Genomic DNA, 1,153,433 nt, shown 5'->3' on the forward strand with positions numbered 1-1,153,433 from the left:
TCTTGGAGAAATAAATCACCATAGTAAAGAAAACTCTGTCTTTTAACCTTTCCACAGGTGGTTGTTGTTCAGTCGCTCAGTTGTATTTGATTCTTTGCAACCCCATGGACGACTCTTTGCGACACCATACTTCAGCACGCCAGGCTTCCCTGTCCTTCACCATCTCCCAGAGCTTGCTCAAACTCATGTTCATCAAGTCGATGATACCATCCAACCATCTCATCCTCTGTCATCCTCTTCTCCTGATGCCTTCAGTCTTTCCCAGCATCAAGGTTTTCCCCAATGAGTCAGCTCTTTGCATCAGGTGGCCAAAGTATTGGAGCTTCAGCTTCAGCATCAGTCCTTTCAGTAAATATTCAGAGTTGATTTCCTTAGGATTGACTGGTTTGAAAACCACAGTCCAAAAGTGTCAATTCTTCGGTGCTCAGCCTTCTTTATGGTCCAACTCTCACATCCACACATGACTACTGGAAAAACCATAGCTTTGACTATATGAACCTTTGTCAGCAAAGTAATGTCTCTGCATTTTAATATACTGTCTAGGTTTGTCATAGCTTTCCTTCCAAGGAGCAAGCATCTTTTAATTTCATGGCCGCAGTCACCATCTGTAGTGATTTTGGAGCCCAAGAAAATAAAGTCTGTCACTGTTTCCTTTGCTTCCCCATCTATTGGCCATGAAGTGATGGTACTGGATGCCATGATCTTAGTTTTTTGAATGTTGGGTTTTAAGCTAGCTCTTTTACTCTCCTCTTTCACCTTCATCAAGAAGCTCTTTAGTTCCTCTTTGCTTTCTGCCCTTAGAATGGTGTCATCTGCATATCTGAGGTTATTGACATTTCTCCCAGCAATCTTGATTTCAGTTTGTGCTTCATCCCAGGTAGGATGGTGATAAAAGATTTTAGTTTCAAATAATAAACAAAAGAACACAAACATAAAGGTAGCAGAAGAGTAACTGGCAAATGATTATAATAATTTCTTTAATCATGGCAATGGAAGTCAGAAAGTAAAACGGATTCTCACATTGTTAACCTTTTCCCCATGAATAAGTAAAAGGTAACTGTGTTAATTTTAAAGTTCTTCTCAGTCTTTAGGGCAAATGAGCAATAAAAGTTAGTTGAAAACTAAAGCACTTATTTGAATTACTCTCAAAAATTCTTACTAGTTACATAATTTAAGCAAAGGCAGATATTTTAACTGAAATAGATAAAAATTCCTTTGCTTTGCTAATATGATTAATATTTATTTGTATCTGAATAGGTGTACTGATTTCTAAGGTTGTATTTTCTAATTCGGAGGAGCTCCCTTGTTTTTAGGGACAGTTGTAAATTAAATTCAGTGTCTTTTTTTTAATCCCTAAAACACATCTGCAGGCCATCCAGGTAACAAGCATCATCAACAATGCATTGCTGAGAGATGAAATTGGATTTTATAAGCTGCCTTGAAAACTATGACATGTTGAGTTACTTGCTTTAGTGGAAGCTCAGCTCATACACTATTGAGTCGAATGGATCTTTTTCTTGTCTGTTGGGTGAGAAACTCCTTTTCACTGAAACTATCCTTGATATCCTCAGAATCACAAAGTTCAAGAGTTCTGTGTGTGGGAGGTGAAGAGCTCTTTGGTGTTAGGGGCTACAGGAAGTTCATCCATGTACTTCTCTGTTCTTTAGACCCATGTAGAGGGATTATGCTCCTACTCCTGGGGTTCTACTCAAACTGACACTTCCAGCTAAAAGCTTAGATATGGACAAAGATATAAATGCAGAAGTTTCGTAAAATATGTATAAAAAAATATGTTGGTATACATTGGTTCCATAGCTCCAGGCACTATAGGAACACAAAGTGAAGTGAAGTGAAGTGAAGTGAAGTCGCTCAGTCGTGTCCGACTCTTTGTGACCCCATGGACTGTAGCCCACCAGGCTCCTCTGTCCATGGGATTCTCCAGGCAAGAGTACTGGAGTGGGTTGCCAGTTCCTTCTCCAGGGGATCTTCCCAACCCAGGGATCGAACCTGAGTCTCCCGCATTCCAGGCAGACGCTTTAACCTCTGAGCCACCAGGGAAGCCCATAGGAACACAGATAATACATAATTAATCAAAGAATGGCATTTTTTGAGGGAAAAAAAAAAAAAAAAAACTTTGTCTCTGAATTGAATAGTCCAGTCCTATAATCCTTAATTAAGAAGCCCTCTTGTCATCCCTTCTACATGGACATCTTTGATTTTTCTGCAAATTGGAAAATCCCATTTGTGTTCTCATTGGATGTCTCAGTGAATTTATGATACCCCGATTTTCTGGCAGGGAGCAAGAGAATGCATGCACTTTGGTTTTCCTCTTTTGAATCATTCCCTTTGGAAGTCTTGCTTAGAAGTTACTCACTATTAATTTCAGCTGTGGCCCCATGCGAGCCTACAGTATCCATTAGGATGCTTGCCCTTCATTCACAATGATGTGAACTCTTTCCCCCCTTTTGTGATTATATTTGCCTTTAAATATGCAAGTGTCAGCTCCTACATTTTCATAACTTCTGAATGGATATCAGAGAGAATACATGCCCAGCACATCTGTGACCCCAATTTATTGCTCATCCTCTGTTCTGTACTCCTACTTTACAGATGAAAAAGAAAATAATGCTATGACTTGATAGCTCACTGCATTTAGGAATCTCAGATATATGGATGAGGTAAGGTCCTAAGGAAAAGTTGCATAAACTGGAGTCATAACAAAAAACACACTGCTGAGACTGTCTTTGAAAATGAGTAGTTTAGAATAAAGGGGCTGATTTTGCCATGGCAGCAAAATTGCAATAGGTCAGCTCCTGCAGCTTTGATTGCTTAGAACTTCAGAATTCCGATGTTATGAAAATGCAGGAGCTATCACGTGTGCGTTTAAAAGACATACTTTAAAGGAAAAAAATCAGATCACTATTGAATCTCTCCTTGTACAAAATGTAATATTCTCTTATTTATTTATATTTCAAATCAGGCTTTCTATAACATGGGCACACAAGAAATTGAAAGGTATGGAAATTGCATAGTTTAATATTAGCACTTTTTAAGTTGCCAAGAATAGTAACAGTTTTTATTAAATAGGACAGCTAAATCTTACATTATATAATGCCATAACTCACATAATAAACCAATTTCAACTCAAGAAATTAGTTTTGCATAAGGCTGGCTATTAGTATCAGCTGCCAGGGGACTGACATGTTCATTATTTTTATTCTCCCTTGTTGAGGTTTTACTGTAGTGGGATTTCTGTACATGAATTCTTGAGAGATAGATAAAATAGTGAGAGGCTGAACATTTCTTTGAAAGATTTGAGGACTGCAAAGTTCCACTCTGACTTCAATGGAATGCTCAGAGAGGTTAGCAACATTTGGGAGAGTAGACACGATCGCTTCCTCACCTAGGCTAACTACTGAAAAACCAGGAACTTTCTCTGCTAAAAGATACTTTGAGAGATAGGTAAAAAACAAACAAGTAGACTGTTTATCTTTAATATTCCCCTGGAGAATGGCTGCTTTTTAAGAAATATTGTGTGCTCAGGAGAAGGGAATTACTCTATAGTAATCTGAGACTTGACTGAGTTCTACCTATTTTGCTCACTGTTTCATTTAAAATAAGCTTTTGATTTGCCATTTTCTTTTAAAAATAATGTTGATGTTACCATGGTAACCATGCTTTAGCAAACAAGCATGAGTGCTGCCCAAGAGTACTCAAAAATGACAGAGTGAAAAAGTAAAGCATAGTGAGACTACCCGTATTCCCCACTGTGGAACCTTGAAACAGCTAGCTGGTAGTGAAAAAACAGAAAAGATGGACAAATGGAGGGTGTAACCTTGAGTGGAGACAGGTGAAAGGAAAAGGATTGAAAAAAATGGTGCCTACAAATGGTTCTTTTCTTTGAAATAACCATGGCATTTTAAAAGTTAAACTGGAAAGTAACCAGAAAAACCTGTGCTCAGTGAGGTGGGCACAGGCAATTTAGAAAGCAATTCCAGTAGACCACCTAAAGAACTGGCTAGGTAGGGACTAGGGGAGGCTGAGGAGGAGAATCGCCCAGACTTTGGTGTGGATAACGTCGTTTGGACAGACATCTTTCGTAACTCAATTGTAAGCCCGTTTTCTAAAGGTATAGCGTGTGTGTGTGTGTATATGTACATAGATATATGTAGGAATGATTCTCTAGTTGAATCTAAAATAAGCTTCAAAATCTGGTTGTGTTTGTCAGAGGATTAGTGGCACCTTTCCTCTCCAGCATACATTTGTATGTTAATTCAGAGAAGGCTACAGGGTAATAGAGCAGGACAGTGCACAGCCCTTAGCAGTCAGCCAGTTGCTGGAGCCGTTACTGTGCAACCCATTACCAGCAACGGTTACCAGACCACTAACATCCAGAGGGCTAGAGTGGCGATTAGAGGTCCGTTCTGCCATTGGTCGGCACCACAGTGGGTCCCTCCCCCAAGCAAACAACTGTCATTGAGTGACTATTAGCAGTTGTGCTCAGCCATTGGTTGGCTCTGCTGTGGGCTCTTCCCCCAAGTGAGCAACTGTCACTGAGCAACAGTTAGTGGCCAATTCAGCAAACGGTCGTCAGAATGGTGGTTGTCAGGTGGAGAATGAGGTAAAAAGTGGATCCTGGCCTTCTCCCTGGTGCCCTCCATCTCACCCGGCCTCGGCCAGCGGGTAAGTTAGAGGGTCTAGGAAACAGGCTGGGAGCTCTGTCCTTCCAGAGCCCTTGACAAGGTTGTGCACTGACCCTGTCCAGACCTTGAGGCAGTGGTGAACTTTTCCCCCACTCCTGCCTCTGCGACATGCTGGCAGTTACTCTCTGCCTGGGTCACAGTCTGCAGAACCTGGCCCCTGCTGTCCAGGTAGCCTGAGGAGCTTGAGGACCAGCTGGGTCCTGGGTGCCTGGCTTCCTCAGCCATGGCAGCTGGACAGAGTCTGGGGACCTGGCCCTGAGGGAACCGTCAGCTGAGATCTGCCTCCTCTTAGCCAGGATCTGGACCTCGGAGAGGGAAAGTTGTGCCTGGTGACCCCACCCTTTCTTGTCACAACAGAGAATAGCATTTACTTGGTAGAGGTTTACAGGAACATAGTTACCTGCCCATGACCTGACCTCAAAGGCAAAGGATCTGACACCAAAAAGTGTGCAACAAATAATCACACCCCTCCCTCATCTTTCCTAGAAAAGGGCTTTGCTGAAAGCTTTTGGGGAGTTTGGAGTTTATAAGGCATGAGCCATCCTTGGTTGGGCCCTGCAGTAAACCTTTCTCTGTTTCAGACTCCAATGTTTTCATATTGTTTGGCCTCAGCTGTGCTTTGGGCACACAGATTTGGGTTTTGGTAGCAATATTGCTTTTAGCTTTGATTTTTAATCACCTTTGTCCTGATGGCAGTTGCTCTTCAGCATTTTCTCTTTAGAATCCATTGCTTGTTGGCAAAGTGGTGGCATTGTAATTCTGGATCGATAATGACACTTCCTTACTTAAAATGTTATAATGAATTCTGGTTGCCTTTAGGATCAAACCCTACTTCGTCCTTCATGATAAGTAGCTGTCTGCTTCTGACCTTGTTCATTGGTTGATTTCCTCTCGTCATCACTTGCCCTGTGCCATTAACAATCTTCTAGTTCGAGTCCAGCTGGTTTCATGCCTCACTTTCTCTGTGTGCCTAGAACCATGCCTTTTCCCCTCCCTCTCCAACCTAGTCTTCCCAGTCCAGCTAGCAGGAGGGGAGCCATTAAGAAAGGAAACTAGTTGGTTGGCTTCATAACTCTATTTGTCCTTTATTGAAATGGCAACTGGTCACAAAATCTTTGTTGACTCATTTTCCAGATCGGTTTATACAAAAGGGCATTATGCTCTTTCTCAATTTCATTAGGAATTTCAGTTCCCTTTATTACAGTACATTGAGATTTATTGGGAAGATTTTATTATTTTAGTAGTGACAATATTATCTGCATGAAGTAGTGTAAAATACTAATATTTCTGAGAACAATCCACGTTTGGTTTTGCAATATTTAAAAAATCTGGTCAAAATAGGAAATTCTGATCAAGTTTAATTAGCAACAGTGGCAGCAACACTCATCTCCATCTTGTGGTTCTAGCAGAGGCATCCAAAGTGAGCTAGTTGGAGACAATATAACTGAGAAGGACCAGATTCTCTCAGAGTTATTTGGGGGATATATCATAAGAGTATACTATGGACAATACCCAAGTTCTCTTCTTTATGCATTTAGAGAAAACTAGATGGAATCACTGACCAATCCTTGATGGCAGATCAGTGCTGTTGTTTTGAAAAGTTTAAATTAGATCCATTTTGACTGACTTCATGTTGATGTATGACAGAAGTCAACACAACATTATAAAGCAATTATCCTCTGATTTAAAATTAGAAGAATATACATATATTTGGGAGCCCAGCCTGGCACTCTGTGATGACCTAGAGTGGTGGGAGGGAATACATATATATATATAAAACTGATTTGGGTTGTTGTACAGCAGAAACCAACAAAACATTGTAAAGCAATTACATTCTAATTAAAAAAGAATATAAATAAATTTGAATAAACCAACTGTAAATATAAAAAAATCAAAATCTTAATTAGAGACTTAGTCTGGAGAAATGAGGTGTTAAAATAAGAAGAACCTGTTGAAGTAGTTTCTGACCTTGGCTAAGTCTGCTTATCTTTCAAAATACTCTCCAGCTGACAGCAGTGCTTCTCAGACTTAGATGTACATCTGAATCACCTGGAGGACTTAAGTGGGTCTCATCCTCAGTTTCTGAATTAGTAGCTTTGGGGTGGGGCCTGAGAACGTGCATTTCTAACAGGGTCTCAGGTGATGCTGATGATCTAGGTCTGGGGCTAGACTTTGAGAATCTCTGGACTATAGAATATAAAAGTGCCTGCCTTCTACAATACTTTATGAATGAGAGTATAATTACAAACATGCCATTTTCTCTTTGAGTTATAGTTACTTCTGTAAGATGTAGGCAAGAAATGGTTGCAACACACAATTTGAAAGGGGAACAAACATCTTCTGTTGGTCTCAACAAAATTATGTAATACATTTTCCCTCAAAGGAAAAAACACTCATAAGAGTAAAAGCAAGATAGAATTGTATCAGAAGTTCCCAACAAGACTTGAGTCTTGACTGCATATGTGAGGTAGTTTAAAAAACAAATGCACATGTACTCATATCACTTTTTAATCCAATATCCTACTACTTCTTAATTGACTGATAAATGAGCAACAGTAGACTAAAGCAGTATCAAAATTATGGTTGACATTGCTGTGTGAGTTTCAAAATAGCTGACCATTACATTTAATAATTTGTAATAGAAAAGGAAGACTATTTTTCCTTGTTGGGGAAAATAAAAATATCATGGGAATTAAATATCCACAAATTCTTTTTATCCCTCTCAGTTATCCTCATGCAATAACACCAACGAGAATCAAACCTGTTTTCTTTTGCAATTCACTTTTTAATAATCAGACAAGTGATAATAGAATGAAAGATTAGTATTTTTTTTCAAAAGTAATAGGTTCTGTTCAGAGATGAGTACACTTTCAACACGATGTTGTGCTCTTTCTGTTGCTTCTGTTTACAATTCTGTTTACAATATAAAATTATTTTTAATTTCCGTATGATGATGGTTTTTTTATCATGTTATCACACAAGGATTAAAGTATGTGATGGCAAGAACATCTACCAAATATTTTCAACCTTAAGGATAGGATGGATACTAAATCTTTTCAAGATAAGTCTCAGTTATCCAAAAAAATGCAATTAATCAGAGAAACTCATCCTTGAGATTTTGGTGTCACTTCATAGATGAAAATGAAATTAGTGGTCCCCTAGCAATTTTGAGTTATTTTCCAAATATCATGGTAGATTATGTTGAGATACCCAAAGCAGCTGTGTCCACAGAGTAATTTGACATAGATCAAATACATAAACGTAGTTTTATTAGCTTAGTATTCTAACCAACAGATAATTATATATATTCTAAATTCTGAAAAGATGTATCATTCTTATAGGAAGTGAGTTAAAAAGCAAAATAGTTACTTTTATTTTCTTTTGTAATATTTAGAATTTATATATAATATGGTCATATATAAATCAAACCAGTGGTCTCAAATAATAAAAGCAATAAAGTGAAGATATTCAGTAATATTGAAATCATTATCATAGTGAATGTTCTTAGATTTATAAAATTAACTGTCATCACTAGAGTTAGGGAGTGAGATAGAGCACTGAAATTTTTGGAAATTATTTTAGTGAGGACAGTTCCTTCATTTTATTGCAAACATACAACTTAGAGAAGCATGATGAGAACATTTACTTCAGTTCAAAACATATGAGCTCTTAGCCTAGAATTTCAGACTTCCTGACTTATCCACAATATGTATTTAAGTGAATTGCTGTTAAGAACTCAACCTTTTGGAATTTCTCACCTCTCTTTCAGTTTTGTTTTTAGACTCTTTTGTTGTTTATTTCTCATCATAATTATTTAATTTGTAAGTAATTTATACCCCTTCTTCTCCCAAGAAAGGATTTAAGGAGGCCACATTTAACTCAGAAACTACCACAAATATAGTGTCCTCTCTCTTCTCTCTTGGTGGCTGGAAGGTCACTTTCCTTGCCTGGGAATAAAGTCCACCATAGCCTCCTCTGTCAGAAGCCCTCTTCCTCCCACTCTGCCTGGCTCACTTTGGGGCAGTGCTGGGCTGACTTTCCTTGTCTTAGTCATTAGAGACATGGGCCAGGTTCAGATTCTGTTTCTTCCACAAATTAGCTTTGTGGCCTGGGGCAAGGTACATAATCTCTGAACCCATATGCTATCTTTAAAACAGGGATAATAATTGCAGTTATCTTATAGTGATGTTCACAGGATTAAAATGGCAACCCACTGCAGTACTCTTGCCTTGAGAATCCCATGGAGGGAGGAGCCTGGTAGGCTACAGTCCATGGGGTCCCAAAGAGTTGGACACGACTGAGTGGGACATGACTGACGTTGATACATAGAAACTTAGAAAAATTCCTGGAGGTAGCAAGCACTAGCCATTGTTATTCTCAACTAGCCATAGTGGAGAACCTTTCTGATCTCAGCTAAGATGCTGTTTCTTCAAAGATTCTTCCCTGAGACAACACCTTAAGCCAGTGACATATGGCTATAAGAGCCTAGACTTTGCCTTATGATTCTTATCATCATTTCTATTGGTACTGAAGGCAATTAATCTGGTTCTCCTGTGAAGCCGTAAACTCCAGAAAGGCTGTAATATGTCTGCCTCAGCACTCTATTTCTGACATTTGGGACAGAGCCCAGTACGTCACTCGGTTACTGTTGAATGAGTGAATCCAGGGAGCCTGTCTGTAAACATGCTAATTGAGATGAGATTGCAAGTAATTATCTTGCTAGTTTTGCAAATTTTTATTTTCTAATTTTTACAATTAATGTGTGTTTTCTTTATGTAATAAAGTAAAATTCTGTTAGACCTCGTTTATTGTGCTATTGTGAAGTCACTGCAGTGAGGCAGCCTAAGGAGCCATAGGATGGAATTCATGTCACCAAACTTGGGTTTAGCTGCCCACTGCTCAAAAGACAGTACAGAGACAGATGTTGGCTAGAAAAAGGAAGGGTGCTTTATTCAGGAGGCCAGCAACCTGGGGAGAAGACAGACTCGTGTCCCAAAACTCTGAAGATTTTGCTTGCTTGTGAAAGTTCTTAAAAGGAAAATGGTGAAGTATCTCAGTTAATCACTGAGGCAGGAGATCAGACTTATCATCTCCCACCGTGTGCAGCCTTGTTGGCTTCTTGCGATCCTTCCTTACATGCTAACTTATTCACACCATCTTCTCATGATCTTCCTAAAGGGGGAGCTGGAGAAAAGGGCCAGTCATCTATTAATTACTTATTCTTCATTTCTACTTTTTAAGAAACAAATCAACAGATTAGGCAAGGAATTATGTAATCAAAAAGATACGAAAAGTATGATTGGGCCAGAGGTTAGTTGAGTAGAGGGGCATCTGGTGTAAAGGTTAGTTAGAAAAGAGTTGGACACGACTGAGCGACTTCACTTTCACTTTTCACTTTCATGCATTGGAGAAGGAAATGGCAACCCACTCCAGTGTTCTTGCCTGGAGAATCCCAGGGACAGGGGAGCCTGGTGGGCTGCCGTCTATGGGGTCGCACAGAGTCAGACACGACTGAAGAGACTTAGCAGCAGCAGCAGCTCTTTGAAAGTGACAAGATAAAGGATCTCCTGCAGAAAGCTGATTCCAGCGGAGAGCAGATACCTGCAGAGAGCTGGTTACAGTCACTTTTTTTGGTAGTGGGGGACGTTGGAGTGCATTAGTGGTTCTTAATTGGGGATGATTTTGTCTGCTAGAAGACGTAAGGAAATGTTTGCAGATACTTTTTGGTTGTCTTGACTTGAGAAGTTGCTATCTGTGACTAGTGTGAAGAGGTTGGGGTTCTTCAAAACATCCTATGACCCACAGGACAGCTTCCTCTGCTAATGAAAACAATCCAGTTTCAAATGTTAATAGTGCCAAATTTAAGAAACCTGACCAGATGGAGACATCTGCAAAAATTGAGTTCATGTAACTTTTAAGTTTGGTGAGCTGTTAAGTAATCAGTTCAGTTCAGTTGCTCAATTGTGTCCGACTCTTTGCGACCCCATGAATTGCAGCACGCCAGGCCTCCCTGTCCATCACCAACTCCCAGAGTTCACTCAGACTCACGTCCATAGAGTCAGTGATGCCATCCAGCCATCTCATCCTCTGTCGTCCTCTTATCCTCTTGCCCCCAATCCCTCCCAGCATCAGAGTCTTTTCCAATGAGTCAACTCTTCTCATGAGGTGGCCAAAGTACTGGAGTTTCAGCTTTAGCATCATTCCTTCCAAAGAAATCCCAGGGCTGATCTCCTTCAGAATGGACTGGTTGGATCTCCTTGCAGTCCAAGGGACTCTCAAGAGTCTTCTCTAACACCACAGTTCAAAAGCATCAATTCTTCGGTGCTCAGCCTTCTTGACAGTCCAACTCTCACATCCATACATGACCACTGGAAAAACCATAGCCTTGACTAGACGGACCTTTGTTGGCAAAGTAATGTCTCTGCTTTTGAATATGCTATCTAGGTTGGTCATAACTTTCCTTCCAAGGAGTAAGTGTCTTTTAATTTCATGGCTGAAATCACCATCTGCGGTGAGTTTGGAGCCCCCCAAAATAAAGTCTGACACTGTTTCCACTGTTTCCGCATCTATTTCCCATGAAGTGATGGGACTGGATGCCATGATCTTCGTTTTCTGAATGTTGAGCTTTAAGTCAACTTTTTCACTGTCAACTTTCACTTTCATCAAGAGGCTTTTTAGTTCCTCTTCACTTTCTGCCATAAGGGTGGTGTCATCTGCATATCTGAGGTTATTGATATTTCTCCCGGAAATCTTGACTCCAGCTTGTGTTTCTTCCAGTCCAGCATTTCTCATGATGTACTCTGCATATAAGTTAAATAGAACATCAGAATTTTGAAAGTTAATAAAAATTGATTATGACTTTAAAAAATAAATACTGGTTTATATTTGCTTTCTGGTATGATTTTGCACAGTTTATTGTGATCCACACAGTCAAAGGCTTTGGCATAGTCAATAAAGCATAACTAGATGTTGCTCTGGAACTCTCTTGCTTTTTCGATGATCCAGTGGATGTTGGCAATTTGATCTCTGGTTCCTCTGCCTTTTCTGAATCCAGCTTGAACATCTGGAAGTTCACGGTTCACATATTCTCCAAGCCTGGTTTGGAGAATTTTGAGCATGACTTTACTAGCATGTGAGATGAGTGCAATTGTACGGTAGTTTGAGCATTCTTTAGCATTGCCTTTCTTTGGATTGGAATGAAAACTGACCTTTTCCAGTCCTGTAGCCACTGCTGAGTTTTCCAAATTTGCTGGCATATTGAGTGCAACACTTTAACAGCATCATCTTTTAGGATTTGAAATAGCTCCACTGGAATTCCATCACCTCTACTAGCTTTGTTCGTAGTGATGCTTCCTAAGGCCCACTTGACTTCACATTTCAGGATGTCTGGCTCTAGGTGAGTGATCACACCATCATGATTATCTGGGTCTTGAAGACCATTTTTGTACAGTTCTTCTGTGTATTCTTGCCACTTCTTCTTAATATCATCTGCTTCTGTTAGGTCCATATCATTTCTGTCCTTTATTGAGTCCATCTTTGGGCTCAATAAAATGAAATGTTTCCCTTGGTATCTCTAATTTTCTTGAAGAGATCTCTAGTCTTTCCCACTGTATTGTTTACCTCTATTTCTTTGCACTGAATGCAGAGGAAGGCCTTCTTATCTCTCCTTGCTATCCTTTGGAACTCTGCATTCAAATGGGTATATCTTTCCTTTTCTCGCCTGTTTTTCAATTCTCTTCTTTTCACAGCTATTTGTAAGACCTCCTCAGACAGCCACTTTGCTTTTTTCCATTTCTTTTTCTTGGGGATGGTTTTGATCCCTGTCTCCTGTACAATGTCACAAACCTCTGTCCATAGTTCATCAGGTACTCTGTCTATCAGATCTAGTCCCTTAAATCTATTTCTCACTTTCACTGTATAATCATAATGGATTTGATTTAGGTCATACCTGAATGGTCTAGTGGTTTTCCCCACTTTCTTCAATTTCAGTCTGAATTTGGCAATAAGCAGTTCATGATCTGAGCCACAGTCAAGCTCCCGGTCTTGTTTTTGCTGACTGTGTAGAGCTTCTCCATCTTTGGCTGCAAAGAATATAATCAATCTGATTTCAGTCTTGGCCATCTGGTGATGTCTATGTATCAAGTCTTCTCTTGTGTTGTTGAAACAGGGTGTTTGCTATGACCAGTGCCTTCTCTTGGCAAAAGTCTGTTAGCCTTTACCCTGCTCCATTCTGTACTCCAAGGCCAAATTTGCCTGTTACTCCAGGTGTTTCTTGACTTCCTACTTTTGCCTTCCAGTCCCCTATAATGAAAAGGACATCTTTTTTGGGTGTTTTAAAAGGTCTTGTAGGTCTTCATAGAACTGTTCTATTTCACCTTTTTCAGCATTACTGGTTGGGGCATAGACTTGGATTACTGTGATATTGAATGGTTTGCCTTGGAAATGAACAGAGATCATTGTCATTTTTGAGATTGCATCCAAGTACTGCATTTTGGACTCTTTTGTTGACTATGATGGCTACTCCATTTCTTCTAAGGGATTCCTGCCCACAGTAGTAGATATAATGGTCATCTGGGTTAAATTTACCCATTCCAGTCCATTTTAGTTTGCTGATTCCTAGAATGTTGATGTTTACTCTTGCCAACTCCTGTTTGACCACTTCCTCTTTAACCATCTCCTGTTTGACCAGTTGGGTATACCAGACCACCTAACCTGCCTCTTAAGAAACCTGTATGCAGGTCAGGAAGCAACAGTTAGAACTGGACATAGGACAACAGATTTGTTCCAAATAGGAAAAGGAGTACATCAAGGCTGTATATTGTCACCCTCCTTATTTAACTTATATGCAGAGTACATCATGAGAAATGGTGGGCTGGAAGAAGCACAAGTTGGAATAAAGAATGCCGAGAGACATATCAGTAACCTCAGATATGCAGATGACACCACCCTTATGGCAGAAAGTGAAGAAGAACTAAAGAGCCTCTTGATGAAAGTGAAAGAGAAGAGTGAAAAGTTTGGCTTAAAGCTCAACATTCAGAAAACTAAGATCATGGCATCCAGTTCCATCACTTCATGGCAAATAGATGGGAAAACAGTGGAAACAGTGGCTGACTTTATTTTTGGGGGGCTCCAAAATCACTGCAGATGGTGACTGCTGGCCTGAAATTAAAAGGTACTCTTTGGAAGGAAAGTTATACCAACCTAGACAGCATATTAAAACACAGAGACATTACTTTGTCAACAAAGGTCTGTCTTGTCAAGGCTATGGTTTTTCCAATAGTCATGTATAGATGTGAGAGTTGGACTGTGAAGAAAGCTGAGCACAGAAGAATTTATGCTTTTGAACTGTGGTGTTGGAGAAGTCTCTTGAGAGTCCCTTGGACTGCAGGTAGATCCAACCAGTCCATCCTAAAGGAGATCAGTCCTGGGTGTTCATTAGAAGGACTGATGTTGAAGCTGAAACTCCAGTACTTTGGCTACCTGATGCAAAGCGCTGACTCATTTGAAAAGACCCTGATGCAGGGAAAGATTGAGGGCAGGAGGAGAAGGGGACAACAGAGGATGAGATGGTTGGATGGCATTACCGACTCAATGGACATGAATTTGGGTAAACTCCGGGAGTTGGTGGTGGACAGGGAGGCCTGGTGTGCTGTGATTCATGGGATCACAAATAGTCGGACATGACTCAGTGACTGAACTGACTGACTGTGGTATGATTTATTGGTAATTAAGTAGAAGTTAGTATTTAGTGTATTCACCAACATTTACTGTGTCAGTAGAGAACTTTGTAGTGTGTTATATAGGTTTTCCCTTTACATCTAGTTGAAGTGATTTGAAAAATGTCAACTGACTGCTTGTTTACACACTTCTAAATGGCCAATTTGACAGAATTCTTTTTAAGAGAGCAGTTTATTGAGCCAATTTACCTAAATCTGTTGGGCAGAGCATACAAATAACCATATTGCTTACAGATTTTTTTTTTTTAATAGCTCTGGACCAATAAAACAGAAAGAAGGTAGGCCTCTTTAATGTTTTTAGAGCTTGATCTGTTTGATTTTTTGTTTAACATCTGGGAGAATATGAGCCAGGACAGGGTAGTTTTTGGCACAGTAACAACATCTCAGTGATTTAAATCCAACCAAGGTTTATTTCTTCGTTAGAGTCCACTGTGCATCTGTATGACTCTCTCAGATAATTGTCTCTGTGTGACAACTCAGGCTTCCAGAGTGAAGAAGATTCCACCGTCTTGGAACATATGGCTTTATTAGTCATGTGGAAAGAGAGAACATAGGAAATTGTGTGTTTAATCTTTACTACTTTCACCTGGAATGGACATTGGTGACTTCCAATCATTTTATTGACCTAGGAAATTATACTGGTATATTTAGGCACTTGGGGAATTTTTAATCCTCCCATATTGCATTGGAGAAGCAGGAATATTCCTGAATGTGAGAAGAAGCTATCCTAATTAGCTTTTCATATTTGTTTACCTTTATATGTGGTTATTTAGAAGGTGTTGATTATTAGAAAGGTGATTAGGAAGGTATTTGCTAAGTGCACAGACACCATATCTCACACCACATTATCCTACTTCCACTATGCTTACTTGGGGTCAGTATTTATATTTTATTTATATCTCACTATATTTATATTTCACTTAATGTATTTGTAATTTGCCTCTAAATGTTTGGGCTTCTAAGAGTTTGTATCGGATGCTATAGTCCCTGGTTTCTCAAATGGGCTGACACATTTGACAGGGTTTTGGATGCTAAAGGATAAAAATGGTAACCTTTGTATCTTCAGTTCAGTTCAGTCACTCAGTTGTGTCCAACTTTTGTGACCCCATGAATTGCAGCATGCCAGGCCTCCCTGTCCATCACCAACTCCTGGAGTTCACTCAAACTCATGTCCATCGAGTTGGTGATGCCATCCAACCATCTCATCCTCTGTCATCCCCTTGTCCTCCTGCCCCCAATCCCTCCCAGCATCAGAGTCTTTTCCAATGAGTCAACTCTTCTCATGAGGTGACCAAAGTATTGGAGTTTCAGCTTTAGCATCAGTCCTTCCAAAGAACACCCAGGACTGATCTCCTTCAGATTGGACTGGTTGGATCTCCTTGCAGTCCAAGGGACTCTCAAGAGTCTTCTCCAACACCACAGTTCAAAAGCATCAATTCTTCAGCACTCAGCTTTCTTGACAGTCCAACTCTCACATCCATACATGACTACTGAAAAACCATAGCCTTGACTACATGGACTTTTGTTGGCAAAGTATTATCTCTGCTTTTGAATATGCTATCTAGGTTGGTCATAACTTTCCTTCCAAGGAGCAAGTGTCTTTTAATTTCATGGCTGAAATCACCATCTGCAGTGATTTTGGAGGTCCCAAAAATAAAGTCTGACACTGTTTCTACCGTTTCCCCATCTATTTCCCATGAACTGATGGGACCAGATGCCATGCTCTTAGTTTTCTGAATGTTGAGCTTTAAGCCAACTTTTTCACTCTCCTCTTTCACTTTCATCAAGAGGCTTTTGAGTTCCTCTTCACTTTCTGCCATAAGGATGGTGTCATCTGCATATCTGAGGTTATTGATATTTCTCCCAGCAATGTTGATTCCAGCTTGTGCTTCTTCCAGCCCAGCATTTCTCATGATGTACTCTGTACAGAAGTTAAATAAGCAGGGTGACAATATACAGCCTTGACGTACTCCTTTTCCTATTTGGAACCAGGCTGTTCTATGTCCAGTTCTAACTGTTGCTTCCTGACCTGCATATAGGTTTCTCAAGAGGCAGGTCAGGTGGTCTGGTATTTCCATCTCTTTCAGAATTTTCCACAGTTTATTGTATAATGGTAAATAATCACAACATTATTTTTGTGGTGAAACAAAAACAAACATATGTCAGAATACCAAAAAATGTTGAATTTTTAAGATAAAATGTAAGACCTCAATGAAGTTTTATGCTCAAGCAGGTTGCTTTTAGCTGTGTCTCAGAGGAACATATGTACTTTCCTCTGTGACCAAGGTGACTTCACTAGATAGGGCTAAGAAACACTAGTTTGTGTACCTATCTTGTTACCCTTGATTTGGATATTTCCTTAGTTGTCTTCATTTTAGTGCAAATGATCATATCATGTTTTTGAAAATGGAGCTCCTTTAGGAACCCATTGTTACATTTGTCGTGAAAACAAGGTTTTCTTTTGCAAAGAGGAATTTAGAATGTCTGTTCTATGTCTTATGAGTAGTTGGATAGGAGAAATTGGATAATAAAATTGAGAATTGAGTTTGTTATTCTAGACCACCTTATGGAACTGTGAGAAGATACTGAACTGTACCCACTCTTGCCCATTTTACCATGTGATTCTGTTTATGGTCCATATTACCTATAACTATTTGAGTCTGCATTGATTCATTCATCAGACAACTTGTGAGTATCTACTGTGTGTGGATGGTATTGTGCCAGGTGCTGAGGATTAGGACCAGATGAAGAAGTCAGTTCCTATCTTCAGAGACATTGTGTCTAGGACATGATGGCTATAGGGATTGTGGAAATTTCTCATTCACTGTGCATATATTTATTGAGCACTGTTATCTGCCGACACTCAGCCATACTACAGTGAATAAGAAGCAGTAGAGAGTACTGTATAAAAGCCAGATAACCTGGAATGAGATTACACTTTGGGGCTTCATGGAAGCTCTTAAACCACCTTATGCCCCAGTTTCCTCAGATGTAAACAGGAGTAATGCAAAATTTATTGAGTTATAGAATTATTAGGAAGATCCTATGAGTTAGTATGTATAAATCACCATATATCCTTTAGCTCTTACTATCGTTTCTCACATTTTTCCCCTTCATGCTTTAGTCCCTCTTCAAATCTATATTCTTTCTCATTACTCCCTTTCTCTTAGACCAAGCAGTCCCAGTAATGAATCATGACTTTGAATATTGCTATTTCTCAGTACTGTGTTAAAATATTGCCTGTTAAAACACCGTGAAAAAATATAACTCTGAAATAAACTGTCTGCTTTTTCAATAACCCTTTCTTTTGCTTGTTTCTTTGGAATCATGAAAAAAGCCATTGCAAATAACAGTCTTCCAAAGACTTCACCAGGTAAGATGTTTGATCCAAGGGCAAGACAGGCCCAACCAGAAGTTGTGTTTTGCAGGAGCCTCTTCCACTTTGCCAGATGCTGAAGTCTGAGATGTTTGCTGTCCGCCTCCATCACCAGGGCCATTTGCTTGTGCCCTGAGCATATGTGGGCATTCACAGGGGCACACAATTGTCAAAAACCTGCGGGGCTACGTTGGCAGCAGAGAAGCTAATACCAGCTACTTAATAATTTTATTCCGCTTTATGAAATGCTTCACCAGTGTGATTTAACTTTGCAAAGGAATAGGTGTAGAGAGAACTCAGTAGAGACCAATTCTTTGGCAGTATTTGTATTTTATAGTAACCATACATATAAATTTCCCATTTTTGTAGTAATATGGTTTTAACGAATGCCATTTTGGTGGTTTTCAGATTAGAATTAACATTCACAAGTGAACAGAAAATGTTAAAGTATTATTAGTCTCCTGAGAATTTTGCTTCTGGCAATGCAGTTTTAGAGATTTCATCTTGGTTTAGGTGTAGCAAAATACCACCATTTCTGCTTGTTAGAAGGAAACTCTCCAAAGTTTCTGTCTATTTCAGTCTAGGGTTTGATTTTTCAAAGCAGAAAAAAATGATTTTCCTGGACCCTGAATATAACCTGAAGTCAAAAATCAATTGAAAAGCCAGCAAAAATTGGTCATGAGTGCTGTTAGAAACCTTTATTGGTAACAGTTTTCTGGACATTACTAACACATTTCTTAATTAACTGCTAAGGTTGTTAATATGGTTTGTGTAATTTTAGAAATTATTTGTTTACCTGTTGTTTATGTCTTGCTTCACTTAACAAAGAGTGTAAGTTGACAAACCCTATTTTCTGCTAATGACAACTTGGCTCTGAGTCATTACAAGAAAAGTGGGTTTGAGAGTAGTGTTTAATTTCTTGCCTTTGCTGCCTGTCTTTTCTCTGAAATATATAGCCCTTCTTTCTCAATGACATGATTAGATAAACATGTGTGTATTATACCAGATTTTGGTTATATAGTAGTCAATACAGGGGTGTGAAACTTAACTTTCCTTAGTGTAACTTTATTTATACACACACATCTGTTTTTAATGTGTAAAATTTATTTTAAGAAATCTAGGTTTTCATCTTGCATACTTTAATGCAAAGTATAACATTCCAAATCCTAAAGGTGGTGTTGTAGGAAAGGGAGACCCCTTCCAGAATCCAAGACTGGGCTCTTAAATAATACTCAGAAATTAATTGTCCAAGGAGACACAAGTGTTGACCCATGTGCCTTTATTGGGAAGGGACACCTGGGCAGAGAACTGCTCTGCCACATGGCTCACAGTCTTGGGTTTTATAGTAAACGGGTTAATTTCTGGGTTGTCTCTGGCCAAACATTCTGACTCAGGATCCTTCCCTGTGGCATGTGCATTGCTCAGCAAAGATGGATTCCAGTGAGAAGGATCCTGGAAGGTTAGTAGGATATACGGGCTGGCGTTTCCTCTCTCCTTTTGACTTTTCCCAAATTCTTTGGTTGGTGCTAGCTTTTTATTCTTTACCAGGACCTATTGTTTTTAAGATAACTCATGCATTGAAGAACAAGATGGCGGGGGAGTAGGTGGACATGGAGTATATCTCTCTCCATGGATACATCAGGAATACACCTTCAGACACAGAAGTGCATTCAGAACACCAGCTGAGAGCAGACAGGAGTACCTGACCAGTTGGAAAAGAATATATAGAACCACGCAAAACTCTGTAGGACGAAGGAACTAGGGGAAAAAACAAGAGTGTTAGTAGGACTGGACCTGCCCTTAGCGGGTAGGGGAACTTAAGCATGGGTACAAGCCCCACACTGGGGCAATTGTCTGAGTCAGAGGAGAAACATTTAAGGCTGAGAGTGAAACAGCTGATCTGTGGCAGCCTAAATGGAATGAGAATCAGACAGTCCTCGCCGTAGCCATACATACTCCAGACAGGAACACCGGTTCCCTGGAAAACACAGTAGCTAGGAGCTGGAGTTTAGGGATTGTGGAGCAATCCCAGAGTGAGGGCTGCTGTTGATTGCAGAGAGGCAGATTGAGGGGATGTGAGGGAGGAGATATTCATGGGAAATGCCAGGCAGCCATGGAAGCAAGGCGATACTGCTAAGTCACGTGTAGGGGATGGAGCCATCACCATAGCCTTTCTCTCCCCACATGCCAGCATCAAGAACTGAACAATAGGCTGGCCCATCAAATACCTGATGCACTGAACTACAGGGTAGGACCCCAGCCAGGGGGCCCCCTCTCTGCCTGACATGCAAAACAACAGAGGCAACCCTGGGCAAGGGAGCCCTCTAAGTGTCTGAACGGGTGAAGTTATGGAGAAGGATTGGCCATAGAGGCTTTCTGATCGCCATCTACAAGAGGCTTGAAAAAAGACTCTGATAGGGTCATAACTCCTGTGGCGGAAGCAGTCCATGTCCCTGCACACTTGGTGCCACCAGGGTCCCCACAAGCCAAACAGCTACGCCACCTTCACACTCAACTCTCACTGGGGCAGAGCTGCCACAGGCAAAAATATCTTGCATCTATGCACACAGGGTCACTTCGGTCGTGTCCAACTCTTTGTGACCCTGTAGACTGTGGCCTGCCAGTCTTCTCTGTCAGAGAGGGGGTTCTCCAGGCAAGAATACTGAAGCATATTGACCAATACTGTTTACCATACCCTTCTAGAGAACCATATTTCCTGCTGCCCTAGCCGCCAACCCTCCTGAGTACCTGATGCTGCCAGAACCCCTGTGACCCAAGCAGCTGCACCACCTCCACATCTGATCCTCACAGGGGCAAACCCAAGTCCTCCAGGGCATCCTCAGGAGCAAACCCCCATGGAAGACCCACATGTAGAGGTGGAAATAAAACCACAATAGAAACCCAGAGGCAGTGTGGCTATGGAAGTAGACCCAAAACTTTCCCACCAGCTGTACAAGCTGCAGATTAAATCCACACTGCAGATTAAATCAACTAGGCAAACTCTGTGTCTCTGGAATATATAAAAGGCCATTGAGAGCTCCCACAAAAGAAAACGCACTAGTTCTGATAGCTGTGGACATTGGAGGCAAGAACACACAGGAGTAGGACCAGGTTAGAATCTGAACTGCCCCCACAGCAGGTCCAGATATCAGCACAGTGTTGGAGGGCATCCTAGGGAGGTGAGGTGGACTGTGACTCCCAGTGAGTGAAAGGACTCTGACAGCAGTGACTTAAGAAAAACATTTCTTATTCTTATTATTTTTTGATTTGTTCTGTAGATTCTTTTGGATTTCCATCCCCCCGCCCCATTTCTCCCTCTGTTGTAGTTGTCAGTTTTTTTGGCACTAAGAAATCCAATTAAGCTTTTGAGATTTTTTTTTTCTCAGTCACATTTTTTATTGTCATAAACCTCTGCCTCTATATTAGGCTTTTGCAGTTCTGTGGAGTTCTTTCTCTCTTTTTTCTTTTCTCTTTTTTAAATTTTAATTTTTTAAACCAATTATTATTTTTCTACATTTATTCCTTTGTTTGCTTTTCCTACTGTTCTTTTCCCCTTGCAGTTAATCTTTAACATATATAAGTCTTCTTCATCTACCTCTATTTAACTTTGCATATCTATTCCTTTTTTCTTTTCTTTCTCTCCTTTCCTCTCAACATATTTTCATTGCTTTATTCCCCAATTGGCACCTTGCTTTAGTATTGTTTTCTAGTTTGTTTCTTATTTAGTTTTGTTCTGATAGATATAATTTTTGGTTTCCTTTGTTCACCGGGTCAATCTGTTGTATTTTTTGTTGGACACTTTTGATTTTGCTTATGGGTGTGTATGTGTATGTGTATATTCAGTCAAATTTTCTATTTTTGTCATAAACCTCTGCCTCTATATTAGGCTTTTGCAGTTCTGTGGAGTTCTTTCTCTCTCTTTTCTCTTTTTTAAATTTTAATTTTTTAAACCAATTATTATTTTTCTTTTTTTTTCTTTTCTTTTCTTATGAGTTTGTTTTTAAAGTATAATTGTTTTTTTTTTTTTTTAAATTTCAGGTATACACGTGCTCCCCATCCTGAACCCTCCTCCCTCCCCCCTCCCCATACCATCCCCCTGGGCCGTCCCAGCGCACCAGCCCCAAGCATCCAGCATCGTGCACTGAACCTGGACTGGCATCTCATTTCATACATGACATTTCACATGTTTCAATGCCATTCTCCCAAATCTTCCCACCCTCTCCCTCTCCCATAGAGTCCATAAGACTGTTCTATACATCAGTGTCTCTTTTGCTGTCTCGTATACAGGGTTATCGTTACCATCTTTCTAAATTCCATATATATGCATTAGTATACTGTATTTATGTTTTTCCTTCTGGCTTACTTCACTCTGTATTGTTTGCTTTTCCTACTGTTCTTTTCCCCCTTGCAGTTAATCTTTAACATATATAAATCTTCTTCATCTACCTCTATTTAACTTTGCATATCTATTCCTTTTTTCTTTTCTTTCTCTCCTTTCCTCTCAACATATTTTCATTGCTTTATTCCCCAATTGGCACCTTGCTTTAGTATTGTTTTCTAGTTTGTTCCTTATTTAGTTTTGTTCTGATAGATGTAATTTTTGGTTTCCTTTGTTCACTGGGTCAATTGTTGGACACTTTTGATTTTGCTTATGGGTGTGTATGTGTATGTGTATATTCAGTCAAATTTTCTATTTTTGTTATAAACTTCTGCCTCTACATTGGGCTTTTGCAGTACTGTGGGGTTTTCCTTTTCCCCCATTTTTCTTTCTTCTTTCATTTTTTTCTTTTCTCTTTTTTATAATTTTAATTTTTATTTATTAACCTACTATATTTTTTTCTACATTTATTCCTTTGTTTGCCTTTCCTACTGCTTTTTACCCCTTTCAGTTAATCTTTATATAAATCTTCCATATCTACCTCTATTTAACTTTGCATATCTATTCTTTCTTTCTTTCCTTTCCTCTCACCATATTTGTTAGATTTGTTTTCATTGCTTTATTCCCCACTTGGCAACTTGCATTAGTTTTGTTTTTCAGTTTGTGCTTTATTTAGTTTTGCTCTCAACTGGTAAATATAATTTTTGACTTCCTTTGTTCACCAGGTCAATCTACTGTACTTTATTTTTGTTGGATTGTTTGCACTTTGCTTATGGACGGAGGGGCCTGGAAGGCTGACGTCCATGGGGTCGCTAGGAGTAGGACATGACTGAGTGACTTCACTTCCACTTTTCACTTTCATGCATTGGAGAAGGAAGTGGCAACCCACTCCAGTGTTCTTGCCTGGAGAATCCCAGGGATGGGGAAGCCTGGTGGGCTGCTGTCTATGGGGTTGCACAGAGTCAGACACAACTGAAGTGGCTTAGCAGCAGCAGCAGCATGGGTATATATGAATATGTGTATGTTCCATTATTTTAATTATTATATGTCTGATTTTGTAACTGCCATTTGTCTGGGGTTCATCTTTGGTTTTTCATTTTTGGTTATTTGTTTTAATCTCATAGTGCCATAACAAACCACTTGTGGAATCTTCATTCCTGTCCAGAAATCAAGCCCTGAGCCTTTGGAGTGGGAACACTGACTCCAAGACCCTAGACTACCAGAGAACTAACCCTAGGGAGTGTCAAATAGTAGGAAATCACACCAAAGGAAACCACTTGAATACAAGACCCAGGATCACCCAATTACCAGTAGCACCCTGTACAGGACACCTCATCTAAACAACAAACAAGACAAAAATAAAAACCCAACCAACAGCAGACAGGATTACCACCTCACTCAGCTTTGCCCATCAGAGGAAAAACAAACAAAAACTCAGCACAAATCTCACCCTATAAGAAGCTCACACAAATCACTGGACCAACCTCAGGAAGATAGAAACCAAAAGGAAGAAAGAATTAAACCATTTTTGAGGAAAGAATTCAACATTCCTTGAAGCCTGGGAAAAGGAGACCTCAAAACACGATAAGTTAAAAAAAAATAATTAAAAGGCAGAGAAATACTGCACAAGTGAGGGAACAAAGTAGAAACACAGAAGTCCAAATAAATGAAGAGGAAATAGGCAAACTCCCTGAAAAATAATTCAGAATAATAATAGTAAAGATGATAAAAAACCTTGAAAACAAAATGGAGAAAATGCAAGAATCAATTAACAAAGACCTAGAAGAATTAAAAATAAACATACAGAGACAAACAGCACAATTACTGAAATTAAAAATACTCTAGAAGGAATCAATAGCAGAATATATTAAGCAGAAGAATGAATCAGTGAGCTGGAAGATAAGATGGTGAAAATAACTTCTGAAGAGCATAATAAAGTAAAATAATGAAAAGAACTGAGGACAGTCTCAGAGACCTCTGGGACAATATCAAACACACCAACATTTGAATTATAGGGGTCCCAGAAGAAGAAGAGAAAAAGAAAGAGTATGAGAAAATGTTTGAAGAGATTATAGTTGAAAATTTCCCCAACATGGAAAAGGAAATAGTCAGTCAAATCCAAGAGGCACAAAAAATCCCATACAGGATAAACCCAAGGAGAAACACACCAAGACACATACTAATCAAACTAACAAAGACTGAACACAAAGAATATTAAAAGCAGCAAGGGAGAAGCAACAAGTAACATACAAAGGAAACCCCATATGCTTAACAACTGATCTTTCAGCAGAAAGTCTGCAGGCCAGAAGGGAATGGCAGGATATAAAGTACTGAAAGGGAAAAATCTACAACAAAGATAACTACCTGGAAAGGATCTCATTCAAAATTGATAGAGAAATAAAATCTTTTCAGACAAGCAAAAGTTAAGAGAATTCAGTACCACCAAACCAGCTTTACAACAGATGTTAAAGGGACTTATGTAGTCAAGAAATACAAGAGAAGGAAAAAGATCTACAAAATCAACCCCAAGCAGTTAAGAAAATGGCAATAGGAACATATATATCAATAATCACTTTAAATATAAATGAATTAAATGCTCCAACCAAAAGACACAGACTGGCTGAATGGATAAAAAACAAGACCCACATATATGCAAGAAACCCACTTCAGACCTCAAGACACATATAGATTGAAAGTGAGAGGATGGAAAAATATATTCAATGAAAATGGGAAGAAAAAGAAAGCTGGAGTAGCAATACTCGTATCAGACAAAATAGACCTTAAAATAAAGAAAATTACAAGAGATAAGGAAAGACAGTATATAATGATCAAGGGATCAATCCAAAAGGAAGACATAGCAATTGTAAATATTGGTGTACCCAATATAGGAGCACCTCAATACGTAAGACAAACACTAACAGAGATACAAGGAAAAATTAACAGTAACACATGATAGTAGGGGACTTTAACACTCCACTGGCATCAATAGACAGATCATCAAAACAGAAAATTAATAAGGAAACACAAGTCTTAAATGATACATTAGATGAGATGGATCTTATTGATATCTTCAGGACATCCCATCCAAATGCAGAAGAATATACCTTCTTCTCAAGTACACATGGAACATTCTCCAGGATAGACCACATCTTGAGTCACAAATCAAACCTCAGTAAATTTAAGAAAATTGAAATCATATCAAGCATCTTCTCTGACCACAACACTGTGAGACTAGATATCAGTTACAAGAAAAAATTGTAAGAAACACAAACACATGGAGATTAAACAACACATTTCTAAATAACCAACAAGTTACTGAAGAAAAGGGAAATAAAAAAATTTCTAGAAACAAATGACAATGAAAATATGACAATTCAAAACCTATTGGATGCAGCAAAAGCAGTTCTAAGACGGAAGTTTAGAGCAATACAATCCTACCTCAAGAAACAAGAAAAACATCGAATAGACAACCAAACTTTACACCTAAAACAACTGAAAAAAAAAAGAGCCAAAAAAAAACCACCCCCAAAATTAGTAGAAGGAAAGAAAACATAAAGATCTGATCAGAAATAAATGAAAAAGAAATTAAAGAAACAATAGTAAAGATTAATAAAAATAAAAGCTGTTTTTTTTTGAGAAGATAAACAAAGCTGACATTTAGCCAAACTCATCAAGAAAAAAAGAGAGAAGAATCAAATCAACAAAATTAGAAATGAAAAAGGAGCGTTTACAACAGACAATGCAGAAATAAGAGACTATTATGAACAACTATATGACAATAAAATGGATAACCTGGAAGAAATGGATAGATTTTTAGAAACGTTCAATCTTCCAAGACTGAACCAGGAAGAAATAGAAATTATGAACAACCCAATTATAAGCACTGAAATTGAAGCTGTGATCAAAAATCTCCCCAAAAACAAAAGCCCAGGACCAGATGGCTTCACAAGAGAATTCTATCATTTAGAAAACAGCTAATGCTTAGCCTTCTAAAACTATTTCAAAAAATTGCAGAGGAAGGAACACTTCCAAACTCATTCTATGAGGCCACCAACTCCCTGACACCAAAACCAGACAAAGACAACACACACAAAAAGAAAACTACAGGCCAATATCACTGATGAACATAGATGCAAAAATCCTCAATAAAATTCTAGCAAATAGAATCCAGCAACATAGTAAAAAGATCATACATCATGACCAAGTGGGCTTTATTCCAGGGATGCAAGGATTCTTCAATATTCACAAATCAATCAATGTGATACACCACATTAACAAATTGAAAGATAAAAACCATATGATTATCTCAATAGATGCAGAAAAAGCCTTTGACAAAATTCAACATCCATTTATGATAAAAACCCTCCAAAAAGCAGGCATAGAAGGAACATACCTCAACATAATAAAAGCCATATATGACAAACCCACAGCAAACATTATCCTCAATGGTGACAAATTGAAAGCCTTTCCCCTAAAGTCAGGAACAAGGGTGCCCACTCTCATCTCTACTATTCAACATACTTTTGGAAGTTTCAGCCACAGCAGTCAGAGAAGAAAAAGAAATAAAAGGAATCCATATTGTAAAAGAGGAAGTAAAACTCTTACTGTTTGTAAATGACATGATCCTCTACATAGAAAACCCAAAAGACATCACCAGAAAATTACTAGAGCTGATCAATGAATTTAGTAAAGCTGCAGGATGTAACATCAACACAAAAATCCCTTGCATTCCTATACACTAACAATGAGAAAAGGGAAAGAGAAATTAAGGAAACAATTCCATTCATCATTGCAACGCAAAGAATAAAATAGTAATAAATCTACCTAAAGAAACAAAAGACCTATATAGATAAAACTATAAAACATTGATAAAAGATATCAAAGATGATACAAATAGGTGGAGAAATATGCCATGTTCATGGATCAGAAGAATCAATATAGTGAAAATGAGTATACTACCCCAATTTTTGCATTCCAGTCCCTTATAATGAAAAGCACATCTTTTTTGGGTGTTAGTCCTAGAAGGTCTTGCAGATCTTCATAGAACCATTCAACTTCAGGCTTCTTCAGCATTACTGGTCTGGGCATAGACTTGGATTACCATGATATTGAATGGTTTGCCTTGGAAACGAATAGAGATCATTCCGTCGCTTTTGAGATTGCATCCAAGTACTGCATTTTGGACTCTTTTGTTGACTGTGATGGCTACTCCATTTCTTCTAAGGGATTCTTGCCCACAGTAGTAGGAGGAGAAAGGGATGGCAGAAGATGAGATGGTTGGGTGGCATAACCGACTCAAAGGATATGTTTCAGTAGACTCTGGGAGCTGGTGATGGACAGGGAGGCCTGGCGTGCTTCAGTCCATGGGGTAAGAAAGAGTTGGACAAGACTGAGCAAGTGAACTGAACTGACTGACCCAAAGCAATCTATGGATTCAATGCAATCCCTATCAAGCTACCAACAGTATTTTTCACATAACTAGAACAAATAATTTCACAATTTGTTTGGAAATACAAACAACTTTGAATAGCCAATGCAATCTTGAGAAAGAAGATTGGAACTGGAGGAATCAACCTGCCTGACTTCAGGCTATACTACAAAGCTACAGTCATAAAGACAGTATGGTACTGGCACAAAGACAGAAATATACATCAATGGAACAAAATAGAAAGCCCAGAAATAAATCCACGCATTTATTTAGTCAAAGATAAATTCTCCTTATCTTTGACAAAGGAGGCAAGAATATGCAATGGAGAAAAGACAGTCTCTTTAACAAGTGGTGCTGGGAAAACTGGTCAAATTAGAACACTTTCTAATACCATACACAAAAATAACGTCAAAATGGATTAAAGATCTAAATGTAAGCCCAGAAACCATAAAACTCCTAGAGGAAAACACAGGCAAAACACTCTCTGACATAAATCACAGCAGGATCCTCTATGACCCACTTCCCAGAGTAATGGAAATAAAAGCAAAAATAAACAAGTGGGACCTAATTAAACTTAAAAAACTTTTGCACAACGAAGGAAACTATAAGTAAGTTGAAAAGACAGCCTTCAGAAATAGAGAAAATAATAGCAAATGAAGAAACTGACCAAGAATTAATCTTAAAAATATACAAGCAGCTCATGCAGCTCAATACCAGAAAAATAAGTGACCCAATAAAAAATTAGCCAAAAAACAAAACAGACATTTCTCCAAAGAAGACATACAGATGACTAAAAAACACATGAAAAGATGCTCTACATCCCTCACTATCATAGAAATTCAACTCAAACCTGCAATGAGGTACCATCTCATGCTGGTCAGAATGGTTGAGATAAAAAAATCTACAAACAATAAATGCTGGGGAGGTTGTGGAGAAAAATGAATCCTCTTAAGCTGTTGGAATGCAAACTAGTACAGCCACTATGGAGAACAGTGTGGAGATTCCTTAAAAACACTGGAAATAGAACTGCCATACGACCCAGCAATCCCACTGCTGGGCGTACACACTGAGGAAACCAGAATTGAAAGAGACACATGTATCCCAATGTTCATCGCAGCACTCTTTACAATAGCTAGGACATGGAAGCAACCTAGATATCCATTGGCAGACAAATGGATAAAAAAGCTGTGGTACATATACACAATGGAATATTACTCAGCCATTAAAAAGAATGCATTTGAATCAGTTCTAATGAGGTGGATGAAACTGGAGCCTACTATAGAGTGAAGTCAGAAACAAAAACACCAATATAGTATATTAATGCATATATATGTAATTTAGAAAGATGGTAATAATGACCCTATATGCGAGACAGCAAAAGATACACAGATATAAAGAACAGACTTTTGGACTCTGTGGGAGAAGGTGAGGGTGGGATGATTTGAGAGAATACCACTGAAACATGTATATTACCATATGTGAATAGATCACCAGTACAGGTTCAATGCATGGGACAGGGTGTTCATGGCCAGTGCACTGGTACAACCCTGAGGGATGGGATGGGGATAGAGGTGGGAGGGGGGGTTCAGGATGGGGGACACATGTGTACCCATGGCTGATTCATGTCAATGGATGGCAAAACCCACTATAATATTGTAAAGTAATTAACCTCCAATTAAAATAAATAATTTTTTTAAAAAAGAAAACTACAAGCCAATATCACTGATGAACATAGATGCAAAAATCCTCAAAATTTTAGCAAAAACAATTCAGCAATACATCGAAAAACTCATACACCATGATCAAATTGGGTTTATTCCAGGGATGCAAGGATTCTTCAATATATGCAAATCAATCAATGTGATACACCATATTAACAAATTTAAAGATAAAACCCATATGATAATCTCAATAGATGCAGAAAAAGCTTTTGACAAATTTCCTCACCCATTTATGATTAAAACTCTTTAAAAAATGGACATAGAAGGAACCTACCTCAACATGGTAAAGGCGATATATGATAACCCTACAGCAAACATTGTTCTCAATGGGGAAAAACTGAAAGCATTCCCCCTAAAAGGAGGAATAAGATAAGGGTGTCTACTTTCACCACTATTATTCAACATAGTTCTGGAAGTCCTAGCTATAGCAATCAGAGAAGAAAAAGAAATAAAAGGAATCCAGATCAGAAAATAAGTAAAGCTCTCACTGTGTGCAGATGACATGATACTTTACATAGAAAACCCTAAAGATAGTATCAGAAAATTACTGGAGCTAATCAGCGAATTTAGCAAAGTTGCAGGATACAAAATCAAAATACAGAAATCACTTGCATTTCTATATACTAGCAATGAAAAAATAAGAAAGAGAAATTAAGGAATCAATCCCATTCACTATTGCAACAAAAAGAATTAAATATCTAGGAATAAACTTACCTAAGGAGATGAAAGACCTGTACACAGGAAATTATAAGACACTAATGTAAGAAATCAAAGGTGACATAAACAGATGGAGAGATATTCCATGTTCCTGCATAGAATCAATATTTTGAAAATGACTATACTACCAAACACAATCTACAGATTCAGTGTGATCCCTATCAAATTACCAATGACATATTTTACAGAACTAGAACAAAAAATTTCAAAATTCATATGGAAACACAAAAGATCCCGAATAGCCAAAGCAGTCTTGAGAAAGAAGGATGGAGCTGGAGGAATCAACCTTCCTGACTTCAGATTATACTACAAAGCTACTGTCATCAAGACAGTATGGTACTGGCACAAAAACAGAAATATAGACCAATGGCACAAGATAGAAAGTCCAGAAATAAACCCATTCATCTATGGGTACCTTATTTTTGACAAAGGAGGAAAGAATATACAATGGGGCAAAGACAGCCTCTTCTATAAATGGTGCTGGAAAAACTGGACAGCTACATGTAAAAGAATGAAATTAGAACACCTCCTAATACCATGCACAAAGATAAACTCAAAATGGTTTAAAGATCTAAATGTAAGACCAGAAACTATAAAGCTCTTAGAGAAAAACATAGGCAGAACACTCGATGACATAAATCAAAGCAAGATCCTCTATGACCCACCTCCTAGAGTAATGGAAATAAAAACAAAAGTAAACAAGTGGGACCTGATTAAACTTAAAAGCTTGTGCACAGCAAAGGAAACTATAAGCAAGGTGAAAAGACAACCCTCAGAATGGGAGAAAATAATAGCAAATGAAACAACTAATAAAGGATTAATTTCCAAAATATACAAGAAGCTCATACAACTCAAAACCAGAAAAACGAACAAGCCAATCAAAAAGTGGGATAAAGACCTAGACCAACATTTATCCAAAGAAGACTTACAGATGGCTAACAAACATATGAAAAGATGCTCAACATTGCTCATTTTTAGAGAAATGCAAATCAAAACCACAATGAGATATCACCTCACACCAGTCAGAATGGCCACCATCAAAAAGTCTACAAACAGTGCTTGCTTTGGCAGCACATATACTAAAATTGGAACGATACAGAGAAGATTAGCATGGCTCCTGCGCAAGGATGACATGCAAATTCGTGAAGCGTTCCATATTTTTCACTTGTAAAAGAATGAAACTAGAACAGTTTCTAACACCATACACAAAAATAAACTCAAAATGGATTAAAGATCTCAACGTAAGACCAGAAACTATAAAACTCCTAGAGGAGAACATAGGCAAAACACTCTCCGACATATATCACAGCAGGATCCTCTATGACCCACCTCCCAGAATATTGGAAATAAAAGCAAAAATAAACAAATGGAACCTAATCAAACTTAAAAGCTTCTGCACAACAAAGGAAACTATTAGCAAGGTGAAAAGGCAGCCTTCAGAATGGGAGAAAATAATAGCAAATGAAGCAACTGACAAACAACTAATCTCAAAAATATATAAGCAACTCCTACAGCTCAACTCCAGAAAAATAAATGACCCAATCAAAAAATGGGCCAAGGAACTAAATAGACATTTCTCCAAAGAAGACATACAGATGGCTAACAAACACATGAAAAGATGCTCAACATCACTCATTATCAGAGAAATGCAAATCAAAACCACTATGAGGTACCATTTCACGCCAGTCAGAATGGCGGCGATCCAAAAGTCTACAAGCAATAAATGCTGGAGAGGTTGTGGAGAAAAGGGAACTCTCTTACACTGTTGGTGGGAATGCAAACTAGTACAGCCACTATGGAGAACAGTGTGGAGATTCCTTAAAAAACTGGAAATAGAACTGCCTTATGATCCAGCAATCCCACTGCTGGGCGTACACACTGAGGAAACCAGAAGGGAAAGAGACACGTGTACCCCAGTGTTCATCGCAGCACTGTTTATAATAGCCAGGACATGGAAGCAACCTAGATGCCCATCAGCAGATGAAAGGATAAGAAAGCTGTGGTACATATACACAATGGAGTATTACTCAGCCATTAAAAAGAATACATTTGAATCAGTTCTAATGAGATGGATCAAACTGGAACCTATTATACAGAGTGAAGTAAGCCAGAAAGAAAAACACCAATACAGTATACTAATGCATATATATGGAATTTAGAAAGATGGTAACAATAACCCTGTATATGAGACAGCAAAAGAGACACTGATGTATAGATCAGCCTTATGGACTCTGTGGGAGAGGGAGAGGGTGGAGAGATTTGGGAGAATGACATTGAAGCATGTATAATATCATGTATGAAATGAGTCACCAGTCCAGGTTCGATGCATGGTACTGGATGCTTGGGGCTGGTGCACTGGGACGACCCAGAGGGAGGGTATGGGGAGGGAGGAGGGAGGAGGGTTCAGGATGGGGAACACAGGTATACCTGTGGCGGATTCATTTCGATATTTGGCAAAACGAATACAATATTGTAAAGTTTAAAAAAAAAAAAGTCTGCGAACAATAAATGCTAGAGAGTATGTGGAGAAAAGGGAATGCTCTTGCACTGTTGGTGGGAATGTAAATTGATACAGCCACTATGGAAGATGGTATGGAGATTCCTTAAAAAACTAGGAATAAAACCACCATATGACCCAGCAATCCCACTCCTAGGCATATACCCTGAGGAAACCAAAATTGAAAGAGACATGTGTATCCCATTGTTTACTGCAGCACTATTTACAATAGCTAGAACATGGAAGCAACCTAGATGTCCATCGACAGATAAATGGATAAAGAAGTTGTGATACATATACACAATGGAATATTACTCAGCCATAAAAAGGAATGCATTTGAGTCAGTTCTAATGAAGTGGATGAACCCACAACCTATTATACAGAGTGAAGTGAGTCAGAAAGAGAAAGATAAATATCATAACACACATATATATATATAGAATCTAGAAAAATGGTACTGAAGAATTTATTTACAGGGCAACAGTGGAGAAACAGACATAGAGAATAGACTTATGGACATGGGGAGAGGGGAGGAGAGAGGGAGATGTATGGAAAGAGTAACATGGAGACTTACAGTACCATATGTAAAACAGAGAGCCAACAGGAATTTGCTGTATGGCTCAGGAAACTCAAACAGGGGCTCTGTATCAACCTAGAGGGGTGGGATTGGGAGAGAGATGGGAGGGAGGTTCAAAGGGAGGGGATATATGTATACCTGTGGTTAATTCATGTTGAGGTTTGACAGAAAACAGCAAAATTCTGTAAAGCAATTATCCTTCAATTAAAAATAAATTTTAAAAATCTTTAAAAAAAAGGATAAGTGATGCATGTGGCTACTGTCTTGACTGGCCGTGGTGGGTGGTTTCAGTCAGTGTTTTCCCTAACAGTGGTGTTCTGTCATAGTAAAGACAGCCCTCTCACTAAAATAGTATCTATCAAGGGTCTTACTGGACCATGCAGTTATCATTTTAAATCTTCCCATGGGCTATACAAGGTAGATATTTTTATCCTCACATAACTGATAGCCTAACTGAAGGTCTGAGATGTTAAAGGACTCGGTTAATGTTACAGCTTTTAAGTGGTAAAGCTGGGATGGATTCAGTCACGGCTAGCTCTAAAGGCAGCATGTTTTCAGTGTGGTCCTTGGACTAGCTGTCTCAGTGTCTCCTTGGACAATATTAAAATGCAGAATCCTGGGTGCTTATATTATGGGGTCTGAATCTGCATTTTAAGATAATCAGGTGACTTATGTTTGCATGAAAATTTGAGATGGGATGTATGGTTCTTAAAAAAACTTGCAGGCAGTTAAATATCAGACATTGAAAACATTCTATTTAAGATGCTTTTCATCTTTGGGCCTTTGTGCTTTCTACCTAATTACAAATTAGATTATAGTTCGTTATCCTTCAGCTGTTTTGCTTCTGCATCTGGCTTTCAGCTAGTCTGACAAGGGTCAGGTGTAGTGCTGGCTTCTGTGATGTTTCGTAGTGATCTGTTTTGGTGGTATTATCGTTGGTTAAAATGACCTTGTGACTATAAAACAAGAAATATTGATTCTCTTCTAACTGCTTGATTTTTCTGTGTATCCAGGTAATCTTGTCACATTCCTTGCCAGACTTACTTTTGCTTGTTTAATTCTTGAAAAAAGTTGACTTTTTCCTTGTCGTTCAAAACACTAAAAGTTAGTTTCAATGATGAAACCCACTTAACATACGACAAGATAAAAGGAAAAATCATAGAAACAAGTTTCAGAAGTTAAAACATACTTATATCATGCATATGAAATGAATTAGTTATTACCATTGAAAACTGAATTTAATTCTCTTCTTTTGGGCAGTGAAGTCAAATAGGGAAATATAAGAGGCTGCCGAGCTCTCAAAGCAGGATGAATATAATCATTCATGTTCATCTGGAGAGAAACACATTTTCTTGCTACTGAATACTAAGAAGAATATATTAGGTATCTCTTTGTATAGAAGGCCATAATGTAACATAATATATAATGTCATATTTTTTAAAAAGAAAATGAAAAGAATTTTAAAATGTACTTTTCTTTAGGTTCAGTTCAGTTCAGTTCAGTCGCTCAGTCATGTCTGACTCTTTGCGACCCCATGAATCACAGCACGCCAGGCCTCCCTGTCCATCACCAACTTCCGGAGTTTACCCAAACTCATGTCCATCAAGTCGGTGATGCCATCCAGCCATCTCATCCTCTATTATCTCCTTCTCCACCTGCCCTTCAATCCCTCCCTCCAGCATCAGGGTCTTTTCTAATGAGTCAACTCTTCGCATGAGGTGGCCAAAGTATTGGAGTTTCAGCTTCAGCATCAGTCCTTCCAATAAACACCCAGGACTGATCTCCTTTATGGTAGACTGGTTGGCTCTCCTTGCAGTCCAAGGGACTCTCAAGAGTCTTCTCCAACACCACAGTTCAGAAGCATCAATCCTCCAGGTCTCAGCTTTCTTCACAGTCCAACTCTCACATCCATACATGACCACTGGAAAAACCATAGCCTTGACTAGACGGGCCTTTGTTGGCAAAGTAATGTCTCTGTTTTTTAATATGCTGTCTAGGTTGGTCATAACTTTTCTTCCAAGGAGTAAGTGTCTTTTAATTTCATGGCTGCGGTCACCATCTGCAGTGATTTTGGAGTCCCCAAAAATAAAGTCTGACACTGTTTCCACTGTTTCCCCATCTATTTCCCATGAAGTGATGGGACCAGATGCCATGCTCCTCATTTTCTGAATGTTGAGCTTTAAGCCAACTTTTTCACTCTCCTCTTTCACTTTCATCAAGAGGCTTTTTAGTTCCTCTTCACTTTCTGCCATAAGGGTGGTATCTGCATATCTGAGGTTATTGATATTCTTTAGGTTAGTCTTCAATAAATGCTAAAAGTCATGAAATTTAGATTTCATGAAGTGATTTTGGGCATGGAATGAAAATAGTATGATGATAGTATATTGCTTCTTGATGATTAAACAGCTGAATACAATGACATAAGCTTGAGAGCTTTATCTAAATGTGTAACTTAAAATGTCCTTTGGACTGAGCCTCCCTCTTGCATTAGGTATATATGAAGTGGGCTTTTTGGCAGTAAAGCCTGGATTTTCAGATGAGTGTGTTAAGTAACAAAATATTCTGCTATTGGCTCAAGGAGGCTTAGAATACCAGGCATGTCAGCAGGAGTGTTGATATCCCATTGTGAAAGGCATTTTTCTTTTATTTAAGGAAACTCACTGTTGCAAATCTCTTCTGATCAGGTAATGGAAGAAACCAATTCTTGAGAGCATATAGATTAGTTGGAAACGCTGTAACAAAAGAAGCAAATCTCAAGTATCTTCCCTAACTGTTATGGATGATTATTTAAAACTATGACTACGTGGGTATGTATATAGTCTGCTGAAGGCAGAGTTTTTAAAAATGAAAAATCCAGTCAACCATGTTTAAGTTCATTCAGCTTAAATCATTTGCTGAACAGTGGCATAATTATTGAACAAAGCAGGACTCAAATCTCAAGGTGTTCCCAGACTGGTAAAGGAATTAACTCTCTTAACCCTTACTTAAGTAGAAATAATATTTTGTGCATTTTTATTACAAATAAGGATATAGTCCTATAAAAACTGGTTGATATTTTACCCCAGAATCACTTGGAAGTACTTGCTAAAAGGGCAGAAAGATAATTCATGTGAGTTCCAAAATCTCCATTTTAAACAAAATTCCCAGGTGATCCAGATGCAGTCTTTGGTGGACACTTTGAGAAATAATAGATGAGAATGGTAACCTTATATTTAATGGAATGACTAGTCATTTTGGATGCTTGGAGACCCAGTTAAAGTGTAATGATGAAGGTCATCTGTAAAGACTGATCTTAATAATCACCTTACAATTTTATTTGATGCAAGTTATCCATGTTAATCTACAGGCATGAAATGTAATGATCTGTTTTATTATTGTTAATTTATGCTCAAACTTCCTTTTGCTCTTCTTTTTAACCAACATAACAATTATGCAGGCTAACCATTCGCCTCAGGGAGATGCTGTAATAGGACTAATTAAATATTTAATATTTTAAAGGACTTAAACAACCTTGTAATTAATATGTTAAGAGGAGATAAAATCATGATGTTCCCTTTAGTTGGATGAATGTTAATGAAGAACTAGGGTCAGGCATCCCTTTAGTACTCGTATCTGGTATCTGTCTGGAGGCAGGACAGCATAGTGGTTAAATTAGTGGCTTTGCAACTTATGGCAGCTCTTCTACTTCCTAACTGTGAGATGTAGAGCAATCTTTTCAGCCTTTCTAAGCCAGTTTCTTTTTCATCATCTATAAGCATGGAAATATGAATAGCCTGCCTTTCTAGATTTTTGCAATGGTATGTAATATATGTGTCCAATAAAAGAAAGTGGTTTTTATGAATATGAATTAATTCTAAAGACCACAGATTTACCAAATATGAGAATTGCAGATTTCTTTTTTTAAACTAGAAATATGGCTAGGATTTTGGAAATGGGTATGAATTTTTAGAACTGACCTCAAATCTGGAAAGGAGAAAGAGCAATAGGAGATAGAGAAAAGTAGGAGGAGGAGGAGAAAATACCTCTAAGTGCATTCCCATGCATAGACTAAAAACAGAGAAAGCAAGCTCTGGGCATAAGATGAAGACATATTGTACATATACAGAGTCAGTGCAAAAATGTCCTCACTGATGTGGACAAATCACAGAATCATCAAATGTTTGTGTATACAGATTATATAGGATATGATTCAGTTCTTAGGTTATGGGTTAGTAAATTTAATATTGGAATGTTTTCACCATGATTTTTTAAATGGCATCTTATTTTTTCAAAGTTCGCTCAGAAAAAGAAACTATACAAACAAAAATCTAGAAAAGTCAAAAATCCAGAAAAGTAAAAAATCCCTTTGACAACTGAAGAAGAATTAATTGAGCAAGAATTTAAATATATATATACAGGTACATCTAATATATTTTCTGAAAGCTTGTTTTCTGATTTATTAGATTTTTTTGAAGATTTTTCCTTTGTGATTAAAGAACACTTTTCTAGAGGAAAGTTTAAATGTAAAATTTGCACTTGTGGATTTTTCCTGATGATATGAATTACAAAACTTCAGTTCAGTTCAGTCACTCAGTCATGTCCAACTCTTTGCAGTCCTATGGACTGCAGCATGTCAGGCCTCACTGTCCATCACCAACTCCGGAGTTTACCCAAACTCATGTCCCTTGAGTTAGTGATGCCATCCAACCATCTCATCCTCTGTCGTCCCCTTCTCCACCCCCCTTCAATCTTTCCCAGCATCAAAGTCTTTTCAAATGAGTCAACTCTTTGCATGAGGTGGCCAAAGTATTGGATTTCAGCTTCAGCATCAGTCCTTCCAGTGAACACCCAGGACTGATCTTCAGGATGGACTGGTTGGATCTCCTTGCAGTCCAAAGGACTCTCGAGTCTTCTTCAACACCACAGTTCAAAAGCATCAATTCTTTGGTGTTCAGCTTTCTTTACAGTCCAGCTCTCACATCCATACGTGACTACTGGAAAAACCATAGCTTTGACTAGATGGACCTTTCTTAACAAAGTAATGTCTCTGATTTTTAATATGCTGTCTAGGTTGCTCATAACTTCTCTTCCACGGAGCAAGCGTCTTTTAATTTCATGGCTGCAGTCACCATCTGCAGTGATTTTGGAGCCCCCCCCCAAAAAAAAGTCTGTCACTGTTTCCACTGTTCCCCCATCTCTTTGCCATGAAGTGATGGGACCAGATGCCATGATCTTCGTTTTCTGAATGTTGAGCTTTAAGCCAACTTTTCCCCTCTCCTCTTCCACTTTCATCAAGAGGCTCTTTAGTTCTTTGTTTTCTGCCATAAGGGTGGTGTCATCTGCATATCTGAGGTTATTAATATTTCTCCCGGCATTCTTGATTCCAGCTTTTGCTTCATCCAACCCAGTGTTTCTTCTGATGTACTCTGCATATAAGTTAAATAAGCAGGGTGACAATATACAGCATTGACATACTCCTCTCCCTATTTGGAACCTGTCTGTTGTTCTATGTCCAGTTCTAACTGTTGCTTCCTGACCTGCATACAGGTTTCTCAAGAGTCAGGTCAGGTAGTCTGGTATTCCCATCTCTAAGAATTTTCCAGAGTTTGTTGTGATCCACACAGTCAGAGGTTTTGGCATAATCAATAAAGCAGAAGTAGATGTTTTTCTGAAACTCTCTTGCTTTTTCGATGATCCAACAAATGTTTGTAATTTATTCTCTGGTTCCTCTGTCTTTTCTAAATCCAGCTTAAACATCTGGAAGTTCATGGTTCACATACTGTTGAAGCCTAGCTTTGAGAATTCTGAGCATTACTTTGCAGGCATGTGAGATGAGTGCAATTGTGCGGTAGTTTCCACATTCTTTGGCATTGCCTTTCTTTGGGACTGGGACAAAAATGGACCTTTTCCAGTCCTGTGGCCCTTGCTGAGTTTTCCAAATTTGCTGGCATATTGAGTGCAGCACTTTCACAACATCATCTTTTAGGATTTGAAATAGCTCCACTGGAATTCCATCACCTCGGCTAGCTTTGTTCATAGTATGCTTCCTAAGGTCCACTTAACTTTGCATTCTAGGATGTCTGGCTCTAGGTGAGTAATCACACCATCATGATTATCTGGGTCATGAAGATCATTTTTGTATAGTTCTTCTGTGTATTCTTGCCACCTCTTCTTAATATCTTCTGCTGCTGTTAGGTCCATATCATTTCTGTCTTTATTGTGCCCTTCTTTTCATGAAATGTTTCCTTGGTATCTAACTTTCTTGAAGAGATCTCTAGTCTTTCCCATTCTATTGTTTTTCTCTATTTGCATTGATTACTGAGGAAGGCTTTATTATCTCTCCTTGTTATTCTTTGGAACTCTTCTTTGCCTTTTGCTTCTCTCCTTTTTGCAGCTATTTGTAAGGCCTCCTCAGAGAAACATGTTTCCTTTTTGCATTTCTTTTTCTTGGGGATGGTCTTGATCCTTGCCTCCTATATAATGTCACAAATCTCCATCCATAGTTCTTCAGGCACTCTATCAGATCTAATCCTTTGAATCTATTTCTCACTTCCAGTGTATAATCATAAAGTATTTGATTTAGGTCTACTTGAATGGTCTAGTGGTTTTCCCTACTTTTTTCAATTTAAGTCTGAATTTAGCAATAAGGAATTCATGATCTGAGGCACAGTCAGCACCCAGTCTTGTTTTTGCTGACTCTATAGAGCTTTTCCATGTTTGGCTGCTAAGAATATAATCAATCTGATTTTGGTATTGACCATCTGGTGATGTTCATGTGTAGAGTCTTCTCTCGTGTTGTTGGAAGAAGGTGTTTGCTATGACCAGTGCCTTCTCTTGGCAAAAGCCTATTAGCCTTTGACCTGTTTCATTCTGTACTCCAAGGCCAAATTTGCCTGTTACTCCAGGTGTTTCTTGACTTCCTACTTTTACATTCCAGTCCCCTATAATGAAAAGAACATCTTTTTGGGGTGTTAGTTTTAGAAGGTCTTGTAGGTCTTCATAGAACTGTTCAGCTTCTTCAGCATTACTGGTAGGGGCATAGACTTGGATTATCATGATATTGAATGGTTAGCCTTGGAAACAAACAGAGATCATCCTGTCATTTTTGAGTTTGCACCCAAGTACTGCATTTCAGAATCTTTTGTTGATTATGATGGCTACTCCATTTCATTATAAGGGATTCTTACCCAAAGTAGTAGATATAATGGTCATCTGAGTTAAATTCACCCAATCCAGTCCATTTTAGTTCATTGATTTTTAAAATGTTGATGTTCACTCTTGCCATCTCCTGTTTGGCCACTTCCAATTTGCCTAGATTCATGGACCTAACCTTCCAGGTTCCTATTCAATATTGCTCTGTACAGCATCAGACTTTACTTCCATAACCAGTCATATCCACAACTGGGTGTTGTTTTCACTTTGACTCCTTCTCTTCATTCTTTCTGGAGTTATTTCTCCTCTGATCTCAGTAGCATATTGGGCACCTACCAGCCTCGGGAGTTCATCTTTCAGTGTCCTATCTTTTTGCCTTTTCATCCTCTTCATGGGGTTCTCAAGGCAAGAAATTATAAAATTTATGGAAGCCCAAATAATGAAATTTCATTGTACCTTCCAAGTCCCTCAGCCTTGTAATTATCTTCATATTCTGTAGGCAAAGGAAGCCATGTTCCCAACTCAGTTCTTTTATTCCACAAATATTTGTGATTGCTGCTATGTGCTTAGCCATTAGAAAAGAGAGTAGGGCATAAACTTTCTCAGCAATTATGTACTTTTTTCTAGTCTTTTTAGTGTACTATCACTGAGTATTCTTGATTAATTCTTAAGAAATTTATTAGCTACATATAGTTTTCATTAAAACTTACTGAAAATTCCATTGAGGTTCCACTTAGGTTTCATCCAGGACAGGTTCAGTTGATCTATATTATTCATGAGTTCCATTTTTGTAACTTCTAGTCCTAGAATTTCTCTGTAACCCTAAAATCAGTTCATGGTAGTTCATTTCTTTTTTCTGATGGAACTGCTATATATCTTTTTTTATGTGTATATTTTTATTTTTAAATTAAATTTTATTGGAGTATAGTTGATTTGCAATGTTGTATTAGTTTCAGGTTTATAGCATAGTGATTCAGTTATACATATATTCATTCTTTTTCATATTCTTTTCCCATATAGGTTATTATAGAATATTGAGTCGAGTTCCCTCTGCTTATATAGTAGGTCTTTTTTGGTTATTTGTTTAATATATAGTAGTGTGTATATGTTAATCTCGAACTCCTAATTTCTCTCTCTTCCCCACATTTCCCCTTTGGTAACCATAAGATTATTTTTGAAATCTGTGAGTCTTTTTCTATTTTGGAAATAAGTTCATTTATATAATTTTTAAAAGTAGATTCCACATATGGGTGATTTCATAGGATATTTGTTTTTCTCTGTCTGACTTACTCCACTTAGTATGATATTTCCTTGGTTCATCCATGTTGCTGCCAATGGCATTATTTCATTCTTTTTTATTACTGAATAATATTCCATTGTATATAAGTACCACATCTTTTTTGAGGGGGAGGATCAAAAGTGAAAGTGAAAGTCGTTCAATCATGTCCAACTCTTTGTGACCCCATGGACTGTAGGTCACCAGGCTCCTATGTCAGTGGAATTCTCCAGGCAAGAACACTAGAGTGGATGCCCATTCCCTTCTCCAAGGGATCTTTCCTACCAAGGGATCAAACCTGGGTCTCCTGTGTTACAGGTGGATTCTTTACTGTCTGAGCCACCAGGAATGGGGAGAGGTGTCTTTTTTAAAATTTTATTTTTTAACAGGAAGATATTGCTTTACAATGTTGTGTTGGTTTCTGCCATACAACAGTGTACCACATCTTTTTATCCATTCCTCTGTCATGCCACTTTTGAGGTCATTCCTGGACATGTTAGTGAAAAATTTGATTTGAGCCATGTACACAGTCCCAGCTGAGGTTAAACAAGGCTGACATTCTGCCCTTTTGATTTAGCTTTCCTATGGTAGACACACATCCTTGACTTGGTCTGTTTAGTGCCATGTTTATTCCATTCTCCTACTTTTAGTTGGTGATTTAAATGGTATCTAAGCTTAGTGCTGAGGGGCTCTCAAGTGTTTCTGTGCATGGGAAGGCTTTAATGTGACTTATGGAGAGAATATGTGGGGCAAACTTCACATGGGTATGTTGGCCATGATTTCTATATTGAGTCAACAGTATATATTTTAAAAGACATCTTTAAACTGAAACACACATTAATACAAAGTTAGGCATTGGTTGGTTGATGAAAATACTGTGATCAGAGGCTTGCAGAAATCTATCCCTCTATTTCTCCTTGGAACTACCAGTATTTTAAGGTTTACAGTGACTTGAAAAGGAACCAGTTGCATTTGCCTTTTGGGGGGGAGTTTGAGAAATGCTTGTTGACCATTTATTCTTTTTAGTGGAAGCCAAGACCATGATTTTTTCTGATCCATAGGCAACTACTAACTAAATACAGTGAGATGGAAAAGTGAAAATAATACAGAAGATTCAACCATAATTTTTGTTTCTTTCCTTATAAAAAAAAAATAAAACTGCTGCTAACAAACAACAGAATGAACGTAGAGGGTTCTGAAGCCTAGAAAAAAAATGTAAAGTGATAAAATCTTCTTTGGTTGTAGAGATTTATCTATCCTATTGGTTCCTAGCACAGTTTCTAACACATTAAGAGGGCTCAAAGTATATTTTAGAAAATAGAGCAGATGTAAGTTGACACTGCAAGTAACTTAGTGATTTGATAGGGTAAAAATATAAGAAGCAATTACTTAATGGTGACTAGTCAGAGGAGAGAACTTCAGCCTCTTTAAGAGTTGAAGCATCTCTGGGAGAACCATCTCTATCAGAACCATCTCTGTCACTGGAGTTGACTAGTGACAAGTATGTGTATCCCCAGACCTGCCTTACTGGGGTTTGTCATTAATTCTCTATGTGACCTGGGTCAAATGGTTATGCTTTTTTGCATCTTGGTTTCTAATTGTTACTTTGATAATCAACTTGAGCATAAGACAACAGAGAAATTCACTTAAAATTTTTTTTAATATATATGAGACCTGAGAATATAGGTAGATATGAATTCTCAGGGCATATACTGGAGAGAAAAAGGAGAAACACAATTTAAATTGAACTAAATTTATTTTTTATGAATTTGATGTTATCTTGTACAGCTTGGGGTGATCTAACCTGTTTGTTTGTTCGCTGATGGAAACCTATGTGGTCTACACTGAACGAAGTTGATGGACAAAACTCATTAGCAAAATATAAGGAGAAGAATCCAGAGTCTTGGAAATACAATAACGTTGAAGCGAATTTATCTCTAGCAACTGCTCACTTCTCATACTATGACCTTTAAGTAGCATCAATTTGGCATTGATTTGATAACAACTTTGGAATAAGATAAGAAAAAAAAGGAAGAAACAAACTCTAAAATAATAAACCTAATATTTTTTCTTGTATTACAGCTGGTGATTGAGTCTAGACCATGTTAGTAGTCATCAATATCAATACAAAAATTTAAAAAATCATTTTGGCCAGCCACAGTCTACCCAGCCCTCTGATAAGCTACTACTCTCTGTATTTGGGATTGTGATCTTTTTAAAGCACTTTTAGCATTACAATAAGGCATATCAAAAAGTACTGGTATTTCTTTGTGTTAGTATATTGTTAACTTATAGCTTCACTTTTTTAATGGAACTATGTCTTGCTGGACATTAAACATCACTTGAAAGTCAGCTGGAAGCTTTTGCTAAATAAATCATTTATGCTTTGTGACAGGCTTTCACCACATATAAACTAGACAGACATACCAACAGCTCCTAGCTTTAAAATGACTGTTATACATTACCTTTTCCCCTAAAGCTTTATACTAGTGTAATTTTTAGAAAGCATTTTAAGGAATAGCAAAAAATGTGATGTCATAAAAAATACAATCATACACTAAATGCCCCCCAAATAAACCAACAGCAGTGTCAATAGAACTGACAATTGGATAAACAGTTACTGTAGCTTCCTGGCAGTGATAATTTCTCTTCTGTGTGGATGTTTTCAGTTTTTTTTTTAATAATAAAAATGTAAAAATGCCAGATTTCAGAAATCATAAAATGTGCATCCTATAATTAAATAAATGGCAAGAATGAAATATATCATTGCCTTACTTAAGCATCATAGCAAACATATAATATGGTATTACCATAGCCTCCCCTTTTAAAATTAAATTAGGAAGTGAGTCTAAGGCTAAAAGATGTGAAATAACTTTATCAAGGTCACAGTGCTAATATAGTGTTGGAGCTGAGTTTCCAATGACCTAATGCCCAAGTTTTCAACCATGTTGGTATACTTTTTCTAAACTACAAGCTAAGGACTTGGTGATATTTTCCTGGTCAGAAATACTATGCTTTTCATTTATATTCCCTTTTGTTATTTATCAATATATGTACAAACTTTATAACATTTCCATAAGCACTCTGTAGTTCTCTTTTATATTCATATTCATATTTTTCCTAATTTATTTGAAAAAGTACATATCTGGAAATAAGTCCAACTGAATATGAAAATAATATTCTCTCAACATGTCTTGGTATGATCTTTATTTTCCTATAAATGGTTAAACACCAAAGAAGAATCATCAAATATTAAAGGGCTTCAGTATGGTAGCAGAACTGCTTCAACATCTGCTTCAATCTCCCTGCAGTGCTCTTTCCTGTCCTGCAGAGGGTGGTAGGCTAAATATTTCATTTCCTAGACAACCTTGCAGCTGGAAGTCCCCACATGGTTTAGGTTCTGTCAATCAGGAGCACCTACAGGAGGTTAGAATTTGGATATGTAACACCCATATGCTTGTGCAGATACATCAGGTGGGATGGGCTCTGGAGGCCACAGTCCTGGTGACATCTATTTCTTAGATCATGGCCAATTATGGTGTGATCCTGGGCATAACTTTCTGGTTACAGCAGTGGTAGTAGACTCTTTGAAAGGACAATTCTTGGGCAGTGTTTTGAGGGTCATTTCTCCTCACACCCTTCCAACAATGTTGTAAGGCCCTAACGTGCTCAGTCGCTCAGTTGTGCCTGACTCTTTGTGACCCCGTTGACTATAGCCCACCAGGACCTCTGTCCATGGAATTTCCCAGGCAAGAATACTGGAGTGGGTTGCCATAATCCATTCTTAGATATAAAGGTCCTAGAATGGTTTCTGTTCTGTGTGGTTGAGTCCTAATTAAGATGACTTCTCTTACCTCTGATTTATAGAATGTTTTCTTCATCTTTACAAATTGTAAGATTGGGGTAAATAGTTTGTTTTTAATCAAATAGGAGTCATATACTAAAATAACAGAAATTTCCCTTTCTTTCTGGAACTACTCAAGATGAGTGTATGTACTCAGTCGTGTCTGACTCTTTGTGACCCCATGGACTGTAGCCCATCAGGCCCCTCTGTTCATGAGATTTTTCAGGCAAGAATACTGGAGTGGGTTGCCATTTCCTCCTCCAGGGAATCTTCCCAATGCAGAGACTGAACCCATGTCTCCTAGGTCTCTTGCACTGCAGCAAATTCTTTACTTTTGAGCCATTGAGGAAGTTCCTACTCAAGGTAGGAACAAATAAACTGCTTTCCCTAGGAAACAAACTTAAGATGAACAAAAATCTAAGATGTTGAAAGTCCTAAAGTTTAATTTCATAAATGTTTTCTTTTCTAAATTTTTAAAATCTTTTGATTTGTATACTTACGGCCGGGATTGTTGTAGGTTAATAAAAATGAACAAAAGACTTTCATTTATTATTAAGTTATTTACATGAATTTAATAAAGAAATAGAGTAATTCATTGTAACTTCTTTAATAGGCTCAGGAATTGTTATCTGGGCACCAGAAGTGATTTTAAAAATTATTTTTTAGTATGTTATTATGGGATATTGACAGGTTAGTTAGTACCTGTCAAACATTGTAAAGAAATGGTTATACTGTTTAATTCCAACATGTCATATACAAATGATTTTTTACCTGTTCCTTTACTTTTACTGTTCAAATGACAGAACTGAAATATACAGGATAACCATGAGAGGCCCAACTATTTTAGTATCCCGTTATTGTTAGCCTCAAACGTTTTTATTATCTTACTGTCAAAAATTCTATCTAAATTTATTTAAAAATTGGAAATTATAATGACATTAAATCAATTGAAAATTGGCTCCAGCTCCAGCTCCACTGTTATATTTTAGCACATTAATTGATTGAAAAAGTCAGCATCTTTCTACATATGTTAATGTTAACATTTAGTGATGAACATTTGCTGCCATATTGTGTTTTCTCCATAACTGTCTTCCTTGCAATACCTAAGACATAGCTTTATACAGACTCAAAGTCAAGTTGTCTTAAAAGAGATATTCAGTAATGAGTTGATTATGGATCAGAGTTTCTAAGCTGTTCAGTTTTAGTTTTCAGTTGGAACTTTCCTTTTTAAATCTCTAAAATTGCTTCATTTATAGAGCTAGGTAATCAAAGGTAAGGAAATCTTTATAATCTGCAGAGTAGTGTGAGCCATGGGGATGCTCCATGTATTCCTTCCATTCTGTCCTCATTGATCAGGACTTCTCCACTTCATATGTCAATGTTTCTATACTGTCTGTCCTAGCCTTCCTGGAATGATTTTGGTCAGTTTCAATTCTTTTTTTTCCACTTGGTAATTGAAATTTCTTATCAGGATACCTGAACAGAACCCACCTGGACGTCCCCCTTTGCTCTATCTACTGTGCTCCTTGAGTCCCCATAGAGACTTAATATTAACTCATGTTTCTCATATTTTATTGTTCAAACATGATATGTATACTGTGCTACAGGTAGCATTTAATCAAGCTTGTACACTCCCTTTTTGTTAGGCATGTAGCACATGCCTAACATGCCTAACCTGGAATGTCTCCAGGTTTTCACTACTATGTGTGTGTGTGTGTGTTAGTCTCTCAGTCCTGTCTGACTCTTGGTGACCCCATGGACTGTAGACCACCAGGGTCCTCTGTCCATGGAATTCTCCAGGCAAGAATACTAGAGTGAGTTGCCATTTCCTTATGTAGGGGATCTTCCTGATCCAAGGATCGAACCTGTGTCTCCTGTACTCCAGGAAGATTTTTTACTGTCTGAGCCACTGCTATGAATAGTTGTAAAAAGTCTCACTTTTTCTTTTAGATTAATTCTTCTGTCCATATTATCCAAAGTGGAATTAACAAGTTAACGGGCAGGAACAATTTCATTCAGTCATTCCTTCATCAAATATTTATTCATTTCCTCATATATATCAGAAATTGTACCTGCTGCTGGGCATATGATGGTGATTATTAAAAGATAAAAAAGATACGGTTTCTCCCCTTAATTTTATAGGTCTTGTCATAAATGCCTGATTGCTTTCCAAAAAGAGTGAGCAATTTGCAGAACCCCCAACTTTTATTTCCTCCAATCTTTCTAATGTTTTAACATTTTTATTTCCTTTTTCCCCCCTAGTTTAATAATTGTATCATGGCACCTTAAAATTATTTTGATTTGCATTTGTTTGATTATTTGAAGGTGAAGATGCACTTTTATTTAAAAATCAATTTATTCATCTTTTCTGTTTTATTTTAATGGAATAATTGGTAAATTATTTTTCCTTTTATTAAAAGGAATTTCTGTTTTTCTCTGTTTTCCTGGAATGCTATTCTGAATTTTATATAGACAGTAAGCAGACACAATAGAAGAATGAAGTTTCACAATTCTAATAAATACTCTTCTTCAAATAAAATATACAATGAATTTAAAGATCATTAAAGTAATTACAATATAGTTGGCTTGAATGATTAAACAACCCCATGAGATCTAATAGTACTTTTGCTTATCCATAACTATATTAACACTAATTTTATGACAATAGAGCTAGAAGAAAAAGAGCATAATGAGATACTTAATGAATCCTTTAGGAAACAAAGCTAAATTAAACACATTTTTATTTACTTGAAAAGAAATCTTAAAGCAAAAATTATCAAACTATCATTGACTATGTCTCTTTAGGAGCTACAGACACTGTGAATTGAAAAAAAAAAATCCCCCTTAGTCTTATAGTAATGTAAATGGGTTTCCCAACCTATTAATAACACTTCTATAGCCACAGCACTCACATAACCACTAAGCAACTTTAAAGTCTCTGTTTATCAGAGACAGCTCAGCATTAGAGCATGTCTACCCTGCCTGGCTTAGTGAGTCAGTTCCTTTCCTTCCTACAGCTGCCAGGTCTTCCCTAGGCTTCCTTCTCATTGGAGTTTTGGACCCCAGGCCTCCTTTTTCATTAGTTTGTATTCATTAATTCATTAACTTGTATTCTAAGGGAAAAGACTGAATATAGAAATCCTTTGGGGGAGCAAAACAACATATACAAACAGGAAACAGCAACAATACTCACACAACTCAGATCAGAGTAGATGTATATCTGTTTTGTTTTGTTTTTTTTTTTTTTAATTTTAGATACAAGCAACATAATATTTGAGCAAATTACTTCATTACTCCCTCTGAGTTTCTCTGTCCGCCAATTTTCAGATTTCCTCATCCAATCTCCTGCTCTCCAGGACCCAAAAACACACATCACAGTTGATGTGATGGACTGACATTGATAAAATCTTTAAAAAGAAGTTCTTAGATTGAGCCACACAGAGTTACTAATATTTTCTCACTGTTTAAACCAACACCAAGGCCAACCGTGTGTCTTTCTTTAGTCGAAATCCTCCAAAGCATATAAATGCTAATGGGGAGCAGCAAAGTGAGGTGATAAAATCAAACAGAAACCATTGTCTGTCACCACCCAGGTTGATAGTGAGAAATGAACAAGAAGTCAAACAAATCAAAATATATTATAAAGCAAACTTTTTCACTTGGACATTGGTCATGAATAGAAGCAATTATTTTCCCCTTCTTGGTTACTAGAATGCTGGTGCTTCAGGGTAATGAATAGGTCCTTTTGTTCTGTTTGCTCATTCATTACTTTAGAAGAATTTATTGAGTGATGACTGCTGGGCAATGGATTCTGCTAAGATTCATGGGGAATACAGAAAATATCACAGTTGCTCTCTACCCATGAGGGTTCAGCTGAGAAGCCCAAGACAGAAATCATGGAATAGTTTGAGAAAGATTCTAAGGCAAGCATATGACTAGAGAGCAGGTTGAGTTTCTAGGTTTAATAGGAATTCAAAATAAGAGAAAGGTTACCATAAGTATAGGTGATTAGGCCTGGGAAGACTTCATGGGGAAGGTTTCCAGGAAGAGAAGAGTTTTAAGCAGGGAAGCTGTGTCAGGAACCTGCTGAGTGTTAAACACATGTTAGGAACTGGTTTAGAAAAGAGTGTGTCTTTAGGCTTGTCAAGAAGGCTAGTATGCCCTTTAGTTAGTACACTGATATTTCTGTTTGCTGCATTGTCCGTGAGATAATTTGATTCCATGTTGCTTCTCTAGATTGTTGACTTTTGACTTTAGGAGAGATTAAATATCTTAATGGGCAGGTCTGTGTTCCCTTCCTGTTGCTTGACCTGAGGCCAAACTATGGTGGAGGTAATGATAAGGCGACCTCCTTCAAAAGGTCCCATGTGTGCACTGCTGTACTCAGTGCCTCTGACACTGAAGCAGGCCACTGCTGACCCATGCTTCTGCCGGAAACTCCTGGACACTCATGGGCATGTCAGGGTCAGTTTCTTGAGGGGCCACTGCTCCTTTCTCTTGGGTCCTGGTGCATACAAGTTTTTGTTTGTACCCTCCAAGAATCTGTTTCCCCAGTCCAGTGTAAGTTCTTATGGTTCTATGGTGGGGTTTATGGTGACCTCCTCCAAGAGGGCTTATGCCGTACCCAGGTATGCTGCACTGAGACACCCTGCGGCAGGCGTCTGCTGACCCATACCTCCACAGGAGACACTCAGGCACAGCTCTGGTTCAGTCTCTGCATGTTAGGTGTGCATTTCATGCCCTTTCCAGGTCTGAGCAGCTCAGGCAACCAGGTGCTTGGCGAACACACTGTCCCAGGTGGGCCATGCATCTTAATCCCCTCCCTGGTCCTGGCAGCTTGGTTTCCCAGACGTGCCATGAGAGCACCATCTCAGGTATGCCGCATGTCTCCTCTGGAGAGCTGATCTCAGGCTGTGATCCTCCTGGCGGATGTCAACCATCCCAGATCTCAGGAAGACATGGTTAGCAGATGGGAGCCTACTTACAGTTTGGTAGAAGATGCTGTCTCTCGGGCTGAGATTGTAGCAGTCCCTTGCCTTCCAGCTCTGGCTGTCACAAGCCTGCCTCTCTACCTCTGGCAGGGAGGGGCCTGTACACAGCCAGCTAGCTCTCCTTTGGTATTCCCTCAATCCTTTGTTCCATGAGCGGGCCAGGCTGCACATTAGGTTGTTAGGTTAGAGCCTTTTGCAGAAAAGTTCTCTTTTCCTCAGTTGCCTTAGGCGTGTATTCTGTCATGTTTTTTTTTTTTTTCCCCTCCCAGTTATATTGCCTTCTGAGATTCCAAAACTCACCACAGACTCGCCTGTGAAAGGGTTTCCTACTGTGTGGAAACATCTCCTCCTTCACGACTCCCTACACAGGACAGGTCTCTGTCCTTAACTTTTTTTGTCTTTTATATTTTGTCCTACCTCCTTTCAAAGAGAATAGGCTGCCTTTCTGGGTGCCTGGTATCCTCTGCCAGTGTTGAGAAGTTATTCTGTGAAAGTTGTTCAGCATTCAAATGATCTTTTGATGAATTTGTGGGGGAGAAAGTGGTCTCCCCATTCTGTTCCTCTGCCATCTTTAAGCTTATCTTGAGGCAGAGGAACCAGAGGTCAAATTGCCAACATCCACTGGATCATCAAAAAAGCAAGAGAGTTCCAGAAAAACATCTACTTTTGCTTTATTGACTATGCCAAAGCCTTCGACTGTGTGGATCACAACAAACTATGGAAAATTCTTCAAGAGATAGGAATACCAGACCACCTGACCTGCCTCTTGAGAAATCTGTATGCAGGTCAGGAAACAACAGTTAGAACTGGACTTGGAACAACAGACTGGTTCCAAATCGGGAAAGGAGTACATTGCCCTGCTTATTTAACTTATATGCAGAGTATATCATGAGAAACACTTGGCTGGATAAAGCACAAGCTGGAATCAAGATTGCCAGGAGAAATATCAATGCAGATGATACCACCCTTATGGCAGAAAGTGAAGAAGAACAAAAGAGCCTCTTGATGAAAGTGAAAGGAGGAGAGTGAAAAAGTTGATTAAAACTCAACATTCAGAAAACTAAGATCATGGCATCTGGTCCCATCACTTAATGGCAAATAGATAGCGAAGCAATAGAAACAGTGACAGATTTTATTTATTTATTTATTTTTGGACTTCCAAATCACTGTGGATGGTGAAATTAAAAGACACTTGCTCCTTGGAAGAGAAGTTATAACTAACCTAGACAGCATATTGGAAAGCAGAGACATTATTTTGCCAACAAAGGTCCGTCTAGTCAAAGCTATGGTTTTTCCTGTAGTCATGTATGGATATCAGGGTTGGACTATAAAGAAAGCTGAGCACCAAAGAACTGATGCTTTTAACTGTGGTGTTGGAGCAGACTCTTGAGAGTCCCTTGGACTGCAAGGAGATCCAACCAGTCCATCCTAAAGGAAATCAATCCTGAATATTCATCAGAAGGACTGATGGTGAAGCTGAAATCCAATACTTTGGCCACCTCATGTGAAGAACTGACTCATTTGAAAAGACCTTGATGCTGGGAAAGATTGAAGGTGGGAGGAGAAGGGGACAACAGAGGATGAGATGTTTGGATGGTATCACCCATGTGATGGACATGAGTTTGGGTAGGCTCCAGGAGTTGGTGATGGACAGGGGAGCCTTGCGTGCTGAAGTCCATGGGGTCACAAAGAGTTGGAAATAACTGAACAACTGAACTGAAACCTGCCTAATTGAATTCTCTCTGATTACATAATTGATCTGCCTAGCATTGTCGATAAGTTTTCTTGTGGATAGTGTTAAAGACAAAAAAAATTTTTAAAGTGTTAATTGTATTTGTCAAGATTTGTACTAGATTTTTCAGAATGTATAGAAGAAATATTGAAATTTAGCCAAGAAATTACTAAAAATTTCTCTACACACCCAATATTGATGATTCCCACCAAAGATGGATTATTTTTTACTGATCCCTACTATCTGTGGGAGAAATTACAAAGCTTAGACATTTAACTACTGGGTGAGAGAGCAACTTACAAAACATAAAAAAAAAAATAATGCAATAATCAAGGAGGATTTTTTGGGTGGTGCTTTGCATTGAAGAGTGGATACAAATAAGCAAGGTTCTTCTCCCTTAGATTTTTTTTAAAAAATGAGTCATAGGACCTCCTTATAGTTTGTGACGGATACAAGTTTTATACATATGTTGGAAGAGAAGAAATATAAGTATGACATTCACATTTAGTGTCATCTTTTAAAGTATATGACTTGTCAGGATAAGGCAGACCAAACTATTTAATTTAAAGTTCCATAAAATGGGCATACTCTTGTATTCTGATGTGCAAAACATCTATAAATGTTTATGGACAGCAGAGAAAGATAATGTTACACAGAGGTTTTTAAAAACTGAAATAGACTCATTTACCAAGATGATTAGGAACAATCATGTAGGAAGACAAAGTTTATCATTTGTTATACATTTTCTACATAATTCCTTCTCTAGGATGTTTATTCTTAACCCATACACAAAAATACATCTTCATTTATGGTCTCCAACAGGGTAGGAATGGAAAGTATTTAACTCAAGATCTCTGATTACTTGGTGTACTGATCAATGATTTGCCCTTACCAGAGAATGAACATTCCTGGAATTGAAATCTGGGCATGACTCCTCCTTTATCTCTATTTTCAGTTTTGTGTCAGCTTCAGTTTTTTCTATATATAGCAGAGAACACCTGAAACATTGAAGCCTCTAATAGTTTAATGGGACTTATTAAAATGTCTAGACACACCTGAAAAAGCCACAAAGTATTACATAAGTTGGCACTTTATATGCTCTCTTCTGTCCTTCTCAAAGTGTTCATGCATATAAATGTGCCCTTGCAGTTTGCCAGGCTCCTGGGCAGGTACTGTGTCTTGTGTTTCCTTTTTCTTTGCTTCTTTCTTCAACCCATCAATGTGGCCTTTGCTTCTCCTGCCTTCTCCAGCCCCCCACCCCTTATTTCAGAAGATAGAGATCATTCATAATATTTACTGTTAAAATTCTTAATTCAAAATTACACTAACTAGAGAGAGAAAAATCTGTGCCAACCAATTCACCAGTAGATCTGCACTTTTTGGTTTATTCATTGTGCATTTTCATTTTATGGACTTCTTAACCTAATGGAGTAAGAAAAGCCATGAACAAAATGGTAAAATTGACAAATATTAGGACTTATAGCTGGAGGCTGCCCCTAAACCTTTGTGCTAGGAATTTTGCAGGCAAGCCAGACAGGATCCTGAGGGAGCAATTTCAGGGCAGAGAGAGGCAAAATAAATCCTATTCAGGTGAATAGAGAAACATTTATTCATTAAGACATAAGTTGAAGGGAAGAGGAAGTGTAAGGGGCTACAGACATCTGAAGGAAAGAAAGACTCCTGGGAAGAGATATTGTTGGAAATCTTGAAGTACCAACTGAGAGTATTGTACTGCTTCCTCTTGGGAAAAAGAAGCCTAAGAGTTCAATTCATTTGTTTTGGACTAATAACAAAAAAAGTTTCTGGCTCTACCCTGTGATTTTAAATATGAACAAAACATATCCAAGAAAGGAAAAGAAGTCTACAGTATGTGACCACATTGTACTAAAGAACATTAAATTACAAATCAATGAGTGACTTGAAAGGAGATTAAAATTTGTGTTTGTTAGTCTATTTTTAAGCCTTTCTTTTATAAGGCTAGGAAAGAAGGTTATATAAAGTTTAGCCAGCTTTTGGTAAGATAATCTAAATCCACCTTTTCCACCTTCTGTTCTCATATTTGGCAGCAAAAAATTGTTCCTATCACAGTTTCTTGAAGTATCATTACTTTGTGAAAAGAAAATATAATTAGAACTGATATTTTAAAACGTACCATAATTGTATTTAGAGATTTGGTAATTTGCTCATGTATGAAATATTCTATTAATTTAGCAACAACCAACAGTACTGGAAAAGATCTGACAGTTTTTCTCTTTCCTGTTTTAAAAATACCATCTCTTCTACCTTTTTGTCTATTCAAAGAGATATAGTCAGTTTCAGCAGTGGATAGGATTAAATGCTTGACATAGCTTTATGGGCATCAGGACCATTTATTTCCTCTCTTCTACTGTACTTTTTCATACATCTTGTACCATTACTGCAGCAGCATGACAACAAAAGTACCTCTAGATTCTAACACATCCTTTCCAGTTTCTTCATTCGTAATCCCAATCAGCATAAATCTGTTTCTTATTCCTCATTCCTGCCCTTAAAACTATGCAAATCCCCTTCTTTCTACTATTTTCATTTTTCACTTAAAAGGAGATTTTTTTTTTTTTTTTTCTGTTTGACAACAGTTTGGTCATTTGAATTCTCCCCTGAATGGTGAATTCTTGTCATGTTGCCTACATGGTGATTCAGATCAATGAATCAAAGCTTACTTGGATATAATATTTCTCATAAAGAAAAGGGCTCCTTTCCCACAAACTATAAAACCGCACACAGGCGTACCTCAGAGATATTGTAGGTTTACTTTGAGACCACAGCAGTAAAGCAAATATCACAATAAAGTTAGTCACATGCATTTTTTTCATTTCCTAGTGCATATGAAAGTTATGTTTACACTATACTGTAGCCTACTAAGTGTGCAATAGCATTATGTCTAGAAAAACCAAAGTACATACTTTAATTAAAAAATACTTGATTGCTAAAATATGATAACCATCCTCTGAGGCTTCAGTAAGTAGTAGTAGTAGTAATAACATAGAAGATCAGTGGTTGCAGATCACCATAACAAATATAATACTAATGGAAAGGCTTGAGATGTTGTGAGAATTACCAAAATGTGACGGAGACACAAAGTGAGCAAATGCTATTGGAAAAAAAGGTGGCAGTAGACTTGCTCAACACAGGTTGCCACATATGTTCAAAAGGTAAACAAACACAGTATCTGTGAAGTGCAGGAAAGCAAAGTGCAATAAAATGAAGTATGCCTGTAACATATTGAGACATCAAGTATTAAAGCTGTGTAGAAAACAAATCAAGTGAATCTACCATTCTTCATTCACATCATCTAAGGTTAGAATCATCAAAGTCAAAAGAAATAGATGACTTTATCCCTTTTTTCTACTGAGAGCACTCTTCCTACAGCCCACTTCCCTACTTTCTGGAACCTTGGCATTGAGATGTGAGGCTATATCTGAGAAAGTGTACTGTTTGGGCATAATTTAGAGGACTGTAAAGGAGTGAGGCCCTGGAGTCAGATACCCTGACCTTGAATTTCAGTTACTCCACAGAACTTTCAGCAAGTTATTTACTCTACCTAAACTTCTTATTCTTCCCTGAAAAACAAGAGTAATGGTGGTACCTGCCTTTTTGGTTATTATGAGGCATTTGGAGTGATAAGTTACATGACTGTTATGCTGGATTAAATACTATCTTGCCAAATATTTTAAACAAAGTATGAGCTGAGGTGGCTCCTATTGGATTGGAATATTTTCTCCTAGTATTTAACTTCTAATTAATTGACAGTGACCCTAGTTAGAATCACAAAAATTTCTAGTTAATTTCTTTCCTCTTCCTTCTCAAACAATTTCTAATTGAAGTGACTCCTGCAATGATCTTGTCCCAGTATTACATTTAAAGTAAAAATATGTGTAGAAATTATATGAATTCTGAAAATCAATGAACAGAAACCTCAATTAAAATAAAATCAGAATGCTAGAGAGGTTACTCTTTTACCTTGAAATGATAGAAGAGCCCAACAAGAAAAAGGAAGACTTATTATCTAGTAAGAGCTCAGCCAGTGAGAGACTGTCACAGCTCAGCCAGAAAGAAAAAAGCCACTATACTTCAAGCTCTTAACTTCATCAATGAACTCTTTGTTTATTATAGCCTTCCCAACTTTCTTTCCCCTCTTTAAAGAGTTCTCTCCTGTGGTATGGGCATTTACAAATGACTTGACATAGTTGCAGACCCCAAATTGCAATTTTTTCTCATTTCTGAGTTTTGTTATTTGATCTGATTTTCTAGTTGAAGAGAGAATAGCACAAAATTATATTTGAGAAATATAAATTTCAGTATCTCACTCTGACTAGGCCTTTCTTTCTCTGATATTGATTTGCAGTAGTGAAATGCTTGGAAAAAAAGAATTAAGATCAATTTAGATAATGAAAATAATTGAACAGAAGAAGGAAATTTAATGTTTGCTCCAGCTGCAATACAGTAATGAATTCTCATTTGTGACATACACTGTTTAGCATGAAATTGATAAAGAATGGGGTTTTTTTTTCTTATAATACTTTATTTTATCTGAAACATTGGTATTTAAGCCATTTATTAACCATATTCCTCATGTCTTTCAGGTTAAAAATTGTTGTAATTGCCTAAAATTTTTTTCTATCAAGTTATAATGACATAGATAAATTTATAAATATTTTATTTTTAAGGACTATACGATGATGCTAGGGACTTAAAAGTCTGTTTGGATTATCATTTGATATTCTAAATACAAATATTCTAACTAGGTAAAACTATAGAAACTGGACTTTTTAAGTGAATGCAATATCCTCACCTGGAGTTAAAAGATAAATCCTTCAAAAATGTGTGAAAATGCTTTCCTATAAAGCTGTTAGTTTTCAAATAATACAGGCCATTGAACTGGCTATGTGGATGGCCTTGAAAAAGAACAGCATAAAGATGAGTAGATGTAATCTTTTTTTGAAAAGTTGAAAAATGTTCTTTTTGAATATCCTTAGAGAATTACTTTTTGGAAAGGTTAAGGAAAGTTTATAGAAGTGAGTTTGGCCTAGTACCTTTAATTTTGGCTAAAGGTACAGTGATTTTAGCTTAAGAGTATACAAGCTAGAAATCACAAAGCATTAAAAAGAAAAAATTCAAAGAAGTGAAGGATGGCTCTCTGTATTACCATTCTGACCATCAATAGAACTATGATGGACTCTGTCATTTTTATAGGACTAGCTAAATCTTCATTGTTGACTAAAGGGAAGTGGCGCATCAGTAAACATTCTAGGACCAAAGGGTTATTAATAATAATCCTTGGTTTGAATTCCCAGAGAAAACAGGAAACTGATTTTCTTTATTTGAATCTGAAGCCTTAAGCTGGAGAGATGTGGCCTGCTACAGTATATGTGTTTACCATACTATGTTTTGCTTTAGGTCACAATATGACAGTAATTGAAAACTAACTATATGCTACATCTCCTTGGGAAAAGGAATTGTATAATTCCTTAAGGAGTCTGTAAAAGCAGTGGGTTTGGTGCCTGAGACTGTGGAGTAGAAAGACTCTGAGCTTACCTCCTTTCATGGGTATACCAAAACTACAAGTATTCACAGAGCAACCATCAATGAGAATGACCCAAAGACTAGCAGAAAAGATTTCCCATAAGAAAGGATATATACATAAGGAACCACAATGAAATGGGTAGGCAGGGTAGAGATGTAGGATAATTAAAATCCACATACCTAGGAAGGTAACCCACAAATGGGAGGATATTCACAATTATAGAGGTTCTCCCTATGGAATGAGGAGTTCAAGCCCCAGATTAGGCTCCCCAGTGTGGAATCCTTCAACAGGAAGACAAACTTCCAGAATGTCTCTGCTTTTAAGGCTAGCAACAGAGCTTGTGTATGGGAGAGCTGGAGGTCTATAGAAAACAGCCTCCACTCTTAAGGGCTCAAACAAAGTCTCACATGCTCTGAGATCAAGTCCAGAGGAAGTAATTTGGAAGGAACTTGTTTCAGACCCACTTGCTGATCTTGGAGAGCTTCTTAGAGAGGCAGGAGGTGAGTGCATTTCTCCCAGGGACCTAGATGCTGGTAGCAGCCATTTTGGGAGCTTGTTCTATCTTGAAGACACTGGTATGGGCAAGCATCATCTTAAAGTCCTCACTCTAGTGAATTAGTGCCAGGGCCTTACCTTCCTACTGTCTGGTCATCACAAGTCCCGAGATCCCCAGGTGATACAGCCAGCCACCCTTGGATATAGTGCCATTCACCAGAGAGGTAGTGCCAGCCCTGATACCTCTGGGTCCCACATCCACCTGTGCTGGGACCTGCCTTACCTAGCAGCAGGCCCATACAATTTGTCTACTACCAGGCATCATATCCAGTCATGCTTGATGCTGCCCTACCTACAAGCATATCTAAGTAACCTTTGAGGCAGGATCTGGCAGCTAACTGGGCCAGGGGCCAGCATGCTGACTGGTGCACTGGCACTAAGTGGCTTTACCATAGCAAAAGGGCCCACACAACCCACATGGGAGCACCCCTCAATCATATAGCACTGTGACCAGCAGATAGTATGCTGCTGGGCCTACAGGACACCTTCTGCATATGCCCACTTCTCCAAGATTGGGACACAAAACTGACATAGTTAACAATAGAAATAAAAACAGAGAGTTAGGCAAAATGAGGAGACAGAGGAATGTGTTACAATGAAGGAACAAGAACTAAATGAACTGGAATTTCAAAATCCTAGAAGAACTAATTTAAGTGGAGATAAGCAATCTACCTGATAATGAATTCAAACTTGGGAGAAGAATGGATGAACACAGTGAGAAATTTAGCAAGAAGTTAGAAGATATAAAGAAGTACCAAATGGAGTTGAAGACTGTAATAACTAAAAAATGCACTAGAAGGAATCAACAGATTACATGATACAGAGGAACAGATAAGTGAACTTGAAGACAGAGTAGTGCAAATTACCCAAGCTGTGGAGAAAAAGAAAATAGCATAAGTAGGCCAGAAGGGAGTGGCATGATATATTTAAAGTGATGAAAGTAAAAACCCATAACCAAGAATAGTCCAGCCAGTAAGGCTATCATTCAGTTTTGAAGGATAGATTAAAAAGTGTTGCAAACAAGCAAAAGCTGAAAGAGTTCTGCAACACTAAACTGGCTTTACAAAAAATGTTAAAAGGACTTCTTTAAGTGGAAAAGAAAAAAATACACTAGAAATATGAAAATTATAAAAGTAAAAGTATCATTGGTAAAAGCAAATATACAGAAGGATAATAAATCCACCACTTAAAAAGCTAGTAGGAAGGTTAAAACAAAAAAGTAATAAAATTCCCTATATTCACAAAAGGTGGGTAAAGGATACACACACAAAAAAGATGTAAAACATGAAGTTAAAGAGCATCAAAATGCAGAGTTGCTAGAATGCATTTGAACTTAAGATGTTATCAATTTAAAATAATTATCTATCTATCCTTATATATAACCCTCCTGGTAACTATAAACCAAAAATCTGTAATAAACACACACAAGAAAGAGAATGGAATTCAAACATAATACTAAAGATAGTCATCAAATCACAAGGGAAGAGAGCAAAAGGAGAAAATAACACAAAAGAACTACAAAACCAATAAGAAAACAATGAACAAAATGACAATAAGCACATAAGTGTTAGTAATTTAAATGTAAATAGGTTAAGTGCTCAAAAGACACAGGATGACTGCATGGATTTAAAAAAAAAAGTCTTCAATATGCTGCCCACACTTCTGAGCTAAAGACATACACAGACTGAAAATAAGAGGGTGGAAAAAGATAGTCCATGTACAAGTTAGTGAAAATAAAGCTGGGGTTGCAATGCTTGCATCAGACAAAATATATTTTAAAGTCAAGATAGTTATAAAGGACAAACATTATATAGTGATAAAGGGATCAGTGTAAAAAGATACAACAATGTTAAATATACAGTTGATCCTTAAATAATGTGGATGTCAGGGGCACAAACCCCCAGGCAGTCAAAAGTTTTTATATAACTTTAAAGTCTTCCCTCTGTATCCATGTTTCTGAAACTAAGATGAAGGGATCATGTAGTATTGTACTATGTATTATTTTTAAAAACCTTTCTATAAGTGAACCCACAAAATTCAACCCTGTGTTGTTCAAGGGTAAACTGTATATAGATCCAACACAGGAGCACTGAAATACATACAGTGAAATTAGCATGATAATAGTAGGAGAATATAACACCTCACTTACATTAGTGGATAGATCATCCAAACAGAAATCCATAAGGAAACATTGCCTTTCACTTTTCCCTTTCATGCATTGGAGAAGGAAATGGCAACCCACTCCAGTGTTCTTGCCTGGAGAATCCCAGGGACGGGGGAGCCTGGTGGGCCGCCGTCTATGGGGTCGCACAGAGTTGGACACGACTGAAGCGACTTAGCAGCAGCAGCAGCCCCTACATAAAACAAACAGTACTCTCTCTATATATAGATGTGTGTGTATATATGTGTGTGTATAACATTTCATTCAAAAGCAGCAGAATATACATTCTTTTAAAATGCACATGGAACATTTTCCAGGATAGATCACATTTTAGGCCACAAAACAAATCTCAGTTTAAGAAAGCTGAAATCATATGAAGCATCTTTTTCAACCAGAATGCTGTGAGATTAGAAATCAAATATAGGAAGAAAATGCTGTGAAACCCAGAGACATATAGAGGCTAAACAACATGCTATTAAGTATAAATGAGTTACTGAAGAAATCAAACAGGAAGTAAAAAAAAATACGTCTATGGGATGCAGTAAAAGCATTTCTAGAAGTCTTCTATAGCAATACAAGTCTACCTCAGGACAAAAGAAAGATCTCAAATAAACAACCTAATCTTACACCTAAAGGATCTATAAAAAGAACAAAGAAAACCAAAAGTTAGAAGAAAGAAATAAATCATAAATTCAGAGCAGAAATAAATGAAATAGAGACTTAAAAAAATAGAAAAGATCAACAAAACTAAGAACTGATTCTTGGAAAAGATAAACACAACTGGTCAAACTTTAGCCAGATTCATTAAGAAAAGAGGGAGAGGGCCAAAATAAATAAAATTAGAAATGAAAGAGGAGAAGTTACAACCAATATGAGAGAAATACAAAGGATCCTATGTGATTACTCTAACAATTATGCAGCAGTAAACTGGACAACAAAGGTTCGTCTAGTCAAGGCTATGGTTTTTCCTGTGGTCATGTATGGATGTGAAAGTTGGACTGTGAAGAAGGCTGAGTGCCAAAGAATTGATGCTTTTGAACTGTGGTGTTGGAGAGGACTCTTGAGGGTCCCTTGGACCGCAAGGAGATCCAACCAGTCCATTCTGAAGGAGATCAGTCCTGGGATTTCTTTGGAAGGAATGATGCTAAAGCTGAAACTCCAGTACTTTGGCCACCTGATGCGAAGAGTTGACTCATTGGAAAAGACTCTGATGCTGGGAGGGATTGGGGGCAGGAGGAGAAGGGGACGACAGAGGATGAGATGGCTGGATGGCATCACTGACTCGATGGACGTGAGTCTGAGTGAACTCTGGGAGTTGGTGATGGACAGGGAGGCCTGGCGTCCTGTGATTAATGGGGTCGCAAAGAGTCAGACACGACTGAGCGACTGAACTGAACTTGGACAACCTACAAGACATGGATAAATTCTTAGAAATCTCCTGAGACTGAACCAGGAAGATATAGAAAACATGAACAAACTAATTACCAGTACTGAAACTGAATTGGTAATGAAAAAACTCCCAACAAAAGAAAAGTGAAGTCGCTCAGTAGTGTCCAACTCTTCGCGACCCCATAGACTGCAGCCTACCAGGCTCCTCCGTCCATGGGAGTTTCCAGGAAAGAGTACTGGAGTGGGGTGCCATTGCCTTCTCCAAACAGGTGGTGTTAAGAGTACCCGATTCAATTGGCCCAAATGGATGGAATAGAGGGGCTTAAGATAGACTTCAAATTCCTCCAGCGGACACAAAAGGCACTTGTAACATTTCCCCAGCAAGTATATTACAACATTAAGAAGAACAAAAGCAATACTTCCTTCTTGAGTCAAGATGGCAAGGAAGCTGTCCAGTGTATTACAGGCTGGAAAGTACTCCAAAATAAAAGTTCAAACAGGTGTAAACATATAAATAAGAAAAACTATCTTTATAATGGTAGGGCAATTTATACCAAGAAAGCTATAGACCTAAACGTGACCTAGCAGATCCTACTTAGAGCTTCTCTTTAAACTGTATTTAAGATACATCAGCTGAGCCACAAGGGAATCCCCATACAAGAGAAGGGGAAACATCAACAAAAAACAAAAGCACACTAAAAGCTGATGAGTGCAGCTATCTACCAAACACCTAAATAAGTAGGTAAAGTAAACCTGTGTCCAGCTACAAAGGCATATGACTTAAGTAAATGTTCACTGGGACACACCCAGTAATTCCAAGTTTTATTTTGTTTTAGGAGCAAACTTCATAAAAATCTTCACTACTGGATTCATGTAACATTCCAACAATCCAAATTATATTGTCCCAATCTATCATAATCTACCTGTCTCCTACAGTTCAAGAGAGGTACCTTTATCCTGCTTTATCATCTGACCTTCTCTCCTCTCACTCCAGAGAAGGATCTAAATTCATTTTCGGTGGCCTGAATAGACTTACCAGGCAATCGTCCAAGTGGAACAGAAAACAAGTTCCAGTAATTTGGCCTCACCTGAGGCAAAAAAAAAAGCCACCCAGAAGACAGGCCCAAGTAACAGAGAAATTACAGAATGAAAGATGGGGAGGAGGACACCCTTTTCCTCATCCTGCTGAGATCCATGGAAACAGCCCCAGGGGCAGCATTCTTACTGCTGATGTCACGGGAGGTATAAGATAATAATAAGAGTTACAAATACACGAGTCTGTGGATGCTTTGCTTTCTTTATATTACCGTCAATTAGAGGTTATCTCTGTAATAGCCATAATTCCCCCTCGTAGTCCCAAGGTGACTGAGCGGGTGTGGAAGGAGTGAAACTGTAACTGGAGGGGAGGATGGGGTGACACTGCAGTGGGGGAGCCTGCTGAGGAGGTGCCTGAGGGGGTTCCTATAATAGAGAGCCCAGAAGAGCTTGGGAACTGTGGGTTTACAGCTACTTCTAAAATTTTGCCCCCAGATTCAGAGTGAAAGCACAGAGAATGTATCACTGTAGACTTTGCATCTATAACAAAAGAAAGTCCAGGACTAAATGGTTTCATAGGTGAATTCTACCAAATATTTAAAGAAAAGTTAACTCTGTTCTCAAACTATTCCAAAAGACTGAGTATAAAAATACTTCTGAATTCATTCTATTAAGCTAGCATAACTCTGATACCAAAACCACACAAAGATACCTAAAAAAACAAACAAAAAAAAAATACAATTCAATATCACTAATGAACATAGATGCACAAATCCTCAAAAATATTAGAAAATTAATTCAACCATATGTTAAAATAATCATACACATTTATTGAGGGGGATTTATCTTATGGATAGGAGGATGGTTCATATCCACAAATCAATCAATATGATGAATCATATTAACAAATTGAAGACTAAAGATTATATGGCCATCAAAATTCATAAAAAGCTTAAAAACTCAGCATCCTATTTATGATAAAAATATGTTACAAAGTGGATTTGGAGAGAACATTTATTCAAATAGTTAAAGGATATATATGACAGGCCCATAAGCTAATATTGTATTCAGTTGTGAAAAGCTGAAAGCATTTCCTCTAAGATCAACAACAAGACAAGGATGCCATAGTCCTCAAGGCAATCTACAGATTTAGTGAAATCACTATCGAGATATTTAATAGTGTTTTTCACAGAACTATAATAAATAGTTATAAGATTTGTATGGCAACTTAAAAGACCCCACATAGCCAAAACAGTCTTGAGAAAGAAGAACAAATGTGGTGGTGTCATGCTCCCTGACTATACTGCAGTGTCATGGTAATCAAAACTACATACCAAAAGCAAGATAATGGCAAAAAGCAGGCCTAGAGATCAATGTAACAGAATAGAGAGCTTAGAAATAAACCCACACTTACATGTTCAATCAATCTATAACAAAGGAGTCAAGAATGTACAACAGAGAAAAGACAGTCTCTTCAGTAAATAGACTTGGGAAAACTGGACACCTACATTCAAAAGAATTAAACTGGACCACTTTCTCACTGTACACAGAAGTCAAAATGGATTAAAAAATCATATGTAAGACCTCAAATCACAAAACTTCTATAAGAAAACATAGGATGTATACTTTTAGACATTAATCTTAGCAATGATCTGTCCTCTCAAGCAAGGGAAACAAAAGCAAAAATAAACAAACCCCTTCCCTCTGGCAGTCATCTGTCTGTTCTCTGTATCTATGATTGAAATAGGTGAGGCAGATTAAGAGGAACAAACTTTTAGTTACAGAATAAATGAGTCACAGGGATGATGTACAGCATAGAGAGTATAGTCAATAATATTTTAATACCTTTGTATGGTGATAGATCATATTCAGACTCATTGTAATAATCAGTTTGTAGTATATAGAAATATTGAATATGCTATGCACCTGGAAATGATAGAGTGTTGTAGTTGTTATACTTCAATAAAAATATTTGTTTACAAAAAATAATAAATTTATACAAATTAATGAAAGCAATGGGTTGTGCATTATAGTAATTCAAAATGATAGTATTCCTTTCGATTAATTACTATGATGCACAACCCATTGCTTTCATTAATTTGTATAAATTTATTATTTTTTGTAATCAATTTGGTTCAAGTTTGTTTAATCTATTTTGGGGCTGTACACTGTGCCAAGCTCTTTACTAGGTAGTTGGGGCTATTCTAGTCCTATAGGGTAGTAAAGGACTATTCTAGTCCTATAGGAATTAATGAAATAAGGGTGGTACTGACTCCTAAAAGATAAAACCAAACAATCAAAACTACAAACAAAAAATACTAAATATAATGTGTATTACTAGATTGAAGTGAAACAAATAAGGCTTCACTTTTTGGGGGATGGACTATTTTTCAGGAGGAGAAAGGAAAAAGGATTCCCAGTTGAGAAATATGATGTGTCAAGGCAGAGAGCTATGACAGTTCACACAGCAATTAGTTAACCACATGTGGTCCAGCTTGTGGTAAAATACAACATAGTTTGTTTCTACTTCTGATAAATGCCGAGAGCTTGGTCATCTTCTTTAACTGTCTTTCTACTCTATTTCTTATGAGTCCTGCAGTGATCCAGTGGTTAAGAATCTGCCATCCAATGCAGGGGACTTGAGTTTAGTCCCTGGTCAGGGAATTAAGATCCCAGCTTCCTTGATGGCTCAGTGGGTAAAGAATCCAGTTGCAATGCAGGAGACACAGGAGACACAAGTTTAAATCCTGGGTCAGGAAGATCCCCTGGAGAAGGAAATGGCAACCGACTCCAGTATTCTTGCCTAAAAAATCCCATGGACAGAGGAGCCTGATGGGCTACAGTCCATGAGGTTGCAGAGAGTTGGACACAACTGAGGAACTGAGCTATGCCGAGGGTCAACTAAGCTCAATCGCTGAATATTAAAAGATACAGAATTATAATCACTGAATACTGAATTGAAAACTGATCCATGGTATTACCTAATTTATTTGCTGAGTGTACCCTTTGACTTTATAAATGTTAAAATATTTATTAAAGATCTTGGAGTTGAATGGAGGTGCTGTTTATTGTCCAGTTAAAGAACTTCACTTGAGGATTGATTATATTGTTGAATTAGAGATTAAATCACAACTTTACTTTCAATCATTAAATAAAATGTGGGTCTAACTATACTCACAGATGGCTTCAGCTTAGAGGTCAAATTTTAATCTGTGTAATTTTTAAATACTGTGATTCTTAGATCATAGAAATACCTGTATTGTATTTTTCAGAGTATGAATTGACAAATTTTTGTGGAAAGAAAGAAGAGATGTATGAGGACACCACATCTCCCTTGGATCAGATAAAGTCCCATATATCTGCTTAGACTATTTACATTTTACACTGGGGATAGTGTTGTGATAGTTAGGGTCCCTATTGCAGAATAATAGCATCTCTGACAAAATGCAAAATCCAATACTAAACTCCAATCTAGAGTGTGGGGTAGAGAGAGTTAACTGGATAGGGCCATTTTTAAAAGAATTGTTAGAAGTAGTTTGTGGTATAGTCCAATAATTGTTGATTATAAAAGTTATCAACTTTAGTTTCTGCTTATGATTTTAATTAGCTTTAATAAATATAAATCATGTGGTCTACTGCCCTACTGAAGTTCATTACTCACTATGTTGTCTGCAACTGGTTGTTTTAGGATTATCTATCATGCTTAGGAAGAAGGACTCTTGTCACTCATACAGCTTCAAGAAAGGACAGTTTTCTGGGGAATGAAATTTACAGAGCATTTGACTTCAAATATTTAGTTTGTATGTGTGACCCCATAGAAGGCATGAGAGGAAGACTCACAGATGCCAGGTGGACAAAGACTGAGGATTTCATGTTTAAAGTGGACCCCAGAAATTCCTTTTGTGATATTTGCTTTATTGGTATGTCGATATTTATTATTGATTATAATGATGATGAAATTTTATTTCATTAAAAAGGCCGAGGGGAAGATTTAGGGTGTAGATTTAATGTACCATATCATGGAACCATTTTACAGGTGAGAGTAAGTCCTTTCAGTTACATGATTCTCAAGTCTGGTTGTACTTTTGAATCACTGGGAGAGCTTTAAAAATCCTAAATCTAGATTTTATCCTGAATCAGTTAAATAAGAACTTTTAACGTTGATGATTCTACAGTTGTGGGGTTAGGAAATCTCTCTCCAGTTTTTGTTTGGAAATAAATTAAATCTTACAGAAAAGTTGAAAGAATTCAATTATACTCTTTACACTTAACAATTCTTAACATATTCCCACATTTGCTTTATTGTTTCCTCTATATAGCTTGATATTTTTCTGAACTGTTTGAAGTATATTTTGACAAGTTTATTTTTTAGCTTTTGAAAAATTATAGATTTTACCAGGTTTATTGAGATACTGTTGATGTATAACATTGGTAAGTTTAGGTATACAACCTGATGATTTGACACATGTATATATGATGAAATGATTACAACAATAAAGTTTACTAACATCTCCAACCCCTCCCATCATTACCAGGTTTTTGTGTGTGTGTGTGTGTGTGTGTGTGTGTGTGTGAGTCACATTTGAGATGTGATGCAATGTGATTACCACAAATTTCAAACTTTCTTAACTTCCAAATATATAATACAGTATTGTTGATGATAGTCACCATGTTGTACATTAGATTCTTAGAGTTTATTAATCTTATAGCTGGAAGTTTGTGTACTTTAACCAACATCTCCCATTTCTCCCACCACCCAGCTTCAGGCAACCACTATTCTACTCTCTATTTCTATGAGTTTGGCTTTTTTTAGATTCCACATATAAGTGAGAAGATACAGTATTTGTCCTTCTCTGACTTATTTAGCATAATGCCCTAAAACTCCACCCATGTTGTTACAAAAGTCAGAATGTACTTGTTTTTACAGCCAAATAATATTCCTTTGTGTATATATGAATACATATCTTTATCCATTCATCCACTGGGGGACACCTAGGTTGCATCCATATCTTTGCTATTGTGAATAATGCCGCAATGAATATGGAGGTGCAGATCTTTCCAAGGTATTGATTCTATTTCTTTCAGATACATACTCAGAAGTGGGGTGATGGATCATACAGTAGCTCTATTTTTAATTTTTTGAGGATCCTTCATATTGTTTTCCATAGTGGCAGCACCAATTTATATTGCCATCAGTAATGCATGAAGATTTCCTTTTCTCTACATTCTGACCAAAGCTTTTTATATCTTGTTTTTTCATTACTAGCCATTCTAACAGGTGTGAGGTGATACCATATTGTAATTTTGATTTGCATTTTCCTGATGATGAGTGATTTTGAGCATCTTTTCATATGCTTGTTAGCTATCTGTATGTCTCTTTGGAAATACGTTTATTCATATCTTCTGCCCATTTTAAATTGGATAATTTGCTCTTGCTATGAATTTGTATGAGTTCTTTGTATATTTTGGATAGTAATCCTTTGTAAGGTAAATTGTTTATAAATATTTTCTCCAATTTGGTAGGTTGCCTTTTTATTTTGTTGAGTTTCTTTCTCTGTAAAAAAGCTTTTCAGTTTCATGTGTCCCACTGTTTTATTTTTGCCTTTGTTGCCTCTGCTTTGGTGTCAAATCCAAAAAATTGTCACAAACCCCAACATCTAGGGGATTTTCCCTTATGTTTTGTTCTAGGAGTTTTATGTTTTCAGGACTTATATTCAAAATTTTAATCCATTTTAAGTTCATTTTTGTGTATGGTGTAACGTAGTAGTCCAGTTTTATTCTTTTGCATGTGGCTGTCCATTTCCTAGCACCATTTACGGAAGAGACTGTCCTTTTGTCACTGTATATTCTTGGATCTTTTGGCATAATTTAATTGACCATATATATGTGGTCAATTTCTGGGCTCTGTATTTTGTTCCATTGATCTATATGTCTGTTTTTATGTCAATACCATACTATTTTGCTTACTATTAGCTTTGAAGTCAGGGAATGAGATGCTTCCAGCTTTGTTCTTCTCTCTCAAGATTGCTTTGGCTATCTGGGGTCTTTTGTCATTCTGTACAAATTTTATTATTGTTTGTTTTATTTCTGTGGTAAATATCATTGGAATTTTGATAGGAATTACATTTAATCTGTAGGTAGCTTTGGGCAAACTAGACAATTTATCAACATGCTATTTCTTTTGAGTGCTGAGTAATATTACATTGGGCTTCCCAGGTAGCTCAGTGTTAAAGAATCCTCCTACCAATTCAGGAGGTGCAAAAGATGGGGGTTTGATCCCTAGGTCAAGAATAGATCCCTTGGAGAAAGAAATGTCAATGCACTCTGGTATTCTTGCCTGGGAAATCCCATGGACAGAGGAGCCTGGTGGGCTATAGTCCATGGGGTCACAAAGAGTCAGACACAACTGAACACTACCATGCCAATGTTATATTGTCTGAATGGTCCACAATTTATTTATCTATTTACTTACTGAAAAACATCTTGATTGCTTCCAAGTTGTTTTTTTTTTCCTCCAATGTTTTAATAGTTATGAATAAAGCTGCTATAAACATCTGTGTGCAGGTTTCTGTTGTATCTATTTTGATGTTAAAATTATCCTAGATTTGACCAGAGTCTCATCAAAGCTGACTCTAAATTCTGTAAATATCATAATTTTTTGAGTACTTTTTCTCTGGCATAAGATGATGTTCCAGATACATTTTTGATAGCAGTCTTGGGATTCAACCATTTCTCCAAGGACTCATGGTTCTTTTTAGTGGGAAGAGGTATTTGGAAACCAAGACATGGGTGATACTACACCTTTTAACAAAGTCAAGCATTAGAACAAGCTTGGTGATATGTGATTATGGAAGCACATATTCTGAAAACTAGATTGTTTATTTTGAAGCAAAATTTGCTCACCAATTCCTGAAATCAAGAAGGATATATTTCATTAAGGAAATAAATAGTTAGATCTCATAGTTTATTTTTAATTTTAAAAGAAAGCATTATTAGAGTCAAGAAAAGGAAAGTGCAATTTCACAATCTATGATTTTCTTGCCAGTAAGCAGTGCTATTTTTGTTGTAAGAAACTGTCATAGCCCCATGCTTCTACAAAACGAATGACACCATTTAGGTCTAAATCAGTTGCAAAATGACCACATCTTGGCAGTGGTGAAACTGACTTGACATATAACTGTGTTGTAGATAAATATTTGAGAAATGGAATATTGATGCAATTGAAAAGTTTCAGAAACAGCAGTTGCTTCAGAATGGAGGACATGAAAAATGGACAGGTTGGTTCTGTGCTATAGCTTAATTCTGGGGAAGTAGCAAAGTAGGATGGGGAGCCTGGTGGGCTGCAGTCTATGGGGTCGCACAGAGTCAGACACGACTGAAGAACTTAGCAGCAGCAACAGCAGCAAAATAGTACACCCCAATGGGGGAAGAAACTAAAAAGAATTAGGTACCAAAGAGTGAAATACAGAAATGAAAAGCTCTGTCTAGAAAAACCAAGAGTCTATTAAAACATATAAAAAGCAAAAGCAAGTCCTCAGCTAAGTATGAAAACATGTTGTGAGAACACATGTAGAAGTAACCATCAAGATTCTAGGAAAAAAGATTAAACCAAATTTTTAATTTTTAAAATTTGAGATAAATAAAATATGTTAACATTCATATATTAATGAAGTTTATTAACTATGACTCATGTTGGGAAGTGTGGGATGGTGGTGGGTATTGTGGGTAGAGGGTTGGTTAATGATGTCACTTTTAAAACCTAGGAACTTACCATGGGAAGAATGCATTTTCAGTCTTGACATCATACAGGAAGTAACTTTCCTGCGAAAAGGGAAAAAATACTTTGGTACCGTCGACATTTGAAGGATAGTGATACTAATCCTTGAAGATAGAACAAAGACCCAATATACTGAAATTAGTTGGAGAAAAACAAGTCACTGATCCATTCAGTCTTTTCTTTTAGCAAGTAGAGGAGGAAGACTGTATTTTGCAGAACATGTTAAGGAAAGTGGTGTGTAAATCAGTGGATAATTCCTGGTGCTTAATGATTTTACTGTAACCAGTACAAGAGCAACAATAAAACATTTTGTGCAATTTGTTAGAAAACTTAAAATTGGACTAGCATGTGGCACACAGTAAAGATCCCTGGACCTAAAAGTAGAGGACTGTAGGCCCAGAGAGAGAATACAATATTCTTTGATCGTTGTATCTTGAGGGGCTACATCCACTTCTTAGTGAACGAAAGTTGGAAATTGCTCTCATAACTTCATCTGTCCTATTTGCATTTATACATAAGGAAATGTGTATGATTCTTTTTCTTCTTTTTTTATGGGTGGGTGCTACGAGTTAGGAGAAACCGTTGTGTAGCCTTGCACTTGTCACTTTGTGCCTATTTCCTCACTTATAAAATGAACTTTCTAGCCATGGTGCAGGTGACCTGAGAGGATGCAGGTGACACCTTGGCATGTCATAGCCCACAGTTATAGCAGCAGTAGGACTAGCAATGATCAGACTATTTGTGAAGCCCTCCCTTGGCTCAAATCTTTCTAAGAGCTTTGTGAATGAATGGACCCAACTGATAGAGGAGAAAACTGAGGTGTAAGAATTCCACTGACTTGGAGCTACTGTGTGGCAGAGCCTTCTCCATAGTTTTCCTCCTGGCTTCAACCCCAACTGGTGTCCCACCTGCCTGGCACTTCATCAAGTCCCTTGAGAGTCAGGTGGTACTAGCCAGTCACCATGCCCACTTTGTGCCCCAGCCCCAGCTGAGGAAATGTGTATAGTTCATGCTATACAAGGAGGTTGAAGGTCTCTGCAGAGTTTAGTTGATGAGATTTCACTCTGGAGATTATGCTTATTACTGTGGCAAGCTGCTTGTAAATAAGTTAACCCTCACTTAGTATTGTTTAGGTGCCAAATTTCAGGATTTTGCTAGCACTGTGAAGCCAGAGATGTGCTTTTTGCAGGACAAGAATGATAAGGACTTGAGATGGACTCATGTTATGTGTTCAATGCAGATGAGAATACAAAATCTGTATAATATAGTTGGTGCTAGAGACAATTATGGCCATATGGGAACACCCACAATTCCCCATGCTGTGGATTGAATTGTAGTCTCCTAAATTTTATGTGTGGAACCCCTAAATCCCAATATGATGGTATTTGGAGAAGGGACATTAGGGAGGTAATAAGCATTAGATGAGGTAACAAAGGGTGAGGCCCTCATATTGGAATAGTAGCTCTATAAGAAGGGGAAGGGAGCAATTGCTTTCTCTTCATTATGTAAGGATACACAGAAGAAGCTGCAAGTGAGCAAGAGAGCTCCTGTCAGGAACTGAATTGATTGGCACCTTGTTCTTTGGCTTCCCAGGCTCTAGAACTTTGAGAAATAAATGTCTGTTGCTTAAGCCACCAAGGTTATGATATTTTGTTATAGCAGCTCAAGCAGACTAATACACTCTTGTAGTCACATATGGAATGCAAACTCATTCAGAAACTGCTTTATTAATTTACCATAAAATACCTTAACAGAAGGACTAGAAATACCTGAAGTCCTATTCTTCTTGATGAATTCTCCCTCTACCAGCTGAGTTACATGGAAAATCAGTCCTTAATCAGACAGTGATTGAGTGACCATGGAATTAGAACAAAAGGTATTAGATGAATTGAATGTTAAAAAGATAATTTGATGATAGTATTAAAAAATCCAAAGGGAAGTTTTCTCCATAGCAGTTTTCAACTTACTTGATTATCTCCTTTATTTCTAGAAACACCTCTCTTTTTGCTCCTAAAACATCACACATTCCCCATTTTTCTCCCACCTCTCTGTACCTTCTCAGTCTCTTTGGCTTGGAGATGGTCCTCCTATCCTGGCCTCAATGTATTGTTCTAAGCAAAACATGTTTTCATCTGAACATGTCTTGAATGTTCCTGCCTTTATACTTTACTCATGGTCTTCTTTTGCCCCCTCAAATGTTTACCTTCCTCCATTCTATTCCAGCAAACCAACAACCTTTTAAGAATCAGCTCAAGTTATCCCTCCATTGTTGAATCTCTATAAAAAAGTAAACTTGTTTTCAAATCTCCTATACTTAACTTTTCAGACTGGAGAATAATTATGGGAATCAATGACCTGAATGTGTTATACATATGTTAACAACACGGATAAAACTTGGAAGTAAGTTTGGAAAAATAAGTACATGCAGTGCAATGCTATTTTCATGGGGTTCAGAAATATGTATATTTACATACATATTATAACATATATGATAAAATCATAATAATAAAGATAGGAATTATAAGCATAAAATTTAGCATAGTGGTTTCTTCACTACAGATTTGAGGATAGGAACTAGATGTAGCAAGTAGGTGGATGCAACGGTGAATGTTATGTTATGTTATGTATCTTTCAGATGAGATTAGACATTCTTTTACATTCTTTTTAGAATTTTTATAACCATTGGCAAAGCAAGGCCTACCTGTTTTGTGGAAGGGACACATGTGCTAGGACCTTGGGCCTGAGCAAATGTTCTGTCAAGGGCACAGTTTCCTTCTGCCCCAGAATTCCATTTCCCATTCAACCTTTTCAGAGAGTTCTAAAGATGACATGGAGAAAACAGAGGCAATTGGAGAGAAAGAGAAAAGAAGATAGATTTTAAATAGTTGGAAAGAACAGGACCAGGGTGGTAAGTGAGCTACAACTTTTCAGTTATAGGATTTCAGGGAGGAAAAAAAAGGATAACCCCTCCTCCCAAATTTATTTATTTATTTTTTTGGATAACATTTTCCAAATAGTTCTATTTTCAAGGAAATAGTCTTTTTTTCCCCTCTGAGAAAATGAGGGAGTCTCTATCTCTTGTCCCCAAATCATTCCTGACACTGCTTTGAGAAAATAACAGAATAAACTATTACACATGAATTTTATGGACTGCTGTTGACAATTACTTGTTAACAAGTTTTTGGAAACCGTTTCACTGTTTCTTCATGAGTGGTTTACAAGGATCACGGGATGTAAAGAATAAGACTCTTGGGGCGAGGAAATTGGGTCACTGTTATAGGAGCCCCCAAAATGCTCTTGATAAGTCATCAAGACCTGGGAACCTTCATACTTCTGTTGGCTGACCAAGAAGTCCTGCCCTGGGAGAAGGGAGAGGGAAAGACTATTTATGGTGTGACCTGCGATGTGCTAAAAGGGCTGTCAGAAAATATCTTCCTCATTGGCTTGACCTGGAGCTGTCCATTTCCACCATTAGAAGGACTCTCACTGTGTTCTCCAGAAAAGCCTCCATTAAAAATAAATGTTGCCTTTGAGGCTGTGGCACATCAGTAAATGTCAGCTTGAGGATGTGTGCCTGTAGCTGTGAGTTGGAAGGGACCAGGGTCCCTTCAGCAAGGTCAGTACGTTTTGTAGGAAGGTTTGGAAGATGAAGTGAGCAGAAAGTAGTAACTTCTCATGGGCCCCACCTCAGCAAAGTACCTTAGATTCTGAGCAGCTGATGAAGGTGGGGTTGCAACTCTGTCAGACGGGGCAACTCTTTTCTCTATAGCCATTGACTTTGCCTGTATTAAAATGATATTGCAAATGAGCTAGTCAAATCCTGATATTTGTGCAGGACAGACAATCATTGAGCTTCAAAAGGAATTTTTTTTTTTTAAGTTTTCCAAATCCCACTTGGCAGTTGTTTTCACCTGTTTTACTGGGAAGAAGGTATAATTTATAGCATAGCTACATTAAACTAACTACACTTGGATGGCATACTAAGTCAATTAAGGTGCTTCATTTTAACAAGGATCTTTTCCAGTTCTGAGGTGTTATCACACAATCAGGTGTATATATTTTTATGATCCATGCCTCATGCCTTGACAGATCCTGAGTATTTTTCTTTAGTTCCCCTCAAAATAGAAGAGGTTCTCATGAAGACATCACAAGTAATCTTCTGGTCTGCCATCTTGTAAATTGGAATGGAACCTACTGATTTCAAAATAAACCATATGGCTCTCTCTCTTTTGGGAGAGATGTCTTTCTTCTTCTTAAAATTGATCGTTTTATGAGTATGTGCATTATCTGCTGCTATTAAGTCGCTTCAGTAGTGTCCGACTCTGTGTGACCCCAGAGACGGCAGCCCACCAGGCTCCCCCGTCCCTGGGATTCTCCAGGCAAGAACACTGGAGTGGGTTGCCATTTCCTTCTCCAATGCATGAAAGTGAAAAGTGAAAGTGAAGTTGCTCAGTTGTGTCCAACTCCTAGCGACCCCATGTACTGCAGCCTGCCAGGCTCCTCCGTCCATGGAATTTTCCAGGCAAGAGTACTGGAGGGGGGTGCCATTGCCTTCTCTGATGTGCATTATCTAAGTATCTATAAATTTGTAGGAGTTTTTGTTTTTGTTTTATTTTTAACTGTATAATATCCAGCCATTACCAGGTGATTTGTTAGGTTTTTCCCTTTCTGTGACTCCAGGATTTAGTTCCTGCAGGATTGATAGTATTATTTTTACAGTGATATACTGTGTCCAAAAAGTAATATATCTCCACATGACTTAAGGGAGTTGATATTTGACATAAAATTATGATCATGTACAGCTCTGAAGCTATGTACAAAAAAGATGAAACAATAATTTCATTGAATACAATACATTTTCTTCTGAAATTGATTTTAGATGAATTCCCTTCATCTCTTCCTCCCTGCTGGGCCCGGCTGCTTGCTGTGAGACACAGCTAAATAGGAAGGAGGCTGTTGTTATTTGATGGCAAATTAATTCAACAATTTCAACAAACATTTATCGAATGCATAGTATATGCCCAATATAATGCTACATGCTAAGCATACAAAGAGGAATCAGATGTAGTCCTTGCTTCCAAGAAGTTCACTGTTGAGTGAGGCCAGACAAATGTTTATAATGAAACATAATGTAAAGTGGTAAGTGCTGTCTTAGTGATGATGCACAGGACATATAGGGAAGGAAATAATATTTTCTTGGGTGACGTCTGCATGTGACTTTGACTTCTAGCAGGTGGAAATCATAGAATGGATGTTGCAGGCCCAGGCAAAAAGTAAAAACAGCATTCTGTAAACTCTAGGACCTGCTATATATCTAGTTACAAGGTGAGCCTTTGAATCTGGACTCAGAACAGAGATGAGACTTCAAACCCTTCCTTAAATTTTATATAAAACCAAAATTTATATAATGTTTTCTGCTTCCTTGGTGGCTCAAATGGTAAAGAATCTACCTACAATGTGGGAGACCTGCGTTCAGTCCCTGGGTTGGGAAGAGCTCCTGGAGAAGGAAATGGCAACCCACTCCAGGATTCTTGCCTAGAAAATTCCATGGATGGAGTAGCCTGGTGAGTTACAGTCCATGGGGTCACAAAGAGTTGGACACAACTGAGCAACTAACAGTTTCATTTTCATAATTAACAAAGTGCCTTCCCATGAATTAGATCATTTATGCCTCACAGGAAGCCTGTAAAATAAGAATTACAGAAGTTCCTCTGCTTACAAACTTCCAGTTATGAACTTTTCCTAATCCAAATGGATCTACCCTGCAGAGTAAAGGCAGAACAATTTATTTGCTGCTAACAGATGGTGATAGCAGTTGTTCACTATCTTTGTAGCTGCTCTGGGTCTCTCTAGTGCTCATGGTCACTTGTAGAAGTAGTCTTTGTACTTAGTTTTGAGTATTTTATGAGTATTATTAACTACAATATGTAGATTAAGTGCATGTAGCATATACAGCATGGATATGCTAGACAAAGGGTTGATTCACGTCCTGGGTGAGAAAGAGCAGGATGGTATGAGATTTCGTCAGTACTCAGGATGGTGTACAGTTTAAAATTTATGAATTGTTTATATTTCATTTATTATTTTTGGACCCCGAGTTGACCACAGATAACTGAAACTGTGGAAAGTGAAACTTTGGATAAGGGGGATCTACTGTGTATGTAATTCTAGAAAAGGGAAAACAAATCTACAGCAATAGTAGATTAGTGATAATTTGTGGCCAGGGGTTGGGGGATTGAATACGAAGATGTATGAGGGAATTTTGGTGGCCTGAAAATGTTCCAAATCTGGGTTGGAGTGTTGATTAGTTGATTACATGGTTGTGCACACTTACCAAAACTTATAAGACTTGTACACATAAAATAGATGCATGTTATTGAATGTAAATTATACCTTAATAAAGTTAATCTAAGGAAGAAAATAAAAAGATCTTTTGTACCCCTTTTGACATGGATTTTCTTTCTAAATGATATTGTGTGGAAACTCAAATATTTAATGTTATGAAGTACTATTGCCTTACATGTTGTGAGTTATTGGTATAATAACATAAAATGTTAGAAAACAGTAACAATAGATTTAATAATGTTCCCAAATTAAAAAAAAAAACAACCCTTTGTACATGTAAATACTAAGTTTGAATTGTCATCTAAAAAATTCTCAAAAATATAGATTGTTATAGGCTTAAAAAACCCGTAATTTGTGGAATATAAATAGTGGCCCATTTATGTCATTTTAAAGGCACTTGTAGTCATTTTACCTGAAAAAGAGATGGGTACACAGATTTCCAAATGTTTTTTCATGTGTCTTAACTTCTAATGTGGTTTGTTGTAATAAGGGAAAAAATAGTGGCTCTCAAGCTATTCATCTCTCACATCCAATGTGTTCTTAATAGCAGGTTAAATGAGTGCAGATCATTCTAAAGCAAAGGAAGTCCACAAATTAGGTGTAGGATGTTTCTCCTATTACATATAAAACTGTCAACTCAATTCAAGTAACCATGAGGCACAAAATATGACCTGTCATAAAAACTTATTGAAACCCAGGAACTCAGTAGACATTTCTGTTTCAGGCAAAACTTCAGCATCTTGAAATAAATGTAAAATTTGATGAGTTCAAGCCATTTTACTACTAATCCAAATTACTTCCCCTGTCTTCTTCCCTTCTTTCTCTAGCCCCATTGCCATGACCTCTGGTGGAATGATGGTGTTTGTGCATTAGGACAAATCAGAAGTTTCTTATTTACATAGGCGTCCCCAGTGACAAGAAAAATATGTGACACATAACAGTCATGAAATATACATATGTTGAATTGAATGAGTGTTGAAAACTACAAATGAACAAGTGTTTCTACTATCAAATAATGACAAATGGCTCACACCATAGGAAAGAGTCTGGACATGTAGGAGAGTGGGCAGTGGCAGAAGTGAGGACAATGTGGAGAAGTTGGGGAGCCTAAACTAGACATAAGACCAGACTGCTGCTGCTAAGTCGCTTCAGTCATGTCCGACTCTGTGCGACCCCATAGACGGCAGCCCACCAGGCTCCCCGTCCCTGGGATTCTCCAGGCAAGAACACTGAGGTGAGTTGCCATTTCCTTCTCCAATGCATGAAAGTGAAAAGTGAAAGTGAAGTCGCTCAGTCGTGTCTGACTCTTAGCAAACCCATGGACTGCAGTCTACCAGGCTCCTCTGCCCATGGGATTTTCCAGGCAAGAGTACTGGAGTGGGGTGCCATTGCCTTCTCCAAGACCAGACTCGTCGAGAGGAAAAAGAGTAGAAAGCAGGTAATAGAGAGATAGACACATTAGGACCGAGTGACTAAGCATAGAACAGACACACTACATTTTAAATTCCTACACTTCTGTCATAGAGGAATGCTACCATGGAAAGTCTTTTTTTTTTTTCCTTTTCTGAATGGACAACTTGCCTGAGAGAATAAACAATAACTACATGCATCTATTGTCTCCCCATATACACATCCTACTTACAGAAGCATTTATTTTCAAAGAAGGTAAAGATTGACGTTTTCAAGGAATGGTTAATCAAAGTATTCTGCTGTCCATAACCATAGAATAACATAAAATATGAATATTTACTTCAGGATTTATCACTAAAACTTGTCAGTAAGTTGTTGCTGTTCAGTGGCTAATTCATGTCCAACTCTGCGACCCCATGGACTGCAGCATGCCAGGCTTCCCTTTCCTTCACCATCTCCTGGAGCTTCCTCACACTCATGCCCATTGAGTTGGTGATGCCATCCAACCATCTCATCCTCTGTTGTCCCTTCTCTTCCTGCCTTCGAATGCAATAAGTCAGCTCTTCCCATCACATGGCCAAAATATTGCAGCTTCAGCTTCAGCATCAGTCCTTCCAGTGAATACTCAGGGTTGATTTCCTTTAGGATTGACTGGTTTGATCTCCTTGCATTCCAAGGGACTCTCAAAAGTTTTATTCAACATCACAGTTCAAAAGCATCGATTCTTTGGTGCTCAGCATTCTTTATGGACCAGCTCTCACATCCGTACATGACTAATGGAAAAACAGTAGCTTGTCAGTAAGTACAAGCCTACATTTCACTGATGTTACTTCCATTAATAACCTGATGTGAAGAAAGCAACTATACTACAATTCTTTTGATATCTTCTACGTAGAAGCTGGTGATTTATATTCTGTCTATTCTGTGAATCTTTGTTTTAATAGAGCATCCATGAAGCAACTCTGGTCAGTGACATTGACAGGAAGCTCTGGTTCTATGTGTACATATACTCAGTATACAGATATGGTCCATTTGTTTCATCAGTTAGTCTTTGTCTAATTTAAATTGACCTGCCATTATGGAGTTTCAGGTGCATAGACTTGATATATCTCTTTTAATATGGATGCATTATTTCTTCAGAGACATTAGGTATATTTCCACTAGTGTTGTACACAGTTGGTACCTAGTACCTTATTTTGAAATTGTGTGATGAAAATCACATTTATGGAAATAAGGCTGTGTTTTTATATTGAACAATAAGGTAAAACAAATTGTAGATGATGTATACAAAATAACTCACTGTAATTGAATATGTTATATGCATAAATATATGGTACATTATGCACCAATCAATTGACAATACAGCCAACTAGTACATCATATAGGACATAAATACTACATTTAGACCAGACAATAACAATGTAGGAGTGCAGTGAAATGTAGTATGCTTTCATTAATGTTTAAAATGAAACAATCTTTCTATTATGCTATCTCTCACTGAAATCAACACAAGACAATAGCTTTTCCCCCCCAATTTTTATCTAGCTAGTCTATTTAAGGCTATTTAGTATTTGAAATTTTAATATTTCTTAAAAATCCAACTATATTAACCAGTCAGATAAATCTGATGATCACGTAGCTGTAAATAACTGAGATAATTGATCAGTGGCTTAAAAATATTTTTTCTTCTGAAATACTCCTTTTGTCTATTAGTTATCCTTTCTTCTCAATGTGTACTCTTACAAGTTCACTTTACTCAGCTGACACTGTTTCATTCTTGTTCTGGTAAAATGACCAGCTTCTCTTTAAGGCAGAGTAGAACAATTCAGACTTGCTCATTTCCTTATCTTTAACTTCTCTGATTTTCTATTTATGAAGAGCCTTCAGGAAGCTCTTCTTTGTGTAGAATTTCTTCAAGTATGAAGATCCTTTCAGAATGAGATATTTGCACTTGGAACCCTAAATTATTCCTTAGAATACATTTAAATTAATACAGCACACATATACACATTTTCTTGCTTAAGATCCCAGTGTAGGAATTAAATGTGTGTGAATATTAAAAAGTTGAACAGAATGAAGTGGTAGAATGATATTTGTGCTAGAAAGGGAACAAACTGGTTTCAAAATAAACTAGGAATTTGTTCTTAACTCACTTCGGTCCTCTCACCCATTAAATAAAGCCCATTGGACGGCAAGTAGCACATAAAAGAGGAGCATCAGGTCTCTGATAAACCTGGCTACCTCAGCTACTTTTAAGAGTCAGACCTTTCAGAGCCTGGGTATATCAGAATCTGTGAAGAACAAAGGCAATAGCATTTTATAGGTGCTAGGATCAAAAGCTTTCTCCTTCAGGGAGAAATTGCTCTATTATTTTCCATTTCTAGCCTTGGAGTTAGAATTCAGATTGATTCTCCCATGAGCATAGTCTAGCTAGAGCCTCTGCAGAAAGAATTTCACTTACCTGGTTTCTTTGTGTAACTTTGGGTCTCTAGCAGTGGCATAGAGCAATTGAAGAAACATCTCTGGGATGTACAATTGTTTTTTAGAGTATTTTATTTTTCATCCCCCTGAACATATAGATTTGTGGGCTATTATGGAAAATTCTCAAAATGAAAAGTATGTCTGTGTTGGAGAGGGGAATGAGACAGAAATATCAATAAATAATCACCTACTTTGTTGGTAAGATATGAAAGAATTCAGCATTTAATTCTACTTTTGTCTGTGTCTTCACTTATACTGAATCAGTGATAAAAATCATGACTGATACATTGCCTATAAACACTATATGTTTACTCACTACAAAAAAAGTACATTTGTATTCTGTATCATACCTTTATGTATGTGACTTCAAGTGTGTGTGTGTGTGTGTGTGTGTTTAGTTGCTAAGTCATGTCTGGTTCTTTGTGACTCCATGGACTGTAGCCTGCCAGGCTCCTCTGTGCATGGGATTTGCCAAGTAAGAATACTGGAATGGGTTGTCTTTCCCTTCTCCAGGGATTTTGCCATCCCAAGGATCAAACCCACATCTCCTGAACTGGCAGGTGGATTCTTTACCACTGAGCCCCTGGGAAGGCCCATGATTTCAAATATGTTTTCTATGGAAGGAAAAACTTCCATAGAATATTTTAGCCTTCTCTTAATTACAAGGTATAAGACCGTCAGGGAAAGAATCTTTTCTATTTACAAATCTTCTGGATATACAAGGCAAAGGATGATGATATGGAGCACACAGTCCACTTTTCATCTGACTGTTTAGAGGAGGGTCCTATAATGAATAAGATTTGAACCAAGCTCATGTAATTGAAGAGGAACTTAAAAATGCATATCACTCAATTCAAGGTCCAAAAGTGGAAACATATTCTATAACTCAGGAATGGAGGAATTGACCAAGTAAGATGTTCCAGTTACAACCTTTCTAGACCTGGTCAGAATATATCTGGTGGGTATGTAGGCAAACCTTTCAATATCACAGTAATACAGGTCTATGCCCCAATGAGTAATGCTGAAGAAGCTGAAGTTGAACAGTTCTATGAAGACCTACAAGACCTTCTATAATTAATAGCCAAAAAAAGATGTCCTTTTCATTATAGGGGACTGGAATACAAAACTAGGAAGTCAAGAAATATCTAGAATAACAGGCAAGTTTGGCCTTGGAGTACAACATGAAGCAGGGCAAAGGCTAACAGGGTTTTGTCAAGAGAATGCACGGTCCTTGCAAACACCCTCTTTTAATAACACAAGAGATGACTCTACACATACCAGATGGTCAATACTGGAATCAGATTGATTATATTCTTTGCAGCCAAAGATGGAGAAGCTCTATACAGTCACCAAAAATAAGACTTGAACTGACTGTGGCTCAAATCCTTATTGCAAAATTCAGACTTAAATTGAAGAAAGTAGGGAAAACCACTAGGCCATTCATTACCTAAATAGAATACCTTATGATTATACAGTGGAAGTGATAAATAGATTCAAGGGATTAGATCTGGTACACAGAGTGCCTGAAGAATTATGGAGGGAGGTTTGTACATTGTACAGGAGGCAGTGGTCTAAAGGACAGAAACTGCATGGACTTAACAGAAGCAGAAAATATTAACAAGAGGTGGCAAGAATACACAGAAAAACTCTACGGAAAAGATCTTAATGAATGACCCAGATAACCATGATGGTGTGATCACTCACCTGGAGTCAGACATCTTGCAGTGCAAAGTCAAGTGGGCCTTAGGAAGCATCACTATGAACAAAGCTAGTGGAGGTGATGGAATTCCAGTTGGGCTATTTCAAATCCTAAAAGATGATGCTGTGACAGTGCTGCACTCAATATGCCATCAAACTTGGAAAACTCAGCAGTGGCCACAGGACTGGAAAAGGTCAGTTTTCATTCCAATCCAAAGAAAGGCAATGCCAAAAAATGCTCAAACTGCCGCACAATGGCACTCATCTCACACGCTAGTAAAGTAATGCTCAAAATTCTCCAAGCCAGGCTTCAATAGTACGTGAACTGAGAGCTTCCAGATGTACAACTGGATTTAGGAAAAAATAGAGGAACCAGGGATCAAATTGCCAACATCTGTTGGATCATAGAAAAAGCTAGAGAGTTCCAGAAAAATATCCAGTTCTGTTTCATTAACTACACTAAAGCCTTTGACTCTGTGGATCACAACAAACTGTGGAAAATTCTCAAAGAGATGGGAATACCAGACCATCTTACCTGTCTCCTGCAAAACCTGTATGCAAGTCAACAATAAATAATTAGAACCAAACAGAAAAATGGACTGGTTCCAAGTTGGGAAAGGAGTATATCAAGGCTGTATATTGTCACCCTGCTTATTTAACTTATATGCAGAGTACATCATATGAAATGCTGGGCTGGATGTAGCACAAGGTGGAATCAAGATTGTCAAGAGATATCAGTAACCTCGTATATGCAGATGACACCACCCTAATGTCAGAATGCAAAGAGGAACTGAAGAGCCTCTTGATGAATATGAAAAGGGAGTGGAAAAGCTGGCATAAAACTCAACATTCAAAAAACTAAGATCATGGCATCTGACCCCATCACTTCATGGGAAAAAAGATGGGGAAACAATGGAAACAGTGACAGACTTTATTTTCTTGGGGCCCAAAATCACTGCAGACACTTGCTCCTCAGAAGAAAAGCTATGACCAACCTAGACAGCGTATTAAAAAAGCAGAGGCATTACTGTGTTGACAAAGGTCTGTATAGTGGAAGCTATGGTTTTTCCAGTAGTCATGTATGGATGTGAGAGTTGGACCATAAAGAAGGCTGAGCACTGAAGAATTGATGCTTTTGATCTATCATGTTAGAGAAGATTCTTGAGAGTCCCTTGAACTGCAAGGACATCCAACCAGTCCATCCTAAAGGAAATCAGTCCTAAATATTCATTGAAAGGACTGATGCTGAAGCTGAAGCACCAATACTTTGGCCACCTGATGCAAAGAGCTGACTCCTTGGAAAAACCCTGATGCTGGGAAAGACTGAGGCAGGAGAAGGGGATGACAGAGGATGAGATGGTTGGATGGCATCACTGACTCAATAGACATGAATTTGAGCAAGCTCCAGGAGATGGTACAGGAGAGGGAAACCTTGTGTGCTACAGTCCATGGGGTGGCAAAGAGTTGGACACAAGTGAGTGACTGAATAACAAAAAGATATATGGAGATGTGCCATTTAGTTAGTTTTTCACACATGACAGGCACTATGCTATATCCTGTGAAGTAGATATGGTGACCTCCACTTTATAATGAAGGAAATAATCCTAGAGGTCTGAAGTGATTTGTCCAATAGCCAATAGCTTATAAATGCAGAGAAGTAAGTTTCAATCTTGATCTGCATGGTTCCAGACTTGTGCTTGTAACTACTTTACTCCTACAGACCAAAGTAGTTTAAAGTTAAGTTAGTATTGCTGATGCAGAGATATCCTCACCTCTCTGAAGAAATGATTGGAGTCTATTATTTGGAAGGCAAAAATAGACATGAATAATCTATCCAGTTATTTTTAGAGACTGTATGAGAAGGCAATGGCACCCCACTCAAGTACTCTTGCCTGGAAAATCCCATGGATGGAGGAGCCTTATGAGTTACAGTCCATGGGGTCACTAAGAGTTGGACACAACTGAGTGACTTCACCTTCTCTTTTCACTTTCATGCATTGGAGAAGGAAATGGCAACCCACTCCAGTGTTCTTGCCTTGCGAATCCCAGGGACAGGGGAGCCTGGTGGGCTGCCGTCTATGGGGTCGAACAGAGTCGGACACAACTGAAGCGACTTAGCAGCAGTAGCAGCAGCATGATAACTTTAGATTGACTTATTAAGTTGATTTTATCAATATAGTCTCTTGAGTAACAGTAAAATAAACTTCTCAGCTAGGTTTCTTGGAAAGTTGCAAAATATAAACTTAAAAGGAAGACCTTAAAGATTTTACGTCTTGATCCTCTCATTTTATAGGGTTTTTGTTTGTTCATAATGTGTGTGAGATTGGCTGAGAGAATGCTGTTTCATGTTTATATGCCTGTATTGGAGGTGTGGACTAGACTGTCATATTCATTTGGAGAAAGTATAATCATATTGTTGCATCTGAGAGACTCCCATCCAAAGGAAATAGAAATCTATAGTCTGTGAGAGGAATTAACATGAGTCTGCTGCACCTTTTATGTTGAGTCAATTAAAATTATGACTGAATTAATTTTCTGTATACTTCATATGCTTACTTAATGGAGCCAGTATATTTGCAGCCTGTATTATACCTTTTTGTATGTGAATTTAATTTCATCATCTTATTCTAGCTCACTATTTCAACCCTCTTCAAGTATGAAAATATTTTTAAAAAAAATTAAAACATTATTTGAATTCCTATAATAGTAATATTTTTAGCATTACTAATTGAGAAAAGACATAATTTCAAATAGTTACTCTTAATTCAATAACTCTTTTGAATACTCTTGTATTTCATGAATGACAAACGCATCTCCTCACATTTGAATGATAGTAGTAAATATATGCCAGAGAAGGCAATGGCACCCTACTCCAGTACTCTTGCGTGGAAAATCCCATGGATGGAGGAGCCTGGTAGGCTGCAGTCCATGGGGTCGCTAAGAGTCAGACACGACTGAAGCAACTTAGCAGCAACAGCAGCAGCAGTAAATATATGCAAGGGAACTATTTATTCAGTATGTAGATATATCTGATGTACACATGGATTTTTTTCAGTTCAGTTCAGTCTCAGTCATGTCCGACTCTTTGCGACCCCATGAATTGCAGCATTCCGGGCCTCCCTGTCCATCACCAACTCCCGGAGTTCACTCAGAATCACGTCCATCGAGTCATTGATGCCATCCAGCCATCTCATCCTCTGTCGTCTCCTTCTCCTCTTGCCCCCAATCCCTCCCAGCATCAGAGTCTTTTCCAATGAGTCAATTCTTCTCATGAGGTGGCCAAAGTACTGGAGTTTCAGCTTTCGAATCATTCCTTCCAAAGAAATCCCAGGGCTGATCTCCTTCAGAATGGACTGGTTGGATCTCCTTGCAGTCCAAGGGACTCTCAAGAGTCTTCTCCAACACCACAGTTCAAAAGCATCAATTCTTCGGTGCTCAGCCTTCTTCACAGTCCAACTCTCACATCCATACATGACCACAGGAAAAACCATAGCTTTGACTAGACGAACCTTTGTTGGCAAAGTAATGTCTCTGCTTTTGAATATGCTGTCTAGGTTGGTCATAACTTTCCTTCCAAGGAGTAAGTGTCTTTTAATTTCATGGCTGCAGTCACCATCTGTAGTGATTTTGGAGCCCCCAAAAATAAAGTCTGACACTTTTCCCACTGTTTCCCCATCTATTTCCTATGACGTGATGGGACCGGATGCCATGATCTTTGTTTTCTGAATGTTGACCTTTAAGCCAACTTTTTCACTCTCCACTTTCACTTTCACTTTCATCAAGAGGCTTTTGAGTTCCTCTTCACTTTCTGCCATAAGGGTGGTGTCATCTGCATATCTGAGCTTATTGATATTTCTCCCAGCAATCTTGATTCCAGCTTGTGTTTCTTCCAGTCCAGCGTTTCTCATGATGTACTCTGCATATAAGTTAAATAAGCAGGGTGACAATATACAGCCTTGACGTACTCCTTTTCCTATTTGGAACCAGTCTGTTGTTCCATGTCCAGTTCTAACTGTTGCTTCCTGACCTGCATACAGATTTCTCAAGAGGCAGGTCAGGTGGTCTGGTATTCCCATCTCTTTCAGAATTTTCCACAGTTTATTGTGATCCACACAGTCAAAGGCTTTGGCATAGTCAATAAAGCAGAAATAGATGTTTTTCTGGAACTCTCTTGCTTTTTTGATGATCCACCAGAAGTTGGCAATTTGATCTCTGGTTCTTCTGCCTTTTCTGAATCCAGCTTGAATATCAGGAAGTTCACGGTTCACATATTGCTGAAGCCTGGCTTGGAGAATTTTGAGCATTACTTTACTAGCGTGTGAGATGAGTGTAATTGTGCAGTAGTTTGAGCATTCTTTGGCATTGCCTTTCCTTGGGATTGGAATGAAAACTGACCTTTTCCAGTCCTGTGGCCACTGCTGAGTTTTCCAAATTTGCTGGCATATTGAGTGCAGCACTTTTACAGCATCATCTTTCAGGACTTGAAATAACTCCACTGGAATTCCATCACCTCCACTAGCTTTGTCTGTAGTGATGCTTTCTAAGGCCCACTTGACTTCACATTCCAGGGTGTCTGGCTCTAGGTCAGTGATCACACCATCATGATTATCTGGGACATGAAGATCTTTTTTGTATAGTTCTGTGTATTCTTGCCACCTCTTCTTAATATCTTCTGCTTCTGTTAGGTCCATACCATTTCTGTCCTTTATCGAGCCCATCTTTGCATGAAATGTTCCCTTGGTATCTTTAATTTTCTTGAAGAGATGTCTAGTCTTTCCCATTCTGTTGTTTCCTCTATTTCTTTCCATTGATCGCTGAAGAAGGCTTTCTTATCTCTTCTTGCTATTCTTTGGAACTCTGCTTTCAGATGCTTATATGTTTCCTTTTCTCCTTTGCTTTTTGCTTCTCTTCTTTTCACAGCTATTTGTAAGGCCTCCCCAGACAGCCATTTTGCTTTTTTGCATTTCTTTTCCATGGGGATGGTCTTGATCCCTGTCTCCTGTACAATGTCACGAACCTCATTCCATAGTTCATCAGGCACTCTATCTATCAGTTCTAGGCCCTTAAATCTATTTCTCACTTCCACTGTATAATCATAAGGGATTTGGATTTTTGTAGGTTGCCATAATACCACTTCATTCATTCATTCACTCATTGCATTAACTTTTCATTTAAAAGGTATTGACAGAGCATGCACTACATGCTAGGCACTCTGTAAGGCAGAAGGCATACAGAAGTGGTCATATAGGCTGGTTCCTGACATCTCAGAGTTTTGAGTATGAAGTGTGTAATGGAGGAAGTTTTCATGGTACCAGAAGGGCATTAGTCATGGCACTCTGCCTAGCTTGGGCGTCAGAGAAGACTTCTTGAGTCAGTGTCTTTTTCTGAAACTTCAGGGATGTGCAGCTTTGGGGATGTTGTAGAATGGCCACAGTGCTAAAACCCATTGGCTGCAGATCCAGCTCCTGCCCAGAGCTGTTTCCTATGGAATAATAGAAGCATGTATGACACCCTCATAATATTCTCCATTGAATGAATGCTGTGGAATAATTGAGACCATGTCAAAATGTCTAGCAAGGCCTTAGTGAAGGCATGGGTTATCAGTGTAAAGGACTTACATGGGAAATTCCTACAATGGGAGCCTCAGTATGGATTTATCAGAGGCACATCATGTGTGCTTCCTCCAAAGCATAAAAGTCTCTCCTGCAAGGAAGGGCTAGTCTTCCCTCCACACATATGATGGAACTCTCCTGTAGTCATTTATTTATTAAACAAATATTTAATAAATGCCTCCTATAGCATCTGGTCCCATCACTTCATGGGAAATAGATGGGGAAACAGTGGAAACAGTGTCAGACTTTATATTTTTGGGCTCCAAAATCACTGAAGATGGTGACTTCAGCCATGAAATTTAAAGATGCTTACTCCTTGGAAGGAAATTTATGACCAACCTAGACAGCATATTCAAAAGCAGAGACATTACTTTTCCAACAAAGGTCCGTCTAGTCAAGGCTATGGTTTTTCCTGTGGTCATGTATAGATGTGAGAGTTGGACTGTGAAGAAGGCTGAGCACTGAAGAATTGATGCTTTTGAACTGTGGTGTTGGAGAAGACTCTTGAGAGTCCCTTGGACTGCAAAGAGATCCAACCAGTCCATTCTGAAGGAGATCAGCCCTGGGTGTTCTTTGGAAGGACTGAAGCTAAAGCTGAAACTCCAGTACTTTGGCCACCTCATGTGAAGAGTTGGCTCATTGGAAAAGACTCTGATGCTGGGAGGGATTGGAGGCAGGAGGAGAAGGGGACGACAGAGGATGAGATGGCTGGATGGCATCACTGACTCGATGGACATGAGTCTGAGTGAACTCCAGGAGTTGGTGATGGACAGGGAGGCCTGGTGTGCTGTGATTCATGGGGTCGCAAAGAGTCTGACACGACTGAGCTACTGAACTGAACTGAACTGCTAAGCACTCTTTTAGGCACTGGAGATATCTACAAGTCCCTGCCTCAAAGTGTTTATTCTAGTGGGTAGGAAGACGGATAAATATGAGACATATAAGATGGTGATAGCCTTCCTAGGTGGTGCTAGTGGTAAAGAACTCTCTTGTCAATGCAGAAGATGTAAGAGATGTGTGTTCCTCCCCTGGCTTGGGAAGATCCCCTGGAGGGAGGGCATGACAACCCACTCCAGTATTCTTGTCTGGAGAACTGGAGAACCCATGGATAGAGCAGCCTGGCTGGCTATAGTCCATAGGGTCACAAAGAGTTGGGCATGACTGAAGTGACTTAGCACGCAAGATGGTGATAAGTGTTATGAAGAGAAAGCATATGAGGCAGAAGGGAAAGATGGAGGTGAGGGTGGGAAGGATGCTACTGAGTAGAAAGTGTGCAGATTAAGTGTTTCTGATCAAATGGTATTTCAACTGAGACCTGGAGAGAATAAGAAAGTCCCTCTACTGCCTGGGGGCAGAGTCCACGCTTTCCACTTCTTTCAAGTCAGAGAGAATTATATGACCCTTCTGTTTCTATTCTAAAGCCTAACCTCTAAGGTCGCGCTTTCTTCCCATGATTTTCTTGCCTCCCATGATGACTGACAATGTTAATATTTATTGCATTCTAGAGAAATCTGAAGGGAGAAACTAGTTCATGAAGGTCTTCTGACCCTGTCTAGCTTCTAACAAATCTCTCAGCTTGGTCCACTAGTTTCAAATGGTTGCTGATGCCTATAATAAATTATTATAACCTTTGCAACTTTAAGAACAATTTTTGTACCTCACATTGTGACTTTATCTTTTTCAATGTTACAGCCCCCTAAGAATAAGGTGCAACAAATAGAGCATACGTGTTAGTCATTAGGGTTGGCTTAAAAATGAAATTTGTCTCACCCTGAGCATATACTAGGATTGTTTTTCTCTGCCAGTTTGGACTTAGCTTTGGTCATGTAGCTTCATTTGGACAGTGAAATGTGAGCTGAAGTGATCTATGTGTGTAACTTCCACGAAGAAACTTTAAGAGCTGTTGTATAATTCACTACGTTGTTCTCTGCCTCTAAAATCATGAAAATGATGAGTTGACAAAAAGTTTTCTGTTAGCTGGGTTCCTAAATGATAACCTTGAGTGATCCCTGGCTTATATATGGTGTAGTGGGGAGTTAATAAACCTGGTTATTTTAAAGCCACTAGATTTTGTTTTTTTTTTGTTGGCCTAGTTTGACTTAGCTTATTCTGGCTGATTCAACAGGGGAAAGAAGGAGTGTTTTATTCTCACACACATGCCTAGGAATAGTCAGTTGGAATTTACCTGTAATATGTTCCAACTGAGCTAGGAGCAATATTATCCATGGAAAAGGAAAGATGAAAGCATAGCTAGGAAAGAACTGGAGGTGAAGTTCAGGAGCAACTGGATCTTACATCAAGTTGTCTTACAAGACACTAAAATAGAATCAGTGATTTTTACTGCAAAGAGAGGGAAACAAACGGGGTAACTATTAGGATGTTAGTAAGGGCAGGCATTTAAGAAACAATAGGCATGTGGCAGAATATTTCTTTTTATGGTACTTCCCATATCCTGCTAGAATTAGGGTGGCAACTAAAATCCCTGCTGAGGAATGGACAAGTACATTCCTCTCTAACACAACCCACACCCTGATGTGGGATAGTTTGAGTATTTTACATTTGCTCTTCCAGAAGCATTCTATATCTTTCTCTGTGCTACTCCTTTCACAGGGAATATGACCTTCTATGAGTTGCCTTGATCTCTGGTTTTTAACTAAGTTTGGGCAATGGGAGGAACGATCAGATGATCAAAGACGAAGGGAGAATGAGACAGCTGTCGTCGGTCTCCTGGCTATATCTGTGCCAAGTTTCTGGGGGTTGGCTGTAACCCTCCACTCAGAGTCATAGCTCCTGGGAGTGACTCTCTCCAGACAGACATTTTCTCAAGGTGCTGAAACTGCTCCCTTTTTTCATTGCTCTGACTGAGATGTATTAATAGCAGACTGCTGTTTCTGGCCTGGGATACTGCAACTTTCCTTGCTGGTCCCCTTAAACTTGCCCAGTTCATTTCAGTCACTCAGTCATGTCTGATTCTTTGTGACCTCCATGGATTGCAGGACACCAGGCCTCCCTGTCCATCACCAACTCTCAGAGTTTACTCAAACTCATGTCCATCAAGTCGGTGATGCAATCCAACCATCTCGTCCCCTGTCATCCCCTTTTCCTCCTGCCTTGAATCTTTTCCAGCATCAGGGTCTTTTCAAATGAATCAATTCTTCACATCAGGTGGCCAAAGTATTGGAGTTTCAGCTTCAGCTTCAGTCCTTCCAATGAATATTCAGGACTTATTTCCTTTAGGATAGACTGGTTGGATCTCCTTGCAGTCCAAGGGACTCTCAAGAGTCTTCTCCAACACCACAGTTCAAAAGCATCAATTCTTCAGTGCTCAGCTTTCTTTATAGTTCAACTCTCACATCCATACATGACTACTGGAAAAACCATAGCCTTGACTAGATATTACTTTGTTGGCAAAGTAATATCTCTGCTTTGTAATATACTCTCTAGGTTGGTCATAACTTTCCTTCCAAGGAGAAAGCATCTTTTAATTTCATGGCTGTAGCCACAATGTGCAGTGGTTTTGGAGCCCCCCAAAATAAATCTGTCACTGTTTCCATTGCTTCCCCATCTATTTGCCATGAAGTGATGGGACCAGATGCCATGATCTTAGTTTTCTGCATGTTGAATTTTAAGTCAACTTTTTCACTCTCCTCTTTCATTTTCATCAAGAGGCTCTTTAGTTCTTCTTCACTTTCTGCCATAACGGTGGTGTCATTTGCATTGATATTTCTCCTGGCAGTCTTGATTCCAGCTTGTGCTTCATCCAGCCCAATGTTTCTCCTGATGTACTCTGCATATAAGTTAAATAAGCACAGTGACAATATACATCCTTGACGTATTCCTTTCCTGATTTGGAACCAGTCTGTTGTTCCATGTCCAGTTCTAACTGTTGCTTCCTGACCTGACCTGCATACAGATTTCTCAGGAGGCAGGTCACGTTGTCTGGTCTTCCTATCTTTTGAAGAATTTTCCACAGTTTACTGTGATCCACACAGTCAAAGTCTTTGGTGTAGTCAATCAAGCAGAAGTAGATGTTGTTTTTGGAACTCTCTTGCTTTTTAGATGATCCAATGGGTGTTGGCAATTTGATCTCTGGTTCCTCTGCCATTTTTAAATCCAGCTTAACATCTGGAAGTTCATGATTCATGTACTCTTGGAGCCTGGCTTGGAGAATTTGAGCATCACTTTGCTAGTGTGTGGAAAATTCTGAAAGAGATGGGAATACCAGACCACCTGACCTGCCTCTTGAGAAATCTGTATTCAGGTCAGGAAGCAACAGTTAGAACTGGACATGTAATAACAGACTGGTTCCAAATAGGAAGAGGAGTACATCAAGGCTATATATTGTCACCATGCTTATTTAACTTATATGCAGAGTACATCATGAGAAATGTTGGGCTGGATGAATCACAAGCTGGAATCAAAAGTGCTGGGGGAAATATCAATAACCTCAGATATGCAAATAACACCACCTTTATGGCAGAAAGTGAAGAAGAAGTAAAGAGCTTCTTGACGAAAGTGAAAGAGGAAAGTGAAAAATTTGGCTTAAAGCTCAACATTCAGAAAACAAAGATCATGGCATCCGGTCCCATCACTTCATGGCAAATAAATGGGGAAACAGTGGGAACAGTGGCTGACTTTATTTTTCTGGGCTCCAAAATCACTGCAGATAGTGATTGCAGCCATGAAATTAAAAGACACTTATTCCTTGGAAGGAAAGTTATGACCGACCTAGATAGTATATTGAAAAGCAGAGATATTACTTTGCCAACAAAGGTCCATCTAGTCAAGGCTATGGTTTTTCCAGTAGTCATGTATGGATGTGAGAGTTGGACTATAAAGAAAGCTGAGCACCAAAGAATTGATGCTTTTGAACTGTGGTGTTGGAAAAGACTCTTGAGAGTCCCTTGGACTGCAAGGAGATCCCACCAGTCCATTCTGAAGGAGATCAGTCCTGAGTGTTCATTGGAAGGACTGATGTTGAAGCTGAAACTCCAATACTTTGGCCACCTTATGTGAAGAGCTGACTCATTTGAAAAGACCCTGATGCTGGGAAAGATTGAGGGCAGGAGGAGAAGGGGATGACAGAGGCTGAGACGGTTAGATGGCATCACCAACTCAATGGACATGGGTTTGGGTGGACTCTGGCAGTTGGTGATGGACAGGGAGACCTGGTGTTCTGCAGTTCATGGGGTCACAAAGAGTCAGACATGACTGTATGACTGAACTGAACTGAGATGAGTGCCTTTTTGCAGTAGTTTGAGCATTCTTTGGCATTGCCTTTCTTTGGGATTGGGATGAAAACTGACTTTCCCAGTTCTGTGGCCACTGCTGAGTTTTCCAAATTTGCTGGCACATTGACTTGCCCACACTTTTGTAAATGGTTGCTTTAATGAACTGCCCTTCACCACTCAATTAGAGAATGTCATTGGTTGCCCACCAGGGTTCTGACTGGTAGATCACCTATTTTCTTATTCTCCTCTGCTAAAGTTTATTTCTCCACTTTATTCAGTGCAATCATCAGGTAGTCCTTGACTTCATTTTGAGAGACATATGATTCTCAAAGTCATCATTTATTCTGTGGACTGTCATGGTCTTCATAGGACTCCCAGGATTCTGTGTGAATTTCATAAAATTTGTGAGGTGGGAATGCCAATTATGCCCTTGCTGAGATCCTTGCTGTTTTTAAAATTTGCATTTACAGTTTTAAATGCCTAAGTAAAAAGTAGTCATTGTAGAAAATTTTTCTAATTTTTCTATGGATAAAAATTGCTAGTCATTACCAACATTTATGGGTAGTGCATATTATATGTTGGGTACTATTTTAGGAATTGTGCACATATTTACTAAAAAAATAAACCTGACAAACTGTGTTCAGAGGCACAAAGAATTTTTTTGTACATCCTTTGATTTTTCTTATGCAATATTGCACATTTATTTTTAATCAAAAAGAGATCCTATTATATATGTTACTTTGTAATCTACTTTTTCACCTAAAATTCGTGTGAACATTTCTCTAGGCTAGTATGATCTATATCATCACTTTTAATAGAAGTGCAACTTTCCTTTTATATTTATATATTCTGTGATTGTTGGACATGTGAAATTATTTCCATTTTTTTGCTATTTTGTGAAAAAAGTGGTGATAACCATACTTGTAGATAAATTTTTGCCACTTTTCTTATTTCTTTAGGATAAATTCCAGTGCCTGTAATTATTGGGTGAACGAATATGAACAATCCAAGATTTTCGTAAATATTGGTAAAGATTTCTATTGAGGGCTATACCAATTTCTTCTTACATCGATAGTATAATAGTGTTTTTACATATCCTAGGTTCTCGTCCTTAACATTGATCTTTCTCAATACAAGTTTGATAGTATCTCACAGCATTTCTTTAATTGCTAGTGAGACTGAGAATATTTTAAAATGTTAATTGTTATTTGCATGTTATTTCTCATTTTGTGAAATGTCTCCATGCCCTTTGCCAAATTTCTACTAGAGTATTTGGCCTCTTATTACTGAATTTTAATGTATTTATTTTTAATCAACATTACAAATGCACATAGTTTAAGGAGCCACTTAAACACATAATTTAAGAAGACGGTAGTCCTGAGAATTTCCAGGTGGTCTAGTGGTTAGGACTTGACACTTTCACTGACTTGACCCAGGTTTAATCCCTGGTTGATCCTATAAATGTATGGCCAAGAAAAAAGAGAAGTAGTCTTTTTTCTCATTTCTCATTTCTCCTGCTTTCCATTCATTTCCTCTTCCCCAGAGGCAACCCCTTTCAATACTTTGAATTGATTGTTCTGGCATCTCTTTATCTGTAAAACATGTGGCAAATTGATTTTCCACTATAGAATATGAACATGCAGCTCTTTCCTCTCACTACTTCCCTAGCATGCTCACATTCATCTCTCAATTCTCATGCTATATTTATACCATCATTTTGATTAACTCATTATTCACTGTTTGTATTATTATGAGTATGCATTTTTAAAGATGAATTGTGTTAAATTAAGCTTAATTTCCCTTCTGGCACAATATTCTTGTTTGTTGTTTGTATATTGTGTTTCTCCGTGGTTAAAAGTCTAAAAAAAACAACTTGTCTATTTTCTTTATTTGCTTAGTTTTCTCTGTATTTATAAATAGCTTAACATCAAATTGTCTTCCAAGTTCCTAATCTCTTTTCTGATAGATTTTCTATCAAATCCATTCTCCTTTCTTTGCCAGAGAGTTATAACTACTCTGGTATAGACTGGTGGTCTTCTATACCTGGAACACAGGTGGTGTCCTGTGATCTCCCTTTATTTTCAGCTATATGATTTCTTTCTGTTTCTTTAGTGTTGCATTGTCCTGCACCTCGGACATTCCTTTTTTGGTGTTGACTCCCTCTTATTCTTTGCACCTTCCAAGTCCATAGGGTTAAAATTTTAGATTTTAAAGTCAGATAATGTCTATTTCCAGGTATACACTTTACTGGATTCTAGGTTGTAAATAACTTGTCCTCAAGATTTTTGAAGCTTTGCTTCCATTTTACATCTGAAGCTATCCTCTTTCCTGATCATTTGACTATGATCTGCTTTTCCTCTCTGGACACTTAGGGTAATCTTTCAGTTTTCAGTGTTTTGAAATTTTACCATGATATAGCTTGGTGAAAACCTATTTTCATGTAGTCCTGAAAACTTGATGGGTCCTTTTAATTTGGACACACATTCTTCAGTTCTGAGCACTCTGAACAGTTTCTTTAATAGTCTTTCCCCTTTTCTGTTTTTTAATTTTTGGTTCTCCTACTATTCGATTATTGAACTCTGAACTTTAATGTTTTATTTGTTTTTTCTGTTTCTCATATTTATCTGTATTTTTTTTTTTACAGTATTGGGTTTTTTTTTTATTTTATTTTATTTTTAAACTTTACAATATTGTATTAGTTTTGCCAAATATCAAAATGAATCCGCCAGAGGTATATATGTGTTCCCCATCCTGAACCCTCCTCCCTCCTCCCTCCCCATACCATCCCTCTGGGTCGTCCCAGTGCTCTAGCCCCAAGCATCCAATATCGTGCATCGAACCTGGACTGGCATCTCGTTTCATACATGATATTTTACATGTTTCAATGCCATTCTCCCAAATCTTCCCACCCTCTCTCTCTCCCACAGAGTCCATATTTTTTAACCTCTTCCAGTTGAATTCTCCAAATTAATCTTCCAACTCTTCTAATGAGTTTTAAACAGTGTTACTATGTTTTAAATTTAAGCCTCTTTTTATTTTGTTAGTCCCCAAACTTTTCTATGTGTATGGCAGGCTGTTCTCATTTATAGTCCTGGGGATTGATTATCTAGGAGTAATACAGTTATTAGCCCTTGCCAGTGAGACTTGGGTTTTCTTTGGCAGTGTGGTTCCCTCAGAAACTTCGCAGGCTTCTAGTCTAGTTGCTTCCAGTAGATTTAAATGTGAGGAACTACAACAATGACAATGTTGTTTAACTCTGAAACTTGAGAATTTTGGGCTTTTGGCTTCTGTGTTTTGAACACCTTCATTAGCTTAAAGGCTGCTGCTTTTTAGAAATCTGAAATAACCTCTTGGGTGGAATGACTACTCTTCCTGTAGACTGAGCCCTTTTTTTCTTTCCTGCCAAGAAACTTTTAATGGAATGTGCTTAAGACAGCCCAGGGTCACCGATTTAATTTTCTGTCAAGGTTGCTACTTAACAACTTGTAAGAGTTTCAATATGGGGTAGAGAAGTAATTGTTTTTTTCACCCTGTAAGAATCCTTGCTATGGGCTCCCAGTCAATCTAGATTGCTTGCTGAAGGCCGAGTGTACCTCAGGAACAATGTATTACTTTCCACTTGTGCAAGCAGAATGGCTTGCTCTAGTCTGAGTTTATCTTTTTTACTGTTGTTGTTGTAGTAATTGGCTGAAGACTGCAAGAACTAATCATCATATTCCCAGATTCTGAAAAGCCCCATTTTAAAACTACATTCTGTGTTGAACTCCTGGTTTGTGTTCCAGAATGTGTTCTGCCCTAGAGTGAGAAAGGTTTCTACTATGCAGCCTGGAATGTATGGGTATTTGATATCCGATTGTTGTCTCCTCCACTCAGGCAGCTCTATATTTTAGATTCTGTTGCTTGCAGAACCTTGCTTTTGGGCTCCAAATTCTAGCTGAATCAGTTATTAATTTATTCAGCTGTTGGTATCAAAAAACAAAATTAATGGTGGTTTAAACAGGTAAGGGTTTTTTGTTTGTTTACATTTTGTTTTCTGTTTTCACTTAATGTGTCTGGATACTCATAGTCCAGCTGCTCAAACACATTCTCTGTCTTCTGGATTTGCCATCCTTAATGTGTGTTTTTCACTCTTGTGGTTGTGAGTTGGTTGCTGTGCCTTTTACCTTCTAGGGAGAAGGAAAATGGGGACACCTGCTTTTTCACCTTTGATAAAGTTTTCCTTAAATCCCACCTAGCAACCTCTGCTTATAGCTAATTGGCTTGCCATAGGTCACGTGGTCTGCACTCACCCAATCCCTGGATAGGACAGGTGTGCTTTAGATAGAAGCTGCTTAGTCAACCCACAGTGTCAGCACAGACGCTGTGCCTGAGTTATTGGGTCATTTTTCCTAGCTCTTGGCCTGTCTGTGCTGACCTTTTATTTCAGCTCTCTTAGACATGGTCTCTCTCCTGACCAAGATCCAATCTGAGTCTACGCAGGCTAGTGGGCTTTTCAGACTTCTAGTTCAATTATGCAGAGCTGTCTGGCTTTCTCCCTTCCATAAAGTACTGCTGCTCCTTTCTGCCCTGAATCAGCCTCATTTTCTCTCTATCCATTTTCTTCTGTCTCTGCTTTGTTCAGTCAAACCCTATTTATAGGAAGTTTCTTATTCAGTGCTTTAAACTACAGGGCATTCATATAAATGAACTCTATAAAGATTTTAAAGTGTGGTGAAGTTTCCCACCCTTAGGCAATATATTCAATGCAGATTTCAAATATATTTAAAAATACTTCAAGGCATGTGAATAGATCTATGTTTAATTTCTGGTTCTATTAGAGGAAATATGGAGGGTAAGAAAATCCCTTATCAGTTTACCTAATCATATGTAAATTTGGTTTTAATGAAATGTGGTGATCTCTATTTTCACATTATCATTGTCATTCTCATGTTGATCCTTCCTTGTCCTCTAATTTCTGTCTCTATTAGAGCCCAAAGTCAATTAGACACAGAATTCAGAACTTCGTTTCTTTGAAAGAAAGCTTGAATAAGCATGGTAGATTTTACTGAAGGAGACAAAAGGAAGGAGGGGATTTATATCCTGCACCCCACAGGAAACGACTTAATCTCCATCTTAAACAATGTCCTTTCTCAATGGTTCTTCTGTGGGAAGTCTCTTTGACCATTTCCCAGTAAGTGCTCTGCTTTTATGCCACCTCTTCTTTCCTGCTGGATTCTAACCTCTGCCCTCCTTCAGCTCTCTTCTATCATATGGAGCAATTCACTTCTGACCTGACTCCCACATGAAAAATTGTCCACACAAGTTCAGAAAGGGGCTTATTAAAGCAATAATACTTTAATTGCTCTCCTTAGAAGATATAAAACTGTTTTAGGGAATAAAAAAGTTTTCTGTTACAATATAATCTCATAGTTTTCAAACCAGACTACAATCAAGAAAACTAGAAATGTATTTTTAGGTTTTGATTATTTCAGCTGGGTTCTTATATTTTTGAGAGACATGCTGGCCCATAGATTGTTTTGGCTAGCTAGTCTTTGAAGTTTTCATTCCAGATAGAACACAGAGGTAGAACAAGAAGATGATAGTAAGAGAGTAGAATTCCTTTGTTTTTATGTATATTTATTGGTACTTCTTTATGTATTATGACTGAGTGTCTTGGCTGTCCTCTTTTATAATAGAATCCCTGATTCTTGAAGCTAGGTATAGCCTTTTGAATAATTTATCTCCAATGGGCTATTATTAATATGTTGTGTGGAATTTATAAAAAGTGTCTTTCTTTGTCTATTTCTGTTTATTGCTGATTGAGATATAGATATGATTTCCAGACCCCAAGCAGTCATTTTGGATGTTGAAGGGGAAGCATGTGTGTGGATGGCCCAGAGGAGGAAGACATAAGGAGCCTGACATCCTGGAGCACCAAGTTAGCTCCTGGATTCTTATCTACAAAAATTTGTTTACTTGAAAAAGAAACAAACTCTGTCTTGTTCAATCCACTCTATTTTTGTGTATTCTGTAACATGCAACAAAATTCATTTCTTTCTTTTTTTTAAAATTTTATTTTATTTTTAAAACTTTATAACTCATTTCTAATGACATGTATATTTTATTCCAAGGATTTGATATATAATCAAAGAGCTGTCACTTTGTAGTTAGCGTGTGTGCATGCTCAGTCATGTACTACTCTTTGTGACCCCATGGACTGTAGCCTGCCACGCTCCTCTGTTCATAGGATTATTCTGGCAAGAATATTGGAGTGGGTTGCCATTTCCTTCAGGGAATCTTCCTGACCCAGGGATCAAACTCACATTTCCCGTTGCTCCTGCATTAGCAGGTGGGTTCTTTACTACTGGGCCACCTGGGAAGCTCCTTTGTAGCTAGACTGACCTCTAAAGGTCAGTCTGCTTTCTGAAAGGAGAACCTGTGTACTGCAATATGTGCAAGAAACATTGGGATATAGGATGAAAATATTAAAGCATTTCTTTAAAAAAATCTAGCAATAATGGAATAATGAAGTTAAGAGTTATTCACATTTAATTAGTGAATTGACTTCAATATCTTTACTCTATTTAAATGCTGGACAATCATGTAGCTTAAAGGAAGATCTATAGCTTGGAAAGACTGGTGGTATCAGTCTCAATTCTTGGTTTCTTTTTAGTATATTATAGCATTCAGTATTTTACTTGCCCTGGTTAAGAGTTATAAATTGTATTCTCTAGTTTTAACTAAACTAATCCTCACAAGATGGGTAAATGACTTAATAATATTTCAGGAAATAAACTATAAAGTTAATGGTAACACAAATGAACAGCAAGAAAATGACACTTGCCTTGTTCGATGATTTTTGCTACATTTTTGACTGTGTTAGAGAATGATTATATCACCCCTACTTTACCTCACTAGGGCATTATAGTTTAGTGTGAGGAAAACAGTTCAGTACTGTTAGTAGATAGAATAAACCTCTCAAAATATTATTTATTGATATTAATTTTTCATTTATAATTTCTATTTTTGTATCTGAAAATAGTATACATAGTATGAGTAAAATAACATATATAATTTTTACATAAATATATGTGTGTGTGTATATATATATATATATATATATATATATATGAGGTTATTTTTCCTGATGGGCAAATTTTTCAAAAGTTCATTTTTTTTTTTAAAACTGAAGGAATTGCAAAGCTAAAAAACTGTATTTCCAAGCCTTCTATGACTGAAATTTGAAAAGCTGAAATGAGGGATGGACTTCCTTCCTGCAGTTGTTAGGCTGTTTCTGAGCTAAAATTGTGATAATTCCATGCCCAGCTTGAAAAAAGATTTTGGCAAACAAATTTTGTTTCTTCTCTCTTCTAGTGTCCCAGCAGGTCTGGCCTAAGGTCCAGAATGAAAAGAAATATGGAACTAAGGATAATAGTAGAAATAATCTATGTCATCCAATGAAACTTACCATAATTCTTGAACATCTTTCCTGGATCAGGTTCACATGCTGACACTGGGCAATGAAGTCAGCTCATTTCAACTCATTGGATATGTGGATCACTGTTTGTAGAGAAAATAATTCCTGATATTAAAAACTGAGAAATTCTCAAAGTGTTGAAAACTATAGTGACTCTTTTAACCAAGAGCTAAGTTTGTAGGCAATACAGCAATACATCCATTGGTTTTGATACTGGGACAAGAATTTCTTGGTATAGATTTCTTTCAGTCTAAGGCTAGAAATACTCATCATTGGAATTTCAGGAGATATGCATCTGACTAGGATAAATGCCAGAAATGTCTATTGTTATTCTGAAACACAGCAAAATATCATTTTCCAGAAAGGTTGAACACTCATTGTTTCTTTGTCTCTGAGAATGAGATTCAAAGTAGAATCCAAGGTGTAAGATATTTAGAGTGATACACAGTGAAACACACGTGGATGAATTTTTCATCAACCTGTCTTCTGTCCTATGTTACTGTGATACTGACTAAATGGTATGAGTGGATGGTACTTGATCCTTGCTAGGATTTTCTGAGAAACTTTATAAAATATGTGTCTGAACACTTCATCTGTGTGCCAAAGAAGGGAATATTTAGCTACTGATTCCCATTCACCCACTTGTCAACAGTGATCTCAAGGGCATTGACTTCTGAGATGTGCATGGTGAATGCCAAGCTGGTTTCTGATGGTGTCTCATGATGCCTTGGAGAGGTCATGGGGTAAGAAGCAATAACAGGTATATCCCACAGATACCAGGTAAAGGACTGTCAGTCCTGCACTAACCTGGTTGAACTTCCATTGAACTTGTCATTATAGGAGGGGCTGAAGTAAGAGGTGAATCAAAAGGATCTGTAGTGGTGCACAAGTGACATTTATTCTAATGGGTAACAACATACTTTATTTTTTGAGCTCCATAATCACTGCAGATGGTGACTGCAGCCATGAAATTAAAAGATACTTACTCCTTGGAAGGAAAGTTATGACCAACCTAGACAGCATATTAAAAAGCAGAGATATCACTTTGTCAACAAAAGTCCATCTAGTCAAGGCTATGGTTTTTCCAGTGGTCACGTATGGATGTGAGAGTTGGATTATTAAAAAAACAGAGTGCAGAAGAATTGATGCTTTTGAACTGTGGTGTTGGAGAAGACTCTTGAGAGTCCCTTGGATGCAAGGAGATCCAACCAGTCCATCCTAAAGGAAATCAGTCCTGAATATTCTTTGGAAGGAATGATGCTGAAGCTGAAACTCCAATATTTTGGCCACCTGATGCAAAGAGCTGACTCATTTGAAAAGACCCTGATATTGGGAAAGATTGAAGGTGGGAGGAGAAAGGGATGACAGAGGCTGAGATGGTTAGATGGCATCACCGACTCAATGGACATGAGTTTGGGTAAACTCTGGGAGTTGGTGATGGACAGGGAGGCCTGGCGTGCTGCGGTTCATGGGGTCACAAAGAGTCAGACACAAATGAGTGACTGAACTGAACTGAACTGAACAGAAATACTGTAAATTCAGTTCAGTTCCTCAGTCGTGTCCGAATCTTTGTGACCACTTGGACTGCAGCACGCCAGCCTCCCTGTCCATCACCAACTCCCCAAGCTTGCTCAAACTCATGTCCATTCAGTTGGTGATACCATCCAACCATCTAGTCTTCTGTTGCCCCCTTCTCCTCCTGCCTTTAGTCCTTCCCAGCATTAGGGTCTTTTCCAATGAGTCAGTTCTTTTCATCAGGTGGCCAAAGTATTGGAGCTTCAGCTTCAGCATCAGTCTTCCCAATGAATATTCAGGACTGATTTCCTTTAGGATGGACTGGTTGGATCTCCTTGCATCCAAGGGACTCTCAAGAGTCTTCTCCAACACCACTGTTTAAAAGCATCAATTCTTTGGTGCTCAGCTTTCTTTATGGTCTAACTCTCACGACTACTGGAAAAATCACAGCTTTGACTAGGTGGACTTTTTTTTGGCAAAGTAATGTCTCCACTTTTTAATATGATGTCTAGGTTTGTCATAAATTTTCTTCCAAGGAGCAAGTGTCCTTTAATTTCATGGCTGCAGTCACAATATGCAATGATTTTGGAGCCCAAGAAAATAAAGTCTGTCACTGTTTCCATTGCTTCCCCATCTACTTGCCATGAAGTGATGGGCCCAGATGCCATGATCTTAGTTTTCTGAATGTTGAGTTTTAAGTCAACTTTTTCACTCTCCTCTTTCACTTTCATCAAGAGGCTCTTTAGTTCTTCTTCACTTTCTGCCATAAGGGTGGTGTCATCTGCATATCTGAGGTTATTGATATTTCTCCCAGCAATCTTGATTCCAGCTTATGCTTCATCCAGCCCAGTGTTTCTCCTGATGTACTCTGCATATAAGCTAAATAAGCACGGTGACAATATACATCCTTGACGTACTCCTTTCCTGATTTGGAAACAGTCTGTTGTCCATGATGATTAAGATGAAGTAAACTAGCATTATGGATCATTTCTGGTAATAATATGGTTCAGTTCAGTTCAGTTTAGTCACTCAGTCATGTCCGACTCTTTGCGACCCCATGAACCGCAGCACACCAGGCTTCCCTGTCCATCACCAACTCCTGGAGTTCACCCAAACCCATGTCCGTCGAGTTGGTGATGCCATCCAGCCATCTCATCCTTTTGTCCCCATCTCCTCCTGCCCTCTATCTTTCCCAGCATCAGGATCTTTTCAAATGAGTCAGCTCTTCGCATCAGGCGGCCAAAGTATTGGAGTTTCAGCTTCAACATCAGTCCTTCCAATGAACACCCCAGACTGATCTCCTTTAGGATGGACTGGTTGGATCTCCTTGCATCCAAGGGACTCTCAAGAGTCTTTTCCAACACCACAGTTCAAAAGCATAAATTCTTCAGTGTTCATTTGATAGCAATTAGCAGTTCATTGTTTTTGGAAATGTCTCATTTAATCCTTGAAACTCAGGGTGATGGTTATTATTAATTCCTTTCTTAAGAGGAGGAAATGGAGACTCAGATATAATTGAATCATTTGTTGAAGGCCACACATTGAATTTTGTTTCTGCTCTGTACTGAGTGGAAGCTTAGTGAGAGAAATACTGATGCTATACTGTCTGAGGTAAATATATTCTAACTATTCCTCTAGGTGAGGAGTTTCACATTTGAGTGAGTTACAGGGACCAAGCAGGCAGAGTTGATGACTGAAGTGGGCACAGAGGGGACAATGGGTCCTGGGGGGCTGCTCTTCAGTTTCCAGTGACCTCCTCAGGTTAGAGTGGGCTTCCAGTGGGGCTAGGTTTACTAAATAAAATCAAACACACACTGGAATTGAATCTTATTTTAAAATCTCATTGTAAATGTGGGAAATAATAATAATACAACCCCATTTGGGTCAATGAAAATACATGTTTGGGCTATATTTAGCCTATTTTTGTTCTATTCGTTTCATTTCCTCTTCTCCAGAAACTTTAAGGCCCCATCAGGGGACTGCACCTAACATCATTTATTCTTCTTTCTAGAAACGGTTTTACAGCATTGTGATTTTGGGATGTGGTACTTTTGGCTTACACTGAGGTACATGTGATCCATGATAAACTCACTCTTGTATTTATTGTAAGGTTATTTGGAGGACACTGTTCACTGTGCTAGTCCTCCTTATAAAAAACTAATGGGAAAAACATTCTCTCTGGACTCAGTGCTAGTACTAGTTGAAGTTTTCATGAATATCTTTTAAGTCTTCGGGATGCCAAATTATGAAACTTAGCATGTTTTTTTCACTTGTCTTGCTTTCTAGAAGGTTCAGAACAAGATTTGTGGCCCATAATAACAAAAGATTAAGGTAATAGTGACACACGCTTTGCATGTTGATCTTGTAGTGAATTTTATTTCATTTCCTACTTTTATCCTCAGTCCACTTTACTTACTCTTGAAAATAATCTTGTATTTAATGAAGTTAAGAGCTGCTACACACACACAACAGTATATGAGTAATGTATCCAGTAAAGGTGAGAATTCAAATTTAAACTCAGAGCTTCAATCTAAGTCCAGCTTTCTCTCCTTCATGACACAATTTATTCTTGTTTTCAGATTCTGAAACTAAAAGTAGTTGAGTTGGAAGGGATGTACAGTTGGTTGTTTCAGTACAGTGCAGTGATTTTCCTTAAAAAAATGCTTCTTAGTGTTTGAATATGTGTGCATGAGTACATATGCACACGTAGGATGCTGTGAGGTTTGAAGGGGACTTTTACACTTTCACAGCAGGGCTGCAAAAACTTTGACTCTGAGCTTAATGAAAATTAACATCTTCCTTCTCTCAATTTCAGCCATTTAGATTTACTTGGTTAGAAATTGTGTTCATAAGAAAGCTTTGAGTGTGTGTGTGTGTGTGTTTTACACCTGCCTGTGTATTCCCTGTTTGCTTGGAGCTAGAGGCAATGCTTAGGGGAAGACAAGATGACAGTGGCAAAATCAGTTCAGGCCACTGTCAGTTGTACGGCCAAAATAAAGCAAAGCATGTGTTCTACTCACCTACTATCCCTTGGTGTGGGGAGGGAGTGGTCAATAAAGTTTAAGGTACCACGTTTGGTCTCACATATTCCTGCAGTACTAAAGTGTTTGGAAACTCATTGTGATACTTCAAAGGAACACCAAAATTTCTTTAACATCCAAAAATCTATTCAATTTCTTATTCTTCTTTACTTTTGGGCATTTAATTTATCTAAAATCTTATAGGTCTATGAAAGCTTTCCAGGGGTCATTAGTTTAGCCTTCTGCTGCCAAGCAAGTCTGCATTTTCTAGTGTTTCCAGAACAGTAGATTTTATAACCTCCTTTGGAAACACCTTTGGACACTTAATCAACTCTTGCCTTCTACTTATTCTTCATCCCTCCAGCTGTATCTTGAGCAGAGTTCTTTCTAAGTGACAAAGAAAAAAAAAATCAATGATCTTTACCAGTGTTTTTAAATGTATCAGAATAAGCCACAGTGCTTGCTAAAATGCAGATTCCCTGGGCACCAGCATAAGAAAGTAAAAAGTGAAGTCGCTCAGTCGTGTCCGACTCTGTGCAAATCCATAGAAGGCCTCCCACCAGGCTCCCCCGTCCCTGGGATTCTCCAGGCAAGAACACTGGAGTGGGTTGCCATTTCCTTCTCCAATGCATGAAAGTGAAAAGTGAAAGTGAAGTCGCTCAGTCGTGTCTGACTCTTAGCGACCCCATGGACTGCAGCCTACCAGGCTTCTCCATCCATGGGATTTTCCAGGCGACTGAACTGAACTGAACTGAACTGATTGGTAGATATTTGGATTGTTTCCTTACTTTTCCTACTACACATAGCTTTGACATGAGTTACTTCAAATGTGTGTCAATCAATTGGTCAAGTCAAAGGGTATGTTTATTTGTAATTTGATAGATATTGTATTGTCCTCATTAAGTGTTGTACCAATTTACTTCACTCAGGAAATGCATGGAGTCCCTATTTCTTCATTGTCTTACTGAGATATGATCAAACTTTTGAAACTTTGCCAATCTGATAAATGAAAAGTTTTCTAAGTGTATTTCTATCCTAATTTTGTATTATTTTATGTGAATGGAACATCTTTTTATATATTTGAGAACCATTTTTTTTTTTTAATGTGAACATTCTGGTTCATATCTTTTGGTCATTTTTATATTCAATTGTTCATTTCCTTATCAATTTCAAAGAATCCTGTGTGTATTAGGAACATTTTCTCTCTGATTTGAAAATTATTTTTCTTCTTTTTCAGTTGTCTTTTGACTTTGCTTATCATTTTTATTACCAAAAATATTAAAAAGATTTTTTTGAGTAGTTCAGTTTATCTGTGACTATATCCAGAATCTACATGAAAATCTACCTTATCTCATGTAGATTTTGGATTTTGAGTCATAAAGTGACCTTACAATATAATGCTTCCATGTTTCCTCTTGCTACTTTTATCACTTCATTTAAAAAATATTTAAACCTTTGTTCCATGTGTAATTTACCTTCGTGTAGGTAGGAATTACATATTTATTTTTTCAAATGGTTACCAAATTGTCTCAATACTTTCTTGATTAATCTATTTTCACCACTGGCATGAGACTCACTCCATCTTTAGCATAGAGTGAATCATCATAGATATTTGGGTTAATTCTGGATTTCCTTTTCTACACCACTGGTCTATTCATGTCTCACTACAACACTGATTTGATTATTTGTATATAATATAATGTTTTAATATCTGATAATAATAATCCCCCTTTGATCTTTTATTCTAGTTTTTTCCTGACTCTTCTATTTAATTATTTATCTGTATGAACTCAAAGATCTACTCATCTAGTTAAGAAAAATTTTTTTAAGGATTGTTAAATTTATATATTTCTTCAAGGAGAATTAAGATTATGATATTGAGTCTTCCTTCTCAAGAACGTGGTGTATCTTTCCATTTGTTCCTGTCTTTTGTGTCTTTTTGTAGCATTTTAAGACTTTCTTCATACTGGCCTTGTGCACTTACATTTATTCATGGCATTTTATCTTTTTCAATGCTATTCCATATGGAATTACTTATCCCATTCTGTTTTGTACTTGGTTATTATTTTCACTTATGAATATATATATATTTCCTTATCTGCTGTGAAGATTATTATCATCTATTGAATTTTAAATTATAATAATCTTTATATTCACAGAAGTTCTATTTAGTTATTAAAGCTCAGCTGGAGCTTTTTTCATCTTATTTATTGTTTTAGTTTCTTAATAATTCTAAATAGTTCGTTTTGTAGTATTTTTCAGCTCTCAGGGGCCAACTTCACCTGTCGGAGGAATCTGTTTTGTGCCTCATGGAATTACCTTTCTTTAGGAGATTTAAAATTTTGCTCTGAGTTTCTCTTCAGCTCAGTTACTTTTCCCTATAGGAGTCCCTTGAGATCCTGGTTGTGAAAATATTCCTAGAGTGCTTCTGGGGATGCTTCTTCTGGAGTCTTAACAATTTTCAGTGGTTGTGGAGAGATCTATATCTTAATTTCTTGTCAAGATACCTTACCTTCCGATTAGTATAGATTGAGACTCTGCATATCTGGGGTTTGATGTCTCATGAGTTTACTTTGATCCCCACTTAGAGTCCTGGACAGATGGCAAACTTTCTTGCTCTTTCCTCAGGCTTTTCAGTTTTGTTTGTTTGTTTGTTTTCCCATAGAAGTGACAGCTCTTCAACACTGTATATTTTGCAAAAGGTTCCATTTCAGCTTTTCTGCTTAACAGCAGGCAGAGGCCAACCTTCTGTTCCAGGGGAAGTGTAAACACTCCATGCTCACATGTGCCCTGGGCCTATGTCTTCTCTAAAAAATCTTAGGATTGATAAGGGAAGACTGTCCAAACAGAAATTTAAATGGGTAACTTGGTAACATTGGGAAATATTGGAACAGAATAACAGTATAAACACGGAGAAATTTCTTCCCTTTCTTATAGGGAAACATTGGAGAGAAAGACTGTAGTGCTTTTTTCCCAAATGAATGCCTTGGGGTTTTTGTCAATTTGTGCCTTACTTTAAGAAAAAGTTGATAAGGTCTGCATTTTCTTCTCTCACCTTCATTCCTTTTTATGTCAGAAGTTAATTATCCAGTCTATGTAATTATTACCAGCACACGGAGTCTCAGAGCCTGCAAGAGGTTCAGAATTACATATGGACTTTTAGCAATTTACACAGTATGGGCTTTGCGCCAATTTGAGAAACATTGAAAGCCATTATCATCTATCTGTAAAATGCCTTGCCCTGTGTTTGCTGCCTTCAGAAAAGTGGGTTACAAGAAAGCCACAAAATACCACTGAAATAATTGGGCATGCAGTTCTGGGCATTTTATAGATACCCGTTTGCTAGCTGCACATCCATTGTGTTCTTACTGGCTTTTTTATTTTGAGAAGTCAGGCAAGTTTTTCTTTTGTTCTAGACAATCACTATCCTATACCAGCTAATCATTTTCTTTAGGAGATTTCTTTGCTATGATCCAATCTTCCCTGAAGATAATTTGATTTTATTCTAGGTCCACAAGTGTCACATCCTTGTTGGCTGGGTCAGTCATTTCAGAGTGATATTAAGTGTTTTTCTGTCTTTTCTTTGAGTTTAAGGATTGAAGAACTGGATTTCATCCAAAAGTTGACATTCTTGACTATTCTTTCTCTTCTTCATATGCCTTACTCTACTTTTAGTATTTTTCTCCCTACCTCTTACCCTGTAGGTATTCATACTAGAAGTCGCCAAAGCTTTTGGAAATACTGGGTGTTGGTTTTTGTTTGTTTGTTTGTTTTTTGGCCTTTTACAGTCTTTGGTACAATGTTTCTGTCTTTTGTGTGAACTACCTTTTGGCCATGAAGAAGTTTTTTAAATTATTTAACTCTCTTTAAATTATTTAAATTAAATTATTATTTAAATTTTTTAAGTCTCTTGGGAATACCAGACCACCTGACCTGCCTCTTGAGAAATCTGTATACAGGTCAGGAAGCGACAGTTAGAACTGGACGTGGAACAACAGACTGATTCCAAATAGGAAAAGGAGTACGTCAAGGCTGTATATTGTCACCCTGCTTATTTAACTTCTATGCAGAGTACATCATGAGAAACGCTGGGTGGATGAAGCAGAGCTGGAAATAAGATTGCTGGGGGAAATATCAATAATCTCAGATATGCAGATGACACCACCCTTATGGCAGAAAGTGAAGAAGAACTAAAGAGCCTCTTGCTGAAAGTGAAAGACGAGAGGGGAAAAGTTGGCTTAAAGCTCAACATTCAGAAAACAAAGTTCTTGGCATCCGGTCCCATCACTTCATGGCAAATAGATGGGGAAACAGTGGAAGCAGTGGCAGACTTTATTTTGGGGGTGCTCCAAAATCACTGCAGATGGTGACTGCAACCATGAAATTAAAAGACGCTTACTCCTTGGAAGGAAAGTTATGACCAACCTAGACAGCGTATTAAAAAAGCAGAGACATTACTTTGCCAACAAAGGTCCATCTAGTCAAGGCTATGGTTTTTCTAGTAGTTATGTATGGATGTGAGAATTGGACTATAAAGAAAACTGAGCACTGAAGACTTGATGCTTTTGAACTGTGGTGTTGGAGAAGACTCTTGAGAGTCCCTTGGACTGCAAGGAGATCCAACCAGTCCATCCTAAAGGAAATCAGTCCTGAAATTTCATTGGAAGGACTGATGTTGAAGCTGAAACTCCAATACTTTGGCCACCTGATGCGAAGAGCTGACTCATTTGAAAAGACTCTGATGCTGAGCAAGATTGAAGGCGGGAGGAGAAGGGGACAACAGAGGATGAGATGGTTGGATGGCATCACAGACTCAATGGACATGAGTTGGAGTAAACTTCAGGAGTTGGTGATGGATAGGGAAGCCTGGCGTGCTGCAGTCCATGGGGTCACAAAGAGTCACACACGGCTGAACGACTGAACTGAATTAAACTAAAATCTCTTTACAGTTTTATAAGATTATATCATCTTTTCACTAGGTAAGAAACAACAGCACTATGCATTCTTAGAAAATAAACAGTATTACAACAATCAGCAAGGCACCACAGGAGACCTCCAATTCACGAGTGAATGGAATAATGAGAGGAGGCTGGAGTTTTGTTGCATTTGCAGACCTCATATACCCTATTGGACTCAACTGCACATTTGGCTGCAGATCCTGAGAATAAACCATACACTTGTGTTGTTATATGGGAAGAAACATATATCTTACAAAGGGAACATATAAGCCTCAGAAATGTTTTGCCCAGAACATGTGAACCAATGCAGGTGGATTCTTTACCAGCTGAGCCACCAACGAATCCCAAGAATACTGGAGTGGGTAGCCTATCCCTTCTCCAGAGGGTATTCACAACCCAGGAATTGAACCGGGGTCTCCTGCATTTCAGGCTCCCCGGGCTGCCTGCACTAATGTGCTGATTTAATTCAAGGATGTGCTGAAAAAACACTTCTCTGCTTGGAGTACAACTTCCAGAGAGAAGCACCTTTGCAGTCAATAAGAATGAGGAGATGACTTTTTGAACCAAGAGCATTTATTCCCAGGCTGACTGGGTAAAATGATCTGTTAGGTCAACGTGAGCGTTACAGTATCAGTTCACTGACATGGTTGGTCCGTGTGGAATTTCAGGAGAGGTGGGCACTGTATCTAGCCTGTGGGATGATAGATAACGGCTATGTGTTGGGGCAATAACATACTTTAAACAGCCATTTGCCCCATCTGTTCCTTCTTGCAGAGAATTATGGGGTAATTTGCTCTAAAGTAACTTCTAACAGAAAACATATTTGGCATGGACAAGGGCCTATAGTACCATCATGATTTTATATACTACTTTTCCTAAGGAAATCCTGGTTTTATTAAATGAACAACCTGGCAGTATAAAACTCTCCTAATTTTTCTCTTAACGCTCCTGTAAAAGGCATTCAAATGGCTTGAATGAACAGGTTTCATTTTATGTCAGTTTTTTTGCTTCATTCAAATAGAATCTACTTTCAGTGCACTTTGTTATGAAGCTGTAATACTATTATTTCTAGGGCACATTGTTTAGGAATTGGCCAGCGTAAGAAAACTATATGAATTCTTCCACTAGGGGAAGTTTGTTGCTTCAGGATCGGAGTTTTGTTTTTCAAGAAATAAACACACTATTAAAATACCTGTAAAGTACTGTGAAATACTATATTTGGTTAGCTACCCTCTCACCAATCTGGCTTCATTCAGCCAGCTTTTTAGCAACTAATGCTTCACTGTTTGAGTATGCTGTTTGGGAAACTTGCTGGCCCTGACTGTGACATTATTTTGTCCTTATTTATTTGTTTCTGACATAGAACCCTTAAATTTAAGGACCTAAAGCATCCTTTGGAAACAACAGTGAAAACAAATCAAAGTGGATTTCAATTTATGAAAGCATTCCAAATCACTTATACAGGTTGAATCCATGTTTCCACTTATCTTTTCACCAATACAACCCATCCCTCTGGTCACTGAACAGACCTTTTCTAAGCACTGAGTGCTAAGCACTGACAAGAATACAGACCTTTACGAAAATCTGGTTTCCTTCCCTGAGTGTGGTCCTCCCACCAAATAATCCTGTTGTGTCCCATACTACAGGCTGTGAGAACTTTTTTGAATTTGTTTTTAGAAGTACTTAATTTTTTCCCATCTGTAAGTGATCCTTTACCTCCGTGGTGGGGACATGGATTCATAGATGGTACAGTGGGAGTTGCTGCTGCTGCTGCTAAGTTGCTTCAGTCGTGTCCGACTCTGTGTGACCCCATAGACAGCAGCCCACCAGGCTCCGCCGTCCCTGGGAGTCTCCAGGCAAGAACACTGGAGTGGGTTGCCATTTCCTTCTCCAATGCATGAAAGTGAAAAGTGAAAGGGAAGTCGCTCAGTCGTGTCCAACTCTTAGCGACCCCATGGACTGCAGCCCACCAGGCTCCTCTGTCCATGGGACTTTCCAGGCAAGAGTGCTGGAGTGGGGTGCCATTGCCTTTTCTGACAGTGGGAGTTAGGAGTGGGGGAAAGAGGCTGTCAGTTAATTCTGTGTGGAAACTAGCCAATTTAAGCTTCCCTGAGTAGTGTAGCATAGGTTCTCCATAATTCTTAGTTGCTCCACTTTTGGATTGTTGTTTCTAAAGTGGGACCACATTGGCTTCAATCCATTTTCTACATTTGGAGTTTTACGGAAATAAAATAGTATGTAAGGGTATGTAATTTGAAATCATGTATGACAGTGTTCAAATCTGGGCTCACCAGTCACAATCTATGTGTTTTCATCCAAATTCCGTCATCTCTCTGAGCTCAGTTTTCTCATTGTAAAATGAGGCTGATAATCATAGCAAGCCCATGACATTGCCTTGAAGATTAAATTGAATATTAAACGTTTACTGTCTGTTACATAGTAGTTCCCTTTTTTTTGTTTTTTAATGTGATAAATGCCAGGAAACTAGTATCTCTGTTCTAAATTCTTCATTCAGTTCTTGACATCTCAACATCAGATGTTAAATTGGCAAAAGTTAAGGAAATTTAAAAGAAAGGGAGTTGAAATAATTAATGTCAATGTAAGATTTATTTACACAAGTAATAAGGATAGATGTTCTTGCATAAACCACATGGAGAACACAACTTCTGCAAAGAATTCAAATATAAAAAGACTTTACATTTTATTTTTAACTTAATTTATCATAATGCTTAGGCTTTCACTCAAGGAGTTTGAAGTTTTCACCCATGTTTTCAGTAAGTTTTAAGAATCCTGTGAGGAAGATGTGTGCCTGTGCACGTGTGTCTGTCTGTCTGTCTGTCAGTCGCTCAGTCATGTCTGACTCTTCGTGACCCCATGGACTGTAGCCTGCCAGGCTCCTCTGTCCAAGGAATTCTCCAGGTAAGAATACTGGAGTAGGTTACTATTACCTTTTCCAATGAGGAAGGTATTATCTCTAAATTATGGATGTGAGGAGAAGAAGATGCACAGAGATAATATGATGCGAGCAAAGTCACACAATGAATGAGAAGTAGAGACTTGCCCTGGCTCTTTCTAGGCCTTCACTGTTTTGGTCCAGGAGCCTGAATGTACAAGGTCACCAGTAACTACTCAGGAATGTAACACACGCCACCTCGAGTCTACTTCTCAGAATCTGCCAAATAGGAGGGATTAATCAACCAGTGACCAATCACTTTCACATCCTCACGTCCAGCATAATGTCCATGCTCGGTGGCTATAATCTTTCTTTGGTCCCATTCCTTGTATTATACTCACTTCTCCAAACCAACTTTCTGGTTAAATATAACTCTAATTTCTCTAGACCAGCACCCATATGGCTTAAGAAAAATACATACTGAGACTGACTAGACTCCTTAAATTCATGACCTTGAACTTCATTTGGACTCTGAATGCCCACCAACAATCATTCCAAACTTCACTAATCCATTCACTCTTCTACTCTATTTGATAGCTCGTTTACTATTTTCTTCTCTTTTGTCCAGGCTCAACACTTTCATCCCTACCTTCATTTTCAGGGAAAACTGGGACATTGGAAAGGATTTCCAAAAATTCTCATGACATTTTGCTTTCAAAAAGCCTTCCAGGGTCTGCTGTCCCTATACTCTGCAGGCTTAGCTGTAACCATAGTTGTGTGTCTGTACGCCAATCTCAGCCCCCAGGTCCTCTCTTCTCTCACCTACTCAAGGACATTTCTCCAGAAATTCTCTCCTTTCTCTCTGGTATCATTAGGTTACTTATTATTATTATTATATATATTACTATATATATAATATATATTATTATATAAATATTACATTATTACTATATATATAGTACTTAATCATTACTATTAGCATTCAAACATTTTTATTCTACTAAAAACAAAAGAAAACCAAAGAGAAGTAAGAAAGCAACTCTTCTTTGACTTCTACTTTCTCCAGTAGAGAAAGTACTTTTTGTTGCCCACTTTCTTTTCAACAAAACTCTTTGAAGCCGAGTTGTCTAAACTCATTTTAGATGTCTTCAGTTCAGTTCAGTTCAGTTCAGTGGCTCAGTCGTGTCCGACTCTGCGACCCCATGAATTGCAGCACGCCAGGCCTCCCTGTCCATCACCAACTCCCCGAGTTCACTCAGACTCACGTCCATCGAGTCAATGATGCCATCCAGCTATCTCATCCTCTGTCATCCCCTTCTCCTCCTGCCCCCAATCCCTCCCAGCATCAGAGTCTTTTCCTATGAGTCAGCTCTTCGCATGAGGTGGCCAAAGTACTGGAGTTTCAGCTTTAGCATCATTCCTTCCAAAGAACACCCAGGACTGATCTCTTTTAGAATGGACTGGTTGGATCTCCTTGCAGTCCAAGGGACTCTTAGGAGTCTTTTCCAACACCACAGTTCAAAAGCTGTCTTGCTTATTGCTAAATATAGTGGTCACTTCAGTGCTCCTTTTAGTTCTGTAGCAGTGGACACACTGATCTCTCTTCTCTTTAATAGACTTTCTTCCACTGGCTTTCAGGACACCATGTCTTCTTTTTTTTTTTTTTTCCTGCATCACTGGCTGCTCCTTCTCTGATGCCTTTGCTTTTTCCTTTTCATCTCCTAGACCTCTTAATATTGGCACACCCAGGACAGAGTCCTTGGTTGTTCAATCTGTGATGACATACAACTGTGTGGCTTAAATGAACAAATAAAAAAATAACTCCTAAACTTACATCATTCAATTGGATTTTTCTTACCACCTCCAAAGTGATATTTTTGATTATTTTCTCCCAGATATCTAATAAATAGTTCAAATTCAATGTCCCAGATTCAACTGAGTTTCTGATCCACCTCTTAAACCCTGTTCTTCTCATTATAGGTGATAGTAAATCCATCTTTCCTTCTGCTTGTGCACACACCAGAGGAATCATCGTTCACTCTTCTTTCTCTCGTACCCCACATTCAATTTAGCAGAAAATACTGTTAGTTCTTTCTGCAATGTATTTCCAGATATTTTGCCAGAATTTGGCCATTTCTCACCACCTTGACTGCTCCCACTGTTCCAAGGCACCATCCCCTCCCATCTTACTTAATAGCCTTGTCACACGGGCTTCCTGCTTCTGTCCATATCCCTCTGCCCTTCTCCCACCACTGTATTGTTTACCCAAAACATAACACCCTGAGTGAAACTTTTTAATGTGTTTGTCTTATCACTTTTCTGCCCAAACTCTAGCAGCAGATCCCATTTAGGATAAAATCCAGTCTAGTAAAGAGCCCTTCATTGTCAGAGCCCAACCTCTCTCCCCCTCCATCCTGTTATTCTGCCTCAGGTCCACTTGACCTGGGCAACATAGCCCTCCTTGCTTCTTCAAACTTGTCAAGCATGCTTCTGTCCTAGGACTTTTGTACATCTCTCAGAAACCATCTTTCCCAGATGTGCGTATAGCTAATCACTTAACTTCATTTAAGCCTTTGCTCAAATGTCAGCTTCTCCATGGGGTCTAATCTGTTGTCCAGTTTAAAATTACAGCTTATACCATCTGCCTGGTGGCTCAAATGGTAAAGTATCTGCTTGTAATGCAGGAGACCAGGGTTCATCCCTGGATCAGGAAGATCCCCTAGAGAAGGGAACAGCAACCCACTCCAGTATTCTTGCCTGGAGAATCCCATGGACAAGGAGCCTGGTGGGCTGCAGTCCATGGGGGTAGTAGAGAGTCAGACACGACTGAGTGACTTTCGCTTTCACCATCTGCACATTGCCTGAGTCTCCTTGCAATACTGGGTATTTTTCTATGGTCCTAGTCACTTCCTGATATATTTGCTTATTTATTTTATTAAAAATTTGCTTATTTATTTAATCTATTGTTTCTTGTCTCTGTCTGCCAGAAAGTAAGCTCCCTGGGGGCTAGAATTGCCTGCTTTTTTCACTGATGTATCCTGAGAAATTACAGTTGTATCATGCAAAAAGCAGATGCTTGAAACACATTTGTTTAGTGAATAATGATTTTAGGAATCCTGCTGCCTTATGTTGCAGTTATAGATAGAATTGGCCTTGGAATGTTTTGGGGTTTGTGGTTTTCTATTCCTGGGCCCAGATGATTCTTTATTGGAGTCAAGATTTTCTGTGAGGCTCTATTGGCCAAGGATGGATTTCTTTTGGAAGACATCAAAATTATTTTTTCCTAAGGTTTTACAAAAGAATCCCACATGTTTAGCACATTATCTGGTATACTAACAAATAAAGGAGAAAAGCTCCAGACTTTATCTGGACTTTGAATTCTTGTAAAGTGATATGAGTTCTAGAACGTACTGGAGAGCAGAGAACCCTCTGGGTCCCCTTCATGGCCAGCTCCTTGGACCTCATGGCCACTTGTGGGTCATTGCTGATCTACTGGATTGTTGAACCCAGGTCTCCAGCATTGCAGGCAGATTCTTCACCAGCTGAGCCACAAGGGAAGCCCTTGGATTATGCAATGGTTGTTAAGTAGTTCATGTTGAGGTAGAAACAACAGAAGTCTGAAGTCAGATGTAGGATCATATCAGATCCTGGATTTAATGCTCCAAGCCTCTTCTTTACTATAAAGTCATTGCAAGGTTCTCATGAAATAGTGTGTATAATGTTGCCAACTCAAGGCAGGCATAGAGCAGGACCATTAAGGGTGAATTTTCTTTTCCTGGAAAAGAACTCTGCATTATCTCCTGTTATTTTCTGGGCATCACAAAAGAATTTACCTTGCCTCAATATATGAACATACACCAAAGAGATTAATTTATGAACTGGAAGAAACAGAACAAAGGACTTCTTGCTTCTCTTTTATTAACTCTGAATGCCTCAGATTTACAATGGAAATTACAAGCTCTAGCAGTTTTCTAGGGAATACCAATGAAAAGACTACAAATCATCATTTCTGGAGATAAAAGAACTAAGTAGCCATTTAAATTTTCATTAAGAATATGTGATTGTGAATATTTATTGAGAACCTACTGTGAGCAGTAGTAGATGTCTTATAGAACTGAGTATAGAACAGACGGGACTTGTGAATTCCAAAACTACTAAACGTTAATGTGCTTTAATAGCACTGGGCAAAATATTTTTATCAAGACAATTGAAGAGCTTCTAAGGGACTTTCTCTGAGATTGTTAGGCACACTTCAGAGGATGCTGTTAGGAAGCTTTTAGGAGAGTTGTGCAAATGCATAGTCAGCTTAAAGCTGCTAAACACATTAATTAAAGCCAATTATTCTCATGTGGTGGCCATAGTTTCAACTGAGAATGACTGCACCACATCTGTTTCCTTCAGGCACAACTTTAGTCTTCATTTGAGAGAGTGTGTTGGAGATTGAGGATGAAAGAAAAAAAAAAAAAAAAGAAAAACCCTTAAGAATGTTAAGAAATTCAATTCCTATGTTGTCCTCTAAAAATCACCTACCCATTTAGTGCTACAATTAATTCGCCTGTGAAATAGAAATAGTAACAATGCAAATAAGAATTATTTTTTGGAAACCTCTAATCGAAGTTCTCCAAAATTGAAGTGGGCTGAAATTGACTATGGAAATTATAATGCAATGTGACGACTGAGGAAGCTCAATTTCATTAGAAGACTAAGTATAGATTGAATTAGTGTTTGTTCCCTTTTCCCTGAAGTTGCTGCTGCTTACAGCAGGAAGGTAACACTTTGGTAGCCAATGTGAGTAATAACAACTTTGAATTGAATTTGTCTAGTCTTCCATACTGAGTTATTTTCAGCTATTCAGAAAAATGTACAAATGTCATATTCACATGATGCAAAACCAGTTTGGACTCTTGGAACTATTTTAATTTATTTTCAAATGATTGCAACAAAACAACTGCTGCTTTCTAAGTATTAACTAGGTTGACATAAATGATGGCTTTAAGATACACTTTAATATGCAGCAATAATAAAGTTATGTATATAATTTGGTATGTCCTCATCAACAGCTAAGTGAAAAACCAGAATACAAAATTGAAAATAAACTATGACCTTAATTATGCAAAAGCATTTACATACTTCACATTTTCTTCATGTACATATATGCACAGGATATATCAGAAGTAAACATGGCAAATGTTAGCAGTGGTCATCTCTAGGTGATGAGATTATTGGTGTTCTTTTTTGTTCTATTCTTTGCATTTTCAATGCTTTCTGGGTTACAGTGAAAATCTATGAATCTGATAACAGTAGGAAAAAGCCATTAAAATTATGCTTAAAGGTGCTTTGCACAGGGCAGGGGCTAGAACAGTGAATGGGTCTATCAGGAAAGCTGACAAACTTTACCAGCTCTCTGGCAGCTATGTTCATCTTTCTTGTAGGATGAGAGAAAATGTCACATCATGAAGGTTTCATTACCAAGAAAATGATGACGTGTTATAAATCACTACCATAAATAATAAGCATGGACTAATCAAGTCCCTTTTGTGATGCGATGTCTCTAATTGCTTTTAATTTCATGCTTTCCCTTACTGTATTAGCTAATTCTTAAATGTGTAATCTCCACTGCCCTCTCAGTCATTAACATAAATTAGCAATTTTATACTGTATGGAAATCAGTTGGCTGAAAAAGTCAGTTATGTGGAAAATACTGTAAATAACCTTTTTCATCTCAATTAAACAATTTTGGTGTGAAACCACAGGCTTTAAGGAATAAGTAATTGACTAAAGCAGTTAAAAACCTCTGGGTCCCATCCAGAAAACCTTACACAGACAAAATTCTCACTTTCTTCAGCACTAATCTTCTACTCCGAAGTGTATAAGGATAAGGCCAGAGATGAAACCCTATGTGGACAAAAGAAGAGGGATATGAGATAACATTTCTCAGTGTTACATGCACTATCATAGTCCAAAGTAAAGTATCATTAGATACATAATTATATGGGATTCCCGGGTGGCACTAGTGGTAAAGAACCCAGTTGCCAATGCAAGAGAGATGTGGGTTTGATTCCTGGGTTGGGAGGAGGGCATGGCAATGATAGCTCACAGTGAATGATGTTGGATCTGGGATTTGTGATCTCTGAATAAGAAGATTTAGCTTTGGGACAAGGGACTAGTCTTGATCACTCAAGAGCTTTTGAGTAGCAGATTTTTATTAAACTGAAAAAGAGGCAGAGAAAGCTTCTGATAGACATCAGAAGGGGGACAGAGAGTATCCCCCTCACTAGTCTTTGGCAAGAGAGCTATATACTTTTTAAATTCGTTATTACAATAAATCAAAAGAATGTCTCATGGTTGTAAAAATTTTACCAGACCCACTTCCACAATTTAAGTTTTAAGATAACAGGATTAGAATTTAACAATAGAAAGACTTTACCAGACCCATTCCCATAATATACATTCTAAGATATCAGGGTTAATCAGAAGGTTTTCAGAAAGGAGAAATTGTCCTCAAGCAGGATACATTGTTGTTATATAATCCTTAGTACAGAGTTTAAACTGAGTTTTTTGTTGTGTAATCTTCAGTTCTGGGCTTAAAGAAACAACAACAACAACAACAAAGTTTTATGTGACTAATATTAAGGAATGTGGTGGGAAAAAAAAAACAACAACTATTGTCCTTTTCTCCTTCTTAAGACCCCCAGCCCCCTTTCTCCTCCTCAGGGACCCTGGACTTCTTATCAACCTGTCTAGGAATTGACTCTGTCAGCAAACCCACTCCAGTGTTTTTGCTTAGAGAATCCCTTGGACAGAGGTTACAGTCCATAGGGTTGCAAAGAGCTGGACATAACTGAAGTGACTTAGCATGCACACAATTATATATAAACTAGACAACCAAACGGTGAAGGCAATGGCAACCCACTCCAGTACTCTTGCCTGGAAAATCCCATGGACAGAGGGGCCTGGTAGGCTGCAGTCCATGGGGTTGCTAGGAGTCGGACACGACTGAGCGACTTCACTTTCACTTTTCACTTTCATGCATTGGAGAAGGAAATGGCAACCCACTCCAGTGTTCTTGCCTGGAGAATCCCAGGGACGGGGAGCCTGGTGGGCTGCTGTCTATGGGGTCGTACAGAGTCGGAAACAACTGAAGCGACTTAGCAGCAGCAGCAGCAGCAGACAACCAAAAAGGACCTACTGTACTGTATAGCACAAAGAACTATACTCAATATTTCATAATAACCTATAAGGGAAAAGAATGTGAAAATATATATACATATAAATCACTGCTATATAGCTGAAACTAACATGGTATTGTAAATTGACTATACTTCAATTAAAAATATTTTTAATTAAAAAAATAAAACAAGTAATCACTATGCTAGCCTATAAAATTTTAAAGTTAATAGTGTAACCTGATAAAATAATAATTTTGCTATATGCTTAATGTATCTTGAGAGAGATTAATTAAAGGAAATTAAATGGCAGTTGAAGATGCTAGATGATTGAAATTGTAAAAAATGGCATTGAAATATAATATACAAATGTGTACTCTTCAGTGTTTTCTAAACTATGGTCAGCTACTGTGTACTCTCCCAGGATGCTTTGTTTGCAAATGAAAGTGCATGATAAAATGATTTAGGAAACTTTTATATCATATATACCTCTCTTGAAGGGTCACAAATCACATTAAGATATTAAAGATCTGGGAACTTGTGCAATAAAGGAATACCTTTAAATTTGTTTAAAACAGTATTTAGCTCAATTTATAAGTAGAACTTTTTTTTTTAAACCTAACATCTACTAACATCCCTTTGTGCTATTATTCCATAGGATACACCTAAAGACCTACAAGCATTACATCAGTTTCTAAACTAATGGATACGGATGTGGTGCACATGTAATTAGGAGGTCATTTCTATGGCTGCCACATTCACTTTTTATCCAATAAGTAGTGTTGCAAGTAGATGCTAATACAGTCTTTTTTCCCAGGAAAAACTATATAGTGCACTGATGGCTCCTAGGAGCCACTTAGATCCAGGTATTTCTGATAAAAAAGAAAACAAACAAACAAAAAAAGCCAAAACCCTGTTTAAGATTCTTGATTTAAAAAAATGACATATTTAAAAATAATTCAATGGCACAGTATATATAAAGTGTCTTTTGCAGTCTGAAGAGGTATATAGTAACACAAAGGACTCTTTTTTCTGCCCTCTCTCCCTTATTTCCATCTGCTACACTGATAACCATTATTTTGAGTGAAAAACTTTTTTACTTCCTATCCTGCATCACTGGATTGTGAGATGGAGTGGGGTGGTCCAAGGTCCAAGTCCCTGTTAGGTTTGTTGATCCACTGTCTACCTATTTTTCCTCAAGGTTCTGACAAATCCCTTCTGCACAGAGCTCACTCTTCTACTCAACCACTCGTTTGGGTCCTTGTGGCCAATCTGTACAGGCAGGAAACAAAATTAAATCTCTCTCCCAAGTTCTCCTCTTCAAAGATCACCAAATTGTAGTTTAGAGGCATACTCAGGGCTGTAGGGCATCTATTGAAAGCTTGGCCTGATATGTTTCCTGCTTCATCTTACAGGGCTTTTCTATGCATGACTCACATTCATTCACAGTATACTGACTGAACAAATGATACAACAGCTAGCAAACTACAGGCTTTCAGGTGGTGCGGTGGTAAAGAATCACCTGCCAGTGCAGGAGACTCAGGAGACAGGGGTTCAGTTCCTGGGTCGGGAAGATCCCCTGGAGTAGGAAATGGCCATCGATTCTAGTATGCATGCCTGGAAGATTCCATGGACAGGATTCTGGCAGGCTATAGTCTATGGGTTCACAAAGAGACATGCACACACACACATGCACAGCAACCTACGAAATAGGAGTGATCAAAAATACACAAACAAACCAAAAATGATGCATGATCTAGAAAAGAAATTGCTACCTTAACTGTTATCTTTAGCATAACTTTTACACTAAGACCCTCACATAATGATAATCTTCATTAGTTCCTTCTACTAAGAAAATTCCAGAAAATTGTGCTTGAAATAATAGAGGGATCTACAGAAAATCTTCCTTGCTCTTGGACTATAAGCTGCTAGAATGAATTTTTGTGCCTTTTTTTCTACCAGCAATCCTTTTAAAGTTAAACTTACTATCAAATTAACATTTGTATGAACTCTAAAGAAGAAACAAAGAAGAGCTTCAAAAGAAGAAATATTTATACACTGTATTTCTTGAGGGCAGTTGTGTTGGAGTTTTTATTCAGTAGTGTCTGTGTCCAAAAACTTACATTCACACTTGATTTGCTTTTTAAATAGAAAGTTTGTTTATGAACCATTGCTTATTATTTGCTGTTAGAATCTGTATGCTTCTCTTCCCCCTCCCGCGGGCATTTCCCTTGTCTTTGATAATTATTATTTCTCTCTGGGATTTTTTTACATGTATATTATTTCTTTCTCTCTTGTCAGACTTGTGTTTAGCATTATTTTCCTAGTTTAAGGTGACTCCAGAATCTATTCTATGGTGATTCCTCTAGGGAGTTGGGTAAATTATTTGAATTTGAAAGCACTTTGAGGAATACATCTCAATCTAACCCACATATCTGAAATTTAAGGAAGGATCATATATCATAGAATGAGTGACAAACAGTTGTTTTATGTCCTCGGTAGCTTGATAACTTAGAACTGAAATAAGACTCTTATTTTCTTAGTGTGAAAAACCTGACCTTTAAATAAATGAGTAATATTTACAGTTACCAAATAGATTTTCAGAAAAAAATTAAAAATAAGACTGGGATAAAACTCTTTAAAAAATTAGAAAAATTGCATTCAGCGATAGAAAGGTAGTCTTTTGTCATCTGTCTAGATTAGCAGTTTTCAGTGGGCATTGGTCCCCTCTGTGGAATATTTGACAATGCCTGGAGACGTTTTTAGTTGTCACATTTGTGTGAGTTGCTACTGGCATCGAGTGGGTAAAGACAAGGAATGATGCTAACCATACTAAACTGCACAGGACAGTTCCTCACAACAAGAATTATCCGGCCCCAAACGTCAGTCGTGCTGAGGGTAAGAAACCGTGATGAGGATCAGTGGTTCTCAGAACGTGGTCCCCAGACCTGCAGCATCAGGATCAGCTGGGAGCTTGTTAAACATGTACACTCTCAAAGTCTCACCTTGGGCTTCCTATTCAGAGTGAGCCCAGCAACTGTACTTTTAACAGATACTCTGGGGGATTCTGATACATGCTAAAGTTCAAGAGCCACTGAAATGGATATTTCTATCTTCTTCTTCTTCTTTTCCAGCCTTTTAAATAGAAGTGAATTTTTGCTTTCTATTCAACCTTTTACTTTGACCAGTAGCTAAAATCTGAAGTCAAGACCCTTCACAACAATTTCTTCTACCTCAAGAACCTTCTTGTCTGGTGGTCTTCTTGTCTGTCTCTAGTTCTCTGTCCCAAAGAAACCTCCTTCCCAGCAAGTGTGTCTTTTGTTGCGTTGTTCTAAAATACTGGCAATGGTCAATCCTGTGCTTTGGTCTCCCACGTCTGGTCCACTCCGTGCATTGTCTAAAGCTGGAGCTTTGTCCTCCAGCGAGTCAGTCCTGGGAAGTGGAGATTTCATGCAGTTGCTCAGGACATGGCATTAATGAGCTTTTGAAGTTAGCACTCTGGGTCTTCTTTAGCCTTGAACCTGTTACACCCATTTTGTCAGGAGTTTAGGACCATATCCCTATGCTCAGTCTTTCACCTCACACCTGCCAAATCACTTACACATAAGGTTTCACATAAAACTAAAATCTATCTTGTAAAATGACTCACAGTACACATCTTAGATAACACTGAGTAACATGGGTTTCTTCATATATGAGCAAGTGCACTACCTTTTCTTCCTGCCTGTAGTACAAGAAATGGAACATACAAAATTGTGAAACCAGGAGCTGAATTTTATTACTTACACCATTTGGTAACTTGAGAAGGACTGTTAGTCCTGAATACTAGTTAGAAAGGCCTTTGATTTGCCAACCCATCCTTTCTCTATCGTGTATTCAAACCCTTATTTCAATGAAGGGAAAAACAGCTTTTGTATGAGCTTTCATAACAGAGTGGAGGAATGCAAATCTTATAATTAAGAACTTAGTCTTCATTATTAGCCTGAAAATCATACAATAAAATAAATCTGGCAGACATAGCCAAATGTTCTTACTCAGTTTATTTGGAAATATATTCATCTGTTGTGGGCTGCTGTTGTGGCTGACAGTTTTGGTTTCCTTCATCTCTATTTAGGGTTTCTGGCAAGTGGTGCTGCTAAAGACAGTAAGAACCTGAACAGGGCAACTGTTGCAAATGTAGAAAAGAGGTGGGCCATGTCACCACCTAGAGTTTTCTTCATGAATCGTCCCCTTCATTTTCATGAGTGCTGATTCTACTGATCATCAGGCTTTTCAACTGGGTGATGGCCACAGAGCCACAATTAAGGAAACATACACATACATCCCTTTATCTTGTCAGATACACTTGTATTCTTACTTGTCATCTGGTCTCCTCACATCACATTCAGTGTCATTCTTCCAGAATGGGGCAGTAGTCATGCTATTCATGGTCCTAGACTCCTTTCTCTTCTCTTGGTGTCAAAAAAGAGAGGTGGGAATCTGAATCTGTCTGCATTTATCTAGCTTAATGACATGAATTTGGATGATATCTCTCTTTCATTCCCTCAGACTCTCTTTTTAAGTAGGCAGTTTATTTCCACCCCTTAAAAATAGCCCTGGCTTCCCTTTTGGCCCAGCTGGTAAAGAATCCGCCTGGAATGTGGGAGACCTGGGTTTGATCCCTGGGTTGGGAGGATCCCTAGAGAAGGGAAAGGCTAGCCACTCCAGTATTCTGGCCTAGAGAATTCCATGGACTGTATGGTCCATGGGGTTGCAAAGAGTCAGACATGAGTGACTTTCACGAAAAATAGCCCTAGAGGCTTACACTTAAAGATAGCAGAACCTATTTCTGTTCTTTAAAAAGTAGTTGAAATTCAGTAGGTTACTGTGTTTCTTAAAGATGATCAATAAAATAAATGCAGACAGATTCCTTTAGAACAATGATCACCCATCAAAACAAGCAATTTCAGCTTGACATTTATGTGTGTTTGTGTGGAGAAAGCAGTTTTTACTTTCCTAAGTCTGTGTTTTGGGGAAAAGGCATTAGAGCGGGTGGTGATAGTCCTCGTTGAGGGTGTCTGTGTCCCTGACAGCAGTAGACAGTGTAGGAAATGTCATGGAACAAAGAAAGGAATACGTGTTTTAGAGTAAGAGACAGTGGGTTACTAGGGTGAAATCTTCAGGCATTTATCAAATACTTTCTAATTCAGGCTTCCCTTTTCAGAACCCCTGCCTTGGACATTCTGATATCCTAAGCCATCATTCATTTCTCAATACTGATACTAAGTGCTTTTCAAATAGGCCTTCTTCAGAAAAGCTGCCTATCTGTACTTTGCCACATCATGCTTATCAGATAATTCAAGGTTCTATTTCATGAGTAAATATGAGATACATTAATGGACCAGCACAAAATTTAGTTTCCACTCCTAAACCTCTAGGAACAAATAGAAGGGATATGGGCACATCTCTTGCTCTGTTGGAGAAGGCAATGACACCCCATTCCAGTGTTCTTGCCTGGAGAATCCCAGGAACGGGGGAGCCTGGTGGACTGCTGTCTATGGGGTCGCACAGAGTTGGACACGACTGAAGCAACTTAGCAGCAGCAGCAGCTTGCTCTGTTAATATATATTTTACACCACGCTTGTCACATTGCTAGAACACAACAATTTGTATCTCAAATGAGTGAGTATGCGACAAAGACCAATTTGTGTTCCATTAGGAAAGCTAATATGGTTACCAAGAGCCAATAGAAATAAATGGTGCTTTTACTGGTCACTTAAACCACTCCTTTCTCTTAAAATGATATTGTACATGATTTACTTCAGGTACAATATGAAAGATAATTTTACAGTTACCTTGTTTAACTGAGTTATCCATCCCAAACAGGACAACTTTGTCCAAAATAGTGTAGTATTCCTACTCCCCACCAACAGACTTGTGTCAAATCAGATAACCTTTAGCTTGTTTTCCTTTTAGACTGTTACTTAAAGATACAGAGGGGTAGTTACCCAGGTTAGATGCTGATAATACTGATGATAGGCAGATTTCAGCTCAGTACCTTGAGCAGGGGGAAGGATGGGAGAGTAAGAACCACATCCTGACAGCCAAGCGAGCTAACATAGGTGGGGACAAATATTACCCAACCTTCTAAATTTGGGGTTGCCACCTTCATATCTTTCTTCTGGAGAGCTTTTCTTGCTTAGATGGGTCCCTTTAGCTTTGTTTTCAAAGCTAAACACTTCTCCTCTTTTCTTGTAGTTGGTAGACATTTAGATGGTTTAAATTTCTAAATTGACTATCCTATTTCCTCACTAGTTGGATACCTCAAAGAGTCTGGTAAATAAATGGCTTGGCAAAATGTGAGATGTGGAGTTTTAAAAAAGTCTCCACTGGATCAGTTTATCAGGTCAATTTCATCTCCTTATCTTGCTGAACATCATGTGTATTGCCATCTCAGACGGAGAGGTGCTGGCGTATATGGCTTAAATTCACATTTTTACTTGAGTTTGGATTCTGGTTCCATTACTTTCTAGCTATGTGACCTTAGGCAGATTACTTAACTCTTCTGTGCTTCAGTTTCTCCATTTGTGAAACAGGGTTGGTAATAGTTATTGATATTAGCATGTGTGTATGCTCAGTCACTTAGCTCTGTCCGACTCTGCGACCCCATGGACTGTAGCCCACCAGGCTCCTCTGTCCATGGAATTCTCCAGGCAAGAATACTGAAGTGAGTTGCTATTTCCTACTCCAGGGGTTCTTCCTGACCCAGGGATTGAACCCATGCCTGCTGTGTCTCCTGTTACCCTGTTGGAATCTATAATGTGATGGGGAGGTAGTCATGGCTGCCACAAGCAGCCACATTTTCCTCTGGTTGAGAACCATCTAATACTACAGGAAGACAGACACAAAGACAATAAAAACATATTCCAGTGCTTACTGTGTGCCAGAGGCCCTTCTAAGAGTTTTACAGATATTGACCCATTTGTAATCATTTGTATTAACCCATTTGTATGACCCTGATCTGTAAAACTCTTAGAACAGCCTCTGGCTTATAGTAAGCACTTGAATATGGTTTTATTGTCCTTGTGTTTGTCTTCCTGTAGTATTAGATGGTTCACAACCAGAGGAAAATGTGACTACTTGTGGCAGCCCTGACATAGATTCTAACAGGGTAACAGGAGACACAAGAGATGTGGGTTCAATCTCTGGGTCAGGAAGATCCTCTGGAGTAGGAGGTGGCAACCCACTTCAGTATTCTTGCCTAGAAAATACCATGGCAGAGGAGCCTGACAGGCTACAGGGGTCACAGAGAGTCAGACACGATTGAGTGCCACCACCACTAACAGAGAAGTAGGGCTTAAAGACACTCTCTAGAAGGAACTGTGAGAGAAGGAAACTCTAGTTGACATTTTTTGCTTCTTTCTTTTCCCATTTTCATACTGATAATGAACATATTTCTAGGGAAATTAAAAATTTGTTTTCAGTGCAACCTGGGTACCCAAAGGTACCCAATAAATTGTATCTAATTCATTTTAAGGAATGGGTGACAGAAAAATAATGCCTAACAGACTATTTTTCTCATGACACAAGAAGTCTGGAGTATTGATTATTGGTTCAGTGGTTGAGGGTTGTTATGGCTATGACTCTAATTCTTGTGGCTTTGTCTTCATATTTGTTACTTTACTGTTTGTCTACTTTCATCTGAGAAAACCAAAGCTTTCCCAGAACTACCTCTACCTCCACCCTACTTAATATCCAGGAACTTTCTACTAATGTCTCATTGACTAGAAATGGGGCATTCAATAAGCCCTAGATGTAGAGGAAGCGAGGAATGTGAGGACAGAGTTGTCAGATTTGGTCTAAACAGATCATGATTCACTGCTTGGAATTACATACTGACTCTGTACATTCTCAGAATCTATTTGCAAAGAAAGTGGGGGCAGGATGGACATTTGCTGGGCCATTAGCCGTATCTTCCAAATCAGCATCCATTTTACTATTCTTGCCTGTCTCAGTGGTAACCACCTTTATTTGAAATAATATTATTAATAAACACAGTTTTAAGTATATATATCATTTTGTAGTTGTGAAAAACAAGGCAGCTAATTGGTGATGGGGGCGTGATTCAAACTCAGGCCCTCTGATGTCATGCTGGTTCTCTCACCCACTTTTCCACAATGATTGTATTAGATAGAACTAGAGGCAAAGTCCTGGCATCTCTCAGAGAAAATGAAGCATGATTTGTCAAGCTTATTAATCGAGGGAAGATTCTCTGGAGTTTTCTATAAGAGAGTCTTGAGCTGAGAGTTATTTGTCACAGCAAGTGACCCAGAATTTCCATAAAGCACAGTCTCTCTTCTTAGCCTTTAAACACTTTCATCTCGGTACCCATTTCAGGAATTCTGTCTTGATCTATTGTATCCTTCTGTCTGGGATCCCCTTTTTCTGTCAATTTATGGTGAGTCCCAGGAAAGTATAACTCCTATAATGTAGATGACCTTGGCCACTTCTTGACTTTTGTCAATTACCCTTCTGTAATGAAATCTTTTCAAGAAACACATACAATAAGTGTGCCTCCTTTTAGTGTTGGGAGGAGTTCATAGTTCACCCAGGATGCTGTCACATAATTTCCACTTGGATGATGTTTACACTTGGTTTGAGGCTCATCAGCTCTGGCTTGTGTGTCTAGCTGTGCAGAGGCAGAGAAGGTGCTGTGCTTACATAAAGGAAATTTAGCAGTTCTCTTGCAGAGGACATCTTGGAGCCTATTGTTTAGACTATAGAAATGCTAGGGCATTCATTTTTTCACCTCTCCTTTATGACAATGGTAGACCTGGGCATGCCATGGTAAGCACAGTAAAATGCAATGCTCTCATACCTGTTACTGGGGAAGAAGACACTCTTCCCACTTAATCCACCCAATATTAACACTCATGGCATCGTTCCTTTTCCTTTTTCAACCTTAAACACAGAAGTGAAAAGCCATTCCACTTACCTGACACATCATTAATACTTTAATATAAGTGTTTTCTGATCTCCTCGTAACTTTTCAAAATCTGAGAAAGCTTTGGAACCTTAGCACTTCCTCTAGAGCAGGGCTTAACAAACTTTTTCTATGAAGGTTCAGATAATATTTTAGACTTCTCTGGTCATATGATTTGCTGAAAATAATCAACATTATCTATAACAGGTAAATGAATCAGCATGGCTGTGTTCCAATAAAAATTTATTTGGGGACTCTGAAATATCAATGCCAAGTAATTTTAACATTTTAGAATTTTCTTCTTTAATTTTTTCCAACTATTTAAAAATGAAAACAAACAAACAAACCACTCATCTCATCAAAAAACCCTGGCTTAAGGACTGTAGTTTGTTGAGCCCTGCTTTAAAGCACCTCTGTTTAATAGAACATTCTGTGATGGTGAAAATGTTCTATAATATCAAATACTTGAAATATGGCTAATGCAACTGAGGAGCTGAATTTTAAATTTTAATTTATTGAAATTTGATTTTAAAGAGCCAGCTGTGAATAGTTGCTGTTGTATTGGACAGACATAGAACTCCGCTGTTATCTGAAGAAGATTCAAAATTCTCAGTTTTTCTATGTTTTAGATTAGAATTTTAACTTCCTGGAAGAAAAAGTCTGATTGGCCTAGTTAGGGCAAAATCATGTAGTGTAATAAATACCTTGGCTTCCAGGAGTTTCCCTGTTAGTTGGGGTCAAGGTGGGATGGTTCCTGCAGAAGAGAACCTGAGTAAACAAAACAACAGGGGTTTGCTACAATTTCCTGAAGTCTTGCATTTCAAAAAGAGGTCTCTAATGGAAAGGAATGACTTTAAAATGACATACTGTTGGTAGAATCAGTGTGGGAGAGAGATTTTATGGCTGTCCCTCATTTTAGCACCCCTTAATTCAAACTGCAGTGGTGACTTCTCTAACCCTGGGCCTGTTAGAGAATTTAGCTGTCATTTTGAAAGATGCTACTTGTATAGTTGGCCAGCAAGCATTATCAAGCATCTGCCATGTTCCAGACACAGTGCTAGGTGCCTTCATGAACTGTTTCAGACTTATTCATCTCATGAATGTTCTCACACAAAAAGCTGAAAAAAGCTGTTTTATGAAGATTTAAAATGTAAGTAAATGACCTTATCATGAACATAGTATGGATTATTATTCTATTAAAGAAATCACTTCAAGACTATATTATGAGACATATAAGACTCGAGCCTCATATCAACCTCTGAAACTCTGAAAAAGTTTATTAATATTCAGAGCTTTGACTTTACAAATTAATGGCCTGTTTACCAACTTAAGCAGCTAGTCATTCTTACCTACTTTGGGAAGTCCCTACTATCTCTAGAAATGTCCTTATTTGTATATGATGAGTGTATGGGAGTGGGGATACTAATTCTGAGTGAGGAATCCGGTAAGGCACCCCTGACATTTCATTTAAGACTTAACTGGTAGGAAGGTGCAAACTGGGAAAGTTGTGGAGCAGAAATTTCTAGGAACAGCAATTTTAAGAATCCCTAATGCAGAATGAGCTTCCTTTGTTAAAGGAAGGGAAGATAGTCAGAATCTAATGTAGAGGGAGAACAGTGACAGGTGAATTCTGGGAATGGTCTATGGTCAGATCTGACATAAGGCATGTTAAACACACAGCACAGACCCAGGAAGGTGTCTCACATTAGCATACAATAGACACAAGTCACATCACTGACTTTGAAGACTTGGGACTGTTAATTTATGACTGAGTTGAATGGGAAGGATCAGCCTTCATGAATGGACATGCATCCAATTGAAATAGAAAGTAGGCTTATAGAATCATGTTTCCAGTGTCATTTAAAGTTTCACAGACTGAGTAATTCAGAATGAAATGTCTCCTATGGAATTCAGCAGAGTGACCTGGTTGTCAAATCTCTATGTGTATGAATTGGAATGCTGATAAACAGATGAACCCAGATGACCAAGAGAAGCTAGCATATCAACTCACAGAAGATGTAGAGCTAGGATATCTGAACAATTGCTCTAAACAGATTAACAACAAAATTGTGAGGAACTAGAAAGTAAAACAACAACAAACAAAAACAAATGAACAAATTATTAAATCTCTGGAACCCCAAAGAAGCTGAATATGCTGTTTAGTCATGTAGTCTGCTTGCTGGAGGCTGGCACAGCAAACCAAAGATTTGAATCAGCATGTATAGAGGTGCCCCAGCAACAGTGTTTTAAATTTCTATAAATGGAAGAAAAAACTAGGATTCCATGAAAGAGATAATTTACTACTTTGATTGGTAATGTTTGGAAATATACCTATGAACAGGGAATTTTCAAGGTGGTATTTTCCATGGAGGACATAGAAACCATTTTGAACACATTTATTTATGGTGCTAAAGTGGGGATGACAATTAATAATGAAAATGCAGTCACACTTCAAATAGAATGGAGCTCCATGGAAACTTCAAATCAGTCAACTCAGTCATCAAGGCTCTGCTTTGACATTTCTGCACAATTTTTGATCATTGGCACAAAGGTGGTATGATGTCATCATCAAACATAATTTACTAAGCTCATTATGGGTATCAAAGTTATTAGAAATCACACAATTATATAGAGAGTATAGACTTGCTGTTATAAACATGTTTTTTGTTTATGAAGATGCAGAAATTTTATCACTATCAATGTGTGCTTGATCAGTTGCTCAATCATGTCCAACTCTTTGATCAGTTGCTCAATCCATGTCCACATGGATTATAGCCTGCCAGGCTCCTCTGTCCATGGGATTATCCCAGCAAGGATACTGGACTGGGTTGTCATTTCCTCCTCCAGGGGATCCCACCCAAGGATCAAACCCCTGTCTCCTGTGGCTAGTATATTATACAGAAAACTATTATAATTCCCAGAAAATTTTATCAAGATTTTAAAACTTTATATGGCTATTTGAGTATAGATAAGGCAACAAAAACATATTTGCTAATAACTTTAAATATAGAGCTTAAAAATTATTTAAAAGTTTTAAGTTGTTCAGAAGAACTGACTCACTAGGAAAGACCCTGATGCTGGGAAAGATTGATGGCAGGATGAGAAGGGGATGACAGAGGATGAGATGGTTGGATGACATCATTGACTCGATGGACATGCGTTTGAGTAAGCTCTGGGAATTTGGTAATGGACAGGGAAGCCTGGAGTGCTGCAGTCCATGGGGTTGCAAAGAGTTGGTTATGACTGAACGACTGAACTGAACTGAAATGAAGTTGTTCATGAGGTCAGTTAGCTCTTTTGTATACCCGTTTCATCACAACCATTCTGTTTTACTTGTAACCATTCAAGAAACTTCTTGATGACTGGAGAAGAACATAAAAGTGGTGAATGAGGGTTTGCAAAGGCAGTGAATGTGGACGTGTAGTGTGGGTATAGGGAGATGTGATCCATTTTCCAAACTGCATTATATCTTTTTATTCAAAGATATAATTAGAAATAAAAATAAGCCACTAAACTTACCTCAGGCACAAATGATGACTGTGGCTAAGGAATAAGATGTGATTTTATTGTATAAATATTACCATTCTCTTTCTAGCAAGGCTATTTTGCCTGCTTAGCTTTATAATTTCTTGTAACTTTAAAAATAAACAAACAAATACCTGTTAATAACCTAGCGCTTAATTCTCACCCTCTTCAGTTTTTCTTCTTCTAATTAGATATCTTAAATTATATCTTTGCAGCTGACTAATCGCCAGCCTGTGCCTTCTTCCCTTCATGGTACAATTTAAGAGGACCAGTTCTCCTGGTATTGAGGTATCGATCAGCCTTGATGCCTCCCATCAGATACACTTGCCCTTTTCAACCTAGAGAGGTAAGCACAGTTCTCATATATCTCTGAGTTTGAAAGGCAAGCCAGGAATGGAAAGTCATTTTTCTGCAGTATGGCAGTATGAAGCCCTACATGGAAATACCTATTCTTAACTTCTTTTAAAAGTGCTTATTTAACTATAAAATAACTTAGTTTTAGAAAATGATCTTTTTCTATTCATACAATTTTAGGCTCTGTCTTTTAGCAGCATGCACATAAAGTAGAAATAAAATAGAAGTAAAGTATGAAGGGTGAAGATACCACCTGAGAAATGAATTATGGTTAAAATAACTGTTGAAGGAGAGCGAAGGTGATTTGAAGCCCACACAGTTCTAAATCTCTGCTTTCTGCTAAAGGAGGATTCTGCCAGGAGTACCATATGATATAATGGGGGAGAAGGGAGGCTTTCCACAGACCACTGAGCACTTATTTTCTGGTAACCAGTTCATGTCCTATCCTATTCCTATAATCTTTTTTTGACAAACAAGAATGAATTTTCTTCACCTTTTGGTCATCAGAGAAATCTGATGCCCCTAATATTGACTTTTCAATGTAATTGCAATTTTATCTGATGGAATTTCAAACAAATGGGAGTAATAGTCCTGGGTGTCAATTCAAATATATGCCGTTAAAAGACTTAGTGATGTGAATACACATATACACCTACAAATACTGTTTTGGAATGGAATGAAGTGATTCTGATGGTTTTAGATTCTTTAGAAAGATCATCAATTATTTAAGTTTGGAATGCAGCCCTCCAGGGAAGAATGTAATCTATAAGTGGTTGAGATTTTAAATTATATCTAATTTTTTGTCGAATGTCTACTTCACTTAGCATGAATGCTTGTTGATGATTTTTATAATCTCTAGGTTACAATGTCTGATCTTTTTGATCACTTTTTCTTTTAATATTTATACCTTCAAATATAATTAGTGATTGCTCATCAATTTAAAAAGTATTTACTTACCTTTAAACATGCATTTTCAAATGCCTTTGGCTGCTTTGAATGTCTTTGTGTGTTTGTGAAGTTTTTCCTAAATAGCTACAATACAAGAGTAAAGCATTAAAGACTGGCTTAAATATACAAACTGTTCAATTCAAACCTATGTAAATTATTTTGGGTTCAATTATGTTTATTCCATCTGTTTTTATCATCTGTTGTTACAATAATTTATCATTTCTACATGATTTTAAAATGTAAATGAATCAAGAGAGGAAACACATTTGTGGACAGTTAGTTAATAAAACTACATTCGGCAAGTGAGCTAAGTCATAATAATTAATTAAATTTCACTGCCCATATATGCTTGTAATTGTATATTTAGTGTGTATTTGCATAATCACATAATGGGACCTATATGATTCATGCTTTGTTGAGTGTACACTGGATGCACAAATTACCAGTTCCAAACTAGAGTTGCTTATAAGCATATCACAAAGACATTTGGCTTTTTTAAGGAAATGATGTACAAGGGGTAAATAAGAAAAAAAATGTTAAAAATGAAAGTTATATATTCTTAGAGCAAAGTAGAAGACTGAAAAGACAATTCAAGTCATGGACAAGTCCTGACTTTTTTCTCTGAAATCCTGCTTTTAAAATTATCTGGTATTTTATTGTATTTAGTGACTATTTTTCAGGGAAAGGTTTGCTCTTTTGAAGAGGTGGTGTGGGAATGTTAGATTAGGTGTTATTCTGAGCCAGGTTATATGTTTAAGACCCCACATATAATAACTTTTCATTTAGTAATATTCTAATTATCCAGATCACACAAATAATTGATTTATTTTTCAAAATAGAGCCTCGGTTCAGTTCAGTCACTCAGTCATGTCCGACTCTTTGCCACCCCATGGACTGCAGCACACCAGGCTTCCCTGTCCATCACCAACTGCTGGAGCTGGCTCAAACTCATGTCCATTGAGTCAGTGATGCCATCCAACCATTTCATCCTGTCAATCCCTTCTCCTCCTGCCTTCAAACTTTCCCAGCATCAGGGTCTTTTCCAGTGAGTCAGCTCTTCGCATCAGGCTGCCAAAGCATTGGAGCTTCAGCTTCAGTATCAGTCCTTCCAATGAATATTCAAGACTGATTTCCTTGAGGATTGACCGGTTTCATCTCCTTGCAGTCCACGGGACTTTCAAGAGTCTTCTCCAACACCACAGTTCAAAAGCATCAATTCTTTGGCTGTCAGCTTTCTTTATGGTCCAACTCTCACATCCATACATGATTGCTGGAAAAACCATAGCTTTGACTAGATAGAGCCTAGATAGTTCTTTAAGGGCCATATCCTGGGACAAAATTGTGCCTACTATCCTTATGCTCTTAAATGTATACAATTTGCAGCATTTGCTGAAGGTGACAGGGGACCCACTTCAGGAGTGACATCCTGTACATGGCAGCCTCTAGACAAAGTCTGTTCTGAGCATGACTGCCTCCACCTCCTCAAAACCCAGTCCTCTCCAGTTGCTCTGTGTTGAGCTGATCAAAATAACTCACAGCAAGTTCTGAGTGACAAAGGCTTAACTACTTAGCTTTATCTGCATATTGAAAATGAAGCTTGTAATCCAAATAGATTTCAAATATGCTAATCTGATCTAACCATTCCCATGCCTGCTACCATTTCCTGCCTCCCTTAATGGATCAAGTACACGTTTACACTTCTCAATTCATTTATTATGGCATTGCTTGTCAGGTCCTTCATCTTCTGATCATCGTGGTTTATCTCTTCTGCCTTCCTCATCTCTCACAATTATCTGTATAAGACTTAATTCAATTACCAAGAAACCTCAGTTGAGCAAAGGTTGAGTATTATTTAAAAAAAAAAAAATAGAATTAAATTAAAAAAAAATTGAGAAAATGGTTCAGACAGTAGACTGTTTCAGTCTCACAACTATATTCTTCCCTCTGCTAAGGCCAGATTCAGGAGGTCAGTTGGGTGGCTGTTCCAGGTACCAGTCATTTGAAGATGCTAAAATGTGATTAGAAGAAATGAGAAATATGAGATCAGTTAACTCATGTATTTAAGTGCAATGCCTCTAATGACCAGACAAAAATTTTAAACTGTTTCTTTTTCTGCCAAAGGAGATAGTACCCTTGATTGAAAATAAAAACACAGCACATCACAGGTACTCCTCCACACTGGTTTAACTGGTTTATCCACTGAGCATTTTTCTAATGGGCAGAGCAAATTCAAGTTGAAGAGATGGGGCAGGCCACCAATCCAGCGAACAACCAAATACACAGCTGAAATTCCCAAGGAATTCAAACATTACTTAATCATTAAGATTGAGCATATTTGTTTCAGTATTTAAAATTTAAAATCTTTTTGAAAGGCAGGAGGAGAAGAGGATGAAAGAGGATGAGATGGTTGGATGGCATCACCAACTCAATGGACATGAGTTTGAGTAGACTCCAGGAATTGATGATGAACAGGGAGGCCTGGCGTGCTGTGGTCCATGGGGTCACAAAGAATCAGACGTGGCTGAGCAACTGAACTGAACTGAACTTTTTGAAAAATATATGCTCAATCCCCACAAAAAACATTCTCAAAAATTTAAGAAAAACGTGCATGTAGAACAAAATCTATATAAAAGATGGAAATGCTTTGTTGCTCTGGAAATAAAAGACAAAAATAAAAACATTTTAAACCTATTTTGAGCAGGCTTAATTGGGAAAAATAATCCTGTAATTCATGACATTTTCAAATAAGCTAAAATGCTATATTACATAAGTACAATAATTACTTACTTTGAACATAAAGAAAATATGTGATTTTGATTAAAACATTTCTGTCTCTGCTGAACATTGAATCCTTGCTAGGGTGATATGAAAAGGAAGGGTGAAGGGAACTTGGAATGGGTGGTAGGAAAAGGATGTGTTAAAATATGAATAGTCACTCATGATCAGTTACTAGAAGAAAGGCCGGAAAAGATATGTATGTTTTTACATATACAGATATTCATATATGTAATGAAAAAGAGTTCTGTGAATATTGAAAAGGAAGAAAAGAAGCCTCAAATATCTGGTAACTGGTCTGCTGCTCGTAGCCAGGCCCTGTTTTCTCCTGCTGGATATAAGCAGTTTCACAGAACATCAATATCAGACAAGGTCATCTGATACCAGAATGAAATGAGACAAAAGCAAAGCCATTGAGCCAGCCACAAGCAAACATTCTTATTATAGATAATAAGAGTGACTGCTGCTTCCTTTTCATTTATAGATTTGTCTTTATTCTAGTTTAACACGTTATAGATAAGTTTTATTGAGTTACCAGATTATAGACTTGCCCCTGCTTTCTGACAGTATTCCATCTAGGGGAACCCCCACTTCCTCAGAGCCTCCATTAATAAACCAACTAAAATCCAAATCCTATCCTATAACAGGTTTTTTTTTAACACCATATTACCATGACACCTTTTAGTTCCCATACTATGTGTTCTGTGTGAATGCATCAGGTAATAAAACCTAACTTGTTCAATGGATGGTCTTTGGCTAAAAGACATTGACAGTATTAACCACTCATTTCTTTTTTCTGCCTTTTCCTTGTCCTACCATTTCATAAAAGAAGCATACTCCTTAATTAACAAGTAGTTTTTAGGTTAGAGAATACCTTGGTAGAATTTTCACTGGGTTAGATGAGAAACTCGCATTGATGGGACATTCTCTCCCTTTTTGAAGGAGAAGGTGAGTGTATATTAGTTTGTAGCATGAAAGATATAGGCAAAAGCAAGTAGTTCCTGTTGTATGAAGCTATAATAGGCATAGAGGGTGAAGACAGATGCTGAGGAGCAGACAAGATAAACTGTGTAAACATCTGGTGGGTGGTTCACTCACAAATAGAGTCCCCTTTTCTTCCATGACACTGCTTGGTTTCAGGGAGCCTGATCACTATCACCTGCACTACCCAGGCTTCCTTTCCCACTGGCTTCTGATTGGGCTTGGCTGGAGCGGGAGAGGTGCCAGGACATTGGCCTGGAGGCATTAAGAAGCAGCTAATGGTGCTTCTAGTGATATTCAAGAGAGTAGCTACATCTCTGTGGTTGTAGATCCAGTTATACACACTACTATATATAAAATAAATAACTAACAAGACCTACTGTATAGCATAGGGAACACTACTCAATCTCTTAAAATTACCTACAATGGAAGACTGTGTCATAAAAGAATAGGTGTATAACTGAATCACTTTGCTGTATACTTGAAACTAACACAACATTGAAAATCAACTATATTTCAATAAGAATTCAGAAAAATGGTGTTAATGTCTATGGACATTCACATCCTAAGGAGGCCACCAATGATATTGCTAAAAAAAAAAGAAAAGAAAGGCACTCCCTCCTAGTCGCTTCTGTCTAGTTCCAGCTCACATATTCACGCCTTTTCAATTTGCTTCTGATAATACCATCTAATCTGTTTGCTTATTTGCCTTTAAATAGTAGCAATTTCCTGCTGTTGTTATTTTCTGGTCGCCTCAACTTTCCTTGTTTTCATCTCTTCCAACATCTCTGTACGTTGTTACCTGTACTAAATTTCCTCTACTGGGATACCTGGATTAAATTATGTTTTCCTTATCTTACACAAATTGATAGACTCCATAAGCCTAATTTACAGATTCATTTTAAACACCATCATAGAAAATAGATTATGAGGTTTGACACAGGTTATTTGATAAAGTTAGATTTTCTAAAATGAGACAGCTTAATTCTAAGAAGCTCAAAGTGATTCAGATAACCAAATCCTATGCAAACACAAACCACAAAAAGTAATTGCAAATTTATCTTTTTCTCCACATTCTTCATTTTTCTTGGTTATACGCTGTTCCAGTTATACTTGTAAATAATTGAATCTATTAAGTAAAAACATTCTTAATAGTCACTTCCTGATTGAGTTTGTAAGAATAGACATAACATGACAGGGGTAGGGAGTTAAGATGAAACACACATCTTGATGATTCTTCTGTCCCTGGAAACTGGTTGAAAGACATGATTTCTTCTTTTTGATGCAAATCAGCCTGGATTTAGCTAAACACAGATCTAACTGCAGAAGATTATCTTCATTTTTTTATTCTCTCAATGGGTACTTGTCTGGATCTGCTTTCTCAAGGCTAAACAGTACTCCAGGGTGCTTTCGAGATCAGAATTGAGTAAGTCTCAATATGTATATAAGAGCCTTCTAGGGTAGGTCATCATCTTTGCAAATTGCCTACTACCTCAGCAAGGTGAAAGAAAACCAAAGTGTAAAATAATAAAATTAACAGAACACTTGATATCTCTAAACTCTGGATACAGTTTATCATTAAAGTTGCATTGATTCATTTTTTTTGTTGTTGTTGGCATATTTGCTTGGCTGCTACAATTATACTTATATCTGGAAGTATTTTTTTAATTAATGATTAAATTGTGAAGAAATAATTCATTTCAGAATAAGGGGCTCAGTGATTGGTGGATGTTCTGCTTAGCTTTAGTAAAAACAAAATGCAAAGTTCTGCTTCTTCTGTGTTAATTAACATGCTGTAGAGAGCTTGATGTTTCTCACTGGCTCAGGGAAGAGTCCTCACCCATTTTGGGGGCTCAGGGGAATTTTGTTTCTCTTTTGGTTTCTCACCATATATCCAGTAAATGGGCCCCTTGTGGCCTGAAAGAATTAATGCACCTACTTAACTGCCCAAATTACCTCCAGAGAGTGACTTAGAAATGTGGAAAATTTGGCTCAATGTCTTTGAAGAGCTTTGAGCAAGTTGGATGAAAGCAATCCCCAAGAAGCAAGGAGAAGTATATGCTACTTATTGAAGTATTGAATATGCTTATTAGATGAGCCTATTAGCCACAGGGGATATTTTAAAATTTCAGCAAGTAAACATTCAAACCAGATTAGCTTTGTGCATCCCTCTTTCTACACATACTTGAGTGCACAAGTCATTTTATAGACTTACTCTTATGTTGTTCAGGAAAGGTCCCTTCTATCCCTTTTCTGTTGCTAAATAGGCAGAAAAGTGGGTAGAATTGTACAGCTCAGTAATGTCAAGGAATCAGCATAAAGGAATGGAGATTTCCATTGTGTATTGGTGGGCTGCCGTTTATGGGGTCGCACAGAGTTGGACACGACTGAAGTGACTTAGCATAGCATACTGTATATGCACAAGTCCAGGGCTTTGAAATATCAAACCACAAGTCATTTTAGAATTTAGACAAAATTTAAAATATAACCTGGGAATGTATTTTGATTGATACCATTTTCCTATGTCTGAGTCATTTCCCTTTTTCTCTGCAAATCTAAATATCACTTACTCCAGTTCAGCTCTCCTCTTCCACTATTGGGAATTCTCCAACAACAGTTTAATCTATTAAGATCTCCTTCCTTTTAACTCTTTTTGTTCCTATTGCCTGTATCTCTCTGGGGAAAGTATTAGGTATTCAGTCAAACTCAATAGATGTTAGTGAAATAAATAGTCAGAAACTTAATCTTTATTACTTTGCATTGTGTTGGAGAATCACATAACTTGCATGTTATTTGCATTTTCTCCGTTTTAGGCTTATTTCCCTTTCCAGACTATAAACTCATTGAAGGCAAAGATTAGTTTTATATCTTTTGGGTATCATTCACAAGGCCTCCTGCAGTCCTCAGATTATATATAAACCTATTGGTTATTGATGACCCCGTGATGACTTTTTAAATCTTCATGTATCAATGAATGGTTGGCCTGGAGCTCTCTAAGATGATTTCAGTGTTCTTCTCCAGATGTGGTCCTCCATCAGATAGTAAGTGATTCAGCACCCAAAAGCCTGGGTGGTTACCTTGTTAATTTCCCATGAAAAAGGTTCACTGCTTAGCACCAATCTGATCTATATTTCTTCAGATATAACGTTGCTCCTTTGAGTTTAGTGGGTTATAATTTGCCATTATGTTGTCACTTTGAAGGATTAGTATCTTAGACATTCCATTTTTGGTAAAAATATTTTGTTTTAATATAATTTTTTGTCCCTTAGAGAAGAGCTTCTATGTGATTTAAAGCAGGTTCACAACCTTTATCTGAGGAAGCATTTTTATTTCTCTCCTTACATCTGCCCTTAGAAATTATGAAAGTTCAGAAATGGAAATAGGTTGTATAATTTGTTCAAAGGTGGCAGTAAGGCTTGCTACTGCAGGTTTTCGAAAATTTAAATAATTGAAGATAGGTCTAATTTTTTAGAAAGAGCTTCTTTGTTGAATGGCTTGGTGTTGATAAAGACTTTTTCATATAGAACAACAGAGCCTGCCAAGATCTCAGAGTTCTATTCTGAATTTGAAGGGAACAAAAGCAAGAAAACAGTATTTAAAGGTCCCCTTAATTCTAGCCAGTCAAGCACAAATAGGATTCAGTGCCTCCTGTGTGCTCCTTTGCTAGGTTCTGGAATAAATGCAAGTCAGACACAGGCTCTGTTATAAGAAGCTCATAATCTAATGCAGGAGGCAGAATATACTTAATAGCATACAAACACTGCAAGAATGAATGCACGTAGAAGATATAGAGCAGGGGCTGATTATTTTTCCTCTGAGTTATCAAAAGGCAGATGACTATAAAGCCTTAAGCAAGCAGATTTTGAACTGGGTTTTGAAGTTGGAATTATCCAGACAGGACATAGGAGTGTGTATGTGGGTTATTTGGGAGCAAGACATGAAAAGGTGGGTATTCCAGGAGAGGCCACATCCTTTATAAAGAACAGGAGTGCCAGATGACATGGAAGTATAAGTGATATAGTGTGCTTGAGAGGTTGTAAACTGTTCTGAATTGCTGGAGCAAGTGTGAGGAAGTGGTAGTGGAAGATGAGTTTGGAGTGTTAGTCCATCCATCTACATCATGATTTGCTTGTGAAGCTGAGGAATTTGAAATTTGGTTGTAAGGGATTGGAATCCATGTAAATACTAGAACAGGAAAGAGGAGACATGATCAGGTTATCATTTTAGAAATTTCTCCTGTGTGCTCAGGAAGTTTGTGAAGAGACACAAGTAAAGGCAGGGAGACTGGAAAGGGCCTTTACAGGTTTATGCAGGAGAGGAGCATATACCTCCATTTGTAGAAAATTAAAAATTGTTTATTGATTTTGTGACATTATTCTTTATGGTGGGAATTCAAGCAGGGAACATTTCATGCAAAGGTGGCACAATAAAGGACAGAAATGGTATGGACCTAACAGAAGCAGATGATATTAAGAAGACGTGGCAAGAATACACAGAAGAACTATACAAAAAAGATCTTCATGACCTAGATAACCATGGTGGTGTGATCACTCACCTAGAGCCAGACATCCTGGAATGCAAAGTCAAGTGGGCCTTAGGAAGCATCACTATGGACAAAGATAGTGGAGGTGATGGAATTCCAGTTGAGCTATTTCAAATCCTAAAAGATGATGCTGTGAAAACGCTGCACTCAGTGTGCCAGCAGATTTGGAAAACTCAGAAGTGGCCACAGGACCGGAAAAGGTCAGTTTTCATTCCAATCCCAAAGAAAGGCAATGCCAAAGAATGCTCAAACTACTGCACAATTGCACTCATCTCACATGCTAGCAAAGTAATGCTCAAAATTTTCCAAGCCAGACTTCAACAGAACGTGAGCTGTGAACTTCAGATGTTCAAACTGGATTTAGAAAAGGCAGAGGAACCAGAGAACAAATTGCCAACATCCACTGGATCATCAGAAAAGCAAGAGAGTTCCAGAAAAACATCTGCTTCTGCTTTATTGACTATGCCAAAGCCTTTGACTGTGTGGATCACAACAAACTGTGGAAAATTCTGAAAGACATGGGCATACCAGACCACATTATCTGCCTCCTGAGAAACCTGTATGCAGATCAGGAAGAGTTATAACTGGACATGGAACAACAGACTGGTTCCAAACCAGGAAAGGAGTACATCAAGGCTGTATATTGTTACCCTGCTTATTCAACTTACATGCAGAGTGTATCATGAGAAACTCTGGGCTGAAGGAAGCACAAGCTGGAATCAAGATTGCCAGGAGAAATATCAATAACCTCAGATATGCAGATGACACCACCCTTATGGCAGAAAGTGAAGAAGAACTAAAGAGCCTCTTGATGAAAATGAAAGAGGAGAGTGGAAAAAGTTGGCTTAAATCTCAACATTCAGAAAACGAAGATCATGGCATCTGGTCCCATCCCTTCATGGCAAAGAGATGGAGAAACGACGGAAACAGTGACAGACCTTATTTTTTTGGGCTCCAAAATCACTGCAGATGGTCACTGAAGCCATGAAATTAAGAGACACTTGCTTCCTTGAAAGGAAAGTTATGACCAATCTAGACAGCATATTAAAAAGCAGAGACGTTACTTTGCTAACAAAGGTCTGTCTAATCAAGCTATGGTTTTTCCAGTAGTCATGTATGGATGTGAGAGTTGGACTCTAAAGAAATATGAGCGCTGAAGAATTGATGTTTTTGAACTATGGTGTGGTCGAAGACTCTTGAGAGTCCCTTGAATTGCAAGGAGATGAAACCAGTCAATCCTAAAGGAAATCAGTCCTGAATATTCATTGGAAGGATTGATGCTGAAGCTGAAACTCCAATACTTTGGCCACCTGATGCAAAGAATTGACTCATTGGAAAATACCTTGATGCTGGGAAAGATTGAAGGCAGGAGGAGAAGGGACTGACAGAGGATGAGATGGTTGGATGGCATCACCAACTCTACGGACATGAGTTTCAGCAAGCTCCGGGAATTGGTGATAGACAGGGAAGCCTGACATGTTGCAGTCCATGGGGTCACAGAGTCAGACCTGACTGAGCGATTGAACTGAACTGAACTGGACTCAGGTTTGCTGGGAAGGAAGATTAATTTTATGTTAGCGGGTATGTTTATTTATTCTCAAATATATCTTACCAGTTATTTCTAAGGTATCATCCTTCAACCTGTGTGTGGAATTAAGTTTCAAGATCAGCTTTATAAATTCATATAAAGACAAGCTATGATAATTACAAAAATATTTTAGTTAATAAAGATTAACATACATTTTTTCCTGTGTTTCTGACTTGGGACTTTCTAATATCCCAGGACTATTTTATTTTCTTAGATTGAAATAGCATTTTAATATAACTATCCCTGGTTGCACAGTGATAAAGAATCCACCTACTGGTTCTGGAGACGCAAGAGATGAGGGTTTGATCCCTGAGTCAGGAAGATTCCTGAAATAGGAAATGGTAAGCCACTCCAGTATTCTTGCCAAGAGAATCCCATGGACAGAGAAGCTTAGTGGGCTTCAGTCATGCGTTGGCAAAGTTTGGACACACCTGAGCGCACACAAGCACATATCAGACCTTATTTAAAAGTTTAGACTATCAAACATTCAGATCATGTTGAAAAGAAATTGTCTTCTGTCAATGGGAATATATTTAAAAAACTAAGTCTCTGTATGACATTTTAGGACTTCAGTAAATTATGAAAACTTTCATCTAGTACCCAAGATATTAAGTCCATTTAGGACATTCACAGGTGGTTCATATGTATAGTAGTCCAGAGAAGACTTTTTTATTTCTGGTGTAAGTTATTTAAAATTTGGAAGAAACTAGACTTGTGCTCCTCTTAAACATTTTTAGCACATTTTAGAAGCATAAGTAGCCTAGGTAATGATTTAAAAATCTTTTGTACTTATTTCAGTGCCCTTTATCAAATAATTTATGGAATGAAATTTTATTAAGTGGTACTGATGTATCAGAATATATATCACATTCAATTCCACTTACGACAGTGGTAAAAATATTCACCAGCATATGTGAAGTGGGGCATAATTGATGGGTTTCTGTGACTTTCTATTTTAAAACACATCAAAGACTTAATTGAGCATTATAGGCAATTTTCTTCTAACCCATAATGCATGAAAATATGAATGTAGCAAATAATAGTAAACACTTATATAGGACGTATTATGTGTCTGGCACATTTCAAGTCTTTACAGAAGTGACTAATTTCAATCAGCTGGCATATTATCCTATAAATTATGCCAATATGTACAGGATTCATGTCCCAGTAGGTGTCAAAGTCAGTAATTATTGCCAAGGAGAGTCAGTGTTATCCTGGGAGTAATACTGAAGACTCCTGAGAGTTCAAATTATGTTTATAACCAATATGGGCTACTTCTCAAACTTACAGAGTACACATATAATCACCTTATCTTATTGTCCCAAATACTTTGCTGAGCCCCAAGCTTCGTGCTGGCAGGGACCGCACTCTCCTTTGCTGAATTATCCAAGGAAACTGGGAACCTGCGTATTCATGGTGTCACTGTTGATGCTGAGTTTGTACATCCCATGGACAGTTGTGCACTATAGCCTGGGCTCATCCCTCCATGCAGCTGTTGTTCTTCTGGGGAGGAAGGTTAACCTTCATCCCTCCACCCCCACTCCCAAGTGATGAGCACTGTCAACGGGTCTATATTCTAGGCCTCCCAGGACCCAAATTCTTTAGCTTACCCAGCAAAGCTGATCCATTTTACCTCATTGTTTCCAGTGTCCTCACCAGCCTGGCTGGGCCTTTAGGTTTTCCAGCATTAGAAATATTCAGAAATCAGCTTTCCTCCTATACTCTTAGTATGAATCCAGTGTCACCAACCTTGATGGTCATGTTACTTTGGGGGTTCCATAACCATACCCTGATACCGGACTGTTATCAGAGCTATCTAGTAAATCCTGATAAAAAGTTCCCTAGTTTTAAATTTCAGAGAGCAGAAATTAGGCTTTGAATGTGTGAAAGTCGCTTAGTCGTGTCTGACTCTTTGTGACTCTTTGTGAGAATCTGGCCTGGGATTCTCCAGGTCAGAATACTGGAGTGGGTAGCCTTAGTACTTAAGGAATTGGGCTTTAAGTACTATTTATTTATCATGTGATCTTTTTAAAAAATTGAATGAAAGTTTATTTAAATTGTATAGTGCTCTACAATTTTCAAAAGGTTTCACATTCATGATTTCATATATTCTCATAATAACCCTTTTTTCCTCTTCCCCTGTATTACCCCTCCCCCATTCGCTCTTCCCACTGGTAACCACTAGCTTGTTCTCTATGTCTGGGAGGCTGCTAACTTTTTGTTTTCTATAGTAGTTTGTTGTATTTTTTAGATTCCACATATGAGGGAAACATACAGTTTTTGTATTTCTCTGGCCTATTTCACTTAGCATAGTGTCCTTCAAGTCCATCCAAGTTGCTACAAATGGCAAAAAGTGAAAGTCGCTCAGTAGTGTCTGACTCTTTGCAACCCCACGGACTGTACAGCCCATGGAATTCTCCAGGCCAGAATACTGGAGTGGGTAACCTTTCCCTTCTCCCCAACCAGGGATCGAACCCAGGTTTCCCACATTGCAGGCGGATTCTTTACCAGCTGAGCCACAGGGAAGCCCACAAACGGGAAAGTCTCATCCTTTTATATGACAGAACAGTATTCCATTGTGTATATATACATCTTCATATGCTGATGGACGCTTCAGTTACTTCCATACCTTGGCAATTGTAAATAATGCTGTTTTGAATATTGAAGGGCAGGTATCTTTTCAAATTAGTGTTTTGTTTTTTTTTTTGATATATACTCAGGAGTGGATTTCTGAGTTATATGTCAGTTCTATTTTCAGTTTTTTTGAGCAACATACAAACTGTTTTCCATAGTGGTTGCATCAACTTATATTCTCATAAAAAATGTAGGAAGAATCCCTTTTTTTCTGCATTCCTCCCAACATTTGTTATCTGTGTTCTTTTTGATGATAGCTATTCTGACAAGTATGAGGTGATATCTCACTATATTTTTGATTTGCATTTTCCTGATGCTTAACAATACTAAACATCTTTTCATGTCCCTGTTGGCCACTGCATTTCCTCTTTGGAAATAAAGTTCTTTTGCTCATTTTTAAGTGGATTATTGTCAGAAAGAGAAATTAATTCCATTTACCATTGCATCAAAAAGAATGAAATACCTAGAAATAAACCTACCTGAGGAGGTAAAAGACCTGGGAAAACTATGAGACACTGATGAAAGAAATTAAGGTGACACAAACAGATGGAAAGATGTATCATGTCCTTGGATTGAAATAATCAATATTATTAAAACTCCCATACTACCCAAGGAAATCTACAGATTCAGTGCAATCCCTGTCAAATTGCCAATGGTGTATGTATTTCACAGAACTAGGACAAATATTTTTAAGATTTGTATGAAAACACTCATTTGTATGAAAACACTATGACCCTGAATAGTGAAAACAAGAAGAAAAGAGCTAGAGGAATCATGCTCCCTAGCTTAGACTTAGACTATACTACAAAGCAGTACCGTTCTGGCACAAAAACAGACAAAGAGATCAATGGAACAGAATAGAGAGCTCAGAAATAAATCCATGCACTTATGATCAATTAATCTATAACAAAAGAGGCAAAAATATACAATGAAGGAAAGATAGTTTCTTCAATAAATGGTGCTGGGAAAACTTCAGCTACTTATAAAACAATGAAATTGGAACATTCTCTAACACCATATACAAAAATTAACTTAAATGGATTAAAGCACTAAATGTAAGACTGGTTACTATAAAACTCCTGGAGGAGAACATAGACAGAACACTCTTCGGCTTAAATCACAGCAATATATATATATATTTTGATCTATCCCCTACAGCAAAGGAAATAAAAGGAAAAAAAATAAATAAACGGGACCTAATTAAGCTTAAAAGCTTTTGCACTGCAAAGGAAACCGTTGACAAAATGAAAAGACAACTTTATGAATGGGAGGAAATTTGAAAATAATATGACCTATAAGGGATTTAAACACTTTTTAATTCTAAAATTTGGACTTCCCTCATAGCTCATTCAATAAAGAATCTGCCTGTGATGCAGGAGACCTGGGTTTGATTCCTTGGTTGGGAAGATTCCCTGGAGAAGGAAACAGCAACCCACTCCAGTATTCTTGCTTGGAGAATCCCATGGACAGAGGAGCCTGGCAGGGTACAATCCATGGGGTCGCAAGAGTCGGACATGACTTAGCTACTAAACCACCACCATCAATTCTAAAAGTTGCTTGGGTCCTACAGTTTGACTTTCTTTTGGTTTATGAATAATCTCGGAGTACAAGGGTTTCAGGTAGTAGCATCCCTCAAGGTGGAACTGTTAGTTCCTCAGTTCTGTCCAACTCTCCATAACCCCATGACTGTAGCCTGCCAGGCTCCTATGTCCGTGGAATTCTCCAGGCAAAAATACTGGAGTGGGTGGCTCTTCCCTTCTCCAGGGAATCTTCCCAACCCAGGGATCAAACCTGTATCCTGCACTGCAGGCAGATTCTTTATTGTCTGAGCCAAACCACATCTAAATTTAGAAGAGTTCAGAAGAGTAGGTATATGTTTATTCTAAATTTCTAGAAATATATGAGCTCTTTAAATGATAAAAAATAAAACTTTTCTTATTAAATATAATGAAATCAAACCACATGTACAATGTCACACCAAATCAAACTAAAACACAGACAATAAAGAAAGCAAAATTTCCTAAACTATATCAAACTACATACATATAAAAAGTTTAAATGTATTTATTTGGTTCCTTATTATTTTTTTATTTAAATATATTCTCTGTCTTCATGAGCTGGACTTGAATTCAAAATCCGTAATCCCAAATAGGGCATACAATTTCCTTTGTAAATGATAATTTGATTCTATACTAATTAGGAATGCAGATTAAGCCTTCATGAAAACATTTCATGCAATATCTCCACTTTCATTCCTCTTTGTATAGAGAAAGAGAGTAAAAATAGAGAGAGAGGTAAAAGACAATGTGTGTGTGTATTTCTTAATTCTTAGGTCAAAGGATGCATAAGCAACAAAATTATAGCAAAACTTTGAAGGTCAGGTACAAGTGGCTCACAAAGTGATCTCATTGAGTTGATTTGTATGAGGTTTTTATACACCTGGATATTGTAATTTATCATAAGAAATATTTATAAGATTCTGTTTTTATCCTGTTTCTGTCACAGAGCTCTTTAATCTCTTGGACTTTCATAAGTGATAAGACTACAAAGGGCTTTTATTATGTTAATAAAGTAACTTTTAGGAAGTGCCTAAGAATGGGGTCTGGTTTCCAGGAGAACCAACCACATGATTGTGATTGCAGGGCTGGAACTTTCAGTCTCCCTGTCCAGTTTCTGGGGAGGCAAGCAGTGCAACAGGTTGAGTTTAGTCACCAAAGGCCAATTATTTAGTCAACCAAGCTCCATAAAACCCCAAAAGGACAAGGTTCAGAGAACATCTGGGTAGATGAACATGTGGAGATGTGGGGCAGGTGCTGTGTCTGAAGAGGTCTTGGAAGCTCCAGATCTTTTCCCCATACCTTGTGCTACACAATGCATTTCTTCCAACAGCCATTCCTGAGTTATATCTTTTTTATAATAAATTAATGATGAGTAAAGTTTTTCTCTGGGTTCTGTGAGCCACTCTAGCAAATTAATCCAACTTGAGGAAAGGGGTCATGGAAACCTTTGATATATGTTCAATTGGTCAGAAGCACAGATAATGACCTAGACTTATGATGGTGTCTGCAGTGAGAGGGCTGGCAGTCTTGTAGGACTGAACTCTTAACCTTTGGGATCTGATACTACCTCTGGGTAGATAGCGTCAGAATTGAGTTGAATTATAGCACACACAATGGGGTCCAGAGAATTGCTTATCAGTGTAAGGAACAACCCCCAACCCCACCGCCCACACTGGAAATTGTGTCTTAGAACACCCCAATACACCCTCAAAAGTCCATCATTTGACATATGAAATGGAGGCCAAGAGTTTAGATTTTGAGACTTAGCTGTTAGGTTTTATTCTAAATACAACAGAGTGCTAACAGAACCTTAAGGAGAGTGACATAATCAGATTTGGTTTTTACCTTATTTTTATTCTGGAGAACGAATTAGGCAAGAGCAAATACCAGAATGATTGGTTAGGAAACCATTTCAATTGTGCAGATAACAGATGGTAATGATTGTATGGTGGATAATGAAGTCTAACAGTCTGATAATATTTCTTAATTTCACCCATTCAGAAGATTAGCACATGGTACAAAATATGAAATAACGTGCAATTTTTAGTTCAGGGAGAAAGAACACATGGATTTTATTGCCATTCTTCAAAAGGTTGAGAAAAGACAAGTTGAGAAGAAACTTATTTTGGGAGAGGTTATACAGCTGTCACATCATTCCTGACAGGTCTTTAGACAAGTAAATGAATATACTTATTTCTATGATATGTTTCAAGTTTTAATTCATGCGATTTCTTGATGGAAGAAGTGTATGTGCTCAGTTGCTTCAGTTGTATCTGACTCTTTGTGACCCCATGGACCGTAGCCTGCCAGGCTTCTCTGTCCATGGGCTTATTCTGGCAAGAATACTGGAGTGGGTTGCCATGCCCGCCTCCAGCAGATCTTCCTGACCCAGGGAATGAACCCTCCAGTTAATTAGAAATAGATTTCTATCAAAATAACATTTATCATATGGATATTATAATTTAGTCATTATCACATATTAATTATAAGCTTCCCAGGTGGCTGAGTGGTGAAGAATCCACCTACCAATGCAAGGGATGCGGGTTTGATCCACAGGTCGGAAAGATCCTCTGAAGGAGGCCATGGCAACCCACTCCAGTATTTTTGCAAGGATAAGCGCATGGACAGAGGAGCTTGGTGGGCTGTAATCCATGGGATCTCAAAGAGTCGGGCACAAGTGGCCATACATGCAAAACACAATGCATATATTAATTATATAGCTGGGACTCAAAAGATGACTGCTGACTAAAAGCAAATTATTATAATTTTATTGTCTCACGTATTAATGTATAGACATTGAGATCCTATAGCTCAGTCAATATGGAAAACTGATTTGATCTATGAATTAGTAGAAATCTGGAGAGGAAATGGGCAGGCAATTTTGAAGCTCAATGCACTGATAAATGATTTTTAAATACTTAAGATTTATAGCTGAAACTTTAGAAAATCTTCTTTCCCAAAGAGCAGAGAAACATAGGTATGTTGGCCTGATGAGGATGTTTTTAAAGTATCTGACTCTTGAGGGTAAGAAATTCTAAAAGTAGAATCCTGATTGGACAATCTTCATTCATTCATACCCTATAGTATAGGGTATGAAACTATCAAACTAATGTGTTGTTTTTAATTTTTTAGCTTATAATGGTTATTTTCAAATATAGAAATAGAGAAAATATATTTAGATATTTCCAGTTGACTAAATAAATTTTTTTTTAAGAGTTGGCTTGTTTAAATAGCCAGACACTATATTTGGTTGTCATGTTTGTTAAGTCTCACTTAATTTCTAGCAAGCTTCTAGCCCCCCACTTCCTATATCACGTATGTCTCCTAGTCAGTTCCACATTGTTGACTTGACTTACTGATTCTTCATGATTTGTCTTGTTCTTTTCACCCCTGTATTTCTTGTAAATGCATAGTTATATCTAGAGATTCTTTTTGTCAAGAATACGTCACAGTTTGTGCTGTTTTCTCCTTATGCATTGCATCAAAGGCCCATACCATCTGGTTGCCCACATTGAATGATGCTGGAAGTAGATCAGGTGTTTCGGTCCACTTAGTACTCCCTTCATCCTTATTTTCAATCATTTTAACATCCATTAATGAAGATTGTTTAGATCCATAACTTCATTAGGGCTTTGAAAAATGTTAATTTTCAAATTTCACCTTCCCTTTTGTACTTAAGATTCACAAAGAACCTTCCCTCATTAATACTTTGGTTACTTCAAAAAATTGTGCAAATGAAATCTGATCCTTTCTCATTTCTCACTTTCCCTTATAAAGAGTTGGTACCTCCATATCCAAGGGTGACCAAAGAGCTGTTTTGTTTTTTAAATTTCATGATAAATGAATGCATTTCATGCTACAGTTTTTATTCTTTTTGATAATCCAATTGCCCATCTTTTGTCAGTGGGATCCCCTTTAAGCTCGTTCTTGTGTCCCCTTGACATGACCCTGTTTATATTGGATGTTACCCTTGCTTTCTGTCACAAAGAAAAATATGCCTAGCTCTTGTGAATTTCTTGTCCCTGAACTGAGAGCAGCAATTTCTCTTTATTGTCCTAGTACCAATTAGGGGAAAATCATACCAAACTTTAAAACTTTTATAAGTCATTATATTATATTAAAACTTCTACTTTTATAAATATTTCCAGTATTAACATCTTTTGCAGACAGCTTTCTTTCTTAACTTCTGATAACTTTGTAAGGATAGATTTTAAGAATTCCTCTGTCATAGAGCATCATTATTTTAATGCTGTTGTTACATATTTCCAAACTGTCCCTGAAAAGATTATACCAATTTGTGTTTATGCCAGCAGTACTTGTAAGTGAAATTATCCTATACTCTTATCAGTTTGCTGTTATCCTTAACAGAAAGCAGTAGAAGGAAATTTTTAAATTTTTATTTATCTTTAATTATTAGTGAGGTTGAATTTTTAATTTTTGAATTCAGGGGCAATCTTTTGAGTTAACTGCACTCTGTGGAACATGGTACATTCTTCCTATGCATGCATGCGAGACTATCTATCCATCCATGTACCACTCATCCATCTATTCTTATCTATCTTTATCCATTTCACATCATTTGTCTATATCAACTTATATATTGGTTTCTATGTGTTTCTGTACTTCATTCCATTCTCCTGGTGTTGCATGTAGCTATTTTATTGTATTTCATGCATAACTTTTGGCTCAAATATTTTCTTTCAAAATGTGTATTGTTTTTGTATAGTTATTTTAATTTATGAGGCTTCTCTAGTAGCTCAGAAGGTAAAGAATCTGCCTGCAATGCAAGAGCCCTGGGTTCAGTTATGTATATCATTTTTTTTCCTATTTTTCCCATTAAATATTAATTCCTAGAATCTATCTTTGTTGCTATTTGTACAGCAAATAACCACTTTGCTCTAACCACTAAAAAATTCTTCATTATGTGCCACATATTGCCCACTTCTTATTCCCTGGTGGCTCAGACGGTAAAGTGTCTGTCTACAATGAGGGAGACCTGGGTTCGATCCCTGAGTCGGGAAGATTCCCTGGAGAAGGAAATGGCAACCCACTCCAGTACTCTTGCCTAGAAAATCTCATGGATGGAGGAGCTTGGTGCAGGCTACTGTCCATGGAGTCGCAAAGAGTCGGGCATGACTGAGTGACTTCCCTTCCCTTCTTTCCTATGACGGATTTCTAAGGACCCTTTAATTTCCCACCATCATAAATATTCCCATATGGACCTATGAAAATTTCCCTGGAATTTCTGAACGTTGTGTATGCAGTAGTTAATTTGACTAAATAGTATCATAAGATTTATTTCTGTAAGCAGTACAATAATTTTTTTTATATACCCACATTTTCATCAACATTTAGTGTTCTAATTTTGCAGGCTAAAATATGTATTATCTCATTGATTTAATTTGCATTTCTTCAAAATCAATGATTTTTGGCATCTTGTAATATGCTTGCTAAATTTATGTATGCATGTGTGCATTTTTAATTGCCTAATCATATCTATGGAGTTTTTTGGAACATGATCATTATTTTCCCAATTATTCTCCAGCCCTATCACAATCAATATTGGAGTGATTATTCATATATTCTCTTTTCCCATTCTTTGATCTTTGCTTGAAAAACAGCAATCACTTTATTAAGGTATTGATAAGCCCTAATTTCCTAATTTCCACTTATTTCTCAACTCTCCTGGATTGTTTCTCCTTTATTTGAATATTTATTTCAAAAATATTTTCACTGTTGGCTTTTTGTTGTACATTTTTTGAGGGAATATATCTGGACTTATTTTTATTTATTTATTTAATTTTTTATTTTTATGCTCAAATGATACTGTGCTGGATAGAAAATTGTAAGTTTAAAGTTACTATAGCATTTAAATATATTTCTCAATTGTGTTTTTGCATGCAGGGAAGTCTGATATCAAGCTTGTTTCTTTGTAAAAGATCTACTATTTTCATCTACGAACATTTAGAGTTGTATCATTGCCTTCATTAATCTTAAATTCACTGTATGTCCTTGTAGGATTTTTTTTCTTATCTCTCACTCTCTGAGCCTTTTCAGTCCACAACCTTTTATTTAATTTTTTGTAACTCTTTGTTTAGCTTCTTAATGTATTTTAAAGCTTATTTTACAGTTTGATCTAGTATTTTCAATAAATTCAGTTGACATACTTTATCTACTTTTTAAAAATTCCATTGAAATGCTGATGCTCCTTTTTTTGACCTGTGAACCCATTGTCACTTGGGGGAATGAGTTACTCTGTTTAATAATGTGAGTTGAGAAAGGGTTGAAAACAGGCTTCCAAGTGTTCACTTATCTCTTGAACTTAAGAGGGTGGTGGGAATGAACCCCAGTGCAGAGAGCCTCAGGTACAACAGACCAGTCTTGATCACTCCCATTTTCCTCCTGTATATCATCTCTCTTCTGCCTCCTATGAAGCCTGCAGGAGAAACAGCATTAGGAAGATGCCTCCCTAGGTTATAACTAACCAGCACTCGGGGATTGGACAGGGAGGGAGGTAGAAGCAAATGTCTGGGCACTGCTGCTTAATGGGCACCTATTTATACAGAACACACACCCCTGTGGGACTTCTGCTCCTTGGACCATCTGCACTGGCATCTAAAAGGCTGCCACTGATTTTTAAGGTGAAGACATAGGAAATGATGATCCCAAACACAGAGGAGAGGGCAAAGCAGTATTTACAAAATTATTCTAATGTATTCTCTAATTGGTCCTCCAACTGTCCTGTCCCAAGTTTTAGGCAACTACTTTCGCTCAACACATCTTTAAAATCAGCTTTAGCATCTTTACAGAAAGGTTAGTTGCTGAAATACATTTTCCTTCTTCTGTAGTTAATTCAGGGTTAATTTTATAGAGGGAGCCAGAAGTCCCATGTTAAGTTGCCATATGGGCAGGAACCAGAAGTTCCTACTATGTTGAGTAAATATTTTTTTCACAAACTGATGTCCTATTTTACAAAGCATCTGTTCATTCTCTTGCCCACTTATCCTTTAGGGTCTTTGTTTTTTAAAATTGATTTTATGAGCTACTTATCTATTATGGATATCATTATGTTCCCTGCAATTTTAATAGAAATGTTTTAATGTAAATATTAAAATAAGGATATTTTCTTACTTTTTGCTTTCCTTTGTGTTGTTAATGGATAAAGTAAATTTTATACTTTCAGTGTAGATAGTTATATCTACCATGTCCATTGGAATGTCCCTCATTACTTTAAATCTTAGAAAGTTCTGGGGATCAGAGGAAATTAAGGGTAGGAAAAATTTAAATAACTTAAATATATAGGATATATATGTGTAGTGAACATCCTGATAAACATTAATAAAAAAAGGTCATGTCCATAAATGTGAAAGGCATATCCATTAGTGACTAGTAATATGGGGAAAAATGCTGAGACAAAATTGAGGCATACAAATTGCTGAAAATGTGTATAAAAATATTTTAAGACATCCTTTGGAATAAGGAAAACCGAGGATCCAGGAACCAGGATTCAATAATCTTGAGTTTCAAAGACATTTGAAAATTTCTAAAGGATAAGCTTATATACTATTTAGCCTTTTTGAGTATCAATTTAAAAAATCTGTTAAATGATGATGATAAAATTATTGAAAATGTATAGTTTTAACATTTTTAAATCTAACAAAGACTTTATATATTAACCAATGATAATAATGTTAATAATAAAAGTAACAAGAAATGAAATGACCAACTGTAAGAAAGTAAGACAGAGTTAGTTGTCTGTTAAGTTATTTTGTGTTTACCTTTTAAGGAGGATTATATAATATCTAGAAAGACTATTCCCCACCCCCAATGATCTGACTTCACCAATGTAAAAAAATGGTAGAATGATACCTAGGTGTTTTCTTTTTTAATTTTTAATTAAGTATAGTTGATTTACAATGACGTGTCAATTTCTATTGTACAGTAAAGTGATTTAATTATACACATTATATACATTCTTTTTTGTATTTTTTCCCATGATGATTTATCCTGGGATATTGAGTAGAGTTCCCTGTGCTATACAGTAGAACCTGGTTGTTTATCCATTTTATGTATAATAATTTGCATCTGCCAACCCTAAACTCCCAGTTCACCCCTCCTTCTTCTCCCCAGTGGCAACCACAAGTCTGTTCTCTATGAATCTGTTTCTGTTTCGTAGATAGGTTCATTTGTTATATTTTAGATTCCACATATAAGTCCTTTTTTATGGTGTTTGTCTTTCTCTTTCTGACTTACTTCATTTAGTTTGATAACCTCTAGTTGTAAATGGCATTATTTCATTCTTTTTTTTATGGCTGAGTAGTATGCCATTGTGTGGAGAAGGAAATGGCAACCCACTCCAGTGTTCTTGCCTGGAGAATCCCAGGGATGGGGGAGCCTGGTGGGCTGCCGTCTATGGGGTCGCACAGAGTCGGACACAACTGAAGCGACTTGGCAGTAGCAGCAGTAGCAGTATGCCATTGTATTTATGTACCACACATTCTTCATCCATCAGCTGTCAGTGGGCATTTAGATTGTTTCCTCATCTTGGCTATTGTGAATAATGCTGCAATAAATATTGGAGTGTGGATTTATTTTCAGTATCCTGTTATCATTTACTCTTTCTATTTAAATGTCCTGCTAGAATGTTGCCATCATCGGTCCAATAGAGCTTACCATCATGATTATTAGAGTGAGCCATATTAGATGGAAGTAAGCAAGGAAAAAGGGCATGTCTCTCACTTTAAGAATATAATCCAGAAATTGCACAATTTACTTTCTTTTATATCTCACCGATGGACCTTAGTCAAAGGTCTATTTTTGCTGAAAATTAAAATGGGGAATTTGGTCTTTATTCTGAACAAATGTGGAGCTAAGCTTAATATTGTGAGTGAAGCAGAGGATGGATATCAAGGGGACTACTAGTAGCCTCTGCACATTAATTCTTTGGGCCTTGGACAGCTTTTCTAACAATTACCGATTTGTAACCTGAATTTCTGGCAAATTTCGAATAAACATTTAGAAAACTTTAAAGTGATCAGACAGATTCTACTTCATGAACCCATCAAGATTGATCCACTGTCAATAAAACCTTTGAAATGAATGAATAGTAGGAAAAGAAGCATTGGATAGAAGGAGAAAAAGGCAATCTAATAAAATATACTAATTCCATCATGCATTTGACAAATGCGTATTATTAAGTACATACTATGTTTCAGTATTGATCTAGACACTGTCATTAAAATGGTAAGCCCAAGCCACCTTGGTCCCTGCCAGGAAGAAAGAGAGCAAGCAGTTACTCAGATCATCACACAATTAAGTGTGAAATTGGAGCGGAAGTAATTGTGAAGAAAGTCAAATGGCATCAGGGGAACATAATACTAGTGGTATTTACCCAATGAAAGAAATCCAGGAAGTGATCATTTAATGTGAGCTTAAGGATTCATTCTCTCTGGGAAGAGATCTAGTTCTCATAGAAGCAAGAGGTCTAAAAGATCCCTTCTTCTCCCGTCTTCCTCCTCTTCTTTCCTCTTCCTTTCCCCCCTCTCCTTTCTCCTCTTTTCTCCTTCTTATCCCCTTTTCTCCTTCTTATCCCCTTTTCTCCCTCCATATTTTCTTCTTCTTCTTCCATCTTACCATTTTGCTTCTTTCCCTTCCCTCCTTTCTTCCTTGTTTCTTCCTTCTTTCCTTTTTACAGAGGTTATACTCATCTCTGCTTATTTCTCTAACTGGGTCATGCCACTGTTCTGAAGATAACTTGGTTCCAAGTCCAGGTTTTGTACACAGCCCATGTGCAAGTTAATGTTCCATAGAGATTTTAAGAAACTAAGACAGGGATACTGGTACGTGATAGGGTGAAATTTACACATGATGAATCGTTTGCCAAGTAGGTCTACTTTCTTTACTGTAGATGATTTTGACTTGTGTTCCGGAAAATGTTGATCTTGACTTTGCTGTTGGACAGCTCTGGGTCTCTTAAAATTTTAAACTTAGTCCTTCTTTGATTAAAAAAACAAAAACAAAAACAAAACCCTTTGGGTTAGTGATTGGTTTCTTAGCATCTCTGCCTTCTTTCCTTTTTATATTTCTTTCTCTGCTTCTTGGCTGATGTCTCCTCACTATCACTACTACCACCACCAAAGTCCTACCTCCTGCCAACATTCAAGACCAGGAGAAAGATTATAGAACATTATAGTTATGGGGAGTATGGTTCACTGGCTCCTGTTGACTTCTGGTTGATGTGTAGCTCCTCTTGCCAGCTCTTTGGAAGTTGATTTATATCCTTGCTGCCTTTGCTTCTGATCTATCTTTGGCTGCCGTAACCTGTAGTCTCCTTTCTCAACATAGGCAGTCCATGTACTTTATCCTACTGTGACTGTCCACCAGTATTTTTAGCCCCTGCCCTCAACCTTTCACTGGTGCTGCAGATTCCCATGATCTCTCTTTTGGTTTCTGGTTTGGGAAGTTGATTCTGTATCATTCTGCTAGAAGATCATAATCTTGCATCTTTAGCTATCTTCTGAATTTCTCAGGAAGACAAAAAGGAATTTCTGGATCCCCTAAATGTCAAACAGATTGAACCAAAACAGAGAGCTATTTCAAGTCCATCCACCTGGACCCTCCCCTCTGTCATTTATATTCTTATCACTCAGACACTGTGTTCAACATGGCACCAAAAAAGCCTCAGGGCTCCTCTGAAAGGCATGTGGTCCTTGGAGGTTGTGATAAGGAATAACTCATTTATCTTGGAATTCTACCAAACTATTTGCATGTTTTTACAGTCACACCTTCTCCCAGTCTCCCTGTTTGACTCTGGAGCTGCCTTGGAAGGTTGTTTAAAAAAGCCTTCCATCTTCCCCTCAGAATTCTCCTTTCATTCTCCTTCTGTCAGGTAAGGATGGTCCTAAATCATTTCTTTTTGCTTCCCAAGATGGTATTTGCCCTCCACTTGCTTGTAGAAATAAGTACCAAAGTCATATCTATACTAATAGCTGAAGAGCTGCAGAGAAAACGTCCAGTTACAGACAGGGAAATATACCATCAGGGAATATTTTACAGTGTATCATCCTGCTATAGAGTAGGGAAAGATATTCCAGACAGAAGGAACAATGTATTGAGAGTCCCTGGGGTGGGAAGGAATAAGGCCAGTGTGGGCAGAATGGAGGCGGGAACTACTAGGGTCCTTGGAAATGAGGCTGAAGGAAGTGCCGACCAGTTAATGAAGCACCTCCTAGACCATGTGAAAGGGGTCTGTAGAAAATGTTTCTATCCAGGTAAGGAACCTGGCTGTGGTTTCTTCTGAATCTTCAAAAAGCACAAATAAGAAGCAGCAAAAAAAATCCTCCCTCTTCTGGGCATCCTGTTTGCATTTTATTTTAGTCTAAGATCTGATAACTTTCATGCTTCCATGAAATAAGTAAGAATAGATGCTGAACCAGAAACCCATAGATGATCATCCCAGGATGATCATAAGGTGATTTACAGGGTGGGGGTTGTTGTGTTAAAGATGTGTTACTTTTTTCTATTCTTATATGCTGTCATCATTACTAGTTGTGGCAAAGAGAAAGAGGAAGCAGATTCCAGGCCCAGATTGCACCAGGACCTTATAGGCCTGCTGGTCTTCTTGGTGACAGTTTTAGAACCTGATTTTGGTCTCTGTAGACAGCAGAAAGGAGAACAGTGAAACCATAGGGAAACATTTCAAAGCAGTATGTACAGTCTGAGTTATGGGCCTTTCCTTCAAGTCAATATGTGCAAAAACTACACTGCTTGTTGTATTATAGCTTACTGTTATTATCCAGCTAAGAGAGAGGACTGAGGCTTGGATAGAACTATTTGTACAGGTAGGTTTGCATTACCTGTTGTTTATTTGTAAAAGATAAATATTGAAATTGGTTTTCTGCCTCCCGTGAAGCACTTGCACTCTTTGAAATAACATAACTCAGCCTAAATTCAGCATTTGTTATTTCCAGTGTTAGAATCAGTTCAGTTCAGTTCATTCAGTGACTCATTCATGTCCAATTCTTTGTGACCTCATGGATGGCAGGACTCCAGGCTTCCCGGTCCATCACCAACTCCCAGAGCTTACTCAAACTCATGTCCATTGAGTCGGTGATGCAATCCAACCATCTCATCCTCTGTCGTCCCCTTCTCTTCTCGCCTTCAATCTCTCCCAGCATCAGGGTCTTTTCAAATGAATCAGTTCTTCCCATCAGGTGGCCGAAGTATTGGAGTTTCAGCTTCAGCATCAGTCTTTCCAATGAATGTTCAGGACTTATTTCCTTTAGGATGGACTGCTGGATCTCCTTGCAGTCCAAAGGACTCTCAAGAGTCTTCTCCAACACCACAGTTCAAAAGCATCAATACTTCAGCGCTCAGTTTTCTTTATGGTTCAACTCTTACATCCATATGTGACTACTGGAAGAACAAAAGCTTTGACTAGACGGCTCTTTGTTGAAAAAGTAATGTCTCTGCTTTGTAATATGCTGTCTAGTTTGGTCATAACTTTCCTTCCAAGGAGTAAGCGTCTTTTAATTTCATGGCTGCAATTACCATCTGCAGTGATTTTGGAGCCCCCCAAAATAAAGTCTGACACTGTTTCCACTGTTTCCGCATCTATTTCCCATGAAGTTATGGGACCAGATGCCATGATCTTAGTTTTCTGAATGTTGAGTTTGAAGCCAACCTTTTCACTCTCCTCTTTCACTTTCATCAAGAGGCTCTTTAGTTCTTCTTCACTTTCTGTCATAAAGGTGATATCATCTACATATCTGAGGTTATTGATATTTCTCCTGGCAATCTTGATTCCAACTTGTGCTTCATCTAGCCCAGCATTTTGCATGATGTACTCTGCATAGAAGTTAGATAAGCTGGGTGACAACATACAACCTTGACGTACTCCTTTCCCAATTTGGAACCAGTCTGTTGTTCCATGTCCAGTTCTAACTGTTGCTTCTTGACCTGCATACATATTTCTCAGGAGACAGGTCAGGTGGTCTGTTATTCCCATCTCTTTCAGAATTTTCAGTGGTTTGTTTTGATCCACACAGTCAAAGGCTTTGGCATAGTCAATAAAGCAGAAGTAGCTGAGAGACTTCACTTTCACTTTTCACTTTCATGCATTGGAGAAGGAAATGGCAACCCACTCCAGTGTTCTTTCCTGGAGAGTCCCGGGGATGGGGTAGCCTGGTGGGCTGCCGTCTATGGGGTCGCATGGAGTCGGACATGACTAAAGTGACTTGGCAGTGGCAGTAGTAGCTGGTTTTCTGGAACTCTCTCACTTTTTCAATGATCCAATGGATGTTGGCAATTTGATCTCTGGTTCCTCTGCCTTTTCTAAATCCAGCTTGAACATCTGGAAGTTCATGGTTCATGTACTTTTGAAGTCTGGCTTGGAGAATTTTGAATTACTTTGCTAGCGTGGGAGATGAGTGTAATTGTGTGGTAGTTTGAGCATTCTTTGGCATTGCCTTTCTTTGGAATTGGAATGAAAACTGACCTTTTCCAGTCCTGTGGCCACTGCTGAGTTTTCCAAATTTCCTGGCATATTGAATGAAGCACTTTCACAGCATCATCTTTTAGGATTTGAAATAGCTCAGCTGGAATTCCATCACCCCAACTAGCTCTGTTCGTAGTGATGCTTCCTAAGGCCCACTTGACTTCACATTCCAGGATGTCTGGCTCTAGGTGAGTGATCATACCTTTGTGATTATCTGGGTCATGAAGATCTTTTTTGTACAGTTCTGTGTATTCTTGCCACCTCTTGTTAATATCTTCTGCTTATGTTAGGTCCATACCATATCTGTTCTTTATTGTACCCATCTTTGCATGAAAAGTTCCCTTGGTATCTCTAATTTTCTTGAAGAGATCGTTAGTCTTTCCCATTCTCTCTTTTTCCTTACTTCTTTGCATTGAACACTTAGGAAGGCTTTCTTGTCTCTCCTTAATATTCTTTGGAACTCTGCATTCAAATGGGTATATCCTTCCTTTTCTCCTCTGCATTTCACTTCTCTTCTTTTCACAGCTATTTGACCCATGCCTCTGCTGGAGACTCCTGGACACTTAAGGGCAAGTCTGAGTCAGTCTCTTGTGGGGTCACTTCTCCTTTCTCCTGGGTCCTCGTGAGCACAAGGTTTTGTTTGTGCCCTCAGAGTCTGTTTCCCCAGTCCTGTGTAAGCTCTGGGGGCTCTATGGTGGGGTTAATGGCGATCTCCTCCAGGAGGGCTTATACCATACCCAGGTCTACTGCACCCAGAGCCCCTGCCCCTGCAAAGTCCACTGCTGACCTCCACATGAGTTGCTCAAACAATTCTATCACAGTCTCTGTGGGGTCTCTGTGTCCTGGTGCACACAACGTTTGCTTGAGTCCTCTGAACATCTCTGGAAGGTATGGGCTTTGATTCTAAATACGATTTCGCCCCTCCTACTGTCTTGCTGGGGCTTCTCCTTTGCCCTTGGATGTGGGGTATCTCCTCAACGTCACTCCAGTGCCACGCAGCTGCCACTTCATTGTTAGAATACACTTTATCTTTTTTCAGTGAGAAGAGATTTTGGGGAGAAGTCTAATGAGATTTCTTGTCAACAGATTTTTTTTTTCCCCTAAGTGTTAAAAGGTGGTCAGTGTGTGTTTGGAGAACAGATTAAAATTGTCTGAAATTGTGAGAAGAGAAAGTAGCCCTGCATTGAATGAAGACAAATCAAAAATGAAAGAGAGAGAGAGAGAGAGAGAAAAAAGGTAAAAGGTCACACTTTCAAGTTTCAAATGCACTTTTTTTGAAAAGTAGTAATTTCCACAATTATGAGATGAGACATCTGTGATCTAATTTGAGCTTCAATACTAATGATCTTTACAGTCTTGGACAAATGATTTGATATGCTGGTGGCTCAAATTTCATAAATTAAAAACAGATTCGAATAGATGAAATGCTGTCTTATTTTTCCTCCTGTAACTTACTATACTGTAATGGTTAATTTTATGTGCCAAGTTGATAGGGCCAATGGGGGACCAGCCAGGTGTCCTTAGTATGTCTGTGAGGGTATAGACAAGATTAATATTTAGCAGTATACTGAGTAAAGCAGGTTCCCCTCCCTGATATGGGTGGTATTGTTGTTTAGTTGCTAAATTGTGTTCGAGTCTTTGTAAACCTGATGACTGTAAGCCATCAGGCTTCTCTGTCAATGAGATTGGACAAGAATACTGGAGTGAGTTGCCATTTCCTTCTTCCAGGGTTCTCCCTAATCCAGGCATAAAACCAGCATCTACTGAATTGCTTCCCTGGGCTTCCCAGTGGCTGTGGTAAAGAATCTACCTGCCAATTCAGGATACTCAGGGGACACAAGTGATGCAGGTATGATGCCTAGGTTGAGAAGATTCCCTGGAGGAGGAAATGGCAATCCAATCCAATATTCTTGCTTGGAAAATTCCAAGGACAGTGGAGCCTAGCAGGCTACATTCCATGGGGTCTCAAAGAGTCAGACAGCACTGAGCAACTGAACACTTTACTACTGAGCCAGCTGGAAAGTCCAAGGCACTAATACTAATGTGGGTGGGACTCATCTAATCACTTAATGGTCTGAAAAGAACAAAAAGACTGAATCTCAGGTGAATAAGAAGGAATTTCCCCTGCCCAACTGTCTTGATTATTCCTGCCTTCTAACTCAGACTGAAACATTGGCTCTTTCTGCATCTCAAGCCTGCAGACCTATAGATTTGGAAACTACACAATCATCTCTCCTGAGTCTCCAGATTCCTGTTTTCACATCTTGGGACTTGAAAGCCTCCATAATTGCTTGAGCCAATTCTCTCTCTCTCTCATATATGTGTGTGTGTGTGTGTGTGTGTGTGTGTGTATGGTATAACCGAACGCATTAGTCACTCAGTTGTGTCCAATTCTTTGCGACCCCATGGACTGAAGCATGCCAGGCTTCCTTCCCTGTACATTACCAACTCTTGGAGCTTGCTCAAATCATGTCCATTGAGTTGGTGATGCCATCCAACCATCTCATCCTCCATCATCCCCTTCTCCTCCCATCTTCAATATTTCCCAGCACTAGGGTCTATTCTAATAAGTCAGTCCTTCACATCAGGTGGCCAAAGTATTGGAGTTTCAGCTTCAGCATCTGTCCTTCCAATGAATATTCAGGACTGATTTCCTTTAGGATGGACTGGTTGGATCTCCTTGCAGTCCAAGGCACTCTCAAAAGTCTTCTCCAACATTCGTAGTTCAAAAGCATCAATTATTTGGTGCTCAGTCCAGCTCTCACATCAATAGATGACTACTGGAAAAACCATAACTTTTACCATATGGACCTTTGACAGCAAAGTAATGTCTCTGCTTTTTAATATGCTGTCAAGGTTTGTCATAGCTCTTCTTCCAAGAAGCAACCATTTTTTAATTTCATGACTGCAATCACCATCTGCAGTGATTTTGGAGCCCAAAAAAAGCATGTCAGTGTTTCCACTGTAACCCCATCTATTTGCCATGAAAAGATGGGACCACTATCATGAAGTGATGGGACTATCATGACATATATCTACATCTATAGCTATATATATATATCATGATATATATGTGTGTCATGATACACACACACACACACACATACATGTTCTATTTCTCTGAAGAACTCTGAATAATACACATGGTGATGATTTTTTTAGTGGCTATTTTGGAAAATGAAGGCAAAGTCTTCGCTGGCATCATGGGCCTGCTCTTAAAAAATCAGTTTTGCTTGCTTCTCAGAATGTTTATCTTTTATTCTTTGAGGAAAGAATGTTGAAGAAATGTATTGCTCATTGAGTTTTCATCTCTAATTCTGAACCAATTCTGAACATAAATGCAATAAACACAATCAAGGGATCAGATTTTTCATAATTAACAAGTCTTTGGTATAAAATTAGAGATCAAATATTTTGTCTTCCCTTAATCTTCTGTCATTTTACTTATTTGCCATTCACTTTTACTGCCTTTAGGCTATTCCCGGCTGATACAGCCTCATCTCAGGAAGGAACCACTCATCTGGAATCTGGCCAGGTGCACAGCTTGGCTTCTAAAACCTCTTTCATCTTTCCAGGAAGCTGCCAACTCATGTCTTACTTTGCATTTCTGGAGAACATCAGTAGGAACGTGGGCCTAAGAGCTCATGTAGAAAATGTTGAGGAGCATATAATATACTTTGGTGCTAAAATTATAAGGAAACATATACCAGCACTTTATTTAGATTCAGTTTCTTATGGAAATTTTCCCAGATTTAAAATTCTGTACTGACAGCTTAACATCTAGTTGATAATTGAACATTTTTCTATAAATAAATAGGTGGCATTATAAAAATATAACAATAGAGAATAAACCTCTTGTTTAATTTGGAGGCTTAGCTAATGTTTCCTTCCAAAATCCTAAAATTAAAGGTTTTCATGTCTACCTTTATGTCTTAAACATCTGAAAAGTAAGAGAAAATAATGAGAATTTTATCATCGACATTTCATGAAAATCATCTCTCTTAGAGATATGGGGCAGACCTATATCAGCAAATTAAAAAAAAAAAAAAGATTTGAGGGAATTATCCAGATATTTTAAGCAAAATGTGCATTTTTATTTATTACTTTAAGACCCTTCTAGCATTTATGTGCTACTCATTCCCTTGCTGTTTTTGAGTTTTAGTAACTGATTTATATCTAAGTGTTATTTTGTTAGTATAGACTTGAATAGAGAGGCAATTTCAGTACTAAATGAAGATATTTATAACATAATTGAAATATTGCTACAGCAGTCCCTATAACACAGTGCTGTTTTTGCAAATGAATTTTCACACTTATTTAGAAATGCACTTCACCATAAAAATTGTATAGAAATCATTGCTAGCAAAAAACTAAAAAATAGAATTAGGATCATAATAACTAAAAGCCTGAATTTATTATAAAGGTGAAAAATGTCAAGGCTAACCTCTGTTTCGCTGCAAAGGTAGGTGAATTATAGACTTGTTCTTATCATTCAAATGTAAAAGGTATTTGGAAATGAACAACATCAGGGATTAATATGTTTAGAATTAGATTGTAATAAGAGAAATTGAAAGGAAATTATTGTCATTGGTATAAAAATTATCTTTATAGAATACTATTTGTCATTTTTCTTAATCCACATTTTAGCCATAATTATTTTTGTATAAGATCACCGTTTTAACCCCTTAAAAAGTATCAAGGGGTTAAAAAGGTTACCTGTGGTGGATTCATGTTGATGTATGGCAAAACCAATACTATATTGTAAAGTAATTAACCTCCAATTAAAATAAATAAATTTATATAAAATGTTATCAAGTCTCTATGTAATATATATTTATTACATACACATATATGTCCTTTGTAAAGGGTTTAAAGGGCAATTTATATATCTATCTACAGAAAAGTGGGGAGGTGGATGGGAGGAAGGGAGAGAGTTTGGAGAAACAGATGGAGAAGGAGAAAGGATCACAGAACCTGCAGTAAGCATCCTCTTGTTGGGCTGAACTGTTCCAGAAAAGTCCTTCACGTAGACATGGCTTTCAGGTCAGAATAGGGTTATCATTCATTCTTTGTCAATTCAGTCATGATTATTTCTCCTCTTTGAGGCCAATCAATCAAGTAAATTTCATTTCATTTTCAGATTATATCAGAAAATCAATATTGTTAGTAAATTAAGTCTGATAGAGTCTTAGATTAAGAATTAACTTTCACCAATGAACACATCATTGATTGTCAAATTTCTCCTGGCTGGTGCATAGGGAAGATATGAACTGCACTATGAAACTGTTACTGTACTTTGCTGGTTTCATTCATTCAATCAGCTCTTTTGTTCATTACACAATTAACAATTCACTGCAGTACTGCCAAGATTTTAATGATATTTTCCAACAATACAAAGCAAACCAGGAAGTTAACTCTTTTTAATTTAATTTTTTTCACTGTATATCAGAAACAACTTAGTCTTTAAGACACAGACCAAGGTGTCCTTTTCTGGGAAACCCCTTTTGTTGCCCTGAGCTGTTCTGTCATATCCTGTGTCGTTTCTTTTAACATAGCATATATTTTATTATAATGATAATGCTAATTTTCTACTTCTTCCAACTAGATTTTCAACAAGTCAAAATTTATTAGTCCTTTTCCTGAATATTCAGTGTCTTGTATATAAACAGGGACTCACATATTTGCTGAATGAACAGATCACTGGGCAAATTTCTATACATTTTCATGTCTCTAAGTCTACTAGATTTCCTTCTAGAAATTCAGCAGGTAGAAAAAGGATGAGCTATTTTAGGCAAATTATACCGTATGGACAGAGAGAGGATAGGTGAAGAGTATAATTGCGGGGGGAGGCTTCCCTGGTGGCTCAGCAGTAAAGAATCCACTTGCAGTGCGGAAGACACGGGAGATGGGGGTTCAATCCCTGGGTCAGGAAAGTCCCCTGGAGAAGGGCATGGCAGCCCACTCCAGTGTTTGTGCCTGAAGAATCCCATGGTCAGAGGAGCCTGGTAGGCTACAGTCCATAGGGTCACAAGACTTGGGCACGACTGAAGAGACTGAACTCACACAAATGTGTATTTGGGAACAGCAAAGTGTTTAATAGGAGCATAGAACGATCTGAACCAATAAAGACTAAAGAACCACTGTTAACTAGACACAGTGCTCATATATTCTCTCTTTGGAAAAGATTCATCAGAACTTTTTGCTTTTCTTTCACCCCAGTCAGAATTTACTGCTTCTTTTTGCCATTACTTTGTGCTTAGTTGCTCAGTCGTGTTGCTTTGCGACCCCATGGACAGTAGTTTGCCAGGTTTCTTTGTCCATGGGATTCTACAGGCAAGAATATTGGAGTGGGTTGCCATTTCCTCCTCCTGCCATTACTTTACAATGTGTATATTTCCATCCTACTACTTTAAATATTTTATTGCAAGTGTTTACTTGCCCACCTTGCTTTAGCTCTTGGCAGAATAGTGGAGAGAACTTGGAATTTGCAGTTTGACATATTTTGGTTGAAATATTGACTTTGCTACTTAACTGGGTAATTGATCATAAACAATCACTTAGTCTCCTTGAATCCTATCTAGTTTCTTTGTCAGTAAAATATGGAAAATAGTACAAACTCCACAGCAGTGTCATGATCACATATATTAGGTGCATGACAGATGTTCAATAAATTATGTTTCCTTTTTTCTTTTACCTTCTCTGAAGGCAAGAATCATGTTTTATTAACGTGTTCCTAGCAGCTACATTCATTGACACTCAGGAGATGTTTAACAGATGCTGTTGAATGAATAAAGTATGTGTTTATTTAAATGTCTAATATCTGTGTGTATAATATGTTTAAGGATTCCCTGGGAGCTCAGCTGGTAAAGAATCTGCCTGCAATGCAGAAGATCCTGGTTGGATCTTCTGATTTTCCTGGGTGGGGAAAATGAACTGGAGAAGGGAACGGATACCCAGTTTAGTATTCTTGGTCTTCCCTGGTGGCTCAGCTGGTAAAGAATCTGCCTGCAATGTGGGAGACCTGGGTTTGATCCCTGGATTGGGAAGGTACCCTGGAGAAGGGAACGGCTACCCACTCCAGTATTCTGGTGTGGAGAACTCCATGGACTGTATAGTCCATGGGGTTGCAAAGAATTGGACATGACTGAGCGACTTTCACTTTCAATGTGTTTAAGAATAGATATTTGGGAACATTTTTGGAACCTAAACTATTCCAATATTTCAGAATCTATTCTATTCAGAATCTAATCTAATCTATTCTATTTCAGAATCTAATCCATATCTATTACTCTACTGTCCTGGCCACATTTCAGATCAGCCTGAATTTATATGAGAAAGATGGGAAGAATATTCTAGGCATTCCACTTGCTCAGGCACTCCTATAGGGAAAGCTGGGGAAATAATCAAACATGGCTTAACACAGCTACTACATAAATACAAATCATTTATCAGACTATCAAAATTATAAGTCTTCCCTTCCCTGAGGAGGTGCACAGACAGTTAGATAAATTGAGTTGGTGTTGTTTGTTACTGGACTATTATAAATCATCAAGTGAGTGTGTATTATTAGCTAGGTTGCTTTAATGTGACATCTTCTTTGGATTCTCAAGCATAATTGTTGATTAAAAATTGCTTCCACGGAGGCTCAGTTTTGCCTCTTGGCAGCATGTCCATATGAGCATCTTATATCATTTCTATAAATATTAGCCATCAGCAAGGTTGAATAAAGTACTAGACAAGGTCCAAGGATGACTCAGTCTCTTTCAACTTTTCATTTTACTGTGAGTATCTGAAGTTGGTTGAGCTTGCTTTTTCTCTCCTCTTCCTTATGCTTCTCTCCTCCTACTCTTTTCCTGCCCTTCCTCTCTTCTTCTTACCTCCCACTCTCCTCCCTTTTTTAACTGGCCAGCTAGTGACAGACTGCAAGACCATGTGCCTATATCAAGGAGGTGTTGGAGGCAAATAAACTTTTCACCCTGGGAATCCCATTTTGGCTGATTTCTGTCTCTTGAGAAAGGTGGCTTCTCTTGTTACTCATTTGGAAAGCCCAGAGACTTTGAAAAGTATCTGTGCTTTAGTGAAAGAAAGTGGAGAAATGAAATAATGTGATTATGAGGGGATGACTCTTCTACTAAGTAATGTATCTGTCTTGCTAATTGAGCTCTCAGTGTTCAGTTATTATGGGGGGTGGGGGAGGGCAGTGCTTCCCGGGTGGCTCAGACAGTAAAGAATCTGCTGGCAATGCAGGAGACCCAGGTTCGATCCCTGTGTTGGGAAGTTCCCCTGGAGAAGGAAGTGGTGACCCACCTCAGTGTTCTCGCCTGGATAATTCCATGGACAGATGACCCTGGCCAGCTACAGTCCATGGGGCCTCAAAGAATCAGGCATGACTGAGCGACTAACACTATGCACTATATATAACACACATGAATTTTCTGTGTACATGTATATTAATAGGAGTAGGCTTTATTGCAGAAAAGTGTAAATTCCCAGCTGAGTTTTATCTTATGTCTTTTGATGTTATTCTTAATTTTTTTCCAAATTAAACATAGAATGATTTTACTCACACAGGCAACTTTCTAACATTTACTTTCTCATGTTTGCTTTGTGTCAAACTCTATTTTGATATTAATAAGCAGAGATCACAGATCTCTCCGCATCCTTCAGGAAATCCCAGGATTTGTTTTTAGGTGCTCTTCAGTGTATGATACTCAACAGAGTCAAGGTACATTTCAAAAAACTATGCATTAAAATCTTAATTTTCATTAAATAATGAAAGAGTCTAAAAGTTGCGTTGAAGAATTTTTTCCCCAGTATGGGTTAAAAAGATACTTCAGACTAACTTAATGCCTTGTATTTTACCAATACCAGGCACATTTATAAGATTCATATAAGCATATTCATATATTAAAATAATTTCTCTAGGTGTGCTGAAAAACTGATGTGTATTAAGGAAGAGTCAAGTGCTTAAAGTGTTCATGTGTTTCAGGGATGAGGTATTTTTCTGGGCTTCTTGCCCTTCCTATTTTGGAAGGTAGGCTTTCCCTCTGCTGAGCTTGTCAAAGCCGATAGTCTGGCACTCTGCCTCTGGCACTGAACTCAGTTCAGCGTTTTAAGAGAAAGATGAAAAACATCAACTTTCTGTGTTTACACTTTGCCAATTGTTATACATAAAAAAAAATTCTGCTTTTGATGTTTTATATTTAAGCAGTGTATTTATAATGCCTTTTTCTTTTCACTAATCAACAAAGTGTAATTGAAATGTAACTACCTATGCTATGTACTTAGGATTTCATCCCAATATATTCGATATAGTTCTAAATGTGCTAATGTCGTTATACCTTTCCCAAATAACACTAGGTTAAATTAAAGCGTGTTCTGTAAAATGGATACTCCTTTACTGTAGGGAAATTATATTCAATTTCTTTATATGTTTTCTTGTATTAGAAATAATGACATTGACCAAGGGGAAACAAATGATCTACCTAACAATATTGTATACAAATTAGAAATAAAATGGTCTTATCATTAACCCTATTGGAAAATCCCATGGACGGAGGAACCTGGTGGGCCGCAGTCCATGGGTCGCGAAGAGTCAGACACGACTGAGCGACTTCACTTTCACTTTTCACTTTCATGCATTGGAGAAGGAAATGGCAACCCACTCCAGTGTTCTTGCCTGGAGAATCCCAGGGACGGGGGAGCCTCATGGGCTGCCGTCTATGGGGTCTCACAGAGTCAGACACGACTGAAGCGACTTAGCTGCAGCAGCAGCAGTCTTATTTCATATATAGGGAAACTAGAGTTTATCAAAAATAAATAATTTTGCTAAGGACACATATATAGGCAAGAGAGAGGTAGGATTTGAACCCAAGTCTTTCTGATGCCATAGCTGATGCTCCTAAATGCAATACACTATATTCTTTTTTTTTTTTTATAAAATAAAAGCCCTCAGAACAGTGGAATTGTGCTTTTCACAGTTTCTATCTAAGCATCAAGCTGATATTTTCAGATCTATAATATTTGGCACAATTCTCTTTAGTAAACATTCTTTAAGTATTTAAATGGAAACAAATACACTTGCTCAAAGTAACAATTCAATAGTAGTAAAACTGATGGTGAGTGCAGTAATACAAGAATTTTGAAAGTAGAGAGGAAGAAATGACACCATTTCCTAGGTAGTTGTGGTGTTACTGATGACGATGGTAGAATGATTTGCCATTTTAGTTTCTCTTTCTTATAGTTTTATGTTCTATTTTTTAAAAATACATTGTGTCCTATCCTTGATATCATATTAATGTGCAGAGAAACAATACTAATTGATCTAGAATTAAAATTCCTTCAGAGGCTTTGTGCTTAAGCAGTGCATTAATATCACCATTATCTTCATTGGTTGTCTTTTTGAACAATTATTTTATTTCCTAAATACTGAGCCCTCTCTGAACTCATGCAGCAACGTGGCTATTTTAGAAATGATATTAATGTTTAGATTAAAAAAATCACATGGCCGATGTAGACATATATTGTCTACAGATATGATTGGCTGTCAGCAGTTTCAAAAACTTCACATGATTCTCTGCTACTGTCATTACCAGCCTATGCCTCTCTTTCCTTGAACCACCAGAGTATCATGGTCTCCTCATCCTTTCTACATGGTTTCTAATCAGATTTCTGCAAAGATAATCAACGTTGGGCTTCCCAGGTGGCTCAGGAGTAAAGAATCCAGCTGCCAATACAGGAGTGCAGGTTCAATCCTTGAGTTGGGAAGATTCTCTGGAGAAGGAAAGGACAACCCATTCCAGTATTCTTGCCTGGGAAATCCCATCAGCAGAGGAGGCTGGTGAACTATAGTCCATGGGGTCGCAAAAGAGTCAATGACTTAGCGACTAAACAACAAACAATCAGATTTCTGCTCCCGCAGCTGTTTTATACAGCCACATCAGAAGTTGTCAGCGACTCCTACCTACCAATCACATCACATTTTCTCATCCTCCTCTTCTTTAATTGGTCTCTGCTCAACACAAGTCCTTTCTCAAAATGCTCAGTTCCTGGATTCCATGACCTGGCCTTTCTTGGTTTCCCCTGTTTGTTCTCTGAAAGGCTCTCAGAATCTTTCATGAACTCCTCTTACCTTCATTCCTTAATGACAAGACGTTTTCACTTCCTTGAGAGTTTCGTTCATGCCTGGGACTTGAGCTCATCTCTCTAAGGTTGACTTCCAATGTCATCTACTTTTCTAAGCTTTAAATCCCTTTATTAGATTTGACTCATATTTCTTAATACCTCTCAACTGATCTCAAACACTTTTTAAGGACATGCCTATTTCCATTTTTTAAAAAGACACCATTTTTCCAAATTCAAACTTTTTATCATGGCTTTAAATCTTTCTCTTTCAATAACAATACTGGCTTCTTGTTCTGTCTGTGGACTCTATTCCATGAGACTCATTATCCATTAATTAGGAATTTAGACTTTAGAACCAGAATGCCAAATTCAAATCCTTGATCTTCCAATGAAATTCTGTTATTTTGGCAGTATGTATTTCCTTCTTCTGTAAAATGGAGTTGCTTTCCTGGTGGCTCAAACAGTAAAACATCTGCCTGCAATGCAGGGGACTTGGGCTCGATCCCTGGGTCAGGAAGGAAATGGCAACCCATTCCAATATTCTTGCCTGGAGAATCCCCTGGATGAGGAGCCTGGTAGGCTACAGTCCATGTGGTTGCAAATAGTCAGACATGACTGAGCAACTTCACTAGCTTTCTACTTTTCACTTTCTGTAAAATGGGATACTAGTAAGGGTGTAGTGATAATGATTGAATGTGTTAGCATATGTAAAGTATTTCATGTAGTGCTTACTACAGACATCACTGTGTAACATGTTTGCTGTTCTTCTTCTCATTATCACTATCATCACCATCACCATCACCTCTAATCTTCTGTTTTCATATCTATCCTGTTTCATAATATCTTGTTCAGTCCCAAGATAGATATCTTTAATTGTTTTCTTCCATCCTCAATCTTTCCTTATTCTACTTCATTTCATAAGATATTTTAAAGTTACCATTCCAGAAGCAAAAGCAGATCGTTCTGGCACCCAATTGAAAAATATTCAGTAGTTCTCTAGTTAATCATTTGTGTGATATCAGCAAATCACTAAACCTCTCTGGCTTTAGTTTTTTTTCACCTCTCCCATGAGAGTTAGGCCTGAATGCTAATAGCAAAAAGATTGATTCTGTAACTTTGATTCTCCATCGCCTGTTCTGTGCAACATGTATCCCGAATCATGACATTCAAAGAATTTTCCTGCTTTGGTTCCAAACCGTAGCCCCAGCATTATCTCATTCTTCTCCTGTTTTGTTTTTGTTTTTGTTTTTTTTGCTACTAACCAGCAAGAATGAAATATGGTATTTGTTATTCTCTGAAAACATCTGGTGCTGTCCTCCTTCCATGAATATAATTGTGACATTCTCTTTGCCTGAAATGTCCTCTTTATTTACCTAACAAAATTCTGACCTTTTTCCCATGTTCAGTTCAATGTCACTGCTTTCATAAATCTGCCCCACAAATAAATCCCCACACATAATTACAATTCCTTTCTACTTCATAATCTTATAATGAATAGATCATATTATACAATTGTTTATCTGTCTCTCCTCCCTTAATTGTGATTCCCTTGTAATTTAGGGAAGCACATTTATTCATTATTGCCTTTCCTGTTTTCAAACTTGGCATATGCACTATGCTTGCCACACAGTCTCTCCACGGATATTTATAAAATGAATATGTTGGACACCTAGTGCCAGCAGCATTTTATGTGGCAGCAGAAACTTATGAAAATTCAGGGAACACAGTACTGTTTATAAGAATCCTATGATATAAAAAGTATCTTCACTGTAATATAGCTATAGAGAACCCCAGGTTGTTGTATCACCCCACTGAAGGTCCTAGGCCATAGAGAGACCTTTTTCTCAGTGTCAGTGATTTTGAGTCTATTTTGCTTTTGCTGTTTCAGATGACTTCATATTCTTCTGTTGGATTAGTCTCTTCTTTCCACTTCTGAGGACAAGTACTGTGTCTTAAATAATATATAGGAAAGCAGTGAAATGGGAACTTCTTATTCACTATGGCATCCCTGTGCAAGTGTGCTAAGTTGCTTCAGTCATGTCTGACTCTTTGCAACCCTATGGACTGTAGCCCACCACCATCCTCTGTCCATGGGATTCTCCAAGCAAGAATACTGGAATGGGTTGCCATGTCCTCCTCCAGGGGATCTTTCTGATCCAGGTATCAAACCTGTGTCTCTTATGTCTCTTGCATTGGCAGATGGGTTCTTTACCACCAGCACCACCTGGGAAGCCCATGCCCCCCAGGGCCTGGCAAAAGGTGGGTTCTTTGTGTGTCTTTGCATGGGGAGCCATAAAATCATGCCTTTATAGGCAGTGCATAACAGGCCCATCAGAAGCTTGCATTCAGTAGCTGAATTCATCCATGCCAAGACATGACACACAGAGGCAGTAAAATCAGGGTCAACCATAAAGACAAACTGCATAGCCTCTCTCTGGATAAATAACATCAAACTGAGTGACGCTCATCTCTATTTTATTTAGAGGTTTCCTGTAATATATACTGGAGAAGGAAATGGCAACCCACTCCAGTGTTCTTGCCTGGAGAATCCCAGGGACAGGAGAGCCTGGTGGACTGCCATTCTGGGTTGCACAGAGTAGGACACAACTGAAGCGACTTAGCAGCAGCAAACTATATACATTTGAAAGAAGTGTCTGGTATTTTTTTTTTCTTTCTGGTACTTGATTTTCAGAGATTTTTGAGTTATTGGGGTTAAAATAGTGCTGTCCTTTGCTCCATGCATTATTTAGAGAAGTCTGGTGTTATTTGTAATCCAATGCCATCTGTCCTTTGAAAGTTAATTGCTCTTCCTGCTTCTAATGCAAAATTTCCATAAACAGAGAGAGGGTCACTGGATTATCTAGGATTAAAATTCTACTTATTAACCTAAATTCTCTCACTGACCACATAGAACTAGCTCACGGTATAATTGCCAATCTTCTGTTTGGTGGAGAAAGAGTCATAGCAGAAGAAACCTAAATAACTTGGTTGAGTTTGTACAGCAAATTAAGAATAAGGATAAAGAACATCTCTTTAGGGCTATGAGTAACTTTACCCTTGCTATTATGTTTGACAAAATTAGAATGATATATAAAGGTTTTGGCCTGTGAAATTATCATGTGTCACATTAAAATTTCTACTGGGTCTTATTTAGTCTCATACCATGTTGGATCACTACATTTAAATTATTAAAATGTAATGAAGTGACCCCACTATCACGTGTATGCATTTGGAAATATGGGTTTCCTAATGAAATTTAGAAACATAGTTGGTATATAAACATGAGTAATCCTCAAAGCCAAAAGTTTGAGGGGAGTTCAAAGATCAGCTGGCTTCTGAAGATCTTTGGTTCAATTCATTATGTAAGCAATACCTCTCACAATTTTGCCTGTGTTATTTTTGAGTTATGCAACCAGCAAAAGAAAAAAAAAAAAAGAAAAAGCTATCAGTAAACAACCTTTTTATTGGAATACTTCAAATGCTAGTCTTCATAGAGTTAAGAACCTCTTTATGTAAAACATTTCAAATCTACAAGACTATATGATTTGTAAATATTTATTAAATATGCTTTTTCATATTGCTTCTCTAAAGAAATAGTAGATATTATAGAAAGTTGATTATAGGAAGTTAAATAACTTCCTGGGTTTCAAACTGGAACCTGAAGAATTTTATGCTACAACCCTGATCTTTTAACAAGTGTTAAAAGGAATCTGGAAATTTTCCAAAGACTCTGGGTTACATTTTTGCACCTAAAAAAGCTCTATCCACAAAATCCATTTATCATGTAAATATATAGATCAAGAATCCTCTCAGGAATTTCCCAGGTAAACAACTCCCAAACCAGTAAATTTGTGAGAGTTCAGCAGAGAAATATGTCTATTAATAGAACATACAGCCAAAGAACGGTGGTAAAGTGCAGATGGCAGCACCCATAAATCATACAGTGTCATCAATGCCATGTTACTCAAGTAAAATGGATGGGTGTTTGTTCCAATTAGCCCAACATTCATTCAGGGTATTGATGCTGCAGCTGAATGAGTTTAGCGCAGGCTAAGTATTATGTATTCAGGTGTCTGCTTAAGTTTGTATGCTCATGGCCACATCATCTTCCATGATCCCTTGTTATTTTTTCTGTTAAACAATAGTCCCAGTTTTAACCCTTTTAGATAGTGCCTCCTTCCAGCACAGTTTTTTACTTTTTCATGACTATGTTGTCTTTGTCGTTACTTATTTAAATGATTTTCTACTATTTCTCCCACATTGTTTGCTTTCAGTTTCCTCTTTGTATGTTCAAAATATCACTGAAAGATCATTTCTTCTAGGAAACAACCCCCCAACCCCCCACCCCAAGTCACCTTGTAAAGTCAGAGCTCAGATCGAGTGAAAATCCCAAGAGATTTTCAGTACGTATTGATTATAGATTCAGCAGTATGGAGTCTTTGGAGAGATAAATTCATTCACCAACTATGCACTGAACACATAAAATATGCTGCAGCTCTGCTTATTTCTATAGGGAATTTAAATATTCAAAGGCCTTTGCTTTGTAAACATTGCCATAATGAGTTGTGATAAATATTAGGAACGAAGAAATGTATGTTTAGCTAGAAGGATGAAAAGGGAGTGTATTAGTATAGTATTTTCTTTGGAATTTACTCTCAAAGGCCTAAATCTGGCTAGTGACAACTAGCATTACCAAGAGCAAGGCATACAATGGATTCCTTTTCCATTACATACCATTACATGAACACTGAATTTACAATTCACAAGGAATGGGGAATTCTTTAAAAAATTTTGTTGTGTATTTCAAAATTTAATTTTATAATAGATTTCACCCCATAGGAACAAATGAAGGAAATGTGGGATGTAATTAATGAAAACAACAAAATAAGATAAATGTTATAACAAAAAAAAATGGAGTGGGCATAATCTTAAATTTTCAAAGATGCAAATGGTCACCAAAGCCAGAAGGAAATTGGTTCCAGCTTCTAAGATTCTAGAGAAATAAGAAATTCAGTGCACTGGGATGACCCAGAGGGATAGTATGGGGAGGGAGGAGGGTTCAGGATGGGGAACACGTGTATACCTGTGGCGGATTCATGTTGATATATGGCAAAACCAATACAATATTGTAAAGTTAAAAAATAAAATAAAATTAAAAAAAAAGAAATTCAAATCCATGGAAGATGGAACTGAACATTAGTGGATTTTTAAAAATCAAATATTATTTTTAGAAAAGGGCAGTTGAGGTTAGGTGGTCTTTAGATACATTCCTAACATGTAAAAAATGCTTTTATTTCTTTCACTTTATTTATACAAATTTGAGAAAGCTATGGAAAATAAATTAAGCGATAATTTATATTTGCTTTCCTAAACTCATAGCACTAAGAACTTTCAATGAAAAAGTTATGCTTTCTCATTAGTGTTTTAATTATATTATTAGGGTTTACAGTAGGCAGTAGCTTCCTTACAAGCACAATCCTCTTGTTGACAAGTACATTGAGATGAAACAACAGGAGCCAAAGAGCTTATTCAGAATTGCTAAAATTTCAAAAGGATAAATTAATGCAGTATTGTTACTTAATCTTCATGCCTGACTGCTTTAGCTGTAGAAAACCTAATAATCAGAGCAGTGTCCTCATCTGGTCAGGTGTCTGATGGGATTGTATTATAGTAGAGAAATTTATTTTTCATTTTGTTCACATCTTGATTTTGCCAGTTTCCATTCAGAAACCCGAAGCATTTTCATGATTGTAACATTCTTTGGTTAAAGATACCACAGTGAATCCATGTTTAACCCTGAGATGATAGCCAAATATGATTCTTTCAGATAATAGTGAATTGAACCATGACATTGCTCATGCTTGGCCATTTTTTACTTTGAAATGGTGTGTTCCTGTGGTTCAGCCCATCAGTCAGCAGTATTTCTTTAGTGCTTATTACTGCTAGACTCTTTCATAAGCCATGTCACACGTATCAGTCATCTTCTTCGTAGCATCCTTTTAAGGTGGGTCCTATTACTATTCTTCATTTCATAGATGAGAAAACTGAGGTGCAGAGAGGTTAAGATGCTTGCCCAGTGTTGCCAGTGATTAGGAAGATAGCTATGAAATTCACCCATGTTGTACTGATATCTGTGAAGAAAAAGTATGAACAGATTAGTGACTGTAGAGATTGTTGGTAGGCTTTTAGAAAAGTCACTCTTGTTGCATGCAAGCATATGACAGTTGGACCTCTCCATACCTCAGTTTTCCTCTTTATAATGGGATTAATATTATTCCTACTTTATGTATATTAGTAGGGAGCAAGTATTTTCCCATCTGAATGTTTCTTTGTGTGTCAACCCTGTTGACTGCAACAGGCCATATTGTTGACAACACATCAAGCATTTAAGCTACAAAGGTTGTATTTTAATCTCCCCTCTATCTTACCATCAGTTTGGTTTTCAGTTGATTCAAACTTAGGCATGGGAAAGGTTTTTGTTCCCCTTCAAGTCCCTAACAAATAAGGTTGATGCAAGGGCTAGATAAAAAATGCATATAGAAAGCTTACAAAATATAATCTGGTACTTATTAAGCCCTTATTATATTTACTGTTATGACTTAAATATAATCCCTATAGCAAATTCATACTATAAAATTCCTCTAAGAACATTAAGGTGTGAATTAAGACTAGTTAAAATGAATAAAAATGCATTTTAAAACCCTACTCTATGATTCAAATCTTTTGCTTTTACTAATTGGAAATGTTATTTATTTTACTAAGATATAGTGAGATATAACTATTTCATACTTCATCTAATCCAAAATGCCTGCAAAAGTAGTATATACATTTATTTTATATGCCATTAAGAAAGACAAATGCTTCTAATTAATTCTATGATGCAATAGATTAAAGATACATCACAATTTGGGGGGGGGGGGTTAAAAATGCAGAAGCTATGGTTTTTCCCGTTAGAAATGTATGGATGTGAGAGTTGGACTATAAAGAAAGCTGAGCGCTGAAGAATTGATGCTTTGGAACTGTGGTGTTGGAGAAGACTCTTGAGAGTCCCTTGGACTGCAAGGAGATCCAACCAGTCCATCCTAAAGGGAATCAGTCCTGAATATTCATCAGAAGGACTGGTGCTGAAGCTGAAACTCTAATACTTAGGCCACCTGATGTGAAGAACTGACTCATTGGAAAAGACCCTGATGCTGGGAAAGATTGAAGGTGGGAGGAGAAGGGGACAACAGAGAATGAAATGATTGAATGGCATCACTGACTCAATGGACATGAGTTTGAGGAAGCTCTGGGAGTTGGTGAAGACAGGGAAGACTGGTGTGCTGCAGTCCGTGGGGCTTCAAAGTGTTGGACATGACTGAGCAACTGAACTGAACTGCAATAAGCAAAAATGTCTTAGAACTGATGAAATATGGTAATAAAATCAATGAGTCAGATTTTTCCCTTCACTCATGAGTTGTGATAGTTTGAGATTAAAACACAGAAGCAGCAGGCGAGATCATCCATATTTCTGAGCTACATTGATGATTTCCCAGATCCTCCTGGCAGTACCAATAGGCTTTTGCTTCAAATGGGCCAAATTTGGAAAACTTGTATGTACTGTACATTCCACAAAAATGTACCTTGATCACGGACATCAACTATGTCCTAAAATGAAAGCGGTTTTAAGTTGCTGAATTTCAATCCATATTCAAATTATGCTATTTTTCTATGGTACTAGCAAGTCAAACCTATTTTTTAAAACACATTCAAAGCATATACTCATGGATGTATATGCATGGCAGTTTACTGAACTGGCTTAAAACAGAACATTTACAAAAACTACTTAATTCAAAGTTAAAACATTAAAATAAATTCTGCAAAGCACCTCACATTTGTCAGTATTTCTTTTGATTTGAGTCAATGTTTCAAGAATGAGAGATTTAAAGAAACCAAAATGAATGTATACACTTTATGCAAAAATATCATACAAGAATATTTACAGTTTTAGTAATGTATCTATCATATCTTTCTGCTTTCAATTTTCAAAGCCATTAAAAAGAGGAAGAGTGAATATAAAATTCCCCTCAGCAGAGCTTTTTTTCTTCAACTACTGTTTCTTTTTCTTTTAACAGTATTCTACTGCCACTTGGGCATGTTTATTCATGTGTCCCATTGATTCATGTGCTTACTGTACTCATTTACATCTGGTGCACTGTTGGTAGTATAAACTATGGGTTTGTGGAGTGCGACTCTTGATCCGAAATAGCTAGCCCATAAAACTAAGCTATTAGATTAAAAAGTCAGTGCATTAAAGGGAGGAATCAACACAAGGTTGGTTTTCAGTCTGTTTAATCTCTTTCATACCAGATGAGAGAAAAGAGAGACTTGGCATTTACGTAGTTCTTTGGTCTGTCTGGAAAGATTTCTGTGTGTTTTACTGATGTGCTGGCAACAGTTCAAACTTATAGTCTTCAGATCATTCATTCCATGTCCTCTCAGCATTTTGCAGGCTACTGTATGATAAGGTTTACCCAAAACAGCAATAAGCAAATACGTACTTTGTAGCAATCCACTAGTACTGTAGTTTCCTGATAATTTCCATCCTTCAAGGCCAGTGACCAAGGTACACAATATTTTCTGTTTCTATGTGCAAAATTTATTCTGTCTGGGGGCCAGTTCAGGTCATAGGTTTTTGGAGCAATACAGGTGACATAATATATCGGAATATTTAGGACACTACCATATTAAAGAGCCATTTAAAAAACAGTGTGGCAGATTTTGAGGTTTAAAAAAATTGGTACTGATTGAGTGCTAATAGGGAGAGCTTGGTCAGTATTATCCTACCCCATGGGTAGTGGCAGAAACCAAGTACAGATTTGGAACTTAACTCTTTTCCTTATTTCTTTTGATCTCTCAGAAGCCTTGATCCCTGAGGTACTACGCCTATTATAGAATGGTAACAACGGTATTGATTTTGATTTTTTTTTTTTTTTGCTTTACCTTCTATGTCATAGACAGTGCATTGAGTATGAGCTGCCAGTGGGCTATTTGAAATGGGCTGAGACTCAAATTATACATGGGAATTGGAGGCTTAAACCCAGGTACTCATGGGTTCTGTTTGTAAGGAGCAGGACTTATAAACAACATTGATATTTCTAAAGCAGATTTCTTACCTACTCCATGTGCTATGGATTGCAGTGTTTAGCGGGTATTAAAGTGGATGGCAATCTTACTGGGCACCTGCTAAGGTCAGATTACAGCACAGTTCATCCATTACTTCTGATTCTGAAAGCTCTGTTTTCATGTTCTCACTTATTACTTCATTATAGACATAAGGCATAGGGACAGCACTAAGACAGAGCCTCTAAAGTTTACTGCTTATTTCTTTGACTAAACACCTTGCTTCAGAGTGGAAGAAAAACTGAATTGAAACAAATGTTTTGCCTTGATTCCCTTGTTAAAGAAACAATTATCTAGAGCAAATACATAAATTCTTTGTAACCACTCCCCTCTGCAAAAAAGAAAAGCCCAAAATGCCAGCATAGAAAACAGACAGGTTCAGTTTAAATCCAAACAAATGGTTAATTGAAGAAATGTTAAGATACCCTCAACAATGCACCATGGAGTCTAGCACAGTTGAACTATTCCATGTCCTCTTTAAAGATATGACCATTCAGAAGATACGACCAATCATGAGATTGCTCCATACAGACTGTTTCAGAACTCATAGGAAAGAATATCTGCTTCGGAATCATTCCAGTGTTGATGTGGGAGACCTGGGTTCGATCCCTGGGTTGGGAAGATCCCCGGGATGAGGGAAAGGCTACCCACTCCAGTATTCTGGCCTGGAGAATTCCATGGACTGTATAGTCCATGGGGTCACAAAGAGTCGAACACGGCTGAGTGACTTTCACTTCACTTCACTTCTTCACTTGTGCCACTTGTTAACTGTGTGAATTTGGGTAAATTAGTTCCTAACTCGGAGCTTTGGGTTCCCCTTTTATGTAACTGACATCATAATATCACCTTACAGAGCTGTTGTGAGAAACAAGTAAGATCACATGAAATACTTACAGCTATTCCTGGAACATCCTACAAATACTGGCAGTGCTCTTCTGCCTCGACTCCCTCAGGATGAATTCAAGATCCTGAGAATTTCTTTGCTAAGGGTATGTTTACACGAGGCAGATATTTCTTAACTGTATTGTACTGTTAGAGTCCCCAACTTTTCTCCCTATCCTGTCTTTCTGTTTTTTTGGGGTTCTCTTTTCTGGGCAACCTTATTCAGCTTCCTGTCCTTGCTGATCACTCTTGTGCAGAAGACCAGCAATGGTCTACCTTCAGCCCTGATCTTTCTTGACAGCTCTTGGCCCATATTTCTAATTGCCTGCGGATGTCTCACGTTTGATATCCTGTCAGCACTTCTAAATAGGAGTGCCAGACTGAACTGATAGCTTTTCCTTTCAGACCTGTGCCACTTTTTCCTTGACTGTTTGTCAATTTAACCAACTGGCCTGGGAAGTCTGGGATTATATTTGATTTCTCTGTCCTTGACAGTCCATCAGTCACAAAGTCACAGCGAATCCACTCCTGGAAATTTTTCACTTCCATTCTATCTTCTCAATTTCCTCGATCCTCATCATGCCTCACACCTTGTCATATTCTGTCATAATTGTGGGAGTGGCCTTTTCACTGATTTCTCTGACCCTTTACTTTCCCTTTTCAATCCATTCTTCACTCAGCTATGAGAGTTGTCACAGTCTCAAGATTGTCATTTTCTTTATGGAAAACTTGACTATTTCTTTTAGATTACAGTCTAAAACATCAGTGTGATAGTCATGTTTATGTCCCAATTTGACCCAGAGCTACTTTTTATATTAAATAAATATTTAAAAAATTAACATGAACTCTTTCAACCATATAGGCTAAGTATAAAGATTATACAACAGAAATTAATACACCAGCTACTTATAATTAGCATTTGTTGATATTTTCCATATTTGTTTCATATTTTTATTTACATATTTTAAAGTAAAATCTAAAATGCTGTCTCTTCAACCCCTTTCCCTCTGTCCTTGGTATCTATCTACCTCATTTACCCTTTCCTTTCTCATCCCATGTTCTTGGTGGCTGTGACACGAAAGAGGGCTGGGATTTGGGGATGGTAGAAGATCTTAGCAGATATAGCTTTTCTCAGGAAAAAACTTCCATGTTAATGTCACTGACAGATGAGGAATAGGCAGTACGACAAAGTTTTTAATTTCTAATCATGGCTATGACACTTGTAAGCAAGGTGCTCAACTTCTATAAAATTCAGTTTTCTCATATGTAGACTGAATGTTACCATACTTACCTCAAGGATCATTGTGATGTTTATGTGAGATAATGTATGTGACATGCCCAGATCAGAGCCTGGCATCGATACATCAGTTCAGAACTGTAATCGACCATAATGCACTAAATGACACAGGGCTCTTCTTTCCTTGCTGGAGCACTGCAGCTGGAATGTACAAGTGCTATAAATATGGTCCCAGGGATTTTTAGGGAATTATCATGAAATATGGAATGTTTGAATTTGATTTGAAGTTGAAGCTGGCAAATACTAAAGTAACCAAATCCCTCTCCCTTTAGCCTGCCCCTCTCCAGCAGCCTCTGTGTTAGCCCAGGTTAAAGTGTATAACCTTGTATTAAGGGGGCTTCCCTGGTGACTCAGACAGTAAAGAATTTGCCTGCAATGCCGGAAACCCGGGTTTGACCCTTGGGTCAGGAAGATCCCCTGGAGAAGGAAATGGCTATCCACTTCAGTAATCTTGCCTATAGAATCCCATGGACAGAAGAGCCTAGCGGGCTATAGTCCATGGGGAGCAGAGTAGGACACGACTGAGTGACTAACACTTTCACTTTTCACTTTGTATTAACATGTGTGTGTGCATGCTAAGTTGTTTCAGTCCTGTCCGACTCTTTGTGACCCTAAAAGACCCTTTGTGGTCATTGCTAATTGTCCCCAGGGAAACCACTGCTTCAGTAAAGGTCTTGCCTCTTGCTACAGGAACCCTCCCCATTTCATTCCATTTATATATGTATTTAGGCCAATAAATAGTTAAATGGGTTCCTAACATATCTTTGGTTTGAGTGATATTTAAATGACTTCCTGAAATAAGAAATCAATGTTATATCTGTCACAGAAGCAAAAAAGAAACCCTGTATATACGAATGATTACATTCCTTGCCCAAGGCATGAATCCCTCAGTGCTCCAGAAAAGTCCATCAATCCCTGCAGTATCCCTGACTACTGCATTTAACATCCAGGTCACAGAGTTATGGAAAGATATGTAGACTTGGGGACAGACAGAAAGTGGGTTGCCTATACACCTGAGGAAGTTCTTGTGCCTTGCTTACTCCTGGTGTTCATTTTGTGCTCTTGAAGCCTGGCACTCTAAAGCCCCTACCTACTGAAAGGAGTTGATTAACTTATGTACAGCTAAAACATATGTCCTGTTCAGAACCCCTCATCTTTGACAACTGGGTAAAGTCCTTCAGGGATAATATATCCCATTTAATACAGGAATTAGGAACAACCCTTTCTTATTCTGATATTGAAACTAAGTCTTATTTGAAGGGTGACAGAATTTTTAGTGCTGAGTATCAAAACACCATTATTTAAAAATCCCAATACTTCACATTTTAAAAAAAGAATGATGTAAATGTTTCTTTGTGATTTTGGAAATGTTGAAAAATATGTTGACAAGGCCAATTCCCAAATACCATTGTACTAACTGAAAAGTCCAATGGCAGAGAGCTCAGGAAAGGGCAGAAATAGTGATTGGATTCTTCATACTTGCCTACCATTGAGAATAATTTAGGTTGAGGAAATACATTTTTAGGAATAATTTAGGTTGAGGAAATACATAATTCACATATATTAATGAATGAATGGATTCAATTTATATTGAATAATTTTCATCAAGGATTTGTACCCATGAAAAAGCTGGGTTGGAAAACATGGGTTGATGTTACCATTGCTTATAATGAAGGGAGGAAATATAGTTGAGTAGGTTGAATGCCAGGGTGTTGAAACGGTACTGAGTTTAAGAATAATGAGTCAACTATTAAAATTTGAAAGTGGCACAGAATTGTGGTTTAGCTGTACTTCAATAAAAACTAAATGTAAAAATTTAATAATTTATTAGTTGATTCTTTATTAACTTCTACATCTAAATAATATGTGTATATTGCTATGTTATTATTTTTAAAATTTTAGGCTTTATCTTTTGATTTTTTCCCTTAAGGATTTACCTAATTCTCCCATTTTGCCACTATTCACATACACACCTCCCTTTCCTTCAATGTCCCAGTATTATTTTTAATCATCATTTTGGTTATATTAATGTTCATATTTATCTTCCTAAATATGCAAATTAAGATGAGCCATGAAGTAAACTATAATTACACTATTTCTTGCTTAATTGAAGATTATATTGTTTTTTCTTTATCTAAAAATATATTTATTTCTAATATAACCTCACCTATTAAGTAGTATTAGTAATTCTGTTGTTTTTGCTTGATTTTTGGATAAGGTATTTATCAATGATTTAATCTCATTCTCTCTTCCAGATATATAAATTTCTTTTCAAGGTGTTCATTCCTTTCAGGTATTATATCAGTAACATATGTTCTTCTAGGAGCATTCTGACTGCTTCTACCTATACTGCTTGCCCTCTATGCTGCTGCTGCTGCTAAGTCGCTTCAGTCGTGTCCGACTCTGTGCGACCCCATAGACAGCAGCTCACCAGGCTCCCCCGTCCCTGGGATTCTCCAGGCAAGAACACTGGAGTGGGTTGCCATTTCCTTTTCCAATGCATGAAAGTGAAAGGTGAAAGTGAAGTCGCTCAGTCATGTCTGACTCCTAGCGACCCCATGGACTGCAGCCTACCAGGCTCCTCAGTCCATGGGATTTTCCAAGCAAGAGTACTGGAGTGGGGTCCCATTGCCTTCTCCGTTACCCTCTATACATACAGTTAAATTTCTGAGACTTTTCATGTCTGAAAATGACATCACTTTATCCTCACATTTGACTAATAATTTGGATGGATATACAGTTCTAGATTGGACAACATTTTCCCTCATTTTTTTAATATAAATTTATTTATTTTAATTGGAGGATAATTACTTTACAATATTGTGTTGGTTTTGGCATACATCAACATGAATCTGCCATGGGTGTACACGTGTTCCCCATCCTGAACCCCCTTCCCACCTCCCTCCCTGTACCATCCCTCTGGGTCATCCCAGTGCACCAACCCCAAGCATCCTGTATCATACATCGAACCGGGACTGACGATTCGTTTCATATATGATATTATACATGTTTCAATGCCATTCTCCCAAATCATCCCCCCCTCCCTCTCCCACAGAGTCCAAAAGACTGTTCTATACATCAGTGTCTCTTTTGCTGTCTCGCATACAGGGTTATCGTTACCATCTTTCTAAATTCCATATATATGAGTTAGTATACTGTATTGGTGTTTTTCTTTCTGGCTTACTTCACTCTGTATAATAGGCTCCAGTTTCATCCACCTCATTAGAACTGATTCAAATGTATTCTTTTTAATGGCTGAGTAATACTCCATTGTGTATATGTACCACAGCTTTCTTATCCATTCATCTCCTGATGGACATCTAGGTTGCTTCCATGTCCCGGCTATTATAAACAGTGCTGCGATGAACATTGGGGTACATGTGTCTCTTTCAATTCTGGTTTCCTCATGTTGTTGAAATCGTTTATTTTCAAGTATCTATAGTTGCTGTTGAGAAATCTTAGAATATAATTTTTGAGATTTTATGGCCCTTTGCATCCTTTCCTGTAGGCATGTAGTGTCTTTTCTTTATTCTTAGTGTTCTAAATGTTCTTTGGTTTCTCTTTGAGTCAATAATCTGTTTACTCAATTTGTTTCTTTAAGTATGATAAACCATGTCTTTCAGTTATAGAGAATTTTCTAAAATTATTTCTTTGATGATTTCTGCTTCCATATCTGTTCTGTTTTCTGTAATTATTACTATTTCAGATATTAGACTTCCTTCATTGCTTTTCTATTTTTCTTTATCTTTTTCCTTTTTCTATTTTTAATTACTTTGTGTTTTGTTATACTTTCAGGAAGAATTTGACAACTTCATCTTCCAACACTCTCCAATTGAGTTTTCACTTTCTGCTATCATACTTTAAATTTCCAAATATTCTTCATTTTTTCCCAGAATGTTTCTTTTTTATAGTATCCTGTTCTTATTCATGAGTGCAAGATCTTTTATTACCTTCTGGAAAATGTTAATATATTGCTGATAAATTTTTGAAGTTTATCTCTATGTACAGTCTTTGCTATCTTCATGCTGCTTTTTTTGGAAAGTTGTTTTAATCCTTATGAAAGTTGTCTTTCATAGTAGAAATTCTATATCTATGGTACTTGGTGGTGTTTGATTACATGTTCATATAAAATTATAGGACATTTAAAAATATATTAATAGTTGCTCTAGTCTCATGGACTGAGTTAGACAATTGTGAATTTCTCCATGGGAGGATTGTACATTTCCATTTGCTTAAGAAGTTCCTGCTATCAGTGTCTTTGGGTCTCTTCTCTGATCTTGTTGGATTCTCCAAATCAACAAATCTTGTTGGATTTCTAAAATCCCATCTGAAGTGTTTGGTGAGCCAAATTGGGGAAGAAAATTTGGAGCCTAATTAGGAGCCAGGGTATTAATTTTTCCTTAATTTCTTTGTTTACCCTTGTATACTATAAGTTATACAGCTTTTAAGTGCGGTTCTATGATTTATGCAAACCCCTGATCTTCTCCCTGACCTGGAATGGGGCTGCCACATGGTTGGATGGAATAAGCAGATGGGATCTTAAAGTCCAGATGGTTCTTTAACAGATTTTTCAAACTTTAATCCCATTTTTGGTTATCACCACCTCTACTATCAGATTCATTTTGTTTTTCTGTATACGTCCATTTCTTCATAGTTTACCCCACTGTCGGTTTAGGATTCAGTTTTCTTTGACTTTCTAAATCAATAAACATCTCTCCACCAGATTTTTAGTGTATATATAATATATGTGTGTGTGTGTGTGTGTGTTCTGTGTTTTTTTTGTGTGTGTTCTGCCATACAGTCCTTTCTGACTCTTTGCGAATCTATGAACAATAGCCCACCACGGTCCTCTATCCATGGGATTTTCCAGGCAAGAATACTGGAGTGGGTTGGTTACTATTTCCTCCTCCAGGAATTCTTCCCAACTCAGAACTCCAACCCATGTCTCCCTGCCTCCTGTGTTGGCAGGCAGATTCTTTACTGCTGAGCCACACATACATATATGTACATATGTATTTAGATTAATTACAATATCAGTCTTGGTTCCATCAGGGATTAGATGAGTTAGTCAAATTAGAATAGTTTGAACAGAGTTTTATAAAAAGCTCTCATATTCACAAATATAAGAAGAATAGAGATATACCAAGAGAAATCAGGCAACATGCTAGAGTTAGTAACAAGAAGATTTTACTAATCCTAGGCCTCAAAGTATGAAGAGAGGGCATGATTACCTGTACCTTGAGATAGAGACAGCTGCATATGGAGAGACAGAGACAGCTGCATATGGAGAGCTGCATATGCATATATGACATAAACTGAATTCAGGTTGAATAGATACAGCCAGCCTCCAGGCAAGCCTGCAGGATAGAACTAGGGGAATAAGCACTGTGACCAATTCTGTTTCCTCCTTCGTGTCTTAACGGTGTTCACATTTGGTTAAGTTCACAGAGAAAATCTTAAGGCAGCTGATCCTGGTTAGTGAGTCCTCTCCCCCTCTCCCACACGCACAGAACAAACTGAAAAAGAACAGACATGGATGTGTAGAGAAAAATGAACGTTAATCCTAGTTGATTCTGTGATTCTGTTGTCAACATCATTTATTTTAAGAAAAGGTAAAGTTGAAGGGATGTAAACTGTAAGCAGTTGAGTGGTAAGTAATAACTAAAGAAAATTATTCAAGATATTTGGAAAAACATAAAATGAAGTATTAGGTTTAATTATACACTTTACTTCTCTGTAACCTCACAGACTTGCCAACAAAGGTCCATCTAGTCAAGGCTATGGTTTTTTCAGTGGTCATGTATGGATGTGAAAGTTGGACTATAAAGAAAGCTGAGCGCCAAAGAATTGATGCTTTTGTACTGTGGTGTTGAAGACTCTTGAGAGTCCATTGGACTACAAGGAGATCCAACCAGTCCATCCTAAAGATTATTCCTGAGTGTTCATTGGAAGGACTGATGGTGAAGCTGAAACTCCAATACTTGGCCACCTGATATGAAGAACTGACTCATTGGAAAAGACCCTGATGCTGGGAAAGATTGAGGGTGGGAGGAAAAGGGGATGACTGAGGATGAGATGGTTGGATGGCATCACTGCCTCAATGGACATGAGTTTGGGTAAACTCTGGGAGTTGGTGATGGACAGGGAGGCCTGGCATGCTGCAGTCCATAGGGTTGCAAAGATCGAACACAACTGAGTGACTGAACTGAACTGAACCTCACAAAAATGATGAATTTGACTCATCAGTTTATATACACATATTTAATGTGATTTGATTTTTGCAGCTTCTGCATAAAGTTGCTCCAGATTGGAATTCACCTCAATATCTTTCATGTTTACATTTAACAAAGATGACTTGAAACTACTATTTCATGAATGACACCTATAGGATAAATGCTATTCACATAATTTGCATTTCAAAATAATATGGTGGAACTTTTTCCACTCAAAAACTCCAGTGAATATAGCAGTTAATCTTTAATTTCTATTTCAAAACTAATCAGAATAGACTTTGTGATTTCAAATTCAAAGGCAATGCAAGGATCTTTTCTAGTAATCTTGGTTTTATTGAAAGTATTTCAGAGGGATCTAATTATAAGCAGAATATTTTCTGCATTGTGTTTCTCCATTTTCTTCTAATCCTAGAAAAGGCCATACAAATGTTGAAGACAATGTTAATTATACACAAGGGAGTTCAAACGTTTAAAAAATTGAAGGGAAAAATTCTTCTAGAGGTATTCAGGGTATTAACAAATAGAAACTTTTTTCTCCCAATATGATTGGTCATTGAAACCATTTCTAAGCATCTGGAAAAGCAGAGACACTACTTTGCTGACAAAGGTCTGGCTAGTCAAAGCTGTGGTTTTTTCCAGTAGTCATGTATGAATGAGATAGTTGGACCATAAAGAAAGCTGAGTGCCAAAGAATTGATGCTTTTGAACTGTGGTTTGAAGAAGACTCTTGAGAGTCCATTGGACTGCAAGGAGATCAAACCAGTCCATCCTAAAGGAAATCAGTCCTGAATATTCAATGGAAGGACTAATGCTGAAGCTGAAACAGCTTGGCCACCTGATGCGAAGAATTGACTCGTTGGAAAAGACCCTGATGCTAAGAAATATTGAAGGCAGGAGGAGAAGGGGATGACAGAGGATAAGATGGCTGGATCGCATCACTGACTCAATGGACAAGAGTTTGAGCAAACTCCGGGAGATAGTGAAAGACAGGGAAGTCTGGCATGCTGCAGTCCATGGGATTGCAAAGAGTTGGACGGACTTGACAACTGAGCAACAACCACAACAAAATAGTTGATTTACAATGTTGTGTTAGTTTCATGTGTACAGCAAAGTGAATCATTTATACAATACATACATCCACTCTTTTTTACACTCTTTCCCATATAGGCCATTACAGAGTATGAAGTAGACTTCCCTGTGCTGTGCAATAGGTTCTTAAGAGCCGTCTATTTTGTATATAGTAATGTGTTTATGTCAATCTCAGACTTTCAATTTATACCTTCCCACCCCTTTGCCTCTTGATAACCATAAGTTTATTTTCTTCATCTGTAACTCTATTTCCCCTGGAGGACGGCATGGCAACCCACACAGTATTTTTGCCTAGAGAATCCCATGAGCAGAGGAGCCTAATGGGCTATAGTACATGGGGTAGTAAAGAGTGGGACAGGACTGAGCGACTAACACTTTCACTTTCACTTTTCAGTTCAGTTCAGTTCAGTTGCTCAGTCGTGTCTGACACTTTGCGACCCCATGAATTGCAGCATGCCAGGCCTCCCTGTCCATCACTAACTCCCAGAGTTCACCCAAACTCATGTCCATTGATGATGATGCCAACTAACCATCTCATCCTCTGTTGTCCCCTTCTCCTCCTGCCGTCAATCTTTCCAAATATCAGGGTCTTTTCAAATAAGTCAGCTCTTCGCATCAGGTGGCCAAAATATTGGAGTTTCAGCTTCAACATCAGTCCTTCCAATGAACACCCAGGACTGATTTCCTTTAGGATGGACTGGTTGGATCTGCTTACAGTCCAAGGGACTCGCAAGAGTCTTCTGCAACACCACAGTTCAAAACCATCAATTCTTTGGTGCTCAGCTTTCTTTATAGTCCAACTCTCACATCCATACATGACTACTGGAAAAACCATAGCCTTGACTAGAAGGATCTTTGTTGACAAAGTGATATCTCTGCTTTTTAACGCTATCTAGGTTGGTCATAACTTTCCTTCCAAGGAGTAAGTGTCTTTTGATTTCATGGCTACAACCACCAACTGCAGTGATTTTGGAGCCCCCCAAAATAAAGTCAGCCACTGTTTCCACTGTTTACCCATCTATTTGCCATGAACTGATGGGACCAGATACCATGATCTTAGTTTTCTGAATGTTGAGCTTTAAGCCAACTTTTCCCTCTCCTCTTTCACTTTCATCAAGAGGCTCTTTAGTTCTTCTTCACTTTCTGCCATAAGGGTGGTGTCATCTGCGTATCTGAGGTTATTGATATTTCTCCTGGCAAACTTGATTCCAGCTTGTGCTTCATCCAGCCCAGCATTTCTCATGATGTACTCTGCATAGAAGTTAAATAAGCAGGGTGACAATATACAGGCTTGACGTACTCCTTTTCCTATTTGGAACCAGTCTGTTGTTCCATGTCCAGTTCTAACTATTGCTTCCTGACCTGCATATAGGTGTCTCAAGAGGCAGGTCAGGTGGTCTGGTATTCCCATCTCTTTCAGAATTTTCCACAGTTTATTGTGATCCACACAGTCAAAGGCTTTGGCATAGTCAATAAAGCAGAAATAGATGTTTTTCTGGAACTCTCTTGCTTTTTTGATGATCCAGTGGATGTTGGCAATTTGATCTCTGGTTCCTCTGCCTTTTCTAAAACCAGCTTGAACATCTGGAAGTTCATGGTTCACATATTGCTGAAGCCTGGCTTGGAGAATTTTGAGCGTTACTTTACTAGCATGTGAGATGAGTGCAATTGTGCGGTAGTTTGAGCATTCCTTGGTATTGCCTTTTTTTGGGATTGTAATGAAAACTGACCTTTTCCAGTCCTGTGGCCACTGCTGAGTTTTCCAAATTTGCTGACATAACAAGTGCAGCACTTTCACAGCATCATCTTTTAGGATTTGAAATAGCTCAACTGGAATTCCATGACCTCCTCTAGCTTTGTTTGTAGTGATTCTTCCTAAGGCCCACTTGACATCACATTCCAGGATGTCTGGCTCTAGATGAGTGATCACACCATCGTGATTATCTGGGTCATGAAAATCTTTTTTGCATAGCTCTTCTATGTATTCTTGCCACGTCTTGCTAATATCTTGTGCTTCTGTTAGGTCCATACCATTTCTGTCCTTATTGAGTCCATCTTTGCATGAAATGTTCCCTTGATATCTCTAATTTTCTTGAAGAGATTTCTAGTCTTTTCTGTTCTTTTGATTTCCTCTATTTCTTTGCATTGATCACTGAGGAAGGCTTTCTTACCTCTCCTTGCTATTCTTTGGAACTCTGCATTCAAATGGGTATATCTTTCCTTTCTCCTTTGCCTTTTGCTTCTCTTCTTTTCACAGCTATTTGTAAGGCCTCCTCAGCCAGCCATTTTTCCTTTTTTGCATTTGTTTTTCTTGGGGGTGGTCTTGATCCCTCTTTCCTGTACAATGTTATGAACCTCCAACCATAGTCCATCAGGCACTCTATCAGAACTAGTCCCTTAAATCTATTTCTCACTTCCACTGTATAATCATAAGGAATTTGATTTAGGTCATACCTGAATGGTCTAGTGGTTTTCCCCACTTTCTTCAATTTAAGTCTAAATTTGACAATAAGGAATTCATGATCTGAGCCACAGTCAGCCCCTGGTCTTGTTTTGCTAACTCTATTTCTGTTTTGTAGATAAGTTTATTTGTACTTTCTTTTTAGATTCCACACATAAGTGATATCATATGATATTTGTCTCTCTGTTTGACTTAAGTCACTCAGTGTAACAACCTTTAGGGCAATCCATGTTTTTTGCCTGGATTTGTTTTTAACTAAGGAAAGGGTCAAGTATATTTGCAGGCCATGCACAAGGAGCAGGGAGAGGAGCACATGAAAATATAGCAGAAATGGGGTCTAGAGTGGAACAGAGTCTTTGTTCTAGAGAAAGGAGAACAGATGTGACTGAGGTCACAGGTGCAGGGATTGGCCTGAAAGAAGACCAAAGGACATTTTCAGCTTCTGAGATTTGAAAGAAGGAGTTAAACCAGATCCTGATGTTTGTCACTCAAAAAGCAAGAAGCTGAAGACTATTCTTGATAGCTTCAATTTCTCTCTGCAACAGAAACAAGGTCATCGGTGGGGGAGATCTGGAGGTGGGGGAAGGGTTTGGGTGGCCCTTGAGAAAGAGAAGAACTCTGTGTATGGCTATTGTGAGGACAGGGGAGAGGTCTGGCTAGAGAAGGACCGAAAGCTTTGCATGGGTCCCCCCTGAATGACTGTGCACTTTTCTGAAGCCCTGTTCAGCAGTCTTACATCTTCTGGTATAAATGGAAAATAGCACACTCAGATCTGTATTCTGCCTTCTTCTGTACATTTTAACGACTGAGCGTGAAACATTTGAATCAGCTCATTTAAAAAGGATCATTTGATTGCCGTCTTAGCTGAAGGAGATGTAATTAGACCTTAGGTGGCTGGTGCTATTTTTCTGACCTATCTGTTCTGAACATGCCTGGTGTTTAAAGTAAGGGGCTCCTTGTCTCTCGCATTATCTTATAAATGGCATAACTCCTGCTAGTTAACTGGGTAACAGAATTCTTCCTCTCATTTGTACTACTTCACTGGTCTTTGTCTTGTTTATCTGTCACAACTCATGTTCAAATGACTCTACTTCCTGTATATTATTTCACACACACACTGCAATTCCAGCACATTTCTGTGACTCTCATTCAGGTTGAAATCACATTCCTGTTCTGTTTCAAAATCTCACTATTTGCAAGGATACTGCAAAAGAGGCTTGGATAGGGTTTAGCAAACTATGGTCTGTGTCCCACTTCCAAACTGCTGCCTGAATTGTGTATGTGGCCCACGTCCTGTACTAAGTTGCTTCAGTTGTGTCTGACTCTGCAACCCCATGGACTGTAGCCCACCAGGCTCTCCTGTCCATGGGATTCTCCAAGCTAGAATACTAGAGTGGGTTGCCATTTCCTTCTTAAGGGGATCTTTCTGACCCAGGGATCAAACCCATGTCTCTTATGTCTACTGTGCTGGCAGGAGGGTTCCTTACCACTGGCACCACCTGGGAAGCCCATGAGTTGAGAATAAATTCTGAATTGTTGAATGGTTGGAAAAAATCAAAAGTAGGATAGTATTTCATGATCTATGAAAATTATGTGAAATTCAAATTTGAGTGTCCATGAACTTTTTTTACTGTGACATACCACACATTAATTTATGTATATCTACATCTGGCTTCTCCTTACAGTGTCATTGAGAGGTTGCTAGAGAGAGAGCTGTATTACCTGAAAAGCCTAAAATATTCATGGTTTAGCCTTTGGAGAAAAGTTTGCTCATCCCTGATCTAGAATTTGTCTCTGGATATATTATGTAACCATATGTTTAGCCTTTTTTCCTTGCTCTTTAATGCATTTAAATTATTTAAAGGAAAAATGTTTTGACACTATACATTTTAATTTTTTTGATAGACTAACACATTTGATAAACTATTTTATTGTCCACATTTTGCTTCTGTCACTAATATATTCAGTTGATCTTTGTCGAATCCTTATAAGACTTTTAGGTTCACATATATTGAGAATATAGTGCTGGTAACATGAATAAGCATAGTATACTATTATATAGTATATTACTTCACTCTGGAGTCAGACACTCTCAGTTCATATTTTGTTTCTGTTACTTCCTTACTGTGTAAACTTAGATAAGCTATTTTGGTTTCTTTGAGATATTATTCATACTCATCTCAGAACTCTCGTATTAAAAACTATTAAAGAAGACAAGTTAATGTAACTGAATCACTTCCTTGATTAACACAACATTGTAAATCAACTGTATTTCATTTTTTTTTTAACAAAGAAGCAATTTAGTTGATACAAGAAAACTTTATTCAACACTTCATGAAGTGAGCAGTCTCTCTTCTCAAGGGTCCAGAGAACTGCAAAATGGGACAAAGGTTGGGAAACTTTTATAGAAGAAAGTATAAGGAACAAGGAAGAGAAAGATGGGAAATGAAGAGGAAGCAAGGAAATAAGTAAAGGGCTCAGAACTGGCTCAGCATTTTGTGAACTGGCTGACTGGATATACTCTGGAGCATTTGCAGGAACAGGAAAGTTATCTCAGTTTCAGTTTGCTGATGTGGCATTTTGGGCAGGAGCCACTCAGCCTTGGGCCTAGAAATTTATTTCAACAGTTGTGACAGTATTTATGGTAAAACCTCAATGGCAGTCATATACTCATTTTTGTGGTTGGTGGAAATCCTTTAGAAGAAACATTTCTTTGCTGGTATAAATTATTACACTCACAAACCCACATTATTAGTAAGGCTATCCCTTTAATTTATGGGCCAACTTTCAGATGAGCTTTATAAAATGACTTATTCTAGTAATCTGTATTTATAACCATATGATGGGGAAATAATTAGAGCTACTTCAGATGTGCTCAAAAACTCCCATTCTGTTGCTATTGCAACTGACTCTGGTTTCATAGATATTAAAATTAGAAAAAAAAAAATAGGTGAGGAAAGTAGAAAGGAGGATACAACTGGAAAGTGGAAACAGTAGGCAATCCAAGTAGAATTCTGGAATCATATCTAGGATCTGAAAGCACCATGATGAGGACAGAAAGTGAAAGTGAAAGTTGCTCAGTTGTGTCTGGCTCCTTGTGAGCCCATGGACTATATAGTCCACGGAATTCTCCAGCCCAGAATACTGGAGTGGGTAGCCTTTCCCTTCTCCAGGGGATCTTCCCAACCCAGGGATCAAACCCAGGTCTCCCGCACTGCAGGCGAATTCTTTACCAACTGAGCTGTCAGGGAAGCATGATGAGGACATTATCCTTACAAATGGAGAATCTCTGCCTTTGGGAAAATATCAAAGGAGCTGATATGAAATGGTCACCAAGTCCAAGGCTGATTTTGCTTGAACTGTGGCAGTCTCAATTATGTATAGACTTGGAAAATATTTCCAAGAGTTGGGAACTTTTGGTCCAAATATTTCTAGTAGCAGCATAGTCATACATTTTTACTTTGAATATGTAAAGGACAGACAGGTAAGTCTGTCCTTACCTCTTTTTAAATTGTTTGTTGTATTTTGACAACAGAATCAGTACAGCAGCATGCTTAAGAGGAATTAGTTTTGGAAAGAAAATTTGTTGGAATCTTGGTATTGCATAAATTGTGTAATCTTGACAGGTCTTGTTTTTCTTCATTATTGTTTTGTTTTTCCTATTATTATAAGATGGGAGAATCAGACATATCTCAAAGGATATTGTGTGGTGTATATAAGTAAATATATGTGAAGTTCCTGGCATATATTTAGCATTATGTAAATTGTGGCCATTATCATATTAGAAACAATTTCTCTTTGCCTCAGACTCCAGGAAAAGATACAATCATTCTGTCAAACTCTTTTATTCAGAATCACTTATCTTGGAATAATTTTCTCTAATATATCAATGCAATCTACCATTTAACTGTGTTTTCAAATGGATTTTCAGCAACAAACATTCTTTTACAAAATTTGCTTTTCACACAAAAAAGCTTATATCCTCATTAAACAATCTGCAGAATGAGAAAATCCATTTAAATGAACACAAAACAGATCCTCTTGGTACTTAGCTTAAAGCTCGGTAGAAATTTAAACAGTTAATTTTTAAAGATTATAACTGGAAAAGTAACAGTGAATTTTTAAGCAATGATTCAGTTACTTGGAGTACAACCACATCAGGTTGAAAAATGATGTTCCTGACAAGTAAAAAGCCCAAAAGGATCAATGGTGATTAATAATAAAGCATGAGGCTGTTATCATCTTTCTTCATGTACAAAAACATGTATTTCACAGGACAGGAATGGAAAGCTGGATGTAATTAAACATTTATATAGATTTATTTTTTTCCCTGACTCTGTGGATAGCCTTTGCAATGTAATCTGTGGCAGAGGAATATTGTATAGTACATCTGTGAGAATGAGAGGTTCATGGGGTCTAAGGGTGCAGCCTCAGATGAAAGGCTTAATAAAAATTCATGAAGAATTCAAAGTAAAATATAAAATAGTTTATCCTCTAAATTCTAAAACACCCTTTCCCCTATAAGATTTATATAATTGCCATTCTTTGGGGGAATGGTAAAATATATTTATCACAATTTGTTTCTGAAAATTATATTTACCACTAAAAATTCATATGGAAATCAGCAAGTATTAGTACAGCACTTACTCTATGTCAAAAACTGTTCTTGAGAACAAAATTGGTAATGAACAGAGCAGGCAGGAATTTCTTCCCTTGAGAAGCTTTTGTGGTCAGAGGCAGATGGCTATATTAATGTGTACATGTGTGTTTTGTAGAAGATGAAGTCAGGGTGGTCATAATTGGGAAAATTAGATCTTATAAGTTCTCATAGGTCTCTAATGACTTTCATTTTTACTTGGTGAGAGTGTGAATCACTGATCTCATGAGTGAAATAATCAATCATATTTTAAAAGGTATGACCCGGTTGTTGGGTAATTCATGGACTGTAAGGAACAAGAGGTGTCAGACTTTATTTTTTGGGGGCTCCAAAATCACTGCAGATGGTGAGTGCAGCCATGAAATTAAAAGACGCTTACTCCTTGGAAGGAAAGTTATGACCAACCTAGATAGCATATTCAAAAGCAGAGACATTACTTTGCCAATAAAGGTCCGTCTAGTCAAGGCTATGGTTTTTCCAGTAGTCATGTATGGATGTGAGAGTTGGACTGTGAAGAAAGCTGAGTGCCGAAGAATTGATGCTTTTGAACTGTGGTGTTGGAGAAGACTCTTGAGAGTCCCTTGGACTGCAAGGAGATCCAACCAGTCCATTCTAAAGGAGATCAGTCCTGGGTGTTCTTTGGAAGGACTGATGCTAAAGCTGAAACTCCAATACTTTGGCCACCCCATGCGAAGAGTTGACTCATTGGAAAAGACTCTGATTCTGGGAGGGATTGGGGGCAGGAGGAGAAGGGATGACAGAGGATGAGATGGCTGGATGGCATCACTGACTTGATGGACGTGAGTTTAAGTGAACTCCGGGAATTGGTGATGGATAGGGAGGCCTGGCATGCTGCGATTCACGGGGTCGCAAAGAGTCGGACATGACTGAGTGACTGAACTGAACTGAAACTGAAGGAACAAGAAAGGAAGCAATTGGGGCAGATTAAAGGGTTTTAGATAAGATATGATGGTGGCTTGGACCTGGGTAGTAGTAGTGGTGGTACAGGAAAAGTTGAATTCTGGATATATTTTAAAAATAGAACCAACAGGATTTGTTAGTAGGTGGCATATGAGATATACAGTCTTTCTTCCTGAGTATTTTAAGGGTGAAGTTGCCAATTTCTGAGGGGAAGATAATGGAGAAACGAATTTTGGAGTAGGGTCAGTAGTTCAGTTTCACAGTACTAATTTGAAATAGTCCAGTTGGCTATAGGAATCTAGATTTGAAGGGAGAAATCCATGCTGGAGTTTTAGCTATGTAGAAGTTTCAGGCACCTAGGTGTTATTGGAAGTCTTTGTTGAGATCACTAAAGGAAGAGAAGGTCCAAGGGCCATTCCCTGGGGCAGTCCTAAAATTCAGTTAGTATTTCTCAACTTTAGCTGCACATGGGAATTACCTGGAGACCTTTAAAAATACCTAATGAGGGATCTCAACCTTAATGGTACAGATTTACTTGTGCCTGTCATGGGGCAGCCCAAGTTCTATGGCAGTTGCATCCCATCACCTTTGCTGTACTTATCCAGGTCATTAGAAGCAAGTCATGAGCTCCAGTCCACACTGCAGGGGAGGAGATTACACAAGATTCCAGTCCATACTGAAGGGGAGTGGATTATACAGGTTCCAGTCCACACTGAAGGGGAAGGGATTAAACAAGGTTCCAGTCCACACTGAAGGGGAGGGAATCACACAAGGGTGTGAACATAGGGTGGAGAGGATCACTAGAAACATCTTTCAAAGCTATCTACGATGGCACTTATGTTTATCTTAGTGTATATTTGAAAAAAGACTCACTTTTTCCCAGTTAAACTATAGTGATAACATTTACTTTATAAATAAATATATTGAGTAAAATATATTAAGTCAAAGAAAAATTCAGTAAATAATAATATAGGTAATCATAATAATAAGACAGTAGAAGAAAGCACATACATTTGGGAAATGATGTATTAAAATAAATGACATTTTGTGTGTTAACATTATGTACTATTTTCTACTATGGTACTAATACTCCCTTGGCTGTTATAGAGATGAAAATCATAAGCCACTAGGCTCTGCCTTTTAGCAACTTCTAAAATGTATAATTCAAAAATATTCTCTGGGAACCATCAAAAATGACACTTGAAAACAGAGATAATAACCTATGTATTGGATCTTCATTTTGCTAAAACTCAAGAATGGTGAGCTACTGTAGCAGCAATTACAGCAGCTGCAGAATTACACAGTAAAATCCTCCTTCCTTCCCAGACAGCTGCAAAGTTTGAATATTAATTATCATATTACATCTGGACAAAATAAAGGATGCAATAATACAATGAAATTGAAGACAGATACTCATGGGAAGTTTTATAGAGAAACTGAAATAGATACTCAGGGTTTTTGCCAATATTACATTATTATGAGATTTATTCTCTTGTAAGTGTCATGGAGAGCCAACCTTCTGCATATTCCTCAGTAGAACATTATCATATGAAAACAGATTTAAGATTATGAACCGAAATATGAAACATTTAGGCTAAGCTGTGTGGAAGAAAAGGAAAGCATTAGTAATGAGAAGCACTAGTGCCTCTCATTAGTACAATTTTAATCTTGTTTCTTTCACCGCAGCTTGGAATGAGGCTCTTACAAATCGTGCTCTGCACCTGAGGATGGCTGAGTCAGGGAGAGAGTCTTTTGAGAGCCAGAGTCATGTGTAGGGTTCTAGGCCTGAGTCTTTGAATAGATATGACCATCCATGTAATCAAGTTTATGGCTTGAAAAGAAAGGACTGAGACACATTTTCTTTCTTACTTCATGGATTCCTCTAACCATCTACTTCAGCAGATTGTGGTGCAAGTGTGTTTTCATCTGAGACTAGCAGTTTTTTTCACTGTAAAAAACCAGCAGCAAATGTCATATTGGACAACCTTTTTTACCTAGAAAATGGAAAATTACCCTCTGCATAAACACCCTTGTGCTTTAGCCAAATACTCTTGGCCAACTGTGAATCACACCACCTTCACCCTTCTATAAAAACTAGGAACTGAAGGGTCCTCTTCTTATTACTATTTCTCTCCTACTCTATATCCTGTATCCTAATCTGTAACTGAATTCTACAGGCTTTATTCCCTAAATAGCCTTATAATCTCCTGAGTCTTCTCCATCTTCACTATAACCAATTTTGAGCCACCATCACATATTTGCATTGATCATTGCAATAAGGAAGTGAACTATGTAATTTCCTAAGTTAAGACTTTATGGGCATCAGAAAAGGACTTGAGATTAGACACGATAAACTTTCAGATGATTGCTGTGGAGTAAGAAATAAATTTTGGAAGCCATCTTGTTAAGTCTGTCACTTAAAAATTAGGAAACTAAGAAAAGATTTGTCAAAGGTATATAGTTATTTAGTGTCAAGGCCATAGACAGTGGTTTCTCAGAGTCCTAACTCCACATGCCCAGACTGGGCTTGGTGTGGGGTTAGGGCGTCATATTGATTAGTATCATGGAGTTTGGAATGGGGAGTCCTGACATTGACCCTTGGTGCTGCCAGTTACTAACATATGGTCTTGAGCAATCTTTAAAATCTGTCTGGTCTATTTATTCTTTAGTAGATCATCCTCAGGTATGCTATTTATTCTTTCCAGGATTATTTTAAGTATCCAGTGCTACAACGTAAGGAAATTGCCTGGCAAGGGGTTTGATGCACACTAAGCATTTTGTATGTCCTTAAAGTCATACTCTCCTGTTCCAAATTTTAAAGGCTTAAGATATTAGAACAAAAATATTTTTTTTCCAGGTGTGATCAAAATATCACACTGTTTTCTAAAGTTTCTCAACTGAAAAAATTTTAAACCCAACATCTTAGTTCTTCAAATGAGGAAACTGAGGTGTAGAGAAGTGAAGTGATGTGTCCAAGGTTACCTAGTTAATTGATAATGTGATGTGAACAGGAGAGGCTTTAATTCTACTGAGATCCCTTAGGAAGATACACACCTATATTTACTTCTTCCCTGATCAGTCTTATCAATGACTTAGCATGCATAATCAGAATTTACTTTGAACTCTGCCAAGGAATCCTTTGCAGAACACGTATCTTTGTAGCAGTTTGACAAAGTTTAAATGGCTTCTAATAAACTGTCACTATGTACTATCTCAACAAACTTAGAAAGGTTATCTAGCTTTTGCAGGGAGTTAAAGGAGATTTTCTTTGATCTATTTAATCTTTAAAGCATTGTGAGTATTTATTTCACTACCTCTATAAAATAAGACATAAATACAAAGTAAATTGGGGACTAACACGTAAGAACTAGAGATGGTGGTTTCTCATTCTTTAGACAGATTTCATTTCATATTTGAAAGGACAAATGAAAATTCACACTGAACATGAAATAGACATTTATATAATAATGTATGTGTGATAGTTATGTAAAATACCTGGGTATCTGAGCAATATGCCTAGACCAGAGATCACTTTCTGAAAGGAGAAAAATGAACTTTCTATGACCTCAAAGCTTTTCCATAAACAGTCATTCTAGTTGGATTGATTCTCCAAGAAGTGGTTAGCCAGTGAGTGAAAAGCAGGGCAAATAAAATGGTAGCTGCACAAAATACTTTTGGCTGCCATTTAATTACAATTACATTCAACTTAAAAAAAGTTTTCTTCTCATAAGGTATACTTTTTTTCCTAATGAACATTTGTTAATACATTTCTTTTTTCCTTTCTAAATAGGATGACCATAAAATTTATAATCCACAGAGACAACAAACATAAACCAGGACCATCCTGGGCAAACCAGAGTCTACAATAATCCTACCTCTGTTACACATATAACCAATTAGAATAATGCATGGGGTTGACAAATTGGGAGATGGATGAAGTTTATTTTTGATGCCTTCCTCTTCCTTTCTTTGCACTGTTTACCTGTTGTAAACTCTTTCACTGTGCTCCAGGCTTTCTTGACACCCCCAGTCCTGCCATCGCTCAGTTCAATTCAGTTCAGTCACTCAGTCGTGTCCGACTCTTTGTGACCCCATGAATCACAGCCACGCCTTCCTGTCCATCACCAACTCCCAGAATTCACTCAAACTCATGTCCATCGAGTCGGTGATGCCATCTAGCCATCTCATCCTCTGTCGTCCCCTTCTCCTCCTGCCCGCAATCCCTCCCATCATCAGGGTCTTTTCCAATGAGTCAACTCTTCGCATGAGGTGGCCAAAGTATTGGAGTTTCAGCTTCAGCATCAGTCCTTCCAATGAACACCCAGGACTGGTCTCCTTTAGGATGGGCTGGTTGGATCTCCTTGCAGTCCAAGGGACTCTCAAGAGTCTTCTCCAACACCACAGTTCAAAAGCATCAATTCTTCAGCGCTCAGCTTAGGTAGTACCAATGCCAGTGTTGTTCAAATGAAGCTGCCATGGTCCACCATTCTCAGTTGTTAGTTATGTGCCGGAATCTTATCCAACCAATTCACACTGTGTGTAAACTGTAACTTGGTACAGAGAAAAAGCACATTAAACAAACAAACAAACAATTACAGGTTTGAATTGTGTCCCTACTCTGTCTGGCTAGGGGCTCCTGACAAGTTCATAAGCTCTACAAACTGTTCTCTAGAAATGTTTGGATGGTATCTGTTTATGGGATTAAAGCAGTTTGTTCAGTTATAATGGAGTGGGCTCTGTTATATGCCCAACTTGGAGAGCTACAAACTTGAGAATCTATTATCCACCCCAATGTTATAAGCTTAAGCCAACATGACATTAGATCTTCCCAAAGAAATTGTTTTCTCAGAGAACAAGTCTCCTTTCCTACCTTTTATTTCTTTGCTTAGAGCCAGCTATAGTTCTCCAGGATCTGAGATGTAGATAGAGGAAAACATTCTCTGATTATAATTATTATGTTTTTTAAATATTAATAGTTGGCTTGACTATGGTCATCAAATGCCACGATGTTGAGTTTAATGTAGATAGTTGAGACTTAGGTTTTTCCAGTAGTCATGTATGGGTGTGAGAGTTGGACTATAAAGAAAGCTGAGCACCAAAGAATTGATGCTTTTGATCTGTGGTGTTGGAGAAGACTCTTGAGAGTCCCTTGGACTGCAAAGAGATCCAACCAGTCCATCCTAAAGCAGATCAGTCCTGGGTGTTCATTGGAAGGACTGATGCTGAAGCTGAAACTCCAATACTTTGGCCCCCTGATGCGAAGAGCTGACTCATTTGAAAGGACCCTGATGCTGGGAAAGATTGAGGGCAGGAGAAGTGGACGACAGAGGATGAGATGGTTGGATGGCATCACCGACTCAATAGACATGGGTTTGGGTAGACTCCGGCAGTTGGTGATGGACAGGGAGGCCTGAAGTGCTGCGGTTCATGGGGTCACAAAGAGTAGGACACGACTGAGTGACTGAACCGAATTGAACCGAACTGAGACTTATGAAAAGACAGAAAAGCATCTCCTAAGGAGCTCCCTTGCTAACATACAGGACTGGATTTTGATGGAAAGTAAGGAAGATCTTTTCTCCTTTTTAAAATGATTCTTCAGAATGTGTATTCAGAGTTTTTAAAACATTTTTGATCTTGTTGCCCCAAAGACATCAAGATATTAATAAAATCTACAGTGTTGTATGGAACACTGATTTCTAAGTTATTATAGAATTTAAGGGGCCACTGATACTAAAATCATGACCTTGGCACCTAAAATAATACCTAATTTTAAAAATTTTCTCAAGAATTAAATTAGATAATGACAGTACCAAGTACATAACTAGTTGCTTAAACACAGATTTTCTTCTTCTAGCAATGCCCTATATTTTGCATGTGTCTGAGTTTGCATTTCAAAAGAAAGATACTGGAAAATAATCTAACAAGTCTTCTGTGCATGTGTATTCAGTTGCTCAGTTGTGTCTCTTTGCAACCCTGTGAACTGGGGCTCTCTAGGTTCCTCTGTCCATGGAATTTTCCAAGAATACTGGAGTGGGTTGCCATTTCCTACTTGAGGGAGTCTTCCCCACCCAGGTCTCGAACGCACATCTCCTGTGTCTCCTGCATTGGCAGGTGACTTATTTACCACTGTGTCACCTGGGAAGCCCTAACAAGTCTTATATTATTTAATAAAGGGCATTTTTGAAGGCCCGACAGGTTGTGAGGAAGTACTTTTGAGTATTTCAATTCAAAAGAGTTGAAAACTTAAAGAGGGAAAACTGTCCTTTTCCCACCCATCCATTATAAAAAAAAAAATAAAGTATACAAAATAGTTAAAGATTGTATAGTCTTAACCTAGATTCTATAATTAATATTTTGCCATATTTTCTCAATCATATATCAATCCATCTATCCTTATCTACCAATCAATCTTGGTTTTTGAATTAATTTCAAAGTTAGTTGCAGACAGCTCTATACTTTACCCTAGACACATCAGCATGCATATAATTAACTGACTCTACACTTATGTTTCCATTATTAAGGTAGGTTTTACCAACTGGGAAATGCATACATCTTAAGTGTAGCATTTGATGAGAGTGACTGAACTGAACTGAACTGAACTAATGTATAGACGTGCATAATCCAAACTCCTATCAAGATATTGAATGTTACTATGAATACTAAGTTAATACCCACTTCTGTTCCTCATATTCAGTATGTAACAGTTATGATGATGTTTTTCACCACTATTTAGTTTTTTTGGTAGCTGCTGCTGCTAAGTCGCTTCAGTTGTGTCCAACTCTGTGTGACCCCATTGACGGCGGCCCACCAGGCTCCCCCGTGCCTGGGATTCTCCATGCAAGAACACTGGAGTGGGTTGCCATTTCCTTCTCCAATGCATGAAAGGGAAAGGTGAAAGTGAAGTTGCTCAGTAGAACTCCATGTAAATGAATGCATATTATATGTACTCTTTGGAGTCTGAAGTTTACACATGTGAATATAGCAGTTCAGTCTTTATTGCTGTGCATGCTTGTGTGAGTGCTCAGTAGCTTCAGTCACGTCCAACTCTTTGTGATCCGATGAACTGTAGCCTGCCAGGCTCCTCTGACTGTGGGATTCTTCAGGAAAGAATTCCCGACTTCTTGACCCTGGGATTGAGCCTATGTGTTCAGCATTGCAGATGGATTCTTTACCACTGAACCACTGGGCAAACCCAGTCTTTATTGCTAGTAGTAGCTAGTAGTAGTAGATAGATGACCTGCATACAAATTTCTCAAGACACAGATCAGGTGGTCTGGTATTCCCATCTCTTTCAGAATTTTCCACAGTTTATTGTGATCCACAGAGTCAAAAGCTTTGGCATAGTCAATAAAGCAGAAATAGATGTTTTTCTGGAACTCTCTTGCTTTTTCGATGATCCAGCGGATGTTGGCAATTTGATCTCTGGTTCCTTTGTTTTTTCTAAATCCAGCTTGAACACCTGGAAGTTCATGGTTCACATACTGTTGAAGCCTGGCTTGGAGAATTTTGAACATTACCTTAATAGCATGCGCCAGAATTGTACAAAAAAGATCTTCACAACCCAAATAATCACGATGGTGTGATCACTGACCTAGAGGCAGACATCCTGGAATGTGAAGTCAAGTGGGCCTTAGAAAGCATCACTATGAACAAAGCTAGTGGAGGTGATGGAATTCCAGTGGAGCTAGTCCAAATCCTAAAAGATGATGCTGTGAAAGTGCTGCACTCAATATGCCAGCAAATTTGGAAAACTCAGCAGTGACCACAGGACTGGAAAAGTCAGTTTTCATTCCAATCCCAAAGAAAGGCAATGCCAAAGAATGCTCAAACTACTGCACAATTGCACTCATCTCACATGCTAGTAAAGTAATGCTCAAAATTCTCCAAGCCAGGCTTCAGCAATATGTGAACCGTGAACTTCCTGATGTTCAAGCTGGTTTTAGAAAAGGCAGAGGAACCAGATCAAATTGCCAACATCCGCTGGATCATCAAAAAAGCAAGAGAGTTCCAGAAAAACATCTATTTCTGCTTTATTGACTATGCCAAAGGCTTTGACTGTGTGGATCACAATAAACTGTGGAAAATTCTGAAAGAGATGGGAATACCAGACCACCTGATCTGCGTCTTGAGAAATTGGTATGCAGGTCAGGAAGCAACAGTTAGAACTGGACATGGAACAACAGACTGGTTCCAAATAGGAAAAGGAGTTCGTCAAGGCTGTATATTGTCACCCTGCTTATTTAACTTATATGCAGAGTACATCATGAGAAACACTGGACTGGAAGAAACACAAGCTGGAATCAAGATTGCCGGGAGAAACATCAATAACCTCAGATATGCAGATGACACCACCCTTATGGCAGAAAGTGAAGAGGAACTAAAATGCCTCTTGATGAAAGTGAAAGAGGAGAGTGAAAAAGTTGGCTTAAATCTCAACATTCAGAAAATGAAGATCATGACATCCGGGCCCACCACTTCATGGGAAATAGATGGGGAAACAGTGGAAACAGTGTCAGACTTTATTTTTCTGGGCTCCAAAATCACTGCAGATGGTGACTGCAGCCATGAAATTAAAAGACACTTACTCTTTGGAAGGAAAGCTATGACCATCCTAGATAGCATATTCAAAAGCAGAGACATTATTTTGCCAACAAAGGTTCATCTAGTCAAGGCTATGGTTTTCCTGTGGTCATGTATGGATGTGAGTGTTGGACTGTCAAGAAGGCTGAGCGCCGAAGAATTGATGCTTTTGAACTGTGGTGTTGGAGAAGACTCTTGAGAGTCCCTTGGACTGCAAGGAGATCCAACCAGTCCATTCTGAAGGAGATCAGCCCTGGGATTTCTTTGGAAGGAATGATGCTAAAGCTGAAACTCCAGTCCTTTGGCCACCTCATGCGAAGAGTTGACTCATTGGTAAAGACTCTGATGCTGGGAGGGATTGGGGGCAGGAGGAGAAGGGGACGACAAAGGATGAGATGGCTGGATGACATCACTGACTTGATGGACGTGAGTTTTCAGTGAACTCCCGGAGTTGGTGATGGACAGGGAGGCCTGGCATGCTGCGATCCATGGGGTTGCAAAGAGTCGGACACAACTGAACGACTGATCTGATCTGATCTGATGAGTGCAATGTGTGGTAGTTTCCACATTCTTTGGCATTGCCTTTATTTGAGATTGGAATGATGTCTGACCTATTTCAGTCTGGTTGGTCAATGTTGAGTTTTCCAAATTTGCTGGCATATTCAGTGCAACACTTTCATAGCATCATCTTTTAGGATTTAAAATAGCTCAACTGGAGTTCCATCACTTCCACTAACTTTGTTTGTAGAGATGCTTTCTAAGGCCCACTTGACTTTGCATTCCAGGATGTCTGGCTCTAGGTGAGTGTTCACACCATCATGGTTATCTGGGTCATGAAGATCTTTTTCTGTATAGATCTTCTGTGTATTCTTGCCACCTCTTCTTAATATCTTCTGCTTCTGTTAGCTCCATACCATTTCTGTCCTTGATTGTGCCCATCTTTGCATGAAATGTTCCCTTTGTATCTCTAATTTTCCTGAAGAGATCTCTAGTCTTTCCCATTTTCTTGTTTTCCTCTATTTCTTTGCATTGATCACTGGGGAAGGCTTTCTTATCTCTTCTTGCTGTTCTTTGGAACTCTGCATTCAAATGGGTAAATCTTTCCTTTTGTCCTTTGTCTTTAGCTTCTCTTCTTTTCACAGCTATTTGTAAGGCCTCCTCAGACAACCATTTGCCTTTTTGCATTTTTTAAAATTTAAATTTATTTTAATTGGAGGCTAATTACTTTACAATATTGTATTGGTTTTGCCATACATCAACATGAATCTGCCACTGGTGTACACGTGCTCCCCATCCTGAACCCCCCTCCCACCTCCCTCCCCATACCATCCTTCTGGGTCATCCCAGTGCACCAGCCCCAAGCATCCTGTATCCTGCATCGAACCGGGACTGGCGATTCATTTCTTATATGATATTATACATGTTTCAATGCCATTCTCCCAAATCATCCCACCCTCTCCCTCTCCCACAGAGTCCAAAAGACTGTTCTATACATCTGTGTCTCTTTTGCTGTCTCGCATACAGGGTTATCGTTACCATCTTTCTAAATTCCATATATATGCGTTAGTATACTGTATTGGTGTTTTTCTTTCTGGCTTACTTCACTCTGTATAATAGGCTCCAGTTTCATCCACCTCATTAGAACTGATTCAAATGTATTCTTTTTAATGGCTGAGTAATACTCCATTGTGTATATGTACCACAGACTTCTTATCCATTCATCTGCTGATGGACATCTAGGTTGCTTCCATGTCCTGGCTATTATAAACAGTGCTGCGATGAACATTGGGGTACACAAAACTCTAAATTATTTTAAAAACAATAGCCAGGTACCATAAATTCTTCAGAACACATTCCTTACAGGTAGTGACTTTTCATGAATACATTGCCATTTTCATTATTAATAATACCAACCATGCTATCTAATGATCAGTCCATATTCAATTTGCCAGTTGTGTAAAGCATCTTTTTATAGTTTATTTAAATCGGAATCTAAACAAGTACCATGTATTGCACTTGCTTAATGTTTATATACATTTTTTTTTTCTCTCTAGTAATTTCTGCTTCCCCTTTTTCCCATTGCTATTTATTTGTTGAAAACCAAAGTAGATCTGGAAGAATTTTTCACAATCTGGATTTGGTTTTTATTAAATTAAGCAGATATCAAAATCAGTATATCAAACAGCCACAAAAGTTTACAAACACCTCCTTTCAGTTTCTCTGATTAGCATGTTGTGTATCAGGAGCTGACAGTCATGGGCAGCAATGTGAGCAGTACTGAGTTAATAAAGGCAATCATTACTGTTTTGAAGGTTAATTTGCCAGAAGAAGGGTTTCCCTGGTTGACTCAGTGGTTAAGAATCTGTCTGCCAATACAGGAGATGTGGTTCAATCCCTGGGTTGGGAAGATCCCCAGGAGAAGAATTGGCAACTCACTCCAGTATTCTTGCTTGTGAAATCCCGTGAATGGAGGAGCCAGGTGAGCTATAGTCCACTGGGTCACAAAAGAGTAAGACACAACTTACTGACCAAACTACAACAAACACCAGAATAAATATATAGCAATAACATATCCATTTCTATTTTTTAATTCATTTGTATTGAGGTAACATTGGGTTATAACACTGTATCAGTTTCATGTGTACAATGTTATATTTGCTTTTCTGTGTAACCTGCATCCTGCTCACCACCAAAACTGTAGGTTTTTCTCCTCCATTGTACAGTTGAACCCCTTATCCATATCACCCTGCCCCCACAGTTCATTATTTTTTTTCCTTTTTTTTAAATTTTAATTGGAGTATAGTTGATTTACAATGTTGTACTGGATTCAGATGCACAGCAAAGCAAACTAATCAGGACCCACAGTTCATTCTTTAGAATAATATTGACTCTTCCATTTACAATTCCTAGAGTGTTTACTGGTTGTTAGTGGCTTCTGTATCATAAGTTAATAAATTGTTTAATTTCATAGGATAAACTTCCACTTAACATTTTTAATAAGCCATTATTTTCAATAAAGCAGAGTTCTTAATACAGAGTTGTAATCTAAAATGACTGCCCTTCATGATAAGACTTATAAAGTACCATAATCAATGCATTTGTTAATAGATATTATCTTACAGATACGGGTAGTTTGATTTTCCTAAATATGTAGTCTATTAGGAAAAAGTTGAAGGGCATATGTTCAAGGTTTTCTTCCTTGCCCTGCCCTACTTCCCATGGCTTGATGCATTTTGTCCTGTCCCCCTTCTTTCAAGCTTCAATTGCCACAAATATACCATGCCTTTGATGCAACACCAAAGTAGCAGCAGGCACTGATTGTATTTTCACTATCGACTAAAATAAATTCCTTTGTTGATCAAAAGATGCTTATCAAAAGGATAAAGTGTAAATACTTCCAAAGCAATGCTAACTTATCTCTATTTCTGCAAAGACTTATTTTCACACCAGAAGTGTAAAACAATCAGAAACTGTTGCTTCAAAAAGAGAAAATTAGAAATTTAGCTTTTGAGTTCAGAGCACAGAGTACCCACACCCACCAAAATCACAGTGCCCAATAAAGTTTCATAACTTTCATTTCTAATAAAGTTGCTTCAAAACTGCATGCTGCGGTTTTACATCTTGAATGCATGATTTATTGTACTTAGCTGGCTATATAATGAGATTTTGCATGAAGATTGATTAGTATATTGCTAGGTCAATCAGTATCATAGAAGGTTGAGAGTGAAAATTAAAACCTGCATTAGCAGTTAAAACAGTGGAGCAGTGAGACGGTGGAGGAAACAGCTGCTGTGTTTATTATATAGTTTTGTCAGTCCATGTTTATGACAGGATTAGATGACATCATAAACAGTTCATAAATAATGTACATTCCCAGCTTATTTCTTCTTGCAATATCGTAAACAATGGCTCTTTTCCAGTCATTGCACCTCTGTGTGTTTAATGGACCTTGCTGGGGGTAGTACTGTTTTTAGCAGAAACTCATTACATTGCAGACATTTCTGGAATTGGATGTGAAAGCAGAGAAAACCCTGCAGCAGAGATACCCAGCAAGAAGGAAAAGTAGCTGAGAAAATTACCGGAAACAAGATCTGAACTAGCTAGAAGTCAACAGACACCATAATCTTTGTGGCCTCAAGGGATGATGTGCTTGAAATAGCCTGATATAGAGCCAGAGAGTGGCTTATCTATTTATTTTGCTTATGTCTGTCTCTCCCCACTGGATTTTTGTCTTTTTTAATTTGTTGTCAGATCCCCAGTGTTTGGCACACAGTACTCATTCAGAATAGTAAATATTTGTTGAATGAATGAATGCCTTGTCCTTCTGAATGGGCGAGTTGGAGGGACATCCCTGTCCACCTCAGAGACAACTAGAACACCATAAAACACTGTGAGGGGGCTGGGCTATGGGTAGCTTTGGTTACTTTTTACATTATATCCTCTCTACAAACAACAGCAGTTTAAACCTTTTTAATTAATGTAAGAAATATTTTAGTCAAGAGGGATTACCAGTTAGTAGTTAAGTAACCAATGGATCCACTTAACCCTATTTATATCTGAGGGGGGAACTTTGAGGTTAGTAATAATGTTTCCTTGTTTTTATAAATAATTCACACATTATTTCAAGATAAAATAAATAATGAGAGCAGGTTGATGTGTTCTTGAGAGAACATGAGGACTGCACAATGGGGCACAGCACAGGGTTGTTTAGCTCCCCTGAATGGCTCTACATCAAACACACAATGGATTTGGAGATTTAGCAAACGCACTTGGAGATATTAGTGATATTGGATAGGACCTCAGGGTTTCATATTGTTACCAAAGCAAGTTCATGTGCCGCATATACAGTGAGACCAAACAAACCAAAACATCAGAGTTTTGAGCAGAAAAAATTTTGTTGCAGGACCATGAAGGAGAATGGATGGCTCCTGCCCCCCACCCTCCACAAACCCCAAACTCCCCCAAAGGGTTTCAGCAAAGCATTTTAAAAGGCAAGATGATGGAGGCATGTGGTGGCTGTTGCAAATTTCTTTGTGTAGGAATCTTTTGTTCTTATAGCAAGTAGTCCATGTAGGTCAGATGTTTCTGTAAACCTTCATCAAGACAAATTTATTCTCTGTTGTGCAACTTTTTATCTCTATATGAATGGAAAAGTGTTATACCCTGAAAGGTCAGAGCCTTCAGAAAGAGCTATCCCATATATTTCACTCTGGAGGCAACATTCTTAACTCAAAGCAATAGCAATAGAATACAAAGGTTAAAGTAAAAGAAACATCTAATATGGAGTCAGATTTGTTCTTCCCTATTGAAATTTGGTTACACAGGGCTTTTGATATTCTGATAGTCTTTAGTCATAGCATTTGCTAAAGGAGAGCTATTAAATGCAGGGAGATAATAAGCAAGTCTTGTTTTGAGCATTCACTGTATACCCCCAATTTGACTATAAATCCCTAATTATTCTAACTTTATTTTTGTTTTAATTCTCCACCCTCATTCATCTCCTTTAAAAATGACATCTTTTTTTTTTCTTGAAGATAAACTGGTAACTAACATGTGAGGTTCTTCAAGTTGAGATTTAACAATCTTAGTTCCTATCTTGTCATCTACCCAAGCCTCTAATAGCAGAACAAAGTAGCAGAAAACAACTAAGAATAAATAGCTCTCTAATTTCTGAAAGGTATATGAAATCCATCCAGGATTAAGTGACTGTATTGACAGAATGGAAAATAAACTAAAAGTTAACATAGCATCCTTAATGGAATTTTAGGTTTAAAATATGAACACCTCTTTGGGTAGAAATATGGGTGTCATGACTCTGGCTTAAACTTAGATATTTTTTCTGCTCAATTATTTCATATTTAATATCAACCCTGTTAGCCTATAATCTGTAATTCTATACATCTCAGTGTCTATAAAAGAGTGAAAGTGAAAGTGAAGTCGCTCAGTCCTGTCGGATTCTTGCAACCCCATGAACTACAGCCCACCAGGCCCTCCGTACATGGGATTTTCCAGGCAAGAGTACTGGAGTGGTGTGCCATTGCCTTCTCCGTTAACAGCAGCTAGGCATATTATATTTACTTGGAGCTGGTATACTTGGTGACAGCCTTAGTGCCCTCGGAGTCAGTTTCAAATCATTTTCAGAATATACACATGTGTATACACACACACACCAAATAAACACCACCCCTTCCTTTTAATATAAAAAAGTTCAATCAAATCAACAAAATTTAACTCACACACTAAATTTATACTGTTCTGTATAAGTGTGGTTACATATAGTCCAAATTCATCCTGTATCATAGGTAAAGTAAACAAGAGCTACCCTAAGAGTCTTTTCATTCAAAAAAAGGTTGTTTTTATTCAAATCTTCTGTTACAAATCTGAATCAGTGTTTGCAGTTTTCTTTATAAGAGTCTATATTTTGTATTGTTTGGTGATTGGCATCTTTTTCATAATTTTTTCTCTAATTATTTTTGTATAAGGAATACATTGATTTTTACATACAAATGTAGTGCCTAGTCACTTTTGTGGATATCTCACAAGAATTCTAATTATTTTAAGATATTATCTTGGGATTTTTATATAAACAGTCATATTATGTGCCAAAAATAATAAATTTGACTAATTTCTAATGCCAAGTCATGTCCCCTTGCATCACTGATGATATTTCTGATAATATTTCTATTAAAGGGACTGGGCTTTCTCCTTTCCTTAATTTATTTCCAAAGGATCCTGACTGGGGAAGTGAGGATAGCAATAGAGGATGAAGAAACAATAAGGGCAGAATTTAGAAAATAATAATTAGATATGGAGCAGCAAATGATGTTCAGATTAATTAAGTAGTAGGGAATGTGTTAGAATGACCAGTCAGAGAAGATTAGATAAGGCTTTAGATTACAAATCTTACACTAAGAAAATACCCTATGGGTTTTACGAGCATATGATGATTTTTCATAAGTGTGAGTTGAAAGTACTTTAAACAGCCTATAAAGATAAAACTTATCAGTGATCAAGACCATCACCAAGAAAAAGAAATGCAAAAAGGCAAAATGGTTGTCCAAGGAGGCCTTACAAATAGCTGAGAAAAGAAAAGACACAAAAGGCAAAGGGGAAAAGAAAAGACGCAAAAGGCAAAGAAAACGATATATCCATTTGAATGCAGAGTTCCAAAGAGCGATAAGAAAGCCTTCCTCAGTTATCAATGCAAAGAAATAGAGGATAACAAGAGAATTGGAAAGACTAAAGATCTCTTCAAGAAAATTAGAGATACCAAGAGAACAATTTCATGCAAAGATGGGCACAATAAAGGACAAAAATGGTATGACCTAACAGAAGCAGAAGATATTAACAAGAGGTGGCAAGAATACACAGAAGAACTGTACAATAACCACGATGATGTAATCACTCACCTAGAGGCAGACATTCTGGAATGTGAAGTCAAGTGGGCCTTAGAAAGCATCACTATGAGCAAAGCTAGTGGAGGTGATGGAATTCTAGTTGAGCTATTTCAAATCCTAAAAGATGATGCTGTGAAAGTACTGCACTCAATATGCCAGCAAATTTGGAAAACTCAGCAGTGGCCACAGGACTGGAAAAGGTCAGTTTTCATTCCAATCCCAAAGAAAGGCAATGCCAAAGAATGCTCAAACTCCCGCACAATTGCACTCATCTCACATGCTAGTAAAGTAATGCTCAAAATTCTCCAAGCCAGGCTTCAACAATACATGAGCTGTGAACTTCCAGATGTTCAAGCTGGTTTTAAAAAAGACAGAGAAACCAGAGATCAAATTGCCAACTTCTGGTGGATCATCGAAAAAGCAAGAGAGTTCCAGAAAAACATCTATTTCTGCTTTATTGACTATGCCAAAGCCTTTGACTGTGTAGATCACAATAAACTGTGGAAAATTCTGAAAGAGATGGGAATACCAGACCACCTGACCTGCCTCTTGAGAAACCTATATGCAGGTCAGGAAGCAACAGTTAGAACTAGACATGGAACAACATACGGGCTCCAAATAGGAAAAGGAGTGCATCAAAGCTGTATATTGTCACCTTGCTTATTTAACTTCTATGCAGAGTACATCATGAGGAACGCAGGGCTGGAAGAAGCACAAGCAGGAATCAAGATTGCCGGGAGAAATATCAATAACCTCAGATATGCAGATGACACCACCCTTATGGCAGAAAGTGAAGAGGAACTAAAAAGCCTCTTGATGAAAGTGAAAGTGGAGAGTGAAAAAGTTGGCTTAAAGCTCAACATTCAGAAAATGAAGATCATGGCATCTGGTCCCATTACTTCAGGGCAAATAGATGGGGAAACAGTTGAAACTGTGGCTGACTTTATTTTGGGGGGCTCCAAAATCACTGCAGATGGTGAGTGCAGCCGTGAAATTAAAAGATGCTTGCTTCTTGGAAGGAAAGTTATGACCAACCTAGACAGCATATTGAAAAGCAGAGACATTACTTTCCCATCTAGTCAAGGCTATGGTTTTTCCAGCAGTCATGTATGGATGTGAGAGTTGTACTATAAAGAAAGCTGAGCACTAAGAATTGATGCTTTTGAACTGTCGTGTTGAAGAAGACTCTTGGGAGTCCCTTGGACTGCAAGGAGATCCAACTGGTTGATCCTAAAGGAAACAGTCCTGGATGTTCATTGGAAGGACTGATGCTGAAGCTGAAACTCCAATACTTTGGCCACATGATGAGAAGAACTGACTCATTTGAAAAGACCCTGATGCTGGGAAAGATTGAAGGCAAGAGGAGAAGGGGATGACAGAGGATGAGATGATTGGATGACATCACCAACTTGATGGACATGAATTTGAATAAGCTCTGGGATTTGGTGATGGACAGGGAAGCCTGGCATGCTGCCATCCATGGCATCACAAAGAGTCAGACACAACTGAGAGACTGAACTTAACTGAACTGAGAATAACTGAATAAAGGTCAAATACCTACTTTGGATCCCATAGGACTGTCTAATGCAGATCATGCTAACATATTAGAAATATATTGCTACCAGTGTTATGAGCTTTCATTTCATTTTTTTAAAATGTATGGGAGTGAAGAGATTGGAGAGAAAGAGTTTCTCGGGACAGGGGTGTCTGTCCAGTATATGTCCACCTGTTCCCTACAATGGAGAAGAGTTATGGACTGTGTTCTGGGAACTGTAGTCAGCAGGCCTAGTAGTGGAACTTTGAATAACCTATGCAGGTGCCTCCCAAGTGAGAAATAAGTCAAAATGAAAGAGTACCTGCACATGCATTACATCCAGCAGGAGGAACACCTCTAATAGCTATGTGATACTACACAGCTTATCTCTAATTACCTTTTTTCCTGGTCTTGGTACTTGAGGTATCAGAACAAAAATGAATAGAGAAGGTGAAAGAGGAATAGAGAAGAAGCAAAACAGTCTCCATCCTCCCTTGCTTGCTTAAGTCTGATGCAGATTCTATCAGGGACAGGGAGATGAGGGGAGGAAGGAGAAGGCTTTTAAATTGAATTAAACCAGATTGAGACAGTCTGTGACTAAAAGAACTTTGAAATTTGAAGGGCTCTGCCTGTTCCAGAAGACGCAGGGAAAGAATTAGTTCACAAACATGTTTGGAAGTAGAATGGAAGAAAGAATAAACCTGGTCTCTGTACCCTATTAAGTCAAGCTGATCCAATGAAATATTTACACAATGTTGGAAGAGGAAATTTTACTATGAGGAGACATGAGAAATAAGAAAATCAGCATATAATAAGGCTAGCCGGGAATGAGTTTTGTAAACCCTAATGCTGGAGATTGCAAAAGAAAGAACTGGACAGATATGAGAAAGATTTAAGGAGCACTTTATTGTATTTTGGGGGGGTGGGTATGAGGGTAGGGGATGATGGCTAGTTGAATTGAACAAGAAGATAGAAGATTAAAAGATTAATTTGAGATGTCAAGCTGGGAATAATGGTGGTACTATTTACAGAAAGAGAGTAACCAAAAGGGACTCATTGGGCAAATAGGGAATAAATGAGGAAAAAGAAATGTGTTCTGGAAAATGAGACTAAATAATAAAAAGGGAAATACTGAAAGGTATTTGAAATCAGAACAGTGTAGGAACAGGTCAGTCTTCCAAGAAGAGTAGTGATTAAAGATAGTGATAAGGGGAAATCGTTTACCATAGAACTTTTATCATCTCTGACACTATCTACCAATACCAAATAACACCAATAATAATAATTTATATCATTGATCCTAGGGGGAATACCAGTAGAATTATCGTGGGCTTCCTATGTGCCATGTACTATGGAAGGGCTTTAAATGCATCATCTTATTTAGTTCATATAACAGCATTCTTAGGTTTGTAGCATTGTTATATTTATATTAAGGAGAAGGAATGGGAGACTTATTGAGTTTAAGGAACTCACCAATTTTTTTATTTATCATTATTTAAATATCCTGCTGATGATGATATCCCAAAGAGATTATCAGATATAGATAATCTCATTTCCCAAATAAATCAATAGATAAGGAAATAACCTCTCATGTATAGAATTTAAGTTGCAATGATGACTAGTAACTGATGGGAATTTTCTACCCTTATGCTCTGTTTGCTTTTATTTTTGGAAATTTGAACATTTCCTTTCTACTACTTGCTTTTTAAAAATAGTATATAGTGATTTTGGTCCTCATGTTCTGATTTATTGTTTTTCATAACAGTGTTCTTTTCTTTAAACTTGCCTCTGGTATACGAGACAGCAAAAGAGACACTGATGTATAGAACAGTCTTATGGACTCTGTGGGAGAGGGAGAGGGTGGGAAAATTTTGGAGAATGGCATTGAAACATGTATAATATCATGTATGAAACGAGTTGCCAGTCCAGGTTCGATGCACGATACTGGATGCTTGGGGCTAGTGCACTGGGACGACCCAGAGGGATGATATGGGGAGGGAAGAGGGAGGAGGGTTCAGGATGGGGAACACATGTATACCTGTGGCGGATTCATTTTGATATTTGGCAAAACTAATACAATTATGTAAAGTTTAAAAATAAAATAAAATTAAAAAAAAAAAACTTGCCTCCCCATTTCCTTTTTCTCAAATATAAGCTTTTTATTTAAAAGTTTTTTTTTTTTTTTTTAAACTTTACAATATTGTATTGGTTTTGCCAAATATCGAAATGAATCCGCCACAGGTATACATGTGTTCCCCATCCTGAACCCTCCTCCCTCCTCCCTCCCCATACCATCCCTCTGGGTCATCCCAGTGCACCAGCCGCAAGCATCCAGTATCGTGCATCGAACCTGGACTGGTGACTCGTTTCATACATGATAGTATACATGTTTCAAAAGGAATCCAAATTGGAAAAGAAGAAGTAAAACTCTCACTATTTGCAGATGACATGATCCTCTACATAGAAAACCCTAAAGACTCCACCAGAAAATTACTAGAACTAATCAATGATTATAGTAAAGTTGTAGGACATAAAATCAACACACAGAAATCCCTTGCATTCCTATACACTAATAATGAGAAAACAGAAAGAGAAATTAAGGAAACAATTCCATTCACCATTGCAAAAAAAAAGAATAAAATACTTAGGAATATATCTACCTAAATAAACTAAAGACCTATATATAGAAAACTATAAAACACTGGTGAAAGAAATCAAAGAGGACACTAATAGATGGAGAAATATACCATGTTCATGGATTGGAAGAATCAATATAGTGAAAATGAGTATACTACCCAAAGCAATTTATAGATTCAATGCAATCCCTATCAAGCTACCAACGGTATTCTTCACAGAGCTAGAACAAATAATTTCACAATTTGTATGGAAATACAAAAAACCTTGATTAGCCAAAGCTATCTTGAGAAAGAAGAATGGAACTGGAGGAATCAACCTACCTGACTTCAGGCTCTACTACAAAGCCACAGTCATCAAGACAGTATGGTACTGGCACAAAGACAGAAATATAGATCAATGGAACAAAATAGAAAGCCCAGAGATTAATCCACGCACATATGGACACCTTATCTTTGACAAAGGAGGCAAAAATATACAATGGATTAAAGACAATCTCTTTAACAAGTGGTGCTGGGAAAACTGGTCAACCACTTGTAAAAGAATGAAACTAGAACACTTTCTAACACCATACACAAAAATAAACTCAAAATGGATTAAAGATCTAAATGTAAGACCAGAAACTATAAAACTCCTGGAGGAGAACATAGGCAAAACACTCTCCGACATACATCACAGCAGGATCCTCTATGACCCACCTCCCAGAATATTGGAAATAAAATCAAAATTAAACAAATGGGACCTGATTAAACTTAAAAGCTTCTGCACAACAAAGGAAACTATTAGCAAGGTGAAAAGACAGCCTTCAGAATGGGAGAAAATATTTAAAAGTCTTAATTTATAGAGTTACTGTGAAGATAGTACAGAGAGCTCCAGTACTCTCTCATACCTATTTTCCTCTACTGTCAATTTCATAGTTTGTATGGTACATTTGTTACAATTAAATAACAAATACTGATGCATTATTGTCCTCAACTCATGTCCATAATTTATTGATTACCTAAATTTTTCCCTAATGTCCTTTGTTTTCTAAGACTGAGCCAGGATATTATTTATATTACATTTAGTTGTCCTATGTCCTTGGAGTCCTTTGACTGTGACAGATCCTCTGACTGTGACAACTTCTCATCTTGTTTTGTATGGATATGTATTTTTTTAGTGTTTCTAAATTTGCATTTGTCTGACTAGACTGGTGTTATGGTTTCTCGGGGATTAGCACACAGAACCAAAGTGCCATTCTCATCATATATCAAGGGACTATCAGTATGACACCACTTTATATTGTTTTTGATCCCCTGGCTGAGGTCGTATGTTCAAATTTCTTCACTTTAAAGTTACTCGTTTATTTACTGGGATCCATATTTATTCTTAGGAAGAATGTCTTAAGGTGCAGCCTCCATTAATATAATGGGAAGTTACATTCCTTCCTTGAGGATAGAGTATCTACATAAATTGTAATTCCTCTCCATTAAATATTTGTCCCCCATTTAAAGTTAATTTGATTATTTATTTGTATCAGTATGGACTGATGGATATTCATTTTTGTGGTTGTAATCCACAAATCCACAAATCTATTATTTTCTTGCTCAAATTATTCTAATTGTGGCCATTGGGAAATCTTCCAGTTGGTTCCAATAACCCTTAAATATACCCCTATCATTGTGATTTTTTTTTTTTTTTTGAGCATGTTGTTACTTTTCAGACTTCAATATCCTCTTATGTGTGTTTTCTGTCATAATCTTGTATTGCTGCTGCTGCTGCTAAGTCACTTCAGTCATGTCCGACTCTGTGTGACCCCATAGATGGCAGCCCACCAGGCTCCCCAGTCCCTGGGATTCTCCAGGCAAGAACACTGGAGTGGGTTGCCATTTCTTTCTCCAATGCATGAAAGTGAAAAGTGAAAAGTGAAAGTGAAGTCACTCAGTCATGTCTGACCCTTAGCGACCCCATGGACTGCAGCCTTCCAGGCTTCTCCATTCATGGGATTTTCCAGGCAGGAGCACTGGAGTGGGGTGCCATTGCCTTCTCCGAATCTTGTATTAGATATTTCTTTAAAGAGCATTTGTTCCTTTTATTGGATAAAGGTATTTGGAACCAAGATCTGGATACTAGATATATTTTCTCTCCTTGAGTATCATACTTCTATACTCTCTTAGCTACCAGAATAAGGAAAAACATGTGTGTTTACTAACTCATGTACACAGCCATTTGTTGTTGCTGCTCAGTTACTCAGTAGTGTCCGAATATTCGCAACTCCATGGACTGCAGCACATCAGGCTTCCCTGTCCTTCAACATCTCCCAGAACTTGCTCAAATTTATGTCTATTGAGTCAGTGATGCCAACCAGCCATCTTGTCCTCTGTTGTCCCATTCTCCTCCTGCCTTCAATCTTTCCCAGCATCAGGGTCCTTTCCAGTGAGTTGGCTCTTTGTATCAGATGGCCAAAATATTGGAGCTTCAGCTTCAGCATCAGTCCTTATAAAGAATATTCAGGTCTTGTTTCCTTTAGGATTGACTGGTTTGATCTCCTTGCTGTCCAAGGGACTCTCAAGAGTCTTCTTCAACACTAGTTTGAAAGCATTAATTTTTCAGCATTTAGCCTTCTTTGTGGTTTGACTCTCACATCCATACATGACACTGGAAAAACCATAGCTTTGACTATACAGAACTTGTTGGCAAAGTAGCATTTCTGCTTTTTAATATGCTGTCTAGGTTTGTCATATCTTTTCTGCCAAGAAGCAAGTGTCTTTTTTTTTTAATTTAATTTTATTTTTAAACTTTATATAATTGTATTAGTTTTGCCAAATATCAAAATGAATCCATCACAGGTATACATGTGCTCCCCATCCTGAACCCTCCTCCCTCCTCCCTCCCCATACCATCCCTCTGGGTCGTCCCAGTGCACTAGCCCCAAGCATCCAGTATCATGCATTGAACCTGGACTGGCATCTCGTTTCATACATGATATTTTACATGTTTCAATGCCATTCTCCCAAATCTTCCCACCCTCTCCCTCTCCCACAGAGTCCATGGATGTAGTCACCATGCACAGTGATTTTGAAGCCCAAGAAAATAAAGTCTGTCACTGTTTCCATTGTTTCACCATCTATTTGCCATGAAATAATGGGACTGGATGCCATGATCTTAGTTTTTTTGAATGTTGAATTTTAAGCCAACATTCTCACTCCTCTCTTTCACCTTCATCAAGAGTCTCTTTAGTTCCTCTTTGCTTTCTGCTTAAGCGTGGTGTCATCTGTATATCTGAGGTTATTGATATTTCTCCCTGCAATCTTGATTCCAGTTTGTGTTTCATCCAGCCCGGCATTTCTAAGATGATGTACTGTGTATATAAGTTAAATAAGCAAGGTGACAATATACAACCTTGACATACCCCTTTCCCAATTTTGAATTGTCCATTGTTCCATGTCTGATTCTAACTGTTGCTTCTTGATCTGCATACAGGTTTCTCAGGAGGAATGTTAGATGGTCTGGTATTCCCATCTCTTTTCGAATTTTCTACAATTTGTTGTGATCCACAAAGTCAAAGGCTTTAACATAGTCAGTGAAGGAGAAATAGATGTTTTTGGGGAATTCTCTTGCTTTTTCTATGATCCAATGAATGTCGGCAATTTGATCTCTGGTTTCTCTTCCTTTTCTAAATTCAGCTTGTACATCTGGAAGTTCTTGGTTTATGTGCTATTGAACCTAGCTTAGAGGATTTTGAGCCTGACTTTGCTAGCATGTGAATTGAGTGCAATTGTGCAATAGTTTGAACAATCTTTGGCATTGCCCTTCTTTGGGATTGGAATGAAAACTGACCTTTTCCATTCCTGTGGCCATTGCTGAGTTTTCCAAATTTGCTGGCATATTTAGTGCAGCAAAATTTTATTTTTGCACTAAAAATAGTGCACTAAAATTTTATTTTTGGGCTCCAAAATCAGTGCAGATGATGATTACAGCCATGAAATTAAAAGATGCTTACTCCTTGGAAGGAAAGTTATGACCAACCTAGACAGCATATTAAAAAACAGAGATATTACTTTGCCAACAAAGGTCCATCCAGCCAAGGCTATGGTTTTTCCAGTGGTCATGTATGGATGTGAGAGTTGGACTATAAGAAAGCTGAGCACTGAAGAATTGATGCTTTTGAACTGTGGTGTTGGAGAAGACTCTTGAGAGTCCCTTGGACTGCAAGGAGATCCAACCAGTCCATCCTAAAGGAGATCAGTCCTGGGTGTTCATTGGAAGGACTGATGTTGAAGCTGAAATTCCAATACTTTGGCCACCTGAGCTGACTCATTTGAAAAGACCCTGATTCTGGGAAAGATTGAGGGCAGGAGGAGAAAGGGATGACAGAGGATGAGATGGCTGGATGGCATCACGGACTCGATGGACATGAGTTTGGGTGAACTCCAGGAGTTGGTGATGGACAGGGAGGCCTGGTGTGCTGCGGTTCATGGGGTTACAAAGAGTTGGACACGAGTGAGCAACTGAACTGAACTGAACTGAACTTAGTGCAGCACTTTAACAGCATCATCTTTTAGGAGTTGAAATAGCTCAGTTGGAATTCCATCACCCCCACTAGCTCTGTGAGTAATGATGCTTCCTAGGGCCCACTTGACTTCACATTCCAGGATGACTGGCTCTAGGTGGAGGATTTTTAGTGCTTATTTGGGTCATTAAAATTTTTTTTGGGGGGGATATATTTTTTCTGTGTATTCTTGCCACCTTTTCTTAATATCTTCTGCTTCTGTGAGGTCCATAGCTATAAATTTTTATATACACAGCTTTCTATATATATATTAAGCTAAGTATGAGCTCATGCTGGTGTCTCCAACTCTAATTCTCTACATAATGACCATTCTAACCTTCAAACCTTGCTTATATGTAATCTCCCACTCCCAAGCATGAGAAAGCAGAATCCTTCTCCTTGCCATCTGTATACTTAATTGTTTAATTCCAATGTACATGTATACTTCCCTGTTGGCTTAGTGGTAAAGAACCTGCCTACTAATGCAGGAACACAGGTTTGATACCTGATCAGGAACATCCCTTGGAGAAGGAAATGGCAACCCCCTCTGATATTCTTGCCAGGGAAATCCCATGGATGAAATACTTCTGGCTGGCAGGCTAAAGTCCCTGGAGTTGCAAAAGAATCAGACAAAACTGAGTGACTAAAACAATAAATAATAAAAAATGTACATATATGGTTATTTCAGTTAATTGTTAACCCATGCTCTAATGAGAAACAACATTGCCCAGTGCTCGTGAATATTTACTTTACTTTCAGTATTGCAGAATTCACTCATTTCCAAAACTACTTAAGTCCCTGTTATTCCATTCTCTTCAGTGAGATTTCATACATTTGTAACACAGAGTCTTTTGTAATAGTCTGCATTCCATATTGACATTTGCCAACCTCTTAAGTGATTTTTTAATAACGTACATACATTAAGGTTTCCTTTTTTTTCTGTAATGTTCTATGAGTTTTTTAATGTATTGACCATTATCGGAGAAGGCAATGGCACCCCACTCCAGTACTCTTGCCTGGAAACTCCCATGGACGGAGGAGCCTGGTAGGCTGCAGTCTATGGGGTTGCGAAGAGTCGGACAGGACTGAGCGACTTCACTTTCACTTTTTCACTTTCCTGCTTTGGAGAAGGAAATGGCAACCCACTGCAGTGTTCTTGCCTGGAGAATCCCAGGGACGGGGGAGCCTGGTGGGCTGCCGTCTATGCGGTCTCACAGAGTCGGACACGACTGAAGCAACTTAGCTTATTGACCATTATAGAATCATAAAGATACTGCTCTAAAGCATACTGCTTCACTGGCCTAAAAAATACTTCAACCTTTCAAGCATGATATTTTCTGTATCAGTTATCTCTGTTTTTTGGAAAAAAAAATCAGGATCTATAATTTATCTTCAAATGAGCATGTGCATGTATTACACATATACACATATGTGTGTCTATGTATACACAGTTAACATATTGATTGAACCTTTTTATAATGTTGGAATTACTTTTACTTCACTCTGTGAACAGAAAGTGATATTCACACTTAGGAAGTTAACAAAGTGACAAGAATATTGGTACCATCATCACATGATGAAATATATTTGTGAGCTTAACCACTGAAGGATAGTGTATTACCTAACCTGTGTCACAAATCTGGTGAAAAAGTTTCTGATTAGAAAAGGGTAATGATTCTGTTCATTCTGTTCATTCCATGGGGTTGATACTGAGTCATAGAAAACATATGTTTTGTTTCATGTCCCCCAAAAGCTTCATTCTCATGCCATTACTGTTTAGTAGATATTTAGTAACAATTATCTGATTGTCTTCAGGTGTTATAAATGAGACCCTACTGCTAAAGATAGATAATGCAAGAACATGATCAATTTGAAACATGTAGAAAGAACTGAAGTGCAAATGGAAATAATTCAGGGCCTGCCAGTATGTAACTAAAATGATGCTCAATAATTTTGCCCAGCCAGTTGGCTAGAACTGGTCTCTGAACTTTCTACCCTGCTTCCCAGAAGACAAATAGGCTGAACTTATTTTAAAGAGCTAAGGATAACCTTACTAATGTATTTAATATCATTTTTCATTATCTTTAAGAAGAAACTCATGAAGCATGCTAAAGTTTCCTTGGGGAAAGTTCACAGGAGATTTGTGAATGTACTCTGGGCTACAATTATTGGGTACCAATAAGAATACTTTGGTCATCTGATGTGAGGAACTAACTCACTGGAAAAGACCCTAATCTGGAAAAGATTGAAGGCAGGAGAAGAAGGGAATGACAGAGGATGAACTTGTTGGATGGTATCACTGATTCGATGGATATGAGTTTGAGCAGGCTCCGGGAGTTCGTGATGGACAGACAGGGAAGCCTGGTGTGCTGCAGTCCATGGGGTTGCAAAGAGTCAGACACAACTGAGCAACTGAACTGAACTGAACTGACTAAGAAGCAAGTTTTTCATTGAACATTGAAAAAGTATGCATTTAAATCTGGTTCTGCCACCTAGCTATGTTATTTTGGGCAAGTCATTTGATGCTCCTGTTTTATCAGCAAAACTGAAATAATAATACTGACATCATATAGCTATTTATCTGTTTATTCAGCATCAATACATGTTTGTTGAATGCCTCTTGTGTGTCACAGGTGTTTTGATAGGTCTTGGAAATGCAGAAAGGGTTAAGAATATCTTGATAGATCAAGAAAATCTATCTTCATGAAGCTTTTATCCTAGTTAACAAAATCAAAATAGACATTGTACAAATAATTGGTTTTGTAAAAAATGTAACATAGATGTATAGCGTATTATGAGTTTTATGTCATGAGGAACACATAATTTAACATAAAAATATGTAATTTCTTGTACATGTTTGGTGCTTAAAAGATATGAATACCATCTACCATTACCATTCAGGTGTTTATTTATTGAATTTACAGTTATTGGCATCTTTCATTTGGCAATTGGACTTCTTCTCAGTGGTAAAAAATCCACCTGCAATGAAGGAGATACAGGAGACCCAAGTTTAATCCCTGAGTTGGAAGGATCCCCTGGAGGAGGAAATGGCAACCCCCTCCAGTATTGTTGCCTGGAGAATTCCATGGACTGAGGACCCTGGTGGGCTACAGTCCGAAAGGTTGCAAAGAGTTGAACACAGCTGATCATGAGCACACACATACATTTGGCAGTGTAATATGAATAGGCAACGTGTGTATTTGTTACAATTGATACCCCAAACCCATAGCTTACCTTACAGTTTACTCCTGCTGTTGCAATATGGTGCGAGCTTAAATAAATGTATAATGACATGTATCCATCATTATAGTATCATATAGCTTATTTTCACTACTTTAAGAATCCTCCGTGTTTCATTTATTCATCCTACCCTCCTACTCAACTCCTGGCAGTCTTTTTACTGTCTCCATATTTTTGCATTTCCAGATTGTCATTTTGTTGAAATAATACATTATATAGACTTTTCAGATTATACTTAGTAATGTACACTTACAATTCCACCATGACTTTTCATGGCAGGATAGTTCATTTATTTTTAGTGCTGAATGATATTTCATTTTCTAGATGTAGCACAGTTTATGTTATAGTTTCCCCACAGATACTCTTGGGTTTTCTGTGCAACAGTTATATCTCCAGTGAAAAATGACAATTTTTGTTTATTTCTAATTTTTATTACTTAATTTTATTTTTATTACTTTATTGCATTGATTAAAACTTAAAAGATCACATATTATCAAATTTTGTAATCATGATGATACCAAAAGTGTCAAAAAGTTTAGTATAATTGGTTTAATATTATCTTAGGTTAATAGTTTTAGAGGGAGAAATGTATTTTTAGTGTGTTTTTTAGTCTTTTTATTGTTTAATTTAATTAGTCCTGAATCTGTTTCAGAATTTATATTTTTCCAATTTTTAAAATTTTATGTTTTTAATTCTTAAAAAATTATTGTATTACTTCTAATTTCTATGTATCCACTTTCCTTTCTAATATTCTTTATTTAATGCCTCTTTTTCTTGAACATTACTTTTAGAGATTTGTTACTCTTTAAAATTTTCTCCAAGAGACCTTCTTTGATTTTGTTGATATTCTCTTTTCTTTGCTCTTCTATCATTAATAATATCTTTTATATTTGGTCATTTTCCTTCTATTGTATTTATGTATGCAATATCTTTTAGATTTTTAAAATTAGTTCTGTTTCCAAAATATATATCCCTGTGCTATTGCAGATCTGATTATCTTATTCACCATTGTCCCTAGGTGGAGTTCCAGCTCCTTATCCAGGTCACAAACCCAAATCTCTTCCCATCTCTAGTCTGATCCTTTGCACTTCCAGATCATCTTAGTTCTCCACATGCCTCATACCCTTCCTTCTACCTGTAATTCTGGTCACTTTTCCTTTCCTGACAAACCCTTCAGAATCGATCTCAGATATTCTCATTAAACCCTAGTTTGCACTAAGAGTTCTCCTTGTCCTGTGTACCATTGCACCTGGAGAATCTTTCTATTAAACCATTTAGTGCTAGAATTGAGTTGATCTCTTCATTACTGTATCTTCCCAAGTATGCTCCAATTACTGCAGGATAAGAGTCTTGTCTTATTCATTTTAAAACAGATGTTCTATTTTGAAATAATGTCAGACTTATAGAAAAGTTGCTAAAAGAGTGCAGAGAATCCCTGTAAAATCCCCATCTGATTTTACTTTCTCTAGTGCTATCATTTATGGCATATCTGTCAAATCTAAGAAACCAACATTGACACATTTTATTAACTAAATTGCAAACTTTATTTGGATTTCATCAGTTTTTCCATTAATTTACTTCTGTTTCAGAATTCTGTCCAGGATGCTATATTGCATTCAGTTATCATACCTCCTTAGCCTTTGGGGATCTATGACAATTTATCAGTCTTTGCTTGTTTTTCTTATTCAGTTTTATAACCCAGCAACTAAGTGATTTAAACTGATATCTTAGATATAGACAATGAATTATTCAGGCTTTTATAGTTCTGCTCTCTCATTTTGCTGTTTGCTCAGTTTTGATGTTTGTACCTGCTGCTAAAAATTTGCTGCTTTATGCAATACACAAATCTCTGACTCTAGTGCCAGCTAGCTTTACCTTTGGGCTTTATGCTAGTTACTTCATAGGCATTTCCTACATTGGGGCCACAGGAATTTCCTGGCTGGCTAATATGAAAAATTTCCAAACATATGGTTAAAATTTACAAAACTGATAAGCTCCAATATTTCATATCCACTGACTGCTCAAAATAACATCAAGGGATAAGGTGAGATCTCACAATTCTTTAGAGCTCTAGCATTGTAAATTCAATAGTTCCTTCATGTCCACAAGACCAGAGGATATCAGACACGCCTCAGTATTTGGTACAACTGGCTCCTTGCTAGCTACATAAGGGGATGGTGTGCTAAAGAGCATCCATTACATAAGACAAACCTCTTTGGAGGAAATCCCCCTGGTGTATGGACTCTGACCTTGATTGGATCCAGCAGCAGTGAGAATGTACCCCCAGGGCTCTGTACATCGCACTGGGACCAATAACTCACTACTTGGAACAACATAAAGTGGGTAAGATGAAGAATTCTGGAAATATCTGCATGCAATTTTGTACCTTTAGGCTTAGATTATTCACTCACTAAAAGCTCTCCTTGAGCCCCATGAATGATAACTTTGACCTAACAGATATGCTTTTAAACAAAGAATTTTTGTTTGGACACTTAACTTTTACTCCCTTGAAGTCTTCAATGATGCATAAGCTTGCTCTAAAAACAAGGAGTGAAAAAATTACTTGGTCTAACTGGATACAGAAAGTAATTTTATAAATTTACTAACAATATCCCAATAGACTTTTCACATTATCCCCTTTATAACCCTTTGACAAAAATATAATTTAGACAAATCACAGCTTTGGAAATACCTGCAACTGAGAAATACAATAACGAAGATTATAGGGTTTTTCATGAACATCATCCCCAAAGAGTTACAGCCAAATCATTTAGAACCTGTGGGGGGAAATAAAACTCAAGGTTGCATTTATATGTAATTTTATTTGTCCTGAGGCCAGCCTGACTACCAGAGAAGCAAAGGCTGATGTAGGGCACAAAGTATTTGCTCAAGATAGATGTTGGACTTTTGTATAATACCTATCAACATAGTAACTGGTACATGTATAATTCCCTAAAAATTATATAATTACGTAGGATAAAAATTTAAAGCCAAATCTGGAAACCTTAGCCATCAACATAAGACTGATGGCTCTGTTTGAAAGGCAATTGTTTAATTCTTTGGTTCATCTTGCTAAACGTGTATGGCAGTTGCTATCTGCTATCACCTGTTCACAGAACTCGCAAAATTTTGGTGATTAGTCTATAGACTTGCACAAAGTAAGTAAGTGATCAAAAGATACTTCTTGATTGAATACATGATGATGAGTTTAATTAATACAACAAAGTTTATGGAGCATTCCAAAGCCTTCTTCGACTCCAAGAATTATTTTAAACTTGAGACTGACTTGGAGGGGGAAAAGTGGTTATGTTTCATAAAACTAGAGTGGACTTTTATGGGCCAAATGAGTTTCCAGTTTTTGTGTAGGAGAAAGGGGAATATTCTCTTAGGTAAACCAACAGTACCGAGCAAGATAATTCCCAAAGAGAATATACCAACCCAGTCTTTCATGAATTCTCACAGGACCCCTATTAAATGCATCTTCACTGAATTCCTATCTTTATATCTTTTCTTTACCTTAGAGAATGCTGCCTCAGTAACTCCTTTTTAAGCATAACTCAGATTATTTCTGTCATAAGGGTGGTGTCATCTGCATATCTGAGGTTATTGCTATATCTCCTGGCAATCTTGATTCCGGCTTGTGCTTCTTCCAGCCCAGCATTTCTCATGATGTACTCTTAATAGAAGTTAAATAAGCAGGGTGACAATATACAGCCTTGACATACTCCTTTTCCTATTTGGAGCCAGTCTGTTGTTCCACGTCTAGTTTTAACTGTTGCTTCCTGAGCTGCATACAGGTTTCTCAAGAGGCAGGTCAGGTGGTCTGGTATTCCCATCTCTTTCAGAATTTTCCACAGTTTATTGTGATCCACACAATCAAAGGCTTTGGCATAGTCAATAAAGCAGAAATAGACATTTTTCTGGAACTCTCTTGCTTTTTTGATCCACCAGATGTTGGCAATTAGGGTTATTTCTTGCTGGGAGAAATATCAATAATCTCAGATATGCAGATGACACCGCCCTTATGGCAGAAGTGAAGAACTAGAGCCTCTTGATGAAAGTGAAAGAGGAGAGTGAAAAAGTTGGCTTAAATCTCAACATTCAGAAAACTAAGATCATGGCATCTGGTCCCATCAGTTTATGGCAAATAGATGGGGAAACAGTGGAAACAGAGGCTGACTTTATTTTTTGGGGCTCCAAAATCACTGCAGATGGTGACTACAGCCATGGAATTAAGACATGCTTACTCCTTGGAAGGAAAGTTATGACCAACCTAGACAGCATATTAACAAACAGAGACATTACTTTGCCAACAACGGTCCATCTAGTCAAGGCTATGGTTTTTCCAGTGGTCATGTGTGGATGTGAGAGTTGGACTGTGAAGAAAGCTGAGGGCTGAAGAATTGATGCTTTTGAGCTGTGGTGTTGGAGAAGACTCTTGAGAGTCCCTTGGACTGCAAGGAGATCCAATCAGTCCATCCTAAAGGAGATCAGTCCTGGGTGTTCATTGGAAGGACTGATGCTAAAGCTGAAACTCCAATTCTTGGGCCACCTCATGTGAAGAGTTGATTCATTGGAAAAGACTCTGATTCTGGGAGGGATTGGAGGCAGGAGGAGAAGGGGACAACAGAGGATGAGATGGCTGGATGGCATCACCGACTCGATGGACGTGAGTTTGAGTGAACTCAGGGAGTTGGTGATGGACAGGGAGGCCTGGAGTGCTGCGATTCATGGGGTCGAAAAGAGTCAGACACAACTGAACGACTGAACTGAACTGAACACATTGTTGACTGACACAATGAGAGGTTTTTGCAGAAATTAATGCCTGTAGCCAGCAACTTGTTATGTAAGTGACTATTGAAACACACCAGTCTATAACATTGAGGTAACAAAAGACATATTAATATGTCTGTGGTAAATAAATTGTTAATAAAGTTGTTCTGAATAAGATACCAGACTTTGTATGGGCACATTCTTTCCTTTCTCTTAGGTAAATACAAGGAGAAGGCAATGGCACCCATTCCAGTACTCTTGCCTGGAAAATCCCATGGACAGAGGGGCCTAGTGGGCTGCAGTCTATGGGGTTGCTAGGAATCGGACATGAATGAGCGACTTCACTTTCACTTTTCACTTTTATGCATTGGAGAAGGAAATGGCAGCCCACTCCAATGTTCTTGCCTGGATAATCCCAGGGACGGGGAAGCCTGGTGGGCTGCCGTCTATGGGGTCGCACAGAGTCGGACATGACTGAAGCGACTTAGCAGCAGCAGCAGCAGCAGCAGCAGGTAAAGACAAGGACTGGGATAACCAGGTCAAGTGATATGTGTGTATTTAAATATTTTAGGAACTACTCATTGTTTTCAAAAGTGCATGTGACATTTTATATTCTGATCAATGGCACTTGAGAGTTCTAGTTACTTCACAGTCTCATCATCACTTCGTATGATAACATTTTTTTAATTTCAGAAATTCTTGGACAACTGGCACTCTAAGATGCATCTGGATCCCAGGGTAACAGCGGGAATCCCAGGCCTATAGCTTCCTCCCCATCCACCTGGTGTGCATTTCTTGGCCCAGGGCCAGGAGTGAAGGGATCTTAGAACCTGGGCAACTTTTTCCCTCAGGTTCCTGAGCCAGGGCTAACCTGGCTCCTCCCCAATATGCTTCTTGACATATGATGGACCATCTCAGACACTGGAATTCGCTTTGAAATTACACTGCCAGCTGACTTCAGCTGGCGAGCATATTTAGAAATGTTGCCAAAAGAAAGACATCCTTCCTGCATCATTTTCTGTCAGTGGACACTGTTTGTGCATGGAGAAATTTTACTTTTTTATTTCCACCACCACAATAATGAAGAAATATCAGATAATTAAAGTAATAAAAATGCAGTAATATTAAAAAAAAGTTGATGTTTGACAGAAACCAACATAATGCTGTAAAGCAATTATCCTTCAATTAAAAAATAAATTGAAAGCTAAAAGAAAAAAAAAATAAAGCACTGTCTTAAATGTTTTAAAAAAAGAAATTCTAATCAGTATGTTGTGGCATCTCATTGTCTTAATGACTAATGATACTGAATATATATTTATGTGCTTAAGTCATGTATTTTATGTGGTGTAGTGTCCATTCAGACCTTATATCTTGTATGGTAGACTATTCAAATATTTTGTCTATTTTTCTTACCTTTTAAGAGTCATTTATACATTCAGGGTACAGATTTTTTTTATTAGATATATAATTTGCAAATATTTTCTCCCAGTTGGTAGCTTATCTTTTAAACACTTTAATGATACCTTTCAAATAGTAGAAGTACAAAATTTTGATGACATTCACAAAGATTTTTCTCTTATGTTCTTCTCCAGAAATTTTGTAGGTTTTTAATTTATTTATTGGTGGTAAAAATATGGCTAGCATGAGATTTACTCTCAACAAATTTTTTGTTCAACTACTGTGTTGGTAACTGTAAGCACAGTGTAGTACAGTAGATCTCCCGAACTCTTCCTTCTCACATGACTGAAACTCTATACTATTTAACAGTATTCTGTTTCCCCTTCCTGCAGACACTATTAAGTGTTACCAAATGCCAGTTTCTTTGCCTGATGCACAGTGAGGCCAACAAACCAAAACACTGGAGTTTGGAACAGAAAAAGTTTTGTTGCAGGGCCATGGAAGGAAAATGAGTGGCTCATGCTCAAAAAACATGGGACTCCCCTACTCCCCCAAAGAGTTTCAGCAAAGCATTTTTTTTCAAGGCAACTTGAGGGAGGGCCATCCCAGGGTATGTGATCACCTTGTGCACAATTCTGATTGGTTGATGTTGAGGTAACAAGGTAGTGTCACAGGTGCTAACATTATCAATCCTTAAGTGCCAGAAGATCTGGGGTACATGCTCATGATCATCAAGTAGTTCATTTATTCCTTTGGGTAGTGGATTTTAGCATCTGAAAAACTCAGGAAATCTGCATGAAATACTATTATCCAGTACATCAAAGAGGAGCTACAGCAGAGGATATAGGGGAAGGGAGACTGTTCCAGGAAGGTCCCCTTGGGTCCTGCTGGGTTACACAACCACCATTCTGCTTTCTGCTTCTCTGAGTTGGATGAATTTAGATATGTTTGGTAGTTTTCAATGCACAAGTTCTTTACCTTTTTGGTTAACAATCTGAGCATTTCATTTTTTTTTCCCCATGCTGTTGGAAACAGGAATGTTTCCTTTTTTTCTTCTATTTTCAAAATTGAAGCATAATTAATTTACAATGTTATGTTAGTTTCCAGTTACAGTAGATTATTTTCCATGAAAGGTTATTACAAAACACTGATTATAGTTCCCTGTGCTATATAGTAGGTCCTGTTGTTTACATATTTTATATATAGTAGTATGTATATGTTAATCCCAACCTCCTAGGTTTTCCTCCCCCTCACCTTTCCCTTTTGGTTTGTTCTCTAAGTTTATTTTCTAAGTCTGTGGGTATGTTTCTGTTTTGTAAGTTAGTTCATTTGTGTGTTTGTTTAGGGTCCACATATAAATGATATCATATGATATTTGTTTTTCTCTGTTAAGGTTGATAAACCTAATCAACCTACCACATGCATAGAAATACAAATAGCAATTTAGACAAAATGAGGTGACAAAGGAATATATTTCAGAGGAAAGAATGAGCTAAAAACCCAGAAGAAGAACTAAGTCACTTAGAGATAGGCAATTTACCCAGAAATGTTTTTTTTAATTTCCATCTTGAGCTGTTCACTGTTAGTGTATAGAAATTCAACTGACTTTTGTATATTGTTTTTGTACCCTGCAACTTTATTGAATTTGTTTATTAGTTTACAACTCTTTTTGAATTCGGAGAAGGCAATGGCACCCCACTCCAGTACTCTTGCCTGGAAAATCCCATGGGCAGAGGAGCCTGGTAGGCTGCAGTCCATGGGGTCTCGAAGAGTTGGACACGACTGAGCGACTTCACTTTCACTTTTCACTTTGATGCATTGGAGAAGGAAATGGCAACCCACTCCAGTGTTCTTGCCTGGAGAATCCCAGGGACAGGGGAGCCTGGTGGGCTGCTGTCTATGGGGTCGCACAGAGTCGGACACGACTGAAGTGACTTAGCAGCAGCAGCAGCAGCTTTTTAAATTATGTAAAATGAAAGAGACCAAATAAAATCATCAAAAGGGGAAATCTCTTGCTTGTTTGGAAACTAGGAAAACATAAATTGGATACTTTTTATAGGAACATTGAACAATGTAATGGGGGTGTCTTTAGCAGCAGTTTTATCCAAAGAGTTTCTTCACAGAGCCCTTTATTATGTCAGCCCTCGATAAAAGCCGAGGACATAAGGCTAAATCACAGTGCTATGAAGACATTTCTGTGACTGACTGATTTCCAATTATGAACTGAAGGGAAACATGACAGTGTGACTCGTGTCTAGGACTGATAGGCTGATTTCTGAAGTGTACACCGTAGAAATGGGGGCAGGGGAAGAACTTAATATTAAATTGTGAAATTATGGTCAAATATTAAAAATGAGTATCTTTTCCATTTTCTATAGCATAAAATATATTACTTCTATATTAGACTAAAATAAGAAATGTTTTATTGATTTTTACGAAGTTTTGAGGATCTTTGTGTAAAAGTCCATCTCAGTTAAAAGAAGCTCTTAATCTTAAAAACCTTAATTATAACCACAAAGTAGCAAAAATCTTTAAACAATTTTTGTAAATTGTTGCAACTTAAATTGTGAGACTCTCAATTTCCACTTTAAATCATTTTAAAAGGAGACCTAATTAGGAATCTTTATATAAAGCACTTTAGACAAAACTTCTTAAACGAAGTCTAAACAGAAAAGCAAACACGAAGGTAAATTATCGCTGCAATAGGAAACAAAATGAAATGTGTGTAAAAGCGTTAATAAGAATACAACAGGCTTCCACAACTACACTCAGGAGAGAGATGGGGGCTTGTATATAGTCTTTTCTTTTTAAATAAATGAAGAGGGGAATGGAAAGTAGGATAATCAAGATGGCTGGAACACAGCTCCTTAAAAATAGGTTTTCAATTTGCACAACTGAAGGAATAGTATTATTTTCTGTAAAGGCTCATGAGGAAACACAAGTAGTAAAGCAGTAGGCAAAACAAAATAGAAAATGTGAATGAAACAGGATGGCTTACATTTGGGATACTGAAATCAACCAGCTTGACTTAATAAATTATTTTGGGGAAGCCAAACAAAACTTGAAAACAACAGTGTTATTTTTGAAAGCAATCCATTTTATAACAAAAAAAGCTAAGATCAGTGAATTCTACCTCAATTTTTATTACTGACTAAATCTGAGTAAGTAAAAGAAGAGGGAAGAGATGCTGATGCTTTGGGGGATGGAAATGAAAAATGATAATGATTAGTTGTGATACTTTGTCCCACTTTTCAATGACTTGTGAGCATGATCATTGTGATCACATGCTCCTATGTGGCCTGCAAAATCTAAATTATTTACTACCTGGCCCTTTATGGGAAAAGTTTTCTCATGTCTAGACTGAAAACATTTGAATTATCTTCCACTTAGTTGTTACATCTGCAAGAGAAATGGAATAAAAACCATTAGTAGAAATGATTGTATGTACTTGACGATATTGGAATCTAATATACATTTATCATGACAATAAGCAACTTAGTAGTAGGAAAATGACTTTAAAAGGATTTGTTGCTGAAAGAGTATTAATTCCTCTTTTTTGATCATTTGATTATCAAAACTCAAAGAAGAGAAATGGTGTTTTATTGTCCTTTCCCAATGATCTCAAAATGATTTTCAATCATTAACTAAGCCTCCTGGCAAATATTATCCCTGTTTTACAAATATAAAATTCAGAGCAATGAGAACTTAAATTACTTCATTAGAACCAGGTGGTAAAATGATAGAGGAACTGGGAACAAAATTATTCTCACAAGTTAGTATTATTTTATCTCTTGATTATTCTCCAGCTTCAGCATACAGTTTAAATGCTTTTAGAAATGTTTCCAACTCTTTTTTTTTTTCTTTTTTGCCTCTTGGTTTAAAACTAGGACACATACTTACATGAGAAGTTGTGACTATTTTGGCCATTATAATCAAACAAGCCTACAAAATAAAACTTGATCAACACTTCATTCATTTTCTTAGTCATCCCTAGAATGTGAGAGTCAGGTGAGGGCCAAGTAAAACAAAATGTAAAGTTTCAGAGGAAATTGAAATTATTCAAAATGGAAAAAAGAAAGAATTTAAAGGCTTAAAATGTGCTGAAACTGTTCTTTCATTCTTTTCTGGATATCAGTACATTGGTTTAAGCCTAGAAAACAAAGTATACTGAGTTGTTGAATAAGGAGACATGGTTTCATATTCATTTTGCAAGAGTAGAATAACCAAATCACTAAAATGAGAAAGAAGAGCCTGAAGGATTATGCCTCTTCTTGAGACTGAAGCAATTATCTCTCAATATCTGAAATTCTGCTTCTTTGTCAAAATGCAGTTCAAAAGTTGAGTCCTCCGTGAAGTATTACTTCTGCTTTGGAAGGCTTATCGCATCTCCCTCTACACTCTCTTAGAATTGGGTTAAAGCGTCTGCCTGGAATGTGGGAGACCCAGGTTCAATCCCTAGGTCAGGAAGATCCCCTGGAGAAGGAAATAGCCACCCACTCCAGTACTCTGGCCTGGAGAATCCCATGGAGGGAGGAGACCAAGGATCAAGCAACACTAGTATCACCTGGAAACTTGTTAGAAATGCAATTCTCAGATTCTTCCCAGACTGTCTGAGGCAGAAACTCAGGGGGTGGGATCCAACAGTCTGTTAAGTCCTCCAGGTGTTTCCAATCCCCACTAAAACTTGAGAACTATGGCTTTCGCAACTCGTACAATATTTCATTTCTGTTTTATTGTAGCTTGCAACGATTCCTCCACTGGCTCTCCAAGGCTTTAGGTATGTCTGTTTAGTCTTTTTTTTTTTTTTAATCTTGAACTCCTCATATTGCTAAGACCATGGAGTTTACAGTATTTTGCATTCAGTATTAATGAATATTTGCTGTTAAGTTGATATTATACTTGAATTTGGTATGTCAGTACATTAGTTGTAAAATATATATATTGGATATTTTCCCTAGAAAAATAGCAGAGTACTTGAGAAAATAATTTTACATATTTTCTCTTGATCCAGTGAGTCCTTAAAAAAAAAAATGACACAGGTTTTCAAAGTCTGGTATTCCTTGTACCATCCTCAGAGAAGGTTCCTTAGTGATTCTGCTGTGTGCTTCTTATCCTCTTGGTAAAATTGTAATGATTGACCACAGGCTTTGAAATCAGATCAATAGAAATTTTGCCCCAGCCCTGCTACATTTTCTCTGTGCTTGTTCAACGTACTTAACCTTTATATTCTTGAGTTTCCATCTGAAAAACAGGGTATAATGCTCATTTTGCTAAGTTCTTACAAGGTTTAAAAGTAAAAACTGTCACATGTAAAGTAATCAATAAACATAATGCTGTTATTTAATTTTTGGCTTTATTATTATCAACTTGAGGAAAGAACAGATATACATTTTCTACTGTGAATAATTATAGTATGTTCAACTGATTATTCTAAAAGTACTGCATAATTGCTCTACTGTGAAAGAATATAGTATTTCTGCACTAGGGAAAAAATACCTGGACAATGGTTTATTCTCTAAATTGTCCAATTGATGAAATTACTTTTTTCTAAAGACTGAGTTGTTACAAAACCCTTAAAAAGAGACAACATGCTGTTTAAGAAAGAATTGTAGACTTGAAATCAGAAGGCCCACATTAGAGTCCTAGTTCCCTTCTCTTCATGGTTAGGATTTGAGTTAGGTTACAAATCAAGGTGCAAGTTACTTAGCAATCTGAACTTCAGTTTTTCACCTTTGTAAAATAAAACCAATAAAAATTTGTAAATTAGTTAATTTCATTGAGTTGCTAAAAGAAATAACAAAACCATAAATGTAAAAGTTGTAAAGTAGTACATAAATACAAGGTGTAAAAACACCTTGCTGTGGCTATTATTATAATTATTATAAAATTGAGTTTCTCTGCTACTCATTATTTGCTAGTTTCTTGTATTATGTGGACATGGGTTGTTTTGGAGTCCAAGTGAGAACAAATTGAGTAATATTATTTTAATTAATTTATTTTTAATTTTTATTTTATATTTGAGTAGAGTTGATTTACAGTGTTGGGTTAGTTTCAGGTGTACAACAAAGTGATTCACTTTATATATATATATATATATACACACACACATATATTTACACACATATATCCATTCTTTTCCAGATCCTTTTCCCATATAGGTTATTATAGAATATTTAATAGAGTTCCTTGTGCTGTAAATTAGGTACTTGGTGGTTATCTGTTTTATATATAGTAGTGTGTATATGTTAATCCCCCTTCCATGTTCTTATTGATGTACTCATACCCGCGAAGAATGGGGTTCAGAACTTTGAAACATAGTGCATGTGCTAATAAAATGCTATTGGACACAAATGACTTGTGCTCTGACAACTGACCCTGCTTGGATTTAAATTGGTGTCCATGAGGCATGTGGCATTGCACTGTATCATGCAGGGCTATCAGATTCTCTGCCTTTGAAGGGAAAACGTATTTTCTGGCTTACTGTCACTACAGTCCTAGTTAATCAGTTCCCTGGTGCTTCTCTTTATGACTTCAGGCTGTGCAGTAGTTCCGCAGTAAAACTACATTCTCACAGGGCTTTTGATTTTATTTGAAGTTCTCGTGCTTATGCTTGAGTTTTCTATTTCTTAATATTTATGAATGGCATATGAGCTTGATGGCAGTTTTAGAATCAGCCAAGAAGTCCCCCAGGATGTCTGATCTGGCTGTTTTTATAAAAGAACAACCACCAGCAGCCCCTTTCCTTTGCTTGCTTTGGAGGTTAAATCAACAAAACCATAAGATACATGCCTAAAGTTTGGAGCTTCTCCTGCTTTTTTAATTGAGGGTTAGAGATAGATCCTTTGTAACCTAGAGATAGATACTAAATGTGATGCATACATCAAGGAAGGATTCTCTAGAAAGGTAGACAGAAGGACAAGCTTGCCCCCCTACAGTACAAGACTTTGATAAGGCATGATCTCAGTCATTGGGAAGATAGCTCAGGACTGAAGTAATTTCCAAAACCCAGCTGGGATGGACTATCCTGACCTGGGTACTAAGGAATGCAGAAACATAGGCTATGGCCACAGGAATAATACAGTAAGGAAATACAGAAAAGCATGAGAGGACACTGGAAGTAACATTAATTATGTAGTATATTATGTTTCTTCTGTATGATTTTCTGTGTCTTCCAAATTTCATGTAGTGAACATGTATTATTTTCCTCAACAGGACAAATGTGCAGTGAGACAGCAGAGCAAATAGTGTAAGTTCTTACAAGATTTCTTCCTTCTCCATTCCTGTATTTCCAGAGGTGAGTGTAGTGCCTGGATCCTTGTCGACACTCAATAAATATTTGCTGAGTGGAAGAATTAATTCATCTTGAAAAAAACTGCAGAAAAATATGCCTCATATGGGGCTTCCCTGGTGGCTCAGTGGTGTTTACTACTGCCAATGCAGGTGACATGGGTTCAACCCCTGGGTCTGGAAGATCCTCTGGAGAAGGAAATGGCAACCCACTCCAGCATTCTTGCCTGGGGAATCCTGTGGACAGAGGAGCATGGTCCATGGTGTCGCAAAAGAGTCAGACATGACTTAGCGACTGAACAATAACAACAACAACAACGCCTCATAGGATGATGAATATATTAAAAATATACCAATGTATAACATTACAGTATGTGTGAAGTCATTGGATGGTTTTAGTCATATGAGTGATATAACCTGAATTATGCTTTACAAAAATATCACTTTGTATACCATGCAAAAGTGACCTTTGGGGGGAAGAAACAGAAGTGCTTGACCATTTGAAAGCTATTCTAGACAAAAAAAATTATAAGTTGAACTGACGCTGTTAGTAAGGAATGGTTGCTGTTAACTGTAATTTTGCATAACAATGCAATTATTGTTAGCAGATTGGACATAGGCTATGGGGAACAAAGAGTGGTAAAAAAAATGACTGCAGATTTTTTGGAGTGAGGTGCAGGAACAATGATGTACCATTTCTTGAGAATAGTGATGGGGGAAAGAATAACTGGGGGAAAGTGGAGAGGACATAATTCTCTTTTGGTCATAATACATGTGAACTTCTCATTATGTATAAAAGATGCTCAGTTAATACTAATCTTATTATTTCTATAAATCTATATAGTTCAGGAGGGAAATCAGCACTGAAGATACAATTTGTGTGTTGTATAATCAATGAATATATTTACATTTAAACCAACATTTATACATTTAAACCAGGGGATTGGGTGATTCTGCAGATAGATAGATAAATAGATAGATTCACACACACACACATATTGAAAATTTTAGGTGAAGTCACTCAGCAAGATTGAGTGCTTTTTCTTAACAGTTCTCTGATGCTCAGGTTCAGGTGTGGATTAGACAGACAGTTGGATTTAACCAAGGCTTACGGAGTGTAAAATGAGCATGACAGAGTGAGAACAGGAGAGTGGAGGGGATATGAAAAGGAGTGCTTTACAATTATGCCAAACACTCTATTGTATAATATGAACATTTCTCGTGTCTATCAATATTCTAATAAGAATATATCCAAATCAATTTATAACATATCCAAATGCATAACCATTTTTTTATGTCTGTCAATATTGATGATGTTTTCATAGCAGAACCCTTTGCACCTGCTCACATGTAAAATATGGCATGAAAAAGTGGACGTTGCTTTTTCCTGTGCTTATTTCAATAAAAGTTAATGAACTCTCTTCCTGGGTACCGGAAACCTTTTCTCTACAGTTTGACCAATGGTTTCTAAAATTGCTTTGTTCTTGAGTTGGAAGGTACAACTTTCTCATCTTCAGTCCAGAACTGGCCCTGCAAAAAAAAAAAAAAAAATCCAGTGGCATGCACTGAGAGGAAACACATGTCGAACACGTGCTGTCCTGTCTGGGGAAGGAGGCCTCCCTCCCTTCTTGCCCCACCATAGGACCCAACAGCGTTCCGTTTGGGTTTGGGCCAGTGGCTAGCCCTGCCTCTCAGCCTTCCCTTTTCAGCTGCTGTGAATGCTCTGGTGAAGCCTGCAGAGGAAAACACATTTTACTAGAGAAAATCAAATCCCTGACAATAGACAAGAAGATTCACAGCCCCAGCAATTGATGATAGGATAACGTGTGGCTGACTTCATAACATGGCTGCAGTAAGACAAAATGTGCCAACTGTTAGGAAATGAAATGTAATAAACTTGCTATAAAAATAGATTTCGAACACCATAACATATGGAGAAACAGGAAGCTGCAAAGGGAAAGTGGCAGGGCCATTAGAGAACTGAGTATTCAAGCTTTCATTAGACTTGGCTGCAGTTGGACATGTGCTCCAAGTTAGTGGTATGAACTGTTTGAGGACTGCTGAAGTTGACTCAGTTTTATTTAGGGGCCTTTTTTTCCTTCTTGTACCAGTATGCCATTGTAAATTAGGATTCTAACATTTCAGAAGTGCCCTTTTCCCTTTATAGCCAAACTTAAAATCCTCTTAGTGTCTGCCTGAAGCTTTGGGAGGTGTGCTCTTTTAGTCCACTAAGCAAACATTTAATTAATTAGCATTGTTGAGATGGAGCCATAAATATGTGTTGACCGAAAAGGAGGGAGGGCTTAGGGTTTCGGTTCACTCCTAAGTGAACAGGATGTGGACAATTCCCGTATTTGTGTGACATTTGTCCTGGACAACAGAGATGGTGCTCTTGGGACAAGTCAGTCTTATTTGCCTCATGCCACAGTGTGATATTTCATGACCTGAAGGTGGGAGTAAACCCTTCTGCATAAAGAAGGCAATAAACAAGCCAAGGAACTAGGGAGCTCTTCTTAATTTCCCTCTGGCATCCCAAGTAAAATGAATTGTAAAAGCCACACTGTTTGGAATGTAAAGACAAGGCCCAAATGTTCTTAATTTACTCCCAGGGAGCACTCAATCCAGCTGACTGTAACATAAGGAATTTAATAAAGTAAAAGCAAGTTATCTAGTCAAACCTCCTGCTGCTTTTTTATAATATCAAAATGAAAATAGGCTTAATTTGGTGTTATTGTAATCGAATTCATTATGATATCCAAACATGTTTTATGCTTTCCTCCCCTTGGATATGATGTTGCTGCTGATTGTATGGATGGGAAGGAAGTTAAATTGCTCACTTGTTGAATGCAGATTAATTCTTGATGCTGAGGAATTGCTCACCAAACTTTACAGATAATTTATAAACTGTTCATTTCTAATGGAAATATGCTGGATAAACTGAGTCATTTTATTTTATTTAATGAAGAGCTTATTAGACAATTTTATATACAAGGTTGTTATTAATCCAACATGAATTGTTTTTCTGTAAACTCACTGTAAGTACAAAAGATTAAAGTTGAAATTATCAACAATGGCTATGCATCCTGGTCTGCTAGGTGCTCTGCAGGCTTCCTCAGATGATATGAGTGTGCCCTATGCCCATGAGGCTCTTCAAGGAGACAAAGGAATCACATTAGACACTGAGCCTTAAAGAATACAGAGGACAACAGAAGTGTCAGCCATGAGTTCAGAGAGTGAATTCAAACTAATCCCTTGCCCACTCCAGTACTTTTGCCTGGAAAATCCCATGGACGGAGGAGCCTGGTAGGCTGCAGTCCATGGGGTTGCTAAGAGTAAGACATGACTGGGAGACTTCACTTTCACTTTCACCTTCCCCTCTTAAATAGAGAAGTTAAGTTTTCCAACTTCCTACATGGTGGTGATTTCTCATACCTCTCATTTGCCTTTTTGAAGATTGTGATCAACCAGATTTCATTAAGAATAGTGAAGAAACATCATTAATTCAGAATAATCAGGCTGGCTCATCAGAATGTGCCAAACATAACAAGCTGATGCTAGTAGAAAACTAGAGTTTAACATATCATAGAGAATGGGAAGTGATATGTATATGCTGTATTCTAAACTTCCCAAATGATGATAGAATAGGGTGTTGGCTAAAAATGTTAAGCATGGAAAGGATTATGATATATTGCCAGACAGAAAACTGCTTGTAATACATAATAAAATCATCAGTCAATACAGGGAAGACTGTGATAACTGAGAACATGGGTGAGATATACCTATAGATAAACAGGTAAGGCACAGCATCTGTAGAATGACAGTGATGACTTGATTCTTGATTGGATTGGTACCTTATGTATCAATCAATGACAAATTTATCTTTCCTGGTGGCTCAGACAGTAAAGAATCTGCTTGTAATGCAGGAGACCTGGCTTCAATCCCTGAGTTGGGAAGATCCCCTAGAGAAGGGAATGGCTACCCACTCCAGTATTCTTGCCTAGAGAATTCCATGGACAGAGGAGCCTGGCAGCCTGCCGTGCAAGGGGCTGCACAAGAGTCAGACACTACTGAGTGACTAAGCACACACACTCACAATGACCAATTAAGGGAAGAGCAATTCCAGGGTGAAAGAGAGACAGACCACAGCCAGTTCAGAATTCTTGGAGATAATTCTTTTCTGGTCACTTTCTAGGTGCCATGGGTGATGGTTGTTTGGACTTGCCATCATGCGTTTGTGTGTTGTGGGTTAGGATGAGACTTTTCTCTTTTGAGTCAGTAATTAGAATAAAAAGATCACATGCCATCTTACTTTCCCTCCTCAGACCTCCGTTTGTGATGAAGGGTTGCTATTCTCCCAGCTAATAGATTGTGATGCCTTCCTTCTAGAGGAGCCCGACTTTGCCTTTGTTTTTGGTTCTTAAGTAGGCATGGAAATAAAAGTATTAGTTATTTACTCTAGATAGGACTTCGAGAATTCAAACCCAACACAGTATTTTAGGATTTACGTTCAAGGAGAAAGAAGTGACCATAGAGTTGATCTGATGAGGAGAATAGGATATTGTCTGTCAGTCAAGATAAACTATGGCTAAGTTATCAGCAACCCTTAGGATATTTGAGTATGAAATAGGACTCTCTCCTTCTGATTCACCCTCAGTGCACTGCTAACCAACTGCAAGACCTCAGCCTACTGATGGAAGAGATTGCTAGTGATGTAGTCTCAACAGCTAGATGGGAAGATTTTCTAAGTAAACAATAATGATTCCTTATATCTCAATGGGGGCTTCCCAGGTGGTGCTACTGGTAAAGAACCCTCCTGCTGATGCAGGAGATGTAACAGACATGGGTTTAGTCCCTGGGTCGGGAAGATCCCCTGGAGGAAGGCGTGGCAACCCACTTCAGTATTCTTGCCTGGAGAATCCCATGGACAGAGGAGCCTGGCCAGTTTCAGTCCATAGGTTTGCAAAGAGTTGAAAATGACTGAAGTGACTTGGCACACACACACACATATCTCAATGGGACTCTAGAATTTAAAGTAATCACCAACATATGCTATTTACTTGATTGTCAGTACAATCCCTAAACTATAAAATAAATGCAAATGGTAGGAAAAGTATACTCACTATTTCCTGATTTACTAAAACAGCTAATGATCTGTATGAGACAACATAAATCAATATTATATTGTATATCAATAACTCATTCATTGCCCTTCTAAATCAATACCAATATATATGACACTGTTTTATTAGGTTAGGAAGGAAACATACATGCATACTCTTCTAGAAACCAAGAACTGAAGATAGAAATTAAATCACACAAGACCACAAAGCAATTAGAAAGTGAGCTGAAATTAGAACTCAAAATTCTTACTCTTATTCTAATACTGATAAAGAAGATGGTCTCTGCTAATTATTTAATGTAGAGGCAGTCTGAGCCTGTATACATAGGCTTAGACTATAAATATGTATGTATATATGGTAGACACTAGCCACATCCTTCCAATTCAATATTTAACTACACATTACATATGATATTAAATTTAAAACTATCATTGACTTTCCAGGCAACATGTGGCATCCTTCTTTTCCAAATTTAAATCATTTCATTCTGAAAGTATAAAAAAGACCAGAGGCAACAGCAAGACTTAACTGGACAAATTTCTAAGTCAATGTTGCATTTGATTTCGATATTTTTGTCTTGTACTAGCATTTTAAATGTAAGGATATTAGATGAATAGCACAGAAAAGATAAATTGTCCTGAGGTGCCCTTGCTGGTGTTACAAAAAAGTTATTTTAGAAATAATTTTCTTTTTACATCAAAGCCTTTTCAAAGAGCTGGTTCAGGGAAGAATTTGATATTTACAAAAACTAGTATTTCTAAAACTGCAAAGCCCATGTTCTATTAAAAAGAATTCTCACTTCTCAAAAATTTAAAGAAGCCCAAGAGTGCTAAATGCAAAGCTCTTTTAAGTAAATGAAATGGACCAGCTGTGAGAAAAATCTGCACCATGATCCGGTGGAAAGCAATGGTCATAAGCTCTGCCTTAATCACTCTCGAGGCTTGTTTCCTTGAGAAGGAAGTAACATGAGACCTCAGTTTCCCCATGAGAGACCAAATGGGGTTGGACTCTATACTATGTAAGCATCATTTCAGTTTTAATAACCTATGGTTGTAAAGCCTACATTTTATAGCATTACATGTTTGGATTTGACTCCCTCACCAGCCTAGCAAATAAACTTGTTTTATATCAGTTCAGTTCAGTCGCTCAGTCGTGTCCGACTCTTTGTGACCCCATGAATCGCAGCACGCCAGGCCTCCCTGTCCATCACCAACTCCCAGAGTTCTCTCAGACTCACATCCATCGAGTCAGTGATGCCATCCAGCCATCTCATCCTCTGTCATCCCTTTCTCCTCCTGCCCTCAATCCCTCCCAGCAACAGAGTCTTTTCCAATGAGTCAACTCTTCTCACGAGGTGGCCAAAGTACTGGAGTTTCAGCTTTAGCATCATTCCTTCCAAAGAAATCCCAGGGCTGATCTCCTTCAGAATGGACTGGTTGGATCTCCTTGCAGTCCAAGGGACTCTCAAGAGTCTTCTCCAACACCACAGTTCAAAGGCATCAATTCTTCAGTGCTTAGCTTTCTTCACAGTCCAACTCTCACATCCATACATGACCACAGGAAAAACCATAGCCTTGACTAGACGGACCTTTGTTGGCAGAGTAATGTCTCTGCTTTTCAATATGCTATCTAGGTTGGTCATAACTTTTCTTCCAAGGAGTAAGCGTCTTTTAATTTCATGGCTGCAGTCACCATCTGCAGTGATTTTGGAGCCCAGAAAAATAAAGTCTGACACTGTTTCCACTGTTTCCCCATCTATTTCCCATGAAGTGATGGGACCAGATGCTATGATCTTCATTTTCTGAATATTGAGCTTTAAGCCAACTTTTTCACTCTCCACTTTCACTTTCATCAAGAGGCTTTTGAGTTCCTCTTCACTTTCTGCCATAAGGGTGGTGTCATCTGCATATCTGAGGTTATTGATATTTCTCCTGGCAATCTTGACTCCAGTTTGTGTTTCTTCCAGTCCAGCGTTTCTCATGATGTTCTCTGCATATAAGTTAAATAAACAGGGTGACAATATACAGCCTTGACGAACTCCTTTTCCTATTTGGAACCAGTCTGTTGTTCCATGTCCAGTTCTAACTGTTGCTGCCTGACCTGCATACAGGTTTCTCAAGAGGCAGGTCAGGTGGTCTGGTATTCCCATCTCTTTCAGAATTTTCCACAGTTTATTGTGATACACACAGTCAAAGGCTTTGGCATAGTCAATAAAGCAGAAATAGATGTTTTTCTGGAACTCTCCTGCTTTTTCCATGATCCAGAGGATGTTGGCAATTTGATCTCTGGTTCCTCTGCGTTTTCTAAAACCAGCTTGAACATCTGGAAGTTCACGGTTCACATATTGCTGAAGCCTGGCTTGGAGAATTTTGAGCATTACTTTACTAGCATGTGAGATGAGTGCAATTGTGTGGTAGTTTTTAGCATATCTACCCAGATTTTACTGAAAACATTTCTTCTCCTTTTTTGCCCATAGACCTCAGCTTTTTGAAAAATTCACCCATGTATTTCTGGAGATATTTGTTTGCATGTGCTTGGTATAAACCTCAGTCTTGCCAGTGGCCAGGGCTGTTCACTGAGTCTCTGTCAGGGACACTCAGCTCCACCACACCTACCAAAGCCTTGCTGTTGCTCTGCTGGTCAGTTGCCATGTTATCCAGACACTGTCTCCTGGAACTCCCAAGCTGTACACCTTTGAGATCCAAGACTATGATGTATTTCCTACAATCTCTGCCTCAGAACCAGTTTAGAAATGCCTTTTTTTCTTACGGCTTCAATCCCAGTCATGGGCCTGGACTGAGGAAAAGGGTGGGAAGTATTTATCTTTCTTAGTTATAGAACTCATGCAGAAATCTACTTCTCACAGATTCCTTTTCCGCCAAAGCAAATTATCAGTGCCTAGATTCCTGAGAGGTTGTGGAGCCCACAAAAGCCATCTCAATTTCTGCCAAATCAAGGCTTCTCTTTTACTGAACATTCAAAAGTATTTGTTGGTGGGAATAAATATTTTAGAATGGTTCATAACACCCCTAATAATTAGCTGCAATCTCCTTAATAAAGGGACAGGCAATTAGCACAAGGACACATACCTTCAGATTAGAAGTATCTTGTTCTTGTATCACATTGATTTTCCTATTGCAGAGTCTTTCATCTACGATTTACTCTTAAGACACTAAATTTTCTATCATTATCTGAGTGATATGGATCGCCACTATCAAGTAGATGTTCATAAATGGGACTTCAACTTTAGAAAGAGGAGGTAATACTAATATAGGCATTGATTTAGAAAGGCAATGAGTGAGTTACTCATTACTCATATATATTACTCATATATATAAAATACTTGATATATATAACTGTCTCATATATATGAGCTGTTTTAGGTAAGCTGGGAATAGTGGGTACAATTTTCCTACCATTTATATTTATTTCACAGTTCAGAGGTTGTACTGACAATCAAATAAAATAGCATATGTGTGAGTTTACTTTAAATTTTAGAGTTACACTTAGATATAAGCAGAAGATATTAAGAAAAGGTGGCAAGAATACACAGAAGAACTGTACAAAAAAGGTCTCCATGACCAAGATAATCATGATGGTGTGATTACTCACCTAGAGCCAGACATCCTGGAATGCAAAGTCAAGTGGGCCTTAGGAAGCTTCACTATGAACAAAGCTAGTGGAGGTGACGGAATTCCAGTTGAGCTATTTCAAATCCTAAAAGATGATGCTGTTAAAGTGCTGTACTCAATATGTCAGGAAATTTGGAGAACTCAGCAGTGGCCACAAGACTGGAAAAGGTCAGATATCATTCCAATCCCAAAGAAAGGCAATGCCAAAGAATGCCTAAACTACCGCACAATTGCACTCATCTCACACACTAGTAAAGTGATGCTTAAAATTCTCCAAGCCAGGCTTCAGCAATATGTGAACCATGAACTTCCAGATGTTCAAGCTGGTTTTAGAAAAGGCAGAGGAACCAGAGATCAAATTGCCAACATCCGCTGGATCATGGAAAAAGCAAGTGAGTTCCAGAAAAACATCTATTTCTGCTTTATTGATTATACCAAAGCTTTATTGTGTATCACAATAAACTGTGGAAAATTCTGAAAGAGATGGGATACCAGACCACCTGACCTGCCTCTTGAGAAATCTGTATGCAGGTCAGAAAGCAACAGTTAGAACTGGACATGGAACAACAGACTGGTTCCAAATAGGAAAAGGAGTTCGTCAAGGCTGTATATTGTCACCCTGCTTATTTAACTTCTATGCAGAGTACATCATGAGAAACACTGGGCTGGAAGAAGCACAAGCTGGAATTAACATTTCTGGGAGAAATATCAATAACCTCAGATATGCAGAAGACACCCCCTTACGGCAGAAAATGAAGAAGAACTAAAGAGCTTCTTGATGAAAGTGAAAGAGGAGAGTGAAAAAGTTGGCTTAATACTCAACATTCAGAAAACTATGATCATGGCATCTGGTCCCATCACTTCATGGGAAATAGATGGGAAAACAGTGGAAAGAGTGTCAGACTTTATTTTTGGGGGCTCCAAAATCACTGCAGATGGTGACTGCAGCCATGAAATTAAAAGACACTTGCTCCTTGGAAGGAAATTTATGACCAACCTAGACAACATATTACAAATGAGAGACATTACTTTGCCAACAAAGATCCATCTAGTCAAGGCTATGGTTTTTCTAGTAGTCATCTATGGATGTGAGAGTTGGACTAAAAAGAAAGCTGAGTGCTGTATTGGTGTTTTTCTTTCTGGCTTATTCACTCTGTGTAATAGGCTCCAGTTTCATCCACCTCATTAGAACTGATTCAAATGTATTCTTTTTAATGGCTGAGTAATACTCCATTGTGTATATGTACCACAGCTTTCTTATCCATTCATCTGCTGATGGACATCTAGGTTGCTTCCATGTCCTGGCTATTATAAACAGTGCTGCGATGAACATTGGGGTACATGTGTCTCTTTCAATTCTGGTTTCCTCAGTGTGTATGCCCAGCAGTGGGATTGTTGGGTCATAAAGCAGTTCTATATCCAGTTTTTTAAGGAATCTCCACACTGTTCTCCATAGTGGCTGTACTAGTCTGCATTCCCACCAACAGTGTAAGAGGGTTCCCTTTTCTCCACACCCTCTCCAGCATTTATTGCTTGTATAGAGGGATGGTATGGGGAGGGAGGAGGGAGGAGGGTTCAGGATGGGGAACACGTGTATACCTTTGGAGGATTCATGTTGATATATGTCAAAACCAATACAATATTGTAAAGTTAAAAAATAAAATAAAATAAATTAAAAAAAAAAAAAAAGAAAGCTGAGTGGTAAAGAATTGATGCTTTTGAACTGTGGTGTTGGAGAAGACTCTTGAGAGTCCCTTGGACTGCAAGGAGATCCAACCAGTCCATCGTAAAGATCAGTCTTGGGTGTTCATTGGAAGGACTGATGTTGAAGCTGAAACTCCAACACTTTGGCCACCTGATGCAAAGAGCTGACTCATTGGAAAAGACCCTGATGTTGGGAAAGATTGAAGGCAAGAAGACAAGGGGACGGCAGAGGATGAGATGGTTGGATGGCATCACCGACTCAGTGGACATGAGTTTGGGTAAACTCCAGGAGTTGGTGATGGACCGGGAGGCCTGGCATGCTGCAGTCTGACTCTACAAAGATTTGGACATGACTGAGTGACTGAACTGAACTGAACTGAGATATAAAAAATTATTATTAGTGGTAGTAGTACCATTAGTATTAATCGCAGATAAACTATTCCCATCTGGCTTCTGAGGCTACTCTGCTAGTAGTCCCTTTTATTTGTATGGCTTAGTGGAAAGAGTTTGAAATTTGCAGTCATACATGTGGGATCAAATTTGACTGTACCCCTCACTGTATGGCAGAGTAAGTTATTCACAGTTTGAACCAATTTTCTCATCTATTAAGTGGAGATAATAAGTCATAGCTTTTATAGATTCTCTGAAGATTAAATGAGCCATAATATTAAAAGTACTTGATACATTAAATCTTAACAAATGTCATATATCTGAAGGGGTTCTTTTCCCTAGGTTTCTTATAGATTATCATTACCTCTTAGGATTTAGGAGGTGCAGAATGTCACTGTGTGACATTTATTGTGAAAGTAAATTTACCTCTCTGGTCTGTAGATAGCTTAATGGGAAAATATGAAGGTTGGCTTCAAATGATATCTAAAGTCCCTGGAGTTCTACAATTAGTGATTCCAGAGTTTTAAAGGTTTAATTCATTAATTAAATAATATTATTTTTTTCTCTTTGGTACCTGTCAAGTCACTTTAAAAACTATTATCATACTCCATTTATTTTCTAATAAATTTTTGACAAATTAGACATTCAAGAAATCCACTGAGTTTTGTTAAATTAAACCTATATAATACTGAGAGGGGTTTGAAAAAATAAACTCTTGTATTATGATTATCACACATATTATTTAATGAGGGATCATACAGAGTTTCCAGATGCTACTTATTTTTAGTGGGAGATGATAATTAACTTTATTCTACCTATCAGGCAATGCAGTATAGGTTGTTTCCTCATTTATCTTCATTGCTCTATGTACGCAAAAATTAACTGACTAAAATCAATCATTTTATTTTTTATTGAATATATTTGTATACATGTTATGTTAGATTCAAGTGTACAACATAATGATGTGACCTTTAATTACATTAAAAATTATGACCACAATGAGCCTAGTACCCATTTGGCCTCATACAAAATTATTACAGTGACCATATTTCTTATGGTGTATATTACATCCCTATGACTTATTTATTTTATAGTTGGGAGATTGTCTCTAAATCCCCTTTACCTATTTTGCCTGATTCCCTAGCCCCATGTGGACTTCCTCTCTGTGAATGTGTTTTCATTTTGTTTGTTTTGCTTTTAAGATTGCACATATAAGTGAAGTAATGGGTATTTGTCTTTGTCTGACATATTTCATTCAGCACGATACCCTCTAGATCCATCAGTATTGTCACAAATGACAAGATTTCATTTTTTAGGATGAATAATATTCCATCGTGTGTGTGTTTATATCTATACATACCACTTCTATTCCCATTCATCTATCAGGGGACACCTAGGTTGCTTCCATATCTTGCCTTTTATAAATAATGCTACAGTGAATAGAGGAGTGTAGATATCTTTTTGAATTAGTGCTTTTGTTTTCTTTAGAAACATAGCCCATGGCTGAATTGTAGGACCATATGGTAGTTCTATTTTTAATGTTTTGAAGAATATCCATACTGTTTTCTGTAGTGACTGTACCAATTTATATTCTGACCAATAGTGTATCAAGATTCCCTTTTCTCCACATCCCCACCAACACTTGTTATTTGTCCTGTATTTGATGATAGCCATTCTGAAAGATATAAGGTTAAATTTCATGGTGGTTTTGATTTGCATTTTCCTGATAATTAATGATATTGAGTATTTTTTCCCATATGTGTTGGCCATCTGTGTGTCTTCTTTGGAAAAATATCTTTTCAGGTCTTCTACCCATTTTAAAATCAGATTTTGTTTGGATACTGAATTGTATGAAATATTTGATATTTTGAATATTAACCTTTGAATATTTGCCTTATTAAATATATTGTTTATGAATATATTCTCCTACTCAGTTTGCTGTCTTTTTTGTTTTGCCGTGCAAAATCATTTTAATTTGTTGCGTTAACATTTATTTTTGCTTTTGTTTCCCTTACTTGAGGAGATATATCCAAAAAATACAGCTAAGACTGATGTGAAAGAACATATTGCCTATATTTTCTTCTATAAGTTTTATGGTTTCAAGTCTTACATTTAAGTCTTCAATCTATCTTGAGTTTATTTTTATATATGATGGGAGTGAATGGTCCAGATTCATTCTTTTCCATGTAGCTGTCCAGTTTCCCCATATAATTTATTGAAAAGGTTGTCTTTCCCCCATTGTATATTCTTATCTCTTTTATCATAGGTTATTTCATATTATAAATTATATGGGTTTATATCTGGGCTCTCTGTTCTGTTGATCTATTTATCTATTTTTTTGGGGGGGGAGGGCTATTTGATATCAGGAAGTGTGATACATCCAGCTTTGTTCTTCTTTCTTAAATTTGCTTTGACTAATTGAGGTCATTTTTGTTTTCATATAAATTTTAGAATTGTTTCTTTTAGTTCTTTAAAATTATCAATGAGATTTTGATAAAGATTGCATTAAATCCATAAATTGACTTAGTTAATATGGATATTTTAATAACATTAATTCTTCTAGCTTATGAGCTGAGCATGATATAGCTTTCCAATTATTTGTATCATTTTAAATTTATTTCATCAACATTGTATAGTTTTCAAAGTATAGGTCTTTCACTTCTTTAGTTAGATTTACTCCTAGTTATTTTATTCTTTTTAATATAACTGCAAATGGCATTGTGTTTTAATTTTGGTTCCTGATAGTTTGTTATTAGTATATAGAAAGGCAACAGATTTCATTATGCTAATTTTTTATCTTGTTTGCTGAATTCATTGATTAGTTCCAATAGTTTTCTTTATGGAATCATGAGTGTTTTCCATGTATAGTATTATGCAATCTGCAAAAAGTTACTTGTCAATTTGAATTCCTTTTATTTCTTTGTTTCATTGTTTAAAATATACCTTTAAAAATTTTATTAAAGAATGAAATGAAATAATTTAATTGAAGAATAAGAACTATATAGTTTTCATTAAGTAAAGTTTAAAAATTAGAAAACAGGTAAAAATAGAAGTCATTCATCTGTACCTTCATATCGCTAATGTAGCCACTATTATTATTTATACTTGAGCAATGTCATTTTCTGGCTTTAAATTAGTCAGGTATTCTCTTCTCACTTATTTTGATGATGAATTGCTTAAATGCATTCTTTTGGCATTTGTGAATAACAGATTTTTAGACAGGCAGGAGTTAACCTAAATTTCATGTGACTATCTGAGACTGAGTACCACTTATTGGAATTTAAAATGATTGATAACAATATAACAGAATTTTATCATGTAGAATTCAAGTAAACGTATTATAGTATATAGAGCTTGAAACAGATTAAAATGTTGTGACATTTGGGAGACATCCAAATCCCAGCTTTTATAACTCTTTCAAAGATACCTGCTGACCTATTCAGAAGAGTGAATTCACAACCCAAATATCATAAATTCCCTTTCCATGTCCTCAAGCACTAGAGAGAAGCAACACTCGTGTTAATATAAATTTTCTTTGCCACCTTCCAAACTTTATGACCTTTCCATCCTTGACCTAATTATATAAGACAAACAGTAATTATTTTGCCTGTAGGTTTGCTTATCTCCTGGAATTGCACGGAAAGAACGGGTAATCATAAATGTAAGAATAGAGAATAGAAGGCATGGGAAGGAAACAGAAAGTGGTTATTTGCTTCACAAAAGCATTCGTTAAAAACAATTTTTAAAAGTCTTACTTATTTTCTTCTGAAAAGAATGGTTGGATTTATTCACAGAATTTTTTTAAACTAGTAAAATGAGGGATGTTGGATTTGGAATTATAGTGTGTTTACAATCTATGTGGTCTGCCTATTCAAGAAATATTTATTGAGTTAAGTTATTTCTTATTTGAGAAATATTTTATTGCTTTATCTTTTATAAACACTTTTAAGCAAGTATTCTGTGCTTAGTTGCTCAGTCCTGTCTGACTCTTTGTAACCCCCATGGACTGTAGCCTTCCAGGCTACTCTGTCCATGGGGAATTCTCCAAGCAATAATACTGGATTGGGTTGTCATATCTTCCTCCAGGGGATCTTCCCAACCCAGGGATCAAACCCAGGTCTCCCACATTGCATACCATCTGAGCCACCAGGGAAGCCCAAGAATACTGGAGGGGGAAGCCCAAGAATACTGGAGTTATGGGTAGCCATCCCTTCTCCAGGGTATCTTCCTGACCCAGGAATTGAAACAGAGTCTCCTGCATTGTAGGTGGATTCTTTACCACCTGACCTATGGGAGAAGCCCTTAAGCAAATCTAGTTGCCTTATTTGTGGAGGTGTTGTTTAATACTAACCCTGGTGGCTCAGATGGTAAAGAATCTGCCTGCAATGCAGGAAACCCAGATTAAATCACTGGGTCAGGAAGACCCTGTGAAGAAGGAAATGGCAACTCATTCTAGTATTCTTGCCTGGAGAATTTTTGGTGGGCTCCAAAATCACTGCAAATGATGACTGCAGCCATGAAATTAAGACGCTTGCTCCTTGGAAGAAAAGTTATGACCAACCTAGACAACATATGAAAAAGTAGAGACATTACTTTGCCAACAAAGGTCTGTCTGGTCAAAGCTTTGGTTTTTCCAGTAGTCATGTATGGATGTGAGAGTTGGACTATAAAGAAAGTTGAGCACCAAAGAATTGATGCTTTTTAACTGTGGTGTCGGAAAAGACTGTTGAGAGTCCCTTGGACTGCAAGGAGATCCAACCAATCCATCCTAAAGGAAATCAGCCCTAAATATTCATTGGAAGGATGATGCTGAAGCTGAAACTCCAATATTTTGGCCACCTGATGTGAAGAAGTGACTCCTTAGAAAAGACCCTGATGCTGGGAGAGATTAAAGGCAGGAAGAGAAGGGAATAACAGAGGATGAGATGGTTGCATGACATCACCAAAACATGAGTTTGAGCAAGCTCTTGGAGTTGATGTTGGACAGGGAAGCCTGGTGTGCTGCAGTCCATGGGGTTGCAAAGAGGTGGACACAACTGAGCGACTGAACTGATTGATTACAGATAAAGATTTCAAATTTTATCCTTACATCTCTAGGAGGGGTTTCCCTGGTGGCTCAGTGGTAAAGAATCTGCCTGCCATGAAGGAGATGCATATTCGATCCCTGGTTCAGGAAGATCCCGTGAAGCAGGAAATGGCTAACCATTCCAATATTCTTGCCTGGAAAATTCCATGGAAAGAGGAGCCTGGCGGGCTACAGTCCATGAATATTTTCTATATACTTTTATCTGATTAAGCTGTGTCATTGACTTGCTTATTATTGATCTGCCTAGTTTATTTGGTTGAAAATAACAAGATAGCACTTCAGAAGCAAGCTGTATATTATAATAAATTTAAATACACCCATGGCTGATTTGTGTCAACATATGGCAAAAACCACCACAATATTGTAATTAGCCTCCAATTATAATAAATAAATTAATTAAAATTTATAGACAATCCATAACATGTATACAGATTACTGTGAATTTACACACACACACACACACACACACACACCCTATAAATATGTGGACATAATGTTGAATGTTTTCTTTTTTAAACACTTGTTAATTTTTTCCTAACATGTTTGTTTGAACTCTTAGTAATTTATTCAGTTGCATTTGATAAATGACTCATGAAATTACATTTTTTATCATTTAGATACAGCAATACAGTATTGCCCTAGGTTAATTTACTATTTCCAGTAATTTTTAGTAGAACAATGCCTCCTGGCTAACGAATATTTTAGGCTGATTTCCATTTCTGTATAATCTACTCTTCTTTTGAATAGTCTTTATATAAGAAATATGTAATACATTAATCTCTGGAAATGGGGAACCAGCAATAAAAATATGATGTTTGCAGAGTTTTTTCAATTTGAAAAGTTGTTTCAGCCAGTATTTTATAGAGATTTTTAGTTCATCACTTTAAAATATTTTAAGTAAAAAATAGCTTCCATTTATTGAGTACCTATGTTAAAATCCTTTTTGCACCATTTATTAGGTATATGAACTTGGAAAAATTTCATAATATCTGTATATTTAAATTCCAGCATCTGTAAATCAAGAATGATCATACTAATGATGTCATAGGTTTTATGAAGATTGTATAAATTAATGCATGTAAAACATTTAAAATAATCATTGACAAATAACAAGCACTTAGTATTTATCATATTGTTATTTTACATGATTAAGACTAGGTTTCTGTCTTGTAAGTGTTAGGGCAATCTGATTCCAACTTCACATGTGTGATAAATATTTATCTCTTTGGATTTTCTGCAAGGTGTAATGTTATAACCCTTTTCCCTTGCTTCACTGGTTTTAAATACCTTACTAAACTTCCAAGGATTCACATCTGTTAAGGTTTGTTTAAACATCTCCTATGAAGCTCATTCCTTGTAGACACCTTATCTTTTTAACATATCTTCTCAACAACAATATTTTAAAGTCAGAAAGATTTATAATTACCCAATCCCTTTCAGAGTATGTGGTTGGTTGATAATTCTATTTCTTCCTCTTCATCATCATTCCATAAATGAAACACTGGATTACTTGGATCATAGAAATACTGAGTGAATTATTCTTCAAATTATCTTACTCTTTCCAATGTGTTACCTTTGTTAGCCATAACTCACCCATTTAATATTCAGTTTTAATTTTTTTAGAAACTTTATATACCTTAGCAGCTAAAGTTATATTGGAAGGATTACTGAAATGCATGATTTTTTAAAACTGTTACAAATGATATGCATTAGTCTTTTCCTAAATTACCTACTTGTTCTAGAAAAATTCAAATTTGATTGGCACAATTTTCATCTCTCAGAAAAAAAGCAGCTTTCACCAAGGAAAAGTGAAGCTTCATTCTACTGAGTATCATTACAGAACTCTTGCCCAGAACTGAAGCTTCCTAAAATTCTAAGAAAGCTTAACTGAATGTTCTGTCCTGCAATGATAATGAGAGAGTTAAGTCTTTCCTGATACTCAAAATGACTTAGTTTTTTGTCTTAAACATTTTGATAAAGCAATATTTATGCATTCAGAAATTAATTTATACTTTGAGATATATATTTTGATTCAAAAATCAAAATATGGGAACAAAGTCCAACTTATTTCATTATAACTATAATGTATAAATATATCTTTTAGCATTTCAAAGCATAACCTTCCTGAATAGAATCAGTTCAGTTCAGTCCAGTCATTCAGTCATGTCTGACCCTTTGCAACTCCATGGACTGCAGCACGCCAGGCCTCCCTGTCCATCACCAACTCCTGAAATTTACTCAAACTCATGTCCATTGAATTGGTGATGCCATCCAACCATCTCATCCTCTGTCATCCCCTTCTCCTCCTGCCTTCAATCTTTCCCAGTATCAGGGTCTTTTCAAATGAGTCAGTTCTTCGCATCAGGTGGCCAAAGTATTGGAGTTTTCTGCTTCAGCATCATCCTTTCAATGAATATTCAGGACTGATTTCCTTTAGGATGGGCTGGTTGGGTCTCCTTGCCATCCAAGGGACTCTCCAGAGTCTTCTCCAACACCACAGTTAAAAAGCATCAATTCTTTGGTGTTCAACTTTCTTAATAGTTCAACTCTCACATCCATACATGACTACTGGAAAGAATATAGCTTTGACTAGATGGACCTTTGTTGGCAAGGTAATGTCTCTGCTTTTTAATACACTATTTGTTTGTAATAACTTTTCTTCCAAGGAGCAAGTGTCTTTTAATTTCACGGCTGCAGTCACCATCTTCAGTGATTTTGGAGTCCCCCAAAATAAAGTCTGTCACTGTTTCCACTGTTTCCCATCTATTTGCCATGAAGTAATGGGATTCGATGCTATGATCTTAGTTTTCTGAATGTTGAGTTTTAAGCTTACTTTTTCACTCTCCTCTTTCACTTTCATCAAGAGCCTCTTTAGTTCTTCGCTTTCTGCCATAAGGGTGGTGTCATCTGTATATCTCAGGTTATTGATATTTCTCCCGGCAATCTTGATTCCAGCTTGTGCTTCATCCAGCCCAGAATTTCTCATGATGTACTCTGCATATAAGTTAAATAAGCAGGGTGACAATATACAGCACTGACGTGCTCCTCTCCTGATTTCAAACCAGTCTGTTGTTCCATGTCCAGTTCTGTTGCTTCCTGACAGATGATTCTTTTATCTTTCCATTTTGGGGATACAAAAATTTGTATTTTTCAGGATAAATGAAGGTTGTAATTACAAAGCGCTTTGCATTTCGGAGAATCTGCCTGATTCTATAAATAGTTTGTGACCCTACAAATAGTGTATACCAAAGTATCAAGAGTTTGGAGTGACCTCTCCACAAAATGTTTTGGAGGCCATGTAGAGGGAAGTTATTTCCATTTTGACCAAAACAAACAAACAAACAAAAAAATGTCAGCTTCAGCACCTTTGGAGTCACTGTGATGGCCAGGAATCAGAAAGCTGAAAGCAAGAATCCAAGAGTTTTGGTGAATTTTACCTAGTTTAATTAAAAAAAAAAATAGTATGCTTTTTACAAAATTGTGGTGCATTAAAGATCTCTCTCTTTTTACTTCACTCTTCTCTGTATACCTTGGTATACCTTCATGGTGTTTTTCCATTCTGTATTTATTTTATAGTCTTTTCTTAAAATAAACTGCCTTTATAAAATTGAGATACCTATGTTCTCTGACTTGTGTTCTGACTTGGCACTTATACAGGGGCTATTCATGGACAATCCTTCATGGATCACAGCCTTGTCATAGCAAAGGGCCTTCCATAACTTGATGAAGCTATGAGTCAGGCCATGCAGAGTCACCCAAGTTGGACAAATCATAGTGAAGAGTTCTGACAAAACATGGTCCACTGGAGGAGGAGATGACAACTCTGTATGCTTGCATAGAGAATCTAATGAGCAGTATGAAAAGCAAAACATTGAAACTGGAAGATGAGCCCCCCCTAGTTGGAAGGTGTCCAATATGCTACTGGGGAAGAGCAAAGGGCAATTGCTAATAGTTCCAGAAAGAATGAAGTGGCTGGGCTGCAGCAGAAATGTCACTCAGGTGTGCATGTGTCTGGTGGTGAAAGTGAAGTCTGATGCTGTAAAGAACAGTATTGTATAGGTGGAATGTTAGGTCATGAATCAAGGCAAATTGGATGTTGTCAAGCAGGAGATAGCAAGATTAAACATCAAAATCTTAGGAATCAGTGAACTAAAATGTATGGGAATAGGCAAATTTAATGCAGATGACTATTAACCTTCTACTGTGGACAAGAAAACTTCAGAAGAAATGGAGTAGCCCTCATAGTCAACAAAATAATTGGAAATGCAATACCTGAGTGCAACTTCAAAAATGACAGAATGATCTCAGGTCATTTCCAAGGCAAACCATTCAACATTATGGTAATCCAAGTCTATGCCCCACCACTAATGCCAAAGAAGCTGAGTTGATCAGTTCTATGAAGACCCGCAACACCTTCTGGAGGTGTTGCACCAAAAAAAAAAAAAAAGATGTCCTTTCAGCATACGGGATTGGAATGCAAAAGTAAGAAGACAGGAGATACTCAGAATTACCAGTGACTTTGGCCTTGGAGTACAAAGTGAAGCAGAGCAAAGGCTAACAGAGTTTCATCAACAGAAAATGCTGGGCACAGTATGAAAACTACAGGAAAAAACACATTTTTTCAACAACCCAAGAGATGACTCTACACATGGACATCACCAGATGGTCAATACCAAAACCAGATTGATTATGTTCTTTGCAGCCAAAGATGGAGAAGCTCTATACAGTCAGCAAAAATATGACCTGGAGCTGACTATGTCTCAGATCATAAATTTCTTATTGAAAATTCAGACCTAAGTTGAATAAAGGAGGGAAAACTACTAGGCCATTAAGGTATGACCTAAATAAAATCCCTTATGGTTATACAGTGGAGGTGACAAATAGATTCAAGGATTAATCTCATAGACAGAGTGTCTGGAGAACTATGGACAGAGCTTTGTAACACTGAACAGAGGGCAATGGCCAAAATCATTCCAAAGAAAAAGAAAGTCTAGAAGGCAAAATGGTTGTCTGAGGAGGCTTTACAAATAGCTGAAGAAGAAAGAGAAAAAATGTACCAAACTGAGTGTACAGTTCCAGAGAATAGCAAGGAGAGAGAAGAAGGCTTTCTTCAATGACCAATGCAAAGAAATAGAGGAAAACAATAGAATGGGAAAGACTAGAGATCTCTTCAGACATAATAAAGGACAGAAACAGTAGGAACCTAACAGAAGCAGAAAAGATTAAGAATGGGTGGCAAGAATACACAGAAGAACTAAACAGAAAAGGTCTTAATGAGCTGGATAACCTTGATGATGTGGTCAATCATTTAGAGCTGGACATTATGGAGTATGAAGTCAGGTGGGCCTTAGAAAGAAGTACTATGAAAAAAGCTAGAGGAGGTGACAAAACTCCAGCTGAGGTATTTCAAACGCTAATGATGATGCTGTTAAAGTGCTGTACCCAATATGCTGAGCAAATTTACAAAACTCAGCAGTGGCCACATAACTGGAAAAGATCAGTTTCATTCCAGTCCAAAGAAGGGCAATGCCAAAGAATGTTCAAAGTACTGTATAATTGCACTCATTTAACATGCTAGCAAGGTAATGCTGAAAATCATTCAAGCTGGACTTCAGTAGTATGTGAACCAGGCACTCCCATATGTTTAGGAAGGTAAGCTGGGTTTAGAGAAGGCAGAGCAACAAAAGATCAAATTGCCAACATCCGCTGGATCATAAAGAAAGCAAGCAAATTCGAGAAAAAAAAACATTTACTTCTGCTTCACTAACTATGCTAAAGCCTTTGACTGTGTGGATCACAACAAACTGTAGAAAATTTTTAAAGAGATAGGAATACCAGACCACCTTGCCTGTCTCCTAAGAACTGTAGGCAGGTCAAGATGCAACAGTTAGAAGTGGACATTGAACAACTGACCATTTCAAAATTGCAGAAGGAGTACAACAAGGCTGTATACTGTCACCCTGCTTCTTTCACTTCTATGCAGAGTACATCATGTGAAACGCTGGGCTGGATGAAACACAAACTGGAATCAAGATTGTCTGGAGAAATATTAACAACTTCAGATATGTAGACGATAACACTAATGGCAAAAGTGGAGAGGAACTAAAGAGTCTCTTGATGAGGGTGAAAGAGGAGACTGAAAAAGCTGTTTTGAAATTCAACATTCAAAAAACTAAGATCATAGCACCAGGTCCCATCAATTTATGGCAAATAGAAGGGGAAAAGTGGAAACTGACAGATTTTATTTTCTGAGGCTCTAAAACCACTGTGGATGGTCATTGCAGCCATGAAAATAAAAGAGGTTTGCTCCTTGGAAGGAAAGCTATGACAAACCTAAACAGAGTATTAAAAAACAGAGTTATCACTTTGCTGACAAAAGTTTGTATAGCCAAAGCTATGCTTTTTCCAATAGTCATGTATGGATGTGAGAGTTGGACCATAAAGAAAGCTGAGCATTGAAGAGTTGATACTTTCGAATTGTGGTGCTGGAGAAGACTCTTGAGAGTCCTTTGGACTGCCAGGAGATCAAACCAGTCAATCCTAAAGTAAATCAACCCTGAACATTTGTTGGAAGGACTGATGCTGAAGCTGAGGCTCTAGTACTTTGGCCACCTGATAGGACGAGTCGACTTATTGGAAAAGACACTGATGCTGGGAAACATTGAAGGCAAAAGGAGAATTGGGTGGTAGAGGATGAAGGGTGAGATAATGTCACCAACTGAATGGACATGAATTTGAGTGAACTGTGGGAGTTAGTGAAGGACAAGGGAGCCTGACATGCTGCAGTCCATAGGGTTGCAAAATCAGACACAACTGAGTGACTGAATAACAACAAATTCACGGACAAGTATTTTGACCTGTTTCAGTATTCCGTTTCCTAATCTGTAGAGGAGGCTTCTGAATTAGATAGCATCAGGTGTCTTCAAACTTCCAGATTCTATGACTTTAGCATGTTTGATCAATCTTTCAACATGTCTCCTTCACTGTTTCCCTTCCTTCCTTACCTCTCTCCTTCGTCTTGATGTCAGAAACTATTCTTGGAGTAAAATATACAACAACTCTGCCTTTATAGAGTTTATAATAACCATAAGTTGAAGGAAAATAAGTCTATGGGTATATAATGGTGGTAGGAGCATAGGATCAGTGCAGTACCCCAGAGATGGTGCATAGTATGCCAAAGGGCATACCAATTATGGTCAATTAACCATATGTTCTAAGGAAATAAAATGGACTGTTTCTACTTGATTTAATTAATTAAAACCTACGTAATTTGCAGAAAACTTAAAAACTTCAATCTGAAACAACCAAATGCCTATTTTATTACTGCATAGTCATTTTATTACCTAATTTTGTGAGCTGACCATCTCCTTTCTGGAACAAGAAGAAGCTTAATAAAATGATGCTATTATAACACTAAATATATGAGTTGTAAATGTTTTAATCTTTGTTCCAATTGATTGCTTAATTTAGTAAATATATAGAAAAAGATATGTAAAAAATTGGTGGAGATTATTGGATCCTGGCTCGGTGCTTACACTAATTCCTGATGTTACAGAACATCACTGAAATCTACTAATAAAGGGAGGCATTGAGGGTAAGATAATAAATGAAAGTTAGTTAAATATGCCTAGAGAGACAATCAATCAGGCATAAAACTCCTGAATTTCCCCTAATTCCTGATTGTATAATTATATAGGTGTGCTGGAGCCAATTTGCATTTACTTACAGAGTTGATTATATACGTCTATTTCCAACTCTGCAATTCAGTGACTTCACATTAGTAGCTCAAAGTTGACTATGGTAGAAATGTTTATGGAAATTAGCAAACACTGTAAATCAAGACATCTCTCCTACCAGAATGCTGTTATTAACAATTTACTGTCAAAAGGCAAACAGCAAATCCCTATACTGGTTCCCTTTAATTTTTAATATGAGTTATTAGGTTGGAAAGGCAGTGGGGAAATTTGGGGTATGGCTATAGGAGAGAAAATTCTGGTTGAGTTGCAAGATATAAACTAGAAATTGTGTGCTGGTGGGGAAGAGGATGTAGTTGTGCATGGGAGAGTTTAGATCTTATTAGATGATGACATTTTGGGATTAAGGAAACAAAAATGTGTGTGTGTGTGTGTGTGTGTGTGTGTGTGTGTGCATGTGCATGCATGTGTTCCTGTCCTCATGTACATGTGTTGAGAATCAAGTAAAAAAGAACATAATGGATTAAAGTAGAGTGACACTTCATGGGCTCAGTGATGCCTCAGTGATTGTTACCAAGCCTTGTTTCTGGCCATGATTGATTAATTCTAGGACAGATATCAGACCCACATTTGAATAATCAAATTTACTATCACTGGATTTGAATGTGAACTGAGACATCTGGAAGATGGAGGTCATAAGAGATATATAATCTATGGCAAAATGATATTTTGTTTCTGGAGGGTAATAACATACAGTCTTGGCCTCACTGGGCTTAGCTTATTTCAACCCTAGTGAGATCAAGGATCACATTTTTATTCTTCCCTTGTTCACTAGAATTATCAGCCTAGTAAAGTGTTTTTCCGGAGAAGGCAATGGCACCCCACTCCAGTACTCTTGCCTGGGAAATCCTGTGGGTGAAGGAGCCTGGTGGGCTGCAGTCCATGGGGTCGCACAGAGTCGGACACGACTGAAGTGACTTAGTAACAGCAGCAGCAAAGTATTTTTCAAAGAAACTAGGACTTCCATCCTGAGAAGGCAATGGCAACCCACTCCAGTATTCTTGCCTGGAAAATCCCATGGATGGAGGAGCCTGGTAGGCTGCAGTCCATGGGGTTGCTAAGAGTCAGACATGACTGAGCGACTTCACTTTCACTTTTCACTTCATGCATTGGAGAAGAAAATGGCAACCCACTCCAGTGTTCTTGCCTGGAGAATCCCGGGGATGGTGGAGCCTGCTGGACTGCCATCTATGGGGTCACACAGAGTCGGACATGACTGAAGCCACTTAGCAGCAGCAGGACTTCCATCACCACTTTGTTCCTAATTAAAAAGTAGAATGAATAATTGTCTGAACCCTGGCAATGAACACGGTGAGGGGGATGTATGGGTGAAATGTACAAGATGTATCCAATCTAATATCACGTTTTCCTGTAGTCTTTGAATTCTTTCTTTGACATCAACTAAAGGCTTTCTGGCTTTTTAATATTACCTAACATAGGGCTGGAAGGAGCACAAGCTGGAGTTAAGATTGCTGGGAGAAACATCAATAACCTCGGATATGCAGATGACACCACCCTTATGGCAGAAAGTGAAGAGGAACCAAACAGCCTCTTGATGAAAGTGAAAGAGGAGAGTGAAAAGTTGGCTTAAAGATCAACATTCAGAAAACAAAGATCATGGCATCTGGTCCCCTCACTTCATGGGAAATAGATGGGGAAACAGTGGAAACAATGTCAGACTTTATTTTTTGGGGCTCCAAAATCACTGCAGATGGTGACTGCAGCCATGAAATTAAAAGACGCTTACTCCTTGGAAGGAAAGTTATGACCAACCTAGATAGCATATTCAAAAGCAGACACATAACTTTGCCAACAAAGGTCTGTCTAGTCAAGGCTATGGTTTTTCCAGTGGTCATGTGTGGATGTGAGAATTGGATTGTGAAGAAAGCTGAGTGCCGAAGAATTAATGCTTTTGAACTGTGGTGTTGGAGAAGACTCTTGAGAGTCCCTTGGACTGCAAGGAGATCCAGCCAGTCCATTCTGAAGGAGATCAGCCCTGGGATTTCTTTGGAGGGAATGATGCTGAAGCTGAAACTCCAGTACTTTGGCCACCTCGTGAGAAGAGTTGACTCATTGGAAAAGACTCTGATGCTGGGAGGGATTGGGGGCAGGAGGAGAAGCGGACGACAGAGGATGAGATGGCTGGATGGCATCACTGACTCAATGGATGTGAGTCTGAGTGGACTCTGCGTGTTGGTGATGGACAGGGAGGCCTGGCGTGCTGCAATTCATGGGATCGCAAAGAGTCGGACATGACTGAGAGACTGAACTGAACTGAACTGACTGAACATGAGTAACTCCAGGACTCTTGCCTGGAAAATCCCATGGACAGAGGAGCCTGGTAGGCTGCAGTCCATGGGTTTGCGAAGAGTCAGACAGGACTAAAGTAAATTAACAGCAGCAGCAGCAACAGCAACATGGGTCACCTTTTCATACAGTTTTGCTTTGACCAAACCAACAAATTCTTGGAATCATAGTTAGCTGCTTGCAAGGTGCTGAGTTCCAAATTGCTCTGTGTTCACCAATAGCAAAGATTTAAGCCTTATCCAAAATCATACTCTATTCTTCATGATTGAGAGCTACCAAAATACTTCTCTACAATTTTTCATTTTTAATGATATAAAATTTTAAACCCATGAAACTTTTTCTGGATATAAAATTTTAAATCCATGAAACTTTTTCTGGATTTAATTATTTTATTCTCTACTCTGATTTTGCATTTCAGTGACTGGGAAAATTGAGAGGCTATGAATGTTAGAATTAGGTAAATTATTAGATCCATACAGCAAGAAAGATACAATGGGAACATTTTAGAGCAGCTCTATGGGTTGGGGTTCTCCAAATCCTAAGAATACTCCTGGATATGTTAATTTCAATGGATTCTCTAATTTTCTTATTGCAGAATTCCCTAATTTCCTATTCATATATCATACATTGCATAAAAATTAGTGATGTTGTGAATTTAACTAATTTCTTAGTTAAGCATCCCCTGGAATCAGTTTCTATGACCTTTAGCAGCTTCACTCTATGGCTACAAGAGATAGAAGATTTTTTTTTAGCATTGCAACATATAGAAACTGAGTATCAGTCATCACATTGAGGTAGGATTTTCAAGAATTGCTTTTTAGGGTTCTCTTATTTTAAGTTACACTTTGCTATTGGATGTAGCAAAGATCCTACCATAGCCCTGGGCTTTTTCATTCTTTGTTGTTTTTCCAGTAGCCAAAGTTACCAAGTTGACTGACAAATTCACTACTCTGTGTCATGGGCTGGCACTTTCCTAATGGGAAAGTATCCCAGTGGTTTTGTTTGTTTGTTTTATGTCAACCTGATGACAAATTCCCGAAAGCTAAATTTACCCGAGGATCTATGGCCCTTGTACTACTCCTAGTTGCCAATTCTGTGTTTGTTGGGGTGTTTGTGGTTGTAAGCAGTGGACTCAGCTGCTTGCCACAGACCTGCCAGCATTACATAGTATGATGCAGAGAATCTTAACACAAAAATATGTTTTCATTACTTTATATCTGCAGAGATGGCATTGGAGACGTAATACAAAATTATATGTGAGACTTGGTTATTAGGATATACATGACCTGGCCTGCTAAATGATTTCACAGTCACAAAAGATCATCATTTTGTAGTTTCAGGGCCATAAAATGGATAGTATAGGAGGCCTGTAAGCCTGTAGTAAGCTCTCTTATGGTTTCTCATGACTAGTTGGGATCTAGGGCCTGAGTAAAAGAATAACATCCCTACCAACCTAAGTGTATTGTCTAAGACTACCTGGAGAGTCTTGAAAAACAACACTCACCCCAAAGCTTCTTTGCTCCTTCTTTGTACCTTCTGTAAGAAAAATATATCAGAATTATTTTTTTCTTCTAACATATTAAGCCTCCAACCTAACCTTTTTAGACGATTGATTCACAAACTTTGGTAAATATGAGAAAAAAAGAAATGCTTCATAGAAGGGAAGTGGTATAGTTTACAGACAAAATAGCTGGATAGTTTTGGGTCTCAGGAAGCACAGAAAATTCAGCTGAAACTGTCTTAAGGAATGAAAAAAACTCATTAGCTATTAGGGCTACTATAATGTCAGTTTGACCCAGCACCTCAAAACTTTCAACAAGAAATTAGCTTCTTTCTTTTCTCTTACCTGCTTTTTGTATCCTAAAGTTGACTCCTTTGTCATGTCATGTGTGCATAGTCACTCAGTTGTGTCTAACTCTTTGTGACCCCAAGGACTGTAGTCCGCCAGGCCCCTCTGACCATCGGGATACTCCAGGCAAGAATGGGAGAGTGGGTTGCCATGCCCTCCTTCACGGGATCTTCCCAACTCAGGGATTGAACCCAGGTCTCCAGCATTGCAGGCGGATTCTTTACCATCTGAACCACCAGGGAAGCTCATTTGTAGTGTCATCATACACAATAATAAGCTCATAAGTCTTCATTCTTCCTTATGTCGAGAGTGAGTGATTGTGTATTTGTATGTGTGGAAGGCAAAGAAAGAGCTTCAGAGTTTTAGAGAGATAGAAAGAAATGTCTGTTTCAGTCATTAAAAAAAGAAAGTCCCAACCTTCTCTGGGATTGAACTAATTTGGCCCATGTTCATTCATGGAAAGTCACGTACTAACTAGCTGGCTTAGACATGGGTTTCTTGGTAAATGATGAAAAGCAGTTCTCTGAAAAAAAATTTAAGCATGTTCTATATGTACATAAGATTATTATGAACTTTACTTGTGTAAAAGATGTTTAGCACACAATTTATAAATAATAAGGATAGAATACTTTTCAATATGAATTTCATATGGCCGATTAATTTTCACATAGTATTTCTGTTAACTTTTGCCAGACTCATGTCTGTAGCCAATGTATAGTTGCAATCTAGTCATGATTTGAAAATAGTCTAGCTGCTCGGAAACCTTACTGATTCATTCATTGATTATGGTAATTATTTGTTCATTTGGACAATACTTTTCAAATACTGGAAGAATATATATTATTTGGCTATTGATATGATGCCATTGACTACAGAGTCAGGAAAAGGTATGCACTTATATGGGCTTCGCTGGTGGCTCAGTCAGTAAAGCATCTGCTGGCAATACAGGAGACCCAGGTTCCACCCCTGGGTTTGGAAGATCCCCTGGAGAAGGAAATGGCAACCCATTTCAGTGTTCTTGGCTGGGAAATCCCATGGACGGATGATCCTGGAAGGCTATAATCCATGGGGTTATAAGAGTTGGACACGACTTAGCAACTAAACCACCACCACCACCATGCAGTTGCACATCATTACATAGAATTTCCACCTTGTGCAGTAAATATGAATAATCTCAAGTACATGGATTCTAATAAAGTGTAGTAAAATCACACAAAACACTTAGAAATGGATCTGGTTTGAGTATTTATTATATTTTCATAGAATTTAAATGAGTTTATATGATTTATTTTCTAATTAATGGTGGTGTTAGTAAAGGACTGCACATTTTCAAGAAATTTAGCAGCTGGCTCTTCAGAGCTGGTATGAAACAGCTCCTGCACACCCCAAGCTGAGGTCTAGGCTACATATTCCTAATTCATAATGGTGACATGGGGATGGATTATGCTATTGGCTTCAGCAAATTAGGACGGGTCCTGAATGATGGATCAAATACCACTCAAACTACATGAATGAGGCCTTAGGGTACTGTTATAACTGGGAAAGGGAAAATGAATGCTAGTATCGTGTGACCAGTGTGTGCATGCATGCTCAGTCATGTCCAACTCTTTGTGAGCCCATGGACTGTAGCCCATCAGGCTCCTCTGTCCGTGGAGTTTTCCAGGCAAGAATACTGGAGTGGGTTGCTGTTTCCTTCTCTAGGGGATATTCCCAACTCAGGGACTGAACTCACGTCTTCTGCATCTCTGCATTGGCAGGTAGATTCTTTACCATTGTGCCACTTGGGAAGCCTTGAATGCTAGAAAGGTGACCAAAAATTTGTGCCACCAAGAGCCTGAGCTTCCTGGTATGGGCAGCAGCAGGAACACAGGGGCTTTTGCTACAGTGCTGCTCTAGTATGCTCACCTACTTCACTTTCCAATTCTGTGTGCCTTATCCCAACCTTCTAATTCCTGGGGGGAAAAATATGATTGGTCTGCTTAGATCACCAGGAGTCAACATTTCCTCTGAATAAAATTGCTAGATGCAATGAAAGTAGGCAAAATGCCTCCAATATATACTACATAAAATGTAAAGTAATTGTCTCATTTTAATTCTCACAGTTGATAATGGATTCCAAATTTAAATAAATGACATTTCAAATTATTATATCTTTGGAGGTTTTACAACTAAGTCATGGGTAAAAATTTCAAGGACCTTGTATAGTCCTTGCTATTAGATGTACAAAGTTCTTTAAAAAAAAAAAACAATGAAAAAATGAATAACAATCTGATTGCTTATGATTATGTGATAATTGAATATAGATTTGGTTACAGGTAACAGAAAATCGCACACAATACTGGTTTTTATAAATGAGAAGTTTCTTTCTTTCTTGAGTCTGAAAGTAGTCAGTTAAAAGATGCTGTGACACTCAGGAGTTTGAAAACCTCATGACTTCCCTTTTTACTCTGCAAAGACCTCAGTTTCCATGATAACCTCATGCAATGAGATGAATGCTTCCATTCTAACTTTTATCCTCATCCCATCCAGTAGTAAAAAGGACATGTTCTGAAAGTTTTATATTTGCCTCTCTTTATATTTCTTTATTGACAACTTGCAGGACTACTTTGTATTGCTGCGATGTATACTGAGCAACGTAGCCTCTATTGTAGGACACCACGGTCCATCAAAATATTGAGGAAAAACAGGTATCAAAGGCCAAGATATTGAGAGAAAAATAGCCATTTCTGTCACAGAATTCTGTTAACCTCTTCTTTTTAGTAACCTGATATTTTTTTCTCCAGTGTTAACACTCTCAAATTTATGGCTCCTGAAAAATCCCTTTTGATACAATGTTTCTTTACCTAAAATATTTTTCACGTTATCTTAATTTGCTGAAATTACAGTGAGGCCCCCCAATGCTATTATTTTAGAAAAATACACGTGGTTTTACATTTTTACATAAATATTATACACACAAGAGGAAATTTTATGTTGACAGTCATAATGGAAAATCCATCATCACTTTCCATAACTAGAAAACAGCCATACACATACATAAAGTGTAAGTAATATTACACGTATCCAGATGGCAGTTGTACTCTGAAGCAGTCTAGACAATTCCCTTTGTGTTATTTGTTTTGTTTTATGCAGCTTTAATTCCTTCAATTCTTTTATCTCCTATTCTTCATTTTATTTCTTTTTTAATGTTACACAATGGTCTTAATTTTCTTTTAAGATATATTTAACATGTATTTAAATGTAAATTATAGATATGTGTATTAAAAGAAGAACATGTAAAGACCTTCCTGAACCTACCATGCAATCTAAGTACCATCACCAATAACTTTCACCCCCTTGCACTCCTCCCTTCCATCACTCTGCCACTTCCTTAGGGGAACCACTTACCAAATTTTGTGTTTATTCTCCCATGAATTTTTATGGTTCATCACATGTTTATGTTTCCCTGAACAGTCAGTTGCTTAATTTTCTTGTTTTTAGTTTTATTAAATGTTGTACTTTTCACTTAATTTATTGTTCATATTTATTGGCTCACCCATTGTTTTTCTGCTGTGAACTTAAAAAAAAATCAGTAATATACTTGCATGTTTGTGTTGTGGAAAAAAATCATACAGAGGCTATAGTCAAAACAAAAGGCAGATGTAAGAGCTGAATTTCTGTAGCAATATGCACTTTCTGAAAGATTTTTCAGAGATATCTGGCTGTGTCATATATAGATATTTAAACATAAATTTTCAGTGTGAATTAGGTTTTGTGATTTTAAGCCATTATTTATATCAATCACAATAAAATGAATGAAGCAAGTAGGCAATGGGTCTTAGTTTACCTTATCTTTTTTTTTTCATAGAATAATTTAAGAAATTAAAGCCATATATCTTTTGACATATTAAGAGAATAATATTCTCTTTATAGGTTTTATAAACTCAGCACACAATATTGAAAAAAAGGGGTATTTGGGCCATCCTAAGGAAAATCCATCAGTGGAAAGGACTGTTTGTAGTATACATAAGATGAAAAGGAAATCTGTATTTCAGTAGTAGATATGCATTCATTCATTTACCCATCATGTAATTATGCATCAATGATATAAAGATACTCTAATCTGAATGTGCAAGGTAAATAAAACACATACATATATATCTGAAATTTTAATGATAGGCCCTAAACAGATTAACCAACAAAGAAACATTTGCTTATAAATTATGATTAAGACTATGATGAAAATAAGTAGCTAGCCATATAAGGTAGAAACTTGTCAGTAAAGTCAATTTTAGAAATTAATTTCCTTAAGAAATAAATAAATCTGGGAGAGCATCCTAGAGAGGCTTTTGATGGGCTAATAGAATTTGTAAAGATTAATAAGCTGACGATAAGCTTAGAAAGGGTATTTAAATATATGGAAAATATAAGAAAAATGACAGATACCCAAAAATGTGGGATTTATTCAGAGTATTATACAGTCCTGTTTGTTGAAGTTGTATGTTGAGTAGTATTAGTTATAATCTAACACTTAAACAGCATGTTCTCTATTTTGAACACTGATCTGAGTTTATCTTAATTCATTTACTCTGCACAGCCACCATTTCAGGTAGGTTCTATTAGTTTTCCCATTTTCAGATGATCAAATTGAGGCATGCAGAGGATGAGTAACTTGCTTACATTCACAGAGCTCTGATTTTAGAAGGTCTATCTCTAGACTCTACTCTTAACCCTTGGACTATATTGCTTTAAAAAAGGATAGTTGTCTCTGTGAAGGAGGTCCTTGATGATTGTACTCAATAACTTAAGACTTTATTCTGCAGACAGAGGAAGCCACTGAAGACTCTGAGTAGACATAAATGATATATTTGGACTTGTGTTTGGGAGACATGGGTCTTGTACTTGTGGATAGGGCAGATATTAAATAGTGAAAGAATGAAGTATTATTTGAGGGGAGTGATAGAAATGACCTAAAGAAAATCAATCTGAACCTTGACTGAATAATAAAGCCTTGGAGAGGCTTTCTGAGGCTGTAGTCTTCTTATCTATTGTGCAAATTCAGAATAGAATAAAACAGAAGGAAGTGTTGACTATTTTTCAGCCATGAGGTTTATGTATTGATTATTAATCCTCTCTGCAATGGAAGGGTGAATTCAGAAGGCAGGCAGGAATGTTTATTAAATATCTACTTTGTGCCTGGAATCAACTTTGGTTCATATTGTTTTCAGTTCTCACAATGGAATCATATGAAATATGGCTTCTCACTGAATTTTGCTCATCCTGCAGATGAGGATAGCAATACTAATTTTTGACTAGCTTTGTCAGCAAGTGGTAGAAATGGAATTTGGAGTCAAGTCCTCTCTGTCCCTTACACTATATAGCTCTGATGGCTGTGCTCAGCTCAGAAGGTAAGTTTGCCAGTCACACAATCTCCAAAGACTTGGCTATGTTCTCATCTTGAGAAATGTTTTGAAATAAATGTTTCTTTTAAGTAATCTTCTCTGAGATTGCCTTCACTTTATAGCTAAAGAACAACAGATTGAGGCACGATTAAAGAAATCTTCATCTATTTCTGAGTTACTCATATGACTAACTTAAAGGTACAAGTTCAAAGACCTCTTTATTAAGAGGAAGATGTTAAATACTTCTTGAGATTCCCAAGCTTTCTTGTTTTGTTGAACCTTTAGTGTCTCAAACACGTCACCACCATGTCCTAAGGCCAAAAGAAAGACTTAAGAGTTCCACTTATTAAGCAGTGAAGTCCAATAACTCAGTAAACATTTATGTTCTATGACTTAATAGATGTTTGAAGCAAATTATATGCATACATATATTTATTTTTAGATAAGCACAATTACTTACTAGTGGAATCTATGCATCAATTGAGGACTGCACAACTCTCAGATACTGGAACTAAACTAGATATCACCAGGACCCTCATTTTACTCATTCCACATTGATTTTTGCTTGCTATTTGTTTTTTATCACAGCGGTCACTTAAAAACCAGTTACACAAAGATATGCCATTAAGAGGAAGTTAGCACAATCTACTTCTGAAACGGAACTTCAAGTTAGTAGTTTGCAGTAATCTGATAGATGTTGAGTTTCATTGTTATCCTTAAAATTTAAAGTATCCCTTAGTTCCTGGTAAATTTGTGATGACATCCTCGGGCACAGATGTAGTTTGGGAAACATGGGTATACATTATGTGACACATATCGAGAATGTTAACCTGAACACATTACAATTTGCATTCAAGCATGATTAATTCAAGATACGTTTTCACACTTGATGTTTCTATTCCAAATACAGATTATTTTATAGAAGCATCCAGTTGCTGGGGGTGGGGGGAAAGGCATGGATTTGAAGTCAATGTTTAAAATCTGTGTTTGATTATTAACCAGCAGTTTGTCTTTGATCAAGTTACCCAACAACTGTGAGTCTTTTTTTTTTTTATCTTTAACATGGAAATAATAATAATAAGTTCTTCTTATGGTGGTTATCGGAGAAGGCAATGGCACCCCACTCCAGTACTCTTGCCTGGAAAATCCCATGGACGGAGGAGCCTAGTAAGCTGCAGTCCATGGGGTCGCTAAGAGTCCGACACGACCGAGTGACTTCACTTTCACTTTTCACTTTCATGCATTGGAGAAGGAAATGGTAACCCACTCCAGTGTTCTTGCCTGGAGAATCCCAGGGATGGGGGAGCTAAGGGGCTGCCATCTATGGGGTCGCACAGAGTCAGACATGACTGAAGTGACTTAGTAGCAGCAGCAGCATGGTGGTTGTCAGAATTTGAGTAAATACCGTATCTGAAATATCTACCACAATACTTGATGCCTTATGGGCTTCAGTGAATATGGTTTTCCTTCTACCTTCCTCTACACAGAATATCTCATAAAATTGATCATGTTTCTTTCCCACATAACACATATTTAAAATGAGAAATCCCTCTGTAAAGTCTGTGAAGGGCAATGGTTTTTAAAATTAGCATAAGGAATATAATACAGATGAGATCAGATGTTTAATTCTGGAGAATTTTTGCTGCCAGAACCATTAACAATCTCCTTTCCAGGAACAATTATCTCAGCAGCAAAGTAAGCAGTGAGTGAATAAGAAGGAAGAAGTAGTCAAGCAAAAGACAGATGAGACAAAGAAGGATGAACAGATAGGTGTTCTGTAACAAAATATGTATGTTTCATGTGCTCCTAAAACATAGCTTCTAGGGAATATTATTCTTTCTGACTTTTTCCTTTATGTTGAGTGCCATTGATCAACATTCGCATTGAGACGAAAAATTCCTATTACGTATTTTTTTCTGTGTGTATGTCATGGCTGACTGTGGCTGAGAGAGACTGAACCACTGAATTTCCTTGTCCCCTCCACCAATCTTTCTTTTGAATCAGTCGTATGCTGTTGGGAAAACTATTTCTACTGGAGAGAAATCTCTTACTCATTCAACAGTCTTCAGAGCTACATCAGATCATTAACAAGGATTTTCTCAATTAACTACTAAATCAGCAATTAAGGGTTAAGAGATATCTACTTCAAATAAAGGGTTATTGATTTTAATTCAGTCACATCTTATAATTATGGATATTAATCACACAATATTTAACTGTAAAATATTACTCTTCCCACCAGTTAACATGATAAAAGGCGGAAAAGTTAAATGATTCCAAGTGGAAACATAGCCATGATTTAGGAATGAGATTGTACAGTATGACACTAAATTAAAATTAAAAATGAGTATGCTTTACAACATAATTTTTAAATGACTTAGAATTTAGGTTTAGTGAAAGTTTATCAGGCATATAATACATAAGCACATTCATTGAAGGACCATATGCAATTACAACATGATATATGAATAGTTAAAACTACACTCTGTGCTTGTACAGACCGTACATATACCAAATCATGTTTTCATTATATTACATGGAAATGTAATTTGTTAAGCACAGTAATCTCATTAATTATTTAATATTTAAATTTATTAAAATAACAGTGCAGGTTTTCTATATGGATATAATCATTTTAGTCTTTGAGAACATGTAAAGTTTCATAAAAAATAGAAAAAAGTCTGCAGCCCACCTCTCTTTCTCTTTTACCAGATGGCAAGATTTTCTTTAGCATTCTTTCATATTTGTCAAAGCTCCAGGTATCAGCCATGTGTTAAATTTTGGCAACCTGTAAAAGACTATTCTGATTCTAGTGGACAGTGTTACAATTATGCACAAAATTTTCCTTGCCCAACATCAATTCTATTTAGGCTTTGTTTAAATTAGTAATTCCAAACTTAATGCTAATTTATGTAAGTGACAGCAGACTTTTCACAAAAAGATAGTTTCTGATTATATCTTGTATCAAATGCTGCTTCTAATCTGCCTTTTCATGATTGCAAATTGGAAGTATTTTTTTTCCTGTTCTAAAAAGTTACACAAGTGTTAAACAGCTTCAGTTCAGTTCAGTTCATTTCAGTCACTCAGTCGTTTCCGACTCTTTGCGACCCCATGAATCACAGCACACCTGGCCTCCCTGTCCATCACCAACTCCCAGAGTCCACTCAGACTCATGGCCATCCAGCCATCTCATCCTCTGTCATCCCCTTCTCCTCCTGCCCCCAATCCCTCCCATCATCAGGGTCTTTCCCAATGAGTCAACTCTTCGCATGAGGTGGCCAAAGTATTGGAGTTTCAGCTTCAACATCAGTCCTTCCAATGAACACCCAGGACTGATCTCCTTTAGGATGGACTGGTTGGGTCTCCTTGCAGTCCAAGGGACTCTCAAGAGTCTTCTCCAATACCACAGTTCAAAAGCATCAATTCTTTGGGTGCTCAGCTTTCTTCACAGTCCAACTCTCACATCCATACCTGACCACTGGAAAAACCATAGCCTTGACTAGACGGACCTTTGTTGGCAAAGTAATGTCTCTGCTTTTGAACATACTATCTAGGTTGGTCATAACTTTCCTTCCAAGGAGTAAGCTTCTTTTAATTTCATGGCTGCAGTCACCATCTGCGGTGATTTTGGAGACCCAAAAAACAAAAGTCTGACACTGTTTCTACAGTTAGCGCGTCTATTTCCCATGAAGTGATGGGACCAGATGCCATGATCTTTGTTTTCTGAATGTTGAGCTTTAAGCCAACTTTTTCACTCTCCTCTTTCACTTTCATCAAGAGGCTTTTGAGTTCCTCTTCACTTTCTGCCATAAGGGTGGTGTCATCTGCATATCTGAGGTTATTGATATTTCTCCCAGCAATCTTGATTCCAGCTTGTGCTTCCTCCAGCCCAGCGTTTCTCATGATGTACTCTGCATATAAGTTAAATAAGCAATATACAGCTTTATTCAAGATTTTGTTTATTGCAATAGAATGGGCCAGACTAAAGTCTGAACTCAGTTCCACTGAACAAAGGGTGGGAAGACTTTTAAGCACTGAGGTGAGAGGGAGAGTACAGGACATTTGCTTTGACTAACTGGTTTTACCTGAACGAAAAGTAAACTTTCTCATGTCTTTGTAAAAGGAAAAAGTTTCACAACTTGGAGTAAGGCGTCCACTGCAGCTAGGCTCTTAACTTCACACAGAGATTGGGGGATTGGACTACTGTGCCTTCCTTTATGTTGACATATCAAAGCAAGGGCTCCCAGGTCTGGAGAAAGACAGTCCTGGGTTGTCAAACTGACAAGATTTTTAAAAATTTACATCACAAATGGGCAGAGAAGGAATTTATTTTTTTTTTTTTAAGTAAATGCTCCAAGAAAGGGATATCAAAGGCCTAGAGTCAAGAATAAGCTGTCTAAAGTTTAATCAAGTTGACAGGAACTTTAAGTCCATCTTAATCACAGGTATTATTGGGAGTCAGTTGTAAGAACTGATGTGGATGACGAAAACCTCAAAAAAATGGCAAATGGTTAGATGAATTTCAAAATTTAGTAACTACCATATTCCAGTGTTTATTCCTCATAGAGTCAGTTATGGTTATGATGATGTATTCATTTAGCACACTTTTGAAATCACTATGAAACCCATTCAGAAGGTGATAATTTTGCTCCCATTTGTATAAGTCATACTCCTCATTCATTCTCACTCTCTCACAGAAGTGTATATGATAGAAATCCAGAACATGTCATTATTTCCCCTGAAGTCATGACCTTTCTAAAAGTATTTAACTTATTTTGGCATTTGAAAAAGCAGGTTATATAGTAAGATTCTGATATAGCCATGCATCAACCATGTGATAGGGCTTATAGTCTCAAAAGCACTTTTTTATTCTTTTTTCATTTGATCTGTACAAGAATGTCTTGAAGCAGAAGGGAACAGATATGATGACCACCTTTTTAAAAGAGACAAAATAAAGACGCCCAGAAGCTAAGCAACTTATCCAAGGATATAGAAAACAATTAGTAGAGCTACCTTTTACTTTTATATCCAGGTTAAGTCTTCCCAAATACTGCTGCTGCTGCTGCTGCTGCTAAGTCGCTTCAGTTGTGTCTGATTCTGTGCGACCCCATAGACGGAAGCCCACCAGGCTCCCCCGTCCCTGGGATTCTCCAGGCAAGAACACTGGAGTGGGTTGCCATTTCCTTCTCCAATGCAGGAAAGTGAAAAGTGAAATGAAGTCACTCAGTCATGCCCGACTCAGCAACCCCATGGACTGCAGCCTACCTGGCTCCTCCATCCATGGGATTTTCCAGGCAAGAGTACTGGAATGAGTTGCCACTGCCTTCTCCCAAATACTACTAATACTCTAATCCTCTACTTGTAACTCAGCCAAAGTGAGATTTTCTGAGGCACATATATTGTTTTTGTTTTGCGGGTTTTTGAGCAAATCTGTCTTCCTATTAAAGAGATAATGTCCAAATAATTGAGCAAACATTAGGCTGAATAATGTTGTCATTCCTGTGACTTTTGGATGCTCCTCCTAATTGCTTTTTCAAAACTTCATCAAATATTAAGACAACCAAAAACATTTAATTTCTTTATTGTAAGTGGGTAGACACCTTATATTTCTTGTACATCCATATGTATATATTTACTTTTATCAGCAAATCTTTAGTTTTATATGTGTTTCAAATTATTCCTTGACTTCTAATGTTTATAAAATGTTATTTCATTGTTAACACTTTCATAGTTTATGTTAGAGTTAGTTTCCTTATTTGGGGTCCAAACTGGCAATTTTCAAAGTATGTTCCATTATGTTTCCTCTTGGAATAAAGTACAGAATACAAGCATTATATGAGAATCTGTGGAAGTGGGTGCAAAGAATCTGCATTAAAGAAGGTTCCAGAGGACTCTGTGTACATTGTGGTTTAAGATACAGTGGCTCTGATTTTTAATTCTCCTATCACATCTTGATCAATCTATTTTTATTCTTATGCAAATCTTCATGAAAAAGCTAGTCTATCAAAGCTACTACCACTATAACTTACTATAACTTATGACATTATACCAATAATGTCAGTGATTTTATAGTAGCTTTTTTTCAAAATATTTTTATCTTCTTATTAACACCTTATGACAACATTGTATGGCAAAAGAAAATAACTTCCTCAGAAACTTTCCAAATGAAAATAAAAGTCAAAACTAAAATTATATACACAGAAGAGAGTTTTTGGAAACTGTTTTCTTAACCTTCACTGTGTCAATGCCCTGAAATGAGCTATATTTATACCTCAAATCCTTAGGACACATTATATTCATGGTGGACACATATGTCTTATAGTAGACTTGTGACACTCCATATCGGGCTTTGGATTAATTATTTGAATTACTATTGATTCCTGATATAGCCAGAGTGAAAGTGAAAGAAAAGGGTTAGTCTCTCAGTCGAGTAAGACTCTTTGCAAACACATGGACTATAGCCCGCCAGGCTCCTTTGTTCATGGGATTCTCCAGGCAAGAATACTGGGGGGGGGTTTCCATTCCCTTTTCCAGGGGATCTTCCCAACCCAGAGACCAAACCCAGGTCTCCTGCATTGCAGGCAGATTCTTTACTCTCTGGGCCACCAGGGAAGCCCAATCCAGAATTTAAAGTAAGAAACATAAGGAAGTAATTATGAATAGATTTATATCTTTTTCAAAAGACTTTTATAACATTTAGAATGTTCCAAAGATAGAATTTACTGGTATGGGAGGTAGAGAAGTGAAGTGAAATGAAAGTCACTCAGTCATGTCCGACTCTTTGCGACCCCATAGACTGTAGCCCAAAAAGCTCCTCCATCCATGGAATTCTCCAGGCAAGAATACTGGAGTGGGTTGCCATGCCCTTCTCCAAGGGATCTTCACAGACCAGGGATCAAACCGAGGTCTCCCGCATTGCAGGTGGATCCTTTACTGTTTGAGCCACCAAGTAGAGAACTCCCTGTTAACTAGTGGAAACTGAAAGGAATCACTGTACTGGGTGAAAAAGCAGACTATTTGATTTATAAGGCCCTTTTAAATACTCTTCTTAATCTCAGAGTATTTAGATTTGCCATCTGTCCAGCCAGAGCTATTATTACTATCCCATTTAATTATTATTCCTTGAATGCTAGTTGTAACTGACTTCACTTTCTCATTTTTATGGAGCTAAATCTGTGAGATAATGTTAAATGAAGTATTATGCTGTGAACATCCTTGTCCTGAACATAGGCAAAACAAAAATTGAAATTCTTCTATTTGCCCAATTAAATATACAGTTTAATCAGATCTCATAATTGGTAAGTCATGTAAAACCATAGTAACTTTGAAGGTCTATGGATTCTTCCAAGAAAATTTAAACCTGAAATTATCACTGGTATATTTCTATATACAAAGTTTTCTCTTATAATTTGCCAGTGATTAGTTTTTTCAATTTGTCAGCAGGTTTTAAGCTGAGTTTTTAATATATTATTTGTCAAATATTTTTTGGGAAATTTGGCTGATTTTTTTATTGATAGAAAAATACACTTAAGTTAAAAATTGTCTGTTTACAGTCAATTGTCTGGTTACCTTGTCCTTGTTTTGAAAAGGACCCTGGAATTTCTAAATGTTCATGTAAGCACACCCTTTAATTTCCCATATAATTGTATTGCGTGAAAAACTCTCAAAAGACTGGAAAGGAACAGGTCTTCCTTCTTTTCTCCCTGATCTCTTATTAAAATTGTACTTTTCCTTTACTAGCCATTTTTGACAGATAAAAAGCATTTGGCATGTTTTTAAGATACTTTGTAGCATTTACTCTCAGAATAGCCATTTCCCCATGGGACACTTTCTGAAGACAGCATTTGGCAGCTACTTAAAAATGATTGAATTATAGTCTAAATGTTTATCTGCTGTTCATCTTATATTTTTACCTAACAGAGAAACGCATTGAAGATAGGCTAATTTACAGTTCAAAAGAAACTAATAGCAACAGTTGCTTTGGCACAAAAACTAAATTTAATTTCCTGAATTAATTTATTTTGGAATTAGCAAACTGGAACTGTAATTCTGACTTCTAAGAAATAATGCATGTAAATTACACAGAGGATCTTGTTCTGAACCTTGTGGCCAATGAAATAAAATAAAAAGAATGCAGTTTTGGAAAATGTGTTAAAGATGGTATTGTTGTCTAACTCTTTTTGCAAATCTCTTTTACCTTTAGGCTGAGGAGAATGTGCTTAATTTTGCAAGTGTGACTCTGATAGAACAAAATTGCCTTAGTATAGAGGTGACTGTTAAGGGCACGCAACTACTAAAGCACTGAAAAGTGAAAGCTAGTCACTCAGTCATGTCTGACTCTTTGCATTCCCATGAACTGTAGCCTGCCAATCTCTGTCCATGGAAGTCTCCAGGCAAGAATGCTACAGTGGGTTGCCAATTCCTTCTCCAGGGAGTCTTCCCCACCCAGGGATTGAATCTGGGTTTCCCACACTGCAAGCAGACTCTTTACAGTTTGAGCCACGAGGAAGGCCCAGGGAAGCACTAACTAGTTCTAAATGCAAAGCATTTGTATCATCTATGAAGTTGTGGGATAATTTCCATACTAGTCTAGTAAACATTTTACATGACTCACCATACTTTAAAACTTATAAGTGATTTTTATTGTTAAACTATATACAGTTTATTCCTAATTTGTCGGAAAGTTTGTGGCAAGTTTTAAAGTCAGGTGTTTGGAGTTCAGTATAGAATTTTCTATAGAAATTACATTATACATGATGGTTAAATCTTTAGGCTAATTCATCATGTGTCAGAGAGATCTGTGGAATTCAACATGGTATCAAAGAAATCTAGCTATGATCTTAAGGGCAATGATTTAGAGTTTTGACCTTCAGTTCTGAAATATATTTGCTCCCTTCAGTAAGGCCCTGCATTGCCTTTGTGTTCGCTTTTCCCTTTGAAACACAAGAGAATGAGATGGCAAGGTGGCTGAAGATGCATTCAAAGAAAATAATTGAGAGACAATAATAGAAGATACAAAATGGAAGAGGAAGAAAATATTTTTGGAGGTAGATTACCCAAATAACTAAGTATTGTTTAGGTAATGGCAGCTTGTCTTCTATTCTCTCTGTTGTTTATGGCATGTAAAGTTTCAGACTATTGGGACAGGAAAAATTGTGGTAGCTACTAGACAAATACAGCTATTTAAATTAAGTTAATTAAAATTAAATGTAATTAAAATCCATTTCCTCAGTTGTGCTGGCCATATTTCAAATACTCAATAGCTGCATGAGTTTTATGACTGCCATTCTGGGACAGCAGAGATACAGAATATTTCAACCATCATAGACAGTTCTACTCGACAGAGCTGCTCTAAAGGAGGGATTGACAAACTTTTTCCAGAGGGCTGTAGAGTCAATATTCTAGGCTCAGTGGCCCTGCAAGGTCTATGTCTTATATTTTTATAACCTTTTAAAAATATAAAAAACATTCTTTGCTCATGGATTGTACAATAATTGGCTTCAGACTGAACACAGTTGGTTTCTCCCATTCTAGAGCATCTCATTCCTTTCTTCTGATAAATGCAGGTTAGGAGATCAGAAATAGGTTCACAGTAAAAAGTTTTGCTCTGTCTAAGATGGGTACTTATGCTTCAGGTTGAAGCTTAAGCAAGAAATTTTTCCTCTGCTAAGGAACATGATTTGGTCTGTAGTTTCTATGCTGTGCCCAGATAAGCCAGATCGTATCCTTCATTTCAGTGATTCTGGATGATGGAACTTGAAAAAATTTATTACAATATCATAATTTATTTGCTCTGGAAGCATCAATCTTTGCATACTTGGCAATTTTATATCAATAAAATAATAAAAATATGTATTGATGAAAATGTTTCTATGCTCTGATGCAATCTCATTGTAATTAGTCTAAAATTTTTTTCTAAATGTTTAATGTGGTAAAGTAGAATCTCATAGAGTATTTAGTATCTTTAAAATAAATATTTTTTTATACTTGCAGTTTGTGTAAATGATTGAAGTTTGTGTAAATATTTGTATCATGAAAATATGAACATCTGTTATTTTTTATTATTAAATTTCAAAATATTTTATTTTATATTTCTTCTTTAGTCATCGCCATTTGTAAAAGTAACCTTAGGTTTTAAATCTTTACTTGCTTTAAAAACATAAAAGTAAAATTTAAGAGTATTATTTAAAATATTTATGTCTGCAATTTAACAAGATTGTTGAATATCAACTATGTGCCAAATATTATGCTAAGCACTGGGGGTAAAAATCAATTATGTAATTCCTGATCTCAAGGAACTCAGATGTAGCAGGAAGGCAGGCACAAAAATCTGTAAAGCAGTATATGAAGTGCAATATAAGTTATTTAAGAAAAAAATGTGGAAGACAGGAGCAAAGAACTGTACCAGAGTAATATCTATAAAATCTTTAGAAGGGACGAGGCATCTCTTTAGGGCTTTTTGGATTTATGGATGAATGAGATATTTTAGAAATGAGAGAGCGAGCCAAGTCCTGCTGTATGAAACAAATAAAATGCATATATGCATCGCACACACATACACACACTTGGAATAAGTACTCAGAGAAAGGAGAGTATAATTTTGCTTGAGTAGCAATTGTGAATGTAGGATGGTAAGATATGTGTCTAGATTTGTGGTTAATCTGTGTGACTTACTAAAATTACTGAATGCTATAATAAAATAGGCAGTGAGATGAATTTAAGCATAGCCTTGGCTTTATTTAGAAATTTGATTCTGGTGGCAGGGTATAAAAATGATTGGATCGAAAAATTAAGGTAGGATGATGCCATAGGAAGCTCTTTCAATAGATAAGGTAAATAGTATGCTGCTGCTGCTTCTAAGTCGCGTCAGTCATGTCCGACTCTGTGCGACACCATAGACGGCAGCCCACCAGGCTCCTCCGTCCCTGGGATTTTCCAGGCAAGAACACTGGAGTGGGTTGCCATTTCCTTCTGCAGTGCATGAAAGTGAAAAATGAAAGTGAAGTCGCTCAGTCATGTCCGACTCCTCGTGACCCCATGGTGTAGCTCATCAGGCTCCCCCGTTTATGGGATTTCCCAGGCAAGAGTACTGGAGTGGGTTGCCATAAACATAAAATTAAACAAGTAATATGACAATACAAGGGACTCTTAGAATTTTAAAGTAGTTGGGAATAAATTTGGGCAGAATTTGATCATTTGATGTGGGGTAAGGAAGAAGTTAAAAAAATGAAACCACATTTTATAGCTTGCTATCCAAGCCAGCTTTGAAACTCTTAAAGGAGATGAATAACGTGGAAGAGAATAGGTTTTAAAAATGGAAATAGAGATTTTAGTTTGAAAAGATTAATTGTGAAGAACCAATGTATCATACAGCTAGAAATGTATAACAGTAGTATAGTTATTGGTATAGAAAAAAGAATTCAACAGTCATATGCTATCACCTAATCAACACATTATATGTTTGTAAAGTGTTAAGTGTTGTATTAAATGTTTAGCATTCACTGCACAATTTATTCACAAAAACTTTGTGGGGAGTATTGTTATTATCACTCATTTTAGAAATGAGACAACTTTGCTTTTTCTACCAGCAGTATCTTTTGTCCTCTTATATAATTCAGAAAAGTGAGACAATATGTTTGAAAACATCTAACAATGCCTGGTTCACGGTTGAACCTCAACCAATTTAGATATAGTAGAAGAGCATGAGTTCTGCAATCAGACTATGGTTTCAAAATGCCAAAACTGAACAAAGATATTATAAGAGAGGAAACTATAGACCAATATCTCCTATGAGCTTAACATGTCAACACCCCTAACAAAATGTTAGCAAATCAAATCCAGCAATGTGGAAAAGAATTATACATCATGACTGAGTAGATTTATCTGGAGTAGGCAAAGTGAAAGTGAAAGTGAAGTCGCTGAGTCGTGTCCGACTCTTTGTGATCCCATGTACCCTAGCCCACCAGGCTCCTCCGTCCATGGTATTGTCCAGGCAAGAATACTGGAGTGGGTTGCCATTTCCTTCGCCAGGGGATCTTCCCGACCCAGGGATCGAACTTAGGTCTCCTGCATTATAGGCAGACGCTTTAACCTCTGAGCCACCAAGGAAGCCCCGGGTTAGGCAAGGTTGGTTCAAAATTCCAAAATCAATGGCTACAACTTATTACATGTCTATGTGCTTAGTAGCTCAGTCATGTCTGACTTCCTCTATCCAGGAGATTTTCCAGGTAAGAATACTGGAGTGGGATGCCATTTCTTCCTCCAGGGGATCTTTCCAACCAAGAAATCAAACATGTGTTGCTGCATTTCCTGCATTGGCAGGCGGATTCTTTACCACTGAGCAATCTAGGAAGCCCTTACATAACTCATCACATTGACAGGTTAACAGAGGAAAAACATAATCAATAGATGTATAAACTGCATTCAAAAGAAGTCTAACACCTATTCATGACAAAAAACAGCAAGTGAGGAAGATAGGTAAACAAAATCTGCAGAAAACCCTACACCTAACATTATATTTACATGATGAGAAAGTAGAAACCTCCCTAAGATCAGGAACATAGCAAGAATGTCCCTTCTCACTACTCCATCAAGTTTGTAGTGAAAGTCCTAGTTAATGCAATACGACAAGAAAAGGAACTAAAAATTAGACAAAATGGAAGGAAACAGTAATGTTCTCTTTGTTTATAGATGACATTTTTATATAGAAATACCAAAGAACCAAGAAAACCATTCCAGAAACTAATAAGAAAATATAGCAATGTTGCAAGATGCAGCAATAATTATTTTAATATTAAAATATCAGTTGTTTTCTATATAACAGCAGTGAACAATTGTATTTTAAATTAAAAAGATAATGCTACTTGTATGGAAATAAAAACAAAACATCGTTTGTGTTTCAAAAAATGAAATATTTAAGTATAATCTAACATGATAGATCTGCCTGAGAAAACCTAGAAAACTTTGATGAGGGAAATCTAATAAGATATGAGTAAATGGAAAGATATTCTGTGTTCATGCATAGGAAGATTTAAGTTGTTAAGATGTCAATTCTTCTTAACTTTATTTATAGACTCAGTGCAATGCCAATTAAAAATCCCAGCAAATTATTCTGTGAATACTGTCAAACTGATTTGCAAAAGATCCAAATTAGCAAAACAGTATTGAAGAAGGAAGCTGAAAGACTGGCACTATCTGACTTATTATATTTACTACAGAACTAAACAAGAGTGTATGGTAACGGTAAAACAGTAGACAAATAGATCAATGGAACAGAATTACAGCCTAGAAATAGACTCACAAAAATTAGTCAGCTGATATTTGACAAAAAACTAAGACAATTAAAAAAAAGTTACCACCAAGTCATGACAAAAACTCAATAGAGAAATGATTAACTTTTCAAGAAATGGCCCTGAACTACTGGATATCCACATGCAAAAATTAGTAAGTTAAATAATCCTACACTTTTGGGACTTCCCTTGCAATCCAGTGGGTAAGACACCGCACTCCCAGTGCAGGAAGCTGGGTTCTATCCTTGGTCATGGAACTCGTTCTCATATGCTGCAACTAAGAGTTCTCTTGCTGCAATGAAGATTGAAGACCCTGCACGCCACACCTAAAACCCAGTGCTGTCAAATAAATAAATTAATAACATTTAAAAAATAATCTTACACTTTTGCAGAAGTTTACTAAAAGTAGCTCATAGACCTACCTGTAAAACACAAAACTATACAACTTTGAGAAGATAACAAAGGAGAAAATCTAGGTGACCTTGGATTTAGTGATGACTTCTTATATACAAACAAAAATCATGACCTAAGAAAGAAAAAAATGATAAGTTCAACTTCATTAAAGTTACACGCTTTTGCTCTATGAAAGTCACTGTTAAGACAATTAAAATACAAGGCATAGACTTGGAGAAAATCTTTGCAACACACGCATCATTTGATAATAGAGTATTGTCTCCAAATATACAAGAAACACTTAAAACTCAATAATAAAACAAATACCCAATTTAAAAATGGGAAAAATATGAACAGATAACTCCATGAAAAAATATGTAGATAACAAGTAAGCATATAAAATACGTTCAACATCCTATATCATCAGTTCAGATCAGTCACTCAGTTGTGTCCAACTCTTTGCGACCCCATGAACTGCGGCACACCAGGCCTCCCTGTCTATCACCAACTCCTGGAGTCTACCTGAACCCATGTCCATCGAGTCGATGATGCCATCCAACCATCTTATCCTCTCTCGTCCCCTTCTCCTCCTGCCCTCAATCTTTCCCAGCACCAGGGTCTTTCCAAATGAGTTGGCTCTTAGCATGAGGTGGCCAAATTACTGGAGTTTCAGCTTCAACATCAGTCCTTCCAATGAACACCCTTTAGAATAGTCGGTTGGATCTCGTTGCAGTCCAAGGGACTCTCAAGAGACTTCTCCAACACCACAGTTCAAAAGCATCAATTCTTTGGCTCTCAGCTTTTTTTATAGTCCAACTCTCACATCCATACATGACCACTGGAAAAACCATAGCCTTGACTAGACGGACCTTTGTTGGCAAAGTCATGTCTCTGCTTTTTAATATGCTGTCTAGGTTGGTCATAACTTTCCTTCCAAGGAGTAAGTATCTCTTAATTTCATGGCTGCAGTTACTATCTGCAGTGATTTTGGAGCCCAGAAAAATAAAGTCAGCCACTGTTTCCCCATCTATATCCCATGAAGTGATGGGACCAGATGCCACGATCTTAGTTTTCTGAATGTTGAGCTTCAAGCCAACTTTTTCAGTCTCCTCTTTCACTTTCATCAAGGGGCTCTTAATTCTTCTTCACTTTCTGCCATATGGGTGGTGTCATCTGCATATCTGAGGTTATTGATATTTCTCCCAGCAATCTTGATTCCAGCTTGTGCTTCCTCCAGCCCAGCGTTTCTCATGATGTAATCTGCATGTAGGTTAAATAAGCAGGGTGACAATATACAGCCTTGACGTACTCCTTTTCCTATTTGGAACCAGTCTGTTGTTCCATGTCCAGTTCTAACTGTTGCTTTCTGACCTGCATATAGGTTTCTCAAGAGGCAGATCAGGTGCTCTGGTATGCCCATCTCTTTCAGAATTTTCCACAGTTTATTGTAATCCACACAGTCAAAGGCTTTGGAATAGTCAATAAAGCAGAAATAGATTTTTTTCTGGAACTCTTGCTTTTTTCGATGATCCATCAGATGTTGGCAATTTGATCTCTGGTTCCTCTGCCTTTTCTAAACTGAACTGAACCACTGTACACCAATTCGAATTACTAAACTCTAGGACACTGCCAACACTAAATGCTCATGAGGATGTGAAACAACAGAAACTCTGATTTATTGCTGTGGCAATGCAAAAATCGTACAAAGGTTATGCAAGACCGTTTGGTATTAAAAAAAAAAAAAAAGCTTAGCCTAGTCTTAAAATATGCTCCAGCAATTGCCCTTATTGTAGATTGATTTGCATTGCCCAAGAAAGATACATTGAAATCTTAACTCTTGGTACTTCAGGATGTGATCTTGTTTCAAAACAGAGTCTTTTAGAAAAGTTGTTAAGTTAAAAATGAGTTTCTTGAATGAGCCCAAATCCAGCATGACTGGTGTCCTTATAAAATGGGGAAAGAGAACACAGAGAGACACATCACTGTCAAAATGAAATGATGACACGGAGGAAAACACCACATGCAGAAGGCAGAGATTGGAGTAAATCTTTCCAGGAACCCCAAAGATTGCCAGCACCTCACCTAGGAGAGCAGAATGGAACAGATTCTTCCTTACAGCTGTCAGAAGGAACCCACCCTGTTATCTTCGTTTCAGACTTCTAGCCTCTAGAACTGTGATAAATTTCTGTTGTTCGTAGGGACTGTTTGTGGTACTTTGTTTCAGCAGCCCTAGGAAACTAATACAGAACTTCTGGGTAATTACTCAGATGAATCAAAAATTTATGTCCACTCAAAAATCTGTATATGAATGTTTGAATTGAAAGTCGCTCAGTCGTGTCTGGCTCCTTGTGACCCCATGGACATACAGTCCAAGGAATTCTCCAGGCCAGAATACTGGAGTGGGTAGCCTATCCCTTCTCCAGTGGATCTTCCCAACCCAGGAATCAAACCAGGGTCTCCTGCATTGTAGGTATATTCTTTACCATTTGAGCTATCAGGGAAGCCCTCATATGAATGTTTATAGCAGCTCTATCCATGGTCTCCAAAATTTGGGAGCATCCAAGATGTACTTCAGTAGGTGAATGAAAAACTTTGATGCATCCAAGCAAAGGACTATTTTTCAGTGATTAAAAAAACGAGCTATCAAACCATGAAGACACATGGAAGAACTTTAAATGCAGAGTTGCTAAGTGAAAGAAAACAGTTTGAAAAGACTGCATTCTGTATGATTCCAAAGATATGACATTCTGGAAAAGGCACAACTATAGATACAGTAAATGATCAGTGGTTGCTAGGGATCTGGCAAGAGGGAAAAAGGATGAAAATGTGGAGTACAGGTTATTTTTAGGGAAGTGAAACTATTGTCTGATACTGTTACAGAAATATATGACTTTATCCATTTGTCCCCATGAAATGATAGAACACAAACAGTGAACCCTATGTAAGCTATGATTTTATTAATGTAAATGTATCATTATCTAACAAATGTGCCATAATAGCAAGGTGTTAATAATAGGGAAAACTATGCAGGATGGTTGTGAGAAAGTATGTGGGAGTTCCCTATACTTTCTGCTCAATTTCCTGTAGACCTTAAACTACTCTAAAAATTGGTTTATTCATTAAGAAAAATGCACTTTAACCTTTAGTAGTTGTGAGGTCTGTGCCTCAGTTTTCTCTTCTGCCAAAAAGGACTAATAACAGAACTACTTTATAGAGTTGTGAAAATTAAATGTGATAAGACATGTAAATCACTTAGCATAGTACCTTGTGTGTAGCAGGTAGTCAAGCGTGTTCTGTCTATTTAAAGAGATGTTGGAGTTTCATAAATATCACATATTTGCATTTGTTTTTGAAGTGGAAAATTTTGACATAGCTGGACACTAGCCTGTTAGAAATTTAATATATACATCGGCATAGAGCTTAATTTCATTACGTTTCTGATTTGTGACTGGTACATAGTGTTGAGACAATCATCTTAAATGAGAGAATCTTCTGGTAATATGTGTTTTCCAATGAGGGCTAAAGAACTTATGCAGCTTCTTGGCTTTATGCAGCAGATGCAAACATTGCATGAAATTTACTAAATGGAGTTACTGTAACAGATACCTGTGGATGCATCTTAAATGCATCATCCCTAGTGCTCTATTAACACAATCCTTCAGACAAATAAAAAATTAGAACAATGTTAGTGCACATATGAGATCCTTAGGGACATTTAATAATGACTTATTTCTTCTTATTTTATTAAAAAATTGCTTTTATTAGCAGGTGAGGTTGAAAATCAGCTTTATGTTGTCTAACTCAATTTTTAATCTCCAGCAACATAAAGCTTACAGACTGGTAGCAGTATTTGTAAATTAAATATTGCTTTAATCTTCAGTGGCAAAGATTTATGAAATATTGCTTTAAATTTGTGCTTCATGTAATAAAGCAAATTGAATTTATTTTATAGACAAAAGCAACTTGAAGAAACCCATAGATTACTTTGGCCACTGAAGAGTATAAATTATGTCTAACTAAATTTTGTCAGTACTGTGTGTTGAGCTATTTAGATAAAACATGTTTTTGACATTTATTGCAAAATGATACCTTTTCTAGACTCCTGCATTCTCTGGAGTATGGAATGAATCATTAAGGGAATTAGTAATCTCTCTGTTGACATGAACCACATTATACAAGATGTAAAAATTTAAGTGTATTTTTCTAAGTAAATTATTGTGACAAGTTATCCAAACCTATTATGATGAATTTGAGGCATGCCAAAACATTATACAACCCACATGTGTAATTTCTAGGCAAATTCACTGCCATTATTTAGGATTTTTAATGTATATTTATTCCCACAGGGTGTAATCCCACAAAGAGGCAAGGTAAGTAAATCATTGTGATGGCAGTACCTGCTTGTTTGAAGTAAAAGCATTCTTACAGAGTGTGAGGCTTTCTAGTGGACACCCCACCACCTATGTTGGCCAGTGTTTTATTCTCTAGAAACAGCATAAAGACAACCTCTATGAACAAAGCTTTGCACTAGAAAGAAAAAAAAAAAAATATATATATATATATATATATTTTTTTTTTTTAAGACTCCAAGGAACAAAACATTTAATGGGCAAAAAATATATGTATATGATGTATATGTGTGTAAACATTAAAACATAGACTACCAACCATAGGGCTCAACAACTGAGGGGGAATGAAAGATAAAGCATGGTTAGATGATTAAAAAAAAAAAACACTATAACTGGATCCAGAAAAACTACTATTTGGTAATATTTATAATCAAATTAGTGTTAACACTACAATTTATCTGTATGGCAAATGCCACTGAACAGCATTTCAACTCAATAATTTAATTATGAATTATATTGACTGTCATTAATTTGGAAGGAGATAACGAGCCTTTGGTTCACAGTTGTTCATCCTTTTCTTGCAAAAAATATTTGTCTAAACAGACCTAACCCAAAACCTGCAACCTATATTTGTTATTGTTATATTGCAACCTATATTTGTTATTTATATCAAACTCTGGTGGCCCTGACAGGCATAGTAGGTAGCCCTCTCTCCTCCCATTATATGCTGCTCCACACAAAGAAAGAACCACTTTGGTGATTCTTCAGTGGGCTTCTTTGTATATTAAAGTTGACATATTTCATATTTGGAGATGCTCTTTCAACCCTTTTACTGAGTGAACTTCAGATTTTGCAAGGAACTCAAAATAACACAAGGGTCTGTAACAGATAGAGATTTCAGGATAACCTATTTTAAATCCAATAGATCCACTTGCAAAGGCTAAAAAGGTTGCTGCATGGAGCCTCTGCTTCATCCCAAAGAGAAGATAATGCAGACTCCTAGGGTTTTGCAGTAAGCTTCTCCTGTGTGCTGTGTTCTGTAGCCTATTGTTGTTGTTTAGTCACTAAGTTGTGTCTGATTCTTTCGTGACCCCCATGGACTGTAGCCCACCAGTCTCCTCTGTCCATAGGATTTTCAAGGCAGGAATATTGGAATGGGTTGCCATTTCCTTCTCTAGTCTGTGGCCTATACGGAGCATGATAAAAAAATTCCATACCAGAAATAGACTGTTGTATTTCTGATTCAGTGAAGAGGGTTTTATTTGGATGATAACCTGGGTATTACAGTGGAAAACATAAAAATATTCCTAAAATAGAACAATATCCCTAAAGCTGGAACTATATTATGGTATAATCTACAGTTGCATAGGCACTGCTTCTGCAAATCAGAGCCCCTGGCCACCCTTTTGAACTAATCATTTAATGACCTTAATCTCATAGGGAGAGGCTGTAGTTTTTAAATCCCTTTTGTCTTCATTTCTGGGAAGTTCTGAGCCCTCTCCTTGTAAGTATTAATTAGTTCAATTCCATACACTTTTTTGTCAATTGAAAGAAGCCCCCATCCCTACCTATCAGTACTTTATTTTGTTAATCTATTTTATTTTTAATCTATTTCATATAAATTATAATTGGGAACACCATCATCTTTTTTAGCTATTTTTTTAAATTCTATAAGCTATTATGCATAGCCTTGTAAGAGGAAGATTCCTTATAAGAATCTATCTAGTGACTATGTTAGGTTGTTTGGTACCCTTGAATGTTACCTGTTTTTCTGGGAGGAGGTGTAGTTACCCAAGCCATGCATTTAAGGCATTTTCTATATTCATTTCTTTTTACACAGAATAACTAGCACCCTAGAAACACTATCCTGTCTTGGACTAATACACTTATATTCAGAGGAAAGTGAAAGATGAAAGAATAAGAGCATTATTCCTCCTGAATAGTTTAGCAAGTTGTAACACTTTGCCTGCTCCTCTTCATGGAGCCTGCTTATTTCTGGCAATCTCCCTTAAAGACCATTAATGACAATGAAAGAATATTCTCCTTGGTCTCTGGTTCATGATACAGTCAACACAGGAGATAAGTGGCAATTAGTCACCTGCAATTTGGATCTTTGTCATTGTTGAATCTTACCACTTCCGGAAAAGTACTTTTTTTAAAAATTATTTTTTTAAAATTTAAACCTTTTATTTTGTATTGGAGTATAGCTGATTAACAATGTTGAGATAGTTTCAGGTAAACAGTAAAGAGACTCAGCCATACATATACATGTATCCATTTTCCCTCCAAACTCCCTTCCCATCCAGGCTGCCACGTAACACTGAGCAGAGTTCCATGTGCTATAAAGTAGGTCCTTGTTGCTTATCCAGTTTAAATATAGCAATGTACACATGTCTATCCCAAACTTCCTACCTCTCCCTTCCTGCTAGCAACCATAAGTTTGTTCTCTATGTCTGTGAGCTTGTTTCTGTTTCCTAAGTAAGTCCATTGTTTAATTTCTTTTTAGATTTCACATATAAAGGTTATCATACATTTCTCCTTCACTGTCTGACTTACTTCTCTCACTATGACAATCTATAGATCCATCCATGTTGCTACAAGTTACATTATTTCATTTTTTTATGGCTGAGTAATATTCCATTGTACGTGTGTGTGTGTGTGTGTGTGTGTATACACCACATCTCCACATCTTCATTCATCCTTCTGTTGATGCACATGTAGGTTGCTTCCATGGCTTGGCTATTGTAAATAGTGCTGCAGTAAACCAGTGGCACAGTGGTAAAGAATCTGCCTGTCAATGCAGGAGACACAAGAGACACGAGTTTGATCCCTGGGTTGGGAAAATCCCCTGGAGAAGGATATGGCTACCCAGTGTAGTATTCTTGCCTGGAAAATTCCATGGGCAGAGGAGCCTGGCGGGCCGCAGTCCATGGGATCACAAAGAATCAGACACAACTAAGCGACTAAGCACAACACATGCTGCAATGAGCATTGGGGTGCATGTATCCTTTCAGAGTATATTTTTCTCCAGAGATACGCCTAAGGAATGTGATTGCAGGGTCATATGGTAGCTCTATTTTCAGGGTTTTTTTTTTTAATTTTATTTTTAAACTTTACATAATTGTATTAGTTTTGCCAAATATCAAAATGAATCTGCCACAGGTATGGTTTTAAGGAACTTTCACACTGTTCTCCATTGTGGCTATACCAATTTACATTCCCACCAATGGTATAGGAGGGTTCCCTTCTCTCCACACCCTCTCTCGCATTTTCTGTTGGTGTAAGGTGATATCTCAATGTAGTTTTGATTTGTATTTCTCTAATAATTAGTGATATTGAACATCTTTTCATGCGCCTCTTGGCCATCTGTATGTCTTCCTTGGAGAAATATCTGTTTAGGTATTCTACCCATTTATTGATTGGCCTGTTTTTTTTTTTTTTTTTTTTAATGCTGTTAAGCCTCATGTGCTGTTTGTAAATTGTGGAGACTAATCCCTTGCCAGGCACATAATTTGAAAATATTTTCTCCCAATTTGTGTTTTTGTTTTGTTTTGTTTATTGTTTTCTTTGTTGTGGAAAAGCTTTTGAGTTTAAGTAGGTTCTATTGTTTATTTTTGTTTTTTTTTCCATTACTCTACAGTCATCAAAAATGTATGGTACTGGCACAAACATAGAAATATAGATCAGTGGAACAGGATAGAAGACCGAGAAACGAATCCATGCACCTATGGTCAGTTAATATGTGGCAAAGGAGGTAAGATTATACAATGTTGGAAAGACAGTCTCTTCAACAAGTGGTGCTTGGAAAACCGGACAGCTACATGTTAAAAAAAATGAAATTAGATCATTACTTGATGCCATCCACAAAAATAAGCTGTAAGTGATTCAAAGACCTAAATGTGAGATCAGACATGGTAAAACTCCTAGAGGAAAACATAGGCAGAACACTCTCTGACATAGATTGCAGCAATATTCTGTTTTCAATCCAGACTACTTTCTTAACCTTTCATTGATATGCTTTTGATCTTTAATTACTAGGCTCCCTTTGAAGGTTATCATGGGTTTAGCTCTCTGCACCAAATTGTCAAACAAGTGAGAACAATTAACCCAATAATACACACATCAGGCATGGAATGATATTTCTAAAGAGAAATTTCTAATATAGGAGAATTAATGGATTTGTAGTTTCCTCTGTAATGGTAATGGAGCAGCACATAGGAATATAAGGCATCTAGATACCATGATCCGGAGAAGGCCATGACACCCCACTCCAGTACTGTTGCCTGGAAAATCCCATGGACGGAGGAGCCTGGTAGGCTGCAGTCCATGGGGTCACAAAGAGTAGGACACGACTGAGTGACTTCACTTTCATTTTTCACTTTCATGCATTGGAGAAGGAAGTGGCAACCTACTCCAGTGTTCTTGCCTGGAGAATCCCAGGGATGGGGGAGCCTGGTGGGCTGCCATCTATGGGGTCGCACAGAGTCGGACACGACTGAAGCGACTTAGTAGCAATAGCAGCAGCAGCAGATACCATGATCAGAGATGGTCCCCTGGCTGAAGAACCATTGCATGACCTGGACCTTGGGCTGAGGATTGTAGTCACAGCTCTATTAATTGATAGAGTTTTGCTCATCAACCCTGCTCTGTCACAGTAATATTTTCCATTAGGAGAGCACAAAGATCAGAGACCCCATGATCAAAGACTGGGGTCCGTGCTTTACAGTTGTAAATATATGATATAACAAATCCCTGGCTTCCAACCCTAATCCACACCACCTCAGCTTTCTCACAGAATTAAATTCCTTACTGCTTGTCTGTACCTCTTTTCTATGGAGCAGTTTGAGTTTCCTATTAATCCTGATCTGCATTTACCCAACATGCTCAGGAAGACCAGGCTGCATGGAATCAGCCTTGGAAAAGTTAATTCTTCTTACCTCTCATTTAGAATCTCTGAAGGAAAATGCTGAGAAAAAACAATGTGATTTGAAAGAGACAATAGAGTAAACTTTAGAGATGACATATTCACATGTAGATGAACCCTTTGTAAAAAAAAAAATGGCAGCATGTTGAAACACTGCAAGTTTGTAGTTAATGGTGCAGCAGCGATGTGGAAGGTTTACACATTCCGCTCAATTTGAAAACCCTGAAACTGAAGTATTACGTTTTTCTTTTCAGAGAATCTCTTACATATAAAGTTTTGCCTGGAGTTCTGAAATCCACATTAAATAATGTTGTCAAAACGATGACTCTATTAAAATATAAGCTTCAGTATTCCAATTCTATCTTCAGCTTTATTTAAAGAAATAGGATTAGAACACCACACTCTACTGCTTAATACTAAAATATGCTGATTATAAAAAGAAAGAAATTTGTCAAGAGTTTGTAAATTAAAAGAACTGGTATCTGTGTATTTGTGGGTGGTGAATGCATCGGTGTGATTATCACGAGATATGATTGAAAGAGTTATTTCAGAAATGACTTACCTAATGAAAATTCTGTAACATTCAAATAAAATTACAGACAAGTACAAAGATTATATATGTATACTGAAAAGTCTTGTGGATTCACAGTCAAAATTCAGCTTTGGAAAAATGAAGTTTAAAGTACTTCCTAATAATATTTAATTTGGATTGGAATTTTTAAATTGTTAATCTAAAAACAATTTAGATTGTTGCTCCTGTGGAAGGAAAAAAAAGTAACTTTATCAACTCTGGAATAGTGCTATGTACTGTCCATTTTGATTTTAGTCTTACTGCGTCTGCTCATTTGGAAAATTATTCAATACTTAGGTGAGCATACTTCTTCCCAATCCACTTCAGTGAGATTGCTTTGTACTTTTGTGATGTTATGAGTGTGTGTTGAGTCGCTTCAGTCGTGTCCGACTCTTTGCAACCCCATGGACTATAGCCCACCAGGTCTCTCTGTTTATGGAGTTCTCCAGGCAAGAATACTGGAGTGAGTTGCCATGCCCTCCTCCAGATCTTCCCAATCCAGGAATTCTACCCATGTCCCGTATGTCTCCTGTATTAGCAGGCAGGGTCTTTACCACTAGCACCACCTGGGAAACCTCACACTTGTGACACACTTTGATTATTTTGTCACTGTCTGTATTCTCTCTTGGGATTTTCCCAACCTCCTAAACGATTTTTTAAAGTATATATCCATTTGGGTTCACTCTGCTGTATGCTGTGAAGTACTATGGGTTTTTCACAAATCCATGTGTGAAGCTACCATTACGGTACCATGCAGAAGAGTTTTACCACCTTAAAAATATCCTGTGTTCCATTTATTCATCCCTCCTCTCTTCCATTGAACCCGTGCAGTCATGATTATTTACCATCCCTGTTGTTTACCTTTCCCCAAACATCATATAAATGGAGTCATACAGTATGTAACCTTTCAGACTGGCTACTTTTACTAGAAATATTCAGCTAAAACTCATCCTTGTTATTTACATGGCTTGATGGTTCATTTATTTTAATTGCTGACTAATATTCTATACATTCCATTATATGTATGTACAATAATTTGCTTATTAATTCACCCATTGAAGAACATCTTGCTTGCTACTAATTTTTGACAACTATGAATAAAGCTGCTGTAAACAGTCTAGTGCAGGATTTTGTGTGGAATTAAGTATTGAGAACAGTAGGGTAAGTAACTAGGAGCACAACTGCTTGATCACATGGTAAGATTATGTTTGGTTTTGTAAGAAGCAGATAAATGATCTTTCAAAGTAGCTATGCACTTTTGCATTCCAACAGCAAGGAATGAGAGTTCTTATTGCTCTACATCTTTGACAATTTAGCATTGTCAAATGTATTTTAGCAAGTGTTAACGGTTGTTTAGTGCTATCTTGATATTTTAGTTTTAACTTTTATGATGACAAATGATATTTTTAAATATCTTTTTTATTGAGATGTATTTTTGGATCTTTTGCCTGTTTTTTAATTTGGTTGTTTGCTTTCTTATTGTTGAGTTTTAAGTGTTCTTTTTTATAATTTGTATATAAGTTTTTGAAATCAAATTGGTATTTTACAAATATTTTCTCTCAGTCTGTGGCTTACCTTTTCATTTTCTAATCAGTATCGGAAACTTTAGTTTTAACGAAATCCAAATTACTAGTTTCTTTCTTAATTGGATTGTGCTTTTGATATTTTACCTAAAAACTCATTACCAAATCCAAGGTAACAGATTCTTTCCCAAGTTTCTTCTAGAAGTTTTATAGTTTTGTTTGTTTGTTTTACATTTTGCTCTAAAATTCATTGTGAGTTAATTTTTGTGTAAGATGTAACGGCTATGTCAAGGGCATGTAAAAATTTAAAAATTTTGTTTATTTATGGATGTCCAATTGTTCTAGCATCATTTATTGAGAAAAAGACTATCCTTTCTCCATTGAATTACAGTTTTATTTCTGGGCTTTCTGTTTTGTTCCATTGATTTTCCTATTTGTTCTTTCTCCAATGACATGCTGTCTCAATTCCTAGAACTTTATATTAAATATTTAAATCAAGTAGTTTAAGTTCCTCAACTGCATTTTTCTTCAATATTGTGTTAGCGATTCTAGATCCTTTGCTTTTCCATAGAAGTTTTAGAATTAGTTTATGAGTATCTACATAGTAACCAACTAGAATTTTGATTGGGATTCAATTAAATATATAGATCAAGTTGGGAAAAACTTAGCTGTGTAAGTTATACCTATGATGCGCTCCCTTAATTGATACTAAATCTGCCAATCCATGAATATAGAATATTTTCCATCAATATGAATTTCCCTCAACTTCTTTCTTCAACATTTTTCTTTTAATTTTCTTTACAGATCATGTGCTATTCTATTAGATTGATAACAAAGTACTTCAGTTTTTGAATGTTATGGTAAATGGTGAAAAAGTGGAATTGTTAGATGCTCAGTCATGTCTGACTCTTTGCAACCCCATGGTAAATGGTATTGCTTATTAGACTTCAAATTCCAATTGTTACTGAAATACGGTAAAAGAATTGAATTTTGTTTGTTCACTTTGTATCATTAGGTTTTGCATTCTTGCTTCTTAGTTCCAGGAATTTTTGGTAGATTCTTAGGGATTGTATACATAAACAATCAAACTGATCTAATTTTTTAACTTCCTAAACTGTATAACTTGTACTTCTTTTTGTTGTTTTACTGGACAATCTAGGATTATTCAGCCTTTATCAAAATTACTGATATTTGGCTCTGCAGGCATCTGCTCTCAGTAAGCAGATCAAGTCTGTGTTTCTTGATACGCATATCTCGTCAGATATCAGGGTTTTAATTTGTCTTGTGATATGACATCATTTCTCTGATCGTCCAAAACAAGTCATTGATTTTCAGTGTGCCTAGCTTTCTTGTTGTTAACAATGGGAGTGACAATTTCCAATCACTTTGCATGTCAGAACTGATCCTGGAAATCTCTTTATCATTATTTTAAATATTTAATATGAAAAACTTCTATTGCAATTTAAATCCATTTTGAATTATCTCAAGACTTTCTAATATTTCATGTTTCACTGAAAAAGAAGAACTATTAAAGCTGAAGAATGATCATACTCTGAAATACAATGATAGGAAATAAAATGATCAGAAATCATGTTACTGGAAAAAAAATATTCATCAACGAAGCAGTAAAGCAATAAATACACTTCTGCATTTTGCTATCACGTGTGCAAAAATTTCTCATCAGTGTTGACTACAATACATTTGAAGACATCATCATTAAAATACATCAATCAGAAACTGTATGTAGACATTCCAAGCATAAAAAAAATTATGAACATGAAAACAATTCCAAGTTTCTCTCTTAAATTTGAATTTAAGATTTTCTTTGAAAGTTTTATATAAATTCAAAGTTTAACTTGTCTATTAATTATTTATCATTTATTTTTATTCTAATTATATAATACAAAGAACACCTAATGAATTTTTGTACCAAGTTCCTCCTACCTATTCTACAATCCATCCCAATTTGGTCCAGTGTGTAGTATAGGTATTATCATTTTCTCTGTGTGCCATGGAGTAAAATTGTTTGTGAAGGATGTAAGATGAAGGCTGTAAAATGAAGAATCAGGAGCAGAAACCAATGGTCATTATTTATTGCAGTATGCATAGATTCAGAAGTTCATAACTTCTTGTCATTCTGAAAAATGTCTTTCTGTAAGAGAAACTAGCATCAAGAAATAATTTTTCTGGGGTCAATAAAACAGGTCAGTTCATCAGTACTGAAACTGAACCTGGGAATGGTGTATTTTTTTTTTTAATTTTATTATATTTTTTAACTTTACAATATTGTATTGGTTTTGCCATATATCAAAATGAACATGCCACAGGTATATATGTGTTCCCCATCCTGAACCCTCCTCCCTCCTCCCTCCCCATACCATCCCTCTGGGTCGTCCCAGTGCACCAGCCCCAAGCATCCAGTATCATGCATCGAACCTGGACTAGCGACTCATTTCATATATGATATTGAATCATTGATATATGATATTGAATCATTTCATATATGATATTGAATCATATATCAATTCAATGCCATTCTCCCAAATCATCCAACCCTCTCCCTCTCCCACAGAGTCCAAAAGACTGTTCTATACATCAGTGTCTCTTTTGCTGTCTCATATACAGGGTTATTGTTACCATCTTTCTAAATTCCATATATATGAGTTAGTATACTGTATTGGTGTTTTTCTTTCTGGCTTACTTCACTCTGTATAATAGGCTCCAGTTTCATCCACCTCATTAGAACTGATTCAAATGTATTCTTTTTAATGGCTGAGTAATACTCCATTGTGTATATGTACCATAGCTTTCTTATCCATTTTTTAAATTGGGGTAAGAAAGTTATGGATTTTTGTGTTCCTGAGACCATCGTCTTCCTTTCCATTGTTTTATTTTGGTGGCTTGATGGAGGTATTTACGAAGAGAAACAAAGCTTCTGTCTAATGTCAATAGTGGGGCCATTATAAGATCTTGAGTAACCTTGAGACTATTTCCTGGGTTAGAAATTTTGAGATCTCTTCATTACACAGAAAATTGGATGTCCCATCCCCCTCTTTTGTTCAGTTCAGTCACTCAGTCGTGTCTGACTCTTTGCAACCCCATGGACTGCAGCATGCCAGGCCTCCCTGTCCTTCACCAACTCCTAGAGCTTGCTCAAACTCATGTCCATCTAGTTGTAATGCCATCCAACCATCTTACCCTCTGTCATGCCCTTCTCCTCCTGCCTTCAATCTTTCCCAGCATCAGGGTCTTTTCAAATGAGTCAGTTCTTCTCATCATGTGGCCAAAGTATTGGAGTTTCAACTTCAGTATCATCCTTCCAATAAATATTCAGGACTCATTTCCTTTAAGATTGACTGGTTTGATCTTTTTGCAGTCCAAGGGACACCCCTCCTTAGCTGTCCCATAAACATGGAAAGTAGTATGGAGCTCTGTTCCCTTTCAGCAGGTCCAGCTCTGCAGCCCAAGCTCACTTCTCTCTGTGGAGTAGCGGTGCAGGATCAGGGAATCCTTATGTTATGGTCTTCAGTTTTTGTTGGTGACTCTTACCAGACAATCATGTGTGTTGTTAGTGGTGTGTATTACTGGGCATCCTCTACATTTTCTGAACCATAGCTGAGGTTGATTAAGATTCCATTGAAAGGTCTGATTTCCTATTTCTCTCTTTTCACTTGTGTTCCTGGTGTAATAAAGTGAAAAAATAATTCTGTAACTTATGATCTGCTACATCCTTTATTTTTGTTACCTGATGGTTACCTTGATGGTTAGAACTGGACATAGAACAACAGACTGGTTCCAAATAGGAAAAGGAGTACGTCAAGGCTGTATATTGTCACCCTGCTTATTTAACTTATATGCAGAGTACATCATGAGAAACGCCGGGCTGGAAGAAGCACAAGCTGGAATCAAGATTGCCAGGAGAAATATCAATAACCTCAGATATGCAGACGACACCACCCTTATGACAGAAGGTGAAGAGGAACTAAAAAGCCTCTTGATGAAAGTGAAAGAGGAGAGTGAAAAAGTTGGCTTAAAGCTCAACATTCAGAAAACGAAGATCATGGCATCTGGTCCCATCACTTCATGGGAAATAGATGGGGAAACAGTGGAAACAGTGTCAGACTTTATTTTTCTGGGCTTCAAAATCACTGCAGATGGTGGCTGCAGCCATGAAATTAAAAGACGCTTACTCCTTGGAAGGAAAGTTATGATCAACCTAGATAGCATATTCAAAAGCAGATACATTACTTTGCCAACAAAGGTCCGTCTAGTCAAGGCTATGGTTTTTCCAGTGGTCATGTATGGATGTGAGAGTTGAACTGTGAAGAAGGGTGAGCGCCGGAGAATTGATGCTTTTGAACTGTGGTGTTGGAGAAGACTCTTGAGAGTCCCTTGGACTGCAAGAAGATCCAACCAGTCCATTCTAAAGGAGATCAGTCCTGGGTGTTCATTGGAAGAACTGATGTTGAAGCTGAAACTCCAATACTTTGGCCACCTGATGTGAAGAGCTGACTCATTTGAAAAGACTCTGATGCTGGGAGGGATTGGGGGCAGGAGGAGAAGGGGACGACATAGGATGAGATGGCTGGATGGTATCACCGACTCGATGGACATGAGTTTGAGTGAACTCCGGGAGTTGGTGATGGACAGGGAGGCCTGGTGTGCTGCGGTTCATGGGATTGCAAATAGTCGGACATGCCTGAGTGACTGAACTGAACTGAACTGATTGTTAACACATCAGTGAAAGAACAATCATTTCAGAATCCTGGAAAGCCTTGATGAGAATACAAAAGATAACGGATATTACAATGTGAAGTATTTAAGTTTGGAATGTTCCTTGGTGAGAGATAATTTGGTATCTGCAGAAGCAGCCTTGATGATTAGTTTTTCATAGGTTGGTCATAATTAATAATTAAAATACATTTCTCCTGGGAAAATAGAATACTTGATTGCATATGGCCTGTGGACATGGTTCACATGTAAGAGCCTTATTTGTAGTTCACTCAGAGCCTTTACTATATTCTTATCTTTTAGCTATGATGTGACTGTAGTTGGAGAGAGCTATGATGTGACTGTACTTGGAAAGAGTGCAGGATTAGGAGTCTCTACAAGCACAACTCTGAACGACTTTGATCTTTTTCTCCTAGTCATTGATGGCCATATCAGCAAATTCCCCAGTTTTCTGTTATAGCTTGCTCTGGACCCTTTGAAAATAATGTGATACCTGGGTATCACTCTACTGTGAAAATATGGTGTTATCTTATGATTAAATGTGGTAAAATGCCATTACAGTTTCTTTATTTGGTAAGGAGTTTTGAATGACATGCTGCTGCTGCTGCTGCTAAGTCGCTTCAGTCGTGTCCGACTCTGTGTGACCCCATAGATGGCAGCCCACCAGGCTCCCCCATCCCTGGGATTCTCCAGGGAAGAACACTGGAGTGGGTTGCCATTTCTGTCTCTCTAAATTGATATGTGAGACTATATTCCTAACTAGCAAACTGGGTATCAGCATCATTTTTATAAAGTGCATACCTTTCTTTTAAAACCCCACATTCTCCATGTTGCCCTAATTGGAGTCTATTTGTGTTATGAAATGATGTAGTATATACCTCAAGAAGACATAACAAATTAGTTCTTTATTGCTTCAACATTTGTTTGGACAAATCTATCACAAATCTTAACGCCACCCCCCACCAAAAAAAAAAAAAAGTGAAATTCGGAAAAATTGCCCACTGACATACAAAAATTTACCAGAAACACCAAAGACATCTTGCCACAAAAAGAAAATGAACATTAGAGTTTGTTGTTGCTGCTGCTTATGCTAAGTCGCTTCAGTTGTGTATGAGTCTGTGCAACCTCATAGACGGCAGCCCACCAGGCTCCCCCGTCCCTGGGATTCTCCAGGCAAAAACACTGGAATGGGTTGCCATTTCCTTCTCCAATACATGAAAATAAAAAGTGAAAGTGAAGTCGCTCAGTCGTGTCAGACTCTTAGCGACCCCATGGACTGCAGCCCACCAGGCTCCTCCGTCCATGGGATTTTCCAGGCTAGAGTACTGGAGTGGGGTGCCATTGCCTTCTCTGGAGTTGGTTGTTAGGAGACAGATTCTGCTTACTATAGCATATTTGACCTGGAACAATTGGCCAGAATGAACTAAAAAGATTATATTATGTGGATGCAAGTGTCCTTAACTGTTTCTTTTTTTTTTTTAATTTTTAAAAATTTATTTATTCATTTTAATTGGAGGCTAATTACTTTATTGCTTATGTCTCCTAGACCTAGTCTTAGCCCTGCCATCTCTTCTCCTGGATGCCTAGAGGCATGCTATGCTTCCATCCTCCTGGAGGGGCCTTGAGCAGTTTACTTGCAGTCATCTTGTTTAAAAATATAAGCAAGCAGTGGACAACCTATTGATTGATTCATTCATACGTTCACTTATTCATTCATTTATCCATTTCTAACAACTGAAGGGCTAGAAATAAAATCTGTATTTTCATTTTGAAATGAGTTCAAGACCCTGAATTTAAAATTCATTTAATTTTAAATATTCAGGTTCATTAAAGGTATAAGGATAAGTGATCAGCAGCAGGCCTTCTATACTACTCTTTAAACCTCTCATCCTTTCAGTGCTAATAAGAATGTGGGCTTTAGAAACAGCAGCAGGAAAACAAGCCTAAATGGTTAGAAACAAAGATTAGAATCTCACAAATGCTTGGATTGACCCCATGACATTTCTAACTGTTCTATTTATTGTGCTATATGTTAGCCAGTTTATTTGAGCGGGCTTATTAGTAACAGACTCATGCACGATCACATTGAGTGTATGAAGCTATTAGTGTTGCCAGATCATTTACATGCAGCAAATGCAGCAGGAGGTTCTCATACACTGCTGTCTACTTTTAATTGGAATTTTGTATTGAAAGTTCCCCTACGAAGGAAATATTTAGCTTCAATTGGACAGACAAAAGAAAACCAATCTAATGCCATTTTTATCCTTATGCTCGATTCAACTCATATTTATTTATTCCACAAAATTGATATAAAACAAAATCTGTGTATATATATAGTTCACATAAACTTAATATGTTTACATTTATATCTATAAATATAAATTTAACTTTATATGTGTACATATATACATACAAATAAACAATATGGAGGAAGGATTGTAAAAGAATGTGTGTGGCTGCATTTTTTTAAGTAAATGATATTGAGAAATTTTGTTCAAAAGAAATTCAAAACAAAATTTCACATCATACCATATTCTAATTTCCAGATGGAGAACTAAAGAAAAATTTTAAATCATAAAATACAGGAGAAAATATAGAAGCATAAAGTGGGTTTGACAACATACATTTTTAAAAAATTTGGTACATTACAAATATAATACATGATAGTTATGAACAAATGATGTAATGAATTAGAGAAATATTTTTAATAAATATATGAAGAGTTAATCTCAATATATATATCTCTTACAAATGAATAAGTAATGATGAAGGACTTAAATAGATGAATTAAAAAGGAATGAAAATGGTCAGGAAATCAAGTTATTCAATATCATTCATAATCAAAGAAATACGTGGGGTATTATCACTCTTCCCCCATATTTGTAAACATTTGAAATGTACACAAATAATATTGAATTTTGCTTCCTTCCTATTCTCAGCTAACATTTATACATACTAAATATTTGCTAGGCACTTTCCTAAGCACTTTGCATATATTCACTCAACGTTATTTTCATGATACACCTATGAGTTTGGTACCATTATTATCTTCTTTTTATAACTAAAAAAATCAAAGCATTAAGATATTATGTAAGTCTCTCAAAGTCACAAAGCTAAGTGGTGACCTGAGGCTTGAATGTGGATGTTCTGGCTTTGACTCTGTGCTGTCAGCCGCTCCCACTACTTTGCCTCTCAATTCCCAGTTAAGGTCAAGGTGAGACTGTGCCCGTCAAAGTGTATATTGATGGATGCATCACTTCTAGAAACCAGTTAGTATGGAAGCACACATACATCCACGCATGTATTAGCTTCCAAGAACCTTAAGTACATAACACAAAGGAAAACCTAATAATAGGCAGTGAAATCAGGGCATACAATTTTCTGTATAGTATGACACTCACGTAGAGATATTAGCCATGGATAAATATAGCTGATTTTTTTAAAGCATTCTTATCTGTTTTATAAATTTCCTAAAATGATTTGTATAACCTTTTAGTTCAAAATCTCAGTAAAACCCTATTCAAATGTTAAAATAAAAAATAGTAACACATGGGCTCCTTAAACCTTAGAGGGGTTACAAGTTACAATCACTGACTATTAAAAAAAAAGGATTATCTCATAAATATTTATCCCTTGTTTACTTGCCCACTTAAGTAGGCTAAAAAAATAAAACCTAAGCCCATATCATTTGCATTTGACTCACTAATTCAATAAATACTGACTGTGGGTGTACTATATGCCAGGCATTCTTCTAGGGATATTGCAGCAAACAAAATATAACAAATTTCTGCACTTGTGGAATTTTCATTCTGGCAAGGTGAGACAAACCATAAACAACCATATATGTGATAAACAAAGAAGAAGAAAGCAATAATAAGACTAGAGATTTATGGGGGGTGCTATTTTTAGAGGATAGTTAGAGAAAGACATCCACATTTAGTGACATTTATGCAAAGACAAAAAGATATAAGAGAAGAAGTTATTTAAGGAAGAACATTCCACACAGAAAGAACAGTAAGCGTGAAACCCTAGGGTGGGAGTGTGCTTAGTTTGCTGGAGAATGGCAAGGAGGTGATATGGTACATGTAAAGTTGGAATGGGGAATGGGGAGGAAGTTGGAGACAAATGTGCTCTATATAGGGCTTTATAGGGCATTGTTAGAACTTTGCATTATACTCTCAATGAGTGTAGGTTTTGACCAGTGGAGTTCAAAGTTCTGACTTAACTTCGGAAGGCTCGTTCTGAATATTGGGTGGAAAATAGATGCTAGGACATCAAAGATGGAGGCAAGAGACCAGTGAGAAGACTGTTACCATAATCCACATGTGAGATTATTGATACTCAAGCTGGGTTCCTATATAGCCATGGAGAATGTGAGAAAAAACCCAATTTGGTATAGGTTGAGAAGGTAGACCCATTAAAATTCTCTAATGGATTGGAAATTACATATAAAGAGAGAAGTTTAAAAAAAATGAGTCTGGAGAGAGAGAAAGAATGAAGTTAATGTCACTTAAAATATAACAACATTTTTTATTTTTCCACATCAGAGTCCTGCACACTTTTTGTCTTGCCCAATTCTGAGGTGACATGGGAAAGTGTCTCCCCTTTGTGATTTCCTAGCACCCCAAGTTACCTTTTTGACCAATCCATGAGCCTCTTGGGGAGGGATATTGTTTTACTGTTATTTCTATCTTCAGATATTGTACCTAGTACAATATCTGGCATGCAGTAAATAGTACATGTAAGATTTGTTGAATGAATATGCTATTTGCTTAAGTAAGTAAAGTCACTCAGTCATGTCTGACTCTTTGTGACCCCGTGGATGGTAGCCTACCAAGCTCCTTTGTCCATTGGATTTTCCAGGCAAGCGTACTGGAACGGGTTGCCATTTCCTTCTCCAGGGGATCTTCCCAACCCAGGGTTCAAACCTGAGTCTCCAGCACTGCATGCAGACAGTTTACCATCTAAGCCATCAGAGAAGTGCTTAAATGAGTGGTTAATTAGATGAATAAATAATAATTGGATTTTCCATGTAATTCACTATGACATTTTATTCTCTTTTCCAGGGTAGGCTCAGATTAATAAATTAATTGTATTTATGTGTTTGATAAGATTTCTTTTATTCTAGGCAGTCTTGAGTTTATTTTTTAAGTTTGTTTACCTAAATTATAAGCCCCTTCCCTGGTGGCTTAGAGGGTACAGCGTCTGGCTGCAATGCAGGAGACTCGGGTTCAATCCCTGGGTCAGGAAGATCCCCTGGAGAAGGAAATGGGAACCCACTCCAGTACTCTAGCCTGGAAAATCCCATGGAGGGAGGAGCCTCGTAGGCTACAGTCCATGGGGTCACAAAGAGTCAGATATTTCTGAGTGACGACACATGATGACACAAGCAACATGTGATTATTAAACTGGTCTCCAGATCCTCTGGCAAAGATCCCACCATCACAAGCTGAGTCCAGATCAAAATACTAATTCACTGTAGAGGGGCATGGAGCCTGTCCTGTGGGGATGACTAAGATGTTATATATCCTGGGACTTCCCTGGTGATCCAGTGGTTAAAACTCTGTGCCTCCACTGCAGGGGAAAGTGAAGTTGCTTAGTCATGTCCGACTCTTTGTGACCCCAAGGACTGTAACCTACCAGGTTCCACCATTCATGGGATTTTCCAGGCAAGAATACTGGAGTGGGTTGCCATTTCCTTCTCCAGGAGATCTTCCCGACCCAGGGATTGAACCTGGGTCTCCCACATTGCAGGCAGACACTTTTCCATCTGAGCCACCAGGGAAGTTCCTATAAAACCTTCCAATTCTTCCCTTATAGAAAATTTTCTATTTCTTCATTTTCATGTATCTAGGCAGTTATAACCTAAACTCACATTTCTATGTTTTATTCCTAACTGATATCAACTGTGATATCAGTCCTTCTCCCTAATTTTTCCTTCATATTACTTTCTAATCATTTTCCCCTCATAAACCTCAGGATTCATTAGATCATTCCTCTTAGAAAAAATTAAGATCTTCGGTCAAGGGATACTGCCCATGTTCCTCAGCCTGATTTCTAGGCATCTTCAATTTTGGCCACTATTTATAGAATGGTTCCCTGTGCAAGACATTTCTCTGTATTACCTTGCCTTTCTTCTCCAACTGTATTCCTCAAATTCTCCTGTTATAGGTAGAGTCCTCTTGGTTATTTACCTTCTCTGCACTGTGACTGTATTATTATCATTTCTGTCTTTTATTTGATATCTCTTCCTGGTGAGCAAACCTTTGAACTCCTTTTCATCAATCTGAAAGCTGCATAACCTTTCAAATTGTGCTCTACCAGCCATCTCAGCCTATTCCTGCCTCAGCTCTCCTAAATACATGATGTACTGCAGGCATTTCAAACCTTTAAAACTTTTCTGATATTGTAAAGTTCCTACATTTTTCATATGATTTTTTAAATTTCCAATTAGACTGTAAGTGCCTTGAAGGCAGAGGATACATATCTTCTTTATTTTCTATTCACAATTATTTGTTGTGACCTCAGCCGCAGCACATGGTTTAACATACTATGAACTGTTAGTAAATGTATATTGCCTTGATTTAAGAAGTATAGTAGTAGATGTTACACAGCTTTTATATCAAATTCTGTGTAACACTCAGGAGCAAGGTTGTACATTATAGGACTGGTGATTAGCAGCCATTACCCAAGCATCACCTTGTGACCACAAGATTTACTTTCATTGAGCTTCTTATTAAAGAGTCGATCTTAGTCTGTGACCTCAAATGTTATGAACCAAGCTTTATAAATTATATAAAAATCCAATAGTGATACCCATTGTCTATTTATGACTTTTAGTATGATGATTTGCAGAGTCAGTATAGACTGGTGACGGCAGAACAGAGATTTTAGACTCAGACTGGAAGTAAAATCCAAGATATATGTTTATTTACTCTAAGAAAAGGTGATATTGTTTCTCTAGTCCACTGTTTTCTTTCCTGTACCATAGTACAGATGATAATACTTGCTACTTTGTAGGATTGTAATGAGACATGCATGTAAGGCATGCAAAACAATGCTTGACACTTGGGAGTCATCAACAAATTTTAGGAATTATTATTTCTGTCACTATTATCATCTTTATTTTTGTTATTAAGGTACAACAAGGCCTAATTTAGTCAGACTATATTATAATGATGCAAATCACATTAAAAATAATTGTCAACTCACAAGCCAAGAGAATAAGAATTGAGGATGATGGACCTCCAAAATGTAATTATCAAAAAGCTTTCTTTATGTCTTATTCAATTGTAGAGCCAACCTAATTTTGAAAGTTGTATGTTAAATAAAGTAGACTAGAAACCACAAGTTCATCCTGTTGGTAATGATACATTACAAAAATTGATTAAAAATAAATAGAGAAGAGAAGTAAAAAACAAGAAAAACTAGAAAAATTTGAGATCATTTAGTATAAGTAGCATTGCATATTATGAAATAAAATCTTGAGGATATAATTTCTTATACCAAAACACTATAATTGATGTATTAAATTACCATGAATTCTCACAAAAGGTAAAATTATTTATGATAAACACTGTTTAAGAAGATAAGAAAACATAATAGATATTTCTGCCAAATAGAACATTTTATTGACTTGGAAAGCATCTAGCACATCCAGCTAAAACTGACATTGGGCACACAAACTTATATCACCTCCTCCTGACATGCCACTAAAATAATAGTAATAGAATTTTTTAAATGGGTATAAAACAAGTGGACAAAAAGCTGGGAGAGGAGAGAGAAAAAAGGAACAGAATTTTATTAACTGGAAAGTACATAGACAAGTGGAAATGACCTAGCAGACTCAAGAAAGTTGACTTTTATTATTGGTTGTGGTAAAGACAACTGATTTGCAAATGAAATTTCTCCAAAGTGTCAGGTTTTAGTTACTTCTTGATATCAACTTGTTATCTCTAGTTGTAGAAAGTGAAAGTGAATTCACTCAGTTGTGTCCAACTCTTTGAGACCCCATGGAGTATATGCCCACCAGGATCTTACGTCCATGGGGTTTTCCAAGCAAGAGTACTGGAATGGGTTGCCATTTCCTTCTCCAGAGGATCTTCCCGATGCAGGGATCAAACCTGAGTTTCCCACACTGTAGGCAGATGCTTTTACCATCTGAGCCACCAGGGAAGTTGTAGAGGTACCCCATTATTTATTTATCTATTTTCATTGGAGTATAATTGCTGTACAAGGTTCTGTTAGTTTATGCTGTACAACGAAGTGAATCAGCTATATGTATTCATATATCCTCTCCCTCTTGAACATCCCTTCAACCCTCCCCTCATCCTACCCCTCTAGGTCATCACAAAGCACCGAGTTGAGCTCCCTGTGCTATTCAGCAGCTTCCCGTTATCTATTAATATTTTATACAGTGTAGTACAAAAAAGATATTCATGACCCAGATAATCACGATGGTGTGATCACTTCCCTAGAGCTAGACATCCTGGAATGTGAAGTCAAGTGGGCCTTAGGAAGCATCACTATGAACAAAGCTAGTGGAGGTGGTGGAATTCCAGTTGAGCTATTTCAAATCCTAAAAGATGATGCTGTGAAAGTGCTACACTCAACATGCTAGCAAATTTGGAAAACTCAGCAGTGGCCACAGGACTGGAAAGGTCATTTTTCATTCCAGTCCCAAAGAAAGGCAATGCCAAAGAATGCTCAAACTACCGCACAATTGCACTCATCTCACACGCTAGTAAAGTGATGCTTAAAATTCTCCAAGCCAGGCTTCAGCAATATATGAACTGTGAACTTCCAGATGTTCAAGCTGGTTTTAGAAAAGGCAGAGGAACCAGAGATCAAATGGCCAACATCCGCTGGATCATGGAAAAAGCAAGAGAGTTCCAGAAAAACATCTATTTCTGCTTTATTGACTATGCCAAAGCCTTTAACTGTGTGGATCACAATAAATTGTGGAAAATTCTTAAAGAGGTGGGAATATCAGACCACCTGACCTGCCTTTTGAGAAATCTGTATGCAGATCAGGAAGCAACAGTTAGAACTGGACATGGAACAACAGACTGGTTCCAAATAGAAAAAGCAGTACATCAAAGCTGTATATTGTCACCCTGCTTATTTAACTTGTATGCAGAGTACAGCATGAGAAACGCTGGGCTGGAAGAAGCAAAAGCTGGAATCAAGATTGCCAGGAGAAATATCAATAACCTCAGATATGCAGATGACACCACCCTTATGGCAGAAAGTGAAGAAGAACTAAAGAGCCTCTTGATGAAAGTGAAAGACGAGAGTGTAAAAGTTGGCTTAAAGCTCAACATTCAGAAAACTAAGATCATGGCATCTGGTCCCATCACTTGATGGCAGATAGATGGGAAAACAGTGGAAAGAATGGCTGACTTTATTTTTCTGGGTTCCAAAATCACTGCAGATGGTGATTGCAGCCTTGAGATTAAAAGATTCTTACTCCTTGGAAGGAAAGTTATGACCAACCTAGACAACATATTAATAAGCAGAGACATTATTTTGTCAATAAGGTCCATCAATTCAAGGCTATGGTTTTTCCAGTAGTCATGTATGAATGTGAGAGTTGGAGTATAAAGAAAGCTGAGCACCAAATTGATGCTTTTGAACTGTGGTGTTGGACAAGACTCTTGAGAGTCCCTTGGACTGCAAAGAGATCCAACCAGTCCATCCTAAAGGAGATCAGTCCTGGTTGTTCATTGGAAGGACTGATATTGAAGCTAAAACTCCAATACTTTGGCCACCTGATGCAAAGAACTGACTGATTTGAAAAGAACTTGATACTGGGATAGATTGAAGGCAGGAGGAGAAGGGGATGACAGAGGATGAGATGGTTGGATGGCATCACCAACTCAATGGACATGGGTTTGGGTGGACTCCAGGAATTGGTGATGGACAGGGAGGCCTGGTGTGCTCAGTTCATGGGGTCGAAAGAGTCAGACACGACTGAGGGACTGAACTGCACTGAATACAGTAGTGCATATACGTCAGTCCTACTCTCCCAATTTGTCTCATCCGGCCCTTCCCCCTCTGTGTCCATTCTCCATATCTATGTTTCTATTTCAGTTGTTCACTGTTAGCCCTGGAAAGTTAACTCCTCAATTCTGGCCCATATTTGAGAGTAGGCTAAGGTACCAAGTCAGAGGACAAAAAGACATGCAAAGAGAACATGAGATGGAATGATATCAGTGCAAGGGAAGTCTGAGATCACAGGCCACATTTTATCCCACTTTAGCTGAAATCAGAGAAGTAGAGAGACTTTGAATTAAGACAGCAGTGGTGGCTGCCATAGATCCCTACAATTCAGGGCTAGAGAGCTCTTTCCTGAGATTGTAGCAAGTCATAATTCTTCAAAAGAGTTCTTCAGGAAGGCAAACTGGATAGATTGTCTTGATTTTTTTTTTTTTTTTTTTTGCTATTTAAACAAATATACATATGCCATTACTCTTCCTAGAAATGCATATGGTTTTCATTTTTAAAAAAATTTTTAATATAAATTTATTTAATTGAAGGCTAATTACTTTACAATATTGACTTTTAAACATAACTGAAGACACAACTGATGGGAGAGAGTAGGCTTAGAAAATGTACTTATAGATTATATCTCTAAAAAAATAGAAAACTAAGGAAAAAGTATTAATTCCAAAGAATACTACTCTTGGGCATTAAATTGGAATTTTCCAAGCTAGAATCCTGGAGTGGGTTGCCATTTCCTTCTTCAGAGGATCTTTCCGACTTAGGGATAGAACCCACATCTCTTGCATCTCTTGCATTGGCAGAAAGATTCTATACCACTAGTACCATCTGGGAACCCAAAGGATAACAGTCATTAGCATATATGCACACACATGCCTCAATAGTGAGTATTATTTACATGGTAATAACAATATAAATACCGAATACTGAGCTAACTAAAATTATGATATAACTACGTTGAGAGTTGTAGGTAATGGGAGTATTCATTTGGGGGGGTCAATGAAAGAATGAGGTGCCAATAGTAGTAAGTAAAATGTTAGAAGTTAGAAGTAGCAATATAAATACAACTTCCCTGGTGGCTCAGACAGTAAAGGATCCACCTGCAATGCAGGAGACCCAGGTTCCATCCCCGGGTCAGGAAGATCCCCTGGAGAAGGAAATGGAAACCCATTCCAGTATTCTTGCCTGGAGAATCCCATGGACAGAGGTTGCAGAGTCAGACATGACTCAACGACTAACACATTGGACATTGGACCCTTGAACATTTCAGTGGGGTGGTGGGGACTGGGGAGAGGTGTTAGATGTACTTATCCTCCCCACAGTTAAAAATCATGTATAACTCATAGTCAGTCCCCTGCATCCTTGATTTCTCCACATCCATTCCAGATTTAACCAACCATGGATCCTGTAAACTCCCATTGTTTAAGGGTCAACTGTATATCATTTAGAAATATGGAATACATCAGGAAGTAATGTGAATATTTTCATTTGTCTTCATGGCCAAGGTTTTCTGAACAGTGTAACAGAAGATAGAAAATGTTTCTTTCCCCAACTGCTCTTCATACCATTAAGGGTAGAAACCACTTGTCCTTCATCTTGGAACTCTCTGGTCCCCCTAAAAGGCAATTAGGGCAATAAAACTTTTATCTCCTGCAAAGACAAGACCTATATTTGAGGGTAGATACCTTCTTCTCTTTCCTTAAGAAAGGTTCTTTGTCTTGTTACTGTCTCTCCCTCTGTCTCTTGCTGGAGGGGAGGAGGAATATATGTGATATCTCCTATATAATCTCCTAATTTCATAATTTCTGGAATCAGATATATAGATACCTCCTGCCCCCAACACACACACACACACACACACACACACACATGCAGCAAAGTGATATCTTCCATCATCTTGTTGCCCTGTGGATGAAAATAGAATGTGGAGAACTGAGCAAAGGTATTCTGTAGGGAAATAATAGGTCTGCCTATGGTACTAAAACCTAATGTTTACTGTTAGGATAAAATTAATTTGTATAAGTGAAAAAACTTATAAGAATCATCTAAAATAATTGAATTTGGTTATTTCAAAATTGGTTAATAGAATTGATATCAGTGATATCAAGGCTCTTTTTCTTATTACAAGCATTTTATCTCTTTGACTCAAAACTGTGTGTGATATTTGGCAAAACTAATACAATTATGTAAAGTTTAAAAAAAAAAAACTGTGTGTGTAATTTTAATAGTGAACTTTGAGTTAAAATTTTAAATGATCACCTATAAACCTCATTATCAAAAAAAAGGGTAACCATTTGACATTGACCTTAAAATCAGCACTTGTACAATGTTTACATAGCAGTTTGGTTTTACTTTTACTGAATTGTATCTTACCAAGAATGAATTAACCTGCATTACACACTTATGGTTCAACACATGAATTCAAGACCTTTATGGTTAAAGGAGCTGAGCTCATACTGCAATTATTTAAGTATGGACACAAATACCCTTCGAAGAGTGCCTTGGGATTTTTTCATTTTCACTGGGTCAAACCTTTTCTCTCCAGGACCTTTTGCTGCAGATGTAATTGCAGTTTATCAAGGCAGTTAGTCATACACAAAGGATTTCTGAGATGCCAGTTTGAGAAGGTCTGCACAGTATTTTTCTAGCTATCAGCTATATAACTTGGTGACACAAAGATTTTATTCTTGTTGCACATTTTTTCTTCTTAACCTTGAATAGTACTTCTTTGTGTATTAGTTATCTCAACAGCTTTTGTTGAAAAATAGATGAAAATTGTCTAAGGAACTGTTAATACATTTTGATATTAACATGAAATCTGCTGCTTCAGAGAAGGAGATTGCTAAGTAATAAGTAATGTGAATTTCCTAAATTTGCTGGCAATCTGAAGTTATTACATATACAGAACTTATTGCTCCTTGCATAAGTGCGATTTCTTTCTATAACTAAGATATTTGATAGATATTTGACTTTATTTGGGGGAGTCTTGAAGACTAAATTTTGGGGAAGTTTCCTTCAGTGATATCTCATTTTCTCTGTAAAATTTAATATTGCTTTTTATATTTATATTTCCATGTAGTAGTTGTGATTAAAAGTATTCTGAGAAAAATTTATTTTAAAATATTTTATCATCATTACCATGATTTGTTTGCCAGGTAGAGAGTAGAGATAATAGCTAGAGGGGATAATAGAATAAAGCAATTGTTAAAAAATTTTTTTTCTTTTGGGGTAATTTTAGATTTACAGAAAAAAAATTACATAGAGAGCAGAGACTTGTGTTGGCTGAAATAAAAATATACAACATAAGACTATGAGTTTTAGTTTTATGCTGAGGACTACTCCGTGAGTGACAGCCTCTCAGATAGCTCTGAGGAACTGCTCCAAAAAGGTAAAGGGAAAGGGTTGATATATATATGATTTTGGTGAAGGAGTGCATGCAATCAAGCATACATCTGAGTAAAAGAATACTGTTAATCATCAGCAACTCAGTTAATGATGTTAGTGCTTTTCTTACATGGGAAGATACAAGAATCCAGGTTCATAAAAAATTTTCTCCTGAAATATTTCTGATTATCTAAGGATTTGTTTTCCCAAAGCACAGAGTGCCTCATCCTGATCTTTCCCTGAATTCCTTTCAGGGTGTATTGTAGGTCAGTGACTGCTGTAGCTGATGACTTCATTCTTATGGAACCACAGTCTTTGCTTTACAGTTGCTATAAACCCTGCATCCTGTTTCAGTTCCCCCTGTTGTTGGTAGCTTCCATTGCCATGTACCTTTTTCAAAACTAAGAAAATAGTACTGATACTTTGTGCTGTGCTTAGTTGCTCAGTCATGTCTGACTCTTTGTAACCCCATGGACTGTAGCCAGCCAGGCTCCTCTGTCCACGGGGATTCTTCAGGAAAGAATACTGGAGGGGGTTGCCATGAGCTCCTCCAGGGGATCTTCCAAACCCAGGGATCGAATTCAGGTCTCCCGCACTGCAGATGGATTCTTTACTATTTGAACCACCAGGGAAGTCCAAGAATACTGGCGTGGGTAGACTATCACTTCTCCAGGGGGTCTTCCTGACCCAGGAATCTAACACGGGTCTCCTTCATTACAGGTGGATTCTTTACCAGCTGAGCTACCAGGGAAGCCCACTAATATTTTATTATTAACTAAATACTTCATTTTATTAGGATTTTACCATTTTTTTCCATTATATGTTTTTTTTTCTCTTCCAGAAAGCAATCCAGTCTAACATATGCCATTTAGTAATCTTGTCTCCTTAGTTTCCTCTGGTCTTTAATGGTTTCTCATTCTTTGCTGTATTTGGTGGCCTTGACAGTTTTAAAGAGTGCCAGTCAAGTATTTTGTAAAGTTTCCGTCAGTTTGGTTTTGTCTGATATATCATTTCTCATGATTAGACTGGAGTTATGTACTGTCAGAAAGAATGCTATAGAGATGATATGCGTTTTTCAACGCTTTGTATTAGGGGTACATGATATCCACATGGCATCATTAGTCCTGTTTCTTAGGTAGATAGACTTTGCTAGGTTTTTGTGCTATAAAGTTACTAGTCTTCCCTTTCCAGTTTCTATTATATAGAAATGAGTCACTAAGTCCAGCCCATACTCATTGGAAGTACAGGTATGAGAATTAAACTCCACCTCCATTTATGACAACTTTGTATCTTTTCTTTTTATTTATTTATTCAATAAATTTATTTATTTAATAAATACAGACTCATGTATGTTTATTTTACAATTTAGGTTATAATCCATCACTCCATTTCCCCCTAACTTTGGCCATTAAGAGCTCTTTCAAGATTTGCTCAGTGTCTTCTTAACATGGCCAAATGGAGTTACTTTTTAAGCACTTTCTTACTTTGTGATACTTCTAGACACTCTAGGCTCTTGATATATTTTTACTATTCAACTCTACCCTCAAGGAAGAAGCCCTGGTTTCTTGAAATGGAGAATGGTACTAGAAAACAAAATCTGAGAATTGGGTATAAAATGATTGTTTTAAAAGAATATGAACAATAAGTACATTTGGTTAAGAGAGAAAAGTTGCAGTGTAGGAGACTAAAATAATAAAATGACACAACTGAAGATATAAACAATAGGTAATAGGAATTAATAGATAGCAAAAATAGACGGGGAGACATTAAGTAAAAGGGATCACTCATGTTTCTGATATTTAAGGGAAGAATGAGTGAGTCAGACATAGCTTGAAATGGAATTGATGGCAAGAAAGAAAACACATATGAAGTTTCCTTATATTTATTTTATTAATTCATTTCATTTCATTTTATTTTGGAAATTAGGTTCTATCCAAAGCCACTGATGTTGAATATGAGACTGAAGGCTTGACTTGATTAGAAAGGATTTTGAACAGTTGATGGGATGATTATGTTAAGTAACAGGGGTTGTGTCCCTTTGAAGTTAGAAAAGCTAGCAGTCAGATTAGTTTTTTGTTTCTCCAAGAATGATCTGTAGGATGCAAGAAAAAGAAGGAAAAAGGTGAATTTAATGGTGTGATTTTGGTAATGATAGATGATAAGTATTTGTAAACATAATGAAGTGTTTTCCAAAACAGAATTTTTAAACCCTGTCACTTTTACATTTTCAGGAAATTTGCATGCTGGTTTACAACCTCTTGGTAGCTTGAGATCCGTCCTGGTGAGTGTTTATATCATAGGCATTGGAAAAAAACACATCAGGCCTTTATTTCCCCAGAGATGGTTGTTGAACACATACCACTGCTTTTTCTCCTCTCACCCTACTTTTGAAAAGGTTATCTGTATCTTTTGCTCAATTTTGCCAACCTGAAGAAACCACCAAGGAAGAGTAATGGTATTCTCATGAAACAAATAGGCAATTTGCAAGTTAATACCACTCTGGGAGGGGGCGTGGTAGACGGACTTGTTTATAAATCAGTTGTACTTAGAGGGTCAGATGAAATAAGCCTTTGGGGTAGAAGGGAAAACTCTAGGATCTGGGGAGATTCTAACACTTCTCTAGTCCCAAATTCAGTGGTCACAGTTCTGAACTGAAGGCAGATACCTGAGGTGAAGATAAAAATTGAGGCTCAACATCCATGAAAAAGAAGTTTTACTTTGTGGTAAAATCAGATCAGTAATTGACAATGCATTGAAGTGTGTTAATAGTTAACTAAAAACAGGAGCTTTTGTGGTAGTAGTTATTCTATGTCTTGACTGTATTGGTGGCAACATGATTTTCTTGTTATTGTTCAGTCACTAAGTTGTGTCTGACTCTTTATGACCCCACGGACTGTAGCACACCAGACTTCCCTATCCTTCACTATCTCTTGGTGTTTGCTCTAACACATGTCCATTGTGTCCATGATGCTATTTGACCACCTCATCCTCTACTGCCTCCTTCCCCTCTTGCCCTCAACCTTTCCCAGCATCAGGGTATTTTCCAATGAGTCAGTTTTTCACATCAGATGGCCCAAGTATTAGAGCTTCAGCTTCAGCATCAGTCTTTCCAAAGAATATTCAGTGTTGATTTCCTTTAGGATTGACTGGTTTGATATCCTTGCAGTCCAGGGGACTCTTAAGAGTCTCCACCAGCACCACAATTTAGAGCATCAGTTTTTTAGCGCTCAGCCTTCTTAATGGTCCAACTCTCACATCTGTACAGGGCCACTGGAAAAACCATAGCCTTGACGATACAGATTTTTGTCAGCAAAGTGATGTCTCTACTTTTTAATATGCTGTCTAGGTTTGTCATAACTTTCCTTCCAAGGAGCAAGCCTCTTTTAATTTCATGGCTACAGTCACAATCCTCAGTGATTTTGGACCCCAAGAAAATAAAATCTGTCACTGTTTCTAATTTTTTCCCATCTATTTGCCATGAAGTGATGGGACAGGATGCCATGATCTTAGATTTTTGAATGTTGAGTTTTAAGCCAGCCTTTTCGCTCTCCTCTTTCACCCTCACCAAGAGGCTCTTTACTTCCTCTTGACTTTCTGCCATCAGAGTGATTATCATCTGCGTATCTGAGGCTATTGATATTTCTCCTGGTAATCTTGATTTCAAATTGTTATTCATCCAGCCTGGCATTTTGCATGATATACTCTACATATAAGTTAAAATAAGCAAGATGATGATATACAGCCTTGTTCTATACCTTTCCCAATTTGAAACCAGTCAATTGTTCCATGTCCAAGTCTAACTGTTGCGTCTTGATCCGCATACAGGTTTCTCAGGAGGAAGGTAAGGTGGTCTGGTATTCCCATCTCCTTAAGAATGTTCCAATTTGTTGTGATCCACAAAGTTATTCCATTATCTTGATTGTGTTTGTGGCAACATGACTACAGCTGTCCAAATTCATATAACTGTCCAGCTAACAAGGTGAATTTTACTATATGTGAATTTTATCTTGAACCTATTTGGAAATAATAAAACATGGGCAAAGGTATACTACTAGGTGATAGCAGATTGAAAGTAGAGCTCATAATCATACCTCTCAAGGCAGAAATCAGATTAAAAATCAAAGAGATAAATAAGCATACTTAATAATCTTAAAGGCTATATATCACAAACTGCTTAAGGGATGAATACTTATGTGTAAACTAACACAGCAATAGTTCTCATGAAGCATAAAAATCAAAAAATTCAAAGGAAAATACACAGGAATACAACTTACAAACAAAAGAATAATGACACCTCTCCTCCTGAAAATAAAACTCAAATAGAATATTCTACCAGAAGACAACAACAGCAAAATGTTAAGAAATGTTCAGGTGAAAATTAAAGAGTAAAATTTTAAAATTCTTTCAAACTAATGATACTGTATGATATATAAAAAGTCTGTGGGATAGCAGTAGAACAACCACCAAAAAATGTAAATACCTATATAAGTAAAACAAAGTCCCTCAAAAGAATTAAACACTCAGTGCAATAAGCTAAGGAAAAAGTAAAGTAGAAAGAAAGAAAGTAGAAAGAATTAATAAAGACAAAAGTTAATGAGTTGGAAAAAATAAAAACAATAGAATCAATGAATAAATGTAAAAGCTGGTTTCTTTCAGAAAAGGTATACAAAACAGATAAACCACTAGCTAATTTATCAAAAGAAAAATTGGAACCACGGAAAGGTAAGCATTAAAATTCATATTGTGGTAAAATCCTCAGGAAAAAATAACCATTTCTACAAACACACAAACAATTGCAAGGAGAAAAAACAAACAGGGGGTAGTTAGATGGTTAAGAAGAACCTTTTAACCATTTAAACCAAAGAACTTCATTTGATATCTACCTTAAGCAAGCAGCCAACCAGCTAACCAACCAAACAACAAACAAAACTGGAAAAAAATGAGAAAAGTGGGACATTTGTGCAAACACTAAATAAATAAGAAATTATTTTTAGGTATGATGATAGCATTTAAAATTTTATTTCAATATGAGTCATTGTTTTCTGAGTTCAACACTGAAATATTTATAAGAGATGAAGTGATAATCCCACATTGTGGAGTGAAGAGGGAGAGGCAAGTGAAATTACAGATGAAACAGAAATTCCTGAGTTGATAAAATTATTGACAGTAGAAGAGGGCTACATGTAGTTTTAATACATCAGTCTCTTTACTTTCGTATAATATATGCTTATTGATTTCCATAATAAGTTGACAATTGTACGGAATTTAAGACTTCACAAGTTTCAGCATGCTACAAAGATGAAGCAGAATGAGAATGTCCACACATTTGGGAGGCAGAAAATACAGATTTGTCCATAACTAGTCTCACACCCTAAAAGGTGAGCTGACCATACTCAATAACATAGATAAATCTCATAAGCCTAATATTGAGCAAAATAAATTGTACTGTGACTCCAAATAAATTGTACTATGACTCCATTTATATTTCAAAACAGGCAAAGTGAAGCTGTGGTTTAAAAGTTTGTTCTGTTCTGTTTAGTCACTAAGTCATGTCTGACACTCTTGTGACCCCATAGACTGTGGCCCGCCAGGCTCCTCAGTCCATGGGATTTCTCAGACAAGAATCCTGGAGTGGGTTGCCATTTCCTTTTCCAGGGGATCTTCCCCATCTGGGATTAGACCCGCATTTCCTGCATTGTCAGGTGGATTCTTTACCAGTGAGCCACCAGGGAAAGAGAGTGATTGTTCTTTTGGGAGCAGTGACCAGAACATTAGTTCATAAGGGGCTGCTGAGGCACTGGTGATTTTGCCTGTCGTACTATCATACAGGTAGGTTAAATTTGTGGCAATGCATTGAGTTATATTCTAATGATTTGTATATGTCTCTGTATACATGTTATAATTCAATAAAAAGGTAAGAACGTGGGCAGAGGTGGGAACAGGTGTTCTAAGTTTTCTCATAGCCTCCTTTGGCATTGATATTATCTAATCATAATTCTGGGCTTCCCTGGTAGCTCAGCTGGTAAAGAATCTGCCTGCAACTCAGGAGATCCTGGTTTGATTTCTGGGTTGGGAAGATCCCCTGGAGAAGGGATAGGCTACCCACTCCAATATTCTTGGGCTTCCCTGGTGGCTCGGACGGTAAAATCTGCCCACAGTGCGGGAGACCTGGGTTTGATCCCTGGGTTGGGAAGATCTCGGAGAGGAGGGCATGACAACACACTCCAGTATGCTTGCCTGGAGAATCTCTATGGACAGAGGAGCCTGGCAGGCTACAATCCAAGGGGTTGCAAAGACTCAGACACGACTGAGCAACTAAGCACAAGCACAATCATAATTCCATTACTTCACATGAAACAGATTAAGCAGTCCCACTCTGCTCTTTAATAACACTATTTAAAAGCAACCAAGCACTGTTTTTGACAAATTGCTTCTAATTGTAATTTTGTGAACTTATTGAAATAGCTTAAATTTTATTTATCTGAGAAATGTATCCTATCAAAATGGTACATATACTTGAGAGAATAAAAAAACACCATGAATTGGTTATTTCCATATTCCAACTTACAGAAAAACAGTGAATGAATTTCTGGGTATTCAGTTCAGTTCAGTCACTGAGTCGTGTCTGACTCTTTGTGACCCCATGAACCGCAGCATACCAGGCCTCCCTGTCCATCACCAACTCCCGGAGTTCACTCAGACTCACATCCATCGAGTCAGTGATGCCATCCAGCCATCTCATCCTCTGTCATCCCCTTCTCCTCCGGCCCTCAATCCCTCCCAGCATCAGAGTCTTTTCCAATGAGTCAACTCTTCGCATGAGGTTGCCAAAGTACTGGAGTTTCAGCTTTAGAATCATTCCTTCCAAAGAAATCCCAGGGCTGATCTCCTTTAGAATGGACTGGTTGGATCTCCTTGCAGTCCAAGGGACTCTCAAGAGTCTTCTCCAACACCACAGTTCAAAAGCATCAATTCTTCGGTGCTTAGCTTTCTTCACAGTCCAACTCTCACATCCATACATGACCACTGGAAAAACCATAGCCTTGACTAGACGGACTTTGTTGGCAAAGTAATGTCTCTGCTTTTCAATATGCTATCTAGGTTGGTCATAACTTTCCTTCCAAGCAGTAAGCGTCTTTTAATTTCATGGCTGCAGTCACCATCTGTAGTGATTTTGGAGCCCAGAAAAATAAAGTTTGACACTGTTTCCACTGTTTCCCCATCTATTTCCCATGAAGTGATGGGACTGGATGCCATGATCTTTGTTTTCTGAATGTTGAGCTTTAAGCCAACTTTTTCACTCTCCTCTTTCACTTTCATCAAGAGGCTTTTTAGTTCTTCTTCACTTTCTGCCATAAGGGTGTTGTCATCTGCATATCTGAGGTTATTGACATTTCTCCCGGCAATCTTGAATCCAGCTTGTGCTTCTTCCAGCCCAGCGTTTCTCATGATGTACTCTGCATATAAGTTAAATAAGCAGGGTGACAATATACAGCCTTGACGTACTCCTTTTCCTATTTGGAACCAGTCTGTTGTTCCATGTCCAGCTCTAATTGTTGCTTCCTGACCTGCACATAGGTTTCTCAAGAGGCAGGTCAGGTGGTCTGGTATTCCCATCTCTTTCAGAATTTTCCACAGTTTATTGCGATCCACACAAAGACTTTGGCATAGTCAATAAAGCAGAAATAGATGTTTTCTGGAACTCTCTTGCTTTTCTGGGTATTAAAGGGGCTTAAAGCCAAGAAGGGAAATTGACTAAGAATTGTGTTGCACTGGAGATACGATATAGAGGGGAAAAAAAAAAGCATAGCACAAAATTCTTATCCTCAACAGAATATCAGTTATCAAGATATCTGTAATCAGATAATAAAGGAGAAGCTTAAAATATTCTGTTTAGATAGCAAAATCTTGATATCAAATAACTAAGGTCAATAGAGTTTTATAAGAGACTAATATAAAACAGGGCTTCCTTGTGGCTCAGCTGGTACAGAAGCTGCCTGCAACGTGGGAGACACGGGTTAGATCCCTGGGTTGGGAAGATCCCTTGGAGACGGGAAAGGCTACCCACTCCAGTGTTCTAGCCTAGAGAATTCCCAAACAGAAAGTCTTAAAAAAACAATAGTCCCTCTTGAAAAAACAAAAATAAAATAAAAATAAAATAAAATATTCAGACCAAATTAGATTTGTACCTCCTCCAAACTTATAAAGAAAGCCCAATTTGCAACCATGCAGATTTGCAACCATGCAGCACTATGAAAACCTACTGATTTATTATAATTAGAAATGTTCTCTCCATCAAATGGTGATAGTGATTGCAAACCTGAGAAGTAAAAGACACACGGAGTATTATCAGTATTAACAGAAAAGATCATTTACCCAGGTTCAGTCATTCAAGAAATCCGAGAGTGAATCAGACTTCCCTGAGTTTCCAGCATATTTTCAGATTCAGCGCTGCTCAACTAAAATGTTATTTTCATTTTTTGATATCTAAATAACTTCTTTTATTTTATGGAAATGTTTTGCAATTTATTAAAAATCAAAGCCAAAAAGCTTTCAAAAATAGATCTAAACGACATAGATTTATTATTATTTTTTGCCCTTTAACTTAGAAATGTGTTTGATCACCCTATGAGATGGTGATACTTTTCCTATAACTGAACACTTTCCTGTTTGTTTATATATTTTTATATACTCGATTTGATTCCTTTCTTTATCCAGTAGTATGTCTGTCATTGCTATTACTTCTTCAGTGAGGAGAAGCAATTTGATCGAACACTTATTTTTCATCTTTTCCCTGATTTGGCAGCTTGCAATACCACAGGGAACTCTCTCTTAATATTTTTCCTATGTCTGTCATCTTCCGTATTTATGACTGAAGCTGAAAATCACAAGCGATTTTATGTTCTTCCATACTGCTGACTATCCACCTTTGTTCAAAACAATGACATCCCTGTTGTCCCACATTTCACTTCAAAGACTTTCCAGAACCAGGGAAGTATGGGAGGAGTGACTTCAGAAGGGTAAGGAACAATATTTGTTGAGTGTCTGTGAGTCTGAGGCTGTGATGAGCATCTTAAATCCAGTATCTCACTTCATCCTCATGGCCTCATTATTTCACAGAAGGCATCACTTTGTGTCAGAGAGATTAAGTAAGCCATCCAAGAGCAAACTCAAGCTTATCTCACTCCATAGCTCAGAGGTGTAAGGATTTTGATGAGAAAATTCAAGAAAAGTCTAGGCACTCTTCTAAATGATTTCTAAGCTTGTTCAACCCAGCCTTGCCTATCCTAGGGTCGTTGTCTTCTCTTGCTTTGGGAAAGGGTTGAGGGCGGCAGGCACGGTTTTGTTTAGATTGTTCAGATCTACTTGAGGAGTTATAAAACAATGAAGTTACTAATGACTAAGTAGTGAGGGAAGAGAGTCTTTGTGAATGCCCCTTCTTCAGAAATATGGTCTAGCCACACTGAGTTCCCCCTTCCTGACCATCTTTAGCAACTATTATCTGATCTAAAAATCTTAGCATTAGTCTAGTTTGGATGTATATTTTTGTCTTGTCCCATTGGGGGGAAAAGTCAGTTCTTTAAAGGCAGTCTTCTTGATAATGTTTTTCTTTAGTATCCCCAAGTTCCCAAGAAAGAGGAATAACTGAATACAATTAAGCTTTTTAATCTAAATTGGCCCAGGTCTCAACCTGTCTTTTCTGATTGTTACTGGTTCCACATTCTGTGTTGTAGACTGCAGCAACAGTTTATAGCGCTGTTCCTTTCTGTGTTGATGTTATTTTGGAAGCAGTTGTAATGTTTGCAGGATAAGGCACCACTCTCCTGCAACTTTTGGAAGAGGCATACACAATTCCAAATGAAGCATTTTAGAATTAAAACCTTTGACTTGCCAGGGAAATTTCTTCATGTTGACTGTTCTGTGTGTGTGTGTTGTGTGTGTGTGCAATATGTATATTTATGGATTCTGTGTATGTAGACATGAAATACATATATATGACATGAAAGTGAGGTAAAAGTGTTAGTTACTCAGTGGTATTTGACTCTTTGCAACCCCATGGACAGTAGTCTGCCAGGCTCTGTCCTTGGGATTCTCCAGGCAAGAATACTGGAGTGGGTTGCCATTCCCTTATCCAGGGAATCTTGCCAATCCAGGGATTGGACCCCAGTCTCCCACATTGCAGGCAGATTCTTTAATGTCTGAGCCACCAAGGAAGCTCCTATACACACAGACACACACATAGAAATAGGAATAGGAAGTGTCTGGGTCAGGAAAAAAGAGTTCTATATTGATGCTTACAACCAGATTTACCTTAACATTGCAGCATTGGTTCGCCAGAGCTAGTCTACCCACTTCTAAATGAGCTCTTATGAAAACCTTCAAGGCTAATGTTGAGTTTCACTCTGTAGAGAAGAAATGGGGAACAAAGGATTTATTCACCAGAAAGACAGCTACCTCTCTCCCCTTCTGAAGAGAGAGAAAAAATGTGTTTTTTTGATCTTTTGAAATGGGATGGAAATGATCCTAGATTCTCACTCACTCTAACCTTTGGAATGTAAATACATCTTTTCAGGAACAAGTTACCCTGGAGTCTACAGCATTTATGACCTGAAGATATAACCAAGGTCTGGGTTTTATCCTTTTTGAATTATAGAGTCCTAGGGAGAAGCTCTTTTTGGTAGTACCTTGATGACTTAACCTAGGGCCCTAATTCGGACTGTAACTGTTTGCTCTCTAGAAAAGATAAGAGAATTTTTATCATACTTTTGGATCAGAGCAATTAACTGTACAGATAAGTGCAGATCTAACCCTTATGGGATGTGGAAATTAAAAATGTTATTAGAGAAAGTGAAAACAAGCATTTTTATATTTCCATGTCTCAGGAGAGCAGTACTTTTTTACAGCAGCACTAAGAAGTCTAAGAGAATTTTAATTTACTATGTGCTTTCACTATCCTCCTACTATTATTATCAAAGTTTCTCCTTCATATATAGCATGTTTTGCCAATGGAACTATTCTCTGGACATAGTATATACCTCAGAAAATTTTCATTTCTGCAGCTTTGCTTGTGATATTCCCTTGATGGAGAATGTCCTCCTATGCGCAACTCATTTTTTTTTCCCCACATGGAATATGGCAAATTTCCTAACTGGATAGCTTCTCTTTCCTCTTATATTCTAGTCCTCTTTCATGGCACTTAATCATGTTCTGTTTTGTATTATAGCTATTTAGATATCAGCGATTTTTTTCTAGACTGTGACTCGTTGAAGTAAAGCTTATAATTCTGATTTAAGGTAATACTGAATGTTAACTTTTGTTTTTTCCAAGCTGACGGTATTCCATTTATTTATTCATTTTTCTCTGATGACCTCTTATGTTTGTCTTCAATAATATCATAGGAACCTAATATTTTTATTGAAAGATAAACTGTTTACTTTTGAAAGATAATTTAGGTTACTAATTCCTACTCTATCACAGGCAGTCTAAGAACTAAACTTCATAGAGATAAGCATTTTGAAACCACATTAGAGACTTATTTATTATATAATACTTAATATAATTATTTATTGTATTAATGTGCTTGTGCTAAATCACTTCAGTTGTATCTGACTCTTTGCAATCCTATGGACTTGCTAGCCTCCTCTCTCCATGGGATTCTCTAGGTAAGAAGACTGGAGTAGATTGCCATTCCCTCCTGCAGGGAATCTTCCTGACCCAGGAATCGAACCTGCATCCTTATGTCTCCTGCATTGGCAGGCAGGTTCTTTACCGCTAGTGCTGCCTGGGAAGCCCTATTATTTTATACTTAATTATGATTTTATTATATTATTTATTTATAGTAGGTTGGTGCAAACATAATTATGGTTTCAGACTGAGTTTTAAATGATTAAAGCTAGGCTCAAACAATTCTTTATTAATCAAAATAGGAACCACTACAATCAACATATTTTTGCCAATGAGAAATAAGTTTATTCATGTAGTATAAAAATCCATGTTTTGGGGTTTGATGAGTTCTTGGAAAACTTTTTCTGTGTCCTCCTGGTTGTGGAAGCATTTTCCCTGCAAAAAGCTGTTGAGATGCTTGAAGAAACGGTAGTCAGTTGGCGAGAAGTTAGGTGAATACAGTGGATAAGGCAAAGCTTTGTAACCCAATTCGTTCAACTTTTGAAGCACTGGTTATGTAATGTGGAGTTGTGCGTTGTCATAGAAAAGAGTTGGGCCCTTTCTATTGACCAATGCCAGCTGCAGGCATTGCAGTTTTTGGTACATCTCGTTGATTAGCTGAACATACCTCTCAGATGTAGTGATTTCACTGGGATTCAAAAAGCTGTAGTAGATCAGATGGACAGCAGACCACCAAATAGTGACCATGGCCATTTTTTGGTGTCAGATTGGCTTTGGAAAGCGCTTTGGAGCTTCTTGGTCCAACCACTGAGCTGGCTGTCACCAGTTGTTGTGTATCTTTTTTTCACACTTTTTGTCTCACGTGACAATTTGATTAAGAAATAGTTCATGAGTGTTGCATGTAGTAAGAGAAGACAACGCTTCAAAATGATTTTTTGATTTTTGGTTAGCTCATGAGTCACCCACTTATCGAGCTTCTTCACTTTTCCAATTTGCTTCCAATGCAAAACAACCATAGAATGATCACTGAGTTCTTCAGCAACTTCTCATGTAGTTATCAGAGGATCAGCTTCGATGATGACTCTTAGTTGTTGTCAAATTCCGATGGCTGGTCACTATCCTCCTCATCTTCAGGGCTCTCATCTCGTTTGCAAAACTTTTTGAACCACCACTGTATGTATGTTTGTTAACAGTTCCTGGGCCAAGTGCATTGTTGATGCTGTGAGTTGTGTCTGCTGCTTTACGACCCATTTTGAACTCAAATAAGAAAATTTGCTTTTTGTCTAATGTAATTTCCATTGCCTAAAATATATATAAAATAAACAGCAAGTAATGAGTCATTATCAAAAAACACAAAGAGAGAAATGTATATTAAAATAATGTATAACATAACCACATTTATTTAAAATATATTCCATATCAAATGGATAATTTCAACAACGCAAAAACCACAATTACTCTTTCAGTTCAATTCAGGCTTAGTCATGTTGGACTCTTTGTGACCTCATGGACTGCAGCACGCCAGGCTTTATTGTCCATCACTAACTCCCAGAGCTTGCTCAAACTCATGTCCATCAAGTCAGTGATGCCATCCAACCACCTCATCCTCTGTCGTCCCTTTCTCCTCCTGTCTTCAGTCTTTCCCCAAATCAGGGTCTTTTCCAATTACTTTTGCACCAACCTAATAATACATATTATATTATGCTTAATATATTTATATTGATTGGTATTAGTTGGTACTTATTAACATGTGTGTGTGCTAAGTCACTTCAGTCGTGTCTGACTCTTTGCAACCTGACACATAGACTCTAGGCAACCAGGCTCCTCTGTGCATGGGATTCTTGAGGCAAAAATACTGGAATGGGTTGTCATGCCCTCCTCCAAGGGATGTTACTGAAATAGCAATCAAAGCCTCTTTTTTTGTCTTCTAGATTAGCATGCAGGTTATTTACCATTGGCACCACCTGGAAAGCCCTTGTATTAACATATTAATGTAATTCCTGAATTTGAATTATTATTTAATAAATATTAAGTACATTTTAATTTATTGCTAACATTACAACCTCCATTAGCATTGTTCATAGTGATGCTTTCTAAGTTGAGCTATTTCAAATCCTGAAAGATAATGCTGTGAAAGTGCTGCACTCAATATGCCAGCAAATTTGGAAAACTCAGCAGTGGCCACAGGACTGGAAAAGGTCAGTTTCCATTCCAATCCCAAAGAAAGGCAATGCCAAAGAATGCTCAAACTACCACACAATTGCACTCATATCACACGCTAGTAAAGTAATGCTCAAAATTCTCTAAACCAGGCTTCAGCAATACGTGAACCGTGAACTTCCTGATGTTCAAGCTGGTTTTAGAAAAGGCAGAGGAACCAGAGATCAAATGGCCAACATCCACTGGATCATGAAAAAAGCAAGCGAGTTCCAGAAAACCATCTATTTCTGCTTTATTGACTATGCCAATGCCTTTGACTATGTGGATCACAATAAACTGGAAAACTCTGAAAGAGATGGGAATACCAGACCACCTGACCTGCCTCTTGAGAAACCTATATGCAGATCAGGAAGCAACAGTTAGAACTGCACATGGAACAACAGACTGGTTCCAAATAGGAAAAGGAGTTCGTCAAGGCTGTATATTGTCACCCTGCTTATTTAACTTATATGCAGAGTACATCATGAGAAACACTGGGCTGGAGGAAGCACAAGCTGGAATCAAGATTGCCGGGAGAAATGTCAATAACCTCAGATATGCAGATGACATCACCCTTATGGCAGAAAGTGAAGAGGAACTAAAAAGCCTCTTGATGAAAGTGAAAGTGGAGAGTGAAAAAGTTGGCTTAAAGCTCAACATTCAGAAAATGAAGATCATGGCATCTGGTCCCATCACTTAATAGGAATTAGATAGGAAACAGTGGAAACGGTGTCAGACTTTATTTTTGGGGGCTCCAAAATCACTGGAGATCTTGATTGCAGCCATGAAATTAAAAGACGCTTACTGCTTGGAAGGAAAGTTATGACCAACCTAGATAGCATATTGAAAAGCAGAGACATGACTTTGCCAACAAAGGTCTGTCTAGCAAGGCTATGGTTTTTCCAATGGTCATATATGGATGTGAGAGTTGGACTGTGAAGAAAGCTGAGCACTGAAGAATTGATGCTTTTGAACTGTGGTGTTGGAGAAGACTCTTGAGAGTCCCTTGGACTGCAAGGAGATCCAACCAGTCCATTCTGAAGGAGATCAGCCCTGGGATTTCTTTGGAAGGACTGATGTTGAAGCTGAAACTCCAGTACTTTGGCCACCTCATGTGAAGAGTTGACTCATTGGAAAAGACTCTGATGCTGGGAGGGATTGAGGGCAGGAGGAGAAGGGGATGACAGAGGATGAGATGGTGGATGGCATCACTGACTTGATGGACGTGAGTCTGAGTGAACTATGGGAGTTGGTGATGGACAGGGAGGCCTGGTGTGCTGAGATTCATGGGGACGCAAAGAGTTGGACACGGCTGAGTGACTGAACTGAACTGAACTGAACATTACAACTTTTGAATTACTCTCAATAATTTTCGAAGGAATCATTTTACAGGATCAGTTCAGTTCAATTCAGTAGCTAAATCGTGTCTGGATGTCTGGCTCTAGTTGAGTGATCATACCATTGTGATAATCTGGGCCGTGAAGATCTTTTTTGTACAGTTCTTCTGTGTATTCTTGCCACCTCTTCCTAATATCTTCTGCTTCTGTTAGGTCCTTACCATTTCTGTCCTTTATTGAGCCCATCTTTGCAAAAAATGTTCCTTTGGTATCTCTAATTTTCTTGACGAGATCTCTAGTCTTTCCTATTCCATTGTTTTCCTCTATTTCTTTGCATTGATCTCTGAGGAAGGCTTTCTTATCTCTCCTTGCTATTTGGAGCTCTGCATTCAAATGGCTATATCTTTCCTTTTCTCCTTCGCTTTTCACTTCCCATCTTTTAACAGCTATTTGTAAGGCCTGTTCAGACAGCCATTTTTCTTTTTTGCATTTCTTTTTCTTGGGGGTGGTCTTGACTCCTCTCTCCTGTACAGTGTCATGAACCTCCATCCATAGTTCATCAGGCACTCTGTCTATCAGATCTAGTCCCTAAAATCTATTTCTTACTTCCAGTGTATAGTCATAAGTGCTTTGATTTAGGTCATACCTGAATGGTCAAGTGATTTTCTCCACTTTCTTCTATTTCAGTCTGAATTTGGCAAAAGGAGTTCATGATCTGAGCCACAGTCAGGTCCCGGTCGTATTTTTGCTGAGTGTGTAGAGCTTCTCCATCTTTGGCTGCAAAGAATATAATCAATCTGATTTTGGTGTCGTCTGGTGATGTCCATGTGTAGAGTCCTTGTGTTTACAGGATCAATCTAAGATAAAAATAAGAATAAGTGTTTGGAAAAAAGAAATCTTTCTTTGAATTATTTTGATTTTTAGCTGTTTATTTTAAATATTGCTAAGAGTAGTTGGCTAATACTAGTAGCAAATATTTAAACATAGACTGTAGGCTGAATTTGAACTTTCCACTTCCACATCACTGTTAGTGAGTTTTGAATTGGTCTAAGTTTTGTGGGAGAGTTAGAAGTGTACACAATCTTGCTGATATCTACATTTTGTTCTCTGCTTTAATTCTGATCTACCTTTATTGCCACTATAACCCTTAAGTGCTGGATTGTAGACCATTCAAAAACTATGAAACTGAATTTTCTAAGTATATATCCAAGATCATCATTCTTTGGCAAAACTGTCAGAGGGATGAAAGTGGAATTGTGTGAGTGAAGAAACTGATCATCTGGGGGATTGTAACATGATTATTTTTATATTGTCCACCTACATGTGTTGTATTAGACAACCTACTATCCTGTTAGGACTTCCATAGAGAAAATTTCAAGATTCAACCCTTAGCAGAGAGACTTTTGGGTAAAGTGTTTGTCTCCCTCTCAGTTGAAGGAAAAAAATTATGCTAGTGAAATCAATTAAAGTTTAAAAATTTGAGCTAGGGTTAATTGCATCATAAAAACATGAGTCCTTTTCTTTTGAAAAATGTGTGTTTGAAAATTATAAAATGTTTTTTAAAAATTGATTTGTATTGTCAAACCCATCAAATATTTGAAAACCATAAATCACTGTATTGTCTCCATGAATTCCAAAATACTCAAACATATCCATAATACTTATTTTTAATAAAAATAATAAAAATTATTCCTACTCCATATTTTTGATGGCTGTGAAATTTTAAAAAATGTTACATATAATTTCTGATCAATTTGAAAATTCTTTCTGTGCTTGTGAGAGACAAATTTCATTTATATAAATAAAGCTTTTAGCTTCATTTTCTTTAATTCTTTTTCTTTGTTGGTTTGTGCATTAGCAGTTGTGATGATAGAGCAACAATAAGAACTAAATATGTACCTGTTCAAAGAGAAATCTTTAGTGATTTGCCAATTTGAGTGGGTTGAATTGTATTGTTCTCTTGTATTACATTTAAGAGGAATGAGTGTTTAGAAGTGTTCATGTGTGTAGGAATCAGAATACTTGAAAAAAAATCTTAGATAAAACTTATTTACATTGAGACTCTCAAATGCTTGCATGTATATATCCTGTCTTACTTTTAGAATTCCCTTAGAGACAATGTGACTCTTTTTTTGTATGGAGAATATTTGCTGTAGGTTATGATTAAACTTTCTTTTTTTCTACTTTAAAAATGTAAACAGCAACATTTTTGGTTGTTGTTATTGTTCCTATTACACTCTGCCCTTGAAATGGAAAGACTTGATGAATTCACAATGAAGTGTTTTTCCCCTTGGAATGTATTTTATACAAAATCTGAGGCAACTGAACCAAACCATTTCTGAGGAGAATATCATAGCTGGATGGTGGTAATAAAGTTAGGCATAGTTCCCCTGTTCCATGACTTTTGTCTTGAAACACTTTTAGAATCTGTCTCATCTCAATGGCAACCCACTCCAGTACTCTTGCCTAGAAAATCCCATGAACGGAGAAGCCTGGTAGGCTGCAGTCCATGGGGTTGCTAAGAGTTGGGCACGACGGAGTGACTTCACTTTCACTTTTCACTTTCATGCATTGGAGAAGGAAATGACAAGCCACTCCAGTATTCTTGCCTGGAGAATCCCAGGGACAGAGGAGCCTTGTGGGCTGCCGTCTCTGGGGTCTCAAAGAGTCAGACATGACTGAAGCGACTTAGCAGCAGCAGCATCTCTATTTCAACTCCATCTATTTCTAGATTGCTCCTTATTACTTTCAGCTGGATTACAAGTCATTCTTGATTTATCTCTGAGTTCATGAACCCTTTCATTTGCCTCATATTTTCTAATTTACCACCTGAAATATTTTTCCATTTATTCTTTGTTGTTTCATCATAAACTAATTTTTCAAAGGTAAAAATATTACTAAATACCTTATTCATGATACAAATTCTGTAAGAGAACTGAGATTATAATTCAGTGGCCACTTTAATGGGGCTTGGTAATTCATTTTTCTGTGTGCATGCTACCTAGTTTTCCTAATGCACAAGGTCAATCCAGATGCTTTCATTTTTTCCAAGTTATCTGCATTATAGTCCCCTTAAGTTTACCAGTTGTAATACATGTGTTTATTAAACAACTGTGGCACTCAAAGAATTGTGCTCTCTGATATTCTTTCCTAATATGACTTAATATGTTTCCGTTTGGAAAGCCAGATTAAAAAAATACAGGATGCCCCGTTAGTCTGAATTTCAGATAAACAATACTTTTTTGGTATAAGAGTATTAACGCAATATTTGGGACATAGTTATTCTAAAAGTATTCATTGTTTATATCATAAAATTTGACTGAGCAATCTATGTTTTTATTTGCTATATCTGGCAAGGAGCATTTTAGAAATTTCCTTCCCTTTGTGGAGACTGAGTGCTTCACTGTGGATTTCTTGGTGATAATATAATATTCTTGGTGCTTTACACATCTTAGGTCAGGTAATCCTCAGAACTATCCAATGATGTAACAACGAGATTATCCTCCATTTACATATGAAGGTGTTGAGAAGCAATAGTCAATAAACTTGCCCAAAGTCACCCAACTCAGCTAATAAATATAATTTCTGACTCTGAGCCAGCAACTCTGGAGCAAGAGCTTGAAATATATATGTGTGTGTGTGTGTGTGTGTGTGTGTGTGTGTATGTATTCTTTTTCACTATGGTGTATCACAGGATATTGAATATGGTTCCCTGTGCTATACCTATGAGGACTTTGTTTATCCATTCTATACTATATCTTATATATACAACAGAGTCTTAATCATTACATATTACAGCTTCTGTGGAACAACAGCCTTTTACTGGTGCCTAAAGTTGCTCCAGGAAATATACTTGATAGTGACACCTGCTATGACACTTTTATAATCATTCATTCTTAGAAGTGTTAAGTGTATTTTTCAAGTGTCAGTTTATTTATTTTTCCGGGCATTTCTAGACTCTGAGTGCATAGACACCACAAATATCAGTAGGCACCCTCTTCTCTGTTACCTGGTGACTCTGAAAAGAAAGTGATGCTGTAAGAAGCCTATAAGAAGGAGATTGGCTTGTTCCAATGATCACTTCTCCAGATGCTGAGGTATTAGGACATGCACTCTTTCTGAGTCCTGAGTTACACATTCAGAAACCTACTGAGAAAAATTCCATTCCTCCTTTCTCTATAAAATTGGGCTAAATCTCCTGCAGATCTATCCACAGAGTGTCAGTATTTTGGTGTGTGCCAAATTCTTCAGTGATGACCAGAGACTGTTCCCTATCTGCATCATTTTAGCTAAGAATCTTTCCCTTTCTTTTGCACTGGGTTCTTGGACTAGGCAATAATAGAACTGTGGTACATAATCTGTCTCTGTGATTCTGTGTATTCATGCAAAGGCAATATGGGCAGAATTGTGTCATCCCCAAATTTGTATGTTGAAGTCCTAACCCCTCGTACTTCAGAATGTAACCATATTTGAAGGTCTTTAAAGAGCTGATTAAATTAAGGCAAGGCCTCTAGGGTCGGCCATAATCCAATGTGACTGGAACCCTTATGTGAAGAGGAAATTTGGATGTACAGATACTGGACACATGCATACACAGAAACAACCAATTAAACACATAAGGAGGCAATTATCTGCAAGCCAAGGAGAGAGGCCTCAGAAGGAATTAAATATACTTACAACTTTATCTTTGAGCACTACCCTCCAGAACTGTGATAAAATACATTTCTGTATTTGATACCACTGTAGTACTTTGTTATGACAGCCCTAGAAAATAAATACAAAAGGCTACTTCATTTAGGAGAAAAAAGAGCTTGATTCTAGCTGTACATCTGAAAGTAGACATCAAACTAATATTGATTAATGTTTCCATGAACATGCACTCCATTTGACCCCATAAGGTTTAAACTACTAAAAATTTAGCTGTCTATACTACAGATGCTGCTGTCATTAGCCACATTACTAGCTATTATTTATTGAGCTCATCTGTGTGCTAGTATAAGGGACTTCCCTATAGTTCAGATGATAAAAAAATCTGCCTGCATGCAGGAGACCTGTGTTCTATCTCTGGCAGGAAGATCCCCTAGAGAAGGAAATGGAAATCCACTCCAGTATTCTTGCCTGAGAATCCCATGGACACAGGAGCCTGGTGGGCTACAATCCATGGGGTCACAAAGAGTTGGACACGACTAAATGACTAACACAACAAAATGTGCTAGGCAATGTGCTAGTGATTTTCATAAGATACCTCAACTAATTCTCACTGCTCTGGAAGTTACTATATATTCCTACAGATAAAGGACTTGAGTCCAAGGACCATTATTCATTTAAACAATGTTCATTGTTTCTTGGGCAGAATGTTGGCATTCAATTAAATTGCAAGCTAATTAAGATCAGGTTCAATATCTTAGATTACCCATAGACCCAGTAGATGATTGGTACTTAAATACATATTGAAAATCTCCCCCTAAGATGGTGGAGGAATAGGACGGGGAGACCACTTTCTCCCCACAAATTCATCGAAAGATCATTTGAATGCTGAGCAAATACCACAAAACAACTTCTGAACGCTGGTGGAGGACACAAGGCACCAGAAAGGCAGCCTATTGTTTTTGAAAGGACATAAGACAAAATATAAAAGATAAAAGGAGAGACGAAAGAGTTAGGGATGGAGACCCATCCCGGGGAGGAAGTCCTAAAACAGGAGAAGTTTCCAAACACCAGGAAACCCTCTCACCAGCAGGTCTGTGGGGAGTTTTGGAATCTCAGAGGGCAACATAACCAGGAGGAAAAACTAAATAAATAAACCCACAGATTATGCTCCTAACTGCAACTCCCTGCAGAGAAGTAGCCCAGATGCTTGCATCAGGCACCAGCCAGTGGGGGCTGAACAGGGAGGCGTGGGCTGCATGCTTAGGGTAAGGACTGGGCCTGAATGCCCTGAGGACAATCTGAGGGAGCTAATGTGAGATAGCAACCCAAACTGTGGGATAGAAGAGAGAGAACTTTCCCACTAAAAACTCTAACCTAGGCACTGCCAGGCCCGCTCACAGAACAAAGGTTTGAGAGAATACCAGAGGAGAGCTAGCAGGCTGAGGACAGGCCCATCCCCCGCTGGAGGCAGGGAGGCAGACAGGCGACAGCCAGAGCTGGAAGGCAAGGGGCAAACTTGGCCCCAGAGATGGCATCCTCTACCAAACTGCAAGCAGGCTCCCAGTTGCTAACCAAGTCTTCCTGGGATCCTGGACGGTTGACATATGCCAGGAGGGTGGCAGCCAGAGATCAGCTCCCCAGAGGAGACACACGGAACACCTGAGACTGCGTCCTGCTGAGCACCTAGGAAACTGAGCGGCTTGGGCAGGGGAGGTGATAAGATACACTGCCCCACCTGGGGAGTGTGCTCTCACCAAGCACCCAGTCACCTGAGCTGCTCAGATCCAGGAAGGGCACAAAAAGCAGGCCCAACTGAGTCTGTGCCTTTGTGGAGTACCCGGGAACCTGAACCTGAGTGGCTTAGACCTGGGAAGTGCATGCAACCCAGGGCCCACCTTAGACAGTTCCCCTGCAGAGCAACCTGGAGCCTGAGCAGCATAGACTGGGAAAGCACACATGCCATGAATGGGGGCAAACCCAGTGTGGCCCAGACACTGCAAGCACTCCCTCCACATGCCAGTGATATTTGTTTGCAGTGTTCCTCCCTCCCCGCAGCACAATTGAACAAGTGAACCTAAATAAATGACCACCTTCACCCCCTTGTGTCAGGGCAGATGTTAAATCTTGAAGAGACTTGCAAACAGAGGAAGCCAAAATAAACAAAGAAGAGGGAACCCCTTTACAAGTGACAGGTGCAACAGATTAAAACCCTGTAGTTAGCATTGGCTACATTGGAAGGGACCTATATAGACCTTGAGATGACGTATAAGCTGGAACAAGGAACTATCTGAAACTGAACTGACCCCACACTGCCCTCAAAAGCTCCAGAGAGATTACTAGATATATTTTACTATTAACATTTTAAATTTTTTTTTTAATTTTTAAGTTCTTTATTACCCCTTTAATTTTCATTTTTAAAACCTACTATTACCATGCAAAAAAAAAAAGACCCTATCTTTAAAGCAAATTTCATATTTTTTAAAATAACTTGTGATTTTGTTTTTTTTAATTTTGTATTTTGAAAGTCTAACCTCTACTCTAGATTTTTAACCTTTGCTTTTTGGTATTTATTATCAACTCTGTACCTTTAAGAATCCAATCTGCAGTACCCATTTTTACTTAGGAGTGTGATTACTTGCTTGATTGCTTTATCCCCTTTGACTCTCCTTTTTCTCCCCCAGGTCACCTCTATCTCCTCCCTCCCCCTTCTCTTCTCTACTTAACTCTGTGAATCTCTTTCCATGTTCTGGGCTGTGGAGAACACTTAAGGAACTGATCACAGGCTAGATTGGTCTCTCTCCTTTTGACGCCCCCTCCTATCATCCTGGTTACCTCTATCTCCTTCCTCCCTTTTCTCTTCTCCATGTAACTCTGTGAACCTCTCTGGGTGTCCCCCACTGTGGAGAACCTTTTCACCATTAACCTAAATGTTTTAGCATCAGTGCTGTATGGATGGAGAACTCTTGAGGCTACTGTAAGAATAATACTGAAAGCCAGAGGCAGGAGGCTTAAATCTCAAACTTGAGAACACCAGAAAACTCCTGACTCCAGGGAACATTAATAGACAAGAGCTCATCCAAAAGCCTCCACACCTACACTGAAACCAAGCTGCACCCAAGAGCCAACAAGTTTCGGAGCAAGACATATCAAACTAATTCTCCAACAACACAGGAACATAACTCTGAGCACAAAAATACAGGCAGCCAAAAGTCACACCAAACCCAAAGACACCTCAAAACTCACTACTGGACACTTCATTGCACTCCAGAGGGAAGAGATCCAGCTCTACCCACCAGAACACTGACTCAAGCTTCCCTAACCAGGAAATCTTGACAAGCCATTTGTCCAACCCCACCCACACAGAGGAACCTCTATAATAAAGAGGAACCACAAACTTCTGGCATACAGAAAGACCACCCCAAACACAGCTACCTAAACAAGATGAAAAGGCAGAGAAATATTCAGCAGGTAAAGGAACATTATAAAAGTCCACAAACCAACAAAGAGGAGATAGGGAGTCTACTTGAAAAAGAATTCAGAATAATGATAGTAAACATAATCCAAACTCTTGAAAACAAAATGGAGTTACAGATAAATAGTCTGGAGACAAGGATTGAGAAGATGCAAGAAACGTTTAACAAGGACATAGAAGAAATAAAAAAGAGTCAATCAAGAATGAATAATGTAATAAGTGAGATCAAAAACACTCTGGAGGGAATCAACAGAGGCAGAATAACTGAGGCAGAAGACAGGATAAGGGAGGTAGAAGACAGAATGGTGGAAATAAATGGGCAGAGAAGAAAAAAGAAAAAAGAATTAAAAGAAATGAGGACAACTTCAGAAACCTCTGGGACAATGTCAAATGCCCCACCATTCGAATCATAGGAGTCTCAGAAGAAGATTTACAACCCCTAGATTACTGTACCCAGCAAGGATCTCATTCAAATATGAAGGAGAAATCAAAAGCTTTACAGACAAACAAAAGCTGAGAGAATTCAGCACCACCAAACCAGCTCTTCAACAAATTATAAAGAATCTCCTCTAGACAGGAAACACAGAAAAGGTTTATAAAATTGAGCCCAAGACAACAAAGTAAATTGTAATGGGATCTTCTTATCAATAGTTACCTTAAATGTAAATGGGTTGAATGCCCTAATCAAAAGACAAAGACTGGTTGAATGGATATAAAAACAAGACCCCTATATATGCTGTCTACAAGAGACCCAACTCAAACCTAGGGACACATACAGACTGAAAGTGAATGGCTGGAAAAAGATATTTCATGCAAATGGAGACCAAAAGAAAGCAGGAGCAGCAATACTCATATCAGATAAAATAGACTTTGAAATAAAGGCCATGAAAAGAGACAAAGGACATTACATAATGATCAAAGGATCAATCCAAGAAGAAGATATAACTATTATAAATATATATGCACCCAACATAGGAACATTGCAATATGTAAGGCAAATGCTAACAAGTATGAAAGGGGAAATTAACAGTAACACACTAATAGTGGGAGACTTTAATACCCTACTCACACCTATGGATAGATCAACTAAACAGAAAATTAGCAAGGAAACACAAACTTTAAATGATACAATGGACCAGTTAGACCTAATTGATATCTATAGGACTGCTTCTGCTGCTGCTAAGTCGCTTCAGTTGTGTCCGACTCTGTGCGACCCCATAGACGGCAACCCACCAGGCTCCGCCGTCCCTGGGATTCTCCAGGCAAGATCACTGGAGTGGGCTGCCATTTCCTTCTCCAATGCATGAAAGTGAAAAGTGAAAGTGAAGTCGCTCAGTCGTGCCCGACTCTTAGCGACCCCATGAACTGCAGCCTACCAGGCTCCTCCATCCATGGGATTTTCCAGGCAAGAGTACTGGAGTGGGGTGCCATTGCCTTCTCGGATCTATAGGACATTTCACCCTAAAACAATGAATTTCACCTTTTTCTCAAGTGCATACAGAACCTTCTCCAGGATAGATCACATCCTGGGCCATAAATCTAGCCTTGGTAAATTCAAAAAAATTGAAATCATCTCAAGCATATTTTCTGATCACAATGTGGTAAGATTAGATGTCAACTATAGGGGAAAAAAAACTATTAAAAATACAAACATATGGAGGCTAAACAACACACTTCTGAATAACCAACAAATCACAGAAGAATCAGTTCTAATGAGGTGGATGAAACTGGAGCCTATTATACAGAGTGAAGTAAGCCAGAAGGAAAAACATAAATACAGTATACTAATGCATATATATGGAATTTAGAAAGATGGTAACAATAACCCGGTGTACGAGACAGCAAAAGAGACACTGATGTATAGAACAGTCTTTTGGACTCTGTGGGAGAGGGAGAGGGTGGGAAGATTTGGGAGAATGGCAATGAAACATGTAAAATATCATGTAGGAAACGAGTTGCCAGTCCAGGTTCGATGCACGATGCTGGATGCTTGGGGCTGGTGCACTGGGACGGCCCAGAGGGATGGTATGGGGAGGGAGGAGGGAGGAGGGTTCGGGATGGGGAACACATGTATACCTGTGGCGGATTCATTTTGATATTTGGCAAAACTAATACAATTATGTAAAGTTTAAAAATAAAATAAAATTAGAAAAAAAAAACTATAAAAAAAAAGAAATTAAAAAAAGAAATCAAAATATGCATAGCAACAAATGAAAATGAAAACACAACAACCCAAAACTATGGGATTCAGTAAAAGCAGTGCTAAAGGGGAGGTTCATAGCAATACAAGCCTACCTCAAGAAACAGGAGAGAAATCAAATAAATAACCTAACTCTACACCTAAAGTAACTAGAAAAAGAAGAAATGAAGAACCCCAGGGTTAGTAGAAGGAAAGAAATCTAAAAATTAGTGCAGAAATAAATGCAAAAGAAACAAAGGAGACCATAGCCAAAATCAACAAAGCTAAAAGCTGGTTCTTTGAGAAGATAAATAAAATATACAAACCATTAGCCAGACTCATCAAGAAAAAAAGGGAGAAGAATCAAATCAACAAAATTAGAAATGAAAATGGAGAAATCACAACAGACAACACAGAAATACAAAGGATCATAAGAGACTACTATCAGCAACTATATGCCAATAAAATGGACAACTTGGAAGAAATGGAAAAATTCTTAGAAAAGTATAACTTCCATAACTGAACCAGGAAGAAATAGAAAATCTTAACAGATCCATCACAAGCACAGAAGTCAAAACTATAATCAGAAATCTTCCAACAAACAAAACCCCAGGACCACATGGCTTCACAGCTGAATTATACCAAAAATTTAGAAAAGAGCTAACATCAATCCTACTCAAACTCTTCCAGAAAATTGTAGAGGAAGGTAAACTTTCAAACTCATTCTATAAGGCCACCATCACCCTAATACCAAAACCAGACAAAGATGCCACAAAAAAAAGAAAACTACAGGTCAATATCACTGATGAACATAGAGGCAAAAATCCTTAACAAAATTCTAGCAAACAGAATCCAACAACATAATAAAAAGATCATCCATCATGACCAAGTGGGCTTTCTCCCAGGGATGCAAGGATTCTTCAATATTTGCAAATCAATCAATGTGATATACCACATTGACAAATTTAAAGATAAAAACCATATGATTATCTCAATAGATGCAGAGAAAGCCTTTGACAAAATTCAGCATCCATTTATGATAAAAACCCTCCAGAAAGCAGGCATAGAAGGAACATACCCCAACACAATAAAAGCCATATATGATAAACCCACAGCCAACATTATCCTAAATGGTGAAAATTGAAATTTCCCCAAAAGTCAGGAACAAGACAAGAATGCCCACTCTTACTACTACTATTCAACACAGTTTTGGAAGTTTTAGCCACAGAAATCAGAGAAGAAAAAGAAATAAAAGGAATCCAGATTGTAAAAGAAGAAGCAAAACTCTCATTGTTTACAGATGACATGATCCTCTATATAGAAAACCCTAAAGATTCCACCAGAAAATTACTAGAGCTAATCAATGAATATAGTAAAGTTGCAGAATATAAAATTAACACACAGGAATCCCTCTCATTCCTATACACTAACAATGAGAAAACAGAGAAATTAAGGAACAATTCCAATCACCATTGCAAAAAAAAGAATAAAATATTTAGAAATAAATCTACTTAAAAAAACAAAAGACCTATACATAGAAAACTATAAAACACTGATGAAAGAAATCAAAGATGACACAAATAGATGGAGAAATATACCATGTTCATGGTTTGGAAGAATCAATATAGTGAAAATGAATATACTACCCAAAGCAATCTATAGATTCAATGCATCCCTATCAAGCTACCAACAGGATTTTTCAGAGAACTAGAACAAATAATTTCACAATTTGTATGGAAATACAAAAAACCTCAAATATACAAAGCAATCTTGAGAAAGAAGAATGGAACTGGAGGAATCCACCTGACTGACTTCAGGCTATACTATAAAGCAACAGTCATCAAGACAGTATGGTACCAGCACAAAGACAGAAACATAGATCAATGGAACAAAATAGAAAGCCCAGAGATTAATCCACACACCTATGGACACCTTATCTTTGACAAAGGAGGCAAGAATATACAATGGAGAAAAGACAATCTCTTTAACAAGTGTGCTGGGAAAACTGGTCAACCACTTGTAAAAGAAGGAAACTAGAACACTTTCTAACACCATACACAAAAATAAACTCAAAATGGATTAAAGATCTAAATGTAAGACCAGAAACTATAAAACTCCTAGAGGAGAACATAGGCAAAACATTCTCTGATGTAAATCATAGCAGGATCTTCTATGACCCACCTCCCAGAGTAATGGGAATAAAAGCAAAAATAAACAAACGGGACCTAATTAAACTTAAAAGCTTTTGCACAACAAATGAAACTATAAGAAAGGTGAAAATACAGCCTTCAGAATGGGAGAAAATAATAGCAAACAAAACAACTGACAAAGAATTAATCTCAAAAATATACAAGCAACTCCTGCAGCTCAATTCTAGAAAAATAAGTGACCCAATCAAAAAATGGGCCAAAGAACTAAACAGACATTTCTCCAAAGAAGACATATAGATGGCTAACAAATACGTGAAAAGATGCTCGACACCACTCATTATCAGAGAAATGCAAATCAAAACCACAATGAGGTACCATCTCATGCCGGTCAGAATGGCTGCTATCAAAAAATCTACAAACAATAAATGCTGGAGAGGGTACAGAGAAAAGGGAAACCTCTTACACTGTTGGTGGGAATGCAAACTAATAAAGCCACTATGGAGAACAGTGTGGAGATTCCTTAAAAAACTGGAAACAGAACTGTCATATGACCCAGCAATCCCACTACTGGGCATACACACCGAGGAAACCAGAATTGAAAGAGACACCTGTTCCCCAATGTTCATCGCAGCACTGTTTACAATAGCCAGGACATGGAAACAACCTAGATGTCCATCGGAAGATGAATGGATAAGAAAGTTGTGGTACATATACACAATGGAGTATTACTCAGCTATTAAAAAGAATACATTTGAATCAGTTCTAATGAGGTGGATGAAACTGGAGCCTATTATACAGAGTGAAGTATGTCAGAAAGAGAAACACCAATACAGTATATTAATGCATGTATACGGAATTTAGAAAGATGGTAACGATGCCCCTATATGCGAGACAGCAAAAGAGACACAGATGTAAAGAACAGACTTTTGGACTCTGTGGGAGAAGGCGAGGGTGGGATGATTTAAGAGAATAGCATTGAAACATATATATTATATCATATGTGAAATAGATCACCAGTCCAGGTTCAATGCATGAGACAGGGTGCTCAGGCCTGGTGCATTGGGATGACCCTGAGGGTTGGGATGGGAGAAGGGTCAGGATGGGGAACACATGTACACCCATGGCTGATTCATGTGAATGTATGGCAAAAACCACCACAATATTGTAAAGTAATTAGCCTCCGATTAAAATAAAATAAAATAAAATAATCTCCCCCCACCCCACACACACACACAAAAATACATATTGAAAGAAAGGCTGGAGGAGGTAGTAGTCCACTCTCTTCCTGGCAACACATCTTCCGCATCATCCTTCTTGTGTTACTCTGTGCAATTTTGATGGGGAGACTGCCCATCTGTGCCCTCACATCAATGACCCCATAGATAATTTAACCTTGACCCAGGAATGGACTTTTTATGGCTTTGATGTAAACCCCTGTGAATATATGAGAACTTTGAATAGTAGAGAGAATATTTGACAAGAGGCTATTGGGTCTTGTTTCTAGTACCAGTTCTGTTCCATAATGAAAGAAAACCATGAGAAGAATTTCATCTTTCCAACTCAGAGTCTTCAGCAATCTAATGAGGACAATTATGGAAGCTTTACTTGCCTCATAGAAGTGATGGAAGGACCAAATAAAGCAATATGAATATGTTTTGAAACACTTGCTTCCTGGAACGTGGGTTATCTTTCAGAACAGTGTGGGTTATCTTCTTTCACTTTCATCCAAATTTTCTATCCTTCCCACTCTTTTCACGGTCTTCACAGTTATTGCTGGATAATGTGAACTAACTTGCTTATTAATGTTCTATTATATTGTACATATAGACAATGTTTTATTTTTTGCAGATCTTTTTTTGTTTTGTTGATTTAAAATTTTTTCTTGTAAAAAGTAGTGAGTAAAAGGGCTTTGCTAATATTCTAAAGTCACTGTACTTTGATGGCAGCTGATATACCTTAGCATTTCTTGTCAAGATTTAACTATTTTTCTAACAGCAGGGCGTAATAATATTGACAATCATAGATGACACTTATTCAACAATTTTGAAATGGGAACTCACCTGAGATATTTTCATATAACACCAACAACTGTATGTGTTAGATATCGTTATCTTTCTTACTCCAAATATGAGAAAAATGAAGACTAGTTAAGGAAGAATTGCCCAAAGTCACAAAGACTCCATAGTAATTGGAGTCAAGATTTGAATGTTGGTGCTCTGACTCTGTGTTCTTAGCCACAGCTTTGGGTTTGAGGAGTAGCAGGTAAACAGAAAACCAAAATGATAAAGCATTTCAGGCAGAAGAGAGGAGGTGGACAACCAGGAGGTGCATTTCAAGCACTCGTCCTTCTACTCATATACATTATTCCATCCTCAGTACCTGGCATGCTGTCTGGCAAAGAGTAGGTATTTAATAAATATTAATGAATTTAATGCCTGAGACTTGGAGTTTCCAGGAACTGCAAGGAGACTGACATACTTGGAAATTAGAATATGATGGGAAAAATAGCAAAAAGTCAATATATGCAAATAAGTGAATAAAGATTTCTGGATAAAATATTGTTTGAAGCAAGTCTAATCATTCATTCATTCATTTGTTCCTTCTTTAAAAATTTATTAACCATTATATAAAATATTTAGAAATAAGATATATAAATAATGAAGCTAGAGTCCCTGACTTGCAGAGATACACTTTAAATATTTCAAACAAGAGCTTTGAAGAAGACAGACACAGAAATTATCACTTTTATTGGCAGCATTTCTAGAAATAAAAGCTAGTAAACTGATACCTAGATAATACAACCAAACAATTATCTCTATTATGTACTATTAGCATGCTAAATAAGAACTTTTTTTATACCAATCAAATCTCTAGTGTTGATTATGATATTTACATGCCAGGAATCATCCCTTTAAAATAAGATAGGTAAAAGAATTTACTATCATTTGGTAATAAAGTAAAAGACATATATATGAGTTAATAGATTTCATAACTTAAATGTGGTTTTTGCCCAATCAGTAATAACAACTTGTCATGATAAACTTACTGATGAGATTTAAGAATGTAATATAAAGGAAACACACAGCAATAAACAACTAATAATATTTTCTGTGTATCCCAAACACATAATTTCAAGTTTGAGGGTAAATAATAAGGTAGAAAGCAGTTCATCCTTGACAAAAATGCAAAAATAAAAGAAAAAATTGGAATAAAATGAAGAGAAAACCATGTTAGTGAAAGTGAATTTTATAGACACATATATTCTCTGCTTTACTGGCTAATTGTTCATTTGTTGTGTATAGCAAATAAAACATCACTGGTACTTTTCTAGCCTTTAAACCTTGTATTTGTCAATGTAACACCTGTCCACACTAGTTGCCATAGGATGGGTTTCCTGGGAAACACGCAACTTAGAATACAACTTGTTTAATACTGAGCTTTCTTGAGATTAAGCCTTGTAGAAAGGAATAAAAGGAAAGCCGAAGGAGAAGTCAAGCTGTGGTGGGGATCCAAGGACAGTATCAGCTGAATGTCCAGCTAAAATGGAGCTAGAATGTCCTTTAAGAGTTATCCGTCCCAAGTTGGGTTGAGATGGCCTGGCCCAACTTCAGTCCATCATTAAATACAGGCTGACTGGGAAGCTACTTTACTTTGGAAGACATGGTTTTTGTCAGCTAAGACCATTGCAGAAAAGGCTGATAGTTGAAGGGGACTGTCAGCAGCCCTGTTGGCAGCCGGTACTATCTCTTTATAGGTGGTTCAGAAAGTATTTCAGGAAAAGGAGTCTCCTTCTCCACCCCCATCCTATCACCAGTCCTACTCCCCTCAGCCAATATTTTTTTCTGTGATTCCTGTTTGGGTATTTTCTAGTGATTACTCTTGAGTTATAGATTATATACTTTTATATATACTCTGTTTCTTCAGTCATGGTGAGGTGCTATGCTTTTAAGCATGGATTTGTTTTGGAGGGAGAGACACTTGCCAGAAGAGTAAGTAATAAAATATTCTATGCAGAGGAGAAAGGGAGAACGGCAGTGAGATGCCTCTAAAGCATCATCCTCTTCCTCTCCCTCCCGTGTGCAATACTGTGTCCTCAGCACCTGGCACAGTGCTTGGCAATGATTCAGTTCAGTTCAGTTCAGTTCATTTGCTCAGTCGTGTCTGATTCTTTGCGACTCCATGAATCACAGCACACCAGGCCTCCCTATCCATCACCAACTCCTGGAGTTCACTCAAACTCACATCCATCGAGTCGGTGATGTCATCCGGCCATCTCATCCTCTGTCATCCCCTTCTCCTCCTGCCCCCAGTCACTCTCAGCATCAGGGTCTTTTCTAATTAGTCAACTCTTCTCATGAGGTGGCCAAAGTATTGGAGTTTCAGCTTTAGCATCAGTGCTTCCAATGAACACCCAGGACTGATCTCCTTTAGAATGGACTAGTTGGATCTCCTTGCAGTCCAAGGGACTCTCAAGAGTCTTCTCCAACACCACAGTTCAAAAGCATCAGTTCTTCGGTGCTCAGCTTTCTTCACAGTCCAACTCTTACATCCACACATGACCACAGGAAAAACCATAGCCTTGACTAGACGGACCCTTGTTGGCAAAGTAATATCTCTGTTTTTCAATATGCTATCTAGGTTGGTCATAACTTTCCTTCCAAGGAGTAAGTGTCTTTTAATTTCACGGCTGCAGTCACCATCTGCAGTGATTTTGGAGCCCCCCAAAAATAAAGTCTGACACTGTTTCCACTGTTTCTCATCTATTTCCCATGCAGAGATGGGACCGGATGCCATGATCTTAGTTTTCTGAATGTTGAGCTTTAAGCCAGCTTTTTCACCTCCTTTTCACTTTCATCAAGAGGCTTTTTAGTTCTTCTTCACTTTCTGCCCTAAGGGTGGTGTCATCTGCATATCTGAGGTTATTGATATTTCTCCCAGCAAGCTTGATTCCAGCTTATGCTTCTTCCAGCCCAGCATTTCTCATGATGTACTCTGCATATAAGTTGAATAAGCAGGGTGACAATATACAGCCTTGATGTACTGCTTTTCCTATTTGGAACGAGTCTGTTGTTCCATGTCCACTTCCAACCGTTGCTTCCTGACCTGCATATAGGCTTCTCAACAGGCAGGTCAGGTAGTCTGGCGTTCCCATTTCTTTCAGAATTTTCCACAGTTTCTTGTGATTGACACATTCAAAGGCTTTAGCATAGTCAATAAAGCAGAAATAGATGTTTTTCTGGAACTCTCTTGCTTTTTCAATGATCCAGCGGATGTTGGCAATTTGATCTCTGGTTCCTCTGCCTTTTCGAAAACCTCTTGAATATCTGGAAGTTCATGGTTCACGTACTGCTGAAGCCTGGCTTGGAGAATTTTGAGCATTACTTTACTAGCGTGTGAGATGAATGCAATTGTGCGGTAGTTTGAGCATTCTTTGGCATTGCCTTTCTTTGGGATTGGAATGAAACTGACCTTTTCCAGTCCCGTGGCCACTGCTGAGTTTTCCAAATTTGCTGGCATATTGAGTGCAGCACTTTCACAGCATCATCTTTTGGTTAAACAGGAGATGGCAAGAATTCTAGGAATCAGAGAACTAAAATGGACTGGATTGGCAGTGATTAGGTCTTTAGAAAACATTGTTCACTCCTTTGCTGAAAGGTGGGGTTTGGCTCACGTTTTCCTCCCCCTCCTCTCAAATGTTTAAAGTAATTATTTTAAGTTTTTCTGTTTATCTCCACTGCAATTCTAATGCTATGTTTAGTCTTCTTCTTCTTCTTCATCATCTTTTTGTTTTTGGTTTTTTGAATGTATTCTCAACTACCAATACCTCTTAGCTCCCACTAATGAGAGAAGGACTCCAGTGTCCCTACCCTTTCCTTCACCTGTCCCACTTTTTGCTTCCTATCATCAATCAACTATAGTTTACTTGTGTATTGTTCAGTGTGTTGACATTTTATATTCTTTTTCTGAACCACAATCATGTTATCTAATGCTTTTCCTCCCTGGCCTGACTGCCAGAATCAAGTGTAATAACAGCTACCAACTGCTCAAATAAATAAACCTTTTGAAAACCTCTGGCTGACGACTACCATTTTGGAGGTTCTGTCGGCTGATGGTTTCCATATAATGGTTGTCAGCTGGTGCCTATGGCCTGGACTTAGGCAGTGTGTGTGTTTTATTTGGTCTGTGGAGTATTTTATGTATTTAGGCCTTATATATTTAGGCCAGTATTCAAAAAGCAGATGATTTTAGCTTGACTCTAAAAGTGAAGAATCAGTGAACAGCATTTATATTGCATTCTGTACAAGTATTCTCTGGGTTGGCTGCATTTAAGGACATTCTCTTATTTCAGAGGCTGTATCTCATAGATTGGTCTTTTATTTTCCTCTTTTCATTCATATTTTATGTCCATATTTTATTCTCTGCACTTTAAGATATTTTATGCTGCTTAATTTGAGCAATTTTAATATAAATCTCTGAGTGCTTAAAAAATTCTCTAGGTGACACTTTACTCAGAATCCTAGTTTGTCTAATTTTTCTGATCATGTCAGAGGTTTCTCTTCTGATACCTGAGTGATTTTAAATTTTTGTCATTTTCTTTCACAGTGTTGGTTCTCCTCTTATAACTAAGAATTATTGGTTGTCATTAACAGTCATCAGATGAAGGGCTGAGTAGGTGGTATGGTGTTTCTTACTATTGTGTAAATAGGTGTGTTTTCCTTTCAGATCTTTGCTGCAGGTGGTATTCTGACTGTGAACTCTCCATAGCGTAAGGCATAGAGCACCAATGTATGTGCAAGGCTCTTCTTTGAAGGTGAGTGGTGGATGTGGTCTAATCACTTTCAGCATCAGGATCCACTTCCTTCTAAGTGAGACCTTTTTTTTTTTTCACTGTCTGGAAAGCTAGAGACTTTTTTCCCCTAGACTTTCCAGCAACCAGGATTTGGGAGTGAAATAGGTTCTACATATTAGAAAAAAGAGCTTCTTCCTGCTGTCTTTTGGCTGTTTTCTTCTGGCAATAAAGGTATCGGAAATGTACCTCTGCCGGAAGGTTTCAGTTTCTCATCTCCAGTTTTCTGAAGCTTGTCAGGTTGTAGGCAGCAGTTCTTTTCTAATCTCTGTTTTCTGATCTGTATGTTCACAATTTCAGTTGTTTCCAGAATTCTGCTTTTTGCAGAAGTAGCAACTGTTTTAGTGATCAGGATCAGTTCTATACTGTTCTGAGAGTCATGTTTAAAACCTGACTGTATATACTACTGCTCTATAACTTCCATTGATTTTAGAATCACCTAATTCCCATTATTTGATCCTGTCTTGCTTAAAAGAAGCAAAAACAAAGAAGATCAGAGTGCTTTTATTCCTTTACTGACTCCAGACAGACAGAATAAATAAATGGGGAGCTAGGGATCAGGCTATAGGCCCTGAAATGTCAGTGGGAAGGAAAAGTTTATACTAGCTTTCTTGATTTTTTTTTTTTTTTTTAAGAGAGGGACCTTTTAGGATTGAAATAAGACTAGGGTAAATGCCACATGTTTGTGCCCTGAGTTGATGGGGGGAGAAGAGCAAGAGGATATCTGCTCCTATTGTTATGAGGCTAGATACTTAGATCTTCAGCTAATTTCACTGTTTTCAGACCCTACCTCACACCATCCTCCATTACATCTGCTGCCTTTGGGATTTCAGTGGACAGACTGAGCAACTCTGGAGCTGTGATTTCCATGTAATATACTCTCAACCTCTTGTTGAGATTGATGTTCCAATCTCAACAGCGATGTTCCAATATGTTTTCTCTCTTCCAGAAATGTTTTTGATTTCTTAACCTACTGCAGACATCCCACACCTACATTCCTAATGATTACTTCAATAATTTTTACTTCAATATTTCATTAGAATCTCTGAGATAAATGAGATTTATGAGATAAATAAATTAGAGATGTATGAGATAAATGAGAACAAACAAGCTTGTTCTCAGAGTGGATCTTTAGTCAGGTTCTCATCTGAAGTACCTGCTTCACCAGTTTCAGAAGCAGAGGTTGAAACAGAAATACTTTCTATCATATAAGTGATCTATCTGGCCATTTCATATTACTAGTGACTTTTCTACACTTTCATAACAGTTGTAAAGTTTTGTAAACCAATCTTTATTAAATGTATGACCTCTTTCCCATTAGAAGGAAAATATCTAAAACATTTGAATGTTGTATTAGTGGCAGCCAAGCAGACATCATCATATTCTATTTAAATCTAATCATCAAAAGTGAGAAAGCATAAGAACCTGAGTTAAAACTTGTATGTAAACTCTGATGTTGCCATTTATAACTTTGAAAAGTAGGTCAACTTACTTAATCTCTCTGAGCTTCAGTTTTTAAAATTTGTCAAAATGTTGATGAGGAGATTTACTGTGCAGTATTCAAGTGGTAATTAAATAGGTATGAGGTGAACCAATGAAGATGACATATATAGTGCCTATTGTATAGTATTTGTTCAGCTTAAAAAAAAAAAAAGAAAACTTCTTCTCTGGATAACTGGAAAAATTCCCCAATGTGAATTCCTTAATGTTACCTCATGAACATAAAGATATCAGGAAGCACCAGGAAAATGTTATAGGAAACGTATATAGAAAATTCTGCACAAATTGCAAAGAGAACAGGTTTCATTGTTTTGCCCCCAAAGTTATAATGACAATAGTAATACAAACAGAAGCTAATATGGTTAATGTCTTTAAATTATGCTAGATAATAAAGAGAACACTAGTTATGATTTCTGAAGAATATTTCAAACATCTAGCCTGAATTTTCCAAAAGAATACTGTTAATAAAGGGAATGTAATACATTGAATCTGAAAGATATGTCTTATTTTTCTTTTAACTCATTCAGTTCAGTTCAGTTACTTAGTCATGTCTGACTCTTTGTGACCCCATGAATTGCAACTCCTAGAGTTCACTCAAACTCACGTCCATCGAGTCGATGATGCCATCCAGCCATCTCATCCTCTGTCGTCCCCTTCTCCTTCTGCCCCCAATCCCTCCCAGCATCAGAGTCTTTTCCAATGAGTCAACTCTTCGCATCAGGTGGCCAAAGTACTGGAGTTTCAGCTTCAGCATCATTCCTTCCAAAGAACACCCAGGACCAATCTCCTTTAGAATGGACTGGTTGGATCTCCTTGCAGTCCAAGGGACTCTCAAGAGTCTTCTCCAATACCACAGTTCAAAAGCATCAATTCTTTGACACTCAGCTTTCTTCACAGTCTAACTCTCACATCCATACATGACCACTGGAAAAACCATAGCCTTGACTAGACGTACCTTTTTTGGCAAAGTAATGTTTCTGCTTTTGAATATGCTATCTAGGTTGGTCATAACTTTTCTTCCAGGGAGTAAGCCTCTTAATTTCATGGCTGTAATCACCATCTGCAGTGATTTTGGAGCCCCCCAAAATTAAGTCAGACACTGTTTCCACTGTTTCCCCATCTATTTCCCATGGGACCAGATGCCATGATCTTAGTTCTCTGAATGTTGAGCTTTAAGCCAACTTTTTCACTCTCCTCTTTCACTTTCATCAAGAGGTTCTTTAGTTCCTCTTCACTTTCTGCCCTAAGGGTGGTGTCATCTGCATATCTGAGGTTATTGATATTTAAATCATTACCTTGATCAATTCAAGTAGCTTTTGAAACCATGAATAAAGTCTATAATTTTGGAGACAGAATTGAGAAAAGGATGGTATGAGCAAATATCCTGGGCCTTTATCTAGGTAATCATCTTTTTCATTCCTTTCTGTGTTTTCTTTTTAACTCTTTTTGAAATTTCTCTTTGGGACAAAAGACACTAACACTCATCATCAGCATATTGTGATTATAATGATTTTGAGATAGTTTTTTATTGTTTAACATGACCTGGTCACTTAAATAAAATATTAGCTTCCAGTGTTATAAAGCTTTATATCTCCAGAGTCTTTTCCTCTGATTGGATTTTAAGATTAAATAAGCCAATGAAATGAAGTCCCTACTCCCACAATTACAGCCCTGTGGGAGGTCAGCCCCTGAAGAAAAAACCATGGTTTTGATGGTGAGGAGAATTGGGGCACATTCTAAATAAAGCCCTAGCCAGGATGTGTTGCTTTTGAGAACACTGCTTTTCTGAGATTTATGAGTTGTTTTTTTTTTTTTTGGTTATGAGATATTTAAGACATGAATTAACTCCTTTGGTTTCTCTCTTTAAGTACACAAATATTTTGAGAAGGTTGAAAGATGTAAAGTCTTCAGCTAAAGACACTTAATGTCCCATTTTGTTTCTGTTTCATCTGTCCAAATGAGAAAACCTGAGCCATGAGGAGGCTGTACAAATTTCCAGAGAAACATACATTTCCCTCAAGAGATTAAGAATCAGAATAATATTGGACTTCTTAGCCGTACTGGAAGCTCAAAGACTGTTTTAAAAATTTCCAGTGAAGATTACATCTAATCTAGAATTTTTATACTATCAATCAAATATAGGAATGAAAATAGAATATTTCGGACATGCAAGATAATATATATACGTCTTGATACTTCTCTGGCAATCCAGTGGTTAAGATTCCACACTTCCACTTTAGGGGGCATGGGCGCAGTCCCTGCTTGCGGAACTAAGATCCCACATACTGGATGGCAGGGCAAAAAAAGCTTTTGAAGGATATACTTTCCATAAACCAGGGAGTAAATCAAAAAAAGAGAATATATGGAACCTAGGAAATGGGAGTCTAATACAAGCGAGAAGTGAAGGGAATCCCAGGATGATGACAAAAGAGTTTATAAAGAAAATAACTGCACAGTGATGTGACTAGACTGAGCAAGTCAGAGATGTCTATGAAAAATTTATCTGTGAAGATAGATTGTTAGGATTTCTGATGTATTTAGATACATTGGCACTTCCAAGGTAGCAGTAGTGGTAAAGAATCCATCCTGCCAATGCAGGATACTCAAGAAATGCAAGTTTGATTCCTGGGTTGGGAAAATCCCCTGGTGTAGGGAATGGCACCTCCCTCCAGTATTCTTGCCTGGAAAATTCCGTGGACCAAGGAGAATGGTGGGCTACAGTTCACAGGGTCTCAAACAGTTGGATACAACTGAGCAGACACACACATAGATACATTGAGTGAAGATTTACATAATTGAGGCATTATTTGGGGATGAAAAATGATGAATATCTAGAATATTGGGCCAATAAAGATTGCCAGGAGATATATCAACCACCTCAGATATGTGGATGATGCCACTCTAATGGTAGAAAGTGAAGAGGAACTAAAGAAGCTCTTGATGAGGGTGAAGGAGGAGAGTAAAAATGTCAGCTTAAAGCTAAATATTTAAAAAATGAAAATCATGGCATCTGGTCCTATCACTTCATGGCAAATAGGGAAAATGTGAAAGCAGTGAAAGATTTCCTCTTCTTGAGCTCTAAAATCACTGCAGATGGTGACTACAGCCTTAAAATTAGAAGATAATTGCTTCTTGGCAGGAAAGCTATGACAAACCTAAGATAGTGTGCTAAAAAGCCAAGACATCACTTTGCTGACAGAGGTCCATATGGTCAAGGCTATGGTCTTTCCAGTAGTCATGTATGGTCATGAGAGCTGGACCATAAAGAAGGCAGAGCACTGAAGAATTGATGCTTTTAAATTGTGGTCCTGGAGAAGACTCATGAGAGTCCCTTGGACTCTTGATCTCAGATTGACTGAGATCAAATCAGTCAATCTTAAAGGAAATCAACCCTGAATATTCATTGGAAGGACTGATGCTGAAGCTGAACTCCAATATTTGGCCACCTGTTGTGAACAGCCAACTCATTGGAAAAGACCTTGATGCTGGGAAAGACTGAAGGCAAAAGGAGAAGAAGGCGACAGAGGATGAGATGCTTTGATGGCATTAGTGATGCAATGGACAAAAACTTGGGCAAACTCTGGGAGATGGTGGAGGACGGGGAAGCTTAGCATGCTGCAACCCATAGGGTTGTGAAGAATTGAATATGACTTGGCTACTGAACAACAACAGGCCAATAAGAACAATATTTTGTCCAAGAAGGAGAAGTAGATGCAGTATACTTAACTACATAGATCTGTCATAAATATGATTTACCTAATTGTTGTACATTTACTAACTAAATGACTCAAGAAATGATAACAGGCATCAATTTGTCATAATCTGGTTTCTTAATATGTCAAACTTCACTACTAATGGTTTTCAAAGTACTGAACATATTTCCATTGTCTCTATATGTTAAATAATATTTGCATCAGTAATTTCTCATTATTTCTCAAGATATAAACATGATTTTTAGAGATATCAAATCAATGACAAAATTTTCAAGAATCTGGGTTACAAAGTGAACCTGGAAAGTTTCATTGCAAATTATAAAATATGATAAGTAATTGCTAGTAATTAAAAATATGTTTTAAGTGTGTGTTTATTCAGTCTTGTCCAATTCTTTGCATCCACATGGACTGTAGCCCACCAGGCTTCTGTACCCATGGTATTTTTCAGGCAAGAATACTTGAATGGGGTACCATTTCCTACTCCAGTGTCTCTTCCCTACCCAGGAGTCAGAGTCTCTTGTGTCTATTGCATAGACAGGTGGATTCTTTACCCCTAGCGCCACCTGGGAAGCCATGTTTTAAGTGGATAGTCACAAAAATAATGCATGCTTGTATTATGCACCTTCATCAAAATGATTTCTCTTTGAAAATAGTCAGTGGGCTTCACTTTTGCATGTAGATGAACATTGTCATTTGCTACATCAGGTAGAATAAAAAATTGTAAATAGTTTTCATCAAGGAACTAGTTTAAGGAGAAAGTACTATAATGTGATGTTCTACTGACTAGCAAATTAGAGAAGAGCAACCATATACATGATGTGATACATGGATATCAAATAAAGGGGATAAAAATCTCATCCTTATGCCTAAAATGATCTAATCATTAAGCACAATACTGCCACCATTAAAAAGCTATTTTTTGCTACTATGTTTAACTAGGCTTCCCAGGTGGCTCAGTGCTAAAGAACCCACCTGCAATGCAGGAGATGTAGGTTTATTTCCCAGGTCAGGGAGATCCCCTGGAGAAGGAAATGGCAACCCACTCCAATATTCTTGCCTGGGAAATCCCATGGACAGAGGAGTCTGGAAAACTACAGTCCAAAGGGTTGCAAAGAGTCAGATTTGACTTAGCAACTAACCAACAACATTTAACTTTATCTCCTTTGACTATCTATTTTTAAAATGTAGTAAATTAAAGCAATATAAAAAAGTGGATTTAGAATGACAAAGTATCATAATTAACTGGTAAATCTTACTGGTTTGACATTTTTATTTTAAGCAAGACTTCATTGGTTGACTTCCTAAAAAAGACACTTCCATTTTTATTTTTAATTTTTTCTTCTAGTTTTATTGAGCTAAAATTGACATACAATTCTGTATATATTTAACATGTGTAGCATAATTATTTGCTTGTGTATATCATGAAATGATTATTACAGTAAGTTTAGTGAACATCCATTTCCTTAAATACAAAATTTTAGAAGTAGAAAATTGTTTTCCATATGTTAAAAACTCTTAGGATATATGCTCATAACAGCTTTCATATATAATGTATAGCAATGTTAATTATATGTATCATATTGTACCTTACATCTGAGTATTTATTTATCTTATAACTGGAAGTTTGTACCCTTTTACTACCTTCAACAAATCCTCCCCTCCTCCTGCCTAGGTAGTCACAAATCAAATATCTTTTTCTATGAATTTGTCTTTGAAGTGTAATTGACCTACGACACTATATTAGATCCTGGTATACAGCATAGTGATTTAATATTTCTATACATTTCACAATGATCAGCATAATAAGTCTAGTTACCATCTGTCCCCATACAAACATATTACATAATTATTGACTATATTCTCCACACTGTGCATTTCATACCTATCACTTACTTATTTTGTAACTGAAAGTTTGTACCTCTTTATGTCCCTCATCTATTTCTCTTGTCATCTCACCCTTTCCCCTCTGACAACAACCTGATTGTTCTCTGTATATATGATTCTGTTTCTATTCAGTATTTGTATTTCTCGGTCTGACTTATTTCACTTAGCATAGTGCCCTCTAGGTCCATCCAAATTAGTTGCAAATAGCAAAATTCCTTCTTTATATGGCTGAGTAATATTCTTTTGTTATATATACCACATCTGCATTTCTATTAATTTACTGATAGTCATCTAGGTTATTTCCATCTTTTGGCTATTGCAAATAATGCTGCAATGAATGTAGGATTGCCCATATCCTTTGAAATAGTATTTTCATTGTCTTTGGATAAACACCCAGGAGAATTGCTGGATTTTATGGTTGTTCTATTTTTAATTTTTAAAGGGAACTGATACTGTTTTCCATAGAGGCTGCACCAATTTTCACTCCCACCAAGAGTATGACAATTCCCTCTTCTACACTTGTCAACACTTGTTATTTGTTGTCCTTTTGATAATAGCCATTTTAACAGGTGTGAGGTAATATCTCACTGTGGTTTTGATTTGTATTTCCCTGATGATCAGTGAGCAACACTGAGCAACTTTTCTTGTGCCATTTGGCCATCTGTATGTCTTTTTTGAAGAAAATTGTCTATTCAGATATTCTGACAAATTTTTAACTCAGTATATATATATATATATATATATATATATATCTATCTGCATGAGTACTATGAATCTTGGATATTAATTACTTATCTGATACATCATTTATAAATATCTTTACTAATTCAGTAGGGAGCCTTTTTATTTTGTTGATAGCTTCCTTCAATGTGCAAATGCATTTTAGCTGATGACCTCTGTTTTTTCATTTTTGCTTTTGTTTCCCTTGCCTGAGGAGACATATCCAAAAAAAAAATATTGCTAAGACCAGTTTCAGCAAGTATACTGCCTATATTTTCATGAAAACTTTTATGGTTTTAAGTATTATTTTTATCTAATAAGTTTTTCACTCATTCTGATTGTATTTTTGTATACGGCGTGAGAAAGAAGGCCAGTTTGATTCTTTTGTATGTCACTGCCCAGTTTCCCCAACACAGATTATTGAAGTCTTTTTTTCCCAATGAATATTCTTGCCCTTTTTGTCATAAATTAATTGCTCACATAAATATAGATTAATTTCTGGGTTCTCTGTTTGTTACATTGGTCTATGTATCTGTTTTTGTATCTGTACTGTACTGTTTTGATTACTGCAGTTTTGTAGTATAGTTTGAGATCAGGGAAATTGATACCTCTAGCTTTGTTTTTCTTTATCAAGATTGTTTTGGCTACTCAGGTTCTTTTTGCTTCCCATACAAATTTTAGAGTTATTTATTCCAGTTTTGTGAAAAATGTCATTAAATTTTTGATAAGTATTTCATTGATTCTGTAGATTGCCTAGGGTATTATGGTCATTTTAACAATATTCATTATTCCAATCCATGAACACAGTATTGTCTTTCTATCTGCTTGTGTTGTCTTCAGTTTCTCTCATCAGTGTCTTATACTTTTCAGGGTATGAGTCTTTTACCTCATTACTTAGATTCATTCCCAGGTATTTTATTCTTTTTGATGCTTTGGTAAATGGAACTGTTTTCTTAATTTCTCTTTCTGATAGTTCACTGTAAGTGTATAGAACTGCCATGGGTTTCTTTTAATATGGTATCTTGAAACTTTACCAAATTTATTGATGAGTTGTTTTTTAGTGGTGATGTTAGGATTTTCTATGTATAGTTCATGTCATCAGCAAACATTGACAGTTTTACTTCTTCCTTCCCAACTTGGATTACTTTTATTTCTTTTTCTTGTCTGATTATTGTGGCTAGGACTTCCAATACTGTATTGAATAAAAGTGATAAGAATGCATCTCCTTGTCTGATTATTGTGGCTAGGACTTCCAATACTGTGTTGAATAAAAGTGATGAGAGTGCATCTCCTTGTCCTGTTCCTGATATTAGAGGAAATCAGGAAATTTTTCGCTATTGAATATGTTACTGGCTATGGTATATTTCTTTCTTTGTGTGATATCTTTGATTTTTGTTATCAAGGTGATGCTGACCTCATAGAATGAATTCAGAAGCATCCCTTCTGCAGTGTTTTTGGGAATCATTTGAGAAAGATAGATGTTAACTTTTCTATAAGTGTTTGGTAGACTTTATACCTGTGAAGTTGTCTGGTTCTAGACTTTTGTTTGTTTGAAGTTTTTCTTTTTGGTTATTATTAGTACTGATTTATATCACTGGTAATTGATCTGTAATATTTTTATTTTTTTCTGATTCAGTTTAAGGAGCTTGTACCTTTCTATGAATATGTCCATTTCTTCTAGATTGTCCATTTTATTGGTGTATAATTGTTCATAGTGATCTCTTAGGGTCCTTTGTATTTTAGTAATATTGGTTGTAACTTCTCCTTTCTCATTTTTAATTTTATTTATATGGGCCTTATCACTTTTGTTCTGGATGAATCTGGCTAAATATTTATCAATTTTATTTGTCTTTTTAAAGATATCTTTCTTTGAAAAGAACTCCCAAATATTAAATACCAAAAACACTGTATAGATTTTTAGGAAAATATTGAGAACATTTACTCGAGAATGTGCAATAACGAAGTATTTTGAGTGATTATATAACTAATGCCTCTTGAAATATTATTAAAGGAAAATATGTGTATTTTCTTTCATTTAAGGACTCATCTATGGTAAGATGTATGGCTTTTTCAAAACAAACAGTAGGAACATGGAGAAAAGTGCAATGTTTATGCTGAAATACACATTTTCTTAAGAAAATCCAATGGCTCTAATGCTTTTAGTGGCCTTCTGTTTCATAATTTAAAAAAAAAAATGGCAACTCAGCATGAAGTAACTACTATACACCACTGCATTGTATTTCAGCTATTTGAAAGCTATGTTTTCTCTCTTCTGGGCTATGGTTTCTGCTTCATAATTCACTTTCTGTGTGATTAGACAAGTCATTTAACCCTTCTTCACCTCATTCCTCTGTGCTGTAAATGGCAATTATGAAAACTCTATAGTATTTTTTCTATGAGTAAGCCATGATATCATGAGTAATCCATAATAGGGTAGTGGAAGTAAAGTCAGATGCTATAAAGAGCAATAGTGCATAGGAACCTGGAGTGCTAAGTCCATGAATCAAGGCAAATTGGAAGTGGTCAAACAGGAGACGCAAGAGTGAACGTCAACAGTTTAGGAATCAGTGAACTAAAATGGACTGGAATGGGTGAAGTTAACTCAGATGGCCATTGTATCTACTACCATGGGCAAGAATCACTTAGAAGAAATGGAGTAGCCATCACAGTCAACAATAGTCTGAAGTGCAGTACTTGGATGCATCTCAAAAATGATAGAATGATCTCTGTTTATTTCCAAGGCAAACCATTCAATACTACAGTGATCCAAGTCTACGACCCAGCCAGTAATACGGAAGAAGCTGAAATTGAATGGTTCTATAAAGACCTACAAGACCTTCTAGAATTAACACCCAAAAAAGATGTCCTTTTCACTATAGGGGACTGGAATGCAAAGGTAGGAAGTCGAGAGATACCTGGAGTAACAGGAAATCTATGCCTTGGAGTACAGAATGAAGCAGGGCAAAAGCTAATAGAATTTTGCCAAGAGAACGCACTGGTCATAGCAAACACCCTCTTCCAACAACACAAGAGAAGACTCTACACATGGACATCACCAGATGGTCAATACTGAAATCAGATTGAGTATATTCTTTGCAGCCAAAGATGGATAAGCCCTATATACTCAGCAAAAACAAGACCAGGAGCTGACTGTGTCTCAGATCATGAACTCCTTTTGCCAAATTCAGACTGAAATTGAAGAAAGTAGGGAAAACCACCAGACCATTCAAGTATGACCTAAATCAAATCCCTTACAATTATACAGTAGAGTGGCAAATAGATTCAAGGGACTAGATCTGATAGACAGAGTGCCTGAAGAACTATAGATGGAGGTTGTGATATTGTACAGGAGGCAGTGATCAACAACATTCCCAAGAAAAAGAAATGCAAAAAGGCAAAATGGTTGTCTGATGAGGCCTTAAAAATAGCTGAGAAAAGAAGAAAAGTGAAAGGCAAAGGAGAAAAGAAAAGCTATCCCCATTTGAATACAGAGTTCCAAAGAATAGCAAGGAGAGATAATAAAGCCTTCCTCAGTAATCAATGCAAATAGAGGAAAACAATAAAGTTGTTTTCTATTTCCTAAATAGAAAGGAAATCTAGAGATCTCTTCAAGAAAGTTACAGATACCAAGGAAACATTTCATGCAAAGATGGGCACAATAAAATGCAGAAATGATATGGACCTAACAGAAGCAGAAGATATTAAGAAGAGGTGGCAAGAATACACAGAAGAACTATAATAAAATGATCTTCATGACCCAGATAATCATCATGGTGTGATCACTCACCTAGAGCCAGACATCCTGGAATGTGAAGTCAAATGGGCCTTAGGAAGCATCCCTATGAACAAAGCTAGTGGAAGTGATGGAATTCCAGTTGAGCTATTTCAAATCCTGAAAGATGATGCTATGAAAGTGCTGCACTCAATATGCCAGCAAATTTGGAAAACTCAGCAGTGGCCACAGGACTGGAAAGGTCAGTTTTCATTCCAATCCCTAAGAAAGGCAATGTCAAAGAATGTTCAAACTAAGGCACAATTGCACTCATCTCGCACGCTAGCAAAGTAATGCTCAAAATTCTCCAAGCCAGGCTTCATCAGTATGTGAACCGTGAACTTCCAGATGTTCAATCTGGATTTTAGAAAAGGCAGAGGAACCAGAGATCGAATTGCCAACATCTGTTGGATCATTGAAGAAGCAAGAGAGGTCCAGAAAAATATTTTCTTCTGCTTCATTGATTATGCCAAAGCCTTTGACTGTGTGGAGCATAACAAGCTGTGGAAAATTCTTAAAGAGATGGGAATCCCAGACCACTTTACCTGCCTCCTGAGAAATCTGTGTGCAGGTCAAGAAGCAATAGTGAGAACCAGACATGGAACAACAGACTTGTTCCAAATCAGAAAAGGAGTACAGCAAGGCTGGACATTGTCACCCTGCTTATTTAACTCGTATGCAGAGTACATCATGAGAAATGCTGGACTGGATGAAGCACAGGCTTAAATCAAGATTGCCAGGAGAAATATCAATAGCCTCAGTTATGCAGATGACACCATACTTATGGCAGAAAGCGAAGAAGAACTAAAGAGCGTCTTGATAAAAGTGAAAGAGGAGAGTGAACAAGTTGGCTTAAAACTCAACATTCAGAAAACTGAGATCATGGCATGCAATCCCATCATTTAATGGCAAATAGATGGGGAAACAGTGGAAACAGTGAGAGACTTTGTTTTTTTTTTTTGGATTGCAAAATCACTGCAGATGGTAATTGCACCTATGGAATTAAAAGACACTTACTCCTTGGAAGGAAAGTTATGACCAACCTAAACAGCATACTAAAAAGCAAAGACATTACTTTACCAACAAAGGTCTGTCTAGTCAAAGCTATGGTTTTTCCCATAGTCATGTGTGGATGTGAGAGTTGGACTATCACAGAAAGCTGAACACCAAAGAACTGATGGTTTTGAACTGTGTTTTTTGGAGAAGAGTCTTGAGAGTCCCTTGGACTGCAAGGAGATCAGTCCTGAATATTCCTTGGAAGGACTGATGTTGAAGCTGAAATTCCAATACTTCGGCCACCTGATACGAAGAACTGACTCATTGGAAAAGACCCTGATGCTGGGAAAGACTGAAGGCAGGAGGATGAGATGGTTGCATGGCATCACCAACTCAGTGGAAATGAATTTGAGTAAACTCCAGGAGTTGGTGATGGACAGGGAGGCCTGGCGTGCTGTAGTCCATGGGGTCGCAAAGAGTCGAACACGACTGAGCGACTGAACTGAACTGAACTGAAGCCATGATATTGCATATGGAAATGTCCCTATTGTTGGTATTACCTGCAGTTTTATGTGAAGTGCTCAGGAATTACCTGTAATCTAGCCCTTGGCTCAGTGAATATCAGTCATACCTATGGAATCCTTACTAACATGGTACTGATTCTGCCCCTTAGGTTGCCTGATGTTTATAATCAAACAGAGCCATTCAATTTATGGTTACTGCTTGTAAAACCATCTTAATAGGATCAAGTGATTCTTTTGTAGACTTTTAAGCCCAGGCAAAGTATAAATTTTTTAATTGACCGTATTTAGGATAATCCTATTTCATTCATCACTGAGCAGGGGAGTATCATCACATTATTGCCCCTTTGCCTGACATTAATATCACTAAGTGATTTTTTTTCCCTATAGTTTTGGAACTAAATCTGAGGCAGACAATCACAATAGCTTTTGAATATGTTAGATGAAAATATATTGATTATTTTCAAAGACAGTTTTAAGTTACCAACATATAGGAGAAATAGTGAAAGTTCTGATAATAGAACTACATTATTTTTTGCTTATAATTACTCACTAAAGCATGTATTTTTTCACTGCATGTTAATAAACCATTAATAATAATATACTAAAATTATATATGGTAGAATTATAGTTTTTACATTTAATAAATAATCCAGATTCATGAAGAATTTGGCCTAGGCTTGATTTTTTACTTGGTCATAACTAGAGGCTGAGTTATTACTGAAGCTAGTATTATTTTATACTTTTATAGCAGGTGATGGTATGCTCAGCACTCTCCCAAACATTGGAATGAAATTTGACTTATCAGAAAATCAGAATATGACAGGTTGATGTATGTGTTTCTTTTCAGAGGTCTTTCAGAAGTTGCATATATGTCAGGTAATTATCTTTTCAGTAGAAAATTAAAGATTGCCTTATGAAAACTTTTAAGTTTCCAGAAACATCAGGAATATTTGGTTAACATGTAAGCCTTAGTTCTTTTCATTAATGCTGAATTTTTATTATTTTACTCAAAGAGAATATCAGAAATAACTGTGGAATGGGAATACATGTACTACCTTTTGTTGAAAGTGAAAGTGAAGTCGCTCAGTCGTATCTGATTCTTTGCAACCCCATGGACTGTAGCCTACCAGACTCCTCCGTCCATGGGATTCCCCAGGGGAAAATACTGGAGTGGGTTGCCATTTCCTTCTCCAGGGGAGCTTCCTGATCCAGGGATCAAACCCGGGTCTCCTGCATTGGAGGCAGATGCTTTACCTCCTGAGCCACCAGGGAAGCTTTTTTAGAAAATGCAGTTGTTATATGCACCATCCCTGAAAAGAAAGAAACATTATGAAGATGTGCTATGCTAATCTTGACTGCTATTTACATTAGACTTCTACCTACTGTTTTCAGGTGGAGGGTCACCCAAGTCAGATATACAGATATATCAATAATAGGCTCAATTCTCTTTATTGGAAATTTCTTAAATGAATAAAAATAGTACTTGAGAACAAACATGTATATAGGAATTGAACCATGCATTTTTTAATATGTATTGATACATTTGAAAACACATATAAAATTTATATAAATATTGTAAAGCACTTTCTGACATCAGTACTGAATCTTCTTAGCTTTCAAATGTAGTACTGTCAGAGCTATAGACTCTATTTTTTATAGACGGCATTTCTCGAGTTAACCTATCCTCCTCATCCCACATGTGTATGCCCCATGTCATTATTGTACCACAGTTTGATACTGTGATAGTCATTATTTTTGGTTAATTCCTAAAAATTCTCATTTTTGCATTAATAAGTATTCAAAATTGATTTACACATCATAGCTTAGGTAAAGTCTACAGTGATTTTGCTCCCTGCTATTATGTTCTACAGAATGCTGGCTGCATTTTGCAGGACTGCCTTCTATCTGTCAGGTAATATAGCTTTCACTTTTTCTTAAATGTGTGTTCTTTTGTTAACTTCTGATAGACAAATGTGACCAAGAGTATCCTTTTCTTGGGAAATTTCCTTTTATCTTGAAATCTCAGCTGAGGAATAGATGCAAAGGGCCATGCAGCTTCTTAATAATACTATGAAAGACTATGTGGATCCCTCTGCTCTAGCGATTGTTTCACCAGTGCTACTGTTTAACATCCTTTTTTTTTTTTTTGGCCCTAGCACAGTATCTTAGTTCTGACATCTTAGTTCCCTAACTGGAATCAAATCCAAGCTCCTTGCAGTGAAAGCATGAAGTCCTAACCACTGGACCACCAGATAATTCTCTAACATGTTATTTACTATTTTAATAGCCTGAAATTCTCACCTTGATTTAGGTTCTGATTAGAATAGGGAAGAATTCTGACTCAAGAAACTTAGGTTCCATTGAGGTAACTAGAAGCTATCCTAGGTCTTTTACTTTCATTACTGACAGTGAATGTGTTAGTTGCTCAGTTGTGTCTGACACTTTGCAACCCCATTAACTGTAGTCCACCAGGTTCCTCTATCCATGTAATTCTCCAACCAAAAATACTGGAGTGCCATTCCCTTCTCCAGGGGATCTTGCCAACGCAGGGATTGAACTCAGGTCTCCTGTATTACAAGCAGATTCTTTACCATCTGAGCCACCAGGGAAGCCTTTCATTATTGCCTTTCATTATTCTCACTCTTAAAATCTGTTCTGATAATATCTGCCTTTTAATTGGCATGTTTAGCTCATTTCTTTCTGTTTGCCCTTATTTTTTTGACCCTCTGTTCTTTCCTTGACTTCTCTTGGATTATTTGAGTAATTTTTACCTACTTGATAAACTCTTGATTTTTTGAGCTATAACTTGTACATAATATTTTGTAGTTTCTCTAGAGATTCCCATATGCACTATATATAAATAATAATGTATCATTTAATATAAGATGTAGTAACTATAAAGGTCTCCTCCTTCCCTTCACCATCTACACTATGGCTATTATGCTTTACACTTATATCAAACATATGTAATATTTATTTTAAACAATCCCATGGATTTTAATGTAGTAAAAGGGAAATACAGCCTTTTCTATTTGCCTCCTCCACATTAAAAAAAAAAAAAAGCAAACAGAAAATCTTCTCTAGGTTTTTCATTCCTTCCCAAGGAACTGAGTTTTCACATGGTATGATTTCCCTTCAGGCTGAGGACTCCATTTGACATTTCTTATAGTAATGAATTTGAGCTAGTAGTGAATTATCTTGTTTTTAACTAAGAATATTTTGTTTCATTAAATGTGTTTATTAATATAAAATTTAAGATTGATAGCTTTCTTTTACTACTTTAGTGATGCCATTCCTCTGCTTTTTGGCCACAGTGATTTCTGACGAAGAGTTATTAGTAATTCAAACTGTTGTTTATCATTTTTCACTGGCTGCTTTCAAGATTTCTCTTTCAGAACATTGGCTGTGATGTGCTTCAGTCTGTTTCTACATGAATATCTGTTGTTTGGGATTCACATAGCTGCTTGAATCTGTAAACTTTTATTTTACTAAATTCATAAAAATTTTAGCTATTATCTCTTTAAATTTTTTATGCTTCATGTTTTTTTTTTAATCATCTCTTCTTATGGGACTGCAATTGCACATATATTAGATATTTTGCTTTCATTCAAGAGTTCTCTAAGGTATGGCTCATTTTGTTTTCAATCTATTTTGATTTATTTACATTAGGTAATTAGATCATGTTGATCAATTTTTATATTCAATGACTTTTCTGTCTTCTCTATCCTGCTTTATAGTAAATCTAGTTTTTTTTTTTAAAATCTCAAATATTATTCTCTTCAGTTCGAGAATCTCATTTCTTTCATCAAAGAAAAAAAAAATTATTGTGGTAAAATGCATATAATAGAAGTTTTACCATTTAAGTATTTTAAAGTGTACCCTTCATCCTAAACAATGATGCTGTCGCAGTGCTGCACTCAATATGCCAGCAAATTTGGAAAACTCAGCAGTGGCCACAGGGTGGGAAAAGGTCAGTTTTCATTCCAATCCCAAGGAAAGACAATTCCAAAGAATGTGCAGACTACTGTACAACTGCACTCTTCACATGCTAGCAAGATTATGCTCAAAATCCTTCAAGCTAGGTTTCAGCAGTATATAAACCAAGAATGTCCAGATGTTCAATCTGGATTTAGGAAAGGCAGAAGAACCAGAGATCAAATTACTAACATCCATTGGATCATATAAAAAGCAAAAGAATTAAAAAAAAATAAATCTATTTCATCTTCACTGACTATGCTAAAAACCTTTGACTGTGTGGATCACAACAAACTGTGGAAAATTCTTGAAGGGATGGGAATCCCAGACCACCTTACCTGCCTCCTAAAAAATCCGTATGCAGGTCAAGAAGCAACAGTTAGAACCGGACATGGAACATTAGACTGGTTCCAAATTGGGAAAGGAGAGTGAAATCGCTTAGTCATGTCCGACTCTTTGCGACTCCATGGACTGTAGCCTATCAGGCTCCTCAGTCCATGGGATTTTCCAAACAAGAATACTGGAGTATGCCATTTCCTTCTCCAGGGGATCTTTCCGACCCAGGGATTGAACCCAGGTCTCCCGCATTGTAGGCAGATGCTTTACTGTCTGAGCTACCAGGAAAGCCCAGGAAAGGAGAAGGTCAAGGCTATATATTGTCATCCTGCTTATTTAACTTATATGCAGAATGCTGCTGCTGCTGCTGCTGCTGCTAAATCACTTCAGTCGTGTCCGACTCTGTGCAACCCCATAGATGGCAGCCCATCAGGCTCCCCCGTCCCTGGGATTCTCCAGGCAAGAACACTGGAGTGGGTTGCCATTTCCTTCTCTGACGCATGAAAGTGAAAAGTGAAAGTGAAGTCACTCAGTCATGTCCAACTCTTTGCGACCCCATGGACTGCAGCCTACCAGGCTCCTCTGTCCATGGGATTTTCCAGGCAAGAGTACTGGAGTGGGCTGCCATTGCCTTCTCCAGAATACACCATAGGAAATCCCAGGCTGGATGAAGTACAAGCTGGAATCAAGATTGCCAGGAGAAATATCAATAACCTCAGGTATGCAGATGACACCATCCTTATGGCAGAAAGCAAAGAGAAACTAAAGAGCGTCTTGATGAAAGTGAAAAAGGAGAGTGAAAAAGATTGCTTAAAACTCAACCTTCAAAAAACGAAGATCATGGCATCCAGTACTATTACTGCTGCTAAGTCGCTTCAGTCGTGTCCAACTCTGTGCGACCCCATAGAGGGCAGCACACCAGGCTCCCCCGTCCCTGGGATTCTCCAGGCAAGAACACTGGAGTGGGTTGCCATTTCCTTCTGCAGTGAATGAAAGTGAAAAGTGAAAGTGAAGTCGCTCAGTTGTTTCGGACTCTATCGACTCCATGGACTGCAGCCCACCAGGCTCCTCCGTCCATGGGATTTTCCAGGCAAGAGTACTGGAGTGGGCTGCCATTGCCTTCTCTGTCTGGTCCTATTACTTCATGGCAAATAGATTGGGAAACAGTGGAAACAGTGAGGACTTTACTTTTTTGGGCTCCAAAATCACTGCAGATGGTGACTACAGCCATGAAATTAAAAGACTCCTGCTCCTTGGAAGAAAAGCAGTGACAAACCTAGACAGAATATTATTCCTTCTGTTATTGTCTAGCATCCCTTTTACTTCCCCTTCTAGGACTCTTTCAAACCATTTCCTGAAGGGCAGTTCTAGTGATAATGGATTCCTTCAGCTTTTGTTTATCTGGAAATATCTTCATTTTACTCTCACTCTTAAACAGTTTTTCAATATATAGTATTCTTAGTTGGAAGTGTTTGTTTTCCCTTTTAGCACTTTGAATATACCAGACTTTGCTTTCTGGCTTCCAAAGTTTCTGATGAGAAATCTGTTGATGGTCTTATTGGGGATACCTAAAGCTTGCTCATCCTGTCTCCGGCAAACTATGTGCTGGCTTATTTAGGAATATGGGCACAGCTACCTGACAGCAGGTGTAGAATGGATTTGAGTAGATGCTACTGTGCTAAGGGCTGAAATTACCTGCATCTTCCTAATCAGGCCTTTCCTTGAAGTTGCAAACCTTCTAGGCACTAGAGTTCCAAAACAGTTATATCAGATTCTTCAAGTGTAATGTTGTCTAGTTGGAGAAACAGATTCCTGATGATTCCTACTTTACCATCTTTCCAGAATCCTCTCTTATTTGGTTCTCTTTTGTAGATTTTTATTTCTTCTCCAATATTTGATTTTCTTTTCTCATTGCGATCATATTTTTATGGAACATAGTTATAACAGTTATTTTATATCATCTTCTTATAATTTTAGTAACTGCTTCTTCTTGGGATGGATTTTAGTTGATTTTTTTTCCCAGAATCTGGGTTACACATTCCTGATACTTCATGAATAAAGCAGTTTTTAATTGTTTCCTGTGCATCGTGGATTTTATCTTATGGAGTCTCTGGATTTTGTTATATTTCTCAGAAGTGTGTTGGTGACTTGTTTTAGTTGGTCATTCCTTTGGTTGGAGTCAAATTACAAACTTTGTCTCTTGGCTGGCAACTTAGATATCAGTTCAGTTATTTTATCTTTAACTGTATGTGTTTGAGTTTTCCCAGTACCTGTGTAGTTCAGGGGTCAGCTAAATATATCAACAGAGTATAAAAGCATAAATTTGGATTCACAACTATGACTTTGTTATTTCTTTGATTTCACCTTTACTTTTGAATATCTGTGAGTTTCCTGAACTTTTCTCTCATCTTCTAGTATAGAAAGGCTGTGGGTTTTGTATTGAAATCTCAGCCACTTTTATGGTGCTAACTTCAGTTTGCCATCAGGATAAAACCTGTAGTAACCAAAAACTTACTCTAACCTAGCCGCTTCTAGTCCTGTAGAAACTTAGTTATTACAGAAGACTGGTTTTGCAGTATCTTCTAAAATTTTGTGGACTTTAAAATTATTTTAATATCATAATTTAGAGTTTTATATTATCACCTCATTTTATATTCAAATGCTGAATATTTCATGATGATTAAATCTTTCTGAACACTCCTTCAAACACTTTCCAAAATTGAATTCTCCCAAATTATATTCAGATACTGATAGAGTGATTTTACAACTACGAAAATAGAATGTTTTTCACTTTGGGTATTTAAATTAACCAACAGTATGATTAAACTCTATTGGGATGCTGAATATTGTGAAGCAAACTAAAAGTCTATGAAGCAGGTATTTCAGTATTCAGAAGGCTTCAGTGGGAATTTTGTCTCTGTAAAGTCCAAAGGTTTGTGATCTATGTTGGTGGTGACCTTAGGAAAAAAATCAAGGGAATAAATTATTGTGTCAAAATTACCTTTATAGGCAATGTTTTTGATGTCAGAGGGCAATCTCTGCTTCCCTTTCTTTTTATAATAGTATCAGTTTCTCATTGTTAAAGAATTCCTCATCCCAAGCTACTCTATTATTTCTGGAATTTGTAGAAAGGTCAGTGAGTCTCAGGAGTTGTGATTACTTTTTCTAGCTGACATTTATTGATCTCATTACCTTCATGCTCATATTTCAAAAACTTTTTTTCATTCTGTTACCATTTCAAAGACGACAGAAATGCTGCAGTGCTCGCTGTATTAGAACTGTATGTAATTAAAATTGGTACTCTGTGTTTCATCACAATTTCACTGTCAGAACCACAGCATGCATTGTTTATAAATTAGATTGTAATAATTAGAATATGTAATGTGCATAAAATCAAGGCAGAACACATTACAACATATGTATTTTATTTCTTTTCAAGGAAGTGAATGTTGTAAAATCTTTGGGCATAAACATTTTGTTAATATTGAATAACAAATTCCTGTGATTCTCATCTTTGCTTGCACTTAGTTTTAAATGACTCCTTTCAAAAAAGTTTACACTTTTGCATAAGCAGTTATTTCCTAAAAAATCCTAAAGACAATGGTAATAAAAAGATGGGAATAGAGATGATTAAATAAAATTAGGCATAAGCATCTTTCAAATATCCTTACTAAGACTGAATCATAAATAGATACATTTATTAAATAAACGTATATCTATTTCTAAATAGTTAACAATTCAGCCCAATTCAATTTGTCTACATCAGAAATTATTTAAAGGGATGGTGAAAAAAATTTTAATTTACATTTGGATAAGAAGTAATAAAAGTATATATGTAAAAGTAGTCTTATCTTTTGTCTGTTCAAACCACAGTTATACTTAGGGAGTCTGTCCTACCTATTTGCCAGGAGTCCATTCAACCAGAAAGATTTAAGGAGTTTCTTTATGAGAATCAAAAATAGACCCAGGGCATTCAGCTGTCATGATGAATCAGAAATCTAATATATGAATCATTTTCCACAGTTTGTGTTTTAGATTGATTCATTAACAAATGGCTCTGATTTACAGAAGTTAATAAATTGTACTTGATAGTTGGAACTAAAACCACTCGAGTAAGTATGCCATCATTTACTATGTAATGTTAGTCCTGTTTAGACTTGATTCCTATTAAATCATTTCTGAGGATCACTGATTTCTTTATTCTTTCTCCTAACTTGAGGGATAAGTTTCAGAGAAGCAGTGTCTTCCACTCACTGCCATGCATGATTCTGAGTGATCTATTAAGACTTTTAATTTAAAAATTTTATCCATGTTTCTTATAAACACACAGTCTCTGCTTTACTCATATCTATATAATGATCACTGACACATTGTATTTGTCAGGCAAATGTCGATCATAAAGTTTGCTGAAAATAAAGACACAGTAATTTTGACTTTCCCATTAGGCTCCCCCTCAACAACAACAAAAAAAGAAAATCTAGACTGAAGTCTCTACTAGCCATAATAGAATACGCTAATTTCAGGAAACAAGTGTTTTGATGGACTGTTTTATAGAGTAAGGTTGGCATTCTCTTGGAAAATCTGACTTTTTATTATTTTAATGACAAGTATGTTTTATAATACATGAATTACATGTGTAGTGTTGAGATAGTCTCTATAATAATTGAATTCAGCTAGGTGGGCCATAAACCAGTTTAAAAAAATAAACTATCTGTTTTAATTATAGAGCTTCCCTTGGCTCAGCTGGTAAAGAATCTGCCTGCAGTGCGGGAGAGCTGGATTCAATCCCTGGGTTGGGAAGATCCCCTAGAGAAGGGAAAGGCTACCCACGCCAGTATTCTGGCCTAGACAATTCCATGGACTGTATAGTCCATGGGGTTGCAAAGAGTCGGACACAACTGAGCCACTTTCATTCATTTCATTTTAATTATATCCGTGTTTTCAAATGTTGCAGCCCACAGCTCTACTTGTCATCATCAAGAAGCTTTTTCTATGAAATTTGTTATGATTAAAGCTGATTATTTGAAATCAAATCAACATATTCATTGAATAGTACATTGGTTAGGAACCATACTATCTTTAGTAGAAAATATGAGAAAGGTTCTGGTACCAACTACTGGGTTAGCCAATTACAAACATTATTTTATTTATTCCCAGAAAGATAGAAAATGATATTTGTTTCATTTTATGGCTGATGAAATAGGTTCTTGGTTACTAAGTAGGATAAAGATTATTAGATTCCAGAAATGCAAAAATACAAAGTTCCTTGCTCTATGGTAATACCTTCAAATCTTTTGCTCACATAGCCTTTGAATGAATTGTGAAAAATATGCGCCCCATGTAGGTTTAAGCTGATAGCTAAAAATCTTAGTTGAAATTTTCAATAGTCATAAAAGTACAATTTTACATATTATATTTTCACTTAAAAATTGACCTCCAGATCACTCTCTTAAAAGTGTGTCTAATTAAACCTAAGTATCACAATGATTTGATGTTTTCAGTCTGTTTTTTAAAAGCACACAGACATTATGTTTGGTGGTGCTAGTGTTAAAGAACCACCTGCCACTCCAGGGGCCATAAGAGATGCAGGTCCAATCTCTGAGTCAGGAAGAGCCTCTGGAGGAGGAAATGACAACCCACTCCAGTACTCTTGCCTGAAGAATTCCATGGACAGAAGACCCAGGTGGGCCATAGTCCGTGGAGTTGCAAAGAGTCAGACATGACTGAGTGTCTGAGTACTTCACATAATACCTTTTTCTCCTCAATCTTTGAGTTTGATTTTACAATCTTCAAAAAATTTTGTCTTTGAGTAATACTTTTATGCTTGATATCTTTTATTGATCATCCTATTATACTTCTTTATAATAAAAATAGGTATAATTAAAAATTAATTTTTAATTTCCTATAATCATAAGGCTCTAAGGTACTAAAAATACCTTCATAAATAATCTGTCAATACAATTTTTATTAGTTCTAATGTGATCAGAACAATATATATATTAAAAGATTGATAATTATTACATATGAAAATTAAGATTTATTGGTCATACATTTCTAAATGAGAAAGATAAAACTTTTCAATTCCTCTAACTATGGATGAATATTAAGAATCATTAGAATAAGCTGTAGTTCAATCATTTGTTGGTCTTAATTTCTGCTTTTATTAATGTGATTGCTGAGAATCCATTTCACATAATTAAGTGGATGGGAGTAGAAGTATCAATGTTTCATTCTTTTGAAATTTTTATAGATATACCAAAGGCACAAAAATTGTTTTTAATAGTGTAGGTTACTGATTTGACAGGACATGCTGTCAATTTTGTTGACAGCAAATAACTTAAGTTCAACTGACTTGCAAAACAAGTTGTTAAAAACAGTCATTAGAGTCATTCACTTGGTCAACATCAACACCAGTATTTTAATCAAACTGGCCTTGTTGCAGAGAAAAGTCTATTCTGACTCCATGTTGAAACTATTTCTTTGAACTGTTTTCCATTGTTTTCGTTATTATTAATTTAATCATACATAATGACCAGCCTCAGAGAATCCTACTCCTCAGCCTAACAATTAAGCTAAAGTTCAGAACCCTGTCCACCTGTCAATGCCACACTAGGAAATATTTTCAAGATTGATGGCCTTTTTACTTTGTTTCCTCACTTCCCCCTTCCCCATCTCTGATCCATAAAAGAACCTGGCATCCAGACCCCCCAGGATGATTGTTTTGAGACATTTGTTTGTCATCTTGGTCAGTCATCTTTCTGAATAGTTATATTCCTTGCCTCAACCTCTCTCTCAGATTCATTGGCCTGTCATGCAACAAGCAGAGTGAGCTTGGACTTGGTAACAGTCTTTCATTTAATGCCTGGGCTAGTTTTATTTGCCAGGGTTACACTTCATAGTAAGATTCTGGATGGTAAGAGAGAGTCATTTCTTGTGTAATGTGGGAGAAAGGATTATGAAAGGGGAGTTGGGAATAAAGAATCAGCAAAACCTATATCTTCCTAAGATCATTATTGGAAGAATTCACACAGAAGCTAAGGATATGAAAAGGATCAATGTTCTTTGAAAAATTTAACCCTTTGGAAAAGCTTTGTGTGTCCTCTGATATATATGTATGTATGTATATGTATATATGTGTGTGTGTGTGTGTGTGTGTGTGTATATATCCAACCAGTATGAAAACCAGTGCTCTACCCCACACTATGGAAGTTGCAGTCTATTTGAAAAGGATGAACAGGTATTTAATTTCAATAAAACTATTTATGCTAAGTCCCTTCAGTCATGTGCGATTGTTTGCAACCAGGACTGTAGCCACCAGGCTTCTCTGTCCATGGAGTTCTCCAGGCAAAAATACTGGAGTGGGCTGCCATGCCCTCCTCCAAGGGATCTTCTGACCCAAGGACTGAACCCACATCTTCTGTGGCTCGTGCATTGCAGGCAGATTCTTTACCGCTGAGCCACTAGGGAAGCTCCAATAAAACAATACAAATTTTAATAAAAGTAGTTGAAGTACACAATAACCAAATGTCACAAGATTTGTTTCTGATTAGTTGAAATCACACTGCATGTAATTTTTTTATCCCGGATTTTGTCAATAATGGTCTTCCAAACACTGACATAACTATGCATAAGCCAGGATATAGTGTAAAATTAAGTCAAAGAAATGTAGCAGGTTTTTTCTTATTTGGTTAAAACACTCAACTTTTTGTATATCTTACCAAATAAGGGGAAACGAGCAAGAAATTGTTATTCCTTCAGGCTAGAACTAAGGGCAGAACTGAAATGCTATTTCTCAATCTGTCCATATTGTTTCTTATCTGTTCTTGTTGCCCCCAAGCTCCCTTAAACATATAAACTCTGTGAGTTCCATCTGAGCTTGACAAAGGTGTACTACCAACTCTCAGAAATCTTTCTATTAATTCTTCTTGTACATCTCATGTTTGACTTTGTGTATTTTATGTAGCAGACACAAGTGTGTGGCTGTTACAGCTATAGGGTAGATTATAACTCTTTGGTCAATGTAAATAATCCTAGTTGCCTCTGCAGTTTTAAAATATCTACTCTGTTAATGTTGACACTTCTACTTTTTTCTTTCTTACAGGGTCCAGGAGAACAGCATTCAGTAAATGTTAGCTATTTGTATTTCTCCTTCACAGTTACATTAAAGATACTTATCCTGTTTTAAAACCTACTAGATTTCTATTATACATTGAAACTGTATTTCTCTAATTACATATAATATCTATTTGTATGTAATATCTAATGATAGGTTTAGCACACATTTGCTATTATGTATGTCCTAGTTTTTATTAATATTCTATATGATGTCAGGTCTCTAAGATAAATTACCAGAAAATTGAAGACAATGAAGAAGACTGCAGTGCTGATTTACCTAGAAAAGAGATTCATAGGCAAAAAGAACACAGACTCCTGGGATGAGTGAGGGCCAGATGTATTCTAGAAAATAGAAAATATGCCACTGTGAATAGAGGTAAACAGGACGGAATGGTGTGAGATGGAGTCAGAGAGACATCTTGTTGGGCTAGGTGGTGAAATGCTTACAAATCGTGGCAAGGACTTAGGCTTTTATTCTGAGCATGTTGGAAAGCCATGGGAGGAGGAACATGAACTGACTTTTGTTTTAAAAGGATTGCTTAAAAAAAAAAAAAAAAAAAAGATGGCTAAGGATACTGTGTGAAGAAGAGACTGCAAGGAGATAAGATAAAGATAGTGACTTGGACCAGGGTGATAGGCATAGAGGTAATTAGAGTGAGTTTCCTCAGAATTATTAAATTATGGACCAATTTTGAAGAAACACTGAGAGTATTTGTCGTTGGTTCTATATAGTTATAAGGAAAGGAGAAAACTCAGTTATGCCTCTTATGTTTTGATCTGAACAACATGAAAAAGTGGAATTGCCATTTTCTGAGAAGTGGAACCATGGGAGGAAATGCTATGAAGGAGGTCAAGAGTCCACTTTTAAAAATGTTAAAGATGCCTCTTCTTTACGTAGCTGGAGAGTTTAAGTAAGCTATTTGAATACATTAATTTAGAGTTCAGGAGTGAGGTTTGGCTTTGCGATGCAAATAAAGAATTTTCAGTAGACTGCATTTAAAGACAAGAATTTGTATAAGATCATTTAGAAAGTGGACATAAATCAAGATTAGAAGAGTACAAGGGCAAAGTCCTTGGGCAGACCCTAGGGTAAGAGCCTTACTACTGTCAAATAGTAGGAAGGCTGAGCACACATATCTTGTTTAATAGGACTTTAACACTCAAAAGAAGCATACCTCAAGGCTTCCCCCATGAAAGTCAAATGTCCGATGTGGTTTCAAGATTATCACGTACATGTCTGAAGTTGTCATCTCATACCAGGGACCAAATGATATACTTATGAAATTAGATTAGAAATGTTTAATTTTATTAGTAAATATTGTGGATGTTTATGGATAGGTCCACCCCACCCTCATTCCAAAATAAAAGAAGAGAAACATAGTTTGTTGGAGAGGAGGTATGTGTTTGACAAATATCATACTTAAATTAGAGTGAAATTATTGATACTAAATACAAACAAATATTTATAACTGTTTCTTACTGACAAAAATACGAATAATTTATTGATGAGCTGTGGGAGTTTTTAAGTGTAACAAGACAGAAATATCCAAACACATTCCCCTACAGCAGCTAGATAATCAATCTTAACCAGGTGGATTTAACTGACCAAGCAGTATAATTTTGATACTCTATTAGAATATATTAAACTTTACTTGTGTGTTTTTAAGACTGCCTTTCTGGACCTTCCCTCCACCTGACCTTAAATTACACATCATTATATGTCAAAGAGAATTTTCAGAGGAAAAAATAAAAAACAGTTGATAATTTATTAAAAGAAATACAATTTGAAATAAAATGAGATAGAATATTTGAGTTCACAAATTGGCAAAAGTTAAAAATATTGATCTTATCTCTCATGGAGAGAGCATGGAGAAAAGATACTATCATTTATTCTTGGCTAGAGTTTAAATTGACTCAGCATTTTTGAAGAGTAACGTGGTTAAAATTGTAGTGTCATCAATTCAGTTTCTAGGAATTTATCCACACAGAACACTACCACAAGTGTGCAAAGATGAGTGTTCAAGTAAATTCAATAGAGCATTGTTTGTATCAGGGAACATTGGAAATAGCTTAAATATTTATCATGTAGGATTTATTAAATAAGTTACAACACATCATATAACCTCTAGACAACAGTTAAAGAATATTAATTAGAAAGAAAAGTCCAACATACGCAGTTATATTTTCCACTTAAGATACAGAAGAGGAGACTTCCCTAATGGTTCAGTGATGAAGACTTCACCATCTAATCAGGTGATGCAGGTTCAATCCTTGGTTGTGGAGCTAAGATTGTATCTGCCTCCTGTCCAAAAAAACAAAGCATAAAACAGAAGCAATACTGTAACAAATTCAGTAAAGACTATAAAAATGGTCCACATTAAAAAAAAAAGAAAAGAAAAAAAGATGCAGAAGATAATGTTAAACTGGAAGGCAAGCACCGTGATAACAGTCTGTTTTGAGCGCAGGCAATATGGGCAATAAAAATGATAGAGAATTTCAGTTCAGTAATAAAACCAACTAAAAGTGGTCTGCCTTTAATTGTTACCATGAGCTGGCAATTTACACAATATAAGTTAAAAAATACTCTTTCCTCTGAGTTTGCTGTTTGTAGTTCAGTCGCTTAGTTGTGTCTGACTCTTTGTGACCCCATGGACTTCAGCATGCCAGTCTCCTCTGTATCTCCCTTGGGGTCACCATTCCAGTTGCACTTTTGGAACCCTGCCCTTGGTTGGCTACTGCAGAAGATAAGAAGTGTGAGTAAGAGATGGGGAGGGGGAAGAGAAAGTTAGCAAGCAGTTAACTGGGGCATGGATTTAGATGTGAAATCTTTTTTTTTTTTTCTAATTTTATTTTATTTTTAAACTTTACATAATTGTATTAGTTTTGCCAAATATCAAAATGATATGTATTTTCTGTATTGTGAAGAGCTTTATATGCCATGACAGGGGATTTAGCAAACATGTTCTTTGTAAATAAGTTTTATTGCAACACAAATACATTATTTTATGCTTGTCTAGGTTACTTTCCTCCTACAATGACAAGATTAGCAATTGCAACAGAAACTGTTTAAGAACTGAAAAGCCTAAAATATTAACCATTTGATCATTTACAGAAAAAATCTTATGGACCCTTGTTATAAGTAATGGAATATTTAAATTATATTTAAGAACAATTATTGCTTTTTAGGTTTGAATTACTTTACTCAACTATTGACTTAGATGTTAACGGCTGTTTTGGCTACCAGAAATTTCTTTCACTTTTAATAAATGCTTCATGTCAATTCCTAGTTTATATATTTTAGCATTTTTTGTGTGATTTGATGAGAAATTTATGGAAAAACTGTCAGTCTTTTAACTAAATAATTGAGACATTTCTGTTCAGTAAATAGTCCTTGTTTACAGAGCCTTGTTTAAATACTTGGGGTTTTATGTCTCCTGAATCTTTAGAAGTAATATAAAGATAAAATAAAAATTATATTTTCCCTGCCCCTTTCCATAAATATATGTAGAATGCATGTGACCAGGTTGCTACATAGCTTTGGTGAATATATCTATGCTGTGCTCATTAAGTTCCAGGAACATAACTACTGTGTTTATTCAAAACCACATGACATAATTTAAATTAGAAAATCATCCTCTGAAAAAGGTCAAAGTGATTTATACAGGGCTACATTTTTAACATATATTCTCATTTGAAAGTCTATTGTTTTTTATGAACCTCTTCCCTCAATGGTTTAAAGGTATCTTATATATCTTTCTTAACAGAATGTTTGCTGATAGTAGCTATTCTCTAAACCTCAGCCAATTGAATCGTGTCTTTTCTTCTGATCCCACACTGAAATGTTTATTGAATGGACTGATAGGAAACCAAAACTCCCAGAATACAAGGCAAAAAGAGATTGTTGTTATTTGATAGCATGTTATCAGAGAAGACCAAGTTAGGGACTTGTTGGTGATGATATATTTTTTTTTTTCTTTTTTACCAAATCTGCCTTGAAGTTAGGCCTGTCCAATTTTGATCATCTTTATTTATTAGAGATTTATTTCATTATTTGACTTATAAATGACACAGCATGAAGCTACTTATTTTTTTTTTATTTTAAAATTATTGCCTTTCTATAATTTATTTACCTTACCACTAACTAGTGAGCCCTTAGCATGCATGAGGCTGTTTTCCAACCACACAGAAATAATAGTATCTATTCTTTTCAATGGAGAAGGCAATGGCACCCCACTCCAGTACTCTTGCCTGGAAAATCCCATGAATGGAGGAGCCTAGTAGGCTGCAGTCCATGGGGTTGCTAAGAGTCAGACACGACTGAGCGACTTCACTTTCACTTTTCGCTTTCATGCATTGGAGAAGGAAATAGCAACCCACTCCAGTGTTCTTGCCTGGAGAATCCTAGGGAGGGGGAGCCTCTTGGGCTGCCGTCTATGGGGTCGAACAGAGTCTGACACGACTGAAGTGACTTAGCAGCAGCATTCTTTTCAAATTGTTTTCCTATATAGGTTATCATAGAATATTAAACAGAATTCTCTCTGATATAATTAGGTCCTTGTTGGTTATCTGTTTTAAATATAACAGTGTATACATGTCTATCCCAAGCTCCTAATCTTCCCCTCCCCCTAACCTTCCCCTCAGTAACCAAAAATTTGTTCTCTAAATTCTGAAAGAGATGGGAATACCAGACCACCTGACCCGCCTCTTGAGAAATCTGTCTGCAGGTCAAGAAGCAACAGTTAGAACTGGACATGGAACAACAGACTGGTTCCAAATAGGAAAAGGAGTACATCAAGGCTGTATATTGTCACCCTGCTTATTTAACTTATATGCAGAGTACATCATGAGAAACGCTGGACTGAAAGAAGCACAAGCTGGAATCAAGATTTCTGGGAGAAATATCAATAACCTCAGATATGCAGATGACACCACCCTTATGGCAGAGAGTGAAGAGGAATTCAAAAGCCTCTTGATGAAAGTGAAAGTGGAGAGTGAAAAAGTTGGCTTAAAGCTCAACATTCAGAAAACGAAGATCATGGCATCTGGTCCCATCACTTCATGGGAAATAGATGGGGAAACAGTGGAAACAGTGTCAGACTTTATTTTTGGGGGCTCCAAAATCACTGCAGATGGTGATTGCAGCCATGAAATTAAAAGACGCTTACTCCTTGGAAGGAAAGTTATGACCAACCTAGATAGCATATTCAAAGGCAGAGACATTACTTTGGCAACAAAGGTCCGTCTAGTCAAGGCTATGGTTTTTCCTGTGGTCATGTATGGATGTGAGAGTTGGAGTGTGAAGAAGGCTGAGCACCGAAGAATTGATGCTTTTGAACTGTGGTGTTGGAGAAGACTCTTGAGAGTCCCTTGGACTGCAAGGAGATCCAACCAGTCCATTCTGAAGGAGATCAGCCCTGGGATTTCTTTGGAAGGAATGATTCTAAAGCTGAAACTCCAGTACTTTGGCAACCTCATGCGAAGAGTTGACTCACTGGAAAAGGCTCTGATGCTGGGAGGGATTGGGAGCAGGAGGAGAAGGGGATGACAGAGGATGAGATGGCCGGATGGCATCACTGACTCGATGGATGTGAGTCTGAGTGAACTCCGGGAGTTGGTGATGGACAGGGAGGCCTGGCGTGCTGAAATTCATGGTGTTGCAAAGAGTTGGACACTACTGAGTGACTGAACTGAACTGAACTGAAGCCTATGAGCCCGTTCATGTTTTGTAAATAACTTCATTTGTATCATTTTTTAAAGATTTCACCTATAAACAATACCATGTAATATTCATCTTTCTGTCTGTCTTACTTCATTTAGTATGATGATCTCCAGTTCCATCCATATTGCTGCAAGTGGCATTATTTCATCCTTTTATGGTTGAATAATATTCCATTGTGTATATGTACCACATCTTTGTTATCCATTCATCTTCAATGGACATTTAAGTTGCTTCCATATCTTGGCTATTATAAACAGTGCTGCAATGAACATTGGGGTGCATTATCATTTTGAATTACATTTTTCTCCAGATATATGCCTAATAGTTTATTGCTGTATTTTTGAGGAACTTCCATAGTCTTCTCCATTGTGGCTGTACCAATTTACATTCCCATAACAGTGTAGGAGGGTTCCCATTTACCCACACCCTCTCCAGCATTTATTGTTTGTAGACTTTTTGATGATGGCCATCTGACTGGTGTGAGGTGATATATCATTGTACTTTTGATTTGCATTTCTCTAATCATTAGCAATGTTGAGCATCTTTTCATGTGCCTCTCAGCCATCTGTATGTTCCTCTTTGGAGAAATATCTATTTCAGTCTTATGCCCATTTTTTGATATTGAGTCCCATGAGTTGTTTTGAGGATTAGTCCCTTGTAGTTTGTACTGTTTGCAAATATTTTCTGCTATTCTGTAATTTGTCTTTTTGTTTTATTTACAGTTTCCTTTGCTGTGCAAAAGCTTTTGAAAATTAAATCTCTGTTCTCAAAGGAGTGTCTGTTCTACATTCAAATGTTGGTATTCTCGTATATATTCTCTCTTTTCCACTCCTTCCCCTTCTTGTGTCTTCAAACTTTATTTTTACTAAACTAAACCTTTTGTGAAAGGGTTCTGAGGAGAATGGCAGCTTGAATGCTCACCAACACTCCACCTCTCAATTGTTTCTTTGTTGAAGGAGGCAGCAAGAATACTCTACCAGTCCCAGAGAGGTTTAATACTTGATGATCTGTGATATCCCTGGGGGAAAGTAGTGCCCACCCGCACATGAAGAGTCCTGGGAGTGTAGCCTCTGTCCTGCTGACCCTCAGGACCTGCAGGAAAGTTAAAAGCTGAGAGAGGGCTGCCTGTTAATTGTAAGACACTAGAAAGATTCTCAGTAGTTGATATCTGGTCTGTAGTTTTGTTTTGCCATCATTTTGTCTGTTGTTTCTATTGACTTGAAACAAATAGACTGCCAGATATTTGTCCAACAAAGTTGGGTTTTATTGAGGACCAGCAGAGACTTGCACTTGGGGATCTGCAAATATGGCAAGCTATGTGCAAATCCCCACACAACAAGGGAAGGAAAAAGCTTTTATAGACAGAAAAATAAAGTTGGGGAAACAACAAAAGGTCTGTGGCTTTTCACTGGTTGAGTCCTTGCCAGGAAAGAGGAACTTTCTTCTTCCTCTTGGGCTCTGTTACTGTAGCAGGGTGTGAGAGCACCCTCTTCTGGTCTTCTAACTCTATTTAATTGAGATCTGTTTATTAATTTTTGCATTTCAAAATCATATACCCCAGTACATGATGTATGGAAAAAATGAGACAAGAATAGGAACACTGAGTGATAAAGTAGATGGTTTTATTAAGCAGCAAGCACATATATAAAAAATATAACTTCAAAGAGTATGTGTAAAGAAGTAAACTCACAACTTCAGAGTGTTATTGGGAAAAGTTATAGGCAGAATGATCAGGCAATGACTTGAGAAGACATATTGGAAAAATAATTGAATTTGAATGAAATTTGGAGATATCAGTTCAATGAGGGATTGTGTTTAGATGAATAGAAACTAAAAAGATAATTTGAGTGAAGCTAGACTAAATTTCATGAAAAATGTTCATGTGTTTTGTACATATTACTTGAACAAAATTGTGGTGTTGGCATCTACCAAAATCTTTTCTACTTTAGACTGAAATTTAAAATAATTTCAACAATTTTTTTCATTCTACATATCTGATACAAATTACGCTTTTTAGAATACAAATCAACTAAAGCATATTTTACTCATATAACTCACACATATACACATATACATAAATATATATGTGTGTATACACACACACACACACACACATATATATATATGTAATGATGATTTTGCATACAGTCTAAAAAATTACCTTTTCTTATATACTCACAAATTAAAGGGATTTGATCACTGCTTTGGAAATGTCCACAAAATAATAAAACCTTCTCTGGGGACATTATTAATAGACCAATCTGATGAAAATGAAAAAAATACATTGAAATGCAGAACATGTTCTTGAAAAGATTGATGTATTAAATATTTATGCAAACACATTAAATTGGCAAGTGTATGAAAACATTATTACATATTCATCACCTTCACATTTCATCTTTTTGTAAGAACTTCTTTCCTACAAAACTAAAAGGGATCACACTAAGTTTTCCAAAGTCACATTTTTCAAATTTTATAACATGGAATAGTTTGTTTTCAGAGTTTGTATTAATTCACATAAATAACAAAATGAATGTTGGAATTAGAAAAGACCAATAATTTACTAAAAACAGGAGTCAAGTGCTATTTCATCCTCAGTTTTCTCCTGCTTTGTTACCAACAACAAACTATCAAATAACAGAGATGGTGAGGACTCAACCTCAGGGGTGGGGAAAAATTAAAGTGGAAGTCTAAAATATCAAAGAGCGGTTTTTGCCATACATTGACATGAATCAGCCATGGGTGTACATGTTGTAAAGTAATTAGCCTCCAATTAAAATAAATAATTTAAAAAAAAAATCAAAGAGCAGGGAAAAGGTAGAAAAGGAAAGAAATGCAAGCAGAAGAGAACAGTAAACTGAGAGAAGCTTGTGCAAATGGGTAGAGGGATGAAAAAGTAGGATGATATAGGAGTGAAATAATAATAAAAGTAGGGTAAAAATCGAATAAACAGTGAAAAGTCAGGAAAAGTTGTAAGAGATGAAAGGAGAGTTCAGCAGGAAAAAAAAGAGGTAGAAATGGAGATGAAAGAAGGCTTAGAATACAGAACACTATATCAGCAGAATATGGCAGTTTATATTAAACTTGAATATTTTTAGAGCCTATATAGAATCATTTCAATTTCTGGCTTTTAATAAGAAGTATAGTAAATTTAAATTTTAATTTGAGTACTACTTTCCAAAGACCATAGGATTTTGGACTTACTGCACTCTAAGAGAATTTAAATACTTTGGAAATACATTTCTCCAAATGTACTCACTGGAGCCCCATCCTATGTACTATATGAAAGGTCCCCTGCCTCCTCCAAATCTCTGAAGATCTCCAGGTTTTTGTTTCTGCTGCTCACTGCTCATGACTATTCTCATGCTACTGCCGAAGGCTGGATTCCTACTCCGTTTCTCCCCTTCCTTGCACTGCTTTCTCTTCCCTGTCCTGTCTCTCCATATACATGAAGTGCATACCATGGTCACGCAATCCCTGAAGCACCATTCTTTTAAGAAAAACAAAAAAACATTTACTGAAGAATAAGGGGTAAAAGATAGTGATTAAGCTCAGAACATCCGGAGAAGGCAATGGCAAGCCACTCTAGTACTCTTGCCTAGAAAATCCCATGGATGGAGGAGCCTGGTCGGCTGCAGTTGATGGGGTCGCGAAGAGTCGGACATGACTGAGCGACTTCACTTTCACTTTTCACTTTCACACATTGGAGAAGGAAATGGCAACCCACTCCAGTATTCTTGCCTGGAGAATCCCAGGGACGGGGAAGCCTGGTGGGCTGCCGTCTATGGGGTCGCACAGAGTCGGACACGACTGAAGCGACTTAGCAGCAGCAGCAGCAAGCTCAGAACATCATAGCAGCAGATAATAACGTCAAAGTAAAACAAGATTGTTTAGTTTGACAGCTGCTTGTTCATCCCTGTCTTGGTCTGGCTTGCATTTCATACTACATTGTTCTCTAGCTCAGACGGTAAAGCATCCGCCTGCAATGTGGGTGACCCGGGTTCGACTCGGGTTGGGAAGATCCCCTGGCGAAGGAAATGGTAATCCACTCCAGTACTCTTGTCTGGAAAATCCCATGGACGAAGGAGCCTGATAGGCTACAGTCCATGGGGTCGCAAAGAGTCGGACACGACTAAGTGACTTCACTTATTCTCTCCCAAGAGATTGGTTTCCCACATCCTTCCCTTCCTCCCATTCAGGGATCCCCAAACATGCTTCCCCATGGTCAGGAAAATATTCAATGTTCTTGCTATTTTATTAAGCAGAGTGGTTTATTTCATTTTGTATAACCACTCTGCATGTATTTCCCATGGATGCTGTACCAATTTACCCCAGACTGTGGCTTAAAACAACAGAAACTGTCTCACAGTTTTCGAGGTCGGAAGTCTGAAATCAAGGTGTCAGCAAGGCCAGGCTCTCTCCCACGTTCTAGGGGAGATTCCTTGCCTCGCCTCTTCCCAGTCTCTGGTGAGGCCAAGCATTCCTTGGTGTTCCTTGGTTTCTGGCTGCATCACTGATTTCTGCCTCTTTCTTCACATGACCTTCTCTGTCTCTCACAAGGATTCTTGTCACTGAATTTAGGGTTCACTTGAGTAATCCAAATGGTTTCATCTCAGGATCCTTAGGGCATATCTTTTGGCAAGCCATCACTCAGCCCATTACACAGTCTGTCTAAGCAGACTAATTTTCTCAACCTTCACAACAAAAGACAGATAAAATTTCCCAATTTAAAGAAGAAAAAATAATACTGTTTCTCAGAATAATTCTATAGTCCTTTTGGGGCTTTTAGAGTCAGACACGACTGAGCGACTTCACTTTCACTTTTCACTTTCATGCATTGGAGAAGGAAATGGCAACCTACTCCAGTGTTCTTGCCTGGAGAATCCCAGGGACGGGGGAGCCTGGTGGGCTGCTGTCTATGGGGTCACACAGAGTCGGACACGACTGAAGTGACTTAGCATAGCATAGCATAGCATAGCATACTGTTAGATTTTAAGTGATGTTTGTCTTCTCCTAAAAATACCCCAACCTTCAAAATATGGTTAAAAGAGCATAACATTTAAAAAGAAGGGAAAATTATTTATAATACCAGAAGCTTAAATAAAACTCTGTATATATATTTATATAAATGCCTTTATAATTTATATTTGTATATGTGTTTGTATATACATGTATTTGTAAAAATACATACTGTAATCATGATGTGTTTACAGATCTATACTGTTCTTAATCTTAACATATAAGAAATCTCTTCAGTATTTTAGCATATTTAATTTATTATTTTTCATTTTTCATTTTAGTTAATGAGGAAATATTTAATAATTGTAAGAAAATACAAATGGAAAAATTAATTATTTAAAATTATACCCCCAAATAATCAATTTGGGGACACATACATCCTTATTTTTATCATGCAGTTATGTCTCCATAAACCTATACCTGTAACAGGTATATGAATCTATCAGATCAGATCAGATCAGATCAGTCGCTCAGTCGTGTCCGACTCTTTGCAACCCCATGAATCGCAGCACGCCAGGCCTCCCTGTCCATCACCAACTCCCGGAGTTCACGTCCATCGAGTCAGTGATGCCATCCAGCCATCTCATCCTCTGTCGTCCCCTTCTCCTCCTGCCCGCAATCCCTCCCAGCATCAGAGTCTTTTCCAATGAATCAACTCTTCACATGAGGTGGCCAAAGTACTGGAGTTTCAGCTTTAGCATCATTCCTTCCAAAGAAATCCCAGGGCTGATCTCCTTTAAATCTGCATTTATTTATAGTTTTAATTAGAACAAAAATCATATCATTCTTGTTTAGAATTGATTTTTTTTTCATTTTTCCAGTTAATGTTATGATATACTTTTTATTTTAAATTGCTTTATAATAGTATTATTATTCTATATACAATATATATGTATATATATGGTATACCATTTTGATGCTCTATAAATTAGTTTCATTTGAGATTATTTTCATTATTAAAATGAACACTTAATAAACATACTTTACTACAGTCTTTATAAATATATGTAATTATTCTCTTAAAATTAATTGTGTATAGTCTTTATAAATATATATAATTATTTCTTTAGGATTCTCATCAGGTGAATTTGCTGAATCATAGAGTATGTATGTTGTGGCAGAGACTGGTAGTCAGTCATCCATCCAAATTTCTGTTCTCTGCTTTTTAGGTCCCAGGAATTTTATTTCCCAGTTTCATGTACAGTTGCAGGTGACCACGTGACTGAGTTCTAACCAATGGATAGAAGAGTGTTATTTCACACCATCTGTGGGCTAGCTTCTTTACAAGCAGATGTACTTCCTTTGGGCTCTCTTTCCCCTAGGCTGCCTGTAACCATCAGAGAAAGAGGTCTGAAGGACAAAAGAAAGCTGTGTCCCTTAGTCACCAGGTGGAGGGAGAGACCCTTTTACTGGACCAGGAATGTCTACCTCAGAGATTACTCAATTGAAAATTAACTTCTATTGTGGTTGAGCCATTATGCATTTTGCCTCTTTTAAAAGTTATTGTTCCAGGCTAAGTAATCCACTTGGTCTTAGAAGTTTTGATCCTTCATGTTAAGTTGCATTTCCCAAAGTCTAAGTAGTGAGTCTATCCTAGCTGGTTTTCAACAAAGTTATACTCACATGTTTATAATCAATTTTAATATTTAAAGAAAAGGCCTGCCAACACTTTCTAGAGATTCTCTTACATTTATTCTTGGACATGACCATTATAATCATGTTGGCAATTTTCCTAAAGAGTCTTAAGAGAAATTGTTAAGGCTGTAGCTGATGTAAGATGATTAATTCTAGCATTTTTTTTCAAGGGTTAACCCTTATATATTCTTCTAATTATTCATTGCTATTTTGCTGTCATAGAATATTTTCTACATAGAAATTTCCAATGGTAAATTAAATGCTTGTATGAATTTCCCAGAAATGTGGAAATACAGAAAAATGGTAGGAATAAATCTGCAATTTTTTATATGGGTTGTATATATACAAGCAGAGAAGGCAATGGCACCCCACTCCAGTACTCTTGCCTGGAAAATCCCATGGATGGAGGAGCCTGGAAGGCTGCAGTCCATGGGGTCGCTAAGAGTCGGACACGACAGAGCGACTTCACTTTCACTTTTCACTTTCATGCATTGGAGAAAGAAATGGCAACCCACTCCAGTGCTCTTGCCTGGAGAATCCCAGGGACGGGGGAGCCTGGTGGGCTGCCATCTATGGGGTCGCACAGAGTCAGACACGACTGAAGCGACTTAGCAGCAGCATATATACAAGTGATGATAAAAATAATCACAACAATAAGTCCAGTTAGCATTCATCACCACATGTAGTTACAGCATTTTTTTTCAAGATCCATTCTCCTAGTTACTTTCAAATATGCAACACAGTATTATTAACTAGAGTCACCATGGTGTGCATTATATCCCTATGAGATATTCACTTTATAACTGGAAATTTGTACATTTTGAACCTCTTCCCACCACCCTACCTCAGGCAACTACTGATCTGTATTCTATATCTGTGAGCTCATTTTTGTTTTATTATTTGAAAAACAGGTATTTTTGAGAACTAAAAATATGTTATTTATTGCTTAAAATGAAATTAAAATAAATAGTAGTATATGAAGGGTTCTCTTTTATTTTAAATTCAAATATATATGTATATTGCAGGGATTTTGTCTTAAAATATCACCAACACAGAAAAAAAGCTATGTTAAAAAAATTATGACATAAAAACCCCATCAGGGCTTCCCTGGTGTCTTAATGGTAAAGAACCAGCCTGCAGGAGCTGCAGGAGACATGCATTCAGTTCAATCCTTGGATCAGGAAGATCCCCTGAAAGAGGGCATGGCAACCCATTCCAGTATTCTTGCCAGGGAAATTCCAGGGGCAGAGGAGCCTGGCGGGCTATAGTCCATGTGGTCTCAAAGATTTGGACACAAATGAGCTACTGAGTATGCATGCATGCATGCCCACCATCCATGATAACTGCATTGTTCTCACATTCTGCATTTCCTTTAATATGGAACTCTAGAAATTTATAAGAAGATTAGCTGCAATGACTCGAATGGCAAACAATCTGCTGCAATGCAGGAGACCTGGGTTCAATCCCTGGGTTGGGAAGATTTCCTGGAGAAGGGAATGGCAACCCACTCCAGTATTCTTGCCTGGAGTTTCCCAGGGACAGAGGAGCCTGGCAGGGTCGCCAAGAGTTTGACACCACTGGGCAACCAACACTTTCACAGTTCAAGGGTTAAAATGAAATGTTCAATATTGAAGGAAATTAAGAAGTAAAGCTCTTTGAGGGGGGAATGGAACTATATTTATATCTAGAAGCTAATTAGATATCATGTCTTATAACTAATGTAGTTTAATTCATAATGAAAGTATTTCATTTAAAAAATGTTTAAATTTTCATTAAGACTTTTGGTGTTGGCATTTTGCCTGTGTAGTTGATTTGCATGAAGTGTGATTAATGCTAAGTAAAGAAACAGTCTTACAGGTAGAGGGAGATGAAAAATTACCCTCGTAAAAGAGAATTTTATAGGACAACCATTTCAACAACAAAAAAACCCTCGATTTATTAAAATTTTATGACATAAAAAAGCTATGTGAAATGTTAACGAGATAAACTTATTAGTCAGTATGAGTTTGATTTGTTTACCCCAGGAATGAGTTTTCTAGGAGAAAGGCTCACAGTCCCACTCCTTTCTAGAAACTGCACAAAGTCACAAGGCAAATAACCAGTTCAGCACAATTTGACAGCACAAATCGAAACATTACAAAACAATTCATCTGTAAATAATTTAAAATATGAAAATAAACATAGTAAAAACTGAAGTCTTCTGGTATATTATTATTTTGTTGCTAGATTACATTCTCTGTTTCCTTTTGTTTGAAAGCAGGAATACCTTTAAGAAGACCAGATCCATTTTATAACTCATATGGGACTTTTTATATAGCTAATGGCATAACTGCTTTTATATACCTTTCATAAAATATAAGATATAAGAGCTCTGAGTCACATGATATGAATGATAAATATATAAAATTATATTTTAAATATGTGTGTGTGTAAGTGTACGCTAAGTTGCTTCAGTTGTCGCCAAACTTTTGCAACCCCATGGACTGTAGACTATCAGGCTCCTCTGTTCATGGGATTCTCCAGACAAGAATACTGGTGTGGGTTGCCATGCCCTCCTCCAGGGGATCTTCTTGATCAGGGACTGAACCCTTATTTATGTCTCCTGCATTGGCAGGTGGGTTCTTTACCACTCGTACCACCTGGCTTCCCCAAAGTCCTATATAGATTTTGATAAAACCTAGCCTCCAATGCAGAATTATGATTGGTTCTCATACTTCTAATTTAGTAAAAACATTCACATTTGCTAATTTTCCTCCAGAGGATTTTCAGCTTGATGAAAGTAGGAGCCCATGGCTTATCCTTCTCTGATCATCCAAAGGCTGAATGATGCAGATAAAAAGACAGCATAGGTGTAAAGAGCCTAGGCTTTGAGTCAGACCCACATGAATTCTAGCTCTATCATTTAGCTCTGTGACCTTAGATAAAATCTTTAAATTCTCTGAACTTCAGTTATGTTACCTGCATTAAAGCAATTGGTGCAGAGATGGAATGGCATGATGAATATAAAGTAACTGGCAAATGGATGGCGCTCCATAAATATTTCCTCAACTTCCTTTCCTTAATTTATGCTGATACTGAGATCCTGGTATTGTTTCTTTTTTTCAATATGCAGAGTGGGATTGAGAAGAAGAAAAAAGGGAAATGTTCTATATTCTTAAGGATTTATATGTCTTGTATCATGTCTAAAGTGATGAGAAGCAATTTTATAACAGAACTGTGGTGTTGGAAAAGACTCTTGACAGTCCCTTGGACAGCAAGGAGATCCAACCAGTCCATGCTAAAGGAAATCAGTCCTGAATATTCATTGGAAGGACTGATGCTGAAGCTGAAACCCCAATACTTTGGCCACCTGATGCAAAGAACTGACTCACTGGGGGAAAACCCTGATGCTGGCAAAGAGTGAAGGCAGGAAGAGAAGGGGACAACAGAAGATGAGATGGTTGGATGGCATCACCGACTCAATGGACAAGAGTTTGAGTAAACTCCAGGAGTTGGTGATGGACAGGGAGGCCTGGTATGCTGCAGTCCATAGGGTCACAAAGAGTTGGACATGACTGAGTGACTGAACTGAACTGAACTGGTACTAAAATTCATTTTAAATTTGAAGAGTACATACACTGAGGTTGAATTTTAGAAATGTGATCCTGGGAAATCAAGAATGGTCAAATCTGGAAAAGGCTCTTTGTGTTTAAATGAGTTGGTCTTATCTCTAAATATGAAAGGGCCATGTTCTAGGAAAAGAAGAAGGGGATCAGAGTTATAGTGAATTGCACTACCATCCATCCTTCCAGACACTACTGGGATTCTGAGCACCAGCAGGCAGGATAGTAGCTGTTTTTCTTGGCATTTGTAGGCAGCATAGCCCTCTTCTCTCTCCACAGTGTTGTCAGATTAGTGGCATAGCTTTGGAAAACTGTGAAGTGAACAAAATGCTAGGTAAGCAGCAAGGACTCCTGTTTCATTTGCTTGCTTATGTGTGTGTGTGTGTGTGTATGATTCTGTCATCTAAAGTTTTTTTCCACCTCCTGCATCCTGCAAAGACTCCTCCTTGAAGAGAGAAAATAGTGTAGAATGAATTTGGTGCTCTGCAGTTGGAGAGTTTTGGATAGGTCATATTTGATTGGTTGTGTATCTCTGAATTATTGTGGAGCTGTTGTGTCCTTCTCTTGATGACTTGGGGCAACATCAGTCAGTATTAGTCATTTCTCTATGATGTAGTTTTAATTAATGCAAATGATTGAACTGATTCTTTACTTGAACACTTGTCTTGGAAAATAATTTTAACGAATTCCATGAAGTCAGTTTGGTTTCGTATTCTTTGCGCTGTATTCTTATAGTTCACAGTATAGATTTAGCTGTATGACTTACTGTTGTCTTCTTGCCAAATTAAATGTTGAAGTCTGAAGGAATCTTATCCTGTTTTCTTGACTTTGATTAATTCATCAGCACAGTCTTTGTTATTTGATTTGTTAGGAGACAGTAGTCAAAATGCTATACCTTGTGTGTTAACAGAGAGAGGGCCCCTTAGTCTCTCTTAACCCAGTTTTAAACTCCTGTAGGTTCATTTCAGAGAGGAAATATCACTATCTCACTATCTTAAGGGTTTAAAGTTGCTGCAGAAAAAGAATGCTTTCTCATCTTCTCTCCTCACCTTTCTTCCTCTCTTCTTTTCTCCCTCCTCCCCACCTTCCCTTTTTTTCTTTCTGGCAGTCTCTCTTTCTTGGAATGCCTTAAGCATAAGTGGGACTTTACCTCTGAAAATTTCTATTTAGTCATACAATCAGAATGATTAATTTTAATGAAAGAATCAAATGTATCTGTGGTCTCGCATACATATACATCTGACAAAATTAAGAAATTCTTTCTTTTTTCCCCCTGGCTCTGTGGTGGTCCAGGTTAGCATTGATGGGGCAGCAGGGTGCTAGACTTTTTTGCTGCTAGTTCTTTTCCCCCCATGGAAGGGGGCAGCCTAATTCATTTCTGTTGAGTGAAGCCCAAAGTGGAGCCCACAGAGCTAAACATCTTAGGAATCAGTGAACTAAAATGTATGGGAATGGGTGAATTTAATTCAGATGGCCATTATATCTACTACTATGGGCAAGAATCCCTTAGAAGAAATGGAATAGCAGTAATAGTCAACAATAGAGTTGGAAATACAGTTCTTGGGTACAGTCTCAAAAATGACAGAATGATCTCCATTCATTTCCAAGGCAAACAGTTCAACATTACAGGAATCCAAGGCTATGCTCCTACCACTGATGCTAAAGAAACTGAAATTGACCAATTCTGTGAAAACCTACAAGACCTTCTAGAAATAACACCAAAAATAGATGTCTTTTTCATCATAGGGGATTGGAATGCAAAAGTAGGAAGTCAAGAGATACCCTGAATAACAGGTGAGTTGGATCTTGGAGTACAAAATGAAGCAGAGCAAAGGCTAACAAAGTGTTTATCAAGAGAACATGCTGGTTATAGCAAACACCCCTTACCAACAACATAAGAGATGACTCCATCCATGGTCATCACCAGATGATCAATACTGAAATTAGATTGATTATGTTCTTTACAGCTGAAGATGGAGAAGCTCTGTTCCTTAGCAAAAACAAGACCTGGAGCTGACTGTGGCTCAGATCATGAACTCCTTATTTCAAAATTCAGGCTTAAATTGAAGAAAGTAGGGAAAACCACTAGGCTATTCAGAAATGACCTAAATCAAATCCCTTATCATTATATAATGGAGGTGACAAATAGATTCAAGAGATTAGATTTGGTAGACAGATTGCCTAAAGAACTATGGATAGAGATTTGTAACATTGTATAGGAAATGGTGACCAAAATCATCCCAAAGAAAAAGAAATGCAAGAAGGCAAAGTGGTTGTCTAAGGAGGCTGTACAAACAGCTGAGGAAAGAAGAGAAGTGAAAGGCAACGGAGAAAGGGAAAGATATATCCAACAGAATGCAGAGTTCCAGAAAATAGCAAGGAGAGGTAAGAAGGCCTTCTTCAATGAAGAATGCAAAGAAATAGAGGAAAACAAGAAAATGGGAAAGGCAGAGAAGGCAATGGCAACCCACTCCAGTACTCTTGCCTGGAAAATCCCATGGATGGAGAGGCCTGGTAGGCTGCAGTCCATGGGGTCGCTAGGAGTTGGACACAACTGAGCGACTTCAATTTCACTTTTCGCTTTCATGCATTGGAGAAGGAAATGGCAACCCACTCCAGTGTTCTTGCCTGGAGAGTCCCAGGGATGGGGGAGCCTGGTGGGTTGCTGTCTATGGGGTCTCACAGAGTTGGACACGACTGAAGTGACTTAGCAGCAGAGATCTCATCAAGAAAATTGGAGATATCAAAGGCACATTTAATGTAAGGATGGGCATGATAAAGGGCATTAAATGGTAAGAACCTAACAAAAGCAGAAGAGGTTAAGAAGAGGTGACAAGAATACACAGAACTAATATACAGAAAAGGCATCATTAAGATGATCCAGATAACCAGGATGGTGTGGCCACTCACCTAGATTTGGGCATCCTGGAGTGTGAAGTAAAGTGGGCTGTAGGAACCATTATTATGAGCAAAGCTCCTGGAGGTGATAGAATTCCAGCTGAGCAGTTTAAAATCTTAAAAGTGATCCTGTTAAAGTGCTTCACTTTAACTTTAAATTTGCTGCATTTCAACAAATTTGGAAAACTCAGCAGTGGCCACAGGACTGGAAAAGGTCAGTTTTCAATTCCATTCCCAAGGACGGGCAATGCCAAAGAATGTTTAAAGGAGCATATAATTGCACTAATGTCACATGCTAGCTTGGTTATGCTCAAAATTCTTCAAGTGAGGCTTCAGCAGTATGTGAACTGAAAAATTCCAGATGTACAAACAAGTTAGGTTTAGAAAAGGTAGAGAAACCAGAGATCAAATTGCCAACATCTGTTAGATCATAAAGAAAGCAAGAGCATTCCAGAAAAACATCTACTTCTGCTTCACTGACTACACTAAAGCCTTTGACTGTGTGGATCACAACAAATTGTGGAAAATTCTTAGAGATAGGAGAACCAGAGATCAACTTGCCAACATCCATTGGATCATAAAGAAAGCAAGAGAATTCCAGAAAAACATATACTTCTGCTTCACTGACTCCACTAAAGCTTTTGACTATGTGGATCACAACAAATTGTGGAAAATTCTTGAAGAGATAGAAGTACCAGACCACCTTTGCTGTCTCCTGAGAAACCTTTATGTGGGTCAAGAAGCAACAGTTAGAACTGGAGATGAAACAACTGACTGGTTCAAAATTGGGAAAGGAGTTATGTCAAGGCTTTTATCGTCACCCTGTTTATTTAACTTATATGCAGAGACATCATGCAAAATGCCAGGTTGGATAAATCACAATTTGGAATCAAGGTCGCTGGGAAAAATATCAACTACCTCAGATATGCAGATGACACCACTCTAATGGCAGAAACTGAAGAAGAACTAAAGAACCTCTTGATGAAGGTGAAAGAGGAGAGTGAAAAAGCTGGCCTGAAACTCAACATTCAAAAAACTAAAATCATGGCATCCTGTCCCATCACTTCATGGCAAATAGAAGGGGAAAAAGTAGAAACAATGACATATTTTACTTTCTTAGACTTCAAAATCACTACTGATGGTGACTATAGTCATGAAATTAAAAGACATGTGCTCCTTGGAAGAAAAGCTATAAGAAACCTAGACAATATATTAAAAAGCAAAGACATCACTTTGCTGACAAAGGTCCATCTAATCAAAGCTATGGTTTTTCCAGTAGTCATGTATGGATGTGAGAGTTGGACCATGAAGAAGGCTGAGTGCAGAAGATTCGATGCTTTCAAACTGTGTTGCTGGTGAAGACTCTTGAAAGTCCTTTGGACTACAAGGAGATCAAATCAGTCAATCCTAAAGGAAATCAACCCTGAATATTCATTTGAAGGACTGATGCTGAAACTGAAACTCCAATGCTTGGGCCACCTGATGTGAAAAGCTGACTCACCGGAAAAGATTCTGATGCTGGAAAAGATTGAAGGCAAAGAAAAAGGGGATAGTAGAGGATGAGATGGTTAGATAGCATCATAGACGTAATGGACATGAATCTGAGCAAACTCCGTGAAATAGTGAAGGACAGGGGAGCCTGACTTGCTGAAGTCCATAGGATCACAGAGTCAGACACAACTTAAGAAACTAAAGGAAAACAAACCATACTGGATTAAGGCTCACCCTAATGACCTCATCTTAAGTTTGTCATCTTCAAAAAATTTATTTCCAAATAACGTCACGTTTAAAAAGGAGTTAGGACTTCAACATTGCAGGGTGGGTTATGGGGGGCACAATTCCATGTAATGGAATACAATAAAACTCTTCCAGTAATAAAAATGAATGTGGTATCAAGCCACTGAGAGTCTAGAAGGAAGTTTAAAATGTGTATTGCTAAATGACAGAAGCCAATCTGAAAAAACATTATACTATATAATTCCAAATATATGACATTCTTAAAATGACATAAAAAAGGACACAATGAAAAGATTATTGTTTGATAGGGATTCAGAGGAATTGGAGGAGAGATGAATAGGTGGAACATAGATGATTTTTAGAGCATTAAAACTATTCTGTGTGCAACTATAATGATACATACATGTCATTATATATTTTTTCAAAACTCGTAGAATATACAACACCAAGAAAGAACCCTAATGTAAACTATGGCCTTTAGTTAATAATATGTATTAATACTGACTCATCAATTGTAACAAATGTACCACACAAAAACAAGACATTAATAAAGGGAAAACTGTGTGGGGAAGGGGGAGAAAAAATATGCGCCCTCTATACTTTCCGCTCAGTTTTTCTATAAACCTGATGATATGAAACAATCAGATGATTTAATAGGGATGGGTTAAGATATGCTCTATGTTTTTAAAATATCACTCTGGCTGTGAGATACAAAGAATAAATTTTATATGGAGGCAACATCAAAAGCAGGAGGTTAGCTAAGAAAATAATGCAATGATTCAAGCAAAAAGTAATGGTGGTTTGGGCTAAGGTGGGGGCTGTGGATATGGAGATAAAGGGAGCAATTTGGGATGTGTTGATAAAGAGTGGGTTTCTTATGATATCAATCATCTATGACACAGCCATGAACCTGGAATCATGTGAAATATCATTTGGTTATAGGCTGAAATCTATTTGGCCATTCATATCCCCTTCCTTAGAATGAGAATTCATCAGACCAGATATTGCTTTTTAATAAAAGGGGCTTGTAAAACTGTGCATGATGTTTGCTTTTCACACTTGTTGTAAGAGGACTTGACGTGTACCTAAAATTCATTTAATATAGCCTTAAAGTGTTTTCCTTTTCTTTCACCTTTTCTGAAAATTTTTAGTTGCTGAAGTTGGAAGGAATCTCCTTTGATAAGTCAACACAACTTGTCAACTTTGTATTTATAGCAACTCTGCAAATAAAAGCACACATTTCTGTTGTTTAGAATGGGCAAAACACATTTAAAATAGAGGCCAGGAGTGATGGAGAATTGTTGCATATGATGACACCACACTAATAAATATCAGTCACAATCTGGCAAGGAACAGGGAACTGTTCCTTTATTTGTTTTAAAGACTATTACTAAAATTGGCTGAGAATAACAATTGTGTCGGGTTTTTTTTTTTTTTTTTTTTTGCCTAAATATTTTAAGATGGGTGGCAAAAAAAATTAGAAAGCCAAGAACAACCATGGTGGTGATTTAGTCTATGAGTTTATGACTCTTTTGACCCCTATGGCCTGTAGCCCTCCAGGTTTCTCTGTCCGTGAGATTTCCTAGGCAAATATACTGGAGTGTATTGCCATTTCCTCCTCTAGGGGATCTTCCTGACCCAGGGATCGAACCTTTAGACCTGCATTGCAGGTGGATTCTTTACCGCTGAGACACCAGGGAAGTCCACCCTAATTGATTTAAAAAACATGGCAAATTAACAGAATTGGTATCATTCATTTCTAACAAAGAAGGACCTCAAAAAGTAAATAATTTTTAAGAAATTAGAATTTTTTAAAGAATTTAGAAAAATGACTCCAGTCTTTGAAACATTACTAAAAAAAGGGATTAGATTACTTTGTTTTCTATGGGAAAACTCAAATGCACATAATAATTAAATGAACAAGATTGTCAGGATAGCTAATGGATACTTTAAATAAAAAAAAATAATAGGATGGTATATTTGAATTATATACTTTTTCATTACTTAAGTCAATCCTTTCATTTTAGAAAAGCATACCTAATCCTTCAAAATAATCAAGCATTATTAGGAATCATATTTATTTAATGAAGAAGACAAAGCATCCTTGGAATTGTTATTCACAGCATGTGACATCATTAATTTTTTTCTATTCCATTCAAGAATGTTTACACTTAGGTCCTGAATACTGTTTGCTACTTACATTTATGAAGAGTGAGATTCTAATTATAGACTGAGACACACGATCTCCTTTTAAAATCCCTGCTTTTTTTCTGGCAAAAATTTCACCTAATTTTGAAATTTCACTCTTTATGAACACATTTTCTTTGCATAGAATATATCTGAAAGTATATGTATGAGCAACATTACTCACTTGCAGCTTTATGGAAACATTTTGCAACTCTACATCAAATAAATACATCATTATTAAGTAAACACATCTTAGTAGAAAAGGAAAAGTGTTTATACTGTATCTACTGTTTCTGCAAATTTTTTAAAAATTTCAAAAGTTCTTCCCAAAAAGGTAGTTACAAAATAATTAATTGCTGCAAGATTTACATTGCAATACCTCATTATCAGTAATTTTCAACTTGAAGTTTGAAAGAAATTGGTATTTTCACCTTATATACTAAGTCACTTTCTAGTATGTAAACACTTTTAAAACGCTTGAAAGATATTATATGAAACCTTTAAAACGAGAAATACACTTGTGTGTTTCTTAATAAGACATTAAGGATATTGCAATAATATAAACAAAAATCAAGCCTTTATTGGGCAGTTACAGAGGTTATATTCATGGGACTATTTTTAAGAGTTTTATGAGTTACCAAATAGGAGAATTTTAATTTCCTGCTTTCTTTTTTTTTACCGGTTTTTGTCTTTTGTAAGAGGTCTTCAGTGTTATCCAGGATGCAGATGGGGATTATGTTAGAAGAGGAGAAAACTGGGGCGAGGCGTGGGTACATTAGCCTTAATCTTGCGATTAATTCCAGTGCTAAGGCAAAAGAGGGGAAAGGGATGACCTTTCCTTTTCGCCCAACACAGATCTGAAGAGGATGAGAGAAATCATCTAGGAAGATCAGCTAGCGGGTTGGGGAGAGGGCGTACTGATACCTGACTCTGCAAGAGCCTCCTTCTTCCAGAGCTCATTTCTGCACGAGTCTTTAATTCTCAGTGCGGCTTCCTCCCTGGTGACTTTATTTGCTCTAAACGATACAACGTCCATTAAAAAAAAAACCAAAAACAAAAAGCACAAACAAAACAAACCAAACCAAACAAACAAAACACAACTTTTTAAGGGTGATTGTTCAAGCTTGTGAAGAAACAAACGGCCTATAAAGAGCAAAAATATCTGCCTCTTTAAGGAAACAAGAAAGACTTGTAAGTGCATGTTTATAACTCTGAAGACAGATAAATAAATGGAGACACACGTATGTGTGTTTCGTTTCTATTCCTTATACAAGTTTTCTATCTAAAACTTACTTCCTCCTCCATCCATTACCTACTGTAGCGCCTCTAATCTGTTTGCCCTATTTGGGGCTGCACAGCACATCCCTACAGCCGGGTGGGGAGCTGTTGCTTTGGCCAGCGCAGCCGTCAGCCTGAGCGCGGAAGAAACGCTGAAGGCGAGCAGGCAGGGAAAGAGTAAAGAAAACGCTCTCCTCCCGCTCAACTCCTCCACCGTGCACACCCCCGCCCCCCCGGCAGGACCCCGCCCCCAGTACAACACAAAGTTGGCCCAGAGACACAGGACTGAGAGGGACAGGGGTTCAGGGCTGCTGATGGGATGATGGAGCGGCGCCTCCCGCACCCGGGAGAGCCTCCTGACGCCGCCGCAGCTGTCACCGCCACGCCGAGCCACTGGCGAGCCCCTGGCCTCCCAGGTGGCTCCTAGCCGTCGCGTTGACAGCCCCCACTCACAAGTCTCCACGTCCCCAACTCCCAGTTCTCACCCCAGCCCGCCCGTCCCTCCCAGCCCCCTTCCCGCCACTGCAGCGGGGGCAGCGATCTGGCGCTCCGAGGATTCCCCGGCCACTCTCCCCGCGAAGGCTGCCGCTGCTGCTGATTCGCGGCACCGCAGACACAGCCCGGCCGCGGACGCCCGGGCCAGACCGTGGGGACCCGCGCCTGAGCATCCCCTGAGCGCGCACTGAGTGCGAAGGTGGGGGCGGGAGGGAAAGGGAGGAGGAGTTGCTGGTCATCTAGCGGATCCAGGAAGTTGTCTTTAAAAAATACATCGTTGATCGGCGGTTGAGCAGCCACCTGGCCAGAGCAGTATGTGGACTGGCTCGCCGGGTTCCCTAAGTGCTCTGTGGCTGCCGCTGCCGCCACCGCCGCCGTCAGAGCAGCTGCAGTCGACAGCAGGAGCCCCGCGCGGGGCAAGGAGCCGGGACGCGCGGACGCAGCGTCCCTTGCTTACTGCTGGCCGCTTCATCTCGGGAGGTGGCAATCACTGTTGCTGCTGAGAAACCAGTCCGCATTTCCGAGGCTGGTCGCCTGGTGAGGAGTTGAGACTCTACACCTCCCGCCCGGAACCCACATGGCTTGTTACCTGGTCATCAGTTCGAGACATCTCAGCAATGGGCACTACCGGGGCATTAAAGGAGTCTTCAGAGGGCCCCTCTGCAAGAATGGATCTCCCTCTCCGGTAACCTGCACACACGCGCGCGCAGACACACACGCGTACCACCATCAGAATTAATATAAATAGAAAGAAATGCTGTCCTGGCATAATAAGGGGGAGATGGGTATCTACCTTGCTCATAAGTATATTGTGTCTGTTTATGCAATTTGTTGAGAGACTTGCACATGAGGGGTGTGGATTTACATGTGTATTTTCAACACAGTCATTAGTATCTATAGTATTTAGCATGCAACTATTTACTGATTCAGTAAAGTGTGGGCTTGTGAAAGTAGCTCTTGAGTGCTGTGTCAAGTTATGAATCTGCTGATTTGGGCAGTATAGAAAGTTTGAGTGGCACTTCATATCCGTGCTTTGTGAAGTCATCAGTTGGGATTAGTTTAATCATGCTGCACTTACTTTATAAGAAAATAAACTCTTTAAAGATTTTTGCATCAGAGTTCTAGCCAAAGGAAAAATGTTGGATGCCCATATGGTGAAATATAATGTTTCACTATGCAGGTACTTTAAGAAAAGGCAAAGAGTTCTTTGTGAAAATATAAATTAGTTTTTTTGTACTATGTATAGATGGATTGATATGCAAATTGGAGTGACTGCTACTTAGTAAACTATTCAATTTAGTTTAGTATTTGTTTTAGTATTTTTTGTTAAATGATTTTAATCAGAATCTATGGCTTCAGTATATATTTTAGTTCATTCTTAGTATATACTATAGATGAATTTTTTAAGGATTCAAATGTTTTTCCAAAAACATCATGATTTACTTTTTAAAGTTTTGAATTATTAGTAAGCGACTAAGGGTCTAAACTTGAAGAACATTTTTTTCCAGTTTAATGTGAAAAACCAGTACCTTAATGTATAGTTTAAAGAGGGAAAACTGAATTTGTCTGATTTTTATTTTTTGGTACTTTCCATTGGTTTTTAATTCTTCATTAGCATGAATTATTCAAAAACTGCAATATATTATAAAAACCTGTGATTAAAGACTATGTATGATTTGCATGAGAAATCTGAAATCAGAAAGTGCAGGTACCAGAGATATCACTAGGACTCCTGATTATGACTAACTATTTCCTCACATGCTTTCATGCACTGTAAAAAGTAGGTCATTGCAATCCCCCTGCAACTGTTTAGCACTGAGTCAAAAGTGTAAGACAGAATATACTGTTCATATTGGCATTTACAATTCAATCATAGAGTTAGAAGGGTCTTGGAGAGTTTTAGTTGAATAAAGCCCATATTCAGTGTTTCTGAGCAGTTGGTCTGAATCCTTCCTGTTTTTAAGTATTCTCAGGACTAGTTTCTGCAGTCTCAGCAAACCACCTTATTATTTAACAACCCATGGTGTCAGAATCTTCCTTAGAGCAGACTTAAATCCTTCAAACTTTTCTTTAAGCTCATTTCATCTAGAAAACCTAGAATGTTCCATCTTCCTCACAGGTATTTTTTCCCACCCTTTGATAAGCTCTGTGGCTGTCTTCCCAAACTCTCTGATTGTAGAAATCCATAGTGCCTTAGGTGTATGTCCCTTAATCACTCAAGGAATAAAGGGAGAATTACTTCATAGTTCTTACATTGTTCAGTTCTATTTAAGTTGGTTAGAATATGAAAGTATTAATCTTCCAAAATCTGAAAGGTTTGCAAAGAAAATTTCTGTTATATGGTCAAAAAGAGTCCTTCCTCTCTCCATACTGCCCATCTCACTATGCTCATTCATTTCCTAGGAGCCTGAATGACCCCACTAGGGACTGGACATATGAATGTGGATATAAGAAAATAGCCCATAATCCACATTGCTCTCCTGGCTGACCAGAGCTCACATCTACAGGACGCTATTATTATTTATTATTGGGCTGGTTTTCACTAAAATACTGATTTATTTACTTTTACCTAGGTGTCACATTTTGACTCACTGGACTGTTCTCTCCAATGTTTACAGTTTACATGTTTGACTATACTTAAATTACATTTGCGTCATTTAAAAATCTCTGAATTAGTCTGTGTATTTCCTAAACCTGATATATTTTGTCTTCTTTTGCATTTTACTATGGAATTCGAATGATTATTTCAAGGTTTGAAAAGTTTCTCACATGAGATGAGCAGTGCGTGAAAAGTGATATTTATTCATTCTCTGTCACTGGCAGGTTGTTGAGACAAGTCAGATTTTCCTTCACCTTGCATAACATTTAGTCTTTCTCCTTAAATTGAAATAGGTCACTATCCTCTGGACCCTAGACCCTTGAGAACTTAAGTAACAGTTTCCTGGTCCAGATGAGTTTATATATGCCTTCTTCATGAATGAGTTGTGAAGCATAAAGGTGAAAACTGGTTACACATCATTCTTTTTTTTTTTTTTTTTTTAGTTACTTTCAGGTTAGCAGAAGTATATTGATTTTTTTCATCAGCATAAGTATTGAGTATTTATAAGTATTTATCATCAGCAAACTCACAGATCTATGGTATATAATCATTTATTTTTTATGAAAACATAGCTACTCTGAAGGTATGTTTTTCAAATTTAATGCCCAGAATGGTCTCAAATTGACCTCTGTGTCAATAATTTAGTTATTTCTACTCACTGAAACTCAGCTCATCTGGGACTATGGATTGGGGTATTTAACTCATTTTCACTTAGTTCTACAGTAATTTAAATATTGGTTCTTACTTTCTTAATCTGACTGTCTTTCCTATTTTAATCCATGTTTTTCTGTTTTAGTAGAGCTGTTTGAAAGTAGCACATAACAGAATCATTGAATAAGATTATTTTATAACTTTGTTTAGAATGGAGAATAGCCACAATTCCTTTTTGATGTAATAAGAGTTTCTTTCTTTGATAGTTCTGATATAAATATACCTGGGTATTATGAATTTAACATTTGAATGTCTTCTAGTTATTTAAAGTAGTTGTATAATTTGTCATGTTAAATGACGTGTCTGTAGAATCTGAACACATGATGTATTAAACTGACAGTAAAAAGGGGATGCTTATATTTATATACATTTTTATTTCAAAGGATTTCATTTAGAAAACATTAAATCATTACATGGAACTCTTGTAATAAATACTTAATGGGATACTTGAGAAATAAAGAAAGCATTTTACCCCTAAACAGTTTTCACAGATCAGTAAACTAAAAATCCTAGAGTGAAATTCAGTTCCTATCATCAAAGTGAAAACGTTAAAATGTCTTATCTGTTGCATCTCTCTTCTCTTTGGTGACTTGGCATGAAGAAATAGCTTATTGGTTTTTATCCTAATTAAGATGTGAATACTTGATTTGAGATAGTTTGTTACTTTAAATACAGGAGATTAGAGAAAAAAATGACAGAGCATCACATAGTGCTTACTCGTAAAAGTCTCCAAGTTTAGAAAATATTATAACTCCCACATTTTAGTATATTTATCTCCCATCATATTCCAAATATATAATAAGATTGAATGATGACTTTAAAAATCACAGATGCACACACACACACACACACACACACACACGTGCCCGCACATGCCTGCATATATTTATGCATAAATATACAGATACATGGGCTTCCCAGTTGGCGCTAGCTGTAAAGAACCTGACTGCCAATGTAGGAGACAAAAGAGACACAGTTTTATACCTGTGTCAGTATGATTCCTTGGAGGAGGGCGTGGCAACCCACTCCAGTATTATTGCCTGGAGAATCCCCATCCCCATGGACAGAGGAGCCTGGAGGGCTACAGTCCATAGGGTCACACAGAGTCGGACATGACTGAAGCAACTTAGCACACATGCATACAGATACACACTTGTTACCAGTGCTCAAGTACAGGAAGCTACCTATATATTGTAACCTTTACTGTCAGAACTGTTAAAAGTTAAACTTTCTTACAACTCAGGAACTTAAAAGTTCTTCTACCACCATGTTTGAATTCAAATAAACAAGTAATATACTCTAAGTTCAGTTCAGTAGCTCAGTCATGTCTGACTCTTTGCGACCCCATCAATTGCAGCACACCAGACCTCCCTGTCCATCACCAACTCCCAGAGTTCACTGAGACTCATGTCCATCGAGTCAGTGATGCCATCCAGCCATCTCATCCTCTGTCGTCCCTTTCTCCTCCTGCCCCCAATCCCTCCCAGCATCAGAGTCTTTTCCAATGAGGCAACTCTTTGCATGAGGTGGCCAAAGTACTGGAGTTTCAGCTTTAGCATCATTCCTTCCAAAGAAATCCCAGGGCTGATCTCCTTCAGAATGGACTGGTTGGATCTCCTTGCAGTCCAAGGGACTCTCAAGAGTCTTCTCTATGTAGTGTCAAAAATATTTGAATATATTCTTAGCTATCTTAAGTAATGTAAAATACGATATCAAATTTAAGAGTTGTGATAGTTTATTATAGTTTATTTAATCTGTGTGTGAACAATAGTAAGACTGTCATTCAGTTTATCTAGTGATTAAATTTAACAATAATCATAGTTTTATCTGTGGTACATGGTCAGCTTATTATCATTCTTTGGATGTTGATATATGGCAAAACCAATACAATATTGTAAAGTTAAAAAATAAAATTAAATTAAATTAAAAATAATAATAATAAAATAAAACATAAAAAAATGATACTTCTTCAAAAGTACTTATTCCTGGGAACTGTATAGACACCCAGGAATATCTGTTTCTGGGAATATCTGTTGTCTTCCCCTGAAACATTTGATGTGAAGAAAATTCTTGGGATTTTCATCTCAGCGACATATCAGGATCCTTGGATGATGATATTGTTTAATTTTTATCTTGTTTTGTTTAGTGATCTTATTCTAAGTTATATGACTGACTGCATTACCTAATTGAAAGAGGTGATATATAAACAAATGAGCATTTTAAATGGACTAAAAATTTCTATAAAGTTCTCTTTTAAAAATTATCAATGCATATGTGTAAATGAATGAAGTTCTAGTACAGATTAATTACCTCGAGAATGCATTTATTCAGAGAACCCCTTATGAGGAAATGAGTGCAATTATGACCTTGCTTTTTTTAATGACTATAATAATTGTATGTATTTCCATTATGTTTAATAAGTACATGGTGAAACGTATCCAAAAATGTTCTCAAATTGTTGCACTTTTCATGTGCCAAGAGTAATTATGAAGATATGTTCTCCAATAGAGAAGTCACCTGCCTCTTCTTGAATTCATGAATACATATAGTGCCTTTCATATTGAAACTTTCAGATGTTTTCTTTAAGGAAGACACAGTTACAATTCTTACACAGCAGGTTTTCTTTGGTATGTCGAATATTGTACTAAGCACTCTCCTTTTCTCTTATAGCCTTTTCAACCCATTTCTTCTCTCCCCCAAGTAAATGATTATAGAAACTTGTAGTTGGCATTTGTGCTTTCCAGAATAACTCTCAACTTTATAGGAGTTAATTCATGTTTCTGTAACTTCAGAAAGTTTCTACAATAAGAATCCAATGAGTATTTGAGTGCTATAACTTGTGGCTTTATTAGCTCATACTGAATTTATTTCACAATTATAATTTAATGGGTCAATTTCTTGATTTGTTTCTTTTAGACAAACAATTAATATAAACTCTATTTTTGGTTTATTTCCCATATTTTGGAAACAGAATAAAACATATTTTCATCAGGTGGCTAAATGGGGATGTTATTTAACATAGAACTTAATCATTTGTACTTTTGTTAAAAAAAAGACTTAGTCGTAACTATGAAATCCTTGTTGTGTAAGATTTCACTTATAGACAGAGTTTTCATGTGTTAAATATTAATAGGGCTTGAGATGTCAATATGATTAAAGCTGTACTGAGAGCAAAGATTGAGAAGAGTAATATGTATTTTGAATAACTTTATGAAGTGTGTTTCAGTATGAATTTGGTTTGTTAAACTACACAATGCTAGAATAATTCTTTAGGATACACATACATATTGTGTAGAAAATAATTTGAATCAAAATTGAGATAAAAATGCTACTTTGCTTGAAAATACTTTTGGTTTTAACAGAGTTTTCCAGGTAATTCTTATAAAATGACAAGCAGCAGTCTTGTAGATAGATCAGGCTTACTTAGTGGATAAGGTCTAGAGAGAGATATTAAATATTTGATATGCTCTCATAAAATGCAGAGTTATGATGATAATAGGAATGTATCAATCATGGTGAGTTCCAGAGTCTTTCTTGCATTGGAAATGCTTATTGGATATGAAAAGAACCTGGGGAAAGATGAATTACATCATAGGTAGATAGCATTCTCACTTGTAACTAAGACATTATTAGCTTATTGAACACAAGAATGCAAAGGAATGTTATATACTACTTAAAATGGAAAGGACTTTTAAAAGTATTCACTACCCATCTTACTTTTCCTAAGATGTATCCCTAATAGCATACATTGAATCAAAAGTGAACACCTCTTTCATTTAAATTTGATACCTAAAATTTAAACATTACCTTCTAAAAAACTGATAATGTAATTTTCCTTGAGAATTAAAGAGAGCTGTATCATGATCTATATTCCCTTCCTTCTTGGACTGTTAGGAAACCTAAAGACCAATCTCTGGCTTCCCAGAGTGATGCTGACCTTCAAAGCAGCATGAGGTTCTCATTCTTACTTACCTCCTATTCCTGGTCTAGCTTTTATTTTTAGTTTATTTTCTGTAACTTTCATGTATAAAGTTTCTTTTAGATGACTTAAGTCTGTTGTGAAAGCAAGTCAGGCTATAAATAAATAATAAAATATAGACTATCCAACTATCAGGATGCTACTAGACAGCTTTGAATGTGATTCATGGATAGTATGCATTTTATTCATTTGTAGCAAGTATAATTAGAGCTGCCAATTTTTTGCTTTGACAATTGGCAAATTCCTTTTGGCAAGTTTGATTTCACTTTTGTGTGGGTGTAAGAAGCAGAATACAGTTTATTTTGAAAGGAGTACTGCCAATTAGCTTTTTTTTCTCAACAGTCTTTTACCTCCCTGTTATTCTTCTTGCCATTGATCCTTATTCCTTTCATTAGCATGGTTGCCAGTTTCTTCAACATCTTTTTTGGTTCATGACTAAATGTTGGCATATACTTCTAACGTCAGAGGCATGGGTCTCTGCAAAATTTTAAGAACCACCCCATTCTGTCTGCTCCCCAACTTGAGCATGCATGTCCCTTCTCTGTTCATCAATCACACATAGTAATAATTTTCATCTCTAGCTGAAAATTTAGAGCTTCCATTGCTATTCCCCTGCCCTTTTTCCTACAGTTATGTGCTATGCTGTGCTCAGTTACTCAGTCGTGTCCAACTCTTTGTGACCCCATGGATTGTATCCTGCCAGGCTCCTCTGTCCAAGAGATTCCCCAGGCAGGAATACTGGCTGCTGCTGCTGCTAAGTCGCTTCAGTTGTGTCAGACTCTGTGCCACCCCATAGACGGCAGCCCACCAGGCTCCCCTGTCCCCAGGATTCTCCAGGCAAGAACACTAGAGTGGGTTGACATTTTCTTCTCCAATTCAGGAAAGTGAAAAGTGAAAGTGAAGTCACTCAGTCGTGTCCGACTCTTAGCGACCGCATGGACTGCAGCCTACCAGGCTCCTCCGTTCATGGGATTTTCCAGGCAAGAGTACTGGAGGGGGTTGCCGTTTCCTTCTCCAGAGGATATTCCCAACCCAGGGATTGAACCCAAGTCTTCTGCATCTCCTGCATTGGCAGGCAGATTCTTTACTACTGAGCTATTTGGGAAGCCTTTCCCACTGTTACACAGCAGTTCATTTGTCTCATGTTGCCTCCTCAATAGCAGAAAAATACTGTCAGTTTCTCCCTACATATGATATCCTTTTCAGATCCCCATTTTTCTATGAATAATTTTATTCTGTAACATGTTCCTTGGCAAGCAAAGATGATAGGCATTTCCTCTTTGCGAACGATATGAATACCATTTTGTAAAGAGAAAGTAACTATTGAGCCCCTTATTGAATGGTGGAGAGAATGGAGGAGGCTCCGCTGAAATCTGACCCTTCTTGTTAATTTGCTTCACCTGAATATGAAGTCAAGAGACAAGAGGTGTCCATATTACTTACATTCACATTATCTGGACATGTTCGTGGTCCTTGGGTGGTATCTAAGAGTCTTCATGATCTAGCCCCTTTGACATCTTCAGCTTTAACTCTCTTCTTCCGCCTAATCCTATGGTCCAGTCATACTGAAGTACTCAAAATTCTTTACTATGACATGTGTTTATGGACCTTTTTGTCATTGCACATGCTATTCTGTTTGCTATAAATCCTCTCTTTTTTTGCTATCATTTCTTGGGATATGTTTAAATTATTCTATCAAACTGAAAGAGTTGTGTTCTCATGTGAATCTACATGAAGTCCCTTATCTCATGAATCAGGTGCTTCTATTTCAGGCCACAGTCACAGAATTGCTTGTAATCACTGTGTTTATTTGTCTCCATTTCTCCATGAGTTGTGAGATCCTTGAAGTCATGTTTGTCATTTTCTTTATATTCTCAGAGCTGGGCATAGCTTCTGGTTTATTATTGGTTTCAGTAGAAAACAAAAGAATTCCAATCGAAATTTAATTGTTATATATATTCCCTTTGGTCCTTCTGGTAGCTCCAAGAAGAAAATATTTTCTTAGAGAATTGTTTTTCCCCAAGTTAGTTAGAATCTGTTAGAATGCAAACTGTTCTACTGGATTTGTGGTCAATCTTTCCATGGTGATGCTTCTCACGTTAAATTCTACCAAGATGCTTTGGTCAATTGCCTCAAGTATAATATAATACTTCCTATTATTCCAAATTGCGAAGTGCTTTATTCCATGTAACTGTTTCAGAACATCTTTTGTAAAGGCCACAAGAGGCTGAAGAATGGCTATATATAAATGGATGAAATTCATACCTGAGTTAGTTGAGCCATATTTTTCATTGGCACATGTTTAATAGCTTCTGTGAAATGAATTAGGAAATTGACCGTTAGGAAATTGACCGTTCCCTTCCCATTTAGAAGTGTGTAGTAAGAAGGAAAGATAGTTGTTTTCACACCATTTCTCTCTATCTTGTTCTCATTTTCTTTCTTTTGAAAAAGAGACAATCATTTCCTTGTCACTGGCCACTGTAGCCCTTGAGAAAGCACCATTCTGGAGCAGCTGCAAAGTGGTTGTTGCATAATTGCCTGCCCTCTCCAATGGCTTAAACTTAGCAATCACACAGTTTCCAATAAGGTTTTGCTAGTACTGATACTTTTTTTTGTCTTGGATAAGTCAGGATGTGGTCACTATCTTCAAAAGAATCTTGGACTTTTTTCTAAATAATGAGTTTTAATTAAAATATCCAGCCATTTCAACTAGACATACAGAAAGATAGTAATACTCTCTGGAGTGGAGAGAATCAGGCCTTTCGTATGGTCAGGGTTTTTTTCTTTTCTTTTTTTTTTTACAGTTGTTAACAAATATTTGACTTATTTGTCTTATTTAGAGGATATAAAAATTGGAAGGAATTTTAACAATCTGGGTTAGCTTCCCACTATATACATTTTAAGATATCATTATGATAGCAGACTAATGACTCCTTAAAGATGCCCACATTATAATCCTTAAAACCTTTGGCTTTAACTTAACATAGCAAAAAAGACTGTGCAGATGTGACTAAATTAAGGATGTTGAGAAAATTTTCCTGGATTATGCAGGTGAACTCAGTAGAATCACAAGGACCTTTATAAGAGGGAGGCAGAAGTGTCAGAGTCAGAGGGAGAGCTTTGAGTTGTTATGCTGCTGGCTTTGAAGATAGAGGAAAAGGCCACAAGTCAAGGAATGCATATGACTTCTTGAAGCAAGAAAAGGCAAGTCAATAGATTCTCCTGTAGAGTCTCCAGAAAAAAATCACAGCCCTGCTAACACCTTGATTTTAGCCTAGTAAGACTTCTGACTTAATAGACTGCTGCTGCTGCTGTTGCTGCTAAGTTGCTTCAGTCGTGTCCAATTCTGTGCCACCCCATAGATGGCAGCTCACCAGGCTCCCCCGTCCCTGGGATTCTCCAGGCAAGAACACTGGAGTGGGTTGCCATTTCCTTCTCCAATGCATGCAAGTGAAAAGTGAAAGTGAAGTTGCTCAGTTGTGTCCGACTCTTAGCAACCCCATGGACTGCAGCCTACCAGGCTCCTCCACCCATGGGATTTTCCAGGCACGAGTACTGGAGTGGGGTGCCATTGCCTTCTCCGGACTTAATAGACTATAAGATAATAAATGTGTTATCTTTTAAGCCTGTAAATTTGTGTTTATTTGTTAGAATAGCCATAGGAAATGAATACAACTACGCTTAACATGGGCAAACATTTCCAGCGGTAGGGTGCCTCTGCTTACCAAAGTGACTGATCCTCTAGTGAGACTGTGTCTCCTTCTGCCCTCCCCCAATGTCTCTTCCTCCTATTTACTCAGTATCCTTCCTCAGTGTGCCCCTTGGAAACAAAAGGCTAGATCTACTCTGTCATCAGTATTATATCCTTTCAACTATTCAGAGACAGTTGGTGATTTTTCAGTAGAGGACTGAAAAATTTATGAGAACTAACCTTCTTCATGTATATTACTTGCATTATTTTCTTATTTATTAATTGAATTTTGTGCAACTCAGAATACTTTATTACACTGTTTAATGTAATAGATGTTTTGAAGTACAATATGCTGATGTTTCGGGGAAGGCAATGTCACCCTACTCCAGTACATCCATGGGAAAATCCCATGGATGGAGGAGCTTGGTAGCTGCAGTCCATGGGGTCGCTAAGAGTCGGACACGACTGAGTGACTCCACTTTCACTTTTCACTTTCATGAAGAAAAGAAGGAAATGGCAACCCACTCCAGTGTTCTTGCCTGGAGAATCCCAGGGATGGCAGAGCCTGGTGAGCTGCCATCTCTGGGGTCGCACAGAGTCAGACACGACTGAAGCGACTTAGCAGCAGCAGCAGCAGCAGCATTATGCTGATGTTTCTTATATTCTTGAAAGGTGACAATAAAGTTGGTATAATATTATCATATGTTTAGAAAAATATCCACACTTTTAAATCATGTCTATTTTTTTAATAGTTCCCTTTCATACTGTATGAATCCTTTATACAGAAGATAAACTTAAGAGCATGTTTTAAGGCCATTTTTCTTGGTTTGTTGAGTCTTTTATTTAGATATCTGCAAATTTCCTAGGTGATGAAACACATTAGCTTTAAATAAAAAGTAATGGGATGAGTCAAAATAACAATTATAATTTCAAAAATCTTCAACATTCCTATTGTAGACATAGCAGTATCTAAATAGAAAGTTACTTTTTACATTTTGTATAAATAATAGCATAATATATAAATTGTCACAAATTGTTAATGTATAGCTTTTTAATACCCCAGATGTGGATATATTACAATTTCCTGGAAGCATCAAATGTGCCTCTTACCAAGCATCACCCAAACCAAAGGCGACTATTGTCCTAACTGCAGATCATAAACTGCCTTATTTTTTAAAAAAATAATATTAGAAAGAGTTGTAGTAAGAAATACATATCCTTGCAGTTCAGCTGACAGCAAATCCTCTTTTTGGGTAGGTATAGGTAACTAGACAATGTTTCAGCTGCTTACTATCCTACTTCACTTTGACTGACACAGCTAACTTGTTAACTATTTGAAATGAACAAAAGAATACTGATCTGGTAAGAATGAATGGATTCATGCTAATACAACACAGAGGTCATATCCAGGGTAACATTTGTGAAGTATTTCATTATTTTTCCTTTAATAGTACATGTTGAAATTCAAAGATCTGACCATCATGTAGATTTCAATATCTGTGGTTAGGAATGGCTCTGTAGAATTCTCATTATTCGAGGATATGTGAATTATGTATTTAGTGGTGAGCTAGTAAATGATTAAAGGAAAGAAACCTCTATCTTGGACTTCTCATAAAAAAATGAAATTTATGTGCAAATGATATGTAAACTTTATTACAAAAGTTATTATAATCTCACACACATGCATAAGGATAAAATACAGGCCTGTGTTGCTATGGAAACAGGATTATTGCCAAGAAGATTATAGATAAAACCCAAACAAACAATGCTCATATTAATCAACCCTAAATTAAATGAAATTAAATATGTTTAAAGAACTGATCATGTATTTTCAATAAAATGTTCAACTTCCAGTATCCATATGCTACATGCTGTGAGTTCAAGAGCTCTGCATGACATTGCTGGAGCAACCTTTAGTGACGATCACTGATGATTTGTTTTCTTATCATTATAGAAGGAAGATTTGTGAAATTGTGTTATAAAGGAAAAGTAATAAACTGCAATAAATTTTCTTTCTGTGTTCCTACCAATAGTAAGTCACTTTGCTGTAAACTTTTTAATAATCATACTCAGTTACATCCTCTGTGATCATCAGGATAGACTCCACCCCTGAAAAGGATAGAGAAAATCAGTTTCCTACAAGAAATGGAACAGGTGGGAAAGCATGCATGCATGTGTGCTCAATCACTAAGTCACGTTCAACTCTTTGCAAACTCATGGACTGTAGCCCACCAGGCTCCTCTGTCCATGGGATTTTCCAAGCAAGAAGACTGGAACGGGTGTCATTTCCTCCTTCAGGGGCTATTCCTGACCCAGGGATCGAATCCATGTCTCCTGCATTAGCAAGGGGATTCTTTTACCGCTGAGCCTCCTGGGAATCCCTGAGAAAGCATATCCAGAACAAAATTATAATTGGCATAAACATATTCATAGGGAGTATTACGTGAACTTATATAAGCATCACTGAATCTGAAGACCCTAGAATTAGATCCAATAGACAGTAACTGGAATACAACTTGTGATCTACTTGTGTGACACCAATTTGGGTACATAAAGTTTTAAATTCTTCATTAAGTTGTGAATATAAGGATAGCTCTGAGATTCAGTTTCTGATTATGATTAGCACTGTGTTTGATGCAATATAGGAGGAACCTACAACCTCACAATTTCTTACCAGCCTGTTTGGAAACAACTCACTAATGTTTGATCAGTGGTTTTCATGTTGTTTATATTTTTTCATATATTCTTAGTTCAAAGGAAATCTTTGGAGCCAGGCAAAATAGATGGACGCATGCATGTACACTCAGTCACTTCAGTTGTGTCCAACTCTTTGCGACCCTTTGGACTGTAGCCTGCCAGACTCCTTTGTCCAGGGAATTCTCTAGGAAAGAAGGCTGGAGTGGGTTGTCATGCTCTCCTCCAGGGGATCTTTCCCACCCAGGGATTGAACCCATATCTCCTGTGTCTCCTGCATTGCAGACATATTCTTTACTGCTGAATCACCGGGAAGCCCAAAATAGATGGAACCTTTGGCTAAAGATGGGGGGAAGCTTTGAATGGTGAAAACCTTCTCTTTTTCCTCTGGGCAGGGAAGATACATCTAGGCATGAGCCCTGGGACTTTATGATTTGAATACCACTTAGATGGATCATGAGGGTCAAGTATCTGCTGTTTCCAAAACATAATTAAAATGCATATATCTTATCCAGAGTAACTTAATTAACTATTTGACACATTGCCAGTTAATTCCATCACTAGACATTGATTATCTATTACATTCACTCTAAGTTTGAAGTTTTTATTAAAAAAACATTAAGGTGACTTTGGGATTTCAGGAACACCTTCATGAATAAGCTCAAGGAAGCTCAATTTTTTTCCTAAACGGAGTCCCTGAGCAGACTTCAGAGTCAGTGGGAAATAACCATTGTATGGGACAGAAATCTGGATATAGGAACCTGGTCTGGGAGAAGCCTAAGATTTCTAGAACTGAAAACAGAAGAACATTTCAATTGGGAAGTCAACATCATTAATTCATTTATTCATCCAATCATGTTTAACAAGTATTGTAAGGGTCTATTATGTGTCCAACCCTTATTGGCTATGTAGCAAAACTGAAAGATAAATCACACTATCAGAAACGAAGGTATATTTTCCATGCAGCAAATACACTTGAAAGTAGTTCTATCTGCACGCTTTGGTAAGTGACCAAATTCATTTGGATAAAGCATAAGAAAGAAGGTGAGGGGGGCATCTGAATTGTATGAAGAGAGATGATGGTCGGTTGGCCCATGGCACTGAACACTTAGGTCAGAGCTTAAAAGTAATTTTTACCTAGACTGTTCTAAACTTTTATCTGTAGATTTTGCCATTTTGTTCTTTTTGCTTTGTTTTATTTTGGCTCTTAGTAAATTTTTTTTATTTGTTTTCTTTTAGACTTTGACTGCTTATGTGAGACCAAGGGAATGACAGCAGTTGATGCAGGGTTTCTGTGATCCTGCTGATGTCATTGTGGGATGAAGCCTACTAGGCCAGCATTGAAAGTATAATTGGCTGAGGGATGAAGGGATGTGGTAGAGAGAGTTCCTAGAGGAGAGACTGCATCAGAGCACTAGATAGGACTTTGTGTGGGGGTGTGAGGATCTGAGTGCTTCCCTTTCCCTTGGGAAAAGGCATGGTTGGCCACCCTCTTAGAGAAGATGCTGTTTCTATTCTGTGGAGAATCCTCTGTTCTTAGTGGCTAATGCCAGACATTCCCATTTATGTGTGTGTGTGTGTGTGTGTGTGTGTGTGTGTGTGTGCAGTCATGTCCAACTCTTTGTGACACCATGGATTATATCCTGCCAGGCTTGTCTGTCCATGGGATTCTCCAGGTAAGAATACTGGAGTGGATTGCCATTTCTGTCTTCAGGGATCTTGCCAACCCAGGGATTGAACCCAGGTCTCCTGCATTGCAGGAACCACCAGATGCAAATATATATATATAATAAATATCCTTTATCCTGCTACTGATGTACTCTTTGATGTAAATGAAGGAGCTGGAAAAAATTCTTCTCTTAACCTAATAGCTCAGGTGTTAGGTGCCCAAAAGAAAATGTAGAAGACCACTGAGGAAATGAAAGCATAAGAAGGGAGCAGCAAAGATGAATCTTAATTCAAAGTTCTGATTTGAAAGGTCTTTAGGTGCCCCTTGAGAGTGAAGACCATTAAGAGGAAGGTCCCAAGAGAAATAAGACTTAACAGGTCCTGGAACAGCTCTTTGCTATCCTGCTTAGAAGATAAACTCACCTGTCACCCAGGTTCCCAATGAAAGATTCTTAGGATAGTTATAATTGTCTTCAGAGCTATAGCCATAGGGCTGGTAAAGGTCAGTTTTCATTTCAGTCCCAAAGAAATGCAATGCCAATGAATGTTCAACTACCATATGATTGTGCTTATTTCACATGCTATAAGGTTATGCTCCAAATCCTTTAAGCTATGCTTCAGCAGTATGTGACCTGAAAACTTCCAGATGTAGAAACAAGCTGAGTTTAGAAAAGACAGAGGAACCAGAGATCAAATTGCCAGCATACATTGGATCATGGAGAAAACAAGGGAATTCCAGAAACACACCTACTTCTATTTCATTGATTATGTTAAATTGGCTTTTAATTGTGTGGATCACAACAAATTGTGGAAAATTCTTAAAGAAATGGGAGTACCAAACCACTTTTCCTATCTCCTGAGAAACCTGTATGCAGGTCAAGAAGCAACAGCTAGAACCAGACATGGTACAATGGACTGGTTCAAAATTGGAAAAGGTGTAGAAGAAGGCTATATATCGTCACCATGCTTATTTCACTTATATGCAACCCACTCCAGTACTCTTGCCTGGAGAATCCCATGGACGGAGTAGCCTGGTAAGCTACAGTCTATGGGGTCGCTAAGAGTCAGACACGACTGAGTGACTTCACTTTCACTTTTCACTTTCCTGAATTGGAGAAGGAAATGGCAACCCACTCCAGTATTCTTACCTGGAGAATCCCAGGGATAGAGGAGCCTGTTGGGCTGCTGTCTGTGGGGTCGCACAGAGTTGGACACAACTGAAGCGACTTAGCAGCAGCAGCAGCAGCAACGTACATCATGCAAAATGCCAGGTTGGATGAATCACAAGGTGGAATCAAGATTGTCAGGAGAAATATCAGCAGCCTCAGATATGATGGATGATACCACTCAAATGGCAGAAACTAAAGAGGAACTAAAAAGTCTGTTGATTAGGGTGAGAGAGGAGAGTGAAAAAGGTGGCTTAAAACTCAACATTAAAAAAGATCATGGCATCTGGTACCATCACAAAGGTCTGTATAGTCAAAGCTATGGTTTTTCCAGTAGTCATGCATGGATGTGAAAGTTGTTATTTTCGCACAGTTCCAAACAGAAGGCTGAGCACCAAAGAATTGATGCTTTCAAATTGTGGTGCTAGAGGAGACTCTTGAGAGGCCCTTGGACTGCAAGGAGATCAAAGCAGTCAACCTAAAAGGAAATCAGCCCTGGATATTCATCGGAAGGACAGATGCTGAAGCTGAAACTCCAATACTTTGGTCACCTGATGCAAAAAGCTGACACATAGGAAAAGACCCTGATGCAGGGAAAGATTGAAGGCAAAGGAGAAAGGGGTGGCAGAGGATGAGATGGTTAAATGGCATTACTGACTCAATGGACACGAATTTGAGCAAACTCTCTGAGCTAGTGAAGATCAAGGAAGCCTAGCATGTTGCAGTCCATCAAGTCACAAAGAATCAGACAAGACTGAGCAACTGAACAACAACAACAACCTCAAAACTCATGAAGTTCAGATCCATTTTCCACAAATCACTTGGGACCCTTACCACATACAGTGCGAGCACTGTCCAAGGTGCTGATGAGAGTGAGGTAAACACAATAGAAATGGTATCTAAGGGGTTTGGTGCTGGTTTAGTTGCTGTCATGTCCAATTCTTGTGAACCCATGGACTGTAGCCTGCCAGGCTCCTCTGTTCATGGGATTCTCCAGGCAAGAATGCTGGAGTGGGTTTTCATTTATTTCTCCAGGGGATCTTCCCAACCCAGAAATTGAATCCGGGTCTCCTGTATTGCAGGCGGATTCTTTACTGACTGAGCTATGAGGAAAGCCCCATCTAAGGGGCTTAAGGGGTGCAAAATAAGGGAGGACTGGCAGGTAAGGGCCAACCAACATGGGCTCCTGTAGGCCACCTGACAAGGAAATAAAGATACCGTCTAAGTTGGAAATACGGTTTTTAATCTTAGTACAGAACTAAATACTCTGTGGTCCTGACATGGGTACACCTAATTACTTCTTGTGGGTTGTACCAAATGAGATAGGAACCATGGCTTTTTATGTTGTTACAAACAAGAATCAGAAATGATTTAAAAATAAGAAAATAAGAGTATGGGAGTTGGATCATCATTAATCATGTCCATTAAAATAGGCATTATAAGGGAAGAAGAACTGAGGACTGACTTTATAGATCTATACAGAAAAATGATACTGTGATTTCAGCTTCACCCAAAATATCCCTCTTTGCTGTTTTAGGGTAACCTGGGGTGATCTGGCCAAATGAATATTTTCTTGTTTTATGGATATATAGCACTTTTCTATCCAGAAAGCAAAGGAAAATAGAGGGTTTTTAGAATGTTTTGAATTAAGTATAGAAACTCATTTTGTCTTTTTTAGGAAAATTCAATCAGATAGTATTAGAAACAATTTAGACAATAACATTAAAGACCCAAAGTAATAATCACTGACTTCCTTAGATGAGTTGCCTCTGCATCTCTGAAATACATGTGTGGTCACTAAAGGAGGAGTTTCTTCCAGTGTTGCTTGGTGACAAAGGTTGCATGTTTTTTATATCTATTTAAAATTTTAAAATAAAAACCATGATGTGTGTAGGGTTTTGTGGTGTTGTCTGTATACCTATTTTGCCTATTTTCTCCATGTCTGTACTCTCCACCCCCTAGACTTTTAAGGTGAGAGCATGGACATTTTACCTTCCTGTATTTAGAATAGAGAAGTAGTTAAACATATAGATGAGTTGGAGTGAACTAGTTTGACCGCCAACTCCAGTTCTAACTTGCTGTATGACTGCTTCAGCACTAAGAGCCTCAGCTTGTTCATTGGTGATGATAGTCACCTTATGGGGCCACTGCAAGATGTGAATGAGCTAATGAATGCTAAATTCTTAGCAAAGTGTTGGGTATATACTAAGTGTGCAATGAAAGGCAGTTGATGGTTACTCCTATAGCACGTGGCTTGTTCTGTTATAAACAGGTTTCCTTGACCCCTTGAACTGTTTTAAGCACAGACTGGGAAGTCAGCACTCAAACAACTTGTTGAAACTGTTGCTGTTTTGAATGGTCCTTTAAGATGGCTCTTTACTGTAGCTGTGTTTTCTTGGAAGACAAGTGCAGGCTGGTTAGCTTTCTGTTTAAAAGAACTGTTGCAAGTAGAAGCCCTGTGCTTTCACAACTTTCATCATGAAAATGCCCAGTATGCCCTGCTTTCCTGATACAGCTTTAATTCAAGACAATGATACATTTGAAGTTGTTTTTCCATTTTTCTTGTTTTCATCAAAGTGAATTGCGTTAACATGAATTGTTTTTATGATCTTGCTGCCATGTGTAATTTTCCTCTTCTTTTCTATAGAGATAGATATTTAATCTAAAACTACTAACTCTGTGATGATAAGCATTCATACTCTTACTGTTTAAATATCTTTATTTCACTTCCTTTGAAAATTCTGATGGACCAATCATGTGATTTTCCCTTCCATTATTTTCTCTCCCCAGGAACAACCTGCTTTAATAGTAAACTATTTGAAGTGAAGACATATTAGGTAAATAAAGGTTGTACATATCTATGTTCTATGTTGCTTTATCAGCAAATATTAAAGTCTTTGTGTAGGTATAAGCTTTTATGCACATATATTCTCCTCTTAGGGGGAAAAAAAACATTCTCAGCTTTTCAAACAGAGGGAATACAATGCAAGGATTTGTTTATGAATGTGTTGAAAAGGCTGAGGGAGAGAAAAGGGAAGATGCTACTACCAAGAGGTTAGTAACTATAGGAAATCACTGCAGCTCCTAGGGCTGGAGAAACAAAGGGGAAAGTGGTGCCTAAACCCTACAAGCCTTTCTCTGGTTGTGATTCTGCTTCTGACACCATGTCGCCACTGCTCTGCAGTCATCCAAGAGCTGACAACCCCACTGGTGCTGGTGGATTTGCTGCCTGAGTGACTCGTATCTACAACTGCTGGCTGCTGGCACCACTGTGCTCCTACTGCAGAGGCTGGCAGTTGTCTGAGGCTGCTGCCACCACTGCTAGAACCTTTGAGTGCTAAGTGCAAGGTGTCAGGAGACAGAGCCAAGGACGAAAATCATGGCTTCCTTCCTTTTGCTAACTTCCACTCTCATCCTTCTCTGATTAGGCTTGCTCTTTCCATTGGCAGACCTAACCGGAAACCAACTGGCAAGGAGTTTTGGGATACACAATGTTTGTGTCCCAGTTCCTAGGGAGAGAGGAATGGTTAGGATAGAACTGACTGGCAACAGAGAAATACCCAGCATTACATTTACATCACTTACTTCAAGATTGCAGAAAGTAAGAGGGGGGACATTAAATAATAGAGGAAATTATGCTGTATTTTTATATAGAAATCTGAAGGATGTTCACCCCAGACTTTATGTGTATTAGTTTTCTATTGCTGCTGTAATAAATTACCACAAACTTAGTGGCTTCAAACAACACAAATTTATTATTCTTCAGTTCTGTAGGTCAGAATTCCCACAGAGGTCTCACTGGGATAAAATTGAGGTGTAGCTAGGGCTGCTTTTCCTTCAGGAGTCTTTAAAGAAGAACCAATTTATTTGTCTCCTCTAGCTTCTAGAATTTGCCTATGTTCCCCGGATCATGGCTTCCCATCTCTATTTTCAAAGCCAGCAAGTTTTTCTCTGGCTGCCATCTCTCTGATTCTCTGTAGCTAGAAAAAACTCTATGCTTTAAAGGATTTTGGGGATTATATTGGGCCCACCTGGACAACCCAATCTCCTCTCCTCATCTGAAGGGTCTTAGTTTTAAAGTTTTAATCACATCTGCAAAGTCCCTTTTGATGTGAAGATAGTATTCACAGGTTCTGAGAATTAAATTATGGGCATCTATGGGACCATTATTCTGTTTACCACAATACGGAATTTTAGATTCATAGACATCTGTGGTTATTCACTAGTCATTATCTCCCATGGATATCTTAAACATATAATATCCAAAACGAAGTTAATCTTCTACTGAGTGCATGCTTTCTTGGCTGGGGACATCACTGAACAGTCTAGGCTTGAATTTTGAGAATATTTTTCTTTAATCCCTCATCAGATTAGTACATCTGCTCATTTTAGCTCCTAACTATTTCTCCATTCTATCCCTTCCATCTTTCCTACCACTCCCATTTCCTGGCATGGAAGTATTTTACATTTTCCTGAAAATAACTCTTGATTAACTGTGTCTGGCATTGTGATAGTGAAGTTATTGATATAAATGAGTCCCCGTGTTATCTGTTATGGAATTTACAGTCTAGAATGGAAAGCACACATTAGACAAATAAACTTGTATGATATATGTTTTGGAAGTGGACTTTTCTCATCTTTGATTCATTTTTCAATAATTAGCATTAAAATATTCTGAGTATTCTAGAGAAAAACCATCAATTTATCTGATTTAAATGCAATCAGTAATGAGAATCTTTGGTGTACGTATGTTACTTTGTCCTGATTCTGGAAGATTAAGAGGGAAAATAAATTGCCTGTCAAATACGGCAACTGAGTTAATTGTAGTAAAAATCAAGCTTGTTGTTGTTGTTCAGTCACTAAGTCAGGTCTGACTCTTTGCAACTCCATGAACTGCAGCATGCCAGGCTCCTCTGTCCTCCACTATTTCCTAGAGTTTGCTCAGATTCATGCCCATTGAGTCAGTGATGTTATCTAACCATCTCATCCTCTGCCACCCACTTCTCCTTTTGCCTTTAATCTTTCCCAGCATCAGTCTTTTCCAATGAGTCAGCTCTTTGCATCAGGTGGCCAAAGTATTGGAGCTTCAGCTTCAGCGACAGAATGGCCTGGCAAAATCAAGCTAGAATGACCTTAAGAGCTCATCTTCATTGGTTATTGTCTAAAGGGGATTAAGCTGCAGATTTAAAGAATCAATGTACAGGCCTGGATGTATAGTTTAAACAAGCAGCCCATGAGTTTGTTTTATATATTAACATTTTGTAAAATTATTGAACCAATGTGGACTTGCAAATACCCTTGTGGTTTAGAACTTCAGAGGCCAGCACTCAGGAAGGTTTTATGACTTGCTCATTCTGCTCTCCTCCACTGGTAACTCTTAGGGATCCTCTGTAGTGTTTGCCTGGAATTCAAAACACCTCTCTAATGCCCAGTACATAGTGATAGTAACAGATCAGGAGCACTCACTCTACATCAGACATACTGTTCCCAAATACACCTTTCACACATTGTCTTATTTAATTTGTAAAACAATCTTACGATGGTGTCACTATTCTGTTTGCAAATGAGACGTGCCTCCACATTTTACAGCTACTGAGGGGGAGAGAGTTGTATTAGGACTCTGTATCTTCAGAAGCTAATCTCAAGTGTGAAACCATTTGACTGTCATGCGACCATGACAGTTTTCACATTCCCTTATTAAAACAGAATTGTGTTTTAATTGTTGGCTCACATGCTTGTTTCTCTTTCCTTGAGTCTCCTGGCAGTAGGATATGTGTCTTCTTCATCCAGGTAAATGATGGCACTTGGATGCTGCAGAGTTTGAGGCTTAGTAGGCACTTAATAAACCTGTAACCCCTTGGTCATTTCTTTATGCGTTCATTTAATCTTAGTTGATTAGATTGGGTAAAAGTGAAAATATTAACTTGAAGTAAATGTAACATTTTGAGTAACTACACATATGGAAAAATTAAATTTTGACAAAACATTCATTTGAACAGCAATGTATTCAGTTCGGTTCAGTTCAGTCGCTCAGTCGTGTCCAGCACTTTGTGACCCCATGGACTGCAGCACACCAGACGTTCCTGTCCATCACCAACTCCTGGAGCTTACTCAAACTCATGTCCATAGAGTTGGTGATGCCATCCAACCGTTTCATCTTCTGTCGTGCCCTTCTCCTGCCTTCAATCTTTTCTAGCATCAGGGTCTTTTCAAATGAGTCAGTTCTTTGCATCAGGTGGCCAAAATATTGGAGTTTCAGCTTCAGCATCAGTCTTTCCAATGAATATTCAGGACTGATTTCTTTTAGGATGGATTGGTTGGATCTCCTTACAGTCCAAGGGACTTTCAAGAGTCTCTCCAACACCACAGTTTTAAAGTATCAATTCTTTGGTGCTCAGCTTTCTTTATAGTACAACTCTCACATCGATACATGACTACTGGAAAAACCATAGCTTTGACTAGATGAATCTTTGTTGGCAAAGTAATATCTCTGCTTTTTAATATCTTGTCTAGGTTGCTCACAGCTTTTCTTCCACGGAGCAAGCATCTTTTAATTTCATGGCTGCAGTCACCATCTGCAGTGATTTTGGAGCCCCCCAAAATAATGTATCTCACTGTTTCCATTTTTCACCCATCTATTTGCCATGAAGTGATGGGACCGGATGCCATGGTCTTAGTTTTCTGAATGTTGAGCTTTAAGTCAACTTTTTCACTCTCCTCTTTCACTTTCATCAAGAGGCTCTCTAGTTCTTTGCTTTCTGCCATACGGATGGTGTCATCTGCATATCTTAGGTTATTGATATTTCTCCCAGCAATCTTGATTCCAGCTTGTGCTTCATCCAGCCCAGGATTTCTCATGATGTACTCTGCTTATAAGGTAAATAAGCAGGGTGACAATATACAGCCTTGACGTACTCCTTTTCCTATTTGGAACTAGTCTAATGTTCCATGTCCAGTTCTAACTATTGCTTCTTGACCTCCATACAAATTTCTCAGGAGGCAGGCCAATGTGTAAGTGTAATTAATAAATGTTCTGACTTAAACTCTTGTTATTGTCAATTACACAAAACTATAAAGTACTTTCCAAGAACCCAAAGACACTAAGAATGCATAATAATTCAAAATGAGGGACTTTCCAGAAATTTTATCTCACATAAATAATTGAAAATAACATAATTTTTCAAGGTGAAACCCCCAAATTATCTGCCCGTAGAAGGAAATTAAAATGTATGTGTTGCTTCCACTCCTATTATGTAGTTTTCTGATTCTGTCCTACACTAATTCTGCTCATGTAGTTGTTGTTGTTCAGTTGCCAAGTCCTGTCTGACCCTTTGCTAATACATGGACTGCAGCATGCCAGGCCTCCCTGTCCCCCATCAGCTCTTGGAGTTTGCCCTGCCCAAGTTTATGTCCCTTGAATCAGTGCTGCCATCCAACTGTCTCATCCTCTGTAGTTCTCTTCTCCTTCTGCCTTCAATTCTGCTCATAGGTGTGAATATTAACCATCAATTTTATATGTCAGGTAACAAGGCACAGTGGGGTTATTACCTTATTTCTATCAGGTACATATGATTAAGTAGCCAATTTCTTGTTAGAAACATAATGGACACAAACCCCCCTAAAACCAACATAAGTTCATTTTCATCTTACTAGAATTTGAGATTCTTGAAATAATAAGAAAATTTCTTTTTACGTGTATTAAACCATTTAATTACAATGGTTTGTGATATTTTTAATGTTCTCATTATTAGTAAATAATATAAATTGGGCATTCACAACACATTAATAAAAGTTAATTAACTGATCAGGGCTACAGTTTTCTGAATTGGTATTTGAGCATTTATCAAAGGGTAGCTCAAATTCTTCCTATGATATTAAAAGCAGCAGCAAAAACCTGCTAGAGCACTTATCCTGTGGTTCACCCTGCTGGAAGGTTTTCTAAAGTATGTCTAGACCACCTGACTCTTGCTATGAAAGCATTATATAACAACAACTTGGCTAACTGGCCCAACATTCCTGAAGTATCCCAAGGCTGTGGGTCAGAATTCAAACCATCTCATGCCCTTGTCACAAAGCTTATTGTCATAACTGGCAAATTTGCTGTATGGAAATGGCAAATTTGCAGAGCGCTCTCTAAAATAACATTTATTGAGCTGCTGGTTATTTTCTTATGCATTTTATCTCATTGAATATTTGGGTGCTCATTCAATTTATAGGTGACAAAACAGAGGCCCAGAAAAGTTATATAATTTTATCAAGGTTGCAGTCAGCCAGCAGAAATTAGGAGATTTGAACATGAATCTTCTAATACGAAACTGAGAACCCCTTGCCCTGTGTGTCAGTAGGTTGCTTTGACAAATATTTCTCAGGCTGCTAAGGAATTGTTTGCTTCAAGAGGGAAACAGATATACATTCCCCACCCCGACCCCCCACCCCACCAACACCACTTCAATTGACTTGAGCAAAAGAAAAGATTATTGGAAAGATTCAGGCCTAGGAAATGCTACCAGGTCTCAGCTAGGGCTGGAGAATGGAATCAGGAGCTGAAGTGCTTTTGTTTCTCTGCTATTCTTAGGCATCTCATCTCTGCTTCTGACTTCAGCTTCATCATTTGCTGCCATACACATGGGATTTCTCTGCTCCTGGTAGATACTACTAGTCCAGCCTGTCTGCTGTGTGTGTACAGAAGGAGAGAGATTAGGAGAAGGGGTGGATAACAGAGTCCCACAGTTGTGACCCATACTCAGAACATCTGATATGGGAGTCAGTAGAGGTGAGGAGGACATAATTGGTAGATAAATGATCTGCATTATTCATACAAAGCCTTTCTTGTACTATGGTATTGAACTTTGATAGTTAAATCTGATTCTCCAACTTGATTTAGAGCAATTTTATGAATATTAATTGGGTTCTCTTGTTTGGGTTTCTCTTGTATGTGTTAAGTCATTTCAGTTGAGTCTGAGAATCCCATGGACAGAGGAGCTTGCGAGCTACAATCCATAGGGTTACAAAGGGTTGGACAAGACTGAAGGGGCTTAATATGCATGCATGAATATACACAGTGATGTCTCTATGTCTGTGATTATATTCTGAAAATGCACATAATTCTATTTATGCAAGCATTTTATTCCTACTAGTCAACTGAGAGGCATCTTCATTAAAGAGATATTTTGATGTCTCTTAAAAATACAATGGGGAAAACATTGTCTTATCATTTGTAGACTAATTACTTGTGCTTATACAACTATCGTTTGGTTAATATTAGCAAGAAGAACAAAGTAGTGCCAAAGATAAGAAATGACACTTCTGTTAGTAGAACATGTCAACCTGAAACTGTGGGTTTCCAGCTCCCCTGACATAATTAAAATACTCTGAGTAGACATCTTTAGCAACAGACATGGGTGAGTGGTCCTCCGAAGAATTATCCTCCAAAGAGGTTTTTATGGACAAGAGGACCCTTGAGGAAACCATCACAACTCTTTTCAAGTTAATGCTATATGAAAGCCTTAAATTTTCAGTTTCTAAAACCTTGTATTTGTATTTGAAGGTCAAAAGTGAAAATGTCAAACCCATAATTACCTTCCCTTGTATGTGGTGAAAATAATACAGGAACCACTGAAGTCATCCCTTTATAAAAATCATCTTATCTTTCTAATGAAAGTGAAAGAAAGTGAAAGTGAAAGTTGCTCAGTCATGTCCTACTCTTTGCAACCCCATGGACTTCAGTCCATGGAATTCTTCAGGCCAGAATACTGGAGTGGGTAGCCTTTCCCTTCTCCAGGGATCTTCCCAACCCAGGGATCAAACCCAGGTCTCTCTTCTTGCTTTACCCAATGAGCCACAAGGGAAGCCCAAGAACACTGGAGTGGGTAGCCATCCCTCTCCAGCGGATCTTCCTGACCCAGTAATCGAACCAGGGTCTCCTTCATTGCAGGCAGATTCTTTGCCAATGAGCTATTAGGGAAGCCCATCTTTCTAATAAACATAGATATTGAGTACATTCTTGGGTGACATCCTGGTTAAAAAACATCCAAGGTAAGAACCTTCTTTGTTTCTTACAACTGATCACTGAGCTGTCCACCCCTCAAAATTCAACTCAATAATCATGTGACTAATGTATCAAACTTTAAATACTTTACATTTTTGCATATTATTTGTGCTTCATATGACTGTAGAAAGTAATACTTATTGTTATGTGGATTTGGAGAAATATTGTGTTCCAAGAATAAGACAGAAGAGCTGTAGTCTTGATTTCACCAGAGGGAGTAAGATAGGTGTGGACAATGTCTAGTTCTTGCTTTATTATCAGTCAGTTCTGTGCTTTATTAAGTCCCTACTTGCTCATTTTCCTTACTGAGAGACTTAGGCTGGGATGGACAATATTTAATTAGCTCCTTATAACTCTAGTATTGACGTGCTTTCTTTTGAGAGGGGGTTGTTTTCTTGATTTTTTTTTAAATTGAAGTATAGTTGTTTACAATGTTGTATTAATTTCAGGTGTGTATCAAAATAATTCAATTATACATACATATATATATTTTTTTTCAGATTCTTTTCCTTCATAGGTTATTACAAGGTACTAAGTACAAATCCCTGTGCTATATAGTAGGTTCTTATTGGTTATCTATTATATATATAGCAGTCATGTGTTTTCTTAACCTATATTATCTTAGAGATAAAATAGTCATGTTCTTGATAAGCAGTAGATTTTTTTTCTTTTTTGCTACACTTACCTGACTTGTGGGATCTCAACTCTCAGACCAGAGATTGAATCCAGATCACAGGAGGGAAAGCCCAGAATCCTAACCACTTGACCACTAGGAAACTCCCAACAAACTATAGATTTTTAAAAGGTGTTGGTCTTTGTTCATGGTGGGTAATTGATATATGGGTTCATTTTACTATTTACTTTTTTTTTCATTTTTTAAAATTTTATTTTATTTTTAAACTTTACATAATTGTATTAGTTTTGCCAAATATCAAAATGAATCTGCCACAGGTATACATGTGTTCCCCATCCTGAACCCTCCTCCCTCCTCCCTCCCCGTACCATTCCTCTTATGGACTATTTACTTTTTTGAATGATAGTTTTTAGAGAGAGAAAGAGGGACATAGCTGTAAAAATAGTGGCAATGATAAGGAAATGTTGCAAGGAGAAGATGAAACATCTTCATCCTAAAAATCGTGGTATGTTCATTTTTCTGGGGCACCTAAGCATGAAATGTGAGAGAAGTGATAGGATGTAGTAGGAAGCAGAAATAGAGAATCTGGAAAACCTTGCAAGTCTCCTTGAATCATTTCAGTTGAAATGCTTTATCATTTTGTTGTGAATGCCATATGAAATGTACTTAGAGTCAAGTTTAATGAATATACATTACAGAGATAAATGGTTCATGAATGCACCATCATTTTGGATTATGCATTATTGCTCTTTAAATTCATTAGTTTGGAAAATTGGGATTTGATTGTAATTTGCAATTTCTTAGCATGCTCTGACTGGGCGAAAAAGGAAGCAATCTGGATAAGGGCCAGATTTCAGAGCAAAATTTACAGATGCAAAGTGCTTGATCCATAAAGTAGATAAAGCACATAATCTGCAATCAACTATAAAGTTTGACCATGGAAATGGTTGTTGAACCCAAGTCCATTTGCCCAAAGCACAGTGAGGCCAAACCAATGGGAACATCAGAGTTTCAAGCAGAAAAAGGTTTATTAATCACAGAGGCACCAGCGTGGAAGATGGGAGACCCAGATTGATCTCAAATCCATCTTGCTGACTGACTAGGGTGCAAGATTGTTAAAGGCAAATGGGGAGGAGAAGGTCTTTGTAATCCTGAGTTCAGATAAGATGCTGCAGACTTTCTGGCAGCACTTTGTAACTTCCTTTGCCCCCCGTGATGGTGGTTATTCTACTTGATCCTAGTTTGATCTAGTGATCCTTCCACTTTCCTCTAGAAGAGAGCAGAGACAGTAGCTGAGGCATTCTGTTATTTGTTTAGGGCCTATATGATGGTTCAGGAGTTTCAATTCTCAAGTGACCCTATTTTTAGGTCTGCTTGGGGCCAGCTGGTTGAAGCCACAGGGTGTTACCTTGTCAGTTTGGGGTCATTAATCAAGGCATTGGCTTAAGCTAATTATCACGGGAAAGATTATGTTGCACTTGCTTTCTCTTTAATGTTGAGTTCCCTCACTTCACAGTTTGGATCTGTTCTTTGGAATTGAGCGAAGTTCTAGGACTCTAAAGCCTTTTTTCTATAAACAGAAAGGCATATTTACTTGGGACTGTCTTTCAGGGTTCTGCTTGGTTTCAGTCCCCCCTTTTCTTTGAAACTCATAGATCTTGACAGGAACAGGGGTCAGACAAGAAAGGGAATAGAGATTAATCATAAACTTGACAAGGGAACTTGATTTAAGGTGGACTTAGTTTCAGAAATACCAATAAAATATCCAAACTTTGAGTTCTAACATCAGACTTCACACATATTCTAAAGTCGCTTTCTGTGCAGCTAGGTTTTTTCTAGAAATTAGTGCAATTTTTTATCTAATCCAAATGTTTATTGAGCAAAATTTCTTGTCCAGAACTGTATAAAGAGTCACTTGAGGACCTTGATGGTACAATACTGTATTTTTGCATTTTGAAACTGAATAGAGCTTTTTACCCCTTGGGCCATGTCACATAAAATCACAGATTCTTTCCTTGAAACCTGAATAAATCGGTGGTCTTCCTTTTAACAAAAAAGATTTTTAAAAAGGGCTATTATATTCCTCATTTGATGCTACAAATTTACTGACAACTCAACACCCAAGCCTTTAGAAATGTTGTGTATACTTAGTCTATATTTTCACCTAATACTCACTCCTGAGCCTGGGGCATCCTTCTTTTGCCTCCTAAACTATGTAAGTCACTCTTTCCAAGTCACCAATGACCTCCTTGTCATAAAATCTACTTTTTTAGTCCATTTCTCACTTGACTTTGGGACAGTAGTTGATGCTGATAAGTACTCTCTTCTTTAGGAAATATTATTTTCCTTTGGCATCCATGACACTACTGCCCTCTTCTGCTCTTTTGTCTGCTTCTGGGCAATTTAAACAATGACCTCTTAGGCTTCTTTGTGAGTCCATATTCTTCTGTCCTTTGCCTTCCTTGGGATTTTGAAGTAGGCTCTCTTCCCTTGCACTCTGTATACTTGTACCAGATGATAGTATTACTCTTGAAGCATCAGTCATTGTCTTTGTGATTTTCAAATCTCTGTCTCCAAGCATGACCCATCTCCTGAGCTTCAGGACAATGTATCTATTTCTCTTATTGAGAGTTTAATATTGATGTTTCTCATACACCTCAAATTCAACATATTCCAAATGGAAAACTTCATCTTACACTCTGTGCGACTACAGCTTGCTTCTCTTCCAGTATTATTGTCTCAGAGCGTGGCACCACAACCTGTCAATTGCTTTTTGTCTTTGATGCTTTTCACGCTTTCTTCTTTCAGTCAAATATCAAGATATGATCTCTTGATTTTTGCTTCCTCTTCCTATTCTTGTTGCCATTATCTTTGCATTTCCCATCATTATCTTAGATTTCCTATCATTTCTTTCCTTAAATACTGTAATGGTCTCCTAATTAGTATATCTATCCTGGCCAGTTGTCTAGTTCACTTCCAGGCTCTTCTCTCAATTCCAAGTGGTCCTTCTCTAATGCATTTCTAATCAGTGCACTTTTATGATTAAACCGTGTCTGTATCCTGTTTCACTTGAGAAGAAATCATGGTGATTATGTAACTTTGCTCCTGCTGCTGCTAAGTCGCTTCAGTTGCGTCCAACTCTGTGCGACCCCATAGATGGCCTCCTACCAGGCTCCTCTGTCCCTGAAATTCTCCAGGTAAGAACAATGGAGTGGGTTGTTATTTCTTTCTCTAATGCATAAAAGTGAAAAGCGAAAGTGAAGTCATTCAGTCGTGTCTGACTCTTAGTGACCTCTTGGACTGCAGCCTACCAGGCTCCTCCATCCATGGGATTTTCCAGGCAAGAGTACTGGAGTGGGGTGCCATTGCCTTCTCTGTATGTAACTTTAAGTGTCTGTATAATTTGCTCCATTGCCCAAATACTAAAGGCTTCCCAGGTGGAGCTTAAAAACCTACCTGTCAATGCAGAAGACATAGGAGACACGGGTTTGATTCCTGGGTTGGAAAGATCCCCTGGAGAAGGGCATGGCAACCCACTCCAGTGTTCTTGCCTGAAGAATCCCATGGATAGAGAAGCCTGGTGCACCGTGGTCCATATGGTCGCAGGGTCAGACACGACTGAAGCGACTTAGCACGCGCACATGCATGCGTGACTAACTACTATCTAGTCTCATCTCTTGTGATTTCCTTTCATATTTCACGTCTTCACTTACTGAAATTCTTTCCATTCTTCTAGCACACTATGACTCTTCTTGCCCATAAATATGAATGTATATCCTCTGCCAGGAACACTCCCCTCCTACTCCTTGCCTTTAATTTGGCTCACTTCTATTTAACTTTCAGAAATCCTTCTATTTTTTTTCCCCCTCAGAAGCATCCCCTGATCCTTTAAACTAGGTAAAGTTAGGAAAGGAAACAACTGCAATTTGTATACCCACTATGATAACAATTATCATAATTGTTTCATTTTCTTTTATGTGTTTGGGGTAGTGGGAGGCAGAGACTGTGTACACTCTAAGGTAGAAATGATATGTATTTGCTTGTGATTACATTGCACCCCTGAGCCCCCATGACTGACAAACGGTCTGACACAGTTTTTCAGTTCATGCTTGCTGAATGACAAATGCAGAGAGAGAATAAAACTCATTGTATGAGAAAAGCAAGAGGCAAGTCATTTTACGATAATGCCAAAGGATACGTTTTCACTTAAATGTTTATTGCAAATGGAGTAAATGGTGTACCAATGAATCTGGAGAGGACTCTATGGAACCTTTTATGTTTGTGGCTTACATGGCTCCTAACACATGACTACATCTATAGAAGGCAATCAATAATTATTGAATTAATGTTTGCAATGACATTTATTTGAATAAGGGAAGGCATTAAGCTCATTAAGGGCTGTTTATTTTTGGATCCACTAAATATAAGATTAAGGGGAGCTGTGGTGGTGAATATTAGAATGCAGGGTAATTTGGGGGATAATTTCTTCTTCAGCTTTTTTTTTTTTTAATTTACTACACTGCTTTCATTCACTTTTCTTTTCTAGAAGTTACTTACTTATATCAGAAAACATATCTTACTATTTATCTATTTCAACAAAGTATCAGATTTAAAATAATGCATGTGTCAGATTTAATATAATGCATATGCTCTAAAGTTCATCCAAAGATATTAATAATGGAAATATCAAACAAAGATTGTTCCAGTCTGATGTGGTTATATGTCACTAATTAAAAGGACAATATTTTCCTACAAACTCTATACTCCTTGTATATTTCGTAACTCAGGAATAGTACTATCCTGTTGAAAAAACTATAAAAACTAATGTATTTGACACTTTTCTCTCCCTCATAACCTATGTTCATTTACCTCTTGATTAGCTCTCAAATCGGTCTCCTGGATCCATTTTCACTGTCGTTAATCTAGTCCAGGCTATTATCTTCTCCTGCCAGAAAATTTGTTACAACCTGCTAAGGAGTCTATCTGCACCACCATGTCCCCTGCCAGCTCACTCTCCACTCAGCAGCCAAACCAATCTGATTATGCTCTGCTTAAAATCTTCAGTGACTTCTCATCAACCTTAAATAAAAATGTCCCACTCTTCACTGTATCTTCTGACTCCACAGTGCTACCACAGTTAATATTTAGATGTCATAATCTCATATATCAATTCCTGACTTTTCAAATTCCCACTCATCTTTTCATTTAAATGGATGCAATAAGATAGGTTTTTTTTAAAAAATGAAGATGTTGGTATTTCACCACAAATACTCTCTGATAGGGTGAATTAGTCATCCATTTAGACATTAGATTTCAGTTTCAATAAAAATACTTAATCCTACCCTCTGACTGACTGTAAGTTAACATAGTCTTTCCTTTTGCCCATATTTTTGGATAAGTTCAAGGGCTCATGTGCTTTCTTTGTGATGCCTGTAGATTCTACAGTGTAGATGAGCAGAGATCCCTGAAGGAAGAAATCACTTGTTCAAGAGCACATAATAAGAGTACATGGGCGGGAGAGTCAGAAAGGCGAGGGGCACACGTGTCTCTTTCCCTTCTGGTTTCCTCAGTGTGTATGCCCAGCAGTGGGGTTGCTGGATCATAAGGCAGTTCTATTTCCAGTTTTTTAAGGAATCTCCACACTGTTCTCCATAGTGGCTGTACTAGTTTGCATTCCCACCAACAGTGTAAGAGGGTTCCCTTTTCTCCACACCCTCTCCAGCATTTATTATTTGTAGACTTTTGGATCGCAGCCATTCTGACTGGTGTGAAATGGTACCTCATAGTGGTTTTGATTTGCATTTCTCTGATAATGAGTGATGTTGAGCATCTTTTCATGTGTTTGTTAGCCATCTGTATGTCTTTTTTGGAGAAATGTCTATTTAGTTCTTTGGCCCATTTTTTGATTGGGTCGTTTATTTTTCTGGAGTTGAGCTGTAGGAGTTGCTTGTATATTTTTGAGATTAGTTGTTTGTCGGTTGCTTCATTTGCTATTATTTTCTCCCATTCTGAAGGCTGTCTTTTCACCTTGCTAATAGTTTCCTTTGATGTGCAGAAGCTTTTAAGGTTAATTAGGTCCCATTTGTTTATTTTTGTTTTTATTTCCAATATTCTGGGAGGTGGGTCATAGAGGATCCTGCTGTGATGTATGTCGGAGAGTGTTTTGCCTATGTTCTCCTCTAGGAGTTTTAAAGAGACACGTGTACCCCAATGTTCATCGCAGCACTGTTTATAATAGCCAAGACATGGAAGCAACCTAGATGTCCATCAGCAGATGAATGGATAAGAAAGCTGTGGTACATATACACAATGGAGTATTACTCAGCCATTAAAAAGAATACATTTGAATCAGTTCTAACGAGGTGGATGAAACTGGAGCCTATTATACAGAGTGAAGTAGGGCACCGGGAGCAGGCGTGTGGGACTCCTGACCGGAGAGCCGGAGGCTGCGCCTTCCCCGCCTTTAAAAAAAAAAAAAAAAGAGTACATGGAAGAGATCAGTCATCTTGCTTTAATGTTCTTTTTTTTTTTTTTAATTTTGATTTTGGTGAGAATAAGGTATGTGCTTAAGAACTGTCACTTTATAGGACTGAAAGTGAAGAATCAAAGAATTAAAATGTTACAAGGTGTGTAGTTTTTGTCTATGGTAAAATGCACCATCTTGTTGAGTAGTCTATTATTTTTTATTTCAAAATGCAAAGTAGAATATAAACTGGGAAGGGAGGGAGAAGAAGGGTGAGACTTGAGTCAGAGAGATCCCTGAGAGGAGATCATTACATTAGTGTGGATTTTGGTAAAAATGTAAATATATTCAGTACTCAGACATTTATTTTTCCCTTCATAAATCAACACTTTACATTTAATGTCTTGTTTTTAAAAAAATCCTTAAAAATAGCTGAATATTATAAAAACAGATCAGAAATGCAAATTACATAGTTAAAATGGAATCAAATTTATACTTTTATAATAACCTAAGCAAAGGCTTCCCTGGTGGCTCAGAGGTTAAAGCGTCTGCCTCCAATACAGGAGACCCTGGTTCTATCCCGGCGTCAGGAAGATCCCCTGGAGAAGGAAATGGCAACGCACTCCAGTATTCTTGCCTGGAGAATCCCATGGACGGAGAAGCCTGGTAGGCTACAGTCCACGGAGTTGCAAAGAGTCGGACACAACTGAGTGACTTCACTTTCACTTTCAAGCAAATACGGATATAAATTTTAGTCTTATCAAGCATATGTCTCAAACAACAGATAAGTATAGATACTGAAAAAAGGACTTAAAGAACATAAATAAGTCACTCTTAAATATGGAATAAAGGTCATATACGTTACTAGTACCTTATTCAGAAAGTATTTTTAATCAAGTGAATTGGGAATGAGCTCTTTTTTTCAATGGGTAGTGTTATATAAAAACAAAAATTCAACTGAATCACTCCCAGAATATATTCCTAGTATCCTTCCAAATTTGGGTGGAAGAAATTATTGTGTGCTTAAAACTGAAGATTTCAGAGAAGGTGTCACCATGTTTAGACTTGCTATTTTAGAGAGCTTCATGAACAATGGCCAAACCCTGATGGGTCAGATAGGAAATTTTAATATATTGAGATTTCATAACCATTTTGATAAAAGTAGAATTAACCTTATGGAGAAATTCTTACAGATATTTTAATGACTCCTTTTAAAAATGAGGAGCTAAAGATACAAATATCAAAAAAATCTCATGATTATTGTTTACAAGTTGTTGGGAAATGAATATAAAATTAAACAGCAGCAATAAGACAAGACTTGCCAAAATGTGGTTGAGGATCATGTACGATGAAGACAGAAAAGAGTATCTTGAACTTGCCAGGCTTCACAGAAGAAATAAGATTTAATCAATAAGCAGAATTTTGCTAAGAGAAGTGAGGAAGGAAGTTAAAGACAAAAAGCATGAAAATATTAGGACATCTTTAGAGAACAAAGTGTGAGAAAGATAATGGTGGTTACAGATGAGGGTGGGTCACTTAGTAAGCAAAGATCAGAGAATCAAGGCTTTGGAGATCATTTTAGAATTTTGCTTTTTATCTTGATGAAATGGAAGCCATTGAAGAATTTTGATCAGAGGAATAATGTTTATTATTACTTACTGTATGCTAGGATCTTTATTGGAGAAGGCAATGGCACCCTACTCCAGTACTCTTGCCTGGAAAATCCCATGGATGGAGGAGCCTGGTAGGCTGCAGTCCATGGGGTTGCTAAGAGTCAGACATGACTGAGCAACTTCACTTTCACTTTTCACTTTCCTGCATTGGAGAAGGAAATGGCAACCCACTCCAGTGTTCTTGCCTGGAGAATCCCAGGGATGGAGGAGCCTGGTGGGCTGCCGTCTCTGGGGTCACGCAGAGTCAGACACGACTGAAGCGACTTAGCAGCAGCAGCAGGATCTTTACACCATTATTTCATGCAGTATCCATAACCAATCTTATAATGTAGGTACTATTTATCACACTCACTTTGCATATGAGAAAACTGAGGTGCAAAAAGGTAAAGAAGCAAATTACGGCTCTACAAACTTTCAGATCCAACTTTCAATACAGCAGTCCAATGCTGTAGGTGGGTTCTCTACCTCTTCTGCTATACTGCCTTTAACTTTGATAGACATACTACACGGAGTAGAAAAACAGAAAGGAGGAAAAGATTGGAGTGAGGGAGATCCCTAAGGATGTCACAAAAACAAGGCCAGACAGGAAACACTTTGGGAAAAAATGAGTGGGGCTTGGATTGATTGCCTGTCAGTGAGATAAAAAGGAAGGGAGGAAGTTAGGACAACACTCAAGTTCTGATTTTTTTTTTTTTTTGGCTTCTCTGATAGCTCAGTTGGTAAAGAATCCACCTGCAATGGATGAGACCCATTTTGTTTCCTGGGTCCTGAAGATCCACTGGTGAAGGGAGAGGCTACACACTTCAGTATTCTTGGATTTCCCTGTGGCTCAGCTGGTAAAGAATCTGCCTGCAATGCAGGAGACCTGGGTTAGATCCCTGGGTTGGGAAGATCCCGTGGAGAAGGGAAAGGCTACCCACACCAGTATTCTGGCCTGGAGAATTCCACGGACTATACAGTCCATGGGGTTGTAAAGAGTCAGACACAACTGAACGGCTTTCACTTTCAAGTTCTGACTTAGCAACTGTATGGAGAGTGTCCATTTTACAGTAATGGGGAATGCAGGGAGCACACTGAAGGAATAATAGAGACAAGGAATGATGAATTCTATCCAGAACATGTGGCGATGGAGATGTCAGTCAGATATTTAGAAAAGGCATTATGTGAGGGCTGGAGCACAGAAGGGGTGTGGCATAGTAGTGAAGAGAGCTGTGTTTGGGTTAAATCACTTCAGTGGTGTCTGACCCTTTGTGATCCTCTGGACTTCAGCCTGCCAGACTCTTCTGTCCATGGGCTTCTCCAGGCAAGAATGCTGGAGTGGGTTGCTGTGCTCTCCTCCAGGGGATCTTCCTGACCCACGGATCGAACACGCATCTCTTAAGTCCCTTGCATTGGTACCAGGTTCTTTACCACTAGCGCCACTAGCACTTAGAGTCAAATCTAGACACTAACCGTGACTAAGTGCCTGGCAACAGTTAATTATTTAAAGTGATGAAGTGGAGATAGGGGACTAGTGTTACCAACTATTGCTTTTACTGTGAGCCAAACGCTTAATGTCTTTTTCTGCAAAACAGTGAAGGGTCAGGGGGATGGGTAGAACAGACATTTGACAGGTACCTTTGGGGTTTTATCTTTATATTTTCTTGAAAACTATGCACTATGTTTATTGTATAAATCCTATCAGCAGGTAATCTGGAAATTTACATAATTGACCACAAGGGGGAGAACTCTAATTCTACATTAAGTCACCTCAACTGTAAAATAGCCTTAAAGTACTTGCTATTTTCAGTGGGTATTCAGCTTAATACCATTTCCACTTCCTCATGGAAGTTTGGGGAGTTCTCTGCTAGAGATAGGTTTCACTGAATTGAAATGTGTTGTGGTGTTAAAGTTATGATAAAGTCACTGAATGTAAGAATCTCTTTGTATTAAGCAATAATTCTCCAGGAAGGAATCCAGATGCTTCTTTAATTAAAATGAAGACAGTATGAATTTTAAAATTCACCCTGGGAGGGTTTTTCCTTCCAAATAACATTATTTCAGTTGTCCTTCAAGAAAACTATAATCTTTCTGAAAGTCCTTGGTTATACTGAAACAAGAAGAAAGTCAACCTGTCACTCTGTTGTAAAGTTATAGGTATCAAAACAAATGGACTAGAATGGTGCTGGCCATATAAATGTCATATGTTCCTTGAATATATATGAGTACATGTTACATGGTCATTGTTATATTGGCAGTGAACATTGTATGTTCAGTATTTAAATGCTCATTTTCTTTTCAGTTTAATTTCTGTGCCCTGGTTTTATGTAAAGTGCAATTGTAAAGAAACTAATCCTCATTAGGGGTGAAAATTATCTTATGAGACTTTCTAATTTTTAATGAGCTACATTTTTGGACTTGATCAAATTAAATTACATTTGTTAAGATATGAGTATAGTATTTCTGTGTTTTATCATTATACCGAAACAGACACAGCTAAATGAGTATTGTCCCCTTTGAAGATATGATATTGGTGAGCTCTATAGGGCTTTCAATAATGCAGCTGTTATTGGAAAACCTATTTGTGCTTCCCCTTGAAGGCAGTGTCATGCCCTTTTAATATGTTCAGTGTCAGCAGATTTTCCTTTGAGAGGGAGTTCGATATTTAAAAATAAGTCTTTCTATGAATGAAGGTTGAATTTTAAGTGAAAGTGGCTCAGTCATGTCTGACTCTTTGTGATCCCATGGATTATATCCTCCATGGAGTTCTCCAGGCCAGAATACTGAAGTAGGTAGCCATTCCCTTCAGGATCTTCCCAATGCAGGGATTGAACCCAGCTCTCCCATGTTGCAGGCAGATTCTTTACCAGCTGAGCCACAAAGGAAGCCCAAGAATACTGGAGTGGGTAGCCTATCCCTTCTCCAGCAGACCTTCCTGACCCAGGAATCAAACTGGGTTCTCCTGCATTGTAGGCAGATTCTTTATCAACTGAACTATTAAGGAAGCAGGTCAAATTGGAACATATATTATTTGGGGTCCAAAAAACTAGATATCACTAAGATATTTTAACTCCCTTTGATTTATAAACCTCCTTAATTTATCTGTCATAAAAGAGTCACACAATGTTTTTAGTAATAATGCTGTTACTGAAATGAGTTTAAACTCTCCTAAAGGTAACTACTTTCATATGAATAAACTCATTCTAAAATGTTCACTTAACAAATAAGTAGTTTTATTTATGCTCACTTTGTGCTTATATTCCAGTTTTCACAATTGATACTTCAAAAATCCTTTAAATATGACATAATAATAGTTATGAGTTAATAACTTAACTCCTTAATAGTTCAGAGAATTGTTGATTTTAGTAAATTCGTATAATAAAAATGACAAAATTGGCCAAAAAAAAATATGACATAATAGTCTACTAAGTAAATCAGTGTTTTCATTTAGAAATTTTCTATAACTTCTTTCAAAAATGACTCAGGTTTTTTATGTTTTTCTTTGACTAGATGAATTAAGTTTCTGTCAGTATGTTTCACACCAGAAAGTATTATAGATCAATAAAAGGTCTATGCTAGGAAGTCTCATGAAGTAATTCTCACCCCAATGAGGGTTATAATTTCCTTACAATTACACACATCTTACTTCTGCTTCTATACCCAGTAACTAGCACAGTGCTTGGTCCCCTAGTAAATATTTACAAAATATTAGTTGCATACATGAATGAATAAATAAATATGTACATATCTAAATAAACAAATATATAAAAATGCATTTATATACACATATATATAAATAAAATATACATATAAAATTATTCCTGTTATATATTGGTGTTCCATACTGCTATTATAAACATCCACTCAAAACTTGGTAGCTGGAGTCAACACAAGAATTTCTGTTGTTCACAGATCAGTTTAGACAGGGCCCAGTGGGAACAGTCCATCTCTACTCTGCTCCCCCACACGGTGTCAGCTGCTCTGGCTTGAAATCCAGGGTTGGCTGGGAGCCTAGAGTCTGGAATTACCTGAAGGTTCACTCAGTCACATGTCTAGTGGTGATACTGGCTGTTGGCTGGAGCCTCAGCTGGGGATGTTATCTAGAAACCTGCTTGGATTGCTCACAGCATATTTTAGGTGAACCATTCAAGTGATCAAGGCAAAGTGCAAGGCATTTTTAAGACCTTGGAGGTCACATTGGATCACTTCTGTTGTAGTGTTGGTCTAGGCAGTCACAAAGGTCTACCTGATTTCAAGGAGAAGGGATTCAGAACCCACCATGAGATGAGAAGTGTTTAAGGTCATGTTGTAAGAGCGTATCGGGTGAGATATATTGCAGTGGTCTTTTTTTTTTTGAAAATACAATGTGCCGTACTTTTTATACTCAGATATGTAGTTTTACTTGTAAACTACTTCTATTCACTTTAGAAAATATTGTTCCCAAACAAAATTTACCCTGTTAAATGGATTCATCTGCTCCAATGAACATTTATGGGTCATTTTCTCTTTCCTGCTTTTGCTTGTATCTGTTCTCTTAAATATACTCACCTGCCCTTCAAAACCTCTTCCTCACATACATTCAAAGACTAAGACTGAAGCGTACTCGCTTTCTTTTTTCCTCCCTACCTCTCTTCCTTTCTTCACTTCTATTTCTTTCTTCTGTTTTGTTTTTTGTTTTTTTTTTGGGGGGGGGGTGGGGGGAGGCCTGGAAAGCTTTTACTCTAAACTCATTTTGTCAAGTAAACAGTATCTAATAGGTGACTTCTCATAGTTCAAAGAGTAAAAATCACATTGATGTATATTAGGTGTTTAATATTTACCAAATTGATAAAACATTTATAAATTATGTATTCTTTCTTAATTTGAAGAGTTTTCTTTCTCTAAAATATAGTTTTTATTCTTAAATTTAAATGAAAGGAACTTCAAGTTCAGCTTAAAGTGAAAAATGCCATTCTTTTTCTAAATCTATTTTACTAAATTAAAAAATAGGAATTGTCTTTCCTGAAATTTGATTCTGATATGGAACAAATTATGATATTTTCTGCATAATGACAAATCTGAGGTGAGTACTGAAATGGCTTTTTTCCAAAAAAGTGACTGAAATAAACAGTGAAAAAAGAAACTAAAATGATATAACAGTATTTCCTCTCTTCAGTCCAAAGTCTGTTTCATAGGATATTGAAGCAATCTGGGGATAAATAAATCACTGAAGTAGTAAGACATTTATGTTGTTTAATTGCTTAAAGTAGAAAATTTTAAATAGTGCAAAAAAGCATTAACCTTAGTAAAGGAAGGGGGAGACCAACTTGAAGTAAGTTGTATAGGAATTGCATATAATTAATTGCTATCCACGGAGAAGGAAATGGCAACCCACTCCAATATTCTTGCCTGGAAAATCCCATTGACAAAGGAGCTTGGTGGGCTACAGTACATGGGGTTGCAGAAGAGTTGGAAACAACTTAGCAACTAGAAACAAACAAATAAAACAAACTTGAACCTTTCAAAACCCCTTAACCCTTTGTTGTCTAATTTGTAGTTTGACTTGGGGTTTTGGTTCCAGTTGCCAATACATATTTATTAACTTTCTGACTGTCCCATAATTACACAAAATTTCTGTGCTGTTCATTCAAGCTATATTAAACAAGTATGTTGACCCTTCCCCAGCTGCAATGAAGTTACAATCAATGCTTTAAAAAAGTTGTTTTGAACTTAGTAAATGCGGACTTCCCCGGTGGCTCAGTGGTAAAGAATCTGCCTGCCAAGGTAGGAGACAAGGGTTTGTTTGATCCCTGGTCCTGGAAAATCCCACATGGCACAGGGCAAGTAGGCCTGTGCATCACAACTACTGAGCCCACACTCTACAGCCCAGGAACCACAACTGCTGAAACTCCCATGCCCTAGAGCCTGTGCTCTGCAAAAAGGGAGGCCACCTCAATGAGAAGCCTGCATATTATAACTAGAGAGTAGCCCCCATTCCGCACAACTAGAGAAAAGCCCGAGCAGCAATGAAGACCCAGCACAGCCAGAAAGAAATACTTAATTTAAAAATTAATTGCTATCTAGGAATTAAATGGAAAAATAACCAATTTGTTATCTTACAAAGACTTTCCAAGGGAGGAATCATCCTAACATATCCCTGTCATAAATGTCTGTCCTGTGAATGGTGCTCAGTAAATGATTTGCATGAAAGAATTCAGTGCTTTCTGACAGTGTATTTTCTAGTCATTTCAAAAAACTATTGTGTTCTTTAGCTTTATAATTGCCTCGATAGTCTTGATTATGTCATCCAGAATATGAGAGTTTGAAACTATTTTGAAAGTTTGGGTTTTGTGTTCTGAGTTCAGGGATCATACATATAGAAATTACTCCCTCACTTGTGCTGTTACAGCCTTTCCTACATACTGCTACTGTAATAACAATCACATATCATATCATATGCCATATTTCATTTTACACATATTTGCCTCCAACTTTAGGTTGCAGCCAACTGAAGGGTTGTATTTTTCCCTGAAATAGTATACTCTTAGAACACATTACTGTGTGGTGACAGCTTCTCATTGATGGTTGAGAGAATGAATGAGAATCTGAATCTAGTGTTTGTCCTCTTTCATCTCCATTTTTCATTAAAAAATTAAGTTTTCCATCAATATGATATAAGCCTTTGAGAAACTTATAACCTTAAGAAAACCCTTCACCATTGAAAATAATGTGTTGAATTTAATATTAGACCAGATAAATTTTCAAGTTTAATTCAAAATATTTTTTAAAGATTAATCTATTACCTTTGTGTAGGTCTCCATGTTGTTTCTTTTTTAAGGAGAGAACTTAGGCATATTTTCCTTTTATTTAAATAGCATGCATTCCTTAAGAGATTTGACCACATTGACCACATCATCTCTCTTCATCCTAGAAACGGGAAGGAGCGGGCCATACCACCTCAGAATCTAAGGTGACATGTATGGGTTTATTGTACATGTTTATAAAACCTTCCGGGTCCATTAATTCTGCAGAGTTGCACAAGTACTTTATTATTTGTTCTGGGAGGAGTAATTCAGGTGCAGCTTGGTGCAAACTGTCTCCTGGTCCTTTAGGGCTCACTTTCACAGTCTTAAAAAGGTGAAGTGCTAGCTTGTGTGTTTGGATGAGAAATTCCATCATGACCTCTTGTAGGGACTGTGTCTGTGTCACATCATCTAGATACATGACCGGCGCTTTTATTACTGAAACATGCCACTGCATAAAGAGCCTTGTTGGGATATTGTGGGACATGACGATAATCTTCATTCCTTGGATAAAAAATTCCATTTCATCCTTTTTATGGCTCAGGTAATCTAAGAGAATTTGGTAAAAAGTACCACTGGAGGACTCCAGGATATGCAGAATGGAAGTAGGATATATGAGCAACAGTCCTGTCACTGCTTCTCCCAGGTGACGTTTCAAAATTGACTGAAACAATTGTTCGTAGTAGTCAGCAATATCTTTTTTTTCTATGTTTGCTGTTATCCTGGCCACTAGGAACATCCTATGAAGAAGGAATTTCTTTAGTTGTAGTCTTTGCTTTTCTTCCTGAAATTGCAAGTAATTGCTACGTGGAACTTGTGGCATTAGAGATTCCAGTGGCAAATTCTTTTTGTTGGTCTTTCGGGGATGGGTTCCGAAGGACATGATGAGTCTTATTTATTCTGCCAGATGATTCCAGTTTTTAGCTTATTAAAATAGTTACATTACTTCTTTGGTGATAAACTCATTTTTGTTTCTTGTGACAAAAAAAAAAAAAATTTAGTTGTTCAAATGCTTCCAAGTGTAATCAATAAATAGTGTCTTTGAAATAAAAGAGACTGTTGAAACAAGAATCAAATTATAGAATTTTGTTTTAAAATTTACAATGAGATAACTAACACTCATATCCTAGGAAGAAACTCTCCAACAAACTGGGTGGTAGGAAGAAGATAGAGCTTAATCTAGAATAAGTTCACTGTGTCATTGTTTACATTATTATTATTTTTTTTAATTTATAGAATTTTTTTCTCCCCATCTTGAACCATATATACACACACACAAAGATGAATGTATCTGCTGATACTAACAGTAGCCTTGGCATTGCATTAAAATGTCTTTTCATTTATCTAATGGTAAATACAGATTCTTTTTGGTCAAAAATTTTAAAGGGATATCTTTTACGATAATTCCTCAATTTATACATTTAACTGATCAATAAATTTTTAAAAATCTGGGGATCTTTTAACTAGTAACTGGCTTCTTTAACCTTTACTCAGTACAGTGAAAGTTAATAGTATTGCTTGGATAATTAGAGTGAACTTTTGAAGTAAGTAGTTTGGGTTCTTCTTTTTAAACTCCTAATAGACCTCAGAAATGGCTTTTCTTTTCTTTTGTTGTTGTTGTAGGGGTGAGATATAAAATGCTGTTACTTTTGACCTAGTGTTCTTACCCATCTTTTTCTCTTCCCTGCAAGTCAACTTAACATTTCTTTCTTTCTTCTAGTGCCTCTCCCTTTTACCTGTCCTCGAGGTCCCCCCACTGGCTCCATCACTGTTGCAACTGCCAGTATCTTGGGTGCTCTCAGGTGCCCTGTGTTCTATTCTGGTTTCCATGGTGCCCTGGGAAATCAGAATGTCAATGGTATTAAAGGGCCAAAGTACACTGGCAACTCAGCTGGATGGTGGACCTGGAAATCCCAGACATTTTCTCTTCTTTTTGTCCACAGTTTATAGAAGAGGAAACCAAAGCATGGATTAGCTCTGTACCTTGCATGCAATTAGCTGAACTTGATTTCTACAGGGAATATCAGATTATAGAATTTTGTTTTAAAATTTCTTTCTAACCTTTCACTTTAGAACACTCTAAATTACTTCTGCTATTTTTCTCAGCGTGCACCTTTATGCGCTGGAACCGGATGTTTCTGAAGAAACAATCTCCCGATGTCCTTTTGTCTTTGTAAGACAAGTAGAACAGACTAAATACCATTAATTGGTTATTACCCTGTGTCATGTAAGCATCTAGTCAAGAACATCTGTGCTGTGCTTTGTTGTTTCAGGCGTGTCTGACTCTTTGCAGCCCCATGGACTGTAGCCCCCCAGGCTCCTCTGTCCATGGGGATTCTCCAGACAAGAATACTGGAGTGGGTTGCCATACCCTCCCCCAGGGATCTTCCCAACCCAGGGATCGAACTCAGGTCTCCCTCATTGCAGGCAGATTCTTTGCTGTCTGAGCTTCTAGGGAATCCTCCCTAATAGCATACACTGAATCAAAAGTGAACACTTCTTTCATTTAAATTTGATACCTAAAATTTAAATGTTACCTTCTGAAAAAATGATAATGTAATTACCTTGAGAGATAAAGAGAGTTGTATCATGAACTATATTCCCTTTCTTCTTCGACTGTTAGGAAACCTAAAGACCAATCTCTGGCTTCCCAGACTGATAAGGATTGATGCTGACCTTCAAAGCAGGATGATGTTCCCACCCCTACTTATCTCCTATTCCTGGTCTAGCTTTTATTTTTATTTTATTTAACCCTCACTGTTTTAAATTTATTGTTTTAATTTACAAATTTCTTTTAGATGACTCGAGTCTGTTGTGAAAGCAAGTCAGGCTATAAAAAATAATCAAATATAGACTATCCAACTATTAGGATGCTACTCAGGATTTTAGACAGCTTTGAATGTGATTCATGGAGAGTATTCATTTTGTTCATTTGTAGCAAGTATAATTAGAGCTGCCAATTTTTTGCTTTGACAATTGGCAAATTCCTTTTGGCAAGTTTGATTTCACTTTTGTGTGGGTGTAAGAAGCAGAATATAGTTTATTTTGAAATGAGTACTGCCAATTAGCTATTTTTTTCCCTAAGCAATCTTTTACCTCCCTGTTATTCTTCTTGCCATTAATCTTTATTTCTTTCATTAGCATGGTTACCATTTCTTCAATATCTTTTTTGGTTCATGACTAAATGTTGGCATATACTTCTTACTTCAGAGGCATGGGTCTCTGCAAATTGTAAGAACCACCCCATTCTGTCGCTCCCCAACTCGAGCATGCATGTCCCTTTTCTGTTCATTAATCACACATATTAATAATTTTCATCTCTAGCTAAAAATTTAGAGCTTCCCTCATATCTTCTTTCAGAACCCACATACAATTGTTATTCTCCTGCCCACTTTCCCACAGCTGTGTGATGTGGTCAGTCATTCAGTGTCCAACTCTTTGTGATCCAAGGGACTGTAGCCCGCCAGGCTTCTTTGTCCAAGAGATTCTCCAGGCAAGAATACTGGAGTTGCCATGTCCTCCTCGAGGGGATCTTCTCAACCCAGGGATCCAACCCAGGTCTTCTACATTGCAGGTGGATTCTTTACCATCTGAGCCACCAGGGAAGCCCCCAAGAACATCTAATTTTGCCAGGAATTTATAGAAGAGGAAACTAAGGTATGGGGTGTGCAAGTACCTTGCACACAATTTAAACATGCTCTCAACGGCCTCCGTACTCTGTCTACCTGAGGTAAAGAGAAGATGAATTATTCCATCTTTACATCATCACAGGGTCATTCTTTGCTCTTCTATGATATGAAAGTTCAACTGCAAATGGAAGTTAGCATATGGTTTTAATAAGGTAAATTGAAAGAAAACTCCTACATTATACCTATGATCCAAAAAATTTGATGTACTGTCTTTAATTTCTCATTCATTTTGGATTTATTTACAGCTTTGATGTACCAGATAATATCATTTTCACTGGAAGAATCACAAATGTGGAAAATGCCTGGTTGCTAATTTTAGGGGTTTGGAGGCCATTGGGGTGGGAGATGTCTATGAAAAACATAATAAAACCAGACAAATGGTGGTGCTTTAGAACACCAAGGTAGAAAGGATGGCTGGGATTTCTTAGAAAGTTTAATGAGAGAGTTCGTATTTGGGCATGGCCTTCAGGGACACTGGGGAGTGGCTTTGTGTAAGCTTATTATTTTAGAATATCAGGATTAGCTGAACTTGATTTCTACCTGGAATATCAGATCCCACTCTAACCTTTCATTTGTGCTCATGTACTCGGGAAACAGAATACTCTAAATCCCTTCTAATATTTCTCTCAATGTGTTGACCCACGTATACATTTATTGTAAGAGAATCAATGGTCTAAAAAAAATGGCTAACAACTGGGGTAGAACTTTTCACTAAGCATTTTATTTAATTTTATTTTTAATTGAAGTATAGTTAATTTGGGCTTTCCAGGTGGCACTGTGGTAACGAATCTTCCTGCCAATGCCGGAGACATGGGTTCAGTCCCTAGCTTGGGAAGATTCCCTGGAGTAAGAAATGGCAACCCACTCCAGTATTCTTGCCTGGAAAATGCTATGGACAGAGTAGCCTGGCAGGCTACAGGCCATTGGGGTTGCAAAGAGCTGAACAAGACTGAGCAAACATGTGTGTGGTACATAGTTGATTTATTTTTACAGTAGTTCAGGTATACATATCGCAAAGAGTCGGACGCGACTGAGCGACTGAACTGAACTGAACTGAGGTATACATGAATTGTTAAGTAGACAAAACATACTTGATTTAGCAGAGCAAACCAGAGTAAGCTTAGTTACCAAGAGAATACTTAGGTGTTTTAAGATTTATTAAAAAAAAAAGAAAGGGAAACTAGTTTAATTCTCGAGTGTTTTTTCTCTTTGCAAAAACATTATGGAACAGTGTTGGATAATTATTTATCAAGGAGATTCAAGCTAGAAATACTTTTTTATTTAGTATAAGCATGTAACAGACGTCCTGTTTTTGTAGAAAAATATGCAGACAGTGTGGAGGTATTCTTGTGAGTCAGATATTGGACCCGCACATGAAAAACTCAGTCCTCTTGCTGCTGCTGCTGCCGCTGCTAAGTCGCTTCAGTCGTTTCCGACTCTGTGTGACCCCATAGACGGCAGCCCCCAGGCTCTGCCGTCCCTGGGATTCTCCAGGTAAGAACACTGGAGTGGGTTGCCATTGCCTTCTCCATTGTGTGAAAGTGAAAAGTGAACGTGAAGTCGCTCAGTCACATCAGACTCATAGCGACCCCATGGACTGCAGCCTATCAGGCTCCTCCATCCATGGGATTTTCTAGGCAAAAGTACTGGAGTGGCTTGCCATTGCCTTCTCCTCTCAGTCCTCTTAGTGGAGCTTAAAGTCTACACAATTACATTTAACACAGGGCTGGAGAGAAGAAATACTACAGTAAAGACAAACAATGAACACTGAAAACACAAATGCCAGAACAATTAAATGTTGCTGAAAGGATAAGCAAAGCCAGGCATGCAAAAAGATGTGATTTGTATGTCTGGTGGGGGGTGGTGGAGTAGAGATGGAGGTCAGGGAGGGTTTGGAAATGACTGTAAGCTTGAAGCATAGAGAGCAGAAGACATACATTCACTTCATTAAGAAAATGAGAATAGTCTGGCTTGACTAGAGTAGTTCTCAGACCACAGAACCTGCAGGTTTGTTAAATTGTTGATTCCTGGTCTCTAGCCCTAAAAGGTGTGAGTTAGTCTGCTTAAAGTGAGGTCCACTTAAAGTGAGGTCTGCTTAAAGTCAAGTGACTTTCTGACAGGTTCTCCCAATAGCTCTGTCTATTTCACTCTAAGGCAGAATGGTCTGGCTTGTGGTGAGTTAAACCTTGGCTATTAGAATCATCTTGTGGAGAATTTTTTTTTTTTTTTAAAGATGACTCCTGTTCTTATTTAATTAGTGTAGAATGGAACTCTATATATTTGCAAAAGCCTCTCCTGGAGGAGACTTGCTGGCATAGACTTGAGGGTAAGCAGAAGAAGGGAGTGGAAAACAAGAAAGGAAGTTGCATCCAGTGTTTGGAGAACCCAGGCATGTGCTCAGAGGTAGGAGAGAATGAGCACATGTAATCCTAACTGTGTTTTAGAAAGTTGCCTGTGAAGTGCAGAGAAATTAGAGGTGGGGGATACTGGAGGCAGCCAGAGCACTTTTCAGAATTCTGCAGTTGGCAAATTAGTGCCCTTACTGTCTGCCAGTCGATGACTTTGATTTAGCTTTTCTGGAAAGCAATTTGATGGTCTAGATCATAAGCTTAAAAACTCATAATCTTTGATTAAATAATGTCTTCCAGATACATGTCATAAAGAAATAAAATTGACAAGGATTTTAATGTAAAGATGGTTATTATGGAATTAAAAGAAAACTTTGAAAATTTAATAGATGTATTAATTATGGATTACTATGGTGCCCTGAAACAATTTCTGAAGAATATTTTAAGTGGAGGGAAAAATGGCATTCTCTAAATAAAGAATATAATATACAAAATTATATGTACTATGTGATCCTAATTTTATTTAAAAAATATAGAAACCAGAGTAGAGAGAAATCTAGCCAAATGTTAAAATTAGTGGAATTTGGTGGTGATATTTGCATTGTATATTCATAATATTCTAAGCTTGTTTACATTATTGTTCTGTTTAGAAAAAGAAATTGACACTAAAAAAAAAAAAAAGGCTGTGGTGATGGTTTGATGAAAGGTAATGCACGTTTTGTTCCACTTGTGACTCTGGGATAGGCTCACTTATCAGCCCACTGATGGATAGAATTCATAAAATGTTGGATCCTGAATCAGGCTCAACAAGGGGTGTTTGGGCCTAATGAATGAGTCAAGATAGGAAGACATAGAGATGAAAGATGGAGCAGTTACCAAGACACAGTGTAGGAGTCCAGAAAAATCTTACATGAAGTGAAATGTTTGCATAACTAGCCTAAGGCATACTACTGAGAGAAAGGTAGGTCTTTAAAAATTTTAGCTCAGTTGGACAGTTAGAATTTCAACTAAAGGAGTTGCTGAGATGGAGAAAATATGCATGTCATCACCAAGATTTTCATGACTTAATTGGACGTGAGATGTGAGAGATGCAAGGATATAAAGATGCTCTGTGGGTTTGAATGTCAGTAACTACAAAGTCTATGCTTTTTATTTTTTTTTTTATAGAGATGGAGGATAAAGGAGGAAACCTAGATTTTGGAAGAAAAATTGTATTATGTTGAAATGGAGTTTCCATAGAAAGGTGTAGGTATAAATGCAATTAGAGTCTGGAGAACTGGAGAAGTCTGGATTGTGATGCAAATTTGATAGTCTTCTACATTGAGGGAAGAGTTGAAACCATGGGAACCAAAATGATTGTGAGATAATGAAAGGAAACAAGACAGTGTAGGTGGAGAAGAGTACCATGTATACCTAATTTTAAGAAGTGGGCAAATGGGACTCAATGAAAGAGGTGGCAGAGCATTACAGGTGCAGAACAAAGGAAACACGGGGCCATGAAGGTCAATATAAGAGAGAGGTATAAAAGTAGATGGTAGAGTAAAATTCTAGAGAGGTCAAAAAACTTGAGGACTGAGATGACCTACTAATATTGGCAATTACAGGTTTCCTGGAGTCTTAAAAAATAATAAAGTGGCTGAGAGAAACCAGTTTGCAATTGATCAGTTAGTCAATGTGGTCAAAAAGTAGACCACTCTTCAAAATATTTGGTGGTAAAGAATGAAAGTATCTGATAGTAAATTATAGAGGAGGAAGATTATAGGGTAATTATGCTTCAGTAATCCTAAGTTTTTCTCTATTAAAAACTAAAATGCTGTGTTTTACTAAATTGCTGTTGTGTCCAGCTGGTAAAGTGGAGCCTAAGAATGGAATCCATGTGTTATATGCTTTGAAATATTTTAGGATCATCCCTTCTAATAGAGAAGTTGGAGACTGCTAATAAAACTAAACTCTGAGCTTTGTTACTTTTCCTCCCTTACAAGATTTATTTTCTGGTTATTTGATGTTTGGAAGAACTCTAAAGATATATGGCTTACTTAAACTTGCTGTGCGCTCTATATCATGTGACATTAACACAACAAATCACAATTTAGGTTTTCAAAAATCTCTGAGTAATGGATTTTTGAGTATCAAAAATATCTAAGTATCTTTCTGTACACAAAGATAATTATGATTCACTTCAGTTTAGTTTCTCAGTCGTGTCCGACTCTTTGCGACCCCATTAACTTCAACACACCAGGCTTCCCTGTCCATCACCAACTCCCAGAGCCTACTCAAACTCATGTCCATCATGTCAGTGATGCCATCCAACCATCTCCTCTGTTGTCCCCTTCTCCTCCTGTCTTCAATCTTTCCCAGCATCAAGGTCTTCCAATAAGTTGGTTCTTTGCATCAGGTAGCCAAAGTATTGGATATAATTATGATTGGAATAATTTTTATAATTTCAGTACAAATATTTACTCTGGTCTATATATTATATTTATTAGAACAACAGCATCAATAAGCTAATATCTACTTTGGTTCTTGCTTTTGGCTTACTTCTGATCAATGTGCTGTGGGGAATGAACAAAATGAACTCGGAGAGGGAGCTTCAAATTGCTGACATAACAAATTCCTCTTGCTGTTAAGGAAGACATAGGACAAAGAGTCTAATTAATAATATGACACTCCAGTTGCTTATCTTATAGGAAGGATGACAAGAACATGTATACATGAAATACTGAAAGAGGGAAATGATATTTCTTCCTAGAGTACTTTTGAGGAAATATGATAGATGTTTCAATGAGTAAAGTGGTGCTAGAGCTATTCAAGAAAGTTATAGGAATATGAATTTAGTGATGCTCAATAGAGAACCATTACATATTTTTACACAGGGAAATACTATGCGGGTGCCACATTTAATGGTATTAATAACTGTATTCATGATGTTTGGAAAGGCACAATTTTAGAGTCAGAAATGCCTGCTAAAATATTGTTGTATTCCATAAATGTAATGAAGATTTAGGCTACAATGATACTTTTAAAAGCATTTGTTTTTAAAGGGAGAATATTATTCTAAGTTCAGTTCAGTTCAGTCGCTCAGCTGTGTCCAACTCTTTGCGACCCCATGAATCGCAGCATGCCAAGCCTCCCTGTCCATCACCAACTCCCGGAGTTCACTCAGACTCACGTCCATCGAGTCAGTGATGCCATCCAGCCATCTCATCCTCTGTTGTCCCCTTCTCCTCCTGCCCCCAATCCCTCCCAGCATCAGAGTCTTTTCCAATGAGTCAACTCTTCGCATGAGGTGGCCAAAGTATTGGAGTTTCAGCTTTAGCATCATTCCTTCCAAAGAAATCCCAGGGCTGATCTCCTTCAGAATGGACTGGTTGGATGTCCTTGCAGTCCAAGGGACTCTCAAGAGTCTTCTCCAACACCACAGTTCAAAAGCATCAGTTCTTCGGCACTCAGCCTTCTTCACAGTCCAACTCTCACATCCATACGTGACCACAGGAAAAACCATAGCCTTGACTAGACGGACCTTTGTTGGCAAAGTAATGTCTCTGCTTTTGAATATGCTATCTAGGTTGGTCATAACTTTCCTTCCAAGGAGTAAGCGTCTTTTAATTTGATGGCTTCAGTCACCATCTGTAGTGATTTTGGAGCCCCCAAAAATAAAGTCTAGCACTGTTTCCACTGTTTCCCCATCTATTTTCCATGATGTGATGGGACCAGATGCCATGATCTTTGTTTTCTGAATGTTGAGCTTTAAGCCAACTTTTTCACTCTCCACTTTCACTTTCATCAAGAGGCTTTTTAGTTCCTCTTCACTTTCTGCCATAAGGGTGGTGTCATCTGCATATCTGAGGTTATTGATATTTCTCCCGGCAATCTTCATTCCAGCTTGTGTTTCTTCCAGTCCAGCATTTCTCATGATGTACTCTGCATAGAAGTTAAATAAGTCTAAGTAATCATATATTTTTAAGTAACCAGAGAAACAATGTAAATAGTAAAAGAAAGAATAGTGAAATATTTTGAAAAATTGGCTGTCCTAGACGTGTAAATGGATTTTTGTTAATTTAGCCAGCAAATCTTTATTATTGTGCAACCTTTTCAGCCTATGCTGAATTCAAAGCTCTTTTGCTCATTCTAATTCAGGAAAATTTCATATTTATTCAGAAACATAGCGGTTTTGGACATTTCAGAGCCTTGTGGGATACTAAATATCATTGTTTTAATATATGTGATTATAAATGTCACTTTATTTGTGAAGTGAGTTACAGAAAATGAAAGTTTACTGAGGTGACTACTTTGGAGGACAAATTCCCAGAGTCTTAAGTGGCATGACAGTGGGGGGCAGTGTAGGCATCTGGTCCTCCATCACTGCTTTGCAGTGTTGCATCTGCTGGAGATGCATAAAAGCCATTTTGGTCCATTCTTTACCTGTCACTATACTTCCTTGTTTCTACTACAGAGACCTCTCAGCTATATATATGCCACTGTTGACCTCATAGAAAAACCATTTCAATATGTACACTTATTCTTGGAGGGATCCTAGGCAAATCTATCCTGGACTTAGTGTGTTGTTGTATGCTTAAATATTGATAAATAATTATATTGTGCCTCTTTCAGCCTTGAGAGGCTCTGAGGTTTACATTTTGTAAGATATTGGCTGAACTAACTAGAAGGTCTTAACTCCTAACCCAATAGGATCTAGTTAGTAGAAATAATTATGATTTTTGTGTGATTATTTTGTATTCTTGCAAAACTTTTCAATTGGCTATGCCACTTTTGTTCAGTTGTGATATACTCAGAAAAATCCAGCTATTGTTATAAGATGTCTAAAAACATAACTATAAACACAAAATTCTCAGAGTCATATTGCAAATTTTAGGATCAAATATTGAGGCCCTTTGGATCAACTACTCCTTAGAATTATCAACTCTTTTGGACAAACAACTTTTTGTTTGTGTTATAATTGCTGTGATTATACCTGTTTACAATGATAATTTTTATTAAATTTTATTTTAAAGTCTACACTTTTTGGTTTTGACTTGATGAGAAGGATAACTTTGTTTTCATCATAAACAGAGCTGAAGGTATAAGATTACTTTCATATCTGGCAGTTTTATGGAGTCTTTCACAAGGTAGAGAAATAGCCTGGCCTAAGTCATTGCTTGACAAGTTAAATCTCTATTCCACAAAATATTATACCTAATTACCATGGAACCATATTCAATTACCATGGACCCATATCTCATTTGTGTGGGTGTGTGTATGTGTGTGTGTGTGACTTTTCAGTAAGACAGCACTCTGGTAAAAAGAAAACATACTTTTAAGCTTCATCTCTTGACTGAAGGCTCCCAGGATTGTGAGGAGTGATATTCAATGAGTTTCCAGATGTGAAGACAAGTAGTGTGATGTGTGTTCAGTGATCATCCTTAGTTGTTAGAATTTGCTTTCAGTGATATATTTTAGGATCAGAATAGCCTTAGATTTTTTATAAGGTCATTCTCTAAGATCTATGTCTCATAAAAAGAGGAAAATTGTTCTAGGTCATGTTTTTATTGTAAAAAAAAAAATACTGGTAGTACATATCCTCTGCCTTTAACAAACTGAATTAAAGAAATTTAAAAATGTAGTAGCCTTTTGGAATGAAGACAACTTTATACTTATAAGGTATACTTTTAAAAAGAGGATCTTTAGAGTAAAAATCTTTTCAGGGATAACTAGAGCATACTCATGCTCTGCAAAATTTTAAAATTAAATAATCAGATTGTGATTGCTATTTTCTACTTATTTGTTTTGAGTGGCATACTTTTACTATCATCCTTTATAGTTAAGCTATTTTTCTATAATGAAATGGAAAGGGGAAAAAAAGTTTATGCTATGAAAAGTTAAAAAAGAGATTTGTATTGGTAGGGGTGATAGTAAAGTGGAAAAAAAAAAATTCAACCACATTGTACAGGGAGCTAGATTAAATCTTGAATGCTCTGTGTTTTGTGAGTAGGAAAGAGCCATCCTCTGAATACTAGATAACATCTGAGTGGAGAGAGTGTTGCTACAGCAGTATCTGGGAAATACAATCAGGGTGTTTGAAGCCAGCATCTATTTATCTTAAATTAATCATTTTTCCGAGTAGGCAGATGATAATCCTGGTGCTGGATGCCAATGTCTTTTTATTCATGACACAGATAAAATGGGAGCTCTTTTTAGATTGGTGAGAACTATATAAGGATTTCCAGCTGTAACTCTTCTGCAAGATCATGGACTGCTTTTTTTACTTTCTGACATTCTTTTGGCATTGAGAATCAGTAAATAATTGTTTCTTGAATAACTTCTTGAGCACAACTAAGTCTATTGTACCTTTCTGCCTTCAGGAGAGTATAAACAAGGTATTCTAAATATAAGGAGGCAGCATTTTTTCCTCCTTCACTTTTAAATTCTTTAGTCAATGGCGTTCCTATAGCTGAAATGAAAATAACTTCACTAAGCTGCTAGGTTTTGCAGGTGTTGGGACTCCGCTGTCAGTGGGAGCTCTAGGGTGAGTGGTAGCGTGGTGGCTCTGATGCAGCTGACCTCCTATGCCCATGTGACACCGCATTGTGGGCCAAGCAATTGAGCTTGCACTTTAAACTCTCTTTTCCAAAAAAGTAGGCTGGAGAAGTGATCCGATTCTTTAGAAATAAATAATAAATTTTTAAGAAGTAGAACTTACTTCCTAAGCTTTGTCAGTTAAACATTATATTATCAACTTGCCTGGGTTAGAAAATAAGATAGCAAAAAACAGCAAAATTTCTTTGCCCCTAAACTGACCAGTTTACCAGCAATTTAACCATTTTCTCACTCCTGCTTTCTCTACAAAATACATGTATGTGCATACATACATGTTCATCAGGAGAAAAACTTTATGCATTATGACTGCTTGGTGTGAGAGATCTAACTTTTAGTCAAATGTTATGGAATATATGCAAGTGTAGAAATTGTAGTCCTAATGGAAAGAATCTGAAAATAATTCAGAACTGAAAAGCAGTGACTCACATTGTTGGATTCAATTAAATATCATAGTTAACGGGATGAAAGTTAATCTAACTTAAAATTTTGGGAAGGGTATAAGTAAATCTATAACATGTGCTATGTCACTTTCAAGGCTCTTGAACTCAACCCTCATTAAATCCCTGTAATAGACCATGCTTCCTTGGATTGTGGCTCATTTGGTAAAGAATCCACCTGCAGTGCTGGAGACCTGGGTTCGATCCCTGGGTTGGGAAGATTCCCCTGGAGAAGGGAAAGGCTACCCAATCCAGTATTCTGGCCTGGAGAATTCCCAGGCTGTATAGTCCCTGGGGTTGCAAAGAGTCGGACACGACTGAGCGACCTTCACTTCACTTCAGTAGACCATGAATAGGGCTCAAGGTGACCCTTAATGGCACTGACCAAATCCAGCTTGATTGAAATCTCCAACCAACATACAGTTTCAATTGATTGAAAAGGTAACCTCAAAACTATTTTTAGTGATATTCATTCCTTCATGGATAAAGAGTTTTTAACCTTGGAAGATTTATAATTTACAGTAGAAATATTTAAAATAGTTAAATGTTTTGCAGCAATATTTTTGTGTAAAGAAGAGATCTGTGTGTATGTGGTATTTAAGAATTTCTAGTGTATAAGAGAATTTGCCCTACCATGTAACATCTTAAAATGATTCTGTCTTAAAATGTGTAATAGTGTAAATGATTTAAATTTTTAGATTGACTCATTTTAAGTTGAAATCTTACCAAGTTACATATAGTGTTGGATCATTCAAGATTTTATCTTGTGTGCATGCTCATGCTCAGTCATGTCCAACTCTTTGTGACCCCATAGACTGTATCCTGCCAGGTTCCTCTGTCCATGGGATTTTCTGGCAGGAATACTGGAGTGAGTTGCCATTTCCTACTCCAGGGTATCTTCTCAACCCAGGGATGGAACTCACGTCTCTTGTGTCTCCTGTATTAGCAAGCAGATTCTTTACCACTGTGCCACCTGGGAATCCTTTAAGATTTCATAGGTATCTATATCTATCCATCTGTTTATCTACCTATCTAACCTATTCAGTTTATCAGACAGACAATTTTTAAAGGGATTACTTTTAAAATAATTATTTTTAAAAATTAGACAAGTGATCAATCAAAATCTTTTAAGTTACTATTAAAATATTTTACACTAATAATTTGTAAATTGATCTAAAAACTTAAAGGTGAGTTAGGCTTTTAGATTTGCACCTTGAATAGATTTAACTTTAAGCTTTAAAACTAAAGGAAACCTAGGAATGATCTTTTCTATGCATAAAGTCTTCTCTCAAGGACACAGAAACACTTTTTATTGACAACATTGATTTGTCTTGTCCCTTATCAGATTGTGAAGAGAGAGCAGTCAACACTTTCCATTAGAGTGAATGCCTCCTGCCCAGGTGTTTTCAGCCTCTCAGCTTCATTGCTTTCTCTGCCAGCAGAAGGTTGCCATTTTCAATAATGGTGATTAGCCCGGAGTCTCGGAGATCAAGGCTAAGTAGGATGAATCAACTTGAGAAATGGCTCACATGCATTCTGGCAAGGCTTCCACTTCTTTATTATTTTATATAACCAGGTTGTATACATTTCTTATAGAAAATGTGGAAAACAAAGAAAAGGAAAATGATATTTACCTGAACATCATAATTTAAGAAATTAACAATTGTGCATATTCTGTGATTATCTTTTTCTAATTGCAGTTGTGTGTAGGTATGGTTCAGTTCAGTTCAGTTCAGTTGGTTAGTCGTGTCGGACTCTTTGCGACCCCATGAACTGCAGCACGCCAGGCCTCCCTGTCCATCACCAACTCCCGGAGTTCACTCAGACTCATGTCCATCGAGTCAGTGATGCCATCTAGCCATCTCATCCTCTGTCGTCCCCTTCTCCTCCTGCCCTCAATCCCTTCCACCATCAAAGTCTTTTCCAATGAGTCAATTCTTCGCATGAAGTGGCCAAAGTACTTGAGTTTCAGCTTTAGCATCATTCCTTCCAAAGAAATCCCAGGACTGATCTCCTTTAGAATGGACTGGTTGGATCTCCTTGCAGTCCAAGAGACTCTCAAAAGTCTTCTCCAACACCACAGTTCAAAAGCATCAATTCTTCGGCACTCAGCTTTATTTAGTTTCACATATAGTGAGTTTACACAATAAGGATCACTGATCTGACACACACACACACTTTCCATACCATGTTGTTATTATATGGCTTTCTACTTTGTTTTCACCACTCAGCAATATATTATGAATGCCTTTTAGAGTTAATAAAACATAAATAAGTACAAAAGTACATAAAAATATATTTTAAAAACCTGTGTAAAAGTATATAAAAGCATACAATGTGTTAATAAAATATAAGTCAATAAAATTTTGTTTAATGGCTATATAGGCCCTTACTAACCAAACCTCAACTCTTGAGCATTTTGTCTACCTCTTTGTTAAAATAAGCAAAACTAAGTATACCTCTTTGACTCATGCCAATGGACAGATTTCATTTTTGTTAATTCATTTCATAATTTCATTAAGATACTTACATATGTGAAATATCTAGAGAAATGATTATATGTTCTTTAAGGATTTAGAATCATATTATCAAGTTCCCCTCCAAAAATAAGAACCAGTTACTACCCAGTTATTACTCTAAAGGGCCCTAGTTTCTTCTAGTTAAGAATGATGTTTTGAAATTAATATCGGGGCTTTAGGTCTACGAGTTGTTATTGAAGTGAAACTAAACCCAGGTCATTCTCAGTGAACAGGGCACATACACACACTTACATTGATATTTCTATGCATATATTGAAAACCATTGTTCATGCTGAAACCTCCAATTCTAATTCATTGCCACAGCATGGTGTTCTAATTTTCTTTCTTTCCACATTTGTAACTCTTTAACAGCAGGATGTCTGGTGCCTTCTCTCTGTGTGATTACTTAATCACCACACTTGAACTTCATCCTCTACGTAGGCAGTTAGCACTTCCCCATCCAGTGGCTTTATGACTGAAATATCCATGAAGGGGAAGGAATGAAAGGGAAAGGGTACAAAGAAAATATTAGGGCTACATTTTTTCTGTTTAAAAACTTTTGTTCATGATTCTATTTATAAAAATAAATATTTAGAATCATTTTAGGCTAGTGAAAAATTGCAAAGATAATACAGAGAGTTCTGGTTTACCTCACATGCTTCTTACCTGTTGTTAAGATCATACATTAGTATATGTGTCACAACTAATGAACTGACATTGATATATTTTAATGAAATAAAGTCCATAAATGATTAACATTTCTAGTAACATTTATAAAGGAAAAAAATGATTATATCCCTGTATCTCCAATATTCTATTTTCACTGCAGTCCCCTTCCCCTCCCCCCGAACTTGATTGTTATTTAAATAGAAAACACTAAAATTGCTGGTGTGGTAGGAATTCCTAGGAGATCATCCTCCTTATAGATTTTCTGGGGTTTTGCTGCAGCAAACTATTATCTGTAGCTCAGAGTGCTTTTTTTTTTTTTTTTTTTACTGGACAGATAATCTTATGAGGTAAGGTCTGCAAACTGCCTGGCATAGTGCCCCAGGTCACTTTATTTATCAGGCACCAGAACATAGCATTAGGGGGCTACAGGTTTTTCAGTGGTCTGCAAAAAATAGGCTTGAAACCAAGAAAGAAAATTCTCTGGAGATTATGATAAAAAGGCAAAATCTAAATGAATACATGTTTTATTAAATGTCTATGAAGCATAACCTTATTGTCAACTTCATGAGTTGTTAAATTTAGTGTTCATAAAAATGTCATATTTGAAAATAATCTGTAGACTAGATTTTCTACAAAATGATTGCTGAGAAATCAGAGCTTATCCTAATTAGATGAGAGACTTGTAGCCAATAATTTCAAAAGCAAAATGATAATAGTAATTATGTCTTTTTTTCCCAGCTAAAATTATTTTAATGTGGGACAGGAATGAATTTTATTGTGCTTGTTAGCTTGTTAGAATATCTGTGACAATCATAAAAATGTCCCACCTAGTAAATAATGAGTCACCAGAAAATGTTATTTTTCTTTCCTGATTTTTCTCTCTTTGAATGAATAATTTATACCATAGGGAATAATGACTTGATAATGTATGAAATACATTCACTGGCAAATTTCAACAGATCTGGTGATTTTAATTCATTTTGAAGAATATAGTAAAAATAGGATACAGTGAGAAGAAACCCAGGCTTGTAGGCTGAAGCTTTTGCTGACTTACTTGCTCTGTCACTTATTTGCTCCTAAATTTCAATCTGGTTTCCACTGCATCATCTGAAAACGGGAGTACTAATTGTACCTGTGTATCTACATGGAAGTAATGCTTGTGAAATCGCTTACTGTGAACAGTCAGGTAAGCAATTTACCTGACTTACCTGACTATCAAAATGTTAAATGAAATTACTGATCGTAATTCTTATTGTCGGCCCCACTATGGTGTTGATTTAGATATATGTTAGAGATGATAAAGTTGCCATAATCAGAATATTTTAGGCTCTTCCCATAGTTTTAAATGACAGTTTTTAAGTAAACAGCAGTAGGAAACATTAGAGTGCTTGGCTATATTCTCTCCACTCACCATTGTAATTCCCTATGAAAGTGCATCCCTACCTTCTCTGCCGTCTTGATTTATTCTTGGTTCCAGTGAGGAGTGTGATGCCTGAGGCATTTTAGGACCATCACCCAGTGATAAGTTTCATCAACTGTATTAGATGATAAGCACTCATCTACAATGCTTTCTCCATCCTGATTTGTCCCAGAGACAACAATAGTGCTATGGCTTTAGCCTTTCTCATAGGTTTTAGAAATCTAGAAAGATGGAAAAATATCTATTAAATTTTCCTCTATGAACAATTATATGAAGAATCTGAATTTTTAGGTAGTGAGTCATTATAAAAACCTATAAACTGAAAAAGGCCTATTCACCAAAAAGTTTAGCAAAATAGTTCTAAAAGACAAAACAAAGATATAGTTCTCTTGTTTAATTGACAGACTGGCATTTATTGAATATTTCATTCCTCAAAATGGTTGATCCTTATGTCTTGGCAAGGTCAAGAAACTGATCCAAGTTTTGCTCAGGAAGTATAGTTTGTTATGTTAAGCTTTAAAGGTAAGTTTTTAAGATCCTCTAATAATTTTTCATCACTTTTCTGAACTTAGTATCATTTTAAGTCGCAATGAAAGCTCTATCCCAAATGTTGTATGGAAGGACAAGTAATGACTCCTTTTTCCTATTTCCTTTAATGGTACAGCCATGACCTTTTCTTTTAGTTCCAAGCTAATTTAAGAACTCTAAGGTGGGCATATAGATTCTTAATTGGTGATATCTTTTGCAGGATAGATACTTTATTATGGACTTAATGTCTAGGCTTATCATAGCTTTTCTCCCAAGAAAAGCTATGACAAACTTGCTCCTTGAAAGAAAAGCTATGAAAAGCCTAGGCAGTGTTTTTAAAAGCAGAGACATCACTCTACTGGCAAAGGTCTGTATAGTCAAAGCTATGGCTTTTCCCAGTAGTCATGTATGGATGTGAGAGTTGGACCATAAAGAATGCTGAATGCTCTAAAGAATTGAGGCTTTTGAACTGTGGCATTGGAGAAGACTCTTGAGAGTCCCTTGGACTGCAAGGAGATCAAACCAGTCCATCCTAAAACCTTGAATTTCATTGGAAGGACTCAAGAGCTAAAGAGCCTCTTGGCAAAAGTGAAAGAGGACAGTGAAAAAGTTAGTTTAAAACTCAACATTCAAAAAACTAAGATCATGGCATCTGGTCCCATCTGGCAACTGTCCCTACTTCTTGGCAGACAGTTGGGGAAACAGTGACAGACTTTATTTTCTTGGGCTCCAAAATCACTGAAGATGGGGACTGTAGCCATGAAATTAAAAGATGCTCCTTGGAAAGAAAGGACAAACCTACACAGTGTGTGAAAAAGCAGAGACTTCACTGAGCCAACAAAGGTCCATATAGTTCAAGTTACGGTTTTTCCAGTAGTCATATATGGATGTAAGAATTGGACCATAAAGAAGGCTGAGTACCATAGAATTGATGCTTTTGAACTGTGGTGCTGGAGAGGACTTTTGAGAGTCCCTTGGACTGCATGGAGATCAAACCAGTCAATCCTAGAGAAACTCAATCCTGAGTATTCATTGGAAGAACTGAGGCTGAAGCTGAAACTCCAATACTTTGACCACGTGATGCAAAGTGCTGACTCATTGGAAAGACCCTAATGCTGAGAAAGATTGAGGGCAGGAGGAGAAGGGGGTGGCAGAGGATGAGATGGTTGGACAGCATCACCAACTCCATGGACAGGAGTTTGAGCAAACTCCAGGAGATAGTGAAGGACAGTGTAGCCTGGCGTGCTGCAGTCCATGGGGTTGCAAAGAGTTGGTCACGACTTAGTGACTGAACAACAACGTAGTTTAGTATATAACATATGCTTGACAGATATATTTGAGAAATTGAATGTTTGAAAAACAAACAAAATACATGATTATTTTAGTGATGTGTGTGTAGTGTTCCATTTTTGGAAAGCTAAAAATTAGCACTATTTTGTTAAATACCATCCCTGCAGGCATTCCAGTGGGTGGGTATGAACCTTGCAGGACAAGGGGAAGCAGCAGCAGAATGGAATCCTGCCAGCTCCCTCCTAGAAATCAGACATCAGTCTGAACCTCCCTCATAGGTCTCCTGCCTCTGTCTGATCTCTTCCATAGAGCCTTGATCTGAATGTTGAGTGGCCTTCAGCCTTTAAATCTAGAGTGGATGTTCACAGTGTTCTGGAGCATGGCTAAGACAGAAGGAAGTAGGGAGATAGCCCACACTTGTTCACAGACCCCGGGGTGAGGAGACTCGCCAGCTGCCTTCCACAGGTGCTTCCTCTTCTTATTGCCACTCTCATAGCCTAGAGTAGAATTAGGACTGAGGAGGCAAAAAGGGTTTGGAAGGAAAGGGGAGATTCAGTGGGGTAAGGGGTAATTTTAGTTGTGCATGATAAAATGAATTAACTGGTAAGTTAAAGATGTCCTCTAGTGCTAGGAATCTGCATAAAACTCCTCAGTATGGAAGAGAGGGGTGGGATAGAGAAGCCTGTACTGTCCTGTGGTGAACATGGTCAGAAAGCATTTGCATTGCTTGGCTTAGCTGGTGCTGCTACAAAAAAATAGTCTACAAATGCCACAGTCACATCATGAAGGCTGACCTCCCTTCCCTTTCCAAATCTCCATGGGTTTCTCTAAATCACTCACAATCACTTCTAGTGGGAAATTCTGAATTTGGCCTATGAAAGGTGGTTTAGGGCATGGATTTATAATACACAAAAGTATCTATTGTGTAAATGTCAAGAACCACCTTTGTGATGTGAGTTTACAAAGAAACTACAATAAAACCACAATCCCCTGGTCACGATAAACGCCTAGCCAAGTCAAAATGTCCAGGTCCAGGGGGCATAGCTACGTGCTCATAGTGATCCCAAGACTGCAATTTGTAATTGTTGAAATCTTGCTTCAAATGAAAGAATTATTTTTTAAAAGATGACCACATAAAAAGAATTTGTGATTTTACCCAATATTCTCAGTTGTTTTTTGTGTTTTCAACAATCATGAATGGTATTCATAACCCCTCAAAGTTTTCAACACAGATTTAGTTTAAATTTTGAAATACGTGTCTTGTATATGAACCTGGGAATGAGGAAGATAGTAGTGACAAAGCAGTAATAGCAAGGATTGTGAAGGAGTAGCATTTACAGATACAATGACAATTACTCAGTAGTGACTCACATCTTTATACAATATCCTTTAGCTGCATGAAAGGTTATCAGGTACTTGCAGAAATTAAAAATTACAGCCTCATAACCAGTGGGGGAAGATGAAGTTGTTATAACACATGTAACATAATCCACCCTATTACATATACACAGCTTTTAGATCACAGGTCTATTCCTATTTTTATTCCTTCACAATTTATACTATTTGTGCTTTATTTGAGGCTCTTTACATCATGAGGAGGAATACTGGATCATCATTTGAAAACATTCTTTTATGATAATGCAATAGTTTGCTATAGATGGAAAATCTAAAATTTTCTCTGTGGTGTGATGATAATATGAACTGTCCAATATTTGGATATTGATAGATATCCAAAACCAGCTGCAGCGTTATTTGGAAAAATTACATGAGTATAACACCAACTAGTAATATTATATTTATTCATTTTGTTTTATCATAATGTTTTACCATTTTGTTCTAATCAGAGTTCTCAAGACAATGGAACTGTGCAGAAAATTTTTTATTATTTTATTATTATGAGTTGAGACTTTTGGTTTTGTTGTTTTTATTTTTCTGAAGCAGATTTTATGGATTCTTCATTTTTAAATTGAAGTATATTTGATTAATGATGTGTTAGTTTCAGATATACAACAAAGTGATTTAATTATGCATATGTATCTATCCTTTTTCAAATTCTTTTCCCATTTAGATTATAATAGAGTCTTGAGCAGAGTTCCCTGTGTTAAATTGTAGGTCCTTGTTGGTTATCTATTATAAATAGAGCAGTGTATACATGCCAGTTTTATTTACTTATTTATTTTTAATTTTATTTTATTTTTTAAACTTTACAATATTGTATTAGTTTTGCCAAATATCAAAATGAATCCACCACAGGTATACCTGTGTTCCCCATCCTGAACCCTCCTCCCACCTCCCTCCCCATACCATCCCTCTGGGTCATCCCAGTGCACCAGCCCCAAGCATCCCGTATTGTGCATTGAACCTGGACTGGCGACTCGTTTCATACATGATATTATACGTTTCAATGCCATTGTCCCAAATCTCCCCCAAACACAATATGAATGATGTTCCGTTTTGATTTAGCCTCTCCCTCTCCCACAGAGTCCAAAAGACTGATCTATACATCAGTGTCTCTTTTGCTGTCTCGTACACAGGGTTATTGTTACCATCTTTCTAAATTCCATATATATGTGTTAGTATACTGTATTGGTGTTTTTCTTTCTGGCTTACTTGTCAGTTTTAAAATCACATTCGAGTTGAGACTTTTCAAATATCTCCAGTTTTATGAAATTTTTATACAAAAGTGAAATACCAAAGCCAACCTTTATTTTTATGGGAACAGTAACAACAACAAAAGGACACTAAACCCTGATCAGACAGCCTTGTGATTGTCTATCCACAAATAATCCTGGTTCGTTTGGTCATTTTTTCTGCTTCAAGTTCATTAACATCATTGACACCCCTGTTTATAGTTTTCATTAAATGCAGCCCACAGGCCAGCTGGTAATGAGGGGAAGCTGTTTTCTCCTAGAATGTTTAATTAGCTCTTTCAGCCTGGGAAAGTATGGGCAAAAAGACAGTGAGCTTTAGTGTAAGAACAGTTGAACAAAGTTCTATTTAGTCTGATGCTTTTCCTCAATTGTAAAATTGATCCTCTTAATCAGTATTGTAGAGAGAAAAAGAGATAATCCCACAGAGAAGCAGGGTGGAAAATGATAAAAATTCAATGAGGCTTGACAGTAGCGCCACAATTTTGAAGTAATATAATTTACAAGAATAACTCTGTTCATGACTACTTTTAAGTACACATAAAATAAGCAAACACAATATGAGTGATTTTCAATTTTGATTTAGCCTCATTCTTGGTTCCATTATCTTAAGTAATCTAGGACCCTCTAATCAAGCATTCACTTGATAGAAAGATGAACTTATAAAAGTTCAGTAAAAACATAGTGTATGTACACATAGAGCTGGCATCAGAGCACAAAGCACTCAGAGTGAAAACCTCAACGGCCATCTCCATGATGGCTGCTACACAGCCCACCTGGGCCCGTGGTACTCCTAGCAATGTAAGCATTCACTCTGTCCGTATTGGAGGTTCATATACGCTGCCATGTTTGGCAAATTCAGTATCTCCTGAATAATGCCACAATGATGGGACAAAGAAGTTTCTAAGAGTAAAAGGTCACCATGAGGATGTTAGGAGTTGGCAGGGGGCATCAGACTTAGTTGGAAGTTGGTGAGTGTGCAAGTAGGGAGGAGAGTGATCAGGAATGGTATCAATTCCTGGTACAGTGAGATGAATACACTTGGCCACAGCCCTTCTTAGTCCCCAGACAACATGTTGTTCAGTGGCTAAGCTGTGTCTGGCTCTTTGTGACCCCATGGACTGCAGCATGCCAGGCTACCCTGTCCTTCACTTTTCTCCTAAAGTTTGCTCAAACTTATGTCCATTGAGTCGGTGATGCCATCCAACCATATCATTCTCTGTTTGCCCACTTATCCTCCTGCCCTCAGTCTTCCCAACATCAGGGTTTTTTTTTTTCCCACTGAATTGGCTCTTTGCATCAGGTAGCCAAAGTATTGGAGCTTCGATATCAGTCCCTCCAATGAATATTCAAGGGCAACTTCTGGAAAACTGTAAAGTGCTAGATTAACAGGATAGCTTCTGCTATTTGGGGGGATACATTTGCTAATGGCTGGACACTAGAAAAGGAGAATGTTTCTTTACTGGTTTGAGATGAACATGAGATGAAAAGATCTGGAAACCAAAAAACTACTGATAAAAGCATTAAGTTCCTAGGGGCAGCAGAAGCCAAATGTTCCCATAGTGGTGATACCAGAAAGAATAGCCAGCAGCCTCAATGCCCAGAAGGGAAAGGGGAGTAAGACAGCTGCAGCCAAGGGACCTCTGTCCTGATTCTGACTCTGGGATTTGGTTTACATATGATCACCTTCTTCCCAATCCCCATGATTCTGAGAGAATTTGAACAAAGAAAGCAGCTTGAGTATCTGGTAAATAAAGACTTCCAATTCAGTAGAAGACTATGGGTAGAGACCTAAATTTGTCGACCACTTTCAAATTAGTGTTGTTTAAACACCACTCCTTGATATGTTCCTGGTCCCTTGCTGAGTCTTTTGCCAAATTCTTTGCAATCTCCTATAAACCTGATGCTGAGTTTAGCCCCTTTTGTATTATCATTGGCTTTCTGGCTCTGTTCTTAATTTTTAAATTACATCTGACACATCCCAGAGCCTGCAACACTATCCTAGAATCCAAGTTAAATTTGTCCTGTCATTTCAGTGGGTGGGTTTGCCAAAATAATATGAGCCAGAGTTTTACAATCAGCAGTAATGATTAACTAGGTCTATGAAGGAAGCTTAAGGCAAATGGCTAGTAGATGATAATGCTTCTTAGTGAAGAAGGCAAGATTCATCAACTAAAGCTCTATAACTGAAGGAAAATTCAATAATCAAGATTTTGACAATGGCCTTGATAAATCCCAGGCCTATAAGGGAATGAATGAAAAATTAGAGTTTTTCTGGTACCTTTCTGTCCTCATCTAGTTCTGTGTTCAAAGGGTCACCATTTTAAAAAGACAGAAGGATGGCTTTGGGAGAGTAGGAAGAACTGAGTAGAGTCCTGTGAGGAATGATCCTGGGCAGAAGCAAAGATATTGATTACATTATTGAGAATCACATTTCTTAGAATGTCAGGTACTTTGTGAGCAGAGTTAACAAGCATTGTCATTGGGGATAGTTTTAATACCACTGTTTATGTGCTATGGAATCTCTCTCAATCATCAACAAAGGAAGAGAAGATTGCATGAGGAAGAAATGACTTATTTATGGAATCCAAAGACTACAAGGTGCTAGCCTCTGAGCATCTGGTGTGTGGAAGACCAGAGGTAACAAGATACTCTTGAGAACCCAGGGGCACTCTCAGATTATAGCCCAGCTTGTATCCCTGAATTCTCCACACGTGTGATAGTCTGCAGAAAACTGGTCTCCACAGAGTGGTAAAGTCAAGTGATACATTCTATTATATCCCAGGAGACCTGGCCTCTAACCCTGACTTATTCCCTTGACTAGTACAAAAACCCAAGTAAGTCACTCTTTTCCTCTGGCCCTCAGTTTCCTCATCTTTTTAAAAAGAATTTGCATCTTGCTTATTTCTCATATTTCTTCCAGTATTGGATCTTTCACTTTATCTTTTGAGAAAATCTTGCTCAGTACCATTCTGCACCAATCTGATGATTCTTTACACTCATCTCACACGCTAGCAAAGTAATGCTCAAAATTCTCCAAGCCAGGCTTCAACAGTATGCGAACCGTGAACTTCCAGATGTTCATGCTTGATTTGGAAAAGGCAGAGGAACCAGACAGCCAATTGCCAATATCTGTTGGATCATCAAAAAAGCAAGAGAGTTCCAGGAAAATATCTACTTCTGCTTTATTGACTACACCAAAGCCTTTGACTGTGCAGATCACAATGAATTGTGGAAAATTCTTAAAGAGATGGGAATACCAGACCACCTGACCTGCCTCCTGAGAAATCTGTATGCAGGTCAGGAAGCAACAGTTAGAACTGGACATGGAACAACAGACTGGTTCCAAATCGTGAAGGAGTAGGTCAAGGCTGTGTATTGTCATCCTACTTATTTAACTTCTATGCAGAGTACATCAGTGAAATGCTAAACTGGATGAAGCACAAGCTGGAATCAAGATAGCTGGGAGAAATATCAATAACCTCAGATATGCAGATGACACCACCCTTATGGCAGAAAGCAAAGAAGAACTAAAGGAGAACTTCTTGATGAAGGTGAAAGAGGAGAGTGAAAAAGCTGGTTTAAAACTCATCATTCAGAAAACTAAGAGTATGGCATCTGGTCCCAACACTCCATGTCAAATAGATGGGGAAACAGAGAGAGACTTTATTTTTGGGGGTTCCAAAATCACTGCAGATGGTGACTGCATGAAGTTAAAAGATGCTGCCTCCTTGGAAGAAAAGTTATGACCAACCTAGACAGCATATTAAAAAATAGAGACATTTCTTTGCCAACAAAGTTCCATTTAGTCAAAGTTTTTCCAGTAGTTATGTATGGATGTGAGAGTTGGACTATAAAGAAAACTGAGTGCTAAATAATAGATGCTTTTGAACTGTGGTGTTGGAGCAAACTCTTGAGAGTCCCTGGACAGCAAGGAGATCCAACCAGTCCATCCTAAAGGAAATCAGTCCTGAATATTCACTGGAAGGACTCATGCTGAAGCTGAAACTCCAATACTTTGGCCACCTGATGCAAAGAACTGACTCATTTGAAAAGACCCTGATGCTGGGAAAGATTGTTGGCAGGAGGAGAAGGGGACGACAGACAATGAGATGGTTGGATGGCATCACTGACTCCATGGACATGAGTTTATGTAAACTCCGGGAGTTGGTGATGGAGAGAGGCCTGGCGTGCTGCAGTCCATGGGGTCGCAAAAAGTCGGACATGACTGAGGGACTGAACTGAAGTGAACTGATGATTCTTTTGTCTTAAGCCCTTCCTGTGTCTCAACCAAGGTCCATTAAGTTCTGTTTGACTCATCTTTCTCTTTGGATCAACAATGGTCTGGTTCATTTCTGCCTCATTTAAGACAGGGCAATATAAAATAAGGAGCACTTTCTTTATATGTGTATGTCCTTTTTGAGAATTTAATTTTGAACTACAAAGTCAGCAAATATTTTGTTGAGAACGATCAGCTTATTATTTTTTTAATAAATCAGGAAATGTTCTCATAACAGATGATTGAAAATTCCTGCAAGCCTGTGTGCTAAGTCACTTTAGTCATGTCTGACTCTTGGGGACCAGTCTCTTCTTTCCATGGGATTCTCCAGGCAAGAATACTGGAGCAGGTTGCCATTTCCTACTCTGGTGTATCTTCCTGACCCAGGGATTGAACTCACAGTTTAATGACTATTCACTTTGTTATCATAAGTGAACTATGTGAAAAAATACTTAAAAATGATTTATACAATAGTGTCAGAAAACACTGTAATCTAGGTGCTCACACTTAAATCCAATGAGTTTAATACTCCTATTTCTTTTATTTTCTACAACTGATTTTATGTTTTTGATTAGAGGAGCTATTTTGCAACATTTCAAAACCTTTTAACTCATGCAATACCCTTCAATATCGGTAGCAAATTTTGATTTTGCACGTTGTTTCTAAGCAATTCACTTAACCTCACTGAACCTCCTCTTTCTCATGTGTAAATTGAAGAGGTTGAAATAGCTAATCTCAAAGGTGCCTTCCAGTTTGCAAATGTTATAATTTGATGTTGCTGCTCATTTATTGTACACAGTGAGAAAAACTATTTTAGCAGCCAGGCACAATAGGAAAACTAATGATTATGGCTTCAACAGTGGTCTAATTAGGGCGTTTAGATATAAATTCAACTTATGCCAAGGTCTTTCTCATGAGACTTGCTTGAATGATGGTTTTAAGGGATATTACTAGGCTTAATTCCAAAGTATCTTTATTTAATGGCTCCAATATTTTTGCCTTACAATAAAGTCATACTGTTGTTGTTCAGTCACTTAGTAGTGTCCTACTCATTGCGCCTCCATTGACTGCAGCATGCCAGGCTTCCCTGTCCTTCACCATCTCCTGGAGCTTGCTCAAACTCATGTCCATTGAGTCAGTGATGCCAGCCAACCATCTCATCCTCTGTTGTCCCCTTCTCCTCCTGCCTTCAATCTCTCCCAGTATCAGGGTCTTTTCCAATGAGTCATTTCTTTGCATCAGGTGGCCAAAATATTGGAGCTTCGGCTTCAGCATCATTCCTTCCAATGAATATTCAGGATTTATTTCCTTTAGGATGGACTGGTTGGATCTCCTTGCAGTCCAAGGGACTCTCAAGAGTCTTCTCCAACACCACAGTTCAAAAGCATCAAGTCTTCGGCGCTCAGCTTTCTTTACAGTCCAACTCTCACATCCATACATGACTAATGAAAAAACCATGGCTTTGACTATATGACCTTTGTTGACAAAAGTGATGTCTCTGCTTTTTAATATGCTGTCTAGGTTGATCATAGCTCTTCTTCCAAGGAGCAAGTGTCTTTTAATTTCATGGCTACAGTCACCATCTGCAGTGATTTTGGAGCCCAAGAAAATAAAGTCTGTCACTGTTTCCATTGTTTCCCCATCTATTTGCCATGAAGTGATGGGACCAAATGCCATGATCTTTGTTTTTTGAATGTTGAGTTTTAAACCAGCTTTTTCACTCTCCTCTTTCACCTTCATCAAGAGGATCTTTAGTTTCTTTTTGCTTTCTGCCTTAAGGGTGATGTCACTTACTGTTAAAAGGTTATGGTGTAAAAAGATTCTGATAATGGGGAATTTTTTTTTTTTTTTTTAAGGAGGATTCTGAGTATGCTTTGCATAGGATTACATAATTTCCGAGACAGAAGGGATACTGGAAATTTTATGTAGACTTAACTTGTGTAGGATTCCCTGGTGGCTCAGATGGTAAAGAATCTTCCTGCAACACAGGAGATCTGGGTTCAATCCCTGGGTCGCGTATATCCCCCAGAGAACAGAATGGCAACCCACTCCAGTATTCTTGCCTGGAGAATCCCATGGACAGAGGGCTACAGTCCCTGAGGTCACAAAGAGTTGGACTAAAGCTTTCACTTTCAACTTGTATAGGAACAATGCTAAAAACAAGGCAGTAAATATATGGACCTCATTCATTGATTGGAAGATTTCATATAGATAACACACAGTTCTTTTAAATAACCTTTAGAATCAGGGCAACTTTAAGAATTTTTATACATATTACAATATAGTTTAATAATTATAAAGAAAGGATGTTGGTATAAAATTTAAAATTCTACTATGTGTTATAAAACATTCAGCTTAAAAATATTTGTGGTTTATGTTGCTTGTGCAAGTGTATGTGTGTGTTTATTTTTAAACTAACAATCATTTGGGCAAATATTTAAAAGGACTTGCCTTTGTTCTGATCTGTCTCCCAGAGTTGCGTTTTCAGTTTTTCCTCTCATCTCAGCACTAGGTCCACTTTTTAACTTCTTACTTAGTATCTGAACTTTACTATCTCACTTTGCCCGTCTTCCTCTTCATGTGGCTTCTTGAAGAGGAAGATGCCTCATCTCAGTAAACACAATGCACCTTGTCTTGTATGTCAAAAATCTGGGGACCGTTCTTCCAATGAATTACTAACAAATAATTACATAATTACTAAGTCCTGTTAATTTGACCTTCTAAGAATCTCTTGAACACATCCCACTCTTTCTATCTCTGCTGCCAACAAATTTAAACTAAATTTGTTGATCCATGGGATCGCAGAGCTGGACGTGACTGTGTGACTGAACAACAACATATAACTTACTTTGATGTTCTGTGTCCAAAAAACTGCTTCAGAGAAAACCCATTATACTTCACTCAACTTGACAAGCTTTTAAAAAATGTAACTTTTCATCTCTGTTATGGATTACTGATCTCTTTTGTATGCACAGGTATAATAGCCTCCTAATCATCTCTCCAGTATACTTTCCCAAGTTCTTTTTTTTAAATTGTTGTATTGATAAACACTTGAAACACAAATACCATAATACGTTTCCTTCACACAATAATAAATTAGTTTGAAGAATAGGATTTTTCTGTAATAAAATCATTGAAAAAAATGGATAGCAGTTCTGCCAGCTTTTCAAAAACACATACACACACAAAGTGAGATTGTTTTGAAGAGGATCCGGTATTCATTTTGGCAATTTCCTGAAATCAGAAGAACTTATTTTTTCTCTAGCTTTGTTGTTGTTGTTCAGTCGCTAAGTTGTGTCCGACTCTTTCAGACCTCATAGACTGCAGCACGCCAGGCTTACCTGTCCATCACTATCTCCCAGAGTTTACTCAAACTCATGTCCATTGAGTTGGTGATGTGGTCAGTGAGTTTCCTGAGATCATCAAAGACAGTGAAAATGAAAGTGTTAGTTGCTCAGTTGCATCTGACTCTGCAGGCCTGTGACTGTGGCCCAATAGGCTCCTCTATCCATGGAATTCTCCAGGCAAGAATAATGTAGTGGGTTGCCATTCCCTTCTCCAGGGGATCTTCCTGACCCAGGGATTGAACCTGGGTCTCCTGCATTGCAAGCAGATTCTTTACCATCTGAGCCACCAGGGAAGCCCTGCCCCAGATCAGATTATCTAACATTAAGTACCCTGTAGTTGTAGGAGTGCCTTGTGTTCTCTTTACTGCTCCACCAAATACTTTTGTCTTTGCTCAGTTACTGAACTGTTTGTTATGAGCATAGACAGAGGAGGAAGTAGATTGTTTCTCTGGGCTTTTTCATTATCCTTTATCTGTTATCACGTATCTATTGTGGAGATTAGCTGTCTTTTTTTTTTTTAATGATCTTTGAGGTCACTGTGAGAGCTCTGACCAGATCATAGTGCTGAATCCATTCTACCAAAGCAACATGGACCCAAGGTCTGTTCTCTAATTAAATATCAATCATTGTTTCAGGAATGCCTCCTTGGTGAGACGTGTCTTCTGGCGGTAATGAATCTTAAAGCTCAAAGAAGACAGTTAAAGGAGTAACCAGTGACCCTTCATGGTCCTCTTAAAGGGAAAGTAGCTAACTCATTTTAACCATCAGTTAAAACCATTTTCGCATCAGGATTTAAGGTTAAACATCACAATTGATAATTTAAATGATTTCCCATACTAAGAGAGCCAAGAAAGTTTCATATAACAAAATGATGTAATGTCCCATAGTCTGTTTTAACTAACAAAAAGAAAATGTTGGTAATGTGTTATTTTAATAGCTTATGTGACTTTTATTCATGAGTTTCCTGAACCTCTTGTAGCCTGGAAGGAAATCATGATTTGTTTGTTAAAATGTTGAAGAGTTAAAGCATTCATTGTTTTATATAAAATTCTCTTTGAGATGAAAATAAGGTCATGTTATTTGTTTAATCATAAGTTGTGCTATATATTTTACTCTGAATATATGCTGTTACACTAATTTTAATAGTGTCATCAATTATGTTGTTGCTTATAATCATCTTGAATATCCATGAATCTTTTGATTTTTGTTCACATATTAAAAGCATTTCTGAACCATATATTTTAGTGGTTTGGAGAAAGTTAAGCTACTGTTCATCACTGATTTATGATTCTGTAATCTCTCATTGGGCCCACTGACATTTTGGCACAGTGCTGCACTGGCGTGATTTGCTTAATGAGTGTGTTCTAATGGGTCTAAGAGGAAAATAAAAAATACTGCAGGTACTTCTGGAGAATTTCTTACAAACCAGCTCATGCTTGATTATTAAAAAGGAATTAGACTGAAGCTTGTATTGCCAAAGGGCATTAGGGAACAAAAATTATGTAATTAAAGTGTTTATGTTGATCAAATTAACCAGAGCACAGAGTAATCTGTAATAAGGATGAAGAGTTATATTTTTTAAAATCTTGTCAAGTTGAATGATGTATGGCAGGTTTTATCTGAAGAAGTGCTTTAGACATACAACAGCAAAGTCAGTTATATGTTATTTTATATGTAAATGTAATTTCCTTCTGAAATTCTAAAAGCAACTGTATGCTCTGATTTTTCTGGTAATAATGTGTCAGAGATTTATAATAGATTGCAGAATATAGTCTAAAATATAGATTGTATATTTGTAGAAAAATTAGGAAAAAAAAATATGCAAAGGCCATTCCTGCTTGCTTACTTCTCTCAGGCAGGTAAAGATATAGCCACAGCATTTACTGTTTTTTTTCCCTATTATTTTAATTATAATTTCTCCACACTACAAACATGTTCAAGTTAGAAATTTTAGAAAATATATAAGTACCCATCCATGTACATACACACACAAAAGTACAAATCATTTAAAACTCTACCTCTTAAAGATAAAATAATTTTTTATTCTATCTTTTTGCTTTGTTTGAAGTGTCTGTTATACATGAAACAACAGACTGATTCCAAATCAGGAAAGGAGTACATCAAGGCTGTATATTGTTACCCAGCTTATTTAACTTACATGCAGAGTACATCATACGAAATACCGGGCTGGATGAAGCACAAGCTGGAATCAACATTGGTGGGAAAAATATCAGTAACCTCAGATATACAGATATTATGCATACCCTTATGGCAGAAACCAAAGAACTGAAGAGCCTCTTGATAAAAGTGACCAGGAGAGTGAAAAAGCTGGCTTAAAACTCAACATTCAGAACACTAACATCATGGCATCCAGCCCATCAGTTCAGTTCAGTTCAGTCACTCAGTCGTGTCTGACTCTTTGTGACCCCATGGACTGCAGCACGCCAGGCCTCCCTGTCCATCACCAGCTCCCGGAGTCATTGAAACTCATGTCCATTGAGTCGGTGATGCCACCCAGCCATCTCATCCTCTGTCGTCCCCTTCTACCACCTTCAATCATTCCCAGCACCAGGATCTTTTCAAATGAGTCAGTTCTTCGCATCAGGTGGCCAAAAGTATGGGAGTTTTAGCTTCAACATCAGTCTTTCCAATGAATATTCAGGACTGAGTTCCTTTAGGATGGACTGGCTGGATCTCCTTGCAGTCCAAGAAACTCTCAAGTCTTCTCCAACACCATAGTTTAAAAGCATCAGTTTTTTGGCACTCAGCTTTCTTTATAGTCCAACTCTCACATCCATACATAACTACTGGAAAAAACATAGCTTTGACTAGATGGACCTTTGCTGGCAAAGTAATGTCTCTGCTTTTTAATATGCTGTCTAGGTTGGTCATAACTTTTCTTCCAAGCAGCAAGCATCTTTTAATTTCATGGCTACAGTCAAAATCTGCAGTGATTTTGGAGCCCCCAAATATAAAGTCTGTCAGTGTTTCCACTGTTTCCCCATCTATTTGACATGGAGTGATGGGATCAGATGCCATGATCTTAGTTTTCTGAATGTTGAGTTTTAAGCCAAATTTTTTACTCTCCTCTTTCACTTTCATCAATAGGCTCTTTAGTTCTTCTTCACTTTCTGCCATAAGGGTGGTGTCATCTGCATATCTGAGGTTATTGATATTTTTTACAGCAATCTTGATTCCAGCTTGTGCTTCATCCAGCCCAGTGTTTCTCATGATGTACTCATAGAAGTTAAATAAGCACGGTGACAATATATAGCCTTGACGTACTCCTTTCCCGATTTGGAACAGTCTGTTCCAAGTTCAGTTCTAACTGTTGCTTCTTGATCTGCATACAGATTTCTCAAGAGGCAGGTCAAGTGGTCTGGTATTCCTATCTCTTTAAGAATTTTCCACAGTTTTTTATGATCCACATAGTCAAAGGCTTTGGCATAGTCAATAAAGCAGAAGTAGATGCTTTTCTGGAACTCTGTAGCTTTTTTGATGATCCAACAGATATTGGCAATTTGATCTCTGGTTCCTCTCCCTTTTCTAAATCCAGCTTGAACATCTGGAAGTTCTCGGTTCATGTATTGTTGAAACCTGACTTGGAGAATTTTAACCATTACTTTACTAGCGTGTGAGATGAGTGCAATTGTGTGCTAGTTTGAACATTCTTCAGCATTGCCTTTCTTTAGAATTTGAATGAAAACTGACCTTTTCCAGTCCTTTGGCCACTGCTGAGTTTTCCAAATTTGCTTGCATATTGAGTACAGCACTTTAACGGCATCAACTTTCAGGATTTGAAATAGCTCAACTGGAGTTCTATCACCTCCACTAGCTTTTTTCATAGTGGTACTTTCTAAGACCCATTTGACTTCGCATTCCAGGATGTCTGGCTCTAGTTGAGTGGTCATACCATTGTGATTATCTGTGTCAGGAAGATCTTTTTTGTATCGTCTTCTGTGTATTCTTGCCACCTCTTCTTAATATCTTCTGCTTCTGTTAGGTCCATACCATTTCTAACCTTTCTTGTGCCCATCTTTGCATGAAATGTTCTCTTGGTATCTCTAATTTTTGTGAAGAGATCTCTAGTCTTTCCCATTCTAATGTTTTCTTCTATTTCTTTGCACTGATCACTGAGGAAAGCTTTCTTATCTCTCCTTGCTATTCTTTGGAACTCAGGATTCAAATGGGTATATATTTCCTTTTCTCCTTTGCCTTTTGCTTCTCTTCTTTTCACAGCTATTTGAATAGACAAATAGACAAGCGTTTTGCCTTTGCATTTCTTTTTTTGGGGGATGGTCTTGATCCCCATCTCTGGTACAATGTCATGAACCTCTGTCCATAGTTCTTCAGGCACTCTCTCTATCAGATCTAGTCCCTTGAATCTATTTCTCACCTGCACTGTATAATCATAAGGTATTTGATTTAAGTCATACCTAAATGGTCTAGTGATTTGCCCTACTTTCTTGAATTTAAGTCTGAATTTGGCAATAAGGAATTCATGATCTGAGCCATAGTCAGCTCCCAGTCTTGTTTTTGCTGACTGTATAGAGCTTTTCCATCTTTGGCTGTAAAGAATAATCAATCTGATTTCAGTATGGACCATCTGGTGATGTCCATGTGTAGATTTATCTCTTGTGTTGGAAAAGAGTGTTTGCTATGACCAGTTCGTTCTCTTGGCAAAACTCTTAGCTTTTGCCCGCTTCATTTTGTACTCCAAGGGCAAACTTACCTGTTACTCCATGTATCTCTTGACTTCCTACTTTTGCATTCCAGTCCCCTATAATGAGATCTTCCCTGGTGGCTCAGAGGTTAAAGCATTTGCCTGCAATGTGGGAGACCTGGGTTCAATCCCTGGGTCAGGAAGATCCTCTGGAGAAGGAAATGGCAACCCCCTCCAGTATTCTTGCCTGGAGAATCCCATGGACGGAAGAGCTTGGTGGGCTACAGTCCACAGGGTTGCAAAGAGTCGGACACGACTGAAGCGACTTCACCTTCACTTTCTTTCCCCTATAATGAAAAGGACATCTCTTTGGGTGTTAGTTCTAGAATGTCTTGTGGATCTTCACTGAACTATTCAACTTCAGTTTCTTCAGCATTACTGGTCAGGGCATAGACTTGGATTATTGTGATATTGAATGCTTTGCCTTGGAAATGAACAGAGATCATTCTGCTCTTTTTGAGACTGTACCCAAGTACTGCATTTCAGACTCTTTTGTTGACTGTGATGGCTACTCCATTTCTTCTAAGGAATTCTTGGCCACAGTAGTAGATATAATGGTCATCTAAGTTAAATTCACCCATTCCAGTCCATTTTAGTTTGCTGATTCCTAAAATGTTGGCATTCAATCTTGCCATCTCCTACTTGACCGTTTCCGATTTGCCTTGATTCATAGACCTAACTTTCCAGGTTCCTTTGTAATATTGCTCTTTATAGCATCGGCCTTTACTTCTATCACCAGTCACATCCACAACTGTGTTGTTTTTGCTTTGGCTCCGTCTCTTCATTCTTTCTGGAGTTATTTCTCCACTGATCTCCAGTAGCATATTGGGCACTTACCGACCTGGGGAGTTCATCTTTCAGTGTCCTCTCTTTTTGACTTTTCATACTGTTCATGGGGTTCTCAGAGGCAAGAATACTGAAGTGGTTTGCCATTCCCTTCTCCAGTGGAAAACGTTTTGTCAGAACTCTCCACTTGGAGAAGGAAATGGCAGTCCACTCCAGGACTATTGCCTGGAGAATCCCATGGACAGAGGAGCCTGGTAGGCTACAGGCCATGGGGTCGCAAAGAGTTGGACATGACTGAGTGACTTCACTTTCTTTCACTTTTTCCACTATGACCCATCCATCTTGTGTGGCCCTGCAAGGCATGGCTCATAGTTTCATTGAGTTAGACAAGGCTGTGGTCCATGTGATCAGATTGGTTAGTTTTCTGTGATTGTGGTTTTCAGTTTGTCTACCCTCTGATGGAGAAGGATAAGAGGTTTATGGAATCTTCTAAATGGGAGAGACTGACTGAAGGGGAACCTGGGTCTTGTTCTGATGGGCAGGGCCATGCTCAGTAAATCTTTAATCCAATTTTCTTTGATGGGTGGAGCTGTGTTCCCTCCCTGCTATTTCAGTTCAGTAGCTCAGTCATGTCTGACTCTTTGCAACCCTATGGACTGCAGCACCCCATGCTCCCTGTCCATCACTAACTCCCAGAGTTACTCAAACTTATGTTCATTGAGTTGGTGATGCCATCCAACCATCTCATCCTCCGTCCTCCCCTTCTCCTCCTGCCTTCAATCTTTCCCAGCATCAGGGTCTTTTCAAATGAGTCAGTTCTTCACAGCAGGTGGCCAAAGTATTGGCATTTCAGGTTCAGCATCTGTCCTTCCAATGAATATTCAGAACTGATTTCCTTTAGGATGGATTGGCTGGATCTCCTTGCTGTCCAGGGACTCCCAAGAGTCTTTTCCAACACAACAGTTCAAAAGCATCAATTCTTTGGCACTCAGCTTTCTTTGTAGTCCAACTCTCATGTTCATACATGACTACTGAAAAAACCATAGCTTTGACTAATTGGACCTTTGTTGGCAAAGTAATGCGTCTGTTTTTTAATATGCTGTCTAGGTTGATTATAACTTTTTTCCCAAGCAGCAAGCGTCTTTTAATTTCATGGCTGCAGTCGCCGTCTGCAGTGATTTTGGAGTCCCCCAAAATAAAGTCTGTCACTATTTCCACTGTTTCCCAATATATTTGCCTTGAAGTGATGGGATCAGATGCTATGATCTTCGTTTTCTGAATGTTGAATTTTAAGCCAACATTTACTCTTCTCTTTCACTTTCATCAAGAGGCTCTTTAGTTCTTCTTTGCTTTCTGCCATAAGTGTGGTGTCATCTGCATATCTTAGGTTGTTGAAATTTTCCCCAGCATTCTTGATTCCAGCTTGTGCTTCATCTAGACCAGTGTTTCTCATGATGTACTCTGCATATAAGTTAAATAAACAGAGTGACAGTATACAGCCTTGATGTACTCCTTTTCCTATTTGGAACCTGTCTGTTATTCCATGTCCAGTTCTAACTGTTGCTTCGACCTGCATATAGATTTCTTAGCAGGCAGGTTAAGTGGTCTGGTATTCACATCTATTTAAGAATTTTCCACAATTTATTGTGATCCACACAGTCAAAGGCTTTGGCTTATTCAATAAAGCATAAGTAGATGTTTTTCTGGAACTCTGTTGCTTTCTCGATGATCCAACAGATGTTGGCAATTTGATCTCTGGTTCCTCTGCCTTTTCCAAATTGAGCTTGAACATCTGGAAGTTCACGGTTCACATATTGTTGAAGCCTGGATTGGAGAATTTTGAGCATCACTTTACTAACGTGTAAGATGAGGGTAACTGTGCGGTAGTTTGAGCATTCTTTCTCATTGCCTTTTGGGGTCAAACTATGATGGAGGTAAATGGTGACCTCCTTCCAAAGGTCCCACGCACACACTGCTATACTCAGTGCCCCAAGCCTACAGCAGGCTACCGCAGACCCACACCTCCGCCAGAGACTCCTGGACATTCACGGGCAAGTCTGGGTCAGTCTCTTCTGCAGTCACTGCTCTTTTCTCCTGGGTCCTGATGTGCACAAGGTTCATTTTGTGCCCTCCAAGAGTCTATTTTCCCAGTCCTGTGTAAGTTCTAGCAGCTCTATGGTGGAGTTAATGGTGACCTCCTCCAATAGGGCTTATGCCATACCCAAGTCTGCTGCACCCAGAGCCCCTGCCTCTGCGTCAGTCCACTGCTGACCCATACCTCTACAGGAGACGCTCAAACACAGTTCTGTCTCAGTCTCTGTGGGGTCTCTGGGTCTTGGTGTGCACAAGCTTTGTTTGAGCCCTTTGAGTATCTCTGATGGGTATGGGGTTTGATTCTAAATGTGATTTCACCCCACCTACACTCTTGCTGGGGCTTCTCCTTTGCCCTTGGTCATGGGGTATCTCCTCACAGCTGCTCCAGTGCCATGCAGCCACCACTCCAGTGCCCCACAACCCATCACTTCCTGGCAAATAGATGGGAAACAGTGGAAACAGTGACAGACTTTATTTTCATGGGTTCCTAAATCACTGCAGATGGTGACTGCAGCCATGAAATTAAAAGATGCTTGCTCCTTGGAAGAAAAGCTATAACCAACCTGCTGCTGCTGCTAAGTCACTTCAGTTGTGTCCGACTCTGTGTGACCCCATAGATAGCAGCCCACCAGGCTCCCCCGTCCCTGGGATTCTCCAGGCAAGAACACTGGAGTGGGTTGCCATTTCCTTCTCCAATGCATGAAACTGAGCAGTGAAAGTGAAGTCGCTCAGTCATGTCCGACCCTCATCGACCCCATGGACTGCAGCCTTCCAGGCTCCTCCGTCCATGGGATTTTCCAGGCAAGAGTACTGGAGTGGGATGCCATTGCCTTCTCCAATAACCAACCTAGACAGCATATTAAAAAGCAGAGACGTTACTTAGCCAACAAAAGTCCATTTAGTCAAACCTATGGTTTCACCTGTAGTCATGTACAGATGTGACAGTTGGACCATAATGGAAGCTGAGCACTGAAAATTTGATGCTTTTAAAGTGTGGTGTTGGAGAATACTCTTGAGAGTCTCTTGGGCTGCAAGGAGATCCAGCCAGTCCATCCTAAAGGAAATCAGTCCTGAATATTCATTGGAAGGACTGATGCTGAACCTGAGACTCCAATACTTTGGCCACCTGCTGTGAAGAACTGACTCATTTGAAAAGACCCTGATGCTGGGAAAGATTGAAGGTGGGAAGAGAAGGAGATGACAGAGAATGAGATGGTTGGATAGCATCACCGAGTCAATGGACATGAGTTTGAGTAAGCCCCAGGAGTTGGTGATGGACAGGGAATCCTGGTGTGCTGAAATCAATGGGGTCACAGAAAGTTGGACACGACTGAGCAACTGAACTGACCTGACGCATTCCTTTTTATCTTTCCTTTTAAATTTGATATGTTAATATTTCTTTACATGTTTACAAAATGTTTTACTTTGTAATGGTTTTAGATTTAAATTAAGTTGTAAAAATAGTAATTTTTCTCTGTGGTCTATGCCCAGCTTCCCCCATTGATAACATTTTATATAACCACATTTATATGTTTATATAACATTTTATATAATCACAGAGTACATTGATCAAAAGCAGGAATTTACATTGGCACAATAATTTTGTCTAAAGATCTCATTCAGATTTTTCTAGCTTTTATTTTTACACAAACCCACTGTATGTGTGTATACATGTTTTGTTAAATTTTATCTTCAGTGTGCTTATATTTGTATTTCTTCTTTGGGGAATGAAATAAATATCTTTTCATAAGGTTAAACATCATTTTCACTTTTTTGTCTGTTCGTGTATTTTACTCATTTTTCTGATTTTCAGATGTTGTTCATTATTAAGTTGTTAAGTTTTGTCTGACTCTTTATGACCTCATGAACTGCACCATGCCAGGATTCCCTGTTCATCACTCTTTCCCAGAGTTTGCTCAAAGTCATGTCCACTGAATTGGTGATGCTATCTAACCATCTTATTTTCTGCTGCCCCATTCTCCTCTTGCCCTCAGTCTTTCCCAGAATGAAGGTCTTTTCCAATGAATTGGCTCTTTGCACGAGGTGGCCAAAGTGTTGGAGCTACAGCTTCAGCATCAGTCCTTCCAATGAGTATTCAGACTTGATTTCCTTTAAGATTTATGGGTTTGATCTCCTTGCCGTTCAAGGAACTCAGCTGTATTTATGGTCCCACTCTCACATCTGTACATAACTTTGACTATACAGACCTTTGTTGGCACACTGATGCCTCTGCTTTTTAATACACTGTCTAGGTCTATCATTGCTTTTCTTCCAAGGAGCAAGCATCTTTTAACTTTGTGGCTGCAGTCACCATCTGCAGTGATTTTGGAGCCCCCGTCTGTTTGCCATGAAGTGATGGGACTGGGTTCCATGATCTTAGTTTTTTGAATGTTGAGTTCTAAGCCAACTTTTTCACATTCGTCTTTCATGCTCATCCAAAAGCTCTTTAGTGCCTCTTTGCTGTTTGCCATTGGAATGGTATTATCTGCATATATGAGGTTGTTTATTTCTCCTTGCAATTTTGATTTCAGCTTGTGATTCATTCAGCCTGTCATTTTGCATGATGTACTCTGCATAAAAGTTTTCGTATGTCTTACCACAAATTTCAAGGGTTATTTAAATCTTAGCGAGTAAACTCTTTATTTGGTAGCCATGCTTCAATATTTATTTAAGCCATCAATGATTATTAAATATTTAGATAATATCCAAATTTTTATATTAAAAATGATACAATTAACATCCTAATGGATTCCTTGTCATGTCCTAAATATAATTTTTAAGGAATCAGGTAGTTTGGTTAAAGTGTAGGCACATTTTTTAATGTTTTTGTTATGTTTTGTCCCTTAATTTTGAGAGATATTTCCAGTATAAACTGTTTTCAACAGCATGCACCTTTACCAAAAACTAGAATCAGAGATTTTAAAAAAAAAATTTAAAAAAAAAAGCTTACTTGAAAGGTGCCTCTAATTCTTTGATTAACAGAGATTCTAAACTTTTCTTCCTCAAATAATTAACTATTTGTGTTTTTCTTATGATGGAATGCCTATTAATGTTCTTTGCCCCTTTAAAATTGATTGATTTCTACAAGCTGTTCATAGGTAAAATGACAAATTTTCTATCATATATGTTGCCAATTTTCTCTGCTCTAGTTGCATCTTTTAATTTTGTTTTTGCTCTTTATGTTGTATAAATCTTAAAATATTTATAATTATTGTTATCAGTCTTTATACACCCAAAGAAATACTCTTTCTAATTAATTTATTTCTTTTACCCATCAGTATATGTAGAACTTACTGGCTTGCCATGAATATTAGGTAGAACTCTGTTTCTCCAGTTAATTTATGAAGTTTGCCATGTGTTCCCTAGAAGGCAATGGTTTTGTATTTCAGGCCAAATTTACACTATTTCTACTCAGAAAACTCATCAGTAAAAATTGTTTTGTATCTTCCCATCCCATAAAAACTGAAATTTATCTTACACATTTGCTATAAAGTTATTTAAATTATTAAATCACTAAACATGCACTAATTTAGAATTTCATATGTTTCTCTTTTTCCTTTCACTCTCAATCTGTAATTACAACACAGATCATCTTGGTCTCACAAAAATTCAAGAGAAGTGTTCGTACTAAAAATAGTGTTGTAATTTTCTTTATCAGTCATTTTGTTTTAATTGGAGGATAATTGCTTTACAATATTGCATTGATTTCTGCTGTATAATAGTGGAAGTCTGTCATGTGTGTGTGTGCGTGTGTGTGCACATGTATATATGCCCCTTCCTCTTGAGCTTTCCTTCCCCTTTGCATCCCAGCCCTGTAGGCTTTCACAGAGCACCAGGCTGGGCTCCCTGTGTTACAAAGCAGTTTCATTCTAGTTATCTGTCTTATACGTGGTAGTGTGGGGCCTCCCAGGTGGCGCTGGTGGTAAAGAACGCGCCTGCCAATGCAGGAGACATAAGAGACTAGGGTTTGATCCCTGGGTCTGGAAGATCCCCTGGAGTTGGAAATGCAACCACTCTAGTATTCTTGCCTGGAGAATCCGATAGATAGAGGAGTCTGGTGGGCTACAGTCCATGGGGTTGCAGAGTTGCAACCCTTTATGACTTCACGACTTCACTTCATGACTGAAGTGACTTAGCACACGGCAGTGTGTATTTGTCAGTGCTACTTTCTCAACTTATCCTCAGTCATTTTAAGTGTTATTGACTTCAGTCATTGCTGTTGAAATTTCTTCTAGGCTGAACCCAGCCAAATGCTCCACCTGCTTTTTATCTGTGGGAAAATCACAACAAAACAATATGGGCAAAAATATTAACTTTCTCCTACCATTTTGTCCCTAGGAACAGATCTCGTAGTCAGATTGTTCTGTTCTGTTCTGTTCTACATCTGATCTAGCCATTTATCTTTTCCTTTAAATTTTTTTTAAATTTTATTGTAGTAGGAGCACTTACCATGAGATCTATACTCGTGTATAGATATGAACTCTGAAGGATTTCAGCTGGATTGTCAGTTTGAAAGTATCTCAGTGTATCTTTTTAGTGCTAAACTCAATTTATATTTGATACTTTTATTTAACCTTCTATGAATTTAGACTCAAGTAATGCAAATTTTCAAATCTAAATTTCCTGTCCACCTTTCAGTGTTTCCTTTCTGCTTTATTTGGATCAGCTATCTTCTTCTTCTTAAGAAAACATTTTACTGAAAGTGTAAAATTAATCCTTTTCAAGGATTTCAAGGAAAAAAGGATCACCTCTGTAATTAGAGTTGCTGCTACTGCTACTGCTAAGTCACCTCAGTTGTGTCCAACTCTGTGTGACCCTACAGATAGCAGCCCACCAGGCTCCCCCGTCCCTGGGATTCTCCAGGCAAGAACACTAGAGTGGGTTGCCATTTCCTTCTCCAACGCATGAAAGTGAACAGTGAAAGTGAAGTCGCTCACTTGTGTCCTACTCTTCGCGACCCCATGGACTGCAGCCAACCAGGCTCCTCTGTCCATGGCATTTTCCAGGCAGGAGTACTGGAGTGGGGTGCCATTGCCTTCTCCGGTAATTAGAGTTATCCACCTTTTATTTATTTATTTTTTTAAACTTTAGAAGATCTGACAGTGTAATCTTACTTTTGTCATGTACAGTCCTTGGGATTTCAAGGCAATTACTTAACCTTTCTGATCCTATTTTCATAATCAATAAAATGGATTGAAAACAGCTTATCTTTTAAGGTGGCAGTCAGGATTAACTGAGGTACTTCAGTTAAATTAAAAGAAAAATTAGGCGATTACATGTGCAGGGTATGTTGCTAGGGTATTAAAATTAGAAAGGTAGGCACTCAGCCCTTAGGTGATTTTAGACAAAGAATATGGAAAGAGTTTGAGGGTTTCAAAAAGACTGGTCTAGGAGGCCAATGTAGTTTCAATTTCATTATTTCTGCTAATAATATGAAAAAAGTATCTTGCCATTCTATTTAAATGTCTGTTTTATCATTAGTTTAATGGAGAGCTTTAATTCTATTCATCTAATGTAAGAAGGTCAAGTTTCTCAAATAGTCTCTGCTATTTGTAAAATAAGAGCCAAAAAGATTAAAAAAAGAAGTTTGAGAATAGCTGATTCTACATTTGTGAGTTTATCTCGGTTGGGTAAGGAAACAGAACCAGAGATACTCAGAAAAGTGAGAGTGTTGGTCATTCTGTCCTAACTCCTTGTGACCACATTGTAAGCTCCTCTGTTCATGGCATTCTGCAGGTAAGAATTGTAGAGTGGATAGCCATTTCCTTCTCCAGGGAGCTTCCCAAGCCAGGGAGCAAACCCAGGCCTCCCACACTGCAGGCAGATTCTTTACCATCTGAGCCACCAGGGAACCTCACAGTTCAGTGATTAGACTAGGGCTAGATCCAGGTTCCTAGTTGTTTTCCATTAAAAACATTTTCACAGTTACATCAAAATTGCTGAATTTTTTTTCTACCAGAAACACTATTAAGAAAGTGAGGTCAGACTTTTTCAGGTAAGTAAAACAATTTTAAAAAATCAGGTCTTCTAATTTTTAAAAAAGGTCTTCTCTATGAATGGGGCTAATTTTCAGCATCTACTTACTTTTTAACACATACCAGTGAGCTGTAGTCATTTGAAGTTTCCCTTTAAATGGGAGGCTATAATCAGAAATAATTTGAGCTCCATATTTTATAGATACTTATTGAGAGTGTCAGTTCTGTGCAAAAAGTCTTTAAATAAGAAAAATTATGCACAAAATTCTCTTTATAGCTATACTTTAACAAAATGCAATTGTAATAACATAAAACTTACAGAGGAATGTAGCCTATATTGTAATCTAGTCTAAAGATTCATATTACCAAAGTGAAAGTGAAGTCACTCAGTCGTGTCCGACTCTTAGCGACCCCATGGGCTACAGCCCACCAGGCCCTCCGTCCATGGGATTTTCCAGGCAAGAGTACTGGAGTGGGGTGCCTTTGCCTTCTCCGTTAACAGCAGCTAGGCATATTATATTTACTTGGAGCTGGTATACTTGGTGACAGCCTTAGTAATATACAAATTCAAGAATGAACATTTCTAAATTTTATATAAAACCATGAAAGATCCTGGATAACAAAGCAATGTTTGGAAAGAAGAACAATGCTGGGTGCATCATGCTCTCTGATTTCAACTGTACTACAGAGCTATATAATTAAAACAATATGTTATTGGCATAAAAATAGACACATGGATCAACAGACCACAGTAGAGAATCCAGAAGTAAATCTATCCATGTATGTTAATTAATTCACAACAAAGGAGCAAAGAATATACAATGGGGAAATTATAGTCTCTTCAATATATGGTATTGGGAAAACTAGACAGACACATGAAAGTGAATGAAAGTAGATCACTATCTTATACCATACACAAATATTTTAAATAGAATTAAATACTAGAAGGCAAAGCCTGAAACTATAAAACATAGAAGAAAACATAGTCTGTAAAGCCTGAAACCATAAAATATATTAAAAAAAAAAAAGCATAGGCTGTAAGCATGTTAACATTGGTCCTGCACATGAGTTTTTTCTTTTTTGAATTTGACACCAAAAATAATGGCAACAAAAGCAAAAATAAAATGAATGAGACTACAACAAACCAAAATGATTCTGTATAACAAAGGATGTATTACATCATTATTTACCATAGCCAAGATATGAGAACAAAGTATCTATCATCAATGGATGAGTAGATAGGGAAACTATAATACACATACATATACCATTATATATAGTAATATTGCTGCTAAGTCTGCTAAGTCGCTTCAGTCGTGTCTGACTCTGTGCAACCCCATAGACAGCAGCCCACCAGGCTCCCCAGTCCCTGGGATTCTCCAGGCAAGAACACTGGAGTGGGTTGCCATTTCCTTCTCCAATAGTAATATTATTCAGCCATAAAAATAATAAAATCTCACCATTTGTGACAACATGAATGGACCTTGAGAGCTTTATACTAAGGGAAATAACTCAGAGAAAGACAAGTACCCTATCATCTCTCTTTTATATGGAATCTAAATAATAAAGACTAAACAAGCTTATAGATACAGAGAATGGATTAGTGGTTGCCAGAGCCATGGTGTGAAAGGTGAGAGAAATAGGTGAGCTGTCTTCATTTTTTTCTTAGTTTGAATAAGTTTAATTAAAAATTATTAAATTGTACCACAATAAAGTAGATTTAACAAAACATTATGTTGAAATCTGACCTCAGATGTTCTGTTTATCAGTTTGCTTTTCTTTGGTTTCTTAGATCCTTGAACTTTGGATTACCAGAAATGTAGCTTTGGGGAATAAATATTTTAAAAGTCTTAACAAAATATATGATGGAATGCTGACATGCAGAATGTCTTAGAACAATATATAATGAAATGTTGCTATCTATGGAAGGCACCTACTTTCCATGAAGTTGCACAGCAATATTGTGTGCACAGAGCTACCTGGATAGGGGTTCATGTAGCATTGTTCTGGGCTCCTGTCATGATTTAAGGGAAGCTCTCACAATGTCCAGAGCTCTTGGTGTCCAGCGAATGAAGGAAGGGGATGTCCTCAAGTTCCTTACAGTGGGAATACTCTGAGCTGGCATGGATCTTGACTTCCATATGGAACACTACATCTACAAAAGGAAAAGTGATAATGTCTTACATCATAAATCTGAAGAAAATCTGAGGGAAGCTTCTGCTAGAAGCTTATGCCATTGTTCGCAGGAAAAACCTGACTGATGTCAGTGTCATTTCCTCCAGGAATACTGACCAGAGAGTTGGGCTGATGTTTGCTGCTGCCACTAGAGCTACTCATATTGCTGGCTGTTTCACTTCTGGAACCTTCACTCACCAGATCCAGACAGCCTTCTGGGAACTGCTAGCCTTCTGAGAACAGCCTTCAGGAGGTTACTGATCCCATTAGACCACCAGCCTCTCACAGGGATGTCTTATGCTAACCTGTCCACCTTGCTCTGTGTAACAGAGACTCTCTTCTGGACTTTGTGGACATTGCCATCCTAGGCAGCAACAAGGGAACTCACTCAGTGGATCTGAGTGGTGGATGCTAGCTCAGGAGGCTCTGCACATGTGTGGTACCATTTCCATGGTAGTAACACGACTGAGCGACTTCACTTTGACTTTTCACTTTCATGCATTGGAGAAGGAAATGGCAACCCACTCCAGTATTCTTGCCTGGAGAATCCCAGGGATGGGGGAGCCTGGTGGGCTGCTGTCTATGGGGTCGCAGAGAGTCAGACACGACTGAAGTGACTTAGCTGTAGCAGCAGCAACATCATAGGAGGTCACACCTCATCCTGAAGAGATTGCAAAGCAAAATGAGCCATTGCTGAAAAGGCAGAGTGACCAAGTAGGAACTGTTCGGCGTTAATAGGCTGGTCTAGTACCTGAGTTAACTGCTATTCAATTGAGATCACAGAGGTATCTAGAGGTTCAGGTGTTCTGGGGCCGGTTCAGCAGTCCCTATGGCAGGCGGAGGTGCTCAGCCCATCACTGAAGACTGGTCTGCAACCCATACTGCTCAGGTCACTAAATGGATAGGTACAAGCCTGAGTAGCCTGAAGTGGTTCATTCAGACTTTAAAATAGAAAATATAAAATAGAAATAAGTGTGAGAGAAAGTGTTTCTTTAAAAAAAAAAAAAAGGAATTCATGCACATATAGAAAAAAAACACCCCTGAACTTTCATTGTTCTATCACTCCTGAACAAAACTACAGTGATCATTGTCTTACCTAACTGATGTTTGTATTACTTTAAAATCACATATGTTAATAGAAGCTGTTACATCTTCTCATGTGCACCTCCTTATGCCAAGATTATGATTTTTAATCTCAATTGCAAAAAAAGTGAACTGGTGTCTCTTAGAGAAGATTTTATTCTATTCTTGGACAGAGATAATTCATGGGCATAAAACCTTCTATCATTGCCAAAAATAAGGGAAGTTTAAAAAATATATCAAGACAATTACTAAATAGATGCATAATCTAGCTGAAGGAGTTGGTCATCAGCTAAGAGAAAAAAATGTAAGCTTGAAATCTTAAGTAATGGAAACTTTTCAAGTCTATTAAAGGCCATAAGTTAAAAATGAAACTTAAAAAGTGAAAATGAAATACACACTGGAGTAGTTGTAATGCCAAAAATGGAAAACCTTGATAGATGGTAGATGGTTGGTTTTTTATTGATTTTAGTACATTTTTATTGATTTTAATAATTTTAGTACGTGTATATATATTCTACATATACATATATTTTTGCAATGTTTAATTATAATTATACATATATACGTATACATATATATATACACACACATATATATAATTATTACTGATAAGCAAGATAGAAACATATGCCTAAAAGAGGAAGTCAATATAAATATTTTTTTACTTTTTCCTGCATGTACAAATTAAATATATATATATGTGAGTGTCTGTGTATAATCAGAATCTAAAAGAAAGAATGAAGAGGATTAATTTTGAGTAGCCACATATTCTCTAACGGTAAGAATTCTGCTGAGAGGTCTACAAAATAAGACATTGTAGCAGATGCCTGCTAAGTCACTTCAGTCGTGTTCGACTCTGTGTGACCCCGTAGACAGCAGCCCATCAGGCTCCCCCGTCCCTGGGATTCCCCAGGCAAGAACACTGGAGTGGGTTGCCATTTCCTTCTCCAATTCATGAAAGTGAAAAGTGAAAGTGAAGTCGCTCAGTCGTGTCCGACTCTTCGAAACCCCATGGACTGCAGCCTACCAGGCTCCTCCATCCATGGGATTTTCCAGGCAAGAGTACTGGAGTGGGGTGCCATTGCCTTCTCCCAGCAGATGCCTATTTACCAAATAATTTCAGCTCATGATGGCTAGGTGGGAAGGTTATCCATCAGTTGATCAACTCTGGTGGTCATATGCATTAATTATTATAACATCCTACTTCAGGATGCTAATTTAGCCAGATGTTCTAAATGGAAGAATTACTGTATCAGATTCAAACCTTCATTTTCTAGTGGATAAAATGGCTGGATGAGCATTCAAGTGATCTTAAATTACAGATAAAGCCAACAGAAGCTTTTAAGCATAATAAAAAAATTGTATAGGTAACTATACTAATATTATAACCTAAGTAACACTGACCATTTAGAAAGTAAATAACAAAAAAATAAACAGTATTTCCTGGAATTGAAGAGAAAGAATAGGATTTGCTCAGTGCAACAAATCAAGTCATCTGAGTTTTGCCAAGAATCACTTAGTCCTTAATCCAGAACAAGCAATGACGTTTAACCTGTGGTAGAATTCTTGCTATTTTGAAGTGAGAAATTTTTTGTTAATCTAGGAGGCTTCCAAAATAAATATCTAGTTAAAATGCTAAGCCTCAGGAGGATATAAATGTAGGAATAATAATAATATAATAATAACATGAATGAATAAATATTATAAACACACACATTAAAAATAAATGTATTGCTAATCAGCATCCTAATGAACACTTGAGGGAGACCCTGAAAAGATTTCCAGGGCTCTGTCTTTATGTTGTTCACTTTTCTTTCCTGTGAACACTTAGACACTTGGATTCTCAGTCTCCTCAACTCGGAGAGTCCATGAGCCCTCTGCTTTCTCTCTCTTTGTGCCATGACCTAGAAACTCTCTTGAAGGAATGAAATAGGGCACTTGTAGGGATGACTTCTTTTGTTTTCTGTCTGCCAAGAATCAGTGCTTTTTCAGTTGTTACCCAGTGTTTTTGAAAACATTTGATTCATATATTTTGTCTATGTTTTTGCAGAAATGGGAGGAGGATCTATTCTGTCCCTTTTATTCCATCTTGTCCACAAGCAAGAGAACGTATGTCTGCTTAATATTTTCTTTGACAAATTGAGAAGTACACAAAAAAGCATTTTTGACTATCATGGCCTTCTTTGGAAAGAGCACCTGTCCATTTGAGTTGAGAGTTGTAACAATCTCCCTCTTTTCATGGAATACAATTTTTACTTGAAAAATTAACTGACAGACAAAATATGGCTTTGAGTATTTGGCACACATTTACTTTAAAATGAAAGAAGTCATCTTGTCACTTCAAAGAAAATCAACTGGTACTATTTGTTGGCAATGAAAAATTCATGCTTTTAAGAGAAAATTAGAATTCAGGAAAAATTGAGATAGCCACCGTGAGTTCGAGAGATTCCCAATCTTTACAGAGTTTTCAGATAAAGGTGTTGGTGATATTAACAAATATATTTTTATAAAATATGTTAATATTTGAAAGAATGGCATAACTCAGTGAGCCAGTATTTTTCAAGCAATCAATGTAGAAAACTGATCCATTTTCTATAAGAAGAGACCAAAGTGAAAAATAGAACCGTTCAGTGTAACAGAGTATAATGTAAGAGAATGTAGCAATGTGCGTTGACTCAGTTTCAGAATGCACACTGCAGTGAAGTTTTAGTAGACAATCACTTGTCAAATTTTGGTGTCAGTGTCAAGAAGAATGGAATATCTGAAGTTTTCTGAAAAAAATCTATTAAAATAGTCCTCTTATTTCCAACTACATATCTGTGTGAATCTGGATTTTCTTCAGATACTTCAACCAAAAGGACATAATATTACATACCGCATTCAGAAGCAAATATGAAAATCTAATGTCTGACACCATAGACGTCAGGTAAAGACTTGTGCCAAGATGTAAAATACCACCACTCTTCTCATTATTTCTTGGGAGAAGATGTAGTTATTTTCTACTAAAATATATTGTTTATTTGAACATATTTTATTTTTTAAATGAATTAATTTTAATTTCTTACATGGTTATACATAACAACTTAAACAAAACATCTTGAGATTCTCAATATAGGAATTCAGAGATCAGAAATTTTTGAGAACTGCTTCTCTAATCATTGTGATATTTTCAGCTATAACTAACACTTTAACTGACTGTATGCGATGTTATCAAAGTTTTGCTGATATACTCATGACTCTCAAAAATTCTCACAATTGGACAATGAGATAAATATTATAATCTCTTTTTTATAGGTGTGAGAAATGAGGCACAATTTACTCAAACTCATGCAGATATTAAGTGGAGGAAATCAGAATTTGGATATGGCTGAATTTGGAGCCATATGGTGGTATGGCTCCATAGTCTGTACTCCGACACCTCATTTTATATTCCTATGCTATGTTCTGTCTAAATCTTGCAGTGCTTTCAATATTACAAATAGTTTATATTAGAAGTATTTTCTTGTTATTGTTCAGTCATAAAAGTATTGTCTGACTCTTTGTGATCCCATGGAGTATATCATGCCAGGCTTTCCTGTCCTTCCCTATCTCCCAGAGTTTGTTCAAACTCATGTCCATTGAGTTGATGATGCTATCTAACCATGTTATCCTCTGCCACCTCCTTCTCCTCTTGCTCTCAATCTTCCTGAGCACCAGTGTCTTTTCCAATGAGTCAGCTCTTTGCATCAGGTGGCCAAAGTATTGGAGATTTGGCTTCAACATCAGTCTTTCCAATGAATAGTCAGGGTTGTTTTCCTTTAGGATTGACTGGTTTGATCCCCTTGCTGTCCAAGGAATTCTCAAGAGCCTTCTCCAGCATACCACAATTCAAAAGCATCCATACTTCAGCACTCAGCCTTCTTTATGGTCCAAGTCTCACATCCATGCATGATTACTGGAAAAACCATAACTTTGACTATATGGAACTTTGTTGACAAAATGATGTCTCTGTTTTTTTGTTTGTTTGTTTGTTTGTTTTTTAAAAACACTGTCTAGGTTTGTCACAGCTTTCATTCCAAGGAGCAAGTGTCTTTTAATTTCATGGCTGCAGTCACCATTCACAGTGGTTTTAGAGGTCAGAAAAATAAAATCTGTCACCATTTCCACTTTTAAACCATCTATTTGCCATTAGTAATGGGAGCAGATGCCATGATCTTAGATTTTTAATGTTGAGTTCCAAAGCAGCTTTTTCACTCTCCTCTTTCACCTTCATCAAGAAGCTCTTTAGTTCCTCTTTACTTTCTGCCATCAGAGTGAGATCATGTGCATATCTGAAGTTGTTGTTTCTCCTGGCAAACTTGATTCCAGCTTGTAATTTATCCCACCCGGCATTTTGCATGATGCAGTCTGCATAAAAGTTAAATAAGCAAGGTGAGAATATACAGCCTTGTCATAGTCTTTCCAAATTTTGAAGCAGTCAGGTGTTCCATGTCCAGTTCCAACTGTTGCTTCTTGACCTGCATACAGGTTTCTCAGAAGACTGGTAAGGTGGGCTGGTATTCCCAACTCTCTAAGAATTTTCCACAGTTTGTATGATTCACACAATGGCTTTAGCATTGTCAATGAAGCAGGAGTATATGTTTTTCTCAAATTCCAATATTTGTAGTAGATGATGCTGTGAAAGTGCTGCACTCAATATGCCAGCAAATGTGGAAAACTCAGCAGTGGCCACAGGACTGGAAAAGGTCAGTTTTCATTTCAATCCCGAAGAAAGGCAATGCCAAAGAGTGCTCAAACTACCACACAATTGCACTCATCTCACACGCTAGTAAAGTAATGCTCAAAATTCTCCAAGCCAGGCTTCAGCAATATGTGAACCATGAACTTCCTGATGTTTAAGCTGGTTTTATAAAAGGCAGAGGAACCAGAGATCAAATTGCCAACATCTGCTGGATCATGGAAAAAGCAAGAGAGTTCCAGAAAAACATCTATTTCTGCTTTATTGACTATGCCAAAGGCTTTGACTGTGTGGATCACAATAAACTGTGGAAAATTCTGAAAGAGATGGGAATACTCGACCACCTGATCTGCCTCTTGAGAAATTTGTATGCAGGTCAGGAAGCAACAGTTAGAACTGGACATGGAACAACAGACTGGTTCCAAATAGGAAAAGGAGTAACTCAAGGCTGTATATTGTCACCCTGTTTATTTAACTTATATGCAGAGTACATCATGAGAAAGGCTGGGCTGGAAGAAGCACAAGCTGGAATCAAGATTGCCAGGAGAAATATCAATAACCTCAGATATGCAGATGACACCACCCTTATGGCAGAAAGTGAAGAGGAACTCAAAAGCCTCTTGATGAAAGTGAAAGTGGAGAGTGAAAAAGTTGGCTTAAAGCTCAGCATTCAGAAAACTAAGATCATGGCATCTGGTCCCATCACTTCATGGGAAATAGATGGGGAAACAGTGGAAACAGTGTCAGACTTTATTTTTCTGGGCTCCAAAATCACTGCAGATGGTGATTGCAACCGTGAAATTAAAAGACACTTACTCCTTGGAAGGAAAGTTATGACCAACCTAGATAGCATATTCAAAAACAGAGACATTATTTTGCCAACAAAAGTTCGTATAGTCGAGGCTATGGTTTTTCCTGTGGTCATGTATGGATGTGAGAATTGGACTGTGAAGAAGGTTGAGCACCAAAGAATTGATGCTTTTGAACTGTGGTGTTGGAGAAGACTCTTGAGAGTCCCTTGGACTGCAAGGAGATCCAACCAGTCCATTCTGAAGGAGATCATCCCTGGGATTTCTTTGGAAGGAATGATGCTAAAGCTGAAACTCCAGTACTTTGGCCACCTCATGCGAAGAGTTGACTCATTGGAAAAGACTCTGATGCTGGGAGGGATTGGGGGCAGGAGGAGAAGGGGATGACAGAGGATGAGATGGCTGGATGGCATCACTGACTTGATGGACATGAGTCTGAGTGAACTCCGGGAGTTGGTGATGGACAGGGAGGCCTGGCGTGCTGCGATTCATGGGGTCGCAAAGAGTCGGACACGACTGAGCGACTGATCTGATCTGATTAAGTTTGCAATCAGTTTTAAATATGGGAGAAAATTTACCAAATTCACAACTTTTTTGTGTGTGACAGCATTGAGTTAGCATTGAGGAATATTCATTGTTTAATTTCTAAAGAACATTCAGTGTATATTGGAGTTTTAAGACTTGTATGCTGAGTGTTAAAACAAGTAGAGTGAATAGTGAGGGCTCCTCTCCATGTATAAAAGCTGAAGTTTTGGGGATGAGCACCATCTGGATCCCAGACATAATTTTAAAAATGATGACAAACCACATGAGAGCCTTGAGCTGTACTTGAATTCAGCATGTAGCAACCCTATGATTTATACATCTTTTTCATTTGGGGATGATGATAGTACTTGACTGTGACAGGAGCATTTACTAAAGACTTACAGATACTTTCACTAGCAATTCCAGACAAAAGTCATTCTATTCATATTCAGACTTTCTGAATCAGTTAAGATTTATAAGACTTGGGTATCTTTTGATTTAGTCTCACTTATAAAGCTGAGATACAGAAAATCAAATTAAGAATATTCCCAATAAAGTATCAAATGAATACTTTGTTCTTGAGGGATTCATGAGGATATATTAAGAAGTGAAATACCAGGTATACAACTTAGTTTCAAAATACCAACCCACCGTGTGTGTGTGTGTGTGTATGTGTGTGTGTGTGTGTGTGTGTGTGGAGAGGAGCTTCCCAGATGGCACTAGTGGTAAAGAACTTAACCTTCCAATTCAGGAAACACGAGAAATGCAGTTTGACCCCTGGGTCAGGAAGATCCCCTGGAGGGGAGAATGACAGCCTACTCCGGTGTTCTTGCCTGGAGAATCCCATGGACAGAGGAGCCTCACAGGCTACAGTCCATAGGTTTGCAAAGAGTCACACATAACTGATGTGACTTAGCACACACACGTTGTTTGTAAAGGAAAGACAAAGTATGTATAGCCAAATGGTACCACTGATGAATCTAGATAGAGTGTGTAGATGCTTATTGATTGTACTATCATTTCAAAATACTTTTCTGTGTAAATGAAAGTTTTTACAGTAAAATTTAGGAATGAGAGAAAGAACTCCATGTGAAAACTAGGATTGAAAACAGAAGCAAATGTAGTTTTTGAAGTATGCTTCCTTGTATTGTGTTCAAGGCCACAGGGAGTCACATGGGAGCTCCTTGTTAGAGTTCTTAACATTCCTTTTATATTTACTTGGAAGGGCATTGAAAGTAATTTTCTATAAACAAAGTGTATGCTTATTTTTGAATCCTTAGATAGAAATCTTTTACCTATACTATCAAGTAGGTGTTAATAACACTTAATATCTCTTATTTCATAGATATCAGCCACTTTTGACTTAGAGAATCAATACATTGTAGTAGTAAGAAATGGGGCTCAAATTTCTTTGGTTCTGATCTTGTGAGTCCTTGGGCAAGCCATTTCAATTCTATGTGCCTGTTTACTAGTCTGTAGAACTGAGATAATTATAGAAGCTACCTCATAAGAAACTTGTGAGAATTCCTTGAATTAACATATGCAAACATCTTAGAACCTTTCTAGCAGCATGGTAACACTTCAATACATATTAACTGCTTCTGTTGTAATAAGCAAAGAGCTTAGGCAGTCACTGATCAGTCACTAATATCACTTACTTAAAAAGAACTAAAAGTCTTATACATAGAATCAGACCTTGAACTCCTTGAGTTCAGCATTTCAGTTAAATGTAACTAGAACTTGTATGATTTCAGTTCGGATGTTCAATTAACTATATCTTCCATCTTCATGTATGATCATTGGGCAGTTTTAGCTCTTGTAATTGCAACTCTCAACTTTGTTAGCCTTAAAAAAAAAAAGATAAGCAGATCAATTACCTTAGGCATGACTTATCTTCACTCTTTTTTGACAGTACTGGGTCCAGTTTATATTTGCCTGGTATTTAAGATGCTTTATCAAAAAAACCTGGGTTCCTAGCATCAAATTTTCAATCAGTTTAATGCTGGGGTCCCTTGTGTTTGTCTCCCAGAGAAGTTGCTGAGCTGTCCCACACCTTAGTATCAAGTACTATGCTAAGTGCTTTATTTACATTTTCTGTACAGAAAACTTACGAAGTTGGCTATGTCATACCTAGTTCACTTAGGAGGAAAACTTGTGTAGAGAGTTGAGTAATGTGCTGAAGGTTGCACGCTAGCAAGTGGCAGGTAGAGATTTGAAGGCAGGCTGACCATCTCATTCCCTGAAAGTTATTAGCATCTCTGTCTTTCTTAGCCTCAAGGAAAAGCATTGAAACAATCAGATCCATCAATAAGGCTATTCACAACACTAGATTCAGAGCAACTGGGCCATTTTGGTATGACCTTGCAACAGGTAAGACAAGAGTGTGAGAAATAATATTCTTTGAAATACTATAAAGTAGGGATTGAATCTTTCACTGGCCACTTTAGCAGCTTCATCTGGGAGAGATTCTTCAACCCTTGTGCACCTAATTTCTTCCTCGAAAATAAAAATAGAATCATCTGTGCAGGAGGAATGAATTAATAATATATACACAGCACATGGCATATAATAAGCATTCAATATATGTCATCTTGTTCTTTAGACTGGGAACTAGTTTTACTTTGATTAAAAGTAGTCATTTTCCACTAGAAAGCTCTTTAAAAAAGACATTTATGCTCAAGATTTCTGTAAGGCTGGTCGTATGTTGGCCCCTTCATGGTGAATGCCAGATCATTGTATATGATCCTTAGAGAAGTGTAATATGAAGTAATATCCACATAGGAGACATCCTCTAGAGAAAAATATTCCTACAGACTAATACTAAGTTCTGGCACAGAAGGAGCATTCCTGAAGCCTTCCATGGACACAAGGGTGTTTTTCAGAGACTTTCATGGCAAAGCTATGTTCTGACTCCCAATTCTGCAATCAGTTGTTCATCTAAAGTGTTTCCTTCTTCGTGATCTTGGCATTAGGGTAATTGATTGGCAGCTTTTTCTTTCCTATTGCTGGGTTCTCTGCTTATAGATATTCTCCCTCTGGATAAATAATATTCTAAATGGAAATTTTCATGAAAAAATTATACAATTTTATTTATACAAGTATTTATAAAATCAATATGCCTTGTATTTTGTTCTCAGAGTGGCACCAGATAATCTTATTCATTTTGAAAATGTTAATCCTTATGAATAATCTCCTTAAAAAAGGGGATATTATTAATCATATGTTAGAACTGATCAGACTCAATAATTAGAATTCCTAAAATATTTAATTCAGGTCTATTTGATGGTCATTAACTCGTTTCCATCAAGTTAAATTATCTTCCAAGGGATAGTTTTAAACTGAAATGAGACTGAGCTGAATAAATTAGCTGAGAAGTCCCTGAACCGGACAAAGGGTGAGCCAAGAGTTAATATTGTTATAATTACGTTTAAGAAGGTGGGAGAAGGCGGCATGTGGTGTGATGAAAAGCTTTCTTGGTGAGTCAAAAAACAACTCAGAGTAGACATGTATCTGTAAAAATATTTGATGATTAAAATAAATTGACTTGAGATTAAAATGCTTTTGGCAGTCTCAATAGTAGAGAGGTTGGTTATACATCCAACTGCATAAACTGAATACTCATTGACTTCTAGGGAATAGAATATTTAAGAGTAGATGATTATATTGTCCTAGTTAAGAAAATTCATAGTGAAACCAGAGATTCACAATATACTTATCTATTGATATTACTTATTTTCTTTAACTTCACATCTAGGTGTGAAATAATCATTTAATATTCATTGTATAGTAAAGAATTTGGCTTTGCTCAGAGAAATATCTTGCTTTTGCCCTTGGTTTCTGAGATATCTATTTAATACCTGATAAGAGCATCTTTGTTTGAGGTGGGGGCTGGCTACACTGGATGTTGGGGTCAGGTCATCTATACCCAATGGCTTGAGGATGGGGGCTGGCCCCACTATAAAGACCAACAGTGTGACCTAGAGTGGCAGCTTTGGCTCTTTTGGTATCAGTTGACCTAGAGACTGGTTCAGCCGCGTGAGCAATCAACCAACGATATCTGTGTATTAAATCTACAGCGGAAAGTATAGAGACAGAATTTTGGTTGTGCTTCCTTGCTTGGCAAAATCTTTGCCCATTGTTACATGTCATTTCCAGGAAAGCAGAATGCAAGTTTCATGTTTGGAATCCTACTAGACTCTGCTTTATGTGTTTCTTCCTTTGACTGTTTGCAAAATTTGTATTTTTCACTTTAATAAACAGTAGCCGTAAATATAAGATTTCAGGGAGTTCTATGAAAATTGTTGAACCTGAAAGTGGTTTTAGAATCCCCCTGAACTTGTTAGAAATTGGAACCGTGTTGGAAACTATGCTTTCACGCTTCAGAATTTGACTATTTCTAGGCATTCTTAATAAACATTATAAGCATTGTTAAATCCTGAATTGCCTTCTGAATTTTCTCAGCCTAAATTATATTTAGTGCAGTTTTATTGTTATTTTGGAAGTGTCCTATTTCTTAAGAAGAGATAAACACTCAAGTAATAGAATATATATTGGCTACTTACCATATATTTCTGGCTGATATATATAATTATTTTATTACTCTAGGTATTTTATTGTTAGGTATATGTCATAGTTTTAGCCATGCTCTGCCTTCTGAATAGACTATTCAATATAAACAGTACATTTTCCATTTAGTGATACAACATAAATATTTGGGTACAGTAGTTACATTCTAGTCCACATCCATCTCAATTTTTGTGTTTTTACCATGGGTTAAATCAAGCACTTTTTGATTGGCACTTTTTCCCCAGTCTAATTTTCCCTAAGGCCGTCTTAGTGACTTAAGAATAGTAACTAATTATTTTGTTGTGTCCTCATCAATTGTACAAATGAATTGAACCACCCAAGAAAGTTGGTTTCATTTGATTAGTTCCAACTCATTCTGTTTCAGCTGTGATCAATTCTTGGGAAGTGAGCTTAGAGAGACCACCTCTCCTGTGAAGTACAACACTGCCTTCTCTACTGGGGGAACATACGTTCTATCACAGTTTTATCTTAAATCTATTATTAACAAAACCTTGCATTGTGGGCTTCAGCCTAAGGCAGACATTTATAAACAGGTAAGAAAATGAGGAATGGAAATTGAAACACAGAGCCTTTGAGGACAACTGCATAAATGGTAGCACTATAGTTATCGAATTATTAAAATTCAATTAAGGAAGGTGGGTCACCTGATCTTTCTGTGCATGAACTATTTAATTATGGAGTCTGTTTCTGATATCAAATATTTCTAGACTCTGAAACTTTAACAGTGTGCTGTTTTATTTAGAAAGTATAATCCAGAGATTTCATGGGCACCGTTGTTTCAAAGGAACATATATAAGAAATAATTGCACTGTTCTGCACCAGTTATCCAATCTCTAATGCAAACTTACTGGATAAATTCATCTGGTATCTTTCAAAATGTAACAAAGTGTTTGAAAATTATTCCTGAAACCTTTTGAGTATTTTATAATTTTTATTTAAAATGCTCACTAACAGAAATAATCTGAATGATTCCACAATACAGGAGAAAAATCTTTCTTTGAAACATGTCCATGCTTATAATTTTTTTAATCCTTAAATCATAAGGAGAATTTAGGATTTTGGTTCTATTTTTTAAGAAATAGCTAATCTGGCATATGCAATAAAGTTTGCTGTAATTCTTCAATAAGAAAACTGCTTAAAAGGAGATGAAGAATGCTCTGAAGCAGGAAAAAAAAAACTTTTGGAAAATAGTCTACCTTTATAATTATACTTTTAATGTCAGTGACACCATTATTTTTTAAAATGCCACCATTCACTTTGTTACCATTGAATTCTAACACCTTATATTTAGTAACTTACTTATTCCTCGAAAAAGGTGTGTGTGTGTGTGTGTGTGTGTGTGTGTGTGTACTCAGTCATGTCTGACTCTTTGACCCCATGGGCTGTAGCCCGCCAGTCTCCTCTTTCCATGGTATTTTCTAGGCAACAGTACTGGAGCAGATTGCAGGGGACCTTCCTGAACCAAGGGTCAAACCCACACCTTTGTATCTACTGCATTTGGAAGTAGATTATTCATCACTACGTGATCTACACTTCAGGCAGATTCTTTAAAGCTACCAAGGAAGCCCTGTATAATATGATATATTTATTAATATCCTCCTTTTATAGCTGATAAAATTTAAACTCAGATGGTTTTAGTAACTTGAGCAAGTAGATCTATGATACATAAAAATTAAAAATTCAGTAATTTCTGGAGAATGTTGAGACTATAAATCATTTACTGAACGAGAAGAATAAATGAAGAATGAATGAACAAATGAAGTTAGTGTCAAACTCATTGTATCTTACATCTGAATAATAATAGCAATTATGAAATATTTTGGGGCTGTTTTAGGAACATTATATATAAAAGATTCCTACTGATGTCATTAATCCATTTAGACATAAAAAAGTAAAAAAATGTTAACAAGTTAACATCAAACATATCAATTTTTAAAATCCAATTCTTAATAAAAATTTTCAATTATATGGAAAAATGTAGAGTATAAAATGACTCCCATATACTCATTACCTTGATTTAACAAATATCAACATTTTGCCACATTTGCTCTTTCACTTTCTTGCTGAATAATTTTAAAGTAAATTACATATATATTGAGAACATCTCAAACCTAAATATTTTTGTACCAATTCTAAAATGGGACATTTTCTACCATTAAAATATCAGAAAATATCATGAAATCATTAATATTAATATTATCATTAACAAAAGTTCATCTATTGCATTTTAAAATTTCACCAATTAGTCAAAAATGTTTTATAAAGTTCATTTGTTTAAGATCCAGTTAAGGTAAAGCATTGTTTTTAGTTGCTATGTTTCCTTAATCTTGTTAGACTGGGCACCTTTCCTCTCCTACCCTCTCCCCATCTTTTTTTGACATTGACTTATTGACGAATGGGTCCTGCTTATTTATCCAACTGCTTCTTCCACCTCATAGTGTCATCTAACTTGTTTTTGCCATTCCTCTTATTGGAGAAGGAAATGGCAACCCAATCCAGTATTCTTACCTGGAGAATTCCATGGACAAGAAGTTAGATTTAGCAGTCTGGTTATAATCATGTTATTGAATCTTAGGAAGAATTCCCTGTAAGTGATGCTATAAACTCATTCCATTCTATCTGAATGCACACAAAGTCTACTTGTCCCAGGATTCATTTTTTCTATAAATGATCTATGGGTTCAGGTGGTAATATTTTGGATTCTCCTTGGTAGATTCTACTTTACCTTCCTTATCTGAATCTTGCTGTGTAAAATACAACTGGGGGCTATACGTTTTAAATTTAGAGTTTCACGCTAATTGCTCCAAGTTCTAACCATATTCATTCTATTTTACATTTTCCGTTACTTGACATATAATTCTGGGTTTTATAGCAGGAGACAAGGGAAGTTCATCCTTGAATTTTTTGGCCTTATTCTAATTGGATTAAACTTCAAAAAATATAGAACTTTTCTTGTTTGTGGTTTGCAAGCTGGAAATTCTCCCAGTAAAGCAGAACCATCATAGAAATATTCTTCTATAGGTTTATGTTTGAAGGGGCCTAGTTTCTTCCTTTTCTGTAATTCCACAAGGCAAGCAAAAGCACCGTTTGCTTGTGGAAAACTTACAAGGCAAGTTGTTGATGCTGTAGTGAGGTGAGTGGCTGTTCAGTGGAAAATCATACTAGCAAAAGGTTCTTTCTTCACCTAGATCACGTCACCTCCCTCATCATCTATTTTCTATTGAGCTCCTGATTCTATGTAAAATTTTATTTAAGCTTTATGATAAAAGGACAAATAAAGCACTCACATATGCACATAACAACAAGCATTACACAAGAAAGTTCCAATTCTTATCCATGTGGATCTTAGTACATGGTGTAGAGGCCTGAGAATCACTCAGATGGCATCACCCCTGAGGAAGAAGCTGGCAATCCTGATCACTGCTACCTTCTCAAGCTGAGGGGCATTAGACAGCCATGCAAAGTTTGCTAGTGGAACCCAGAGATGTGGTCCATAAAATATTTTTATCACTTTTCAAATGACACTCTCTATTTCAAGACAGCTTTTGTTCAGGCTGTTTTTTTATTTTTTTTTCCTCTCATGGCACTGTTCTTCCTTCTTTTTCCTGCCATGACAACTCTTAATTATCCTTTCAAAGCAGTGTACAAGTTTTCTCAAAACTAAAGCCTTCCCTGAGCCTCTGTTCTAGCTTCTTAGTATAGAACTTACCAGTTTTCAATTGATCTGTTGGTGGAACTGTTTTCTTTCTAAACTGAGTGGCTTCAGAGTTAGGTACAATGTCCTTTTCATCTCTGTTAGTGCCTTGAATTATGTAAAAAAATGAATATGTGTTTAATAAATGTATGGAAAAAATTGTAAGCCTATGTAACAACTGGAAAAGAGATAAAGAAGAGAAAGCTGTAGGGAGGGGTTGTGGGGAAGGAGAGTAGTAATCAGTATGGTAGTCTGAGGTCTGATTTAAGTCTCCAGCTTTGGAATGTCACCAACTTCTAAAGCAGAAAGGCACCAATGGTCAAAGATATGCTGACTCTGGCATAACATTGTGCGTTAAGCCAAACATTTAACTATAACATTAGCTTAATGTCCATAACTCTTGATGTCCAACAACCCCCTTATTGTTTTAAATTCTCAAACAAGATCCTTTAGAGTATGATATACTGGAGCTGAGCCTAGTGCATTTTGTATTCATAAAATCTCCCACAGAGTCACTAGTAGATATTCTGTATGCTTATTGAGCTAAGCAGGAATAACTACCTTCCAAAAAATGATAACTGTGAAATAAAGATCCCAAGAAGAGACCAGAAAGTGTCCAGCTTTCTGATAGTTTACAGAGCCCCATGAAGGATAGGAACCAAGATACAGGGGAAAGAGGCTCCAAAAGACAAATGTTATCTAGCGTTTCCTCAGTGTCTTCAGGGATGTGCTAGTCAGAACCTGTGAGCAGACATTTATTTATCCACAGACTCACTCTGGATGCCTTGGAGTTTGTCATTGTCCAGTTATTACCAGAGAGCAGGATAACCAGGGGTTGGAGCTCAGCTGTTCACAACACTTCTTTCCATAGGCACAAGGAGCAACAGGAAGGATGGAGGTTCATTTCCTCTTTAGTTTCATATTTGGTTCAATGGGATGATGAAAAAGAGCAAATAGTTTGTATGTATATGTAGACCACACACACACATGATTATTTAAAGATATGCCACTACCAAATATTGGCCAAGAAACTTAGAAGAAAATAGAAATTGATGGAAGGAAAAAAAAAAACAACTAGAAACAAACTTTCAAATTTTGGTAAAGATTATATCAAAAGTAATGTTTTAAGTTTGAAGATGTATCTAGAATGCTTAAAGATGCATTTAGTGTAAAGTAGAGTTTATTAAATTTTCAAAATGACCTATATTTTAGAAAACATATTAAAATGGTATATACATATGTATATGAAGTAAAAAAGTAAAGCACAGAAAACTCTTCAACAAAATCCTATGCATTGTAATATTACTTAGGCTAATTCTTGTGAGTTAATATTTTCCTCAATTATGTTACTATCCAATCAAAACAGTTGTTCACACAAAAACTGTGTTTCTAATGCTGCATTAAGAAAAAAAGTTTCTTTTCTTCAATAAAATATTTATTTTTATTAAAAAGTTATATAAGTTTTGAAGCTTCATTTTTAAACTGTTTTTTTTTTTAGATACTGACTTTTTAAGCTTAATTTTTATCTTATTTATTTATTTTGGACATATCATTGCTGTACAATACTATTTAAATTATAGGTATGCAAAACGTGGTGGTGTGGGCGCTAAGTCTTATCTGACTCTTGCCACTCCATGGACTATGTAGCCCACCAGGTTCCTCTGTCCATGGGATTCCTCAGGCAAGAATACTGGCATGGGTTGCCGTTTCCGTCTCCAGGGAATCTTCCCACACCTCCTGCATTGCAGGTGGTCTTCTGCCATTGCAGGCAGACTCTTTAATGCTGTGTCATCAGAGATCCCTTTACAAAATAGTGATTCAACATTTTTAAACGTTATACTCCATGTATAATTATTATACAATATTGGCTCTATTCTCTGTGTTGTATTGATGCAATATACCCTTGTACAACAAATAAAACAATTTTTAATCTACCACGGTTATTAAAACCATAAAATAAATATTAAGAGCTTTTAATACAATTGGATATATGTACAGGTTGTTTAATCAAGATAATCATCAGAAAAGATTATATTGAATGCTTTCTTCAATAACTGTCTGGTACATTCATGCCTGGCTGGGGGCTACAGGGATTGTCTGGATTCACATTATTTTCACATTCCTTTAGTTGAGATAAATTTTAAGAAAATAAATACTGAAGAAGTACGATGAAGGCAGCAATGGGAAAATGCACATGATGGAAGCAGTAAGAAGAAAAAGATAAATTCTGCCTATGGACCTGGTTATGCTTCATCAATGCAGAGATACCTAAGTTACTGTGGTCATTGTGGTAGTTTTATGGTTGTTGCTTTATTCTTTGTTGGTTTGTCTTCTAACTGTAAACACAATTCTTTAAGTTTTCACTTACAGGAATAGTATAAAGGGGAGAAAGAATCATGCTGATAGAGGCATGGGCACATGAATCAGTGGCACTGTTTGGGGAATTATTACTAAGCTGGTATGGCTGGAGTAGTGGTTCTTCATCAGGGATCATTTTTGCCTCCACAAGAACGTTTGGCAATGGCTGGAGACATTTTTGGCTCTGATGGGGTCAGGGTAATGTAGCATCTAGTGCAAAGAGGACAGCAATTCTACTCAACATCTTGCAGTATGAATAGGACATGCCCCACAACAAAGAATTGCCTAGTCTTAAATGTTGACGATGCTAAGCTTGAGAAGGCCTTGACTAAAACAGGAAAACTGAAGTGATAAGAAGGAGAAATAGAAGGAGATAAGGCAGACAGTATTTATGTTCTGGGAATGGTGGGGATGACTTTGCATATCAACCTCGGGAGTAAAAGAATAGCATGAGTATTATCAACAGTGACGACAAAATAAAAAGATAAGGAGAGATGCTGTCCAAACATAAAACTGTTCAGGTATGCATGAAACTCATATAGGAAGTACATTATCTAGGCTATGGTGCATATAAATAAATAAAGTTAGTTTCTAAAAAATAAATAAATGGAGGGGCTAGTATGGGAAATACTAAGCCAGGAGATAAAAACATATAACAGTATTTTATGGAGGGCTGTTTGTTGGAAGTTTAGATTTGATGCAGAGAGTTAGAGTCCTTGTTAAGTTACTGAATAGGAAAGAGATGAATGAAAATGGCCATTGAGTGATATTGGTTTTCCAATCCTGTGTTAGACAGATCATAGCATGAAGAAAATGAAGCATATGACAGGGAGACTGTTGAAGTTCTGCCCTCAATTTACAAACAAAATAGCTGGCATCCATAAAATATCCTTTCATATACATGAACCATGCTTGTAAGTTTCTTTTCAATTTTCTTGGGTATGTACACTTACTTAGTTTTTTAGCCTTTCTTCTTCAAGTACATTTCCCAACATTTCAGTGATTTATCTTCCTTTTTTCAATTGTGTTTTTTCTATAATATATCTCACTTCATTTACAATGATAATTCAGATTGAATAGTATATGCTAATATGGTTCAGATCAAAACTCATGAGAAGGAAAGTATATTCAAAAGAGATCATATATATATATAGATAGATAGATCTGCCTATATATATTTAAGAAATTGAAGATATAAAAAGGGAAGGATAGATTCAATCTAATGTTTTATATTTTTTATAAATACTGAATAGGTAACAAGATGTTAAATAACTGATTAACAAATGTGAGAATAAGGAAAAGTAATATGTTAAATGTTATTTCTTGCAAATATAAACTTGTCTTCAGTCTTTATTCAAAGCCATTGCATTAAAGCAACATAATTTTTTAAATAATTGCAGTTAAGGCAAGTTTATTTTAAACATATAGAGTTAAGTTCTCCTTATATTCTTTTTTTTAATCTTTATATTCTTGATTACTGAAAAGAATCTGACATCCTCTTGTCTTCCATTATAAATAAAATAAAAATTCACCAGCGAAATAGTTGAATGTAAATCAATCTAGAAATTCTAAGTTCGACAGATTAAATGATAGTAAAGAAATTTCCACAGCAGACAATAGACTGAATTTAGCTATCTGAAACAAGTTTTTCTTTTTAAAAGCAACACTGACAATAATGCATCATAGAGTTTATAACACATTCAGAAGTTAAGTGTTTAAAAACAAGAGTACAACATTTTGAAGGGGATAAATGGACACATACCATTTTATGGTTCTTATATGGTATGCTGCTGCTGCTGCTGCTGCTAAGTCACTTCAGTCATGTCCAACTCTGTGTGACCCCATAGACGGTAGCCCACCAGGCTCCCCCGTCCCTGGGATTCTTCAGGCAAGAACACTGGAGTGGATTGCCATTTCCTTCTCCAATGCATGAAAGTGAAAAGTGAAAGTGAAGTCGTTCAGTCATGTCCGACCCTCAGCGACCCCATGGACTGCAGCCTTCCAGGCTCCTCCATCCATGGGATTTTCCAGGCAAGAGTACTGGAGTGGGGTGCCATTGCCTTCTCCGCTTATATGGTATACGTAGTAGTATTAATATAAGGTGTCTTGATAGTGTGCGTGTGTGTGTGTGTGTGTGTGTGTGTGTGTGCTCAGTCACTTCGTTGTGTCCAACTCTTTGACACCCCATGGACTGTATATACCCCACCAGGTTCCTCTGTCCATGGGTTTCTCCAGACAAGAATACTGGAACGGGTTGCCATTTGCTCCTCCAGGGGATCTTCCTGAACCAGGGATTGATCAAACCCATGTCTCTTTTGTCTCCTACAATGCAAATGGATTCTTTACCTACTGACCATTAGTATAAGGTGTCTTGTTAGTAGATTGTGTTATATTAAAAATGTATACTATAAGCTTCAAAAACCAGTAAAATATCACAACAAAGAATTGTTGCTAAGGAGATAAAATGGAATTACAAAGAATTGTCAATCTGAAAGGTAGAAAACGAGGAAAAAAAGGAAGAAAAAAGAGTTGGGACAAATAGAAAAAAAATAGCAAGATGGTGTTTTAAAATATCAATGATACATTAAATACAAAGTTAAAAAATATAAGGAAGATATTGTTAGGTTGGATAAAAGAAACTCAACTTTATGCTGCCTATAAAAAGTCCACTTTAAAAGGAAGGACACACATAGGTTAGCATTTAAAGGATGAATAATAAAGTAAAAGGATGGTAATAAATGGACTTTACTCACACTAATCACTGTAAGACTCCATTTGATATGTAGACTGTGGGTGGGCACTGAGCTCCTATAGGTTGGCTTTGTCTGCATCTCATAACTGGCTTGGATTCCTATAACAGTGCATTTTTCAACACTTTGCTAAGTACCTTAGAGCAGAGAATCTGCTAGATCATGGTGCAAAGGCCAGTAGGTAATTTCTCCATACAGCTATGTATCTGCATACAAACTGGTTGCTGTTTAGTTGTTAAGTTGTGTCCAACTCTTGCAACCCCATGGACGGTAGGCCACTAGGCACCACTGTCCATGGGATTTCCCAGGTGAGAATACTGGAGTGGATTGCCATTTCCTTCTCCAGGGGGTCTGTCAGCCCAAAGATCGAACCCATGTCTCTTACATCCCCTGTATTGCAGGTGGATTCTTTACCACCTAGCCACCAGGAAAGTCTTATAAACTGGTTTGCATTGAAAAAAAGAGCATGGATTAAAAGTCTTGAAAAAAAGCTAATTTTTCATAATTTTCAGAACATATTAGACTCTATGAAATGCAAAAGGAAGGAAGCAGAGGCCAATTAATAAATAAAAAATTGAGGCATTTTCCTTTTCACCTTCAAGTATTGGGAAAAGGAATGAGATACTTTTTGTCCTTTTGTCAGTATACAGTTCTCTCAGAGATATGCTAGGAAATGAATTATAGGAAAACGGGGAAGATTGGAGAGTAAAAGCAGCAAGCAGGGTCCCTAAGTGATCATGCAGTTCCTTGGCATGAGCACCATCTAATACAAAAGACCTCAGGGATGCAGATGGCTACTCTACATAAAGGAATGTCTCTAGTTTTCCACTCATAGTATCTCCAAGTCTAATTAGCCTGTGGTGATTACAGGAAGGCAGGAAATTCATTGTGCTAGATGTCGTGTTTGAAATGAATCCCACAGTGAAAGAAGTTTGAAAAACTTTCTTAAGGAAGGGATGTAAAAGTCAAAAGAATGATTCAGCATCAGATTCTTCTTGCAGACAGGGCAAAACTGAGGCTTGGTACCCCAAGAACATGCATCATCAATGTAAAATTTGGAGATCAGTAAAGTATTGTTTGCGGAGAAGGCAATGGCATCCCACTCCAGTACTCTTGCCTGGAAAATCCCATGGATGGAGGAGCCTGGTAGGCTGCAGTCCATGGGGTTGCTAAGAGTCGGTCAGGACAGACTTTCTTTCACTTTCACTTTTCACTTTCATGCACTGGAGAAGGAAATGGCAACCCACTCCAGTGTCTTGCCTGGAGAATCCCAGGGACGGCAGAACCTGGTGGGCTGCCGTCTATGGGGTTGCACAGAGTCGGACACGACTGAAGCGACTTAGCAGGAGCAAAGTATTGTTTGACATAATGAATACAAAAACTTGATGGCATCCTCCTTTAGGGATTTGAATAGTTCTGAAATTTCATTGCATTCACTAGCTTTATTAACAGCAGTGCTTCTTAAGGCCCACTTGACATCACACTCCAGAATGGCCCTGGAAGACTAACCACACCATCGTAGAAATCTGGTTCATTAAGATCTATTTTATACAGTTCTTCCATGTATTCTTTCCATCTCTTCTTGATCTTTTCAGCATCTACTGCTGCTGCTGCAGATAAATCACTTCAGTCATGTCCGTCTCTGTGCGCCCACATGGACTGCAGCCCACCAGGCTCCTCCATTCATGGGAGTTTCCAGGCAAGAGTACTGGAGTGGGATGCCATTGCCTTCTCTGCAGCATCTACTAGGTCTCTACAATTTTTATCCTTTACTGTGCTCATCTTTAGGTGGAAAGCTCCCTTAATGTTTCCAATTTTCCTGAGGAGATATCTAGTATTTCCCAGACAACTCATTGGAAAAGTCCCTGATGCACAGAAAGATTGGGGGCAGAAGGAGAAGAGGGTGCCGAGGATGAGATGGCTGGATGGCATTGCTGATGCAATGAACATGAACTTGAGCAAACTCCAGGAGATGGTGAGGGACAGGGAGGCCTGGCATGCTGCAGTCCATGGGGTCGCAAAGAGTCGGACACAGGTGGGCAACTGAACAAAAACTAAGTATTGTTTGATCTCTAACTTTCCAATTAACACATATAGCTTTGGTACAATACAAAATATATTTCTTATTGTGAATCAGGGCCAAAACATGTTTGCAAGCGAATGTTCTGAGAGGAGTTAAAGTCTTGGAACTTAGCTAAAAAGATCAGCTGGTGGAAGTTCATTGCAGTATAGCAATTTGAATTTAGGTAACTAAGCTATGTTTGAAAATACATACGCAATTCACTTTGGGCTATATTTCAAAAATTTTAGTTACTTTATTTTCTGGGTAAGCATCAAATTCTCAAGCTCTAAAATTTTGAGTTTCCACGTGTGTACAATAAAAATATCCACTCCAACCTTTTTCTACTAGACTTTCACTTTCCCTTCCTAGAAGCAGCCAATAAGTAATGTTTTATGTGTTTCTTTTCAGATAAATTCTACTCAGTAGCTATGAGTGTAAAAACAACTTGAGGATTTTTTTTTTTTTTTTGCCTTGACTGATGAAGTCCCTGAATGGTTGACTCCCTTTCTTTGGATCAGGCTGCCTGACCTCTAGGTACTCAATACTCACACTGAATTTTGCTACTCAATTCCAGTTACCTCCAAGTAAGACTCAGATTAAATCTGGCTGACCCTATGAGAAAAAAACAGGCCCACTGGCCAGTTCTTTAAGATACATATCTAACCATGCTATATTTTTTATTGAGATCCAGAGTAAACTTCTGATAACAATGGCTGACATTCAGTGTTTACTCTGTTCCATCACGATACTGAGCAGTTTACACATACTAACTGATTCTCACACACACACACTAAATAATCCCTATGAGGCCAGTGCTATCATTATTGTACAGATGAGGTGACTGAAGCATTTAAGTCACTGTATGGTCACAGAGCTAGCAAATGATGGAGCTCAGAGTCAAACCAGGCAACATCCAAGGGTATGCTCTTTATTCCTGTGCTGTCCACACTATACTGCCTCTTACCTACACTGATAAAGCTGTTCTCTTTTCTTGCTAGAGTAGAAGCATCGTAGCTTTTTAGGACACATGACTGCTGTTAAGCAATGGTTTTCTTCTCCTCCAACCCCTTTCTGTGCCATAGGAGTGACCAAACCCTGCACTCCTCTTTAACCACATCTCAGGAGGAATGAAGGACTACACTGCAAAACAGCTGTGTTTGTGTGTGTGTGCATGCATGCACACATGTGTTTTTAGACATAGTGTATGAATTGGTATCAACTATCTGGAGAAAAGATAACCTGCTTTAGTATCTGCTAGAATTAGAAAATTACTCTTTCATCAGAGAGACAAACATATGCTGAAACAAGCGAAAATAGTGGCCCCAAGTCTGTTTTACACTTCCCAAGACAAGCGAATGGTGAAAAAGGAGGAACACAGTTGAAAGCAGAGCCAGCAGAGTTGGCACATGAGATGTGTGAAAGATTTATTTAGTTATGTGAGGAGGGGTGTGTGATGTCGTCTTTATCAAGTCATAAGTGAAAATCTGCATTGCTCTCTAAGACTTCATGGTAAAGTGGATTTACTGTGGGGAATGCAGAGATTCCAATGTTAAAGAACTTGTGATGAAGAGATATCTGGGTTATGCTATCATTAATTTTTCACATTCTCTCCAAACATTTACTGAACTAAACAGAGTCCCTATCTATCACTAAAATGAATAGTTCAAAATATAGGATAAGTGATATTATATCATATTAAAGTGAAATAACCCCCAATATAGAGAAATTGATTCCTCTGTTATTTCATAAATGTGTGTATATATATATATATATACACACATACATATATATATATATATTCACTGAACTAGCAATATGTTATGTTTCTTCAAATTATAAGTTTAATTTTTGGCCAAGAATTTAACCAATGTATAGTAACCCTCAGAAAGATGACTACGCAAAGAATGATAGCTATTAAGATGATGTGGCCTCTTTGGATATAGACTGTTCTCATTTAATTCTAACTTTCAGAGCTTTAAACACATATGAGGACTTTGTAAATGTATGCTTAATGATGATAATAATGAAGATATTTGAATGTTTTGAAAGTTTTTTTTGAAATTGTACATTTTTAAAAAATATAGAATCCCATGAAGAAAATATTTAGGATATATAGTTGGTAATAATCAGTTGGGGGTTTATCTAACTGTCTTTGTTTTTAAACAAAAAGTAAGATTTAACTTTTGAATATCTTGATAAACTTTGCAAATCCTCAACCCCAGAACTCTACACCACCTACTATTCTTACCTGCTCTTCTACAAAAGCAGCTGAAGTTGCAAGAGGAAATTTTAAAATTGTGCAACAAATTTATGGTTTCGATAATTCATGGGTATTCCAGCCTCAGAGTAATAACTATTTTTTTTTTTAACTTTTATTCTAAGCCAAGCAATGTGCTAGACTTTTAACAGGGGTTACCTTGTTCAAACCTCAGGTAGCTCTGATGAATTAACTGTTTTACCTCCTTATATATGCTAAACAAATGCTTAAGTGAAGTTTTCATTTATCCAAGTTTCACACATTTAGGAAATATTGGGACCCACCCTTAAAACCAGGAAGTCTGATTCCAGAAGCTGTACTCCCAAGTAGTGTATGCCTTTACCTATAATTATTTGTCCTTCCTGACCCACAATTTTTCTAATTCATAAATAGCAAAGGAGATTTAAATACCCCACCCCTCACATTAGAACAATTTCTGGCCTTTCCTAGATGAATATTACCCACATAAGTTCCTTTCTTCAGGGTTTTCTGTTGAGTATAAAACCTCTTGTGGCAGTAAGAGTTAAAATTGATAAATTTTTGATCCTTTCTTGCAAAAGATAGAAAGTAACTTTAGTAAAAACAACAACAACAAAAAAGAATAAAAATCAAAACTATGAACTCACACAACTTGAAGTCAAAGAATAGAGCTGGGGTTATAATTTCTTCCATGGAATAAGGCTGACCATTTTATATACAGTTGATAATAGTTGAGATGGAGAGAATACAACATGTAACTGAATTTGAAGAATATTTTATAGTAGATGAAAAAACAGAAAATATTCAATAAATGCTGCCAAATTTCATGGTTCCTGAAGAGCTAGGGCAAACTGAATATAATGAAGGACTTTGAGGCAAGTACAGACCTGGTAGGAAAATCATGGACAGTAATATCATAATGAATTATATTTATATTAAAATCAGATTAATAATGTTACTATTGATGTTACTGTTTCATAAAGAGTTTTAGAATGTTATAGAATAGAAAAATGCAGTGATATTTCAAAGAATAATGACTTTAAAAAAGAACTACTATATTATGAATTTAGGGAAACACAATCAGCAGCAACTGTGGACTTGATGATGCCAATATTTTCCAGCTTTATATTCTGTTTTTCTGGTCCTACAGCTTTAAGACAGAAATATTTTCAATAGTATTTTCAGGAAATAAAGAAGCTTGAGATAGATATTAATGGAGATTCTTATAAACATTTCCTGAATGTTAAGGGATAGATATATAAATGAACAAACAGTCTTATGAAAGCGTTAAAAATATAGTACATTAAACGAAGTATACATTTTGCTTAATACTGGGCCTCTTTGTCCAGTGAGCAGGTAGACTTTCTTGGGTTGATTTTTCAGGCAACACTCTTCATCAATAAGATGAAGGAAAATGTAGGAATGTTATATCAAGAGCTTTGTGTTTTGGGGGGATTATGTTTCTGTATAGGTTGTAGAGGGGGATGTTTTACTAGCAAGTATTTACAAACCAACTCAATGGAATGGCTTAAAATCAATGAATTAAACACAAAAATTGGATCAGGCCGTTTTTTCATGTGTTTTTCAAAAGTTAAGATAAGCTATATGTTAATAAAAGAGTGTAACTTTCTTCTAACTGGTGATATTATCAGGCATTGCAGAATTATAGTTAATTAAGTTTTTATGAGTGGACTTGACCTAGCAAAATTTTATTTGGGTAATAAGAATAAATACACTCTTTGATGCTCTTTCCTACTAATTTGAAAACTCTCTAGGGATCACAATTTACAGAGGCATAAATAATGTATTTTGATTTAGATCTTATAATTTAGATCTGATGATTTGAAAAATAGTTTGTTAATCATCAGACCCCTAAAGTAAAAATATTTTCCACAAGCAACTATGTGTAACTAAGATCCCAAGGGAATATTTACATAAGTATCCATACACTTATATGTAAATATAGTTTTCAGTTCAGTTTGGTCGCTCAGTCATGTCCGACTCTTTGTGACCCCATGAACCGCAGCATGCCAGGCCTCCCTATCCATCACCAACACCCAGAGTCCACCCAAACCCGTGTCCATTGAGTCGGTGATGCCATCCAACCATCTCATCCTCTGACATCCCCTTATCCTCCTTCCCTCAATCTTTCCTAGCATCAGGGTCTTTTCAAATGAGTCAACCCTTCACATGAGGTGGCCAAAGTACTGGAGTTTCATCTTCAACATCAGTCCTTCCAATGAACACCCAGGACTGATCTCCTTTAGGATGGACTGGCTGGATCTCCTTGTAGTCCAAGGGACTCTCAAGAGTCTTCTCCAACACCACAGTTCAAAAGCATAAATTCTTCAGTGATCAGCTTTCTTTATAGTCCAACTCTCACATCCATACATGACTGATGGAAAAACCATAGCCTTGACTAGACGGACCTTTGTTGACAAAGTAATGTCTCTGCTTTTCATTATGCTGTCTAGGTTGGTCATAACTTTCCTTCCAAGGAGTAAGTGTCTTTTAATTTCGTGGCTACAATCACCATCTGCAGTGAATTTGGAGCCCAGAAAAATAAAGTCTGACACTGTTTCCACTGTTTCCCCATCTATTTCCTATGAAGTGATGGGACCAGATGCCATGATCTTCGTTTTCTGAATGTTGAGCTTTAAGCCAACTTTTTCACTCTCCTCCTTCATTTTTATCAAGAGGCTCTTTAGTTCTTCACTTTCTGCCATAAGGGTGGTGTCATCTGCATATCTGAGGTTATTGATAATTCTCCCAGCAATCTTAATTTCAGCTTGTGCTTCATCCAGCCCAGCATTTCTCATGATGTACTCTGCATATAAGTTAAATAAGCAGGGTGACAATATGCAGGCTTGATATGCTCCTTTTCCTATTTGTATAGCATTAAGCTTATTACATTTATACATGTGCAATTAAACATAATATTTTAAATTTTGTTTGCTTAATGTTGGAATATATTTACTTTGTACTTGCTCTGAAGTACTTCAGGTGATGTATTTGTTGTTTACATTAAAAGCAAGTTAAAGTGTACTTTGTTGAATATTTTTAGCCTCCAATTAAAATAAATAAATTTATATTAAAAAATGTACTTTGTTGAATATTTTTGTACATACCTGTTGGGTAGTTAAACTTTTTTTTAGATATCTTTGTCTTCAGTAAATTTTTAATTTTTAGCGTTCAGAAATAATCTTTTTAATTGGAACAAAGCAAGTTACCACAAATTCATCTGAACTCTGTAGGATATTTAGTTATAAGAATTTAAGGTTCATATTTATAGGCGTGTGCCTGAAATGACTGGATTGCTTTTGCAAAGAATTATGTTAACAAAATAAAAATGAAAAGAGAATGAGAAAACAAGAAGCTTGATTCATATAAAATCAATTCATTAACTAATGTGAACTTTAAAGAAATCAGAATATTTAATTTGTTTAAAACAATGGACCTGTAAGACTTTTTCTTGTCTTTAAATGGCATCTTCAAATACCAATTTAGCAGCAGAACTTTGATGATGTTATATTGCTTTGGGTAACACTTTATGTTTTTCATTCCATATTCAAAGTAAGCTATTCATTCCTGGCAAAAATAAAATTCAGCAAAGTCTATCACAGAATCACACTAGTTTATCACAAGAAATTCCTGTCCAGGTTGCTGACTGCCTTGTTTTAACATATGAGTCTAACTTATTTCCTTATTTTCAGTTTTATTCTTTGTTCAACAATTATATATAAATCTACTATAGAGTTACAAACATTGTTTTAAGTGCCAGGGAACATAAAGATGAGTGAGAGACATAATCTGTCCCCATGGTGGTCTCAGTCTACCACAGGAGAAACCCTGTTTCTTAAAAATATAGCTTTTAACATGAGTTTGCATGCATGCTCAGTCATTTAGTCATGTCCCACTTTTGGGATCCTATAGATGATAGCCTGCCAGGCTCCTTTGTCCATGGGATTCCCCAGGCAAGATATTGGGGTCTGTTGTCATGCCCGCCTCTAGGGGGATCTTCTGACCCAGGGATCAAACCCGTGTCTCCTGCATCTCCTACACTGCAGGTGGATTCTTTACCACTGAGCCACCAGGGAAACATTTAACATGAACAGTTATTTAAAGCACTAGTTAAATACCAAACTGCTACTAAAAGATCTGTATTAGTTCTACTAACATTTCTATAGTATGAGTGGATTAAGAATGCCACAGAATCAAAGAAAAAATCTGGGATCAGGAGGCTTCAGAAAGGAGAGAGTAATACATTAGAGAATTTTTCTGCTAAGGAAAGATACTTAAGTCAGATTATGGAAGAGCATAGGAGAAGGGAATGGCAAACCACTTCAGTATTCTTGCCTTGAAAACCCCATGAACAGTATGAAAAAGCAAAACGATAGGACACTGAAAGATGAACTCCCCACGTCGGTAGATGCCCAGTATGCTACTGGAGATCAGTGGAGAAATAACTCTAGAAAGAATGAAGAGACGGAGCCAAAGCAAACAACAACAACAACAAACCCAGTTGTGGATGTGACTGGTGATAGAAGCAAGGTCTGATACTGTAAAGAGCAATATTGCATAGGAACCTGAAATGTTAGGTCCATGAATCAAGGCAAATTGGAAGTGGTCAAATAGGAGATGATAACAGTGAACGTTGACATTTTAGGAATCTGAACTAAAATGGACTGGAATGGGGGAATTTAACTTAGATGACCATTATATCCACTACTGTTGGCAAGAAACCCTTCAAAGAAATGGAGTAGCCACCTAGTCAATAAAGGAGCCCAAAATGCAGTACTTAGATGCAATCTCAAAAACAACAGAATCATCTCTGTTCATTTCCAAGGCAAACCATTCAAAAACATGGTAATCCAAGTCTATGCCCCTCGACCAGTAATGCTGAAAAAGCTGAACTGGAACGATTCTATGAAGACCTACAAGACCTTCTAGATCAGATCAGATCAGTCACTCAGTCGTGTCTGACTCTTTGCGACCCCATGAATCGCAGCACTCCAGGCCTCCCTGTCCATCACCATCTCCCGGAGTTCATTGAGCTTCACGTCCATCGAGTCAGTGATGTCATCCAGCCATCTCATCCTCTGTTGTCCCCTTTTCCTTTTGCCCCCAATCCCTCCCAGCATCAGAGTCTTTTCCAATGAGTCAATTCTTCGCATGAGGTGCCCAAAGTACTGGAGTTTCAGCTTTAGCATCATTTCTTCCAAAGAAATCCCAGGGCTGATCTCCTTCAGAATGGACTGGTTGGATGTCCTTGCAGTCCAAGGGACTCTCAACAGTCTTCTCCAACACCACAGTTCAAAAGCATCAATTCTTTGGCGCTCAGCCTTCTTCACAGTCCAACTCTCACATCCATAAATGACCACAGGAAAAACAATAGCCTTGACTAGACGAAACTTTGTTGGCAAAGTAATGTCTCTGCTTTTGAATATGCTATCTAGGTTGGTCATAACTTTCCTTCCAAGGAGTAAGCATCTTTTAATTTCATGGCTGCAGTCACCATCTGTAGTGATTTTGGAGCCCAGAAAAATAAAGTCTGACACCGTTTCCACTGTTTCCCCATCTATTTCCCATGAAGTGATGGGACCAGATGCCATGATCTTAGTTTTCTGAATGTTGAGCTTTAAGCCAACTTTTTCACTCTCCACTTTCACTTTTATCAAGAGGCTTTTTAGTTCCTCTTTACTTTCTGCCACAAGGGTGTTGTCATCTGCATATCTGATGTTATTGATATTTCTCCCAGCAATCTTGATTCCAGCTTGTGTTTCTTCCAGTCCAGCGTTTCTCATGATGTACTCTGCATATAAGTTAAATAAGCAGGGTGACAATATACAGCCTTGACGTACTCCTTTTCCTATTTGGAACCAGTCTGTTGTTCCATGTCCAGTTCTAACTGTCGCTTTCTGACCTGCATACAGATTTCTCAAGAGGCAGGGGAGGTGGTCTGGTATTCCCATCTCTTTCAGAATTTTCCACAGTTTGTTGTGATCCACACAGTCAAAGCCTTTGGCATAGTCAATAACGCAGAAATAGATGTTTTCCTGGAACTCTCTTGCTTTTTCCATGATCCAGCGGATTTTGGCAATTTGATCTCTGGTTCCTCTGCCTTTTCTAAAACCAGCTTGAACATCGGGAAGTTCACAGTTCACATATTGCTAAAGCCTGGCTTGGAGAATTTTGAGCATTACTTTACTAGCGTGTGAGATGAGTGCAATTGTGCAGTAGTTTGAGCATTCTTTGGCATTGCCTTTCTTTGGGATTGGAATGAAAACTGACCTTTTCCAGTCCTGTGGCCACTGCTGAGTTTTCCAAATTTGCTGGCATATTGAGTGCAGCACTTTCACAGCATCATCTTTCAGGATTTGGAATAGCTCAACTGGAATTCCATCACTTCCACTAGATTTGTTCATAGTGATGCTTTCTAAGGCCCACTTGACTTCACATTCCAGGGTGTCTGGCTCTAGGTCAGTGATCACACCATCGTGATTATCTGGGTCGTGAAGATCTTTTTTGCACAGTTCTTCTGTGTATTCTTGCCATTTCTTCTTAATATCTTCTGCTTCTGTTAGGTCCATATCATTTCTGTCCTTTATCGAGCTCATCTTTGTATGAAATGTTCCTTTGGTATCTCTGATTTTCTTGAAAGCGCAGGCGGCTGCAACGGGAGCACTAAGCATGGCGGAGAGGGGCCACCCCACGTCTGAGGTCAGGGGCAGAAGCCAGGAGGACCCCATGCCCAAAGGGCAGCAGCCAAGAGGAGTTACCCCACGTTCAAGGTCAGGGGTAGCAGCCGAGAGTACCAGACTGCGATGGCGCAGGAACGGCCCAGAGGAGCTACCCCACATATGAGGTCAGGGGCAGCGACGAGAGGAGTTACCCCACGTCCAAGGTCAGGGGCGGCGGCCCGGAGGAGATACCCCATGCCCCAAGCCCGAGGCCAGGGGCATCAGGTGGGAGGAGCTACCCCACGCCCCGACACCCGCGGCCAAGGGCGGCAGCCGGGAGGACCAACCCCACGTCCAAGGAGCCGTGGCTGCACAGGCGCAGGAGGGCCTAGAGGAGCTATCCCACCTTGAAGGTCAGGAAGGGCGGCAGTGAGGAGATACCCCTCATCCAAGGTAAGGAGCAATGGCTGTGCTTTGCTGGAGCAGCTGTGAAGAGATACCCCACGCCCAAGGTAAGAGAAACCCAAGTAAGAGGGTAGGTGTTGCAAGAGGGCATCAGAGGGCAAACACACTGAAACCATACTCACAGAAAACTAGTCAATCTAATCACACTAGGACCACAGCCTTGTCTAACTCAATGAAACTAAGCCATGCCCATGGGGCAACCCAAGACAGGCAGGTCATGGTGGAGAAATCTGACAGAATGTGGTCCACTGGAGAAGGGAATGGCAAACCACTTCAGTATTCTTGCCTTGAAAACCCCATGAACAGTATGAAAAGGCAAAATGATAGGATACTGAAAGAGAAACTCCCCAGGTCAGTAGGTGCCCAATATGCTACTGGAGATCAGTGGAGAAATAACTCCAGAAAGAATGAAGGGATGGAGCCAAAGCAAAAAGAATACCCAGCTGTGGATGTGACTGGTGATAGAAGCAAGATTCGATGCTGTAAAGAACAATATTGCATAGGAACCTGGAATGTCAGGTCTAAGAATCAAGGCAAATTGGAAGTGGTCAAACAAGAGATGGCAAGAATGAATGTCAACATTCTAGGAATCAGCGAACTGAAATGGACTGGAATGGGTGAATTTAACTCAGATGACCATTATATCTACTACTGTGGGCAGGAATCCCTCAGAAGAAATGGAGTGGCCATCATGGTCAACAAAAGAGTCCAAAATGCAGTACGTGGATGCAATCTCAAAAATGACATAATGATCTCTTTTCGTTTCCAAGGCAAACCATTCAATATCACAGTAATCCAAGTCTATGCCCCAAACAGTAATGCTGAAGAAGCTGAAGTTGAACGGTTCTATGAAGACCTACAAGACCTTTTAGAACTAACACCCAAAAAAGATGTCCTTTTCATTATAGGGGACTGGAATGCAAAAGTAGGAAGTCAAGAAATACCTGGTGTAACAGGCAAATTTGGCCTTGGAATACGGAATGAAGCAGGGTAAAGACTAATAGAGTTTAGCCAAGAAAATGCACTGGTCATAACAAACACCCTCCTCCAACAACACAAGAGAAGACTCTATACATGGACATCACCAGATGGTCAACACTGAAATCAGATTGATTATATTCTTTGCAGCCAAAGATGAAGAAGCTCTATACAGTCAGCAAAAACAAGACTGGGAGCTGACTGTGGCTCAGACCATGAACTCCTTATTGCCAAATTCAGACTGAAATTGAAGAAAGTAGGGGAAACCGCTAGACCATTCAGGTATGACCTAAATCAAATCTCCTATGATTATACAGTGGAAGTGAGAAATAGATTTAAGGGACTAGATCTGATAGACATAGTGCCTGATGAACTATGGAATGAGGTTCATGACATTGTACAGGAGACAGGGATCAAGACCATCCCCATGGAAAAGAAATGCAAAAAACAAAATGGCTGTCTGGGGAGGCCTTACAAATAGCTGTGAAAAGAAGAGAAGTGAAAAGCAAAGGAGAAAAGGAAAGATATACCCATCTGAATGCAGACATCCAAAGAATAGTAAGGAGAGATAAGAAAGCCTTCCTCAGTGATCAGCACAAAGAAACAGAGGAAAACAATAGAATGGGGAAGACTAGAGATCTCTTCAAGAAAATTAGAGATACTAAGGTAACATTTCATGCAAAAATGGGCACAATAAAGGACAGAAAGGGTATGGACCTAACAGAAGCAGAAGATTCTGCTGATGATGAACTGATGGAAGTGCATGAGGCTGGAAACTGAATGCCACAAATCTAATTGTACGGCATTTAGTATATGATACTGAGGATTTTGGACTTCATTTTTAGCAGAAGTAGGAAGCTATTAATATTTTTCTTTGCTTGGGTATTACTGATCTTCTAGGTTTGCCTGTCAAGTTTTCTACCCTGGTCCCTAAAATCTTTGATACCCACAGTCTCTAGCCAAATGTTCACTGCATTAAGGATCCTTTTTATATTTTAAATCTGTATTCATTCTTTATATTTTCAGTATAGTTTCAAATGAAAGATCTTATTTTATTCTCATCAAAATCTAGTGTACACTTTATATCCATTTTGTTTATATCCAAAAACAGCAAAGTGCCCCAGTGACCACCATAATGTCATTTTGGGTATTTATCAGTAGAAAACATCTAGAATCATGTGAACAAGAAAGAGACTCAGCAGTGTGTTTTAGGGGAGAGTCATTGGTGAGTAGGGAAGGAGAGATGAGAGTAAGGGCAACTAGCAATCACTTCCTCATCTCCCATCAGCTGACTTCACTCAGACACTGACAACATTGCTTCTATATCAAACTGCTATCTGGCATTGTTTGGGTGTGGAATGTTTCAAAAAATCAAATATTCTATTTAATGTAACATTTAGACTGAATTATGTGCTTTCAAATAAGTGGATAAAAAGACATATAATATATAAAATTATAATATTTTAAGCATTCTTTGATCATTCAAAATTTACTTTAGGGTTACCAAATCCTTTAAGATCTTGATAATTAAAAAAAAAAATTATTCTAGATTCAAAGCACCATGTCTGGTACTGAGAATGCAAAGACTACAAAGATGAAAGGGCCTTAGGGAGCTAACCATTGAGTCAATAATGCAGTCATTCCATTGATTAGAGAGCATCTAATTATTCATGGTGAAAAAAGGACATAAGAATAGTGGTGGAGAACACAAGAGGATAGATGGGGAAATCAAGCCCAAATACACAGAAAACAATGTTATGAATTGTAGCTATCACTATAAATATGCCGAAATGGAAAGTCAGAATGTTCTAGGTGATAATTTGCACCATGGGTCTTAAAATCATCTCTTCATAGATTATTTGTTGTATTATTTCTTATTATTCAAATTTGAAATTGAAAAATTCAGTCTATGAAATGTTACAAAGCTTGTGTTACTTTCATGAAATGTATAATCAGCATGTTATATTTGTGTGGCTTTGACTAGGATAAAAGAATAATTTCTCAATCAAAAAAATTTTTAATATGTATACCATTTTATGATTTTTATCCTCTTATCCTGAGTTCATTTTTATAAACTGACCTCCCTCTTGTACTCAGTAAGTACAAACTGTAAAACTGGATTGTGTTGCTGTTGATTCTTGGATATTTACATTGTGATTTTTTTTTAACCTGTCATCCTTGACTCTTAATTAGATCATTCACTCCTTTGCACTGCTTTTCTCTTTGTCCTCAGCTTTGTCTCACACTGAGAATCCACCATCTCACCTGAATGAATGCAATGGTCTTTCCTTTCACCCTACATTTGATTGTAGTCACAAGAATCTTTTTGAATGACAAATCAGATTATCACTCCCCTTCATAACACCCATCATTGGCCTTATGGGATCAAAGCCTCTAATATGCTACAAGGCCCTTCAGTGGTTTGATCCTTGCCTCTCCTTCCAGCCTCTTCTCATACTGAAGAGGAAAAATTAAAAATTTACATAATCTCCTTCTGCCTCTGTAACTCAGCTTGCCCCTTGCAAAGTCTAGATCAAGTAGGTCACGTAGTCTCAGAAAGTGGGAAGTTGGAATACTAGGAACTGGAGTTTATCTCACTTACCCTTGTTCTGCTCTATGCAATCACCCAGACCCTGCAAATCTGTTTAATCATGCCTGTCCAGGCCAGGCATCCCTCTCCCCATCTTGACTGCTGTTTCTGAGCATGAAACCCCTTAGTTTAAACCAGCCTATTAACAGCTAGTGTTGCCCACCACAGTCTGTCTATAAAAACTCTGTAATCCCTTTGTTTGGGGCTCAGAGCTTGGAGTGTTAACTCCTATCTGCCCACCGGCAAAATAAACCCAAGTTCTCCAACTCTCTGAGTGTGGTGCTTGGTTTCTCAAGTACTGGTTTCTGCAACAGTACAACCTTTCCCTTGTTCACAATGTCTCAGTGAAACTGACCAACTTTCAGGTATAGGAATACGTTTTACTGCTTCCTGTCTCAGGGCTGTTCACGTGTTATTCCCTCTCCCTGCAATGCTCTGATACTCTGTCCTTCTGCTTCCCACCTTTCTTTTTTTTTTTTTTTTTTAATTGGAGGCTAATTATTTTACAATATTGTGGTGTTCTTTGCCATGCATTCACCTGAATCAGCCATGGGTATACATGTGTTCCCCATCCTGAATCCCTCCTACCACCTCTCTCCCCACCCATCCCTCACTCCCTTAATGCTTATGTATCCTGTTATCAGCTCAAAAAACCCTGCCTTAGGGAACACTTTCCTTGTCTTTCAGAAAAGGTTGGATGTCTTTCTAGACTTTGCTTTGCCCATTCATAGTTTTAATCTCAATCTGTAAATTTTTGTATTTTAAAAATAATTTGATTCATTCATTAGCAAGTATTTACAGTATTTACTAAACACTGTGGAATTATATTGAAGAGAAAGATGTTATATTGAAAAGAATTATATTGGAATTATGGAATTATATTGATGAGAAAGATGAACATGCTGTCTTTTACACTGGACTTATGTTTAAAACAGGTTTACATAGTCCTAGTTGCTATAGATAAAATAATACCAGGCGATTTGGTAGAAAGTGATATGAGTTCAGTACAGTTCAGTTCAGTTGCTTTCTTTGCAACCCCATGAACTGCAGCACACCAGGCCTCCTTGTCCGTCACCAACTCCTGGAGTACACTCAAACCCATGTCCATTGAGTCAGTGATGCCATCCAACCATCTCATCCTCTGTTATCCCCTTCTCCTCCTGCCTTCAATCTTTCCCGGCATCAGGGTCTTTTCAAATGAGTCAGCTCTTTGCATCAGGTGGCCAAAGTATTGGCATTTCAGCTTCATCATCAGTCCTTCCAATAAACACCCAGGACTGATCTCCTTTAGGATGGACTGGTTGGATCTCCTTGCGGTCTAAGGGACTCTCGAGAGTCTTCTCCAACACCATAGTTCAAAAGCATCAATTCTTTAGTGCTCAGCTTTCTTTACAGTCCAACTCTCACATCCATACATGACTATGGGAAAAACCATAGCTTTGACTACATGGACTTTTGTTGGCAGAGTAATGTCTCTGCTTTATAATAATGCTGTCTAGGTTGGTCATAACTTTCCTTCCAAGAAATAAGCATCTTTTAATTTCATGGCTGCAGGCACCATTTGCAGTGATTTTGGAGCCCAGAAAAATAAAATCTGACACTGTTTCCACTGTTTCCCCATCTATTTGCCATGAAGTGATGGGACTGGAGGCCATGATCTTAGTTTTCTGAATGTTGAGCTTTAAGCCAACTTTTCATTCTCCTCCTTCACTTTCATCAAGAGGCCCTTTAGTTCTTCTTCATTTTCTGCCATAAGGGTGGTGTCATCTGCGTATCTGAGGTTATTGATATTTCTCCCAGCAGTCTTGATTCCAGCTTGTGCTTCCTCCAGCCCAGCCTTTCTCATGATGTACTCTGCATATAAGTTAAATAAGCAGGGTGACAATATACAGCCTTGACGTACTCCTTTTCCTATTTGGAACCAGTCTGTTGTTCCATGTCCAGTTCTAACTGTTGCTTCCTGACCTGCATATAGGTTTCTTAAGAGGCAGGGCAGGTGATCTGGTATTCCCATCTCTTTCAGAATTTTCCACAGTTTGTTGTGATCCACACAGTCAAAGGCTTTGGCATAGTCAATAAAGCACAAATAGATGTTTTTCTGGAACTCTCTTGCTTCTCTGATGATCCAGTGGATATTGGCAATTTGACCTCTGGTTCCTCTGCTTTTTCTAAAACCAGCTTGAACATCTGGAAGTTCACAGTTCACGTATTGCTGAAGCCTGGCTTGGAGAATTTTAAGCATCACTTTACTAGCATGTGAGTTGAGTGCAATTGTGTGGTAGTTTGTGATATGAGTAGAGATATTGGGATTAGGCTACAGAATTTCCAAACAAAGGGAAAGACCAGTGCAAATGTTTGGAGGCAGAATCAGGTTTGGCAGTTGGAAAGAGGCAGAGGAGATTTGATTCAAATTGACCTGTCTCTTTCTCTAGACTGCAGCTGTCTGAAAGGTGGGTTCCATTTCATTTATCTCTAAGGCTTCCTGTACTGAATCACATTTTAAAACTTGGCTCAGCAGTTACGTCCTTTGTGGAAATTTTGTGTGCCTACCTCCTACTTCCTGGCCATCCCCACCAGATAGCAACACACCTACAATCACCCTAAATAGACCTGCTCCCCCTTCATAAATTCCCTGCTACTGCATTCATATTTTATCTTTAAATGGAAGGGTACTTTCTTGTACTCATGTTTTTATACCTCTCTTTTTTCTCTCAGTGTCTTGAAGGTAGGGAATCTTTCTGATTCGTTTAAATATTTTTAATGGCTTCAATGCTTATCATAATAAGTTAATTAGCATTCAATAATTTGTGTTTTGCAATGAGTGAGACAATGAATGTATGTCTTATCTCTGCCATCCACTCTATTTTTACATTGGTTGAGGTTTCCTGGAAAACAGAATCTGAGGTGAGACTTAAGTGGTAGTGTACTTATTGAGGTGAGTAATCTCAGAGCCTGGAAGTGGGCAGTGAGGCAGGCAGAATGAGAGATATGATGTTACAGTTGGATCCCAAGGAGACCAACTAGATGTTTGGCTATGTGAGGTATCAGATGGGCTGTACAGAAAATCCACCCCTGAGGGAATATTCAACAGAGGGAGTACGGGGGTGGGGGGGGATTTATCTGTTGGCATTGCCCTTCCTCTTGTTCCCCATTAGGCAATGTCCTGCTATTAACACCCCTGGATGACCTGGCCTCCGGTGGTCCCTGGGGAAGCTAGATCCCATGCTTGTTTCATCTGAGATGCAATGGGAAGAACCAGACCTCTGGCATTTGTCTCAGACAGTGGGTGCATTGTGGGTCTGTTGTTGCTGTGACAGCTGTGATGGAGCAAATGGCCAAGGATCTGAGATACAAGTGAAGATGAGAGACTCTGAGAAGGTGCAAAAGCACTGATTAATGAAATCGTCAAACCTTGCTTTCTCCTAGGCTCCTTCTTCTCCGTCCATAAGAACATGTAAGTCAATCTAAAAAGCAACAACAAAAATGAAACAAACTGCTGGTACCCTAAATTCTTCTTCAATTTTCTACCCTCTTTTTCTCTCTTTTTTGCCCAAACTTATGTCTAGCTTTTCTGTGTCTTATACTTGACACACTGAAGGGCTGGGTCCCAGCGCTCTTCAAATCCCTATGTCCCCTGTCTTCTCACACGGCTTCACTCTTTTGATCCTCTGGTCCCCTCTACCTTGAATGAACTTTTCTGCTTCTTTCTCTCTTTGTGACTCAGTCCAGATGGCGTATTTGTCAGGAGACCTTTGCTGACCCTTTCCTCAGCTCAGTCTGAGTGTTGTGCCTCTCTTAGTAATTCTGGCATCCTGCCCTTACTCAAATCATATTTATTGCTTTGGTTTAATATGGTATGTTTTATGCAGTCTCCTAAGTTTGAATTATCTCACTTTTTTCATTCATATTTATATATCAATTGTTAGGTTCAATGTCAGGTCCAGAATGAGCAGTTAATAAATGGTTTAAAAAAGTTGTACTAGTTGGGCTAAATGATCCAAAAATCTTGGTGAACAATGTAGATCTTTTGTCTTATCTACTTTTAATCTGCAGGGACAAAGAACAGTAAATATATTTTCACCTGACCACTAATAAAGTATTTAATTCAGTCTTTAGTTGTTATAATTAAAAATAATATTCTAGAAATCTTAGAGTAATGATTATCTACAATAGTCTTTCAAATGGGTCTGATCAGTTATTTCCCTTCCTGCGTTACTTGCTTTTCCACGAGGTAGTGTCGATTTCACATTCCCTTAAATATAAGCTGAGTTGTTGACTTGTTTTGGTCAACAAAATGTGGAAGAAGTGACTGTAAGAAGATTAAAGGCTTTAATTTTCATTTTGTGGGCATTTGACTGTAATATATGTGGTATATCTACTGTGATACCACCATACTGTCAGGACAAATAGTCATGTGGAGGAAGAGAGGCCACATGAAGGAAAACAGTCCATGTGAAGGAAAACTGAGGCCCAGATTTATGAGTCAAGCCCTTCTGTACATTTTAACCCAGTCCTGCAGCCAAGTTAAATGCACCCAAGTGTGTAGTGCCAGGCACTTCCAGCTGGAACAGAATAACCACTCAACTGAGTTAAACAAACCAACAGAAATAACAAATCATTGCTTTAATTCATAAAAGTTGGGTGGCTTGTTGTACATCAATGGATTACTGAATTACCAGGTTTAACTTTGCATTCCCTTTAAAAATCTATCTTGACATTATAACTTTGTACTAAAAAGGTTGATTTCTAATTATGGCCCTAGCTATGAAGGAAGTCAAGCATGGTCACTCAGTTTATAAGAATCCATTGAGTGTTTCCGTGGGTGGACCCTTATGGAGTGCACTATGGAATGAGCACAACCAGAACTGTGCACCTTGCCCAGTGGTGATAAGCACACAGTAAACCATCATTAGATGAATAATGAGTACAGAAGACCTAGAAAAAAGAGCAACTGGTAAGGAGATAGTAAGTAAAGGAAAAGCATTGACATAATTAAGAATAAACTTACTAACCTGAAATCATGCAATTCCCTAATAATTTGTCCAGTATAATGTAGTAATGACAATAGCCATAAGAAAACTTTTATGGAGGTTTTCTATGTGCCCAGGGAATAGCATCTCATTTAATACTCAGAACAATCACGTAAGACAGTTACTATTAGGAAATCCACTTTACAGTCCATGAAATTGAAATATAGAGAAGTTAAATAACTTATGCCAAGCCACACAGCAGGAGTTAAAGTCTGAAAAGTTCTCTGACACGGCAGCCTTCAGGGTTAACTACTAGTTGTACTAATGTGTAATTTTTGTTTGTATAATAACCTGTATTATAGATGTATACACATATAAAACATACAATGTAACAGAATATTCATAAACCTACTATCTATGTATATGTATATATAAGTATATATTATTTATCATCTTAATAATGCATACTGCTGTTCCAAGATGTGTTGGAACATTGATGTAGTGATTTGCCTTGATTAGTGGCTTATTGACAGTCTGACCACTCTTGCCTCCTCCTCCTTCCTTCGCTTATCTGGACATTGTTGTAAAATTCTCCAGTCCCCTTCACTGCTCATTGGTCACAGCATGAACCAACTTGCCATGCATATCCATTACTAAAGAGTGAGAATCTGATGGTCAAAGAGATTAAATACATTTTGAACATATCAAAATCGGTTATTTACTCATTACTGTGCTGTGCTGTGCTTAGTCACTCAGTCATGTCTGATTCTTTGCAACCCCACAGATGGTAAGCTCCTCAGTCCATGGAGATTCTTCAGGCAGTAATACTGGAGTGGGTTGCCATACCCTCCTCTGGGGAATTTGCCCAACCCAGGGATCAAATCCAGGTCTTCCACATTACAGGTGCATTCTTTACCATCTAAGCAACCAGGAAAGCCCAAGAATACTGGAGTGGGTAGCCTATCCCTTCTGCAGGGGATCTTCCCAACCCAGGAATCAAACTGGGGTCTCCTGCATTGCAGTCAGATTCTTCACCAGCTGAGTTACAAGGGAAGGCCTTGCTCATTACTATTACCCCAATTAATTATTACTCCATAGTTTTACAAGTCAGAAAAATTCTTATTACCTCCTCTGTGATCACTCTTATAAAATATGCAGTGACCAGAATAGGAGGGTTGGAGAAGTCAATTTTAACCATTCAGGCACATACACCCATACACATTCTGAATGCTATTTCACCCATCAACTCTTTGCCACCAACAGTTTATTTGACTCACAGTCATGGCCAATCACTGCCAGCTGCAGTTGGCTGACAGCCTTTATTGATGTTGTCAGGACCTTTTATTCATATTTTCCATTAATCTCAGATGCTTTACAGCATATCTAAAGACAGGAAAACATATTGGGTCAAATTTAGAACTATTTTTGAACTCAGTGGTAAAATCTGCTAAGCCAAATCTAGATTTAAACCAGCAAAGTAGCTTTGAAATGTTAGTTTGAAACAACTCAAAAGCTTTCTTAGATGTCAGTTCCTTGTGGGAGAAAAAAGAAGGAAATCTCATTTTAATGATTTAAGTCTAGTTATATCACAAGTACAACAAAATCATTTTTTAGCAGGGTGAGAAGAATTACCTACTGAAGATGTTTTGCTATATATATATATAGCCTGTTTTCCTTCTTTAAATACAACCCTCACACATATTAGAGAAACAATACATTTGTAAAAATCACATATTTTCCTCTTAAAAGATACTTAGTAATAAAATAATTCTTAACCAGAAGTATGAGGCAAAAGCACATTAAGATGCTCACACTAGCTTTTAAGTATTTGTAAAAACTTTTCATCATAATTTCTTGGAGAATAGGTCTGGCATCAGCCTCAGCTGTAAAATATGATTTTATTTTTAAGGCACTTTCACCTTTCTCCCAGTTTCATTTTTTCCCCATTAGGTAAAACTATCCTGGGACCTACCTTTCAGTCTTTGAACTCACAGCTACAACCCACTACTGTTAAAGTCAACAGTTTTTATTGTGGGCAAAACTAAAAATTAATTAATCATCCCTTTTTTGGTCTTTCTGACAGCTTTCAACATTCCCCATCTCTCATCACCTCCTCTTCCTTCAGGTGTTAGAAAACCTCCTCTTTCCTTCAACAAGCCATAAAGCAAGGAAAACTGATGTTGACAATCATTTTTCATTGTCTAATCATAAGCTAAAAAAAAAGTAGTCTTTAAACCAAATATGTACTTTACTAAAATTTGTTTTTTAAGTTCTCATTTTGGCAATGTAAGGTTTTAGCCTCTCTTTGCCAACAAAGGTCCATCTAGCATGGCTATGGTTTTCCCAGTAGTCATTTATGGATGTGAGAGTTGGACTGTGAAGAAAGCTGAGTGCTGAAGAATTGATGCTTTTGAACTGTGGTGTTGGAGAAGACTCTTGAGAGTCCCTTGGACTGCAAGGAGATCCAACCAGTCCATTCTGAAGGAGATCAGCCTTGGGATTTCTTTAGAAGGAATGATGCTATAGCTGAAACTCCAGTACTTTGGCCACATCATGCAAAGAGTTGACTCATTGGAAAAGACTCTGATGCTGGGAGGGATTGGGGGCAGGAGGAGAAGGGGATGACAGAGGATGAGATGGATGGATGGCATCACCGACTAGATGGATGTGAGTTTGAGTGAACTCCGGGAGTTGGTGATGGACAGGGAGGCCTGGCATGCTGTGATTCATGGGGTTGCAAAGAGTCAGACACGACTGAGCGACTGAACTGAAACATATTTTTTGGTATTAAAGAATGAGAGGTGAGATGTTTAAGGATAAAGGGCTTCTGAAGTGCATATTTTATCCAAGGATAGGTCTGAAGGTATTATTGATATGAAGATTGGAGGGGTGTTGTAGGGAAGGCAAACCCCCTATGTCTTTCTCAGGAGAAGAGATAATTCACAGGGTAACAAATTTTTTCTTGCTAATTATTTGTCTCCAAGATTTAAAAATGCATCAAGTAGAGTTTACTCACATATAGATAATTGAAACCAATCCTAAGAGAAAATCATTTAAAAGTAGGGAAATGCACAATTATAAAGTATTTGGAAGGGCTGAATGACCAGACATTAGGTTGAGTACCATAATCTCAGTATAAAACAGTCTCTCCAATAATCCTGCTAACAGAAAGTTAGGCAGCTGGAAAATGGACACTTCCTATTGGTCTTAAGATTTTTATATTGCCTTCTTTTACAGAGACTGAGATTCAGAGATAAGGTAACTGTCTTGTCATCTTCTTAGAACTATATCAGCTGAAAATGGATGCATCAAAGACATTTCCTCCACCCCCAACCTTAATTGAAATTCAAATTAAAATCTTACCAATGATTGTGAGAACTTTCAGAGATCTAGCTGCAAGGTAGTCTTGAAAATGTAGAGTTTAGTTTCCTATACACTGTAGCACTGAAAGATATTGGAAAAGAGGCCAAAAGGAGTCATTTTTTGTTGTTGTTCAAAATGTTAAAAATTTGTTCAAAATTTAAGTGCTTAAGAACAATTTTTATCTCTCCAATTTAAACAGTTACACCTAACATAAGAAAGCATTACATATATAGGTGAAACATTACTGAATCATTTGCTGTAAAGTAGGATACTGTGAGGAGGGTCTTTACTTTGTTTATTTTTAGGACTTTTTTCTTTGTGTGTTTATTACTGATGTTAATTAGATATTAATATCTAACATGTTTTCTGTAAGGAAGGATATTAACTTTTAATAAGATTCAGTAATAAGATAATAATTTAATAGCATCTGCTTCTCACTATGCCTAATTCCATATTAATTTCAAAATACATCTTATGAAAGGACTGGTAATTCTAGATCAGTTCTACAAGGTCAGGGGAATGATATAAATGAATTTTTAAAATAAACCTGGAAATCATTGAGGGATAAATAACTTTATATGGAATTGGTTCCTGCAGTGAGGCAAAGGTTCCTAGAAAATAAAACATACTATTTTTTCATTCTTACTGAGGTGATTGAAAAAGATCAAGTATGATAATATGAACCATCTCTGTGAACTCTAATTAGCTATGCAAATACAAAGAAATCTTAACTGAGGCCTATGGCAGGCAGATGAGAAGGTGCCTTGGTCCAGTGCAACTAGAGGGAAAAGGGAATAACTTATAGTTATTATGAAAGTGAAAGTGTTAATCACTCAGTCATGTCCGACTCTTTGCAACCCCATGAACTGTAGTCCACCAGGCTCCTCTGTCCATGGGATTTCTCAGGCAAGAATACTAGTAGAGAAGTAAAAGCACAACTTACTTTAGTAAAAGAAGGCAATATAAAAATCTTAAAGACAGTAAAGGAAACACAGTCTATCCATGGCTTTCATGTTCACAGATACAGAGGGAGGTCTGACTGTATTACACCATTATTTATAAAGGACTTGCACATCTGTGAATTTGGGTATCCCTAGAGACTCCTCGGGGCTTCCTTAGTGGCTTAGATGGTAAAGAATCTGCCTGCAATGCCAAAGACCTGGGTTCAAACCCTCCGTTGGGAAGATCCCCTGGAGAAGGGAATGGCAACCCATCAAGTATTTTTGCCTGGAGAATCCCATGGACAGAGGAGCCTGGTTGAGCTATATTCCATGGGATTGCAGCTGATCCCCTACAGATCCCATGGGACAACTGTATGCTTTTTAAATTTTTTAATTCATCAATAGCAGTTAAAACGTAATATAAAATTCATGAATGATATATAAGAGAAATATTGAACCTGAAAAAAATACAAATATATAAAATAACATATAAGATATATTATATATTTAAACTTAATTAGACAATATGATGCTACTTATAGGATTTTTTTTTCAGTTACAAATTTCAGAATTACCATCTGAAAATACCCTGCCTAATTGAGAACCAGAAATGAAAGCTAAGTAAAACAAATAATAATATATAGGAGATGTTTTTTGGTTTATAAAATGTACATAATAGGTTTCCATGGTGAACAATCTCCATAGTAAAATATAATTTTTTTTAAACAAAAGCAGCATTTCTTAAGTGTTTTATGGAGACTCAACTAGGAATTTTGCATGCCATCTTTTTTTATTGAAACACTAGAAAATAGGTAAACACATTGAATTAAGATTCATAGAGTTTGAATAGGCAGAGTCAAATACTGGGTTATATAGATGACAAATAGTAGATCTAGGAGAAATTGAATTGATGTTTTAAAATCTATGATCTCTCCACCATACTATGTGATAATTCCTACTAGAAAGAATTGATTTGCATGTTGGCTGATGAAAATGATTTCCCCTTATTTTCCACAAGTCCATCTTTTTCTCTTCTTTTCCAGGTTTCCAGGACAGACAGGCTTAGCTTCTCTAACAACATATTTAACTCAAGGCTTTCTTACTCTATCCAGTCTTTTCAGAACTGCCAGATCCCAGCTTTCTCTGAATAGGTCTTTTGACTGACTCTTTCCTGTCACATTAGATCTAAACTTCTCTTTCCAAACCCTCGATAATATGGTTGCATCTAATTTAGCTGAATCTTATTTCACTACTCATTCTCAATACATTCCTGCCCCCAAATGAGTCTAGGCTTCTTGAATTCAAATGAATCAGAGATTATTATTCCACTGTCTGTGCCTTTGTTAACAATTATTATCCCCTAAGCCATCATAGGCATGTGTGTGTGGGTGTGGGTGTTGGGCAATAGAGGACATTTGGGAAAATATAATATTGAAACAAAATCAAATCACTGATGAAATTCTGTGTGGATATTGACTGATAAGAGCTAGAAAGTACTTAAAAGTCTCTAAGATTAGTGGTGTAAATAATTCTCCAAATTAATCTTTTGTTTGTACATCTCCTAAATATACCACTTAATTTCCTTTCTCCATATCTTAATATATGCAACTATGCCTAAATACTTGTGTGTGTGTGTGTGTGTGTGTGTGTGTGTTAGTCGTTTTCTTCATGTCCGACTCTTTGTGACTCCATGGTCTGTAGCCTACCAGACTCCTCTGTCAATGGAATTCTGCAGGCAAGCACACTGGAGTGGGTTGCCATTCCCTTTTCCAGGGAATCTTCTTGACCCAGGGATCGAATATGGGGCTTCTGCATTGCAGGCAGAGTCTTTACCATCTAAGCCACCAGAAAAGCTACCAATCATATTCATGCTTCAAGTCATCGAGGCCAAAGGCTACCCTGTTGGCTCTATAAAGGCAAGAATCTGTTAGGATGGTGGAAAGGGAGATGTAAAAATGTTGGCAGGTGACTGAGATATTCATGAAATGAATTAGAAAATATTAACAGACCCAGCACAGGGGTTTAGCTAGGAGCAGGGGATTGCAAAGATGCCTTCTAAGTGTCTGGCTGCTATAGCTGATTACATGTTAGTTCCATTTACTTATATAAAAATCCTTGGTGGAATTGTTTGAGGTGAAACAATCACATTTGTTCTGGACATGTACAATTTAAAGTGCCCATGGACTGTATTATCCATGTAGTCTCAATGAAGGTGATATCATTTCCAAAGGGGTGAAACTTATTTCTTGAGTGGTGACAAATATCTCACATGTTTATGCACAAGCACCGAGAGGCACATAATACAAATATACAGTATATAATAGTATTAATGGTAATGGCAATAATGGTATCATGGTATATAAAGTACATAATGATATTAAAATTTCATAGGTGATAAGTAGTTAAACAGTGTCTAAGACTCTTTGGGAAAAGACATATACACACATATAGATGAAAGGTTGTTGCTGAGCTGTCAAAGACGCTGAGATTCTTGGTCTCCAGAGGAGAGGAATTCAATCCAGGACCAGTAATGAGGCTTTATCACCCAGAGCTTTTGTGTAATAAAGTTTTATTAAAGTATAAAAGAGATAGAGAAAGCTTCTGACATAGATATCAGAAGGGGGCAGAAAGAGTGCCCCACTGCTAGTCTTTAGCTGGGTGTTATATAGCTACTCAGTTCAGTTCAGTCACTCAGTTGTGTCCAACTCTGTGATCCCATGGACTGCAGCATGCCAGCACGCTGCTAGTTAGAGAAAGGAAATGTCTCAAAACTCAGAGACTGGCACCAGGCCCCTCACCCACAACATGCATTCCGAGATAACATTGGCACAAGGTGAGTTGTCCCAGAACAGAAAACAATTGACAGAATCTTGAAGAAAGGCTGATTTCCAAGCAAAGTCATAGTCTCATTAACATAGCTTAAGAGAACATTTGCAAGAGTAAAACATACTGGTTTGTCAAGTTGGTTCTGAGTCTTAGGGGAACTTATGTGAAGACAGAGTCTAGGGTAAATACATAGTTCATTAACATAGCTTAAGAAAAACACTGGAAATATTGAAAAATATTTCCATAAGAAAAAGCATTGGTTAGCTCAAGATTTGAGAAAAGTTTTAAGTTCAGGTGGAACCAGGTGTCATCATGGCAACACAGAATTTTAAAAGAAACTTCCTTTTAAATTTGTATAGAGAAGGGGAAAAAAATTCTGACACTTGTTGTTTGTTTTTTCCTGCTGCTTAAGAGAGAAGAGAAAACGTCTGACACTTGCAGCCTGTTTCCTCCATTTGGAAACCTCTAGTCTTCCTGCCTGTTACCCTCTCATATGTATTGTCACTGTTATTTAGTCGCTAAGTCAGGTCCATCTCTTTGCACCCTATGGACTGTAGCTTGCCAGGCTCCTCTGTCCATGGGATTTCCCAGGCAATAATAATGGAGTGGGTTGCCATTTCCTTCTCCAGAGGAATCTTCCTGACCTAGCGATTGAACTCAAGTCTCCTGTGTCTCCTGCATTGGTAAGCAGGTTCTTTACCATTAAACCTCCAGGGAAGCCTACACACACACACACACACACACACACACACACGCACATATAGGGCAGGAGGAGAAGGGGGCGACAGAGGATGAGATGGTTGGATGGCATTACTGACCCAATGGACATGAGTTTCAGCAAACTCCAGAAGATAGGAAAGGACTGGGAAGCCTGGCATGCTGCAGTCCATGGGGTTGCAAAGAGTCAGACATGATTTAACAACTGAACAACTATATATACAAAATTTTCTGGGCATAATACTATGGAAATACCACTATTCATGTCTTCTGAATTAAGTCTAAAACACAGCCAGGGTTAAACTCTACTGACTAATGAATAGGTGTATATAATGAATAAGGATTCTGTGACTAAGCCTTGTGGAGTTAGCTCCCAAAGAGGCCAATTCAGAATACCAAAAAATATAATGTTTCCCTAGAAAAGGCATGAAAAAATTCCGATGAGAGACTGAATTTTTTTTTTTTTTTTTGAGAGACTGAATTTTATGTCTACTGATTATGCTGAGAATTTAAAGCATTTCATAATAATGTTCATTGGATTTAATACAAGGGAGATCATTGGTTTTCTTAAAGTTGTCTTGGGGAAGCAAAGGAGAGTTGAAGACAAGTTATAGTGAGTTGAGGGAACTGTTAGAAACTGGAGACAATGAATACAGACAACTCTCGTGAATGGAGACACATTTTGTAGCATAACAAAATACAGGAATTTTCTAATAGAAGATTTAATATTTGCTTAGTTTGAGGCAGTACCATTAGGAAGGCTCTGTCTTTCCTCTTTTGCAGTTTCTGGTTCTACCTAAGAACATAACCTCAACCTTAAGTGTACTAAGTGACACAGATTTTTGTTCCTTGGAAGAATGAAGAAAGATGCCTTTAGATAACTAAAAACCTCTTGCACATACCATTTTGAGAAAGCTACTTGAAAACATACTCCAGAACAATAAGGAAAGAAAAAGAAAAACAAGCAAAAAAAAAAGGAAAAGGAAGACTAGAAACTAGTGAGATTCTTTTCTTTAAATGCAAAACTATGTTGTAGAGTGAAATTATATATTTGAAGATAGATTTAAACTTTTGATAGATGTTAATTGTCTCTCAAGATTATTGTACAAAGTTTCACTCCATCTGATAATTTGAGATTACATCACATTTGCATATGCTAGACAGACATAAATATTAGAGATATTTTAGTCTTTGAAAATACATTAGATAACTAGTTTGTTTTGTTTGAAAGTAATTTTGAGTGAGGTTAAGCATTTATTTCTATATTGGTTGTCTAGTTTGTATATTTTTCCTAAAAGGCCATATTTAATTATAATCCTTTCGATTGTCATTTTTTTATTGATATCAGATCAGATCAGTCGCTCACTCGTGTCCGACTCTTTGCGACCCCATGAATTGCAGCACGCCAGGCCTCCCTGTCCATCACCAAATCCCGGAGTTCACTCAGACTCACATCCAGCGAGTCAGTGATGCCATCCAGCCATCTCATCCTCTGTTGTGCCCTTCTCCTCTTGCCCCCAATCCCTCCCAGCATCAGAGTCTTTTCCAATGAGTCAACTCTTCGCATGAGGTGGCCAAAGTACTGGAGTTTCAGCTTTAGCATCATTCCTTCCAAAGAAATCCCAGGGCTGATCTCCTTCAGAATGGACTGGTTGGATCTTCTTGCAGTCCAAGGGACTCTCAAGAGTCTTCTCCAACACCACAGTTCAAAAGCATCAATTCTTTGGTGCTCAGCCTTCTTCACAGTCCAACTCTCACATCCATACATGACCACAGGAAAAACTATGGCCTTGACTAGACGAACCTTTGTTGGCAAAGTAATGTCTCTGCTTTTGAATATGCTATCTATGTTGGTCATAACTTTCCCTCCAAGGAGTAAGCGTCTTTTAATTTCATGGCTGCAGTCACCATCTGCAGTGATTTTGGAGCCCAGAAAAATAAAGTCTGACACTGTTTCCACATAGAAAAACATAAATAAAGAAAACATCATTTGGCAACTGTATTTCAGACTTTTTAAAAGTTTGCTTTGTTTTTTATTGTATTCCTTTTAAATTTAATGTTTTGTATATGCTTTTTCAAAGTTAAAATATTATGCACCCTATTATACCAAATGTGGTAGAACAACCTGAGAGCAGACACTAGGTAGAGGCAGCTTTTATATGTATATAAAGGAATTCCCTAGTGTCTCAGACAGTAAAGGGTCTGCCTACAATGTGAGAGACCTGAGTCCAATCCCTGGGTTGGGAAGATCCCCTGAGAAGGAAATGGCAACTCACTCCAATATTCTTGCCTGGAAAATCCCATGGATACAGGAGCCTAGTGGGCTACAGTCTGTAGGGTCTCAAAGAGTCGGATGCAACTAAGCAACAACGTGTCTGACTCTTTGCAAGCCCATGGACTACACAAGTCCTTGGAATTCTCCAGGCCAGAATATTGCAGTAGGTAGCCTTTCCTTTCTCCAGGGGATATTCCCAACCCAGGGATGGAACCCAGGTTTCCCACATTGCAGGCGGATTCTTTACCAGCTGAGCCACAGGGAAGCCCAAGAAGACTGTACTGGGTTGCTTATCCATTCTCCAGCGGATCATCCCACCCCAGGAATCAAACCAGGGTCTCCTGCATTGCAGGTGGATTCTTTACCAGTTGAGATATGAGGGATATATATATATATTTGCCCTATATATATATATAGGGCAAATTAAGAAAGAGTGTCTGTGGCTCAGATCATGAACTCCTTATTGCTAAATTCAGACTTAAATTGAAGAAAGTAGGGAAAACCACTAGACCATAAATCAAATCCCTTATGATTATACAGTAGAAGTAAGAAATAGATTTAAGGGACCAGATCTAATAGAGTGCCTGATGAACTCCGGACGGAGGTTCATGACATTGTACAGGAGACAGGGTCAAGACTATTCCCAAGAAAAAGAAATACAAAAAAAGCAAAGTGGCTATCTGAGGAGGCCTTACAAATAGCTGTGAAAAGAAGAGAAGTGAAAAGCAAAGGAGAAAAGGAAAGATATACCCTTCTGAATGCAGAGTTCCAAAGAATAGCAAGGAGAGATAAGAAAGCCTTCCTCAGGGATCAATGCAAAGAAATAGAGGAAAACAACAGAATGGGAAAGACTAGATATCTCTTCAAGAAAATGAGAGATACCAAGGGAACATTTCACGCAAAGATGGGCTCAGAAAAGGACAGAAATGGTATGGACTTAAGCAGAAGATATTAAGAAGAGATGGCAAGAATACATCAGATCAGATCAGATCAGTCGCTCAGTCGTGTCCGACTCTTTGTGACCCCATGAATCACAGCACGCTAGGCCTCCCTGTCCATCACCAACTCCCAGAGTTCACTGAGTACAAAAAAGATCTTCATGATGCAGATAATCATGATGCTGTGACACTCACCTAGACCTAGACATCCTGGAATGTGAAGTCAAGTGGGTCTTAGGAAGCATCACTAGGAACAAAGCTAGTGGAGGTGAGGGAATTTCAGTTGAGCTATTTCAAATCCTGAAAGATGATGCTGTGAAAGTGCTGCACTCAATATGCCAGCAAATTTTGAAAACTCAGCAGTGGCCACAAGACTGGAAAAAGTCTGTTTTCATTCCAATCCCAAAGAAAGGCAATGTCAAAGAATGCTCAAACTACCACACAATTGCACTCATCTCACATGCTAGTAAAGTAATGCTCAAAATTCTCCAAGCCAGGGCTTCAGCAATATGTGAACCGTGAACTTCCTGATGTTCAAGCTGGTTTTAGAAAAGGCAGAGGAACCAGAGATCAAATTGCCAACATCTGTTGGAGCATCAAAAAAGCAAGAGAGTTCCAGAAAAACATCTATTTCTGCTTTATTGACTGTACCAAAGCCTTTGATTGTGTGGATCACAATAAACTGTGGAAAATTCTGAAAGAGATGGGAATACCAGACCACCAGACCTGCCTCTTAAGAAACCAGTATGCAGGTCAGGAAGCAAGAGTTAGAACTGGACGTGGAACAACAGACTGGTTCCAAATAGGAAAAGGAGTATGTCAAGGCTGTATACTGTCACCCTGCTTATTTAACTTCTCTGCAGAGTACATCATGAGAAACGCTGGGCTGGAAGAAGCACAAGCTGGAATCAAGACTGCTGGGAGAAATATCAATAACCTCAGATATGCAGATGACACCACCCTTATGGTAGAAAGCAAAGAAGAACTAAAGAGCCTCTTGATGAAAGTGAAAGAGGAGAGTGAAAAAGTTGGCTTAAAGCTCAACATTCAAAAAACTAAGATCATGGCCTCCAGTCCCATCATTTCATGGCAAACAGATGGGGAAACATTGGAAACAATGAGATAATTTATTTTTCTGGGCTCCAAAATCACTGCTGATGGTGCCTGCAGCCATGAAATTAAAAGATGCATACTCCTTGAAAGGAAAGTTATGACCAACTTAGACAGCATATTAAAAAGCAGGGGCATTACTTTGTCAACAAAGTAATGTTAACAAGGCTAGTCAAGGCTATGGTTTTTCCAGCAGTCATGTATGGATCTGAGAGATGGACTATAAAGAAAGCTGATCGCTGAAGAATTGATGCTTTTGAACTGTGGTGTTGGAGAAAACTCTTGAGAGTCCCTTGAACTGCAAGGAGATCCAACCAGTCCATCCTAAAGGAGATCAGTCCTGGATGTTCTTTGGAAAGACTGATGTTGAAACTGAAATTCCAATACTCTGGCCACCTGATGTGAAGCGTTGACTCATTGAGAAGGACTCTCATGCTGGGAAAGATTGAGGGCAGAAGGAGAAGGGGGTGACAGAGGATGAGATGGTTGGATGGCGTCACCGACTCAATGAACATGAGTTTGGGTAGACTCCGGGAGTTGGTGATGTTCAGGGAGGCCTGGCGTGCTGTGGTTCATGGGGTCACAAAGAGTCAGACATGACTGAGTGACTGAACTGAACTGAAGAAAGAGTGTCATAATTATAGTTTGGTTATATGTGATAAAGAATCTTGGATGGAAAGTTATCCATTTTTATTATGATGAATAGAAATTTTGCTTCTTTTGTGATCCTTACATGTATTAATACTTGTGTTCTACTATTTCCGTCATTTATTTAATGGTCAGTGAGGATTATTTTAATTGAAATTTCCTTTAACATCAAAACATTTAGTTAAAGAGATTAGTAGAAACAGATTAACAATATTTCATTAAAGACATATATGACCATTATTTCACCATGGAACTAAGGGTATCTCATAAATATTTTCTCTCGTCATAAAATGAGTATAAGGATCTTTCTATTTTTCAAATGGTGCTTTAAGTATAAAAGAATATCTTTATAATCACTAACGTATCATAGAGATATTTTACATTATAACAACAGTCATGGAATGATTCGTAATGAAGTATAGGCTGTTTGTAGAAAAGAATAAATGGCATATAAAGAGAAATTAGAATAAGCTATTTTTCATGCAATAGCCTTTTGTCATACAAATAATATTTTTTGAACAGTGAAAAACCTATGTCTAAATGAAGATTTCATTCTGTAATTACAAATACATCATGAGAATATATTGACTATTTGGGCCTGTGGGAACTATGGCTTCATATATTTTCTCTGCTAGATACCTGGCATAAGGCAGCTTCTCCATCAGTATTTGTTAGAATTTAGATTTAGCCAATCTTCCAACTTTCACAAAGAAAGTCTAAAACATCTGAACATGTTTCAGAATATTTATTGGTTATTGAGAGAACATAGTAAAACTGGTTTTGTTTATAAATACTTTGCTTTTTAACTCATCTTTTTGTTTGGAGAATGCAATTATAGGGCATTTCACAGCAGGACCAAAATATAAAAAAAATAAGAAATCAGTAGACTTGTGCATTTCCTTTTCTAAAATTATCATCATAGACTTGCAACTTCCCACTATATATTTATTCTGGTCATTTTTGAAGATATTGGTCTTGACAAGAGGTAATTGAAATTACCACATTACTGTGAGCATCTTGGGTTTCAGGGATCATGAGTGACTAGTAGCTGCCAAATGTATGTCGAATAGCCTAGTAAACAAAAAACTATGGAGTACTTCAACTTAGAATGATTTAAAAAAATAATCCCTGAAAGGAGAACATTAACATTTCGTTTTAAAAAAATTCTTCAATAGAAGAAAAAAATAGCTGATGCAGAAGTTAAATTTTTGTTTGTTTTAGTAAAAACCATAGCTCTTAATCCTTTCTCCCTTTAATATGGAGCAAGACTCTGTTGGAGGAAACAAAAGCTTCAGTTATTAGTATCAGCTCATGAACATTTCTTTCTTCACTTGGCATTTAAGATTGTCTATAATGTCTAGATGTTCTTCAATTCAAAAATTAATACTGATACAATTCTTCATTAAAATATGTCCTCAAAATATTTTTAAATGGCTGCTTCTTCTAGAAAATCAGGTGAAAAAATTTTTTTAAATTACTCTTGAAGGAAAACATGGTAGAGAAAAAGGGAGAAAAAATAGGAATCATTCTCAAATTTCTCTATGTCTAAGAATATCATAAGAAAGTTGTTTAAAATGATTATTTCTAGGCCACAATGCCAAGATTCTAATAAAGTCAGGGTGGTGTCTAGGAAACTCCAGAGATTGCATCTACCCCACTTTGAGAAACAACGAAAAGGAATCTTTTTCCACTGCCTCCAGTGGAGTTAGATTTAGTCAGAGACTTCCTGTTTCCTTTTCGTGTGCATACAACTGGATTATATTTCCAGGACACCCTTATGTAAGGTGTGGTCGTTTAACTAAATTGTAGCCAATAGAATGTGAATGCAAGGCAACTATCAGTTTTGGCTCATAAATCTTCAACACACTTGGTTAAAACTCTTTTCCCTTTCCAGGCTAGCTTACATGGAGGTGACTGCCATGGTGACCTTGACAGTCAACTGAAAAATACACAGAACTAAGCATTTTCTTCTAAATCAGTGGTTCTCCAATTCCAGTGAACTTATATATCATCTTGTGTGCTTTTTACATCTGTAGATTCTCAAATCCCATCACTAAAGTTTTTGATTCAGTAGGCCCTGGGAGGTATCCAGGAATCTGCATTTTAAACAATTACTGGGTGATTTTGATATGTATGATTCTGGGTCTCAGCTTTGAGAAATGTGAATGTGTGTATGTGTGTGTGTAAGGAATGTTCAGTGTTCTTAATGTTTGTTGTCGCTTCACCTATTGAACTATATCTGTATCTACATCAGTATATATTTACCTTAGAATAAAGTAACATTATATATTACTGAAAAAGGAAAATGGATTTCAATAAGTCATCTAGTTCAATTCATATCCTAATGAAGATAGATGTCTAATCTTCCCCTTTGTTAGCCACTTTATCTCAAACTAAATAATACCAGCTATTTCAATCATTCCCTTAAGGTACTATTTTATATCCAAAATCATTTCCTTTTTTTTTTCCTTCTGAATGTTCTCCATACCCTTTACCTCTTTTGAAAAATAGAGCAAAATACAACATTCTGATGAATATTAACAATGCAGAATACTACAGAAATTATTGGTTTTTACTTAAATATGCTTTATTTATATCATATATTTTAAATATGAAACATTATTCAGTTTCCTAAATATATGGTACTTTCAAATGTGAAGTACGTGCACCTTATTTATTTACATACCTGACTGAGTTATTCTTGCACTTTAAAAAATAACCTTAAGTTTTTTTCCTCTTTAAATTAAAAAAAGACCTACAATACCACATACATCTTTATGGCCTTTGGCCTTGATTTCTCTCTAGTGGTTTCCTATCTGCGTGTTGAGGAATTATTATACATTCAAAACAAAGAGCTTGGCATGTTATAGAAATTTAATATTTGAAATAACCATTTATGTTTCATTCCATATGAAAGATGAAGAAATAGGGCTTAGATGTGATAACCTACTTGTTCAATATCATTCACCTAGAAAATTGCATTGCAAATTAACATTCTTTCTTATTCTTTTGTCTACAAAATATTAAAGCTTGTGAGAAAATCTTTTATAATTAACAATTTTCTATAGATACTTCTTATTTTGTGAAATGAATTTTCATCATAACGCTTCCGCTATCGAGTGGAAGTTGCCGAACCAGCAGTCTACAATTATGTATATTAGTTTTATCTATTGAATCACGGTGCATACATTTCCTTCCGAGAAGGGTACTAATAATAATTTTCTCTTAATGCATTTCCACTTTGAGCTCCAAGTGGTCCTGAATACATTATCAAACTAAATCCTCCCATCAACCAATGGAAAAAAGAAAGCACTTTAATGCATATATAATTGTATATCTTCTTCAAATGCAATGTTTGATTTTTAGTCACCCATATTTGGTGATTCTAATTTTTGAGTGAAATCAAGAGTTTATGTATTCAGGATGCTACTATCAAAGTGAAAATAGTTGGAGATCACATTACATTACCTGCCATCTTTCTCAGGGTGCGAATATTCTATTTTGGATAAAAATTGTCTTTTGTTTTTCTTCAGCAGGGTATTGAACTGTTCATAGTTTAGAATCCAAATCTCTAAATGAGATCACTAGCTTGTGTTCACTATGCTAATTCATCTTTTCTCTTAAAACAATACAGGTTTTTCTCTGTGGCTGTTGCTGTTTCAGTTAGGTATTGATCTGATTTTGGCTGAACAATACAACATTGCTAAAGTCTGGTTAAAAAGACTGAGGAGCACATAAGATAATTTAGTACAACTTTATACCATTTCCTATTAGAGATTTTGATTTTCTCCTTTGCATAGTCTATCTTTCCTAAGTCAGACAATATTAAAAATGCAGAAGTGCGAGAAGCAACTATGGACAATTTTATCGCATACTAGATACAGGCAATCCATTGAAAAGAATAAGTCTATTAGGAATTATATCTCTTGTGTGCCTCTTTCAGAAATTAGATTTGAAATTTTCATAACCTTCCTTTAGATTACTTACCAGAATATCTAAATTATTTTTTCACAGTTAAATCTGTAAGACATAAAGGCCTGTTTACACCTGATGAAACATTGTAATGAAATTGGAGATTAATCCCCATATGTTGTATGCAATAAAATGATGCTTTATTCATTATATTAGCACTCAGGTCACTAAGAAAGTAAAATGTTCTTTATTGAATTTACAAGTTAACCTTTTGCTCTCAAAATTTATTACTGAAGAAAGTTGTTCGATGGGAGTCTAAATGCAATGGTCTTGTAGCTGTCTTTTTTTTTTTAGGAAACTGAAGTATTTTGTTAATTGTCCATTAGCAACAAATACAGGCATATCTTAAATTTTATCATAAAGTATTTTAAAAATTTAGCAGGTAAGTTAATCCAGAACAATAGAAAATCTATTATAGGCTGTTAATACAAATAAAGCAATTATAACATGCATTTATTCCAAAATGATTGCTAAAATCTGGGAGATTTTTTTGGTGAAGTTAGAAGGGGTCAGGGATGCTATTTCTCTTGGTGTTTCTCTGTTAAGAGGGAAAGGAGATTTGTAAGTGTAAGTAGGTGAGGGTGTAGAGGCCCTGCTTGCTTACAGATACTTGGTTCTCTGGGCTACTTGGTAAATTTAACCCAGGTATTTGCTATCATCTTCCCTATGAAAAGCCAGGTATTAATGATAATTGCCCTCTCCTTTGACTTCCCTGGTGGCTCAGATGGTAAAGCATCTGCCTACCACACGGGAGACCGGGGTTCGATCCCTGGGTTGGAAAGATCCCCTGGAGAAGGAAATGGCAACCCATTCCAGTATTCTTGCCTGGAAAATCCCATGGACGGAGGAGCCTGGTTGGCTACTGTCCACAGGGTCGCAAAGAGTCAGACACGACTGAGCAACTTCACTATTGATCATTGAATGCATTTTGGTTTGAATTACACCCAATGGGGATCCCCCCCTCCTTCTAATATCTCAGAGAGTTCTTAAGAATCATAAATTCCTCCCGGTGTTCTCTGACTAGAACTTAACTCCTTGTCTCTCCAAAACTCTGTTTCTGCTCCAAGTAAATTCAGAAAAGGAACATGACTCCTTTATATGAACTGCCCCTAATCTTCCCACACAAGGTGTGCATTTGCATGGGCCTTATTAAATAGTCTGGTTTTTACAGTTTGAGGCCACCATAGTCTTTCCATTGACATTGCTTTTAGTGTCAATTGCTCTTCTTTCCCCACTTTAATTTGTATTCTTCTTCCTTTTACCGTGCTATGCTTTCCTCGCCTATCAATGTTTAGCTTTCTCTTTATGTTTCCTAAATTCTATCCTGCAAACCATAACTTTTAAACTCAGTGAAAGATAGTTTGCCCAACAAAAGTCAATTTTAGTAGAATAAGTCACTTAAATTAGTTGTGTTAACTGTCAGTAGTCGAGTATGGGTATGGCTTGGGTATGGCTCTGTGTTTTACTTTCATAAAATTTAAACTGATCTGTAAGATGGATATTATATCTGCTTACATATGTTTGCAGCACAAGTCAAGGGAACATATATTCACTTGAAGCCTAGCACAGCTCCTACACAGAAGCATTGCTCAATAAGTGAGAGTTCTCTTCCTTTTCCCTTATGTAGGTAATTCCTCTCCACCTTCTGCTTCTCAGTCTTCTAACTTCCCACTCCATTTTGCTGCTAAATCACTCCCCACATGATCTCTGACCCATGCAGGCACAGATTGTAATATATGACTATAATATGTTGTAATATATGATTCTGTTTTACTTCTTTGCTTATAAATATCCATCGTTTACCTGTAAATATGGAGTCCAAATTTCTTAATATGGACTTGAAAATCTCACATGCATAGATTCCACTTTGTTTACATCTTTATTTACCTTTTCTTTTCCCCTGCACACAACTTACTCTGTAGCCACAGTAAAGTGTCAGTTGATTCTAGAATGTATTATTTATTCACTGTTATATCTCTGGGCTGCTATTTCTGCCATTTCTGTCTGTTATTGGTGTCACTTATTACCTACAAGCAGCACCGCCCAACTTTAGTTTTCCTTAAGATCCAGAGCATATTAACTGCTACTTTATAGCACTTACTATATTGGGTTTTATTTACTTAGTTGTCTCTTTCTACACAACCCTTCCTCTGCCATTTGTATTAAGCCTTGAAATATATATTTTAATCTTCCTTTTAGCTTGACATTGAACTTCATAGAATCATCTTCCACTATCGCTGTTATTATACTAACATTATAACTTGGGACAAACAGTAAGCCATGATTTAATAAAATTTCTGGCACCTGTTCCCACAAGGAACCTGTGATTCCTTCTATATTGCAGAACTGAGGTAAATTATAAACCTATATCTAGTGTCTCTACCAGAGAAGGCAATGGCACCCCACTCCAGTACTCTTGCCTGGAAATCCCATGGACAGAGGAGCCTGGTGGGCTGCAGTCCATGGGGTCACTAAGAGTTGGACACAACTGAGCGACTTCACTTTCACTTTTCCCTTTCATGCATTGGAGAAGGAAATGGCAGCCCACTCCAGTGTTCTTGCCTGGAGAATCCCAGGGACGGGGGAGCCTGGTGGGCTGCCGTCTATGGGGTCGCACAGAGTCGGACACAACTGAAGCGACTTAGCAGCAGCAGCAGTGTCTCTACCTCCTTTTGTTACTGCTTTCCCAAGTCAGGTAGCATTGAGAGCTCCTGCTTTTCTGAGATCACTGGAGAATAAACTTCTTTAATTATGTGTCACAAAGTGGGAAGTATTCTCAAGTATAATGTAAGCCACATATCATATAATTAAGTGATCAAACTATTCATAGTACCCTATGGTTAATCAACCTTTAAACCTATGTCTTTATCTCAAAATCATTTGCTTGTTTTATAACTGATTATTCTCACAATATGTAAATATGATACCAGACAAAATATTTGAACTCACCTTACAATTGCCATTTCATTACCTACTTAGACACTGAAACTAAAAAAAAAAAAAAAAAAAAAAAATCAAAGGTCAGCACATGCACCAGATTTTAAATCTGTCTTATCCTAATATCTTCTTGTCCATAGATAAGCGTAGTCTGTACCACCTCCAGGTCCCACTTCTGAGGTTTCTTGGAATATTGTTCATTCCTTGGAATCCCCTATTGTTCTTGCCATTAGTAGATAGCACTATCATTATGCCACTCCTTAAGAAATTTGAGTGTTCCACAAATCTTAGCTGTGAATATTGATCATAATGTTATCACATCAAGTTTATGTTTAAAAAGTATTAAAGTAAACTCTGTATGTGTTTTTGCAAAAAGAAAAGCATGGATCCGTATTCACTTCACATGCACCCTCTTCCCATGTCATCTCACAATAGTCTTTCCAGTGAATCATACATTAATAATAATTTTATTATTTGTTTTCTATATTCATATACACTGTATCTGTAATTTAGCTCTGAAAGATGGTCAGTGCTAGAAACTAGAAGCAATTATCAGCTGAAACATTTCATTTTAATTAGAAATATTATTTAAAAATTGATTGCCAGTCATATATGCCACACGGAAAATTGACATATTTTTCTGTTGCTGATGATATTTGTATGTTTTGTAATAAAAATGATTTTATTATATTGGCCACACTGCACTATTTCTCTTTTGAATTGTAGTATCATGGAGAGATTGGCTATTGATCCCTGACCATGTCTTTAATTGAAGAGTGGAGGGGAATGCTACTTAAAATACAATGAAAATTATTCATTGGAAATTATTACTATAAACTTAAAAAAAAAACTTTACAGAGACAATGCTGCTGCTAAGTTGCTGCTAAGTCACTTCAGTCGTGTCCAACTCTTTGTGACCCCATAGACGGCAGCCCACCAGACTCCTCCATCCCTGGGATTCTCCAGGCAAGAATACTGGAGTGGATTGCTGTTTCCTTCTCCAATGCATGAAAGTGAAAAGTGAAAGTGAAGTCACTCAGTCGTGTCCGACTCTTAGCAACCCCATGGACGGCAGCCTACCAGGCTCCTCCATCCATGGGATTTTCCAGGCAAGAGTACTGGAGTGGGGTGCCATTGCCTTCTCCAACAGAGACAATAGGTTATTTTAATTAGGAGTAATTTTAGAAAATTCACAATAACACTTTCCCATGGATGCAGAAGTACTGTTTACAAATAATTAATATAATCTCAATTTTTCAACATTATTTTCTTAATTTTAAATTAAAATGTTAAAATTATTGGTTTGTATGATAGTAAATAGTGTTTTCATTATCTTTATAACTGATTAAATTGCGTATTTTGCAAATAATAAAATTTGCAGGTAAAATGTTAACCACATTACTGCCTTTTATTTTTTACATTATATTAACAATAAGTCTAATTAGTTGAGGAAATAAACTATTGTATTTTGCAGGGATTCTTAATCAAGTAGTAGACTTTAATTTATAATAATATGCAAATGTGTTATGTATTTCAATTATTTAGTACAAAATTGGTGAAGTGAAGTGAAAGTCACTCAGTTGTGTCCAACTCTTCGCAACCCCATGGACTATGCAGTCCAAGGAATTCTCCAGGCCAGAATACTGAAGTGTATAGCCTTCCCTTCTCCAGAGGATCTTCCCAACCCAGAGATCCAACTGAGGTCTCCCACATTGCAGGCAGATTCTTTACCAGCTGAGCCACAAGGGAAGCCCAAGAATACTGGAGTGGGTAGCCTATCCCTTCTCCAGCAGATCTTCCCAACCCAGGAATCGAACCTGGGTCTCCTGCATTACAGATGGATTCTTTACCAATTGAGCTGTCAGGAAAGCTCAACAAATTGGTAATTTACCATAGTTCTTTAGCTGAAATTTTCTTTGTGAGAACTACAAGTACAAAGACCCAGTGGAGGTTTTTAAAGAATCTCATAAGAACAAGTGTCTGATTTATTAAAACCTGTAAACTAGAAAGTGAAAGTGAAAGTAGAAGGGACAAAAAAAAAAAACCTCTTACACGTAAAGTTACAAAAAAGTGTTGTATGATGTTTTCCCCATGCTTTTCCAGCTAAAACTGTGACATTCATACTATCAGATTGCTAAAGGGTTTTACATATAAGTCATTTAGATCCATAATTGAGAAATAATATTCAATCTGAAATTGTTTTTTAACATCTCTAAAAGGTCCGTTTGTAGAATAGGTAGGTTGGTAGACAGATAGTAGTTAGATAGATGTAGATGCTACTTATTTCAGGGACATGCTAATAGTACATTTATCTGCTTTTCTATGCTGTTTTGCTATTTTAAAGCAAATCATCAGATTGTTCTATCCCTTGCCCACTTTAACTCCCTATAACAATGCCTGTAATGAATGCTGATTTTGAAAATTATGATGGACACTGAGAATAAAAATTAGAAATAGCCATGTAATTACTGTTCCTGCCATTTTATAAAGCTATTGGAAGCTATCATCTGTTAGGTTGTTGAAAGTATCTTATAAAGATCCATGTGACACATGGCTTTTCAGGCTAAAGGCCAAGAAGCAGATGTGTCTGAGTACTTTTTCTTGTCATGTTTCTTTAAGTCTATTATCCTTTGATGGCCACACTTTTAAGTTGGGTTCTGTCAAGTTGAACATTCTATTTTAACAGGTATTCTTTGTGTCAATTCCTAGTATGTTAATTTATATTCTACTGTATGGCTTTTGATATTTTGGAGATATTTTAATGATTGCATAGTTTATATACTGTTTTTTAAAAGCTAGAAATAGACACAATTTGTATTTAGCAAATATATACACCTCATTTCAAAATTATTTAAAATGTTATTATTTAACATTTATTATATTAGAGTTTAATATAATAATGGATTAATCATTTCAAAATTAATCCACTTCAGATAAGCATACCCCCAAATGATAGATGACATATTTTAAATACCCTTTAAAATTCTTGGCTTAGATGGTGAGAAAGCAACTATATTCTGCAGAGGACCGAAACTATAATAAAAAAGTAATTCATATGGTAAGCAATCACTAGAATTGGCATTTACCCTGGAGGTATATTTGAGAACTTTTGACCTAGATTCTGAATGTAATGACCAAAAGTTCTTGAGGCATATGAAGCAAAACTTGGAATGCAACAAATAGTCCAAATCTGAAACCACCATTAAAACCCCATAGAAACTCCACAAAGGGCAACCTCTTCTGCAGACAAACTAGTTAAAAATTAGTTTATTATTATTTTCCTCTGAAAAGGAAAATAATCAGAGAAGTATAAAATTTTTTTCCTAAAAATTTCTGATGAAAATTCTAAATCTAAGCAAGTTTAGGCCTAGAAGTGACAATACTTATATAATTAAAAAAAAAAAAAAAACTATTCTCTTTGATGTACCCTCAGTTAGTGCTCCTACTAATGTGTGTTGCCAGGGACAAAGAGACAAAGAGACAGAAGATATGAAAGTTTAAGAGACTTACAGGAGAAAGAGATACTATTTTAGAGGGAGACTAAAGAAAAAAGTGAATATTGACATAATTAATAACTCAGAATTTCCAGAATTAATGAATAATGATATTTTGCCTTTATAAGAAGCCCAGTGGATCCCAAGGACAATATATTTTTTTTAAGTCTACGATAAAATAAATGGCAGTGAGACTGTAGAGCTTATAAAGGAGTCAGAGGTAAAAGATGTCTCATACAAAGGATTGACAATTAAAATGACTTTCCAACTAAAATAATAGGCAGAAGACAATTGAATGAGAAAGATTTGCTATTAAGCTACAGATATACTCCTAACAAAGCAAGTTTTTTCATCAATGAAAGTGATATTAAGATCTTTGTATAGACACAATCTGCTTACGAATACATCTTAAAAGCTATCACTTCCTAAAGTAGCACATAATGTCTATACTTTAGGGATAATGAAAATTATCTGAGAAGGAAGGCTTAAGACACTACCAAAGGAAAAAAAAAGCTAGAAATCAAGGAAACTAGAAACAATATGTAAATTGAAATAAATACTAACTGTATCAAGCAATAATGAAATGAAAGCATTGAAGTTATTAGTAGGGTGGTTGGGTAGAACACATTATAAGGCCCTTTTGTTTTTAAGAAAGATGTAAAAATAAAATTAACTTTACACTTAGGGCTTCCCTGGTAGCTCAGATGGTAAAGGATCTGCCTGCAATGCAGGAGACTCAAGTTTGATCCCTGGGTTGGGAAGATCCCCTGGAGAAGGGAATGGCTACCCACTCCAGTATTCTTGCCTGGATGATTTCATGGACAGAGGAGCCTGGCAGGCTTCTGAGCGGCTAATACAATACTGTAATTTCATTAATTAAGGAGTATAACTAAATAATGAAAGAATATAACTTTATTAAAATGTGAGTAAAACAATCTCATTGAAATGGGGGATTAAGATTTGTTGAGCTTTGTTTTATTTTCTTTTAATTGGTGTAATTTAGGAAACTATTGGAGATTTAAGCCTAATGATGAACTATACATAGATACTATACTCTAGTTGATAAACTTGTTTCCAAAGAAGTTTAATTCTGAAACCATTATATATAAAGATTGAACATGTAAATGGATGGCAGGTGGTGGGAGCCAGGTTTCTTACAGAAGTGGAAACACAGATAAGAAAGAGGGAAGGCTAGAATGAACTTTGTGGTATGGATTAAAGTTGGAGGCATCCATATAACTTGATGTTTAGCTTAATAAAGGCACAGATGTATACACAGAGAAATATTTATAGATATGTGTTAATATATGTATGGGTTAGTGTACGGACCTAATTTCCTAGCTCTGTCCTCTGAGAGGACCTAGAAGCTAAAGAGCATATCCAGCACCAAGATCTTGGTTTCTAATATCATTATCCAATAACACCAGAGCTCCTTGAAGAAATGATTGATTTTAGGGCTGACGGGAAATAATCAAGATGAGCCTAGAGCATCTGGTAGTGCTAGAAAATAAGTAAGTGCTTCATAAATAAAAAATGGAGTACATCAAAAGGATAAAGGAGCCAACTGCAAAAGCTCCCAGTGCTCAACGCTGAAACAATTTGAGCAACAAAATAAACTATATTGGATTATAATATGAAGTATAGAATGACTGTCTAGAATCTGTGGTGATAGAAAAAAATGACTGAATAACTAAATGGGGAGAATAGACAAATTGTGAAGAATGCCAAATAATATACATAGAAGTAATTCTATTAAAAGGTAGATCATAATTCCCCACTCCTTATATGTGGGCTGCACATTGCAATTTCATTCCAAAGAGTAGAATATTTAAAGGGTAGAGGGTAGAGAGAATTAAGTACAATGGAGAAACTGGACAAGTATTGCCTCAGGGGATGAAGCTTAACATCATTAATGCACATCATGTTGACAGAATGTACTCTTAACATAATGTGCTGAGATAATGCTTATCACTGTGGTCTTTCTCCTCCAACCCACTTCCCTAGTCTAACCATGAGAAAGACAGCTGAGAGAATCCAAATAAAGTATGGGGTTTTGTTTATATTAATTATAAGACTGATTCTTTAGTTTTGTCAAATAGATGATGCTAATCTAAGATGCTAATAATATGGAAATTTTGGTATGGGATATATGGGAACTCTGTACTTTCATACACCTTTCCTGTACTTAAATTTTTCTAAAATAAAAAGCTTATTAAAACACCACAGAAAATCCAAGAAGATTGAAAGCAAAATTCAAGATAGTGTTTGTCTCAAGCAGGAAAAGTGAGAGGAATAAGACACATGGGGGACTAATATTTTATTAAATAGGTGATATTTATATTTTATTGTTCTTACTATTCATGTATACTTCACAAACTATTATGTATGTATATTTTACAACTTTAAAAAAGTAATGATTACCTGATGATTAATGGTACAAACTCTTGCCTGGAAAATCCATGGACGAAGGCGCCTGGTGGGCTGCAGTCCATGGGGTCGCGAAGAGTCGGACATGACTGAGTGACTTTACTTTCACTTTTCACTTTCATGCATTGGAGAAGGAAATGACAACCCACTCCAGTGTTCTTTCCTGGAGAATCCCAAGGGTGGGGAAGTCTGGTGGGCTACCTTCTATGGGGTCGCACAGAGTCAGACATGACTGAAGCGACTTAGCAGCAGCAGCAGCAGCAGTGGTACAGAGATGATGAAAGATATTCTAAGGGCTAGGCTACTCAGGTTTTTCTGGAAGGTGGTATGTACTCAACTAGCCAGTGAATTTAATTGGAGTGCTATAGCTATAATTGATTCGAATTTGAAGTTGGAGTATGAAACTGCAATTATGTGATGTGCCCAGTACTTTTATAAGAGGAAAGTTAGAAAGGTCATCTTTCCAACGTGAGAAATTTATTTGGCTGGGCATTTAAAGGGGTATGCTCTGAGAATTATGCATATTAATTCTCTTTAAAAAAGTGAATAATAATGTCCAAAGTGATAATAATAGCTGCACTTTATTTATGCCTATTATGAACTCAATCACAAGTTGACTGCTTTCCAACTTCTATTGAAGGCTGTGCATAGAGAATTGATAATCAAGAGAGATGTTCAATAAACTTATTTTATTGCTATTTTAGTATTAATTTTATGATTACCCATGTTCTGTTGGCCACTGTACATACATTGTGGTAGGCTGGATAATGAAAGATATCTAGGTGCTAATTCTCAGAATCTGTGAATAAATGGTCTTATATGGCATAAGGAATTTTGCAGATGAAATCAAATGTAAAATCTTAAAACAAGGATATCATCTTGGATTCTGTGGGTGGTCCACTGTAATCACATGAGTCCTCATAAGAAGGGTGAAGGATGAGTCAAGAAAAAGAGATGTGGCAATGGAATCAGAGGCTCAAGTGATGTGGTTCAAAGATTGAGAAAATGTCCATAATGCAGCTTCTACAAACTGGAAAAGACAAGATAATAGATTGTCTTCTCAAGCTTCCAGAAGGAGCACAGCCCTAGTGACACTGCTTTGGGACTTCTGATGTCAAAAAATTTAAGGAACTTTATTTTTGCTGTTTTATACCACTGAGTTTCTGGTAATTTGTTATAGTGACAATAGGGAACAAATACATTGTATTATGAAATCCCACCAGAATTCTCTAAATTGGGACTCAGATTTTCAATTTATAGATGAAGATTTAATTTTGGCAAATTAAGGAATATGTTCAGCTTCTCTTCACAAAGTTGAGATTTGAACGTGGGTTCCTCTTCCTCTGAACTTTATACTCTTTCAGCCCTTCCATCACCAGCATAGTGCAGAGGCCCTGGTGCTCAGCTGCCTCAGTTGGAATTCCGCTTTATTTTTTCCAGGGCAGAGTTATTCAACATCTCCAGAAAGAATCATAACTCCATTTTTCCTAGGATTCTTCATCAACAAAACAGTAGAATAACAGTACTTAATCTACAGTTTTGTCATAGGAAGTAAAGGAAATAGTCTAGTATTTAGTAATACATCTTCATATCTATCTATATAGTCTGGAGTCCTTTATAACCAAATACATCCACAATTTGATTTATTATCCAAACTCTCAAACCTGCCTCACCTCCTATATAGTCTCTGGATTCTTATAGCTTCATCATCTACCTTATATTTTTTGCACGTTATTTTCTCTTCCAACCTCCAGCTAGAAAACTTGTCACCTGTGACTTTCCCTTCTGTTGTACACACATTCTGAAAATCTAGTTGTTTACATGAAAAATGTATCACTTGGAACCCAGTTATGGGTATTGCATCTCATTTATATGGTCAATTGTCTTCCTTTCTTCCCTCCCACACAATCTAGAAGCTTATCCTCCTGTGATTAGCAGTATTTTCTAAGATCTCCCTCTTTAGGCTTTACCTTCCCTTAGAAATTGTTAAAGAATTCCAGAAACTGATTCCATTCAAAGAAAGTCACTTTTTCTTCCAAGGGCTAGATGAAGCTTTACACTGATAAAGTACACTGATAAAGGGAGTTGCTGATATAGAGAAGTCTGGGGGCTTTGTCTACTCTGCAGTGATGTCTCCATTGGTTCCGGTCCCAGCACAGGGAGCAGGTGCCCATGGGTTTCTGCTTCATGGTTGTGACTCTCTTGGTTTATGTTGTCATGTTCAGGTACTGTTTCCTAGAAACGTACACCCAGGCCAGGTGGTGAGTCCTGAATGCATGCATTCTTAACCATCGTCTTTTCCAGAACCAATCAAACACAACTCTTTAGTTCCAGTTCTGACACCAAGTCAACAAATCAGACACATGTCCTCACTCAGCACAACTCACCAACTTACAGTAAGTTCCATTGTGGGGTCCTTTCTTCCCTTCAGACATCTTCCTGGTTCATAGTGGCATAGTTTCTATTATCTGATCAGTGTGAGAAGAAAAGATTAATATTTTGTTCTTAAAGCATTAATAGTTTTATTCCAAAAAAGTCTGTGTTCCCATGTGTGGTATTTAAGTTTTTTCTTACACTCTCAGTACACTAAGAGATATTGAAAAAGAACAGCTAAAATAAGTCAAGGAAATAATCCTATCAAAACTTTCTGACAATGAATATCTAGTCACCTTATGTAACCACCAGGTCCCCTGGTGGCTCAGTGGGAGACCTGGGTTCGATTCCTGGGTCGGTAAGATTCCCTGGAGAAGGCAATGGCAACCCACTCCAGTGCTCTTGCCTAGAAAATCCTATGGACTGAGGAGCCTGGTGCAGGCTACTGTCCATGGGGTCACAAAGAGTCGGACAAGACTGAGTGATTTCACTTCACTATGTAACCTCTCATAATAAGAAAAATCGTCTCCAACTTACATATGTCTCCATATATAAATATTCAGATTACATAATTTCTACAACTGTGTTTCACTGGTTATGCTATTTCTCTTTGTTACTGGATGGCATAGCTCTGACCTCTCTCAAAGCTGACCTCCCCTGTTCATATTCAATGCCCTAGTCTTCATTCAAACCTGTATCACCTTTCACCTGAGACCTCCTCAGCTTCTAATTAATCTTCTCACCTCAAGACTCTCCCCTTTCTAGTCTGCCCACTACTTTCACTTTTCCCTTCAAACAAAAATAATGGATTATTTGCTCTTTTGCATAAAATTTTTTTAAAAAACATTTCATTGCTTATTGGATCGGTTTCAATACAATTCAACAAATTTTGATATAAAGTTCAGTAGAAATGGGCTATAACCTAACTTTCCAGGCTGAAATCCCAGCACTAATACCATCCATAGTTACCCAAATCTTCTATATACATAAAAACCATTGTTCCAAGATATGTGCATTCTATAGAAACCCAATGTGATTTATATGACATAAAGTATTATGAACCTGTTGTTTTTCAAAATTTAAACTTCATAAATAAATAGTCCAATGAAATAATGAGCTTGTTTTCTAAAACTATGTTTAACATTGTAGGTTGAGAGTTTCAATTTCTTTTGAGATTTCAATAAAATAATATTAATAAATTTTAAAAATTGGTTTTAGGGCAACAATATTAGCTGGCACACACACTCTATGTGTAATCATTTGGGTTTCTTTTGATTTATGCAACAGGGCAGCAAGATAGTCAGTGAGTAAACACAGATACACATTGAATAGATTTACTATACAATAGAAAACAGTCTAGGAAATAACTCAAAATGCCTTCCCTGTGGAATTATTTATTTACCCAAGTAACAATATATGGATTTTAAAGAAATACTGTCACATGATTGTCTTCAATGAGAAGAAAATTACTCCAAATTAATACATTAAAAATAAGTTAAAATCAGATAGATTCTCAGACTAAATGTGGCTCTAATTAATTGGGCTTTATTCTCTTATGAAACATTTATGTCTCATTATAAACTCTAAATATCTCAGAGAAAACTTTTCCTATAAAATATGTTACTTAAATATTAGTGACATATAAGAAAGATTTATAGTCACTCATGCTAAGATTAATGAATGTGTACTAAAAAGTTTAAAAACAGTATGTTATTGTCATTCCATGTTGAGGGGTCTTAGTTGGGGCAATAAATGGCTAAATATAGGTATTCATATTTTCATTGTCCACAGGAATTAGACCAGAAATTGTTAAAGTGAAAAATTCTGATAAGCCAAATCTCTATTTTAAATATAAGATTCCTGTAATTCCCTCTCCACCAGAATTTTTAAGTGAGGAACAAATAAAAGAAAAATTAAATAGCTACAAATTATAGTTAATATATCTGAGTGGCTTTCTCGTCTTCAGATGATAATATTCATCAACAGAAAAATAGCCGAATGGCTGGCTGCAGTAAGAACGAAAATTGGAAGTTGGAGAGCTAGCTGGATGTCACATGCTAAATAGCAAACCTGAATTCAAATCATGATAGACTAGAATGCCTAATAAAAACGCAAATAAAAATGTGGAGAATATGTAGTTTTGACACTTTTGTCTTATTTAAGGAATATATATGAAAAGCCAGGGCAGCAATGAAAAATATAGTGATATTAGGTCAGTTCAAATAATATGCCTGGAAAATAGGGCAAGTAGTGTGGACATGGTGGAATTTTATTTTATCGGACCATAGTACACCTTTTGTGCCTCTGCCTCTCACTTTGTCTCATCACTTTGGCTTAATCTTGCTCACACATTATTAAAATACTGGCCCTGCCTCCCACCCCACACACTCCAGTGAAGCCTCGTTTGATTTTTCCAAGTGCAGTGACCATGTCTTAACATATCGTGTTGACATTCTGAGCTCATGTTTATGTCCTTTTACATAGACTGGACATTTTAGACCTTCAAGAGATGTGTTAGTGTTTATTGAATGCAGATATGGATTAATATTCTTGGAGATGAACAGGTAGAAAAAATCTGAGCTCTTAGTGGCACTCTGAAATGGACATGGTGAAGCTTATCAGGTATAGAAAAATTGTTTTCACTCATTGTATCATACCCTCTGGGCAGGTTGGCTACTCTCCAGTAGCGGCAGGAAGCAGGGTGAGTGACAGATTGTGGCCACAGTCACTAGCGACACGAACCAGCAAACAGAAAACACCTCAAGAGTAAGCCTTGCTGTCTTTCAGCAGGGATTTCTTGACACAGGTGTCTGGACAAGGACAGTGCTGCCGATGTGGATCTATGAGCACCTGGTTTATTCGCTGTCGTCACCACCACGTTGCAGGAAAAATGACATGCCAAGAAGTGCAGAAACTCAAGGCTCAATACAGGCCTTCTCTGCAGAATCCTAATTGCTGTCCTTTTCAGCAGTTCTTCCCAAACTCCACTTTCCCTCTTTCTTGCAAACACCTCTGAAATGTGTTTAATTTTATTGCCTCAGTTCTGTATCTTTCTGCCAACAAAATACAAAAATAAAACATACTAGTAGTTAACATGGGTGATCACAGATAACCTCTACCAGACACATCCTTTTACATGTTAAATTAAGAACGTATTTCAGTCCTTTAAAAAATTGGTTTTAGTCCTCTCACTCTCTCATATGTTGGTTTAATCCACAAAATTTAAGGGTATCCATAATGTGATGAAGGGGAAAAAGTGGAAGCAGTGATAGATTCTCTTCTTGGGCTCCAAAATCATTACAGACAGTGACTGCAGGTTGAAATTAAAGGATGCTTGCTCCTTGGAAGGAAAGCTATGACAAATCTATGCTATGCTAAGTCACTTCAGTCGTGTCCGACTCTGTGTGACCCCATAGACGGCAGCCACCAGGCTCCCCCGTCCCTGGGATTCTCTAGGCAAGAACACTGGAGTGGGTTGCCATTTCCTTCTCCAATGCAGGAAAGTGAAAAGTAAAAGCAAAGTCGCTCAGTCGTGTCCGACTCTTCGCAACCCCATGGACTGCAGCCTACCAGGCTCCTCCATCCATGGGATTCTCCAGGCAAAAGTACTGGAGTGGGGTGCCATTGCCTTCTCCAATGACAAATCTAGCAGCATATTAAAAAGCAGAGACATCACTTGCTGACAAAGGTCTGTATATTCAACACTATTATTTTTCCAGTTGTCATGTATAGGTGTGAGAGTTGGACAATAAATAAGGCTGAGTGCCAAAGCATTGATGCTTTCAAATTGCAGTGCTAGAGAAGACTCTTTAGAGGTTCTTTGGGCTGCAAGGATCAAACCAGTCAATCTTAAAGGAAATCAGTCCTGAATATTCATTGGAATTACCGATGCTGAACCTGAAGCTTCAATACTTTGGCCACCTGTAAACAGCTGACTCATTGGAAAAAATCTTGATGCTGGGAATGACTGAAGACAAAAGGAGAAGGGGGAGGCAGAGGATGAGATGGTTAGATAACATCACTTGTTCAGCGGACTGAGTCAGTGGAATTTGAGCAAACTCCAGAAGATAGTGAAGGACAGAGGAGCCTGGAGTGCTGCAGTCCATGGGGTCACAAAGATTCAAACACAACTTAGTGACTAAACAATAATGTGGTGATATTTGGACAAGCTACAAAAGAATCGTTGAGCATAATTCCATAACAATTATATGAAATTTGCTACATATTTAGTGTACAAAATATAAAACTATCTAATTTTTTAAATCTGAGACTTCCAGTAATAATACATTTTGTTCTTTTCCATTATGGTTTATCACATGATATTGAATATGGTTCCCTGTGCTACACAGTAGGACTTTGATGTTTATCCATCTGATATGTACTAGTTTGCATCTGCGAATCCTAAGCTACCAATCCTTCCCTTTCCCACCCTCATCTTGCTAACCACAAGTCTGAGAAAAGAATATATATATATATATAACTAAACTACTTTGATATACAGTAAAAATTAACATATTGCAAATCAACTGTACTTCAATAAAATTTTAAAAATACATTTTATATTTAAAATTATACATATACCTACCTACATACATATTATATATTATGTAATTAAAATTACTTCAGGTAGTGTTTAACCTGAATGTACAATAAAATAAAGTCAAATTAATATAAAAGCATTTATTATAGTTTAACTACAATTTGGAAAATATACCAGCTTAAATCATTAAAAATATTTCCTATGAGCCACTAAATGGATTTTGTGAACTGCTAGTAGGTGATGGACTGTATTTTAAAAAACACACAGAGTACATTATAATGCATTGTAGTAGAAATACTGTATATTGCTATTTAGTTTTTAAAGAAACCAATTAGAAACCAGTTGATGCCTCCCTTTTAGAATATATGTATGTGTGTGTGTGTGTTTGTGTGTGTGTTTAAGAAAATTGGAAACAATCAAATGATATGCTACCTGTTTACTATGTAAATTGGAGTTTAGTCTTTCATTTACAACCAGTGAATACCTATATATTCAGTTAAAAAAAATAGTATATGTGTTAATCATTCTCAATGACATTATGAAACCATTCATTTCTGTTCAAATTGACTGATTTTGCACATTTTAATAGTTGCTATAACTTTTATATTCCAAAACTGAGTTCAATTAGATTGACAGAAAGAAATTTTTTACCATCAAGACATCTGGTTTCAGTTGAAGAAAGTAGGGAAAACCAGTAGACCATTCAGGTATGACCTAAATCAAATCCCTTACGATTATACAGTGGAAGTGACAAATAGATTCAAGGGATTAGATCTGATAGACAGAGTACCTGAAGAACTATGGACAGAGGTTCATGACATTGTACAGGAGGCAGGATCAAGACCAGTCCCAAGAAACAGAAATGCAAAAAGGTTGTCTGATGAGGCCTTACAAATAGCTGAGAAAAAAGAGAAACTAAAGGCAAAGGAGAAAAGGAAAGATATACCCATTTGAATGCAGAGTTCAAAAGAATAGCAAAGAGAGATAAAAAAGCCTTCCCCAGTGATCAATGCAAAGAAATAGAGGAAAACAATAGAATGGGAAAGACTAGATCTCTTCAAGAAAATTAGAGATACCAAGGGAACATTTCATGAAAAGATGGGCACAATAAAGGGCAGAAATGTTATGGACCTAACAGAAGCAGAAGATATTAAGAAGAGGTGGCAAGAATACACAGAACTGTGCAAAAAAAATCTTCATGATCCAGATAACCATGATGGTGTGATCACTCAACTAGAGCCAGACATCCTGGAATGCAAAGTCAAGTAAGCCTTAGGAAACATCACTACGAACAAAGCTAGTGGAGATGATGGAATTCCAATTGAGCTATTTCAAGTCCTAAAAGATGATGCTGTGAAAGTGCTGCAATGAATATGACAGCAAATCTGGAAAACTCAGCATGGCCACAGGACTGGAAAAGGTCAGTTTTCATTCCAATCCCAAAGAAAGGCAATGCCAAAGAATGCTCAAACTACTACACAATTGAGCTAGCAAAGTAATGCTCAACATTCTCCAAGCTAGGCTTCAACAATATATGAACTGTGAATTTCCAGATGTTCAAGCTAGATTTAGAAAAGGCAGAGGAACCAGAGATCAAATTGCCAACATCAACTAGATCATTGGAAAAGCAAGAGGGTTCCAGAAAAATATCTATGCTTTATTGACTATGCCAAATCCTTTAACTGTGTGGATCACAACAAACTGTTGAAAATTCTGAAAGAGATGGGAATACCAGACCACCTGAACTGCCTCCTGAGAAATCTGTGTGTGGGTCAAGAATCAACAGTTAGAACTGGACATGGAACAACAGACTAGTTCCAAATCTGGAAAGGAGTACATCAAGGCTGTGTGTTGTCACCCTGCTTATTTAACTTCTATGCAGAGGACATCATGACAAATGCTGGGCTGGATGAAGTACAAGCTAGAATCAAGATTGCCAGGAGAAATATCAGTAACCTCAGATATGCAGATGACACCACCTTTGGGGCAGAAAGCAAAGAGGAACTAAAGAGCCTCTTGATGAAAGTGAATAAGGAGAGTGAAAACTTGGCTTAAAGCTCAACATTCAGAAAATGAAGATCATGGCATCTGGTCCCTTTATTTCATGGCCAATAGATGGGGAAACAGTGCATACAGTGACAGACTTTATTTTTGAGGGCTCTAAAATCACTGCAGATGGTGACTGCAGCCATGAAATTAAAAGATGCTTGCTCCTGGAAAGAAAAGCTATGACCAATCTAGACAGCATATTAAAAAGCAGAGACATTACCTTGCTGACAAAGGTCCGTCTAGTCAAAGCTATGGTTTTTGCAGTAGAAGTGTATAGATGTGAGAGTTGGACTATAAAGAAAGCTGAGTGCTGAAGAATTGATGCTTTTGAACTGTGGTGTTGGAGAAGACTCTTGAGAGTCCCTTGGACAGCAAGGAGATCCAACCAGTCCATCCTAAAGGAAATCAGTCCTGAATATGCATTGAAAGGACTGATGCTAAAGCTGAAACTCCAATACTTTGGCCACTTGATGTGAAGAACCTACTCATTGGAAAAGACGCTGATGCTGGGAAAGATTGAAGGCGGGAGGAGAAGGGGATGGCAGATGATGAGGTGATTGAATGGCATCACCGACATGATGGACATGAGTTGGAGTAGACTTCCGGCGTTGGTTATGGACAAGGAAGCCAGGAGTACTGTAGTCCATTGGGTTGCAAAGAGTCGGATACTACTGAGTGAATGAACTCACTGACTGATAGACTGATCAAGACATCTGATAACTTTTCTCTTCATTTGTAGGTGCTTGCTAGCAATGATTTTTTTTTTTTTACTCCTGTTTAGGAATTAGTATATTGTAACTGCTATGCACATCTATCTGAAAAATAAAAGTTATCTTTGTTTATCAGTAAAGAATTGAAAATGTTTTTAAAAACAGCAATCAAAGCAAGGCAATATACAGTCTGTGAGAATGCCAAGACATGCATAGACGTGTTCTAAGTCTCTTCAGTCTTGTCCAAATCTTTGAGACCCTATGGACTGTTGCCCACCATGCTCCTCTGTCCATGGGATTCTCCAGGCAAGAATACTGTACAGGGTTTCCATTTCCTCCTCCAAGGGATCATCCCAACCCAGGGATTGTACCCTGCATCTCTTGCGTCTCCTGCATCAGCAAGCAGGTTCTTTCCCACTAGCACCACTGGGGGAAATAACAGATCAAAGGAGTGGAAAGAAAAGAAATCAGAAGAGGTCATCTGGGTTTCATGTACCTCATAGAAATTCTTGCCTCCATTAGTAGAACCAGTTCATCTATTAAAAAGCATTTGGGTACTCTGCTTACTGAAACCTAGATTGTCATACTCAAGTTCTTCCTTATCTGCAGAAAGAATGAGAAAGATAAAAGAGAAATTTTGGATAAGGAAGCAAAAAGAGAGAATCATAGGAAGCTAGGAGCAGAATTCAGTTCAATTCAGTCACTCAGTCACGTCCGATTCTTTGTGACCCTATGGACTGCCGTATGCTAGGCTTCCCTATCCATCACCAACTCCTGGAGCTTACTCAAACTCATGTTCATTGAGTAGGTAATGCCATCCAACCATCTTATCCTCTGTCATCTCCTTTTTCTCCTGCCTTCAATTTTCCCAGCAACCAGGTCTTTTCCAATGAGTCAGTTCTTTGCATCAGGTGGCCAAAGTATTAGAGCTTCAGCTTCAGCATCAGTCCTTCCAATAAATATTCAGGACTGATTTCCTTTAGGATTTACTGGTTTGATCTCCTTGCAGTCCAAGGGACTCAAGAGTTTTTTCCAGCACCACAGTTCAAAAGCTTCAATTCTTTGGCACTCAGCTTCCTTTATGGTTCAATTCTCACATCCATACATGACTACGGGAAAAACCATAGCTTTGACTAGATGAATCTTTGTTGGTAAGTAATGTCCTGCTTTTTAATATTCTAAGTTGGTCATAGCTTTTCTTCCACGGAGCAAGCACCTTTTAATATCATGGCTGAAGACACCATCTGCAGTGATTTTTGAGCCCAAGAAAGTAGTCTGTCACATTTTCCATCATTTTCCCAACCATTTTTCTATGAAGTGATGGGACTGGATGCCATGATCTTAGTTTTTCTAATGTTGAGTTTTAAGCCAGCTTTTTCACTCTCCTCTTTTACTTTCATCAAGAGGTTCTTTAGTTCCTCTTCACTTTCTTCCATAGTTTAATTCAGTTCAGTTGTGCAGTCATGTCTGACTCTTTGTGACCCCGTGAACTGCAGCATGCCAGGCCTCCCTGTCCATCACCAACTCCCGGGGTTTACTCAATCTCAGGTCCCTCAGTCGGTGGTAAGGGTGGTGTCATCTGCATATCTGAGGTTATTGATATTTCTCCATGCAATTTGTATTCCAGCTTGTGCTTCATCCACTCCAGCATTTTGCATGATGTACTCTGCATATAAGTTAAATAAGCAGGGTGACAATATACAGCCTTGTACTATTCCTTTCTCAATTTGGAACCAGGCTGTTTTTCCATTTCTGGTTCTAACTGTTGCTTCTTGACCTCCATACAGATTTTTCAGGGGGCAGGTATGGTGATATGGTATTCCTATATCTTTACAAATTTTCCATGGTTTTTTGTGATCCACACAGTCAAATGTTTTAGCATAGTCAATGAAGCAGAAGTAGATGCTTTTCTGGAATTATCTTGCTTTTTCTATGAGCCAATGGATGTTGGCAATTTGATCTCTGGTTCCTCTGCCTTTTCTAAATCCAGTTGAACATCTGGAAGTTCTTGATTCATGTACTGTTGAAACCTAGGTTGTAGAATTTTGGAGGTTATAGATGAAAACAAAAAAGAGGCTGAAAGTTGAAACATAGAAGGACAGAAAACATAGGGCATTTGACTTAAAATTTAAAAGTAAAAAAAAAAGTTAAAAAAACTTAAAAGTAGTATCTATATAAAGCCTATTCACAATGTGCATAGAATTCTAGAAGCTCTTGTGCAAATTGACTCCCATTGAGGTGCAGAGGAAAGTATCCAGATGTTAGTGATAGACCTGGAACTAGTCTAGTTGTGTAGCCTTAAGTTAACCAGTTATGAACTACAGTGGTCTTTTATAAACAGATTAAAAATACTCAGCATATACCTTTCATGCAGAGATTCTGTACAGACATAAATCACTTGGCATGTCATGGCCTCATAAATGTGAGCCCCCCTTTCTTTTGAGGGGATTTTGTTTAATCTTTGTTGGCATGTTAAAATGGACTCAAATGACTGCTTTTATAATCTAAAAATGGAACTCATTCAGATATGTGTGCGCATAGAGTGTTCTAGTTAAATGTTACTTAGATAACATGGCTGCCCAGCAGTTGTTTCAGTAATGTGCTCAACCTTGACTACTTATTTTAAGCCCAATCGAGTGTCTTTCTGAAAGTTGGTTAAAACGTCATTAAAATTTAAAACTAAATGAAAACAGACAGTAAATTTTCTCTTAATTATTAATTGTTATCATTTTAAAAACTGGGAGTTAGTGAAGGACAGGGCAGCCTGGTGTGCTGCAGTCCATGGGGTTGCAAAGAGTTGGACATAGCGACTGAATAAAAACAACTGTTTTAACTCCTCCCCTCCTGAGCTGTAAATATGTATTGCTTCTATATATGAAGTGACAATCTGGCAACAATACAATTTTATAAATTTTTGAAAAATGCAGAACTAGCTGCCTGCACAGGATTTGTCCTCCTGACTGTAGGGCCATGCAGAGCCAGGATACTTCAGTTCAGCTTAATACTATGTAACTCTGAGGATGTATATGGAGAAAGCAAAGATATCTCAGGTTGGCAGAAGGATATAGAAAAAGTTCCTTCATAGAGTTGTGACCTCATGTTTCCTTCATTCCTACTTCTCAACCAAAGCATTCATCCCAGTCCGTCTGCTGCATCTGTCTTTTCTTGTGTCACAAATAGATTTTGTCCCTGGTTTAAGGAAATGGAAAAAAAAAAAAAAATCATTCTGGAAGGTGAAACATTAGATTGTACCAATCACTTACTCCTCAGAGTAAAGAAATCAAATTCCTTCATGAAAGCCAAGCTCAAAAGTGAAGTAAGTACCAGAACAGAAGAAGGTAGAACTCTCATGGAAGAAAGTAAAAGTAAGAAGAAAATGATGCAGAACAGGGAGATTTGGTGAGGGGGGGTATTGTATCATTGAGATAAATTTAAATCAGTACAATTAATCCATTAAAAAATTCTATTGCAATAATGAAATAAGTATTTTATACATCGTGTCTGACTCTTTGTGACCCCGTGGACTGTAGCTCACCAGAATCCTCCATCCATGGGATTCTCCAGGCAAGAATACTGGAGTGGGTTGCCATTTCCTTCTCCAGGGGATCTTCCCAACCCAGGGATCAAACCTAGGTCTCCCGCATTGCAGACAGATGCTTTAACCTCTGAGCCACCAGGGAAGCCCCAAATTCTAAAATAGGAGATATTAATATTATATAGCATCATATAGAGATCGGATACAAGAAAAACTGCTTGTGACAGCTAATTACAGGTAATGGTAACACAGAAAAATTCTTGAAATGTGACAACAACTTTGATGTGCGAGCTCTTTTCTCTGCTGTTTATTCTACCATACAGTCTATTCACAGGGAAGCAGATTATCATCTACACAGAAACGTCAAATCCTATTGCTCCTCCTTAGTGGTTTCCCATTTCATTGAGTGTTAAGATGCACATTCTTATAATGTTGCCAGGACTAATTCAATCGGGCCCTTGCCTCTGACCTAATTTTCTGTTTTCTCCCTTCTTTTTGCCACTCTGGCCTTCTTGGAGTTTCTGAAACACACTAGACCTACTCCTGCCTCTTTGCTGTGTCTTTTGTCTTTTGAAATTCATGCCCCTATATGTCCTCATGGCTAATGTTCTTATCTCCTTCCTGTCTTTGCTCCATGAGGCCACCCCTCAACAAGTAATGTAAATAGAAAATTGCTTTGCTTCGTTTCTTTTCCATAGCATTTAACACCTTCTGACATGTTATATCGGAGAAGGCAATGGCACCCCACTCCAGTACTTTTGCCTGGAAAGTCCCATGGATGGAAGAGCCTGGTAGGCTGCAGTCCGTGGGGTTGCTAGGAGTCAGACATGACTGAATGACTTCACTTTCACTTTTCACTTTCATGCATTGGAGAAGGAAATGGCGACCCACTCCAGTGTTCTTGACTGGAGAATCCCAGGGATGGGGGAGCCTGGTGGGCTGCCGTCTCTGGGGTCACACAGAGTCAGACACGACTGAAGCGACTTAGCAGCAGCAGCAGTAGCAGACATGTTATATAACTTACTGTCTGCTGTTTTGTCCAAGGCTGTATAGCTATCATCTAGAACAGGTCTGGCATACAGTAGGAGTTCCATAAATTATTAGTGGATAAATGCAATAAATAAAAGAATGAGCATGGCATTCTACTTTTCTTGATTTTCATGCTTTCTTTGAACATACAGGGATCATCTGTATGTTACAAACGTTTATATCCACCAAATCACCATGAATGTGTCAACTTCCAATACTTAGAATGATACTTTAAAAGCTTGACTGTAAGTCAAGTACTTTTACTGATATTAAAATCCATGTGTTTGGAAATAACTGAATAGCATGTGCAAGATGATCCATAATGTTTTTGAAACTTACATAATAATATATATTCAGGTGTCTAGTCGACTTTCCTTACTTTTAGTTTACCTTAGTTTAGGGGTGTACATTCTTATTTGGATCATTTTGTTTGATTCTTGGGTTAAAAATCATTACACATGATGAACCATTCATATACTTTAATATATATATATGTAAATTGAAATGAATAAATATATGGGTATTGCATTTCTATTAGATTATACTGCCTTTAAAAAAAGAATATAGAACAAAATCTATTTGAAAATTTATATAAGCCAGAATACTATTAGTTTGAAATTAAAAGACTATTACAAATGGAGAATTTTTTTTATTTTCATCTATGAACTTTTTGATAATAAATTTCATTTAAATTTGGTGATTTCAAGAGCATTTGTTAAGCACCAGGTGTGCACCAGTCATTGTGTTAAATGTTGGAGAGGAAAACAAGACAATTCCCCTTCTTACTGAGACTTGATAATATACTCCCTTTCCAGGTTGACACAGACATAAGAAATAGTAATTGCAATATTATATAAAAGTATTTATGCCATGTCTTTTGTACTTTAGATGACCATCAGATATTTCTTTTCTTCTTTTTAAATTAATGGTTATAATTTTAAGAACAAATGATTAGCTGTATTATCAGATTGACCCATGGGGATAACTTCATATAAATTTGTTCTACTTTTTGTTCATGTTCAAGGCAAGCAAAGGTAAAATATATGTTTAAAATAACTATTCTATAAGGTGGCTCAAAAAAGTAACTTTAATTATGTTCATAGAGGCTTGTTACCTCTTATGTTAATTTGTCAAATGTATCATCTGTTATCTTTTTCTTTTTTCAAGTTGTTAGTGGCCTTTTCCACCTTTATCTTGGTACTCTAAAGTATAATCATACTGAATCAATGAGTTTTTTCTTCAACAAAAATAAAATGGAAGTTTATGAATGAGCTATCTTTTAACATAATTTATTAGAATAAGAGTTCAACATTTTTATCCCTTTTCAATATGTTTCACAGACTTCCCTGGTGGCTCAGATGGTAAGCATCAGCCTACAATGTGGGAGACCTGGGTTCAATCCCTGGGTTGGGAAGATCTCATGGAAAAGGAAATGGCACCCCACTCTAGTATTCTTGCCTGGAAAATCCCATGGATGGAGGATCCTGATAGGCTGCAGTCCATGGGGTCACAAAGAGTTGAACACTACTGAGCAACTTCACTTTCACTTTTCACTTTCAATATGTTTCAATGTTAACATTTCAATCTAAAGTCAAAGAAATGATCATTAAGGACCAAGTGCATTAATCCTATTTACTTGCCTGAAGTAAAGTTGTATAAAACCAAAGCTTAAAAAGTTATTTTCCATTCAGCATATTAACAATTCATTTCTCATATCAGATAATTACTGAAAGTTTTTAATAATCAGTTTCTCTAGAATTCACCAAATAGTGGAATTAGTATTTGTTCTTCATTCATAAAATGTATAACATTACCAACATGAATCAAACCTGGAAATTAGAAATAGAAAAAACAACTTTGATATTTGCATTCCCTTCTCACTGGCTTTAGGATTAAGCTGGCACTAGTACCCACTCCAGTGTTCTTGCCTGGAGAATCCCAGGGACAGGGAAGCCTGGTGTGCTGCCGTCTATGGGGTTGCAAAGAGTCGGAAACGACTGAAGCGACTTAGCAGCAGTAGCAGCAGCAGTATAGCATTCAGTTCAGTTCAGTCACTTAGTCGTGTCCGATTCTTTGCGATCCCATGAATTGCAGCACGCCAGGCCTCCCTGTCCATCACCAACTCCCGGAGTTCACTTAAACTCATGTCCCTCAAATCGGTGATGCCATCCAGCCATCTCATCCTCTGTCGTCCCCTTCTCCTCCTGCCCCCAATCCCTCCCAGCATCAGAGTCTTTTACAATGAGTCAACTCTTTGCATCAGGTGGCCAAAGTACTTGAGTTTCAGCTTTAGCATCATTCCTTCCAAAGAACATTCAGGACTGATCTCTTTTAGAATGGACTGGTTGGATCTCCTTGCAGTCCAAGGGACTCTCAAGAGTCTTCTCCAACACCACAGTTCAAAAGCATCAATTCTTCGGCACTCAACTTTGTTCACAGTCCAACTCTCACATCCATACATGACCACTGGAAAAACCATAGCCTTGACTAGATGGACCTTTGTTGGCAAAGTAATGTCTCTGCTGTTGAATATACCATCTAGGTTGGTCATAACTTTCCTTTCAAGGAGTAAGCATCTTTTCCAAAGATGGGCTCAATAAAGGACAGAAATGGTATGGACCTAACAGAAGCAGAAGATATTAAGAAAAGGTGGCAAGAAGACACAGAAAAATTGTACAAAAAAGATCTTCATGACCAAGATAATCACAATGGTGTGATCACTCACCTAGAGCCAGACATCCTAGAATGTGAAGTCAAATGGGCCGTAGAAAGCATCAGTACGAACAAAGCTAGTGGAGGTGATGGAATTCCAGTTGAGCTCTTTCAAATCCTGAAAGATGATGCTGTGAAAGTGCTGCACTCAATATGCCAGATTTGGAAAACTCAGCAGTGGCCACAGGACTGGAAAAGGTCAGTTTTCATTCGAATTCCAAAGAAAGGCAATAGCAAAGAATGCTCAAACTACCGCACAATTGCACTCATCTCACACTCTTGTAAGTAATGCTCAAAATTCTCCAAGCCAGGCTTCAGCAATACGTGAACAGTTAAGTTCTAGATGTTCAAGCTGGATTTAGAAAAGGCAGAGGAACCAGAGATCAAATTGCGAACATCCACTGGATCATCGAAAATGCAAGAGAGTTCCAGAAAAACATCTATTTCTGCTTTATTGACTATGCCAAAGCCTTTGACTGTGTGGGTCACAATAAACTGTGTAAAATTTTTCAAGAGATGGGAATACCAGAGCACCTGACCTGCCTCTTGAGAAACCTATATGCAGGTCAGGAAGCAACAGTTAGAACTGGACATGGAACAACAGACTAGTTCCAAATAGGAAAAGGAGTATGTCAAGGCTGTATACTGTCACCCTGCTTATTTAACTTATATGCAGAGTACATCATGAGAAATGCTGGGCTGGAAGAAGCACAAGCTGGAATCAAGATTGCCGGGAGAAATATCAATAACCTCAGATATGCAGATGACACAACCCTTATGGCAGAAAGTGAAGAGGAACTAAAAAGTCTCTTGATGAAAGTGAAAGAGGAGAGTTGAAAAAGTTAGCTTAAAGCTCAACATTAAGAAAACGAAGATCATGGCATCTTGTCCCATCACTTTATGGGAAATAGATGGGAAAACGGTGGAAACAGTGTCAAACTTTATTTTTGGGGGCTCCAAAATCACTGCAGATGGTGATTGCAGCCATGAAATTAAAAGACGCTTACTCCTTAGAAGTATAGCATTAGTGTATACCAATAATTAATTTAACCCTTCAATGCTGCTGCTGCTGCTAAGTCGCTTCAGTCGTGTCCAACTCGGTGCGACCCCATAGACAGCAGCCCACCAGGGTCTGCCGTCCTGGGATTCTCCAGGCAAGAACCCTGGAGTAGGTTGCCATTTCCTTCTCCAATGCATGAAAGTGAAGTCGTTCACTTGTGTCCGACTCTTAGCGACCCCATGGACTGCAGCCTACCAGGCTCCTCTGTCCATGAGATTTTACAGGCAAGAGTACTGGAGTGGGGTGCCAAAGCCTTCTCCGAGAATCGTTCAATGAGTTACTATTATTAACATCCATATTATACATGATGAAGTTGAGTCTCAAACAGATTAAGAGGTCTGCAATTATTGTGGTAATTATTTTTCTCTGCTCTCATTCATCTAGATATTTGTTGGTGTTAAAATGGTTATACAGATGTGTTAGAGTGGAGACAGAGCTATTCTGGATTAGATTTTAGGGGATAAATTTGGAAGCTACATGCATTAAATATATTGACCACTCAGTACACATTTATTGAAATGAGTTAAGTTGTAAAAATTCAGGCTTTGAATTCATAAAGTTTTTCTAGTATTGGTAATATAATTATAATGAATACTTAGAGATATTTTTTATTCTGGTAAGCTTAACTTGCCTATATATCTAGAATAATCTTAGTTTAATATTTTACTAATGATGAAAATATTGTTTTTAAGCCTATGTTCTCACTGCAATTCTAGAGAAGCTTCATAAAATGTTATCAGAACACAAAGTCTTTTAGTTAATGGGCCAACGGCACCCAAAGTAGGGGATATTAAACAAAGGCATATGCATAGCTTATATATTTTAACATTAATCATAATTGGATGAATATTTCTACATTCATCATTCTTTTTATTTAGATCTAAGATCTTTCTCTTGAGTTTGCAACATACAGACTTTCATGGCTAAACCATATGCTCATACACTGTATAAAATATTCAATTTTGGTTTCTTTAAACTAGAGTGGAATAAAGTCTTTGAGAAGCAATCCTGAGATATAACTGTAAGTTTTCATAATTTTCAGGTATCATAATTGCCTAACCCACATCTATTTTGACTAGTTTTGCTCAGCAATTTAACCTTTGTAGAGTCTTCTCAAAGTATTCAAATTATTACCACAGTGCTATAACTCCTTTTCTCAGTCTCCTATATGTTTTAATTTTTAAATTTAATTGTATAAATGCAATAAAAGAAGAAATGGTAGATAATTTGGGGAAAGGCTACTGATTTTGGATGAAAATAATTTACATGGTTAGAGTAGAAATGAGTAGCCATTAGTCAGTAAAAATGCCATTTGTCTTCCTTCAGTAAATTTCATTAAATTTACTGGTATTTTGATTTTGAGTAGAAGTTAATGTGGTCAGTCCATTAAGGGAAGGATGATTAATGTTTTTCAAGAGCTTACATAAAAATTCTACTAGGGAAAAAATGATTTCCTTTCTATTTTCTACTTTAAACATCATCAGTTCTGAAAGTAAATTTATTTAAATACTCTGTCTTGTGAATGAAGATATATTGTGGTGCATGAGAGCGTGGGTACATTCATTTTAAATACAGGTATGTATTTATTTTTGAGTTTCAGTCAAATCAACAAAAAAAGGCAGTAAATTCTAAAACGACGTTTGCTGTCTTTTGACACAAATCAATGTGAATTTTCTGTTCCCACTGTGGAATAGTAGTTTGTGACTGTAGAAGAATCATTTTTGCATATTAATAAACTAATGCTACTATAATAATAATAATAACAACAAAAGCTAGCACTAGTATCAGAGAAGGAAATGGCAACCCCCTCCAGTGTTCTTGCCTGGAGAATCCCAGGGACAGGGGAGCCTGGCGGGCTGCCGTCTATGGGGTCGCACAGAGTCGGACACGACTGAAGCGACTTAGCAGCAGCAGCAGCACTGGTATAGCATTACTATATACCAAGAATTAATTTAATCCTTCAATGAGTTACTATTATTAATGTCCATATTATACATGATGAAGTTGAGGCTCAAACAGGTTAATTAATTAGCCCAAAGTTGTAAGGCCTTGTAAGTAGTGGAGACAGCATTTAAAACCAGGCACTTTGGCTCCAGAGTCCATGCCTTAAATCAGTACCAGTACCATTTTCTTACAAAAACCCAAAGCCAGATTCTATGTGCCTGAATTTTAGCTTTCAATTCTCCCCTGACAAAGACATGTATTAACTAAAAAGTTAAATTTTAATCACCTATCAAATAAATCCATGTTAACTGACTTCATTCAAGAAAAATCAATCTGTTCAATTAAATAGCTAGTTTTAAATTTATTTTGTTTTTAAACTGCATTACCTATATGACTAAATTGGCTGGGAGAATATGCAAAAACTGTCTGACTCTGAATTAAAGTGACAGACTTTATTTTATTGGGCTCCAAAATCACTGTAGATGGTGACTTCAGCCATGAAATTAGAAGAAGCTGACTCCTTGGTAGAAAAGCTATGACCAAGCTAGATAGTATATTAAAAAGCAGAGACATTACTTTGGCGACAAAGGTCCATCTAGTCAAAGCTATGGTTTTTCCAGTAATCATGTATGGATGTAAGAGTTGGACCATAAAGAAGGCTGAGTGCCAAAGAATTGATGCTTTTGAACCGTGCTGTTGGAGATGACTCTTGAGAGTCCCTTGGACTGCAAAGAGTTCAAACCAGTCTATCCTAAAGGAAATCAGTCCTGAATATTCATTGGAAGGACTGATGCTAATGCTGAAGCTCTAATATTTTGCCACCTGATGCAAAGAACTGACTCTTTGGAGAAGACCCTGATGCTGGGAAAGATTGAAGGCAGGAGGAGAAGGGGATGACAGAGGATGAGATGGTTGGATGGCATCACTGACTCAATGGACGTGAGTTTGAGTAAGCTCCAGAAGTTGGTGATGGACAGGGAAGCCTGGAGTGCTGTAGTCCATGGGATCACAAAGAGTCAGATACTCCTGAGCCACTGAACTGAACTGATATGCAAAAACTGTCTGACTCTGAATTAGAAGCTTAGGAACAAATAATCTTGGTAAGATTCGTTGGTTAATAATATTTACTAAATGCACTCCTTGAGAGGGTAACAAACATATAGTGTTTGGGGTCTGGCTTTTCTTATGAATTATACTTATTTTAAGAAAAATAATTAATGCCTTTATGTTATAATTTGAAAAGAAATCACAGATTTTCTGTCACAGATAGCTAAAAACAATCATATTAAACTTTGGGAAGCATATCTTTTATTATCTAAATAAACATTGCTGAAAATGTATTTGAAACGAATTAAAAACACTTCTACCAGTGTTCATGTAGTCATTTATCATTTTCAAAGAATATCTGTTCAAACTCAGGGCCTCCCAGGTGATGCTAGTGGTAAAGAACCCGCCTGCCAATGCAGGTTAGAGGTAACAGACACTGATTCAATGACTGGGTTGGGAAGATACCCTTGAGGAGGGCATGGCAACCCAGTCCAGTGTTCTCCAGTACGTCCTGGAGAATCCCATGGACAGAGGAGCCTGGAAGGCTGCAGTCCCTAGGGTCAGAGCAGTCAGACATGACTGAAGTAACTCAGCATGCATGTTAGAATTCAAAAGAATCTTTAAGGCATTTTTTTTTTTTTTGAAAATCATTGGATTATAATGAATTTATAGTTTGTTAATTTCAGGTGTATAGCAAAGTAACTCAGTTTATATATATATATATATATATATATGTAACTTCTCAGATTTTCTTCTCATATAGCTTATTACAGAATATTGAGTAGAGTTCCCTGTGCTAAGACTTATAATATACACGTTGAACAAATTTTTATTTTTCTGCTCACTTTTACTTTGCCAATCCTCCCCTCCCCAAGTTTACTTTATAGAAGATTTTTGAGAAGGGCAGCATTTCACTTACTATGACTGTCATGTGATTATTTACAAAGATGTGTTCACTGTCTCAAGGTAGCATGATGTGATGAGCATGGTTTGGGAATGGGGAATCTGTCTCATTCTCCATCTACCACTGTTGCAGTTTGATAAAGAGCATTTCTGCTTATCTCTGAACATTTAATTTATTTATCTTAAAAATTATAAGATTGGACCAGATAAAGCATAACATTTTATCATTTTTGAAGTATTTATTGATATATATATGTATACACATATATATATATGTATATATACACCACTGCAGGAGAAATTCAAAGATTTAATATAAGTATCCTGACTGCAAAAAAATTACCTTTCAGTGAAAATAGATGAGAAAAAAGGGTTAATATTTATTGTTAAGAAGTTACAGATTTTTTGTTGTGCAAGCTTGGAGTTTGCTTGATTGCCTTGCTCTTATTCCCTAGCAATCAATTTAGTTTGATTGATATTTGTTATGCAGCTTAGTAAGTTCGCTTCACTTGAATTTCATTTACAGAGCTTTTTTCCTACTTTCTAGCAATCAGTTTGACTTGATTGCTGTTTACTTCCTGACCTGTTGATATTGCAAGATTGCTTAAGTGCCCTAATTGCTGGCATGCCCACATGTGAATTTGGTTTTCTCCACATATTTTATGTTTCTATGATTAAATAACTTCATGTAAACAATTGCCACTGTCAATGTGGACAATTTTGGAATTTATAATGTGTATTTCTAACTTGGAATGTAAAATAACATATTACATTGTCATGAGATACATTATACCGATTATTTTTTTAAAGTCTCCAGTAGATTAAAAAACATAACCGGGGGAAAGACTGAGTTGGTGGATACAGACAGACTGTGGAGACAGCCTTAGGCTATCTTAGAACACAGCAGGCATACCCTGCACATCAGGTCTATTTCTCACCATTGTGAATTTTTAAAAAATAAACTAGGTCACTAAAACTAGTCTCTGTTTCTGAAAGTAATTTCAGACAGCATTGATAAACTGAATAAATTCTTCATGTTTCAGAGAATTTGAAGTAAAGATCCCTCAATTTAAATTGCATCAAGGTAAAGTAGAAGCTTCTTTGGAATATCATATTTCTAATAGTTCACAGAAATTTGATTGCATTTTCTGTATATTAAAGCAATGCTTTGCTTGGTCCCATGAACTGCCATACTCACTTTAATAAAGATTTAAACACTCAACCCTATAATATCTTAAAAACCTTGAAACTTAATTATCCAAAGGACTTATTCAGTGGCTGGTAAATACTAGATTCACATTCAAGGTGGAGAAACTGCTCTTGGATCTGCTTTATAATCTAAGAGATTCAAGTTGTGAATCTTTATGTATGTGTGTGTATGTATGTGTGCTAGTCATTCAGTCATGTCTGACTGTTTGCGACTCTATGGACTGTAGCCCACCAGTCTCCTCTGTCCATCGAATTCTGCAGACAAGAAGGCTGGATTGGGTTGTCATTCCCTTCTCCAAGTAATCTTCCCAACCCATGGATCAAACCCAGGTCTCCTGAATTATAGGCAAATTCTTTATCATCTGAGCCCACCAGGGAAGCCCTTTATACTTTCCTTCTTTTTATTCAGCTGAGTGTATATCTTACCTGCTCTCTACCTTAAGCAAACTGTTTTATAATCCTCATATTAGCTCAATATTTGTGAAGACTAGGTCCAAAGCAAGTGCAATTGAAGAATCAAAAGGAAAGAAGTTCTGCAAACTGAGATTAGGCTCTCTCCACCTCTGGTAATCCTACCAATTCTGAAAACACACAATATCCCCTCAGAAGTTTTTTCTGCATTCTTGGGTCTTCCAGATGTGATAAGAGTTAAGAAGTTTCAAATCTAGAATAATAATAAGTACTGTATCATAGAAATATGAATGTATGGGGAATCAGAGCAGGAGAGTTTTCAAAGAAAACCAGGTAAAATGAGGTGTATATGTCATCCAGGATTAAGGAGAACGAGGTTGGACTTTGAGACTTCCAAAGAAAGGAAGGCAATTCACAGGAAGATAAAAAAGAACAAATGCTTAGTAAACATTTTTTGTAGGGAAATGATGGGACACAGAAAGGAATTTCAAGAAACAGATTTTGCTACATTCTCCGCTGTCTACCACATCCAGTTCATATTATACTAGAGTTAACTGGTGATAGCAGCCCTTCCTGGCACAGGTCCTCTAAATTCTTTCAGGAGCTCAGGAAGGTAAAAGGTTCTTTCTGAGTCTTTGGGGTCTTGATTGATCTCAGCTTGAAATAATTTACATGCCAAAGAAACACATGTTTGGGGTGGCAGATTTTGCTCCTATAAAACGCCTTTGACTTTTCTGACATGGTAAGCTTTTCAGTATCTATTTCTTACCTCTTTACCCCTTGGAAGAAGGCCTTTTGTCTCTCATTCAAATTCTATTTTGTCTTTAGGGCACAACACAAATGTATCAGTGTGTGTGTGTGTTTGTGTGTATATGTATGCTTAATAATATATATATACACATGCTTAATAAATACACGTTTATAAGACTGCATCACCCAACAGTGTCTCTCTTCTGGTCCACTCACTTAACACTCTGTTATTGTTTTGAGGACAAGTTTTGTTTTTGCTATTGTTTTTAATTGAGTAAAATTTATGTACAAAAGAAAACAAAAACCTTTGTTTCATAGATTGTTCTTCTGTATTACTAATATTCTATTGTATGAATATACAAAAATTTACTAACCCATTTTTCTATTACACATTGTGTTATTTCCAGTTAGAAAATGATTGGTCTATGTTAACTTTGTAAGAAACCACAAAAATAGTTCTTCAAGGTGTTAATACTAATTTGCCTTCCCATCAGAAATGTGTGAGACTTCCAGTTGCTCCACATACTTGTCAACATTTATTGCTGCATGTCTTCTTGATTTTAGCCATATTAATAGTTGTGAAAGAGCATTGTTTAATTGTACCTGCAATTTGTATCTCTTGCACTCATCTCACATGCTAGTAAAGTAATGCTCAAAATTCCCCAAGCCAGGCTTCAGCAATACGTGAACAGTTAACTTCTAGATGTTCAAGCTAGTTTTAGAAAGGGCAGAGGAACAAGAGATCAAATTGCCAACATCCACTGGATCATTGAAAAAGCAAGAGAGTTCCAGAAAAACATCTATTTCTGCTTTATTGACTATGCCAAAGCCTTTGACTGTGTGGATCACAATAAACTGTGGAAAATTCTGAAAGAGATGGGAATACCAGACCACCTGACCTGCCTCTTGAGAAACCTATATACAGATCAGGAACGAACAGTTAGAACTGGACATGGAACAACAGACTGGTTCCAAATAGGAAAAGGAGTACATCAAGGCTAATGTATATTGTCACCCCGCTTATTTAACTTATATGCAGAGTATATCATGAGAAATGCTGGGCTGGAAGAAGCAAAAGCTGGAATCAAGATTGCCGGGAGAAATATCAATAACCTCAGATATGCAGATGACACCACCCTTATGGCAGAAAGTGAAAGTGAAAGTGAAATCCCTCAGTCCTGTCCAACTCTTTGCTATCCCATGGACTGTAGTCTACCAGGCTTCTCTGTCCACGGGATTTTCCAGGCAAGAGTACTGGAGTGGGTTGCATTTCCTTCTCCAGGGGATCTTCCTGACCCAGGGATCAAACCCAGGTCTCCTGCATTGCAGGCAGACGCTTTACCCTCTGAGCCACCAGGGGCAGAAAGTGAAGAAGAACTAAAAAGCCTCTTGATGAAAGTGAAAGAGGAGAGTGAAAAAGCTGGTTTAAAGCTCAACATTCAGAAAACTAAGATCATGGCATCTGGTCCCATCACTTCATGGGAAATAGATGGGGAAACAGTGGAAACAGTGTCAGACTTTATTTTTCTGGGCTCCAAAATCACTGCAGATGGTGATTGCAACCGTGAAATTAAAAGACACTTACTCCTTGGAAGGAAGGTTATGACCAACCTAGATAGCATATTCAACAGCAGAGACATTACTTTGCCAACAAAGGTCCGTCTAGTCAAAGCTACGGTTTTTCCAGTAGTCATGTATGGATGTGAAAGTCGGACTGTGAAGAAAGCTGAGCGCTGAAGAATTGATGCTTTTGAACTGTGGTGTTGGGGAAGACTCTTGAGAGTCCCTTGGACTGCAAGGAGATCCAACCAGTCCATTCTGAAGGAGATCAGCCCTGGGATTTCTTTGGAAGAAATGATGCTAAAGCTGAAACTCCAGTACTTTGGCCACCTCATGCGAACAGTTGACTCACTGGGAAAGATTCTGATGTGGAAGGGATTGGGGGCAGGAGGAGAAGGGGACAATAGGGGATGAGATAGTTGGATGGCATCACTGACTCGTTGGACGTGAGTCTGAGTGAACTCCGGGAGTTGGTGACGGACAGGGAGGCCTGGCGTGCTGCAATTCATGGGGTCGCAAAGAGTTGGACACAACTGAGTGACTGAACTGAACTGAACTGAATGACTAATTATGTTTAATACTTTTACATGTGCTTTCTATTGATTGGTATACCTTCACTGGGGAAGTGTGTGTTCAAGTCTTTAGTCTATTTTAATTGGGTTGCTTGTTTTTTCATTATTGGTTTTTCAGAACACTTCATACATTCTGATGTAATCTTATGTCAGACATATATATGTAAGTGTGTGTATATATATACATATACGTATATTTATATATATACCAAATATTTATTTCCCCAGCCTGTGCATGCCTTTAAGTTTCTGAAGTTCTCAAGTTTCTTAAGGCTGTTTCTTGGTGAGTGGATATTTTAATTTCGATCAAGTGCAATGTATCAATGGTTCCCTTTTACGGTTGCTGCCTTGTGTGTACTGCTTCAGGGACCTTTGTTGACACAAAGGCCACACATATATTCTCTTGTGTATTCTTTTGGAAGCTTGATGGTTTTAAATTTCACATTTTGTCATATAACCATCCCAGGTTAATTTCTGTGTATGGAATGAGATAAAAAACCAAAGTTCATTTATCTCCATTTTAAGCCTTGTGGGTTTTAAAACAAATTTAACAATAAGTTCTTCATTCGTTGTATTACTCAATTTCTTTTCACATGAAAGCCTAGTCTTCTTCATTTAGTTGTAAGTCTATTGCGAACCAATGGTTTTTTCAATACTTCTTTTTATCTTCATAGCATAGATTCAGGAGTTTTGCTTTTTATAAGAATAAAAATTGTATTTGAAGTGATTCTAAATGTTGTGCATACTATTATTATAATTGTTAGTCTTAAATTGCTTAGTTTTTTTTAATACCTAGATTAATTTATTAAAATGAATCACAACTTGTGTAGGACTTGCAGATGGAACAGAAGAAGAAAACTATTAAAAAAAAAAAAAAAGAAAGATTAATTTTCCAAGACATTTTCTCTCAGAAGCTATTAGAATAAACTTTTGGAGTTAGATTGGTCTTGATATTTTCAAAACATTAGATAAGGTTGTTTGCCATATCAACAGCATAGGCAGTTTTTTGGTCAACGAAGGCAGCAATCCTCTTTTATTTAGACAAAATATGTGGTTTCACAGGCACGAAGCAGTATCTGATGGAGTTATCTCAGTGCTTTGATTGAATGGATTCTTTTTTTTTTCTGTTTTATCCATGTTAGTTTTGAGATGCTTGTTACACTTTATTTTTTTTTTAATTTCTTTTTTTTAAATATAAATTTATTTATTTTAATTAGAGGCTAATTACTTTACAATATTGTATTGGTTTTGCCATACATCAACATGAATCTGCCATGGGTATACACGTGCTCCCCATCCTGAAACCCTCTCCCACCTCCCTCCCCGTACCATCCCTCTGGGTCGTCTCAGTGCACCAGGCCCAAGCATCGTGTATCCCGCATTGAACCTGGACTGGCGATTCGTTTCATATATGATATTATACATGATTCAGTGCCATTCTCCCAAATCATCCCACACTCTCCCTCTCCCACAGAGTCCAAAAGACTGTTCTATACATCTGTGTCTCTTTTGCTGTCTCGCATACAGGCTTATTGTTATCATCTTTCTAAATTCCATATATATGTGTTAGTATACTGTATTGGTGGTTTTTTTTCTGGCTTACTTCACTCTGTATACTAGGATTCTTTCTTATTTAATACCATTGTGCTATATGATTCCTTGAGAAGTGAGACTAGAATGTAAAGCGTTAGTGAAATATTGAAATAATATTATACCTCTCTTTATGAAAAAGTTACAGATATAACATATTTAGGTTTCACTGGTGGCTCAGATGGTAAAGAATCTGCCTGCAATGCAGTAGACCGAGGTTTGATCTTGGGTTAGGAAGATGTGCTGGAGAAGGGAATGGCTACCCACTCCACTATTCTTGCCTAGGAAATTCCATGGACAAAGGAGCTTAGCCGGCTCCATGGAGTCTCAAAGAGTCAGACATGACTTTTCATAATGTATTTAGGAGAATGTATTAAATTGATTACTTCTGTGAGTTTCTAGAAATGGCACGAGCAGTATTATTTCTAAAGAAGCTTAGAATCTGATGCATTTTTAAGTATCATCTACATTTTAAGCACTCTACTGTCTTTTTGTCTATATCCACACAGACTTGTTGATGAAATAATTTAGTTAGCTGTCAAAATGGTAATAATTTCTAGCAAAAATAGTAAAAGATAACCTGCTTTCCAAGAAGCCTGACTTTACTTTGTGAATGCCTGAGGATTGCTAAGAGGCTGTGGCTGCTAAAGTGGCAGGCTGTAAATAGAGCAAACTCAGCCAAGTTGCCAAGGGAAATTTGCAGACTTTTCAAAAAGGGAAACTAAACCCCAAGCACTGATTGTAGTTGAGATGTGAATTCTGGGAAGAAGTCTTACTGATTCCCATTGAATATGCCTAAGGGGTTGCTAGATGCCAGGTGGGGTTGTGGGCAGATGTTCTGCTTGTTTCTCTACAACTTCACTTTTACCTCTTTAAATTTAGGACATCAACAACAAATTAAACCTAGATTTGAAGCTGAAAATAAAGCTTCTCTTCTGCAAACTTTGGCTTCACTTTTATTCCGATAAAGGAAAATCTAAAATCTTATAGAGGACTTCATAGGGCTTTTCATACTAGAAGGGTCATGTCTGGCATGCCTTCACAATTTTCCTTAGTTTTGTTTTCTCTTTCTCTTTTTAACTAATACCCCTGCTAACACTCTTCCTCTAATTACATATGAAATAAGGGTGGCCTCAAAAGATTTTCTTTCCTGGTGACAGATAACCAGTGCCAGACATGGAGTGCCCATCTTTTGACCCTAGTTAGGATCTGCCCTGTGTCTGAGATACATTAAAGAACTGACTGCTGAATCACCAATATAGTCTTTAGAATTTTTCACACAAATAATGACAAATAGTGACCTGAAAAAAAAAAAAGCCAATTATTTTACTAGCAAAGTGATTTTATTCAGGAATAACAGAGAATTGCAATTCAAGACAAGTCAATTATGGTGAACCTCTAAGAATAGAGGAAAGGTGTCGGCGTTTATAGAGGAAAGGGGGAAACTGTGAATGATTGTGGGGGCTCTTTATTGACTGCAGGAGGTGGGCAGATTGTTTATGGATCAGAAGGAAATCTTCTCTCCTGCTGGGGTCTGCAAGCTGCAGTTGTGTAATACTTGCCTGAGAACTCTCTCTTAAGTGCTTCATGATTCTATTTTAAGTGAGGTTTCTTTTATTCCTTTTCACAGGAGAAAGTGTTCAATTTTCTTTTCTTTGCAAAATTCAGTAATACATATTTTAATGGTTATATTTCATTGTGAATTATATAGAAATATCTGAGAATCATTAATAGATAAATAAAAATGATAGTGCACTTTGCAAATTGAATACATGGATTTAATTTTTCAAAAGACATTGTTGACAAATGAATTATATTTTAATTTAAATATGATTTTTATTTTGGTATGTATGTTTATTAAACAAATTAAACTGGAGAAGAAAATATAAATCAAGAGATTTATTAGCATATGCAATAGTACATTCTTGTGATAAAAATGCTTTACTCCAAATTATAATTTTAAGTGTTTCCAATTGAGAACCTTATGAGTTGTATACAGATTTAAATTTAGCCCAATTCAATTTATAAAAATTGGACTAGCCTATAGCACATTATCCAAAATCACTGCAGATGGTGACTGCAGCCAGAAATTAAAAGATGCTTACTCCTTGGAAGAAAAGTTATGACCAACCTAGACAGCATATTCAAAAGCAGAGACATTACTTTGCCAACAAAGGTCCATCTAGTCAAGGCTATGGTTTTTCCAGTGGTCATGTATGGATGTGAGAGTTGGACTGTGAAGAAAGCTGAGTGCTGAAGAATTGATGCTTTTGAACTGTGGTGTTGGAGAAGACTCTTGAAAGTCCCTTGGACTGCAAGGAGATCCAACCAGTCCATTCTGAAGGAGATCAGCCCTGGGATTTCTTTGGAAGGAATGATGCTAAATGTGAAACTCTAGTACTTTGGCCACCTCATGTGAAGAGTTGATTCATTGGGAAAGACTCTGATGCTGGGAGGGATTGGGGGCAGGAGGAAAAGGGGACGACAGAGGATGAGATGGCTGGATGGCATCACTGACTCGATGGACATGAGTCTGAGTGAACTCCGGGAGATGGTGATGGACAGGGAGGCCTGGCGTGCTGCAATTCATGGGGTCACAAAGAGTCGGACACGACTGAACGACTGAACTGAACTGAACTGATAGTACATTATCACTCTACCTTCTTTTAGCAATCTGTTATTATTTATTGATCTCCTAAGACAAATTGGAGTACATATACTATATGTATACTTTCAGGTAGTTTAGCACCGCTTTGATAATAATAATCAAGAATTACAGGAAAATAAGTTGTTTATCTTTAATGGAAATTTCCACTACCACTGATTTTTATTTTAATAGTGCAATTTCCTAACAATACAAACATTTTCCAGATACACATCCTTACACTAGACACTGCCAATAATTTTACCTGCTCTGACTAGCAGTGTTAGTTCATGAATCCTAAATTCCCAAAGTGCACATTGTCACAAACAGAATCAATGATATATTAAAACTCTCTGTGGTTATGCATGAAATGCTATTGGACAAATATTCCCAATAGAGATTCTGTTATACCTTATCCATAAAATTAAAAATGAGCACACATGATGTACAAATATATAGCTGAATCTAGTGGTGAGATGGCCTATGCCTCATAAATAGGAGGAAGATTAGTGGAATAAAATTATATTAGGTAGCTTTATGAATTATTTAATCTTCAGAAAGAGATTTTTTGTTTCATATTTACCTTTTATGTTTTAGTCTTATAGAAATTGAACCATAAAGAAGAGGTTAATGGACACTGAATTATTTTCAATAGCTAGAACTTAATATGATCCCCCAAAATCTAAAAAATACTTAAACACACTGTTATATTGGAAACAGGAAAGAATTGGCAGGATGTGAAAACAGTTATTAATGTTGACAGTTGAGATTCATTCCTTGAATTAAATAGACACTTGCTGAAACTGTAGGTTCATCATAAAAGTAGGAGTAGGTAATAACATCTATGTTGTAATATATTTAAAACTATATATGAAAAATGTTATGAAAGAATTTGTACCCTGTAGTACAAGAGGTTCATTTAGTCAGTGGTATCAGAAATACTTCAAATAGCTCCAATGAAAAAATTTTGGAATGTATACATTTAAGATAAATAGCCATCTTATTTTGTAAAGAAAGCAAAATGTCCCTTTGGATTTAAAAACCATATTAGTCATTTAAAATTAAAGCTTATTTGGGAGAAGTTCTTGAGCTACATTGACTTCCAAGATCCTTTTGACGTTGGTTGAAAGAATGTGTGTGCCTAAAGAGTTTATATATTTATTTCCATTTATTTATTTATAATTTGTATAACTGGATCCCACATTCTTTATGTCACATAAAATTGTGTCACAACTGAGGTTGAGATATAGACAGCTCAGACTTGAACAGCTGAACTCATCTATTAAGTGTGAATGAATGACATCACCAATTCTCATAAAGACTTGAGAGTTTCTTAAGGAAAATAATGTTTATAAGGTATTTTATGAGTCTTGTATTTAATAACTGTCGTAATGATATTGGTAATGAGGCAATGCCAGTGGTTGCAGTTGACCATAATTGCTCCATCCACTGTGTTGTGTTGCTACTGAACTACTTTGGAGATTCTATGCATCTTGGGAGCCCTAGTTTGACAAAGAAAGATTAAAGATTGGTGGCAGTTCTATCTTTGACTCAGTGGAATAATACATAAACATCATGTGCTGCTGACTTTTCCCCACTATTTAGAAATCTAAAGGAATACCTACCTAATATATACAAATTAGATTGTCATATTTCTCTGTGGCTTTTATTACTGTTACATTATAAAACAGAATACTCTACTTTCAGACAGATATAGTGTTACAAATCACCAACATCTACTTGAAATTTAAGAAAATTATGCGCTGTGGTTTTAGGAGCATAATATCACTCGTACTAAGGCTATGTGTGTACTTACGAATTTCAATAATATAGTTTTTAGTGATTTTAGTGAAAGATTATTTGTTCAAATATGCAGGGCTAGGCCTTTCAACTGACAGAACTAGCTGATATGTAAAGTGCTTTAAAAATGAATATTTAAATAATCTGAATACATTGACTGAAGTAGTGACATTGCTGTTATTAGAATCTGCTAAAATGTTGATATTTGTAAATGGTTGTGATTGTATGTGCTGAAACTAAAAAAGAATATAAAGATTCTACAGGAAATACACCTAAACATTTCTGTTATCGATTTTCTACAGTTGTCTACAACATTTTGGTCTGGTATAGTATTTGATTCGATTGGTAATAAGAGAGACTCAACATCTTGCTCTTTTTAAGTGTATCTTGGAATCAGGAGACCAAGATGCTGTTCTTAGAATAGGGTGACACCCATGTCCACAAAGGTCCGTCTAGTCAAGGCTATGGTTTTTCCAGTAGTCATGCATGAATGTGAGAGTTGAACTATAAAGAAAGCTGAGCACCGAAGAGTTGATGCTTTTGAACTGTGGTGTTGGAGAAGACTCTTAAGAGTCCCTTGGACTGCAAGGAGATCCAACCAGTCCATCCTAAAGCAGATCAGTCCTGGGTGTTCATTGGAAGGACTAATGTTGAAGCTGAAACTCCAATACTTTGGCCACCTGATGCTAAGAGCAGACTTATTTGAAAAGATCCTGATGCTGGGAAAGATTGAGGGCAGGAGGAGAAGGGGATGACAGAGGATGAGATGGTTGGATGGCATCACCGACTCAATGGACATGGGTTTGGGTGGACTCCGGGAGTTGATGATGGACAGGGAGGCCTGGTGTGCTGTGGTTCATGGGGTTGCAAAGAGTCAGACATGACTGAGTGACTGAACTGAACTGAGCTGAACATTATACAACCTTCATATACATACTCAAGCATTTATTTAGTAAAACAATGATTTTAAGGTATTTTCTGAGAATCTTAAGAATGGCACCAAAATTCCAGGCTAAATGTGATGGCTAAGTACTAAATTTTGATGATGCAATACCAAAAGATGTGAGAGGGTATTTTCTTGCCACATGATTTTGGAAGATTGCTCTGAAAACCTGATGCCATTTCTTTCATTTTAATTTATTTTTAGTTAGGAGAAAGTTGTGAACAAATTGAAGGTAATGCAGAGAAGCTTTGAATTTTGAGTTGTTCAGAATACATAGATAAATCAGGAAATAAGAATTCAACATTAGTCAATAACTGAAAGAGACCAAAGTACCATTTAAAGAAAGAAATTATTATTTTGAGATTTGTCTAGAAATAACAAAAATAGATTAAGGAATATGTGTACATTATTATCAGCAAAAACCACCTTAATAATGAGAGTAATAAAAGAAAATGACCTCTCATGGAAAGATAATAGAATTTCTTTTCACTTAGAGCATTTTGAAACTCAGCAAGATAAACCATCAGCAGCAGTGCTAATGTCATGCAAAAAAAAAAAAAAGATAAGCAGCTAGTTTTAGTATCATAGATCAATAAATTCTTTTAAAGAAACATGAGAACTTATTGCCATGTGCTTTTAAGAATTTATAAAATATTCAAATTATTGGCAATATTTGAATTATATAGGCTATTGAATCTGCTGGTTTTGGGTTCAGTTCAGTTATGATTAGGAGATTTTAGATTTCTTAGCATAAGTTAAAATTCAGGAGCATCATTGGCTGGTTCATTCAAGGGATTTCTGTTGAATTAAATTTCATAATGGTTCTTTGCATGAGTTATTAGCTTTATCTGCTAAGCAGAGTTGAGATATGTATCTTATTTTATTAGAATCTTACATTAATTGTAAACATTTACATAAAATGTATATATTATAATAAAATCATACATTAAGATTTAAAATTTCACAATGGAAAATGAATTGTAGAGTATCATTCATGCCTCTTCATATAAAAAAAAATGAATGTAATTAATTGTACCACTCAAACATTATATAGTAGTTTCTCAAATGGGACTGGAATGGTTGTATATATTCATAAATCAAGATGAATTTTTATTTCAGTAAAATGCTCTATGGCTTCAATGCCTAAGGCCTTGTGACAAAATATAGATCCTTCTGTAGTAAAAGGAGTTTCGCAAGGAGCTTGTATGTATGCACATCTATTTTTGTAGTGAATTCTCTAACTATATTTCTTACACACAGGGTGAAAAGCATTTGAAACACATCAAAAGAATATATGAGATTCAACAAAAAGCAAACAGAAGGGATGAAAATTTTAGTTGACTTGGGCTAGGAAAATGTTAGTTAAAGTAATGCTTTATTTTGGAAGGGGATTTAGTTGCTCAGCTTTTAATCCTGAACGGTATTATTTATTATTTCTTTTTAAATTTCATTTATTTTAATTAGAGGCTAATTACTTTACAATATTGTATTTATTATTTCTGAGTACATTTTATTTCACTTTAGAGCTTCATGTTTAAATATAACTGTGGAAGTATCATCATATACTGCATATCTAGATCCTTCTATTTGTGCTTGGAGAGTCTTGGATAGAGCTTATTCTTATAAATTGTTGATGTTTTAAGGCAAATGAGCTCACCAGGAAGTGTAGTGAAATTTTTTTTTTTAATAATTGGGATTTAGTTATTGGGTAATATGAAACAGATTCATTCATTGGACTAGAGAGGAAAAGGAACTTTAATGATGCAAGAGAAAATGGAAATCAGGCTCAGTTGTTAACCAGGAAAAGGTGCTGTACTCTGGACCAACAGTACTGATGGCCTATATGTTGAGAAGGATAGTATTCTTTTTTTTTTCAATTTTTTAGTTGAAGTATAGTTTATGTACAATGTTGTTTTAATTTCTGCTATACAGCAAAATGATTCTGTTTACATATATATGATTTTTAATATTCTTTTCCATTGTGGTTTATATAGGATCTTGAACATAGTTTTCTGTGCTGTATTGTAGGACCTTGTTGTTTATTCATTCTGTGTATCAGAGCTTACATTAGCTAACCCTAACCTCCCACTCCACCCTCCCCCCAAACCTTTCCCCTAGCAATTACTAGTTTGTTTTCTAAATGATTCTGTGTGTTTCATAGATAGGTTCACTTGTGTCGTATTTTAAATTCCACATATAAGTGACATCATGTGGTACTTGTCTATCTCTTTCTGACTTACTTCACTTAGTGTGATAATCTCTAGTTGCATCCATGTTGCTGCAAATGGCATTATTTCATCCTTATTGATGGCTGAGCAGTATTCATTTACACACACACACACACACACACACACACACACACACACACACCCCTACCCCATATCCTCTTTATGAGAAGGATAATATTCTTAAAGCAAGACATTATAAAATACATTGGGTCCTTTTCAAAAGAATCACTCTCTAATAAAACATTTAAGATTTTGCTAAGGAAAATGAGTTCCTTTTTTTTTTTTTTTTTTGTAAAAGCCTGTTATAATTGGCTCATGAGTAGCTGTATTTTAGTAACTGTGATTCCAAAATTTTCAAACTGAATAAAAGTTTAGTCTATTTCCTGTAGTCACATAGATCTGATCCTTGAATGACTCAGAAGCTGTGATCCAGGTACACTTTATCATAGCTATACTAAAACTGGAAAAATAATAGATATCCACAGTGAAGCAGAGACATTACTTTGCCAACAAAGGTCCATCTAGTCAAGGCTATGGTTTTTCCAATGGTCATGTATGGATTGAGAGTTGGACTGTGAAGAAGGCTGAGCGCTGAAGAATTGATGTTTTTGAACTGTGGTGCTGGAGAAGACTCTCGAGAGTCTCTTGGACTGCAAGGAGATCCAACCAGTCCATTCTGAAGGAGATCAGCCCTGGGATTTCTTTGGAAGGAATGATGCTAAAGCTGAAACTCCAGTACTTTGGCCACCTCATGCGAAGAGTTGACTCATTGGAAAAGAGTCTGATACTGGGAGGGATTGGGGGCAGGAGGAGAAGGGGACAACAGAGGATGAGATACCTGGATGGCATCACTGACTTGATGGACATGAGTCTGAGTGAACTCTGGGAGTTGGTAATGGACAGGGAGGCCTGGCGTGCTGCGATTCATGGGATCGCAAAGAGTTGGACACGATTGAGTGACTGAACTGAACTGAACTGAACAGTGTAATAATTCTGATTAACAGCCTGATTTCTGAGATAAGCCTGATTCTGAATGTCAGACATGATTTCCTATATCCTAATCATTACACAGATCAGTAGAGAAGAAAAATAGTTGAATTTGTATTTATGTGTTAAGTGAAGAACCCATCAGAAGCGAAGGTCCATCTTTCAAAGGAGTTCAAAGAAGAAAATGGCCACAAACTCTGAGCCTGCATATTATGAGGTAGGATTGACAGATGTAGAAAGAAGAATTTTAGGTGGATACAATTCAAGTCTAGTTAAAGAAGGAATTACATCTTATCACCAAAATATAACCAGATTAAGTACTGAAGTTAGTACAGAAGGTTTAAAATCATTTTTTTTTAAAATTTGGAACTACTTTTAAAAATCAGCATAAGTCAGGACCCTCCTTAGTAACTGTCTTGTAATTTAGAAAATATTGTCTATAAAAGTGTATAATCATTTAAAAGGAAACTAACTCTTGTGTTTTTATTTTTAATTGTAGATAGTTGGAGTCATGGATGAGATTTTTTCTACTACTATAACATTGTTACTAACATTCATCTGGTAACTTTTAAGCTAAATGTACCAAATCACTATTACCAGCTTTTGGCCTGGTGAGGATGGGTAGTGTTTCATGGGGTTGGATGACAAATGAACAGGATTGCGGGTCATTGTGAAAACTGAACCAAAAGTTCATTTTCATATATAGTATCCAATAGACTCTAGCAATAAATGCATTTATGTATCTGGGATTTTATTTATCCTAGTGTGCTTGTGTCCAGAGAAGACAATAGCAACCCACTCCAGTACTCTTGCTTGGCAAATCCCATGGATGGAGGAGCCTGGTAGGCTGCAGTCCATGGGGTTGCTAGGAGTCGGACACGACTGAGCGTCTTCACTTTTACTTTTCACTTTCATGCATTGGAGAAGGAAATGGCAACCCACTCCTGTGTTCTTGCCTGGAGAATCTCAGGGATGGGGGAGCCTGGTGGGCTGCTGTCTCTAGTGTCACACAGAGTTGGGCATGACTGAAGCAACTTAGCAGCAGCAGCAGCAGCATTGTGCTTGTGTGCTAAGTTGCTTAATTGTGTCTGATTCTTTGCAACCCTATGAACTATAGCCCACCAGGTTCCTCTGTCTATTGGATTCTCTAGGCAAGAATATTGGAGACGGTTACCATACCCTTCTCTAGGGGATCTTTCCAACTCAGGGATCAAACCAGCATCTCTTTTGTCTCCTGCATTGGGAGGCAGATTCTTTACCTCTAGCACCAACTGGGAAGCCCTCATTTATCCTTACACTGTTCTAAGAAGTATTTAATGCAGTTTGCAAAACTATGCCCTCTAAATGAGAAAAGCAAATCCATGAAGAAATCTAGGGGAGATAGGAATGTGATTACAACATTTAAAATGAAGCACTAAGTTGAAGTTAACAAACCAAATGCATGTTGTGGAAGTGCTGTCTTGCTGGAGGTTCGCCTTAAATTTGACTCCTGGTCTCTAGGGAACAATGGGACTAAGAAACAGGATCAGTTGTCTACCTCTGCCCACACAATAAAGAAAGAACTGTTGTCTAGAAATACTAAAATATAGGAGATATTTCTCTTATGGGTCTAATAAAAAGGAAATTATAATTTTAACAATGTTTTAGTAACATTCTCTAGGAAATACAGTTTGTGTGTTCAGATGTGCAAAAATCAAGTCACTCCTGATTTTACATATAATAGGACACAGTAAAATAACGTAACTCCACATTTTTTAGGAAAAATTGTAATCCTTTACCTCAGTGTAACATAATGATTTATGTTGTTTCTTACCACAAATCTTAGAAAATTATATAAAGATGGTGTTTATAACATATTTCATACAGGATAGACTTATTCAAGAATTCAGTTGAAATCAACTTTGCTTATACCAATTTACCTGAAGATCTTCATTAGTAAAAAATATTTTATAAGCACATATTAGTAGAATAAACCTCAATATTAGTAAATTGTTTTCCCCATAAATAGATTATGTAGACCTCAAATCTAGACTTGGAAATAAGCTTATTGAATTATCTAATTCATTTGCTCCCTAACCTGGTTCATCATCAAATGATATCTGTATAATTCATATTTACAATATATATTTATAGAATAACATTTATGTACCAAAGATTCCAAATCTTACAAAATTTAGTACTTAGAACTAAATGCTAATTTCAGACACATTAATTTTTTTATTTGCCTCATGGAAAAGTATATTGTATAGTTGATAAAGGATATACTATGCGATCTTTACAATAATTGTGTGACAGCATTTCATCTATTATGTAATTTTGATTTCCATAATAGTAATGGATTAGTTTAAAAGACTAAGTGCTGCATTAATCTTTGGTTTTCAATTATACTTTGCCTTGGAGGAAGAATAAATTCAATTCATGGCCTTCTAATAAGTTAGACAGCTACAAGTTATTCATCTTACATTTCTATAATTGGAAAGAAAAAAAACTGAATATCAAAAAAGGCCATATAAAGCTATATGACTTTATATTTAATTCTGCTAATATATTAAGAACTTATTGAGGACAAAATAACTCTCAGAGAAGCATTTTATATCCCATATCTTTCTGTTCTTAGATGTCTGTCATCATTTTCTGTTCTTAATTATAAGGCTCAGGAAATTAGGATCTCATACTGATATCCGAAAACGAAGATCAGATGGTTGCAGGCTTTCTGTTTTGGTATCATGGATGACAGGAGTTGGCTTTGATAATAAAGATGTCTCAGAGTGTTCATTACTGAGTTTATATGTACATAAGAGGCCATATAGAATTCCATAATGCTATTTTGTAAGTCTATGCCATAGTACTGCCTCATAATAATTTCCCATCAGTGAATAAAGATACCATCAAGTTCCTATCCATGTTACAATCTGCTTGTTGTTGAGTTTTATTTTAAAAATGAAGCTCAACTAGTCACTTCTGAGAAATTGGCTCCTATCTTTTTGCTGTTGGAATAAAAACAAAAAGTCTGTAATGCCTAGCTGGCTAGCTAAGTCACTTCAATCACGTCCGACTCTGTGCGACCCCACAAACTGCAGCCCACCAGGCTCCACCATCCCTAGGATTCTCCAGACAAGAGTACTGGAGTGGGGTGCCATTGCCTTCTCTGCTGTAATACCTACCTACCTCTTTTTTAAATTTATAAGACTAAGGTTGTATTTATCAAAGGCAAAGTAACTGATTCAACCTGTTCCACATGGTCAATTCATTGAAATGTTCAACCTAGTTAGGTGGTGCTGCAGAGACAAAAATATGGCTGAAAGCTTGACATATGTATGCATGACAAATATGTATGACAGCCTTGACATACTCAAATATCTTGAAAGAATATGATTTAGTGAAAATGTCACTTGAATACATGTCTTTCTTTCACTTGAAAAATGATAGTAAAAATAATTAATTCTAACATCTTCCTCATTTTCCTTCTGAAGCAATATTATTAGATCCATATATATCTTTTCACAACTTACTCTGTCCTCATATAAATGTACAGAAATAAAATGGAGATATTTTAAGTTTATTTTACAAAAATAGGGCTATAGCAGTTAGGTTTGCTTTCTATGTTTAGCTATTTCTCCAAGTTAATAGAAACAGTTTAAAAATCATTTAAAATAGTTGTACAATATTTCCTAAGTATAACATATTTTGATTCATGCAACCATTCTCCTAGCTACACATATTTATATTGTTTCTAGTTGTGTTTTTTCATGGCTACTATGAATAATATTTCAACATACCTTCCCAGATGGTACACTTTTCACTTTAGGGTAGATTTCTAACAGCTGAATTGCTGAGCCAGAAGATGTGTGTCCATTTAAAGGTTATTGCTGGATTGTCTCCAACAATACAAATTACATCCTAAACAGTTATTTCTGAGATTGTCCATTATGTGTATTCTTGGCATTCTAGACTGTCATTTCTAACCCTTTTTCTCATCCTTTTTTAAAAAAAATCTAATCAGGGAAAGATTCATTTATTGTTTGAACTTGAAATTATCTCTCTACACAATATCTTGAACATGCTTTCATGCTTTCTTTAACCTTATTAGATTTCCTTATCTGACTTTCATGTTCTTATGTCTGCATTTGTAACTTTCTCATCAATTATAGGCACTCTTAATGTACATAGACATAAAACATTTATTCATTGCATGTTCGGCAAATATTTTTTCCTTGTAAGTTATTTCAAAATAAGACACTCTTCCACATCGTATCTTATATCTCTACCTCTAACTCACCTGCAGCCACCCTGATTTCCTGAGTTCTCTGCAAACAACTGAACATTTGTACCCTCTAAACCCTCCACCTGAAAAGCTCTTCCACAAGACATCCACATGGTCCTCTCATTTTATTCAGAAGTGAAATAACACTGCTGTAACTCTGATTCCATGCTGAGCTTTATTTTTATTTGTAGAAGTAACATTTCTCCTTACTATGTATTACATACCTTCCATTTTGTTCATGATCTCCTCTGAGATACAGCAGTCCCAATGAGGACAGGAATGACATCGTTTTCTTTACTCCTCTGCCCACAGCATCTAAAATGGCCCTTGTTGTTCAGTCTCTCAGTCATGTCCAGCTATTTCCGACCCCATGGACTGTAGTAAGCCAGGCTTCCTAGTTGTTCACCATCTCCTGGAGCTTGCTCAAACTCATGCCCGTTGAGACGGTGATGCCATACAACAGTCTCATCCTCTGTCGTCCCCTTCTCCTCCTGCCTTCAGTCTTTCCCAGCGTCAGAGTCTTTCTAATGAGTCATTTCTTCACATCAGGTGGCCAAAGTATTGGAGCTTCAGCTTCAGCATCAGTCCTTCCAATGAATAGTCAGGATTGATCTCCTTTAGGATTGGCTGGTTTGATCTCCTTGCAGTCCAAGGGACTCTCAAGAGTCTTCTCCAACACCACAGTTGAAAAGCATCATTCCTTTGGTGCTCAGGCTTCTTTATGTTCCAACTCTCACATCCACACATGACTACTGGAAAAACCATAGCTTTGACTAGATGGACCTTTGTTGGCAAAGTAATGTCTCTGCTTTTGAATATGCTGTCTAGGTTGGTCATAGTTTTTATTCCAAGGAGCAAGCATCTTTTAGCTTCATGACTGCAGTCACCATCTGCAGTGATTTTGGAGCCCAAGAAAATAAAGTCTGCCACCGTTTCCACTGTTTCCCCATCTATTTGCCACGAAGTGATGGAAGCAGATGCATGGTCTTCATTTTTTAAAGTTGAGTTTTAAGCCAGCTTTTTCAATCTCTTCTTTCTCTTTAATCACAAAGCTCTTTAGTTCCTCTTCGATTTCTGCCATAGGAGTGTTGTCACCTGCATATCTGAAGTTCCTGATATTTCTCTCGGTAATCTTGATTCCAGCTTGTACTTTATCCAGCCTGGCATTTTGCAAGCTGTACTCTGCATGTAAGTAAAATAAGCAGGGTGACAATATACAGCCTTAACATACTCCTTTCCCAATTTGGATCTAGTCCATTGTTCTATGTCCAGTTTAACTATTGCTTCTTGACCTGCATACTTTAGATTTTATAAGTACATTTATTCATTTTAATTTTAATCTCAGTCAGTGGTGCCTATAATAGTAAAAAATATTTAGAAATCATTGAAATCTTTCAAGGAAATTGTAATAAAAATTTTTGACCTAGGATTATGTTGTGGATGTAAGTTTGGTTAAACAACTTCCTTTTCCAAAACTTGTGTACAGCAATATAGGCATCACTTAGTATTAGTTCCTAATGATCTGCCAAGGAATTATTCTTCATTTACTGTTCCAAAGTCTCCCATGAGTGAAGTTTTTGGCAATCATTATGTAGGTAAGCATATGTACCATTCTAGGGCCTATGCCACCCCCAAGGAAATTGGTGCTTCCTACCTGTTATGGGCTGAGTCATGTACTTCCTAAATCCATATGTTGAAGTTCTAACTTCCAGCATCTGAGAATGTGACCCTATTTGAAGATAAGGTTTTTGAAGAGGTGATTAAGTTAAAGTTGAGCTCTTATCCATCCTGACTTGTGTCCTTATAAGAAGAGGAAATTTGTGTACATGGAGGGACATCAGGAATGTATGTTTCCAGAAGAAATGCCATTTGAGGACATAGTGAGAAGATGACCATCTGAAAGGCAAAGAAAAAGACCTCAGGTAGGACCAGAAGTGCTTGAACTTCTAGCCTCCAGAACAATAAGAGCATGAATTTCTATTTTTAAATCACCTAGTCTCTGCCATTTTGTTACGGCTACTGTAACAGACTAATAAACTGCCACATCCTGCTCTTCCACTGGACACAAACCATATGCCTGGAGGTATACACAAGCCACATTCTCAATGGCTCTGAGTTTCTTATGGTATCTATGTCCAAAGAGGTTTAGTCCTTCCTAATTTTGTACTGCTCGTGGCACCCCACTCCAGTACTCTTGCCTGGAAAATCCCATGGATGGAGGAGCCTGGTAGGCTGCAGTCCATGCTAAGGGTCAGACACGACTGAGCGACTTCACTTTCAGTTTTCACTTTCATGCATTGGAGAAGGAAATGGCAACCCACTCCAGTGTTCTTCCCTGGAGAATCCCAGGGACAGGGGAGCCTGGTGGGCTGCCGTCTATGGGGTCGCACAGAATCGGACACGACTGAAGTGACTTAGCAGCAGCAGCTGGGGGTAACGGTAGCATCTGAGGACAGCATAGCCTCCACGGGGTCATGAATAAAAAGAAAAATGAATGGTTTGTTTAGACTCTAGTGATGTGGTCAGGGATCTATACCTACAATCTAGTTTAATGTTTTGGTTAATACATGATAAATTGAAGATATCATATAATACCTAAAGTGTTATTTCTGAGGGGAAAATGACCATTCTGAAAATAACACATTTGAATAGTGGATTGCCTCTATTTTATTATAATTGGTGATGGCTTCTATATGAAGAATACAAGGAACTGAAAACAACAAGGATAATAGAAAAGAGAAAAAAGTCATCTCTGGATGTCCTTCTCAAAGAAGCTGAGGAAACCAATCTGGCTATGGCAGCTGGCCCATCAAATACACAGAATAGAAAGGATGGGATTCGTTTATTAAGAGTCCGGTGTCAATGGAAAGAGTTCTGGTCCTCAGACAAGGCAAAGGGTAACAGAAGAGAGGCCTGGTAGTGAAAAAGACTGAAATCAGAGTGAGGAGACAGATTATGACTCTAGGTGAATTTTACAACTGTGGCATGTTTTCTGTGAGGCACAGCCAAATTGGAGGCAAGAGATGGAAAATAAGAGCTGGATGCTAAGGGACCCACCTGTAGACTGGGGTTGGGTCCCAGAAAGAAATGGGTTTTCTAGGCCAAAATCTTAAAACAGAAACCTCATCCGTTAGACCAGGTTACCACTGCTGCTGCTGCTGCTAAGTCGCTTCAGTTGTGCCTGACTCTGTGCGACCCCATAGACTGCAGCACACCAGGCTCCCCCGTCCCTGGGATTCTCCAGGCAAGAACACTGGAGTGGGTTGCCATTTCCTTCTCCAGTGCATGAAAGTGAAAAGTAAAAGGGAAGTCGCTCAGTCATGTCCGACTCTTCGCGACCCCAGGGGCTGCAGCCTACCAGGCTCCTCCATCCATGGGATTTTCCAGGCAAGAGTACTGGAGTGGGGTGCTATTGCCTTCTCCGTAGGTTACCACAGCAGGCAGCAAATAGGAGATGCTGAGACTATGTCAATATGTGACAATTTAGAAGTCATTACTTCATTCCAGACAGCAAGCTGCAGACCCGCTAAACCTAATGCAAACATGGCTTGAGGAAAAAGTGGCGACCATCTGTGGTTTCAGTGAGGAGGGTCTGGGGAAGCTGTGACACATGTATTTAATTCTGCTGTCTTCTTTTATTTAACATGAAAGGAATTGTCCACATCATATGATTTCTTTACAAAGCCCCAAATGGAGGTACAAGAGAGGGGAGTAATATCACTCCCCACTGTTGTTATGTAATGTTTCCTAATCCATCTTTCCCCTCATCCACATTGAAACGTACATAACATCAGCTACTGGGCATTTTTCTTAATTCCTGCTACAGAATTACCTGTAACACTAATCTAAAATAACACCAACTTGCATGCATATAGAATTTGTGTATTTGCTGAATGTTTTGTGTCTCTGATCTAATTTTTTTAGCATGCTGCTTTATTCTGATGTCTTAGGTTCTGCTAAATTACAGTTCAGAGCTAGATGTTTTCCAGGAAAGAAAAGAAGCAGCTGCTCTGCAGTTTGTTACACAAGGGTAGGTCTTCTCAAAGAATTAAAATTTGAGTGGCCACTCATATATTCTGGGGATTTAGGGAAGAGGAACTAGGTCCTTCAAGATCTTGTTGGAAATGTTCCTATGTTCCCAGGTGTGCCATGATCATAAAAACAGTGCAAAAATTGGCAGATTTTTTTTTTAAAGAATTTTTAAAACTTACAATTCAGATATGGCAAGTCAGAGGCAACTCTCAAAACTGCCCCATTGAATAGTATCATTTGGAGCAGCCGTGATTGAGTGAATATTCATTCTGTAGCATCAAAGGCAGTTAGCAACTTTGATTAAATTGGATATATTAGAAATATAAATATAGAAGTAAAGATTTTTTTAAAAGCTTCAGAAAATCAGGGGATTTTCTGAGAAAAGCAGAGTCATTTTGGTAAAGAAACAAATGGTTAGTGTCTGTACTAGAAAACAATATTGTGATTTAAACTAAGGGGTTTTTATTTCATTGCTTTCAAGATGTGAGGAAGAGCATCATTTTGTGGAAGGCCAAAACATCATGCCCACTTGGAGTCATAATTTAAACATTCAGAGAGAGATTAGTGAATTCATGATTCTATTTCCCATCTTATAGGCAGCAGAAAATTGGCCTTATCCCTTCCTTTAAACAGGTCTTGTCTTAGGACACAAATTTGTTGATGGCAGAATTTCTCTGACACCTTCTCTCCAGTTTCCTCTCTCTTCTCCTGGATATCTCTCTGATGTAACCAATATAGTTTCCAGTAATTTGTTTCTAGCCTTTTCCCAGGTGATCACCACTTTACTTTCAAATATGTGTATATCCTGGCAACTTTTGCCCCTTTGTCAGTTTCATAACTGTATCCTCATTACATCTTCATTTACAGTAATAGAAAGTGTACCTTGTCTGAAACATGTCCTTGAATTAACATGCTTTAAACTTTTCTTCTACATGCTTAATTCTTCTCATGACTGAATTATTTTGTAAATCTGCCTTCCACAAGGCTATATTTTGCCTTTCTGAACCCTGGTTTATCCATGACTATATCCTTAATGTCACCTCGAAAACCTCATTAGTGTGATCATTGACCATCTTTACATTTCCAAGCTGTTAGGTTCAGTCCAGCTGTGATAGATAGCCCAGTCATTAGAATTCTTGTGGAAATTTAGCTGTAAGTCCCATCTGCCTCCTTAATTTTATGGAATGCTCTTAAATTTTGATACCTTCCTTTAGAGTTATACAATCGTCTATCCCACACTCATATACCATTGACTTCACTCCTATGTATAGGGAATTTGAGCTTCTTGAACTAATCTTTCCATTCTGAGCCATCCTGCTTCCACCTGAGCTCTAATCATGAAAGCATATTGCAAATAAATGATACTTGGAAAAAAAATCTTTGACTTATAATAAAGTAGCATTATACAGTGTATTTTTAGCTACCAGCTGTGCAAGCAATAAGTAAGAGACTTTGAAGTTCTAAAAATATTTGGGATGTGTCAAGTGGGAGTTGGCAAATACCTTGGGGTGAGAAAAGCCCTAGATAAGATACATCTGGCATACATTTTTAGGATGTCCTATTTTTAGTCTGTTTTTTGATTTCTGCAGAGATCCAGGGGTGTTTCCCTAAAAAGGAAGCAAAATGACAGACTGTCTTTAATGAACAAGATAATCTCTGAAGTTTTCTCTCTCCCTTCCTTTTGTCCTTCAAATTAAAATTAAATCATAAATAATAAGAAAACTTTGGATAAAAAATGATATTATGAGTGATAACACACAGATTGTAACATTAAAATGCTTTGTTTTTTGGTTACAGCTATGAGTGTTATCATTGCCATGATTGTTTTCCTAGTTATTTTTATTGACTTGCAAACCTTTCAGCAAATTCTTTTTTTTTTTTTTTTGGTTTATATCTAGTTCATATATTTCATACAGTATATTTAATTGAATTCTTATCATAAGTAGTTCAGTGAAAGAGAATGAAATCCAAGGAAAAATAAAATTTTGTGATAACGTTTATTTTATGTTCTAGTCTAATATTACCAGTTCTCAGCATATATCCTGACTTCTATTCTCAGCTTGAATATAGCATTGCTGCTGCTGCTAAGTCGCTTCCGTCGTGTCCGACTCTGTGCCACCCCATAGATGGCAGCCCACTAGGCTCCTCGAGTCCATGGGGTCTCAAAGAGTTGGACACGACTGAATGACTGAACTGAACTGAACTAGGGTCCTGAAAAAAAGAAAAAAATATCTGATTAATTTGTGGGTTAAGTGTCTCAAATTTACACACTTACCCATAAAGTCTGCTAATTAAAGATTTTTAGCTAAAGGTGAGTGTTGATCATCAACAGATCTTTATCCAGTTTTCACATCTGTTTTCCTTTTATGCTATGGATTATGAAACCATTGCTTTCTTGTCATCTTCCTGTCAAATCTTCTACAGTTTGTAAAAAGAACATTTGATGAACAGGCTTTTCTTTAAAAATCTGCCACTTTCTCCATCTACATGAAAATTTCATTCTCTCTTTGTGATAGCTTTGGTTTGCTGTAAATATTTCCTGAGTCTATTTGTCAAGAGAGTGTATTATTTGACAAAATATAGCTCTGTTTTGGAAACAATATGTTAGAAGACTTTTACTGCAATTCCCTTATAATGGTGATTTTTAAGTATTTCCAAGATACAATAATTTTTTGACTTGTCTTTTCTCAGTGATTTAAATTTACAAATTTCAATTCACAATTATCATAAATTTATATTTAGTATATTTATGTCTCCAAAATCATTTCAACCTTCTGGTGATCAAGATTTTTTTTTTCCAACTGCAGAAATGTATTTAATTTAGATTTTTCTTTATAGAAAGTATGTTCAGGAAAATGTGTTTGGGATAATCATTGTAGCTGTGGGGTACCTGTGTAAAAATTTACAGAAATCTTAAATTTGTCATATCTGTTAATTCTCTACAGAACTTAAAATTGTCATAAAACCAAAAGGTTAGGTTTCAGTATTCACTAGAAGATAAATTGTACATATGTAATATTACTGATATTTTTTAAAGTTTCTATTTGGTCACAATGTCTCAAGTTTTAAATCACATTTTAAAATGCAATGAGAAGAGAAATTTACTTCATTGTCTGCTGGGACACAGTTGTCAGCAGTACTGACATTTGGTAAGTTTCTATAACATCTTTGAGAAGAGATGGAAAGAGTTTCTGTGTCAGATTTCATCACAAATAGCCAACTAACCTTTTGACAATGTAAAAGGCAACCTGTTTGATCCTAAGACAGAGAGAGAGAGCTGGCAAGAAAATTGTATCTTTAAAAAGTCATATTTTCTACTTGAGCAAGTATCTGAATGTAAATCTAAACTTATGTTCCAAAACAAGTCTCAGATTGCATTTGAAAAGTGCTTCAATTCATGTCTCTTGAATTATCTTTATGATTCATGTACTGAACTTTTGTTACCATTAAAGGGAATTACTAGAGATATATGTGTCTGAGTGAATTAAGACACTGTGTTTTGTGATAGTTGATTAGAAACTGAGGGAGTGTTAATGGCTTGGCATGCTGACCTTTTATGGATTGTTGAAGAGAGTATTCATTAGGAAAGGGAAAACTTTTGATGCTTCTGATATTAAAGATTCCTCAAATAAATTAAGGTTAAAATATTTTCTTCTTCCCACCACCCAAAATCAGAAAGATGGTCCTTTATCACTATACTTGTGAGATGATACTGCAAGTACTGCAAGTGCTAAAATAAAGTAGAGAGTTATCAAAGGCTTTTTTCCTATGAGAAAATGTCATTCCTGTCATCAGTAGATAATACAGTCCAGCCATCACTGGCCATTACATTGGCTTTCTTTCCTTGGTCAATAGCTTAGGAATTGAACCATAGCATTTATAATTCAGTGGTTTCTACATACCTGTCTTACTTTGTCACTGGCTCAGGGGGATTTGATGTATGAGTTTTGCCTCAGTGAGCCAGTTTTATTGATGCTCTTGTTGTAAAAGTTGCATAAATAGGACCAACTTTCCTGGGAAAGATGCTTCTTGCCATAGACTTTAAAATGTTCATAAAATTCTAATTTTAGTCTAGAAGATCTAAATTTAGACATTAAGCCCATGAAATCAAATTCATGGTTATTTCATGCACGATAATTCAGAGAAGTAAATAATTGAAAATATTATAAGAACAACAAAAAAGTTTTTTATCCACAGAGGTGAATTTGACAGAATCAAATATTCCCCAAAGTCCAAAAATAAATAGAGAAATTAAATATAATTATATGCAAAAGCCCATTCTATAATGATTCACTAGAATTCTGTGATAGAAACCATAGAGACTATGGGCTAGAGGTCTAATGCCTATTTTTAGATAAATGTTTCATCTCAAACAATGGACTAGAACCTAGATCTTTGCATTTAAAAGAGTCTGAGATTGTTCTCTGCTCTTACTGAGTAAGAAAACTACTCACTGACCTAGCCTGGTAGGCTACAGTCCATGGGATCGCAAAGAGTCAGACACGACTGAGCTACTTCACTTCACTTTCAATCACTAGACAAAAACAAGTCTCAGACTTCCTCATAATGGCATTTTCATAGTCTAGGGCACACTTCTAAACATGAATAATCTAATATTTAGATTTGGATTACTATTTAGTTAGTAAGATGTCTAAAAGAAGAAAATAAAATGAATAAGAACCAAGTGTCAAAGAGAGAGTGGTCAATAATGTTTTCAGAAATGAAAAGTCAATATGTATCTCCATATTGAAGAATCACAGTATTGAAGAACCAGGATAATCTGCAACACCACCTAAATTTAACTCCAGAATGCTAAAATGAAACAATCCTAAATCTTTGAGGGAAAGAAAAAGAGAAAAAACACAACAAATCACACCTGGTTATCTAAAAAAGAATAATGGTTGGAGTAGAAGATGAAGTCTTGTCAGCAAAACAGTGAAAAAAATACAAAGTACTGAAAGAAAAAAAAAATCAACTTAGAGTTTATACTCAAGCACATTAAGAAGCAACTCAATTTTAAAATGGGCAAAACCCCTGGATACTTCAACAAAGAAAATATAGAGAGGGCAAGTAAGCATACGAAAAATAGCTCAACATCATGTATCAGTAGAAAGGTGCAAATGAAACAGATGTCACTATACTTGGTTAGAATGGCCAAAATGCAGCACACTGACGAGACCAAATGCTGGTGAGGAAGCGGAGCAGCGGGAACTCTGATTCATTGCTTTGGGAATGCAAAATGACTTAATGTATTCTTACCATACTACCCAGCAACCATTCTCCTTGGTATTTGTCAAAATGAATTGAAAATTTAGGTCCACGTAAAAACCTGCATGCAGGTTTTTTGCCCAGACTTGAAAGCCCCCAAATATCCTTGGATAGATGAATGGTAAATAAACTGGTACATCTGGACAATACAATATTATTTAAAAGGAAATGAACTATCAAACCATAGAAACATGGAGAAAATGTCAACCTGTGTCACTAAGAAAACCAATCTGAAAAGACCATACATGCTGTATGATTTTCAACTATATAATATTCTAGAAAAAGCAAAACTATGGAGACAGGTGAAAAAGTCAATGGTTGCCAAGAATTGGGCGAGAGGTGAAGGGTGAATAGCTATAGCATAGAGAATATTTCAGTCTGTAAAATTATTCTGGATGATACCATAATGGTAGATACATGTCATTATACATTTGTCAAAACCCATAGACTATATTACACCAAGAAAGAACCCTAATGTAGACATGAACTTTGCATGATAATGATATTTTAATGTAGATTCATCAGTTGTAACAAATGTATCCCTCTGGTACAGGATGTTGATAATGAGGGAGGCTGTGAATGTGTGAGCATTCAATTCTGCTGTGAACCTGAAACAACTCTTAAAAAATCTATTAAAAGATAGAGCATATCAAGAGGCCAATAAAATAGAAAATTTGGAGGATAAGACATGAAAAAAAGACTTAAAGTTTAAGTATAAAATAGGTGACGTAATTATAGATTCAATAGTGGTTTTAAAACCATAGAAATTTCATTTGGATACAGCAAAAATTAGATGACATTTCTCATGAAAAAATAAAGAACTTTCTAGTTCCATAAGCATTAAGGAGAATAAATTGCTACATAGATATATAATACTTTTTATCACAAAAATAATATGAAAATAAAAAGCAGATTAATAGCATTATCAGAAAGAAGCAAAATACCATTTACGATAATAGATGTGGTTCAGTTCAGTCGCTCAGTCGTGTCCAACTCTTTGCGACTGCATGCAGAAATCCTAAGTAAATATTAACTACCTATAATCAACAATTTATGTAACTATCAGTACAACTGTATTTAACAACAAGATATTATGACCAAGCAGTTTGTTTTCTTTTTCTTCCCAAAAATGCCCTTGTATGATAGCACTTTCAGATATTCTACTCCCGTCCTCCCTGAAACTCTCAAATTTGACTTTCCTCTTACTAAATAATGTCATTGATTTCCCTTTATTTCTCAGAGACTTATTCCTGGTCTCCTATCATTCTCTCTAAAGATACTTTTTTCTGAATTCTTAGATACATGGACATGGAGATGATGCTTCCAATATCCTGGCTGTTCAGATACCCTTAATCTGCTCTCCTAAAGTGATTTTAACTTCTCTCCTGTTTCATCCATTCAATTCTAAGGTCCCATCCAGAGTTTTCATTATCAGTAACTTAACTCCACCACGATTTTGTTTTACGTAACTCTCTGATCTGTTTTTTTTTTTTTTTTTTCCCCTCTTCCCAACATGTTTTCTCTCTTATCAGCTATGGATAGGCTGGCAACAAAATTCAGTTTTCCTTCATCTGAGAATGTATTTATTTCCCTTTCACCTTGAAGAACATTTTTGTGGAGTAAAGAACTCTAAATCACATTAGCATGTGAAAACCCTCATGACATTTCCATGGTTTCAGCTGAGAAATCTATTGTCCTTTGAACATTTTTGTAAGTAATGGGCCATTTCTCTCTTGCTGATCCTAGGACTTTTCTGTGTTTTTAGTTTTCAAAGTTTGAATATTATGCATTTTGGTATTTGGCCTTTTTAGTTCATTCAGCTTATTGAGTCTTTGGCTGTATTATGTCTTGGACAAAACTGAAAAGTTTTAATCCATTTTTTTCAACACTTTCTCATCCCCACCCTCATTCTTATCTCCTTCTAGGATTCTGACATAAATTTAGGTCTTTTATTACATTCTCTTGTTTCTCATTTTTTACCCCCTTTCTTCTCTCTCTCTCTCTTTTTTTTTAGTATGTTTCCCTCTGTTCAAACCTCGTGATTTCTACTGTTCTACTTTCCAGTTGAGTGGATCTTTCTTCTCTGTTCATTCTGCTGTTGAACCCCTATACTGTCTTTTAAAATTTTGGTTATTGTATTTTTTAGATCTAAAATTTTTATTTAATTCTTTTTTTATATCTTCAGTTCCATTGCTGAAACTTTTAATTTTTTGCTTTACACATGCTCATAATTGCTTTTTGAGTATGTTTTGGCTTTTTTTTTTTGATGGCTGCTTTAAATTTTTGAAAATAATTCTAATATCTTTGTCATCTTAATTATGTCTTCTATAGATTACCCATTCTCATTCAGTTTGAGATCTTCCTGGTTATAGTAAAACAACTGATTTTCAAATGAACCCTAGCCATTTGGAGTATTATGTTATGAGACTCTGGATTTTATTTAAACCTCATATTTTGGCAGGTTTTCCCTGCCACCACTCTGGCAGGAATGAAAATGTCACTACCTTATTACTGCCAGGTGAGAATAGAACACAGATTCTTATATTGGCCTCCACTGAATCCTGGGACTGGGGTTCCTCATTACTGCTGGGCAGGGATGAGAGTTCTGACTCCACATTTGGCTTCCATTGACATCACTCCAGAGGAAGCATGAGAAATAAGGCACCTCTTTCCTCTTTATTGCTTTGTGAGGGATGAAAGTCCAGACTTCCCTCTGCATTGACACAGGTGGGGGATGGGGTGGGGTGGAGCCTGGCTAAAAGTCCCAACTCTCTATATGACCATTTCGGGCAATACCTTAGTGGAAAAGTCGGGGTGCCCTGTTATAGGCTGAAGAGTGTGGGAGTTTAGACTTCACCCTGCTTTTACTAGTGTCGGTATTAGTATGACCAAAGGCTTTTCCTTAGATTTGGCTGAAATAGAGCAGTTACTGTGTAAAATTTCTGTCTTGGTAATCTGCCCCTGCCCCATTTTTCTTCTTTTGCTTGAACAAACAAGTTTGTGTTGTGGCTTTATATTTGTACCCATAGTCGTTTCTGAATCACCAGCTTCCTCAGCTCCAAGTCTAGAATATATAAGGCAAAATAAACAAACAAATAACCCAGGTTACTCTTCCATATTTCCTTCCTTGAATCCTGAAGTCACTTCTCAGTGTGTTTCTTATCTCTGCTTTCAGAGTCTCCTTATGTTTATTTTATATAGAGTGTCTTAGGTGTCTACTTATAATTAACTGGAGGATGCTCTTCTGTTTTCTCAGAAGTGGAAGTCTTTATTTCCACTTCAAAAAGAAAATTGAAATAATCCAAAGAGAACCTCTAAAAACTCCCACAAAATATTTATTCATCTATGATATTTTCACTTGCACACACTTATCCCATATCCTAATTATCTGTGCTTTTCTCTAAAAAATTCTCCCCAACTCTGCATCAGATCCCTTCTAATTTTGCCTATACCAAATTACTGCTTCAACAAATCCTTATTTTTCTTTCATCATCAACATTTCACTTTCTACTTGATCTTTGATTTCCACTTCCCATTTTCTACTAGACCATTACTTTCAACCTTTTCTTGCTTCAAGTTCTGTTGTCAGATAAACCTTTTGCAGCAAGTGGATAGCTGTGAGTAGTAATCATAAGAGATTGAAGGAGAGTAGGGTAGAGTGAAGAGAGATTTTATTTGGGGATAGATATTTGCATTTTATTTTGTGTTGTTGTTGTTACTGAATTTTGCTGGGTCTTTATCTTAGCCACTGGTATATCTTTTCATCCTGGAAAAGAAGCCTAGCATAATCTAGGTACTCAGTTAAAATTTTGAATGAGTGTACGAATAAACAGAGAATTATAGGAGACAAAAGGCCAATGATATTGAGACTAAATGAAGTGCTAATATCCAGTTAAAGCATGAAGAGGTCTTTTCTAGTCTTGAGTTCTTATATGTAAGTGTATATTGGTTCTTCTTGACATTTTTCTTAAACATTTCATTTTCCTTTAAGTGTTTTTTTTCACCATCTTTTTATATTATATATGTATATCTTATTCAGTTCAGTTCAGTCGCTCAGTCGCGTCCGACTCTTTGTGACCCCATGAATCGCAGCACGCCAGGCCTCCCTGTCCATCACCAACTCCCGGAGTTCACCCAGACTCATGTCCATCGAGTCAGTGATGCCATCCAGCCATCTCATCCTCTGTCGTCCCCTTCTCCTCCTGACCCCAATCCCTCCCAGCATCAGAGTCTTTTCCAATGAGTCAACTCTATTGCACTGACTATAATAGACCTCATTTTTAGGGGCAATATTGAGATTCACTGATTTGGAGTCACATAACAACATTTAGATGCAATAAGGTTCATTGATTGTATTTTTTCCCAAAGACCAGAATGATGATTGGATGCATGAGTGTGTGGATGTGACTTGTCATACATGCTGATGCATTTTACCATTATATTTTCCAGCTGAAAATAATCATGATAGAAAATTCTCAACAATTCTAATGGAGCAAATAATAAATAGGAAAAAGCTTCTCTGTCTGTTTTCACTTAGTTTTACTAAATACTGAATATCAAAGGTAATTTATCAGGATTCATAGATTTTTTTCATAGATATTCAGAAGGGATATTTCTCTATTTTATGTAAGTGAAGTTGGAGACAATCTCTGCTAAAGCTCATTACCTGGCAGCCATCCCCTCCACTCCTCTCTGGGTTCAGAAAGTAAAGATGTATAAACTACAGGAGTGTAAATACCAGCATAGGTATTGAGAGAGAGAGAGAGAATATGACATTTTCTCCCTTCTGTGTTCTAGAGCAGTGGTCCCCAACCTTGGCACCAAGAACTGATTTCATAGAAAACAATGTTTCCACTGACCAGAGGTTGGAAGGGTGGTTTCAGGATGATTCAAGCACATTTACATTTATCGTGCACTTTATTTCTAATTTAAGGCCATGGTTAATCTGACAAGAGGTGCCAGTCCACAGCCTGGAGGTTGGGGACCCCTATTCTAGACCACGCAATCTTACACTGCAACTTCATTTTTCATGGTTTGGTTTGTTTCCATATTGATGGGACTTTTACTCATACCCAAATCAGTCAATGTTTGATGTGTTTCACTGTATGATAAGGAACAGAAAAGAAATAGGAATATTGTCCCTGCCACTAGGAATGCTGCAAGTCCTTGCTATAAAGAATTTATATTTCTGATGATTTTTTATTTGTAAGCTACTGTCTAAAATCTTCTTTTAAACAAACAAAAAAAAAGGCTTAAAGAGTCTTGGCATTAGAAGAGAACCTTAAAGGATGTTTAATTTAGCTATCATCTAGAACATGCTCTTTATGCTACATGATGTTCTTACAATTCCTTTTAGTAATTCCATGTCTCACACACTAAAGGCTCTAATAGAAGAAGGAAATATGTCTATTTGATATTGTTTAAACCAAGATTTCCCAATATTTTTTACCATATACTTTTTTATTTTCTATAGCTATTAAACTGTAGTTTAAGAAACATACCACAATGTCCTTTGTAGGTAATGTACTATATTTGGACTGTGAACAAGTACTTTCTTATGTTGAAATATTTGTCTTTGTAATTTCTGACTATGTAAGGAAGGCAATGGCACCCCACTCCAGTACTCTTGCCTGGAAAATCCCATGGATGGAGGAGCCTGGTAGGCTGCAGTCCATGGGGTCACTGAGGGTTGGACACGACTGAACGACTTCACTTTGACTTTTCACTTTCATGCATTGGAGAAGGAAATGGCAACCCACTCCAGTGTTCTTGCCTGGAGAATCCCAGGGACGGGGGAGCCTGGTGGGCTGCCATCTCTGGGATCGCACAGAGTCGGACACGACTGAAGTGACTTAGCAGCAAAGCCATAAAACAGTGAACTGAATAAATGGAAAAGTTTTGAGCTTTAATTTCTCTTTTACAGAAAACCAAAGCCCAGGTTTTCATTTGCTTTCTTGGTCTGGTTTGTTGTCGTGATAAAATTTACCCCTTCTGGGGTATGTCCATGGTTTTAGCAAATGTAAACAGTGTCACCACTGCTACAATCAAGATACAGAATATCCCCGTGACTCCAAAGAGTTTCCTTGGGCTCGTGTGTTGTCAGTTTCCCCCCTATACCCAGCCCTTGAGAAACAGGTCTAATTTCTGCCACTATGAACTTTTAGTGGCATTTTTTAGAATTTCATAGAGATTGAATCATATGATTATGTACCCCTCTGTATCTGACTTCTTTCACTTAAATGCTTTTGAGATTTATCACAATTATTCTTTGTAGCAGTGGCTTATGTCTTTTTATGACTGACTAGTAGTCTGATATGTGATGTATCGAATATTATCCATTCACCATTTGTTGGACATGTTGACTGTTTCCAGTTTGGGGCCATTGCACATGAAGCAACTATCAATATTTACCAATAAATATATGTTGAAAATGTTTCATTTTACTTGAGTAAAAATCTAGAAGAGATATTGCTGGATTTTGATAAATAAATATTTACCTTCATACAAAATACCCCAAGTGTTTCCAAAGTGGGCTGTATTATATCAGTCTGTATTATACTACAGTCTCACTAACAGCATATGAGAGCTCAAGATTGCTATACTTTCTTGCCTCACCAGAACTTGAAACTGTCATTGAAAAAAAAAAAAAGAAAGAAAGAAAACAATGTTAGCCATTCTAGTAGGTGTTTAGAGGTTTCAGAGTGCAATTTTTGTTTGAATTTTCCTAGTATATAATGATAATGACTATCTTTTTATATGTTTTTGGCACTTGTATCATTTTCATGAAGTGTTCAAATATTCTGCATATTTTTATCACATTTTTTATCTTGCAACATTGAGTCACAGATTAATTTGTTTATTCTGGACACAAGTCTTTATCATACAGATGTTTACACATACTTTGTTCTTGTCTGTTGCTGTCTTTTAGCTTTGTATGTGTCTTCAAAGGGCCAAGTTTGTGTTTTGTTTTGGTTTTAATTTTGATGAAGTCTTATTTACCAATTTTTATTTTATGTGGCATTTTTGAATCCTGGTTAACAAATCTTTAACTGAAGATCAGAGATGTTTTGTTATTTTTTTCTCTAGAATTTCATAGATTTCTATTTTACATTTTGATATATGATACCTTACTTTAAAAATTGATTTTGTATATTATATTATGTGAAACATAAATCAAGAAGGCTTAGTTCCTTTTTTAAAAAATTAATTTGTCATAAATATATGCTTTAACTATTAGATTTTAGTGGGCCTTAGAAAGCATCACTACAAACAAAGCTAGTGGAGGTGATGGAGTGCCAGTTGAGCTATTCCAAATCCTGAAAGATGATGCTGTGAAAGTGCTGCACTCAATATGCCAGCAAATGTGGAAAACTCAGCAGTTGCCACAGGACTGGAAAAGGTCAGTTTTCATTCCAATCCCAAAGAAAGGCAATGCCAAAGAATGCTCAAACTACCACACAATTGCACTCGTCTCACACGTTAGTAAAGTAATGCTCAAAATTCTCCAAGCCAGGCTTCAGCAATATGTGTACCGTGAACTTCCTGATGTTCAAGCTGGTTTTAGAAAAGGCAGAGGAACCAGAGATCAAATTGCCAACATCCGCTGGATCATGGAAAAAGCAAGAGAGTTCCAGAAAAACATCTACTTCTGCTTTATTGACTGTGCCAAAGCCTTTGACTGTGTGGATCACAATAAACTGTGGAAAATTCTGAAAGAGATGGGAATACCAGACCACCTGACCTGCCTCTTGAGAAATTTGTATGCAGGTCAGGAAGCAACAGTTAGAACTGGACATGGAACAACAGACTGGTTCCAAATAGGAAAAGGAGTTCATCAGGGCTGTATATTGTCACCCTGTTTATTTAACTTCTATGCAGAGTACATCATGAGAAACGCTGGACTGGAAGAAACACAAGCTGGAATCAAGATTGCCGGGAGAAATACCAATAACCTCAGATATACAGATGACACCACCTTTATGGCAGAAAGTGAAGAGGAACTCAAAAGCCTCTTGATGAAAATGAAAGAGGAGAGTGAAAGAGTTGGCTTAAAGCTCAACATTCAGAAAATGGAAATCACGGCATCCGGTCCCATCACTTCATGGGAAATAGATGGGAAAACAGTGGAAACAATGTCAGACTTTATTTTTCTGGGCTCCAAAATCACTACAGATGGTGACTGCAGCCATGAAATTAAAAGATGCTTACTCCTTGGAAGGAAAGTTATGACCAACCTAGACAGCATATTCAAAAGCAGAGACATTACTTTGCCAACAAAGGTTCGTATAATCAAGGCTATGGTTTTTCCTGTGGTCATGTATGGATGTGAGAGTTGGACTGTGAACAAGGCTGAGCGCCAAACAATTGATGCCTTTGAACTGTGGTGTTGGAGAAGACACTTGAGAGTCCCTTGGACTGCAAGGAGATCCGATCAGTCCATTCTGAAGGAGATCAGCCCTGGGATTTCTTTGGAAGGAATGATAGTAAAGCTGAAACTCCAGTACTTTGGCCACCTCATGCGAAGAGCTGACTCATTGGAATAGAGTCTGATGCTGGGAGGGATTGGGGCCAAGAGGAGAAGGGGACGACAGAGGATGAGATGGCTGGATGGCATCACTGACTTGATGGACGTGAGTCTCAGTGAACTCTGGGAGTTGGTGATGGACAGGGAGGCCTGGCGTGCTGCGATTCATGGGGTCGCAAAGAGTCGGACACTACTGAGTGACTGATCTGATCCACAACATGTATACGAATATCACACTGGTATTAGGTACTGTAAGCCATCCAAAGTTGTTCTTTTTCAAATGCGTTTGGTTGTTGTAGTCCATGTTGTCTCAGCTGTGGAATTATTGGCATTTTGCACCAGATAATTCTTGGTTATACAGGATGTCATGGTCATCATAGGATGTTTAGCAGCATTTCTGGCTCCTGTCTTACAGCGTACAGCTAAATATCACCTGTTCTTTTTCAGTCACTCAGTCATGTCCAACACTTTGTGACCCCATGTATTGCAGCATGCCAGACTTCCCTGTCCTTCACGTCTCCCGGAGTTTGCTCAAACTCACATCCATTGAGTTGGTGATGCCATCCAACCATTGTATCCTCTGTTGCTCCCTTCTCCTCCTGCCCTCAATCTTTCCCAGCATCAGGGTCTTTTCCATGAGTTGGTTCTTTGCATCAGGTGGCCAAATATCGGAGCTTCAGCTTTAGCATCAGTCCTTCCAATGAATATTCAGGGTTGATTTCCTTTAGGATTGACTGGTTTGATTTCCTTGAAGTCCAATGGACTCTAAAGAGTCTTCTCCAGCACCACAGTTTGAAAGCACCAATTTTTAGACTCTCAGCCTTCTTTATGGTCCAACTCTCACATCCGTACATGACTCCTGGAGAAACTACAGCTTTGACTATATGGACTATGTCAGAAAAATTATATCTCTGTTTTTTTAATATGCTGTCTATGTTTGTCATAGCTTTTCTTCCTAATAGCATGTGTCTTTTAATTTCATGGCTGTAGTCACCATCCACAGTGATTTTGTCTGCTTAATCCTTATCTGTAATGTGTTTCTTCCATCAAATGATTTTTGAAGAGAAATTTTGAAAAATAAGCCATTCAATAAAATAAATAATCAGAGTTTCTTTTAAATAACAAAACTTAAAATTTTTTCTATCCAACAATTTATTATTTTACTTTGTATCGGGAGTCTAAATAGCAATCACATAACCTTGAGTCTATGGAAACACAGGTAGGATTCTTTATCTCTTCCCAATGGCTGACATGTAGACTAAAGCTTTACTCTATAGAACATTTAGCACTCAGTGCCCTCTCCTTCCATTTGTAAATCTCTGTGCTATTGTTAAGTTGTTGTACACCAACAGAAGTTTAGTCAAAGTAGCAAGAGAATTATGTTACATGTGCATTAAAAAAACACACATTTTTTTCTCTTTGTGTTTTTGCAGGTTTTAAGAAATTTCTAGTTATATTTGAAACCTTATATTTGTTATAATGGTCAAATTAGATTACGTGTATGAAATCATATTTTGAGCTATATGATGAGAGAGAAATCTTAGTAATATAGTTTATAGATTCAACACTTTTTGGATTGGCAGTACATTAGGGATGAAGAAAATTTCTGTAGAACCTTAAAAGCCTTGAGAAAAAAGGAAAGAAAGCTATGTTTTACTGCTTTGATTTTATTCTAGTTATTATTACATAAAATATGTATTTATTATTACATAAAATACTTTGGAAAAAAATAGCAAGCAATTAGGAAAATGTTGCTCTTGTGAGATTCAGTGTAATCTTTTAAATGTCATCCAACCAATGTACATAGTGCCTAAGGAATGTTTATACTTTGTAGGAATTTTTGCAGGTTATTTTCAATAAGAAATATGTGAAGAACTCCAATATGACAAAAAGATTTCAGTGGGTCTGAAGTGCCTAACACCACCTATAGGAAGGATGATGTTTCTTTCCTGCATAAGGAAGTCTTTGCTTCCTTCCTCTGTCTTTTGCAAATATTTTTGAATAGAAAATTGCAGGAACAACTTAGTTATACACTCATCATATTTCATTATTTAGTATTACGATGGAGCCTATGGTCAACAATCATGATAATTTTGATTTGAACAAGAAAATGACTTTGAATCCTACCCATTACATACTGATTCAAAGGGCAATAGATTTTGTAAGCACACACACAGATACACCATCTATATGTGTATATTAATACTTATTATGTATAGTGTCTACTGTTATCTTTTGTCATCAATTCTGTCATGATATACTTAATGCCTTTTATGATAGTCTCTTTGAAAATTATTGAAAATTTTTAAATACACTTACTTCTGTGACAAATTGCTTTTGCATTCAAAGAATTCAGGATACCTTTTATATCACAAAAGGTTTCTTAGGAAATATAGAACTATATATACCTAGACACAAGAGATTGGCATTTGAAGATAGGCTAAATGACCATCAAGCACTCACCAACTGAACTGAATGCAAACATTTTAAAAAAATACCAATTAATGCAAATGTAGGCAAGTCCTTCACATTTTAACATATTTCTGAATATCTTCTAAAAGACAAGTTAAAAAGAAAAAAAAAATAAAAACAAACGAATCTTCAAGTTTGAACTATATAAACACTAAAAAAAAATGTGGATTCCTTAGCCAAGGGTAAATTTCTCTTTATTTATATCTGTACCCATCTGGCCGTGGGTGGTATCTCATTCCTGGAAATTCCTATCTTGAAAAGCAAATGCTTAGGGGAATATTCATTTAGCCATGAACAGTGGTGTCTCCAGCTCTGAAATGTCATTTTGAAAAGTCCCTGATGAAAGAGAGAGAAATGTGGCTGTGCTTTGGCAGACTCTGTAATGCTCAGTTCTCAGATTAATGGATTTTGTCAGGTACTGATGGCTTTGTTGACCATGCTGTATACTGTGATGTGCCTGATGTGACTGGGCTTATGCCATATCCGTACTGATGGAATTACTGTCATTAGTATCATTAATATGCATACATTCTCCTTGATCTCTGGATCTGTTTGGAATTTTCAGAGGAGCTGACTGTTGGTAAGGCTTCAAACTGATGAACATGCTTGTTTTAATTTTTAAAGCAAGAGCAATGTATTATTAACAGGCTTGGGAGTGAGTTGGACATTAAAATGATGTGGTTTAGAACAAAATGCGTTTGTTTTTGTATGTGCACTTTTGGTTTGTGATATTATCTCATTTGTTACTATCTCTGCTTATGTTTTAGTATTTTGATGTCACTGATTATATTATAGTGGCATGTCCAGGCTTTTATGAGTCCATTAATAAACCAGGTTAAAGAAGGAAAAAGCCTTCCTCTACTGATTGATTTTTGAATATCTTTTATTCTTATTTACTAAAAGTAAAATATTGTCATATTAGGCAACTTGAAAAACAGTGGAGTAAGAAAGCCCAAACAAAATGATGTACAACCCTTATTCCCACAGATGTTTTTTGTATTCTGGATCTGCTTGTCTTCCCCAGCTTAGGGAACTCTGTGCAAACAAAGTTGGGTCTCTAAGCATGAGGCCTTGAACTCTCTCCTAGGTTGGTGTTGAACCATGTCCTCACACACTGAGTCAACAAAAGAGTGACAGACTGGAGATGATATCTCTGAGCACAGGCAATGAGAGGTATCCTGTTAAACTATGGAGTAAGTTGTGTTGGTACGCTGTGCCTGGATCTCAGTTCTTGGAGCTGTCCTCTTGCTTGTGCATGCTTCTGATACCCCTGGCAACAGATGTCTCCTGTCCCTTGGCCCCCTATTCCAAGCCTTCCCACTACTACATGTGAACTCTATTGGTGTCAGGATTGAGTCACATGTCCAATCTCCCAGGCTTAGAACTTCTTCCCTGGTTTTCCCTCATTCTTCTCTTGGACCTTAGATGACCTATAAAGCACTACTTGGTTTGGCTTGGGGCTTCCACTCCAAACTGATCTGCTGTCATCTTCCCTTTTGTTCAATGAGAACTAGTTTTATATTCTTCTGTTTGTGTTTGTTTGTTTGTTTCCCCTTATAACACATCAAGATCATTTCCTACTCAGGGCTCTGTACTATGTTAACACATCTGGAATGTTCATATCCTTGATCTTTACTGGTTGCTAGCCTAGATGTAACCTCTCAGATAAGTCTTCCTTGACTGCCTTGTCCAAGTAACTCTTTAGTAAGAAAACCCTTCCTTTTCTTGATTCCATTTTTATTTTTTTAAATTGAAGAATAGTTGATTTACAATGTTGTGTTAGTTTCAGGTATTCAGTGAATCATATATATATATATATTCTTTTTCAGATTCTTTTCTTTTATAGGTAATTACAAGATACTGAATATAGTTGCCAGTGCTATATAGTAGGTCCTTACTGTTATTTATTTTCTGTATAGTAGTGTGTATCTGTTAATTTCAAACTCCTAATTTATTTCTCCCTACCCCTATCTCCTCTAGAATTAGAGTTACTATATGAACCAGCATATCCACTGCTAGGCATATATCCAGAAAATGTGAAAATCCTAATTCTAAAAGATATATGCATCCCAATGTCCGTGTGTGTATGTTAGTCGCTTAGTTGTGTCTGACTCTTTGCAACCCCATGGACTGTAGCCTGCCAGGCTGCTCTATCCATGGGATTCTCCAGGCAAGAATACTGGAGCGAGTTGCCATTTCCTTCTCTATCAGTGTTCATAGAGCACTATTTTCAATAGCCAAGAAATAGAAGAAACCTAAATGTTCGTCAACAGATGAGTGGATAAAGAACATATAGTACACATATACAGTGGAATATTAGTCATGGAAAAGAATGAAATAATTCCATTTGCAATAACATGGATGGACCTTAGAGATTATCATATTAAGTGAAGATAAAGACAAATATTATATGATATCACTTACATGTGGAATCTAAAAAAATGATACAAATAAACTTATTTACAAAAGAGAAATTTACTCGCAGACATAGAAAGCAAACTTATGGATCCCATTTTTTAATAGCATACATTGCCTAAAATTGCTTGGTGTTACTGAATTCATTGTCTGTCTTGATTCTTGCCCACTGCCCTCTGCTCACTCTTACACTACCATTTAAGCTCCATGTGAATAGGAGCTTGTTTCACTCACCTCTATGTTTCCCTTGTTTATGTTAGTCTTGCAACTCATGGGGTCACACAGAGCTGGACACGACTGAGAGACTGAACTGAACTGAACTGAACGGAGCACAGAGAACGTATCTGAATGATACTTTCAGAAAGTATCAGAAATGCTAAATGGATGCTGGTTATTAGAGCTTGGTTATCCCAAAGGATGAATGTGATTATTGAATAAGTTCCAGATCATGGAATCTTGAGAGTCTTTTTACACTCTTTTGGGACAGTGGAGGGCTCATCTGCAAAAAAAAAAAAGGCTCTCCACTTTCCCCAGAGAAAATGAGAAATAATTTTCATTCCTTCCTAATGTAAATATGTGCATACTACAGTATAGCTTTAATGACTTATTATATTTTATCATATGGATATAACACATTTTAAATCACCAGTCCCTTAGTTTTGGTCATCTGGTTTTATTCCTTCTATCTTTTCTGTATTGTCAGTGTCATCTCCATGGATATCTTTGTACATATGTCTTCTGTACACTTTTTATCATTTCCTTCAGCTACATTCATTGAAATCAAATTGCTGTATTAAAATGGATTCCTCTCTTTGAATACTTCCCATACTATTATATGATAGCCTATCTCTTAACATACTAATATTTGAGACACTTATAAAAAAATAGATCTTTTCAGAAAAGTTTAGAATTCTTGAATCCACTTGTGAGCTTCCTAGTTTTAATTTCAATTTAACTGCATTATTAAAGTGAATAAAGATTGATTTTTTTTCCCCCAGAAGAGCCAGAGAAAAGTAATTTGTCTGTCTCACTCTATAGCCAGTGCAACCAAAGTAGGAATGTGACTGGCTTCAATTTGTCACTCCTTTTTTGCTCTTATTTACTACATTACTCTTTAAATAAATGAAGTTCAGAAGAAACTAGGCTCAAGATATACCAAAAAAAGCAATAGTATCCATATTGCTCACAGTGTTAATAAATAGAATCCTTTAAGCCTACTTACAGAGATGTGACTCTTTTCTCAAAAGTTAAACTTTATGTTTTCTCTCAAAAGGATGGCAATTCCTTGATATAAGACTGTAAGAATGCTTTCCAATGCAAGAGGGTTTTTTCCCCCCAACTTGGCATGAGCAAAGAAATACAATGCACTCGCTGCCCTGTGAAAAACACCAATTATATTATGTTCCAAAAATGTCTCAATTAAAAAGAAAGGAAGGCATAATATTTGTCATTTGTGGTCATATTCTTAATATACAACTTCCCTGGTGGCTCAGACGGTAAAGCGTCTGCCTACAATGCGGGAGACCTGGGTTTGATCCCTGTGTTGGGAAGATTCCCCAGAGAAGGAAATGGCAACCCATTTGAGTACTCTTCCCTGGAAAATCCCACGGACAGAGGATTCTGGTAGGCTACAGTTTATGGGGTTGCAAAGAGTCAGACACGACTGAGCGACTTCACTTTCACTTTTTCACTTTTTCTTAACATACATTCTAGCAATCACACTCAGGTATTTACACAATTGACTTGAAAACTTCTGTCCACACAGAAACCTACACAAATATTAATAGCAGTTTTATTTATAATTGTCAAAACATGGAAACAAAACAAGATATCCTTAAATAGATGAATGGATAAACAAATTGTGTTGTGTGCATAAAATGAAATACTAGTGATATAAAGAAATGTTCTATCAAGCCACCAAAAGGCATGGAGGAACTGAAAGCATATTACTATAGTAAAAGAAGCCTATGTGAAAAGGCTGTATATTGTATAATACAAACTATATGACATTCTGAGGCAAACCTATAGAGACAGTAGGAACATTGGGTTCCACAACCACAGACAGTGGTTGCCAGGGACATAGAGGGAGAGAGAGAAGGATGAATAGAGACTTTTAGTTCAGTGAAACTATATTATAGATACTCTAATATTGATACTTGACATTATATATTTGGGAAAATGCACAGAACTGTACAACATAAAGATCAAGCCTTAATATGAACTGTGGACTTTAGTTATAATAAGTGATTGACACTGACTTGTTAATTGTTACAAATGTACCACTAAAGCAATATGTTCATAAAAGGGGAAACTGTATGCTGGGAAATAGTGATATATGGAAACATTTAGTGCTACCTTCTCTATTTTTCTATAAATCTAAACTGTTCTAAAAATGATGTCTATTAATTTTAAGAAAGAATGAAAAGTGGCTTTTTCCTTCTATGTTTATCTCCAGTATGGTTTAGTGACTGGTTATACCTAATCTTTTTTTTTTTTTTTTTGGATAGAACCATTTAATCAATTTGATACTACAAACCCTCTGACATAGGCTTTTTTAACTAGGTGATTGTACCAGACAACCTGACCTGCCTCTTGAGAAACCTATATGCATGTCAGGAAGCAACAGTTAGAACTGGACATGGAACAACAGACTGGTTCCAAATAGGAAAAGGAGTACGTCAAGGCTGTATATTGTCACCCTGCTTATTTAACTTATATGCAGAGTACATCATGAGAAACACTGGGCTGGAAGAAGCACAAGCTGGAATAAAGATTGCCAGGAGAAATATCAATAACCTCAGATATGCAGATGATACCACCCTTATGGCAGAAAGTGAAGAACTAAAGAGCCTCTTGATGAAAGTGAAAGAGAAGAGTGAAAAAGTTGGATTAAAGCTCAACACTCAGAAAACTAAGATCATGGCATCTGGTCCCATCACTTCATGGTAAATTGATGGGGAAACAGTGGGAACAGTGGCTGACTTTATATTTTGGGGCTCCAAAATCACTGCAGATGGTGATTGCAGCCATGAAATTAAAAGACACTTACTCCTTGGGAGGAAAGTTATGACCAACCTAGACAGCATATTAAAAAGCAGAGACATTACTTTGTCAACAAAGATCTGTCTAGTCAAAGCTATGGTTTTTCCAGTAGTCATGTATGGATGTGAGAGTTGGATCATAAAGAAAGCTGAGCGCTGAAGAATTGATGCTTTTGAACTGTGGTGTTGGAGAAGACTCTTGAGAGTCCCTTGGACTGCAAGGAGATCCAACCAGTCCATCCTAAAGCAGATCAGTCCTGAATATTCATTGGAAGGACTGATGCTGAAGCTGAAGCTCTAATACTTTGGCCACCTGATGCGAAGAGCTGACTTATTGGAAAAGACCTTGATGCTGGGAAAATTGAGGGCAGGAGGAGAAGGGGACGACAGAGGATGAGATGGTTAGATGGCATCACTGACTCAATGGACATGGGTTTAGGTAGACTCTTGGAGTTGTGATGGATAAGGAGGCCTGGTGTGCTGCAGCTCATGGGGTTGCAAAGAGTCAGACATGACTGAGCTGCTGAACTGAACTGAATCAACCAATCATTTTCCTCATTCTCAGGCTCTCTCCTGGTCTTCTAGAGCCCTGTTAAAGTTTCAGAGTGGTTTTCTGAATCATTATCTTTTTGTTGCTTGTTTGGACTTATATTTCTGTGCCACGGGTGTATTTGATATAGTTTCATCTGAAAAATGGCAGAGAGAATGTTGAGTATGTAAAACCTTTCATTTTAGGTTGCTAAGTAGTCAATGTTATATATCTGATGTTAAAGGGAAAAAATAATAGCAATGTCTGTAAGTCTTCTAGATCTCTTTCAAACCAGTTAAAAAATGTCACTGACCTTGATGTTATCCTGCCTAAGAAGTTGTTAGTAATATAACAATAAGTGAAACATGTATAATATCATATAAGAAACAAATCACCAATCCAGGTTTGATACAGGATGCTTGGGGCTGGTGCACTGGGATGACTCGGAGGGATGGTATGGGGAGGGAGGTGGGAGGGGGGTTCAGGATGGGGAACACACATACGCCTGTGGCAGATTCATGTTGATGTGTGGCAGAATGCATACAAAATTGTAAAGTAAAAAAAAAAATAAAAAATAAAAAAAAATAATTTTGTTGACACTGTATTTCCATATTATGAAAAAATTAGCCCCATATCTAAAAATAAAGGAAGTGATAATATGTTGATTTTTAGAGAAGTGCTTGCCATCTAAACATTTAATTTTCTAAGCTAAATTAATTTGACAGCAGAATACCTGGCTGTCAACTGGGCTCCCTTTAACTTGGATATAGGTTTGTAATGTAATGGACAGAAGAAGAGAAGGAAAACCATTAAATATAGTGATTTCACTTTCCTCTGTACTTCATTAAACACATTCATATAAAATTGATGCTACCCTATAATTACCATCATAGTAATTCCAGTATGTTATTCTATCGTGTTATTCCATACTATGGAAATCCTATTTGTAGGACTCCACGCTGTTCAGTGTTTCTTTTGTATTATCTTTGGCACCTGCTTTTCTCATATCATGAAAGTTCAGTTTAGATACAGCAAACCATGTACCCTGTCTTATTCATGCTGCATTAATTAGAGCAGTATTTTTCTTCCTTAGAGGATGAATAGTGCCTAAGGATGATAGGTCTGTTATTACATGTTGATAACTAAATCCTGTAGAACACCTTGAATGGCAAGTGCATGAAAGCTCAATAGTGGACTTGGAACCTGTCACCTTGTCTATTCTCAGCTCTGACTCAGCACCAGTGTTGTATAGTTATGGAAAGAAGTCCATTTGAAGTCGCAAGCTTTTGGTCCATTTGATGTTTTATGTTTCCTCTCCTTTCTGTTAGATTTGTATTTATCCAGAAGACCTATTTGTGTGATATAATAAGAGGACACATTCAAAGCATTTGCTCATTGAGTTATCCTAAACCTTGTTTCTTCCAATTTAATAATTAAGAAACATTTGACTAACAACCATAATTTGCCAATAGAACAATAGCTTTTGCATCAGTGTCTGCTTATTTATAGGCAGAATAAAGAGACTAAAGTGAATTTATGTAGATCTCCTCGAGCACAATTGTATACTGATAGAGTGTTACTGTATGAAAAGTACCTGAAGAGTGGTATGTATGTGTGTTTCTTTAATGCATAAGTTATCAAACATATCAGTTAAGTAAGTAGTATTTTCTGATACTCTTATATAACATTTGGAAGACAATTTTGGCTACTTTTTGCAAGACTTTTAAATCATTCTCACTATTGGAATTTGGCTTTTCTTTAGATGGGATTTTGAGGAAAAAAAAAAAACCTATTATTTTGAACTAAAGTTTTTTTCTAACAACATTGATAGAGAAATTCAACTCTAAGCTACAATTTCATTGAGTTATTTAATTGTTTTTTTCTTGTCCAGATCTCTAAATTTTTGAAATTCTTTTAAAGGAATTTCTCTAAGCAGAGAACTATAGCAGAAATGAAATTATAATTGATAATTTACTTTAAAAGTATTGAGATAGTTTCTTCATTCATAGAAATATATATGAGTATGTGCATGTATGTACACATAAATGTATGTGTGTGTATATAAATATATATATGTGTGTGTGTGTGTGTGTGTATATATGTATATATGTAGAGAGAGAGAGAGAACTTACATTTTTTAGTTATAGATTTATTTAATTTATTCCATCTTCACTGGTGGCTCAGACAGTAAAAGCATCTGCCTACAATGCAGGAGACCCAGGTTCCATCCTTGGGTCGGGAAGATCCCCTGGAGAAGGAAATGGCAACCCACTCCAGTAGTCTTGCCTGGAAAATCCCATGGATGGAGAAGTGTGGTAGGTTACAATCCGTGGGGTTGCAAAGAGTCAGACATGACTGAGTGACTTCACTTTCTTTTCTTTCTTTATTTAATTTAAAGTAGAACAACAGCTGACAATATTTCTTAAAGGCAGATTATGTTCCACAATAGTGAACAATGACATCAGATCATAGCATCCTAGATTTCTTAGCCACGAAAGGAAGACAATCAATTCAAAGGCAAGAACTATGAATATTTATCATGAACAACACTTGCTAAACATTTGAGACCCGCTGGATCCAGAATTTCCCTTAGAAATTCAATTGATGACGACAGTTGGTAATTTGCTTTTGTATGTTGTTATTTCTCTTGTATGATTATTTTATTTCGTAAATTTAATGGACCTAAGCACATAAAATATAACCAAAAGTTTTGTCACCCTTAAAATCATTCATAAAATGAATATTTCTTTATTTGTATGACAAAACATACATTTAAGTGATGATTCCAATACTCATATGTTTTATTCAAAGACCAAAACCTTTTCACATATCTTATTTATGTAACTGTTTTTTTTTTCTTTTTTGTTGCATGCAAAAGAAAATAATTCTGTATGAGACACACAGAGCCATCCACAGATGTCACCATGAAATATTACTAGCTTCATAGCATTTGCTCTATTCCATTCACTCTAGTCATTGTAAAGTATATGTAACTTAAAATGACTGGCCACCATGTGGCTTACCATATCTCTCCCCATAATATTTTTGACTTTGAAGTTATAGACATACAGTATGGCTTTCAACTCACCTCTAAAGATTTTCAGATTTAATGCCAAGACCAACAGTCACCTTTTGTGTTTCAGATGCAGATTCTCATGAGGTAGGGAGCCTGTGTTATTCATGATCTGTCCCTTGTTCAAGACAAGTACAGATTAATGATGGTGTTGGGAAGAATTTGCACCCATTCTGTTCTGTATTAATCTAAAAAATGAAGAGGTATACATGTTTTCTCTTTCACATTGTCTTTCCACAGAGGAATTATGATTTTAAACCTAATCCCCAAAAGTAGACTCGTGATTCCTAGAGACACAGTATCCTCTCAGGGCTTACTTCATCTATGCCTACAAAATAAAGCGAAAAATTGTCATTCTCTTTGTACTGAGAATTACTCATCTGCTTGATGTGTTGAGCTTTGTTCACTGTTTCACACATCCCATTACTCTCCTCGAGGTTGGCTGCTTCCTGATTTCTCATTTTCATACCAGGATCGTTCTCTGCAAAGTGATTTTCTTCAATTCCAGTAGGATTCTTAGGTTTTTCTTGTCACCTAGTACACAATGTTTCACGTATCATCACTGTTTATGGCAAGTTTACCCTTTCAAGTATGATTTGAGATGAGGACAACTCAACTTTGTTACATTACATTATTAATACATTTTATGCATCAGGTGAGCTCTTGCTTTAACAAATATGTGGGTTTAGATTGTTTGCAGCAATGCTTTGTTAATGATAAAGTAGGAGCTTTGTGAAAATACATTGAGTTGAAAAGCTACCTACACAAGGTATTGTGTATGCCTGAGTCAATGTCATCATCTTTTAGATAAAGTGTAGTTGATTTTTAACAATAAAAAGCTACTAAAACAAGAGAAAAAAAAAAAAAAAAACTCCAGCATTTAATAGGCTGTTAGTTTTCTATTTGGATAAAGCAAAGAAAATTTTTATTCTTCTTCTCCTTTTGAATTTACCAGTGATTTTGTCATTTAAAAGCAGACTTAGATGATTAAGATTTATTCAGTATAGTAACTCTGAATAGATAATACCTGTGGAGAGTGTTAGTTTATGAAATATATTTTAGACATTTAAGAACTGAGTGTGAGTCCACCCCCACGCCCATCCTATCACATGTGCGCTAAGGCACAAATAATGAGAAAAGGCTCAATTCTCTCCAAAGAACTTTGACTTGAAATTTCACTTGTCCTTTAGAGTGCAAAGGAAAGTTTCCTAAATGGAGAATAGTTATGTTTAAATATTTATATATGTATTAAAATGCTGTTAGAATGGTTAGTGTCTTATGATTTAAAATGGACAATGTATAACTTCTTTGGTTGTATGGAACCATCCTTTACTGATTTTTAAGGTGGTTGGTTGCTGATTTTCTACAATTATGTCTCGTAAGTAGAGTGGTTTGTGAAGGTTCACATGCTAGATGAAAGTTTACTTTTGTCCTGACTGCATCTTTGGTGCAGTCTCTTTTTCTACATGACTATTCTGTTTTGAAGTTTTCAACAGCATGTAGCCCTGAATGCAGCATTGACCTCTTTATAGCTTTTAAAATGAAAAATAAAAAGGAAGAAAATATCAAGCACTGGCTTATAAAGTAGACCCTGAAATGAAATTCTTCAAGAGCTCTAGTGTTTAGTTTATTCCATATCTTCTCACAGAATTTGCCTTCATGAGCATGAAGTAAAAAACAATGTAAGATCTCAGTGGTTCATAATTAATGTCACGGAACTATGATTTGGCACAACACAAACTATGTCACCAAAAGAAAAAGGTAAAGAAAAATGATAATTGCTCAGCAATTTACACCAGAGGATGCAAGGCAAAGGCGTCTTAAATTAATGGTCCTAAAGCCTTGATGCTGCCCTGGCACATTTCATCAATCTTTTCTAAGTTGTATCTCCTATGAAAAGGGGACCTCACAGGCTCTTAGGGAATACCAAACAGTACATTTTTCAAAAGAAGGCAGCTTTTACATTTTACTTTCGAATTTTCTCTGTAGTCCGTAAGCTTTTAGTGTGGAATTTGATTAAAACACACTCTGCTGCCTGGAAAAGCTTTTCCTTGTAAAAACTGTCTAGTTTTATGGTCAAAATGGTATCCAACTGCAATATCTTTAATTGCATTGAAGAAACTTGTAGTTACAATTCATTTTCCTGAGGTTTTTATAGACCTGAAATGCATTGTCTCTGTATCTACTTTCATAAGGACCAGAAAGTTGCTTTTGTAGAATTTGTATAGAACATTTTTTGTACTGACAAATTGTGGTCTTTTCTTTAATAGCACCTGTAAGTGCTTTTCTGTCCACTCAGTATACTATCTAATGCGTCAATTTATGTAGCAAGCAGATGGCTAGAAGAGAATATGGAGCTGTATCAAAATAACTAGAAAGTCACTAGTCAGGTACCTGGAAAGGAAGAGTAATACATGCTGTAATCTGATTTGAACTCTCTCCTCACTGAACTCAATACTGCTCCTTTTTAGGTCACTTTTTTTAAAGACTCAGAAGGAATAGTGTGTAGGAGAATGGCCAGGTGTCTACACTTAAGAGGAAGCATAGTTCATGACTGCTCTATTTTACAAATTATGTCTAAGTCTTGAGCTATTTATGAAAAAATATATATAATATTTTTAAAATTATTTCCTTTACGTGAAATTAGTCAAAATAGCTCTATGACATTATTTTCAGAGTGTTGTGAATTATATACACAACATGTGTATAATAACACATATATAATATATATAATTTCATATATACTTACACATATATTAATACACACTTCAGTTCACTTCAGTTCAGTCGCTCAGTCATGTCCGACTCTTTGCAACCCCATGAATCGCAGCACGCCAGGCCTCCCTGTCCATCACCACTCCCAGAGTTCACTCAAACTCATGTCCATCGAGTCAGTGATGCCATACAACCATCTCATCCTCTGTCGTCCCCTTCTCCTCCTTCCCCCAATCCTTCCCAGCATCAGGGTCTTTTCCAATGAGTCAACTCTTCGCATGAGGTGGCCAAAGTACTGGAGTTTCAGCTTTAGCATCAGTCCTTCCAAAGAACACCCAGGACTGATCTCCTTTAGAATGGACTGGTTGGATCTCCTTGCAGTCCAAGGGACTCTCAAGAGTCTTCTCCAACACCACAGTTCAAAAGCATCAATTCTTTGGCCCTCAGCTTTCTTTACAGTCCAACTCTCACATCCATACATGACTACTGGAAAAACCATAGTCTTAACTAGATAGACCTTTGTTGGCAAAGTAATGTCTCTGCTTTTGAATGTGCTATCTAGGTTGGTCATAACTTTCCTTCCAAGGAATAAGTGTCTTTTATTTTCATGGCTGCAATCACCATCTACAGTGATTTTGGAGCCCCCCCAAAATAAAGTCTGACACTGTTTCCACTCTTTCCCCATCTATTTCCCATGAAGTGATGGGACCAGATGTCATGATCTTAGTTTTCTGAATGTTGAGCTTTAAGCCAACTTTTTCATTCTCCTCTTTCACTTTCATCAAGAGGCTTTTAAGTTCCTCTTCACTTTCTGCCATAAGGGTAATGTTATCGGCATATTTGAATTTATTGATATTTCTCCCAGATAGGTGGATAATTCACACAAAGTTAGACCATGGTTTGCCTAAATATCCATTGCAGTTCAGAGAGAACTCTTGGGTGAGAGCTTTCTGTTTGAGATACAGATTTCATAGGATATGAAGATTTGTGACATGCAGGTGTCAATAGTTGAATAGAATCTTGCTTTACAACCCAGGAAGGAATGTAAACACTTGAACTCTTAAATGATAAAGGATAGAAACAATATAACAGAAAGAGGTATTTTTCTTGACAAGGCTACCTAGTCATTCTACCTTTATCTCATCATGGTATAAACAGAAATTTCACCTTGACTCAGCATCTTATTTTCTTATAGGAAAAAATTTTTTTTCTTATATCATGGGCTGAAATTATGTGTTCAGAAGACTTGGAGACATTGATCAAGGAGATTCCCTACTTCTTTTCTATGTGCTTTAGAAGCTAAATCAGTGGATTTTCCTAACACCATTAAGCAAAATCAGTTCTGTATAAATCTGTAAGTCCACACATAAAGTGGATGTATGAGTAGAAACTATTTTCTGCTCTTAGAATGTTGGATGTTCTTCTACAAAAGTTTAACCTTGAAAAGGAGAAATGAGAAATGGCAAACCACATATGAGGAAGGCCATTTCCCCCTTAATGTTTGGCTCTCACAAATATGTCTGAGCTATAAAAAGATGAGAAACTTGAAAACAGATGGCCCATCTATTTCTGTCTATATGAATAGTAGAGCATTGGAAAGAAATGTCAATCATATAAATTGAAATCTGACTACTCTATCATTTCATAAGTCTTTCCTTATAAGCCATTTGTTAATTGCTGCATTATGTTTCCCTTGTTCCACTGAATTGAGAATATTTGCTGCTTATTGGGATAATTTTGGTATCTAATGACATGACTTTTATCTTTAAGTAATACAAAGCAGACAGGGATTGGTATGGTAATCAATTAGAATCACTTGACTTTTTCAAATGTTTATTATAAATGTGTAATCCCAAATGAAGCACAATTATGAAGTTTGTGGGTAGAAGATCACAAACTTAGGAGGCAAAAATTCTGATTTTAAATTATCTTGTTATTTTAATATATGTTATCTTCTGTTAAGTGGGAATCGAGGAATTCATGTATATATATGTTAAACTTCTTCTAAATTTGTGAAAGAAGTCTTTCACAAATTCTTGTGTATAGATTGAACCTTGAAGACAACCAAGCAACATTCTAAATCTCTCCACCAAATTCTTTAGATATTTCTTTTTAATATCATATATAACAGTAGCTAGTATGTGTATATGTGTTTGTATATATTTTACATGTGCATACTTATACATAATATAGTGTTATGTATAATTTTATTGGATATACGTTTTTATAATTTTATATATGTTGCATAGAACTTCCAGATTTTTTTTGGAGCGGGGAATGAGAACAGGCATAGGGGATAACTAAACTGATTCCAACATTCAACTGCAATAAACAATCAGAACTGTGCATCAAAACTACAAGAGGAACTAGCTGAAAGACCAAGTGACCTAGACCTCACTTTTTAAACTGTTTCAGTGGGTTTGGGATAAAGCTAAGCCTCATCTGTACTTTTTAAAAAAAAATACTGATTCTGGAAATTCTCACTTGCTTTGTCTTTATATTTATATATAGGAGTGAAACCTTAGCATTTCTGTATTAGCTAATTGCCCCCTAAAATATGTGTTATAACTGTCACCATGTTTATTTATATCGCTTCCTGTCCTCATGGCAAGTGGCTATATTTTCTCAACTGTGTGTGAATTTTGGGTAGTTGGACTTTTAGAGTCATTTTCAAATAATAAAAGTCATCTGGTTATACACAAACATGCACACAGAGTATTCTCACTGCAGTCATTAGTATTTCTTGACAGGTGTAATGTTGTAAACATCTCTGTGAGCTTCTATCAAAGTTAAAACCTCCCCCTACTCCAGCACAGCTTTAGTGATTAAACTGGACTTTGTTGCATAACAGATAAGCCTGCCACCCATGGAATCCAGCATTCTACATTTTTCAGGTATAAGTCAGCCTTAGTCCATGGTGTCCTAAAAAGTCTAGGTAGAACACACCTACCAAGCTTCCAAATGGTCAACTTAAAATGTCTTTCATCAAATTTTCATTTAATTTACATATAATTTACAGAATAATGGCTTCCCAGGTAGCCCTATTGGTAAAGAACCCACCTGCCAATATGGGAGACATAAGAGATGCAGGTTCCATCCTTGGATCGGGAAGATCCCTGGAGGAGGGCATGGAAACCCATTCCAGTATTCTGGCCTGGAGAATCCCATGAACAGAGGAGCCAGGCAGGCTACAGCCATAGGGGTCATAAAGAGTTGGATGTGACTGAAACAACTTAGCACGCACCTAGAGAATAAGATGTACATTTTTAAGCTTCAGTAGCATAAAAGGAAAGATATAGTTAATAGATTTGGAGGAGATTCAGGAGATGATGAATAAGGGAAAGTCATCTTTATGTAAAGATCTAAGGTTGATGATACAAGAGGCAGAGATTTATGAATACAATTTAAATTGAAAAAGTAACCAATAATATTACTAATAAAAGAATAGTAAATGATTTTGAAGAAGCAAGAAAAAGTTGATGAACAATATAAATGGACATGTTCTTTTGAGTGTGGAGTTCATAAATGACGACTAGAACTGGTAAATGGGACGACCCAGAGGGATGGTACGGGGAGGGAGGAGGGAGGAGGGTTCAGGATGGGGAACACGTGTATACCTGTGGCAGATTCATGTTGATATATGGCAAAACCAATACAATATTGTAAAGTTAAAAAATAAAATAAAATAAAAAAATAAAAACTATGTATAAAGAGGTTTATATATAGAAAAATTACAAACAGAAATTTAAAAATACTCTACAACCACCCTCACCCTAAACTGTCTGTGAAACTGGAGAAGACTGTGATTCAACATTGTAGCCCTTCCCTAATGCTAACTTCCTTAGAGTTATTAAAAGCATTTAAAAATAATAGGAATTTACTATTCAGACATTTCTCAGATATGTTAATTGGGTTTGTCTTTTCTAGATATACTGGAAATTTAATAATAAAAATTGTCAGCCTTAACTTTTTACCAGTAGTAATTATCCAAAAGTGATCTTATATACTTATCATGTAATGATATTTAGTAAGACAATAATTAAGTTGCTAGGGTCCTTACATTATGTTGAAACTTACTAATATTATTACACTTTTTTTAAACAATGTTTTGTTAAAATAGCATTGGGGCTCTCTATGGTCAAAAATCAGTGCATAAATTATATCTTCAATGATGAAAAAAACAAACAAAACAAAAAAAAACCCTGACTCCTTATTTCCTTGTCTAAGTGAATCTTCTTTGCTCTTGCCACTAATTTGTATCCTTTTTTTCTTTTCTGTAAATGTGAGTGCTCTCTAATATTCTCAGTATTGTGCTGTCCTATTATCTGGCTAGTTCTCTTCACTTTCACAGTTTTATAGTTTGATGTGGTGTTGGTTCATGTCTTCTCTTAACTACAAGACTATTTAGTTTCAACCAATTTGCTGAGTGTAGGGATCACACAGTGTCTGGAACATGGTGCCTACTGTGAATGAGGTCCCTAAAATGGGCTAGGTTATGAATGGATAAATTTGTAGGAAGAAAAGATTTATAAATTGCTTTAAAAATATAAGCAGATTCTTCAAACAGGAAATGTTGCTCCATAACATTTAATTACTGAAGTAATTAATTCATAGCATTAAATTATTGATAAAAGCTCAGCTGTTTTCTAGTCCAGAGTGGTGACCAGAAGCACTGTGCTGCCTTAGACGGTTGACTATATCCTGTTTACATCTTCAATCCATATGGCATTATTAGGTTTGATTTCTGAATATACACAATTTTATTAGACATATATATTTATTATTTTCACATATATACTTATTATTAAATATACATTTTAGAATTTTATTGTTTTATATACACAATGTTTATATTAACCCTTTATCAGATTATTTCCTTTTTCATTGTTAAGTAGAAATTGGATTGTCATTAAAGTGCTGATCTTTCTCTAACTTCCTTCAGTTAGGTTAAAAAGTACCTATCTCTAGGTTTTATGGATCAAAGAACCTATAACCCTATCAAAATAAAGCCTATTTGCTACTAATTACATTTGGTGTACAGTGACATGAAATTCATTTTCCATGAGGACTCTATTACTGAAAATTCATTTAGTTACTGGTAATGAGGATTCTGACTGTCTTAGTCACCCTCTTACTATTATAGGAATGTGTAGCATTTAAAAGTGAATGGCTTGATGTTAAATTCAGTTTTATAAAACATCAAGGTGCATTTGCTTTGCCCTGTATAAAAAACTGATGAGTATGCAAGATGAGGTTAATGCAATGGGTAAAGGAAATCAATTCCATGTCTTAACTAATACCCTTAATAGTTTAGCAAGCCACATTAAAGTTTGCTTCTAAATGGACACTTGGGCTAATTTGACAGCATGTTTGCCATTAGGCAACAATTACTGTCATTAGAGTGACTTTTTTTCCCTTTTATCTCTAGTCAAATCTAGGAAAAAAAATAAGAGGGAGGAGGAAAGGAGGACAAATTGTTTACTTCTAACATTAAATTCTGGTGCCTGCAAGTCAAACTCATTATGTAGCTGAAGAAACCAATAAATTTTTGCATACTTTGCGGTTATTAGTTAAAATTATATGCCATATACATGATTGCTTAGAGAGAAGGGAGATTTTTTTTTTTAAGCTGTGTTTTGTATCATAGCATTCATCACTTTCTTCCAATTTTGGAAACAAGATAGAAACTTTCTGTATAAATTGCATAAATATCAGGGTTGTAAAATTTTTTAGCTTTAGTATTGCAGTAGAACATGGAACAGAGTTATTTCTGAAAATGTGAATCTTGCCAGGCAAATACATTTTCGTATGGCTATAAAACCTGAAGCAATAACATACAACTGGTCTCGTCCTTCTCTTATTTTTTCTTCCTTCCCTTCCTCTCCTCCTCCCCCTTATTTTCCTTCCTCATTTCTGCCCTCTTCTCATCTTTCTTCCACAAAGCAATAATAGTTCAAAGCCTTTGCTGCTTTCAATGAAAATAGATCTTTAAGCAATGTAATTCAGTAATACATTGCATACTTTTCTTATAGACTCCTCTAGATCAAAGGAGATTAAAAACTTTATATCCCTGCTGCTGTTAAGTCACTTCAGTCGTGTCCGACTCTGTGTGACCCCATAGACGGCAGCCCACCAGGCTCCCCCGTCCCTGGGATTCTCCAGGCAAGAACACTGGAGTGGGTTGCCATTTCCTCCTCCAATGCATGAAAGCGAAAAGTGAAAGGGAAGTCGCTCAGTCGTGTCCGACTCTTCGGGACCCCATGGGCTGCAGCCTACCAGGCTCACCTTATAGTAAACCAACAAGTTCTGAAATTTCTTTTTGTAATTTTATAGATCTAATTTTAATTTGTTTTTCTCTAATATCTAACTTTTAATGGTATAAAATTATTTAAAGTTTTATTTCTTATCCATATCTTTAACAAAAGTGTACAAAGTAAGTGGGGCTTGGGAATCCTTCTCACTGCCTGTTCTTATAAATGAAGTTTTATTGGAACTAGCCATGTCTATTTCTTTATCTGTTGCTCCTGGCTGTCACCCTCCCTCTGGTGGCTCAGACAGTAAGTAATCTGTCTGAAATACAGGAGACCAGGGTTTGACCCCTGGATCAGGAAGATCCCCTGGAGTAGGGAATGGCAACCCACTCCAACATTCTTGTCTGGAGTGGACAGAGGAGTCTGGTGGGCTACAGTCTATGGGGTCTCAAAGAGTCAGACATGACTGACTAACACTGGCTGTTTTCACACTACAATGAAGGAGTTGAAAGGTTGCAACAGTTACTCTCTGGCCCTAAAAACCTGAAATATTTACTGTCTATCCCTTTACAGCCAAAGTTTACCAACTACTGCACTAGAGCATACATTTCATTTGATATTTTGACCTTGTAGTCAAAGACTGAATAGTCACATATCATTAGTTTGGAAGGCTGCTGCTTCATAATATATAATTCACCATTTAGACATTTATTTATTTATTCAACCTTTCTTAAGCATTTCCTGTGGGCTAGGTATTTTTCCATGTGATGAGAAGACAAAACCTGATAAGATAGCCCTTGATGATATGGAAATATACAGTTATAAATTTTAATATAATGTGCCAACCTCTAGTAGAGACATTCATTCTGCTACTCTTACTCACTTTATGGGCATACTGTGAAAGTTATATGTGTCCCTCCACCTTTCCAGTTCTTCTAATTAGTAATTCTCTGTAGAGGGAAGCAATGCCTTTAACTTCTGAAATCACTCTTCTGCAAACCTTTTATGATATGCAGAGAATTTTCATAAATTATAGGCCACATAGCTATAAGAACAGTATTATTGGTTTTACTAGAATAATTATTCTATCTTTTGGATTTGCCTCCTTATCTATTCTTTTCATGCATATTTTTAGAATTAAACTCAAGATGCATGTCCGTCTTCCTTTTTTGAACATTACCTTTTTATTTTTCTTTAAACAGAAACTTTTGTGTTACTCCAGAATTTTCTTCTAGCAGCATGTACTTTTCGAGGACATACTTGCTTGGCATTAATTAAAGGGATACTCTGGGGGCCCAGACTGGAAGACATGAAGCAGAACATTCTCTCTGTAACCCGTTGTAGCTCTTACCTCTTTCCTAGTTCATCAGAGCTATGGATGGAGAGCTGCAGGTGTGTTTTTTTTGTTTTTTTTTTAAGAAGGTCAAACGTGCTGAACAGATACAAGTATAGGATGAGGCATCAGTATTTCCTTATCCTGCATCTGCTGTAATCATTCAATCATCACATGTTTACTGAAAAGCTATTACATGTCCACTAAGGTACTAAGTGATGACACAAGCCTGAAACTTCAGTAAAAAATGGATTCTGAATTGTCATTTTCCTCCATCTTTCAATCATTCATATGCAACAAATATGTCCCAGTCTCTCCTCCTTTTTCCCCTTTTAAAATGTCTTCTATTTTGAAATTGTTTCCAGTTTATCCAGACAAAGTTAATTGTTCAAATCTCTGTTAAAATAGCCCATTATTCATCTCTTGTAGCAATACCTAATATTTTTTGTGAATTGTGTATTTACTTGTCAGACTGTATTCCTAATTGTAGCTTTCAGAGGTCAGGAGATGTGTTTCACTCATTTTTTCCTCTAGATTCCAACATAGTTCTGCCTGGCATAGCATCAGTGCTTAATAGATACTAATAATAGAGTATGATTTAAAAAAATCCCCCCTTCTTTATCAGTTTTTCATAAGCACACATTCAACCAGAAAATATAACATTCCTTTGAGAAATAGAAGACGGTTCTGATCTAAAAGATTACTTTTAGGTCAACATTAAATCATCTTTAGAATTTATTGTCACTTCAAATATTTTGTTAGAATTGATAATGTCAATAATATTTGGAGACTGCTGAGTCTGAAATAATTCAGAATTCTAATACTTCTATAATTCTTCTTCCTAGTAGTATGCTGCTGCTGCTAAGTTGCTTCAGTCGTGTCCAACTCTGTGCGACCCCATAGATGGCAGCCCACCAGGCTCCCCTGTCCCTGGGATTCTCCAGGCAAGAACACTGGAGTGGGTTGCCATTTCCTTTTCCAATGCATAAAGTGAAAAGTCAAAGTCAAGTCTCTCAGTCGTGTTCCACTCTGCAACCCCACGGACTGCAGCCTACCAGGCTCCTCCGTCCATGGGATTTTCCAGGCAAGAGTACTGGAGTGGGGTGCCATTGCCTTCTCCTTCCTAGTAGTATACCTAACTTTAAATCAAAAAGGGAAGCTGTGTTGGGAAAAGGTGACATATTTGAGTCAATATAGTGTTATGAGTGATAATTAGACTTGCAGATTGAATTTCAACAACTTCTAGGCTAACAAGGCCTTATTATGGGCTATGAAACTATGTTACTATACTTATTTCATATTTTTTTAGGAGGCAAATTTTCATATCTTCCAAAGCCAAAGCCTGGCGTATAGATGTCCCCCAGAGATTAATGCAATTATTTATTGACTGTTGAACTAACTATTGGTATTTTAATGCTTTTCTCCTGAAGAAAATTCAGCCACTCTTTATACCCACAATAACTGTTTCTCACATGCGCCACTTTTAAGCATTCATTGAAATCATGTGGAGGGTTTTTTTTCTGTACATACTATAATCCATCATGTCTTCTAAGCAGTGTAAGGGGATCTTTAGGGAGGAAACCTGTATCTTTGTGAATAAAGTATCATGCATGATACATAATGCCAAATTGGTTCAACTCAGAGCTTATAAGCTCTGAATTAACAGGAAATGTTTTGAAATAATAGAAATTAAAACTCACAAGAAAGCAGGTCAATTACGGTAAATTTCTTTGTATATCTTTTTCTTTTCAAACTTGGAAGTTAATATGTTTTGATCAAAAACCAACATACATCAGTAAAACCTACAAACCCATTTAATTGTGATTTTTAATTTCTTAGCAGTCAGTGTTCTCTTCTAGAGCACTTTGAAATGGATTTTTTTTTCTTTTGTAAGAAAAAATGTTATTGAGTCAAAGCTATAGCATGCAGATATGCCGTTAACAGGAAACTTCAAAGTAAATAATTTTAACAGACTTTCATTCTGTAGTGACATATTCTCTTGATCTTGGTAGAAAATGTTTATTTTATTGATTATTTATGATGCTGTGATAAAATTCAGTGTTAATTTTAGGATCCAGCTTTTCTTTGTAATTGATTTAATGATCAGTGGTTTCCCTTTTCATCTAGCCTTTGCTTATTTGAAGGAAAAAAACTACAGACAGTGCATATAGGACTTTATAAAACACCTAGTCTTTGTATTGAATAAATAGGACTCACAAGATGCCATTATGACATTGACATGACTATTCATTTTTGCTCTTCCCAAGTGGCGCTAGTGGTAAAGAACCCTCCTGCCAATGCAGATGACTTAAGAGACATGGGTTTGGTCATTGAGAAGATCCCCTGGAAAAGGAAATGGCAACCTGTTCCACCATTCTTGCCTGGAGAATCCCAAGGACAGAGAGGCTGGTGGGGTACAGTCCATAGGGTCGCACAGAGTTGGACACAACTGAAGTGACAGCACAGCACAGCCCAACACATTCTTTTAATCTCCACAACCCTTCTCTCTTTTCTTTTTTTTTTTTTTTTAGTGAAGCAATAAAGTATTTATTAAGAGGGAAAAAGCATGCAGTATATGTGGATAGACATATGGGATAGAAAGAAGTCCCTGAGTTGTACCCTTATGGCAGTTTGAGTTACTTTTATGGGGCATTTCTCTGAGGTTTCTTTTGGCCAATCATTTTAATTTGCCTGGTTCAGGTCCATATTTGCTATATCTCAGGAACCTCCGATGTGCGTGCACACATCTCTTAGCCAAGATGGATTCTACCAAAAAGGTGTATGGGTAGAACATCCCTTGGCATCACTCCCGTTTTGACCTCCAAGGAGCTTTTCTGCATATGCATGGTTAGGCAGGTCTCCTGACTTCAAAGATGAGAACTATGTGTTCTGGGCAAGGCCCACCATCCTCTCTTAATTGTCCTGCTATTCTTGTCTTAGAATTTCAGTCCACAGGGGACGAGTCTCCAACTGATTCATGCTGGGGGGCAGAGAGTAAGGTGGCATCTACCTTCAGCCTCAAATCCTCCCTGAGAAACATAAACCCCCAAAAAACTTTATTGGGAAGATGAAAGGCAGAGATCTATCTTCTGTAACTTCTTCAGCCTGACGAGGGGCTATCTAGTTGCGGTCATTGAGCTCTGGCCCTATCTCATTAAAGGGGCTCCCAGGTGACTTCTGTTGTTATTGCAACAGGATCTGTTGTGGGGAGTGACTGGAGTCCCTGCATCACCTTTGCCCTGTGATGTTCTAGAGAAAACACTAATTAGATTAGAGAAGGAGCTAAAGATCAGTAAAAGACTATTATCCTTGTGTTGCTAAGGGGAGGGTGAGGCAAGAGGCATTAGAATTTCCTTCAGTAGGAAAATGAATGCTAATGTTCTCTACATTAATGTTCTGAGCCTTGGGTTTCTGGTAGAAGACCCTTTTCCACCAGAAACTTGGCTAAAATTCCTTACGAGATGGACAAAGGTAATCATCAGAAGATCTTTAGAGATCACTAGAGATCCTTCCTGGTTTAGAATGCGGGGTTTCAGGGCTGTTTCTTTATTGACCTCTTCTGGGTATGTAAAAATATTAAAAATAATAAGTATAAGCATATAATAATACTTATTTTGTACATATATAAGTATGTTTCATATATAAATAAAATGTTATAATATTTAAAATACTCTTTCCCTCATGTGTGCTCTCATAGATACAAAACAGTCTCCCATGCAGAGCCCCTTTAGCTGTAATTCCCAGAATAGCACTGAGGCTCTCTCTCTCTCTTTTTTTTTGTGTGTGTTTGTTCTTGAGTATATTTCCATGTGCTATACAGAAGGTCATTGATATATAGGGTGTTGCTGTTGTTCATTCGCCAAGTCATGGACTCTTTGTAACCTCTTGGACTGCAGCACGCTAGGCCTCCCTGTACTTCACCGTCTCCCAGAGTTTGCCCTAAGTACATGTCCATTGAATCCGTGGTGTCTTCCAACCATCTCTTTATATAAAGTAGTGTGTACCTATTAATCCCAAACTCCTAGTTTATCCCTCCTCCACCTTTCCACTTTAGAAACTATAAGATTGTTTTCTATGTCTGTGGGTCTATCTCTGTTTTGTAAATACGTTTATTCATATATGTATGTATGTATGTATAGATATATATAAAGATTCAATGTATAAGTGATATCATATGATATTTGTTTTTCTCTTTCTGGCTGGGGCTCTTGGATGACCAGCCATCTTCCACCAGTTTTCTCTGCTCCACTGAATCCAGGATCTGGCTGTGAAATCCTGTTGTAGCTTTCATGTAATCCTCTTGGTCAGGACTAAAGGTGTTTTGACGTAAGTTTTCATTTCTTCGGTGTTCGTATTTGGACCACAGAAAATCACAAACATCCATTTATCCACCTTAAAAGGGAATTTATTCCCAGGCACCAACTCACCTTGGCTCCCCTGCCAGAGTAAACTCACTGCCATCATTCCTATTACTACAGGTATCATGGGCAGGAACTTGAAGATGGAACACCAAGTCCTCCCAACTGCAGGAGAACTATCACAAATTCTTCAAGAAGCCTCCTTAAAGTTACCCTTACTAAGCTTTAGATGAAAGAAGTACAAATGACATTATAGCCTACCAAGGGAGGATGGGACTTGCAGTTCTTTCTCCAATAATCTGCCTTATAAAACTCTCCCTAGCCTCTTTCAGATTATAGACCTGTGTTCTCAACCCTGGGGATTACACTGGGGTTGAGCACCACTGCTCAGTCCCTGATTAACTTAAGTATCATCTGGATCAACAGCATCCACATTACTGGAAGCTTCAGTTCAGTCGCTCAGTCATCTCTGACTCTTTGCGACCCCATGGATTGCAGCACACAAGGCTTCCCTGCCCACCATCAACTCCCAGAGCCTCCTTAAACTCATGTCCATCACATCAGCGATGCCATCTAACCATCTCATCTTCTGTCATCCCCTTCTCCTGCTTTGAATCTTTCCCAGCATCAAGGTCTTTTCCAATGAGTCATTTCTTCATATCAGATGCCCAAAATATTGGAGTTTCAACTTTAGCATCAGTCTCTCCAATGAATGTACAGGACTGATTTCCTTTAGGATGAACTGGTTGGCTCTCCTTGCAGTCCAAGGGACTCTCAAGAGTCTTCTCCAACAGCACAGTTCAAAAACATCAGTTCTTCTGTATTCAGCTTTCTTTCTAGTTCAACTCTCACATTCATACATGACTACTGGAAACACCATAGCTTGACTAGACAGACCTTTGTCAGCAAAGTAATGTCTCTTTTTTTATTATGCTGTCTAAGTTGGTCATAGCTTTTCTTCCAAGGAGTAAGCATCTTTTAATTTCATGGCTGCAGTCATCACCTGCAGTGATTTTGAAGCCCCCCAAAATGAATTCTTTCCATTCCCATTGTTTCCCTATTTGCCATGAAGTGATGGGACCAGATGCCATGATCTTAATTTATTGAATGTTGAGTTTTAAGCCAGTTTTTTTCACTCTCTTCTTTTACTTTCATCAAGAGGCTCTACAGTTCCTCTTAAATTTCTGCCAGTGTGGTGGTATTTACATATCTGAGGTTATTGATATTTCTCTCAGCAGTCTTAACTCCAGCTTGATTCCACCTTAATTAAAATCTTCATCCAGCCCAGCATTTCACCTGATGTACTCTGCATATAAGTTAAATAAGCAGGGTGACAGTATACAGCCTTGATGTACTCCTTTCCCGATTCGGAACCAGTCTGTTGTTCCATGTCTGGTTATAACTGTTGCTTCTTGACCTGCATACAGATTTCTCAGGAGGCAGGTCATGTGATCAGGTATTTATTGAAGAATTTTCCACAGTGTTATCTTGCTTTTCCTATGATCCAATGGATGTTGGAAATTTGATCTCTGGTTCTTTGCCTTTTCTAAATCCAGCTTGAACATCTGGAAGTGCATGGTTCATGTACTGTTGAAGCCTGGCTTAGAGAATTTTGAGCATTACTTTGCTAGCGTGTGAGATGAGTGCAATTGTGTGGTAGATTGAACATTCTTTGGCATTACCTTTTTTTGGGATTGGAATGAAAACTGACCGTTTCCAGTCCTGTGGCCATTGCTGAGTTTTCCATATTTGCTGGCATATTGAGTGTAGCACTTTAACAGCATCATCTTTTAGAATTTGAAATAGCTCAACTGGAATTCCACCACCTCCACTAGCTTTGTTCATAGTGATGCTTCCTAAGGCCCACTTGACTTCATATTCCAGGATGTCTGGCTCTAGGTGAGTGATCACACCATCATGGTCATCTGGGTCATGATCTTTTTTGTACCTGGTAGCTTTTTTTAACTGGAAGCTTATTAAAAATGAAATAGTTCAGGCCCCACATGGGACCTATGAACCAAATTCCACACTTAGCAAGCTCCCTAAGTGATGTGCATCCATATCAGTATTTGAGAATCATGCTGTTTTAAACTAGTGGTGCTCAAACTTTAGTAGATATCCTAATTAACTGAAGAGCTTGTTAAAACACAGAATGCTAGCTCTCACCTCAAGAATTTCTTATTCAATATATCTGGAATGAGTCTGAGAATCTGTACTTCTAACCAAGTTCCCAGGTGATATAGTACAGGAATTACACTTTGAGAACCACTGTGTTAGTCCTTACTCTATCTGATACTACAGTATGGTCATGTGGTATTATCACACACATGAATTGTGCTCTGCATTGACATGTGCATATGAATATAGAATACACACCTAATTTCAGATTTAGTATTGAAGATGCAAACATCACATAATTTTTATGTGTATTACATGTTGAAATGCTATTAAATCTATTGAGTCCAATAAAATATATTATTAAATTATTTTCACCTTTGTTGTTTTTATTCTTTTTAATGTGACTACTGGAAACTTTCAAATTGCATGTATGGCTTTACCTTATATTCCTATTGACCAGCATTTTTTATTTTGATCTCTATCTGACTGAGGGATTCCTGAGGGATTTCTGAAACTGATTCTTGGTCACTTCCATTACAGATTTATTATTTGGCAATGTATCTTTGGTATGTCATAACTAACAAATCTTGGCAACTTAGGGAAAGTTACAATTTTAACATTTTGGGTTATATGTCTAATAGCCTGTTGATTCTTATTAAAACCTATGAGTGTTCTGTTGTGTCCGACTCTTTGAGACCCCATGGGCTGTAGCCTGCCAGATTCCTCTGTCCGTGAGATTCTCCAGGCCAGAATACTAGATTGGGTTGCTATTTCCTCCTCCAGGGGATCTTTCTAACCTAGGAACTGATCCCACGTCACCTATGTCTCCTATATTGTCAAGTGGATTCTTTACCACTGCACCACCTGGGAAGCCCAAGAAACATAGGGTGATGGTGGTTTAGTCTCTAAGTCATGTCCAAGTCATTGTAATGACTATAACCCCAGGGACTGCTAGGTTCCTCTGTGATTTCCCAGGTAAGATTACTGGAGTATTTTGCCATTTCCTTCTCCAGGGTATCTTCCCGACCCAGAGATCAAACGCAGGTCTCCTGCATTGCATGTGGATTCTATACTGAATGGGCCACCTAAGAAGCCCAAAGGCTATTATTGTCTGCTTTTTTCAAAGGAGAATCCTAAGAAACAACATACTGAATTTCCTCTTCCAGCAAGTGAAATCCAAGGATAGGTTTTCTGACTTTCAAGTCTATTCTTTTCTACCTCACTGTGCAGCCTCTACTCTGGAACAGCAATGTGAGAAAATTTGTTCTTTTGAGTTAGTTAGAGACGGTCTGCTCAGCTTGTACAAATTGAAATCTATAAGAATTTTACATAGGAGTAAATACTGTCTGTTGGCAGCTTATTTTTGAATAAGCCGCCATTCTTTCTTAATGGAGCAGTGTAATTTTCATGCTGCAAATCTTAGTACTTTTAAATGTATTGCCTCTCAAATTGCTTTTTGTTGATTGGCCAGTTCAGTGCTGTTCTTAGACTCAGATACCATTAGATATGTTGTATCATTTTTTAGTTATTATTTAATTATAGTACATTCTATGAAACTGGACGCTATTTAGCTGTTTCTTCTATATATGTGACAGACTTCTGAGTAGTCCTTTTTCTCTTAGACTTCTTGAGTGGTTCAGACACAAGTAATGATGCAAAGCATTGGTTGGGTCAATGGAAAGTATCCTTGACTATTACATTCCAAGTCAGCCATGTGGAAATAAATGACTCAAGCTATTTGATGTACCTCTGTGTGGTGATAATCACAATGGTATGATCACTTACCTAGAGCCAGACATCCTGGAATGTGAAGTCAAGTGGGAAGCATCACCACAACAAAGGTAGTGGAGGTGATGGAATTCCAGTTGAGCTACTTCAAATCCTAAAAGATGATGCTGTGAAAGTGCTGCACTCAATATGCCAGCAAATTTGGAAAACTCAGCAGTGGCCATAGGACTGGAAAAGGCCAGTTTTCATTCCAATCCAAAAGAAAGGCAAAGCCAAAGAATGTTCAAACTAATGCCCAATTTCACTCACATCACACACTACCAAAGTAATGCTCAAAATTCCCCAAGCCAGGCTTCAACAGTGCATGAACCATGCACTTCCAGATGTTCAAGCTGGATTTAGAAAAGGCAGAGGAACCAAAGATTAAATTGCCAACATCCGCTGGGATCATCGAAAAAGCAAGAGAGTTCAGGAAAAACATCCGCTTCTGCTTTATTGATTATAACAAAGCCTCTGACTGTGTGGATCACAACAAACTGTGAAAAATTCTTAAAGAGATGGGAATACCAGACCACCTGACCTGCCTCCTGAGAAAGCTGTATGCAGGTCAAGAAGCAACAGTTAGAACTGGACATGGAATAACAGATTCGTTCCAAATCGGGAAAGGAGTACATCAAGGCTGTATATTGTCACCTTGCTTATTTAATTTATATGAAGAGTACATCATAAGAAATGCTGGACTGGATGAAGCACAAGCTGTAATCAAGATTGCTGGGAGAAATATAATAACCTCAGATATGCAGATGACACCATACTTATGGCAGAAAGCAAAAAAGAACTAAAGAGCCTCTTGATGAAAGTGAAAGAAGAGAGTGAAAACTAAGATCATGGCATCTGGTCCCATCATTTCATGGCAAATAGATGGGGAAACAGTGACAGATTTTATTTTGGGGGCTCCAAAATCACTCCAGATGGTTACTGCAGCCATGAAATTAATAGGTGCTTGCCCCTTGGAAGAAAAGTTATGACCAACCTAGACAGCATATTAAAAATCAGAGACATTACTTTGCCAACAAAGGCCCATAGCTTTAGTCAAAGCTATGGTTTTTCCAGTAGTCAGGTATGGATGTGAGAATTGAACTATAAAGAAAGCTGAGCACTGAAGAATTGATGCTTTTGAACTGTGGTGCTGTAAAAGACTCTTGAGAGTCCCTTGTGCTGCAAGGAGATCCAACCAGTCCATCTGAAAGGAAATCAGTCCAGAATATTCATTGGAAGGACTGTTGCTGAAGCTGAAACTCCAATACTTTGGCCACCTGATGCAAAGAACTGACTCATTAGAAAAGACCCTGATGCTGGGAAAGATTGCAGGTGGGAGGAGAAAGGGATGACAGAGGATAAAATGGTTGGATGCCATCACCGACGTGATTGACATGAGTTTGAATAAACCCAGGGAAGCTTGGCAAGCTGCAGTCCATGGGGTCGCAATGAGTCAGATATGACTAAGTGACTGAACTGAACTGAACTGTATGTTGTTTTCTTTAATAAGTAGACAGTATCTTTCTCTTCTAAATTCCAATAACCTTTTTAATAATTATAAGTATAGCACTTACAGTTTTATTGAAGTTGTCTACTGCATGTTCATCCCTCTGATTAGAAGATGATTTTCTTAAGGACATGGGTGAAATATGTCTGTATGTGTGTGTGTATGTGTGTATACACACACACATTATATATGTATATGTGTATGTGTTTGTATAAATACATATGCATTCAGTGAATGGTTTGCCTTGAAATTAACCCAATGTTGAAATGGTTTTTAAATCTATCAGAAAAATCCTTTCCCTTCATTCATAGTTTTCACTTGACTGTCTAAATGAGTACCAAGAGTTACAGTTTTATCACGTTAAACTTTCCATTTTGCAGACATCAGAATATCTCTATTTTACTGCTATTCTCCCAAATCTCCAAAACGAGTCGCCAGTCCAGGTTCAATGCATGATACTGGATGCTTGGGGCTGGTGCACTGGGACGACCCAGAGGGAAGGTATGGGGAGGGAGGAGGGCGGAGGATTCAGGATGGGGAACACAGGTATACCTGTGGTGGATTCATTTCAATATTTGGCAAAACTAATACAATATTGTAAAGTTTAAAAATAAAATAAAATTAAAAAAAAAAAAGAATTGGAGGGGGCACATGCAACTAAAAAGAACCATATGCTGTAACTAAAGATCCTGAGTGCTGCAACTGAATCCCGGCACAGCCAAGTTTAAAAAGAAAAGAAAGAAATAAGCAGCATAGAAAGAATTTGAATTCAAAGGATGGAATTTTGGGGGGTGTTGGGATCATTTTGTATCCTCTCAGTGTTGGTGGTTAAAAGAATCTATGTCTGTGTACAGGTTAATGTAACTGTGCACCCAAAATGGTGAATTTTGCTGTATATAAATTTTGAAAAGGAAAATAAATGAATAGAAACATGAATCATTATCAATCTACAATAAAAAAAAAAGAATATCTCTATTTTAAACATTCTATAGTCTGTAGTAGAGGTTTAAAGGTATATGGATGAATGACTAACATTTTTCCAAAAATATTGGGAATCAGATTTTTATTGTTGTTGTTCTTCAGTTGCCCAGTTGTGTCCGACTCTTTGCGACCCCATGGAAAGAGGGGTCACACTAGGCCTCCTTGTGATCCTCTTCTCCTGCCCTCTTCTTTTCCCATCATCAGGGACTTTTCCAATGAGTCATCTGTTTGCATCAGATGACCAAAATATTGGAATTTCAGCTTCAACATCAGTCTTTCCAGTGAATATTCAGGATTGATATCCCTTATGATTGACTGGTTTGATCTCCTTGCTTGCTGTCCAAGGAACTTTCAGGAGTCTTCTCCAGCACCAGAGTTTGAAGAAATCAATTCTTCAGTGCTCTGCCTTCTTTATGATCCAACTCTCATAACTGTACCTAACCACTGGGAAGACCATAGCCTTGACTTACATGGACATTTGTTAGCAAAGTAATGTCTCTGCTTTTCAACAGACTGTCTAAGTTTATCATCGCTTTCCTGCCAAGAAGCAATTGTCTTCTGTTTTCATGTCTGCATCTGCAGTGATTTTGGAGCCCAGGAGAGGAAATCTGTCACTATTTCCAGCTTTCTCCCTTCTATTTGCCATGCAGTAATGGGGCCAGATGCCATGATATTAGTTTTTTAAATATTTAGTCCTAAACTGGCTCTTTTACTCTCCTCCTTCACCCTCATCAAGAGGCTCTTTAGTTCCTCTTTACTTTCTGCCATTTGAGTGGCATTATCTGCATAAAGAAAGCTGAGCACCAAAGAATTGATGCTTTTGAACTGTGTTGGAGAAGACTCTTGAGAGTCCCTAGAATTGCAAGGAGATAAACCAGTCAGTTTTAAAGGAAATCAGTCCTGAATATTCACTGGAAGGACTGATGCTGAAGCTGAAGCTCCAATACTTTGGCCACCTGATGCACAGAACTGACTCATTAGAAAAGACCCTGATGCTGGGAAAGATTGAAGGCAGGAGGAGAAGGGGATGACAGAGGTTGAGATGGTTGGATGGCATTAATGACTTGATGGACACAAGTTCGAGCAAGCTCTGGGTGTTGTTGATGGGCAGGGAAGCCTGGAATATTTCAATCCATGGGGTTGCAAAGAGTCAGACATGACTGAGCAACTGAACTGACTGATCCACATATCTGACATTGTTGATGTTTCTCCTTCCTATCTTGATTCCAACTTGTAATTCATCCAGTCTAGCATTTCTCATGATGTGCTTAGCATATAAGTTAAACAAACAGGGTGACAGCAGACTCCTTTCTCCATTTTGAGCCAATCAGTGGCTCCATATAGAGTTCTAACTGTTGTTTCTTGACCTGCATATGGGTTTTCAGGAAACAGATAAGATTGTATGGTATTAACATCTCTCTAATAGCTTTCCACTCTAAAGGAGATCAGTCCTGGGTGTTCTTTGGAAGGAATGATGTTAAAGCTGAAACTCCAGTACTTTGGCCACCTCATGCGAACAGTTGACTCATTGGAAAAGACTCTGATGCTGGGAGGGATTGGAGGAAGGAGGAGAAGGGGACGACAGAGAATCAGATGGCTGGATGGCATCACTGACTCGATGGACATGAGTCTGAGTGAACTCTGGGAGTTGGTGATGGACAGAGAGGCCTGGTGTGCTGCGATTCATGGGTCGCAAAGAGTCGGACACGATTGAGCGACTGAACTGAACTAAACTGAATAGCTTTCCACAGTTTGTCAGGATACACACAGTCAAAGGTTTTATAGCATAGTCAATGAAACAGAGATAAATGTTTTTGAAATTCCCTTGCTTTTCTATAATCCAGAGAACATTGGCAATTTGATTTCTCGTTCCTCTTCCTTTTTTAAACCCAGCTTGGACATCTGGAAGTTCTTGGTTCATATAATGCTGAAGCCTAGCATGCAAGATTTTAAGCATGACTTTACTAGCATGGGAGATAAGTGTAACTGTCTGATGGTTAGCACACTCTTTGGTACTACCTTTCTTGGGAATTGGGTATGAGGACTGATGTTTTCCAGTCCTTTGGCCCTTGCTGGGTTTTCCAGATTTGCTGACATAATGAATGCAAAATCTTGATGGCATCATACTTTAGCAATTTGAATAGTTCTGCTGGAATTTCACCACATCTGCTAGCTTTATATTGGTATGCAAAACCATTAAACATTTGTGTTTCTATCAAGAAAAAAATCCACCATCTCACTCATTTTATAAAGAAGTTAATTTTTAAAGGATGTAATCCTTTAAAATAGATCAATGGAACAAAATAGAAAGCCCAGAGGTAAATCCATGCACATATGGACACCTTATCTTTGACAAAGGAGGCAAGAATATACAATGGATTAAAGACAATCTCTTTAACAAGTGGTGCTGGGAAAACTGGTCAACCACTTGCAAAAGAATGAAACTAGAACACTTTCTAATACCATACACAAAAATAAACTCAAAACGGATTAAAGATCTAAACGTAAGACCAGAAACTATAAAACTCCTAGAAGAGAACATAGGCAAAACACTCTCCAACATACATCACAGCAGGATCCTCTATGACCCACATCCCAGAATATTAGAAATAAAAGCAAAAATAAACAAATGGGACCTAATTAAACTTACAAGCTTCTGCACAACAAAGGAAACTATAAGCAAGGTGAAAAGACAGCCTTCAGAATGGGAGAAAATAACAGCAAATGAAGCAACTGACAAACAACTAATCTCAAAAATATACAAGCAACTCCTACAGCTCAACTCCAGAAAAATAAACGACCCAATCAAAAAATGGGCCAAAGAACTAAATAGACATTTCTCCAAAGAAGACATACAGATGGCTAACAAACACATGAAAAAATGCTCAACATCACTCATTATCAGAGAAATGCAAATCAAAACCACTATTTCACACCAGTCAGAATGGCTGCGATCCAAAAATCTATAAGAAATAAATGCTGGAGAGGGTGTGGAGAAAAGGGAACCCTCTTACACTGTTGGTGGGAATGCAAACTAGTACAGCCACTATGGAGAACAGTGTGGAGATTCCTTAAAAAACTGCTTTATGATCCAGCAATCCCACTGCTGGGCATACCCAACGAGGAAACCAGAATTGAAAGAGACACGTGTACCCCAATGTTCATCGCAGCACTGTGTATAATAGCCAGGACATGGAAGCAACCTAGATGCCCATCAGCAGATGAATGGATAAGAAAGCTGTGGTACATATACACAAGGGAGTATTACTCAGCCATTAAAAAGAACACATTTGAATCAGTTCTAATGAGGTGGATGAAACTGGAGCCTATTATACAGAGTGAAGTAAGCCAGAAAGAAAAACACCAATACAGTATACTAACGCATATATATGGAATTTAGAAAGATGGTAACAATAACCCTGTGTACGAGACAGCAAAAGAGACACTGATGTATAGATCAGTCTTTTGGACTCTGTGGGAGAGGGAGAGGGTGGGATGATTTGGGAGAATGGCATTGAAACATGTATAATATCATAAACGAAACAAGTTGCCACGATACTGGATGCTGGTGCACTGGGACGACCCAGAGGGATGGTATGGGGAGGGAGGAGGGAGGAGGGTTCAGGATGGGGAACACATGTATACTTGTGGCAGATTCATTTTGATATATGGCAAAACCAATACAATATTGTAAAGTTAAAAAATTAAATTAAATAAAAAAAAACTAAATTAAAAGCCATTTTTTGAAAATATAAATTTATTTTTATTTAAAAATTTAATTTACTGAAATCTTGCTCTTTCCTGCGTGTACTCTACTTGGCAGCGGTCCATGAACTAGGAGAGGGCAGCTTCTGTGAGATGCAGGCCATTGTGTGTAGATATATGAAGGGTAGTGAGGGAAATCTGGTGACTCTTCCTTATTTGCAGGGACTTCTGTACACAGCACACAGCAGAAACTCCTCTGTGACCAGTTCAAGTGTCTGAGTTCCTTAACCTTGCATCTTTGGCTTAGTAGGACTACCATTACAGAAAAAGGAAGAAGCACAAAAATTCATGCTCTAAAATAGTTGAAAAAGTGAAGTCACTCAGTTGTGTCTGACTCTTTACAACCCCATGAACTGTAATCTGCCAGGCTCCTCTGTCCATGGGATTTTCCAGGCAAGAGTACTAGAGTGGGTTGCCATTTCTTTCTCCAGGGGATCTTTCTGACCCAGAGATTGAACCTGGGTCTCTTGCATTGCAGGCAAGTTCTTTACCATCTGAACCACCAGGAAAGGTTGTATGTCCTGTTTTAATAGGAAGATGTGAATCAATATACCTTATATAAAGGGCAAGGATCAGAAATACTAGAAGACTGTAACAGGTACAGCGACCACAGACCCTTTAGCATTATAAAATAGTTCTATACCCACCATGGATGATTTATTGATTCTTTCTTGTTGACAAACTGATTGCATACATGCCAAAATGAATAGATTGGAAGCAGAAGTAAATTTAGATGTAAATAAAAAACATTATGGATGATACATTTTTCTTCTAATAGGAGCCAATAAACGTAAGTATTCCTTCACTATAATGCACCCTGTGCCTCAAATATTCCCACGTAAATGGAAATATAATTTCCAGTATTTTTTTTCTTTGGATGGATCCACAATTCATAAAAAGGTAACAGGGCATATCCAAGTTCTGGCAAACAAAGATTCTGATATTCATACAATACATTAATGTAATATTAAAGCAATATAGCCAGCTTAGAAGGCCTAATTGTTTAAATTCCTTCTCCCTTTTTCTAGTCCCTATTCCGATAATAAATATTTTTGAACATCCTCATTCAATTTATTTCCTTCTCATACCTCCAATTCTCTTGTGGCACTAATGACTACTAATGATTTGTGATTCACCATATTTTTATTAATTGTGGAATTTCCTTCCTGCCCCACAGCACAAATAATCTATTTTTAGAAAATAATACCAGTCTATTTTCTAGCTTTTTGTGTTTAGCTTCTTAAGGAGTGAAATCAAATTCCTTTCCAAAGTGCCTGATGCTTACTGCCTACACAAATGATGAGCATTTCAGTGGTTTAGTGGTAAAGAGTCTTCTTGCCAATGCAGGAGACCCGGGAGACACGGGTTCAGTCCCTGGGTTGGGAAGATCCGCTGGAGGAGGAAATGGCAACCCACTTCAGTATCCTTGTTGGGAAACCTCATGGACAGAGGAGCCTAGCAGGGTCCTAGAGTCCTAGGGTTGCAAAGAGTTGGACACAACTGAGAGTACACATACACACACACACACACACACACACACTCACACACACACAGTATACTTAAGAAACATGTATCCAGTAAAATGAAACACCAAGTATACACCAAGTAAATGAAACACCAGTAAAATGAAACACACAATATACTTAAGAACCATGTATCCAGTAAAATGAAACACCAAGGATTCCAGTACATAAACAAATTCCAGCTCTTGTTTGCCTTGCTCTGCTCTGTAGCTTGCTTTATTCCCTGTTGCTAACATCTTACTATATTTTTCTTTGTTTGCTCTCTACACAGTGTATCACTTTTACTTGATGTATCTCTTCTGGCATTTACCTCTGACTCACCTTAAATACCAGGCTGCATTTGCCCTCATCACAGTGTACTTCCGGAGCTTGATGCTTATCTTTTCTTCTCCCCCTAAATCTAGTTCTAGACCTTAAGATCCTATGTTAGGGCGATTTCATTCTACAGAAGATAAGTGGGCTTAAAGTTGAATGAAGTTGAACAAAGACAAACGTACTTACTAAATAAACTTAAGTGGTACCTCATTTCCAAGCAAATCATTTCTTAAATAATGGTGATACTTTCTTAACTTGAAATAATTGAAGTCATTTCCTCTTTTTGAGTCTATTATTCAAAGTCCTCCATCAAATAGCTCTGTGTAGTACAGCTTGGGTTTTTTTCCTATGCTTTTCCCAGAAGATGGTTATTTACATAATCCTCAAATGCTTAATTCTTACATTTGTATGTCATTGTCTTCTGTACAATAAACATTTGTAACTATTTCAAAACATCCTTCAGCTTAAGCTCTTTCAATAAGCAATCGAGCATACCCTTATGACATCAGCCATGCGGCCTCACCTATTTCAGAGTGCACATACAGGAGTTTGATTTGTATAGAATTTATATTTTTACATTGTTATAAGGAAAAGTTTCAAGTGTAAGGCTTATCTCCCCTACTGGACTCTAAGCACTAGAAAGAAATCATATATCTTGTCTATATATCTTTGAGTTGATTGAAAACCTAACATATTACTGATAGAAACATAATAAACATCAACAGACTTGGCTTTGTAAGGAATTGTTATTGTTGTTTAGTTGCTAAGTCGTGTCTGACTCTTGCAATCCTGTGGACTGTAGTCTGCCAGTCTCCTCTGTCCCTGAGATCTCCCAAGCAAGAATCCTGGAGTGGGTTGCCATTTCCTTCTCCAGGGGATCTTCCCAACCCAGGGATGGAAACTGCAACTCCTACACTGCAGGTGGATTCTTTACTGCTGAACCAATTGGCCTCCTTTTTCATACTTTAATTTTATTTTGAGAACACATTTCTTATTGGTGTATTAAACAAAACTTCTCTGTAGCTAAAGGAGTAAGAACACACTAAAAACTGTTTTACCACCATAAAAAGAAAAATAAAATCTCTTTACATTATGAGAGTATGAATTCAAATGACAAAGAAATGAGATGTGGAATGAAAATAAAATATCACCAGAGAGAGATCAAAGCTTTATTTGTTCTTTTGAAAACATGGAGATGTGGATATTCAAAGTTACTGTCTGAATTGTTGGTCAACATGAGAGAAATTTATTCTTCTCTTTCACTAGAGTGATACTTGACATAGGAGCATATATTTTAAACACCATTTTCAAATGGGCAAGAATATATGTGTTCACTGATGTGTGTACAGCATAAATGCTTAATTATAACACTAGTTATTGGAAAGCTTTATTTAATAAGAAAAGGAGCAGAGATCAAACCATAAGTTTCTTTTTTGTGTCTGTGAGTCTGTTTCTGTTTTGTATATAAATTCATTTGTATTATTTTTTAAATTCCACATGTAAGTTATATAATATTTGTCTTTGATTACTTCACCAAATATAGTATTCTCTAGGCTCATCCATTTTGCTGCTAACAGCAATATCTCATTCTTTTTTATGTCTGAGTAATATTCTGTTGTATATGTATGCCACATTTTAATCCAGTTACCTTTTGATAAAAATATGGAGTGCTTTAAAAATTTGCATGTCATCATTGCACAGGGGCCAGGCTAATCTTTTCTGTCTATATTTTTCCAATTTTAATATATGTCCTTTCAAAGCAAACATTAATTAGTGTTTGTTTTTAAATTTTCAGATGGTTTGTGTCAATGCTGCTTTGATTATTTCCTAAAAAAGAGGAAAAATATAGGTTATTGCTAGATATAACTAGAGATACTACTTGCACTGTCAGAGATCAGATTAGATCAGATCAGTCACTCAGTCATGTCCCACTCTTAGCGATCCCATGAATCGCAGCACACCAGGCCTCCCTGTCCATCACCAACTCCCAGAGTTCACTGAGACTCACGTCCAGCAAAGTCAGTGATGCCATCCAGCCATCTCATCCTCTGTCATCCCCTTCTCCTCCTGCCCCCAATCCCTCCCAGCATCAGGGTCTTTTCCAATGAGTCAACTCTTCGCATGAGGCGGCCAAAGTACTGGAGTTTCAGCTTTAGCATCATTCCTTCCAAAGAAATCCCAGGGCTAATCTCCTTCAGAATGGACTGGTTGGATCTCCTTGCAGTCCAAGGAACTCTCAAGAGTTTTCTCCAACACCGTAGTTCAAAAGCATCAATTCTTCGGCTCTCAGTGTTCTTCACAGTCCAACTCTCACATCCATACATGACCACAGGAAAAACCATAGCTTTGACTAGATGAACCCTTGTTGGCAAAGTAATGTCTCTGCTATTGAATATGCTATCTAAGTTGGTCATAACTTTCCTTTCAAGGAGTAAGTGTCTTTTAATTTCATGGCTGCAGTCACCATCTGCAGTGATTTTGGAGCCCAGAAAAATAAAGCCTGACACTATTTCCACTGTTTCCCCATGTATTTCCCATGAAGTGATGGGACCGGATGCCATGATCTTCGTTTTCTGAATGTTGAGCTTTAAGCCCACTTTTTCACTCTCCACTTTCACTTTCATCAAGAGGCTTTTTAGTTCCTCTTCACTTTCTGCCATAAGGGTGTCATCTGCATATCTGAGGTTATTGATATTTCTCCCGGCAATCTTGACTCCAGCTTGTGTTTCTTCCAATCCAGTGTTTCTCATGATGTACTCTGCATATAAGTTAAATAAACAGGGTGACAATATACAGCCTTGATGAACTCCTTTTCCTATTTGGAACCAGTCTATTGTTCCATGTCTAGTTCTAACTGTTGCTTCCTGACCTGCATACAGATTTCTCAAGAGGCAGGTCAGGTGGTCTGGTATTCCCATCTCTTTAAGAATTTTCCACAGTTTCTTGTGATCCACACAGTCAAAGGCTTTGGCATAGTTAAGACAGCAGAAATAGATGTTTTTCTGGAACTCTCTTGCTTTTTCCATGATCCAATAGATGTTGGCAATTTGATCTCTGGTTCCTCTGCCTTTTCTAAAACCAGCTTGAACACCAGGAAGTTCACAGTTCACGTATTGCTGAAGCCTGGCTTGGAGAATTTTGAGCATTACTTTACTAGCGTGTGAGATGAGTGCAATTGTGTGGTAGTTTGAGCATTCTTTGGCATTGCCTTTCTTTGGGATTGGAATGAAAACTGACCTTTTCCAGTCCTGTGGCCACTGCTGAGTTTTCCACATTTGCTGGCATATTGAATGCAGCACTTTCACAGCATCATCTTTCAGGATTTGGAATAGCTCCACTGGAATTACATCACCTCCACTAGCTTTGTTCATAGTGATGCTTTCTAAGGCCCACTTGACTTCACATTCCAGGTTGTCTGGCTCTAGGTCAGTGATCACACCATCGTGATTATCTGGGTCATGAAGATCTTTTTTGTAGAGTTTTTCTGTGTATTCTTGCCATCTCTTCTTAATATCTTCTGCTTCTCTTAGGTCCATACCATTTCTGTCCTTTATCGAGCCCATCTTTGTATGAAATGTTCCTTTGGTATCTCTGATTTTCTTGAAGGGATCCCTAGTTTTTCCCATTCTGTTGTTTTCCTCTATTTCTTTGCATTGATCGCTGAAGAAGGCTTTCTTACCTCTTCTTGCTATTCTTTGGAACTCTGCATTCAGATGTTTATATCTTTCCTTTTCTCCTTTGCTTTTCACTTCTCTTCTTTTCACAGCTATTTGTAAGGCCTCCCCAGACAGCCATTTTGCTTTTTTTGCATTTCTTTTCCATGGGGATGGTCTTGATCCCTGTCTCCTGTACAGTGTCAGAAACCTCATTCCATAGTTCATCAGGCACTCTATCTATCAGATCTAGACCCTTAAATCTATTTCTCATTTCCACTGTATAATCATAAGGGATTTGATTTAGGTCATTCCTGAATGGTCTAGTGGTTTTCCCTACTTTCTTCAATTTAAGTCTGAATTTGGCAATAAGGAGTTCATGGTCTGAGCCACAGTCAGCTCCTGGTCTTGTTTTTGCTGACTGTATAGAGCTTCTCCATCTTTGGCTGCAAAGAATATAATCAATCTGATTTCAGTGTTGACCATCGGGTGATGTCCATGTATAGAGTCTTCTCTTGTGTTGTTGGAAGAGGGTGTTTGTTATGACCAGTGTATTTTATTGGCAAAACTCTTTTAGTCTTTGCCCTGCTTCATTTTGGACTCCAAGGCCAAATTTGCCTGTTACTCCATGCGTCTTGACTTACTACTTTTGCATTCCAGTTCCCTATAATGAAAAGGACATCTTTTTTGGGTGTTAGTTCTAAAAGGTCTTGTAGGTCTCCATAGAACCATTCAACTTCAGCTTCTTCAGCGTTACTGGTTGAGGCATAGACTTGGATTACTGTGATATTGAATGGTTTGCCTTTGAAAGGAACAGAGATCATTCTGTCGTTTTTGAGTAGATATGGCAGAATTGCAGTTCTCTTCCAACTTTCTTACACTGGGCTTTACATCTAACTCCACCCCAACAGTGGCAACAAAGCAATGAGAAATAAGCATCTGCTCATTTCAATCATGCACAAGCTCATTCACATGCTAGGACATCTGTGTAATATATAAATGAAAGTATAGGGTCTTGCTGCTGGGCTTTGAGAAAAGCAATGCCATTATTGGAGTAAGGCTTCATTTCATTCATTTTAATAAAGTTTACTTGATTTTATCCTTATAAAACTAATTAGTCTTTGTTCTAAGCATTGGAGTAAAATGTAAAGTAACAAGAGATTATCCAGGCTCTCTCCCAAAAGCTTTCACTATCAATATAGTATTAGATATGTTTATTCCAAACTTTCTTTCTAAGCAGATTTTTCTTAGTTTTGATCATATATGTGTAGTGATTTATTCAATTAATATTACAACTTGTTCATAAAATCAGTTTTATCTCCTTGATTCTTCATCTTACATAAATTTCATCATAAACAATATTATCTTACATAATTTTCACTGTGCTTGAGTTAATGTTGTTAAATCTGAGTGATTTAATTCTTTCATCATAGGCTAACTCTTCCCTATTAATTTCTTTTCATCAACTGACTTTTGTCTAATGCACTCAGTTGTAGAAAATTTCAAAATATAATACGATGCAGTATTTATATAAAATTCAGCAGCAATATTATTATAAGAAATTATGGGTCTTATTTCTATAGCATCTCTTTTATATTCATTAAATGTGCAGAGATGATGGCAATGCATTTATGTAATTTTGACCTATTACAACATGCCAGTGAAATTGTTTTTTAAGACATTTCATGACATTTATAATTAATTTTACTCAAATTTAGGATATTGATTTTGCTAAAGAACATTGTATTTTACTTTATTTGTGCTCCTGTCTGCCTCTTAAGTAAGATTGCTCATATGTTCTTCCTTGACTGACGAATATCTTAGTTCTCATAACAGATGAGAACGAACTAAAGTTTTAGTAAATTAATTAATTAATGCATTTTTGTAAATTTTATTATGTTTGTTTGAATGTATCCACAAAGCCTCTAAAACATGAAAAATATGTTTGGCTTAAAAAATAGACAATATTTGTTGCCATAGCAGTTTTCAAATGATAAGCTAAATGTTGAAGTTTTTTCTTGGATACTTTTAAGTTTGCTAGTGTAGTTTTCAGCTACTTGTCAGCTAAAACCTTCAACTAAGATAATATTGTATTTATTTGGATTGTTTGGCTCAAGTGTACACTTCAGAAATCTTCCATAGAAATGTTCCTATCTTTAATGTCATCCTTCAAGGAAAATGATTCTGTTTAGAGATCTTCCCCCACTTTATCAGTTCATCACATATTTATTTTTTGCAATACTTTCTTAAAAATACTTATATTGTTTTTTGCTTTGTTTTAGTCACATTCACTTATTTTTATCACATTCATAAGTATAATAAGGCTTACATAGGAGACAGTTATAAAAACTTATCATCTTCATCAATTTCCTGTGGATCCATTTTCTGTAGAGAAGAAGCAAATTATAAAAATTAATTCCAGGCCATATGCCAGCTTTCAGATTGAAATCAATTAACGCACACAAAAAACAGCTGATGGTCTGGACTAGATTGTTTGATTTTGTTGTTGATAATGTCATTCATTTTGTTTTGTTTTCTGGAAGAAAACTAAATGCTAAGTGATGACTAGTCCTTCAAGAACTTTCAAATTTCCAAAGATACCGGCATATTGCCTGCTTTTTTATTGCTACAGTTCTATTCTCCCTGTACCCGCAGGCATGTAAATGACATGAAAAATAATGAGAGGGAAGATTAGGTGTCAGAGGAGGAAGATCTTTGATTTGCACGTGGGAAAACAGATGGGCAAAGATGAAATTAAGTGGTTAGAAAATTGAACCTGTGTTACAAAATATTATAAGGAGTTATAAATTTTAAGTCATGTGAAATACACTGTAGGTATAGCACATATAATAGACATACTATCTACCTAGCAAGGATGATTTTAATTTTATCAAGTTATATCTCAAAGAGAATCTTAGGAAAACTTTAAGAGTGGAAATCACAACTAAAATAATCCATGGTGCTATTCCAGTACTATAAAAACATGCATCTGACTAAACAAGCCATTACACATTTCCTCCTAAATTCTTTCCCTTAAACCCAAACAAGCCCCACCTCCAGTTGGACTGATGGTACCCATTCCAAACTGGAGCCTGGTTTGGTAACTCCTTGGCTCTTTGTCGAATTTTCCTTCTTCCCTCTCAAGAGATCTAATGTAAGCTGTTTTCATCTAATTTTTCCTGCTGGCATTTCTTAAAGTCATGAAGGTACACCTTTGATAATCCTTTTCTGTAAGTACACATAAATTCTTTATAACACCTCTGTACCCTTTCTGTTCTCCCTTTTCTGGCAGGTTATCTTAGGAAATCACTCCCACTATAAATTATTATAAAATATCTGGATTATGATTGAAAGATAAGACTACTTTTCATGCAAATCATGTTACTAAATACTCATTACGTTTTCTTCCAGACTTCTCTTCATACCACACCCTGTTTCTTGATTAATGGCACCAAGAGATGCCCAATTAATTTTTCCATCTCTCAAACCAGTGAAGGGGAAATCATAAAGGTTCATTCTTCCCCCACCCCAATGATAATAACTAGTAATTGAAACCAAATGTCTATCTCTTTATCACCTCTCATATCCGACCACTTTTCCCCTTCCTCGGAATACTGGATTATAACTTAAGTCAGGCTTTCATCTCTTATTTCCACCATTTCAATATTTTTTAATTGATCCTGCCTCTTTTGTCACCCCTTTCTTATCTATCCTTAAGATTGTCATCAGGGTAAGATTTTAAGTTGCTAATCAGATCACACCATACTTTTACATACAATTCATCATTAACTTCCCATTCCCCTAAACTTAAACCCCATCTTCTTGGCATGGCACATGAAGGCTACAATAATTGCAAGGCTCGCCTGCCCAGGCTTATTAGAATCCACTCTACATCACACTCTGTGTGTTGTAGCCATCTCAGAATTCATCATGCTGGTTTGCCCCTTCACAGATGTTTTCTCTGCATTTAGTAGACTTCTTACTCTCAGGCCTTGCTTTCTTTGCCTAAGCAATTATATCTAAGATTAATATAACACTACTTCTTATTTGTTTTAATGTTTCCCTTTCTACTTACTAATGTTACATTCTATCATTTTTAATTGCAATTATATACCCTTACAATTATATTCTGGGTTAAATAGGCCGTTGTGAGCTAGCCTAGAAATCTTACCATTATTTGTAAAGTGTTTCAATTAAAACAAAAGCCACAAGTTCCAAATGACTGACTGGAAAGCAAATATTTGGAACATAATCTATTTGTAATTTCATTCCCACTGGTTATAACACCAAATGAAGAAACAAGATCAAATCTCAGAGGAAGACTTTGCTTGCTTGTTAAAACATATGTTTCTAGTGATGTAGGCATGAGAGAATAAAGAAAGGTATATTTCTATTTAATATTAAATTAAATGCCAGATGCTATTTATACACAATAAAAATTCTAGAAATAACAGGGTTTGGCTCTAAGTTTAAAAACTACTACTAGGGAATTAAGCTGGAGAAGGCAATGGCACCCCACTCCAGTACTCTTGACTGGAAAATCCCATGGATGGAGGAGCCTAGTAGGGTGCAGTCCATGGGGTTGCTGAGGGTCGGACATGACTGAGAGACTTCACTTTCACTTTTCACTTTCATGCACTGGGGAAGGAAATGGCAGCCCACTCCAGTGTTCCTGCCTGGAGAATCCCAGGGACGGGGGAGCCTGGTGGGCCGCCGTCTATGGGGTCACACAGAGTCGGACACGACTGAAGTGACTTAGCAGCAGCAGCAGCAGGGAATTAAGCACTTAACTGAATAATGGATGGCAAATAGTAGAGTTGAGTTTCTTACTGTTTGAGTGGGAGATTATAGATAAGTAAGAGGAGAAGTATGTTTAGTGGAGCAGTAAACACACACATAGACATACATATGCACACAGGATAGTATACATAAATATATTATCTTGCTTTGTCAGCTGAGAGAGCCTAGAAGGCAATGACACCCCAGTAGCAATAAGCACACAAGCACCCATGTATTGGTTTCTAATACCCTTCTCCAAATAAAGAAACCAAGGACAATTAGAGAAATGCTTAGTGGACTGATTCTAGGGCTTGGCAGAAAATATACAAGATTATCTTGGAGCATCTTGATATCCTAGAAAGTAAGGAAGTACTCAAAAAACAAACCAACACATGTCATTGATGATTGTATGTCAAGGAGACATACGAGTCAACTGGAAAGTCCAAAACTGGAATAATTTGACCAACAAAATATATAAAGTATAGTGGATTATCACCCAAAGTATAAAACAAATGCCAGTTAGTCCATGATGATATAAATGATTGAGTAAAGAAACAAATGAAAGCATAGACAAATCTCTTGTGCAGTAGAATCCCAGATAATTAATGTAGATTTTTAGCCATCAAGGAAGAGGAAGATAACTGCCACTCCTTCATTCCAGGCTGTGCATTGTGACTTTCTTCCACAGTATAATGTGGAAAGGAGGAAACAGAGTAAATCACGCAGTAGGTAAACCTGACAGATATCTCTTTAGCCAGGTGAGAAGGTTTATACTAGTAATGATAAATTATGTTGATAATATATACCTTTGTTATGGTGTAATAAGGATAGCTGTTTACCTCTGTGATTTTCCTCCCAAACCCTATAACATTAGCTTGATAATGGGGAAACTTCAGACAATTCCTAATGAAAGACATTCTGCAAATATCTGACCAATATTCAAAACTGTCAGAGTCATATAAAACAAAGAAAGTCTGAGAAACTGTTGCAGTATAGAGGATCTAAAAAAATATCATGACTAAATATAATGTGGTGTCAGGAATGAGATCCTGGAACAGAAATGGGCATTCAGTAAAAACTAAGAGAATATGAATTAGCTGTGAACTTTAGTAGATCATTTGTATTGATATTGATTCCTTAATTTTAACAAATATATAATGCCAACAGGGTGTTAATAATATAGGAAATAGTAAAAGTCTCTTGATTGCAAATTCTATGTATTTTCAAAGAAAATATTTTATACATCCCTCTTGTATTTTTGCATAAAAATAGTGACTTTATATTATGTTTTTGCAAAAAGGAGTTTGTATCATATAAGGTTAAACCTTTCATCCTTTGGGGAAAAAAATTGCATTGGTTTCAGCTGGCACATCCCATTGCTAGTGTTCACACACAGAATGCTCTTTTATGTGATTCTTTTTTACTGGCTCTTGACCATGATTCTCCTGCATATTTAATGTTCTTGGACTAGCCTTCTGATACATTTTAGTGAACAGACACCACTATCTATCTCCCTCAAGTGTTTTTTTAATCACATATTAAGATTACCTTTACCATGCCTACCTGAAGCAATGCATCGTGCCTTTGGATGACAACTCTGAATGGGAGGTTGTGAAAAATTCAGTTGAAATACAACAATTTAAAATTTTCAGCATTTACAGTCTTTCCTATATGTAGAGTCTAGCCATCACAGGCTATTTACTTTAAAGCAATAGTATGACTTTTTTTTCTTGTTACATTATTTAAAATATTTGCAACATAGATTGACAAAGAACAAATCACTACTCTATTAAGTAGCAAGAGTGTGTGAATGGCCTCAAGGGGAATTTGAAAATCTTGACATAATGAGATATAAAGTAGAATTGATTGGTAGGGAGCCAAGACTGATGCCCTCACTACCATGACATTTAGGTTGGAAGACATCTGTAGTTTCCTTCCATCTGACTCAACAGATGGGCACACTAAAAGATTTGTGCACATAGGGGTGAGTGTGTGTGTGTGTGTATAAACTAGACTGTCTAGCATATTGAATGCAATTCTTTATTAGAAACGTTGTGCATAACATTTTAAAAGCATTATGTGTTTTACTGATATACATTTGGAATGTTTAAAATGTGATCTGGGGGCCACCATCCCAAACTAGATTTGGGAGATACCCTTAGAACCATGTAATCAACCTTTAAGTCAGCATCATTTTTTTTTAATCTGTCATCACTTCTTTATATTTAGTGAAAGTGTTAGTTGCTCAGTCCTATCTGACTCTTTGTGACCCCCTGGGCTATAGCCTGCCAGTCTCCTCTGATCATGGAATTCTCCAGGCAAGAATACTGGAGTGGGTTGCCATTCCCTTCTCCAGGGGATCTTCCCAACCCAGGGATTGAAACTGGGTCTCCTGCACTGCAGGCAGGAGACTGTGTTTATTTAGAGTGGTCACTTTTTGTGGTTATCATCATATCCAGTTAATAAGGGATGTGATTGAAATTCTGTACATGTCTTGGTACCAATACCCTTTTTAGTCTCTCGCTCCTGGAGAGGACTGTCTTCCCCTTTATCACTCTTAGTCTTACCAGGCAGAGGCGCTATGCCTTCCAGGTAAGGTCACTAGCCAAAACCTTATGTTTCCACCCTGTTTTTTAAATTTTGCTCCTCCTACTCACATCCATACTCTGCCCCAGGTATGTCATCTCTAGTCCTCCTGTTCTGAGCATCTATTATTTCTAGTATCCTCCTGTCCATTTAATCCTAGCTAGTCCTCTGGTTGTGGTAGTGGTTTAGTTGAGAAGTCATGTCCAACTCTTGCATCCCATGGACTGTAGCCTGACAGACTCCTCTGTCCATGGGATTTCCCAGGCAAGAATATTGGAGTGGGTTGCCATTTCCTTCTCCAAGGGATCTTCCTGACCAGGGTTTGAACCCAGATCTCCTGCATTGTAGTCAGATTCTTTACTGACTGAGCCACCAGGGAAGCCCTAGTCCTCAACTCATGTAGTAGAAGCAAGTCCTCTACTCATTTTCTGCTCATAAACCTCAGAGCTTTGGAGGAAGATACTCTAACCCCACAGGATACTGAAGAAGAAAGTAGAAAAGTGGGATTTGCCCTTCAAAATGAAAGCATGCGAGTGACAACTCCACGTATGCAAGAAATAGAAGACACACTGGATGCAGAACTGTAGAGAAAAGACTATTCCATGGCCTAGAATCACGATGCATGAGAGAGATCATGCCCAGGATATAAGAAGAGCAGAGAAGTAGATGTTATTTCCAAATTTACTTAATCTTAAAAGGTACCTTGCCCCTTTGTTAAAATGTAGATTCAGATACTCTACCCTAAGTTCAGCAAATCATAATCCTGTGAGGAAGGGGTCTAGAAATCTGATTTTTAAAGTTCCAGAGTGCTACTTAAGATTGGTTAATTTTAAAAACCCTGGATAAATTGGTGGTAAGCTCACAGAGACATAAAATGTCAAGAGAACTAGTGAGCAGGAACAATGGTCTTCCTCATCCCACAATATGGGATAATTGGGCTAAAAGCAGGGGTAAGTGCAGAGTCCTAATGCACAGAGTGCTGTGGCTTCCTTAATGAGCCTGCATTAACTCTGCTGGCTGCAAATACTTCTCAGTAAAATAGAAGTAAAATGGCTTTTCCAATAAGACTACCAAGATTTTGTTAAATATGTTTAACCATTAAGGAAAACATGTGGGATGTTTACTTCATCTGAAGCAATCATTTGCTATTAGTATTTAGCCATAACTTTATTCTCTTTTTTGTTCAGAATTTCTCAACCTGTGGCAGGAAACTTGGAAATATTGTTTGAATGGCATATACAGCAATCACAAGATTTCCATCAATTTTAGAACAAAGCCAATAATTTATGCTTTAGAGATTACCAATATATTTTCAGAGAATCATCCTAGACTCCTGTTCATTACTGATAAAATTAAAACAGTACAATTTACCTAGATTTTTTTATAAAAATAATACATATTTCATATTAGCACTAAAATGTCTCATACCAATGGTATGTAAAGCTGCTGTCCCTATTTTAACCTAAAGACTAGCACTAGAGGAAAATAATTTGCTTATTCATCATGTTTTATTGATTTTTTTTTCAACTAGATTTATAATTTGAATCATTGAAAGAGAAAAGTGTGGACAAGGGCAATTCATAATTAAAGAACTTTTTATAACTTGTTTTGTAGTATCTACTGATTTGATTGCTGCTTCTCCAATAAAGATTCTGTTTCTCATTCAGTGTACACAAAGATTAATTGTAATCAAAGCATTTTTATCATCTTATTCTTTAAAATGTTGATACTTTTCTTAGTAAAAAAATGAATAGCTGTTTGAAATTTAAAAATAGCATTTTATGAAGAATAGGGGACAAATGAATCAGTATATCACAATGTTTTTCCTTTTTATGAAAAGATGATTTAATTTTTAACATTCAATTCAGAAAATTCACAAAGGGATAAGCAGAAGGGAGATTTGTGTATGTTCCACTGGTTACTAGAAAAAAATTTACTTCCACATATTTTCTTTAGGCACCTAATTAACATTCTATTTAGTCTAATCCCTTTGAAAGTTTGTTAACAACTATATTCTTTGTTTCCTCCGTCAGTGATATTTAAAAATAAAATATCTTTCTTAACTCAATGCATAAATGAGAAATCCCTTGATTATTCAGTATTTTCATTATTTCCTTGAGTAGGACTGAGAAATGTTATTTGCTAAGAAAGAATTCAAGGTTCTAGAAGACTCTTGGAATGGAACTGTCTTTTAACATAAACCTGCTGTCCCAAGAAGACTCAAAAAGACATCAACATCTGCAACAATTGTTATTAAATATTCCTTCACTGATTCTCTAATTCAAGATATTTTTTATTTTATATTAGAGTATAATTAACAATGTGTTAGTTTCAGGTATACAGCAAAATGATTCAGTTATACATACACATGTATTGATTTAGTTTTCAAATTCTTTTCCCATTTAGCTAATTACAGAATATTGAGCAGAGTTCCCTGTGCATAGGACCTTGTTGGTTTTCTATTTTAAATATGGCAATGCATACACGTTGGGCTTCCTTAGTGACTCAGACTATAAAGGATCTGCCTGTGATGTAGGAGAGTGGGATTCAGTCCCTGGGTTAGGAAGATCCCCTGGAGAAGGGAATGGCAACCCACTCCAGTATTCTTGCCTGGAAAATTCCATGGCCAGAGAAGCCTGATCAGGTATAGTCCACGGGGCTGCGAAGAGTTGGACAGGACTGAGCAACTAACATACACACATACATGTCAGTCCCAAATTCCCAATCTCACCCTCTCCTTGACTTTTCCCTTATGGTAGCCATAAGTTCATTTCCTAAGTCTTCGAGTCTCTTTCTGTTTTGTAAATAAATTCACGTGTATCCTTTTTTTGTTGTTAGGTGCTGCATTTAAGTGATATATTTGTCTTTCTCACTTACTTCACTTACCTCTGACTTACTATACTGCTTCACTTGGTATGATAATCTCCAGGTCCATCCATATTGCTGCAGATGACACTATTTCAAAATGTTTGTAATGGCCAAGTAATATTCCATTGTGCATATGTACCACATCTTCTTTATCCATTCATCTGTCGAAGGACATCTAGGTTTCTTCCATGTCTTGGCTACTGTGAACAGCATTATAGTGAATATTTTGGGTGTATGTATCCTTTAGAACCATGTTTTGTTTTGTTTTGTTTTTTTCTGTATGTATGCCCAGGAGTGTGATTGCTGGATAATATGGTAGCTCTATTTTTAGATTTTTAAGGAAACCCCATACTGTTTTCCATAGTGGCTATACCAATTTACATTCCTACCAATAGTGTTGGAGGAAACCCTTTCCATCTCCAGCATTTAGTTTTTGTAGACTTTTTGGTGGTGGACATTCTAACTGGTATGAAGTGATATCTCATTGTAGTTTTGATTTGTATTTCTCTAATAATTAGTGATATTGAACATTTTTTTCATGTGCCTCTTGGCCATCAGTATGTCTTCTTTGAAGAAATATACATGACACAAACAAAATGATAGATACATTTTCCAGATGGTGGTGAAGGTTATCATAACTCAAAATACACTTGTCTTAAATTACAGTTTTATATGTAATTTCATAATTATACATACTATGATGCATTTAAATGTCTAAGTAGAGGAAGGATGCATTATTAACAATAAATTTTATGTTTAGGCGAGTTAATCATTTGTGATTTTGATTGACTTATATTTTATGTACAGCAACAATACATCATTACACAATGGACTGTAGAAGAATAATGTGAAGATAATTTGATTGTTTCAGTAGGTAAGTGCTTTGGTCATATGTCTGTAGGGTGATTCCAAGATAAATACCCAGTTTCTTGATGAAATTCTAAATAAACCTTTAAAGTCTGAAAAGAAAAATAGCATCAAAAGGTATCCAATCCAATAATTTTACTGGTTTCCCATTTATGTTGTGAACTGACTTTTGGGGAAAGAATTTCATACTTCTTGCCTTCTCTTGCTCAGGTCTTCTTCATACCTCAACCTACTAGTGTGCTAAAACAGGTTTGGTGGTAACAAAAGTTAGCTCCTAATTTGCAAAACCCAGTAGGTTCTCTGTGGTCTCATCTCCCTTGTCCTCTGTAGTATTGTTGCTGCTGACTCAGGTCTTCTTGAAATGTTCTCTTCTTTTGTGTACATAGTATTAATATTTCCCTCAATCTGATTTCATTTCCTCAGTACTCTCCAGGGTTTTAGTCAAGGTTCTTTTTTCTCCTTATTTTATAATCCTCTTTTTTAAAAAAATGTAGTATAGTTGATTTGCAATATTATATTAGTTTCAGGTGTACAGCAAACATATACTCTTATGCAATCACACATATGGTCATGGTCTGTATGCTAGCTGCTGCTGCTGCTAAGTTGCTTCAGTCCCGTCCAACTCTGCGCGATCCCATAGACGGCAGCCCACTAGGCTCCCCCGTCCCTGGGATTCTCCAGGCAAGAACACTGGAGTGGATTGCCATTTCCTTCTCTCCAATGCATGAAAGTGAAAAGTGAAAGTGAAGTCGCTCAGTCATGTCCGACTCTTCGCGACCCCATGGACTGCAGCCCACCAGGCTCCTCCATCCATGGGATTTTCCAGGCAAGAGTACTGGAGTGGGGTGCCATTGCCTTCTCTGTCTGTATGCTAGGGACCCCTATAACTCCACCACCAGGCTCCAAACTCTTACCTTTCTTGGCATTTCATTTCTTTCCCATTCCTGCAAAGAACATTCAGGTATTTCAAGTACCAGATGATCCAAATAAATGTGTTACGTTACCCTCCATACTCTGCACAGCCACACTGTTTCGAGTCCTGAATAATTTGTGTCTCTTTAATGGCGTCAACATCCATCCATATCTTCAAGAATTCCCATAATGTTCTTTTAGATTTCCCCCTCCCTTACACTACATTAGATTTGTCATAAATTCCAGTTAATTCCCACTCCAGAATATCTCAAGGTATGAAGACTAAGAGTCAGGGTAAAATAAAAGTCAGTTAGAATGTGTAATAGTGGTAGAAAAGGAAAAGGAGGAAACAGATTAGACACAATTCTCTTTCTATTCCACTGTCCCTCCTTGGTTAAAATTCAAGTATGTCTCCATATTTCTTACTGGATAATATTAAAAACTGCTAATGAGGCATGATCTTATCCAATTATTTTTTTAAATGCCCTACATATTTCCCTTGTTGAATGTCATTTTATTCACGAGTACATCTTCTATACTACGGTGCCTTTGTTTATTCCACTTTCTTTCTCTGCAATGTCTTTCTGTTTTATTTTCTTCTGTAAACTCCACCTGTCTCCACTAATTCTTTCCCTGGAACCTCCTGTGACAGCCCACAAGTACCATTACCTCTTCTGTGCTTCCAGGACTTTTGCTGGTCTCTTGCAGTCACTTCTTCACTAGACAAAGCTTCCTTCCCCATCTGTCTATCTGCAAGCTTTGACCTCTTCAAGGGTGGAGACTGTTAGACACTTAGTACATATTCATCCAGAAAACTGATACTAAATAATAAGTGAGTGATTTCCTTAAAGAATATTCACATTTTGTAATTATAGGGGATATTAATTGGTTCTTCAAATTATTTTATATCAATAATGGACAGACCAAATTTTCTCATGTTTAGTCCCAGTTATGTATTTCTTACTTCTTGCTGAATAATCTGATTATGACATTTGGTGCTCATTAAATCACACAGGGGCTTCCCCAATAGCTCAGCAGGTAACGAATTCACCTGCAATGCAGGAGACATAGGAGAGGCGGTTTCGATTCCTGGGCCTGGAAGATCCTCTGGAGAAGAAAATGGCAGCCTATTCCAGTATCCTTTGCTGAAAAATCCCATGGACATGGGAGCCTGGCAGGCTTCAGTTAAAGGGTCTCAAAGAGTCAGCCATGACTGAATGACTAAGCACGCATAGTCACATAGATCATAACAAATAGAAAAGGCTCAATAAAACTTCACTGGGAATGTGGTCATCATAAGGGGGACTCCGTGCTTCTATTCAGTGCAGGCTATTAGAGCTGTAATGTTAACAGTATAAGAGTATTTGCTGGTTCAGTCAACACATGCTTACTGAGAACCTGAAACAGGTATAATATGCGCAATATAAATTAAAATGATTTATCTTCTAAAAAATCTTTCCTAGTATTTAGTTAATAACTTCTAAACAGGGAACAATCTGGTATTGCTGACACAGGAATTGAGTGAGTGCAGAGCAGGTGAATGGAGAGCAGGACTCCATTGTTGCATGCTCCTGGAGCACTTTATAGGACTCTATGGGCATTTCTGGTTTCTTTTTGTCCTTTGAAGATCCTCTCTGTGAATCCAGTCATTTAAATCCAACCCTATAACACTCCTGGGAAGGGAGGGCAAATAGGAAAGAAACACCTTTCAAACAGAGGCTCACACCCTCTAGAGACACTTGAGATAGAAAAGGAGATAATTGCCTACTTCTCTGTTCTACCTTGGAGAAGGAAATGGCAACCCACTCCAGTGTTCTTGACTGGAGAATCCCAGGGACGGGGGAGCCTGGTGGGCTGCCGTCTATGGGGTCGCACAGGGTCGGACATGACTGAAGTGACTTAGCAGCAGCAGCTGTTCTACCTAAGCCCATTTGAATGAAATGGGAAGAAAGAATCATTTTTATATGACTATACAAAGATGAATCATTTCCTACTTTCTTTTGTAACTGTGATGGAAGCAGCAAGGAGCTGAGTCTAACGAGAAAGATGGCTGGTCCACATCCCAGAAGATCTCAGTTCCAATACTGTGGCCTTAGGCAAGTCTAAGTCTCTTCTGAAGGTTCTCACAGTTTCTTTGTATAATGATGCAATGCATATGGTATCCCAGAAAGCACATCCCTACTCTTATGAGTTTCCTTTGCCAGCTAATTACAAGAAAGATTACCAAGGGTACCGTGAAACATCATGGGACAATTTCTACACTGACTCAAAGAAGTGGTAGTTTGAAAGGAGGTCATTTCATTTGTAGACAAAGAGAAGATAGAGGTTTTTTACTCAAAAATACTGCTACTACTATTGTGCTTTAGATAAAGGATTTGCTGTATCACCAGGAAACAATGTGAAACTTCTTTGGATAAAAAATTAGGATTTTTAAATGTAAAAATTTTATAATATATATAAATTTAAAGCACTTCTAAGCAACCATCATATAGATGATTTTTGAGTGTAATGTATAGATAAGGCCATACTTTTTAAGTGCCTAAGTTATAAAGTAAATATAGGAAGATATAATAAGCTTCACAATGAACAACAGTTTACAAATTTATTTTAGCAATTCATCTTTAGCAATGATACAAAAGATGAAGTCCCTTGTTATAAATACTCGAGAAGGGACTGGAATCCACAGTTATTTCCCTTCAAGTGCTATGTTGTTAAAGTTTTATTGACCCTGCCTTTCATGGACTTAAAAGCTTTTGTGCCATATTCAGGGAAGCAAATTAGCTGCTGCCTTTTCATCTCATATTGGAGGATATCTTCAAGCTAGATCTATGAACAATAAACAATTGGATGAGAAAAAAAGGGAAGTGAACCAAATATTTTGTTGGGAACAATGTATTCATAAAAATGATAGAGGAAGATAAAGCCAACAATTGTTAAAAATCAGCTGATCACACTGCTTTCTATATGGGCACAGCTGGAGTCCATGCTAAGATAGAAGTCAACTCAATTCTTAAATATGAATCAGTCTAATTCTGAAGAAGTCTTCAGTAGTGATTTGAGACATAGTTATTACACAAAATAACCAATTACAATGGCTTTCACACTGCTATCCTGTACTTTTTTTTCCCCAAAATCCTGACCAATTTCCAGAGGCCAGGGTTGGGATAAGTGGATGTACAACCCCTGCATTTCAATTTCGTTTGCAGAGTAATAGCTAACTATTTCCTATCTGAGAAGTTTCATCTCGACTATAAAAGCACATAAATGGTATATATAGTGTATTCCAAGGTTCATTTACTACTTTAGGATGAAGCAATGTAACAGAATGCTCCAAAAGAAAAAGACCCATAGTTGAATATGGGGATAAGTCACTGCAGAGTTAGCTGAGATGTTGATTTTGAAAAGCTCATAATACCTTTAGTCGTTTTGCTGGATATTGTGCAGATATTTCAAAATAGTACACTTCACTTTGCCAGGTTCAAAATGTTCACTGGCATAATTTGTGATCTGGAGTTTGCTGAATGCATGTAAGAGCTGAGACAAATTGGCAGAAAGAAGATATTGGCAAAACTTTGTATGCAATTCCTAGAAACTAGAGAGCTGTGTGACTAGTATACAGAATGATTTTTGGTCATAATGTTTTAGTACCAGACTGAGTCATTTAGCATCTACTCCCTCAATTTATCCATAAAGAAATTAAGGCTCAAAGAAGTTAAGTGACTTGTCTGAAGTCAAATGGGTTCAGAATCAGAATGTAATCTAAATTTTCAGATTCAAAACCAAGTGCTATTAATATATTGAGCATCTTACCTACTGCATGCCAAGTCACATCAGTCATGTCTTACTCTTTGCAGTCCTATGGACTGGAGCCTACCAGGCTCCTCTATACATGGGATTCTCCAGGCAAGAATGCTGGAGTGAGTTACCATGACCCCCTCCAAGGGATCTTCCCAACCCAGGGATCAAACCCAAGTCTGTTATGTCCCTCCTTCATTGGCAGGTGGGTTCTTTACCACTAGCGCCACCTGGGAAGCCCTATTTTACCTCCCGCTGTCTCATATTAGTCTACCTCTGTTCCATAAGCTTAATGCAGTTAGTCAATTTATAAATAGTGTTCTGTTCTCATAGCCAGGATATAATTAATGTGAAAGAAAACCCATTCATTACTCATGCCAAATCAATTATATCAGTTGTGTTTCAACACGTGGTAGAGTTCATTCTGAATACCATAGTCTCAGGAGGAATACATTTGTGTAGCTATTCTGAAATTGGAGTTTCAGGCATAAATTTGTATGTTCAGTTTATTGAGTAACAAGATAAGAAGGATTTTACAATATAATGTGAGGATCAGATATTGAATATTTTTTTAAAGACATTCCAACAATTCAAAATTTATTTCCATGTTAGGCAAGAATTAATGGATTTGTTGCCAGTAATATCTGTTTGGAGATCTTTAAACATATTAATTAAAAAAAAGTCAATGAAAGTGAAATGATTTTTAAATTGCATTTAACTGTTATTTTTTAAAACAGTTGATATAAAACTGACCTATTTAAGAAAGGGTGATTTTTGGTTTTCTTCTGAATTTGGTTATATATTTTCAAAATAATACTTTTTAAACTTTGGACTCCCATGAATAATTTAGTCATTTTACTATGAAGCTGTTTTGTCAATGGATAAGAACTTGGGTAAACTCTAGGAAATAATGAGGGACAGGGAGACGTGGTGTGCTGCAGTCCGTGGGGTCCCAAAGACTCAGACACAACTTAGTGACCAAACAATAACAATATGAAGGTTTTTTAGGAAGCCTTTGACTGTGTGAATCATAACAAACTAGAAAAATTTTAAAGAGATGGGAATGCTGGATCACCTTACCTGTCTCCTGACAAACCTGTATGCAGGTAAAGAAGCAACAGTTAGAACTGGACATGGAATAACTGACTGGTCCCAAATTGGGAAAGCAGTATATCAAGGCTGTATATTCTCATCCTGCTTATTTAACTTATATACAGAGTACATTATGTGAAATGTCAGGCTGGATGAATCACAAGCTGAAATCAAGATTGTCTTAAAAATATCAACAACTTCAGATATGCAGATGATAACCATGCTAAAGGCAGAAAGTGAAGAGGAACTAAACAGCCTCTTGATGAAGATAAAAGAGGAGAGTGAAAAAGCTGCCTTGAAACTCAACATTCAAAAAACTAAGATCATAGCATCCAGTCCCATCCCTTCATGGCATATAAAAGGGAAATAAGAGGAAGCGGTGACAGATTTTATTTTCTTGGGTTCCAAAAATCAATGCAGATGGTGACTGCAGCCATGAAATTAAAAGATGCTTGCTCTTTGGAAGTAAAGCTATGACAGACCTAGACAGCATATTAAAAAGCAGAGACATTACTTTGCCTTCAAAGGTCTGTACCCTCAAAGCGATGGTTTTTCTAGTGGTCATGTATGAATGTGAGATTTGGACCAAAAGCAGGTTGATTGCCAAAAAATTGATGCTTTTAAACTGTAGTGCTGGAGAAGACTCTTGAGAGTCCCTTGGATTGCAAGGAGATCAAACCAGTCAATCCTAAAGGAAATAAACCCTTAATATTCACTGGAAGGACTAATGCTGAAGCTGAAGCTCCAATCCTTTGCCCACATGACGCAAAGAGTTGACTCATTAATAAGAGTTGACTCACTGATACTGGGAAAGATTGAAGGCAAGAAGAGAAAGGGCTGGCAGAGAATGTGATGGATAGATAGCATCATGGACTCAATGAACATGAATTTGAGCAAACTCCAGTATAATGAAGGACAGGGAAGTCTGGCATGTTGCAGTCCATGGTGTCTCGAAGAGTCAGACATGACTTAATGATTTAACAAGAATAATATGAAGTGTGATTATAAAATTAAGGAAATACATATAGAACAGTTGAATTACTCACACAAGAAATGCAAATTTATGTTTTGAAGCTGTGAGCCTAGTTGATTTAAACAGTTTCTGGTTTGGGTTTTTTTGTATCACTGTTGCAAGATTATTTTGTATTATGTTAGGCTATGATTGTGTTATTCATAGGAATGAATTGTATAATAATAGTGTGCTGATGCCACACAGGTAACCATGACTACTACTATTGTTCCATCAGTTTTTGCTCTATGCAGCAGTGGATATTTTTAGTGGTTCTATTATTTTCTGTTTTAAAATTTGGAACCTAAATTAGAAGTCACTTCTATTTTTTTTAAATCTTGCATAATTTTATGCAGTGTTTCCTCCTTTCAGATATTTAGGTATGGAATACCAGAAAGGAAGCTTGGGCAAGAGTCTTCTAATTTAAACAATAAATGTCTGTCAATAAGGCCACTGTCTTCCTTGTTTCCCAGGGTATAATATTTATATTTCTTAAAATTTCTTTCTAGCTTTTCTCTCACTATAATCATTAGTTACCTGCTATTCTTTATTATGGGCTTTTCTGGTGACACGGTGGTAAAGAATCTGCCTGCCAATGTAGGAGCTGTGGGTTCAATCCCTGAGTCAGGAAGATCCATCCGCTGGAGAAGGAAATGACAACCTATGCCAGTATTTTTCGGAGAAGGCAATGGCACCACACTCCAGTACTCTTGCCTGGAGAATCCCATGGACAGAGGAGCCTGGTAGGCTGCAGTCCATGGGGTCGCTGAGGGTCGGACACGACTGAGCGACTTCACTTTCACTTTTCACTTTCATGCATTGGAGAAGGAAATGGCAACCCACTCCAGTGTTCTTGCCTGGAGAATCCCAGGGACGGGGGAGCCTGGTGGGCTGCCGTCTATGGGGTCGCACAGAGTCAGACACAACTGAAGTGACTTCGCAGCAGCAGCCAGTATTTTTGCATAGGAAATCCCATGGACAGAGGAGCCTGGCAGGCTACAGTCCATGGGGTTGCAAGAGTCAGAGGGACTTAGCAACTAAACAACAACAACAGCACCATTCTTTACTATGAGAGTTCTAAAATCCTCCCCTTCTAGCCCATTCACACAAATATCAAGCCTTCACCATATACTGATCATTGAAATACCCTTCTGACTGGGCTTTTCACCATTCTTCACATTATTTGTGAATTCATCTCATCTCACTAACCCTTCTGACTCATTTCTTTCTACCTTATGCCGTTCCAATGCAGCATCTTTTCTATTACACAAAGTTTTCCCAAACTGGGCATTTCTAATGTCAGATTGTAGAACTTGATGTGAATGTAAAATGAATTATCCAAGTGGGGAGCACTGTAGGTTTTAAGGGGTCTTCCACTGGCTGGGTACAAAGCACTGAATGTCAGGGAATTTGGAAGCTTTGTAGTATACATCACAGTTTTTTGGTTGTTGTCATTCTTTTAATAGTTATGAATTTTATCATAAGCAAAATTACAAGGTCAAGGTCAAGGAGGATTTTATAGCTGAAATACTTATACGTATGTAGATTGAAGTACAAATAAACTATTGCTGTTGATTTAGGTGAGTCAATTTATTTTTCTCAGGTAAAAACAAAATACTCAAGTTAATAAAACCCTTCATTAGTGAGATTTTCTACTGAGGAAAAGTTAGTTATTGCAGACATAAAATATGATACCGCTTATATGAAAGTTACTCATAAATTCTAGAGCCACTGATTCAATCTGAAAGCAGTGTTATGATCAAAGAAATGGAGTCCAGTAATCAAAAGTTATATCAAATAGTTCAAAGTCTTTACTTGGGTGTCTTAAAAAATGTGAAGTGTTTCAAAACATAACACTAATAAATTTCTCCTTTTTTCCCCTGAAACTGCCTTCATTGCAGACCTGTAACACTCCTCAGAAACTCACCCTCCAACGAGCTTTGAGTATTTTTTTTTTCTTTACTGCCCCAGATTTTTTATTATGTAAACACACCTGGCAGTTCTCTACAAGGCATAATTATTCTTCTGTAATTTAGGGAACAAAGGGAAAATCCGACTAGGTATTCTCTTTGGCCCAGATAGTTTTCAGTCACAAAAGTAACTGTTTTTGTAACTAGATTTTTGATAGACAATTTTATAGCAAGGTATACATCATGCTTTGTAGAACAGACTGTACTGGAATTTGGCAACAAATCCTTTGGATTTAAAGGGGGTTCGGAGGTGGATGAAACTGGAGCCTATTATACAGAGTGAAGTAAGCCAGAAGGAAAAACACCAATACAGTATACTAACGCATATATATGGAATTTAGAAAGATGGTAACGATAACCCTGTATACGAGACAGCAAAAGAGACACTGATGTATAGAACAGTCTTATGGACTCTGTGGGAGAGGGAGAGGGTGGGAAGATTTGGGAGAATGGCATTGAAACATGTAAAATATCATGTATGAAACGAGATGCCAGTCCAGGTTCAATGCACGATACTGGATGCTTGGGGCTGGGCACTGGGACGACCCAGAGGGATGGTATGGGGAGGGAGGAGGGAGGAGGGTTCAGGATGGGGAACACATGTATACCTGTGGTGGATTCATTTTGATATTTGGCAAAATTAAAAAAAAAAATAAAAATAGAAAAAAAAAATAAAGGGGGTTCAAGAGAAGAGAATTCAGTGCTAGATAAATAATGTTTTTTATTGTTGCTACCATACAATGTTAATCTCCCAGATTACAATCCAAAGAGATCTTGTTTTTTTAATTGTTTTAATCTATTAAACTAACATTTCTTTTCTGTTTAATTCCCTGTATTCAGATGATTTTCATCATGGATACATTTCATTTTTAAGACACTTTATATTTTATATGGTCACACATAGGAAAATATCCAGCAGAATATACAACAAATTTATATAAATCAGGTGTAATCTACTCATTTTCATCATTGTGAAGGACCAGTATTTTGCTTATCTGATTTTCAATCTTATATGGAATAATGCTTTGAAAAATATAACAAAAATCCATTAAAACAATTAGTGTTTATTTTATTTATAATAATTATATAACAAAAATTACATGTGATTGGATGTCATGGCCCTATCAAAATTTCCTGTTACATTCGATGTCTGTACTTACCTCACATAAGATAAGAAGGAACAAAAAGTTCTGAAAACAGTTCTCTACCAGCAAGCTCTACTGATAGACTCCATAAGAGGCATCTTTTTCACAAGAGGCTTCTCAGCTGTTTGTCTCAGTTGACCTCCTCTGTAAATGTGGATATTTTAACTATTTTTTTGATCATGTATATTATTTTCTTATGCACTAACAATGTCACCATAGACCATTAAACACCTCTGTGAGTGACAAAAGGTATCCTTCTTAATAACCGGGACGGCCAGACTTGGCTCCCAGTGGAAACTGGTGTCTGCCTCCCTTGTTTTCTGGCTGAGCCCTCTGGGTCATACAGTTTTCACCCTTAGATGCAATAGCTCTCATTTAGTTAAACTCATTTTTATTTCATTCCAAGCTGCAAGTTGGTTTCTCAGCCTTCACAAGAGGGAAAGGGTAACTAAGCAGTCTTTGGAGGATAAAGTGGCTTACTGTGGATAGAGCATGATTTTTTTACAGCAGGATTTTATACCTGAGTTGGAAGAAGCAAACCTTAATCTATCATTTATGCTAAATGAGCCTCCATTTCTCACTTACACTTTCCAAAATGTAAAAGGCATTTTACTAAAGGTCTTTTGTTGTTAACCTAATTTATGTTTATAGTTACTTAAGTCCACAAGGTTGGGGTGCTTATTTGGTTGGGTTTTCCAGGTTCAGGAAACTCTTAAGAGGAACTCAGTCTTTGAATGTGTTATATAAAGCTATCCATGGTGCAATTTATATATATATATATATATATATATATATATATATATATATATATAATATTATAATGCTTTTACAAATTGAAGGGACATAGACAAACATTTAAAAGCATTAAAAATTTAGGAAAAAATAGTTGTATAGAAGCAAATAAAAAGAGGCCCAGATATTAAGACCAGTTAAAAAGAGAAATTTAAAGAATATAGGTGGTCAGGATGTTGAAGTTTGCTAATGCATATAAAACTAGTTAATTACATGTAGAGCAATAAAATGTCATGTTTTCTAGAGAAAGGAAATCAATTTTATCTCAAATGAAATTCATTTGCATTGCTATGGATAGTAATCATTTGCTTGACAGTTCTGTGCAAGGTAACTTCAACTTCTATTGTGGTCTAGTTAATAGAAAATTAATTAAAAGTACATACCTCTATTGAATGAGAATTTCTCATTAGCTTTCATCTCTCCTGCTCTCCAATCTCACCTGTACCAGATGACCTTAGCCTCTACTTAAGAAATATTGAGACCACCTGGCACACTTTCCCTCCTGCATTTCTGTCTCCTACTTAGTACATGCCTCGCAGGATTCCACTCAGCCAGAGATTTTCTTTCTCTTGCAAGTAAATCTTTCTACTCTTTTCATTCCCATTTCTTTGAGTCCCTCCAGCTTTAACCTCTCATTCTTAAGTGTTTTCAACTCTCCTATTCCAATGACTATTTCCTTTTCACCTGTGTTCAAGTTTCTTTCACATTACATGTTTTCACCGCTCTCGGCTCCCTTTCTTTCTGTGAAGACTTTTTTTTCCTTCATATGCTAGCTGAACTCCTAGATAAGGAGTCTTCATCCTTGCTGCTTCCACAAGGTAATTGTTTATTTCATTACTAAACTTTGGGAGTTTGAGGTTCACCTTTGCTGCCATGTTACTAAAAAAATCCTTTCTCAAATGTTATCCTCTAGTGTCAAAATTTTTTCATAAATCCTGCCGTATCAGCGTCTTGATTTTCAGTTTTCTTTCTTACATCTGTGATTCAGCATTCTCTGGAGGCTTCTCCTTGCCACTCTCTTTGCCTGGTTATTATAGCATTTATTGTCAGGACTCTACCCTTGATTCTCAATCAATCTCTGAATATGAGCCATACTCATAATTTCATTGTTTTAGTACTTGATCCAAAAATATACCTCCAGGTTGAACCTCTCAAATTCTAGTCATATAATTCCAGTTGCTCCTAAAAGATAAATATTTCTCATGGACAACTTAATACATCTCAAAAACACTATATCTCTTCACAGAATGGAGTTCCTATTAGGCCAAACTAGTTTCAAAAATATTAACACATTTTTCCAAATCTCATGGGAAGAAAGACTTTCATTTACTTCCATAAACACAATGTTATTATTAAATCTTATCAGTGTTATTGAATGTTATCTCCCAAATTTGTCCTCAGCTTTAAATCCATCACCAAATCCTTGTATTAGTGTTATATTTATTTTTTTTGTGTATGCACTTATTTTACTTCCCAGCTAAATTATAAGCCACCTGAACAAAAGGATTTTATCTTTTTCTTAAACAGTTCAAGTAACTAATTAGTAATTAAAATATTAATACATTGCATAACTTTATAATCTTCAAAGCATATTATTTTCTAATGTAATCTAGTGACTGAAGCTCAGAGAGGTCAAAGGATGTTGCTAAGTTTCATAGCCTGTAAAGGACAAACAAGAGAAAATTGTGTTGCCTGAACTTGCTTCGATGCTTATTCATAACTATTCATCAACTTCTCAGTCATCTAGAATGATATAACTTAGAAAAAAATTAAGCCCATATTTAACTGTTAATCTAAAGCTGTTGCTACTAATTCTTTCTTAGTAGAGATTATCTTTTTTTCCTTTTTTAGCATTTAGGTAGCAGGATTATTCCTGGAGTGGGTGGTAGGGTTTGTAGAGTAAAAAAAGATATGGAAAATTGAGAAGCTTCTCTACAAAATGGGCAACATTCACTTATTGAAAATACGGTCTCCACAGAAGCATTTAATAGGATTTTTCACCTTACTCTGGGAAAGCAAAACTTTTGTTAAGTGTTATTTGCTTCGTTTCCCACCCAAAGCTTCTGAGAGCAGATAGCCTTGCTGTAAAGGGTTATCTTTACATCTTATAAAACTCTCTCATTCAAGGGCTGCTTTTCTCACCCACCGTTAGGGAGCTAAAGTTACTGTGTGTTTCAAACCAGAGTTTAAGGCTACTGAAAGGTCATATAAAATTTACAGTTCTTAATCCCACTTTGGAACACATTTCTTCTATAAAATATTAGATTTTCATTGCTAAGCTTCTTCACAGGAAAAGTCCAGGATTTCTGTTGTACAGAGATAATTTATTATTGTGTAAAAGGTTTTGTCAGAGTGAAAATATAGTTATTTCAGTATTTTATCCTGAGAGTAATAAGATTTTATCACAGAAAGGTAATTTTAAATTAGTCATGCTCCTCAGAGCAATTAAGACAGAAGAAACAGGTGGGAATTAGAAAAGCTAGTACTCACTATTAAAAAAGCTCTAGCTCATGAGCCATTTACTTAAAAGTGAAGCACTGAATCTACCTCATTTTTTTATGATGGTGGACAGCTGGCATCTGTGCACTTGTGAGGGCTCCATTAATGTGGAACTTACCTTCCTTTCTTCACTTAAACCTGAGAATCTTGTTAGACTGTATCTTAGGCTTTTCTTGTTGTTTTGTTTTAAATTACTTTGTTTTCTTAAAATTCCAAGTTTTTAATGAAAATCTAATTTAAATTTCTTTGCTTGTTTGTGCTGTGAATGATTACTGAAGGGCATACAGGTGTGTGGGACAGGGTTTCTATAATTTCCTAAAGGGAAGATTTCTTGATCAGCAGTATCTCCTTTGAAAATAAGCTTGAGAGTTGCTTCCCTAATTCTGAGACAAGGGCATAGTATCACAGAGATACTTAACTATTTTTATTTATTTATTTTTTTTATGAATAAAATTGGTACTTTAATACATTCTTCGAGGATATGAAAAACAACATATGTTAGCTAAAAATGCTTCACAAAGAGTTGGTATATTTGAAATGAGTACAGAAATAGTTGTTTCACAAAAAAATTCATACTTTTGGGCATAGAAAATAAAATACAATAAAAAAAAAACACATTGAAGAATTATGTTCAGCTACAAGTAACAGGAAACACCCACAGCCTTCCTGACAGAAGGAAGGTGCTTCTTCTCACAGGGAAACAATGGATCAAGAATGGCACTGCACAACGCACTGAAGAAGCAAACTGACATGTAGGAGAGAAACAAAAATACAGTCCAGAGAAGGGTGGAATCAGAGACTATTCCCTACCATAAAACACTGAAATACTGTCATAGTAGATACAAGTTCCCTTACAGAAGAAATTCAACCTCTGCTGGATCTTTGATGTGGAAGGTCTGAAGACATGAGGGGAAACCACACTTCTATATAAATGGAAATCAAATATTGCTTGCTGGTGTTGAGGCTACTGTTGACTACATGGACACAGATTCTGGAAAATAAGCTGGAAGATGGTGTCCTTGAAGCTCTTATGTATTTGTCTCTCTCCCAGTGTGGGAGCTCCAATATCTGAAGAATGTCTTCAATGCATTTGGTTTTAAATCACACACACAAGCTATTGGTGATTGCAGATAAGGAACTACAAATGGGATGGATTCTGGAAAGTTTGGTCCTAATATTACTCACAAGCAAAGCTGAGTGCCGAAGAGTTGATGCTTTTGAACTGTGGTGTTGGAGAAGACTCTTGAGAGTCCCTTGGACTGCAAGGAGATCCAACCAGTCCATTCTGAAGGAGATCAGCCCTGGGATTTCTTTGGAAGGAATGATGCTCAAGCTGAAACTCCAGTACTTTGGCCACCTCATTCGAAGAGCTGACTCATTGGAAAAGACTCTGATGCTGGGAGGGATTGGGGGCAGGAGGAGAAGGGGACGACAGAGGATGAGATGGCTGGATGGCATCACTGATTTGATGGACATGACTCTGAGTGAACTCCGGGAGTTGGTGATGGACAGGGAGGCCTGGCGTGCTGCGATTCATGGGGTTGCAAGGAGTCGGACACGACTGAGCGACTGAACTGAACTGAACTGAACTGAAGATATCTTGAACTATAGATTTTTTTGTATTATCACAAGTCCCATAATCTTTTCAACAAATACAGTCAGAAGGAAATACAAAAAGTAAATAGGAAAAATAATAATTTATGTAACAGTATACTCTTTGACACCCTAGCCATACATAAAATTTATTCCAAGTGATTAATAGAATGGAAAATGACATAAGGCTCCTACATGCACTACCACCAAAAGAGATTTTTTTTCCTCAATTAAAAGGGTACAATATATGTATTTATAAATATCCAGGAATTGCCACATAAACTACTAGGAAAATCCCTACAAATACCAAACTGCCATTTCTCAGTGCCTCATTAACAGAAAATTAATAGAACATTATAAAAATTTAAGCCTCACTGTATACTAGAAATACACTTAAATTCACCCATGACTCCAACAGGGTTCAAACATGAGAGAAAAAAGTCATTATCTGATTAAAGGAAAAACTACCTCCTTTAAACCTTATGTACTATTGGTGAAAGACAACTTACAGAATTAACTAACATTAACATCCACTTTTGAAATTAGTCAAAATCTACAATTCAAAGATATGATTGAAGAAAGATCTTTAGAATAACAATATATTACTAAAATTTTTTTGTCACTGAGCTGTGTCTTAGTTGTGGTGCTCACAATCTTCATTTTAGCATGCAGGACCTTTTTTTTTTTTTTTTTTAGTTTTGGCATGTAGTGTCTACTTCCATGACCAGGGATCAAGTTCAGGCCCTCTGCGTTGTGGAGTTTTAACTACTGGACCACCAGGGAAGTTCTTGTAAACTTTTTTTTTTTTTAATTTATTTATTTGGCTGTGTCAAGCATTAGTTGCAGCATGTAGGATCTTCCAAGTCGTACAGGGGATCTTTCATTACAGTGCATGGGCTTCTCTCTAGTTGTGGCCCACTGACTCTAGAGCACACCGGCTCAGTGCAGGGGCTTAGTTGTGCCCGTGGGACCTTAGTTCACCAACCTGTATCCCCCATATTGGAGGGCAGATTCTTAACCACTCGTCCACCAGGTAAGTCCTAGTCCCTGTAACCTTTTAAGACAACTCTTTCGGTACTTTTCTGGCAGATCAGTGGTTAAGACTCCAAGCTTCCACTGGAGGGTCACAGCATCAATCCATGATTGGGGAACTAAGATTTCACATGCCACATAGCACAGCCAAAATATATTTATAACAGCTCTTTTATATTGAAGGTTTTCTGGAACAGTACCCACGGATTTCCATCAAGTTTCTCTTGTTACTTACATTTATACTTCCTTTCCATGGGGGTTTTTACATGTAATGATATCAACCAATTGAAGTATTTTTTTTAATATTTATTTATATATTTTCACTGGGTCTTTCTTCTTGTGCAAGCTTCTCTCTAGTTGTGGCAGGTGGGGGCCACTCTATAGTTGTGGGTACACAGGCTTCTTATTGCAGTTTGTTCTCTTGTTGCAGAGCACTGGCTGTAGAGCACAACAGGCTCAATAGTTGTGGCTGACAGGTTTAGTTGCCCTGCGGCATGTGGGATCTTCCCTGATCAGTGATCAAACCAGTGTCTCCTGAATTGGCAGGCAGATTTTTGACCACTAAGCCACTAGGGAAGCCCTAAAATCAAGGTTTTAACTAGTAAATCCTTAATACTTTCATACACAACTAAGATCAGAAAAGCCTTTCCCACATTCTTCACATTTGTATGATTTCTGTCCAGTGTGTAGTCTAATTTGTCTTTGAATGTTGAGAGACAAATGAAGGATTTCCCACATTCCTGTCGTTGACAGTGTTTCTGTCCAGTGTGAATTAATTTATGTGCTTGAACATAACTGGAAGTGAACGTTTTCACAAATATTTTACATTTGTAGGGGTTTTCCTCTACTGTGAGTACTTTTCATGAACTCTGAAAACATTTTGTGTTCTAAAAGTTTTACCACATGACACTGATAGGGTCTCTCTCCAGTATGACTACTTTCATGTATTTTAAGAGAACTGGGATTAATGAATACTTTCTCACATTCTTTGCATGTAAAAGGTCCATCTCCAGTGTGTATTATCATGTGTTTCTGAAGGGTTATATTCAATGTGAAGGCTTTCCCACATTCCTTACACTTATAAGGTTTTTCTCCAGTGTGGATTCTTTCACAGTTTTTAAGCAAGCAGACACTACTCAACACTTGAGAACATTTTTTACATGCATATGGTGTCTCTCCTATGTGAAATCTTTTGTGTGATTGGAAGGCACTGAAATAATTGAAGGCTTTACCACACAGGTTACATTCATAGTGTTTTCTCACCTCTGTGAATTCTTCCATGTATTCCAACAGGTTTAGGAGTTTTAAATGTTTTTCCATACTGTTTACATTGATAGGGTTTTCTTCATTGTGACTGTTTTCATGCATTCTAAGACAATTGGGAGAAATGAATGTTTTCTCACATTTCTGACATTTATAAAGTAAACCTCCAGTGCGTATTGCCATGTGTTTTTGAAAAGTTGTTTTGCATAGGAAAGTTTTCCCACATTCTTTACATTCATAGGATTTCTCCCTTCAGTGAGTTCTTTTGTGTATTTGCAATGATTTTTTTATATGGAAAGGCTTTTCCACACTGCTCACATTCATAGGGTTTCTCTCCAGTGATTCCTTTCATGTGTTTGAAGAAAACTGGGATAAAGGAATGCTTTTTCACATTTCTGACATTTATAAGGTAAATCTCCACTGTGTGTTACCATGTGCTTTCGAAAAGTTACTTGCCACATGAAGGCTTTCCCACATTCCTTACACTCATAGGGCTTTTCTCCAGTGTGGATTCTTTCATGATCTCAAAGATTCTGGGCAGTAGTCAATTCTTTAGAACATGTTATACATACATGTGGTATCTTTCCTCTGTGAAGTCGTATGTGTGCCTATAAGGAACCAAAATGTTTGAAGGCTGTACCACATTGCTTACAATCATAGGGTTGCTCTCTGGTGTGAATTATTTCTTGTATTTGGATTCTTTTAGGACTTTTAAAGGCTTTTCCACACTGTTTACATTGATAGGGTTTCCCTCCATTGTGACTGCTTTGATGCATTGTAAGAGAATGGGGATAAATGAATGTTTTCTCACATTTCTTATATTTACAAGGTAAATCTCCAGAGCGTGTTACCACATCTATTCAAAAAGTTGATCTCCATGTCAAGGCATTCCCACATTCTTTATATTCATAGGGTTTCACCCCTGTGTGAGTATTTTTGTGGCTCTAGAGTGATTTTTCATACTGAAAGACTTTTCCACATTGTTTACATTCATAGAGCTTCTCCAGTATGACTCCTTTTATGTGTTCTGAGAGCACTGGGAGAAATGAATGTCTCCCCACAATCTTTACATTTATATACCTTCTCGTGGCACTTTTGATGCTCTCTTGGTTTGTATTCAATGTGACATAACATGTGTCTATTAAGGGATGAATGACTCAAGAGAATTTTCCACATGCACTGCATTCCCTTGGTTTAAAACCAGCAGTTTTCTTCTTCACACTGAGAGTTGGAATAAGCTTCACATTTTCTCCCCAAGAATGAATATCTTTCCTTTCAGAGAGTCTATCATAGGACTTCCGTAAGTAATGAGAAGCACATTATTAATGATTTACTTCTTAATTATATTTATGGTATTTATTATCATTTGTAGGAAGAGTGAGGTTTTAAATCTTTTGTGAGTTGTTAGAAGTTGAATATACTGAATGTTTGGCAATAGGACTACCCCCTTTGCTATTAAAAAGTGATACTGAAATATAGGGCTCGTGAAAACTGACTGTACATGCACTATATTGCAAACACTGAACATTTATATCAAATTCAAGAAAATATTTTTCAGAGACATTTTCTAAGAATAACTAAATTTGAAGATGGGCATTCTGTTTTGATTGCTTCTTTTAGAATTTTCATTTCAGACCATGATTCCCACAGAAGACATGCTTTGCATTGGGAGTTTCGCTTGCACGCTCAGTTATGTCCAACTCTGTGATCCCATGGACTATAGCCTGCCAAGCGCCCCTGCCCATTGGACTCTCCAGGCAACAATACTGGAGTAGTTCGCCATTTCCTTTTCCAGGGGATCTTCCACACCCAGGAACTGAACCCACTTCTGAATCTCCTGCACTGGCAGCATGATTCTTTACCACTACCACCGCCTGAGAAGCATGGCTCACCTTAATTTTCTCCTCTGGTTTTTGAACTGATCTTCAATGTCATGATCTTCCTATCTTGCTTCTACTGATTCCAAATTCCTGAAGTTTTCTAACATCACATCTCTGTAGAGTTTCCTCTGTGAAGAATCCAGTAAACCCCACTGCTCAGGGTGAAGTTCATAGCCACATCCTCAAAGACCAATGAGTCCATTTCCAGGTTTCCTGGGATTATCTGAGTCCTTCCCAAGGACTCTAACGACCAGATCAGATGACAGGACGACTGAAGATAAGTAAGAGTAACTAGGCCGGTAAACCAGCGATGAAAGAACAGGATGCTGGCGACTCCGCACTGTGCAAGCTACTTAACTATTTTTAACGTCCACTTTTTGCTCATCAGTGAAAGAGAACATGGGATACCCCATGTGAGTAGAGCAAGGCAAAATTAAATAGAAGAAAACAGTGGCTGGATAGAGAAAGAAAATAGAAGGGGAATCAAGTGCTTTAAATAATAACTCATTGTAGTCCACCTTCATCCATGAGGCAAGTTTCACACAGTCTAAGAAAAAATTAACCTGGTGGGTAAATAAACATACATACCACAAGCACTGACTTCCACAGATTTTTGTCATCAAGGACAATGAGAGAAGTTGGCCATATCCACACATCAGACTTCCAAATCCAGAAATATCAAATGTCGATCACAAAAAGAATCATGCTATTTTCTCCTTCGTTACTGGTATTCCTTTGCCAATTCTACCACTTTAATAGCTGAATAGGTAGGTGGTGACTGCCTTAGGTGTTTTTTCAAATGCAATTTCTAATAGTGAACCGCATAATATGAAGTTTCCCAGTGGGTCTGTCTCACTAGTGAACTTAATTGGCTCAGTTTGTTCAAACACCCAACTGAGGAATCCAAAGACTTGTGTTTAAGTCCCTAGTGGGAAAATGTGTTAAGATGATAGAGGTCTTTCCTCACTGAACACAGTGGTCAGTATGTCTTGACAGAAACAGATTATCATTCCTCTGCTTTAAGGAAAAACACCCCAAGAATTCTGTTTTATTGACACAGGAATGAAGTAAGATTATACATGAAGTTCAGCTAAACTAATACTTTAAAAGATGGAATTTTACATTGATTAATTCATCTCTACTAATCATTTCAAGGAGTTTCCTTGGTGGCTCAGAGAGTAAAGAATCTGCCTGCCACGTAGCTGACCCAGGCTTGATCCCTAGGTTGGAAAGGTCCCCTGGAGAAGGAAATGGCTACCCACTCCAGTATTCTGGCCTGGAGAATTCCATGGGCAGAGGGCTATAGTCCATGGGATCACAAAAAATTGGATGATTGAGCGACTAACACTTTCACTTTTCAATCATGTCAGTGTTCTTGGACATTTCATCACATTTAATAATTTCCCATTAGGAATGTAGTCTTGTGCAAGCCTCAGTGTCTCATATCACTAAAGACAAATGCATTTGTTCACACCAGCCACATTCAGGATTCACAAACATTTACACGAGGAACACACAGAAAATCAAGCCATGGAGGGGTAATATTGTGTGTAATGCTTTTTTCATTAATTCTCTTGTATGACCATTCTTGACCCCCCACTTCAGCTGCTCCTTCCTTTCAGGCCTCAGCTCTTATACTTAGACTTTTCTTGACTGCAGCATGGGATTGCTCTTGTGTCATTGTTCACCCCACATTTTCCCATGGAATAAAGAAGTTTGAAATGGAGAATAAAGTATAATGAAACTAAGCTGGCATAGGATTCTTTGTCAAATTGGCAACCCACTCCAGTACTCTTGCCATGGATAGAGGAGCTTGGTAGGCTGCAGTCCATGGGGTCGCTAAGAGTCAGACATGACTGAGCGACTTCACTTTTCACTTTCATGCATTGGAGAAGGAAATGGCAACCCATTCCAGTGTTCTTGCCTGGAGAATCCCAGGGATGGTGGTGGTGGGCTGCCATCTATGGGGTCGCACAGAGTCAGACATGACTGAAGCGACTTAGCAGCAGCAGCAACAGACAAGACCCTGCCAAGTGGAAGATGTCTGGAGCTGCACTTTGACCCTTTCTATATGTCTTCTTACAGTCCATGACATGTCTTTAGATGCTTCATATTTTAGATTAAAATAGTGAAGGCTTCTTTGCCAAGCAGCTGTGATTTTTGCAGAACTCTCATGTCTAATAATATCTCAATTGAGTAGATGAGATATAGCTTAACCCTCATGAAACTAGACTATGAATAACCACTTATTTGTTGAGAGAAAGCAGGCATGATTTCTTCTCCTGATAGAACCTACCCCATAATTTCCTTTACAGTATTTGATAATCATTTATTTTCGGTGACAATATTGAGTGTGGGAGTTATGTTTCACTGCTTAGCTTTTGATAGTTTATTGTTACGGAGTTTTAGCTTCTCTCTCCCGAATTAACTAATAATTTAGCTCACTAACTTATGGTTACCTTTCCTTTTACCTATCATAACACCTATAGATGATAATATTTATTTTACATATGGGGTAAAAATGTGACTGTCACTAAGGCTCTGTGTACTCCAAAATCTGGACAATCACTGCCTTCACACATGGTTAGCTGTTCATTTATAAGCAGTGGCATAGTCAGTAGGAGGCTCTGTAACTGCCTCTTCTGGGACTTGTTGAAAAAGCTATTGCTTTCTTTATAAACAGTTTCCAGAGTCCCCTCATAGAAGGGTTTCCTTTTTTTTTCTGAAGAGTAACTAGGACAGTGTTTACTCCCTTGGGTGGTCCTGATTAATACCACTTCCTATGTACCTGCATTTATGGTACTTAATGTCTCTTGGGCTCAGAGACAAACATAGTGAGAGATACCTGAAGTTGTTGCTATTTCCTGCAATGTAAATTAAAAAAAAAAAAAACACACACGAGTAAATGTCTGAGAGAATTGAAATTTCCTTGAAAGCACTACTAACCAGAAGCATTGCCTTAGCCAGGATTTGGGGAAAAAAAAAACCTACATTTGCTCTAGCTTGAATCTCAAAATACCCACTAATCTCAGGTATCTTCGGCCTCTGCATTGCAGGATCCATTTAGAGTTGTCTTTAAAAGGAACCCTTAAAGGCTTGATGGCAAAAGAAGTTAGGGCATATTCTGAGCTTTGAGTTTGTCTCTTGGGGAAAAAACTGTTTCTTTCTAATCTCTGCACCACAGCCATGCATGGCTATATAGCACCAAAATGCACTGGTGATTAATGCTAACAGGCCTTAAAGTACATATCTATATGAACCCTATGAATATAGAAATGTATCTTAACAGAAGCATATGGTGCCCATTTCAGGCCTGTAGGGAATGGGAAGGGATGACATTTTTCACGTAGCTAATTACATCTTCTTACGGAGACAGTCACACAAGTCACTCTTAGGGTACATGATTTGCCCACTTTTACTACTTCTCAACTCTTTTTACTTTTCTTCTTAGTGCTTACTACACAATTTAAAGTAGTGACTTAAGAATTAGTCTTAAACATTTTCTTGATTTTCAAGTACTTATAACTGGGTTTGAACTGATTGAACTCAGAGGTATTTTAAATCTGCAGAGGCAACTCAGTCATGGCAGTAGAGACACTTTAAAATGAAATTGAAGTGGGCGGATGTTGTACTTGATGAGTGATATAGGTCTTATTATTTGTAATTAGTTAACCTAGATATAAAATTAAGCATGCTACAGTTTGAGTCCTTGACTTGTCATTTGTTATGAAATCAGTGAATTACAAAGTAATTAAGATAACCTGTCTGTTAATTAAAGTCTGTATTACAAGGGAACGTGTTAGTATTTGGATAATCGAGATGCTGTGTCTGGACACCATTCCAGAATTAAATATGATTTTATTTAATGCATTATAGAAAATCAAGCTGCTTTGAGGTTATTCACATGTTTAATAAGACAAATTATTTCTTGAAGCAATTTCAAACCACTGCTATTTCCTCATAGTTTGTCAAGATGAAATTTAATTAAATTTTTTTTTATTTTCAAAAGCAATTGCACATATGTGGTACATATATGTACCACATTTCTTTACCCATTCATATGTTGATGGACATTTAGGTTGTTTCCATATATTGGCTATTGTAGATAGTTCTGCTATGAACATGGAGGGGAAGATATCTCTCTGAGTTCATGATTTCAACACTTTTGGACATATAAGTATGATATATATAAATAGATATATCTACAAATAAGATTGCTCATATGATAATTCTGTTTTTAATTTTTTGAAGAAACTGTTTCTCATAGAGGCTGTACAATTTAGTAATCTCACCAACAGTGCCATGAGAGTTCTGGTTTCTTCATATCCTAACTGACACTTGTTATTTTCCTTTTTCCCTTAATAATGGCTATCCGAACATGTATAAAACAATATTTCATTGTGGTTTTGATTTGCATTTCCTGGGTAGTGATGTTGAGCATCTTCTCATATATGTCTTGGTCATTTGTTTATCTTCTTTTGGAGAAATGTTTGAGTCCTTTCCTGATTTTAAAATCAGATTATTTGTTTTTTGTTTTGTTAGTGAGTTGTAGGAGTTCCTTGATATTTTGGATATTAATAATTATCAGATACATGGTTTATAAGTATTTCTCATATTCTTTATACTGCCTTTTCATTTCGTTGATTGATTCCTTGGCTGTGAAGAAGCTTTTTGTTTTGATGTATTCCCACTTGTCTGATTTTGCTTCTATAGATCATTCTTTTGGTGTTGTAGCCAAGAAATCACCGCCAAGCCCAGTGTTATGAAGATTTTCACCTCTATTTTCTTCTAGGAGTTTTATACTTACAGGTTTTACATCTAAATATTCAGTACATTTTGAGTTTATTTTTGTGTATAGTTTAAGACGTTTAACTTTGTAGTATCTTTCAAAATTAGGGAATTTTGTACTAATCTTTCACCTTCTTGATTAAGTTTATTCCTAATTATTTTAGTATTTTCAATGAGATTGTGTTCTTAATTTCCTTTTCAGGTAGTTCATCATTAGTATATATAAATGCAACTTATTTTTGTATGTTAATATGTATCCTGCAACTTTACTATATGCATGTAGTAGTTCTAATAATTTTGTGTGTGTGTAGTCCTTTGGATGTTCTACATCTAAGATTGTGTCACTTCAAATATCAATATTTGAAGTGTCAATAAGGAGGAAAGAGTTCACAAGTGAAATAAAACATGACTAGAAAAGCAGGAAGCAAATGATGATAATAAAGAAAATTCTTGAGATACAGAGTTGCAAAGAGTGATAGATCAAATAAAGTAAAGCATTGACTGAGAAGTCTCCACTGGTTTGTGTAAAAAGCAAATCATTGTTGGTTTATGCGATAGTGATAGAGCTTAATATGTTTAAATGCCAGAGAAAAGGAGACAAGAGAGAAATATTTGAAGATACAGGGAACAGAAAGAAGAATCTTTAAGGGCTAGCTCTCTGAGGATATTGGATGAGACAATGTTCTGCACAAAATTGATCTTAATATGGGAAAGGAATTTCAATGAAGTAAAATATAAGCAAAAACGTAGTTAGAGTGGCAATTTTAGAGCCTATGGATGAGAAAAGCAACCAACCATAGATTTCTCAGTACTTCTTGCTGCCATGCAGGAGGCTAATTAAAACTTTGTAATTTTGACATCCAGTCTCTAAAACTACGAGGGTGAAGTGGTCAAAACACAGAATACTATATGTATTGCTCTCTTTTTTCCTTTTATTTATTTTTTTTCTTTTTGGTTATATATAGGAAGAGAGGACCTCTTCTAGATGATTCTACATTGGTACATGCAAAATTTAAATGTAGAAACAGAAAATGTTGTGGAAGAATCTGTCCTTAGAGCATGTCTTTTTTTGCATGGCAAGACCCTAGGGGTTGGTTTAGGGCAGATGCAAATCTTAATCTCATCTCTGAGACAGACACATGACTCTCTGGCCTAATGACCCTACCTGTCTCACTTGACATCCTCAGTGTTCTGCTTCTTGTTACAGGAAAGATTCTGCAGTTGGTCAGCTCCTTATTTGGCTTGTCTGCAAATATGGAAGCTTATCAGACGGGCTAGTTAGATAATCCTTTGACTTTTTACCTCTGGATTTTGTTTATTATCATTTGTCTAAGAAGGATTTACTTTACATATTTACTGAACCCATGATTCCTAGGCTCATCATATTTATTTAGCCTGAGACCTCTGGAATATTTAGGTGACAAATAATTATATAATGATTTGTTACATGTTACTTATTTTTAAAAATACCAATATATAACATAAATAAGGTAGATGGGTATTTTCTCTGATAATCTTAGCCCAAACATTGTAGGAATTTGAGGTGATTACAAACATTAACTTGATTAGCTCCTATGAAATAGAAAGCAGAGCCATGTACCAGGAGTGAGCAGGAAGTAGGGTATTTGTAGGTTTCAGTATGATGAAGAAGCATGAAATGGCATTGGAGAGAACACTCTAGCAAGAAAAATAGGCTTGCTGGGCAACTTCACAAGCCATTTGAGGTTGGAAACCATGGAGATATAGTGTCCTGATTGCATGCAACTGTCAAATGCGTGATGGTGATAGTGCATTTATGGAGTGGTCTTTGTGGCTTTGAATGCTCTTTTCTACTTCTATTAATTTATTAAGAGAAGCCTGATCCCTTAAGTATCAACTCACATGCTTCATTCTCTGTGAGGCGTTTTCAAGCAAGAGATGCTATACAATACATTTTTGTTAGATTAAAAATTATGCTTCCTTTATGCTTACTCTTCTATGGTCATTTTCTTAAGTTCTTAGTGCTTCAGTTTCTTTACCTGTCAAACATGGATATTAATAATGCCTATTTCTTAGGGCTATTTTGTAGGTTAAACAAGTTCACACATATGAGTTAACACATAAGAAGAATGTGAAGCAGTGTCTGACACAGTTTAAATGCTCAATTAAAATTGCTCATATATATTATTTATCAATGATATTCTTATTATCGAGCTTAGTGCAGGCTTAACAAGTGTAGCAGTTCTATGTCAAGTGCTTGTTGAACAAATGAATGACAGTGGGTAAGATAATAAATACCTTTTTTTTTTGGAAAAACTGATAGTAACAGTGGAAGGATATTCTGAGATGTAATATGAAGTAAAAGAAAGAAACATACAGACTTTGGAATCATACTGAGTTTGTAGCTGGTTGATCTTGATTGAGCAGATTGCTAAATTTCCCTGAGTTTAAAGTTGTTCATCTGAAAAATGAATATGATGGTATTAACTCATGGAGTTGTAGTGATGACTATACATAGTTTCACTCAAGAAGTGAATGGTGGTGTGGTGGTGGTGTTTTAGTCGCTAAGTTGTGTCTGACTCTCCGTGACCACATGGACTATAGATCACCAGACTCTTCTGTCTATGGGATTTCCCAGGCAAGAATACTGGAGTGGGCTGCCATTTCCTTCTCCAGGGGATCTTCCCAACCCAGGGATCGAACCTGTGTCTCCTGCATTGCAGGCAGATTCATTACTGACTGAGCCACCAGGGAAGCCAAAGAGGTGACCACCAGCTTCATCACTGAGGTCACTGTTGCCTTTCTCCTGTCACTTTTTACCTTTCAGTTGTTAGACTTAAAATATTATGACAAAGCATCTCAGGATAGTAATTTTTCTCCTTCCTAAAATGTAATTTTCATCTTAATTTTAATTAACTTCTCCATCTAGTAATGTAATTCTCCTGGGTGGTGAAAGTTGGAGTGATGGGTGCTGCTTACAAATTTCAGGTGGTACGATGTTAGTAATATTCTGATGTTTACCTAAATAGAGGAGCAGCAATGCTGCACAAAAGACAGGGCTCGATTTTGATACAAAATCTGATATACAAAGAGACTTATTTTGGGAACAAAACAACTGAAAATACTGGGGTTGTATTTAAGTTAACAGCTGTAGGCATTAGTCATGAGTGTCTTACAAATGAGTTAATTCAGTTCCTTGGGTGAAAGAGATGCAGAAGGAAGTCTAACACAGTCTTCTGATGAGATGAGTCACTGTGATTATAACAGAAAATAACACAACGGTTGAAGAAAACTCTGATTCCTAATTGGTTGCTACATTGCAAGATCAGCCTCTCTAAACAGTCACAGACCAATAGTAAACTCAGAGAAAAATAGTTTAGTGCCCAGTAGGACCTCATAGATTCATAAACAATTTGAGTTTTCCCATTACATTTTTTTTTTTTTAAACTGTATTTTCAAGGACCAAGGGAAAGTGAACCAGTTCTTTGATTCTTGACTTTGGTGGAGTGAGAGAGGGTTGAGTTTAGGCAGTCATTTCCCCATCTTGAATCCAAGTGTTAGAGAGTATATTTATTTCTTAATTAATGTGAACAGCTGTTTATGACAAAGAAAAGATGAAAGATAAGTAAATCCATTAATACTTCTTTCAACCTCATGGTTTACTACATTGTTTTCATTTTTCTCTTTCTCTCTCACTCACCAGTCTTATATTTTAAGGTTCTACCCTTAAATGCAGTGTGTCCATTCCTATTGGTCCAGCTTCATTTATCAATAAATTTTTTGAAAAAAATAGTTTTGATTTCTCTGTGTTTTCCCTGAGTTATTTTTCACAATAGATGAAAAGTATCATTCTCAAAACCAAATCATTCACATCACTTCTCTTCAGTTGCTCCCCTGAGTTTCCACATTCACTTAACATTAATGGCCCTTCGTAAAGACATGTAACCTTGACCTCCTCTCCAGTCTTACTGACTTGTGGTTTCTTCTTCTGACATTATACTGTTGTAGCTATTAAATGCATGTTTCTTTTGTATATATTCTTGCTGATGTCTGTTTGTATATACCGTGAGCCTTTCCTGGGCTGTCCTTCTTTTGGCCTTCATCACTTGTCAAATGTTAGTTCTTCCTTCAAAACTCCACTCAGTTATTTCTTCTACTGTTAAACTTTCCCTGTGTCTCATGTAGAATCAGATACTCACTCTTGTCCCTGTGCCACCATATACAGTATTCTTCTATGGCTGCCTATATCTCTCTTCCCATCATGGTTTCTATAACTACCTTTACCACTAGACACTGAGCTACTTATGGGCACAGCACATTCAGTTTCTTCTCTTTAATTTCCAGAAGACTTGATACAGGGTAGAGGATAAAAAAAAAATTTTGTTGAACTTAATTCACAAATTATAGATAATGGTAAATTTCATCAACAACATAGTATAAACAAAGCATAAACAATGAATTCTACTTGTTTTCCTTACTTTGCCATTAAAATTTATAGGATGTAGAAAAGATAGATATTCTCTGTAGACTTTGGCTTTCCACATAGTTACAGAGAGTTGAATAGTCAAGTCCCTTTTCAGCAAAAATATATTTTAAGCCTATATTGAGACCACTGGAATAAGCTAAACAAACTCTTTTTGTGTCTCTTATAATGGCTGCATGATCTTATTTTTCAAACAATTTATATCATATTGTTAGGCAGTTACAATAGGAAAAAGGAGTCCAAAATGGTGATGGCTAAAAGACAAAGAAAGAGAAAAACCTGTGAAAATGGAACAAAAGAAGACATGTGGACCGGAGTGAGAACTTCAGGTGAAACAAACACACCCCTTTCTTGGCTAGCCCAATTTGCATAGGGCAGGCTCTGCAGGGATAAGACAAATGTATAAAAGGAGGAAGCCAAGACAGATTGAGGCCTCTCCTTTGGGCCACCCTTGGCCCGCCCTCATGCCTCAAGGATGTACTATCCTTTGCTTGAGAAAAAACTCTGAGCTGTAACCTAGCTGTAACACTGGTCTGCTGTTTCAAATCTTTGCTGCAGCAAGACAGAACCAAGGAAATTACACACTCCTCCAGCAATATCATGCAAATACCATATTCTAGAGACTAGTAGGTTACTTCCTGGGAAGGACTATTAAAGGTGAATTTACATCTTTAGGTGAAAGGCAGCCTTTTCAATAATCAATGTGGTTCCAAAGCTGAGGTACATAAAGGGAGCAGGTTTGTTTGGCATAGCCAGAATTCATTTTGTATTGGCCAGTACTTTAATATTTCCACACTACTTTTTTTTCTCCTGATACAACCTATTCAATGACTTGGAGGCAAATACTCTGTGTTCTCCTTTGTTTTCAAGCTTTCAGTTTTGGAGTATGAGTAATATATTATCTAATTTTCAGGCCAAGATCACACCAACTATTTTACTTTGAGTTGAAATAAACATCAAGCTACTCAATATGATAGGATTAGCTAATCTTGTAGCATTTTCAGGAGGCTGAATTTTTCCCTCAATTTTTATGTCAGTGATATTTCAAAGAAAGTATTTGAAAGTATACTTATCAAATACACAGTATTTCAAAGAAAGTCAGAAATGATTTCAAACTTTTGTTACTTCAGATGTGGAAAATATATGCCCTGATAGATTTTTGTAATACATTCCAGGTACCTGGAGAATGTGTATGTGTTGGTGGGGTGATAGGGAGAAGGAAAGGAATAGAGAGAATGTATATGGGGGAAAGAGTGTTAGTCACTCGTTTCCAACTCTTTGCACCCTCATGAACTGTAGCTCATCAGGCTCCTCTGTCCATGGTATTCTCCAGGCAAGAATTCTAGAGTTAATGGGCATTCCTTTCTCCAGGGGATCTTCCCAACCCAGGGATCAAATCCTGATTTCTCACATTACAGGCAGATTCTTTACCTTTTGAGCCACTAGGGAACTATTTAGGGAAAAAACTTAGAGTCAATAAATACCTAAATATTTCTGGAGATAATCTGGCTAGGTTTTAAAGTAAGTGTTAAATGTTAGGAACTAATACATGGGAAGCAAGAATAATTAGTTTTTCATTTTATATGAGACAGACAAAATAGATTTATATGCTTACCTTTCTTTATCTTGACTTCACAATACTTTTATTTTATTTTTTCCAGAATACTTTTAAAATCATGAGATCAGCCTTACTTTAATAAGGCTTTTTTACATGTAAAGAGATTTCCGATCCAGAGACATAATAATATATATAAAACTGGGTATAAGAAGCACTGCATGTAAATATATGATCAGGAAGAAGGCTTGGGACTTTACAAGCTTGAGAAGCCTTGAGCAGGGACTTGAGCAGCCTTGATTATGAATGTCAGTTTGAAAACAGAAGGGACATAAATGAGTAGAGAAGGGAAAGGCCACCCACTCCAGTATTCTGGCCTCTCGAGAATTCCATGGACTATATAATCCATGGGGTCACAAATATACATGATTGAGCAACTTTCATTTCACTTTCAAATGAGCAGAAATTAGATGTGAAATTGTTACAATTTCTGAACAAGATCTACTTGAGAATGCAGAAACCTTTACCTTTGGAAGACAAATATGCTAAGTCACTTCAGTCGTGTCTGACTCTGTGAGACCCCATAGATGGCAGCCCACCAGGCTCCCCTGTTCCTGGGATTCTCCAGGCAAGAGTACTGGAGTGGGTTGCCATTGCCTTTGGAAGACAAATATATTTCCTTTTAAATTTAAGGTGCAATTTGAAACATGAATTTATAAAATTTCTATGTGAATGCTTTTATCCATAAAGAAAAAATGCCATCTTAGATAAATAACATAATTAAAGATACTGTGAAAGAAATATCAATTCAAAGACTGGGTATGATTAGCCATTATGATATAGCTAGGAAATAATGAGAAGTTTATTAATAGGCAGATGAGAAGTAATTTTTTTCTGAACTTTCAGATTTCCCAATCATAACATTCATGAAATTAACCACTAGCTAGTTAAGGAATTATGAACATCATTCACTATATCATTTTAAATTTTATTTATCACTAGTATCAACATTTACAAGTATATGTTTCATTATTCTATTTTAAACACAAAGCACATTGCTGGTAAGTAGCTTCAGTTGTATCCGACTCTGTACAACCCCACAGATGGCAGCCCACCAGGCTCCCCATCCCTGGGATACTCTAGGCCAGAACACTGGAGTGGGTTGCCATTTCCTTTTCCAATGTGTGAAAGTGAAAAGTGAAAATGAAGTCGCTCAGTTGTGTCTGACTCTTAGCGACCCCATGGACTGCAGCCTACCAGGCTCCTCCATCCACGGGATTTTCCAGGCAAGAGTACTGGAGTGGGGTGCCATTGTCTTCTCCACAAAGCACATTAAAATATAATTTTTTGATATTTGCTTTATTAAGGTATAATTTACATGAAGTATAATTCAGCATTTAATTGTATAGGTTGATGAATCTTAACAAGTGGTTACATTTGTTCAGGAACTACACCAATAATGATGTAGAATATTTCCAGCACCTCCAAAATTCTCTAGTACCCTTTTGCGGTCAGATTCCTCCTCTAAGTTGTTGAGTGCATTGGCCTAAGTTGTTTTTACTTTATTATCCTTTTAATGTCTGATATTTCTCAAGTAATATGCCTTTCATCACTCCTAATATTGGAGATTTATATCTTCTCTTTTTTCTTTTTTTAAAAAAAATTATTTATTTTTTTAATTGAAGGATACTTGCTTTAAGAATTTTGTTGTTTTCTGTCAAACATAAACATGAATCAGGCATAGGTGTATATATGTCCCCTCCCTCTTGGACCCCTCTCTGATCTCCCTCCCCTTCCCACCCGTCTAAGTTGACACAGAGTCCCTGTTTGAGTTCCCTGAGACATACACAAAATTCACATTGGCTATCTATTTTACATACAGTAACATGTTTCCATGATACTCTCTCCATACATCTCAACTTCTCCTCCCTCTCCCTGTGTGCATAAGTCTGTTCTCTATGTCTGTTTTTCCATTGCTGTCTTGCAAATAAATTCATCTTTACCATTATCTTTCTCTTTTTTTGACTTACTTCATTCTGGACAATAGGCTCTAGTTTCAGCCACCTCATTAGAACTGACTCAAATGTGTTCCTTTTTATGGCTTAGTAATATTCCATTGCGTATCTATACCACAGCTTCTTTAGCCATTCATATGTTGATAGACATATAGGTCGCTTTCATGTCCTAGCTATTATAAATAGTGCTTCAATGAACATTGGGGTACATGTATCTCTTTCAATTTCGGTTTCCTCTATATATCCCTAGGAGTGGGATTGTTGGATCATATGTTGATTTTATTCCTAGTTTTTTATACTGTCTTCCATAGTGACTATATCAATTTGCATTCCCACCAACAGTACAAGGTCAGTCCAGTTCAGTCACTCAGTTACGTCTGACTCTTTGCAACCCCATGGACTGCAGCACACCAGGCATCCCTGTCCATCACCAACTCCCAGAGTTTACTCAAACTCATGTCCATTGAGTCAGTGACACCATCCAACCATCTCATCCTCTGTCATCCCCTCTCCTCCCACCTTCAATCTTTCCCAGCATCAGGGTCTTTTCTAATGACTCAGCTCTTCACATCAGGTGGCCAATGTATTAGAGTTTCAGCTTCAGCATCAGTCCTTCCAGTGATCATTCAGGACTGATTTCCTTTAGGATGGACTGGTTTGGTCTCCTTGCAGTCCAAGGGTCTCTCAAGAGTCTTTTCCAACACCACAGTCCAAAAGCATAAATTCTTGGGTGCTCAGCTTTCTTTATAGTTCGACTCTTACATCCATACATGACTACTGGAAAAACCATAGCCTTGACTAGATGGACATTTGTTGGCAAAGTGATATCTCTGCTTTTTAATATGCTGTCTAGGTTGGTCATAACCTTTCTTCTAAGGATCAAGTGTCTCTTAATTTCCTGGCTGCAGTCATCATCTGCAGTGATTTTGTAGCCCCCAAAAATAAAGTCAGCCAGTTTCCACTGTTTCTCCATTTATTTTCCATAAAGTGATGGGAATGGATGCCATGATCTTTGTTTTCTGAATGTTGAGCTTTAAGCAAACTTTTTGACTCTCCTCTTTCACTTTCATCAAGAGACTGTTTAGTAATTCTTCACTTTCTGCCATAAGGGTGGTGTCATCTGCGTATCTGAGGTTATTGATATTTCTCCTGGCAATCTTGATTCTAGCTTATGCTTCATCCAGCCCAGCATTTCTCATGATGTACTCTGCATAGAAGTTAAATAAGCAGGGTGACAATGTACAGCCTTGACATACTCCTTGTCCTATTTGGAACCAGTCTGTTGTTCCATGTCCAGTTCTAACTGTTGCTACCTGACCTGCATACAGATTTCTGAAGAGGTAGGTCAGGTGGTCTGGTATTCCCATCTCTTTCAGAATTTTCCACAGTTTATTGTGATCCACACAGTCAAAGGCTTTGGCATCGTCAATAAAGCAGAAATAGATATTTTTCTGGAACTCTCTTGATTTTTTGATGACCCAGCAGATGTTGGCAATGGGTCTCTAGTTCCTCTGCCTTTTCTAAAACCAGCTTAAGCCTCTTGAAGTTCACGGTTCACACATTGTTGAAGCCTGGCTTGGAGAATTTTGAGCATTAATTTACTAGCGTGTGAGATGAGTGCAATTGTTCAGTAGTTTGAGCATTCTTTGGCATTGCCTTTAAATGAAAAGTGACCTTTTCCAGTCCTGTGGCCACTGCTGAGTTTTCCAAATTTGCTGGCATATTGAGTGCAACACTTTCACAGCATCCTCCACACCCTCTCCAGCATTTATTGTTTGTAGTCTTTGTGATGATGGCCATTCTGACTGGTGTGAGGTGATATCTCATTGTAGTTTTGATTTGCATTTCTCTAAAAATGAGCAATTTTGAGCATCTTTTCATCTGTTTGTTAGTCATCTGTATGCCTTCTTTAGAGAAATTTCTATTTAGGTCTTTCCCCCACTTTTTGATTTGGCTGTTTATTTTTTCTGGCATTGAGTTGTATGAGCTGCTTGTGTATTTTGGAAATTAATTATTTGTTAGTTGTTTCATTTGGTACTATTTTCTCCCATTCCTTTTCACCTTGTTTATAGTTTCTTTTGCTATGCAAAAACTTTTAAGTTTAACTAGGCCCACTTTCTTTACTCTTGTTTTCATTTCCATTACTCCAAGAGGTGGGTCATGGAGGATCTTGTTTGATTTATGTTGCTGATTGTTCTGCCTATGCTTTCCTCCAAGAGTTTTATAGTTTCTGATCTTACATTTAGCTCTTTAATCCATTTTGAGTTTATCTTTGTGTGTGGTGTTTGAAGGTGTTCTAATTTCATTCTTTTACATTTAGCTGTCCAGTTTTCCCAGCACCATTTATTGAAGAGGATATCTTTGCCCTGTTGTACTTTCTTGCCTCCTTTGTCAAAAATAAGATGCCCATAGGTGTGTGGGTTTATTTCTGGGCTTTCTGTCTTGTTCCATTGATCTATATTTCTGTTTTTGTGCTAGTACCATACTGTCTTGATGACTACAGCTTTGTAGTACAATCTGAATGAATTTTGAAGTATATTCAATCTCTTCCTATGTATTCATATTTATGGTATTATTTGGATTGAATACCAGTAAATAATTTCAAGGTCATTTTATGTCTAATCCACTCAGTAAGAATCTAGTGAGGATCACATGCATTAATTCTTCTGGAGGTTGGAGATAATAGATAAATAAAATGCAGTCTCTGCCCTATAATCAAATAGAATAGATTTTTGGAAAAATATTGTTAACTGTCAAATCACATCCACTAAACCCAGAGTGCCCATGCTTGAATATAACTTTTCCTGTCTGATTCAATATACTTTATTAGAAAAATGAAGTTTAAAAGTTAGTGCATAATTTACTGATTACTTGCTACTCTCATCATATATGAAATTTAGAGCTGATAGTTAATCACTCAATTTTCTGTTGGGGGAACAATAGAGACTAAATTTCTATAGTTGTACACTGTGCATTCACATATCAGCACAGACAGTTGCATCCAGAAATGATACTAATAAGCATTCTGGAGAAATATAATGGTGAGAGCATTGATAGCTTACAGTGAAAGATTTCAGATTCCTGATCTCTGAAGAAGATTTAGCTTCAACACCAGGGACCAGGTTTGATCACTCAGGGCTCTTGTGTGATACAAGTTTTATTACAGTGAAGAGGGACAGAACAAGCTTCTGACATAGACATCAGAAGGGGGTGGAGAGTGTCCCCCTCACTAGTCTAAGCAAGGGAGTTATATATTTTTAGTTAGTCATTACAATAAATCAAAAGAAGGTTGTAAAATTTTACCAGACCCACTCCCACAATTTACATTTTAAGGTAACAGAATTAGACCTTAACAATAGAAAGATCTTACCAGACCCACTCCCATAATATACATTTTAACAGGATTAGTCAGAAGGTTTTCAAGAAGGACAAACTGACCTCAAACTGGATACTGCTGTTGTTATATAATCTTTAGTATAATCTTTAAACTGAGTTGTTTGTTGTTTGTTGCAGTTCCAGGTTTAAAGATAAAAAACCATTTATGTGACTAAGACTAAGGAATGTAGAAGAAAAAAAAGACATTTGTCCTTTCCTCCTCCTTGAGAATTCCAGATCCCTATCTCCTCAAGAGCCCCAGACTCCTTTCTCCTCCTTGGGGATCCCGGACTTCTTATCAACCTGCCCAGCAATTAACTCTCTCAACAGTATTTTAAAAGAGAATTTTTTAAAGTGCTTTACACCAGGTATAACTTAAAAAATCTTATGTTTTAAAATACTGCTGAAATTTAAAGATGCTTGCTCCTTGGAAGAAAAGCTAGTACCAACCTAGACAGTATATTAAAAAGCAGAGACGTTACTTTTCCAACAAAGGTCCATCTAGTCAAAGCTATGGTTTTTCCAGTAGTCATGTATGGATGTGAGAGTTGGACTATAAAGAAAGTTGAGCACCAAAGAATTGATGCTTTTGAACTGTGGTGTTGGAGAACCAAAGAATTGATGCTTTTGAACTGTGGTGTTGGAGAAGACTCTTGAGAGTCCCTTGGACTGCAACGAGATCCAATTAGTCCATCCTAAAGGAAATAAGTCCTGAATATTCATTGGAATGACTGATGCTGAAACTCTAATACTTTGGCCACCTGATGCGAAGAACTGACTCATTAGAAAAGACCCTGATGGTGGGAAAGGTTGAAGGTGGGAGGAGAAGGGGATGACAGGTTGAGATGGTTAGATGGCATCACTGACTCAATGGACATAAGTTTGAGTAAACTCTGGGAGTTGGTGATGGACAGGGAAGCCTGGAGCGGAAGCCTGGTATGCTGCAGTCCATGGGATTGCAAAGAATTGGACATGACTGAGCAACTGAACTGAATTGAACACCAGGTATCATTTATTTTTTGTTACACAGCCTATTTGGAAAAGACCTACCTGTTCAAAGAAAGAACAACATGATTACTGTTGTAATTTTTTATTCTGAGGGGATGCTGTGGGAGCAGGAATATCACAGGCAATTCATTTAAAAAAAGACCCAGAGGGATAGTATGGGGAGGGAGGTGGGAGGGGGGTTCAGGATGGGGAACATGGTGTATACCCGTGGCAGATTCATGTTGATGTATGGCAAAACCAATGCAATATTGTAAAGTAATTAACCTCCAATTAAAATAAATAAATTTATATTAAAAAAAATTCTATCACTAGCAATGAATAGGGTTTAATTTCATTATGGTTCAAAAGTCTCCCAAGGGTGTTATTCTGATTTCTTGCTCTGGGAGCCAATTGTGTTATTAGAATAACAAGATGGTATATTTTCTTAATCACCTCCATTGGCTTTTTATTTTGAAGAGACTATGTTTCACTTGTGATGGAAGAGATGAGTTGAGTTAGACATAAATCTTTAGAATAAAGCTTGGGAATGAAGTGGATATTCTGGGCAAAGCTCTAAGTGACAAGCTTTTGATTAGTCTTTCTTAACCTTAGGCAATTTCTTGATTGGTTAACAATGAATTAGGCTTTCAGGCATTACTCAGGTAATATGATCCTATTTCAGAAATGTAAGGAACAAAGGAAAAAGTTGGCAGATTCCAAAATTTATGAAGATTCAAGCATACTGGACAAATTCAAATGTGGTATTTCTGGTAGGACGTTGAAGGGAAAACAGTACACTGAGTACTTTGTGATCATTCATATATATGTGATTTATTTACGATTTGAAACTCTTTCCTCTACATTTATTTGATGTGGATTGTAAAACTAAACACAGGATTCTAGTTAAAAGGAATAGAGCAAAACAGAATATGAGGCATCTACAATTCTCACAATAGTTGAGCACTCAGTTTTAACTCTGAATTTCCTGTAAACCAAAGCAGAATGAAACCTATATTGGGATATATAGTTCTTAGATTTGCTGGGTTGCTGGTTTGACTCATCAACTTAATAGCTATAAGTAAATTATTTATTTTCTCTCTTCCTCTCTAATCCTCAGGGCTTCCCTGGTGGCTCAGACAGTAAGGAATCTGCCTGCAATTCAGGAGACCTGGGTTCAATCCTTGGATTGGGAACATCTGCTGGAGAAGGGCACGGCAACCCACTCCAGTATTATTTCCTAGAGAATCCCCATGGACAGAGGGCTCCAGTCCATGGGGTCACAAAGTTGGACATGACTGAGCAAAATTTAAGCACACTATAATCCTCAAGTACAAGAGGAGATAATAGTACCTACACCATGGGGCTGTTTTGGGAACCACTGCCTGGAAAATCCCATGGATGGAGGAGACTGATGGGCTGCAGTCCATGGAGTCGCTAAGAGTCGGGCATGACTGAGTGATTTCACTTTCACGCATTGGAGAAGGAAATGGCAACCCACTCCAGTATTCTTGCCTGGAGAATCCCAGGGACAGAGGAGCCTAGTGGGCTGCTGTCTATGGGGTTGCACAGAGTCGGACACGACTGAAGCGACTTAGCAGCAGCAGCAGCAGCTATTGCTACATGTAAGACACATAAAAGAGCGCTGTACACATAGCACATGCTCAGTATAGTTCAATAAGTATTAGCAATGAAGATTAATAGTGTTATAATTGTCTGCTAAATGAGAGTATGATCATTTATATAGATAGTTTCTTCCTCCCTTAGCCTCCCCCAGTAACTACATTCAAAAAAGCACATAGGGCCAGGATAACTGAAGGGAAATTGCTTAGTAGAATACACTCCTTATTTAAGTGTGACATTCAAAAAGGAACAAGAATATATTCTACAAAAGTATGTTTCTTTTTATCAACTCTACCCAGAAACCGAGACCTGAACATTAATGCATAATGCAGAAAAGGCATTGTTGGAGCAAAGTGATGAATCAGTATAGTGTGGACACCCGAGTTCCTGTTAATCTACTACAGGAATAAAGGTCTGAGAACTTGGGGTATTGTACACATGAGGCCACCCCTTCAATTACTAAGAGTCTGAAGTAGCTTTTATTTGGCTTGAGTCACTTCCAAGCTGAATTCTGCTAAGTGAAGAGGTACTCTTCTGTGTGGTGACTAATGTGAGGACTACATGCTTGAGTTATCAGACATTAAAGAACCAGACTTGGCGTGCTGTTGTGAAGATGTGGAAACCAAAATTGTTTTCTTGCTACAAGGTTTAACTTACTTTCTCACATCAATTAGTCTCCAGAATGCCTGTAGGTAAAATGGATATTTTTCTGCAAAATGAGCTTTAAATCTATTGAATTACTTGCCACATTACATGGATGAGAAAATTTTAACCTAAAGAAAATTTAAGGAGAAATGTTATCAATATATCATTCTAACCCCCCCAAAACACAAAAGAAACATTTGTGTGAGTCTTGTGAACAAGGTCCACATTTCAATAGGACTCTTTTCTAGTTGGTCTGCCAGAATCAACTGGCTCCTAAAAATACCAGTAGGAAGTCAAATTGACAAGTTAAGATTACTACTACAGACAGTCCTCTAAATAGTATAATTCTAGTGTTGACATTGTTCTATGATTCCAGATTGTTGCTTGGAGGTGTATTTTACCAGCATATGATAAATGCCACCTCACTAGAAAAAAACATTGATTGTGCTATTTTTTGTAATTGAACCAAATCAGTTCAACACATATATCAAAATATTTAAATATAAATTTTAAAATTGTGTGTGCATCTAGGACATAGAAGTAATGAAAGATAGTGAAAGTGAAAGTTGCTAAGTCATGTCTGACTCTTTGTGGCCCCATGGACTACACAGTCCATGGAATTCTCTAAGCCAGAATGCTGAGTGGGTTGCCTTTCCCTTCTCCAGGAGATCTTCCCAACCCAGGGATCGAACTCTGGTCTTCCACGTTGCAGGTGGATTCTTTGTCAACTGAGCTATCAGGAAACAGTACAACTTGGAGAAGGCAATGGCACCCCACTCCAGTACTCTTGCCTGGAAAAATCCCATGGATGAAAGAGCCTGGTAGGCTGCAGTCCATGGGGTAGCTAAGAGTTGGACGCAACTGAGCGACTTCACTTTGACTTTTCACTTTCATGCATTGGAGGAGGAAAGGGCAACCCACTCCAGTGTTCTAGCCTAGAGAATCCCATGGACAGAGGAGCCTGGTGGGCTGCTGTTTATGGGGTCGCACAGAGTCGGACACGACGGAAGCGACTTAGCAGCAGTAGCAAACTTAAGATTCAGAGTTAGTTTTTAATAAGCTATTCCTTCTAGTGGAGTAGAAGAATGATAAAAGATCAAAGACTGAGAAATGAGTTACACTTTTTCTAGTTCAGCTCAACTACAGATAGTCACAAGGGTACTGGTAAAGAACACCAATTCTGGCTATGGATTTAGAGAAGGAATTGAACTTTAGTCTCAGTTTTAATGTTTACTTGCTGTGTTCTTACTGTATATGCTGCTGCTGCTGCTGCTAAGTCACTTCAGTCATGTCCAACTCTGTGCGACCCCACAGACGGCAGCCCACCAGGCTTCCCCGTCCCTGGAATTCTCCAGGCAAGAACACTGGAGTGGGTTGCCATTTCCTTCTCCAATGCATGAAAGTGAAAAGTGAAAGTGAAGTCGCTCAGTCTTATCCGACTTTTAGTGACCCCATGGACTTCGGCCTACCAGGCTCCTCTGCCCATGGGATTTTCCAGGCAAGAGTACTGGAGTGGGGTGCCATTGCCTTCTCCAATTACTGTATATAGATAGGAGAATATTTCTGAAAGTTCTGTTTGAAGTTCTCTGACTTTGGAAGATGAAAAAACCTATTTGAGGAATTTCATGAGGATTTTTTTAAATAGAAACTATAGTTAAAATTGTCTCACTTTGGATTAGATATAGGACATGCCTACTTGGTGTTGATTGAGATAGTGATAATTATTGCCTTGATTCCTGTCTCCTGTACAATGTCATGAACCTCCAACCATAGGTCATCAGGCACTCTGTCTATCAGATCTAGTCCCTTAAATCTATTTCTCAATTCCACTGTATGGTAATAAGGGATTTGATTTAGGTCATACCTGAATGGTCTAGTGGTTTTCCCCACTTTCTTCAATTTCAGTCTGAATTTGGCAATAAGGAGTTCATGATCCAAGCCACAGTCAGCTCCTGGTCTTGTTTTTGCTGACTGTATAGAGCTTCTCCATCTTTGGCTGCAAAGAATATAATCAATCTGATTTTGGTGTCAACCATCTGGTGATGTCCATGTGTAGAGTCTTCTCTTGTGTGGTTGGAGGAGGGTGTTTGCTATGACCAGTGCATTCTCTTGGAAGATCTCTATTAGCCTTTGCCATGCTTCATTCTGGACTCCAAGGCCAAATTTGCCTGTTACTCCAGGTGTTTCTTGACTTCCTACTTTTGCATTCCAGTCCCCTATAATGAAAAGGACATCTTTTTTGGGTATTAGTTCTAGAAGGTCTTGTAAGTCTTCATAGAACTGTTCAACTTCAGCTTCTTCGGTGTTACTGGTCAGGGCATAGACTTGAATTACCATGATATTGAATGCTTTGCCTTGGAAATGAACAGAGATCATTCTGTCATTTTTGAGATTGCACCCAAGTAATCCATTTCGGACTCTCTTGTTGACTATGATGGCTACTGCATTTCTTCTATGGGATTCCTGCCCACAGTAGTAAATATAATGGTCATCTGAATTAAATTCACTGATTCCAGTCCATCTTAGCTCACTGATTCCTAGAATGTCCATGTTCACTCTTGTCATCTCCTGTTTGACCACTTCCAATTTGCCCTGATTCATGGACCTGACATTCCAGGTTCCTATGCAATATTGCTCTTTACAGCATCGAATCTTGCTTCTATCACCAGTCCCATTCACAACTGGGTGTTGTTTTTGCTTTGGCTCCATCCCTTCATTCTTTCTGGAGTTATTTCTCCACTGATCTCCAGTAACATATTGGGCACCTACTGACATGGGGAGTTCATCTTTCAGTGTCCTATCTTTTTGCCTTTTCATTCTGTTCATGGGATTCTCAAAGCAAGAATATTGAAGTGCTTTGCCATTCCCTTCTCCAGTGGGCTACATTCTGTCAGGAAGCAACAGTTGGAACTGGACATGGAATAACAGACTGGTTCCAAATAGGAAAAGGAGTACGTCAAGGCTGTATATGGTCACCCTGCTTATTTAACTTATATGCAGAGTACATCATGAGAAATGCTGGGCTGGAAGAAGCACAAACTGGAATCAAGATTGCCGGGAGAAATATCAATAACCTCAGATATGCAGATGACACCACCCTTATGGCAGAAGGTGAAGAGGAACTAAAAAGCCTCTTGATGAAAGTGAAAGTGGAGAGTGAAAAAGTTGGCTTAAAGCTCAACATTCAGAAACCGAAAATCATGGCATCCGGTCCCATCACTTCATGGGAAATAGATGGAGAAACAGTGGAAACTGTCAGACTTTATTTTTTGGGGCTCCAAAATCACTGCAGATGGTGATTGCAGCCATGAAATTAAAAGATGTTTACTCCTTGGCAGGAAAGTTATGACCAACCTAGATAGCATATTAAAAAGCAGAGACATACCTTGCCAACAAAGGTCCATCTAGTCAAGGCTATGGTTTTTCCAGTGGTCATGTATGGATGTGCGAGTTGGACTATAAAGAAAGTTGAGCACCGAAGAGTTGATGCTTTTGAACTGTGGTGTTGGAGAAGACTCTTGAGAGTCCCTTGGACTGCAAGGAGATCCAACCAGTCCATCCTAAAGGAGATCAGTCCTGGGTGTTCATTGGAAGGACTGATGTTGAAGCTGAAACTCCAATGCTTTGGCCACCTGATGTGAAGAGCTGACTCATTTGAAAAGACCTTGATGCTGGGAAAGATTGAGGGCAAGAGGAGAAGGGGACAGCAGAGGATTAGATGGTTGGATGGCATCATCAACTCGATGGACATGGGTTGGGTGGAGTCCAGGAGTTGGTGATGGACAGGGAGGCCTGGCGTGCTGCGGTTCAGGGTGTCGCAAAGAGTCGGACACGACTGAGCTACCGGACTGAACTGAGTGATTGCCTTAAAATGTTTGCTAAATGAGAATTTTTCACTACTGACCTTCATATTAAAGGATTTGGATTCCTAATGATTTTTAACTTTGCTTTCCTATATCATTAGCATAAAGTCCCTCTATGTTTTAGGAGAGAAAAGATCCCAATGTGAAATGAGCTCTAATTTCAGCTATAATATTTTTCTAACAGTGCAGAACTGGTGCTACTCTGAAAGATGGAAAGAAATGTGTTCTACTTAATGAGTTCTCCATCCCCTCTAAGATAACCAAGAGAATCAGTGATAACATTGAAATCTAGAGTCTATGAATGAGTTTTATCCTTTTAGGCTTCTGAGGCAAAATTAGCTGAAAACACTTTTTTTTCATAGAATAAAATGATACTAGAATAAAATGATACAGAATATATGATACTAGTATTGTAGAGATATGAGATGGAAGCAGATTTTTAAAATCTGGATGAGAGATAACAAAATACTGTGTATAGTGTACACAAGACATAATTAGCAATTCAATTTTTCTAATAAAATATGAGAGTATATTCATTTCTATGCTTTCTTACATGTTTTATTGACTTCTTATACAGGGATTGTATGTGTAAAACTAATGTGGAAATCAAGGATAGCTGTGAAGTAAATCAAAGTCAAAATGCTGAAAGAAGAAATTTGAGATGCTCCTTTTAAAAAAATAAAGTGATTCCTAAATCAACTCATGGATGTCTGACATTCCTCCAGATTAATACCAGAGTTCTCTGAGGCTTACTAATAGCATACAGAAGGAAAATTTTAAGTTTTTGATGAAAGATGAGGGCCATTTTAAAGATATGCATTCCCAAGATTTATTATTTAATCACAAATATTTGCAGCCTAAGGTAGAAATTGCTTTGATGTAAATATTTACAGTTAAACACAATGGTGTTTAAATCGTCTTACATCATCAACCCTGCATTGTTTCAAATATGGCACAATAAAACTAATTCCTGCTTTTAATTACAAACATCTAATTATTTTTTGTTTAATTAAATGGAATATTTTGAGTGGGTTATAGAGTACATTTAGCCATGGAAGTGTCTGAAACGATGTCATTGAGAAAACATAATATAGCATCAGCCATAAAATGTCATGGTTGATGAGAAACTCACTGAAAGCCATTCAAAGGATTTCTCTATTAACTTTTGCAAATGCATGCTTTGAATCTGTAAATCTTTATGGGAAAACATTTTACCAAATGTACTGTGGTTTACATTTAAAAGCACTATGTAGTTTATAGTTAAAAGCAATTATGATTCACTCTATCTACTGATCTGGCTAAGGGCAAAGTGCTCACAGAACACAAAACCCCTTTTAAGGACAGTAAGGATAATTGTTTAAATTCAGAGCATCAGCCACCTTCCAAAAGGGGTCAGTGACATCCTTGTAATAAGACCAGCTTCACTGAATATATGTTAAGAGATATTAGGGGCCAAAATAAGTTTATAGAGGGGGGAAAAATCAGGAAAAGATTGTGGTAGAACTGTCTGTTGCCTATATGTACCAGGATATTCTCCCAGGTGCCTCAGACTTAGGAAAAATTCATGACCTGACTCTCTCCTCCCTCCTCCTTAGATTATTTCTTCTTTTCCTTATGCTGAGTTAGTGGTGTCATCTTGTATCCAAGGGTTCAGTTAGAAACTTCAGAGTCATCCTGAGTTTACTTATTTTCTAGCTTCTTCCATATTAAAGCAAATCCAGATCTTAACGTTCTCTCTTTATGTGTTATCATGATTTCTTCTTTTGTTGTTGTTTTCCTGCCTCCATCTCTGTTAACTCTCTTCATTATATCCTCCACTCTGTGGTCAAAGAGAACTTAAGAACCACAACCTTGAATATAGCTGCTTGAACATTTCATTGTTTTGTCCTTTCACAGAATTAAGTCCAAGTGCTCTAGCATTGTGCTTTCAGTTCAATTCAGGCGCTCAGTCCTGACCAACTCTCTTTGGGCCCCCATGAACTGCAGCATGCCAGGCCTCCCTGTCCATCACCAACTGCTGGAGTCTACCCAAACCCATGTCCATTGAGTCAGTGATGCCATACAACCATCTCATCCTCTGTTGTCTCCCTGTTCCTGCTTGAAAAGCATTCTGAAATGTGTTTTCTAGCCCTATTTCTTGTCTCATTCAGCTCTTTTCTGACTTTCCTGCTATATTTCAGCTACTTGTTGCTTTCCTGGCTTCCAGGTCTTGGTATATCCTGAGTACTTCTTGCTGTGTGTTAATACATCCACTATTTAAATTACTGCAAATTATGCTCCTCATCTATTAGTTCTTGTTGTTCAGTTACTTAGTTGTGTATGAACCTTTGTGACCCCATGGACTGCAGCACAGCAGACTTTCCTGTCCTTCACCATCTCCCAGAGCTTGCTCAAATTCATGTCCATTGAGTTGACGATGCCATCCAACCATCTCATCCTCTGTCAACCCCTTCTCCTCCTGCCTTCAATCTTTCCCAGCACTCTTTTCCAATGAATTGGCTCTTTGCATCAGGTGGCTGAAATATTGGGCTTCAGTTTCAGCATCAGTCCTAATGAATATTCAGGGTTGTTTTGCTTTAGGATTGCCTGGTTAGTTCCTTGCAGTCTAAGGGACTCTCAAGATCTTCTCCAGCACAACAGTTGAAAAGCATCAATTCTTCAGTGCTTAGCCTTCTTTATGGTCCAACTATCACATCCATACATGACTACTGGAAAAACCATAGCTTTGACTAGATGGACCTTTGTCGGAAAAGTAATGTCTCTGCTCTTTAATACGCTGTCTAGGTTTGTCATAGCTTTTCTTCCAAGAACAAAAGTCTTTTTAATGTTATGGTTGCAGTCACCATCCACAGTGATTTTATAGCCCAAGAAAATAAAGTCTTTCTATTTCAACACTATTTCTGTTGTTTCCCAATCTATTTGCCATGAAGTGATGGGACAGATGCCATAATCTTATTTTTTTGAATGTTGAATTTTAAGCCAGCTTTTTCACTCTCCTCTTTCACCTTCAAGAGGCTCTTTGGTTCCTCTTATTCTGCCATAAGGATGGTGTCACCTGCGTATCTGAGGTTATTGGTATTTCTCCCAGCAATCTTGATTCCAGCTTGTGCTTCATCCAGCCCAGCATTTTGCATGATGTACTCTGCATATAAGTAAAATAAACAGGGTGACAATACACAGCCTTGATGCACTCCTTTCCCAATCTGGAACCAGGCTGTTGTTACATATTTGGTTATAAGTGTTGCTTTTTCTGAAGCTTTTTAAAAACCTCACTTGATCTCTTCCTTGTGTATTTTGTGACTCTCTTTTCACAAGATTTTGAATTAATTGCTCCACTGAATTATGGCTTATTGATTTGCCTTTCTGACTCTCCTATACTCAAAATAAGTGTCTTATTTAACTTTGTATTTCATAGACTAACTTAGATGTTTCCCTGTTTAATACTTTGTGTAATTATCAGTTTCTCAATTTACTGATTGAGAAACTGATAATTAGAAGGCCTAGATTGTAATTCTGAGTTTATGCTAATTTACTACTGTGATATAGGCAGGGCACTAAATTTGGCTAAGCGTTTATGGAATGAATAGTGGAACAAGACAAGATATTCTGAAATGTTATTAGGTCTTTACATATTCTAAATTCTAAATCAGTGCTCATAGAGAATATAAACCATATTGTATTGGCTCTCATTGAGTGAAGTGACAAACTTTTTCTGCAAAGTTTTCATGTCTCATTGTTTAATCTCATTTCATTTCATTTCAAGGGACTGGAAATGATTAAAATCAAGGACTGATTGGAATGCCAATATATAGCCCACAGCTAACATTGTGATGTGCATACTCAGTTGCTCAGTCATGTCCAGCTCTTTGTAACCCCATGGACCATAGCCCACCAGGCTCCTCTTTCCATGGGGTTTTTCAGGCAAGTGTACTGGAGTAGGTTGTCATTTCCTCCTCCAGGGGATCATCCCAACCCAGGGATTGAACCCATATCTCCTGTGTCTTCTGCATTGCAGGCAGATTCTTTACCACTGTGTCACCTGGGAAGCCCTCGCATTATACCTCACATTACTCACCTCACTTCTTTGTGCGCACAAATATCAGCAGCCACCGATAATTCCTTAACACCAATAACATGTAGGCTTTCATGCCTTGGAGTTTATTGGAAGTAATGTTGACTGCTGGGAACATTTTATGGGAACTGTTGGGAAATATTTATTGGAAGTAATATTGACAATCAAATACCATTAAGTAAAGACAATTCTCAGTAATGCAAATGCCAGTTCTTTTATTAAAAAATACGGAAAATATAGTATAGACTATCAAAATAGAGCTGAATTCAGATCTTGGCACTAATATTTACTGTTTTTGTTGTTTGTGTGATTTTAAATGTTAATTCTCCCAAACTCTTATTTCCTTCATTTACTCATAGGGAAAAATAACAGTTTGACCTTTTCACCAAAAATATTAGATATAGCATATATTAAAAGATCAAGAATAGTGATTGGCAGTTTTTACATGTTGCTGTGCTGTGCTGTGGTAGGTCGCTTCAGTTGTGTCTGATTCTTTGTGACCCTGTGGACGTAGCCTACTAGGCTCCTCTGTCCATGAGATTCTCCAGGCAAGAATACTGGAGTGGGTTGCCATGCCCTCCTCCAAGGGATCTTCCTGACCCAGAGACTGAACCTGCATCTCTTACTTGTCTCCTGCTTTGGCAGGTGAGTTCTTTACCATAGTACCACCTGGGAAGCCCTTTTACATATAAACTATGATGATAATCATTTAACTATTGATAATACATTATAATTAAAAGTAAGTGTCTTAATTCAATTATGTTAAGAAGGTAAGTTAATTAGAATATAAATCTGCTAACTCTGGTACTGCTATTTCTCTTTGTCAGGAAGATCCCCTCAAAGAGGAAAGGTCAACCCACTCCAGTATCCTTGCCTAGAGAATCCCATGGAAAGAGGAGACTGGTGGGCTACAGTCCATAGTGTCACAGAGAGTTGGACATAACTGAAGTAACTTAGCATGCATGCCAGGTTGAAAGATGGTCTTGAAATAAGAAATTATGTAATGCAAAAATGTTAAAGAGAGAAAATTCTAAGCTTTTATTACAAAAATTTCCTTTACAATATTTACTTAACTGGTTATAGTACATGTCTTACCATTCCTTTAGTACTGCTCTTAATTATTTCCTTTCTTTGGATTAGCTAATGATTTTGCTTAACCTCTTCTTGTGCATTTTATTAGATAAGTCAAAGCCGAGTTCAATATAGACTAAGGGTTTCTTTTAGGTAAAGCAAAGATCTTAGATATTAAATTTATATGACAAATTGTCTAGCCTTTTGCTTCAGTTTCACGATTATGTTTCAGTATAAAACATTTGCTGACAAATAAAAATATATTTTTATTTTCTCATTAAATAGCCAAACACGTTTGTAGTCAGATTTCACAAGTCTCTCCTTTTTGGCTTGTTAAAACTAGTTATTGTTCATCATTATCATATCATTAATAATCAAGTATTGTGAACATTTAATAATGCTGGCATGTTCTGGGACTTTTTGAGGTACTTTGTATACAATAAGAATGGGAAATCACCTTGATTAGTACAAGGTCAATGAGCATGTTATGTGGGAGATGATAGGAAGAAGCAAATTTTCTCACCAAATCCAATATTCCACCAAATGGAGGCTGTCATTTTGCTCCATATCAGCTTGACCATCACTCTTGAAGATCAGAATAACCTGTGGTTCTCTTGGAAGATCAGAATAACCTGTGGTTCACTTGGATGATGTGTTGGAGTTGACCTGTACTGATTTGTAAGAGCTGACTATTAAAATTTTAGGACATTTGCCACCTAGTTTTTAAAATATTTAATAGCTTGAGATTGGCCATAGTGTAAATATTTATAGCACATACATTGCAAAATGCTTCTGCCCTTCTAACCCATAAAGATCCTGTTGTTCAACATTTGTTAGCATATCTGGTTCACTTCCACAACTTCAGGATTCAAAGTGAATGTCACATAACCCTAAATTTAATCACTATGGGGCAGAGATACAGACATCAGGAGTTGGTTGAGGAAAACTGATTTCTGTTTAATTTAGCTATTACCAAAAGCAACAGGATCCTGATGCATATATTCATTCTCTGTTATCAAGTTTCAAGTGAAAAAGATTTAAAATATATATCTGAATCTATACTACTCTGGATATAACTCCTTTCAAAAATTTCCATCTAAGTCCAGAAATAAGTACACATAGAAATAAATGTAATTTTCCATTCATAAACAGAGTACCACAGTTTGGCTGTTCTAGGTTCAAAGTGCTGATGCTTTCAATTTAAAAGCATATTTTAGAAGATAGATTAATGTTTTATAACATATTTAGATGGTGATGACAAAAAAAGATTATTACCAGGTGACTTACATATGGAATTTTATCCACCAATGCAACATCATAAATTTTCTGTAGGACTTCCTTTCTAGTCCCAGATGAAAGGGAGTTATAGTTTATTGCCAAATAAGGCATCATGGAAGAGAATCTTAAATTAATATTCAAGTGGTTTTAAATAATTGTTTCTCTAAAAGTCACACCATTTTCAATCTATATTATAATTTAAATGGAAAATTGACAAAATTCCAATGCTTGCTCTATAGTTAACGGTTCTACAACTCATTCCTTATAAGTACATGAGCCTTGAAGTTATGTCCTGAGTGATCAGAGTCACTTTACTAATTCACTGTCCATCACGACTCATTTATAGTAGACTTTTTCTTCTCAGAGATGGTTTAATGTTCAATAGAGAATACAGTGCTGATCTTTTAAAGGTGCATTAAATATCTTCATCTGCTAAAGTGTTACTTATTAAAAGACCTTTCAGTAAAATAATTAGGAAATTGTCTTCTTTTTCCAAAACAGAGTTCATTTTTCATTTAACAAAACTTGCTTGTTAAATAAGTGAAATAATAGAGACAAATAGAGAAAAAAAATTAATCATAACTCTAGTTCTTCCTAATTCTTACCTTCTATAGCAACAATTTTGACAGTGTGTATGTCATTTCATATTGTTCTCAAAATATGTACAAATACATACACACATAAATATATTTCATTATTATTTTGTTTGACATTTTACTACGATGAAAGAATAGCATGAACTTTGTCCTCCAACTAGGTTTTTACTCAAAAGTTTCTTATAGGTATCATTTTTTCACTCATACACTCACTCACAAACCTTGTGTGCATCCCTGTGTGTGTTCATTACCTACTTTTACTGCAATAAAAAAAAAAAAATATAAGAAAGTTTGCTTGTATTGCTCTCTGAATTTTAATTTTAATAAATATTACCAAATTTGTCTTCTAATATATTACTTACACCTAACTGTGCTTAACAAAATCATTCATTTCTTCCATAGAATTAAAACATTTTAAACACTACCAAAAATTCTGTTGATATAAATATAATAGCTTCATAATATTTTATAGAATTGAATAGAATCTGTTTCTTATGGGAGAATTTGCAAAAGACATTCTGGTTGCGATTTTTATAATACTAGTTGTCAGAAGGATATTCTATCAAATGAATGAATAAGTTACAGTACTTTAGTCAAAACCATGCCCTTATTCCATCTACCTTCTCATTGTCTTTGTAGCAAAAAGTAATAAATTCTAATCTGACAGACACTTGGAATCTTGTTGCTGAACTCAGCGATGTTTCTTGTCACTCTTAGGTGCTTTCATTTCTGTGTTAACTCTAGTATCTAGAAAACAATAAAAATATATTGGCAGCTTAAGCTGAATTGTAAAGTTGATTTGGATGAATTCTCTCTTCAGCTACTAATATTGAATATCTACTGTAGTAATATTAATATTAAAAATAAACTAATTTGTATTTGAACTTTCCTGTGGGGATCAAAGCAGAGTTTTGCATAAATGTTATTATTTTTGACAGAGGCTTATGCCTTTTTTTGTTGTTGTTTTTTGCCATAATAATTGCTTTTTGTTTTAGGATAACGACCATTCTTTGTAACTTCCTTCTTCCCTTTCTGTCTTCCTCAGTGATTTTCTTCTCTCCTTCTCTCTCTTTTTCTTTCTGTCTTTTGTTGAATAAAACAGATCAGATGTTCTTACTGATTTTGAAAAAATCCCCAAATCTGTATAGAGACCCTCTTGTATTGAAGGTAATATTAATAATATGAGAATAATAAGAGAATTGCAGGTAGAAATTGAAGTTCCAATATAATGCTGGTTACTGGTCTTCTATTGATATAGTAGTGTTACAGAACATAGAACATAGGTCATAGGTTCTATGTTGAAGAGTTATCACCACCATTTCCAGTGTAAGCACTCTCATGTGACTTTAATCTCTTCTTACCCTGGAAAAATCACATATTCACAACTGTAGCCATCCTGCTACTTAATATGTAGTGTTAATCCTTAAAACCCTTCTTTATATATATATATATATATATATATACATATATATATATATACACACACACACACACACAAAATATTATATGTAATATATAATAGTATATATTTGTTAATACCAATCTCCCAGTTTGTCCCTCTCCTACTCCTACTCCAAACTCCTAACCATAGTTTGTTTTCCACATCAGCGACTCTATTTCTGTTTTGTAAATAAGTCCGTTTGTGCCCCTCTGTTTTAGATTCTGCATGTAAGTGATACCATATGATATTTGTCTTTCTCTGTCTGATTTGTTTCACTCAGTACAACACATACACACTGCTATATATAAAATAGGCAGCTAATCAGGACCTGCTGTGTAGTGCAGGGAAATCTACTCAGTACACTATAGTAGCCTATATGGGAAAAGGATCTAAAAAGAGTGGATACAGGTACATGTATAACTGATTCACTTTGCTGTACACTTTAAACTAACACAACATTGTAAATCAACTATACTCTAATAAACATTAAAAACAACAACAAAAAGCTCTTCTTTACCCACCAAGTTTCATGCAGAGTTCAGAGCCCTAACTGTCTCCTAGGTATGTGACTTACCTGGCAGGCAGAGGCTTTCATAGGAGCAGTTGTCCTTAATTAGCCTGATCCTCTCCTTCAGTGTTCTCTTTCCTGGCATTCATGCTGTCTTTCAGAAAATTAACTCTTACCTTTTATATGGTCACTATGTAATAATAAAACCATTCAGACCTCCTGGGGTGGGAAAAACCAGACACCAGTGCAGTGCCTGGCATGTGATTTTCCCCTAAAGACTAGTGTTTTGAAGAAATTCCAGAGCATATTGCCACTTAGAAATGGTTGTGGCATAGAAATGAAGAAAACTAAGAAATGAGACCCAAGAAGGGACAATCAAGCACTGAGTAAATCTTTTCATTTTTATTTCTCAGTGGACACAAGGTACTAAGAAAAGGCACATCTTCTTCCCAAATGTCTCCATCTTCCAACAGGAAAATGCCTTGCCTGTTGTAGCAGAAAAGTCTGAATCATTCTTTCTTTCATTTTTACAGTGTGGAATGAAGAAGCAGTCAGATATTTTCTGGGAAGCTGATCTCTACCCCTCTCTGATGATAGACCCTCCCTACTGGCATCTTTCTCCTCTCCCTACCTTTTATCTTTTTTCTTCCTTGTTTTCCTCCTTCTTTCAACAAGTATTCTTGAATGTCTACCATGCTGTCATTGCAATAGATCTGTAAACACAATGGGCAAGACCCTTGCTACTGTGAAGCCTTATATTTTAAAGCTGGGAGGCAAATAATTAAAACAAATACTTAGGTACAAAATTTTAAGATCATTGTGGTTGCTATAAAATGTAGTGTGATGAGCAATCAGGGTATTGTTGAGTGTTAGATTGGGTGGCCATGGAAGACCTACCTGAGAAGCTGTATGAACAAAAGAGAAAAACCTTTCGTCTGGAGTTCTAGGACAGAGGGTGAAACACTTCTGAGGAAGGACTGAACTGGTGGAGGAGGCCTCGTGGCTGGATAGTGGATGAGATCCTGGAGGCCACTGTGAGTTTAATGGGAGGAAAATGAATTGTTATAAGTAGCAAAATGCTAAGATCTAATCTGGAGTTGGTTGCTGTGTTGAGAAAGTATTGTTGGGGATCAGCAGAGAGATCATTTCGGGGACAGGATAAATGAATTAGCATCATAATTAGGATGACGAGGTCCATCTCTAAGATTTGTATGTTGTGTGCGTTAGTCATTTAGTCGTGCCCACCTCTTTGCAAGCCCATGGACTGTAGCTCACCAGGCTCTTCTGTCCATGGAATTCTCCAGGCAAGAAACTAGTCCAGGAACAAATGAAGAATCCTGACCAAACAGCCTATCCACCCCACCCACAGCAGGAAGCTGGCGTGCTTCAGTCCATGGGGTTGCAAAGAGTCAGACACAACTGAGTGACTGAACTGAACTGAGGACACTCTTTCCCTCTGTGCAGAGCCTCACACATACAAGTGAACACTACAGTCACTTGAGCAGGAAATTCCATGAACCCTTGTATTTGGAAATAGATGTGGAAATGGGATGGTGGAGTGTTGAGAGGTATGAATGCCTTGACTCAGTGATTCCTTGCCCTTAGGGAAGGGTGAAGCTGAAGGTGGGCAAGAGTGGGCCTAGTAAAGCTGGGAGCCTAAGGACAGGCATGCTGGTTGTTTAGCTATAAGGGAAGTGCTGATGCTAATTTAAATAAGGAGTAGAGTAGATATAATGGCACAATTTGGAAGTAAAGTCAAATGAGTGATCATAGGGTCTTGAGGAAAATAGTGTGTGTCTTCTTTGTCACAGGGAAAGTAGGCATAAGATTAGGAAGAGACTATGACAAAACTGTGGTGTTGGAGAAGACTCTTGTGAGTCCCTTGGACTGCAAGGAGATCCAACCAGTCCATTCTAAAGGAGATCAGTCCTGGGTGTTCTTTGGAAGGAATGATACTAAAGCTGAAACTCCAGTACTTTGGCTACCTCATGAGAAGAGCTGACTCATTGGAAAAGACTCTGATGCTGGGATGGATTGGGGGCAGGAGGAGAAGGGACGACAGAGGATGAGATGGCTGGATGGCATCACCGACTTGATGGACGTGAGTTTGAGTGAACTCTGGGAGTTGGTGATGGACAGGGAGGCCTCGCATGCTGCGATTCATGGGGTCACAAAGAGTCGGACACGAATGAGCGACTGAACTGAACTGAATGACAAAACTAGAAGCCCACTAATAAAGAAAATAAAATACCTCCCATTTGTAAACCTGATGTGTCCTTTGTGTGGAGCAGTTTTGTTGTTATAACACTCAAACAGGATGGAACCATTGCAGGAAAAGCATAACAGCATTCAGGTTTCAGAGAAGCAGTCAATGAATTACTTTTCTTTAAATGGGATGAGGTAGAAGGTTAATTATCTGTCAGAATGGGCTTGAATTTGACCAGATACACCTAATTTTCTGAAACCAACTAGACATCTAAGCAGAGGGCAGTAAAGGAAAGATTAAAGAGAAAAGGAGGCCATGAAGCAGGTTGTACAGTCCTGGCTGGTGGCAGGGGTTCAGAGTGAGAACCACAGCTCCTTCAAGGACTTAGGATGCAAAACAGACTCTCTTCATTTAGCTTTTAAAAATTATTAATTAATGAAAAATATTTATTTCTGGATACAGAGAAGTAGAAATAAAATTTACATTATCCTTGGCTTCATGAATGTTCAGGTTAATAGTAGGACACTGAAGGGGTGTGGAAGATGGAGAGAGATGGGTCTTGTTAGAGGGGGGAGGAGTCAGATGATAAATAACCATTGAGAGCAGCAGTGGTGGGAGTGTGTCTGTGGAGTGGACTTGAAGTAGGAGCAAGTGGGGATTATTTTTTTTTTTTCAAGTGAGTAAATGAAATACTGATTCTATAGTTTACTCCTGTGCTATTACATTACCAACCAAAAGCTTCTCAGTTTCCTCCCCAGATTGAAGAGTTTAGTGCCTGATTTCTGCTTAGAAATTAGGCTAAGGCATCCTCCTGTCCAACATAAAGAAATGCACAATTGAGTAGTAAAGTACATCAGTATGAAAATCCATCTAGATGGTGACCTAGCCTAAATGTAGAGGTGGAGGAGGAAACTGAGGCATACTCGGTCCCAGGAAAGGAGAGAAGTGTTACAGACTTTCTGGGGAGAGGTCAATTTTCAGGCTTGGTAACAGCAAAACAACATTAACATAACATCCCATTTCACTGACTTGATTACATTTTTCAAGATGCTTACTTGCTCTGATAACTGGTAGTAAGATAATTTCCTTATATTTATTATAAAAACAACTTTTATATTGAAGATCTGCAAATAAAATGTGTTGAAATATGGGGACATTTTGAAACTGCTTAGGTATGATAGAGGTTAATGCTTTCAGTTATATCTTAATAATTATTGTCATCAGGTTTCTACCTTTATAGCTTTTTAATTGTTTAAAGATCATAAACCAGAAAATTTAGTACAAGCTTGAGAAAGATCCTTTATGGTATAACATAATTTTATACTGATATTATCACTATAAAATGATTCACCAGAAAAGTGTCTTAATGGATTTTACTTTCCACACTTCTGATTAGTATTTTTACTATAATATTCTATGTACTCTGCAGTGTGCTACAACATTGCTGCTAAATAAATATTTTTCTTTTATTTAAAGCAAGCATTTTAAAGTTTTACCTTTTATCAGACTTATCATGAGGATGCAGAATGAGGAATAGGTAACTCTGACAAAAATCAAAGAACAAAAGGAAGACTGTAGTCCACTGAGAGAAGCCAAAATTACCCCTCAGAACTCACAGGTTCTTTTCAGGTCAAATAATCCTCTTTTGACCAAATTCATTTGCCCTATTCAAATATGCCGAGACTATACTTATGAACCTCCATGTGTGTGTATTGATATCAGGGGAAAGGACACATCAGAGAGCGTGAATTTCACCTTGTCTGTGTTCAAAGATTTAACTGCCACCTGTGTATTTAATTCTGAGATGTACATATCCAAAACTGCTCATGCTCTCTCCCTAGACCCACACTTGTTTCTGCAAGGCAGTACAACTGTGGATAATACAGGGTGTTTTTTGTTTGTTTGTTTGTTTTTAATAAAGCAAGAGGAAAGGAAATCAGAAATGAATGGGGAGAGACCAAGATGTATTACATGTAGACTTTGTGCCAGGGTCTGTGTTTGGCTCCATATTAAATTGTTTGCCCCATTGTCCCAAGTGGCACAACGTGGATCACAAATAATCCCTGCCAGTTAGTAGTTGTGTTAACTTTTTAGTTGAAGAAACGATTCTGCTCCTCCCAATATTGCCCAACTAGCAATAGTTTTCCTTAAAAGCCATCTAAATATAACATGTCATACATAAAAGGTTCAATAACCTCCAAAAGTCTTTGAGTAAAATGTAAGCTTTGGAACAAGATGGTCTTAGTTTTCCCTTGTACCAGCTGTGTGAGCATCTGTGAGTTAATTGCTTCTACAATTCACTTCCTTCTTCTTAGATTGCATCATGATCAAAGGGGTTAATATGAAATTCTGAGAACAATGCCATGTAAATAATGATATTTATCATTAATATTTTTTCTTCTGCCTCTAGTTCATCTCTATGGGGATGTCTCGCAAACACCTGAGCTCAGTATGTGTCATCTCTCTCCCTTCTGCTTCATCTCCTCTTTCTGTCTATACCAAATGTTGACTATTACCCAGGTCAGGAATTTTGGTTTCCTCAGAATTCCACTGCATCTAGTTAGTTCCTCAATCCAGCAGTTCTGCCTCCTATACCTATCAAAAGTGCCGTCACCTTCATCCCAGCTTTCTTCACATGACTCAACTTACACCAAGTCCAGACAGGACCTCCATAATAGCCTTCTAATGAACTTATTTTCCAACCTGTGGGCTCTTCTAGTCCACCCTTAGCACTGTTGCCAGAGGAGTATTTCTGAACTACTGATCCAGAAAATACAATCCTGTCCACCTTCTGCTTGACAGTCCTTCTGTGGGTCTTCACTCTACACAGAAGAGCATTTGAACTTCTTGACAAGAAGTGATCGGCACTCATGGTTACTTTCTTAGCAGCTTCTTGCCTTTTGTCCCCTACCTCCTATTGGAACATGTCACCTCCCCATTTCTATCCCTCTAAAATACTCTTGCTATAAGCAATATTGAAATGAATGCTCATATTGTTATACTGTATTATAACAGGCTTCCATGCCTTTGTCTATATTGACTGCCTGCCAGAATGTACTCTCTAGGTACTACTTTGTCCACCTATTTCCTATTTGCCCCTCAGTTGAAGGGAGCCTTATTTGTGACAGCTTTCCTGACTTCAACTCACCGTCCAGCCCCTAAAAGTCGTTTCTCTCTGTGCTCCAGTCAGAGAGGAACAATCAGTCCATCAGACCTGGCATTTGTTATATTATCTTAGGATTTCTTACTTACACATTAACTTTTGTCTTTACATGATCATAAGCTCTTGAGGGCAAGTTTATAGCTTGTAATTTTTGCTTCCTCGTACCTAAAGAAGATCCCAGAATATATTAGGCATTCAAATAAATATCTGTTGAATTGGTAAATAAAATAATTTGAGATAACTGTTCACCTATAATTTCCTATTGAGTGGACATACATTAACTCAATTTCTCAGGTTAACTGAGGTGAGTAGATTTAATAATAATTTAAATATATGCATGTAGTTTTATATATATATATATATATTTAAATTTTTATGGTCTTTTTCTACTTGCTGATATTCTAAGGATTCAGTTATGAAATAGTGCATTTATGGCATCTAAAGAAACTTGCTATAATTAGAACTTAAGACAGACTAATGACAGACTTCTTTTGAAAGTTTACTTTGCTCTTACTCATTTAAGAAATGAGTAATATACTTTAGGTAATATATACTTAGGTAATATACTTTAACTTACTCAGATACATCCTCACATTTAATATAATAATAAAATTTTATTTCACATAGATTTTGTGAGGAGATAATCTATATACATAATACTTGGTACACTGTTGGACATGAAAGTAAATGCTTTGTAATTACTAGCAATAAATATAATTTATACTCAACACACTCCTCCCCACTGGAAACAAATATTCGGAAGTGCTAGTCAGACTAAGCAACTTTCTCTACTCTTTATCATCATGCTATTGTGGATACTTAGTCATTTCTGACTCTTTGTAACACAGTGAATTGTAGCCTGTCAGGCTACTCTGTCCATGGAGTTTTCCAGGCAAGAATACTGGAGTGGGTTGCCATTTCCTACTCCAGGGGATCTTCCCAACACAGGGATCAAACCTGCATCTCTTGTGTCTCCTGCACTGGGAGGTGGATTCTTTACCACTGCACCACCCGGGAAGCCCTCTTTTATCATCAGAGTAGTAGTAGTAGTGTAAGTTGCTCAGTTGTGTCTGATTTGTGACCCCATGGGATTCTCCCAGCAAGAATATTGGAGTCAGTTCCATTCCCTTCTCCAGGGAATCTTCCCAACCCAGCAAGTGAACCTGGGTCTCCTTATTACAACAGATTTTTTATCATCTGAACCACTAGGGAAGCCCCTTTACCATCATAAGAGAGGTCAAATTCGGGGCATTTTGGAGACTTTATATATATATCAGATGCTGTGCTAGTCTCAGAGAGCATAAAGCTGTGTAAGACTGAATCCTCAGTCTAGGATCTCATGGTCTATGTTTCATCCTCTTCAAAATGTTCATCCTGGAATGCAGGATGGAAGCAAAAGAAAAGTAGAGACCTATCTTAAATGTAAATAAACTGAAATGTCAGCAGCACAAATGATCAATCAACAAATACCTATTACATTTCATCCCAGAAATTAGGGACTCACAGAAGGAAGTTTCATACTATTCATATGATTATTGTAAAGGAATGTTGGCAGTGAATAAGGTGGGCCAGTGAATAAGTGATAAATATGTAGACCACCCTATACACTATGATTTATAGGAAGTGAAAAAAACAGAGAATTGTTCATTTGGAGAAGGAGGAAGACCATGAAAAAGTTTAAAATACTGCCTTTGCATTCAAATGATTTGACTAAGTTGCTGCTGCTGCTAAGTCGCTTCAGTCATGTCCGACTCTTTGCGACCCCATGGACTGCAGCCTACCAGGCTCCTCCGTCCATGGAATTTTCCAGGCAAGAGTACTGGAGTGGGGTGCTATCCCCTTCTCTGGATTTAACTAAAGTTGTTTGCATTTGTGGAGGAAGAGCTTACTATCTCACTCAATAATCCATTTGTTTATTTGTTCACTTAATGTGCTTTAAATATCAAGACATATAGCAGACAATGAATCGCAATTTGTTGAGTAAATGCATGAGTAGCAAGGCACTGTTCTGGTGCTGACTATAGCTAATGAATTAAAAAATTCCTGCCCTCAGGAAGATTCTGTTTTAGGACTACTGCTGCTGCTCATCCTCTGTCGTCCCCTTCTCCTCATGCCTTCAGTCTTTCCGAGCATCAGGATATTTTCCAATGAGTTGGTTCTTCACATCAGATGGCCAAAGTATTGGCGTTTCAGCTTCAGCATCAGTCTTTCCAATGAATATTCAGAACTGATTTCCTTTAGGATGGACTGGTTGGATCTCCTTGCAGGGATTCTCAAGAGTCTTGTCCAACACCACCATTCAAAAGCATCAATTCTTTGGCACTCAGCTTTCTTTATAGATACAAACCCTGAACTACAGAATAAACTACATTTTTTATTCTCTTTATAGAAAATGTATTACCAAATTTTTGTTATATGAAGAGACAATGAGTTAAAAATTTTTAGAGAAAAAAAGTATTTTAAACCTGTACCAAACAGTTCATGATAAAAACATTAGCAAAGATACTAGAAAATAATTTTTTTCTGGGTTATGTGATCTTGTGATCCTTGTCAGATTTAAAAATTTTACTGTTTGTGAGTCTTTTCTTATCTTGCATACTTACTTTGATAGCTAAATGTCTTATTTTTTTGTCTTAAAGAGGATCCCATAGTTCTACATACATCTCCATCTATGTAAGATGCAGGCCTCACAGAATCAGAATCTGTCACTGATAACACTTGTATCAGCCAGGGTTTAAACAGAAAAGCAGATTATCTATCTCTGTGTGTTTACCTATCTTTCATCTGTCGATCTATCCACACACCTATCACATACCTACCTATAGGGAAATGTGTAGTTCAAGAAACTGGTTTATGTGATTATGTTTGAAGGCTGCTTAAGCAAGTCTGAGCTCTATAGGGAAGGTAGTGAAAAGGGAAAATCCAGGAAAAGGGTAGCAGTTGTAGACCAAACTGTTGCTGGGGTGCTCTTTTACCAGGAAGAGTTTAGCTACTTTTAAGGGCTTACTTGGCTAGAGTGGGCCCATTTAAGATAATCTCTCTTCTTTAAAGTTAGCTACTCATATAGTTGCCCCTTGAACAAGATGATTTAAAGTGTAGGTCCACTTATACATGGATTTTTTTTTTTTTTAACTAAGTATCCTAATACTATACAATTTTTGGTTGGGTCCACAGACAATGAGGGCTTACTATAAGTTACATATGGATTTTTAACTATTTAGAAGGTTGGTGCCCTAACCACTGTGTTGTTCAATGGTTAATTATATCTGCAGAAATACCTTTACAGCAGAACTGAGATTAGTGTTTGTTTGAATAACTGGAAAAAGGTATGTGTCTGGAACTAAGTGACTGCTCCTCTCCTTTCCTTTCCCATAGCTAAGTCTAGTAAAACTGACACATCAAAACTCCATGACAATACTCTTAGTGTTATTAGCGAAAATAACAATGAGAGTTAGAAGATTGCACTCCTCGTATTATGCTTTGTGCTTATTATCTTATTCGATTCACAAGTATCCCAGCCAGTAAATTCTTAGGAACTGAAGAAGTCTAATCCCAGGTGATATAGTAGTAAAGAATCTGCCTGCCAATGCAGGAGACACAAGTTAGATCCCAGGGTCAAGAATATCCCCTCAAGGAGGAAATGGCAACCCACTCCAGTATTATTGCCTGGAAAATTCCATGGACAGAGGACCCTGGCAGGCTACAGTCCATAGTGTCACAAAGAGTTAGTCACAACTGAGTGACTGAGCATGTATGCAGGCAATAAAAGTAGTTAACCATAAGAGCTCTGAAGTCACAGGATCTAAGTTTAAGTCAGTATTCATCACATTCAACCTGTATGACTTTAAGTACATAACTGAACCATGGTAACTTCTTAGAGAGCTAATGCTTAAAAAATAGAAAGTTTAAATGAGATAATCCATGCAAAATGCTGAACACAGTGGGGTGACAAAACACTTGAATGTTGGTATTCAAGAGTATCTTAAATATCAACTATTTTCTACCAGATAACATAATGAATTCTTTTGTTTATACCTTTTCATTTAACCTTTGTAGTTATTGTTGGAAAGTTATAATGACAGGGCTTGATGATTAGGAAAATACTATGAACTTTATCTTTTTAAAGTCATAGCAACATACCCCATCCTATGACTTTTTATATATTATATAAGTATAACATGTATGTAAGTAGTCATGTATAGATGTGAGAGTTGGGCCATAAAGAAGGCTGAGCACCAAAGAATTGATGCTTCTGAACTGTGGTGTTGGACAAGACTCTTGAAAGTCCCTTGGACTGCAAGGAGATCCAACCCATCCATCCTAAAGGGGATTAGTTCTGAATGCTCATTGGAAGGACTAATTCTGAAGCTGAAGCTCCAATACTTTGGCCACCTGATGCGAAGAACTGACTCATTGGAAAAGACCTTGATGCTGGGAAAGATTGAAGGCAGGAAGAGAAGGGGACGACAGAGGATGAGATGGTTGGATGGCATCACCGATGCAATGGACAGGAGTTTGAGTAGGCTCCAGAAGTTGGTGATGGACAGGGAAGCCTGGCGTGCTGCAGTCCACGGGGTCTCAAAGAGTTGAACACAACTGAGAGACTGAGCTAACTAACTATGACATTTGGAATAATGTATATATTACTGTAGCTTGATACTACTTTTATTATATTCTACCTAATTATGTATGCTGTTGTGTTGTATGAATATTTTATGATGTAGAAACAATGTCCCTAAAACCCAAATGTTTGCCTGAGGTCATTATCAATTTATAAATAACTTCTATTCATTGATCTCTTTGCAAGGAGAGTGAATGCAATCAGAAGTGTTAGTATATTACTAAAAAGAAACACTTCATTTGAAAGAAAGTTATCCTTACATTTTTCTAAATGAAATCTTATGCTAGGTTTAGTTGCCCTGAATTGAGAATAGCAAATTACTAGACAAGAAATAAAGCTACAGACTAGATATATTATAGTCCTGAAGAGGTCTATCTGCGATCTTTTAAAATTTGTGATTTGCCATTTAAAAATCCACATTGTGACTGAGAATCTCACCATTAACTGTCATGTGAACAAGATTAATTGCAAAGTCATCCAAGAATGTGTAATTGAAAAAAGAGCCAGTTGTGCCTAACTAGTCTAGAAAAATTTTCATTGTGAGGAACAGAACTCTTAGAGACACTTAGAAGGCTGTAGACAGTTGTAGAAGCAGAGCTGAGTTTGTGCCCGAAGAAAAGACCTCTGAGATAACTGAATCAAGTCCAGTGTTCCAAGCTGATAACTGGGTCTCACTGAGCATGATTGGATAGTCAGGCACTTGCCTACATCAACAAAACCAGCATTGACTTACCAGTATCCAGTAGACAGAAGACAAAAGAAGGGCAATTTCCAGGGTTGGCCTATTTATTTATCATGTGTCTGCACTAATGAAAGAAGGAGACACGTAAGTTCCACGCTTTCCTGCCATAATGACCCTGAATAAGGTAACAAGAAAAATTCCTTAAGCCTGTTTATCCAGAAGAATTCAATTGAGTAGACAGAGTGTAAAGGGGTACAGAGGGTTTAAAGGGCAATCCTTTCCCCCAGGAGGTCTCACATATAGTTAGAATCTAAATATCTCTAATGAGACTGTGTATATGAAATGAAAAGTCTACACCATTGCAGAAGTATATTTGAAGCTCATTAAGGATAGGTAGAACATTTTTTAAAGTAGAAAAAAAGATACTATGCATAGTCTAGTCATCCAAAGACAATCACTGATTCCTTCCCTTCAATATTTTTAATGCACAATTAATTTTTTCATTTATGTAATTGATCACATGATTTTATACTTTTTGAACTTAAACATTCAATAAGCATTTTGAGTGATTTTCTATGATCTTTATATAATAATTTTCATGACTACACAATATTCTATTTTGTGATTGTGTTGTATTTGGATCTGTACACTAAGATCTTCACACTATTGAAAATAATCACTATCATCTGTTTTACAGTATTTTTTTTTTCAGTATTTAACGTTGTGCTTGAAAGCATAGTTGCTCAAATTGGATAAACTCAATTTTAACCACCTTTTATTTGAATGACCTTGGAAAGTATTTCTCCTCACAAAGTTTCAATATCATCATCTGAAGGTTAAGATAATATGCCTGCTAGTGGGACAGAGTTAAATGAGACAGTAGACATAAAACAAGAAGAAATATGTTACCATATACTTAGTGTTTGATAAATGTTAACTTTCATTGAGTTTGTTTTCCTAAAAACAAGCAAATTATTATTTGTTTGATACCTCCTGCCTAAATATGTTTTCAAACACAGATAATTAAGAACTAAACACATCAGTCAACAAGATATTTTAGATTGTGTTTTGTGCTATGAAGGAAGCGAACTGTGAGGTGTCCTGGAGTTTAGCATCACTTGTGGTAATGGGTTGGAGGCAGTTAGAAGGTACTTTTGTTGTGGTCCAAGTGAAAAAAATTTTGAGGAAACAGTAGTAACACAAAATCCTGGTTTGTGAATGAGTTTAGCAAGTTTGAGAAACAGAAAGTTGATGAGTGGCTGAGGCACACTAAGAATGAGTGAGTATAGAGGGGAGGGCTCAGCCTGACCTCAAGGTCAGGATAGAGATCCCAATGTGGTGTAGCGTGTTCTGTGACATCACTGGAGGGCTTAAACCCCATGGTGAGTTAAACATTAGCATTAGGCTACTAATTTCATCTTAGCTGAGATACTTTAATTCCTTAGTTGGGTGAGCTGGGAGCAAGTTAACTAGCCTCTCCTAAACCATGGTTTCTTCATATATAGATTAATGGCAATAACAGGATCTACATCCTTGGTCTGTTTTGAGGACTAAACGAGTTACAGCATGTAACAATTCTTAACATTCTGCCTAGCACATAGTAAAATTTAATAAAATTTAGCCTCTCTGGCTAATTGTAGGTACAACTTTGGTAAAGCCAAATAGCCTATTAATAGTACCCTTGCCTCGAACTAAAGGGTATGCTGTTCCTAAATGGGTATTCAAGATTCCACTTGTAGAGAAAGAGAAAAAATTCCTCTCATATTATAACATTATCCCAATTCCTAGTTATCAAGATTTCAAAATACTACAAAGACTGGCTTAATCGGGAAATCTCAGTGCATAAATAAATCTTTGATAGGAATGTTAAATTTTAAATTGCCATCTCTGACTTAAGCATTTTTAAAGTTAATGTTTCTGTAGGATCATTTCATGTGATGAAGGGATCAAGGGACTCAGACAAAGGCATGATTATCTAAGAAATATAGAAATGAAACTATAGTATCAGAAGAGAGTCCTTCCCATAAAACCTTATTCCCAGAAATAATCAGTAAATGGCAAATTCAGGCACTAGCTTGTAGCCTGATATCTGTCTCATTAGATCACAGTTTTCTTATTCTCAATTTCAGGTCCATTTTGCTCAATTTTCAATTTAAAATATACAATAGGACCACATTTTAACAAAGGAAATGTGCTTATCTAATAGTATAAATATTTGTAATTTATTTAAATAAAATGTTTCAAGTATGCAGAAGAGATGGTGTGTATGTACACACACACACACACACACACACACACACATACAATACAGTCACACACATATAATTACCTTCCAAGTGCATCCTTCTAAGAAATGCTTCTTTTCCCCTCCTGATCATGAAATCCTTTTTGTCATTCCTGCAATTTGCTAACAAACTCCATTTGCTCTCTGTCTAATTTATCAGAGTTGGGACGTATCCCATGCTGGAAAGACCAATACACCCTGGCAGAAGGTGATTAGAATGGGGAAGAGAGGTTGAACTAACCTAAGGGCAGAGATTTTCCAGAAAGTTAAACTTGGAAATAAAAGGGTTAAGTCTTAGCTTCTCTGCAGGTGGAAATATGAGGCTTTAGAGAAGTGCTTTTCATGACACAGCCCTAAAAAATTTTCGCCCACCCTTCTCTTCAGAGAGAAATATGAAGCTTTAGAGGAGTGCTTTCCATGACCCATCCAGCTTGGCTGGATCCATCCACCTTGGGCTGGATGAAGCACAAGCTGGAATCAAGATTTCCAGGAGAAATATCAATAACCTCAGATATGCAGATGACACCACCCTTATGGCAGAAAGTGAAAAAGAACTAAAGAGCCTCTTGATAAAAGTGAAAAAGGAGAGTGAAATAGTTGGCTTAAAGCTCAACATTCAGAAAACTAAGATCATGGCATCCAGTCCCACCACATCATGGCAAATAAATGGGGAAACAGTGGAAACAGTGAGAGACTTTATTTTGGGGGGCTCTGAAATCACTGCAGATGGTGACTGCAGCCATGAAATTAAAAGACACTTACTCCTTGGGAGAAAAGTTATGACCAACCTAGACAGCATATTCAAAAGCAGAGACATTACTTTGCCAACAAAGGTCCATCTAGTCAAGGCTATGGTTTTTCCAGTCGTTATGTATGGATGTAAGAGTTGGACTATAGAGAAAGCTGAGCACCGAAGAATTGATGCTTTTGAACTATGGTGTTGGAGAAGACTCTTGAGAATCCCTTGGACGGCAAGGAGATCCAACCAGTCCATCCTAAAGGAGATCAGTCCTGAATATTCACTGGAAGCTGAGCTGAAGTTTTCAGCTGAAGCTGAAACTCCAATATTTTGGCCACCTGATGTGAAGAACTGACTCATTTGAAAAGACCCTAATGCTGGGAAAGATTGAAGGCACGAGGAAGAAGGGGATGACAGAGGATGAGATGGTTGGATGGCATCACTGACTCAATAGACATGAGTTTGAGTAAACTCCGGGAGTTGGTGATGGACAGGAAGGCCTGGCGTGCTACAGTCCATGGGGTCCCAAGGAGTCAAACACAACTGAGTGACTGAACTGAACTTCCATGACCCAGACTTTCTATTTAGTCTGAAATAGAAAGAAATGAGATCAGTCTGCAAAAGACAGAAAGCTGCATAAATGATAGAACACACTTGTCTCCCATGATCTTGAGTCCAGTTTTCTCTGAGGCTTTAGGTACATTTCCTTCCCCATGGTTAGAATGACTTGGGCAGCCACCTCTTGAAACTCTAGGGATCCAGGCTTATAGAAAGTACTTCTGTGCTTTCCTTTCCTTTTTTAGTTCCTACTGCCCAGAGATTATATAACTACACAGTCAATGCTTTTCAATAAAAGAATGAACACTGGAACTGGACTATACTTGAAATATTCTTTTAATAATTCTTAAACATGTGGGTATCTGATAGAGCATGAACTGTCTTTAATCCATCTAAACTGACCTTCTCTTCAAAATTATTACCTGAAATCTGGAACACTGCAGCAGGGGGGGCCAAGTATTATATTCTCCCTTTAGGTATCTGGGTAAGTGACTTAATATATCTCTGTGAATAAAAATTCCATACAAAATGAATAAGAATACTCCCAATAAAAGTGATTTCAAAAGAGTGGCATGAGGATATATAAATATAATCAGAAAGGCAACATAGAATAACCTGTTGTTTAAAGAAGAACTCTAGGGACTCTTTTTGTTATATTTTTCTTGTTTCAACTGTATTCAGAAAATGAAAATACACAAAGAGGAAATAAGGCTCTTGCCTGGCAATCACAGACGAGCTCTTTTATTTTGATCTTCTACTATATATCATAAAGAGAAACTCAAGACTCAGAGATGCACTTGGGTAATGAACAATTAGATTTTTGAAATGCATTCAGGTCAGGGTCTTCAAATAGTTTGTTCAAGAAACTAGAAAATAGTTAAAAGTCTTCAACCAGAGCTTGTAGAAAACCAAAGCTTGAAATGATGACCCACTATAAAAACTGATAAAATAATAAATTCCACAAACATTTTTTAATTAATTTATTTTTTATCGAAAGGTAATTGCTTTTCAGAATTTTGCTGTTAAATTTCTGTCAAAACATGTTAAGTGAACTTTAAAAAGATTGGGGTTTAGTGACTAAAATAAGATAGTCGCCACTGTAGAACACACACACACACAAAGGAACACATGAACACTTTTAATTAAGTCCCTTATTGCTTTGTAGAAATTATGTACACATTTTACAAAATAGTAGTTTGTAAGTACAGCTTAGAAAGTATTCAGCTTGCACCTTGAGGAGGTATGAATTAATAAGATGAGGCATTCTCTACATTGGGGAAGGGTGCTCAAATGTATGAGTGAATAAGGTGCTTACTAAAATAGATTTTTAGTAGAAAAAAGAATTTCTTATATTGCTATTATACTTTAAGTTTTATTATAAAACACTACTTATTTGTACTTAATTGGTTTTCTGAGCATACCAACATAATGATATGATCATTTCCTTTATTTTGATAGATTTCTTATACCAGACCATTCTTGCATTTTTGTATTTGTAATGCTGCTAGATTCTTAATACTTTCTGGAGCTTGGCTGTATTCATAAGTGAAGTTAGTATATTATTTTGTTTTAATCCATTTTGTTGTATTGGTTTTGTTGGATTCAGGATAAAATTTAGTATTTGAATAATATCAGACTTATTTATTTTTCAAAGTTATATGACAGTCACCTGTAAAATAACTGTTGCCTGCAGATCTTTAAATATTTTTAATCTATCAATTATTATTAACCACTGGTCATTGAATTATTATTATAAATTTACTCTTTGCTTCTAAATTTTAATTTTCTTGACAGAGTTTAACAAAATATTCAAGATGGTGCCAATCTTAAATTCCCTCTGTCAGGTTACAGAGATCGAGTCTGAGATGATTTCATAATCCCACTCAGAAAATTTAGCATCCACAAAAGTCTTTTGCTGCCATGAATAGGATTATTCCCCGGTGATGCCAGGGGACACCACAAGGAAAATATCTGTAGGAATAGCATAACACAAAACAAAACACCAGGGGAAGTAAAGATGAGAAATGGAGAAAGGTAGAGTATTGATGATGATATTTAAGTTCTGGATACAACCATGCCAGAAACAAAAGCTGTCTCCCTGAGTGTTCATTTCTGTGAGTCAATAAATTCCAATTATTTGATGCCAGTTGGAGTTGGGCATTTTGTAGAGTCAAAAGAGTTTGGTTAAAATGATCTATACTCCCTTTCTAGGAAAAAAATATGTAGATACATATATTCAGATCAAAAAAATCAGTTATTAAGAATCTTTCTCTCCTTATAAGAAAAAACATTGCTGAGCAATACAATTACTTAAGTCCAAATAACTTTTTGATAATATGATTGTGATATTTAGTAATTATTACAGAAAGATTCTTAGAGAAAATTTTTGTATAAAATGAACTGTAGTAGCTAAGCAGCATGATGGTAATGAGAATTATTAAAAATGGTAGAGGCTTAAGCATGTTTGCAAACTTATAGGAAGGATGGAATTGTGAATGTTTGAGAAAAAGAGTTGATGCTAAGATGGTTTTCTGAGGACAGAAGGGGTTGGGAATGTCAACTAAAAAAACATACTCACAACATAAAAGGTGAGAGTTATGTTTTATTTGGCAGGACTTTTTAGGACTTTAAACCCAGGAGGCAGCATCACAAGTAACTCTGAGAGAGTGAGGGTGGGGGAGGGGGTGGAGCTAATTGATATGTAGGAGCTTTGCACCAAAGGGCAGGTAATGTGAGCAAAAGATTACTTTTAATTAAAGAGAACTATTAATAGAAATCTCAAGCTAAGGAATTTAGTGCTTTTCTATTTATGGGATGATGCAAGAGTCTGGACTCACAGAAATTACTCTTTTTAGCATGCGCCTCAGCTATCTGGGAACAGTATCCTGTGTTTGCACATCCTGAGTTTCCTCAGGTATCACTGGAGCAAGTGGCTGCAGTCTGATGGCCGCTAGAAGGCAGGTATTCTTTTTACTGCAGTCTAGTGGCTGCTAGAAGGCAGGTATTCTTTTTCTTCCTGAGTTCCCTCAGGGATCACTAGTTTACCATAGGCTGTGACCGCAATCACTGATGACTGTGGCATCCTTTGTTTACTGATATGGGAGGCAATATTCCATTTATTAGGAGTTAAAGTTGGAGAAGGCAATGGCACCCCACTCCAGTACTCTTGCCTGGGAAATCCCATGGATGGAGGAGCCTGGTGGGCTGCAGTCCATGGGGTCGCTAAGAGTCGGACACGACTGAGCAAATTTACTTTCACTTTTCACTTTCATGCATTGGAGAAGGAAATGGCAGCCCACTCCAGTGTTCTTGCCTGGAGAATCCCAGGGATGGCGGAGCCTGGTGGGGTCGCACAGAGTCAGACATGACTGAAGCAACTTAGCAGCAGCAGCAGGAATTAAAGTACTGCTGGAAGAAGGAGGTGAAAGCAATAAGAAGAGCCCTTCTGGGGTAGCCCAAAAGGGGCAGTGTGTAGTGTGTTAGGTCAGTGAGAATGGCTGATGGCTCCTGTCTAATGGCTTCAATTTCCTACAAAATATTAGGTGAGATAATCTGTAGTCTGAGCCACCAGGGAAGCCCAGTCTATAGTCAGAGGATATGTTCAGGGGCTATAGTTAGGAGAACAATGGAGGATATTTGACATAGTGACAGTAAGGAGCTATCTACACAGGCAGTTTAGAAGGCTCCTCTGATGTTGCTTTCTCTGTAAATTCAGACTCAATAATCAGTTCTATTGTGTCACTTTTTTCAAAAGACTTGACCGCTTCAGGGAAGCTACAGGGAGCTGGTTTCATGGGATCCTTAAGAACTGCAGAAGTTTAAATGGGGAGTGAGGGTAGGAGTAAAAGCAGAAAGGTAGGAGGCTGCAGACTTTTGACAGGAGAGTTATTGATTAAAATAATGGACCACAGAATCATAGCAAATCAGTGAAGAAGGAAGTTTGACAATGTTCTTTAGTTTTATTAATGTATAATTGACAAATATAATTGTAATATGTTTAAAGTGTACAATGTGGGATTTGATACATATATATATTATGAACAGGTACCCACAATTGAATTAACACATCCATCACCTTACATATTTACCTTTTTAAAATTGTGAATCCTTAAGATCGTAACAAATTTCAATGATGTAATATAGTACTGTCAACTATAGTCACCACATTATGAATTAGATACTAAGAACTTTTTCATCTTATAACTGAAAGTTTGTACCATTTTACCAACTTCTCAACATTTCTCCTATCCTCAAGCCATTCTACTGCTTGAGTTCAATTTTCTTTTTTTGAGGGGAGGAGAGGTTTCCACATATAAGTAATGCCAAACAGTATTTGTCTTTCTCTGACTTATTTCACTTAATGCTCTCCTGCTTCATCCATGCTATAACAGATGACAGGATTTCCTTCTTTTTTAAGGCTGAATAATATGCCACATTTTCTGTATTCATTCATCTGTCAATGGAAACTCAGGTTGTTTTTAAGGATATTATGAATAATGTTGCAATGAACAAGGGAGTACAGCTATTTCTTTGAGATAATGATTTCATTTCCTTTAGATATGTACCCAGAAATGATTTTCTAAATCGTGATGGTTTTATCTTTAACTTCTTGAGGTGCCTCTGTAGTGTTTTCTATCGCGGTTATATCCGTTTACATTCCTACCAACAGGGTGCAAGGAAGAGTTCTCTTTCCTCCACATCCTTGCCTCAACTTATCACTTGTCTCTTTTGATAATAGCCATCCTAACTGGCATGAAATGTTATTTCACTGTGGTTTTGATGTGTGATTCCTGACAGTTTTTAATGTAGAAGTTTCTAACTTCTAGAAGGTATAAAATTGCTCACAAAAATTAAACATTTAAAAATTGGAATTGTTTTAGTTGGGTGTTGTTTTCAGGGAGGTAAGTTAATGAAGTTGATTATTCTTCAGTAAGATTTTGAAATAACAGAGAAAAGGAGAAAACCTAATGGCTCTTGGTGCTATAGCAACTTATGTCCTGCTCAAGTTCAAAAAATAACTTTTTAGGAGTCTTGAATTTGAAGATATGATTGATCTTTTGATTAGAAACACTGCTCCTTCCTAATCATTTATTTTTTTTTCTTTTAAGGAAAAACATTATATTAGATTCCCCCAAGGTTCTGCCTTTCTTAAGCTAATCAAGGGAATTCAACAAAAGCTAGGTGAATTAACAATGAAAAATATTTAACTATATCAGTATAAATAAAAGCACCTAAAGTGTTATCCAACTTAAAAATATTTCCAGAAAGACCACCAGGGAAACTTTTTACATGACATCTGGTTGAACTATTATTTTCACATTTATTCAGGTTAATTAATTATGCATTCTATTAAAGCCTCTTTCATATTTAAATAGTTTTTGTAATAAATAAGACTAATAAGAACCATACTCAGAAGGTATTACTCTTTAATAGAAGCTTTCTATGACTATTGAAAGTCAGGAGGACAAGATTTTATTGACATTAAACGTTTACAAACTTACTAGTGGGATAATAAGTTAGAATGTTGCAAGTGTATAAATTGTTTTCCATTAGTATGGTAGATTGTACCATGAAGAGAAACTAACTTTTTCAGACTTCCACACTATCTCAGAGTATATTACTGCTTCAGTGACTTGAGCACTGAGGGCAATAAAGTGTAATCAGTATATTCTGTGCTAGGAAAAAAATCCCCAAGTTTCATCTCCGTTTAGCATAGCGTGAAGTCATTGGAAATACTCAATTAAGAATTTTAGAAATCATTGGTCTTGCTTCTAATTTGTGATATCCTCTAAAGACCAGTATGCAACAGTCTTTGGAATTAATAGATTGTTGTGAAAATAGAATATTTTTCTTATTTTAGCTAGAAAATGTTTGTTTTCTTACTCTTCTCTACCAGTACATGAAAGTTCAGGGCATTTTATTCTCATCAATGAGGGATATTTACTATGATAGGAAAGCCTGCCATAGTAAGGGTTTTCTTCTTCCTAAAATATTATCTAAATATTTTGTAATCTGATGAATAAGATATTACAGCAATATAAATATGGTTAAAACTATATGTTTTACATTATGTAATTTTTACCACAGACACAAACCAACAATAACAACAAAAGTATTGTGGTTTAAAAGTTTGTTACCTATCAAACCTGTTAAATATTTTCTTTCTGCCTAAAACCTTTTCAGTTGTTTCCAAAGGATCTACAGTTTTGCCTGTTCCTCTTATAAGGAAGTAAAATGACTATTGAAGAAGAAGAAATTCGGGAGTCTAAGAAATAGAATTTTTCAGTTCTTTAACTTCCTTTTCTTTCAATCATTACACATTTGAAAAAGTATTTAAGTTTTCAAAAATCTTTCATTGGATTTAAACCATAATTTTGTTAATATAAGATAGAACAAGTTTAACATCTTCAGGAGACAGAAAGAGATGGGGTATGGGGCTATATAATATGACAATTAGGAAGTAGCATTTATGGCTCTTGTTCTTTTCCTCCATTTAATTTTTTAAAATTTCTCTTTTATCCATAACTCTTTTAGCTTTGAAAGGCTCAGTGTAGAACTGCCTCATCTCACATTCAAGTGTACAAAATCCCTCTTAAATTTCCAAAATATACATATCCATTTAACAAAGAATACATTTTGGCAAAGGCCAAGAACTAATGGACTTCCCTGGTGGCTCAGACGGTAAAGCATCTGCCTACGATGTGGGAGACCTGGGTTAGATCCCTGGGTCGGGAAGATCCCCTGGAGAAGGAAATGGCAACCTACTCTAGTACTCGTGCCTGGAAAATCCCATGGACAGGGGAGCCTGGTAAGCTACAGTCCATGAGGTCGTGAAGAGTTGGACATGACTGAGCAACTTCACTTCACAATCTCCTTCAAGAACTACAGAGATGTCATTTTGGAAGGAAAAATAAAGGTATGGAAGTGCAGCCTTGGCTGTGATTCTTGAATATAGATATAGATATTCTAGCTCAAGTTGAAAAATTAAATGTTATTTGATCATTTTTCTACCCAGAGTCAAGCTGTGGGGCACAGCCTTTACATCTGGACATTCTCTTTGCAGTTCTATGTTTAGAAGCAAATGCAGCTTAAGAAAGTTAGGCAGGTGTCACAAATTAGTAAAATACTATGAAATAAGAAAGACCCAATTTGACTACAGAGTCCTTTACTCTTAGCCATATGGCCTTCAATCAATTATTCAACATCTGAGAACTTCACTTATTTAGAGTCAAATAGCGATTAAACACTTTTCTCTCTTCAAGTACCCTTATGCAAATACTACAGTAAATAAAGCTGTCCTTACAAGACTTACATTCTAGCTGGGGCAGACAGATAACTTAAAAAGATGAAAAAGTAAAATATATATAATTTAGATATTAAGTGAAGGGGAGATACACACATAGAATGTGGACAATAACTGATCCATGAGGACTGATATTTTAGATATGGCCCAGAGAAGGCTCCTCTCAGAAGTGACTGCTGAGTAAACTAACCATGCAGATATCTAGTGTAAAAGCTTTCTAAAATGAGGATATACTTTGTCTACAGCTTTGAGATAAGATTCATACTGGCATGTTAAAGGAGCAGCAAGAGGCCTGCATGGCTGTTAGGTAGTGCACAAGCTTGAGGACGGTGGTAGGAGAGGAGAAGATGAAAACGATGAGAACAGAGTCACCTGGGGCATGCGATTCTGAAGCACCCTACAGGTCCTTGGAAACCAGTGAAGGCTTTCACCATAGGCATGATGTGATTTGACATATACTTTTACAGGATCACTCTGGCCACTGTGTTGAGAATAGACTGAAGATAGGAAGTCCCTGACACAGGGAAGGCAATTAGGAGATATTGCAGTCATTTAGGAGAAATAAGGTGGCTTGGATCAGGGTGGTGATGGTGGTGGTGAGAAGTAATCAAAGTCTAGATACATTTTGAAGATATTTTAGTCAAATCCATAGAAATTAATTGAATTTGAAAAAAAAAGACATTGTGAGAGAAAATGAGAAGAATATTGCATCTTTGGTCTATTCACATACAAAAAAAAAAGCATCTTATTTGCACTTTTGCTTACAGAATTATTGTGAAATACATGTTGTAAGAATTAAATAAGTGCCAGTTGCTATTTGGGGCATTTGCAGTATCTAAAATCAGACTTTTCCAGAGCCTGAATGTGCAGGATTACATCATTTTCAGGAGGTGCTATACTTTCTTTTTGAATATAGGAAACCATATAATAAGCTCCTTATGTCCAGTTAAGTTCAGTTCAGTTGCTCAGTCATGTCTGACTCTTTGCAGCCCCATGGACTGCAGCATGCCAGGCTTCCCTGTCCATCACCAGTTCCTGGAGGTTACTCAAACTCATGTCCATCGAGTCGTTGATGCCATCCAACCATCTCATCCTCTGTCATTCCCTTCTCCTCTTGCCTTCACTTTTTCCCAGCATTAGGGTCTTTTCAAATGAGTCAGTTCTTTGCATCAGGTGGCCAAAGTATTGGAGTTTCAGCTTCAGCATCAGTCCTTCCAATGAATATTCAGGACTGACCTCCTTTAGGATGGACTAGTTGGATTTCTTTGCAGTCCAAGGGACGCTCAGGAGTCTTCTCCAACATCACAGTTCAAAAGCATCAATCCTTAGGCACTCAGCTTTCTTTATAGTTCAACTCTCACATCCATACATGACCACTGGAAAAACCATAGCCTTGACTAGACAGACCTTTGTTGGCAAAATAATGTCTCTGCTTTTTAATATGCTGTCTAGGTTGGTCATAACTTTTCTTCCAAGCATCTTTTAATTTTATGGCTACAGTCATCATCTGCAGTAATTTTGGAGCCCCCCAAAATAGAGTCTCTCACTGTTTCCATTCTTTCCCCATCTATTTGCCATGAAGTGACGGGCCCAGATGCCATGATCTTAGTTTTCTGAATGTTGAGTTTGAAGCCAACTTTTTCCTCTCCTCTTTCACTTTCATCAAGAGGATCTTTAGTTCTTCTTTGCTTTATGCAATAAGGGTGGTGGTTATCTGCATATCTAAGGTTATTGATATTTCTCCTAGCAATCTTGATTCCAGCTTGTGCTTCACCCAGCCCAGCATTTCTTCAAGATGTACTCTGTATATAAGTTAAATAAGCAGGGTGACAGTATACAACTTTGATGTACTCCTTTCCCGATTTGGAACCAGTCTGTTGTTCCATGTCCAGTTCTAACTATTGCTTCTTGACCTGCATACAGATTTCTCAGGAGGCAGGTCAGGTGGTCTGGTATTCCCATCTCTTTAAGTATTTTCCACTGTTTGTTGTAATCCACACAGTCAAAGGCTTTGGCATAGTCAATAAAGCAGAAATAGTCAATAAAACAGAAAAACATCTTTTTTTTCTGGAACTCTCTTGTCTTTTTGATGATCCAATGGATGTTAGCAATTTGATCTCTTTAGGTCCAAAGAAACCTTATTGAATTTGCATTTGTCAGGATTTTGATTAATAAGGATACTGATCTGCAGAAATCAAAGCAACTCTTCATAGTCCATCTCTGGCAGCCGTGTCATCTGGCCTCAGCCTGTGTCCTGAGGAATATTCCCTTTGATAAGTGGATCAGTTCAGTTCTGCTCCAGCATGCTCCATCTGGAAATCTCCAGAAATGTGAGAGGAGATCTTCGATAAAGAGTGGTCCTCCTGTAAATTTTAAGTGCATTTTGTAGCAAGTCTAAAGCATGATATAGTGTTTTCATTTTTTTTTTTATAATAAAGAATCCACATAGGCACTTTAATCTTATTGGGGAAAAAAAAAAACTAAATCTTAACTACATATTCAAATCCATCCACAGTTATCTATCAAAAAGCAATAACTAAATTTTCTTTACACTGAAATATGAAAAGTGTGATGTGTCCTGAGTGTTTTGGTTTGATACATAAAAGTTGATGTAGGGTTCTATAAATGCTATAACAGAGTTGGACTTTCAGAGACAAGGAGCAGATAGCCAAAGGGATGTTGAAACAATAGAGATAAGCTGGCTTTTGTTATTTTGCATATAGTTGCTCTCATGGGAGAAAGAACTCACCCTTCATCAGAGACACTGGTCAATTTCAGGGCCAGAAATTTGAAATTTAGTGATAGGAAAAGAAAATGAGAAATAAAATTGAAGGTAGAATTGAATCAAATTATCAACTAGTCAGGGAAGGAACTGAGCTGGACCCCCTATTCTTTGAAAACACCCTCCTAACCTTTCCAACTTGATATACTTGCCTCATTGGATGTTCTCATAACTTGTTGAATGGTCCCTTATCATAGTTATAAATTTACATTTTTATATTTGATCAGTATTGCTCACTGCCAATCCACTATATGCTTGTAAATTCCTCCGGGGCTGGTTTTGTTCACCACTGGGAACATTATGTGTAAGCTTAGCATATGGTAAGTAAATGAACTCAGTCAGTTGTTGAAGGAAATGAGGGAGAGATGAAGGAAAATAGGTCATCAGAGGATCAAGATTTGAGCAAATTAATTTTAAATTACATGAAGATCATTCTAAGGTATAACTACAAATTTAAATGATCTCTAAAATGAACATTTTGGGAAAATGGATTTTCCTACATTCCTTCACTATTTAAAAAAATCTGTGTTCATTCTTCTCACTTTCCCATCTCTACTGAGCAAATTGTTCATATTTCTCTACTTTAGTCTTATGGATTATCCTGTTGATAACCTGTGAAAAAGCAAATTACTTTATACTCAATTTTCTATAGTTTTCTTCTTTGAAACATCCCTTATATTTGAAACAATTTAGTCCTTTTTTCAAATCTAAAGAGCCATCTTCTCTTCCTTTAAATTCTATAAATTCAATGAAATGATTTCTAAGCTTCAGGAAACTCTAACACTATCCAGTTCTAATAATTATTTCTTTATAGAATATGGAAGGAACATTTCAACCTTTCAGCTTGTGCATTTTGAAATATATATTGTATCAGTTGTTCAAGATCTATATGGTATTTATTTTTCCATGAGCAACCAAATAACCAAACTACATATGAAGGGATCTTGGTAAATGCACCTGCATATAATATGTAAATGCCACTAATAATAATAATATTGAGCTGGTGAAATATAATAAATGAAAGAGACAACTAGCGAGTCATCCTAAATAATTTTGAGACATATATGTGTCTATTCAACTGCAAAATAGATCATTGAAATAATAGAAAATAAGATCCAGATTATCTCTTTGTTTTGTCTACATATGTTTCCCAGTTAGGCTTTCTCAAACTCAAAATTGTATATTAAGACAACTGGATTTAAGTATTCCTTATCATTTCTTTTTCTTACAAATACCTACTAGACTAATACTCACTTTATATTTTTCCATTCAAATTCAAAACAAAATAAAAATCTTTAAATCTTCCTCACTTGAAGGAGTAGAAGACTGTACTATATAGTTTGTTGTATGACCCACATGAAGTTTAAAAAAAAAAAAAAAGAAGAAAGAAAAAAAAATTATCTCTGAGTGAAGGGCCATTGATAATCAAGTTAGTGCTTGGAGTGGGAGTGGGTTCAAGGTTCATAAACCTGAAATTGTACTCTTACTTTCCTTCTAACTAAGCTAACCTGTAAGGACTAACCGAAGTAGTTAAAAACAAAATAAATCACCAACTTGGATGAAACCCTTATTTGAAAAAAATGTGATGCTTTATGGATCTCACAGTATTCAATGGAAAATATTCTTAATGATTTAAATAAGTGTAAAAATCTTATGGCGTGTAAAATAAATTAATTTGCTGAAGATAATTTCAATTCTTCAACTAAATTAGTGACAGTTGACAGTTCCCTAGATACTCAGTTTTTAGGTGACCACATTTATTGGGAACATGAGGGTTGATATCTACTATTAACATAAAAAGTATTTTAATAACAACCTGTTTTATTTGATGTTCCTTTTTAAAAAAATTATTGAAGTATAGTTGATTTACAATATTGTGCCAATCTCTGCTGTATAGCAAAGTGACTCACTTATACACATGTGTGCATTCTTTTTTTGTATTCTTTTCCATTATGGTTAATCACAAAATATCCAATACACTTCCCTGTGCTATACAGTAGGACCTCGTTGTTTATCTATTTTAAATGTAATAGTTTGTGATATGCTTTTATGTTCAATGCTATTTGGAGTTAAGAAGTTTCAAAGGGATTTTATTTTTTGTGAATTTTTGACAAAAAAAGATCCTCTTTGCAAAATATTTTAGTATACCATTTAATTGAAATTCTGCAAATTAGCCTAGCAAGGGTAAATATACTAAGTTTACTAGAAATAAATATAGTATGAAGCATATTTCACAAACACACACACAGATTGTTGCTGTTCAGTTGCTCAGTCGTGTCCAACTCTTTGCGACCCCAGGGACTGCAGCACACCAGGCATCCCTGTCCATCTCCCAGAGCTTGCTCAAACTCTGCATATCTGAGATGATTGAAATTTCTCCCAGCAATACAGATAAAACCATTAATATTACAAAATTTTTCTGAATAAATATGTGCAATTATTTGAACTTTCTGAAATATTGTGAAATAAAAAACAGTAGGTGCTTATAATCAAATTTGTTAGTAATTTCAGCTCATTGCCTCCTTTCCAAATCAACTCTCCTAATTTTGACTCTCTAATTGTCTGGGGGCAAATCAGAGCAAGGTTACAAAAGTTAAATATAAAACCAAACCAAGAAGGAATGATCATGATTGTTACTATATACTTCAGATACTCTTATTTCCCATTTCTTCCCAAATTGTTTATTATGATATCATATTAAGAAATCCATGTATTTAAGGATATGTGAATAACTTTTTATGGCTAGATAAGACATGTTCACACATTCCAGGCTTCAGTTCAGTTCGGTCGCTCAGTCATGTCCAACTCTTTGCTACCCCATGGACTGCATCATGCCAGGCTTCACTATCCATCACCAACTCCCAGAGCTTGCTCAAATTCATCGCATATACTTTGAAAAGAATTGCAACCATTATAAATACTGTTTCCTCTAACTTAGTCAAGCATCATAAGATATTTTACCTCTGGAGGTATTTTTGTTTCCAAAAAGTAACAGCTGCAGCCTATGCAGCAGGTTCATACTGGAGAGAAACTTATTTCTCCTCTTTGTCTTTGAATTGAATCCTAGAGGATAGGAAGATATGGTGACTAAATGTCTCCAAGGGTATTTCAGATGTGCCGTAGGGGCCATTTGATCACGCCTGAGGCCCAGCTCCGGTACAGGACCATGATTTCAGCCATGTTGTTGTATCTCCTGTGGTTTGGTTATAAAGGCTCTCGAGAACAGTTGGGGAAATAGAAGAAGCTGGGCACAGATGAAATAGGACAAAGATTACGAAACAGCTTGTAGGCCAAATGCTCTTGGGGAGTGGTCTAGGTATTCAGGTCCCTGATCAAAATGGCAAAGCAACTTGATCTACAGGTAGAGCCCAGAAGATGATGAAACTCAACTGTCACAATCCCATAAGTTATGTGAGGAATACTATTCCAGGGGAGTTTCACAGCCAGTGAGTACTCTTGCCAGTCTCACAGAGTGAGGGAGAGTGGGTAGAAAAGGGTTGGAAAGTGGGAGAGAGAATGATAGAAACCTAGCAGGCTGATTGGATTTCAAGAGAAAGTTCGAATCTCAGGAGGACCAACTTATTGTAAAATTGAAATACTCAAAGAGAGGTTGGCTGATACAGAATAAACTATGCTGTGCTATTAGCAGAGTCTGTAGATCACAGACCCTTATCTCCGGCACAGTGGAGCCAGCCTTACTGGGCAATGGCTGCTAATATTTCCCACCATGGCAAGGGCTTAGCATTGCTATGCATGACAGGCCAGTCTTAGTGACACCAGAAATAGGCTTATTCATATTAGTATTGAAACTCTAACCATTTATTTTGGTACTGCTGGAACTGACATAGAATGTTGTATCAAAAAGTTCAGGTAAGAGGCATACATTACTGAGACTGATTTTGGAATCTCTCTACATGTATGTGTGTGCACTCAGTCACTCAGTCATGTCTGACTCTTTGTGACTCCATGGACTGCAGTCTGCCAGACTCCTCTGTCCATGGAATTTTTCAGGCAGGAAACTAGAGTGGGTTGCCATATCTGTAAATGCCTTGAAATGTTTAGATAATAGCAAGTAGTTTTATTTAACAAAATAGTTTCCCTGAATTACATGAATTCTCTAAAATAACTGCTAATTATTTGTCTGATTTATTTTTACATATTTTTCTTTTTCAAGCTAGATTTTTAGTGCTTATTTCCTAATATTTTTTACTAATGTTTTCTAATGAATAAAATTATCATAGTGAAATCTGAAATATAGTAATTTCTTTAAATAATCATTTAAGCTATCAGTTTATTGTATTACTAATAAAAAAGATGAATATAGTCTTTGAAAAACATGCACTGTAGCTTTTTTCATTTCAAGGGGATGAATTGATTCTGTATACAATTTCATTTTCCTTGATCCCTTCTTAGATTAATGTTTCCAAAAGTAGTAACCCTGTTCAGCATGCATTCTATAAGCTTAGAATATGCTTGTTCAAATCAAAGTTCTCTTGAAAAATCAATGCTGCCTTTGTTGGTGAGCATTTATAAATGGAGATGTTTTCTGTGTTTGGAAAGTTCTACTCTCATCCCTTTTTTCTGCATATTTTAAGGTTTACAACAGTTTGCCAGAAGAAATGATTGGATTTTTAGTGTTTATAGAACTCCAAGTAGGGAATCATCTATTGTTTTTATTGGTCACCTACAGTTTCTGAGGGCTTCCCTGCTGGCTAAGATGGTAAAGAATCTGCCTGCAAAGCAGCAGACCCAGGTTCGATCCCTGGGTTGGGAAGATCCCCTGGAGAAGGATATGGCACCCCATTCCAGTACTCATGCCTGGAGAATCCCAAGGACGGAGGAGCCTGGTAGGCTGCAGTCCATGGGGTCATGAAGAGTCAGACACAACTGAGCAACTTCACTTTCACTTACAGTTTCTGAAGAGTTTTGAACAGGAACTCTTATTTGCTCACCTAAGGATAGCTTTTCTAGTTGTTGAGAAACATTCTTGTAGTTGATGAATTGAACTGCAATTATTTTCTGGCTTTTAATTACTTCCTAAATCTGCTGTGTTCATTTTGCAAGAGTGAGTGTTAACCCATTGAAGCATAGTTAATTGTGGGCTTGTAGATTCAATGATATTTGGATGTTTCACTTGGAAGCATGAATACTCTGTATACCACTCAAATGACCACATTCTGTTTGCCTTACAAGTGTGACTGTGACACTCTGTAGGATGTTTTGTTTCTGTGCAAAGGAGCTATAAATTGACAAAGTAAGTAGTCTTCTGATTCCAGTAGTTAAATGCTGTTCTCTAATGGATTTTACTTGTCACTTTTAATACTTTTTAGTGTTTGTCTGCATTTCATTAGAATGGCTTTATCATTCAGATTGCCCTCCTGTTGGTTAATTTTAAAGATTTAATGGTTTATCTTCAAACTATGGCAATCCCTCAAAAATATAATAGAAAGGTATTTAGATTCTTCAGGGACTTTTTAAACTTGATTGCTTTTCCAACCCATTTTTCCTCTTTACATTTTTGCAAATAAAGTATTTTACATTTTCTACATGTCCTGAGCAAGCTTCTATTTTAATCTTCCATGACTTAATCTACTGACTAAATATGAGATAGTTGGTAAGGCAGTGAGGGGAGAGTCTGTTATCATTTCCTGTTCTGCTTGCCTGATATGATTTGATTTTTTTTTTTTTAACTTACAAGCAATAAGCTTTCACTGTGCAGATTCAGGTACTGACAAAAATATTTGTAAGCCTTTTCAGGGTCTAGCAATAACACTGAAGTGAATTTGTAAAAAATGACTTATTATGTGTTTCATGATGCAAAAATGTGATATTCAGCTGTTATTTATTCTATTAGAGAGCATTTTTTATCATGCATATGATCTCCTGTATATGAAAATGACAATTCACATCCAAATATGTATCTTGAGATCGTATCTCATTCTTCTGTAGCTAGTGCATTTACCACATAGCCATTTTATAAGGTATACTCTAATTAGTAATTTATGGTGTTTGGTTGGTGGGAACAATTAATTGATATAAGACTAATATGAAAGATAAGAAAATGCAAAAAGTTTTGGTATTAGACATAAGATAGACTCTCTAGACCCTTTCATACTTAATAAATTGGGGTAAAATTACCCTATCTTAGTTGCAAGTACAATGGAATTATTTAACAGTCCTATCTGGCAAAGGTTATATGATGTTGAACCATGCAGCAGATGGTAGAATTACAGAATGCAACATTTCATGGGTGCTTTTGGAAAGTTTGCTGAAGTGAGATCTAGTACATGACTTTTATTACAAGTTAGTTCTGCCTGGAAGCTTGTGTATAAGTAATTTGTCAATATAGTTATAATGGAAATCTGTCTTTGTATAAAATGGAATCCATGCCAAATTATACTCTTTAGTGTTCAGAGCATAGATACTTGAAAATGAAAAGAAGCATAATTTTCAAAGAACTCAGTGTATTTATTGATTTTTTAGAATGCATCAGTGAAGTGACAAGACAAAATTGATGTATGCTCAAAGGTTTAAATGGATTTCATTTTTTTGGTAATGTAACTGAGAGGTTTAATGCATAAGTGTGAAAATGGATAAGACAGTCATTATTTTCAATTTTTGATTTCCCCTCATTTAAGTTTGCAGTTGTGCCAAAATGATATTCATCTCAATTATTGTATGTTTTCTGATTAAAAAAAAAAAAAGGTCCACATTTTAAGCAGTTAATATGACCATTAAGCTTGAAAATCCCGGAAGTCATTTCAAATCCTTTAAGTGACTAGGTAGATAAGAAATAAATAAAGATCAACATTAATTTTAAAAATATAGCATTAATGTAAAAAGAGTAAATATTAAAATTAATTGAATGTACAAGCACAGTTGCTCACTTAAATAGTTTAAGTATATACTTGAAGTTTTTATTCACATATTTCAACACATCATATATTTAATTCTAGCTTTTAGTATCTGTTGATTTTTAAATCTTAAAATATACTTAACTAAAAATTTTTGACTGTGGAACCCATTGGCCATGAGGATTTACCCTAAAGTGTTCCACTTATGTTTGTCTTATATGTAATACAAATAATTGGGTGATTGATTCCATTTCCCATTTTTTTCCTTTTCCCAAATCTTTTATTGTATTATTCTCATTACCTACTACAAGAATATATATTGTGTGCTGGGCAGAGTGCTCTCTTCTTGGCCACAACCAGAAAGAGATTGTAGAGGCGATGGCCATGTTCAGTTAGAAAATCTTTCACAGTAAAAATCTCTCAGCAATCATATGGCTGTGATCTATACAGCACTTATATTGTGGCAGGCCCTTTTCTAGGTGTTTTTATGTATTAACTTATTTAATTTCCACCACTACTCTACAAGATAGGCATGTTCGATACTATAGACAAGAGAGTAAGTTTTCCCTGGATCCATGCAGTTTCTAAGAATTAGAGACAGCATTACAATTCATCAGGATGACTTGAGAAGCTGCTTTTCTATCAGTGTTCTGTGGCTTATGTGTTTTATGTTTTGGTAATTATTCATATTAAAGCATGATAAATAAGGTCAAACAGACAGGGGGAGATATCTGAAAACTAGATCAATCAGACACTAAAAGGGAAATATGAAAAGGGAAATAACTAAATACTAAAAGGGAAACAACAAGTAAAATACAAATTCTAAGAGGGAAATAACAAGTAAAACATTTTCCATTCATGAAGACATAAAAAATACAGAATGGCAATAGGAGTCCGTAATGGATCCTAAACTATTAAAAAGTTTAGGCTATATGGTAGTCCCTTACAATTCATTACAAGCTATTGTTTACCTATGACGTGTTCTTGCTGGCTTTTAGTAGAGCAAAGAGATACAATCTGAGTTAGACCCATGGGTAAAGTTCTCAGGCAATGTGGATTCAACTGACACTTTCCCTTGGGTCCTGCACTTGCCTTTACTTTTTCTTCAGAATGGCCTAGATAATACTTGCACACTTCTGCATCCTGGAGACAGGTTAGCTCCTGCCTCAAATGTTGCTTTTGATGTTGGGAAGCAAAACCCTACTGTGGCCTATGCCTCCAGTTTCTGGGTTTCCTTGTTGCCTTGAACCAGCTCCACTCAATCTGAACATACTGGGATTTAGCACCATGTGGAGGTAAAGCTTAACAACGGAAGATGGTAGCTAGCAGTTATTTTCTCTCTCCTCCTAAGCTACTCTTCAAAGATGCAGCTATTATTACAATGCCTCTCTGAAGAGGTCTGGTGGGACTGAGCCATCAGCCTCCTCTAGAGCAATACCCATGTAATGCTTCATGCAGTTGCCTTCAAGAATTTTCCTTAACTGATGTTTATTGTTATTTTATACAGTAAAATGTATTTCTCAGCTCAGTGCTAACTCTTGAACAGGAATTCTACAATGTTAAAATTACTATTCTTTTGCTATAACAAGATACAATGTTTTATTGTGATTGTTAGGTGTGATTATTAGTTGCCTAAAAATGCACTGTGCTTAGATACATATCACTGTATCTTGGGAAACATTTTCTCACTTCTCTGGATAGGTGTCTATGGAATCACACACTTAAGTATGTAGAGTTTTTATTTGTATTCTGCTATGACAGCAAATAATGTCTGAAAGATTTCCTAAAAGTAAAAGTGAGTGGTACTTTAAATCAAGTATTTTTATTTTAAAATGCTTTATAAGAGGTAGAGGAAAAACTCTTTTTATTTATTGTACATATGCAAAATGCGTGTACACACATATCAATGCACACACACACACACCCAATACACTTGCCTAGTCCAAAGGCAGAAACACCTTCAAATAAAACATCTAAATATGTTGCAATATAAATATTCAAATAGAACTAAATTCAATTCCTTCTCAGGTCACTGTAATTTTAATTTGATACTATGTACTTGCAAATGTGCAGGTGGCAAGTGCATATTCAAAATGCAGCTGTTTTATTTTCTGCTAATTTTACTTTCTAAAGACATTTCATGTACTGATTCTTTTTTTTTTTAATTTAATTTTATTTTTAAACTTTACAATATTGTATTAGTTTTGCCAAATATCGAAATGAATCCACCACAGGTATACCACCGTTCCCCATCCTGAACCCTCCTCCCTCCTCCCTCCCCTACCCTCCCTCTGGGTCGTCCCAGTGCACCAGCCCCAAGCATCCAGTACCGTGCATCGAACCTGGACTGGCGACTCGTTTCATACATGATATTATACATGTTTCAATGCTATTCTCCCAAATCTCCCCACCCTCTCCCTCTCCCACAGAGTCCATAAGACTGATCTATACATCGGTGTCTCTTTTGCTGTCTCCTATACAGGGTTATTGTTACCATCTTTCTAAATTCCATATATATGCGTTAGTATACTGTATTGGTGTTTTTCTTTCTGCCTTACTTCACTCTGTATAATAGGTTCCAGTTTCATCCATCTCATTAGAACTGATTCAAATGTATTCTTTTTAATGGCTGAGTAATACTCCATTGTGTATATGTACCACTGCTTTCTTATCCATTCATCTGCTGATGGGCATCTAGGTTGCTTCCATGTCCTGGCTATTATAAACAGTGCTGCGATGAACATTGGGGTACATGTGTCTCTTTCCCTTCTGGTTTCCTCAGTGTGTATGCCCAGCAGTGGGATTGCTGGATCATAAGGCAGTTCTATTTCCAGTTTTTTAAGGAATCTCCACACTGTTCTCCATAGTGGCTGTACTAGTTTGCATTCCCACCAACAGTGTAAGAGAGTTCCCTTTTCCATGTACTGATTCTTAAGGAAAATTACACTGAATAATCCTCAGTAAGACAGTATTTACCTAGAATGGATTCTAGGCTGAACTATCTGGAATCTATGAGGAAGAACCTTCCAGAGATCTATATATTTGGATTGGTTAGAAAAAAATTACGAGGCCTGAGTTTTTTCTCAGATTTTTAAAGTAGTTGTTAAATTTAGAGAAAGTAAAACAAATACAGTTAGTCATTATAACTGTGAAACACAAAAAGAAACTGAAAGCATATTCTGAGCTTTAAATATCTAGTGGGCAACTGGGCTTTCTCTTCTTATCATTAATTAGTGGTGGATAATTGATTGCATTCATGCCTTATATATTAACTTTTTCTCATCAAAATTTCAATATCCAAGCAGGAAGAGAATGAAATGTCCACATGATAAAATTTCTGTTTTGTTCATTTCTATAGCTCTAGCTTATAGAAGGCTTCCTTGCATATAGTAAGTGTTCAATAAATATTTGTGGCCTGAATAAATATGAAAATAAAAATGTTAGAAAGATATAAGAAGAGATTAAATGTATCAGGGGGATAGTGATTGATACTCAGGGTTTTCAAGATGTGATTATTTTCTTTCTCTTTATCTCCTAAATGAATAGTAAAAATGTTTAGCATATAGGAAAGAAGGGTTATCAAAAAAGGTTGACAAAGTAAATTTAAACCAAATCATTGTATATAAGTGTAGTTTTAGTTTCTTGACTACTTCTGTATAATCAGTTGCCTCATGATGATTATTAGAGTATAAAGGTAGGAAAATAGAACATTCAGCATTACTGACTACTTTATCAAGAAAACCTATCTGGTTATTTGGGAATGTTGGGCTGCTCTGCTACTGCTAAGTCACTTTAGTTGTATCGACTCTGTGTGACCCCATAGACGTCAGCACCCCCAGGCTCCCACGCCCCTGGGATTCTCCAGGCAAGAACGCTAGAGTGGGTTGCCATTTCCTTCTCCAACGCATGAAAGTGAAAAGTGCAAGGGAAGTCGCTCAGTCGTGTCCAAATCTTAGCGACCCCATGGACCACAGCCTACCAGGCTCCTCCATTCATGGGATTTTCCAGGCAAGAGTACTGGAGTGGGGTGCCATTGCCTTCTCAGTTCCCCATAATACAAAGGACCTCCATAATATGACCTCTTATAATGTAAAGGCTTTTCTATACCTCCTTTAACCCTTCATAAAATTCAAAGATACTATGCTGATCTTAAAGAGTTTTGTGATTTATTTTGGTAGACTGAATACAAACACATGCATACATGTGTAAGGCAGAGACATGCACACTTATATGCGCACGATATTAAGGCACCAAAAACATTTAATAAACAATTAATAAGCACAGATTGATACAGACTGAGTCAAATGCAAAAATGCTGAGGGAACACATGTGTCATTCAGAATAAAAGACAGCAAGTAACACTTTTGAGGAAAGTTTGGACATGCATTGAGCAGCAAAGAGCAGATTTACTTATTACTTTTATCTAATTTTCATTATATCCTTCATTTTATCTTTTTATGAATTCTACTTCATTTTTATCAAAACAGTTTGGAGCAAGGCTAAAATTGTATGGGTTTAGGGTTGTCAATCACCTTGGGTAATGTCAGTAAGGGAAAGTAAAGCAATTAAAGTCTTTCAAATTAGCTAACTTAGATGTAAATTAGATGCAAATCACATCATTTTAAAGAGAAACCAACAATTTTCTTTCAAACATGGTAGGGTAGTTAGTCGCTCAGTTATGTCTGACTCTTTGCAACCCATGGACTACAGCCCACCAGGCTCCTCTGTCCATGGAATTCTCAAGGCAAAAATACTAGAGTGGGTTGCCATGCTCTTCTCCAGGGGATCTTCCCAACCAGGGATCGAATCCAGGTTTCCTGCATTGCAGGCTGATTCTCTACCGACTGAGCCACAGGAAAGCCAAACATGGTAAGACCTGACTAAAACAGTAACAGTAGTAGTAACAGGTTTCACCTTTACTGTAAGGCAAATGGTTTATTATTTTATAAAAATCTTCCACCAGATTTGCCTTAGTTTGGGGGGATTAATAATCTCACAGCTGTGAGTAAATACATCTGAGTAAAAACAGAGCACAGATAAGTAAGTAGCCTCAAACTAAAAGTATGTACAAAAAATAAAACATGACACAGTCTTATTAATTGAAAGAGAATAAACACTTGGTTCCTAGGACTTTGAATATATTTTGCCAGGAGCAATGGTACATAGTAGTAATGAGCTGGCTTGTGGCTTCACTTCCACTCCGTGGCCTCTTCTTCTTTTCCCTGAAACCGCCCACCAAGATTCTGTGCCTTCCTATGCCACACCATCTGCTCAGGGCTTCCCACACAGGGTTTCAGTAAATGAGTGAAACTGTGAGTTCCAGGCATTTTGTGTTTATTTCCTTTTCCTTCATCAACATGTGCCTGTTCAGAATCTTATGTTCTACCTGCTTGGGTGGTCAGTCTCTACATAGAGTATGTGCAATTGTTAGAGACAGAAAAATTCTCTGTTCTCCCTATTTATTCATGTTATATGGACTTTAAATATTTATTTTATACTTTGGGTTATGTTCCAATATTTATTTTGTTGCTCAGACTTTTCCAGTTTTGACCATTGGGAGCTCTTTCCATTGTTTCTTTGGCCCCTTTACATACTTCCATTCTTGTCATTATTTTCCCTGCTGTTTCAGTTGAAAGAGCCTAGAAGCAATGGCACATCAGTAGCAATGAATATACCTAACATTTACATCTTGGTTTTTAATATGTGCATACTAACCCATGCAAGGGCTTACCTGGTGGCTCAGGCAGTGAAAAATCTTCCTGCAATGCAGGAGACCCAGGTTTAATCCCTGGGTCAGGAACTTCCCCTGGAGAAGGGAATGGCTATCCACTCCACTGTTCTTACCTATAAAATTCCATGGGCAGAGAAGCCTCATGGGCTGCAGTCCATGGAGTCACAAAGAGTCTAGATCTATAAATTTTTATGTGTAACCACAGATATCTATACTAGACTAAAAAGGTGTTCATTCTGTTCTCTCCAACTTTGACCTATGACCACATGAATCCTAGCTTTCTCTTATTTGTCTATGATCTCCCACTCTGACTGTAAGAAAACTGACTCTAACCCATTTACTTACTTTTCCAGTATACATGAAAAGTAGTTTCAGAACTATTACCTCTATCACTGTGGGGAATAAGTTCTTCAACTAAAATACAGTGCTGTGTACAAGTCCCCTTGCCTCTAGTCTTGAGGACCCCTCTCATTTCTAAAGTTAGTCAGGGCAGCACACTCCCCCTCTATTCTTGAAGTGAGATTGTTTCATAATTTGAAATATAGTGAAATTATTTTATCACATTCCATTCTAGAAACCCCTCAAACTTCTAAATGATTTTTTAAGTCTTAAAATTTAAAGTTAGCTTGTTGTGCCTTAGTCTATGAGTATTGACAACTACATAGCTTCATTATTGACCCCTACAGTGTCAGACAGAACAGTTGCAACCGCCCTAAAATTTCCCAATATTCTATTATATACTTGAAATTGCTAAGAGAGTAGATCTTTAATGTTCTCAGTAAACACACACACACACACACAATGTGAAGTGTTGAATGTGTTAAGTAAACTTTTGTGGTAATGCAAATTCAATTTATACAACCAGGGAAGCCCAAGAATACTGGAGTGGTTAACCTATACTTTCTCCTGAGGATCTTCCTGACCCAGAAGTTGAACCAGGGTATCCTACATTGCAGGCAGATTGTTTACCAGCTGAGCTACCAGGTATACACACACACACACACACACACACACACATATATATATGTACCAGCTGTAGAAGCCCAACTTATACAACATTATGTGTTGATTATATCTCAGTAAAGCTGGCGGGGGGGAACCCAAAACACGTCTGACCTCATTTAAAATATGTCATACTTTAATATTTTTGTAATAACCTATAATGGAGAAGAATCTGAAAATGGATGGTGTGAGTATGTTCAGGTAATTTTTATAACAAGGAAAAACAAGGAATTTTGATGCATTTGCACCTGAGGTGCAGTTATTTATAGACTCTGACAATGGGCGCATTCCTCCATTCCTACAATGTAGTTCTTATTAATAGTAAAAGCTTGTTTATACATTTTGAGTCTGTGCCTGTTTTCCAAAACATAAATGATGATTGCACTTTTATATCAATTTCAGTATGAGTTGAATTCTTTATTTTGCTTATACAAGATTGGTGCTGTTAAAATTCACGTTAAAAAGTCAGTGCCTATGACAACAGACCTAAAAAAATAATTTGACTTGTAGTCGCAGGATATGATTCAATTTAATCTGATTGAAAACATTTAAAGGAGAGCAGCAATACTCTTTGTTTCAGAGTTAAGTCTCTAGAAATATCTATAATGGACTACATTTTTCATAAATGGAAAAGCTAAAAGGTAAGCATTCCAAAAAATATAAACATGAAAATTCTTATAAACTTCTATTGTCACAATACAGTATGTTCTATTATTTATGGTTGTACAAGAGACAGTTGTGCCAAAATGAGAGTATATATTGAAAGGTATATGTGGGTCTTGCCTGATGTTAGACCAATGATTATACAGACATGCACAAGTATGAAACAAAATTCAGTGTAAATCATCATTTTTCATAATCAGTGATAAGCTTACAAAAGTTTAAGTATATGCTATGGGAAAGCAAGAAAACTGTTTCAAGATCTGTATAAAATTAAATTATACTACAGAAGTTAGCAAATGGGATCTCCAACATGTTAAAATTTGATACACAATACATTTGTATTTTTTTTCTTTCAAGTTTTTTAACTCTTTAAAAATATATACAAAAGTGTTTTTGGTTGAACTTCTGCAGCTCTCCTAGAGCTTCCTGTAGGGCTTATTAAAAATCCATCCCTGCAGAGCCCAGTTTGAAAAATCAATATCCCAGCAAATAAGAAATGTATTAATCTAAGGCTTGACCAGATAAATAAGTATCAAAACTGAACACCAGGAAGAAGTATGACAGGTCTGGTGATACAGGCAAGGATGAGACAAGTCTGATAGGCAGAAAGGAACCATGGACATACAGTTGTCCAAGGAGCACTCAATGGGAGCATTGATCACGTGGCAGGTGTTGACCAGTAGTTCTTATCAAATGCTCCTTTTCCTTGGAGTTGCCTAGAGCCTTCTTTGGTTGCCTTTTGTGATCTTTTTTGACCCAAAGTGACCTATACATTGTAGTATGAGAAGTAATATGATTGCTGCTATTGCTGCCAAATTGTTTCTTTGGTGAATGTTGTTTTTGTTTGTTTGTTTGTTTTTCAGTTCCTGATTTTAAAATAATTTAGTCTGAAAGATAAGTATGGAATTTCAGAAAGATGTCTTAATTTTTTCTGTACCCCTTAAAAATGAGATTATCTATTTCATTTGTATTTTTGAATGCAGGTTTCCTATTGCACTCCTCTTCAAAGTAATTTTTATCATACATGTACGTTTTCTGAGTTGATTAGCTACTTTTAATCTAGATGGCTGACAAACAGATCCACTTATAGGGTACTACATGTATATAAAAGGAAATCAAGTTGAAATTATACCACGAAATTGGGTATTTTATTCAGCTGCAGACAGTCCCAGCAGACACTTCCTCAGATCCTCCTGTCATCCTCATGCATGCAGTGTTGAATTATTCCCACCTTACATTTCATCCCTGGCATCATTGATCCTTAATCTTTGCTTATCATGAAAGTCGTTTCAGTTGCAAAGACCAACATCCTCAAAGGCCTCACAGATTGCTTCCAGCTAAATCCTATATTCAAGTTCATGCTGAGTCCCCAACCGAAATTAATGGGAAACGTGCAGCTGCATCTCCAGGTGGACCTCATCTTCCCTTGCTCCCTTTAGTCCTCCTCACTTGCCTTTTAACCATTTGAAGGGTTGTTGTGACTGCTTCAGAGCAAAGCACACACTCTGTTGCAATGACTTTCTTGCTGGCTTATTTCACTTGAAGGCTGAATTTTCTTGTACTTGGGCCACAGATCAATTTCGGCAGTGTGGATGTTTGTAATACACATAAATGAGTTGGATGAAAGCAGTGAAACAAAATTTCTGAGTCTGCAAATGAAGCTGGAATTGGAAGCAGAGGAAATAATGAAGGGCAATGAAACCTGATTCAAGGAGAAGAAAGTTTGAGTGTGAGTACTAAGAGGCACTCAATCAACTTAAATGATGACAAGTATTAAATAATTTAGGCGAAAAGAACCAAGCTGGAGACTATCAGTTAAATAGAAGAATGTATCAGCATAAACCAATAAGTATATGGTTTGAAAGTTATTATAGAAAATCACAAAAGCTTTCAACTCAAAACCTAACAAGAAATCAATAGAAACATAATAACAGTTTGTATTTTGGAAGCAATAGGATCCCCATCACTGTTGCAGAAACCAGTGATCAAGAAACCAAACACCACACTCAGAGAGTTGGTGAACTCAGGTTTATTACAGAGGCAGGCCCAGAGGAGTTAACACTCCAAGCTCTGAGCCTGGAACAAAGTGGTTACAAAGTTTTTATAGACAGACTATAACGGGCAACACTAGCTTCTAATAGGCTGGTTTAAACAAAGGGTTTTTGTGAAGGGAACAGCAGTCAAGATGGGGAAGGGTATGCCTGACCTTTACAGGGACAGGCATGATTAAGCAGGTTTGCAGGGGCTGGGAAATTGTGAAGAACAGGACAAGGGTGAGTGAGATAAGCTCCAGTTCCTATTATTGTAAGTCCCCACTTTCTGAGACTACAGTGACCTACATGATCCAGACTTTGCAAGGAGCAAGCTGAGTTACAGAGGCAGAACAAGCAGGAGGTTATGTAAAATTGTAACTTTTCCTTTTCATCATGACAATTAAAAAATTATAATTCAGAACCTTGATTATATCATTGTAGAAATATTCTCATTTACATAAATTTGTGAAGGACTTTATTGAGTTGGACATCTCACAAACTTGCAAACTCTGATTTATCTTATGATGAAGTTTCTTGAAGGAAATTTTGTTTTATTGCAAATGAACCACCCCCTTTTTGCATAAACTGTTTATAAAACTTTTCAGTAAAATTATCTGCTTTGATAAAGTTGTGATTGCCTCATCATATCATTGAGCTGTCATATACTTGGCATTTTAAAAAAACTCCAAAGTTCCATAATAATGTAATAATTATATTTAATGCTGATAGTGTACTAGCTTGGACAATGACTCAAAAACTTCACATTTTACATATATTATCAAGTATAATCTTTTACAAAAAATCCTTTGAAGTAGGATCAATGAACAATTTATATCTCAATTTTAAATCTGGGATGGGGGGGTCAAGGGAGGCTGAGATGTAAGTTGTCTAAGATCATACACAGTAAGAAAGGGAGCCTAGGTTCAAGCCCTGGATTACCTTCAAAATGCATGTTCTTCATCACCATGCTATCCTTACAAATTCTGTGCAAAGCAAAAAGCATTGTAGTAAGTTTTGCTAATGAAGAAACTGAGGTACAGAGTAGTTATCTTAATGTGCCCATTAATGCGGCCATCTTAATGTGGCCATTCAGTGGCTCTGCACTCAAATCCCAGTTGTCTAACTTTGAATTTCATGCTCTTCCTATACCACATATGCTTTCTATACTCCCCAAACTCTTACCTTTCCACCTTTGGGTACAAAACAGAATGACAGAGAAAAGCCCATGATTCTAGACTGTAAACTGCCAGGATGTTATAATTTCAATAAATAATTGTTTACTTGCTCAGATACCTGTTCTAAGTCCATTGAAATTTGCATTTTTACCCATGGCCATAATGAGCATAGATAAACCAATCCTTCTGAAAGCTTTAATCATAAATACCTTAATCAACTTTTCCCTATAGTAAAATTTGAATTTAGCTGAAATATTTTCTTAAATGAAATGCCTGGATTCTATCAGTGCATTCAGGACATGTGGAAATATAGTAACTGAGACAGTTATTAATAAACACCTTGTGTTATATCAGTTTTTTTTTCTAAACTGAGTGTTTTGTTCAGAAATATGCTAAGAACAAAACAATAGACTAGCTAGATACTGTGATGAACTTTGTATTGGAAATCCTTGAGGACACCCCCAGAAAGTGAGATCATAGAGCTAAGACCTGTGAAGTACCTGCTCTTATGCTACATCATAACTTTATATCCTTTCTTTGAAGTGATGATCTAACAATTGCTGTGCAAGAAAAAAAGGTAAAAGGGAGAATAGAATGCAAATTATTTTCCCCAAAATGTTAAATTACATGTCCTAATGTCTTATATATATGGAGACGTGTTTTGAAATCTCCCTGTTCCCTGGGAAAGGAGCAGCCTCGAAGAAATAAACTCAGTCCTAGGGACTGGGACAAGACATAGTGAAAGAAAAATGGTATTCAGATGTGACAAACACAAGGAGCTGGAGGTTTAGGCAGAGATGGGCATCATGGGTATCAAACCTATAAAATGAAAATGCTGTAGGTGGTGGATTGGAGTAGTGATCACGAGTTCAGGGCCAAATCATCTCCATGGTTTTCTTGTGGAGAGATCTCTGCCTGGGGGAAATTGCTCAGTAGGGTTTGGACTGGGATTTTGAGGTAAGACATCAACTGCCAAGAATAAGGCACACCTCTAGTTTTAGAAGTGTTAGTGAAGTTATAAAGACGAAAGTCAGACTCAGAGATGCAAAGCTGAAGCAGGTTGGGTATAGTAACTCGGTGGTGTGATATCTGAACCAAACTATCTGCAGAGATGACCCCATGGCAATCCCGAGACAGTTGCACAAAAGCGTTGTTACTCTTTTTTTTTTTTTTCAATCTTGGAGAGGCTTCAACCTTTGGATGTTGACTCATATAGCACAGTTTAAAGAAGGTAAATTTTGAAACCTGTAATCCAGGTGGAGGGTAAAAGTATGCATTTAAATCACCTCAGATTAATTTAACTAGTGTATGAAGCACATGTATTTTACCAACATATTTTTTCTCAGGAAAATGACAGCAATAAACCATATTGTCAAGGTAGTTTCAAGGTTATATACCATGTGTATGATATATGTATATCAGGCTTATATTGATATTAGATACATATTTTACCTCTGTTTCATCAAAAACTTTCAAATGTAATTTATATCAAGCTACTGCTGGAAATAAAGGAACCCATTCTTTTTATTTTAATCATTTTTCTTCAAACTAGAATTCATTAATGGAATACAAAAAGCAATACAATTTCAGAATGAAATCCTTTAATGTAGCAGTTTTAGTGCATATGAACACTCCAAAGCATCTCATTTCCTCACAGTCACTACAGCAAAACTCAATAATCTGTATTCATTATATACACTAGCTCCTCCAGCAGGCAAGCTTAGCTTTGAGCTATTTGCATGGTGTGCAGATTGCCAATTTGGCACGGTTGGCATTCACACAGACAGGTCAGAAGTGAGTATTTTGCATTATCAGATATATTTCATTCATGACAATATTGCTATCCTCAAACTCTTCACAGTAATCTGCATTCATTAAACTTAGTGTGATGTTAGAGGTGAACATAAATAGCTACCCCTCTTAAAATATACAATCATATCTATTTATAATGATCAAATATCTCAATTATTTTTCACTTTTAAAACTATAAAGCAAATTAGCTCACATTTATAAAAGGAGCAAAAATTTCAATTTCCTGTAAGAGGAAAGTTGACTATACAAAAAGTTGACTAATTTTGTATGTAGAATCAGAAGTAATTCATTTTAAATAATTAGTGTGTACACAATGCAAAAATTATATTGCTTTTTACATTTAATTTTTGGATAATGCTATCAATTTATTTAAAAGAACTTCTAAATGAAATATAAGTTGCAAGAGGGCAGAGGTGGTGTCAGTCTTAGCGCCTACTTTATATGTAGTACCTAGCATGGAGTTCAGCATGTGAAGGCCCTCAGGACACACTTGCTGAAGCATGAATTCAAAGCAAATTTAATAGATTTATGACATATAATTTAACATTACATTTTTGTTTTCTGGGTGGACAGCTGTTAAAAACATACCCATTTATCATGAGGTTTCTGCGACACTTTATGTAATTATTTAAACTCTTGGGAACTAGTGTTTATACTATAGCAGCTCTAAGGATGTTTAGTATTATGTGCTACTTTTTCAGTGTTTTAAATCAAGTGACACAGCAAGATGCTCATAGTCTATGGCTCTATACCACTCAGTTTAGCATTCAGAAGTTAGAGAAGTAAAATTCAGTATTTTAGAATACATAGGAATAGAACAAGAAAATACAAAACGCTTTTAAGGTAAGATATATGATATAAGCTAAAAGGAGGGATGGGCAAGTGACCATGAATGAATGCCTTTGGAGGCTAGCTGGAGGCAGAGAGTTCATGTAGGGAGAAACAGGAGAGTTAGATGAGAAAAGTGGAGACTCTTAACCGAGAGGTTTGACTATCAGACTTCTAAATGAATAATTGGTAATACAATTAAAGCTATTTTGAATCCCAGTGAAGAGAAATAAAATAAGACAAAAAAAGTATATTTTACAAAAGTCCATTACTTCTACCAAGATGTGCTGGAAAGTGGGGAGACCAGGTAGAATGTTATTGTGGCAATGCAGACATGAGGTTTAAAAAAGCCTGGACTGAGATGTGGTAGGAAAAATGTATGAGTGAAAAGGCAATTCAGTGCTATGTTTTATAAAATGGAAAGAGGACCAGTTAAATATGGAGGAAGGACTAGAATAGGGGGAACAAAAGATAGATCAGTTCTCTAAGCAGGAGATGGTAACATCATTGCAGGCAGGCGATGTCACTGAATATACTTTGGACACCAGAAGTTTTATTTTGGAGATGAATACTTTGGTTTGGAGCTAAAGGCATTTGATGACTGTGATTCCTACTGGAAGTGTTCAGCAGAAATTGTAAATATCATTATGGAACTCAGATAAAGAACATATTCTGAGATGGAGCTATAGTTGTTAAAAGCTTGGTTATTAAAGTAAAATGAAGAAAATGGGTAAATTTTCAAGAATGCAGTCCAAATGAAAAATTAACCTGCTAGTTTTAAATATTAGCTAACATATAAACAATTTTTATTTATAATTAGTGTCATAAGCTGCAGTAATTTCTAATTCTTTTAATACTGAGGATCACTTTTTATCATCATGCATGATGAGAGTTAAGTTATTTTCTTAATATGTGAAAATATACTGATGAACTATAAATTCAGTGATGTTTTACATGAAAATTTATATTAATCATTACCACTAAGTATATCTACCACTAAGTATTTTTGGAATATTTTTGTATATTATGAGATATCTATGGTAGAGTGGCATGTGAAATATAAGTTGATAAGCTTTTCCCAGACTTTCTGTTACAGTCACTGAGACTCCCTTGTTAACAGGGGAAGATTCCTAGTGCCTTAGGAAGAATCCATAGCTGAAAACGTTTTACATTTTTAAGATTCTGAGTTTTAAAGATAGAGATTTTCAATTGATTAAGGGATGTGCATGAATAGATAAGGGCTTCCCTTGTGGCTCGGATGGTAAAGAATCTGCCTGCAGTGCAGGAGACCTGGATTTGATCCCTGGGTCAGGAAGATCCCTTGGAAAAGCGGATGGCAAGCAACTCCAGTATTCTTGACTGGAGATTTCCATGGACAGAGGAGCCTGGTGGGCTAGAGTCCATGGGGTTGCAATGAGTTACACATGACTGAGTGACCAACCTTTTGGGTTTGTCTGTGTGTGTATGTGTGCATAGATAAAGCCAGAATTTGTCTTGCTGTTAGACAAGATTTTTGACTCTGGCAAATAGATGGGGAAACAATGGAAACAGTAACAGACTTTATTTTCTCGGTGGCTAAGACAGTAAAGAATCTGCCTGCAATGCAGGAGACCCGGGTTTAATCCCTGGATCAGGAAGATCTTCTGGAGTAGGGAATGGCAATCCACTCAAGTATTCTTTCCTGCAGTATCCCATGGACAGAGGAGCCTGGCTCCGTGGGGCTGCAAAGAGTCAGACATGACTGAGCGACTAACACTACCACTACAGTAAAATCACTGCAGATGGTGACTGCAGCCATGAAATTAAAAGATTCTTACTCCTTAGAAGAAAAGTTATGACCAACCTAAATAGCATATTAAAAAGCAGAAACATTACTTTATTGACAAAGGTCTGTCTAGTAAAAGCTATGGTTTCTCCCGTAGCCATGTACGCATGTGGGAGCTAGACCAGAAGGAAGGCTGAGTGCCTAAGAATTGATGCTTTTGAACTGTGATGTTGGAGAAGACTCTTGAGAGTCCCTTGGACTGCAAGGAGATCATCCAGTCAATCCTAAAGAAAATCAGTCCTGAATATTCATTGGAAAGACTGATTCTCAAGCTGAAACTCCAGTACTTTAGGCACCTGATGCGAAGAACTGACTCGTAGGAAAAGACCCTGATGCTGGGGCAGGAGGAGAAGGGGACGAGATGAGATGAGATTAAATAGTTGGATGGCATCACTGACTTGATGGACATGAGTTTGAGCAGACTCTGGGAGTTGGTGATGGACAGGGAAGCCTGGCGTGCTGTAGTCCATGGAGTTGCAAAGAGTCGGATATGACTGAGTGACTAAACTGAAGCTTCCAGTAATGTGTATGCTGTTGATCCAGATGATACTTGAGTTAACAAGGGACTGAGCAGTGGTGCTGAACCCCAGTGTAACCCTCAGGGTTGAGAACACAGGTCTATAATCCAAAGAGTTGGACATGCTTGCACAGCTGAACTGAACTGAGGCTAGAGAGAACTGGGGGTAGAATGGTTAATTTGGGGAAGAAGAAAGGTGCAATGTGTGCATATATTCACATGCACTCTGTGCCCTCTCCCATGAACCTGGGGTGAGGGATTCCCTTGCAATTGTGAGAACATGGCAGAACTGTGTCCTACATCTCAGACTTAATCTAAACAAAACGGACAAGTGGAGTGGGCCACTGACAACTTTCAAAAGCTCTCAGCAATTACCAAGTGGCATAGGAGGTAACCTGTACTCAGGAGGTAACCAGAACTCATTTCCTGAACTGAAATGGGAGCAAGAGTGGATGCTCCCAGGAAGTCTCCTGATTTGGGTGAAGAACAAGACTTCAACAAGTTGTGGCGTGGGTCACCTGTCTGGGGCGAGAGAAGGAAACATCTCAATCTTCTAGGACTGTCACAACCAGGAAGTCAGTTATCAGAAGGAAAAAAAAGCAAACATGAATCATCTGAACAATAATTAATAATATAATGAATATTTTTTCTTTTCAACAGTTTCTTAGGAAAACCACGTTTATTTCTCTATGATCAACTACCATCCTATATCCATATGGGTGCACAAGTCTTTACATGGCTGTAGCAATGACACATCTATTTTATGCTTTCTGTTGCTGGCCATATTATAAGCAATTTCAATACAAAAACAAAACCTTTATCATTATGATTTGGTATGACTGCATGGAACAAATCACAAGTGTCCCAAATAATGAGAGGTGACAGCATAACCATAACAACTTGGTGTTTCTTGTTTGCTTGTCTCAACAACTAATGCAACGTAGAATGTAATTTTTCTATATGAAAAAGAGGAATGTAGGCATAAACAATTTGTGATTAAAATAGATTAATCATTTCCTCCCATTCACCTATTAGTGAGCATAAGTTATGATATAATAAAAGTAGTTAGTTGTTTTATTTTCTTCTTTTTCCATCCACAGAGAGCTGGGATGGGTGGCTTGTATCTCAGACAGAAAGTGCAGAGAGAAGAGCACTGACTTGACTATTGATCTTTCAAGGGATTCTCAGGGAGAGAAGAAATAAAAGTTGTCATGGGGTCAGTGGTTTCTAAAGAAAGATGAGGCATGAGATAAGAGAAAGATGGCTGATCATCACCACAAACAATAAGGAAGTAAAACATTTCAAGAAAGAAATATCTTCAATACCTTTTACGTTACAGAATACAGAACTTACCTCAAAAGTGACTCACATTTTAAAACTTTTCCCCTATTCTAGAATGATTTCACTTCCTTTAAGTAATCTTATAGGTCCTCTCTGGAATGAGGGTCATGCTTACTTGGAAATGCAGGGACAGTGCAGCAGACAGCTCACAGAAGGTCAAGGAGGATGATTCTATCAGATGTGGGAAGATCTAGGTCAATAGTGACCTTTGAGAAAACCATGTCTGTAGAAAGGCTGGCAGAAGACAAATTACAGGGGTTAAGTAAGAAATTCTTGATGAAGGGAGGAGAGAAATGGCTGAAAATCAAGATATGTTCCTACAATAAAGTGGTTGGTAAAAGGGCAAATGTTAGGATAACTTATGTAAAATGTATGCTGGAAAGGAAGACTCCAATAGAGAGATAGTGCTTTAAAATCCTGGAGGGAGAGAAGAAAAAGAGCTCCTGATTTGCTGTTACATTTAAACTGTAGATCTATTTAATAAATAAATGTTTTCCTGCAGAGTTGTGTCATTAGTGTAGGAGAAAAAAATGTCCAGCTAATAGTTATCATCTATTCATAAGCAAAAAGTAAATCATGTTGGGGTATAATTAGTAAGAGAGCATCAATAAAGGAAAAAAATATTTTTAATCACTAACAGTCCTGGAATAAATCATGCATTAGGTATAATTACTGGAAGAATACTTAGATCTTTGCAAGTAATTTGACAGCATGATTCTATTTAATTTACCGACCTATTTTAAATGAAAACATGATGCTTGTGATGTATTTTATTGTCTATTTGTTGTAACAGCACATTGAAGTGAGAATAAAACTATTGTGAGATAGCAAAGGACTGCCTGTACTCCTAAAGAGTTGTGATAGTAGTCAAAATGCTCTAACTTTATTAAAGTTTCTATCATTTTAATTTATTTTAAATTAAATCTCTCTTTCTTTAATGGGAAAGGCCATTTCTGCAAGTCATTTTATAGTCTGTCAGCTGTCCCAGTGCTGGTTGCTGATCTGGAAGAATCTGAGCCATGACACAGTCCCTTGGACTCAGCACCAGAAACCATTGAATTTTGTCATCCTTTTGCCTTCTGATTTTATTTTCATTGCCACTTCCCTTCCACAGACTCTTATTGTCACATCTTTGCATCACTGTTGGAGTCAGGGGTCAATCTCATGACGCATCTTTTTTTTAATTCTCTTTTTAAATCTAATACCTAGTTGGTCTTAAGCACATCTGTAATCACTTTTACTCTCTTTTTCAAAAAACCAATAGCACCCCTGAACTTCTCCTTTGTTATCAGTTATTCATTTTCTTCTCTTATCTAGCAGATGAAACATTATATTTTGCCACTCTGCCCCTAGAGAGAATTATATGTTCACCATTGCATAAGTCATTCTTCTCATGTGGTATGCTTAATTTACATGTGGAAATTAAATGTATGCTTATTTGAACAAAATTCTGTTCTGGATCCTAATAATTATAAAATGGCTCTGCAACAGGGAAAAGACAAACATCTATCACATTTGCCTTTGAGGAGCACACCCATGTGGTGTAGCCAGCAGGTGACAAACCAATGGCTTCAACATTAGAATTCAGAAGAAGAGCACAGAAATGCAAAGACAAGTTAACGTTTCAGAAGAATAAGCTAGTGCGTGAGTTTCTAGGTACAGGTGGGTAGTTGAGTCGGGGGTGTCCCAAGCAAATAAAATAGCACAACAGAAATGTCATACCATTTAGTGCGTTCACAAAGTTGTAATTAGTTCGCTATTGCCAGATGATAAAAGACAGTATGGGTTAAATAGTGAGCAAGTGGGCAGGACCTAAATGACTTGAAACAGTGAAATACCATAATACATTTTTCAGTGTTGAAGCAAACAGTTGGAAGCAGTGTGGAGGATGTACTCAAGTTGAATGAACTGAAGGCAAGTTGACTAGATGGAGGGCTATGACAGCAAGACAGCTGAGCTATAATGTGGCTCTGGACGGAGGGGGTACCAGCATGCATGGACAAGTTTAAGAAAAAACTCTGCTTTTCCTTTAAGTTGATTGACTTTATATTTTAGAGTAGTTTTAGGTTTGCAGAGGAATTTAACAGAAAGTGCTGAGATTTCCATATACTTGCTCCACTGACACTTCAATTTTCTCTATCATAAACGTCTTGTTTACTGTGGTACTTTTGCCACCACTGATGAATGATGCATTGATGCATTATTAACTCCAGTCCATAGTTTACATTAGTGTTCACTCTTTGTGTTATACAGTTGTATGGGATCAACTGTGAATCAATGGGGACCAACTGTGAATCAATGTGAATCAACAAGAATTCACAATACCATGTCCACCAATACACTATGATAACAGAATAATTTCTCTTCCTTAAATATATCCTGTGTTTACAGATTCATCCCCCACCTCACTAACTCCAAGGAAACCACTGATCTTTTTACTTTTTTACCTTTTGTCATTCAGTTGAATCATACAGTATGTAATCTTTTTAGACTGCCTTCTCTAAGTTAGCAATATGCTTTAAGGTTTCTCTATGTTTTTTGTGGCTTGATAGCTCATTTCTTTTTATTGTGTATAATCTATTATATGAGATTGCCTTAGTTTGCTATCTATTCACATACAGAAAGACATCTTGGTTACTTCCAATTTTTGGCAATTATGGATAAAACTGTTGTAAATACCAAAGTATAGTGTTTTATGTGTGGACATAAGTTTTTAACTCATTTTAATAAATACCAAGAAGTGTGATTGCTGGATCATTTAGTCAGGGTATGCCTAGTTTTCAAGAAACTACAAACTGTCTTCTGAAATAGCTGTACCATATTTGATTCCCATTAACAATGAGTCCCTTGGACTGCAAGGAGATCCAATCAGTCCATCACCCAGATCAGTCCTGGGTGTTCTTTGGAAGGAATGATGCTACAGCTGAAACTCCAGTCCTTTGGCCACCTCATGTGAAGAGTTGACTCACTGGAAAAGACTCTGATGCTGGGAGGGATTGGGGGCAGGAGGAGAAGGGGATGACAGAGGATGAGATGGCTGGATGGCATCACCGACTTGATGGATGTGAATCTGAGTGAACACCGGGAGTTGGTGATGGACAGGGAGGCCTGGCATGCTGCAATTCATGGGGTTGCAAAGAGACACGACTTGAGCGACTGAACTGACTGAACTGAACTGGACAACAGTTCCTGTTGCTCCATAACTTTGACAGCATTCCATGTGTGTTTGGGGTTTCTACCATTCTAACAGGTGTATAGTAGTATCTCGTTTTAATTTGTAGTTCCCTAATGACATATAATATTGAACATATCTTCATATGCTTATTTACCATCTATATATATCTTTTTTTAATTTAATTTTTTAACTTTACAATATTGTATTTACAATATTGGTTTTGCCATATATCAACATGAATCCACCACAGGTATACACGTGTTCCCCATCCTGAACCCTCCTCCCTCCCTGTACCATCCCTCTGGGTCGTCCTAGTGCACCAGCCCCAAGCATCCAGTATCCTGCATCGAAACTGGACTGGTGATTCATTTCTTATATGATATTATACAGGTTTCAATGCCATTCTCCCAAATCATCCCACCCTCTCCCTCTCCCACAGAGTCCAAAAGACTGTTCTATACATCTGTGTCTCTTTTGCTGTCTCATATACAGGGTTATTGTTACCATCTTTCTAAATTCCATATATATGCATTAGTATACTGTACTGGTGTTTTTCTTTCTGGCTTTCTTCACTCTGTATAATAGGCGCCAGTTTCATCCACCTCGTTAGAACTGATTCAAATGTATTCTTTTTAATGGCTGAGTAATACTCCATTGTGTATATGTACCACTGCTTTCTTATCCATTCATCTGCTGATGGACATCTAGGTTGCTTCCATGTCCTGGCTATTATAAACAGTGCTGCGATGAACATTGGGGTACACGTGTCTCTCTCAGTTCTGGTTTCCTCGGTGTGTATGCCCAGCAGTGGGGTTGCTGGATCATAAGGCAGTTCTATTCCCAGTTTTTTAAGGAATCTCCACACTGTTCTCCATAGTGGCTGTACTAGTTTGCATTCCCACCAACAGTGTAAGAGGGTTCCCTTTTCTTCACACCCTCTCCAGCATTTATAGCTTGTAGACTTTTGGATCGCAGCCATTCTGACTGGCATGAAATGGTACCTCATAGTGGTTTTGATTTGCATTTCTCTGATAATGAATGATTTCGAGCATCTTTTCATGTCTTAGCCATCTGTATGTCTTCTTTGGAGAAATGTCTATTTAGTTCTTTGGCCCATTTTTTGATTGGGTCATTTATTTTTCTGGAATTGAGCTGTAGGAGTTGCTTGTACATTTTTGAGATTAGTTGGTTGTCATTGCTTTATTTGCTATTATTTTCTCCCATTCTGAAGGCTGTCTTTTCACCTTGCTTATAGTTTCCTTTGTTGTGCAGAAGCTTTTAATTAGGTCCCATTTGTTTATTTTTGCTTTTATTTCCAATATTCTTAACAAGCTATCTGTTCAAATTTTTTCATCACTTTTTAATTGGGTTGTTTCTTCCATATTGTTGAGTTTTAATAGTTATTCATATATTTTGAATGGGTGTGTTTAGTAGATGTGTTTGAAAATATTTTCTCCTAGTTTATATCTGTGCATTCATTTTTGACACTGTCTTTGCACAGCAGAGATTTTTAATTTTAATAAAATCCTATTTTCAAAGTTTTTCTTTCAAGGATCATCCTTTTAGTATTGTATCTAAAAACTATTTACCTGTACAACTATGTGAAACCACTGAATTGTACACTTAAAAGTCGTTAAAATATCAGGCTTTATGTCATGTACATTTTCACACACACACACCAGGGCACATATACACAAATTCATTTTCATACCCAAGATCACCAAGCTTTTCACCTATGTTATCTTCTACAAGTTTGAAAGTTTTACGTTTCACACTTAGGTCTATGATCTACTTGAGTTAATGGTTGTGAAAGGTATAAAGTCAATGTGCAGATTCACCCTGTTGTCTGTGGATGTCTTCTTTTTCCAGCACAATTTGTTGAGAAGACTATCCTTTCTCTACGAAATTGCCTTTGCCCTTTCATCAAATATTTGTTGGTTCTATTCCTGTAGGTCTATTTCAAGGCTCTCTATTCTGTTCCATTGACATATTTCTTTATCCTTTGTTCAATACCACACTTTCTTGATCACTCTATCCTTGTGCTTAGTCTTAAGGTTGAGCAATGTTAGTCCTCCTTTTTACAAAAAGTCCTTCTTTTTCTTTAATAATGCGATGCTTACTCCAGGTGTTCTGCTTTTTCATACAATCTTTAGAATCAGTTTATAAATAAACACAAAGTAACCACTAGAATTTTGATTGTAAACATGTTGAAAATATAGGTCAAATTGGAAATAACTGACATCTTAATAATATTAACAATTTTGTAAATTGCTATGAACATTGCAATGTTAAGTTGTTCAGTGCTTATTTTAAATGGAGAGTAAAAACACAGGAATTTAGGGATCACTTTCAGATCTTTGATTGGGTCTTGTCAGTGAGTTGGGCATAAGGTTTTGATGTGATAATGATGAACTGGATATTGACTATTTAGAATTTGAATTTCTACATGAAAAATCAGAGACATACAACCAAGATGCAATCAAACAAAATGATCTGGAATACTGGGGCTGGTTGGGATATAAAGATTTGGAAATCTTCAGCATACCTATAATTGAACCCATGGGTATGCATGATATTGCCTACGGAGAACAGATGATGTGAAAAGAGGTATAAAAACATGTTAGAATATATAAAAAGTTGAGGGTATATATAAGAAAGGAACCCAGAAAGGAACCACTGTGAAAATGCCAGAGGTGAAATGAAATAAAACAATAAACAGTAGAAAAAATTGCTTTGGAAGCTACAAGAGAAAAGAATTTAAAGAAAGCAACATCCCAGTAGTGCCAAATGTAATAGCACGAAGAGTAAAAGTGAGAAAGTTATATAACTCACGAATATGAATTAATAGAGCCATGAATGTAGACGACTCATTAAAAAATGCTTATCCTGAGAGAGAGAGCACTGTAATTAAGGATGGAGGAGCCTAGGGAGAATTATAGTAATCATCGTTACTATTGTCACCATTAGCATCATAGTCGTCATCGTCGTCATCTAGCCGGTATAAATTGAAGTGCCTTTATATATTGAGGGCAAAGAACTAGTAGAAGCCTGGGGGGTGAGATAGAAGGATGTTTTCCCAAAGTGATGAATAGGAATGTGATTCCAATCACAAATGCAGAAATTAACCTGGACAAGGAATTTTCTCTCAAGCAATTAAGAAAGTGAATAGAGAAATGATCAAATGACAGAAAACTTGATGTTTGGGCCCTAGAAAAAAGGGAATATAAATTCCAAGTGTTTAATAATCATTTTCAAAAGTTAATACAGATTTTTTCCCTCTGATCCTGAATAAATATTCAAGAAAATATTCAACTAACTTACCTCCAATGTCCTACTTTAAAACTTAGCATTGATTTGTTGGAAGCAGAAATTTTTGACTCCTTCTTCCTGAATTTGTGCAAAATATACAGATAAAATTGAGACACGAGTCAAGAAGGCAGCTCCTCACACTCTCTCTTATTCCTGAGAGTAAGGACAAGGCAGCAATATCAGAGATTGTTGCAAATTTGTATTTCCCAGCATACTTTATACAAACTTTGAACAGTACAGTTCTCAGCTAGATGGATAGATAAGGCATAGATTCTGCTTATAAGTTTGTTCCTTGAATGAAATCTGGTGCCACTGATTTTTATATTTCTTTTTGATGTTCTTTTTTCTTGGCCTTTCATAATCCAGTTATAGAGAATTTAATGCAGAGAATTGATTACATAGACATTGAAAGGCTTGGAAGTGCAGGACAGAGAAACATCTAGATTTTAACTCCAGAGTTAAATGATCATAGCTGGGGGAAGAGTAATAAGATATGAGGTTACCAGAGCTCATAATCCTGAAGTATTTCCTGGATCTAGTTCAGAGAGATGAAGGAAACCCAAGAAGGTGCTGGGAACTCTGAGAGGATTTGAGTACTGAGGCTTGGGCTAAGTATGGTGTTTTCCCCTATAGGCATCAGAACTGCATTTAGCTTTACCGTGTCTGCAGAGACTGGCAGCAAGAGAATCTTTTTCCTGTCTTGCAGTTTCTATAGCGGGAAAAAAAAATGTGGCCAAGGAATCTGGAAAATGTAGTTTACAGGAAGGGCCTTGGCTTCCTTAAAATGCACAGCAGAACACGGAAAAGTAGGCAAGGGAACCAAGGGCAAAACAAAATTATGACTGGCAAAATGAACTTTCCATTAGAAGCATTTTTGACAAGATTGTAGGGTAGAAGAGGGTTTTCAGCAAAAATAGCCATCTTTTCTACTAACCACTCAACAATGTATCTGAATTCAGGACATTCCAAACATGGAGAAAAAGACTCAATATCTAATGCCAATCTTTACTGTTAATGGAGAAATAAAACATCTGCAACAAACTTATTATCTGAGGAGAATCACAGAGACTGATGGTTGAAGCTGATGCATCATTGTCTGGTGTCCTGGAGATTTTCCCACCCCAGGGAGCAACATGATATTAAAATAACACTAGGTGAGATTACACCCATAACTGTTCAGGGGCAGACAGGACAACATGGTAGAAATGAAGAGCAAGACGTCTTGACCCCAGACGCATCTTCAAGTAGATACATTTTTAAATCACTATGGAAGTTGAGGGTCTGAAAATGGATTCGTGTAAAAATATCATAACTCTGTATTTCTTGGGAATTTTTATGAATGTCTACATGTACTTCACTTTGAAGACTGCTGAAATAGGTAACTTTGAAAAATGTGGTAGGGAGTCAAAATTTATACTCAAAACATGTAAAAGAGAAAGGAAACATTCTTTTCTATAATGCTTTCACCTTGCTCTGAATTCTTCTGTTAATTACTATTAATGTGACTTGGGTAACATGGAACTTAAATGCTCTATTTAAAGGTCAGTTTAAAATTTGAAGTGATCACTTTGATTCAATTTAATGTTTAATTTATCCATCAAGAATGATTTTACTTTTGCAAAGGGTTTCCTATCATACTCCTCTTCCCAAGGGTGCTGTTTAGAGGTTGAGGTGGGTATGTGTATTCAATGGTTGTTTTCTGTTGCCTTCACTTAAAACAGCCATCTTCCCCTCTGAGGGGCTTCTGCAGGTTGCTTGATGATCAGTCCAATCTTTTAGACAGGTTTCTAGCTGCTAAAGTTGGGAGTATTGTCTCTTTTTATCAGATTCCGTATCTGAGGTCTCCTCCCGTCAACTTCTGGCCACTTTTGAAGTTTCACATTATCTCATTTTCTATGTTTCCATCTAGGTTCCTCTGGCAAATTGCTATATTATTGGCATAGGCCAAGAGCAAGTGGAAACACTATCCTCCTCAACCTTACACACTGCCTCAAGTATGTAATGGCCCCATCATGAGAGTGTACAGCTAAATATATCCCATTGATAAAAATAGAAGATGAATCCCCTACCCCATCCCTGTTTAAAACACACATCTGCACTCCAGCTTTAGATCCATAAATAAGAGGCAGTTTGGTCTCAATCCTAATCTCTATCTTTAATAATCTCATTTAATAATAAAGTACTACTAAGAACATAACTAGTTTGAAACTCAAAATAAGCATTGATCCTTTTGTTCCAGGGTTAATCTGCTCTATTCCTAAAATTTTTTAAATGGAAGAAAATTGCTTTGCATTGTTGTATTGGTTTCTGCCATACAATAATGAGAATCAGCTATAACTATATATATATCTATATATAGATATATATATATATATCCCCTCCCTCTGAGCCTTTCTCTCCTCCCTCCCTCCCCATCCCACACCTCTAGGTCATCACAGAGTGCCAGCCTTGGCTCCCTGTGTAATATAGCAACTTCTCAGCAGCTATGTATTTTACACATGACTGTGTATATATGTCGATGCTATTTTCTTCATTTGTTCCATTCTCTCCTTCCCTTGCTGTGTCCACAAGTCTGTTCCCTACATCTCCATTCCTTTCCTGGATTCATCGATACCATTTTTAGATTCACCCATACCATTTTTCTAGAATCTATATATATGTATTAATATAAGCATATTTTTCTCTTTCTGACTTCATTCTGTATAACAGGCTCTAGGTTCATCCAGCTCACTAGAACTGACTCAAATCCATTCTCTGTTATGGCTGAGTAATATCCCATTGTGTATATGTACCACATCTTCATGCGTTCATCTGTAGATGTACATCTAGGTTGATTCCATGTCCAGCTATTGTAGATAGTACTGCAATGAACATTGGGGAAATTGTGATTTTTTTTTAGAATTGTGGTTTTCTCAGGGTATATGCTACTACCTCATTATAGTTTTAATTTGCATTTCTCTAGCAATTAATGATGATGTTGAACATCTTTTTGTGTGTTTCTTGGCCATCTGTATGTCTTTGGAGAAATGTCTGGTTAGGTCTTCTCCCCATTTGTTTGTTTGTTTTGACTGAGCAATTTGTTTCTCTGATACTGAGCTGTATGACAGTTGTTTCATTTGCAATTATTTTCTCTCTTTCTGAAGCTGTCTTTTAATCTTGTTTATTGTTTCCTTTGCTGTGTAAAAGCTTTTAAGTTTAATTAGGTCCATTTGTTTTTATTTCCATTACTTTAGGAATGGACATTACTTTAGGAATGACTTCTTTAAGACAAATAAGATCTTGCTGTGATTTATGTCAAAGAGTGTACTGCCTATATTTTCCTCTAAGAGCTTTATAGTTTCTGGTCCAGGGGGCACTAGTGGTAAGGAACTGCCTGCCAATGCAGGAGATGTAAGAGATGTGGGTTCAATCCCTGGGTCGGGAAGATCCCCTGGAGGACAGTATGGAAACCCACTCCAGTATTCTTGCCTGAAGAATCTTGTGGACAAGAGTAGCCAAGTAGGCTACATTTCACAGGGTCACACAGAATCAGACACGACTGAGCAGACCTAGGATGCATGCGTGGCCTTACATTTGAGTCTTTAATCCAGTCTGAGTTTATTTTTGTGTATGATGTTAGGAAATGTTCTAGTTTCATTCTTTTACATGTAGCTGTCCAGTTTTCCCAGCACTATTTACTGATGAAGCTGTCTTTGTTTCATTGTACATTCTTGCCACTTTTGTCAAAGATAAGGTGCCCATAGGTGTGGGCATTTGTTGCTGTGCTTTCTATCATGTTCCATTGGTCTATATTTATATTTTTGTGCCAAACAATACACTTCTCAATAACCTAGAGGTCACTGAAGAAATCAAAGAGGAAATTAAAAAAAAACACCTAGAAATAATAACAATGAAAACATGACAACTCAAAATCTATGGGAGCAGTAAAAGCAATGCTAAGAGGGAAATTTATGGCAATACAAGACTGTCTCAATAAACAAGAGAAACATCAAATACACAACCTAATCTTACACCTAAAACAACTAGAAAAAATAAAACAAAAAAGTCCCAACTTTAGAAGAAGGAAAGAAATCATAGAGAATAGAGCAGAAATCAATGAAAAAGAATGGAAAAGACAGTAGCAAAGGTCAATAAAACTAAAAGCTGTTTCTTTGAGAAGATAAACAAAATTGGCAAACCATTAGCCAGACTCGTCAAGAAAAAAAGGGAGCATACTCAAATTAATAAAATTAGAAATGAAAAAGAAGTTAAAACAGGCAATTCAGAAAAAAGATCTTAAAGATCCTTTAAGAGCTACACTGAACAACTATATTTTAATAAAATGGACAGCCTGGAAGAAAGGAATAAATTCTTAGAAAAGTATAACCTTCCAAAACTGAACCAGGAAGAAATAGAAAATATGAACAGACCAATCACAAGCATGGAAATTGAAACTGTAATAAAAAATCTTCCGACAACCAAAAGCCAAAGGCCAGATGGCTTCACAGGCAAATTCTACCAAAAGTTTAAAGAACTAATACATATCCTGCTCAAATTCTTCCAGAAAATGTACAGAAGGAAAACTCCCAAACTCATTCTACAAGTCCTCTATCACCCTAATACCAAAACCAGACAAAGATCTGGTTTTGCACACACACACACAAAGAAAATTACAGGCCAATATCGCTGATGAACAAAGATGCAAAAATCCTCAACAGAATTCTAGCTAACAGAAACAGACAACACATTAAAAGGACCATACCTCATGATCAAGTGGGCTTTATCCTAGAGATGCAATGACTTTGCAATATAAGCAAATCAATAAGATACACCATATTCTCAAACTGAAAGATAAAAACATTATGATCATCTCAATAGATGTAGAGAAAATATTTGATAAATTTCAACACCCATTTATGATAAAAAGTCTCCAGAAAGTAAGCATTGAAGTAAACTACCTCAACATAATAAAGCCATATAAGACAAATCCACAGCAAACGTTATTCTCAATGGTGAAAAACTGAAAGCATTTCCTCTAACATCAGGAACAAGACAAGGGTACCCACTCTCACCACTGTTATTCAACATAATTTTGGAAGTCCCAACAACAGCAATCAGAGGAGAAAAATAAATAAAAGGAATCCAGATTGGAAAAGAAGTAAAACTCTCACTGACTGCAGATAACATGATTCTCAACATAGAAAACCCTAGAGATGCCACCAGAAAATTATTAGAACTAGCCAATGAATATAGTAAAGTCACAGGATATAAAATTAATACACAGAAGTCCCTTGAATTCCTATACACTGACAATGAAAAATCAGAAAGAGAGATTAAGGGAACAATCCCATTCACCATTGCAACAAAAAGAATAGAATACCTAGGAATAAACCTACCTATAGAAACAAAAATCTGTGTGCAGAAAGCTATATTCCTGAAAATTAATGCTTCACATTGAATGGATGAAACAGCCAACCAATCAGTGAACATGCTACCTCAAAAAAATGTTTCTGTCTTTATGTGTATTTTATGGGTGTGGGGTTTAGTTGCTAAATCATGTCTGACCCTTGCAACCTCATGGACTGTAGCCTGCTTCTCTGTCCATGAGATTTTCCAGGCAAGAATACTGGAGTGGGTTGCAATTTCCTTCTCAAGTATTTTATGGGTAGAACTAAAAAAATATTCATTTTTTACATAATCTGGCTTTCCAAATAGCTCATTCTGCCTTATATAAGGTCAAACATCCATAAAATATGTTGTTTGAGAAAATAAATTATATTGCAGGTATAATATTGTTTTAAACTCCAATTATAACTTTGTTAAGTACTTAACATATCCATATGTCCCTTGGATATAGTAACAAAATGAAGTTAAATGATCTGAAGGGACTATAAGTATGTTTTTGGCTAGAGGTTTTTACAATATGCTTATTTATTTAAGTATTACAGGCATACAGATATATTCATAAATCATAAGTCTATAGAACCCCTTATTAATGATATAGATACATTGTCTAAATTCTCAGGAAAAATAATTGAAACTGAATTGAAACCATATTTCTATTGAAACCAAAACCATTCCCATTTGACCTCTGCTCATGCTGTACAGAACTACAAGTGTGTGGCTAATGAAAGTTGATCAGTTGTGTCCAACTCTTTGCGACCCTGTGAACTACACAGTCCATGGAATTCTCCAGGCCAAAATACTGGAGTGGGTAGCCTTTCCCTTCTCCAGAGGATCTTCCCAACCCAGGGATCAAACCCAGGTCTCCTGCACTGCAGTCAGATTCTTTACCAGCTGAGCCACCAGGGACAGAACTACAAGTGTATGGTTACGGTGTAGTTAAAAAAAGAAAAATCTCCACTTTTTTTAGTATGTCACCAATTTCCACTTTATTTAGGCTATTCAAGCTACCAACAGTGATGCATTCTCATTACAGCCACATTTTCTCTATTTAAAGGTTTTTTCCAATATGCTCTTTGTCCTAAGAAACAATAGGTATAGAATTTCTGAAACATGTTTATTTTTCTAGGCTGCTAGTGTTCTGATTGTCTGAACTCTGATAGATTTGAGAATCTCAATAGAAGGTAGACTGCTACTGCTAAGTCACTTCAGTCCTGTCCGACTCTGTGCAACCCCATAGATGGCAACCCATCAGGCTCCCCAGTCCCTGGGATTCTCCAGGCAAGAACACTGGAGTGGGTTGCCATTTCCTTCTTCAATGCATGAAAGTGAAAAGTGAAAGTGAAGTCGCTCAGTCGTGTCCGACTCCTGGCCACCCCACGGACTGCAGCCTACCAGGCTCCTCTGTCCATGGGATTTTCCAGGCAAGAGTACTGGAGTGGGGTGCCATTGCCTTCTCCAAGAAGGTAGACTACTTGAGTTCTATCTCCCTTGGCTTTTTCATAGTTCTCTGATTAGACATGTTTTTGATTATGTGTATTTTAGAAATTATGTGTATTTTAATAATGATAAAGTTCTAAGGATATTGTACCGTGGCCTTAAATGTGAAACAAAAATTCTTGCAAGGTTTTACCTATTGTGAACATGTCTAATTTCTTAACAGAAAGAAGATTGAGATTTGGCTAATTACAGTCATCATTATTAGTGAATATTAATTAGTTATTTTTTTAAAAAATCAATGAAAAAGATTTTTCTTTTAATTGAGGACAGAAAGAAAAGACCATCAGTCCTGAATAAGGTATTTGCATTGTCTGCTCATGCTCAATTGCTTGTCTTGTCTGACTCTTTGCAACCCTGTGGACTGTAGCGTCCAGGCTCCTCGGTCTATAAGAATTTCCCAGCAAGAATGCTGGAGTGGATTTCCACGCCCTCCTCCAGGGGATCTTACCAACCCAGGGGTAGAACCTCCACCTCCTGTGTCTCCGGTGTTGCGGGTGGATTCCTTACTGCTGAGCCACAGGGGAGGACTGGCTCAGTAGGTGTATAATTTATGACAGGCATGGTTATTAAAAACTTTATGTTGCTATCTTAATTAAAAGACTTGGAAAACAAGGTGGCTTCATTATAACTGAGGATTCTGCATCTCCAAATCCATGTGAAAAGTCCTCAAAAGAGTGAGTCTCCATTTCTATATTTGTCCCTTAAATCCCCAAATGGGATATTTTGAGTCTTCATAATCTCTGTGATTAAAATAAAATTATAAAAACTTATGTCTTGTATAAAGAATATGAAATAAATTATTCCTAAAATTTATTTTAAAGATTCAAAGATTAAGCTTCAGTTCCAGAGGTAATAAAGTCTTCTTACCATTTATGCTAATTAATAGTGCATAGATTGCATTTTCATGAAAGTAACTTACAACCCTCACCTTCATTGTTTATTGATGCACCAGCATAGTTCCTTATATCGTCTTCTTCTAATGACGAAATTTGGAGGTAATAATTGGAAAAAAAAATTTTTTTTCCATGAGTAGACTCTTCAGTGGGCTTCTCTGGTTGCTCAGCTGGTATAGAATCTGCCTGCAATGCAGGACACCTGGGTTCAATCCCTGGGTTGGAAAGATCCCTGGAGAAGGGAACAGCTACCTACTCCAGTATTCTGGCCTAGAGAATTCCATGGACTGTAGAGTCTATGGGGCCATGAAAAGACAGACATGACTGAGTCACTTTCACAGACTCTTCAATGGAATGGATTCCATTAGAGCACTGCTGTAGATTGAATAATGGTCCCCGAAATAGTGGATCCTGATGCCTAGCACCTGTAAATGCTACCTTATATGGCAAAGACTTTTCAGATGTGATTAAGAATACTGAGATAGACATATCCTCGATTGCCATAAGTGAGTGAAAGGTACTCAGTCATGTCTGACTCTTTGCAACCTCATGGACTATACAGTCCATGGAATTCCCCAGGCCAGAATACTATCATGGGTAGCCTTTCCATTCTCCAGGGGATCTTTCCAACCCAGGGATCGAACCCAGGTCTCCCATATTGCAGGTGGATTCTTTACCAGCTGAGCTACAAGGGAAGCCCATGATTACCATGGACCCTAAATGCAATCATGTATGTCTTTATTAAAAGGAGGCAGAGGGAGATGAACTACACAGAAAGGAGAAAGAAATGTGAAGATGGAGCTGAGAGAGGCTTGAAGATGCTGGCCTTTAAGATTGGAGTAATGTGCCATAAACCAACAACTTCTGTTAGTCATCAGAAGCTGGAATAAGCAAGAGGCAGATTCTCCTCTACAGCCTTCAGGAGGAGTGTGCCCCAGCTGACTACCTGATTTTGGCCTAGTGCTATTGATTTCAGGCTTTCAGGCTTCCCTGATGGCTAAAACAGTAAAGAATCCACCTGCAATGTGGGAGACCTGGATTCAATCCCCGTGTTGGGAAGATCCCCTGGAGAAGAGCATGGCAACTCACTCCAGTATTCTTGCCTGGAGATTCTCCATGGACAGAGGAGCCTGGCAGTCTACAGTCCATGGGGTCGCAAAGAGTTGAACATGACTGAGGAACTAAGCACAGCACAGCTCGCTGAAGTAAGACAGCATAAGTTTCTTTTGCTTTAAGACAATTTGGTAGCTATATGTTATAGCAGCCATAGAAATTAAATTGGGCACCATGCATTATCTGCAGATAATCATATTTTATGACAACAGCTAGGTTATACTAGGTCAATATGACTTTCATATGTTTCTTTTAAATTGAATATTACTCAGATAAAAGAATTCTCAAAACATCATTTTTTTAAAAAAAAACACTACATTTTATGTTATTATAGCTTATTCACTGTAATCAATTAACTCCCTGGTTACCTTTTAAAATAACTTAAATTGTACTTTGTGAAGACTTTCTCCAATCATGAATCAAAAGAGCCATTACCCAGTATAATACCTGGCTGGATAAGTTCAAGTAATTTGCTCAGTGGAGTGAAGTCTGAAAAGGTTCAGATTGTGATACTTGTCAGCCATAACGTTGATGCTGTCTAGACTGAACTGTAGGTATATTAAACATGGTATTTTTGGCATTGAGAAAATTTATCATTCATATTCTCTTATTCATAAACCATATGACTGTTGAAAACAAGCTTTAAAAGCTTGTAATCATGATGCTTTCTTTTAGAGTTTGTACATAAATATAAAATCTTACATTGAAGTTTTAAAATATTCCAGTAAAGTTTTTAGAGTTTGAGTTCTGTGACATTTTCTCAAGGCTGATCATGAATACGTTTTCTGCATTTCAAGCTACCTTTTTAAAAAGTGATGAAAAGCGTACCATTTGTCAGCAGACTTTTAATTGTGTTGTACACTTGATGTACAATAGGTAAAATTCTTTTGTGCCTAGAAGGTTTTTGTGTTTGAACAAAGAAAATTCAATCAAGGAGCAATTAATCTTAACCTAGATCAGAAGGAAAATGAATACACCTTATTTCACAAGTGAACTGAAAAAAAATTATTTTGAAAATTGACATACACATTTGAATGCTACCACATGCTGTGCTCTTAATCTTATAATTATTTTATGAAATATTTATTTTTGTTCTCATTTTACAGCTAAAATAGCTAAGGCTTAGAACAATTAAATATCTTCTCTTTGGAGTACTGAGTCAGGCCTGGGAGCCAGGTCCAACTGGCTCTTTCCTGCCTTCATTTAGCATTATCTTAATATTGCAATCATTTAATTAATTATTGTAACAACCCCATGGTTCCTAGACCATTTAACTTTATTTGCATATAGAAAATGGGATTTTAATTGTCCATACACTTTATAAAATCCATCTTCTCTCAGAAATTACAGAAAAATGTCATTCAGCAGATAATGAAATAGGGCTTAGTTTGATTAAATAAAAACAAAATGTTACCTCTTGAGTTTTATAGTGCAGTGTAATGAATTTTTCAGAGGAAGGGCGGGAGGACACTGTAAAATAAAGTGCCCCCGGACCTCATACTTTTAATGTCATGAAATTAAATTCTATCCCCAAATGCACTAACAACCTAGTTATTAGTTTTGGATTATTTCAGTTAACTAAAAGGTAAGCAGGCTCAAATTTGTTTCAGCAGGAAGTTATAAAAATCTAAGTCCTCATTAAAAATTGCAAGATTTGTCCTTATCATACTTCTGTCCAACATTCCCTTTTTATAACTCTAGAGTTCTCTCTAGGAAGGCATGCATATAATTTAGATGAGGTCAATGATAATGGTGGCTTCCCCTGTGGCTCAGTTGGTAAAGAATCCACCTGCAACGCAGGAGACGCGGGTTCAATTCCTGAATAGGTAAGAGCCAATGGAAAAGGGAAAGGCTACCCACTCCAGTATTCTGGCCTGAAGAATTCCATGGACTGTATAGTCCGTGGGGTTGCAAAGAGTTGGACAAGACTGAGTGACTTTCACTTTCACTTTATAAAACTATAACACTTTCATGTAGAGTGTCACCCTGTTTATTTAACTATATGCAGAGTACATCATGAGAATCGCTGGGCTGGATGAAGCACAAGCTAGAAACAAGATTGCCAGGAGAAATATCAGTAACTTCAGAACACAGATAACACCACCCTTATGGCAGAAAGTGAGGAAGAACGAAAGAGCCACTTGATGAAAGTGAAAGAGGAGAGTGAAAAACTGGGCTTAAAGCTCAACATTCAGAAAACTAAGATCATGGCATCTGGTCCCATCACTTCATGGCAAATAGATGGGGAAAAATGGAAACAGTGGCAGACTTTATTTTGGGAGGCTCCAAAATCACTGCAGATGGTGACTGCAGCCATGAAATTAAGAGAGACACTTACTCCTTTGAAGGAAAGTTATGCCCAACCTAGACAGCATATTACAAAGCAGACATTACTTTGCCAACAAAGGTCCGTCGAGTCAAGGCTACGGTGTTTCCAGTAGTCATGTATGGGTGTGAGAGTTGGACTATAATTGATGCTTTTTAACTGTGGTGTTGGAGAAGGCTCTTGAGACTCTGTTGGACTACAAGGAGATCCAACCAGTCCATTCTAAAAGAGATCAGTCCTGAGTGTTCATTGGAAGGACTGTTGCTGAAGCTGAAACTCCAATACTTTGGCCACCTGATGCAAAGAACTGACTTATTGGAAAGACCATGATACTGGGAAAGATTGATGGTGGGAGGAGAAGGGGATGACAGAGGATGAGATGGTTGGATGGTACCTACTCAGTGGACATGAGTTTGAGTAGACTCCGGGAGTCGATGATGGACAGGGAAGCGTGGCATGCTGCAGTCCATGTTGTCCAAAGAGTAGGACACGAATGAGGAACTAAATAAACATTTCTCCAAAGAAGAGATACAGATGGCTAACAAACACATGAAAAGATGCTCAACATCACTCATTATCAGAGAAATGCAAATCAAAACCACTATGAGGTACCATTTCACACCAGTCAGAATGGCTGTGATCCAAAAGTCTACAAGCAATAAATGCTGGAGAGGGTGTGGAGAAAAGGGAACCCTCTTACACTGTTGGTGGGAATGCAAACTAGTACAGCCACTATGGAGAACAGTGTGGAGATTCCTTAAAAAACTGGAAATAGAACTGCCTTATGATCCAGCAATCCCACTGCTGGGCATACACACTGAGGAAACCAGAAGGGAAAGAGACACGTGTACCCCAATGTTCATCGCAGCACTGTGTATAATAGCCAGGACATGGAAGCAACCTAGATGCCCATCAGCAGATGAATGGATAAGAAAGCAGTGGTACATATACACAATGGAGTATTACTCAGCCATTAAAAACAATACATTTGAATCAGTTCTAACGAGGTGGATGAAACTGGAGCCTATTATACAGAGTGAAGTAAGTCAGAAAGAAAAACACCAATACAGTATACTAATGCATATATATGGAATTTAGAAAGATGGTGACAATAACCCTGTGTACAAGACAGCAAAAGAGACACTGATGTATAGAACAGTCTTATGGACTCTGTGGGAGAGGGAGAGGGTGGGAAGATTTGGGAGAATGGCATTGAAACATGTATAATATCATGTATGAAACGAGTTGCCAGTCCAGGTTCGATGCACGATACTGGATGCTTGGGGCTGGTGCACTGGGATGACCCAGAGGGAGGATATGGGGAGTGAGGAGGGAGGAGGGTTCAGGATGGGGAACACATGTATACCTGTGGCATATTCATTTTGATATTTGGCAAAACTAATGCAATTTGTAAAGTTAAAAAATAAAATTAAATTAAAAAAAAATAAATTGAACTGAACTGAACTGATGATAATGGTGATGATGATGATGATAGATGATGGCATATCTGACAAGAAAGAAAGTTCCACCATGAAGAATTCTGTGATACATTCCCAGTCATGACCAGGTCAACATTAGATTTTTTTCAACATATGCACCCTTTTTAAATTTTATAAGCCAATTGCATCTATTAATGCATCATCTTTAGACTCAGTTCAATGAAAGAGTAAAGGAATATGACATTTGAGTACTTACTGATAAGTAAGGACTTACTGATATTCCAGACACTAGACTGAACTCTTGTCATATGTTACCTCACATGGCCACTGTGGTCTTTAAATCACTAACAGTGATTTCCTATCCTGGCTGCATGTCAGCAATATCTAGAGACATTGAAAATTATTGAAGCCTGGCCTAAAAAGCATTCTAGAAAAATCACATCAGACACTGTCAAAAGGTCTGAGACAAGTATCAGTTTTTGTTTTTGTCTTTTTATTTTTCTAAGTCTTCCATCTGAATTAAAATATGAAACCTGGGTTATGGAAAGATCATAAGCTTTTAGGTAAAAATGTTATACCATTTACCTCTATTTGGTCAGCTTATAAAATTCGAGAGGCCTTTCTTCATTGAACAATCTTTCTGGCCAAAAACAACCTGTATTATGTATGAGATATTGAAATATTAATTCAATTTGCTGTCCCTCATTCTTCCTCATAATCAAAATAAATCAATAATAAAATAATTTTCCCAAAGGATTCTCACCTCTAGCTCTGATACAGTTCAGTTTATCTTCTTTATATTTAATTTACTCATTCCTTCTATAAGTCAAAAACATGTATCTTTTCTGGGGAATTCTAGGGAAGAGAATTAGGAAAGGGAGCATAAAACACTACACCTGGCTGTGTCCATTTACTTCAGTATAGCAAACTAATCACTCAGGCAGAACCAACCTTGTTTGATAATTCTAACATGGGAGACTACTAAGGCATAAAAATCAAATAAAAGTACATAATTTTAAAAAATATGAGCTTTTATTGATTTTCTCTCTTCATTTTTGTTTGTTTACCCAACGTGTTCTATATCTCTAGCAAAGTTTATTTTTCCAAGTGGGTTGGGTTCCTTTAACCTGTGTAGCATCTTTTTTCATCTCGATGGTTGAAAAAGAGATGGAATAAGGTATAGAGTTATTAGTAAAATTCAACTAATAACCCTCATGAGTCACAGAAGAGTTAACACAAACAGAAAATTGTTTCTTAAAATAACACTATTTCAGGTACAGCTTTTCTGATCTTTCAAAAAACAAAGATTAGATGTACGGAAAGAGTAACATGGAAACTTACATTACCATATGTAAAATAGATAGCCAATGGGAATTTGCTGTATGGCTCAGGAAACTCAAACAGGGACTCTGTATCAATCTAGAGGGGTGGGATGGGGCAGGAGATGGGAGGGAGGTTCAAAAGGGAGGGGATATATGCATACCTATGGCTGATTCATGTTGAGGTTTGACAGAAAACAACAAAATTCTGTAAAGCAATTATCTTTCAATAAAAAAATAAAAAAGAAAAACACACCACTTTTCCCTAAAAAAACAAAGCCCCAAACTATTATTAATCATCAACAGCTAAAGTTTGATGCCTTGGCTTTTAATATAGGTATTTTTTTGTTTGTTTTTTACTTCCTTTTTTTTTTTGATGTGGCAGAAGACAAAATTTTTTGTCAACTCTTCAAATATTTTGCAAGCGGAAAACAACAATAATTGTAGTGATTGTTTAAAAGTAGGACTGTGTTAATGCCTAATGTGTTGAGTTGAAATACTTAGGGAAACGAAATACTTAGGAAACTTTTTCTAATAAAAGTAGAGCTGTCATTGATACGGTATGTACTGTACAAGACTTTCATTTCCTCATCTTGTAAGGGTAGCTGCTGAGAACCGGGGAGATTAACAAACTTGCCTAAGAGGTGGCAGAGCCAAAATGTGATTTCGCAGCCCTTGCTGAACTTCATACCACCAAGCCCTCTGTTTCTCAAGACTTTATGGCCTGTCTGTAGAGAGCTAACTGCTTTGTGGTTAGAGTAACAACTTGCTATTTGGCTTGGAATTCACAAAAACCTCTTGATTTCCTCTAGGAGTTGGACTGATATATAAGACCCACATGAGTACTACTTATAATTTTACCTGGGAACATAAATTCTACAAAGTCTCTATGTGAAGTGTTAAGGTATCTTCAGTTTGGAGGTATACCTAGCATACTTGACAGCCCATTTTTAATATATCCTCTCTAGTACAGAAGTAGTAATAATCATGGAATGGAATAAATGACAAAAATCACTAGAGAAGTAATGCAATTTAAAAAAGTTTATTGAAATTTTACATAAACATACTTAATTCGAGGGTGGGGAGATTTGGGAGAATAGCATTGAAACATGTATAATATCATGTATGAAACGAGTTGCCAGTCCAGGTTCGATGCACGGTACTGGATGCTTGGGGCTGGTGCACTGGGACGACCCAGAGGGAGGGGAGGGGAGGGAGGAGGGAGGAGGGTTCAGGATGGGGAACGCAGGTATACCTGTGGCGGATTCATTTCGATATTTGGCAAAACTAATACAATATTGTAAAGTTTAAAATAAAATAAAATTTAAAAAAAAAAAAGAAAACAAATAAATGCTATAGTACAAAAAAGTGACCTGTAGTACTTTTAAATTACATAAATTTGTTTCTAAAAAACACAAAATACCTACATATGGGTTGTTCATAGTAACTGATCATAAAATTACAAGTTATTTTTCTAGTCTTCTGTCAATTAAAATTTTTTAATACGTAGATTCCTACAAGTTATACAGAAAGATAGCATGACTTCTTTTTCCATTTTTATAATCATTATGTTATTAACATCATTAATGGAGCCATGGGTAGTGCCACCAGCCAATGTAGGAAACACAAGAGATGTAGGTTCAATCCCTGGGTTGGGAAGATCCCCTGGAGGAGGAAGTGGCAACCCACCCCAGTACTATTTCCTGAAAAATCCCATGGAAGGAGGAGCCTGGACAGCTACAGTCCATGGGCTTGCAAAGTCAGGCAGGATGGAGTGGCTGAGCATGCAACAACGCAGGTAGTGCCACGGAGACATAACCTGCACAGAGACAAGCCCTAATGATTCCAAACTGCTTTGAACTTATTCTCAGCACAAATTGTGTGTGATTGGTTCCATGTGTGTAAAAGGGCAACTGCATAACTAAAAAAAACCTGAATTAATATTCATATAAAATATAGGGTTTATTAAAAGGTAACCAAATGTGCTAATTTCTTTTCACATTCTGATTTCCTGAAATGATATTCCATGGTTGTCTCCCATTCATTCTTGTTCCACTGTAATCTATATTCTGCAAAACCTTCTCGGGTCATAGCCATTCCAAGGTCCATAGGAAGTCATCCTTGGCCCACTTTTGTGCTTCAACAGCATCAGTGCATACTGTTTTCTTACTGCTTTTACAGTGCATTTGACAGGGGGATTTGCTTGTCTCAAGCTTGAGAAAATATGAAATCCTAGAATATATTAGAAATGACACATCCAATTCTGAGCCTTCAGGACTCAGTTCAGGGCTTGTTTGTGAGGGTCACTAAGTAAACATTTGTGGAAGAAGGAAAGAAGGGAGGGAGTTTTACCATTATTTTGAATAACTTAGTTGTAAGTTCGGAGTAGGGGCAAGAGGACCAGAGTTAAAATGAAGTGCATGTATGTTAGCTATATTGTCAGGACTATAGAGCATGTCGGAGAAGCCAATGGCACCCCACTCCAGTACTCTTGCCTGGAAAATCCCTGGATGGAGGAGCCTGGTAGGCTGCAGTCATGGGGTCTCGAGGAGTCGGACACGAGTGAGTGACTTCACTTTCACTTTTCACTTTCATGCATTGGAGAAGGAAATTGCAACCCACTCCAGTGTTCTTGCCTGGAGAATCCCAGGGATGGGGGAGCCTGGTGGGCTGCTGTCTCTGGGATCACACAGAGTTGGACACGACTGAAGCGATTTAGCAGCAGCAGGATAGAGCACATAAGATTTGTTAATATGGCAAGCAAATTATTTTTGCATATATCAAAATTCTCCATAATGTTCAAATTATTACAAGTGTAATATTTTGTAATATTCTGAAATTCTTCATGGCTCTACTTAACTCAGTATAAAACATAATAAAGAGCTCACTTCATGTTAAGCACTCTGGTAGATACTGAGAATACTAACAGGACTAATATATTTTATCTGACCTTAATATGTAAGTTTACTTGTTAGGAATAAAACACAAAAAAATTAAAGTTAACTATGATGATGGTGATAGCTAATGTCCATGTACCACTCACCATTCTTCAACCCTAAGGGCTTGTTTTGCATTTCCTCACTCATTTTTTCTAACAGCCTATGAAGTAGGTGGTAACATTATTACCATGTCACAGGTGAGGAACCAGACACAAAGAGAGAACAAGTAATTTGCCAAAGGGCATACGGAGAGTAATTGGTGGAGTTGGTATTGTATCTAGGAATAGTATGACAATTTTAGATATTTTTAAGACCTTGCAGTCTTAGCACAGAGCATAATTACCTATGACCTTCATTTTAACCCAAAAGATGTGATATGGTAAGAGAGAATACAGGCAATCATTCGGGTTCTAAGACACAGCTAGGTGCAAACTCCCCTCAGGTCCTTATTCACACACACGAGCTTTGCCCCCACATTGTGCCACCAAGAGCTTTGTAATAAATTTGGCTTTGGGAAAGTTTAATGTAGAAGTTGCTGGCACGGTATGTTATACCCTTTAGTTACTAGTCTTACTAGGACTTCCCTGGTGGCTCAGACGGTAAAGCGTCCTGGGGAATGGCAACCCACTCCAGTATTCTAGCCTGGAAAATCCCATGGATGGAGGAGCCTGATAGGCTATAGTCCATGGGGTCACAAAGAGTAGGACATGACTGAGCCACTTCATTTCACTTTAGTTACTAGTCAAACCTGGCTGTCAAACAGGTTATGAGCTGTGAAAAGCATCAGTAAGCAAACTGATTCTGGAGGTAGCTTGGGGAATCCTGACTTAAACAGCACATCATAAATCCTACTTTTTTAAATTGGTGGTGGTGGCAGTGGTGTAGCCGCTAAGTCATATCTGACTCTTGCGACCCCATGGACTGTAGCTTGCCAGGCTCGTGTCTATGGGGATTCTCCAGGCAAGAATACTGGAGTGGGTTGCCATTTTCCTTCTCCATTTTAAATTGGAGTATAGTTTTATACTGCTGTGTCAGTTTCTATCGTACAGCAAAGTGAATCAGCCATATATATCCCTTCTAGTAAAACTCTATCAGCCTGTTTCAAAAGTCAGTGATTATAATTTTACAATGTGGTCTGTAGGTGAAGGCCAGGAGAGATTTGTAGTTTTATTCAGGACCAGATACACAAAGGGATCTGGTTGGTAATTCCAATGTACAGCTTTCTTGTCCTAGATAACTTCAAGATCCTTGGAGAAAGTGTTAAAAGTAGTCTCAGCCCAGAAAAACTTGCTCTCATTTAAGCATCCTTTTTTGTTCCACCTTTGTAGGACAGTCTAGAATTGGTTGAGTAGGGTTATGTTCTTTATTGTTCTCAGGACCAATGCTTGGCATCACCATTGACCTTCCCTCTTCTCAAGAGGAAAACTCTAGAGGCAATGTTTCCTAATATTTTACAGATGCACTAATTTTGGTGTGTCAAAATAACAGATGTCAGGGAAACTTCTTGGCTTTTTTCTTAATCTCATAAGCTTGCATGGGTGTCTAACAGCAGGCCTGATTCTGGTGATGAGCTGGCTGTCCCTTCTGTAAGTAGCACCAAGGAGAAGACCTAAATAGACTTTGAGAACTTAATGGTATACTAGTAAAATTACTGTAAACAGTAGTCTGTTTCCAAAGTGGTCTTATTCATACTCTATTATATGTCACCATGGAAATATATGTATGATATATTTACATAAGCTAATTAACCACAGATAATATACATTGTATATATGATTCATGGGTGAAGAATACATATATAATGCATATAATATGTGTGATTAATTAGCTTGTCAGAAATATGAGTTATCAAAATAAGTTATTTTTGTACTGACTTCTAAAATCCTTGCTTTTGTTATTCTTAATTCTTTAAAAAGTTCAAGGAAACTAATTTCTATCAAGATAAATTTAAAAATCCTAATAATTTTAGTAAACAGTATAGGTTACTGTCAAGCATTCACAAGTATTCTGTTAAGGAGAAAAGGAATATGGGTATGGATTTTAGCTTAATTTTTTAAATAAAATTTTTTAAATTGAGAATACTATTTTTAGATTGGAGTATAATTGCTTTACAGTATGGTTTTAGCTTTTGCTACATGAAGTGAATCAGCTCTATGTACACATATATCTCCTTCCTCTTGAAGCGTCTCACCCCACCCTCATTTCACCCCTCTAGGTCATCACAGAGCACGCAACTGAGCCCCTTGTGTTACACACCTATACTCACCTGTAGTGGTGTGGATGCACCTAGAGTCTGTCATACAGAATGAAGTGAGTCAGAAAGAGTACAACAAATGTATTAAAGCATATATGTGGAATCTAGAGAAGTGGTGCTGATGAACCTTTTGCAGGGCGGGAATGAGATGCAGACATAGAGAAGGGACAGTGGGGGAAGGGGCACAGGAGCCGTGCGGGGAGGGGAGGGTGAAATGAATTGGGATAGTAGCACTGACATACATATACCTTGTATACGTATAAAAAGATAGCTCGTGAGGAACATACTCTTTTTAAATGCTCAAAGACAAAATTTTTATTAATTCCAGTGTAATGGATATACCTTATACATATTTTTCCTTTAGTTCACACCTCTAGATCTTTATGTTTTTTTATAGAACAGAATGAGTACATTATAGCCATCATAGTTTGTGTACACATCCTTTGCTCTCAAGTGCCTTCAAACTGCTAATTTCAGAGCACTATGCTAAACTCCACCTAAGATAGTTTAAAGTATAATGTAATGTTTATGATAAAATAACATATTTTTATACCAGATATTCAATTATTTCAAAAGTGGTTTGAGTTTCTGAGCAAAAAAAAAAATGACTCCAGTGACCTATTGATATTTTGGTTTCTTGAAATGTTTATTTGTTGTTCAGTCACTCAGTTGTGTCCAACTCTGTGATCCCATGGACTGCAGCACACCAAATCTCCCTGTCTTTTGCCATCTCCCTGAGTTTGCTCAAACTCATGTCCATCGAGTCAGTGATGCCATCCAATCATCTCATCTTCTGTCATCCCCTTCTCCTCCTGCCTTCAATCTTTCCCACCTCAGTGTCTTTTCTAATGAGTCAGGTGTTTTCCAATGAGTCGGCTCTTTGCATTAGGTGGTCAAAGTATTGGAGCTTCAGGTTGATTTCCTTTAGGACTGAATGGTTTGATCTCCTTGCTTTCCAAGGGACTCTCAAGTGTCTTCACTACAGTTCAAAAGCATCAATTCTTTGGTGCTCAGCCTTCTTTATGGTCCAACTCTCACATCTGTATATAACTACTGGAAAAACCATAGATTTGGCTATATACACCTTTGTTGCCAAAGTGATATCTCTGCTTTTTAATATGTTGTCAAGGTTTGTCGTAGCTTTTCTTCCAAGGAGCGAGCGTTTTTTAATATCATGGCTGCAGTCACCATCTGCAGTGATTTTGGAGCCCAAGAAAATAAATTCTGTCACTGTTTCCATTGTTTCTCCATCTATTTGCCGTGAAGTTATGGGACCAGATGCCATGAACTTAGTTTTTTGAATGTTGAGTTTTAAGCCAGCTATAAAGTGGATTTTGGTGGGAAGAAATTGAAAAATTCTGGGCAATCCATATTGCATAAAGTTCTTTTATATTAATCTGTACTATGCTAATTTTCTTACATAATATCTAAAAGTGTAGTGCCATATACTGGATTTTCCAAAAATACTTACCTCCGAATCTTTTTTAAAGAGGAACTTCTTGATGATTCCATGGTCATGGATTGTTCTTTGGGAAATACTGGATTAGAACATTTTAAAGCTTCTGGAAAATGGAACTGAAGCCAGTTTTGGATTAATACCAATTTTTAGTCAAAACATGAAATAATCCCCACATAGACTGCTGAGTTTACTTTATTCATGATGCCTACTTATCTTACAAATAATAAGTTTTAGAGCTTATTCATGTCAAAAATCAGAATACAAGGACAATATTGTTAGTTATTTAAAAAATGGAGTATCAGAATTTTATATCAAATTGCTAGAATTTAAAGACTCCTTCTGCTTTTGGCAAATTTTAAGATTTTTTTGTTTGTTTTGTTTTGATGACCCAATGGTTTTTGAAATATATGAAAGACTCAAATGTTCATATTTTTCTACATATTCAGGGATCAGGGATTTTTTAGTTTGCAGGATCTTTTGAGATTAAGATCTTCCACTTCTTCTGTAAATTTTACATGATATGATCCCATATGAAGGCCAGTAACCTGTTAAAGCACCATTAGAATACTGAAATAGTGGCATGATAAATAGATCTTACACAAATAGCTTTACCTTTTATAATGTGGATTTTTCTAAGGAAATAGATACCTGTACTGCCTACTTAATAGGGTTGTCAGAAAATCAAAATGAAAATAATACACTATGTGTAAAAGTCTTTTATAAATTGCAAAGCAGTCTACAAAGACCAGAGAATTCAATAATGATAATGATCATGAGTCCTAATTGTACCTGATGATTTCTGAAAGATATAACAGCTCATAAGCTAACAAAAGCAAAACATTCGTTCAAACACAGATTTGTCAAGGCAAATGTTTACTTCAAAGCATAATTCATTTTGAAAAAATACTAGAAGAGATAAATAAATGTTGATATTGATTTTTAAGCACTTTCTAAATATTTAGAGATCAGCTCTTTAAAAAGCTATGAAAGTGAAAATAATTAAGTCTGGTAATTTTTGTTTTGAAGTGGTTAGTTTTTGACTATTTTTCTTCTTACAACATTGGAAGAGCACACATACCTATGAATATATTTTTTTAAAGTTACTGTGTTGTTCAAGGGAGAGTTATTTTAAGTGAAAGTCTCTGAGACAGTGAAAAAATATACTGAAAGTGCCTCAATGATCAGAATGTTTTCTTCTTGGAAAAGTTATACAGTAATTTTTAAAGATACAGGTCAGAATGTGTCTTTGCTCTCAATTTTGATTTTTATATACTCCCAGATGCTTCAACAACATTTGGGTCTCTACGGAAATAGTTAAGGAAAGAAAATGTAAACCCAGAAAACATGTAGTTCTTTTTGGTCCCATAGGAAGGCCATACTGTTATTACATTACTGAATAATATATTTTTAGGTTAACACAAATCACACAGAGATCTAGTTTAAACACAATTAATACATTTTTTAATTTAAAAAAAAGTAAAATGCAATTGTACTTTCTGGTGATAAATTCAAGCAAAAACAAAGGGAAAGGCAAAGAAAATTCATCTAATATCCGATTTTATTTTATCTAAAATATTTATAATTACCACTTTGATATAAAATCCTGAGCATGTTGCTCTACCATGTGAGAAGAGATTTTCTTTAGAAAAATGGGATCATGTCATGTATAAACTTTCATAAGCTTTTGGTACTTAATATTTTTTGTGGACATCATAATTGCAGATAATAATATTTCATACTTTCATGGTATTCCATTGAAATTAATATCATAATTTTTAGCCTGTTACAATTATACGACTTTTTTTTTAGTTTTTTTTCCTAGTGTAAAACCTATGATGACAAAATATTTTAAATTAACATTTAAATATTAACATTAGACAATTGTTTATTAAGATTCAATTAGATATGCAATTGTTATACTTAATCAAAATAGCACTCCTAAAATTTTATACATATGGCTAGATCTCCTTTGGAAAAATGGCCATTTTCTCAACAAAATTATATGAAAATGCCCTTTCCCCATATTCTTATTATGATCAAGGTGTTAACAAATGTGTTTTTCCCTTACCCAATCTGATGGGTAAAATGTGATGTCACATTATTTCAGTCTGTATTTACATATTAGTAATGAGGTCAAGGCTTCCCTAATAGCACAGTTGGTGAATAATCCACATGCAATGCAGGAGACCTTGGTTATCTTCCTGGGTTGGGAAGATCCACTGGAGAAGGGATAGGCTACCCACTCCACTATTCTTGGCCTTCCCTTGTGGATCAGCTGGTAAAGAATCTGCCCGGAATGTGGGAGACCTGGGTTGGGTCCCTGGGTTGGGACCCTCTGTTGGGAAGATCCCCTGGAGAAGGGAACGGCTAACCAATCCAGTATTCTGGCCTGGAGAATGCCCCTGTAGAGTCCATGGGGTTGCAAAGAATCCGACATGACTGAGTGACTTTCGCAATGAGGTCAAACATTTTTCCATATCTATATTGGCCTTTGATTTTCCCTTTGTGCAATTTGCTGATTTTTCTTTCTCCCTTTGGCATATAATTTGCTCATAACTTTTAAATTAGTATTAACACTTTATTTTAAAGATACTTTCTCATTTATCTGTATTTTTCTATTCTTGTAGATAATTGTTTTTGTGTGTGATGCATCATTACAAGTAAATACCTGTTTTTTCCCAATGTATTTTATTGAAGTATATTGAAGTACTGATTTACAATATTGTGTTAATTTCTACTGTATAGCAAAGTGATTCAGTTATACATATATATACATTCTATTTCATATTCTTTTCCATTATTATTTACCACAGAATATTTAATTTAGTTCCTTGTACTGTGCAGTATGACTTTGTTGTTTATACATTCTCTATCTAATGGTTTGCATCTGCTAATCCCAAACTCCCAATCCATCCATCCTCTAACCCCTACCTTTTTGGCAATCACCAGTCTGTTCTCTGTGAGTCAGTTTCTCTTTCATAGATGTTTATTTTGTCATATTTTAGATTCTATGTATAAGTGATATCATATGACATTTGTCTTTCTCTCTTTGACTTATTTTACTTAGTATAATAATCTCTAGGACCAACCATGTTATTGAAAATGGCATTATTTCATTCTTTTTATGGCTGAGTAATATTCCAATGTATATATATACCACATCTTCTTTACCTATTCATCTGTTGAGGGACACTTAGGTGTTTCCATGTCTTGGCTATTATAAATATCTCTTATACTCTGAAAATGAGAGCGGAGCTTATGGGCATGAGATCTAGGCCTTCCAATAACAGCCTGACCCACTGATGTGAGATCTTCATAAGCATGCCTTATCTGTGGCTCTTTAATGGTTGGTCTCAGATAAGATCAGTCATGCCCATGTTTGGCTGAGGGTTTCCTCCTATCCTCCTTACATCAGAGTTCACTGTGATGCTTGCTCCACAGCCACTTTTTGCTCCCTCTGCAATCCTATTATTTCCAGGGCAGACCTAGAAACCTGCATTTAGTTGCTAGGTGTTTCTTACATATGGTCAATTTTGAGACCCCTGATTTCATTAATACTGAACATTCAGTTCAGTTCAGTTCAGTTACTCAGTCGTGTCCGACTCTTTGCAACCCCATGAATGACAACACGCCAGGCCTCCCTGTCTATCACCAACTCCCGGAGTTCACTCAAACTCATGTCCATCGAGTTGGTGATGCCATCCAGCCATCTCATCCTCTGTCGTCCCCTTCTCCTCCTGCCCCCAATCCGTCCCAGCATCAGAGTCTTTTCCAATGAGTCAACTCTTCGCATGAGGTGGCCAAAATACTGGAGTTTCAGCTTTAGCATCATTCCTTCCAAAGAACACCCAGGACTGATCTCCTTTAGAATGGACTGGTTGGATCTCTTTGCAGTCCAAGGGACTCTCCAGAGTCTTCTCCAACACCACAGTTCAAAAGCATCAATTCTTCGGCACTCAGCCTTCTTCACAGTCCAAATCTCACATCTATACATGACCACTGGAAAAACCATAGCCTTAACTAGACGGACCTTTGTTGGCAAAGTAATGTCTCTGCTTTTGAATATGCTGTCTAGGTTGGTCATAACTTTTCTTTAATTCCTGTGTATATTCAGGACATCATTATAAAAAAAGATATTCATGTTATTTTTTTATCTTTTATCTTACATTTTCAATACTTTAAGAAGCTTAGTAGCTCAGTAAGTGATATCATTTTGTTAGATGAGAACTGCATATAACCTTTTTTTCCTTTGGTCACTATGACTTCCACTTAGTCCAAAGTTAAAATTAATGCTCAGTTTAGAAATATTCCATTGATTTACATTTCTGGTATAATTATCTATACCAGAAATATATTACATGACATTATAGCCTTTAACCTTATCATAATTCTTCTATTGCATTTCTGTCATTTATTATAAACTACCACAAATCATTTGGAAACTAGGAAGGAAAAATAATAAATGTGTATTCAACTAAGCTAATGTAACCACAGTAGAATGTGATCTTCTCTTGCTAGCTGCACTTAAGGCCTCCAAGGCTGAGAATAATATAGTAAATGCCAGATTATTATGTACATAATAACTAAAAATTTTGAGTCCTTATTACATTTAAGTAACTGTACTAACACCTTTATGTTTATTGATCCTCTACCCTATTGGGTTGTGTGTGTGTGTGTGTTAGTTGCTCAGTCATGCCCAACTCTTTGTGACCCCATAGACTATAGGCCCGCCAGGCTCCTCTGTCCATGGAATTCTCCAGGCAAGAATACTGGAGTGAGTTGCCATTTCCTTCTCTTGGGTTAGGTAAAATGCTACTACCTATTAGTATCTCCATTCACATATTAGGATATCAGGCATGAGGAGTTTAAGAACTTCATTAAGTTTATTTAGCAGGTTGATGGCAGAGCCAGGGTTTGTACCCAGATTGCCTGGCTCCAGAACAATGCTCTTAGCTACCAAACCAGACTAGCTCCCTTCTATCCTGAGGGATAATGAAATCAGTGGCATCAGCCTGCAAAGAAAAAAGATGAATTTGGCAAGATGTAGAGGTTCCTACCACTAACAGTGAGAATGTATTTGAAGAAAAGTCATTATTCTCTTCATCCCCTCCTGGAAAAACTGTGTATTCTTCCCCTCTCCCCTTAAATAAGAAAGAGGTTTCAAGGGAACCTTTTGGAGACTTTATTATAGTGATTAGTGTTGATCCTTAACAAGAGAACTTACCAACTAAAATGGTTTGTCTGGCCATAGAGTAAAAGTAGGTGAGGGGGCCTTTATACCTGGGACAACATGAGGGACTTAACCTTGGGAAGATGTAGGTAGTCCATCTGCCACTGTGAAGGGACATATCCCAGGAGGTTGACCAAAGCAGAAAGACCTGGGAGAGCAGTGAGCAGCCAAAGTAGAACAAAGCAGATTTCTGGGGAAGGCATTGACCACATAAAGGAAATTTCAGTACAGACGACCATGAAAAATGTGTAGCCCACTGCTTGGCACAAAGTAGAATTCAAGAATGGTTGTATTTTCCCTTTAGAAATAGGGCGTTTTCTGACTGAAGAGACACATTTGAGAAAAGTTATGTCAAGTTTTCCAGTATTTTAGAAACTTTAGGACTAAGTTTTATGAAATCTTTTTATTAACCCAAACTATTAAAAAACTCATAGTTTTGAAGAACTGTTTCATCAACTACTCTTAAGCTGACTCATTTCTATTTTCCATTTTGTTTTTGTTGGCCAAAGGGCTTGTTTGGGTTTTTCTGTACCACATTAGGAAAAAACAAATTTCTTGGCTGTCCCAATATATGCAAACACATCTCACAAGCTTCTCCTTCTTTAAATTATGATGATCCTGGTACCAAAGCCAGACATGGTATGGCTTTGGATTCCTGTCTACTGTTCTTACAAAGGTTAGAGGTAAGTTCATATATTTGCAAAGAGCTTTGATTTCAGAGAACATAGAACTAAAATTTAATTTATGCAACACTTTTTAGAGAATTAGGTGAAAGAAACTTAATATCTAAATCTGCTTTGTTCTAATTTAAAAGATAATCACAGTATCTTCACTGTGGGAGGTCTCTCAGTAAACAGGGATTTAAATTTAGCATAATTTATTTGAAAAATAAAAAGGCTGCCAAAATGATCCACACATTAAGTTATTTCAGTTTTACAGGACACATATTAATTAGTGAGAGTAATAAAATATTGCCAGCCTCCATAGGCAGCCGTCATCACTACTGAGACCCAGACAAGATGAAAAGATCCATTATACATAACATGGACAAATGTTGATTAAAGGGTAGACTTCAGAACTGCCCTAGCTGTGTCTGAAGGTTGTAATCACAGAGGACTTGGGGAGAAAATGCTCAGAAAATAGCAAAAGCTGCAAGGAAGAGTCATCTGATGAAGGGGAAAGGATGGGAAAATTTAAAGGAAAATGTCAGAGGAAATTGCTTGGTAAGAGCTCTACTTACATATGACTCTTAAGAAAATTGTCTTCTTAGGAAATTGTAAGTTCTCAAAATGTCTTAAATAAGAAATGGACGTAACTAAGCATCCTATACATCAAGCTTAGTATTTTCAGACTGTAGAGAAATTATTTCTACATAGCACCCCATTCTTCAGAGACTCAGGATTTGCCTGAGTTTGGGCTGTAAAGTAGTTTCAGAGAGACACTTAATTCCCATTCAAGTTGGGTAACACAAAAATTGAGATAAGACCTCATCAACATTTACTTGAGTAATATCATATACAAATAATTACACAATTTTGAATGAGATAATCTAGTACAGTACTATATAGGTAAGGTGATATTGTGTATATGTATTGAGTATTTGTTAAAATGAACTCAATACGGTACCCTGGATGGGGAGGATAAAGGAACCCTAAAATGAAAGTTGCACAGTCATGTCTGACTCTGCGATCCCATGACTATACAGTCCATGGAATTCTCCAGGCCAGAATTCTGGAGTGGGTAGCCTTTCCCTTCTCTAGGGGATCTTCCCAACCCAGGGATCGAACCCAGGTCTCCCACATTGCAGGCAGATGCTTTAGCAGCTGAGCCACCAGGGAAGCCCAAGAATACCGGAATGGGTAGCCTTTCCCTTCTCCAGGGAATCTTCCTGACCCAGGAACTAAATTGGGCTCTCCTGCATTAAAGGCAGATTCTTTACCAGCTGAGCTACCAAGGAAGCCCTAAAGAACTCCTAGCTTTCTACTTACCCGAAGGCTCTTAGGGAGAAAGAAAGCAACATACATGAGAAAAATTTAAAAAATATATATAGTGTATTGTGCAATTAAGTACTGTGTTATAGAACATAGGATTATGACACTTCAGAAAAAAATTTAATGCAAAGAGACTGAAAGGATGTTCTGGAAAAGGAAGAACTTGAACTGGAGCTTGGAAAATGTATGAGCGACAAAAATTCAGAGATTGAAAGGAAGGATATTTCAAGAAAGAAAGATAGCAGCCAAAAAGTTCAAGAAAAGGAGAGGCAAGGAGATTGAACTAGGGAACCAGTGTAGCATAGTAACTAAGAACAGCCTCTGGAGCCAGGTTTATCTGGATTTGAGTCCCAACAGGTGTAACCTTAGACATTATGTGGTCATTCTATGTCATATTTTGCTTGTCAGTAAAATAGCACTTCCATTTTAAGGGATTATTTTGAGCACTAATGGGTTTATATATGTAAAACACTTATATTAGGACTATCAAGAAAACAATCAACAAATGTTAGTTATTACTTTTGTTATTGTTGTTGTGCACTGTTATAATATGTGATTTTCATGGCTACAGCGAAACTGAAATATATAACAACAGGAAATACCCCTTGTTACAGTCTGGTGGACTCTGTGCTCAATAGTTTGCCTGCATTTTCTCTTGTATTCCCAGCCACCACCTCCTGGATAAGGAAGCACAATTCTTCTCACTTTACAGATAAAGGGTCTAATAATTAGAGAAGCATTTTTTTTTCCTCAAAAATTCTGTAGCTAGTAGAGAACAGCCAAGAGTTTGAACTCAGGTCTTCACCCTGATGTTTTAAATTAATGCATTGCTAAGTTGCTTCAGTCGTGTCCGACTCTATGCGACCCCATAGATTGCAGCCCACCAGGCTCCCCCGTGCCTGGGATTCTCCAGGCAAGAGCATTGGAGTGGGTTGCCATTTCCTTCTCCAGTGCATGAAAGTGAAAAGTGAAAGGGAAGTCGCTCAGTCATGTCGGACTCTTAGCGACCCCATGGACTGCAGCCTACCAGGCTCCTCCGCTCATGGGATTTTCCAGGCAAGAGTACTGGAGTGGGTTGCCACTGCCTTCTCTGAATTAATGCATTACCTTGCTTTAACTTAAATCTTAGAGAGCACTGAGATTTTGGCAAGGGATTAGACAGAAGTGTGCTAGATGAATTCAGTGCAGAAAAGAGTCCAAACTCAAGAACACCAGCCAGGTAGCCATTGGTGTCAGTGGCAGTACTCTAGGTAAGGTGAGGTGAATGAACCAAGATGGTGTCACTGAGGGAGACCTCCCTGGTGGCTCATATGGTAAAGCGTCTGTCTATAATGCGGGAGACCTGGGTTCGATCCCTGGGTCGGGAAGATCCCCTGGAGAAGGAAATGGCAACCCACTCCAATACTCTTGCCTAGAAAATCCCATGGACGGAAGAGCCTGGTGTCACTGAGACTGAGAAAGCAGAACCAGGGCACTAGATTCCCTCAGCAGGAAAGAAAGTGGATAGGATGTTTTTCTGGGATTTGAACATAAGAGATAGTGACTCTTGGTTATGGAGTCCAAAAGACCAGGAGAATGGTGGCTTCTGAAGGGCTGGCATGAAGAGTGGTACCATACCTTCCACATAAGCCCAGAGCTATGGAGCCTGTCATTCATCTCCTTATTTTTTATGATGCTAGCTGGACCCATCCTCCTTGTCTTCATGAGATTTGAAATTAACTCTCCTGTTAACCTGTGTTGCATTTCACTAACCCCTCAGGGGCTCTTGTTGACATGACATTCTCTGAGCTGCTTGCTATACAAAAGTCACTTACAGAAGGACAAAGTATTGTCTGGAAGAGACAGACAATATTAACTCCTCCTCATGCAGTTGAGTTCTCTGTTTTGTAGCCTTAGACCCTTTATGAGCAAGGGGTAGAAATATACATCAGGGCTAATGCACTTCAGCAATATAAGAGGTTTCTACAAGAAAAATGCTGCTAACAGTAAATGTTTTGTATAAAGTAAAGATAAATCATAATGGAGTGGTAATTTGAGTTAATACTATACCTCTCCTTGGGGAACTCCAAGTGCTCAAAAGACACCATCTCATTACTATTTTGAGTACCTCTGAGAAATACGTAAAAAGCATCATTTTCTCCAATTTTTATATAAGGACCTAAGTCACAGGGAATTGTGACTTCTGTGTACTAACTAGTCACAATAAAGTGACTTGTTAGTACATAGAAGTGGATTATTTATTTCATGGAAAGGATTGTTTCAATGAATTGGTTTAGTGTCTCATGAAATTAGTCGCTCAATTTAAGGGGGAAAAAACACAATTAATGTTATCTGTAGAAATCAATAAGCCAGAAAAAAACCTTTACCTATTTCAATATGTATTTTGGCAACACTTTGTGGACTTGTTTGAATTTAATAAATAAAACTAAGTATAGAATAATTCTGTGTCTGTTAGAGTAACTAACCATGTAGTTATTTGAAAGTTCTTGGTGAGAAAGATGAAATTTTCAAGAGAAAATGTGTGAAATATGAGGCTTCTGGGCAAATGTGTGACAACAAGAATGGAGCTGCCATTTTCTGGGCTTCATTGTCTCAGGCCAGCTCTGCTCAGTGACAAATTGACATCCCCACCAGAGCATGATCTTTGCACCCAGAAGTGACAATAAAGAATGACAATAAAGAATTCCTTGGAGTTTCTAAGGAAATTGCAGTGACATCCGCTAACTCATTTAGGTGTGCTGCTCTATGGAATACCTACTACTAACTGCTCAGGAGGAGCATCTGCCCTACTGCTCTCTGCACATGGTTCCCACAACTGCCCCCATCACTCCCGCTCACCTCAAGTTTATAGATTCAAGAATCACTCGAGTCAGTTCTGAAAGATTCTAATGCTTGTCATCTTTGGTGGTCTTTTGGGGTAACTTCTGTGTAAAGCAGTTACCGTCATTATGCTTGATCTTTATTCCTAGAGATAATATTTCCTATTTCCTTTGCTAGTAATTGTATGTATTGCTAAATATCCTGTTCTCCTGTTAACCCACTTTAACTGCTAATTATAGCCTTCTTTGTGGATGCAGATCTCTGGCTAATTAAAATTTGTTATTTTTAAACAATTCTATCTCCTTGGCCTTTTTCCTTTAGATACATAGGTTTAGTTGCTCAGTCGTATTCAACTCTTTGTGACCCCATGGACTGTAGCTGGCCACGCTCCTCTCTCCATGGGATTCTCAGCCAAGAATACTGGAGTGGGTTGCCATTCCCTTCTCCAGGGGATCTACCCAACCCAGGGACTGAACCTGGATCTTCTGCTTTGCAGGCAGACTCTTTACCAACTGAGCCGCCAGGGATGCTGTAAGAAGATTAAAAAGAAAGTGTTTATTTCTTGATGGTGATAAAACCATTCAGATTTACTATTTCTTCTGGAGTCAATTTGAATGGATTCTTATAAGAATTTGTTCATTGCTTTTAAGTTTCCATATGTATAAAGTTTTTTCCTTTATGTATATATATCTCAATAGTAGGGAAGCAGTATTTGTATTATAAAACCTACATTGATGATCTGTTAAATCACTCAATATGAACCCTTGTTCTCACCTACAAAATTATTAGAAAACACTAATTGTATTTGGTTATTAATCACTGATTGCTGCTGCTGCTAAGTTGCTTCAGTCGTGTCCGACTCTGTGCGACCCCATAGATGGCGGCCCATCAGGTTCCCCCATCCTGGGATTTTCCAGGCAAGAACACTGTAGTGGGTTGCCATTTCCTTCTCCAATGCATGAAAGTGAAAAGTGAAAGTGAAGTTGCTCAGTCGTGTCCGACTCTTTGCGACCCCATGGATGGTAGCCCACCAGGCTCCGCGATCCATGGGATTTTCCAGGCAAGAGTACTGGAGTGAGCTGCCATTGCCTTCTCCGTAATTACTGATTAGAAAACAATAATTTTATTTGGCAATTATAAAGTTAATGAGGACTTAATTGAAATGCTTATCACCTTTCTTTTTCATGTCTGACCTCCAGTTGAAATCTACAAGTGTTAAACCCTAAGTTATTTTTTCTGATTCAAAAAACCTGAGAAAGTTGGACATTCTCTGGTACATATTTACATGAGATATGAAGCCATATGTAAGCCAAGAAAGTAGCTTACATATTCGTTGCTCTTGGATATTTTCCAAATGTTGCAAAAACTTTCTGTGCAACTGTCTTTTCTCTAAGCCAGTGGTGCCTCTGTTCCTCCTTTACTCCACCTAAGCAGCTCTTTAGAGTCACATTTTCTTCTGCTTGTATCAGAGTTTAATTTGATTTGCCACATTTTGACTTTGAAAAGGTATAGCTGAATAACATTTGCTTTATCTCATGTAGCTATTTCCCATCAGGACTCCTATCATAAAGGTCTTTGTTGGCTGTAAATTCTTTAACTGTACAAGCCATTAGATATGTTGATATTCTCATATCTTCCTTGTACTTTCTTCCTTGTACTTTCACAGACCCCATGTGATGCACAGGGAGAGTATTCAGATGAAGGCTTTTTCTGAGCTCATTGTTATCTTACTCCTACTATCAGACTTGATTTTAATATTTTTAACATATTTTTGTTCTGAAAAATAGTATTACAAATCTATATACTTTTGACATCTTTCTACATATTCTTGTCTGACAGGTAACACGAACGTGCCTCTTACCACCTTACATGTGTTTACCCCTAGAGAGAAGACAAGATTGGTGACTTAGATGTTCTAAAATACATTTGAAACTGGCATAAATTAACAGAATGTGAAGCTATCATTTAGCTTAATATTCTGTAGTGATAGATTATATAATAGTAAAGAGAAAACTGAGAAATATCAACTGCATTTTTGTATTGGAATTATTTTTTAATTTTGGAAAGTGGTTTTAAATTTATGAGCTTTGCACTTACTTATGGCATGCTGATGTCATGTCCTAAAATGATAACAATATAAGCAGCAGATTTTATGTAGAACAAGATGATTTTTTAACATAACTGCTAGGATTCCAAATAATCTTCATTTGTTTTTCCACTTAAGAAGAAATAAACTCAGGCATTTTGATATTTCCTTTAAGTAAGGGTACTTTGACCTTTTTTGTATTTTGTGTGGCCTGGTTAATATTTTGCTAAAAGAGTACTTAACCACATTTGTTTCACCAGGTAGGAATGGTATTTTCTTCTGTTTGTCTTTATACTATTTTTCATTATGATAAAAAACCACACAGAATAATTTTAACTTTTTAATACCTTTAAATTTTTTGTATAAATTTTAGTCTCTCTGTACCCAAGAGAGATTATGCACTCTAAACTATTATACATTCTTAACCCATTCTTTTTTACTTTATTGTGACTATAACATGAGAACTAGCCTCTTAATTTTTAAGTGTACATTAGTGTTGTTGATTATTGGCACAATGATTATACAGCAGATCTCTAGAATTTACTCATCATACATAACTGAAATTTTATGCCCACTGATTAGTAACTCCCTATTTCCACTTTCCTCTAGCCTCTTTTAATTTGTGTGTGTGTGTGTGTGTATAAATATATATATATATATATATATATATATATATATATTATTTATTTATTTATTTATTTGTCGGCTCTGGGACTTAGTTGCAGCACACAGGATCTTTGATCTTCTTTGCAGCAACTAAAGCTACTCTAGCCTCTTGAAATCACCATTCTGATTCTATGAATTTGACTATTTTAGATACCCCATATAATGGGAGGACTTATCTGGTGGCTCAGATGGTAAAGAATCTGTCTGCAGTGCAGGATACGTGGGTTCAGTTCCTGGGTTGGGAACATCCCCTGGAGAAGGGAATGGCAACCTCAGTACTCTTGCCTGGAGAATTCCCATGGACAGAAGAGCCTGGTGGACTAAAGTCCATGGGGTCACAAAGAGTTGGACATAACTAAGTAATTAACAGTTTCACTTTTATTTCTTCATATGAGGGGAATCAAAGATTTAAATAAAAGTGTTTTTCTTTCTGTGGGCTTATTTCACTTAACATAATATCCTTAAAATTCATTCATGTTGTTGCATATTGCAGAATTCTCTTTTTTTTCTAAGACCCAAGAAGAATATCCAACTGTATATATATATACCATATTTTCTTTATCCATGTATCTGTTGATAGACATTTATGTTGTTTCTGTATCTTAGCTAAAATGAATAATGCTATAATGAGCATGTCAATGCATATATTTATTCAAGATCCTGATTTCAATTATTCTGGATAAATACCCAGAAGTATAATTGCTGGATCATATAATAACTTTTTGAAGAACTTTCATGCTGCTTTCCAGAATGAATGTGCATTTTGCATTCCCACCAACATTGTTCATGTTTCAATTTCTCCACATCCTCACCAGCACTAGCTGTCTTTTTTTTTGATACTTGCATGTAATATTTTTGAGGGTACAATTAAGTAACGCTAAGTTCATTCACATTGTTGTACAGTCATTACAACTCATTTCCAAAACTTTATCATCATCATCCCAAACTGAAATGAAAAGTGAAAGTGTTAGTCACTCAGTTGTGTACGACGCTTTGAAACCCATGGACTGTAGCCCGCCAGGCTTCTCTGTCCATGGGAATTCTCCAGGCAAGAATACTGGAGTGGGCTGCCATTCTCTTCTCCAGGGCATCTTCCTAATCCAGGGATCAAACCTAGGTCTCTTGCATTGCAGGCAGATTTTTACTGTCTGAGCGACCAGGGAATCTCGAATCTCAAACTGAAATGATACACCAACAAATAATAATTTCTCATCCACCCTAACTCCAGATTCTGGTAATTACTATTCTATCTTATGTCTGTATCCATTTGACTATGTAGATAGCTCATTTCAGTGAAATCATGCAATATTTGTCATTTTGTCTGACTTCTTTCACTTGTCATGCTTTCAAGGATCATGTGTGTTGTAGCATGTATCAGAATTTAATTCCTTGTTAAGCCTGAATAATATTACTTGTATGTATATATTAATTTTGTTCATTTATTCATAAGTAAACATTTGGGTTGCATCCACCTTTTGGGCTATTGTGAAAAATGAAGCAATGAATATGGTTATACAAATATCTGTTCAAATGTCAGCCTTTAAAACCATCAGATTTTGATTTAAAGAGTGGTTTATACCTTATAAAACAATTAGAACCCTAAAGAAAATAACAAATTATGATCACTTTGGTATATTAATCGATTCATTCCATAAAAATATACTTATTTCCCACTGTGGGCCAGATCCGCTGTTCCATGTTAGTGAGCAAGTATGACAAATGCAATGTACTTCCTTGCCTAGGTTACTTGGAATCATTTGTTACAATGGATTCTGGTTCAGTGTACTAACCCAGAGGATAAATCCTCTCTCTCTCTCGCTCTCTTTTTTTTTTTTTTTAATTTTTAGTTAGTTCTGTAAAGCTTAGTTTAGGAAATTAAAAAAAAAAAATCTGTTCCTTAATCTTCTAAATTTAAAGTCACAAAAATCAGACATATTTTCTATTTACTTCCTGAATTCTGCGCTGCATTAGCCATTCTCAAAAAGTTTTTGGCATGATACCAAAATGAATTGGGATCTTCAGCATGTTCTGAATCAGTGTCCAAATAAAGAGAACATTGAGGTTCCAAATGACATATAAACTCATTATCTTCCAACAGGGAAGCATTAAACTATCACCCCTTAGACACATTTTTACCATCAGTTCAGTTCAGTTCAGTTGCTCAGTCTTGTCTGACATTTTGCAACCCTATGAATTGCAGCACACCAGGCTTCTTTGTCCATCACCAACTCCTGGAGTTCACTCAGACTCACGTCCATCGAGTCGGTGATGCCATCCAGCCATCTCATCCTCTGTTGTCCCCTTCTCCTCCTGCCCCCAATCCCTCCCAGCATCAGAGACTTTTCCAATGAGTCAACTCTTCACATAGGGGGCCAAAGTACTGGAGTTTAAGCTTTAACATCATTCCTTCCAAAGAACACCCTGGGCTGATCTCCTTTAGAATGGACTGGTTGGATCTCTTTGCAGTCCAAGGGACTCTCTAGAGTCTTCTCCAACACCACAGTACAAAAGCATCCATTCTTCGGCGCTCAGCTTTCTTCACAGTCCAACTCTCACATCCATACACGACCACTGGAAAAACCATAGCTTGACTAAACAGACCTTTGTTGGCAAAGTAATGTCTCTGCTTTTGAATATGCTATCTAGGTTGGTCATGACTTTCCTTCCAAGGAGTAAGCATCTTTTAATTTCATGGCTGCAGTCACCATCTGCAGTGATTTTGGAGCCCCCAAAAATAAAGTCTGACACTGTTTCCACTGTTTCCCCATCTATTTCCCATGAAGTGATGGGACCAGATGCCATGATCTTCGTTTTCTGAATGTTGAGCTTTAAGCCAACTTTTTCACTCTCCACTTTCACTTTCATCAAGAGGCTTTTGAGTTCCTCTTCACTTTCTGCCATAAGGGTTGATGTCATCTGCATATCTGAGGTTATTGATATTTCTCCCAGCAATCTTGATTCCAGCTTGTGCTTCTTCCAGCCCAGCGTTTCTCATGATGTACTCTGCATGTAAGTTAAATAAGCAGGGTGACAGTATACAGCCTTGACGTACTCCTTTTCCTATTTGGAACCAGTCTGTTGTTCCATGTCCTGTTCTAACTGTTGCTTCCTGACCTGCATATAGGTTTCTCAAGAGGCAGGTCAGGTGGTCTGGTATTCCAATCTCTTTCAGAATTTTCCACAGTTTATTGTGATCCACACAGTTAAAGGCTTTGGCATAGTCAATAAACAGAAATAGATGTTTTTCTGTAACTCTCTTGCTTTGTCTATGATCCAGCGGATGTTGGCAATTTGATCTCTGGTTCCTCTGCCTTTTCTAAAACCAGCTTGAACATCTGGAAGTTCACGGTTCACGTATTGCTGAAGCCTGGCTTGGAGGATTTTGAGCATTACTTTACTAGCGTGTGAGATGAGATAGATATAGATGTTCTATTTTTGCCATTCTATTTTCTATGGTAAAAATAGAACATCTGTAAACATTAGTACATGGTCAAAGATATTGATGGGATCCACTTTTTTGTAAATTTAAACATGACTCAAAAGAAGATAGAAAAAAATCAATGAACATTTATCAATAATGAGACAAAAAAACGACCTTATAACATTAGCCCATTTTGTAGGATGCAATAATGTACCCATGAAACTACAGAATTACTTATAAATATATTAGGATATGACATTTATCTAAATGTGGGGATAATGAACATGGCAATAGAAACTGCCAATCAAGAATTTCTAAGAGCGCTTGTATTGAAATTATGGGCCTATAAATTGTGTTAAATTTAAAATCCAACAGTGAGCTTAATTGACAATCTGGAGGTAGTTTTCCCATAGATGTCTTGTAGACATATGGAAATAAAGTCATTCAGATATTAACAGACAATATTTTTTTCTTCCTATTATCTTCCATATAAGTATACAGTTCTCAAATTGATACACCTTAAAATATTTCAGAAGTAATTCCTGCACATGTTTTAAGCTAAGGAAATCAGAATAGCAAAGATAACTAATTGGGACAAACAGGTATTCTGTGGCTCAGATGAACCAGGATAAAATGAACTGTGTGTAAATTAAAAGTGTTAAAGATAAGTCACATCCTGAAAGTGTTGATACATGAACATGTAAAATGTAAAGAAATCCATGACTAAAATGTGATTCTACAAGTAGTCCTAAAAGAAATTTTATCATGTTTTAGGCAGACCATGTATATGCTTCCATCCTCTGACCAATCACCAGCTGAATCTCTAACCCAGACATTGGGGAGCAAAGACCATTTTCATTGGTTTAATTATCAATTATAGAATGATAATGGTTCCATTTCTCATCTTGCACCTGTGTTTGTTTTCCCATTAGCAAATATTAGCAGGTGATATAAAAAATGATCTAATATTCATGAGGGAAAAGGTCAAAATAATTGTCATGTTGAATTAAACAGCATTTTTTTTTTTGGTTCTTGAATGTAGTAACTAACACTTAACATGATTTGCATGCATATAATGAGAGGAAATATACCACAGAGTGGAGGTGTTCGGGAGTGTGGCTGACATGAGTTCATATTGCAGCTCTGCTACTTTCAATACCTATCAGCTCAGTTGCTTAGTCGTGTGCGACTCCTTGCCACCCCATGAATTGCAGCACGCCAGGCCTCCCTGTCCATCACCAACTCCTGGAGATCACTCAAACTCATGTCCATCGAGTCATGATGCCATCCAGCCATCTCATCCTTTGTCGTCCCCTTCTCCTCCTGCCCCCAATCCCTCCCAGCATCAGAGTCTTTTCCAGTGAGTCAACTCTTTGCATGAGGTGGCCAAAGTATTAGAGTTTCAGCTTTAGCATTGGTCCTTCCAAAGAAGGACTGATCTCCTTTAGAATGGACTGGTTGGATCTCCTTGCAGTCCAAGGGACTCTCAAGACTCTTCTCCAACACCACAGGGCAAAAGCATCAATTCTTCGGTGCTCGGCTTTCTTCACAGTCCAACTCTCACATCCATAGGTGACCACTGGAAAAACCATAGCCTTAGCTAGATGGACTTTTGTTGGCAACGTAATGTCTCTGCTTTTCAATATGCTATCTAGGTTGGTCATAACTTTCCTTCCAAGGACTAAGTGTCTTTTAATTTCATGGCTGTAGTCACCATTTGCAGTGATTTTGGAGCCCAGAAAAGTAAAGTCTGACACTGTTTCCCCATCTATTTCCCATGAAGTTATTTGACTAGATGCCATGATCTTAGTTTTATGAATGTTGAGCTTTAAGCCAACTTTTTCACTCTCCTCTTTTACTTTTATCAAGAGGCTTTTTAGTTCCTCTTCACTTTCTGCCATAAGGGTGGTGTCATCTGCATATCTGACACTACTGATATTTCTCCTGGCAATCTTGATTCCAGCTTGTGCTTCTTCCAGCCCAGCGTTCCTCATGATGTACTCTGCATATAAGTTAAATAGGCAGAGTGACAATATACAGCCTTCACGTATACCTTTTCCTATTCAATACCTATAACCTTGAACAAATCACTTAACTTCTGTAAATTTGCATTTTCCAAGCTTTCAAGTAGGATGTAATGTCTATATCAGAGGATTTTATAAATGGTTAGTTAAACTACTTCTTGTAAAGTACATAGCAGGGCACCTCACAGATAGTCCTTTTTCAACAGATTGTTAGTTATTTTACTGATTGATTATAATTCAGTTGTATTAGTTGCTCGTAAAAGTTTTCCCAGCATTCATAGTATAAGTAAACGGCTTCCAGATACTTCTAGCAGACAAACCACAAATATGAGTATAGGAGCAAGAAAGAGAAAAGAAATAGGCAAGATGCTCATTTTCTTGTAAGATTCAATCTTACTTTTACTTTTAACTCTGTCTACTATAAACAAAGAAAAACGAGGATTATATTACTGAAGCAATTCCAAAATAATTTTATCTATTTTATAATATTAGTATCAGTATCTTGCTGAGTAAAATAAAAACTAATTTGGAAATTAAATCAGTATTTTCTCTAAAGAAATCAAAAGAAGTTGATTTACCTACTCACCCCCCTTCCCAACATCTGCTACTGAAATGCAGAAACTCAAGAGGTTTGTGAATAGAACTTTTGATAATCACATAACACAGGCCATTTTGTCAGATAGAAAATACTTAGCAGAATCTAATAAATTATGTGGCATTGACTGCATCTGCTCAGTAGTCCCTTATGTGAACTCACTTCAGTTTTTTTCTATTCTCTGAAGAATATATATATATATATATATTTTAAGTTTCACTCCCTTTGTCTCTATTGCTGCCTTTAAAAAAAAGGAACAAGCCAGCCATAAACAATCAAGTCGATGGATACCTATGAGAATTATGTTGCTCTTTCTAAGTCACTCCCAGGGCTTCTTTAGAAACTGAGTTTCTGCCCTGGAGACTTAGGCTGATTTTCTGCTTCTGACTCCTTATCCTGTCACTTAATAGAAGAAGGCACGAGAAGATTACCACTGAGCTGAAATTGAAGTCAGAGTCAGTGACCCTACTGCATGAACCTTTCATTTTGTTCCCCGGGATGGGTCATATCTTATTTGTCCATTGTAAAATTTTAGTATCTTTTCACTGAATTCCCATTCAGTATTTTAAATCAATTTCCCAAGGGCTTCCTAGGAAAACATGTACAAAAGAACAGAATTTGAACTGCCAGTCATGAACTTACCTGTCTTATCTTTGCTAGTGTGATCCATTCTAAAGTTACAAAAGCTTGATCAAGAATTTCAATCATATATATATATAATTATACAAATTGTATACAATTATACAATATATACAAAGTTGTCATTCCATTCAAGGTAATTATAGTTACCTGGTGTTAGCTAGTACTGTTAATAACTTAACAAGGGAATTATTATTTTGTTTCTTTGTAAATAATATGTAGTGAGTGAATATACAGAGGTGGTAATTTTTGTCTTCTCAGCTATTGTAAAAATGGTAAGGCACTTTTCAAATCTTAATGTCAAAATAGTCATTATCTAAAACCTGAGATAAGAGTTTTATCACTTAACATGTAGTGAGAAAAATCCTGAATTCTATTTTCATTGTAAGTGCTTAATCTTAGAGATTCCATCCTTCTGAAAACTCATGCAATCCCAGCCCAAGGAAGCAAACAGTAGACCCCTTTTTGAAACACATCCTGGCAGGAGCCAAGGGTTTATTCAGGAGTTTTCAACATCATATGAAGTCAGCACTGATGTTTATCTACTAAACACCACTTCAAAACATCCATTGTTGACAACTGGACCAGATTTGGCTCCATTCTGAATGGTCCATATCTGTGCCAGAATGATTATTAAATATTTTGAATATGGTAGGTCACTGTCTCTCTGGAAAACCTGATTCAGTGATTATGCGGTAGGGCCCAGGGAGCTACAAATGTATATGCAAATGCATTCTTATTGAGAAAATCTAGGGAACACAGGAAAACTAGAGAAGCACACAGCTAGGAATCTGTTGGCCTGACCTGTAATCCCACTTTTTGCAAAAGTTAAATCTCTGCTGTTAGGTACATAACTTAATGTCTCTGTATCTCACTTTATCTGGAAAGTGTGAGGATTTTAAGATTGTTTAAAAGATATAAGAGCTATAGAGATCATAGATCTTCTAATAGCTCTTTCATTTCTAAAGTGATATTTCTATGTTGAGTCACTGCTAAGTAACTGTCAAGAGATGGAGTTGAGAAGTTAAGTGCTTATCCCCACGGACAAAATGGGAAAGCTCAGAGTCAAGAAAAAGTGTAAGCAATATTCTGGAAAAGGCAGGAGGAAGGAGAACTAGCTCAGGCTTTCTGAGGGGCTAATCTTTCCTGGAGTACATAGTAGGCTCTTTGGATGTTGTCTCAATATTGTGATGTCCTTAAATATTATTCTGTGAGTTTCTATTCTACTTATGAAGCTGGTACACACTTTAAGCAGGTGAGAAATTGGGACTTTAAGGAGTGTTAGACTAAAAAGAGAAGGATAGGTTATTAAAGATTAAACTAAAATTAGTATATTAGAACTAGAATAACTGTTGCAGAGTATACTAGAGTGGACATTTCAGAAAGAAAAGAAAAAGATAAAAGAGATATGGACATAAAATTATCAGATTGTGAAAAAAATAATGTTTAGTTTGATCCATTTTTCAAAATGATTAAATTAAACACAGAAGACTCAATTGAATGTCTCCCTTCCCAGCCACCACCACATCTGAAATTTGGAATACTACATTTGGTGTTTATGTGAGAAGTGGGGGAAAGCAAAAGATGGTATTTTTTTGACCCTTGAAACTTCTCCATTCCTAGTAAAGACTACATTGAGATTTTGCTGTATTATTTTTTGATCCAATGTATTATTTTATTAATAATAGGTATTCCCTGGTAGATCAGTAGGTAAAGAATCTGCCTGTAATGCAGGAGACCCAGGTTCTATTCTTGGGTCGGGAAGATCCCCTGAAGAAGGAAATGGCAACCCACTCCAGTATTCTTGCCTGAAGAATCCCATGGACAGAGGATCCTGGCAGGCTACAATCCTTGGAGGCTCAAAGAGTTGGACATGACTTAATGACTAAACCACCACCAGTCTTATCACTGACATCTTGATCTATCCATTCCTATATGATAGTAAGACACATACTTTGATTTAGAAATTGTTTTAATTATTAAAAACACCTGTGGTCTCTTCTCAAGAAACAAATTAATGCCAAAGTGGAACTGAACTCACAGAAAATAACTTATTTCATTGAGTAGGGAGACCACAGGTGTTTTTCATGATTACTGTCATTAAGCTTCATCATTCAGAATGTGGTTTTGGCTGCAAGATGGTAAATGAATTTGCTACAAAATGTGAAACTCTTTTAAGTATTCTAGAATATAGACCAAGTTGTAATAGAGAATGGGCATCTAAACAAACCTATTACCTCCTGAGAAAAGCAATTTCCCTCAAAATAAGTGGCACAGTCCCAAGAGGCCTGTCTCAAGACTCTCCGATTAGAGCTATAAATCCAGAGCACTGTTAGGCAGGGTAGATGGAGGTACAGGAGAATCCACATTCATGGGCCATATTTGCTGTTGAAGACCTACCACCAGGGAGGAACACTGTGTAAGGGTTATACCACAGGATGCAGATATGGTTTTGTTTGTTGGTTTGTTTGCCTGTTTTTCAGGTACAGGTGTTAGATATTATTGAAAAATTGGGGGCATTAATTTTGATAATCCTTTTAATTTTCTCTTTTTTAGATGTTAACATATGAATTACACTAATAGAAATATCAATGTTAAATCATCCTGGTGTCCCTGGAATTAACCCAATTGGACAATATGCATATGTTTGTATCTGTGTGCATGCTAAGTCACTTCAGTCATATCCAACTCTACGACGCAATGGACCATAGCCCACGAGGCTCCATTGCCCATGAGCTTCTCCAGGCAAGAATACTGGAGTGAGTTGCCATGCCCTCCTTCAGGGGATCTTCCTGACCCATGGATCAAACCATGTCTCTTAATTCTCCTGAGTTGGCATGTGAGTTCTTTACCACTAACCCCACCTGGGAAGCTGCTGGACAAGGTACACTATTATTTATATTGATTTATAAATAGTTTACATTATTTTTATTGATTTATTATATATATTTATATGGATTTGGATATTTTGTTTAGAGTTTTCCCAGATTTATTTCAGATAAGTGAACTAATTACTTTGTCTTTCATAGCAAGGAGTCAAATAATACTGTTTCAAATTACAGTACATTTTAAATTTGGTTTTCCAATTGCCCTTACTTTAGGGAAATATTTTAGGAATTCATAGGTCTTATTAAGAGAACATTTGTGTACAGTTCAGCAGTTTCTTAAGTTTCAATGAACTTCCTTTCCTTCTGCTAAATTTAAACAAAATTAAGACATTTTTATTTAAAAATTAATTTTTTGTTTTTTTTAGTCTGTTGAACATTCCAGACACATGGAAAAAGAGGTGTCAAAAATAATGGTCATACATTATTAAATGATCATTGTTATTGTCACCCTGCTTATTTAACTTATGTGCAGAGTATATCATGTGAAATGCCGGGCTGGAAGAAGCACAAGCTGGAATAAAGGTTACCAGGAGAAATATTAATAATCTGAGATACACAGATGACACCACCCTTATGGTAGAAAGCAAAGAAGAACTAAAGAGCCTCTTGATGAAAGTGAAAGAGGAGAGTAAAAAAGTTGGTTTACAACTCAACATTCATAAAACTAAGAACATGACATCTGGTCTTATCACTTCATGGCAAAAAGATGGGGAAACAATGGAAAGTGTGAGAGACTTTATTTTCTTGGGCTCCAAAATCACTGCAGATGGTGAACTGCAGCCATGAAATTAAAAGACACTTGCTCCTTGGAAGAAAAGCTATGACCAACCTAGATAGCACATTAAAAAGCAGAGACATTACTTTGCCGACAAAGGTCCATCTAGTCAAAGCTATGGTTTTTCCAGTAGTCATGTGTGGATGTGAGAGTTGGACTAGAAAGAAAGCTGGGCACCGAGGAATTGTTGCTTTTGCACTGTGGTGTTGGAGAAGACTCTTGAGGGTCCCTTGGACTGCAAGGAGATCCAACCAGTCCATCCTAAAGGAAATCAGTCCTGAATATTCATTGAAAGGACTGATGCTGAAGCTGCAACTCCAATACTTTGGACACCTGATGCAAAGAATTGATTTATTGGAAAAGACCCTGATGCTGGGAAAGATTGGAGGCAGGAGGAGAGGAGGATGACAGAGGATGAGATGGTTAGATGATATCACTGACTTGGATATGAGTTTGAGCAAGCTCCAGGACTTGGAGATGGACAGGGAAGCCTGGTGTGCTACAGTCCACGGGGCTGCAAAGAGTCAGACAGGACTGAGCGACTGAACTGAACTGATTTCTCAGTTTTATTTCATTTAAATTTTTATTCACTGTCTTTTCTGTTGTTTGATTTTTTTCATAAACATGCCTTAATCTTTCAAGAAAAAAAAACAGAATTATCTATTTAAAAATACAAGATATATTTACTTATTTTCTTGCTGTTAATATCAACTAAACTAAATTCACCTTGATATTTTCTTGTTCCAAAATTTAGTCTAAATTACTAAAGTGTTGCTGATAGACATATTTGTATATATACTGAGCTTATGCCAACTGATGTTCAGATGGCAAGAACCTGTAGGGAGTGAAGACTGGGGCATGTTGTAGATCATTGACCATCTGTTCTGACTGGCCTTTCCCATGTCCCTTTGTCCTTAAGCATTTTTAGTATCATCCATGGGTATATACTTTTCACTTTTCACTTTCATGCATTGGAGAAGGAAATGGCAACCTACTCCAGTATTCTTGCCTGGAGAATCCCAGGGACAGAGGAGCCTAGTGGGCTGCCATCTATGGGGTCAGCACAGAGTTGGACACAACTGAAGCGACTTAGCAGTAGCAGTAGCAGCACAGGTATATACAAAGATATTAACAACAAAAACTAAAATGTCATATTGAGATAGGAGCAAGATCAAAGCCCTCAATTAAAGTAATAACTGTTTGCTTTCCCTTCCGTTATCTTGTTTTAAACAGCTGCTGCTTATCAATCACTGCTTCCTTTCTCTAATCTTGCTTGCTGGTTACATCCATGGGAAGTAGGGCTACCTGGTGAGGGGAGGGATCCAAGATGTTTGAGTGGGAAGATATCATTTATAAAAGATATCCAGAACAAAGTCAGGGTGCTCAGCCTTTGGAGGTGACTCCACTGGGCCCTCACCAGTGCTGAATAAACCCTGTTCTGCATCTTTGAGTGCCACCTATCTCTTTCTGATGTCATGGTTTCCATAACAAGATCTTTTAAAATGAATATTATAAACTATTTTAATATCTTTAGATATCTACCAGGCTTCCCTCATAGCTGTTAGTAAAGAATCTGCCTGCAATTCAGGAGACCTCAATATCTACCAGCTTACTCTTTTATGATGAGTCTGACTATATCTCTATGTAACATATAAATTTTATCTATCTCACATATAAATGTGATCACACAATATTTTTCTTTCTGTAACCGGCCTATTTAATTTAGTATAATGCCCTTTAGGCTTAGTGGTGGTTACCAGTGCCTGTGGCATGGAGGGAAGGGAGGGAAGATGGAAGTGAAGGAAGAAAGATAAAGGGAAGGAGGGAAGGAAGAGGGAAGGAGGGAGGAAGAAAGAAAAAGAAAAACAGGGAGAGAAAAGAGAGCAAAAAGAAAAAGTAAAGGATGGGAGGGAGAGAGGATGGGGGATGGGAGGAAGAAAAATGAAGAGTGGTTGCCAGGGCTGGGAGAGCCCAGGGCGTCATGAGCACTGTTTAGTCGATAGGCTTAGTTTTGCAAAATGAAACGAGTTCCAGAGATGGATGGATGTAACAGTTGCACAAAAATATGAGTATACTTAATACTACTGATTATTGTTGTTGTTTAGTCATTTTGTCATGTCCGACTCTTTTGTGACCCCATGGACTGTAACCCACCAGGCTCTTCTGTCCATGGGATTTCTCAAGCAAGAATACTAGAGTCGGTTGCCATTTCCTTCTCCAGGGGATCTTTCCAACCCAAGGATCGAAACTGTGTCTCCTGCTTTGGTGGGCAGATTCTTTCCCACTGAGTCACCTGGGAAGCCCTACTACCACTGAACTGTACACTTATAAATGATTGATAGTAAGTTTCATGTTATGAATATTTTACCACAATAAAAAAGTCATGAAGGCAAAAAAAAAAAAAAAAAAACGATGCTACAACTTAAAAAGTGTACTAAAAAGTATACTATTTTGTAAGTATTTTCTTATTTTTTTTTATCACCAGCATGCAACTTATATGTGCTCTGTAAATCCTTTTATCGTATTATTGTTTGAATCTTGGGAAGGACTCCAATCAGATGCCCAGACAACAGCCTGAGTAGAATGAGGGTTGGAGGAGAAGTGAGGAAAGAACAGGCAGGACAGGAGACTGAACATCCAGAAGTATTTAAACCAACAGGGATCCCCAAAAGGAAAGAGGGTGGAACTGTTTGGCTTTTATTTTGATGTCTCTAACTGGCTGCTCTGCAGTATTTCATGTAGGATGAATCTGACACATCCATGTGATCACCCAACCATAAAGACAAAAGTCAGCCCAGAGTTCTCCCTTCGCCAAATGCCCCATGTTTCTGTCCTCTGTTTCTATCTCACCATCTCTCACTCGAATCATTGCAGACTCTTTCCTACTTGGCCTTCCATCCTCCAGCCTCACATCCTCTGATCTGCCTTCCAATTTTCTGTCACCAAGGTTTCTAAAATACACACCTATTTTGTTCTCTGCCACTTCTCTCCTCCATTTTCTATAAAATCTCTGTGTCATGGCATCATGTCTTGGCATAGGGGGGGTTTCTTTACGTGGCTCTTTTTGGTCTCACCAGCCTTCCTCTCCTGTGCTCCCTCCACCTCACAGTCTCATTATTGCTACTTCAACCATCCTGAATGCCCTGCACATGTCTAAACATAACAGTCTCTCTTGTGTCTTTATATAATTTTTCATTCTATAGATTTTCCTAGAATGCCTTTTTTGATTATGAACACTTGCTTTCTTTTCCTCCGCCCCCCACAACCCCAGCATTTTCTATAAACATTGCAGTATCTAAGAAGTTTCCTGACCTCTTCTTTCACAAGAAGAATTTATTTCCCTGGCATGTGTTCCTTTGCTGAGTTTTAGTGTTACTTCATTTATAGCACTGACAGTGATAACACTTTTGTCTTATCCCCTCTTCTGGATTATATCTCCTTTCAGGTAGGAATTATGTCTTCATTTTTGTAAATTTCTATTTGCCTGTAAATTGGAGGTAATTAATATAAAATTTGCAATGAATGAATACAAATTAAAAATGACATTTATTTGAAAAGATGCAGTATGCCATCTATAGGAGAATCAGTTTTTAATATCTTGGCAGACCTTTTCTGGGTGAGTAAATTTGTCATATTACAGTCCTTTCTGATTATCCACTTCACAGCTATAAAATGGGAATAATAACTTACCCTTCTGAACACGGCTGTGAGAGTAAAATGAGATAAGGTAGTTTAAAAATGCCAGGAATGCATAGTGAATATTCAGCATTGACTCTTTTTTCTTTATCTCTATGTTGTTGTAGAAACTTGCCTCCTCTGTAGTTTTGTTGTTATTATATTGTTAATATATTATATTATATATTTCATATATATTATATTATTATTATTATTATAATTCAATTAAATGATTGCTTTTGTACCACTTCCATTAGACAATGTTAAAATACATTTCCTTTGGACATTATCTCTGAGTTTGAAAAATATGAGAGGTGTAAGTGATGGTATCTACATACATCAAGACTGAAGGTCTCCACCTGTCAAGGATAAAATAGGCTCAAGTAATTTAGCCTTGCCTTCTTTTTCCCCCCAAAGTGGCAGTTACTGGGTATTTTATTGTTGTGTGATGAGTGTGCGTTGTCACTTCAGTCAAGTCCAACTCTTTGAGACCCTATGGACTATAAGCCAGCCAGGCTCCTCTGTCCATGGGATTCTCCAGGCAAGGATACTGGAGTGGGTTGCCATGCCCTCTTCCAAGAGATCTTTCCAACCCAGGGATGGGACCTGTGCCTCTTCTGTCTCCTTGCATTGACAGGAGGGTTCTTTACCTCTCGTGCCACCTGGGAAAACCTTATTGTTGTAATAAGAGTAATTCAGAGCCTGATAAACACTGAGGAAAAGAGGAAAAGACAGTTGTGGAGTTTACCCTTCTTCCTGTTTCCTTTTCTTCTCACAAACCAGGCATTTTAATCACCCTCATGTACTTGAGAATGGCACAGATGTAGGAGGGGAGGCATAACAAAACCGATGTGTGACAGGCCGTCTGCTAGGGTTGCTCTTTATATTTAAGCCAAGGACACACAAACAGGAACAATATGACTTGGAGGCCCTGGAGGAGCTACCTCTATACATGGGATACAATTAGGTTGAGCATAGTTAACTGCAAAATTCCTCTTATTCTTTCAAATCATTTAAAACACAAATAGTGTTATCTGAAACACAAATTAATTAACACATCCTGTGTAATAAAAAGGAAATGTCAAGATCTCCTAAACTAATTAGTGGTCTATCTTTCTCAACTATCACTTTTCCTCCACGATTAGCGAGAAAGCTCTTGATTGTTGTAGCTGTCATTTTCTCTTTTTATAAGCTGTGAAACATGTACTCAAACATTTCTTTGATGAACATATTGTCACCTAGTAAAATGTAATGGGACATTATTTTTTTTTTCAACAAAATGACAAAGAATAAAGTCTTTGATAATAGTATTCTTTGATGTTATAAAAGTTATCAGACTTCCAATCTGGTGCCTGCAATTTTGAAGGGGATTCATTAATCACAGTGGAGTAATTATCTTTGGCAGTCATCTTTCTCTGAGTCATGAAAAGCCCTGAAGGTGAATGTTATTATACAGTGGAGAGGAATAGAATATTCATGGTGTTTGGTGAACAAAGATTCCCAAGTACAACAAGCTATATTTGAAAGAGAGTATGTAGTGTAAAAAGCATAGCTCTATAATCATGTAATGACCTCCAGGGCTTACTCCTGAGTTTACTACAGAATTGACATTGACCTTTCAACAGGAACAAGTGACAGGGTATCACACAGCAGATTGTGTGGACGTGAACATCAACATTTCCTAGACTTAACCATACTGTGCTTCCCTCAACTCCCCAGGTGTGTCTCATTTTACAAATAAGCTCATAAGCTAAATCGATGGGAGGCACATAAGGCCAAATTTTTCTCTAGTGTCTGGTTCAAACATTTTCTGTCTTCTCCTTTGTTTGTGCACAGTTATATAGAGAATCTAAAACACAGGTCAGGTGTGAGTTTGACTCTGAGCCAGGAAAGTAGATATAATTTGAAAAATTGCTTTCATAAGAGGCTGAGAATAACTAATTGAAACAAAAGTAGAAAATACACTGAAATTTGATACTGTAAATTAGATGAACTTGCCAAATATACTTAGCTTAATGACTAACAGCACAAAGTACAATTGGTGGAAATTAACCTATTATTTTAATATTTTGGAATACATGTACTAATTTCTGAAAATGTCATAAGGATGTTTTTATGACAACTGCTGCTGCTGCTAAGTTGCTTCAGTCATGTCCGACTCTGTGCAACCCCATAGACGGCAGCCCACCAGGCTCCCCCGTCCCTGGGATTCTCCAGGCAAGAATCTTATTAAATCCTAACCCCAACTTAAGCTTTCAAAAAGGAATACATCTCAACAAACTTACATGATGAATATAGTTTAAATTATTTTCTTTGATTTAGCCTCAAACTCCTTTATAAGATCCAGACTCTGGTTCAAACATGTGCTAAATTATCCAGAGTTGTTCAATTTAAAAATGTTTGTCACTAGATTTCTTATCTCCTTAAAGTAAATCATCATATTGTTGTTCCATTTTTAAGTCACATTCAACTCTTTGTGACCACATGGACTGCAACATGCCAAGCTCCCCTGTCCTTTATTATCTCCTGGAGTTTGCTCAAATTCATGTCCATTGAGTCAGTGATACTATCTAACCATCTCATCCTATGCTGTCCCCTTCTTTTGCCTTTAGTCTTTCCCAGCAATGGGGTCTTTACCAATGAGTTGACTCTTTTCATCAAGTGACCAAAACATTGGACAGCTTTAGCATCAGTCCTTCCAATGAATATTCCAGGTTGATTTCACTTAGGATTGACTAGTTTGATCACCTTGAGTCCAAGGGACTCTCAAGAGTCTTCTCCAGCACCACAATTTGAAAGCGTCAATTCTTCATATAGTATTATGTTTAAGTTAAAGGTACTGCCTTCCATAAAATATCCTAAGCTGAAAATCTCCTGTTGTTAAGTCACCCAGCCATGTCCAACTCTTTGTGACTCCATGGACTGTAGCCTGCCAGGCTCCTCTGTCCATGGGATTCTCCAGGCGAGAATACTGGCATGGGTTGCCATTTCCTTCTCCAGGGGATCTTCTGGACCCAGGGAACGAATCCAGGCAGTCTCCTGCATTGCACATGGATTCTTTACCAACTGAGCCACCAGGGAAGCCCCAGTCACCTTTTACTATCCTCTCTTCAACCCTCCATCCTTTTCTGCTGCCAAGTTCTGTCAGCTTCATTTCTGAAACACCTCTAGGATTATTTTCTCTTTCTTTTGCTCAGGACCAATGTATCAGTTCCTGCTCTCACCTTTCCTAAATTTAATTATTACTCTGACTTTCTAACCACTGTCTTGGTCCTATTCTCATGCACTCTATTTCTTCTTCTAACTGCCACCAAAATAATAGTATAAATATAAATCTTCTCCCCTTGCTTAAAATGCCTGTTTGTAAATGAATTAGTGTTTATATTTATGTTATCTTCCAACATGACCCTAAACAATTCTCTTAAATTATTCTCTTATACTTTTTTCTTTTCTTCTTCAATCCACCTTTTCATCCTCCATATCTTTGAAGAAGATTTTCCTCTACTAAAATTCCTGTTCACAACCTTACATATGTCTTTCTCCAGCTGGCAAATAAATAGTGATTCTTTAAGTGTCTGTTCAAATGTCCCTTCTCTGTGACACATTTACCTAAGACCCCAACAAAGGTCAACCTCCTCTTGCTATGAACTTCATAGTACTTTTAGAAAATCCTTATTTATAATATAATGCAGAGCTTGTTCCTTACACTTGCTGATTACCCGAATCTCTTGAGGAACTTTTAAACAAGAGAACTACACAATCTATGGAACTCTACTGTACATTTCTTTAGAGTTATTTCTGGGAATGGAGTCCCAGAAGCTTCCAGGACTTGAAAACAATGGATTTGCTTAGTCATCTTTTTATTCCCAACTGTGAGGGTGTTGCCTTGTACAGGAAAAGACATTAGTGAGTGCTGGCCAGAGAAAAGGTGAAGTCCATTAGTCAGTCTGTCCTCCACTAAGATCTGCAAGTTTATTCCACCCTCATCTTTGACATTAATCTGGTGATAGCTTGGGCTAGTACCTACTAAAGCTCAGAGTAGATAAGCAACTGGAAATGTATAGAACTTTATAGATCAAAGAGCTCATGTAACAGAACAAATAGAGCAACGGCTTTGAAGGTGGACAGATTCTGGCTTTACCACTTTCTAGTTCTGTAATCTTGGATATGTTACCTAATTAATCTGAGCCCCAGATTCTTCATATGTAAAACTGGTATAAGATTACATTGCTGTAGAGAGTTGGGAGAATGAACAGAGCTGGTGAAGGGAAAGCACAGAACAGAATAGGCATATATTCAATGGCAGCCCCTGTTATTACAAACCTTTAGTGATCTTCACTAACTTCATGAGTCAACATCTGATAATATTTCATAAATGAGTACTTTCTTCTAACATTTATCTCTGAAATCTTTAACTATCAGTATAGAATTGTGCTCACTGACATGAAATAAAATATTTACATAGTTTCTGCTCAGTAATCCTTTAACAGGAAAATATTCAGGGTAAAATAAGAAGCCTTTATCCATGGTTTAAAATCCTGCATCAGGTTAGGGAAGGTTTAAGAACCAACTTTAAGTTGGTTAAGAATATAACTTATCTGCAATGTTCCTCAAACAGTCATCCTTTCTAAAGAATCATGGGAACACTCACGAGCACTCATAGTCAAGTCTAAATCAAACTAATATCTCCTATAAAGATAGCTGCCCAGCTGAGTGGTGATGTAAGAGTATTTGGGCGGCCAAATGATGCTGTGATATTCATATCTACTAATTTTCTCTTCATCTTGATGCTTTTAAATAATGGTAATTCCAGGGCAGATACTACCCTTTAGAATATCCCATTGTTCAACATATTTCCGAAGGAATTTTTACTTCATAATGAATTATTCTGGTTTAATTTGGCTTAGACGATCTATAATTTTGGCAGCTGCACTTTGAGACAGCACTTCCTGTGAAATCTTTGTTTACACTTTGTATGTGTGCACGTGTGCAATAAATCAGGCTCAGTAGTGTCTCCCCTGTCATATTCCATCATATAACACTAATAAAATTTGACATGCTCTGGGACCTTGTGATGAATAACCATATGTGGTGACAACTTGGAGAATGCTTAAAAAATATGCTCTGCAGTGGTTTCAAAACCTTACATGTACTTCCAAGTTGTTGAAGTAACCTTTATAAAATAAAATTCCAGCCACAAAGATCAATTTAGGACTTTAGTACAAAACTCATGGAGAGATATTCACATTAAGCTTATCAATAGCCATTATATAACACAGGGTTATAAACTGTAACATACCTAATATTGCAAAAAAATTCCATATTTTATATGAATACAAGAGCTATAAGACAATGACATGAAAGAATAAAGACATCACAGATTAAAAACTTAATCTGTATTTTTTTTTCTTTTGGTTGGCTTTTGGATGAGTCTGTCTCCTGAAATCGTCATTATTTATATACTGTTGAGCTAGATTCTGAACTGAATGCTTTGCCCATGGTAAGCACTTTACAGCACTTAGTTTTGCTGCTTTCCCGTATCACTATTGCCATTTGCTAGTTGAAGAGACTGAGACTAAGCCAGTGAAATTAACAAAAGTCACATAGCTAATAAGTAATGGAGAGATGACTAGAATCCAAATAGTTTGTTCTGTTTACAAAAACTGCAGTCTCCAGGTTCTGCTGCTCACTTGTCCTCTTAGACAAAACTGAATGTCCTGCCCAGATACCATATCCTTGTGGCATTCAAATCACCTTTCCTGTAGAGCTTGCCTCGTGGCTAGACTTGTATTCACCAGGAAGGGAAGAGGTGATTTCTGCCTGAGAGCTGAGGACTGACTCCCACAGCTGTGCAGAGAGACCTTTGTCGCCTGTGAAAGCATATTGTGCAATTCTGCTCTGATTAGCAGCACAGCATGACTTCTGAAATCAAGCAATTTCTAAAACCCAGCAGGATTCATCTAGAGAAAGCCCTGTCAACACTCTTCTTAAACCTATACGTACTAAATTTGGTGCTAAGCTTTGACACTGAAGCCCACAGAATATTTCCTGGATGTTGTGAACTCAACATTCTATGATTTTATATTAAAAACAATTCTCCTATTGGAACAAACTGATGTACATGAAACAATGACTAAGGTAATATTAGAATTTTCATAATTTTATTAGTATTAAACTGAAGATAGTAAAATTGGAATTAAAATGATTAAAAAACAAAAGTTTTGCTTTAATTTAAACACTTTTCTTTTTTCTGAATAGGAAATTCTTCTTTTTTAATTTATTTTTTTTTATTGAAGGATAATTGGTTTACAGAATTTTGGTGTTTTCTGTCAAACCTCAACATGAATTGGCCATAGATAAACATATATCCTTTCCCTTTTGAACCTCTCTCCCATCTCCTTCCCCATCCTACTCCTCTAGGTTGATACAGAGCCCCTGTTTGAGTTTCCTGAGCCAGATAGCAAATTCCTATTGGCTATCAATTTTATATATGGTAATGTAAGTTTCCATGTTATTCTTTCCATACATCTCACCCTCTCCTCTCCTCTCCCCATGTCCATAAGTCTATTCTCCATGTCTGTTTCTCCATTGTTGCCCTGTAAATAGTTCTTCAGTTCAGTTCAGTTCAGTCACTCAGTCGTGTCTAACTCTTTGTGACCCTAGGAACCGCAGCACACCAGGCCTCCCTGTCCGTCACCAACTCTCGGAGTCCACCCAAACCCCTGTCCATTGAGTCAGTGATTCCATCCAACTATCTCATCCTCTGTTCCCCTTCTCCTCTTGCCCTCAATCTTTCCCAAGCATCAGGCTCTTTTCCAATGAGTCAGGTCTTCTCATCAGGTGGCCAAAGTATTGGAGTTTCAGCTTCAACATCAGTCCTTCCAATGAACACCCAGCACTGATCTCCTTTAGGATGGACTGGTTGGATCTCCTTGCAATCCAAGGGACTCTCAAGAGTCTTCTCCAACACCACAGTTCAAAAGCATTAATTTTTCGGTGCTCAGCTTTCTGTCTAGTCCAACTCTCACATCCATACATGACTACTGGAAAAACCATAGCCTTGACTAGATGGACCTTTGTTGGCAAAGCAATGTCTCTGCTTTTTAATATGTTATCTAAGTTGGTCATAACTTTCCTTCCAAGGAGTAAGCGTCTTTTAATTTCATTGCTGCAGTCACCATCTGCAGTGATTTTGGAGCCCAGAAAAAAAAGTCAGCCACTGTTTCCCCATCTATTTGCCATGAAGTGATGGGACTGGATCCCATGATCTTAGTTTTCTGAATGTTGAGCTTTAAGCCAACTTTTTCACTCTCCTCTTTCACTTTCATCAAAAGGCTCTTTAGTTCCTCTTTACTTTCTGCCATAAGGGTGGTGTCATCTGCATATCTGAGGTTATTGATATTTCTCCCGGCAATCTTGATTCCAGCTTGTGTTTCTTCCAGCCCAGCATTTCTCATGATGTACTCTGCATATAAGTTAAATAAGTAGGGTGACAGTATACAGCCTTGATGTACTCCTTTTCCTATTTGGAACCAGTCTGTTGTTCTATGTCCAGTTCTAACTGTTGCTTCCTTACCTGCATACAGATTTCTCAAGAGGCAAGTCAGGTGGTCTGGTATTCCCATCTCTTTCAGGATTTTCCACAGTTTATTGTGATACACACAGTCAAAGGCTTTGGCATAGTCAATAAAGCAGAAATAGATGTTTTTCTGGAACTCTCTTGCTTTTTGACGTATCATTCTTCTAGATTCTGTATATATGTGTTAGAATATGATATTTATCTTTCTCTTTCTGACTCACTTCATTCTGTATAATAGGTTCTAAGTTTATCTACCTCATTAGAACTGACTCAAATATGTTCCTTTTTATGGCTGAGTAATATTCCATTGTGTATATGTCCCACGGCTCCTTTATCTATTCATCTGTCGATGGTCTCTAGGTTGCTTCCGTGTTCTAGCTATTGTAAATAGTGCTGCAATGAAAAATGAGAAACAGCTGTCTTTTTCAGTTTTGGTTTCCTCAAAATTCTTAATAAAGAATGTTTTGCCTATTTATGGAGAATTGGCATAATGTCCCTCAGATCAGATCAGATCAGACCCTAAACTTGGGTAAAAGTGAATGAACATTATTAATTCCACTTTGAAGACTTATAACCCTGTATATGAGACAGCAAAAGAGACACTGATGTATAGAACAGTCTTTTGGACTCTGTGGGAGAGGGAGAGGGTGGGGAGATTTGGGAGAATGGCATTGAAACATGTATAATATCATATATGAAATGAGTTGCCAGTCCAGGTTCGATGCATGATACTGGATGCTTGGGGCTGGTGCAATGGGACAACCCAGCGGGATGGTACGGGGAGGGAGGAGGGAGGAGGGAGGAGGGTTGAGGATGGAGAACACATGTATACCTGAGGCAGATTCATGTTGATATATGGCAAAACCAATACAATATTGTAAAGTTAAAAAATAAAATAAAATGTAAAAAAAAAAGAAAAAAAAATTATGAAATCACTCCCTCATTTTCTGACCTAGGAAACATACTATCATAGTGATGTATAAATTATTAACTTCTATATCAATATAGGACAGTGAATTTTATCCCAACATTTATTATATATATTTCTCATAAGTAACATATTGTAATGACTTACAAAGATAATGACAATGGATAATGTGATGGCAAATAAGAACTTATTTAGCATTAAACATATGATGTATTATTTTGACATTCTAATAATATCAATTCTTCTGGAATCAGCTTAATATCCATGTACTTTAGTCTGTAGCATGTGGACAACATCACTCCTGGGGGAAAAGAAAAAAGTATTATCAAATTTGAATATACTTCCTACAATTGATAACTATTTTGAAAAAGAAATATATGTGTATATGTATGTGTGTATATATATATATATATATATATATATATATATATATAAAATCTATCTTTCTAGTCCTCTTCCTTCTCTTTTGTTTTTTTTCCTTAAACATTCAGTTTGAAGCTTTATTAGAAATTCATCTTATGATCATATGCAGGACTTCTAAGTTCGGATTGGAGGTGACTGTTGAGATACCATCTAACCCTATTGTTTTTCAACTGCACTTTAGGTATAGTAAAGTGAATGTCGCTCAGTCATGTCCTATTCTTTGTGACTCCATGGACTGAGTCCATGCAATTCTCCAGGCCAGAATATTGGAGTGGGTAGCCTTTCCTTTCTCCAGGGGATCTTCCCAACCCAGGATTGAACCAAGGTCTCCAGCATTGCAGGCAGATTCTATACCATCTGAGCCACCAGGGAAGCCTTAGGTATAGAATGAAAATCAAATCCCTAAGTGACTTTTGAGCCAAAAATAAAATCCAGGAAAATACAGTGTAATTGTTGATTCAGTATACTATAATATAGATATCAAATAAATTTTCCTTCCAGTTTGGAAAAAAAAAAAAAACACTCCTTAATTCTTTTAATTTACAAACACCTTTTATTTTCTCCAACAGTGAAGCCACAGCTGCCCACAGAGGCCATTATCACCTCTAGTGATTTTAACACTTGAAGCCTAAGTTAGGAGTTCAGTATTAACTTAAAAACTTTATTTAGATTGTGTCACCTTTTAAATTGAGACACTCTTTTTCTTTTTTTTTTGGAAGGAGGAGGCAGCAGAGAATAGGGCTTTAGCATTATCAATTCATTGTCTCTATGGCCAAGAAAATGTTACAAAATCAGCCCAATGCAATGATATTATACATTTTTGTAGAAAACGGAAAAGTGAGTTAAGTCTAATGCTCTCCTGTCATTTGGTGTTGTCCTTACCTTTGCTTATTTGTCTTATTTCCATCATTCCTGGGTAATCAGTAGAAACTGTAGTCAACAAAAGGCAGTTATAACTGAAATTTTATCTAGTAGTGGTAGTGTAGTTACTAAGTCGTATCTGACTCACAACCCCACGGACTATGGCTGGCCAGGCCCCTCTGTCTATGGAAATTCCCAGGCAAGAATACTGGAGTGGATTGCTATTTTCTTTACCAAAAGTGCTATCTGCTTCTAAGTTTAAAAATATCTTTATGAATCATTTATGTATTTTCAAAGTATTATCTAGAGTTTGATTAGATAGAAGTGGCTTGAATCTATTATTCTTCATAAATCTTTTCCACACAGAGCTTCAAATTAAAAAAAAAAAGATTATTCTAAATGCAGATATTGTCTTTTTAATCAATTAGAACTATTTTCTTCTTTCACTTTTTCCTTTATTCTTTCATTGTCCTTTTCTTCCTTCTTCCCATCTCACATTCCTTTTCTCCCTTCCTTATTCTATTTCTTCCTTCCATTACTCTTTTCTTCCTTCATTTCTTCCCCCTAGATATCTTGACAAATATCACGTCATATTTTAACACAAGTGAATAACCATTTTGTATTTTCTTAGTTTGAAAGGATTTCTTTTAACAACAAAACCAGTATCTCTCAAACAATGCTTCCCCAAGGATTCTTTAAGAGCATTAAAATGTTATTCAGCATTAACAATGTTGTATCAAATATTTAAAAGTTTCTAAGAGAGTAAATCAAGTTCTCATCAAAACAAACAAAAAAAGAATTTGTAACTATATGAGGTGCTAGATATTAATTAAACTTACTGTAATCATTTCACTATACATATATATCAAATCATTATGTAATACACTTAAAACTAATATAATGTTGTATGTAAATTATACCTAAATATCCTGGAAAAATTAATAGAATGTGCTATCCAAAATACTCATTTTGTAATCAAATGAGTTTTTATAATTTTGCCACTCCATGAACTGTAGCATGCCCGGCTCCCCTATCCTTCACTGTCTCCTGGAGTTTGCTCAAGCTCATGTCCATTGAGTCAGTGATGCCATCCAACCTTCTCATCCTCTATCACCCTCTTCTCCTACCCTCAGTCTTTCCCAGCATCAGGGTTTTTCCCAGTGAGTTGGCTCTTTGCATCAAGTGCATTGGAGCTTCAGTTTCAGCATTAGTCCCTCAAATGAATATTCATGGTTGATTTCCTTTAGGACTAACTGGTTTGATCTCCATGCTGTCTAAAACAGTCTTATTGACATTAGTATATAAAGGGGTAAGTGAAAATAACTGCAAAAATTTCTGTGTCTCACCGATTAATATTATGTGGCACTCTTTTCCCAGGGACAGCAATTTAAGAAACACTGAAGTGAGCTAATTATAGTTGTATAAAACCATTCATGTGATCTCATAAGTGTCCCAGTTCTTTACACCTCTGAGGAGAGTATCATTGGGAAAAATTATGAGTAAATTAACTTTAATAGATTGGATATTTTGTAAAGCAAGCATTATGATAAACAATCTTGCTTCTGTTGTCATAGTCTAAGGAAAGCTCCCAGGGAGAAGGTTTTGGGGACTTACGTGCCTCCCTTTTTGTGGGTTTTGTTCTTGACATCGATGTTCCCAGTAAATCTCTCCATCATGCCTTTAAACAACACAGAAAAAATGTCCTCCTTTTGTGTTTATTTCAATACCAGACTTATCTTTATCTTTACTATTTTGATGGCAAACTTTCTAAAATTTATTACAGGCTTCCAGATTTTCTTAAAGACTCATATAAGTTTGATGGTTTAGATGTATTGCAAACCCTATTTTACTGTTGTTGGTGTTCAGTTGCAAAATCATGTCTGGCTCTTTGAGACCCCACGGCTTGTAGCATACCAGGATTCTCTGTCCTCCACTATATCCCGGAGTTTGCTCAGATTAATGTCCATTGAGTCAGTGATGCTACTGAACATTAACACTAATGTCTATTAATTATATTCAAGACTGTTTGTTTTTATGATAAATAATGAGAATAATAATTTAATAGTGACAATTTACGAAGTGTTTTCCATGTGACTGTGTACCACATATTTCCCATGTTATGTCGCTTAATCCTGATGGTAGCTATAAATGACATATATTTCTACCTTATTTTCAAATATGTGTAAATAGTGTTTTAAGATTAAATAGTTTACCCAATATTATAGAGCTAACAGGTAGAATATTCAGGATTCAAACCCACATCTGCCAGATTCAGAGCTTGTATTCTAAACTGATTATTCTACCTCACACTACAACTAGAAAGCTACAAATGGAATTAGTTTATTTTTATAGTATTCTCTGTCTTTCCACCAGTGTGGAAATATATGTATAACTGAGGAAGTCCATTCACCACTAAGCTCTCTCTGAATTTTAGATATTCTGCTAATGAGATATGGACTCTGCAGATAGTGAAGTGTCTGGGGTCTCTACAAGGTATAGAGGATACAGAGAGGAATTTCAGAAGATGATAAATACAAGAGAGTTAGACTGGATTGATGAATATAATGAAAATATTTTATTTCACAAAAACATAAAAAATGGCAAAGTAGAATGAGGGAGGAGAAGGCAATGGCACCCCACTCCAGTACTCTTGCCTGGAAAATCCCATGGACGGAGGAGCCTGGTGGGCTACAGTCCATGGGGTTGCTAGGAGTCGGACACGACTGAGCAACTTCCCTTTCACTTTTCACTTTCATGCATTGGAGAAGGAAATGGCAACCCACTCCAGTGTTCTTGCCTGGAGAATCCCAGGGACAGGGGAGCCTGATGGGCTGCTGTCTCTGGGGTCGCACAGAGTCGGACACGACTGAAGTGACTTAGCAGCAGAATGAGGGAAACAATTAAAAGAAATGAGAAATTCTGGGGCAAGCACATTTGTCCAATGATTCAGATTTTAAAATTTTTTGAAAGTCAGAAACATCCCTAACTTATAGCTCAGGAGTAATCCAAGACAGGGGTTTTAGCATGGAAACTGCAGGAAGATTTTTTTTTTTTTAGATTTCTTAAAGAACCCAAAGAAAGGTAATCAAACAAGAACTAGATAAAAGCACCAGAATGCAACATCTGAAATCACCTGTAGAGACATGTTTAAATGCCTGTATTATGGGTTGGCCTATATCTAGCTGAAATTAACACAAATTTTTTGGGTAATAATTTTTCTCTTTATACAGTCTGTAAAGAAAATTTACACTGCACTCCAAGCAGCAGATTCTGTTTAGAACATGTGATTATGAGGTGCTGTACCAGGCTTAGATTATAGAAACCCAGACTTAAAAAAAAAATACATCAATTTGACTCACCTTCTCTGAGGAACTATGAAATTAAACAACCCAAGTATACAATAATGTTATTAGATGATTTTGGAGGAGAAATAAGAGAGTTCTTAAACAGAATCATTGCGTATCAGTGTGAACATCCTGCATGGTTTCCCATGCATTTGTTATCAGAATGTGTTTTAGGTAGTTTTATAAAGCATTTCACTTTATGCCTTGAAAATTACATTGTGTTTCCTTATAAAATGACTTTTATGTTACTAGTGACCCTTTTTGGCATAGAAGTGATTTCAGAATGCCACCATAATTCGCATAATTTTAAAAAGAGTCTCTAGACTGAGATTCCACCCTCCGGTCCCCAAACATGCAGTGCTTGCAGGTTATACTGCTCAGTAGGCCGTTATTTTCTTTAACATGCATTCGTGTACATTGGGATTCCAACATGAAACGAATTTCTATGCATCAGAAAAGCATGGGACTTAATTACCATGTTGGATTTTAAACAAAGCAACTCATTCCCAACAAAGGAAGTTAGAACATATGCAGAGTGTACTCGATTCTACAATGCTTTTAAAAGATTGTGAACAGTTGGTATGAGAGTTGCCAAAATTAAAGAATAACTTTTATGAGGAGAATAAAAGAGAAGTCCTGCTATAAAAATTCTTTAGAGTTCATTGAATGCTGCATATTCCAGCTCAGGTAGAACTGCAAATTTATGACATTTATTATGAAACTGGACTTGAATCTCTAACAGAAAAATGAGGGGCCCAAGTGGTGACCATTAAATTATACAACTTGTTATAAACTATCTTATTATTCTACTATTCTATGTAGCCTCACCTTTTATTACATCTTAAATGCAAACTAAAGAAACCACCAAGAAAAGACCTTTTCTAGCAAGAATAGTGAAGTAAAATAGTCTTTAAAGCACAGACACAAAGATTTAATAATAACATACAGTACCTAGTCAAACAAAATCAGTACATTGTTCTTAACTTTGAGTACCAATAATCTAAGTTTAAACATGGCATTCAATAAAATGATTAGGGAAATTAACTATGAACAGAGATAGACTTATCAACTAAAAAAATATAACTATCCCATTCAGTTCAGTTCAGGCGCTCAGTCGTGTCCGACTCTTTGCTACCCCATGAACTGCAGCATGCCAGACTTTCCTGTCCATCACCAACTCCCGGAGTTTACCCAAACTCATGTCTATCCCATTACTCTCTCTTAAAAATGGGGATTTTTTTCTTTTATTTCTTCCTTCTGTAGTTTTCGTAGTATATACTGATTATCATAAGCTTTTTCAGTAGTAAATCGTGTTAGGAAAACACAAACCTATGGTGTGAAAATAAGTGTTTACAGACCTTCTGAAGCTAAATGAAATCCCTATAGTGTTTTTTTAGATACATGGGCAAGCTGTTCCACTACATTATTTTAACACATCTCAAAGCTAAATTGAGGGAGAGAAAAAGATAGTAAAAGATTGAGCTGCAGTTGTGCTGCTGCTGCTGCTGCTGCTGCTAAGTTGCTTCAGTCGTGTCTGACTCTGTGAGACCCCATAGACTGCTGCCCACCAGGCTCCCTATCCCTGGGATTCTCCAGGCAAGAACACTGGAGCGGGTTGCCATTTCCTTCTCCAGTGCATGAAAGTGAAAAGTGAAAGGGAAGTTGCTCAGTCGTGTCCAACTCTTAGGGACCCCATGGACTGTAGCCCACCAGGCTCCTCCGTCCATGGGATTTTCCAGGCAAGAGTACTGGAGTGGGGTGCCATTGCCTTCTCCAGCAGTTCTGCTAATACCTCTTAATTTTTTTATGCATTTAAAAGGGAATTTGATATTCTTCACTTTGGGCTTCAAAAGTCCTAATGCGCAGTTGAAACCTTAGTTACTATTACTGGACTTGTGGTTAGTGGTTTGTTCATAAAAAGCGAATCATCAAACCCAGAGATTATAAGACATAGTACATAGAGAGCTTACAGATTTTTATTTAGAATATTTCTTAATATTTTTTAGTTCAATTAAATACTTTTCTTTGAGCATGAAAATACTTATTGAAGTGGGGCTGCATTTTATGTCTTTTTACATAAAACATAGTGTAATTCATCATCCACAATTTCTTTGGATTACTCAAAGTAGAATGAGATCTTAATTGATAATTGTGAAGCAATATGAATGCCAAAGCTTTCTAGATGTGTGCTATTTCTCCTATTTTAATGTCATTTTTCTCACATGTAATTCAATAACATCAATTCTTGAGTCTTTCCAAACCACTGAACCTGTTTTTCATAGAAACAGCTTTTACATTTTAAATATTTATTTTAACAATATATAAAATACTCAATTAAATATAACTCCATGCAAGAATGTAGTGCCATGAATAGATTGGGGAAGAAATATGAATAATTTATGAAAGCATACGACTTGAATGTTGGGAAGTCAAGTGCTCAAATTCAGAAGCATGGTATACAGGACAAGCTTTCACCACATCCTAGGATTCAGAGAGTATGGTTAAGAAAGAGCAAGAAGTTACAGGTAAGCCTTCAAGTCAGTTATTTAGAGATCAATTCAGAGTGCTTTTACTGAAAACTTTCAAAGATCTCTGGATAATATGAAAAACCAACTTATAGTGCACTTCAAATCTACTTCAACTTTCTGTTTGTACACTTAGAATCCAGACAGAAAAGAACAATGAAATAGTTATTTGGAAGGTTTTGTAGCTACTGACTTTAAATGAAGTCACTAAACATGTTTTTGTGAAGTTTTGTGTGAAAATAGAGTTGAGTTTGATATGACCAGAATTATAAAATTTTACTCTTTATATCAAAATTGGGGCTTCCCTGGCTGAGACTAGAAAGAATCCACCTGCAATGCAGGAGACCTGGGTTCAGTTCCTAGGTTGGGAAGATCCCCTGGAGGAGGGCATGGCAACCCATTCTAGTATTCTTGCCTGGAGAATCCCCAAGGACAGAGGAGCCTGTTGGGCTACAGTCCATGGGATTGCAAACAGACACAACTGATATCAAAAGAGGGGAAAAATAGATACTTTTTTCTTTTTCATAATGCAGTAAGTCGCTTACTCCTTGGAAAGAAAGTTATGACCAGCCTAGACAGCATATTAAAAAGCAGAGACATTCCTTTGTCAAACCACAGTCAAGGCTATGGTTTTTCCAGTAGTCATGTATGGATGTGAGAGTTGGACTATAAAGAAAGCTGAGCACCAAAGAATTGATGCTTTTGAACTGTGGTGTTGGAGAAGACTCTTGAGAGTCCCTTGGACTGCAAGGAGATCCAACCAGTCCATCCTAAAGGAAATCAGCCCTGGGTATTCATTGGAAGGACTGATGTTGAAGCTGAAACTCTGATACTTTGGCCACCTCATGCGAAGAGCTGACTCATTGGAAAAGACCCTGATGTTGGGAAAGATTGAAGGCAAGAAGACAAGGGGACGACAGAGGATGAGATGGTTGGATGGCATCACCGACTCAATGGACATGAGTTTGGGTAAACTCCAGGAGTTGGTGATGGACCAGGAGGCCTGGCGTGCTGCGGTTCATGGGGTCGCAAAGAGTCAGACACGACTGAGCGATTGAACTGAATTGAACTGAATACCTGAAGTTTGACGTCATAACCTTGAATCTTTTGGCAAATTACTAAATGTGTCCATCTTTTTTTTTTTTTTTAGTAATTAACATATGCATGTAGAAACTATAGTTACACTAATGACTTTGCCCTTGTTCTTTACAGCAGTGAAATGAGAGATTATTTCACTGCAAGGCCTCTCTAAGCACGAGATGATCACTTTGCTGTACAGCAGACAATAACACAACATTATAAAGCAACTATACTCCAACGTGGAGTATAGTATAGAGTCAGTATCGTCTGTCTTTCCAAATATTTAAATAGATACCCCAGTAAAACTCTTCAGTTAAGCAAAAATCATGTCTAGAGAGCTTATGCCAAGGGCTGTCAACTATTTATAAATAGAAGGTCACCTAGCACAAGGGTTGCTTTTATTCCCTCCAATGTAGTTTTTTTCCCCCCACTGACTGTAGAGTTTTTTTTTTTCCCCCCACCTAATAGAATAAACTTGAGATATCTTACCAGATAGGTTTTATAGCCACGTAACAAATTTAGTGTGCTTAATTTACATATATAGAACTTGGCATTTGAAATATAGGTTTTTATAAATAACCAGAATTTATTGTGGTTAAGCAAAAGAAAGAGAATTGAATCTCATTCATAGTTTAAAATTTAAAGCAGGCTTATCCTCTCCCACTCCTCCACTCTTGTTTGAAGTAATAAAACATGATCTTTGGTTCAGAATTGCCCTTTTAATGGAATAAAAGTTTAAGCAAGTATTTTGCTGCACCAATAGCATATATTTCATCTTCATTTTCCCTCAAAATGAATAAGCTTTGAAAAATAGAGCTAATTCCATCACAATATTTGCTTAGAATGCTTAAAACAGAAGGTAATGAGTGATTCTAGTGGTGCCATAGAGACTCATGGCTTCTAGAAACAATTCAAGGCACTGATTGCAATTTGAAAGCTGCTGCATGAGCCCACCTGGGGCATCAATTAATCCCTTGAACTCTTGCTGTTACACATTATTTAACAAAGGTCCTAATATTAATGGCACGACTTCTTTGACTCCAAAAGTTAATCCTTGACTGTATGAAACATGTGTCTGGCTTTCCTTGTAAATTGTGATTCAAAGTTATAGAATTTTACATTAAATCCCACTGTTACCCACTCAACAGTAATCTCCTCTCTTCCCTGTATTTTTTATTATTATAGTGGTACCCAAATTCTCCTTATCTAGTCAAATTTTAACATTTGAGTAATTTGACATAAAGGTTTTATAGATCACTGAATATCATGTAAGTATGAAAATGGTTACATTAAGTCTTTATATAAAATATTGAACAAAGCTGAACATTTGTGTATGTTATGACCCAGCAAATTTACTTTAGAAGATATGTTAAAATATTTATAGCAGTTCAATTCAACAGAGTCCCAAACTAAAATATTTAGATGTTCTTCAAGAATGGAATGGATAAGTGAATGACAATATATTCCTACAAGGGGATACCACATAGTAATGAAAATGAACACAATATCATAAGTAGTTACATAAATCTGATAACTATACTTTAAAGCAAAAAAAAAAAAAAAAGCAAGACACAAAAGCACATATGCTAATGAGTCTAATTATATTCCTACCTACCTACCTTTCTGTTATGAACTGAACATTTACATCCCAGCCTAATTCATATCTTAAGATCTTAATCCACAGTGTGATATTATTTGAAGGCAGAGTCAGTGGGAAGTGATTAGGTTATAAGGGTACAGGCCTCATGAATAGGATTAGTGCCCTTACTAAAGAGACCTCAAAGAGCTCCTTGCTTGTCTTCCCATGTTAAGACAAAGCAAGAACTATTCATAGAATTGTTATAAATAGCACATTTTGTGAAATGGAATTGCCCTTTTTGAACTGGAAGTGAACCCTCATCAGACATTGAATCTGCTGGTTCTTGATACCGGACTTTCTAGCCTTGAGAACTGTGAGAAATGAATGTTTAAGCCACCCGGTTTATGGTATTTTTGTTATAGCATTATGAGTGGACTAAGACAGTCTATCACAGGCAAAACTGATCAGTACAGAGTTAAAAGTTGGGATAATAATTATCTCTCAGAGGGGGAGTCAAAGTATGAGAAAGGTTGATGATATTATATAGCACTGATGATTTGCTGTTTCTTGATCTGGTTGCTGGTGAAAAGAAAATGTTCACTTTATAAACATTCATTGAGCTTATGGTTCATTCCCTTACTGTATGTAAGTTATGTTTAACAAAAGTTGTACTTTAAAAAGCATATTTGCTGGGAGAAGCTTCCTAAGAAGCATATTATGTGCCAGTTTATTCCTTATTAGCAAACAAACCAATAGGATGCAGTCTTAATATTTCAACCTATAAGCTTTCTGAATTAATTGAAATGGAAACTACAACAAATTAACTTTGAGTAGATGACATTTAATTCAAGTAAGATCAAATAGGAAATTGCCCTTTCCTAAAGATGCTATTACGGTTGTGTACTACCTAATTGCAGATACTAAATCACTTGCTTTTGTTCACTCTATTTTTAGAAGCATGATATGGTTGGTAACATTCATGAATCAAAAATTTAAGTAACATGTGAGAAGACACCTAGGGGTATTGTTAAAGAACATTCTCCAAAGTCAGATGAAGCTAATTTGAGCTTAACCTTATCAGCAATCCAAATTCAGCAAATGCAACATCCTGAGATGTTCATAAAAATTATATATGACGCTAGAAGACTTTAGATGTCAAGATGTGGTAAGACAAAACTAGTATAGTTGTAGTTACTGTCCATAATAAGCATGTACTAGGTAAAAACCCGAGGAATAATATCTTACTATTGTTGACCAACAAATTTGAAGAAATGTACCTAATCATTAGTTATCAGAAACATAGTTTTGAAGTGACATGAAAGAGGGAATGTTAAATTAAGCTTTTCTTGACTACTTTGTAAAAGACAAGCTTGCCTCTCCCTCCAGAAAACTAAGAGAGACAGTGTGAATGCTTCTCTGCTTCTGTTTCCATAATGATGGGTAGTACAGAGAATATGCCATGATTATGGAAAGTTATTGTTTAGTGGAAATTATCAGAATTGAACTGAATATTTTCATTGCTTACCTGTAGTCTCTGATTTGATCTAACAATTATCTAATTCTACTCATGATTGCATTTTGGCTACAACTAGAGCTTCCCTGATTAGAGAAGGAAATAGCAACCCACTCCAGTGTTCTTGCCTAGAGAATCCCAGGGACGGGGGAGCCTGGTGGGCTGCTGTCTATGGGGTTGCACAGAGTCAGACACGACTGAAGTGACTTAGCAGCAGCAGCAGAGCTTCTCTCCCCACATGTGAGGGCATGTCCATTTATTTGTTCAAAAACATATACTTTGAATGTCTATTCCTTACCAGGAAGTGTGTTAAATTCTAGAAAAATACAGAAATGAGTGAATGATCTTTTTCATGAAATAAACACTAAAAACAATATAAGTAGGAAGGACAAAATTGTTACAGATCATATAAAAAGAGTAGAAGGCAATGGGAGCTTATGGCAAAATATTACCTTTGGCTATCATGATAGAGATGACTTCTTGATATCAACTTTAAAAAAATGTACAGCCTGAGAGCTATGAGTTAAGTTTTATTTGGAGCAAAATGAGGACTACAACCTGGGATATAGCACCTTAGCTGGTCTGAAAATCTGCTCCAAAGAGGCAAAGGGGAAGGACAGTATATATATGATTTTGGTAAAGGGAGAATACATGCAGTCAAGTGTGTATGTATACGTGTGTGTGTGTGTATATGTATATATATATATATATATATTTGTGTGTGTGTGTGTGTGTGTGTGTGTGTAAAAAGTTTCTTCTGGTCTCATGAAGCTCCTGCTAGTCATGAGAAAGAGTCATCACCCTGAAGGATTTTAGTACTTTTCTAGATTTGAGGAGATAAATGAATTGGGCTCATAAAATCAGCTCCTAAGAGTATCTGTCTGAAGACCTTTGCTGCCAGTTTTCCCAGAGCAGAGTGCCTCATTTCTGCTCTTCACCACAAACTCCTTCAGGGGGTGTTGGAGGGAGGTCAGCAGCAGCAGCAGCATATGATTTAATTCTTGTAGAGGTAGATTGCTAGGACCCACGGCAAGTGCCAATTTATATCTAAAAGTGGCATAGGCATAGCAAATGCATTGAGCTGGCTGAAGCATAAATGTGAAGTGACATGAGAATGGCACTCCAGGAAGAAGAAGGGTTTGAGCAAAGGTACAGAGGAGGAAAAATAATGGTCACTCATAGTAATAGTGAATCATTTACTGTGACAGGAACATAAGACATGTACAGGAACACCATGAGAAATTAGACTGAAATATGTATTGGAGCCAGATCACGGAGGAATTAGAATTGGTATTTTGTTCATTAGGCAAGTGACCCAAATGACATTATTTATTGGGGAACTGCGTGTGTGTGTGTGTGTGTCCTAAGTTGCTTCAGTTGTGTCCAACTCTTTGCAACCCTATGGACCACAGCCCACCAGGCTTCTCTGTCAAAGGAATTCTCCAAGGATGAATACTGGAGTGGGTTGCCATGCCCTCCTCCAGAGGATCTTCCATACCCATGAATCAAACCCACATCTCTTTAAGCCCGCTACACTGGCAGGCAGGTTCTTTACCTCTAGCGCCATCCGGGAAGCCCATTGGGCAACAGTATGTAAGATGTATTGCTGCATATTGTAGGATGCATCGCTGCATACAAAGAACCCCTGAAGGAACACTGTAACTTGGTCTACTCATCTATGCAAGAGAAAAGTTAGGATAAGCAATAGCAAAAAAAAAAAAAAAAAAGACAAAACTCGTATGTTTTATTTTTTTTTCTTTTATTCTTTAAGGAAGGAATATTCTTTAAGGTAGAAAGCTTTCCTCCTGCTAATTTTTTTGTTGTTGTTTTTTGTTCCTTTACCTCTGAATCCACAGTCTTAAGTACATTTGCAAGCTCAGGTAGAACAAATCTCAGTTGTGAATAGAATACAGAGGAGGAAATGGCGACCCACTCCAGTATTTTTGCTTAGAGAATACCATGGACAGAAAAGCTTGGCGGGCTACAGTCCATGGGGTCACAAAAAGTCCGACATGACTGAGTGACTAATACTTCCTTACTGGCAAAATGGCTGTGACAAGATTGACCAGGATCATAACACCCCTTTTATGAAGAAAAATAAGAAGTCAGTGACAGTCATTTATTTATACAGCCATCTGCACATTCATATCTAAATCCTTCTGGGATTTAAATATGCAGTTTCCAAATACAGGATCTTGTGGGGAGGCCTGAGTCACTCAGAAGCCAGCAGGAATGACAGGCACCAATGAATCTTTTTTGTGGGCCCTTAATTACAATCTTTGATACAGTTAGCCTTTTTATGAGTGGTTGTCACTGTGGAATCAAGCAAATGCCAGTACATAGGTACACAGTTTCTTGGCTCTCTGTCATGCAAAGGCTAGTCTGGTTGAAAAGGAGATGTATGGAAGGTGGTTCAGAATAATATCAGACTGTGATGATGGAATCATCTGAGCTGAGCTTTACCGTGTGCAGAGATGCTGTAAAGAACTCTGGACAAGCCCTTGAGTTTCAAGGACTGCAACCTACATACACAAACACACGAGCACACAGACACTCACACATGCACATGCACACACACTTCCATCAAAGCAGCATCTCTTTGTCTGCTTTAAATAGAGTACTGAATTTTTCTCTGATAAAATAGCAGTGGAAACTGGATGCCTAGTACAGCAGTTCATGGGATCCAGTTTAAGGATTCATTTCATAGATGCTATAAACAGTTTCGAAAAGGATAAATGATTTGTCTTTTGCTTCTTCTTCTTCCCCTAGCCTTCTGTTAGAGAACGAATGGTTAATAATATAGTCTTTATAAGGTATTTAACATAGATTATGTTAACTTTAAATGCAATTTATTTCTCTCATATTCTTTTAGTGTTCTTTGTTAATGATGTTTCGTGATTTCAATATTTAGAAACAGTGCTATTTTGGTGCTTATTTCCCCTAGTATTTAAAGAATACTCCTAACTCTCTTCCTTTCCTACAGACAAATTTCATCATTGAGTTCTATAATTTCTATGACTTTGTGTCATCCTACTTATATAAGCTACTATCCCACCTTTAGAGGCTAAAACCCAAGTTGTTCTAGAGATTCTAGAGAACCATATATAAGACAGCCCACAACTTCTAACCTAGATGCCTATTTGATATCAATATTATAATCAACCTATTTTCCAAACCTAAAATTGGTTGTCCTAGCGACAACCAGGATATTCGGTGTTAGGACTCTCGCAGAAAGCCTGGGAACATTTTTGAGTTTTGAGTTTTCTTTAAAACACTTACTGCATTAAAAATATGGAAGGCATGTGAAAGGATTCTATCATTGTATTAAAATGTATTGTGCCTACACACAAATATTGATATGTTAAACTGACTATTTGAGCCTTGTAGTTTTACAGTCAAAGGTTAGCTATTAAAAGGAAACTATGAAAATTAAACATTCAATAAAAATACACAGATGTTGACATGGTATTAACAAAATAATTTTATAAATAAAAGGTATAAAACACCTTTTCCACATATATAATGAAAGTGAAAATACTTATGAAATAAATTACCACTACCACAAGTGAGAATATCTTAAAAATATTATTATACATAGTATAATGCTAATTTCTGTTTTAAAAAAAAATTGATGAACTTTATAAAAGCAAGTTTATTTTGTGCCAGCTAAAAGTTAGTCTTTGAGTAAGAAGATATCTCACTATAAATAACAACATTTTTATTCTTATATAGAAAAAGTCTTCAATCATTGGATATAGTAATATTTCTATATTATTTTATAAGAGCTACCCCAAAAAATAGGGGCAAAAACGTGAAAATTAAGAGAAAGAAAGCTATTCCTGTCATGAAGTCAAATGCATAAAAACAAACATCTAAATATAAATACTTTCAGAGTTCATTTTCCCCAACATGTATATTACTTTTAAAGATTACATCTCTTGCCCCAACTCTTCGTTTGTGCAGAATAAGGCAAAGGACTTTGTTCCTATCTGAAGGATTATTCCTGATATGCCTTATACCAACCATCTGATTTTTAAAAAAGTAATTCTCTCTCCCTGCCAGAGTAATCTTTTCTTGATTAAAAATGACATTTAGAAAAAGGAAACAATATATTTGTTCACCTACATGAGCCAGGAGTGATATGGCTTAGTAGTTGTGTTGCATTTATAAATACATCTTTTGGCAACTGAGAAAATCACTTTTCTTATGCTCACTTAGAAAATGATAAGAGCCCTTTGCAATGTAATCTCCAAGGAAACAATTATTCTGAGGACCTAGATAGACAAGCCTCTGCCTTTCTAATCTAAATCTTTCTACCAAGATATCTGATAGATTCTGTCAACCATGATAACTCTCTTAGGATGCAATTCCAAAGTTACTCTCAGCATTTTGTTCGCAAAAGCACAGATATCAGAGTCCTTTGATTTTTTTGGAAATTCACTTAATCCTTAGCTCTGCACTTGGAATGTTGCCTTGTGGTGCTCCACATTTGAAATGCAAGGGTGTATCTCCTCTAATCATTGCATTCACCACCATGGGCAGAGAAATAAACTTGGTTCTTAGTGGTTGGGCTTGATCCTCTCAATTTTCCATCTTTTTCTTTTGTTTCCTGACATGGAAACTCATTTAACTGAAAAAGAATATTTTCTACCTGAAAATTTCAATCGATTGTATTCTTTCTTGTTAGTGAATTGTAAATACGGCAGTTCAGCAATAAAAAATTATGTTAATTTCTTTGAGTCATTTATCTTGGGTAAGTAGAAGCTAAGGGAGCACCAAAACAAGCAACTGAAAACAAATAAAAACAAAATGAAAATCAGGCTAAATAAGTGGTGTCACACATCTAGATTATAATTGTATAATCAGATGTCTTTTTTAAAAAAAAATTCAATTTTATATCAAAACATAATTGATTAACAGTGTTGTATTCAGAATGATTGTTTCCTTGGAGATTATATTGCGAAGGGCTCTTATCATTTTCTAAGGAGCATCAGCAAAGTGATTCAGTTGTAAGTATACATGTATCTATTCTTTTTCAAATTATTTTTCCATCTAAGTTTTACAGAATTTTGAGAGAAATTCCTGTGCCGTGCAGTAGGTCCTTATTGGTTATCTGTTTTGAATGTGGTAGTGTATACATGGCAGTCCCAAACACCTACTCTATCCCTCCACTCCCATCCTTCTCCCTAGTAAGTTCAGTCTCTAAGTCTGTGAGCCTCTGTTTTGTAAATAAGTTCATTTGCTTCACTTTTTTAGATTCTGCATATAGACAATAGCATATGATATTTGTTTTTCTCTGTCTGACTTACTCACATAGTATGTACATCTCCAAGTCCCTTCATGTTGTTGCAAATAGCAATATTTCATTCTTTTTTGATGGCTGAGTAGTATTCCATTTATGTATGTGTACTGTATCTTCTTATCTAGGTATTTATTGGTGGACATTAAGGTCGCTTCCGTGTCTTGGCTATTATAAGCAGCACTGCAATGAACATTCTGGTGCACGTATCCTTTTGAACCATGTGTTTCTCGGGATATATGCCCAGAAGCAGGATTTCTGGCTCATATGGCAGCTCTATTTTTAGTATTTTAAGAAACCTCCATACTGTTGTCCATAGCGGCTGTACCAGTTTACATTCCCACCAACAGTGTAGAAGGGTTCCCTTTCTCTACACCCTCTCTGGCATTTTTTGCTTGTAGATTTTTTAAATGATGGCCATTCTAACTGGTGTGAGGTGATACTCCTTGTAGTTTTGACTTGCATTTCTCTAATAATTAATCATGTTGAGCATCTTTACATGTCTTGGCCATCTGTATGCCTTCTTTGGAGAAATGTTCATTTAGGTCTTCTGTCCATTTTTTGATTGGGTTGTTTGTTTTGATAATTGAGCCACTCAAACTGTTTGTAAATTTTTGAGACTAATCTCTTGTTGGTTGCATCTTTTACAGATATTTCCTGCCTTTTTGTGAGTAGTCTTTCTGTTTGGTGTGGTTTCCTTTGCTGTGCATAAGTGTTTGAATTTAATTAGGTTCCATTTGTTTATCTGTGTCTTTATTTCTATTAGTCTTTCATTTTGGCGTAAATAAGTTGAATCAAGATATTTGGAAGATTTTGATATGCTGTTAAATCAAAAGAAGGTTTAACAAATGCCATTTAGTATAGTGTCTTTATGTGTCCTGGGCTTTGTCTACAGTAGAAAAAGTTTGGAGAAGTAAATGAGTATCCATCCATTCTAAATGAATAAATCCCTGTGGAAACTAGGGAGGCTGAAAAATTCAGCTTCCTATTCCCAAATTCTTTCCTCACTTTCATATTTTATTGTCAGAAAGATTGTATTAACTAACTCTTTTCTCCTCAAAAACACACATTCATATTTAAGAAGACTGTCCTTAAAAGACAAAAATTAATGGCATAGTCTTGGAGTTCAAAAGAAACTTGTTAATTAACCAAACCCCTATTTTAGAAATACGAAAGCTAGAGACAAGACACTAGAGATAGGTAGTCATGCAAATCAATCTGGAAGTAAGGCTAGATATTAACTTAGCTAATTTCCCTGTCTCCTACCTCAAAAGAAGAGTCTCACATCATTTATTGCATTTTCTTTATATGAATGACTTTTAAAAACTGTCCAATTTAGGTAAGATAAATGCTTGTTAAACACAGAATTAAAAAAAAAAACATAAATAGAACCAAAATTTTAAGAATAACATAAATTAAAATTTGCATAATTTTAAAATATTCTTTTAAATATAAAATTTTCCTGTGTATTCCACAAAAGTAAGTTTTAGCTATTTCCATATACATTTGTATCAATGTTTTAATTTTCAATATTTATTATGAATTTACAAAATGTTCAAGTGAGCCATTAATTGCAATATATAATTTAATATTGATTAGCCATGATGTTCAGCAACCACTGTCAAGTAGTCATAAGGTACACAAAATTACCTTTTATGACATAAAATTGTCACCTAAATGTTGTTAATGCCTCATAAACACTGATGGAATGCAAAGAATAGCTCACCAAATTATTGAATTTGCTTTCAACTAGATGCTGAATAACTTATCAGTTGTTAGGTTGATGCCTACAGAGTACGAGTTAGCTATCTTATCAACTGAATTACTTGTTATCACTTCAGGAATATTTTGATCTCTCTCTAATGAAATCTATATTAAAAAATTTGAATGATATTCATTGTATTCTCATTTTACACTCAAGCATTCTCTACTCCTTCATAAGATAAAGGTAAAATATATCACCAGACCAAACACATGAAAAAGAGAAAAATACTTGCCTGAGGATATTACATAGGGAGCAGAATGAAAAACAATGTAAAGCAATTTTATTCCAATAAAAGAAAAATAGGTATATACTGAAAAAATATTACTGATGCTGTTCTGTTTGGGATAGTATCTGCCCAGATCTTTTCTCAACAGTGCAAGAATAAAGAATTCCTATCAAGAGTACAGGAAATAAATTAGGAAAACAAATCATTAACTTTTTCATGTACATATTTAAAGTATGCAGTTTAATGAGTTATGACATACATTACACAAAGTCACAACTATAATCAAGATGGTTTCACATGTCACCACCAAACATTTCCTACTACCCACTTATGCTTCCTTCCTTCTACCCCTCCCTCTTGTCTCCCAGTTGAAAATACCACTAAAAAGTAACCAAGTGCCTCTTAACAAGGGGATACATAGTTGTGACAAATCCATATCATAGAATGCCATCCCACAATTAAAATGATCAAGTAATATACACAACATGGATTAATGTCAAAACAACTATGCTGATTGAAAAGTCAGACAAAAAAGAATACATTTTTATAAAATTTTATGAAATACAAACCTATTAGATTCTATATTCTGTAGACAAAAAATAAAACAATATTTAATTATTTTTGATAAGGTGTGTATGTTATTTAATTAAGAATTCAGTTTCATATCCTTCAGTTCCTATGGCCCAAACAAAACAGTACAAACAAAAAGTCCTCAGTGCCTGACTGTAGCAAGTTTAAGAATTCCTTTAATACTAATACAGGTTTCCACAAAAGTGTGACAGGAAATGGATAAAAAGCAGATGCAAAATATGTAAAAAGTTGTCACAAAACCAACTCTCTGTTTGTTGTTGGCTTGTTTTTGCAAATTTGTTTTTACTAAACAGCATATCTATATGATACTTCTTCCATTTTTTCCTTTTATTCCCTTGCATTGGCTGTATGACTATAATTGTTTTTATATATGTTATGTTTTCATATGTTATTTCTATCTTGTGACTTCTGCATTAATATAAGAAGGGGAGAAATATTTTTGAAATTTTACTTATGAGGAAATGGGAATCTTAGCTATTAATTTATTAATAATATCTTTGTCATTCACTGGAACCCATATTAAGTTCATAAGAACCACTTAGGGTCATGATTTTCCCCCTTATTATAATAGATGGTTTACACATAGGTTGGTGAAATTTAGCTAAATGGAGACACAAGAAAGTGGATATTTTTCTGCATTTAAAATTTTTAATATTGAGGAAACATGACTTCATTTTTATTTGAATAAATTATTCTTCAATTGATTAGCAAATTGAATGTTTAGATGTTACTAAATATCTTTTAAAGTAATGACTTTTTATGAGTTTATTTTGACATACAGATATGGACATTAAAGATTGATGAATGGAACATTGACCTTAGGCCATCCAATTTTTCATGAAAATGTTAAATGGAAAAACAAAAGAAGGACTGGCAAACATCAGCAGATACTTGTTGTTTGGTCTCTTAGTCGTGTCCGACTCTTTGCAACCCCCCTCCCTGTCCTTCACTGTCTCCGGGAGTTTGCTCAAATTCATATCCATTGAGTCAATAATGCCATCCAACTGTCTCATCCTCTGTCATCCTCTTCTCCTCCTGCCCTCAATCTTTCCCAGCATTAGTTCTTTTCCAATGAATTAGCTCTTTGCATCAGGTGGCCAAATTATTGGATCTTCAGCTTTAGCTTCAGTTCTTCCAATGAATATTCAGGGTTGATTTCCTTTAGGATTGACTACCTTGATCCTGCTGTTTAAGGGACTCTCAAGAGTATCCTCCAGCACCACAGTTCAAAAGCATAAATTCTTTGGCACTCTGCCTTCTTTATGGTCCAACTCTCACATCCATTCATAACTAATGGGAAAAACAAAACAAAGCATAGTTTTGACTATATGGGCTTTTGTCGGCAAAGTGATGTTTCTGCTTTTGAATATGCTTTCTAGGTTTGTCAGAGTTTTTCTTCCAAGGAGCAAGTGTCTTTAAATTTCTTGACTGCAGTCACCGTCCACAGTGATTTTGGAGGCCAAGAAAATAAAGTCTGTCACTGTTTCCATTTGTTCCCCAGGTATTTGCCATGAAGTGATGTGACTGGATGCCATGATCTTAGTTTTTGAATGTTGAACTCTAAGCCAGCTTTTACTCTCCTGTTTAACTTTCATCAGAAGGCTTTTCAGATCCTGTTCACTTTCTGCCCTTAGAATGGTGTCATCTCCATATATGAGGTTATTGATATTTCTCCCAGCAATCTTGATTCTAGCTTGTAATTCAACCAGTCTGGGATTTCACATAATGTACTTTGTATATAAGTTAAATAAGCAGAGTGACAATATACAGCCTTGACATACTCCTTTCCCAATTTTGAACCAGTCCGTTGTTCCATGTCCAGTTGCAATGTTCCTTCTTGACCTGTATACAGTTTTCTCAGGAAGCAGGTAAGGTGGTCTGGTGTTCCCATCACTTTAAGAATTTCCCACAGCTTGTTGTGATCCACACAATCAAAGGGTTTAGCGTAGTCAATGAAGCAGTAGATGTTTTCTAAAATCCCTTGCTTTTTGTATGATCCAACAGATGTAGGCCGTTTGATCTCTGGTTCGTCTACCTTTTCTAAATCCACCTTGTACATCTGGAAGTTCTCGGTTCACATACTGTTGAAGCCTAACTTGAAGGATTTGAGAATTACTTTGCTAACATGTGGAATGAGTGCAATTGTGTGGTAATTTGAACATTCTTTGGCATTGCCTTTTTTTGCAAATAGAATGAAAACCGACCTTTTCCAGCCCTGTGGCCACTGCTGAGTTTTCCAAATTTGTTGGCATATTGAGTGCAGCACTTAAGCATCATTTTCAAGGATTTGAAAAGCTCAGCTGGAATTCCATCACCTCCACTAGCTTTTTAGGTGAATGACCATACCATCTTGGTTATCCAGATCATTAAGAACTTATTTGTACAGTTCTTCTGTTTACTATTGTCATTCTTCTTAATCTCTTCTGTTTCTGTTAAGTCCTTACCATTTCTGTCCTTATGATTAAAACTTTACAAACTCATGTTTGATTATGATACTATCTGGATAAACTTACGAGTTGATTTAAGGCACATAAGTTAAATGGGAAATTTTTTTTGGAAATACTACCACACAAATGCATATACACACACAAGTTATTTTTAAAGTTTTTACTTGCTAAACATAATAATTGGTGTGGGTCTAGACAGGCTTTTTAGTGAAAGTCCATAAAATTTTATCTTTGTCATTTTGTTATTAATAATAAAATGCTTAACATTTAAATCACCTTCTAAATTTGTGCTCACCCTGGGTGAGTGTTTATTTCTGTACAATAACAGTAGTATTTGTAAGAATACATTTTTTTCTTCTTTTAATGAAAACATTATAGAATCACTTAGATCATAAGGCTGTTAGTGAAAAACACTAAGTTGGTACATGTTTTATACTAAATACAAAATTAACCTTGAGACCCTTGAAATTATTTGTCATGTCACATCAGGAATATGGTCACATAAATGCAATGAAAGTTAATACATATCCTTATAGAATAAGTATATGTTATTTACTGCTAATATCTGAGGTACATTTCTGTATGTTATAAACTGATAAACTTTCAAATCATGATTTTTGTATAGCGTAGTAAAAATTTAATAGAAAATATCCAAAACTTTTAAAAAATCAAAAGCAAAGTCCTTAAAACATTAGTCCCTCGGTATTTCTGCCAAAGGCAGAAATCTAAAAGATACAGTAGCAAAAGGACAGGTCAGGAAGCCAGCTCAGTTCACTGTCTATAGTAGAAAGCAGAGCCTGTTTATAGAAAGACAAAAATGTATGTTTACTGCAAGGAACATTGTTTCTAACAAGTAACTTATCCAGTATATGGCACCTTGGGGAGTTTAAAAATAAAAGAGTCAGCAATAAAGGGCACTGTGTCCTCATAGGAACAGAATTAAGTGTCTGGCTGAGGTTTCTGCTTGCTTTTGCATTGGATTTCCCCACCTTTAGTTTGCAACACAAAGACAGATCTCCATGGGAAGAAAAACTTGTCATCCACATAGTACATCACTCAGCTGGGAAGATAACTTCATCTCTTCCCTATTGGGGGGAAAAATACTTTTTATTGAATTTTGTGGACCCATTCTTTATACATTGTTTAGGTTTCAGTTATGGGAAGTTAGGCTCCCCTTCCCCAACAGAGCCAGCATTTTTTAGTTCAGTCCTCATGGACCACCTTCCACCCAACTCCGGTCAAATCTCCATTCCCAATCCAGACACTTCTTGTTCTCATGAGCCAGATGTCTGTCTTCAGCTGTCACAGTGTACTGCATTCAAATCTAATGCCATGTTTTTGTCTTTCCTGTTAAACTCTATAAAAACAAAATGGAACAAAACAAAATTGAGAAAGTATAAACAAATAGCAGTATACAGCCAGTACTATGCGAAGCATTTCATTTGATTTGTTTTCACAATCAATGTCACAGTCCTATGAGTTGTTACTGTTATCAAGCACTCCTGATTTGAGTGAAGACACAGATAAAGATGAAATTTCTGGGTGCCCCTCATGAAGAATAGACCTTTGATTTAAACTCAGTCCATCTGATTCAGAACTATATTCCTAACCACGAGGACATATCACCTTATCTATTTTTAATGGACTTCCCTGGTGGTTCAGATGATAAAGAATCTGCCTGTGGAGTGGGAGACCTGGGTTCAGTCCCTGGGTTAGGAAGATCCCCTGGAGAAGGTAACAGCTACCCACTCAAGTATTCTGGCCTGGAGAATTCCATGGATAGGGAGCATGATTCTTACTAATTAATTTCAAAACTTAGAACTCCTAGACACCCTTCCTCCTGGCATATTTTCATTTTGGCCACTGCTTCAGCATTTAACACTATAGTTGGAGACCTGGGTTCAATCCCTGGGTGAGGAAGATCCTCTGGAGAAGGAAATAACAACCCACTCCAGTACTCTTCCCTGGAAAATCCCATGGACAGACAAGCCTGGTAGACTGCAGTCCATGGGATCGCAAAGAGTCGGACACGACTGAGTGACTTCACTTTCTTTTCACTTTTCAGCGTTTAACACTATAGTTGTTGTTGTTTTTTTAAATCTATAGCTATAGATGATAAGTATGTAGGTAGGTTGGTAGGTAGGTCAGTAAACAGATAGATAATGTGACTGCTGAGTGATACCTAGAAGGGTATTGAATGTGAACGTGTTAGTAACTCCATTGTGTCTGGCTCTGCCACCTCATGAACTGTAGCCAGCCATGCTCTTCCGTCATGGAATTTTTCAGGCAAGAATACTGGAGTGGGTTGCCGTTCCCTTCTCCAGGGCATCTTCTTGACCCTGGGATGGAACTCAAGTCTTTGCATTACAGACAAATTCTTTAATGTCTGCTCCACCAAGAATGATTTTAGGTCATTTTTATGTTTGAACTTATTTAATCATTATACTCATTATGGGAAGGTGACATTATTATCCTTGCTGTACAGAGTTTCCCTGATAGCTCAGTTGGTAAAGAATCCAACTTCAGTGCAGGACCTCAGTTTGATTCCTGGGTCTGGAAGATCTGCTGGAAAAAGGATAGGCTATCCACTCCAGTATTCTTGGGTTTCCCTTGTGGCTCATCTGGTAAAGAATCCACCTGCAATACAGGAGACCTGGGTTCAGTCCTTGTTTCGGGAACATTGCCTGGAATGGATAAAGGCTATACCACTCCAGTATTCTTGCTTGGAGAATTCCATGGACTAGTCTGCTGGGTCACCAAGAGTCAGGCACGACTGAATGACTTTCACTTTTTCACTGTTGAAAACCATGGAGTTTGCAAGCAGTTGATCAAGGATTCAGAGTCTTACCCTGATCCTGTTCCTCCCTAGATGGGCATCAAAGTGCCTGCTTATGGTATTTGGGCACACAATAGACCAAGAGGACTGCTCCTTTGTGAGTGTTTGCTGCTACCCCTATGGAGTGCCCTAAGGGTATTTAGAAGTTTAAGGGCATTGTCATTTCTTATCAGTGAAATTTGTATTTTTTAATACTATAATGACTTTTTTTCCTACTAAAGGGTTTATATGCATCCCTGCCATCACTGCAGCTGGCACAGAAGAGAGATTTGCTGAGGAATGGCCACTACTGAGAACATAGATTCCAGCCCAGAGTTGTAATAGGATATTCAGACAGCAGTCAGTCAAGATTTTCCAGGGCATAATGAGTGGAGGGGGAAATTATATATATATATATGAATCAATTAAAAAAATAACTTAATTATGCTTTAGTGTTCAAAGTGAATTCAGACTTTGTGTAAACACTCTGAAACACGAGCAGACAGTCCAAGAGAGATGTCCAGGGAAAATAATCACAAGGAGAACACTGAGGAACAATATGGGCAGAATCATAATTCCTGTGTTAACTATTGCTCAGAAATGACACCAGCTGTAATAGGAGTCAGAGAATAGGAATTCATCCTCTCTCTAAAGTGTGTATGACTTCCTGTTTATCAATACGTAGAGTAAAATCTATATTACTCTCATTGCAAAATGTGAGTTTATTCATTCTCAGCAATATTTTATGTCACCTTCTTAAACTCCAGAATTAGATCATCAACTGCCATTTATGTTTTGTATGTAAGAGTGGAATGCAAGACAACTAATTTAGTCTTTTTGTAAAATTCTCTTAATAGGTTTATTCTGCTCTGGTATGTAGGCACCTTATAAAGAATCAAGTTATTTCCCTTCTTTGAAAATACATAGCACTTAAAATCCCCACCATGTGACTGTATATTCCTTTCTACTGTCACTTGCAATTTGTGAATTAATTCTATCCCTTCGGGTGGTCTGAGAGCCTCTTGAAAATAGGAGTAATGTGTTATTATTATCTTGCACAGTAGAATAACACAGCAAATAATCCAAACGTTTATAATATAACTAAATCTCCGCCATATGCTAAATTGCTTCAAGGGCAACACAGGAGTTAAAAAAAATCATTTTAGAAATAAATTCTTTTTTCTTCTGCTTTTCCTTCCTTTTTATCTAAGATATCCCTCCAATATTAGAAAAGAAGGTAGCTTCTCCCTTTCTAAAGCCAGTTTTAGTACTGGCTCAGTTCAGTGTTCAATCCACTGAAACTATCTATAACTAACAATCTATAGACTAGCAAAGCTCTTAATAGTTTTTTAAACCTTAGGAAAATAAAAGGAGGAAGAAGTCCTCTACTGAGAGTGATTCTATCTCCTTCTGTAAGAAGTAACAAAGTATTTTATTTCTGGCATTTCAGGAGTAAGAACATACTTTCTAAATAAGTTCTTAGATTTTGATTGTGTTAAGAAGAGAAAGAGTATATATTAGTATCTAATATATCAGCTTAAATACTATATACTCATTTATATATGTTAAGTTTCAGAGATGCAAAAGCTCATCCTTTAGATCAATCTCCTCTTCCAAGAAAGAAAATAGACTTCATAGAATTTGTGGCTCTGCTGTTTTTCTCAGAAGTTGAAGTCAAGGAGTTGAATTAGTCCAGATCTACTACTTATCATTCTACATCAATCTGGGCAAAACCAAAGAACTTCTGGATTAAATATCTTTTAATTAGAAAAGAATTTCTGAAGTCCCATGCGTGCCTACAAGATGATTCTAACTTTCTTTTCCACTTCTTTTACAATAGACCCACAATTTCTGGTCTGTGTAGCTGACTTTCTTTTTAGTCTAGCTCTACACAGTGAGAACACACACAATAGATTATGACACAGCTATATGGCTTATTGAATTGGTGCTCATGTTAACAATAAGTACAGATGCTCCAACTGCTCAAGCAACTGTGAAAATCTGTTTCAACTCTTCACCAAAGTCTAGATAGGCTGTACTATGGGTTCTGCTATTGTGACACATATTAACTTTTACTCCAGTTTTCAGCTCATCAGACTTTGACTTCAATTGACAATTGTATTTGTTTTCAATAAAGCAAAAGTGTATCTATAAAACTGGTATGCACAATTTCTTTTAAGGATTTGTAAAGTCAGTGACCCAAGTTTTACAAAGTTCTATGAGAATAATAATAGATAAAATATGTGACAAATATTTCTTCCAAAATATCTGAAAGCAGACCCAAGCTTTTGTACATCAGTTCATGATCTTAAAATGAATATAATGTAGTTTAGAGCATTTCCTTTAGTCCATATGAATGACTTCCTCTCAAAGAAAACTAGCATTCTAATAGACTTTCCTCACTTTTGAGACATTTTTCCCAGCTTGAAGTTAATATTTCAAGATTTGAGACACTGAGCTTTTGTATAGCATACTTCTTTCACAATTGCTAGTTTTCTCTAAGTTTGAAAGTAAATTACCTATTAGAATTTCAATAGATAGAAACTTGCAGCAGCCAGTTTGAAACAATGAAGTGCCTTTGTGAGCACAATCACTTTTTAAACATTTCTGGTTATAGAACAAGTAAACCAAATGTAGCTGACTTTTTATCAAACAAGATAGCAAACATTCAGAAAAACAGAGGGAAAGTCCTTGGAGTTTTGGCATTTATCTGGCTCATATGTCCTTTTTTAAAAGCAAAGACTTTGGCTTTATATTATTTTAGCCCATCATTTTAGGAGTTGCTAAGCCTATTTTAGTGAAAGGGGATGGGAAACAGGGCTTTTTAGAAATGTACAGATTGATTCCAGAACCACCTGAGAAGGCCTTAGAACAGGAATTTATTTGACAATAACCTGGATCTTTTTGAAGGGAACTTGTTTGCAGTTAATTCTCAAGCAAAAGTGAAACAATGTCTAGGTCAACATCACTTAATGACCATTTCTCCCCTAGACAGCTGTTGCAGATGTTGAATTTTTAAAAAATGATTTGTAATTGAGCCGGTGTCACTAGCAACTTTCCAGAAAACTTAGTTACCTGACAGTTTTCATTGATTTCTCCTATATTAGAAAATGAAATGTCAGACACTATTAATTGCATTTTTACAATAAGTAGTTACAGCAGGAGTAATGGCTAAATGAAAGTATTTCCTGTCTAATGCACAATAGTTTATTAATTTCAATGTATTCTATTTAGATGAATGTAATATGTCTATATTCATTACAGTTATACATATCTGTGGGCTGAATTGATGTGGTAGTAATTACTACATTTATAAATGGGGCACTATTGTCATTCTGGAGGAAGAAAATACATTTTATTACCATATTTTACACACCTGCATAATAGACACATTCCAAAATCTTTCTTTTGAATGTATAAATTTCACCCTTTGAATTTCCAGTGTATCTAATGATTGTAAATACGATCTGTCAGTAGTTCTGCTTTGCTCAAGGGTTGCTGAGGGTCTCTCTCTCTCTCATGAAAAATAACAGAACAGAACTGGGGATTTCAAGATATCTCCATAAAGAGGAGCTCTCTTTGTCATCTGGTCCACCTGGAACTCAGACATGTACATTACATAACAAGAATTATTTTTATACCATCCATTGTTCTTCCTGAGTTCAGTGAAGGTAGGACTATCAAAATGTGATTTCATTGTACATTTTTATTTTTTTAAGTAATAGGCAATTTATTATAATTTTCTTTATTTTTGGCTTTGCTGGGTCTTCATTGTTGCACAGACTTTTCTCTAGTTGTGATAAACATGGGCTACTCTGTAATTGCCATGCATAGGCTTCTCATTGTGGTGGCTTCTCTCATTGAGTAGCATGGGCTCTAGGGCATGCAGGCTTCAGTACTCTAGGGCATGTGGGCTCGGTAGTTGCGGCTCCCAGGCTCTGGAGCACTGGAATAGGCTGAGTAGCTGTGGCACGCAGGCTTGGTTGCTCCGCAGCATGTGGGATCTTGCCAGATCAGGGGTCCCACCCATGTCTCCTGCACTGGTAGGTGGATTCTTTACCATGAACCACCAAGGCTTTAGGCTCATAGAAATATAGATCAGAAAGTACAGAGACTACCCATATACTCTGTTCTAATTTTATACATAGTTTCCCTTAGTATTAACATTTTACATTAGTGTGTTAGATGAACCTGTTACAGTTGATGAACTGATATCAATGTGTTATTATTAGCTAAAGTCTATGGAGAAGGACCTAGATAGCATATTCAAAAGCAGAGACATTACTTTGCCAACAAAGGTCCGTCTAGTCAAGGCTATGGTTTTTCCTGTGGTCATGTATGGATGTGAGAGTTGGACTGTGAAGAAGGATGAGCGCCGAAGAATTGATGCTTTTGAACTGTGGTGTTGGAGAAGACTCTTGAGAGTCCCTTGGACTGCAAGGAGATCCAACCAGTCCATTCTGAAGGAGATCATCCCTGGGATTTCTTTGGAGGGAATGATGCTAAAGCTGAAACTCCAGTACTTAGGCCACCTCATGCGAAGATCTGACTCATTGGAAAAGACCCTGATGCCAGGAGGGATTGGGGTCAGGAGGAGAAGGGGACACCAGAGGATGGGATGGCTGGATGGCATCACTGACTCGATGGATGTGAGTCTGAGTGAAATCCAGGAGTTGGTGATGCACAGGGAGGCCTGGCGTGCTGCAATTCATGGGGTCGCAAAGAGTCGGACACGACTGAGCGACTGAACTGAACTGATGGAGAAGGAAATGGCAACCCACTCCAGTACTCTTGCCTTGAAAATCCCATGGATGGAGGAGCTTGGTGCAGACTACTATCCATGGGGTCGCAAAGAGTCAGGCATGACTGAGCAACTTCACTTCACTTCATAGGTCACATTAGGGTTCACTCTTTAAAGCATACAATTATATGGGTTTTGATATCACCATACTCATTTCAGACTTTCTGGTTCTCTCCCTTTTGACAAAAAGTTAGAAGGACATTAAATGTATTTATTCCTTCACTTACTACATATATTCATTCATGAATTCGTTAATGGGTTTTGATAGGCATGAACTCTAGGCCAAGGACTGCTATTTAATAGATTCAACCTTGTTTCTGACCTTGGGCAAATTTACACATATTTTCATGCACCCTCTTTTTCCACCCCACCTTAGAATATTGCCTATTTTTACTGGTGAGGGCTGATGTTCTCTGTAAGAGACTGGTAGTCCTTGCATCTTCATGGGCTCATACTACATGGTGTCCAGTTAAATCTCATTGGTTTACATGTGTTTTACTATTTCAGAGATTGCTAGAAATACTCTGGAAACCAGTTCATAACCCTTATGAACTTGTGCAATGCAGTATCTGTAAGCGATATGGAAATTATACCTGCCCCCTTTTTTTCCTTTATGTCAGACATTCACAAGTAATAGAGCAATAGCTACTCTTATGATTATTTTAGGGTGCAACTGGAATTGCATTATATGCTTACGTGTTTTTCTAATAGAAGAATTGTATATTAATTTATACTGAGAAAGATGAAGTTGGTAGTATAGAATACTGATGAACAAAATATGTGCTTTTCAAAAATAATCTCTGTTCAGATGCAGCCATTAGGAATCTTCTCCAAAATAAGTAAGCAGTTATATAAGCAAGTTTTAAATATTTAATTGTTGTTTCATGAATATAAAGGCAATCATCACTCTGGCATCTTGCCAGTGAGTTAGAAATGTGTCATTCTTTCCAAATTAGAAATGATACGAAGATGTACCCAAAGCATGCTACCCGGTGACAAGTTCATATATTTAATATGGTTGTCTTCTGATCAGCTTGAATGAATCACTAATAACAGAGGAAAGCTCTTTTTTTTAAAATCCAGGATGTGGCTGATGTTATATTTACCTGGCCATTGATGGAAAGGTCTAAATTTAGTTATGTCCAGTTTCAGTCTGGGAAACCAATACTTGATTCTTAAGAAATTGTAAGGAGAACTATTGGTTATGGTAAAATGAGAAGAGCATTGGAAATCAGTAATCTATAGATCTGATGTATGAATCTGTATGCAGTTGCCACCCAGTATTACTTTAGGATAATTCTTTAGTAGGCTCCGTAGGATCTATAGTTTTTAAAAGGATTGTTCCAAAAGTTCCATATGTTTAGAATCATACTCATCTATTTATTCTGCCATCGGTTCAACAGTTTAATTCCCTATGATATGGTTTAACATTGCCAAGGTAAGCCAAGCTATCTGTTACATAGTAGGAAGTTATACTTCTTATCATTAATTTAATTTATTCAACAAATACTGAGTATTTTCTAAGTAACAGGTAACAAACTAGATACAATACAAGACCATTTTTTAATAAAATAAGCCAGTCACATATTTAGGGAAATCAATATTAGTAATATTAATGTTAGGGCATCCAATGCTCATTTGCCTATTTGTGGAATTTCTAAACAGTCCAAATGTTAAAAAGAAATTGTGAGATAAAAACACCCTGAAAATTCTATTCAAATAAACCAGGTTTGAATTTACTATCAGGGATTGTGCTTTCATATGAGATGGTGGGTTGAAGAGGATAAGGACTCCTATCACTTGCTCATATTTTCATCAGAAAATGAAAGTTACTTTGTAGACTTGTAGGAGAGTGGTATGATATTTTTAAAAAATTAATGTCACATGAATACAGTGATACACACAAAAGACAGACACATACACACACAAAATGTCCAAAAACATCAAGTACCCACTTTTAGCATATACTCTAGTAAGTACTTCATGAAACTGATCTCATTTTATACTCTCAACAATCCTACAAGCTACTCATTATTCCCCTTAATTTCTAATACTGATAAAACTAAAAACTTAAGAATTTAAACTTTTAAGAAAGAGGCTGAGATCCAAGTTAGTCAGTCTTCAAGGATTATTTTTCCCTGTCACAAACATAAAATAAACACATAAAGAAAACTGTCTAAAGCAAGTGTTTCATTACCCAAACTGTTACAGAGATCCAGGAAGACAGTGGGGACCTAGAGAGGGTTTTCAATCAGTGTTAGTCACTTGGTCAGAGGAGGAGGAAAATTCACTGTCTTTGAAACAGGATTTTATTCGTGGCCAGTGTAACAGAACAAATTAGAGAATATTAAAATTCTTAAAGCAGTCTCTTACACATAACAGTGAAAGGTCAAATATGAAACTTTCATGGAAAGAATATGAATTCAATCCTCAAAGCTCCAATACCATCAAGGAGATACTAAGAAGAGCAGTTGATTCCTTCTTTTCCTTTTCAATAATCAGGACACATATGTACATCCAGTAGAAACAGGACTGCCACTTTGTTCTTTCCTAGTGCCTGTCTCAGCTTCAAGAGCTTTATAGATTTTAAAAATTATAATCAGTCCTCTGACTCTTTCTGGGACCTAGGGGTTCTGTATCATTTCAAATCTACTAAAACAGGTAGCAGAGGTACCTCAGAATTAGGCAGCATCTAGATACAGGCTAAGTAATTAGGGCAGCCATGAGCCTGGTGATTAATAGCTCTGAAGTCAGATGGATCTGAGTCTGAATCCTGTCCCTGCTCATCAACATTGAGTGAATTTCTAGATGTGTTTTTGGCTTGCCTTCTTTATATGGGATAAGAAGAGATGATATTTTATAAAGTTGCTGTGAAGACTAAAAGAGTCAACAAGTGTGAAGTGCTTGACAGTTTTCTGTTTATCAAAAAGAGGTTTTAAAGTGTAAGCATCATCATTACAATAATAAGAATAATTTGGTAGAAAGCACTCATGTTTCTAACTAAATGCTTTATGCTAGTCAGAACACTTGCCACCTTACAGGCATACCTGTTATATGTATGAATATGAAATTCTTGGTGTGAAAAAGTGTATTTTCTCTCATTGCACCCAAAATATGAGTTATGAAAAGTAATTAATTACTACAAAATTCTTACTGAATTGTAACATAAATGCCTACTGGCAATGCATACTGTTTTAAAATGACTTATTCAGATAACTCATATTAAATTTATGATACTTTTTCAACATTTAATGAATCATTGAGAATGTTTAACAAGTTTTCTTTTATTTAATAAATGTTATTTTTTTATTGAATAAGCTTCCAGTCTCCTCTTCTAGGCAGTCTTTGAGAAGGGAGCTTTTTATGACTAGCAAATCAATGATGGAACTTTACATCATATGTTATATATCTACTGTATTACTATGAATTTTATTCATTTTTATTTTTAAAAATACTGATACTGAGAATAGGTGGGTATTTTTGCTCCTTTCATATTTAATCCATACCTGCAATTGCACTCATCTCACACGCTAGTAAAGTAATGCTCAAAATTCTCCAAGCCAGGCTTCAGCAATACGTGAACCGTGAACTTGCAGATGTTCAAGCTGGTTTTAGAAAAGGCAGAGGAACCAGAGATCAAATTCCCAACATCCGCTGGATCATGGAAAAAGCAAGAGAGTTCCAGAAAAACATCTATTTCTGCTTTATTGACTATGCCAAAGCCTTTGACTATGTGGATCACAATACACTGTGGAAAGTTCTAAAAGAGATGGGAATACCAGACCACCTGACCTGCCTCTCGAGAAACCTATATGCAGGTCAGGAAGCAACAGTTAGAACTGGACATGGAACAACAGACTGGTTCCAAATAGGAAAAGAAGTATGTCAAGGCTGTATATTGTCACTCTGCTTATTTAACTTATATGCAGAGTACATCATGAGAAACGCTGGGCTGGAAGAAACACAAGCTGGAATCAAGATTGCTGGGAGAAATATCAATAACCTCAGATATGCAGATGACACCACCCTTATGGCAGAAAGTGAAGAGGAACTAAAGACCCACTTGATGAAAGTGAAAGAGGAGAGTGAAAAAGTTGGCCTAAAGCTCAACATTCAGAAAACAAAGATCATGGCATGTGGTCCCATCACTTCACAGGAAATAGATGGGGAAACAGTGACAGACTTTGTTTTTTGGGGCTCCAAAATCACTGCAGATGGTGACTGCAGCCATGAAATTAAAAGACGCTTATTCCTTGGAAGGAAAGTTATGACCAACCTAGATAGCATATTCAAAAACAGAGACATAACTTTGCCAACAAAGGTCTGTCTAGTCAAGGCTATGGTTTTTCCAGTAGTCATGTATGGATGTGAGAGTTGGACTGTGAAGAAAGCTGAGCACCAAAGAATTGATGCTTTTGAACTGTGGTATTGGAGAAGACTCTTGAGAGTTCCTTGGACTGCAAGGAGATCCAACCAGTCCATTCTAAGGGAGATCAGTCTTGGGTGTTCTTTGGAAGGAATGATGCTAAAGCTGAAACTCCAATACTTTGGCCACCTCATGCAAAGAGTTGACTCATTGGAAAAGACCCTGATGCTGGGAGGAACTGGGGGCAGGAGGAGAAGGGGACGACAGAGAAAGAGATGGCTGGATGGCATCACCAACTCGACGGACATGAGTTTGAGTGAACTCCAGGATTTGGTTATGGACAGGGAGGCCTGGTGTGCTGCGATTCATGGGATCGCAAAGAGTCGGACACGACTGAGTGACTGAACTGAACTTAACTGTGAATATGTTTAAAGACTGTGTAATTATTTCAGATAGTAAATCTCACCTTAATTTGCCTTCAGGGGTATTTGACCAGCAAAAATATCTTGTCATTCAACAAAGAAGGCAAGGAATGCCAAGAATTTGCAGCATATCTAACGCTGTGTGTGAAAAAGAGAGGAAAAAGACTCTGACATTTTCTTCAATTATTCTTAACTAGTGTGAACTAGGTACATTCTATAACAGCTTATGATTATTACTGTATTGCAATTTACAGTGTTCATCTCTTCACATGTAATTCTTCCACTTTGCTGCTGTTTTTGTTTAGGTGCTGAGTTATGTCTGAATCTTTTGTGACCCTGTGAAGTGTAGCCCACCAGGCTTCTCTGTCCATGGGATTTCCCAGGCAAGAATACTGGAGTTGGTTGCCACTTCCTTCTCCAGGGGATCTTTCCAAACCAGGGATCGAATGAACATGTCCTGCATTGCAGGTGGATCTTTTACCACTGAGATATCGGTTGTTGTTCAGTCGCTCAGTTGTGTCCGACTCTTTGAGATTCCACGGTCTTTAGCATACCAAGCTTCCCTGTCCTTCACGATCACCTGGGGTTTGCTTAAACTCATGTCCATTGAGTTGATGATGCCACTAGGGAAGCCTGTAATTCTCCCATGCTACACTGTTAAAGTCTGAAGAAAGACTTATTAAGAAATTAACTGTTAAAGTTGCCTAATAAGAGATTCTTGCCTGTACAAGTGCTTGATAATAGCAGGATGAAAGTATGGTTAGACAAGTGGAAAAATGAGTGGATGACAGCATGATACAATGGAAAATGCACCCCTGCTTTCATGTTACCTGATTTTATTAAAATCATTAAATTACTAAGTATTTGTTGCCTGTTCTGCTATTAATAAATTGCAAGATTAAATTACATGATGGCTTCTCTACTAGTCTGAGACCTTACGCTCCAGCCTGCTGGCACATATACGACTGGACCAACTCAGCTTCATCTCCATAGTCTACTTTCACACATCAGAACTGGTCTACTTTATTCCAAGCAATGCCATGAATGACTAGATTGTGGTTCTTTTACTGAAAGTCAGCTCTTGCTCTATTCTCAGTTTCAAGTTTTGCCAAAAATCCTTAAGAAATCTTTTTTTTTTTTTTCTTTTTTTTCCTTTTCTTTTTCCTGCTATGCCTACCCAACTCTTGGATTGTAGTCTCCTCTGCCTGAGACTCTCAGGTTTTTTCCCATTTCTATTCCTAGTCTCTGCTCTTGGGCTTATGCGTTTACTTCTGGCTTTGAAGGACAAACTGTATTGTGAACCCTGTATAGTTTGCTAATTTATCCACTTACGTATCCTTCCTCTTTTAATCAGGGGACTAGGATATGCCATGGGGAATATCAATAGTCTCTTAGAGGAAAGAGATATATCAGCCCCATATCCTGACAAGAAAAATTAAGCAAGAAACAGGGTATTTAATTTAGTCAGATGGCTTTGTAAAATGTGAATATTTATAGGGAATGATATAGACTAAAATATTGGTAGAACTCTCATAACTTTTTTCATTGAGAGCCATGTAATATCATAATTAAAGGGTGTTTTATTTTTTTTTTATTTTTTTATTTTTTTTTAGACTGCTGCTGCCAACAGCACCATGGTGACGGCGGTAGTGGGGCGCACCCGCGCGCTCCGGCTCCACTGCGGCTAGGGCTGGGGTCGGGGGAAGGGGAGGACCGGCCGCTCCGGACCTGCTGCCCCCCTGACAGGAGCGCCGCCGACTCCTAAAGGGTGTTTTAGAAATAAAAGATGTTTAGATATAGATGTTGAGACTAACTGGAAAAGCTCTACTCTGGCCATGGAGCTATTGTCATAAAATCCTCTGTGTAATACATAATCTGGAATAATATGAAAATACATTTTTAATGACAAATTCACCCTGAATTCTCAGTTGCTACCCCTACTGCAACTCCAGTTAATGAAGCTGAGGCAGAGTTGCTTAATGTCCAAGTACATGGTCAATTTTCTGAGGCTGTGTCATTGTAGAGTAAGAACTATGGGTAAACCAACGTAGACCCTCTTTCCAATCCAATTGCTAAAATTATACTGAGAAAGACCGTAATTTTTAGTGAGAGAGACTGGATGAAAAAAATAATTATTTCCCCTGATTCTACGTCTACTACTAAATAGTAGCCTACTACTACTGCTCCCACAGTTATTAAGTAACTGTATGATCTCAATTCCTTCAACAACTGGTTTTTTGGTCTTGAAATTGGTATCCACATTCTTGTTTCTGAATATATCCTATCAAGTAGCTTTGATATGCCCCATTAACCTAGAATGTAACCAGATTTTTACTTCAACTCTCTTAGCTAGGCACTCTAGATATTTAGTCTAATTTGCTCTTTATGAATGTACTAATGCCCTTCCTGCTTCTTGCCATATTGGGACTTGAATCACTATGTTCCCATATCTAGATTAATTGCCTCATCAGTTCATCCAACCCTGTGAGAATCTGCCCAGATTGCTTTTTTGTCTGGGCGATGATACCCCTATGATTTAGACTTATGGCCCAGTTTCTTTTCATAGAAGGTTAGTCATTTTGGAGAAACAAAGCTAAAATCCATTCTTTATTTTGTTCACCCATTCTTTATGCATATTTATTTGGCATTCTTTATGTGCCAGCCATTCTTTCATCTAGGCACTGGGATAATAGAGCAGAACTTGCAGGATGGTAAGAGGCATGAATATGTAAGCCATCATTATCCATTAATTTATGTCATGCATATTAAGTAAGGACCTATTCTGGGCTAGATAATATGTTTGGTACTGTTGACACAAAAATGAATAAAACAGTTCTTGTCTTTAAAAGATTTATGGGAACCATAGACATGAAAACAATTTTTTTAATATCATATGGCATGTCTGATGATAAAATTAAAGACGGTAATATGGGAACATATGCATTTGTCACTACTATTCTATAGGCAATGAGCGAATTCAAGAGGATTTTAAGTGGGGGAATTATGTGGCCAGAATTCTGTTTGAGATAGAGCATAGTTAAAATTGTAAACAGTTAACTAATGGGAATTTACTATATAACTCAGGGAGCTCTCTATTCAATGCTCTCTGTTGACCTAAATAGGAAGGAAATCCAAAAAAGAGGGGATATATGTATACATATAGCTGATTCACGTTGCTGTACAATAGAAACTAACAACATTTTAAAGCAATTATACCCTGATGAAAATTAATTAAAAATAACTTTGAAAATTATAACACACTCATTAGCAATGCCTAGCAGGAGCTAATGTTTGTGGAAGAAGCTTAGGCCGAAGTTAGAGGTTTTGGATAAATAAGGCTCTAACTGTGGTATAACATGAGTTTGAGTGAACTCTGGGCGTTGGTGATGGACAGGGAGGCCTGGCGTGCTGTGATTCGTGGGGTCACAAAGAGTTGGATACGACTGAGTGACTGAACTAAACTGAACTATGGTATGAAAGGGATCACCCTGGGAGAGTGTGTGGATTGGATAAATCTGTTGACTGAGGATGGAATTGTGTGGAATACAAAAATATAAGGGGTAATATCAAAGAAAGAAATGTCTGTGAAAAAAACAAAGTAGGCATGATCATAGATGTGTTTGGTAATAAGAAACATAATGGAGGCTTTCTCCTCCCTGAAATACCATGGAAAAGGATTCCAAGAGGGTCCAAGAACTGGGTGTTGAGAAAAGGCTCTCACCAGTTATCAAGGTGGGGAATGCATAATGTAAAGAGAGAATAGTAATCCCAACACTTAAGATCTCAGGTAGGCTAAAGTACATGAAGCAGTAGGTGAATAATACAAAAGAATGCAATCAATGCCCGATAAAATATGATAGTAGAGAGGTCACAGTTTCGGGATGGGTCACTGGATAGGTAGAGGACATAGTGGTGATATTATAGTTAGATGGGTCAGCAGTACCACACCCGGAAACAGGTGGCAGGAAGACAAAGAGTAATGACCATACTGAAGCTGAGGGCTCAGCTCCTTTAGGATAAGTCACTATATGTTCATTGATAATTTAGTATTAGGCCAGGCTGAAAGTTGCTTCCATTGTGCCATAGAGTTCTTAAATGTAATGAGGCTAACCATTTCCTTTGAGTCACAGTAAAATTAAATTACCAACTTGATTAATATGAGATCTGGTTATGCTATTAGAAATATAACCAACATTTTTACCTTTTTTTTTTTTTTTCCAAAGGATTTTCCAGAAAAGGAGAAGTCCACAGCAAAGGCCCTGGAAGATGTAAAGGCGAACTTTTACTGTGAGTTATGTGACAAGCAGTACCACAAACACCAGGAGTTTGACAATCATATTAATTCCTATGACCATGCTCATAAGCAGGTAAGTTGAAGTGGGAAATAACCTTCGTATTCCTGGATTTCTACTTTCAGAATACAACGTATGTAACTGGCCTTATTTATCCTCATCTAAGTTCCTGAGATGTTATACCATTTTTTTTTCCTCGAAAGTTGTGTTTTTTTGTTTAAATATTAAGTGAAATACTTTTTCCTAGAAAGAATATAGGATCCAATAGTAGATTGACATTTATTTTAGGATTATATGTGTGAGGAAACCAGGACTCAGTAAAAATAAGGCGAGATTCAAAACCACCTAGCTACTTAGTGGCAGATCTAGAATATTGGACAAGCATTAGGATAAGATGTAGCATAGAATATTTTTGAGTTCCAAGGTATAGGGAATACTAAGTTTTGGGAGAAAAATTTTTCAAGAGATGTTATATTTTTCGCAAGAATATCCTTTTAGGAAAATCAAAGTGATTACTTAATAAATGAACCATTGCAGACAAGCTAACGAAGACAATCTCAGACAAAGGCAAAGTTGGGGGGTAATGGAAGATATATAAATATATAAATAAAATCAGTGTTGACATTCTACACAAAATTCTAAGATTATCTTTTTCCATTTGTCTGTTAAAGAGCAGGTTATTGTTCTTATCTGTTAAATTTTATTATTGCTGCATGATGTATGAGGATATTAGCACTTTAGGAATTATAGGTATCAAACACCACTAAGAAAGAAATCCCATATGGCCATAGGATTATTGCTAAAAGCTGCACAATCCTAATATCATGGAATATATGGATAAATCATGTATAATCTAGACCTATAATATTTATTCAGAGTGAAAAGCAATAAATATTTTGAATAACATCACTAATATGTATTGAGTACATATAAAATATATGGCTTTTACAGTTTCTATTAATATCCTTAAAGCTAGAGCATGAGTATATAATTGACTGGATGTCTCTGACAAGAACAAGAACAACAGGAATCATTGTTCAGGATTGAGATTTCCAAATCTTAATGTGCGTAATCATCACTTTGGAATCTGTTAATAATGCAGATACCTAGATTCTCCTTTAGCTATTCTAACTCAGTAGTTCTAAGATAGGGCTCAGGAACTTGCATTTTAAAGTGATACAAAATATAATTTTTCAAATGTATATATAAAAATGAAGTATGTGACTACCATCCAACTCCAACAATGATCTGTCTTGTTTCATTCATAGTACCACAATTTACTCCTCACACCTGCCACCACCTTGGATTATTTTGAAGCAAGCTCCAGATATCGTATCATTTCATGTGAAAATATTTCAAGATGTTTAATTATGCTTAGACAACATAGCCATCATCATACCTAAAGTTAACAGTGTCTTGGTATAGGTCATTTGTCTCATAAATGATTTGTAAGTTTGGATTTGTTGAAATCCAAATGTGTCACAATTTTAGCTGATACATAAGTTTCTTTTAATATTTATTTAAACTATGGGTTTTCCACTCCCCCTTTAAATTGTGCCCCTTGCAGTTTGTTTGTTGAAAAATTGGATTGTTTCACACATTTGAGATTTTGCTGAATATGAATCAGTGTTGTCTTTTCACATTTTTTCTGTCTTCTGTATTTCCTTTAAACTGATTGTTACAGATAAAACCTGTCAAATGCTGGTTCCTTAGCAAAAACAGAGTAGAGAGTGTGTTGTATCTTTCCATAAGGAAGTATATGAGATCAAGTTTTCTTTCTTTCTATGACTTGCCGTTTATGAGTGGGTTTAGGTACAATTGCCTTGATCGTTAATTACCCCACCTACAGTTTGCTTAAATCTATTACTTCATTTGGAGCTGTAAAATGATTATATTATCTCTGTGTCTTTTATTAGATAAAATATGTCTATAAAGACAAATTTCCCCAAAGTATCACCCGAAGTGAATTTTATGTAGGAGTGCTTCAGGCTGCATTTTAAGAAAAAATTTATTCTGGAGGTTTGGAGAAATCTCCAAAAGTGACCATGGAAGGTCTCATGGGACAGTGATATTTGATCTGTGTTTTAGATATATACAAGTAAATATGGAAAAAGAGATTCAAGATGGGATAGCATTCTTGATAGTGGAAACACAAGGAGCTAAGGTGAGGAAATGGAGGAGTACAAGGCCTCTTTTGTAGAAAGTATTGGACTCCAGGAGGGTGAATTGTCCACACTTGATCTGCCTTCTACAGCCTGCCTTTCACTCTGGAATTCTGCCTCATCAGTTCCCTTTTTTATCACTTTCCTTAATTTTATTTCTATTGTCTTTCTCACATTTTGATAAAACAACCCTTCCTCAATCCTTATATTCCATCTATTTCCCCATTTCTGCTTTTGTTTTTTTTGTTTTTTTTAAGGCTTCCTAGCTTTCTAACATTCCTAGGCATGCTCCTTGTTCAAGCAGTGATTGAGTTTCCATTATTTATTTTTGTGCTGATTATAGAGAGTGGAAAAAATGATCCCTAATTTCAGGAGGCCTATTATCTTGCCTGGAAAATTCCATGGACAGAGTAGTTTAGTAGGTTACAGTCCATGCAGTGGCAAAGATTCAATATTAGAGAAATTATTATCTAGGATACTAAAAGAACATATAAAAATTATTTAGCAATGACGAGTTGACAAATGAAATAGAAATCCTAAAAATGAATTAGAAGTTAGCCATGTTAACCAACTACGAATGGAAAGTTACCTTTATGGTAGAAAGGCATGGGGGCAGTTATAAAGCATGACCCACACATAAAGAAGCTGCAAAAGAATACATTGTGATCACTAAAGTCATCATCAGTGTCTTGGGGACTTTAAAAATCTTTGAAGCTCTCCTTCATCCCTCCCATTCTTCTCTTGCAATAGACCTCATTCTCCATCTTCCCTTTGCATTCTCTTTTCACCATCTATGTTAATCTCACTCCTGATTCTTTGCTAGCGCCTTCTAACTGGACTCCCTGCTTCTAGTATTTTCCATGTTCTACACTGACCTATCCATTTCCAGCCAGATTGATCTTCCCAAACTCTCACATTTATTCAATCACTCCCCTTGGAAATCTTCAATGACTGCTGGCTGACATTTTGTAAAAGTCTGAATTACTTAGTTTGTCATTCAAGATACCCACGGTTTGGCTCTGGCATCTATTTCCAGATTTATCTCCTTCAAACCCAGAATTTTCCTAGTTTCTTAAAAAATTCATTATGCTTTTCCACCTGCTCATATTGGCTCATAATCTTCCCTCTGTCTGGGATCCCCTCCTGTCTTATGGCTGTATTTCAACATATGCTTCAGTAGATTTAATACACAGATTGATGACTTACATTTTGATATGAAAAAAGCTGAGATCTCATGGTAAGCGGACTTATCAACATTTTCTAAATTCCTTTTGATCAAAGGATCATTAATATTGTGCAGAATTTTGTACTTGCTGCCCACTTTGGGTAACACTGAAATAATTAAATTTACCACAGACCTTGTAAGATTACTTTCCTAGATCAATATTGAAATACTTCCATCTAAAGATTTATTTTGGCCCAAAATATTTTGAAAATTACCTGAACTCTAAATGAAGCTGAGTTTACAATTTGCCTTTTAAATGAAACAATTTTAGATACAGAAAATAGGAAGTATGCACTAAAGTAAAATATACAAAAACTTTTTTTTTTGTTTTCAAATTCCGAAGCTAAATATGTCTATTTGGTTCTTGCTTCACTAACAGCTCTTCTTGATTGTGATGCTGATTATAATAACGGTAGTAGGGTTTTGGATGGGAGTATTTTCTAGCCTAACAGGAACAGTTGCCTTAATTTTATGTTCCATGGGGATTCAGAGTAAATATCTGGCCTCTTCTGTTGACAGGGTAACCCTCTCTACTTTCCTCTTCTCATTTATAATTACTCAGGATCCTGCAGTTTAATAAGTGATTTCTAAAGCATTTATGTTACCTTGTATCTAAATAGCAGTCCTATGTGTTTAATTCACTTTATTGCAAAGATCATATTATTCACAGATTTATTGTAATTATAGAGAAGTAAGTTAACACTTATGATTATACAGTGGAAGGGACAAATAGATTTAAAGGACTAGATCTGATAGACAGAGTGCTTGATGAACTATGGACAGATGTTCATGACATTGTACCGGAGACAGGGATCAAGACTAACCCCAGGAAAAAGAAATGCAAAAAAGCAAAATGGCTGTCTGCGGAGGCCTTAAAAAATAGCTGAGAAAAGAAGAGAAGCAAAGGAGAAAAGGATAGATATATCCATTTGAATGCAGAGTTCCAAAGAATAGCAAGGAGACATAAGAAAGACTTCCTCAGTGATCAATGCCAAGAAATAGAGGAAAACAATAGAATGGAAAAGACTAGAGATCTCTTCAAGAAAATTAGAGATACCAAGGGAAAACATTTCATGCAAAGATGGGCTCTAAAGGACAGAAATGGTATGCACCTGACAGACACAGAAGATACTAAGAAGAGGTGGCAAGAATACACAGATCAGATCAGATCAGATCATTCGCTCAGTTATGTCCTACTCTTTGCGATCCCATGAATCGCAGCACACCAGGCTTCCCTGTCCATCACCAACTCCCGGGGTTCACTGAGACTCACGTCCATAGAGTCAGTGATGCCATCCAGCCATCTCATCCTCTGTCATCCCCTTCTCCTCCTGCCCCCAATCCCTCCCAGCATCAGAGTCTTTTCCAATGAGTCAAGTCTTCACATGAGGTGGCCAAAGTACTGGAGTTTCAGCTTTAGCATCAGTCCTTCCAAAGAAATCCCAGGGCTGATCTCCTTCAGAATGGACTGGTTGGATCTCCTTGCAGTCCAAGGGACTCTCAAGAGTGTTCTCCAACACCACAGTTCAAACGCATCAATTATTCAGCATTCATCTTTTTTATAATCCAACTCTCACATCCATACATGATCACAGGAAAAACCATAGCCTTGACTAGACGAACCTTTGTTGGCAAAGTAATGTCTCTGCTTTTGAATATGCTATCTAGGTTGGTCATAACTTTCCTTCCAAGGAGTAAGTGTCTTTTAATTTCATGGCTGCAGTCACCATCTGTAGTGATTTTGGAGCCCAGAAAAATAAAGTCTGACACTGTTTCCACTGTATCCCCATCTATTTCCCATGAAGTGGTGGGACCAGATGCCATGATCTTCGTTTTCTGAATGTTGAGTTTTAAGCCGACTTTTTCACTCTCCACTTTCACTTTCATCAAGAGGCTTTTTAGTTCCTCTTCACTTTCTGCCATCTTTACAAAAAAGATCTTCAGACACCAGTTAATGACAATGGTGTGATCACTCACCTAGAGCCACATTCTGGAATGTGAAGTGGGTCTTAGGAAGCACCACTACAAACAAAGCGAGTGGAGGTGATGGAATCCCAGTTGAGCTATTTCATATCCTGAAAGATGATGCTGTGAAAGTGCTGCACTCAATATGCCAGCAAATCTGGAAAACTCAGCAGTGGCCACAGGACTGGAAAAGGTCAATTTTCATTCCAATCCCAAAGAAAGGCAATGCCAAAGAATGCTCAAACTACCGCATAATTGCCCTCATCTCACACGCTAGTAAAGAAATGCTCAAAATTATCCAAGTCAGGCTTCAGCAATATGTGAACCATGAACTTGCAGATGTTCAAGCTGGTTTTAGAAAAGGCAGAGGAACCAGAGATCAAATTGCCAACATCTGCTGGATCATGGAAAAAGCAAGAGAGTTCCAGAAAAACATCTATTTCTGCTTTACTGACTATGCCAAAGCTTTGATTATGTGGGTCACAATAAACTGTGGAAAATTCTGAAAGAGATGGGATTACCAGACCACCTGACCTGCCTCTTGAGAAACCTGTGTGCAGGTCAGGAAGCAACAGTGAGAACTGGACATGGAACAACACACTGGTTCAAAATTGGGAAAGGAGTATGTCAAGGCTGTATATTGTCACTCTGCTTATTTAACTTATATACAGAGTACATCATGAGAAATGGTGGGCTGGGTGAAGCACAAGCTGGAATAAAGATTGTCACGAGAAATATCAATAACCTCAGATATGCAGATGACACCACCCTTATGGCAGAAAGTGAAGAACTATGGAGCCTCTTGATAAAAGTGAAAGAGGAGAGTGAAAAAGTTGGCTTAAACATTAACATTCAGAAAACTAAGATCATGGCATTTGGTCCCATCATTTCATGGCAAATAGATGGGGAAACAGTGGAAACAATGAGATAATTTATTTGCGGGGGGGGCTCCAAAATCACTGCAGATGGTGATTGCAGCCCTGAAATTAAAAGATGCTTACTCCTTGGAAGGAAAGTTATGACCAACCTAGATAGCATATTCAAAAGCAGAGACATTACTTTGCCAACAAAGGTTCGTCTAGTCAAGGCTATGGTTTTTCCTGTGATCATGTATGGATGTGAGAGTTGGATTATAAAAAAGATGAATGCTGAATAATTGATGCGTTTGAACTGTGGTGTTGGAGAACACTCTTGAGAGTCCCTTGGACTGCAAGGAGATCCAACCATTCAGTCCTCAAGGAGATCAGTCCTGGGTATTCATTGGAAGGACTGATGTTGAAGCTGAAACTCCAATACTTTGGCCATCTGATTCGAAGAGCTGACTCATTGGAAAAGAGCCTGATGCTGGCAAAGATTGAGGGCAGGAGGAAAAGTGGACAATGGGGAATGAGATAGTTGGATGGCATCATGGATTCAATGGACATGAATTTGGGTAGGCTCCAGGCGTTGGTGATGGACAGGGAGGCCTGGCGTACTGCAGGTCATGGGGTGGCAAAGAGCCGGGCACAAGTGAGTGACTGAACTGAACTGAACTGAACTGAATTGAAGTTAACACATAACTTTTAAGAATGAAGTAAAATAATCTGGGACTCATAGCTTTGAACTAATTCCACTGGACATTTAATAATGTTTTCTGCTGCCACTGCTGTTGCTACTAAGTCTCTTCAATCGTGTCCAACTCTGTGTGACCCCATAGATGGCAGCCCACCAGGCTCCTCCATCCCTGGGATTCTCCAGGCAAGAACACTGGAGTGGGTTGCTATTTCCTTCCCCAATGAATGAAAGTGAAGAGTGAAAGTGAAGTCACTCAGTCACGTCTGACTCTTAGTGCCCCCATGGACTGCAGCGTAGGAGGCTCCTCTGTCCAGGGGATTTTCCAGGCAAGAGTACTGGAATGGGTTGCCTTTGCCTTCTCCAAATAATGTTTTCTATAATTTAATAAAAATTGAGATATGCTTCTTTTAGAAAAAGCTTATCAATAATTACAAAGCTATTTTTTTTTCAATTTCAACAATAAAAAATGAATTTCTAGATTTGACAATCATGTTCTATATGTAACTCAAGTTTTTAGAAATAATGATTTTTTTAGCTATTGCCTTGAACTTCTTAAAATTTTGTGTGAAATACTGGGCATTAATACTAAAGCAATTTGAATGTGTACACAAATTACTATTGCTTGGATAAAGAAAATATTGTAACTATTAATATAACTACCATGTCAATAACACTTAATTCCTTCTGAGACTATCAAGTTATAATCTTTTTTTCAGGATTGTTAGCTGCAAATGCATAATACTGAAACAAATAATACACATTCTCAGAAGGAATACAAGTTTCTTCTGCCCCAGAGACATTCTGACTCATCTCAGTTTAGAAAACACAAATGAGCCGAATCTCCGTACAATTAACCCATAAATATATCTTCAGTAATAAAAAACAAATCCACTTTTAGATCCTCCACATGTGACATTTAATCCTACTAATCTTCATTTGCTTCTCAATAGTATTTATTTTCACTCAGGAGTAGCTGTTCACTTCTCAAGCTTGGATTTGAACTCCAACTGATTCATTCTTAAATTACTGTCTCAGATTTTCCTCCATCTTTACTTGCTGCAGATAAAATAAGCAAAACAAAATTATCTCTTTTTATCTTGACTCCAAGTGGAAAAGATTCTCAAAGATGCTAAATGAATTCGATTTAATTACCCTTGCATTGTTCCTATAATTTGATTTATGTTTTATCCAAATACTGCTCAATGATGCATTTCATTATATCATATTTAAACTACTACTCATCTTATATGGCAACAGCATTTCAAAGTATATTTTATTTGTATGGTTTGTAAGATTAAAGAAGAAATACAAATTATAGTGTCTAGAATGAACACTCTCAGAACCATAAATGTTGGTAAAACAAAATCATACTTATTTCCTGCTGTATTTTGCATTCTATAACCTGAGGTTTCTTGTAGATTTTAAATTCCTATATCTGGTCCACACCCCTCTCACCCAAGAATTACCCACCAGTAATTGGAAACTCTATTAGCAAAGAAGTATAAAAGAACCAAGACTGATCTTATAATAGCTTCTGGATCATAATACTGGTTTCACCCTAGTTAGAGGCTTTTTAATCTTAAGATTACCTCCTAACTGAAAAATCAATTTAAAAATCTATGTTCTGGCTTTGTTTTTCAGATGTGCTAAGTGATTTCCTGCCTTAGTGCATTTGTCATATCTCTTTCTTCCATAAATTTTCTTTGAAATGATTTTCAAATTTCTGATTCCTCTCTTCATTTGAACCTTAGCTCAGTGTCATCTATTATGCATGGTCTTTCTTTTACATTCTAACTTGGGTAGTCAGTTGCCAGTTTTCCAAATTCCAGTACCTTATTGGTATTGTCTATGGGTTGGAATCAACTTATTCTGGCTCTCCAGAGCCAACTGTCTAATATTTAAGAATTTTGTGAACTGGTTCTTAAACCATTGGTAGCTTGAAATTATCCATGTTAGGAGATCCACAAACATACAAATAGGGCTTTATATATTTCATTTGATTTTTCCTTAGACTTGATATACCAGCACACCATTGTTTAATACTCTTTTAAAAAGAAAAAAAATTTTGCCTTTTGAAATTTTTGCCCCTTACCCTGTTCCCTGCCATTAACTTCACAAAGAGAAGAACGAGACATCATTGTCTCTGTTGGCTATGTATCCCCGTACTTCTGGAATTAGAGCAGGTCTAGCACATAGGAACCCACTCCAGTGTTCTTGCCTGGAAAATCCCAGGGACGGGGGAGCCTGGTGGGCTGCCGTCTATGGGGTCGCACAGAGTCGGACACGACTGAAGCGACTTAGCAGCAGCAGCAGCAGCACATAGGAAAGACTTAATAAAAATTTTTAAATGAATGAGTAGTTGAATAAGTGAGTTTCTAGAATTTATCATGCTACTCTGTCCTATATCAATATATTCACACATCATTGATTAATCACAGCTTCTTTTTTCTGCTGATTTTATTGAAATATAATTGTTGTACATCAATGTGTAAGTTTTAGGTTACAGCATGATTTGATTTACATATACTATGAAATGATAACCACAATAGATGGTATTGAGCTTTTTACTAAGTTATATGAGTTCTTCATATATGTTAGATATTAATCCCTTATCAGAAAGATAACTTGAAAATGTTTTTCCCATTTCATCGGTTATCTTTTCACTTTGTTTTTGATTAGGATTTCTACCTGGGCACTGTAGGTATGAACTCAGTCTGCCAAGTCCAAGTGCTGGCTGTTTTAAGACCCTCCACCTCACTTCTCTGTCATAATAAGATTCCCAGTGGTCGAGCCCTACAGATTCCCTTGCAATTTGGGGCAAGATCAAGGAACGGGCTCCCACAAAGTGACACACAGTGTTGGGGGTAGGGGTTGGCTGTCCACCCTGGATTGTCCTTGCTCACCGGAGAACCTGAAGACTAAGGGGATACCCTTCCACGTGGTAAGTGCTGGCCTCCTAGGGAAGGGACAGTAATATCCATGAGTAACTGCTTCTCTCACCTTGCAATTCAGCATCATGGTCTCCATGGTGCAAGGGGTGCTTTAGCCTCACCTCTTTATTCTAGGATTTTCTCAGTGATGTCTTGTTCTTGGATGGTTATTAGCTGTTCTCACCAGAGGGAACAAAGTCAGGAATGACCTATGTCACTATCTTTGTGATGTTACCCTTAATCACTCCTTAGGTAAGTAACGTGAATGTAGTGAGCAAAATCACAAGTTCTTTATAATTGTTAAGAAAAGGCTGTCATGAAAATCCATTTTTACAATTTTAGAAAATGCTTGGACCTATATTAATGTTGGGCACGACTGTGTGACTTCACTTTCACTTTTCACTTTCATGCATTGGAGAAGGAAATGGCAACCCATTCCAGTGTTCTTGCCTGGAGAATCCCAGGGACGGGGGAGCCTGGTGGGCTGCCGTCTATGGGGTCACACAGAGTCGGACATGACTGAAGTGACTTAGCAGCAGCAGCAGTGTTCTGCTCTAAGACTTTTAGACTTTACTCTGTGGGAAATTACTAGTCTCCATGGGCTTTTAAGTAAGCAAATGATAGTATCAGATTAGTGATTTAGAAGAAAAAACCTAAAAGCAGTTTAAGGATCAGAAGGTAAGAGAGCTCAGTTCTGCAGTCAGAAGGGAGCCTAAGAGAGATGACTCAAGTATTTACAGCAGTGACAAGGAGAGGAAGGGAGAAGGGTACATCTAGAACATTGTCCATGGCTTGCAGTATGTGAACACATGATCTTATATCACTTGTGATCAGATAAATAAAAATTTGGAGAGTTTTCAAAATGTCAAATATGAAAATAGAATTTTACTACCCACTGTTGACATGATGTAAGACACTAGAAACTGTAAAACATTACTGGGGGGATATAAATTGTTTCAGTCTTTGATGTTCAGCTTTGGATTATTTATCAAAAGACTTAAAATGTGAATTTTTCCTATTAACATTTCCATCTGGCATATATTCTAGAAGAATAATCGCATTAATGCCAAAGACTTATACACAAGGATATATAAAACAGAAAAATACCAAAAGTAATCTAAACATAGAGTGAAAAGAGAATAACTAAATTATGATACACATAAACCAAAGCTCTGTGTACAATTTAAAATCATTTTGGATCTATATTTTATATAAAATTAATTCTTAAAAGGAATGCTTGGATACTTGTTCATATTAAAAAATTAAGGAATACATAAATACGAAACACTGAGTAATAGTACTTAATTGCAATTTGGTCCATAAGTTTCTAAATGCTTATTATCAAATCATAAACTTTGTATAAAAGATAGACATAAAATATGATTATATTACACATATTAATCTGCCTCATATGTTTTTGTTTATATCTTATCAATCCATAGGACTTATATTTTATTGTGTTAATTCAGTGCTCAGAATTTATGTCATTTTGACTTGTAAATATTTTTAATTTGATCTGCATAAGGTACTATGCTTACTTTATGATCATATTTTCTTTCTTTTACACTTATTTTATTGCTGGAGTTAGAAACTGCCTTATTCTTATATGTGCTTCATTATTTAAAGTTGCTGCCTATTTCTAATTCATCTCTGACCTATCTACCATAAATAAGAAAAAAGTATCATTACAAAATATCAGATAAATGAAATACTAGGTCAATCAGTCCTAGTCCAGCCCCTCCCCTTTCGGACGAAGTCCTCTGTCTTTCTGCTCCAGTGTTACCAGGTTGCTCTCCAGATCTGCACAGATCTTCTTTCAGGATTTATCTTTGTCACCATCCTATGAATGCTTTTATTTCTCTCCTAGATTGATTTTATTTCTCTCCTAGATTATATTCCTTGTTTCCTTGATCTCATGACTTTCTATATCATATTTCCTCTTTTGGTGGAATCTATTCTGCAGAAGCTTCCTAAGCGCGTACTTACAAGGTAAAATTTTACGGCCCTTGTCTATCAGTAAATATAAATGTGTTTATTCTACACTTACATTTTATTTATTTTTCAACTGGCTTTTAGCCTTTAGTGTTGCTCCTGAAAAGTTATATGTCCTTTGGGATCCTAATTCTTCCTTTCAGAAACTTATAGACTCTACTCTTCCTCATTTCATTTTACGGAGAAGGCAATGGCACCCCACTGTAGTACTCTTGCCTAGAAAATCCCATGGATGGAGGAGCCTGGTAGGCTGCAGTCCATGGGGTTGCCAGGAGTTGGACACGACTGAGCAACTTCACTTTCACTTTTCACTTTCATGCATTGGAGAAGGAAATGGCAACCCACTCCAGTGTTCTTGCCTGGAGAATTCCAGGGACAGGGGAGCCTGGTGGGCTGCCGTCTATGGGGTCGCACAGAGTCGGACACGACTGAAGCGACTTAGCAGCAACAGCAGCAGCATTTCATTTTATATCAAACATTTTCATAGTGCCTGCTAGGAGGTACCAGTTCAGTTCAGTTCAGGCACTCAGTCGTGTCCGACTCTGTGACCACATGGACTACAGCATGCTAGGACTCCCTGTCCATTACCAACTCCCGGAGTTTACTCAAACTCATGTCCATTCAGTTGGTGATGCTATCCAACCATTTCATCTGTTGTCGTCCCCTTCTCCTCCTGCCTTCAACCTTTCCCAGCATCAAGGTCTCTAAAATGAGTCTGTTCTTCACATCAAGTGGCCAAAGTATTGGAGTTTCAGCTTCAGCATCAGTCTTTCCAATGAATATTCAAGACTGATTTCCTTTAGGATGGATGGTTTGATCTCCTTGCAGTCCAAGGGACTCTCAAGAGTCTTCTCCAAGACCACAGTTCAAAAGCATCAATTCTTTGGTGCTCAGCTCTCTTTATAGTCCAGCTCTCACACCCATAAATGCTACTGGAAAAACTATAGCTTTGACTAGACAGACCTTTGTTGGCAAAGTAATGTCTCTGCTTTTTAAAATGCTGTCTATGTTGGTCATAACTTTTCCAAGTAGCAAGCACCTTTTAATTTCATGGCTACAGTCACCATCTGCAGTGATTTTGGAGCCCAAGAAAATAAAGTCTGACACTGTTCCCACTGTTTCCCCATCTACTTGCCATGAAGAGATGGGACCAGATGCCATGATCTTAGTTTTCTGAATGTTGAGCTTTAAGCCAACTTTTTCACTCTCCTCTTTCACTTTCATCAAGAGGTTCTTTAGTTCTTTTTCGCTTTCTGCCATAAGGGTGGTATCATCTGCATATCTGAGGTTATTGATATTTCTCCCAGCAATCTTGATTCCAGCCTGTGCTTCATCCAGCCCAGCATTTCTCATGAGGTACTCTGCATATAAGTTAAATAAGCAGGGTGACAATGAGGTACTCTGCATGTAAGTTAAATAAGCAGGGTGACAATATACAGCCTCGACATACTCCTTTCCCAATTTTGAACCAGTCTGTTGTTCCATGTCAAGTTCTAACTGTTGCTTCCTGACCTGCATACAGGTTTCTCAACAGGCAGGTCAGGTGGTCTGGTATTCCCAACTCTTTCAGAATTTTCCACAGCTTATTGTGATCCACACAGTCAAAGGTTTTGGCATAGTCAATACAGCAGAAATAGATGTTTTTCTGGAACTCTCTTGCCTTTTTGATGATCCAGCAGATGTTGGCAATTTGATCTCTGGTTCCTCTGCATTTTCTAAAACCAGCTTGAACATCTGGAAGTTCATGGTTCATGTATTGCTGAAGCCCGGCTTAAAGAATTTTTTTTTTTTTTTTTTTGGCTTAAAGAATTTTGAGCATTACTTTATCAGTGTGTGAAATGAGTAAAATTGTGCAGTAGTTTGAGCATTCTTTGGCATTGCCTTTCTTTGGGATTGTATTGAATACTGACCTTTTCCAGTCCTGTGGCCACTGCTGAGTTTTCCAAATTTGCTGGCATGTTGAGTGCAGCACTTTCACAGCATCATCTTTTAGGATTTGAAATAGCTCAACTGGAATTTCATCCCTCCACTAGCTTTGTTTGTAATGAAGCTTTCTAAGGCCCATTTGACCTCACATTCCAGGATGTCTGGCTCCAAGTGAATGATCACACCATCATCGTGAAGATCTTTTTAATATAGTTCTTCTGTGTTTTCTTGACACCTCTTCTTAATATCTTCTGTGTCTATTAGATCCATACAATTTCTGTCCTTTATTTTGCCCATCTTTGCATGAAATGTTCCTTTGGTATCTCTAATTTTCTTGAAGAGATCTTTAGTCCTTCCCATTCTATTATTTTTGTCTATTTCTTTGCACTGATTGCTAAGGAATGCTTTCTTATCTCTCCTTTCCATTCTTTGGAAGTTTGCATTCAAATGGGTATATCTTTCCTTGTCTCCATTGCCTTTCAGTTCTCTTCTTTTCACAGCTATTTGTAAGGCCTCCTCAGACAACATTTTGCCATTTTGCATTTCTTTTTCATTAAGATGGTCTTGATCACTGCCTCCTATACAATGTCATGAACCTCCATCCATAGTTCTTCAGGCACTCTATCAGATCTAATCCCTTGAATCTATTTGTCACTTCCACTCTATATTCATAGTTTAGGTCATACCTAAATGGTCTAGTGGTTTTCCCTACTTTCTTCAATTTCACTATGCATTTGGCAATAAGGAGTTCATGATCTGAGCCACAGTCAGCTCCCAGTCTTGTTTTTGCTGACTGTATAGAGCTTCTCCATCTTTGGCTGCAAAGAATATAATCAATCTGATTGTGGTATTGACCATATGGTAATATCCATGTGTAAAGTCTTCTCTTGTGTTGTTGGAAGAGGGTGTTTGCTATGACCAGTGCATCGTCTTGTAAAACTCAATAGCCTTTGCCTTGCTTCATTCTTACTCCAAGGCCAAATTTGCCTGTTACTCCAGGTGTTTCTTGATTTCCTACTTTTGCATTCCAGTGCCCTATAATGAAAAGTACATCTTTTTTGGGTGTTAGTTCTAGATGGTCATGTAGGTCTTCATCAGTTCAGTTCAGTTCACTCACTAAGTCATGTCCGACTCTTTGCGACCCCATGAATCGCAGCACACCAGGCCTCCCTGTCCATCACCAACTCTCGGAGTTCACTCAGACTCATGTCCATCAAGTCAGTATGCCATCCAGCCATCTCATCCTCTGTCGTCCCCTTTTCCTCCTGCCCCTAATCCCTCCCAGCATCAGAGTCTTTTCCAATGAGTCGACTCTTTGCATGAGGTGGCCAAAGTACTGGAGTTTCAGCCTTAGCATCAGTCCTTCCAATGAACAGCCAGGACTGATTTCCTTTAGGATGGACTGGTTGGATCTCCTTGCAGTCCAAAGGACTCTCAGGAGTCTTCTCCAACACCACAGTTCAAAAGGATCAGTTCTTCAATGCTCAGCTTTCTTCACAGTCCAACTCTCACATCCATACATGACTACTGGAAAAACCATAGCCTTGACTAGACAGACCTTTGTTGGCAAAGTAATGTCTCTGCTTTTGAATATACTATCTAGGTTGGTCATAACTTTCCTTCCAAGGAGTAAGCATCTTTTAATTTCATGGCTGCAATCACTATCTGCAGTGATTTTGGAGCCCCAAAAAATAAAGTCTGCCACTGTTTCCAATGTTTCCCCATCTATTTCCCATGAAGTGATGGGACCAGATGCCATGATCTTCGTTTTCTGAATGTTGAGTTTTAAGCCAACTTTTTCACTCTCCTCTTTCACTTTCAAGAGGCTCTTTAGTTCCTCTTCACTTTCTGCCATAAGGGTGGTGTCATCTGCATATCTGAGGTTATTGATATTTCTCCCAGCAATCTTGATTCCAGCTTGTGCTTCTTCCAGCCTAGCATTTCTCATGATATACTCTGCATATAAGTTAAATAAGCAAGGTGACAATACACAGCCTTGACATACTCCTTTTTCTATTTGGAACCAGTCTGTTGTTCCATGTCCAGTTCTAACTGTTGCTTCCTGACCTGCATACAGGTTTCTCAACAGGCAGGTCAGGTGGTATGGTATTCCCATCTCTTTCAGAATTTTCCACAGTTTATTGTGATCCACACAGTCAAAGGCTTTGGCATAGTCAATAAAGCAGAAATAGATGTTTTTCTGGAACTCTCTTGCTTTTTCTATGATCCATCAGATGTTGGCAATTTGATCTCTGGTTCCTCTGCCTTTTCTAAAACCAGCTTGAACATCTGCAAGTTCATAGTTCACGTATTGCTAAAGTCTGGATTGGAGAATTTTGAGCATTTCTTTACTAGCGTGTGATGTGAGTGCAATTGTGCAGTAGTTTGAGCATTCTTTGGCATTGCCTTTCTTTGAGATTGGAATGAAAACTGACCTTTTCCAGTCCTGTGGCCACTGCTGAGTTTTCCAAATTTGCTGGCATATTGAGTGCAGCACTTTCACAGCATCATCTTTCAGGATTTGAAATAGGTCTTCATAGAACCATTCAATTTCAGCTTCTTCAGCATTATTGTTGGGGGCATAGACTTGGATTACTGTGATATTGAATGGTTTGCCTTGGAAACGAACAGAGATCATTCCGTCACTTTTGAGATTGTATCCAAGCACTGCATTTCAAACTCTTGTTGACTATGGTGGCTACTCCATTTCTTCTAAGGGATTCTTGCCCCCAGTATTAGATATAAGGGTCATCTGAATTAAATTCACCCATTCCAGTCCATTTTAGTTCACTGATTCCTAGAATGTCCATATTCACTCTTGCTGTTTCCTGTCTGACCACTTCCAATTTTCCTTGATTCATGTACCTAACATTCCAGGTTCCTATGTAATATTACTCTTTACAGTATTAGACTTTATTTCCATCACCAGTCACAGAATCAGATATTCCTAAACCTAGATTTCTAGCTGGTTTTCTCTCTCAAGAGAGTAGGCCTGCTCAGAACAGGATATCTGTCAGAACAGGATAGGAGCCTGGTGGCTCATTTATTCTTGTGTACTTTAGCCAGTTCTCTGGTTTTTAGTCCCAGTCTCTGCTTTTCCACTTCTACTTTCATAGCAGGGGTTTGTTAGATTAATGTCAACTTATCCTCATCTCAGCAGTCTGGTCTGCCTTGATGCACATCTTCTTTCCCCTCCCTGCCTGCCTCTGTCCCTTCCACCCTCTTCTTCTCTGCCTCCCTCTTACTCTCCTTCCCTCCCTCTCTCTCTCATTCTCTTTCTTTCCATGTACCCCACTATCTCCTTTATTTCTTAGTAAAACTGAACCAATGCTATGTTCCTCAGAGAGGTACTGTGACAATTAAATTTAAAAATGCACAACAACCCCTAACCCATGTCTAGCATAAGTACACAGTAGAGCTGATGGAGGCGTATTTTATTAGGTATGCTTTCCCAGGGAAATTCATACTGTCTTCATGTCTGGCTCTTTTTGACCCCATGGACTGTAGCCCACCAGGCTCCTCTGTCCATTGGATTTTCCAGGCAAGAATACTGGAGTGGTTTGCCCTTTTCTTCACCAGGGATCTTCTCAGCCCAGTGATTGAACTCATATCTCCTGCACCTACTGCATTGGTAGGAAGATTCTTTACCACTGAGCCACCTGGGAAGCCCTCATCAAAGGGAGGCTAGAGGGTGATTTTTTAAGAATAATGTATGAGAAATTTTTTCATCAAATGGAAAGTAAACTGAAAAAAAAACCTCGAATGTATCTTTTATCTCTGAAGTTATTATTGTATAACTTTGTGGTTAAATACAACTTTCTCTCATTTAATTTAATCTTGAGCCTGGACTAGGCAGTGAGAAAAAAATAGTAATTTGCTACTGCTCTTCAGTCCCTAGAGCCATAACATCTACTGGCCTTTTACTTCATGAACATAATTTAGCAACTTCACTTGGGTGTAGGTCAGATTTCAGACAGCATGAAAAACTGTATGGCAGAGTCTTGGTTCTAAAACATGCATATGCTTTTTGTGTTTGCAGATCTATAGGTTCCATTTTCCTAGCTTAATTTTTAGTTTTTTCAGCTTCCATTATAGCTTCCTGACACAATATTCCAGCATATTATGACAGCTCCATACTAAGTGAGTATTGCATGAAATTAATTCTGCAGTGTTTAATGATAGCATCTATTATCTCATTGTTCAAAATTTACAAGTGACAATATTATTCTTTTTACCTATTGAGTGGTACTATATTTTGAATATGTGGTTCTAGATGAGATTCTCCATACAACAATATAAATTAACTGGGTATTATAAAATAATACCCAGTATAATAAAATAGCTAAAATATTCCAGAGGTGTAGGTCAGGCCTGAGCTCACTGCAAACATATGTTAATGATAAAGCCAGAGGATAGAAATAGGAGCAATACTTTATATGTAAATCATTTTTAATTCATTGTTTTTATCCTATAGTCATGTAATTCTACCAGGCATACATGGCAATCATTCAGTAATTTACTATTTTAGGCATTTGTTCAAAAATCATTTGTGCTGTGTATATAGAACTGTGTGTTCTATAAATATAAAAATAAATAAGCACCTCTAATTTCTAGTTCATTATATATGGAACTTGGAATTTGTCACTCCTATCCACATAACCAGGAAAAAAAATTGAACAACCTGAAAATCAGCAACATTTCTTTGATCCATCAGAGAACTAAGATTCTGGGGAAAATTGCTCCACTCAAAACTGGAGATATAGATGAGTGGATACAGGAATCACAACTTGCTGAAGTATAGGGATTCAGAAGGAATACCAGAATGAGTAGCCATTCCCTTCTCGAGGGGGGTCTTTCTGATCCAGGGATTAAACCCGAGTCTCCTGCATTGCAGGAGAATTTATTTTACTGTCTGAGCCACCAGGGAAACCCAAGGAATCGGTAGCAGGGTAGGAAAAAATAAACTATAGTTGAGGAAATGCCAGAAGCTCAAAGTAGAAGAGTTTGAATTAAAACTCTAGTGGGGAGGGTGCAACCTTAGGTAGACCATCATGAGTTTATGCATTTTACCTTTGGAAGCTCTATTTTATAGTGAAGATGGGGTGGGGGGATTCCCTTGTGCTTTTGGCAGAGGTAGAGGAAAGGTAGCCATTTAAAAATGTCAGAGAATTCTGGTGTTCTTAACAGGATTTGTCCTCAAGAAAAGCTGTTTTACCAGAGCCTAACCAACACTGGAGGAGAAGGCAATGGCACCCCACTCCAGTACTCTTGCCTGGGAAATCCCATAGATGGAGGAGCCTGGTGGACTGCAGTCCATGGGGTCACGAAGAGTCGGACACGACTGAGCGACTTCACTTTCACGCATTGGAGAAGGAAATGGCAACCCACTCCAGTATTCTTGCCTGGAGAATCCCAGAGACTTGGGAGCCTGGTGGGCTGCTGTCTATGGGGTTGCACAGAGTCGGACACGACTGACGTGACTTAGCAGCAGCAACCAACATTGGAAATAGAAATACCCATCTCTGTCTCTAACCTTCCTCTCTCAACCAGTGGTGGTGTGGATGGGGATAGCCAGCCCTGAGAAGCATTTATGAAGGTTATAGCCCAGGGGATCACTAGAGACTGAGACATAATTAGAGGACTACAGAACTCCTTGTCTTTTCCCACCAAGCTTTTACCATCACATCAGTAGGGCTCCTACAAAATAATAGAAGAATACATCAGAAAGAATATATTTCTAACCTTACTTAAGAAGTCTCTAAGAAAACCTGAAGTGTGACAGAGGAAATAAAAACATGTATATCAGATGAAATTTAGCTCCTTATAGCTGCAGTTGTACCAAACAGTAAAGACAACCAAACTACTTGCCAAATAACTGCAAAACCTTACTCTAAAGATCTGTTTGTTTCTGTTCCATTTACCCAGTACAGTATGTCTGGCTTTCAAGAAAATAATTGCAAGACATACTAAAAAACAAAAAGCACAATTTGAAGAAACAGATCCAAAATCAGCACAAGACTCAAATATGCAAAGTTGTTGGAGTTCTAAGATTAGGAATTTAAATTAGGAATTTAAAGCAACTATGATTATTTTGCTAATGATTCTAATGGTAACAGTGGATACATAAAGACAGGTGAGTAATGAAAGCAGATACGGCTAAGGAAATAATCAGTGAGCTTGGGAAAAAATGCTAATAGAAGCTCCCAAAACTGAATGGGAAAAAGAAAAAAATGAAAAGGAGAAGACAGAGTATCCAAGACTCAATGGACAATTACAGAAGGAATAATTACAGAAGAAAAAAAAAACAAGATGTTTGAAGTAATCATGACTGAGAATTTCCCAAAATTAATTACAGACAATAAACTAAAGATTCAGGTAGCTCAGAAATACCAAAATGCTCAACAGATACATATATATTTATGTCTCAGCAGTAAAGATTCCACCCAATGCAGGAAGTAGGGTTCAATCCCTGGGTTGGGAAGATTCTCTGGGCAAGGAAATGACAACCTACTTCAGTATTCTTGCCTGGGAAATCCCATGGACAGAAGAGCCTTGTAGTATGTAGTCATTGGGGTCACAAAAGAGTTGGACATGACTTAGGACTAAACAACAACACATATCCAGGCATATCATATTCAAACTGCATAAATTTAAGAACAAAGAGAGAACCTTGAAAGAAGCCATTGGTCAGTGGAAAACACCTTAGATATAGAGAAGCAAGGATAAGAATTACACTACATCTCTCCTTAGAAACCATGCAATCAGGAAGAACAGAGTGAAATATTAAAGTTGAAAGAAAAAAAAATGCCAGTTTAGAATCCTGTGTTCAGTAAAACTGTCCTTTAAAAGTGGTGGCTAAGTAAACACTTTCTCAGGCAAAGAAAAATTGAGGGAATTTGTTGCCAGTAGATTTAGCTTATAAGAAGTGTTAAATGTGTCAGAAAGAAGGAAAATATATGTCAGAAATTCCATTTATATAATGAAAGGAAGAGCATTCAAGAAGAGATAATGAAAAATCAAAGAAATAATGAAGGTAAAATAAATCATATTTTCTTATTCTTGTTTTAACAAATAACTATTTATTCAAAATAATAATAGTATCAACCATGTAGTCAATAATTAAGGCTTATGGATAAGAGCCATGAATGACAGCAGGAAAGAACTGGAAATAAGTGACAGGAGGGAGGAGTTGGAAATATTGTGCTATAAGATAATTGCACTACCCAGGAAGTAGCTAGAGTATTATCTGAAAGACTTGGATTTCTTGTAAATATTTTTTTTTTATAGACTCAAGGGAAACTGCTAAAAGAAGTTAAAGAAGTATAATTGATATGCTAAGAAAGGAAAAAAATAGAATCCCAATTAAAACTAGAAAAGGCAGAAAAAGAGTTAAAACCAAAAAATAAGAACAATAAGAGCAGTTAATAGAAAAGAGTCACAAGTATGATAGAATTAATCCAACTATATCAATAATCACTTTAAATGTTAATGTTCTGAATTTATCAATTAAAAGACAGAGACTGTCAGTGTTCATTAAAAAAGAAAAAAAAAGAGAGACCCAAATATATTTTGTTTGAAAGAAACCCACTTTAAATAGGAAGACAAATTAAAAGTGATGGAGAAGTATATGCCTTGATAACACTAATCAAAAGAAAGTTGGAGTAACTATGTTAATTTTAGACAAAGCTGCCATTAAAGAAAGGAAAATTATCAGATAAAAAGACAGGCATTACATAACAATAAAGAGGTCAAAACATAAGTGAAAGTGAAAGTGACTCAGTCGTGTCTGAAGTCTGACTCTCTATGACCTCATGGACTATACAGTCCATGAAATTCTCCAGGCCAGAATACTGGAGTGGGTAGTCTTTCCCTTCTCCAGGGGATCTTCCCAACCCAGGGATTGAACCCAGGTGTCCCACATTGCAAGCAGATTCTTTAATTCTCTACCAGCTGAGACACCAGGGAAGCCCAAGAATACTGGAGAAAATAACCTATTCCTTCTCCAGTGGATCTTTCTGACTCAGGAATCGAACCAGGGTCGCCTGCATTGCAGGCATATTCTTTACCAGCTGGGCCACAAGGGAAGCCCCAAAACATCAAAGACATAATAATACTTGATGTGTGTGTGCCTAACAACAAAGCATCAAAATACATGAGCCAGAATCTGACAGAACTACAAAGAGAAACTGATAACCCACTACTAACACTTTTAGTGTTTCTATTAGTAATTGATATATCAAACAGGGAGAAAATCCATAAACACATGGCTGAACTGACAGGTTCAAGTGTCCAAGTGTCATCTATACACTACTTCATCCAACAGCATGAAAATGCATACTCCTCACAAGCTCACATGGAACATTCACCAAGATATTCTAGTCATAAAACACAACTTATATTAAAAAATAGAAATCACACAAAATATGCTCTCAGATAAAAATGAAATTAAGCTAGAAATCAATAATGGAAAGATACTGGAACCTCCTCCCAAAATAATTGGAGGCTAAAGCTATTTCTAAATAAATTGAATCAAAGAAGAAAGTCTCAATGAAAAAATTTTAAATATTTTGACATGTTCAAATAAAAGGTAATTTATCAAGATTTGTGGGCTGCAATCAAAACAGAGCCTAGAAAAATTATAGAATTGAATGTTATTTTAGAAGATCTAAAATCAACAATTTAAGCTTTTACCTTAGGAAACTACAGAAAAGAGCAAATTAATTTCAAAGTAAATGAAAATTAGAGCAAACCAATGAAATTAAAAACAGGAAAGCAATAAATTTAATAAAACCTAAAGTCAAGGCTATGGTTTTTCCTGTGGTCATGTATGGATGTGAGAGTTGGACTGTGAAGAAGGCTGAGTGCCGAAGAACTGATGCTTTTGAACTGTGGTGTTGGAGAAAACTCTTGAGAGTCCCTTGGACTGCAAGGAGATCCAACCAGTCCATTCTGAAGGAGATCAGCCCTGGGATTTCTTTGGAAGGAATGATGCTAAAGCTGAAACTACAGTACTTTGGCCACCTCATGAGAAGAGTTGACTCATTGGAGAAGACTCTGATGCTGGGAGGGATTGGGGGCAGGAGGAGAAGGGGACGGCAGAGGATGAGATGGCTGGATGGCATCACCGACTCGATGGACATGAGGCTGGGTGAACTCCAGGAGTTGTTGATGGACAGGGAGGCCTGGCGTGCTGTGATTCATGGGGTCGCAAAGAGTCGGACACAACTGAGTGACTGAACTGAACTGAACTGAAAGCTGGTTCTTGAAAAAAAGATCAATCAAATTGGTGCACCTCCAGCCAGGCTAACTGAAAAAAAGAGAGAGCCTAGACACAAATTACTAATATTAAAAATGAAATATCAAAATAATATTAAAAATGAAACAGGAAACATCTCTACTGATCTCATGGACTTTGAAAGGATAATAAAGGAGTATTATGAACAACTATATGCCTATAAAATTGATAACTTTTTTCTTTCTTAAAATATTTTTCACCAATTCTGATTCTTTGAGCAATAGTAGCAATGGCTTTCATAAAGTTAATTCAGTGGGAGAACCAAAGAAATTATGCCAGGGTATAAATATATGTGGACTTCCCTGGTCGTTCACCTGGTAAAGAATCAGCCTGCAATGGAGGAGACCTCAGTTTGATTCATGGGTTGGGAAGATCCCCTGGAGGAGGGCATGGCAACCCACTCCAGTATTGTCCAGAGAATCCCCAGGGACAGAGTACCTGGAGGGCGACAATCCGTGGGGTCGCAAAAAGTTGGACATGACTTAGTCGGAGTGACTAAGCATAGCACACATAAATATATGTGATTGTATGAGTTGCTCAGAAATTAATTCTGAGCAGAACAGTAAGTGCATAGTGAAGTTTTCTTTCAACAGCCATAAATTTGAGGTGTTTTTGTTAAGTATGAATATAGTCATTTCATTTGCAGACTAAAGACATACCCCTATGCTTTGGTTCTGTGAGAGAAACAAACTCAAGTTCATCTCAGTGTGGAAATGGGCTTCTGTTTGAGGACTAGTTTGGAGGAACACTGAAAAACATAGCCAAGATTTTTCTTAAGAGGTAGTTTTATATCTATTCTGGTGCAGAGAGTAAAATTCTCAATATTTTATAAGTGAGTTTGACTCAATTTTAGACAGAAAACTTTTAGAAATGAAGTCTGAACAACTTGTAAAAAAGTGAACTATATTTTCAATGTAGTAATAAAGTCATCTCAGTCAATAGCCATTAAAATTTTTAGCTCAATGATATAGCTTTCTGACTTATACCCCAAGATGAACTATGAAATGCATACCTAGTTAATATAATGAGCTTGTTATCAAAGTGGAGTTATTAAATACAAGCCAATTAATGGTTAAAGTATATAAACTTCCATTTACTCCTTTTGATTGAAATTATGATTCTGTAGTAGATTTTCCCCCTTTTCTTTCTTTTTAAAAAATTTTTTAATTCTGGTAAAAAATCTTTTGTTTTGTAATAATCAACTAAATGGGAAGAATTATATTGAATTGACTTTGAGTAAAATAGCTTTTCATACTTTTCATGGGGTTTTCAAGGCAAGAACACTGAAGTGGTTTGCCATTCCCTTCTTCAGTGGACCCTGCTTTGTCAGAACTCTCCATCTTGAGTGGCCCTACATGGTATGGCTCATAGTTTCATTGAGTTAGACAAGGCTGCATCCCTGTGATCAGTTCAGTTAGTTTTCAGCGATTGTGGTTTTCGTTCTGTTTGCCCTCTGATGAAAGAAGAGAGTGAAAAAGTTGGCTTTAATTTCAATATTGAAAAACCTAAGATCATAGCATCCAGTCCCAACACTTCATGGCAGATAGATGGGGAAACAATGGAAACAGTGACAGACTTTATTTTCTTGGGCTTCAAAATCACTGCAGATGGTGACTTCAGCCATGAAATTTAAAAAATGCTTGCTCCTTGGAAGAAAAGCTCTGACTACCTAGACAGCATATTAAAAAGCAGAGACATTACTTTGCTGACAAAGGCCCATCTAGTCAAAGCTATGGTTTTTCCAGTAGTCATGCATGGATGTGAGTGAGAGTTGGATCATAAAGAAAGCTGAGCACTGAAGAATTAATGCTTTTGCACTGTGGTGTTAGAGAACATTCTTGAGAGTCCCTTGGACTGCAAGGAGATCAAACCAGTCAATCCTACAGGAGATCAGTCCTGAATATTCATTGGAAGGATGATGCCGCAACTCCAATACTTTGGCCACCTGATGTGAAGAACTGACTCATTAGAGAAGACCATGATGCTGGGAAAGATTGAAGGCAGGAGAAGAAGGGGACGACAGCAGATGAGATGGTTGGATGGCATAACTGACTTGATGGACATGAGTTTGAGCAAGTTCCAGGAGTTGGTGATGGACAGGGAGACCTGGCATGCTGCAGTCCATGGGGTTGGAAAGAGTCGGACACGACTGAATGACTGAAATGAACTGAACCAAACTGAAAAGAACTCTTGCAATCAGACTAGGTTCTAACCCAAGATATAATAATCTACTCAGCCTCTTTGAGCTGTAATGATACCTACTTCATAGAATTAAAAAAAAATCATAATAAAATTGCTGAATGCAGTTCTTGATCCAAATAAATGCTACTTGTATAAAGACACTCTTAAAATTATGTGTATAGTAGAATTTTTATCTTGCTCTTTTCTATTGAGAGTTTCAGTTTTAAATCTCGTAGAATATCATCAAATGACAAACCTAAAAATTAAAAATATAATCAAATTCTTATTCCAGAGGAATATCAAAGAATTTGAATCTTAAAGACTTTTGAGGTATAAAAGCTTCATGAGCATTAACAGATAGTAGTTTATTGAGCATTCATTTCTTATACCATATCCAAATCCTCTTCATAAATTCAAAAGCTAAAGGGAAATAAACAAAATGAGATTTTTTTTTTCCCCACAAAGTAATGGTGATAAATATGGCCTTGATCTATAATAAAGTCTGAATGATCTTCAGACTTTATGGAAGTCCATATGTTCAATGCATCATTAAAGAAACTGAAATCAATTTGAGATTCAATTTTGAATAAGCTAATGTGTATAAAATTTGAAGTGTAAAAGTTGCCCTTTGCAAGAAAGTATTCTGAATCCAGACATATGACTTAAAAAAATAATTTAATTGATCATAATACTAAGAGTCATGGTCACCTATTCTTCAAAACAGTTTTTTTTTTTTTTTATGATTATGGATGACAAAGTTATTCTTCTTATACAGGAAAAACTTGATGACCACCTTAATTTGGGCCAACATTATTATTTTGAAGAACTGAACAATTGGCAAAACTGAAATAAATTTGCTTTCTTTTTAAATTTTTTTCTGAACTAATTACAAAATATTAACTTTATTGGCTATATAAAATGGTCTTCTTATCACTTTCCATAATGTGTACTCAGAACAAATGTTTAGTAATAGGTACTAAATGAATATTTGTTTAAAACCTAAAATTTTAAAATATTTTTAATCAAAGCTACCTTCGAAAGTCACTTTCATTCTGAGTAATTATTTGAGAACCACATATGTATTCTTAAAGTTCATTGCCAAGTTTATGTAGCTCCTTAAATACAAATAAAATTGTAATGTATGTAAGGCTAAGTGCCTTTGCTAATGACTGTAATGGGTAAATTCTTCCTACTCTTATAGTCAACCTTCAAATTCAATTCAACAAACATTTGTTTAGCCCCTGCTATTTGCCAATACCTGCCCAAATTGATTCATGAGGAAAATCTGAGGAAGACATGTTGCCAGTCTTCAGGAAGTAGATATATGCGTAGTAAACAACTATCCAGATTTTATTTTTGAAACTGGTGAACAGAAACTGTGAGGTGCCTAGAAAAGTAAGATGAGGAGAGTAAGACAGATATCCACATATTCTAATATGCTAAGTGGAGTATTATGACAGATACAAAATTTTCCGTGGAGACTGAAAGAAGGGAGGAGAAGTCAATATGCAGTTCAATGTGTGTGTGTGCTCAGTCACGTCTGACTCTGTGACCCCATGGACTGTAACCCATCAGACTCCTCTGTCCATGGAATTTTCCAGACAAGAATACTGGAGTGGGTATCTTCCCAACCCAGGAATCAAACCTGTGTCTCCTGTGTCTGCAGATGATTTTCTTACCACTGCGCCCCCTGGCAAGCCCAATAATGTATAGCAAAGGTCCATTCACACAGGGAAAATTGGTTCCCTCTCAAGATTAACAGTGGAACATTCCAGTTTATCTGCAGTACATGCGGCATTCAACTGTTCACTTAGTATTATTAGAAATGTTTATTTTATTGTATTCATTTTTTTGCAAGCTATAAGGCTTTTAGGATCCTAGACTGTCATGAGATTTGAATTTATACTTATTTTATATATTTATTATATATAATGAATTCATTAATTATAAGTGAATTATATATATGTGTGTGTGTGTATATATATATAAGCACGTATAATTTTAAATTTCAGAGTTGGTGCTATTATACAAGGAAATAAGCATGGCTTATGTTAGTAAATCATATCTCACGATATAATTTTTGGATTTCCATTGAAGTGTTCTGATGAGTAAGTTTAGAATCCTGCAATCTTATTTTTAGGGTTAGGATATTGTTTTCCAATTAATTAAAATTGGATTCAAATTTTAAAATTCAAATCTGTTTTTCAGACTTTATATGCCAAATATCAGGAAGGATTTTAACATTGTGAAGGATATAAAGGTAGTGTGGAAAGTGGGCAAACGGCCTGGCCAGAGGCTAAAATTATGACTCCGCCACTAATGAGCCATGAGAATTTGGGAAAGTCACATAGCTTCTCTTAGTTACAGTTCTTCGTCTGAAAACTATGATAATAATACCTGTCTCCCCTATCCCACAGGGAAAGAATAATTGTGAAAAAGCTTAGGAGGGTTCTAAAAATATAAGGTATTATATAAACCTGAATAACAATAAAATTTATAACTCAATATTTGTGTAGAGCTAGTAATTTTCAAAATATATTCTTAAAATCCTAGCTGGCTAGTAGAAAACGTGCTTACAGCTGACTCAGGAGTATGGAAGAGGCTGACACGGTGAAAAGGCCTTGCTTTCACAGTCAGAAGACAGGGCGGTTCCCTGGCTCATTCACTTTTTGACTTCATTATTTCAGCCAAGTCTTTTAAGCTTCTGTTTCCTCAGATGTGAAGCTGGGCTTGCAGACTGGCCCCATCCATCTGAGAAAGTTGATGTGATGATGATGATGAATTAAGATGATGTGTGTTAAAGTACTCCATCAACTCTGAAACAAAAACAGACTTTATTTTTCTCATCTTAACTTTCAAAACAAGTCTAGCTGCATAGTATCTTAACTTGAGGCAGGAACTACAGAGATGAGAGCAGTCCAGAAAAGCTGGGATGAGGTAGTTAGTAGATCCGGGGCCCAACTCAGATCTGCCGAATTTTAGGTTCAAAGCTGGGGATGCTCCAGAGAAGCTGGACCACAGGCACTGCCTGTCATGAAGTTGTCAACTATTTCAGTTATTCAATGCATGCTGACTGCTGCCAGCACTAAGCTATGAGATTCAGAAAAAAAGTATGTAATAATGATAGGCAGTTTCTACTCTCAAAGCACTTACAAGTCCTGGCAGATAAATAATAAATAAACATAAAACTATGATAAAAAATAAATTCTTTAAATCACTTGTCAGGAGTCACAAAGAATATAAATTAATTGGCAAATGATATTAATAAGGCTGACTCAAAACAAGGCTCTTTTTTCCCCCCAAATTATGAGCAAACTGACCTGAGTATATTTATCTATAAAGTGGGAGATCCAAGTTGGGGAAGGTGAAGTTTAAGAGGATGAGGGTAGTGGTAATAATCAAACAAAAAGTTTTCAGTAGTCAAAATGGGATTGGATCAAAGCATGAACAAAGCAGATTGGAAAGGAGGAGAGGAGCAGAACACTGAGAACCAAAGCATTAGTAGAAGACTGTTTATAACAATGCATATTTGACATGTAGAAGAGAAGGATGAAGAAACTTAAATCTTAGCATCTTGACTTTCACTGCATTTTACCAAGCATACATGCCTAAATCATAAAACTAGAAGTTTTCCACACATAAAGTTATGATCAATTCCTGGGTCATAACTCATTTTCAGATCATAAAATCATTTCAGTGGGCTGCAAATGAAATGTTCAAAATAAAATTGTATATTCAAAAATAGAATTAAAACAAAAAAATATCAGAATACATTTTGTAAGGGTAACTCAAGCAATTTTATTGCTGTTCAATGCAGCAATTTAATTGAACAGTTTAATTGCTGTTAAACATATATGTATGGGTATCTGGGATCATTATATAAAATAGATTGTTTTTCTGTGGAGTATAATAAAAAAAAATTCAAAGGCCACTGAACTGCAGGATCTCTATGAATGGAATAAAAATGTTGCCAAAAGGCAAATAGAGCTGGGATATAGTTTGCTGATATAGATCACTGGGCTAGAGACTGTGATGCCCTGCCTTTCTGTAGTGATTGCCAGGAAGCCAGAGCACAAATACAGAAAGAAAGTAATGATGTTGATCTAAGGTTAGAAATTAGGCCCAGTGGAAGCAAAATCGTTAGTGACGATATCCTGCTGGTTGTTGTGTCCTGGTCTAAGGTGGCAGAACTGAGCTTCTAGACTAGTATAGGGTAATCATCTATTTTAAACAACTTCAGCTGTTAGAAAATAGCTTTTCCTTTGAACCTCAAGTCTACCTTCTTTTAAAGTCTACCTGTACTATCTATAGTTCTCTCTTCTGGTGCCACACTATAAATCTAATCACTTCTGTACAATAAGGATTTTTATGTATTTGAAAACAGAGCCTGTCATTCGGATTAATTTGTGTCTAAATGTAGGGGCTCAATCTGAAAGCCTCAGAGGCTCTGATATTCAGAATGGCAGGTACAAGTTGGCTGAAGTTCTAAGCCTGGTAAGGGGCTGGTCTATATAGGACAGAGTCTGGTGGATTTGAAGATTCCCAAAGTGAATGGACTATGTACATGGATCAGTAGAGGCCAGAATGTAAAATTAAATGCATATCATGAAATGAAACTGAAGCCACAGCATCATTATCTGAACCCTTCCCTCTCTTTGAAGAGGTCCTGGGTGGAGAGATGACATAGTGCTCCAGAGGTCAGAAGTGTGACCCTTTTATATCCTAAGTCCTCCTAGTTCTTCAGCTTTTTCTCAAATCATAGTTTTTCAGCCCTTCTCACATTCTCAGAACAACATAGCACTTTAACTTTTCTAAATCCTATTCTCAACCTTATTCTTTCTACAGCACGTCAAGTGTCTGTTACTGGCTGATTTATTATGTGTGTGAACATGTAAGGTATTTATCAGTTGAATTTCAAATTAAGCTCTTGAAAAGTATTCAGCTATGTAAGCTTTTATTTTTTTAATGACTTATTCTGTGTTTGGCATTATTGGTAGCCCATCTAGCCATAGGGGCTCCTTAACACAGATCAGTTTATTTATACCTAGAGACACAATGACATGAATAGATGTTTTGCTAATACTTTTACTAAGCTTTTAACAATATGGAATTTCTTGATACACGTGGAATTTAACTGATTGACTTTTTATTCCAATGGTTTCAGAACTATTATTGAAAATATTCAAAGTTTTATGGATATCACTTTCAATATATATGATTTCTTTTTATTCATGAGTATTCAATATTGGGCAAGCACATTCTCACATTGGTAAATCAGATCTAAATTCTAAATTAAAATAAATACTTGTCCATCCTTACAACTGTAAATTACTCATTAAACAGGGATGAAATAACAGTTCATTAAGTATTATAAATATGTTGAATAAGCTATTCTGGTTTCCAATTACTAATATGTTTAAAAAGGTTCCCTTTTATCTTATATATCATCATAATCAAACTATCATTTTACAAGTAGAAAACAGTTCTTTAGAAACTGGGTTCTTTTAATAATTTTCTAAAGTCATTTTGCTTGTGAGTATTGACAGAACCTGACATTTATTTCTAGTTTGAAAATAATTTTTATCTTCCTCCAGTTTTTATGAGGTATTTTTGAAGTACTTTTAGAAAGAATATGTCTATAGATCCCCTCATGATTATGTGAGCTTTGCCTGTACTTGTTTATACAAAGCCTATGATGGGGTGAAAGGCCTTTCCCCTCTCTTCTTTTTCTATAAAAAGTGTGTTTTGTGCCACTGGCATTGTCTTGTGGTTACTTTTTTAACTGAAAACTCAGTATGTAGTGGACCATGTATCTCGTCCCTCCCTAAATAACCTCTGCTATTTATAAGTTAGAAATGCATTTTCTCTTTGCTGACCTCTTGCTTGATTTATAATTGACATGGTTCTTATATTTTCTGCTTATACCCGTATTTCATATTAGGTACATCTCTATTTTATTTTGATACATCTCAGCTTTATTTTATTTTGGTACATCTCAGGTTTATTTTTTACTTTACCTTAGATTTTTTTCTCATTCATATTCATCTTCAATGCTCTCCTCCAAATATTATTATTAAAACATAGTATCAAACCTTGGGGGCAGAGCATAATTTCTTACTCAGCACTTAAAATTTTCCTATTAAATTTTAATCTAAAATTACTTTATCCACTGGTTAGTAAGATGATAAGACTTCAGTATTTCAGAATGGGCTTAGTACATTGCTTTAAAGACATGATAGACTCAACTTATTTTAGCCCATTTGTAGTTGTGATTTAGTCTTTATTTAGATTTAATTACTCTTCCAAACTGTACAGTTTCTGTCACAGATGCCCACAGTGCCCCATCCTCATCATTCAGAATTTCCAATGTTCCCTGAATTTCTCTCAACTGTCAATACCTATCTCTCAACCTGAATTGTTTATTTCCATTTCTCTACCTGAAACAACAGAAACCCAATCTTACGTATAAAAGAGACTGTGCTAACACTGACCCATCCCCAGGAATCCCAAACAAATGACTCTCCTGAGTATAAATATCCCAGTCCCTTTCTCTACTTACAGTAGAATTCCCAGGCATGGGTTTCATCTCTTTCCCAGTACAGGTGTCCCCTGCCTTTTGAAAGTTTACATTGCATCACTTTGCTTTTCTGAATCACTTATATTTGTATCTGTTTTCTGCTAACTGAAAGAAATCAAAAGAGGTTTTTTTGCTTTTGTTAAAAAAAAAATATGTAAAGGAAAAATAGTGTTTAGCATTGTTTCACTGTGAGCACTTATAAAGGCCCTGTGCACCCCAAGCATCAGAATGGTGCCACCAGGCTTCTTCCTTGGGAACTGCACTCAGCATTTAAGCCTGCACACCTTTGAACTCTGCCTGTGGGCATCTATGCTTTATCTTAGTCTTATATCCATTGGGCTTCTCTGATGGCTCAGTTGGTAAAGAATCTGCCTATAAACTACCCTGGGTCAGGAAGATTCCCTGGAGAAGGGAATGGATACCCACTCCAGTATTCTATCCTGAAGAATTCCATGGACAGAGATGCCTGGCAAGCTACATACAGGCAATGGCATCTCAAAGAGTCAGACTCGACTGAATGACTAACACTTTCACTTTTTACTTGCATCCATTAGCAAGGTGTGTCCTAAGATCACGCTTTAAACCATTTTAACGTACAAGAGTTTTCATAGGAACAGACTAGTTTCAGATACAGGGGGAAACCTGTACTTTCTCTGAAATGAAGCTTCAGCTGCTCACTAGATCAACGGTTAAATAGCGTCAGTCAGTCAGTCAGTTCAGTTGCTCAGTGTTCGACTCTTTGTGACCCCATGAACTGCAGCACGCCAGGCCTCCCTGTCAATTACCAACTCCCAGAATTTACCCAAACTCAGGTCCATTAAGTCAGTGATGCCATCCAACCATCTCATCCTCTGTCCTTCCCTTCTCCTCCTGCCCTCAATCTTTCCCAGCATCAGGGTCTTTTCATATGAGTCAGTTCTTCACATAAGGTGGCCAAAGTAGTAGAGTTTCAGCTTCAACATCAGTCCTTCCAATGAACACCCAGGACTGATCTCCTTTAGGATGGACTGATTGGATCTCCTTGCAGTCCATGGGACTCTCAAGAGTCTTCTCCAACACCACAGTTCAAAAGCATCAATTCTTCGGCACTCAGCTTTCTTTACAGTTCAACTCTTACATTCATACATGACCACTGGAAAAACCATAGCCTTGACTAGATGGACATACCCTTTATTTATTGGCTTTCTTCTCTCTCTACCACTATACTTATTCCCTGCCAGTTTTCCTGGCTCTCCTAAATACAGTGCTTGCCTTCTAATCCTTGTCTCGGCATCTCCTTCAGCATTTTCTTGCAGTCACAGTTCCCTCATCTGTAAAGGAGTAAATTTGGGGAGAAGTATTGTACAGAGCCTAACGTACTAGTACATGCTCTAAAGTCATTGCATCTAGTTAAAATAAGTTTTATAATCTCTTGCTTCTAAGTATTCTCTCCTAGATATAACTCTGGTTCTTCTGTGTCTCAATAGGATGAGTTATTTCACATTGGGTGGATAGGACCATCCCAGTGGTCACCAGTATGACAAAACTCGTGGTTGCCTATGAGAAGCTTGCACACTGTCATCGATGTCTGTGATTCCATCACCAGTAATACAATGTCATGTGGTGAGAATAGTCTTTCTCTTGCAGTTCTGTCTGAATCACTACAAACACTACAGAAAAAGAAGTTCCAATGAAAGGCTATGGAAGAGCCTATCTTTTTAATTTTCTTTTTTATCCCCATAGAAGAACAATATACTATGATCTTTTACACTTTTCACCAACTTCTCTTCACCAGACTATTTCCCACACATAATGTAAAACTCAGTTTACAGGTCTTCTACAAACCTTGTCCTACTCTTTCAAATCTTTTGAGTTACCTTTGTTTATAAACTGCCATAGCCTCCAATATTTATTCCTTTCATGGCATATTATCTACTGAATTACAAACTTCCTGTTTATCCCATTAGCAATGTCCTAAATTGGTTGGACTGGATTTGTTATTATTGTGAATCCAGCACCTAGACCAGTATTTAGCATGTCCAGACACTAAACAGATAATAAATTATACTTATCAATAGTGTTAAAAAGAAATAAGTTATTGTTAGATTTTGAAATGGTTTTAATGAAATCTGTACAGTTATGGAATATTTTCTATCCTACTGCCTCAAATGAGCACAGTTAATACTGGCTTTCTCATTTATTTACTTTACTTTTATGGTATCATGCAATTAACCATATCCCTTCATTTCCAATTTGTAACCAACATTAAACTTGCTGGCAGATGATCTCTGAATATTTTTGGTTTTATATACAAAGAAGGCATTAAATCATCTCTTGCACTATTAAAAAAGGTAAAAACAACTTAAAACATTAGAATTTTATTTAATTTCTGCATAAGTGAAAGCAGAGAAAACTAGATGTCAAAATATGTACTATTTCCAAAGCCTATATGACATGAAAATAACATTTAATTATTTCATTTCTTATATTTATATTATTGACTCAATGGACATGAATTTGAGCAAACTCTGGGAAATAATTAAAGACAGGGAAGGCTGGCATGCTGCAGCCCATGGGGTTGCAAAAAGACATGATGTAGCAAACTGAACAACAATTATTTATCACTTAAATTTTTATCTACTGATCTTCTAAATGCTGGAACATAGAATTTATTAGTTTGATAAAGGGTTAAATGATGTGCTTTATTTGCTTATTAAATAACTATGTATCAGAGCAGTGCTGTAGGAGAAAAACTTAAATAATCAAATGCCACTGAACACAGGGCAGTGATTGCTTTTGCCTTAAGGGAATAAATTTCAGTTTTAAATGTCAGCTTGCACAATTTGTTTTTAATTTTAAATATATGCATTTGTGAAGACAGCTGGGTTTTATTAAGAAATGCTATACCTGCCACACTGGGAACATTTTCCTTTATGGCGAAGAAAACAAATAAATTGGCAGTTTTAATATTTGGAAACAGTATGTTTGGAATAAGAAGTTTATTTTGATCATTACTATCTAAGAAATATCTAGCAAACAGAACAGTGATCCCTTTATATTTAATGGCTAGATAAGCTAAGTTTGTCATTAAATGTTGGATACAGAGGAATTAAATTTGCCACATTTTTTAAGTGAATACTAATCAACATGCAAATAAGCAATTTAACCCTCTTTAAATTGGAAAAAAAACCCTTGGGACAGTTAATTTCATAGTTGTTAGCGACAGCCAAATCACTGTCAGATGATTCTTCATATTTCATTATATAAAAAATTACAGAAGCACATTATCAGACTTCTGTATTTAGAACAGAATGAATGACAAGTCCTGCCTGGCAGAAAATGTTTTATTATTTTGTTTGTGTACTGATGTTTAATTCTTCCGGAAGAGTGGAAACAAAAACTCCCAGATGGAAACTGTGGATGTGTTAAGTGGGGATGGTACAAGAGAAAGAATTGTTGCAATAATGTTCTGCATCATTTGGTGAACTGCTTAAGATCTGAGTAAGTTCAGGTAACAACATTACCTAAAGCACTGAAATTTTACCCAAATGCTGTTCTATCCCAGATCTGAAAAGCAAGCCTATTCTGTGCCTTTCTGCTTCTTAGTTAGGTCTTGGGGTTCCTGCAGAGAGGATCAACAGAGCCCAAAGAGAAATATTTGAATAAACAATATAACTCCCTGATGGCTAATAAAAAAGGCACCCCAAACAACACTAATTTGAAACACAAAATAGTTACACCTGGAGATGCTATTGGTATTATATAGCTAATAAAACAATATTATGAAAACTTTATACATATGGAAACTTAGAAGCAATGAACAAATTCTTATAAGAATCCATTCAAACTGACTCCAGAAGACATAGTAAATCTGAGTGGTTTTATTACCATCAAGAAATAAGCAATTTCTTTTAAACATTCTCATCATGATAATGTTAGGTCTGCTGCTGCTGCTAAGTCGCTTCAGTCGTGTCTGACTCTGTGCGACCCCATAGACGGCAGCCCACCAGGCTCCCAGACAAGAATACTGGAGTGGGTCTAGGTAGTTACAAAAGCAAGCTTTTTTATTCAGATAATTTCAATTGACACCATTTCTTCTAGACCATATTAAAAAAGAAAGATTGACAACGAAGAGTAAAGAATATAAAAAGTTTAAAAAGAAATTGCAGGCCAAAATGACTCATAAGCAGAAACAAAAATGTTAAATATATTATTTGCACCTAAATCCACTTATGAAATAAAAATATATGATCTGGACTAAATTTTTCCCAAGAATGCAAAATCCATTTACTACTAGAAAATGAATCAAATAATTCATCTCATTATTCCTATAGTAGATGTAGGGGGAAATTTTAACATTCAATATTGCTTCAGGATAAAAATTCTTAGCCCACTAAAAATAGAAGGAAACATTGTTAGAATGGTAAATGATTCTTATTAAATATATATGTATAATATGTACTGTCATGTTAATGGTACATGTTGAAAGCTCCCAGTTCAAATAGGAATAAGAAACAAATATCCTAGTATCACAGTTTCTATTAAAAATTGTATTAACCCAAGTTAATGCAGACAGATAAAATACAGAGAGATGAATTAGAAAGGAAGATACAATGCTGTCATTATATCTAACACATAAATGAACAAACTGAAAATAGAATTTAGTCAGGTTATTGTTTAAACATAAATATTCAGGAGGAAACTACATGGTATACAACAGTAAACATCAATTGTTGTTCATTTGCTCAGTCGTGTCTGACTCTTTGTAACCCCCATGGACTGCAGCACGCCAGGCTTCCCTGTCATTTACCATTTCTTGGAGCTTGCTCAAATTCATGTCCATTGAGTTGGTGATGCTGTCCAGCTATCTCATCCTCTGTCATCCCCTTCTTCTCCTGCCTTCAATCTTTCCCAGCATCAGGGTCTTTTTCAATGATTTGGGTCTTCACATCAAGTGGCCAAAGTATTGGAGCTTCAGCTTCAATATCAGTCCTTCTGATGAATATTCAGAGTTGATTTCCTTTAGGATTATCTGGCTTGATTTCCTTGCAGTCCAAGGGATTCTCAAGAGTCTTCTCCAATACTAAAGTTTGAAAGCATCAATTCTTCTGCATTCAGACTTCTTTGTGATCCAACCCTCACATCCACACATGACTACTGGAAAAACCATAGTTTTGGCTACATGGACCTTTGTTGGCAAAGTAATGTCTCTGCTTTTTTATACCCTGTCTTGGTTTGTCATAACTTGTCTTCATGGATGTAGTCACCATCTGCAGTGATTTTGGAGCCCAAGAAAATAGTCTCTCACTGTTTCCATTGTTTCCCCATCTATTTGCCATGAAGTGATGGGACCAGATGCCATGATCTTCATTTTTTGAATGTTGAGTTTTATGCCAGCTTTTCACTTTCCTCTTTCATCAAGAGGCTCTTTAGTTCTTCTTCACTTTCTGCCATAAGGGTGGTGTCATCTGCATATCTAAGGTTATTGATATTTCTCCCAGCAAACTTGATTCCAGCTTGTGCTTCATCCAGTCTGGCATTTCACATGATGTATTCTGCATAAAAGTTAAATAAGCAGGGTGACAATATACAGCCTTGATGTACTCCTTTCCTAATTTGGAACCAGTACATTGTTCCATGTCCAGTTCTAACTGATGCTTCTTGAGCTGCATACAGATTTCTCAGGAGGCACATAAGGTGGTCTGGTATTCCCATCTCTTTAAGAGTTTTCCACAGTTTGTTGTGATCCACACAGTCAAAGGCTTTGGTATCATCAATAAAGCAGAAGTAGATGTTTTTCTCAGGAGAAAGGTAAGGTAGTCTGGTATTCCCATCAATTGGAGAATATAATTTTATTAAAAGATACACATGCATGCATGCTCAGTTGTGTCCTACTCTTTTGGAGCTTGCCAGGCTCCTCTGTCCAAGGGATTTTCCAGTCAAGAATACTGGAGTGAGTTGCCACATCCTCCTCCAGGGGATCTTCCTGACCCAAGGATTGAACTCATGTGTCCTGCATCTCCTACATTGGTAGGTAGATTCTTTACTATCAAGCCACCTGGGAGAAATCCATATAAAAATATAGTAATTGCAATTATATCAAAAATATACCTAAAGTGGAAATTATGATAGATTTTATTTTCTTAAGCTCCAATATCACTGCAGATGGTGACTACAGCCATGAAATTAAAGGACACTTGCCCCTTGAAAGAAAAATCTAGACAGCATATTAAAAAGTAGAGACATCACATTGCTGACAAAGGTCCATATAGTCAAAGCTATGGTTTTTCCATTAGTCATGTATGGATACGAGAGTTGGGCGATAAAGAAGGTTGAGTGCCAAAGAACTGATGCTTTCAAACTGTAGTGCTAGAGTAGGCTCTTGAAATCAACCTTGAATATTCATTGGAAGAATTCATACTGAAGTTCTAATATCTGGCCATTTGATGGGAAAAACTGACTCACTGGAAAAGACTCTGAAGCTGCAAAAAATTGAAGGTGAGAGGAGAAGCAGGCCACAGAGGATAAGATGGTTGGATGGCATCATGGACTCAATGGACATGAATATGAGCAAACTCTGGGAGATAGTGAAAGACAGGGAAGCCTGGCATGCTGCAGTTCACGGGGTCACAAAGAGTCAGACACAACTAAGCTACTGAACAACAATATTAACTAAACTACCAAGAAATAAGCAAGCTCTTTGTGAAGAAAAATACATATGATTTTATTGAAAGATATTAGAAAAACACCCGAATAAAGGAAACAACATGACCTTAGATATAAAATTTTGGTATTGCATATGTCAATACTCTGTCAACTTATGATACTCAAAAAATAACAATAACAACAACAACAACTCAACAGTATTTTCTGTCGAATATGGTAAAGTGATTCTATATAAAAGAGTGAATGATTGAAAACACCCAGGGAACCATTTAAGATGAAAAGTAAGGTGAGGGAATTTCCTTTTAGGCAGCAGGTTTTATTGAATACTGCAGTTACTAAGACAGAAAAATGTTGATGAAGAGAGAGGCAAGTAAACAAATGGAATAAAATAACAAGCCCAGAAACCATCTTTTTCATGAATGCAAATTTGTTTTATATCAGAGTGGGCATTGCAAATCCATGGGCAAAAAAAGAGACTATTAAATAAATAATATTGGGAAATTTGGTCATCTATTTTAATAATAAAATGAAATTAGATTTCTGTCTCATATTCTATACAAATAAATGTATTAAAGATTTATATGTATGCACAATTATATGAAAATATTTTATAATTATAATGGAGGGAATTTTGAAATCAAATTATGGGAAGTATAAAGTCCAAAGGAAGAAATTGATAATTTTAGCATTTATCAAAAGACACTTTATAGATAAGCAAAATACAAGTAATAATTTAAAAGATATTTCTGGTATTTACAACTGGCAGAAAATCAATATTAAGAATACAAGCAGTAATAATAGGTAGTTAATAAAAAATGGATGAAAAACTTGGATAGGCATTTTGTACAAGAAGAAATATAAATGGTCCATAAACTTATTTTACAAATACTTAAACTTTAGTAGTCATCAGAAAACTTGACATTAAAACCCCACCCATTTCCAAAACATAGACAACAGATTGCAAAAGTTAATAATTTTTCAATATTTATGTTGAGATGAGTATAGATGATAGAAACCACTTTGGTGATTTTAACTAAAAATAGTTAAGCATGAATATACTTTGTGCACAAGCAAATCTTTTCCCATGCATATAGACTAATTCACATTTGTTTCAAGAGATATTTTTCTACTATGAAGGGTATATTCTTTTTTTTTTAATTTTATTTTATTTTTAAACTTTACAAATTGTATTAGTTTTGCCAAATATCAAAATGAATCCATCACAGGTATACATGTGTTCCCCATCCTGAACCCTCCTCCCCGCTCCCACCCCATACCATCCCTCTGGGTCGTCCCAGTGCACTAGCCCCAAGCATCCAGTATCGTACGGAAGGGTATATTCTTAACAAGATTACTTGTAATGGCAAGAAATTGGAAACAACTCAAATAAACTATCAAAAATGACTGACAAAAAGTACTGAGGAAGAGCTATGCATTGAAATGCTATAAAATATAGTAAATAAACATTCTATCACTATTATATCCAGATGGATAAACTTCAAATACATACTGATCAAACCAAGTCAATTCATAGGAGAAGGCACACAATATACTTTGATTCACATAAATCTGCAAACCATGTGAAGCAATAGCATATTGTCTAGGCTTACATGCTTTGGTGGTAAAATTATAATGCAAGTTAGGTGAATGATTTATACTCTTCAGAAGAATGGTTACCTCTGGGACGGGGGGTGGGGGGCAGGTTAGAGGTGCAGTGTTGGTACAACGGAGACATTTTTTATAGTGCTGGCAGCTGATGATACCTTTTTAAGTTTGGTAGTGATTGCATAGGTCCTTTTAAACTTATTCTCTAAGCTGCATGTCTTAAGTTTACTTTTGAAAGTGAAAGTCACTCAGTAGCGTCCAACTCTTTGCAACCCCATATACAGTCCATGGAATTCTCCAGATCAGAATACTAGAGTAGGTAGCCTCTCCCTGCTCCAGGGAATCTTCCCAACCTAAGGATCAAACCCATAACTCCCACATGGCAGGTGGATTCTTCACCACTGAGCCATCTACTTTTAATTTATGACAAATATTAGAATTACTATTTTTTAGTATAGTAAATGCTTATGAAATATAAAATGCCATTGTGGGCCAGACGTTTGAGTTAGACAAGTTGCTACTTTTCCTAGTGCGTTAGTACTCTGCAAAATGGCTTATTAAAGAACAAATTTTAGAATATTTTCTTCTCATCAGTTGTTCTGAGTTTAATTAAAATTGCACATAATTACCTGAACTAAGAGGCTGGATTCTCTCTTGTAGCAGAAGAAATTTCCCTCAGTTACACAACAACATTATATCCTGAAATTAATTCCTAAAAGAAATTATCAAACATCCTTCTATGAATCTTTTTAAAATTTGCTTTGAAATCAGCATATGATATATATAAAGTTCTATATGGTTGGCCCTAAACAAAATGCCATATATCATGGTGTGGCGGAAAGAATACTGAAAGAAGAATTTCAGTTCATGTTGGGTTTGTGTATTATAAATCTAATTTCTGAACCCTAATTTCATCATATAATATCCATACTTTTGTTATGTAAATAGTCACACAGAATTAAGCTAACAATAATGTCCTTTACATATGAAGCAGATTACGACTCTTTAGCTGTAATCACTATTTTTTTTTTCAATGAGAAACTCTACCTGTCTTTCAGGTACAATATACATTGGTATATCATAATCACCCCATCCAAATGTGCCAACCTTGAATGATCCCTCATCAAAAGACATTTTTATTCCCCTTAGCTGCTCAGTGTCCTGTTCTCCCAGGCTAATAAGTATTTAACATTTAGCCATGTCAGAGAGGTATGAGTAATAATGTCACGGTATGCTTATTGATTTTGATTGTATACAATACAATACATTTGTATTGTAACAAAATAATTTAGAAAAAATCATATAGGATGAATCTTTGCAACCCTATGAACTATAGATTGCCAGGCTCCTCTGTCCCTGGGATTCTCCATGCAAGAATACTCGAGTGGGTTGCCACACCTCCTCTAGGGGAACTTCTCCACCTAGGGCCCAGGTATCGAACGTGCATCTCTTAGATCTCCTATATTGGCAGTTAGGTTCTTTACCACTAGTGCCGCCTTGGAAGCCCAAATAAATAGGCAAGACAACACTTTTGTAATTGGAGAATAAAATACAGGTGTAAATAGTAAGAAAATTTATAGATATAATCAGCTAGGGCTTCTCTGGTGGCTCAGACAGTAAAGAATCCACCAGCAATGCAGGAGACCTTGGTTCGATCCCTGGATCAGGAAGATCCCCTGGAGGAGGGCATGGCAACCCATTCTAGTATTCTTGCCTGGAGAATTCCTATGGACAGAGGAGCCTGGCAGGCTACAGTCCGTGGGTTGCAAAGAGTCAGACAGGACTAAGCAACTAAGCACATCACATAATGAGAGAGTATCCCATAGCCTATTCATTTGAATCTTCTTTCCATGTGAATCACTCTCTCTGGGTGTATTTATGTTTTAATGTTGATTATCTAGAAATAATATTTTGGAAAATGCAACTCCAGGATTTAAGAATCTTTCCCTAATTAATCTTAATTTGAAAGAAGAAAGAGGTTTTTTAGTAAATCTTTTAAGGGAATAAAAACACCTTGCGAATTACAGAAACACACATTCTTCCATTATCAACTTTGTTGATTCTCCTGGGCCCTACAAAAGAAGATAAAAATAGAGTAGAGATAGGGCATTTGTCATTTTGGGTTTTTAAACTTTTTAATCAGTTTTGCTCTCAGAGAAGTTCTATGTCTTTCTTCAGTTAAGAGAGTTTCTTTACTATCATTTATTCAATTAGGCCTCCTGTCCAAGCTTGTTATTTTCATGCTCTAACAGTTAAGCATGATGACTAAGACTACTATGAGGATGATATCATCCTCTAGCTCTCTGTTACTATTAATATATATTTTAAAAACTCTATTTGAATTACTCTTAACTCTCTGGACACAGGTAAGTTATCCGTTGATTAGATTTCCTGTCTTTCTTTCAGGATTGTTTAGTATTTGTGACTCATTTGTGCACTTATCTCTGTAGCTGAAGAGTCCTATAATGGCTGTCTCCTCTTTTTTGTTTAGAGAGATGCATGCAGGCTGGTTTGCGGCTGTCCTCTTTTTAAGTGACTGAGAGAGTGGCATCCCTTGGCAGTTGGCTTTCTGAGGCTGGTTACTCAAAAATATTGTTAGCCATTTGTGATTCGTCTGTGCCTCCCTTTCTCTAATCTCCTTCACTTACCATTTCTACCTGGAAAACTTTTCTTTGCTGTTGCCAAGGATAATCTAGCTGGCTGCTTCTATGATACCATAGCTAATAACTCAGCGGGTTCTTTCTCAGGCCCCTCCTGCTCATGAGCTTCATATCCTCCCTGTAGACTCTCATGATGTTGTTTGTATATTTCACCACTATGGTTTGCTCTGTGGCATTTTCTCTTTTTGCTTTCTATTCCTCAGGGGTTCTCTAGTTTCTGGTTTATGTAGAGTGACTTTTTTGAGTGGAGCTATGTATTTCTTTATTTTGGTATATGATAAAAATCATATCCTGTCCTCCTATATCTTACCACTGTATCTGATTTAAGCAATTACTTTTTTATGGTGTAGGGGATGTTCAAATTGGATCTAGAATGATATATCATTTTTATCTCAAGCACTATATCCTATTGGCTTGTAGAGGCTGCCTAAAGTGAGGGTTGAGAAGGAGAGAGAGGTCACCTCCAGAGTCAGAAGAAAGACTGCTACGATTGATGACAGACGGACAAAATGGCAAGGCAGCATCTGGCCCTGAATTTATTTTCCAGGATTATAGATTATAAAAGTCATAGGACAAGTGTGTATTTGTATGTTTGTGATTTATGATAAATTATTACAGCAAATAAATGGATGAGCCCCAAAAGGAAGTGTTAGGCAGTGGGAACAAAACCAGAAAGGATTGGAGGCGGGGAAAGGAGACACTAAGGAGAAATTCAGAACTTAATTTGTGTGGAGCCAAAGCTCCTGTTCAAATATAAGTGATGGGAGAAAGTCAGGTTGGGCCCTAACTGGTTAAGGCCATCCATGCTAAGTTAAAGAGTTGATATTTAAAATAATATGAAAAGATAGACCCCTGTCCTTTCTTGCATTCCTGAAATTTACTGTTTTATTTCACTTGAACTTTGCATTTTTTAAAACCATTTTTATAGGATAATTTGAAAGAATGAAATGATACATTAATAATATTAGAAGAAAATAGAAGTATTTTGTGAAAATGCAGATGATTTTTCCACATTAATTAAGAACCAAGAGCAACAGGAATAAGGCATTTTCTGTCTGCAGTGTGACCTGCCATCTGTTTGTCCCTTGATCCTTGGCAATAGTTCCAGGCAGAGATAAAAACCAGCCCCTGGAGTGGATACAGCCACATTAATTTGCATTAAGGGCTCAGAGTAAGTTCCCACATTGCAGTCCTTTCAGGGCATGACTTCTGGTCACTCCACTTTGCGACAGACATCTTGGCTAGTGGAAGAAGTAAGAATTTTAGGGATTCTTTGTAGCAATGAGCACAAGTAATTGATGCAAGTGTTCTACTGGTACCTGTGCTTATATTTTTTTCCTCCCACTACTTGTCAGAGGGTTTGAGGTTTACAAATCTGTTCCTGAAGATGCCATTCGGGGCTTTCACTGACCTCGGAAATGGTCATTTCTATTCCTCTTCTGAACCACTTGTCTATTTGTCTTAAACAAACCACCAGAATAGCTGCCCTCACTGCCCTGCTGTTGCTATTTCTGATGTTACCAGTCTAGCACCAAGGTTGACATCTTTCCTCTTCACATAATCATTTAGGACAAAAGAAGTGTTCTTCACAACAAAGGCCATATTTACATTTCGGAATTTTGAGTGACCGCATTGCCACACGTTAATGCATATAGTAGATAAGATGGACTCTCACATTTCTGAGTAGCAATGACCATAAATAATTACACCACAGCAAGAATTATAGGAGGGCTACATACCACTGATTCTATCTAGTTACAAAAATGTAGATTTAACCTAGAACATTCTTTTATTTAATATGTAATACAATTCAACATATGCAGCCAAAATGAGAAGTGCAGTCCAAATGAGAAGTGCAGTCCAAATAATCCCAAAGTTCTTCTTGGATGAATCACCTTCCTACAGATGTTATCCTAATATTGATCTCTCTTTTAACTTCAAGGTGAGCTAAATTGTCACTCTGAGGAATCAGACTTTGTACTTCTTTTGCCACTTTAGCCACACAACCTTTTTCATTATCTTTCCTTATTTGATTCCAGAATTATTGTAATTGTGATAAGAATAGTTTTCATCAGGTGTTATAAAAAGATTTATTTCTCCTTTTCCAGAAATAAAAAGGTTGAAAAATGGTTCTAAAAACTTATGAGCAATGCAGAAAATTTTACTAAAGCTGCATATAATGAGTTGTATCAGTATCTTGTAAATCAACTGGAATAAATTTGTGCTACCTAGATATATTGGGAAAATTACTTACTTGAAAGTTTTTTTTTTTTCCCCATAATTAAGAAGTTCATTGGTTGGAGTGATCTGCATTTGTGCTTGCTCAGTCACTCAGTCATATCCAACTCTTTTTGAGCCCATGGACTGTAGTCCACCAAGCTTCTCTGTCCATGGAATTTCCCAGGGAAGAGTGCTGGAGTGCCTTACCATTTCCTCCTCCAGGGGATCCTTTCAGCCTAGGGATCAAATCCACGTCTCCTGCATTTCAGGCATTGGCAGGCAGATTCTTTACCACTGCACCACCTGGGAAGCTGGCCAACTGGTTATTTTATCCTTCTTCAGACCTTGATTTAAGCCCTATTTTATATCCTTGCATTCCCTGACTTGATTTTTTTGATATAGATACTTTGTTTCCTCTTATTGGTACCTCTAGACTATGGAATACCCCTACTTCTTTTCAAAGATACATTTCTCACTGCTGGAAATTAGATCTCCCTTATCCTCTGTGAACTTAATTCTATCCATTGGTAATATTTCTCTTCTGTATATTTGACATTGGCTGATATTGTCAGGATTCTGGTGGTTGCAAATGTCAAATCAAAATAGTGTGATTATCTATGAAATTTACTGGTTTAAAAATTTGAGAAGCCAAAGAAAAACCTAGTTTTAGACATGACTGCATTCAGGTACTCAAATGATTATATCTTTCTTTCATCTACTCATTCTACTTCTCTATTTTGGTTAAACTTGCTTCCACCAAATATGGTCTAGTTCCACATGGGTCACTTGTAGGTACCTGGATACTTTGTTTCTCCAAGCCAGTAGCTTAAGAAAAGAGAGAATTTCCAGATGTCTGATATATTCTTCAGGTTGGGGCTTCCCTGGTGGCTCAGATGGTAAAGCATCTGCCCGCAGTGTAGGAGATCCAGTTTTGATCCCTGGGGCAGGACGATCCCTTGGACAAAGGAATGGCAACCCATTTCTAGTATTCTTGCCTGGAGAATTCCATGGACAGAGCAGCCTGGAGAGTGACCGTCCCATGGGGTCGCAAAGAGTCAGACATGATTGAGTGATTGACACACATTCTTAGGTTAGAACTACTGCGAGAATAAAAAAAAAATGAATAGTGGGGAAGAAGTTGTTTTCTAATAGAAGGATTTTTCTTATTGAGAGAAGAGAGGGAGGAATATGCAAGCAACAGAAATCCTTTAAATATGTTTGTTTCTCAACCCTCCTTCATTATGATTTCATTCTTACTTTTTCTGCAAATGATTCTCTCTCTTGTCATATAAATGGTGGCACATTTCACCTTACTCTTTCTATTCATCTTGCTGAGATGGATACTTTGACCCAAAATCTACTGAAAGGTTTTTTTTTTTCCTATATTTTATTAAGGACATCATCCTTCCTACAATTATTGCCTGTTTTTTCTTTTTTTACATAGTACCTGATCACATCATCTTTGTTTGAGGCTGAGTCTTAGCCTTTATAATACATCTCTATACTACAGGATACTTTCTAACTTGTACCTCCTTTTGAATTTCTTTCTTTTCCTCCTCTATCCATTAAATAAATCTTCCCCTGAGTTCTGTTTTTATTCCAACATGCAATGTCCTTTCATATTTGATATAATTTTCATAGCTTTTATTAAAAAACAGAGACAATACTTTGCCAACAATGGTCCGTCTAGTCAAGGCTATGGTTTTTCCAGTGGTCATGTATGGATGTGAGAGTTGGACTGTGAATAAAGCTGAGCACCGAAGAGTTGATGCTTTTGAACTGTGGTGTTGGAGAAGACTCTTGAGAGTCCCTTGGACTGCAAGGAGATCCAACCAGTCCATCCTAAAGGAGATCAGTCCTGGGTGTTCATTGGAAGGACTGATGCTAAAGCTGAAACTCCAATACTTTGGCCACCTCATGCAAAGAGTTGACTCATTGGAAAAGACCCTGATGCTGGGAGGGATTGGGGGCAGGAGGAGAAGGGGACAACAGAGGATGAGATGGCTGGATGGCATCACTGACGCTATGGACATGAGTTTCAGTAGACTCCACGAGTTGGTGATGGACAGGGAGGCCTGGCGTGCTGCGATTCATGGAGTTGCAAAGAGTCGGACATGACTGAATGACTGAACTGAACTGAACTGAACTGATTACCCCTAAATGACAATACACACAAATTCATTATCTGTTTCCCAGGACATTATCCAAAAGTACAAGCCAGTTTTTCCAACTGCACATCAGTGGGTACAAACAAAAAACAACCTATATAAAAAAAAATCAGACTTTTTGTAATAACCCCTCTCTTTCCCTCTTCTTTTTCCACATGATTGAATGACCACTGAATTCCTAATTAAAGCACCTAAGAATATAAGAATCAATATTGGCTTCTTACTTTTTCATCTGCACATGAAAAATGTCAGCAAATCTTATCTGGAGACTATTTCCTATTTCCCATAAACATTGAAGCCATCTCATCAATAGAACTTCCTTAAACTATTTCAATAGCTTTCTATTGTGTCAACAGTTTCCAATCTTCCCTCATTCTAGGTAGCAGGCATAATGCACCTAAACCAGATGGCTGTCTTTTAGGAAACTGAGGATTATTAAAACATTTCAATGTGTCTCTTTGGCTTACAGGGTAAGGTTCAAACTGCTTAACATTAAATTTTTCTTTTAGTGTCTCATTTTCTCAGTCCCACAATTGCCTATTCCATATTTCATCCACCTTAAAATATTTGCCATTTTCCCAACATGTTATTTTTCTGGACACTTCATTTCTTTGTTCATACTGTTCCTTCTGCCAGGAAACCCTTCCCCACTGAACTCATACTCAAATGATGTAGAAAGGTCCTTAGCACATAGTAGATGCTCAAAAAATATATATTGATTTATGAATAAATGAATTAGATAGCACTTAACTTATCTTCATTTTCATAGTTTCTAAGTTCGGATAAAAAAGTATAAGGTTTTTTTTTTTTTCAAAATTGGTTACAATTTATTAACTGAAATACATATTTTAATCAGGTGGTGATGTGATACCTAATGTGGTAAACTTGTCCCTTAAACAAGTAAAACAGGAGCGAAAAAAAAAAAAAAAAAACTGTGCACATATTTACAGCTTAATTAATTGGAGAAATGTTCTTAATAATTTTAAATAAAGTTAATGAAAGTCAAAAACAGGGTTCAAAATAAAGATTCCTTCTCAGAGTATTATCCTTTAATATATTCCATAAAATGACTATTGAGATTTTGTTACTGAACTCGGGTTTAGTTGCTTACTGTTCAGAAGCCAATAATTGAGAGGCAAGAGTCCATAGAAAGGAGAAATGATTTAATCAGAAAACCAGTAATCTTAGCAGTAAATGCACTCATGTCCCAAGGAGACTAACTCCAAAGATTCTGCTCAGCTATGATAGTTTTTAAAAAGAATAGAGTGTGTAAGAATCGGTGCAAATCACTGAGGCAGGAGTTTGGATTCTGGATCATTCTCCATTACATGCAGAATGCCTGACTCTCTCTTCAGATGTTATCTTGCTGCATGATCTACGGCATGCAGAATCGCTAAGGGGGCTGTCGGCGCCAGAGAACTCAGGTCAGTCGCTCAGTCATGTCCGACTCTTTGCAACCCTATGGATTGCAGCGTGCCAGGCCACCCTGTCCATCACCAACTCCCGGAGCTTATTCAAACTCATGTCTATCGAGTCAGTGATGCTATCCACCCACTTCATCCTCTGTCATCCTCTTCTTCTCCTGCCTTCAATCTTTTCCAGAATCAGGGTCTTTTCTAGAGAGTCACTTCACATCCGGTGGCCAAAATATTGGAGTTCCAGCTTTAGCATCAGTCCTTCCAATGAATATTCAGGACTGATTTCCTTTAGGATGGACTAGTTGGATCTCCTTGCAGTCCAAGAGACTCTCAAGAGTCTTCTCCAACATCACAGTTCAAAAGCATCAGTTCCTCAGGACTCAGTTTTCTTTATAGTCCAACTCTCACATCCATAAATGACTACTGGCAGAGACATTACTTTGCCAACAAAGGTACTTGTTGGCAAAGTAATGTCTCTGCTTTTCAATATGCTGTCTAGGTTGGTCATAGGTTTTCTTCCAAGGATCAAATGTCTTAATTTCATGGCTGCAGTCACCATCTGCAGTGATTTTGGAGCCCAAGAAAATAAAGTCTGTCACTGTTTCCATTGTTTTCCCATCTATTTGCCATGAAGTGACGGGACCAGATGCCATGATCTTAGTTTCCTGAATGTTGAGCTTTAAGTCAACTTTTTCACTCTCCTCTTTCACTTTCATCAGGAGGCTCTTTAGTTCTTCTTCACTTTCTGCCATAAATGTGGTGTCATCTGCATATCTGAGGTTATTGATATTTCTCCCAGCAATCTTGATTCCAGCTTGTGCTTCATCCAGCCTAGCACTTGGCATGATGTACCCTGCATATAATTTAAACAACCTGGGTGACAATATGCAGTTTTGATGTACTCCTTTTCCAATTTGGAAATAGTCTGTCATTCCACATCCAGTTCTAACTGTTGCTTCTTGACCTGCACATAGATTTCTCTGGTGGTCTGGTATTCCCATCTCTTTAAGAATTTTCCACAGTTTGTTGTGATCCACACAAAGGCTTTGGCGTAGTCAATAAAGCAGAAGTAGATGTTTCTCTGGAGCTCTCTTGCTTTTTCGATGATCCAATGGATGTTGGCAATTTGATCCTTGGTTTCTCTGCATTTTCTAAATCCAGCTTCATTCTTTACTTAATTCTTTATTCTTTTAACCCAGGAAAAGAATCAATAGGTTAGGTAAGTCATGATGTGCATTCAGGAGAGCATAAGCCAGGAGTCAGGTTAAATTCCCTACTGATCTCATTCATAAAATTAGGTGTTTTAAGGTTAGAGGGGAGCAGAAATGGGCAAACAGAAAAGGAGCAAAAGAAGTTGCTTTCATTTTGTGGCTATCCCTTTATTTTCCTGTCACTTCTTAAAATGATCATTTGAACTTTATTTGTAGCACATCAACACTCTGAGAGTTATAGAAGAAAAGTATTATTTCATCCTCTCTGTTTCTCTCTCTCAGATTTATAGGTGAAATTTTTTTTTTTTTTAAGAAACAATATATATACCACCCACCATCAGATCAAGCAAACTAAACAAGCATTTAATTAACTCTCTCAGACAGAACATTGGAAAGGCCAACTCCAATTCTGTTTACCTACTCCTTGGCTTTTGGACAAACATTGCATTTATACTGCCTTCATGTCTTCTGACAGCGTTTGTGAAGCAGAGAAAAACAAATACTATTAAATTGATTTTCAAATGCTTGTGTAGCTTCAGGTTTAAAAACTAAAACAGCTCTTTCTTTTGATTCTAGAAAATGTTTTAACTGATTAAAAGACTGTTTCTCAATTTTTATAACAACCCTAAGCACTTCCAGCCTTTTAGTCACTCAAGCTGAAAACTTTGACTTCTTTTTTTCTCTCTTATTGAATATAAAGTCAGGAAAACATGCTGTAACTATAAAAAGATAGCAACTACTTACCACCTTCTTGATTATTACCTTGGCCTAACTGTAATAGCATTTCAACCAGTCCGCCTGCTTCTGCTCTTGCCCATTCCCCACTTACTGTACTCTCAAAAAAATAGTCAAATCATTCTTATCATTGTATCAAAACCTTCACCTCTTGCATCTGCCTCAAAGTAGAAGCCAAAGCTGAGAAGGATTCACCCCCTCTTACTCATTTATTCTATTTCATTGCTCTCTAAGCCCTAGCTGCTCTGTCCTCAGTACTCCAGCACTTAGTTTTATCTGGCTGGAATGTTTGTTCCCCACATGGCAAATTCATCAGTTTATTTCAGATCTTTGATTTAATTCCATCTTTTGCAAAAGGGCCTTTTCTGATTGTCTATTTGGAGAAGGCAATGGTAATCCACTCCAGTACTCTTGCCTGGAAAATCCCATGGATGGAGGGGCCTGGTGGGCTGTAGTCCTTGGGGTCCCTAGGAGTCGGACACGACTGAGTGACTTCACTTTCACTTTTCACTTTCATGCATCGGAGAAGGAAATGGCAGTCCACTCCAGTGTTCTTGCCTGGAGAATCCCAGGGATGGGGGAGCCTGGTGGGCTGCCGTCTATGGGGTCGCACAGAGTTGGACACGACTGAAGCGACTTAGCAGCAGCAGCAGCAGCAGCCCATCCATTTGTTATTTCACATCGCTCATTTCCTACTTTGTTATTTTTTAGAGTTTTCATCATCTGTTATTCTGTATATTTTTCTTATGAATTTATTTTTTTGTTTTCCTCCTACAAGAAAGTAAGTGCCACAAGGACGAAGATTATTTCCTGTTGTGATACTGTTTTCCCAACACCTAGACAGTTTACCTATACCTATTAGGCTTTATAAAAGTGACCTAGTCAAGGCTATGGTTTTTCCAGTGGTCATGTATGGATGTGAGAATTGGACTGTGAAGAAGGCTGAGTGCCGAAGAATTGATGCTTTTGAACTGTGGTGTTGGAGAAGACTCTTGAGAGTCCCTTGGACTGCAAGGAGATCCAACCAGTCCATTCTGAAGGAAATCAACCCCGGGATTTCTTTGGAAGGAATGATGCTAAAGCTGAAACTCCAGTACTTTGGCCACCTCATGCGAAGAGTTGACTCAGTGGAAAAGACTCTGATGCTGGGAGGGATTGGGGGCAGGAGGTGAAGGGGACGACAGACGATGAGATGGCTGGATGGCATCGCTGACTTGATGGACGTGAGTCTAGGTGAACTCCGGGAGTTGGTGATGGACAGGGAGGCCTGGCGTGCTGCAATTCATGGGGTCACAAAGAGTCGGACACGACTGAGCACCTGAACTGAACTGAACTGAACTGAAAAGTGACCTACTGGCTTTGTATAAATTGCCCAAAGCTAGTTACATGGGTAACCAGGCTCAAAAAGTGCTTTTAGATATATGCATCGCTAATCAGCTGCATGTTATTCCCAAAAGCTCTGTTGTGTTTTAATGGGGAAGATTTAGTAAAAATAAATACTTAATTTTAAATTTACCAAAAACGTATGTTTTTTTTTTAAGAGTACAGTAGATTGAAAATTCTGAGATAAACTGAAGATATATTTAAAAAGCTATTTTATGCATGTTTAAAGGTGAAATTTTAAATATATTGTGACAGTCAAACTAAAATCATAAAAATTTAATTCAGTACTTAGGAGTGTGAGGCTCTCTGAAATGATTTTTATTATAATCATAAGACCTAACTGGACACTTGACCATATTTAGATAAATTTTGAACTTAGCTTGTATTAACATATTTGGAGAATTGACCATTTTAAAACTTTCTTTTGTGTTTGTACTTAATATGAATCTATAGGTGTTGCAATACGCCTCAGAGTCTTTTTAGCACATCAATCTGTTTAAAACAGAGATAGAATTCTCTAAATCATAGAAGCTGTATTAATAAGTTTTTTCACTTTTCCTAAAAATTATTGTGTGTGTTTTAGTGTATATATTTTTGTTTGAGGGTTGTGTGTATATCCTGAATTTGCTTGCATGGGCAATAGAAATGTACACTCAAATAATTTAATATAATTTGGTTGACTGTCAAATTTAGTTGAATTTTTCAGTTTAGTACTAGTAGTTTGTGTGCTATAATTCATATTTTATGCTAAAGATCCACCATCAACAACATGTAAAAGAATTTTTTAAGATGCTTATATTTTAATATCTGTGATATAATAGCTAATCTGAATTCAATTATTAGGCTTTATATGAAACTTCAAAAGTATCGTGACCATCTGCACCTTTAACTTCATGACTGATGCTGAGATTTTAGCAGCATAATTGTGTCTGGTGGATCTACTCATATATCCTGGTGCTCATGGGTTTGTATTATAGAATATTTTTTCTTTAAAGGACACTTCTTTAAGGTGTGCATACTATTATAATAGCTATAGGTGATAGGCTGGGATGGTATTAAATTTATTTTCTAAGTTGGACTGCAAACATTAATTAGTAATCTTTATTTTGCTCTCAGGGGAGAAAAAAACAACAGCTCTACATTAATTACCTTATGTGGGAGTCTTAGAAACTTCTGGAGGACTGGATTTCCATCAGTATTCTCTCAAATATTAAGATAACATTTTAAGTGCCCATCAGATCAGATCAGTCGCTCAGTCGTGTCCGACTCTTTGCGACCCCATGAGTCGCAGCACGCCAGGCCTCCCTGTCTATCACCAACTCCCGGAGTTCACTCAGACTCACGTCCATCAAGTCAGTGATGCCATCCAGCCATCTCATCCTCTATCGTCCCCTTCTCCTCCTGCCCCCAATCCCTCCCAGCATCAGAGTCTTTTCCACTGAGTCAACTCTTCGCATGAGGTGGCCAAAGTACTGGAGTTTCAGCTTTAGCATCATTCCTTCCAAAGAAATCCCAGGGCTGATCTCCTTCAGACAGAGGCAGAGACTGGAGTGATGCAGCCACAATCCAGGAAGCTTGGGGCTACCAGAAGCTGGAAGTAAAAAGGAACACATTCTCCCCAAGGCCCAGTGGAGAATGCTTGGGCCTCTCAGCACATAGATTTCAGCCCAGTGAAACTGATTACAAACTTCTGGCTGCCAGAAAGGGAGATAGTACATTTCTCTTGTTTTCAAGCCACAGAGTTTGTGGAAGTTTATTACAGCAGCCATAGGAAACTAATATAATAACCAATACAGCTAACAAAATGAATCAAAGTATGAAATGAAAGGGAACTTATTTCATTGAAATTTTCTAATCCCTTTTCTCCTGGTTGTTGGGAATAATGACATTGTCAAATTTCTACATTTTAAGCAGAACCCAGTCTATTTTAGATTTTAATTTCAATATCTTTGAAAATATTTGTATTTTGCCCTCAAATATGAATGCTGATTTAATAAAGTACAAAATTCAAGATTCAAAATCATTTTCCCTCAGACCATTAATGATACAGCTCCATTGTCACCTAGTAATGAATATTGATAATGATAATTGCAGTTTTTCAAGTTCAGTGCAAAGATTTTCATGACACTAGTTCTCAATTATGATGATTCTTGGCAGGGAGTAATTTTTGTGTTTGCATGTTCCTGCTGCCTGGTCTTTGGATGGTAGTTCAACAGATCTTATTCTATCTCTGATAGTAATGTAGAATATCAGCCCGTGTCATTATGTGAGATTTCTGATAGGTTTTATTTTGAAGGTGAGGGCTTCTTGCTTCTCCTAAAAGCCAGCAACTCTCTGGGCTCATTTTTACAGCTCTCTGCTCTCAATGTCTGTATCCCACCCTAAAGTAGGAGTAAATATCACTGTTGTCCACTGTTCAACACAAGATGCTGGGTAGCATAGTTACTCAAAATGCAATTCTGCAGTGATTCACTTTTTGGATTTCTGTGAAGCTCTCTTATTGACTCTAACTTTGCATATTACCTGGAAACTTTCTCACCCCGAAGACTATTTTTCTGCAAATGTTTTGTGTTTCAGTTTCCTACTGAATGATTTCCCTTAATTTATTGTCTTTCTGAAATGGTCAAAATAATCAGTCTCATTTTTGTTTGATTGTTTTCCACTGTTAAATTTTGTATCATAAAGTTGTGTTGTCTCATTTCATTGGATTTGGGTCAGGATGGAAAATACAGATTATGTTAAATATGCAAATTTGAATCATCTCAAGTTCAAATATATTATTTGATTATAATGATGTCTATTCATTTCCAAGGCAAACCATTCAATATCACAGTAAACTAAGTCTATGCCCTGACCAGTAATGCTGAAGAAGCTGAAGTTGACTGGTTCTATGAAGACCTACAAGAACTTCTAGAACTAATACCAAAAAAAGATGTACTTTTCATTATAGGGGATGGGAATGCAAAAGTAGGGAGTCAAGAAATACCTGGAGTAACAGGCAAATTTGGCCTTGGACTACAGAATGAAGCAGGGCAAAGGCTAACAGAGTTTTGCCAAGAAAATGCACTGGCCATATCAAACACACTCTACCAACAACACAAGAGAAGACTCTACATATGGACATCACTGAAATCAGATTGATTATATTCTTTGTAGCCAAAGATGGAGAAGCTCTATCCAGTCAGCAAAAAAAAGACCAGGAGGTGACTGTGGCTCAGATCATGAACTCCTTATTGCCAAAATCAGACTGAAATTGAAGAAAGTAGAGAAAACCACTAGACCATTCAGGTATAACCTAAATCAAACCCCTTATGATTATATAGTGAAAGTGACAAATAGATTCAAGGGATTAGATCTGATAGAGTGCCTGAAGAACTATGCACAGAGGTTCATGACATTGTACAGGAGACAGGGATCAAGACCATCCCCAAGAAAAGGAAATGCAAAAATGCAAAATGGTTGTCTGAGGAGGCCTTACAAATAGCTGTGAATAAAAGAGAAGTGAAAGGCAAAGGAGAAAAGGAAAGATATACCCATTTGAATGCAGAGTTCTAAAGAATAGCAAGGCAAGATAAGAAAACCTTCCTCAGTGATCATTGCAAAAAAATAGGAGAAAACAATAGAATGGGAAAGTCTAGAGATCTCTTCAAGAAAATTAGAGATACCAAGGGAACATTTCATGCAAAGATGGGCACAATAAAGGACAGAAATGGTATGGACCTAAAAGAAACAGAAGACATTAAGAAGAGGTGGCAAGAATGCACAGAAGAACTGTACAAAAAAGATCTTCATGACCCAAACAATCAAGATGGTGTAATCACCATCCTAGAGCCAGATATTCCGGAATGCAAAGTCAAGTGGGCCTTAGGAAGCATCACTACGAGCAAAGCTAATGGAGGTGATGGAATTCCAGTTGAGCTATTTCAAATCCTAAAAGATGATGCTGTGAAAGTATCATCTGTTGCACTCAATGTGCCAGCAGATTTGGAAAACTCGGCAGTAGCCATAGGACTGGAAAAAGTCAGCTTTCATTCCAATCCCAAAGAAAGGCAATGCCAAAGAATGCTCAAACTACCACACAATTGCACTCATCTCACATGCTAGTAAAGTAATGTTCAAAATTCTCCAAGCCAGGCTTCAATAGTACATGAAATATGAAATTCCATGGTTGAAGCTGAATTAACAAAAGGCAGAGGAATCAGAGATCAAATTGCCAACATCTGTTGCATCACTGAAAAAAGCAAGAGATTTCCAGAAAAACATCTACTTCTGCTTTATTGACTATGCCAAAGTCTTGATTGTGTGGACCACAACAAACTCTGGAAAATTCTGGAAGAGATGGGAATACCAGACCACCTGACCTGACTCTTGAGAAATCTGTATGCAGGACAGGAAGCAACCAGACATGGTTAGACCTGGACATGGAACAACAGACTGGTTCCAAATAGGAAAAGGAATACATCAGGCTGTATATTATCACTCTGCTTATTTAACTTATATGCAGTGTACATTATGAGAAATGCTGGGCTGTATGAAGCACAAGCTGGAATCAAGATTGCCGGGAGAAATATCAATAACCTCAGATATGCAGATGATACCACCCTTATGGCAGAAAGTGAAGAAGAACTAAAGAGCCTCTTGATGAAAGTGAAAAAGGAGAGTGAAAAAGTTGACTTAAAGCTCAACATTCAGGAAACTAAGATCATGGCATCTGGTCCCGTCACTTCATGGCAAATAGATGGGAAAACAATGATAGACTTTATTTTGGGGGTGCTCCAAAACCACTGCAGATGGTGACTGTAGCCATGAAATTAAAAGACGCTTGTACCTTGGAAGAAAAGTTATGACCAACCTAGACAGCATTTTAAAAAGTAGAGACATTATTTTGCCAACAGAGGTCCATCTAGTCAAGGCTATGGTTTTTCCAGTAGTCATGTATGGATATGAGAGTTGGTCTATAAAGAAAGCTGAGCACTCCAGAATTGATGCTTGTGAACTGTGGTGTTGGAGAATACTCTTGAGAGTCCCTTGGACTGCAAGGAGGTTCAACCAGTCCATCGTAAAGGAGATCAGTCCTGAATATTCATTGGAAGGACTGATGCTGAAGCTGACACTCTAAGACTTTGGCCACCTGATATGAAGAACTGACTCATTTGAAAAGACCCTGGTGCTGGGAAACATGCAAGGTGGGAGGAGAGGGGAAGGACAGAGGATCAGATGGTTGGATGGCATCACCAACTCAATGGACATGAGTTTGAGCAAACTCCAGGAGCTGGCACTGGATAGGGAGGCCTGGTGTGCTGCAGTCTATGGGGTTGCAAAGAGTTGGACACGACTGAGCAACTGATCTGAACTGATAATAAAAAATTGGCTTTTTTAGAGTATGGCAGACTCCCTTCATGAAATTATTGAATGTTTAAAATTGGACTATTCAAGATAAGGTAAAACTCTGGATCTATTAATATCATCCTCATTTATCTAGATTTTCATTATTTTTCCTGACCTTTTTATTTTCATCTAATTTTTAGTATTATGAAGTTTTATGATGGGTGATAATCAAGGGCTAAGAAAGAAGGTATATTTTAAGATATACTCATTTATGGTGTCTTTAGCTAGGGAATATTTAAGTGCACAAAACTTTTTTAAACTTTTTAGAGCCATACAACTTTTTCCCTAATGAGCTGCTGGCCCATCTCTCCTATCTCCTGCCTTAAATGCGGGAGCCTGAGTTTCCAAAGAAAGTATTTTAATATTAATTTGTTATGTACTCACTTTGTTGGAAAATCATTTGAGTCAAGTATGACTACTTGTAGTTTTTGCTGCTCTATGTTAGCTAAATAATTGTGAGCATGTAATTGGACTGATTCAAGTGGTATACAGTTAACATAGTTCTTCAGGTGTTAACATTCTCATGAAATCTAAATCTTTCAATACCATCTTAACTGGTATAGGTAAAAAATGTTGTGGCTGACATAGTCACTATTTCAAATAATGTATGCTAGGACTATGTTTTAATTCCCTTTCACTATATTTCCTTTTAAATGACCTTATACTAAGTCAGTTAATTGCACACATGCTAACCTGGAGTAATAAAACTAGAAATATATGCATTTCTTTGTATTGATGAAATGCTTTCTCTTTAGGGATGGCTGGTCATCCCTGGAGACAACTGGTCTTGTTATCTAAATAGAAAAGAATCACTTACTCTTAAACTACTAAGTTATAATCATCACCTTTGAAAGCTATTTTCCAAAAATAAATTGTCTATTTCAGTGTATCCCACTTCCAGAAATATAACCATAAGTTTAATCACAGTTCAGAGAAGCTTGTCTGAGATTCTGTTCTGTCTGTGATACATAAATTGTGAAATAGTTTCTGAAAGGAGTTGTGCCCAAATTAACTCTGATGTATATAATATATCCCTTAGAACTTTGAAATTTCAATTTTACATTTGACACTTTTCTTTGGTGTTGTATGTGGACACTTTTTATTTTAATATAATTTTAAATTTATACTTGAAAGATATATATATATATATATATGTTTTTATATATGTATATATAAGAATTATATATATTTATAAGAATAGTGCAAAGAATTATGATATATCCAATTCACGAATTGTTTGTATTTCTATTATTTTTTTTGTTTGTTTTCTTTCTCTAGAAATGCAACTATATTTTTTCCTCTAACCATTTAAGAATAAGTTGGAGACCTCATGTCCCTATAAATCGAGTGTGAATTATTGAAGAGTAGGAACATTGTCTTTATTTCAGTTCAGTTCAGTCCCTCAGTCATGTCTGACTCTTTGCGACCCAATGGACTTCAGCACACCAGGCCTGCCTGTCCATCACGAAGTCCCAGAGTTTACCCAAAATTATGTCCATTGAGTCGGTAATGCCATCCAACCATCTCATCCTCTGTCCTCCTCTTCTCCTCCTGCCTTCAATCTTTCCCAGCATCAGGGTCTTTTCATATGAGTCAGTTCTTCATATCAGGTGGCCAAAGCATTGGAGTTTCAGCTTCAACATCAGTCCTTCCAATGAACATTCAGGACTGATCTCCTTTAGGATAGACTGGTTGTATCTCCTTGCAGTCCAAGGGACTCTCAAGAGTTTTCTCCAACACCACAGTTCAAAAGCATCAATTCTTTGGTGCTCAGCTTTCTTTATAGTCCAACTCTTACATCCATACATGACTACTGGAAAAACCATAACCTCAACTAGACAGACCTTTGTTGGCAAAGTAATGTCTCTGCTTTTTAATATGCAGTCTAAGCTGGTCATAACTTTTCTTCCAAGGAGCAAGTGTCTTTTAATTTCATGGCTGCAGTCACTATCTACAGTGATTTTGGACCCCCCCAAAATAAAGCCTGTCACTGTTTCCACTGTTTCCCCATCTATTTGCCGTGAAGTGATGGGACCAGATGCCATGATCTTAGTTTTCTGAATGTTGAGCTTTAAGCCAACTTTTTCACTCTCCACTTTCACCTTCATCAAGAGGCTCTTTAGTTCTCTTCACTTTCTGCCATAAGGGTGGTGTCATCTGCATATCTGAGGTTATTGATATTTCTCCCAGCAATCTTGATTCCAGCTTGTGTTCCATCCAGCCCAGTGTTTCTCATGATGTACTCTGCATATATGTTAAATAAGCAGGGTGACAATATACAGCCTTGACGTACTCCTTTTCCTATTTGGAACCAGTGTGTTCCATGTCTAGTTCTAACTGTTGCTTCCTGACCTGCATACAGATTTCTCACAAGGCAGGTCAGGTGGTCTGGTATTCCCATCTCTTTCAGGATTTTCCAGAGTTTGCTGTGGTCCACACAGTCAAAGGCTTTGACATAGTCAATAGAGCAGAAATAGATGTTTTTCTGGAACTCTCTTGCTTTTTTGATGATCCAGCAGATGTTGGCAATTTGATCTCTGGTTCCTCTGCTTTTTCTAAAACCAGCTTGAACATCTGGAAGTTCACAGTTCATGTATTGTTGAAGCCTGGCTTGGAGAATTTTGAGCATCTGACATAAACATAAACGAGTTACCAATACAGAAAATTAAAGATTGAGATAGCACTGTTTTCTAATGCCCATATTCAAATTTCATCAATTGTATTAATAATATCCTTTAGAACTGTTTTTTTCCTGGGACTAGGATCCAAACAGGGATCAGAGATCACATTTCCCTGCATCTTTTCTGGTCCCTTCTAATTTGAAATACTGCTAATCCATGATCCTTTTGTGTATAGTTCTTTTCTTGGATAGGGAGGTAAAATTTTTGTGTAGTAGACTGCATATATTTAATTTTGATGAATGCCTGTGATCAGCACTACCTCAATACATAAGATATCCCCATCATCTCAGTCCTCCTTATAGGTGCAAACATAGTTTTTATATCTTGTGTTCGGCTTCTTGAGCTCCGCATAATGACTTTGTAATGTGCTCATGTCTTTGCAGAGAGCAGTTGTTCACACTGTGTGTTACTGTTATATTATTTGTATATATTTTATGTTTATTTAGCAGTTTGAATTGGTGGGAAATTGTTACTTTTTTGGATGTTGTGATTAACTGACTTTAAATATTTTGTGCAAGTTCTTTTTAATTTAATTTTGTGTATGTCCATTTAAAATTATTTTGAGTAAATACTTAAGAATAAATTGCTATATCATAGGATAAATACTGTTTTACTTTTACAAAAACTTGCCTAAACTGTTTCTGAAGTGGTTGTTTCATTTTGTATTCCTACCAAATATGTATGAGAGTTGCCAGTACTAGAATAGGTAAAATTAATCGATGATTTAAAAAAAAAAATTTTTTTTTTAGAGTTGGAATAATTCCACAACAATTACTTTTGTAGCCAATGCCCATTTTCACAGATAACACCCCTGTACCTTGATAAGATTACTTGTCAGATTTCTAGAACTCCCTAATAAATATTCAGCCCTTCTTTCCACCTCTGTTTTCTGAAGCTTATGATCTGTCAATTATACAGTTATGCAGATTGCCAAGCTCTTCTCCAAGATCTTAAGAATTGTCTGCTTTTCAACTTTTTCACAAGTTTAACTGAGGGACTTAATATTCAGGTTGAATAGTCCATTCAACCAACTATTCATGCATTATTGTAGGAATTCTATGTTATGTTTGATTATCAAGTTAGACAGCCCTTAATACAGTTATCTGGAATATGTTATTTTGCCACTCACAAATTTCCTTTGCAATTTAAAATAATATTTTTCTTAATGTTGTTATTTTGAAGGTGAAACTTCATTGATTTTTTTTCAGCTTTATTGACATATAACTGGTATATAACATGATATAATCAAGGTGAACAATGTGAATTCAATACCCATTTATGTCTTGATAATACCTATTCTAACAGGTTAGAAGTGATATCTCACTGCATTTTTTATTTGCTTTTGATGATTATTAGTAATTCTAAGTGTATTTTCATACTTGTTGGATATTTGTCTGCTTTCTTTGGGAAAATTTCTATTCAAGTCCACTACCAATTTTAAAAATCAGGTTGTTCATTTTTTATTAATGATGTTTATGGATTTCTTATGTATTTTGCATATTAACCCTTTGTCATATGTGTGTGTGCTAAGTCACTTCAGTCGTGTCTGACTCTTATCAACCCTATGGACTGTAGCCCACCTGTCCATTGAATTCTCCAGGTATGAATACTTGAGTGGGTTGCCATGCACTTCTCCAGAGAATCTTCCCAACCCAGGGATTGAACCTGCATCTCTTGCATTTCCTGCAGTGGTAGGTGCGTTCTTTACCATTAGTGCCTCCTGGGAAGCCCATCATATATAGTTTGTCAATAGTTTCTTTCATTTCATACATTGCCTTTTAATGTTGTTGACTGTTTCTTTTGTTGTGGAGAAGATTTTTAGTTTAATGGTTTAATGTACTACCATTTGTTGATTTTTGCATTGTGGCTTATGTTTTAGATGGCATAGCCATAAAGTCATTGCCAAGACTCTTATCAAGATTATTCTCTCTGCTTTCTTTTGGGAGTTGTGGTTTCAGGTCTTACATTAAATCTTCAACCCATTTTGAGTTAATTTTTATATGTACTATAGAATAGGAATCCAACTCCACTATTTTGCCTGTGAATATCTACTTTCTCTAACACCATTTATCAGAGAATCTTATTTCCCAGTAGAGAATTATTGGCTTCCTTATCAAATATTGGTTGACCATATGTGTGTGAATTTATTTCTGAGGTCTTGAATATGTTCCATGGGTCGTTATGTCTATTTTTATACCAGTGTCCATTGGTCTATGTGTCTGTTTTAATGCCACGTTTTGATTACTATAATTTTGTAATATAGTTTGAAATCAGGAAGTTTGATACCTCCAACTTCATTCTAGCTCATGAATACTTTGTCTATTTTGAGTCTGTTATAGTTATATATATGTATTTCATTGCTTTTCTGTTACTGTGAAAAATGTCATTGGAATTTTTATAGGAATTGCAATTGAATCTATAGATGACTTTGGATAGTATAGACATTTTAATGATGTTAATTCTTCTGAATGTGAACATAAGGTATCCTTCCAGTTATTTGTGTATTCATTTCTTTCTTCAACATTCTGTATTTTTTGTACATAAATCTTCTGTTTCCTTGTTTAAATTTATTCATAAGAACTTTATTGTTTCTGATGATATAAGCTAGATTGCCTTCTTTATTTCTCTTTTAAATAGCTCATTATTAGTGTATAGCAGTGCAATTGATTTTTGTACATTAATTTAGTATCTTGAAACTTTACTGAATTCGTTTTTTATGTCTGACAGGTTTTTGGTAGTCTTTAGGATTTCCTACGTACAGGAATATGTCATCAGCAAAGACAGAACTTATACTTCAACATCTATACACTCTTCGTAGCTAGGGAGTTCAGTTTCATGCCAAGCAGTGCCAACTTAGGGAATAGGGTGTTGCAGGCAAAACAAGCCAACTTCTTCCCTTGTTTGTGCTGTTATTCTCAAGTCTTTAGTTCTGTCATGTTGCTGAAATTTCTTATGTGGACTGTAGAGCTCTCCCAGAGCTGTTTTCATTCATGGATAGCTGTCTAGTTGTTACTTTGTAAGGGAGAAAGGGAAATAGAGACTGAAGTCTCCCATGTCTCCATCTTGGTGATGTCACTCTTGAAATTGAACTTTATAAATGGGAGAAGTTGTTTCTTTCTTCTTTCTGGGATTATGATATCTGATTCTGCCTTAAGTTTTATCATGTATGACAACTAAATGCATTTTTAAAGAAGTGAGATATCATGTATTTAAACCTTCAAAAACAAATGCAAACAAAAATTCCAAGAATAGTAACAACAAAACTCATCTGCTTCATTCTGAACGTCTTCAGCAACATTGTCATTTGGGGACTGTCTAGTTTTCATTGTGGACTAAACACCTTTGACCTGACTTACTGCTTTAAAATCTCCAGTGCCTGATAACAGGCTTAGTTTTATTTTCCCTAAGGGTCTGAGGTTTAACTGCATTTTAGCTCTTAAAAATAAAATACATGTGTCTATTTACAATATCTCTTTGTCATTATCAGAGAAAAGTTTCTTGTTTAACTAGACCACTAATGGCCTTAACCAAAGGAAAATATCGTACTGAAACAAATTATTTGTTTTGAAAATAGTAGTGTCAAGAGTACAGATCAGATCAGTCGCTCAGTCATGTCTGACTCTTTGCGACCCCATGAATCGCAGCACGCCAGGCCTCCCTGTCCAGCACCAACTCCCAGAGTTCACTCAGACTCACGTCCATCAAGTCAGTGATGCCATCCAGCCATCTCATCCTCTGTCGTCCCCTTCTCCTCCTGCCCCCAATCCCTCCCAGCATCAGAGTCTTTTCCAATGAGTCAACTCTTCTCATGAGGTGGCCAAAGTACTGGAGTTTCAGCTTTAGCATCATTCCTTCCAAAGAAATTCCAGGGCTGATCTCCTTCAGAATGGACTGGTTGGATCTCCTTGCAGTCCAAGGGACTCTCAAGAGTCTTCTCCAACACCACAGTTCAAAAGCATCAATTCTTCGGCACTCGGCCTTCTTCACAGTCCAACTCTCACATCCATACATGACCACAGGAAAATCCATAGCCTTGACTAGTCAGACCTTTGTTGGCAAAGTAATGTCTCTGCTTTTGAATATGCTATCTAGGTTGGTCATAACTTTCCTTCCAAGGAGTAAGCGTCTTTTAATTTCATGGCTGCAGTCACCATCTGCAGTGATTTTGGAGCCCAGAAAAATAAAGTCTGACACTGTTTCCACTGTTTCCCCATCTATTTCCCATGAAGCGATGGGACCAGATGCCATGATCTTCGTTTTCTGAATGCTGAGCTTTAAGCCAACTTTTTCACTCTCCACTTTCACTTTCATCAAGAGGCTTTTGAGTTCCTCTTCACTTTCTGCCATCAGGGTGGTGTCATCTGCATATCTGAGGTTATTGATGTTTCTCTTGGCAATCTTCATTTCAGCTTGTGTTTCTTCCAGTCCAGCATTTCTCAGATGTACTCTGCATATAAGTTAAATAAACAGGGTGACAATATACAGCCTTGACGAACTCCTTTTCCTATTTGGAACCAGTCTGTTGTTCCATGTCCAGTTCTAACTTGCTTCATGACCTGCATACAAATTTCTCAAGAGGCAGATCAGGTGATCTGGTATTCCCGTCTCTTTCAGAATTTTCCACAGTTTATTGTGATCCGCACAGTCAAAGGCTTTGGCATAGTCAATAAAGCAGAAGTAGATGTTCTTCTGGAACTCTCTTGCTTTTTCATGATCCAATAGATGTTGGAAATTTGATCTCTGGTTCCTCTGCCTTTTCTAAAACCAGCTTGAACATCAGGAAGTTCACGGTTCACATATTACTCAAGCCTGGCTTGGAGAATTTTGAGCATTACTTTACTAGCGTGTGAGATGAATGCAATTGTGTGGTACTTTGAGCATTCTTTGGCATTGCTTTTCTTTGGGATTAGAATGAAAACTGACCTTTTCCAGTCCTGTGGCCACTGCTGAGTTTTCCAAATTTGCTGGCATATTGAATGCAGCACTTTCACAGCATCATCTTTCAGGATTTGGAATAGCTCAACTGGAATTCCATCACCTCCACTAGCTTTGTTCGTAGTGATGCTTTCTAGGGCCCACTTGACTTCACATTCCAGGATGTCTGGCTCTAGGTCAGTGATCACACCATCGTGATTATCTGGTTCATGAAGCTCTTTTTTGTACAGTTCTTCTGTGTATTCTTGCCATCTCTTCTTAATATCTTCTGCTTCTGTTAGGTCCATACCATTTCTGTCCTTTATCAAGCTCATCTTTGCATGAAATGTTCCTTTGGTATCTCTGATTTTCTTGAAGAGATCCCTAGTCTTTCCCATTCTGTTGTTTTCCTCTATTTCTTTGCATTGATCACTGAAGAAGGCTTTCTTATCTCTTCCCGCCATTCTTTGGAACTCTGCATTCCGATGTTTATATCTTTCCTTTTCTCCTTTGCTTTTCGCTTCTCTTCTTTTCATAGCTATTTGTAAGGCCTCCCCAGACAGCCATTTTGCTTTTTTGCATTTCTTTTCCATGGGAATGGTCTTGATCCCTGTCTCCTGTACAATGTCACGAACCTCATTCCATAGTTCATCAGGCACTCTATCTATCAGATCTAGGCCCTTAAATCTATTTCTCACTTCCACTGTATAATCATAAGGGATTTGATTTAGGTCATACCTGAATGGTCTAGTGGTTTTCCCTACTTTCTTCAATTTAAGTCTGAATTTGGCAATAAGGAGTTCATGATCTGAGCCACAGTCAGCTCCTGGTCTTGTTTTTGCTGACTGTATAGAGCTTCTCCATCTCTGGCTACAAAGAATATAATCAATCTGATTTCAGTGTTGACCATCTGGTGATGTCCATGTATAGAGTCTTCTCTTGTGCTGTTGGAAGAGGGTGTTTGTTATGACCAGTGCATTTTCTTGGCAAAACTCTATCAGTCTTTGCCCTGCTTCATTCCATATTCCAAGGCCAAATTTGCCTGTTAATCCAGGTGTTTCTTGACTTCCTACTTTTGCATTCCAGTCCCCTATAATGCAAAGGACATCTGGAGAAGGAAATGGCAAACCACTTCAGTATTCTTGCCTTGAGAACCCCATGAACAGCATGAAAAGGCAAAATGATAGGATACTGAAAGAGAACCTCCCCAGATCAGTAGGTGCCTAATATGCTACTGGAGATCAGTGGAGAAATAACTCCAGAAAGAATGAAGGGATGGAGCCAAAGCAAAAAGAATACCCAGCTGTGGATGTGACTGGTGATAGAAGCAAGGTCCGATGCTGTAAAGAGCAATATTGCATAGGAACCTGGAATGTCAGGTCCATGAATCAAGGCAAATTGGAAGTGGTCAAACAAGAGATGGCAAGAGTGAATGTCGACATTCTAGGAATCAGCGAACTGAAATGGACTGGAATGGGTGAATTTAACTCAGATGACCATTATATCTACTACTGTGGGCAGGAATCCCTCAGAAGAAACGGAGTGGCCATCATGGTCAACAAAAGAGTCCGAAATGCAGTACTTGGATGCAATCTCAAAAACGACAGAATGATCTCTGTTCGTTTCCAAGGCAAACCATTCAATATCACAGTAATCCAAGTCTATGCCCCAACCAGTAACGCTGAAGAAGCTGAAGTTGAATAATTCTATGAAGACCTACAAGACCTTTTTAGAACTAACACCCAAAAAAAGATGTCAAGAGTACAAATAGATCTTTAATTGATGAGCAATATCCCAACAATTAGTTCTGCGCCTAAGTATTCCCCTTCTGCTAACCACTCATCACACTGCTTCTCATCTTAGGTCAGGACCCATCATCTCCTGCTTGGTTAGTTTTTTTGGCTCCCATCTTGTGCCCCATTCCCCAACTCCCCCCCCCCCCACCAGCAGCCAAACTCATCTTTCTAAAATGCTGTTATATCTATATCCCCCTTCTCTGCTTAGAACATTTCATTACCTTCCTTCCCAAGTACCTCTCTATAATTCAAAATAATGCTTAACCTTCTTGAAAAGTGAAATAGCTCAGTCGTGTCTGACTCTTTGCTACCCCGTGGACTGTAGCCTACCAGGGTTCTCTGTTCATGGGATTTTCCAGGTAAGAGTACCAGAGTGGGTTGCCATTTCCTTCTCCAGGGGGTCTTCCTGACCCAGGGATCGAATCCAGGTCTCCTGCATTGTAGGCAGACGCTTTACCCTCTGAGCCAAAACTCTGCAGATCCCATCTTACCTCTCCTATCTCCTCTCTTACCTTTGCCTACTTTTCACCCCTAATCTGCTTGCAACTGTACTCTATAGCCTTATAGGTGCACTTATGTGTATGGAACTGTGTGCATGTTCTTTCTTTGATCCGGAAAACTCCACAGTGTTTTTGCCCTTTACCAGTTAATTATTCTTCCTTGATGTACTTACTAGTGACTAGGGGAAGGAGCTGATGATTATTTTTAATTGGCCATGTATACATCTCTGACTCTGGGATCTTGTATTCCAAAGATGAGAATACATTAGCATCTAGGGAAAAAATGAAGATATTCCAGAAAGGGCATGATTCTTGAGTTCAAAAAGATTATGGAGCACTAAAGCAATAGAAAGAAGCCAGCCGAGCTGAAGAGCTATAGAATGGAATAACCAGGGTAGGAAAAATGGTAAAATATAAAGCTGGAGAGGGATAGAGTGTTTAAATCATGTATAGAGTTACAGACTATTCAAAGGATTTGGATTTAGTCGATGATCATTTCTAAATCACTGATAAGTTTTAATCAGACAAGAGGCTTAGTCTAAAGATATTTTAAATGATTTATCTGTTTGCTTTATTAATAGTGGGTAAATGTGAGGGAGAATGAAATTGGCAGGTGAGAGCCCAGCTAGAAAGTTTCTATGATGTTTGGAAAGGATATGATGATAGCTTGGGTTAGAGTGGAAGTATTGGATCAAAAAAGCTATTAATATAAGCTATAATTTAGAAGTAGAGTCAAATAGATGTGCTAATGGATAGAAAGTTGAAGAAAATTGTCTTACATTTAGGTAGAGAATTTAAAGACTAGTATTTTTCAAGTTTTTCCCTTTTTCCCCCTGAAATAACAGCTGATAGACAAGAAACTGTAATAGATGCCTGAAGCTTACACGCTCACTTATTTTAACAACTTTCCACCTTGCTAGACTTTAGCTGATCTCTTGGCTATCCAGGTGCATTCATGTATGACTACAAGATGCTCGTTATTTATATTATCTAATAAAGTGGACTGCAATAGATTATCTTGTCAGGACAATGCATTGCTCTCCTTGCCGAATTGATATGACATGTTATTCTACCTTCCAACCCAAACTGTAAACCTATCTCACTACCATCACATTAATTTTCCTCAGTAATAAATTCTATTAATGTTCTCTCCTGCTAAACATGGTTTTCATGACCCACAATGTTCAGGACAAAATTTATCTTTCAGGCTTGGTATCACTTATACATCCCATGTTTCAGCAAAAAATAACTACTCTGTGTTCCTTAAGCACTCCAGAATCTTGCTATCCTCTCGCTTTGTTCTGTAGTCTTCAGTAAGACATATTAGAATCCTATCTGTCTAATAAAATTCTACCATCATCAGGGATTGGAATGATGATAATGCATAGTGAGTAAGAGAATTAATGAAGAAACATGGGTTAGAATCTGCCCCTCTAACTTATTGGATATGTGGCCTTCAACTAATACTTGTGCTCAGTTGTGTCTGACTCTCTACAACCACCTTGGACTAGCCCACCAGGCTCTTATATCTGTGGGGTTTTTCAGGGAAGAACACTGGTGTGGGTTGCCATTTATTCCTCCAAGAAATCTTCCTAACTCAGGGACTGAACCCACATCTCCTGCATCTCCTGTGTTGCAGGCAGGTCGAACCTGCTGAGCCACATTCTTACCTTCTCCTAAGGGCCAATTTCCCTTTTTCTAAGATGGGGAAAAAAGCAGTATCTATCTTATAATCTTGCTTTAAAAATTAAGTGGCATATTGTAATAACAGATTTCACAAGAGTGACATAAAAATAAGCATGTAATGATTGATATTGATAGCTTTATTAAGACTCACTTTAAATGCTATGGAAGTGTTAGTCACTCAGTTGTGTCCAACTCTTGGGAATACCATGGAATGTAACCCACCAGGCTCCTCTGTCCATGGGATTCTCCAGGCAAAAATACTGGAGTGGGTTGCCGTGTCCTTCTCCAGAGGATCTTTGTGACCCAGGGATCGAACCAGCATCTCCTATATCTCCTGCATTGCAGGCGGATTCTTTACCACTGAGCCACCAGAGAAGCCTTAAATGTTATAACTATATTATAAAAATCTCATGATATTGGTTTGAACTATCAACTTAAATGGAATGTTATATATTACAATTCTTTATACACATCCACATAAGCACACACACACACACACTCATATATATGTGACCAAAAATAACCTCTTACATTTTCACTATCATAACAATTTTATCATCTGTGACATACTTATCTTATTCTGATGAACATTAAGTGTGTGTATATACCACTGAATAATTTCAGGTGCTGAACATTTTTTCCTCTGCTCTACACCAAGTTTTTAGAAGACTTGTTTCCTTTTTCCAAATTGCTTGTACTCGCAGCTTCTACTAAATGAGAGTAAGCCACAGCTCTCACTCCTCTGTTACAGGTAACTGGGACTTGGCTAGAACCCTGGCCCTTGTTTTGTGTGGTATATTCTTCCCCTTCTTGACATAGAAATTAAAGTTCACACCAGTCAGAATGGCTGCGATCCAAAAGTCTACAAATAATAAATGCTGGAGAGGGTGTGGAGAAAAGGAAACCCTCTTACACTGTTGGTGGGAATGCAAACTAGTACAGCCACTATGGAGAACAGTGTGGAGATTCCTTAAAAAACTGGAGATAGAACTGCCTTATGATCCAGCAATCTCACTGCTAGGGCATACACACTGAGGAAACCAGAAGGGAAAGAGACACGTGTACCCCAATGTTCATCACAGCACTGTGTATAATAGCCAGGACATGGAAGCAACCTAGATGCCCATCAGCAGATGAATGGATAAGAAAGCTGTGGTACATATACACAATGGAGTATTACTCAGCCATTAAAAAGAATACATTTGAATCAGTTCTAATGAGGTGGATGAAACTGGAGCCTATTATACAGAGTGAAGTAAGCCAGAAGGAAAAACACCAATACAGTATACTAACGCATATATATGGAATTTAGAAAGATGGTAACAATAACCCTGTGAACGAGACAGCAAAAGAGACAGTGATGTATAGAACAGTCTTATGGACTCTGTGGGAGAGGGAGAGGGTGGGAAGATTTGGGAGAATGGCATTGAAACATGTAAAATATCATGTATGAAATGAGATGCCAGTCCAGGTTCGATGCACGATACTGGACGCTTGGGGCTAGTGCACTGGGATGACCCAGAGGGATGGTATGGGGAGGGAGGAGGGAGGAGGGTTCAGGATGGGGAACACATGTATACATGTGGTGGATTCATTTTGATATTTGGCAAAACTAATACAATTATGTAAAGTTTAAAAATTAAATAAAATTAAAAAAAAAAAAAAAGAAATTAAAGTTAGAGAATCTGTCACTTTGAGCCCAGTAAAGCCAGAGCCTGGAGTGGCCATGTTGAAGTCTAATATGTTCCAAAACAGACAAAGGCATGATGGAAAGACATACTAGAATGGCATTTGAGTGCCCAAAGAAGGAGAGATGGAAATCATCTAATCTATTGACAGATAAAATCATCTAAATTCAAAACTTTCTTTTTTCTAGTGTCAGTACGTTCTGAAGCCTAACCACACTTCCTGCCAGGTCTTTAAATTGAGGTATCCTATGCCCTTGCATGAAATCATCTCTACTTTGAGCAAGTTTCTGTTACTAACAAGGAAGTCATCCTTGTTGGAGACTACATCCATATCTTCTTTCCTTTTATGTGCTAGTAGCCATATGAGCATCTTTTTCAACTTCTTTTATGCACAACCCCTAGCTCAGTGCCTCACACAGAACGGTATTAACAATCTGGATAACCCTTAATTGTTTTGAAAGTGAAAGTGCTAGTTTCTCAGTCATGTCGGATTTTGCAATCCCATAGACTGTAGCCCACCAGACTCCTCTGTCCGTGGAATTCTCCAGGCAAGAATACTAGAGTGGGTAGCCATTCCCTTCCTCAAGGGACTTTCCCGACCAAGGCATTAAACCTGGGTCTCCTGCATTGCAGGCAGATTCTTAACTGTCTGAGCCACCAGGGAAGTCGATTGTTTTTACCATTTATAATCTTGAATTTAATACCATGCTGCTCAGAGTACTGAATCAGACATATTTAACAAGAGAATTAAATTGATTTTCTTTGAGAACTTTGGTAGCATTTTATAAAAATCCTTGAGATTTTCTCTAAGCCCCTGGATTTGGATAAACCTGTGCTGGGAATTACTAAATTTGACTCAAGTATAATAAGGAGCATAATTGGCTTTTCATATTAGTAATTTACATGCATTTGGAAAAAGCAAAGCTATTTCCTGAATAGGAACCTTAGTAAATAATAATTTTTATGCAGTAGAATTGTATTCCAAAGGTTTTACTTGTTAACCAAGGAGAAGGCAGATGTTCTTAGGTTGTTGGCCCAGAGACATTCTAAGTTTCGGATGTTAAATCCCAAGTGAACATTTCAAAGCTTTCACAGATGCATGTTTTTAAAACTACAATTTAAGTGAAATGAAAAATATAACATGAAATGTAATGTAAAAATCTTGGCCCTGTGAGGATGGCAATGGCATGATGCTAAGGGAAAGTGATGCTGGGTAACAAAGTACGTAAAGAATCTATAAGGGAAAATAGAGTGTAGAGGTTACCAGCCAGATGGAGTCAAGCAGCATGGACTTCAGGTAAATTCTGTAAAACTGGTTTTTAGTTGTATACTCCTGGGCAAGTTACTCAGCATCTCTCAGCCTCAGTTTTCTCCTCAGAAAAAAGTAAGTTGTGGGTACAAATAGTAGCTACAGGGCTTCATGGGAAATTAAATCATATTATTTAAGTAAAGGGCTTAGTGTAATGCCTAACATGTGAAAATCTCGTAATTTATGTGGGCGGGTGCTGTTCTTGCTTTGTTGTAGCCATTACAGGCAGATTTTCATCTTATGACTCTTATAAATTGGTTGGAAAGGACTATAAAACTTCATCATTTATTTATAAATAAATGGTACTTGAAACTTGAAAGGGCAAACATCAAAATGTTAACAAGGATCTTTGCTAATAAATTAGCTGAATGAATATTTTTAATTCTTTCTATTTTGTGCAATCAAAATGGCCATAAAGCTCCCCTCAGTTTTTACTGAACTTTAGACAAGTTTCTTCCTTGCTATAGACCCCTGACCTTCCTTTCCTTAGAGCATTTATTTTGGAAAACATGCAATTGTAAGTGTTTTCTGTCAGTTTAAGATGTAAATGTTCTATATTCCAGAAATGTCTTTCTTAAGACCTGAGAGTCAGTCCTTTGAAATACAATCATGGGATGAGAAAGAGTCCCTGTCACCTAGTCTTTGGGGGAGGATGGAAGCCTAATTTCAAGATGGGACAGTTAATAAACACAGATGGCCTGCTTCCATTGATGGGCCTCCCTGGAGTATCCTTTAGTACTATTTCATTAGCACATCCTAGCCTTTGAAACGGAGAAGGCAATGGCACCCCACTCCAGTACTCTTGCCTGGAAAATCCCACGGATGGAGGAGCCTGGTAGGCTGCAGTCCATGGGGTCGCTGAGAGTCAGACATGACTGAGGGACTTCACTTTCACTTTTCACTTTCCTGCATTGGAGAAGGAAATGGCAACCCACTCCAGTGTTCTTGCCTGGAGAATCCCAGGGACGGGGGAGCCTGGTGGGCTGCCGTCTATGGGGTCACACAGAGTCGGACACAACTGAAGTGACTTAGCAGCAGCAGCAGCAGCCTTTGAAAATCCTCCTGCTTTTTGTTTCACTGGATTTACCTTCAGTGTCTCTCCCCTGTTGCAACAGTCCACCTCCTTTATTGAATACAATCTTCCTTGATTATTCAGCTTGTCTGGTGCAGTCTTTTCTTTTATATCACAAGCATATTTATGGTAAAAATGAAAACACAAGGGGGACATGTTTGTCTCTGTGTACATAAGAGAATGTTTGCTAACTAAAATATCTAAAGAAGACCTGAAGTTCGGTCTCTTAAAGCATTTGCCTTCAGACAGACTTGTTTCTTAGCAGATTATAGTAGTTGTATTTCTGCACAACCTGCTGGCTTCCAACACTTAGCTCTAGGGATGAGGGGAGTGTCAGCCCCAAAGACCTAGTAACTGATTTTCAATATTTCATCATAATAAGTATGATAAACATAAATATTATATATCCCCAAGGAAAAAAAGGGCTTTGCTAATAAGGTTTCAAGCTCCACCAGATTATTTTATATATTCATATTTTCCTTTTTCTGGTATTATTTTTTAAAAAGAGATTTTTTTTTCAGCTCACTTATGTTTGAACTTCATATGAAATTGATTCACTTATGGTTTCATACCTGTTATACTTGAATATTGATGTATGCTATTTTATGATCATATTTATTCTAATAAATTTGTAAAGCAGCTAATGGTCACAAAGAGTCAGGCATGACTGAGCACACATGCACACACACACACACAATGGTTGGATGATTTTGTTTAGGAAAAATGACATAGGTGGCCTTCTGAACTTATCATTTCTAATATATTTAATAATTTTTGCCCAAGTTTTGAATTACCATAGTTAATAAGGTTTAGGAAATTTGATTAAAAATAGACTAAATGAAATAATGGGTAAATAGAGAACACCATTAAATAGCTGTTGATAGCTGAATTATCTAAACAGATTTCATTTTGTGAGGCATAATTTATCTCCAAATTTCAGTTCATTGCATAATCAAATTATAGTTGTATCTTCATGATATTTTTTGATTTGAATGTGAAAGCAGGTCAAATACTAATAAGGAAGGAAATAGAAGAAAAAGATAACCTTTGCCAAGGTCAAGAATCTCACTTTGCCTATCTCTTTTGTTATTCTGTCAAGTCCTGAAATCTTTCCACTGTACTTTGACTCACAACTGTAAATTGTATTTATTTATTTTGCTTGAAATATCCTCATATCAACTGGTGTTCTTTTTTTTATAGGCATATTAAACACTATAATATTATGTGACTCTTACATTGAGAAGATAAAATTTTGAGGCAGTGAATTCATTAGTTTCAAATGTTTCTTAAGACAACAAAAACAGCAGAAATAATGTGGTAGACTTTCTCTTTTTTAAGTCAGCTAATTTCAGAACTGATGGTAAAGATACTATTATATGAAGGAATTAAAGCAAGACATCGTATGACATGACTATAACTTGCATATCATTCCCAGAAAGAAGCTATCATAGGCAATTTGAGTAGTTGTTAAGAACAAAGATTCAAGAATTAGACTTTTTTCCCAAAACTTATTAATAATCCTGGCAATATTATTACAAGGAACAGATTTTGTTCATTTGTACAGTTTTATCTAGGGATGAATTTCTAGATAAGGAATTGCACAGCCAATGGGATAGTATGTATAGAAGTATAATTGCTGTTGCCAAATTCCCTTCTGAAGGGATTGCACCCCTTTTGACTCACACCAAAAGTGAATGGATGTGCCGTTTCCTCATACATCCAGTACTACTGCAGAAATCCCATGGACAGAGGAGCCTGATGGGTTACAGTTCATGCGGTTGCAAAAAGAGTCAGACACGACTTAGTAACTAACCAGCAACAGTAATTATAAAACACAATGACAGGTCTGTTCCCTATGTCTGTGTCTCCATTGCTGCCCTGCAAATAGGTTCATCAGTACCGTCTTTCTAGATTCCACGTCAGGGGAAGGAGAGGGTGGGACAAATTGAGAGGATAGCATGGAAACACTTATATTACCAAATGTAAAATAGATAGCAAGTGGGAATTTGCTATGTGACACAGGAGCTCAACCCAGTGCTCTGTGACAATCTAGAGGGGTGGGATGGGGTGAGAGATGGGAGCAGGGTTCAGGAGGGAGGGGACATATGTATACCTGTGGCTGATTCTTATTGATATATGGTAGAGGCCAATGCAATATTGTAAAGCATTTATCCTCCGATTAAAAAAAAAAAAAGTTAAAAAACAAAATGACTGTTAGTTTGAAAAGTGAGAAAAATGGAGTCTCTTTGATGGATATATTTCTTTATGAATATGATTATTTTATTTTTAACAGTAAAAATGAATCTAGGTCACCTTTCTTAGTACTTCTGCATTTCAACCTAGAAGTTTGAGTAATAAACACATTTGGAGATATTAATACAAAACACACAATGAATAATGCAGTTTTAGAAAAAATTATGAATATAACCCTTTGTTTTAATATTTTTAAAACAGTAAATAGCATTCCTCAAAATTTTAAGTCATTTAAACCCTGGACAAATTTTATATAAATGTTATACATTTAAAGGCACACTAATGATTATATTCTACTTACATATCAAAATTTACTGAAAAACCTGAGAAAACTAATTTTGAAAAAACTTCTTTCAATGTTTTAAAAGTTTAAAATTTGTAAAGTATCTTGCTATTTCAAAGTAAAGTATAAGTTTGATCTCGGTGGTAATTCATCCACTTGGAATACTTTTCCAAGAAGATTTTGCAATCACTAAGAGAAAAAGAAAGAACATATGAAGTGCTATTTTTGATTAGCAATGGCTATGGATGTCGATAAAATTTTATTCAAGTAATTTCAATTTTGCAAGGACTACATTGCCAATCAAATTATTTGCTTGTCAAAAAAGTGCCAATTATTGAGAAAATAGCTAATGTGAACCTAACTTTCTATTATCTAGGAAGTAAAATTTTTGAAAATAAACTCTTCTCTAAAAATAAATAAAATCCAGTTTATTTTAGGAGATAAATCGAGTTAATATTGAAAGAGAAGACGTTTGCCCAACCTTGCCCAAAATCCACTTTCAATCAAGTATATATTCAGTTACAACTGTGGTCTCCCAGACTCTTAAAATTAGCAACAAGGCATGTGATATGGTTTCTCACAATGCATCTAATAAATGGAGCTATATTTTTGAGAAACAAAAACAAAATAAAAGTATTTTAAAAGACCACTTATCATTTTCACTTGCAAAAAACAAAGACGTCTGACTTTTTTTTTTTTTAGTGTTATGCAAAATCAATGCTTCTTTTTATTTTTGGCTGAATTGGAGTGGGGCTGGATGTCCAAACACTTAACTATATTTCTCTTATTTCTTTTCTCTGCAGTACCTCCAGGCAAAGATAGGCAAGGTATAAAAAAAGACCATGAATCTCATATCTGCTTAATGTTGTTTTGTGTGAACAATGCTGGAGAAACACTTGAAATAAGAGATGATTCTATCTGTTGAGTTCTGAAATTAGTTGTGCATTAAGTTGCTCTGGGGGATTCTATCCAGCAAGAATATTCAGGGCTTGATCTCTTAACAAAGCCAGGCTTTTTTCAGTTAGACTTGCTGTAGGAAAGTTGGGAATGTTAAAGGTAAGTTAACATGTTAATAGAAATACAAACGTATCTCATTTTATTATTCTTTACAGATTTTATACTTTTTAGAAATTGAAGATTTGTAGGACCCCCTGAGCTATCAGATAATGTTTAACCTGTTTTGCAACAAAGTTTTGTTAACTAAGGTATGTGTATTTTTAAAGACACAACGTTGTTGCACACTTAATAGAGTTCAGTAGAGTATAAACAGAACTTTTATGTGGAATAGGAAACCAAAAAAATTATTGTGACTTGCTTTATTTTGATATTCACCTTATTGTAGTCATCTGAAATTGAAGCTGTGGTATCTCCGAGGTATGCCTATTCTAGAAGTTATCCCAGAAGCACTGGAGGTTCTTGAGTTTCATATTTATTACTATCAGTTAAATGAAACTGGATATTCCTCCAAATACCGTATGTCTTTCTCCCACCACTACTATCCGCTTCTTTACTGCTTTCCTTGACTGTGTTATGTATTTCTCACTGGGAAAATGTCTCATGTGGCATGTAAATATGGAATTAATATTGCCCTTAACCTGAACTTACAAGAACAGGGTGGTTTCTCTCCCTGCAGTTGGCAAACTTTCTAGAAAAGGTCACATAGTACCTATTTTGAACTTGTATGTACGTGGTGTGTCTCAGGGACTTTACCTCCACCATTATAGCTTGACAGTAACCAGAGAGGAGACGTAATCAACTGGTTGTGGCTATATTCCAGTGATACTTCATTGACAAAGATGGGCTGAAGGCCAAATTTGACTCAGGGACCTAACACTGTATACCTAAGTAGAAAATCAATTCCAAACCTTCTTGAAATAATTAGTAATTTTAAATTAAGGCCTTTATAATGTTGTGGAGTAAAAGGATCTGGAAATTTCTCTCTATCCTGCATTGCTGTCCAATGCCTTAGATCGTTTAGAGGAGAATTTTATATGTGAAGGAAGCCATGCTCTTAATTGAACACTAACTGCACTCATCTCTTTTGACAACATTTGGCAACTTCATTTGGGCAGACGCTACTAGTCAGCTACTCACTGACTATTCCACTCTTTTTCCTTATGAAAAAATCCAGATTTGTATAAGGCATGGCCACACACCTCACTAAAATCTTGAATTTCTCATACCGCTTGCTTAAATGTTAATAGCATGTGACAACCTCTAGCAAATGATATTGCAATGAAGTCTACTTGGTCCAGTTTCCAAAACACTGCTGTCTTTAAGAAAAAATAGTAGAGTCAGCTTTTATTCTTGGCTCTTCCAAAGCCTTTGACTGTGTGGATCACAATAAACTGTGGAAAATTCTGAAAGAGATGGGAATACCAGACCACCTGACCTACCTCTTGAGAAATCTATATGCAGGGCGGGAACCAACAGTTAGAACTGGACATAGAACAACAGACTGGTTCCAAATAGGAAAAGGAGTACGTCAAGGCTGTATATTGTCACCCTGCTTATTTAACTTATATGTAGAGTTCATCATGAGAAACGCTGGGCTGGATGAAGCACAAGCTGGAATCAAGATTGCTGGAAGAAATATCAATAACCTCAGATATGCAGATGACACCACCCTTATGGCGGTTAAGAAAGTTAAGAGGAACTAAAAAGCCTCTTGATGAAAGTGAAAGAGGAGAGTGAAAAAGTTGGCTTAAAGCTCAAGATTCAGAAAACAAAGATCAGGGCATCCGGTCGAATCACTTCATGGGAAATAGATGGGGAAACAGTGGAAACAGTGTTAGACTTTATTTTTGGGGGCTCCAAAAATCACCACAGATGGTGATTGCAGCCATAAAATTAAAAGACGCTTACTCCTTGGAAGGAAAGTTATGACCAACCTAGATAGCATATTCAAAAGCAGAGACATTACTTTGCCAACAAAGGTTCATCTAGTCAAGGCTATGGTTTTTCCAGTGGTCATGTATGGATGTGAGAGTTGGACTGTGAAGAAAGCTGAGCGCTGAAGAATTGATGCTTTTGAACTGTGGTGTTGGAGAAGACTCTTGAGAGTCCCTTGGACTGCAAGGAGATCCAACCAGTCTATTCTGAAGGAGATCAGCCCTGGAATTTCTTTGTAAGGAATGATGCTAAAGCTGAAACTCCAGTACTTTTACACCTCATGTGAAGAGTTGACTCATTGGAAAAGACTGATGCTGGGAGGGATTGGGGGCAGGCGGAGAAGGGGACAACAGAGGATGAGATGGCTGGATGGCATCACCGACTCGATGGATGTGAGTCTGAGTGAACTCCAGGAGTTGGTGATGGACAGGGAGGCATGACGTGCTGCAGTTCATGGGGTTGCAAAGAGTCGGACACAACTGAGCAACTGAACTGAACTGAACTTCTTTCTTTCTTCTTACTTGGAGAGCAATTCTGATAACTGATATTTCTCAAGTATATTGCAACCAGAAGGATAAAATTGCTAAAAACTGATTGCTGAAAGAAGATTGGGCTGTGGACTTCCTTAAGAAGGCATAAGTACCATGGTTTGCTTGAATATAGATTCTTGGTTAAGAGTGAAATAAACTTCATTTGATTATGTCACTATAGCCAAGTTTCTGATACATATAGCTCTACTCATTATTAACTGGTATCTGGTATCATGAGCTTTAAAACATCAACTCTATTTGTATGAGTCACATGATACAAAATTCAGTTTTATACCAGAGTCTAATTTCATTGATTTCTCATGTCTGTTCTATCTTTATTTTAATAGTTTCTTCTTAAAGACAGTTCTATTTCAGAAAAGCATTTAGACAGGGAATTGAAGAAAAAAAAATCTCAGAAACACTTTCTCTGTGCTAAGACATGAAAAAAATCTCAGAAACACTTTCTCTGTGCTAAGACAATCTTGGTTTGCAGGTTTGTTCAGGTTAAGTACTTTCACCTGCAATATTCTCAGCAGGCATTGCTGGCCCTAAACTAGGGTATGAAAGAGTGGGAGGATGAAGTGGAAGCGGAAAGAGCTTTTAAAAATCAATATAATGCTAGGTTGTATAAGATGCTGAAATACAAGAAATTGCTCTTAAAGAAACAGCTGGAGAGCTGGGTCAGAGTGCATTAGGTCAAGTTTTCTCTATGAACTGAACTAGGAGGAGCTGACTGTGGAGGCGTTACACAGGTGGGAAAGAAAGCTACAGAGCATATAATAACCTGCTAAATAAAGATTGTGTCACGATGGAAACCGAGCAGCCTTCCAGGAGGGCAGAGGTTGTCCATGGGGTTTCTTAAGATTTTCTTTTGAGACTCCTAGAACCTAGTGTAGAAACATTTATTTCCTAAAATGTCCCCAAAAGGAATGTGGTTAATTCTCTTTATATTTAAAAATAAATAGTTTCTTTTAATGCCTTGGTCTTTTACACATGTAACTGAGAGTGATAGAAATAAAAATTAGCCTCACAGAAAAATCTCCATAATGATTTTTCTCACAATACTCATTCTAAGTCTCCTGATAACCAAAATCTCCTGATACCCATTCTAACTCTGTATTTTGATATTTGGAAGTATTTATAAAAGAAAGAGGTTTATAAAATATTTGAGCACTTTTTGGCACAAATAACATTTTTAAGAGAAATTATATGTAATTTCCAAAATAGACTGTAATGTATGAAACATTCTGACACTTTCCAGTATTTTTCTACGGAAATAATTTTGAAATTTTGTTGCATGAAGAAAAGTGTGTGGATTTTCCTGGTCTAGAATTGTTCTTTTGTTTCCCATATTGAGTTTATTCTCCATGGCCTAGGCTGTTATAGAATGCAAAATGGTTTTTTCTGAGGTCTTATTAACTGTTAGTCTAATCCATGTTTACTCAAGACTTAATCTTTAATTAATGAATTTTCATTTGCTCATTTCAGAAATTGTAGATTTCTCCAAATCTGAACATACTATCTGTAGCTAGTTCATGGGAATTAATAGTATTCTAACGTGGCAGGTGTGTTCTTATCACACTAGGAACATCAAGAAGAGTAGAGATTGAAAGCCCTTTAACTTCTCCTACAAAACCAGTATAAAAAGCAATTTTAGCACCCAATCACCAAAGTACTTCCTTTGTATTGCTGTTAATTATTTCACAACAGCAATCACTAGGGATATTTGTATAGTATTGGCTATATTCCTACCTGATTTAATGTGGCTTACAAAGGTATTACAAACCTTAGATTTAGTTATGCCATGGTGCAGAAAATAAACCTTGCAGTTAAACCAAATGAAAGTCTGTGCCTGTATCACTGCTGACTTGGATCCTGACCATAATATCTAGAGAATGGAAGGATCTGGGTAACTTCTCAGAAATAATGGGAACACTGCAGCCGTCCATTTTCTATTTGAAGAAAGGGAATCATGGGCCTTGGAATGGGATGGTTGGTTGCCTTGCTTGGGGCATATACTTTAATTACCTAGTTATATGCTCCTCTGTAAGCTGTGGAAGTGTCACAAGCTACTTTGAGTTAGAAACAATATTATTTTCTGCATGAACCACATTTGCAGGTTGTTCTAGAATCTAGAAACATCCCCATCCTAGAATTTAGACAGTGGTGTCTTCAGGCTTGGCTCTGTCTGTTCGGAACATCAGATTCAGCCCATCAAAGAATCCATATATGAGCCCAATATGGCATCTCCAGATCCTAATTGTCGAAGTACAGTTGACTGACTACCAGCAATTAAATCTAGAGACCAGAAATTCATGTTCCAACATGTGTAAGAAGAAACTTCCAGATCCTGTTTTAAGTATTTAACTTAGTGCTTGAATGTGAAGAAGTTTGAGACAGAGTATCTATCCCAGGTTCATTTCTTCTCAGCTATTTTTAGCTTGCTTGTGGCATGACTGGTCCTTGGAGCAGGGAATCACATTGAGAGATTATACTTAAATGATCACATTGAGAGATTATACTTAAAGGACCAGGGACCTCCTTCTGGTCAGTAGACTGAACTGTAGCTTCAAAAATGGGGGATGGGGAACACATGTATACCTGTGGTGGATTCATTTTGATATTTGGCAAAACTAATACAATTATGTAAAGTTTAAAAATTAAATAAAATTTAAAAATAAATAAATAAATAAAATAATAATAAAATGTAAAGAAAAAAAAAAGGGAGGATAGTGAATTACCCAGGGCTTCCTAGGTGGCCTAATGGTGAAGAATCTGCCTGCCAATGCAGGAGATGCAGGAGGTACAGATTCCATCCCTTGGTCTGGAAGATGCCCTGGAGGAGGAAATGGCAACCCACTTCGTATTCTTGCCTGGGAAATCCCATGGACAGAGGAGCCTGGTGGGCTACAGTCCCTGGGGCCTCAAAGAGTTGGACACGAATGAGCAACTGAGCACAGTGAATTCCCAAGTGCTCCAGTGCTTAGGACTCCACACTTCCACTGTAGAGGGCACAGGTTCAATCCCTGCTTGGGGAACTGAGATTCTGCATGCTGCATGGGGTGGCCAAAAAAACACTTTTTTTTAATAAGGGCTTTTTAAAACAACAAATGTGAAGTGAAAGTGAAGTTGCTCAGGCATGTCTGACTCTTTGAGAACCCATGGACTGTAGCCTACCAGGCTCCTCTGTCCATGGGATTTTCCAGGCAATAGTACTGGAGTGGATTGCCATTTCCTTCTCCAGGGGATCTTCCCAACCCAGGGATTGAACCTGGGTCTCCCTCATTGTAGACAGACGCTTTACCATCTGAGCCACCAGGGAAGTCCCTTTAAAACAACAAAGGGATCTATATATATATCCCTATATATAGCACAGGGATCTATGTTCATTATCCTGTGATAAACCATAATGGAAAAGAATATGAAAAGGAATTGTACATATATGTACAACTGAATCACTTTGCTGTACAACAGAAATTAACATAACATTGCAAATCAACTACATGTCAATAAAAATGTATTTAAAATAAAATGGGAGACTTAAAAATAATATTTTATTTTATTTTACTATCTGTATTTCTACAGCTTCTAGACTGCAGTAAAAATGATGGCATGCAAAAAAACAGGAAATAAGGAAAGTCCCATTTCAACATGGAGAATTTTTTGACACATACTACTTTTTATATAATTTAATTCTTATATCATGACCATATTGCTGTTCAAATTATATCCACTCTTGTTCTCAATTATTGTTTAACGATCTATAAATGTCTTCCAAATCATTTTGGTACAAAACATTTCAAGGCAATTAATTAAACATTTCAAGACTTTTAATTTCACAAAGTGGAACTGTTTTCAGTGTCTAGACTTTAAACTCTTCTCATTTTTCTTTACTCTAATGAAGATTAGATCTCCTGTTTTCAAGTCACAGTTCTTTCCTTGGCCTATTCTTTGATGTGGATCAAGTCATTTAACCTTCTATGTCTTTGGTTCTTCATATCTAATATGAGGTTAATCATTTTAACCTTTTGCATTGGGGTTTTGCTCCACTGTGAAGAAAAACATTAATGTCTGCAAAGTGCCCTGGGATCTATGGATGAGAGTCTAGAGATGGGAGGAATTATTCTATATCAGAGAGGAAAACGTAAATATGCTTGAGTAAATTCATCTCACATGTGTGTTCTGCTTCACTGAAGGTGAACGGAGAGTGTTCACTGGAGTGGGATGCTGTTTGCAGGCATGTTCTGACTCAGAAGCAATAATATTGGGAGTATTGCTATTCAAAACACATGGAAACTCACTGCCCTGATCAATTTGCCTCTTTATTTATTAATAGCTGAATTCCACTTTCACAATGCATGTGCCAAGAACTCTTGTTGGCAGGTAGGGAAGTAAAGATTGCTTAATTTGTGCTGTTAAAATGAACCTGAGAAAGAAATTAAATCGCACATACTTCATAAAGGTATTTAAACAAGTTTGCATCCCTAAGCCTTATTTTGTTTATTGCTGAGAGAGAATAAAATGCACTGTGAAAGTTGGAGAAGATATCTAAGAGCTGTCGATACTTTTCTTTACCTTGACTTCTGCATTAGTCTTTTACTGCACTGCTTTTATCTGGCCAAAGACCAAGTTAGGTAGCTGCCATTCAGGACCATGAAGAATATCTCTCTACCATTTCTCTTAAATTCCTTTTACAAATACAAGGATATGAACTGGATGTCCCTGTTTTCCTCTAGAAAATATTAGACATCTGGTCTTTTACCCTCTTCCCTGATTGAGTTCTATTTTGGATAATATTAATAACCCTATGCTGAGGTTTTTATGTAGGAGCTAAAAATTTAGACAAGATGCTTATGTTTACAGTGCTTTATTTAAAATGTGTCTGGGACAGAGAAGCTCATCAAGAGTAGGAGACCACCTGAGATGAGATTAAGGGAGTGCAAAGCTGCGCACACACCGTAGTCTTGTCAGAGATCCCTGCCTTGAACCACTGTTACAAAGTCCCTCATCAATTCTTTAAGCTTGAGGCACTTAGTTTTTCAGGCAGGAACCAGCTATGTCCCCCCTTTACCTGGCAAAACAATAAAGCTATCCTTTTCTACTTAAAAATGTGGGAGGAGCATTCAAATTTTAGCTAATTGGGCAGTGATAAAGCGTGAAGCATATTTGGGGGTGTTTTTTTTAAGAAGAATTGTTGTTGTTTAGTTTCCAAGTCATGTCCGACTCTTTGTGACCCCATGGTCTGCAGCACGCCAGGCTTCCCTGCCTTTCACTGTCCCCTGAAGTTTGCTCAACCTCCTGTCCATTGAGTCAGTGATGCTATCCAGGCATCTTTTTCCCAATCATAAGACATGTCTATTCAGTGACAGCTTCTGAAAGGAAAATTTCAGTAGTGATGTTAAACCTAAGCAGTCTGTTTGGCAGAGATGTGATTTTGTGTTTACCCATAGACAAAACCATTTTATCTCTTACATTGGCAGGTGTGGCCATGTCTCTTTAAACTCTTGGGCAATAGGTGGAAATTAAAGGCCAAGTTTAAATGTAATATGTACCAACTGTATCCACAAGAAAATTCATCTTCCTACCAGCCTTTAATTCAGTTCAGTCTCTCAGTCATGTTCGACTCTTTGCGACCCCATGCACTGTAGCACGCCAGGCCTCCCTGTCAATCAACTCCCAGAGTTTATTCAAACTCACGTTCATTGAGTTGGTGATGCCATCCAATCATCTCACCCTCTGTCGTCCCCTTCTCCTCCCACCTTCAATCTTTCCCAACATCAGGGCTTTGTCAAATGAGTCAGCTTTTTGCATGGTGGCCAAAGTATTGGAGTTTGGGCTTCAACATCAGTCCTTCCAATGAACATTCAGGACTGATTTCCTTTAGGATGGGCTGGTTGGATCTCCTTGCAGTCCAAGGGACTCTCAAGAGTCTTCTCCAACACCACAGTTCAAAAGCATCAATTCTTCGGTGCTCAGCTTTCTTTATAGTCCAACTCTCACATCCATACATGACTACTGGTAAAACCATAGCTTTGACTCAATGGACCTTTGTTGACAAAGTAGTGTTTCTGCTTTTTAATACGCCTACCAGCTTTAGAAAGATCTCAATTGGTTTTTGTTTTGTTTTTTCTTCTCTAGGTTTATCCAGCTGTGAACCAAAGAACAGGCAGGACTTATCACCTAGCTATAATAGAGGAAGTTCTGTATTCTTTACGCAAAGGGATCTAACTTAAATCCCTAGTAGCTGCTATCAGCATAAGGACATTTTCCATAATGCTTTACTTATCTCTAAAAACACGCACATAAATGATCTCTTTGATGTTTGCAATAGCCTAGTGAACTTGTTCCAAGAAGGCAATGGCAACCCACTCCAGTACTCTTTCTTGGAAAATCCCATGGATGGAGGAGCCTGGTAGGCTCCAGTCCATGGGGTCACCATGAGTTGGAAACGACTAAAGCAATTTAGCAGCAGCAGCAGCAGTGAACTTGTTAGGGACCTGCATCATCTCCACTGGGCAAATAAGGAAATTGTAATACAAAGAAACATATCCAATATCATTACTGTTCTATGACACACACATATGCATAAGATACATTCTGTTTTACAGAGAAATATTGAGGAACACAAATTTTTACTTTTCATCACAGACAGACAGCTATCTGAAGGTTTAAAAGGGAAATGTTTTGTTTTGGTAGTGCAAATATGATATCCTATATATTGGAAGGCGTGGGATATCATAGGGCCTTCTTGGTGGCTCAGATGGTAAGGTGTCTGCCTTCAATGCAGGAGACCTGGGTTCAATCCCTGGGTTGAGAAGATCTCCTGGAGAAGGAAATGGCAACCCCCTCCAGTACACTTGCCTGGAAAATCCCATGGACAGAGGAGCCTAGTAGGTTACAGTCCATGGGGTTGCAAAGAGTCAGACACAACTGAGCGATAGGTTTGATAGGTTCTAATAACCAAGGGCAAAAGTGAAAGAAATGAAAGTTGCTCAGTCGTGTCCAACTCTTTGTGACCCCATGGACTGTAGCCTTCCCGGATCCTTTGTCCATGGAATTCTTCAGGCAAAAATGCTGGAGTGGGTAGCCATTCCCTTCTCCAGGGGATCTTCCCAACCCAGGGATCAAACTCAGGTCTCATTGCAGACAGGTTCTTTACCGTCTGAGCCACCAGGGAAGCCCAAGAATACTGGGGTGGGTAACCTATCCCTTCTCCAGGGGAACTTCCTGACCCAGGGATAGAACCAGGGTCTCCTTCATTGCAGGTGGATTCTTTACCAGCTGAGCTACCAGAGAAGCCCAAGGACAAGCTTCAAATAAAATTTATCAAGGAAAAATTTGACAACAAATCAATGCTGTAATCCTAAATTTATTATTTTCTTCAGTAGTTACATATGATCTTGGATTCACAGAAAACACAAATATTTCCATGAAACATTATAAATTATTCAACACAAGGTGAGGAATATACTCAACATGCTTCCCTTTTCTGTCCTCTCCTTTAGAAAAGTCTCCACCCACTGACCTTGTAAAACTGTCCCGATGTCTTAGTCATCATTATGGCTACTCTTTCTAGTGTCATTGTTTTCTGTAGATATATATATATATATATATATATATATATATATATATATATATCCGTCTACCTGTTAATGTTTTACTTTTGTCCAATGATATTATGTTCACTGGGTCTGGAATTTGATTTTTAAAAGTTTTGTATTTTCTTTCAGAAATTTGAAAATGTTGCTCCACTATATCCTCAATTGCTTGTTTCTAGTGAGAATTCTGCCATCCTCATATTCATTCTTCTGTACAGAAATATGTCTTTTCTCTCTGGATACTTTTTTAAAATTTTCACTTTTTTCCTGGCTTTGAAAAATTTGATTATGCTGAGCCTTGGTGTAGTTGTCTTCACATCACTTGTGTTTGAAGTTTTTTTTAGGGGAGAGGAGAGAGAATCTGTGTATTTATAATTTTGACAAAATTTGAAATATTATCACCCACTGTATTTTCAAATATTCCCTCCTCTTTCTTCAGAGACTCCAACCACACATTTGTCCACTGTCTCTTTTCTACTTTTTTGAATATATGGTATGCAGTTATAACTGTCTTAATATACTTTTCTGCCAATTCTAGCATCTGTGTTGGTTCTGTATTGGTTTTGATTGGTTGACTTCCTCATTTTTTGATGTGTTTTCTCACTTCTTTGCATGCCTAAAAATCTTTGATTAGATGTCATTTAGTTTTCCTTGTTTGTGAAAGTTTATATTTTTATAAATATTCTTGAGATTGGTTCTGAAATGCAGTTAGTTGCTTGGAATCAGATTTATACTTTTAGCTTTGATAAAATGATAAAAATCATTTCTTAGGCAGATGTAATGTAGTGCTCAATATGTGGCTAATTATCCTCTGCTGAAGCAAGATTCCCTGAATTCTCTACTCATTGTCCCAAGAGCTTTTCCAATTTTGTTGGCAACAACAGGCACTATTTCTGGTTCTATATGAATGCTAGGCATTGTTTCCTTTAGTTATTTCAGTTGGTTATTTTCTTGACCTGGAATAGTTTTCTCATACACATGTAGTGCTAATGAGTGCTGAACTTTGAAGGGCCCCCTCTGCAGATCTCTGAAGGGATTTACTTGTATAGTCTTGAGCACTCTGCTTTGGCCAAGACAAGACTGTGACTTCAGGTCATTTTCTAGTTTTCTGTGTTCCTTAAAAATATTTTAGCTTTGCTGATTTCCTCAACACAGCAGTTCTCCATCCCCACCTCCCAGTCTATCTTAACTTTTCCTGTATACTTCTAAAGCAACTTGTCCACTCTTAAGAAACTCAATACCATATTATAAAAATATCTGTTCACTTGTTTGTCTCCCTTGAGGGAAAGATAGTTGATTTGTGCATTTCTATATCTGCAGTACATAGTAGAAATTAACAGTATTTGTTGTAGGATGAATGAGACAAAATTCTCAATCATCTCTGTAACTCGGAAATAGGAGTACAATATTGGAATCTGAAAGGCTATTGAAAGAACCAGGTATACCTGGAAATTTCAAACAAGATTTGAATAATGAGATTCATCAGATATTGTGAGTAAATGAGAACAGGTTTCCTCTTGTAGGCTATTCAGGTTTTATATCCTAGTAATATGACCAACCTAGACAGTATATTGAAAAGCAGAGACATTACTTTGCCAACAAAGGTCCGTCTAGTCAAGGCTATGGTTTTCCAGTGATCATGTATGGATGTGAGATTTGGACTTTGAAGAAAGCTGAGCACTGAAGAACTTTTGAACTGTGGTGTTGAAGACGACTCTTGAGAGTCCCTTGGACTGCAAGGAGATCCAACCAGTCCATTCTAAAGGAGATCAGCCCTGGGTGTTCCTTGGAAGGAATGATGCTAAAGCTGAAACTCCAGTACTTTGGCCACCTCAGGCAAGGAGTTGACTCATTGGAAAAGACTCTGATGCTGGGAGGGATTGGAGGCAGGAGGAAAAGGGGACAACAGAGGATGAGATGGCTGGATGGCATCACCGACTCAATGGACATGAGTTTGAACTCCAGGAGATGGTGATGGACAGGGAGGACTGGCATGCTGCGATTCATGGGGTTGAAAGAGTCGGACACAACTGAGTGACTGAACTGAACTGAACTGAACTGAATCTCAAATATTAAATAAATATATCATAGAGTATTTTATGTTCAGTAGTAATTAAGAGTAAAAAATAAAATAAATCCCTCTCCTCTTTATCAAAGTAGCCATGGTCTGTCTTTCACTCAGTTGAACTGCATTCTCTGTGGTCTCTTATATTGGACAATTTCCAAAATGTCTTTGCTCATAAGATAATTTAACCCAGTAACTAGATAATTATGCATATGGGGGCTGAGGAGGTGAAAGTAGGAGGGTAAGTAGAAATGGGTTTTTTTATAAGCCTCTCAGTCTTCTGACGGAGAAGGCAATGGCACCCCACTCCAGTACTCTTGCCTGGAAAATCCCATGGATGGAGGAGCCTGGTGGGCTACAGTCCATGGGGTCGCACAGAGTTGGACACTGCTGAGTAACTTCACTTTCACTTTTCACGTTCATGCACTGGAGAAGGAAATGGCAACCCACTCCAGTGTTCTTGCCTGGAGAATCCCAGGGACGGGGGAGCCTGGTGGGCTGCTGTCTATGGGGTCGCACAGAGTCGGACACGACTGAAGCGACTTAGCAGCAGTCTTCTGACCAAGGCTAGCCTTTAAGGTTTAGGTCGTGCAGCTCTAGAGAGTTATCAGCTCTAGAGAATTGTTGATCCTTTTTTTTTTTTTTTCTGATAATACATGGGCCATACTTTTATTTTTTGAAGTCTCTTGCTTTTTAAAAGGCCTTGAAGCATTTGTCAAAAACCAAATTTAGGTTAACTCTACTTTTCTCTCTGTGGTTGTTTCTAGTTTTGTGGAACTCTTGCTCTTTCTGCTCAGAATATTTTCTTTGGAAGAGTATTCTGTTTCCCTCCTTAAATACTTAGCCTGGGAACAGTGATTTGACTACAATCTCCTCTGAGCATGTTCCCTTTCAAAAAGGAAACTAATGATCATTAAAGGTCTTGGCCCTTATTCTATAGGTGAGAAATAGTCTACCACAATGTAATTGCCTATTTTGCCTTTCCTGGAAAATGTCTTCTTATACTTGATTTGGCAAATAAAAGCAGATTAAATGACACAGATTTCAGGTGGTTTAAAATCATTTTATATGGGTTAAGAGGACTACTCTTCAAATATACTCTTAAATCAGGATTAAGCCCCAAACTTCAAGATGCTCATTTGATTGTGTCTGTATCTCAGTTTGTTCATTATCATTAGGCTTTCCTGGTGGCTCATGTGGTAAAAGAATCTGCCTGCAGTGTGGGAGATCTGGGTTCAATCCCTGGGTTGGGAAGATCCCCTGGAGGAGGGCATGTCAACCCACTGCAGTATTCTTGCCTGGAGAATCCCCATGGACAGAGGAGCCTAGCAGGATATAGTCCATGGGGTTGCAAAGAGTTGGACACAACTGAGCGGCTAAGCACAATGGCATATTCTGAAGTAGTGATCCAAACAGGTAATGAGTAGCATCCAGTCTTCACATAAGCCAATTGTTTTAGAGACAAGTTTAATTAAAAGAAGTTGTAGGCCAAACCTCTATCCTGAATTTAAATCCCTGACCCATTCTTGTCCTCCTGGTTACAATATAGAAATGCAAATCAAAACCACAATGAGATACCATTTCATGCCAGTCAGAATGGCTGCTATCCAAAAGTCTACAAGCAATAAATACTGAGAGCGTGTGGAGAAAAGGGAACCCTCTTACACTGTTGGTGGGAATGCAAACTAGCACAGCCACTATGGAGAACAGTGTGGAGATTCCTTAAAAAACTGGACATAGAACTGCCTTATGACCCAGCAGTCCCACTGCTGGGCATACACACCGAGGAAACCAGAATTGAAAGAGACACGTGTACCCCAATGTTCGTCGCAGTGCTGTTTGTAATAGCCAGGACATGGAAGCAACCTAGATGCCCATCAGCTGATGAATGGATAAGAAAGCTGTGGTACATATACACAAGGGAGTATTACTCAGCCATTAAAAAGAATACATTTGAATCAGTTCTAATGAGGTGGATGAAACTGGAGCCTATTATACAGAGTGAAGTAAGCCAGAAAGAAAAACACCAGTACAGTACACTAACGCATATATATGGAATTTAGTAAAACGGTAATGATAACCCTGTATGCGATATAGCAAAAGAGACACAGATGTATAGAACAGTCTTTTGGACTCTGTGGGAGAGAGAGAGGGTGGGATGATTTGGGAGAATGGCATTGAAACATGTATAATATCATATAAGAAATGAATCGCCAGTCCAGGTTCTATGCAGGATGCAGGATACAGGATGCTCAGGGCTGGTGCACTGGGATGACCCAGAGGGATGGTACAGGGAAGGAGATGGGAGGGGTGTTCAGGATGGGGAACACGTGTACACCCATGGTGGATTCATGTTGATGTATGGCAAAACCAATACAATATTGTAAAGTAATTATCCTCCAATTAAAATAAATAAATTTAAATTTAAAAAAAAGAACATAGTGAGAAATAAAATGATATATTTATGACAAAAAAAAAGAAATCAGAATTGGATAAATATCTCCATGAGAGAAAAAAATGAATTAAGAATTGCATTTAGAGCTTTGAACTAAATCTTACACAATAACATATTTCTTTACTGAAATAAACTCATTTTACCCAGTGTATTTCATTATGTCAATTTTCAGGAATAAGAGTATTTATGTTTTATAAGCCAGAGAGCTGGTGACATTGCATGGAGGAAAGTGCATTGCATAACTTTCTCTCCCTTTATACCCATTCATATACTGCACAGTATCCTCCATTTATGTTTTCACAGGCACAGAGATGATTGCAATTACATACCCAGGGTGGTCCTGGTAAAGACTGGGGTCCAGCTTTGCAGTACAATTCTGTAGTGATTGTGACAAGCTTTGATAAATATCCCAGTTGACAACTTAATTGATTTTGGAGCAGAGAAGAGAATTGATGGAAAAGGTGCTTCCCTATCCAGAAAGTCACCTCTGTATCCTGGACCGAGTTTAATAATGAAGCTTTTGGATGGAAAAAAGATATATTACTTATTCATAGCGTCCTTTCTGTTTTGCTTCTTTGTCCACAGAGACTGAAAGAATTAAAGCAACGTGAATTTGCTCGAAATGTAGCTTCCAAGTCATGGAAAGATGAAAAGAAACAAGAAAAAGCACTTAAGCGACTTCATCAGCTGGCTGAGTTAAGGCAACAGTCTGAATGGTAAGAATTCAAGGTGCCTCAGGTTGTTCTTGCCTGGAGAATCCCAGGGATGGAGGAGCCTGGTGGGCTGCCATCTATGGGGTTGCACAGAGTCAGACACGACTGAAGTGACTTAGCAGCAGCAGCAGGTTGTTCAAAACCCTCTTCAGCTTCTCAGGAAATTTCAATGATATATTTTTTTGGTTCTCTAAACATTGTAAACAAATATAATTAATCAAAGATACATCTGAAGGTACATATTCCTAATAGCTAAAGCGTTATAAATTAATGAGTTTGACATCTGAGTTTTTTCTTGTCTAATATTGTTAATGTGTTCTTTAACGAAACGACCCAAGAATGATTCTAATATACAGGCATTTATTGTATCCAGGTGATTTATATGTATCTTATGTATCTCTATGGTGCTTCACAGTTATTTTGTCTTATAATGTTAATTTTTAAAAAATCATAAGTAACAATGCATCTTCTGGGAGAGGAAATAAATCTGTACATTCCTCTGTACACACCTGAAACTAGAATAAATGGCACTATCCTCTGTATGACAAACAAGATGTAATTAATGCAGTTAAATTTACCACATGGTGCCATTTAAATTGATAATTGTAACAAGTATTACACTGATACATTCTTGTAGCTGAAAAATAGCAGTTTTACATGAGCTCGGAACTCCTGAATGTTTTGTAGTAAGAAGATTGTTACCTGGAGCTCAATTACATTTGCAGATTGTGATTTGTGTTCATATGAATCATAATGTAGAACACTAATGTAGCTAATTAATGTAGCTGACAGCAAGCTGGTGAATTGTGACATTTGTAGTTCTGTGCCAAAATTTAAACTCCTATTGTTTAAATGAGAAACAATATACAGTAAGCTTGGGAGTGAATGACTCAATTATAGTAGCATAAAATATTAGATTTCATATTTACTTTAAGAAAATATTTTTTAAGATCAACTTTGAATTGTTTCAGTTAGCATTCACCTTGCAAGTTCTCAAGTATTTTTGTCACTAGAATATTTTAATTTGCTTATAAAGATATAAAAAGGTAATATGAAAAAATAAGTGAGAAATTTAGTATAAAGAAAAAAAATAATAAAGGTTAGAAGACCATGTGTCTAGAGGTGAGGTTAATACAAAAATGCATGATTTTAGGGCACATGCGATCACAGAAACAGGACACATAACTGGTGCTGAACTTATTACTTGTCAACACAATAGAGATCAAACACATTGCCAATAAGATATCAGACAGTATATCTTGTCAAAGCAGGGCTTAGAAGGAAAGGTCTAATGGTCATTAGGATCGTATTCAGGAGATAATTGAGGGAATGTGTTAATTCCTGAGTGATTAATTATGAAGTACAAAAAGTCAAATTATAAAAGCAGGGCGAATCTCTCTGTAGACAGACCCTTTAGGTAGGTTCTTTAAAGTCACACAACAAAAAAGAAATCCTAGTAGTCTTAATATACAGAATTTTGATTCCTTTGTTATTATGAAAGTTGTCACATTTCTACATTTCTCCTCACTAATTCCTTATTTTCTTTTGGAAGAGGTAGACAAAGGATCAGAGGAGCCTTGATGGTGAGGACAATGATGGTGATGATGCTTTTATTTAAAAGTTCTAAGTATACAGAGTTATCTAGGAAGTGTCTTGAAAATTAAAATAAGTGATAAACTCTATTGGGGTTGATCTGCCTTTGGAAATCTTAATAACTAAATGAAAACAAAACTAGGCATTTTCTTCCATAGAGTAGTTAGGCTCTCTGGGTCCCAACCTGATCATATTGTTAGGAAATGATAGGTATTCAACTTCCCAGATACTTGTTCCTAATTTCCAGAACTTGGAACTAGGAAAATTACTTCTTTTTTTTTTTCTATTACCCACCATCTGCCCTCCAGACAATTGTTCTCTCAGATTAGTAGCCGCTTGCTCTAAGGGAGGTCTGTTCATAGCATTATTAAATATTTTCATTTTGGCAACGGAATTGACAAGGGAAAAAAGTCATCTGTGTTACTTCTCCTCGGATAACCCTTCTTTGTCCTTTGTTCTCATAATGAGGGCTTCTGAGTAAGATGACATAGATAATAGAATTCTTCCATGACCCTATGGAGATGAGAGGTGAATTTACAGGTAGTAAGAATATTTGAATAAGATTAATTAAAAGAAATGATGGCAGAAAATTGTTAATGAATCTTATAAAGGGCAGTCAACCTTAGCGACCTCTTAGGTAGATCAACACAACATGATTCTTCAGTAAAACTAATTCTCTTATTGGGAGAGGAAGGAGATTCACTCTGTTCATAAATTTCTACTATGTATAAGTCTAATGCATCTTGATATGGATTTTTTTTTCAAGTTTTAAAAGTTGTGACCATGCTTCTGAGAGTATGACATTCTTTATATAAGAGCTGGATAATGTGGAACATTAGGAAATTACATCACTTAAAGAAATCATGTTATTTTGATATGCTTTGCTTCCTATTTGAAAAGTGTACTTTTTGCCCAGGAGAGAATTAAATTATGCATGTGTTGAGTTACCAAGTGAAATGGACAATCCATTAATAAGAACTAAAGGGTAACTAATGTCATTTCAAAATTATAAATAAAAATAATTAGGTAAAAATACAGAAATAAACTAAAAATTATTCTAGAGGAGAGAGTGAAATTGTAAATGGGAGGATGACAGCAAAGATTAAGCTTTTAATTATGTCACAAGGCATAAACTTGAATTAAAATAATAAAGTTTAAAATATCACAGAGATAGAAAACTAGAGTCTTCAAAAGTAATAAAAATAAATTAGATTTAAGGTATAGGAAATTAAATTTTATAAAACAATGAGATAAAAAGTTTAAAGCATAAATATAAGATATAGATATGAATAATAAGGATGACATGTTAACATTGTGAAAATATAATCATAAATGTATATTGAATTGTAAAGTGAACAGAATAAGGACAAGAAGAGCAGAATGTAACATATAAGAGCAAAGAAGTTTAAACATATTTGGAATACTACAAAAGGAAGAAGCTTTTACCCATATTAGAAAGATAAATGGTGAACTGAAACAGCAATATAGAAAAGAATATTTAGACTAACATAAAGTAAAGAAAGAAAATGTACAAAACAGTGCCAGAATAATAAGCAAAACCATTATTAAGGAAAAAGAGAATATAAAAAATAGTTCAGTATCTAGATCATAATGGAATAATTCAAGAAAGGAGATCAATGTGATGAATAAGAGAAAAGTTTTCATTATGAAATAGTTACACTTTAAAGGAGTAAGGAGCAGACACTTTAAAATTTTTCCAAATTTAGTTTTCTACAATATTCAAGAATACAACTCTAAAGTTTCAGGCATTATTAATTCATGGAAAAAGAGCCATCTGAAATTATTAACTGGTGACTAAATTTATTGTTTGTAAAACAAAATCCATATGGATATAATAAACAACAGATTGGACATTGAAAAATATTGAATCCATAAAATAGAAATTAAAAACAAATTCTTTTTCTGAACAAGAGACTAAAACAACTAGAGTATTAATATAAGTAATAAGACCCAAGCATATCCTGAGAGCAAATAAATTTAATGTATAAATTATAGGATAAGATACTAGGACAGGGAAGGGCAATAATCAGATAAATCAGAGAAGAAAATGTATCTAAGCTGAAGAAGTTGAATTGAAAGTTCCCAGATATGCTGGCAAAAATTAACCAAAAGAAACCAGTTTGTAACTATAGCTTGGTAAAGTGAGATATACACATAATTATTTGTATGTATTAAGTATACCAAAATACATATACATAAAACAAAAGAATGGGAAAGAATAGAGATCTCTTCAAGAAAATTAGAGATACCAAGGGAACATTTCATGCAAAGATGGGCTCGATAAAGGACAGAAATGGTATGGATCTAACAGAAGCAGAGATATTAAAAAGAGGTGGAAAGAATACACAGATGAACTGTACAAAAAAGAGCTTCATGACCCAGATAATCACGACGGTGTGATCACTCACCTAGAGCCAGACATCCTGGAATGTGAAGTCAAGTTGGCCTTAGAATGCATCACTACAAACAAAGCTAGTGGAGGTGGGAATTCCAGTAGAGCTATTTCAAATCCTGAAAGATGATGCTGTGAAAGTGCTGCACTCAACATGCCAGCAAATTTGGAAAACTCAGCAGTGGCCACAGGACTGGAAAAGGTCAGTTTTCATTCCAATCCCAAAGAAAGACAATGCCAAAGAATGCTCAAACTACCGAATAATTGTACTCATCTCACACTCTAGTAAAGTAATGCTCAAAATTCTCCAAGCCAGGCTTCAGCAATACATGAACCATGAACTTCCAGTGTTCAAGCTGGTTTTAGAAAAGGCAGAGGAACCAGAGATCAAATTGCCAACATCTGCTGGATCATGGAAAAAAGCAAGAGAGTTCCATAAAAACATCTATTTCTGCTTTATTGACTATGCCAAAGCCTTTGACTGTGTGGATTACAATAAACTGCGGAAAATTCTATAAGAGATGGGAATACCAGACTACCTGACCTTCCTCTTGAGAAATCTGTATGCAGGTCAGAAGCAACAGTTAGAACTGGACATGGAACAATAGACTGGTTCCAAATAGGAAAAGGTGTACGTCAAGGCTGTATATTGTCACCCTGCTTATTTAACTTATATGTAGAGTACATCATGAGAAACGCTGGGCTGGAAGAACACAAGCTGGAATCAAGATTGCCAGGATAAATATCAATAACCTCAGATATGCAGATGACACCACCCTTATGGCAGAAAATGAAGAGGAACTAAAGACCCTCTTGATGAAAGTGAAAGTGGAGAGTGAAAAAGTTGGCTTAAAGCTCAACATTCAGAAAACGAAGATCATGGCATCTGGTCCCATCACTTCATGGCAAATAGATGGGGAAACAGTGTCAGACTTTATTTTTCTGGGCTCCAAAATCACTGCAGATGGTGATTGCAGCCATGAAATTAAAAGACGCTTACTCCTTGGAAGGAAAGTTATGACCAACCTAGATAGCATATTCAAAAGCAGAGACATTACTTTGCCAGCAAAGGTCCGTCTAGTCAAGACTATGGTTTTTCCAATGGTCATGTATGGATGTGAGAGTTGGACTGTGAAGAAATCTGAGTGCTGAAGAATTGATACTTTTGAAGTGTGGTGTTGCAAGGAGATCCAACCAGTCCATCCTAAAGGAGATCAGTCCTGGGTGTTCATTGGAAGGACTGATGCTAAAGCTGAAACTCCAATACTTTGGCCACCTCATGTGAAGAGTTGACTCATTGGAAAAGACTCGGATGCTGGGAGGGATTGGGGGCAGGAGGAGAAGGGGACGACGGAGGATGAGATGGCTGGATGACATCACCAACTCGATGGACATGAGTTTGGGTGAACTCCGGGAGTTGGTGATGGACAGGGAGGCCTGGCGTGCTGGGATTCCTGGAGTCTCAAAGAGTCGGACACGACTGAGCGACTGAACTGAACTGATATGTATGTGTGAGTGTGAAAGTGAAAGTTGCTCAGTCGTGTCCAACTCTTTGTGACCCCGTGGACTGTAGCCCATGGAATTTTCCAGACAGAATGCTGGAGTGGCTAACCTTTCCCTTCTCCAGGGGATCTTCCCAACCCAGGGATCAAACCCAAGTCTCCTGCATTGCAGGCAGATTCTTTACCAGCTGAGCCACCAGGGAAGCCCAAGAATACTAGAGTGGGTAGCCTAGCCCTTCTCCAGCAAATCTTCCCAACCTAGGAATCAAACTGGGGTATCCTGCATTGCAGGTGGATTCTTTACCAACTGAGCTATCAGGGAAGCCCCACATATATGTATATGTATGCTGCTGTTGCTAAGTTGCTTCAGTCATGTCCGACTCTGTGTGACCCCAGAGATAGCAGCCCATCAGGCTCCCCCGTCCCTGGGATTCTCCAGGCAAGAACACTGGAGTGGGTTGCCATTTCCTTCTCCAATGCATGAAAGTGAAAAGTGAAAGTGAAGTCACTCAGTCGTGTCCGACTCTCAGCGACCCCATGGACTGCAGCCTACCAGGCTCTTCCATCCATGGGATTTTCCAGGCAAGAGTACTGGAGTGGGGTGCCATTGCCTTCTCCGATGTATATATAATAAAATATATATATGTAAATTATGTATAATACATAGTTCATTGTTTGAAATCAGTATAAAATATATTATGTATACAGAAAAAGGAAAGTTTATAAAATCATGCAAATACGTAAGTGGATTTGTTTCAATATGAATAAAAGTAGGCTAATTAAATATGTTTCTGTAATATTAAACAAATAAAGACAGTGAAGGAAAGCAATGAAATTTGTTGAACACAAAGAATATCAGGACACCAGAGTTCTATGGCAGTTGATCAAATAGTTAAGTAAAAACAATAAGAAAGAATTTGTCAGAACAAAGGCTAGGAAAGGACTCCTCCCCATTAGAAGTTATACTACATGTGAAAAAGATATCTGTTATTTTAGTACTATTTGCGCATGCGATAAATGACTGTATAAAAATGAAGTAAAAATCTAAAATAGGAAAAAGCCAACAAAGCATGTCCAAAAATGTGGAGGGAAATAAAAAAGGAAAAGAAAGCCAGCTCAAAACCAACAAGCAAAGCAGCTGAAAGCAAGTCAGCTCAAAGCAAGAAAAAGGAAAACAAAGCCAGCTCACAATTATGCAATTTGTATTGTTTCCCCTGCAATAAGATTTGTTTTGTAGTAGATGTTTCACAGAACATTAGAGAAAATTTTAATCTAAAGAGTTTCATCTATTTTATGTATCACCCTTTCCAGTTTCTGATTGAATTGCTAGTCAAGCTCAAAAGAATAATCTTTAAAAATCTGTCAAAAGATAAAACATATATATGCAAAAAAGATACAAGGAAAATATTATGATGAGTAAGAAGCTAAAAAAAGGGTTTTAGACTAATTGAAGACATTGAGGTGGCATGTAAAAATGTGTGTTACTTTCTTAGAATTGATCAAATTAGTGACAAGTCATAAAGACAGAACTAATCACCCTGTTTTGTAAGAAAACAAACATGAAGGGGTTTTAAGACTGAGGAAACAAAAATTATATAGTGCTTGAACTTGGCATCACCAACTCAATGAACATGAGTTTGAGAAGCTCTGGGAGTTGGTGATGAACAGGGAAGCCTGGCCTGTTGCAATCCATGGGGTCGCAAAGAGTCGAACATGACTGAGCAAATGAACTGAACTGAACTGAACTTTAAACTAAAAAAGTGAATAAAAGAGATATGTTTATGCTTTGTGAGTGACTTTCAGTTCCATTTTTTTTCCTATTTAGGTGAAGGCACTGACTGGAAAACTCTTTGCAAAATAAGGTTAAATCTATATTCCAAAGAATTAGTAGTCTCTGGGGGACATATTGTGATGTAAATACAATGCTTTATTTTCTTTAGCAGCACTAGCATAAGATATTCACTTGCTATTGCTTTTTGCTAATTTCAAAAAAACTGACTTAAGCAAAGCATTTTAGAAATAGCTACTATAAGACATAGAGATACTAAGTTACATAAATGCAGTGAAATTGTTATACTGCAATAGATGTAGTTCAAAAATAGTATCAGAACCCATCATCATACACTATGAATGTTCATATATAGATAAGATTTCAAATCTGATGTCTTAATCATTTAAATATTTGTTTTATTTGCAGTGTTTCTGAAAATGGACCAGCATACAAAGCCTCCAAAGTACCTATAGAAAAACAACTTCAGCAAGGAATTTTCCCAGTTAAGAATGGCAGAAAGGTATCATGCATGAAAAATGCTCTTCTCCTTAAAGGAAAAAATCTCTCCAGAAGCATTGCCGATAAGCAGCGGTCCACCACAGCAAATCGACACCAGTTGCAAACAGACCGACGTCGTTTGTTTGGAAATAGGGTACCACAAACATCCTCAGATCTCAGCAATGCAAATCAAAGGACGGGAGTGTCATTTTCTTTTTCCAAAAAAGTGCATCTAAAATTAGAATCTTCAGCATCAGTTTTCAGTGAGAACACAGAAGAAACCCACGATTGTAACAAGTCACCCATCTATAAGACAAAATCAACTGCAGAGAAATGCATGTGTTGTAGGTTTGCAAATGAAGATACACATCTCACTAAGGAAAAAGATATAAACATCTCATCAAACCATCTGGAAAGTATTTTACACAATACCCTCCCCATAAACTCTCAAATTTTGCAAGACAAGAATGACTTTGTTGATGAAATGCTGGAAAATTCGATTGGCATTCATGCTTCATTCAGTAAATCTAACATTCATCTTTCAGATGTGGATTTTACTCCTTCAAGCAGAGCAAAGGAAACCAGAAATACATTGAAGAACACTTCAGAAAACCGCATTAGTCACTCATGCCAAGCCAATGTTTCCTCTAGCCCAACAAACATTTACAAGCATAGTGATGCCAGGGTGTTTGGATGTCTGGGTGAGATTCCATCAATAGAGCCAAGCGAACAAAGCAGTTCAGTTCATCTGAATCCCAACTCCAGAAAACAGAAGAGAGAAAAATCATTAGATAAAACAGAAAGAGTTAGCAGAAATGCACAAAGTTTTATAAGAGAAGCATATCCCCATGATGTGAAGGCCAAAGCATTGCCTTTTCTCCATGTAAAAAGCAAGGATGGCCATACCACTCTCCAATGGCCAACAGAACTTCTTCTCTTTACAAAAACAGAGCCCTGTATCTCTTATGGCTGCAACCCATTATATTTTGATTTTAAGCTTTCTCGAAACACAAAGGATGGCCGTGATCCAGAGGATTTAAAAACAGAATTGCAGAAAGAGGCCTCAGAAATGAAGACTACAATGGAGAATCAAGTCTCAGGTTTAATTAAAGACCAACAAAAATTGATCCAAGAAGATAATCGGTCTCTGAAACCAAAGATGAAGATAGCTAATCCAGATTGGGAAAATTTCCAGAGGAAATATAATTTGGGCGGCAACAATTCTGAGCCCAGTATGAGTGAACGCAATTTTAGTGCAAGCGATTTGGAAATGAAAAATCCTGAAGTGCCTGCTTACCTTGATATCTCTCTAAAGAATTGCGTAGGAAACAATAAAAATGGTGGTAATGAACTTCAAGAACCTTCAAGGGCCCATTGGCAAAGCTGTCAAAGGGTAATTTTAAATGATGCAAATAAGGGCCTATCTTTTTCTCCTTGCACCTCTAGGACGAAAAAACATAAACTGATTTCTTGTGATCCTCATCTGGATGTTGAAGAAGTGAATCAGTTCACCTGGAAGTCTAGTCCTTACACAATAAGGGATCACAGTGACCATGGGAAGGATTTCAGTGTAATTTTGAATAGTAACTACATCAGTACGACCAGCGGGGTTTCTGGATGTGGAAGAGCAAGTTACAAGATAAGTTCTCCAAAGGTGTCTCTGAATAGATGTTCTAGCCCTTCAGACACATCCCATGTCAGTACATCCAGCTTGAGAAGTTCTCATTCCAATTATGGGTCCAGTGGACATGATAGAGGTAATTTGCTCTACTTTTGCAAGCGAGAGCATAACTCAGTTGAAAGACACAAACGGAAACGCCGAAAGCACAGCTGTTTCTGCTTTTCTGAGGAGCTAGCAAAGAGTGACTGCCCACAGTCTGAAACCGAGAGAGGCAGGAGCTGCAAATTGTGGGAATCAATTAAAAATGAAAAATATTCAAAACATGCTTATGGTTATTGCAGAGAAAAACATAAACTGGGCAAAAATCAACAATTTTCAGGGCAAAAATCCAAAAGAATCACCCAGTGTGATTTTAGCTCACAGGTTTTTTGTGCTGGAAACAGTGAAAATCCACCTAATTGCCAGGGACCTCAGCACAGCAGATATGGGCTCTCACTCAAGAGAGAAAATGTATTACTTAAATAAAAGTAAAATGAATCAACAGTCTTTGGACAGCCCTCATATTTGTGATCTGGGAAAAGTAAAACCCATGCAATGTAACTCTGGGAATATCAGCTACCTTCTAAGGAACTGTTCAAGAAGTCCTTCAGATACCACAGAGTTGAACCCTATAGAAGGAGAGAGGACCTCCCTGACAGCCAAAAGCCTTTTAGAAAGAGTACAAGCCAAGAAATGTCAGGAACAATCAATTCAGTTTGAGATCTCATCAAACAGCTGTAAAAATGAATCAGAGACTCTTTCACAAATCCAATGTGTAATTCCATTTACGCCACCAGGCTGTAACAGACCTTCATTGCCTTTGCCTGAAAAAACACCAAACAAAGGCAGAAGAAGAAAGGATAAAGGCAGTGCGATGCAAAGAAGTATTGATAAAAACAAAGTCAAAAGTTCCCCAACAAATGATTTTACTGTTTTAGTGGGCACTGATTGTGATAATCATTTTTCTAAAGGTATAATTCATGTAGTAGCAGAATCTCACTCACCAAACATGAAAAAGAACCCAACAACAAAAGAACAACCAAAATCATTAATTAATGAAGTCCAACCTTCTATTCAAAGCTGTGACCCAGTACCAAATGGTTTCCCTGGTGCTTTTCCATCTAACAGATATAGTGGTATTACTGATTCAATGGAGACCAAAGAGAACGATATGAATCTAGACTTACAGGATGGAAGCATGCAAATGAATCAGATAGAGGGGAATATAAACTCTTACTATGACAGAACTATGCAGAAACATGACAAAGTAGCAGATGACTTAGAAGTGTGTCATAAATCTCTCTCTCCTCCATTAATTCAACAGCCTATAACATATTCTCCTGATGAAATAGATAAATATAAGCTCCTACAGCTACAAGCCCAGCAGCATATGCAGAAACAGCTCCTATCAAAGCATCTTCGAGTTTTGCCTGCTGCAGGGCCCACCGCTTTTTCTTCGGCCTCCACTGTACAGACAGTTCCAGGTCACCAGCAGGCTTCTATAACCACCATCCACCACACATTCCTGCAGCATATTGTTTCTGCTTCCATAAATGCCCATAGCAGTCATCTTCCTATAGCTCATCTACATCCTCTTTCCCAGCCACGTTTTAATCCATTCACATTTTCACCTTTGACCCCAACCGTCATCCCTGCACACCCCACTTTCTTAGCAGGTCATCCCCTGCATTTAGTCACCACTGCTCCCTTCCACCCATCTCACATAACATTTCAGCCCTTGCCCCCTGCAGCATTTATCCCCACCTTGTTTGGCCCTCACTTCAACCCAGCTACAACTTCTATCATCCACTTGAATCCTCTAATTCAACCAGTGTTTCAAGGTCAAGATCTTTGCCATCATTCTTGCTCCAGTCAGATGCAACCATTAAATGGAGTGAAAGAGGCCTTAAATGTGTCAGCTCGCTTGAACTAAAAGCCCTTCTTCTGGATAAATAAAACAAATTGTCAGTACCTACAAAGTGATGTATTTAAAGTGGTCTGATTATTATTATATTTAAAAGAGTGGTACCCCAATGCAAAATGTGACCAATATAGAAATGTAAACTGAATTGCCAATATTGTAATAGAAGCATTTTAAGAATCTCTTAATTTGCTGAAATTAATTAGACAAATTTAAAGTCATTTGACGGAGAAGGCAATGGTACTCTTGCCTGGAGAATCCCAGGGACAGAGGAGCCTGGTGGGCTGCCGTCTATGGAGTCGCAGAGTCAGACACGACTGAAGCGACTTAGGAGCAGCAGCAGCAGCAGCAAAGTAATTTGATAGAAAGGCAGAGGAGTATTTTTGGATGAGTTCTCATGTAATGTAAAAAAACAAAAAATTTAGGCATATTAATATGAAAAAAATTAAATGGAACATAATACTCTATCTTCTAGGTGTTCATTGAACGAGTGAGTGAATGAATGAATGAATGCACATTTGTTTTTATTCATCAGGTAATAATAGAAGGTCAGTGAAACAAACTAATTATGTGGTAATAATAGTTCCTATGGTTCACTATTTACTAAGCTTTCAATCAATGTAATCTGTTTCAACCAATATAAACTATATTTTCATAAGAAATGAGAGATGGCAAGAAATTTTCTAACTAATTCAGATTAAAAATTACTCTTCAATGCAAAACAATCTTATCCACATTGTATGGCTGAGTTTATGTGGAAAATTGAGTTATCTTCATTTCACACACTTCTATGTTAAGAGAATTTTGTAATTGTAAGAATCACCAATATCTGAAGTTAAGAATATTTAATTTTTGTATAAGAAAACACATATTTGCAATCTTTAGTATTTGATCATGCAAAATAAAACTAAAATATACTATGAATAATATTTTAATACATTGGTCAAACTTTCAAATATTATTGGGATTAAAATATTAAGTTTTCTTTATTCTCAGAAATCTGTGTTCAGCCAACATATGTATATCAATTACATACAGAGGTAAAGGTTTGACAATGTCAAAAGTTTTACCTGATATTTATTGAGAAAACTTTAAAGTATTTGGTGTGTTTTGTTCAATTTTATTAGAAACTAATAAAAAGTGAATTATGAATAAAATCACCATTCCTGTAATTTTGCAAACAATTTTAAACATTTATTCAAAATACTTTCTGACCCACAGAATTTGCATTTCTTGCATCTATATTTCTGACTGGCCCTTCAGTTCATTGTTTTATATTCTTAAAAGCGTAGAAAACTTGTGTGACTACACAGCTCCCACAAGCACAGGTTTCAGAGTGATTCAAATTAAACAAAACTGGAGGTAATCAGCCATCACCACAGTGTCACAGTGTGTATGATGATGCAAACTCCTCTATCACTAAAACATGAGAATGATGGCTTACTCAGCCTTGGCTTCACAGGTAAGAGAGCTGTCCTTACAGAAACTCTCCTGTGTATCAAGAGAGTCAGGCTGAGCACTAGACCCTCATTATCTCATTTAATCTTCATAAATGTATTTTGAGATCAATATTATCATTCCTCTGTACAGATGAGGAAAAATGAAGTTGAAGGATTAAGTCCTTAACACTTGCTAACAATTGATGCTGGTAAGGGAGAGATAGAGAATAAATTGAATAAAAAATTTTAGCATAAAGAAGTGACATAGTTTCCTAGATACCACCAGAAACTTGTGGGATGGAAGTTTTGACTGGAGTATGGCAGTGAAAAATCCTATTTTATCTAAAAGAAATAGAAAAAAATGGAAAAAAAAATCATCAAATAGCAAAAAATTCTATACTTGTGTGGAACTCCATAAAAGTTATTATGAAAGACCTTTGATAAACATAAATGATTTTTTAAAAAATAGATGACAAATGACCCAACACATAAAAGGAAAACTAAAGTGAATGACTGTTTCCTAAAACATTATGAAGTTGACATAGAGCCAAGACAGAATTACAGGAACTCACCAGGAGACTTATCATGAAAAAAACAGCACCTGATTAATATTTATAATTGTCTTGGTGACAATTTAATATCTCAGAAGGTTAAAACAGGGAACTTCTACTTGGGCACTTAATTTTGACTACCAAGGGTAGACTGATAAGAATTGATGGCATGGAAATGACTATCTTATACTATCAATGATGAAAATGTTCATTGGATATACTTACTCTCTTGGACGGTGAGAAGACAGACCTTGCAATCTAAATAAAAGATAACTTGTACTCTGGGTAGGAAATTATAAAAGCTGTAGCATAACATGAGCAAATCTACCATTACAAAAGATTTCAATGAAAAGAAAAATGTAGTCCTTTAAACATCCCAGTATAAACAGAATAAGAAAAACATTCAGAGTAACAGAAAAATTCTTGTACATTCATAAACAGTAAGACAATAGCCATAAATCAAAAATGAACAGAGAGACCAAGTTAAAACCACTTAGGTAACCCAAATATTGGGAAAATCAAAACAAATTGCTTTTTTAATTTTGATGAATGAAGAGATGATCTAATAATAATAATGTCACTTCAATCTGATTTTGTTTTGCTTTCCTTATTAAGGAGACACGTTATTTAAAGTGGAAATTGTAGAACCAACATGGAGAGGAAGTTTGGGACATACAGAGAAAATTATTTCTGGGTTGTGAAGATCTTTTTTGTACAGTTCCTCTGTGTATTCTTGCCACCTCTTCTTAATATCTTCTGCTTCTGTTGGGTCCATACCATTTCTGTCCTTTATCGAGCCCATCTTTGCATGAAATGTTCCCTTGGTATCTCTAATTTTCATGAAGAGTTCTCTAGTCTTTCCCATTCTGTTGTTTTCCTCTATTTCTTTGCATTGATCGCTGAGGAAGGCTTTCTTATCTCTCCTTGCTATTCTTTGGAACTCTGCATTCAGAGGCTTATATCATCCCTTTTCTCCTTTTCTTTTCACTTCTCTTCTTTTCACAGCTATTTGTAAGGCCTCCCCAGACAGCCATTTTGCTTTTTTGCATTTCTTTTCCATGGGGATTGTCTTGATCCCTGTCTCCTGTACAACGTCACGAACCTCATTCCATAGTTCATCAGGCACTCTGTCTATCAGATCTAGTCCCTTAAATCTATTTCTCACTTCCACTGTATAATCATAAGGGATTTGATTTAGGTCATACCTGTATGGTCTAGTGGTTTTCCCTACTTTTTTCAATTTAAGTCTGAATTTGGCAATAAGGAGTTCATGATCTGAGCCACAGTCAGCTCCTGGTCTTGTTTTTGCTGACTGTATAGAGCTTCTCCATCTTTGGCTGCAAAGAATATAATCAATCTGATTTCAGTGTTGACCATCTGGTGATGTATAGAGTCTTCTCGTGTTGTTGGAAGAGGGTGTTCGTTATGATCTGTGCAATTTCTTGGCAAAACTCTATTAGTCTTTGCCCTGCTTTATTCCGTACCCCAAGGCCAAATTTGCCTGTTACTCCAGGTGTTTCTTGACTTCCTATTTTTGCATTCCAGTCCCCTATAATGAAAAGGACATCTTTTTTGGGTGTTAGTTCTAAAAGATCTTGTAGGTTTTCATAGAACCGTTCAACTTCAGCTTCTTCAGCATTACTGGTTGGGGCATAGACTTAGATTACTTTGATATTGTATGGTTTGCCTTGGAAATGAACAGAGATCATTCTGTTGTTTTTGAGATTGCATCCAAGTACTACATTTCAGACTCTTTTGTTGACCATGATGGCCACTCCATTTCTTCTGAGGGATTATTGCCCATAGTAGTAGATATAATGGTCATCTGAGTTAAATTCACTCATTCCAGTCCATTTTAGTTCACTGATTCCTAGAATGTCGACTTGTCATCTCTTGTTTGACCACTTCCAATTTGCCTTGATTCATGGACCCTTCATTCCAGGTTCCTATGCAATATTGCTCTTTACAGCATCGGACCTTGCTTCTATCACCAGTCACATCCACAGCTGGGTATTGTTTTTGCTTTGGCTCCATTCCTTCATTCTTTCTGGAGTTATTTCTCCACTGATCTCCAGTAGCATATTGGGCACCTACTGACCTGGGGAGTTCCTCTTTCAGTATCCTATCATTTTGCCATTTTGTACTGTTCATGGGGTTCTCAAGGCAAGATAACTGAAGTGGTTTGCCATTCCCTTCTCCAGTGGACCACATTCTGTCAGATCTCTCCACCATGACCCGCCCATCTTGGGTTGCCCCACGGGCACGGCTTAGTTTCATTGAGTTAGACAAGACTGTGGTCCTAGTGTGATTAGATTGACTAGTTTTCTGTGAGTATGGTTTCAGTGTGTCTGCCCTTTGATGCCCTCTTGCAACACCTACCATCTTACTTGGATTTCTCTTACCTTGGGTGTGGGGAATCTCTTCACGGCTGCTCCAGCAAAGCACAGCCGCTGCTCCTTACCTTTGACGAGGGCTATCTCCTCACCGCCTCCCTTCCTGACCTTCAACCTGGTATAGCAGTGATTTTATATCCCCCCAAAATAAAGTTTGTCACTATTTCCACTGTTTCCCCATCTATTTGCCATGAAGTGATGGGATCAGATGCCATGATCTTAGGTTTCTGAATGTTGAGTTTTAAGCCAACTTTTTTACTCTTCTATTTCACTTTCATCAAGAGGATCTTTAGTTCCTCTTCACTTTCTGCCATAAGGGTGGTGTCATCTGCATATCTGAGGTTATTGATATTTCTTCTAGGAATCTTGATACCAGCTTGTGCTGCATTCAGCCCAGCGTTTCTCATGATGTTCTCTTTGTAAAAGATAAATAAGCAAGGTGACAATATATAGCCTTGATATACTCCTTTCCCTATTTGGAACCAGTCTCTTGTTTCGTGTCCAGTTCTAACTGTTGCTTCCTGAACCACACACAGATTTCTCAGGAGGCAAGTCAGGTGGTCTGGTATTTCCATCTCTTTCAGAATTTTCCACAGTTTTTTGTGATCCACACAGTCAAAGGCTTTGGCATAGTCAATAAAGCAGAAGTAGATGTTCTTCTGGAACTCTCTTGCTTTTTCAATGATCCAATAGATGTTGGCAATTTGATCTCTGGTTCCTCTGCCTTTTCTAAATCCAGTTTGAATCTCTGGAATTTCATGGTTCATGTACTGTTGAAGCCTGGCTTGGAGAATTTTGAGCATTACTCTACTAGCATGTGAGATGAGTGCAATTGTGTGGTGGTTTGAGCATTCTTTGGCATTGCCTTTCTTTGGGATTGGAATGAAGACTGACCTTTTCCAGTCCTGTCGCCACTGCTGAGTTATCCAAATTTGCTGGCATAGTGAGTGCAGCACTTTCATAGCATCATCTTTTAGGATTTGAAATAGCTCAACTGGGATTCCATCACCTCCACTAGCTTTGTTCATAGTGATGCTTCCTAAGACCCACTTGACTTCACATTCCAGTATGTCTGGCTCTAAGTGAGCGATCACACCATCATGATTATCTTGGTCATGAAGATCTTTTTTGTACAGTTCTTCTGTGTATTCTTGCCACCTCTTCTTAATATCTTCTGCTTCTGTTAGGTCCATACCATTTCTGTCTTTTATTGTGCCCATCTTTGCATGAAATATTCCCTTTGTATCTCTAATTTTCTTGAAGAGATCTCTAGTCTTTCCATTCTACTGTTTTCCTCTATTTCTTTGCACTGATCACTGAAGAAGGCTTTCTTATCTCTCCTTGCTATTCTTTGGAACTCTGCATTCAAATGGTTTGTCTTTCCTTTTGTTCTTTGCCTTTTGCTTCTCTTCTTTTCTCAGCTATTTGTAAGGCCTTCTCAGACAAGCATTTTTCTTTTTGCATTTCTTTTTTGGGGATGGTCTTGATCCCTATCTCCTGTACAATGTTATGAACCTCCGTCCATAGTTCTTCAGGCACTATGTCTACCAAATCTAGTCCCTTGAATCTATTTGTCACTTCCACTGTATAATTGTAAGAGATTTGATTTTGGTCATACCTGAATGGTCTAGTGGTTTTCCCTACTTTCTCCAATTTAGTCTGAATTTGGAAATAAGGAGTTCATGATCTGAGCCACAGTCAGCTCCCAGTCTTGTTTCTGCTGATTGTATAGATCTTCTCCATCTTTGGCTGCAAAGAATATAATCAATCTGATTTTGGTGTTGACCATCTGGTGATGTCCATGTGTAAAGTCTTCTCTTGTGTTGTTGGAAGAGGGTGTTTGCTATGACCAGTGCATTCTCTTGGCAAAACTCTTAGCCTTTGCTCTGCTTCATTCTGTACTACAATACCAAATTTGCTTAAGCAGAATATTTAATGATGGTCTTTAATTAAAAGACAGTCACTAGTAACTCTAAAGTTAGAGTTAGAGTTAATAACTAGTTAGAGTGGTCTAACACTAAGACCAAATAATATGAAAGCAAAATTATTTTTTTCTCATGTATTCATTTTATTTTATTTCTTATTTAACAAATATGTACTAAGGACCATGTGCTAGGCAGTAATCTGACTAGTGTGGATATAATAATAATCAAAACTAAAAATAATACCATAATGTAATTTAATTCTAATTGAGTTATAGAAATAAAAACCAGAATAGACAACTAATATAATATAATACTATGCTAGATGGTGATAAATACTACTGAGGAAAATAAATAGGGAAAGTAAATAAAGATGCTTGGTCAGGAGTAGTAGCTAAAATACAATTTTAGGTAGGTTAGTTAGAGGAAGCTGTACTGTGACAGTGATATTTCACAATAACCTGAAGGAAGTGAGCATTCTAGGCTAAGATCAGGTTTCAACAAGTCTTTGCATGTGTTCATCAAACATCAACTATGAGAACACTGTGACTAGAAAAGAGGGTTTCAGAGAATTATGGGAGATAAGGTTAGAGAAGTAATTTTGGAGCAAAATCATGTGGGAATCACACCAACCATTATAATTACTGGCTTTTACTGTGAGATGAGAATCTATTGGATAATTTTAGCAGATGAGCAACATGATTCTCACTAGATTTTACCGGGCTCATTCAGCTATTGCATTGTGAATAGTTGCTGGGGAAGTGAATTTGGAGAACAGAGACCAATATGTAGATTGCAGGTCAGGAAGATCCCCTGGAGAAGGAAATGTCAACCCACTCCAGTATTCTTGCCTGGACAATACCACAGACGGAGGAGCCTGGAGGTCCACAGTCCATGGAGTCACAAAGAGTTAAACATGACTGAGTGCCTAATACTTTGATTTTTTGACTGTTTCTGGCAAGAGAATGCAAAGACTTGCTCAGTGTTAGTCTAGTGGAAATACTGAGAAAGGTAAAATGTAGGGCTGAGAAAATGTGCTTCCTATTGGGTGTAAAGTATAAGACAAAGAAAGACATCAGAGGTAACATCATACTTTTTGTACAAGCGACTAGAAGGATGGATTTACTGTTAACTGAAATGCAGAACACTGCAGGAGGATAATTAGTTTAACTATTCTGAGATCCCTTTAAATATTGAAGTAGAAACATTGCATTGGTAGTTGGTAATAAGAATCTAAAGTTTGAGTAGAGGTGTGAAAGGACAAATAATTTCTGAAATTATTAATTTATTGAAAGAGTCTGCAGCCATTACCCTGAATAATACCAAAGGGATAGGTAGGATGGATAAGAGGTTCAGAGACTGAACCCTAGGTCACTCTGACTTTAAGAGTGGAAGTAGAAGGAACCATATATCCAGTTCTTTTTCAGAATTTTTTTTTTTCCATAAAAACAAGACCGTGATGAACTTCCAGGTTTCATAGGAAAAAATCAGAAAAATGTGTGTGCCTATCAGGCAAGTAAAGAAAGTGACTCAAAGAAGTGAGAATAATCATTTCTGTCACATGTTGCTAAGTCAGGTAAGAAGACAGAAAATTAAGTATCTCGTTAGTCACGTAGTTTTTCTTTGTTACCTTCACCAGAGATGTGGTGAAGTGACTGGGAGCGAAATACATTAAAATGTATGGGTATTTTATAGAGAGACATTTTATAAATATTCTTATGAACTGTAGTCAGCCCTGTATGACAAATGTGCTCGTTAAACAAGGTATATTGAGACCTGGACTAATTTCAAATTTGAGAGAGGGTTATAGAGACTGCTTATAAGTCTTTGTGCAGTACTCTGTTACAGTCAACCTTTTATAAACAAGGACAAAATCATGGAAGACATGTCTATCAAATAGGGAAACACAAACCCAAGACTAGGAATGTAGTGAATGCACAATGCAATGTGAAATAAATTCAAAAGGATAAAAATGGGACAAAATTTGAAAGGAGAAATTTAGCATAAATAAATGTCAAATTCTACATTTATCTTTAATTAACAGAGCTTTGTACATGTAGATTATTGGGGAGACAGAGCCTAACTCTAGTTCATCAATAAAATGAAAGATTTAGTAGGCTCAAGGTGCATATGATTCAATGATGTTTAAGAAGTTGCAAAAAGTTATGAAATATTAAGTTATAGCATAGGAATTATACAAAATTAGTAAAAAAGGGGTTCATGTTTTTAAGACTTTATTAATATATAACTTACATAACATTAACTTAAGGTATAAACCATAATCATTTGCTATTTGCTATATTACAAAATGGTCATCATAATAAGTCCAGTTACCATTCATCATCATACATCATTACAAATTTTTTCTGATGAGTACTTTCAAGATCCACTCTCCGAGCTACTTTCACATATGCAATGCAGTATTATTAACTATAGTCACCATTCTGTACATTATACACCCTTGATTTATTCACTTTATAACTGGAAATTTTTACTTTTAAACCCTTTCTTTTTGACAACCTCTGAGCCCTACTTCCCTGCCTCCAGCAACCATCAATCTGTTCTCTATATCCACAAGTTTAAGGTTTTTATGTGTTGATTGTTGCTTTGTTTTGATTTTTAGATTTCACTTGTAAGTGCGATCACATGGTATTTACTTTCTCTGAATTATTTTGCTTTGTATAATGCCCTCTAGTTTCACCCCTGTTGTTGCAGATGTCAAGATTTCATTCTTTTTTATTGATAAATAATATTCCATTGTATACATATACATATATATATGTATACATATATGTATATATATATATACACACACACATATACACACATTTATATATATATCACGTTTCCTTATCCATTCATCTGTCAATGGACATTTAGGGTGTTTCCATGTCTTGGCTATTGTAAATAATACTGCTATGAACATGGAAGTGCATGCATCTTTTCAAATTAGTGTTTTTTATGTTGCTTTTTCAAATACCTAGAGGTAGAACTACTAGATCATATGGTAGTTCTATTTTTAATTTTTTGAAGAGCTTCTATACTCTTTTCCATAATGGCTACACCAATTTATATTCCCACTATAGGTGTATGAGGGTTCCCTTTTCTACATCTCTTTGATCTCTTGTCTTTTTAAATATCAGCCATTCTAACAAATGTGAGGTGATATCTCATTGTGGTTTTTATTTTTATTTCTGATGATTAGTGACGTTGCAAGTCTTTCCATACACATGTGGGCTATCTGTATACCTTCTGAAAATTGTTTGTTCAGATCCTCTGCCCATTTTTTAATAACTTTATTTTGCTATTGAGTTGTATGAATTCTTTATATATTTTGAATGTTAACACCTTATCAGATATATGACTTACAAATATTTTCTCCAATTCAATAGGTTAGACTTTTCATTTTGTCAATGGTTTCCTTTACTGTGCAGAAAAATTTTAGTTTGATGAACTGTTTATTTTTGCTTTTATTTGCCTTAGGTTTTGGTGTCATATCCAAAAAAATCATTGTAAAGACCTATGTCAAGAAATTTACATACTATGTTTTCTTCAAGGTGTTGTATGTTTTCCAATCTTACATTCAAGTCTCTAATCCTCTTTGAGTTAATATTTTTGTGTAGTATAAGATAGCACTTTTTATTCTTTAAGGATTTTTTATTTTTTTGGAACTTGGATAGAATAGACCATTTGTGGAAAACTCTGTGCTGTTCCAGGACACAATTTAAGAGAGTTGTTGGCAAACTGAATTGGATGCCTAAGTGGCAGATGTGACCAGTTAAGAGATCAGATTAATTTTATGCTTTTACACTTATGAATAACATCAGCTCTGTGAATTAACAAAAATTATTAACTAAATACAAGTTAAATTTTTAAATATTCTAGAGAAATATTGGGCTAAATAGTTTTACTTTACTTTGGTGTATCTCAGAATAATTGACAAGCAGCATGCACTAGACATTTCCAGAAGGATAGAATATGTTGAATTTCCAAAAGTAATGGAAACAGATTTTTTTTTTTTGCCTGTGCACTCTCTTATGGAATTAATGCTTTGTAGAACAGACTCTGGTAATTGCCATATGAAAAATAAAGAAGTCAATATGTGCACTGCAAAGAAAAGAACACTTGCTGTAAAAGAAATATATGAGAATAACTTTCTAACTTTAAATATCTAAAAGTTAGCACAGAAATGTATACAGTGGAAGATCATATTTATTATCTTTAAGGCAGAAACAGTAAATACTACAAAAATGTAGATGTTGACTCAACATGAAGAATAATTCAACAATTTAAGTTATTTGTATAAAGTTGTAAAAATCTCCATCCTGAAATATTCAAGAACTTTTGCATATTTGGATGAGCAAAAAAAAAAAAAAATAGAGCTTTTCAGAATACTTTTTCTAGAATTTTGCTTATGATCAATGACATATCCAGTTATTCTCTAGTATAATTTCCAAATGTTGATTCATAGGGCTTCTTTTTAAATTAACATTTTTTTCATCTGATTATACTCAAAATATTCCTGCTCTAGAGAACATTCTGAGCCATTCTCTTACTTCCCCCAAATTAGTTTGTGGGCTCAATTTTCTCTTTTTCACTTGAAGCATACTTTGGAAGAAAATTAAATAAAAATTCTAATTATATATTGAATTATAAAATAGATTATTTTTAAATAATTTCCACTGTGACAGATTTTATTTTCAACTTTGTTTCTTTCACTTGCATAATTATTTAACAGTTGACTTTTGTGCCTATTACTTGTTTTTTATGGAATTATTCTCTTTATGGGATTACTCTTTCACACTTGGATCATAGAGACAAATTTTTGTGTGTCTTAAGCTATAAATGCTTAATTAAAAATGAAAATGTTTTAAGAAAGACTATAAAATCTTTACACACACAAATACATGCACACAGCTATCAATATATTTTTCTTGGAGATTGAGAAGGAATCCAGACTCACTGGATTCAAGGGATCATTAAATAAAATAAGTGCTTTGTATAAAGAACTGTAAATTTGGAAAACTTCATCTACATTTTCATTCCCTGTCATATTCAGCAAGAATAACTAGAGTGGGTTATAAAAAACTATATTTCAATATTTCCTTTGAGTTCACTTTTATGTATGTTGTAAAATAAAGGAAGTAATTAGAACACGGGGAGTAGTTTGGAAAATTCCAAGCTCCCAGGAATTTTTCACTCAGGCAGACATTTCATAGAATGATCCCCTGGAATTTCTATTTCACTTATAGAAAATGGATTTTGACAGTGACTCCTTTTCTTCAGTTTCTGCCAGGACTTAATGGAATCTCCCTGTTATTTCTGAATAGAAATATATTCAAAGAAATTAATCCTATACAGCCTTCCCATTAGACAGAATATGTAATAAGCAAAAATTACTCAGAATCATATTTCCAGCTCTGGCTATCTCCCTCATGCATGAAATTTTTGGTTACTTATAAAGTTCCCAATAACGGCAGCAACACAGCTTCTGAATTTTACCATAGTACTTTCAAGCTGATCTAAAGACTTGTATTTCAAGCATTTGGATCAATAACTGGAGATAGTGAAGATGGCTCTCCCTCGTGGAGAGCCTACCATTCCCAATGTTCTAGATGTCCATAAATGAAACGTCTAGTGCCCTCCCCAGGCTGTATGGAGAATTCACTGCTATTTAAATAGTGAAATGATCGTCTACAATATTGTGTTTTTTTTTTAATCTTATTTATGTTTGTTGAAGTCTAGTTGATTTCAGATGTTGTTAATTCCTGTTATACAACAGAGTGATTCAGTTATTCATATACATATATTCTTTATTTTATTTTTTTTCAATGCTTCTCTCATATCATTTTATTTTTTTTAATTTTATTTTATTTTTAAACTTTACATAATTGTATTAGTTTTGCCAAATATCAAAATGAATCCGCCACAGGTATACATGTGTTCCCCATCCTGAACCCTCCTCCCTCCTCCCTCCCCATACCATCCCTCTGGGTCGTCCCAGTGCACTAGCCCCAAGCATCCAGTATCGTGCATCGAACCTGGACTGGCATCTCGTTTCATACATGATATTTTACATGTTTCAATGCCATTCTCCCAAGTCTTCCCACCCTCTCCCTCTCCGTTGTAAAGTAATTAAACTCCAATTAAAATAAATTTATATAAAAAATAGTGAAATGACATTGCCAAACATTTTGAATCAGTAGCATATTTTTCTATCTTCCCTAAAAACTTTTCCATGACTTTTCAGAAAGATGGTTTTCTGAAACATTCTGAAGACATATATGTGAGTATCAGATCCAAAGAATACAAATCTCACACATCTGTGTATGTAGCTAATGTACTTAGGAGCAAAACTGACCTAGGGCTTATCTCTGGCCCAGCAGGGGTCAGGGAAGAATTTTAATTTTGATTCCTTAAATGAATGAATGCCTGAAAAGAAATGTCCTCTCATTAGAAACTAAAGTATTAAAAAGCAAGTATGTGACCACACGCACACAAGTAGCTAGGAAAACAGTTGACTGCCCTTGTGTCTCAGACTGAAACTAAATTTCCTCCTAAAGTATATTTTCCTGGGTCTAGAGGATTTTCAAAGGTTATCATTTCATACCAGCGAAAACATTATCCGCTTCTATTATGTAGACATTTGAAGGTGATTGCTGTGTTGCTTTGGATTAAGCTGTATTAAAATGGAAACAGTGGCTGAATCAGTTAGGTTTAGAATAAGCCAATATTAGAAAGATAAGCCAAAGGGTCTTTTTTTCATTTTATGCAGTCTTGAATCAGAGGGAGACCTCCCAATCCTTCTCTTAAATCCTTTCCCAAAGTCAATGCCTCCTTTCGCACCCCACCCCCTTTTCTTAAATAGCAAGACTAGGAAAGAAAGATAAATCAGGCAAATTGGAATCTGTAAAATTGTGTGTGTGTGCGTGTGTGTACATATGAGTGTGTGTTCTTAGAAATATACTCTTTAGTCTTTAAAGATCTTGACGTTTGTTCAGAATAATGTTTTTCAAAACACAGCCACATTTTAAAACAGTCAACGTCTAGATATATTTATTTTCTTCCAACCGAAATTGTCACTTCCTTCTATTTGTGAGAAATTATAAAATAGCTAATAATGTAAACTGGTTATGTAGCTTTTTAAAACAAATTCTCAGTTTAATTCTATTTAAAGTATTTACTTTGTAACTAAACTGGACAATAATCCAGCAATATCATACACAATCCAATAATTTTATTTTGTATCCTCTGTACAAAACATTTTTTATTATACTGTGGTGAAGTAACTTGCACTATTGTACATACAAAGCAGCTTTTTTAGTTATTCAGTAAATTACCTGGACTGTAGTTCAATGCAATAATATTTTTTTTCAATAAAAAGCATAATGGTATAAGAGTGTTAGTCATGCATTTCTAACAAAAAACATACCAAAATAAAAGAACAAAAATCAGAAGCAAATGATATGGAAATATGCTGTATTTTACATTGCTGAATTTAAAATGCATTTAACATTTTATTTATTATTGTATATATTTATATTATATATTTAAAGACTGAAATTTCTTAGAATATTTCTTAAAATTTTAGTGTTACAAAATAAAGCTGTTTCCTCAAGCTGAAAATAAATATGACTTTAAAAGTTACCTAGATGTATTCTTTGTTGAAACCTAATATACTATGTGAAGCCCTGTTTCTGTCTGCTTATATAAAAAAACAAACAAACAAACTGTGATCTAATAGTTTTTAAAGGTCCGACAAAGCTTTATAAACACTCTCTGGAATATATTCTAGACACACTGGAATTCTGCCTGTTACAATAATTTTAATGTAAACTTAGAAAAATAATTAATGACCCCAATCAATTGTTATCCTCAGAAGGACTCAACTCACTAGGAAATCTCTTTAATCAAGCACGACCAATGATGTGGGATTACAACTTTAGACTTCACTTAACTGTCACTCCTCACTTTATTTTCTTTGCCTTTGCTTTTCCCAAGACAACAATCAGTTCCGTTTAGTCACCCAGTCAAGTACGACTCTATGCGACCCCATGAATTGCAGCACGCCAGGCCTCCCTGTCCATCACCAACTCCCGGAGTTCACTTAAACTCACGTCCATTGAGTCGGTGATGCCATCCAGCCATCTCATCCTCTGTCATCCCCTTCTCCTCCTGCTCCCAATCCCTCCAAGCATCAGGGTCTTTTCCAATGAGTCAACTCTTCACGTAAGATGGCCAAAGTATTGGAGTTTCAGCTTTAGCATCAGTCCTTCCAATGAACACCCAGGACTGATCTTCTTTAAGATGGACTGGTTGGACCTCCTTTCAGTCTAAGGGACTCTCAAGAGTCTTCTCCAACACTAGAGTTCAAAAGCATCAACTTCAGTGCTCAGCTTTCTTCACAGTCCAACTCTCACATCCATACATAACCACTGGAAAAACCATAGCCTTGACTAGATGGACCTTTGTTGGCAAAGTAATGTCTCTGCTTTTGAATATGTTATCTAGGTTGGTCATAACTTTCCTTCCAAGGAGTAAGCATGGCAACCCACTCCAGTTCTCTCGCCTGGAAAATCCCATGGGCGGAGGAACCTGGTAGGTTGCAGTCCATGGGGTCGCTAAGAGTTGGACACAACTGAGCGACTTCAGTTTCACTTTTCACTTTCATGCATTGGAGAAGGAAATGGCAACCCACTCCAGTGTTCTTGCCTGGAGAATCCCAGGTACGGGGAGCCTGGTGGGCTGCCGTCTATGGGGTTGCACAGAGTTGGACACGACTGAAGTGATTTAGCAGCAAGGAGTAAGCGTCTTTTAATTTCATGGCTGCAATCACCATCTGCAGTGATTTTGAAGCCCCCCAAAATAAAGTCAGCCACTGTTTCCACTGTTTTCCCATCTATTTCCCATGAAGTGATGGGACCAGATGCCATGATCTTAGTTTTCTGAATGTTGAGCTTTAAGCCAACTTTTTCATTCTCCTCTTTCACTTTCATCAAGAGACTTTTTAGTTCCTCTTCACTTTCTGCCATAAGGGTGGTGTAATCTGCATATCTGAGGTTATTGATATTTCTCCCGGCAATCTTGATTCCAGCTTGTGCTTCTTCCAGCCCAGCGTTTCTCATGATGTACTCTGCATAGAAGTTAAATAAGCAGGGTGACAATACACAGCCTTGATGTACTCCTTTTCCTATTTGGAACCAGTCTGTTGTTCCATGTCCAGTTCTAACTGTTGCTTTCTGCATATAGGTTTCTCAAGAGGCAGGTCAGGTCGTCTGGTATTCCCATCTCTTTCACAATTTTCCACAGTTTATTGTGATCCAACACAGTCAAAGGCTTTGGCATAGTCAATAAAGCAGAAATAGATGTTTTTCTGGAACTCTCTTGCTCTTTCCATGATCCAGCAGATGTTGGGAATTTGATCTCTGGTTCCTCTGCCTTTTCTAAAACCAGCTTGAACATCTGGAAGTTCACAGTTCACGTATTGCTGAAGCCTGGCTTGGAGAATTTTGAGCATTACTTTACTAGCATGTGAGATGAGTGCAATTGTGCAGTAGTTTGAGCATTCTTTGGCATTGCCTTTCTTTGGGATTGGAATGAAAAGTGACCTTTTCCAGTCCTGTGGCCACTGCTGAGTTTTCCAAATTTGCTGGCATATTGAGTGTAGCACTTTCACAGCATCATCTTTCAGGATTTGAAAGAGCTCCACTGGAATTCCATCACCTCCACTAGCTTTGTTTGTAGTGATGCTTTCTAAGGCCCACTTGACTTCACATTCCAGGATGTCTGGCTCTAGGTCAGTGATCACACCATCGTGATTATCTGCATCATGAGGATCTTTTTTGTACAGTCCTCCTGTGTATTCTTGCCACGTCTTTTAGCCCTTATCTGCTAGATTTTAGTATGATTTATTCTGTGCAAAAACTCAGACTAGGTGTTCCTAGAAATGAACACTAGTTGCTCTCTTGTTCTTAAATCATGTTGATCCTTATTCTTTCTCCTACCCTCTACCACGCTTTATCCAAGTCCAAAAGCTTCTTGCTTCTGCACTTTAATTGGATGCCGTGTTGCTGCCTGTGTATTAATGGAAAAGAACTCTGCTTTGCGAGTACAAACCTGGTGTTAAACCCAAGCTTTCAATGGAGAAATTCTTCAGTTGCCAATTATCTGTCTCCCCAGACTTCATCCTACTTTCTCTATTTCTATTCGGATGCTTTTTCAGAAATCTCCTAAGGATTAAGAAGTACCTTTCACACAACACACACACACACACACACACACACACACTCACACATATATACATTGGTTATTGACAAGGGTCATGATAGGAACTCTCATTTCTTAGTCAATTTGTCACCATTTATTGATCACCTGTGAGGATCATGTCTTGTTCAGCTATCCTCCACACTAACTAATATCCTGAATTTCCCTTGAGTACGAAAGCCAATTTTGCTTGAAAATAAAAAATGATATTACTAATTGCACAGAGATGTAGAAGCAAATGGTGATGCTTGACCTGTATACTCGGTGTCTTCTCCTCCCTCATATGTGAAGCTTTCACTGTCTTTGTTCACCATCTGTGTAATTTTCTGTTCATCACGGAAATATTTGGCTCTGACATAAGATGGGTATTACATACTCTTGAGGTTGTGTTCTCTTATTACATCTAGTAGAATTGAGTCAATTCCCAAATGGCAATTTTTAATGGTTTGAATCATAGAGATAAAATTATGTGAACTTGTGAATTTGCTCCAGAGAAGGCAATGGCACCCCACTCCAGTACTCTTGCCTGGAAAATCCCATGGATGGAGGCGCCTGGTAGGCTGTAGTCCATGGGGTCACTAAGAGTCGGACACGACTGAGCAACTTCCCTTTCACTTTTCACTTCCATGCATTGGAGAAGGAAATGGCAACCCACTCCAGTGTTCTTGCCTGGAGAATCCCAAGGACGGGGGAGCCTGGTGAGCTTCCGTCTATGGGGTTGCACAGAGTTGGACACGACTGAGGCGACTTAGCAGCAGTAGCAGCAGTGAATTTGCTCAGCCATAAATAAATGAGAGGTACTTCACAGCCCTGGCACACTCATGAGAGTGCTATGTTACTTTAAAAAGTCTTAGGGGAAACAATTTATAAATTAAATATTTTCCTCACTTCCATTTTATCAGAGACATAGTTCAAATACATCATATCTCAATTATTTGGCATGGGTATAGCATATAACATCTTCAGAGAAGTCTCTTCATGAGACTGTTTATGAGTCTCTTCATGAGACTGTTTCATTCTTTAAGAAAATATTTTAATAGGCTCTCATCCTTTGTCATTAGTTATTCATAGTTTCTGGGCAAAAAGATTACTTACATATTTCTAAGACTTTGAGAAACTAAAGATAATTTGTTATAGAAATAGTTCATTAGGAAACAACTAACATAGTCTTCGAATTACTCATTCCTTATATAGTTGTTAGGTATATTCAACATTGACTGAAACAAAGGCAAAATTAATGTTGAGTGGAAAAAATTATGTGATGAGTCTAGTCATTGTGGATTGTTTTTTTATCTGGATGTGCATCCTTATCTGTATACACTGATGTTGACTATCAAGCTCTCAATTTAGTTTAATGACATTACATTATCCTGTTAGAACTAACATTTACCTTCAACTTGACTTAATTTTAATCTTAAAACAAGTATTTAATCTTAATATTTATCATAAGTAATAAAATACTTAATTTTAATCTTAATGCAAGAAATTTCAATAGGCTTCATGGAGTTTGTAGAATTCTAAAAATTATCTGTATACAATACATGAAGTATGTAATATTGGAAACAGTGCTATAATTGAATTTCAGAAATGAATTCAAATACATTGTATTTAAAGTACTCAGGACATGAGATGAACTCAAATAACACATCTTATTCAGCCAGAACATTCCCAAGAAAGGTCCTGTTCAAACCTCATAATAATCTGTTCTCAACAGCATTTATTGATCTTCTTATTTGGAACAATTTCTTCATTTTTGACTCGAACAGGATGTATTTATATTTTGTCCTTAAGCCTGCTTGGTTTCTTATTTGTAGCTTTTTTCTCTTCCAGAGCCTCTTTATATCCCCAGTCTTTAAATGTTGGCATAACCCAGGGCTTAGTCTTCAGATATCATCTTGTCTCTATTACACAAACTATGTTATCTTATTCAGTATCTGGGCTTAAAGAATCCTTTATACACTGCTGGTACTTAACTTTGTTTCTTTGGGTATGACTTTCCTTGTGTATTCAACAGCCAACTCAAAACCACCATTTAATGCCTCCTAGTAATCAGGAACTTAAGGTCCAAAATGAACTCTCGGTTTGCCTTCACAAATTCATTCCTTCCCCAGTGCTCCACATCTCAGAAAAGAGCTCGATCAGCCCCTCAAGTTCTCATTTTAAACTGTTGAGCATCCTCTTGGATCTGCCTCTTATGAATCACACATCCTTATCACCAACTTATCATCATGTCCCTCTAATCCTACCTTCACAATATATCCCAAGCTGATCTATCTCTTTTCCTCATCTCTATTACTACCACCATAGTATAGTTCATCATCTTTTCCCACTTGCTATTGTTAAGATAGAAATAACCTCCTACCTTGTCGCCCTGCATCTCACGGTCCTAGAGCTTAAATTACAGTGAGAAGACAGATTACTATCATAAAAGTAGAAATCTTTTAAATTGCTTCACACTGTTTTGGAATAAAATCCAGTGTTCTCACAACACCCTTTAAGATTCTGTTTCATCTGCAATCTCTACAACTTCCTCTTCTTCAACTGTCTTTTGGTCACAGGGACCTTGCAGTTTCTCAAACAGACCACGCATTTCCCATGCAGGTACTGTTTTCTCTGACTAGAAGGTTCTTTTCTGAAGTACTCTCATTATTCCTTTCTCTTTTCAATCAAGTATTTTTACAAATATCTCCTCCCCTGAGAGGATTTTTTTAACCACCAGTCTAACAGAATATTTACTTTATTATTCATACATTTAGCCTTGAATTATTTATTCCAGCAATTTGTAATCTACTATTTTACTATATGGGTTCCCTCATAGTTCAGTTGGTAAAGAATCCTCCTATAATGCAGAAGACCCTGGTTCAATTTCTGGGTCAGGAAGATCCCTTGGAGAAAGGATTGGTTACCCAGTCCAGTATTCTTGGGCTTCCCTTGTGGCTCAGCTGGTAATACATTTACTTTTGTATTTGTGTTTATATATTTTTTTAATTGTCTCATCCTAGAAATACATTTTTGAGAGGAGACATTTTATGAGAGCAGAAATTTTTCCTCTCTTGTTCAATGTTATTTTTTAATTTCTTAGACTCGTATGAGGAACACAGGAGACCTTATAAATATTTGTTGAGTAATAGAATGAGATGAAAAACTTTCTTAGCTTGTCAGTTGATTTGGGATAATACAAATTTACAGAGCACCAGTCTGCAAAGTTTCATGCAATTTATTAAATACATTATATAATTTATATATTAAAGCCTAGATTTTCAACCAAAGAGTAGATGTGAAAAAAAACTTTCTTGATTAATTGATAAAATATTTAATGGATGTGAGGTGTTGTTTAGTTATTTTAATTTTCAGATTATCCACAGGTATGATGTATTTTCTTAAAGATATAAAATTCACAGGCCTACATAAAGCTTTAACACATACTTGAGAGTTTACATTGATTTGTAGAGATATTTATCATATAATCTCTATAAATTCCAGGATTTTGTTTGATCCTGTTGGTCAGAGACAGTATCACTATTATCATCTGGGTGCATATTTCTACTCCTCCATACATAATGCTTCTACTGCTCTCTGCAAGTGGTGAGACAAGCTGGAATTTCTCCTGGATATTGATTTCCTCAATTATTCAATAAAAATAAAGTTTTTAGCTACTATATGCAAGACAGATATAGTGATATACCTTGTTCTTATGGAGCTTACATTTTACTGGAGGAGGAAGAAAACTAAATAAGCAAACTATGTGTTAAGAAAATGATAGCAAATGCTGAAAAGTTATTGGCAGTCTGTGCACAATGGAAGAGGCTGTATTTGTACCTACGTATCTGTTTGGTTCCCAAATCCATGTTTCTTCTATTACCTGACATGGTGTAAGATAGACATCCATGTCTGGTTAATAAATAATGCTTCTTTGTTTGGTTGCTTCCTTCAAAGAAGAATGATGAGTAGAAGAAAATCCATTTCTTTTGAATGGCCTTCAGAGAATCTTTAGAGAATTTACCCGAATGTTATCTACATATTGACTTTGAGACTGTAATTATACTAGTTCAAAATCTGTTGGTACTGAATAATTAAAAATGCGATGGCTATGCATGGGAGAGGTAATAATGAAATATGGACTCATGACATCTTTACATAGATAGGGGAATGTGCTATGGTAGATTCTTCTGCTGTCATTGGCAACTACTGCACGTCCAGGAAGGGGAAATCCAATATTAGAAAAGGACTGGTGAAGTTGTCTTTTGAGATGTCTATTTTAGGGAAGTAATTTTGTATGAGGCAAACTTAAAGCTTTTGGAACTTTCCGGAGAAATCTCATTTTATTAAGAGGCTAGGCACTCTAGGATTTGTTGCTACTCAATTCAAATAGTTGCTGTACTTATTCAAGTGTGACCGTTTCTTATGTCTCTGATATGCAGCTATTGTCTTACATATTTTATAACCAGCAGCCCTCTACTAAGTGTTTTTTATTGTCTATTATCCCAATCATTTTATTTTTTCTCACCAACTTGAATAATAGCCAGATTCCTTTTTATTCTAACTTGAGCAGAAGGAAAATAGAAAAAAAAAAAAAAAAAAAGCCATATGAAAATCTGAACTCTTTAGGAAAAGTCTCTTCCAGATTTCCTAACTTCTGATTAGTTGTCTTTGCCAATGAGAAAGAAATGTGCTGTCGATAAAGTCTGACTGATAAATGAGGCTCTTTTGGCAATACTGTTTTAAAGGGAATGGTGTTGTTTGGTCCATATCCAGTAAGTCTCCTTGGAAGATCATACTTTGAATTGCAGCACCAGCCTTGACTCCCTTGTTTCCAATTGAGCTATTTCACCTGGTTTGGCAGCATGAAATTGGTTCTTTTGCTGCTTATAGAGATGTTTCAATGCTTCTGGCTGATTTCTGGCACAAGCTTGAAGCATTACACTGCCCATCCTGGAGGCCTCTTCCGTTTCTTAGATATTCTGCTGCCCTCATCAATTTTCTTCACATGCCAGTTCTGTCAGAGTTGTGTTTTCACAATCACGTTGTCAATTTGAAGAAGCAAATGCATCCTGAACCATGACCGGTGGGGATTTTATTCTGCCTGCTGAGATTGTGGGGGTGGTATTTGCCTTAGAATTCAGAAACTGGCTGTGACATGTAGAAAAATTCTCATAAATTGTTTGGGACCACATAGTCACTTTGTCTCCTCGGTTCTTGATAAGGACACAGTGCCAGGGATAGTGTTCCTGAAGAGACAATGGGTTCAGATGCCAATTTGAGGGGACTATCGCTAACAAAGACTTCAGAGATAAGGGTATTTAAATATTTTAATAGAAGAGTTAGTTAATCCAGAAGTTGTCAGTGTTCTATCTCCTCAGTCAAGATCTGCAGCTCTACAGTAGGAAAGAGCATAGCAACCCAAGTTGATGGTTAAAACATAGTTGGCACAGTCTCCTTGTCTCATCTTGACTCAGAGGAATGATAGAAACATTACTGCACTATGCCACAATTCTCAAGATCTAGAGTAGTGGTGTACTGGTGACTATTTTTTTACTTACTATTATAACTTTCATAATACATTATTTCTTAGCTAGCATTCTTAGCTAGCATTTTAAATTACACAGAAAATTTCATGGAGTGAGAATACCACAACTTACACAGTCATTTCTCATCTTATTGTTCTTTAGACTCTCCCTCCAGCTTTTTGCATCAGTGTCATGTAGTTTTAAGTAAAGAAATCTTTCATTTCTTTGGTTAAATTTAATTTTCAGCATTATATTATTTTTATTCTATTGTAAATAGGGTTATTTTATTTATTACTTTTTCAGAAAATTTATTGTTAGTAACACTACTGATTTTTGCATGTTAACTTCTACCTGCAACTTTATTGAATTTCTTTACTAGATCTAGCAATTTTCTGGTGAAGTCAGGACTGTAAGGCCTGGTCCAAACAAACTTCAGGTGTTCCTACTTAGGCTTTTTGGCTGCTAAGGACCTGGAGCTACACTCAGCAGTGGGAGGGGCTATGGATTAGCTCTTCTGCTTGGTGAAGTAAGGGAAGCCTCCAAGCTTGGCAAGGCTTTTAATCTTTAGTCTTGACTCAAGCTGACCTGCTCTCAAAGTTCACTGGTCGAGTACTGTCACTGACTTTGCTCTGTAGACTGCAAGTTCTGCTTGTTATATCCTTGGCTCAAGCATTGTTGGGCTATGCAGTGTCCAGGTGTTGCTGATCAGGCTTTCAATTTGGGAAGAAGCCAGGGAGCTTACTTTAGCAGGGAGCCAGGCTATGACTCAGCAACTTTGCCTGATGACCCCTGCATCCCACCGCGTTTTCTCCCGAGACTTCCACCATCTTGGCTCTGCAAACAGCAGAGCTACTGGCTGAGACAACAACTTGGATGCTGCAGGTAGGAATCCCCATTTATCAAGATTCTAGTTCTGGTTGTTGCAAACCCCTTCCCCCATCTCTCCCCACAGATTCCCCTTCAATCCTTGTAAGGGTAAGACCAGAATGGACACTCCCCCAAAGTGACGCTAGTCTCTCTTTTCCCACTGGAGGAAAGGTAGACTTGGGTAGACCTCTGACCATACTGCTGTGCAGGCTGGGGGAGAGATAGTGCTATCAACCTAAAACTGCTTTTCTTACCCTTCTAAAGTAGTCTGTCTTGGTCTTTGTGTTACAACCCCTGTGTTCTAGGATTTTGTCCATGGCACCTGGTCCATAAATAGTTCTTGTAAAAGGATGTTAAGTCAGGAAGGACCTGTGTGGCCCTCTCCATGTGTTCACTCCTGTTCCTATAAATGTAAAAAATTTTCCTAGCTGTGGGTCCTACTTAGTGTATAGATGTATGTATATGTATATGAGTTATAGTTATATATTTTGGGTAGCTCAGACAGCAAAGCGTCTGCCTGCAATGTAGGGGACCTGGGTTCAATCCCTGGGTCGGGAAGATCCCCTGGAGAAGGAAATGGCAACCTACTCCAGTACTCTTGCCTGGAAAATTCCATGGATAGAGGAGCCTGGTAGGCTACATTCCTTGAGATCACAGAGAGCTGGAAATGACTGTGAGCAGCTTCACCAGTTCACTGGTTTGGAATTTACATAAAATGAGAATGCTTGTGAGAGCATGTGGTTTCTGTTTTTTAATGGACTACAAATAATGCCATGCCTTAATCATCATGCTGTGTGTTTTTATTCCTTGACTTGCATGCAGGTACTTTATACACCATCCAAATATGTAATTGCCTGACTAGGAATCAAATATTCTCCTCTAGGGTCTTGTTTCTTGGCATGGTATTTTTTGTATTTCTTTTAAGAAGAGAAAATTGCACCAAAAATAAGTTTAGACTAGCCGTTTCAGAGCTATTTGTAATGGAAAACTGCTGTACCGGTATAGTGGAGTATCATGTGTTCTTACAGTTAAGAGACTTCAGAGCTCATTTAGACCCAGAACAGTGGCTACTACCTTGTAGACACTAAGTAAAATTCTCTTGACTTAATGGATAAAGTACCAGGTTTAACTTTGTACACACTGTTTTTAAAAGTTTGTCCCAGAAGTACAAATGACTTTGCCCAGATGAACTGGTATTCTATAAAAAAATAAACTAGTTCATTACAATACTCTGCCATCTATTTATTAATAGATTTGAATGAATGGTTTTATTTGAGTATTAGTAATAAAAGCTCAAAGTTTGGACTTCAGTATCAAATTGTGCAACTTCAAAACGTCTCTTTTGCTTCCCAGCTGTGTGACCTGAGGTAAGTCCCTTAACCACTTTGAGCCTCAATTTCTTCATTTAAAAGTGTAGATAATGATAGCACATATCTGTGTAATAGGAAATTTGGCTCAGAGATAGACTCCTAACCCTTAGGAAAAAGAATTTGGCTGGTGTTTGACCTGGGTTCCTAGGAAATCCCACAAATAACTACTTCCTAAGTAATAGAAATGTCTTTGCTATTCATTGTAACCCCTGATAATTTATCCTAATAAGGTCACTCAGATCTGTTCCTAGAAAGTTTAAGCTCTTGACTCAGGATAGAAGTTAGCTGTGCCAAGAAGACCAATCATGTTATTAGAAGGTTGGGGCTTTGAGCCACATGATATGGGGTCAACCTCTAGGGAGAAGTAGATTGGAGATTGAGTTACATGGCTAAGATTTCAATCAATCATGCTTATATGAAGAAGCCTCATTGTAACTGTGGACAAATAAGCTATGTTCCCTGTTTGGTAACAATCTATGTCCTGACTCCACAGAAGGCACAAAAGGATAGTGGAAGCTTCACGTTTGGAACCCTTCTTGACCTTGCTCTATATGCCTCTGTTTTTGGATGGTTCTGATGTGCTTGTTTTTTGACTGTAATAAAGCCATGCTCACATATATAGTATTTTCTTAAGTTCTGTAAGTCATTAAACCTGAGGGGGTAGTAAAAATATCTGAATTTGTAGCCAGTTGGTCAGGAGTAAGGATGGCCTGTGGACCCTTGAACTTGAAGCTGGTGTCTGAAGTGAGGGGCAGTATCATGGAGGACTGTGCACTTTATCTATGGTGTCTGTTGTTAACTGTGGGTAGGTGATGTCAAAAGTTGCCACAATATCTCAGAGTTGTTGTGAGACTTAAATGGTTCAGAGTATGTGAAATACTAAGAATAGGAACTGGATGCAATGATTGTTACAAGTGTTCTCTATTATAATTAAAGGTTCAGGTTCTTCATGATCGATAAATATTATGACAATAAGGGCTAGTCATTTTTTAATATGTTTTATTTAGCCTTTAGGAACACTCTAAGATGTTACTATAAAGCTACTTTTCAAATGTTTTTTTTTTTTTAAACTTTACATAATTGTATTAGTTTTGCCAAATATCAAAATGAATCCACCACAGGTATACATGTGTTCCCCATCCTGAACCCTCCTCCCTCCTCCCTCCCCATACCATCCCTCTCGGTCGTCCCAGTGCACTAACCCCAAGCATCCAGTATCGTGCATTGAACCTGGACTGGCATCTCGTTTCATACATGATATTTTACATGTTTCAATGCTATTCTCCCAAATCTTCCCACCCTCTCCCTCTCCCTCAGAGTCCATAAGACTATTCTATACATCACTGTCTCTTTTGCTGTCTCATACACAGGGTTATTGTTACCATCTTTCTAAATTCCATATATATACATTAGTATACTGTATTGGTGTTTTTCCTTCTGGCTTACTTCACTCTGTATAATAGGCTCCAGTTTCATCCACCTCATTAGAACTGATTCAAATGTATTCTTTTTAATGGCTGAGTAATACTCCATTGTGTATACGTACCACTGCTTTCTTATCCATTCATCTGCTGATGGACATCTAGGTTGCTTCCATGTCCTGGCTATTATAAACAGTGCTGCGATGAACACTGGGGTACACGTGTCTCTTTCCCTTCTGGTTTCCTCAGTGTGTATGCCCAGCAGTGGGATTGCTGGATCATAAGGCAGTTCTATTTCCAGTTTTTTAAGGAATCTCCACACTGTTCTCCATAGTGGCTGTACTAGTTTGCATTCCCACCAACAGTGTAAGAGGGTTCCCTTTTCTCCACACCCTCTCCAGCATTTATTATTTGTAGACTTTTGGATCGCAGCCATTCTGACTGGCGTGAAATGGTACCTCATAGTGGTTTTGATTTGCATTTCTCTGATAATGAGTGATGTTGAGCATCTTTTCATGTGTTTGTTAGCCATCTGTATGTCTTCTTTGGAGAAATGTCTATTTAGTTCTTTGGCCCATTTTTTGATTGGGTTGTTTATTTTTCTGGAGTTGAGCTGTAGGAGTTGCTTGTATATTTTTGAGATTAGTTGTTTGTCAGTTGCTTCATTTGCTATTATTTTCTCCCATTCTGAAGGCTGTCTTTTCACCTTGCTAATAGTTTCCTTTGATGTGCAGAAGCTTTTAAGGTTAATTAGGTCCCATTTGTTTATTTTTGCTTTTATTTCCAATATTCTGGGAGGTGGGTCATAGAGGATCCTGCTGTGATGTATGTCAGAGAGTGTTTTGCCTATGTTCTCCTCTAGGAGTTTTATAGTTTCTGGTCTTATGTTTAGATCTTTAATCCATTTTGAGTTTATTTTTGTGTATGGTGTTTGAAAGTGTTCTAGTTTCATTCTTTTACAAGTGGTTGACCAGTTTTCCCAGCACCACTTGTTAAAGAGATTGTCTTTAATCCATTGTATATTCTTGCCTCCTTTGTCAAAGATAAGGTGTCCATATGTGCGTGGATTTATCTCTGGGCTTTCTATTTTGTTCCATTGATCTATATTTCTGTCTTTGTGCCAGTACCATACTGTCTTGATAACTGTGGCTTTGTAGTAGAGCCTGAAGTCAGGTAGGTTGATTCCTCCAGTTCCATTCTTCTTTCTCAGGATCACTTTGGCTATTCGAGGTTTTTTGTATTTCCATACAAATTGTGAAATTATTTGTTCTAGCTCTGTGAAGAATACTGTTGGTAGCTTGATAGGGATTGCATTGAATCTATAAATTGCTTTGGGTAGTATACTCATTTTCACTATATTGATTCTTCGAATCCATGAACATGGTATATTCCTCCATCTATTAGTGTCCTCTTTGATTTCTTTCACCAGTGTTTTATAGTTTTCTATATATAGGTCTTTAGTTTCTTTAGGTAGTTATATTCCTAAGTATTTTATTCTTTCCGTTGCAATGGTGAATGGAATTGTTTCCTCAATTTCTCTTTCTGTTTTCTCATTATTAGTGTATAGGAATGCAAGGGATTTCTGTGTGTTGATTTTATATCCTGCAACTTTACTATAGTCATTGATTAGTTCTAGTAATTTTCTGGTGGAGTCTTTAGGGTTTTCTATGTAGAGGATCATGTCATCTGCAAATAGTGAGAGTTTCACTTCTTCTTTTCCAATTTGGATTCCTTTTATTTCTTTTTCTGCTCTGATTGCTGTGGCCAAAACTTCCAAAACTATGTTGAATAGTAATGGTGAAAGTGGGCACCCTTGTCTTGTTCCTGACTTTAGAGGAAATGCTTTCAATTTTTCACCATTGAGGATAATGTTTGCTGTGGGTTTGTCATATATAGCTTTTATTATGTTGAGGTATGTTCCTTCTATTCCTGCTTTCTGGAGAGTTTTTATCATAAATGGGTGTTGAATTTTGTCAAAGGCTTTCTCTGCATCTATTGAGATAATCATATGGCTTTTATTTTTCAATTTGTTAATGTGGTGTATTACATTGATTGATTTTTGTGGATGTTGAAGAATCCTTGCATCCCTGGGATAAAGCCCACTTGGTCATGGTGTATGATCTTTTTAATGTGTTGTTGGCTTCTGATTGCTAGAATTTCGTTAAGGATTTTTGCATCTATGTTCATCAGTGATATTGGCCTGTAGTTTTCTTTTTTTGTGGGATCTTTGTCAGGTTTTGGTATTAGGGTGATGGTGGCCTCATAGAATGAGTTTGGAAGTTTACCTTCCTCTGCAATTTTCTGGAAGAGTTTGAGCAGGATAGGTGTTAGCTCTTCTCTAAATTTTTGGTAGAATTCAGCTGTGAAGCCGTCTGGACCTGGGCTTTTGTTTGCTGGAAGATTTTTGATTACAGTTTCAATTTCCGTGCTTGTGATGGGTCTGTTAAGATTTTCTATTTCTTCCTGGTCGAGTTTTGGAAAGTTGTACTTTGCTAAGAATTTGTCCATTTCTTCCATGTTGTCCATTTTATTGGCATATAATTGTTGATAATAGTCTCTTATGATCCTTTGTATTTCTGTGTTGTCTGTTGTGATCTCTCCATTTTCATTTCTAATTTTGTTGATTTGATTTTTCTCCCTTTGTTTCTTGATGAGTCTGGCTAATGGTTTGTCAATTTTATTTATCCTTTCAAAGAACCAGCTTTTGGTTTTGTTGATTTTTGCTATGGTCTCTTTTGTTTCTTTCACATTTATTTCTGCTCTAATTTTTAAGATTTCTTTCCTTCTACTAATCCTGGGGTTCTTCATTTCTTCCTTTTCTAGTTGCTTTAGGTGTAGGCAACTATTTTTAGTGAGTAATAAGTGGGCATTTAAAAAGTCTGTGGTTTTTATTACAATGTAATATAGCATTTCCCACTTACTCTCACCTAAGGCGGGAATCTCCTTTTCCAGAAGAAAATACTGTGGGTATAATCACTTAAAATTTTGGCCTTATTTTTCTGTTGGTAAAAAGAAGAATGGAAAATTTACCTCTATATTTCCTTATAATTGAACCACTCATTATTGTACTGTATAGAATGCTTGATTATCTATCATAACAAATAGACTGCAAAAATTAGTATAATGCAAGCTCAAGAAAATAACTTTATTAAAGTTATTTTTAGTAAGTACTGGGTATATACATCTGTGGGGCTGCTGTTTTGTGGTATACAAAAAACTCAGAGAACCTTGTGTCTTCACCTTCTGGTACCCAAATCTTCCTTGGATGTCATCTCTAATTCATCTGAACAGAAGTCATGGGGAAAAAAAATGAGAAAATAGGAAATGTCTATATAGTTTAAGCCTAGAAATAATTTTAACTTACATTCTGTTGACTACATCTTGGTCATATAGACACATCTAACTGCAAGGGAGTCTGGGAAATAGAGCATAACTGTAGAAGAAGAGGAAAAAATGCAATACTAGCAATTTAGTATATCACTGTTAATTTTTTATATACTTTCTGTGCATCCCCATTAAGTCCTGGAAGAAAGTAGTCAATAACAATTAAGTGACCATTGATTATTTCATTAAAGTCCTCCCCTTCAATGAAATACTCTCTTGCCTACCACAACTGAAAAAAATGTTATTTTTCACTGGTTGGTCCCTTTTGCCTAAAATTTCCCCATTTACATTTCAAGCTTTTGGTATTCACTGTAGAAACTTACTAGAGGCATTTCTGGTGTAATTTCCAATTAAAATACAAATTACATCATCAGGGATAAATGTTATCAGCCATTTATACCTTGGAAAGGATGAGTTTATCACATGCTTTCCTACTGGCTCTAATTCATTGTAAGTCTTTTCATTGATGGGGGAGTGGGGAGAAACACAGGCAGGTAGCTCACAAAGTGAAATTGGCAAATGCAAAATTTCCATCACATCTATTCTCACAACTCTGTCTAGAGACAGCTCGATTCTTTTATACATGCGCCATCCTGTGTGATGGGTGTCTTTACTTCTTCAAGGAGAGTGAAAAAATAGGTCTGATTCTGGCAGTCTTAAATATCCATTTCTTCTCTTGAGTGAAAGAAAAGCAAAATGTTTAAGATTCTTCCTTTTGTTCTTACCATTTCTACTGTTTATCATAAAGCTGAATGTTGCTTCTCTTCCTCCTTCTCTAGTCTCAAATCCTGTGGCAAGAATAAAAGAGTGGAGAGATGGTGTTTGCTAGTCTCATGGATATGGAAATACACAGTTGCAGAACCCTGGGGTTTAGGAATGGAAATTGTGCTGTTCTGATAGTCTGATATGGTCCAGGTCAGTTATGCAACCTCTGACTCATACCACCCTTTTCTCCTGACATTTGCTGTCTTTTAGTTCCAAAATATTAGACTTTTTAAAAACTGAAAAGAACTAGTATTTCTCCATTGCAAGTATAGTCTCTTAAACATCGCATCTGTTACTAAATTTCCATACCCCACCTTCCAGTTCATTAAGTAACAGAAAATTTCACTGCATAATTCTTAATCTTGCAGATCTACTGCAAAAGTCTAGACAACTGAGGTTTTATATAAGTTCTTGCCTATTTGGAAAGCTCAGCAGTGGCCACAGCACTGGAAAAGTTCACTTTGCATTCCAATCCCAAAGAAAGGCAATGCCAAAGAATGCTCAAACTACCACACAATTGCACTCATCTCACACACTAGCGAAGTAATGCTCAAAATTCTCCAAGCCAGGCTCCAGCAGTACTTGAACTGTGAACTTCCAGATGTTCAAGCTGGATTTCGAAAAGGCCAGAGGTCAAATTGCCAGCATCTGTTGGATCATCAAAAAAGTAAGAGAGTTCCATAAAACCATCTATTTCTGCTTTAATGACTATGCCAAAGCCTTTGACTGTGTGGATCACAATAAACTGTGAAAAATTCTTAAAGAGATGGGAATACCAGACCACTTGATCTGCTTCCTGAGAAATCTTTATGCAGGTCAAGAAGCAATAGTTAGAACTGGACGTGGAACAAAAGACTGGTTCCAAGTCGGGAAAGTAGTACATCAAGGCTGTATATTGTCACCCTGCTTATTTAACTTATATGCAGAGTACATCATGAGAAATGCTGGACTGGAGGAAGCACAAGCTGGAATCAAGATTGCTGGGAGAGATATCAATAACCTCAGGTATGCAGATGACACCACCCTTATGGCAGAAAGCAAAGAAGAACTAAAGAGCCTCTTGATGAAAGTGAAAGAGTAGAGTGTAAAAAGTTGGCTTAAAGCTCAACGTTCAGAAAACTAAGATCATGGCATCTGGTCCCATCGCTTCATGGCAAATAAATGGGGAAACAGTGGAAACAGTGACAGTCTTTATTTTGGGGGGCTCCAAAATCACTGCAGATGATGATGTCAGCCATGAAATTAAAAGATGCTTGCTCCTTGGAAGAAAAGCTATGACAAACCTAGACAGCATATTAAAAAGCAGAGATATTACTTTGCCAACAAAGGTCTGTCTAGTCCAAGCTATGGTTTTTCCAGTGGTTATGTATAGATGTGAGAGTTGGACTGTAAAGAAAGCTGAGTGCTGAGGAATTGATGCTTTTGAACTGTGGTGCTGGAGAAGACTCTTGAGAGTGCCTTGGACAGGACTCTAGGAGATCCAACCAGTCCATCTAAAGGAAATCAGTCCTGAATATTCATTGGAAGGACCGATGCTGAAGCTGAAAACTTCTATCCTTTGGCCACCTGATGTGAAGAGCTAACTCATTTGAAAAGACCCTGATACTGGGAAAGAGTGAAGGCGGGAGGAGAAGGGGATGACAGAGGGTGAGATGGTTGGATGGCATCACTGACTCAACGGACATGAGTTTGAGTAAATTCCAGGAGTTGGTGATAGACAAGGAGGCCTGGCGTGCTTCAGTCCATGGGGTCGCAAAGAGTCAGACATGACTGTGTAACTCAACTGAACTTGCCTATTAGTGCTTGGTGATATCCCACTGATCAATGGAATTATATATTTATTACTAATAAACATTGCTTATGTTTATAATACTTATTCTTACTTGGCCAAGTCCCTGGCAAGTGTATAGATACAGTCAGGCTAAATTCCCTTTCAACAATAACTTCATCTCTGTTGGATTGAGGTATGACAACATTACCAAAATGAGCACTGAGGATGTCACAGCTACACTAATCCCTCATGGTATATGACCTAACCTGGGGATAAGCATATCCTCGGTAGATGTTACTCTGAGTCATCATTTCAGATCTCTTATACCTGGAACCAATATTTCAGATGTAAAGGGAGGACCAAGAAGGGAGAGAGGGAGAAGGAGGGAGAATTACTTCTCATCTGTGTTTTCCAAGAAGGTGGTGTATACTTAGATGATGAAATTAGACATCGCTACCATTTTGTCAGGATAAACTTTAACTGATGGCTTAAAATTATCAAACCAATTAATAGAAGGCAGATAAAAAATTAGATGATAGGAATTTAGGTCTGACATTTCATATTGTTTTTTTCTCTCAGAGAAGTATACATTTGAAAAATTTGAAATATTTCAGATACTCCCTCAATATTGCTTCCATTCTTTATACATTTATTTTGCTTGTTTAGGATTCTGTTTCTTCATAGATATTTATAAATACAGATATACTACAAAGTGTATTTTCTTTCATACAAGTTTGTTTTCAATCAGAAATAAAGATGGAAGGAAAGTTAAGAACCAATGGGAGAAAAACAGACATTTTCAAAAAATATTTTGAACTGAACAAATTCATGTCTGTTCAGAGAATATTTTGATGGTATGTCTGGTTTTCAACCCAGCACTTTTAAATAACCCAGCTTTATTTCCTCTTTATCCTGGTTCATTTTTGAGTATTAGTAAAAAGCAAAAAAAAACAAAAAAAAATCCCTACATACCAGGAAAAAAACTATTCAAAACCATGCATATTAACATAATATGCTAATAGCATTTGAGCAACTTAAAATAAATATATTCAGGTTAAGACACGGCTGATTTCAAGGCTGAATGACCTGTACTGGGTAGATCACTTGTCAGGACCTACACTCCCAGGAGAGTGTCTCTGCAATATTTCTAGGGACCAGTGTTACTGCAGGTACTACAGGAAGCTCCAGATAACAACAAATTGTTCTGTATATTTTATATACAATATGACTAGAATAAACTGGTATGTGATAGTTAAACTTTAATTTTTTGCCCAATAATCTGTATCTTAAAAAGTATAGCCTCTGAAAGGCATGCTACAGAGGATTGAGAACAAGACCTGTAGGCTCCTACTGCCTAAGTTCAGATTCCAGCTCCATCTTTTGATAGCTATGGAAATGGGAAACTCCTTACCCTTCTGAACCTCAAGTTTCTCCTCTATCAGAATAATAGTGATAAATTTCTACCTTATGAGTTTGTAGTTTAAAGTGTTTAGAGTCTGGCACAAATAAAGGTTTAGTTACTATCAACTACTGGTAGGATTGTTTACCTTCCATTTAAAAGCAAAGTATTTTACCACAGTAAGGAGAATGGGGCAGGGAGGGGGGGACTCAGTTTGAATTCAGCATAAATTAAAAAGACCATAAGCCTCACAACACCTTAGATGGACCCAGTCACTCATACTCATTTATTTCCAGTTTCTTTGCTTATCTGTGGACTTCAGGGTAGAGAGGAATGGAACCCCTGCTTTCCTCAGTTGCCTCAATTGACTGAGCCCTAAACACCTCCTGATCTTTGAACCATATATCACACTGGTTGCTGCTGCTAAGTCGCTTCAGTCGTGTCCGACTCTGTGCGACCCCATGGACTGCAGCCTACCAGGCTCCTCCGTCCATGGGATTTTCCAGGCAAGAGCACTGGAGTGGGGTGCCATTGCCTTCTCCATATCACACTGGTATTAATATATAAAATAGGATCCTGACATACCCTGAAGATTCAACTTTTATTATCTTAGAGAAAATTCCTAAATAGGCAAACTTACTATCTAAATTATTGATATCAGCAGAAACTCATAACATGATTATGAACAATTTTATTGATCTCCAGCTTTTCACCTGAGTAAGTTAGGGTCTTCTGAGAAGTGGATGCCAAATTGGGATTATCTGTGTAAGAAAATTATTGGAGAAAATGCATTTGAGGAAAACTCAGGAAGTTGTCAGCAAAGACTGGCAGAACTCTCAGACCAAGATGCAGGTCTAATTCTTCTGAAGAAGAGAAGGAAGCAAGAAAGGTTGAGTAGGACAAATTTTTGTAAAACAATTGAAAGGAAGTTTTAGCAAAGCTAATGAGGGTAACTCAAGCTACCAGTCATAGGAGTCTCATATCTCCTAGGAAATGGCCGGGCTTTATACCTTTGTTTTATTCAGTCACTGGCTGTGAGCAACCTGGTGGGAAGTGTAACCCCTGAGCAGACACATCGGTGAGTTTCAGTATATATCACTTGGTTCCATCCATCAGTTATTCTCCCTGCCATGAGATAAATGAGAGGATACTTCATGGTCACCAAATCACCTGATTCTTGAACCTCTTCCTCAACAATATCTCCACTCTGCAATGATGAGATTGCACCACCTCTTCTACTCAGACATTGGCTTGGGTCCCCACCCCCTCCCCTCAGCTTCCACTGATTTCCAGAACACCCCTTATGCCTTTGATTGTGAATATCACAGTAAACTCCAAAGACAACTGTGATGTTCAAATTTTTTGTTTAGGTTTAACTATTACCCAACTCTAGAGATATAAATAATTCCCTGAGCAAGCATGATCTCTAGTTGTTATTAATATATACTAAGATAAATTATGATAGAGAACTAATTACATGAAACTTACAGACTCAGGCAGATCAGTATGTTAAAACAGAATATAAGCAACAATCTGCATTAATATTGTGCTTTGTTAATTGATGCTCCTTATGATTGGAGAAGGAAATGGCAGCCCACTCCAGTAATCTTACCTGGAAAATCCCATGGATGGAGGACCCTTGTAGATTACAGTCCATGGGGTCTCAAAGAGTCAGACATGACTGAGCAACTTCATTTTCACTTTTCATGATTGTACAAACAAATGAATATTCAAATACCTGATATGTTTCCAAATCTATAAACAGTAACCTTTCCCTTCAGTTTTGTTTTCCTTTCATCACTGTTTACTAGTTTAAACAATACAGAAAATGATAACCAAAAATAATAACATAACCAATTACAAACCTGACTTTACAGAAAAGAGCATTAAACTTCAAACCAGTGACAATAACCAATTTACCAAGCTTCCAAATATACATGGGTCAGACTTCTCATTAACATTTCAAAACATTTAGATGTGGTGGAATTTTGTAGCAAATTATAAATGATTTATGAAAAGAAAAATTTGTAGTCTATCTTGGACTACAGAAACAGAGAAAGAAAGAAACTCAGAGCTAATTTTACTGCACTTTGCAGATAGAATTCCATATGACCAAAAAAGGTAGAAGAAAAAAAAAATCACTATTTTTTTCTGCTAGTATCTTAGTTCAGATTTTCACAACAAAATATCACAGATAAGGTGATTTAAACAACAGGAGTTTATTTATCATAGTTCTAGAAGCTGGGAGGTCTACCACTAAAAGGCCAGCAAGGTAGATTTCATGTTGAGGCCTTTTCTCTTGAGCTTGTAGGTGGCTGCCATCTTGCTGGGTGCTCACATAACCTCTTTTGTATGCACGTGGGGAGACAGAGCAAGCTTGTTGGTATCTCTTCTTAAAAGGATACTTATTGCATCGTGAGGACCACCCACCACTCAATTAAATTCAACCCTAATTACGTCCCCAAAGCCCCATCTCCAAATAGTATTGCATTGGGGGTTAGGGCTACACTATTGGAATTTAGGGAATGGGGGCACAAACATTCAGTCTATAATATAAAGTTATTGCTCTAGCTTCAGATCTCACATCTGTAACACAGCATGGATTCACAGCATGGATTCACAGCATGGCCAAATGACAGTACCTCCCAGGTTAGCTGGAGGTCCATTCTTTTCCATCTGTAGTCTCTTTGCAAATTCTCTCATGGATCCCCAGGGTTCTTTACTCAGATCTTTGTGTCATTCCTCCTTTGTATGAAAGTTATCTACTGTGAAACTGAAGGTTCAGGGGTGTTCCTCCGAGCCCACTACCACAATGGTGCCCTCCTGGTCTGCTGTTCTTGGTTCCTTCCACTAACCACATTGAGCTCTTAGAGTTACTGATTAAACCATTACTACATGAAGAAATGCCTCACATGTAGCACCCATCACTGCTGTCGCAGTGCCATCTCACTGCCTCTGTGGTGCTGAGGTAAGTATCTGCTGTTTCTCCCAGGACTATGTATATGGCTCAAGTATCCCATAGTAAAACCCACTTGAGCACCAAGTATTGGAACTCATTGTCACCCAGATTGTCATGCACATGCAGTGTGCATGTTCACACACAAACACAGAGTTGTTTCCCTAACAAGGTGCTTAGAGTGATATCAGTGGGTACTCAGGATGCAGAGACCAAACTACTTCTGTCCCAATACTCAGATAATATAGAATATTAAACACAAATTCAGACTCTTCTCTGCTTATGGTTAGGTTTATCTCAGAGGTCTCATTGGCCTTTTACTTCATATTGCTGTCATTCGTCTTCTGTTTCATCCTGTAGGTTTCAGTACACACAAAATTTCAGAGAAAGATAAGAATCTTTTGACAAAGCTGATCTGTTGTCATGTTTGGCCAGAAGTTTCTGCTTTTAACTTCTTCAAGATGAGTTGGGTATATGCTTTATATAGGGGCTTCCCAAATGGTGCTAATGGTAAAGAACCCACCTGCCAATGCAGAAGACATGAGAGATGTGAGTTCAATCCCTGGGTTGCAAAGATACGCCAGAGAAAGTCATGGCAGCCCACTCCCGGATTCTTGCCTGAAGAATTTCATGGACAGAGAAGCCTGCTGGGCTACAGTCCATAGGGTAAAAAAGAATCAGACATGCCTGAAGCGATTTAGCACACACATACTTATATCATGATAAATAGACAATGGGTTTTTACTCTGAAAATTTCACCTGATAATAAAAACATTGTAACCTATTCTATAGCACTGGGAACTATAATCAATATCCTGTAATAACCTATAATAGAAAAGAACATGAAAAAGAATATATGTGTGTAACAATATGTTTATAAATATATATGTTCTTATACAATACTAATATATATGTATAACTGAATCACTTTGCTGTACATCTGAAACATTATAAATCAACTATACTTCAAGGGGAAAAAAGCATTGTATCTTCTGAGGCAAAACAAAAATGTCAGGGCCCCACTGTGAACCTCAGTGCCCTAGGGAAATCACTGTGACACTCTGGACTGCTTTTCCTCTGACTCCAACTTTCATGCTCTTTTATGAGCTTGAAGAATAATAAAATAAAAATCATGTCCGTTCTAATATGTGCTTCCTCAGTTTGCTTTGAATACCTCATTCTTGGGGTGAAATGCTACAACTCTCTAAGTGGTCTTAATCAGTAGGTCTGACTTTTACAGGAAGCTCTACAGGTGAAAGATACCTGTGCAGGTATCTGTGCCCCAGAGAAATGTAGTCATCGGGTTCAATCTTGCCTTGTGGTGTTCTCCCAGGGTCTGAGGTTGTGCCACATACCTGCTCAGTGTTGACTCTGAAGTTCTTTCATGACCCAGAGCCCAACAAGGAGCTGGGAGATGGGAGCTGAAAAGAAGTCAAGGTCTGGTGATGAGAGGGAGGCGGCAGTGCACGCTGGAGGCCACTAAACCTTTAGCTCCTGGCCTGGGAAGCAGGGTGGTCACAAAGATGGGTCTAGTTGGAGAACCGCTCTTCAGTACTAATCACTTAAAATGTGGCTGGTTTCCCCAAGCTCTTGTTATAAAGCCAAGCATTGCAATTTCCATGTTCAGCTCTATTTCTACCTCCCAAACTGTTGGCATTTCTTTAACATCAATCATGAGGTTGCTGTGAACCTTCCCTGTTTGAACTCAGTTGATGCTGAATTTGTTTTTTTGGTATCTAATTTTATCATAAAGTCTCAGCTCTGAAATTAAACCTGGGTTATATCAAGCCTCTTTGGATTCTGAAGTTTATGTCATACTGGCTTTCTCAAGTTTTATTTCTTAGCATGAAAAAAAAAACCAAAACCTCCCCTTCAAGTCTTAGGAAAGAGAATACACAGACTTTGGGAATTGAACAGCATCTAATCACAGCAGCAATATCCACAGGAATAGATCTGTAGTCACAACAGTGTGGTAGTTTAACTGCTTGTTGCTCTCATAAATCTTCAGTCACTTGTACTGTCCCTGTGTCTCTGTTATGCCATGCTAGGGACTGATGGACTGATTTCTTTTTTTTTTTAATTGGAGGATAATTGCTTTACAATGTTGTATTGATTTCTGCCATATAAAAACGTGAATCAGTTAAGAAAATATTATTAGAATAAAGTATATTATTATTCCTATCTTATCTGTAATAAATTAATTCATGACAAGGCACTGGAATCTTCTATCAGATACTCTAGCAAAGTCTGGTCACAGTGTAAATTATGCAAGAATTGGACAATTTTGTATTAAGTTCTGAAATGAATGCGCTTTGCATTGGGTTATGTACTGAGATATAGCTACAGGAGGTAGTCCCAACAAATGAAGCAGCAGGTGAGATCAGTCTCCAAACTATTTCATTCCAGTTAAGAATATCAATGACTTAAATGAAAAATCCTACCATCTAAACCGGAATAACTTACACAGGATGACATGGCTTATAAGGTCATAAAAATGATAGTTATATTTTGCCTTTACATGTACTGAGAACAAGAGTTGCAGTAGGGACAGTTCTGGGAATCATACCCCTTGGAAGGATTAGAAGCCCCAAATAATCACGAATGCCCTAAGACCTAAAGAAGGGGTTGTGTCCTGTTATGAAAGATGCAGCAGCCCCTGTAACAGCCCCAGATGGGCTGATGCTTAGGGCAATCCTCCACTCATCCAGGGCCAGGCTTGGAGCAACTGCTGCTGCTCTTTTTACTACAGTGGAAGCTTCTGGAGGCCCTCTCCTACATCCCTTTACTGCAAGCCTTCAGTAACAGTGTTCAACCTGCTCCCTGTTCACGTGCATTTTTTTTTTCATGAAGAAAAACCTATACTTTGAGATGCGGGGAGGTGAGTTACTCTGCAGCAAAGCCTTCTCTGCATTTTTAAGTTGGAGTTAGTAGAAATCAGTATTAACATATTGGAGAAGGCAGTGGCACCCCACTCCAGTACTTTTGCCTGGAAAATCCCATGGACAGAGGAGCCTGGTAGGCTGCAGTCCATGGGGTCGCTAGAGTCGGACACAATTGAGCGACTTCACTTTCACTTTTCACTTTCATGCATTGGAGAAGGAAATGGCAACCCACTCCATTGTTCTTGCCTGGAGAATCCCAGGGATGGGGGAGCCTGGTGGGCTGCCCTTTGTGGGTCACACAGAGTCGGACCCGACTGAGGTGACTTAGCAGCAGCAGTATTAACATATACATGCCATGCAGAATATCTCAGTTGTGTTGACAAAGAAGGATGCCATGAATTCTTTAGACTTGTGTGTTAGTCATTCAGTCATGTCCAACTCTGTGACCCCATGGACTAGAGCCCATCAGGCTTCTCTGTCCATAGGATTCTCCAGGCAAGAATACTAGAGTAGGTTGCCATTTCCTTCTCCAGGGGATCTTCCTGACTCAGGGATTGAATCCAGGTCTCCTGCATTGCAGGCAGACTCTTTACAGACTGAGCCATCAGGGAAGACTAATGAATCTTAGCTTTTTAATTTAAGAGCTGTATAATTTTTTTTGGGGGGGTGGTATTTTTGTACTTAAATTATGGTAGAATTATGTTAAGTCCTCAGGACTAGAAACCTAAAAGGTTCCATAAATTTGCTGGAAGGCATCTTTTGTAAATTAAACAAATTGCCCAAATGCCTCTTTCTCGGATTGTTAAATCATTCTTCATAAATAAATTCCCACTAAGAGTCAAAATGTACATCCAGCAAGAGTTTCAATAAAGCATCTAGGAATCTAGGCTTTTGATGTGGGGTTAGTTTTCCATCCTAATGTGTCCTCCCTATGGGTCGAGTTTAGAGATTTTCCCTTGCGCCTGTCCCCGAGTCCCATCACATTTGTCAAGGGACAGCCCAGCCTTTCCCTCAACAAGTTTCAGAGCTGCAGCTTTCCCTGGACATTTTATCGCTTTGACTTTGGGTCCAAGCAAATGTTCATTCCTGTTCCTTTTTTTTTTTTCAATTCAAGTATTCTCAAAGTATTTATTAGAATCTTGCTGAGAAAATGTGTGAACCACATTCACATATAGAAGATAACAATGACGTATACAATTGTATTCTTAAGACCTTTGTCATTCAGAAATAAAGACTGGAGGCAACTGTTGGTTTTATTCACCATGTTATTTCCAGAAAATATATATTTTTGGCACATAGTGAACCCCCAGTGTTTATCAAATGAATAAATTAATTAATAAATGAATGAATCCTGATGCTAGAAAAGGTCATGTGAATTATCTTAGAAAAATAAAACATTTTGCCTTTTGGGATCTTTGACTATCCTATCATGGGACCAGAGATGACACTTTGGATAAACTGTCTTTAATTAATAACCCCAAACACAGCTGGGAAAATTTACAGCCCTACAATTGTAACTCTTTTATTTGGTTTTCTTTCTGTGTGAATTGATCACTGCAAGTCTAGTTAACATCTGTCACTGTACAGATACAACTTTTTTCTTGTGATGAGAACTTTTAAGATCTACTCTCTTAGAAACTTGAAAATATGCAATACAGTACTATTAACTATGGGCTTCCCTGGTGGATCAGATGGTAAAGAATCCGCGAGCAGTGCGAGAGACCTGGGTTCGATCCCTGGGTTGGGATGATCCCCTGGAGGAGGGCATGGCAACCCACTCCAGTATTCTTGCCTGGAGAATGCCCATGGACAGAGGAACCTGGCGGGCTACCATCCATGGGGTCAAAAAGAATCAAACAGGACTGAGCGACTAAGCACAGCACATTATATATTCACCAGGCTTTACTTTACATCCCATGACTTGTTTATTTCGTAACTGGAATAAACTTTTGGACCCCCTTTATCCATTTCATCCATCCCCTACCTCCCTGTCTCTGGTAACCACCAGTCTGTTCTCTGTATCTATGAGTTCACAGTTGGTTTTTTTTTTTTTTTTTTTTACTCCACATATTAGTGAGATCATATGATCATAAGTCTCACCTGTCTGACTTATTTCACTTAGTGTAATGCCCCCAAGGTCCCTTACCTTACTGGACTCTCTAGTGGACAGGGCACAGCTTTAGTGTTGGAAAAACCTGGAAGAGTTCACCTGCCTGATTTCTCCACTGCTACCTTTTTTTGGAGGGGGAGAGGGTCTTTTAGCTAAGCTCTGTATTTGATATCCAGACACCAGATTAAGTCCAAATGTTCCCTAAAGGCATGTGGAATAACTCTTACTGATGCCAGGTCCCAGTGGATTCTGAAGACAGGGCTTTCTCATGCAGAGATAGGATATGTTGTACCTTATGGAAAGATGCTCACAAGTAAATTCCCAAGGGGAACAAATACACAGCACAGAGAAAGAAGAGAAACATATTTCACTTCGATGTTTAGATTTTCAGTGAAAGAAAAGCTGAGGTCTGGAAGGATAGGTTTGGGCAAAGCAGTCTTCTTTCTGTCCCTTATCTATGGTGAGGTTGTCCCACGTTAGGGTTTTTGTTTCTTCCTTTGGGAAGGTCATTTACCTATATCATTTCAAGAATTTTTAATTCACCACATTCAGACACAAGTCAAATTTCCTCTCTGCAGAGATCCTTCCTTGACTACCTAACTAAAGCACTTCCCTGTTGGTCTGTAACATTAGCCTATTTTATACTCTTCAAAGCACTGAACAGTATTTTACATTTTTTTTCATGTTTTCTAGGTATATGACACTTTTAAACTCTTTCCAGTCATTCCTTTCCACTGCTATGTCCAGGTGCCTGGACAAGGGTGTTAAGTAACTTGGTGGAGACTTACTGAGGGGTGTTAAAGGGCTTTGAATTTTAGACTTTTTTGAGCATACAAAAGGGAAATTCATTGGAATTCCTTTAGCTGTGAGGGGGCACATGTCCAGAATTGTGCCTCAGAGATGTAAGGAGATCCAACCAGTCCATTCTGAAGGAGATCAGCCCTGGGATTTCTTTGGAAGGAATGATGCTAAAGCTGAAACTCCAGTACTTTGGCAACCTCAAGCGAAGAGTTGACTCAGTGGAAAAGACTCTGATGTTGGAAGGGATTGGGGGCAGGAGGAAAAGGGGACAACAGAGGATGAGATGGCTGGATGGCATCACTGACTCGATGGACGTGAGGCTGGGTGGACTCTGTGAGTTGGTGATGGACAGGGAGGCCTGGCGTGCTGCGATTCATGGGGTCGCTGCGATTCATGGGGTCGCAAAGAGTCAGACATGACTGAGCAACTGAACTGAACTGAAATTATATTGGTGGCAATATGCAGTCTGGATTAAAGAAGAGAGACCCTGGCACAGGGAGTCCAGGAAAAATAAGGGTGTCAGATTGCTCTTTCCCTAGTCGGTGTGGAAAATACTGCTCCAAGTTATATTTCTTTGTACAGTATAGTAGCTATTTAGACTAAAAACAGGTTTTAAACTAAAGGAAATCTATTATTTAAATCTGTTAAATATCATACATTATACATATTTCCCAAAGCAGCTGTTAGTTGCGTGTCTGTGTGTTTAACAAAGTCTCATTTGGTTGGTTAAAGTTATCAACATGTCTCTATAAAGATGAAGACAACTATTAACCAAAGACCCTAAGCATTTTAACCCAGATGATGCAAAGAGTCTTGGAATTCAGAATTTGCTGTAATTGTTGCAGTTTAAAAATAGTGAAAGCTTGAGATGGTATGTCCTTGTATTCCAGGCACTTAATGAGGGATAATAATAATGATTATGATGATAATCTCATCAAAATCATGCAAGTATGTTTAAAAAGCCTAAAATGAGTTTCCTGCTGAGATGATAAAAAGGACTTTTTTCAGGCCAAGGAGAGAATTTAATTTCTACATAGTCCAATTAACTTCACACAGAGGAAACAAACAAACAAACAAACAAAACCACACATACACAGCTATTACATGACTCCATGATTTTTACTGTCAACCATGTGTTCAGTTCAGCTCAGTCATGTCCGACTCTTTGTGACCCCATGGACTGCAGCACGCCAGGCCTCCCTGTCCATCACCAACTCCCAGAGTTTACTCAAACTTAGGTCCATTGAGTCGGTGATGCCATCCAACCATCTCATCCTCTGTCATCCCTTTCTGCTCCTGCCTTCAATCTTTCCCAGCATCAGGGTCTTTTCAAATGATTCAATTCTTTGCATCAGGTGGCCAAAGTCTTAGAGTTTCAGCTTCAGCATCATCCTTCCAATGAATATTCAGGACTGATTTCCTTTAAGATGGATTGGTTGTATTTCCTTGCAGTCCAAGGGACTCTCAAGAGTCTTCGCCACAAAAGTCTTATTTTGAATCACAGTTCAAAAGAATCAATTCTTCAGCACTCAGCTTTCTTTATAGTCCAACTCTCACATCCATACATGACCACTGGAAAAACCATAGCCTTGACTAGACAGACCTTTGTTGGCAACTGTGTGTAGCAACAACAACAAATCAACAGTAAAGTTATTGAGTACTAATGATTGCAAACTATTTACAAATATATGTCACTGGCCAAATAGGAAACTGAATGAAGTATGGATGAGTCAGTGCAAACCTCACAACTATTGGCCAATGTTAGGAAAATAAGTCATTCAAAGGAAAATCATCTTTTGAGGCATTCAAGAGCTGGCTATTGTGTATATCTATTGATCCCCTATGATTTTTCCATTTTAGCTTATTGCAGTTTTTCAGGAAAAAAATTATTCCCATATTCTGTTTTTATCACATTGCTTTCAAGCCTCCACTTCAATCCTGCTGCTCCTGCTGCTAAGTCGCTTCAGTTGTGTCCGACTCTGTGTGACCCCATAGATGGCAGCCCACCAGGCTCCTCTGTCCCTGGGATTCTCCAGGCAAAAATACTGGAGTGGGTTGCCATTTCCTTCTCCAATGCATGCATGTGTGCTAAGTTGCTTCAGTCGTGTCCAACTCTGTGAGACTCTATGGACAGCAGCCCACCAGGCTCCTCTGTCCACAGGATTCTCTAGGCAAGAACACTGGAGTGGGTTGCCATTTCCTTCTCCTAGGTGTCTGTTTAAAAGATATAATGTATATGAGTCAAACCATTATGCTGTACACCTTAAACTTATACAGAGAGGTAGGAAAAATATAAATAGGTAATTTTTTTAAGTTAATTAACCAATTCACTAATGACAGATCTGATCATGACTCATCTCTGTTTATAACCTGTGAATAGATAACCAGAATCAATAAGGAAAAAAAAAAAAAAAAAAACAGCCCTCTAGACATGGAACATAAAAATGTTCCTCCTTTGGTGCCTTGCCTGATTCTTCAGCCATGTTTCCTAAACCCCTCCACTTTACAGTTAGTGGATTAATAACAAGCTGATTTTTGTATCTATGCAGTTTCATAACTGCTTGATTTTATTTGTGTTGCCTGGAATGCCCACCTTTCCCACCTCACCTTCTTTCTTCCTCTTCTAAGTCTTAATTGATCCTTCAATACCAAATTTAAACATCATTTCCTCAATGATGCTCTCCCTAAATCTTCACTTATGGCTTAGTTAGACTTAGGCTTTAACCTAGACTTCCATTGCATTCTGGATATTTCTATCATATACTTATCATTAAACTTATTGGTAACCATTTACATCACTTTACCTAATTTTTCAATAACATCTGTATTCATTTAACTCCAAGAATTCATCATCCTCACTACTACTTTCAAATAGCTTATGAAAGGATCACCAGGGCCATTCTTTATATGAAATATTAATCACCATTTAATTTTTACTGTGTTGCTTAACTAGTTGCAATGTTTTATATAGTTTGACATTCTAAATTTTAATATTTAATGAAGTATAATTTATATAAATCCCATAAATTATACAGATATAAGTAATAGTTCTTTTTTACAAATTGAACATACCCATGTACTTACCACATGTCAAGATATCAAGCTATAGAATATCTCCAGTACCACAGAAGCCCCATCTAGGACCTCCTTGTCATTATCACTAATTTATATTAAAAGTTAATTACAAAAGATTAATTTTGCCTGATCTTGAACTTCAGCTGAGCCACCAGGGAAGCCCTTATATTAAATACAATGACATCATTTGTACTCTTTTGTGTTTCAGACATTTCCCTCAAGACTGGGTTTGTGAAATTGACCATGACCTCTCATGCAGAAATAATTCTTTATAAAGCCAGGCAGATGGGTGGGTTCCCTTGTATGAATATACCCTGAATTGCTTACATATTCTTTTTTTGATGCTTATTTGTTTTTCAAGTTTGTAGCCATTGAGAATAATTCTGCTCTGAACATTGTGTACTTATCTTTTGGTGCAAATATGTATGTGTTCTGATTGATTATATACCAAGTATTAGAAAATCTGGCTTTCCCAGGTGGCTCAGCAGTAAAGAATCTACCTGTAATGCAGGAGACATGGGTTCAATCCCTGGGTCGGGAACATCCAAGGAACATCTCCTGGAGAAGCAAATGACAACCCATTCCAATGCTAGGACATCCTATGGACAGAGGAGCCTGTTGGGGCTACAGTCTGTGGGGTTACAAAAGAGTCAACATGATTTAGCAACTAAACAACAACAAGAAAGTCAAGTCACATGATATGTATGTGTTAATTTTTAGTGAATACAGACAGTTTTTCAGACTGGTTATATCAAATTCCCATAAATAGTATATGATATTTCCTCTTGTTCTGTATCATCTCCAGTGGTTCTAACTTCAGCTATTTATTTATGTGCTGTGCTCCGTCATGTCCAAATCTGTGACCCTATGGACTGTAGCCCACCAGGCTCCTTGGTCCATGGAATTTTCCAGGCAAGAATACTGGAGTGGCTTGCCATTTCTTTCTCCAATGGATCTTCCCAACCCAGGGATCAAACCTGCATCTCCTGCATTTTCTGCATTGGCAGGTGGATTCTTTACCACTACACCACCTGGGAACCCCTATTTATTATACATGCAATTACATTACTTGTGGTTTTAATTTGCAATTCACTATTAACAACAATGAGTTTTGTTTCTCCTTACCTGTACCCACTCCAGTATTTTTGCTTGGAAAATTCTACGGACAGAAGATCCTGGCGGGCTATAGTCCAGGGGAATACAAAGAGTTGGACACGATTGAGCACACACACACACATTAATTTATAATTGGTATATAATGGGTTGTATCAGTTTAAGATGGAGACGGAAATGGCAACCCACTCCAGTGTTCTTGCCTGGAGAATCCCAGGGACAGGAAGCCTGATGGGCTGCCGCCTATAGGGTCACACTGAGTCGGACACGACTGAAGCAACGCAGCAGCAGCAGCAGCATCAGTTTAAGATGTACAATGTGATGATTTGATACATGTAGATAATCCAAAATGATTAACAAGCTAAAGTTAGCTAAACATATCCATCTCCTCACATGTTCACAATTTTATTTTTTTATGGTGAGAACATTTAAGATTTACTCTTAACAACTTTTAACAATATAATACATTTTTGTTAAATGTATTTGACAATCTAATATTTGGCATAAGTCACCATGCCAAATATTAGATACCCAGAATGTATTCATTTTATAACTGAAAGTGTATACCCTCTTTTCCTTCACATTCCAGGCCCTGGCAACCACCATTCTACTGTTTCTATGGGCTAAGTTTCTTTTTAGATATCACATTTAAGTGAGATTATACAGTATTTGTCTTTCTCTGATTTATGTAGCTTAGCATGATGCCCTCAAGGACTTCCCTGGTGGCTCAGTGGTAAAGAATTACCTGCCAGTACAAAAGATGTAAGTTCCATCCCTGGGTTGGAAGGCTCCCGTGAAGAAGCAAATAGCAACCCACTCCAGTATTCTTTTTTTTTTTTTTTAATTAATTGGAGGATAATTACAGTATTGTGATGGTTTCTGCCATACATCAGCGTGAATCAGCCACAGGTATACATGTGTCCCCCTCATCCTGAAACCCCTTCCCATCTCCCTCCTCACCTTATCCATCTAGGAAACCACCAAGGACAGAAAAGCCTAGTGGGCTACAGTCCATGGGATTGCAAAAGAGATGGACACAACTTAGTGACTAAACAACAACTGTGTCCTCAAGGTCCATCCATGTTATTCCAAATAGCAAGATTTCCTTTTTTCCCATGACTGAATAATATTAAATTGTATATATACAACCACACCATGTTAGTTTATTCTTTCATCCACTAACAGATTGTTCCCATATCTTGGTGACTGTAAGTAATGCTGCAACAAACATGAGAGCACAATATCTTTTCAGTATCCTGTTTTCATTTCCTTTGATTGTATACTGAGAAGTGAAATTACTGGATCTTATGATAATTCTGTTTTTAATTCACCCCAAACTTTAAACTTTTTATTTTTTATTGGAGTATAACCAACTAACAATGTTGTGGTAGTTTCAAGTGAACAGTGAGGAGATTCAGCCATATGTATACATATATCCATTCACCCTCAAACTCCGCTCCCATCCAGGCTGCCACATTAACACTGAGCAAAGTTCCATACAGTAGGTCCTTGTTTTTTGACGATAGCCATTCTAAAAAGTATGAGGTGATGTCTCATTGAGATTTTGATGTACATTTCTCTGATGATTAGTGATGCCTGTTGACCATTTGTATGGTTTCTTTGGAAAAAAGTCTATTTCAGTCCCCTGCCCAGTTTTCAATCAGTCTGAATTTTTCTGCTATGAGATACATGAATTCCTTATAGGTTTTAAATAGTAACTCCGTGTCTGATACATGGTTTGCAAATATTTTCTTCCATTGTGTAGTTTGCCTCTTTCTGTTGACTGTAGCTTTTGCTGTGCAAAAGCTTTTTAGTCTGATACAGTCCTACTTGGTCATTTTTTGCTAGTGCTTGAAAGTTATATCCAAAAACCCATTGCCAAAACCAATGCCAAGATTTATTTTCCCTGTGTTTTCTGTGTGTTTTTAATTCATTTTGAGTTAAATTTATGAGTGGTATATGTCCAATTTCATTCCTTTGTATATGACTATCATGCATATTCTGGTGTGTTGGATGGAATGTTTTGTATATGTTTGTAAGGTCCATTGGTCTACAGTATTATTCAGGTTCACTCTTTCCTTATTAATTTTTCGTCTGAATGAGCTATCCAATATTGAAATGGGATATTGCAGTTGCATACTATTATTTTGTTGCTCTCTATTTTCCCTTAAGTACTATTAATGTTTACTTTATATATTTACTTGCTCCAAATTTGGATGAATGGATGGAGGTTTGTGTGTGTGTGTGTGTGTGTATGTGTGTGTGTGTATGAATGTTAACAGTCTCTGTGTAATGACCTGCATAGCTTAGTGACTGATTTTTTCTGAAAGTCTTTTTTTTTTCTCTCTCTCCTTATATAAGCTCTCTCTCTCTCTCTTTTTAACAATTTTCATAGAATATATTTTTCTATCTCTTCATTTAGGGACACTACACATGTCTTTAAAGCTAAAGTGAATCTCTTGTAGGCAGCATATTGTTGGATCTTATTTTTTATCCATTCAGTCACTTTGTATCTTTTGCTTGGAGATTTGTTAAGTGTGCTTTAATTCCTTTCTCTTTCTGTTTGTGTAATTAGTGTAGATTTTTTCTTTGTGATTACCACTAGTCTTCCTTGAAACATCTTACAGACCTCCCAGTCCATTTTAAGCTCTAACAACTTATCTTCAATTGCACACAAAAATTCTGTACTTTTACCTCTTTCCCCACATTTTAGGCTACTGAGGCCATACTGTGTATCTTTTTAAGTTTGTTACATCCATTAACAAATTTGGAGTGTCTAGAGCTGAGTTTTGTTGTTCTTGTAATTACTAAGTTGTGCCCGACTCTTTGTGACCCCATGGACTGCAGCACACCAGGCTTCCCTACCCTTCACTATCTCCCAGAGTTTACTCAAACTCTTGTCCATTGAGTCGGTGATGCCATCCAACCATCTCATCCTCTGTTGCTCCCTTCTCCTCCTACCTTCAATCTTTTCAGCATCAGGGTCTTTTCCAATGAGTTAACACTTTGTATCAGAACCGAGGTTAGGGATCTTTTAAGAAATTTCTCAGGTACAGACATGACTGTCTTACATCTTATCTCTGTCACCAGAACTGCTCATGAACTGTGGCTGGAAGAGATTGGAATTAAATGTAGGATGCTTTCAGGTTCTCCTGGAATGCAAACATTAAGTACCTCCCATTGCTTCCTTGGCTAGCATTATTGCTCAAAATTAGTAGTGATAATCAAATTTTGGAAATAGACTCTGATGAAGTAGGCTCTGACAAAAAAAAATATATATATATATATATGTGTGTGTGTGTGTGTATATATATATATATATATATATATATATATATATATATAAGTGGAGAGTGAAAAAGTTGGCTTAAAGCTCAACATTCAAAAAAGGAAGATCATGGCATCCAGTCCCATCACTTCATGGGAAATAGATGGGGAAACAGTGGAAACAGTGTCAGACTTTATTTTTCTGGGCTCCAAAATCACTGCAGATGGTGACTGCAGCCATGAAATTAAAAGACGCTTACTCCTTGGAAGGAAGGTTATGACCAACCTAGATAGCATATTCAAAAGCAGAGACATTACTTTGCCAATAAAGGTTTGTCTAGTCAAGGCTATGGTTTTTCCTGTGGTCATGTATGGATGTGAGAGTTGGACTGTGAAGAAGGCTGAGCGCTGAAGAATTGATGCTTTTGAACTGTGGTGTTGGAGAAGACTCTTGAGAGTCCCTTGGACTGCAAGGAGATCCAACCAGTCCATTCTGAAGGAGATCAGCCCTGGGATTTCTTTGGAAGGAATGATGCTAAAGCTGAAACTCCAGTACTTTGGCCATCTCATGCGAAGAGTTGACTCATTGGAAAAGACTCTGATGCTGGGATGGATTGGGGGCAGGAGGAAAAGGGGATGACAGAGGATGAGATGGCTGGATGGCATCACCGACTCGATGGACATGAGTCTGGGTGAACTCCGGGAGTTGGTGATGGACAGGGAGGCCTGGTGTGCTGCGATTCATGGGGTCGCGAAGAGTCGGACATGACTGAGCAACTGATCTGATCTGATCTGATGTATATATATATAAATGCAAACAGTGTGATAATTACCAGAAATATTCTGAAGTTACAAATGAAGGAAAATGAGTGAAATATGAGTTTCAGGACAGTGATTGCCTAATGGTAACAAATGGAAATGCGGCAGACTTTGAGCTGCAAAGCTGATCTGGTTCATAGGGCCTAGAGCAGAGCCAAGTTAGGTGACAGACTCCACCAAAGAGTTTGCCACAACTCTCCGCAGCACAGTTTGCTCCATATACCATGTGTAGAGCCCTTATTTCTCCTTCACTCTAAAAACACAAGTCCCAAATATTATAATCTATACCTTCACACAGGAAGAACAAGGTTTTTGGCTTTCTGCTCACACTTCAGTTAAATACCAAGAGTTGTCAGAACACTCTTTAGTACAATGGTTTCTACCTCTGTATTCAGAGTCCCTGAAATGGAAACAAGCTTTTTTCTTGAAAAAGAAAATAAGATAAAATTTGAGTTTAAAGTGGCCTTAAAATTGAGACATCTTTAGAGATGATTTTGTTATTTCAACTCTGTGAAATACAAACGCTGAAGAAACATCAATAAAATTTAAAGGAACTATGAAATTGATTTGACTTGATACAATCCTAAGTGGCAGCTTTAAGTAAGCCTTCTTCTTTCTTGTAAATTACCTTGAACACTGATCTTTTTGAAATAACTTACCATTTACCAAAATCCTGTCTTGGTATTTTACTGTTAGTGAATATTTTCCACTAAGATTGGGCCAATTACAGAGCAGAAATGTTACTTAAAATGCTTTTCATCTTGCTGCCACAAAGGTCAAATGTCTGAGAAAGCTTTGGTTGAGTGGACTGAGTTTTCTCTTTGTGATGATCTTAATTCTTGGAGAAGGCTTATGAAGCTCCTGATAGTCATTCTTACATTACTATTCAGGCTACAGCTAAGCAAATGATGAATTATCTGCAAAGATTTTTTCCATAATGTGGTAATTTTTCTATCTGGTCACAGAGTGAGTAGTAACAAAGGGATTTCCCAGCACAAATTGTTGGTTTGCTTCAATTTGAAAATTAATTTAGGAGAAACAGGAACTAGTTAAGGTCAATTTCTTAAAGTACTACAAAGCCAACAACTTAATTGTTATTAGTAGATTTTCATGCAGTTTTACACTAAATTTCATAAGATTCTGTTGCTTTTGACATCTCTTTGGCTGACCAGAATATTTTATAGTACTCTGATCATATATTTAAATTCACTCAAGTGAATCCAGATTTCCTATCTGTTAATAACTTCAACATTTTAAAATGATCAGTCTGTTATAAATCCTATCTGAGAGGAGACAAAGGAAATGGTGAATAAAGAAGCAATATATATTTTTATCCTTCATTAGAGATTAATATTTCTCTTGGAATATGATCCCAAATAGATTAACATTTCCATCTCCAGAAATATGAACCAGAATAGGCACCATAGGGGCCCAAACTCCTGAAGCTAGTGATTTCCCATGATTGGTATTTTTTTTAATTTATTTTTAATTGAATAATTATAATATTGTGTTGGGTTTTGCCATACATCAAAATGGATCATTCTGTTTTCTTATTTGTTTGTACATGCTCTGTTTCTCTCAGCAATGGATAGTTAGATTCTTAGTTATATACTTTAACACTTGAGTATAAATGAATGTGCCTGTCCATTTCTAAAGATAACTTAGTGAAAGTTCTTGAGAAATATGATTTTAAATGTTACCTATGGTGAAAATGTGATTTCAGGACTCTCTCCCACACTGTTGCTAATGGAATACAGTGATAACAGAGATTGGCCAGAAGACCAGGGACAATCCTATGTCATATAGATTCAACTTGAGATTATTGAATTTTTAAAGCACATTTACCTATCTGGTTTAGTTTAGTTGAGGTGAACTGTCAAATGTGTTGGTTTCTCCTTGGAGAGTGAAACCCGAACATTGTTGAATGCCAGAATAAATGAGAATAAATGCCAGAATGAATGTCGTTGTTGTATATGTCGATCACCATACACAGCAATGAGGACTGTATTTATTCTTAAATGAGACTAATTATATAGTATCGTTATTACAGATATATTATTGTTGTTGTTTTGCAGTCGCTAAGTCATATCCAACTCTGCAACACCTTGGACTCCCACATAGCAAGCTTCCCTGTCCTTTACTATCTCCTTGAGTTTGCTCAAACTCATATCCATTGAGTCAGTGATGCCATCCAACTATCTCATCCTCTGTCATCCACTTCTCCTCTTGCCCTTAATCTTTCCCAGCATCAGGGTACTTTCAAATGAGTCAACTCTTGGCATCAGGTAGCCAAAGTACTGGAGTTTCAGCTTCAGCATCAGTTCTTCCAATGAATATTCAGGGTTGATTGACTGGTTTGATCTCCTTGCTGTCCAAGGGAGTCTCAAGAGTCTTATCTAACACCACAGTTCAAAAGCATCAGTTCTTTGGTGCTCAGCCTTTTTACAATCCAACTGTCACATCCATACATGACTACTAGAAAAGCCATAGCTTTGCTATACAGACCTTTGTCGGCAAAGAGATGTCTCTGATTTTTAATACATTGTCTAGGTTTTTCAAAGCTATTCTTTCAAGGAGTAAGTGTCCTTTGATTTCATGGATGCAGTTACTGACTGCATTTATTTTGGAGCCAAGAAGATGAAATCTGACACTATTTTCACATATTCCCCATCTATTTGCCATGAAGTGATAGGACCTGATGCCATGATATTTGTTTTTTGAATGTTGAGTTTTAAGCCAGTTTTTTTCACTCTTCTCTTTCACTTTTATCAAGAGGCTCTTCAGTTCCTCTTCACTTTCTGCCATTAAAGTGGTATCATCTGCATATCTGAGTTTGTTGATATTTCTCCCAGCAATCTTGATTCCAGCTTATGATTCATCCAGCCTGGCATTTCATATGATGTATTCAGCATGTAAGTTAAATAAGTGGGGTGACAATATACAGCCTTGGGGTACTTATTTCCCCAATTTGGAACCAGTCCATTGTTCCCTGTCCAGTTCTAACTGTTGCTTCTTGCCCTGTGCACATGTTTCTCAGGAGGCAGGTAATGTGGTCTCGTAGTCCCATCTCATTAAGAATATTCCACAGTTTGTTATAATCCATACATTCAAAGGACTTAGCATAGTCAATGAAGCAGAATCAGATTTTTTTGGGGGGGGGGATTTCCTTGTTTTCTCAATGATCAAACATGTGTTGGCTATTTGATTCCTCTGCTGATTCCTCTCTGGTTCCTCTGCCTTTTCTAAATTCAGCTTGTGCATCTGCAAGTTCTTGATTCACATACTGCTGAAACCTAGCTTGAAAGATTTTGAGCATAATCTTGCTGGCATGTGAAATGGATGTAATTATATGGTAATTTGAACATTCTTTGGCATTAGAATGAAAACTGACCTTTTCCAGTCCTGTGGCCAATGCGGAGTTTTCCAATTTTGCTGGCCTAATGAGTGCCAGTCTTTAACCACATCATCTTTTAGGACTTGAAATAGCTCAGCTGGAATTCCATCACCTCCACTAGCTTTGTTCATTGTAACACTTCCAAAGGCCCACTTGACTTCACACTCCAGAATATTCGGCTCTAAGTAAGTGACCACACCATCGTGGTTATCCAGGTCATTAAGAGCTTTTTTGTACAGTTCTTATGTGTATTCTTGCCACCTTTTCTTAATCTCTTCTGCTTCTTTAAGATTCTTACCATTTTTTTTCCTTTATTGTGCATGATATATTCACTTGGTAGCTCCAGTTTTCTTAAAGAGATCTCTAGTCTTTCCCATTGTATTGCTTTCATCTATTTTTTTGCACTCTTCACCTAAGAAGCCTTTCTTATCTCTCCTGTCTTTTGGAACTCTGTGTTCAACTGGATATATCTTTCCCTTTCTCCTTTGCCTTTTGTTTCTCTTCTTTTCTCAACTATTTGTAAGGCCTCCTCAGACAACCATTTTGCCTTGTTGCATTTCTTTTTCTTGGGATGATTTTGGTCATCACCCCCGTATAATATTATGAACCTCAGTCCTCAGTTCTTCAGGCACTCTGTCTACCAGATTTAGTCCCTTGAATCTATTCATTAGCTCTACTGTATAATCATAAGGGGTTTGATTTAGGTCATACCTGAATGACCTAGTGATTCTCCATACTTTCTTCAATTTGAGCCTGAATTTTGCAATAAGAGTGGATGATCTGAGCCACAATTGGCTCCAGGTCTTGTTTTCCATGACTGTATACAACTTCTCCATCTTTGGCTGCAAAGAATATAATCAGTTTGGCTTTGGTTACTGACCATCTGAATTTGGCAATAAGGAGTTCATGATCTGAGCCACAGTCAGCTCCCAGTCTTGTTTCTGCTGATTGTATAGAGCTTCTCCATCTTTGGCTGCAAAGAATATAATCAATCTGATTTCGGTGTTGACCATCTGGTGATGTCCATGTATAGAGTCTTCGCTTGTGTTGTTGGAAGAGGGTGTTTGCTGTGACCAGTGCATTCTCTTGGCAAAACTCTATTAGCCTTTGCCCTGCTTCATTCCGTACTCCAAGGCCAAATTTGCCTGTTACTCCAGGTGTTTCTTGACTTCCTACTTTTGCATTCCAGTCCCCTATAATGAAAAGGACATCTTTTTGGGGTGTTAGTTCTAAAAGGTCTTGTGGGTCTTTATAGAACCATTCAACTTCAGCTTCTTCAGCATTACTGGTTTGGGCGTAGACTTGGATTACTGTGATATTGAATGGTTTGCCTTGGAAACGAACAGAGATCATTCTGTCATTTTTAAGATTGCATCCAAGTACTGCATTTCAGACTCTTCTGTTGACTATTATGGCTACTCCATTTCTTCTAAGGGATCCCTGCCCACAGTAGTAGATACAATGGTTATCTGAGTTAAATTCACCCATTCCAGTCCATCTTAGTTCACTGATTCCTAGAATGTCGACATTCACTCTTGCCATCTCCTGTTTGACAACTTCCAATTTGCCTTGATTCATGGACCTGACATTCCAGGTTCCTATGCAATATTGCTCCTATGCAATATTGCTCGGATCTTACTTCTATCACCAGTCACATCCAGAACTGGGTATTGTTTTTGCTTTGGCTCCATCCCTTCATTCTTTCTGGAGTTATTTCTCCACTGATCTCCAGTAGCATATTGGGCACCTATTGACCTGGGGAGTTCCTCTTTCAATATCCTATCATTTTGCCTTTTCATCCTGTTCATGGGGTTCTCAAGGCAAGAATAATGAAGTGGTTTGTCATTCCCTTCTCCAGTGGACCACATTATGTTAGACCTCTCCACCATGACCCACCCATCTTGGGTGGCCCCACAGGGCCTGGCTTAGTTTTATTGAGTTAGACAAGGCTGTGGTGTGATTAGATTGACTAAATTTCTGTGAATATGGTTTCAGTGTGTCTGCCCTCTGGTGCCTTCTCACAAAACCTACCGTCTTACTTGGGTTTCTCTTACCTTTGACGTGGGGTATCTCCTCACGGCTGCTCCAGCAAAGCACAGCCGCTGCTCCTTACCTTGGGCGAAGGGTATCTCCTCATTGCCGCCCCTCCTGACCTTGAACGTGGAGTGGCTCTTCTCGGCCCTCCTGTGCCCATGCAGCCACCATTCCTTGGACGTGGGGTTGCTCCTCTCGGCCACCACCCCTGACCTTGGGTGTGGGGTAGCTCCTCCCAGCCTCCGCCCCGCAATAAACTGTGGAAAATTCTGAAAGAGATGGGAATACCAGACCACCTGACCTGCCTCTTGAGAAACCTATATGCAGGTCAGGAAGCAACAGTTAGAACTGGACATGGAACAACAGACTGGTTCCAAATAGGAAAAGGAGTATGTCAAGGCTGTATATTGTCACCCTGTTTATTTAACTTATATGCAGAGTACATCATGAGAAATGCTAGGCTGGAAGAAGCACAAGCTGGAATCAAGATTGCCGGGAGAAATATCAATAACCTCAGATATGCAGATGACATCACCCTTATGGCAGAAAGTGAAGAGGAACTAAGAAGCCTCTGGATGAAAGTGAAAAAGGAGAGAGGAAAAGCTGGCTTAAAGCTCAACATTCAGAAAACGAAGATCATGGCATCTGTTCCCATCACTTGATGGGAAATAGATGGGGAAACAGTGGAAACAGTGTCAGACTTTATTTTTCTGGGCTCCAAAATCACTGCAGATGGTGACTGCAGCCATGAAATTAAAAGACGCTTACTCCTTGGAAGGAAAGTTATGACCAACCCAGAGAGCATATTCAAAAGCAGACACATTACTTTGCCAACAAAGGTTCGTCTAGTCAAGGCTATGGTTTTTCCTGTGGTCATGTATGGATGTGAGAGTTGGACTATGAAGAAGGCTGAGCGCTGAAGAATTGATGCTTTTGAACTGTGATGTTGGAGAAGACTCTTGAGAGTCTCTTGGACTGCAAGGAGATCCAACCAGTCCATTCTGAAGGAGATCAGCCCTGGGGTTTCTTTGGAAGGAATGATGCTAAAGCTAAAACTCCAGTACTTTGGCCACCTCATGTGGAGAGTTGACTCATTGGAAAAGACTCTGATGCTGGGAGGGTTTGGGGGCAGGAGGTGAAGGGGACGACAGAGGATGAGATGGCTGGATGGCATCACTGACTCGATGGACGTGAGTCTGAGTGAACTCCAGGAGTTGGTGATGGACAGAGAGGCCTGGCGTGCTGTGATTCATGGGGTCGCAAAGAGTCGGACATGACTGAGCGACTGATCTGATCTGACACATATAAATTGCAAATATGCTCACTTGTGATTATTTGTGAATTACGCATACACTATGTACTCCAATAGTAGTAATAATTTCAGCAGGGTTTCCATTATTCTACTCCTGCTCTAACACTATTGTTTAATTATTTTAGCTTCATATCTTGTTTTTCATATTCAGTGATTTTTGTGTGAACTCAACCTTGTACTTTAAAAAAATTTGTCCTTTTTTTTTTAAAAAACACAGTTATCCTTTTAATAACTTTTTAACTCAACTGTGAGAGTTTGTAAAACTTTGGTAGGATTTTGAAAGGTATTAATTTGGATTATAAAGTGTTATAAAAGGAATCTGTATCTACATAAAACTGCCATTGTCACCCTCAAAATAGCATGACTCTGGAATTTTAGACTTTTGTCTTTCTATAATTTGTCTTTCTTTGTATTGTGTCCATAAAATTCTTGCACCACTTTTTATAAATTACAAAATTTTCAATTTACATTTTGTAAATGTAAGATATTAGTATTGTTGCAGCAATGCATCATTTTTCTATTATAGGTTTTAATTGGTTGTTGCTTGTGTAGAGAACACAAAATAATAAGAAAGAATTGAACTCTTATGTTGATCCTGTATAAAGCAAGCTTGTTGAGTTATATCACCTCTATGCATTTTAAAGCTGTTGATTCACTTTGTTTATAGGAAAAAAACCTATGTTTTCTTCTATCCTTAGGTAATGCCTTGTTAGATCAATTGGTTTATAACTCATCTGGTTCTTTGCTCTAAAACAATTGGTAAAATGATAATTACTTTTTTCCTTGAGTAGTATATGAGCTTGGGTAATTTTTTATATGTCTGTGTATGTTTTAATTATATCTTAAATTTGTTTTTAATAATATTTGTATCACTAGAAACTCATTTTATCTAGCTTTTTCAATCTTACTTGTATAAATTTGCCAACATTACTCACTCTATTTTAGTTCTTTTTTCTACTGGCACTTAATTACTATTTGTTTTTCTTCATTAATTCCTCCCAGTGTCTATTCTCTCCCTCATTGATTAGGTTGTGTGGTTTTGTTTTTTTTTTTTTCAGTATTTGTTCTTTTTTTGTTTTTTTAGTGATTGTTCTTTGGTAAGCAACAATCTTTCATTTTCCCTATAATTTTCTGCTCTTTTGGTTTTTATTTTATGTTTAGATTATTTCTGTGTTTTGGAGTGGTACAGTTGGGTTTTGCTGCTGTTGTTTGTTTTGCTTGATTCTGAAAGGATTTCTAAATTTGATCTTTCAGTTCACCATGTTGTTGTGCAGTTGTTGAGCCACGTTTGACTCTTTGTGACCACATGAACATCAGCACACCAGAGTTTGCTCAGACTCATGTCCACTGAGTCAGTGATGCCATCCAACCATCTCATCCTCTGTCATCCCCTTCTTCTCCTGCCCTCAGTCTTTCTCAGCACCAGGGTTTTTTCCAGTGAGTCAACTCTTCGCATCAGGTGGCCAAAGTACTGGAGCTTCAGCTTCAGCATCAATCCTTCTAATATATATTTAGGGTTGATTTCTTTTAGGATTGATGGGTTTGATCTTGCTGTCCAAGGCACTCTCAGGAGTCTTCTGAAAAGTTCATTGTACAGTTACCAACTATGTATAATGTGCTCTTTATCCATATATTTTGTCTCATACCAATAACTAAATTTATTAAATATCTAACTTGTTTTCTTGTCCTCTTTTTTGTTTTATACTATCCTGCTTTAATTTTAGCAATGATTCCTTTCATTGTCTCATAGACTCATTTTTAAAGCTCTTTTCTGATTTTTTAGTAACTAATTTCTTTTAATATGAGATCTCTATTGTATCTCTTTCAAAATATTAGCCTTTTTTGGATTTTCCCCCTTACTTTCTGAATCCTCACCAGCCCTGGTAGCTGCAGCTGTTTCCTCTATGGATCCAGTGAAGTGAACACCTACTAAAATGACAGATTAAGTGTTTTTAGTTGGAACTGTGCCATATTTGGGGATGCCCTTGCCTATGGCAAGCACTAGCTTTACTCTGAGACATCACTTGTCAGGCATGCCGTTAAAGCTCCTGTCTACTGTGAATTACTTTTCCTCTTTAGGAGTTTGCATTTGTAATATTATACTAAGTTTAATTTTCATATATTTTCTGTCATTTTTCAGGTTATGTGTAGATGAGGGAAATTTAAACATGATTAGATGTATAAAATACTATGTTACTCTTATAATGGAAACTTTAAAGTGTCTACAGAGTCCTTGGAATGTATTACTACCCTTGCTTATATTGAATTTTATAGTTTCATGTAATTAAAATGTAATAAGCATAAATCTTGATATTTTAACTATCTTTTTAAAAATCAAACAATCCTTTATTGATATTCATTTTCAGATAATACACACACTTATAATAATACAAAGTCATTTATTTACTAAATCACAGAATATGCCACAGTACAACTCCTCAGCACAGAATCCAGATCTATTACATGGCGCCTCTTTATATGGAAATTCTAACTAATCGTCCTTCATTATCACTTCCTTAAGTCATCTATCCTTTACACTGAAAAATGCATAATTTTATAGGATGTCTTCATTAACTTACTAAAAAAAATCATAATTAGATAATGTAAATTAAAAACTCATTCACTTGACACAGGGGGCAGGATTTTCTTTTCTAATATTTATGGTATAACCTGAAATGTTACAGATGCTTACGCTCAGAAACTCACTCTAACTTGGCAACTTTTTCTGATAATTTTACTTTATTTGCTTCTTACTCCCTAAATTCTATAATAGATTTTGTACAAAAGTAATAGAATTTGACCTAAGATAAACAAAAGTTTGCTTTAGAGATGAACTCTGAAGTTAACCTTATTTAAAAATAATCATTTCTTAAAATATCTGAGTAATTTAGTATTATTATATAAGTATTAGGCTTTTTCAGAAAAAGGCAGATATTAATATAACTATCAAGCACAGAAAGGTCTTTCCTCTAATTTTGAACCACACAGAGAGATCATGTGATGAGAAAAGGTTAATGCAGAATGAGAACCTTGAAATAATGCTTTACAAACCTGGTTAATTCTTCCAGTGTTTCAGCTAGTTGCATTCTTAAATTTTAGGCCTCCTTCCCTGGTGGCTCAGACGGTAGAGCATCTGCCTCCAATGCGGGAGACCCGGGCTTGATCCCTGAGTCAGGAAGATCCCCTGGAGAAGGAAATGGCAACCCACTCCAGTATTCTAGTCTGGAAAATCCCATGGATGGAGGAACATGGTAGGCTACAGTCCATGGGGTCGCAAAGAGTAGGACATGACTGAGCAGCTTCACTCTTCCTCTAAATACTGTGTATTTTCTAAAATACTGGCAGGAGGCTCATGGCCATCATGCCCATAGAATGATTTTAGGTAATATGATAGCTTCTGAAAAGTATGTCTTAGTTCAATATGACATACAACAGCTTGGAGAAAGTGAGTAATATTGCAGTTAAGTGTCAAATAGTGTGTCATTGTATTTCCATTTTATACTACATAAACCACATCACAGTGATATTGGTGCAATTTTAGATTTACATCTCTTTTCCTTTCCTCCACTTGTATGATTTCTATGGGGAATGTATTGATTATAGAAGACTTTACTACTGAGAAGATTTATTTATTTAGTTTTTGGTTGGTTTTATTTCAGAATAACTAAGAGCATTTTATTGGAATGAAAATTGATGAGCCTTGTGTTACCATACTGATCAAGTCTCTACTGTTCATTATGGGGGAGTGGGTATTTGCTGCTTTTAATCCCCACAGTCAGTGAGAGAGGTGATTTGGGAGCCAGGAGAAATTCTTTTGCAGTGAGAATGGTCTTTTATTGAAAGCATGCTCAGTTCTTAGTTTTGGTCAGTTTTGTGAAAAAATATTCACAAGGGATCATCTTGTGCTAGTTTGTGGTCTAGTTATACAACATTTAACAGTTTTGAGATCCATCTGAGGAAAGTAGAGCCTTTTTCCTGCCCTAATGTCATGTTCAAGGTCAGTTTTGCTTTCATGTGATGAGTATCCAATAGGGAGGAAACCATCCACATGACTTTCCCCAAAGGCAAGATCTGAAGGCCAGGATCCAAAAGAGTGGGATTGCCAGGGTGATGGAGTTGAACTCATACTTTTACCTTTCACTAGGATGCAGTTTATTGCAATTGATCAGATATTTAAATGTAGAAAATTAAACCATAAAATTATTGAAGAAAGCATTAATATTTTAAAAAATCAAAGTCTGAGCATTAAAAATTGATTTCTGTTAAAATGCTAAATTTTTGTATAAATGTTAAAAAGTCACATTAGAAATGTGAAATGTTTAGATGATGCACAGAAAATCAAAAGGTAATTGACAAACAGGAAAAAATAGTTGTAACACAAACAGTGTCTTATATATATTTCTAATAGAAAGAGGAACAAAGACTATCAGACTACCCATGGAAAGTGCATTTAAAGATACAAATGGTCTTTTTAAAAAAATAAAATGTGGGATGACCCAGAGGGATGGTACAGGGAGGGAGGTGGGAGGGGGGTTCAGGAAGGGGAACACATGTACACCTGTGGTGGATTCATGTTGATGTATGGCAAAACCAATACAATATTGTAAAGTAAAAAAAAATAATAAGAAATGATAAATGATTAAAAAAATAAAAGTAAAAAAATAATAAAACAGAATTAAAAAAGAAAAAAATGAATTCACCTTCATTTAACTAGAAATTCATTCTGAAACTTCAAAAACAAAATTAAAAAGACAATGTGATACAATCAACTGTCAGGGGAGTTTGTAATTTCCTTGGTTCTGTCTTGTTGCAACAAAAATTTGAAGCAATGGACAGACTAGTGTTACAGCTCCATGTTACAACTCAATTTTTTTAGAACGCAAAGGAAAATACATCCTTGAGATGTGAGAGTGGGACGACCCAAAAGATGAGAAGAGAAGCCCCCAGCTCAATTTTGGCTCCTCTTTATATATGTTTTTTTCTCTTCCACCTAAACCTGCCCTATGTAAATTGGGCTAGCCAGGAGGGGTGTTTGTTTTATGTGAGGTCCTCACTTCCATCCTCGGACCCTCCTTTGTTCTATTTTTGAAGGCTTTTCCCTTCTTTGTCTTTTAGCCACCGCCATTTTGGACTCCTTTTTCCTATTCAAACTATCTAACACAACTAATAGAATTCTATATATAACATGAAAAAGTGAATTACTAATATTTGAAGGAACATCATGTTGCATAAAAAAGTCAAAAACAAAAATATCCGTAAAAGGACAGGGAAACCTAGTGTGAGGCTGAACTAAAACAACATAATTTAATTTATATTCATGAATAAGCATGCCTTTTATTGTGATAAAATTCTGAGTGGTGTTTGTCTCTTGGTAGGTTGGATATTGACTTGAAAAAGATCAAGAGATTTTGGAATACTGGTTATAAGCCTTGATTTTTGAGTAGAGGTTGCACAGGCATATACATATACAAAATTTCACTGAGTTGAACACTTTTATTATATATAAAATGTTGATAAACAAAATATTCAATGAGATATAATGTTTTATCTCTTAGATTAGCAAATATAAAACAATCTAATATTGATATATATATCTAATAGTTATATAATTGAATAATATGCCTAGTAATATATATAATGATTGGTTGATTGATACACAGCTGCATTGATACAAAGATAAAGTGGATAGTAAATTGGTGTAGCCTCTGTAGAGTACAACTTAGTAATATCTATTAATATTACAAGTAGACATAGGTATAAAATGAATATATGCAGCACTATTTGTAATTCTTGAAGAAGGAAAGAAGACTGTCAGTCAGTAAATTGTGCAAGTAATCCACAGATGGGAAGACCTAAAACCTGCCATAAAAATGAATGGGAAAGCCTTTTAGGTACCATTATGGAATAACTTCTGATATATATTAATTAGAAAAACCAAAGTACAGGGCAAAATACAGCACTATTTCATGATAACAGTGAATTGAACTGAGTCATTACTTGCATATGCGTAAAATACCTCCAAAAGGGTACACAAAAAAATGGTAAGATTTACTTCTCCAGGAAGAGGAACTTATGTGACTGAGGCTGAAGGTGGGAGCAAATTTTTGTGCTTTTTTTCGGTAACTTTACATTATTGAACCATATGAGTACAATATATACTCAAAATATTAAAAGTATAAACCATTATAAAAGACAAAGACATTGTTAACTTGTAGATAAACAAGAGTGTGACAGTACTAATTGCCTCGGGTGCCATTGCCTCCTCCAAATAGGGGTGGGAAGGAGATTCTATTTATATTGCAGTTCTTCCTTGGCATCCACAGTGGATCAGCTTGAAGACCCCACACTTATTCCCCACCTACCCACAGGATACCAAAATCTACAGATGCTCAAGTGCCTTATATAAAATTAAGTAGTATTTGCATACAGCCTAAGCACATTCTCTTGTATATTTTAGCAGCAGCAGCTAGATTATACTAATAATACCTAATGAATGTTCAGTTCAGTTCAGTCACTCAGTCATGTCTGACTCTTTGTGACCTCATGAATTGCAGCAGGCCAGGCCTCCCTGTCCATCACCAGCTCCCGGAGTTCACTCAAACTCCCGTCCATCAAGTCGGTGATGCCATCCAGCCATCTCATCCTCTGTCATCCCCTTCTCCTCCTGCCCCCAATTCCTCCCAGCATCAGAGTCTTTTCCAGTGAGTCAACTCTTTGCATGAGGTGGCCAAAGTACTGGACTTTCAGCTTTAGCATCATTCCTTACAAAGAAATCCCAGGGCTGATCTCCTTCAGAATGGACTGGTTGGATCTCCTTGCAGTCTAAGGGACTCTCAAGAGTCTTCTCCAACACCACAGTCCAAAAGCATCAATTCTTTGTCACTCAGCTTTCTTCACAGTCCAACACTCACATTCATACATGACCACTGAAAAAACCATAGCCTTGACTAGACGGACCTTTGTTGGCAAAGTAATGTCTCTGCTTTTCAATATGCTATCTAGGTTGGTCATAACTTTCCTTCCAAGGAGCAAGTGTCTTTTAATTTCATGGCTGCAGTCACCATCTGCAGTGATTTTGGAGCCCCCCCAAATAAAGTCTAACACTGTTTCCACTGTTTCCCCATCTATTTGCCATGAAGTGATGGGACCAGATGTCATGATCTTCGTTTTCTGAATGTTGAGCTTTAAGCCAGCTGTTTCACTCTCCTCTTTCACTTTCATTAAGAGGCTTTTGAGTTCCTCTTCACTTTCTGCCATAAGGGTGGTGTCATCTGCATATCTGAGGTGATTGATATTTCTCCCAGCAATCTTGATTCCAGCTTGTGCTTCTTCCAGCCCAGTGTTTCTCATGATGTACTCTGCATATAAGTTAAATAAGCAGGGTGACAATATACAGCCTTGACGTATTCCTTTTCCTATTTGGAACCAGTGTGTTGTTCCATGTCCAGTTCTAACTGTTGCTTCCTGACTTGATTATAGGTTTCTCAAGAGGCAGGTCAGGTGGTCTGGTATTCCCATCTCTTTCAGAATGTTCTGCAGTTTATTGTGATCCACACAGTCAAAGGCTTTGTCCTAGTCAATAAAGCAGAAATAGATGTTTTTCTGGAACTCTCTTGCTTTTTGATGATCCAGAGGATGTTGGCAATTTGATCTCTGGTTCCTCTGCCTTTTTTAAAACCAGCTTGAACATTTGTTATGTAAATAGTTGTAAATACATGTGAGTACTCTTTAAATAGTTGCCCAGTGTGTGGCAACTTCAAGCTTTGCTTTTCTGAACTTCCTAAACTCTTTTTCCCAATATTTTCAATCTGTGGTTGGTTGAATTCACTGTTGCAGAACTCACAAATATAGAGGGTCATTGTATGCATGTTGATATACTTTGATATTTGTCTATATATCATACTGTTATATTTCCTGGTAATAATCAATAATAGACATTTTGCAGAACACTGGAAGAAGTAAATCATTTTGAAAAGACAAATAATTTGGATGATGGCTACATGTGTTTAAAGCCAGTTCCTATGGAGACATAGGTAAAGACTCTGATACAAGAATGTTAACTTCTCAAGAGAGACAAGGATGAGATAAGTCACATATGGAAGACAGAAAGTGAAGTTGCTTAGTCGTGTCGACTCTTTGTGATCCCATGGACTGTTGTCTACAAGGCTTCTCTGTCCATGGGATTTTCCAGGCAAGAGTACTGGAGTGGGTTGCCATTTCCTTCTCCAGGGGATCTTCCTGATCCAGGGATCAAACCCAGGTCTCTTGCATTGCAGGCAGACTCTTTACCCTCTGAGCCACCAGGGAAGCCCAATGTATAAGTCACCTAAAAGAAAGTTAAGGCAACTTGAGCAAGAAGATGAGGAACTGAGACTTTTTCTGATGCAAATTAATTAAAATTGTTTCACAGTAAACAGATGCTGGGAAATACCTGCTAATGCTCCCAATAGAAATTTAGTTTGTCTTTTTTTAAAGAAGTTTTTAAAAAGGGGACAAAGCTTGACTTCTAGGTCAATAACTAATAACATTATTGGTCAAGTAAATAAAAGGAACAAAATGTTTAATGTAGGGAGACAAATCAGGCTTTATAAAATGACGGTTGGGATTGACACTGTGTTCCTCTCTTACTGGATCTGAAAGAATTCTTTTCTCAGCTTCTCTGATTTCCCTCTCTTCTTTTCTGTCCAGATCTGCCTGTTCCCATGTAAAGTACACTATGCCTCCTCATGCTCAATACAATACCACTGCCAGGCTTTGAGTCTACATGACCCTAGTTTCTTAGCTTAACTGCCCATTGAAAACTGACTGAATCTATCTGTGTTCTAGTTTATGGACCTTTGAGGGGAAGGAATCTTACTACTTCAATCCACTTGGTGTTTACCCTCGGATTCAGGGATCTATTCAAGTCCTTGTAACCATGACCAACACATGTAAGATGTGAAGATTACTTTGTTCATACATCAGAAAGGGCAAAGGAATATTACTTTGTAATGACAGTGTCTTGTATTCTAATAGATCTGTATATTTTGTGATGAGGCTGACTGTATGTTACATAGAAATAATTCTCATTCCAATAGGTGATTTATTTATTTTGTAACTTATTTTTTCTCCATAAAAATATGAATTTTGAAAACAACACCAGTAGAGCAAACCCTTCTATATCCTGTTATAGAAATATTTGTTTGGATGAACTCTACCTGTCTTGTAGTCAAAATATCTGTCCTTCAAATAAGGTATAAAATATCTCTCATACCACAAAAATGTTTTCATTTGGTCCTGTCCTAGGGGAATGTGACATCCAGTCAGTGTACACATGTAGCTTTGAGAACAGAGAATACAGATTTGTAAGAACTCTTCCTAACACTGTGCCACTTAAAATATCCTAGACTGAAAACTATACAAATGAAATCTATCAGTTCTTTTAGCAGTTTATATCAGTTTATATTAACTAATCTTAAATAATAATATGAGTGAGATTTATCAGCTCGTTTATATTCAGATGGCCCATTTGTAAATGTCTTTCTACATGACTGTGAGTACTAGGTGAGGGTTAACACAGTGAGTGATATTTCAAAGATCAATGAAGATTTTACCTTTCTTAGGTCTTTTGTGGTACAGGGGCTTCCCTGGTGGCTCAGACAGTAAAGAATTCACCTGCAATGTAGGAGACCTGGGTTCAATCCCTGGGTTGGGAAGATCCCCTGCAAAAGGTAATGGCTACCCACGCCAGCATTCTGACCTGGAGAATTCCATGAACAGAGGAGCCTAGCAGGCTACAGTCGATAAGTGATTTTCACATTTGTGTTACTGAGGCTCATGTTGATGATAAGCTCAGTTTATGAAAGGCTCAGATTATAATAACCACACATATGTGTGGCAATGCAGTGAACATTTAGTCAATATCTAGTATAGGACATAAAAAGTGGGTGTGATGACTAAGTATTGCAGTAATGCCCCTAAACTTTTCTTGCTTAAGAAATGTTATCAAAAAGTGTCTGTTCCTGGGCAGTGGACCATCTGCAAATACTTAGAATATATACCAAAAATGGCTCTTCTGCTAAAGGCACTGTATAGATTCAACTCAACAGCAGAAAGAAAGCAGTCAATAGTGAAAACACTAATAGCAGCAGACAACAAAAATGAAAAGAATAAAACATAAGAAATCAATTCCAGGTTAGCAAGAAAAATACATAACAAACATTTGATGTATATTACTGGAAGTAGCATATTTTTATCTAAATTGATGAAAAATGAAAGACTATAGACTTTTATAAAATTTTACAAAAGAACCTTACAAGAAGTACCCTTGATCATAATCTTTCTGTAGGTCAGTAATACTACAAAGGACACACAGGAGATCATCAGATCTTTGATAACACCAGGTGTTTAACTAGGCTATGCATTTGGAAACACAGACCAGCATTGTTTGGGATTTTTATAATGTTTGTATTACTTAGTTTTTGTTGCTGTTCACTCGCTAAGTTATGTCTTACTCTTTGTGACCCCATGGACTGCAGTATGCCAGGCCGCCCTGTCCATCATCAACTCCTGGAGTTTGCTCAGACTCATGTCCAGTCAGTCGGTGATGCCATCCAACCATCTCATCCTCTGTCATTCCCTTTTCCTCCTGCCCTCAATCTTTCCTGGTATCAGGGTCTTTTTCAAGGAGTCAGGCTCATTACATGAGATGGCCAAAGTATTGAAGTTTCAGCTTCAGCATCACTCTTTTCAATGATTATTCAGGACTGATTTTCTTTAGGATGGACTAGTTGGATCTCCTAGCTGACCAAGAGACTCTCAAGAGTCTTCTCCAACACCACCGTTCAAAAGCATCAATTCTTTGGCACTCAGCTTTCTTTATAGTCCAACTCTCACATCCATACATGACTACTGGAAAAACCATAGCTTTGACTAGACATACCTTTGTCAGCAAAGTAATGTCTCTGCTTTTTATTATGTTGTCTAGGTTGATCATAACTTTTCTTCCAAGGAGCAAGCATCTTTTAATTTCATGGCTGCAGTTACCATCTTCAGTTATTTTGGAACCCAAGAAAATGAAGTCTGTCACTGTTTACACATTCTATCCATCTGTTTTGCCATGAAGTGATGGGGCTGGATGCCATGATCTTAGTTTTTTGAATTCTGAGTTTTAAGCCAGCTTTTTCAGTCTCTTCTTTCATCCTCATCAAGGTTCTCTTTAGTTCCTCTTTATTTTCTGCCATTAGAGTGGTATAATTTGCATAGCTGAGGTTATTTAAGTTTATTAATATCATTGGTAATACACACCCAGTTTTCCACGGAACATGACAATGAAACTGGCTATTCATATTGTTTTTTCTAAAGGATGAAAATTACTATTTTTCTCTAACTTTTTAGATTTTATTCTTGCATTATTACAAGATGCTTATGTAACTATCAGTCATCACTAAGTAATATATTCAATATTTTGCTTTGATCTTGAGAACAGATTTTATTGAGCAAGGATCATAAGTGAGGCATCTAATAAGCTGTTGAACTGAAAGGACTGTGTTGATTAGCCAATGAAATTTTTCATTTCTAGCATATTGCATTAACTCCTCTGTAAGCTATTAATAATAATAGAAATACCTCACACTTAGTACACAATTGTCAGGGTCTATCATAAATGTTTATATCATTTTACTAACCCTCAGGACAATCCTATAAAGCAAATACTATGTTCTCATAATTTTACAGATCAGAAACCTGTGGCTTAGAGAGGGTATAGGAAACAATACTGTTGAAATAAGCTAAAGAGGCTATTTACAAAAGTGTAGAAAGGATTGGGGAAACCAACAACATATAGGACATTGAAAAAAAGAAGAATAAAAACCCATTATACCTCTAAATTTCAGTGGCAAGAAGAACAAGAGATGAAACAGCAGTACTGAAAATGTGTAAGAGCTGAAGTAGAAGAAAAAGGGCCAGTATAGAGCATCCTTAAAAAGCTAAAAATAGTTACTATACAATCCAGCAATCCCTATTCTAGGCATATATCCAGAAGAGGTACAAACTGTAATTTGAAAAGATGCACCCCAGCGTTCATAGCAGCACTATTTACAACAGTCAAGACTCAGAAGCATCATAAATGTCCATCCACAGATGAATGAATAAAGAATAAACGAATGTGTGTATGTGTGTGTTGGCTATTGGTAAAAAAATCTCCCTGACAGTGCAGGAGACTCGAGAAACACAAGTTCGATCCCTGGGTTGGGAAGACCCCCAGAGGAAGAAATGGAGCCCTACTCTAATATTCTTGCCTGGAAAATTCCATGGACAGAGGAGCCTGGCAGGCTACAGTCCATGGGGCCACAAAGAGTCAGACATGACTGAGCATTATGTGTACACACACACACATATATATAAAATGGAAGATTGTTCAGCCTAAAAGAGAACGTGATCCATGCCATTTGCAGTAACATGGATGGACCTAGAGATTATTATATTAAGTAAAGTAGGTCAGACAAGAGAAAGACAAATATCATATGATACCACTTATATGTAGACTCTAAAAAGATGATACAAATGACGTTATCTACAAAACAGAAAGAGACTTGCAGACAAAAGGCAAACTTGGGGCTACCAAAGGTGAAAAAAGGAAGGATGGAATAAATTAGGAGTTTGGGACTAACAGATGCAAACTACTATATGTAAAATAGATAAACAACAGGGACTTTCTGTATAGCTCAGGGAACTACATTCAGTATCGTGTAATAACCTACAATGGAAATGAGTCTAAATATATGTATCAAAGGGCTTCTCTAGTGGATCGGATAGTAAAGAATCTGCCTGCAGTGCAGGAGACCTGGGTTCGATCCCTGGGTTGGCAAGATCCCCTGGAGGAGGGCATGGCAACCCACTCCGGTATTCTTGCCTGAACAATCCCCATGGACAGAAGAGCCTGGTGGGCTACAGTCCATGGGATGGCAAAGAGTTGGACACGACTGAGTGACTAAGCACAGCAGAGCACTTATATATCAAAAGAAGGACCAGATTCTGTCAAACAGAATTCTGGGTCCTTGATTTCCAGTCTTGTTATCTTTCCTGATAGCATGCAGTTGAGCAGATGATGATCTTCAGATGTCCCCAGTGTCATAGCTTCAACCAAGAGGTAAAATACAATACCCAGTTTAGTTATGGTTAGTTTTCTCTCAGTTCAAGATCTCATTCCTACTGTTGAAAAGTAGGGTCTGGAGTACTAAAGGCAGTTACTACTAATGTACAAATATTATGTGGGCATGAATATCATTTCCTCAAGGCAATTAGGTAAATCATCCCAAAATCAACCCCTACTTTCATCAGTAGGGGTTGAAGGATAGGCAGTTCAGTTCAGTCCAGTCGCTCAGTCATGTCCGACTCTTTGCAACCCCATGAATCGCAGCACACCAGGCCTCCCTGTCCATCACCTACTCCCGGAGTTCACCCAGACTCACATCCATTGAGTCAGTGATGCTATCCAGCCATCTCATCCTCTGTCATCCCTTTCTCCTCTTGCGCCCAATCCCTGCCAGCATCAGAGTCTTTTCCAGTGAGTCAACTCTTCGCATGAGGTGTAAAAGTACTGGAGTTTCAGCTTTAGCATCATTCCTTCCAAAGAAATCCCAGGGCTGATCTCCTTCAGAATGGACTGGCTGGATCTCCTTGCAGTCCAAGAGACTCTCAAGAGTCTTCTCCAACACCACAGTTCAAAAGCATCAATTCTTCCGCACTCAGCCTTCTTCACAGTCCAACTCTCACATCCATACATGACCACTGGAAAAACCATAGTCTTGACTAGACTGACCTTTATTGGCAAAGTAATGTCTCTGCTTTTGAATATGCTATCTAGGTTGGTCATAACTTTCCTTCCAAGGAGCAAGTGTCTTTTAATTTCATGGCTGCAGTCACCATCTGCAGTGATTTTGGAGCCCAGAAAAATAAAGTCTGACACTGTTTCCACTATTTCCTCATCTATTTCCCATGAAGTGATGGGACCATATGCCATGTTCTTCGTTTTCTGAATGTTGAGCTTTAAGCCAACTTTTTCACTCTCCATTTTCACCTTCATCAAGAGGCTTTTTAGTTCCTCTTCACTTTCTGCCATAAGGGTGGTGTCATCTGCATATCTGAGGTGATTGATATTTCTCCCAGCAATCTTGATTCCAGCTTGTGCTTCTTCCAGTCCAGCGTTTCTCATGATGTACTCTGCATAGAAGTTAAATAAGCAGGGTGACAATATACAGCCTTGAAGTACTCCTTTTCCTATTTGGAACCAGTCTGTTGTTCCATGTCCAGTTCTAACTGTTGCTTCCTGACCTGCATACAAATTTCTCAAGAGGCAGATCAGGTGGTCTGGTATTCCCATCCCTTTCAGAATTTTCCACAGTTTATTGTGATCCACACACAGGCAGTGGAATGCAAATCAAGGAAAAGTATAAGACAGTTTGAAATCAGGAATAGGAGACAGAGCCTAGTAAGTGTTCTAAGATAATTTCTAATAATTGTTTAATGAATGCTTTTTAACTTGTTTATCTGAAAACACATTATGTGAAAATGAAAGTCGCTCAGTTGTGTTCAACTCTTTGTGACCCCATGACTATATTGTCCATGGAATTCTCCAGGCCAGAATACTGGAGTGAGTAGCCTTTCCCTTCTCCAGGGGAACTTCCCAACCCAGGAATTGAACTGGGGTCTCTGACACTGCAGGTAGATTCTTTACCAACTGAGCTATCAGAGAAGCCCTTCATATCATACCAGGAAAACCCATCATACTTGGCATATAATGTGGATCATTTTGGAGTATTTCCTAGAGCCCATATTTTTAGTTGTCCAACATGCGTGTGTAGAAGAAAGCCAGGTAGAAAATGTGAGATTCTGGAAAACCTATGTTCCAGTGATGAAAGAAATGGGGATCTTTATCCTGGAAAAGGAAAAATATCTTAGTGGAGTCTGGTGTTGGACTAAAAGTTAGCCTATCTAGTTACAATAAGCAGAACTGGGACCAGTAAGAAAAAAGGAATGATCAAAAAAGAAACTTGATTTTGATGTTTAAAAAAAAACAAGGTACTATTTATAGTTCTAACTGCTAAATTATATCTAAAGTGGGTTGCCTTGAAAGGTGGTAAATTCCTTGTCACAAGATGATATCAAAGATACTTTTGAAGTCTAAGATTCTATGAAATGCCATTAAACTAAAATATCAAATTTAGCAACATTTCTGGCCTCTCTATGGTTTCTTGTCTTACAGAGAGAGATTTGACCAGACAGTTCAACTGGTTGAAAGTGAGTTCCCAAAAGTTTCCAGAAAAACAATTTTTAAAAAGGCTTTCTTCTAAATTGCTTTTTTATGAATTCAAAATAAATTTTAAAACTCAACAGGATGTTGCCAAAATTTATAGAGCTTTTATTGCTGTATTTTCATTTGATTAGATCTTTGCAGTATACATCAACCCTTTACCAGAAATCAAAAGAGAATGAAAATTTTAATGTATAACTCCCATTGGTATTCTACCATTAGTGAGCTAAAGCAAATTAAATGTCAGCTGGTACAATGTTATCTTCCTAAGACAAGGTAATCTTTTGCATTAAAGAAATTCTTCAAGGTACAGGATATCATATCACTAACTCATCACCATCTTGTGATTAGACTCTTTATATTAGAGTGTAATGAGAGAATCAACAATTATGTGAGCTTGGAACAGACAACATAGGAGACTTTATGTGAATCCAAGGAACCATACAATGGATGGCAAGATTCTAAAAATCAGCAGATCTTATGTGTTTTTAATAGGAATTGCATTGAATCTGTAGACTGCATTTGGTAGTATAGTCATTTTCACAATATTGATTCTTCCTACGCAGGAGCAAGAAATATCTCTCTGTTTATGTCATCTTCGATTTCTTTTATCAGTGTCTTGTAATTTTCCATGTACGTTTCTTTTGTCTCCTTAGGTAAATTTATTCCTAGATACTTAATTTTTTTGTTGCAATGGCAAATGGGATTGATTCCTTAATTTCTCTTTCTGATTTTTCATTGTTAGTATATAGAAATGCAAGTGATTTCTGTGTATTGATTTTGTATGCTGCAACTTTGCTAAATTCACTGATTAGCTCTAATAATTTTCTGATACTGTCTTTAGGTTTTTCTATGTACAAGGTCATGTCATCTGCAAACAGTGAGAGCTTTATTTCTTCTTTTCCAATCTGGATTCCTTTTATTTCTTTTTCTTCTCTGATTGCTCTAGCTAGGACTTCCAGAGCTATGTTAAATAATAGTGGTGAAAGTGAACACACTTAACTTGTTTCTGATCTTAGGGGGAATGCTTTCAGTTTTTTACCATTGAGAATAATGTTTGCTGTTGGCTTACCATATATGACCTTTACGATGTTGAGGTCAGTTCCTTCAATGCCCATTTTTTGAAGAAAAATTTTGTCAAAGGCTTTTTTTGCATCTATTGAGATCATCACATGGTTTTTATCTTTCAATTTGTTAATATGGTGTATCACATTGATTTGCATATATTGAAGAATCCTTGCATTCTTGAAATAAACCCAATTTGATCATGGTGTATGAGCTTTTTGATGTGTTGCTGAATTCTGTTTGCTAAAATTTTGTTGAGGACTTTTGCATCTAAGTTAATCAGTGATATTGGCCTGTAGTTTTCTTTTTTTGTGTGTTGTCTTTGTCTGGTCTTGATATCAAGGTGATGGTGGCCTCGTAGAATGAGTTCGGCAATGTTCCTTCCTCTGCAATTTTTTGAAAGAGTTTTAGAAGGACAGGCATTAGCTCTTGTCTAAATGTTTGATAGAATTCTCCTGTGAAGCCATCTGGTCCTGGGCTTTTGTTTTTGGGGAGATTTTTTTTTATCACAGCTTCAATTTCAGTGCGGTAATTGGGTTGTTCATAATTTCTATTTCCTCCTGGTTCAGTCTTGGAAGATTGAACTTATCTAAGAATCTGTCCATTTCTTCCAGGCTATCCATTTTATTGTCATATAGTTGTTCTTAATAGTCTCTTACAATCCTTTGTATTTCTGTGTTGTCTCCTCTTTCATTTCTAATTTTGTTGATTTGATTCTTATCTCTTTTGTTCTTGATGAGTCTGGCTAAAGGTTTGTCAATTTTGTTTATCTTCTCAAAGAACCATATTTTGGTTTTATAATCTTTACTATTGTTTCTTTCATTTCTTTTTCATTTATTTCTGCTCTGATCTTTATGATTTCTTTTCTTCTAATTTGGGGGGCGGGTGGGTTCTTCTTTTTCCAGTTATTTTAGGTTTAAAGTTAGGTTGTCTATTTGATGTTCTTCTTGTTTCTTGAGATAGGATTGTATTGCTATAAACTTCCCTCTTAGAACTGCTTTTGCTGCATCCTATAGGTTTTGAGTTGTCATGTTTTCATTGTCATTTGTTTCTAGTAATGTTTTGATTTCCCTTTTGATTTCTTCAGTAACTTGTTTGTTATTTAGAACCATGTTGTTTAATCTCCGTGTGTTTGTGTTTCTGACAGTTTTTTTTTTCTTGTAATTGATATCTAGTCTCATAGCATTGTGGTCAGAGAAGATGCTTGATATGATTTCAATTTTCTTAAATTTACTGAGGTTTGATTTGTGATCCAAGATGTGGTCTATCCTGGAGAATATTCCATGTGTACTTGAGAAGGGGTATTTTACTGCATTTAGTTGGAACGTCCTAAAGACATCAACGAGATCCATCTCATCTAATGTATCATTTAAGACCTGTGTTTCCTTATTAGTTTTCTATTTTGATAATTCACCCATTGGTGTGAGTGGAGTGTTAGTCTCCTACTATTATTCTGTTACAGACAATTTCTCCTTTTATGTCTGTTAGTGTTTGTCTTATGTATTGAGATTCTTCTATGCTGGGTGCATAGATATTTACAATTGTTATGTTTTCATCTCGGATTGATCCCTTGATCATTATGTGGTGTCCTTCCTTATCTCCTATAATCTTCTTTATTTTAAGGTCAATTTTGTCTGATATGAGGATTGCTATTCCAGCTTTCTTTTGCTTCCCATTCTCATGGAATATATTTTTCCATCCTCTCACTTTAAGCCTTTATGTGTCTTGAGGTCTGAAGTGGGTTTCTTGTAGGCAGTATATATATGGGTCTTGTTTTTGTATCCATTCAGCCAGTGTGTCTTTTGGTTGGAGCACTTAATCCATTTACATTAATAGTAATTATTGATATATATGTTCCTATTGCCATTTTTTAATTGTTTGGGGTTGATTTTGTAGATCTTTTTTCTTCTCATATTTCTTGACTATATAAGTCCCTTTAACATTTGTTGTAAAGCTGATTTGGTGGTACTGAATTCTCTTAACTTTTGCTTGTCTGAAAAGGTTTTTATTTCTCCATCAATTTTGAATGAGATCCTTGCCAGGTTCAGTAATCTTCACTGTAGATTTTTCCCTTTCAGTACTTTAAATATATCCTGCCATTCCCTTCTGGCCTATAGAGTTTCTGCTGAAAGGTCAGCTGTTAAGCGTATGGAGTTTGCCTTGTATGTTACTTGTTGCTTCTCCCTTGCTGCTTTTAATATTCTTTCTTTGTGTTTTTTCTTTGTTAGATTAGTATGTGTCTTGCCGTGTTTCTCCTTAGGTTTATCCTGTATGGGACTCTTTCCTGCCTCTTGGACTTGATTGACTATTTCCTTTCCCACGTTGGGGAAATTTTCAACTATAATCTGTTCAAAAATTTTCTCATATGCTTTTTCTCTTCTTCTTCTGGGATCCCTATAATTTGAATGTTGGTGTGTTTGATATTGTTCCAGAGGTCTCTGAAATTATCCTCAGTTTTTTTCTTTCTTTCTACTGTATTCTGCTCTTCAGAAGTTATTTCCACCATTTTATCTTCCGTCACAATGATTTGTTCTTCGGCTTCAGATATTCTGCTATTGATTCCTTCTGGAGTATTTTTAATTTCAGTAACTGTCTTCCTTGTCTCTGTATGTTTATTCTTTAATTCTTCTAGGTCTTTGCTAATTGATTCTTGCATTTTCTCTATTTTGTTTTCAAGGTTGTTGATCATTTTTACTATCATTCTGAATTCTTTTTCAAGGTTTTTTATTATCTTTACTACCATTATTCTGAATAATTTTTCAAGTAGTTTGCCTATTTCCTCTTCATTTATTTGGACTTCTGTGTTTCTAGTTTGTTCCTTCATTTATGTAGTATGTCTCTCCCTTTTTATTATTCTTTTCTAACTTATTGTGATTGAGGTCTCCTGTTCCTAGGCTTCAAGGTTGAATTCTTTCTTCTTTTGGTTTCTGCCTTCCTAAAGTTGGTCAGGACTTCCCTGGTGGCTCAGATGGTAAAGCGTCTGCCTACAATGCAAGAGACCCAGGTTCAATCCCTGGGTCAGGGAAGATCTCCTGGAGAAGGAAATGGCAGCCCACTCCTTCTTGCCTGGAAACTCCCATGGACGGAGGAGCTGGTAGGCTACAATCCATGGGCTCCCAAAGAGTTGGACATGATTGAGTGACTTCACTTTCACTTAAGGTTTGTTTGTTTGTTTGTTTTTCCTCTGATGGGCAAGGCTGCGTGAGGTGGTAATCCTGTCTGCTGATGACTGGGTTTGTATTTTTGTTTTGTTTCTTGTTTAGATGAGGTGCCCTGCACAGGGTGCTACTGGTGGTTGGGTGATGCTGGGTCTTGTATTCAAGCAGTTTCCTTTGTGTGAGTTCTCACTGTTTGATACTCCCTAGGGTTAGTTCTCTGGTAGTCTAGGGTCTTGGATTCAGTGCTCCCACTCTAAAGGCTCAGGGCCTGATCTCGAGTTTTGCATGTCTATATATTCTTTTCTGCTGGTCAGGTACTCCTGTCTGCTGTCAGCTGGTGTTCTGCCTGCACTTCTGTGTCTGAAGGTGTTTTCCTCATGTATCCATGAAGACAGATGTACTCCAGGTCTGCCTACTCCTCCATCATCTTGTTCTCCAGGATTAGCTTTTGAAGAGAGAAACTTTGAATGACTTGTTACACATAGGACACCTAAAATAGAATGGCGTGCTCTCTCTCACACACACACAAAGACACAAGCACACACTCACATGTACATATTATCAATATGATAACAATGAATAGATCCTTAATCTACAGTAGAAAATGGATAGGGCAGTGCTGAGGAAAGTAAGGAAGTTCAGGCAGCAGTCAAGGAATTTCAGGGAAGTAAAGCCATCAGCAATTTGTAAAAATTAGGCTCCACCGGGTACAGAAGGCTTGACAAGTTAAAATTCTTTTAATAAGCCACTCAACAGCACTAATCAGCTGCAATGACTTGGTAAAACGTCACTGGCAAACTACCAACTTGTTGTATTCTCAGTATGGTTCTGTGCCTAAATATTGATCTCACATTTATTCAAAAGCTTTTATTTTTAAAAAGAAAATGTTACAGCATTTGACTTAGATGTGGTTGGCTCATCATACATGGATCAGAGGAAAATGGTGCTTATAGTAAAAACAATAAAATACTTAGCCTCTAACAGTTCATTTACATTGTCTCTTTTCTCCTTGATTCTAATCCTTTCCTCCCCTGAAGCATACACATTGGAGATAAAATAGACTGTCCTAAATGCAAATTGCCCTCTTCACTTTGGGTTCATGCCCTACATTGATCTTAATGTTTTGGCATAAACATGATAGCATGATACCCATTGGGGATGAGGAATTTTCTAGAGTACATGCAATTTCTCTTCTAATTATAATAGCTGCCATGCTGAGTCTTTTCTGTAGCCTCCAGATCTTTTTGAAAAGAACGAACTCACTCTTGCTGTCAGCTAAAGCCAGCAATTCCCAAAGATTGGTCTTACTGTTAAAATAAGAGAACTCTCTCTTTTAAAGGGAGATCTCAAAGGAAAGCCAACAAGACATTTTTTCTTCTTACTTCCTAACTCTGCTTGTTATACCCTCAAAATTAAAAAAAAGTTCATCAGCAAATTTAGCAGTGGGCATCTATAATTTCACATATTCTCATATATCTAGAGAAATTTTTAAATCTAATTATCGGTGTTATTAAAGTGAATGTTAAAATGATATTCTGATATCTGATTCGTGAGTAAACAGAGAATGATGGGTTTCACCAACCTAGGGAACAGTATGGGAGAAAATGCTAAAGGAAAATATGTGGCTAGTGTTATGTAGCCAGTTTTCACTTTATTATCTGCCATGTGTCCAAGCTAAAAATCTTGGAGTCACTCTTAATTCCTTTTTCCTTTACATACCAGATCTATTTTTCAGAATTGGGTCACTTGTCCATGGCTTTCATTGGCTGCATTAGTGTCAGCATCTCCTGACTGATGGCATTACTTCTGCCCTGACTTTATCCTAGAGTTCATGCTCAGAAGAGCAACCAGCCAGCTTGTTCTTAGAAAGCATATGTCAGACTATACCATGCCTCTGCTTATATTTTTAAGTGGGTAAAGCCCAAGTTTTCTCAATGCCCAGTAGCACCCTATTATATCTTATCTTCTATGGTCCCAGTTCATTCTGATCATTTCACTCTTCCTAGGAAGAATAGACCCACCACAGCTTCAATGACTTTGCCTTGCCTATTTGTTTGATCTTCCCCAAAACTTCTTTCATGTCTTGACTCAAATGCCACATACCTGGAGAGACCTTACTGAGACACTCTGTCTACTGAACTCTCAAACTCTGTGTTATGGAGATTTCTTTCCAACTTAATTTTGCCAGCTCATAGTTTGTCTTATAGTTAAAATGGAGGCAACTGATAGCACTGAGTTGTTGTTGCCAAAGAAAAAAAGCTAATATGTAAACACATATGGCTTATTGTACAGACCAGTGAGTGATTATGTTTTATTATGAAAAATATATATCTAAGAGAGTGTATGTATCATGTAGGTCTCTGAAGAGATTATACCAGTAGTCAGTTCCACAATTAGTAGATTGAGTTCTCAGTATTCCATATCCTGACCACAACTTTGTATAGATAGTTTTATGTTTTCCAATTTAGTAATATAAAAGGATAGTTCATTATAAAATTAATTTCCCTGATTACTAATGAGTTTGTACATCTTTTAATGTTTTGATTAATCATTCATAGTTCCTCTCATCAAATACCTCTTTGTGGTTTGTATTTTGTTTCCTCCTTTGTCTTCACTGAGTGGTCTCAGTGAGTTCAGTTTAGTTGCTCAGTTGTGTCTGATTCTTTGTGACCCCATGGGCTGCAGCACGCCAGGCCTCCCTGTCCATTACCAAGTCCCAGAGTTTACTGAAGCCCATGTCCATTGAGTCAGTGATGCCATCCAACCATCTTATCTTCTGTCGTCCCCTTCTCCTCCTGCCTTCAATCTTTCCCAGCGTCAGGGTCTTTTCAATGTTTCAGTTCTTTGCATCAGGTGGTCAAAGTATTGAAGTTTCAGCTTCAGCATCAGTCCTGCCATTTCCTCTGGGATGGACTGGTTGGATCTCCTTGCAGTCCAAGGGACTCTCAAGAGTCTTCTCCAATACCACAGTTCAAAAGCATCAATTCTCCAGCACTCAGCTTTCTTTATAGTCCAATTGTCACATTCATACATGACTTTTGGAAAAACCATAGCTTTGACTAGATAGACCTTTGTTGGCAAAGTAATGTCTCTGCTTTTGAATACGCTGTCTAGGTTGGTCATAGCTTTTCTTCCAAGGAGCAAGCACCTTTTCATTTCATGGCTGCAGTCACCATCTGCAGTGATTTTGGAGCCCAGAAAAATAAAGTCTGTCATTGTTTCCGCTGTTTGGGGAAACATCTATTTGCCATGAAGTGATGGGACCAGATGCCATGATCTTTGTTTTCTGAATGTTGAGCTTTAAGCCAGCTTTTTCACTCTCCTTTCATTTTTATCAAAAGGCTCTTTAATTCTTCTTCACTTTCTGCCGTAAGTGCAGTGTCATCTGCATATCTGAGGTTATTGATATTTCTCCCGGCAATCTTGATTCTACCTTGTGCTTCATCCAGCCCAGGGTTTCTCATGATATACTCAGCATAAAAGTTAAATAAGCAGGGTGACAATATACAGCCTTGACGTACTCCTTTCCCAATTTGGAACCAGTCTGTTTTCCATGTCCAGGACTAACTGTTGCATCCTGACCTGCATACAGATTTCTCAAGAGGCAGGTCAGGTGGTCTGGTATTCCCATCTCTTTCAGAATTTCCCACAGTTTATTGTGATCCACACAGTCAAAGGCTTTGGCATAGTCAATAAAGCAGAAGTAGATGTTTGTCTAGAACTCTCTTGCTTTTGCAATGATCCAGCGTATGTTCGCAGTTTTATCTCTTGTGTATTCTAATTATATTCTAACTGAATATTTTCTATTAAATGCCGGTTTCTTACTAATTTGTAAAACTTTTAACACATTTTGGATATGAATTCTATAAGTGGTTTAAAGTATCTTCTCCAAGTTTGCAGCTTATAATATCTTTTGAGTCATTTTAATGTAGTCAAATATGTATTTTCCATTATGATTTGATCTTCTTGGGATCTTATTTTTAAAAGCCTCCCTATTCCAATGTCCAAAAACATATTTTAACATTTTCTAAATACTTTTGAGATTTGGTCACTCATGCTTGTCTACTTTTTTTTTTTGAAAATCAAAGTTCTGTTTATTTTATTTTTATTTTTTTACTTTACAATATTGTATTGGTTTTTCCATACATCAACATGATTAAGTATAGTGACTTGCAATGTTCTGTTTGTTCCTGGTGTACAACATAATAGTTCAGTATTTTATGGTTTATACTCCATATAAAGTTATTATAAAATAATGACTATGTACACTATATCTTGATAACTCTTATGCCTAGTAGTTTGTACATTTTAATCCCCTTCACCTATTTTTCCCTCTCCCCTCTCATCTCCCCTCTGGCAACCACTAGGTTGTTCTTTGTATCTGTGATTCTCTTTTTATTTTATTATATTTTGTATTTATTTTAGGTTTTACATATAAGTGAAAACACAGTATTTGTCTTTCTCTGTCTGATTTGTTTCACTAAGCCTAAGTCCATGTCCATTCATGTGTGGCAAATGACAAAATTTCATTGTAATAATCCATCGTGTGTGTGTGTATGTGTGTGTGTGTGTGTCTGTCTGTCTGTCTTCTCTGGTGGCTCTTCCCTGGGGGCTTCCCAGGTGGCTCAGATGGTAAAGAATCCACCTGCATTGTGGGAGACCTGGGTTCAATCCCTGGGTTGGGAAAATCCCCTGGAGAAGGAAATGGCAATTCACTCCAGTATTCCTGCCTGAAGAATCCCCATAGACAGAGGAGCCTTGTGGAGTACAGTCCATGGGGTCGCAAAGAGTTGGACATCACTGAGCAACTAAGCACATGTGTGTGTCTACCATATATTTAACTGAATTTTCAAAAATACTACTATTTTAGGATTATAGACATTTTACTTTTCATTTGTATTGTTAACTAATTGTCTCAATCATTCACTAAATAATAATTTCTCTATTGATGTCCATTGTAATACATCCAAGTTTTTTGTGTCATTTATCATTTTTTATTTATTTTTGACCCCTGTGTAACCTTCCCAATGAGGATTTCTTGGATTTCTTTATTTAAATTGAATCTCATCTGTTCCTTCACAACCACACACATTTTACACACTTTGTACTTTCTATTGCCTTCCTTGTTTAATATTTCTTCATAGCATCCATCACTATCTGAGATATTATATTTTACTTATTCATCTCATGTTTTGCTTTCCTCTCAATTATAGAAACCCCACAGAATTTTAGTTTTATTTGCTCTATCATTACTATATCACCAAAACTTAAAAAATCAGTATATATAACAGGTGTTGAAAAAATAGTTAAATTATATTGAGTTGATAGTCTACATGTTTATTGCCATTCTGATGTAAACTGTACTTTATAAGAAACTGATATTTTGCATCTTGATCCTTTCACCTGGTCCTCATTAAGGATATCTTAGACCTGAGTCTTTGATCTTCCAGGAACATTTGAGAATTAGCTTTCAAAACTATAAACAGAAAATTCTTTTGGGAAGGTTGGTATTAAATCTGCATGTTAACTTGGAAGGAACTGATTTTTTTTTTACATAGAGCTTTCCTCTCCACAAATATTATTTATCTCTATGTAAAATTTACATCTTATGTAATTGCCTTCAAAAACATTTTATAATTTTGTACATAGAGTTCTTACATACATTTTGCTAGTTTAATTTCATTACATATTTGTTTCTACAATGAAAAATAATTTTGAAAATTAGAAGTTGCCATAATGGGAAATTAAAGGGAAACAGGTACTCACTTTATTTTATTATTATTTTTTAAATACATATATATATTATATTGAAGTATAGTTGAGTTACAATGTTACAGGTGCATAGCAAGGTGTTTCAGTTATAAAAATACACATATATTATTTTTAAAATTGTTTTCCATCACAGGTTAATACATGATATTGACTATAGTTCTCTATGTTCTATAGTAAACCTTTGTTGCTTGTTGCATATCTGTTTTGTTTTTCACTAGAAACCTATCATTCTATTCATACTAAGTCAAACAAGTGAGATCAAAATGTTATAACTTTTTTAGTTAGGCAAAATTCATAATTTTCTAAAAAATATATATTACCCATATTTATATATAGGTCTACAAAAGTTTTTCTATGAAAATAAAAGCAAAAATAAACAAATGGGATCTAATTAAAGTTAAAACCTTCTGCACAACAAAAGAAAATATAAGCAAGGTGAAAGACAGCCTTCAGAATAGGAGAAAATAATAGCAAATGAAGCAACTGACAAACAACTAATCTCAAAAATATACAAGCAACTCCTGTAGCTCAATTCCAGAAAAATAAATGACCCAATCAAAAAATGGGCCAAAGTACTAAACAGACATTTCTCCAAAGAAGACATACAAATGGCTAACAAACACATGAAAAGATGCTCAACATCACTCATTATCAGAGAAATGCAAATCAAAACCAAAATGAGGTACCATTTCAGGCCAGTCAGAATGGCTGCGATCCAAAAATCTACAAACAATAAATGCTGGAGAGGGTGTGGAGAAAAGGGAACCCTCTTACACTGTTGGTGGGAATGCAAACTAGTACAGCCACTATGAAGAACAGTGTGGAGATTCCTTAAAAAACTAGAAAAAGAACTGCCATACGACCCAGCAATCCCACTGCTGGGCATACACACAGAGGAAACCAGAATTGAAAGAGACACGTGTACCCCACTGTTCATCACAGCACTGTTTATAATAGCCAGGACATGGAAGCAACCTAGATGTCCATAAGCAGATGAATGGATAAGAAAACTATGATACATATACACAATTGAATATTACTCAGCCATTAAAAAGAATACATTTGAATCAGTTCTAATGAAGTGGATGAAACTGGAGCCTATTATACAGAGTGAAGTAAGCCAGAAAGAAAAACACCAATACAGTATACTAACACATATATATGGAATTTAGAAAGATGGTAGTGATAACCCTGTATGCTATGCTAAGTCACTACAGTTGTGTCCGACTCTGTGCAACCCCATAGACGGCAGCCCACCAGGCTCCCCCGTCCCTGGGATTCTCCAGGCAAAAACACTGGAGTGGGTTGCCATTTCCTCCTCCAATGCATGAAAGTGAAAACTGAAAGTGAACTTGCTCAGTTGTGTCGGACTCTTAGCGACCCAATGGACTGCAGCCTACAAGGCTCCTCTGTCCATGTGATTTTCCAGGCAAGGGCACTGGAGTGGGGTGCCATTGCCTGCTCTATGGGAGACAGCAAAAGAGACACAGATGTATAGAGCAGTCTTTTGGACTCTGTGGGGGGGGGGGGCGATGATTTGGGAGAATGGCATTGAAACATATATAATATCATATAAGAAATGAATTGCCAGTCCAGGTTCGATGCAGGATACAGGAAGCTTGGGGCTGGTACACTGGGATGACCCAGAGGGATGGTATGGGGAGGGAGGTGGGAGGGGGGATCAGGATTGGGAACATGTGTACACCAGTGGCGGATTCATGTTGATGTATGGCAAAACCAATATTGTAAAGTAAAAAAAAATGTAGATAATTAAAGTAATAAAAATTGAGGAAATCTGAAAGCCTTTACAATTGGTAAAGGCTTGAGAAAGAACAACAGCAAAAAAATGGAGATGGAGAAATGTGAGAACATAAACTAAATGAAATGGAAACACTGAATATGAAATCAGATCAGATCAGTCGCTCAGTCGTGTCCAACTCTTTACAACCCCATGAATCGCAGCACACCAGGCCTCCCTGTCCATCACCAACTCCCGGAGTTCACTCAGACTCACGTCCATCGAGTCGGTGATGCCATCCAGCCATCTCATCCTCTGTCGTCCCCTTTTCCTCTTGCCCCCAATCCCTCCCAGCATCAGAGTCTTCTCCAATGAGTCAACTCTTCGCATGAGGTGGCCAAAGTACTGGAGTTTCAGCTTTAGCATCATTCCTTCCAAAGAAATCCCAGGGCTGATCTCCTTCAGAATGGACTGGTTGGATCTCCTTGCAGTCCAAGGGACTCTCGAGAGTCTTCTCCAACACCACAGTTCAAAAGCATCAATTCTTCGGCGCTCAGCTTTCTTGACAGTCCAACTCTCACATCCTACATGACCACAGGAAAAACCATAGCCTTGACTAGGCGAACCTTTGTTGGCAAAGTAATGTCTCTGCTTTTCAATATGCTATCTAGGTTGGTCATAACTTTCCTTCCAAGGAGTAAGTGTCTTTTAATTTCATGGCTGCAGTCACCATCTGCAGTGATTTTGGAGCCCAGAAAAATAAAGTCTAAATATGAAATAGAAAATGTGAAACAAACTAGATAAAAGTAAAAAATTATCATAGTCCAGCTGTTTTTAAACATGACTGCTTATCAGAAATATATCTGGAGCTCTGAGGAAAAAAAGGAATACCTGAGAATTTGTATTTTTCAAAAAATTTCAAGATAGTTCTGATAAGCATCTGGATTTCAAAAAGTGATTACAGGTTTTTCTATTAGATCCTAGTTTTGGTGATACGGAGTTCTGTTATATTTACGTTGACCAATAATGATACAATGGTATTGAATAATAGTTGCATAATCACAATTGTTTTCACTATCAATAGCCAGACAATAAAAGACAATTGCAATTACAAGCCATAATGGGAACATGATCAACTTAACAATATAAAATAATTACAATTTGTGGAGGTGTTGGAGCTAGTGAAAGTGATGGAATTCCAGTTGAGCTATTTCAAATCCTAAAAGATGTTGCTGTTAAAATGCTGCACTCAGTATGCCAGCAAATTTGGAAAACTCAGCAGTGGCCACAGGATGGGAAAAGGTCAGTTTTCATTCCAATCCCAAAGAAAGGCAATGCCAAAGAATGTTCACACTACCGCACAATTGCACTTATCTCACATGCTAGCAAATTAATGCTCAAAATACTCCAAACTAGCCTTCAGCAATATGTGAACTGAATTCCAGATGTTCATGCTGGTTTTTGAAAAGGCAGAGGAACCAGAGATCAAATTGCCAACATCCGTTGGATCACAGAAAAAGGAAGAGAGTTCCAGAAAAACATCTACTTCTGCTTTATTGACTACACCAAACCTTTGATTATGTGGATCACAACAAACTATGGAAAATTCTTCAAAAGATGGGAATACCAGCTTACCTGACTCTGGAGAAATCTGTATGGTCAACAAGCATCATTTAGAACTGGACATGGAATAAGAGACTGGTTCCAAATTGGGAAAGGAGTACGTCAAGACTGTATATTGTTCACCGTGCTTGTTTAATTTATACACAGAGTACATCATGTGAAATGCCAGGCTGGATGAATCATAAGCTAGAATCAAGATTTCAGGGAGAAATTGAGAATAAGAAATGTTCTCAATTTTGGGAGAAATATCAATAACCTCAGATATGCAGATGACACCACCCTATCGCAGAAAGTGAAGAGGAACTGAAGAGCCTCTTGATGAAAGTGAAAGAGGTGAGTGAAAAAGCTGGCTTAAAGCTCACCATTCAGAAAACTAAGGTCATGGCATCCAGTCCCATCACTTCATGGAAAATAGTTAGAGAAACAATGGAAACAGTGAGAAACTTTTTTTCCTGGGCTCCAAAATCACTGCAGATGGTGACCTCAGTCGTGAAATTAAAAGACACTTACTCTTTGGAAGAAAAGCTATGACCAACCTAGACAGCATATTAAAAAGCAGAGCCATTACTTTTCAAACAAAGGTCCATCTAGTCAAAGCTATGGTTTTTCAGTAGTCATGTATTGATGTGAGAGTTGGATTATAAAGAAAGCCGAGTGCCAAAGAATTGATGCTTTTGAACTGTGGTGATGAAGAAGACTCTTGAGAGTTCCTTGGATTGCAAGGAGATCCAACCAGTCAATCCTAAAGGAAATCAGTCCTGAATATTCATTGGAAGGACTGATGCTGAAGCTGAAGCTCCAATACTTTTGTCACCTGATGCAAAGAACTGACTCATTTGGGAAAGACCCTGATCTGGAAAGATCAAAGACAGGAGGAGAAGAGGACAGTGGATGAGATGGTTGTATGGCATCATCAACTTGATTGAGATGAGTTTGAGCAAGCTCTGGGAGTCAGTGATAGGGAAGCCTGGTGTGCTTCAGATCATTTATCCATTCTTCTGCCTCATTTATTCTGCTATTGATTCCTTCTAGTGTGTTATTCATCTCTTTTGTTTGTTCTTTAGTTCTTCTAGGTCTTTGGTAAACATTTCTTGCATCTTTTCAATCTTTGCCTTCATTCTTTTCCTGAGATCCTGTATCATCTTCACTATCATTATTCTGAATTATTTTTCTGGAAGGTTGCCTATCTCCACTTCATTTAGTTGTTTTTCTGGGATATTATCTTTTCTCTTCATCTGAGATATAACTATCTGCTTTTTCTGTAATATAGTTTTTGTTTTAGCTGCTATGAGATTGTGCTGCTTCTTGATTCTTCTCTCTGCCCTCCAATAGATGAGGCTAAGAAGCTTGTGTAAGCTTCTTGATGGGAAGGATTGGCAATGGGAAAAACTGGGTCTTGCTCTGGTCAGCAGGGCCTTGCTCAGTAAAGCTTTAATCCAATTATCCTCTGATGGATGGGGTTGCACTCCTTCCCTAGTAGTAGTTTGGCCTGAGGGTTAATGGCCGTCTCTAAGAGGGTTTATGCCAAGGGCCCCTATCCCTGTGGTGAGCCCCTGTTGACCCACACATCTACAGAAGTCCCTCTACAGCAGGTAGTTTTGGTTCAGTCTCACATGTTGACATGTGCCAAATTTTGTGTGTGCCCTCCAGGACTGGAGTCTCTGTTACCCTCAGTCCTCTGGAAATTCTGTAATCAAATCCCACTGGCCCTCAAGGCCAGATCCCCTGAGGATTCCCAGTCCCTTTGTCAGCTCCCCAGGCTGGAGGCCTGACATGGGATTCAGAACCTTCACAATAGTGTGAGAACTTGGTTTGGTATTATTGTTCTCCATTCTGTGGTTCACCCAACCAGTGATTCCAGCAACAGCCAGTGTTGAAATACACTGTTCTAGGAGAGTACATTCCAGGAAATCCAACTGTAAAGATACAATACTATTAATATTATTAGATAGCATGATTAGATAATAATATACTGAATGTCCAAGCTTTAATTTTTATATCTTCTTTGACTTAGACTCTCCATATCCCATGGCTAATTAAAAGATCAAATATTGTATTTCAATGTTAATGTCCCATAACAGGTTCTTAAATGTATATAAAGTAACAAAACATTTTAGTTTTCAAAGTTTAGAAGTGGAAAAAGTATTTTGAGATCAAAGGATGTATAGTCAGGATCACTAGATAGTATACAAGCAAAGAAAACTAAATGTAACAAACATCTCAGTATTGATCAATGGAAACTTTTTTTTCATGGATTTAATAATATAAAAAATATCAAAATTCTTAGAAAATTTATTAAAATAATCCACATGAAACAAAATTTATATTATTCTAAAGACAGCAATATGGGAATATTCTCTGAATAATAGAGTCTGTTGCATTTAAGCTACAGAACAAAGACATGAAGAGTCCTGAGCAGGAAAAGGAAGAAAAAATAGGGAGACTGATATTGAGCATAATATTCTGACAGAATATACTTGTGTAAGAATTCCTCTTAGAAAAGCAATTCTTTTTATTTAGGAAAATTGGTGGAAGATATTTTTTGAGGGTTAAATGTGTTATGGGTCCTTCTCCATAATCAGAATGGGGATAAATAATTAATTAGTATGATTAAAGTTGAGAATTTTTTCAGTTTCCTAACAAAACCTGAGTGAATCAGGGAGGGAAAACACTTAGCAACATAACTGAACGCCGGAAGTCTGGGAGAGGAGGCTGACAAAGTTTGCTTTGCCTGAAAGAGAAATCATGGCTACAGAGAGTGGAGAAAGGAAACCATACTAGGAAGGAATCTGCACTTTGGAGTCCTTATCTACTTCATTTCATTCTAAATTTTAAGAAGAATGTGACTTTATGTGACCAGAGAACTTGAGACTTTCTAGGCACAGAACACCTGGGTTGTGCACACATGCCAAGCTCTACTAGGTATCCTGGAAATAAAGTTCACTGATATCAAACATCTAAAACTAGGACTCTCAAATCAAGGCACTTCAGAGTTGGCTTTTGTGTGGGAAAGGAGAGATTACGATGTAGGATGGTCATCCTAGAGTTTGGTCCTTAAATTAGGATATACATACTTGGGCTTACATAAAAACTTACAAGGGGGCAGCATAGGCATAAATATTAAGATAGTTAATATTCAAATTTTAAGTTTCCATATTTACTCCTTAAAAATACAACTGCAGTTTAGGTCTCTTGCTGGGTCTATATTCCCATTTTTCCTTTCAAAATGTCTCCTCTCAGTCTACAAAAGAAAAGCACTTTTCCCAAGCTTGGCAGAATCTCTCCATGCTATGTTTTGATGGAGTAAACATACTAAGGGAAAAACTGGCAATTGTAATTATTAGTGTTGAGAGGCTTCCTTTAATCAAGACGTCTCTCCATATTTTTTTCATATTAGTGTCTATGACATTGGATATTAGAAATAGGGTATGTTGTACAGTGTTGATATATTCTGAATTTAAGGATATCATAGACCATGGTGGTGGGATTGATGACAATTTTCCCTTAACTACTTTTCTTTTCCCTTCCCATGACCATTGTCAAAGAATTCATTATTCTTGAGGAAGAATTCTTTGAGATGTTTGGCAAAAGTTTACATATATGAAAGATTTGAATTCATTTGTCTTCTAAAAATATAATGTAGAAGATTTCTGGAACCTATTAACAAACTATTAATTCTTAATTAGAAAAGGTGAATATTAGTGAAATGTAAATAAAACTAAAAGTATCTTGCAGTTAGCATTACTGTGAAAGCCTTCTCCACAATAACATTGCTCCATGTGAAAGCTAGAAATTCTTCATGATTGCAGAATACATTGTAATATCTGTGGCACTTATTCATAGTTTAAAAATATTAGATACCAAACCTATTGTTGCAATTAAATTGGTTGCTCCTATTCAAATAACACTATACTTCGTAAAGATCAGATAGGAACATCTGAAATAAGATAGAAACAACAGGGAACATTGTTCAATATTTTGACAGAAATTGTTGTAAATAAAACTTATATTCCTTGGGTACTGAAGATCTAGGGATAGCTCTAGTTATTGTCAGAAAATAATGTATGTTCATATGTATAGAGAAGAAAATCAGCATTGGTAATTATGGTGTGGTATGCAATTCTTGCCAAATAATCACTTAGTAGAGAGGTTTTCTGAACATTCAATTCAGTTCAGTTCAGTCGCTCACTCGTATCCGACTCTTTGTGACCCCATGAATCGCAGCACGCCAGGCCTCCCTGTCCATCACCAACTTCCGGAGTTCACTCAGACTCACGTCCATCGAGTCATTGATGCCATCCAGCCATCTCATCCTCTGTCGTCCCCTTTCTCCTCTTGCCCCCAATCCCTCGCAGCATCAGAGACTTTTCCAATGAGTCAACTCTTCGCATGAGGTGGCCAAAGTACTGGAGTTTCAGCTTTAGCATCGTTCCTTCCAAAGAAATCTCAGGGCTGATCTCCTTCAGAATGAACTGGTGGGATCTCCTTGCAGTCCAAGGGACTCTCAAGAGCCTTCTCCAACACCACAGTTCAAAAGCATCAATTCTTCGGTGCTCAGCCTTCTTCACAGTCCAACTCTCACATCCATACATGACCACAGGAAAAACCATAGCCTTGACTAGATGAACTTTTGTTGGCAAAGTAATGTCTCTGCTTTTCAATATGCTATCTAGGTTGGTCATAACTTTCCTTCCAAGGAGTAAGTGTCTTTTAATTTCATGGCTGCAGTCACCATCTGCAGTGATTTTGGAGCCCAAAAAAATAAAGTCTGACACTGTTTCCCCATCTATTTCCCATGAAGCGATGGGACTGGATGCCATGATCTTCATTTTCTGAATGTTGAGCTTTAAGCCAACTTTTTCACTCTCCACTTTCACTTTCATCAAGAGGCTTTTTAGTTCCTCTTCACTTTCTGCCATAAGGGTGGTATCATCTGCATATCTGAGGTTTTTCTTATTTCTCCCGGCAATCTTTATTCCAGCTTGTGCTTCTTTCAGTCCAGCGTTTCTCATGATGTACTCTGCATATAAGTTTAATAAACAGGGTGACAATATACAGCCTTGACGAACTCCTTTTCCTATTTGGAACCAGTCTGTTGTTCCATTACAGTTCTATAATCTCTTATCATGAATTGCAAAATCTAGTTATATAGCTAGTTATAATGTAATTATATAGCTTATTTGGGAACAAAAAACTCATGTGAGGCTATTTTTAGTCTTTATGTTAGTTTACCTTACTAAGTATGTGTTATATGTATCAGTACAGAAATAGTAATAGACTTGATTATAGGGTGCTGTCCTCACATCAACTGAGAATGTTATGTAGTATATGATGTATATAGTTAAAAACATTACACCAAAACACTGAAAAAGAGCTGTTGATGCATGTTAATGCTAATTTGTACAAATAGAGCTTTCAAAATATTCTAACCCCTCATTGTTTGTTCAGTTGCCCAGTTGTCCTTGCTCTTTGAGACCCCATGGACTGCAGCACTCCAGGCCTCCCTGTCCCTCACCATCTCCCAAAGTTTGCCCAGTTCATGTCCATTGCGTATGTGATGCCATTCAGCCATCTCATCCTCTTCTTCTTCCCTCAATCTTTCCCAGCATCAGGGACTTCTCCAATGAGTCAGCTGTTCGCATCTGATGACCAAAATACTGGAGTTTCAGCATCAGTCTTTCCAATGAGTATTCAGGGTTCATTTCCCTTAAGGTTGATTGGCTTGATCACCTGCTCATGAACATAGTATGTCACTCATCTAGTTAGCAATTTTTACAGAATGCTCCAAGTGTGACTGACACTGTTCTAGGTGTTGGGAATACGTGGTCATGCACATTTGCTTTTTTTTTCTTTGGCTGTGTAGCACATTTTGAGCAGCTTTCTTCTATATAGGGGATTTTCTATGTTAGGATCCACACTTCTCAAATGAGAAAGCTGAAACTAACTTTTATTGCCACTGTCCTTGATCAAGAGCTCAGCTTTGTGACCTAGAATTTGCTAATCACATGCACGTACTCCAGACTTTGGTCCTGAAAGGAAGAACTATAGGAAGCAGGTACCAAAGAGGGTACTTTTCTAAATGCTTTTCTTGATAGTTTAGAGCCCCCATAGTTGAAAAAAATTGGACTTCCAAGATAGGATATTGTCAGCATCTGGACAGTGGTATCTGGCTCTGGTGGCAATTGTGATGGAGTGCATTGAACCATCCCCACTGTGAGCCTTCCATACTTTTTCTGGTGTCTTAACCTCCCAGTTTGGGTAATCTTGCCTCCTGGAGAGTCCATGAGCAACTACTAGCTTTTAATAAATTTATTGCTGTTTATGATAACTATGGGTTAGGTATTTTTGCAATTAACAACCAGGATTCATATAGATAATGTAAAAAGTCCCTGACCACATAGGGCTAGAAGGGGAAACAGATAAGTTAATATGCTGATCAGCATAAAATATAATATAAGGCTGTTTTTTTTTTTTTAAACACATGAACAGAGGAAGAGGATTATTTTAGAGGCATGGCAAGGGCAGAACTCTCAGAGAATAAGGCACTGAAGTAAAATCTAACCAAAGAGAGGAAGTGAGCCATGTAAATATCAGGTGGAGAAACCATGAATGTATGCTGCTATGGAAGCTTGATTTAAATATTTGACAAACAGCAAGAAGGTTTGTGACTGAAGTGAATCGAGAGAAATGTAGAGGAAATAAGGTCTGAGGATAGCCAGGGGCAAACATGTTTAGTCTTTGTAGACTACCATTAGTGTGTTTAGGACTGGGAGGAATGTCTGTCTGTCTATCTGAAATGGAGAAATACTGAGTCTTCAATTTACAAAATCCTTAGAATAAATCTTATTATATAATGTCCACTAGTCAATGTGACAAGTTAGAAAAGTTAGTTTTTGTGGTTTTTTAATGAATTAATAGAATTTAAAATAGTTTTTATGTTAAAATTACATGGTAAGATGCAAATTTTGCATGAGTTTTAAAGTTGTAACAAGAGGGCCCTAAAATAATTTAAATTTGTGAACAATTTATGGTAAATTTCTCAACCTCTTTTTGGTGTATGTTTCATATTAATATCTTGTACAACAAGGTATTCTTGGTAGCAGAAGTTTGAGAAGAACCACATTGATAAGCAGTGTACAATGAGAAGAGTGAAATATGAATTAAATGGATAGTAACAAAATTTTTCTCATTTATATAAGATAATGTGATTTAGTGAAAGAGCATGGAATTTCAAGTCACTCAATATTGGATTCAAAGTTTGTTCTGTTCAGCCATTTACCACCCAGATGACCATGGGAAAGATACTTTAATGCTTGGGACTTGAATTTCCTTATCTGTAAAATTAAGGAACATAAAATATGTCATACAAATTGTTATAAATATTAAATAAGGCAGCATCTCTAAGGAACAAACTAAGATGCTTCCCATAAATGACAAGATTATCTATTTTTTTTCCTTGTTCCAGGCAATTTAATGATATTTCTTTTTTTTTTTCTAATTTTATTTTATTTTTAAACTTTACATAATTGTATTAGTTTTGCCAAATATCAAAATGAATCCTATTTTTTTAAGTTTTATACTTTAGTTTGTTTCACAGCACAGCTCAAGAGCTGAAAGGGAAGCAGAAGGAAAAAAGGATGCTTGGAATAATATTTTATCCTCACAACAGCAGTAAAAAAAAAAGAGTTGCTTAACGAGAAACCTTTTTGTGAGTTTTCACAATAGAGCTTGCGAGTGTCATGCCTATTGATAAAATCCATAGGTTTTAAGTGTGTTGAACTTACCATCATCATCTTTATAGCTCCCTATCTCTCCAAAGCACCTGGAGATACAAAGGCTGATAAGATTAAATCAGTACACTTCCCACACCTGAAAGTAGAATGGGAATAAACTCAAGATACTGACTTTAAAACATTTGTTAGGGAAGTTTAGCAAACATTGTAGATCTTACCAGTGAGGGAAAAGCTCAAAAGCTAACACTGAAGACATGTCCTAGAACATACTAGGACATATATATATATATATATGGATATTTGTTGACCATCCAGAACTAGAGCCAATTCAAAACCAGTACAAAGATACAACCATTAATAGTCTAAGACATTCTGAAAGATGTGTACTGAGAAGAGGTTACAGTCAGAAATGTAAAAAATTAAAATTTAATAATATAGTAAAGCAATTAATGGATATGTAAAATAGCCCAACACCATTTATGAAACTGTGAGGGACTATGAATAAAAGGGTGTGTGGTAAAACAGTGTGATAAGTAGATTTTTCAGTTAAACGTGCATCAAATGGAGAATGTTACTAGCACAAGAAAGACTAAGGGAATGACATGGAATTTGTTAAGGGACCAGAAGGGCTCAAATTGCAAATAGCAATTTCTTAGTACACGACAACACGAGGGAGTTACTGCTGGTGGGCTTGAGGGCATGCATATATGACCATCCAGCTGGCACGGAAAACTTGTGCTGCATTCAGTTGTTGTCCTTCAGTCGCTAAGTTGTGTCCTACTCTTCGTGACCTCATGGACTGCAGCACCCCTGTCCTTCACTATCTCCTGGAGTTTGCTCAAATTCATGTCCATTGAGTCTGTGATATGATCCAACCATCTCATCTTCTGTCATTAATAAAGTTCAGTTAATAAATTTCAAATAATGACCTTGTATTACAGTGCAGGATTTATAGTTTATTGGCATCATTCCATGTATGGCTTCAAATCTTCCTCTTTCATGTAACTGTGAGTGTAGCCCCGGGCAAAGACTCCCATCTGTAAAGCAGAAATACTGTCTTCTATCTCAATAGCATATATGAAACAACTGATACATATTTTGGTACCTAGCAGGTTCAGTTCAGTTCAGTCACTCAGTCATGTCTGACTCTTTGCAACCCCATTGACTGCAGCACGCCAGGCCTCCGTCTCCATCACCAACTCCTGGAGTTCACCCAAAGTCATATCCATTCAGTCAGCGATGCCATCCAACCATCTCGTTCTCTGTCATCCCCCTCTCCTCCCACTTTCAATCTTTTCCAGCCTCAGGGTCTTTTCAAATGAGACAGTTCTTCGAGTCAGGTGGCCAAAGTACTGGAGTTTCAGCTTCCAGTGAATATTCAGGACTGATTTCTCTTAAGATGGCCTGGTTGGATCTCATTGCAGTCCAAGGGGCTCTCAAGAGTCTTCTCCAACACCACAGTTCAAAATCATCAATTCTTCTACACTCAGCTTTCTTTATAGACCAACTCTCACATCCATACATGACTACTAGAAAAACCATAGCTTTGACTAGATGGACCTTTGTTGGCAAAGTAATGTCTCAGGTTTTTAATATGCTGTATAGGTTGGTCATAACTTTCCTTCCAAGGAGCATGCATCTTTTAATTTCATGGCTGCAGTCACCATCTGAAGTGATTTTGGAGTACCCAAAAATAAAGTCTGTCACTGTTTCCACTGTTTTCCCATCTATTTGCCATGAAGTGATGGGACCGGATGCCATGATCTTAGTTTTCTGAAGATCACATACCTAACAGGTTCTTGAAGTAATACTGTTAGTATTAATAATTTGTTATTGATATTATTATTAAAAGTTGTTATGAATGTCCCTTTTCATAATTCTTTTTACAGTCAATTGCAGCTATCTCTGCATCTATTTCTAAAACTTAAAAATAATGTATACTATAGATAATACTATATTTTTATACTCACTTTCAAGAATAAGCAAGATGGTCCAGATCAAGATGTCAAATTAACACATTATTAGCTCTTGTTATTTCTAACTGAAACATAAGCATCAAGAACATCAAACTAAAAGGCCTAAGGGAAGAATGTAATCTTTTTAGTCAAAGGAAAAAAACACTGCTACCAGACCACATGATCTGCCTCTTGAGAAATTTGTATGCAGGTCAGGAAGCAACAGTTAGAACTGGACATGGAACACCAGACTGGTTCCAAATAGGAAAAGGAGTTCGTCAAGGCTGTAGATTGTCACCCTGTTTATTTAACTTATATGCAGAGTACACCATGAGAAACGCTGGACTGGAACAAACACAAGCTGGAATCAAGATTGCCAGGATAAATATCAATAACCTCAGATATGCAGATGACACCACCCTTATGGCAGAAAGTGAAGAGGAACTAAAAAGCCTCTTGAAGAAAGTGAAAGTGGAGAGTGAAAAAGTTGGCTTAAAGCTCAGCATTCAAAAAAGGAAGATCATGGCATCCAGTCCCACCACTTCATGGGAAATAGATGGGGAAACAGTAGAAACAGTGTCAGACTTTATTTTTCTGGGCTCCAAAATCACTACAGATGGTGACAGCAGCCATGAAATTAAAAGACACTTACTCCTTGGAAGGAAAGTTATGACCAACCTAGATAGCATATTCAAAAGCAGAGACATTACTTTGCCAACAAAAGTTCGTCTAGTCAAGGCTATGGTTTTTCCTGTGGTCATGTATGGATGTGAGAGTTGGACTGTCAAGAAAGCTGAGCGCCGAAGAATTGATGCTTTTGAACTGTGGTGTTGGAGAAGACTCTTGAGAGTCCCTTGGACTGCAAGGAGATCCAACCAGTCCATTCTGAAGGAGATCAGCCCTAGGATTTCTTTGGAAGGAATGATGCTAAAGCTGAAACTCCAGTACTTTGGCCACCTCATGCGAAGAGTTGACTCATTGGAAAAGTCTCTGATGCTGGGAGGGATTGGGGGCAGGAGGAGAAGAGGACGACAGAGAATGAGATGGCTGGATGGCATCACTGACTCAATGGATGTGAGTCTGAGTGAACTCCGGGAGTTGGTGATGGACAGGGAGGCCTGGCGTGCTGCGATTCATAGGGTCGCAAAGAGTCGGACACGACTGAGCAACTGATCTGATCTGATGTGAATGCTTCTGCATGAAATGCCCGAGACCTTACTATATTGTTTCAAATTATTTCCATTTAAGTTTGAAGATAAATATTTGTTTTTGGGTTTTGTTTTGTTTTGTTTTTTCCATAAGGAGATATAAGCTCTCTGGTGCCCTAATTCCCTATCAGTACCCAGAGATTCCAGGAGCTATTCTGTACTCAAGATTCTATGAGAGGTTTAACTGTTCTCAGTTAAAAGAATTATTTCAAAAATACCAAGTTCAGGGGAAAATTTCCCTCTGGAGAAATTAAAAGATGGTGGTGCTAAATATGTAGCATCTAGAAGTTTTCAGCCCCACACATTTTCATCATCTTTCTCTGAGCCCGGTAGGATTTTATCATTTCATATCTCTTGCTCAACCTGTCTCTGTAATAAGTATTGTGGGCCGTATTTTTGATCAATCAACCTCTTTATCAGTTTTTGCCCATATACTGAGGATAGTTACTAGATTGACAAATCTTGGGATTTAAGTTTGGTGAATAATTACTCTGAAGTAGAACACAGGAGCTAGAACCAGCTCCTGTTTCCAACTCTTTATTAAAATGCTAGGAAATACTTTTTAGCTTCTCAATTTATATGATGAATTAAATATTTCCCCACTAACTTGGCTGATAATCTGGGGAAATGCATGTTTGGGGTTTGATTTTTGACTGACCTCTGAGCCCAGATGTAAAATCGGAGCCATCCTCCACATCAGTTTATTGAATATGCTACAGGTTTGGTGGTCCATGTGGAAGCTGATGAACAGACAGTGCAGTTGGTCAGCTTAATACCTCTGCTCATGGCTATGTACATCAGTGAAAGAACTGAAGTTAATTTTGCCAAGATTGTAATGACAATAAGAACTGGCTTAGGTTCTCCTCTGTGGAATTAAAGACAGTAGTTTTGCTTTTGAAAACTTACTGGCATTTATATATTTGTTGAAAACCATTTCACTTTTTCATCAACTGAAATTTTTTTGTAGAACTACAAATGGCCCAACATTAGACAAAGTCTTTTGTCCTAAAGAGTTTTTACCCCAAGGTGGAAAAATTACTCTCATTTCAAGGACTGGTGCCAGAGGAGTAGTTTTCTTGCTGGGAAAGAAATTGAATACAGCTTCAGGTGAAGAAAAACACTCAAGGCAGAATTATTTCGCTTTGTCGACACAGTCAGCACAAAGCAATTGTTTTAAAGGTGTTGTCTAAACATATTCAGATAATCATCTCAATTTGTCCATTTTGCAGAATGGATAGATTTCATAACAAATTGTTGTTTGGATAGCATGGCTCATGGGAAGGAAAGCCAGTTGTCAAAATTATTTCTTCACCTGCCTTTCTCAAGGTGTGTGTTACCATGTCCTCTGCATTCTGAAAGCTGCATGTTGGGCAAAAGTCCCAGTGCATACTGCATGGATTTTAAATTAGGATAAAATGTTAGAAGCTCCCTCAGCTTCATGGCCAGGGGAGTATGAACTTGCCCATGGCAGACTGAGATGACATCTTTTGAATAAGCAGCTTTAAAAATGTGGGCAAAGTATCCAAAATTCACAAATCACTGAACTCAAGGGAATTTCATAGCAGTGCTCATGAAAAGAATCTAATATGAAACACTTTGCAGAGCTTTTCACCATGCTTTGACATTATCATTCACACTCTAATCTACTTCAGAAAACAAATGGGGAAAAATGAGAGAGGGTACTTGATAAAACAGCCCTAAACATAGGGCTGTTTTAGTCTATAACTGTCTAAAGAGCCTACACACTTTGAAAAATCTAAAGATTCTTGGTTTTAGAGTTGGGCAATGCTCTTATCTGATGAACAGAAAAATATTGATATGCCTAATGGCTGAAAACTGTTACTCAATTATCAAACAATCGTTGCTGCTGCTGCTAAGTTGCTTCAGTCGTGTCCGATTCTGTATGACCCCATAGACGGCAGCCCACCAGGCTCCTCCATCCATGGGATTTTCCAGGCAAGAGTACTGGAGTGGGGTGCCTTAGTGCACAGTAAATGCAAGGACTATTTTGTCCTTGCATTTACTGCCAGAAACAGCCAGAAGCACTGTTTACTTCTCCACGTGTTTCTAAGAATCCCCTATTAAGTTGCCTCTTTGAATTAGTATTTATTCAGAATATTTAAATAAAAGGCAACCACATAAGAAAAGCTGTTCATTTCAGTTTTACCCTAAAGGTGACTGTTCTACCAAAAGCCAGATCAGAGCAATTTCTCAGTCTCAGACATCTATGAAAAAGCCTCTTGATTCTTCCCACCTCATTTTTAAATAAAGAATAGAAATGAGAATGTATGAGTGTAAGCTGGACTAGCAATAAGTGGAAAAATGAACTAACTAGTAGCACTGAACTCTACTTCTGACTCCTCTTCATATTTCTGAGTCTCATTATTCTTTTATATAAAATAATCTGGATTAAAGTGGCATCTGCTATAAATGTCATTTGTAAATTTTCTTGGCTATAAAGTGTCATGAATCTTTTCCTGTATGCCCATGACGTGTATATGCATAAGAAACAATAGTGCCTTGCATTTTGTAAGGTCTAGCGTTTCCCCTAAAGTCAGGAACAAGACAAGGGTGCCCACTTTCACCACAAGTATTCAACATAGTTCTGGAAGTTTTGGCCACAGCAATCAGAGCAGAAAAAGAAGTAAAAGGAATCCAAATTGGAAAAGAAGAAGTAAAACTCTCATGTTTGCGGATGACATGATCCTCTACATAGAAAACCCTATAAATTTCAAAATTTTAATAATCATTGTCCAATCCATCTTTATCTTTCAAAATCATTTTTTGACATCCTGGAATGTGAAGTCAAGTGGGCCCTAGAAAGCATCACTATGAACAAAGCTAGTGGAGGTGATGGAATTCCAGTGGAGCTATTCCAAATCCTGAAAGATGATGCTGTGAAAGTGCTGCACTCAATATGCCAGCAAATTTGGAAAACTCAGCAGTGGCCACAGGACTGGAAAAGGTCAGTTTTCATTCTAATCCCAAAGAAAGGCAATGCCAAAGAATGCTCAAACTACCGCACAATTGCACTCATCTCACACACTAGTAAAGTAATGCTCAAAATTCTCCAAGCCAGGCTTCAGCAATATGTGAACCGTGAACTTCCTGATGTTCAAGCTGGTTTTAGAAAAGGCAGAGGAACCAGAGATCAAATTGCCAACATCTGCTGGATCATGGAAAAAGCAAGAGAGTTTCAGAAAAACATCTATTTCTGCTTTATTGACTATGCCAAAGCCTTTGACTGTGTGGATCACAATAAACTGTGGGAAATTCTGAAAGAGATGGGAATACCAGACCACCTGATCTGCCTCTTGAGAAATTTGTATGCAGGTCAGGAAGCAACAGTTAGAACTGGACATGGAACAACAGACTAGCTCCAAATAGGAAAAGGAGTTCGTCAAGGCTGTATATTGTCACCCTGCTTATTAAACTTATATGCAGAGTACATCATGAGAAACGCTGGACTGGAAGAAACACAAGCTGGAACTCCAGTACTTTGGCCATCTCATGCAAAGAGTTGACTCATTGGAAAAGACTCTGATGCTGGGAGGGATTGGGGGCAGGAGGAGAAGGGGACGACCGAGGATGAGATCACTGACTCGATGGATGTGAGTCTGAGTGAACTCCGGGAGTTGGTGATGGACAGGGAGGCCTGGAGTGCTGCGATTCATAGGGTCGTAAAGAGTCGCACACGACTGAGCGACTGATCTGATCTGATCCGATCTGATTTAATTTTTACAGAAATTTTAAATGTTCCCTTTCATTTACAGTTATTACAAAATATTGGTTATATTCCCTGTGTTGTACAATACATTACTGAACCTGTCTTACATACTCTACTTTGTACCTCCCACCTCCCCTACCCCTATATTGGTTATGCCCCACTACACCCCCACTGGCAACCATTAGTTTCTTCTCTATTTAGGTGAGCCTGCTTCTTTTCTCTAATATTCACTAGTTTGTTATATTTATTAGGTTCCTTGTATAAGTGATTTTATTTAGTATTTGTCTCTAACTCATTTCACAAAGCACGGTACCCTCCAAGTCCATCCATGTTTCTGCAAATGGCAAAATTTTATTATTTTTTATGGCTGAGTAATATTCCATTGTGTGTGTGTGTGCACGCACACACACACTCACACACACACCATATTCATCTATTGATGAACGTGTTGCTGCCATATCTTGACCATTGTCAAGAATCATGCTGTGAACACTGGAGTGCTTGCATCTTTTCAAATTAATATTTTTGGCTTTTTCAAATATAAATCCAAGAGTAGAATTTCTGGGTCATATGATAGTTCTATTTTTAGTTTTTTGAGAAATGTCCATACATTGTTTAACAGTGGCTGCACCTGTTAACATTCCCATGAACAGTGTACAAAGGTTCCGTTTTTTCCAAATGCTCTCCAACATTTGCCATACCTGTTCTTTTAGAAGATAGCCATTCTGACAGTTGTAAGGAAATATCTCATTTGGTTTTGATTTGTATTTCTTTGATGATTAGTGATGTTGAACATCTTTTTATGTGCGTAAAAAGCAGCCAGTGTAATTGAGGAGTTTCTCATTTGTGGCTCTTCTGCATTTAGACTCCAGAAGGTTCCAAAAATTACCACTGAAGTGTTCCTACAAGTTTATGTTTTGGGGGATTTTTATCTCAGGTAAACATTTCTCTCCTGTGAGTCTAAATTTGGCTGTCTTTCCATATTTTGTGGTGACAGTTGGCCCTATAGTTTCAATTCTCTGAGTCCAAGAAAAGTTTATCATTTTAAGACTTTTAACCATTTCTTGTAGTAAAAACAAGAGTGACAGATTTCAACTCTTTACCTTTTAGTTTAAATTTACAAATAGAGTTCATATTCTGTTTATATTCCATTCACTGTTGAAAATATAATTTTCCCTTGATGCTTATACAAAATAGAAGCAATAGTCAGTAATGTGTCACTCATATTTTGATGCTTGGGTCAAACTGAGAAAAGTAGTATCAAAGCTTCCATTTGCTTTTTCCATTTTTACTCTACTTGGTGGAGCAAGATTAGCCATGATAGGCCAGGGTGTGTCTGGAGTTAGGACTTCAGCTGACTCACAACTTGGCTTCTACATACTCCCAGCATAGATTATTCTCCTCTGTAAGTAGTATTAATTTCTACAAATAAAGCAAACTCGAATATGGTCCCAGAGTCAGCACCTTTTCAGTTATTCTCAGGCCTAAAGTATGGAAAAATACCCTACTATTAAATAAGATAATTATAGCTTTTGCTTTTCCTTTTTCTTATCATTATTGTTGCTCTCTTCATTTCCCCACCCATTTTTATTTATAGAAAGCATTTTTTTATATAACCTAGGATAATTAGAAATTTAGTAGTACTTATCAAGAGTATAGTTCCTTTAAAGTATAAAGCTTGTAAAACAAAATGTATAATATTAAACTCAGTTAAATTGGTTATTTTAGTATAGACAGATGGAAAAAGGAATCATTTTTCATCACTTTAGTAAGTTTGACCCACAAACTGTTACAACCAGGAAAGGATAGTCTCTGGAGGGAAACATTTTCTCATTCCTTCAAAACCCCAGAGTTCTTCATTTGTAATGCTTTGGTGTCCTCATTTTCCCTCTGGGTTATACAGTATCAATATACATTGATATTTAAGCATAATAAAAGAAAACAGTAAAATTTGAACTTGGATATTAAAGCACAAGGATTCCTGTGAATGGCTTGAGAGTTTCTGGAGATTCACTTGTTAGTGCTAAGCCCAACATATTGACAGAATGAAAATAACAACACCTACCTTATTGGTATAATAAGAACTTTCAGTAGACAAGAATAACCTTGTTATTCTTGGAGGAAAAGTAGCTAAAATTCTAAAGCATAAAAAGTGTAGTTTTTAGACAAAAAATACCTGAATTTTAATCCTGCTCTAGCTAGGTAGCATCAATGAGTCTCACAATCTTTTTAGTCTGTTCCTTTACTCTTAAAATGGATGTTCGAATACTTAATTGGCAGGGTTTTTGAAATATGTAATATTAATTATTAATTAAATAATAATATGTATTTAATTTTGTTTCACCAATATAAAATGTAGAATGGTAGATAGTCAATAAGTTATAATTATGATTTTTTAGTGTTTTAAAATACTAAAAGTCTCACAGGCATATATTTCTTTAAAAATACTCATCACAACTTGCAATTTGAAATTGAGAGAAATGTTTATAATTATAATGTTTATAATTTTATGAATCTGGATAATGATTTTTTTGCCTGTAAGAAAAGTAAGAAAAGGAAAAAAATCAGGAAGAGGAGACAGAAGAAAGTATAAGATGAAGATGGCTCCACTCCAGAATATTTTTATGTGTTGTGGTGTATAGGCACTTCATCCAAGCCCTTTGAAAGAGAGTAGGAAGCCTCTACTTTTTTATTCATGCCAAGGGAAGTCTGTCTTGACCAAATTTGATTGTAATTAAAGTTTGTTTTCAGGTTCCCCAGCACTCTATTTTAGTGCTGTCTCCAACTCCAGATTAGACCCTGCCACTACTAGGGAGACCCCACTGCTATTAGACCCAACCCTACTCTCAGAAGTTTTAGGTCTTCTTCACTCAGTTCTGTTCTCTCAGAAGGACTGATAACCTTAATATACATTACTTTTCATATATACGTTGATATTTGAGGTCTTATTTTTAATTAGGGAATTATAGTTAGGGATATTGTAAGGAATAGGATAAGGATATTGCCACAGGGATAGCATAAAGCATTTCTAGGTAAGGGGTCTCAGGCATCAGTCGGATGGAAAGAATAATATGCTTGTGTGTGTATGTGTCCCAACTTATGACCTGGACTTTTGTATAGAACATGGAGGATAGCAATGCCTAGCAGCCTGAGAATGTAGATATTGTTACAGGTGGCCTTGCAAAAGTGTCTTTTTTTTTTTTTTTTTGAATACTTGTTTTCAGAAATCCTTACAAAATTAAAGAAACTTCAATAGAGAAAGAAATATCACTTTTTCAGTTTGTTTACTTCATAAATTTGAAACAACTTGTGAATGTTTGGAAGGAATATTAAAATGTGTTACTTATTCCAAAGAAAATCATAAAACATTGAGAACATGAAAAAATGTTCTATGTGTAATATATCTTCATAAAAACAAACCACAAATATTGAATAAGCAAATTCATTTCAGTAAACCTGAGATTTCGGTTGTTGTTTGTGATGGTGCTGGTGGTGATAAAGTGTGTGTTTGTGTGTATGTGTGTGTGTGTTATAAATAACTCTGAAACCTGTGCATTTTTAATACTGGAACCACAGTTTTCATGTGGAGTTTCACCAACCTATGTGTGAAAGACTACTGAGAGGGTAAAATACTTCACATGTTCCTAAGAAAAAGAAATCATGAAGGAAATCCGCTATTTAGATCTGAGTGTTATTGCGGCCTCATTAAAATAACAAGGAAATTATAACTTTTTCAAATAATAAAAAATTTAAAGTGGTTTAAAATAGTCTTAAGCAAACGCATGGCAACCAAAAATAGAGGTGAAGAATAGAAATTCAACTCCTACCTTAAGTCTGAGGAAACTTAAGTCATTCAGAACTTACGTATTAATACTTTGTTTCTATAGTGATACCATGGAATTTAATGCTACTTCCAAAGTACCTGCAGTTCTCACTTACAATGAAGTCTCCATCTAAAAGAAACAGTCATCCTCCTTTCTTAGCAAAATTGTAAGACCACTTAAAAACATAAGCAATCATTTGAGGAGAAAAAGATGGTTTTCACTTTGTAATGGATGAATTGAGGCAGAAGTTGCTGGAACTCCAAGTCCATTAAGCTAATGTCTATAGAATAAATGGCAGGCTGAAAACCAAACAAATGAAACCCTACCCATAGACAAACAAAATTTTTTTTAAATTGAATTAAAAAGTGCCAATTGAGAGAAATTTTCAAGGGAAATGGTATCTTTTTCTTGGTACTGCAGGAGAAGCAGAGAAGGAAACCAACATTTGAAAAGAATATTCCATATCAGAGACCAGGGGAAACTGTAGAACATCCAGCTAATGGTACAATTTGGTGTAAAGGAAAAGACAAAAAAGATAGTTTCCAGTCTCCTATCCACAAACCCATATCTACATTGTTCGTCCCTCTCTCCTTTTCTCTGTCTTTAATGTTATTGCTTTGGAATTCACCAAGTGATATTTAAAGGCATAATTACCTTCCCCATTGTATTTGTTAATAATGTAAGCTTCAGAATATTACTCCCTAACTGTATCCTGGATCTGGGAGCCTACTGTGCAATAAAGGGCATCTATCCTAAGAGATTGTTTTAAATGGTAATTCTTTCTTAATTTTGTTGCCAATCTGATACAACTTCAGATTTGTTTCTATTATAAAGACCATTTTACATATCAATATATTCTAAAAGTCTACATGAAAATATTTTTATAAAGCCAAATTTAATTTCTGGTTAGTCCACATTATAGTTTTTGAGGTGCTATAACTTCATGCTTTAAATCTTTGAATCAGCTTTATTGTGGTACAGTTTATATGTAATTAAATGCACCCATTTTAAGTAAAAGTTTCAATAAATCTTGACAAATTTATATACACATATAGCCACTACCATAATCAAGATAGAGAACTCTTCCATGATCACAGAAAGTTCTCTGATGTTTCATTGTAGTAACTCCTGCTCCACTGAAGTCCCAGAGAATATATGATCTACTAACATAATACATTAGCTTTGCCTATATATAGGTGGAATCATAAAGTATGTACGCTCTTGTGTGTGGCTAATTTGATTCAGCACAATGATTTTGGGATTCATCCATGTTGTTAAATGTATTAAGACTTGATTTCTCCTCATTGCTAAGTAATATTTCCATTGCACTGCTTATATATTTGCCAGTTAATGGACATTGTTTATTCTCAAATTTTGCTACATAAATAAAGCTGCTAGGAATCTATGAACATATAAGTACACATCTTTGAGAAGACATTATATTTTCACTTATTTCAGGTAAATAATTTCCCTGATGACTTACATTGTAACCTTGACAAATATTTTAAGATTTCCCAGGTGTTGTTTCTGATTTATAGTTGAATTCATTTGTATTAATAACACATACAATTGCAATTTTTAACACGTTTGAGGCTTATTTTATAGCAGTATATATTTTGAAAGCTCTATGTGTACTTGAAAAGAGCATATATTCTGCTTTTGAAAATAGATTTCTATAAATCTCAACTTGAATACTTTGTTTTATATTGTTTTAAGTCTTTATACTCTTAGAAATTTTGTGTTTACTTTTCCTATCCTATCAATTATAGTAAGAGGATGTTGAATTCTTCATATATAACTATAAATGTATCAAATTCTTTTTCTATAAAATTTTAATATTCTTTGAAGTTCTATTAGTTTCATACATCTTTGATATTTTAAAATTTCTTTTTATTGTGGTAGCATTGTTTAATAAGATTAAATTTCATATGTAGAACAGTATATTTCTATTTCTATATACACTGCAATTGTTATCACCACCATAAATTTAGTATTTGATATTTTATATATTCTTCAAATAGACTTCTTATTATAAAATCTCTCTTTATCCCTTACAATATTCTATTTTGAAGTATGCTTTTTCTGATACTGATATAGTCCTCTAGCTCTCTTTATTTATGCAAGATACATCATTATTATTTTATTTTTAACCTTTCTAAACCATTAATACCTTTAGAAACCTTTCTAAAGCAAGCATTTCTTATATACAGTATATTTTTAGTCTTATTTAAATTCAGTGTAACCATCTCTACCATGTAATGAAATACTTAGATCATATAAAATTAAGGCAAAATGATAATGTGTATGGTAGGAAAAACAGTGGTCCCCTAAAGATGTCCATATCCTAATCCAGAAGACCTGTGATGTTAGGTTATATGGTAAAGGAGATTAAGGTTGCAGATGAAATTGAGGTTACTAATCAACTGATCTTAAGGAGAATAATGTAATTTATGTGAGTCAATTCTACATTATCCTAGTGCTTAAAAGGAAACACTGGAAGAGGGAGACAGAAGAAAGAGATGGTGGTGTGAGCACTTGCCCCAATGTTGAAGGAAATGGACCATAAGCCAGGAAATGTGGGTAGCCTCTGCAGGCTAAGAAAGTGAAAGTGAAAGTCTCTCAGTCATATGTGACTTTTGTGATCCTACAGAGTATACAGTTCATGGAATTCTCCAGGTCAGAATACTGGAATGGGTAAGCCTTTCCCTTCTCCAGGGAATCTTTCCAACCCAGGGATCAAACCCAGGTCTCCCCCATTGCAGGCAGATTCTTTACCAGCTGAGCCACCAGGGAAGACCAAGAATACTGGAGTGGGTAGCCTATTCTTTCTCCAGAGGATCTTCCTGACCCAGGAATCCAACCAGTATCTCCTGCATTGCAGGCAGATTCTTTACCAGCTGAGCTATAAATTCTCTTCCTGAGTATCTAGAAGGAATATAGCCCTATTGACCCCATTATTTTAGCTCATTGAAACTCATTTCAGAGTTTCATTGTCTGGAATTTTAAAATAAATTTATATTGTTTAAAGCACTAAGTTTATGATGATGTATTACAGAGGTCATAAGAAAATAATGCAGAGGTCATAATAATAATAATAATGCTAGTTGTTCAGTCGTGTCTGACTCTTTGTGACCTCATGGATTATAGGTTCTCATGGACTCCTCTGTCCATGGAATTCTCCAGGCAAGAACACTGGAGTTGGTAGCCGTTCCCCTCTCTAGGGCATCTTCCCATCTGATGGTGTCACAGAGGTTACCAAATAAAACTTGTCATAACCAGAGGTATTTGGGAGAACGTAATGTAAGCCACTTCCAAGTCTAGCCATCTAAAACATCTCATGACATCTAGTCTTTCTCTTTCTCTGTGACCTTTATGGCCCTGTATTCCAGGTAAAATAACCAGATAGATAATTCCCATAGATGGGAAAGACTTGACTTCATGAACCACTTGTAGAACTATTTACATTATGAGAGCTTCTGGATCCACATTAAACAAAATAAGAGCTAGAAATAAGCCTTTATTTAGTAAGTTTTTGACATTTTAGAGTTTCATTGTTGCTGCATATCTCACCCTGTTTATAGATATTGAAATAGATTCTTAATAGTACCTTATTTATGGAAATTCTGATAATGTGTTGTATATTAATAAATTACCCTTAGATTGCCAACCAGAGAAATTAAACTCTTCACTGTTGACACATTGTGATCCCTTACAAATAAATCCCAACTTCCTCTACTGAAGATCTGATGGAACAAATAAGATGTCTTTATTTGATATAATTGGTAGGCTGCAGTCCATGGGGCCGCTAAGAGTCGGACACGACTGAGCGACTTCACTTTCACTTTTCACTTTCACGCATTGGAGAAGGAAATTGCAAACCGCTCCAGTGTTCTTGCCTAGAGAATCCCAGGGATGATGGAGCCTAATGGGCTGCCGTCTATGGGGTCCCACAGAGTCGGACACGACTGAAGCAACTTAGCAGCAGCAGAAGAAGAAATGCTACCTATGACAAGGTATAAATATCAGTTTGTTATAATCTTAAAGAAGAAATGTCACTCAGGGTATCATGATTTTCATTGGCCTTAGTCTTTCATCAAATAATCAAATCTAACGTTAAGTCATTAGACCTTTATGTTATTAAATCCCTGGTGGCTCACACAGTAAAGAGTGTGCCAGCAGCGTGGGAGACCCAGGTTTGATCCCTGGGTCAGGAAGATCCCCTGGAGAAGGGAATGGCTACCCACACCAGTATTCTTGCCTAGAAAATACCATGGACAGAGGAGCCTGATGGGCTACAGTCTGTGAGGTCTCACAGAGTTGGACACAACTGAGCAACTAACACTTTACGCAGTTATTATCTGAACTAAACATGAACATTTATGATTGATAAATGGATCTAATTCTGGGAAATAATATAGAAAAATGAAAATTGGATGAAAATTTTCATTGTATTAACTGCAATACACATATTTCCCTTATACACACACAATTCAATAGTATTTTAGTGCCTTTATTATGTATTTTGCTAGTTTCAGAAATATCCGTCCCTAAATAGGTTATATCTAGTGGACATGGCATGTAATAATTGAAGAGGTTATAATGCAAAGTGTTCTGTGATATTTAACAAAAGTCAAGCACAAACTAAATAAAAATGCTAAGGGATAAAATTGCTAATCTATTATAACAAATGAAGGCTGCAAAAGTCTTTATGGAAACCTTTCCACTAATATACAATTAAGAGATGAATATAAGTAGGAAGACTACTGTATTTTATCTTTGAAAACCTTCACAACCAGGACTTTTGTTGACTTGAACTTAAGATTTTTAAAATTAACATGAGAACTTAGAAAGTGCTTGATTGCTCACTTCATGGATTTGTAACAATAGATTCTTATTTATGCAAAAGCGTGAAATTATTCTTTAATGTCTATCCATTTGTGATGTCTCACTTAGAAATTATGCCCCAGCTTAAGGGAAAATATTAGAATATTCACAGACATGTATATATTTTTAAAGACTATACTCATTATCACAACATAATTCTACTTGATAAAGCAATTAAGCATTGCCTATTTAATGTATTCTATAGACAGAGCCTAGCGACTAAACGACAACACAGAGCTTGTCATTTTTCATTTTCCCTAACGCATTAATGTAATGTAATCAAATAAAATAATTTGTTTGAGAAACACTGTTACTTATAGGTATAATATAAAGAATTAAGTCGGTAGTTTAGCAATACTTGGCACCAAACTTCTTAGAGATATGTCTACCTAACTTATAGAATTTTTGGTCCTTATAGATGAATGGCAAAAAGACCTTCATAAAGGATGATTCCATTAGCTCTCTGGGTTATGACAATGTTAATGGGGCAGAGGATATAATACTGGTTTCATAAGCTCTTCCTTCATGGATTTTTGCCATTGCCTCACAAACTGCCACCTATTGAATTAAAAGTCTTTATTACTTCAGAAGTGCATATTTGCCCCAGGGAGAGTAAGATATAAAATAATCAAATAAAAATAAGAAAGTTAGCTGAGAATCTAAATGGATTTCTTATAACTCATAGCAAGATACAATGCTTAAAATCTTTTTTGATTTTTTCAATCATATATGATTTTTAGGGGGAAAAAAGAATTTTCTGAGTTCAAAGAGCTTGGCTTATAATATTAAAAGATGTGAGCCAGTAGGTAATGCTTAGATGACAAAATAAAAATGTTTAATGACAGAAAATCTGGCTTTCCTTCCCCAGAAGCAATAAAGTAGACTGGTTGGCAGAATAAGGGACAGTTAAGAGCTAAAGCTGAAACTCCAGTACTTTGGCCACCTCATGCGAAGAGTTGACTCATTGGAAAAGACTCTGATGCTGGGACTGGGGGCAGGAGGAGAAGGGGATGACAGAGGATGAGATGGTTGGATGGCATCACTGACTCGATGGATGTGAGTCTGAGTGAACTCCGGGAGTTGCTGATGGATAGGGAGGCCTAGCGTGCTGTGATTTATGGGGTCGCAAAGAGTCAGACACGACTGAGCGACTGATCTGATCTGAAGAGCCAAAGGAAATGGCGACCCACTCCAGTATTCTTGCCTGGAGAATCCCAGGGACAGTGGAGCCTGGTGGGCTGCCATCTATGGGGTTGCACAGAGTCGGACACAACTGAAGCGACTTAGCAGCAGCAGCAGCAAGGGCCAAAGAGTAAGAGGCAAAGATTATATTTTAGAGTGTGAGATATGGCCTCATCACTACTTCCTCCCACCACTTGAATCTGTGGCCAACTGTTTAGAACATCTTGTTCCAGGAACATGTAGGAAAAAGTTATCTGTATTGAATACTATGAAAGATAATAAATTCTGAAAAATTCATATCTAATAACACATAGAAATAAGATTTTTAAATGTAGCTATGTTTAGACTTGTATGTCGATATACCTCTCCAAAATTTATTAATCAAGTTATTAGCAAAATTTAAGAATAAGAAAATGACTTACAGCTGATGATTTCATTAGCAGAAGGACTCCTAAGTTTGGGAAAAAACAGAAAATCACTTCTCAACTATTTCTGTAACTTATATCAACAGTAAACCACAAAATTATCAACCCCCAACCTTCCAAAGGGGAGACTAAACAAAGAGATACATGGTGCGCATTTGAAACTGATAAGGAAACTAACAAAAAGCAGTTACAGGGCAAAGTTGATATTTCTTCCTTCCTATTGAAATTTATTGCTGGATGTTGTTGCCAAATGTGGGGTTTTGGCTGTAAAAAGACGATAAACAGTTATAGAACAAATATATAGCTGTAAAATCACTACCAACAATGATACAGAACTTCAAGTCAGGGTGGAAAATAAAGCAGTAATTATTGTCTCTGATTTCCCCACAATCTCTGAATAACACATGCAGTTTTGTGTTTCAGGAGTAAGAAATGGGGAATAAGTTAACTGTATAAAAAGGAGAACTAAAAGGGAAAATGGGAAAAGAAACGTGTACAAAAATCAGGAAATGTGAGTGTGAGGCCACATTTTATGGCTACCTCTGCTTCTCTGGTTGCACACACCCATCTCTTTTCTAGTCTCAAGAGTTCTAAAGATGCTGTGAACAAGCAGCAATCAGTGGTGCCAGAAGATAATTTCTGTAATGTATTAGGTTATAACAATTCTCATTATCATCATATTACCTTTTACATTCCCTGTTCCCAACTCAGAGTGCAAAATGCAGATGGCAAGTTCCTTAGAGAAGGCACATTGTTTTGCTGCTTAATGTTTCCAAATGAAGATGTGTAATGAATTGTGCATAGCACATAATTACAGCTTATTTACTGTATTTAGCATTGAACAGTTCAGAACCAGATGCAAGTGTCTGAAGAAAACCAGAAGAGTCTCTTACTTGGCACAGGACACAACATGTGTAGACGTAAATTTATAAATCAGAAACATAGTGCTTCTGAACAGATATTTGACTACAGTGACAAATCATAGCTCTAGTGATGATTTTCAAAAGTCCCATCAGGTTGAAGGCTGAAGTTAGGACACAGAATTTTGCAGCCTCTTCTGTTTTGTTTGTTTAATTCTGTAATTATTTATTTGTCATTAGGAAAAGAAGGTGAAACTGTAGTATCTAGCCTCAGGGAACACATTTCTGGAAGCTGTTCATAAAGGACATATCAGCAAGAGCACTAACATTCTAGTTACATTGTAAAACATCAGGGATTTATATTTTATTCAACTATTGAGTATAAAACACTGTTCATAGTCAAAAGAAAAGTCATCCTTAAGCCTTTTATCAGAATTTCTCATAATGTTATTTAGACACACCGCCAGCATGCCTTTTTAAGATTTCCTTACAAAGCAGATGTAAAATTCTAGGCTGTCTTTGAAATAGGGTTAAAAGTGATTTAGGTTTTATTCCAGTAATATATACCTCATGGAAATGGACTCATGAGTTTTGCCTATATGTTTGAAAATAAGTGAACATGAGAATAATCCCATCACTTTAATCCCTGTCATATTCATAAGAAAAAGAACAAGTATTTCTAATTATCTGGTGTTTGGTCAGAGTTCAGAGTGGACTCTCTTGTTTTGTGGATATGAAATTTGAGTCATTTCATAGATAAAAACATTTGAGCAAGTTTGCTCTATGTAAAGAAATTCTTTAAATGAGATTCACAGTGTTTGCATTGCCATACATCTACTTTTTATTAAGATATTAATGCTTAATCTTATTTTTATTTAAGTATAATTGACAAAGGTAGTGGAGTTGATAGAATTCTAGCTGAGCTATTTCAAATCCTAAAAGATTTAAAGTGTTAAAGTGCTGCACTCAATATGTCAGCAAATTACAAAACCTCTGCATTGGCATGGGGCTGGAAAAGCTCAGTTTTCATTCTAATCCCAAAGAAAGCAATACCAAAGAATGTTCAAAACCATACAATTGAACTCATTTTGCATACTAGCAAGGTTATACTCAAAAACCATCAAGCTAGGCTTCAGCAGTATGTGAACCGAGAACTTCAGATGTACAGGCTGGGTTTAGGAAAGTCAAAGGAACAGAGATCAAATGGCCAACATGTGTTGGATCATGGCAAAAGCAATGAATTTCTAGGAAAAACAAAACAAAACATCTACTTCTACTTCATTGACTATGCTTTGATATAGCATACTCCTAGGTGAATGACAATGGTGCAAAATCCTTAATGAGATGGAAATACCAGACCACCTTACATGTTTCTTAAGAAATTTGGATGTGGGTCAAGAAGCAACGGTTAGAACCTTACATAGAACTGACTGGTTCAAAATTGGTAAAGGAGAATGACAAGGCTGTATATTGGCACCCTGTTATTTAACTTCTATGCCGCGTTCAGTTCAGTTGCTCAGTCGTGTCTGACTCTGAGACCCCATGGAATGCATCACACCAGGCTTCCCTGCCCATCATGAACACCCAGAGCTTGCTCAAATTCATGTCCATTGAGTCAGTGATGCCATCCAACCATCTCATCCTCTGTCATCCCCTTCTCCTCCTGCCTTTAGTCTTTCCTAGCATCAGGGTCTGGAGAAGGCAATGGCATCCAACTCCAGTACTCTTGCCTGGAAAATCCCATGGATGGAGGAGCCTGGTAGGCTGCAGACGATGGGGTCTCGAAGAGTTGGACACAACTGAGCGACTTCACTTTCACTTTTCCCTTTCATGCATTGGAGAAGGAAATGGCAACCCACTCCATTGTTCTTGCCTGGAGAATCCCAGGGACGGGGACCCTAGTGGGCCGCTGTCTGTGGGGTCACACAGAGTCGGACACAACTGAAGTGACTTAGCAGCAGCAGCAGCAGCAGCAGGGTCTTTTCAAATGAGTCAGTTCTTCACATCAGGTAGCCAAAGTATTGGAGCTTCAGCATCAATATCAGTCCTTCAATGAATGATTATTCAGGACTGATTTCCTTTAGGATTCACTAGTGAGATGTCCTTGAAGTCCAAGGGGATCTCAAGAGTCTTCTCCAATACCACAGTTCAAAAGCATCAAATATTTGGTGCTCAGCTTTCTTTGTGGTCCAGTTCTCACATGCATACTTGATTACTGGAAAAGCTGTAGCTTTGACTAGACAGACATTTGTTGCCAAAATAATGTCTTTGCTTTTTAATATGCTGTAAAGGTTTGCCATAGATGGATGCAGACATAGGTCTCTGCATACATCTATGCAGAGTACATCATACAAAATTCTGAGCTAAACGAATCACAAGCTAGACTCAAGATTGGCAGCAGAAATATCAACAACCTCAGATGTGCAGATAATACCATTCTAATGGCAGAAATTGTGGATCATAATAAACTTTGGAAAATTCTGAAAGAGATGGGGATACCAGACCACCTGACCTGCCTCCTGAGAAACCTGTATGCAGGTCAGGAAGCTTCAGTTAGAACTGGACATGGAACAACAGACTGGTTCCAAATAGGAAAAGGAGTATGTCAAGGCTGTATATTGTCACCCTGCTTATTTAACTTATATGCAGAACACATCATGAGAAACTCTAGGCTGCAAGAAGCACAAGCTGGAATCAAGACTGCCAGGAAAAATATCAATAACCTCAGATATGCAGATGACACCACCCTTATGGCAGAAAGGGAAGAAGAACTAAAGAGCCTCTTGAAAGTGAAAGAGGAGAGTGAAAAAGTTGGCTTAAAGCTCAACATTCAGAAAACTAAGATCATGGCATCTGGTCCCATCACTTTATGGCAAATAGATGGGGAAACAGTGGCTGACTTTATTTTTTTGGACTCCGAAATCACTGCAGATGGTGACTTCAGCCATAAAATTAAAAGACATTTACTCCTTGGAAGGAAAGTTATGACCAACCTAGACAGCATATTAAAAAGCAGAGACATTACTTTGTCAACAAAGGTCCATCTAGTCAAGGCTATGGTTTTTCCAGTAGTCATGTATGGATGTGAGTTGGACTATAAAGAAAGCCGAGTGCTGAAGAATCGATGCTTTTGAACTGTGGTGTTGGAGAAGACTCTTGAGACTCCCTTGGTCTACAAGGAGATCCAACCAGTCCATCCTAAAGGAGATCAGTGCTGGGTGTTCATTGGAAGGACTGATGTTGAAGCTGAAACTCCAATTCTTTGGCCACCTGATGCGAAGAACTGACTCATTTGAAAAGACCCTGATGCTGGGAAGGATTGGGGGTGGAAAGAGAAGGGGATGACAGTGGATGAGATGGTTGGATGGCATCACCAACTCAATGGACGTGAGTTTGGGTAAACTCTTGGAGTTGGTAATGGACAGGGAGGTCTGAGTGCTGTGGTTCATGGGGTCGCAAAAAGTCGGACAGGACTGAGCGACTGAACTGAACTGAATGGCAGTAAGTGAAGAGGATCTAAAGAACCTCTTAATGAGGTGGAAAAGTAGAGTAAAAAAGCTGGCTTAAAACTCAACATTAAAAAAGCTAATGTCTGGCTTATATTTCTCAAGATCTATAGACCCCTTCCTATGTAGTCGGTACTAACTACAGGGTTTTAATCTGTTGCACCTGTCACTTCCAATGGTGGGAATGATTTGGGAGAATGGCATTAAAACATGTATAATATCATATAAGAAATGAATTGCCAGTCCAGATTCGATGCAGGATACAGGAAGCTTGGGGCTGGTGCACTGGGATGACCCAGAGGGATGGTATGGGGAAGGAGGTGGGAGGGGGGTTCAGGATGGGGAACACGTGTACACCCGTGGTGGATGCATGTTGATGTATGGCAAAACCAATACAATATTGTAAAGTAAATAATAATAAATTTTAAAAAAAGCTTATGTCCTATCACTTTATGACAAATTGAAGGGGGAAAAGTGGATGCAGTGACAAATATTCTTTTATTGGGCTCCAAAATCACTGCAAACAGTGACTGCAGCCATGAAATTAAAGACACTTGCTCCTTGGAAGGAAAGCTATAACAAACCCAGAAAGTTTATTAAAAAGCAGAGACATGGCTTTGCCAGCAAAGGTCTGTCTAGTTAAAGCAATGGTTTTTCCAGTAGTCATGTAGAGATGTGAGAGTTGGACCATAGAGAGAAGGCTCAGTGCAGAAGAATTGATGCTTTCGAATTGAGGTACTGGACAAGACTCTTGAGAGTTCCTTGGACTGTAAGGACATTGAACCAGTCTATCCTAAATGAAATCAATCCTGAATATTCTTTGGAAAGACTGATGCTGAAGCTGAAGCTCCAGTCCTTTGGCCACAGGATGTGAAGAGCTGACTCATCGGAAAAGACCCTGATGCTTAAAAGATTGAAGGCAAAAGGAGTGGAGGGTGGCAGAGGATGATATGGTTAGATAGGCATTCTAGATAGAAAATTCAATGGACATGAATTTTCAGCAAATTTTGGGAGATAGTAAAGGACAGGGAAGCCTTGTGTGCTGTGATATGCTGCTGCTGCTGCTGCTGCTAAGTCGCTTCAGTTGTGTCCAACTCTATGTGATCCCATAGATGTCAGCCCACCAGGCTCCCCCATCCCTGGGATTCTCCAGGCAAGAAGTGCTGTGATCTAGAGGGTCACAAAGAGTTGGACATGAATTATCAACTGAACACCAACAAAAAATAATTGACTTGCAATATTATTTTAATGATTCTATATTTCTATATATTATGAAATGATCACCTTGCTATGTCTAGATACCCTTTGTCACCACACAGAGTAATTTCAGTATTATTGACTATATTCCCTATGCTGTATGTTACAACTCTGTGACTTTTTTTTTAATAATTGCAAATTAGTACTTCTTAAAGGCCTTTCCAAATTTCTCCACCTCCTCCCTGTCTTCCCCTCGGCCAGTCACTACTTTGTTCTCTGTATCTATGAGTCTGTTTCTGTTTTGTACTACTGGTTCATTAGTTTTGATTTTTAGATGTGACGTATAATTGAAAACATACAGTATTTGTCATTCTCTTATTGATTTCACTTAGATTCCTCTAGTTCCACCTTGTTGTTGCAAGTGATAAGATTTCATTGTGTTTTTTAGTGGCTGGGTAATATTCTGTTGTATATGTATATATGTGTGTCTCTGTGTGTATGTTCAGTTCAGTCACTCAGTCGTGTCCGACTCTTCGCAACCCCATTGACCACAGCACGCCAGGCCTCCCTGTCCATCACCAACTCCCAGAGCTTACTCAGAATCATGTCCATCGAGTCAGTGATGTCATCCAACCATCTCATCTTCCATCATCCCCTTCTCCTCCTGCTTTCAGTCTTTCACAGCCTTGGGGTCTTTTCCAGTGAGTCAGTTCTTCACTTCAGGTGACCAAAGTATTGGAGTGTCAGCTTCAGCATCAGTCCTTCCAATGAATATTCAGGACCGATTTCCTTTAGGATTGACTGGTTGGATCTCCTTGTAGTCCAAGGGGCTCTCAAGAGTCTTCTCCAACACCACAGTTCAAAAGCATCAATTCTAAAAAAAAAAAAAAAAAAAGCATCAATTCTTCGACGCTCAGCTTTCTTTATAGTCCAAATCTCACATCCATACGTGACTACTGGAAAAACCATAATTTTGACTGGATGGACCTTTGTTGGCAAAGTAATGTCTCTGCTTTTTAATATGCTGTCTAGGTTGGTCATAACTTTTCTTCCAAGGAGCAAGCGTCTTTTAATTTCATGGCTACAGTCACCATCTGCAGTGATTTTGGAGCAACGCCCTCCCCCCCCGCACCCACAAAATAAAGTCTCTCACTATTTCTGTTGTTTCCCTATCTATTTGCAGTGAAGTGATGGGACTGGATGCCGTGATCTTAGTTTTCTGAATGTTGAGTTTTAAGCGAAATTTTTCACTCTCCTCTTTCACTCTCATCAAGAAGTTCTTTAGTTCTTCTTTACTTTCTGCCATAGCGTGGTGTCTTCTGCATATCTGAGGTTATTGATATTTCTCCCTGCAATCTTGCTTCTTATATATTTGCATCTTCTTTATACCCATATGTGTATGTGTATGTATTTATATAAAGAATGTGTAAATATATGATATGTATATATGTGTATAAATATATATAACTTTTTCTTTATAAAATCATCTATCAGTGAACCCTTAGATAAATTTTATATCTTAGCTACTGTAAATAATGCTGCAGTGAACATGGAGATATATGTATCTTTTCTATCATTAAATAGAATATATATCATTATATTTTCTAATGCTAAATGCTCAGAAGTTTAATCACTGGATTGTATGGTAGTAGTATTTTTATTTTTTAAGGGACCTACATAATGTTTTTTATATCAGTGTACCAATTTACATTCCCACCAATGATGGATTCTCTTTCCTCTGCATCTTTGCCAATTTTTGTGTTTTCTTTATAGCCATTCTTACTGATGTGAGGTGATATTTCATTGTGATTTTGATTTATATTCCCTTGATGGTTAGAGATGTTGATTTATTCATTTATTTATTTGATTGTGCTAAGTCTTAGTTTTGGTACATGGAATCTGCAATCTTCATTGCAGTGTGAAGTATCTTTAGTTGTGACATCTGGGATCTGAGTATCTTTTCAAGTGCCTATTGGCCATCTGTATGTCTTCTTTTGAAAAATGTTTATGTCCTATACTAATCTTATAATCATATTGGTTTGCTATTGAATTTTATTCTTTATATGTTTTAGATAGCAACCCCTTATCAGATATATCATTTGCAAATATTTTCTCCCATTTAATGGGTTATCATTTTGTTTCATAGATGGCTTCCTTCACTATGAAAAGTCTTTTAGTTTGATGTTGTCACATTTGTTTATTTTTACTTTTGTTGCCCTTGCTTGTGTAGACAGATTTAAAAAAATAGTGCTTAGACCAGTGTTAAAGAGCATACCACCTACATTGTTTTCTAGAAGTTTTATTCTTTTAGGTATTACATTTAAGTCTGTAGTCCACTTTGAGGTTATTTTTGTATATTGTGTAAGAAAGGGGTAAGTTTTCCTCTTTCACATATATCTGTCCAGTTTTTCCAACACTGTTAATTGATGAGACTTTCTTTTCCCCATTTTATATTACTACCTCCTTTGACATAGACTCATTGACCATATAAATGTGAGTATAGTTCTAAACACTTCATTATGTTTCATTGATCAATGTGTCTGTTTTTTGTGCCAGCACCATACTGTTTTGATAACTGTAGTTTTGTAGTGTAGTTTGAAATCAAGACACATGATACCTCCAGCTTTGTTCTTTTTTCTCAATATTCCTTTGGCTATTTGGGGTTTGTGATTCTATACAAATTTTAGAATTATTTGTCCTAGTTCTGTGAAAAATATCATGGATATTTGCAGTATTTAAAGTTAAAAAACATATTTTTTATCCTCATTAAAAGCTTTGTTTCCATTCCCATACTGGTGTATTAATAGGTATATCAAACTTTAAAATGAAAGTGAAATTTGCTCAGTTGTGTCAAACTTTTTGTGACCCCATGGACTGTAGCCTGCCAGGCTCCTCTGTTCATGGAGTTCTCCAGGCAAGAATACTGGAGAGGATAGCTTTCCCTTCTCCAGGGGATCTTCCCAACCCAGGAGTCAAACGTAAGTTTCCTATATTGCAGGTGGATTCTTTACCATCTGAGCCACCAGGAAAGCCCAAAAATACGGGAGGAGGTAGCCTATCCCTTTTCAGGGAATCTTCCTGTCCCAGGAGTTGAACAAGGGTTTGCTGCATGACATGCAGATTCTTTACCAGCTGATTTATCCTAACATACCGAGACAGAAATCCTGATGTCTATCTTCTTCCTCCCCATATTTTCTATTTTTGAATTCCCTCCTCTTTTTCAGTTCATGGTTCCTCTTTCTCTTTCTTTTTCTCTTTGTTTCTTTCATGACTTTCTTTCATGATTTTCTTCCTCCCTCCCTCCATCCTTCTCTCTGTCTCTTGCTCTCTCTCTTATTTATTTTTTTGTGTGTAATTACAACCAGAGACACAATATAAAATTTTATATGTCTATATCTACCAATACATATTAGAGTTTCTTTAGGGTTTAAATCAGGACTCTCCAGTAAAGGCTTCCTGTAATAATAAAATTATTCCATAATCTGTACTGTCAAATAATGTATTCACTAGCAGTTGAAATATACTAGTGAGACTGAGGAATTAAACTTTCAATTTTATTGATGTGATATAAGTTTAAATAATTTAAATAGTTACATGTGGCTAGTATTGGAGAGTTCCAGTCTATCCCAAGGAATGGAGTTGCTTGGGAATCATTTATGCACATTTAAATGTAAACTAAAGTCAACTTGCTCTCTAGAACAGATCTTAGTTTCTGTATCCAATTACATATGCAATTTCTTATGCACACAACTATTCCTTTACCTCCTTGATTATATTTAGTATTAATAGGTTTTCACACTTTTTGTGTACTGCAGTGGGTGACATTAGTATCTCATTAATCATTTAACCTGTATTTGCCTTCATCGTCTTATATTGCCCATACCTTTATTTGCCAGTCGTGTTTTTTTCTTTCCATTACCTTCTTATTTTTCTGTTGAAGTATTTATTTACCAGCTTCTGATTAAAAGGTATGCTCATATTATGTTCTTCCAAAGAGGAAGTAGGTCTCTGTTAGTTTAAGTCCGGTCTTTAATGATGTTTGAACTTGGGCAATACAAAACTGATGTACTTGACTTGTCTAATTTAATGAATTTGAAAGTTAATTCTAAATGAATCTGAAAATATTTTTTCCATGTCCATGAAAAACTGAAGGATGATCTTAGTTTCAGAAAAATATAAATAATTTGACACAGAGCCATCTTATCTAGAAAAATGACATATGTCTCAGATGATTCATTTTTCATGTTTGTAAATAGCTTTTTGTACATTTCTCCAGGTTTATTTCCCAGTTAATAAATATATTTGCCAATGTAGATCATACCTTTGTCACTTACTTATATTTTTTTTCTTTTTTTTTTTAAATTTTATTTTATTTTTAAACTTTACATAATTGTATTAGTTTTGCCAAATATCAAAATGAATCCGCCACAGGTATACATGTGTTCCCCATCCTGAACCCTCCTCCCTCCTCCCTCCCCATACCATCCCTCTGGGTCGTCCCAGTGCACTAGCCCCAAGCATCCAGTATCGTGCATCGAACCTGGACTGGCAACTCGTTTCTTACATGATATTTTACATGTTTCAATGTCATTCTCCCAAATCTTCCCACCCTCTCCTTAATTATTATTGGTGGATAGAATGATGTTCACTTTTAAAATATAGATCTTCAGATCAGTAAACACAGTGAGTTGCAAAATTACGAGCTAGTACAATATTATTGTTGTAAGCCACTGAGTTAAGGACAATTTGTTATGTAGTAATAAAAAACTAATATGATTGAGATGTCTTGAATTTTAATGTAAATATTTCTAAAGCTCTTCAGGTATATAAACTGTTTTCTTTATGATCATATCAAATGTATTTCATCAAATTAAACAATTTCTTTTCTTCTCATTTATAATTGTTTAAATTAAAAATGAATGTAGAAATATATTTAATAATTTTTCTGTGACTAATATAATCATTTTTACTACTATAGTAAAATTACTCTAACTTTGGATGTTAGTATTGTTACATTTTCTAATACTGAGTCTCCCTTGCATTTCTGAATTATGACTACTTATTTTATCATTATTTTATACTAAGACAATTTGTACTTGTACCTAATCTGTGAAATATATGGTGTCTGTTTTCTCTCATTTTCATATTCTACTGGATATGCTTTGAATCATTTTAAGGTGATGGGCAGAGGTGCTTAAACGAGTATGCTTATGTTGATTTCCTATCTGGAAGCTGTAACTAAATGATTTTGAAAGTACATCGTTGCCCAAGGATCTTGAGATAAATTAAAAATGGGGAGGTATAGTCATGAGCAGGTCTCCCCAGGATGCAGATTTGGAGAGAGTTGAGCATGTAGCTAAGGATTCACTAACATCCCTGGAAGGAAATGGAAGAAGGCAGGAGTGGGCTGTGGGCAATGTGAAGCTACTGTACAATGTCAGTCTGGGGAGTTCTGGATTTGCAGTGTTTCTTTGGACCTGTCCTGTGTTGGCCTGAGATGACCCCACTTTTGTGTATCCATGTTGTATAGTCCTAGCTCATGGGTTACCCAGGACAGAGTGAGATTGAATAAGGCAGCTCTCTGCAGCTAAGACTGTCCCTGAAGGAGCTGACTGTAGAAAACTGTCTACTGTCAGCACTCCGAGAAGCTGGAGTAGTGTGCTCATTCTTAAAGTGAGAGTTTGTTACACCCCTCAGTCTCTGCCATGGATATGTTTGGATAGTGAGAAAACTGTTAGCCCTGAATGACCTGTTTAGATAGGGTCTGCACTGATTTTAGCTGACTTATATGGGATAGTTAGGTACTCCAGAATAATCCCAGGTACACTAAAAGGGACCTTGTGTATATTGTAGATGTAAAAATAGTATGTGTCGCTTTGTAGCTCATGCCTCTAAATTAATTAGTGGAGGTGCTTGAAGAATGACTGTTCAACATTTTCAGTGTTTGTAGTTTCTCACTTCTCTAAAGCCTATGAGTCACAGTGATGGTCAAAATAACCTTCTAGCTAGTGAGAATTGGAAAATTGGCAGATATCCTGAGCCACAGTTGCTCAAACTGCAAATTTGTGAAAACAAAATAAGCATTTGGTGTCCAAGGTTTTAGCTGCAACAGTGCCTGCCCTCCTCCAACTTTGTGCCACATGCGTGATGTAGACAGGACAATGTCAAGTTTAGTTCCCTTACTTCTTTCCTAAACTTCACTTTCTCTTTGTTCCAGCCTCCCTCAAATGCCTAGTTGATAAAGAGATTGTTTTATTCTGCTCAGCCTAAGAATTTAATTTGAAAAGAAGATCAGAAACCAGGGAATATTTGATTTATGCTAGTGCTACATCCAAGGACTCTACAGAAGAAGAATATGCTTTTTTATGAGACAGTAGTGATATCAGTTGGGGTACAAAATGGGGATGGTTTATGGTTTGGCTGTAGGCTTGTAGTCCAGAGACCAAAGCCTTAAGTCTCTGCTCATTTATTAGCAGACTTCACGCCAACTCGTTTCACTTGGATTGGATTTATTTTCCCAGTCTCTCCAGATGGAAATGATAAACTATATTATGGAGATTTATATCACAGTTTCACACTCTTTCTTCCATTTATTTAATTCAAAGAACTTCCCATGCACTATTTCACTCATTTGTATCTCTGTAAAAGCAGCACGTCTTGCATTAAAACCCTTCCACAGGGTAGGAGGTAGATGAATGACCTAGGGTCAGTATTTTAATGGATGATACAGTGTATATTGAAAACCCAGTATTTTAAAGTAAGATACAAAAATGCATGCCATACTGCAAACATTTATGTTATGTTGTGGCTGGCAATGATATCCTTAATAGGTGGTCCAATTCTAAGATAAAATCTGGCTTATTTCATCTCTTTTGTTTTCATAGTTTTATTATCAGTATCAAATATTTTTGATTTGGTAACAGATAATTTATACATTCAAGGAAGCTTTAATCCTTGTTTAGTTCTCAGATTTCAATTAAGCACACTGAGTTCGAATTTTACCTAAAGTTTATCTTGTTGAAAAGACATTCTCTTTACTCATATACAATCACTCCTGTAAACATCCAAAACTATCAAGAGCCCCATAAATGTTATCTCTCAAATAGACTTTATGTGAATTAGATTTACTAAATGTGTAAATAATCAGTAAGTTAAAACAGGCTAAGTTGTTACTGATGTGCATAGCTTCATATAAATATGACAACAAATGATTTATATTTCCTTTTTGAAGAGAAATAAGGAGACGCAATATTTTTAGCAATCAGAACAGCCTTGGGTAAGATTTTTTAAAAGATAAAAATAAGATTCTAAGAAGACCACTGATCTGAGAATCTGAAGACTCTGAGAATAAGCAGGACTTTAAGTCCTTATATTTGCCTTTAGTTAAGTACACTGATGTACTGTGTATTGAAAGGATGTTGTGGATTAGAGTTAAAATACTCTCAGTCCCAGGTATTTGGAATAGATTAGATTCTTAGTTTCTACTTAACTAAATCGTAAGAAATCATATCACTCTCTCTGGATTTTATTTGGCTTTAACTTTAAGGTATATACACCTCTTTCTAGTGTCACTTTTTAAACAGTGGTCTCAACCTTTAGACTCAAATGAGAGAATGTATATGAAAAACATTCTGTGTATAAATCCACCAATTATTTTTATTGTCTTCACATATAATGCAACCCTGATAACTCTCTTTAGAGGGGAACATGCATTAATAAAACATAATTCTAGAGAGAAAGATATAAGTTTTATTCCTGCCTTAGAAAATTTCTTTGATGGTCAGCTGCTCACCTAGTTTTGCCTTCCTAGAAGTTAAAATTCTGAATTTTAGAGAGAAAAACAGTGCTGTTATTTCTTAATGAGTACTCACTGGGCATTAAATTAAGGGCAATAATTACAACAGCAGCAAAAGTCTAAGAAAATATGACAATCCCTGCTTGAATTCTAAGACAATATGTCATCTTCTCTTTATTTTGATTGTTACCTCTATGTCAGTTAACTGTTTGCCCCTTGGCACTTGATATTTTCCCTTACTTCGTTGTAGGATATATTTTTATTTGTGGAATTTTCTAAATGATATGGAGGAAGTCTTTCTGCAGCTTTGTCAGAATCCTTCCCTAACCTATTTAAATGCATTAAAATTTGAAATATCTGCTGGTGGGAACTGGCTATCCATTTTTATTAGGGTGACCTAATATTAATGAAATTAATTACTAAGATGGAGTACCCACAAGCATACATGAAAAGCTTCCAGCCCACCGTTCCAAGCATAAACTATTTCAGCTTGGTTTTCCAATCTGTAGTATCAAGATATGAACCAAGTCCTATGCCCATTTCTTTTTCCAGTAATAACTGATTTCTAGTAACAGTTGCCATTTTGGTTAGTTTATTTGATTTTTGTTTTTCTATGTTTATTCTTCATACCTCTCACCTCTGATTCCATTTTTTTACAATTTAACAATTCAGTTTTAAATATTTAGTGCTAAAATATTTCATATTTAAATATTTAAAAGAAATTAAACCACACTTTTTATTCCAAATATATAAACATACACTTAAGCTGAAAACATGGCCTGGCTCCCAGTTCAAACCATCTGACTTTGGGGACATAATTACAGGCAGAAAATGTGACTTAGGTCCAATTATGTACTGGGCCCAAGTTGGGTGCCTCCTGTTTTTCAAAGATGAGTAGCCAAAATTAGGATTTAGATTGTAAGTTCAAAGAAATCCAGGGTATGTTTGGTTTCTGCTAGTTAACGTGTCATATGGGAATCCAGAGGGGAAGACTCCTATGTCATTCACATCCTTCCCTGACTTGACCCAAGCCTAGGTTTCTCAGAAACTGATAATTAAACACAGTTCTTCTCAATTACTTATCTTTGTTCTTTATGAAAACACTTTATTGCTATAATGTATTTGTGTTCAGTTTAAATGAACATAACTCTATTCTCCCACCCTGCATATATGGATGGGAGTGGAGGGGGAAGGGAAATGGAGGGGAAATGAAAACCCCTTGAAATCATATAGTAATTAGTTTCTCTATTTGAAAGCTCTAAGTTTAATTAAACAGCAGTGATAGCCAGCAGTAAACTGCTACCCCTGGGAGAGGGGAAAATGTCAAATTTCATTCTGAAAAGACTTTTACAAAAACACAGACACAACGTTGATTCAGTTTTATTTTGAAGATTTATTTCATACCAGTTCAAGCTACTCAAGACTAATTCAAACCTGTCTCCCAGATGCAGTAAGTGTGAAGAACTACAACTTGCTGTCAGATGATTTTTGTAACATCTCACCATCTCTAAATATTGTATACTGATGTAAGAAATAATACTACCCAAAATCTTTGTTAAGAAATTTTTAGCTCAAGAAAATACATATGACATCGTATGGGTATATTATGTGTGTGTGTGTGACAGGGAGAGGTTTTTCTTTAGAATGATCCATTTGTGTATACAGGCTTCCCTGGTGGCTCAGTGGTCAATGTAGCCTGCCAATGTAGGAGACATGGGTCAAGAAGATCCCTTGGAGGAGTAAATGGCAACCCACTCCATTATTTTTGCCTGAAATCCTATGAACGGAGGAGCCTGGAGGGCTACATGGCCATGGGGTCACAAAGAGCTGGACACAACTTAGTGACTGAATGCAAGCAATGACTCCTTACTGCTCAGTGCATATTTGTGAATACATAAATCTCCTTTTCTTATCACATAAATGTAACACAATGGGGAAAGGTATTTTAGCTTTCTTAAAGGAAAGTCTTACTGCTAAATGCTATGTTAAATGTTTTCACTCACTACAAGAGGAGAAGCAACATGTTTGAAAAACAATACAGCAGTTCCTCTGAAACTATACTAAGGAGTCCCAGAATTAATTCAGGGGATAAATAACTGGTTATAAGGCCAAACCACAACCTACATGTTGTAACTAAAAAGTAAACAATCACTTCATTCACTATCTAACTTTTCCTTGTGAACTGACAAAGATCCATCATAGAATGTAGTATAAGGGAACCTATTACATACATATCTAAAAATATTTATAGAACCTTTGATTCCTTTCAAGGTGGATTTGAATTAAAATTTTTTAAACTAAAGACAGTATATCTCAAAGAAAATATACAGATGACAAATAAATATATAAAAGATGGCCCACTTAGGGAATTGCATATGTCATTAGGGAATTGCATATTAAAACAACTGTGAGGTATCACTAATATATCTGTTTGGTCAAAATTCAGAAGACTGACACCACTAGATACTCATAGGAATGTGGAGCAACAGGAACTCTGATTCAGTGCTGCTGGGAATGCAAAATGGTCCAGCCATTTTGGAAGATAGTTTAGTATTTTCTTACAAAGCTAAACATGATCCAGCAAACACTCTCCTTGGTATTTGCTCAAAGAAATTGAAAACTATCATCCACACACAAACCTGTACATAGATTTTTATACAAGATTTATTCATGGCTTCCAAAGCTTGCAACCAGGATGTCCTTCAATAGCTGAATGGGTAATTGAACTGTGATATAGTCTAGACCATAGAATATTGTTCAGCAGTAAATATGAATATACTACCAAGGCATGAAAAGACATGGAGAAACATTAAATGCATATTACTAGGTGAAAAAGGCCAATCAGAGAGAATTACATATTGGAGAATTCCATTTATATGACATTCAGGAAAAGGCAAAATTATGAAGACTGTTAAAAAAAAGTCTGTGGCTGCTAGAGTTTTTATGTAGGGAGAGAGGTTGGAGGGGAGAGGGTAGTAAGGGATGATTAGGCAGAGCATAGTGTTCTTGCCTGGAGAATCCCAGGGACGGGGGAGCCTGGTGGGCTGCCAACTATGGGGTAGCAGAGAGTCAGACACGACTGAAGTGACTTAGCAGTAGCAGTGGATTTTTAGGGCATGAAAATGCTCCATGTTATACTATAATGATGGGTATAGATAAAGAATGGGTGACACCAAGAGTGAATCGTAATGTAAACTGTGAACTTTGGGTGATTATCATGTTTCTGTGTAGGTTCATCCTTACTAATCTGCTAAGTGATTTTGGCAATGGAAAAAGTTATATATGTGTAAAGGCCTAGAGTATATGGGACATTTCTGTACTTCCCCCTCAATTTTGCTATGAATCTAAAACTGCTCTAAAAAACTAAAGTGTTTTAGCAAAAATTCAGTATTTTGCCTTTAGTAAGGCAGGTACCTCTAACCGTGCTACCTAAAGTTGATATAATATAAAATAGGAGCAAACACCAAAATCATGAAATGATATGATTCACATATTATAATAAACAATAATGTTAATGACATCAAAAGCATATGCTTGCTAATCATATGAATTGATTTCCTTCTTTTGCTTGCCACTAGCACAATAGCAGCAACAAAAATCAAATTTACCAAAATCAAAAAACCAAAATCAAAATAACAGCAACCAAATTTTTCTAGTGTTATGCTTATACTAAAGGAGTATCTGGTGAACACACAAATGTTCTTTCAAGTGAGTGTGAATTACCCTTGTTTGAGGCCCCAAAATATCCAGTCTGATAAGTTGGCAACATTTGACCTTTAAGAATGTATATTAAGATGCTAATTTCTTTTTACCCATTATATGGCAGCCACTTCTTTCTACCTTCCTCTGCCAAAGTTGCAACATATTACATGTCCTGTCTCTCCTTGGGAAGTCTTGTGCATCTTTGGAATCAGTAAACACAAGTTTCCTAGCCTCAGTTCTCTCATGAGTTCAATGAAGTCATGATTCAACAGATTATCTGGATTTTTCTTGGTACAAGTAAAGAAGACAGTCTTTTCAGTTTCCTACAAATTATGCAGCAGAAGAAGTGACTTCAAATACATTTGTTCAAGTATTTAATAGGTGTGTACTATTCATTTCAAATATTTTATCACAATTTACTAACAATACTGTTGAATATTTTGTCTTTTTCCAAAAAGTTTTTTTTTACCATTAAGAAATAATATTATAATAAGCACACTTATGTACACAGCTTATTTTTTTATTTAGAATTGTTTCCTGAACAAAATTACTTGGTTAAAAGAGAATAGGGTCAAACTGCAGGCTGCTGGATTTGAATTATGTTCTGCCATTGATTGCATTATTTTCAGGTAGTTATTAAGCTCACAAAGCATTTTTTGCAAAATGTTTTCATATTTTTTGGAAAACAGGGATAATAATATCTGTGTTATAAAATTTTGTGATATGCAAATGAGATAATCCACATGTAGTGCCTGAGAGTAGATCATCATAAGCTAAACATGCAATTATGGTTAGTTATTATAAACCAATGATGAATCTTTTTGCAGACTCTGCAAATGACTTTCCAAAATGATTGTGGCAATTTACATTATACTAACAATGCATAACAATAAAGTCCTGCACATTTAAGCAGTTGATTTTTTATTTTATCTAGGAAACACAGTTTTCATATGTGTATTGTATGGTATAACATGAGCAAATCACCAGAGTTTGTATGAAGACAAATATGAAATACTTGGGTTCAGATCCTGATCCTATATTTGTTACCAATGTGGACTTGGAAATTTTTCTTAATTTCACCACTTTTCACATTTCTCAGTCTTAAAAAAGAGAAAAATAATAATTACTTTTAGTTGTAGCAGGCATTAGAAATTATATAGGCAAATTACTTTGCGGATTGCATACTCAAAATGAGATTCTCACCTTTAAGCATACATTAGAATTACTGGGAGATCTGAGGATGTTCAGTTGCATCCCAAACTAGTCTTATCAGGATTTCTGGAGATGGGTTGCAAATATAGGTATTTTTCCACAGCTCCCTACTGGGTGTTACGTCCTTACCCATGTTATAACAACTAATATGTGTAAATGATTTCACAATTTATAAATGATTTCATTACCATAATTTGATTTGACTACTATAAAAGCTTTGTTTATATTGAGAATTCCTACATATTTAAAAAAGTAAGTAGATTCTGAGCTATGATAGCTAGCAAATTTGACACAAAGTCCTTTGCCTTGCTCTTAGACTTAGTGTATTGCATATATTGGCTTATATGATGGTCCTGAATCTGTATATATCTCTTGCTACATTTATATTGTGTATGGCAGAATCTGTAGCACAAATTCTCCATACCAGAGCCCGTCAAATTCTTTTACAAAATCTTTGAAGGTAATGCTCAGGATTTTATATTCTTCCTAGTTGGTGCCATGATCTTATATACACAGAATATCATCACATTGCTCATAACCCTGCTTTGTCTGTAAAAGCATCTCATTCTTTGTTTATGAACACCAGGAACCTAAGTCCATAGACACTGAAGTCCTAAGTCCGTAGGGTCGCAAAAACTTGGACACGACTGAAGTAACTTGGCATGCATACAAGAGGAAAATCATTGGATGGGGTTTTGGAACGGGAGACCTTTACACAGACTCCAAGAGAATAGGCTTGTTGATGAGTAAAGAGGTGGTTTTCTGGATTCTGCCTTAATGTATGGATCAGACTAACGGGCACTTGGACATAATTCCAAAACCAAAGAAATATTTTTTTTTTTTTTTTGCATAGGTAAATAAACTAGATCTCTCTTTTTCTCTAAGCTACTGTGTGCTAGTCTGTGCACCATTTAAGGTAGCCTAAAGGAAGGATTTTTGTAAAGCTATGTCATATGCCACTTGCCAACACTACCTAAAAAGTTATAGTATGCTTTCCCTGGCCCCTCTATATATTCTTGATTGTAACTTGCTCGTGTGGTCCAATAAGTTTTTGCAGCTCAGTTCTGATACTGATTTTGTATCATAACCTCTCTTAAATTAAGAAAAAGGTCTTTTTCTGGACTGCTGAAAAATTATGTTTGGGGCTCTTTCGAAGATATATGGGGTTCCAATATACTGGTTAAAATAAAAATATTGGTGATATAATGATATACCTTGAAAGGAAAATAATATCCACTTAAAAGAAATAGTATATATTTGATAGAAAATAATACATCAACACCACTAACCAAGATTTAGCGTATGTAATGTAAAAGCTCTAACTGAATTTATGACCAACCTAGACAGCATATTAAAAAGCAGGGACATTACTTTGCCAACAAAGGTCCATCTAGTTAAGGCTACGTTTTTTTCCAGTGGTCATGTATGGATGTGAGAGTTGGAATATAAAGAAAGCTGAGCAGTGAAAAATTGATGCTTTTGAACTGTGGTGTTGGAGAAGACTCTTGAGAGTCCCTTGGACTGCGAGGAGCTCCAACCAGTCCATCCTAAAGGAAATCAGTCCTGAAAATTCACTGGAAGGACTGATGTTGAAGCTGAAACTCCAATACTTTGGCCACCTGATGCAAAGAACTGACTCATTTGAAAAGGCCCTGATGCTGGGAAAGATTGAGGGCAGGAGGAGAAGGGGACAACAGAGGATGAGATGGTTGGATGGCATCACTGACTCAATGGACATGAGTTTGAGTAAACTCCGGGAGCTGGTGATGGACAGGGAGCCCTGGCGTGCTCCATGGGGACACAAAGAGTCAGACACGACTGAGTGACTGAACTGACCTGAGTACTATTTTGATAGTCAGCTACCATAGGTGTCCTTATATCCTTTTGGAGATGTGATAATATTATGAAACACCAAAGACACAGGCAAAAAAAAATTCTGCTGTTGATTAAGTTTCTTTTACATTTGTCTTTTTTTTTTTTTTTTTTAAAGAAAATCCATTCTGAACCCTCCTCCCTCCTCCCTCCCCACACCATCCCTCTGGGTCGTCCCAGTGCACCAGTCCCAAGCATCCAGCATCGTGCATTGAACCTGGACTGGCATCTCGTTTCATACATGATATTTCACATGTTTCAATGCCATTCTCCCAAATCTTGCCACCCTCTCCCTCTCCCACAGAGTCCATAAGCCTGTTCTATACATCAGTGTCTCTTTTGCTGTCTCGTATACAGGGTTATCGTTACCATCTTTCTAAATTCCATATATATGCGTTAGTATACTATATTGGTGTTTGTCCTTCTGGCTTACTTCACTCTGTATAATAGGCTCCAGTTTCATCCACCTCATTAGAACTGATTCAAATGTATTCTTTTTAATGGCTGAGTAATACTCCATTGTGTATATGTACCACTGCTTTCTTATCCATTCATCTGCTGATGGACATCTAGGTTGCTTCCATGTCCTGGCTATTATAAACAGTGCTGCGATGAACACTGGGGTACACGTGTCTCTTTCCCTTCTGGTTTCCTCAGTGTGTATGCCCAGCAGTGGGATTGCTGGATCATAAGGCAGTTCTATTTCCAGTTTTTTAAGGAATCTCCACACTGTTCTCCATAGTGGCTGTACTAGTTTGCATTCCCACCAACAGTGTAAGAGGGTTCCCTTTTCTCCACACCCTCTCCAGCATTTATTATTTGTAGACTTTTGGATCGCAGCCATTCTGAGTGGTGTGAAATGGTATCTCATAGTGGTTTTGATTTGCATTTCTCTGATAATGAGTGATGTTGAGCATCTTTTCATGTGTTTTTTAGCCATCTGTATGTCTTGTTTGGAGAAATGTCTATTTAGATCTTTGGCCCATTTTTTGATTGGGTCATTTATTTTTCTGGAGTTGAGCTGGAGGAGTTGCTTGTATATTTTTGAGATTAGTTGTTTGTCGGTTGCTTCATTTGCTATTATTTTCTCCCATTCTGAAGGCTGTCTTTTCACCTTGCTAATAGTTTCCTTTGATGTGCAGAAGCTTTTAAGGTTAATTAGGTCCCATTTGTTTATTTTTGCTTTTATTTCCAATGTGGTACATTGAAAATGAAGGACTCCGTATGCTATAGTATATATTTTAATTACACTTTTATAAACCTGAGTGAAATATAATTAAAATGCACTTATTATAGAACTATAATATGAAAAGTCTATTATATTCAGGCACACATTATAGAAAATGTAATTGATTTCTTAACCAAATGAGGAACTCTTCTACAAAATCAAGAAAATAATTTGTTTGCTGGGTAGATTTATTAACAGTTATTCTTATCCTAGGTTAAACAGTTGAAAAAAGTAAAAGTTTTATAAGATAGCAGTATTAATAAACATACAGCGATTCTGCTTCCTACCCCCAGAATTGTTTTTACCCACAGTTCACTTCAGGAAAAGCAAGTTGACTGTACTGTTTATTTTAATAGTTCACACTCAATATATATCTTTTTTAATATAAATTTATTTATTTTAATTGGAGGCTAATTACTTTACAATATTGCATTGGTTTTGCCATACATTGACATCAATATACATCTTAAATGTACCATGTGGGTATTGGCTCTGATATTTCATGCTGGTACACTGTAGTACGATTATCACTTTAGACCAAACAAACAAACACGAGACAGAATTCAAGATGGTGCTCCATAACATGTCACTTCCAAAAACATAAAGTTTCCTTTAGCAGGAACATAATCTACTTGTTATTGTGGCTAAATTCCCTTTGAATAAGACAAGAACAGTCTGCATCCAACACCATCTACAATTAGTTATTTAAGCTGTACCTAGACAAGACAATTATTTAATACTAATACAAACAGATCTCTTTTTCTTCTCTTTCACTCTACCATTAAAAATCCAGAGAAAGATTAATAATCCTTCAGCAAAAGTTTTCTTAATGAGTCAGACCCTCTTGGTTAAAAATGTTTTGATGAAATATTTAAGTATAATTTAATAATAATAATAAAAGCTAGTGTGTGTGTGTGTGTGTGTGTGTGTATAGAGAGAATGTATATATGCTTCCCAGGTGATGCTAGTGGTAAAGAATCAACCTGCCAAAGCAGGAGACGCAAGAGATGGGTTTTAATCGCTGGGTTGGGAAGATCCCCTGGAGTAGGTAATGGCACCCTAATCCAGTATTTTGCCTGGAAAATTCCAAGGACAGAAGAGCCTGGTGGGTATAGTCCATGGGGCCCCAAAGAGTTGAGTATGACTGAGCAACCGAGCACACCTTGTTAAGTATATAGAGTATATATGCAGTTTTCTTTAAAAAAAATAGAGCAATCATTTGATATAAAAATCAGATTAACTACTTTCATTTGATAATAAAGTAAGATGAAACTAATTCCATGCTCAAAATAGGTTAAATGATGAGGTTAGGTTTCTCAGGAGAGAGATTTATTTATCAGTATTATAACTTCTAAATCTACAATCTTTGCATAAATATGTTAATCAAATAGATAGGCTGCCTGTATTTTTCAGCATAGATGTGATATTTTACACTTGAAATTTTCCAGTAAGTATCAAGCAAAATATTGCTGGTCTGAAGTCTCTAGGAATAATTTGAGTTCAAGTTTTTACTTTCCTTTCTAATACCTGACAATTTATGATATGGACTTTACCCTGGAAATTTCCTCATTATCTCTAGAATGTCTGCCTCAGGGAGCATGGAGTGGCTAACTCAGTCTACTGTCAGTAAATTTCCAGGATTTGGTTGTTTTCAGAACAATGTTTTGTGTGTGATTTAGTCAGTGATGATAAGCATGCTAATTCAACCTCCCCAACCTTTTTGGCGCCAGGGACCAATTTTGTGGAAGACAATTTTTTCATAGATCGAGGGTCTAAGAGAGAGTTTCAGGATGATATACACATAACATTTACAGCACACTTTATTTCTAATCTAATGCTGTCACTGACCTGACAGGACAGACACATCAGTCTATGGCACGGAGGTCAGGGACCCCCACACTAATTGGTCACTTTGAGATCAGAATACTAAAAATGTAGTCAGGTTCCAAAATTGATATTACAGTCTCGAGAAAACTTGCTATATTCATAGAATCTGATCATCTCTGAAGAGATAATGGCATCTTTGAAGCCAGTGAGGGGATGGCTAAGATCTCAGAAGTGAGTTGATAATTCCCAGGGATTCCACAGGACATTTTCTCTTCCCTCTAGAGACTCATAGGCAGAGGAAGAATATTATCTGTAAAAACTATCAGTTTGTCCTCAGCCAAGGTCATGAGCATTTCAGCAATAAAGCACCAAACAAATGTACTGTATTCTGCACATTTTCATGTGCTAGAGACACAGACATAATTTACTTGGCAATAATAGCAAATATCATAGTCAGGGCAGAAGTGCTTTCAAGGAGATTGAATCCATGCTCTGCACAATTAAGCAGTGCTACCCACCCAATGAGGATGCTTTATAGTGTCTCATATTTTCATAACAGCCAGACTGTTGGTAAATTTAAATAAAAAGTTTAGTGCCTAGAACAGTGACTGACCCAGCTAATGAGATGTTAAATCAAAAGAAAAAAAAAAATGATGGAAGGAGAGAAGGAGGAGAGAAAGGAAGGGGAAAGGAAAGAAAAAGAAGAAAGAAAAAAGATAAACACAAATCTCAGTTATAGTAAGACATAGAGCTAGATACATAGTGAAGACTAATCCAAAGCTCTGCTTTGATTTACAAAAAAGAGAACAAAATCTATAAGATAAGCAGCAATAAATGTGTCCTGTGGCTCTTAGGATATAATTTTACAGTAGCTTTGCTATAGGGCTTTCCAGGTGGCTCAGTGGTAAAGAATCCACCTGTCAATTCAGGAAATGTGAGTTCAATTCCTGGGTCAGGAAGATCCCCTGGAGAAGGAAATGGCAACCCACTCCAGTATTCTTGCCTGGAGAATTCCATGGGCCGAGGAGCCTGGAGGGACTACAGCCCATGTGGTTGCAAAGAGTTGTACACAACTTAGCAGTCAAACAGCAGCAGCAACAGCTTTGCTACTGTTTCAGACAAAATGCACAATATTTTTTGCTATATTGTTCCCATAGAACTTTAGCCAAAAACAAGTTGAAACTATTCAGTAGCAATGGCTAGAATTGCCATGATGAACCCAAGTTTGAAAACCATGGTATAAGGTTAAAAACCTAGCACTTTAATATTATTATTAAAGGCTTTTGCCAAAAAAGAAAAATGGCACTTTTGCTTGTAGATGTATTTTTCAGGTTAGAGGATAGAAGGAAGGGAGTGAAGGCAATAATATTTTTTGGGTGCCTAGTATGTGTCTTGGTGCATTCTGTTTTTATGTACACTAAACATCACCTAGATAGCATATTAAAAAAACAGAGACATTACTTTGTCAACAAAGGTCTGTCTAGTCAAGGCTATGGTTTTTCCAGTAGTCACGTATGGATGTGAGAGTTGGTTATAAAGAAAGCTGAGCACAGAAGAATTGATGCTTTTGAACTGTGGTGTTGGAGAAGACTCTTGAGAGTCCCTTGGACAGTAAGGAAATCCAACCAGTCCCTCCCAAAGGAAATCAGTCCTGAATATTCATTGGAAGGACTGATGCTGAAGCTGAAACTCCCGTACTTTGGCCACATGATGTGAAGAACTGACTCATTTGAAAAGATCCTGATGCTGGGAAAGATTGAAGGCGGGAGGAGAAGGGGACAACAGAGATGAGATGGTTGGATGGATCACCTCTTCAATGGACATGAGTTTGAGTAAACTCCAGGAGTTGGTGATGGACAGGGAGGCCTGGCATGCTGTAGTCCATGGGGTTACAAAGAGGTAGACACGACTGAGCAACTGAACTGAACTTACTGAACATCACAGTGATTTTGCTAGACAGGCCAGTTGATAAAAACTGAGATTCAGAGAAATTGTCTAACTTTTTGCTACTAGATGAGATAAGTGGGATTTACCTTTAATTTAATTTTTCCCAGATATGTTGAATTATTATTAATGGAACTGCCATCTGGTCACCAAACCAAGATTAACCAAAAATATTTTAATTCATGCAAAGTGTTTAGTGCAATAGCTAACACAAAGGAAGTTCTCTATAATGTTTAATGATGATAATGATCATATCAGAATTTTCCTTTGTACCCAAGTAGTCCTACACATTTCTCCTTATTATCTGCCTAACATTCTCTATTAGTTCCTTTCTTCAGCTCTGTATTCTAAAGCCTTGATTCAAGCTCTTGTCATCTCTTCGTTTGATCATAAATATTTTCAAATGATTTCTTATTTACAGTTTTGCCACCTCTTCCCAAAGCTACATCCATTCTTCATATTGTTACCATGTTTTTTCCAAAATGAAATTTATATTATTGCCTATTGCTTAAGATCCCTCAGTCATTCTCAGTAGAAGGTATGAATCCTTCTTTTCAGGGTACATAAATTGTCCTATCATATATCTAAAATATAAAAGCTACTATTTACTTACTTAACACATTATGTATTATCTCTCAACATTTCTATTTCCCAATAGCCAAGTTAAAATTCTTAAATGGTATAAATAATTCTGTGCTATCTGACAACCTGCCCTATTTTTAATTATTAAACATTAGCTCTCATCACTCCTATTTAGCTCATATTCTAGGACCCTAAAATTCAACTATCAGTTTCTTAGGTCTCCCAGAATATATCATGGCTTTGTGCTTTACACTGGTAGCTTTGACAATTAACTTATTGAAGGAAATGTATACTTACATATAAATATTATTGTTGTTCTGTTGCTAAGTCACGTCTGACTCTTGGACTGAACCCTATGTCTGAACCCCATGGACTGTAGAACGCTGGATCCTCTGTCCTCCACTATCTCTTGGAGAGTGCTCAGATTCATGTCCATTGAGTCAGTAACATTATCTAACCATCTCATTCTCTGCTGGCCCCTTCTCCTTTTACCTTTAATCATTGCCAGCATCAGGTTCTTTTACAAAGTCAGCTCTTTGCCTCAGGTGGTCAAGGTATTGGAGCTTCAGCATAAGTCTATCCAATGAATATTCAGGGTTAATTTCCTCTAGGACTGACTGGGTTGATCTCCTTGCAGTCCAAGGGACTCTCAAGGCTCTTCTCCAACACCACAGTTCAAAAGCATCAATTCTTCGGCACTCAGCCTTCTTTATGGTCCAGCTTTCAAATCTGTATGTGACTACTAGAAAAGCTATAATTTTGACTATATGGACTTTGGTCAGCAAAATGATGTCTCTGCTTTTTAATACGCTGTCTAGGTTTGTCACAGCTTTTCTTCCAGGGAGCAAGCATCTTTTTTCATGGCTGCAGTCAGCAACCACAGTGATTTTAGAGCCCAAGAAAATAAAATCTGTCACTGCTTCCAGTTTTTTCCTATTTGCCATGAAGTGATGGGACCAGATGCCATGATCTTAGTTTTTTGAATGTTGAGTCTTAAGCCAGCTTTTTCACTCTCCTTTTTACCCTCATCAAGAAGCTCTTTAGTTCCTCTTTAGTTCCAGCCCAGCATTTCACATGATGTACTCTGCATAGAAGTTAAATAAACAAGGTGACAATATACAGCCTTGTCATACTCCTTTCCCAATATTGAACTAGTCAGTTATTCCATGTGAAGTCCTAACTGTTGCTTCTTGACCCACTTAAAGATTTCTCAGGAGACAGGTAAGGTGGTCTGGTACTCCCAGCTCTTTAAGAATTTTGCACAGTTTGTTGTGAGCCACACAGTAAAAGGCTCCACGTAGTCAAAAAGTAGAAGTAGATATTTTTTTCTGGAACTCCCTTGCTTTCTCCATGATTCAATGTATGTTGGCCATTTGATCTCTGGTTCCTCTGTCTTTTCTAAACCCAGCTTGTACATCTGGAAGTTCTTGTTTCCTGTATTGCTGAAGCCTAGCTTGAAGAATTTTGAGCATAATTTTGCTAGCATGTGAAATGACTTCAATTGTATCATAGTATGAGCTCTTCCAAAGAGTTATAAAGAGGTAGAAGGGAACAAAGACCACGAGGGTGAAGTTCATGATACTTTAGTATCTGAGTTGTTGTGTCACATTCTTTGATGATAGAAACAGGTTCTATGCCAAATTTCAGGCTTTACCCTATGCAGGCTGCTAATGTTACGTAGTGTCTGGAGAGGAAATAAATGCAATAGCACTCAGGATTCTCCAATAAACAAAAAGCCAATTTCTGAAGAGGCAGACAAACTGATTCTGGTATGGTCCATCTCTTGTGGCTTTCAGATCATCTTGCAGATACTAATGATATCTGGCTCTCATATGAGAATAGGATATCTTTGTACCTTTTCTAACAGGGACTGCACAGGTTCTATCTCTAAAGATAATAAACTTTAGCAAGATGAAACTATAGTCTACAAAGCTGCATGGAGCCCTAGAACCAAGACTGATTTTTATCATCTCCCTCTTCTGCCACCCATTCAAGATTTCTCTCTTCCTTTGGCATTACTTTCTCTCATCTGGTTTGCTTGTTTGCTAAAATGACCTAGATATTAAATTCAAACTGAGTGTCTAGTTTCTCAGTTGGGCAAATATCATAGTGGTCATGGAAATATCAAATGATGTCCTATTGAATCACCTGGGATCCTGATCTGCTTTTCCTTTCTCCAGTGCATATTTTTAACTATAGGTCTCTCTGGTAATCAAAGTCAGTTTCCATTTCTAGTAAAGTAACTCCATTTTTGTCTACTAGTATCTCTGCATGAGAAGCCAGAAGTAATCAAGTGATAGTTTCAGCTATCAGCAGAGTAAAACCTTCATTGTATTATCTGGTGGAAGTACTTCCCCTGTGCCTTACAGAGAATCAAGGCCTTTATCCAAGGTGAAATTGAAGATTTGGAAATAGAAAGATTAAAATCCATGAATAAGGTTGTTAACTATGATGGAGAGGTCGGTCATTCCTCTTGTACCCATAGGTTTTAGATTCATCTAGTCCAGCTGTCCAAGACACAGATTCATATATAGGTCATTGATTTAGATCATATACCACATCCTAGAAGATAATATTCAGATCTTATTTTCAAGCTAAGCTGATACAGCAGTTGTATCTTCAAAAAACAGCTCAAAGCATCTATCCATCTGGTTGCTTCTCCAGTAGATCTTTTGGTCATGTATCTGTTAATATCACATCTTTCTTATTTAATGTTCCTTGAACTAAAGCAGTATTATAGAATATTATGACTTAAAAAATCTGATATTTTGTATAATCTTAGGTGTAGGTGTGGGTGCTAGCACTGAAAATAGAAAAGACAAAGGTTTATATGGAGAGTATGTAACTGGTGTAGTAAAGAAATGGTGTTCTCTCCACCATGGTGGAAACGGTCCAGTGTAATCAGCCTGCCACCCGTTAGTATGGCTTTATGGAGGATGTACCAAATCAAGGGTTCAACATCAATCTCTGCTGCTAGAGGTCTGGGTGTTCATCAGTGGCAGTGGCTACATCACAGTAGGTAGGGAGCTCATGCTGCTAGATTCATACGTAGTTTCCAAGTATGCCACTATGATCAGTCTGTTCACAGATCCATTCACACTAAAATGCCAGGGAGTAACTTCCAGAGTTTCTGTCCATCTGATTGTTGAGAGTTTACTCTATGGTGGCTGCTTTCTGGTAGTCATTTATTCATGATACAAAGATCTGAAGTCTTTCTGCATATTTATATAGGTTTATCCACATACTTTCCCTTCTTTAATACTTCAGTAATTTTTTCTCATACTTCTGACCAACTAAACAAGGTATTAATTTTTATCCAGAAGTTAATGCATTATCTATATCTATTATGTTTCTTCAGTATGAAGTGGATGTTCAAGCATCTGGCTCACAGATCTAGCCACTGGAAAAATATTTCTTTACCTGTGGTTTACAAAATCTCACACTTTAATGGGATTATAATCTAGCAACAGATTAATTCCAGCTAGTATCATCATCATATTATGTGAAATTACTCAGTGTCCCATTGTCATAGTCTCTACTAGAGCACAGGATCTGCAGCTTAATACATTTCATTTAATGAGCATTTTTATTTAAACAAAACACTGCTAAATAATCTCCAATCAAAAGATAACATCCCAGACAAAATACTAAAGATACATCATATAAAGGAAAATATAACATATCAAAATTTATGGGCTGCATCACAATCAGTGACAAGGAAACTTACAGTCCAAAATATAAAAATTGTAAATTAGAAAATAATCTAAACTTCTACATCTTGGACATAGAGAAGAAGAGCAAAATAAAAGTAAACCTAGCAGAAAGATAAAAATGATAAAGGACAAAAGTCAATTAATTTAAAAACAAAAAACAATAGAGAAAACCAATACAACAAAGATCTGGGTTTTTTAATCAATAAAAGGGACAAATGTCTAGAAAGACTGAACAAAAAAGAGAAGGAGAAACACAGTGTACCAGTATTATGACTGAAACAGAGGATATCACTGCTACTGCTAAGTCACTTCAGTTGTGTCCAACCCTGTGTGACCCCATAGATGGCAGCCCACAAGGCTCCGCCGTCCCTGGGATTCTCAAGGCAAGAACACTGGAGTGGGTTGCCATTTCATCAAAAAGATGAAGACTTCCCTGGTGGTTCAGCGTTTAAGTATCCACCTGCCAATTCAAGGAATATGGGTTCCATCCTTGATCTGAGAAAAGTCCACTTGCTCCAGAGCAGCTAAGCCCATGTGCTCTAGAACCTGTGAGCCACAGCTATTGAGCCCGAGTGCTGCAGCTACTGGAGCCTGTGCACTTAGAACCTAAGCTCCTCAACAAAGAAACCAACACAATGAGAACTCATGCACCACAGTGAAGAGGAGCTCCTGCTCATCACTTCTAGAGAAAGCCTGCATGCAGCACTGAAGACCTCACGCAGCCGAAAATAAATAAATAATTTTTTAAAGATATGAAAAGTTCTATATATGTAAATTTGACAACTTAGATTGAATAAGCCTTTCATTAAACTACACAAATTACTATAACTCACTTAATATGATTGAGTAAATTTAATTCATATAGCTATCATTCATTCCCCCAGAAAAAAATCTCTAGACCCTAGATAGTTTCACTGGAGAATTCCTCAAACTTTGATGAGATTTTTTAACAGTTCAGTTCAGTCGCTCAGTCATGTCCGACTCTTTGCGACCCCATGAATCACAACACACCAGGCCTCCCTGTCCATCACCAACTCCCAGAGTTCACTCAAACTCACGTCCATCGAGTCAGTGATGCCATCCAGCCATCTCATCCTCTGTTGTCCCCTTCTCCTCCTGTCCCCAGTCCCTCCCAGCATCAGGGTCTTTTCCAATGAGTCAACTCTTCACTTGAGGTGGCCAAAGTACTGGAGTTTCAGCTTTAGCATCAGTCCTTCCAATGAACAGCCAGGACTGATTTCCTTTAGAATGGACTGGTTGGATCTCCTTGCAGTCCAAGGGACTCTCCAGAGTCTTCTCCAACACCACAGTTCAAAAGCATCAATTCTTCAGCACTCGGCTTTTTTCACAGTCCAACTCTCACATCCATACATGACCACTGGAAAAACCATAGCCTGAACTTTCTTGCTTTTCCCATGATCCAGTGGATGTTGGCAATTTGATCTCTGCTTCCTCTGCCTTTTCTAAAACCAGCTTGAACATCTGGAAGTTCACAGTTCATGTATTGCTGAAGCCTGGCTTAGAGAATTTTGAGCATTACTTTACTAGTGTGTGAGATGGGTGCAATTGTGTGGTAGTTTGAGCATTCTTTGGCATTGCCTTTCTTTGGGATTGGAATGAAAACTGACCTTTTCCAGTCCTGTGGCCACTGCTGAGTTTTCCAAATTTGCTGGCATATTGAGTGCAGCACTTTCATAGCATCATTTTCAGGATTTGAAATAGCTCAACTGGAATTCCATCACCTCTACTAGCTTTGTTCATAGTGATGCTTTCTAAGGCCCACTTAACTTCACATTCCAGATGTCTGGCTCTAGTGCTACACATAGAAATGTTCTAAACCCCAGAGATTCTCTACAATTTAAAAAGATCCCAAATGGGGAAAAAAAAAAAAATCCCAGTATGAAATAGACACAGATTATGATCAAATTCAGGTCTAGGTATACAATCATAAGGTTATCAAATCTTCATGGATATTAAATTAGCAGCCTCTAAAGGTTTTTGATGTTAATGCTAGCATCATGATAGCAAAATTGATTAGATTGGGAAAACGCAAGTGGGTAAACCTGAGACTCTTCAAATTCTTCTTACCCATCCTGCCTAGTACAGACAATCCCTTGCCAATTACCATAGCTTCCCCTTTGCATGGAGATTGTGAGAAGACCTCACCTAAGCACGTGTCCAGTAAAATACTGTTCTCCTGAAATCCATCACCACCTATTGCCTCCAGCTCAATAACCAGAATCATGTTTCAGCACATTCTAAATGGACTGGAAAGCAATCCTATAAATGTAAACCAGGACACCTCAAAATATGAATCACCAGCTACTGAGCACATATGTGTGGTCATGGATCATAAAGAGCAGCAGATGAAAAGATAAAGCTAAGCAGAAGAGAATTTATTCAGGAGGGTATTTAGCCATGACTCAGGATATGAAATATTGGCAAAAATAGCTGTAAATTTACCTAATAATTTTATGGAATGGCTTCTTGAAGCCTGAGCATGACAACAGTCGACAGTAAATGAGATTGAGACATTGTACATTTATTTGACAGATTAATGAAGAAGGACTCAGAAACCTTAGGAGTTGGAAAGTTAGAATGAATTGATTCTGTAATGCCTAGGAAAAAACAATGTTTCTATTTCTATGAAATGAGCCCAGAAGACATTTTAAAATTATTATTGATATGGTAGTTTGAGCACTCTTTGGCATTGCCTTTCTTTGGGATTGGAATGAAACCTGACCTTTTCCAGTCCTGTGGCCACTGCTGAGTTTTCCACATTTGCTGGCATATTGAGTGCAGCACTTTCACAGCATCATCTTTCAGGATTTGAAATAGCTCAACTGGAATTCCATCACCTCCACTAGCTTTGTTCGTAGTGATGCTTTCTAAGGCCAACTTGACTTCACATTCCAGGATGTCTGGCTCTAGGTGAGTGATCACACGATCGTGATTATCTGGGTCGTGAAGATCTTTTTTGTAGTTCTTCTGTGTATTCTTGCCATCTCTTCATAATATCTTCTGCTTCTGTTGGGTCCATACCATTTCTATCCTTTATCAAGCCCATCTTTGCATGAAATGTTCCTTTGATATCTCTTATTTTCTTGAAGAGATCCCTAGTCTTTCCCATTCTGTTGTTTTCCTCTATTTCTTTGCATTGATCGCTGAAGAAGGCTTTCTTATCTCTCCTTGCTATTCTTTGGAACTCTGCATTCAGATGTTTATATCTTTCCTTTTCTCCTTTTCTTTCACTTCTCTTTTTTTCACAGCTATTTGTAAGGCCTCCCCAGACAGCCATTTTGCTTTTTTGCATTTCTTTTCCATGGGAATGGTCTTGATCCCTGTCTCCTGTACAATGTCATGAACCTCATTCCATAGTTCATCAGGCACTCTATCTATCAGATCTAGGCCCTTTAATCTATTTCTCACTTCCACTGTATAATCATAAGGGATTTGATTTAGGTCATACCTGAATGGTCTAGTGGTTTTCCCTACTTTCTTCAACTTAAGTCTGAATATGGCAATAAGAAGGAAAGTTATGACCAACCTAGATAGCATATTCAAAAGCAGAGACATTACTTTGCCAACCAAGGTTCGTCTAGTCAAGGCTATGGTTTTTCCTGTGGTCATGTATGGATGTGGGAGTTGGACTATGAAGAAGGCTGAGCGCCGAAGAATTGATGCTTTTGAACTGTGGTGTTGGAGAAGACTCTTGAGCGTCCCTTGGACTGCAAGGAGATCCAACCAGTCCATTCTAAAGGAGATCGATCCTGGGTGTTATTTGGAAGGAATGATGCTAAAGCTGAAACTCCAGTACTTTGGCTACCTCAAGTGAAGAGTTGACTCATTGGAAAAGACTCTGATGCTGGGAGGGATTGGGGGCAAGAGGAGAAGGGGATGACAGAAGATGAGATGGCTGGATGGCATCATTGACTCGATGGATGTGAGTCTGAGTGAACTCCGGGAGTTGGTGATGGACAGGGAGGCCTGGCGTGCTGCGGTTCATGGGGTCGCAAAGAGTCGGACATGACTGAGCGACTGATCTGATCTGATCTGATTGATATGGTAAAGAATGCCTTAATAAGTGAAACATCTGAACTTTGAAGAAAGAAGTGATGGCTAGTGGCTGCAGTCCAGAGGCAGTAAGAAGTGTTGCTATGTAATTAGGTGCCAACTCTCAGTGGGAAGGATGAGAATCCAGAATGGCATAGCTTAGGGAGCAGAACTTATCTGTGAGAAATAAGGGAGGCGTAATTACTGTACTAGGCAACTGTTTCTTCCTATTGAGGACTAAGATAATAGCTAATAAATCATGACTTTCTTAGGGATTTGACTGATGTGTACCTGACAAGGCTATTCCTCCATTTATATAACAAAACAATTAAATGCTGGCAAACAGAGTGGAAATTATAATAATCTCAGAGTACATGAAATTTTAAAACGCACTATGCATTTTGATAATCATTAGTAGAATCCTCCTTGGATGATTCTTAGGGGAAAAGTGTGTCATTTCATACAGAAAGATGATTTTTATGGTCATTAATGAATAATAAAAATTTCTCAAATTTTTTTTAATGGTCAAGTTTAAGGTCTCACCAATCTATTGAGTCAACTGAAATCATTTTGAAAGTGTTCAGTATATTAAGAACGATGGGATTAATAAGAAATTATTATTGTTTAATATATTTAGGACAGCCCTACTGTACAGTTAGCTCTCATTTGAGAACAAATACAGCCCATCAGTGCTGTGGACAGTGATCCACAGAAATAGCAATAAAAGTTTCATTTATCCTGGCATCCGACAAAGTTCAGGTTTCAGTCTCCAAGGGGAAACCAACACATTTGACTGTTCACCTCAACTAAACTGAACCAGAAAAGTAAATCTGCTTTGAAAATACAGTGTTCTCAAGTTGAGTCTATGTGACATAGATTATTCTTGCTCTTCTGGACAATCTCTGCCGTCACTGTACTCTATTAACAAGGGGAAGGGAGAATGGCCTGAAATCACATCTTATTCATAGACAGACTTTTAAATCATATTTGTCAAGGGCTTCACTATGTTACCTTTAGAAATTGTCAGGCATATTAATTTATACTCACATATGAGGCTGAATTGAATAACAATCTAACTAGCCATTGCTGACAGGAACACTGTTTGTACACAAATGAGACCAGTGTACACAAAATAGACCAATTGTGGGAAATCCCTAGGTGCGGGAGTTTGTGTCCCTACTCTCACTGTTCTAGTTCACATTTATGGAAATGGAATGTTAATCGACTTGGGATTATGTCTCAGTAGAAATGTTCATCTCTAATCAAAAGTATAAACTGTATTGATACTTTGCTTCATTATTTTCTTTGTCTCCTCTCAGATAGGATTTATAACTGGTTGATCATTCTAAAATGTTGAAGTTAGTATCCAGAGAGGAAATAGAAATACGATATACACTAGAACACATGAAATCAGCATGTGAAAATATGATCAGAATACTATAAAATATTCTGGTCAAAAAGACTCTAGCCAAACAGATGTCAAAAGCAACAGAATCCTGTGCAATTAAATGTAAAATGCATGAAAATCTATTAATAAAAATTAAATTGTTAGCTCTGTAGTAAGTTGAGAGATTGACTTTAGTTACTGTTTCTCTTAATTTTGCAAATTGAAGCAAAATGAACAATTTGTGCTGGGAAATTCCTTTGTTACTATGCACTGTGCCACTAGATAGAGAAATGCTATACCATGCGAAAAATCCCTGAAGTTTATTTATTACTTGCTCAGCTGTAGCCTGAAGAGGGATGTAAGGATAAGCATCAGGGGCTTTGAAAGTCTTCTCTAAGAATTCGAAGCAGCGTAAGACAAAAACTCACTCAACCCAAACAAAGTTCTGTCAGTCATTTCAACTTTGTGGCAGCAAAAAGCAAAACATTTTAAACAACATCTGTGCTCTGTAATTGACTCAACCTTAATGGAAGATACTAACAGAGTAAAATACCAAGGCAGGATTTCAGCAAATGGCAAGTTATTTCATAAAGAGCTCTGCTCAAGATAATTTATAAGAAAGAGGAAGGCTTACTTAAAGCTGCCACTTAGGATTGAATGAAGTCAAATCAATTTCATAGTTCCTTTAAATTTTATTGATGTTTCTTCAACTTTTGTATTTCACAGAGTTGAAATAACAAAAACATCTCTAAAGTGCCTCAATTTTAAATCCACTTTAAACTCAATTTTTATCTTCTTAATTTCTTTTTTAAGAGAAAAGATTTGTTTCCATTTCAGGGACTCTGAATACAGCAGTAGAAACCATTGTACTAAAGAGTGTTCTGACAACTTTTGGTAGTTAACTGAAGTGTGGGCAGAAAGCCAAAGAACCTGTTCTTCCTCTGTGAAGGTATAGATTATAATACTTGGCACTTGTGTTTAGGGGTGAAGAAGAAAGGAGGGCTCTACATAATATGTATAAAGCAAGATGTGCTGGAGAGTATTGCAGCAAGTTGTATGGTAGAGTCTGTCACCTGATTTGGCTCTGCTCTAGGCCCTGCGGACCAGATCAGCTTTGTAGCCCAAAGTTTTCCACATTTCCATTTGTCACCATTAGGCAATCATTGTCCTGCAACTGATAAATGCTACTCATTTTCCTTTACTTGTAGCTTCAGAATATTTTCAAGGAATAATTGTATGTATGCAACTGTAAAATAGCATTTTGCTTTTTAAAAAACTTTTAATTGGAGGATAGTTGCTTTACAGTATTGTGTTGGTTTCTGCTGTGCAAGAATGTGAATCAGATGTAGTATCCCCTCCCCCTTGGAGTCTTCCTCCCACCGATCCCCCAACACCCTACACTTCTATATAAGCACAGAGCACTGGGCTGAGCTCCCTGTGTTTTACAGCAACTTCCCACTATCTAGCTGTTTTACACATGGTCGTGCATATATTTCAGTGTTTTGTCAGAGTCTCCCTCACCAAAAAACAGCTTTGAGAGCCTTGTTGCTCTCCTGGTAGAATTAAAACTCAGAGATGCAATGTAACAAAGTCTATTTCCAAAATTTGATCTTCACTACTCAGAAGCAACTCCATATTATTACATTTTAATATTGATATTTTAATGTGTGTCTACATTTTAATCCCCCCCGCCTTGAGTTCAGTTCAGTTTAGTCACTTAATTGTGTCCAGCTCTTTGTGACCCCATGGACTGCAGGACACCAGGCCTCCTTGTCCATCACCAAATCCCAGAGTTTATTCAAACTCATATCCATTGAATCAGTGATCCATCCAATCATCTCATCTCTGTCTCGTCCCTTTCTCCTCCCGCCCTAAATCTTTCCCAGCATCAGGGTTTTTTCAAATGAGTCAGTTCTTCACAACAGGTGGCCAGAGTACTGGAGTTTCAGCTTCAGCATCAGTCCTTCCAATGAATATTCAGGACTGATTTCCTTTAGGATGGACCGTTTGGATCTCCTTGCAGTCCAAGGGACTCTCAGGAGTCTTCTCCAACACCACAGTTCAAAAGCATCAATTCTTCTGTGTTCAGCTTTCTATATAGTCCAAGTCTCACATCCATACATGACTACTGGAAAAATCATAGCTTTGACTAGAGGAACCTTTCTTGGCAAACTATTGTCTCTGCTTTTTAATATGCTGTCTAGGTTGGTCAAAACTTTTCTTCCAAGGAGCAAGCGTCTTTTAATTTCATGGCTGAAGTCACCATCTGCAGTGATTTTGGAGCCCCCCAAAATAAAGTCTCTCCCTATTTCCCCAGCTATTTACCATGAAGTGATGGGACTAGATGCCATGATCTAGTTCTCTGAATGTTGAGTTTTAAGCCAGCTTTTTCACTCTCCTCTTTCACCTTTATCAGGAGAATCTTTAGTTCTTTGCTTTCTGCCATAATGGTGGTGTTATCTGCATATCTGAGGTTATTGATATTTCTAGCAGCAATATTGATTCCAGCTTGTGCTTCATCCAGTCCAGCATTTCTCATGATAAACAGTGCATATAAGTTAAATAAGCAGGGTGACAATATACAGCCTTGACGTACTCCTTTCCTAATTTGGAATGAGTCTGTTCTTCCATGTCCAGTTCTAACTGTTGCCTCTTGACCTGCATGCAGATTTCTCAGGAGGCAGGTCAGGTGGTCTGGTAGTCCCATCCCTTAAAGAATTTTCCACAGTTTGTTGTGATCCACACAGTCAAAGGCCTTGGCATAGTCAATAAAGCATAACTAGATGTTTCTCTGGAATTCTCTTGCTTTTTTGATGATCCCAAAGATGTTGGCAATTTGATCTCTGGTTCCTCTTCCTTTTCGAAATCCAGCTCAAGCATCTGGAAGTTCAGGGCTTAGGTACTATTGAAGCCTGGCTTTAAGAATTTTGAGCATTATTTTGCTAGCGTGTGAGATGAGTGCAATTGTGTGGTAGTTTGAGCATTCTTTGGCATTGCCTTTCTTTAGGATTGCAATGAAACCTGACCTTTTCCAGTCCTGTGGCCACTGCTGAGTTTTCCAAATTTGCTGGTATATTGAGTGCAGCACTTTCACAGCATCATCTTTCAGGATTAGAAATAGCTCAATGGGAATTCCATCACCTCCACTATCTTTGTTCGTAGTTATGCTTCCTAAGGCCTACTTGACTTCACATTTCAGGATATCTAGCTCTAGGTGAGTGATCACACCATTGTGATTATCTGAGTCATGAAGATCTTGTATTTGTAAGGCCTCCTCAGACAACTATTTTGTCTTTTTGCACTTATTTTTCTTGGGTATGGTCTTGATCCCTGTCTCCTGTACAATGTCATGAACCTCCATGCATAGATTTTCAGGCACTCTGTCTATCAGATCTAATCCCTTGAATCTATTTGTCACTTCCACTGTATAATTGTAAGGGATTTGATTTAGGTCATATCTGAATGGTCTGGTGGTTTTCCCTACTTTCCTCAATTTAAGTCTGAATTTGGCAATATGGATTTCATGATCTGAGCCACAGTTAGCTCCAGGTCTTGTTTTTGCTGACTGTATAGAGCTTCTCCACCTTTGGCTGCAAAGAATATAATCAGTCTAATTTTGGTATTGACCATCTGGTGATGTCCACATGTAGAGTCTTCTCTTGTGTTGTTGGAAGAGTGTGTTTGCTTTGAGCAGTGTGTTCTCTTGGCAAAATCTATTAGCCTTTGCCCTGCTTCATTCTCTACTCCAAGGCAAATTTGCCTGTTACTCCAGGTATCTCTTGACTTCCTACTTTTGCCTTCCAGTCCCCTATAATGAAAAGGGCATCTTTTTTTTTTTTTGGTGAAGTCACTCAGTCGTGTCCAACTCTTTGCGACCCTGTGGACTGTAGCCCACCAGGCTCCTCCATCCATGGGATTCTCCAAGCAAGAATACTGGAGTGGGTTGCCATTTCCTTCCCCAGGGGATCTTCCCAACCCAGGGATCGAACCTAGGTCTCCTGCAATGCAGGCAGACGCTTTAACCTCTGAGCCACCAGGGAAGCCCAAAAGAAAAATTAAAGTAAAGCCTACAGCAGCCGGTATTCCCAGGCAGTCTCCCATCCAAGTATTAACCAAGCCCGACCCTACTTAGCTTCCGAGATCAGAGGAGATCAGGCGTGTTAAGGGTGATATGGCCGGAGACTAGGTCTTCATAGAACCGTTCAACTTCAGCTTCTTCAGCATAATTGGTTGGGTCATAGACTTGGATTACTGTGATATTGAATGGTTTCCCTGAAGTGTTCAAATTATTTCTGTGTATTGTTTCATGATTAAACTACCGTTGTTTCATTTTTTTCTGCATGGATTTGTTTCATATAATTACAATAATATATTTTTTTTAGTTTAATAAGATTATATGTTAAGTATTTTCCAAAGTTTTTACATCATTTTAATAAAACATAGTGCTAGTGGGATTTTTCCCTTCGAATTTTTTTTTTTCTTGTTGTAGCCTTTTCTTTTTCACTTAAGGAGAGTTTTTAACACTTCTTATAAGATTAGCTTAGAATTAATATTGATGAATTCTTTCACTTTTTGTCTATCTTAGGATCTCTTTATTTCTCCAAATCTGAATAATAACAAATCTGAATAATAACCTTGCTGGGTAGAATATTTAAATTGTAGGTTTTTCCCTGTCAGGATTTTAAACATATCATGTCACTCTGCCGGCCTGCAAAGTTTCTGCAGAAAAATCAGCTGTCAGTCATTTAGTGGTTCCCTTGTGCGTGTCTCTGTTTTTCTCTTGTTGCCTTTAGAATCCTCTGTGCTTTGATGTTTGCCATTTATTTATGATACGTCTTGGTTTTGTCTCTGGGTTAATCTTGTTTTGGACTCACTGTGCTTCATTTTTCTGGCAATCTGTTTCCTTCTTCAGGTTGGGGTAAGCTTTCAGCCATGATTCCATCAGATATATTCTCTAACCCTTTTAATGTTTCTTCTCTTTCTGGGACACTTATAATGCGAATGTTAGTACCCTTGATGTTGTCTCAAAGGTACCTTAAACTATTTTTATTTTTAAAAACTTGCTTCTTTTTGATATTCTGATTGAGTGATTTGATTTCAGGGATTCTATCTTCCAGATCACTCATGCATTCTTCTATATCACCTAATCTGCTATTCATTTCACTAGATAGAGAAGAAAAAGGAGTCCAAAGTGGCACTTAGAGGAAGTGGCAACTAGAAAAAGCCCACAAAGGGAACAAAGAAAGAAAGCCTGTGAAAAACTGCAGCTCTGAATGAGAGCCTCTGATGTGAAAACACACCCAAACACACCCCCTTCCCTGATTGGCCTTGAACATACACCCTATTTGCATCCCCTCCCCTGATTGGTGATGGCTATCAGCCCCAATTTGCATGGGGAATAGCCAATCAAGACCCAGGAATGGCCAAAAGGAAGAGACAAAAATATAAAAGAGGGAAGTCAAATGGGTTGAGACCACTCTTAAGGGTTTAGTCTGCTTTCACATCTTGAGAGTGTATTGCATGCTGTCTGCTTAATAAATCCTGCCTGCTGGAGCTGTAACTAATCTGTTGGGCCAGTTCTTTGCTATGGTGAGACAAGAAAAACTGACCTGACAATTCCCTCTAGTGTATTTTTATTACAATTACTGTATTTTTTTCATATATTCTAGTTTTTGTTAAAATTATCACTATGTTTGTCTATTCTTTCCTGTGTTTAGTTAGCATTCTTATTACTATTACTTTGAACTTTCTATCAGTTTAATTATTTATCTCTATTTCATTAGGGCTTTCCCCCAAGTTTTTCCCTTATTCTTTTATATGAAATACATTCCTCTGACTTCTCAGTTTAATTTTTTCTGTCTCTGTGGAATTATGTGAAACAATTATCTGTCCTGGTCTTGGAGGCATGTACTTGTGTGGAAGTGTCCCTATGCAATCTGAGTAAGCCCAGTGGCTTTGGTGGGAAAGCTGGATCTGAAGTAAGTGCAGGCTGTGTCTTCCCTGGAGGTGTGCTGGCAGCTGCAGCCTTGGTGGGAGGTAGGGCTGAAGTTGGAGAGGATAGATCTAGAAGCAGGTGTCTAGAACCATAGGCTTCCTTTATGCTCAATGTCCTTATCAAGGACAGAGGTGAGTCCAAGGGCATGAAGTAAAAATCGTGAGAAATTGGTTTTCTCCCAGTTGTGATGAAAGTCTCTGCCTTGATTTGGAGCATGGCTGCATTGTGAGGGCTTGGGGCTGCATTTCTGTGCTGGTTTCACTTTTTCCCGTAGTGTGCATGTCTTGGTTAGAGGCTGTGGTGTGGCAAGAAGAATTGGTATCACACTACTGAATTGGTTTTGCATCCATCCAAGTGTGCAGGGACTGATGCTCCTGCTGTGGTGTTTATTCTTTTCTCATATAAGCATTTAAGATCAAAGGGTTTGATGAAACTACAGCTTTACCTATATTTAGCAAGTATGGACATATTGTATTTTCATTATTAATTTAGTTCTTAATATATTTCAATCTCTATTATAGCTTATTTGGGATCATGAGTTATTTGCAAGATTCTGCATGATTGTTTTTTAGCCAGATATTTTTGGATGTGGATATTTGTTTCCTACTGTTCTTTTCCAGCTTTTAAATTTAGCTGACTTTTGCTCAGTTCTGTGTAATTCAGTTCTTGTAATTCTCAGTTCTGTGTAATTCCTTATGATATGTTGTATAATCTATTAATTGATAACTTTTTATAATGTTTCTTTTATATGCAGTAGTCAGTAGTGCTATTTAACAAAATACTTCCAATTCTTTCTAGTTGTTATGAAGCGTGTATTGTATTGCTAAGTGTCTAATAATCACCGTAACTCAATGCTTAATTGCACTGATATGTGGCACCAGCATGAAATGCATTTTTGTTGTGTTAACCCACTGAGATTTGATTCTTTTTGTTACTGCGGGATTATAAACCAATCCTGATTTGTGGATAGATGATGTTAGAAGCCTGGCAGTGAAAAAAGGTGGTAATCCATGTTATACATTAACAAAATACTTAATAAAACTATCACCTGTTATAATTTGGATGTCCAATCATGCATCTAATGATTGTGTAGCACTAGGAGAAGTAGTTGAAAATCCAAACAATATTGGCATGTATCAGTTGGCAGTAGCTGTTTTTATGAAGCTATTATGAAAGAGGCTTAAAGAATGTATGCTTATAAAACATATAAATCTCATCATTTGGCACAGGGTTTCTTTCAAGTCTATCAGATCAACTTGTTAATTGTTGTTGCAATCTACTATATTAAATTCTGTCTAGCTATTACTTTCTGAGATTATTTTAAAATCTTTTACCATGTGAAAGTTAAAAATTTCTTGAACAGAGCCTAAAAAATATTAGGTAAAACACTCTTGTCAAATTAGTTGTTAATAGAATTACGAACTTCTGTTGCTCAAAAGACACCAGTAAAATTAATGAAAAGGCAAACTGGGAAATAGAAAAAGGTATTTTGAGTAAAAACAGCAAATAGCTTAAGTCTATCCGGGAGGAGCAACCCACGCCCCGAGGTCAGGGGCGGTGGCCGGGAGGACCAACCCCACGTCCAAGGAGCCATGGCTGCGCAGGCGCAGGAGGGCCTAGAGGACCTATCCCACATTGAAGGTCAGGAAGGGCGGCGGTGAGGAGATACCCCTCGTCCAAGGTAAGGAGCAATGGCTGCACTTTGCTGGAGCAGCTGTGAAGAGAAACCCCACGTCCAAGGTAAGAGAAACCCAAATAAGACGGCAGGTGTTACAAGAGGGCATCAGAGGGCAAACACACTGAAACCATACTCACAGAAAACTAGTCAATCTAATCACACTAGGACCACAGCCTTGTCTAACTCAATGAAACTAAGCCATGCCCGTGGGGCAACCCAAGACGGGCAGGTCATGGTGGAGAGATCTGACAAAATGTGGTCCACTGGAGAAGGGAATGGCAAACCACTTCAGTATTCTTGCCTTGAGAACCCCTGAACAGTATGAAAAGGCAAAATGATAGGATACTGAAAGAGAAACTCCCCAGTTCAGTAGGTGCCCAATATGCTACTGGAGATCAGTGGAGAAATAACTCCAGAAAGAATGAAGGGATGGAGCCAAAGCAAAAAGAATACCCAGCTGTGGATGTGACTGTTGATAGAAGCAAGGTCCGATGCTGTAAAGAGCAATATTGCATAGGAACCTGAAATGTCAGGTCCATGAATCAAGGCAAATTGGAAGTGGTCAAACAAGAGATGGCAAGAGTGAATGTCAACATTCTAGGAATCAGCGAACTGAAATGGACTGGAATGGGTGAATTTAACTCAGATGACCATTATATCTACTACTGCAGGCAGGAATCGCTCAGAAGAAATGGAGTGGCCATCATGGTCAACAAAGAGTCCGAAATGCAGTACTTGGATGCAATCTCAAAAACGACAGAATGATCTCTGTTTGTTTAAAGGCAAACCATTCAATATCACAGTAATCCAAGTCTATGCCCCAACCAGTAATGTTGAAGAAGCTGAAGTTGAACGGTTCTATGAAGACCTACAAGACATTTTAGAACTAACACCCAAAAAAGATGTTCTTTTCATTATAGGGGACTGGAATGCAAAAGTAGGAAGTCAAGAAACACCTGGAGTAACAGGCAAAATTGACCTTGGAATACGGAATGAAGCAGGGCAAAGACTAATAGAGTTTTGCCAAGAAAATGCACTGGTCATAACAAACACCCTCTTCCAACAACACAAGAGAAGACTCTATACATGGACATCACCAGATGGTCAACACCGAAATCAGATTGATTATATTCTTTGCAGCCAAAGATGGAGAAGCTCTATACAGTCAGCAAAAACAAGACCAGGAGCTGACTGTGGCTCAGACCATGAACTCCTTATTGCCAAATTCAGACTTAAATTGAAGAAAGTAGGGAAAACCACTAGACCATTCAGGTATGACCTAAATCAAATCCCTTATGATTATACAGTGGAAGTGAGAAATAGATTAAAGGGCCTAGATCTGATAGATAGAGTGCCTGATGAACTATGGAATGAGGTTCGTGACATTGTACAGGAGACAGGGATCAAGACCATTCCCATGGAAAAGAAATGCAAAAAAGCAAAATGGCTGTCTGGGGAGGCCTTACAAATAGCTGTGAAAAGAAGAGAAGTGAAAAGCAAAGGAGAAAAGGAAAGATATAAACATCTGAATGCAGAGTTCCAAAGAATAGCAAGAAGAGATAAGAAAGCCTTCTTCAGCGATCAATGCAAAGAAATAGAGGAAAACAACAAATGGGAAAGACTAGGGATCTCTTCAAGAAAATCAGAGATACCAAAGGAACATTTCATGCAAAGATGGGCTCAATAAAGGACAGAAATGGTATGGACCTAACAGAAGCAGAAGATATTAAGAAGAGATGGCAAGAATACACAGACAAACTGTACAAAAAAGATCTTCACGACCAAGATAATCACGATGGTGTGATCACTGACCTAGAGCCAGACATCCTGGAATGTGAAGTCAAGTGGGCCTTAGAAAGCATCACTACAAACAAAGCTAGTGGAGGTGATGGAATTCCAGTGGAGCTATTCCAAATCCTGAAAGATGATGCTGTGAAAGTGCTGCACTCACTATGCCAGCAAATTTGGATAACTCAGCAGTGGCCACAGGACTGGAAAAAGTCAGTTTTCATTCCAATCCCAAAGAAAGGCAATGCCAAAGAATGCTCAAACTACCACACAATTGCACTCATTTCACACGCTAGTAAAGTAATGCTCAAAATTCTCCAAGCCAGGCTTCAGCAATATGTGAACCGTGAACTTCCTGATGTTTAAGCTGGTTTTAGAAAAGGCAGAGGAACCACAGATCAAATTGCCAGCATCCGCTGGATCATAGAAAAAGCAAGAGAGTTCCAGAAAAACATCTATTTCTGCTTTATTGACTATGCCAAAGCCTTTGACTGTGTGGATCACAATAAACTGTGGAATATTCTGAAAGAGATGGGAATACCAGATCACCTGATCTGCCTCTTGAGAAATTTGTATGCAGGTCAGGAAGCAACAGTTAGAACTGGACATGGAACAACAGACTGGTTCCAAATAGGAAAAGGAGTTCGTCAAGGCTGTAGATTGTCACCCTGTTTATTTAACTTATATGCAGAGTACATCATGAGAAACGCTGGGCTGGAAGAAACACAAGCTGGAATCAAGATTGCCGGGAGAAATACCAATAACCTCAGATGTGCAGATGACACCACCCTTATGGCAGAAAGTGAAGAGGAACTAAAAAGCCTCTTGATGAAAGTGAAAGTGGAGAGTGAAAAAGTTGGCTTAAAGCTCAACATTCAGAAAACAAAGATCATGGCATCCGGTCCCACCACTTCATGGGAAATAGATGGGGAAACAGTGGAAACAGTGTCAGACTTTATTTTTCTGGGCTCCAAAATCACTGCAGATGGTGACTGCAGCCATGAAATTAAAAGACGCTTGCTCCTTGGAAGCAAAGTTATGACCAACCTAGATAGCATATTCAAAAGCAGAGACATTACTTTGCCAACAAAGGTTTGTCTAATCAAGGCTATGGTTTTTCCAGTGGTCATGTATGGATGTGAGAGTTGGACTGTGAAGAAGGCTGAGCACCGAAGAATTGATGCTTTTGAACTGTGGTGTTGGAGAAGACTCTTGAGAGTCCCTTGGACTGCAAGGAGATCCAACTGGTCCATTCTGAAGGAGATCAGCCCTGGGATTTCTTTCAAAGGAATGATGCTAAAGCTGAAACTCCAGTACTTTGGCCACCTCATGCGAAGAGTTGACTCATTGGAAAAGACTCTGATGCTGGGAGGGATTGGGGGCAGGAGGAGAAGGGGACAACAGAGGATGAGATGGCTGGATGGCATCACTGACTCGATGGACGTGAGTCTGAGTGAACTCCGGGAGTTGGTGATGGACAGGGAGGCCTGGTGTGCTGCGATTCATGGGGTCGCAAAGAGTTGGACACGACTGAGCAACTGATCTGATCTGATCTGATAGTACTCAGAACTTCCTGTAAATCAGTTAGAATAACAAAAAGGTCAAACCAAAAGAAAAAAAATATATATATATACACAAGGGATGTATGGACACTTCATCAAAAAGCTAATAAACCTTTGAAAAGATTCTTAAGGAAATGCAAATCAAAATCTCAATAAGAAACTGATATTTACCAAAAACTGTTCAAGTGAAAAAATAAAAAATACTCTCATATACTGCTGCTGGGAGTGTACATTTGTATAACCCCTTTGTAAAAGTGTTTTGCAGTATCAATTAAAGCTCAAATTGATAGCTATGTCCTAGCTTTCCCAGTCACACAGTAAAGATCTTTGAGGATCCCAGTTTTATGTTAAGGAAACCCACTGAACTCAGTAAGCCAGGCTAATCAGAGGACTCATCTCATTTTTTTGCCTTCTCTCTGAAAGAACTGTTCTGTGCTGCCTATTGCCCAATATCTTAAAATGATTGTTTCAACTATTTAACTGGTTTTTAATATTTCAAGGCAGGAAGTTAAACTGTTTCATACTGCTCATCCATCTTGGTTGAAAGCTGATGTTGTGTGACTTTTTGTTGACTTTCTGCTCTGGCCATTTCATCCCTCTGCTGGCACAGGACATGCAGCTACAGCTGCCCTAGTGGCATACCTGTGCTGTGATGTTGGGCTCAATTCCAAAAATTTTTGCCAATAACCTGAAACACTTTAAACTCATGCATAGTTTGTGATTTTTTTTTTTTTTTTTACTTTTCTACCCTTTTTTCCAGGAATTTAACAGGAAATTAAAATTTTTTCTTTCCACATACTTTGATTTTTTTTAAAAATCTCTTTATTACAATCATATGTTCACATTTTCCCAAAAAGGAAAATGTAAATCCTAGCTGATAATTCAGAGAAAGCAATGGCACCCCACTCCAGTACTCTTGCCTGGAAAATCCCATGGATGGAGGAGCCTGGTAGGCTGCAGTCCATGGGGTCACTAGGAGTCGGACACAACTGTGTAATTTTCAAGTAGACAACCTGAGCGACTTCACTTTCACTTTTCACTTTCATGCATTGGAGAACGAAATGGCAACCCACTCCACTGTTCTTGCCTGGAGAATCCCAGGGACCGGGGAGCCTGGTGGGCTGCTGTCTATGGGGTCACACAGAGTCGGACAAGACTGAAGCGACTTAGCAGCAGCAGCAACACCAGCAGCAGCTGATAATTGTATTTCAGTTTGGGGATTTGCAATGAGACCACAAATCTGAACTTTCTTTTCTGTGTTTTCATATGTTGATGACAGCAGAAAATGCTATTCTTATGTATTATTAAATTTTATGATAAAACTCTCTAAAATGCTTGGAATTGCTTATTAAGATGCTATAAAACTGAAACTATTCTTGAACTTAAAATTTCTATGAATATGGATAAGCTACTAAAATGTGTGATGGCCTAAGTGTAAAACAACGGTAGTTAAATTTCTCTTTAAATTCATTTTTTTGTCTTATTTTATTCAACAGAGAACGAAAAGTTGTATTCTTTTTGATATTTTGTTGTTGTTTCTCTTGATGTGGAAGAAGAATGCATGTAATTAGGGTACCATTAAATAACCATAGTAATTAACAGTGACTCAGAAACTTACTAAAGAAACTGTATTTAATTTTTAAAGGTTTTATGTAATTTTAAAGTATACTTTCCATTTACAGTTATTGCAAAATATTGGCTATATTCCCTGTTTTGTATAATATACATTTGAGCCTTCTTACAGCCAGTAGTCCATACCTCCTACTCCCCCACTTTTTAACTTTGCTCCTTTGTTTAGCAAGGCACTGATTGGCAAAATGATTAAATAGCTAAAGTTAGTTTTGTGTATGTGAAAAGTGAAAGTCGCTTAGTCATGTCCGACTCTTTGTGACCCCATGGACTATGTAGTCTTTGAAATTTTCCAGGCCAGAACACAGGAGCAGATAGCCTTTCCTTTCTCCAGGGGATTTTCCCAACCCAGGGATGGAACCCAGGTCTCCGGCATTGCAGATTGATTCTTTATCAGCAGAGCCACAAAGGAAATCCAAGCATACTGGATTGGGTAGCCTATCCTTTCTCCCGACCCAGGGATCTAACGGGGTCTCCTGCATTGCAAGCGAATTCTTTATCAACTGAGTTATCAAGGAATTCCCCTCTTCCCCAGTTTTTGTTTTTGGTTTTTTTGGTTACTCCCATTGAATTCACCTCTACTTCCTTGTTTTACTCTGGGGTAGCCTATAACTTGGCTGTAAGTCATATGCCTTTCCAGGATGTTAGTACCTACGGCCATGGATGTCGATATTGTCCTATTAGGTTCTCTTTTGCTTGCTTCTCTGCAAAATAGTATATATTGAATCTCATAAGCATAGTTGAAATTATTTGTTACTAATGGTTTAATACAGAATCAGCAACTTTCTCTCAGTAAGGGGCCAAATAGATAGTAAATATTTTTCAATTTTAGGCCCTTCAGACTCTGTTGCACCTACTCAACTCTGTCACTGTGACACAAAAACAGCTCTAGGCACAATGTAAATGAATAGGTGAGGCTGTTTACCATTAAAACTGTAGGTACAAAAAGGCAGTGGGCCAGATTTGGCCTGTGGCCATAATTTGCTGAATTCTAATTGAATATCTTCCCAAAGCAGTATGTTAGAATTTTGACAGAAACCTCTGGGAAACCCTGTAACTGAAGTTTTAAAAGTGGGTTTTCATATGGCAATAGAGCTGTAAGTTATACATTTCTAAGCCATTCAGCATCCAGAGCAAATCGAGTTACTAAACAGATATATATGCATATGAAGAGTGCCTCATGAAAAAAATTTTTCACAGTTTTTCATATTTACAGTACTTTATAGGCAATATATGAGAGTTTAATGTCCACTGCAATTAAAGCAATACCAAAAAAAGCAAGGCTGATTTTTATTAACTTTCAAAAGCATTGTCAACTGATGATTATAGTACTTGAGTAACATTTTTAAGTAACAGAAATTATGCAGTGGTCAGATATGGAGTTTGGTAAATTACTTAGTATCCTACTTAAAAGAAGCCTCTTTTTTTTTCAAAATTATTTTCTAATATGGATGTATACTCATTGTTTTTCAAAATTATTTTCTAATGTGGATATATACTCATTTTCTAATATGGATATTTTAAGAGTGGAGGTCTACCCTTAAAATATCCAAATGAAGATCCATGCTGCTACTGCTACTAAGTCGCTTCAGTCGTGTCCAATTCTGTGTGACCCCAGAGACGGCAGCCCACCAGGCTCCCCCATCCCTGGGATTCTCCAGGCAAGAACACTGGAGTGGGTTGCCATTTCCTTCTCCAATGCATGAATGTGAAAAGTGAAAGTGAAGTCATTCAGTCGTGTCCGACTCCTAGGGACCCCATGGACTGCAGCCTACCAGGCTCCTCTGTCCATGGGATTTTCCAGGCAAGAGTACTGGAGTGGGGTGCCATTGCCTTCTCCGATGAAGACCCATACATAAGCTATAAGTCTCAGTGGGATGAAGGAACATAAGCATGATTTTCTGTTAACTAACTTTGAAAAATATCATCAATGTAATTTCTCCCTAACGAAGGAGCAGTTCTCTACTGGTTAATGTTTCTCTACTGCTATATGTAGGGCTTCCCTGGTGGCTCAGAGGTTAAAGCGTCTGCCTGCAATGCAGGAGACCTGGGTTCAATCCCTGGGTTGGGAAGATTCCCCTGGAGAAGGAAATGGCAACCCACTCCAGTATTCTTGCCTGGAGAATCCTCATGGATAGAGGAGCCTGGTGGGCTACAGTACACGGGGTCGGAAAGAATCATCAGACATGACTGAGTGACTTCACTTTCACTGCTATATGTAGACTGTGGAGAAGGCAATGGTACCCCACTCCAGTACTCTTGCCTGGAGAATCCCATGGACGGAGGAGCCTGGTAGGCTGCAGTCCATGGGGTCGCCAAGAGTCGGACGTGTCTGAGCAACTTCACTTTCACTTTTCACCTTCATGCATCGGAGAAGGAAATGGCAACCCACTCCAGTGTTCTTGCCTGGAGAATCCCAGGGACTGGGGATCCTGGTGAGCTGCTGTCTATGGGGTCGCACAGAGTCAGACACAACTGAAGTGACTTAGCAGCAGCAGCATATGTAGACTGTAGAGTTGCATTTCTTTCCTTTAAAAAAAAATCTAGTTTGAATAAATTTTTCTTTGGAACTTGTCAGAAATACCATGGGTTTTCAAATAAGACATATGATTTTACTAAAAAGTTGTGTGATGGCTTTAAAGACTACATCCATGGTTTCAGGTGATTTGGGGGAAAAAATTAGTCAACCAGTGTTTTCTGCCATACTGTCACTTCTAGCTCTTTAGGTGTCTTTTGTGTTGGTAGCTTTGCTGTAAAATATTCCAGCTGAGATATATTTGGCCATTGTAATGACATTCTTTTCTTGGCTAAATCCAGGTGACTTAATAAGTTTCTTGAAACTACATACAAGAATAGAAAGCATTATTAAACCATTTAGAACATTTTTAAAAAGCATATTCAAAGATTACAGTGGTCACTAGGCAGGAACATTCCATTTCTTATGGCAGTAAGAATTCGATGAGCTTTTATAATAATGGGTAGGTCAGGATCTCAAGTAATTTTTCAAGTCATTTCACAATAATTCCAAAGTTATACATTTATTCTTGAAATTAATAGTGTGCCATAAATCTTGACTTTCATTTTTACTTAAAAACCCATACCTTCATTTATTCAATCTTGAACCTACTATGTGCTAAGATTTGGGAAGTGAAAGATGAACAAATTAGGTGTAATTTCTGCCCTGATAAAATTAACAGTCAAGCTGGCCAAATCAGACACTAAACAAGTAGAAATCTATGTATAATAATTTCATTATATACTAAACTGATACATATGCATATGATACATATGCTATATAAGTGCTTCATGAAAGAAACTGTCTTTTCACATAATTACCATGAATACTTTATGGGGATTTAATGAAGGAAACAATCCTGTGACATTGAAGAGTGACAGGTTATTGTACCCTGTACCAACCAACAAATGAGGATCCCAGCAATTCCTCTGCCAAGGAAGAGTGCAAAAGAAGCAGTATGTCACTGTTACTCTGTTTTCTAAGGAGTTTTCCTAAGGGAACAGAAATGTCCTAATAAATCAGGGCTACTTTATGATAGTAGTAATCTGTAGAATGGAAAAAATATTTCAAGTTTGTTAGTGCACATTAAAATTATTTATGATTTCCTTTAACTTTAGTTTCTTAAACTTCTCAGCTCTCTAGTCCCATGGACATACCCACAATAACCCTTTATTCTTACCATTTCAACTTTGAGAAACCCTTAGGTCCCTCACTCCAGTGCTGTTCTGAGTGGAAGGCTGCAAGTCAGGGGAGAAAAGCCACATGACATCTTCTGCTAACACCCTGGTTTGGTTCTGATTGACAGGTGGTAAATTCTTGGTCAATCTGACATCACAAGATGGAGCCTAAGCTCCCACAGAATTGTTTCTTTTGAAATGTCAGGCTTCTGTGCAACCAGGGCACTCTTCTGAAATGGAATCAAGATTCAGGACCTTCATCTCACTTCTGATTTAACTATTCTCCACATTAGTCTGTATTTGGAAAGCTGTGGTCACACTAGAGAGCTTATTCTTACTGTTCTCCTGAATATCTAAACATCTGCATGGCACTCTCAAATCTAACTTAATGCCTTAAGAACTAAAAGAGAAAAGCACTGTGAAAAAGCCACACCTGTGCAAGAATCTGAAACACAGAATGGCAAATACAGTAAATAGGATTACATTTTTCTACAAGTAACAGACAAGCTGAAAAGCAATGACTTAAATTACTAATCATCTATCTTCTTCTTGTAAATAAGTAAGCAATCCACTGTTGATCTCATGGAGTCATCAAAATCCAGTTTCCTTCAAGCTTTCAGCTCAGCCTGTCTTAGCATGTGGTTTCCATCCTCAAGTTTTCTTTCCAGTTATTCTCAAAATTTCAGGATTTTACAGACTTTGAAGAAATGTAACCAATATTTGCTTCCTCATGACAGTAAAATGGCATTGGATGCTATATAGTCACAAACCTTTACAAAATCCGGGTAACTACAGGGAGCAAAGAGAAAGTACTGCTTTGTTTATACTTGCTATCAGTGTTGTCTGAAACCTGACAAAGCATAGCACCAGCTTCTGAGGAACCAAAGGGCAAAGCCTTGAAAGCTTGCAGGACTAGAGATGAAGGCGAGGGAGGCAATGTGAGATGAATGCTGCCCTTAAAAGCGTGTGATGACAAAGCGGGAAGGGCAAATGGCCATACCTTTTCAGGATCCTGTATGACTGACACACTCTATGGTGGGGGAGCCTCATCTTATGGAAGGAAGGAAAATCTTCGTCTCTACTTAGTTTTCCCTAACACCAAGTCAGGGGCTTGAGAGGCACATTTTACCACTCCATGTAGGTGGAGATCTAGGCTCACTACTTAGTCTTTGCTGGGGTGAGCAGAGGTGGGAGTCCACAGGTTTCTTCTGCAGTGTTTGGTCAGAGTAAAGTGGCTATTGCCTTAAAGTTTTCTTTGGCTTGACTGCCCTAGACTGTTCCTTTGGTTGCATGGAGCAGACTTCTCTGGTGCTTTTGTAGTGTGCACTGTTAACATTTCCAGACTGTGGCTTCTTCAGCTCCCAGTCTGGGATTGTTGTTGTTATTCCATCACTAGACATGTTCGACTCTTTGCAACCCCATGGACTATAGCATCCCAGGTTTCTCTATCTTTCACCATCTCTCAGAGCTTGCTCAAACTCATGTCCATTGAGACAGTGATGCCATCCAACAATCTTGTCCTCTGTTGTCCCCTTCTCCTCCCACCTTCACTCTTTCCCAGCATCAGTGTCATTTCTAATGAGTCAGTTCTTCGCATCAGGTGGCCAAAGTTTTGGAGTTTCAGCTTCAGCATATGTCCTTCAAATGAATATTCAGGACTGATATCCTTTAGGATGGACTGGTTTGATTTTCTTGCATGACTACTGGAAAGGACCTTTGTTGGCAAAGTGATGTCTCTGCTTTTTAATATGCTGTCTAGGTTGGGCATAGCTTTTCTTCCAAGGAGCAGGCATCTTTTAAGTTCATGGCTGCAGTCACCATTTGCAGTGTGGGATATGTGAGGCAAAAGGGAAGTCCAGGGATCACATCACTACATTGTTCCTCAGGTTGGAATCATCCTAGCTAATCTGGCTTGTTTCCACTACTTGTTAGCACCTTCTCATGACTGTTTTATATATAATGGCCAGGATTGCCAGATATATTTACTGGGGGAAATATATATTTACCACATCTTCTTGGAAACAGAAGTTGACTAGAGCCAAGCGCAATTTTTTATTTCTAGAAAGTAGATTTACTAAATGTTGAAAAAAAATTTAAGTGAAATCCTTTTTATTTAACCCAATATTTTCAAGAAGGCCTCAGCAATTCAAAATGTTAATTTTGATACACTGTGCCAGTGTAACTTGGATTCTATGTAAGCTGAAAAACTTATCTCTAAACATATTCCAGCTTCAAAAGTGCTTCCTCCACTCCCAAAGCTAAAGGCAAATACTGGAGATAAATAGATTAGTTGAAACATTATTTATATTTAAATAAAGTAGCCATTTAGCATTTAGTATTTCTTACAGAATATCTTTTGTTTTGCCTTCAAGTTGACTCCCTGAAAGAGAAATTCTTTATCATTAGGCAGAGGATTGAAGAGTTGAGGCTAAGTTCAATGAAGGAAGATCTTCTCTTGTGGCTCAGACAGTAAAAAATCCGCCTGCGTTGCAAGAGACCCAGGTTTAATCTCTGGGTCAGGAAGATCCCCTGAAGAAGGGAATGGCTACCCACTCCAGTATTCTTGCCTGGAGAATTCTATGGACAGAGGAGCCTTGCAGGCTACAGACCATGGGGTCAGCAAGAGTCAGACATGACTGAGTGACTAACACTTTCACTTCACTAAAGGAAATTTGCCATCATTCCTTTGCACACTCGCTGATTTCAGAATGTCCATTAAAGGTTAAAATGTCCTCATTCTAATGCCATGCTTGACCTTTTAAAGGAATGATGTGCTTTATTTGTTCTGGGTGCATTTTTCCTCCACATATTTCTATCTCTTGAAATCCAGAGGCTCTTGAGAGTGTGAAGGGATGATTGTCCTTGCTGCCTGCATGCAATGCAAGATCAAAAGGTGCGGACTGGGTGCCAGTGGCTTAGAGGAGAATCTCAAAGACAGTACTGTAGTCTTTTATTTCCTAGGAAGCAAATGGCTGTGAGATGGTGGGAGGTGGTCAAGCAAAGGGCTTGTGCTTTATTCCTAAACCCAGAAAGCAAGTAAATTGACTGTATTCAGTTACAAGTCTCCTCAGGAATTATCTCTAATGACTTTTAGAGCTTGTTAGATTGTTTTAAGAAATCCTGTGCCACCAACACTTTGATGGAACAAAGGTTACTATTTTGCAGAAAAATATGGATATTCATGACTCAAATAGAAAAGTGCTTCCAAATTCCAAACTCTAAACATGAAAAACGTTTTAGGAAAATGTTAGCCATTTATGGGTCGCACAGAGTCGGATATGACTGATGCGACTTAGCAGCAGCAGCAGCAGCCATTTATTCACTTATATTTTTATACATGCACAGAAGTAATATGTGATAAATTTCCATGGAAACATATCTTTATATAATTTTTTGTGTGTGTTAAGAAAACGTGTCATGGTTTACTTGGCAGTGGGTTTCTTTCATAGTTCTTAATAATGGACATGTTTCTTTAAAACATTTTTTAAAAAATTTTTATTACAGTATAGTTGCTTTACAATGTTGTGAGCAGTACAGCAAAGTTATTCAGTTAAACGTATGTGTGTGTGTGTGTGTGTGTGTGTGTGTGTATACATCTTTTTTGGATTTCCTGCCCTTTTAGGTCACCCAGAGCATTGAGTAGAGGTCTGTGTGCTATACTACAGGTTCTCATTAGTGATCTATTCTACTAACAGTGTATATATGTCAGTCTCAGTCTCCCAGTTCATCCCACCTGCCACTTTCCCCCTTGTTATCCATATAGTTGTTCTCTGCATTTGTTTGTTCCCCTCTTCTGCTTTGTAAATAAAATTGTCTATACAAATTTTTTCAGATTCCACATGTATGCATTAATACACAGTATTTGTTTTTCTCTTTCCAACTTACTTCACTCTGTATGGCAGTCTCTGGGTCCACCCCCATCTTACACATGACCCAATTTCATGCCTTTTTATGGCTGAGTAATATTCCCTTGTGCATATGTGCCACATCTCTTTATCCATTCCTCTGTTGATGGGCATTTAGTTTGCTTCTATATCCTGGTGATTGTAAATAGTGCTACAATGAACATTGAGGTGCATGTATCTTTTTTATTTTATTTTATTTTTTAAATTTACAATATTGTATTGGTTTTGCCATATATCAACATGAATCTGCCACAGGTATACACGTGTTCCCCATCCTGAACCCTCCTCCCACCTCCCTCCCTGTACCATCCCTCTGGGTCGTCCCACTGCACCAGCCCCAAGCATCCAGAATCGTGTATCAAAAATTAGGTTTTCTCTGGATATATGCTCAGCAGTGGGATTGCTGGGTTATATGGTAATTCTATTTAAAGTTTTTTCAGGAAAGTCCATACTATTTTCCATAGTGTTTGTATCAATTTACATTCCTGTCAGCAGTGTAAGAAGATTCCCTTTTCTCCGCACCCTCTTTAGCATTTATTTTTTGTACATTTTTTGTTGATGGCCATTCTTACCATGTGAAATATAGTTTTGATTTTCATTTGTCTAATTAGTGATGTTGAGAATCATTTCATGTGCTTCTTGGCCTTCTTATGTCTTCTATGGAGAAATGTCTATTTAGGTCTTAAGCTCTTTTTTTTTTTTTCCTTAATATATTGAGATGTATGAGCTGCTTGTATATTTTGGAGATTATTTGTCAGTTGCTTCTCCCAATCTGAGGCCTGTCTTTTCATCTTGTTTATGGTTTCCTTTGCTGTGTAGAAGCCTTGAAGTTTGATTAGGTCCCATTTGTTTATTTTTTTTTATATATTCATTATTTTAGGAGGTTCGTCAGAAGAAGATCATGCTATGATTTATAGCACAGTGTGTCCTGCCTGTGTTTTCCTCTAAGAGTTTTTATAGTGTCTTGCCATACATTTAGATCTTTAATCCATTTGCAGTTTATTTATGTGTATGGTGTTAGATAGTGTTATAATTTCATTCTTTTACATATAGCTATCCAGTTTTCCCAGCACCACTTATTGAAGAGGCTGTCTTTGCTGCCTTCTGTACATTCTGGCCTCTTTCGTCATAAGTGCATGAGTTTATCTCTGGTCTTTCTATCTTGTTCCATTGGTCTATACTTCTGTTTTTGTGCCAGCACCATCCTGTCTTGATCACTGTAGCCCAGTAGTATAGTCTGAAGTCAGGGAAATATATATATTATGTGTATATATTTATATATATATAAACACTAAAATATATATTATATAGAGTAATATATGTGTAATTTATTATATGGGCTTCCGTTGTGGCTTTGCTGGGAAAGAATCCACCTGCAATGTGAGAGACCTGGGTTTGATCCCTGGGTCAAGAAGATCCCCTGGAGAAGGGAAAGGCTACCCACTCCAGCATTCTGGCCTACAATTCTGGAGAATTGTAGTCTCTATATAGAGAGAATTATATAGTCCATAGGGTTGCAAAGAGTCATAATATTATATAGTGCAAGCATATGCACTTTAGATACCAGTAGTTACAAATATTAAACATTAATCTGAAACCATTCTCAAAGGCTTTACTATATGAAGACATGTTGACTTTTTAAAATAATGTTATAGTATTCAGATTTTTCACTCATTTAGTCATAGGATATTTTTTTTCTCATATATCCTCTTACTCAGACACCTGGGAATATATCTATCTAGCTTCTTTTATGTCACAATTCTCCAGTGTATATTCTAATTTTCTACATAATGTACTATTTTACATAGTAAGGTCATATTAACAGCTGCTACAAATGTACTGTTACTTTTATGTTAGAAATGTTTTTTAAACATATTAACTTATAAGACCTTAGTGTGCCTCCTGCTGCTGCTGCTGCTAAGTCACTTCAGTCATGTCCGACTCTGTGCGACCCCATAGACGGCAGCCCATAGGCTCCCCTGTCCCTGGGATTCTCCAGGCAAGTACACTGGAGTGGGTTGCCATTTCTTTCTCCAATGCATGAAAGTGAAAAGTGAAAGTGAAGTCGCTCAGTCGTGTCAGACTCTCAGCAGCCCCATGGACTGCAGCCTTCCAGGCTCCTCTGTCCATGATAAGTAGTAATTGTCCAGTAAATGCCCATGAAATAGAATCACACACAATAGTTTCATTTCCACAGTTCTTAATAGAGGAACCTATAAAGGGAAGGTTTGTGGGGGAAGGGTCATTGCTGGGACTGTTACACATATCATATTTTATATATATATCTATATCACCCTTCTATATTTATCACTTCATTAAGTCTGTGAAAAATCAATCCTGTATCCACAATAATTAGTAAAATAAGAAATCAAATCTAGGCCCTTTGAGTGCATATCTGAATCAACTGTCTACTCTTTCATCTTCATGCACAGGCAAAAATCCATTTTCTTTCCAAATTATATTGATTATCATTATTTTAATCTAGCACTTTTTTCCATGTTGCTAAAGTATTCTGAATCATGTATATTTATTTCCTTCTGGCATTTCTTAGTCATTCTGTAGGTGAGTGTTTCTTTTAGTCACATGTCCCTTTCCTTTGGACCCAAATTCCCAGACAGTGGAATCTGTGGTTTGTTATTGCAGCACATACCAAATACTCACTGCATGCATACTCAACATACAACGTCCATGTTGAATGGCAAAATGCAAATCTGACATATTTGTCAAAGAATCATGAGAAGAGCAATTAAAAAGAAAAACTTTGTTTGCATAAGATAGATGTCAGATGCTCTCCAGCCTCATGATTAAATTTTTCATGTTCAAAGAAGTTTGAAAGGGACTAGACAAGAAATACTTTGTACAAGGAAGTAGTCACCTCTTTGAAGCATTTTTAAATGAAAATTCTTTTCAAAACATCTTTTAAAATATTTCGTAGAAAATACAAAATTGTAAGTGATTGACTTTTTGTTGTTATCCTCATCATGCTGAGATGCTCAGTTGTATATGACTCTTTGCTACCCCATGGACTGTAGCCCGCCAGCCTCCTCTGTCCATGGGTTTCCCCAGGTAAGAATACTGGAGTGGGTAGCCATTTCCTTCTCCAGGGGATCTTCCTGACCTAGGATTATACCTATGTCTCTTATGTCTCCTGAATTGGCAGGTGGATTCTTTACAATTAGTACCACCTGGGGAGCCCTTTTGTTGTTATAAAGGGTACATTTTGGTCAACAGTAAAAGTATTGAGATTCTTTCCCCTCAAATGATAAATTCATCATATAAAGTATTTGGTTTATTCACAGTGGCTCATTATGGGACTCAAGTTATCCAGCTATTTTTCCAGGAAAAGTGACCAATTATTTATTTAAAACATGGGGTTGAGTAGATTAAGCATGAAAAAGAAGGAAATTATAGGCAGCAAAGCCCTCAACTTTTAAAGCACCGGATTTTTTCTTTCGTTTCCCTCACATTCTCTCTGTCTCCTTGTCCCCTCCCCCTTGGTATTTCTGCTCTCTACCATTCATTCTGAGGAGTGCTCATTATTCTTTTTTAAATGACAAGGGCCATTCCAATCTTATTAAGTGGAAACTTGACCGATAGCAATGAAAAGGTCACTTATGATTCAGGCTACAAGTGATAAAAATTTAGGAGTTAAGATCAACGGAGACTGGGAGGAAAATTGAAAAAAAAAAGAAATAAAGATTTATAGACATGAGGCTATTCAAAGAAGACCAAGCCCTGCCAGTTGCTGAGAAATCAAATTGATGACCAGAAAATAATATCAGATTAAGAAATATGAGGTTGGTAGGGCCTCCTGAAGCACAGACAGGGGACACTGAGATATATTTCTAGCCGATTATGAAGGATCCGGGAATGGATAACTTTGAAATTCTTTTACACTACATCACAATATGTCACATATTCCTTGAGAAACTCAATTACCAAGCATCGCAGACAACATGAGTAGCTCTTGTTGAAGTGAGAAAAACTTTGAAAGTGACATGAAATGCTAAATTGGCTTTCAGGGTTCAAGAAAGTATTTTATAAGTAGCCTAAACCCTGATTTTATTCAGCACAAGAATCTCATATCTATAGGCAACTACTCATGACCTGTGAAAGGTAGCTAAGTAGATTTTTAGAAAATTTAAGATTGTTCTGAGTCCTTAAAATAAGCACAGACATGCTTTTTTATTTATAATTATTTAAGGTCTCCTCCTTTTTAGTTTATCCTTCCTCAGCTTCAATTCACCCAGGAGAAGTACTTAGGAATTACTCAAAAGTAAACAAATACAGAAAGTTTATATATATGCTTATGAAGGAAAGTGGGGAAGAGGTGGATTTTTTGTTGTTGTTTTTTAGTTTTGTTTTTGTTTTCAGGGATGGAACAAAACAGAATTTTTGAAATAAATACTACAGAAAAGAAATTAACTCACTCTAAGAGCAATAATGTACTTAAATAAATTAACACATTAACAAATGCTTCTCCCCCAAACCAAATTAATTAACAGGGTAATAATGGTAGGTAGTATTTAAATTCAATTCTTGGTATGGGATAGTAACTAGTCTAACTTTTGATGTAGGGTCTTTCATTAGTATAACCACTTTACATATGAGATAACAGGACTGAGAGAGAATAACCCCTAGATCTGAGTTGACCCAGGCTTTGAGTTCAGGCTATGTGGGTCCTGGGCCCTGAACAACTATGTACTGCCTTATAAGCAAATAGTTGCTTCTCTTAATAAAAATAGACTGGAAACTACTAACTGTAGTAAAAATAGCTGCTGAAATGTGCCCTTGCCATTTTCTAAGCTTTACCTTTGTCACAGTAACTCTCCAAATGACTTTAAAGGTACTTACAGTCATTATTTCTGTTTGATAGAGGATGGACCTGAGTTTCTATATAAAGTTAAATAATTTAACCTAGGACAGTGGTTTTCAATGTTAAATGTATGTAATCATCACCTTCAAAGTTTATTAAAACACAGTTTCCTGGAACCCAGCTCTGGAGCTTCTGATTCATTAGGCCCAGGGTATGGCCAAGATTTAGTGATACTCCTGGTCAGAGGACCACATGTTGAGAACTACCTACCATTCTACATAATAATGTTAGCAAGTGAACTCAAACAGTTTATGTTCTAAACCCTTACTTTTATCAACATATGAGTCTATAGAAGCTGTGTGATGTTTATCAAGCACAGAGTGGCTAATACAAGCCTTTCGGATGAGAGCATCTGCCAGTTGACCCCTAGATTATACTCCAGATACTACTCGGGCTTCCCTGATAGCTCAGTTGGTAGAGAAACTGCCTGCAGTGCAGGAGACCCCAGTTTGATTCCTGGGTTGGGAAGATCTGCTGGAGAAGGGACAGTCAACTCACTCCATTATTCTTGGATTTCCCTTGTGGCTTAGCTGGTAAATAATCAGAGAGTAATGAAAGAGACCCAGGTTCAATCCCTGCATTGGGAAGATCCCCTGGAGAAGGGAAAGGCTACCCACTCCAATATTCTGGCCTAGAGAATTCTGTGGGCTGTATAGTCCATGGTGTTCCAAAGAGTCAGACACAATGGAGTGACTTTCACTACTACTACTACCATTGGGGCTAGGCTTCAATAGTACGTTCAAACTATGCTTCAATAGAAAGTGAACCAAAAACTTCCAGATGTACAAGCTGGATTTAGAACAGGCAGAGGAACCAGAGATCAATTTGCCAATATCTGTTGGATCATAGAAAAAGCAAGAGAATTCCAGGAAGAAAAAAAAAAAAAAACTATCATTGACTACACTAAAGCCTTTGACTGTCTGGATCACAACAAACTGGAAAATTCTTAAAGAGATGGGAGTAACAGACCACCTTACCTGTCTCCTGAGAAACCCATATGAAAGTCAAGAAGCAATAGTTAGAACTGGACACAAAACAACAGACTGGTTCAAAACTGGGAAAGGAATACGTCAAGGCTGTATATCGTCATCCTGCTTTTATAACTTATATTCAGAATATGTCATGAGAAATGCTGGGCTGGATGCAGCACATGCTGGAATCACAATTTCCAGGAGAAATAGCAATAACCTCAAATATGCAGATGACACCACCCTAATGGCAGAAAGTGAAGAGGAACTAAAGAGCTTCTTGATGAAAGTGAAAGAGCAGAGTGAAAAAAACTGGCTTAAAACTCAACATTAAAAAAAAAAAACTAACATCATGGCATCTGGTCCCATCACTTCATGGCAAATAGATGTGGAAAAAAATGGAAGCAGTGACAGACTATTTTCCTGGGCTCCAAAATCATGTTGACTGCAGTCATGAAATAAAAGACACTTGCTTCTAGGAAGAAAATCTTTGACAAACCTAGACAGCATATTGCAGAGGCATTACTTTGCTGACAAAGGTCCATATAGTCAAAGCTATGGTTTTTCCAGTAGCCATGCATGGATGTGAGAGTTGGACCATAAAGAAGGTTGAGCACTGAAGAATTGATGCTTTCAAACTGTGGTGCTGGAGAAGACTCTTGAGGGTTCCTTAGACTGCAAGGAGATCTAACCAGTCATTCCTAAAGGAAATCAGTCCTGAATATGCATTGGAAGGACTGATGTTGAACCTGAAACTTCAATACTTTAGCCACCTGATTCCAAGAGCCAACTCATTGGGAAAGACCCTAATGCTGGGAAAGATTGAAGGCAGGAGGAGAAGGAGTGATAGAGGATGAGATGGCTGGATGGCATCACCGACTCAGTGGACATGAGTTTGAGCAAGCACCGGGAGATAGTGAAGGACACGGAAGCCTGGTGTGCTGCAGTCCATGGGGTCACAAAGAGTCAGACATGACTGAGTAACTGAACAAAAGCAACCACTGGGGCTCTAGATCCTTCCTGGTTTCATAACATACCTTCCTTTCCAGTCCATTTGGCTCTGGAAATGGCAAATCTTACCATCTCAGGTTAATTGCACACGTTGATACAGTTTCTTTGTTATTGCTTTGCATTAATATATCTTAATTTGAGCCATCAATCATGGTCAACAAGAGAGTCTGGCATTCAGTACTTGGGTGCAATCTCAAAAATGACAGAATGATCTCTGTTCGTTTCCAAGGCAAACCATTCAATATCACAGTAATCTAAGTCTATGCCCCAACCAGTAATGCTGAAGAAGCTGAAGTTGAATGGTTCTATGAAGACCTACAAGACCTTTTAGAACTACCACCCAAAAAAGATGTCCTTTTCATTATAGGAGACTGGAATGCAAAAGTAGGAAGTCAAGAAACACCTGGAGTAACAGGCAAATTTGGCCTTGGAATACAGAATGAAGCAGGGCAAAGACTAATAGAGTTTTGCCAAGAAAATGCACTGGTCATAGCAAACACCCTCTTCCAACAACACAAGAGAAGACTCTACACATGGATATCACCAGATGGTCAACACCAAAATCAGATTGATTACATTCTTTGCAGCCAAAAATGGAGAAGCTCTATACAGTCAGCAAAGACAAGATCAGGAGCTGACTGTGGCTCAGATCATGAACTCCTTATTGCCAAATTCATACTGAAATTGAAGAAAGTGGGGAAAACCACTAGACCATTCAGGTATGACCTAAATCAAATCCCTTATGATTATACAGTAGAAGTGAGAAATAGATTTAAGGGCCTAGATCTGATAGATGGAGTGCCTGATGAACTTTGGAATGAGGTCCGTGACATTGTGCAGGAGATAGGGATCAAGACCATCCTCATGGAAAAGAAATGCAAAAAAGCAAAATGGCTGTCTGGGGAGGCCTTACAAATAGCTGTGAAAAGAAGAGAAGTGAAAAGAAAAGGAGTAAAGGAACGATATAAGCCTCTGAATGCAGAGTTCCAAAGAATAGCAAGGAGAGATAAGAAAGCCTTACTCAGCGATCATTGCAAAGAAATAGAGGAAAACAACAGAATGGGAAAGACTAGAGATGTCTTCATGAAAATTAGAGATACCAAGGGAATATTTCATGCAAAGATGGGCTCGATAAAGGAATGGTATGGACCTAATAGAAGCAGAAGATATTAAGAAGAGGTGGCAAGAATACACAGAAGAACTATACAAAAAAGATCTTCATGACCAAGATAATCATGATGGTGTGATCACTCACCTAGAGCCAGACATCCTGGAATGTGAAGTCAAGTGGGCCTTAGAAAGCATTACTATGAACAAAACTAGTGCAAGTGATGGAATTCCAGTTGAGCTATTCCAAATCCTGAAAGATGATGCTGTGAAAGTGCTGCACTCAATATGCCAGCAAATTTGGAAAACTCAGCAGTGGCCACAGGACTGGAAAAGGTCAGTTTTCATTCCAATCCCAAAGAGAGGCAATGCCAAAGAATGCTCAAACTACCACACAATTGCACTCATCTCACATGCTAGTAAAGTAATGCTCAAAATTCTCCAAGCCAGGCTTCAGCAATACGTGAACCATGAACTTCCAGATGTTCAAGCTGGTTTTAGAAAAGGCAGAGGAACCAGATATCAAATTGCCAACATCAACTGGATCATAGAAAAAGCAAGAGAGTTCCATAAAAACATCTATTTCTGCTTTATTGACTATGCCAAAGCCTTTGACTGTGTGGATCACAATAAACTGTGGAATATTCTGAAAGAGATGGGAATACCAGACCACTTGACCTGCCTCTTAGAAACCTTTATGCAGATCAAGAAGCAACAGTTAGAAATGGACATGGAATAACAGCCTGGTTCCAAATAGGAAAAGGCATTCGTCAAGGCTGTATATTGTCACCCTGCTTATTTAACTTATGTGCAGAGTACATCATGAGAAATGCTGGGCTGGAAGAAGCACAAGCTGGAATCAAGATTGCTGGGAGAAATATCAATAACCTCAGATATGCAGATGACACCACCCTTATGGCAGAAAGTGAAGAGGAACTAAAAAGCCTCTCGATAAAAGTGAAAGTGGAGAGTGAAAAAATTGGCTTAAAGCCCAAGATTCAGAAAACTAAGATCATGGCATCCAGTCCCATCACTTCATGGGAAATAGATGGGGAAACAGTGGAAACAGTGTCAGACTTTATTTTTGGGGCTCCAAAATCACTGCAGATGGTGACTACATCCATAAAATTAAAAGACACTTACTCCTTGGAAGGAAAGTTATGACCAACCTAGATAGCATATTCAAAAGCAGAGACATTACTTTGCCAGCAAAGGTCCGTCTAGTCAAGGCTCTGGTTTTTCCTGTGGTCATGTATGGATGTGAGAGTTTGACTGTTAAAAAAGCTGATTGCTGAAGAATTGATGCTTTGAACTGTGGTGTTGGAGAAGACTCTTGAGAGTCCCTTGGACTGCAAGGAGATCCAACCAGTCCATTCTAAAGGAGATTCATCCTGGGTGTTATTTGGAAGGAATGATGCTAAAGCTGAAACTCCAGTACTTTGGCCACCTCATGCAAAGAGTTGACTCATTGGAAAAGACTCTGATGCTGGGAGGGATTGGGGGCAGGAGGAGCAGGGGACGGCAGAGGATGAGATGGCTGTATGGCATCACTGACTCAATGGACATGAGTTTGAGTAAACTCCGGGAGTTGGTGATGGACAGGGAGGACTGGAGTGCTGCGATTCATGGGGTCACAAAGAGTTGGACACGACTGAGCGACTGAACTGAACTGTACTGATGATGAATCTGGCCTTTGTACCTTGAGATCTAATTAAATCTCAGAGACAGAGTTTTGGATGAAGCAGAAAAGAGAAGTTTTATATCTTTGCTTGGTAGAGGATACCAGAGTAGGCTAGTGCCCTAAAAACTCTGTGTCCTGACCTGGAGGGTGTGTTGAGGCACTTTATAGTAATGGGTCAAAGAGAAGGGCATGATCATCTCATGAACATTCTTCTCATTGGTTTAGGTAAGGAGATTGGGAGTCAGCATCGTCAACTTTCTGATTCCTCCTGGTCTGGGGTCTAAGTGCTTGCAAGCAGTGTGCAATTAACTTCTCCCACCTGGTAGGGTTTTCAGTATCAACAAAACTGTTCAAAGATATTGTTATTTATATCCCTGAAAGGACAATCAGGACCCTGCCCAAAGGCTGCACTATTGTTTCTTAACTTCTCCTCCCTTGTCTTCACTTAGCCTCCCTTCCCTGATTAGCAGCTCTTTGAACCTGCCCTGTGAAACTCACAGAAGGTTATGGAGGCTGAGTGAAGTCAATTTCCTGTAATCAAGAAATGAGGGACAGAAACAGTTTTGTGCCCAGGAGTCCCACAGAGTCCTGCTTGGTTTCAATCCTTTGCCTGAAGAGACCTTAATAGACAAAAATAATCCCTGCTTCATAAGTTTTTTATAAAGTTTAACTGAGTTGATAAATATAAAATGTGTACTATATAGTGCCTAGTTTATAGTAAACTTTCAATAAATCATAGTAATTTTTCCATCCAAAACATATAAATAGTAAGGCATTATTCATAAGGATCTTCTGTGGACTAAAGAAGCAATAAGAGAATGAGTGAAGTCGCTCAGTCGTGTCTGACTCTTTGCAACCCCATGGACTGTAGGAGCTTACCATGTTCCTCTATCCATGGGATTTTCCAGGCAAGAGTACTGGAGTGGGTTGCCATTTCCTTCTCCAGAGGATCTTCCCAACCCAGGGATCAAACCTGGGTCTCCCGCATTGAAGCCAGATGCTTTACTGTCTGAGCCACCAGGGAAGTCTCTAAAGAAGCAGTAGTTGTAAAATATTTTGCAGAGTTGCTGGCATACAGATGATACCCTGTGCTTTAACTTCTAACTTTTACCAAAGGATTAAATTGAATACATGTGCAGGGGGTTTGGAGAAGGAAATGCCAACCCACTCCAGTATTCTTGCCTGGAGAATTCCTTGGACAGAGATGCACCACAGTCCATAGGGTCACAAAGAGTCAGACATGACTGAAGCAATGCATGCATGCATTGCTTCATGCATTAGCACGCAGGCACATGGGGTTACTTTATGTGAGCTTTTTAGCAAGATAAATTCAAAGCACAACAGTGAAGCATACGTTTCACCAAGCAAATAGATGTTGTTTCCTGAAACTGGCATGTGAGTGAACTTGGTTTGGCTCCCCGTGGATGCCTGAGAACTTTCTGGTGTAGCAGTAAAAGGACTAACCCTGCTCACAAAATGGCAGACTTGTTCACATAGGGGCAGGAATGAGGGATGCTGCCCCAGAAAGAGCACAAAGCCACCCTGGCCAAAGTGCAGAGAACAGAGAAACTGTCAAATCAGCCCTCCTTACCAGAGGTAACTGGAAGAGAGGGGAATGAGAGTTTGAAATAGTAGCTCCTTGGCAGGTAGGATTGATTTCCTAGCATGTTCATTTTAATGTGATACAAAGGCAGTTACTGGGCTCCAAAGTAGAGTGACTGCCTCAGGAAGACTCGCTGCCTGAGGTTCAGTGAAGAATGAGATTCAAAGCTAATGAAGGTTAACATGCTGCCTGGAACTGATGAAGTCAGGAGAACCCAATCTCAGCAGCAAGAGGCAAAGGAGTGAGAGGACCCAATCTGGCGATGAGACACAGAGAAGGCAAAAAAAGGCCAAGGAGGGAATTCTTGTAATAACAGGATCAGTCATTCTCAAATATGAGTCAGAATTGGAAACTCAGAATTTTGTCTTACATCTGGGTTTTGAAAGGCTCTAAATTTCCCTTCTTTGACAATTAGAAGTGTTAAAGTGCACAGATTGGTTGAACCTTAAATCAGAATATGCTATGGGTCAAATCATGTCCTTCTGTGAAATCCTAAGCTCCACGATCTCAGAATGTGACAAGAATGTGATCGGGTCTTTTATAGAGGAAATCAAGTTAATGAGAAGTTATTAGAATGATCTTACCAATCCCAAACTATTTCATTCAGTAATTTCTTTCTGAATAGAAGAACATGTAATTAAACATTTCCTACTTTTTAAAAGTATAATTGATTTACATTGTTGTGTTAGTTTCAGGTGTACAGAAAAATGATTTCTCAATGGAAAATCATTTAATATTTTTTGTATTCATTTTACTCATCTGTTAGAAAAGCCTTATGATCTGATCTTAATGAATTATTATTTCTGTGATTTATATAGTAAAGGACCCCATGGATCTAACATGGTCATAATTTTTGGTCATGTGTAGGTTAGCTTTCTTTTTCAATAACTTACTTATTTAAATTTTAAGTTAAAAATTATTCATTTGAAAATATATTGATCATAAAAGTCTTGTATACTCATTGTTATGCATTTTTATGCAGAAATTATGGAGAGGAAAGGTAAAATTTTTGACATAACTATGATTCATAGATAACTATTGTCAATATTTCTATGTGTTTTATTCAATCTATTTTTTAGAACATATGCAATTTAATAAGAAGATACAATATTGGTTTATTGTTTAATATCTCCCTTATTGTATCTTTTAAGCTGCAACATATTTGTAAGAAAGCAGAGATTTAATAATTAATGCATAAGGAGAATTCGTTTGGAAAATGTCTTTTGCAATTACTTTATCAGATTCAATTAAATGCACAAGTTACCTTCCTTTAAATTAGAGAGTTGCTTATCAATGTATTCCCATAAGAAAGTCATTCATGCAAATTAAATTCTTTCTTTCTAAAAGTCTTATGGGTTAAAAAAAAAAAAAGTAATATATCTTATCAGTCATGCAAAGATGTTGGGAAACCAAGAAAAGTTGTATTCTTCAAACAAAAGAGACCCCCAGAGAAGCACAACTGGGCATAAGTGTTTTGTACAAAGACAAGTAGATAGTTTGATAAACATTCCAGACACCTGGTAAAATAAATGGCTGATGACATGACATAGTAGCTTCTCCCTGTAGACACTGCTTGCTCTCTTAGTTGAACAACACTCTAGCTCTTTGAACATGACACATGTATCTATTTATGAAAAAATATAATTCTAATATAAATTGCATTTATATTGAAAATATCATTGTTTTCTTGAAAACTGAAAGTGAAGGTCTCTCATTATTGTCCAACTCTTTGTGACCCCATGGACTGTATAGCCTGAATTCTCCAGGACAGAATACTGGAGGGGGTAACCTATCCCTTCTCCAGCAGATCTTCCCAACCCAGGGGTCAAACCTAGGTGTCCCACATTGCAGGTGGATTCTTTACCAACTGAGCTTTAATTCTTTGCCATCTGTATATGAAAGCAGTGGCTAAATGATACTTCTTTCAAAGAGCATGCACAGACACATACATCCACAAACACACTCTTCCAGAATGCTGAAACACATGAAGCAACTGAAATTTAATAGAAGTTAACTGGTAAAATTCTGTAGCACAATCATAGACTCCCATGGAAGATCATTTATATGCAAGAATATTCATACATGTGGATAATCCTTAATAGCTAAACCCTATTCTGACTACTTTTCAATGTATAAGAGTTTGTATATGCTATTCAGCCTACCACTGGAACCTGTATTGAACTTGTATAGTGGACATCCAAAGGAAAAGTGCTCTGTGGCCACTCACCAGTCCTGTAATGAAATTAAGTTCTGATGACAAAGCAAGGTATTACTGGAACTTTTCTAGGCAAACATAATCTATCTAAAATTCACCAGCTCATAATGAAAAAGCAGTTGGCCTGGCCATAGGAATGTGAATTGAAACACATTAGAATAAGAATAGAAAATTATGGGAAAATAGCAGCTTCCTGGATACTACTTACAGGAAATGGATTAAAAGCTTCAGTGAAAGCAATACAAGCAAGCTTGAGTCTTTAGAGAAGACAAACCATAAAAAGAGAAATTGGCCATCAGGCTTGAGTAAAAGCAGCTTGACCTTTGTATAAAAGAACTAGGATATTACAATATTTTAAAATAAGGAAAAGCATTTCACTGTTCACTAAACAACTTTACCCACATCACTTTCAGCATCCATCTGGGATATGTTTCATAGAGAAGGAGAGCACTCAGCAATTTCCCCAGTAGCCAAGAAGGTACTCTACTTTCATTTAGCCACTGCGCCAAATCCAATTCAAAAAGATTGAGAAGATGGGCACAAAAATAAGATAACAGTAGTCCTTGTTCGTTTCAACTTAATCTTTTAGGTAAAAAATAAATTTTTCTAATGTAAAACATGAATCAATAACAGCGCTTCAGACACTTGGCCTTCTCTCCCAATTCCCATCTCTCTCAGTCCATCATAATGATAGCAGAAGACCTACCACCTAAAGATTAAAATTTCAAAAGAAATACTACATCCAAGAGTGTTTATGAAATAAAACGGTGATATTGGCTTGAGAGGCTTGTTCTTGAGTGAGAAGTTGTAAGCGATAGAGATGGAAAACTTGTCTATAAATTATGTTTAACAGTTATTAAAGCATTTTCAATGAATTACTTCATAACATCCTGAAAACTGTGCTGAGCTAGTAAAATAGGTGTTATCAGCATTTCAAAGGCAAGGGAACTAAGACAGTGAGGTTAATGAAATAACCAAGGGCAAAGTTTTTTTTTTTTTCTTAATACTGTGACATCAACTAAGATTCAGTACTCGAGTATTTCTATTGTTTATTTTATATATAACTATACAAAATAGCCATGAATCCTTTTCTACCTCTTTTGTCAAATGAAATCATCAAGGCTACATTGTATTGGTATATAATCCTTTTCTATTAAAACTCAGAAGATAGTACTCCTTTATTTTCGAACTTGTCACAGTGCCCACTGATCACTTATTATGTTTACTGGAGTCATACTTCTCTGGGAACATTTTGCAGTCTTCTGTTTTTTCTTACCTTTGTGCTCTGAATGTTCAGAAGCTTTTATCAATAGGTAGGACTGACTCTTCTACAGATAGTTGGAGAACCATCTAGAGTTTTGTGTTCCTTTTTTAAGATTTGTTTATTTTTAATTTTTGGCTGTGGTGGGTCTTTGTTGCTGCACACAGACCTTCTCTAGTTGCTGCAAGCAGGGATGACTCTCTAGTTGTGGTGTTCGGGCTTTTTACTGCTGTGGCTTCTCTTGTTGCGGAACACGGGTTCTAGGCACGCTGGTTTCAGTGGCTGTAGCTTGCGGACTCAGTAGTTATGGCTCATGGGCCCTATAGGTTGTGGGCTCAGCAGCTGCGGTGCATGGGCTTAGTTGCTCTGCAGCATGTGGGATCTTCCCACACCAGGGATTGAACCTGTGTCTCCTGCATTGCAAGACAGATTCTTAACCCCTGGACCATCAGGGAAGCCCCTAGTGTTTCTTAAACTATGGGAAATTGATCCAATTATTTCTTATAAAATATTCCCCTCAATTTTTTTCTGATATTTTATCTTCTATAACAATTATTTTTCCCCTTTTTATTCAGTCTTTGCTTTCTGTCAAGTCTCTCTGTTTCTCCCTTCCCCTCCTTCCTCCTTCCCTTTTCTCTCTCTTTGCCTTTCTACTTCTCTCTGTGTGTGGTTTAATTTCAAAGGACTCTTCCCTGGTTTCTGAATGTTACCTTTCCAGAGCATTTGCTTCTGATTTTACACATTTGTCTGTGTATAATATGCAGAATTCTAAAACTATTTTACTTCCTGAATTACCTCTATAATCTTTGGTCTTTGGGTCAGTAGTTCTGTTATTCATTCTTTATGATGTTGAAATCAACATTTCATTTGTCTAATTAGCATTGACCATTTATGTATATCTAAAGAATTAGAAATTGGTTTAATCTAAACAGCAGGCATGCATTTCCTCCATTGTGTGTTTTGGTCTCTTTCCCTCATCAGCTACACACAAAAATGGAAAGATTGGCCTGACATGCTATAAAAAAGTAGTTTGTAGTAGGTGTAAGTTGTAAGTTACTAGGTTCTGCTTCAGGTCTAAGTGGTGAGAATATTAGTTGGAAAGCCACAGATGCCAGAATATGAAGGATTTTAATTAAGGATGGTTACAGCCACAGGCCTATTTCTCCTTTAAATAAGCATCAGTTAACACTCCAATCAACTGTAAAGAGAGAAATAAATACCTACAGCTATAATATTTAGACTTCCCATGGCTATAATTCTATATCTTCAAATATTGGCTGGTAAACATCGTAGAAATCAGTAATCCTTTTGAAATCCATTCAGTTACTCTGTTTTTGTGTATAATAATTTGTGCTTGTGAGTATTAGGATGGGAGGGGTACAGGAAATGCAATAAGGTTTTATGAAAAAATATATCTATTAGCCACATGATACTATTTGCTTTGTGATGGTGAGTCAAAGAAATTTCCAAATAAAACAAATGTGAGGATCCATCATTGATGGAAGAATTTTCTCAAAACAATATTCTAAAAACAGGGGATGTGTGGTTCACTACTTATGAGACTTACAAGCCACAAGTGGGCAAAAAGCTGGATTTTTAGTTTTACCCCCATAGTGTGAAAAAGTTGTTCGTCAATTCATAGCACAGAGCAAATGCATGCTGAAGTCAACGTGGAACAGTAAATAAATAAAAAAGGACAGCTTGAAAGAATCTCATTCAGAAGTGAAATCGCAGGATAAGCTTTCATCCTGAATCAACACAACAGTCTTCACAGTCCAAATTGCCAGGTAATAGACTGAGCAGATGATCACCAGAAATTAAGCATTAAGTCCCAGCCACCATTCCTGAATGACAATCACAGGACCCAGATGCCAACCTTTGAAAGACCTCTCACTAGCAGCAGGATTTGACATGTTGGCAGGCTTTTCAAATAGTTTCCCTGGCAGCTTTGAAGTTGCCTCTAAGTCAGTTATGTGATTAGATTCTTCAGGAAGCCTGGATTTGCTTATCTTCCTCTGTGCTGTATCTTTGGACAATGCAGCTTCTCATAAAGACAGGTAACTGTACAGTTCCCATCAGTTTGGGCTGCTGGTTTTCCAAAAGTGAATATTTTGTTAAACTAAGTAAATAGTCAAGCCAATTTTCCAGAATATACTTACCTAAGCAAAAATTCCTGAGTGGCCAAAGAGAAAATATGTTTATGATGTTTTCAATCTGGGTGCTGGTCTTTCTTTCTTCCTGGTCCCCATTCCTATTTGAGTTTCCAAAGATTCTTCTTCATCTTCTCTTACTATAATAACCAACCACTTCCTCTTGGATCACTCTAAAATTTTATTTTAGGGCAGAATTAGAGAAAAAACAAAGGAAGATTGAGAATGGTCATTGGAAATGTCTTCCTGGTTTATATCATTATTATGTGTTTTGCCAATGCATGCAACCTGAAGACAGATAAATTTATTTAATTAAATCACATAAAATTAAGGAAATAACATAAGCTTTCTCAATAAGCATGTCAACCAGTGAAATGATGTCCCTAGGGCACTTGTGCCTGTACACATTAGAAATAAAGGCATCTTCTTCAAAAAGTGAAGCGCATCACATGAGAATTTGATCTCCTTTGTATTTTGTTAGGACTGAAAATGACAATGTTTGAGTTATGCTCTAGTAACTTTCAAGGTGGAATCAAGACTGCCAGGATAATTACCAACAGCCTCAGACATGCAGATGATACCACTCTAATGGCAGGA

General features: G+C 37.3%; 2 protein-coding genes, 1 long non-coding RNA gene, 3 other non-coding genes and 3 pseudogenes across 10 annotated transcripts; 5 read left to right on the forward strand and 4 right to left on the reverse strand.

The window, feature by feature from the left end:
- Positions 1 to 1,033: 1,033 nt before the first annotated feature.
- LOC112446399 (uncharacterized) lies at positions 1,034 to 377,412 on the forward strand. Of its 2 annotated transcripts, XR_009494251.1 has the most exons (7): positions 1,034 to 4,683; positions 133,077 to 133,207; positions 238,391 to 238,428; positions 240,864 to 240,945; positions 295,833 to 295,946; positions 319,559 to 319,608; positions 377,308 to 377,412. It is a non-coding gene; the product is annotated as an uncharacterized lncRNA (long non-coding RNA). The 2 variants fall into 2 exon arrangements; XR_003034383.2 differs by lacking the exon at positions 295,833 to 295,946 and having other exon boundaries at positions 377,308 to 377,411.
- On the forward strand, positions 31,116 to 31,222 carry LOC112446523 (U6 spliceosomal RNA). The gene has a single exon (XR_003034528.1). It is a non-coding gene; the product is annotated as a U6 spliceosomal RNA (small nuclear RNA).
- A 25,056-nt stretch (positions 377,413 to 402,468) lies between the features above and the next one.
- On the forward strand, positions 402,469 to 970,447 carry ZNF804B (zinc finger protein 804B). The gene is given in 5 exon segments (NM_001191503.2): positions 402,469 to 402,576; positions 867,334 to 867,477; positions 958,950 to 959,080; positions 966,783 to 968,959; positions 968,961 to 970,447. Coding segments are annotated over 5 exon segments (4,047 nt in total).
- TEX47 (testis expressed 47) lies at positions 443,930 to 445,807 on the reverse strand. 4 transcript variants are annotated; one of them, XM_024990917.2, is made up of 2 exons: positions 445,715 to 445,807; positions 443,930 to 445,034 (listed from the first exon to the last, which is right to left on the reverse strand). In XM_024990917.2, exon 2 carries the CDS (start codon positions 444,859 to 444,861, stop codon positions 444,103 to 444,105), a length of 759 nt encoding a protein of 252 aa, XP_024846685.1. In that variant the 5' UTR covers positions 444,862 to 445,034; positions 445,715 to 445,807; the 3' UTR covers positions 443,930 to 444,102. The 4 variants fall into 4 exon arrangements, with proteins under 4 accessions (XP_024846685.1, XP_024846686.1, XP_059741744.1 ...); XM_024990918.2 differs by having other exon boundaries at positions 443,930 to 444,952; positions 445,646 to 445,783; XM_059885761.1 differs by having other exon boundaries at positions 445,646 to 445,783.
- RPSAP1 (ribosomal protein SA pseudogene 1) lies at positions 489,348 to 489,949 on the forward strand (annotated as a pseudogene).
- Positions 654,155 to 654,263, reverse strand: LOC112446534 (U6 spliceosomal RNA). Its single transcript, XR_003034537.1, has one exon. It is a non-coding gene; the product is annotated as a U6 spliceosomal RNA (small nuclear RNA).
- LOC112446469 (zinc finger protein 44-like) lies at positions 685,951 to 832,010 on the reverse strand (annotated as a pseudogene).
- Positions 970,448 to 1,046,560: 76,113 nt separating the features above from the next.
- TRNAC-ACA (transfer RNA cysteine (anticodon ACA)) lies at positions 1,046,561 to 1,046,633 on the forward strand. Its single transcript has one exon. It is a non-coding gene; the product is annotated as a tRNA-Cys (tRNA).
- Positions 1,046,634 to 1,119,778: 73,145 nt separating this feature from the next.
- Positions 1,119,779 to 1,119,897, reverse strand: LOC112446517 (uncharacterized; annotated as a pseudogene).
- Between the last annotated feature and the right edge of the window lie 33,536 nt (positions 1,119,898 to 1,153,433).

Source organism: Bos taurus, chromosome 4, assembly GCF_002263795.3.
Source record: "Bos taurus isolate L1 Dominette 01449 registration number 42190680 breed Hereford chromosome 4, ARS-UCD2.0, whole genome shotgun sequence".
NCBI classification, from domain to species: Eukaryota; Metazoa; Chordata; class Mammalia; order Artiodactyla; family Bovidae; genus Bos; species Bos taurus.

Excerpts from the sequence above, each read along its gene's own strand:
- TEX47 (XM_024990917.2), bottom strand. The coding sequence starts at position 444,861 with ATGTCCTTCGGAACCCATCCCCGAAAGACCAACAAAAAGAATTTGCCA.